Genomic DNA, 1,105,829 nt, shown 5'->3' on the forward strand with positions numbered 1-1,105,829 from the left:
AGCTTCATTGGTAGCAAAGTGACCCGGATGACACTGTCCCTGTATTCATTCGCTTTTGGACAGTTTCTTTGAATGGTTTTTAATAAGTAATTATTCTAACTGTTAATATAACCTGTAATTCAGTGGTTGTCGTTTGTTGCTGTGTAACATATTTGTTTTTCATTCATTGTTTTGTACATAAATTAGGCCGTTAGTTTTCTCGTTTCAATTGTTTTACAATTGTTATTTTGGGTCCTTTTATAGCTGACTATACGGTATGGGCTTTGCTCATTGTTAAAGGCCGTACGAAGTTTATAATTGTTTATTTTTTGTGTCATTTGGTCTCTTTTGGATGGTTGTCTCATTGGCAATCAAACCACATCTTCTATTTTTTATTAGTACATTATATAAGACACTGCAATAATAATTGATGTTTTTCTCTTCTCTTTACTTTATGTGTGTGTGTGTGTGTGTGTGTGTGTGTGTGTGTGTGTGTGTGTGTGTGTGTGTGTGTGTGTGCAAAAGGTAGCCACCAATCCATAACAGTTTGATTGGGGGGAAAAGGGGGACTGTATAAAATGATATGTTTTTGCACGACGTACATGACGTATTTAAGCCACACAATTCATTTTCCTGAATAGGTCAGCCTGAATTTGTATCTATGTGTGCTTATTTTATAAGAAAATTATCTCGGTCCTAGATTCATTTTTATTTTTCTATATCTGTTAATCTGTTTATTGATATTTTCCTCCTTAAATTATCATGCTCTATTTTTTTAATTCCTTCCTCTCTAATGAAAGTCAGATTATTCCTACATGAATCTTTGACAGTCCCGACTTTTGGCTCCAAATATTTATAATGAATGTAAATTCAGAAATCAATGACAAACACAGCAAAGCTTATGCATTTTATTTTGATTTACTACTATATATATAATATATATTACCGTCGATCTATTATTTTTAATCCCAATGTGTATCAAACGCCATGTACTGAATATGCTTGTATTTCAAAAAGGTTCTTAGCTTCTTTTTTTTTTTTTTTTTGTAAATCTTGCAGTAGGTTGACCCTATCTAGGCATTGTTGACCTTAAACATTTAGCATGCATCCTGAATTTATAGAAAGTGACATAGCAAGACGAAACTTGGCTGTAAAGACGAAACAAGAAACAGATGATGTACCTAAATGAGAACAATCCTACGAAATTATAACATCACCAGCCTTCAAAATTGTGCAATACCTACCAACCACAACTCAATGGAAAGCCAAATTGATTGAACTATCAATAAATACTGGAAACAGATATATAAAGATAAGATACAACAGAAATCATCTTTCAAATACATAAACTTTTAAGAACCGACCTAATTCTTCAAATTCTGTGCTCTAAAGTCAAAACGTCAAGTTACATGTGCCCTTCAAGTGAATCGCATGAACTCAAACAAAACCGGGTACGTGTCAGGGTAAGCGTCTCGAGCGATAAAATGCAACACGCCATGCAAATCCAGTGATGGTCACCAATAATTGTTTGTAGTGTCGGTTCCATTCGTTCTTCCCCGATACTAACCATAGAAATATCTATGAAGAATTACAATGAATCAAATGCTTTTTAGTCTTGATAACCTAAGAAATATAATATTCAACACTAAGAAACAAAGATTAAGTTTCTTTTATTGAAATCAAAGCTATCCTGAAATTTCAATGATAGTCTGTGTATACAATCCCCGTTTTTAGTTTGCTTAGCAATTTCAAATCAATTAAGATTGTTGTATAGAGCGGTTTTAATTATATATCGAATTTAAAAGACTGCATATTGTGTTGAGCAAAGTTAACCCTTATCAAATTTTTCGGGGTTTGTCAAAATTGTTTATAAAGGCTCACTTCCATATTCGGGGTCCATTCAAAATCTTTCTAAAAGGCATGGGAAGGTATTTGAAAGGAATGGAAATGTTTTGACATGAGAACGTAGGATAAAACAAGGACGTAGGAGTTATAAAGGGGGCAAACTATGTGTTCGCCCCCCCTAAAATAAACTTTCAGAAGAACTTGTCAAGCTTTGGATTGTCCCTCGTCTATAAAATTTGTTAATAAATTTGACATAAGAAATGAAAGATCTGAACCCAAATTCTCCAAATACGGAAAAAATATTTTGGATTTAGTTACAATTGGAAATATAGATTCCACCACTGTTGAAAGTGGAGAAATGAAGTTGTTGATCGAAATAAATGAGTTGTGCAATTTTTCAGGGAACGTGTGTTTTAATACGATATTCATTTACCACGTTTGCACGCAACGAAGTAATTTGATAGAAAAAAGAATGGAAACGGGGAATATTTATATACTGAAAATACTACTTGTACAATTTTTCATAATCAGTGTTATAGACTATTCAATCGACAACATCTCTAAAGAGCATGTACAAAATCATACTGATTGTGTACTTGTCCACCATCAAATTGACATTGGGAAGTAGAAATATTAGTGGTAAGGACAAGATCAACAATTTTTGTCAGATTTCCATATTAGAAATGTTATGCTTAATATTACCTCAGCTGTGAAAACATTTTTTTTAAATTATTTAGAACTATTTTGGCTCTGATTCATTATCCAGAAAACTGCTTAGGACGCATGAAATTTATAACGTGAAGTTTTCAATTTTTAGCTATGTTTACACATAGTAGTTAATACTTTGTTTGATTTAAGTAACTTAATAATGAAAACAATACTTTACGTAATTTTGCAGTATACTAATTTCGCGACAATTAAGATGACTTTCGAAAGTATGTTTTTGTCTTATTTTCTGTCGTAAGTTTTGTAATTTGTATAAAACAGTAACAAAATATCACAAAATAAGAAATAATGTTAGAAGACATGTATACGCTATTACAAGTCAAATAGTTTAAACTGTTGGTTTTTCTATCTTCATTATAAGGCTTGTATATGAAACAAATTAGAAAACCCTTCATGATCGCAAAGTTGATACATTCAATGATGAAAAAAAACTTTTTAATAACTAATAACTATCGAAACCGGTGACACGAACATGTCGGTGTCAACAATATAAAATGTCACTGTTCGTAAGATCAGAACACCGTTTTGCAGTATTTTCCAGTTGTGTACCTTTTCAATATTCATTTCAGAGGTAAGACAGCATCGGAAATCTTCAGAGGAAGATGGCAGAGTTGACACTATTTGGAACGAGTTGCAAGGTGAGTTTCTTTTTAGATTAATGTTAAATTTTTAGTCTTTGATCTGTTCATAAGTTACTGTATCAGGATAAGGGCAACTACGTATGGTCTAAAGATTAGTTTGTACAAAAAGGTTAGTATGATCGGAATGAAAATCCTGAATGGATTGCTCAAACGCAGATATTATGTATGCGTCAGTGAAAGTAAGAAGAATTGGAAAAATGTGTACAACCAATGCTGACCATAGTTTTGGTTTATAAGATAATATATATGAATTATATAATCAGGGAAATTGTAGTCGCAACAGTCACTTCAATGCAGTCTGTTAGGCTGTACACGTGTATTAACATTTTTGGCTGGTTTTTTTCAGGTAACAATTCGAATCACTCAGTTACATTGTTTCTCGTTTTATGGCTCTTTGTATGCATATCTTCTCTATATGGACCATGAAAATGTGTTGCACTCTATGAACCTTTAAAATAAAGTAGTGGTCAAATCGCAGTTTTCCATGCAAGGCTTCTTTTATACCTTAAACTTTAATGTAAGTTCATGATGCAGATCTCAAATTTTTAATTTAGGGATATAAGGTATACACAAGCGCCTATTTTATCTTGATATAGAACTTTTTTTAATATACAATAATATTAACGGTACCACCACGTTGACTGCACCAGGTGCGCACTTCGACAATAAATGTCTCTTCGTTGATGCTTCATGCCAAAAAAACAAATTTAAAATCCAAAAACTTATTTAAAAAAATTAAGAGCTTATAAACAAAAAAGGTCAAAAAGCAGAGCCAAAGCCGGGCACAAAATAATCATAATGCCCAATACTGACAACATACACAATGTCGCCCATTTTTCAGATTTCAAATGCAATAGAAAAAGAGAGAAGATACAATTGTGGAAATTGATAATCATAAATATCATTTGTGTAATTTTTTTAAAGAGGCCTCAGTAGTCATTTGTATAAAAAATAATCAAAGATACCAATCAGGCTTATAACTTCATGCGCAAGACGCGCGTGCACATAACTCAGTTGCACTCGAATTTAAGCAGTTGGAAAGCAAAATCAAATACAAAGTTGAAAAGTATTACATACCCAAAAACTTCTGAAAAAATGTGCCATATATGTGTAAGGCAATCTTTGCATTGTAGTAGAAAATTCTTAGTATTTTCGAATAGTTCAGCATTTTATAAACAGTTTAAAATTTACAGAAAATGAACGTATCAAAGATAATTCATATCAACACAAAAATGCAGCTACTTGGCTGGTGATATTCTCGGCGAAAAACGGCGGTATCAATTCAGTGTTTGTTTAAACTTTTCAAAGAAACCTGGCACGTAATTTGGTACGCCAGACGCGCAGGTTATATACAAAAGACTTATCAGTGGTGCACTCTAAAAATTCTTATCGTTATGGTATCATTTTTTTCCAATTCGATCTTCTGTAGCCCCAAAACTGTCCCATACTGATTATGTACAGCTTGTCTCCCTATTTTTCACCTATTATATGTTGTGTATTTGTAATTATAGATAAGAATTTGCGCCCAATGCTGTCGGTAAATACAGATCAAACGACTTTCCCAGTCTCTAAAGATCTAAGACCGCGAAAACATGCATAGTGTGGGTTGAGACAAAAACACATCTTATAATAATCAGTCAATCAATTGTTTATGGTGAGCGTAAAACTTGTGTCAATGTGTCATGTGTCAATTTTCCTCATTACCCAACTGGGGCAGCACGGCCCCTGTTCATGAAGTCCATAAGATGAAGGCATGTATGCACGTATCAATTGAAATGTGAAGACGCCATATGATGTTACAGAAGGTAAGTAAGATGGAAAACATGATTCGCAGCATTAACTGCAATACAACTTGATATGCTAATTAAATTCTTAAGGGTAGCCATATCCTCCATAACCCCATACCAAATGTATGTCACACATTGACTTTTCCTTTCAATAATCTTTCAAATAAAACAAACGGTATAAGACATGCATGTGTCTGTAATTTGAAAACGCGACAGTCTGTTGACAAATGCATGATTGACTATGTTGTTTCTTTTGGGTTTTTTTTTGTTTAAATCTTGTCCTTTACCAAAGAACCAGTAGTATGCGCTATATTGGCTATACGCAATAATGTTGTAATGCATAAGTTTGCAGATGCAGTAGACGTATTGTGTGTATTTAGTGGATTAAGCGTATCAGACCTGATATACTTAAGAACAGCAAGATATGTTATTTGGACATCTATTTGTTTGGAAGTAAGTCCTTGTGTTGAATCAAAACAGGTAGTCCATAAAAACTTTCATATGTTTTAGCTTTCAAATGTTGCATGCCTCGTGTCTGTATATAAATTCGTTGAAGACAAGACAAGGGGGTATGCATTGTAATGTCAGTATCTATATGAAGATAAATATCATGACATAAGTTGTTTTTTTTACTTATAAGTAGTTTAGTTTGAGTTTTTTCAAAGGATATTCGAGATGGCCTTATATCTTTTCTTTTCATATGAATATGTCTGCATGCAAAACGACGCGGAACTGTACAGGAGCTGAAAAAGGATACACAAGTTTTGCTCAAAAGTATGTTATATGATTAATATTTAGTGGGATACTATAAAATTTAAATAAGTACCTATCTCATTGACGTTTAAAAATTTCCCGATCGCTGGTCTAGATATTTACATGGAATCAAGTTTGTTTTTTTTTAAATAAAAATGACATAATCATGAAAGGTATCTGAAATATTATCTATTCTATTCTGAAATGGTCTCTTCTAACATGATATTCGAAATCAATAATACCACATTGTTTTTAAATTCACAAACACAAATGATTCAAACATTTTACTGAGAAATAGGCTATTGTTTTAAACATGGAGTGTGTCCATGCAGTATATAAATGCTTCTTTCGAATTACCATTACCGACTACTTTAATAGCCATTAAAGTAATACTGACAAAATTTTGGCAACATTTCATACTAGAGTGTTTTGGATTTTTTTATGTAGTAACATGTGTTATTGATTATCACTAAAATTTCTTGTCACTATGTAGTTTCAATGTGTAACTTCAGTTAGGTCATATACATTCAAGTCTCAAAGAATGGAGAGAGAAATGACAACATTGATTGATTATTTGACAACTAAGATTTGTTAGCCATGTTTGTAATATACTTATTATGGTAGAAAAGAAATTAATTTAAAATTTAAAATAGTGTATAGCTTTAAACACCTTATAGTCAGGCATATTGGTGAAAAAATTGTGGGTTTGATGACAAAAGCACCAAATTTGGCATGGTAGTAGTTTTGAGTGTTTCAAGCAATATTAGCCATGGACCCTTGAAATTTCAATATGGCGGTTTTTTTCCAAGATGGCCGCCATAAAATATCAAAATCAACATTATCACATATATAAGGTCACATTTAAGGTCAAATTTGGCATTGCAGTAGTGCTGGGTGTTTCAAAAATATTAGCTGTGAACTGACTTTGAACTTTGATATGGCGGCTTTTTCCAAAATGGCCGCAACAAAATATCAAAATCAACAAATATCCCTTATATTAGTTCAAATTTGTCATTTTATTAGTGCTAGGTGCTTCAAACAATATAAGCTATAGACCCAAATTGAAATTTCAATATGGCGGCTTTTTCAAAACACAACGATTCGACGTTCCATGAATACAATTCAACAATGTGTTATTTTTTTCCAAGACATGTGTCAATTTTCACTTGTTATCAATCCTTTGTTTTTTATTTTGCAAAAGCGGAACAGTGGAATTCGGCAAACGTATTTTGAGCAGAACAAAGAATGTTTTTGTTTTAGGTCTTTAAAAGAAATTGTGTCGTTGAGAATCTTATTTGATTGGTTAGAAAACAGTGTTGGACAAGTGTTCCATCAAGGAAATTATAGTACTTCATGAACAGCAGATCTTGTTTTAGAGGCTTTTATGCATCATGAACAAGACATTTCCATGAGGTTACAGTAGGTGTACTTCTCATTCTTATGCAAAGATCCTGACATAATTTTTACTGATGAACGAGGCCCTGATGAGAACTGTGTAACATTCAAAGAATGGAGTAACAAGAGGGAAATTGAGAGTTCACTTAACAACAACTGGTCTGTAACATTAAAGATTGAACTGGACATGTTGATGTGAGATCATTAAGAGAATGCTCAATCTGCGTGCATAAAGATTTCCTTGTGCTGCTTATTCATTGATTAGTTGCATTTTTCCTTCCAAATAATGGCTTCCAGTATCCGTCCGCTATATTATGTCATTTAACTATACAGTTTAAGAGTTGCAAACGTAATTTGAAAATGGAAATGTAGATTAAGTCCATTCGTAGAATTTCACATTTGTAAAAGAAGAAGATGGAGCATTCAGATTGACAATAAATATCGCACATCTACAGCATTTAATGGTGTTTTGTCTAGAAATGGCCATAGTAGTTAACAAGTTTTAGTCCCCTTTTAAAATAATGTATCGTGATCAGGTAAACCTACATCCGGAACGTTTTAAAAGCAAACACACAACATTCACAAAGCATGTGAAAGCTTACGGCGGGGGATGTTTCGTCCTTTTACCCAGAGTGCTACTTCGAGTGACTGTGGATGACATATGCCATATGGCCATTTATCACAAAGGTATCAGCATATTGTAATGAGCTAATAAAATGTGGTTGACAGATATAAAACGAATGTCACGGTAGATGAAGTTGCGCGAGGACAATTGTGTTATGTAAAGACTAAATGGACTGTCCTTAAGAAACATTTTGAACACTGCAATGAAAATATGTTGTTGTTTAGATGATAAAAAAGATGGAGAAGATACTGAGGCACTCAGAAATCATTAGTAAAACAAAACCAGATAAGAAATGGATAAAAAACGCAAAAAGGACTAACAGCAGTCGAGAAATCACTACACAAAAATCTGAAACTTGAGCAACACCAACACAACTAAAAGCCGGGGATGATTTCAGGTACTCAATAGGGTCAGCAGTTCCTATTCAATTTGCCTAGGTGCTAATTTTTAAATAGATTAATGAGTCATATCCAGTAATTATGCATATATCATATGATAGTGGATTTATAAATGTATCCTTTCTTACCCTTAGAATCACAAAGTTTAAAACATGTAAAAACCATTGGTACATGTAAATTATACAAAACTTGACCGAATGTGAACGTTTGAAATGAAATAAAGTTCCCCATGTTGATACGATGGATAGACAAGATTTTCACTGTTTGACAGCAAAGATATTGAAAACTAAAGAGCAAATAAAACAACATTAAAAGCATATACAAATCAAATCCCTTTTTATTAAAACTAGGGGTATTCGTAGGTGTTCCAGAAGGGTGTGTAGTTTCTGGCCAACTGAAAGCACTCGTGATGCTACCATGATTACCGTTTGCAAGTAGAAATTTGGTCATAAGTCGTTTTTATTGATCATCTTGATGTTACCACAATCGAGGAAAAAGAAAGGATTATGGCAAGGAGAAGTAAAACATATTAATTATAATTTTTGACTCAGATGGTACCTAATGGTCAAACAAATCCTGATGGCGTCCTGAAAACGTTCGAATGTTTCCATTTATAGAATCTTTGATTAAATTATCTTGCAAGCAGCATCCATGTATGATGGAAATACAATCCCTAGCATTTTGTATGAACTGCAAAATGCAATTCGATAGAATTGAAGCAAAGCCTTGTCTTAGTTTTGTTCATTTTCACTTTTCGGCGGCCATTTTTAAATTTTCCGCCATTTTGAAAAAAAATTTAAAGTCTAATATAACGTCATGACTTACTTGAAACGTTGGATTACATTTTATATGTTTTTAAAAGATTTGGTTTTAAATAATATTTGCTTTTAATTAGACATAGTTGTGAAATTTATAATGATTGGCAGACATCTTGAAAGTGGCCACCATATCGGATTTTTCAGAGTGGGTCCATAGCTTAGATTGACTATCAAATATATATCTACTATTGTGCAAACTTTCATGCTTTTATCATCAAACCCACAATTCTTCTAAAAATGTGCACGAATCAGCTGCACTATTAGCTTTATTTGACAAAACCTTTCGGAATTTCGGGTCCTCAATGATCTTTAACTAGGTACTTTATTTGGCCTTTTTTTATTCGAGCGTCACTGATGAGTCTTTTGTAGACGAATCGCGCGTCTGGTGTACAAAATTTAAATCCTGGTATGCATGATGAGTTTATTTAGGTAACAATGAAGGAAAGACTCAAATCTGTTGTTTACAAACAACAATCCCATAGGCTCTGTTTAATGAGCCAATCGTTCATAACTGATGCGTAAGTGGTAATTCATTGTTGCATTGATAACCTATTCAGATACATTTTCTAATGAAGAATTCTCTTCTGTTTGAAATCAACTTACTCTCCACCTTTTTAAATCGTCAGCTTTTAATTTTCCTCTATCAAAGCCTTTTTTCTTCACTCGCCTCGTTGCCATATAAATTGTTTGATTCATTACTTTTTCGTAATAGCATATTAGATAGCTTTCAATAATTTTGCCATCTTGCTAGCAGCCGTTTGCCAAATCGTCGATTTTTGCCATTTTAATTCTAAATAAGCTTTGTATATTCACCTCATAATGTGAAGACTATCAGCGTAATTGTCATATCTTATTTTTTATATAAAAAAAAGAACGAACTATAAAATTCAGTTGAAAAGGACTTAACTCATCAGATCGATATAAGGTAGAAAAACAACTAACAAAAATACAGACCGGACTTGGTAAGGAACTTATACATCGTTGGTTCATGTCTTTCATATTTATTTGTCCTTAAATGTGAGTTTATTATTTTTTTTTCTATTGTTTGCTTTAAATATTCCTATGCATATTTAAAAAATATACCTACGCATTTAATATATTCCTTCGTTGTTGTTTTTTTTTTTTTTTATATTCCAACGCATTTGAAAATATTCCTTCGTATTTTTAATATTCCTGCACCTTATTGTAACAATCATGGTCACAGCACGCGATATATGTTGCCTTTGGTTTGTAGATAAAATATCACGTCAAATTACCACGTGAATAAATCTTCAGAAAATATAAATTGATTTGTTCATATATAGTTATCAATGTTTTAAGACTCTATTCGTCCTCTACAGACCAAATTTGTGTTGCTTTTTTTTTTTTTTTAGTTGAATACATCAAATAGACAAAAAAGTAGCATTCATTTAACTTGTTTTGTATGTCTTCGCAATTATTAGGAACATGTGCAAAACCTGCAAAAGCTTGTACTGAGCTTAAGAAGTACAACAAAAAATCCGGCGTATACAAAGTATCTTAAGGAAATTCAAAGGACCTAAAGATTTACTGTGATATGACAACTGACCGAGGTGGTTGGTCGGTTAGTATAATATTTTGTGCATGGTCACTTTTATAATTAAGTAAATAGTTTCCCAATAAATTCACATTCGGGATTGTTGGGGTTCGTATTACTGAATTCTTATTATCCGTGTTGTGTTTTGTGGTTTCTCTGTCTTTTGTGGCCATGGTGTTGTCCGTATTTCGTCGTTTTTTATTGTTCCTTTAATTTGTACCTTCTCCTTCCTTTTTATTATTGGTTTGATTCACATATAAACGAAATGAGTTATTATTCATTTAAAATCCTTTTATGGTAGAAAGCAGTTATTATGAAAAGTTAAACTCTAATTGATGTCCTAGTTCTTAAATACGTTTTATACGTTTTCAACCATAAGATAGAATAAGGTTATAACCAAAACATTTTTTCATTGCTTGCATAAATGTAGTTTTGTAAATGCTTCATTAAGTATTTTCAAAAATAGGATAAAATGTATGTAATCCTTACAAAAAAAGATATTGCATGGAAACAAGATCGGTGACATACACAATTTTTAATCGGTTCGATTTAAATTTTCGAAATATCATGATATACGCTACATTTAATAAAAATATATTTCCAAAAAATGTAGTTAAAAGTTAAGTGTCCTCAGACATCGTAATGAAGTAACGATTTCCAATTCTTTAGATAATCCAGAGACACTATGATGGAACTGTGGATTTCCAACGAACGTGGACAGAATACGAAAATTGATTTGAGAATGTTGGGAGTGATTATTGGTTAGGTAGGTCATTTCATCGACTTTCTTTGTGATAACTTTCCGTTCTATAACTCAGAATCAATTAGTTTTAAAACACAAACTAAGGGTCCAATATAAAAACTATCCATTGATTATATGTCGAACATTTATTTTTAAAAAGTTATATGTATTTATTAAAAATTGCCAATTGGCTGATTGATAATTTGATTGATTGAGATTTAATAGATATACAGCGCTTATATTGCTGTTCTTCATTTCAAAGAAATCAAACATTTACTGTCATTCATGTTGTCATTCATGTATTCATTGTACTTTGATAATTATGACAATATTGCAAACTCTATACATTACGATGTTTATATGTATCATATATTGTACTGGTCTTAATGGCTTAAATAGCGAGAATATATTGACGGATGTTAAGGTGCAAGCTTTTTATATATTAGAATTGATATGAAATCTCTTTACATTTAATCTAAAGTCGAGAGAAAAAAATCTTTGGTTTACCCGGAAAGGGCTGCAACCCACGATCTCGGGCATCCGAGGCGAGCACGCTACTACGAGACGGCCAGAAGATGAAAATAAACGTAGATGAAAATAAACGAAATAAAATTGAGAATGGTAATGGGGAATGTATCAAAGAGACAACAAACTGACCAAAGAGCAGAAAACAGCCCAAGGCCACCAATAGGTCTTCAACACAGCGATAAAATCCCGCACACGGAGGCAGGCTTCAGCTGGCCCCTAAACAAAAATGTGTACTAGTTCAGTGAAAATGGACGTCACACTAAACTCCGAAACATATAAATGAACTAAAATTAAAAAAAAAAAAAAAAACAAGACTAACAAAGACTAGAGGCTCCGGACATGCGCAAAAATACAGCTGGGTTAAACATGTTTTGTGAGATCGCAACCCTCCCCTATACCTCTAACCAATGTAGAATAGTCAAACACACAGCAATACGCACAGTAAAACTCAGTTTAAAAGAAGCCCGAGTAGACCGCATGTTCACTTATAGATGTGTATTTGTTTTTTTTTTGTGCTTTTTGCTTGCCTCCTTTGCAGCAACTGAACTCCTCTTTATCCACATGCAAATAGAAATATACTAGTACTTCATAATTATGTTTATGAATTTTTTAAGGTAACAAGCATATCCATCATATGATATCTAGTGGCAATTATGAACTTAGGATAGATTTGACAGACAACAAAAATGAGAAGAAATACGCTACGTACAAACAATTCAGTATCGGAGATGCAGCATCTAAATACAAACTAAGTGTTGGGAGTTACAGTGGTGACGCCGGTAATTATATTTTTTTTTCTCAAATTTTTAATATTCTGCACATTTCAGGTATTCATTTTTGTAAGGGTGGAATTGCAGGAAACCGTAATATTTGGGTCAATTCATCATATAAAAGAGAATACATATTTTAAGGGGGTATATGTTTATGATATCTTGATTCTTGTCGAATGAATATTACAATAGAAAATAAACAATTTATCTTGATATGTAGTTTAAATGATGCATTACGGGTCATTCTTGTATTATATCCTTATAATATTACCGGCAGAAAAACAATAAACATCATGGTTTCTAAACGTCATTGTATACAAGAGAGGCGAAAGGGGTGATCTTAGGTGAACCGGAAGGGTAAGCAGATCCTGTTCCACATGTGGCACCCGTCGTGTTGCTCATATTAGTACAAACCCGGTAATAAGTCTAATTCGGTAAGTCACATTCGAGGAAAAGGGGACGGGATTGTAGATACATTTTGAAAACGTCCGTAAAATTTACGAAGAGATGATTTCAACTTCACCACTTGGAAATCTTGTTTTAATAGCTTCCTTGAGAATTTGTATATTTTTTTTACTAAAACTGAATAGATAATTTTCCTTTCTAGTTTTACCTTTTGGTTTTGTTAACTAGCATGCTAACGGCCAACCGGGTAGTATTTATGTAAAACTAGCTACAGCACGATCGTCCCAAAATTGAATTAATCGGAAAAAAAACCATACCCTTTTCTTTACCAGTTATATCATCCATCTTATCCTGAATTTCTGAAAACAGAGCATTAAAATATCGCTGTGTTGGTTCCAGATTACAGGTCAATTGATAAGATGATCCATCGTTCTAGGGGATCTTGATGGAGTTTAAAGGAAAAAAGGAATAAAGAAAAACGAACGCGAAAAATAAAGAATACAGAATAATAAGGTGATAAAATATGAGGAATAGAGAAAAACGAGTAAGAAAAAAACAATAGAGAAAATGGTCTAAGAATAAAGGAAACAGAAATGATGACATCCCTCAGACACTCTTCTTTGATTGTAACTTATAAAATAATAAGTCTTTCTCTACAGCTAGAGGACACATATATTTATAATTTTATGTATCAAAAATTAAATATCATCCAGGTGATTCAATGAAGTATTCTAATGGACTGCTGTTTTCCGCCACTGACTAAGACAATGATCGAAACAGTGGTGAATGTACCAAGAGTTATGGGCCTTGGTGGCATGGAAGTTGCTGCTTGAGCGCACTCAACATAAAGATCAGCTCCAACCTTTATTGGGTCAGTTTACGTAACAATACCGCCAAAACATCTGTTATGATGATAAGAAGAATATAGAAAGTCTTTTAATAATAAATGTTTAGCAATAAAAATACTGTGTTTTAGTCTATTATTTTAGTCTATTTAGTGGTGAATATACTTTTCATCAGCCATGAAATGCGAATCTTCTTCCAATAAAGGAGCACCTCAATTGATGAGTAATTATCCACCAAAATAAAAGTTAATGTATCTGAACACTTAAAATGTGACATTTATTATATGAAAAATAGTCTTCCATTAAAACAAAATTTTGTGTACCAAAATAATGGTAAAAAAATTATAAAATTTTCAAATGTTGCTTTTTGTAGTTTTAACATATTTATTCATGCAATTTACAAATATATCAAAATGGTGTCATCCTGGTTTGCCCACTTTTAATTGCAGGTTTATAAAAACATAGGGTGTTTTGTTGTTTTAACAATTATAGTTTATTTCTGAATTATACTCATATTTTTTACCTTTATTTTACCTGTAAAATTTTATAAAAGATACTTAATTCTGCTATTAAATCATGGAAAAAGTGCAAAAATATTTTATATTTTATATTTTCTTAGCAGGAAAATGTATTGAATTTGTTGAATATAAAAAAAAATATAGACAATAAAATGCTCCGCAGGGCGCAGCTTGATACGAACGCAGAGGTCGAACCTTGAACAGTTGGGGCAAGTATGGACACAACATTCAAGCTTGATACAGCTCTGAATTTGTATTGTGATTAAATATTTGACACAGCATAGGTTTCTGACACAGAATGAATGTGGTCTAAGAACTTAAAAATTTTAAATTGGACATTCACCTATTATGGTCCAATATCCAAGATCTAAATACATGGTTAGATTCAGCATATCAAAGAACCCCAGGAATTCAATTTTTGATGAAATCAAACAAAGATTAATTTTGGACCCTTTTGACCTCAATGTGGACAAAGTTGATAACGGGGCCCAAAAATCAAAAATCTAAATACATGGTTAGATTCAGCATATCAAAGAACCCAATATATTCAATTTTTGTTGAAATCAAACAAAGTTTAATTTGGACCCCGATTTGGACCAATTTGAAAACTGGGCCCATAATCAAAAATCTTAATACATGTTTAGAATCAGCATATCAAAGAACCCTAAAAATTCAATTTTTGTTAAAATCAAACTAAGTTTAATTTTGGACCCTTTGGACCTTAATGAAGACCAATTTGAAACCGGAACCAAAAATTAAGAATCTAAATACACGGTTAGATTCGGCATATCAAAGAACCCCAATAATTCAATTTTTGATGAAATCAAACAAAGTTAAATTTTGGACATTTTGGACCCTTTGGACCTCAATGTGGACCTCAATGTGGACCAATTTAAAAACAGGGCCCAAAATCCAAAAACTTAATACACGGTTAGATTCAGCATATTAAAGAACCCCAAGAATTCAAGAATAAAACCCCATTAAAATTGATCAAGAAATAAGCAATTTATACGAAGTATCTTCTTTTGCACAATACTGTGCAATGTAATATTTCTTGCTATTGCGCAATACTGTACAATTGACAATTTCTTGCTATTGCGCAATATTGTGCTCTTGGATAATTCTTGCTATTGCGCAATACTGTGCAATTGAAGATTTCTTGCTATTGCGCAATACTGTGCAATTGAAGATTTCTTGCTATTGTGCAATACTGTGCAATTAAAAATTTCTTGCTATTTCACAATACTTATTATATAATAATTTACACATCCTGTTTGGTGTGTATCTCCTACCATATCATTATTATTTGCTTTTAAATATAAATCAGAAATAACCAACTTAAAATGGAAAATTTTAAAAGAAAAAAAAAAGGAAAAAAAGAAAAAAAAAGAAGAAAAAAAAATCCCCCCCCCCCCAAATTTTTTGAACCCCCTTATGATTCATCACCCCCAAACTCAATCCCAGCCTTCCCTTTGTGGTATGGTACCTTGCAGTACAATTTCAGAGAGATCCATACACTTGAACACAAGTTATTGTCTGGAAACTAGAAAAATGCTTATTTTTGGCCCCTTTTTGGCCCCAATTCCTAAATCTTTCGGGCAATTACCCCCAAACTCAATTCCAGCTTTCCTTTTGTGATATGGAACCTTGTAGTACAATTTCAGAAATATCCAAACACTTACACACAAGTTATTGTCATGAAACTAGAAAAATGCTTATTTTTGGCCCCTTTTTGGCCCCAATTCCTAAACGTTTCGGCCAATTACCCCCAAACTCAATTCCAGCTTTCTCTTTGTGATATGGAACCTTGTAGTACAATTTCAGAAATATCCAAACACTTACACACAAGTTATTGTCATGAAACTAGAAAAATGCTTGTTTTTTGCCCCTTTTTTGGCCCCTAATTCCTAAAATTTTGAGGCAATTACCCCCCAAAATCAATTACAGCCTTCCCGTTGTGATATGGAACCTTGTGGTACAATGTCAGAGAGATCCATACACTTACACACAAGTTATTGTCTAATTCCTTAACTGTTGGTACCATAACCCCCAAAATCAATCCCAACCTACCTTTAGTGGTATTTAACCTTATGGTAAAATTTCAAAAAGATCCATTCACTTAAACTAAAGTTAGAGTGCGAAAACCAATGTGTCTTCGGACGACGACGCTGGACGACGACGACGACGCCGGACGACGACGACGACGACGACGCCAACGTCATTCCAATATACGACCACAAAATCCAATCCACTAAAGCAGCTGTCACTGTAAAGACATCCTATCTTCGTTCTCTTACTGTATAAAAAGCTGATGTAAAAAAAATGTAGGTCTGGCAAAAATTTGATGGGTCTGACAAAACTTGCTACCCTGTAGGCCCCAATGTCTGACAGAAAAAAAAACTGTTGCATCTCTGACAAAATGCCAGTAATGGGAAAATACTTAATATCTCTCTATGTGTTCATCCTAACTGGCTGAAGACTTGACCCTTGCATGCAACACATCCCTCACTTCCTCCCAATTAACAATATTTTGAACATAGAAAATCTCAATAACTTAAAAAAGTTCTTGATTTTCTAACATACCTGTTTTGTTGATCGAATTTGTTGTGCTAAAACACTTGGAGGATCATAACAACTTTGTTTTTGTGTGTCCATCAGTGCTTTATTGTGCCATTGTTCTTTTTCTGCCAGACATTTGGAGACTTTTTCTACATCTTCTGCTGATAAGTGGGCATATTTCTCATCCTGAAAATACAAAATAGAGCATGATAATTTCAAGATAACCTAAGCTAACAGACGGGTGACCAGTATTCCTATGTACCCCTAAACATGTGGGACAATAAACAGCATGTCCAATCAATTGGATTAACAAGGTATTTGTTTTTGACAGTGTCGTAAATAAATAATCTATCTGATAGAAAATACTATAAGACAATATGAATTTAGTTATCCTGATAAAATACGATAAAAAAAAACCTGTCGAGACAATACAATTTTTTTAAGAGTATAAAACCAAGTAAAAAATTGACAAGAAGTGCTTCTTCTTCTATTTTTTAATAATAATAGGACTTATGTAACAAAGACACATCTCACGGATGCACAGGTTCCAGATATGGCATCTTCAGACAAATAAACTGTTTACAGAGAGATATGTCTCGCCTGTATGTAATTTTAGATCTTTTTTAGGATGCTTTATTACCTTCTGAGCACAGAGATCTAAAAACTTCCTGACATGTTGAATACCATGGCCTAATTCATCGAATGCTGCAGGTCTGTACTGGAATTCATCATATCTGTCTTTTATTGGGATACCAATATTCTGAAAAAAATCAAGCAGACATACGCTTTTTAAATACATGTCTGAATTAGTTATCTGTTGCAAATTCAACTGTTATTCTTTATATATCTACAGTTATTAATTGATATAACAGTTTAAAATGTTTTTTCCTAACATCTAAGACCCTCAGGATACCTTGACTATATTTTCAATTAATAAATTATGCAAGTATTGAAGGCTTGCAACTCCCTTGAACAAAGCTGACCTTAGAATGTTTTCACTGTTCTATTCAGCTCATTATTGTTTTGATGTTTCCTATTATGTATTTAACACCAGGCAATATCATACAAGTACTGTTTTTGATGAGGTAAATATGTGGTTTTATAGACTTTTGAAAAACTGATATTCACTGAGGCCAAAGGTTGAAGTGAATATCAGTTTTTCAAAAGTCAATTAAACCTCACATTTACCAAAACAAAAGACAGTACTTGATTTATTCCATATTCCTAGAGAAAAAATATTTAATGACAATTATTTATCTAAACAAATTGTACATCAAACATTTTTCCTTAACATTACATGTGAAAACAAGTGACGTTTAGCGTGGTGAATGTCCTTTTTCATCAGGTACATCAAAAATTTTACCATAACGTTACATATTTAGCGCAGTGAATATCCTTTTTCCTCAGATGAATATGCCGCTTTATTCAAAATCCAAATCATATACAAAAACCTACCTTAATAATACCAATAGAGAATAATGATCTATATATTTTACAACTAAAACTACACAAACACTATATTTTGATAACCTGTGCATTTGTTTTATTAGATATTGATGTTTGATAATCTTAATGGTAAGCTTGTAAATTTATATTTCTGATGAGTTATCTAAAAAAAAATTAAGTATGTAATATTGTGTGTACATTACCAACACATACTAACAGTTTATATATGTATATGTTATTTACTAATGAGGGGCCTCGCTGGCCGAGTGGTCTAAGTAGTCAAACTACTGTATCACTAGCGAGTCAACACTGAGGTTGTGAGTTGAAATCCCACACAGAGTAGGTGCACTAGACCCCAATTTTAATTGACGAGGATTGTCAGTTTTCCTACCAAAGGTCGGTGGTTCTCTCCAGCTTCCTCCACCAATAAAAACTAACTGCCACGAAAGAGCACAGTAGTGAAAGTGGCGTTAAAAGTCAATCCATCAATCAACCATTTACTAGTGTAAACGAGGCCTGGATAAGATACCCGTACTTGAAGTTTTCTAACTCACAAACGTACAGATTTCAATAAAATATGAAAAATAAAAAAATTTAAATACCTTTAACTGTGTAAGTTTGTCAAGGTAAACTTGTTTTTTCTGGTCGTCTCCTTCTTCATACAGCCAGTCTTCAGTTTCTGATAATAATTTACTAAACTTTTCTCTGTCCTAAAATGAAAGGCAAAATAAAAATCAATATCTTCTTTGACAACTATACACTTTTGTCATAAATTTAAGAATTAATTCGAGAGAGTCTGATCGGTTGAATTTTTTAAAATGTATGGTTCTAATAAACCAGCACCTTTTCCTCCAATTGGAGCATGGTGAATTGTTAAATTTCTCCATTATTATTTTAGCCCAGTAACTACTGGTGTCATTTTAAAAATGGCTTTCATGTGGCTGAAACATATTCGTATGTTGCAAATAGTCATGGTAAATAAAGTGTTTTATCAATGCATTTTTATCTGTGACAAAGCAAGGGATATTTGGAAGTGGATATTCTCTATTATAAAAAAAAGGGGGAGGGGGGATATTGTAGGTGTTATATCAAGACAACAATGTGTTACCCCTGCATACAAGCTTTCCCATTGTGTATGATATTTTCAGAACCATAGATGATCTATAATTATACATACTGTACACCAATTTCCTAATTTTTGCTGATACTTTTTTTTTCATATCTTACCTGTTCTTATTAACTTGGAGTATGAATATAAGAAAGGTCAAAGACAAATTAGCTTCAATTAATCATTTATTGATTTTCTACTAGCAAAAGTCACGTAAAATAATCACACGAAAATGATTTTGTTCACTATATCATATGTTACCAAAATTTTGAATGTGTTAATTTTATTTGACCTTAGTTTTTAAGTAAATACTCTATACTTACTGCTTCCCTAACAAAAGGTTCATAGGCTTCAGACAGCTTATCTCTCATGTCATATACGTATTCCTCTACAGCATTCTTAGCATCAGCTCTTTCTTTCTCTAACTTGTCTTCCATAATCATCTGATTCTGTCAACAGAGAAAATGAAATTGAGGCTTAGTGAAAAGGTTCAACTAATTCATGCCCCCACATACATGAGAATAAAGAACCGCCTTTTTTAAAAAAATAATTTTTACCTATCATATAAATGTGTCTGATTAAAAGAGCACATTTCCAAAAATATAAATCTTCTCATTTACAATCGAACGGGAACAGGCAGGAAATGCAAACACTATCCAGTCGACTAAACTATAGGATAATTATAGAATATAATTTTTTCCAGTCCCCTTCCAAATTTTCATTTTCTGGAAATTGAAACTTATCACAGAAATTTTATTCAAATTTTGGTCTGTTTTGTAGGGTTTTTAAAACAACTCAATTTTAAAACAATTACAGACTTTCCATTGAGACTTTTTAACCTGAAATAGGTTAACGGATGTTTTGCATATGGTCATTTCTATCTGACGCAGCTAATTTTGTTTGTAAATGTGTGATTTTCTACTAGCAAAAGTCACGTAAAATAATCACACGAAAATGATTTTGTTCACTATATCATAAGTTACCAAAATTTTGAATGTGTTAATTTTATTTGACTTTAGTTTTTAAGTAAATACTCTATACTTACTGCTTCCCTAACAAAAGGTTCATAGGCTTCAGACAGCTTATCTCTCATGTCATATACGTATTCCTCTACAGCATTCTTAGCATCAGCTCTTTCTTTCTCTAACTTGTCTTCCATAATCATCTGATTCTGTCAACAGAGAAAATGAAATTGAGGCTTAGTGAAAAGGTTCAACTAATTCATGCCCCCCACATAAATGAGAATAAAGAACCGCCTGTTTTAAAAAAATAATTTTTACCTATCATATAAATGTGTCTGATTAAAAGAGCACATTTCCAAAAAAATAAATCTTCTCGTTTACAATCGAACGGGAACAGGCAGGAAATGCAAACACTATCCAGTCGACTAAACTATAGGATAATTATAGAATATAATTTTTTCCAGTCCCCTTCCAAATTTTCATTTTCTGGAAATTGAAACTTATCACAGAAATTTTATTCAAATTTTGGTCTGTTTTGTAGGGTTTTTAAAACAACTCAATTTTAAAACAATTACAGACTTTCCATTGAGACTTTTTAACCAGAAATAGGTTAACGGATGTTTTGCATATGGTCATTTCTATCTGACGCAGCTAATTTTGTTTGTAAATGTGTAATTTTAGAGGGGATTTTTGTATGCTTCCAACTGCAATGAAAAATTACAAATTTTAAACTTTGAAAAATTTTAAATTTTAAGCAGACTTGGAAGAAGTGTTTTTTGTTCAATTTAGTTTTTTAATCTCTTTTTCTGTTAGTGGTCATGTATAAACTGTCTAGTTTTGCCTCTTTTTCGACTAGTTCATTGATCTCCTTTTTGGACATTTCAGGAACACAGGCTTCAATTGGTAGATCTATGTTCTTGACTTTCTTTTTCTTCTTCTCTTCAGACTGTAAGAAAAGTATGTTTTTAGTGTTTATCAGAGAAATAGATAACTTTCACACAATATAATGAAATACAGATAGTACCTTGTAGTTTTTATTTATAAAATCACTGAGATATGTCTAGTCTACTGGAACAAAAATTCAATAATGGATTTGATCGTATATCTGGTACAGTGTATATATGTCGGATCACTATAGCTTGCTAACTAGTCTTAAAAGGGGCATAAGCTGTCAAATTCGTGTTCACTAATTTGACCCAAATTCTTAAATTTGATTTATAACATACTAAAGCGTATATTCAAATAACAATGAGTCCAAAATAAACAATTAATGATGCATGGACTCCATATAACCACTCTACGATAACAATGAATCAGCATTTTTTGCATATTTTAGACGATGCCATCTAATTATTCATTGAGATAACTTCCGAAGACCGCTGACAGTCATATAACCTGATATAAATATAAACAGACAGTTGTGCAATCAAATAATGATGATTTTCCTAGGTCTGTTTGATTTCATATTATAGATTAAAATAAAAATATATGTAAATCATCAATATATAAAAATAAGATTATGTGGTATGATTGCCAATGAGACATCTCTCTACAAGGGACCCTGTATAAAAATGATTTTTTATGGGCAAGATCAGTCAATAAACTGGTTATTCCTTGTGTCCCCTAGTTTCACTTTTCAATATTGACATTGTTTTCTTTTAAATGAATGAACCACATACTGAACCAATGCACAACCCATCTTCACTAAAGGTCAAATTAAGGTTTGCATGAATACAGATTAAAATGAGGTTGAATTATTGACCAGCAAACCAATAGTACAAAGGCGATGTGTTTTTTTTTAGCTTATTTTGAACAATTAACCATAGTGACTGCCAATAGCGAAACATTATTTATATATGTAGGACTCAAATCTATGGTGGGTTCCAGATCTATGGCAGATTCCTAATCTATGGTAAATATGATGTCATGCCATCCCCAATCTATGGCAGATTTTTTAAAATCCTAATCTATGGCAAGTTTTGTTATTTCCTAATCTATGGCGGATTTTTGTTGTTTCCAAATCTATGGCAGATTTTGTGCAAATGTAGAGCAAGGCGGTACATATACAATCACTGACTTGTCTTGAATAAGTTGAAATGTCATGAATGTACAACAACGGGAGCATGTCTATAAACATTTGTGAAATAAAAATTCCATAATGGTCAACCAAATCGTGATGTCAACCATAAAAAAGTGTAGAAGTGATATACCATAATACAGAAATCGGGATTAAAATTATCTTCCCCGGAAAAATAAGCATTTCCTAATCTGTGCATGGTACCTGTTTAATCCATTTGTTAAAACAACTAGAAAAATGGAAGTCTCTTAACAAACAAGAAAGCAGTTTTTTATAAAAAAAACAATTTAAACAGTTTGACTTTCACATAATATTTATTTCAGCGTTAATCAATCTTTTTTAACTGGTGACGATTTAAGTCAAGGTGGTATCCTGTAATTTCATTTTCTCACTTTAAATACTTTGCCAGCCGTAGATGCTAAAATATTTACTATAACTCCATTCCCAAAATATCCACTACTAAAACAGCTGTGCCTTTCTTGATCGCGGGATTCGGACGGTACAATAATTAGTGTCCCTCCTATGGATAAAAGATCACATCTTCATTTAAACCATCGGCAAATTGTTCTACAGGGAAAGCAGAAAGTGTTTTCCTGCGTATCTTAAACACAGGACTTCAGGAAAGTTTGGAGAGCCTACAACTTTACTGTCGGCGACGACTTATATGGCGTTATTTCATTGTGGCGTTATATGTTACTCTTTTCCCCGGAAAATTACGTAATTCCTAAATCTGCCATAGATTTGGAGAAAAACAAAAATCTGCCATTGAGTTTGATTTGTTTGGCGTTTGAAACGTCAAATTTGCCATAGATTAGGTATCTGCCATAGATTTGGAACCCGCCATAGATTTGAGTCCTACATATATATTCCACTTTCATAAATGTTTGAAACAAAAAAAATCATACGTTGATTTTTTTGTCTTATCCATAGCTAATGCCCCTTTAGGATGTTCGCTTGTCTTATTCAAAATAACAAAGATTTTTAAAAGATTGTTATAATTTGATAGTATATAAATAATGGAGCTAAAAAAGCAGAAAAAGTTAAGGGTCTGTGTCCTTGTTATTTTTAGGTATGGCACATGCCCAGAACAGCCAATAAGTGAAAGATTTTATCGTCATATATAACAAAATATTAGGATTGAAGTAAGCTCCGGAATTACTTTTATACAGAATACCTTTTTCTCTCACTTTTTATCACCGGCAGAATTTTCTTCCTTCTTTTCATCATTATCAGTTTTATCCGGTGTTTCTGGTTGGTCTGTTTGCATCTGCCATTGAAAAAAATATTTATTGAATGTGGGTCATGGGTCTTTTCTTAGTATGCGTCTATTACCATTATGCAAAATTAGCTAAAAAATGGTTCTTGGTTGTAGGGATATTTCGAAAGTCCCTTCCTACCCTCCCACATACATTTTAATGGAACAGCCCTTACAGAAAAATTCCTTTGTTTTTTTAAATGCATTTGGACGTAAATTCTTGGTAATTGGCTCTTAATCTGTTAAAAATTAAGTTTCAGAAGAATTTTCACATCTCCAGCTTTCAGTAATGCTATATTTTCTAATGCTATATTTATATTAAGTCAACTATAAAAATTCTGAGAAGCTAAATTTTATAAGCATGGAAAGCTATTTATTACAGATTTGAGCCAGTTTTCCTACACACTTGTTCGATGAAGGCTATAAACTAAAAACCACTAACAATCTTAGGGTTATGAAATATAGCAATAAAAGTGCTGTTCCTTTATTATTGAAGCGTGTATAAGGATTTTGTGCCCTGCATAAACTAAGATCTCACAAAATAAATGTGGATAGTGTCCACATGTGGACACAGATGATGCCCCTGCTTGCATAGCATATAGTTATAAAGGGACATAACTGAAGAACGATAAAAGTGACGCTACCCAAATTTGAACTTGATCTAGGTTTTGTGATAATAAGCATTGTGTGTAAGTCTCATAACATTTGGTTAGGCTAACTTAAGTAGAGAACAGAAACTAATAAGATGCTCCGCTGGGCGCAGCTTGATACGACCGCAGAGGTCAAACCCTGAACAGTTGGGGAAAGTATGGACACAACATTCAAGCTTGATACAGCACTGAATTTGGATTGTGATTAAATATTTGACACAGCATAGGTTTCTGACACAGAATGAATGTGTTCTAAGAACTTAAAATTTTTTAATTTACCTATTCAAACCATATCTTTATTATTTGCTTTTATATATAAACCAGGAATAACCAATTTAAAATGGAAAATTTAAAAGAAAAAAAAAAGGAAAGAAAGGAAAAATAAAATCCCTCCCCCAAATTTTTTGAACCCTTTTATGATTCATCATCCCCAAACTCAATCCCGGCCTTCCCTTTGTGGTATGGTACCTTGCAGTACCATTTCAGAGAGATCCATACACTTGAACACAAGTTATTGTCTGGACACTAAAAAAATGCTTGTTTTTAGGCCCCTTTTTGGCCCCAAATTCTTAAATGTTTAAGGCAATTACCCCCAAACTCAAAACCAGCTTTCCCTTTGTGATATGGAACCTTGAAATACAATTTCATAAAGATCCATACACTTAAACACAAGTTATTGTCCTGAAACTAGAAAAATGCTTGTTTTTTCCCCTTTTTTGCCCCTAATTCCTTAAATTTTGAGGCATTTAGCCCCAAAATCAATCCTAGTCTTCCTTTTGTGGTATGGTACCTTGCAGTACAATTTCAGAGAGATCCATACACTTGAACACAACTTATTGTCTGGAAACTAGAAAAATGCTTATTTTTGGCCCCTTTTTGGTCCCTTATTCCTTAACGTTTTGGGCAATTACCCCCAAACTCAATTCCAGCTTTTCCTTTGTGATATTGAACCTTGTAGTACAATTTCAGAAAGATCCATACACTAACACACAACGTGACACAAGTTATTGTCATGAAACTAGAAAAATGGTTGTTTTATGCCCCTTTTTGGCCCCTAATTCCTAAAATTTTGAGGCAATTACCCCCAAAATCATTTCCAGAAATCCTTATGGAACCTTGTGGTACATTGTCAGAGAGATCCATACACTAACACACAAGTTATGTCTGGAAGTTACAAAAATGCTTATTTTTGGCCCCTTTTTGGCCCCTAATTCCTTAACTGTTGGTACCATAACCCCCAAAATCAATCCCAACCTTCCTTTTGTGGTATTGAACCTTATGGTAAAATTTCATAGAGATTCATTTACTTAAACTAATAAATTTTTCTATTTGTAAACACGCATAACTCTAGAAAGGTTGTCTATAAGTTTTATATCATTAGGATGAGACAAACTTAAGTTAGAGAATGGAAACGAAAATTCAACAATTTTTATGTTTATAAAGGTACATAACTCAAGAATGGTAAAAGTGTTCTCACCAAATTTCGTACTTAATCTGTATTATGTAGTAATAAGCATTGTGTATAAGTTTCATAACATTTGGTTGAGGCAAACTAAAGTTAGAAAACGGAAACAAAACATTTGTACTTGATCTTATTTTTTTGGTAATGAATATTGTGTATACGTTTCATAATGTTTGGTTGAGGCAAACTTTAGTTACAGAATGGAAACTTAAAATTTTGCAATCTTTCTATTTATAAAGGGGCATACCTCAATAATGGTTAAAGTGACACTACCCAAATTCAACTTGATCTGTGTTTTATCAGTGGAAGTCAAAATTAAACAATGCATTGTATAAAGCATTGATTGTAGTTCATTCAACTATAATGATGGACAAAGGAAGACAACTCCAATTTAAATAAACTGCTTCGCTGAGCGCTTCTGGATACCCCCGCAGAGGTCCAACCCAGAACAGTTGGGGCAAAAATGGACACAATATTCAAGCTTGATACAGGTCTGAATTTAGATTGTAATTAAATATTTGACATATTATAGGTGTCTGAATAAATGTAGTCAAAGAACTTGAAATTGGTTATATGAATTGAATTTATGTTCAATTAAAGATTTCTTGCTGTTGTGCAATACACTGTGCTGTTGTGCAATACTTAGTAAATCTGTTGTCAGACTATAAACAAATAAAGGTCAATTTCTTCTCAATGTCATATTTGAAATTTATAAAATTCTAAAGGGAGCTTACATCAACAGATATAAACAATTCACCAAAGTTTCATGAGAACTGCTGAAAGCATTTTTTAGTTATTGTCTGAAAACTGGAAAATCACCCTTTTTTATGAATAAAACCCTGTAACTCGGAAACGTAAAATCTAAAATTTATAAAAATCGAAAGGGAGCTCATGTCAACAGATATAAACAATACATTAAATTTCTTGCAAGTTGGTGAAAGCATTCTTGAGTACTAGTTATTGTCGGGAAACTGGAAAATCCCCCCTTTTTTAATGAATAAAACCCCAAAACTCGGAAACGGTAAATCTGAAATTTATAAAAAACGAAAGGGAGCTCACGTCAATAGATATAAACAATTCACCAAAGTTTCATGCATATTGGTTAAAGATTTTTTTGAGTTAATGCCCGACATGTTGACGATGGACGGACGGACGGCCGACAGACGGACGATCAACGGTATACCATAATACTTCCAGTAAACGGGCGTATACAAATTAATTGATATTAAGAAGAAAATAAAAATTTTGCAATTTTTCCATTTATAAAGGGGCACAACTCTAGAACGGTTAAAGTGACGCCACCAAAATTCAAACTTGATCTGTGTTTTGTGGTAATAAGCATTGTGTATAAGTTTCATTACATTTGTTTGAGGCAAACTTAAGTTAGAGAACGGAAACTAATTTTGGACGTACGTACGTACATACGGACGGACAAGGGTAAAACTTAATGCCCCCACCACTCCGGCGGGGGCAGAAAAAATACAAAATTTGATCTGATAGCTTGGAAAACTAAAAGTTTACCCTTTTTTCTCTCTTTAGCATAGTTTCACTAGTTTTCTATGTAAACATTAAAGCCTAAATTGGTATTACCTCAGTTTCTCCATTGACCTGGGGCCTCGGTGGCCGAGTGGTCTAAGTAGTTACTACTGTAATCACTAGCCAGTCAACACTGAGGTTGTGAGTTCAAACCCCGCTCGTGCGTGTGCACTAGACTCCAATCTTAATTGACTAGGATTGTCAGTTTTCCTATCGAAGGTCGTGGTTTTCTCCGGGCAGTTCGGCTTCCTCCACCAATTAAAACTGGCCGCCACGAAATAGCCCAAAAGCGGTGCTTAAAAGTGGCGTTAAAACACCAAAAAAATAAAAATCAAATCTCCATTGACATCACGCTTTTGTTCTCCCTCTGCAGTTTTTCCTTCCTCCTCGGTTTGTTTTTTCTCAGCATCAACATCAATGGACTGTTCTTCAGCTTTAGTGTCCTGTTCCTCTTGTTCTATTGTCTCTGACAGGGTAGCAGAATTTACTGTGCAGATGCCATTTTGATTAATTCTTACTTTCACTTTCACTTAAGCACTATCTTCATTTTTTGGTTTTTTTATCTTTCTAACTTGGAATTTACCTAAATAAGAAAATAATGAATGCTGATTTCTTTTTACTGCATATTCAGTAGTTTTATAAGTATCCTCTTGTTTATTACTAAAATCAATGTAACAGCCTAAAAACATAACAAGTTAACAACATGCAATGATGTGACTGAATGTCAAATATTTCATTCTTTCTTTCACGAGGTAGCTCGAATTTTTTTATCAGGCCAAACAAAAATATATATGTCTGTTTTTGCCTCACCTATTAATCAAATTGATTTTATCAGTCTAGATTATTTTCTTTTTTAAGCTGATAAACAAAATCCAGAAAAATGACATGGTTTCTCCACATCACATTTTATGGACATTTTTGGGTAAGCAATGTCAAAGTCCACACTTTTTTGGTTAAGGACTCTTAAAAGTCAGAATTATTTCCCTATATGAATAAGTCTAGTTAAAATATTTTAAAAACTAGATGTGTCGGAAAATCACGAATGGCCCCGCTCACAAAAAAACTTGAAGCCATTTTTACGAGTGGAAAACCACACACAAACATTAGTTGGTTGACAGTATTTTGAAATGTTTATAACCTACAAGTATTTTTTTGGTGTGAAATGAGTCGTAGAACATGGAATGATACCATGAACTACAAAGCCATTCTTAAATGGTAAATGCCAAATAGTGTAGATCATAACAAATAAGAAAACAATAAATCAGAAAAATAATGCAAATATGTAAATCTTGGAGATGTTCTTATATAAATACAGAGCATCAAAACTAGGAAAATCATGCAAATAAGTTGGTTTACTGACTATATTGAGGTATTCAGGAAACAACATATTAAACTTGGTTCCCTTAATTGTTATATAATGATTGTAATTCTAGGAACAAATGAGGGAGAGGGTCAAACATTTTTTACTTTAATTGATAAAATCTTAATTGAATAAGCAACTTACAGGAAAACATGTGAACACATGTATGGTTTCTGTTGTAACTATCACAGTAACAAATGTCTTGCCTCAAACTTTTGAGTTGTTGGAAGTCCAGCTCTGGCGTGTTAAGAACAGCTTCTAGTAGTGATGGTGTGAACAGGATTTGTGTTATCTTAATAAGATAATTAACTATCTCGATTTGATAAATCTAAGAGAATCATGAAAGGATGTAAAATACTGTTTTAATATATATATTTTAATCTTTATTTTATTGTGGCTGTTGTCATGTCAGTTAGAAAAGTTAATTTAACAATCAAAATTATAAAAAGTAGAGATTTTTTTGGTCAAGTATGGTTCAGACTGGTCTAGTTATTGTTCAGACCTTTGGTCAAGTAAGGTTCAGACTGAAAAAATAGGTCGAGAGCTGGTCAAGTATTGGTTGAGAATGAGTTAAGACTGTTTCAGGCTGGTCCAGTAACAGTTGAGACTATTTTCAATAGCAAAGATAAGGATCAAGTACAAATCACTACAGTCGAGTATGGTTAAGACTGGGTCTAGTAATTTTAAGTAAAATTCAGACTAATTCAGACTGGTCGAGTAAAAATCAGTACAGTCGAGTACAGATATAGGCCATTTCAGACTTTCCTGGTTTGTAGGGATATAAATAGCAATAAAAATAATATTCAAAGATCTTTAAATTACAGTTTCGAATTAGTAATCTTTTAGAATAAGTTTATTTAAAGAATCGATAAGTTTACCCCAATCATATCTTAATTTCCGGGCTCGGTAAACAACATCTTTGTAAAAATTAGGATGTGCTATCCCGTTTAAAATAAGTTTTCTACAGGTACAAAATTTAGATTAATTTTGCTAAATCTTCCACTCCTACAACTTGACTAAATATCTTGGACTTACCAGCTAAATTGTGCGCTAAATCGTTGACAGTTATAACTGCCTTATGTTCGGCATCTTCTAGTACCGATTTTAACATAGACTGTGGGTATGCAACGTCCAGGGGCAGATAAGCAGCACCTGTTCAGATTAAAAATATGTATACTGATCGAGTGACATTAAACAACTAACATGATTCATGATCAATATAAGAATAAATTGCTCAAAAATATATGTCTAATACATGTAGTTATGTACATGTATATACCGTACATGTAAATGGAAAAATGATAAATCTGATTTATATCAAAGTAAGTATATGAACTGTATGAAAGTTTAAAAGACTTTCTCCAAGATAAAGAATAGAACAAATTCATCTAGGACTGGAGCCTGAATCAATAATAACTAATCGAAAGTAGCCTTGACTTCATGAATGTCTGAAAAAGAAGCCTATATTTACCATACGCTAAAAGTTCAGCACAACAAGTTTTGATTATTAAAATATTTCTTTCAAGAATTTTTTTTTTGTAAAAAACAGAATTTCTCATCTAATGCTTGTAATTGACAGATACAGTTTCATTTTTTGAACAAGTGTTTGCCAATTTTCTTGTTATTGGTTTGTGAAAATATGAGCATGCATTAACTGCAAAAGGTATAGCGTATGAAGTATGGTCGACCATCTATCAAGCATAGCCCAACACAGGCATGCTGTTCATCAATCGTGAAAATAAATACATTTACACTGCGAAAAGAACATTTTGTATCAAGTATTATGAATGTATTCTGCAGGGATTCATGGCCTCTGTGGTCCCCAAATGAGTTAGTCTTTAATGAAACAAGGCATAATTTCTAAATGTCCTTAACGTGGATTACTGCTTATTGGTTTTTTTTATAAAGTCCTGAGTGTTGATGCTCTCTATATAATTTTTCACCCAAAATAGTTGGAGGACAAACCCCAAATGGAAAATGCATCCCTAAATGAGTAACTACAATGTATCCTTTCAATGAGAGATTCTTTTCTAGTGTTTAAACTTGTTTTTAATACACATTTTATACTTGAATTGGCAAAATGGTGAATTATATAATAGCCCTAATCTGATTTACTGAAAAATGAAAAATAAGACAATTTTCAAATCTAAGGCTACTACTTTTCTTTCAAAACCCAAATAGTTCCCTATTTGGTGGGTTGTCCCAAGGATTTGTATATTGATACAAATCCTTGGTTGTCCGCAACATGAAAAAGTCACATCATACATATATACATTCTCAACTACCTGACAGTGGATTAGCTGTAAAAGGCTAATGTTTGTCAAACTCTAACTTATTACTGCATGTGTTTTTGCTATGTCCTGAGCGTGGATTGAGCGTGAAATGCTATGTTTAAAGTGCTATAATATATTGACATACGCAATTATGATATTTCTCTGCAACCGGTAACATCAAAACTAATAACCAGACCATTTAGGATCAGTAGGGCGTCAAATTCCGGAATAAAATCCCCATTCTAATTTTAACCCATTAATTGATGTAAACAATAAACCGGTCTAATATAAACAAATTAACGTATCAAGATCGACGCTTTCACACTATTTACATCCAATATTCTCTAGTGAAAAACAGTTACATGGAATAAAAACATGGTGGAATGAAATTACGTTTACATGTGCATAGCAAAGGTTAATCTTTGTCTAAAAGGTGTTTCGATGCCACTGTACGTTAAGCAACCAACAATCAATCAATCAATGACATAAGGAAAAGAAAGTGAAAAATACTAACCAGCCTTTAGAATAGCAATATATGCAGTTGTATATTCAATGCTTTTAATCAAATAAATTACAACACATGCATTATATATATCTACAGTATATATATGTCTCCAGAAAATTCTAGCACGAACATTACCGGGTTAGAACCCATTTATGACAAGCTACTAGCTGATGTTGTTAAATACTCTAATTTAGGGCACATTATAGTCCAAGGCGACTTCAATGCCTATACTAATACAAAACCAGATTTTGTTGCCTTTGATAATTCTTGTACTTCAAATCGAGATGATTTACAATATATTTCTGATCAAAATATACCAAGGAATAACCTTGACACCAAACTGGTCAACAATAGTGGAAAGTATCTACTGAATTTATGTAAGGAATCAGGCCTTAGAATACTAAATGGTAGAACCATAGGCGATTTACATGGTAAACACACTTGTATTACATACAATGGATGTAGTGTTGTAGATTATATGCTTGTGTCTAAAGAATTATTACATATAGTTGGTTATTTTGAAGTACATGACTTCACTTCTTTGTCAAATCATTGTACAATAAGTTGTTCTTTATTAATAGGTTTTATTATGCCTCAAAATACACCCCAATATCAGTTGGATCCTATCCCAAATAAGTTTATATGGACCCCTGAAGCAATTAATCTCTACACATTAAATAGTAACAGTATAGAGAGTAAAAACAAATTTGAACAGTTTTTGAAATCCACTTTTAAAGACTCTGAATCAGCAGTAAATTCATTTAATACTATACTATATGAAAATGCTTTGAAATCTGCTAAACTAATTAAGAAAGTCCCAGTCAGAAATAAAAATCAAAATAGGTCAAAAAGACGACCTTGGTTTTCTGAATCTTGCCGTGAACTTGGTGTTACAGTAAAAAATTATGAAAAGTTAGTTAATAAACATCCCTATAATTCTGAATACAGACATAAATTTTATTCTTTCAGATCTAGACTTAGACGTCTATGTAAATATGAAGAAAATAAATACAAAAAAGATATATTTTCAGAACTTTATACATGTGAGAAAGACCCAAAGATGTTTTGGAACATTTTGAATAAATTAAATAGACAAAAAAGTAATAACCAACAAAACGAATCTTTACCACAAGAAGATTTCATCCAGTTTTATAAAAAATTAAATAGCTGTGACATAAACCACAATAGTTCTCATTCTAAAATTATTAAAGATTTTGACTCTCTAAAAGAAAAGTTTAATTTATCACATGTTACAGATGACTTGACTCACTTGAGTTCAGAGATAACAATTGAAGAGACAGTAACAGCTATTCGTTTAATTAAAAATGGCAAAAGCACATCAGCTGACATGATTTCAAATGAAATGTTGAAAAATGCAATCCCTACTTTAATAAAACCACTTCATAAACTCTTTAATAGCATATTCGAATCTGGTCAATTTCCGAGAATATGGAATGAAAGCTTACTTGTTCTCTTGCATAAGAAAGGGGACAAATTTGATCCAGGGAACTATAGAGGTATATCTATTAGTTCCAACCTGGGTAAACTTTTCATTAAGGTTTTATATAAACGTTTAGTAAAATTTATGGATATCAAAAATTTAATAAGTAAAAATCAAATTGGTTTTAAAGAGAAAAGTCGTACAGCTGACCACATATTCACTCTTAAGACCATAACTGATCAATATAGACAAAAAAAGAAAAAAGTTTTTGCTGCCTTCATAGACTTAAAAAAGGCATTTGATACCGTATGGCGACTAGGTTTATTTTCTAAACTCATAAAACATAATATCCCCCAAAAAATGTTTAATGTTATTTATTCAATGTATACTGATATAGTATGTAGAATAAAATTCTCTAATGGTCTGAGTCCTCCATTCCTATCAGAAAGGGGTGTTAAACAAGGTGACGTATTGAGTCCCCTTCTTTTTAACTTTTTTATAAATGAACTAGTAGGTAATCTTGATAACAAACATACGGATCCAGTTGCCATTGGGGATACCTCTTTGAACATTCTTTTATATGCAGACGATATTGTTTTACTATCTGAAAGCAAAGAGGGTCTACAAAAATCTCTTGATATTTTACATGAATATTGTTCATCATGGAAACTACAAGTTAATACTGATAAATCAAAAATTATGATATTTAATTCTAATGGCAAGACATTGTTAAAACATTTTACCTATGATAATGCATATCTTGAAACGGTTACAAATTATTGTTACTTGGGTATTGTTTTAAAGTATAATGGCAATTTTTGCCTTGCTGTGAATACTCTAATGGAAAAAGCCAGGAAAGCATACTATAAAATAAAGAAAACTATAGGTCTCAACAACCCATGTAGACTTCTTGAAAAATTGTTTGATTGTTTAGTTACTCCCATTCTTACATATTGTAGTGAAATTTGGGGGGTGGATTCACATTTTAAAGACTCTGATCCCTTCGAAAAACTTCATGTTAAATTTATCAAAGATATATTAGGGGTTCACTGTAAGGCATCTAATGATGGATGTCGAGCCGAACTTAATAGAATTCCCTTGAAAAATAAAATATTATATTCAATATTCAACTACCTGAACCATATAGTTTCTTCGGAAAATTCTTTGGCATATGATATATTCACTAAATCTGTAGATTCAAACCCCTGGGTCATAAAGGTCAAGAGTCTTTTGAATGGACTTGGAATGTCTTATATCATCAATAACTTTAATTATGTTAAAGGTAATTTAAATTCCATTAAACAAAGAATTAATGACCAATGTTTGCAAGTTCAAAATGCAAATATATTTGAATCAAAAAAGTTAGACTTTTTCAAGAGTGTATACATAATGGGCAGAAGACCACCCTATGTTGATATATTGAAAAACAGAAGTGACAGAGCTGCAATATGTAAGATCCGTATAAGCGCTCATATACTGATGATTGAAAGAGGGAGACATCTAAATATTCCCAGAAATGAAAGATACTGCTCTGTATGTAATTCTGGTCAAATTGAAAATGAAAAACATTTTCTTTTACATTGTGAAAAATACTCAACTAAAAGGGCCATATTTTACCAAAAAGTTTCAAACATAATCGTTGATCCTACAAAATTTCAAAAAAATGAAAATAATGTAAACTTTTTATTAAATAATAATTCATACACAATCCTAAAATTGACTTCCTCTTTCATTTCAGACAGTCTGAACCTGCGTAAAGCAGAACAAACTCTATAAAATTGTCATTATGTCTAATTCATAATCATTGTTTATAATATTACATATTAATATAGTCATTATTTGCAATACTTATTATGTATGATCAACTATGTAATTAATATACCATGAGCCTTAACCATTTATTGTTGATGAGTTTGTGCTAATAAAATATTTGTATTTATTTGCATTGACAACTTCAGTATGTATACTAAAGAAATTTATCCTGTTGAACTTACTTTAAATAAAGCTAATAATAACAATGACCACTGTCCTTTCCTCGATCTTGATATCTATATCATTAACGGGAAGCTTAATACAAAAATTTATGACAAAAGAGATGATTTTTCATTTCCTATCGTTAATTATCCATTTTTAGATGGTGATGTTCCCTTGTCACCATCTTATGGTGTTTATATATCTCAACTTGTACGATTCGCTCGTGTATGTAACAACGTATAAGATTTTAGCGAGAGAAATTTATATATTACTGAAAAATTATTACACCAGGGTTTTCGATATCATAAACTAGTCAAAACATTTACTAAATTTTATCATCGGTATAAGGACATCATTCGTAAATATAACTCAACATGCAGACATCTTATACGTTCTGGTATTTCACATCCAATCTTTTATGGTAATATTCTTTACAAAGCACAAAAATGTCAGTATTCACCTCAAAAGCTAACAAAACCTTTAAACAGACTTATTAAGAAGGGATATAGTTACGATACTGTTGTCAGGTCATTAAAAATTGCATATTTTGGCTTTAATATTGATTCACTTATAGGGTCTTTGCATCGGAATTAAACATATTTATTCTAAAACCAGTTGTTGGCATGACACGGGTTATGTTCTTCTCATATATTTTATGACGGTATAATACTAAACCCCTAACAGGAGGGATTGTGCCTGATATTCATATGATGAAGACATAATCTTTCAATCAGTTTAATTGAGGTCTGGAGCTGGCATGTCAGTAACTGCTAGTAGTCTGTTGTTATTTATGTATTATTGTCATTTTGTTTATTTTCTTTTGTTTCCTATTCTGACATCGGACTCGGACTTCTCTTTAACTGAGTTTTACTGTGCGTACTGTTGTACGTTTGTTTTTTCTACATTGGCTAGAGGTATAGGGGGAGGGTTGAGATCTCAAAAAACATGTTTAACCCCGCCGCATTTTTGCGCCTGTCCCAAGTCAGGAGCCTCTGGCCTTTGTTAGTCTTGTATCATTTTTAATTTTAGTTTCTTGTGTATAATTTGGAGTTTAGTATGACGTCCATTATCACTGAACTAGTATACATATTTGTTTAGGGGCCAGCTGTAGGACGCCTCCGGGTGCGGGAGTTTCTCGCTGCATTGAAGACCCATTGGTGGCCTTCGGCTGTTGTCTGCTCTATGGTCGGGTTGTTGTCTCTTTGACACATTCCCCATTTCCATTCTCAATTTTATTGGGGGTTACGCCATTGTAAACTAAATGCTTTCAACTTTGTCAGAATTTTCATCCAGGTTTCTGAATTTTATTTCTTTCCCGTTTTCTTTAACAACAGCAACATTTTCTGGGTTGACATTTGGGAAATAGTGATGACGAAAATTGCAAATGAATATACTAGGTTATTTCATTTTGTTATTCTAGGGAATTTTATAGCTAAATATAGTATACAATATTGCATTGGGTTTGCTCATTATCAGTTGAAGGTCGTACAGTGCCCAAAAGTTGTTTACCTGATTGCTCATCCTAATTATTTGGTCTCAGCTTGATATAGTGGTCTAAATAACAATTATGCCACATTTCCTTATTTTACAATTATGGTTATTTTTCGGATGAATGAACGAATGAATGAATAAACGAATGCACGAATGAACGAATGAATGAATGAACGAACGAACGAATGAATGAATGAATGAATGAATGAATGAATGAATGAATGTTAAGCAATCGAACGAATAAAAAAAAGAATGAATGAATGAACGAACGAACGAACGAACGAACGAACGAACGAACGAACGAACGAACGAACGGGCGGACGAAAGAATGAATGAAATATTCCTTTTTAAGCTAACGAACGAACAGAAGAATGAATGAATAATTGAATGAATAATTAATTAATTCATTCATTCATTCATTAATGATACTTACTGAATGTTAAAGCTTTCTGTGTCTATGAAAAGTCCTAGCACAATGTTTTGCCAGGCGAAGAATGCGTCAAAATGTATAGCGTATTAAACAAAGACTGATCAGAATTAGGCAATATCAAAGATTTATACCAAACAATAAAAAGACAACATACTTCATCTATATCTCATCTCGGATATCATAATAAACTTTACACTTATTTCATAATAATGACTGGATTATACTGGATTTGATGTTATTTTCTGATTTTAACTTATATTATCAGTTTACAAGTCCAAAATACTTATATTATGACAACACATAATACACTTTACAAGAGTATGTTTATGGTGATCATGGTGATTGTGATGCTCGTTGTGTGTGGGGTTAGATGGGGGCGGTCATCGAAAGTTATAAAGCACGATCGTGGAGGCAAGCAGTTTTTTATTGACCAAGTTAAGTCAAAAGGGGTCACTGTGAGTGAAGTGAGTTGCTAACAATACATTATTTTTTAATTTCGGGATTCCAAATGTCAATTCTTGTATTTTAAGTTTAAACTGACATTTAGTTTTGATTTTTATTTGTATGAAAAGGGAGGTGTAATACTTTTGTAGCCCCGTTTTCTATGAACTCTCATCGCTTGATCCACCGCCTTAACATTAATGAACAGCATACAAGCTTCAATTCTTATGAGATTGCAAACACATAAATATATACTCATCTATGTAAAGTTAAGTGTAGACGAATATTTTTATATATATATATATTGAAATGTTGGATTTAGCCGGGGGTGTTTAGTGATTGAACCACACTAAAATGAAAGGACACGACTGCTTCATATCAAAACCAATGTGAATAAATTATATGTTGGGTATACTTCAATGATTTAACAATCTAGCTAACTATACAAGTAAAAAAATAAAAGACAATGATTATCGGTCATCACCAATAGATAATTGTTATACAATAGGTCAAGATAAATGTCAAAATATCACATCTAATTCCCCCAATGAGAAGAAAAAACATTAAGATATACTAACTTAAAACAAGCACAGACCAAGATCTTGACTTGGGAAATAAACACGCTCGGGATGTGTGACGCGGTTTAGCTATTTTTTCCAGACCTTAAGCCTTTTTTGATAGGTATACATATAAGAACGCATACCGTTATGATACAAATAGATAACAAAAGTACTTTCTGTTCCAAGATATGACCGGAGATTGTCTCTTATGATGTGCTGATGCATTTATACGTTTTTCCTAGTTTGATCGTTATGGAATTGTTGTTCATGATATAATTTTTCAATGTTATACTATTTCATTATAATTCAATTTAGGCACAGTTGTAGTTAAAAATCATTTCTGCAGTCGGTAATACCCAGTCACGGTGAAAAGGGGGTAAACCAGTGGGACAACAACATACGGAAAGGAAACTAAAATGATACATGTATTTATTTATGTACTTCTACGCATTCTAGTGTATACATTGTAACTGTATGGTTGTTTGTAACGTGAATTAAAGTAGAGGAATGTCAGTTGATTAAATTGAAATAAAACATATTTAAAACAAAACTTACATTCCTTCGATCAGTAAGAAAATGTGTTGTATACGTATTGAAGACAATGGTTGTGTAATACGTTGGATTATGGCGCATTTACTGTAACTTGTCACACTGAATTATCATTTATAGTTATAAATAAATTCTTTTAAAAAAAACTTTCTGAATTTTTGGTCCTTATGCTCTTCAAATTCGTACTTTATTTTGGCCTTTTTAACTTTTTTATTCGAGCGTCACTTATGAGTCGTTTGAAGACGTAACATACGACTGGCGCACAAAAAAACCCTGGCATTTATAACGAGTTTATTTGTTTATTAGTTACCCGTACTTAAGTACAATTTTAGGTTATTTGTGCTAGTTAACAAAGGTTTATTACTCTTATATGAAACCATGTGTAAGACAACTAAGGATATACGGATAGAATTGTAGAAATAATTCACCCAATTTGTATAAGCTTCTAAAAATGTTTTAAATGCTTAAAACTGAGAGATACCCATTCGCAGCACTGGCAACGGCTACGATACTAGCTATGTCCATTTAATATTTGTAATGTTCCTTTAGCATTGTGATAGCTGATAGCATTTAAGTTTTGATTCTTTAAACCGGTAAAAAAATCTACTGACACTACATGTATATTTGTGATCTAATTTTAACATAAAATATATATACTAACATCTCTGTTCTAGAACAGCGCTGTATCCTTTTCAAGTTTTAACATATTTTTATTTAATTATTGTGTTCATACTCCATTAGGTAAATGTGCATTATTACAATTTGATATAAAAATTGTGATTTAAATGGAGCTTTCAATTATTTATTTTAATATAAATTAACGTTTGCCTTGGAACACTTTTTCTAGATACATATCATATCATGTTTCAAAATCATTCGGATTGTAACTCATTCTATCAGTTTTGAATATCTAAATATTCTTTTGTATTACATTTTTAATCTTTTGTTCTACGCAAATGCCATTCTGTGTTGTTTGGTTAACTTTAAATCATGTTGGCAAATTGATTTTTTCGGGGGTCTGGATACATTACTTACTTGGATGTGAAATTATCAATTGGTGTATGCAAATCGATGAAATGGTTGACTGAAGTTCTTGACAAACAAATAAAACAGCTGCATGATTGTAAGAGCATAAAAATCACAAATCAGCCATTTTTTCAGTGAGCATTTTTTTCTCGGTCTAATTTGTATTTCTAATTTTAATTTGTTCTTTGATCGAGTTCGGTATAGATGAATTTGACCCAGAGTGTTTTGGCAGACTTGCATCATACGTAGAATAAATACTTTTTTCAGACAAGGAGATTCACAGCGGATTCACTAGTGGATTAGGAAAGGCTTACCTTTCTCCGAACAATTATGCGTTCTCTCCGGTTATTGATGCGTGGTTGGTATTGCTCATTAGTTTTCGGTGTAGTGTTTTGTGGACTGCTGTTTGTCTCTAGCCGTTTCCTATTGGCCATGGTATTTATAAATGAGAAGATGTGGTATGAGTGCCAATGAGACAACTCTCCATCCAAGTCACAATGTGTAAAAAGTAAACAATTATAGGTCAATACGGCATTCAACACGGAGCATTGGCTCACACCGAACAGCAAGCTATAAAGTGCACCAAAATGGCTAGTGTAAAACAATTCAAACAGGGAAACTAACGGTATAATCTGTATAAAAAACGAGAACGAGAAACACTTATGAACCACACCAACAAACGACAACCACTGAACAACAGGCTCCTGACTAAGGACAGGTGCATACAAATGCAGCGGGTTTAAACGTTTTAACAGGCGCCAACCTTCACCCTAACCTGAAACAGTAGTGTACATTATAACATTAAAAAGAAACACTGTCTTATTGTCTGTTATTATTCGACCTATCGTTTTTATTTTCTCAATGGTAACTCTCCCCCTGTTTTATCTGGATGACAGCTATGCCTGTTTTTACTCGAAGTTGAACGGTAGTTCTTTATCTATGACTTCAAATAGGTTCACCTTCTTGAAAGAAGATGTAGCATCTATAAAAACTTTATTCGTAGTTGTCTTTGTGTGTTGTCGTGGTTGCAAATACTTCAATTAATTGTAATTTTTGACACTGAAAACCTTTTTAGAAAATATGAACAGACACATAGCATAAAATTCTCAATATATACTAGTTATGGGCTTGAATTAGCTTTCAGTAAATGAAAGTACTCATAGATTGGTTCTGTGTTTCTTGTGTCTTTATGTTAGTGTTATGGCTACGTGCCAATCTAATGAGTCAAGCCATTTCCAACAGATTTTTACAGATCGATCCTTTGTTTACGCCACTGTCCCACGTTAGCGAGAGGGCTAAGTGCTAACAAACATGTTAAACCCCGCCCAATTATTTATGAGTCTGTACTAAGTCAGATTCATGAATTTCAGTGGTTGTCGTTTGTTGCTATCTATCATGTTTGTTTTCGTTTATTGCTTTGTCAAAGATCAGGCAGTACGTTTTCTCGTTTGAATTCTTTCACGTTTTGTCATGTCAGGCCGTTCATAGCTGACCATACATTGTAGATTTTGCTCAAACTTGAAGGCCGCATGGTGACCTATAGTCTCATCTACGTTATTTACACTCTAGTGGATAGTTTTCTCATTAGGAATCATACCACATCTCCTTATTTTCATATTGAAATAATAATAAAAAGTCATGTAAATTTTTAAAAAAAAAGGGCTGTACAAGATATTGTTAATGGTACAAAACCTCAGACATGATTAGAGCCAATATATTATCATATCGGTCGACCCCAAATATTTCGTGCTATTATTGCAAAGAAGACGTTAAACATTGTTATTAGGAGACACTTTTTGAAAATAACCTAGGGAAACGAAAAACATTTTCCATCAGGGGGATTACCTGCCAAAATATCAAAGATTAACATAAGCATTATGGACATTTTCAGCTAAATTTGTAGGGACACAGTCCAAAATGTAGAAGCCTGGGGGTTATAGTGGACCCCTGCTAATCTTCTTCCATGTTGTAGGCTGATCTTTGAACCTGTTTTATAATCACGGCTTAATTTTGTCGATAAACTTTTTTCTTGCTTGGGTAAGTCTAGAATTAATTTCTATTTATCATCATCGTTCCAATAACTTTTGGTCCTGAATTTTGTTTTTCATTCCAGTGGGTCTATGATATACTGACACGTTGTGTTTTCAAACAGTTTTCAATGAAAAAATTCTTTCATCTAAAATAGAATCAAAAGATAGCTCCTTTAATGCAAAGCCATCTATCTTCCACCGAATTGGGCTTTGGGCGTTCCCAATTAAGTTGAACCCCAAAATCTATACTGAATGCATCATACACAGCACTAAGTAATACAAATTAAACTTTTTGATCACGACCAAAGCTTTATTTAACTTGACCCTTCTATATAAATATGGATCTGCAACTCCCAAATTGAAAAAAAAACTATTTGTATAATGTCACTCATGTAATATTATACAGAAATGCATCTTTATAATGATTTGTAACAAGTAACTGGTTGGCATCTCTAGCATAGATCAAACCATTTGGCCAAAAAACACCATCCTTGGAAGACAAAAGTTGTTTGTGTTGTTGTCCGTCTGGAGATATGACAACAACATTGTTAGAGGTATTGCCAGCGACGAACACGTTTCCGTCGGTGTCTACAGTTACACCGAATGGGCAAGTTATCTCTCGATTCTGGAATTTCCACTGTATTTTTCCTTGGAAATCACAACATATTACTGTGTGATTATTTGCATGTGTGTAGTAGATGTTGTCTCCAAGGAGAGCAACGTGGGCATAATTGTTCATTTTCACTGATACTATAGTCTTTACTGATCCATCTTGTTGATTCAGCTCAAGAATTCCTTCTTTTTGGGAACATAAAATAAGTCTTTTTTCTGTATAGGTTATACCAGCACAGGGTGAGTTTATACAGTATGTTTTCAACACTGTTTTTGTGTTTACATCAACGATTTTAATGTCATTTGATGTTCTAGATGTGACAGCAATGGTATTGGTACTTGGAATATATGACATATCGGCAGGAGAGTACGGTTTTAAATCGATCTGGAAGTCAATTGAATCGTCTGATTTTACTACAATAATGCTCATTTCCTCCTCATTTGCAAATGCAATTTTGCCATATGGAAGTAGTGTACACCCCGTCACCCCATGTCCACATGCGATTATCTTCTTTTCAAACTTAATGGCGATATTTGCAATTGACTTTATGGTCGCTTTGGTCGCCATCGTCTGCGCTTGATTACACTTCTTTTTTGTGAATCTGACTTGACTTGTAGAGTAATCCACACCAACTTTTCCTATGGACGACATACCGACAGTAATGTATTCGGTGTCAATAGTGTCTTTCAAATCTAATCTTACTTGACAAAGGCTTCCATTTTCTATCAATGATTGGACAAATTCTTCATCTTTTTCAATGCCGTTTTCTATTTGTTTCATTGAAAGAACAAGTTGAATATCAGACGCATATTTCTTTATGTTTACAAAGTTAGTGTGGCATATCTTTAATTGTCCCTCTCTCTCTTCTAGCGATTTTAATACCTGTTGTATTTTTTGGCTTTCTTTTAATTCTTTCGCATATAAGTCTTGAATTAAATCGGCCTGTAGTTTGTCTAGGTGGTTATTGATTTTAATCCTGGTCTGTACAATATCGTTTTCTATTCTCTTTTTTTCTTCCTGTAGGGATGTCAGGTTTTCCTGCCTGTTTATACTGATTCTTTTAATATTTCCCGCAATTTCAGTAATCATTTCTTCAAGTTCATTAAACCGAGTCGACGACTTAACATCTTTTATGTAATCTTCGATTTCGATTAAATCTTTGCAGTTGTTATGTGTTTCAATAATACATTTCCTACAGCAAGGGCAATCGTGTTTTTTGCAAAACGTTTGGAAAATTTCTTCGTGATTTCTGCAGTACTGCGTGATTTCTAACACGTTTTTTGGTAGCTTTTGATATTCGGTAATAGAGATCATGTTATGATTCCGGGTGGCTTTCAGTAAACTATGATGTTCTTTGCAATCTAGACAAAGTCCTTCGTCACAATCAAGACAACAGACTGTTAATGGTTTGGAGAGGTGGCGCAGCGAACAGACACCACACAGGGTTGTAGAATCAGACATTATGACTCTGAAATATTTTCACATATTCTTTAAGATAAAAATAAATCATATGTTATTTCTAACACAATTATGATAAGATAAACATAAAAACATATCGAATAAAAGTATTGCATACAATGAAATGATAATTGTGACGTTTATAGGTCAATTCGATAAATGAGAAAACAGAAAATTTCAAATGTCTTTTTATTTGGGTAAGAGGTTTCAAAAACGCAAATTAGAGATGACACGCATTCGCCAAACTAATGGCAGTGAAAATTTTTAGAGCGTGTAAAATCGAGTTAAATTAAGATATAGCTAGTACAAAATGATGATTTTTAGTGAAAAATGAATACATACATTTATACGATGCCAAGAAGTAGAAGTAGGAGAACACCTTTCCAAAAAGAAAGAAGATTTCCTTTGTTACAACGTCTTCTGATTAGTCAAGTTTAACTGCCATACAGACAAAAGGCAGCGTAAAGACAAGGTAGATACTAATAACACCAGTGAAATCAACTCAGATATGTCGAGTAAGGGTCAAAGTCTGAATTTTTCCAACACGCACAAAAGTTTCAAACCTGCATTCAACAACAAATACCCCTCTCCAGCCTTACCAATTACGCCGATATCTACAGGCATACAAACATTGTTAAGGAGGTATGCCAGCATATGTCAAATATTGAATCCAAGCTCTCCAAACTAGATCAAATTGACAGTCGATTAAATATTATGGAGAAAAAAATCAGTACGTATGACTCCGAAATAAATGAACATAGTGCAAAGTTTTTATCTGATGTGCATGATGAACATTCAGCTTTAAAGGCAAAACTTCAGTCTGTAACAAATTGTATTGATACAACAAAAAATGTAAATAAAGATTTTGGAAACAGATTATTAGATATTGAAACTAAAAATTTGATATTTTTTGCAATCGATGAAAAACCAGATCAAGGAAATACGGGGGTGTATAGGGAGAAGAAAGTGTGTGGGGGTGGGGGTAACGGGTGAGACTGAAAATTGCATAGAAACTATTCTTGAATTTTGTGAACATAATCTTAAGATTGACAACGCAAAATCCCTTATTCAAATTGATGGAACAATACCGCCTAGGGAAGTGCAAGAATGGTGCAAAAAATTCAAGGCCAATTGTAGTGAAGTTCACAAAAATGTCTGAGGGGGAAACGGTGTGAAGCGTCTCGAAACGTCTTAAAGATATTAAATTTGGAATAAGCCCGCAATACCCGAGAGAAGTGCTAGAACGCAGAATAAAATGGTGAAAGAACGAGAAAATAAAAATGCTGCTTATCTGGTTGGTGATAAATTGTTTGTGAACGGCAAGTTGTGGAAAGATTAGGAAAAAGCGGAAAATATTACAAATCAGGACCGATGTAGTGAAAATTTGATTGATGGTAGAAGTGAGGTGAAAATATGCTCATAGAATATTTCGAAGGGTCTACTTAGAAAAGTATCAGATTCAGATTTCCTAACACTTGTTCGTGCTTATAATATTCTATGTTTAAATGAATATTGGGTTAAATGCCCTGAAATTTTAACTTAAATGGCTATGAGAAAAAATATTTATGTAGAGAAAAATGCAATGGAGGTGGTTTTGTATTGTTTTATAGAATAGTATAAAAACCGTTTATTGATATTGTGAAATTTTGTGCTAATAGTATGATTTGGTTTAAAATTGATGAATCTATTATATTAAATAATAAGCATTTATATGTTTGTGCTATTTATGTTCCACCAGATAGAAATGTATATTATCGCAAATATGATTTTGATGTGTTTGAGATACTGCAAGAACAAATCGAACTGTTTTCACCCCTAAGGTCAATAGCTGTAATTGATTATCTTAACGGTCGTGTCGGAAGACAAGCAGATTTCATTGTCGATGACAATTTAAGTAGAAATAAAAAGATGTGGTATGAGTGCCAATGAGACAACTCTCCTTCCGAGTCACCATGTGTAAAATGTAAGAAATTATAGGTCAAAGTACGGTCTTCAGCACGGAGCCTTGACTCACACCGAACAGCAAGATATAAAGGGCTCAAAAATGACTAGTGTAAAACAATTCAATCAGGAAAACCAACGGTCTAATCTATATTAAAAACGAGAAACGAGAAACACTTATGAACCACATCAACAAACGACAACAACTGAACAACAGGTTCCTAACATTTTCCTAATGAAACTGGTTATATTGACTACTTAGTATCAATCTGATGATTTATCTATAGACAGAATTACAGAAAATTTAAATCCGCCAAATGCATTCGAATTTGTAATGGACGATTTGGTAATAATAGTACTTCATTTACATTACAGAAAAAAAACGAGTGTGGTGTGATTGATTATCTTTTGATGTCGCATGAGAGTTTGTATACTGTGATTAAAAACTTTAGTATTGAGAAGTTTAAAACTTTTTCTTGTCATGCCCCATTACATATTGAAATTTTTATAAAGAGTAATCATGTTATTAACGATTATTGTACTTGTATTGTAAGGAATATGTGTATGATGATATTTGATGGGATGAAGGGTTCAAAAATCACGTCATAGACGACTTATTAGAGAATACACAGAAGTTCGACGATTTGCTTATAAGATTGACCAGCAATGAAGAAGACACCGATAAAGGTGTAAATAGTTTGAATAAAATTTTAACGGATATATACGAAAAGTACACTAAATATGAAGTTAAATCTAAAGAACATTGTAAAAACTGTTGCTGTGCATCAGGAAAAAAGCGATCTAAATTCGGAAATGACAAACAATGGTTCACCGATGAGTGTACGGATTCATATAAAAAGTACAAACAATCACTCGCCGAATTCAATAGATGTCACTTGAATGAAAATCAAACCAAATTTAATTTAAACAAACAGAAATATAAAAACTATTGAAAATAAACTTAAAACTTAAACGACAATATAAAATCCAACAAGGAAATATGCTTGATAACATGCGAAAGAAAAAGCCACGAAAATTCTACCGTAAATTCAAAAAGAAAAAAAACCTCGTGTGATAGGTAATATAACACTCCAACAGTTTGAAGAACATTTTAAAAGATTGGTTAATGATGACACTGGTGCAGCTAATCCGAATATTGATGAATAAATGGGGAATGTGTCCATGGGACACAGATGATGCCCCCGTTTGCATATATAATAAAGTTATAAAGGGATATAACTGAAGAACGGTAAAAGTGACGCTATCCTAAATTGTACTTGATCTGAGATTTGTGGTAATTAGTATTGTGTATAAGCTTCATAACATTTGGTTGAGGCAAACTAAAGTTAGAGAACAGAAACAAAAAATTCAGCAATTTTTATGTTTATAAAGGGGCATAACTCAAGAACAATAAATGTGACACCACCCAATTTCAAACTTGATCTGTATTATGTGGTAATAAGCATTGTGTATAAGTGTCATAATATTTGGTTGAGGTAAACTAAAGTTAGAGAACGGAAACGAAAAATTCAGCAATTTTTATAAAGGAGCATAACTCAAGAACGGTATAAATGACGCCACCAAATTTCAAACTTGATCTGTATTATGTGGTAATAAGCATTGTGTATAAGTTTCATAACATTTCGTTGAGGCAAACTAAAGTAAGAGAACGGAAACGAAAAATGCAGCATTTTTTATGTTTATAAAGGGGCATAACTCAAGAACGATAAATGTGACGCCACCAATTTCAAACTTGATCTGTATTATGTGGTAATGAGCATTATGTATAAGTTTCATAAAATTTGATTGAGGCAAACTAAACTTAGAGAACGGAAACGAAAAATTCAGCAATTTTTATGTTTATAAAGGGGCATAACTCAAGAACGGTATAAGAGACGTCACCCATTGTCACACTCGATCTGTGTTTTGTGGTAATTAGCATTATGTATAAGTTTCATAACACTTGGTTGAGGCAAACTAAAGTTAGAGAACGGAAACCAGCTTTGGGACGTACGTACGGACGGACGGACGTACGTACGGACGTACAGACGGACAAGGGTAAAACTCAATGCCCCCTCCGCTGCGGCGGGGGCATAAAAAAACGAAAATGTTTTTGCGGAACTAGATGTGCCTGTTACTGAAATATAAATTGCAAGACGTTTGTCTTCAAGAAAAGAGATACTAATAAAACTGGAAACAATCAAGGCATTTTCTTATTGTCACACATTGGTAAACTTTTAACATCCTTAATAAACACCAGACTACTAAAATGGAGTGAGGAAAATAGCATTATTACGTACTAAGACTAGGATATAGTACAACAAATGCCATCTTTGCCCTTCATGTCCTTATTTCAAATATGTTAAGTAAAGGGAACAGGTTGTATTGCTGCTTTATATATTTTATTAAAGCGTTTGATAGTGTTTCTCAAAATAAATTGTAATTGTGGCAGAAATTAATCAGATTAGGTATTACTGTTAAACTGATAAATGCTATCAAATCTATGTATTCAAAATTGAAGTCATGTGTCAAATCAGATGGAAAACTGTCCAATTTTTTGGTACGTAATAATGGTGTAATACAAGGGGAATCCTTATCACCTATACTTTATTCATTGTATGTAAATGAAATGGTAAATCAGGGTTGCCAGTCTTATGAACATAAAGAGCTTAATTTATACTTATTAATGTATGCCGATGATACTGTTATATTTAGTGAAAAGGTACAAAAGATGATAGATTCTGTTAATGTATGTCAAATGAACAGGATTTGTATATAAACCTGGCAAAAACAAAAATTGTAATATTTAGAAATAGAGGTTCTGTTAAACCAGAAGAAATATGGTTTTTGAATGGAGACAAGATTGAAATAAGTGATCAGTTTATTAAGTTAGGAATGTTATTTAATTTTAATAGCACTTTGTTGCAAACTCAAAAAATGTTGTCAAATCAAGGCCGTAAAGCGGTGTTTAATATGTGTTATATTAAAATTTTGTCTTTGGCAATTCATAATTTTATTATAAAGGTGCTTTGTAATATTCAACATTTCACACAAAGCATTCACCAAATTCTAGACAAAATTTCTACCAAGATCTGTAACTAGACACTTCATTGCACCGTAACGACTAATAATCTCACGAATTAAGACTTTTGCAACTACTGAAGCTTCTTGAGTTTTCATAGTAAAGGCCTTACTCCATTTTGAAAAAGAATCTACTAATAACAACACATAACATTTGCATAAGAATAACCTTCATTAGTCTTACTAAGTTTCAGAAAATCCATATGCCATCTTTCAAAGGTTGTGTCCACTGGCAGATGATTAAGATGTGGTTTCTTACCCTTTGTATCTCTTTTAATTCTCTGACAGCGATCACAACCTTTGAAAGACGGCATATGGATTTTCTGAAACTTATCACATATAGCATTATAATTATGTATGATGAAGTTAAGTGTTCAGTGAAATCATACCTAGAGCCAAAGTGAAGGAGTTAAGAGCGTATTAATGTTTAGTTTATTTCTAATTTCTATTTGTAGAATTTAGAACACAGATATATTAAATATTTTTCTAGACTACATTATACCATGGAGATTGCAGAACATGTGCAATCAAGAAGTTCACATGTAATGAACCGTTTATTTTTGTGTTTATTTATTTGAATTATCTATTGACATACCTATGTATATTGATAAGAAATTTATTAGTAATGTGACTTTTCTGTTGCACTAGCACCCGGTTTACATGATTTTTATTTATTGGAAAACTGCATCAGTACTATTTTATAACACACGTTTTTAACTGTGAAGTGTTAACCTTCCTCCACATTTTGCAAAATGACAATACTAATTAAATGCATATTTGCCAAAAGTCAGTACCGCTGGGCCTCCCCGTAACAAATTTATTAGATTTATGTATTTCTTCATGACAAAGGATTTTTATTGCGGATATGTTTGCGACTCTCTCGGTTTTTTTTTACATGTATAACTACAGATGGATTAAGTAGTATTGATTATGCTATAGTCAGTGAAAGTCATCTGCCCTCAGTTCTATATTTTTCTACATATGAAATTAGTTACTTGTCTGATCAATCACAGATTAAACTACTTCTCAAATGTGAATTGAGAAAGAATGTCTCATCAGAATCTATTCTACAATATCTTTCAATACACATAGGAAATCTTCCTTATTCAAAGTAAACTATATAATTTACTGTAGACTTCCTAACTTTCATGGTTCGTTTAAAAAAAAATATAAATGCACTTTTTCAATATCTCCTCCTTTGTGTGATCCCCACACTTCACAACCATAGTTTAAAATACATGACACGTATGTGTCAAACAACGACAATAAAGTTTCATAATCATAATAATCATTCTTGATTTTACTATACAAATGTCGTACTGACTTTTCTGCTACGTCTGATGACTTTTAGCGCCTTCTGTAAAACAGAGAGAAAGTTCTAGTAAAAAAAGATGTTTATTGTTTGAAATCAGTAATTAAAGTGACCGTTGAAGACTTTAATTGTTACCATGCAGGCTTGGTAACATGATTACTTATTTCTTAACTGTTACCTGTTTTCACCAATCAAAAAGTATCTTGTATCACTCCCTTGACCACAACCTATTTTCACTGGTTTGGTCAATAATCAAGTCATGGGTGACATGTGTTATAAATAATTTCACACATGAGTATTACAAAAGGTTGTTTAACAAAAGCCTTAATTAACATGTTAGGTACATAATCCGAAGTCAATAATTTATCGCTTACATGCCTCTTATTTTATCTAGCTAAATTACGTAATCTAAATATTCAAGTTGTTATTCATGTTTTCTCTCTTCTTTATCAAAAATAAATATTCAAAAATAATGTAGTTTACATAAGGAGAAATTTTAGAAATAAATTAAAAAAAACTTCAAAATCCATTAACTCAAATTGTAAAAATTTAATAATTTTCACTTTAGTTTGGTCTGTTAAATTAAATTTTTGTGTTTGGCAATTCATATTTTTACTATAACAATTCTTCCTCAACCCCGCTAAGCTTTGTCCCAAAGCTTGAATTTGAAACATCATCTGAACAGATAAATAAGAATAATAATTATATATATACATATATTCATGTATAAAGAATGAAGATAAATATGATAAAATATATTGTAAATCATCATATAGAGTTATTGTTTATATATCACACTCCTGTAAATGTAGTTTTGTGATCTAATGCCCATAAAATGCTGCAGTTAAGAATTAAAAATATGATCATAATTGCAGATATTCAATAAGACACTTCCAAAATTGAAAGAGTGTGTTTATACATTTGTTACGGGGAGGCCCAGCGGTACTGACTTTTTGCAAATATGCATTTAATTAGTATTGTCATTTTGCAAAATGTGGAGGAAGGTTAACACTTCACAGTTAAATACGTGTGTTATAAAATAATACTGATGCAGCTTTCCAATAATTAAAAATCATGTAAACCGGGTGCTAGTGCAACAGAAAAGTCAAAGTACTAATAAATTTCTTATCAATATACATAGGTATGTCAATAGATAATCAAATAAATTAACATGCAAATAAACGATTCATTACATGTGAACTTCTTGATTGCACATGTTCTGCAATCTCCATGGTATAATGTAGTCTAGAAAAATATTTAATATATCTGTGTTCTAAATTCTACAAATAGAAATTAGAAATAAACTAAACATTAATACGCTCTAAACTCCTTCACTTTGGCTCTAGGTATGATTTCTCTGAACACTTAACTTCATCATACATTATTATAATGCTATATGTGATAAGTTTCAGAAAATCCATATGCCATCTTTCAAAGGTTGTGATCGCTGTCAGAGAATTAAAAGAGATACAAAGGGTAAGAAACCACATCTTAATCATCTGCCAGTGGACACAACCTTTGAAAGATGGCATATGGATTTTCTGAAACTTAGTAAGACTAATGAAGGTCATTCTTATGCAAATGTTATGTGTTGTTATTAGTAGATTCTTTTTCAAAATGGAGTGAGGCCTTTACTATGAAAATTCAAGAAGCTTCAGAAGTTGCAAAAGTCTTATTGCATGGGATTATTAGTCGTTACGGTGCAATGAAGTGTCTAGTTACAGATCTTTGTCGAAATTTTGTCTAGAATTTGGTGAATGCTTTGTGTGAAATGTTGAATATTACAAGGCACCGTTATAATAAAATTATGAATTGCCAAAGACAAAATTTTAATATAACACATATTAAACACACCGCTTTACGGCCTTGATTTGACAACATTTTTTGAGTTTGCAACAAAGTGCTATTAAAATTAAATAGCATTCCTAACTAAATAAACTGATCACTTATTTCAATCTTGTCTCCATTCAAAAACCATATTTCTTCTAGTTTAACAGAACCTTTATTTCTAAATATTATAATTTTTGTTTTTGCCAGGTTTATATACAAATCCTGTTCATTTGACCATACATTAACAGAATCTATCATCTTTTGTAGATCTTGTACCTTTTCACTAAATATAACAGTATCATCGGCATACATTAATAAGTATAAGCTCTTTATGTTCACAAGACTTGCAACCCTGATTTACCATTTCATTTCCTTACAATGAATAAAGTATAGGTGATAAGGATTCCCCTTGTATTACACCATTATTACATACCAAACAATTGGAAAGTTCTCCATTTGATTTGACACATGACTTCAATTTTGAATACATAGATTTGATAGCATTTAACAGTTTAACAGTAATACCTAATCTGATTAATTTCTGCCACAATTATAATTTTTTTTGAGAAACACTATCAAACGCTTTAATAAAATCTATAAAGCAGCAATACAACCTGTTCCCTTTACTTAACATATTTGAAATAAGGACATGAAGGGCAAAGATGGCATTTGTTGTACCGTATCCTGGTCTTAGTCCGTGATAATGCTGTTTTCCTCACTCCGTTTTAGTAGTCTGGTGTTTATTAAGGATGTTAAAAGTTTACCAATGTGTGACAATAAGAAAATGCCTTGATTGTTTCCAGTTTTATTAGTTTCTCTTTTCTTGAAGACAAACGTCTTGCAATTTATATTTCAGTAAAAGGCACAGCTAGTTCCGCAAAAACATTTTCGTTTTTTTATGCCCCAACTGCAGAGGAGGGGCATTAAGTTTATCCCTTGTCCGTCTGTACGTCCGTACGTACGTCCCAAAAATGGTTTCCATTCTCTAACTTTAGTTTGCCTCAACCAAATGTTACTAAACTTATACACAATGCTTATTATTACACATCACAGATCGAGTGTGAAAATGGGTGGCGTCTCTTATACCATTCTTGAGTTATGCCCCTTTATAAACAAAAAAAATTGCTGAATTTTTCGTTTCCGTTCTCTAACTTTAGTTTGCCTCAACCAAATGTTATGAAACTTATACATAATGCTTATTACCACATAATACAGATCAAGTTTGAAATTGGGTGGCGTCACATTTATCGTTCTTGAGTTATGCCCCTTTATAAACATAAATATTGCTGAATTTTTCGTTTTCGTTCTCTAACTTTAGTTTGCCTCAACCAAATGTAATGAAACTTATACACAATGCTAATTACCACATAATACAGATCAAGTTTAAAATTGGGTGGCGTCTCTTTTACTGTTCTTGAGTTATGCCCTTTATAAGCACAAAAATTGCTGAATTTTTTCGTTTCTGTTCTCTAACTTTAGTTTGCCTCAACCAAATGTTACTAAACTAATACACAATGCTTATTACCACAAAATACAGTTCAAGGTAGAAATTGGGTGGTGTCACTTATACTGTTCTTGAGTTATGATCCTTTATAAACATAAAAATTGCTGATTTTTTTGTTTCCGTTCTCTAACTTTAGTTTGCCTCAACCAAATGTTATGAAACTTATACTTAATACTAATTACCACAAATCGCAGATCAAGTACAAATAAGGGTAGCGTCACTTTTACCGTTCTTTAGTTATATCCCTTTATAACTGTATTAGATATGCAAACGGGGGCATCATCTGTGTCCCATGGACACATTCCCCATTTATTCATTAATATTCGGATTAGCTGCACCAGTGTCATCATTAACCAATGTTTTAAAATGTTCTTCAAACTGTTGAAGTGTTATATTACTTATCACACGAGTTTTTTTTTCTTGATGAATTTACGGTAGAATTTTCGTGGATTTTCCTTTCGCATGTTATCAAGCATATTTCCTTGTTGGATTTTATATTGTTGTTTAGGTTTTAAGTTTATTTTCAATAGTTTTTATATTTCTGTTTATTCAAATTAAGTTTGGTTTGATTTTCATTCAAGTGACATCTATTGAATTCGGCGAGTGATTGTTTGTACTTTTTATATGAATCCGTACACTCATCGGTGAACCATTGTTTGTCATTTCCGAATTTAGATAGCTTTTTTCCTGATGCACAGCAACAGTTTTTACAATGTTCTTTAGATTTAACTTCACATTTAGTGCACTTTTCGTATATATCCGTTAAAAATTTATTCAAAATATTTCATCTTCATCGGTGTCTTCTTCATTGCTGGCCAAACTTATATGCAAATCGTCGAACTTCTGTGTATTCTCTAATAAGTCGTCTATGACGTGATTTTTGAACCCTTCATTCCATCTAATATCATCATACACATATTCCTTACAATACAAGTACAATAATCGTTAATAACATGATTACTCTTTATAAAAATTTCAATATGTAATGGGGCATGACAAGAAAAAGTTTTAAACTTCTCAATACTAAAGTTTTTAATCACAGTATACAAACTCTCATGCGACATCAAAAGATTATCAATCACACCACATCCGTTTTTATTCTGTAATTTAAATGAAGTACTATTATTACCCAATCGTCCATTACAAAATATCAATTTTTTAATTTTTGGTATATTTCTGAAAGAAAAAAGAAAATAAGTGTCATTTATAATTTACAAATGTTTTATTTACCTTATTTCTTTTTTAATTTTTGTTAATACTTCATTCTCAATTTCTAATATCGAATGAAATAATATATTCTTATAAGGAATAAAACAATAAATTTTAACAAAAAAATGTATTTTATTGTTTCAATCAATTATCACTAGAGGCAAGTTTTTAATGCAATTTTTTTCACTTTATCAAGGCTGTTAATAATTTATCATTCTTACAACTCTGGAAAACATCAATGGAGCTGACAATATACATACTACAACAGCATTTACCGACTACCTGACAGAGTTTTAGGTTGAAAGATACCGCTTTTGATGGAACCACTATTTAACCGAAAGATCCCACACCATCAACCACCTAGTAAAATGACACAAGAACAAGCAGAGACTTAAATATACCTACCCAATTATCAGTGAGTATATTAAACTACATAAGAAGACCAAATGATTAACATGATGTACAATTATCCAGTTTGTAGCAGAAGCATCTTGTCCAACAATAAGACGTCAACACAGACAAATAGACACCGGACTTCAGCTACTGAAAGACAGATACCAACAATCTCTAATTAATGCAGTATCCCATGTACATCATTTGAAATGAATTAGTCTAAACGTCGTGGCTATATAAAGGTGCAAGTCCTGTGTGTCCTTTGTACCGGTGAGTATCATATGTTATAAAGTAATTAATGTTCATTGATTGATATATACATTATAATAGACATCTAAATTACAACCCATTAGTAGCCGAGAGGTTTTGTTGACGTGTTTGGTATAAGTCATACTTAACAGCCTTTAAGGAGGGGGTTTCGTTTCACTATGAAGGCAAATTAAAATTACAAAAGTTCAGATGAGTTTTTAAATATAAGTGAACAGAAATAAGTAAATTAGCCAAATCAAACTTAACGAAATTAAGCACGCAAAGGAAACACTTGAAAATAATTTGTCGAGTCCATTTTAGCGACTGATCCAGGATGTTGATTCTAGAACAAAAATACTGTATCTGAATAGGCTGACGTCACTGCAAAGGTTTAACATCTCTGAGACAAAAAAAGGGAAGAAGTGTATTATATTAAATGGATAAAATGATTTCAATGTTGTTAGAAAATCGACTTCAAATTTTCACTTCACCAGCCAGACAGTTAGGAATAGGTTGATATTACGAAATACCTTTCAAGAATATGTGTATCCCCGTTTTTTTCTAATTCTGGTTCTTATTGTTTCTTGCAATTAGTAAACGTAGTCCCGAAAAGCGCTACATATGTCGCACATTTGTAAAAATGATATTACCAACTGAAGAAATGTTAACAGTGAATTAGTTTCGAAACATACTTTTTAAAAATCACTTTTGCATAATAATGTTTAATTTCCCACACGAAGGTTGAAAGTTTCTGATGAAGGTTAAACCAGACAAGCGCTTTGGATGCCCTTATTTTTTTACAGGTTTTTTCAGTCGTGGTTCGATACCATTGCTGTTTGGTTGCAAGTTCACATGATTCAAACATATTGTGTTTTTTATTTCTCAGTTGCTCATTTAAGAAAATATTTAGAAACTACCCTTTTGAGGCATGTTGTTTAACTCCGTTTGCAAATCTTACTATTCCAATTCTCGTGTTATTTTGTGTATTTGCAATTGACCTTACGTTATGAATGCAATTGTGACACCGCCTTTATTACTATCAAGTTTCTTCATTACAAATAAACTCATCATAGATACCAGGATTAAATTTTATATTTACGCCAGACACGCGTTTCGTCTACAAAAGACTCATCAGTGAAGCTTGAATCCAAAATAGTAAAAAAGGCCAAATAAAGTACGAAGTTGAAGAGCATTAAGGACCAAAATTCCTAAAGGTTTTGCTAAATACAGCTAAGGTAATCTATTCCTGAGGTAGAAAAGCCTTAGTTTTTCAAAAATTCAAACGTTTTGTAAACAGTTAATTTATAAATATGACCATATCAAACCATGCCTTGGGTGTTTTGACGAAAACCATTGATCAATGTAATCTACCTATGTATATTCACTGCTATATACTGGAATGTGTCTGTTATTTACATTTACTAGTATTTAGGTCAAATGTTTGTGCACCGTGCCAATACATTTATCTTTAAAAAATATTCTGGGGTTCGAGTTGCCATTCAAATTAATTTTTTACAAAAAGTTCTTACTTTCAGTGGTTTATTGATTTTCCTTTTCAATAAACCACTGATTAAATGCAAAAAAAAAAACGAAAGTAAAACTTCACATGAATGTCATTTATACTTTCCTGCTCAAGCAAAATAATTAGTAGAATTTTACTCACTTTTCTATGAAAAATGTATTAGCGTTTGTAAACTACTTACACTATTCATTCGAAGTCTTAGACATTTTTCTCCCAAGTTCACATTAGTTTAACATGTTCAATAGCAAGGATCGATCGTACTATAAATAAATTTAAAGTTATTTTTAAAATGACATTGATAAAAATGCCCGTATGTCATGAAAGCGGATATCGTTTTCCGTTGTAAACAATAACGTGCATGAGGTTATCAATACTATATTTAAAAGGGTGTTCAATGAACAAGGAACGGCTGTTCACAGTGTCACAAGCTCTTAATGAGATTGAGAAATTACTCTGGTTTAAATATAAAATTAATCAAGAATAAAAGGGTATTTTTTCTTGTAACTCTCATTTCAAAAAGTTCTGGTCCGATTAAACCTTTTTCAACAAAGTTGTTCCCATGTGTAAAAATCAAATTTGAACCATTCTTATGATTTTTAATTTTGTGTAATCTTATATGTTTCGGATTAAGTGTGGAGTCCATTTCGCTGAACTAGTATACATTATAAAGGGGTCAGCTGAAGCCCGACTCTGGGTGCGGGATTTTCACGCTGCGTTGAATGCCCATTGGTGGCCTTGGGCTGTTTTCTGCTCTTTGATCGGGTTGTTGTCACTTTGACACATTGCCCGTTTCCATTCTCAATTATATTAATATTACAAAAACGAAAACTTATGGCCAGGGATACCTGATGAGAATAGGCCTAGGTCAATACGACCTTAACCGAAACACCTTTTATATTATAAGGAACACAGACTCATCTCTGTGATTCTTTTTCTAAAAATACACACACTATTCAAATAGCAAGCACATGTGAAATTCTTTTAAAAGTACAAAAATAAATACTGACAAAAGTATTCATTATTCAATAAAAAATTATTATCTTACATTGAGTAATATAGAAATAAGGAGATGTGGTATGATTGCCAATGAGACAACTATCCACCGAAGCTCAAATGGAGTGGATTTAAGCAATTATAGGCAACTGTACAGCCTGTAACAATGAGAAAAAACCATACCGTATAGTCGGTTATAAAAGGCCCTGACATGTAAAATATGAAACAATTCAATTGAAAAAAAAACTAACGGCCTAATTTATAACAAAACAATTTACGAAAAACAAATATGACAGACATGAACCAACGACAACACTGAACTACAGGCCCCTATTTTGGGACAGGCACATAAAGAATGTGGCGGGGTTAAACATGTTTGTGAGCGCTCAACCCTCCCCTTAACTTGGACAGTGGTGTCACAGCACAACATACGAACAAACTATAAAAATCAGTTGAAAAGGGCTTAACTTATCAGATCGACACAAAGCAGCATTCAAACAAAAACAGACCGAACGTGGCAGTGTATTTATATATCCCTCATCCTAAACCAAGTCTAGATAATTTAAATACATATACACAGAGAATGGTAATTTTATAGATATGAGGGCGTTATTCCCGATTGGGTGTGTCTAATTTACACCAAGATATAATTGTCAATGCTGAATAATAGTTTTCAATAATTTAGGAGGGGTTCTTTCAGCGATTTAACCATTTGTTATTGAAAAGCAGAGAAATGCAGGGTATCCAAATCCATTTAACGACATCTTGCTCTAAATAATTATATCCTTTTCTGGAAGTTGAGTCGACATGTGTGTGTTAGTTTCAACCAATAAACTTTTTAAACTTTTTAAAAAGATTGTGGGCCTGTTTGGCAGTTGGTGCTGTTATGCAAAACCATCGACTGGATTTCCATTGTTCTGATTCTGTCTGAGGCTCTGTACTAGGAATCGTGTAGGCATTTGTATTAAAGTTAGATAGTTTTAAGGTCTTGAAGTCATATGTGACAAATCAGTGTCCTCTTTTGACCCATATCGATTTATCAGGACAATTGTGAATTTCTAGAAGGTAATCTTTTACATGTTATATTTGACCATAGTTGGAACTTTGTGGAATCGGATTGATAGTAAATTGTTTCTAGGCTAAAACAGGGGGAAGTGCAGGGTTTCTTTTATTTTCATTAGAAATGTTATTACTGTCTTTTTTTTTTTTGGTAACGTACCATTTACCACCATCGACGCTGAAATCAATATGGTGTGCCTTCCCGCTAGCTGGATAACCGTAGCTCTTATATGGTCCTTGCGATATTTTTTTGACAATTTTCGGACCACAGACTCTATGATCCGTAAATTGTCTAAAATATATCACCAGGATAAGAGTCACGGTTCCACAGCTACATTAACACCGGCTATTACATCTTTACAGCAGTAATAAGTATAGATTATTACATGGCATTTTTCATATCAGACCCTTTATCGGCCCTAGGTCGTGATATCAGCCCAAGAGCCGCAGGCTCGAGGGCTGATATCATGAACGAGGGCCGATAAAGGGTCTGATATGAAAAATGACATGTGATGATCTTTTTATCATATACTTCCACCTTTCCTGTGATGGTTGCCCCCGAAAACATGTGCATAGTTTTTCCTTTAAATTGTCAAGGACAATTTCTGGCATCTCATTCATGTCTTTCAAAACATGTTTAATCTAAGAAGTATACTTAACAACAAAATTATTTTCATTTACCTGTGTATAATATGACGCAGGTTTCTTCAAAAGTGATGATTTTCTATAAATTGTTTGAAATTTCACAGTGATATCATACTTTAACTTTGTTTAAACCTGTTTATTTACTTTTGACTTTAATTATTTATCCCTTGTAATTTTTTATTAACTGTGTATTTGCATTCAGGTGACACAGGTCAAATTTATTCGTTCATTGTGTGTTAATTTACGTTTTTTGATTGAGTTAAGCCTTCCAATCGATATTTTATAGTGTGTTTTTCTATGTTGTGATGTTATACTATTGTTTCAGAAATGGGAGAAGGTTTGGTACCATTAAAACGTTTAATCCCGCTGCAAATGTTTGCACTTGTCCTAAGTCAGGAATCTGATAACAGTAGTTGTCGTCTGTTTATGTAGTTCATACGTGTTTCTCGTTTCTCGTTTTTATATAGATTAGACCGTTGGTTTTTTCCGTTTGAATGGTTTTACACTAGTAATTTTTTGGGGCCCTTTATAGCTTGCTGTTCGGTGTGAGCCAATGCTCCGTGTAGAAGGCCGTACCTTGACCTATAATGGTTTACTTTTATAAATTGTAACTTGGATGGAGAGTTGTCTCATTGGCACTCATACCACATCTTCCTATATCTAATTAATCTTAATTCATTTTTGCTCCTCAATCATTTTGTGAAAAGTCTTAAATCACTTGCGGTTTTCCGCGCTGTGTTGTCGTTTTCTAACAAATTTCCGAAAATGCACGAAGTTGCATGTGATAAACGTCACGGACATTAACGGAAAGGCATGTGATAACATTCCGGAAGCAGTCAATAAAGGTTCGTTTATCAGCCCGCCGAGGAAATTCTTAGGAATCTGGTCAATAAACATAGTAATCCTTTCATAGCCTTTTAATATTTTTAAATGTTATTGAACTGTAAAATTTAAGTAATATTTTATACAAGTATATGATAAATAGGAGTATTTAATATGTTTCTCCAGAGACATATTTACAAGTATGTATGTCTCTGGTTTCTACAACAATAAAATAGTAGTTTTTTTCCTGATATTCGTAGTTTTATATTATTTATTTTATTTATTTTAGATGAATGAATATATCTTTTATTTTACCTATCGAGAAGTTTAAGTTTTATAAACACCACGCAAGTGCGAAAATGTAAACAAAGAATTGTGTGTGTGCTTGCATATAATTTCCATAATTGTCACTGTGTCAATGAAAAAGGTGTGTCATTTAAATGTCAACTGCAAATCAAAGCCTGGGGACAAAGTTCACCTTCCGATACTATTTGTAGCTCAGGTAAAACATGTCAACAAAAGAAATGGGCGTACCGTAACGTATCACTCGCCTTTGTAGAAGTTCTAATCGTTGTCCAGAAGTTAAAATACCACGGCACTATTTCCATCTCTTCAGTTGGACATTTCCACAGTTTGAAAATCATTTAAATGTATTTTTGCTCGAGGAACATCTTCATCAGATAAATTTATTTTCATAAAATCTTGTTATTACTGATTTGTTTGCATGAGGTGCGGTCACGTGACTGATAAATGAATATTCATTACTAATTAGTGACGTATCTACCGATCTTTGCTATTTGAATACGATCCCAAACATGTTAAAGCAAAGCACGTGATTTCAAGTATGTAAACAAATAATAACATTTTACCTGAAGTATTTTAAATGTACAACATAGTGATTGTTTCGTCCTTATGTTGTCTGGGCACTTTTATTCTTTGTTCAAGCTATCCCCCTGATTGTATTGATTGAGGAATAAAATTTGAGATAAATATGTGTTAAGCTTAGAATAATTCTTATTACTTATGCTTTCATAAGTCTGTGTAACCGGGTTCTCATATCTTTCAATTGTTTTCAAAGATATAACGATTATCTACTTTTATTAATCGCTCGATATTTGTGAATTTTACTAATCCAATTATATTTTAATGTATGACTGATATGCAATAACGTTTGCTTTGAGTGAACCTGTTTTTTTGTCAGCAATCTAGTATGCATCGCCAACATGACCTTTTATTCATATTCATTGTGAAATCTAGATTAATTATTCCTATTTTATTTTACGTTGACAATTCTTGTCTTTATGGTTTTCTGAACTCCTGTAGCAATTCCTCAATTTTCTAGAACAAGGAGAGCAATTGATTCTTTTTACGTAATTTTTTATATGAATTATTTTTATGCAGTAGTTGTTTGAGATATTAGGTTTTCGATGCTGCGAAATGTTTGAAAAAGTTAGTCCTGTTAACCTCAAAATGTGCTCTTTGCATCTAGGTAACTTTCTATATGAACGATAGATTGATTTTTCAACAGGCAGTCGTTATTCCAATGATTAACAATTGTTAGCCCCTACTGGCCGAATTCTTTTTTCAACTCATATAAAGCAGAACTCACACAGACCCTTCTTAAAGACAAGAAGAAAAAGCATCTGGATAATGACTTTTATTTCACTTTCAGATATATTGATGATGTCCTGTCACTCCATAAGCCACATTTCAGTGTGTGCTTGCATTTAATACATCAAAGTGAACTTGAGATTAAGTAAACTACGATCTTTCCTCGATATAGGCAAATTATAATCTATTACATTAGACAAACGTGATTATTTCAACTTTTCAATTATCAACTTCCAATTTTACAGCAGTAATTTTCCCTCTGCCCCATCGTATGATGTTTACATATCTCAATTAGTAAATTACGCACATGCATGTTCACACTATACGGACTTTATAACTAGTATTCGGAATTATATCCTTACAAAAAACTGATCAAACAGAGATATGAGAAAGAACGACTGAATCCGAAATTACATAAGATGTTTGATGACGCATGCCATTTGAAAAGTGTTAAATCAATTGTTTTTATTCTGTACATCATTGGATCGATACCGCTGCTGGTGGACTATCAGTCTCGAGAGTATTATCAGCTCAGTAGTGGGTACATTAGTTATGACGTGATTTATAAAATAGCCTTTCTAAAGTTGTTTGTTTATAAATTTAGAAATTGTAAAGAAAATAAGGTTTGAACTCCCTCAGACAAAGTTGACTTTAAAAGAAATAATCCACAATGCTTTTCAACAAAAAAATGGTAGTACATGCTATCAATTTATTACTTTGGGATACCATACGACATATTTTGTTTATAGTGAACAAAAAGGTAAAACATGCTACTCAGAGGAACAAGTGATCAGAATGCTGGAGTTTCTTATTGACAACATATTTGTTGAATTTGGAGGTAGACTTTTTCAAAAAATTGTCGGCATTCCTATGGAAACGAACTGTGCGCCTCTCCTTGCCGACCTCTTATTTTCATGAGTCGGAGTTACTTCAGACACTTGTCAAAAACAAGAAGATCAAAGAAGCCAGATCATTTTATTTTACATTCAGATATATTGATGATGTTCTTTCCATTAACAATCCAAACTTTTCTGATTGGGTTCCATTAATATATCATCCGGAACTAGAAATTAAAGAAACAACAAAAACGGCTTCATCTGCTTCCATTTCAGACTTATATCTCGAATTTGAAATAAGCGGTAATCTCAGTATCAGAATCTATGACAAACGAGACGATTTTTATTTTGAAATTATCAATTTCCCCAACCTTAGTAGCAATATACCAACTTCCACTGCATATGAGATATACATTTCCCAACTCATTCGGTATTCAAGAGCTTGCAGCTGCTACTCAGACTTTGTAAAACGTCACTAGTGTCTGAGCAGAAAGGTGATCAACACAGGTATGTCAAAGAACGTCTCGTCCTTTTTCTAAACCAATCATCGGAAGATACCAAGACCTTGTTGATAAATATTCCGTATCAGCTTCACAAATAATACATGATGGTCTTGAAGTATATATTCTAGGTACTGATGTTGTAAAACTCATCTAAATTACGTGTTATAGTGTTCTTTTATTTGTCTTTGTAAATTATTACTTTAACTGTTTAGTCTATTTTTGGGTTGTATCCATTTGACGTGGCTCGGTACTTACACATCACGTCTTTGTGTCATTGTGCTATGGTAAACTTTTGTATTCTTGTCTTTCTTTTTTGCTAATGTGCTTTGTCTATATGCCTATTTGTTTTTCTTTGTTGACATACTTGTTTGTTTTTATAGTGATTAAGATTATAACACAATGTTGACTGCTGTACCCCTATTTTTCACATTTTTACCTATTATGTCTGTTTGTTTTGTTCACACACTGTTGTCAATATAATTGAATTTTATGCGACTGTAATACAAGTGAGAGGTATAGCTAGCTATAAAACCAAGTTTAATCCACCATTTTCTACATAATGAAATGCCTGTAAAAAGTCAGGAATATGACAGTTGTTATCCATTCGTTTGATGTGTCTGAGCTTTTGATTTTGCCTTTTGATAAGGGACCTTCCGTTTTGAATTTTCCTTTGGAGTTCGGTATTTTTGCAATTTTACTTTTTAAATGGACTTAAGTATTTTGATGGCCCTTTTTAGTCATGTAGCTCTTCAACTGTTTTTGTTCTTATCCATAATTGTCTTTCAAATTTCGGCTTTGTTGATTTTGGATGAATGTAAATCAAGAAAAGTGCTTTGACGCAACAACTAGAGGTGTTTAACGACCTTGATTACCCATGAGGGTCTCGTGACGCATGGAATTTATAAAGTGTTGTTTTAAGTTTTTTTTGTCGTATTTTTTTTTTTTTTTTTTTTTGTGGTTGTTGTTGTTTAGTGTTTTTTTTTTTTTTTTTTTTGGAGGGGGGTAGCTTTTATTTCGTTTAAAGTGAATCTCATATCCAGTCGATTTGAAATATAATTTTTGAAAAAACGTTTTTGAACCACGAGGTACTAAGCCCTGACTGAAAAACAGCACCATCCATAACAGTTACTATGGCTTTTCTACTGCATGTAAACGGTGTGATGCGTTTGTTCGTAACATCACATAATGTTTATCTAATAATTAAATTGAATACAAATTGAATCAATAACAAAACAGGCACGAGTTTGTCTCGTTTGATTGTCGACCGATAAAGAACGAGCTCGTCCGGTACGTCAAACAACAAGGAACAGACAAGGAATGATTGAGTATGATTGTTAATATGAATGTGATAGATCAGTCCACGTTATTTATTACTTCATATAGTTAGGTAGTCAGTATCATGTAGTATTTAATGGTATTATTTTTATATCCAATCTTATATCCAAAATATTTCCCCCTTCCTACATTTTTGTATCAGTTAAAGAGGGCCGGGTTTAAATCTTGAACTTAAATCAGATAACATGTATAAAACTGTATAATTCATAATCTAAAAATTATTTTCAGACACAATATTGAAACTTATCTTATACAAACATAAACATTTTTATTTTTGTAAACTTAAAGTCACCTGTATATTTGTTCAATTTTTCAGTGTAGATCATGTAAAAATACATATTTACTTTTGTAGATACATGTAACTATTTCTTTCACCAAGTTCAGCTATGATCTGAATATATATTTTTTTCTTGTAGAGGACATATGCACACATTCACATAAAGCTTGTCAGCTATTTTTAAATACCAATTTAATCACTGTATTGATATTAATAGTTCAACTGTGTCACGAGTATCTCTCGGGTTGTACCTTGATTAATCTATTAACTATATCGAAAGTACGTTATACCATGGAAAAAATCCACCATTGAACATTTTTCCAAGGAACATGTCATTGCAGGTAAGTATTGTTATAAAGGTCAAAATTAGTGTATACAATAACAACCTTTGAACTTTTCTCTTGTGTTTTAGATTACTTTGAGTATAGCCATTCTTTTAGAATATTCTATTTATTATTTGTTTTCCTTTCACTTCTGCGTGTTGTTTCTTTCAAATGAATGAATGTTGATAAAACCCTAATCGCCTTGTGTCTAGATTCGAGACTCGCACGCTTTGGTATAGATCACAAATTTTTTATTGATTATTGTTTGTTTAAACGAGAGGTGAAAGATTTCAAAGGGATATTCAAACTGATGAATCGAATACAAACTGATAATGCCATGGGAAAAAATGCGCATGTCTCATCTAGTTGAAAATGAATTTATCAACTCTAGTACAACAGCTTATTTTACTATCTTTACTTGAAAACACATGTGAATCAGGAATATGAACAATCTTTATAGCATTTGCTGTGTTTCAAGCGACTAGATGATCAGACATTCATCAACAATATTCCTTCGGTTGCCAACGACGGGCCCCTAAAATATTGTTGCGAGGGGTCTTTATCGTGCAAAGAGCTTTTAACTGTCCAGACACTAGGAATCGAAGTAATCGATCCTATGTCGACGGGAACGGGACACCCTTATACAGCATAGGTGTTATGAAAGAAAAGTATAACAATTCAATCACACTCTGAAACACTAGCATTTTAGCATTTTAGCATCCCCCTATAGGATCTTAAAAAAGATCAAACAGCATTAATTTAAATTTAAAGATTTGAAGAACTGTGTTTTTTAATCATGTTAGCCTTACAAAAAAAGTAAAATCACTACAATACCGATTTTCACGGAAAATTCAAATCGGAAAGTCGCTATTCAAATGGCAAAACCAAAAGCGCAAACGACACAATCATAAGATACTCACTGATAACTTGTGCTTTTCATTGCATTACTACACCTTGAAGCAGAATCAAACTTCCGTAGCAACTATATACAACTTTTACGAAACAAACACATATCTATGAAACATTAAACTTTAGTTTGATGTACTAGTTTTAAGGAAAAATATTGCTTATGGTCAATGTTGTTGGAAAAGTAGTATGAAATGTTTTTTTTATAAATGCTCACCAAAGATGTCAGGCTTATAATTTGGACATTTACGTCTACATGACACTCAAGCTAACGGATCTGATGTAATAGAAAAGGAGAGAAAAGATTATATGGGTCTATAAAAAATCATAAGTGCAAAAAAAAACTAACAAGATCAAGGTCGAAATAAAATGCAATGAAAGGATAAGCAACAATTACAAAAATTTTGCATAGAAAACTTAGGGTTTGGTATCAATAATAGGAAGATGTGGTATGAGTGCCAATGAGACAACTCTCCATCCAAGTCACAATTTGTAAAAGTAACCAATTATAAGTCAAAGTACGGCCTTCAACACGGAGCCTTGGCTCACAACGAACAGCAAGCTATAAAGGGCCCCCAAAATAACTAACGTAAAACTATTCAAACAGAAAAACCAACGGTCTAATCTATATAAAAAACGAGAAACGAGAATCACTTATGAACCACATCAACAACCGACAACCACTGAACATCAGGTTCCTGACTTAGGACAGGTACAAACAAATGCAGCGGGTTTAAACGTTTTAATAGTTGACAACCTTCACCCTAACCTGAAACAATAGTGTAACATCACAACATAGAAAGACACAATATAAAATATCAATTGAAATGCCCTAACCATGTTAACTCAATCTAAAGACATATTAACAAAAACAAGTGAATATACACTGAACGAATAAATTTGATCTATGACACAAGTAAATACAAAATTAATAAATCAAGGGGGTTAAATGTAAAACAATATCAGAAAGACAACCATAACCTTGGACAAAATGCCGCCAAATAAAATAACGTACACATGTATCAAAGGTGGTATATATTTAAAATAGTGAGACGAGATATAACACTATTAAGTAAACATTAAATAACAAAAATGCATTACAAATAGTTTCAACATGTCAAATTAACACGAAAGTACGATTTGAGAGTACTCGCAGTTACTGAAAGCTAGTTAAAAGTCAAAAACTATTAATAATAATAAAAAAAATCATGCATCAGAGACTAAAATCAACTAAACACATCCCAGGGATTTAGTGTTTTAACGTCATGGACAGTCAAAGAAGACATGACTTGTGTAATGCCAAAATAAAAGTATCGACAGGCAGTAGGATAGTTAGGAGTTAACCTTTTAATAAATATGTATAATGTTATATATAGATAGAGTAATCTCTATATAGAAAATGAACGTGGATGTGTATTTATACATACCAAAAAAAACGTTTGAAAAGAATGCAAATTTAGTTATGTTTTTAAATTGCTGATGACAAAATCGATATTTGTGCCAATTTAAACTATATTCTAATTATAACATTGGTAAGATAACCTTTACTAATAAGTTTGTTTAAAGGTTCGATGAGTTTACACGGATCACATAGTGATTTCCGCGCTTTTAGTACAATATTACCGTAAAATTTAGGATATGAAATACCGTTTTTAATACGTTTTCTACAGTACAGCCAAATTTACTAATTAAATCTTTGTATCTATGAAAGAATTTAGTAAAAGTTTTAAATAATTTATGGTTACGAAATCCCTGACTTAATAATATACCCGTGATGCATTGACTACGTTCGTTTAAATCTTTGACATCAGTACACACACCGGCATAACGAACGATTTGGTATATATAAACACCGTATGAAAGAGCCAAAGGAACATCGCTGTTAATAAAGGAAAATTAACAATAGGGAATGAAAAAACGTCTCTGTTGTCGTAAATTTTAGTACGGAGTTTCCCTTTAGAAATTGAAATGTCTAAGTTTTAGAAAAGGACAACTACTGCTGGTTATGTTAGATTTATTTAAAGTAAGTTCCTTTGGGTAAATTTCCGTTGTATATTACGAGAATTCTGGATTATTTAACGAAACAATATCATCAAGATAACGGTAGGTATTGTTGAATGTATCAACCAAATGTAAAAATGACGTGTCTTTACTGAGTTTGTTCATAAACTGAGATTCATAACTAACATGTATTTTTTAAATTGACATAATGATATACTATAGACTAAAGGAGATATGGTATATACCATAATGAGACAGCGACCAAACTACAGCAATACCAAAAAGACATTAAGAGAACAAAAAACGGTCTGATTTATTTGATATTCAATTTCATGTTTTGTTTTATTTAAAAGAAAACCATGGATAACTTAAACAAAGAAAAGGTCGATTGGAGAGAAGGCAAAACCTTACCAAATTGTATGCTGTACATGTTAGAGCATGAAATTATGTGTGACGTCACATTCCGTGTTGGAGAAAGCCGCAAAACAATTAAGGCACATAAGAATATCTTGGCGGGTCGAAGCTTAATATTTCATACGATGTTTGAAAGTTTACTTCCTGAAAAAGAAGAAATCAACATACCTGACATTTATGTTGATACATTTAATGACCTTCTTCGGTAAGTGTGTTGTTAGTTGTTCGCATTCTGGAATATGTTCACAAAAAATGATTAAATGCAATCTGAAATAATGAAATATTAAAAATAAATTGTTGAATGTTTGAAACAATTCAGTTAACATGTCTTTTAAGTAAATGCAAATGTTGTTGTGCAGAACATCCTTTATATAATATTGTTATGGCATACTGTATATCGGCAATCTTTCTAAAATCTTATGCAATTAATCATATGGTCAGACCATACGCGTATGGTATAAGTATATACTCGTTTGTTTATAAACAGGCAGGACAATATGACTATTTAGATCATTTAGGTGTTGCTCGAATAAATTCTAACCTCCTTAGCAGGAGAACACAAGTCGTTCTCCGAACCAAAATCACAACAAGTTACTAACCTAAATTCTTTATATTTAACATATTGTCTGAATCGTGGTGTATCTGTTATCTTGCCTTCGCTAGAGTCAATTAAAAGCGGATTTATCGTTAGTTAAACCACAGACGTTTGGGGACTGGAATTTTTTGCGTGTTTTCCGGTGTCAAGATAGTATCTTCTATATGGTCTTATTCCTACTTATTTTAACTTAAAAGATGTGGTCCTGCTCCTTTGGTTTGGTCAGCTGTTCAACATTTTTTATATGATTTGGATTTTAAACTATTTCAGAATCATTAAAGAGATATTAATTATCGTAATGCGTATATGGTGCAGTAAAATTGGTACCGTTAATGTTATTACTTCCACTAGGTCGATACCTCTGTTGGTAAACTGTTAGTCCCCGAGGATATCACCAGTTCATTTCGGTACTGGCGTGAAAATATGGATATTACTGTTTTCGAACTTTTGGAATCATTTTTAACCAAAAATGTATCTTCATCATGCAAAGTTGATTGCTTGTCCAGATTTGGCTATACTTTAGGTCCGTTTAATTTGATCGGCTCTTCAAAATTCAAAATTCAAATATTTCGGCCTCGACCGTCATTGAAAATACATAAATAGTTAAAATACGAAATTGATGCAGTTAAATTATAACTTTTAATGTTATATCATACGATCTAACAATGACAGTACTTTGAAGTGATGTTCCTCTATTTTAATGCAAGGGACATTATGTATAAACTACAGTTCTTGTACGATATAATAATGAATAGGAAAACTCATTATTACATTGGTTGCAATGAATTACGTGATTTCCCGATAATTTCACATGTGAAATAAACTCTGTTATTTCAGCCCTCTGACGTCATACAAAAATAGGTGGTGTCAAGACGTGGGCGATGACGTCGCATCAAACCAAATTGGGAATGCGTAGAAAAAGATATAGTTCCTTGCATTTCTACTTTAATTCCATTAAAAAAGCCCATTGCCAATGTAATAAAAAGAATAACTCATCAAAGAATTCAAATATCGAAAAATACTCAACTCGTGACCGAACAACACTGATAATCAACTCATGCGCTACGCGCATTCGTGAATTAATGTGTTGTTTATTCACACGTTGAATATATTTCTATATTTGAATTCTTCGATTTGCTTTTCATATAATTAAATACTTAAAACTAATATTCAAAACGAATTTCAATTTCCTAAAAGCAAACATAAACACCAAAATAAATGAAAAAAGAGGGTTCAATGCAAGAAGTGCTTGTGTGTTAAACAGTTAAATTCTTGTCAAACGGTTCATTTTAATATTCTAAGTTATTTTCTTAATTCGACATACTGTGTTTCGTAAGGAAAAATCGATAATGACCCTGTAAAAAATCTTTCATTGTAGTTTTAACCTAGTGAGTAAAATTCACTTTATTTCATGATTCATCTCATAATTATTACGATATGATAAAAGAAACAAACTTCTAATATATGACACCTTGAAGGGCCATCATACAGTATTACAGTATGCCATTTGCAAAAAAAACTTTCATCGTTCATCGTATTAATTACAAGTAACATACGCGTATGGTCGGACCATATGAGTATATATGCATATTGGCACGACCACACGTTTATTGTTCAAATACTTAATTGGTCTTGAACATATATTTAATGATAACATTTTCTTATTACTGTAATACAAAACTATACCCTGTACAATGTACTGATGCGGCAATAATACTTTAAAACGAATTTTAAATTTAATTCCCAGACGGACTTTAACAGTAAGCATTCACGCATATCCGATTACTTCACCCTTTTGAGATCATACAGAGCTACAACACGAAAAGAGAAAAAGTAGGATTACTAACCTCAATGACCTGGAATAACCTATCATTGACTGCATGATGTCGTATACGTACAAAACATAGTCATATGGATCGGAAATAGTCCGGAGAGGTCGGCCAAGTACTCCCGACATTAAAGTGCGTTAAGTAACATTCGCGAAACTCACTTGTATCTAATCGATTCACAATCATGACTATGTCGTTACACATTCTGTTGTATCGGATCAAAATCGCAACAATTTCCTGCGTCGGTTCACTTTCTGGTCACTGTCTGAGTTCTGCCGGATCGCATTCGGGACATGTTCTGTCGGTTTTTTTTTTATCATCTTAAAGATAGAAATCGGATCAGAATCGGACAGAAAGAGGGACAAACGTGACGCTTTCTGAACAATTTCTGATTGTTGTCGTGATTGTGATTAAACTAATGTTTTTTTAACAAATTTCCAGCACGAATCAAAGGATCTTGATCCAACTTTGAAAAATTTTAAAATTGCGAATGGTCATATCAAGGACGGCATTAAAAATCTTGAATGTGTGACTGAGGCTTAAAGTGGCATTAACTACATTGATTCAAATTCTTAAATTTTATTTGATATAAACTCAAACGTAATGCAGACATTTCTTACTACATCATGTCCATAGAACACACAGAAAACAATATACAATGTCTGGAATGGTTATAATGTATCAGCATTACGTGTGTATTACTGACTGCACGCCATCTAATTTACTATCGACATGACCCACGAAAACTGTCAATGGGCATTTAACCAAGTTTAATTATAAATATAGACAGACAGGTCATCACGGACAAGAAGTATAAGGTTAATATTCTTAGTTCTGTTTGATCGTTTTTCAAATTAACAACATGCAAATAAAATGTGGATTTTTTGCGGATCAATTCGATCAGCAATATTGGTCTCCTTCTGCTGCCTTCCTAGTTTCACTTTAATTTGATGAGCTGACACTGGTTTCAATCACTGGACTTGCTAATCCCATGCGTAACCTGTCTCCAACAAAGGTTAATCAAAGGTCGCATGAATATGGATTCAAATAAGGTTGAGTTATTGACTTTCTAACCAATAATACATCATCGATGTGTATGAGCTCATTTTGACAAACTTTAACCACACTGACTGCTAATATTTCGTTTTTATTACTGTTTGAAACAAAATATAATCGTATTTTAATGTTTTGTCTATATCGTAGTTAATGCCACTTTAACAGTATTTATGATGAGTTTTTTACGTAGCTCATTTATAAATTACCATTTCGTGATTTTATGCATAATTAACAATGTATCTATTTTCTTATGGTATTATTAAGTTGTTCGGTTTGTTTTACAATGACAAATGACATGAGTTTTTATTCTACCGTTGATATCTTATGGTTCTTTTTTCGTGCCATCATAGCGACCTAATATACCTGATAGCGATGCAAGATATATAAATATTTACAATGTTTGCTTTAAACTTGATTTATATTGTATTCTAAATATTTTTCCCAATCAGGTATGCATACATTGATGATGTTCAAATATCAACAAACAATGTTAACAGAATGTTATATGCAGCTGACAAATACATGCTTTCAACACCTAAGACAAAGTGTTGTGAACTTCTTCAATCAACTGCACAATCTTCAAATGCCGTTGTGACGCTTTCAACGGCAAATCAATTCCATCTTGAAGATCTACAAAAGGAAAGCTTACAGTATATAAAAGATAATACGGAAGAATGCCTGTTGTCTAGTCATGCAGTTCAGCTAAATACCGAATGCGTTCAAATGATTGTAACGTCTGAATATCTTTCCTGTTCCGAGACAGAAGTTTGCAAATTTTTCCTGAAGTGGACAGAAGCTCAATGTAAACTGCACGGAAAAGAAGTAAATGCAGAGAACCTAAGAGCCATAGCAGGAGGATTGATGCCCTTAATAAAATTTCCGCTTGTAGAGAAAAAATATTTTTCAAGCGACGTTTCACATTCCTTGCTACTTACAAAAGATGAAATCATAAGTGTGTTTCGTTACCATCATGGAGAAAAATGCTTAATGTTTTCGGATGAACCTAGATCTTCGTCGAGCGATTTGCAAACTAAATACTTACATCGGCATACTAGTGTAAGCAATGGATGGCTCTCTACTGCAGCTAACGCCCTTAAGTTTTATTCAAGCAAATCAATACTGCTCAAAGGATGCATCATTTTTTAACCAGTTTCAAACATGAATGTAGTCGATTCGAAGTTCAAATTTGAATTAACAGATAATTCTGAAAAGTTAATCTATAGTGAGGTACTTGACATGCAATCGAATACGTCACACAATAAAACAATTGCCTTAAAACTAGCCAAACAGATTCGACTGAACACCAACGAGCGATATACAATTATGGTTCGAGATATTATTCCCGCAACGTATTATGGAAGCAATTGTAAATCGGTTTGTAACGAAGATGGTATAACAATTATATTTGAGAATTCTCCAAAGTGTCAATGTAGAACCGATGTTAATCATGGACAGATAGCTGGAATCATGTTCAGCATTTAATATTTTCCGTCATTTTCATTTCACTTTAGCTTATTGTTTTGAATTGCAAAAAAAAACGTCACTAAGCCTGGAAAATTTTATTCTTTTGAATTTTTATTAATGAATGGATTTATTTATTTATTAATTTTTATTCCCTACAAAAAACCTTTTCAAATCATGTATGTAAATATCATATATAATCTTATGTTTGCAAGATATGTGTTTTAATGACAATCTTCAGTTCGACACCAAACATTTTTCAGCTAAGTACTCATAGAGCGTCAAAACAAAATGACTAAAATCAAAACACCCAAACCGTTAAATGAGTTGCAATCTTATGTTTTAATAACCTTCATGATAATAAAGTAGACCTAACGCTATGTAAACCAAATATGTAAACTTTTGTGTGCATAAAAATCTATTTTTTAACAGCCTTTTCTTTACGATAATAGAATTGACATGCACAACTGATGTACATTAAACGGTAGTTCAGGGTGATAAATTATAAGCAGATATTGTTGATGCGATTACCATGCCAAAGGAATCATTTTAAATATGTTTAGTATGATACAGGCTATTTAAGTGATAAAACAGTCTTTTGGTATTGACAGTCCACAAAATTGTAAGTTGCAGTGAGCCAGTTACGACCAAACTTAGATATATCGACGTATGTTAGCGCGGTATCAACACGAACAACACGTGTATCAGCAAAAACCGTCATCAGGTGTGATTGAGAACAAACTTTGAAATGTGTGTAGAAAAATATTATTTATCATTTTGATAATTTAAGCCGAATTATCAATAAATTCAAATCAATTGTGAAATGTGAAAATCTATAAAAATAAATATTCCAAAAGGGCGCTTCCAGAATGCACTAGTTCATACTGCAATGATTGTTCGTATGCATATCATTGTTTTTTTTTACAATTTTTCTTCTGTTGAACTTTCAGGTTCTATTGGTATCAAATTCAAGCTGAATGGTTTATGATGTTTGTAAAATCGCTTTTTATTCATATGCAATCAGTGTATTTGAATTATAAATTTCTAAAAATCATTTTCACTTTCTGTTGTATTCATTTGTAGTGGTATGGATAAGGATACATGTACCGTCATTTCCTTTTTTAACTCATTTTTCTGTGATGGAACATACATATTGTATGTATGTTGCCACCAGTTTGTATATATGCACATATATATATGCTTGGTTTTTTTTTCCCGTTCTGTGAACTGACGTTGAGAGTAATTCATGTACGGAAAACCAACAGTGATATTGCTTGTGTCATTCTTGTCCTTAAGGATGTACTAAGGTGAGGTTTAGGAATGTTTGTCAGATGTTCGGACTCCTTGTAATTTATCCTACGATACAGGGCAAAATATTTTGCCCCATATCACCCACTTTTCTTTTCATAGAAGACTTCAATAGCTCATAAAAAGGTCATTACAAAAATTTAAGCAGATTCTAGTTTTGTTTTCTTATGTTCTTATGATGTGTTACCCAAAAAATGCCAATGCTAAATATAAATTAAAGTGTGGGTCGGCCTTTTCCAGCAATTTAAAAAAATCAAATATTTCTAAAAGGAGTTTTATAAGCTATCAATATATTCAGTTTAAATTGTTCATTAACTAATGCTCTTCTGACTTATATAGTATCAATTTTAAATTCTAGATTTTTTTCTAATTTCACCTAATCACCTTTTTAAAAAAACTTACATGACTTGACTTTAGTTATTGTCTTGAACACCTGTTGTCAATCAATGACAACAAATTATTCATGTTTCACCATGTTGTCTTCAATTTGTTTCATGGACAGAATAGTAAAACAATCGAACGCATATTTCTTTCTGTTTTCATGGTTATTTTGGTATTCATTTATTTATTTGACAATGTTTCTGCTTAAACGATTTACCTTTTCGCTTTCCTTGCTTCTCTTATGTATGATTTTGCAATTGTATCTGAAATGTAGTGCAGCACTACAGAGATAATGATTTCAAAAGTTCAAGCATGGACAAATAACAAACTGTTTAACAGTGAACATGTTGTTGTTACTTTGCTGCTTCATTGATTTTGAACAATATTCCTTTCATTTATATTTTCGTACCTTTATTATTAAAGTCTCAAATTTTCAGTTATTTTCCTTTTTTAAAAATGCAAGACTTCAACATTCCGAGTTCAGTTTTGAATAACAATGCGCTGGTCGTTTTTCTATTGTGCATAATTAAAAACAATGCGTTGACTTGTCAACTGCATAAAAGAAATTATTTTGAGTTGGATTCAGTAATACTTTTATATTCTTATTTTAAAGGCTATATTTCAAACTTAAACCAACAATAAGGAAATGGGACGTTTAAAAACGATGCAATCACAGTTATTAAATACCTGGGTTGAGTAATTATTTTGTGACATTTGAAGAGTTTATAGAATTGGTATAATATATACCTAAAATAAATTACATTTAATGTTTTCCCGGTGCATGATTTTTTTTAGGAAACATAAGTATTGATACTACAGTGATGACTTCAACAAGTACAGCAGTCTTGTCTCAATGATATATGAATATGTTGCATTATTCAATTAAAATCGGTTGTATATCAATTAGCATAGTTCGAGTATGAAAAAAAAGTTTGGAAGAAAAGTACATTTTGTTTTTCTTTTTTAAACTAAATACTTCATAAAGCTTGGATTTTCATACCATATCAAAATATTCAACTACTTTTTCACAACGTTCTCAAAACGATATTTATGGCATGCTCCTTTCCTAAAATTCATATGTTTATGATCATTTAATTTGTTTCAGATAATTTCAATAAAATTGCATTAAAGAATGAACGTTCACCATGTTAGATTTTTAATATCCGCCGGGAGTTATTCAGCCAAACAATCGTTTTAGTACAGTATTTACTCTAGTGCATTCGGCTATTTACAGATTTCAAATCAACAGAGGAAAATGAGAAAATTGTCGTAAATTAAAAAAAGAACTAATTTAGGGTCAAACCACTGCTAAGTTAACATATGAAAATAGAGTCATGTATATAATATCACAAAGAGAAAGATCGGTGAAAAAAATAACACATTAAATATTAAACTAGCCAAGATAATTTGAAGCAAAGAGAGCATTGCAAATTAATATAAGTAAAATAAGAATAAACTGCATAAAAACACTGGGAAAATATGCCAAGAATAAAGAACACACTAAGTGGTCATAGTAAAATGTCAGCTGAATATTTAATCAATGTTCTAAAAATAAATCAAGATAAATTTTGAAAATTAATGTGCAGTGGCGGATCCAGAAAATTTCAAAAGGGGGAGGGGGGCACTGACCGCCCTAAGAGGGGGCCTGCTCCAGTCATGCTTCAGTGATTCCATATATAATCAACCAAATTTTGCCAACTAAAGGGGGGACCGCCCACCTGGATCCGCCTTTAATGTGTACATTAATGATGCGAACCGCCGGCCAAACAAATAACGCAAAACTGAAACTTTCTGTAAATGAATAACTATTTAGTGAATATAAATGTGCACGGCGGTCATTTTAAGTCATATAAGTAAAATCCTTGCATTAGTTCGAAAAACATAATCAGGTAATCATATGTATTACATAAATTAAGCTAACCAAATATATGCTTAACGTTTTACACATTGTAACTTGGATGGAGAGTTGTCTCATTAGCACTCATACCACATTTTCTTAATTCTATTGAAAATTTTAACCGTTCTTTTGAACAATGTCAGAAGATTCTTCTTATTTGGAACGTCTATCAATGCTCACAGGTAGTATTGCCATGCGCAACGTTCCGATGTAATTATCATTTTCTGGCTGACAATGTATAGTATTTTACTGAATAAAACAAATAGTTTTGAACGTCGGAAATCTGCTCATGTTTGTTTCTTATTTAGTGAAACACTGGATTTAGTAAAACATAGAGCATTTTGAATTAAGGATTATGTACAGACAATGAGGTCTGCTTAACATCGTTACATTTTGCTTTTATTTCGAATAACCCCTGACGATTAAGATCAATGTCAAAGGGATAATTATGTAGTTCTTCTTATGTAAGTATATGGAGTATTGAGAATTGAAATGCTGTTCACTAAGAACAATACTTTTATCAATGCAGATTTAGAAAAAGTATGCAAAATAGACGTTTCTGTATTTATGTTGGCTTTTAGTTTGTCCATATGGTTGTCAATTAAATTCTTGTGTGTTCATTTCTTTTTCTATTGCCTCTTTTTGTCTTTCTGAAGTAGTTTCAGATTTTTTTGTTTGTTAATACAGATTCCCTATACATTTCAACTGCCCTTTCTTCAAGGTTACGAAGTATATCAGTTGCCTTCAGGTTATTTAGTGGATTTTCAATTTCTATAAAAAAAGTGCAGTTGCTGTTTGTTTCAAAAATACATTTGCTGCAGTAAGGAAAATCAATTGAAAGAAACATTTTTTAACTTTCGAGCATCCGAAGCGCTTTTTCCTGATTTAATGCAAAAAAAATCCAAAACATTTGCAAGCCAGACGCTGAAATGTAAGGAGCTATTTTCCCAAATCGAACATAAACGTAATAGCCAAATTTGTTTTCTTTGACTATGGCAGTTAAGAGCTTAGTTTCTTAAGAAATTGCAATATATGAATGGGTAATTTAAAACAAGTAAATTTAATATATAATGTCAGTACCGAAGCACTGACTACGGACCCGATGAGACCCTTTGTGACCCAAAGTCTACCACAAGCGTTATTGACCCATTGCTAGAAAATTGAATTAACACTTTATAAATGTCGTGCGTTCGAAGGGCTTTTCTAACTTACTTTCATCAGGAACGCTCCTTTCAAATCATTTGAAAGCACGGAATACGTAAATACACCAAAAAGTTGGGACCGATATGACACAAAAGGACCTAACCAGAATAGTCAAAGTTATCAATGGGCAATTTAACCTGAAAATGTTGGAACCTTAGTTTCTTAACAATTTCGTTATTTTTGAACTGGGTGTATTGAATAAGTATATGGAATAAATTATGTCAATACTGCAGCACTAGCCACTGAGCTGATGATACCGTAGGGGACGTACATTCATCAAATGAAAGAGATTAAAGAGGGATGGACGGTTGCATTGTCAAAATCATGTTATGTTTTCTGTGTGTCTTTAATTGGTCGTTTTTTTTATGTTTTACTCTTTAATTATATACATATGCATCTGTTTTAATGTAAAATGAAATGGTAAATTACCAATAGGGGTGTTATATACACCCTGTAACACCGTGACTGCTTTATTTTATCTGTCTTTGTATCTGTAGATGTATACTTTCATAAGTATTTATCAGTCTTGAATTTGTTGTTCTTACACACTTATAATACGGCTTGACGAAGAATGTTACTATTGATCAAACAATATAAAGAATCTTCATTTTTCACCATGCATGTTATGTGCTATTCTTTTACTTGAGAGAAAACATTGAACATTTTTTGGTCTCTATACTAAATATGCATGCTACATTGTAACTAAACCAAAAATGTTCATATATCCATTTATCTTTTAAAATATCAATTTACAAGATATCTCAATAGTTGTCTGCAGGCTGATGTCAAAAGTGAACGGTGTGATGCATTTACTTACCAAACGTTCAATTATCTAAATATGTTTTTTTTAAGTTGACAATCATTTGAAAGAAAGAAAGAATTGAAATGTGTAAAAATGAAATTTTATAAAACTTTTCATAAATAGTAAGTTGGGTAAAAAAATGCATCTTTAATTCTGTATGAGTCTTATCTTCATCTTTTTACTTGTTTGGCTTTATAACTATTTTGATCTGAGCGTCACTGATGAGTCTTATGTAGACGAAACGCGCGTCTGGCGTATTAAATTATAATCCTGGTACCTTTGATGACTTTTATCTGACACGAAATTTATCAAAAAATTAAATAGAATACAGTGAAAATAATTTGTTATTATTTGATAATTATACAAACCAAGCACCTTATTTTCAAAGTTTGCGCACGAACTGATAACAAATATTTTGTTAAGGACATATATGCACGCGTATTCTTATTCGTGCTACAAAACTTGTTTCTGTAGATTCGTTGATTATGCTTTAGCCGATTAAATTTTCTTTTTTTTAGGATCCGTCTATTCTTAATAGTTTTAAATGTCAATATTTCAATTATCATGTAAGTTAAATAACTATCACATTTTTGTTTTAACCGCAAAGCATGTGAATAGTGTCGTCAGGCAAGCCGTTTAAAAGCTATTATCTAATTTTATGTTTATCTTTACGATCATGGGGTACTAATAAAACTAATGAATAAATCTGTGGCCTTTTAAATTGTCTCTAATTTATGAATAACGTACAAATCTATCTATATATTATACCATGCGTCTCTCGGTATGTTGATCTACATCGGATTGTCACCTTACCAACTAATACAAAATAAGTTTATCCATAAGTGGAAGGTACGAAATCTCAAGAAGCAGCTCTATTTTAGTCTAACCAATACTGGACATAATATTTGTTCGAAGGTAAGTACTCTTGTAAAAGAAATAATCAGTTGTTGGTAAACGTACCCAATAATTCAAAGTTTACTCATCATTATGAGAGCCTTACAGTGGTAGTTATATACTTAATTAGACATTCTGAAAAACAGAAATAGTGCTCACTGTTGTGGCAAACATTAAATCAGTGATTTTGTTGTTCTAGTGAAAAACTTCTTATATCAACTTGTATGTAATGTTGTTCAAAGACGAGATGTTTAAAATGGTTCGGTAACGAATGTTAGCAAGAAAGAGGCTATGAGATAAATGATAACGAACTTTAGAGTCGAGACAAATCCAATTGACATATACGATGATAAGCATTATTTTTAGAGTTTAAAATTATATTTTTCAGCTTGTTGATTTCCCACAAAACCATTTCGACTATTCAATTATTAAAAATTTTGCGATACCACAAAAATATGGATTTGTTTTATTACATTAAGGTTTTCTTGCTAGTGGATAGTTTTGAAATATTATTTCTGGTACTGTATATTTATCAGTAAAATCTTTCTAAAAGGGTCCATTTAATATCAAATATATAAGCTGTACCCTTTCTTTTTAATCTCAATTAAAACGGGTAGTTTGACACATGTGGAGCTGGATCTGCTTACCCTTACCGATCACTTAAGATCAACCCCGGTTTTTTTGACAGGGTTCGTGTTTCTCAGTCTTTATTTTTGAATGCTGTGTTTTGCGTACAGTTGAATGCCTTTTTTGTCTTTTTCTTTTTTGACATGGCGTTGTCACTTTTTTTTACTAATAAGTTTAGATGTCCCTTTGGTATCTTTCACCCCTCTATTAGTCTTCATCATCTCTTCTGTTCTCTCTTTCAATTGACATTTTTTTTATTTTCTCTGAGGCCCTTCTCTTGTCTCCTTGAGTACACTTAACAGAAGAGCGAATAATCTTTTGTCACTTTAATACAACATTGCTCTAATGCATCCTTTGACGTTTAATTAGACATTTCATACTGTCAATTGTCTCACCCCAACCTAAATCATGTAAATTGAACTCATATTTTAATAATTTTGTATTGTGTTCAACTGTCTGTACAGAATCATATATTTGTGTGACACTTAAGCAATTAAAATTTCTCTTGTTAATATTTTTGTTCGGTGTTTATCTTGATTCACAAGATCATGCGTCGTCAAAGGATTTTAGTAATTGAACTATAGTACAATTGATGATTGGATACCGCAATTAAATTTATTTAAATGGCATTTCATAGTACAAATCCTTTAACTGATTTATACAAAAAAAACAAATTTCACTTAAAACATATGCATTACTACGGAAGCGTATTAGGGCCATCCGTTTAATATTTATTTTTTTTCAAATTGTCGACTTTAATCTTGGAATTATCAACATCAATCTTGTAATTATCAACATTTATCTTGGAATTAATAACTTTAACCTTAGAATTTTCAACTTTAATCTTGGAATTATCAACATAAATCTTGGAATTATCAACTTTAATCTTGGAATTATCACATTAAACTTGGAAATTCCAAACTTTAAACTTGGAATTATCAACTTTAATCTTGGAATTATCATCATTAAACTTGGAATTTCCAACTTTAAACTTGGAAATGGCTGATATTTTGTTTCAAGCCCATAATGTATTTTGTTTATCTGTATACTTATCTACTTATAACTATTTTCGAGGCTGAATTTTTTGTAAAATGTTAAAGAAAAATAGACGTGTTTCTAAAGTCTTGTATAGCTTCAGGTAGCCTAATATCCATGAAAGGGGGTGTAACTTTCTATTATTGGGTATACGTGGATATTCCAAAAATATGGGTCATAATTTTGCGAGAATTTATATATATTTGACACTACTTTTTAATGACATTCTATAACGATATGCATTGTTCTTTCAAATTCATAACTTTAAATTAATTTGGCGTATGTTCTACATATCTTATATAAATATGTTATTGAAAATCTTATATTAATGGCTAATTGTGGTATTTTAATCAATCGGCGATTTTATATTTACATAAATATGAAGTCCCTTAATCTATGCATTTTTAACTTAAAATATTGTATATAAGTAAGGACCATTCTTTGTATATATTTAAATATAAATATAGATACCAAATATGAGTAAATGTAATATAAAAATGAGTTAATTTTTTTAGGCAAAAATGGCACAACCTAAAGTTACCCCTCCCCCTTTTTACCCCCGGTGCTAATGTAAAATTTAACTATCAATTTGTAATCATGTATGCCGTGCATGCATTTATTATATTATATTATATTGCTGAATAGGCGGATGTGCATCGATGTTCACATTAGCAATCACCAACAAAAAGTAAAGTAAAGCACATCAAACTGAAGTGGACTGTTTGACAAGATTCAAGATTTCAAGTATTAATTGTACACTCTGACAGTTTACATTGTTACAAGAGGCAGATATACATAATATACAGCTTGACAGAAGTGGTATAATAACAGAACAAAATTGAAATTAACATATATGAAGGTCAATTTAATATAAGCCATCAAATAATTTGATAAATCCAAGATTAATGTTTGATAATTCCAAGAATAAAGTTGGAAATTCCAAGATTAAAGTTGGCAATTCCAAGATTTAAGTTGATAATTCCAAGATCAAAGTTGATAATTCCAAGTTTAATGTTAATAATTCCAAGATTAAAGTTGGAAATTCCAAGATTTAAGTTGATAATTCCAAGATTAAAGTCGATAATTTGAAAACAAAAAATAAAAAAGGATAGCCCTAATACGCTTCCGTACATTACAGTACCATTATACAATATTAAAATAGGTTCCTGGCTGGTGTTGGGTATGTCTGTTATATTTTTTTTACTGCATCAAATGAGTATTTTGACAAACAATGTCGCCTCATTGATGACTTTGGCTAAAATCGTCGAAAGATTAAAACCGAAGACAAACGTTGAAAAACTGATTTTCATAAATTATATCAAGCTATACAGATGAATAAATAAGTTAAAAACTTAAATGCACACTTTTATTACGCACTTGCAAAAGAACATTAATACCTAAAATGCAATACTAGTTTGATGCAAAATTTGTTTGATCAATAAAAAGCTAAATAACAAACTATCAGCAAACAGGAAGTGGATGTACTTTTCACAAGATATGTTGATACGACATTAAAACCAGCATAGCGGAACAAAACTTAAACTCGATTTGTAACTCATCATGGTTAACTCACATACCAAAAATCAGCCCAATATCTGAAGGCGTTTAGAACAATTTATCAAAGTCCAAAGCCAGTAATTTCAGCAAAAATTAGCAGAGTGGAACAAAACTTAAAACTTATCTGTAACTCATCATGGCCAACTCGCATACCAAAAATCAGCCCAATATCTGAAGGCGTTAAGAAAAAAAAATGCGTATAATGGTTTGTTGTGGAATGACGGAATAACGGACAATGGTAAAACTTTATGGCCACGACAACTTTGTTCCGGGGCCATAAAAATGACCTTGAATAATAGCCAAATGACACATTCGTCTTTTTTTTTTTAATTTCAATTTTAAAATGAACGCTTTTATTAGTAATATTACTCAATTGTAAAAGCACCCTGGTTTTCTATATAAATTTTTTATAAGCAGGCTATACAGCAAATCTACCATAAAATTAGAGAAAAAAACTGCATGCAGACGTTGATAAGGGCTAAAACTTATCCAAATACATTTTCCTTTCAGAAAAAAATTCTCTGCACCAAAACTATGCGCTAGTTTTAGTTCCTGTTTGAATTGTTCGACACAAGTTTTTTTTTACCCTTTTTAGCTTGCTGTTCGGTTTGAGCCAAGGCTCCGTGATGAAAGCCGTACTTTGACTTATAATTGTTATCTTTTTATACATTGTGACTTCGATGGAGAGTTGTCTTATTGCCACTCGTACGACATCTTCTTATTTATATTAACAACGTCAAAAGGACTATGTATTGATGCAGTCGGACTTTTTTACATATATCCTGACTAATTACCCGAATAAAAAATGCTCCTTTATATGTTATTATACTCAACTTCATTAAGCATGTTAATAATTGGATTACCTCATCAACTGCATATAACACAGTGCTGTTGACCATAAAGAATAAGAAAAATCAGCACTTCACTTCTTCAGGCGAAGAAATGAATATCCAATTTGTATATTTTTATGAACGATAATACTTGCCAATAAGTCTGTTTTGTGAAGCAAATTTTATGAGATACTCACGAAACTAACCTGATTTCTAAAACAAACGAAAAACTCAAAAACAAATTTGACAAACATCAACCATCGGCGATGAATGTTGTTGCAATGTTAAATATGTAAAACTAATTTCTATGCACAAAATTTTCTTTTCCACAGTAAGCAAATTGATGACATGTTTATCTCTTTAGAAGGAAGATGGTAATCAGAAAGATATCCATTTACTTACCCTGCATCTGATTCACCGTTCTAATCAAATCGTACGCTGTCGGCTATTTTCACCTCCCGACCATCTAAACGGACGCGGGACTTCGTAGGCCGAGTGGTCTGGGTAGCTTTATAGTTATCTATTGTATCTCTAGTCTGTCAACATTGAAGTTGTAAGTTGGAACCTCGTACGTGGCAAGTGTGTTAAACTCCAACCTCTCCGTCACAATATATCCAAAAGTGGTGATGGTCGTGTAAAATAACAACTATCAATTGATCTAAACGTACACAAAAATAAAAACAATAAAATGACAAGTATACCAATAACAAAACGCCACACTAAAATCTTAAGTGTGAGCAACACGAAACGCATCAAAAAGGTCCAGTTCAACGTTTTGACCACGTGGTATTGCTCTAACAAGTAAAAATCCCATAATGAGTCTTGCGTATTTAATATGACATAAAACATTAAGATTAATCAACAATAGCTTGAATGTGTATTTTTTCAATATTTTAAGCAAGGTCAGTGACTTTAAAGGAAAAATTTTTATTTAAGTATATTGCATGGTAACGACATTGCAATAAAATACAGCCTTAATTTGCATCACATTCATAAAAGCATATACTCATTAGTGTTTTTGCATATTTAAGATATCGTTAACACAATTTGGTTTCATAATTTGCAGATATAAAATTATAACGCTTGTGTAAACTGTTCCTTGGTGAGATTTTAAACATTCTTGCATTAGTAATAGTATGTATGTTCTGATCGATTATTTTATTACAGTATATTTACAAAATATTCCCAAGGGGTAATGATATGATGTATTTAATTTTCAATTTACAATTTTAGTAGGTAATAGAACAGCATGGATTTGGTGAATATTGGAAACAATGAATCAGTTGAATGGAGAGATGATAAAACCTTACAAGGTTGTTTGATGTACATGCTAGAAAAAGAAATGATGTGCGACGTCACTTTCCGTGTAGGAGAAAGACGTATTACAATAAAAGCACACAGGAATATCCTTGCGAGTCGCAGTCAGGTATTCCACACGATGTTTGAAGGTTCACTACCTGAAAAAAGAGAAATATATATTCCTGATATTGACGAGCATTTATTTAAAGATCTACTTCGGTTAGTACGTATAGTGTCATTTTTCGATATTATATACATTTGCCAAATTCGGTCAGTCTGATCAGACATATGCAAGACGAATGCATTTTCTCATTCTCTTCTCATCTGAGGGCTTTGTGCATTCCATGAGGGAGAACATTTTACGTCGAAAATATTCTGTTTATCGTTACTTTCACAGGTAACGTCGATGACTATAAGCTGATAACGTCATGATCAGTAGAGTGAGATAGCAAATTAGCATTAGAAAGATCAAAAGAAAACTTGAGTAAATATAGCGATAACAAATTATAATTTGATGGGTTGAAACTCCTTGATAGACATGACATTTAATTAAAACTACATACATTCCCTTGAATCCAAAAACTCGTGTAATGGTGATTAATAATAACACGTTCGAAGCCATAAAGAATCTTGCGGCAGGTGAACCTAATGCAATTATGTTTATTTATATGTGACAGGACATAACTGTCGTTAAAACAGTAGGTGTTGTGACTGACAATGTTCGTGTTTATTAGTTTTTGTTATCTTTTCAGGTATGGTAAGGAAGTATAATGTTCAAGTTCTTCTAGTGTTAATCTAGTTTATGTTAGAATTTTTCACACAATTACAATTCTTAGTAAAAGAAATCTTTCTGTCATGGACAACAGTAACTGGAAAATATTTTTTGATACATAAATATATCCAATGTTCATATTTTGTTATATAAGACATGGACCTAATTATAAACACAACATCTTTTTACCTCGAAAACGAGATTGACAGACAGACAGACAGACAGACAGACAAACATACAGACAGACAGAAAAGGATAAATTTGAATAAATCTGTCGTGTTCGTGATTGGGCTGAAAATCTTACCCAGCCATATACTTAGTATGACAATATTCATCATTGGGGCCTTGTGTTTCGATATGCTATCAATAATAACATCATTCCAAGTTTTAAATATTGTGTCCCTCTCGTGCATCGCTCTGATTCTTTTTTCCGGATTGATATTAATGGATTTTAAGCTATTCAAAAATTGTAATTTCGAATATTGTGGCTCTGAGAATCTCACCAAGGGACATCCATTATCGAAATTGGCATCTGGTGAAAATTAAATTAGTCCAATTAATGTCATTATAATAACTTGTCAAAGATAACAGGCTCATAATTAACGCGCGTTTAGTCTACTTTTGGCTCTCGAATCAAAACAATTGGCAGGCAAAATCAAATACGAATTTCTAGAGAATTAATTCCAACAAGTTAAGCCAAATAAAGCTCAGCATAAAGAATCCAATAATTTCTTTTTGTACCTTATAACGCTATGTTGTTGATAAAACATATTCCTATATCGAATTGAAATTTAATTTTCAAATGATAATAGTCAATTATGATCAACATATTATGTGTTTAAGTAATTGTCCCTCACAACGTTACAATTACTGAATAGATTTAGTCAGTTTTAAAAAAAAAAATCTGTTTTCTTGATTTATTTGCCTTGCTAAACTTGGACTAGTTTGAGAAAAGCTGTAGAGCACGAAAAGACTTTGTTCGCAAAATGAAATGACAATATGTGTCGTTCGTGCTCAAAACTTAGATGTAATTGAAAATAAGTGAATATATCTGATATGCATATACGTGCGGAATAGTAACAAATCGACTTGACTTTACAAATTTCACTCGATAATTTAATCAGAAGTCAACAAACCTGACCAGTTACAAAAACAAACACGATCCTAACCTAAGAGGATCTTACAAAATACACCCGGCCACCGAAAGTTTTATTTTTGTAGAACCTAGGTGGTCGAATGGTATAGCGCGTCGGGCATAGTGCAAGGCGATTTGGTGCCACGATATCTCAATAGCATGAGTTCGAATCCCGGCCAGGGAAGAATGTACTTATAATATAATTATTTCTGTGACTGCATCCTACATTAATTTGTAAGATCCTCTACGATAGATAATTCAGCTGATCTGTAAAAATTCCATCTTCATGCTTTATATATCATGTACGGAGTTACGACGCTAGATAAAAACTGACGAGGAAAGGTAACACCCGGCCGGCGAAAGCTTTATTTTTGTAGAGCCTAGGTGGTCGAGTGGTCTAGCGCGTCGGGCATAGTGCAAAGTGATTTGGGGCCACGATATCTCAATAGCATGAGTTCGAATCCCGGCAAGGGAAGAACAAAGAATTTGCTTCCGTTATAGTCGGATATAATCTGTCGTCGAGTTGTCACTGGTTCAGACGTACTTATAATATAATTATTTCTGTGACTGCATCCTACATTAATTTGTAAGATCCTCTACGATAGATAATTCAGCTAATCTGTTCTATTTTTTAAATATGTATTTTTACTCATGCCGATTTAAAGTTTAATCTAAATGTAGACATATAATTGTTGAAGACTGTATGGTACCTTAAAGAATGATTTATTTGATTACTTGCGTCGTGAAATAATAACAACTAACACTGCCCTTCCCTGGATCTTGATATCGGTATCTTCAACGGAAATCGTAAGGTAGCTTGAGTGTTTTCCTCCATCGAAAGTAGCATGTAATTTGTGTGTAAAACTTTTCGTGTTAATATAGAAAATTAAGTGTTTTATCATATTTACGGCTATATTTCGCAGAATAGTTTTGTTTGCTTAATTTTTTTTCAACTTTGCCACATAAGGGGAGGTAACTCAGATATAAGGGGGGTTACTCACATAAAGTAACTTTATAATAAAATGTGATGTGAATTAACTAATTTTATTATGTTGCAAGAAAACATGTTAAATCCCGCCGCATTTTTGCGCCTGTTAAAAATCAGGAACCTCTAGTCTTGGTAATTTTATGTATGTATTTAATTTCGGTTGATTTATATGTTTCAGAGATTGAGTTTAGCATGGCTTCCATTTAGCCGCACTAGGATACATAATAATTTAGGGGCCCATTTATAGATTCAATAAATGTTGTGCTTCATTTTAAACTTCAAGTTGGTGATTATTTTTGGCTCTGGCTTTTGATAGTATATATATGCAAACACATTTAGATAGTATTTATACAACATAAAAATAATTATTTAATCAATCTGAATTGAAAAAAAAAATCGGTAGTGCTTGACTTTATTATTGCATGATTTATAAATATGCTTATATGTAACTACGATTCATATTAATAAGAACTTTTATATCAGATATGCATACACTGATGTTGTTCAAATATCCACCCAGAATGTTACGAGTATGTTATATGTAGCTGAAAAATACATGCTGACAACAGTCAAGACGAAATGTTCTGAACTACTAAGATCAACTGCAACATTTTCTGATGCGGTTGTAACCCTGTCAACGGCAAACCAATTCCACCTTGAAGATCTTCTGAAAGAAAGTTTACAATGCATTGAAGATAATACAGGACCATGTCTGTTATCAAAGTATGCAATTAAGCTTAATAACGAGTGTGTTCAACTGATTTTAATGTCTGAATATCTTTCTTGTTCCGAAACTGAGGTTTGCACATTTTTCCTAAAGTGAATAGAAACCCAGTGTCATATATATACATGGCAAAGAGGCAAATGCAAAGAACATGAGAGGCATAGCAGAAGGATTGATGTGTTTCATAAGATTTCCGCTTGTAGAGAAAAAATATTTTTCAAACGAAGTTTCACATTCCATGTTACTTACAAAAGATGAAATCATAAGTGTTTATCGTAACCATCATGGAGAAAAATGTTTACTGTTTTCAGACAAACCTAGACATCCGAGGATCCCAAATAAGAATGGGCAAACTCATAATATATGTCGACATACAGTGTGCACTTATACAATGCAAAACGTTTCACCACATGCCTTGAAGTTTAATTTAAACAGATCCATTTGGCTCAAAGGATGCATCATTTTCGGACCAGTAAATACAAATTGCAGTTATGACATGTTTGAAGACCTCAATGAGTTCACATTTGAGTTAACAGACGATTCGGAAAACGTGATCTGCTGGGAAGTACTAAACATAAGATCGGGTACGTCATTCAAAAATACCGTTGCCTTAACCATTAACAAACCGATTCTTCTGAACCCTGACAAACAATACACAATTATTGTTCGTGATATTAAGCTACAAACATATTTCGGGACCAATTGCAAGTCTGTTTGTATTCAAGATAGTGTTACAATTACATTTGAGAATTCTCCAAAATCTATTATTTTAACAAACGTTACGCAAGGACAGATAGCAGGTATCATGTATAGTGTATGATATTTGTGTAATTCACCTTTATCATTCTAAATAGCAAGGAGGGGTTTCATAGCTTTAAAAGATTGAAATGTCTGTTTCCTTACTTTAATAAACAGTTTAGTTTTCTTTATTTTCTAGGCTTAATTTGTTAAAAAGACTAAAACACGTACAATTATAACAAATGTCGCACAATACTTGTTTTCTGAATCATTTTTTTCAAATTCGTTCAAGACCAACTTTTGTAGGTTAAATGCGTATTGCGCGTTTTAGAATTATTCAAAACAGAGGGGTTATTAAATTTCTGAAAAAAGACCAACATATCGTCCTTTATCTATAACAAATTGAAAACAATATCGTCGGGTCATTAAAGATGCTCATTCATCCTATTGTAAAACATTGGTTTAAATGGGAGAAAACTGTTAAATAAACCTCTTCTTATTTGAATAAAGGTATGAATATTATTGATTTTCGGATATCACATTTTGAAATTAATAAAAGTGTTACGTATATGCACATTTCTTGCATATAAACAACTTCAGTTATTCCCAAACTGGTTTGTTCATTCAGGCCGACAGAGCAGCAAACAATGTGATGTTGGTATTATGTAAATCCTACATGGAATTTCTTATGAATAGAATAATATATTCTTTCACATTCAGGTCCGTGCACTCCAGCTCAACGTAAGGCCTCCTTTAAACATTTGAATGATTCTATTATGTATTGACTATCTAAACTACAAAAAAATCGTCAAATATCCTTCATACTACAGAACTTATTATGACCTTCTGTAATAAAGCAAATTGAAATAATTGTATTAATTATTTCTGGAGTATGAAAAATTCTTTGGATATATTAGATAAAGAATGCGTCCTTTCAATTCGATTGACACTCTCTACACTTCTCTTCAAAACACAATATAATTAAACAAAAATCTTCCTACCACATTAAAAGTCCTTTGAAAAATCTTATCACAAATGTATTTTCTGCAACACATATAAATGAGAAAGATGCCAGAGTTCTATTCAAAATCAAATGTCGAAAAAATGACAATTTCATTGCAAAAAAATAGACAAACAAAATTACACAAAACATAGATGGAAAACTAAAGACTGAGCAACACGAGGCCCACGAAAAATCGGTTTATAAACTAAATTAATTCGGTAGGTCACATTCAAAATAGAGAGGACAGGTTTGTGGTTACGCCAACTGGAACATATCCGTCGTCATCTGTGAAACAGATATTCCATAGCGGTCAACCAACTCGTGATGGCGTCTGTAAAATTTTCGAAGGGATGATTTCAGTTTCACCACTTGGAACTCTTAGATTAGTAGCTTTCTTGAGAGCAGCTACCCTCTATCAAGGAAATCATGATAGGAAATGCTCATTCTGAATATCGTATCATCTAGGAGATATTTACTGTATATGCAGACGCTGCTGGAATGAAAAATTTGGAAGCTGATTTCAACTCTGTTGTCGTAAATTTTGTTCTCGATCTACTCTCACTGTCAATTTCTAGATATTAGTCAAGATATGTGTCAGACTTAACTGTATCTGCTGTATCTTTTATTTAAGTTCAATGGGAGAGTTGCGTTCAACATACCGTGAATTCAGAAATTATTGCGAGGTTTTTACTAATGCGAATAATGCGACTATTTGAGTATCGCAATAACAAAAACTCGCATTCTGATATCAAATACATATATCTGCATGTATCATTTCAAAACAGCGCATTAATTAAACTCACAATTTTGGTTTATTCTTCCAAAAACGCAATAGTAAATATACGCAATAATTTCTTAAGTCACTAAACTTTGAATTATGTAGAGAGAGGATTGATATTTTGTTTTTTGTCTTGAATTCATGATTTTGTTCATACAAATCAGCAAACAATATATAAAAGATTTATTTTGTCGAAGGAGTTTTTTTTAAAGCCTGAATAAATGTGAGTGTGCATAAAATCAAATATATCTAGACTTATTGAGGTTGTTCTAAGGTTTACTTAGAATGAACGTTAAACCATACGCCTCCTTAGTATTGGTATTTTCAAGGATTGATCCAACAAAGTTATATATACCGATTCAAAGCACAAGACATGTGTGTCCATTAAAACGTTATGAACAATGATCTGTAAAATATTACTCATTTCCTTTACCAAATCAAAACTTTTAGATAATTAGGGAATTTAAATAGTTAGTGGTATTTGTATCTGAAATGATCTACTATTGTTGTATGTGCTAATGCTATCTATGGTGTGTTTCATATCAAGATTTTTATGATAAAGAGCAAACAATTAAGAAATCAAATATAAATGTTTGTCAGCAAGCTTTGATAAATATAAAGCTAACTAATCGTTTATCCGTTCAAATATTTTGGTATTGAATAAATACACTAATTGCTTTCCGGAAACGTATCCAGACATTTTGAAATTACACGACGATCATTTATCTGACAGTTCAAGGATCCTTTACACTAAATTCATTGGATTTGTACTGATTGGTTTTTTCGTCTTGGGTATATGTTTTGTTATTAGTTGTTATTGGCTTTTAACTTGCTTTTAGTAACTGCGAGTACTATCGGATCGTTACTTTGTGTCTTAAGTCTGTTTGTGTGCTTTGTGTCGATCTGATGAGTCAAAACTCTAAAATCGTAATAATATGATCGCTAGCTGATGGTTCTTTTTTTTTTCTTTTATTAGTATAAAAACAATTTAATGTATAAGTACAATAGATTTTAAAAATGCAACTTCCTATAAAATTAAGAAGATGTGGTATGATTGCCAATGAGACAACTCAACACCAAAGACCAAATTACGTAGAAATTTAGCAATTATAGGTAACCGTACGGCCTAACTTTTTATGATTTTTTTATACGTAACATTCTGTTGACATTCTATACATACCTTAATCACATGTAGGACGTTAGCCGATCAACAAATGTACGTAATAAGGAATGACATGATTCAGTGAAAACGATAGGATATGTGGTAGATATACAAAAATGAAATTTTATGGCTAGGTATCGGTATTTGTTCCAATTATATACGTGAAAACATATAGATTGACACTATCGAGGTGTACATCACATAATTCACATACAATTATAAGTCTAAATGAGATTTACTACATATCTCAAGCCACAAAATGTTAGTTAAGGTCCAAAAATGTACGAAAGAACAAAAATTGTATTTTTTGGAATGTTCAAATATTCTTATTTCTTAGCGATATAGCAGTATCCCATACTACAAGATATATCACATCATTTGAAGTAATTCAGTAATACTTAAATAATACAAATTTAGTTCGTTAGGTGTTATTAATTTAGCACCTTCAAACACTCTTTTTAATCAAAGTACTGAAGTACTGAACATCGGATGACCGCAAGTTCTGGTGGATAGTCACATGCACTTGTTTCAGAAAAAGAATCATTTCTCTATACCTGAAAGTTAAGTTAAGGTACATAGATATGTTTTTTTTTAGACAAGTTCCTGTGTGGATGATGAATAAATGACAGGGAATTCAACCTAACCGTAATAATTATTATATTGTAGTGATATAATCATGGGACAACCATTTGTTATCAGTATAATCTGGTTTGTTGTTATATATTATATTAATATTTGTCTAACAGTTATATATATAGCAGATCATCTTAATAACTCTACCGGCAAACTTTCATCCATTTATACCATCATTCTATTCTACTATTCTAATGATAGTGCAGTGCAGGTGCATGGTGGACACTCTTCTGTAATAATTCGTTTTTCTAATAGGTTTGATTTGAGTAGGAATTCATATTTCTCCATCTGTTGTTGCAAAACGTCCTCGAGATATTCTTCAGCATGCGTAACACATATTTTCGGTATTCATGATTTGTTACGGATATAATATATATATATCTCACGACAAAACATTTTCATATCATTTATCTATGTCTTTAAAAAAATATTTTCATAAATATTTATTGATGAAATTAATATATAACAAGCGATAAGAGATATTCATCCGCAAGCACAATTTTTCGGTACGTGTGCATAGATATTAATGATTTTTTTTTTACTTATATATATATATATATATATATATATATATATATATATATATATTTCCCACGACAAAACATTTGCATATTATTTATTTATGTTCTTAAAAAATATTTTCATGAGTATTCTTAGAAAAAATGAATTTATAACAAGCCATAAGGAATGTCATTTTGCACTCGATAATATCCGCGTATTTATACGAAATACGTTCGGTTATCAGTCAAAAGCGCAAGGGACGTGTGCTGAAATTTATGCGGCAACATAACACCGGTATAACCTTTCAGGGTCACATCCGATGTAAAAACCATGCATTTTATATATGGTGTGCTTAAAGATACGTCTCGATATCAAAGCTTTTGCATACTAGTATTTGTGTTGTTAATAATATTCTTTATAGTACATTTAAAGGTTAGCAGTAATCACCAAAAATACTACACAGGACAACAAATGTTGCCATCTCTTTCCATTACATATGTATTCTATCATGATAATATTACTGAAGAGTATAATGCTAATGTACAGTTTGTTTTTGGAAAACGGAATTTCAATCTAGATATTTATCAAATTGAAAAGGGGAAAAACACTTTAGTGCTTCCGATGCGCTTTTTTTTATTTACCTTCATCAGAAAATTCATCAATGAAAATGAAGTTTCTTTTTTAAAAGACATGTTCTAAAATGAATAAGAGGATTGTCTAACATCTAAAATTAATAAACAGAATCTTCTACCTATTTAGCTTAAATCGATAAAAGGATATTTGGGATATACCTCAGTGAGATGGTTAGTCACAACCAAAATAGACTTCGACGTCTATGGATTAAAATGTGGTCTTCATCAATAGAAATTTTAAGGTTCTATGCATTGTGTTGTGAAGAATTAAGAATGAATAAAATGGAAATATCAAAGATGTGTAATCAACATAAACTTCCTTAATTAACAAAAACATCTAAGAATAACAGTACTGTAGTTGAAGAGATGCCGCCGTCAATTGTCACTTAGAAAGTCGCAAATGAAGTATTATTGTTGACTTCAATGCGGGAGCAGTTAAATATTTGCGCCTGCCAAATATTTTATTTTTTGACTCAATGCGGGAGCAGTTAAATATTTGCGCCTGCCAAATCCAAACTGACGGCAGCAAATCTTTAACTTTAGCACTGCAATCCTATTCTAATGAATTACAAAAACAAATCATAGATAAAGCTTGTAAAAATGTTTTAATCTAAGATAAAATCAAATTCCACGAAACTTCATATATGATTTTGGTGCAAAAACTTCATGGAAAAACATGACGTCATTCCAAAGAAAAGTTTCAAACCAAATGCCCTGTCTTTACTTGTACGATTTATTTTTTGGATAATATCGCATTAGAACGGCGTTTTTGAGGTAAGTGTTGTTTTATTTTCAATTATATTGTATTAATGGAACATTAGTGGATTCGAGCAATACAATTTGGCAACTCAAGACATGTCAATTGTGGATTTGACGGGACATCTAAGCCAATGAAAAAATTGTTACATAAATATTGCATAAGAATTAGATATAACGTCACACAAATAAATGAAGAGCTTCCTTCCTTCGAGCATGTAGCAGAACGCGTATTATGGGTTTCAACCACTAGTACATATTTTAGATCTCAACCATACCCTTTCAAATTAGTGCAATAACAAACGGTAAATAAAAGAATACACATTACAAATCAGAACTATATGATAAGAGTTTGTTTCTTTGATGTTGTCATTATATTGTTCTTTTTAGGAAAACTAGTTAAAGAATTACGAGTGTTCACCACTTCTAAAGATGATGAAAAACGTAGCTTTTTTCCACAAGAATCCGCTAATAAGGGTTTGGATGACAACAATTTTTTAGCAACATTATTAATAAAAAATCTGCAGAAAAACAATACCCGGGAACTTCAAAGATAAAACTACACCTGTAATTTAATAAACCTACACCAAACCTATTGCATTCATAATATTTAAGCATAAGAGGGTACTAGAGACCTTTGCCCTCCGGGACGTAAAATTCAAACCTCCTGATTGCTCTCTTGCATCGTCTTCATAGAGATATAGTCATGTTGGTCATTTCATAACCGGAAACATTAGCATCGTACACAATAAACAACATAGAGAGTTCTTAGCCATATGCTCGAAATCTCGAATTCCAACACCAATCAGCTAGAAGAAGAACTCCAGGTTACTGATGGATGCAGTTTAGATCAATGCCAGAAAATGCTTTAAGCGCATGCTAGATAAATCAAAACTAGACATGTTATCTTAATGAATAATGAACCAAAGCTGTCTGTAATACATTCATAAGCTCATTCAAAATATAAGATCTACAATAGCACACGGGTTTCTGGCCCCTAAAAGAGTTACGAGGTTGTGGATAATTTATCTTCTCTTCAATACAAATATGAATGTCCCACTAATGAACTTGGAATTCACAGCAAATCTGAGAATCCGTACTATACTCCTACATCTTTCAGCATAGAAGAGATTTCAGAAAATCATAAATCCGTCCTCTCCTTTGACAAAAAGGACGCTGGAAATCTATCTTTGTACTTCGAAAAAAATCTTTACAATAAACCCGGTAATTGAGATGTTAGACTAAACATCCGTCTCATGGTTTTAACGCTATTCTTTTTACATTAAAAGGAGCCACTATAATCATTGTAACGATGTATATTCAACCACGGTTTCAATCAGATCTGGAATATTTTAAAATATACCAAAGATCTACCCCAAAATCTTCAATCATAATCTTTATACTATTACAGATATATCAAAACCGTTGATTTTTCTACCCTTTACACAACTATTCCCGATGTTCAATAGAAAGGTGGTTTTGGGTCATGGAAGATATTACTATGTGAAGAAATTACTGATTCCCACAACAAATACTCCTAAGATGATATAACAAAATGACTTTTTAATCGACAACATGTTTCTTGAGTTTGATGGCTTTATATTTTAGCAGAAAGTCGCTATTCCAATAGGGACTAACTAGTTATAACTCGTGTTCGAGTTGTTGTTTATCCTCATATGAAACAGAAATTGTTCAGAATCTTTGCAAAGACAAACAGAAGCATATTTGACTTTCAGATATACTATTGATTCTTTATTATTCGTTGGATACCAATTTTCGTGCATTTCGTGGTTACCCTGGAACCATGAATTCCAATGTACAACGAATTACAAATATTCAGTAAGAATGTATGCAGACCTTGGCAAAACCATAAAAAATAAAATATCCATGGAAATGCAAGTTTTCCTCAATCAACGAAAATTGATACCCATGAAAATAAATGAATCCACAGTATTAAAAATGTTCTGTCACTCAATTACAACATTTCAATGAGTGTTTGTATGTCATATATCCCAATAAAATTGGTATTAAGGTTACCACCGAAAGTAAAAGGTCTGGTTCTTTTCTTCGGTATTGATACAGATGGACGTCTTAAAACTCGAACCTATGAGTGTTGATTTCTTTTTTTCAGTTGTCACCTTCCGATTTCTCAGTACAATACCATCTGCTTCTTCAAATGATGTTTACATCTCCTAGGTCACAAATTACGCTAGTGTGTGTTAAACACTCATGAATGTGCTCCTTATACAAAAACTGAAACCGATGCACCTATGTGTTTGTTGATTACCTTGATTTGAATAACATTTTAATATTGGTTAACTTCTTTCGCCTATAATTTTGACAATTAATGATAAACTTAGTGGAAATACTTCACCCACAAAAAGGTTTCTGTATTGATGGACAGTTTTTTTTTCTACTGAACCACGTGACACAGAGCAGTATAAATAAAATATTAGTAAGTCATAAATTCTAAACCCTTATATGAGATCCATTCAAACCCATCGGTATGGGCTTTGAAATTAAATATCCTTACGACAATCCGATGGTTACATAATATAATAAACAACTATTCAAGTGTATGATATTTTATTTCTTTGATATAACTTTTTGACTTATTACATCGAGCAAAAAGGGGGAATTATCTGATTGAAATGAACATGTTTACACTCTCGGCCACCCGTTCTTACGGTAAAAATTGATCTTCTTTTATCTAAGCGTTGGAGGAGGTATGAAAATGACAACCATATTCTTTAGAATGATATTTGTTCTATATTTTCCTTTTCTGAACAGTAGAAATACACCGATTTTGTTATTTTTGTGTTAGCCTTTGTGGGTTTTGACATTTTTAAAAGATTCTTGCAAATCATCAGTAATCACACATATTAAAAGACAGTCAACTCAATTAAGTAGCAACCTTGCCAAAAATTGTGAAAAGTTTACCCACAGGTGCACAAAAAAATAAAGAGCACGTACAAGCCTCCCCCAAAAAAGATATTTACGTGTTTTCTACTAATTTAGCCGAAGTGTTCATAAAATTCGCATATTTGTTGCTAAAATTGGGTAATTCGTAATCATACCACATCACTTCATTTTTATGGTATATCGCCACTGTGTCGTCACATCACAGCATCACAATCAAATTGCATAATTACAACTAGTGCTCTCAGATTTGTACTTAGTGGTTTTTTTTGTTGTGAGGATGTATAAGCACCCTGCCACGTCCACTCTGTGATTTTGTTACATGTATTTCTGCTTTGTATCAATCTGATGAGTTTAACCTTTTCAATTCATCTTTACAGTTTTTTCTTATGCTGTACTGTTACACCACAAGGGTTGGAGTCTTCAAACTAGTTTAACCCCGCCATATTCTGTATGTGCCTGTCCCAAGTCAGGAGCCTGAAAGACGATAATTTGCTTTAAAAAACGAAACAAGTGTACCTTTAGTAAGAACCAACCTTCATATGTTCAAACCACAAGCAGCCTTCAAACTTATGCATTACTAACCAACTATAACTCAATAGAAAGGCCAAATGTATAGAATTAAATATTGGGAAGAAATATGTAAAGATAATATAACCATCACTCAAATACATAAACTTTTAGGAACAGTATAATTCTCCAAACAAATTGCTCCTAAGTAACTTCTTTTTCCTATACAATCAGTGAAAAAAATGTTTTGATTGTAATTTAAAGACTAACTGTTGTTGTTCTACAATGATTGATTGCGGGAATTGCATTTCGCAATTTTCATATAGCAACATATGGTTGTAAACGATATCTATATATTTACCATACATCTGCACGCAACGAAGAAATATGATAATCTATATACTAGAAATACTACTTCTTCAATTTTTTATCATCAGTGTTGTAGACTATTCAATCGACAACATCACTAGGGAGCATGTACAAAATCATACTGATTGTGTATTTGTCAACCATCAACTTGACATCGGGAAGTAAAAATATTAGTGGTAAGGACAAGATCAACAATTTTTGTCAGATTTCCATAACATGTTACTTTAATTATTCTTCCCTTAGTTTATTTATTTTGTATTTACATTGTATCATAGATCAAATTTATTTGTTCAGTGTATGTTCACTGGTGTTAATATGTCTTTTGATTGAGTTCATTTCAATTGATATTTTATAGTGTGTCTTTCTATTGTGTGATGTTACACTATTGTTTCAGATAAGGGTGAAGGTTTGGTACCATTGAAACGTTTAAACCCGCTGCAATTGTTTGCACCTGTCCTAATTCAGGAATCTGATGTTCAGTAGTTGTCTTTTGTTGATGTGGTTCATAAGTGTTTCTCGTTTCTCGTTTTTTATATAGACCGTTGGTTTTCCCGTTTGAATGGTTTTACACTAGTAATTTTTGGGGCCCTTTATAGCTTGCTGTTCGGTGTGACCCATGGCTCCTTGTGAAGACCGTACTTTGACCTATAATGGTTTACTTTTATAAATTTTGACTCATTGGCACTCATACCACAATTTTCTTATATTTATTCCATATAAGAAATGTTATGCATAATATTACCTCACCTGTGAAAAAAAAAATTAAATTATTTAGAACTATTTCGGTTCTGATTCATTCTTGACTTTCAAATATTTTCGCTTTGAGCGTTCCTGGTGAAGGTAAATCCAGACAATCGCTTAGGACGCATGAAATTTATAACGCGTTGTTTTCAATTTTTAGCTAATATGTTTACACATTGTAGTTTATACTTTGTTTGATATAAATAACTTTATATTGAAAAAACAATACTTTACGTAATTTTGCAGCATAATAATTCCGCGACAATTAAGATGACTTTCGAAAGTATATTTTTATCTTATTTTCTGTCGTAGGTTGTGTAATTTGTATAAAACAGTAACAAAATATCACAAAATAATAAAATTATGTTAGAATACAAGTGTACGCTATTACAACATGAACAAGTAAAATAGTTTTGATTGTTGGTTTTTCTATCTTCATTATAAGGCTTGTATATGAAATGAATTAGAAAACCCTTCACTGATGCTCACAAAGTTGATGAAAACAACTTTTTACTAACTATCGAAACCGGTGAGTGTCAACAATATGAAATGTCTTTATTAGTAAGCTCAGAACATCGTTTTGCAGTATTTTCCAGTTTTGTACCTTTTCAATATTCATTTCAGAGGTAAGACAGTATCGGAAATCTTCAGAGGAAGATGGTAGAGTTGACACTATTTGGAACGAGTTGCAAGGTGAGTTTCTTTTTAGATTATTGTTAAATTTTTAGTCTTTGATCTGTTCATAAATTACTATCAGGATATGGTCAACTACATATGGTCTTTAGATTAGTTTGTACAGAGAGGTTAGTATGACCGGGATGAAAATCCTGAATAGAACTTGGGTCTTATCAGATTAGTTTTACTGTCGCTACCTCTTATCACTCAAACACAGACATAATGTATGCGTCAGTGCAAGTAAAAAGAATTGGGGAAAATGTGTACAATCAATGCTGAGCATACTTTCGGTTTGTAAGATATTATAAATGAAGTATATATAATTAGGGAAATTGTAGTCGCAACATTCACTTCATTGCAGTTGATAGGTTGTACATGTGTATATACATTCTTGGCAGTTTCTTTCAGGTAACAGGTGGATTCACTCAGTTAAAAGGATTCCTGACATTGTTTCTCGTTTTGTGGCTATTGTATGAAAAGCTTCATTTATCCTTAAAAACCTGGCGTTTGTTCTTTTTTGGTTATATATATTCTATTGGCCTTTAAATACAACAGTAATCATGTCTGTAATGAAAAGAAAAGGGCCCCGGTAGTTACATGAATACAGCCTATTGGGGTATTTTGACACGTATATTCGATAGTCAGACGTTCCTCATCTCAAAAACAACATTATGTGCCCTACATAGACTATATTTATTTAGTTTTCTGTAAGAAGGGTATTAAAGTTTGCGGCTGTCATGTGAATATAAGAGTTCCTGATGGACTATATTTATCTTGTTTTATGAGTTTTTGGTGGTATAAATCCCATCTGTACCCCCATAGGAGTGCCTTATATTGACCATGAAAATGTGCTGTACCTCAATGAACCTTTAATATAAAGTAGTGGTCAAATCGCAGTTATCCATTAATGGCTTCTTTTATACCTTAAACTTTAATCATTATTATGAAAGTTCATGATGCAGACCTCATTTTTTTTAATTTAGGGATATAACGTAAACACAAGCGCATTTTTTACCTTGATATGGAACTTTTTTGGGTTATACAATAACTTACATTAACGCTACCAATTTTACTGCACCAGGTGCGCACTTCGACAATAAATATCGTTTCGTTGATTCGCCCAAAAAAGCAAATTAAAATTCCAAAAACTTATTTAAAAATATGAAGAGCTTATAAACAAAAAAGGTCAAAAAGTATAGCAAAAGCAGGGCACAAAATAACCATTATGCCCAATGCTGACCACATACACTATGTCGCCCATTTTTGATTTAGATTTCAAATGCAGTATGAAAAGAGAGAAGATACAATTATAGAAAATTGATCATCATAAATGTCATGTCCGTTATTTGGGGACAAGAGGTCTCAGCAGTCAATTGAATAAAAACTAATCAAAGATACCAACAAGGCTTATATCTTGATGCGCAAGATGCGCGTGCACAATACTTATCAGTGGCCCTCAAATAAAAAACAGATGCAAGGCAAAATCAAATACGAAGTTGAAGAGTCAGGCATATTGCATTTGTTATCAAATAGTCCGTTTCTTTGTATGTTAGCGTTTGTTCTTGTATCAGTTCAGTGTTTCTGTTGTTCCGTTGTTTTCCTCTTATAGTTCATGTGTTTCCCTCGGATTTGGTTTTTGACCCGGATTTGTTTCAGTTAAATCGATTTATGACTATTGAACAGCGGTATACTACTGTTGCCTTTATTTGCATACTCAAAAACTTCTGAAAAAATGTGCAATATATTTGTAAGGCAATTTTTGCTTGATGGTAGAAAGTCCCTATTAGTGTTTTTGAATAATTCAAAATTCTATAAACAGCTTAAGAAATAAAAAATTTACAGAAAATGAACGTATATCAAAGATATTTCATATCAACACAACAATGCAGCTACTTGGCTGTTGATATTCTCGGCAAAAAAATGTAGTATCGATTCAGTGATTGTTAGTTAAAACAAATTTTATTGTTCAGAAACTAAACAAATCAATGAGATACATTTTTTGCAGCTTTGTAATGTCTTCTCTAGTGGTTGTTAAAACTTGTCAAGGACACCTGGCATGCAATTTGGTACGCCAGATGCGCAGGTAATATACAAAAGACTCATCAGTGGCGCACGCTTGAATCTTGTCATTATAGGCTATTTTGGAAATGCATTTTGATACTAGTAGTCGGATCTTCCATAGCCCCTTAAACCGGCAGTGTATCTCATACTGACTATGTACAATTTGCTTCCATATCCTTCGTCTATTATATGTGTTTCTTTATTCGTTGATTAGAATATGCGCACAATGTTGTCGGTAAATACAAATCAAACGACTTTATGTAGACGAAACGCGCGTCTGGCGTATCAAATTATAAGCCGGGTACCTTTGATAACTATTTACACCACTGGGTCGACGCCACTTCTGGTGGACGTTTCGTCTCCGAGAGTATCACCAGCCAAGTAGTCAGCACTTCGGAGTTGACATGAATATCAATTATATGGTCATTTTTATAAATTAACTGTTTGCAAAAGTATGAATTATTCGAATTACTAAGGATTTTCTTATCCCACGCATAGATTACCTTAACCGTATTTGGCACAACTTTTTGGAATTTTGGGTCCTCAATCCTCTTCAACTTCAAACTTGATTGGCTTTCTTACTATTTGATCTGAGCGTCACTGATGAGTCTTATGTAGACGAAACGCGCGTCTGGCGTATCAAATTATAAGCCTGGTACCTTTGATAACTATTTCCTAGTATATTAAGATCTAAGACCGCGAAAACATGCATAGTGTGGGTTGAGACAAAACACATCTGATAATTATCAGTCAATCAGTTCATTATATATTATGGTAACCGTAAAACTTGTCATGTGTCGATTTTCCTCATAACCCAACTAGGGCAACATAACCCTTGTCCATGAAGTCTATAAGATGAGGACATGCACGCGCGTATCGATTGAAATGTGAAGACGCCAAATGATGTTACAGAAGATAATTAAGACGGAGAAAATGATTCGCAGCATCAACTGCAAGACGAACTAATACGCTAATTCAATTATCAAGGGTACTCATATCCTCCGTTACCCCATAACAAATGTATGTCACACATTGACTTTCCATTTCTATAAACTTTAAAATAAAGCATACGATATAAGACATTCACGTGTCTGTAACTAAAGGAATTGATGTCGCGATTGACTATGTAGTTTGTTCGTGGGTTTTTTCTGTTAAAATTTTCCTTTACTCAGATGTGTGGCATATATTTGCTATATAAAGTCATCTTGCAATTCATAAGCTTGCAGATGTACATGATGCAGTAGACGTATAATGTGTATTTATGGGATTAAACGTCGCAGCACTGATATACTTAAACTGCAAGAAATGTTATTTTGACATCCATTTTTTGAAAGTAAGACCCTGTATAGAACCAAAACAGGTAGCCCCATATATTGAAAAACTTTCATTTGTTTAGCCTTTCAATGTTGCATATACTAGTACCTCATGTCTGTATCTGAAGGGGTTCAAGTGTAATCAGTCCAAAAGTTCCTGGTTTCTTATCTTTCAATATTTTTATTTTTGGTGTTCAGACTTTCAGTAAAACAAGGAATTGTGACATAAGATCTTTTCGGGAAAACCATTTCTTTTTTATACAAAAAAAGGCTGTTATCACTTTCAAATGTACGTAGTAAGTCCCATTTTTAAATTGAATGTGTCGTAGGTCTTTTAAGCATAGTATACATCGGATTTTATTTATTTTGGTGTAGCTGACTACGTAATGGTATGCTTTGTACAAAAAAAGGTTGGTATTATTATGTGATTAAAAACTAATTCTAATTATATAACAAAGGGAACTGGATACAACATTTTTCAAATTTAAGGAATAGAGTGATTTATATGACTAAATAAAAAATAATGGGAAGAGAATATACTTTGTAATGTCAGTATATATATGAAGATGAATATCATGACATGAATATGTTTATATTAATAAGTAGTTTAGTTTGAGTTGGCTTTATATTATATTCTTTCTTTTTACAGGAATATGTCTACATAGAAATCTACCCAAGACTGTGCAAGAGATGAAAAAGGATTCACAAGTTTTGCTCAAAAGTATGTCATATGAATAATTTTTAATGGGATACTATGAAACTAAAATAAGTACCAATCTCATTTTATATGTATATGAACTTTCCCGATCTCTGGTCTAGATATTTTGAGAAAAGAAAGGTTTTTTTAAATGAAAATGACATAATCATGAAAAATATCTCAAATACTATCTATTCTATTCTGAAATGATCCTGACATTCGGAATCAATAATATCAAATTGTTTTTAAATTTCACAGCCACAAACAATTCAAACATTTTACAGACTGAAAGGCTATTGTTGTTTTCATACGTTCTTTGCTTCTTTCGACATACCATAAACAAAACACTTTAGCAAGTATTTGCCATCAAAGTAATATTGAAAAATTTCAAAGTTATCATAACACTAAAACTATTTTACATAAGGTTTAATCGTTCTTTTATTATTTTATTTTTTATTTCTTTATTTTTGGCAACATTACTTTGTAGAGGATTTTTATGTAGTAACATGTGTTATTGATTATCACTAAGATTTCTTGTCACTGTGTACTTTAAAAAATGTAGAACTTACGTTAGGTAATATACATTAAAATTTAAAAAATTGAAGAGAGGAATTAGAACATTGGTTGATTATTTGACAATTAAAATTCGTTAGCCATGTTTGTAATATACTTACTATGATAGAAAAGAAATTAATTCAAAAAAGAATATAGCTCTATTTTCCTTAGTTTTATTTGACAAAACCTTTCGAAATTTCGGGTCCATGATGCTCTTTAATTTCGTACCTTATTTGGTCCTTTTAAATATTTTTTTATTCGAGCGTCACTTGTGAGTCTTTTGTACACGAAACGCGCGTCTGGAGTACAAAATTTTAATGCTTGTATCTATGATGAGTTTATTTGAGTAACAACGAAGTAAACACATCAATCTATTGTTTTCAACCAACTCTATTTAATTAGCAAATCGTTCATATTAAACGCGTAAGAAGTAATTCGTTGGTACATTGATAACCTATTCAGATAAATTTTCTATAGAGAATCTCTTCTGTTTGAAATCAACTTACTCTCCACCTTTTTGGATCGTCAGCTTTTAATTTTCCTCTATCAAAGCCTCTTCTTTTTAGTAATAACATATTAGACAGCTTTCAACAATTTCGCCATCTTTCTAGCAGCCGGTCGCCAAATTGTTAAGATTTTTGCCATTTTAATTCTAAATAAGCTTTGTATATTCCCCTCATATGTGAAGACTATCAGAGTAATTATCCTATTTAAAAAAAAAAAAAATAAGGAGATGTAGTATTTTTGCCAATGAAACAACTATCCACCAAAGTTCAATGAAGTGAATGTAAGCAATTTTAGGCAACTGCACAGCCTTCAAAAAATGACAAAAACCCAAACAGTAAAGTCGGCTATAAAAGGCCTCGACATGAAAAATGTGAATTAATTTAATTAAGAAACTTAATGGCTAAATTTATAACAAAATATTTTAGGAACAATAAATATCAAAGACATGAACCAACGATGTATAAAATCCTTGCCAAGTCATGTCTGTGTTTTTGTTAGTAGTTTTCCTGTTTTGTATCGATCTGATCAGTTAAGCCCTTTTCAGCTGATTTTATAGTTCGTTCTTCTGTTGTATTCTGTCCCATATTAGAGGAGGATTGGGTGCCCCCTTACATGTTTAACACTGTCACATTCTGTATGTGCCTGTTAAAACTCAGTAGCCTGTAATTCAGTGGTTGTCGTTTGTTGTTGTATATCATATTTGTTTTTCGTTTCTAGTTTTGAACATAAATCAGACCGTTACGTTTTTTTTTAACATATGTCATTTTGGGGCCTTTTAAAGGTTGCTATGTAGTATGGGTTTTGACCATTGTTAAAGGCCGTACTGTGACCTATGATTGCTAACATATACTTTATTTGGACTCTTGTTGAAAGTAGTTTTATTGGCAATAATACTTCATATTAATCATTATCTCTATTGTAGATATGGCAATATACAAAGATGTTGTTAAAACGAATAAACAATTGAAAAATGATATCACATGGATCTTAGAAGGTATGTATATACTATATACTATTTATTAGAATGTCTTTTCGTTTGAAAATTGTAATGGATTAGATACTGCCAATAAGTTATCAATTAGTGAAAACATATTTTATTATAGAAGTTCAACTTATTTAACTACACTCTCATTACGATGTTGATAACATCCGTTTTTTGGGAGTTTTTTTTTTTTTTTTTTTTTTTTTTTTTTTTTTTTTTTTTTTTTTTTTTTTTGTGGGGGGTGGGGGTGGGGTTATGACCTTAAGTGTATATGATATAAGTTATTCCATGAATTTCTGTAAATTCAGAAATTAATTCGAGGTCTTTACTAATTTGAATAATTCGACTTGGTGAGTATTGCAATAATAAGAACTTGCATTTTGATATATGATACATATATCTGTATGCTATTCCTTCAGGAATCTCAATAATTTATCTCGCATTTTTGTCCATTCTTTTTAAATCGCAATAATTAATGCACACAAAAATTTCGGAATTTCCAGTATCGGTTACATTTGATTATGAAATTATTAAAATTCAAAACTCTTTGAAAAAAAGAAGTTCAATATATGATGTTTTATACTTATTGATTAATTTGTAATTATCATATTTTCAGAAACTCGAGGGGAAAAAAAATTTTCAAGGATAGTAAGTCTATTGAAGAATGATTTCAAAGGTATTTGTTATTATTATTAACGCATTCTATATGCATATGCAACAGTTACATTTAGCTTACCACAATGCATCTGATAATCATAGATATAAGAAAGCATAAGCATAGTTGTTGAAAAATTTGTCCTAGATCTGGTCTTTTGGTACAGACGAAAATAAAGATTGATTGTTGATTGTCAAGTGACAAATATTTTACGTATGTTCAGGACGATATAGAATAAGGAGATATGGTATAATTGCCAAGGACAACAACTATCCATCAAAATCTAAGTGAAGATGATTTACACATCTATAAGTCATTTCACGGCTTTCAACAAGAGCAAAGCCCGGACATTGAAGTCATACATGACAAAATGGGAAACATTTCAAACGAAAATACGTACATGTAATTATAAGTATATAATATATCTTTTCGTAGTTTTATTGGGGTGTAAAAGCGTTAAAAAGGCACATTTTGTATGAAGCGCAGAAAATTTATATAGATGGAATTCTTATTGAAAATTAATGTAATTTATTTGTTCATATGTAGTTATCAATGTTTTAAGACTCTCCATTCGTCCTCTACAGACCTAATTTGTTTGTTTGTTTTTGTTTTGTTAAAGACATCAAATAGACAAAATAGTAGCATTCATTTAATTTATTTGTATGTTTTCATTATTATTAGGAACATGTGCAAAGCCTGCAAAAGATTGTACTGAGCATGAGAAGTACAACAAAAAATCCGGCGTATACAATATATCTCCAGGAAATTCGAAGTACCTAGAGGTTTACTGTGATATGACAACTGACGGAGGTGGTTGGTCGGTTAGTATAATATTTTGTGTATAGTCACTTTTGCAATGAAGTTAATTGTTTCCCAGTTAATTCACCATCGGGATTGTTGGGGTTCGTATTGCTGAATTTTTACCATCCGTGTTGTGTTTTGTAGTTTTTCTGTTCGTGTTTTGTGGCCATGGTAATGTCCGAATTTCATTGACTTATGGTTTTTGAATTGTTCCTTCGTTACCTTCTCCCCTTCTCCTTTCTTATTTATTAATTATTTTGATTCACATATAAACGGGAAAAGTTGTTATTCATTTAAAATGATTTTATGAAAGTACGTAGTATTTATGAAGAGTTAAAAGTTAATTGATGTCCCTATTTATTGAATTTTGTTAAATATAAAAATAAGGAGATATGGTTTGATTGCCAATAAGACAACTATTTACCAGAGTTCAGATGATGTGGATGTTAGCAATTATAGACCACCGTACTTTCACAATGAGAAATTCCTTCCAAAGAATGATGTTGCATTAAAACAAGATCGTGAACTAACACCATTTTTACACTGGACGTTAATCAATTAACAATCAATCAATCACAACTTTTAATGGATCGATTTAAATTTTCGAAATATCATGATGATATATAGATATAAGATCATGTGGTATGAGTGCCAATGAGACAACTCTCCATCCATGTCACAATTTATAAAAGTAAACCATTATAAGTCAAAGTACGTTCTTCAACACGGAGCCTTGGCTCACACCGCACAGCAAGCTATAAAGGACCCCAAAAGTTACTAGTATAAAACCATTCAAACGGGAAAACCAACGGTCTAATCTATATAAAAAACGAGAAACACTTATGAACCACATCAACAAACGACAACTACTGAACATCAGATTCCTGACTTAGGACAGGTGCAAACAATTGCAGCGGGTTTTAACGTTTTAATGGTACCAAACCTTCACCCTTATCTGAAACAATAGTGTAACATCACAACATAGAAAAGTGTAACATCACAACATAGAAAAGTGTAACATCACAACATAGAAAGACACACTATAAAATATCAATTGAAATGACTTAACTCATTCAAAGGACATATTAACACATATGATCATACACTGAACGAATAAATTTGATCTATGATACAATGTAAATACAAAATCCACAAAATAAGGGACGAATAATTAAAGTAACAGTATTATACCGCTGTGAAATGCTAAACAATTTCAGAAAAACAACAATAACCTTAAACAAAAATCCGCCATTTACAATAATATTATACGCAGGTAAATGAAAATAATTTTGTTGTTAGGTATACAGTTTAAAAGGAGAAAGCATTAAAAAAAATATTTAAAAAAATAAAAAGTCTTCAGACATCGTATTGAAGCAATATTTCCTATTCTTTAGATAATCCAGAGACACTTTGATGGAACTGTGGATTTCCAACGAACGTGGGCAGAATACGAAAATGGGTTTGGGAATGTTGAAGGTGAATACTGGTTAGGTAAGTCACTTTATCGACTTTGTTTGTGATAACTTTCCGTAATAAAGCACAGAATCAATAAGTTATAACACACAATATAAGGGTCCAATATATAAACTATCCATTGATTATATGTTGAACATTTATATAAAAAATGTTATATATGTATTTATTAAAAATTGACAATTGAATGATTGGTTGATTGATGGATGGATGGATGGATGGAAGGATGGATGAATGGATTGATTGATTGATTGATTGATTGATTGATTGATTGATTGAAAAGATATAAGGTATCTATCCATGACACAAAATCAGACCATACACAGTGAAAACAAAACATGCAAAGGAACAGCGTTTGTAATGCCGTTCTTCATCTTAAAGTCACAGTGAGGTCTTCAACACGGAGAAAAAACTCTCACCTCTCTGCAAGTTTAAGACGGGGCCCCTAGCACCGGTTTGAGCGGAATTTTTTGCAAACTGACGATCACTTCACAACTGTGAATTGAAAAAACAAGGCCAATGAATGATATCAATAAAATAAATGTGGCAAAGCAATCAAACATTTACTGTCATTCATTTATTCATTGTACTTTGATAGTTATGAAAATATTGCAAACTCTGTATATTACGATGTTGTAGGTATCATGTCTTGTACTAGTCTTAACTGTCTGACTAGCGAAAATGTATTGACGGATGTTAAGGTGCAAGCCATTCATATATATGATAGATATAGGAAGATGTGGTATGAGTGCCAATGAGACAACTCTCCATCCAAGTTAAAATTTATAAAAGTAAACCATTATAGGTCAAGGTACGGCCTTCAACACGGAGCATTGGCTAACACCGAACAGCAAGCTATAAAGGGCCCCAAAAAATTACTAGTGTAAAACCATTCAAACGGAAAAACCAATTAACGGTCTAATCTATATAAAAACGAGAAACGAGAAACACGTATGAACTACATAAACAGACGACAACTACTGTAATCAGATTCCTGACTTAGGACAGGTGCAAACATATGCAGCGGGATTAAACGTTTTAATGGTACCAAACCTTCTCCCTTTTTCTGAAACAATAGTATAACATCACAACATAGAAAAACACACTATAAAATATCGATTGGAAGGGAGAATGGATATGAAATCTCTCTACATATAATCTTAGAACGAGAGAGAAAAAAATCTTTGGTTTACCCGGAAAGGGCCGGAACTCACGATCTCGCGCATCCGAGGCGAGCACGCTACTACGAGACAGCCTAGAAGATGGAAATAAATGAAGACCCCATGTGCATCTATAGATGTGTATTTGGTTTTATTGTGATGTTGGGTTGCCTCATTCTCTATCCACATTCACAAAGAAATATATTTCATAATTATGTTTATGAATTTTTAAGGAAACAAGCATATCCACCATATGACATCTAGTGGTAAATATGAACTGAGGATAGATTTGACAGACAACGAAAATGTGAAGAAATATGCTGCGTACAAACAATTCAGTATCGGAGATGCAGCATCGAAATACAAACTAAGTGTTGGGAAATACAGTGGAAATGCCGGTAATTACTAAATTTTTTTTTCTCGAATCTTTTTTTTTTTTGTAAGGGTGGAATTGCAGGAAACAGTAACATTTGGGTCAATTCATCATATAAAAGAGAATACCTATGTTAAGGGGGGATTTATTATGATATTTTGATTCTTGTCGAATGGATATTACAACAGAAAATAAACAATCTATCTTGATATGTAGTTTAAATGATGCATTACGGGTCATTCTTCTATTTTATCCTAAAGATATTACCGGTTGAAAACGACAAACATCACGGTTTCTAATCGTCATTGTATATACAATATGTATATTCTTTTACTAAAACTGAATAGATAATCTCCCTTTCTCTTTCTGTCTTATGATTTTGCTAACTAGCACTCTAACGGCTAACCCGGTGGTATTGATATAAACCTAGAATGCTACACAACTCGATCGTCCCAAATCGAAGTAACAGAAAAACATATCTTTTTCAATACTGGTTTTATCCTCTTTCTTTAATATCCTGAATTGCTGAAAACTGAGCATTAAAACATCGCTTTTAGTTAAATATTACAGCTCAATTGATAAGATGATACATCGTTCTAGGAGGGTCTGGATAGGGTTTCAAGAAATAAAATATGAACAAAAATAAAAAATACAGAAAAACGAACATGAAAAATAAGGAATAGAGAATAATGAAGTGATCAAATATGAAGATGAAGAATAGAGAAAAACGAGCAAGAAAAAAACAATAGAGAAAAATGGTTTAAAGAATAAAGAAAACAGAAATGATGACATCCCCAGACCCTCTTCTATGATTGTAACTAATGAAATAACTCAAGTCTTTCTCTACAGCTAGAGGACACATATATTTATAATGTTATGTATAAAAATAAACTATTATCCAGGTGATTCGATGAATTATCATAATGGAAAACTGTTTTCTGCCACTGATCAAGACAATGATCAGAATAGTGGTGACTGTACCGATGGTAGTGGGCCTTGGTGGCATGGAAGTTGCGCCACGAGTGGACTCAACAGAAAGTTCAGCTCCAGCTTGTATTGGAACTACTTACCTGGCCAAACTGCCAAAACATCTGTTATGATGATAAGAAGAATATAGAAAGTCTTTTAATAATAAATGTTTAGCAAATAAATAAATTACTGTTTTTAGTCTATTATTTTAGTCTATTGAGTGGTGAATATACATTTCATCAGCCATGAAATGAGTAATTTAGTCAAAGATTCATCTAAAAGGCACCTTTAGGTTTAGAATAGCTTGACCAATAAACAATCATATCTATTTATATATATTTTAGAAGTTCGGACGAAAGATTTGCAGTTAGTACCTTGTTTTCAAAAACTGTGAAAACAATTTATTAAAAATAAATCTTAAATTACTGCACCGCTTATTGAGTTTGTGACGTATAGGTACTAGTATAATATGTCTGTGTTTTGTGAGTGCTCAGAGCAATAAAACGACACGTAATGTATAGCCTAAAGATTAAACACATTGTTTTCTAGAGGTTATTGATGTGTAAACTGAACTTATTGCCTCACAAACTGAATAAAAGTCCAAAGTTCATATATAATTCTCAACCCAAGCATATGTTATTTATTTCTCTTTTAACTTTAATTTTCATAGAACTCTTCGATTCTACTCATGTGATTTGCATATGGATATATCAAATTGAAATCGACGGTTACGAAAGTAGTTTGGGCAACATTGTCTACCGATGTGTAAACCAAGGGAAAAATTCTAACGGACCAATAACATTCAAGTATTTTTAGATTTGCAAATCATATAAAATTATTATAATGTAACACTAATTTCCAAAGTGTGAATATTCATTACATATGTCATCAACGATGGTATAAGGAAACCGAAACTTAGGTCCAATCGTAAGTTAAATTCTTGCAAAAAACATTGTTAAAAATTGCTCATGAAAACGGATCTCAAACATAAGGAACTTTTATTTGAACATTTGTATAAATACTTTTGATATAAATGAATGAGATGCAGGGTTACCATCAATGTTGATTGATTATTATTTGTTTATTACGTCCAGTGGCAAACATTTCATGCATGTTCAGGACGATAACAAATTATCAATTTTTATAATAGGAAGATCCTGCAATAAGGGGTCAACCAGGAGGGAGAGCGAGAAATTCGGAATGCCAGAGGGAAATGAGGGTATATTCGATAGGGAAAAATAAGGTTTAGCCTTGCAACAGGCCACCTACGGATCCCTCAAGGTTGTTACAAGAGTTCTAAATGTGCAGAGAGTTTGGATCTTTCTCTACACGAGACATTGGATTCTTCGTCCACATTCTTACCGGGCGTGGCTGCAAACTTATACATATCACACATTCAAGTGGACGCCCCACTTAGGCAAGGGTTTTACTGACGATACTGATGGCATGATCATATTTCTATACCCCAGTCAACCCTTGGGGTTTTAACTTCCATGTGATAGCAGCCCAAAGATACACGCACATATACAAACATTAAACAAAAGACAGGTTATCTATACCATATGTCAATATAAATAAGAAGATGTGGTATGAGTGCCAATGAGACAACTCTCCATCCAAGTCACAAAGTATAAAAAGTAAACAATTATAGGTCAAAGTACGACCTTCAATACGGAGCATTGGCTAACACCGAACAGCAAGCTATAAAGGGCCCCAAAATGACTAGTGTAAAACAATTCAAACAGGAAAAACAACGGTCTAATCTATATAAAAAACGAGAAACGAGAAACACTATGAACCACACCAACAAACGACAACCACTGAACAACAGTCTCCTAATTTAGGACAGGTGCATACAAATGCAACGGGTTTAAACGTTTTAACAGGCGCAAGAACATTCATCCACTTTCAGAGGACCAGCAAGCGGAGCTTTGTTGTCGCTAGACGCTAAATATTCAATGTCTCTGTAGTTTAACATAAATTTAAGGTGGTTGACCTGTTGACTTCTACCCATTGTCTTCTTATTTATATTTGTAAAATTCTTCAAAGTGTTCCAATAGCGCTCGATCAGTACAAAATACGGTTTGGCTGGTCTACTTTCCCCTTATTCATATTTAACAATTCATCTCACGTTTAACTAGTTTATTGGTCAGCTACTGATTAAGAATAAAGATTATCAAACTAATAAAAGCTACTGTGAGTTACCTCATCCGTTAAAAAAATCATTCAATCACCTATAACATTTTGTATGTTAAACCATGGAAGTATTGTATTGACAATATAATACTTCCATGGTTAAACATAGTATAAAATCCTTAAATTCATCATTGTATGATTGGATCATGCTAAGGTCAAGAAAGAGCATGAAGTTTTGCTTTAAGATTAAAACAAGAGTGCACACGCTGATATGTCTCGCCTGCTTTACTGACCATTGATTTTATCTTGAAAGTCTTATAGATAAAGGTTTTACTACATGTATCACATAAACTTAACATTTTTAGATCCATGACAATGAGGTCATAGTCAGATAAATCCTGTCAGACAGACATGTACACCTTACAATTATTCCATACATCAAATTTTGTTGACCTATTGCTTATGGTAATTGAAGAATAGACCAACACGCAAAAACTTAACATTGACCAATGAACAATGAAAATGAGGTCAAGGTCAGATGATACCTGTCCGACAGACATATACACCTGACGAATATTCCATACATCAAATTTGGCTGACATATTGCTTATAGTACTTGAAAAACAGACCAAAACACAAAATACTTAATATTGACCAATGAACCATGAAAATGAGGTAAAAGTCAGATGAAACCTGCCAGACTGACATGTACCCCTTACAATCATCCATACACCATATATAGTTGACCTACTACTTATAGTATCTGATAAACGGACCTAATCACGTAACTTTAACCTTGATCACTGATATATGAAATGAGGTCGATGTCAGGTGAACCCTGTCTGGTGGACATGTAAACGTTGCAAGTAGCCCATGTACCAAATATAGTTATCCAATTACTCATAATAAGTGAGAAATTCACTTGACAAAAGAACTATAATTTTTGTTCCAGCAGTCACTGAACCATGAAAATGAGGTCAAGGACAATGGACATATGTTGACGGAAACTTCGTAACATAAGGTATCTGCATACAAATATGAAGTATCCTGGTCTTCAACCTTCTGAAATATTAAGTTTAATACAAATAGTTTACGCTCTGCCGCCGGATAGTAATCCCTATGTCTCGCCTGCTAGACAAGAACTATTTAAAACTAAGTAAACAATATTTAAGCAAGTGTTGAAAATAAGAAAGACCTACGCTGTGAATTTGCAAAGAAACGGGTGGCAATAATCATGGTACTAGTATGTAAGGGTCTAGTTTGGATAATCATCGTATAGTGTAGACACAAGCAAGGGTTACAATACTTTATTTGAATTATGGTAACTAGGTTTTGTCTAATCTCGTAAAAAGACCAATTCGGGGAGGGGTGTGTTTGACTGTTTTATGCATAGTCACATCTGACCAGAATGCAAATGTTAATCTAACTCAAGCCTTCGGAAATTGTCTCTCTTTTTTCAGTTGTCGCTTTCTACTCACTGTGATGACAGCACCTACATTATGGTTATGTTTTTAATGTGTTATGTAATTTGGGCTGAAATATTGGACGCTGATCATCAGTCGTCATATTTTGGGATCATCCGAGTAAACAGTACGTCAGTACTTTGATTCTGTTTTCTTTTTTTTTATAAATCCCATCAAATCCAAATTTGTTATTCCTAAGTATATAAATTAATACAAATCACAAAGTTCATACAATATCCAAACAAAAAACACATGCAATCTAACATGCATACTGCATGATTATTATTGTCTTACATACACTTAAACCCGTTAAATTTGCTTTAATGTGACCTGATGACATGAGGCAATTTTTAAACATGACCTTGTGACCTAAGGAGGTAATCTAATAGAGCCACATAATTATCATTTAAAGTTTTTTAATTGTCAATTTGAAATTTTCTTTCGGACTTTTTATCCCTTATTCCTTTAGGGCATTTCTAATACAATATTAAACTATAGTATCTAAGAAACCAACATGACTATGAAAACTTAACTGACTAATGAACCATGAAAATGAGGTAAAGGTCAGATGAACCATGCAAGACTAGACATGTACATGTACAATCATTCCATACACCAAATATAGCTGACCTAAACCTTATAGTATCTGATAAACAGACAAAATTATAAAAATTTACCCTTGACCAATGAACCATTAAAATGAGGTCAAGGTCAGATGAAACCTGCCAGACAGATATGTTCACAAGTACAATAATTCCATACACTAAATAAAGAGGTCCTATTGCTTAAAGTATAGAAAACAATAGACCGAACATGAAAAACTTAACATTGTTCATTGCCCAATGAAGTTGAGGTCAATGTCAGATGAAACTGGACAATCAGACATATAATCCCCATGTCTTGCATAGACAAAAATCTCCTCTGCGTTTTTTCAATAAGATATTTACAGTGCAGTGTACTTCTTTTGGGACAAATTGTATCGAAATTATAAAAAGTCTACCAGCTCTCAACCCAAAATCTGGTCTTCAATTTGACAGTTTCCGACATTCATTTTTGACCTTTTTCAACTGGACGAAACCACTACTTTAAATAAAATTTCATGACTTAATTTTTTGCCGGTTATTTTATCCCTCCACTTCCTATTTGATGCATTAAACATGAAGAGACAAATTTGGAAGGTGTATGGAAAATAATTGCAACACACTGTCCATGCTAGGGACTATATTTGTGGACACCAAAAATCAAGAGACAACAGTGTTCCCTGGTCTAGTAATGCTGGATAATATGTACAAACAAGAGGCTGTCAGAGTGACAGCAAACAAGATTTTCCTGCAGAGGTCGAACCATGAACAGTTGAGCAAGTATCGACACAACATTTAAGCTTAAAACAGCTCTGAATTTGGATTATGATTGAATATTTGACACAGCATAAGTTTGTGACACAAAATGAATGTGGTCAAAGAACTGAAAAATTTGAAATCGAACATTAACCTATTATGGTCCAATATCCAATATCTAAGTACATTGTTAGAATCAGCATATCAAAGAACCCCAAAAATTCAATTTTTGATGAAATCAAACACAAGTTTAATTTAGGACCCTTTGGACCTCAATGTGGTATTATCCAATTAATAATGAAAATAAATACAGGTCTAGATTCAGCGTTTCAAAGAACCCTATATATATTCAATTTATGTTGAAATCAAACACAGTAAAATTTTGGACCCCAATTTGGACCAACTTGAAAACTGGGCCCAAAATCAGAAATCTAAATATATGTATATTAATAGACAAACAAAGCTTAGTTTTTAAAGGAGTTCGCTTCATCAAAAAATATAAAGATATAGCATTCAGAAAATATGTTTATACAGAATAACAAACAAACCTACCACAAAATTCTTCAAACAATTTACCAAAGAAAAGAAGAAAAAATCCAAAATGACATTTATCATTAATACAATATCTATAAAAAAAATCTATAAAACTTACCTGTAATTATCTTCAAAATGTCTAATGATGAGCAGTAAATTTCAAACTTTATTTATACTGTCCTACAGATCTTATCATCATCAACACTTAGGAAACAGAAAATTTTCATATAAATCTGTCACTCCAATTATAATTGTGTGATAAGATATTTACCAGATGCTTTATTATCTGATAACAGGTGAAAAATATTTAAAAACACTTAGTTTAATCAAACTTTAAATATATAATTAAAAATTCCCAATATTTTTTCATTCATTTGTCACAAACTAATATAGATCTGCAACTTATCCATCAATGTCAACAATTTTATCTACACAATGTAATGTAATGAAATATATCCTTTAATAAAAATAGATTATTACCTAATGCAAATCACAATTTCTGTTCAAAGGGAAATAACTCAATCATATAATAAGTATAACTTTTGGATTCTAAAAGGTCGACAACTCAACAATGAGAAAAGCTAAAATCGTGAAAATTGAACTTGACCTTCATTTAGTCATAGGAAACAACATATCTTAATTTGAAAACATTTTGTCTAAGCGTTTGCATGTTAATGAACAGACACTGTTTGGCAGCCGCCCGCTGTACATCCACAAATCAATAACCGATTTTTCCTTCGAAAATCCAGTTAACAAAACCCATTTGTCACTTTAAAGACCTTTTTCTAATGTGCTATTAATTAATAAATATGGGTCTCCTGGACGTCTTTTGTTCTATCAGTAAAACCCTTGCTAAAGTGGGTTCTTTTACTGGTGCAGGATGTTGGATACTCCCACATCCATTCTGATTATGGACGTTAAATCTGATGCTTACTGTAGAGAGATTGCCATGCTCTCTGCAAGTTTAAAAGGCCCTTGCGTCAACTCTTTGAGGGGTCCGTAGGTAGCCTGTTGCACAGCTAAATTTCTTATCCCTATCTAACATACACTGATTACCTATGGCAGTCAAAATTTCTTATCCTTCATTTGGGTTAGACTACCTTGCAAAACCTAACTATAGCATTAATTGTTGTTTTTTTCTCGTCCTGAGAATGCATAAAATATTTGCCACTGGACATTAAGCAAGCAACAATTAATCAACTAATCAAATAATTAGCATGAAGACATCATAAAAGATTTTGTTTACAAATTCCTCAATAGATACAGGCTTCGTTACTGAAAAATATTAAGTTCTGTTAAAGGGATATATTGTAAATTCATAAATATTTGCATGCATTTTATTGGATTTGTAGAAAAATGGACAAAGAAATGCTACATAAAAATAATCCTAACAAGTTTTACTTTTGGGAAACCTGTCCTGACACAATTTTTGCAATGATAAAAATGTCGCCAAAATTTCTGAATTTACAGTACTTGCTTCTTGGCTATCAATTTTTCAAGAGATATTTTAATAAATACATTGAATGTACCCTGCTTTGAACTAGTCCAAAACACTAAATCATATTTTCAAGTCTGCAGGAAGACATTTCATTCTAACTATTAACAATATTCTGACTCCAAGCCAACCAATCTTTGCTCTAACTTTAAAGCAGACAAGCAGCAATTACAAATATTGAAGTCTCTTGTTTGACCTACCGAGAGAATGAACACACGACCTCCTGCATTCGAGACAAGCACTTAACAACTGGACAATACTCACCTAAACAGATTACCTCAACATTAATGCATGCAATGCTTAGGAACAGTAAATCAGTTGTACAAATCTATATTTACAGTTTTTAATGGCAACATAAACTTCACAATTACATGACATAACAAAATGCTTATGAATTACAAAATGCTCTTATGCTGAACTGAAAATTCTATTTACTGGTCAATTTTAACTTTTAACATTGAATTTTAGTAAGTAAACCTTTGTTTCTTTCTGTAAACTGTGTATATCTAATAACAGATATGTATGTATTAAAAAAAGATGTGGTACGATTGCCAATTAGACAACTCTCTACAAATGACGTAGAAGTTACCAACAATGTATGGTTCATTTATACTACAAACTGTCACATGTTTGTCATGTGACCACAAGGCCTAATGAAGTTCTTTTTATTAATTTAAGAAATGAGAGTCCAGTTTCACTATATCAAAAGCAAACTTTGTAACAAACAATGATCCCTAACTTTTGTGGCATAAAGTTAACCGCTGATTTTTTAAAAAGTTTTCAATTTTATTTAGAACCTGATCATGAAAATCAATCCCAGCCACTTGGTTAATGTAAATAGTTCAATATTTTGGGAGATTACTGGTCATATTACTTCTTGTTGATATTCTGCTGTCTAGAAATTTTGTTATCCTTTTAATGTATAACTGTGTAAATTTCAGATAAAAATCCTTGTTAGAATGAAAAATAAAAAATACCACAACAAATGAGAGCTTCCAGAAATGATAGCAAACCATACAACACCATTCTGAAGTATAATAATATAATTTGTAACCTAATGATGGAATACTAAAGCAACAGAAAACTTGGTCTATAAATCAGTGTCCTTAGAGAATTTTATGAGGTTTAAAAAAGACTTTACTCATATTCAAATTTTGGAGAAAAAAATGTATATGCTCAAACTATTTTTTATTCCCTCAAATACTGTAAAAAAAAATAATCTTGCAGTATACATTTCAAGACTCTAAAACCAAAACTATTTTGTAGGTTTTATTAAACTTACTGTTTTTGATCTTACTTAAAATTCAGATTAAACAAAGGGATATATTTGTCTTTTATTATTACAAAAAGTAATGGCCTTTGTTAGTCTTGTATCATTTTTAATTTTAGTTTCTTGTGTATAATTTGGAGTTTAGTATGACGTCCATTATCACTGAACTAGTATACATATTTGTTTAGGGGCCAGCTGAAGGATGCCTCCGGGTGCGGGAGTTTCTCGCTGCATTGAAGACCCATTGGTGGCCTTCGGCTGTTGTCTGCTCTATGGTCGGGTTGTTGTCTCTTTGACACATTCCCCATTTCCATTCTCAATTTTAATTGAAGCAGAACTACAATCCTAATACTCTACCTTTTTGACTTTAATGGGGGGGGGGCTATAACTTTAATCCAATTTTCAATCACCTTAATTTGACTTATTTGTGTAAGGATAAACTAGATCCCTGCCGATTACTCTAGCACTATATATACCTGCAGATGATTTAAAACAAATAATAAGATGAAAATGAAATGTATGAAATTGAAGCAATGAAACAACAGTAACAGGGTAAAAATTGGAAACGTCAATCACTGAATAACAGTATCAACAATAAAAAAAAGAGAATAAGTTTTTATGACTGGACTGATTTTATAGTGAAATCTCAGTTATTTAATATAAAATTACAGTCTTGAATATGAAGTTACAATTCTAACATGCCTAACATAAGAATCAATTTATGTAAAAGCATTTGGTATATTTCAGCCAAAGGTTGAATTAACCTCATTTATTTCATATAAGTTTACAGTGGTGACACCTGGTGTTGACCTTTTACAATGTCAATTTGTTTGGTTTTTGGTCTTTTGACCAGCATCTGTTGTTCTTGTTATGTCTTTTTTTTTTATGTATAAATATAAGCAGAATTTTGCCATTACTTTTATGTACAAATTCTGTTACAATTTTGACCATGTATTTTGCCAAGTTACCATAACAACCATTCATAACAACAAAAAGCACTTACTTGCATTACAGATATTAACAGTAACAATTATGCTTGCAGCTTGTTGTATAAATTATATTATTAAATGATATATTATACAAATGCAGTCACCAATGGAAAATGTGTGAATAAAACATACATATTGATGTGAAACATGAAATCAGCCATTCCACAAAATGTTACTTATGCAAAATGTGTTAGTTTTATAGTTTTATACATAACCGTTCACTTTGTTAATACAAATTTTACTTATATAACGTGCAAGTATGAAACATAAAAATTTATCAACTACATCATGTCCCATTTTCACATCAATACCTAATAAAGTTCATAAACTACATTAGAAAAAGAACTTTAATGCTAGTTTCCTCTCCAATTTTAAACTGACTTAGAAGAAAGAGATTTCAAACAAAATAATTTCTTTTTACAAAATCAAATCTTTAGTGCCCTAAATATTATCAAAAAATGAAGTCAGCCTGTCGTCTGCTAAAATGAACAATTCAAGAACAACTATTTCTTCATTATCCGTGACCTCTCACTTCATTTCAATAAATAAATAAATTTGTCCTATTAATGTACGTTATCAATCAATGTCCATTTCTGGTTTTATCTCTGTTTTCGGTGAATCTGCGGGTGTTTCTCCTGGTTTTGTTGAATCTGTTTCCATTTTTTCTCCATTATTCTCTCCTTCCTTCTTCACTTCCTTTTTCTCTTCTTTTGGAGGTTCCACTTTTGGCTTGGGTTTGTTCATAATGGGATTGCACGTAGTATCTAATGCCTAGAAAATAATTTAATATATTGTGGACAAGTTGATTTATGTGCAATCTATCTATTTGATGATGTTCCCAACTTTGTACTCCATTTATATCTTTTTTTCCCTTATATTATAATGATTTAACTATATTGAACACACTTTTTATTATATGGTTCAGTGAATCCAAATACTCCATGTAGGTTCTTTGATTATTACTCACTAATAACCGTTGGACAAAACACTTTTCTGAATAGTTGTTTTATCTTGTTCTGGCTAGTTTTACTTTGAATTTTGACTATATATATATATATATATATGTCTAAAGATTTGCACAACAGTACTAATATAAGATGGTAATAAACGAAGATGATGTTATAAAATCGTGTTGACAAATATTTCGGCTTTACAAATAGCCTTCGTCAGTGTCAATAAATTTAACAATACTAATTAGCGTGTTGTCTGGATATCCCAATAGCACAAGTTCAAATGCTGGCGAGGGAAGAACAAAAATTTGCTTCCGCAAATTTGCAGATTTATCATTGTTGTGCTGATATTTCGAGTAGTTATGAGTATAAAATGTGTTTTCAGCCCTGTATCACCTTCACTGGTGATCCAATAGATGGATCTGTCGTAGAGTTGTCACTTGTTTAGACGTACTTATATCCAACGGATGGATCTGTCGTAGAGTTGTCACTTTATATATATAGTATGTCTGAACAAGTGACACCTCTACGACAGATTCATTCATTGGATCACCAGTGAAGGTGACACACGGCTGAAAACACATATTATATTGATAATTACTGAAAAAATTTATTTCTGTGACTGTATCTTACGATCCTTTATGATAGATATTTAGCTAATCTGCAATCAATTCCATCTTCATGCCTAATATATCATGTTTCTGTGAACTGTAACCTTATGTACTAAAAACACAACTACCGGTACACAAAATGCCAGTAATGGGAAAATACTTAATATCTCTCTATGTTTTCATCCTAACTGGTTGAAGACTTGACCCTTGCATGCAACACATCCCTCACTTCATCCCAATTAACAATGTTTTGAACATAGAAAATCTCAATAACTTAAAAATGTTCTTGATTTTCTAACATACCTGTTTTGTTGATCGAATTTGTTGTGCTAAAACACTTGGAGGATCATAACAACTTTGTTTTTGTGTGTCCATCAGTGCTTTATTGTGCCATTGTTCTTTTTCTGCCAGACATTTGGAGACTTTTTCTACATCTTCTGCTGATAAGTGGGCATATTTCTCATCCTGAAAATACAAAATAGAGCATGATAATATCAAGATAACCTAAGCTAACAGACGGGTGACCAGTATTCCTATGTCCCCCTAAACATGTGGGACAATAAACAGCATGTCCACTAAATTGGATTAACAAGGTATTTGTTTTTGAAAGTGTCGTAAAGAAATAATCTATCTGACAGAAAAAACTATAAGACAATATGAATTTAGTTATCCTGATAAAATACGATAAAAAAAACACCTGACGAGACAATACAATTTTTTGAATAGTATAAAACCAAGTAAAAAATTGACAAGAAGTGCTTCTTCGGATATTTTTTAATAATAATAGGACTTATGTAACAAAGACACATCTCACAGATGCACAGGTTCCAGATATGGCATCTTCAGACAAATAAACTGTTTACAGAGAGATATGTCTCGCCTGTATGTAATTTTAGATCTTTTTTATGATGCTTTATTACCTTCTGAGCACAGAGATCTAAAAACTTCCTGACATGTTGAATACCATGGCCTAATTCATCGAATGCTGCAGGTCTGTACTGGAATTCATCATATCTGTCTTTTATTGGGATACCAATATTCTGAAAAAAATCAAGTAGACAGACGCTATTTAAATACATGTCTGAATTAATTATCTACTGCAAATTCAATTGTTATTCTTTATATATCTACAGTTATTAATTGATATAACAGTTTAAAATGATTTTTTCCTAACATCTAAGACCCTCAGGATACCTTGACTATATTTTCAATTAATAAATTATGCAAATATTGAAGGATTGCACCTCCCTTGAACAAAGCTGACTTTAGAATGTTTCACTGTTCTATTCAGCTCATTATTGTTTTGATGTTTCCTATTATGTATCTAACACCAGGCAATATCATGCAAGTACTGTTTTTTGATGAGGTAAATATGTCGTTTCATAGACTTTTGAAAAACTGATATTCACTGAGGCCAAAGGCTGAAGTGAATATCAGTTTTTCAAAAGTCAAATAAACCTCACATTTACCAAAACAAAAGACAGTACTTGTTTTATTCCATATTCCTAGAGGAAACAAAGTATTTAATGACAATTATTTATCTAAACAAATTGTACATCAAACATTTTTACAGTAACGTTACATGTGAAAGAACCTGACTTCCAGCACGGTAAATATCCTTTTTCTTCAGGTACAGTAACAATTATACCATAATGTTACATGTGAAAGCACCTGACGTCCAGCACGGTAAATATCCTTTTTCTTCAGGTACATCAAAAATTTTACCATAATGTTACATGTTAGAGCATGTGACATTTAGCAGGGTGAATATTATTTTTCTAAATTTATATTTCTAACATTTTACATAAAATAAATATAACATTTGGTTGAGGCAAACTAAAGTTAGAGAACGGAAAAGACAGATTTAGCAATTTTTCCATTTATAAAGGGCTCAACTCAAGAACAGTAAAAGTGACGCCACCCCATTTCAACTTGATCTGTGTTTTGTGGTAATAAGCATTGTGTATAAGTTTCATAACATTTGGTTGAGGCAAAAAACAGAAACCAATTTTGGGGATGAACGGACGGACAGACGGACTGGACGGACAAGGGTTACACTAAATGCCCCCTCCTCTACAGCGGAGGGAATAAAAATTCAAGTATGTAATATTGTTTATATATTACTAACAAATACTAACAGCTATATATATATATATATATATATATGTTATTTACTAATGTAATTGAGGCCAGGATTAGGTACTGGTACTTGATGTTTTCTAACAAATGTACAGATTTCAATAAAATATGAAAAATTAAAAAAAATTATAATACCTTTAACTGTGTAAGTTTGTCAAGGTAAACTTGTTTTTTCTGGTCGTCTCCTTCTTCATATAGCCAGTCTTCAGTTTCCGATAATAACTTACTAAACTTTTCTCTGTCCTAAAATGGAAGGCAAAATAAATACTTATACCTTCTTTGATAGTTATACAATTTTGACATAAAATTAAGAATTAATTTCGAGACAGTCTTTGACTGGTTAAATGTTTTATAATGTATGATTCTAATAAACGAGCACCTTTTCCCCAATTTGAGCATGGGGAATTGTTAAATTTCTCCTTTATCATTCTAGCCTTGTAATCACTAGTGTCATTCATAAAAATATGACTTCCACTCAAACAGTTGCTAGGGGTCCTCTTAAACATGCAGTGAGGTGAGAGTTATTTTGCTCCGTATTGAAGGCCTCACTGTGACTTTGAGATGAAGAACAGCAATAAAAGTGTGTTTTAATAATTGATTGTCATGGATAGATACCTCCTATCCTTTCTTTCTATTCTATTACACATATTGTAATGTTATAAATGGTCATGGTAAATTCAGTGTTTTATCAATGCCTTTTTATCAGTGGCAAAGCCAGTGATAAATAGAATTGGGTAATCTCTATTATAAAATATAAAGGGGGAGGGGGGATATTGTACTGCGATGACAGTTTTTTACTCCTGCATACAAAGCTTCCCCATTGTGTATGATGTTTACAGTATGATACAGTCATTTTGATAGTTGAAAGACTAGGCTATGAGATTAAGGCGATGAGATTGTAACTGAGAAACTTCCTCACATTTTCAGAACTATAGATATTCTAGAATTTATACATACTGCAAACCAATTTTTCCAACTTTCGCTTATACTTTTTTTTTCATATTTCACCCTTTCTAATTCATTTGACTTTGAATATTAAAAGCTCCAAGAAAAATTAGCTTCAATTATACACTATGCATTGTTTTTTTTTTCTCGCAAATAAATCACTCGAAAATGATTTTGTTCACAATATCATAAGTTACCAAAATTTGGAATGCTTACAAGTGATTCTGTACATAGATAGATGCATATTAACTTGACCTTATTTTTATCAATAAATACTCCGTACTTACTGCTTCCCTAACAAAAGGTTCATAGGCTTCAGACAGCTTATCTCTCATGTCGTACACGTATTCCTCTACAGCATTCTTAGCATCAGCTCTTTCTTTCTCTAACTTATCTTGCATAATCATCTGATTCTGTTATAGAGAAAATGAAATTGAGGCTTAGTGAAAAGGTTCAACTAATTCATGTCCCCCACATAAATGAGAATAAAGAACAGCCTGTTTTAAAAAATAATTTTTACCTATCATATAAATGTGTCTGATTAAAAGAGCACATTTCCAAAAAAATAAATCTTCTCATTTACAATCAAAAGGGAACAGGCAGGAAATGCAAACACTATCCAGTCGACCAAACTATAGAATAATTATAGAATATAATTTTTTCAAGTCCCCTTCCAAATTTTCATTTTCTGGAAATTGAAACTTATCACAGAAATTTTATTCAAATTTTGGTCTGTTTTGTAGGGTTTTTATAACAACTCAATTTTAAAACAGTTACAGACTTTCCATTGAGACTTTTTAACCTGAAATAGGTTAACGGACGTTTTGCATATGGTCATTTCTATCTGACGCAGCTGATTTTGTTTGTAAATGTGTAATTTAAGAGGGGATTTGTATGCTTCCAACTGCAATGAAAAAATTATAAATTTTAAACATTGAAAATTATAAAATTTTAAGCAGACTTGGAAGAAGTGATTTTTGTTCAATTTAGTTTATTAATCTCTTCATATCTAATATCTTTCTGATAGTGGTCATGTATAAACTGTCTAGTTTTACCTCTTTTTCGACTAGTTCATTGATCTCCTTTTTGGACATTTCAGGAACACAGGCTTCAATGGGTAGATCTATTTTCTTGACTTTCTTTTTCTTCTTCTCTTCAGACTGTAAGAAAAGTATGTTTTTAGTGTTTATCAGAGAAATAAATAACTTTCACACAATATAATGAAATACAGATAGTACCTTGTAGTTTTTTTATAAAATCACTGAGATATGTCTAGTCTACTTGCAACAAAAATTCAATAAAGGATTTGATAATTTATCTGGAACAGTATATATATGTCGGATATATAGCTTGTTAACTAGTCTTAAAAGGGGCATTAGCTGTCAAATTCATGTTCACCAATTTGACCCAAATTCTTATATTTGATTTATAACATACTAAAACGTATATTCAAATAACAATGAGTCCAAAATAAACGATTAATGATGCATGGACTCGATATAACCACTCTACGATAATAATGAATCAGCATTTTTTGCATATTTTCTACTAGACGCCATCTCATTATCCATCGAGATGATTTCCAAAAACAGCTGACAGTCATATAACCGATATAAATATAAACAGACAGACGTGCAATCCTATAATGATGATTTTTCGAGGTCTCTTTGATTTCAATTATAGATTAAAATAAAAATATATGTAAATCATCAATATATAAAAATTATCAATATATAAAAATAAGATGATGTGGTATGATTGCCAACAAGACATCTCTTCACAAGAGACCCTGTATAAAATGATTTTTTATGGGCAAGATCAGTCAATAAACTGGTTATTCCTTGTGTCCCCTAGTTTCACTTTCAATGTTGACATTGTTTTCTTTTAAATGAATGAACCACATACTGAACCAATGCACAACCCATCTTCACTAAAGGTCAAATTAAGGTTTGCATGAATACAAATTAAAATAAAATGCTCCACTGGGCGCAGCTTGATACGACCGCAGAGGTCGAACCCTGAACAGTTGGGGCAAGTATGAACACAACATTCAAGCTTGATACAGCACTGAATTTGGATTGTGATTAAATATTTGACACAGCATAGGTTTCTGACACAGAATGAATGTGGTCCAAGAACTTAAAAAATTTTAATTTACCTATTCAAATCATATCATTATTATTTGCTTTTATATATAAATCAGAAAAAACCAATTTAAAATGGAAAATTTTAAAGAAAAAAAAAGGTAAAAAAATATCCCTCCCAAATATTTTTTGAACCCCCTTATGGTTCATCACCCCCAAACTCAATCCCAGCCTTCCCTTTGTGGTATGGTACCATGCAGTTCAATTTCAGAGAGATCCATACAATTGAACACAAGTTATTGTCTGGAAACTAGAAAAATGCTTGTTTTTAGGCCCCTTTTTGGCCCCAAATTCCTAAATGTTTAGGGCAATTACCCCCAAACTCAAACCCAGCTTTTCCTTTGTGATATGGAACCTTGTAGTACAATTTCATCAAGATCCATACACTTACACACAAGTTATTGTCCTGAAACTAGATAAATGCTTGTTTTTTACCCCTTTTTGGCCCCTAATTCCTAAAATTTTGAGGCAATTACCCCCAAAATCAATCCCAGCCTTTCCTTTGCAGTACAATTTCAGAGAGATCCATACACTTGAACACAAGTTATTGTCTGGAAACTAGAAAAATGCTTATTTTTGGCCCCTCATTCCTAAACGTTTTGGGCAATTACCCCCAAACTCAATTCCTACTTTCCTTTTGTGGTATGGTACCATGCAGTACAATTTCAGAGAGATCCATACACTTGAACACAAGTTATTGTCTGGAAACTAGAAAAATGCTTGTTTAAGGCCCCTTTTTGGCCCCAAATATCTAAAAATTTAGGGCAATTACCCCCAAAATCAATCCCAGCTTTTCCTTTGTGATATGGAACCTTGTGGTACAATGTCAGAGAGATCCATACACTAACACACAAGTTATGTCTGGAAGTTACAAAAAAAATTATTTTTGGCCCCTTTTTGACCCCTAATTCCTTAACTGTTGGTACCATAACCCCCAAAAACAATCCCAACCTTCCTTTTGTGGTATTGAACCTTGTGGTAAAATTTCATAGAGATACATTCACTTAAACTAAAGTTAGAGTGCGAAAACCAATGTGTCTTCGGACGACGACGACGCCAACGTCATACCAATATACGACCACAAAAATTTTTTTGCGGTCGTATAATGAGGTTGAAGTATTGACCTGAAAACCAATAGTACAAAGGCGATGTTTTTTTTAGCTTATTTTGAACAATTAACCAAAGTGACTGCCAATAGCGAAATATTATTTATATATTTTCCACTTTCATGTTTGAAACCAAAAAAATCATACTTCAATTTTTTGTCTTTCCATAGCTAATGCCCCTTTAGGATGTTCCCTGCTCTGATTCAAAATAAGATTTTTAAGACTGTTATAAATTGATAGTATATAAATAATGGAGCTAAAAAAGCAGAAAACATTAAAGGTCTGTGTCCTTGTTATTGTTAGATATGGCATATGGCTAGGTAACTAATAAGGGAAAGATTTTATATTCTTATATAACACATTAAGATTTATGTATGATCTGGAATTAATTTTATATAGAATACCTTTTTCTCTGACTTTTTATCACCGGCAAAATTTTCCTCCTTCTTTTCATCATTATCAGTTTTCTCAGGTGCTTCTGGTTGGTCTGTTTGCATCTGCTATTGAAAAAAAATATTTACACTTGTGAAATAGATTCTACTCTAGAAAAATACCATTATTTTTTAATTTCTTAAAAGTTCAAAGTGCAAAGAAAGTTTCAAATGTCATATGAGTTAAAATAATTTTAAATTAAGAACTCTCCAATTTATAGCTGATTGCTATGACATGAAACAGTTTCTTTGGAATGTAATTAATTCCCATTCTAATTATATGACATTCTTCTCTAGCTTTGGAAACAAAGCCATGTTCTAATTGCAATAGAACATGGCCTGCACATGATTGACGTGTCAACTGAAATTGCAACGTCAGTTGTATTTTGAACAACGTCGGAGAACAAAATGGACATTTTTGTTGGTGTTGCTCACTAGGAAATTAAATAAAATCATTCTAAAAGTAAGTGGACATGTATCTGTTCATTCTTTATCTTGAAACGGTTGATTTTCTATATATGTTTATTGTTATGGCTTCATAAAATCAAAATGGCTGAGTTTCGAACGTGTATTATAGGCTCACTTCGAAGTAAAAAAGTTTTAAATTTTCCTATTAGAATCGAAATATTTCTTTCATGCCATGCTCTGTGCTCATTTTAACATGGGTAGGCATTATATTTGTTAACATTTTACACCTCGCTAACGTTTGGTAAAAAGATATTGACAAATATAATGCCTACCCATGTTAAAATGAGCATAGATCATGGCATGAAAGAATTATTTCTTAAATATTGCATTAAACTGCTTTATGATAGGAAAAGAGGAGTTGCTGGGTGGATGCACATGAATGCTGTTACAAAAAAATTCCTTTGTTTTTTTTAAATGCATTCGGACGTATATTCTTGGTAATTGGCTCTAAATCTGTTATGAATTAAGTTTCAGAAGAATTTTCACATCTATAGCTTTCAATAATGCTATATTTTCCAATGCTATTTTTATATTAAGTAAACTATACAAATTCTGAGAAGCTAAATTTTATAAGCATGGAAAGTAATTTATTACAGATTTGAGCCAGTTTTCCTACACACTTAGGTTTTTCTAATGTTCGGTGAAGGTTTGAACAGTAAAGGTTTATCTAATGTTCGATGAAGGCAATAAGCTAACTACCACTAACAATCTTAGGGTTATGAAATATAGCAATAAAAGTACTGTTCCTTTAATACTGAACCTGTGTATAAGGATTTTGCGCCATGCATAATTTAAGATCCCCCGAAAAAAAAAAAAAATTTGATCTGATAGCTTGGAAAACTGTAAATTTTTACCCTTTTTTCTCTTTATACCTTAGTTTCATTAGTTTTCTATGTAGACATTAAAGCCTACATTTTTATTACCTCAGTTTCTCCATTGACCTCAGGTTTTTGATCTCCCTCTGCAGTTTTTCCTTCCTCCTCGGTTTTTTTCTCAGCATCAACATCCATGGACTGTTCCTCAGCTTTAGTGTCCTGTTCCTCTTGTTCTATTGTCTCTGACAGGGTAGCAGAATTTACTGTGAAGATGCCATTTTGATTAACTCTTACTTTCACTTTCACTTTGGCACTGTCTTCATTTTTGGGTTTTTCTATCTTACTAACTTGGAATTTACCTAAATAAGAAAATAATGTATACTAATATCTTTATATTGCATATTTATTAGTTTAATAAGTATCCTCTTGTTTATTACTAAAATCAATGTAAGAGCTCAAAACATAACAACATGCACTGATGTGACTGAATATTAAATGTTACATTCTTTCTTTAAATTTACAAGGTAGCTGGAATTTTTAAATGTCTGTTTCCTGCCTCACCCATTATTAAATCAAATGGATTTAGTAAGAACTGATTCTTAAAGAACAAATTTAGTACAACAAATCATTTAACAACTGTTAAGGAAAAGTTTAATTAACAAATGGGAATGAATGGAAAATAAAAAAAAAATATCATGACTATCAATTCACACATTTGTTGCATGCTCCATGAGCTTTGTGTTGATTGTATATCAATGTCATTATCCGGTAAATTTCTGCAACATTCAAGAGTTAATTAGCTTATGATTAACAATCACTGAAAGAAATTTTATTTGTCCACAATACTTTATATATTCATAATAAATATGCATAACATGCATACAGGACTTAGTATATATGCATGCATTGGTTCAATAATTTCGATAACATAAAAATGACAAGAAACTGGTTTTATATGACTTCAAGAAAATACCACTTACAGGAAACAAATTAAGGGCCCTAACGAGGAAATATAAGATTTAATGCCTTTGACATAAAAGGTCATACAACTTTAACTTGGGACTGTTATCCTTTGTACCACGATTAATAGATATTTTACGTTACCTATATTTGTATCTGGTATGGGAACATCATTTTTGTGTGTATATTTAGCCTCCAGTTGAAATGGCTCAGTTCTGTAGAATGTCAGTACTTTGGACATAGGAATCATATGGTACTTTGGAAACAACTCCATTGAACTGAAATGAAATTCACAAGGTTAAATGTCACAAGTCTAACACTTCCTTTAATATTAAATAGATTAAATGAGTTTCAATTCATCTGTTTTATGTAAGGGCTGTTCCATAAAAACATACTTTGGACACACGGTATGCACTTGGAAATCTCATCTATTGGTGGGTGTTTATGTACAGTGAAAGTTTTAGAGACATTCTTTATTTGCCTTTAAAGGTGGTTATCCTTTTTTTAAAGTGCCTTCCCTAGGTACCACATATATTTAAACGGAATAGTCTCAAGATGTTAAGCTGTCTCTGGAGTATCCAATTTAAAAGGATGAAATTTATATCGGAGAGTAGTCTAAACAAAGGATTGTCTTGTGCAATTTGCTCTATGCAATTTTTATTTGTTTCTGTAAAACTCTGCCTGCAATTAACATCTTTAAATATAACCCTAAAACTTAATAGGAAAACAAGGAAACTTGTTAGGGCTATTCCAGAAAAAAATGTATGGGGGGGGGGGTTGGCACTTTATATTAATAATAATTGGGTGATGGGTATCAGAGAAACTTTTCACACTATAATGCACTATGGTTCTCTATTACAATTGTCTGGGTGGCGGGTGCTGAAAACAAACTGCCTTCCAACACCCCATACATTTTTTTCTGGAATAGCCCTTAGAGAAAAAAATGTCAACCATAAAAGTAAAATATAGACAAGAAAAATTGCATCCATCTGTAGCAAAGACTAGACAAAACCAAAATAAACAGGATTTAATAATATATACTGTGGATTCATTATATTCATTAAAATTCAAATAGAAACTAGGTACCCTCAAAACAGCAAATTTGAACCACGAAAATTGATACCAACAAAAATAAACGAGTACACAGCATTCTTGACATCTTCTTGCCAGAATGACAACTAGGAAAATTTTTTATGAACCCCCCCTTACCTGTCTTCTTCCATTGTTGCCTGCCAGCTAAGTGTAATAGAGTAAGGCTGTGCATCATTGATTGAGAAATCTCGAACTCTGAATGTGGGATTTAATATGGCATTCTGTAAAGAACATCCACGGGCCACAGCTTCATCAGCATTCAGTGTCGTACTTGGCTCAATGCCAAAAACTTTCTGTACTAGACTTTTAATTGATGGAACTCTTGATGATCCTCCTACTATTTCTACTGCAACCAAATCAGATGTTGACATCTCTGCAAATAGACAAAATAATTCCTCTTATGGCAACTACTTTTACCAGCAAAAAAAAATCATTTTTTCATATTTGGTTTTCTTTTAAGAATATGATTGAAAAACTATTAAGATAGTGTTGTTTTCAATCTTTCAAGACACAACTTATTGTAATATTTATCAACTTTCTAAAATTTAGAATGCAAGACTCCTCTTATAATGGTTTAGTCAAACGTTCGTGGGGGAAATGCTTACTGTGGATTCATTATTAATTGTGGGACACTAATTTTCATGGATTTCGTGGGTACAAGTAAACCACTGAATTTAAATGTTCAATTAAGTATAAATTTTCTAAAGGTTTGTATGCAGACTTTGGAAAAAACCAGGAAATCAAATATAAATGAAAATAAAACTTTTCCTGGATCCTGGAAAATAAATAAATTTTTAGACCCCAACCACCCATTATATAGAATTTTACTTATAATATTTACAAAATTCTAAAGAAAATGCAACCAACAATTTATACCCCATGTGTTTAAATCTGGAACAAACCCTTTGTTATTTTCTAAACTGTGAATAACATTAATATGGATAAAAATAGTGTCAAATCAAAATTTAAGAGACTGCCAAAAAGTTTTAGGCAGTTCATGACTATCTTATTATCAAAATTTGAGTTGTTTTATTAAATAAAATTGGGATAAAATCTTTTACACTTTTTGAGTTTTTCACAAAAAAAGGTTGCCAAGGGAGATAATTTATTGGTAAATTGCTGGTAGTCTTGAATATAATTGCTTTTTTGGAATCTCACTGTGAATATTATGAAGACAAGAAAATGAAAAAAAAATATTTGAAATTCATTTTATTTTAGAAATACTTGTATAATATATTTTTACATTGAACAGTTCTTCGGTGTGAGACAAGGCTTCGTGCTGAAGGCCGTACTTTGACCTATAATTGTTTACTTTTTACACATTTTGACTTGGATGGAGAGTTGTCTCATTGGCACTCATACCACATCTTCTTATTTCTATTTAAGCATGAGCCCTACTTACTACTATTTTCAAGTAATGTCTGAAAAACTGTTTCTATTCTTTTTAATATACCAGCTGATAATTCTTCAAACTGAGTTCTAAAATGAAAATTAAATACTGAAAATTCACATTAAAATTGAAAATGGTACAGATCACTCACTCAATCCTATAATATAAATATACTAATACAATATGTACTGTTTTTCTAAGTCAACGCTATATTATTTCTTGTTTTTTTAGAGAGTTATTGCATTGGTTCTTTAATAGAAAATTAGTTTTCAAGGAGCAAATAATATAAAAAATAAAATGCTTCGCTGGGCGCAGCTTGATACGACCGCAGAGGTCGAACCCTGAACAGTTGGGGCAAGTATGGACACAACATTCAAGCTTGATACAGCTCTGAATTTGGATTGTGATTAAATATTTGACACAGCATAGGTTTCTGACACAGAAAGAATGTGGTCTAAGAACTTCAATTTTTTTAATTTACCTATTATGGTCCAATGTCCAAAATCAAAATACATGGTTAGATTCAGCATATCAAAGAACCCCATATATTCAATTTTTTGTTGAAATCAAACAAAGTTTAATTTTAGACAAACTTGAAAACTGGGCCCATAATCAAAAATCTAAACACATGTTTAGATTCAGCATATCAAAGTACCCCAAGAATTCAATTTTTGTTAAAATCAAACTAAGTTTAATTTTGGACCCTTTGGACCTTAATGTAGACCAATTTAAAAAACGGGACCCAAAATTAAAAATCTAAAAACACGGTTAGATTTGGCATATCAAAGAACCCCAATAATTAAATTTTTGATGAAATCAAACAAAGTTTAATTTTGGACCCTTTTGACCTCAATATGAACCAATTTGATAGCGGGGTCAACAAATAAAAAATCTAAATACATGGTAAGATTCAGCATATCAAAGAACCCCATATATTCAAATTTTGTTGAAATCAAACAAAGTTTAATTTTGGACCCCAATTTGGACCAACTTGAAAACTGGGCCAAAAATCTAAAATCTAAATACATGTTTAGATCCAGCATATCAAAGAACCCCATATATTCAATTTTTGTTGAAATCAAACAAAGTTTAATTTTGGACCCCAACTTGGACAAACTTGAAAACTGGGCCCATAATCAAAAATCTAAACACATGTTTAGATTCAGCATATCAAAGAACCCCAAGAATTCAATTTTTGTTACGATCAAACTAAGTTTAATTTTGGACCCTTTGGACCTTAATGTAGACCAATTTAAAAAACAGGACCCAAAATTAAAAATCTAAATACACGGTTAGGTTTGGCATATCAAAGAACCCCAATAATTCAATTTTTGATGAAATCAAACAAAGTTTAATTTTGGACCCTTTTGACCTCAATATGAACCAATTTGATAGCGGGGTCCACAAATAAAAAATCTAAATACATGGTTAGATTCAGCATAACAAATAAATAAATGTGGTCAAAGATTTTACAAATCTAATGCGCCATACTGGTCTTCCTTTATAAATATGCATTTCTTTAAACATAATTTAAAAGCAGTGTAAGGGAAGTAACCAAAACGTTGTATTTGGATTACCTCCCTTACACTGTTTTAAATTATCTTAATTGTTCATTAACCATTACTTTATACATAATTTAAAAGCAGTGTAAGGGAGATAATTTCAATGATGTATTTGATTTATCTCCCTTACACTGCTTTAAATTATGTTTTGTACTAAAGTATTTGTCCATTAATGAGGACAACCTTGTTTTTCCCCCTTTTTTGCCCCTAATTCTTAAATGGTTTGAGCAATAACCCCCCAAAGCAAATCCTAACCATCCCTTTGTGGTATGGAAACTTGTAGTATAATTTCAGAGAGATCCATACACCGTTCCACAGTTATTGTCTGGAAACTAGAAAATGCTTATTTTTGGCCCCTTTTTGGCCCCTAATTCCTTAACTGTTGGTACCATAACCCCCAAAATCAATCCCCACCTTCCTTTTGTGGTATTGAACCTAATGGTAAAATTTCATAGAGATCCATTCACTTAAACTAAAGTTAGAGTGCGAAAACTAATGCGTCTTCGGACGACGATTACTGACGACGACGACGACGCCAACGTCATACCAATATACGACCACAAAATGTTTTTTGCGGTCGTATAAAAATTACAGCATTTTTCCACTTTCATCCACAAACTGTCAAAGAATTTATGTATTTTGAAATTTGAGGTCATTCAAAGATCTATCAATAAAATGTGTTCTATGGTGCACTTTTTCTCAAAAGAATAATTTATCCCAACTTAAGGCCCCTATTCTAATTAACCTGACATAGGTGACCTAAATTTTCACTCTAACTGTACATAGTGACCTACCTGTCCATTCTACCTGTCACATCCTTGTCCTCCATAAAACATTCTATATTAATTGGAATGGATTGTGTGTTTGCACTCATTAATTTTTTCAGTCTTTCACACTCAGTTTCTAATCTCAATCTAGCTTTCATATTCTTTCCTGCATCAACTTTATAACGTTCTTTAAAGTCCTGTTGAAAATAGTCTGCTAAAATTTTGTCAAAGTTTCTTCCTCCTAGACAGGGGTCAAAATTTGTTGCCAAAACCTATAGAAATGAAATACAAAAATCATGTCATCAAATATACAAATTCAGTCAAAATCATCAGCTTTTTCTTTTCATGTCCCTTTATCAGAGTGATTAAAAATATTAGGGCCAGGGCTCTCGGTCATCAAACATTTGTATAAGTTAACTTGGTTCTCAGAGTACAAAATTTGTGCCAAAAACAAACACGTGTATTGGATACAAATTCATGCTTGGTATATGCTAACTTGTTGCATTGAGGAAAAATTCCATGCTCAGTGGGTATGAAATGGGCAATCAGGAAGCAATTTCGAGTTGAGCAAAATGAATAAGTGCTTGTTTATTGTTGGAAGCCCATAAATGACCTCTAGATGTTTTTGTTGTTTATGTCAATGGGTTGCTGTTTCATTGGTGTATAAAGCACATCCATTATATGCTTATGGTGATTTTTTAAGTTTGTCATAGAAATCACAAGTTTACTGAAGTGTTTTACTGAAGTTATGTCGCAAATATTGTAGTTACATCCTGGTTTGTTAAACCGTCACATTGTCAGTTATGGTGCCAGTGCCTTTCACCTAAAGGAGATCTTCCCATGCCAACTACAGTCAAACCTGCCTTAACAGTCACCTCGTTTCAGCAGTCACATGCCTTCAACGTTCACTTTCAAACCCTCCCAAACATTTTCTCTATATAATTTAACTCTTTTCAACGGTCACCTCTCTAACGTGGTCAGTAGTCACCTAATTTTTGCATGAAATGTCATTTTCATGTTTTTAACAACCAAAATATAATCATGACGAAAAATATGTGTACAGTATCAAAATCAAAATGATAAAAGAACAGAGTTCCAATGTTCCCCATGTTGCACATATTTTATCTATCCAGTGGCATTAACTAAAAAAAAAAAACTTTTATTGGTTGTTCTTCTTTAAAACAATTTATGAATAAAAAGTGTGTGCGGGGGACAAAAAAGTTTTTTTTATTGTATACTAAATATTTCAAACAGACCTCCAAGGGCATTACTTATAGTTTACTGTAAGTTTTTTTAAAAATTGTACCCTTGAGAGTGTTAACGAGGCCATTTTTCATAAATTTAATATTTCCAAGGGGCATAACTCTTTTTAAAAAAGTTGATCGGCCACCATTATAAAACTTGTCCGAGATATTGCTGATATCAACCTATAGTATAAGTTTTATAAAAATCTGACAAGAATTATACCTGTGAGAGCGCTAACAAGACTGGACAGACGGATGCCCGGTATTTCCATGTCCCCCACAACGCGTTACGAGGGGGACAATAATCGGAACCCATTTGCAACCGAGATCGCGCAATAGGAAGTGAATTTGTGTATTTCTCATGTTCCATTCCTTTCAATTTCCATAGAAAACCATATAACCTACTTCTTTCTCCACAAATATTACTATTTTTGAATGTTTTCTTCAAATTTACAACGTCAGAATCCACCATTTTTTATTTGTCTGCTTGAACAAACGATAACTCTACCAATTGAAAATATTAAAACAATTTGCTGCATCCCAGCCACAGGCGATGTTGGAATCAAATTGTTTTTGAAACCTCATTTATAAGGTCACCTCTCTTGAGTGGTTACTTTTGATACTTCCCATGAGTGACTGCATAATACAGGTATGACTTTACTTGAAACACACCACTGATTGTTCCACTTTGTACTTTAATGACTACTTCTCAGAACTTGGCTAATTTTTCCTATATCTTTTTATAATACTAATTTTAATGTCATACCTTTAGCTTTGTCTTATGAAATGCCACAATGGCCACCTGTAAGTCATACCTTTAGCTTTGTCTTGTGAAATGCCACAATGGCCACCTGTAAGTCATACCTTTAGCTTTGTCTTATGAAATGCCACAATGGCCACCTGTAAGTCATACCTTTAGCTTTGTCTTATGAAATGCCACAATGGCCACCTGTAAGTCATACCTTTAGCTTTGTCTTATGAAATGCCACAATGGCCACCTGTAAGGAACAGTAACCAATATCAACAAATACCACATTCTTGGCTTTCTCTGTCTCAGGTGGGAGATCTTGTTTGTAAATACCATAACCCAAAGCAGCTGTAATTTAAAAAGTCATACATTAGGTAGTCGTACAAATATTGATTATTTCTATTTGACTGTTGTTTGCAAGTTTGCTTTTTATAAAAAGACATAAAAAATATGAATTAAACAGTGAATACCTTTTACAATCCTGCAATTTTGATGTTTACATCATTTGCATTAGCACTATTCTTTCAAAATCAGACAAAGAAAAAAAAAACAGTGATGAGTCTACCTTTTCTTTTGAACTTATTCTAGTTTTTTGCGATAGCAGTCTCTTTTTTTGGATGTCAAATTATTTTTTAATATCATTGGTATAGTAACGACCCTCTTCATATCATAAATCAACTGTGTTGAAAATGAGCCTGATTTGGTGTGTTATGGTGAATCATTCCTACATACCCTTTTCAATTACATGTGAAGTAGATGCAAATCTTCACAAATGAAAATCTTTTTTTTTCAATACATAAAAAGACAACAGAAAATTTGCTTGAAAATAGAGATAAAAACTCTAACCTGCTGTTGAATCATTCATGCAGTTCAGTCCAGCTACCTGATAGATCTAGAGGTAGAGATACAAACACTAACCTGCTGTTGAATCATTCATGCAGTTCAGTCCAGCTACCTGATAGAGGTAGAGATACAAACACTAACCTGTTGTTAATCATTCATGACCTTCATGCAGTTCAGTCCAGCTACCTGATAGAGGTAGAGATACAAACACTAACCTGCTGTTGAATCATTCATGACCTTCATGCAGTTCAGTCCAGCTACCTGATAGAGGTAGAGATACAAACACTAACCTGCTGTTGAATCATTCATGACCTTCATGCAGTTCAGTCCAGCTACCTGATAGAGGTAGAGATACAAACACTAACCTGCTGTTGAATCATTCATGACCTTCATGCAGTTCAGTCCAGCTACCTGATAGAGGTAGAGATACAAACACTAACCTGCTGTTGAATCATTCATGACCTTCATGCAGTTCAGTCCAGCTACCTGATAGAGGTAGAGATACAAACACTAACCTGCTGTTGAATCATTCATGACCTTCATGCAGTTCAGTCCAGCTACCTCACATGAATTTAACATAGCTCTTCTTTCTATATCTGTGAAAAATGTGGGTACCTAAAATTAAAAATTAAAGTATAATGTATGTCATGCAATAGGACAAAACTTTTTGTTTTAAGTTCATTTCAAATATCATTATTTGTGATAAGTTTATGAGGTCCTTACCTTACTAATTTGAATTGAAGTTTTGCACACTGTTGTATGTCTTTTGGTCGTTTTTCATTTTTTGCCATGGCTTTGTCAGTTTGTTATCTGATTATAAGTTTGAATGTCTCTTTGGTATCTTTCGCCTCTCTTTTGAAATTGCTGATATGATGGAGCAAAAGTTATGGAAAAAAGTGTTTAAATAGGCCTTTATAATTGTTTGTAATTCAATTCAGATATTTTGTGTACTAGCATTAATACATGTTTTATGTAAATTTCTATAGAATAATGGGATCGTCTCGACTTCTTTAAAGTCATTACTGATGATCTTCTAAAGACATAATTTTTTCCTTCATATATACCCTATATCCTATCATTTCTTATCAATAAGTTCAGTTAAACCAAGATGTGATTAAGCGTAATTGAATATCCTGCATTTATGATGCTTTTTCATATCATAAGGTCAAACTGCCAAAAGACCCCCCTCCTACAGTAATTAAATCTATTATTTTGCATTGACCATTATATCTTGGTGTAAAGTAGATACATCCAATTGGGCTACTGACCTTATGGGTGTATCTAATAGACTAATACTTACAGATACCACAACATCTACCACTTTAGTCTTCAGTCCAGCTTCTGATATCTGCTTTAACTTCGTCAAAAGAGCTGCCATCATCTGCTCTGGAGTAAACTGCTGCTCACCTTCAAGATACTGAACCTAAACGAAGAGCAGGTATATCATTATAAGGTTTAACAAAAATAATCGTTATAAAGAATTTGTGTCCATAGGACACCATGACCAACTCGCACTATCCTATATGCATAATCCATGAAATGAGTGACCTACGAAATCAGGGTCAAAATCATAATTTTTCAAATAAATATCATTTCTATCTTAAGAGAATTGTGAAACGGGGTTAAAACCGTTATTTGGCATATACATGTAGTATAAACTTCACAACATAATGAACATGTGAACTTCGTTTAAGGTTTTTTTTACTACACCTTTATGGTAAAAGTCCCTACAAAAAATGGGATACAGGACGGACAGTTCAGAAAACGTAATGCCCCCTCCTATCATAAAAGGGAGATAAAAATATATAGACAATGCCACTATGTGACAAAATGAAGAATGAAAAATTGTCAATGGCCGGGTGTTTCTGAAAAACTAATCCAGATACACTAGAGGACTGATTGTAAAAAAATATGGCCTTTCAAACTCTAAGCTAACCCATTGACATAGAACTTCTCTATACTCTTTCACTGTATATCATAATACATATATGGTTATCTCCCTTACTTTAATGAAGACAGGATCAATGGTAGTTTAAAGGTCCAGAGGAAAATTAAATGCATATTCAGAATGAGAACATGATAAAGTGATATGAATTTTAATATGAAAATAAGAAGATGTGGTATGATTGCCAATGAGACAACTCTCCACCAGAGACCAAATGATGAAGAAGTTAACAATATAGTTCACCTTACGGTCTTCAACAACGAGCAAACCCATATTTAAACCTGCTTTGTACTAGACTACAGTGAGTCAGATTTATATTTACATGCTAGTTCACTAGACATGTCACCCTACTAGCAATCATGATTCTAACTCCAAGCTAACAAGTCTTTGCTCTTGCTCCTAAATGCTGTGTGCTTAGCAGAGAAGCAGAATTTACCAATTTTAAAGTCTTTGGTTTGAAATCCCAGGTTAGGGATTGAACCCAGGACCTCCCACTCTCAGGGGGAGCAGGGACGCTACCATGAGACCAACAAGGTGGTTTTAATGAAAACAGGGTAAACATATTAAAGTCTGATTGCAAAAGCTCAATTGACCTTCTAAAGTAAATGATGGGTTTTGAAAAAATAACAACAATATTTTGTTGTTGAAAAACAAACTTAAAAATATGCAAGAATTTTTTTTTTTTTCATGTTTTTAGACTAAATGTTGTCTGGTGATGTAAACCATTAATCTAAATGTGTATCTAAATTACAATGTACCTTGATTAAAATTTCTCCATTCTTTCCCTGTTCTACCTTATAAGGTTTGGGAAAATCAACGAGCTCTTTCTGTACAAATGGGTCTGTGAACTTTCTACCAATAAATCTCTTGAAAACAGATACTGTATTTTTCAGATTTGTAATACATTGATTCTTGGCTGAAACACCAATGCTTCTGTTCTTTTCATTGAAGGAAATAAAGGCCCTGAAAATGGTATAATTGCATAATAAAATTATTAGAAATCAAATACATAGTCATAATAATTCATGTAACAGTGTCTTGTTCAAATGCTTCAGTTTTCAGCTTTCAACATTGCTTTACATTCCACACAGTTAAGGTGCGTTTAGAATTTTGATTTTCCGTTCGATTTTCATTTGATTTTTATCTGTGCACCTACTTTCGACTAAAATCACATCGTGTGAACACTAAAATTGGATGTCATTTTGTTAATCAAATAGTAGTTGTATTGTGTGAACAGAGCCCTGCAAGATTTACCTGGACAACTGTATCAAATCGGATTGAAAATTGGATGGAAAATCGTACCACGTAAACGCACCTTTACAGCACAGGTATTCAATATGCAGTGTATAACCAATGTTGTGCTGATGCCACTCACATGTTATAATGTATTTGTAAAGTGTTAAGACAGTTCATGTTGATGTGATGTAAACTACATCTGTGAAAGTATGGAAGATGGAAAAATCCGTAAGTCAGGAAAAAATCAATATTTTGGAGGAATACATCTATAGGGAAACAAGAGTGCACACGCTGAAATGTCTCGCCTTCTTTACTAATCATTGATATTATGTTGATAGTCCTTAATATAAAGCTTTATTACAACTGTCACATAAACTTAACATTAACCAAGTAAACTAAACATTGACCAATGAACCATGAAAATGAGGTCAAGGTCAGATGAACCATGCTAGGCAGGCATGTACAGCTAACAATTCTTCCATACAACAAATATAGTTGACCTATTGCTTATAGTTTAAGAAAAACAGACGAAAACACAAAAACTTAACACTGAGCAATGAACCTTGAAAATGAGGTCAAGGTCAAATAAAACCTGCGTGACTGACATATAGATCATAAAATATTTCCATACACCAAATATAGTTGAACTATTGCATATAGTATTAGAAAAAAAGACCAAAACTCAAAAACTTAACTTTGACCACTGAACCATGAAAATGAGGTCAAGGTAAGATGACACCTGCCAGCTAGACATGTACACCTTACAATCATTCCATACACCAAATATAGCTGACCTATTGCATGCAGTATTAGAAAGAAAGACCAAAATTCAAAAACTTAACTTTGACCACTGAACCATGAAAATGAGGTCAAGGTCAGATGACACCTGCCAGCTAGACATGTACACCTTACAATCATTCCATACACCAAATATAGTAGACCTATTGCATACAGTATAAGAAAAACAGACCAAAACACAAAAACTTAACTATAACCACTGAACCATGAAAATGAGGTCAAGGTCAGATGACACCTGCCAGTTGGACATGTACACCTTACAGTCCTTCCATACACCGAATATACTAGACCTATTGCTTATAGTATCTGAGATATGGACTTGACCACGAAAACTTAACCTTGTTCACTGATCCATGAAATGAGGTCGAGGTCAATTGAAAACTGTCTGACGGGCATGAGGACCTTGCAAGGTACGCACATACCAAATATAGTTATCCTATTACTTATAATAAGAGAGAATTTAACATTACAAAAAATCTGAACTTTTTTTTCAAGTAGTCACTGAACCATGAAAATGAGGTCAAGGACATTGGACATGTGACTGACGGAAACTTCATAACATGAGGCATCCATATACAAAGTATGAAGCATCCAGGTCTTCCATCTTCTAAAATATAAAGCTTTTAAGAAGTTAGCTAACGCCGCCGCCGCCGCCGCCGCCGCCGTAGCCGCCGCCGGATCGCTATCCCTATGTCGAGCTTTCTGCGACAAAAGTCGCAGGCTCGACAAAAATCGTCATAACCTGGCAAACTCCTGAACTTTCATGCATCTTACCAGTACTTTTACCCTCATAATTTTGTATGAGATCATGTCTGTAATGTTTTTTGTCAAAGAAAATAGGGTCTGTATTTTCTTATTTTTTGTTTACATAAGCTGGAAAATATCGTCTCTTTATAAGAGTACAGTTCTGGTAATATATGTACATTTATCCCTCAGTAGGAAATTCACTATTTGTAATTTAATAAACTTGTGACAATATTGATTACACATGTACAGTTTGGTCAACTCTGTCAAGGATTATGATTGAATAAGTTAGGTGTTGCAACAACTGATATAAAGATTATGGGGAAGAAGCAACATAAAACCTTTAGGGGCATAGCTCAAAAGAAGGGCTGGTCTAGGAACCCGAAACACACATATTTTAGCCTGAGATATTAATAAATTCTATACATTGGTACTGCTTTCTAACAAGGTACAAGTATTAACCTGATGTATCACTCACTTTAAAGAGCTTATTATTTTACAACAACATTGAATCATACTAATCTGTACAACAGATAGGCCTTACTTAAGACTTCATATCACATGTATCACTGCTCTCTAGCATAATTATTCACAATAAAATGAAACCATTGGCCTTGATATACATGTAACAAAACAAAATAACTGAGATAAAACACTTTGTCTTAATATTGTGACATAAGTAATTGATGAAAATAGTAAAAATAGAAACACTTTACTTCCCATTTAAATGTACTAAGTACCGTACAAGGGCATACTTTCCTTCCTTTTTTTAAGTCTCAGTAGGGAAGAAATATACTAATCTTTTAAAGTTTTTTAATTATTTCAGACATCTTTTTTGTATTGTTAAATTATATATATGAGTTCATTTGAACAACTTTACACTATTCAATCACCCAAATATGATTTGTAGGTCTTTCCCTAGTCAGGAACCTTTTCAGTGGTCATCTTTTGTACAATGTATATTCTAGATAACATTTTTCACAGATGACAACGGATATGTTCTAATTGTCACAACTACAATCCCACCCCTTTTCCCTGAATGTGACCTACCAAATTAAGACATATCATCAGGTTTGTACTAACATGAGCAACATGACAGGTGTTCACATGTGGTGCAGGATCTGCTTACCCTTCCGGAGCACCTGAGATCACCCCCAGTTTTTGGTGGGATTCATGTTGCTCAGTCTTTTAGTTTTCTATGTTGTGTTTTGTGTACTGTTGTTTGTCTGTTTCTTTTTTAGTCATGGCGTTGTCAGTTTATATTCTACTTATGAGTTTGAATGTCCCTTTGGTATCTTTCGCCTCTCTTTTAAGACAGTATGCCATCTTTTGGTTTTGATAGTTCCATAGCCTGAGAATTTTTCATGTATTCTCCTTTATCTAATATATATCTTACATAGTTTCACCACTACCTTGGTGAATGCACAAGGATATGCCTTTTTTACCCTCTCTACCATGGTACTTGCCATGACTAATATGCATTTTTTACCCTTCAAGGAGAAACTTGATTATTTGTGCCTTTTACTAAATACAACTGTTTTTGTAAACATATTGATTTTGAATGTTTAAATCAACCATTCCTATTGATATTTGGTGTAATTAAACAGATATAGCATGTTCAGGAATTCCCCTAGCTGCTCTGTTTTTTTCTTTCTAACCATGGCATCCAATTTTTATAAACCTGATAAAAATGAGCAAGGCAAAAGTTTGCCAAGACAGCATATAAAATTAAGAAGATGTGGTATATTTGCCAATGAGACAACTCTCCACCAGAGACCAAATGACATAGCAGTTCAGTCTGAGACGTTAAGCTGTAGCCCGAAGCCCGTCTAGTATAAATCTCTTCGGACTAGTGCAGAAGCACTGGTGATTGCCCGATCGGTCTAGTGATCTGAGATTGTTTGCAAAATTGTAGCCTGTATTTTATTGAATCTATGAGAACAAGTTACCATTTTACTGGTATCCCTATTTTATTATGAATGGGTTCGGTTACTTCTAGTTCTAATCAAAGAGAACCAGTCGTCAACATGATATACCTAATTACCAACAAAATGGAGAACGAGGCTCGACCATGTGCTTGCAATAAACACATTCTATAAGTATCATTCAATGTAATCAAACAATCAAGGCTTTGATCTTATTCAATGCTGAAATGGAAACATGGGGCTATCCCAGGTAAAACACTGAAAAGTTGATGAAAAGGCCTACACGAACACCCAGAGAAGTTTCAAGTTAAAAAAAGCTATGCAGAAAAATACTCTAAGCCTTTTTAAACAACATGAATGAAAGTGACAATGAAGTGTCAGAGAATTATTTTTTAATGTTTAAGACTGAAATCATCTGGCAAGAATGTACACTTGAGAGCACTAACAAGTCCAGACGGACAGACTCTTTACATGGAGAGATTAGCAGAAAACGATTTTAACTACATTTTGTACTTCTACTTCCGCCATGTTGTGATCGTTGTAAATGCAGTTACCACAATAAGTTTAACACCAGTGATTATAGTGAATATACATGGATGGTACCAGCGGGATTCAAACCCTCAATCTCAGGATCTAAAGCCAGTGCTGTTACCAACTGAGCCAAACAAGATCTATCCTACCTCAACCAGTTGGGCTACCTTTATATCTGCAGTTATACAACACTCTTCCCCATTTTCTTTTTTCACGTTGCATACCATCAATCAGAGCAGCTCATAGTCCACTACTGGACAACCCAGAATTTTTCACTCGGAAAACCCTCTGGCCAATTCCAAGATGTCTATCATACCTGATGACACAATCAAATTAACTAAACTGCCAAGCATTAGTTGCTTGCATAGCCAGTATTGTAAAAAATACATGGATGGTCCCAGTGGGATTCGAACCCTCAATCTGGGGTTCTTAAAGCAGCGCTCTAACCGACCGAGCCAAAGTAGATCTTCCCTAACTCAACTGGTTAGACTATACATTTATATCAAGTTATCTTCTTCTTCTTTCGTTACAGAAAACCATCAACGTACTGATGTTTACTTTCCGGCGCATGCCTGGTAAATGTATCCAAATAAATTGATATGGAGATTTTTTTGTCAAAACATAGATTACAGTTATACAACAACATGTTCCAATACAAACCAATTTCAAGTTGGATTTTAAGAATGGGTTGCACCGGTTGACCCACTGTCAAACAGTGTAAATGGCGTCAATGAACAATCAATTTTACCGACTCCTACATGTAATTGTGACTTTATAACATATGCATAATTTTGTGGCATCAGAAATCTATGTGAAAGTCGTCTTAAATGTGGGTCTCATTGGGGTCTCAGCGTGACGCAGGATTGCCGATTTTTTTTGTGAAAACCGGAAATGAAGTCTAGCGGGATAGGGGAAATTACAAAAATATGAGAATTGCTTACGTACATATTGTAAGCGGGATACGGGAATTTAACAAAACAGTATGCGGGATCCTGGAGACCTCCTTAAATTATATTGTAGATATTTCTTTGTAATATATTTTTGATTTCATTTATGCGCTCAATTGTAAAGGATTGTTTATCATTACTTTTTATCCTGAATACTATCATAACTGACAAGTGACACAGATCACACTAAAATTTATATCGAACATGCACGATCATACAAATGTACTAATGAATAAAATACCACTTGGACAAAAGATTTCTAAATTACAAAAATCGTATTAACTTACGGTGTATTCCTTGAACTGTATTCATTGTCTATTGTTTCAATACCACCTTGTCTCGCTACAGCAACGAAACAGGAACTGTTACCAATATCAAAACCGACCGGCATTTTTACACTTTTCTTGTTACCTGTTGGAAATTATCTGACAAAAAAAAATGAAAAAATGTCTATACAAATAAACTTTGTTGATCTACAGACAAATAAAAAGATTTCTCCAAGTAAAGAACTATCCAGAAATAAATCACAAGGAAGTTTAACACAAATAAAAACTAGGCTTTTCTAAGAAATTTCGAGAAATCACATGGAATATCGCCGCCTTCGAGAACTTACGGAAGTTATCATTCAGCAGTAAAAACTACATAGTTAATATAAAACAATATACTTCACATTTTAAAAAATATTTGTACTGTAGAATAAAATATATATATGGAACGTAAAAACTTATATGATTGATTTTATTATGGCAATTTATTTCATTATTTTTAAATTTTATTCCCTGCGGTATTGCCCTCATTCAAGTTGAGGCGCGTCAAGAAAATATTTTGAAAATGAATACACGATGTGTCAAGGCTTGAAAAGGAATACACTATCTTCAGATTATCTGTAAACAATGAAGATTTATATTCATCTACAAAAATTAACAGAAAGAGACTTTAATACAGATTAAAAAAGACAATGGCCGGTCAATTCGGCGTTGGAGAGACAATAGATGTAAGTAGCCGGTTATCAAAAATAAACAAAAAATGGTCAAACTTAAAAAGTCATCAAGGCTATTAAAGCTTATGATCATGGCAGGCCTGATCAAGAAATTCTGCTTCTCATTAAAAATGCATTTCTAAAGCTCATCTTACCATAAATCATATCAATACAGCAGTTTTGGATTGGATTTGGTCCAGCTAAAATGAAATTTGAAGTTTTGGTTTTTGCTTCAACTTCTTTACAAAAAACTAAATCCTCAGTTTGCAGAACTGAGCATTTTGATATGATTGTCTCATTATCAGTAAAAGTAAGTATGTTTCAGTTTATAAATCTTTGAATTCAGAAGTTTGATGTTCAGGAATTGGGCATACATGTACACCATACATTATATTATATGTATGAGGGTAGGAATGCCGTTTATCGCCAAACGTCCTTATTTCGCTACCGTTAGCATCAAATGAGCTATAATTTTTTTAAATCGTTGGCAAAATCTCATTTTGTAGCTACTGTTAGGGTCAAATGCAGTAAAATGTTTATCGTTAACATTATTTTAACAAATATTTTATTGTCATGTGCCGATGATGTGGGATACAATGTAACCCATTCCTGACCTCATGTATCTACGGACAACTGACAGATTCTTGCGCTTTCCTGTAAATTTCTCGTGTCACAATGCTTATGTTATAACATCACAGTAATAATTGTTTGCTCGATGACGTTACTTACATGTACGCCGATTGACCTTGGGTCATCTGGTGTAACACAATCATAAAAATCAACTTGAGATTGGTGTATTCATCCACCGTATCTGGACATCACAGACAATTTTTATGATGCAAAAGAGAATTTAGGATGTTGTCATTTTAGAGTGATTGTTGTATGACTTTGATTCAAGTGTCTGACACAGTTACAACATTTTGCATAAAAAAAGTGTTGCAAAATCCAAAATAACTACATCTATTAGGAAAACAACCGTGCCATGCTGACCAGTATACATCTATATTTTCATCCGGTCCACATGCATGTAGTTAATCCTTTCATTTGATGTAATTTTGATGAAATGAACACAGACTTACCAGATGAAATAGCCTGTGTTATGTGTTTCCTGACAAACCCTTATTTTAAGTGTAGACTTACAAAATGTAGCTTACATGTAATTCAAAGATAATTTAACAAATCAGACAGGATAGTATTTAAAGGGACTGGATTGGTGCACTCACTACATTTTCAGAATTTTTCTGCTGTTTGCTATTAATATTTAGAGAAAATTAATCTTGAACAAATAAATGAAGTAAGCCTTTCAGACTACACGAAATTCGTCGGACCATCGGATAAATCCGGTGAATAATGGATCGGTCTGGTAAAATTTTGTTGAATTCCGGTCCGAATGTCCGGTGTTGTTTTTTTCATGGATTTTTCTAGCATTCTAGCAAAATCCCAAACGATCTCAAAATTCATTTTCATCTTTATTATTCATGACAGTTATGTTTATTTTGTTCAACCACAAGCTTTATGCCGAAAATCGCCAACAAGTAATGTGTAAATCCGGGAAAAAACATATCTGACTGACAAAAACAACAATGGCTGCCATCAACCGGAAATGTAGACAATACCGGATCAGATTCCGGGAACGGCTAAGGCTAATTCCGGGTTTGCCGATCAAATACATTGAATAAATAAAAAAAAATCCAAGCAGGTAACAAATACAGCTATGAGTATGAAATATAAACACTAGAATTGAAAACCAAAAGATATATGAAAAAGAAAGAAGAAACAGGAAATATTTTATACAGAAACTCTAAATTATTTTTAGTTCACAAATAATTTTCATGTCAAAATCCAATAAAATGTGACATAACTTTTATTTGTCACTGAAATGCATTCAAGCAATTGTGCACAACTTTCATCAAAATATACACTCTTGTCACACGATTTTGTTTTTGTGCATTTTGGAGAGGAGTAGGGCACAACAAGTCATAGGTTTGTTGTATTTTGTCGGATAATTAGATGTAAAAAATATTGGGTCTTGTAAAATTTCGTTCGGTCTGGTAAAGCTAGGTTCTTTACCAGACCGAATGTCCTGTAAAAATAAAATTCATTCGTGTAGTCTGGCCTTTGTCTTTTTGGTTATCTTGGTAACTTTTTCAATTACTGTCTTGCACATCAAGATCAAACCTAATACAGTGTTTTGTCATTGAATTCTTGCTAGAAATCTAGATATTTTATAACAGAACTTGACCAGAAGTTGTTAAAGTGAAAAAAAATATAAATGATTTTGTAAGATCAAAAACAAACCAGAGATTTTTTCATTTTCATAAGAGACCAACAATTGGTCAGGATTAAAGAATTAAAAGACTTTCAAAAATTGCCTAATTTGCCATTGATTTATGCATGAAAGATTTGGCCTGAAATGTTTGACTTGCCAGTTTACCCATTCAAACTGGTTCCTTACTACCTTGTAAGTTGTAAATAAAGGGGACAAGGGTATAATTTGCATATAAAACTTGTTTTACTTTCCATAATGCATGTTATGTGCCTGGACCTACATGTAGTTTTATTCCCAGTATTTTCAAATAGCAACATTGTATTTGAAAAAGCACTGTTTGTCTCACTACAAAAGTCAAAAAGTCTGAAAAGACCAGTTTTTGTCTGAATTTGCATGAATTTTTACTCGACATTCTTAATTTGTCTGAATAATTTTTAAAAATTCTTGACATAGTATGAATTTGTCTAATAAGGTTCTTGATTTTTCTTGACAAGTGTCTTGACAGTATGAACATTGTCTTAAAATTTCTCGACACTTCCTGTATCATCTGATAAGAGTCTGGATTAGTCTCGACCAATTCTTGACTGTCTTAAATTTGTCTCGATCTGTCTTGACATATTCTCGACATTCTTAATAATGTCTGAATATGTCTCGACATATTCTTGACATTCTAAATAATGTCTGAATATGTCTCGACACATTCTTGACAGTCTTAAATATGTCTTGACACTATCTCAACATTATAAATTTCACCTGAAATGTGAACAGACTTATTCTGCACTGTTTATGACATTCTATTGCTGTTATATACTCCTTTTTTATTATGGCTAAACTAAACTTTGAAGAATCAAGGATTAATTTGGTATAGTAAGATACCCTTTTGGTGCAACTGAGTTGGAATACCCTGAATAATCCCCCATATAGTTTAATTTTGATTTATTTTTATTAAACATTTAAGTAATTGTTTTCCTTGGAATATAAGTCGAAGGTATTGACAAACAGCATTTAGATTTTTGCCGTTCGCAAAACTGCCAGTCAAATTTGCTTTACTAAAATAGGTGTCTTGTATCTCTTTTGGACCCCGTAATTCATCTTTTGGGTTTGTGTGGCTAAAAAAAGAGGGGGGGGGGGGGCTTTCGTTTAGGTCAAAGAATTTGTTCCCATCTTGATTCAAAAACCTTATTCATTTTTAAGAACAACCCAAAAACATTTTTTATTCAAATTTGAGTGTTGAATTTTATAATTTTTATCAAAAATAAATATTTGTGATAACTCCTTCCTGAAAAGAATAAAATGTTTAGATCTATATTATGCATGTCTGTTTGAGAACCATTTCATAAGACCGATGATTTCTATAAAAATCATTGATGGGACCCATTATAAATACATTTTTTTTATTATTCCTGGAGTAGATAATAATTTTCTTTTAATCTTTGGGAATTATTCAATTTGTTTTTATGTTAAAATAATTAACTTCATAATTTTGATGAAGAAAATCCATTTCAATTCAATTTTTTTTCATCAAAATGATGATTTTCATTTTCATCTATCAACAAACTTTTTGAATTGTAGTGGCATGGTCGGTCAACTGATAAGTTGTATGGCTGATTACAGGTAAAGCAATAACTTCTATTTGACAGTTGCGTGTACTCTGGGTGTGGAATACCTTAATTTTAAGGGGAACATCCTGTCCATGTGTAATACTTAATATATTCCAACAGATGACATTACACAAATTTTTCTTCTGTTAAATGAATGATTTGTATATCATCATAATTTTCTATTTATAAAAACCACATTTTGGTATAATAATTATTACCATATCAACATTGAATATTATGAATGTAGAATGAAATATGTCTGTAGTATGATTGGTTTGAATCATTTAATTTATAAGATTCAGGAATCAAAATTTGTAATTATTTAAAAACCCACATTGAAATTGTTTTATATCAACACACCCACATTTAAATTATTTTATACTTTAGATTTCATAGCCATATTTGCATTTGTAAAAATATTCATTTACCCAAATTTTCAATTATTTTACATGCCCAACTTTTATTTTTGTTGTAAAGAAGTGTAACTTGAAATAACAGTATATCATATAAAGAGAAATAAAGATTAAAGTTATATTATGAATATTGGTCATGATTTGTAAAACTCAGACCTGTCAAGTAAATTTAAGACACGATTCAAAATGTTCAGAATATGTCAAGCCATACTGAGAAAAAATAAGAATGTCGAGAATATGTCGAGAAATTTCAAGACAGTATTCAAATGTCAAGAATTTGTCAAGAAATTTTAAGACCATATTCAGAATGTCGAGAATATGTCGAGTAAATTTCATACAAATTTAATATAAATGAGAATTTGTCAAGAAAAATTAAGACACAAGTCATACTTTTGGAGAATGTCGAGTAAAAGTTCATGCAAATTAAGACAAAAACTGGTCTTTTCAGACTTTTAGACTTTTGTAGTGTCTGTTTCCTTAACATTATACATTTTAAGCACCACATTGATAATATATTTTCTATTGTAAAATCTATTAGGGCAGCACTATGGTTCTTTAAGGACCTGGAGAAACCACGTGTTGTTCATTGTTGTTAGTCTTTTTACATTGTGTTCATGTAATATACAAATGTATAAATGTATGTGTTTACGTGTATGTCTATTTTCTTGGATGGATCGTTTGTTGGTGATTGTTTTAGTCTGTTATACTCAAGGGTCTGGAAACGATCATATCTGCCGGACATGACCTAAACTGAAAGGTCAATGTCCAAAATGGCAGATTGGGATTTCGGTCCAAAAATTATTTTTTTACAAAAATGATTCGGTCATTTCATTGAGATGGGGTCTCTTAATTGCCAATTTGCACTGTACTAATTTTTGTTTATAAATGCTTTTCTGGTAATAAAACTGCCACTTGAATATATTATGATAATTCAAAGGGCCCTCCTAATAATCATGCCTCTGGGTGATATTGGCTAATCATACATGTAGCTAACCCTTTTTTTTACTGTATTCTGCACACCTGACAGAAGTTTTCAAACTTAGAACTTATCAAGCTGATCATGCTAATATTATAAAGAAATTCTATTTCATGGCAAATTAAGATCACTTCTTTATTTGATAACTTTTCAACAAAGACAATCTCAAATTCTGATTTGAAAATTAAAATTAATAGTAAATTACATACACGGGAAAAGGTTATTTTTACCAGTCAAACATGTGCTTTATTTACTATGTAATATGCATGCTTGAAATTGTCTTCTCCAGAAGTAAAATGTGAAATGATTCCGTGCTACATGTAAATTAAATACATGAAATAGGTGAAACTATTATAAGTTAAATACAAACACTTTTACAGGTAATAAAATTTAAAAAAATACAAGGATTTCCTTTCATTTGATAAACGAATCCCATAAATGAATCGGAATCACTCATAGATTAGTTTTAACTTGTATCTTCCAGTTTTTATTTCGACAGCATAATCAAAAGAATTGTATTAATTCCTGAGAAATGAACAGTTTTAAGTCATTGAAATCATTTCAATTTTATTTAAACTGTTTCTTTCCATAACTTTTGTTTTTTGAATGTTTTTAGAAAAATGGTAAGAAACTTCATGAAGTAAATGCAACAAAACTGTCAATACAAGTGTGTAGATGCCATGAATCTATGAATAATTTCAACAGTTCAAAAAGGACCCCAACTTTCAAGTCCCCTCTAAATCATCGAAATTGTATGAAAAAAATTCTGGATCCTTGGTTTTACAGTTCAATATTTTTGGTCATTCTGTTATCCTTTCTACAGTTATGTGTATATGAATATACTTTGCAACTTGCAGTTCTTCAGTACATTTGTAATTATACATGTACCTATAAATTCCCCAAATTGGTAAAACAAATTAGGAAATTTCCCAACCAAAGTTAAAAATTTGAGTTGAAAACAGGCCAACCAACAATTTTAATTACTAAATAAAAATGTAAGCTTAAAGCTTAAAATTCCAAATTTGAAAAAAAAATGAGAGAACACAGATTATAAATTAAATGTAGAGTTTCATGTTTAGGACATTGTACTTTGTAGGTATGCCACATAAGTTTAAAATGGCATACCTGTGATGCAATATTGAAATAGTGATTAAGCTGATAATTAGACCTTATTAACACCTGGTAAACATACATGTACACCTGTACATGATTGTGTTGTTTATATCTTGATTTCAACATGTGTGAGTGTCAAAAAAACACTAGATAATTCATAAAGATGTGATTTATATATTATATTAATTCTAACTTGAACAACATGTACAAATGTATTTTAAGAAAAATCATTAAAACATATTTATTTTTAATTTATTACCTTTTTTTGTGTGTGTGTGTGGGGGGGTGGAATGATTGGTAAGGCAAAATGGAGAATCTGACATTTGCAGTGACTGTTTAAAATGACACCTGATGTTACATTATATGCTCCATGACCAAAATACTTTTTATTTTTCACACTTCAGTTGACAAACATTTACACATCTTGATGTGTTATTATGAACTACATACTATTTTTCACTCTCTTCTTACTAATTGGTAACACAAATAAACATGCACATGGTAATGTTGATTTTTTTTTTTTAATTAGAAATTGAATTTGAAAATCCTGTTACATTCAGTGTTGTCCCTAGATATTTCATATAGCATCCTGGTAAACAGGGAAATATGAAATACCATCTTGTTTCTAAAAATTATAGCATCACATTATCATGTAACCCGAATAATTCAGTCCCTCTCCGTGATCGACTCTCCCACTCGCGAGGGCCTGAACTCTTTATACGATAAAAACGCGTCACGAATCCAGGATTTTGATTGGTGCTCTCTGTGAGAGAGAGCCAATCAGCTAATAGCTAAATGTTATCGAGAAAGGTAAATCCCGAGCTAATTCCGAATGATTTTTTGACGATTTTTCATTGACTAGGCCTTCAGGCGTTAATGTAGCCATCATAGAGCAGTGGAATATAACGACTGAATTATTCGGGTTAATTATCATGATGCTAAAAGGCCCTGGGGAGAACACTGTCATTTTTGTTCTTGCAGACAAACAGAATAAATTAGTGCAACTTAAGTAAAAACAACTGTACTAACCATCCTTTTGGTGCATGACTATATATTCTCTAAGCCAGTTATTATGCTATAAAAAATCTTTATTAATCGCATTGTCTTTTCCGTGTCCAATTCAAAATTATCGTTTTTTAAACGCCGTTTACGGGACGTATTATGGTATACCGTTGTCCGTCCGTCATCGGACATTAACTCAAAAATGCTTTAACCAATTTGCATAAAACTTTGGTGAGTTGTTTATATCTATTGACGTATTAGCTCTCTTTCGTTTTTTATAAAATTTATTAGATGATAACTTAACCAGTTCTCCCCCAATCCCTCTTGTAGTAGTGATTGAAACAGCCTTCTTTTATAGCCTATTTTTATACACCTGTTTACGAGACGTAATTATGATATACCATTGTCTGTCCGTCCGTCGTCAACGTGTCGGGCAATAACTCAAGTACACTTCAACCAATTTGCATGAAACTTTGTTGAATTATTTATATCTATTGACGTGAGCTCCCTTTCAATTTTTATAAATTTTAGATTTTACGTTTCCGAGTTATTGGGTGCACATTATTCATTAAAAAAGGGGGATTTTCCAGTTTTCAGACAATTACTCAAAAATGCTTTGGGCCATTTTTATGAAACTTTGGTGAATTAATTATATCTATTAACGTGAGCTCCCTTTCGATTTTTATAAACTTTAGATTTTACGTTTCTGAGTTATGGGGTTTTATTCATTATAAAAGGGGGATTTTCCAGTATTCGGTCAATAACTCAAAATGCTTCGAGCAGTTTTCATGAAACTTTGGTGAATTGTTTATATCTATTGACATGAGCTCCCTTTCAATTTTTATAAATTTTAGATTTTACATTTCCGAGTTATGGGGTTTTATTCATTAAAAAGGGGGGATTTTCCAGTTTTCGGACAATAACTCAAAAGTGCTATGAGCAGTGGTGACTGGGTTATATCTATTAAAATAACCTCCCTTTAGTTTTTTATAAATTTCTGATATGACATTGAGTAGTTATGGAACTTTATTCTTTGAAAAAGCGACGGGTGTATCATGCGCTCATGGCGCAGCACTTTATTAGTATTTTACTCTCCATACTTTTTTAGAACTGTCCTTGACAGCAGGGAGTTCAATCTTGCAATTTGTGGTCCATGAACTCTTTCCAGATATGTTGTTATGAAAATGCCCTTCTTGGAATTAAAAATCAGAAAATTGTGAAAAGTAGCCAAAATCAGGTGGACATGAGAGTCATTTGATGGTCATTACATTAATGGTAAAAACCATAGTTATTAGCTGTTATCCTGAGTTGTTCAGGAACACAAGGAGATAACTGTGGCCAAAAAGAATTATTCTCTATAAAAATGAACATTTTGGCAATTGCGATTGTAAAATATTTTGCAGTGAATCCCATTTCTACCTTCCCCCTGTGAAATAAACAAAATAAGGTTCCCAAACTAAACTTGATTGTCTGATCAAAGCGGGAAATTTAAAGGAAGTATTTTAACACAAAACACAAAATCTCGTAAATAAATATCAAAATATCTAGTTTGCTATCCAATCTTCAATAAAAAGTAATTGAATAATATTTTTGATAAACACTATTAGAGGATAGGTTGCATTTGGAATTATATAGCATTCAATAATACATAGAAACAGACATAGTGTCAAAATGTCAACAGGAAGTTCAAATTGAAGGGAGACAATTTTTGTGGGGAATGAACTAAAATCGGTATTGTTAAATCTTATGATATATTTCTGGTGGCAATAAATTAAATAATTCAAATATTAGAACGCTTTCACACATAATCTTTAACAGACTCAAAAAGCTACATATAGGATTACCTAAAAAGGCTTTATTAGTATATGAAAAGAATATTTAAGTTTTGTTTGTATAATTATAGAAATTGGTGGGCCCTGAAAAAAATATTTTGGGAACCCAGCTGGCCCCTGGAGAAAATTGAAATTGAAAAATAGACCATATTTAGCTAGAGTGGGATGCATCCTTTAAAATTCTTTAGTCCTATTACTATTTAAAACAAGCTCTATTAATCAAAAATATTCTAGGGAAAATACTGGTGCCAATAAATAAAAATATTGTTCAAACAATTGAAAGTTAACAATTTTACATAGATTAAACTAAGCCTGAACAATCCACTTTTAAAGTGACTTGATAATTATTCCTATATTATCACTAAGTTCCCAGTACTTGAAAATATTGAAAGGAAATTTGATAACAGCTTTTAACATTCAGGTGCAACATTTTGAATGGATATTATAAAAAACTACAAATCATCTAGTAGCTAATTTTAGGGTGTATGGAATCAAGTACACAAGTTTGCAAAAGATCCCCTTATATAATTGTTCCAATTGGTATATTTGACATACATGTTAAAGTTGTACACATGTTAATATTATAGATTATAATTTTTAGATTTGGTCTCCTCTTTTAAAACTACACACAAGTCCAAAGGTGACAGTATTTTTATGCCTCCGCCGTGGAGGAGGGGGCATTAAGTTTTACCCTTGTCAGTTTTGGTGGCGTCACTTTTACTGTTCTAGAGTTATGCCCATTTCAAATGGAAAAAATGCTGAATTTTTCATTTCCGTTCTCTAACTTTAGTTTGCCTCAACCAAACGTTATGAAACTTATACACAATGCTTATTACCACAATACACAGATCAAGTTTGAATGTTGGTGGCATCACTTTTACCGTTCTAGAGTTGTGCCCCTTGACAAATGGAAAAATTGCTAAATTTTTCTAGCAATTTTTCGTTTCCGTTCTCTAAATTGTTTGCCTCAACCAAATGTTATGAAACTTGTACACAATGTTTATTAACACAAAACTCCGATCAAGTACAAATTTGGGTAGCATCACTTTTACTGTTCTTGAGTTATGTCCCTTTATAATGTTAAATGCAGTTGGGGGCATCATCTGTGTCCCATGGACACATTCCCCATTTATTTAGAACACGGGGACCAAATTGCCTGGTTCAAGCATCCACCTAAGGCACCTGGCTGAAAGTATTAAAGAATTGGACAGTACATAATAAAAATTTGCTTGCTCAAATTTTCTTTAGATCTTCTTTTATAAAACTGGGGGAGAGCATTTCTGGTCTATTTCATCTCCTTTAGACAGTTTTACACTTGGTGAAAGTGAGCTTGATGACATCTGATAACTTCTCAGACATTGTGACAAGTACAGCTGATAATTTCTGCTCATGTCTGCTCCCACTAGAAAATTATGGAGCAAAAGTGGTAATTTCTGTCCGACATTTGGTACATGTAAGTCATTTCCCAAAGCTTGTATGTCAGAAAAAAAGTATTAACAAAAATACTGAACTCCAAAAGTAAATTCAAAAAGGGGGTCCATAAAACCTGACAATATCAAACATTAGACAATATCATCCAACAAAAAGGATGGAAAACAACTGTCATATTCCTGTCATGTCAGATGAGATGACCTGACAGTTTTCAGGACCTCGACCACCTTCCTATACGCATTCATATACTGCATGTATTGTAAATATGATTTGTTTTAAGGACAACACGGCATTCGTTCAAGTTGGTAGACTAATGTATATATTATCATTAACTGATCATCAGATAATTATCAAAGGGTCTTAATAAATTGTAAGTGATGCAGAATGCAATTTATATGATCAGTTTCTAGACAAAAGTGGTGTCCATGTCGCACTTTGTTAATCTGCAAATCCTAGAAACAACTTTCCACCAAAACTGCACAAATTCTTTAACTGGACATGAAATTGTGCACCTACTACATTGTACATTTTTTTTTTTTTTTTTTTTTGATGGGAGGGGGAAGGGGATAGGAGTTTTATACCAAAACATTGACTTGAATGAAGCTGCTTCTGCTTATATCAGTTTGATACTCCACACCTCTTTGAAAACAAAATGACATATGATAATTCCAATAATTTCACCAAACTTGCCCTGATTTTAATTTACAGGATCTTGAAGTTGTGAACATACTTTTTAAACTTTTTATCTGATTGGTTTTTTTTTACAGTTGTGTTTTAAGTTTACCATACCAAAACAACAACTTTTATCATTTCTGCTTATAAAATAAGGAAATGTGGTATGAATATGATTGCCAATGAAACAATTATCCATCAAAGTTCAAATGAAGTGAATGTATGCAATTAAAGCCTTAAAAAATGAAACATATTGTTATGAGATGACAGGCAACATATAATTTCTTTGAAATTTATAATTATTTTTGTAAGAGTTACTGTTCTTTGTTATCAGAAATATTCTTGCCCCACCATGATCAGAGGGGTTCAAAGTTATTTTTAGAATAGGAAGAATTATGATTGACAATTCTGAAAATGAAATAATTTTCTGACTCAATGTCTACGATAACACAGTACCACAGTATTAAAACAAAACAAGAGACATAAAAACTGCAGTAACTAGAAATATAACTAAGCGACGCTACTGATTGTATGAATCATTTCACTAAGCTGACCTCGCATGTTACCCTGGTGCTATCCAAAAATCCTGGGGAGAACACTGTGAATAGGGGGAAATCTTAAATACATCCAGAAATTTCTAAGAATTAATGGTCCACCTTTGTAAATAAAAGTTCACAGATCTTGAACTTGCCTGATTTTTCACCCTAAACGGCCTAAAGTTACAAATGTATCTCAAGTTCAAATACAACATTAAAGACCATATTTTACAGTTATCCTTTTGAAAAAATGTGCATCTCTTAACAGGAGAACACCTAAACCAAATCATAAAATTATTCAGAGCATTACATGCACATTTTAAAATCTTTGGTCAGGCACAGTAATTGTAATTATAGATTTAATTGACAGAGATACAATGCAAAGTTATACAAAATTAAATTTTTTCCACATGATGTATACATATAGATTAAATATTGTCAATCGAAATATTTAATTTTTTCAGATTTTGATGAAGATCGTCATATTTTATCAAATTTAAACAAAGTTCATTGTAACCTAAAATTTAAATGGTTTTAAATAACTTCTCTAAATTTACTCATTGTACAGTTAGTTTTACTTATATATAGTAATTTTGGCGTGGTCGCTTTAGTTTGTTGACACAACTTTTTAAAAGCCATGTTTGATCATATAGCATGTATAGATTTACTCAAGTATTTTTAAGACTTTTCATTGAAATTTTAAAGCTATTTGTTAAAAGTAAGTGTCCTTTTATAGAATTTCTAAATCTCCTGTGCTCATTAAAGAAGGATTTCTTCAGGATTAAAAATGTGACAACGCTTGACCATGTGTTTGTCCATCTTTATGTTTTATTTATTATAAAAGAGGATATTGTTATGCACAGTGCATGGAAAATATAACGGTTAGTTTATTATTAATATTTCAATGAAAATAATTTATTATTTCAAAATTTGCAGATACATATAATTATCTAGCTTTATAAATAGTAACTTGTTGTACTTTCAAAACTGTTGTTTGTCATTTTGGGTTAAAAATGGTTTATGACAACTCATCTGTACAAATGTATTCCATTGTCTAGTATCAAAATTTTATTTTTGTTAAAAGTATATGGTTGGACCATGAAAAAATCCCTTTGAACATGTTGAAAGGGTAATAATGTTGTAACAATTTTGTTAGAATAATTAAAAAGATTATATGTCATGTACGTATATATATTCAGAAATCCCCCCCCCCCCCCCCCCCCCCCCCCTATTTAACAGTTAGCTTTCACTTATAGTAGTGTTTAGGGCTTCTATTGAAACAAAGAGTTTGATCACATGAATAAAGATAGAATTTTAATGAAATTGGTCAACAATATAATATTTGTTTAGGATTAACCATGCTGATAAAAAAAAATCCATGTCTGTACAAACACAATGTTATAGTAAAAGGGTGTGTTCAAAATAAAATTTATATGACTTTAGGCATGCAATTTAAAAAAAGAAGGTAATATTAGTTCAAAAAATTAGATCAAAATCAATTCTAAACAGTTAAATAATTTATTTTGTTTAATATTTAATGTTATGAGAGAGGTGACAAGTTTGTTGACAAGAGATCGAAATCAATATAGCTTTTATCAAAAAAATCAATTAGGAATTAAAAAAAAGACAATTTAGTTTAAAGTTTTAAATCTACAAAATATTTAAAGGGTAAACAAACTGATATGCTTTTGAAGGTATATTGTAAAGAATGTATGGCACTATTTCCTTCAGGTAAATAATCTTGTACAGGTGAATAATTTTCCAAGTCCAAACATGACTGTTAATCCTCACATTACACTATAGGTGTCATGCTAAGCATGGTCTGTCCGGACATGGAACATAACAACATGGGGCACTCACCCTTGACAATTAAGGGATTAATTAGTGATTGTGTTTCAATCATGGAACTGCTGAACTTAATTAATTAGTTTATAATTAATCAAATAAACAAGTGAAATACATGTTTTGATACAGGAAAAAACATGAAATGGACGATGTTTAACCTTGATATAGTATATATATCCAGGGCTTGGATTCAGTTAGCTATGAAATCTCAAAATGTTAATCAAAAACTTAGAGGAATATCATCTCTCTGATAGTGATGTTTCAAAAGCTCAAATTTTCTTTGACTTGGTCAATACCAACATGGAGGAATTACTTAAACCATTAGATGTTATTAAATCTGTGGAATTATGCAAACCATGTGATTTCTCTATTACTGAAATTGACATCATGAATATGGAAGAAAAATCGTGTGATCAGTGTGAAATTAACAGAATTAATGAAGATGAACTTATTAAACCATGTGACTTCAGTATCAGTGAGGATAATGGAACTATTGAGGTAAATTTGTCTTCTTATTTGCATAGACTTAAAATAATAAAAAATTGTTGAGGTTTTGTGATTTGAAGGTGAAATGCAACCTTTAACTAAACTTATTCAAGTTGATATAAGTGTTTATGCATCTTCTAATACAGAACCATTTTATCTTTTCAGGATTACCAAGTGTTGAACTTGTTGGGGAAGGGGGGTTTCGCATGTGTGTACAGGGCCAGGTCTAACAAAACAGGCGAAGAGGTCGCCATCAAAATGATTGACAAGAAACTGATGAAGGCAGCAGGCATGGCAGCTAGAGTGAAAAAAGAAGTTGAAATTCATTCAAGGCTGAAGCATCCAGCAATTTTAGAGGTAAATGAAAAATTAAACATGTGGAAAACAATACAGAATATGAAAATTATCATAGTACTGCATTATCATGATTATACTACACCACTATAACATTATCTCTTGATGAAGCTGTCTACACTGGGTTAAAGAGCTAATTCAAAGTGACTTCATCACTTGTAACAATGTTAATTTCCTTATGATTGGAGTATGCAGATATTTATCATGTTTATTATTAGGAATGTCAGTTTCATTGATGCACATGTATAATTGTATATTGGATTTGAGATGATGAAGCTTAGGATGAGTAAGATGGGACATTTATTGATTGTTCATGGCTATAAACATCATCACCCATGTAGGTGGCTTGCAGAATCGTTAATCAAGGTGTTGTTAAAGTATTTCTTATGTCATTATTGCTGAGTAATTAGCTGTTTGTGAGACTTATAATTAGGTCAACAATACTCACCTTAATGTCGTCAATTACATGAAATTAACATTTGAAATGTGATTGATTAAATACTTTAATGTAAAGGCATGATTAGTAAGGGTGTTATGTTGCTTGTTTTAGTGAGCTTGTAGGTTGTTAATTATCAAAACAGTATTTGATCACTTGGCTTGGGTGTTGTTTGAAATTAACTGTAAATGTCTTTATCCCTTAGCTTGTATTGTCAAGTAGTAGTTAAAAAAATCAACTACAAACATAATTTACTTTTAATACATGTAGTAGGGTGGAAGCTTAAGTCAATAAAAATTACTAGGTAATATTTTTTTGGTAAAAAGACCAGGAATAAAATTTCAATTAGAAAAACATGTTTCAAGTTTTAAAATTGTTTTGTAAGAGTTTAATCTCAAACACATTTTCAGGCCTTTCACATTTTCACTCAATCATTCAGTCTTTAAGGCACTTGAACCTAAATTGCCAAACCTTTTTGCATAATGGAATGCATACCAAGAATTTGATAATCTAACATTAGCCAGTAACTTTTAGTACAGGTTGGAACAAATCTTTGCAGATATGCACTATTCCTTAAGTGCAGTGTTGCAACTGGTCAGTTATTAGGTGCAAAGTTCAAAACATAAAGTAGAGATTGTGTAAATGTGCCAAAATGAAATCCAGACCATATACTGAAGCAGTAATATGCTTAGCATGTTAAGGGTATTGATTTAACCTTTAGTTTATTAGTTAAAGGAATCAATTGATCAAAGGTCAGGTGAAAAGTTGAACTTCTCTTTGAAGTATTTGTCCAATAATTTAATCCTTTTAAATCTGTGATCAGCTTATGCAATATCATAAGAAATATGAATGGATTAAATAACTGCCACCCCCACGTTTGAACCTGTAAATTTAAAACATTGTATTTTTTTTCATTGCAGTTGTACAACTATTTCGAAGACAGCAACTATGTGTATTTGGTGCTTGAAATTTGCCATAATGGAGAACTCAACAGATATCTTAAAGCCAACTGCAAAGTTTTATCTGAAATGGAAGGTTGGTATTTCTAACAGCAATACCTCAAAATACAATAAAATTGTATGAAAACTGTAGCATTAGTCATGATTATAAAAATGCAATAGTTGAACAATTTAGCTTTATTTAACTTTACCCAGAAATTACAATAAAATTGTATGAAAACAGTGACTATCATGATTATAAAAATATCCTGATTCAGAAAGTTAGCTTCATTCAAAGTACCTCCAGTATAGACCCATTCCATTAATTCCATTAATAAAACCTCCCTAAAATAAGTAAATTTGTACATTGCAGCTTTAAGTGTGTTAAGTATTTTGTGTTCAATTTTTTTAACCTTTGTATTTGTATTTTCAGCACGACACTTCATGGTACAGATTGTATCAGGGATGTTGTATCTCCACTCACACGGAATACTCCACAGAGATCTGACTCTTGCCAATCTACTACTCACCAAATCTATGGATGTTGTAAGTGGCTTTTTTTATTTAATTGATAATTTTTTTTCCACATCTAAGCATTTCTTTGTGTAAAACTGTCTCTGGATTTCTTAGAAATACATGTATTAGAACGTGAAAGAGGAAAACAAATTTTACAGTAAACATTTAAACAGAACATTTTTCATTGAATTATATTTGAACTTGAAAGATTAATTAAATTTCATGGGAGGAAACTTAGCAATATTTATAAATGCATTTATTTATTTGCAGAAAATAGCTGATTTTGGTCTAGCTACACAACTGAACTTTACTGAAGAAAAACATTTTACCATGTGTGGAACACCAAATTATATTTCTCCGTAAGTATAATATCACTTAAAATGAGATTAAATAATCATTTTGCTAGTGACTCAAGTTTTAAGGTGATGCATATTCAGTGTAAAGTCAAGAAAAGGGGATAAAAGCATTAAGTTTTTGTCTTTTATATTTAAAAGTTTTGGAAATTTACCCCAAAATTGTAATCTTTGCATGGTTATATGATTTTTTTTATGTTTTTTAATAATAAATTGTTTTTATATTGCAGTGAAATAGCCATTAGGTCAGCTCATGGTTTGGAAACTGATGTGTGGTCCTTAGGTTGTATGTTGTACACGTTCATGGTAGGCAAGCCTCCATTTGATACAGATGCTGTAAGGAGTACACTGAACAGAGTGATTACAGCAGCATTCGATCTTCCAGATCATTTGTCACAAGAAGCCAAAGACCTCTTACAGTCATTGTTGAAGAAAAATCCAAACGATAGAATACCATTACCAGGTATATAGAAAAGAGTTATTGAAAGAATTAAATTTTTAAGAAGAAAATATTTGAAAAAAAAAAAATTTTATTTAGATAAAAATCTATACAGTATAAATCTTAATTTAATTTAATTTAAATAATTTTTTTATTTGTTTATTTAGATTTATTATTAAAAAAAAATTAAACACATGTTCAGTTAATTTTATTATCCAATTAAGATACTTAAAGGCATTGGAAATCTAATTAGTCCACCATTGACGGTATTCCATCAATTAATTAATAGTTGGTACACATTAATCATATTCAATGCTTTCTGATGTGTTTAGAAAAGTTTTTGAAACAAGAATAAACATGACTATCATTTACATATATATTTATATCTGAAGTTGTTTGTTTTAGTCATTTAACTTTTAAATGTTATAAGATGTTAAGCTTAGGTACACAGAATATATTAAGATAAAAGTTAATTTTAACAATGGATTTTTTTTCTTTTTAAAATTTCTTTTCATTTGCTTTATTTGTTTTAATTTTTATTTAATTTTGTTTTTCAGAGGTGCTAAATCATCCTTTCATGACCAAAGATGCATCAACGGAATTTAAAGGTCCACAGGTAAAAATTTACAAACACTTTTCTTCAGGTTTAATATAATACAAATACTACTGTCTTTGTCTTTTTTATCATATTTATCATTTAAACTTCTTGAAAGGGAAATTCAAAAAGGCAAAGATATTTTATATGAAAATGATGAGGAAAAAATATGGAATATAATTTATAAAGAGAAATTCTTTTTTTTACAAAGTTTTAAAATTTTCAAGATTTTGTAACTGAAATATTTAAATGATATCTTCTATTTATAGAATTTCGGTGAGACATCTATTGACAGTGGTAGAGGGACCATGGCAACCATTTCCACCACAGCATCAAGGGTGTCAACACGACCACGTCCCTTCCCAGCATTCCCTATGGAATCTGGAATATCAGAAGGAGACGAGGACCAATTGAAAAAAGACAAATTCTCAAAGAACTCTGAGGATTTGAACCTGTTTTCGGGACCAAACACACCACAATTGAGGCACCCACCATCTCCACCAGTTAGACTGAGGGATAGGTAGGATTAGCAATAAATATTATAAAGCATTTAAGAAATTTGTTTATTAAACTTTCTCAAAGGATCTTTAAAGTATCTTAATTCTTAAGGTTAACATCAGTAGACCCTGCATTTCTAGTTGTTATTAGGAAGAAAACTGTTAATTGAAAAGACTGAAATAAAAACAAAATTGAAATAGATTGTTTTTTTATCATTATGATATCAATTATGTATTTAGCTGCACCCATTGAGTATGAAGCAGATATATTGATTAAACCTTCCATTTCTGACAGTTGTAAAGTACACCAACTTTAAAGAAATAATTGACTAGGATTAATCATGTTTTTTGCCATTTTCAGTGAACGTGAAGCAGCCAGAATGCAAATGAATCAACAACAGGGTGATTCTGGACATTTCTTAAGGAATACTAACCAAGATAAGGCTCAGGAAAGACTGTTCAAAGCTAAACAAATGGAGAATTACTTAGAGCAGCAAAACAATCGTGCTGGACAGCAGTTTGATCCAGCAAAATATCAAGATCGTGCCAACACACCAAGCAACTCATCGGGATGGTCATGTAGCATGTCTCTACATAGCAATGACAAACCAAGTCATACCGACATCAGCAAACCTTCTGTAGCCTCCGACGTTTCATCACAGGATGAATTTAGTCTACACAATACAAAGAAAATACTCAATTTCGATAGTGACAGTCAATCCACTGGTCAACATGGAAGTTGGCATGAAAAATCTAAAGACAGTGTCAAAAATATGGAAAGACAACATAGTCAGATGAAAAAATATGGACGCAGTCGATCGTTAGAAAATTTCCTAGACAATGATGAAGAAGATTCTAATTCTAATCAAGGTGCTAAAGTAGAAATTAAATCCCAGCGATCGGTAGAGGAGGCTACTAACTCGTCAACGAAAACAATAAGAGATGTTGTATTGCCATTAACTGCCATTCGTCTTCGACCAATCAGACAAAGAACGAGAAATGCTATCGTAAGTTTCGAAAAATAACTGTACAATTATGAAATGAGAATGCATTAATAATCATTAAAATTCAGAATTCTAAGTTGAAAAATTATTTGCATAGAAAGTAAAACAGTCTTTTTTTTTTTAATGTTCCAAGTTGAAAAATAATTTGTTTGGATTTTTATGACAAATACTTTGTTGTGATGAATTGTAAAGATGATTATATCTTGTTTTTCAGGTCAACATTTTAGAATCGGGAGAAGTTTGCATGGAGTTTGTCAAACTGAAACAAAAGGTTGAAAAAGTTGTTGAAGTCATGGTGATATCTGTTGATGGTCAGAAAATCAATGTTTACCAGCCAAACAGAGGGAAAGGGGAACCAGTTGGAGAAGAACCAGTTGCATTGCCAACTGAACCAATCAAATCATTTGTATTTGATATGTTGCCTGAAAAGTATTGGAAGAAGTACCAGTATGCAGCAAGGTAAATTGTCTCCCCTTTTAAAGTATTCCTTAATTTTTTATTGAATCTATTATTGACTCCTTTCTAGAAATTAATGTATTTAAACATCTTTTATTAAGAGTTTATTTGAAAATTGCATGTAAAATTTTACCCCTAAAAAATAAATAAAGTTAAAAAGAAACACAAATTCAAACAAACAATAAACCAATAATTCCAAACAACACTTTTAATTAAAATAACTTTGTATTTTTACAGATTCGTCAAACTGGTCCGATCCAAGACTCCAAAGATAACTATGTATACACAGAAAGCCAAATGTATGTTGATGGAAAACAGTCCGTCACCAGACTTTGAAGCAGTATTTTATGATGGTAGGTTTTGAAAATTGAAACGTATATGTTTTCTTATTGAAAATAATTATTCAATATTAAAATTACTAATTTTTATGTGACAGAGTGATCTATATAAATGTTTATATTTATGATTTACGACGTAAGTCTTATGCACGAGTTTGTTCTCCCCATATATATCTTTGAAAAGATTGAAAAATATATATATATATATATATATAGATATATTAACCAATTATGAAGTTTGCTGAAATATTAACATGATAAATGTTTTGTAAAGGCACACATCCTTTGGAGGACGATGATAGTTTAAGCGATTTAATGGAATCAAGACCTTATCCTTTCGTGCCTTCGTGGAGTAAGTCGACACATTGTGGCTATAGCTAACAGAACTACTTTCTTTATAGATGTGCATACTCACTCCTCACATTTTACCAGAATTAATGTTGTGTGTGATTTTTTCCCATCTTTTTTGCACATGGTTATTCTCATGCTTTATAGCTCACAGTGTGTATATTGTAGTCCTGTATCTTTTAACACTATATATTGGAAATCTGATACTTCTGGCTTTTTTGACACATTGTAGTCATTTGCTCATATTTTTATATGCCATTGAATTTAAATTCTGAAATTCTTTTAAGTTTCTATATCTAAAAATAAAAGTTTTAAATAATAAAGAAGAAATAAGATCAAAGAAAAAAATCATGTAAGATATAAATCATCAAAAAAGTTGAAAGTGATATAAATTACTTGAAATTTTCTATGTTTAAATGTCTTGTTTCATATTGTAATTTGGTTTGTTTTAATTTTTCAGGTGCTAAATTCACAATGAGTTCCAGTAGTATGAGAATTATAGAAAAGACTGGGACATCCTTGGTGCTAGATTCAGAAGAAACAGCTCAGAGACTGGCTGAAGATACCAAACAATTGTTAGAATATGTCAAACAGGTAGGTTCACTTCAGATATCAGTTGTAGAATGATTATTAACAGTTCATAAAAAATATTGTTCATATTTATTTTTTTTTTCAAATTTACATGAAGAAAAGTAAATAAGAAAAATTTAGAACTGTAAAAATTTTACCAGTAATTTTTCATTGTTATTTTTTTTTTTGTGAAAATGAATTGTACTTGAGTAATTCTACACATAATTTAAATTTAAATAATAATAAAAAAAAAACAGTTGACATTTATTTTAAATTCTATGTTTCTTTTCAGTGTCGGCAACAGTGTGAAGAAATTGACAGGGTAATAAGTTCTGTACAGAGCCGATGTGGGTTGAGAGAGCAGCTCTTCCCAGTGATCATTGGTAGACGGCCAAGTGGTCCAAATTTAAACGATTCCTCTCCATCTACGGGGACAGGCAGTTCCTTGGCAGTAGAAATCAATAGCAATCCTTCATCAGACTCCAACAGACATGCTACAGTAAGTAATCAATTGGAGCTAAATTGATTTAAAATTTTTTGGGCTTTTGTCTGTGAAAAAGCATTGATATACAGCTGCTTATGACAACACATGTTATCATGGTTATTTTGTCCATAGTTTTAGTTTGGAATTAAATTTGATGTAGACTTTTCTATTTCTGTAATATTTTTAAAAAACAAATCAAAAGAAATTTACTAATTTGCATTGTTTTACTTTTTTTTTTAAAGTTAATTTGAAAATTTATTTCTTGACATTATAAAATCTTATCTACATAAATATCTAATAATATTCCTTCCTTTGTATAGATGTCTTCATTTGATGGCACAGTAGTGAGCGCTGTAACAGACTGTACCAGTAGAGTGGAAACAGCACCATCTGACACATCAAGGGATGTAACTCTGAAGTCCAAGTCTGTCAATGAAAAATCAGCAGTCAGCAATGGTGGTGGTAGTCCCACTTCAAGTCTCAATGGTTCAAGTCAGCTACGCAAAGTCACCAGAGATGTTCTAAAACAAGTTTTCGTGCAAGATATTGGATGGGCTTCAAAGGTACATATCATTTTTTTGTTTTGGATTTTTAATAACAAAGACAACAGTCTGTTTTAGTTTTAACTTGTTTCCTTATGTAGTATGAGATGAGATTAAAAATAAGTTTCAATTCTGAAATATCATTTTCATCTCAAAATTGTTCATTTTAAAATTTTGGAAAAATTCTATTGATTATTTTTAAGGCAATTATATTTTAATTATTTTTTTTTAAATTCAAGAAGTATTTATTATGTTGAAACATATTCATAATGAATTTTTATTTTTATTTTCCAGCACTCGAATGGAGAAATATGGGTAAAATTCAATGACGGAACACAGCTTGGTGTCAAGTCATCTACAACAAATGTCAAATATATTGACTTTCAAGGAAAACTTTATAGGTAGGTTTCTTTCAAATAAAAAGTTAAATCTTAAATCTGAAGCAATACATATGCTTAAGAAAGAATTATTTTGAATAAATTTTTTGGCAAAGAAGAAATGAACCCATGTTATAAAGATACGCTGAATAGAATCATTTTGTACTGTGGAAATCAAGTCATTATTTTGACAACGTAATTTAGAAAATCTGAGAAGACACAACCTTACAAAGTGACTCCTGTTTTTAATATAATTTTGACTTTACAATTTATACTTATGTTTTATTATCTTACATTTTAGATTCCAAAGGACAGATATTTTACCAGATATTGTGCGAGCAAGACTGGAAAAGGTCCCATTAGTGTTAGAACATTTACTGCAGGACTCGCCAACATCTTCAGTAATGACCCCTCGCTGAGGAGACCTGTTTTAAAAACATTCCATAGAGTGCCATATCCGTCCTCGTCCATGACCTCGGTCAGGACTTCTCTAGTGCTGTGATATGTATAGTAGTGTCAGAATTGTTCCTGTGATGACTCGACAGGCAGCTGCTCATTCTGTGTCTCTCTAGACTTTTTACTCGTATACCTCCGTACATAGACTTATATATGTATAGACTCTTTGCATTTATTGTGTACAGATGTGTAGATATTAGTGTATTGTATTTGTTGTGTAGAAATCTCTTTGTTATTGCTCATACTAGATTATTAGTGCTAGTTTTACCTGAATATCCCATATTCTTGTTTAAATTTGGTTTTTACCTTAAGTTATTTTTAGCATTTAGATTAATTTATTTATTATCTGACGTTTTAAAAGTATTTTTAGATGTTTTTAATTTATTTTGTACTTGTTTAACTTGTATTAAATTACCATGACAACTGAGAATTGAAACTTTTCTTTTTATTTTACCAAAGATGAATTGTTTTAGCATATAACAATCAATCTGAATTTAGTTGTTTTTTTAGATAAAATTTATATCTAAATTTTTAATGTCAAACATTTTTAATTTAAATGAAATGTTTGTTATTTGAAAGCCAACAGCTCTTGCAAGAAATACCTATTATGCTTTCTATCAACCGAAAAAATACTTAAATGAGACACCAGTGAACTGCCTTCTTTCTTAAAATCTGCTAATTTACAATCTAATTGGAAAATATGGCTCTGTTACAGCACTTTTAAAGTGAGTTGCTTTACTTAAAATCAGTTTATTTTATATAAGGAATCAAATTGGAAAATTCTACTCTGCTCTGCAACAGCATTTCCAACAGTTAACTTCATTACTTAACAATTTATTTGTAAAATGAATCAAATCAGAAAATCCTGCTCTGCAACATCATCATAGTGTGACAAATTATATACCTGACTTGAAAGAATCATCTTTGTTATAAATTCAATAAAAATAACAATGTTAAGTGATCACAAGATTAAAAAAAAGAAGCTCAAAATAGATGTTCTTTCTTCGCACTGACAATGTTTAAGTTGTACATAAAGTCGGCCATTGCAGGATTTTCTTACTTGCTTCAAATTTATATTTTAAAGTGATACAAAATTTATCAGTCCAAACAGATTTTTCACTAGCCTTAATAATAGCATTGAGCATAGAAATGTTCAGTGTTCATCCTTGTATCAATTTGAACTTCACTTTATAGAATTGTTGGCTACTTTAGTTTTGTTAAGTTGGGATATTCATCTGAAAACTAATTTATTCTATTTATGCATTTATATATTGAAGAAAAACTAGTCTAAAGAAATAAAATTGAGAGTATAATAATATTGTATATTGATTTTTATTTGCTATCCAAAGATAGGATGATTTATACATCTAGTTTGACTGCATTGAAGGAAGTAAAAAAAAAACACACAACAAAAAACATTTTTAGTTGCAGGGCAAAAAGGATTGTTGTGCAAACATCATCTGTTGTCAATCTTAGTACAACCCCTGAACCTAAATTAAGTGCACTATGGGTTTATTTATTTTCTTGGATTAAGGAAAAATTGCATTTTCATGGATATTTGATTTCATGGTTTAACAAAAGTGCATACAAGCCTATATGAAATTTGTAATTGGGTGAGCATTCAAGGCTGTAAACAACTACAGGATACTGATTAACCTTCAACAATGAGCAAAACCCATACTGTCGAGTAGGCAATAACACTGCACATTGACAAGATAACAACATGTGAAACAATTCAAACAAAGAAAACCAACTGCCTGATTTAGGCAAATATAACAAAAAAACAACTATGGCAAACAGAAACCACTGGATACTAATGGGAAGTATAAAATATGTGACTGGGTTAAAAATGTTTGCCTGACAAAACTGGGACATTGCTGAAACAATACAACATTAAATAAAATGCTCCGCTGGGCGCAGCTTGATACGACCACAGAGGTCGAACCCTGAACAGTTGGGGCAAGTATGGACACAACATGCAAGCTTGATACAGCACTGAATTTGGATTGTGATTAAACATTTGACACAGCATAGGTTTCTGACACAGAATGAATGTGGTCTAAGAACTTAAAATTTTTTAATTTACCTATATATATATATATTCAAACCATTTCATTATTATTTGCTTTTATATATAAATCAGAAATAACCAATTTAAAATGGAAAATTTTAAAGAAAAAAAAAGGAAAAAAAAATCCCCCCCCCAAATTTTTTGAACCCCCTTATGATTCATCACCCCCAAACTCAATCCCAGCCTTCCCTTTGTGGTATGGTACCTTGCAGTAAAATTTCAGAGAGATCCATACACTTGAACACAAGTTATTGTGTGGAAACTAGAATAAACTGTTATCACAGAGATATGTCTCGCCTTTTTGTAATTTTGATAATACAAATGTTGAAATTAAAATAGCAATACTTTAACATGTAAGTTATGCAAATATTCAAAGTCGAAGAACCATGACTGAATGTACATGGCTTAACAATCTCCATGGAATGAGATGTGCCAATGCTAATACAACTGCATACCAAATACCATTGACTTATCATAAGTCGTTCCCTTTAAACAAACCTAAACACAAACATTAACTTGTAAACTATGTAAAAGTTTCAAAGTCAATGAACCATGATCAGGGGTGGGGCTATATAATCTCCATGGAAACAATACTTGCAAATGCCAATAAATTTGCATACCAAATATCATTGACTTAACATTAGCAGTTCATCTTAAACTGATCTAATCACAAACTAATACATGTAAACCAAGCAAAAGTTTCAAAGTTAATAGACCATGACAGGGGGCGGGGCCAAATATTCTCCATGGAAATGAGATGTGCTAATGCTTATACAACTGAACACCAATTAACATTAGCCTACCACTAATGGTTCCCCTTGAACTGACCTTATCACAAACTAATACATGTTAACTAAGCAAAATGTTCAAAGTCTATAGACCATGACTAAGGGAGAAGGGCCAAATAATCTCCATGGAAATGAGATATGCCAATGCTTATACAACTGCATACCAAGTATCATTGACCTACCACTAGTGGTTCCCCATAAATTGACCTAATCACAAACTAATACATGTTAACTATGAAAAGTTTCAAAGTCAATAGACCTTGACTGAGGGGGCGGGGCCAAATAATCTCCATGGTAATTAGATGTGCCAATGCTAACACAACTGCAAATATCATTGACCTACCACTAGTGGTTCACTATGAACTAGACCTAATCACAAACTAATACATTGTTGACGCCGCCGCCGCTGGAAACAGCATACCTATGTCTCGCTTTTTGACTCCGTCAAGGCGAGACAAAAATGCTTGTTTTTTGGCCCCTTTTTGTCCCCAAATTCCAAAACATTTAGGGCAATTACCCCCAAACTCAAACCCAGCTTTCCCTTTGTGATATGGAACCTTGTAGTAAAATTTCATAAAGATCCATACACTTACACACAAGTTCTTGTCCTGAAATTAGAAAAATGCTTGTTTTTTTTCCCTTTTTGGCCCCTAATTCCTACAATTTGGAGGCAATTACCCCCAAAATCAATCCCAGCCTTCCCTTTGTGGTATGGTACCTTGCAGTACAATTTCAGAGAGATCCATACACTTGAACACAAGTTATTGTCTGGAAACTAGAAAAATGCTTATTTTTGGCCCCAAATTCCTAAACGTTTTGGGCAATTACCCCCAAACTCAATTCCAGCTTTCCCTTTGTGATATGGAACCTTGTAGTACAATTTCAGAAAGATCCATACACTTACACACAAGTTATTGTCATGTCATGAAACTACAAAAATGCTTGTTTTTTGCCCCTTTTTTGACCCCTAATTCCTAAAGTTTGAGGCAATTACCCCCAAAATCAATCCCAGCATTCCCTTTGTGATATGGAACCTTGTGGTACAATGTCAGAGAGATCCATACACTAACACACAAGTTATGTCTGGAAGTTACAAAAATGCTTATTTTTGACCCCTTTTTGGCCCCTAATTCCTTAACTGTTGGTACCATAACCCCCAAAATCAATCCCAACCTTCCTTTTGTGGTATTGAACCTTATGGTAAAATTTCATAGAGATCCATTCACTTAAACTAAAGTTAGAGTGCGAAAACCAATGTGTCTTCGGACGACGACGACGACGACGCCAACGTCATACCAATATACGACCACAAAAATTTGTTTGCGGTCGTATAAAAATCAGATGAAAGGACTAGATATCAGATCAGTTCTTAGAACCAAAAAAAAAAACCCCTCACAAAACGACTTAAGACACTTGGCCTTGCAGTCATATGATTACTGAACTCCGACTCAGAATTCAAAATAAAAAATATACTGGATTTGGTGTTTCAAGCACTTATTTAGAACTAAATACTGAGTAAGCTTTATGACCAAGGACCCAGGTTGAGTCTGTCTGCTATCGAAATACAAGTAATGCATGTAACTCCCTTTTGTTTTTAATAAGAATTCTAGTTTATCAGCACTATGAACTGTTATATATAGAGACAGCCATTTTGTGTTAAAGTTGTCAGGTAACTGTACAAAACTGAGAATTTTTATGTGTTTTATGTTATGGCGTATATTAACCTCAACGTATTCAGTTAAAATGAAATAATTGGACTTCTTATCTGTCATTATCAAACTTTGTATTCTGATCATAGCAAGCAGAAGATGGAGCATACAAAATGAAAAATTTATGGTTGAAGAATTATGTCAAACTATTGAAACACAATTTTGGACTCGTCAGAGGCGGATTTAGAGGGGGAGCCCAGGGTCCCCCCCTTTTTAGTGGGGAAAATTTTGTTGATTGTATAGGGAATCATTGAGGCATGACTTGAGCTGGCCCCCTCTCAGGCCCCCCTTATGAAAATTTCTGGATCCGCCACTGCTCGTTGTAGCATTTTCGCCTCAAGGACTGGAGCTTGTAACCTCCACCGAATAGGTATTTGCTGCTTCTCCAGTAAGAACGCAGCATTTAGGAGTAAGGTCAAAGACTAATAAGAATGGAGTCTGAATAATGTATCCATGTAGGGTGATATATCTTGCTGCATATTGTTATCCTTTTAGCTTGCACATTAAATATATGACCATAAGAGTGTTTATAACAATGCAGGGTTATTTCATTAATATGTTATCTAACAGAGTACTAAGTATAAGTAATATTTGTTGCTGGACATCAAATTGAATTAATAAATCAACCAATCAAAACATTGATAATAAGATAGCAATCAGTTGAGTAGACCAATCTTCTGCAAACTAATTATGCATGTACTCCATAAAAGAGAATCGGAAGATATAAAGTCGAAGAAAAACTGACAACTCAATGGCAAAAAACGAAATGACAAACAAGTCGACCAAACGCTACATAAAAAAGACCAACACGAACCCTACAAAAACTGGGATGATCTCAGGTGCTCCGGAAGGGTTAGGAGATCCTGCATATATGACACCCTGACACTCCGTAATACACAAGTTATCATGAGGAATAGAGTAGAGAGTTATTTCTAATGGTTTCTATTGTAATAATATAAGAACAATTTTAAATCGTTACCTAGTATCATTTGAGCTTCTTATGCAAGTTGGGGTCCTCCCTCGGTGGCCGAGTGGTCTACTGGGTAGTCCAACTACTGTATCACTAGCCTATCAACACAGAGGTTGTGAGTTCGATTTGACTCCAATCTCAATTGACTAGAATTGTCAGTTTTTCTACCGAAGGTCGGTGGTTCTTTCTGGTCACTCAGGCTTCCTCCACCAATAAAAACTGATCAAAGAAGACGACCGTGCAAGACCCTAATGGGTATAGTCAAGGTCGTTAAAAAAAACCTCGTCGCCATGAAATAGCACACTAGTGCTGAAAGTGGCGTAAAACACGAATCAATCAATCTTGTTTTTAATTAAATGATTCACGGGTTCTGCCAAGTAAATGAGATGAAGTAATGAAATGACATGATTTTGTGAAGCAATGCTCTGACTTCCTTTTATGGCCGTCTGACCAACAGGTAGCATGTATACATAAAGAAGGAAAATGACTAAAATCGTAATAGTTACTCCAGATTACTCCCTGTCAAAAACGGAATATTTTTTCTGCAGTTTCACTCGGATGAATTTATGATGAAAGACCACTTTATTTTTTTTACAGCGCACTGGGTTGAAGATATTTCGTGAAAAAAGAAAGGATCTAGTTTTTTTAATTCATAGCTAACATCCCTATCAATCCCTTGATTAAACTGAAGAAAAAAAAAATTCGGTGTGCATTGATAAAATGTCAGAGAAAAAAGAACATTATCAAATCGCTCATCGAATTTTATTTTTTAATTTTAAAAGCACATATTACAGATCTCCATTCGTCACCAACATATGTAAATGACATACGGAAGGGCAAAAAATAGGCAAAAGCAATAAGGAATAGAGAAAAAAGGGTGCCAAAATATAAAGAATAGAAAATACTCGGCAACAAAATAAAGAAAAGAGAAAAATGGTATAAAAAAAAGAAATAATAAAGAAACGAAGGACCCCCTATCGAGACCCTCATAAGACAATCACTGAAGAGGTTTCTGGCATGGGAAAGGCGGGGTTAAACCATTTTTGGAGATCTGAACTGACTCTCACGTTTTTATTAAATCTCAATCAGTGGACTATTAAAAGGTATATATAACAGAACATACAAACATGTTTAACCCCGCCGTATTTTTGCGCCTGTCCCAAGCCAGGAGCCTCTGGTCTTTGTTAGTCTTGTATGTTTTTTAATTTGAGTTCATTTATATGTTTTGGAGTTAAGTGTGACGTCCATTTTCATTTTCACTGAACTAGTACACAATTTTATTTAGGGGCCGGCTGAGGACCACCTCCGGGTGCGGGATTTTCTCGCTGCGTTGAAGACCCATTGGTGGCCCTCGGCTGTTGTCTGCTCTTTGGTCGGGTTGTTGTCTCTTTGACATATTCCCCATTTCCATGCTCAATTTTAATTAAAAATAGTACGAGAAAATACTTACCTCTAATATATAATAAATACAAGAACACACGTACAATAAAATAATCAGTGGCGGATTAAGAGGGAGTAGGACGCCCGGCCCCCTTATGGAGCTACGCATACGGTTGATTCATAGATTTTTTACAATTTACATATCCCACTATTAACGTTGCCTAGTTTGGGACCCCGCCCCCTTTTTAAAAAATCCTGGATCCACATCTGACAATAAATATAAAAAGATTTCAAAGAATGCCCACAGTTACTGAGTGCAAGCTCCAAGATCGAGTATTGAACTTGCTGATGTAAAATAATGCCATTTAGCACTGTAATGTCGGTGACTGTATATCAGGGTTGATTTCATATGGCAATGCAATAAGGGGAACGACCATTTAACTCTGAAGGGAGTAATTGGGGGGGGGGGGGGTCTAAAAAAATATTCTGATTCCCGACTTTGAAGAAAAAAGAAGGAAAACAATTCCGATTGATAGTATTTGCTATTGCATTTAATGTTAATTACTATGAAAATAATCGACAAAAAAATAAATTATTAGATGCTTGCGTGGTACGAACAAAGTTTTCAGTATTAAAAAAGGGTATACCTTCCCATTTAAAGGTCGTTCCCAAACAAATTACAAAGACACAATGTTTAATGCCAACTTGGCAAGACCAGTCAAGTTAACATGGTTAATAAATAGTTAAGCATAATCATTCCAACTCATTATAAGGAAGGAAAATATTCATAGTATAAATGAGGGTCTATATGGGGGTTAACAAAATAGACGGAATAATGGTCAAAAAGTGCAGAATAAAGGACAAAAAGAATAAGAGAAAAAAATTGGCAACAAAATTAAAGTACAGAGAATAATGGGGTGCTAATATTTAAGACAAATAAAGAATAGAGAATAATGGACAAAATAAATAAAGAATTGTTAGAGAATAATGGACAAAATAAATAAAGAATTGTTTGAGAATAATGGACAAAATAAATAAAGAATTGTTAGAGAATAATGGACAAAATAAATAAAGAATTGTTAGAGAATAATGGACAAAAATAAAGAATTGTTAGAGAATAATGGACAAAATAAATAAAGAATTGTTAGAGAATAATGGACAAAATAAATAAAGAATTGTTAGAGAATAATGGACAAAATAAATAAAGAATTGTTAGAGAATAATGGTCTAAATAAATAAAGAATTGTTAGAGAATAATGGACAAAATAAATAAAGAATTGTTAGAGAATAATGGACAAAATAAATAAAGAATTGTTAGAGAATAATGGACAAAATAAATAAAGAATTGTTAGAGAATAATGGACAAAATAAATAAAGAATTGTTTGAGAATAATGGACAAAATAAATAAAGAATAAAGAAATGAAAGACCCCAAAATTTTATATTAGGTCAGGTATACTACCCTCCTTTCGAAGTAGCATAGTCCAACAGACAGATCGATTGGTTTTCTGTCGAACTAGTCTATTCTAAAAAAAAGTAGGGTAGTTTACCTAACCTAACAATGACTTCACGGTTCAGCTAACAAGCAAGCTAACCAAAGATATTACCTTTGGCTACACACTCAATGGAATCTGCTGTAAATTTATTGACAAAGTAATTGATGTGTTACACACTTTAACCCCAGACTGCAATTACCTGTTAAGGGAGCTACCATTTGATTTTTATGGGGGGGGGGGGGGGGGGGGGGGCTAGGATGAAATTTGAAAAAATAGGCAGGACAGGAGTTTTGAGTAAAAAAAAAAGGCAGGATGAGATTATTTGCAAAAAAAAAGGCAGGATGACAATTTATGTAAAAAAAAAAAGTCAGGATAAACAAAAAAAAAAAAGGCAGGACCGAATAGAGTGAAAAATAAAAAGGCAGGACCGAATACAGGGAAAAATAAATAGGCAGGACAAAATTTTTCATCCTAGCCCCCCTACCCCCATAAAAATCAAATGGTAGCTCCCTTACTGCAGAAAATATCTGAGTCCTTGTATCAGAAAAAATATGCAAAAGTTAAAAAAAAAAATATTTCAATTATTTTGATCTTGAAACTGTCTTTTGATCATAAAAATGCTTCTGTACAACTTACGTTAATCTGTACAATGACCTATTCCTGTTTCCTTTAGATTCGATCGATTTTATACCAATTTCAACAAATTTCTACCACCTTGCCTCTAACAATCATTTATTTATATAGCAAATTCATAACGACACAACAATATTATTCATTCATTGAATGAACGCGTGAATTCGACAACATACTCGAAAGACCACGCTTACAGTTATTTTTAGAACATTTATGTTTATCAATCTAAGAATAGATAACCCATATTTCTATTTGCGTTCGATGTCATCGGACGTTATCTCTGGTAAATACGATGATAAACGAGAATCTTCGAGATAAAAATAGAAACTCCTGATTATCCGAGAACATTCGTTTACTTTGTATATATAAGTAGCACGCTATGCCAGTGTTAGAACATAAACAAAGTCAGAGGATATAAAGACAGAGCACAAAGTGATATTACAAGACAGAATTATCGTTTATTAAAACGAAAAAAGGTATGTCATAATTATTTAATATTTTACTTTGCATTATTTTTAGCTAACTTTACAGAACGATTCAACAAAACAAAACACTTCCAGATTGAATTTTGCATATTTTTCGTATATGTTAGAAATATATTAAAATTTTAAGTGCATGACCTCAGCGCAACATCCGTAGAGCATTCATCTCCTTTTCCAGGAAATTAAATATTTTTTTTTTATATTTAATTAATAGTTAAATATTCTTTTATAAATGTTCTTTTAATATCGCGAGAGAAACAAAATATACAAGAAAGGATGTGAAAAAAATAGATAACACGTCTTTTCTAAATTGGTAATTGATATAGACCTAAGACACTTGTTTATTATAAAATTGTTCTTCCTGTATGTTATTGAAAACATAGGTTGCTTTTATTTAAGTTGATAAAAAAATTTGTCCCGTGATGAAAAAAAAAACCATGCGCCCCAAACAATAGATAAATGGTCAATGCCGTATCGTTGGGCGTGTATCAGTTAGAGACGGCAACCAAACAACAACAATAAAAAAAGACATACTGTATTTATTTATACTTTGATTATTTTTCATTTTAACACTATATATATATATATACTAACTGCATGTTTATTTCTGCTTTTAAAAATTATAATAAATGAATTGTTAAATAAAAAATACTATTATTATTTTTTAGATTACGAATCAACAATGGCAGAAAAAGCTCCAGCAATCGGTATTGATCTTGGAACAACATATTCCTGTGTCGCTGTTTTCCAACATGGGAAAGTAGAAATAATTGCCAACGACCAGGGAAACAGAACGACTCCCAGTTATGTTGCCTTCACGGATACAGAGAGACTTGTTGGAGATGCAGCAAAAAATCAGGTAGCCCTGAATGCTGAAAATACTATTTTCGACGCCAAGAGACTGATCGGTAGAAATTTTGCCGATTCAGCCGTACAGTCCGACATGAAGCATTGGCCATTCAAAGTGATCAACAGTGGTGGTAAACCAAAACTACAAGCCGAATACAAAGGAGAAACAAAAACATTTACACCAGAAGAAATCAGCTCAATGGTTTTAGTTAAAATGAAAGAAACTGCTGAAGCTTATCTGGGAAAGAGAGTGACAAATGCTGTCATCACGGTACCTGCATACTTCAATGATTCCCAAAGACTAGCCACAAAGGATGCTGGGTGTATTGCAGGACTGAACGTACTAAGGATTATAAACGAGCCAACTGCTGCTGCATTAGCTTACGGTCTGGACAAGAATCTATCTGGTGACAAAAACGTTCTGATATTTGATTTGGGAGGAGGAACATTTGATGTCTCCATTCTTTCGATAGGTGAGGGTTCATTGTTTGAGGTTCGCTCCACAGCTGGAGATACTCATCTTGGAGGGGAGGATTTTGATAACCGAATGGTCAAACATTTCATTTCTGAATTTAAGAGGAAGCATGGTAAAGACATTTCTGGAAATAATCGTGCAATCAGAAGATTATTAACTGCTTGCGAGAAAGCAAAGAGAACATTGTCAAGCAGTACAGAGGCAAACGTGGAGATCGACTCACTGTTTGAGGGCATAGACTTCTACACAAAAATAACCAGAGCACGATTTGAAGATCTGTGCGCAGATTTGTTCAGAACTACCATGGAACCGGTGGAAAAAGCTTTGCGGGACGCAAAAATGGACAAGGGAAGTATTCACGAAATTGTACTTGTCGGAGGTTCAACAAGAATACCAAAAATACAGAAAATGCTGTCAGAATTCATGAATGGAAAAGAGTTGAACAAATCTGTCAATCCTGACGAAGCTGTGGCTTATGGGGCAGCCGTGCAAGCAGCTATCCTGTCAGGTGATCGCAGTGACGTCATTAAAGATGTACTGCTAGTAGACGTGGCTCCACTGTCCCTCGGAATCGAAACGGCCGGCGGTGTCATGACAAAACTGATCGAAAGGAATACAAAGATCCCTGCAAAAGCCTCCAATACATTCACAACATATTCAGACAACCAACCAGCAGTAAGCATACAAGTGTTCGAAGGTGAAAGAGCAATGACAAAAGACAATAATACTCTGGGAAAATTCGATTTGACTGGTATACCACCAGCTCCCCGCGGAGTACCACAAATTGACGTAGAATTTAACATTGATGCAAATGGACTTTTACACGTGTCGGCTAAAGACAAAAGTACAGGAAATTCAAAGAAAATTACAATCACAAATGACAGAGGCAGGCTCAGTAAAGAAGACATTGATCGAATGGTTTCTGAAGCAGAGAAATATAAAGACGAAGATGAAAAGCAAAAACAGCGAGTTTCAGCAAGAAATCAACTTGAGAACTATATTTTCAGCGTTAAACAAGCGGCAAATGACTCCGGTGACAAGCTGACAACACAGGAAAAAGAAACTGTTACAACAGCTTGTGAAGACTCACTTAAATGGTTAGATCAAAATTCCTTAGCAGAGAAAGAGGAATACGAAGACAAAATGAAAGAACTGCAGAGAGTATGTTCACCCGTCATGACAAAACTTCATGGAGGTGCTCAAGGTGGACCGGCTGGTAGTACAGGGGGACAACACGGAGGTCAGAACACATCTGGTGGACCAACTGTAGAAGAAGTTGATTAAGAAACAATTATACTTTTAAATCTTGTTGCTTAAACGTGTTTTTCGAGTATGCTAGTCGTTTAAACAAATATATTGATGCAAAAGATTTTGAATTGGACTTTTAACACGTGAAAGTGGCATTAAAATTGAAAAATAGTTGTACTTGTTATATTATAAACATTGTTGATTATTTAGTTGCTAGTATTCAGTAAAAAGCTTTAATTATAAAATACTCATATGTTCCTGTGTTAGCATTGGCATTGCATGAAAAGTATTCAATTATTCCAGAATTAATCATGAAGTCGTTGTGGAATACACTTCATTAATAAGAAAAATAGTTGGCATTAACATTAAATAATATTTAGTTATTCCTGTGTTAATCATGTAGTTCTTTCGAAAAAAACACATTTTATAATTATATAATATTTGATAGTTTAGTAATCTTTGTTGAATATTTAATTGTTCAGTAATAAAATGTGTAAAATATTTCTGAGTTTTTCCATACTATAGACTTTTATTTTACATAAAGTGAACTACGTTGTGAATTATGGCATTGAGATAGACCTTTCCAAAATTTCTAGATTTCAACCTACTGCAACTGTATAAAATGCCGTAGGATTTTAATCACCGTACGACCTTCAACAATGATCAAATCCTCTTACCGCATATCAATTAATGAAATGTACCAAAATGAGAAATGTAATGTAAAACTTTTCAAACGAGAACTGGTTTATGAACAAAATAAACCAAAAAAAATATGATATGCAACAACAAACGGCAACTATTGAATTATAGGCTCCTTACTTGAGTCAGGCACATACTGAAAATGAATACAACGCTTGATACATTTAGTGTGTCCGAATCGCTTTTCTGTATTTACCTTTATCAGAATCGCTCATACTTAAAAAAAATCATAAACCAGGGTTACATTAATAAGTAGAAAATAAAGCGATATATGACCAAACGGGACCTAAAAGGAATAGTAAAATCCTTTAATATGTAAAATTTGTTTGTGGAAGGTGAAACCTTATATAATTAGTTTCTTAACAATTTCTAAATTTACCAAAGGACAGTTTTATATAGAGGGTGGCTATTCACAAGGACGCTATTAAATTGAGAGTTCCAAGTGGTGAAGTTGAAATCGTCACTTCGTAAGTTTGACAAATGCCATCACGAGTTGGCAACCGTTACGGAATATCTATTGCACAGACGATATCGGATATGTTCTTTATGTCGTAACTACAATAACACAATCTTTGCCAATTGTTACTTACCGAATTAGACTTAATACCAGGTTTGTACTAATTGGAGCAACACGACGGGTGCCACATGTGGACCAGAATCTTCTTACCCTTCCTGAGCACCTGATATCATGCATCCCCACTATTTGGTGGGGTTCGTGTTGCTCAGTCTTTAGTATTCTATTATGGATTCATTTATTTTCATGGGTATCAATTTTCGTGTTTTGAGGAAAACTTCCATTGTTGTGGATATTCGGGAATTACAAGTCAAGCAGCAATGGTACATAACCTGATAACATGCAAAGGAGCATGTTTTAAAATTTCTAGTTACTTGTTTAATAGTTTAGTTAATGGTGATGTCTTTCAAGAATACAAAGTATTTTGTAATAATTCCTGATTCAAAACCCATCCATGCACTTGACTGAGTATTCCATAGCAATAGAATAAACGTCTGATTGTTGTTCTGTTCATGCGATGCGATGCTTTTAACATGTATCAAGTGGTTCACATTTGATTTTGTCGACATTCACATTTGACTGTCAATGCAACGGGGATTTGATGTTGAGTTTGTTATGTTCTTGTAATTTTGGTACAGGAACGCTGGTTGGCTTTTGACCAAATCTTATGGAATTTTTAATTTTAAGCTTAATGCAGTTCAGCTCCCTTTTAGTTTAGCAATTACAATTGTTTCATATAGAAATTTGTTTCAGTTTTGAGTTTGCTTTTCTGGAACAATTTCACCATGTAAAGATATATTATTACGTGTAAAAGGGAATCTTTGATATACATTTAGCCTAGACAATGAGATAGCACCTCATACCGGGAAAAAAACAGACATTGTTTGATCAAACGCAACGTTACAAAATAAAATAAAATTAACATGAAACATACCGAATATCAAAAAAAACAAAAACAAAAAAAATTTTAAAAAAAAACTGACGAAACCAAACTCCCAACTATATCAATCACCTGAACGACAGGAAAACAACTGTCATATTCCTGTAAAATAATCTAGTTGTGGGTATCATCTGCTTTTATAACTAGCGAAACATCCTACTGATACATTTTATATGGCGGTTGTTCATAGTTCCGTTATATAAAAAAAATGTTTAAAAAGTGCTTTTTTTTCTAAAAGAATGTGGCATTTTGTTCATGAAAATATGAATTCTTTATTTCATACAACAATTCAATTGTCTTTTGGGCCATTTGAGTTCTTAGATAGCTGTCTCGCTGACAATAACAGCATATTTCATTGAATTAAGTCATCCGACCCGATGGCATTATGAGCTATTGCAATCACTTGACATCGGTCAACCTCATTGTCCCTAGTCCAAATTGACCAAAAAACACATATATCTAAAATCGAGTGTCTCGATTTTTCAAACATATAATTCCTCCTTTGAGTATTTATTCAACAATTTATTCTGAACAAACTTATTTTTTAAAGAAGCTAAAAAGTCACTATAATTTTCGTTAATTTTAAAATGCTAAACAATAACTCATCAACATAAATATTGCCTTTCTGTGGTTCAAACAGGATTATTTTGTATCTTCAAATTACAAAGCTTTACATCAGAGATGCTATTGTAAAAATTAATCTAAATGCAATCAAGTCATGTTTTGTGTATAAGACTAACAAGCAGTTGGAAATGAAAGGTCAGTTCAATTGTAATTTACTAAATGATTATCAACAACCACAGAATTAAGTCATGTTCCTACTCCAAGGCACGTTGTAGTTGCTTATACAAATTCTTGGTAGGATTAAGCATTATTTCGATGGTAATTAATTATAATTTATTAGGCTCCAAAAGAGTAAATTTCAAAATTATATCCCCCAAAATTTTATTTTCACCAAGTAAACCTTTAACAAATTCTGTTATGTAGCTGATGAAAAAATGCATGCATTCTGTATGTGCCTGTTCCAAGTCAGGATCTTGTAATTTAGTGGTTGCCGTTTATTGCTGTGTATCATATTTATATTTCTTTCATTGTTTTTTTTACATAAATCAGGGCGTTAGTTTTTCGTTTGATTTTTTTTTCACATTTGTCATTTCGGGGCCTTTTATCGCTGACTATGAGGTATGGGTTTTACTAATTGCTGAAGGTCGTACGTTGACTTGTTGTTTTTAATTTCTGTGTGATTTGGTCTCTTGTAGAGAATTGTCTCATTGGAAAATCATTATCATACCATATCTTCTAATTTGTATATCATCATGAAAACACCAGATACAATTCCCTAATATATGGCTCCGGAATGACGTATGGTAGCTCCATTGGAAACGATTATCGTTTGGTCTTGATGGTATGAGAAACAGTGCTGTCAGTGGCAACCTTCAATTTAATTGGTCAATTTTAAAATAAATTTTGTTCTTACACTGCAAGTTGAAACGTTTTATTTATACGACCCGAGGTAATTGAATATTATTTTAACGTTACGTCGATGATCCTCTTCATTCTTAAATGTGACCTTTTTCGAGCTAAAATTATAAATGACCCTTTTTGCCAATGTGGGTCAAATATTGAGGATTTCCATTATCATTTCTTCGTTTGTCCAAAATACACTTCATGTAGAAAAACTTTACTCAATAATCTTAACTGGCTTTCCGAAAACTTTGTTTTTGATACAAAATTATTAATTTGTGGACACTTAGAACTTTCGAACGAACAAAATATTCAAATTTTCAAACATGTTCAAAATTTCATCAAAAGGTCAAACAGATTTCTTGTACCTTCAAAAAGCGTTATTGGTACTGACATGGAACAACATCATCATCACACTCACACCATCATCACAGAATTAAAATACTTTTCAGACTCTCTCTTCCCCTCTCTCTCTCTCTCTCTCTCTCTCTCTCTCTCTCTCTCTCTCTCTCTCTCAATATTGTATTATGTTATGGAGAGGACTTCATAAGTATGATTTACTTGTGTCTAATCCATTTGCTTTAATCCAGCAAATACAATATGTTTAAACTAAGCAAGTCAAAATGTTTTAAACTTTACTGGATTGATGAATGGAACAGCAACTACAAACGGTTCTAGTTAAATAATGATAGTGCAGTATTTGAACCACATAATTCTCATTTAAACCCCAAATATCCATAATCCAAGATATTTAAATTAACAAATATATAATCCTAGTTACAAGAAAAAATAGAAGATGATTTTGTATAATGAGATGTGGATTTCTAATCAGTAAAATTATTATTACAATATAAACAAAGGCAACAGTAGTATACCGGTGTTCAAAAGTCATAAATCGATGGAGAGAATACAAATCCAGGTCGTAAACTTAAACCGAGGGAAACACGTCAACTATAACAAGGAAACAAAGAAACAACAGGAACATATAACATCACAATTATAATCTAGATGATTTATTTCAATGTCAATTAATGCATATATTAATCTTACATTATTTAACAAATGATGCAAAATGATTAATAAACAATATATACATGCAACACAATAAGTATGTACAATAATAGTAGACCGGTGTGTATAAGTCATAAATCGATTGATAGAAAACAAATCCGGGTTACAAACCAAAACTTACATCAACTGTAAGAGGAAAACAAGTGAACAGCTAGAACACCGAAGTGCAACAAATAAAACGCCAACACACATACAAACGAAATATTTGATAACGACTGCCATATTCCTGACTTGGTACAAGACATTTTAAGATAAAATGACAGGTTGGACCTGGTTCAATGACTAGCCAAACCTCCCGCTTTATGGTAATGTTAAACAATATAACTAAAATGACAAAACTACGTGACAGAAATAAAGCATAAACACACGCAAGAAAATTCATAACAGAGAAACGCACAATCAAATAGTATAATAGTCGACACAACATGCAAACCGGAGAACAGCAACAAACACATTCCATCAACGACACACACCATAGGACATAAAAAAAACAGTGACGCGCTTACGTAACTAACAAGCAATCTCGAGTCCCATAAAATTACCATGACAATATTCGTCCAAACAATTTTCATGACAATGATGTTATGGAAAGGCACTTTTTATAATTATTTGGACTACAAACGATAAGACATAACAGATTATCTAATCGAAACCATAACAGAAACATAAAAAAATAAATACATGAATGTTGGATGTACAAAATATCGAGACACGTCGTACAGCAATGTAAATTGCAATAACATATACCCTTCGAATTAACATGTTAAGTCCAGCATTCATAATGTTTTACTTACAGTTACCATTGTGTGTACAATAATAATAATACAAAAAATAATCTTTAAGCAACAATTATAGATATTAACTAGATTTAAACAACAATATTAAATCGTCAGCATAAAATAAAACAGATATTTTAAATAGACTATTAATTTGTTTTCCAGATTATATACCATATAAAACTTTTTTTTAAACTTTAATGAAATTTAGCATTTGGAGTTGCTAGAAGGTCGACTATCTTATTTTGATAGAAAGAAACAAAAATGAGAGAGATTTTCCCCTTTTCTTTCTCGTATATCGGAAACAAAACAAAAGTATCAAAGTTTTATATTGTACACCTTCATGTATATCATGTCCTCTTTTGGTTAATTCTGTGTCACTTGACCCTTAATTGAATTTCAGAAATAAGTAATACAGCAGACACAAGTGAAGAACAATGTTTAGTTGTGTTGTGCTGATTCTAACTGTTAATTTGCACAAAATAAGACAACTATTTTGGGAAACATCTACAGTTAGGAATTCCTCATCTTTAAGAATATAACTGTTTTTCATTATCAAAATATCTGAATAAAATGATTATTCTATTCATATATATGGGCTTCTGAAAAAGAAAATGAAAAATTTCTCAGTACCCGATATTACCCATGTTCTTAATTAAATTACTTTGTCGAATTACACGCATGAAACTTTCTCAGGAATTAATTTAGCAGTTCCTACCAGACAGTCAATGTCATATTTGGTCCAGATTGGACAGTCTTATTGATGCACTGGTTACATGATGTTGATCTTTCTGAGTAGCTTGCAGGAAACATTGTCTTGCTGTGTCTGTTTCCCCAATCATCTGATGAGCTATGCCAAGACAAATAATAAAGAATGGTTCAGAATATGGATTAAATCGATTAGTAGACAAATGATTGATGATTTCTTGTCGTAACTGAAGCAAAGACTGTTTACATGATCTTATTTTATTTAGATGGTTGTAACATAGAAAACTCAGGAAATGTGCAAATATCATAGGATGGAAAGGAAAACATTGTTCATGTATGGTTAATTGCAGTTCTTGTGGACTTATTCGTGAATTGTTACAAAATTTTGGAAACTTGACTGTCACTGCTTTTGATAGTGTGCAAAGTTTTGCTTGTTTCAACAAATGTAGTTGATATTCCAGGTTTTGATTTAAACCGGTTTGCCAATGATAAATTTTTTCATTTGTACATTTCCTTAAGGCATTATTGATGATACCTTATGATAACAAGTAATTCCCATGAGCATAAAAGAAAGAGGCTAACACAAGCCAACCACCTACTGCATCCGAATTTGTTCCAATTAACAAATGACTCAGCTCACGTTTGTACTGGTAGTATTTATGTTTGTTGTTTGATCTTGATTGATTTTTTATTAACTGCGGTAAATTTTGGTGTGCAAAAGACAGCATTACAAAAAAGATGCTTCTTGATATTTTAGAGCTTGAATGATGTAAAAAATGATAAAACAGATCGAAAGGTCGATGGTATAGTGTAACTGTTGTGCTCATCAGTTTATGCAGTGATGCAACACGTCTACTCAATCACAAATCCATGGCGTTTAAAGGAAGTGTAATTAAATCAAATAGAGTTTCCGACAGAGCAAAACAGTATATTCCTTTTTCAAATAAATTCTTTAGAGTGAGTGTGATTTTGTCTTTTTTGTCAACATCAAATCGCATATAAAATAAGTTATAATCAGGAATAAAGTAGTGTAATAATGTTGAATATTCTACACAGTATATTAGTCTCTTTAAACAAGCCATGAAGCATGGAATTATTTTGTCTGGTCTCCACATTGATGGATTCGATTCTTCTAAAATCCAAAACATCAAGGTTTTCAAAAAATAAGAACACTATAATGTTTTAATATCTTCTTCCTTTTCCACAATTTCTTTGATTAAGATTTTTAACAACGCATAGCATAACAACTGATTATGACTGAAAGAAAATATGAGAATTTTTTCTGCTACAGAAAAGCATATTCTCCATTGAATATTTTCATTGCTAGACCCTTTGTAACCAATGGGAACATATAGCACACCACAGGAAATTATTTTGGAAATAAGATCAGGACAAGGCCATGTTGTTTGGGGTCGACTGACCCATGGTTGTGCTTGTGATATCCATTTGTCACATTTTAGACACCATGCAATGTCATGGGTTTCTGTGTGGTTTGAAATGCATGGTCCGTGAATTTTGAAAAGACTTGTATATGCATCACCAAGACCTTTTAACAAGTCTTCCATACGATAAAGTCTATATAGTTCACTTGAAAACTTTCTAAATTTGAATATATTCTTTATTTTATCATGTTTGAAAGTTAAATCATGACTGTTGAGAAGACGTAGTTGTGCGAAACATGGATGTGTATCCTCCGTGTCCATCACCAAAGGAATACACAGACCGGATTGAAGAACAACATCATTATCTGATTCATAAACTTTGAATAATGGATCTATAAACATTAAATCCTGATCACTTCCTTCACCTTTACTACCACTTGAAATTTGATTTACTAAGGTGATTGGAATCCCAAGATCGTCTATAATGTAAGTGAATCGCCTAACTCGGACCTCCTCTTCAGATCCATTTTTTTGGCACAGATACTTGTAAAAACGATAAACTATTTTCCGCAGACATGTTAACTGTCTTCTGTTAATCTGTGAACTAGCATAACAATAAATCTGCAAATATTAAAATTAAGATTTTTGCAATGTTATTTTGATATATTTTGACAGATGAACATCAGGGATACTGACTTTTGTTGTTTGTGAAAAAACATTTATGCAGAATAACGCAACCTAAACAGACTATTAAACCAAAATTACCAATGTGTAGGTTCAAGTAAAACTTTCGAAAAAAAATATAAGTTGACCGTTATGAAGTATATGTTCCAATTTTCGTAAAAAAAAAATCCCGAACCTCGTTTCCTCGAATATGTGTATTTACATGAGCAATAAGACGGGTATCGCATATTGAGCAGGATCGTTTTACCCTTCCAGAGCACCTGAGATCACCTATGAGTTTGATGTTGTTCGTGTAGCTCAGTCTTTAGTTTTCTGTAGTGTGTTTTGTAAATTTTATTCGTTGTCTTTTTGGTAGTTTTCAGGGGTTATTGTTGGCATGTCATTGTCAGTTTGTCTTCGACTTATGAGTTTGAATTTCCCTTAAACCTTTAGTCTATATAGGTACATGTTATTGATTTTCAGTGATTGTTGTCTTATCCAAAATATAAAGTATCTTTGATTCGCGCTGTGAACAAACAACAATGAAACACTCCTTTTTCTTGTTTTTATGTGTGTTAGGTTTATTTTTTTGTTTTATCCTTTTTGGAGTGATTGAATTTTTATCTTTACTTTAAACTAGAGGCTCTCAAGAGCCTGTGTCGCTCACCTGTATTTACTGATGCTTTGGAAATCATGTAAAATAAGGTTAAAATCATAATTAATAGTATTAGATATTAAATATTATAATGATATCTAAGATAATAACAAAAAACTGCAAAATTTCTGTAAAATTACTAACTATGGGGCAGCAACCCAACAACGGGTTGTCGGATTCGTCTGAAAATTTCAGGGTAGATAAATCTAAATCTGATGAACATTTTTGCCACCTGTCAGATTTGCTCTAAATGCTTTAGTTTCAGAGATATAAACCCAAAACTGCATTTCACCCCAATGTTCTATTTTTAACCAAGTCGGCCATGATGGTTGGAAGGCGGGGTCATCGGACACATTTTTTAAACTAGATACCCTAATAATGATTATGGCCAAGTATGGTTAAATTTGTCTCAGTAGTTTCAGAGAAGAAGATTTTTGTAAAAGATTACAAAAATTTACGAAAAATTGTTAAAAAATGACTATAAAGGGCAATAACTCCTAAAGGGGTCGACTGACAATTTTGGTCGTGGGTGACTTATTTGTAGATCTTACTTTGCTGAACATTATTGCTGCTTACAGTTTATCTCTATCTATAATAATATTCAAGATAATAACCCAAAACTGCAAAATTTTCTTAAAATTACCAATTCAGGGGCAGCAACCCAACAACAGGTTGTCAGATTTGTCTGAAAATTTCAGGGCAGATATATCTTGACCTGATAATCAGTTTTATTATATGTCAGATTTACTCTAAATGCTTTGGTTTCAGAGATATAAGCCAAGATCTACATTTTAACCCTATGTTCTATTTTTAGCCATTGCGGCCATCTTGGTTGGTTGGCGGGATCATCGGACACATTTTTAAAACTAGATACCCTAATGATGATTGTGGCAAAGTTTGGTTAAATTTAGCCCAGTGGTTTCAGAGGAGAAGATTTTTGTAAAAAGCTAACGACGACGACGACGACGACGACGGCGGACGAAGGACGCCAAGTGATGAGACGTTATGAGTTGATGTTATTTATAAGATTTAATAATAAGCAATGTTACTGCAGTAAAAACATATGTTTCCATTCAGCTATGTTTTTAGTTGGTCTCTTATATGGATGGGCCATAGGAGTTAATGTAAAGGCTACGCATTATTCCCGCTAAAACATCAGCCGTATATTTGTAATGAGGTGTTTTTTTCTACAATGCGATTTATACTGTAAATTGTCTTACCTTCATAGATCGTGTTAACAGATTTCATATATTTTCTCTTGGTTTCGTTTTGCTGCTATAATGTCTCCCACAACTTGCAGATATTTGTTAAAACCTCCTAAAAGCAGCATTCAATTATATTTATAATGTTTTTGTTGTCACAGGTAGTTTACCTTAAGCATGTTGATTCAGGTTCACATTGCAAATCAAATAAAATTTTAATTAATCGATCGCGTTATCAAAATAGTGTTAAAATTCGTAATAATAACCATTAATGGAATTCCACAAGGTGAAAACCATTAAAAGAATGTTGGGTTTCAGTTTTACTACTTTCGCTTCCACGGGAATTGTCCTTACTGATCGCGTGATCAATAGTCTACCTTTCCTTAGGTAGAAAGAATAAAGTGCCTGTGATAAACATCCTCTACCATAGATCGATATTGAACAAACTTTTCAAACTGCTTTCATACATTAAAAGTTCATCAAGCTGAGAACTTTGGTGGAAATATTCTCTTGCCTGGTATGTTTCTCCAATCATCTGATAATATATGCCAAGACACGTAAGCAGATTTGATATAGAAAATGAATCACATCGATTACTAGTTAAATGTTGCAACATTGTTTGTTCCAACTGCAGCAAAGACTGTTCACGTGCTATTATTTTATGTAGATGGTAGTAACACAGGAAACTCAGGAAATGTGCAAATACCATAGGATGAAAAGGTAAGGATTGTTCATTTATGTTTAATTTTAGTTCTTGTGGACTGATTTGTGAGTTTTCAATAAATTTAGGATACCTGACTGTAAATGCTTTTGAAAGTGTGCAAAGTTCTGCTCGTTTCAACAAATGCAGCAGATTTTCCTGGTTTTGATCTTAACCGATCTGCCAAGGATATAATTTTTCATCTGTACATTTCCTTAAAGCATGATTGGTAATGTCTAATGATAACAAGTAATTTTCATGAACATAAAAGAAAGAAGCTAAAATCAGTCATCCAGTTACTGCACCTGAATTTGTTCCAATCAACAGATGACTACGGTCGCGTTTGTACTTGTAGTATTTATGTGTGTTGATTCATCTCGATTGATTCTGTGAAATTTTGCGGTTCCTTTTGATGTGCAAATGACAGCATTACAAAAAAGATACTTCTCGATATTTTAGTGCTTGAATGGCGTAAAAAATGATAAAGCCGTTTGAGAGATCGAGGGGGATGTCCAAATACAGCGTTCGTCATTTCATATATTGATGATACACATCTAGCTATTGACGAATCCGTGGCGTTAAAAGATAGTCTTATTGTATCAAACAGAGTCTCTGACCGAGAAAAACAGTATATCCCTTCTTCAAATAAATTTTTTAGGAATTTAGTCATTTTGTCTTTTTTGACTACATCAAAATCGTAAATAGAATAAATTTTTATCAAGAATAAAATAATGCAGTTATGTTGAATATTCTACACAGTATATTAGTTTCTTTAAAGAAGCCACGACGCAAGGAATTATTTTGTCTGGTCTCCACATTGATGGATCAGATTCTTCTGAAATCCAAAACATCAAGGTTTTCAGAAAATAAGAACACAATTAATTTGTTAAATCGTCGTGCTTTTCCACAATTTCTTTCACAAAGACTTTTAACAAAGCATAGCATAATAACTGAACATGGTTGATTGACAAAATGAGATTTTTTTCTGCTACTGAAAATGATATTCTCCATTGTAGATTTTCATTGTTGGACCCTTTGTAACCAATTGGAACATACAGCACACCACATGAGATTATTTTGGAAATAAGATCAGGAGAAGGCCATGTTGTTCGAGATCTAACGTTCCATGGTTGTGCCTGGGATATCCATTTGTCACATTTTAGACAACATGGAAAGTCATGGGTTTCCCCGAGGCTTGAAATGCATTACTTCGAAACAAATCACGGACGTCATCACGAGTGGATTGACCGTTATGGAATTTCTGTTTCACAGATGACGACAGATATGTTCAAATTGTTTCCCAAAATTGAACTTATCAACCTTTTTCTGTTTACATGAGCAATACGATGGGTATCACATGTGGATCAGGATATGTGTACCCTTCCGGGGCACCTGCCATCATCCCTGGATTTGTTTTAATAGATCACTTTGGAAGACATTTTTGCCTTTTTGATCGTTTTATTGGGTTTTTTTTTGCCCTGGCGTCGGCGTTCAACTTATGGGTTGAATTTCCCATCGGTATCTTAATTATCTATTCTACAGGTATATGTAATTAATAGTCAATATAAATGCCATCTGAATTTGAATATATCCATCACTGAATAAGACGGTAGTGTCGATTTTAAGGAAGTTATGATTTGATGTTATCAATCAGATTTAATATGCAATGTTACTACAGAAAAACATACGATGACTCCTGTCAGCTTTGTTTTTAATTGATCTCTATAGTTGATGAGCTATAGAATAGTTTTATGTCAAGTTCCAATGAGGAGTTTTATGCAGACGCAAGAATAATTAAATTATCAGCGCTTTATTTCGTATGAGTTTTTATTTCTACAAAGGGATTACAGTAAAATGTCTTACCATAAATATTATTACTAGATTTAATATTTTCTCTTGATTTCTTTTTTACAACTTCAAAGTCTTTCACATCTGGCAGATATGTGTTTTGACCTCCTCAAAGCAGCATTCAATTCTATATACAATAGTTTGTTGTCGTAGGTGGTTTAAAGCAGGATACATTCTACTTAATATTTGATAAATCGACCATGTTTTCAAAATTGCAATTAAAAACCGTGAACGTATCATGAATGTAACTGTACATGGTTAACGACCAAATGTGAACGATTTCATGATTTACTACTTTCACTTTCTCGGGAATATCCATCAGTGATCGCGTGACCGATAGTCGACCTTCCCATAGATAGCAATGAAGTGCATGTGATAAAGTTACACCCAAGACCATATATTGAAGTTGAACAACCTTTTAAAACTACTATCATTTAAAAAAAATTGGGTGTGTTACTCTTTAGCTCATATGAATATACGATGTATTTATATCATATGAATGTTGGTTAACTTTGAATATTGTAATTTTGTAAATATTGCGATGTTTGTCTTGGTCAGAGGCGGTTGTAGGGGTGCAGATTAGTATTAGATCATTGATAAAGAAAGCAAAACTAAATTATTATGACTTCACCAAAATATCGTATATCAAAAGTTTAGAGACTTAATTTCCCATTAAGATATATAGATGATGTTCTTTCCATTCACAATCCAAACGTTTCTAATAGGGTTCCATTAATATATCCGCAAGAACTAGAAATTAGAGAAGCAACATACACGGCTTCTTTTGCCGAATGTTTAGACTGATATCTTAAATTTGACTAAAGCGGTCATCTCAGTTACCGAATCTATGGCAAACAAGACGATTTCAATTTTTAAATTATCAATCTTAGTAGCAATATACCAACCTCTCCTGCATATGGGATATACGTTTCCCAACTCATTCGGTATTCAAGAACTTTCAGCTGCTACTCAGACTTTGTAAAACGTCACTATTGTCTGAGCAGAAAGTTGATGAATCAGGGTTAAATCAAAGAACGTCTCGTCCTTTTTCTAAAAAAAAGTTCATCGGAAGATACCAAGACCTTGTTGATAAATATTCTGTATAAACTTCACAAATAATACACGATGGACTTGAGGTACTGACGTTGTTTGTCATCTTAATTACGCGTTAAAGTGTTCCTTTATTTGTCCATGTAAAGTATAGCATTTACTGTTTAGTCTATTTTTGGTAATATCCATTTGACGTGGCTCGGTACTTTTATATCCTGTCGTCGTATTATTGTGCAACGGTAATTTTGTGTAGTTTTGTCTTTCGTTTTTGCTGATGTGCTTTGTCTATATGTCTTTTTGTTTTTCTTTGTTGTCATTTTTGTATGTTTTTATAATGATTTAAATTAAAACACTTTGTTGATTGTTGTACTCCTATTTTGGACATTTATACATATTAAGTCTGTTTGTTGTGTTCACACATCGTTGTCAATATAATGGAATTTTAAGCGAATGTCATACAAGTGAGAGGTTTAGCTAGCTATAAAACCAGGTTTAATCCACCATTATCTACATAGCAAATGCCTGTACCAAGTTAGTAATATGACATTTGTTATCCATTCGTTTGATGTGTTTGCGCTTTAATTAGGGACTTTCCGTTTTGAATTTTCCTCGGAGTTCGGTATTTTTGTTGATTTACTTTTTAGTACAAGTATGTGACAACGTAGTGCTAAATAAGCCGTAACTAATATTCAATTAATTCCGAAGAGAATGACAATTGATAGTTCTTGGTAATTGCATTGACATAACGGTTCCGATAAAGGTTGTACAAATATTAACAAAGGGCAATAATCAAGTATTGCAGGCACAAATTTTAAAACCAATATTAGTTACACAATATCAAAATGCGTATACATTTGATGCTAATGTTAAAAAAATTCATTAAATCAAAACATTACAAATAAATCTATTTTCTAAATCAAAAAAGCACTGTGACGGATAAATGATTAAAAAGGAAAAGGAGGAGGGAGCATTTCTGTTGTTCTAGTTAATGTCATCCAAGATATACAGGCAAAACCCTTTTTAAAACTACCACTTCATTTTTGAATAGAGGCAAACTGCAAATGTATCCCAAATGTACATAACTTTTCATGCCTATTCCAATAGAGTAATCTCTGAATTTTCAAAAAGTTTTAACATTGTAAAATTCAAAAAATGTATTTTCCCCGTCAGACGCATGTATTAATTCATATAGACTGGAATATCACCAAATTTTGTTAAATCTGCATTAACTGCATACTACCACCTTCCATATGGACGCATGAGGAGAAGAATGAGAATAAATACAAGACGGTGTTTAGTCCAGTTTATTACATAACATAATTTAATTTTACACGAAGACATAGCTATAATATCAGCATTATACACACACTTTGAAAAGTATTTTAAACATTTGCAATGCATATCTACAATTTAGTGAATATTTTAAGGTTAACAAAGGATTCCACATCTATCAACCAGTATAAAAACCCATCTTGTAAATCAGAGCAAACTACTTGGAATCACCTTTTTTATTCCTTATTATCATTCAAACAATAATATCATCTTTTTATGCACAAATATCCACCAATGCAATTAAATACATTTAAATCATTTTGTCAAAAAACAGAAAGGATCTAGGAATATGTGACAAATGCAAAAATTATTATAACAGAAATCAAGAAAGTGCAATGGAGACATTTATAGGACATTTAAAACTATGACTATGGTTGAATTGGTCAGAATCTGAAAGAAAAATCACAAATTTGAAAATTGTAGGCCTTGCAATACAACTGGTAAAGGGATCTCTAAAAAATCACAAATCTGTCTACAGAGCATCAATCCAATTCTTAATCTAAATAGCACATTGATAGTTGACAATTATCGGCGCAAGATTATAATCTCTAGGGGGAAATTTCTAATATCAGCAGGCAAGATATTAGAGATAAATGGAAACAAGTTAAGAGAACATTCCAGTTCAAAATGTGACATGACCACTCATGTATGCTAAACCTAACGTATGTCATACACTTATTCATGAATTACCCTTCACCCAATTTTTTTTTATCTCATTACAGTAACTTCCAACCAAGAAACAAAACTTTTCTGTAATATTTTTCAAAAAACAAAATATTTCATAGCATTCATTTTGAAAGGATTTATCATAAAGAATAAAGAGAATAGAAAATTATTACGCTTGTTCTAATTTTTAATTTACTCGTGATTTTAAGGGTGATAAATCAATATAACTTCATTGGGTTCTATTTATATGTACCACTTTTTAAAGAATTGCACAGCATAACAAATTGTTTTCCAGTGAGATTGAAACTCAAATAATCGGAAATATTGGTAGCAAAAATTATGACAACTATCCAGATGTAATAAAATCAGCAAGTTATTTTTAACCTATTTCAGAATAGAAAACAAGTAATAAACGGCGACGACCCTAAAAAACCTCTTTTGACATACTTTCTTCAGTTGAACAAGTTTCATTAAGACAGAATTCGTTAATCTACTATTCTCTTGCAAATGGACACCCTTCCCTGACCCCAGCAAACACCCTAACACTGTTTTGTATAAGTTCTTATTCAAAATGTTGATCATTAAATTAGATCAAGAATGTGAATTGAGATGAAGTGAATGCCAAACAAAAAACAATCAAGCTGTTAAATATTAATTGTTTTGTCATTGACCTATTCAAAACAAAATTTGGAAATTGTATAATATTAAGGAAACAAAACTTTACGACAAAAGAGATGATTACAGCTTCCCAATTGTGAACTTTCTATGTAGCAACATTGAAGCAGCGCCTGCATACGGAGTAAATATCTCCCAATTGATACGATATTCCCGGGCTTGTATTTCCTATCATGATTTCCGTGATAGAGGATTGCTGCTCACAAGGAAGCTATTAAACCAAGAGTTCAAAATGGTTGAAATCATCTCTTCGTAAATTTTACGGACGCCATCACGAGTTGGTTGACCGTTATGGAATAACCGTTTCACAGATGATATCGGATATGTTCCTTATGTCGTAACTACAATACCCTTCCTTTTTCACGAATGTGACCTACCGAAATAGACTACTTACCAGATTTGTAATAACATAAGCAACACGACGGGTGCCACATGTGGAGCAGGATCTGCTTACCCTTCCGGAGCACCTGCGATCACCCCCAGTTTTTGGTGGGGTTCGTGTTGCTTAGTCTTTAGTTTTCTATGTTGTGTCATCTGTACTATTATTTGTCTGTTTGTCTTTTTATTTTTGGCCATGGCGTTGTCAGTTTGTTTTCGATCTATGTGTTTGACTGTCCCTCTGACATCTTTCGTCCCTCTTTTAAGGAAGTTCTATAAACCAACTTATTTTAGCGGGTACTTTATTTCGCATTTCGGCCTTCCTAGTCCTCTTTAAGGCGATTTAAAAAGGGTTTTATTAAAATTACTTGATGTATTTAAGTAAATAAAGATCCAAGTTTTACAAATTCGCAACTATTTATTTTCGCTTTATTTTTCTACTCGCGAAAGTCGCAAAAATTAATCGCCCACGAAAATTAGTTGGTTTACAGTATTCAGAAATTAATGTCAGGTTTTATTTAATACGAATAATGCAATAATGCAACTGATTGGTATCCTATAGTAAGAACTCGCATTCTAATATCAAATAAAAATTTTCTGAAATCGCAATAACTAGTCTCACATCTTTGTGTATTCCTCAAAAATTTCAATAATAAATGCACGCAATAATATCTGAATTTACATTATATATGATTCTTAACCAAAATCCACAAGTAAGCAAATGACATTGGCGTTTTATGCATGAAAACATCTCGCGAATTATGCTACCAGTTCTTACTTTTGGCAATAGATAAATTAAATTAAATTAAAGGCCATGTTTATTAAGCGTATAAGTTAGTCTACATTGCAATTGGACAGTCTCATTGCTGCATTGGATAAACTATGTTCATCTTTATGAGCGGCTAGAAGGAAACATTGTCTTGCTGAGTCTGTTTCAGCAAGCATCTCATGAGCTATGCCAAGACAAATAATGAACAATGGTTCAGAATATAAATTAAATAGATTAGTAGTAAAATGTTTTATAATTTCTTGTCGTAATTGAAGCAAAGACTGTTTGCATGATCTTACGTTATGCAGATGGTAATAGCACAGGAAACTCAGGAAATGTGCAAATATTATAGGATGAAAAGGAATAGCTTGTTCGTTTACGGTTAATTGTAGTTCTTGTGGACTAATTGATGAGTTGTAAATAAATTTAGGATACTTGACTGTCAATGCTTTTGATATTGTGCAAAGTTCGGTTTGTTTCAGCAAGTGTAGCAGATATTCCTGGGTTTGATCTAAACCGATTTGCCAGGGATACATTTTTTCACTTGTACATTTCCTGAATGCATGATTGATGATATCCAATGAAAGCAAGTAATTTTCATTACCATAAAAGAAAGAGGCTAATACGAGCCAACCAGCTACTGCATCCGAATTTGTACCAATCATCAGATGACTGAGGTCACGTTTGTACTTGTCGTATTGATGTTTGTTGTTTGATCTCGGTTGATTCTGTGATATTTGCGGTACGATTTGGTGTGCAACTGTTAGCATTTCAAAAAAGATACTTTTTGATATACTAGTGCTTGCATGATGTAGAAAATGATATAGCAGATTAAGAGGTCGGTTTAAAAAAAGAGTAAATGAAGTGCTAATAATTTCATGCAGTGTTGCAACACGTCTACTTATTGACGAATCCGTGGCGGTCAAAGGTAGTTCGATTATATCAAACAGAGTCTCTGACCGAGCAAAACAGTATATCCCTTTTTCAAATAAATTCTTTAGGATGCTGATCACTTTGTCTTTTTTGTCAACATCAAATCGTAAATAAAATAAGTTATGATCAGGAATAAAATAATGTAATAATGTTGAATATTCTACACAGTATATGAGTCTCTTTAAACATGCCATGAAGCATTGAATTATTTTGTCTGGACTCCAAATTGAAGGATCTAATTCTTCTGAAATCCAAAACATCAAGGTTTTCAGAAAATAAGAACACAATAATGTTTTTAAATCATCGTGCTTTTCCACAATTTCTTTTACCAATAACTTTAACAAAGCATAACATAATAATTGTACATGAGTGAAGGAAAATATTAGAATTTTTTCTGCTACAGAAAAAGATATTCTCCATTGCAAATTTTCATTGCGAGACCCTTGGCAACCAATTGGAACATATAGAACACCACATGAGATCATTTTGGAAATAAGATCAGGAGGAGGCCATGTTGTTCGAGGTCTAATGATCCATGGTTGTGCTTGAGATATCCATTGGTCACATTTAAGACATCTCACAAAATCACTGGTTTCTGTGAGGGTTGAAATGCATGGTCAGTGAACTTTTAAAACGTTAGTATATGCAACTCCAACATTATTTGAAAAGTCCTCCAATTCATGCACCTTATAAAGTTCACTTGATAACTTTCTACATAAGAATACGTTCTTTGTTTCATCATTTCCGAAAGTTAAATCATGATTACTGGGAAGACGTAGTTGTGTGAAACCTGGATGTGTATCTTCTGTCTCCATTACCAAAGGAATACACCGGCCAGATTCAGGAACAACATCTCTGTCTGATTCATAAACTTGGTATGAAGGATCAATAAACATTAGATCAAGATCACTACCTTTTAATTGTAGTCCTTCACCTTTACTGCCACTGGTGATCTGGTTTAGTGAAGTGCGTGGAATCCCAAGATCATTGATAATGTAAGTTAATCGCCTAACTCGGACCTCCTCTTCAGATCCAATTTTCTGGCACAGATACTTATAAAAATCTATCGATAAACTTTTCTCCGCAGACATTTGTACTGTGTTTGATAATTAGTATAGTAGTATCATAATAAATCTGTAAAAATTAAGATTTTTATCAAAGTTCTATATTTTGACAGATAAACATCAGGGATACTGACTATTTTTTTCCCATATTTGCTGTTTGTGAAAAAGACAGGTATTCAGAATACCCCAACCTGAACAGACATTCTACAAAAACCTGTCTTCAGTCTATATAGTTCCGTTGATAGAGGGTTGTTGCTTACAAGGAGGCTATTTAACCAGAGTTCCAATTTGTGAAGTTGAAGTTATCTATTCGAAATAATTACGGACGCTATCATAAGTTGGATGACCGTTATGGAATATCTGTTTCACATATGTTCCAATTGTCGTAACAACACTCTCGTCTTATTTTCCTCGACTATGACATCACCAAATTAAGCTTATCAAAAAGAAAATTATATTTACATAAATAATACGACGGGTGGCAACGTGGAGCAACATCTGCTCACCCTTCCGGAGCACCTGAGATGCCACCTTTTGATTGGTGTGGTTCGTTTAGTTCAGTCTTTATTTTTCTGTTTTGTGTTGTTTACTAGACTGTATGTCTTTTGGTCGTTATCTTTTTCTTTTCTGTTTTTTTACATGGCGTTGTCATAATCAGTTTGTCTTCGACTTATGGGTTGAAATGTCCCTTTGGTATCTTGCGCTTCTCTTGTACAGTAACATGTAATTGATAGTCAGGGATTTTTGTCTAATCCACAGTATGCATAATATTTGACAAACGATGTGGACATGAACGAACAGCAATCAAAAACTTTTTTTTAAATTTTTTGTATGTGTGTTTATTTTTTTTAAGAGTATTTATCTTTACTGAGAGGCAAAATGTTTCAAACTACACGTTATTACAAAGTCAAAATACCGTATAAAAAATCAAAACAAGCCTATGGAATCCAGAGTGTACTAATTAAATCATTTAAGTCCCGAACACTTTACTACATGTTATATGTTAGATAAAATTTGTGACTAGTTTTTAAGAGATTAAACACAACTACAAAAACAATTCACACGGTGACAGGTATACATTGCAAAAGTAAGTAACAATGCCAATACAAACTCAAGAACTGATAGAGAAATAATTTCTTTATAATGACTAGCATATCTTGTTTTAAATCAATATTTTTGCCAGCTACCATTTTTTATATTATGTGACGTCAAGTCCATTCTGCTTTTATAACGGAGAAAGGGACGAAAAGATGGGTATCTAAAAATCACAAGTCAAAGACAGACTTGATAATGTCAACTTAATTTGAATATATTACCATCACTGCATAGCACCTAAGACAGTGGTTTCACTTTTAGGGAAGTTATGATTTGATGTTATTTATTATGCAATGTCTTACTACAGTAAAACATACGATGTTTCGTTTCAGCTTTGTTTTAATTGGTCTCTTAAGTTGATTGGTCTTAAATTGGTTTTATGTCGAGCTCCAATGATGAGTTTTATGTAAACGCAAAGCGTCTTGACAACTATTCTCTTCTTTCTACAAAGCGATTACAGAAAAATGTCGTACCTTAATAGATCGTATTACCAGGTTAAATATTTTCTCTTGGTTTCTATTTTCTTCGCACAACTGGCACATATTTGTCGTGGTTTTGGAACTCGTTAAAGCAGCATTCAGTTATACATAAAATGTTGTGTTGTCGCAGGTGATATCAGGCAGGTTAAAATTGCAAATCCATGTTTTCATAATAGTATTTAAAATTTTGAAATTAAACATAAATCTTAATGTGTATGGTTGAAACAAAATAAAAAGAATATAGGATTTCATTTTTCACTACTTTCTTTTTCAATGGAATTTCCTTATTGATCGCGTGACAATTTTTGTAAAAATATAAGAAAAAAACTATTGTCCACATACATGGTTACTATAGTATTTCAATCTGTATACTTAATACTAGACTAAAATATTAAAACAACAAGAAGTCAAATTCAAATCGGCATATTATGAGCAATAAAACTATCCTAAGGTATCAAGAAAATGCGTTTACTAAATAAATTGTGTAGATTCGAAAATTTTACTATAGCTTATATCATATGTAAGCTACCATTTAATACTATAATAAACAGAATCAATTTACATGGTGAGAGGTAGTTATTTAAAGAGAAGACAACATGGTCGATACAAACTCCAAACTATCGAGCTATTTCTGCTGTAATAAAGAAGGAAATAACGCAAAAGTCTGTGTCGAAATGTCACAAGTCAACGACGGACTAAAACAATAAGAAATGTTTAGTATATTTTTGGTAACATCCTTTGGCGTGGCTTGGTACTTAGTCAATTGTGTATTCTTGTCATTCATTTTTGCTTATTTGCTTGGTCAATTAAGTGCCATTTTGCCATTTTGTTTTTCTTTGCTGAAATAGTTATCTATTTGTATAGTGATAAAGAATATATTACAATGTTGATTGCTGTACCTTATTTTTTTGATTAATGCATTTAGATTTATAAGTTCAACTCCTAACGATGCCTTTTTATTGTATTAAAAAACTTCAATTGCACACATTGATGTATTTTTATGTAAATATGCAATAAATATTGATGTAAATATATCGTGTTTAACAGGTACATCTGAAAGCTTCAAAATAGTTACATTATGTTTGTCTGATTATAGGGTAACGGTTTTGTATATTATTTTTTATAGTATCATCACAGATAAAAACTGCAATGATTCTTGCAAAACGTAAGAAAAAAAGAAGAGTCTTCATACTATATCAGTATACAACTGAATGAAACAAAACATGACATTAATATGGAGACCTTGTTTCAAAAATTTAAAATACTTTTTTGGTTTTTGTTAAGTCTTATAGAATAACTAATCGAAGAATTCAAATAGAGAAAAATATTCAACGAGTGACCGAACAACACATTAATTCACGAATGCGCGTAGCGCATGAGTTAATTATCAGTGTTGTTCGGTCACGAGTTGAATATTTTTCGATATTTGATTTCTTTGATTAGTTATTCTTTTTATTACATTGGCAAATGGCTTTTTTTAATGAAATTAATGTAGAAAATGTCAGGAACTATATCTTTTTTTCTACGCATTCACAATTTGTTTTGATCCGACGTTATCGACGTCTTGACAACGCCTATTGTTGTATGACGTCAGAGAGTGAAATAACCACGTTTATTTCACATGTGAAATTATCGGTTTTTATTTGACTGGGAAATCAATGTAATTCAATGCTACCAATGTAATAAATGGTGATATCTTTCCAGAATCTCATGGAGTTTTAAATTTAAAGTTAAATGCACTTATTCTTCCTTTTGATTTGTATAATTACTCATGGTTCATTTGAGAAATTTGTTTGTGAAATAAATCTGGTGTTATCTTTTCTCAAACAATTACATAATGTAAAGATAATTACACATGTATAAAAAGAGATGTTTGGTACACCAATAAGATAGCAACCTCTTCCTTTTCGACAAAACAAACCCAGACATCGTGTTGTAAAACACAACGTAACAAAAGATGTTTTTTTGTTTTATTCAAATCTTTTCGCTTTTTGTTTCTACAGATCTGAGATGTTGGACTTCATGAAAAATATGTAGTTCCTTCTTAAAGCAATAACTTAAATGCCTTTATGGCTTTTTGTGTTGTTAGATTACTGTCTCACATACATTTATCCCGTATTTCCTTTCACCTGCAGGCAATGTTAGCCTACATTGCACTTGTAAATTGTTAACCTGGTCGTCACTAGTCAAGAAACAGGAAACTTGTACATAAATAAATTCATCTACATAAATATACAAAGATTGTTTTTCAAAACTTAAAATGTACATGACACATAAGCTGCATGCAAGGTTCACACAGGTTTCATCATATTATTCTAACCTTAGAAGTTTTATGAGCTCAATGGTTTTACCCTCTCTTCCATGCTGGTTGATTAAATTGGTGAGGTGAAACCATAATAAATCTACATCTCTATTGCTAACGATCACGAAAAGGGAAAAGCGATATTAAATAAATAACAATATGAAATACAATCAGATATATTTATTACATATTTACATAAAAAGTAAAATCACAAAAATACCGAACTCCGAAGAAAATTCAAAAAGGAAAGTCCATAATCAAATGGCAAAATCAAAAGCTCATGTAGAAAATGGTGGATTGAACCTGGTTTTATAGCTAGCTTAACCTCTCACTTGTATGACAGTGGCATCAAATTCCATTATATTGACAACGATGCGTAAACAAAACAAACAGACACAATAGGTAAAAATGTCAAAAATAGGGGTACAGCAGTCAACATTGTGCTATCATCTTAATTACTATAAAAACAAACAAATGTACGGTCATACTTGTATATAAATAACTACATAATCTTTATTCAAAAAGAGTACCAATCAACCTTTTTTCTGTAGTCATGTATCTTTGATTCTGTTTGGCCAATTTTTGAAACTTCCACAGTGCAACTGCATCATGTGCAAAGTGAAATGTTATGAAACTTTTCGGGATTGGTGGTTGCATAAGAAGCCCTCTACAAACGCGAAAGTCGTTTAATGTTTATTGGAAGACAAACATGTATGCCTTGTTGGAACATATATAGTTCAGATTGAAACTATATAGGTGTTTACATTTTCAACCTCTAAGAAAAAAAAATCAAACTTGACATGAATGACCGGAGATATATGCATGTATTTTATGTCTCTTGAATGACGTATTTGTAGGTCCATTGCAAACGATCCTCGTTTGGTCCTGACTGTATGAAAACATTGCCACCAGAGCCAATCTTCCATCTTGATTGCTCAATTCTAAAATAAATCTTATTGTAACACTGCAAGTCAAAATGTTTTGAAACTTTACAGGATTGTGAATGAAAAACTCCCACAAACGATATTCTCGTTAAATGTTGACATTGGAGCATTTGTACTACATAAATCCCAATTGGAAATCACATTTTGTATTTACTCTAAAACCACTTGACTAATTTCAACCAACAATTATCCTTATTTGGACCTGCAATTTCATGACAAAATTACCACCACAACCACAATAACATCAGACTCATGCGAGAAAAATGACGTACACACAAAAACGAACTTTACATATTTTATAATAAAAGTCCTTGTCTTTGACGAATTGGGGTATGATCCCGTTTCAGATCCAAATCACTATTTTATTAGTAACCAGTTACTTAAAACTAACTTTTCAATCGCCCGTTACACCAATACCAAACAGTATTTACAACCAAGTGCCAAAACTTAATGTGTAAAAGTGACATTACTCTTTGGAAATGCCCAAATATCCATACTCCAAGATATTGAAATTAAATGACGGCATATTATCCGCATTGTAAGACTTGAAAATATTTACAATATAAAATTACAATTATTCAAACTGATTTATTTCAATGTCAACTAATGCATATACTATTCTTATATTATTTTATCCATGATGCAAACGAGCTATTCTTTAAGATAAGTCGAATATTAACCAATGTATACATGAACGACAATAAGTATTTACAACAATATAATGTACAGTGCATGTGTGAAATAATGATAAACTTTATCCGGGATGAGAGACTTTCTATAAACAGCTTTAGCATATAGATATAAATTTCTAAAACTATAATATGATTAAAACAATTAATTCCGGTAAACACCTTTTTATATTCATTGTCTAAAAGATTTACAAGACAAAATATAATGATGCTTGACATCAATTTTTTGGCGATTCACAGAGACCACATAGTCTGTCGTTTCATGACAGGTATGCAACCTCCCTGTCTTGACTTGTAAACAGTGACCAAATCACATCTATATTAACCAAACTGAAAATGATAAAATAGATAGATGTTCTTCAAATTTAGAATTTTTAATACTTGTTTTAAAAATTCTATAACATATACCCTTAGAAGTAAAATTAATTTGTTCAGTCCAGCCTTCATTATATTTTACTTACAGTTACCATTGTGTGTACAATGATAATAAAAAATTAATCTTTAAGCATCAATAATTAATCTGCACTAGATTTTAACAACAATATTGAATCGTTAGCATAAAATAAAAAAAAAATTTCAAATAAAACGTTAATTCGTTTTCTATATTATATACCTTAAGTTTATAAAAATAAGAATTTGATAAAATTTTGAATTTTTACACTTTGATAAAATTTAGCATTTGTAGTTTCTAGAAAGTGGAGAATCTAATTTTGATATAAAAAAAAAAACAAAAATGAGAGAGATTCTCTCCTTGTCTAGATCGTATTTTCAAATTGCTGTTATAGTCATACATAAATTTCGTAGTCAATGGATTACTTTGTTTTCCTAGATACCAAAATGAAAAAAATGTAAGGAACACTTAAAACTCAGTCGATTTATCATTTTATTCAAGCACTATAAATGATTTTGTTACACTTTTTCGGCAAACTGGTACACATAAAGTAAAACAGAATAATATGAAAATACTAAACCGCATTTAATTTTTTAAATTGTTTTGTTTATTTACAACAACAAATAACATATATTATGCAAATTGATGTTCTGTTAACACGTGATTTATACCATGTTATTATATACTTTATATGTTTACACTGTATTTAAAAGAATGTAGATGTTATCATTCATAATTGATTACACTTGACTGAGCTTTTTCCCTGGAAATTCAGTAGCTAATAACAGGGATACTCGGGCTAACACTGTAATCCGAGTAAATTGTTAAAACAGCAGATATGCAATAAAAAAATATTTACTTTGAAAAAAGGAAAGAGTTCTTGAATTTCGTATAAAAAATAATACCACAGACACTGGTGAGGGACAATAAACAATGTTCATTTGTGTTGTGCTGGGTCTTACTGCTTTTACCATCACAAAGCTAGACAATCATTTTGGGGGAACATCTACAGTTAGGAATTTCCCATCTTTAAGAATATAATTGTTTTCCATTATAAAAAAGTCTTAATAAAATAGTCCATATATATATGGGCTTCTAAAAAAAGAAAATAAAAAATTTCTCAGCACCCGATATTACCCATGTTTTTGATTAAATTACATTGTCGAATTAAACGCATACAACTTTCTCAGGAATTAAATTTATAATTCCTACTAATCACTAGACAGTAAAGGCCATAGTTGTAAGTCCAGATTGGACAGTCTTTTTGATGCACTTGTTATATAATGTTGATCTTTCTGAGAAGCTTGAAGGAAACATTGTCTTGCTGTGTCTGTTTCCCCAATCATCTGATGAGCTATGCCAAGACAAATAATAAACAATATTTCAGAAAATGGATTAAATCGATTAGTAGACAAATTTTTGATGATTTCTTGTCGTAACAGAAGCAAAGACTGTTTACAAGATCTTATTTTATGTAGATGGTAGTAACATAGAAATCTCAAGAAATGAGCATATATCATAGGATGAAAAGGAATACATTGTTCAGTTACGGTAAATTGTAGTTCTTGTGGACTTATTTGTGAGTTGTAACAAAACTTAGGAAACTTGACTGTCAATGCTTTTGATAGTGTGCAAAGTTCTGCTCGTTTCAACAAATGTAGCAGATGTTCCTGGTTTTGATCTAAACCGATTTGCCAAGGATATAATTTTTCATCTGTACATTTCCTAAAAGCATGATTGATGATGTCTAATGATAACAAGTAATTTCTATGAACATAAAAGAAAGAAGCTAACAGCAGCCACCAAGTTACTGCATCTGAATTTGTTCTAATCAACAGATGACTACGGTCTAGTTTGTACTTGTAATATTTATGTTTGTTGTTTGATCTCGGTTGATTCTGTGAAAATTGCGGTACGATTTGGTGTGCAACTGTAAGCATTTCAAACACGATACTTTTTGATATACTAGTGCTTGCATGATGTAGAAAATGATATAGCAGATTGAGGGGTCGGTGTAAGAGAGAAAATGCAGTGTTAATAATTGTATGCAGTGTTGTAACAGTGTTGACGAATAAGTGGCGTTAAAAGGTTGTGTCATTATATCAAAAAGAGTCTCTGACAGAGCAAAACAGTGTAACCCTTTTTCAAATAAATTCTTCAGGGTGCTTGTCATTTTGTGTTTTTTCACAGCGCCAAATCGTAAATAGAATAAGTTATGATCAGGAATAAAGTAATGTAATAATGTTGAATATTCTACACAGTATATTAGTCTCTTTAAACAAGCCATGAAGCATGGTAATATTTTGTCTGGTCTCCACATTGGTGGATCCGATTCTTCTGAAATCCAAAACATCAAGGTTTTTACAAAATAAGAACACAATAAATGTTTTAAATCTTCGTGCTTTTCCACAATCTCTTTAATCATTATTTTTAACAATGCATAACACAACAACTGGGTATGACTGAAGGAAAATATTAGAAACTTTTCTGCTACTGAAAATGATATTCTTCATTGTATATTTTCATTGCTGGACCCTTTGTAACCTATGGGAACAAATAACACACCACAGGAGATTATTCTTGAAATAAGGTAAGAAGAAAGCCATGTTGTACGAGGTCTAATGATCCATTATTGTGCCTGGGATATCCATTTGTCACATTTAAGACACCATGCTAAATCAATGATTTCTGATGTGGTTGAAATGCATGGTCCGTGAATTTTTATTATACTAGTACATGCTGCACTATCAATATTTGACACGTCTTCCATACAATATAGTCTATATAGTTCACTTGAAAACTTTCTACCTAGAAACGAATTATTATTAACTTTTCTAGGATTGAAAGTTAAATCATGATTCTTGACAAGATGTAGTTGTGTGAAACAGGGATGTGTATCCTCAGTATTCATTACCAATTGAATTCACCGGTTAGATTTAGGAACAATATCTCTTTCTGATTCATAAACTTTGAATGAAGGATCAATAAACATTAGATCAAGATCACTACCTTTTAATTGTAGTCCTTCACCTTTACTGCCACTTGTGATCTGGGTTACTTCGGTGCCTGGAATCCCAATGTCATCTATTATGTAAGTTAATCTCCTAACTTTCACCTCATCTTCATAACCAATTTTCTGGCACAGATACTTATAAATATCCAACGACAAAGTAATCTTCGCAGACATTTGTACTGTGTTGTAAATTTGTATACTAATATTATAACAAATCTACAAAATTTAAGATACATGTATCAAACAATTTCATTTTGCTATATTTTTACAGATGAACATCAAGGATACTGACTATTTTTGTTTTTTCAAATTAACTGTTTGTGAAAAAAAAACAGGCATTCAGAATACCCCAACCTGAACAGACATTTTACAAAATCTGTGTACAGTCTATATAGTTCCCTTGCTTACATAGTTCTAATGCGTGAAGTTGAAATCATCCCTTCGAAAAAAAAACTTACGGACGCAACCACGGGTTGGTTGACTGTTATGGAATATCTGTTACACAGATGACGACGGACATGTTCCAATTGTCAAAACAACAATTCCGTCCTCCTTTCCTCGAATGTGACAGTACCAAATAAAACTTATCAACAAATGTTATCTACATGATCAATACGACGGATGTTTCACGTTAAAAAGGATATGCTTACCCTTTCTGATCTGAGAACACTTCTGGTTTTTTGGCAGGGTTCGTGTAGCCCAGTTTTTAGTTTTCTGTTTTGTATTTTGTAGACTGTTGTTTGTTTTAATGGTCGTTTTCGTTTTTTTAAATTTGTGTTTGACTTACATTTATGTTGAATTTCACGATTTTTGAATACTATTGTAAAAATATAGCCGATTTATGAAATTTTAAGTGGATTTGACATTTCAACATGCTTGCGACAATATGACTGAATGCTGCTTTCAGAAGGTCCAAACAAACATCAGGTTAAAAGTGATTAAAATTGTAAATCCACGAAAAAAATGATAAATCGACAATGTTTTTCAAAATAGTATTTAAAAATCGTGAAATTTAACATGAATGCAACTGTGCGTGTTTAAAACCAAATACAAGTTAAACGAATGTAAGATTTAATTTTTTACTACTTTCACTTTCACGGGAATTTCCCTTACTGATCGCGTGACAATATTTATATAAAAACAAACGATGGTTGTAACTCCTCAAAGCAGCATTCAACTGTATAAATAATATCATTGCCAACTTAATTTTAATACATTCATCATTGAATAGTACATAAGGCAGTAGTTTTACTTTTAGGGAAGTTTTGATTTGGTGCTATATATTATATATAATATACAATGTTACTACAGAGAAAGCATACGATGCTCCTTTCAGAACTGTGTTAATTGGTCTCTAAAGTTGACGGGCCATAAAATAGTTTTATGTCGAGCGCCAATGAGGAGTTTTATATAAACGCAACGCGTCTTTGAATTCACACTAAAGCTCTATATTTGTTATGTATTTTTTTCTACAAAGCGATTACAGTTAATTGTCTTACCTCAATAGATAGTATAAACATGTTTAATATTTTCACTAATTTTCTTTTTACTTCTATAATGTCTTTTACAACTGACAGATATTTGATTTATAGAGATTTCGACTTCCTCAAAGCAGACTTCAATTCTATATATAATGTTTTGTTGTCGCTGGTGGTTTAAGACAGGTTAACATTGAAAATCCACTAAAAATTTGATCAATCGACCATGTTTTCAAAATAATTTTTAAAAATCGTGAAATTTAACATTAATGTAACTGTGCATGGTTATAACCAAATAAAAAGAATGTAAAATTTCATTTTACTACTTTCACTATCACGGGAATTCCCCTTACTGATCGCGTGACAACTTTGTATATATACATCCTCTACTACAACCTTTTAAAACTACTTTCATACAATAAATTTAGGATGTATTACCCTTTAAAGGACTTATCATTTTTTAACTGGGAGGGGGCCCGGGCTGGTCATTTTGAAATCAAGCATATAAATGTTTTTTTAACATGCAAAACACCTTGGACACACATGATATGTAGGATATACTTGAAGTTTAAAAGTTCACAAATGTTTCATTAGAGTTAAAATTAATCCCCTACTTTGTATTTATAAAAAAAATTGAATCCCCCTTTTTCCACTTACAGAAAAACCTAACCCCCTTCTTATATTGTGACGACCCTCACAGGTAAAAAATGATAAGTCCCTAATAGCTTATAGATTTTCCGAAAATTGCTGTCAATAAACAAACTGAGATCTTAAAAGAACTTAAAATAATTGCAAAAACTGAATTATTACGAACAATCTTAGAATTTCATCAAAGTATCGGATTTCAAAAGATTAGAGAACAGTGTGTGATAAGCAAGCGCCAGATAATCCGTAACAGATATTCAAGTAAAACCGAAGAAAATGACCATTACTACACATGTCTCTGACTAGACGTTTTCGATAAAATGTTGTACCAAGGAGGTTGTATGCTCTCATACAACCTCCTCGGTTGTACAAATGGATGTTTACATTTCAGACAAGATCGTCATTGTTTACAAACGCCCGGATGATCTTATTGAGAAAACAAATGACATTTACTATTTATTTTTTACAGCAAAAAAGACACAGATAAATGATTAGAAAAGAAAAGGGGAAGGAAGCAGTTCTTTTGTTCGAGTTAATGTCATCCAAGATATCCAAGAAGACTGTACAAAGCAGACACTAGTTTAACTTACCTTTTTTTACTTTGTAAACAGAAACAAACTACATATGTACCCTAAATGTACATATCTTTTTATGCCTTTGGATTTTTTAAAAGTTATAGAAATGGTCAAATTCAAAGAATGTATTCTCCCCATCATTTTTTTAGAATACAATATTAGTTTTGTGAGGGTAAAACTATTTTTTAACATTATTTTATTATCTATTCAACTTTTGTTTGGTTGAAAAAATCACAAAGTCACGTATCAATTCATATAGACAGTGTATACAACTTATTTTCACTCAAAATTAAAATCCTGGAACATCACCTAATTTTTTTTTAAATCTGCATTTACTGCATACTTCTTCCTTCCATATGGAAACAAATGAGGAGAAGAATGAAAATACAAGACGAATTTAATCCAGATTATTTCAAAGCTTCATATAATTTTCCACGACGAAATAGTCATAATTACAGCATTGTACATGTATTATACATACACTTTGATAAGTATTTAAACATTAGCAATGAATATCTGCAATTTTGCACAAATGATTACAAGTATTGTAAGGTCAAGAAAAGATTCCTTACATATAAATTAGTATTATAACCCATCTAGTAAATCAGAGCAAATTATTTGGACTGTATACAATTCATTATGATCATTCAAACAAAGATATGAAAACTACATGTATCATCTGTACATGCATGAATATCCATCAATCAGATCAATACATTCAAATCATTTTGTCAAAAAACAGCAAGGATCCAGGAATATGTCACAAATGTAAAAATTATTATTCACTTGAAAGTGAATAATTCATCAGCGATATATCTTATCTTATTTTAACAAAATTAAACCAAACTGGCTGCTAAAAGCGAATTATTATTTCACTTTTTCACTCTCATTAATGATTGCACAAACAAAAAATCATCTTTGAATTTTTTTATATCTCGTAGGTAATGCCCCTTTCATTTAAGTGAGCAGATAGTTCTAAAATATCGGAGAGATTAAAATCTCATGGAGAAACTACTAATGCTGCAATGATATGAGAGAGAAATTAGACAGCTGAACGATCAGTCCAGTTAAACATATTAAATGACCACTCATGTATATTAAACCTTACGTATGTCATACACTTATTCTTGAAATACCTTTCACCCGGAAATTAACTTTTCCAATAAACCCTTAACCAAGAAACAAAAATTTTCTGTAACATTTTTCAACAAAGCAAATATTTCATAGTATGTATTTTTATAGGATGTATAATAAAGTAATAAATATTTTTGGAAATAAAGTATTATAATAGTTGGGGAAAATCTTGTTAGGAACATCGCATATATTTAAAAAAAAAAAAAAGAAATGTTGATCATTAAAAAAAATTAATGAAATTAATATTTATTTTCTTGAGCTTCTGAATAAAGAAGATGGAAAATTTCTCGATATCCGATATCACTCTTGTTCATTTTTAATTTACTCGTGATTTTATGGGTGATAAATCAATATAACTTCATTTGTCTATATATCCTTCTGTTTAAAAGAATTGCACAGCATAACAAATTGTTTTCCAGTGAGAATGAAACTCAAATTATTAGACACATTAGTAACGAAACTATGATTGTATTACCCTGTTGTAATAAAATCAGCAAGTTATGTTTAACCTATTTCAGAATAGAAAACCAGTAATATACTGTTACGGCCATTAAAACTCGACGACATACCTTCTACAGTTGAGCAAGTTTTATTCAGACAGGATTCGTTAATCTACTATTCTGTGGCAAATTGGCACCCCCTCTCCCGATCCCTGGAGCCATCTTAACAGTGTTTTTGTTTAAGTTCTAATTTTAAATATTAATGTATAAATTAAATAAGAATGTGAATTAAGAAAAAGTGAATCCCAAACAAAAGACAACCCAGAAGTTAAATATTAATTGTTTTTCACTGACCTATTCACGAACCCTTTTCATATTGAAATAGTATAAAACTAAGGAAACAAACTTAAAAAAAACTACTTTAAATTTAGAAATTATTGTGAGGTTTTATTAATGCGAATAATGCAACTGGGTGGGTACCGCAATAATAAGAACTCGCATTCTGATATCTTATGCATTTATCTGAAATTGCAATAATTAATCTCACATTCTTTCCAGTCTTGAAAAATCGCAATAATTAATGCATGCAATAATATCTGAATTTACAGTATATAATTCTATACCAAAAATCTAAACGATGGGAAATGACATTGGCGTTTTATGCATGAAATCTTCAAACGAGTTAGCCTAACAGTTCTTACTTTGGACTATAGATAAATAGAATAAACTACAAGCAAGGTATATTAAGTGTAAGTTAGTCTACATTGCAATTGGACAGTCTCATTGCTGCATTGGTTAAATTATGTTCATCAATTTGAGTAGCTAGAAGGAAACATTGTCTTGCTGAGTCTGTTTCACCAAGCATCTGATGAGCTATGCCAAGACAGATATAGGCCAATGGTTTAGAATATAGATTAAATCTATTAGTGGTAAAATGTTTTATAATTGATTGTCGTAAATGAAACAAAGACTTTAAATGATCTTATTTTATGTAGATGGTAAAAACACAGAAAACTCAAGAAATGTGCGAATATCATAGGATGAAAGGGTATCAATTCTTCATGTACCTTTAATTGTAGTTCTTTTGGACTAATTGATGAGTTGTTACAAAATGAAGGTTTTGATTTAAACCGGTTTGCCAAGGATATATTTTTTCATTTGTACATTTCCCTTAGGCATTGTTGATGATATCCAATGATAATAAGTAATGTTCATGAACATATAAGAAAGGAGCTTACACCAGCCACCCACCTACTTCATCTGTTCCAATCAAAAGATGACTACGGTCCCGTTTGTACTTGAAGTATTTATGTTTGTTGTTTGAGTTTGGTTGAACTTGTAATATCTGCGGTACATTTTGGTTTGCATATGACAGCATTACAAAAAAGATACTTCTTGATATTTTAGTGCTTGAATGATGTACAAAATGATATAGCAGCTTGAGAGGTCGATGGAAAAGAGTTAAAGCATTAGTCATTATGCTATGCAATGATGCAACACGTCTACTTATTGACTAATCATTGGCGGTGAAAGGTAGTTCCCTTATATCAAAAAGAGTCTCTGACCGAACAAAACAGAATATCCCTTTTTCAAATAAATTCTTCAGGATGCTGGTCATTTTGTGTTTTTTGTCAACATCAAATCGTAAATAAAATAAGTTGTGATCAGGAATAAAATAATGTAGTAATGTCAAATATTCAACACAGTATATAAGTCTCTTTAAACAAGCCATTAAGCATTGTATTATTTTGTTTGGTCTCCACATTGATGGGTCTGATTCTTCTGAAATCCAAAACATCAAGGTTTTCACAAAATAAGAACACAATAATTTTTTTAATATCTTCGTGCTTTTCCACAATCTCTTTAATTATTATTTTTAACAACGCATAACACAATAACTGGGTATGATTGAAGGAAAATATAAGAAACTTTTCTGCTACTGAAAAATATATTCTCCATTGTAGAATTTCAGTCCTGGACCCTTTGTAACAATTGGAACAAATAACACACCACAGGAGGTTATTCTAGAAATAAGATCAGAAGAAAACCATTTCGTTAGTTGTCTAATGATCTATTGTTGTGCCTGTGATATCCATTTGTCGCATTAAAGACACCATGCTAAATCAACGGTATCGGTTGCGGTTGAAATGCATGGTCCGTGAATTTTCGCCATACTAGTACATGCTTTACCATCAATATTTGTCACGTCTTCCATACAATATAGTTCACTTGAAAACTTTTTCCCTGGAAATGAATTCTTAATAACTTCTCTAGGATTGAAAGTTAAATCATGATCATTGACAAGATGTAGTTGTGTGAAACAAGGATGTGTATCCTCAGTATTCATTACCAATTGAATACACCGGTTAGATTTAGGAACAATATATCTGTCATAAACTTTGAATACAGAATCAATATACATTATATCAAGATCACTACCATTTAAGTTTAGTCCTTCACCTTTACTGCCACTTCTGATTTGGGTTGTTTTAGTGTTTGGAATCCCAAGGGCATCTATTATGTAAGTTAATCTCCTAACTTTCACCTTATCTTCATAACCAATTTTCTGGCACAGATACTTGTAAATATCCAACGACAAATTATTCTCCGCAGACATTTGTACTGTGTTGTCAATTTGTATACTAATATTATAACAAATCTGCAAAAATTAAGATATTAAACAATTTCATTTTGCTATATTTTTACAGATGAACATCAGGGATACTGACTATTTTTGTTTTTTTTTTTCAAATTTACTGTTTGTGACAAAAACAGGTATTTAGAATACCCCAACCTGAACAGACATTTTATAAAATATGTCTACAGTCTATATAGTTCCCTTGCTTACAAAGAGACTATTTATTCATAGTTCTAATGCGTGAAGTTGAAATCATCCCTTCGAAAAAAACTTACGGATGCAACCATGAGTTGGTTGACCGCTATGGAAAATCTGTTACACAGATGACAACGAACATGTTCCAATTGTCGAAACAACAATTCCGTCCTCTTTTCCTCGAATGTGACAGCACCAAATAAAACTTATCAACAAATTTTATCTACATGAGCAATACGACGGATGTCAAACGTTGAACAGGATATGCTTACCCTTTCTGATCTGAGAACACTCCTAGTTTTTGGCGGGGTTCGTGTAGCCCAGTTTTTAGTTTTCTGTTTTGTATTTTGTAGACTGTTGTTTGTTTTAATGGTCGTTTTCGTTTTTTTTTTAATTTGTGTTTGACTTACATTTTGTTGAATTTCACGATTTTTGAATACTATTGTAAAAACATAGTCGATTTATCAAATTTTTAGTGGATTTGATATTTCAACCTGCCTGCGACAATATAACTGAATGCTGCTTTCAGAAGGTCCAAACAAATATCAGGTTAAAAGTGGTTAAAATTGTAAATCCACGAAAAAATTGATAAATCGACAATGTTTTTCAAAATAGTATTTAGAAATCGTGAAATTTAACATGAATGCAACTGTGCGTGTTTAAAACTAAATACAAGTTAAACGAATGTAAGATTTAATTTTTTACTACTTTCACTTTCACGGGAATTTCCCTTACTGATCGCGTGACAATTTTTATATAAAAACAAAGGATGTTTGTAACTCCTCAAAGCAGCATTCAATTGTATATATAATATCATTAACCACTTGATTTTAATATATTCATCATTAAATAGTACACAAGGCAGTAGTTTTACTTTTAGGGACGTTATGTTTAGATGCTATATATTAGATATAACATTAACGGTACCAATTTTTCTGCATCAGATGCGCATTTCGACAATAAATGTCTCTTCAATGATGCTCGAGGCCAAAATATTTGAAAATCCAAAGCTTATTAAAAGATGAAGAGCTATAATCCAAAAAGGTACAAAAAGTATAGCCAAAGTCGGGCAAGGAATCAGAGCTACAAAGATACATTCCTTAATTTAGAATAATTTCTAACATTTTGTAACAGCAAATTTTAATAAAAAAGAATCCTTATAATCATGCCAGTACCGAAGTACTGGCTACTGGGCTGGGGATACCCTCGGGGAATTACAGTCCACCAGCAGAGGCATCGACCCAGTGGTAGTAATAATATTAACGGTACCAATTTTTCTGCATCAGATGCGCATTTTGACAATAAATGTCTCTTCAGTGATGTTCGAGGCCAAAATATTTGAAAATCCAAAGCTTATTAAAAAGATTAAGAGCTATATTCCAAAAAATTACAAAAAGTATAGCCAAAGCCGGGCAAGGTACCAATTTTTCTGCACCAGATATAATATGTAATGTTACTACAGAAAAACATACGATATGTCCTTTCAGCTTTGTTTTAATTAGTCTCTAAAGTTGATGGCCATATAATAGTTTTTTGTCGAGGTCCATTGGTGAGTGTTATGTAAAAACTCCTCGCGTCTTTCGCGCTTTCCAGATCAGCCTTATATTTATTATGAGTTTTTTTTCTTCTTCAAAGAGATAACAGTAAAATGTCTTACCTTAATAGTTCAAATTACCAGGTTTAATTTTTCTCTTTGTTTCTGTTTACTTCTATAATGTCTTGTACAACTAGCAGATATTTGTTTGGACCTCCTCCAAGCAGCATTCAATTCTCTATGCAATGTTTTGTTGTCGTAGGTAGTTTACCACAGGTTATAATTGTAAATCCACTAAAAATTTGCTAAATCAGCCATGTTTTTAAAATGTTTTTTTGTTTGATATCGTGAAATTTAACACTAATGTAACTGTGCATGGTTAAAACTAAATAAAAAGATGTAAGATTTCATTTCTTACTACTTTCACTTTCACGGGAATTGTCCTTACTGACCAATCGTCTACCTTCCAATAGATAGAAACAATTAAGTGCCTGTAATAAACATCCTCGCCCATAAATCGATGTTGAATAATCCTTTAAAACTACTTTCATACCATAAATGTTGAGTGTATAACTCTTTCGCTTATCTAAATATATGATATACTTATATAATACGACAGCAGTTATTAGTATTGTCTTTTTGTCTAGGTAACAATCCAATATTTGGATTTTACATCAATAACATGATTTGATTTGATTTGATTTGATATGTTTTCAGAAAATTGCTGGCGATAACCATACTGATATCTTTAAAAATGAATACAAAAAACCTTATTATTAGGAGTTTACCAAAATATCGCGTTTTCAAACATTAGAGACTCTTAGAACAGTATGTGATAATACCCAAGCGCCAGATAATTAAGCCGTTTTCAATATTCAAATAATTCCGGAAAGAATGACAATTGATTTTCCTTGATAAAAGACTAGAAGTTTCCGATAAAGGTTGTACAAGTGAATGGTTACATTTCAGACCAAGTCGTCATTGTTTACAAACGCCCGAAAGATCTTAGTAAGAAACAAAGGGCAATAATCATATATTGCGGGAGCAAATTTTAAATCAATATTATGTGCACAATTTAAAAGTGTATACATTTAATATTTTCGTCCTTCAACTCAAACAAACCACCAGAGGATTTACATTCACGTGTATTAGTCAGCAAGTAGCTTATGTATTTTACTATGTATTGGGCAAAGCATAAATAAAAAGAGAAACAAGAGGCTGAATTGCGAATTTTTTACTTCGTCAGAGTAAAAATAGTTCTCATATAAAAATAAATAATATAAACATTGTACATATACATTTGTACAACAAGATAATAATGGATAAAAAAAACATGAAACAATAATACAGAATACAATAGCTTGGCCTCGGAAGGAGTCAACTAAGCACAGTCATATACAAATATTGAAATGCTAAGTGTAACACCTGCAACATAAGCATTCAGAAATGAAGATGCTCAAGAAATAAAATTGGTATATCTACAAAAACTACATTTGTAATGAACCACAAATATAGATGAACTTCTAACAAACATCAAAATAAACAAAAAAAGCTTATGGTGGTGAAAGGGGATGGATGGATGGAAAAATTATAAAATCCCTCAAAAAAATCTTGTTTACAACATATCAATCTGTAGATCAGCAAAAATGTGTAATAAAGTGCATTGTGGAGAAACTGACCAATGGTCTTCCAGCCAAAAGATCGTAATGCAGGGGTTCCCCAAAGTGTTTAGAAAAATTTCGAGTCAATTTAATGGTTTCCTTCGTCTGCATAAAAATAGTTAAAATAAATTGCCTTATTGCTTTCCTCCTTCAACTCAAACAAACCACCAGAGGTTTAACTTTCACTTGTATGAGTCAGCAACTAGCTTATGTATTTTATTATGTATTTGGTAATGCATATATGAAAAGAGAAACAAGAAGCTGAATTGCGAAATATTTACTTCTTCAGAGTAAAAATATTTCTCATTTGAAAATAAACAAAATACACATTTAACATATACAATTGTACAACAAGATAACAAATGAATGAAAAACATGAAACGATTATACAATAATACAGAATACAATAGCTTGGCATAGGAAGGGGTCAACTTAGCCACCAGGAAAGATGTAATGAAATAAATCTTTCCTATCCCACAAAGGACAAGCACTTGGCAAAAAATAGAAAACATGAGTTAAATGCATACCCATATGGTAAACCACAGTCATAACTGCTGTTCAAAAGAGTATAATGCTAAAACAAATTGTACGACTTGCTATGTAAGCAATATTAGTTCAAGTTCAATCTATGTCTAAACTACATTTTGTAACTAGGCAATATCCATGTTGACAACTTTAACAGCAACTTAATTACAATATTAACCTTTAAAAGCTGCGTTCAAATAAATAAAACAAACAAACAGTGAAAATACTGAATATACGAAATAATATTTGATCATTTTTAAGTAGTGATACAATACCAGCACAAGCAAGTACTGCAAAATTAATATAAAGACAATAATGTCCTTGTAATGTTCTTTTACAGCAGCTATGTTACAATATAGACCTTCAATAAAAAGCTGCGTTCAAATCAATAAAACAATCATACAGTGAAAATACTGAATGTGTTAAATAATATTAAAAAAAGTTCTGAGTAGGGATACAATACCAGCCCAAGCAAGTACTGACAAATAAACATTATGACAATTTTCATGTTATAATTTTTTACAGCAACTATATTACATATATTGATAATAGTTTTCAAATAAATAAAACAAACATACAGTGAAAATACTGAAAGTGACGAATAATATTTGATACGTTTTAAGTAGTGATACACTATCGGCCCAATCAAGTACTGCAAAATAAACATAAAGACAGGACTTGGTGACAAACTTTATAATAACATTAACCTCAATCAAAAAGCTGCTTTCAGATAAATAAAACGAATTTGACGAGTAAGTAATATTAACAAATGTATGAGTAAGAGATCAATCTAAGCATACATTTGAAGCAGTTCAGTCTGATTAAATAAGATAATAGCCTTTTGCTATGATCTATTCATATCTTCTGCATAAAAAAGTAAATGTTTTGATTAAAGACACCTTTTTTTAGAAAGATAAGAGTTCTTTTAATAACTTGTATCGACCGACCAATACATGGTCTTTATACAATGTATATCTAATTATTAAATTCAATTGACCAAAAACCTGATATATAAGTAAATTATATCGACCAAATTTGTGATATATATTACCAACATTTATTGACATAATACCTCATGGTCTATAAGTAGCAACTAATGACCAGTTACATAATCTATTACCAACATATGTAGAACACACACACGGTCTATAAGTAACATTTATAGCCTAAATACAAAGTCTATAACCTGATAACCAAGATTTATTGACCAACAATAAGGTTTATATTAAGTAACTAACACCTATTGACAAAATACATGGTCTAAATATATCTAATGACCAAACACAAAGTCTGTTACGAACATGTAATATCCAAATACAATGAACAATGTCTGTTACCAACATTTCTTGAACAAATACATACTTTATATAAAATGTATATTTCTACCTAAAAATGTATATACATGTATTTAAATATCATTCTATTGAACAAATAAACGGTTTTCATAAAAATCCCTTTATGCCAGTGCTCAATAAATTTATCAAATTATAACATTACAAATAAATTAATTTACAATTTGTTTTTTTACAACGAAAAAGCACAGATGAATGTAAAAAAGAATAGGGAGAGGAAGCAGTTCTGTTGTTCGAGTTAATGTCATCCAAGATATACAAGCAGACTGTAAAAGCAGACACTATTTAAACTTACAATTTTAAATATACTGCGTTTGTTACTTTTAAAACAGAAGCAAACTCCACATATGTACCCCAACTGGACCGAACTTTTCATGCATTTGTCCATGTATTTTCCCCATACATTTTTTTACGGTACAAATATTAGTTTTGTGGTATAAATCTATTTTTTTTTAAATCGTTTTATTATTTGTTTAATATTTGTTTGTTTGAAAAAACAAAATCGTATGTCATGTATTCATTTATATAGGAAGTGTATCAAAATTATATTTTCGTTTAAAATTACAATCCTGGAATATCACTTAATTTAGTTTATTTTTTCTAAATTCTGCATTTACTGCATACTACTTATTTATTACAATGATTAAATTTATCAGAATTCAAAAGGAAACAGCACAAACTTGAAAACTGTAGGCCGTGCAATACACTAATATAGAGATCTCTAAAAATCAAAAATCTGTCTCCGAAGTATCAATTCAAATTCTTAATTTAAGTGAGCAGATTGTTGAAAAATATCGGTAAATAAAATCTCTAGTGGAAACTCTTATTATCAGCTGCCATGATATGAGAGAGAAATTAAAACAAATTCAGAGAACATTCCAATTAAACATGTGGTATGACCTCATGTATACTAAACCTTACGTATGTCATAATTTTATCCATGAATTACCCTTCACCCGGAAATTAACTTATCCAATAAACCCTTAACAAACAAGAAAAAACCTTTTCTGTAACATTTTTAAACAAAGCAAAATGTTTCATAATAGGTCTTTTGATAGGATTTATAATAAAGTTATAAATATTTTTGGATATAAAGTATTATCATAGTTGTGGGAAAATATACAGTTAGGAACATCGCATATATTTAAGATAGAATTTGTTATCATTAAAAAATATCTGAACAAAATAAGTATGTATTTTCTTAGCCTAATTGCTGCACTGGTTACATTATGTTCATCAAGCTGAACAGCTCGGAGGAAATATTTTCTTGCTTGGTATGTTTCTCCAATCATTTGATGATATATGCCAAGACACGTAAGTAAAATTGATCCAGAATATGAATTACATCGATAACAAGTTATATGCTGCATAATTGTTTGTTCTAAATGAAGCAAATACTGTTTACAAGATTTTATTTTATGTTGATGGTAGTTACACAGGAATTTTAGAAAATTTGCAAATATTATAGGATGAAAAGGTATAGCTTGTTCATTTGCGTTTCATTGTAGTTCTTGTGGACTAATCGGTGAGTTTTTCAATAAATGTATGATACTTGACAGTCAATGCGTTTGATAATGTGCAAAGTTTTGCTCGTTTCAACAAATGCAGCAGATTTTCCTGGTTTTGATCTAAACTGGTTGTCCAAGGATTTTTTCATTTGTACATTTCCTTGAAGCATAACTAATGATATCTAATGATAATAAGTTATTGTCATTAACATAAAAGAAAGAAGCTAACAGCAGCAACCCAGTTATTGCATCTGAATTTGTTCCAATCAACAGATGACTACGATCACGTTTGAACGTTTGAAGTATTTATGTTTGTTGTTTGATCTCTGTGGATTCTGTGAAATTTGTGGTACGATTTGATGTACAAATGTTAGCAATTCAAAAAAGATACTTTTTGATATACTAGTGATTGCATGATGTAGAAAATGATATAGCAGATTGAGAGGTCGGTGTAAATGAGTAACCGCAGTGTTAATAATGTTATGTAGTGATGCAACACGTCTACTTATTGACGAATCCGTGGCCTTAAAAGGTTGTCTCATTATATCAAAAAGAGTGTCTGACAGAGCAAAACAGTATATCCCTGTTTCATATAAATTCTTCAGTATGCTGGCCATTTGGTTTTTATTGTCAGCATCGAATCGTAAATAAAATAAATTGTTATCAGGAATAAAATAATGTAATAATGTTGAATATTCTACATCGTATATTAGTCTCTTGAAACAAGCCATGAAGCATGGAATTTTTGTGTCTGGTCTTCAGATTGATGAATCAGATTCTTCTAACATCCAAAACATCAGGATTTTCACAAAATAAGAACTTAATTAACTTTTTAGATCTTCATGCTTTTCCACAATTTCTTTTGCCAATAATTTTAACATAGCATAACATACTAACTGAGTATGACTGAAAGAAAATATGAGAATTTTTTCTGCTACAGAAAATGATATTCTCAATTGCAAATTTGCATTGCGGGACCCTTTGAAACCAATGAGAACATATAGCACACCACACGAGACTATTTTTGAAATACTATCCGGAGAAGGCCATGGTTTTGCTGGAGATATCCATTTGTCACATTTTAGACAACATGCAAAGTCATGGGTTTCCTCGGGGCTTGAAATGCATGGTCCGTGAATTTTAAGAATACTAGTAATAGCAACACCAAAGATATTTGAAAATTGTTCCATACGATATAGTTTATATAGTTCACTTGAATCCTTTCTCCCCATAAGTATATTTTTCATAATTGGTTCAGGGTTGAAAGCTTAATTATGATTATTGCCAAGATGTAGTTGTGTGACACAGGGATGTGTATCATCGGTTTCTATTATCAAAGGAATGCACTGATCGGATTGAGGAACAACATCTCTCTCTGATTCATAAACTTTGAATAAAGGATTAATAAACATTAAATCGTGATCACTCCCTTTAAATTGTAGTCCTTCACCTTTACTGCCACTTGTCATTTTGTTTATTTTAGTGCTTGGAATTCCAAGGTCATCTATTATGTAAGTACATCTCCTAACTTTCACCTTCTCCTTAGTTCCAATTTTCTAGCACAGATATTTGTAAAAATCCATCGATGAGCTATTATCTGCAGACATTTGTACTGTGTTTGTAAATCTGAAGATTAGTATTATAGTAAATCTGCAAAAATTTATAACAATGTCACTGTGATATATTTGGACAGATGAGCATTAGGGATACTGACTATTACTGTTTGTGAAAAAAAATATCCCAACCCAAACAGGTATTTAAAACACTTTATATAGTTCACTTGATAGAGAGTTGCTGCTTATAAGACAACTATTAATACAAGGGTATCAAAGTTTGAAGTTGAAGTCATTCCTTTGACACAATTTACGGACGCCATCACGAGTTGGCTGACCATCTGTTTAACAGATGACGACGGATATGTTCAAATCGCGATAACAACAATCCCTTCATCGTTTCCTCGAATGTGGAACACCAAATTAAACTTATCGCTGTACCTACATGAGCAACACCACAGGTGTCATTTATCTGGATCTGCTGATCCATCCGAAGCACCTGGGATAACTCCTGGTTTTGGTGGGGGTTCGTGTAACTCAGTTTTTAGTTTTGTTGTGTTTTAGACTGTTTTTGTCTTCTCCTCGTGTTTGTTTTTTGCCATGGCGTTGTCAATTTGTCTTCAATTTTTCGGTTTGAATGTCTTTTTGATATCTTGTTCCTCTCGTCTACAGGTACATGTAATTGAAAGTCAGTGATTGTTGTCTCATCCAAAATATGTTTTATATTTGACACGCGATGTGAACAATTAACGAATAGCAGTCAAACATGTGTTTGTTTGTGTGTTTGGTTTTCTTTTTTATCTATATTTCCCTTTTATTTAGTGAGTGAGTATTTATCTTTACTAAGAGGCAAAATGTTTCAAGCAACAAGGAAATACAAAGTCAAAAGAGCGTAAAGAGAAAACTCGATCTAGCCTAAGAAATTTAATTTGAATATATCCATTACTGAATAGCATCGGACACAGTAGTTTAACTTTTAGGGAAGTTATGATTTGGTGTTATATATTAGATTTAATATGCAATTTAACTACAGAATACGATGACTCCTCTCAGCTTTGTTTTTAATTGATCTCTATAGTTGATGATCCATAAAAATAGTTATATGTCAAGTTCCAATGAGGAGATTTATGCAGACGTAATAATAATTAAGTTATCAGCTCTTTATTTGTTATGTGTTTATTTTTCAACGGAGCGATTACAGTAAAATGTCTTACCTTTAATCTTAAGAACAGGTTTAATATTTTCTCTTGATTTCTATTTACAGCTATAATGTCTTTCACAATTGGCAGATATGTGTTTTTACCTCTTCAAAGCAGCATTCAAATCGATATATAATAAAGTTTGTCGCAGGTGGTTTCAGGCAGAATACATTCCATTGAAAATTTGATAAATCGACCATGTTTTCAAAATAGTATTAAAAAACCATGTAATGTAACATGAATGTAATTGTACTTGGTTAAAACAAAATTTGTACGATTTCATGGTTTACTATTTTCACATTTGCGGGAAGTTTCCTTAATGATCGCGTGACGGATAGTCGACCTTCCCATATATAGCAATTAAGTGCCTGTAATAAAGTTACATCCTCTGCAATAAATTTAAGTTGAACAACCTTTTAAAATTACTTTCATATAATAAATTTGGGTATATCACTCTTTAGCTGTATATACTTGATTAATGAATGTTGGCTAACTTTGAATATTGTAAGTTTGTAAATATTGTCCTGTTTGTCGTGGTAACAACCCAAATGTTTGGATTCTACAGCAATAAAATGATTTGATTTAATTTGATTTTACAATACTGAGACCTTTAAAAAAGAACGCAAAAACTAAATTTTCAGGACTTCACCATAATATCGCATTTACAAAGTTTAGAGACTCTAGTACAAGTATGTGATAACAAAGCGATAAATAAGCCGTAATTAATATTCAATTATCTCCGAAGAGAATGACCATTGTAAGTCCTTGTTAATTGCATTGACTAGACGTTTCCGATAAAGATTGTTTAAATTGATGGTTACATATTAGACAATGGTGTCTTTGTTTACAAACGCCCGAATCAAATTAAATCAAATCATTTTATTTCCTAATTAAAGGGCCCCTAAAGGCATATCAATTACAAACAAGAAAATAATAAAAAGACAAACATGTATACATCATTTTAGACAAAAACATTCATAACCAGCTGCATTTGTTTGCACCTGTCCTAATTCAGGAACCTGATGTTCAGTAGTTGTCGTTGGTTGATGTGGTTCATAAGTGTCACGTTTCACGTTTTTTATATAGATTAGACCGTTGGTTTTCCCGTTTGAATGGTTTTACACTAGTCATTTTTGGGGCCCTTTATAGCTTACTGTTCGGTGTGAGCCAAGGCTCCGTGTTGAAGACCGTACTTTGACCTATAATGGTTTTTCTTTTACAAATTGTGATTTGGATGGAGAGTTGTCTCATTGGCACTCATACCACATCTTCTTATATCTATTAAACATTATTTTATGATTTATGTAACATGTACATAGATCAACAATTTGCGAGAGAGCCAGATGGGTGCAAGAAGGATAACTCCAATCTATATATTTTCACTAAATTAACCTGCAGTTGATAAATTTATTTTCTAACTTGTAATTTTCTAGTTTTAAAACTTATGTTCTTAGTGAGAAAACAAAGGGCAATAATCAAGTATTGCAGGCACAAATTTTAAAACCAATATTATGTACACAATATAAAAAGTGTATACATTTGATGCTTGTGTTAAATAAATTTATCAAATTAAAACACTACAAATAAATTAATTTAATATTCATTTTTTAAATAAAAAAAAGCACAGATAAATGATTAAAAAGAAAAAGGGAGAGGGAGCAGTTCTGTTGTTCGAGTTAATGTCATCCAAGATAAACAAGCAGACTGTCGATAGCAGACACTATTTTAACTTACTTACTTAAAAACTACTACGTGTGTTACTATTTTAATTGAAGCAAACTCCACATATGTACCCAAAATGGATAAAACTTTTCATTCACTGGCCATGTATTTTCCCAAAACATTTTTTTAAAGATACAATATTAATTTAGTGGTGTAAAAGTATTTTTTAAATTGTTTTGTTATTTATTTAATTTTTGTTTGTTTGAAAAAATCGTATGACATATATTTATTTTTATAGACAGTGTATTCACCTAATATTTTTACCTTAAATTACAATCCTGGAATATCACTTAATTTTTTTTTTTTTTCCAAATTCTGCATTTACTGCATACTACTTCCTTCCATATCGAAACACGAGGAGAAGAATGAGAATACAAGACGAATCGATTTTAATCAAGTCTATTACAAAACATCATATAATTTATACGAAGGAATCGTCATAATAACAGCATTGTACACACATTTTGAGAAGTATTTTAAACATTTGTAATGGATATCTACAATTTAGCAAAAACAGCAAGAATCCAGGAATATGTGATAAATGCAACAAATATTATAACAGAAAGGTACAATAGAGACATTTATAGGACATTTAAAGTTATGACAATGGTAGATTTGGTCAGAATCTGAAAAAAGAAGCACAAACTTGAAAACAGTATGCCTTGCAATACAACTGGTATAGGGATCTCTAAGAAATCATAAATCTGTCTTCAAAGCATCAATTAAATTTTTAATCAAAATAGCAGATGGTTGACAAATATCGGCAAGATTTAAATCTCTAGGGGAAAACTTCTAATATCAGCAGGCCAGATATTAGAGAGAAATTGAAACAATTTGATAAAACATTCCCGTTAAGCATGTGGCATGACCACTCATGTATACTTAACCTTACGTATGTCATACACTTATCCATGTTGTACCCTTAACCCGGAAATAAACTTATCCCATATACCCTTAACCAAACCAGAAATAAAAACTTTTCTGTAACATTTTTCAATGAAGCAAAATATTTCATAGTAGGTCTTTTGATTGGATTTATAATAAAGTAATAAATATTTTTGGATATAAAGTATTTGTATAGTTGTGGGAAAATATACAGTTAGGAACATCGCATATATTTAAGATAGAATTTTTGATCATTAAAAAAAAAAAAAAAAATGAACAAAATAAATATTTATTTTCTTAGCTTCTGACTAAAGAGGATTGAAAATTTCTCGATACACTCGTGATTTTATGGCTGATAAATCATTAGAACTTCATTGGAACTTCATTGGGTTCTATCTATATGTACCACTGTTTTACACAAGAATTACACAGCATAACAAATATTTCCAATGAAACTTAAATAATTGGAAAAATTAGTTACAAGATTATGACTGTATTATCCTGATGTAATAAAATCATCAACTTACTTCTAATCTATTGCAGAATAGAAAACAAGTAATAAACTGTAACGACCCTTAAAACTCTGTCGACATACCTTACTCAGTTGAGCAAGTTTTATTAAGACATAATTCGTCAATCTACTATTCTGTGGCAAATTGAGACCGCCTCCCCTGCGCCGACCCTAGCAACACCCTAACACTGTTTTTGTATATGTTCTAATTCAAAATGTGTATGTGTAAATTAGATGATAATGATAATTGAGATGAAGTGAATACAAAATAAAAAAAACCAAACTAGCAGTTAAATATCAATTGCTTTGTCATTGACATATTCAAGACAGAACCCACTACATTTTTAAATAGTTTAAAACTGAGGAAACAAACTTTAAAAAACTATTGTAAATTCAGATATTATTGAGGGTTCTATTAATATGAATAATAAAACTGTGGGTATCCAATAATAAGAACTTGCATTCCGATATAAAATATCTATTTTTTTTTAAATTGCAATAATTAATCTCACATCTTTGTGATTTCTTCAAAAATAGCAATAATAAATGTACGCAATAATATCTGAATTCACAGTGTATATGATTTTAGACCGAAAATTCAAAAGACGGGAAAAAAACATCGGCGTTTTATGCCTGACACCTTCTAACGAGTTAAAAAAATAATGAAAACAACGCGTTAAGCTACCAGTTATTATTTTTTGGCTATAGATAAATAGAATAAACTAAATGCCAGGTTTATTAAGTGTTAGTAAGTCTGCTTTGTAATTTGACAGTCTCAGTGCTGCACTGGTTAGATTATTTTCATCAATTTCAGAAGCTAGAGTGAAAGATTTTCTTGCTGAGTGTGTTTCCCCAATCATCTGATAACATATGCCAAGACAAATATTGTACACTGAGAAATACCGTGAATCAAATGGTTGAACAGTAAGATGTTGTATAATTGTTTGTCGTAACTGAAGAAACCACTGTTTACAAGATCCTTTTTTATGTAGATAGTAGTAACATAGAAAACTCAGGAAATGTGCAAATATCCTAGGATGAAAGGAAAGACCTGCTTCATATATGTTTAATTGTAGTTCTGGGGGACTAATTGGTGAGTTTTCAATAAACATAGGATACTTGACTGTCAATGCTTTTGATACTGTGCAAAGTTCGGTTTGTTTCAACAAGTATAGCAGATATTCCTGGGTTTGATTTAAACTGATTTGCCAAGGATACATTTTTTCACTTGTACATTTCCTTAAGGCATGATTGATGATATCCAATGATAACAGGTAATTTTCATGAACATAAAAGAAAGAGGCTAACACCAGCCACCCAGCTACTGCGTCTGAATTTGTTCCAATCAACAGATGACTGAGGTCACGTTTATACTTGTAGTATTTATGTTTGTTCTTTGATTTTGCTTTATTTTGTGAACATTGCGGTTCATTTTGGTGGGCAAATGACAGCATTACAAAAAAGATGCTTCTTGATATTTTAGTGCTTGAATGATGTAAAAAATGATATAACAGATTGAAAGTTCGATGCTGAAGTGGGAATGAAATGCTCATCAGTTTATGCAGTGATGCAACACGTCTACTAAATGACGAATCCATGGCGTTAAAAGGTAGTTTCTTTAAATCAAACAGAGTTTCTGACTGAGCAAAACAGTATATCCCTTTTTCAAAAACATTCTTCAGAATGCGTGTGATTTGGTCTTTTTTGTCAACATCAAATCGCATATAAAATATGTTATAATCAGGAATAAAATAGTGTAATAATGTTGAATATTCTATACAGTATATTAATCTTTTTAAACAAGCCATGAAGCATGGTATAATTTTGTCTGGTCTCCACATGGATGGATCCGATTCCTCAGAAATCCAAAACATCAAGGTTTTCAGAAAATAAGAACACAATAATGATTTTAAATCTTCGTCCTTATCCACAATTTCTTTGACCAAGATTTTAAGCAAAGCATAGCATAATAACTGGACATGACTGAAGGAAAAAACGAGAAATTTTTCTGCTACAGAAAATGATATTCTCCATTGAAGAGTTTCGTTGCTGGACCCTTTGTAACCAATGGGAACATATAGCACACCACAAGAGATTACTTTTGAAATAAGATCAGGAGAAGGCCATGTTGTTCGAGGTCTAATGATCCATGGTTGTACTTGTGATATCCATTTGTCACATTTAATACACCATGCAAAATCATGAGTTTCTGGGAGATTTGAAATGCATGGGCCGTGAATTTTGAAAATACTAGTATATACATCACCAAAATATTTTATCAAGTATTCCATACGAAATAGTCTATAGAGTTCACTTGAAAACTTTCTACATTTGAAGATATTCCTAATTTTATCCTGTTCGAAAGTTAAATCATGATTATTGAAAAGACGTAGTTGTGTGAAACATGGATGTGTATCATCTGTGTCCATTACCAAAGGAATACACTGACCGGATTGAAGTACAACATCTTTGTCTGATTCATAAACTTTGAATAATGGGTCCATTATCATTAAATCATGATCACTTCCTTTTAATTGTAGTCCTTCACCTTTACTACCACTTGTTATTTGATTAAATATGGTCATTGGAACCCCAAGATCTTCTATAATGTAAGTGAATCGCCTAACTCGGACCTCCTCTTCAGATCCAATTTTCTTGCACAGATACTTGTAAAAATGCAACGATAAACTATTTCCGGCAGACATTTGTACTGTGGTTGTCAATATGTTTACTAGTCCTATAATAAATCTGCAAAAATTAAGATTTTGAACAATGTCATTGTGCTATATTTTGACAGATTAACATCAAGGATACTGACTATTTTCCATATTTGCTGTTTGTGATAAAGACAGTTATTCAGAATACCCTACAAAAACAGACAGTTTAAAAAAACTGCCTAAAGTATATATAGTTCCCTTAATAGAGGGCTACTTCATACAAGGATACCATTTAACTAAGGGTTCCAATGTGTGAAGTTAAAGTCATCCCTTCTAAAACATTTACGGACGCCACCACAAGGTGATTGGCCGTTATGGAATATCTGTTTCACAGATGATGACGGATATGTCCCAATTGTCGTAACAACAATCCCGTCCTCGTTTCCTCGAAATGTGACAGCACCAAGAAAAACTTATCAACGAATTTTTATTTACTTGAGCAATACGACGGGTTCCACATATGTGGAACAGGATCTGCTTACCCTTACAAAGCACATGAGATCACGCCACGTTTTGGTGGGTTCGTGTATCTCAGTCTTTAGATTTCTGTTTTATATATTGTAGACTGTTGTTTGTCTTTATGGTCGTTTTTGTTTTTTGCAATGGCGTTGTCAGTTTGTCTTCGACTTACATTAATGTTAAAGTTCACTATTTGAATGATGAACAACACGACTTTTGCCGCATTTGGAGCAGGATCTATCTGCCCTTGCGGAGCACATGAGAATACCCTGAGGTTTTGCTAGGTTTCTTGTTGCTCAGTCTTTTTTTTTTATGTTGTGTTTTGTGTTTTGTTTACTGTTGTTTGTCTGTTTGTCTTTTTCTTTTTAACCATAGCGTTAGATCAGTTTATTTTCGACTTATGAGTTTGATTGTCCCTTTGGTATCTTTCGCCTCTCTTTAAATAAATTTTTGAAAACATGATCGATTTATCAAATTATTAGTGAATTTGCAATTTTGACCTGCCTTAAACCAACTGCAATAACATAATATTTAATATATAATTGAAATCTGCTTTGAGAAAGTCAAAACAAATATCAGGTTAAAATGGAAAATCCACTAAAAATTTGATAACTCGACCATGTTTTCAAAATAGTATTAAAAATCGTAAAAATTTAACATTAATGTGACTCTGCGTGGTTAAAACCAGATAAAAATAATGTAAGATTTATCAATTTTTACATCGGATGTGACCTTGATAGGTCATACCGGTGTTATGTTCCTTGCGTCCCTTCCGCTTTTGACTGATAACCGAACGTATTTTGTATAAATACGTGGATATTATCGACTGCAAAATAACATTCCTTATCGCTTGTTGTAAATTCGTTTCTTCAATGAATACTCATGAAAATATTTTTTTTTAAGATCATAAATAAATAATAAGAAAATGTTTTGTCGTGAGTAATATATATATATATAATTAAAAATAAATAATTAATATCTATGCACACGTACCGAAAAATTGTGTTTGCGGATGAATATCTCTTATCGCTTGTTATATATTAATTTTATTAATAAATATTCATGAAAATATTTTTTTAAGAACAAACATTAATGATTGAAAATGTTTTGTTGTGAGAAATATACATATCACTAACAAATCATGAATACCGAAACTTTGTTTTACGCATGCATAAGAATATCTCGAGAACGTTTTGCAACAACAGCTGGAGAAATATAAATGCCTACTCAAATCAAACCTATTAGAATAAACAGCTGTGCCATGCGCGCATGATACGCCCGTCATGTTTTCTAAGAATAAAGTTAAATAACTTCTCTGTGTCATATCAGAAATTTATGAAAAACTATAGGGAGGTTATCTTAATAGATATAAACCAGGCACCAAAGTTTAATGAAAACTGCTCAAAGCGATTTAAAGGTATTGTCCCAAAACTGGAAAATCCCCCCTTTTTTAATGAATAAAACTCCATAACTCGGAAACGTAAAATCTAAATTTTCTAAAAATCAAAAGGGACCTTACATCAATAGATATTAACAATTCACCAAAGTTTCATGAGAACTGCTGAAAGCATTTTTGAGTTATTGTCCGAAAACTGGAAAATCCACCTTTTTTAATGAATAAAACCCCATAACACGGAAACGCAAAATCTAAAATTTATGAAAATCGAAAGGGAGCTCATGTCAATAGATAAAAACAATTGACCAAAGTTTCTTGCAAATTGGAGAAAGCATTTTTGAGTTATTGTCCCAAAACTGGAACCCTCCCCCCCCCCCCCCCCCCTTCTTGTTAATGAATAAAACCCCATTTCTCGGAAACGTAAAATCTAAAATTAATGAAAAACGAAAGGGAGCTCACATCAATAGATATATACAATTCACCAAAGGTTTATGCAAATTGGGTAAAGCGTTTTTGAGTTAATGTCCGACATGTTGACGACGGACGGACAAACGGACGGAAAGACAGACGGACAACGGTATACTATAATACGTCCCGTAAACGGGCGAATAAAAACGAATCATTACAGAAGAGTGTCCACCATGCACTTGCACTGCACTATCTTTAGAATAGTAGAATAGAATGATGATATAAAGGGGTGAAAATTTGCCAGTAGAGTTATTAAGATAATCTGCTATATATATATATATGAGTACGTATGAACCAGTGACGACTCTACAACAGATTTTATCCATCGGATCACCTGAGATGGTGATACAAGGCTGAAAACACATTCTGTATATATAATTCGTCTACATAACAGCCCAACAATGTTAGATCTGTAAATTTGCGTTAGCAAATTTTTTGTTCTTCCCTGGCCGGAATTCTGGAGTTATATACATTCTGGAGTCACTGGTTCAGACGTACTTATAATATAATTATTTCTGTGACGGCATCTTACATTAATTTGTAGGATCCTTTACAATAGATAATTCAGCTGATCTGTAACAATTTCATCTGCATGCCTTATATATCATGTACTGTGTTACGACGCTAGATTAAAACTGACGAGGAAAGGTAACACCCGGCCACCGAAAGCTTTATTTGTATAAAGCCGTGATGGTCGAGTGGTCTAGCGCGTCGGGCATAGTGCTAGGCGATTTGGTGCCACGATATTTCAGTAGCATGAGTTCGAATCCCGGCCAGGGAAGAACAAAAAATTTGCTTCCACAAATTTACAGATCTAACATTGTTGGGCTGTTGTTTAGACGAATTATATATACAGAATGTATTTTCAGCCTTGTATCACCATCACTGCTGGTGATCCGATGGATAAAATCTGTTGTAGAGTCGTCACTGGTTCAGACGTACTTATAATATAATTATTTCTGTGACTGCATCTTACATTAATTTGTAGGATCCTTTACAATAAATAATTCAGCTGATCTGTAACAATTTCATCTTCATGCCTTATATATCATGTACTGTGTTACGACGCTAGATTAAAACTGACGAGGAAAGGTAACACCCGGCCACCGAAAGCTTTATTTTTAAAAAGCCGAGATGGTCGAGTGGTCTAGCGCCTCGGGCTAGTGCTAGGCGATTTGGTGCCACGATATCTCAGTAGCATGAGTTCGAATCCCGGCCAGGGAAGAACAAAAAATTTGCTTCTGCAAATTTACAGATCTAACATTGTTGGGCTGTTGGTTATACGACTTATATATACAGAATGTATTTTCAGCCTTGTATCACCATAACTGCTGGTGATCCGATGGATAAAATCTGTTGTAGAGTCGTCACTGATTCAGACGTACTTATATACTTATAAAATCTGTTATATATATATATATAAACATGTCTAAATTGAAAACAACGTTCAAACCTATGATTGCGTTGGATAAAAACCGCAATTTTTATACGTGTGCATGCAAATAAATTTCTTGGTAGAGGGGTCTAAATACAGCACAAACAATATTTTTAAAAAAGTGAAAAAGTATATTTTAACAAAACACATTTGACTAGCAGGTCGAACAACGGATGTTCTTAATATATATATACAACTGTTATACAAATATTAATAAAATATATAAAAACAAACCAGATTATACTGATAACAAATGAGTGTCCCATGATTATATCACTACAATACAATAATTATTACGGTGAGGTTGAATTCCATGTCATTTATTCATCATCCACACAGGAACTTGTCTCTTAAAAAAAATATATCTACCTCAACCTAACTGTCAGGTAAAGAGATATGATTTTTTTCTGAGACAAGTGCCTGTGACCATCCACCAGAATTTGTGGTCATCCGATGTTCAGTACTTCAGTACTTTGACTTTACTACTTTCACTTTCACCGGAATTTCCCTTATTGTTCCCGTGACAATTTTTGTATAAAAAGAACGTTCGATGTTTGGACCTCCTCAAAGCAGCATTCAATTATATATAAAATATTGATGCCAACTTAATTTGAATATATCTATCATTGAATAGTACATGAGACAGTAGTTTCACTTTTATAGACGTATACATGATTTCATATTATATATAGAAGATCTAATACAATGTAATATGTAATGTTACTACAGAAAAAAAAAACATACGATGTCCCCTCCTAGCTTTGTTTTTAATTTGTCTCTTAAGTTGGTGGACCATAGAATAGTGTTATGTCTTGCTCCAATTAGGAATTTAATGTAATAGCTACTCGTTATTAACGCTAAATAACAGCCCTATGTATTTGTTACGAGGTGTTCTCTTCTACAAAGCGATTTATACAGTAAATTGTCTTACCTTAATAGATCGTATTAACAGATTTAATATTTTCTCTAGTTTTCTTTTTACTTCTATAATGTCTTGTACATCTAGCAGTTATTAGTTTGAACCTTGTCAAAGCAGCATGCTATATATAATGTGTGTTGTCCCAGGTGATTTAACTTGAGCATGTTAAGGCAGATTCAAATTGCAAATCCAATAAAACATTGATTAATCGACCATGTTTTCAAAATAATTTAACATTAATGTAACTGTGCATGGTTATAACCAAATAAAAAGAATGTAAGTTTCCATTTATAGTACTTTCACTTTCACGAGAATTTCTCTTACTTTTTTATATAAATATATCCTCTACGTTGCACAACCGTTTTAAAACTATTTAAAAATAGAAAGTAGTTGTATTACTCTTTAATAGCGTATATATTTTTAGAAAATTGCTGGTGATAACCAATACTGAGATCTTAAAAGAATGAAATAACTTCAGCAAAATATCGTATTTCAAAAGATTAGAGTCTTAGTACTGTGTGATAACCAAGCGATAGATAAGCCGTATTTAATATCCATGTAATGAACATTGATACTTGACTAGGGGTTGTACAAATGGATGTTTTCATTTCAGACATAATCGTCATTGTTTACAAACGCCCGAATGATCTGAGACTAGCGAGAAAACAACAAGAACAAAGGGCATTTTGCTCTTTTTTTTTTACCTTTTATAGCAAAAAAGCAAAGATAATTGATTAGAAAAGAAAGGGGAGAGGGAGCAGTTCTGTTGTTCGAGTTCATGTCATCCAAGATATCCAATAAAATTGAAAATGGAAATGGGGAATGTGTCAAAGAGACAATAACCCGACCATAGAGCAGACAACAGCCGAAGGCAACCAATGGGTCTTCAATGCAGCGAGAAACACCCGCACCCGGAAGCGTACTTCAGCTGACCCCTAAACAAGATGTGTACTAGTTAAGTGATAATGGACGTCATACTTAACTCCGAATTATACACAAGAAACTAAAATTAAAAATCATAAGCAGACATTCAAACTCATAAATCGAAAATAAACTGACAACGCCATGGCTAAACAAGAAAAAGACAAACAGACAAACAATAGTTCACAAAACACAACAGAGAATACGAAAGACTAAGCAACACGAACCCCATCAAATACTGCGGTTGAACTCAGGTGCTCCGGAAGGGTAAACAGATCTTGCTTCACATGTGGCACCCGTCATGTTGCTCGTGTTAGTACAAACCCGGTAACAAGTATAATTCGGTAGGTCACAAACGTGAAAATGGGGCGGGATTGTTGTTACAAATCCACTATTATCTGTGAAACAAATCCATACACCAAATATAGTTGACTTATTGTTTATAGTATCTGATAAACTGACAAAATATCGAAAACTTATCAATGTCCAATGAACCATGTAAATGAAGTCAATGTCAGATGAAACCTGCCAGACATGTACACCTTTCAATTATTCCATACACCAAATAGAGTGGCCCTATTGCTTATAGTATCTGAGAAGAAGACCAAACCACAAAAACTAAACATTGTCCAATGAACCATGAAATTTAGTTCAAGGTCAGATGAAACCTACCAGTCTGACACCTTACAATCAATCCAAACACCAAACATAATTGACGTATTCTTTATAGTATCTGAGAAATGGAGTTGACCACGTTTCTTTAACCTTGATCACTTATCAATGGAATGAGGTTGAGGTCAGATGAACCCTATCTGATGGACATGTAGATGTTGCAAGGAACCGATATACCAAATGTAATTATCCTATTACTCATAATAAGTGAGTATTTGAATTAACAAACAAAATGGTTTTTACCATTCCGGGAACAGGGAACTGAGGTCAAGGACAATGGATGTATGACAGACGGAATCTTTGTAACCTAAGGTATGTGCACACAAGGTATGAAGCATCTAGGTCTTTTAACTTCTGAAAAATAAAAGCTTAAACAAATAGTCACCGCCGGATTGTAATACCTATGTCTCGCATACATGCGAGACAAAGACTACCACTTCTGTTACTTTTTAAACAAAAGCAAACTCCACGTGTTTACCGAATGTACATAAATGTTCATGCATATGCCCATGAAGTAATCCCCTTTGGATTTTAAAAAAAGGTTTAAAAAATGTAAAATTCAAAGAATGCAGTTTTCTCCATAATTTTTTAGGGTACAAAATTAGTTTAGCAGTTTAAGACAATTTTGAAATAATATTTTTTCGATTATGTAATTTTTGTATGATTGACATGTATTCATTCATATAAACAGTGTATTCACCTCATATTTTTACTTAAATTAACTTTATAATCCCAGAATATCACCTAATTAAGTTTACTTATAAAAAAAACATTCTGCATTAACTGCATACTACTTTCTTTCATGTGGAATTATGAGTGGAAGAATGAGAATTCAAGACGAATTTAAAAAAAGTTTATTACATGTACATTATTACATAACATCATATAATTTTACAGGAATAAATAGTCAAAGTTACAGCATCGTACATGTATCATACATACACATTGAGAAGTATTTTAAACATTTGCAATGCAAATCTGCAATTTTGCAAAAGAATTATTTCAAGGTCAACAAAAGATTCCTCATACATTAACGATAATAACTCATCTAGTAAATCAAAACAAATAACTTGGAATCATCTATATAATTCATCATTATCATTCAAACAAAGATATGAAAACTATCATCTTTTCATGCATAAATATCCATCAATTCAAATTCTTAATTTAAGAAAGCAGATAGTTGAAAAATATTGACAAGATTAAATTCTCTAGGGGAAACTTCTATTATCAGCTGACATTATATGAGAGAGAAATTAAAACAAGTTCAGAGAACATTCCAGTTAAACATGTTGCATGACCACTCATGTATACTAAACCTTACGTATGTCGTACACTTATCCATGAATTACCTTTCACCCGGATATTAACTTTTATCAAATAAACCCTTAGCCAGGAAACAAAAAAAAATCTATAACATATTTCAACACATCAAAATATTTCGTAGTATGTCTTTTGATATGATGCATGATAAAGTAATAAATATATTTCAATATGAAGTATAATAATAGTTGGGGGGAAATCTAAGGTAAAAAATATCACATTATATTTAAAATAGAATTATTGTTCATTAAAGAAAAATTGAATAAAATTAATTTTATTTTCTTGAGCTTCTGAATAAAGAGGGTGGAAAATTTCTCGATACCCGAAATCTCTCTTGTTCATTTTTACAGGGGATGACCGTGAGGGCATTCCAGTGTATTGCTATCGCCTAGATTTCCATTACGTAATATTCGTTTTGGGTTTTTAACCGATCTATAAATATGATGAATACGTAAATATCACCAAGTGCAAACTAACATTCCTTATCGCTTATTATAAATTCATTTCTTCAATAAATACTCATCAAATACTTTTTAAAGAAGATAAGTTGATAATATTAAAATGTTTTGTTGTATGTATATACATATAAGTAAAAAATCATTAATATCTATGCACACGCATGCGGAAGAATATCTCAAGAACGTTTGCAATCTCAAGGAATGATAACTCTGCATGGATAGTTAAACATTTTTTGCGGGAAAATACGAATGCCTACTCAAATCCATTCTATTAGAAAAATCGATGTATTACAGAAGAGTGTCCACCATGCACTTGCGCTGCACTATTATTAATATAGTAGAATAGAATGATATACAAATGCATGAAAATTATATATACATGTAACTGTAATATACAAGTATTAATATAATATATAACAATAAACCAGAGTATACTGATTTGTATCACTACAATAAAATAGTCATTACGGTGAGGTTGAATTCCCTGTCATTAATTTATCATCCACGCACGAACTGGTCCCAGAAAAAAATGATATATGTACATTAACCTCACTTTCAGGACCATCCACAAGAACTTCCGATGTTCAGTACTTCAGTACTTTGATTAATTACTCGTGATTTAATGGATGATACATTAATATTTATCAACTTCAGTGGGTTCCATCTATTGGTACCACTGTTTAAAAGAATTGCACAGCATAACAAATTGTTTTCCAGTGAGAATGAAACTCAAATAATCGGAAATATTGGAAACAGAATCATGACTGTGCTATCCTGATGTAATAAAATCAGCAACTTATATCTATCTATTGCAGAATAGAAAATGAGTAATACACTGTTACGACCCTTTAAACTCTGTAGACATTACCTTTTAAGTTGGTCAAATTTTATTAGGACAGAATTTGTTGATCTACTATTCTGTGGCAAATTGCCACCCCTCCCTCTACTCCGACATACACCCTAACACTGTTTTTTTTTATAACTTCTAATTTATAATGTTGATGTTTAAATTAGTTAAAAAAATATTAATTGAAATGAAGTGAATGCCAAATCAAAAACAACCCTGCAGTTAAACATTGATTGTTTTTTTTCATTGAACTATTCAAGAAAGCACCCACTGCATTTTGTAATAGGATAAAACTAAGGAAAAAAAAGTTAAAGAACTATTGTGAGTTCAAAAATTATTGTGAGATTTTTATTAATACGAATAATGAAACTGGGTTAGTATCAAATACTAAGAACTTGCATTCTGATATCTAAAACATTATTTTTTTTTTAAAATTGCAATAATTAATCTCATATCTTTGTCCATTCTTCAAAAATCGAAATAATAAATGCATGCAATAATATCTGAATAGACTATTTTCATATTACCGACTTTTGACTCCGGAATTTGTATTTTTTTGACAGGTTACCTGATCTGTGGTTAGTCATCCTGGTATTTGGTCAAGTAAGAGCAGCTTAAAAAAGTAAAATCAAGCTTACAATCGGTACAATTTTTGGGGAAAATTAACTGTTTAATGATATCTATTCTTAACAAAATCATGGGAAAATAGTAAACTTTTCATCCAACTTGCACCGATTATGTGTTGGATTTTACTTTTTTTGGTTGCTCTTACTTGACTGAGTACCAGAATTTCTTACAACATAGTATGCAACATGTCGAAAAAATTATATATTCTGGAGTCAAACGTCGGTAACATGAAAATAGTATATTTACAGTAGATATGATGCTAAACCACAAATCCAAAAGATTGGCAAATAACATTAGCGTTTTATGCATGATATATTCTCACGAATTAAGCTTCCAGTTATTTTGTTTTAGCTATACTAAATAAAATAAAAGATATGCCCGTTTTATTACGTGAAAGTTAGTCTACATTGCAATTTGACAATCTAATTGCTGTACTGGTTAGATTATGTTCATCAATCTGAGTAGCGAAAGGAAAAATTGTCTTGCGCAGTCTGTTTCACCAATCATCTGATGAGTTATGCCAAGACAAATAAATGATAATGGTTTATAATATGGACAAGATTGATTAGTAGTAAGGTGTTGGTGTATTGTTTGTCGTAACTGAAGCAAAGACTGTTTACAAGATCTTTTTTTTTATCTAGATGGTAGGAACATAGGAAACTCAGAAAATATGCAAATATCCTAGGATGACAGGAAAAACCTGCTTCATATACGTTTAATTGTAGTTCTGGAGGACTGATCGGTGAGTAATGATGAAATTAAGGATACTTGATTCCTATTGTTTTTAATATTGTGCAAAGTTCTGTTTGTTTTATCAAATTTAGGATATTTTCCTGGTTTTGATTTAAACCGAATTGCCCAGGATATATTTTCTCATTTGTACATTTAAGTAAAGGCATTGTTGATGATGTCTAATGATAACAAGTAATGTTTATGAGCGTAAAAGAAAAAAGCTAACACCAGCCACCCAGCTACTGCATCTGAATTTGTTCCAATTAACAGATGACTGAGGTCACGTTTGTACTTGTAGTATTTGTGTTTGTTGTTTGACCTTGGTTGATATTATCAGCACATTTTGGTGTGCAAATGACAGCATTTCAAAAAAGATACTTTTTGATATTGAAGAGCTAGAATGATGTAAAAAATGATATAACAGATTGAAAGGTTGATGGTTAAGTGTAAATGTTGTGCTCATTAGTTTATGCAGTGATGCAATACGTCTACTTAATGACGAATCCATGGCGTTTAAAGGAAGTGTCATTAAATCAAAAAGAGTTTCTGACAGAGTCAAACAGTATATTCCTTTTTCAAATAAATTCTTCAGAATGCGTGTGATTTGGTCTTTTTTGTCAACATCAAATCGCATATAAAATAAGTTATAATCAGAAACAAAATAGTGTAATAATGTTGAATATTCTACACAGTATATCAATCTCGTTAAACAAGCCATAAAACATGGTATGCTACTGTCTGGTCTCCATATTGAAGGATCCGATTCTTCTAACATCCAAAACATCAAGGTTTTCAGAAAATAAGAACAAAATAAACTTTTTAAATCTTCTTCCTTTTCCACAATTTCTTTCATCAAGATTTTTAACAACGAATAGCATAATAACTGAATATGATTGAAGGAAAATATGAGAATTTTTTTTCTGTTACAGAAAATGATCTTCTCCATTGAATATTTTCATTGCGGGACCCTTTGTAACCAATGGGAACATACAGCACACCACAGGAAATAATTTTTATTATGTTGGAAATAAGATCAGGAGAAGGCCATGTTGTTCGGGGTCGACTGACCCATGGGTGTGCTTGTGATATCCATTTGTCACATTTAAGACACCATGCAAAATCATGGGTTTCTGTGAGGTTTGTAATGCAAGGTCCGTGAATTCTTATAAGACTAGTATATGCATTACCAACATAATTTGTCAAGTCTTCCATACGATTAATTCTATAGAGTTCACTCGATAATTTTCCACACATAAATGTATTCATTATTTTATCATCTTCGATAATCATTTCATGTTTATTGAGAAGACGTAGTTGTGTGAAACATGGATGTGTATCCTCTATGTCAATCAGCAAAGGAATACACAGATCGGATTGAAGAACAACATCATTATCTGATTCATTAACTTTTAATGAAGGATCTATAAACATGAAATCCTGATCACTTCCTTTTAATTGTAGTCCTTCACCTTCACTGCCACTTGTGATTTGTTTTAGTATAGTGCTTGGAATCCTAAGGTCATCTATGACGTAAGCAAATCTCCTAAATTTTACCTCCTCTTCATATCCAATTTTCTGACACAGATACTTATACAATTGAAGTGATAAACTATTTTCCGCAGACGTTTGTACTGCCTTCTGTCAATTTGACCTAGTATTATGATAAATCTGCAAAAATCAAGATTTTTAGCAATTTCATTCTAATATATTTTGACATATGAGCATCTGGGATACTGACTATTTTTGTTTTCAACATTTGCTTTTTTTTAAAAGACACTTTATTGAATAACTGAACTTTAGGAGACATTTGAAAACTGCCTACAATCTTTCTGAAATCCCAACTGCATATATTAAAAATAATGCCAAGCATATTCGCCGAGCGGAGTGAGGTGTAACTTTTCTGCGAATGGTTTGGGGCCGCTGAAGGCCCCAAGAAGCTATAGAAAATAATGATGCAAAATCGTGCATTCTGCGCGTTTCCCATATCCTTTCTTAATCTGAAACGCAAGTTCTGTTTAATTATTTTTTTCGACCAAATCATGGTCTCATATAACGATATATAGATTCAATATAAGATTTTTAGTTATTAGGGACAAGATCAAAAGACCAATATGTAGGGTAATGCAAAAAATGTAATTCAGAAAGTTAAGTATGTGGCTGTTGTTGTTTTTATTTTAGTGTGTTATGGCTTGCAGAAAAGCTTTTATACCTGTCAATTATGTTTTTTTTTTTTAAATGAAGTTAAGAGGGGGCTGATTCTCATTGATATAAAAATTATTAATGGAATGCAACACTAAGAGAGTAAACAAGGGCAATCGATGAACAAAAGACAAACCTTGGAACAATTTAAACACAAAAAAGACAAACACTAGACAAATAACACTGAAAACTAAAAATAAATGAGAAATATGAATCCTGAAAAACTGGGGCTACGTCATTGGATGAACAGAACTTGCTTCGTGGAAGACACTCGCCGTGAAAACAATTTGATATACAATATTTTATTTTTGAAATTTCCTACATGAGGCATTTGTCTCAATGTAGTTACAGCCCTGTACATAATAAAAGTAAATGAGGTAAATGTTCCTGAGACAATATACCTCAAGGCTGCACTTTGAAAATACAGCTGTTTCTCAAACCACGCCTCTTTTGGGGAGATATATAATATGCATAGATAATTTGATTTGATGACATACTGGTTCCCAGATATGATCTCTATGTTTCATCTCATAGAGACATAACTTGGGACTGTTACCAGTATAAAAACATACTATTGCGGTGAAAAATGAATTCTGAAGCAGGCAAAAAGTAAAGGTTGGGGTAGTACAAAATTTTAGTATAAGTTTAAACTCTAACAAGTTCGGGACATATAAATGTTGAAAATATGCCGCACAGCCCTATATTTTGACCTTTGAATAAAATAGTAGTGCATATCAACTTTCTATTCTAGGATATAATTTTTCACGAAACTTCATAGTAAAAGTGTCACAGTTTTTAGCCGCAAAGGGAGTTCCTATGGGAAATTGCATTGTCTACATTTACAGAAATGCAACATATATAGGTTAAAAAAGAGAACATACAGAATTTCACAAAATCTGGTTTATCTCAGAGATTTTAAAGAAATTAACTCAAATATGAAGTTTTATAAATATTTCATGAAGATTGAGAAAATCCTGGGCCTTAACTATGATGACTCAGCATAAATTCACAGTTTACAGTATGCATGGTTTACTTAAAGCCCTGAATTCAAAATTGATTCATAATATATGCATATTTGTAATTTGAATTGTTTAGAAGTGCTTATATTTACTCTTCGCAGTCATTGAAACTCATTTATCCTTCCTAAATATTATTGGTGGTGTGTTTTTGTTCTGTCGATAACCCAAAAGTAAGCCGTAACACCTAAATGTGCTTTTTTGTGACCTCGGCATAAAAAAGTACAAGCTAGAATTACATAAAGACCTCAATAAAACATACAATAGTGTGTTCTATCCTAACTATGTACTAAATATTCAACATTGATAGAAACAGAGAACTAATTTAGGAAATGTGAGGCCCAAGGGGCAAAAAACAGAGAAAAATGCCTACCCCCTGGGTCATAAAACAGATAATTTAACTTGTAAATGCTATGATTTTATTATTTTAAAGGTCTTCTGTATATATAACAAACTGTGCTTGGAAGTTATGCAAAAATCAGATGTAAGCAGTCATTTCTATCAAACTTTTAGTTAACTCATACACCAGACTGGTATTTTCATACATAAAACTTTTGCAAATATGGCTTTGTTTGAACACTTCTAGTTCATATATTAGCTAAACTATGTCAGATATATGGTTAGAGATGATACTGTTGTGACAAGAATTCTTAACTGACCATTTGAGGCAGAAATTGTGAACTTTCATTGACAAATAGGCATACAGTAAGATGTGGACTGGAGACATAGGCAGGATTGGATACTTTTTATAATCTTGGATGTTGGAATGATTAACTACTAAACATTACATTTATAGTATTCTAAAATGCTTTTAATTTGTTATCAGAATAGTTTCAAACAGGTTCTAGACAGTTCATGTCAGAAAACATGCTCATAAGGTTAGCTGGCAATAATTAAAGTCTTGTTTTCAAATTCTTTAAAAAATTGAAACAGGGGTAGGGATATAAAATGTACTGTAAAAGGAAACTTAGAGTATATACAGTGATTTCTTTAAGGCTATAATTCTGATAAATAAGTATTGTTGTGAGAAAAAGTGTTTTTAGAGAGTTTTTTATTTGAATAAATGTTTGTATAGGTTGCACTTTGTAAATACAGCTGTTTCTCAAACCACGCCTCTTTTGGGGAGATATATAATATTCATAGATAATTTGATTTGTTGATATACTGGTTCCCAGATATGATCTCTATGCTTCATCTCATAGAGACATAACTTGGGACTGTTACCAGTATAAAAACATACTATTGCGGTGAAAAATGAATTCTGAAGCAGGCAAAAAGTAAAGGTTGGGGTAGTACAAAATTTAAGTATAAGTTTAAACTCTAACAAGTTCGGGACATATAAATATTGAAAATATGCCGCACAGCCCTATATTTTGACCTTTGAATTAAATAGTAGTGCATATCAACTTTCTATTCTAGGATATAATTTTTCACGAAACTTCATAATAAAAGTGTCACAGTTTTTAGCCGCAAAGGGAGTTCCTATGGGAGATTGCATTGTCTATATTTACCTAAATGCAACCTCAAGTTAAACGAAACCAATTTTTCAGAAATTTCAAGTACATTGATATATATGCATTGTAATATTTAAAAAAAATGGGAAGTTTTTCTCGAAATAAACATGAAAAAAGATGAATTTTTGACAGAATCAGGTGCCATTTCATACTTTAGAATATCATTTAAAAAATTGATTAAAAGACCTGCCCTATAGGCTATGTGTTATGATTTTTTTCTAGAAAGGGATTATAGCAAAGTGTCTTACCTTAATAGTAATAGATCAGCTAGTCTAATATTTTCTCATGGTTTCTATTTACATTTATAATGTTTTTCACAACTGGTTGATATTTGCTTGGCTCTCCTCAAAGCAGCATTCTATTATATGAACGTTTTGATAAGGCAGGTGGTTGAGCATGTTGAGGCAGGTTCCAATTGCAAATCCATTAAAAATTTGATAAATCGACCACGTTTATAAATTAGTGTTAAAAATCGATGTTGAACATTCTTTTAAAACTACTGTCATACCATAAATGTTGAGTGTATAACTCTTCGTTTATCTAAATATATGATATACTTATATAATACGATAACAGTTAATCTTGTACATTGTATGTTTGTAAATATTGTCATTTTGTCTTCGTAACAATCCAATGTTTAGATTTTACATCAATAACATGATTTGATTTGATTTTAAATTTTTTTTTTCTTCAAAAAATTGCTTACCTAATAATTAGGACTTCAACAAAATAATGAGTTTCAAAATATTAGAGACTCTAAGTACAATATGTGATAATAACTAATAAGATAAGTTATAATCAATATTCAAAAAATTCAGGAGAGAATGACTATTGATTCTCCTTGATAAAAGTCTAGAAGTTTCCGATAAAGGTTGTTGTAGTGAATGGTTACATTTCAGACAAAGTCGTCATTGTTTACAAACGCCCGAAAGATCTTGGTAAAATACTAAAGGGCAGTACTCATGTTTTGCGGGCTGAAATTTTAAATCAATATTATGTGCACAATATAAAAGTGTATGCATTTGATGCTAGTGTTCAATAAGTTATCAAATGAAAACATTACAAATAAATTAATTTGCCATTTGTTATTTTACAGCAAAAAGCACAGATGAATGTACAAAAGAAAAAGGAGAGTGAGCAGATCTGTTGTTGAAGTAAACGTAATCCAAGATAAACAAACAGACTGTCGATGGAAGACACTATTTAAACTGACCATCCTAAAAATACCACATTTGTTACTTTTTGAACAGAAGCAAACTCCATATGTGTACTCGAAATGGACAGAACTTTTCATTCATTTGCACTTTCCAAATAGATTTTTTTATGCAGAATATTAGTTTAGTGGTGTACAGCTATTTTTTTTTAATCATTTTATTATTCATTTATTTTTTGTTTGGTTGACAAAAATTATATGTCATGTAATTATTTATATAAACAGTGTATCCATCTTATATTTTTACCTAAAGTTACAATCCTGGAATATCACAAAATTTTGTTTATTTTTTCTAAATTCTGCATTTACTGCATACTACTTCCTTCCATATCGAAACATGAGAAGAAGAATTAGAATACAAAACGAATGGATTTTAATCAAGTTTATTACACCATATAATTTACACGAAGAAATAGTCATAATAACAGCATTATGCACACATTTTTAGAAGTATTTTAAACAATTGTAATGAATATCTGAAAATTATCAAGGATCCAGGAATATGTGATAAATGTGACAAATATTATAACAGAAATCAAGACGGTGCAGTGGAGACATTTATAGGACATTAAAACTTATGACAATGGTAGAATTGGTCAGAATCTGAAAAAAAACACAAACTTGAATACTAGTACTGTATGCCTCGCAACACAACTGGTATAGGGATCTCTAAAAAATCATAAATCTGTCTACAAAGAAACAATACAATTCAAAATCTAAATAGCAGATGGTTGACAAATATCGGCGCAAGATTATAATCTCTAGGGGAAAATTTTTAATATCAGCAGGTAATTTATTAGAGATAAATTGAAACAAGTTGAGAGAACATTCCAGTTCAAAATGCGTCATGACCACTCAATGACATGTATACTACACCTTACGTATGTCATACACTTATCCATGTATTACCCTTAACTCGTAAATCTACCTGTATCCAATTATCCATAACAAGGAAACAAACATTTTCTAAAACATATTTCAACAAATCAAAATATTTCATAGTTGATCCTTTGATAACAAAGTAATAAATAGTTTAGGATATGAAGTATTATAATAGTTTGAGAAAAATTAAAAATTGAAATTTTCACATTGTATTTGAACATTTCCCTAACGTAATGAAACAGTATTTGATTTCAAGGCCTGGATTATAACATTGTCTGTAAAATAAAATTTAGTTGTAACTCAAATTTGTAATTTATTGATTTTAACTGTAAATAAACAAAAAGATAATTCCTTGCTAAAATATTAAACGATTTACATTCATACTCACAATCAGGAAACATTTCTTACCATTTCATTGTAACTATTGCGTCATCTAATGTTTAAAACACAATTTATCATATTTTCCAAAATTATAGGAAAGTCCTAACATCACTAAAACTAATCCATAAATGAAATGCATAAAAAGGAAGTCATGCATTAGTTACAAGCATTGCACTGACAGTGAAACTAATTCTTGAATACAACCAATCAAGAGATCATTTGAGCCTTAAACACTTTACTTTATTCTAAGTTTGTAAGACAATGATAATCCCTTTCTTTATGACAAGTATTAGCTAGCGCTCGTACTTAATTATGAAGAAAGGGATTATCATTCTCTTACATATACTTAGTGAACAGTTTTAATTAGCATTGATTAACAAATTGTTTACATTCAGAGTTGTCATTTTACTGAGTTTTGCATTATTATTTATATGCATTTTTTTGTAAAGTTATATTTATTTGTCATTATCTGTATATTTCAGATCTGTTGTTGCCTTCTTTGTTATATTTAATAAAGTATCTAAACGTTCTGCATTCAATTCATCTAAGCCTTATTCCACCTGGTCACAATAAAAAAAGAATGTGATAAAATTTTGAATTTCAAACTTTAATGAAATTTAGCACTTGTAGTTTCTAGAATGTCGAGCATCTAATTTTGATAGAAAAAAAATGAAAGAGGTATTCCCCTTGTCTTCCTCATATATCAAATTTCTGTTATATTCATACATAAATATCATGGTCAATAAACTCCATTGTTTTCTTAGAATCCAAATGAAAAAAATGCAAGGAACACTTAAAATTCAGTCGATTTATAATTGTATCCAAGCATTATAAATAAGTTGGTTACACTTTTGCGGCAAACTGCTGCATATAAAGCAAAACCAGTTTAGTGAACATTCTAAACCGCATTTGGCTTTTTAAATTGTTTTATTTACATCAACAAATAACATATTATATGATGCAAATTGATGTTCTCAAACAAGTGATTTATACCATGTGATTCTATACGTTATATGTATACTCCGAATTTAAAAGAATGTAAATGGTATTACTCATAATAATTGATTACACTTTACTGAGCTTTCACCCTGGTAATTCAGTAACTAATAACAAGGATACTCTGGCTAACGCTGTAATCCGAGTAAATTGTTAAAACAGCAAATATGCAATAAAAATATTTACTTAAAAAAAAAAAGAAAAAAGGAAACAGATCTTTATTTTTTTGTTTTTTATTTAGTACTTCACATTTTTATATTGTACATATTCATGTATATCACGGGAAAACCAACGGTCTAATCTACATAAAAAACGAGAAACAAGAAACACTTATGAACCACACCAACAAACGACAACTGAACATCAGATTCCTGACTTAGGACAGGTGCAAATAATTGCAGTGGGTTTAAACGTTTTAATGGTACCAAACCTTCACCCTTATCTGAAACAATAGTGTAACATCACAACATAGAAAGACACACTATAAAATATCAATTGAAATGACTTAACTCAATCAAAAGACATATTAACACAAGTGAGCATACACTGAACGAATAAATTTGATCTATGATACAATGTAAATACAAAATCAGTAAAATAAGGGATGAATAATTAAAGTAACAGTATTATATCGCTGTGAAATGTTAAACAATTTCAGAAAAAAACAACAAAAATGCAATTATTCTATACACAGGTAAATGAAAATAATTTTGTTTGAATATATCCAATATTGAATAGTACAATCTTAGTACGTAAAAACATAATATGTTTCCTTTCTGTTTTGTTTTTAATTGGTCTCAAGTTGATGGGCCATACTATAGTTTTGTGTCGAGCTCCAATGAGAAGTTTTATGTACACGCGTCTTTCACACTAAATTATCAGCCCTATATATGTTATGAGTTTTTTTTCTACAAAGTGAAGTAAAATGTCTTACCTTAATAGTTCAAATTACCAGGTTTAATTTTCTCTCTTGGTTCCTTTTACATCTATTTGTCTTTCATAACTGACAGATATTTGTATGGGTCACCTCAAAGTATATACTTTTGTTGTAGTAGGTTAAAATTGCAAATTCACTAAAACAAATATAAATTTGACATGTTTTCAAAATAGTATTTAACAATCGTGAAAATTAATACTAATGCAGCTGTGCATGGTCAAAACCAAATAAAAGAATTTAGGTTTACGTTTTTACTACTTTCACTTTAACTGGAATTTTTATTTAAAAACATACGATGTTTTGACCTCCTCAAAGCAGCATTTAATTATATATGTTTGATAGTAATGCCCATTTGTATATATCCAACATTGAATAGAGACTTTTACTTTTAGAGAAGTTATGAATTGATGTTGTTAAGTAGATTTGATATACAGTGTTACTATAGAAAAAAACACGAGATGTTTCCTTTCATAATTGTTTTAAATTGTCTTTTAAATCTAAAGTTGATGGCACATAAAATAGTGTTATGTCGAAATCAAATGTTTTATGTAAACGCAAAAAAAAAAGACGTGTCTTTCACAATATATTGCCAGCCCAATATTTGTTATGAGTATTATTTTCTACAAAGCGATTACATTAAAATGTCTTACCGTAATAGATCGTATTACTAGGTTTAGTACTTTCTCCAATTTTCTTTTTACGTCTTTATTATTCTTGTACAACTGGCAGATATTAGTTAGGACCTTCCCAAAGCAACATTTAACCATAAATATAATGTGTGTTGTCACAGGTGGTTTTACTTAAGCATGTTAAGTTCAAATTGCAAATCCACTAAAAAAAATTATCAATCGATAATGTTTTCAAAATAATTTTTAAAAATCGAGAAATTTAACTTTAATGTTACTGCGCATGTTTAAAACTTAATAAAAAAATGTAAGATTTCATTTTTTACTACTTTCACTTTCACGGGAATTTCCTTTTACTGGTCGCGTGACAATGTAAATACAAAATCAGTAAAATAAGGGATGAATAATTAAAGTAACAGTATTATATCGCTGTGAATTGTTAAACAATTTCAGAAAAAACAACAAAAATACAATTATTCTATACACAGGTGAATGAAAATAATTTTGTTTTAATATATCCAATATTGAATAGTACAATGTTAGTACGTAAAAACATAATATGTTTCCTTTCTGTTTTGTTTTTAATTGGTCTCAAACGTTGATAGGCCATACTATAGTTTTGTGTCGAGCTCCAATGAGAAGTTTTATGTACACGCAGTGCGTCTTTCACACTAAATTATCAGCCCTATATTTGTTATGAGTTTTTTTTTCTGCAAAGCGATAACAGTAAAATGTCTTACCTTAATAGTTCAAATTACCAGGTCTAATTTTCTCTCTTGGTTCCTTTTACATCTATAATTTCTTTCATAACTGACAGATATTTGTATGGGTCACCTCAAAGTATACACTTTTGTTGGCACAAAAAATAGTATTATGTCGAAATCAAATGTTTTATGTAAACGCAAAAAAAGACGTGTCTTTCACACTATATTACCAGCCCAATATTTGTTATGAGTATTTTTTTCTACAAAGCGATATCATTAAAATGTCTTACCGTAATAGATCGTATTACTAGGTTTAATACTTTCTCTAATTTTCTTTTTACGTCTTTATTATTCTTGTACAAATTGAAGATATTAGTTAGGATCTTCCCAAAGCAACATTTAATCATAAATATAATGTGTGTTGTCACAGGTGGTTTAACTTAAGCATGTTAAGGCAGGTTGAAATTGCAAATCCACTAAAAAATTTATCAATCGATAATGTTTTCAAAATAATTTTAAAAAATCGAGAAATTTAACTTTAATGTTACTGTGCATGTTTAAAACTTAATAAATAAAAATGTAAGATTTCATTTTTTACTACTTTCACTTTCACGGGAATTTCCTTTTACTGGTCGCGTGACAATTTTGATATAATACATCCTATACAATAAATCGAAATTGTACAACCTACAATGGGTCTTCAACACAGCGAGAAAATCCCCAACCAGGAAGCGTGTCTCAACTGGCCCCTTAACAAAAATGTTTATTAGTGTAGTGAACATGGACGTCATACTGAACTCCAAAACATATAAATTAACTTTAATTAAAAAACACACAAGACTAACAAAGGCCAGAGGCTCCTGATTTTGGACAGAGGCAAAAATACGGCGGGGTTAATAAATATAAGAAGATGTGGTATGAGTGCCAATGAGACAACTCTCCATCCAAGTCACAATTTGTAAAAGTAAACCATTATAGGTCATAGTAGTATTAGTACTGTCTTCAACACGGAGCCTTGGTTCACACCGAACAGGAAGCTATAAAGGGCTCCAAAATGACTAGTGTAAAACCATTCAAACGGGAAAAACATGTTTTGTAAGATATCAACCCTTCCCCTGTACGTCTATCCAATGTAGAATTAACAAACACACAGCAATACGCACGGTAAAACTCAGTTTAATAGAAGTCCGAGTCCGATGTCAGAATAGGTAACAAAAGAAACTTAGCAAAATGACAATGATACATAAATTAAAAGGGACAACTAGCAGTAAGTGACATGCGAACTCCAGACCTCAATTAAACTGATTGAAAGATTATGGTTTCATCATATGAAATTCAAGCACAATCCCCTCCCGTTAGAGGTTTAGTATCCTACCATTTTAAAACATATGAGAAGAACATAACCCGTATCATGCCATCAACTGGTTTTAGAATAAATGTGTTTATTTCCGATGCAAAGACCCTATTAGTGAATCAATACTAATACCAAAATATGCCATCTTTAATGACCTGACAATAGTATCGTAACTATATCCCTTCTGAGTAAGTCTGTTTAAATGTTTGGTTAGCTTTTGATGTGAATGCCGATATTTTTGGGCTTTGTAAAGAATATTACATGAAAGGTTGGATGTGAAGTACAAGATGTCTACGTGTTGAATTATATTTACGATGATAAAATTTAGTAAATGTTTTGAAAAGTTTGTGATATCAAAAACCTTGGTGTAATAATTTTTCAGTAATACTGAGATTTCTTTCGTTAAAATCAATAACGTTGTTACATACACGAGGGAATCGAACAAGTTGAGATATATAAACACCATAAGATGGTGACAAGGGAACATAATTTTGGTATAAAGCTTCCCGTTAAAGATATGGATATCGAGATCCAGGAAAGGGCAGTGTTCATTGTTATTGTTAGCTTTATTTAAAGTCAGTTTAGCAGGATAAATCTTTATAGTTTACATACTAAAGTCGTCATTATTGAGAGCCAATACATCATGCAAATATCTAAAAGTGTTATTTAATTTTTGTATCCGATGTTGTTTCGATTGGTCTTTTCTGATTTTAGTCATAAATTCAGAGCAATCCAGAAACAGGTCTGCAATAAGTGGTGTACAGTTAGTCCCCATTGGAATTCCGATACTTGATGATATACGAAATCTTCATAGCGAACAATAATGTTATCTAATAAAAATGCAAGGGAAATATAGTACCAAAGCAGGTCCAATTGAAATAGTTCTTTTGTTTGTTGTTACTAAAAAAATACCTAAAACAGTTTAAACATATATATATGTAACACTCAGAAACGCGTCCATCCTCCAAAACGTGTCCGATTCCCCCATACGTGTCCACATGACGTCACTGAACTGCAAAACATGTCTTGATGATAAAGGGCTCCAAAGCGTGTCGTTTGTATGATCGCCCAAACGTGTCCATTTTTAATAAACACCAAACGTGCCCAAATCAAGCTTATTTTTTTTTCTTTTACTGAACGATCATTCGTGTCCATATTATAAATACTTCCGATATTTGGTTATTGCTATTTCATTAACGTATGTATATATACTCATTTTACTATTTTAACTAAAAATAGAAATAAAGTACTTTAGGTATTTTTTTAAGTGGGGCGTCCGTTCAGGTATGTCGGATGTAAATGTAAGTCAGTAGCCTTGCTCAGTTAAATTGTGGATATAAAATCAGATACCTTGTGTAGGGAGAATGTCCCTTTCTCTGCAGATTAAAACCTTTCTAACAGCTCTTTCATGGTGCCATCAGTTGTATTTCGGAAGGCAACATTTTTGTCCTGATTCCTATTTTCTAGTGGCAGTTAAAATTTCCGCAACTTTTATTTAAAACAGCCTCTATTATATAACGGATATTGAAGTAGTTTCTTACTGAAGTCACAAAAAAATCGGTCTGGATTCGCTCTTAAAATTTTTAGATTATTACCCCAACTAGTGTTAATCTCGAATAACCGTAAAAATTTAGGCCCAATCACAAATTCCTGGTATAGTAATAGAACATACCTACAGTTTTTATTGTTACCGTGATATAGTTCAAATAATGCATGACATATTTGGCACTGGACGTTATGTCTCTTGTTCGTGTGTCTTTAGTGATGCTCGAAACCTAAAATTTAATAAAAAAAAAATCCTGAAAATGAGTTTGTATCAGAATTGTTGAAAAAAGGGAAGTCAGTTCTATTGAAAACCACAGCCGGTCGTAATTTGGATGTTAAATCCGAAGCCTCGTGTAGATAGATATACCTTATGTATTTATAGTTAATATGTTGTCGTCCTGAATATGCATGAAATATTTGTAACTGGACTTTAAGCAATTAACATTAAGGATTTAATTAATATGATTTTGGATTTTCTTCGGTCGACTCTGTTACCTTTTTTAAATTCCAGTAATTGTGCTAACACAATATAGCATTTATGTCCTTTGAATGCGGCTTTAATCTTTTTATAGGACTCGATGATGAATAATTATAAAAAAATAATTATAAAAAGTTATTTAAAAATATTAAGTATCAGATGAAATGTATCTATATTCTAAAAAAAAATATATTTGTCCTCTATCATTAACAAAATATGTTCATGAAACGATTATGTATGTTTTTCGCCATTTGTTTTGCATAAAAGCTGTATGTATGTATGTATGTATGTCAGCAGGGTTTCAGAACATTAGTTGTTCGACGACTTGTTAGTCAAATGCGTTTTGTTCAAATATACTTTTTACTTTTTGGTCTTATGGGAAATGTTGTTTGTGCTGTATTTAGACCCCTCTACCAAGAAATTTGTTTTACATGCACACATATAAAAATTTCGGTTTTTATCCAACGCAATCATAGTTTTGAACGCTGTTTTCAATTTAGACTTGTTTGTATGTATATGGATACATTATATTATTGTTATATTTTGAGTTATTCAGAGGGCATCAGGGGAGATTAGTATTGTATTAACTGATTTTACCCTCTTTAAATAAAGTATCTATTATTTATTATATTATTATTATTAATCGAAACCCGACATCTTTAATCGTGTCCTCTACAATATTGAATAGCTGTAAACGTCATGGACGTCACTGACGACATAATATAGAGCTAAAAGTTTTGAGACGTTCACGAGTCTTAAAGTGGACACGTTTTAGCGAATAACAATTATCGGACACGTTTAGGGGATGTGAAATTGAACACGTTTGGGCGATTTGGGATTTTAAAGACACGTTTGAGGGAATCGGACACGTTTGGGGGGATGGACACGTTTTGGAGTGTTACATGTATACGCATTCTGACTTTTTAAAATGCCCTTTTAATTAGGTGTGTAAAATGAGACAAAGTGGTATATAAAGTAGAAAAATCAAAACTTTGAGCAGATTTTAAATCACCAATATGAGTATGCTATTATTAAGTACTTCCAACGAATTCGTGACTCTCCAAAAGTAATTTATTCCACTATCTTCAAAGGCCTTATTTGAACAATTTATTGCCAGGTTATTTATTGAACCAAGTGTACTAGTAAGTACACTAGACAGTTTAGTTGTGTATAGCCAGTCAAGGTTGTTAAACACTTCCATCAACTTAAAATACTGTATTGCACTTAAGGAACCAAACCATAATCTATTTTCAACAAGCAAAAGCAGAGGTTTCCAGTGCTCCGCTTTCTCAAACACATCTCCCCAGCTTTCCGTGTTGCAGATTTTGAGACTGCATATGCAAGTTACAGGTAAAAAACTATTTTTGGCGATTTTTTCACGTATGATTTATTAAAAGAATTTCTATCAATTTAACCATTTGCCAGCTTCTTAGTCAAAGTTTATTGATTACATGGTATATTTTTCATCGAAATGTAATTTTTCGCTCATGTACGTTTAGGCAATAAAATTTATCAACAGGTTCACTGTAAGTATTCATATTGCACCATTTGCTTCGTTACCACAAATTACGTAAAACCTTTACTAAATTCTTCCATAAATATAAAGATTTGGTTTTGACGTTTGGTTTTTCCTGTAGAAAAATTATTCAAAATTGAAAGGCACATCCTAATTTTTACGGAGATGTTGTTTACCGAGCCTGAAAATTTAGATATGATCCGAGTAAACTTACCGATCCTTTAAATAAACTTGTTTTAAAAGGTTACCAATTCAACACTGTAATAAGATCTTTCAATGATGTTTTATTGGTATTAATATTGATTTTGTTATCGGTAAATTAAAATCAAACTAAATATAATTTTTGTATACATATGCACATTCATTGCTCTACAATCTGTCGATACCATTATCTTGGCATTGCACAAGGTCATGTTTTTTTCTGACTGATAATGCCGCCTTTACTCTAAATCCATTGGATTTTGGATGTGTACTGATTGATATTTTAGTGTTAGATGCATGATTTGATCTATTAGTTGTTATTGGCTTTGAACTAGCTGTCAGTAACTGCGAGTACTCTAGCTCAGACCTTTACTTAGTGTCTTTTTGTTGTGGGGATGTATAAGTACCCTGCCAAGTCCACTCTGTTTTTGTTATATGTATTTCTGTTTGTATCCATCTGACGAGTTAAGTTTGTTCTTATGTTTTACTGTTACACCATTGTCCCACGTTAAGGGGAGGGTTGGGTGACCGCTAACATGTTTAATCCAACCACATTGATTCTGTATGTGCCTGTCCCAAGTCAGGAGCCTGTAATTCAGTGGTTGTCGTTTGTTTCTGTGTATCATATTTGTTTTTCGATCATTATTTTGTACAAAAATTAGGCCGTTGTTTTCTCGTTTGAATTTGTTTTACATTTGTCATTTCGGGGCCTTTTATAACTGACTATGTGGTATGGGTTTTGCTCGTTATTGAAGGCTTTACGGTAACCTATATTTGTTAATTTCTGTGTCATTTGGTCTCTTGTGGAGAGTTGGCAATATATAACCATCTTCTTATTTTCATATTAAGGTATTTAATGTGGCCTTTATTTTGTTTTTTAAGTCATGTGCATTTTTAATGTTAGAAATGGAGAAAAAGCCTTAAAGTATTTTGTTTTATACCTGAACATAATTTTCCCCCCTTTTCAGTTACTATATCATAGTGGCTTAATGCACCAAGACATTAACAAACTCACAGAGCAGACCTCTGTAAGATTTGTCCGAAGCTACCAACACCTAAACCTTACAAATTTCTTTATCAATTTCTTTTACAAAGTACACGTGCACGCTGCAAAAAGGACTTACACCGAAACGAATTCTCGTACTCACTACTCAGTATTTACTTACCTGAAGAATTAGTTCCATCTCTTTTTTTTGTTGATGCGTCTGTCCCAAGTGAGGAGCCTCTCGCCTTTGTTAGTCTTGTATGCTTTATAATTTCAGTTCATTTATATATTTCAGAGTGTAGTGTGACGTCCATTTTCACTGAACTAGTACACTTTTTTGTTTAGGTGCCAGCTGAAGTCCGCCTCCGAGTCCGGATTTTCTTGCAGTGTGCCTTCGTCTGCTCTTTTGTCGTGTTGTTGTCTCTTTGACACATTCCCCATTTCCATTTTCAATTTTATGTATATTGTACAGTATATTAAAAGACAATATTCAAAGATTAATTTCTGTAAAATTACAGTTTAAGTTTGTTCACAGAAATGATTTAATAGGTTTACATGGGATGCATCTGTGTAAACAACATTTTTGTCAAATTATTAACAATAGCTGCCCTAAATCTTGTCAATGCTATTATATTTGCATTGCACAAGGTCGTGCTTTTTTTCGATGGAATTTGACGTGTTTCCCTAAATCTATCGGAGGCAGATATGTTTCCGATTATTTTCAATGTAATTGATTAAAATACAATTACTTTGTCAATTGTACGATTAAATCAAATTAATGATAACATCATTTCTTAAAGTAACTAATTAAATTAATGATTGCATTGGTAAGTTGAAGACCCAATGAGGACCTTCGGCTGTTGTTTGCTCTTTGGTCTGGTTGTTGTCTCTTTGACACATTCCAAATTTCCATTCTCAATTTTATGATTTCATCTGATCACTATGAATTTCAAAATAACCCATTTGAATTATGTAATAAATAAAGGTTGCAACTGTAGCATGTCTGTAGAAATTAGATAAAATTTTCGACATAGGGAAATGACTGTACCTAACCAATATGGAGGTGTCCTGATTGAAATTTTAGTTAGAGGAAACATGGTCAAGTTGAATTTGTGTATAAAATAATGTGTATAATTGCCAATGAGAGAACTATCCATTTTTGCGCCTGCCCCAAGTCAGGAGACTCTAGCCTTTTCTATTTTTAATTTTAGTTCATTTATGTTTTGGAGTTTAGTGTGACGTCCATTTTCACTGAACTAGTTCACACTTTTATTTAGGGGCCAGCTGAGGACCACCTTTGGGTGGGGGAATTTCTCACTGCTTTGAAGACCCATTGGTGGCCTTTGGCTGTTGTCGGCTCTTTGGTCGGGTTGTTGTCTCTTTGACATATTCCCCATTTCCATTCTCAATTTTATCCACCAGGGACCAAATAGTGTATATGTCAGCAACAAATGGTCACTTCTGTGTACTGTTGTCTCGTGGCATCATACCACATATTATTACTTTTTCGTTTTTTATAAGTAATGTGAATTCATAAATAGCTATATATATATATATATTGCTTAATGTTTTATTTTAAGTAATCTATGCAGTATGGCAGTGACAAAAACAAAATATGCATCACAATATACAACAACATCCAATATAAAATGTTTTCCCTAGGGGTGTCCAGCATCCCACAATCCAATTTTTTCACTCTGATACCAACAGAACAGAATTCTCTAAGGATTAATTATGACAACCTACAACTGCCTATTAGTACAGCAAATAAATTAGGTAACACGGATCAAATCTGCTGGACACCATTACAAAATCTATTGTAAATGTATTACAATGGCATTACAGACCTGCTGTATATGATAGCCAAAAATATTGTTTTCAATAGCAATTAGGAACAGAGATCCTATTACTGCAGATTCATTTATTTTCGTGGGTATCAATTTTTGTAGATTAAGGAAAACTTGCATGTTCGTGGATATTTGATTTCGTGGTTTTGCGAAAGTCTTCATACTAGCCTATAGAAAATTTGTTATTCGTTGAACATTTAATTTACCCATGAAATCCACGAAAATTGGTATCCAACGAATAATAATGAATCTACAGTATATCTGCCATACTGATGGAGTAAAGGTGTTTTGAGCTTTTAATTTTGCAATTTAATTATGTACTTTCCGTTTAGAATTTTCCTCGGAGTTTGTTGTTTTTGTTATTTTACAATATACACATATTTTTGGGGAATTTCATTACTGTGATATTACCAGTTTCAATAAGAAGTTCGCATTTGAAAACTTCCTCTCTGATAAGATGGTATTTGAAATTCCTAGGGAGAACACTGCATACATATTTTATGGATTTCGATAATAAAAACTTACAACATTAGAAAATATGAAGTATACAATAGGAAATAGCATAAACAACAACAACTTTACCCGAAATTACCAAACATTAAAGATATTAATTTTTAACAGATAAAATATCACATTAAGTCTAAATATAAAATGAAATATCTTAAAAAATACAGGATTTTTCAGCTCTCTATGTCACAAAAATTACTTAGAACTAACCCTTCAGCCATGCACTTGCTCCATAACCTTATTATTTAATAACAATGTGTCTTTTTCATTCTTGTCATAAACTCTTCAAATCAGTTTGAATTTTGATTGTGTGAATTGGCCTTCTTTCTGCAAAGAATATGGAAAGGACTACTTTATTTTCATCAGAAGGACCTTCTGAACAACACGTTTATACTTAAGGGGGTACCCAGCACTTCGACTAAAATAAAGTTGGCTTGTTTAATTTTTATAAAATTTTGACAAAATATTCATTTTGACATGTTGACAAAAATATAAAAATTTCAATAAATTTTAACCACACAATTTACAGAAATAATTTCATTGGATATATAGCAGTTTGACAAACAACAATTTTGATCATTGAGAAGCTTGATTTCTCTTTTCTAATAATATTTGATTAAAACATTCAGCCGATATTTAAAAAGTTATCTACCTTAAGTGTTCTGTACCCCTTTCAAGGTTCCATGAAAAACATGCATTGTATTTTTTGGATGTCAATGAATTTCCTTTATGATTATGTCATGTTTTAAAACTGAGTATTTTTTTCCTGGGAAAATCAACATTTTTTTTATAACAATAAACTCACTTCAGTCTTGTCTAGATGAAATTCTAATTGGTTTGATGGTACAAATTCCTCTGAACTAGGAAATCCTGTATTCAAAATTGTGCAACAAAAAGAAAAAAAGAATATGGTGGGAATTATGTTCACAGTGAACTAAATATCAGCTTTTTACAGTATCTCCAGACATTGGAGGTATGAAAAGAGATCAAATAAAAAACAGAACATTCTCTTATTTTGCCAGATAATTTTTCAGTAAGTATTTTTACACAAACACAGATTTTTAAAGCTTTGTGTTAATAAAATTTTAAAATGCAGTGAACTGTAACATAAATTTCAAATTCATTTTTCAAACAAAAAGGTACCATTCCATCATCTTACACTTATTCGAAAATTTGAATTTCCAGGATGATTCAACTTTCCAGGAGTAAATCAACTAGCAATGCCAATGTTTGGTCCTAAATTTGATTCAAGGTATCAAAAATGTACACAAACTGTTTACAGGTTAATAAGGGCTAAGTATATACACCAGAGAGATAAAGCTTAGCTTTTAGCAGAATGCTGTAGGTTCAGAAAGTTTACAAGTGCTGTGTAGACATTGGGAAAAGATGCTTTATAAGAGAGAAACTATAGGTTTTCTTAGTTTGTAAGTTTTACCAGAAATTCCACAATGCCCTTAATTAATGCTGATAATGTTTCAATAAAGTTCATGTAGAAGTATTGTAAAGCCTCTGGCAGTGTGTGAATAATTGTGGAAACTTGGGGATAAAAATCAATCTATTAAAGTATGAAAATTTAAAAAAGGTAACACACATTTCATATTTTTTGTCTTTTGTACAAAACTGCATGATTATGAATTTCATCTACAGAATACACTTGTAACTGCAAGATCAAGGGAGATAAAATGCTGAACAGATGTTCTTTTTTTATAAATACGTACATTTGTCTATTTTTCTTTTTCTAAATAATGCAATAATTACAGTAAAATTAGGGGAAATAATTATCATATGAAATAGAATTTAATATTTTTTTATAGAAAAATTTCCAGAAATTTATTAACTGTTAATTTAGAAATTTTTGCATGGTTTCAATTATTGCAAAAAGAGCGACAGAATTCCTTCAAATGTATAAAAATCACATTTTAAATTTTGATAACATCATTTGCATACAGCATTTCCTCAAATTAAAATAGTTAATTTTGCATATATGTCAACAATTGCAATAATAAATGAACATAGTCATTTCTGAATTTCCAGTATTAATGCTTTTATGTTAATGTTAATAGAACAACAATGTTACAAGTAGGAAATGCATTAAAAGTATGTTTCATTACAAACCAATTACTCAAGTGACTCAACAAAATAATTACTGACTAAGAAACTTGTAGATAAAAAACTCATTGGTAATTTATACTGGTTGTAAATCATTGAGGTTTTGGTAAATATACATATACATTTTTTGCAACATTTCCTTTTAATATAAATACAAACTTTAAATGAGATTCAACAATACAAACATTTTTTATGCAGTTGAAATAAAAATCAATCAGCATTCTATTCTATAAGTTATAAAGACTAGGTTATTTTTAGATATTATGCAACCACATGAAATTTTGCTGTAGTTCAAAGCTTTCTCTAACTGTTAGCAGACTTTGATTTATTTCTCTCTTTTCTTCCCAGACCTTAAAAAAAAGAATTTGTTAGTATATTAGATCATCTGTTGAACTGTATTTATAACCTTTCTATACTTCAAACATATTCAATACATTTCTTATTTATCTACTGTGTGCATTTATCTTTTTAATACAAATGTTAAAATTAATAACCATCAGTCCACTGAATCATAACCCAAATTGCTGTCAAATATTTTTTAATTTAAAAAAAAATGAAACTATAAATAATAAATTTAATTATTGACAAATATAAATTGCATGAGTAGTAAAATTCTTAAAAACTTACTTTAATAAATATTGAAGTTTACCAATGTTTGCCTATGTCACCAAGTTTGATTTACATTGACCATTTTTGGCTTTATAAATAATCGTCTTGTAAATTACAGTCTAAATACCTTAATAATGATTTTTTTTCAATTTTTTATAACCTGAACACCAATGATATATAAAGGTCAGGTCCCTCGGTCATAAAACTTTACTCAGTACTCGGAGTACAAAATTTGTGCTCGAAACACCAAATCCAGTATTTTGATTGGCTGATTTCTGAGTCTGAGTACAATAATCGTGCTCAAAAGTTTTATGACCGCGAGGCCAGATTTTGTCTCCTAAGAAAACTGCATTACATGAAAATAATGATCTTAGTGTGAACCACACTAAATTTTGCCTCTTGAACTGGACTAAAATGATCTTGTCCCCTTAATGTATCTCAGTTGATGAATTCATAAATAATCAAGAAAGTAAGGTTAAAACTCCCTCAGGCAAAGTTAACCTTAGATGAATTTGGTTATTCATTTTAGGTCCCTTTTGGTATAAATAGCTATTCAAGCACTTAAACACTTGGGTTTCAAATATTTTGGTTAGAGCATTCCTGATGAAACTTAATCCAGAAAAGTGCTTAGGCTGCACAAAATTAATATAAAGTGTTATTTCTTCTTCATCTTTTTAATATAAAACTTAGTTAATATATATACTTTTTCTTAGCTTTAGGTTCTGTTGACTGGAACACACTACTGGCAGCCATGAGGTTTTCTATATATTGCCCTAATACTTGGTTTTCTGATTTTAGTTTCAGGTTTTCTTCTTTTACCGAGTCCACTCTTGATGACAGATCTTAAAACATATTGAAAATGTATTTAAAAGAAGAAATATATATTCACAGTAACATATTTTTTCATGGCATTGTTAGTTTCATCATGTTCAAAGGCATTTCAATTTAAAACTGCATGACATCATAAGTGAATCCCTTTAAACTGACCTAATCTAAACACAAACTTTAACATGTAAACTAGGCAAAATTGTCAAAGTCAGTAGATCATGGCTGACGGGTGGAAAAAAGGGGGGAGCAAGGAAAATAATTTCTAACGTAATGAAACATGCACATGCTAATACAACTGCCTACCAATTATCATTGACCTTCAACAAGTGGTTTGACTTAAATTTATCTAATAAATCACAAACGAATACATGTACACTAAGCAAAGTTTCAAAGTCAACAGACCATTACAGACCGTGTGGGCAAAACATCTCCATGAAAATGAAACATGCCAATGCTAATACAACTGCGTACCAAATATTTTTGACCTTCCCTCCATTAGTGGTTCCCCTTAAACTGGCCTAATCACACACTAATACATTGTTGACAACGCTGATCCCAGAAACAGCATGCCTAAATCTCTTTTTTTTTACTTTGTCGAGGCGAGACAAGAAAAAAATCATAGAGGGTAGAGATTGCATTCATTTTGCAATGGGAACTATTTTATTTTCATGTTTAGCAAACCGCTAAATCTAAGTCAAAATCCTAGTTTGGAAATATTTTTATAAGTTCACACAATAATAAACATGTGTTCTAGGTTTTATGTTAATGCGACCACAACTTCATTGTAAAACTACCTTAAACCATAACTATAACCTACTTTTAGCCCAAAGTTTAGCCTGATATGGGACAAACAAGCTCTACACATACATATCTATCCTTATTTCATAGATATTAGAAGATGTGTTATGATTGCCAATGAGACAACTCTTTATCCAAGTCACAATTTGTAAAAGTAAACCATTATAGGTCAAAGTACAGCCTTCAACATGGAGCCTTGGCTCACACCGAATAGCAAGCTATAAAGGGCCCCAAAAATGACTAGTGTAAAACCATTCAAACAGGAAAACCAACAGTCTAATCTATATAAAAAAGCAAGAAACGAGAAACACTTATGAACCACATCAACAAACGACAACCACTGAACATCAGGTTCCTGACTTAGGACTTTCCTGACTTAGGACTTTCCTGACTTAGGACTTTCCTGATTTAGGACTTTCCTGATTTAGGACTTCATGTTCATAATCAGAAACACAACACATTTTTCTAGCCTTTATGAAATATGTTCTTCTTAAAATATATATTACATCATTATATTTCATAACTCTTTAGTACATTGTTGTACAATTAAGTAATAAAGACAATAGTGCTATGATAGATGTGTATTAAAGTAGGTTGAGTTATGTCCCTTTAAATGAGACATGGACCCATTACTTAATTTATGTAAATGGTCATAATTGTATTTATATTTCATTCATAGTTCATAAAAAAAACACATTTGATTGAATTTGTTTTTAATATTAAATATATCTTTCAATTGACATTACTAACCTATATAAGGAAATAAACAATTTATTTTATGGTTTTAATTATCAAAATGCAATGAAATTTTGATAATTTGTCTTCTACTTTCCATAAAAATATAACTGCAATATGAAATCATTGTGTTTTTATGAATTAATTTCCCAAAATGAAAAATGCTGTAGTATCTTATTTCACAAGATAGATTTTTATTTGTAGATTGTTTATAAAATACAAAAATCTAAAAATCAAACAGAGTTGTCTCCCATTTGATATATAGTCAGATTCTTGTGTTACTGCCTCTATAAATCTGACTGTCAATCATAAGTATAAAAAAGTTCCAAACATTATTAAAATGAAAATTTAGTTGGATTGGTAATTAAGTTATGAATTTTCTGAAAATGGAACCAAATAGTAATCCTTGGAAACTTAAGGGAAAAGGGACTTTTATGAACTTTCTACAAGAATTCAAAAAGTTCTAAATATTAAAATTGCTATTGTTTAAAATTGTACATTTATTTATTGAGCACTTTTAGATTTCTTGTTAAAAGTTCCTAAATGTCATTTTTTCCCAGTTATTTTCTTCCTGCTTTACAAAACACATCATCGTGTATTGAAATGTTCATCACAATTTTAGGTTATGTATTTACAATTGACAATACTTTTCTTTTTAGCCTTAATCAGAGAAATATTCATCCCTTTAAGAATGACCAAACCTTTATTTCACTTTTCTCATACGTTATAAAACTAGTGAAGATCCTCTATTATATGATAATGTTTTCCTCCATAGTTCACAGAGTTATCTCCCATACAAGCAAATTTCTTATGGAAAAATATTTACAAGAATAGAAAAGCATTCATACCACATCTTCCTATATCTATAAGCTACACATCTTCATGTGTTTTGTAGTTACAGGTCATACTATTTTGTTCCTTGGATTTCAAAGATATAGTAAAATTTATGTTACAATTCTGAGAGAAAAAATTTACAGTAAAAAAATACTGGTGAAAAGATTAAAATATTTGTGTGCATTATTTCCAACCATATTTTAGTCCTCAATTTAGGAATAGTGGTGATGATATTGCATTATTGCATATAGTCACTTTATTGTCATTCTTCAGAAAAAGATAAGCAAATTTTGCTTTATAAGAGACTATTTGGAATTTATGAATATATGTTACTTGTAGTTAGGTGAGAGTGTTTTTGCTCCATGTTGAAGGCCTCACTGTGACTTTGAGATGAAGAACAGCAATAAAAGTGCTGTTCCTTTGCTTTTTGTGTGTTTTCTGCTGAGCATGTTCTAATTTTGTGTCATGGATGGATACCCCATATCCTTTGTTTTTCTATTATGTACTAACCATCTAGTGTATTTTGTAGTTCAAGAACTTGTGCTATGAGTCTTTGTTTCTCCTCCTCTTCATCAGGGTTAATATCTGGGTCCAGACCTGAAGTTAGAGGAGAACACAAAATTTATTGTTTAGTGTAAACATATTTTATTAATTAAATTCAGGTTAAGTAATTTACACAAATTGGCATTTACATATTAATACAAGTGAATAATTAATAGGATCCAGAAACAAGCTGTTAGCTTATATTAATCCGTTTTGATAAACTGATTGAGTGATGGCTGCTTAATGTCCAACAGCAAAATTTACTTGCTAATTCAGGATGATAGCATAGTAATTTAATTGCCTTGCTTCATAATTTAAATTTCAAATTTATATTTGATTATTGATGATAATGTCCTCTGTTCCACATATAATTGCTTTAGGAAGTACCCCATTGCTTTCTATGTTAAATTCCTCAATTTCAAGCACGCACAGCTCTTTTACTTTAAGTTCAAATAAAGTGACAATCATTGCATGTCAAAGCAACACTTTATGGTGTCTTGTACTGAAAAAATCAACATACCTTTAATGGCATATAAGAGAGAACTGGTTCACGGAACTTCGGATGTACCAAAACAGGTACTTCAGATCTGACAAACAGGCAAAATGTACCCTCTTTTTAAAAGTTGGTGCAGTTTTTTTAATATTCAAAATTATAAGTCAAAAAGTGTTCTACAATGATCACCAGTCATTCAGCTTTCATTTGATACAAAAAAGACCTAAATATTCTACATATTTTGAAAGTTACACTCATGCGTAGGAACTATTTTGTGTTAAATATGTGCTACTTTCTGGTATGTGCTTTCTGGCTGGGCCCAAATTAGTGGTGTTACACCTTATGGGGTAATACCACCATTGTTTTCCCCCTTTTAGTCTTTGTTTTAATTGGCATTGTTCAAAAATTTGTGCAGAGTTCATCTTTGTTTCAAATAAAGAAATACTTGGTAAAGTTTTATCCTGTCCATTACTGTATGTGTGAAAATTTCACACGACATGACATTGCAGATATAAGACTAAACAAAATGATGACCCAGCACTCCACTCTGAAGTAACTGTATTATAACAAAGTCAATGTAGGACTTTCTTTGAAATATTATTGTGTCTGGGAGACACAAATGATATCCCATTCATAAGTAAAATACGGATAAACAGGATTTTTTTTTTTTTACAAAATTTACTTTTGGATACTATCTTATGATCATAAACAAGCTTCTGTCAAAGTTTGGTACAAATCCAGGATATTTTAAGAAAGTTATTAAAATTTTAAAAACTTTAACCACAGAGTAAATGTAATGTTATCTGGCAGAAAAACTAAGTCCATTTATAAGTAAAATACGGATAAACAGGATTTTTTTTTTACAAAATTTACTTCTGGATACTATCTTATGATCATAAACAAGCTTCTGTCCAAGTTTGATAGAAATCCAGGATAGTTTAAGAAAGTTATCAAAATTTCAAAAACTTTAACCACAGAGTGAATATTTGTGGACGCCGCTGCCGAAGACGACGACAGAATGTATGATCGCTATGTCTTACTTTTGCGACAAAAGTTGCAGGCTCGACAAAAATGACAAAGTTCAACTATCTCTCAAATGAGCAAATATCAATAAAAATAAAAACCCTGACCACATGCACACCTTCAATATATGTACAAACAGCCATCAAAGTGAAAGCTTCCTAGCATTCAAACTGTAGGAGGAGTTATCTGGAATAACTATATACCCATAATGGGACGGACAGACAGACGGACGGACAGAAGGGGTAAAACAATATGCCCCCAACTTTTAGTTGCGGGGGCATACAATTAACCATCACTGGAAGTCAACCACCAACTTTTCATCCCTTTCTTTTCTGTTTACAAGCTGTGGTAACCATGTCACCTCAATTTTCTAAAATATTTTATTGGAACACCATATAAAAAAAAAATGGTGCTTTGAAACACCCAAGATATATGTTTATGACTCATAAAAAATCTTCTGCAATGAAAAATAAGGTTTATGAGTTTCCTACAACTGTTAAATCCAAGGGAATATTTTTTTCAACCATTTTTTAGCATGAAACCACATGTGAGGTACTATATTTTGGTGGTATTACACCTTAAAGGGGCACTAGCTACAAGATATATAAAAAATATAAAGTATGATTTTTTTTGTTCAATCATTAATGAAAGTGAAATAGTGAAATAATATATCGCTTTTAGCAGCCAGTATAGTTCAATTTTGTCAAAATAAGCTAAGAAACATTGATGATGAATTATTCACTTGCAAGTGAATAATTCGACCTCATTGAATCCGTATTCATGTGAACTTCAATTTAACCCCTTAGCTAGAGATGGATACCGCATGCATTCTGCGTGTTCAATTCTTTAAAGGAAAAGAATGTCAACATTGAAAGTGAAACAAAGGTAAATCATTTGATTGACTGATTCGTTCCACAAAAAATCATTCTGATACAGGTAAAAACGATTAACATATAATTTTAATCTATAATATGAAATTAAACAGACATAGAAAAATATAAATGCACGAGTCTGATATCTATTTATATTTATATTTATGTTTATATCGCTTATATGGCAATCGGAGGTCTTCGGGGGTCAACTCGACAGTTAATTAGATGGCGTCTACACTAAAATACACACGAAACGAAGCTACATATTATTGAGTCCATGCCCGGTATATTGTTTATTTTAGACTTTTTTATAATTTGGATAAATGTTTTACATTGTTATAAATCAAATATGAGAATTTGAGTCAAATCGGTGAACATGAATTGGACAGCTAGTGCCCCTTTAACACCACTTTCCTTGTTCGTCATATAATTTGGCAACATTAAATTAAACGCTAACTTAAAACTTCCTAAAATTTTGAAAGTATGCTGTTGACTCACTGGGGTTGCTTAAGTATTACCTGTGTGGGAAATATTGGTTTTCCTGGGAAGGGCAATATTCCCAGAAATGGGTAATACCAGGTAATAATGGGTAATATGAATTTTGAAGCTTATTTACACACAGAATAGCAAAGAATTATTTTAGTTTCATAGTATTATATTGAAAAACATACCTTTCATACAGATAAACATTTAGTTATTTTCAGTGGATAACAAATTCTATTTCTTCCTATTCTCATGTTTTTCCAATAATTTTTTATTGTAAAAATAAAATTATTTTTTGCTTATTTTTTTTGTTGTATATCTTGTTTATCTCCCAGCTTTAAGTGAATCAATTAAAAGTTTGAAAAAATATATTTAAGCGTAGTGTTATTAGTGAATTGTAAAATTTAATTGCCATACAATCATATTGTTAAATATATACCCTGCGGGACAAAACATCCACATTTGAAAAAATAAAAAGGCATTCTATTGTAATATAGAAGGGCTTTTGCAAAATTTCGCTGTGGTGTTGTGCCCCTAAAAATTGAAACGGGCTGGTATCAGAACTTACCTTTTGATGATAGACTATGTTTTAATTGTAATAATAATATTGAAGATGGAAACATAATTTTGAGTTGTCCACTATATGAAGATTTACGTGCTGTTTTGTTTATTCCTGTGCTCTTTGGTCGGGTTGTTGTCTCTTTGACACATTCCTCATTTCCATTCTCAATTTATGAATTTTTTTTGTCATGATTTTTATAGTATGTCAGATGATGATAAATTTGTATTTTTATTTAGTGATGAAAATGTTTACTTTACATGCCAAAATCAGCTATGATATTTTATTGAAAAGAAAATATTTATTATATTCTTAAAATGTATATTTTTAGTATGTTTTATATTTTATGTGTGTGTATATATATATATGAATTTAAACAAGTCTAAATTGAAAACAACGTTCAAACCTATGATTGCGTTGGATAAAAACCGCAATTTTTATACGTGTGCATGCAAAACAAATTTCTTGTTAGAGGGGTCTAAATACAGCACAAACAACATTTTTCAAAAGACCAAAAAAGTGAAAAATAAAATTGAGAATGGAAATGGGGAATGTGTCAAAGAGACAACAACCCGACCATAGAACAGACAGCAGCAGAAGGTCACCAACAGGTCTAAGTATATTTTAACAAAACGCATTTGACTAACAGGTCGAACAACAAATGTTCTTAAACCCTGCTGACTGCCATTGGCGATTGCCAAATAAACGGATCACCGATGTAATAAATGGATCTTAATTTTAAATTTAATACTAAACAGAAAACAATAAACTTGTGAAAAAAGATGATATACCGCAAACAAAAGGTGCAAAAGTTTTTGTACACCATATCCAGATTTCGACAATTAATGTCTCTTCAGTGATGTTAGGAATCGAAACTGTATTTGGAAAGCCATACAATTTACCTCAATTTAGGATAGACTCTTGAATTTTGAGGAGTCAAAATAGGATGAACGGATCATATAAACCCTAAGGCAAACATAATACAAGCCCAAACGAAAAATATAAACAAGTCTAAATTGAAAACAACGTTCAAACCTATGATTGCGTTGGATAAAAACCGCAATTTTTATACGTGTGCATGCAAAACAAATTTCTTGTTAGAGGGGTCTAAATACAGCACAAACAACATTTTTCAAAAGACCAAAAAAGTGAAAAAGTATATTTTAACAAAACGCATTTGACTAACAGGTCGAACAACAAATGTTCTTAAACCCTGCTGACTGCCATTGGCGATTGCCAAATAAATGGATCACCGATGTAATAAATGGATCTTAATTATAAATTTAATACTAAACAGAAAGCAATAAACTTGCGTAAAAGATGATATACCGCAAACGAAAGGTGCAAAGGTTTTTGTGCACCATATCCAGATTTCGACAATTAATGTCTCTTCAGTGATATTAGGAATCGAAACCTTTGCCCCTTTTGTTTGCGGTATATCATCTTTTCCGCAAGTTTATTGTTTTCTGTTTAGTATTAAATTTATAATTAAGATCCATTTATAACATTGGTGATACGTTTATTTGGCAATCGCCAATGGCAGTCAGCAGGGTTAAAGAACATTTGTTGTTCGACCTGTTAGTCAAATGCGTTTTGTTAAAATATACTTTTTCACTTTTTTAGTCTTTTGAAAAGTGTTATATATGAATTTATATATAATTTTTATAGTCTCTCAGAACTCTTTTTCAGAGTGGCTCCTGTTTTATATGTGAAGCTGTAATAATATATAAATGTTTTGTAAGAGGTGAGACTTAAATAAAATATTGTCTTGTCTTGTAATATACATTTGTAAACAAATAGGTGTCATAATCCGAATTATTACTTATTTAGTGATGTGTATCTAATTTGCTAGAATTGTGTAAATTCTAGAACAAAAATTAAAAAAAAAAGAAATGAACAAAGTTTGTCGAATAGCCATTTTCCTTACATATAATTAATTATTTACTCTAAATATTAGACATTTATATATTAAATAAAATGGGCACAGCTTGATACGTCCGCAGAGGTCGAACCCTGAACAGTTGGGGCAAGTATGGACACAACATTCAAGCTTGATACAGCACTGAATTTGGATTGTGATTAAATATTTGACACAGCATAGGTTGTGGTTTAAGAACTTAAATTTTTTTAATTTACCTATTCAAACCATATCATTATTATTTGCTTTTATATATAAATCAGAAATAACCAATTTAAAATGGAAAATTTTAAAGAAAAAAAAATCCCTCCCTCAAATTTTTTGAACCCCCTTATGATTCATCACCCCCAAACTCAATCCCAGCCTTCCCTTTGTGGTATGGTACCTTGTAGTACAATTTCAGAGAGATCCATACACTTGAACACAAGTTATTGTCTGGAAACTAGAAAAATGCTTGTTTTTAGGCCCCTTTTTGGCCCCAAAGTCCTAAACCTTTAAGGCAATTACCCCCAAACTCAAACCCAGCTTTCCCTTTGTGATATGGAACCTTGTAGTACAAATTCATAAAGATCCATACACTTACACACAAGTTATTGTCCTGAAACTAGAAAAATGCTTGTTTTTTGCCCCTAATTCCTAAAATTTTGAGGCAATTACCCAAAAATCAATCCAAGCCTTTCCTTTGTGGTATGGTACCTTGTAGTACAATTTCAGAGAGGTCCATACACTTGAACACAAGTTATTGTCTGGAAACTAGAAAAATGCTTATTTTTGGCCCCTTTTTGGCTCCTTATTCCTAAACGTTTTGGGCAATTACCCCCAAACTCAATTCCAGCTTTCCCTTTGTGATATGGAACCTTGTAGTACAATTTCAGAAAGATCCATACAATTACACCCATGTTATTGTCATGAAACTAGAAAAATGCTTGTTTTTTGCCCCTAATTCCTAAAATTTTGAGGCAATTACCCCCAAAATCAATCCCAGCATTCCCTTTGTGATATGGAACCTTGTGGTATAATGTCAGAGAGATCCATACACTAACACACAAGTTATGTCTGGAAGTTACAAAAATAAAATTGAGAATGGAAATGGGGAATGTGTCAAAGAGACAACAACCCGACCATAGAGAAGACAACAGCCGACGGCCACCAATGGGTCTTCAATGCAGCGAGAAACTCCCACACCCGGAGGCATCCTTCAGCTGGCCCCTAAACAAATATGTATACTAGTTCAGTGATAATGGACGTCATACTAAACTCCAAATTATATGCTTATTTATGGCCCCTTTTTGGCCCCTAATTCCTTAACTGTTGGTATTGTAACCCCCAAAATCAATCCCAACCTTCCTTTTGTGGTATTGAACCTTATGGTAAAATTTCATAGAGATCCATTCACTTAAACTAAAGTTAGAGTGCGAAAACCAATGTGTCTTCGGACGACGACGATGACGCCGGACGAGGACGACGACACCAACGTCATACCAATATACGACCGCAAAATTTTTTTGCGGTCGTATAAAAATAAATTGGGAATGTGTACATGGGACACAGACGATGCCCCTGCTTGCATATCATATAAAGTTATAAAGGGACATAACCGAAGAACGGTAAAGGTGACGCTACCCAAATTTGTACTTGATCTGTATTTTGTGGTAATAAGTTTCATAACATTTGGTTGAGGCTAACTTAAGTTAGAGAACTGCAACGAAAAAATTTTGCGATTTTTTCATTTGTAAATGGGCATAACTCTAGAACGGTAAAAGTGACACCACTAAAATTCAAACTTGATCTGTATTTTGTGATAGTAGGCATTGTGTATAAGTTTCATAACAATTGGTTAAGGCAAACTTAAAGTTAGAGAACGGAAACCAACTTTGGGACGGACAAGGGTAAAACTTAATGCCCCCTCCGCTACGGCGGGGGCATAAAAAAACAATAAATTAAGACTTATGCTATCAATTTGACCAATTTAGGCAGAAAGGTAATTTAATAAAAGTTTATACGAAATATCTATAAACTTATTGAGTATAATATTTACATTTGTCTATGTGTGTTCGTGTGTTCATGTATGTCTTCGAGTTGCTGGACCAATACTTTCACAAATTTATACACTTTATACTAAGAGTTTCAAACAAGTGAGCTCATAAAATGAGACTACCATAATGCGTTATAGTAGTCTCAGTTATAAATTAAAATACTGTCTTGCATGTATAAATCATTTATTTATTGCATTTGTAATAGATCACTGAATCCTCTTTCAGATTCAGGCCAGAATTTCAGATTACCCGTTATTGCCCAGTATTCGCTAAAATCCGGGTTTTTGCCAATATTTCCCACTGGGCTGGGTAATACTCATGAAACCCTGGTTTTTGCCAACCCCGAACTCACTGAATGAACACTTGCATGCATGTATGTCAATCAATACATAGTACATACTTGTAAAATTGTCTCCACTGGGAACTCTTTTTGTGGTGTATCCATTTGTTTGTTGTAGATCGCCTGCAAGATAGTTCAAATCATATTGTTAAATAAACCCCTAAGGATGTAAGGGACAAATCACCCACATTTGAAGAGATAAATGGCTTATTATTTGCATGTATAAATTGTTTATGGCTTGCATTTGTAATTGATTACTTAATCCTCTTAAAGATTCAGATTCAGACCAGTATTTCAGATTACCCAGTATTACCCTGTAGTATATATGTAAAAATAAGTTGTATATGCTCATCAAAGATTAAAAATATTATTTTACAGAAACATGGGCCAGTCCTTTCTGCAGGAACTTATATCATAACATGCTGACATTAATTTTGTATACTGATACAAACCTGTGTCACTGTCACTAGACAATGGGACACTGTATAAATCTTCTTTCATGCCATCACCAGACATAATGAAAGTATGACAAATTCTGCCACTAAGACAGTCAGTAAGAGTTTCCTGTAAATATACACATGTTCATTTTGTGAACTTAATAAAAGTGTGTTAAATAAATATAACATGTCAAGAATTATACAATTATAACAATGCTAGTGGGTAAATTCATTCACCCTGAAAATCTGTTCATGAAATACAGAGATCGGCAACTCCATTTAATTGCCATACTTTCTATTGGAATAGCATGTGGAGCTCTCATCATAGCTTACTTCAGTCAAGATGGTTTTCCTATAGCTCAAGCACTGTCAAGTCAACTTTACAAAACATTCATAATTAGAGCAAACTTTTATACTTTAGTTTTTTGAGAAAAAATAAACATGATAAAGTTGTGATAGTTGTTACTCTAAAGTCAGTTAGATGTACAAGTATTAAAGTTAACAGATCTAAATTTAACTTTAAAACTTAATAGTTGGATGTTACCTTTTAATGTTATTTAGAACATGTATATATATATATCACTTAAATGTTGATTGGAGTCCACAAAATAACATAAAAAATAACATTTGTAAGAGGCATTATGTTTATGTTATTCTTAAATGTTTTTTTGTTTGCTGGGCATGTGCTACCATGGCTACAGGAACTTGTTTCATGCAATGGTAAAGCTAAAGGCCCCTCACTCTTATAGGAAAGAAAGGGGAGTGGCCTCTATGGTATCGGGTCCGTTCGTCCTGATAACATGTTTGCTCTGGGTCCGTTCGCCCTGGGTTTGTTCGCCCTACTTTAAAAAAAAATTAATATAGTGGTATTAAGGTTTTATAAACATGTTCAGATATTTATGTGATCAATATTAAAGAAAATATATATTCGTGAAATCATGAAAAACTATGGAAATATTTAAAAATTATAGGCTTGTTTTGGAGCATTAATGTCATTAATGGGCTTCATTCTTACATTTGTTTTATTTAGAATTTATTTTAATGACTGTTGATTGTAATTTAGAATGCTGATTAGGTATATAACTATGATATCTTTGAGTTCACTTATTTTTGTATTAATTGTCTTTGTTGGATTAATAATGATGGTAACATTTTTTAAAAATAAACTAGTCAGCTTGGAATGAGTAAAAACAACGTATACGAATTGTAAGACATACAAGGGATTTTTATTTCGCACACAGCTTTGCTTCTTTGATCTCCAGTTCTTTTTGACACATTTCCTATATATGTGCTCTCTAAAATAATAGTGTAAAAAATTAAGGACATAATTGGTGTGTGATGCGTCATCTTGTTATGAGTTAACTGTTAGTGTTAATGATTATTTTGAAATTGTATAAATTTACCAATTAAGATAAATCATAAATCTGTCCAATTAACTGTAAATAAAGTGAACCCGTATATATTGAACACTTGTGATATGAGCTGTTGTACATATGTGATAAGGTAGAGGCAGGGGTGTCCCGTTTATTTTTTTATTCTTGTATAAAGTTAAGTGATTTCGTTTTGTTTTTTGTTTTTTTTGTTTTTATATTTTAATCCCTGAACTTTGGATTTTAGTGTATATATTCTTAGTTTTACTATAAACTTTTATGTGTGCAACATAAACTTTTTATAACTCCTCATCCGGAAATAATTCCAATGAGTAGGTGTTCCATAATTGGAAGTTAATACGTATAGAAGAAGAAGAATACATGCAGATAACATGGCCTTCAGTTGTTTTATATTAAATACCTTGTATTCCTGGTACTGAGTAACGGTACTCTACAGTGCAGATCAAAGGAAAATAATTATTTGGTAGCAGCAATCATGGCAATACAACAAAATATTCTGCGAAATTTTCAACAAACTTTATCATACTCTTTTCAAAACATAAACATTATACAAGAAGACAAACAAAAAAAATCAGAGCGAATGGACCCAGGGCATACAGGTATTAAGGTGAACGCGAATCAGGGCGAACGAACTGGATTCGGTTAAGGGGTTTCGACCAGCACATAAAACAAGTGTTTTTAGCATGTACATTGAAAATAATTGTACCTTATCAGCTGTTATGTCATATAGTAGCAACTGTTTTCTACAATAAAACTGTTTTAAACAAGTTGATGAGGTGGCAATATAGAAACCGTATTAGAAATTTTCAAAGTAACAATGTGAGAAGTGAGATCCTGAATAAATAATGTGATTTCTGAATCACGTTTTCCGTCAGGAAAATCGTTTTTCTGTAACAAAATTATTGTGAAGACAAAAGGCTTAGTACAAAATGTGTCTCCTAGATCTAATTGATAATTAATTTCATTGATACCTAACAAAATTTTCGAATGTAACTGTTTGTTGATATTTCCAAAAATCTACTTCCGTTTGCCCATTTTTTCTTTAGTCACATGACAATGACGTCACACGACAGGTACTCGTTCACACACGAATTCATTCAACCTGTCAACAGAAGAAAAAGTGCATGAAAAACAATATCTAATACTTTTTAAAACATGTTGAATAACAAATTTGGATATTTTCTTCAAAATTTGAAATATAGCAAATGGACATTTATTTAAAATGCAAAAATAAAGCATTGATGGAATAAACTTCGAAACAGGTGAGAGAAAAAATAATCAATTTTTTAAAGAAACTTTCCAAAGTTGTGTATTTAAGTAATGTTTGGTTTATGTTTCATGTCCATATTTAATTGATAGACGTAATTATTACATTCATTAGGTATTTAATGATTTTACAGGTATTTTCTGACACAGATTACCTGAAACATGTGCTTTTTATGGCCAGGTGAATTATTTCTGACAGTAGTTTATAATAGTATATCTTCATGCTGCCTTAGGCAAGATTCGCTTCTAACAACAACGATGTGTTAATTAACAATTTAATGGGCCATTGGTTGGTAATACTCAAAATTACAATACACATTACTTTATCAACAGCTGATTTGGAAGGGCAACTGTATTTATTACCTGAATAAGTTGATTGGATGGTCTTTGATGTTTTTCTTAAAGTATGTGAAAGTGAAGCAGGCTTTCTGGCCATACCTGGAAACAAGCTTAATGAATAAGAAGCTCAATGGAAATAAGCTTAATAGTTTTTGTGGAATATCCTGTTCAAACTAGTCAACTTTAGGTAAACTAACTTGAATTTATTATACTTTTACTTTATTTTTTAACTGTACCATGTGTACAGATGTTATGTAAGTTTGTAGGTGTTATGATTATAATGGTTACAAATGTATCTATTATTTTAGCTACTATGTGTATCTAAAAGTTCTGAGTGCACTTTCTGATTTTAAATAGTACAATTTACCTGAATGAAATTATTTTTATTATAAATATTATTATTACTGGAAAGACTAACTGAACAGCAGCTTGATCAGTACAATGTATGTAAAAGTCAGTGCAGTTTTATCACATAAACAATCAAAAGGAGATATGTGTCGAACATGTATGTCCCTGAGACAGCAACACCTTTGAAGTTTACAAAAACTCCAAAATAAGACACATTAATTAGGCAGACCAAGGTATAGTAATTAAGACTTACAATACAAATCCTCCCCTTGGGCAGACCAACAGAATGAAATGAATGAACAGGAGGTTTTAGAATGTCTAGAGAAATTACCTACATGTAGTTTTAGAACTTAAGGTGGTGATTTTTTGACATTTTACACGTATATATAAGAAAGTCTATTTTATTTAAATACCTAGGTTGTTTTTTGAATTAGCAAAATTTTCAAAATCTCATTCTGTTCTTTATTGTAGGATTTTTCTATTTGGATTTAAGTATTAACTTCATGATAATCTGGAATATTTCCCATGTCATCTGTATGTCAAGACTAACATATGATTGACAAAGTAAACTCCGACTATGCCATCACTATGTCGCATTGTGATAATATACTGCAAAGGATTAACAATGAACTACCCGATGAATGGGAGGCAAAGTTGGTGGCAGAGCAGGGACGCATTTATTATCTAAGGTATGTGTCAGAGATGTTATGTTCTAGAAAGACTTCCATTTGACCCCCCTGATTGACGGAATAGGAAAAATACACAGGTAAGGTGTTTAAATGGAAGTCTTGCTGACTGGTTTGGCCACTATATTTGTTATAGGCATGTGAACAATAGCAGTTCTGCACTGTTATACCTGCTGATAAACGTAATAAAACTTAAGATATACATTTGCTCTTAACTGTTGCAAATTAGACCCTGAAAAGTACAAAATATATTTATTAATATAAAAAAAGATGTGTTATGATTGCCAAAGAGACATTACTATCAACCAGAGAACGAATGAAGATGTTCACAACCATAAGTCACAGCCTTTAAAAATGTCAATAATCAAAGCCATACTATAAAACAAGCTTTTAAAGGCCCTGGCATGACCACAAGCCTTATAAGCTGACTATGTAGTATGGGTTTTGCTCATTGTTGAAGGCCATACAGTGACCTATAGTTGTTTACTTCTATATCATTTGGTCTCCGGTGGAGAGTTGTCTCATTAGCAATCATACCACATCTTCTTCTTTTTTTTATATTTTAAGTTTTATTGGTTCAAAGCAATGAAGGGTCAAGAAATACATGTTTAAAGTCATGTAATGTTACATGTAAATTTGTAATTTTCATTGAATATTTGAGCTTTATGCAGTTAACAAAATATGTAACCTAACTATTATAAGTTAGGTGCAGCCGTCTAGGAATGTTTGTGATAACTTTTGGTTTACTTCTCAGAATTTCTCTATGATATTTTGTCATTCTTTTGGCCTTCTTCAATCTTCAACAAATACTTGTTATGTTGAATAACAATTGTATCGTAACGATAACAAGATTTTAAATGATATCATTACAAAATTGCACTTGTCATTACCCAACATGCACTTAAAATCTTTCAGACTGGACTGCATTATGATTTCTGGTCCCTATCTTTTTTTAATCTCCCAATCTATTTGTTCCACTCGGAAAGCAAAAAAGAAAGAAAAGGAATGATGTTTCAAATCTCGACAATGTAAAAAAAATTGTCTTTTAATCTCCCCATTTACAATTTATTTGTTCCACTCAAAAAATAGAAAGAAAAAGAATCTGTTTGAAATCTCGACAATATTAAAAACTTGTCTTAAGACTTTTAATCTCCCCATTTACAATGTCTCTGTTCCACTCCAAAAATAAAAAGAAAGAATTTAAGGAATCTGTTTCAAATCTCAACAGTATTAAAAAGTTGTGCTTGGTTTACTATACAATTTCATGTCTAAATCAATATTATAACATGAGAAAAGTTTATCTACATTTAAACACGGCTTTCCTCTTTCTTTCATGACACTAACACATAGTCAGAACAAATACAAAAATTTCTAGATTAAACAGATAAAAACTTAATAAAGGGAGAAGCATCTTTGATGAAACGGACATCTATTGATTTGCAAATCATTTTCTCTGAAAAAATCCATTTAATAACGACATAATCAGATTATTGAAACCCTCTTTTATAATGGTATTGCAAGGATAAACAATACTGTTACCAACGGTCATTGGTTTCTGTTTGAATGACACAATTGTCCAATTCTCTTTGATTAGTGATTATATTTCCGAAGACAATACTTTGAATCTTGTTAATACATGTAGCTTCATTTCCCATTCCAGAATTGACAATTAATGGTGGTCTTTGATACAATTTTTATCCCTAATGAAGTTGTTTAGCAATGAGCTTGTCAATAAATTAATTTTGATTAAATTATAGATAAGTTTACAGAAAGATTGATGTAAACTGACATGATAAACTACATTTCATCGATTTTTATTGTTGATATACTGACCAGGTCCTGTGAAATTTACATTTTATATGTTATTTTTAGCTATTTATTCAAATGACACAGGTATGGATTTAATAAATAATAAAATCCTAATTACAATTAGCTTATCTTTACATTGTTAAAAGCCTTTAGAAAAAGAAATTTTGATAATTCTTACAAAAATAAAACTCAAAATGTTATCCATAGAAGCCAGTAGCTTATAAATTTATCAATAGAATTTATGAAATTATGTAATAAATAATTGATTTTAAATTCAAAATATCTTGTATGTCAAATGAATCAAACTGAAAACCTAAACATTCTTAAAATTTAAAAAAATTGTATGTTGCTATCAACATAAACATTTGGTTGATGTAACTTTTGCTGACTTTTATTTGATTATAACTTATCTTAATTAGTTTTTTTAACAAGATATACTGTTATATATATTTCAGTCTTTAAGTTTTTGGAGATAAGAGACTCATCCAAAAATGCCACTGTAGTTGCTTGCTTAAAAGTTGAGAAATTTTTTTTTAAATGAATACATCTTTCTGTGTATGATTGAGTAAATTTTCTTAAAAAGATTGGGTTGTTAAATATCAAGTAAAGGTATAAACAAAAAAACTACAACAACATTTGTTTTAGCATAATTTTCAAAAAAAAAAAGATTAAGAAAAATATGAAAATGGGAAATGAAATATACAACTAAAAGTACTAAGTAACTGTTTACAAAAGTTTGGATTTTTCGAAATACTAAGGATTTTCTACCCCAGGGAATTGATTACTTTAGCTGTATTTTGCAAAACCTTTTGGAATTTTGGGTCCTCTTCAACTTTGTACTTCATTTGGCCTTTTTAACTTTTTTAATTCGAGCATCACTGATGAGTCTTATATAGACGAAACACGCACCTGGCGTACAAAATTTTAATAGAAAAACAAAGGATATGGGGTTACCATCCATGACACAAAATCAGTTCATGCACAGCAAAAAAAACACACACAAAAATCAAAGAAACGTCGCTTTTATTGCTGTTCTTCATCTCAAAGTCACAGTGAGGCCTTCAACACGAAGCAAAATAACTATCACCTAACTGCAAGTTTAAGACGGCCCCTAGCACTGGCTTGAGCGGAATTCTTTGCAAAAATAATTTGGATAGACTTTGCCATGTTTGTAAGATGTAACACCACCTAATCGGGCCCAGTCAAAAAAGAACATACTGGAAAGTAGTACATATTTAAAACAAAATAATTCCTACGCATAAGGGTAAATCTTCAACTATTTAGCATATTTTAGTAATATATAAGGTATCAGATGAAAGGTGAAAGTCTTATCTATGATGAGTTTATATACATGTAGAGCATAATATGTAATGGGGATCAATAATTGATAAATTAATAAATCAAATCAAATCAAATCAAATATTTTATTGTCTTATAAACTTTACAGTTTGTGACCAACATGTATTAACACAATAAACATATATACATACATATCAAACAAACACAATAAAAACGGCATCAAAATTTATAAAAACAAACAAGTTGTTAAGAGTCCCCTGCCCTCAGTTCTAATGACTTTTTCAAGAAGGATCCTAACTTATTTGTTTGTAAAGGCGTTGATGGATTTAGTAAATAATGAATTTTTTCTTCTTCATTTAAATTATTAAAGTTGTGATTAATGATTCCTTTATATCCTGAGTGGCAAATATTTCATGGATATTTAGAAGTATTAGTTAAAGATGGGATGAACATTGATATTATGTGGCCTGTTATAAAGATGACAGGCAAATGCTATTTTGTATCTAAGCAATATTAAAGTAACATCTTATGCTTATGAGTCATTCTAGAGTGCAGTCTGCAAATAAAAAAAGTGCACAGAAATTTTCGATGTTCAGATGAATTATATATCATTTGAAGTCTTTCAATTTTGATACATTTTTTCATTCATGAATTATAATAAATAATGTTTTATAGCATTTTGGTGTTATGGGTGTTTAAAATTAGAAATCTAAGAAGCGTGTCCCACATGTAATGGAAATGTTTAATAATTCTTTCTATTTTGCTCATTTGAAAAGATGTCACAGAGTACAAATTAAGTTTTCTTTATTTAATATATGTAATGAAGTATTGATAATTGTGGAGCTATTTGAACCAAACATTCTTCCATTCAGGTATATAATTGCTTTCAAACGTCTCCGTCAAACCGAATTAGGGAATACAATACGTAAGAATTTGATCGTAAATAATATATAAATATTCCTATTTTTTTGTGGTTTTAAAACTCACCTTTAAGCTAAATGAAAATGAAGTTACAGGTAGATACATTAGTCACAAGATATAAATGAAGAATTAACTAAATTTGATGTAAAAATTGGAACACCCAGTTTCAATGCATTTTTCATGAATCAATGAGTTTCATAGACTTGCATGATTTGTTAAACATGGAATGTTGGAATTGGTATTGTTGGCTCATTTAAAGTACATGGAAACTTAATCATTTTGAAAATTTAAAAGTCATTAAAAAGCAAAGTATACAATTGCATGAACAATGACAACCAATATCTTACTTTTTTTCTGTGAAACTATTTGGCCAAGTTGCTTAAAGTTAAAAAATAAATAGTAGTGTATGGAAGGTTGTGATTAAAACTTTATAATAAAGGGACAGAAAATACATGTATACAAATTTTGCCACATGTTAGAATTGTTGTCGTTGAGCCGCGCGTTCATGCGTACTGGATGCATGATTTTCTGTCTAGACGAACTATTGTTGCAGTTGTTATACATGTATAGATTTTGTTTTCGTTTCATGTGAAATTACACATGGAAGAATAAGAATAAAACTTATTTGAAGAAATGGCCAATGGGATTTAATAAGAAAATCAACTTTTCATAGAAAAAGTGCTTTTTTTGCATTTCCCCATCTGGATGAGGGACTTTTTAACTTTAGCTCACAACTGACCCTAATATTTAAGGATAACATCAATTTTATGATTTGAAGAAACATAATTTTTTGGTAGTGATATGTATGAGGAATAAATTAATTGCATGTCAAAGTGGTAGAGTACTGCTTAGACAGGGGTGGTAATGGTATATTTTCATGAAACATGTTTGCATTTTTATTTCACATGTTTTCATGTTTGAAGCTCATTACTCTGTGTTTCATGCGAATTGGTAAAGGCAATGTGTAAACTATTCCTCATTTGTTCATCATGAAATAGCTATTTTATTTCTCGTTTGTCCTTGCACCCCTTCCTCCCTTTTATGATTATCTCAACTAAATCTATCTTTTGGTCCATTAGTTCTCATTTGACATGTTGCATTTCTTGATGCTGTAAGTATCATTCAAATACAGCAGATATCTTTCTGTTTTTGAAAGATTACAAGTACATGTACAGATTTAAAAGAAAAAGGGTTATTGTCTCATTTTCTATTTATAGAACATGTACGTCTCAACAAGTGACAACTCTATGACAGATCCATCCATTGATCACCAGTGAAGGTGATACATGGCTGAAAACACATATTACTGTGGATTCATTTATTTTCGTGGGTACCAATTTTCGTGGATTAGGGAAAATTTGCATGTTCGTGGATATTTAATTTCGTGGTTTTACCGAAAGTCTGCGTACAAGCCTATACAAAATATGTCATTCGTTGAACATTTAATTTTGTGGTTCACCTGTACCCACGAAATCCACGAAAATTGGTATCCAACGAATAATAATGAATCCACAGTATATTCATAATTAATATAAATATCAGCACAACAATGTTAAATCTTGCATGAGTTCGAATCCCAGCGAGGGAAGAACAAAAATTTGCAGATTTAACATTGTTGTGCTGATATTTAGAGTAATAAATTTCTATTTATAGATATACTGTCAGTAAACTGACCCTATTGGTCACATGGCTTGCAAGTGCATTTTCAGTGGGTACTGGGTAAACAATTTTTATCATCTTAGCTCTTGCGAAGGAGTATAATAAATGCACTTTAGATCTGTAAAAATATAAAATCTGCCGATCATGTTTATTCAGCAAGGTAAATATTGGTCCAACTTGTATTTGACCTACGTTTGAAATATATTCCTTTCAGCAGAATTGAAGTACAGCAACAAACACTTGTAATCTTACATACAAATTAAAAGTGTAATAAAATCAAAGTAGAGTCATTGCACTTTGAGTCTGCAAATATGAACGAAAAAGGGTGTTTTTCTTTTCGCGAAAGAGAGAGCATTAAATCACGTTGAAATTTTACATAAAAATTAAAAGTGCAATAAACAGAAGAAGAGTCATTGCACTTTGAGTCAGCAAATATGAATTAAAAGGGCATTTTTTTTCCTTTCAAGAGAGTATAAATCATGTTTTACATAGTCATGTCCTATGAACTCTTATAAACAATCCTATATATTCATTTGATAAGTTGAAAAATGTTGGGTAACATAAATATTTCAGAGTAATATTTGGAAAGGGATTAGTAAAGTAAACGCTACGTCAGTTGAAAGGATTATTAAAGTATCAATAACACACTAGTTTGTCCAGGTCAACATAGTCCTGTATTCAATTTGGAATGCAACCTAAGGGGTATTTTAATGGATTGGATATATCAATGTGATTGTACCTTAAGTTTACTACTGTCTCTGATTTGTAAGGGGCCTTATTGAGGGTGGTCCCAGAAGCTCTGAATAAATGGAATTGTTGAAACCAGAAGTGAGAGAAAAGCCAATCAGTACATTTGACTGTCCCACATCACAGTCAGTGGTTGTCTTACAAATATACTGAGTAAAAAAAAAAAGTACAGCAATATATATCAATAAATAGACTTAAGATACAAAAAAATTCACAAAGTTGCCGAAATAAATGTTATAATCAAATTTTTGTTGATTCAACATCGCACCTTATGGTTTATTTTCTTTGTTACAATAATTGATTTATTGTTACATGTATGTTTATAGTTAAGTTTATTTTTTTTAATGCAAAATTTAAAATATATGTGCTTAACTTTTTTTACTCAGTACATGTACATACTTTATTACATGTATTTATCTTGGTGTTTGTTTGTCATTTGGAGAATTTGTTGTGGATGGCAGGTCTTTGATAATCTGTTAAATTATTCAGATCATGCAATCTACTGTTAGCCATCATAGACCAGACTTATTGCAATGACACCTGTCTACTGTAACAGTAGACCATACTTTGACCTCTACATATCTTTTAGTTTGTTTTGTTGGATTTCTGTTGATGTTTTCTCCACCTCCACATCTTTTTCATATTCACATGCAGTTTTTGACATATAAAAATAAGAAGATGTGGTATATGTTTGCCAATGAGACTAGCTCTCCACAACAAGAGACCAAATGACACAGGTAACAAAATTTTTCTTACATGTATGAAAAAAAGAGATGTGAAAGGTTATACACCAATGACACAGCAACCCAACAACAATAAAAACAAAAAAACAGTCACAAAAAGGTTTAAAATGAAATTTCTTAATAAACTTTTGATTTAAACATTACATTGTAATACAGTATATTTATCATAATGATATGGAAAGCTGATTGTTTATGTCTGCATAAGTATATAACCTTGAAGAAAAGAAATATGATAATAAGAACATGATTAATGCATATATTTTAAAATCCATTCAGATTTCAAGTATTTTTATATGTTTATTTTAAATAGTCTGTTTACGCAAGGTAAAGATGTCACAGATATGCATATAAGAAAAGGAATCTCATTTATCCTGCGGTTTTTGAAAAAAGTTTTTTTAACTTTATAGTAAAAATTGATTTAAAAATAAATCCATTTCTACTTTCAAATTCCAGGATTCATTAAAGGGGAAAATATTCTTTGTCAATATAGTCTTAAACCCAGTAGATTTATAAGTGTGAATCTTTTATCTATTTTGAATGCTTGTATGATCATGTAGGAAATCTGACGTGCTTGATTTACAATTTATTAACTGAAAAAATATCCGCTAGCTTGTTTGGATTTTAAATTCCATAATTTCTAAATTTTGTTTAAAGTTTGATTAGATGTTTTGAATGACATTTGTGGTTTATAGTTTAAAGGATTGGATGTTGATAATAAACTGAAATCTGATATTTCCAAGTAACTATGACCAAATATCCATTAAACTGAAATTAAATCAGCATGTATCAGTGTGCATTAGAAATGTTTTCAGTCTATATTGCAGTTCTGCCAACTTTTAATAATGCAAATGCGTGAGATTTGGCCAAAATCGTAAAGATCAAAGAGAAAAAACAATAGATCAAAGGAAAATGCCGCCAAATAAGCATGAAAATGCGTGAGTCTCACGCTAAATGCGTGAGACTTGGCAGCCCTGATATTGCATATACCGTACTGTAGTTCGAAACCCTAGAACATAGAGAAAGCTAAAAGGTGATAAAATCTTCCCAAAAAATTGATGACCTGCATGACTTGTTTATAAATAGAACCACAACCCTAGATAAAGGGTCCCATATATATTTAGGAAATGAAATCCATCCATGAAATACCGTTAGTTCCTGTCATGACTATTCTGAGATCTATTGCGCATGACTGACTATATATATATGCTGGAAAATGAATATTTTCAAAAACTTGATTTACCGACAGCTTAAAGATATTGAGCCAAGAATGTTGAATAGGGGATCAGAAACCATGATAGATGCAGATCCAGAATTTAAAAAAAGGGGAGACCTGGGGCCCTTAAACCTATGTGACGTTTGGAGAAGGACATGTAAAAAGTTGATGCATTAGCCATACATATAGCTCCATAAATCCGCCTCTGCATGGTTATGTTCAAATGAGCATCAATGCAATTATATCAAATCTAATATGAAACACTTCCTTAATCTTACATGTCTGAGGGGAAATTTGTTAACTGAGTCTTAATTAATACATCTAATCAAATAACTGAATTTCATTGTTTAATTTTAATAATTCTTGTATTATAAGTTCAATCAAAATAAATAATTCAAGCTTTGGAATTTTCTTGTAGAATGACCATTTTCAACCAGTCTAAATACTCTCCCTCAATGGGAATGACTCATGACCAACATTCTTACTTTCGCTTAAAATGTCCTTTTTCCAGTGGAATTATTTTCAGATCAGAGTGAACATTTTTACAACGTCTACAACTATTTTCTCAAGATAATGCAACATGTTTCACCAACATTCTTCACAAATGTTACACAAGACACCCACGTTTATATGTTTATAAATGATAAATGAATTTGAATTAGAAACTTATTGAATGTTTTGTATGAACATTGAATGCCTTTCCACACCAGTATATATTATATCTGCATTGAAAGTGATATTATTGACACATTTTTACCTGTGAATATGATATACTTATAGTAATGTATAAGTTATGAAGATCAAAATTGGCCATCTGACATATTGACTGATAAGTAAAAAGTTGACCTACATGTGAATAGAAAATAAGAATTTGAGAGTTTCCTTTTTCCTGATTTTTATTTTACTTCTCCATTCATGTTATATAATTTTTTATTGTGACATATAGCTAACATCAAATGCAATTCATATTTTCTATACATTTTTGATAAGTTTTTTGGCAGAATGGGACTTTAAAGTTGATGCTATTATATTTACTCAGTCTAAGTGAAAGGAGAGACTTGTGCAACAGTAAGTTGAAATTGAACCATCACAAGATGAAATTTATGAATGCAACCCAACATACCAATGTTTTGAGATAAAATCATAATAATGTACATATAGCCTCTTACTCAAGCTAAATATTCAAAAGCTACCTATAAAAATAAAGATGGGGTGTAATTGCAAATGAGACAAATATCCACAAGAGACCACTGTAGGGTTTACCAACGAAATCTTCCAAAATGAACCCCTCCCCGAACAATAATGATTTTGCAGTAGTACCGGTATACATAAATGTAATCTCTGATTATTTAAATAAAATGCTGTAATTCTAAGTTCATATTAATGGGGTTTTGATTATTTTTTAAAGTACATTTACACTGTGCTAAAATCAAATAATAAGATAAAAAATGATTTTTTGTTTGTTTTTTGTGTGCAATGGGAAAATAAGAATGCAAAAGTCTTAGTATAGGGAATACACAGGTTACTATAAAGTATTCTAACAGATGTGTATTTATTTTATATTTTTGAAAAAAGTGTTGTAGCATTTTATATTCAATATCATTACATTTTATCAACAATGAAAAAAATAAATGAGAAGATGAGAAAAAAAAAAACTTGGAATGCAAAATAGTTTAGATTCCATCTTTTTTACACAGTGGTTATAATTTACAGTGAATATAAAAATCTTTACATGTTACATGTGTGATAAAAAATTGTCCTTTAAGTTCAAAGAAAACCACAAGACTATATGAAATTTAACATTGACTGACTTATCCATTGACTGAGATTTCTTATAATTTGTCTTCTTTAACGACTTAATTTGTTGTGCTGAAACGTATCTGTGGTACTTAATTTGTTAAAATTGTTTAGTTCAACTTTTAGGAGAACATTTTTAACCTGTTTGAAAAGTAATGGTCACGAAAGCAATCATCAGCTCTCATTGAACTTAACATGCACTGAAATGTCTGTATATATGGTAGTGGGGGTCTTCTTGTCTGATTGGTCAAACACTTTTGACCTTATATTTGACCAAGTGGTGTCTTCTCAATTTCAGTCTTTCCTTTCATTAAAGATTTGACTGGTCAAATAATTTGACATTATATTTGTTATTGATTTATTTTATAACAAGTTCGATCTTTCATTTAATCAAAGCTTAATAAACTTTGAATTGTTAGCGTGATAGTGAATTTTCCATATTGAATATTTTAACTGTTGCTGCAGCAGGAAGAGATCTTGGATTTTATGTTGCAGGGTTATGACAGTAATGATATTTGAGGTCTTCTATTAGAAAATATGACATTTTCCACCAATTTTCAGGGGATACAAACAAGGAATTATTTGATTCTGGAATAATTTGGAATTCTGGAAAATTGATAAGAATTAATGTATGATGAAAACTAACCCAATTTAGGAGGGTTTAAGTCATGCATGCATGGCTAAGGGGGGTTAGTTTATACTGAAATATGGCTAACCGGGCCTTTTTTGTTGGGTTAGTTTTCACTATACTATACATGTATATATATTTTCTAATCAATTTTCCAGAATTCAAAATTATTCCAGATTCAAATAATTCCTTGTTTACAGGACAGAGGCTTCCTGCATCTGAATCCGCTCCTATCAGACTTCTGTTCAGACAATTTGACATTTGATAGTGGATATTGATTAATCAAAAAAAAGTTTCTAGTTTTAAAAGAACAGAAACTATACTTTTTCCTGAGCACAATTAGACCTGATCTGACAACTTTTTCCTGTTCTAAAATTCATTGTACATTCATACTTTAAGGCGAACATTAGGTCCGAGTACACAGTTATTTCGTAGTGCATTTCTTTTAGACAATAAATGAAAATTAAAAAAATCCCACCTGCGCTTTCTCAATAATATTTTTACAGTGTGTTGTACTACTTTTGGGACAAATTATATCAAAATTATAGAAAACTTCATCGGCTCTAACTCAAAATATGGACAATTTCATGTTAAGGGGGTCTTCAAATCTTTTGACAGCTTCCGAAGTGCTAATTTTTAACATTTTTCAGCTGGACCAAATCACTACTTTACTTTAAAATTCATGACCCAAATTTTTTTACAGTGTCATTTCACCCCCCTACTTACTATTTGAGTCATAAAACATGGAGAAATAAATTTGGAAGGGGTATAAAAAAAATCGACAAGTAACACACTGTCCACACTAGGGACTATATTCGTGGACAACGAAAATCAAAGGACGATAACTGTGTACCCGGACCTAATAGGGTAGAAAAAGTTGACCAATCTTAATGAAACTTGGTATGATCAAAGCTTAATAAATTATAAGACTGCTTACAAAGTTTCATGGCAATAGGATATATATTATAGACAATATGACTAATTCTATATTCAACTTTGCGTGTTAAATTTAGACGTTAAAATTGAAAATTTTCAACTACCAACATTTGGGGCTTAAAAAATTAAAATATTGCAAAAGAATACTTTTGAAATGCCTTAATATATTATGTATTATGTATTAAAAGCAATAGAGTACTCATTTGATTTATCAGACTTATCATAATTATTAAAAAGTCAAATTTATATGAGCCTGTGGCTAAAAATGGAGGTTTTCCAATGAAGGGGGGCCTTACATGAAGATGTAATATTTTCCAGCAATTTTAAATTTGTAAAGCTTTTTGGTTATAATTAATCCTTACATATGTATTTAATGTACTTTAAATGGAAAGAAAACTTACAAATAACATATCACATTAGTTTAAAAGGGTCTTAGGCCAAGTAAGACTGAAAATAATTTAGGGTCAATTTAGGCCGTATCACATATTTACATTTAAAAATGCATATTGAAGCTATAGGAAATAAAATTTTGTGTCTTTTCTATCATTTCTATGCTCAGGTGACATCATACAATAAATCTGAGCACAAAAAGACTCTTGCATTCAACTTTTTTTGCAGACAGTATGGTCTGATACAAAGATTTTTCACTTTTTAGTGAAAAACATGCATGCAATTTTAGTCTCAACAGGCTTATATTTGAACCACTTGCTATCCTACAGAAGAAAAGAAAGATATTATGTGACATAAAACAGGTACAAAAGACATTGTTAAGTGCTTTTTATACAAATTTAGTGAGGTCTTTATAATGGACTTCAACTTTTATGTTCCAAGCTCCTCACATTTAACTTGATCCAAACAGGTCGTTAGACGAGGATCATATATACAACACATTTTGCACAAATTGTCCAAGATAATCTTCTTTTCTGTAGATTCAGAGTTCACAAATGAGTAATACAACTGGATTGAAGCATAGAAACACAAATATTGACACATAAAAACCTGTCAGATAGAAAGTCAGAATGCCACTTATGCATCAAAATTGAAAAAGCTATGAAATGCTTATTTTGACCATAAAATGCCAAAATTGGTCATTTTTGCAGAAATTCTATCAAATAAAAGTTTAAATCCTTTAGTTTTATGCTATTTGATAAATTGACACCATTAAATCATTCAGGGAAGTTGCCAAAGTACAGATTCTATATTTCCTGATTTCACCTCTTAGGTCCGAGTACACAGTTATTTCGTAGTGCATTTCTTTTAGACAATAAATGAAAATTAAAAAAATCCCACCTGCGCTTTCTCAATAATATTTTTACAGTGTGTTGTACTACTTTTGGGACAAATTATATCAAAATTATAGAAAACTTCATCGGCTCTAACTCAAAATATGGACAATTTCATGTTAAGGGGGTCTTCAAATCTTTTGACAGCTTCCGAAGTGCTAATTTTTAACATTTTTCAGCTGGACCAAATCACTACTTTACTTTAAAATTCATGACCCAAATTTTTTTACAGTGTCATTTCACCCCCCTACTTACTATTTGAGTCATAAAACATGGAGAAATAAATTTGGAAGGGGTATAAAAAAAATCGACAAGTAACACACTGTCCACACTAGGGACTATATTCGTGGACAACGAAAATCAAAGGACGATAACTGTGTACCCGGACCATTAGACTTAGTACTTAAACTACTGTAGCTATGCAGAATACAAGTACTCAATACATATATAGACACCATTCTAATTTATATGATAGATAAAAGATATATCTCTCCCCGTAGATATGTTATAATGAAAACAACTCTTTATTAGAACGATAATAATATTGTTATCATTCTATCAATCATATGTTATGACATTTCATGCGGCAAAAATTGACGGACATCAAATTCTGTGTTTATTGAAATTTTGAACTTATATAGATATTTTGACAAATTACTTTTCCTCTTATTTGATATTATTGTAGATAAACTCTGATGTACTTAGTTAGACTCTGAGGGTCCTTATCAGTTATTAGTCTGTAGTCTGGAAGCTTTTTATATCCTTGTGTGTGTTACAGCTGACTTATTGATAGGTGTATCTGATGTTTTAATAACATATTATTGATTCCCACCAAATGTATGCAAAACCTTTTTTCACAAATTTCTGAAATTTTTTGTTTATGATAATAAATTGTCAAAAGTAGTCAATATTGGCTAGTATGATTGCCGTAAGTGGACTGAGCTGTATAAAATAACTCAACCTCAGAGTCTCAGTCATCAATAAGTCATCTGAAACATGTTCATCTTAGTAGGCCTGAGAGATGGTCTCAAATTTTGTGATAGTTTTACATGAATATCTCATTTTTCCAGTTAATTAATTGACAGACTGCTTTCCTAGTGGTTGAAGTTTGAAAGAATAATGCAATGGAAGTTTGTAAATGAGGGAAGTTTTATTGATGAGGGGTGGGAGGACCTCCTTTTGGACATCGGGATTGGACTTTTATTTTCCTGGAAATTCAGAATTTATACTAATATAGGGACTCTGGAATTAAAGATTATTATTTCAGGATCCTGGAAATAATGCCTAAATTGTTTGGGAATTTAGGATGACACTGGCCCTCATTGATTGATTGTTTGTTTCTTAACACCTAATGGCCCTAAATAGCACATATAAATGGCTATTTAATGATGAGAGAGAAGTTTGACATAGGGTCTGAAATTGCTGGAGATCACAAAATTCAATATATCTGACAAGCGGTCCAGTCCAATGATTATATAACTTGATATGTTCCATCAATTCTTGAGGTCTCAGGCATTATCAGGCTCTCAAACACATGATACAGTATGTTAGAAATATGGAAGTATGCATTCAACAATTAAGGTGGTACCTAACACTACAGGGAGATAACTCTGTAAAAATCAACTAAACGTTTTAATCACGTTGTATTGTTAAGGAAATATTAAGCTTCTCAATGATCAAAATTAGTGTTTGTCAAACTGCTATATAACCAGTGAAATTTTTCTGATAAAGTGGTAGGTTCAAATTATTTGAATTTTTTATATTTTTGTCAAAGGGTCAAAGTAAACATTTTGTCAAAATTTTAGGAAAATTAAACGAGCCAAATTAATATTAGTCAAGGTGTTGGGTACCACCTTAATGAATGATAAATTAAATGAAATGCAAATCAAGCAAAACCTGTTATTATAATAGATATTTAAGCATATTAGTTAATATTCAAATCTTTAAGTAGAAAAAATAATGGATATATATACAAAAGTAGTTTTCACATCAGCTGGCAGTAACAGACATAATAGAAATATAAGTAAGAATAGCATTCAAATTTCTGTAACAGACATCTAACAAAAATAAAAGTCAAAGTTGCCTTTAAATTTGCAATAATGTAGATAATGGAAAAAAAGTAGTGGTCAAATCTGGCTCCTTGCAAGCTTGTAGATAATGGAAAAAAGTAGTGGTCAAATCTGGCTCCTTAATTGCAAGCTGGAAGATAATGGAAAAAAGTAGTGGTCAAATCTGGCTCCTTACAAGCTTGTAGATAATGGAAAAAAGTAGTGATCAAATCTGGCTCAAAAAATAATGGATATATATACAAAAGTAGTTTTCACATCAGCTGGCAGTAACAGACATAATAGAAATATAAGTAAGAATAGCATTCAAATTTCTGTAACAGACATCTAACAAAAATAAAAGTCAAAGTTGCCTTTAAATTTGCAATAATGTAGATAATGGAAAAAAAGTAGTGGTCAAATCTGGCTCCTTGCAAGCTTGTAGATAATGGAAAAAAGTAGTGGTCAAATCTGGCTCCTTAATCATGTTAATTGCAAGCTGGAAGATAATGGAAAAAAGTAGTGGTCAAATCTGGCTCCTTACAAGCTTGTAGATAATGGAAAAAAGTAGTGATCAAATCTGGCTCCTTGCAAGCTTGTCTTAAACACTATCATTTATTAATAATGCTCAAGGTAAGGGTCAGTAATATCTGGCATATATTTTATCCTCTCCATATTGATTTTCTGTCATTTGATTGGTCAGCAGAAAATGAAAGCTATATGGTCTACTTTCCTTTTGAATTGTCAACAACTGGATGTAATGGTCTTAGTGATTAATAGAGGTATAAAGGTTATATCTGTTTTAATTTCTGATCCCTTGCCAAGGTCTTATGCTGTTTGTATAGTTTATATTATTCAATGTTTTTATATGTGGGCTTGTCAAATTCTGTGACATTCACATTTTGATTTACCAGTAAATATGTATACTGATCTCAAGTGGCCCTGTAATGTGTAAGAAACATTGTTGATTTCGTCCTTGGAATTAGTGGAATAATTTAACCACAGGGAAAAGGTTAAGATTCTTGTGCATCATGTCACTCGCTCAATTTTCAAGTGTTTTGATCTGAAAGACCAATTTATTCAAATTTCTTGTTCAGATTCTTGAAAATAGGTAGAATGCACTCACTGCATATATGTTCGGGGGAAAAAATTTATGAATTACAATTTTATTTCATGCACACTTATCCTCATAGGAATATGAATTATGGATTTACATGTAACTGTACAATTTTACATATACTGTTTTCTGCTCTTTGGTCGGGTTGTTGTCTCTTTGATACATTCTCAATTTCCATTCTCAATTCTATTTGGTTTAGAAAACATTTTAAATGATACAAGAGACTAGAATCAAGAAGAAAGGTCAGCTTGCATGCGTTTAAGTAAGATAGATAGAATTTTATAAAGAAAATAAGAATGTGGTATTACATAAAGAGGAGAAATTATTTGATTGAAAGCTCAATGGCTTAAGTGACTTGCAGACATTTCTTTCCAGTTACAGCAGAAGAGAATCTCTCCTTCTCAGTCCATTAATACTAAGGGTTCTGACTTATAATCATGACAGCATGCTCTTTCATTTAGATAATGAAATTAATTCTCATCATTTAGTTATTATCAAAAATGTCAGAGTATCAATCTTCCATACTTCCTGAATTTCTGTCAAAGTCTTTAATGAAATATCATGAATATTATCAAACTGCAAATTCTATTAAATTATTCTGGATAAAATTTTGTTATGTAATAAACCTTGTATTTTTCAGACCATTATTTAACTTTTTCTAACACTTCATAATTCATCCAAATTGTTTTTTTGTTTGTCTCAACCAGTTTTGTTTGTGTTGTATTTTGATGAGATAATAAAATAAATCAGGTAAACAAATAAATGTACAGGGTGATTACAGGTGTTATGTTTACCTGTGATTTATAATGGGCGAGTTGACCCAACAAGCGAGAAAAGGTGTTAGGTTAACTCATTGACTGAGAATATCAGCTGAGGTATTCTTATTTGTCAGATAATAGATACAGGTCATCAAAAGGTTTACAACATTTAGAAAACCTCTTAAAAAATTTTAAAGTTGGGAACTGTTTTCTTATAAAGTCTGAGGTCAGAATGGTCAAGGGTTTGTTTGTATAGGTGTTTGTTACATTGTTTGACTGAAAATTCATATTAGGGGTAGCTAGTTCAGTGCATATTATACTTCCCAACATTTCATTTAAAAAAAAATCTAGCTGTATTTAGCCAACCTTCATTAGGAAAATTTATTGAATATTAGCTGACAGCAGTGGCTGTCAAGTCTAAAAGTTTTTTTGTCCATTAAGAAATTTTGTGTAAATCATTGAAAGAGTGGTGCATCATGTCCTCTGGACACAGATTCTTGTTAAGGGCTAAAATATTAATCTGCTGATTATATAAGAAGTTAACCTAATTTCATTGCACTAGCTGTTTTGCTTACTTGCAATTCATTCTCAACAACATAGCAGTTATTAATAAATAACTTGAATAATTGAGAACTAGCACATTGATTGTATTGATGTATGCATTTGTTTTTTTCTACGTTCCTTTTCAGCTTACTTCCGCTATTAACTAAGTATCACAGTTCATTTTCCTTGAGTTTAATGTCTTTAATAGGAAATATTGATTCATTATGTTTAATTAAAAAAGTCATGTTGACACTTTCAATAAGTGTTCGAAACACGAAAACAGAACACAGTTTTTTGGTATGCTATCAAGCGCTATGAAGTTTCTTCTGGGAAAAGTATACTGACAATATATTATGTCTCAAGTTTAGTGTGCAAGTCATACCGACCGTGTGAGACCCTCATGGATAGTCAAGGTCGATAAACACCCCCTAGTAGTCTAAACTTTGTTCCATAATTTTATAAAGAGCAAGTTCATTATAACTGGTACCTTTTAATCTGCTGCAAAATTGAAATTCTATTTACTTGATTTGCTATGAAATAATATTTTCATTTGATTAATGATTAGCTTAATAATGTGTTTTGTAAATAAATTTCGTATCAATCATTGTTTATTTCACATTTAATAAGGTTAAATAGACGATCATTACCAAATTGGCAACCATAACCAAATTAAACGAATTCAACATATTGATAAATCGCTTATAAAGCAGTGTGTAACAAAGTTCTTTGTATCAGAAGTTATAAATTTAAAGGTTAAGAAGTTACGAAATCAATTCAAGTTGAATGAACACTTGAAAAAATGAAGTTTATGGCAAGGGTAAGCAAACAAACTTGCATGTTATGCAAATAGAGAATTAAACTTGATTATGACGACAGTATCTGGCAGGAGAAATTGAACTAGAAAGAGAAGCTGAAAATTGAAAGAAAATGTGAAAAAAAATAAAATGAAGAGAAACAAGCAACACAAGGTTAAGTAAGCCCTTATGGAGCTTATTTAGAAAATTATTAAAAGGGGTTTTGAAGGTCTTCTTTCCTTTTATTTGTGTAATTGTATGAAATCTTATATATAAGTAGAAAATTGCAGTTTCTTATTAGAATTCTAATTTAGGAGGGGGTCCCAAGCCCTGTACCCCTCCTACCAACCAGATCTGCACAACTACAATGATCTTTTTGTAATGAGTACCTGTTTATTATTTTTTTATTTGTCTGTCACATTATGTCTACCTGGTTATACTTTTCTGATTTTACAAATCCAGCCTTGTCTTTTTTTTCATATCTCCTACTTCATTCCGGCTTTTGTTCTTCTCTGGAACCCAATCTTTCTAACAAATCACAAAAAGTAACAAAAGTAGCAAATATGTCAATGTATAATGATACAGATGGACTTTTTGCCTTCACTTCAGGAGAGTTAAATAGGCGTCACAAATCTTAAAAGTTGTGAAAAATTGATTTGAACATTTATTAGTTTATGTTCAGTGTTCATCCATCTCAAATTACCAATATACAGATAAATAAAAGTATATTAATAGCAAACTCATGAATATGATAATTTGTGGCCCCCTTACCGATTTATTACACTGTCAGTATGTCATACATGTAATAGAAGACTGGAGCTTTGTTTACATAAATATATACCCTAGTTCCCAAACGGTAGGATTTTAAACTTTGGGTATGGAGACGTTCTTTTGTTTACTCTGATCACATCGGAGGAATGCCTATATATGTAGATAAATATTAATCCAAAAGATCTTTGATCGTATCTTAAAGTCGCAGTTTATTGATGTACCACACAGATTTTAATTAGGATAAGAAATGTTAACACCATATCGACAAAAATTTATCCTGTCGGGGACATATGTCATCTGTTTAACAAGTATAGCTAACCAGAGGCTATGATAAAAAAGACATCGTAAAATGTGTTGCTTGAATAGTAATGCTACATCTTAACTATCAATTTTACTTAAAATGGGTCTTGTAACCTTATAAGGTCATAACTGTCAGGTCAATATCCTTCTCGATGAACATCATTCATAAAAATCTGTTTTTTTACTATTGTTTACAAAGTCTTGTGAATATCTGAAGATGGACAAACAATACCTCCATTGTTGAAGGCTGTACGCTGACCTATAGGTACTTAAAAATCTGCTACATTTGGACACTGTTGGATTGTTCTTGCATTTGCAATCATACCACATATCGTTATTTTATAAGGGTTGAATATATATGGATAAAAAGAAATGTAGTGGACATTTGAATTGAACAGCAAGCTGAATGAGTTTGATAGTACCTGGTGCTGTAGAGAAGCTTTGAAAAAAGTAAAATAACAAAAATACCGAACTCCAAGGAAAATTTTAAACGGAAAGTTCCTTATCAAAAGGCAAAATCAAAAGATCAAACACATCAAAAAAATGGAAAACAATTGTCATATTCCTGTCTTGGATACAAGCATTTCCTTATGTAGAAAACTAAACTTTTCAGTCTAAAAGGAAGTAAATATGAAAGTACAGTTGAATCAATAGAAGCTATAGTTTTGGACTTTCAAATATTTTGACCTCGAGCATCACTTAAGTGATATTTATTTGTCCAAATGTGCATCTGGTGCAGTAAAAAAAATTGAGAATGGAAATGGGGAATATGTCAAAGAGACAACAACCCGATCAAAGAGCAGATAACAGCTGAAGGCCACCAATGAGTCTTCAACGCAGTGAAAATGGACGTCACACTTAACTCCAAAACATATAAAGGAGCTAAAATTAAAAAAACATACAAGACTAACAAAGGCCAGAGGCTCCTGACTTGGGACAGGTGCTAAAATGTGGCGGGGTTAAACATGTTTTGTGAGATCACAACCCTCCACCTATACCTCTAGCCAATGTAGAATAAAGAAACACATAGCAATACGCACAGTAAAACTCAGTTTAAAAGAAGTCCGAGTCCGATGTCAGAATAGGTAACAAAAGAAACTAAGCAAAATGACAATGATACATAATTGATATTAAATTGGTATTGTAATGTAGTTACATACGTTTTGTCTACATGATATACATTAGGGGTCCTCCAGGGATCAACATCGTTGGAAAACGAAATCAATCAGAAAACCAAAACTTCCAAAAAGTTTTGCCAAATCCGATATAATATAAAGGTCATCAATGCTTAAGGCCCAATATCACTATCAAAGTTTTCTTGTACAAGTTTTCTTGGTTAAAGTTTTTGATGGATTTTTTAATAGTGACAGCTGTCAAAGAAAACTTTGACTGACTTGGATGGAATAGAATCTCATCCTATTTTTCTTGAAACTTGAATGGACTTGGATGGGTATTGTCCAATCACATTGGAAGTTTTTTCTTTGGCAAGTTTTGATGAAAACCTTTGATAGTGACAACAGATGACTTGGACTAAGTTTACCTGGTCAATGAAAACTTTGACCATGTTAACTTTGATAGTGACAACTGGACTTTAATGACACAGGATTGTCTAACATCTCATTAAACTCTTTTTTGTGGTCAGTTTCCTTCCTCCTCTGGTAAAAAAAAATGTCAGCAGGACTGAATAATTGTTAATCATTGTAAATATCTCGTTTTATGTATAGTTTTGACATATATTGTTATATGTGTCATAAAAGCATGACTATACTTAGTGAATCATGTGATACAATAGATTCGGTACTAAAAAAAAAGGTTTATGTAAACGATATTTATTCTGCAGACAAAAAAGGTGATAAACATTGAGCTTTGGGAATTTTACTGTTAGCTGATATAATATAAGTGTTGCATGCAGTCTTGTTTTTGCTGTGAGATAAAAAGATTTTACAAACTGCAATGCATATTATTGTCCCAGATGGAGGGTGTGAATGGGTTTATGAAATGGAAAGGAATGAGCAAAAAAAAAATAGAGTAGAGAAAAATGAGCCAAAAAAAAGTATAAAGAATAATGGGGTGCCAAAATATAGAAAATAGAAAATTATGGGGAAAAATAAAAAGAATAGAGAAAAATTACATAAAAATTGATATACCATAATGAAGGCCCCAACCCCTCAATCGAGACCCTCCACAAAGGAAGGAAACCTGTGAAAATTGCTTTGGATCAAGTAAACATGGAGGTCCCACGTACCCCATTGAAGTCCTTGTCTGAGTAGAAAAGATTGTGTAGCAATTTGAAAGACAGATAAATCTTAGTGATGATTCAAAATACGTGTATTATACAATCTATTTCAGACAAAATCGATGCATTCTTTAAAAAATGCATGTAAATATGACAGTGATTGCATAACATATAATTCTCACATATATAGATAATGACTAGCATTGAAAATTATCGATCAAGTGTATTTATGAGTAGTGCAATGGAGGTATTTAGGAAACTGTCAAGGACATTTGTTTATATATTAAAATTTAACAGGAAAATCCAAGTGATAAATAAATTTCTCGAACTTTATTGATAGTAAATACAAGTATATCGGTTATGCAATGTTTGTTCATTTGAAGAGGTATGTTTTTGAATTCATAATATACTGAGAGTATGTAAAGAGGCAACATGTCATTTCTTCATCTAGGGATACTTGACCTTTTTGGAATTGTTTCATGGACAGCTATATTCTTATCTGAATAATATTTTAGTTTAGAAATCATTAAGAAATTAAGGTTTAAAATTCCTTCTGACAAAGTTTACCTCAGATGGAGTTGTCTTTTCTTTTTAGGTCCCTTTTGGTCATTAAAAGCTCTTCATGTATTCAATTAGTACTTATACATTCATATTTTGACTTTCAATTTTTATACGACCGCAAAAAATTTTTTGTGGTCGTATATTGGTATGACGTTGGCGTCGTCGTCGTCGTCGTCGTCGTCCGGCGTCGTCTGGCGTCGTCCGAAGACACATTGGTTTTCGCACTCTAACTTTAGTTTAAGTGAATGGATCTTAATGAAATTTTACCACAAGGTTCAATACCACAAAAGGAAGGTTGGGATTGATTTTGGGGGTTATGGTAATAACAGTAAAAGGAATTAGGGGCCAAAAATAAGCATTTTTGTAACTTCCAGACATAACTTGTGTGTTAGTGTATGGATCTCTCTGACATTGTACCACAAGGTTCCATATCACTAAAGGAATGCTGGGATTGATTTTGGGGGTAATTGCCTCCAAATTTTAGGAATTAGGGGCCAAAAAAGGGGCAAAAAACAAGCATTTTTCTAGTTTCATGACAATAACTTGTGTGTAAGTGTATGGATCTTTCTGAAATTGTACTACAAGGTTCCATATCACAAAGGGAAAGCTGGGTTTGAGTTTGGGGGTAATTGCCCTAAACGTTTAGGAATTTGGGGCCAAAAAGGGGCCAAAAAACACATTTTTTTCTAGTTTCCAGACAATAACTTGTGTTCAAGTGTATGGATCTCTCTGAAATTGTACTGCAAGGTACCATACCACAAAGGGAAGGCTGGGATTGAGTTTGGGGGTGATGAATCATAATGGGGGTTCAAAAAATTTTGGGGGGGGGATTTATTTTTTTTTCCTTTTTTTTCTTTTTTTCCTTTTTTGTTTCTTTTAAAATTTTCCATTTTAAGTTGGTTATTTCTGATTTATATTTAAAATCAAATAATAATGATATGGTAGGAGATACACACCAAACAGGATGTGTAAATTATTATATAATAAGTATTGTGCAATAGCAAGAAATTTTCAATTGCACAGTATTGCACAATAGCAAGAAATCTTCAATTGCACAGTATTGCGCAATAGCAAGAAATCTTCAATTGCACAATATTGCGCGCAATAGCAAGAAATATCCAATAGCACAATATTGCGCAATAGCAAGAAATTGTCAATTGTACAGTATTGCGCAATAGCAAGAAATATTTAATAGCACAGGATTGTGCAAAAGAAGATACTTCCTATAAATTGCTTATTTCTTGACCAATTTCAATGGGGTTTTATTCTTGATTTCATGGGGTTCTTTAATATGCTGAATCTAACCGTGTATTTAGTTTTTGGATTTTGGGCCCCGTTTTTAAATTGGTCCACATTGAGGTCCAAAGGGTCCAAAATTAAACTTTGTTTGATTTCATCAAAAATTGAATTATTGGGGTTCTTTGATATGCCGAATCTAACTGTGTATTTAGATTCTTAAATTTTGGTTCCGTTTTCAAATTGGTCTACATTAAGGTCCAAAGGGTCCAAAATTAAACTTAGTTTGATTTTAACAAAAATTGAATTCTTAGGGTTCTTTGATATGCTGAATCTAAACATGTATTTAGATTTTTGATTATGGGCCCAGTTTTCAAGTTGGTCCAAATCGGGGTCCAAAATTAAACTTTGTTTGATTTCAACAAAAATTGAATATATGGGGTTCTTTGATATGCTGAATCAAACCATGTATTTAGATTTTTGATTTTTGGGCCCCGTTATCAACTTTGTCCACATTGAGGTCAAAAGGGTCCAAAATTAAACTTTGTTTGATTTCATCAAAAATTGAATTATTGGGGTTCTTTGATATGCCGAATCTAACCGTGTATTTAGATTCTTAATTTTTGGTTCCGTTTTCAAATTGGTCTACATTAAGGTCCAAAGGGTCCAAAATTAAACTTAGTTTGATTTTAACAAAAATTGAATTCTTAGGGTTCTTTGATATGCTGAATCTAAACATGTATTTAGATTTTTGATTATGGGCCCAGTTTTCAAGTTGGTCCAAATCGGGGTCCAAAATTAAACTTTGTTTGATTTCAACAAAAATTGAATATATGGGGTTCTTTGATATGCTGAATCTAACCATGTATTTAGATTTTTGATTTTTGGGCCCCGTTATCAACTTTGTCCACATTGAGGTCAAAAGGGTCCAAAATTAAACTTTGTTTGATTTCATCAAAAATTGAATTATTGGGGTTCTTTGATATGCCGAATCTAACCGTTTATTTAGATTCTTAATTTTTGGTTCCGTTTTCAAATTGGTCTACATTAAGGTCCAAAGGGTCCAAAATTAAACTTAGTTTGATTTTAACAAAAATTGAATTCTTAGGGTTCTTTGATATGCTGAATCTAAACATGTATTTAGATTTTTGATTATGGGCCCAGTTTTCAAGTTGGTCCAAATCGGGGTCCAAAATTAAACTTTGTTTGATTTCAACAAAAATTGAATATATGGGGTTCTTTGATATGCTGAATCTAACCATGTATTTAGATTTTTGATTTTTGGGCCCCGTTATCAACTTTGTCCACATTGAGGTCAAAAGGGTCCAAAATTAAACTTTGTTTGATTTCATCAAAAATTGAATAATTGGGGTTCTTTGATATGCCGAATCTAACCGTGTATTTAGATTCTTAATTTTTGGTTCCGTTTTCAAATTGGTCTACATTAGGGTCCAAAGGGTCCAAAATTAAACTTAGTTTGATTTTAACAAAAATTGAATTCTTAGGGTTCTTTGATATGCTGAATCTAAACATGTATTTAGATTTTTGATTATGGGCCCAGTTTTCAAGTTGGTCCAAATCGGGGTCCAAAATTAAACTTTGTTTGATTTCAACAAAAATTGAATATATGGGGTTCTTTGATATGCTGAATCTAACCATGTATTTAGATTTTTGATTTTTGGGCCCCGTTATCAACTTTGTCCACATTGAGGTCAAAAGGGTCCAAAATTAAACTTTGTTTGATTTCATCAAAAATTGAATTATTGGGGTTCTTTGATATGCCGAATCTAACCGTTTATTTAGATTCTTAATTTTTGGTTCCGTTTTCAAATTGGTCTACATTAAGGTCCAAAGGGTCCAAAATTAAACTTAGTTTGATTTTAACAAAAATTGAATTCTTAGGGTTCTTTGATATGCTGAATCTAAACATGTATTTAGATTTTTGATTATGGGCCCAGTTTTCAAATTGGTCCAAATCGGGGTCCAAAATTAAACTTTGTTTGATTTCAACAAAAATTGAATATATGGGGTTCTTTGATATGCTGAATCTAACCATGTATTTAGATTTTTGATTTTTGGGCCCCGTTATCAACTTTGTCCACATTGAGGTCAAAAGGGTCCAAAATTAAACTTTGTTTGATTTCATCAAAAATTGAATAATTGGGGTTCTTTGATATGCCGAATCTAACCGTGTATTTAGATTCTTAATTTTTGGTTCCGTTTTCAAATTGGTCTACATTAGGGTCCAAAGGGTCCAAAATTAAACTTAGTTTGATTTTAACAAAAATTGAATTCTTAGGGTTCTTTGATATGCTGAATCTAAACATGTATTTAGATTTTTGATTATGGGCCCAGTTTTCAAGTTGGTCCAAATCGGGGTCCAAAATTAAACTTTGTTTGATTTCAACAAAAATTGAATATATGGGGTTCTTTGATATGCTGAATCTAACCATGTATTTAGATTTTTGATTATTGGGCCCCGTTATCAACTTTGTCCACATTGTGGTCAAAAGGGTCCAAAATTAAACTTTGTTTGATTTCATCAAAAATTGAATTCTTGGGGTTCTTTGATATGCTGAATCTAACCATGTATTTAGATTTTGGATATTGGACCATAATAGGTGAATGTCCAATTTAAAATTTTTAAGTTCTTAGACCACATTCAATCTGTGTTAGAAACCTATGCTGTGTCAAATATTTAATCACAATCCAAATCCAAAGCTGTATCAAGCTTGAATGTTGTGTCCATACTTCCCCCAACTGTTCAGGGTTCGACCTCTGCGGTCGTTTCAAGCTGCGCCCTGCGGAGCATTTTATTTTTGTTTGAATTTTCCTGAAGAAGGTAAATGGAGAAAATAGTTTTGAAGCACCTGAGACATCATTTTTGTGAATAAAACACAGCACATGCATGTGTAAGTTATTATCGTCAAATTTAAGACTGTTCATAAATTGGTCCTTTATCTTGATTAAGTTTTCTAATTCCTAACATGTATACAAAGATGTCTTTTGTTGATTTTTTTTAAGGTCATTGGGTTGCTTTCTTCTTGACATTTCCCGTTTTGTTCAAATACTATATACCTGTCTTTCACATCAGGAAGAAGGGATAGATCTTGTGATATTTCCAAATATAATGTAAATAATGAAAGGAAGCTTAAAGATTAACTGTAGTGTGAGTTTTGGGTTCGAAATTATATAACTTTAAAGAATTTTTAATTTAGAAATAAGGAGATGTGGTCATATGATTGCTAATGAGACAACGTAACCTGCCAAAGACCAAAGAACAAGGATGTGAACAACATGGTTAATTGTATGACCTTCGACAATGAACAAAGCGTGTACCATATAGTAAGCTATAAAAGGCCTTGGCATGACTAAATGTGAAAAAATTCAAAAGAGTAAAAAAAGCCAACTGCCTAATTTATACCATAACAATAAATAAAACACAATTATGGCCGTCAGCTACCAACATCAATGAGTTTTTTGGAAGTCATTCAGACATTTTTAATGGCAAAATAAGCAGGGTTGAGATACATATAGAATTAGAAGATTGGTAAATTATATGTAAGGTTGGTTTAGATAAATACAGAATTAGAAGGTTGATAAATTATAGGTAATTTATTTGGCCATGTTGATTGCCCATTTACAGATTGTAAGCTCAAGGTAAATACATACCTGTGTATGTCAATTTCGCACTTTCATGATATAATGACGAAATATACAACTACTAATAGTGATAAAGTCTTGATGGAAAAGTGTCTTTATTATAAAAACCTTCATTATCTATCTTATGGACTTTACTTTGGGTTTAATAAATAAATATCCTTTTAATAAAAAATATGGCGTGATGCATCATGGGATCTCTTTGAAAGTTTAATTTTATTTGCGGTACAAAATATATTTGATGGACTTCCGTTACGGTTTCCAGGATGGGATGATCAAGAGATAAAACTAATAATTTCATCTATTAATCTACTAAAAGTACATGATAAAAAAATAATTAAAATAGCTATTCCCTGATGTAGAGAATTTTAATACCTAAATATAATTTTCTGCATCAAAAAGCATGTTAAGTACAATTGAAAAACGTTTATGATGTGTTTGATTATGTTGTTTTTTTGTGGGTGAAATAAAAATGAAAGTATAGCAGTAAATTTTTTTTAACAATAATGATATTTGAAATGGGTAATAAAGCGTAAAGGAATATATGTGTTAATAAATGATAGTGTAAGTTTTAGTTTTTTACTGGATATTTTTTTTTTTATCATCTCGATGAATTTTGTAATTTGGGGAAATTGTTGTTGGTGGTGATTCAAGGGGTCTTTTGAAAGTCTTTATTCAATTTAATCTGACCTTTTAAGACTCAGGAGATTCTAAGAAGGTGACATTTTGTATAGACACTATTGTTTGTTGAAGACCATGTTGACCTATAGATGTCACCTAGACTTTTATGTGTCTGGGTCAATGTCTAATCCCACTAAAACATCTGTTTTTTTCAGATTTTTCCAAATGTTTATTTCGTCTTAAGGAAAGCTCTGAAGTTGTAGATACCGGAAGAAGGCATTCATTTTTTGTCGAGCCTGCGACTTTTGTCGCAGAAAGCTCGACATAGGGATAGCGATCCGGCGGCGGCGGCGGCGGCGGCGGCGGCGTTAGCTAACTTCTTAAAAGCTTTATATTTTAGAAGATGGAAGACCTGGATGCTTCATACTTTGTATATGGATGCCTCATGTTACGAAGTTTCCGTCAGTCACATGTCCAATGTCCTTGACCTCATTTTCATGGTTCAGTGATTACTTGAAAAAAAAGTTCAGATTTTTTGTAATGTTAAATTCTCTCTTATTATAAGTAATAGGATAACTATATTTGGTATGTGCGTACCTTGCAAGGTCCTCATGCCCGTCAGACAGTTTTCACTTGACCTCGACCTCATTTCATGGATCAGTGAACAAGGTTAAGTTTTCGTGGTCAAGTCCATATCTCAGATACTATAAGCAATAGGTCTAGTATATTCGGTGTATGGAAGGACTGTAAGGTGTACATGTCCAACTGGCAGGTGTCATCTGACCTTGACCTCATTTTCATGGTTCAGTGGTTATAGTTAAGTTTTTGTGTTTTGGTCTGTTTTTCTTATACTGTATGCAATAGGTCTACTATATTTGGTGTATGGAATGATTGTAAGGTGTACATGTCTAGCTGGCAGGTGTCATCTGACCTTGACCTCATTTTCGTGGTTCAGTGGTCAAAGTTAAGTTTTTGAATTTTGGTCTTTCTTTCTAATACTGCATGCAATAGGTCAGCTATATTTGGTGTATGGAATGATTGTAAGGTGTACATGTCTAGCTGGCAGGTGTCATCTTACCTTGACCTCATTTTCATGGTTCAGTGGTCAAAGTTAAGTTTTTGAGTTTTGGTCTTTTTTTCTAATACTATATGCAATAGTTCAACTATATTTGGTGTATGGAAATATTTTATGATCTATATGTCAGTCACGCAGGTTTTATTTGACCTTGACCTCATTTTCAAGGTTCATTGCTCAGTGTTAAGTTTTTGTGTTTTCGTCTGTTTTTCTTAAACTATAAGCAATAGGTCAACTATATTTGTTGTATGGAAGAATTGTTAGCTGTACATGCCTGCCTAGCATGGTTCATCTGACCTTGACCTCATTTTCATGGTTCATTGGTCAATGTTTAGTTTACTTGGTTAATGTTAAGTTTATGTGACAGTTGTAATAAAGCTTTATATTTAGGACTATCAACATAATATCAATGATTAGTAAAGAAGGCGAGACATTTCAGCGTGTGCACTCTTGTTAAGTCTTAAGTTTTACCCTTGTCCATCTGCACATCCCGAAATTGGTTTCAGTTCTCTAACTTCAGTTTGTCTCAACCGTTCTAGAGTTATGCCCCTTTACAAATGGAAAAATTGCTGAATTTTTCGTTTTCGTTCTCTAACTAAAGTTTGCTTCAACCAAATGTTACGAAACTTTTACAAAATGCTAATTACCACAAAACTCAGATCAAGTATGAATTTGGGTAGTGTCACTTTTACCGTTCTTGAGTTATGTCGCTTAATAATGTTATATGCAAGCATGGCATCATCTGTGTCCCCATTTATTGTTTTTTTCTTTTATATGTTAAAGGCCTTAAAGTTAATTATATATGTATTGGAAGCACCATCTGAGTATAAGTAAATCTGTAGTATGAAGTCTTAATTAATGACAGTTCTTAGAAGAATGCCTTGTCAACCAGCTGCGCTCCAACTTTCAGTTCTGTGTTAAAAACCTGGACTGACAGATCAGCTTATCTTTCTTTCATAATCACTATTTTATTATAAGTCTTATTATGACAGGACAAAACTCACTAAGGATAGAGCTATTTCTCCATTTTGTTTTCCCCTATGGCGTAGTAAGTGTTGTAAACATCGATATAACTTACAATTGTTTAGGACACTAAGTTTACAGGGTTGGTGACCCAGATTAGTTGACCAGAGCTGATCATTTCAATTTTCCCACAGTATACAGATGAAAGAAAAGAATTAAAATAGGTTTTTAATTATCTAGAAGGTATACTTTGATTTGGATTCGTAGACTAGAAACAAAAATAGGTTTTAAATTATCTACTAAGTATACTTTGATTTGGATTCGTAGACTAGAAACAAAAAATTGTTAAATTGTTTTTATAAATCGTGAAATAAGAATGGACAGATTTTCACAAGGGAATGTAAACACTTTGACCAGGCTGTGATAGCAGGTAACTGAAGATACCTTGATGTCAAATAAAATAAATTTTATTTATCTAAACAAATTTACCGATCTTACGATAGACAGCGGTATTTCTTTTCCGTGACAGTCACAATAGAACGAATAAGTAAGTTTATGCCAAGGTAAATACAAAAGACCCACTGTCGGGTAAAAAGACCTCCATACAGGAATGACAATTATACATTCTTTGGACCACATGTTTAAACAATGATTTATGGTTAAGTTTGTTTTTACCATTTTTGTTTTGATTTAGTTGAAATCTATTTAACTTTTTTGTGCATTTTATTTAATTTTTATAGTCTTCCATGTCTAAAATCCATTTATATGTATGTAAGTAAAAATTTATGAGATTTGAAAATGCGGTTAGATTGTCATTATAAAAAACAGCACTGCACTATTTTTCTTTCTTCAAAAAAATAAATGAATTCTAGATTGATATGTTTATATTATATTTTTAATCCCAATGCCCACGATCTAGATAGTAATAATATTTGTGGTAAAATTCATTCAGGAAAATTCCAGATCTAAAGTACAAATCAGATCGTATCCATATCTAATTCATATATAATGGAATACGCAATTATAAGGAGTGAAAAATGTCGGTCTTTCAGAATTTAATACAGGGGCCTAGTATATAAAATAAATATTTGTTTAAATTTTCTTTTGAAATCGTCCAGCTATAGAATATGTAAATAATGTAGTTGTCATTCTTAAGAATATTAAATCTGTTATACAAATCGAAGTATATAAAGAGGTCACTGTATTACTTTTGAATTACAGAAAATTTTCCATGATTCAAGTTTTTCTCAGGATTCTTGCTTCCAGCTTGTTGTTTTTTGGCTCATCTGGCCGAAAATAACACATTGTGTTTGTTTGTTGTGGGTAATGTATTCCCTATCCTAAACTTCTCCTTTACAAATATACATACCAAAGATGTGAGTTAGTGTATCGTAAATTTCCTTATATAAGGCACTAGTTTTTACCTCTGTGTTGTCCCAGGACAGATTTTGCCTTATTATCATATAAGGGTGGGCCTCATATTGTTTGTATTTTTTCAGACTTTCAGGATAATTTAGCATGGCGGAAAAAAAAACACAGGATTTTTGGTGGATATTGTCAAAAACATGAGCCTTCTATTGACACCATTTTGAGACCAGCTGGTGTAATTTATTTCTGATCCTTAACTTCTCCTTCAGAAATTACAAACAGAATTGTGGGATATACATTAACAAAGACATAAATAACCACATGACACTCAGAGGGTAACATGCAGACTGGTGTCAATACAATATGTCAAACTGTAATGACACTAGAGGGTAATATGCAGACTGGTGTCAATACAATATGTCAAACTGTAATGACACTAGAAGGTAATATGCAGACTGGTGTCAATACAATATGTCAAACTGTAATGACACTAGAGGGTAAGATGCAGACTGGTGTCAATACAATATGTCAAAACTGTAATGACACTAGAGGGTAAGATGCAGACTGGTGTCAATACAATATGTCAAACTGTATTGACACTATAGGGTAATATGCAGGCTGGTGTCAATACAATATGTCAAACTGTAATGACACTAGAGGGTAACATGGATACTGGTGTCAATACAATATGTCAAACTTAATGGTCTTTAAACTTACATTGTGAAAACTGGTACATTAAACAGAAATTGTCAAAAAACAGGCAATCAGGAGGCTGTTGTTCAGTGGTTGTCGTTTGTTGGTGTGGTTCATAGGTGTTCCTCGTTTTTTATATAGGTTTAAGACTGTTGGTTTTCCTGTTTGAATTGTTTTACACTAGTCATTTTGTGGCCCTTTATAGCTTGCTGTTCGGTGTAAGCCAAGGCTCTGTGTGGAAGGCCGTACTTTGACCTATAATTGTTAACTTTTTATATATTGTGACTTGGATGGAGAGTTGTCTCATTGGCACTCATACCACATCTTCTCATTTATATTGAAACGTAAATTATGAAAACTGGTAGTAGACATTAAACAGAAACTGTCACAAATCTGGCATCAACACCAAGTTCTCCAAATTCTCCAAATGTACAAAATTATATCAAAATATGACATAAAAGGATGGAAGACGACCACAGACATTAGGTTCACCTGGCTTAGACAGACACAGGAATATGTGACAGAATTAAACTGTTTTGTTTTAGATACCAACCCTAATCTCTTATTAATCTTGACCAGCCGACTCCCAATTTAGAACTGATATCTAATAGATCAACTGGCATTGAAAATTTCTCTTGTATAACTGTTAGTTTCTGTAATAACATTAACATTTGTTCATAATGCATTATTTAGACATAAATAACATTTTAAAATGTTCTTTAAGGAATATGCACTCAAATGACAATAGAAGAATACATAGATTTGTGTCACTGAAATTTAACTGGAGACAGTTTTAAAAATGTATGTTTCAAGTTTTGACAGATACAGTTTTAAGATAAGTTTTTGAAAGAGATTAGATCAATTAAATTAAATCGCTTCATATGCATATGTGCAATTAAAAAATCATTGAGGAAAGGTTTAATCAAATTTTTTGAAAATCAACTTTTAGGAGACTTTTAAATAGTAATCAAAGATAACATAGTTTGAGTTTTGTTTGTGAAATTTTACTTTGACATAGTTTTAAGAAGTATATTTCAAGTTTCAACAGATACTAAGGTTTCAAGATTGTTTAAATGGAGACTAAAAGACTTAATTTTAAATCTCTGCTACTGTGTTAGTGTAAATTTGTATTGGGGAAAGGCTAAATTAAACCATTTGAAAGTAAACTCTTTGGCTTATCTTTAAGATTTTGTTTTGTAAGTATTTATAATAAAAATTAATCCTTTTTCAAAAGAAAGGTGTACTTAATTGAATTTTTACCTGCATGGTAAATATTTTACCTACAGTACTGAAAATATCAAGAATGACTATGATTTAATTATTTGAATTAAGAAATTTAAATTAAATGAATATCTTTCAAGTTTAGATCGTTATCTATGGATGTAAATCACAGACTTTTACTTGATCGTTATCATAATCAATTTTTAATAGACAATTATTAATAATTGGATCTAATTATTGAGATGAACAGATTGATATGATCTCGTCCCATGATAGCATTCAAATTTCTTTAGCATTTATATCATAAATTTTATTTATTGTTCAGATTAGGATTAAAAATCTATCAACCGGTACCAGTTATTTCCGGTTTCGTGATCTTGTCACTTAAAGTTAATTAAAAAATCTATTAATACTCAATTGTATCTGTTTGTTGATTTGATCAGACAATGATTGTCACTGAATTATTTAAACTGAAAAATTTTGTGACACTGGAGTTATCTCCCATGGATTAGAATTGGAACTAGAATGGGAGATAACTCTGGCTGACTTGAACAGCTGAATTTAGGTGCAAAATTGCATTTTGGTATTACAAAATCAATACTGGCACAATGACATTACTGAAGAAAACACAACAAGATAAAATACAAATAAAGAAATGGATAAAATAAAATAATATGATAATTAAAACTTGTATTAACTTAATGAACAATTAAAATAATGCATGTTAATTTATGGTTTTCACAGTGTTACTTAGTCAAAAGGTTAAGAGGTAACAAATAAAGTTGAAAGCCCTCAAAAATTGGTCAATATGCAATATTATTATTATGAAATCCACAAAAAGCATTTCTACATGTCAAAGTTTTTCAGTGCAAAATCTCCCTACAGAAAACATAAGAATCAGGCAGATATTTACAGAATTGCTCAGTAGCAATTTCAAAATTTTGTGTGGATTTGAAATAACCGTCTTTATATCTTAGACAGCAGAAAAGGGGAGGGAGTCTTATGTTTTGAAATCATTTGAAATTAAGAAATGTATCTCTGTCATGCAAAGCTCTTTTTACTTATTTGCCTTGATTTTGCTATTCACTTTGGTCCTTATTGTTTATATCTCTTCAAAAGTTGTTTTAGGTGTTGGATTTTTTTAAATATTTTTGCATGGAGTTTCACCGAACAAACATAAATCAAACATAAACAAAAATGAGCATCTGGTGCATTAAAATTTGTGACAGTATTATGTTTAGGGTCGTAAAGAAAACCTTAATTACAGTTCATTCTATTACAACAGCTACCATATTCACTCTGGCTTCCTCCACCAATAAAAAGTGACTGCCACGTAATAGCACAATTGTGTTGAAAGTGGCTTTAAACACCAATCAATCCATCAATCAATCAAAATGGGGTCAGTGAAGCAGTTTCAAGGACAATCAATTTCCAATTACTACAGTAACTGATATCTATACATTTATACTTCAATCTTTCCATAACATACTGAAAATAATAGTCAAATTCTGAAAACACAGAAATACTCATAACTGACCTGTCATCCTTATGATGATAGTTTGATTATTGATTGCTTAAGGCCCAGTGGCAAATATTACATATATATTTAGGACAATTGTTTAGGATAAGCTTATTTTCTTGTACTTAGAAAATTTTAAAAATGGAAAAATTGCTGAATTTTTTCGTTTCTTTTCTCTAACTTAAGTTTGCCTCAGCCAAATGTTATGAGACTTATACACAATACTTATTACCAGAAAACTCAAATCAAGTACAAATTTGGGTAGTGTCACTTTTACTGTTCTTCAGTTATGTCCCTTTATAACTTTATATGATAATGCAAGCGGGGGCATTATCTGTGTCCCATGGACACATTCCCCATTTATTTGTTTTATGAAATAGGTCGTTTTGAGAGCAGGCCTGGGGTAATGGTAATTATTTGTAATTGTAATGCATTGTAATGTTACACATTTTTTTGAGAGACAGATGACTTTACACATTGCTGCCATCTCCCATACTTGATTATTTCAAATTCTCTGTTTACAAAATTGGAAAATCTGCTTTTACTAAAGAAATAGGTACTTCTGATTTCTATGCCCCACCTAAGATAGGCGAGGGGCATTATGTTTTTTGGTCTGTGTGTCCGTCCTTTCGTCTGTCCGTCTGTCCCGCTTCAGGTTAAAGTTTTTGGTCAAGGTAGTTTTTGATGAAGTTGAAGTCCAATCAACTTGAAACTTAGTACACATGTTCCCTATGATATGATCTTTCTAATTTTAATGCCAAATTAGAGTTTTTACCCCAATTTCACGGTCCACTGAACATAGAAAATGATAGTGCAAGTGGGCATCCATGTACTATTGATTGTATTGAGGGATTGTGCCTGATGAAGACATAATCTTTCAATCAGTTTAATTGAGGTCTGGAGCTGGCATGTCAGTAACTGCTAGTAGTCTGTTGTTATTTATGTATTATTGTCATTTTGTTTATTTTCTTTTGTTTCCTATTCTGACATCGGACTCAGACTTCTCTTAAACTGAGTTTTACTGTGCGTTCTGTTGTACGTTTGTTTTTTCTACATTGGCTAGAGGTATAGGGGCAGGGTTGAGATCTCAAAAAACATGTTTAACCCCGCCGCATTTTTGCGCCTGAGTGTCCCAAGTCAGGAGCCTCTGGCTTTTGTTAGTCTTGTATCCTTTTTAATTTTAGTTTCTTGTGTATAATTTGGAGTTTAGTATGACGTCCATTATCACTGAACTAGTATACATATTTGTTTAGGGGCCAGCTGAAAGACGCCTCTGGGTGCGGGAGTTTCTCGCTGCATTGAAGACCCATTGGTGGCCTTCGGCTGTTGTCTGCTCTATGGTCGGGTCACAATGTTGTCTCTTTGACACATTCCCCATTTCCATTCTCAATTTTACTATGGACACATTCTTGTTCAAAAATAAATTGTGGGTAGTATTCCACTGTTCAGTAATAGTATGTCTAGTCATTCCTAATTTCCTTTGCACTATATTTTGGAAATGATAAGTAATGGAATTCTTTTACATTCTGGAAGATTTCCTCATCTTCTAAATGGATTCATATTAATATCTCTTGCCATTTTTATTCTTAAATAAGAAACTTATCCTGTAATTTAATACTTTCTTTCATTAATAAAATTTGTCAATGCCATAAAAAATCTGTAAAATTAGATTCACTTAGCAAAAATGATTTACCCCTTTGTTTACTAGTGCAGTTTTCTGTTTAAATTTAGACAATCAAGAAATATTGGTTTCAATAATTACAAGTATCTCTCTCACAGCCGAGAGTCTTAAGACATACAGACTTCTCGTAATCAGTTTATAGACGATGACTTCCACACTGGATTATATATAATGGGGAATACTAACTCTCGGAGATCCCCAGGGTGGGGCTGTCTCTCTAGGGACAGACGGAAGGCACATCCCAAGGTTGACAGGTCAGTTATGAAATTTTTCGTTTTTTTTTTCTCAGAATTTTGCTTTATTCTTTTCTATTGAGTTATTGAATGATTGAAGATGTATAAATGTACAGATAGCAGTTAATTGGAAATTGATCTTGCTTGAAACTGCTTAAGTGATGTAAATAGAAATTTTTCAGGTTTATTAATTATTTAGACAAACTCTAAGGAGATGTTTTAAAAGTTGTAATTGAAAAATATAGTTTAAGATATTAATCATATAGAGTTGATGTAAAATATAAGTTTGGAATGTGCCAATTGTTCTTGTTAATTTTTTTTTTTTATGAAACACAATCTGATCTTAAAAATATTTTGGAAAAAAAAAATAAATGTAATCATGTTGATAACAAAAATTTAAAGAAATTTACATATTTTTAATACAAAGAATAGGTTTGTTATATTATGTAAAACTTAACTTTTTTTGGCTTTTAAAACAATAAGAGATTAACAGAACCATTATTCATCGGATCATTATAGAAAAGAAAATCTAAAGATAATATTGAATACTGGTTCTGTTGATTTCTTATAGTTTTAAAAACCAAAAATAAAGTTACATAAATGCAATGGGTGCAGTAAAATAAGATTTGACCCAAAACTGAAGAGCCAAAGCAATTCATTTTATGGTCAACATAGCAAGTTGAGTTGGTTAATTCATTGTAGGTTAAATCACATACATGTAAAACATCAATTGACTAATATTTGTAATATTTGATTAAAATTTTTGTAACAATTCACATTATAATTGAACTCTACTGATAGTGAAACCCATCATATTCTCTAAGACAGAAGTCCACAATCAATTTTATTGATAAATGGAGGCAAATGTAAAATGGTGAATGCTGTTGATGGATTTGGGTACCAATTTTTCTAAGGATTGTGGAAAAATTTTATTTCTTCATCTACAAAAACTGTGATCACTAGCCTGTCTGAACTCTGGTTTGTGAATTTGAACCCTGTTCATGACAACGACTCCAATCTTTATTGACGAGGATTACCAGTCTTGTTACTAAAGGTCTCCGGGTACTCTCAGCTTCATCCACTTACAAAAACTTGCAGCCCTGACATAGCAAAGGTCGCTGAAAATGGCATTAAACATCCCAATAAACAAAGAATCTTTTCATGCATTCAAAAGCATTTGATACTGAAATAATACAAAGTTATACATGTTAGTTTTGAATTATTATATGAATATTATCTTTAAATACAGATGTAGAACGATATTAAACTAGAAAACCTGTTGGTATAATAAAATACATATTTTATATGTCATTGAAGTATACAGTTCAGAGTAAAATTATGCAAAAAATAAAATTTCTAGCATATGAAAGTAATAAAATTCTCGTTATTTCAATATATTTATGATTTCAGGTAACCGACTTGAAAGATTAAATATTGTTTATGCATAGCACTAATTAGTGTCTTACATAACTCTTAGACTTCTTCTCTTCCTTAAAGCTTTTTTTTTAGAAATCCTTTGTAAAAGAGAATTACGATAATTTTTAGAATGCTTTTATGGATTATAGCAGTTGTTTTTATAAGTAACAGACAAGAGAGAATGATTTCTAATTGAATACAAGAATCAAGTGTATATGCACTCCTTAAAAATTTTGTCTAAACATTGTAATTTTTTTTAGGCTTACAGCCCGTTACAGGTCTAAGTTTTAAAGGAAGAAGTCAGGGTATATAGACAAAAGTTATTCTGCCAGAAAAAACATTGTTCCATATACACAAACCTTTCACTGTCCATTTAAATGCATTTTACAAGGCTATGATTTTTTTCTAGTTCATTTAGAAATATGATTCCACAGGAAATTTGTTATAATTGTCCATCTTGCATGATTTAGAAGTTTTTTTGTTTTTTTTTTTTACTAAAAATAGTTCCTTTATTAGTATACTAGACCCTTTAAAATCTAAACAATTCAAAGTTCAAACAAGACTTTTTAAATTTTTATAGTCACAGTAGTACATTGCAGCTTCAGTTCCCTAAATTCTAAAGATATGAATGTATCTAACATTTTGGAATTAGGTTCATAGAAATGTATTAAATAAACATCCTTTTAAAAGTTTTACTATATATATGTTGTTTTTTGTCGCGCCTGCAACTTCTGTCGCAGAAAGCTCGACATAGGGATACTGATCCGGCGCCCGCTGCAGCATTAACTGACTACTTAAAAGCTATATATTTTAGAAAGTGGAAGACCTGGATGCTTCATACTTTGTATATAGATGCCTTATGTTATAAAGTTTCTATCTGTCATATGTCCATTGTCCTTAACCTTATTTTCATGGTTCAGTGACTACTTAAAAAAAAGTTAAGATTTTTCGTAATGTTAATTTCTCTCTTATTATGAGTAATAGGATAACTATATTTAGTATGTGCGTACCTTGCAAGGTCCTCATGCCTGTCAGACAGTTTTCATCTGACCTCAACCTCATTTCATGGATCAGTGAACAAGGTTAATTTATTCATGGTCAAGTCCATATCTCAGATACTATTAGCAATAGGTCTATTATATTTGGTGTATGGAATGATTGTAAGGTGTACATGTCCAACTGGCAGGTGTCATCTGACCTTGACCTCATTTTCATAATTCATTGGTCAATGTTAAGTTTTCCTGGTTAAGTTGGTTTCTGAGAAACTTTAAGCAATAGGTCAATTATATTTGGTATATGGAATGATTGAAAGGTGTACATGTATTTCCGGTTTGGTTTATCTGACCTTGACCTCATTTTCTTGGATCATGTTAAGTTTATTTGATACTTGTAGTAAAGTTTTATATTTAAGACTATCAACATAAAATCAATGGTCAGTAAAGCAGGCGAGACATTTCAGCGTGTGCACTCTTGTTTTATACAAGTTCATTTAAAACTTTAACAAACATTGAACTTGAGTGAAGAAGTTTGAACAATATTGAATTTCTTTAAAATCAATTTTCTTCCTTCGGTCAAGTAACTTGGACACAATCATGAAGCTACATGTACATTTGACAGTTTCTGTCAAATTCTCTGTAATATTAGATTGTCAGCGGTCACTACATTTGTATTGGGATCAAGATCAATAGCTTGATCTCTGTCATCCTTGAGGTCCATCATCGGCCATCTAATATCATTAGTTTGATTATAGAGATATCCTCCTACAGAAGCATTAAATGACTTCCTATTATTGGACAGATTTATTTTGGTGTGGCGCTTTTTATTTGCATTTACAGACATATACATATGATTGTAAGATATACGTAGACTTGGAAGATCAAATCTATTTTTAAGATTGAAAGATATGAGATGAATAAATTCTAATTTAAATTTTGAGAGTTTAAGATTTAAGAGTTATCTTTTCAAAAAAAGCTGACTGACACTAGATAACAGTTTAATACTTTTATATAATAAGTATAATTAAGCAGACGTCACTTCAAATGCTAGATCTTGGATGTATTTTTAACCCTTGTTGTATCAAATTTGTAGAAAAGACTTGAACATACGAATAAAAGGATATGTGGTGTATATATCGATGAGACAGCTACCCAAAAAGACATCTAACAGTCAATATTAGTGATTTCAGTAGGGTATCCCTTATTGGTTACAAGGCTACATTTAAAATGTTGCCTCAGGTCACCATGTCACACATTTGAATAAAGCAGTTTTGAACATCTGTAAAGGTCACAGGTCCTTTTAAATGAGACATGAGGTCGCAAGTTCATCCATCAAATCCTCAAGGTTGCCAGTCGGATTTGACCATGTTGGAGTTTTCAATATGTCAAACTGTAGACCATACTGAGGTTTGGAATAAATTTTCACAGACACTATCAATGTTCAGCCATCAACAATAAATTCCCCAAATGTCAAAAAACATTAAGAGATAACAAAGATATTTTACGATGTATTCCAATGATTGCTTTCCTTCTTGGAGGGGTGCATTTTATTTATATACCATTTATAATTGCATCAGAGTTTTACAGCTAGTATATGCAGTATCATATTTTTGTTAAAATGCAACATGAAATTGCCAATATTAAATTATATTGAAATAAAACTGACAGAAATTGATACATGTAGATTTGCTTTCACGATCAATTTATGTCTTAGATTTTTCTGACAGATTCTATTAAAATATTACCAAATGATGTATTTTCTAATCACTAAAAGGTTTATTTTTGTAAAGAGTTCAATTTCATAAAATTTGTCTGTTAAAAAAATTTGATTTGGAAAAACTGAAAGAAGTATTTTCATTTGATATGAAAAAAAAGGTTGAGTAAAACTGTATATTATTGAAACGATGACTCACAGAGAAGGTGAACCACCTAAGAAAGGAATAACAATTCACAATCACTTCAAGTTAAAAATCAGTGTCCATATATACAAGCTATTTCTTTTTATGCCCCATCTTTGATCGAAGGGGGCATTATCATTACTGTTTTCTGGTCTGTATATGTGTTCATCAGTGTCCATTTATCCATTCATGATCATCTGTTCTACAAAACAAGGAATAATTTGAATCTGGAATGAGTTTTAATTCTGGAAAATTGATGAGAAATGTATCATAAAAACTAATCCAACTAAATAGGGGGGTTAGTTAGTTCATACTGAAATATCAGTGAAAGTAAGATTAACCTTATCCATAACGTGCATCATAACCCTATTTAGTTGGGTTAGTTTTCATCCTACATTTCTCATCAATTTTCCGGAATTCAAAATTATTCCAGATTCACATAATTCCTTGTTTTACCCTTTTGGTCATAGGGTAGTAACTAGTTTATCATGATGTTGTGGTCACAACCTAAAACTTAAGACACAAGTTTATTATGATGTTAACTGTTAAAAAGAAATTCCCAAAACACCTACAACAAATTTATAGTACTGGTAGGCACAGTTTGGTGATTCTTGGTTCAACTAGTAATTCTCCTATTTTGTTTCTTCATGTACTGTGGATTAAATATTATTAGTATGATATTAATTTTTGTGGATTTCATAGGTAAAGGAGAACCACGAATTTGAATGATCAACGATGTATAATTTGCTAATTTGGCTTGTATGCAGACTTTGGCAATACCACGAAATTAAGTTTCCATGAAAATAAATTTTTTCTCAATCCATAAAAATTGATAACCACTAAAATAAATGAATCAACACTGTATTTCAATTTACTGTCAAGTTATGGACAAGTTATTATTATCCTTAAGTGAGATACCATTCTTATGACTTCTAAATTAATGTTTTATTTATTTTCTATTTTTAGTCATATAGGGAAAACCTCCTCGTGGGTACCTCCTACAGAGAGCTGGGACCCTGGTAGTTTGGGACTACCTCATGGGTGGGAATGTGCTGTGGACAAGAATAACAAACCATACTTCATCAAGTAAGTATTCTATATAGAATCTGCAGTACACACAAGATGGTTCAGTTCAAAATCTGTGATGTTGGTGATTTTTTGTTGATAGATATATGAAGATGTGGTATGAGTGCCAATGAGACAACTCTCCATCCAAGTCAAAATATATAAAAGTAAACCATTATAGGTCAAAGTACGGTCTTCAACACGGAGCCTTGGCTCACACTGAAACAGTAAGCTATAAAGGGCCCCAAAAATTACTAGTGTAAAATCATTCAAACAGGAAAACCAACGGTCTAATATATATAAAAAACGAGAAACGAGAAACACTTATGAACCACATCAGCAAACGACAACTACTGAACATCAGATTCCTGACTTAGGACAGTGTGCAAACAAATGAGCCTGCTACAGAAGTCTCAGAAAGCGAGACATAAGGATAGTGATCCGGTGGTGGCTGTGGCTTGAACTAACTACTTAAAACTTTAATATTTCGGAAGGAAGAAGACCTGGATGCTTCATACTTTGTATATAGATGCCTTATATTATGAAGTTTTCATCTGTCATATGTCCTGGATCATTGCCCTTGATCTCATTTTCATGGTTCAGTGACTACTTGAAAAAAAAGTTAAGAAAGTGAGTTTTTGTAATGTTAATTTTTTCTCTTATTATGAGTAAAAGGATAACTATATTTGGTATGTGCGTACCTTGCAAGGTCCTCAGACCTGTCAGACAGTTAATTTGACCTTGACCATGACCTTATTTTATGGATCAATGAACAAAGTTAAGTTTTTGTGGTCAAATCCATACCTAAGATACTACACACTATATTTGGTGTATGGAATGATTGTAAGGTGTACATGTCTGTCTGGCAGGGTTCATATGACCTTTTCCTTATTTTCATGGTTCATTGGTAATTGTTAAGATTTTGTGGTTTGATCTGTTTCTCAGGTACTATTAGCAATAGGACCACTATATTTCATGTATGGAATTATTGTAAGGTGTAAATGACTATATGTCTGTCTGACATAGTTCATCAGACTGTGACCTCATTTTCATAGAATATTGACAAGGTTAAGTTTATGTGATACTTGTATTAAAACCTTCATATTACAGACTTTCAACATGAAATCAATGATAAGTAAAACAGGCGACATTTCAGCGTGCGCACTCTTGTTGTGATTTTGTCCCCATTCTTGCTTTTTTGCAAGTATCAGTCATTTATATACAAAAAGGTTGTGTCATTTTGTTTGTAAGCAATTTTAAGGATATGTCATTTTGTTGACATAAGCAAGGAATTCGAAATGTCTATTTAATGAACCTGTAATATTGTATTAATATCTGATAAAAACAATGTATAAAGTGTGAAACAATTTCCTTACTTTTATTCTAGACCATTTAGCTGCACCTTCTTGTTGGGAACTTTTAAATTTGTAATAGATCTTATAGTCAGATAAAATAGCCACTCACCAAAAACTCCATTGTTAATGATATAATTTCTCAAGCCAAACATCATGGTTTATAGAAGATGCTGTCATTGCATCCTAATTGAATTTCCACAACTATATGTTAACATAATTGATAGTCCATTTCAAGTAATTTATAATGAAAGTAAGATACAATTTCCCTGTAGGAAAATTCCATCTTTATTGGAATTAACTTAGCTATGTTTTTTTCATGCTAATAGATCGTTAAGTGTCGTGCAATTGTATATAAAAAAGGTTTTGTTTTAAAGTAATCCATTTTGTTTTATTGTCTCTTTTTTCTTTTGCTGAATAGTATTCTTACTGTTACAGATGATTTTTATGCCCTGCCGTCACCGGAGAGGGCATTGAGTGTTGGGCTTGTCCGTCTGTATGTACGTTCAGAAATTGGTTTCCCTTCTCTAACTTTAGTTTGCCTCAACCAAATGTTATGAAACTTATACACAATGCTTATTACCACCAAACTCAGATCAAGTACAAATTTGGGTAGCTTCATTTATACCATTCTTGTGTTATGCCCCTTTATAACATTATATGCAAGTGGTGGAAATCATCTGTGTTCCATGGACACAATTTCTCCATTTATTTTGTATTTACTTCTTCATAAATGACATTATTTTTATTATGTATAGTTTTCACGGGTTAATAAGACTATATCTGACAGCTTGTAGTTAGGTTAATCATTAAGATCGAATTAATGCTAATTTGCTTTATTGAATTAATTGACAGCAGTTGGAAATGAAATAAAAAAATTAATGTGTAATTCATATTCAACCAAATTCAAATCACTGGCATCTTGACAAATTAATTGCATAGAATGCACTAGGAATTAATAAACAGGGGAGATAAGCCAATAACTAACTACCGGTATATTCAATAGAAAATATATCTATAGATACAAAACCTGAAAAAATAAAATGCTGCATATATTGTTTCTAGTATTTATAACTCTGACTTGGGACCAGTGGAAGATCAAATAACGTACTTCATTCAGATTTTTTTTCTAAAGGTCTATTCAGAATTTTTGTGAATCGTCTCATTTTTAAAAAGATAACAACTAGCTAGCTGTCTGTTAATGAGTAAATTTTGATGAATATCTAGAGAGCTAGACAATTTTTTACTGACTTGATCCTGCCAACTATTCAAAATACTCTGTCAAAAAGAAGTCTACTTACTACAGGGCAATTAACAACCTTGATTTCCCATTAGGGTCTCACACGCTCAACAAAAGGAAATCAAATATTTTTTTATTTGTCACTGGCAATTTCTGACAAAGGCAAAAAGGTACATTATGTGTATCTGTTGGTGCCATAAGATACATTTGGTTGGCACATCTTAGAGAAATTTTTGCCCTGTTATGTTCAGATTTTTTATTGCTGATTATATTAGGGATAGTTACGCTAATTAGGTTAGAGAAATTTTTTATTTTTAATCTGGCCTTACGTATGATAATCATGAACAACAATGCGGAAAAATCATAAAATCATCAGGAAAGATCTGAACTATTCCAGCGTAAATATTTACCAATAACACAAGGAATTTCATTAAACTAAACTAATTCTGTTGACAACATCAAAAAACTAATAAAACAAGATAAAAACAGCAGAGCAAAGCAAGATTAATTGTTTTTTAGGAAGAATTGCAGTGTTTTTTTGTTGTTCCCAGGAAGGGATGAACTCAGTTTTCTGTTTTCCATAAGCTGCTTATGGAAATAACATTCAGCACTTACAACAAAAATAGATTAAATCATTTCCTTGCTTCATCCAGAAATGGATAAATACATTTTTACTTGATATTCCAAAGCTGCTTATAGAAATTTCATTCTGTTTTGAGAATAGCTATAGATTCTATCAGATATTTGTTTATTCAGAGAACACAATAACAGATTTCGGTGGAAAATTTTCATACAGCATGAACTTTACATGTGCTTACTGCTGAGTACTAAATTGAACCAACACAAGTTAGCTGTTTACATAGTTTGAAGTAGGCAAGAATTAAATCATAAACAAAAACAACAGTTTTAATTAACCCTTGAAATTAAATGTCTTTTAAAATTAGTTTTTGAAGTTTTGTGCAATCAAATTCTGTTTTCTAACTAAGCAGTTGCGAGATACGATTTCAATCGTCTTATGCATTTTTCTAGTTCAGTTTCTGTACCGGTAAATGGAATGTCTCGTTCTTTAAGTACATTTGGTCAAGTTTCTGTATTCGTTTCCTTGTCCATTTGCATGTTCTTTGACATTAAGTTTTTCAAATGTTCCTGAAATTTTTCCAATGTTATTTTGTGTGCGTTTTCAGTCTTCTGTCTTCTGAACTTTTGGAGTTTTCTTCGCAAATTTATCAGCAATATCACCTTGTTGGTTTTTGTAGTGTCGTTTAAGTTTCATCTCTATACATTTATATTTCTGTTTAGCTAAATTTAGTCTTATTCTGTTGTCATTAGAATGGTTTGCATTCAAATTATTTAATGCCGATTTGTATTGTCTATAAAGATTCTTACAATCTTCTGAAATCCACGTTTATTTTTATCAAGAGCTATAAAGAAATTGTGAGGTACTGTAGATCTATAGATTTTTGCAAAGTTCTGATTATTGTGAAAATTGCAATAACTAGGATAGGTTTTGCAAAGGATGAGGATTTAAAGAGCAATGACTAGTTTGCACTCCAGGCATTGCCATAAATCTTATGCATGAGACTCGTTGCTATAAGAAAGGTTAAAAACTTTCATCTAATACTATTAATACAGGAAATTCACCATGTCTGAGACAGCTAGGCTCCTTTATAAACACATACAAAAGCCTGTCATAAATCTCTAAGGATTTATTGCTATATAATGCATAGAAATCTTGCTTCAAATGTAGTAAAACATATATGATGTTTATGAAGTTGTTATTTAGAGACATTTATATTAATTTGCAGTAAGAAATCTTTAAGCATGAATAAGAAGATTAATTAAGAAAGTCAGCCATTTTGATTTGATGAAACACAAACGTTCTAGAAAAACCAACTGATTCACAATTGAAAATGATTGAAACTGGCAAACTTACTTTGAAAATTTTTTATTAAATTTCAATGCTAGCAACACCAACAAAAATGTCAATTTTGATCTCCAGAGTTGTTCAAAATAAAACTGACGTTGCAATTTCCATATTTATTAGAACATGGCTTTGTCCACAAAGTGAAAGAAGAGCTTCATATTAGAATCTTAAGCAAGAAATCTCTATTTTTGGTTTTAATGTATTTCAGTCATCTTGACAAGTACACAACACGGGACGACCCGAGAGATGACCCAGATTACGTAGAGCCACCCAAACCTCGGGAGGTAGAATTAGATCGAGATCCATTGAAAGGATTTGGTTTTGTTGCAGGGAGTGAAAGGCCAGTTGTAGTCAGATTTGTTACTGATGGTAAATTTATTCAGAATTAGTAGGTGCAATAATTATTAATGTCAGATCTGAAAACCTGTAATGTTTCATTGTGCTAAATATAGAATTAAGGAGATGTGGTATGATTACCAATGGGACAACTATCCACCAGAATTCAAATGAATTGGATGTACTAGGGCAACTATAGGCCATCATTGAATTAAAGTATTTTTATTGATTAGAAAATATAAGATTAAAGCAGGTAATATTAAATTTTGTTTGTGTACTTTACAGAGGATGCTTTGATTTGTTATCAAACCTAAAATTCAATTTATTGAAGTTGAACAGCTTTGCATTTAAAAAACTTGCCCCCTTTTTTAAATGCTTCCCCTTCTAGCAGTAGCTTGAAACATATCTATATAGTGGAAATTCAATACAGTGGACAAATTTTATTGGTAACATTTTAGGTGGACCAAGTATTGACAAACTGTTACCAGGGGACCAGATCATCAGAATCAATGGGGAAGATGTAAAGAAAGCTCCAAGGGAATATGTTATTGACTGTGTTCGGTAAGTTTAATGGCTGCTAGCCTTAAGTGACCAAAACTACTACAGTACATGCATTTACATTTTTAGCTCACCTGGCCCAAAGGGCCAAGTGAGCTTTTCTCATCACTTGGCGTCCGTCGTCCGTCTTCGTCGTCGTCGTCGTTAGCTTTTTACAAAAATCTTCTCCTCTGAAACCACTGGGCCATATTTAACCTAACTTGGCCACAGTCATCATTAAGGTATTTAGTTTTAAAAATGTGTCCGATGACCCCGCCAACCAACCAAGATGACCGCCATGGCTAAAAATAGAACATAGGGGTAAAATGTAGATTTTGGCTTATATCTCTGAAACCAAAGCATTTAGAGTAAATCTGTTAATGGGTAAAACTGATTATCAGGTCAAGATCTATCTGCCCTGAAATTTTCAGACAAATCTGACAACCTGTTGTTGGGTTGCTGCCCCTGAATTGGTAATTTTAAGGAAATTTTGCAGTTTTTGGTTATTATCTTGAATATTATTATAGATAGAGATAAACTGTAAACAGCAATAATGTTCAGCAAAGTAAGATCTACAAATAAGTCTCCATGACCAAAATTGTCAGTCGACCTCTTTAGGAGTTATTGCCCTTTATAGTCAATTTTTAACAATTTTTCGTAAATTTTTGTAATCTTCTACAAAAATCTTCTTCTCTGAAACTACGTAGACAAATTTAACCATACTTGGCCATAATCATTATTAGGGTATTTAGTTTAAAAAATTTATCCGATGACTCCGCCATACAACCATCATGGCCGACTTGGTTAAAAATAGAACATGGGGGTAAAATGCAGTTTTTGGTTTATATCTCTGAAACTAAAGCATTTAGAGCAAATCTGACAGGTGGCAAAAATGATTATCAGATTTAGATTTATCTGTCCTGAAATTTTCAGACGAATCCGACAACCTGTTGTTGGGTTGCTGCCCCTGAGTTAGTAATTTTACAGAAATTTTGCTGTTTTTTGCTATTATCTTAGATATCATTATAATATCTAATATCTAATACTATTAATTATGATTTTAACCTTATTTTACATGATTTCCAAAGCATCAGTAAATACAGGTGAGTGACACAGGCTCTTGAGAGCCTCTAGTTTGTACAAACCAAAGTGAGAAATAAAGCAGCTAAAAGCAGAACAAATAAAATATGATCTAAAGTAACTCTTAACCATTCGTGGTATTTTTTCTCACCTGCAATGAAGTCGTGGAAGGACCGGGAGGGAGACTAGGTATAAAGTGTGGGGGTTGTCTGTGTTGACAATTTTTTTTTTTAAAAGTATATAGGTCTTTAACAGTTCTTTTACATCCTTGGCTTTCAATTATTTGGCTTTGAGTGTTCCTGATGGAAGTAAATCCAGAAAAGCGCTTCTGATGCATGAAATTTATAAGTATTTCATTTTTTATGTCCCACCTACCAAACCACCTACGAAAGTAGGAGGGGCATTATGTTTTCTGGACTGTTGGTCCATTCGTCTGTCCCGCTTCAGGTTAAAGTTTTTGGTCAAGGTAGTTTTTGATGAAGTTGAAGTCTAATCAACTTGAAACTTAGTACACATGTTCCCTATGATACGATCTTTCTAATTTTAATGCCAAATTAGAGTTTTGACTCCAATTTCACAGTCCACTGAACATAGAAAATGATAGTTTGAGTGGGGCATCCATGTACTTTGGACACATTCTTGTTTTGTTTTTTTAAATTTGAGATTTTAAGTGGCAGAAAGGAGCTTCATGCTCAAAACAAGTTCACTATGATAAACTTAAACAGTGAACAAAGTGTGGTAACTTAAGCAAAAATGAATTAATTATAATCATAAAAAAATATTAGTGTAATACAACATGATATATGTAGAAAAAAGAACAAATATCATGAAGTATACTTCTGCTGTTGTCTGTTCTGTGGTCGGGTTGTTGTCTCTTTGACACATTCCCCATTTCCATTCTCAATTTTATTATTATCTTTATAGTAAGGTATAAATGTTCACATTTGCCATGACCAAAAGCAAATTATAAATTAAAATGAATTCTTTATGTATTCATAATGACACTATTCAGAAACTGGTTCAGTGTGCGTTCCAGTACATCCAGATAAATGAGTCTTGATTAAGGTTAAAGACGTCAATTGTTAAAATGAAATTATTCATTACTCCATTCACAGTTCGTTTCCGATTAACCAGCGGAGTTCATGAATAGTTAACGAGCGAGGTTGTCATCTGTATATGTAATTAATTTCATTCATAAGCGCTTAACTTTAAATGTTTTTGGTAAAAGCAATTTACCAATTTCATTTGTCTTCTGGTTTTAGTGAATTATATCCCAATTGCTCGAAATGTCTGTTAGCTGCTTTATAAAAAAATTCTGAGAGAAAACTTGATTTTTATGTGTTGGTGTATGTTCCCCAATTTCGGCATGATTGCATTTTTAAATAAGAAGTTACATATATTGGCATTGTAAGATGTGATAAAAAAACTTCCATCAGTTTCTATATGATTATACTTAATAGTAAGTAATACTAAATATTTTGAGGTCAGGAGATTTGAGAAAAAGACAAATATGATTAAAATTGCATAATTTCTATTTTGAATGACTAATACACATGTCTCATGGCTGTCTGCAAACTATAAAAAAAAAAATAGTATATTAAAAAATATTTTGATAAAAATATGAACTTTATTTTGTCTCATTTTGAAAGTGGTATAAAATTTTGTTATAGATACCACTGACTTTATGAAATTTCCCAACAGGCAATCAACTTGACGTCAAATCTCTCAACTTTGACACACCGATAGTTTTATCAATTGCTCATAGCTATAGCGCTTTAATCCAATACTGTCATGAACTTTGGAAGAATGCGAACAATTTCATAAATATTTTATCTAATATTCCAAAATAACCAGAACTACATAATTTCTCTATATTTGGTGAATATATATATTGAAGAAAAAAAACGGCAAATTAGTTTTTTCGACATTTTAGTTTTGTCAATTTGATTAAGCAACTTTTTTAATTTACCTCCAATGTAATTGAGTTGATGCATAGAAAATTGGCTTCCTACTGGGACGTAAGAAGTTGGCTTTGCAAACAAGTGTATTGAATTAATGTAGATAATTAATTTTTGATAGGTTTGTCACATTTTTGCAATTAGGGTATGGAGTTAGTTGTGAAATTGATCCTTCTGACCAATAAATTTTTAACACTGTTCATTATACACCTTGATAACTTTTAATGAAAAACTTACTAAGGGTGAATTTGTTATCAATCGTGGATGTAAAGTTGCAAAGTCTCAAAAATGTTTATGGCGGAGAACATGTTTTACAAGAAACAAAAGCAGTAAGTTAAATTAAGTTTTTAAACAATTTTACTTTTTTTTGGTTTAATTTACCTTAATTTTGGCATTTATAAATTGTTTACTGTTAAAAAATGTATTTCATTTTGACTGTCAGTTGAGGATATGATGCAGGTTCTTTTGTTATCAGAATTTCAATTGTACCTTGACTGAAGCACATGATATTTTATAAGTCTCAAAATATATCATAGATTGCAAAAATAGTCCAATCCTCAAATTATTTTCAAAATTACGTCAGTGCTACTGATAAATGCATAGGGTAATATAAAGTGGCCATAACATACCTTCTCCATTTGTATGCATTGTAGTTTCCTTTAAAGAGATATATGAAATGACCATCTTAAAATATCAGTAAAAAATTAGTTCATACAGTCAATGCAAAACAGTGATAGAAAATTGCATAAATTTCATTTCCTAGACCAGCAAATGTTAAAAAGTTTTGAGTATAATGATGTGAAAAATTATCAGGTTAAATCATCTTTTTGTATAAATTCATATTTTTTTATGAGTTTCTAGAAACGCAAAGGATTTATTAATAAATGATGTAGGGTATTCGTTCAGTGTATGTTTACCTGTTTTTGTTTATATGTCTTTTTGATCGAGTTAAGCCATTTCAATTGATATTTTATAGTGTGTCTTTTTATGTTGTAATTTTTCACTACTGTTTCAGGTTAGGGTGAAGGTTGGTGCCTCTGAAAACGTTTAAACATGCTGCATTTGTATGCACCTGTCTTAAGACAGGATCCTGATGTTCAGTGGTTGTTTGTTGGTGTGGTTCTTAAGTGTTTCTTGTTTCTTGTTTTTTTATATAGATTAGACCGTTGGTTTTCCTGTTTGAATTGTTTTACACTAGTCATTTTGGGGCCCTTTATAGCTTGCTGTTCAGTGTGAGCCAAGGCTCCGTGTTGAAGGCTGTACTTTGACCTATAATTGTTAACTTTTCATACATTGTGACTTGGATGGATAGTTGTCTCATTGGCACTCATACCGCATCTTATTTATATATACATAAATACAGCAGCAATCATGTCTTTAACTTTGTCTTTGCCTTTAATAATTGAATTGTTATTTGTCTTTGTAGATCCTGTAAAGACAAAATTTCTCTGACTGTTTGCCAGCCATACACCGATAATGTAAGTATCAAAATTGTGTCTGTTAAATAGAGGATTGATTGATTGTAGTTTGCTTAATGCCTGTATAAAATGATCATATGGTTAGAATTATTGATGAAAATCTCAGAATTAGTTATCAAGATTAATAGAAAATCTGCATTAGCAGATTTTTTTTTTCTCAAATTGGACCTTCAACAGTTTTAAGACCGTTTGACCAGCTGTTATTTGTTAGCTGCCAGTTTGTATTTGATTGGCTATTTATGTCGCACCAAAGGACTGTTGACTGTCTGCTCACATTTTATTGGCTACTACATGTATTTATGCATCACAAACAACTGTGTAATATTTATAAGCAAAAGATATAAGAAAACAGTTGCAGGCTATTTAAAGGCAACATTGCTTTTGTTTAACCTAGAAACTGTTATCCTTATTTATTATTTTAATTTAGATTTAAAATCAGGGAATAAGACTAACATTTCCAACTAGGGGCCCAACCTGCCACAATGTGAAAATTAACATAAGCACTATGGGCATTTTAATAAAAATTTTAGGGGCCCAACCCAAATTTTAGTAGTATTGGCTACTGGGCCCCTGCTAATCCTTTTTATAGTTTGCGGTCGTATATTGGTATGACGTTGGCGTCATCGTCGTTGTCGTAGTCCTCGTCCAAAGACACATTGGTTTTCACACAGTAACTTTAGTTTAAGTGAATGGATCTCTGTGAAATTTTACCTTAAGGTTAGATACCACAAAAGGAAGGTTGGGATTGATTTTTGGGGTTATGGTACCAACAGTTAATGAATTAGGGGCTAAAAATAAGCATTTTTCTAGTTTCCAGACAATAACTTGTGGAACGGTGTATGGATCTCTCTGAAATTATACCACAAGTTTACATTCCATTGGGGGGTTATGACTCAAACCGTTTAGGAATTAGGGGCAAAAAAGGGGAAAAACAAGGGTGTCCTGGTTAATGGGACAATTACTGTAGTACAAAACATAATTCAAAGCAGTGTAAGGGAGGTAATTCAAATACATCATTTGAATTACCTCCCTTACACTGCTTTTAAATTATCTATAAAGTAATGGTTAAAGACAATTTAAAAGCAGTGTAAGGGAGGTAATCCAAATGCAATGTTTTGATTACCTCCCTTACACTGCTTTTAAATTATGTTTAAAGAAATGCATATTTATAAAGGAAGCTAGACCAGTAAAAAAATCCATATGAAAGATTTGACACCATATTTTAAATTCTATTATAAAATAGATTAAAGTTAGCACTATGGTAAATTTAAATGGGTAATTATGGTTGCAAACTCCATTGGAAATTTGAATTGAGATTATGACCATATCTTGAGGGAAAGAATTTTTGGGGTGGAAAGAGAAATTTTGGGGGGTCATTTTTTTCTCATTTCAAATTTCAGAAATTAAAAAGGAAAATTCTTCAAATATTATTAAAGTGTGTGTGTGTGGGGGGGAGGGGGGGGGTTAATACGCAACAGCATAGTGTATTGCACAAAAGCAAAAAAAAAAGGGGGGTAATTTTATTTTTTTTTTGTAGGGGTAGGGGGGTCAATTCTCAACAGGAAAGTGTATTGCACAAAAGCAAAAAAGTGAATATAAATTCAAATCATATAACCAAGTCTAAGTTCTTTGACTACAGTTATTCTGTGTCAGAAACCTTTTATGTGTCAAATATTTAATTACAATTCAGACCTGTATCAAGCGCGAATATTGCCTTCATTTTTGCCCAAACTGTTCAGGGTTGGACTTCTGCGGTCATATCCAGCTGAGCTTTGCGAAGCAATTTATTCCTCCTTAACCTTACATTACTATTATGAGTGAGTGACAGTATGGGATGCAGATTAAAAAAACCAAATGATATGTATGATTTTCTATGGGCTCTACACATGGTTCTGGAATAAACTTTTCAAGTACTCTTGTGATCAAAGTTAAAAAAGCCAAAAATTTAAAGATTTGAATTCATAAAAAGAAAAATACCTAAAGAGAACAGCTAAAACCATCTAAGGTCAACTTTGCCTGAGAGTGGGGATTGCAACCTTAGCACAATAGCATAATATTGTGGATTAATTATTACTCTAATTTGGATACAATTTTAAATGCTCAACAAAGCACAAATTTTCTATAGGCTTGCATATAGACACTGGCAATACCAAGAAACAAATATCCATGAAAATACAAATTTTCCTCAATCCACGAAAATTGGTATCCAAGTAAATAAAGAAATTCACAGTAATATGAACTGGAATCAACAATCTCAATAAGAATTTAAATATTGCCAATACCATTCAACTACTGTATATACTACCGTTAATTCATTTATTCTATAAGAAAGTAATTTCATTTCATACTGTTGAACCAAAGCAAACCCAGTGAACTTTCTCTTTATTACTAATTTTCAGTTCATAAGGTTTAAGCAGATTATTGTCAGTTTGAACAATAAACAGAAAATTTAATTTAGAAGATAAGAAGAGGTTTTGTTTACAAATTTTTATGTTAAATATTTAGCTGTATTTATCTTTTCTTTAAATAAACATAAAGACAAAAGTAATTTGAAAATAAACACAAAAGTTTGACAATATATATAGCTCCTGTGTTTTTAAAGTAAACTCTTAATAAATTGTTTACCCTCTCCCAGCAAGATTATTTAGCTGCAGAAATTCAAAAATGGTATCACTATTTTAGAAAGAACTATATTTAGACGTTTTACATTAATGTAATCGCTATTTCAGAAAACAGAATATTTAAAGATTGCTATTTCAGAAAACATAATATTTAAGGATCACTTTTTCAGTAAACACTTTCTTTAAGCTCTATTGCTAAAAAGGTATATAATTAAAACATCAATTATCGCACATTTTGCTTGCATTAAAAAAGGAGAGATCCAATTATAGGCTGATTTAAGTCGGTTGGAATTCCAGCTGATGTGATGCTGCGGATAATGGCAACCATTGACTTCTCCAGCTGATTGATAAATTTAGAAATCTGAGTCGCTTTATAGGGAGTTTTTATATGGAAACATTTTATTGGTAAAATACACAGAAATTTCTTTTTGTTGGACATAAAGATTGATGTCTCAGATAAAGTTCCTGCTGGGTTGAGTCTAGAAGTTGTAAGAATTCTGTTTTTACTAGACTTAAATGAGGAACTTTTGTTGGTTTCAGTTACGATGTATATAAGCCTTTATTTCTTATTTTTGACTATTCTGCCCCATTATAGATAGACATAAATGTCATTTCAAGGAATCCAATTTTTACAGATTTTCCTAAAATAGAATCATATCAATAGATTAGGATTGCAATTTCTGGATACTTTCTTTCATGTTTAGCCCTTCCTTGAAGACTTTGTGTAGATTAGTTTTGCAATTTTTGTCGAGCCTGCAACTTTTGTCACAAAAGCGAGACATAGTGATCCTACATTCTGTCGTCGTCCTAGTCGTCAGCGGCGTCCACAAGATAAGATAAGATAAGATAAGAAAACTTTATTTTGATTCGGCGTAAGTTAAAAGACACAACACAAGCTCTAAGGAGCTTTTGACCGAATATAAAAACATATACATAACATAAAAACAGTCTAATTTGACATATAAAACAACCTGTTATACGAAGTTAAATCTCACTTACATAGCATGCAATAAAAATTTAGCAACAAATTTAAAATAAAATAAAACATGCTAGACCAGAGCAACCAAAAGCAACATAAATAATAAACATCTCAAGAATTATCTGCAAGCAGAACAGGGACATTCCAAACCGTTCCAGGACTGAACAAGACTTTTAAAATGTGAAAAACTATTTTCAGTCCTGAAATGGTTTGAAAGGCTGTTCCATAAAGTAGCGGCAGCAAATTTGAAAGATTTTTTACCGTAACGGGTTGACTTTACCTGTGGAACATCCAGAATATTTACATACCTGAAAGAATACTTAGATTTTTTGACACTCACCAAATTTTGTAAGCACACAGGAGCTATATTATTTATAATCTTAAAAGTTTCTAGAGCCATTGTTCTAATCCATCTAATCTGCAAGGAGGGCACCTTAGCTTTAAGTAAGAGGTCCTCGTAGGGGCTGGTAAAATCCTCATATTCAAAACGGAGTGCTCTTTCCTGCACCTTTTCTAATTTTTTGGAATTTTTCTCAGTGCAAAAATTCCATGCCAAAGGACAAAAATTAGAATTAATAAGAATAAAGGTATGAAAAATAGTAAGTTTACTAAGTCTATCCAAAACTGAGCCCAAATGTTTTAAAACGTTTAATTGCTGTGATGCCCTCCTACAGATTGAGCTGATATGAACATCAAAATTTAACTGATAGTCAATTTCAATGCCTAATAATTTTACTGTTTTTTCACATGTAAGGTTCGAGTTTTGAATATGTATAGATGGGTTAATACTTCTACTGTCTCCTGGTAGTAATATGGGATAAGACATGCCAGTATATATTTGGAATTCCTGATAATTTCAGCAATGGTGATATGCAGAGGAGAGATTTTTCAGGATATCAAATGAATTGACGGTTGAACACTTTCTGATTTTCTGAAAGGAATTATTTTCAGTTCTATATAAAATTAAGAATCCTTAGAAACACTAGCCTTAAGTTATATGAATAGATATATGACTTCATTTCACTGTTATAAAAGAATGTCTGATAATTCAGTGTAGGAAGGAGAAAATCAAAAATAATTTCTGAAAGCGCATCGATTTTTTACTAACCAAAGTATTTTATTATCATTTGAATTGCTGAAAGGGGTATTTCTTTTGCTATAAATTCTGAACCTTATAGTAATTCAATTCTTTGCTAATTGACATTGTGATTGATTTCAAATCATTTGAGGCCCTGTTGTGTAAGTCTGCTGACGTTATGAGTTGGAAACTGTATTGTATTTTTTTTTGTATCTACCATTGTTTTAGAGCTGCTTTTAAGGCATCCTTTATTTTTAAATTTTAATTGATGTGTAGATGGATGGTCTTGTAAATTGAATTTGGTCTTGAATAATTGACAACCAAATGGTTAGTGATGGTAGTATACAAGTTTGGTAAATAAATTGGTTGATTGATTATGTACTAGCAGCTTATTGTCAAAAAGGAGGAATTTTTATGTATTAGAATCTTTCAAAATATTTTTGGAAATTGGGAATTAATTGGAAAGGATGTAATTAAAAGATTTCTTTGTCATGTTTGAGAATTAAACATTTTTTAATTTGTTCATTTGCAAAAAAATATCAAGCCGCACCTTATATTTGTAGATTTCAGATTTTACTTGATGATTTGTCAATGGTCAGATTCTCCTGTATTTTGTTTTCCAAAAGGTTGACCATCAAGTTTAAAGTAAATGACATTTTACCACATTAGTGAATAGGATACAGTGTCATTGGTCATCATTTGTTACAAAGGAGTAGGTCCGGTAAGACCCCTTTTTGGCCCAAAAATATAGCAGTTTTACAAAATTGTTAAAGTGTAAACTTTTAGCTATTTATTGGAAAGTAGAATACTTCTGCTACATAAATATGGGCTGTGTTTGACAATACAATGCACATATATCGGGTACTAGCACCATTAAGTCATGCTAAATTACTGAAATCTTCCCAATTTTAGCATTTGAGTTAAATTTTAGACGGTTTCCGTCTTAAATGGAAGTGGCCGCATTTGTGTTCATTCTTAATATTTAAATGTATGTTGTATTTGATGATGATACATAACATATATAAAGGTTGAGAGTGAACACGGATGCGGCCACTTTCATTTTTGACAAGAACCATCTGAAAAGTGACATATTATGGCATATTTGATAGATTTTCCATATTTAAGCTTGCATTTGAGCGTCTAAAACGACTAAATCAGTTCAAATCTTTCACAGAAACTAATTGAATCGACTGAAGTAGACATTTAAGTGTTTAAAAAGTGTCCAAAATCTTTTATCAGATGAACCTGAAATTTGAGGCCAAAATAGGCCCTTACCGGACCTACTCCTTTTCCACCTTGGCTGAAGATTACTTGGCTTATTACAGCTCTTTTTATTGACAGGTTATTTCCAAAAATAGTTCCCAGAAATTAACTTCTGTTTCGGTTGTCAGGGAATTTTGTTCTTATTGTGCTATATACTGCTAGACACTTTCAAATGGATCTAGAAGGAATGATATACAATCATTTTTTATCCTTTATAAATCCTGTTAAACCTTGTTTTTGATTGGTAATAAATGAAAGGTCATTAAAAATCCTGTTTTTGATTGGTAATAAATGAAAGGTCATTAACACATCCTGTAGTTTTTATCAACCATTATCAGGCTATTAAGAAAGTGAGATTAGGACAGCAATCAATTGGCAAAGATTGTAAAGCTGTTATGTTGTCTGAATCTAAGTGATATTTAGAATTGTGAAGTCTATTATCGTTTGTCAGATGCCAACAGTAGCATGCTAGGCTTAAATAAGCTGTATGAACTACTGTGAAATTTTGCAAGTAAGGAAATAGAAAATTCAAAATGAATTTAAAAATGGTATATAAAGTTATCAATAGAATTTCAGTGGCATACACATTAGGCTTATAGAAGCTGGATGAGCTGTAACAACTGTGCAATTTGTAAAGTGAGGAAACTGAAAAATCGAATTGAATTTTAAAGGGTATATAAGTTAAACGAAAAACGTTCAGTAGCATCAATAGATTGTATAAGTCTAAACTTTAAAAGAGCATATTACTATTTATAGAAAAAGATTTGACATGCTGTCAGTATATCAAATTAGTACATATGATTACCTTTTTAGCTCACCGGGGCCCATAGGGCCCCATGTGAGCTTATGCCATCACTTTGCGTCCGTCGTCGTTTGTCGTCTGTGATCGTTGTACGTCGTCGTAAACTATTTCAAAAATCTTCTCCTCTGAAACTACCGGGCCAAATATCTTCAAACTTTAACTAAATGTTCCTTAGGGTATCTAGTTTATAAATTGTATCCGAAGTTTTGATCCATCAACAAACATGGCCGCCATGGCTAAAAATAGAACATAGGGGTCAAATGCAGTTTTTGGCTTATATCTCAAAAACTAAAGCTTTTAGAGCAAATCTGACTTGGGGTAAAATGTTCAATTGGTCAAGATTTATCAGTTCTGAAATTTTCAGACGAATTGAACAACCCATTGTTGGGTTGCTGCCACCGAATTGGTAGTTTTAACAAAATTTTGCAGTTTTTTGTTATTATTTTGAATATTATTATAGATATATATAAACTGTAAGCAGCAATAATGTTCAGCAAAGTAAGATCTACAAAAAAGTTAATATGACCATAATTGTCAATTGACCCCTTAAGGAGTTATTGCCCTTTAAAGACAATTTTACACAATTTGTTCATCAAGTTTGCTAACATTTAAAAATCTTCTCCTCTGAAACTACTGGGCCAATTACCTTCAAACTTTAACTAAATGTTCCTTAGGGTATCTTATTTATAAATTGTATCCGAAGTTTGTATCCATAGACAAACATGGCCGCCATGGCTAAAAATAGAACATAAGGGTCAAATGCAGATTTTGGCTTATATCTCAAAAACTAAATCTTTTAGAGCAAATGTGACATGGGTTAAAATTGTTTAATTGGTCAAGATCTATTGGCCCTGAAATTATCAGACGAATCGAACAACCCATTGTTGGGTTGCTGCCACCGAATTTTAACAAAATTTTGCAGTTTTTTGTTATTATTTTGAATATTACTATAGATATATGTAAACTGTAAGCAGCAATAATGTTCAGCAAAGTAAGATCTTCAAAAAAGTTAATATGACCAAAATTGTCAATTGACCCCTAAGGAGTTATTGCCCTTTAAAGACAATTTTACACAATTTGTTCATCAAGTTTGCTTACATTTAAAAATCTTCTCTGAAATACAGGTGAGCGATTCAGACTCTTGAGAGCCTCTTGTTTCTTTTAAAACAAAAAAAAAAGAAAACAGTGCTATTATTTTGAAATCATATTTTTGTCAAATATTCCAGCCGGCCAGGTTGACCAAGGTCCAAATTAACTCTTATGCAGAATATTTGTGCAGCTAACTCATATCAATTCCATAAAACTCTCATATTATATTCAATAAACTGTCAATTTTGTTTTTATGTAGCTGGAATCCCAGGTTAGTCATAAGAAAACAGTAAATTTAACCATCATTTGTAGCTTGCTATAATCACACATCTGATCATGGACACGGCTCTAAAATAATCTCATTTTATGGTTTTAGTTTTACAGTGATGGATATTATAATTCTCATTAGAAACTATTTTTCCAGCCTTATTCCTTTTTTTAATTAGTTATTTTTTCTAACCATTTACAAAAAAAAGATGTTATACCTAAACTGAGTTTAATAATTTGAATGGTTTTGCTGTGAGTTTAACATTGTTTGTTTTGATCCATAATTTATCTCATTCTTTTCTTTGTTAGATATTTTATTTACTTGATATTTTTTCTTTACCTGTCGATTAATATTCCTGATACCGTAATTTTAGAGTGCCAGCTAGAGTGCCAGCGCTCAACCCCCTTATTTCTCAGAGACAATATTGGAGACTGAAGGTTATAAATAAGTATCCCTTTGGAAAATGAAAGAAGTTGTATTTTGACATTATTAAAGTTTAAATTCTTGCTCTTATTGATCTAAATATGCAAATTATTTATGAAATTGATTGACCCTTTACATTTGCTAGATGTCTTTTTCAGATTATAGTATAAATTCTTAGTTATTGAATGTGTATCAACAGTTTGAAGTTTAAATATTTAGGTTCACTCATTCATCAAATAATTATTGTCAGATCAATTATATATGTTGCATGTATAATTTCATTAAATATATTTAAAATATTGCTATATTTCAGTTACAAAGTATATAAATTTGAATTATGCACTGTTTAAATTGTATTATTTTATTAACATATGAATAGCATGAACTTTGTGTGCATGTATGAAAAAGGCAGCTTAATTGAGTTTGCATTTTTTCATTTTAAATGATACCTAAACGACAAAATGCTTAATATAGTTTGAAGTCATTTATATCTGTAAAGAAATTATACTGATTAATTGTCAAGTTGTGGGAACATCTTTTTCTAATGCAAGATGACGTCTGCTGCCAATTCCACAGTTGATGAGGAGAGTCATTGGCAACGCGATGTGCAATTGAATTCAGGGATAATTCAAATATTTCATATTTAAACTAACTAAAAAGCAATTACAAGTAATAGGAAAGAGATATCTATACCCCATGCTACAATAAGCGGGGGTATATAGTTTTGACCCATCGTCAGTCATTTTCTTGACCTGATGCTATTTTACTCCTATACTTTTTATCAGATTGCAATCATTCTCCTCCACATATACCCACTCCTGAATCTGCCTGAAATAAACACCGAAAATAATCATATCTTAAAATAGACAGAAAAAACGATGCCATCAGGTCATTATCTGTTGCCCTTTATACGGGTGGGTGAGGGGTTGGGGGTATTGTGAGTTCACAACAAGTTCTTAAAAATGTCATTGCATAGTTTTCATACCACAAAAATTTAGTACTTTTAGTCTTTATTTTACACATAAATGACTGGTTAAGTTTTGCTGTAGGGTCCAGATCTAAACATCTACAAGTCATAGAGGAAGGATATTTTGTTGGATCAATGACCTACATTTCATGCAAGAGTGATTCTGTTAATGGATGTTTAGAATTGATCAGATCTAGCAGATGGATTAAGAGGCAGTTAGAATTTGGGGAGGGGAATCTAAGGGATGCAAGTGTATATCCCCCCAAAATTGAGGAAATGAATATTATTCATTACGGGTATTATACACCCCTAATCATCAATGGTTAATTTGCCCCTCAGCTATTTTATAGTTAAATACAAGAAAAATATTAACTGTTATTAATTGTGGCTCCATTTCTTTGTTTACATGTATGTTTACCGGCCATAAAATTGTTAATTAAAACACAACAATGATTTAAATCATTCAAACCTGGTAATTAAAGGAATTTTAGTAATTAGAATACTTCAAAAACAAACTTGGAGGTGATTTGTCTAATTTGATATTTTTAAATTGCAGATAACATCTTTAGAATAAAAAAAAAGAGGTATTGTGTTATATTGGCAAATCAGCAAATATGTCCAGTTATCAAATTATTGTCTTTATTTTTCAGTCCATTAGGAAATCTGCCTTGTTAACAGCTGCCAAAAAAGCAAAGTTGAAGAATAACCCGTCACGAGTTCGGTTTGCCGAATGTGTTACTGTGAACATGGTCAATGGCGGTTCACCGCCACAACATGTGAGTTTGAATATAATCTGGATTTATTGTTTTCTGCATATCGGATGTTGTTAAAATATGTCAAGTTTTTATGAAATAGATTTTCATGAATCTGTTGATATTTTTGGTTGGGATTTATTCTATGAGAAAGCGGCAGTAAGTATTATATGTTATATGCAGTATTTTGAGGTCAAATATTTACTTTGACCTGAGAGTTTGGAGGTTATACTGACATTGTGCCTCTCATGACCCAGTAGCTCATTCCTGCACCATTCCTCTTATGATAAAGAACCCATTTATTAAAATCAAAACTGTTTTCTAATATTTACATGATAGTTAAGATATTAATGCATGGACTGATTTTCTCATTTGACTCTTAAAGTATACTTTTTGTGCTATTGTAAAGACGTCTATGACATAAAACTTTGGTATTTGCAGCTAGTGAAGTCCAGAAGGATCATATGAGATTTGGAAATTTAATATCTGAAATTCAATATTTGCAATTTAATATAAGAAATTTGATATTCGAAATTCAATATCTGTTAAACGTCCGATATTTAATCTCAAATGCAATTAGTAATATTCCTTATTGAATATATTTCTTTGGAAAAGTGAAGCTTTCTGGACATGGTCTTTAATTACATAAGACTTTGTTTTATCTTATTACATACTTGTCTAAAAGCCTTGTTTACAAGTGGGTCTCATTGGGGTCTAAGCGTGTCTCGGGATTGACGATTTTTTGTAAGCGTGACACGTGAAAGTCAAATTATTGTGGCGTGAAAACAAGAAATGAAGTATAGGGGGACACAAGAAATTATATAAAAATGAGAATTGCTTACGTACATAGTGTAAGCGGGATACGGGAATCTGACAAAACAGTAAGGGGGATCCGTGATCAGAACCCCCCCAATGAGACCCCCTTACAACTATTTGTAAAATAGGAGACTAGAAATTACTCTTTTGTATGTATTCACAATGAACAAGATGGACATTTGTGTGCGTGTTTCCTTTCCAATTCTTTTATCAAAAAGTAGACCAAAAGAATTAACATTTCCAACATACAACATATTTACATTGGTTGTGACATGAATATTTCAATTTCTCTTCAGAAAAACCCAAAAAAATTCCAAGGCAAATAAAGGAATATCTCAAAATTTTCAAAATTACAAATGTTATGTACATTACATTTTACTAGGCTTGTTGTTTTAAGGGAGAAGCAAAACTAATAAGTCGAATTTGTTAGTTGCAAGTATCAGAAAAACATAAAAAAAAATAAAGTTTGCCTCAAAATTTTCAAAATTACAAATCTTTTTGACACTACATATTACTAAGCTTTTTGTTTTAAGGAGAAACAAAATCAATGAGATGGATGCAAGTAATTTTAATTTTGGATGGCGATAAACTCTGGAATGATTAAGTGATAGAATGGTGCTGGTTGATATCAAATTACAGCAGCAAATTAATTAGGGCCCCCCCGAATGGCGGACGCCCTATAGTGATCAGTCTGTCCGTCCGTCAGTAACAAATTGTGTCCGCTTTATATCTAGAGAACTGTTATGATTTCAAAGTTTATACTTGACATGTATATTAACCAACACCAGAGGGTGTGTCATAATGTATGTACAACTTCCTAGGTCAAAGGTCAAGGTCAAAAACTTTGGTTTTAGTTGACAACCCCATGTCCTGTGGTAAAGATCGTGTCTGCTCTATATCTTGAGAACCGTTATGATTTCAAAGTTTATACTTGACATGTATATAAACCAACACCAGAGGGTGTGTCATAATTTATGTACAACTTCCTAGGTCAAAGGTCAAGGTCAAAAACTTTGGTTTTAGTTGACAACCCTATGTCCTATGGTAAAGATCGTGTCCGCTCTATATCTTGAGAACCGTTATGATTTCAAAGTTTATATTTGACATGTAAATAAACCAACAACAGAGGGTGTGTCATAATTTATATATAACTTCCTAGGTCAAAGGTCAAGGTCAAAAACTTTGGTTTCAGTAGACAACCCCATGTCCAATGATCATGATGATAAAGATACAAATTATTTACCACACATTATTCACAGTGGGGCCCACAGAGATGGCTCCCATCTCAATGATATCTAGTTACCTCATATTTTGACAAAATCCCTAGGAAAAGTTATTTCTTTGAAAAAGGAATTCATGATAAAAATGTATAATTTCCTGTATACTAATGGGGAATAAAATGTGTGCTAAGTCAGCAAACTTTGTGTCGCTATATTGGAAATGTTCCATCTGACTGTTAAATGTATACACTAGTAAAGAAATCTATGGATTTTATGCAAATTTGGTGCCATATTTGGCAGAACTTATGCTTGGATAATCAAGAAAAAATTGCTCTTAATCTATATAATATCCCTGAATTAGAAAGATGAATTTTAATAGAGTAAAAGACCATAACATCAGGCAAACATTATATTTCAACCCTCTGTGGAATCCATTAAAATGATATTACTGTGAATTCAGAAATTATTGCGATGTTTTTATTATTGCGAAAAATGCGACGGGGTTATAATCGCAATAATTTAAACTCGCATTTTGAATTTTTTTTATATGAATTAAACAGGATTTTTCTCAATATCGCAAAAATTAAAATCGCATTTTAGTCTAAAATGACAAAATCGCAATAATAAATGCACGCAATAATTTCTAAATTTACAGTAGTAATTGAGATGACTTTTAAAAATAGAAAGTCTAATCTTTTTAGTAATTTTTAAAATATTCTCAATCGTTTTGCACTAGATGTTTTACAACTCCTGGTAGATTTAACAGACAAAGGTTTTATGCAGTTAGTGTTCTAGGAATAGCTTCCAATTTATAACAAGAAATATCTTAAAAAGTTAACAAGAAATTCATAAACAAGATAGCCATTTAGCATTTCTAACCAACTTTGGTAACTAAGGTTAGGGAATCTTACATTGATGTATGGTAAAGTGTAGAGATAAAAAACAAAGAACTATACGAAAATAAAGAGATGTGGTATTATCAAAGTATATTTGTTCAGCCTAACAGAAGTTCCACTGGAAACTTTGTTATAAACTATGCCATATCTGTTCCTGTTGTAACAGATATTATATAACCTTTATTCCGTAAGGAAAAAATACTGTAATGTTTGTTCCAGTGGAAATAATATTACAGTATAGTTTTTTACTTGAAACTTATATTATGAAGGAACTTCTATTTCATGACAGTATGATTGCCAATACAACAGCTATCCCCCAGATTCCAGAATTTGGTCCTCGGTAGATAGATGTATCACTGACATTTATACCCCATGTCTTTCTATTGAAATTACCCAGAAGTCCTTAGTATGACCTTGTTATGATGGTTGCTGGATAGAGTTCTGAGAATTGTAAAGTCATTTGTCATGACTATTTTGTCCTTCATCAATCCTTTATTGCAGGCTATGGATATTGAAGTAAAATGTCAACAGAAAATTATTTCCAATATGCACAAAATGTCATTGCCAGTTTTGTATAATATCTGTACCGGGATCATAGCGACATGGCTCCAGAAAATGTCATTTTATTCTCTGTATAATATTGAACTTCATTCTATATAATATGACTATATAATCAACTCAAATTACTCATGATATACATATAAAACATATTTGTACATTTTACGACAATTGATATATTACCTTTATTTGTACCAGCTTTAGAAACAGGAAGAAAAGTGAAGCTTGTCAAACTTTTCTCCTGTTTTGTAGCGATTACAAATTACAAATAATTTTTTTATTTTCCTTCAATGTACGAATAATGTTTTTATCCTGCAATCAAATATTTAGTCTCAAAAGTTCAGTTTCTTAATTCCAATTTGTTGTTTGATTATATTTTAAATTGAAATTAGTTAATTAAACACTGACCAAGAAGAGGACACCAAAATTAACTGTGACGTAAACAGTAATTTTCATATAACCCTTTGCTCAACATAGAGAAAGGTTACCAGGAGAATTTATTTGTATAATAATATCACTCAGAAAAACTAGTCAGCATCTCTTTGTAATAGATTTTGGTACATCTCATAATTAAGATTGCAAGGGTATCAACAATTACTTGTATATACATTATTGTTTGGGAGGTACCAATTTCTGTGGGATTTTGTGGTTGTCTCCACCCAAAAATTTTTAGCATTCGGGGAAAAACATATTTTCCCTTGTGTCCAAATGTGATATAATCTTTCAACTATGAATTTTAAACCTGACAAATCAAGAAAATTGATACCCACAAAGAAAAGTCCGCATGCAGTAATTTGTATATTCAGTGCAGACATTCTATATCTATAAATAGAATTTCATTGCCCTTAAAGAGTATCAAGAAGCCAAATAATCATTATCTGAAATCACAAATTTAAAATCCCACAACATATTAAATGATGTTTTTGCATAGCACAAACAATGATACCAAAACAGTAAAGAACTTCTATGGTGATTTGTATATCCAGTGCAGACAAACTATATCTATAGATAGAATTTCATTGCCCTAAAGAGTATTTATTCTGTGCCAAATAATCATTAAATGAATGTATCCTTTTATTGTAATGTCTTCTAATGAAAATATTTGTACTCATGTGATATTTATTGTGTTGGTAAAACAGATTGCAGACAATTCTTGATGTTGATTCATCAGATACTTATTTCAAAGCTCATAAAACCTGCAGATAGCAACTAATTCTGATGTGAAATGAGAGTGCTAATTAAAGTACATGGAAAAATATCCGTTAAACCTTTTTCAAATTACAGAAAATAAAATGTCCCATGCCTAGGATAAACAAAAAGATATTTTTGTTTATGCAGATAACACTGACATTAGTTTCTGATGAGATCCTTAGTTTTCTTGGTAAATAACAAAAGACTTAATTAGAGTATCATGCAAACTTGTAATATCTTGGATTGAATTTGGTACTGTCAATGTCCTGTGTCAAATATTTCATGAATAATCAGGAGGATAAGATGTTTATGTCCTATGAACATTTACTTGGTCCTCTTTATGTTCATGAACATATAAGGCACCAGTAAGGAACCTCCAACTAGATCTATCTTTTGCCATTCTCCCTGATTCCAAGTGTAACCATGTCTTTTTATGCCCCGCCGTAGCGGAGGGGGCATTTAGTTTTACCCTTGTCCGTCCGTCCTTCCGTACGTACGTCTGTCCCAAAATTGGTTTCTGTTTTCTAACTTAAGTTTGCCTCAACTCAATGTTATGAAACTTATACACAATGCTTATTGCCACAAAACACGGATCAAGTTTGAATTTTAGTGGTGTCACTTTTACCGTTCTGGAGTAATGCCCCTTTACAAATGAAAAAAATTACTGAATTTTTCGTTTCCGTTCCCTTACTGGAGTTTGCCTCTACCAAATGTCATGAAACTTATACACAATGCTTATTTCCAGAAAATTCAGATCAAGTAGAAATTTGGGTAGTGTCACTTTTTCCATTCGTGAGTTATGTACCTTTATAACGTTATTATGCAAGCGGGTGCGTCATCTGTGTCCCATGGACACATTCCCCATTTATTTTATCTCTGCATTTGGGTCTCTTTTTCATGTGTGTGAGGATGAGTCATCTAAGTAGTTCATTTACTGTACCACTAGCCTGTCAACACTGAGGTTGTGAGTTTGAACTCTGCACAATGTTTTCCCAGTCAACTCTTTAGTCATAAGAACATATAGTACAATACCAGAAATACATGTATGTTTTTAATTGTTTATTTCAGCCGTCCCATTTAGAGAGTTATGTGCCTTTCATGCCAAATGTATTGAAGGTGTTCCTGGAGAATGGACAGACAAAATCATTCAAATATGACAACAAAACCACAGTAAAGGTAAGATAGCTACAACATCATTTCCCTCCCTTCCACAGTGGGTTATTTCCCCTTTCGTCTATCATTTAGATAATTGAGGTGTTTTTTTTAAACCTTACACAGTAAATATATTGTAAATAGATATTCGCATTATCAAAGATGTTAATATTGCTGAACATGATGTACGATTTATTATAGTTGTAAGATTTTCATCTTCAAATAACGCCAAATTCTTTAAAAGAAACCGCCTCGGTGGTCTGGTGGCAGCGCATTTGCCTCGAGTGCAGGAGGGCAGGAGGGCAGGGTTTGAACCCCTTCCAAGTCGAACCAAAGACTTCAAAATTGGTTTTAGTTTAAACAGTATTTTATTCAAATTATTCAAAGTTGGTATCTCCTGCTTTCCACTAAGCACGCGGCATTAAGGAGTTAAGAGCAAAGACTGGTCTGCTAAGAGTCAGAATAATGTGTCTGGGTTGAAGGTGACATGTATTCCTGCGGACTATTACCTTGTGAACTAGCACTTTAAATATCCAGCTCAGTGTGTCAGTTTAGTACAAAGCGGGGTTAATATTCATATTACATTAACATGAACGTTAAGGAGCCATCCATCATCAAGTTCTTAAATTGGGACAAGGACCTTATAATGTTGGAGGTTAAACTAGTTTTGTCTGGGGTCTTGGTGGTCAAACTTGTCCAACTACAGTATCAGTAGCCTGTCAACACTGAGGTTGTAAGTTCAAACCCTGCTGTTGGCAGGTGTGTTTGATTCCAATCTTAATTGACTTAAGGATTGTCGGTTTTTCAGCCAAAGGTCAGTGATTCTCTCAAGGCCAGCTTCTTACACCAATAAAAACTGACCTCCACAAAATAGCCAATAGTGCTGAAAGTGGCATTAAACACCAATCAATCAATCAAAAATTGAATAATTTTCTCAGATTGCAGACATTTACTTGAACAGTCAGGGGACTTATTGAAATAAGTGATTTAAAAATCACTTATTCAGGTAGCAAATTCGAAGTTTTGTCACAAATTGTGATTTTGTAGTTTTACCAAAATTTTAAACACATAACTTTAGATAATATCTTTTCATTAGTAAAATTGAAAAAAATGAACTTTTTGCCTCTTTTAAGCATCAAGGTTTATGCCTTTGATGCAATCATTTAGCTGCAAATTCTATTTTACTTGAAAAAATGCTATAAAAATGGCTTTACATAATGAACTGATACTTTCTCAACAGATTTTTCCCAGCAGTGGGAGTATTTTTCCTGTAAAATTCAAGGTTTCATCTTATAGATTATGTAATAAAATTCTCTGTTCGCGATCAAAATTTCACTGTTTGGGGGTGTTGAAATTAGTGGGGGTCATTTAAATAATGATACTTAAAAAGAAGTGATTTTTTGGAAGGAAATTGAGGTATGATACTTGAACAAGTGATTTTTATGTCATTATCCTAGATTTAGTACAAGGTCATCACCTGACATGACCCGGTCATCCTATCAACACAGATGTTGGTTCTGATAATTTTAGCAACATAATTAGTTCCTGGATCATTAGTATTCTATATTTAAAGCTACAATAAAATTAAATCACTTAGTCTAGTGATTAATTTGTACTACTTAAATAGGTGATTATTAAAGAAAGACAACTCTTACTTCCAACCTTTATGTACATAATGTTACTTGAATCAGTGATTTAGAAAATCACTCATTTAAGTAAGTCTCCTGACTGTTGAAGCTTGAATTTAATATATACCGGTAAGCTATGGTTTCATGTGTGCCTGCAAGGGGAAATATAACCATTTAATTTTAAAAAGGCAATCTGTTTTTATAGGATTTCAATCCTTTAATTCAAAAATTGGATGTCAGTATTAAAAGATAGTTAATTACGTAAAATGCTGTTAACTCACAAATTAGTGTGAAAATGAACAAACTCTCTGTAAAATCAATAGGATGGCTGATACCATTTTTCAATTAAGTCAACAATGGGAGAGAAGTCATAATGTTTGAAAGTTTTATTCAAATACAAGATGGCCCACAGACCTAAATCTTTATAAAGAAAGTAGTTATAAATAGTTTATGCAATGCCTGCATTCATCATTCATCTTTTTTTTTTGCCTCCAGGTTAATTGTGTAATCTAAGATAATTTGATTTTGAATTTAAACATTTTTGTCTTACCTCAACAAAATAGCAGAGGTGAGACTGAGGCCTGCTGTTTCCAGCAATAATGATTAGGTTCTAAGTTAAGGTGAACCGCTAATGATAAGTCAATGATATTTTGGTATGCAGTTGTTACAGCATTGGAATATTTCTCATATCCACAGAAATAAATTGGCTCTCTGTCACTGTTCATTGACTTTGAAACTTTTTTTGCATAGTTTATTATGTCCCAGCCATAGTCAACATGGACATTAAGTGTTTCCCTTGACTGTCTGTCTTTCCGTCCATCCTAAGTTTCGTTTCCACATTCTTAACTTAAGTTTGTCTTTTTACAAATTTTATGAAACTCATGCACAATGCTAAGAACCACAACACGCAGACAGAGATCGAATTTGGATTGTGAGTCATTTACCGTTCTAGAGTTATGCCCTTTTTAACATGGAAAATTGCCAAAATTGAGGGGGGAATCATATCCTCAGACACATTCTTCTTTATTCATAATCTTTTAGCCTCTAATTAAAAAAGAAAGAAGCAGATACCTTTAATTTAATGCAATTAAATAAATAATATTAAAAGTAAAAAATTTTTGGAAATGAAAAATAGAGTACTGTTTGTCTCAATGTTTTTTCGAAAAACATTGAGACAGACAGTAAACTAATATCTTCTTGCTCCCCCTATGCGAAAAATTTATCTTAACTTGGCATGCACTTTTATCACACAAATCTCTGCTGTTAACCCTAGTCTTTACTAGAGTAAATTATTGTCTGGCCATCATCCTAGGAAATTGGACCATTAAGTGTCGCCATCTTGTAACAATTAACTGAGATTGTGTATCCATTGGAAATTTTTTATGTCTCTTCCGCAATTTAGCTGAAAGTGTGGAGCAATAAACGTCATAACAGACAGATTCTGTTACTGAAAGTCCTAATTAAGTATTATATCCAGTAATTCGGTTAGTCTTTTATTTACTGTCGACAGAAAATTGAATTTACGTCACACATCAATGATTGAATATCATGTAAATAGATGTTCTGAAGGCTATGATAGTCAGATTTGAAAATTGTTTAATGTTGACGAAATCAGATTATCCCTTGTAGTGACTGATGTCATAGAGAACCGTAATATTGAATTACCTATTGACATATTATCACTGTCCAATGTCTGGCTGTTGGAATCTGTGTTGACATAAACGGATGCTGTTTGTAAAGCTATTTATTAGAATTTCTTGTCCGTCTGTTTCCGCAAACACAAGTCGTATAGAAGATCTACTCAACTTATTACCGTTCTCAGACTTAACATAGCTAGAATTCTGTTTGTCAGTGCTTTATTGTTTGTTGTGATAATGTTAAGATATTTGTTCAGCTTTCATCCAAGGAAATTGGGCCGTTTTTTATGCCTCTTCTGCAATTTAGCCAAAAGTGTGGAGCAATAAACGTCATAAAACAGACAGATTCTGTTACTGACAGTCCTTGTTAAGTATTTTATCCAGTAATTCTGTTAGTCTTTTATTTACTGTCGACAGAAAATTGACTTTACGTCTCACATCAGTGATTGAATATCATGTAAATAGATGATGTTCTGAAGGCTATGATAGTCAGAATTGAAAATTGTTTAATGTTGAACAAATCAGATTATCCCTTGTAAGTGACTGATGTCATCGAGAACCGTAATATTAAATTACCTTCTGACATATTATCACTGTCCAATGTCTGGCTGTTGGAATCAGTGTTGACATAAACAGATGCTGTTTGTAAAGCTATTTATTAGAATTTTTTGTCCGTCTGTTTCCGCAAACACAAGTCGTATAGAAGATCTACTCAACTTATTACCGTTCTCAGACTTAACATAGCTAGAATTCTGTTTGTCAGTGCTTTATTGTTTGTTGTGATAATGTTAAGATATTTGTTCAGCTTTCATCCAAGGAAATTGGGCCGTTTTGTATGCCTCTTCTGCAATTTAGCCAAAAGTGTGGAGCAATAAACGTCATAAAACAGACAGATTCTGTTACTGACAGTCCTTGTTAAGTATTTTATCCAGTAATTCTGTTAGTCTTTTATTTACTGTCGACAGAAAATTGAATTTACGTCTCACATCAGTGATTGAATATCATGTAAATAGATGATGTTCTGAAGGCTATGATAGTCAGAATTGAAAATTGTTTAATGTTGAACAAATCAGATTATCCCTTGTAAGTGACGAGTGTCATCGAGAACTATAATATTGAATTACCTTCTGACATATTATCACTGTCCAATGTCTGGCTGTTGGAATCAGTGTTGACATAAACAGATGCTGTTTGTAAAGCTATTTATTAGAATTTCTTGTCCGTCTGTTTCCGCAAATCCAAGTCGTATAGAAGATCTACTCAACTTATAACCGTTCTCAGACTTAACATAGTTAGAATTCTGTTTGTCAGTGCTTTTTGCTTGTTTTTATTGTTAGGACATTTGTTCGCTTGTTCATGCTTCCCTACGAAAATTGAATGTTCCAGACGGCTTTCCTCTTTTATTGATTTGACCATGTATATTACACCAGTTGAGAAATCAGATTTTCTTTTCACAGTAGAGACCATTCATGTTACTTTTTCTTGTGATTTCGGTTACACTTGAATTTTATCGAGATGTATTAAAAAAAGAGATATGACATGGGAATCAAAAACTGTCTTGTTTTCAAGGTCACAGGTTATTGTGTGAATTTATTGGAGATTAACTTTTACCCAAATTTGATTGCAAAGAACAAGACCTTACTAGATTTCTGGGGCCTTTTAAAAAAAGCGTAATTTTTGGAAATGTTTTGTTACTAGACACTACTTTTTGAGCTATAAATTAAATCAGACAAATTGCTGGTGGACAATTTGACTTTGGGTGGAATAGACCCTGGATTTTTATGTTACATGTTCAAGGGTTAAGGTCAGCACTTTATTTTTTTTCATTATATAACACATATTCTCAGGTGTTTTTACAGTCATTTTCACTAAAAAAAAAAAAGAAAAAAAATCTCTGTTGAGATTGCAACTCTGCTTAAGCACACATGATGCTACTATAATTTCGATTTATTTAAATGATTTTTGGGTCTGCAAAGCAAACATGGGCTTTGCCATAAATATGAGGAAGGGATGATAGCTAAGGTATAAGTTTGTGATCATCACTTTTTGTATTCTAGTCCATGGTAGACATTAGAATCAATAATTCAGCTTCTTTTCCATAGAAGAAAGTATGGTTTTTAATGATAACCCCTCTTTGTATTAAAGAACTCGGCTTCCATTCTTTTATTCTGCTTGATTGATGAATTATATTAATGAATCCGACATTTCTTTCTATCCATATTTTGATGATTGTACTTAATAATTTTATAGATATTTCCGAAGGCCATACAGGCAAGAAATTGTCATAATTTATATATGCTTGATTACACAATCAACTTTCATAGTCCTGATGGAATGAACGTCTTATAATAATATCAATCTTTGAAGGAAATTGACGATCGGAAATCATATATACAAAAGAGGGATTGATTGATGTTGAATGACATTTTGTACTCTTCTAATTTTGTTATCATCATGTAGATTAAATTTATTCTCATACTTTTATATCTTGATGAGTTTTTCGGAAGAAAAACATGGTCAGGAAAGAGTATGGACTGTCAGTTTAGATTGAAGATATTCAATAGTTTTATGCTTACACATATTAATCTTTCCGTTATTAGATGGATTGTTTCCTCTCGTATAAACCTTTATAAGGTTAAAGGTTAAAAGTTATGTTACTCGATCAGCTGAGGTTCTTCTCTGATCAATGAATATTTGGTATTATTTTGTTAGAAAAGATATTTGTTTTGTCAGCAATATTAGAAAATGTGTACGTATTAAGGAATCTTTGATAGGTCTATACTTTATAGTTGTAAAATATAGCATTAAAATGAGCAACACAAGTTAAAGTAAGGATTCCTAATTTATGAATGCAAATTTTAAAATACAGTTTAATCTTTTGAATTCTATCTTTATAATACAAAAGGTTGTGTTCATCTTAGACAGGTGAATGATCACTGTAGACAGTTTTAGTTTTTTGAAAACAATTAAATTTCTATGCAATTATGTTTAAGCATTGTTAAACTTGAAATCTATTAGGTTTTTCTCAACATAGAAAAGTATGAACTCGTAATATAATAGGATGTTCCTTAATATGCAAAAAAATTTGAAAGGATATCAAGTCGCTAATTTTTACATCATTTGGTCTCTGGTGATAAGTTGTCTCATTGGCAATCATACTACATCTTCTTATTTTTATACAGTATGGACAAAAAAAAATATGATTTCTTTGCAATGGTGATTGCTAATTTCAAACAAACTTATTGTTATGTATTATTCAACTTTTACCTAATTATCTCCCCTGTTCTATTCCAGGATGTGGTATATTCGTTGCAAGAAAAGCTGAGTATAAAGAAAATCCAACATTTTAACTTGGTGCTATTAAACATTAAAAGTCATATGCCAAATCGTGTTACACTGCTTCAAGAACATGAAACATTAGCTGAGGTAAGTTATTTATAGATTTCACTACCATACAATGTTAACCCTCCCCAATTATTCTAATGTGTTGTCAGAAACTCACTTTGTGATAGTAAAATAAATGATTGATGTCTGCAAATCTAAAGATGTCACTACCATACTTGTAAACCCTCCCTAATTACTCTAATGTGTTGTCAGAAAACTCAATTTTGAATAGTTAATAAACGATTGATGTCTGCAATCTAAAGATTTCACTACCATCCTTGTACACCCTCCCCAATTACTCTATTGTGTTGTTTGAAAACTCAGTTTGTGACAGTAAAAATAAATGAGTGTTGTCTGCAAACATAAAAATACAAGACAGCGATGTCTGAAATGACAGGGAAATGACCTCATGAATACTATTGAGTCAATTTACAAAACAAAATAAGAAAAAAAAAAACAACAAAAATAATTGTTTGAATAATGAAATGTTGCAAAACTTTATATTTTAGATTGCATCTAAACCTGGTGCTCGCCATTTTCGTTGCCTATTCCGTGTAATGTTTGTCCCTTGTGACCCCTATGACCTGCTGAAGGAAGACCCTGTAGCTTTTGAGTACTTCTATCTTCAGGTAAGTTACTTGTCTTGCTTTTCAGGTCTGACAAGAAGGTTGTAACTGATTTAGGCAATAGTAAGGACATATGAGTAAGGAATTATAAAATTTCATATTTGGACATATCAGTGTATCCCAAACTCTGTCTGACCGACAAAATGTCAGACAAAAAGTCATTTGGTCAGACAAAAATTTTCAGACTTTTTGTTGAAAATATAGAAGAAAAACATCAAATTTCTTTTTCGGTCAGACAAACCCTAAAACAGTTTGGCACAGACTGCATATACAACTCAAGTTCTGCATTAAAACAATCTTTTATTTTGGCCAACTCCCTGACCTCGTGCAAAGCAACAAAAATATACAGACAGAGAACTGCACTATAAGACTGTTTAGATGTTGGGAGTTGTCATGAATCATTTGAAAAAAGGATGTTAATGAGATAAAAAATATATGTAGAAGTGGAAAATTTTGTCAATTTTTAGGATGATAAGATCTTTTAAAGAATATTTTTGCAAGTAGTGTTAACAAAAAAATTCCTGAAAGATGAACTTTTATCATGATAATAGATAAAATCATTATATTAACAAGAACTGCAAACTGATGAAAATCATTTAGAAATAAAACTGTGTAGACAGAAATGTAAAGCAATTAAATCAGATTTAAATGCAAAATTTCACTGGAATTTTCACAAAAAATTTCCATTTAAAGCAGTTTTAGATCAAAACAAATACAATTCAGACAGTCATTTACAACTTTGGCATGTCAAAGCTGACAATTTCAGAAAACGATGTGTTATGCAAATTTCAACAATAAGTAAATTGATTGAGAAGAAAATGGATTTGTTCTAAGGCCATTTGACTTTTAATATGCATTTGTTCACAGTGCAAAAATTTATTCTGGTAATTTGATTTCAAAACTAATTTTTGAAGGCTGTTTTTTTTAGTTATCTAAAACTATGAGAACTTGACACATTCAATCTAAAAATGAAATTAAACAGGGGGAAAATAAAATTCGTGCTATTTCAAACTTGAAGAATATTATTGGTTTTATAATTGGAAAATATTTTAAAACAATGGAATTGTGTATTGATAATTTAGTTAAATGAAATTTTTCAAAAAGAATTATTTTTTTATCAACAACATTTCAAGGACTTATTTCATGCTGTTTCTTAAAACCAACCAAAAGCAATCTAAATTTTACTAATATTGCATATTATAAAGTGGAATTTCACCAGGTTGTATTTTATATCTGTCACAGATAGACATGAAAATATATGACTAAAAAATGGGTATAACTGAAGGGGGGTTGGGGGTGTTCTTTAATATTTAAGACAATTTTTCTCTATTCTTTATTATACCACCGCTTTAAAAAAGTTGGGGTATACTGTTTTACCTCTGTCTGTCTGTCCGTCCATCTGTCCCATGAATATTTTTCGTCGCATCTTTCTCAGGAACTACATCATAAGGATTTCTGAAATTTGGTTTCAGGGTTTATAAGTCAGCTATACTGTGTGATGCGTTTTCAGATTCATCACTCAACAACTTCCTGTTTACCGAACACTTACATATTTTTACACTACTGAAATTATCCAGTTGCAGCGGGGGTATCATCAGGGAGCAGTAGCTCGCAGTTTCACTTGTTTATTTTGACTCATAGTCTCTATTCCATTATTCTTGTTTCTTTATTTATTCGCCTATATTTGTAATTTCTTTAAATGTTTTGCATTTTATTCTCCCGTTATTCTCTATTCTGAAAACCCCATCTAGACCCTTATAACTTTCAAAGTTTAGATGTGAATTAACCAAAAAAAAAATATATAAAAGACAAATATTTTGGATTTAATCATGATTTTCCTATTTTTTCAGTGTTGCAATGATGTTGTTAACGACAGATTCCCTGATCTGAAGGGCGATACCATTTTAAAACTGGCAGCTTTACAGATCCAACAACATGCCATGTCAAGCAATGCATCTGGAAAAATCAATCTAAAAGCGATTGAGTAAGTGACAGGCTTTTATATCATAAAAACTTGTTTAGATTGAAACATTTTTTGCCATTGCATATAATGAAATGAAATAAACACTTTATAAGTTTTGTGCATCCGAAGCGCCATTCTGTCTTTCTGGAACGCTCACACCCAAATATTTGAAAGCCAGGAGAGTGTAAATACATAGTAACATAAGGCCCTAAAGGACCTGAACAGAATAGCCAATTTCATGTGAGGTCAACCTTGCCTTAGGGAGTTGGAACCTTGGAACAGAGAATTATTGTTAAATGTTCCAAAGCGCTGACTACTGAGGTGATGATATCCTTGGGGACAACAGTCCATCAGCATTGGTAGTCATCCAGTGCTTGTGAATGAAAAAAGAAACACTTAAAAATTTTGTATGTTTGAAGGGCTGTTCTGGATTTTCCTTCATCAGAAACGCTCAAAACAAAATATTTACTAGCTTCCAATCCAAGCAAATTAAAAAAGTGTTATGAGAACCATATATGTTTATTACTGATGTTATGTCACACAAAGTGCATTGTTGGAATAAAAAAATGCTTGAAATGAGACCATTGCATCTCTTTGCCGTAAATTGAATTAGGGAAATGTGGACGAGGGAAAGTGTTAGTAATTAAAACAGGGTTAGAGTAAATGAATTGGTATGAATAAAAGTGCAATAAATGTAGTGATTTATTTGAGCGGAGTTGCGTTGTACTTTTAAAACAATTAAATATTCATTTGGGAATAAATTAATGTGTGCAGTTTTTATGCTATTGTTGATTATCGTCTTTGCACTTTTCACGCAAACACAGATGCTTTTTTCCACATTTCTGTGTTTTAAATTAGCTGAGACTATTGAATAACAAAATGAAACTTCAGGAAAACATGTTGTTTTGTATTCAAATACCTACAAATGACAGCTGTCCTTTTTACAAAAGAAAACATACTTTTGGTACTGTGAAGTCATGAATTGTACTATGTCAGCAAGTATTTATTTAAATATAGCTATCACAATTACAACTCTCAAAAATTTGAATTTTAAATCAAAGAGAGGCAAAGGATACCAAAGGAACATTCAAACTCATAAGTCATAAATAATCTGATAATGCCACGGGTAAAAAAAGAAAAAGACCAACAGACAAACAACAGTACACAAAACAACATAGAAAATTAAAGACCAAGCAACATTAACCCCACCAAAAACTGGGGGTGATCTCAGGTGCTCCAGAAGGGTAATCTTACTAGATTATAAGAATCTGTAGTTGAATTATTTAAGAGGATTTTAGTAAATTTTGTGACTTGGAGGGAGGGGTTCAAAAATATCATTCATATACTTCTAATATATGTTGATAATGTTCAGTTGTATATTTTCCATAACAAATTTTTATTATATTTCAGGAAAGAATGTGGATTAGAAAAATTTGTACCTGTTTACGAGAGATCAACTATGAAGGGGAAAGATTTAAGAAAATTGCTGACTCAGCAGATGAAGATGAACCAAAATCTTACAGCACCAGGACAGAAACATTTAACAGCACTGCAAGCCAAACTACATTACATGAAAATTGTCAGTGAACAGAAAACATTCGGTAGTCGTGTGTTTATGGTAACTCTGCTGGTAGGTGTCTCAAAGTTTTATCGTCAAAATGAATATGAGAGACCGGCGTTCTAAATATTTGCTACTGATATTTTTCTGGCTATATTTGATTGAACGGAAACTTCAATGTTTAATTCGACAATTGACTAGTAATGGTGTTTGAAAAGTACTGAATTTCCTAAAAAGAAAAACTAAGTAAACTTTCTTGAAGTGAAGTATTTTTGGAGACATAAGTTACAGTCATCTTAGACTATTTTGGGTTATTTGAGCTAAACAGAAAACAAATTACTTGTTTTGAATAATAAGTGTTGGCTTCAGAACGTAACAAACATCTACAAAAACATGAATTTACATGAAATTATTTGAAAAACTATGCTAGAAATATTTTAACTCTAAATGATACTCTATACGCTTAAATTTTCTATTATTGAGGACAATATGTTGACCTTCAGATGAGCAATATCTTTTTTCATCCTTTATAAGGATATGTAATAATTATTTGTTTTGATGTTGGTGTATTTCAGGATAAGAAGACAGAAGCTATGGTACTTGTAGGACCAAAAGCTGGGATAAGTCTGATTACCAACATAAAAAATTACAGTGTAAGTGTACAATAAATTCATCATAGCGTTTATATACATTGACCGTTGTGAATTACTGAAGAGTATTTAAGTAATTACCTTTTTATTAATTAAAACATTACTTAATCAAATGCTACAGAAATTATTCTGCAAATAAATCAATGAATAATTTATTCTCATAAAAAGTATATTACAGAGAACATATGTTTACATATAACGTGAGAGTACCCAAATTGCACCTATTTTGACAGTTTTTTCACCTACGTTTATTTATGATCTGGACAAAAGTTTCCATTCTGTGTTTATTTTGTAGATGTATCCTTATTTACTATATAGTTCCATCAATTTAATTTTGAATCCACTCTTGAATCATAGAAAAATGGGTTTGAAGCGACCTCCAAACGATCCATGATTCTGTAATGAAGAGTACCCAAATTACATCCATGCTTAAATTCACATCCTTAAAAGTCGAATAATAGATATTTTGTTTTATTTCTTTAAATATTTAGAACAGTATGACGTTAGTCCATGCGTACTATTCATTTTTTAAGAAATGAATGCTTGTAACATATTTTATTTGCTAATTTTTAAAAGATGACTTTTTGTGGACGTCGCATGGCGACGTTTCCGTACATTTTACTTTTTCCAGTGAACACTTCATCTGTTTATATATACTGTGGACTTTTTGTGTATATTTAAATATATTTACCTATGTTGAAAGACGTGCATAGTGTCAAATCATAAAAATACAAATTGTTTAGTCTCTAGGAAAACTTGTAAGATTTCCTCTGCTATTTTCATTAAATAGGTGCAATTTGGGTACCGTGACGTTAAATGATATAAGCATATGTTACAATAAAGCATATGTAAACTAAGTACATAATAAACTCTAAATTTTTTAACAGGAGAAGAAAAAAAAAATTCAAATTTTTAAGGGTTTTAATTTTTTAGACAAAATTGGGGAAGCAGATTTTTTTTTATACATTATTGAAGTGGTTACATGACATAATACATTATATAGTTAAACGTTGTATTCGTCATCAATGTCAATCCAGTCAGAGATGACATAATATCTCATTTCTTGGCAAGTTGCACTTTCTCCTAGTCTCCATTGACAATGAGTGACTATTACATATAATTTCTAAGAACTGCATCTTTTAATATTATAGAAAGAGAAAGCCTTTGTAAAAACTTTTTGGACTATGGTTAGTTCATAATTTTAGTTATCAACTAGTAGCTTTACAGTAAGCTGAAAAACTATTCTGTATCACTCTTTTTTTTGAATTTGTAATTTAATCGTTGGTATTTGACCAAGTTTGCCTAATAATTGATGTCTACCAAAAATAAACAGTTAATTTCATCTATTTCAAAAGCAACTTTTTTGTTATTCTTCAAACTGTTTAAAAATTATGCAATTTTTAATGAAATAGTTAACTGTTAAAGTAAATTTAAAATAGATATTTAATTAAACTTATCTTAATTAAAATCAAAATGAAGAGCTACAGGACAATGGTGATTGTGTCATATGATTAATTGAGGATTAACTGCAAAATCAACTCAATTAAAAATGGCATACAGTAACTATTGTTCAGTTTTCATAAAAATATGTCATCCTTTGAATGACAGATTAAATATTTTACTTGTACATGTATTTAATTTACTTGATTGGCTGATTTTGAGAAGTCACAGAAACATCGAGTAGACAGAAACTGCCTTTCAGCATTTCCAAGCTTTGATTGTTAAATAATGTCATCAATTGAGATGTAGAGTAAATATTTTACTTGTATTTTAGCTGTCTTTGTTGGCTGATTTTGAGAAGTTAAAGAAAATGAAAGTAGCTAAAGAGAAAGAAAATATGCAAAAAGTGGAAATTTCACTGAGTGGAGATGAACAACAGGTAAGACTCATATTGAGATCATTTCAAAATATGTTATTTAAAAACAGTCAAATCTCTAAAAGTGTACTATTATTATTATTAGTTTGGAAAATACTAAAAAAAAATTGAAAAAGGGGGGTATTTTGGCAATATATATTTCTATCTTGCCATACCATGTCTTCTAAAGAGATGCAGGCTGTAATAAAGTTGGTCTGTCCTTGTGCTCACAACACAGGGATTAGGTTATTAGTTTTAAAAGAATTCAGCTAACTGTAAATTCAAAATTTTTTGCGTCCATTTATTTTTGGGATTTTTGAAGAAAGGACAAAATTATAAGATTAATGTGATTGCAGGAAATGCTGCATACAAATAATGCCATCAAAGTTTAAAGTGTGAGTTTTTATCTTTGCGATACCAATCTCTTGCAATTTTCACAGCAGTAAAAACAGTGCTAAAAATTCTGAATTTACAGTATATATAATAAACTTCAAAAGTTTACTTTTTAAAATGACATAATCTTTTGACCATATGTTTTGATCTAATGTAAATGTATCTTAAAAATGGATTTTTCCTGCTGTGGTTCATTTTTTATATCTCTGCTTTCTGTAGGAATTGCATTTGATAAATCTAATAACAAAAAAGAAAAAGAAACTCTCTATGACTTCATATTTCTAGTTCTTCAAATAATTAATGGATCATACTCATTGCCTTATTTTAAAAAAAATGTAGTTAAAACACCAAAAATCAATAAATTTAAACAAAACCTTTTAACATAAATTTTTTATGAAATATCTTTGCCAGACACTAAATATAGGACTGTTGAAGCAAGACACTCAGAACTTTGTCACAATGGTGGAAGGCTACTACAGAATATTTGTGGACCCTCAGAAAAGTTTGTCAGAGAAACCTGCCAGCAAACAAACTGCTGATCCTTTAGGTGAGTTATGTCCCTTGATGTATGTATGCTCTGTATCAGCCTCCTTTCTTCGGAGCACAACCATGGTTATGTTGTAAAGGAGGACATTGATGTGTTAAAGTTAAAGTTTAGAAGCACAATATCTTTTATATTTGGGGGCCTCGGTGGCCGAGTGGTCTAAGTAGTTACTACTGTAATCACTAGCCAATAAACACTGAGGTTGTGAGTTCGAACCCCGCTCGTGCGGGTGCACTCAACTCCAATTTAAATTGACTAGGATTGTCAGTTTTCCTATCGAAGGTCGTGGTTTTCTCCGGTCACTCCGGCTTCCTCTACCATTAAAAACTGGCCGCCACGAAATAGCCCAAAAGCGGTGCTTAAAAGTGGCGTTAAAACACCCAAAATCAATCAAAATCAAATCTTTTATATTTGACTGAGACATAAAAAGTTATATAGGAATAAAATTTACATACATGCAGAGTAACTCTTTGTTTGATTGTTTTTTCAATAGACAAGCAACTTAGATAAATAAAGCATCCTCTTAACTGGAGATAGAACATTTCACTTCAAACAATGTTGTTTTAGAAATTCATCCCTTTATTTCTATAGGAGATAGACTATGGATTTTTTAACTCTGTAATATCCCTAATTCTTTACTGCTGGACTTGCTAAGACTTGCTCATAGATTGAGTTTTAGCCATGCAAACAATTTAGGCATAGTACTAAGATAATATTGATAATTATTTAACAGCAAAATTACCCGAAAAATAGCGGAGATACAACACTTTAAAAATATTTTTCTCTGAATAATTAGATGAATAAGCCAATGGGAATGTGGAGATAGAAGAATGTAGTTCTGACAAAAACTTGTAGGTTGTAGAAATCTTGTATTATTGTTGTATAGGGAGATAGACCATTGCATTTGGATATCAATAAAGATATTTCCATTTTTATCAAAAGTAGACATATAACACTATAAGATTCACATGATGATTTGGCTACCCAATTCCCCAGCCTGGCTGTAACGTCTCACTCCAGAAAGTTGAATATAAAACATGCAACTATTACAGGGGGAAAATTCTCTGGTTTGTTCAACATCCCAAAGTAGCATCAATCCTGCATAAATTTAGTGAATTCTTCCAAATTTTGTTTTTATTTTTATGCTCCCGCCATAGCGAAAGTGGCATTGTATTACTCTTGTCCATCCGTCCTGTACGTCCCCAAAGTTGGTTCCTATTCTCTAACTTTAGTTTGTCTTTACCAAATGTTATAAAACTTATACACAGTACTTATTACCACAAAACACAGATCAAGTTCGAAATTGGATGGTATCACTTTTACTGTTCATGAGTTATGCCCCTTTATTAACATGAAAATTGCTGAATTTTTCGTTTCCATTCTCTAACTTTAGTTTGCCTCAAACTTATACACAATGCTAATTACACAAAACACAGATCAAGTCCGAAATTGGGTGGCATCACTTTTACCGTTCTTTGGTTATGCCCCTTTATAAATGGAAAAATTGCTAAATCTGTAGTTTCCGTTCTCTAACTTTAGTTTGCATCAACCAAATGTTATGAAACTTATACACAATGCTTATAATCACAAAACAGTCATAACTACGTGAATCCTGCATCTTTATGTGGAAATTGACTCATGCATATTTACAAGTGGGGGCGGCATCTGTGGCCCATAGACACATTCTCCATTTATTTTTAACAATGTTTATTGTATTCCTTGGAATTGTCTAGAAGAGATATTTAGAATCTTGAGAAAAAAAAACATGTTTGAAAAATTGCAAAATAATTGTATTTAATTGACAATTTGTCTATTGTCAAAGCCTGTATGCTGACCTCTAGATTGTCTGTTTAGGTTTAATTGTGTTGTTAATTGTCGCAATGCCATACACCCACACCTCTTTTATACATATTCAGAGAATTGAATAACTGACCAAAACTTATTTGATTATTTCAGCAATATAGCTTTCAAAATTGCAACCATCAGTTATATCTGATGAGATGTAAAGACAGTAGATATGTTTACGAAAGGAAATCATTGTAAACAAACATTAACAGATAAAAAAATGATTTATGATGAAATTTAGCTTCAAAGGAAATTATGGAAAATTTTTTTTTTTTTATGGAATATGAAAACTGCAGTCAAACCTACGAGCTTCTCTATTATTACCTATAGTACATACTATTTGTAGTGGTTAATCAGTTATGACTTAATTTTGTCAAACTGTTTGATGTTCTGCTGATATTGGTTATCTAATGGGATGATTTATTAATTTCTCCTGAAAAGAAAGTGCAAATTATATAATATAATAAATTTACCACAAATTGAATACATTTGAAATAGTAACAGGATTTGCTAAGATTTTGAGGTTATTTAGTTTGTATTGTGAATAGAAATAGCTTATTTTATTGTTTCGTGACATGCCGATTTTAAATAAAGCTTTTTGATTTGAATTGAGACATAGATCAAAACTTGTACTTTTATGCCCTATAATCAATTTTAGTTCCATTTTTAAGTTTTGAAATTGAAATTGGCATGTCTGCCCAGAAATAGAACTAAACGATTTATTTCAATTCCTATAAACTGTGATGAATAGGATTAGGTCTTGCTAATATGATTTTTTTTGTACTTTGATTTTATGAGATATAGAAAAAAATTCAATTTAGGTATTGATTTTTTTGTACTTAAAATTTTAAAAGATCATATTTTAGAGTGCATTCTTTTTTTTATGTATTATTGAAAAGTTGGAGGGGGGGAGGGTAATTAATTTGGAAAGAATATTTTTTTCTAGAAATTTTAGAAATTTTTTATGAGACTGAGTCTGACATACGGGAAATTAATTTTGTATGGCCTAATGGCTAACTTATGGTGTTGATTAAGTTGTATTTTCAAATTGTAAAAACAAGTTTTTCAAACAGATTTCATGTTTTAATTGCCATAATTAAGCAGATTTAAACAGATTAATGAAAATATCCTTAATCTCAATTAGTCAAAACGGACCATGTGTGGCCCACTTTTATAAGTATATGTAGAATAAGATGTCTTTAAACAAATAATATAATACCTAGCATGAAACTTAAAGTTATGTCAAACTTTTGTGAATAGTATTAAAGGTTTACAGTAAAAAGTTTGCATATAAGCATGCCAACTTTTACAAAGATGTTCCAATGAAAGGATGAAAGTTTTTTTTTCATAGGTACAATGTACTTGTCATTTAGTTGACAAATGGACCTTTTCTTTTAGTCACTTAATTGCGCATGTTACAAAATACTTAACCTTTAAAATCTTTATAGACTGATGAAAAAATAGCCATAAGATACCAAGGGGACATTCAAACTGCTGATGTGTGTCTTGTTTAGTTTTGCACATGTACTTATTTAATACTGTAACTTTACAGTACTGAAACTGTACCTTGATAATATAGTACTACCTTGATAATATAGTACTATCTAGTATTTACTGAATTATTGTACTATCTTAGTACCATATTTTGACAGTACTAGATTTGTTTGAAGTTCCAGGTTTGTACATCCCTATAGTAGTACAATGAAGGTACAATAAATATATAGTACTTATTATTTTACTAGAAGTTGATAGGAAATTTTACTAAAATTGTGATAATTCAAAAGGAGTGGATTGCTAAAAAATAGTTTTTGTACTAAAATGTACTACTTATTCAACTTGAAGTACACATCCAGTACTGTGAAATAAAGGTTTTGAAACAGTTCAATAATTCTGAAGTACTGTAAAAGTACTATATTATCTAGGTACATTTTCAGTACTTTATAGTTATAGTATGAAAAAAAGTACAAACTCAAAAAAATGTATGTAGGTTGTTGTCATTTTTTACACTCCCCCCTCGCCCCACCTCACACACACAGATTTAATGGTATAATGCAATTTATACCCCTACTTGAGGAGTGTTATAACCCCACACACACAGTGACTGGCATTATGTGACTGCCGTGACTTTATCCATCAGTCTGTTCTTCCAACCATCCTTTAATTGAGTTAAAACTTACTCAGCTTCTGTAATTATGGAATGATTTGATATTTGTTCAGGAACTTTATAATGTTGATTTGTATCCTGTAAGCAATTCGCCGTTTCAGAATCTAAGAATTCTGGGTAATATTTTCAAAAGTGTAAACCAAAACGTTGTGATTGGCTGACAGCATTCCAAGCAATTGGAATTTAACCAATGACGTGATGGTATTTTCATTTTAGGGTACGAACAATGAAATTACCAAAAATCATTTAGATTCAGAAACGGTGAATTTTCATATCAGTTTTGCAGTTACTTCCTATTTGCCGATGAATATTTCAAATATTTGACAAACCTACTGGGAATGAATTTTTGGTTAATGTCCAAAAATGTGTTTTCTTCTGAAAGCAGCAAAATTGATTTTTTTTCAATGATGATGGATTAGGTTTCAATTGTTTTGTCTTCTGAATGAGGTAAACTTGTGATTTTGTTAATTATGATGGAGAAGAAGGTTTCATGTTTTAATATCAATTTACAGAATATGAAATTGGGTAGTTCATCATGCACACTTTATGTATGTTGTAATTCTGATGTAACATTAGTTTCAGTTATAATTTTGATGAAAATATGAATTTTTTAAATTACATGACAATTCAGAAGACTGTTTATTTGATTAAATTTCACAATTATTTTGTTACAACATTAATTTCATTTTGTATGCTTAGATTATTAGCAATTTTAGTTGTTTGTTTTTATGGAATTCTCAAAATTCTTGTAATTGGATTTGATAATGGACGATCGTGAAGAAAATTGAAATTTCAGTTCCGTATAAAATGTGTTACTTGCTGTAATACAGCGTGCAATAACTCCTACATTTCCAATTATATTGAATTACAATCATTTTATCGCTGAATGAAAAATTGGGTATTTTTGTTTTTGATAATAAATATTACTAAATTGGAATATTTGGTAATGGATGAAGAAACGATCGGTAGGTTATAGATAAATCCATCAATTTAGATATATTATTGATAAAACTTATTATTATCTTGCTCTAAAAGAGCTATAAATTATTTCCAGTATTTGTATTTCATCTCGTCTTGTTTGTTCAGTGACTGTAAATTCAGAAATTATTGCGAAAAATGTGACAGGGTTATAATCGCAATAATTTGAACTCGCATTTTTGAATTTAAACAGGATTTTTCCCAATATCGCAAAAATTAAAATCGCATTTTAGTCTAAAATGACAAAATCGCAATAATAAATGCACGCAATAATTTCTGAATTGACAGTACTCAACTGATGAAAGGTCTATCATAGTAATGAAATTGAACCACTGCCTGTAAGTCAGTGTGTTTTTGCTGTTATTTATTATACTAGAATCTTTACCATGGCCTTGACCTAAATAGAAAAGGTCAGTTTGAATTGTATGCTCTTTACCTACCTACAAAACACTGCCTGTTACTTGGCATGTTTTTGCTATGATTTATTATACTGGAATCTTTACAATGGCCTTGACCTAAATAGAAACGGTCAGTTTGAATTGTATGCCCTTTACATGCACCTACAAAAAAAATCAGCAATGTCCAAAATATTTTATAGACTTTTATTTATCATGTAAAATGTTTAATTCCAAAGTCTGCAATTTAAATTCCAATTTAAGATTCAGAAGCAGATTTAGGAAAGGGCTAGCTACATTTATGGTTAATTCATAGATTGTTTACTTGTCCACCTGCTAATTAAGGTTGTCTCCTTGTTGCTCCTCCTCCTTTTTCAAAATCCTGTATCCACCATCTAGGTGATACTGAATTGCTTCTTGAAATATTAAAATATTTCACCCCTTTTATTTTTCATGTTAAAACAAGGAATTATTTGAATCTGGAATAATTTTGAGTTCTGGGATATTTGTTAGAAATGTATGAAGAAACTAACACAATTTTGGAGGGTTAGCCATGCATGCATGGCTAAGGGGGGTTTGTTAGTTTATACTGAAATATCGGTAAAAGTAATGTGAACCTTGGCTATGCACGCATGGCTAACCCTATTTAGTTTGGTTAGTTTTCATCATACATATTTATTAATTTTCCAGATTCAAATATTTCCTTGTTTTAGACAACTAATTCAGGAATTGACTGTGAGTCAACAGATAATTGAAAACCAGGATAACGCAAGTGCATTTTAGATACAAATATCTTTTTTTGACTTGAGATAAGATTTGTAGGTCAGAATTGATTTTTAACTTAGCTGTCAGAATGTAAATAAAGCATTGAATAGCTGTCATAGATTGCAGAAAAATTCTGATTTCTCATCAAAAATGCATTGATCTGTCTAAATGGGCCTTCAGACTATTGTCAAGTAAGATTGAGAATTCATTATATCAATCGAGAACTTCCAATGGAATAAATGCAAATGATTTTTTTCTAAGAATGCTAGAAATTTGAATAATGAACTTTATGTGAAGATGTATTCCCATTGTGTTGTCTAAATGAAATCTTAAAAAGAAATCAGTGAGTTGTTGGTGATGCCTTCATAGTTTAAATGTTGAAAAGTGAAATCTTTTTGTATAAAAAGACAAGAAGATACCATTAAGCAGCAATGAAAATCCATAAGTGCAATAAAAACATACATCATTATGGCCAAAAAGGAAATGGGTGAGAAAAACAAGCAACATTCCACAAGCACTACACAGAAAACTAAAGATTGAGCAACACAGACCTCATCAAAACATGGGTTGAACTTAGAAGAGTAAGCAATTCCTGTTCCACTGGTGGCAGCAGCCGTGTTGCTGATTCCAAATTCAGTAGGCAAATATGAATATAAGTTTTAAGGTGTAAATACTAATTATATAAGCAAGGGGTTGGTTTGTTATGACTGGTTTAACCCCCATCACATATAGTGCCTGTACCAAGTCGGCTATCTGGACCATGATTTATATATTGTTGTTTGTCATTGGATGTCTGTGAGTTGGATGTTAGTGGTTGGTGTGGTGTGTTGTAATATCAATATATTTGGTAACTCCTGTTATCTTTTTAATTTATTATTTGTTCAAAATAAGGTTTGCAAGCTCCAAGAAAACATAGAAGAACGTGGATATTTTTATTTTCAAGGTTATGCCTTAAATGCACCGTGTTTATGCCCAGCTATCTATCAGAGATTTGGGTTATTTTCGTTTTCATATATATATTAACCTCATAATTTTGTAGAAATTTATAACCTTAAAATTATATAGAAATTTAAGTAAAAAAAGTTACAATTTTCTCAAAGAAACATAGAAGAATGTCGATATTTTTCTATAGGGGTCAAGAGTATGCACTGTATTTACCTTTTAAGAATTCCAATATTGTTCTTCTTTCGTAGGTACATATTTACACAGGACCACCTTAAAGTTTACACCTATCTAATCAATGAAATATGTTTTTATTGAATATTAATATGTCATATTTATATGACACCATTCTTGTATATTTACTTTATGAAATTGTAGTCTTTTGTACAAAGGATTGTGTAAGGTCAAAGAAAAAATGTATATAATTTATTTTTTCCTTTCTTTGCTTGTTAACATAAGTCATATTTAACAAATTATAAACAATTGAACATAAAAAAAAAACATCTGTAACAAAAATACCAATTTATTTATAAAATGTTTTAAACTTAATAATCAATGATTTAAAAATATACCTCTTTAATACTAAGATGTTTGTAAACAAACAAAAAATAAGTTAATAAATAAATGTTAATCTAACATAAGAACATGAAAAAATAAGACATTAATCATTAAATATTTGAAGGAAATGAAAAAGAATTGTTATTTCTTGGCCCTAAATTAAAGACAAATCTCCTATAATCTCTTTATGTTCCAAAGTTTTTAATCTGTTTATAGTTTAGTCCATAACATTGTGTCACTCATTAGAATAACGGGATAATATTAAAGGAAATTCTAAAATGTAGGTATTGTTTATAATCGTATATAGGTAATATAGATTAATTAGTCATTTCAAAAGTTGAGAGATTTAATTTGCATATTAAATGCAGATGTGTGCAATAAAATGCATGCATTGACTTGTAACATTAATGTATTGTATTGGGGTTTATTTTGTTTATCGCTCTGTAAACAATGTTTAACGAATGGCGAATGGACAATTATAAAACACATTGAAATTTAGATAGAATTATAAGCAACTGGCTTATGAATAAAAGAAGATGTGGGGTATACATTTATGAGACAGTAACCCAACTAAACAAAAATAACCAACAGATTAGCTAAAGGTCTACAAATGGTCTTCTTTCAAAAATATACCTATCAATGGTTTCTCATAGATATACTGCAAAAACCTTTGATATTAAAATTTCTAAAGTTAGAATCCCCTAATGATATGATTGAGTCATTTAATGAAAAATTTATATAAAAACTGCCGGTATTCAAAATATAAAATAAGTTGATAGAAATTACTTAGATTTGTAGTTTCAGGAATGTAGAATTTGACTTGGAAATTATATTTTGGACATGGGTTATTCCCCCTTTCAAGTGACTATTTCTGGTTGGTTTCAATGTTTTCCAAAAGTAATAGCTAATTAGGTTAACACTAGTAATGGATTCAGAGAGTTGACTCATGGGAAATGCAGGGGGAGATGTGGAAAAAGTAAGAAAATACCAAGAGAAGACAGACAATAAATACTGTCCTAAAAGAAAAAAGATGAAAAGACCAGCAACAGTCCACAAAAAATTACATAGAAAACCTTAGATTAAGCAACATAAACCTAACCAAAAACTAAGGTGAACTCTGTTGATCTGGAAAGTCAGATCTTTAGTTGTGCCTAGTTTATACAACAGGAGAACAAATGAGTCAAAAGTTGGCCATATTGTTTTTTTCTGAATAGAATAAATTTGACGTCAGAATAATAAACTTATTTGCTTTATATTTTAGTACCAGTTTATACCAGTAAGCATCGTGTGATAGCAGCTCCTTGGAGTTATCCAGAAGATATTGTCTCTCAGGTGATTGGTATAGAAGACAGTGAAATCCTAGAAAACCAGAGGGTTGTTGATTGTAGAAGAGGGCCACCAAACTATGAAGAAAGTCAAGAATACATTAAACAAATAAAAGAAGATTTGGGTATCGAAGTAAGTGTTCAATACTGTGGATTCATATTTATTCATGGGTGACTGATTTTTGCATGGGGAACCAATTTTTGCTGATTTCATTGGTTAAGATTAACTTTTAAATTCAAGTATTCAACAAAATGCAAATTACCTATAAAAAAAAATAGGAGATCTATGCGGTATGATTGCCAATGAGACAACTCTCCACAAGAGACTAAATGACATAGAAGTGAGCAACTATAGGTCATTGTAAGACCTTCAACATTGAGCAAAACATGTATGTAGAAATGACCAAATGAAGTAACCATGAAAAACAGAGTATCATTTGTAAAGTACCAATGACAGAAAAAACTAAACTGATAACAATAATATGGACAAAATTCAGTATCAAAAATAGAAGACAAAGATGCATGTTTAAGTTCAAAGGGAGATAATTCAAACACATATAACACAGTTAATTAAATAGCAACAAAAGCAGAAGGGTATTGCAAAGTTCTACGATATACATATTTGATCAGTTGTTAAAGAAGGAAATTAACAATTTGTGACTCACTAATTTGAAAGTTCAGAAGGTTAATGCATATTTGAAAGATCAAGTCATTGAATAAAGATTTATGTATGCATCTTCATTTAAAAAGAAAGGGGAATTTTTTAAAATTTTATTAACCATGAAAGAAAAAGAATAAACTGTTATGTTAGTCAATTACTCTATAAAAAAAAACATGCTGCAAACAGCCCAGAATTTAACCTTAACTGTTTGCATAAAATTTTGTCAGTGAGACAGCTACCTTACAATTACATAAAACAAGACACATAGAGTTTAACATTGGTCCGAAGGGACTGTAAAGGGTAGAATGTTATGTAAAACAATTGAAATGTTGTGATCATATTTGCATTGATTATTACAGGGAGAAAATAAAGAAAATGGTCCTATGGATACCGGAATTATCTCCCTTGTACAGGATGACAGTGATAATAACAATGTTCAGAAAGATGATAAACCTAAAAATAAAAGTGTTATATTGATTGGAAAGGAACCAGATACATTAATACAGTACACAAATAAATTAAAACGTCCAGGGGAGGAAACTAGTCCAAAAGTCAGTGACAAAATTCCGAAGAAATCCGATGATTCAATTGATCAAGGTTATCAGAATGGAAGCATGTTTGAGATTTCTGAAATTAAACCACCGAGTAGTGACGAACTTTCTGATACCGACAGTGGTGTAGAAAGTGAAAAGAAGATTGTGATTGGAGAGTTAGGTCCCCCTGATTCTCATCCCGGCGATGCGGAGAGTGTGGACAGCGACAGTGATAGTTGGGGTCATCCGTCTAGTAGTCCAGAAAAAGGTAGACTTGTGGAAGCTACTAATATGGGTGTTTTGTGGTGTGAGTACTTATATACTAACTTTATTCTAATGTCTCATTTTCTGTAAGTGAATTTTGATTGGATGGGGTTGTAAAACTCAAGACCTTAAATCAACGATTGATGACATTAGAATATACCTCACCTGCTTGTTGCCACTAATTGACAAGAAAATATAATAATTTAAACAAATATATAAAACAGTTTTATCATATATATATATATAGGTGTTGGTTTTTAAAGCTTTTGTGCATATATATATATTTTATCTCCCCTTTTGGCATTAAATGTATTTTTTATAAAAAAAAAAAAAAAACATTTTTAAGTTGACTTGCATAATATTTCATTTCTATTTCTTTGGATTCGTTTTACAATATTTATATTAGCTTTGTAATTTTGCAGTTTGCATGCATCAATTCATGATTTGATGCTTGCAAATTATCATTTACTTCCAATGAGTATGTCTTAACAAGTAGTTTAATATGCAACATTCAGATTTAAATTGATACCTTCATAAATTATAGTACAGTAAAATTGTCTGAAAGACTACTGAAAAATTGGAGAAAAAAAAATCATCTAGTATTTTTGTTATTTTACTTTTTACTGAAAAAAGATAGATATGATATAACAGTACCAGACTTTGCAGAGAGTTTTGAAAAGATAACGATAAAATGTCTATCTATCAATTCCTATGTGGTCATTTTGGTCAAAATTTCTGATATTAAAGCTTGTCAAATATTATGCTTTTTGTTTGCTTGGTTTGGTTGCTTTTTTATTGGTTTGGGAATTTGCTTGACATAAGTATTGCTGAATTTGTGAATTTGATTATAAACATATGATGCTGGCATTGTACAAAACATGTTTTAATTGGACAATTAATCGCTTGAGAATTTACAAGATTGTAGAATATATTTTTAATACCATTTGCCATTTGGCTTTATCTACTAACAAAGAAAATTAATAATATCAAAATTTATTTATTTTTTATCCACCTATTGCTTATATATTATTTCACTAAAATTTACAGCAATTATTTTAAGTATTTCAAAAGTAAAAAAAAATAACCTAGCATTTATATGCTTCAATTTATTTTTTGTTTTTGTTTTTGGCAATCATGTATAGTAGGAACCACGTTTCTTAAATTGTTTTAATAAACACAATTTTAGATTTATTTTGTCACGTAGTTACACGCCTCCCCCATGTAGGAGAAGTGCACAATATCTGTAATGCAACTACTCCAAATTACTACGAGTCTAAGAGACCTAAAAAAAAAGATACAAATTAAATTATTTACTTTCTTCATTTATGAGCACATTAATTAATAATATATTTTTATAATCACTTATATTTTATGTTTTTACATTTGAATACAAATATAATATATGTAGTATGATATTTAATCTTTTTTTTCGCAGACAATTTTCTTTTATAGAAATAGTGATTTTTAGAATAAAGCAGTGATAATTGATGCTGAAATGAATTTGTCAAATCAATTGTCAATATTGAAATGTTTATTTTGAAATATGAAGAAATAATTAGGAAAATAAAATTACAAACAATTTTCCTAATCTTTTATGGAAAATGTGCAAAAAGATATTTAAATTAACGTTTCATTTGATTAGATCATTTATTAAAAAAAAAACTTGATTGTGCAAACAAATTTGCAGTTATTTGTTTTTTACTCTGTTTTGGCATTTTCTCAAGATATATTGAGGAATTCTGTAACCATTTAAATAAATTATGTTTTACTTGAAGACAAAAAGTGCTATCCTTTTCTAATGAATATTTAAGTCAAGACACATGATATAAGATGTCAAGAGCATGTATAAGTACACGGTATACCGCAAGAATATTCTCCGTTGTATGGAAATCTTTTTTACAGTTATGTGCTCAAACCAAATCGTTTTACATTTTTTGATAAAATGACTTTATATTACTTTCTTCTTTTTTATAGTTGATGGATTAAGTTTTGGTATTCACAATCCAGACGAACTGCCAAGGTCAGAGACTGACTTCCAGGTTATAGCTTCTAGCTTTGGTTTGCTCAGTCCAGACAAGATTCCTCCAGGAATAGAAGATGGAATCTTAGATCCAAGAATGTTCTCGGAAAGAAAGTTATTTATAGACCCTGATATTATAGGTATAATGTTGATTTAATCCCTCCTCAAAAGTTCCCTTGTTCATTTAACATTGATTTTAAAATGCATGTAAGTTTTTTATTATTATTAATTTTAAACTGCATGTAGGTTCTTTGAATGACAATTGCATGAAATCTTTAACACCTAGAAGAAATTTCTTTACTTATGGTTAAGGACAAGCAATGTATTTACTTGTTGCAAGTTAAACAATACTCTACATTTTCAGTTAAAAATTTTATTATTTGTTGTAACCATTAGAGTCAAGTATTTCGTTTTACTGAAGAAAAGTACATTTTGTCCTCTTCAGTTGCTTATAGAGTTGTGATAGTTGAAGATACCAAATTTCTCTGATTTTGGAATTCCTTTTGGATTTACCTTTATTAGACACAGCTCATAATCAAAAGTTAGGAACAAAAACAGATGTATTGCAGCTATACAATGCATAACTAAAAGGAGACAATAAGATGAAAAAAAAAGATTGAAATTAAATTGGTAATAAAAAATAAGTCAATGTTGTGTACTGTGGACATTTGATTTCGAGGTTTTGCAAAAGTCTAAATACAAGCCTGTACAAAACTTTTGTTTTGTTGAATATTTAAATTTGTTTACCAGTAACCACAAACATTGGTATCCCAAGAATAAAAAAGAATCCACAGTATATATAAATATATATACAATGATAACAAGAAAATTGGTGAATACATCAATACATTATCAAGAATTGGTTAGGGTGACGAGAGCAAGTGAAAAGGTTTGTAAGAAAAAAAAAAAAATCCAATTCAGGAAAGAAAGATAAAAGGATAGATACCAAGAGTAAAACAGAAGATTTCAAAGTGCAGTATAAGGATCAATATCAGTAAAATTAAAGGAACAACAAATTCCTAAAGGCAGAGAAGAAAAACAGTGAAATTAAAGGCAACAAAAAATTCCTAAGGAAGAAAAGACAACCTAACAGAAAGACTGGGACCACATCCTGTCTTCTACCTTTCATTAATTTGTTACTACTAACTTTTTATTTTTTTACACTAACCATTTTAACCTTTAATGCTTTACCCAAACAACATTTTATTTGACAGATTTAACCTTGTTACCACCTCCCACGTCACATGACCAAGATGAAACTATGACAACCTGGCAGCCATCACTTACCTCCAGTTTACCCATTGGTTATGGTAATTAATTTTGCATCGTAATTTTGTTGAGACCATCCTCCTTATTTTACCTCTTTTTATTTTGAAAATTTTTTTAATAAACAAAATTTAACCAATTTATAGGAACAGACTTTTTAACTCATTATTTGATGTATGGATATTCAGTGTACGTTTCTTAACATACATTTATAATACAATTTTGTTTTTTATTTTGGAACAATATTACAAAAAGTGAAAAAAAAAGAAACTTTCTTTTTCACTCAAAATTTCTCATGTTCTCAAGACTTTGCCTGTTGTGAATGATAAACTAGAAGGCAATAGAAAGTACAATAAGGTAAGCACTAAAACAGACTGTTATCAGCTATAGGTAAGCTGTATAGTAACACTTTAGTCTACATACTTTGCTTGGGACCAGTTTTTGTCTTGCTTGAAAGGAAAATCGCGGAAAGGGAGACATAGGGATTGCTTTTACGGCGACGACAGCATCAACAATTGCTAAGTTTGCTGCTTAAGTTAGTTTGATAGGAACTGCTTGTGATAGATCATTGATATTTAATATATATAAAGTTGCATTACTATCAGTACATATCAATTTGACGACTATTTCGAGGCCCTGCCCTCATCATGGTCTAGCGACTTTGAATTAATAAGCAATGTTGCTGTCCATTAGATTGTCGTTTTCTGAATTTTATGCCAAGACATATCTGTGTGTCAACAGTTTATCTAGTAGAAGGTCATGGTTTTCTCAGTGTACTAAAGCTTCCTCGAGCAATAAAACTGACAGCCATGAAATAACCAAGAATGCTGAAAGCAGTGTTAAACACAAAGACAAACAATTGATCAATAAATCAGACATTGCCTAAAGTGTAGGTGGACACAAGTTTGATCCATGATCAGGTCAAACCAAAGATTTTAAAATTGGAATTGGCTGTTTCTCTAAGCACTTGTCAAAAAGAAGATGACTAAGAGATGGAACAATATGTGATCTAGAACATCAAATATGTGGAATAGCATGTCATTCTAGTACAAATCAGGGTTCATGACTTTATCAATTTAATGCATGTTACCGGTATATTTGTCAATTGCTGTAAAGTTACCATATTATTGGTACAAAAGTCTTTAAAACGTATATTTTAAGTTAGCAACATCTAGTACAAATTTGGTTCAGTAAGAAGTGACATTTCACTGGTAAAAATGATGAATGAGATAAATACAGTCAAACACTCTCTTTTCCTGTAAGGCTGGATACTAACTGGTTACCTATGCAGTAAAAAGCAAACCTTTGGGGTCATTGTAAAAGAAATATTATGGTTAGATTCCAAATTGCAGTACAAAGATTCATTGTTGGTGTACTGTAAATTGTTGATATAAATATTCTTTAAAAGTCATCAAGTCTTGATTCTGATCTCTTTCACCAATATGACAGACTGCCATGAAATTGTACAATTATTTTGGCAATACTATAAAAACCCATCAAACAAACAATAATAATAATAATAATAATACCTAGTTGCTGACATTCACATCATTTTTACTCTGGTGGATAGTTGTCTCATTGGTAATCATACCACATCTCCTTAGTTTTAAAATGAAGCAATTATGCTGAGGCATCTTATAAAACATGTTGAAAAATTCAAAATTTTTATGAGTTAAAATAAATTTTATTTTTTCTTTATAGATGTACGGAAAGATACTGAGAGCAAAAAGCCATATCATCCCCCATTATTTGAGAGGTCAGCAAGCATGGGAGACAATCCAGATTTCCTGGATGATGACATTGATTCATTTATCGCCTCCATGATGATTCCACCTCCACCCGATTCATGCATGACTGATAATTCTTCTCATGACCTTGCAGACTCTTTGCAGTTTCATTTTGAAGACGAGGATTCCCAAATGTATAATGGTGCTGATTCATTGATCTCATCCGACGAACTTTTGAATTCCTTAGTGATTCCTCCGCCACCTGGTGAGGTGTCAGAATCTATTGACGAAATAAAAATAGTCCCTCCGGTAGATAGTGAAATGTCAGACTCAAAACATTCAGGTATTACGAAAAAACGTTACACACATAGAAGATCTAGTTCTCTTGATGTTTCTAGTCTTCGATCATTTAATGAATCATTAACACAGTCTGAATCAAAGACTGAAAGTAGTCCCAAGTCATGTGATAAAAATATTACTCCACCAAAATCCTTACTGACTGCTCCAAATCCTGTGAAGGATTTTGAATCGCCTGCAACTGTGTCAGAAAAACTGAATATTCTTCTTCAATCCATGCCAAGTTTTGGTAATGTGTCAGAGAGTGATATGAAATTTCGACGGACTTCATCTTTACGTTTGGGAAAAAGTGCGTCATTTGAAGTTCTTAATTCACCACCAAATGAACAGGAAGTGATTCAAAGTAAGAAAGTTGCTAGAAGCAATTCATTTCAGGTGCTTTTAAATGGTCAACAAAGTGTAAAGGGCAAAAATGCTGAACTCCCCCCTAAGAAACCTGGACCTATATATATTTCACCAAAGAAAAATAGACCTGCAGATCCTGTGAAGAAAAACGAGGAATCCAAAAGTCCAGAAAAATCAGAAAACAATTCAAAATATTCTCGCCATTTGAGACGGACTCATTCATTTGACATTATACCGAAAAAGGACGATGATAAATCTACTTCTGATAAATCAGGGGGAGATAATTTTGCATCGCTGAAAGCAAAATTAAAATCTTATCGTGATTATTTATTGAGTAAATCTGATGATACAAAACAGAGAAAATCATCTCTAACTTCAACAGATATAACTGCAGAAACAGATAGCAGTGAATCAAATAGTCCTTTAAAACGTTCAAATTCATTTACATTCAACTGGCTAAAACGTAGATCTAACTCACTGGATTCTTTAGATACCAGAAAAAATAAAGAAACTGAAAGTGGACAGTCAAATTCATCGAAGGAAACTGAAGAAAGTGCCAGGAAAGTTCCTCAGGTTTTAAGTACACTAACACTGCCAAGATCAACATTTAAACCTCATTCCACGCTATCAGTACAGGTAAGGTTATCTACTTAAGACTGCTTTAGTCTTTAAAATGTTTTGAGAAAATTAAATTAAGATATGACCGGAAAGAATAGAAAGGAATTAGAATTGCTTTGCTTTTAGGCTTAAAAAGTATAGTATAAATTCAGCTATTTTTTGGTTTTCATAATTTTATAATTTGCGTATTGAGTGCTTGTTTAATTTCAAAGTAGGCATGAACTATTCACTGTTGTCTGCAGACATTTTAACTTAGTTTAGTAAGTTTTATTTAGTTCTCACCAGTGTTTGTAATTAATTCTTGAACCATTTATTTTTTTTTTTATCATAATGAAGTTATCACAATTATTTGTTGTTTTGCATGTTAGAATTGTCTCCCTTGAGACAGGAACTATTTCAATATTAAAAATCACAAATTTATACAAATTAAATGAAATTTCTGCAAAAAAATATTTTGTATGTTTTGCATCATGTTGTTTTTGCATGATAGACACGAGAGTTATCTCCCTTTTGACAAAAAATATTTCAATGATTTTATTTTTTAAAAATCAGAAAATTTTACATGATCAATATAATTCCTACAGTTACAGCAAATCCTGGTAGATTTAAAATTTGATTCATGTGCGAGAATCGGCAATTGGGTATGTTAGCATGAGGTGGTCACGCGTGTTCATTGTTTGTTTCTCATATAAGTCTTGTTTTATTTGTGAATTTCATCACTTATATTCAATACTAATTTTACTTCGAAAATTTGAATTCTCAGTGTAGATAATATTTAATGTTTGTATCTCTTTTCAATTGAATAAGATAAACAATAAAAACATATAAGGGGAAAGCAGTTTATTGTTTTTCTATCATTTATAGTAAAAAAAAAAAAAAAAAAAAATTGGTGATAAATTAAAAAATTTTAAAATTTTAAAATTTGAGGAATTAAGAATAATTTCATAAAGCATTTTTATTCTGTTCTAATGATTTTTATCAAATTCTATATTATATTATAAATCTTGGTCTATTGTCCAAGTGACAAGTAAATTTCAGCAAGATCTAGTTTAGGGAGATACAAAGGGTTCATTAATATCATTCTGATGGATCAAAAGTAGCCAAGCATGTTATTTTAATCATAAATAGTAAATTTTTATTGACAATCTTAACTTGATAAATAATGAATAATATTTTTTCTATCATTACTTAACTGTTTGGTTGCATGAAGTATCATGTATACTATGTAAACTTGAGTGTGAATGAATTAGCACATTATCACAATTTTAATTTGAATGTACATTGTTTATATCATCATATATTCATGCACAAATAGAGATGAAATCCACATTCATTTGTTCACAGGTTTATGTCTGTTCCATTTAAAAAAAAAACAATATATCATAATTATGGATTTGGACAGCAAGAAATGGCAGATTTTACTGTTTTTCTCAGAGCTTTTTTGGCGGCAATTTAAAAAGCAAAATTTTAGATTTATTATATAGCAATGCTGTTACAAAATTGCTTTAAAATATGAGATATCAACAAAAAAGAGTTTGCTAAATTATAGTTTGCAAATCTTAAGCAATATATTACGATTCTCAATTTTTTTCAATTTTTAAACCCAATTTATCAGATGGTTAGCACATTTGGCAATTATGGACTAAGTGAAATATTTCCATTATTTGCCTTACATAGTCATCTGCAATACTTTTAAAATATTTTTAATGGTTTTAGATTTAGAGTTCTAGTCAAAATACACAAATTTGCAAGGAAACACAAAAATGTGTGAATAAATGTAATGTGGTTTTCATACTTGTCGTTCATTTGATGTTGTATTTGAATAGTGACGATTCTTATATTCCAGCATTATACATACCCCCTCGATAAAAAGGTCAGTAGCTAGCTCATGCTTCTGTCCCAGACACATGTTTGTGTGACGTGTCATCACTGTGTGTGTAAATACCATGTACAGTTCTGCAAAAAAAAAACACTTTTTTATTAAATTGTCAGACATCCTTTGCATGCTAAATATGTTTTTATATACCTATTAAAATGATTTTGAAATTGTATATTTTAACATGCTAGTTTGTGAATTGTCCTGTTTTGTCCAGTTTGTCAAAAAAAATAGATAAAAGCTGAACATGCTGAATTTTAATAGTTTTGTTTGTAATCCAATTCCTCTTTTTAACATGGTTTTTTTTTTTTTGCTTATTTCTCAATTTTACTTTGGAAGAATTATGTGCTTACTGGTTTGATCCTTCCTTAGTTTTCAAACTACAATTTAAAATATCAAAATAATCTAACATATTTAAAAGATATATATATTGTAAATGTCTATGACCATATTTTATTTAATTTTAATTTGGAATTTTTTTTTTAATTAATTTTAGTAACAGTACATTAGTGCTGTTTAAATATCATTAAATCAATTGCCCAGAACATTAGCTATTGCTTTATTTTGACATGCTGATTAATAATTGTGATTATTTGTACTTTTTAAAACATTTTTCCCCAAAAATTCTAACAAATTGTAGTATATTTGAGTGAACCAATACCCGAGTTTGAAACTGAACTGTACATGGTAAAATAAATTTATGTATTTTTTATTTAACTTTTTCATAGCACAATTAATTTCAGCAAAAATACACGTTTTCTGTTGACATGTATTATATAGGACAAGTTAATACAAAACAATAACAAAATTTTGAATTTGTAGATTATTTGTAGCTCTAGAGGGATCTTGAAAAAGGGAAAATAAAAGACATTTAAATTCACCATTGAAAGTTCAAAATCCAATTAAAGGTCAAACCCTTTTAAATGTAAATTCATGCATTTCTTCATTGCACTTTTCTCCAGGAGTTTCTTCATCTGTTCTAAACAAAAACAAATATATTTTTTGCACCTAAATTTGTACAACATCTATCAGTCAATCCATGGTTTCAGAAACTATTATGTATTCTCGATAATATTTTTAAAATGTACCGTCTATAGTTATGTATAATACGCATCTGCTCTACAGCTACATTTTTGGGATTAAAAATGTGTACTATACACGGCTAAATATGGTACTCCAAAATTTGTGATTGACTAACAAAGTCCTTACATTTGGATATCCAATCAATGGTGTATACTAACAAAGAAATTACCTACAATCCTTCTGAAAGACCAAGTTATAAACTACAGAAGCAGCTAAAATAACTTGTTTCTTTTAATAATTTGAACAGTTGCAAAGGTGCAATGTTTTGTTATTTATTTTTTTAAACACTCTGTGAACTTTCTTTGTTATTTCTATACTGGTTGTATATGTATCCATGTTTTTTGGTAGAGTGATAATCAAGCCGTCTTATGCATGCATGTTTAAGAATTGTGCAGCGTTGTCCTTCATCACAATAGAAAAGCTAGAAGTTATTTGTGTCAATTTATTAAACTGATGTATCACTTAAGTTGTAGAGTTACTTCCCATATACAGAGTGATGATTAATTTATTTCAATTATCTCCCCTGAAGTTGAATAGGGGTAATATTAGGGCATGAAAACTATGTGGACCATATGGAAAAATTTAATTTAAAAGATTCAACTTTAGGACCTGTAATGTTGATTGGAAAGAAAATCTTAATAAACAAATAAGCCTCACTCTTTCTTAATTAGGAAACATTATATTCCTAATAACAGAAAAAGAAAAGCAAATTAAAGCATAAAATGTAAAAAAAAAAAATTTGATTTCACAAAGATGGATATTAGAGTTAAATGTATTTTTATACATGACAAGTTCATTTTTAAATTTTATTCATAAATATTGAAGTATTGGACTGGAAAATGAAAAAATGATAGTGTTATTAAATTTCAATAGTAATTTTCAGGGGACTGCAATCACGAATTCAATTCACACGGAAGAGGTAAAATCACAATTGTCTTTTTTGGCATGCGGTGATTTGGTGTATTTATGTCACTAGAAATATGTTGTGGAATTAATGTGTGAATTAAATGTTGATTTCATGTAATATTTGACAAAAGAGTGCATTAAATTTATTTTTGATTTCTCTTAGAACTATTTAATACCTAACAAGTATATGATATTAAAATGAATGTTTCACAATTGAACAACTATGAAACAGGGTAAAAGTAAAATGGTTCTTGAAAGACTTAAGATTGAACACAACCTATAGCCCTGGGGTCATATGCAAAATGTTTACAAAAAGGAAAAATTAGTTTTAAATTGTTCAGGCCTGGTGTGTACAGTTGCACTGTTACACTTTGGGTTTGAATTAAAAAAAAATCTTCTTATGTAAGACGCCTGAAGCAGACTATTTCTATGTATCCTGCAGCTAAGGAGACTTACCCAATTTTGAAATGGTAAATTGTACTTTTTACATCAACCTGAATATGCATGAAATATTTGCCAATTGTTGAAAGCAAGCAAGCAACACTCAATCAATCATATTTTTCACAGTAAAGTACTGATAATAATGGTATTTTAATTTAAATTGGATTTTACTTTTGTCAAACCATGCCCAAAGGATTTTGTTTTTTAAAAAGAAATTAATTGTACTATTTATTATACCCCACGCAAGGAGTTGCGGAGGGTATAATGTTTTTGACCCATCCGTCTGTCCGTCCGTCTGTCCATCTGTCCGTCCGTCCGTCCATCCGTCAGTCCGTCAGTCCTGTTTCTTGTCATCGCAACTCCTCTCAAACCACACAACAGAATTTCATGAAACCTTTTTAGATAATAAGGACATACTATGTAGTTGTGCATATCGACAGGAAATTACGATTCAATTTTTTTTTCTAGGAGTTACGCCCCTTTGAACTTATTTACTTTAATGTACTACTGCAACAGTTTGTCATCACAACTCCTCTCAAACCACAAAACAGAATTTCATGAAACCTTTTCAGATAATAAGGACATACTATGTAGATGTGCATATCGACAGGAAATTACGATTCAATTTTTTTTCCAGGAGTTACGCCCCTTTGAACTTATTTGCCCAATATACTACTGCAACCTTTTGTCATCGCAACTCCTCTCAAACCACTCAACAGAATTTCATGAAACCTTTTCAGATAATAAGGACATACTACGTAGATGTGCATATCGACAGGAAATTACGATTCATTTTTTTTCCAGGAGTTACGCCCCTTTGAACTTATTTGCCCAATATACTACTGCAACCTTTTGTCATCGCAACTCTTTTCAAACCACACAACAGAATTTCATGAAACCTTTTCAGATAATAAGGACATACTACATAGATGTGCATATCGACAGGAAATTACGTTTCAATTTTTTTCCAGGAGTTACGCCCCTTTGAACTTATTTGCCTAATATACTACTGCAACCTTTTGTCATCCCAACTCCTCTCAGACCACACAACAGAATTTCATGAAACCTTTTCAGATAATAAGGACATACTATGTAGATGTGCATATTGACAGGAAATTACGATTCAATTTTTTTTTCCATGAGTTACGCCCCTTTGAACTTATTTGCCCAGTATACTACTGCAACCTTTTGTCATCGCAACTCCTCTCAAACCACACAACAGAATTTCATGAAACTGTGTAGATAATAAGGACATACTATGTAGATGTGCAAATTGACAGGAAATTATGATTCAATTTTTTTTTCTGATACAATTTTTTTTTCTTACACTTATTTTATTTCTCCAATGACAATGTGGGGACGTGGGGTATGTGAGCACGCTCACTAATGTTCTTTCATTACTAGTTAAAGTAGACTTTTTCAGTAGGGGAACAATTCAATAAATACTATAGGGTAGTACCATTTTAGATGTGTTTAGCGTCTTTGTAATTTTAGATTTTGATAGATTTCTGGTTGTGTAGAAATCTAGAAACAAACAAACTTCTAGAAAATAGTAGTAAAATTGTAGAAAAAATGTTTTTTATAAAATTATATCCCCAAAATTTTGAGAAAAGTCCAAGTCTAAGCTAAAAAAAAAGTTTACTTTGTAAACGTCATTAAATTCATATAATTCACCAATGTTGATTTCACCTACAGGAAATCTAAAGACTTTGTTGAAATCGCAGATTTTTACATTATTTTTTCTACTTGTCTGTCTATACCCCTGTTGATTTTCTGAAATGTTTCACAGTACAGGGTCAGTTACACCATTAATTTTCCGAGTTTGTTCAAATCATTTATCATTTTATTAAATAAATTACCCATTTTAATAGGACAAGTTGTAATGTAAATCATTAAAAGTACATAGTAAAATATCAATTTTATAAATAGAACGAAATTTTGTAAAAGATAAACCACAAACTCTCAATTGTTTTGTATTTTATGTTTTCACAAAATTTTGACAGCATTTTAATCTTTCACAGTTTTTAAATATGTCAGTGTGAGAAAAATTACATTAAAATGTATTTAATGACTTAAAACTGTAATGATTTTACTAATTTCTTTTTATATGCACACTTCAGAAACTAATACTTATAAATAAAATAGAAATTTGAACTTTTTTCCTTACTATTTTTTCTAGATTTATTTTTTTTATGCATATGCATGCTGCATGCTGGACTAAGGATATTTTATGGTATTTACACAAGGGTATTATGTATAGTAAATTATATTTTTTGGTAAAAATGAGACATGTTATTTTTATATAATTATTCAGATTCTTAATTATTTTGAGAAACAAGAATATTTTTGTAATATCTCAAATGATGTAACAACATAAGATAAAAATTTTAAAAAATTATATACGTAAATGTACCGTTGCATGTTTGTTAAAACTGGAATCACAGTTATTGTGCACTATAAAGGCATGCTATTAAAAGCATGCAGACCTTTAACATATTAACTTTGTGATTATGCATTAGCTGAATTTGCATATTGGTTCAAGATAAATATATGTCAATAATTTATCATTTACATTTTCAGAGACAGAGAGCTGCACAAAAGAAATCAGGTCCAATGAAGGCTTTATCATCTGTTCTTTCATCTGGTGATAAAAAACACTCAAAGGACTCTGCTGATTCAGAATCCTCAATTCCAGTTAAAGTTTCTAATGGCAACATCAAACATGAGGACCAAAATGATCAAGATCAGACAACAAGTGGAGTTCAAAGACCTAGAAGGAACTCACAAAGAAGAGGCAGTAAAGATGATATTTCTGGTACATACACTCCTAAATCTAGTACTAAAGGAGACGTAAGTCCATTTGGGACATTAGGTAGTAATAGTAGTATATGGCGCCCGATGTCAATGAGAGGCAAAAGTACAATAAAAGACGATTCAGAAGAAGCAAGGTCATATACAAACTTTGATGCTCTTCGTGATATCACTGCCGGAAAAACTCCTCAGGGAACAGACAAAAAAGTGATGAGAAAACCTCCACCTGTTCCAACGATGAATGCTGAAAGTAAGAAATCAAGTGTTCAAACATTAGTTCCGAATGGTGAAATGAGGCAAAGAAAAGGCTCATTTTCAGAGGAAAGTTTTGCAATTGTTAGTGACAGAATTAGTGTTAGCCATTCAGACTCAGTGAAATTTATCTTAGAAAAGACATATAGCATTAGTGACTTTGAAGAAGCCACTCGTGATGCCGAGAGGCTTCTGTCAGAACTTAAACAAACTCTTGAGACATTAAAAGATTCAAGAATTGACCGTCGTCCGAAACAGTTTGGAATGTGCAAAGAGGAACTTAATAACAGAGTCAAACAATTTGTTTACGATGCAAAATTTCTTGTCAGTAATGCAACACAGACTAAAGAAAAATTAGCAGAAAATCTAAACACTTGTATGCATACATTAGCAAAAGTCTTCCTTCACGCTCAGGCAACCATGATCATGATGGTTGCAGTTCACCAAGCACAGCAGCTCGGTTTTGAGGTCATTAAGGTCACTAACTCATTTAAAAGTACAGTCAATGCTGCCCAGGCAGCCTGCGGAAAGCCATTGTCTGATCCTCATATGCGTTACTTAATGAGACAGGCAACCAGTTTAGCGACGCTGCTGAGTAGTCTGTTAAAACATTTAAAAACATTAGAACAGAATTAGATTTATTATGTCTGTTGTTTATTGAAATTTTATATAAAGTCCCAAATATTTATTAATGTGTAACCAAAAATCCATACTCCAAAAGTAAGTTTGAATTAAGGGAAGTTAATTCAAATAAAAAAAACTCTTGCAGCTGTTCTATATAAACATACATGGGACTTGGGGAAAGCTATGGATGGGTGTCAAATACTTTTTGCACAGTGAAAATGTACAGATAAGTGAAACTCTAAAGGTGGTTGCCTCATTTTCAAAGTACGTTCCCTGGGTACCATTTATGTATTAATGGAACAGCCCTTATTTGAAATAGACAGGTATATTGATATACATGTATTTACAATTTTTATAGAATTGCAATATATAGTAAAAGTTCTTTGAAATAAAAGAGGAATAAATAATCAGCAAAGAAATTTTTGAAAATATTGATTAAAAAATTTTACATTTGAAATTTGCAGAAAGAAGTGAAATAATTTTACTGTATTAATTTTTTTGAAATCATGACGTCATAATTATGCGATTCGTATCAACTTGCCAATTTGATATCATTTATACAGATGATTTGTTCCCCGTTCCTAATATATATATATATATAGATCCATTGATAACTTTGGTCCTACATTTAAATGCGAACAAATATTAGATCTAAAGATGATGATTAATGGATATTGAAAAATCTTTTTATACATGTACTGCTGCTTCACCCCCCTTAAAATTTTTGAAAATAATTTTGTTTTATTTGACATTTCGACTGACACTATTTGAAATTTGTCAGTCCGAAATACATTTCTATCCTATAATTTGATTGAAAATTAACTCAAATTTGTCATACATTTGAATATTTTTCAGTCAATTAATCCTTTTTTGACCGACACTTTTCAAGAACTCTGCCCCCTTCTCTCCCCCCAAAATATAGGACCTCAGTTATGCATTAAGCATATATTGTTTATGTTATCTACTGCTTTATTTTCTTGAGGGATCTGATGCTTACATAAATTGTTCTGTGATAAATGTTTTTTGTTATTTGTTTGTTTTTTTGTAAGTTTTATATATAAATATCTTTATCGTTTCATATTTTTTGTCCACATTCCATATTTATTACATATTATTTACATTCCACAATAAGTACAAAAAATTGTAAATACAAACTGTATAGTATAGTGTATTGTATGTTTCCATGACAACCATTATAATGTTAAATTATAGCTTTAATATATCAAAATATTTAAAATGAGTTGATTTATCGTGAAAGTTTATATTTATTCACAGTTATCAAATTTGGTGGGAGAAAACTAAGACCAATAAAAATAAATTTTTATGAACACTTATATTTTCCCAAACATAATACCAATTTTTTTTTACGATTGACACTTTCACGCTTTTGAATATTTGGTCAGAATTTTAAAATGATTCTTTAGAAAAGTATTTTATCTTTGAATAAATTCCGGGATAAAATTCCGTCTCTAAAACCATCAATCTTGTTAAAATAGTCGTTAAGATAATATAAGGGTACAAAATTTACACTTTTGTATAACAATCATGATCTTTCTTATGCTTTTTATATCAATCTTAATGGTTATATTGTTCAAGCTTTAAACTGATCTTGTCTGAAAGTGGGTTTTGATGAGGGGATTAACTATACAACAATAAAAGTGTTCGTGAATATACATGTTGAGTCAGTGAATCAACATTTGTGTACTACACTGTGATTTGATGGTTTAAACAGGTACGTTTAAAATTACACCTGTACACGACGTTTGGCACCATTACAAAAACGATTATCAACAGTAAATGTTGACTGATTATTTTATTGGTAGAAAACATAACCAATTAAAATTGGAGAAGTGCATCTTTTTTTAGGTCTAAGTCTGATAAATGAGTAATTAGGATTTTGCAATACTAAATGGAGCTTTTTATAGGTTATCGTATAAACTAGACATAAAAAAAGGAGATAAATATGTATCAACTGACTAAATGACAGGCAGCTCTTTTCACAAAAAATATAAGTGAAAATATACTCTGTATACTGAAGCATGGAAATTTTCCAGGGGTTGGGCCTACTTATTTATTCACTATTTCATTAAGCTTGTTTTTGGCATAAGGGTTAAATTCACACATTTGACATTTTCAAAAAAATGTTCAGTTTTTATCAGATATTTCATATTGGAGATATTTTTTCCGCATATTTTTACCGATCACAAAAATTTCCTCATTTACAGTGAATTAAGGATGTTTGCTCCTCTTATTTTTGAATTTTTGCCAGATATTTGGAATTCTCGGGTTTTATCCGTGTAGTGTCATTACAAATTTTGCCCACTAACCCCTGCTTTTCTTTCCATAATTTGATTACATATAGTTTTAAATGTCATCTTTGAAAAATTTATAAAATCTTTATTATTTTTTAATCGTTTTTGAAAGAAAAAAGGTGCCAATGTTAAATGTATAAAAAATCTAGAGAGAATTATTTCCCGCCAAATTTGCAATGGCTTATATCAAGAAAACAAGCACACGGACCCTTTATTTTTTTTTTTTCCTTTTTTAGGTTCTTTATTTATGTACTATCAATTTATAACAGTCTTTTAAAAAGCTTGTTATTCTAAAACAGAGTAGCGAATATCCTTAACATATTTCAGTAAAGGTGAAGATCAGTTTCAGTCGTAAGATATTTTGTGAAATGGGTTGCCAAAATTTTGTAAGCTGAATTTATCAATTGAAATGAAATCCTAAGGTACTATGGTAGTATTACATTTAATGTCTCAATATGTTTACTGGTGAATTTCTTTTCTGAAGTCTTTTGATTAACTATGCCAAAGGAAAAATGTGTGTGTTACTTTTTTAAAAGTGAGCTTGCAATAACTGTCTCTAAACAGCATAATTATGCTTAATACACATTTATTGAAAAAAAAAGTTTCTAAATCCCAAACCAAAGACATTTTTACATGCTGTTGTTTTAATTTAGAAAGCTTAATATACATAAATGATGCTGAAAGTGTTACATAGATATTCCATTTAAAGTAAATCCTAGACACCTTTTCTAACTAGAGAATTTTTATACACCAAATGTCTTTGGCATATTTAAAGTGTAATAAATCTTGCCAAGAAAAAAAAGCTATGCATTTTTTGGATGTAACTAGAATTTTGCTTGAAAAGTTTAGCTCTAGAAAGCTGTGAATATATTGCTTCTGTTTTGATGTTATATGTAGCATATTATTTTGGTGGATGCAAAATTTTGAAATTTTTCACACTCGTGTGAAAAGATTTTTTTAATTTTAAATGGACCAAATTTTTCAAAGTGATTACGAAAATGTCATATTTAATAAACAAAAAAAAGTCCCCTAAGACCTTATGCTGTAAAAGGCACCATCTTTTCTTCCGGATTTTTTTAAAAAGTTTTTTTGGAGACTCGGATCATTAATGGTTGGTTTAGAGGCTATAAATTGTAAAGGGCAAAGGTCCAAAATAAAAAAAAAGATCCAAAATGGAAAATTTGCACTCCACCAAAATTGTCTGCTATGCAGTTCAAGTAATGATCTGTGCCAAAAAATAACTTGAAATATAATACTCGGTGAAATACTGTTATTGTTACACTGCTGATATCAATCAAATTATTGTTTTGTTAAAATTATCTCCCCTTAAAGAGTTACTTCCCTTTGAAAGTGTGACAATTTTGTCTGTTCAGATCTAGACTGCGCATGGAATTGAACATAATTAATTTTATATTTGAAAATCTGACAAGTGGCTGAGAACAAAAGTTCTTGTTTGTCTCTGTGATATATCTGGATTTGGTTGAAAGTTTTAAGTGTAAAATTTGAAGGGAAGTAACTCTTGTTTACAGAATCTATTAAACAGAGATTTTTATTTCATAATATGAAAAAATATTTATGCTATATAACGAAGTTGTACTAATTTATTAATTATTCCCCTGCATAATTAACAAAAAGAGTAAAAAAAGGTATAAAATATGAAAATAAATCAGAACTTTTTGGGCATACTAATGCATAAATGCTTACAGAAGGTGGTTTTAAACATATTTTATGGTAATTATTCTGTATCTTTATGTATCTTTACATCTGCTCAATCCATGTACCCTATTTACTTACATTCTGACAGTGAAACATATCAAAACGAAACTCTGTTATGTATAATCCAGAAAATATTATGAATGGGTTTTATTTTGGTCAATTTACTATTAAAACAATAACCTTTCTTAAAAGATGTTATAGAAATGTTAGCTTATATCGAAATCTTCTTTAATCATTAAAGTTAAAAAAAATATCCAATACAAGAAAATTTTTGATTAACCATATTATCCTGCTTAATGATAACTTAATACTGAGGTTCAATAGCAAGTTATGTAAACGGATGAATATGTGAAACTTTTAACGTTTTCTTAAAGTTTTCATGAAAGTTTTGATTTATAAATGTTTCACTGTATTTATCATTGTTTATAAACCTTTATAGTTGTGATATATAATATCTGTATGATAAATTGTGATATATATATGTAAAGAAATGTATGGTACATAATTATTTGCAATATACACTTGTTAAAAGTTACCTCATATAAATGGTATACAAAGATTTGTATGATCATAACACAATTAAATGTGTTAAGTTTTATATGACATTGTCTCGAGTTATTTTTTTCAATATTTGCCTAAAAGTGAAGTTGGGGTAATAACATAGGCTCCACAGTAACTTTAGAACCTGGAACCAACAGAGCTTGAGTCCATATTCTTACCTACTTAGCTAGGAGCCCTATCAATGGAGCCAAAAGCCCTAGAACTGGAACCAGGAGCCCTTACAATATGGTGCCTGGAGCCCAAAGTTATGTAACTAAATCCCAGAGCCCTTAAAGTAAGCCTGGATCAAAACGATAAAATAAGGATGGAGCCTGGAGCCCAGAGCCAGTGTTATCTCTTAATAAAGGCATATTGGGATTGAACATTTTAGTGATTAACAAGAGTACAAAAACTGCCTGCTATACTTGTCATGTTTGAATTTCATGTCAAAAGTCTTCAAGATAAATGTTTTACTACTAATAGCACTTATATAAAGCTTTACATTATCAAGATCAATGGAAAGGAATTCAAGGTCATAAAATACCTTACAATCAATTCATTCACCAAATACAGCTGTCCAAGTGCTTATAATATCTGAGAAACCGACCTCATTGCAAAAATTTTAACATTGACCAATGAACCATGAAAATGAGCCCAGGGTTTGATGAACCCTTCCAAAATGCATTTACACCTTCAGTTTCAATTAGGTTGACCAATGACCAATGAACCATAAATATAAGGTCATGAACCATGTCAGACTGAAATTTACACAATCAATACACCAAATTTAGTTGACCAATCAATATTAGAAACAGACTTGATAAAAAAAACTTAACATTAACCAAAGACTATGAAAACGAGGTCAAGACAAGATGGACCTCACCCTACAGACATGTACCCCTAAAAATCATTCCATACACTTAACAAATATAGTTGACCTACCAGGTGAGGATCCAAGATTTTTTTAAATGGAGGGTAATTCAATAAAACGGACCAAATATGATGTAAACCGCAGAGCAGAGCTTAGCAAAAAAAAATACTGACATTTTCAATAAAAAAAATGATTTTTTTTTTTCGGATCGAAGGGGTATGCCCCCTGAATCCGCCACTGCCTATTTCCTATAGTATCTGAATAACTAACATATTCACAAACACTTCAAATTGACCAATAAACAATTAAAATAAGGTCAGATAAATCCTACAAGAATACATAACCTTACAATCAATTCATTCACCAAATACAGTTGACCTAGTGCTTAAAGTATCCCAGAAACGGACTGATCACTTCAACTTGATATTGAACCATGTTATAAGGTGAAAGTCGGATGAATCCTGCAAGAAGGATAGGTACACCTTAAAATCATTCAATACAACAATTATACAGTTGACCTACTGCTTATAGTATCTGAAACTACCTTATCACAAAAACTTCACTTTGACCAATAAAACCATAAAAATAAGGTCAAGTTCGGACTGAACCATGTCAGACCGACATGTTCACCTTGCAATACGTTTAGAAGTGACCTCTGGACTACATAGGAAGGCGAATTGACTTTCTCTGCATAGTTTTGAAATAAAGTCTATCAAGTATCCATGGTAATCAAATCATAAATAAGATGTGGTATGAGTGCCAATGAGACAACCCTCCATCCAAGTCACAATGTATAAAAAAGTTAACAATTATAGGTAGTACGGCCTTCAACACGGAGCCTGGACTCGCATCGAACAACAAGCTATAAAGGGCCTCAAAATGATTAGTATAAAACAATTCAAACATGAAAACCAACGGTCTAATCTATATAAAAAATTCGTAAGGGTTCCGCGGAACCCAGTGTCTCGCCTACTTTTTCTGTTAATCGCAGGCTCAACAAAAATGAGGAAGTAAATCAATAAAAATATTCCTCTTGATACTATCTTTTGATTGTAAGAAGCTTCTGTCCAAGTTTGGTAAAATTCCAGGATAGTTTATGAATCTAATAAATGTTTAAAAACTTTAACTGCAGACTGAATGTAATGTTAACTGGAAGAAAACAAAATTTCCTTCTAGATACTAGCATTTGATCATAAACAAGCTTCTGTCCAAGTTTGGTACAAATCCAAAATAGTATAAGAAAGTTATTAAAATTTTAAAAACTTTAACCACAAAGTGAATGTGTTGTTTCCTGGCAGAAAATCTAAGTCCATTTAAAAGTAAAATAAGGAAAAAATGGATTTATTTTTTAACAAATTTTACTTCTAGATACTATCTTATGATCATAAACAAGCTTCTGTCCAAGTTTGGTACAAACCCAGGATAGTTTAAGAAAGTTATTAAAATTTTAAAAACTTTAACCACAGAGTGAATGTAATATTTACCGGCAGAAAAACTAAGTCCATTTATAAGTAAAATACAGAAAAAATGGAATTTTATTTTTACAAAATTTACTTCTGGATACTATCTTATGATCATAAACAAGCTTCTGTCCAAGTTTGGTAGAAATCCAGGATAGTTTAAGAAAGTTATTAAAATTTCAAAAACTTTAACCACAGAGTGAATATTTGTGGACGCCGCCGACGACAACGACGACGACGACGACGCCGACGGAATGTAGGATCGCTATGTCTCGCTTTTTCGACTAAAGTCGAAGGCTCGACAAAAACGAGAAACAAGAAACACCGATGAACCACACCAACAAACGACAACCACTGAACAACAGGCTCCTGACTTAGGACAGGTGCATAAAAATGCACCGGGTTTAAACGTTTTAACAGGCGCCAACCTTCAACCTAATCTGAGACAGTAGTGTAACATTACAACATAAAAAGATACACTATAATATATCAATTGAAATTTGTCGGTTTTTCTTCGACTTGATGATTTTTTTATTGTCTCTTTGATACCTTTTGCCTCTTTCACAAATGGTTAAAAAATTATCACCAGGACTAAAATTTGCCAAAATCTCAATGTGCCAATTTAAGCTGTGACCTGGACCTTTTACTACGTAACCTTAAAATCAATAGGCAGTTACTTTATCCGGTGGTGCAAACTATTCTTTTATAAAAATTCGGTGTATGTTTTAAAAGATACCCAGAAATCAACTTTTTGCATTTTCCATTTATAAAATACGGAAATTTTACAAAATCTTCAGATACTATATCTTGATCTTGAAGGAGCTTCTGCCCAAGTTTCATAACATTCAATGAAGGTTTGACACAATTATTGATGGACATTTTTTTATTATCTAAGACTTTATGTAAAATTAATGTAACTGCCGAAAAACACGTCAAAATGTCCATTTACCAGTAAAAATCGGAAAATTAAAATAAAATATTTCCAAGTGTTTCTCTTAATACTGTCAGTTGATTATGAAAAGCATCTGTCAATTTTTGTAAAGTTCCATGAAGGTTTGACCAAGTTATTGATGTTTGAAAAACGTTAAACCTTAGCCTGTATATTAATGTTTTAGCTGTAAAAATTATGAGTAATAATTATATGGAAAAACAAAACAAAAAATGTTTTCAAAACTATGCTCCGAGTACTGTCTTTTGATCATAAAAAAGCTTCAGTCCAAGTTCCTTAAAATTCCATGAAGGTTTGACAAAGTTATGATCTTTTAGCGCCAGCAGCAAAATGTAGCCGGCTCGACAAATAGGGGTCTTTATCGCCACATGTGGCATTATAAAAATTAATGTGTGTCGAAATTGTTCTTTGTGGCTTAAAAGATTTTTTCAGAGACTGGGATGGGTACTTCCGTTTTAAAGTATTTTTATGATGAAACTGCAATAAACCTGTAAGGAGTGTTGTTTCTGATTGCTTTGTTTTCTTGTGCGACATTATTCAACCAACAGCTCTTACTACCGTATAGCTATCTTCCTAATAACGACCCATTTGACCCTGCTTTCCAAATTATGTGCCGTCTTTTTTTCTCCTCGTTCAAGTTATTTGTCATGCTGTTGGTAGCTGCACTGTGTCGAATTTATTGCATGTTTTACCTTGACGACATTGTTCAAATCAAATTTTAAATTTTCGCGTAAAAAATAAGTGCTATTGTATGGCTTGCTATGCGGTATGGGATTTGCTCATTGTTGAAGGCCGTACGGTGACCACAGTAAGCCATACAGTAAGTCTACATAAGGAAATGCTTGTACCAAGTCAGGAATATGACAGTTGTTTTCCATTCGTTTGATGTGTTTGAGCTTTTGATATTGCCATTTGATAAAGGACTTTCCGTTTTGAATTTTCCTTGGAGTTCGGTATTTTTGTTATTTTACTTTTTGCTAACTTTTACGTTTTTTGGTGTCTGTTGGAGAGTTATCAGATTCACGTTTGCAATATTAAGGATGTACTTAGGTGAAATTAAAAAAATCAAGAATTTAAAATTGATACTTTAAGTCGATAGATCATTAGTTAAGGAAAAAAGTAAGCTTAAAATATTGATAGGTTATGGAGCTCCTTTTCAAGATATTTGAGTTTTAAAAAATGGCGGGAAAAGTCTGACTCGGACTTTTACCTTATATTTGCCTTGGTATTATGTGGGTCTCAAATTGAAAGAAAAGAAATTAAAAATTTGCTTAAATTTTGGTAAATGACCTTTTATGAGCTATTGAAGTCTTATATGAAAAGAAAAATGGGTGTTATGGGGCAAAATATTTTACCCTGTATCATAGGAAAAAAACTAAGGAGTCCGAACATTTGACACAAATTCCAAAACCTCACCTAAGTACATCCTTAATACTTATATCTTCTTATTTGTATGCTGCATTAGTAACCCTTGGCTCAAATTCTAAGCCATGCTTCAGCGAATATATGGATTTTACTTTATTCAAAATTCAAGTTTAAACAAATTTAAAACGTACTAACAACAAACACATTCTTTATTGATATTTGGACACCTCAAAGGCAGTCGTGTACAAAGGCCGAAAACATGCATAGTATAAACAAATACAAAAAGATGACGAAAAACGCTAAAGTGCTTATTTGAAATAAATATAGTTACATATTGAGCTATGTATCTCGTTTGAAAGCAAATGATTTCATAAAGCCATTTTTTCAGCTTGGTGTTCTGACTTTGAAGTAATTAGATTTGTAATTTATTTAAGTAATGACTGTAATATTTTTTCTGTCTAAGAAGAAATAACATCAAAAATGTGGTGCACACTGAATAAACCGCGTAGCGGGTTATTTAAAAGTGTGCACCACATTTTTAAGGTTATTTCAAATAGACAGAAAAAATAGTACAGTCATTCCTTATAATTTAATTACGACGCGTGTTACATCCAAAATTAAATTATTGTTGAATGTTAAAGTTTTCTGGTCGAATAAGCTTAACGAGTACTTAAAACTATATTTCCACTCCCAAATACATGCAGTTTTATAGCAATTTACCAAATAACCCTGTTCTGACAAGCGGGCAAGACCAATCTATGTTAGCTGTCCATTGCTCCTTTTCCTCCTTCGTCTCCAGAAAAAGTTAAACCCACACGAACATAATCTTCATATTGTGTAATTGGTATTTGTCCTCAAAACGATCTATGTAGAGGGTCATTTCTGTGAAAAGTTAAATTTGAAAATTTTGAAAATATCCTATTTTGTTATTTGTTGATTGATGATTATAAAATGGAATTATTATTAAATTGTCTGTATATTTTGGACTTGGTGTCTTTTATTGTCATTTTTCTTTCGACAGAAATTTAATTTTAAAGCATATCAGAAAATTCTGCCACATTTAAATCTAAGAGCAACTTAAACTTGGCCAGTGAAAACGTGACTATAGATGTGTATCGGGTAAGAAGTCCATTTCGTGCTTCTCGGTTTTGCGGTAACTAAACATTTGCTAATTGGTTTCTTTAAAAACTGAGTTAAAATTTTATTTTCTCGATTACAATATGTGCAATGTCATTAATGTTACTTCTCGATTACAACATGTACAATGTCATTAATGTTACTTCTCGGTTACAACATGTACAATGTTATAAATGTTACTTCTCGATTACAACATGTACAACGTCATTAATGTTACTTCTCGATTACAACTTGTACAATGTCATTAATGTTACTTCTCGATTACAACATGTACAATGTCATTAATGTTACTTCTCTATTACAACATGTACAATGTCATTAATGTTACTTCTCGATTACAACTTGTACAATGTCATTAATGTTACTTCTCGATTACAACATGTACAATGTCATTAATGTTACTTCTCGATTACAACATGTACAATGTTATCAATGTTACTTCTCGATTACAACATGTACAATGTCATTAATGTTACTTCTCGATTACAACATGTACAATGTTATTAATGTTACTTCTCGATTACAACATGTACAATGTTATTAATGTTACTTCTCTATTACAACATGTACAATGTCATTAATGTTACTCCTCAATTACAACATGTACAATGTCATTAATGTTACTTCTCGATTACAACATGTACAATGTTATTAATGTTACTTCTCTATTACAACATGTACAATGTCATTAATGTTACTTCTCGATTACAACATGTACAATGTCATTTATGTTACTCCTCAATTACAACATGCACAATGTCATTAATGTTACTTCTTGATTACAACATGTACAATGTTATTAATGTTACTTCTCGATTACAACATGTACAATGTCATTAATGTTACTTCTCGATTACAACATGTACATTGTTATTAATGTTACTTCTCTATTACAACATGTACAATGTCATTAATGTTACTTCTCGGTTACAACTTGTACAATGTCATTAATGTTACGTCTCGATTACAACTTGTACAATGTTATTATTTTGTTAACAACGAACAGAGAATATAATATTTGTATTAATATGTATTAATATACATGCATGTCTCTGATTGGAACTATCGTGTTAAACAGTTATTTTAATGACAGGCAATTTGTTTTTTAAAGTGAAATTATTTTCAGGTGAATAACAGGCCACTGCAACAGTGTTCCTGGCTCAACCTCATTGACTATTGTCTTGTTATGTATTTGCTTTCTGTGTATCCCAAACTCATCTAATTAATAACCTGACTGACCCCACATCTCAATACTCATGGTGCACTCTCCGCTTAGGTCAATGTGTGGTCTTTATTGACAAGTGTGGTTATTTCTGGTCATAAAAAGCAAAAGGACAGAGCCCTCTAGACTCGCCAATGAATTTCTCACGACTGGGATCGTTAACCCCGGTATTGTTGAGGGTTATTGTCTCTCACAATAGAAGATAACCAAAAGAGATCTTCCTTCAAAGTTTCAACAAAGGCGGACAGTAAAATCCTAACAGTAAAAAATCAGCATGAAAAAAGTAGGTAAATAGCTGTTCTAGATCACCCCCATTAAAATTATTAACTACACTTATATCGCCTCCCACCATAATTTTACGACAACAATTTGCAATTCTAATCCAAATTTACTTACATATATGTAATAAATCGTAATAAAAGTAAGTAACACACAAAAATAAACGTGATATTATCTAATTTAATCGTGCACATAAATATATAGGTGTAGGAGGATTCCCACCATATAAATACACAACAGACAATAAATAAACAATCAAACAAAAACAATTGTGATATATTTGGATCCTCTTAGACCTGTCAAACACAGTGCAGACTGGTCATCACCACGAAGAAGAAAATTTGAAAAATGTAAAACATTTCATTATTTCACTTGATTAAAAAATATATTGTGATTCACGTTAGTCTATTCCAGAAAACTAAGGACAGCGGAGCTGGCAGACGACATTGCTGGTTTTCGTCTTCTTTCTGCTACAGGTCTCATCTGTACATTTAGTTATGTGTTTTGGTATTCGTACCAATTTTGGAGAGGTGTGGAATAGAATGGCTCCTTATTCTTGGTTTATTCATTTTCGGCCTATTTAAAAGTCGGACCTCGTCTAAAACCATCTTGTCTTGGATTTTCTGTATTTTTTCCTCCGTCATTTGTGCTTTTCTTTCTTTCACTCTTGCTTGTCTTTCTGTAAAATCTCTTGCAGCTTTTCCTGACAATAAAATATTGTAGTAAAGAGTATGGTTATATTTCCCTGAAACTATTTCACTAAGAAATTTTCAAAATATTTGTCAGTATCATAAACGAGGGTGTGGAATGGGGTTTAACAGATTAGAGAATGATGGGAAAAAATATAAAGAATAGAGAAAAATGAACCAAAAGTATAGAGAATAGAGAATTACAAGGTGCTAAAATATAAAGAAAAGAGAATAATGTGCAAAAGTATAAAGAATAGAGAAAAACGGCCTTACAAATGAAAGAATACAGAAATGAAGAACCCCCATCCAGACCCTCATAAACATTTTTATCCTGCAATCAGCCAACTATGTACAAATAACAGGTACATAAATAATGTTTTGCTATACTTGTACAAATAACGTTTCCTGTTAACCCGCTTCCATGTTGAGCAAGCGGTAATGGGGATATTTTTTTCCCGTAACAGTTCATCGTTTCGTTTATTTATATGTGTTGTACATATGTTGGATAAAATGTTTCTTAAGATCTTAAAGTTAAGGTAAAACTCCATATGGAGGTGCTCCTAATTAAAGGAGGCTTATACTAAGAAGAAGTTCATTTTGGGTCCTCTTCGCGGTCCGCGTTTAAACAATGTCGATTTCTTTGAAAATAATTCAAAACAATGGTTTTGGATTTATACAACTAAAGATTCAACTGCCGGATGAAAATTGCAGGATAAAAACTATATGTCTCTGATTAAAAAAAATACATTACATTGTCGGAAATATAAAATGTATTTCTACTCGCTACGAACCATAGAGAAGATTGGCGAGCATCGCTTTTATTCCTATTTCTAAAGCTCGTACAAATAAATTATATATTTCCCGACAATGTACATGTATTTTGTATATATGTGTTCTTTTAGATTGTAACAACATTGTAGCGGGTTTTTCCGTAAAAAACTTGTGTCCAAATTCTACTTGTCTATAGATGGTTCAATACTGCAATTTAGATGAATTTTGACGTATTATGAATATTTAACAGAAATATGCAATGAACATGATGGTTACCATTCAAAATTTAAATTATATCTGGCTTAGACCAATTTACGCCGGAATTTTCGAATGCAAAATTTTCTATAAATATTTTCTTTAGCAGAACAAATGGAAGAATGTAATTTCATGGCGGTCTTCTGTCATCTTGGATTGTAAATAGCAGAAAACGATCGTTCTAAATTTTCAATGAAATACGCAATTTTGAGGCGGGAGTGCAATTCATTTGCGAGACTTATCATGTGAGTTTACTTTATACACCAATATCGAGTTTTTTTTTTTATGAATAAGTTACACCGGTTGATCCGAGGTCAATCGGCGTAAGTTACGACGTAATCGAATAATTCTTACTCTGACGTAATAGCATTGTTGCATAGGATATTTACAGGAAAGTGCAAGAATTCGAAAGTCGTCTATTATAACGATTGATTGTTCAAATACAGAACATTTTCTATTGATTAAAAAAATAAATTTATTTTCATAATGGAAGATAATTCAGATATTCAATTTCGCATAGGAATGTACAGTAAATTTTATATTTTGTATTATAGCCAAATAAAAGGTCTGACCTGTTTGTGCCATTTAAATTTCTAAAAACATTTTATGAAGTTCTTCTCATAGTTATTTTCGAAAGTATGTCTACTACACGAATTACACACTAATGATTTTCTCTGTATAGTTCAATTCTAACAAAATTTGAGTTGGTTCACAATAATAGAAAAAAGAAACTACCTGCTATGTCCAAGAAGCAGTAATCCACCAGTTTCTTAATTCAGTGGAAAATTTTCACTTCTTTATATTTTTTTTTTTCTTTTTCCTTTTTCAAGAATATTGATCCAATATCAAAAGTAAGATAACATACGTGTGTCCATGTATTTGCATCACTGCAAGGGTTTATATATTGTTTTCATTCATGATTTTTTTTTTTTTTTTTTTTGTTGGGGTTTGTATGTGTGCGTGTGTTTTTTTTTTTTTTTTTTTTTTTTTTTTGGGGGGGGGGTTCGTGATTTTGTTTTATTGGTTTTTGTTCTAATCGATCTTTTTTTTCATGTTCTACGTGTTCTTGTCTGGTTTTTCTTTGCATAGTTTGAAAGAGACTTATAAGTTTATTCAACTTATACTTTAGTATTACAAGTATAGATAATGGGGTCATCTTTACGTTAGGGGTCCCTATAATTTAGGGTTAGGGTTTATTTATGTTTATGGTTATGTTAGAGTGTTCAACTTCTAAGTTAAGGTTTATTGTTAGGGCTAGTGTTTGGTTTATGTATGGATTAGGGCAAGGTTAAGAATAAAGGATAGTTTAGTATAGCCAAATATGGATTGGGTCCCCTAAGGAAAAGGAAGGCCGATACTGGTATATAAAGTAGTGGTTTAATAGGTCGAGAAGATAGCATTTTTGCACACGAGGACACGAAGGAATGATGCATTCTTTTGGTTTGTTTTCCCTTATTCTAATGTTGTGTTGTCATACCTTTTGAACGTAGATTTTCTTCCCTAAGAATATTAGCTATCATCATTTTCTCTTCTAATTCCTCTGCCATTTCTTTCAAGTTTTCCGCCGAATTTTTGACATTTTGATGTCGTGAAAGTTTTGGCGGTGTTTTAACTTCTTTTGTAGGTCCTAACGGATAGTAGTAGTAAAGTCCTGATTGTCCAACAGTAGGTCGTCTATCAAACGTTATATCATGAGTGGCCACATCACTCTGGTTTGTGTTTGAAGTTTTCTTGTTGAGTTTTGACGTTCTAGCGCCCATCTTGGAGTCTTAATTAAGTACAGCGACGCAATAATCCGGCGACGTCATAAATACAAACCGCTCGACGTTTTGATTTAAAATTGCGCAATTTTTGCCATTTCCAAACCGTAGGTAGGTCAAACTCCGGGTTTTAAATAACATTAAGATACATTGTCTTGTTAAAGATAGTATAATTTTATTATCATCACTTTTGGAAGAATTTCAATGCAAAATATAGATTAAATCATAAAATTCAACAACGGACAATAAAACCGATTCAATGTTATCGGGAAGTGCGACAGAAAGCACCATACGCTTATTTGTAATAAGTCAATGTATTTGCAATTGCATTTCTATACGCGGCATATAGACGTAAATGTTTTCTGATTCCTACAGCACTCTTATAATATGTTTAAAGATTTGCTTTTATATATGTATTATACCGTTTTCACACTATGAAATCTGCTCCGGATCGAACCCGGGATAGTTAACCCGAGATAATTACCCGGTTCACGAAACGTTTGAAGTGCCATAGTTCACACTTGCCAAAGTTAAATAAACCCACTTTAGGATTTTCCCTGTCAACAAAAATAGACACGTATGCGCCAAAATTGTTACTGGCGTCTGTCCACAGGAGTTCTTTACATTCGTTGCATCACAGCTGTATTAATTATTACAAAGTCTGAAATCCTTATACATCCTTCTGAGCGATTCAGTGGAAACTCGCATCATCCACCTCCCTTCCCATGATTGCAAATACATGATATTCCCTGTGGATGAACAATCCGAGTTCTATATTTTAATAAGATTGAGTGGATGAATAAACTGTATATATATACCTAGATTCTTGTTTTCTTCTTGTCCCAAGTATCCGCATTTTTTGGCTTACAACTGATTCTGCTGTTTCGCCAATGATCTGGGACTCATTTCATAAAAATTCTCACGAGTAAAAATACTAGTAAGTCATTTATAAAAACATTTCAGTTTACCTTACGATCAATTATATTTGTAAGATTTTATGGCCCCGCCACAAAGTGTTCGGGGTCATATAGTTTACCCTTATCCGTCATTCCGTCAATCTGTCATTTCGTCATTCCCCAAAGAATAGTTATACGGACTTTTTTCTAAACGCCTGCACATATTGAGCTGAGTTTTTGTACGCGAGTCTACTATGATGAGTGACAAATGGAGTTTACGTTTGGTTCCGCTTCGCTAATTTTTGCCGCAAACGGGCTTTGGACTTTGAAAATTTCGTGAAAATAACCTTTATACAGACTTTCTTTTCTAAACGCCTTCACTTGTTGAGCTGATTTTTAGTATGTGATTCTACAATGATGAGTTACAGGTCGAATTTATGTTTGGTTCAGCTCTGCGGATTTTTGCCAAAATTTCGTGAAAATAACAGTTATACGGACTTTCATTCTCAAATTTCCACTCCCATTAATGGCTTCAAGCTTCTTTTTTTTCGTGAGATGGGCCATTCATGTCGTTCCGACACATTTTGTAATTTCGATTGACGCAATCAAACGTCGTATCGGTTAGCATAATAACAACCTTAATTACATTTACTCCATTTTACATTCACATACAGAGGGCGAGGCAATTAATCCCTGTTCACCCCACATTAGCTCCACCGATGATGAGGGGTAATTTTAATCCGGGTTTGCCCCGGGTTAAGACGTTCAAACTTCATAATTCTAAACTGGATTAACTAATTCGGGTCGAACCCGGATTAAAATGGCATAGTATGCTTGGGGTATATATGTATATTAATATATTTTGTGTCGACTTATTGATTTTTTCGGTTTTTGTATCAATATTTCCCAATACATTGTTATTTTTCCTATAACTCGTCGCTTAATATCACTTTTTTGCGCAGACGAGATGTTAAGTAATCATTAATCAATCAAGCAATTAATTTTTCCTATAGCATTTAAGATCATTAAATTATATTTTTGATGAGTGTTTAAAACAAGAGGCTCTCAAGAGCCTGAATCGCTCACCTGTATTTCAGAGGAGAAGATTTTTAAATGTTAGCAAACTTGATGAACAAATTGTGTAAATTGTCTTTAAAATAAAGGGCAATAACTCCTTAAGGGGTCAATTGACAATTATGGTCATATTAACTTTTTTGTAGATCTTACTTTGCTGAACATTATTGCTGCTTACAGTTTATATATATCTATAATAATATTCAAAATAATAACAAAAAACTGTAAAAATTTTTTTAAAACTACCAATTCGGTGGCAGCAACCCAACAATGAGTTGTTCGTTTCGTCTGAAAATTTGAGAGCTGATAGATCTTGACCAATTGAACAATTTTACCCATGTCAGATTTGCTCTAAAAGCTTAAGTTTTTGAGATATAAGCCAAAAAACTGCATTTGACCCCTATGTTATATTTTTAGCCATGGCGGCCATGTTTGTCGATGGATCAAAACTTCGGATACAATTTATAAACTAGATACCCTAAAGGATTTAGTTAAAGTTTGAAGGTATTTGGCCCAGTAGTTTCAGAGGAGAAGATTTTTGAAATAGTTTACGACGACAGTCGTCGACAGACGACGGACGCCAAGTGATGGCATAAGCTCACATGGGGCCCTTCGGGCCTCGGTGAGCTAAAAATGTCCCGAGGTCAAATTATTCTTGCAATTCTGAACGTTAACATTGTCGGAAAAGTTGATAAAAAAACCCTAGAAATTTTGTTCAACTTTTTGTTAAGGGCTGAATTTAGAGTTGTTACTTTCTCACGTCTTTAATATTTGCACACTTGAAAAGAGAAGTACATATTGAAAGTGAAAAGGTTGGCCAGTAGTCAAAAACGACTTTATTTTCTGTTAGTGTTCGTTCAACATTAAATTAATATAACAATAAGTATTATGAAATATTTACGATAATTTGGAAGATTTATTGTATAAAAATTTCACCACACAGCAATAAATCAGAGACTATCAAATTCAGTTCCATTTTGGTAAATTTTTGACTATTAATTGCTAGTATAACGGATCATTTGTTATCAAAAGAATATATTTTCTGAAAAATAAACTAAGAAATAGGGCAATAAAACATATTTATATGTAATAAAGACATATTATAAGTCTCCAAAAATCTAAAATTTGAATTCTGGACACGTCGGCAAGCATTGTGTCACATTGCGATTGAGGCGTAACAAAGCTAAATTGATTTGTATTTTACGGCTTTGCAATGGTATAAAATGGTGACCTAGTGAAACTAAAATATGTAACAATTAGTAATTTGTTTATCAGAATTCATTGTAAAAAGACATTTCCTGAAAGTATTGTTTGTTATGCAAAATTTCATTCATTCACGCTAAAATTTTGTGGGGTAAAATCTAATAAAATGCCCGTCGACCTTTTTTTTTTAGGTTGGAGTATAGAAGGTCTTTCATACTCTTATAGTTGATATATTGGTTTATTTTAGCCCTTTACTATTAATAGGAATAAGTATATTTATATGTCTGAGCGTGAAAACGTGAAGGGGGCTAATTTTTTATAAACTTTCAAAACCGCTGTTGGTACGGTTCCATAACATTTAAGGTAAAGTTACAGTAAATGGGCCATGTCACAGATTTTCTTAAAATTTTGCATTCAACTTTGGCTCGTTGAATTGTAACTGAAAATCGAAAAAAATAATGCATTAATTTCTCTTATTTTCTGAAAAATTACTGATTGAATTCTTTAAAAATAGGTGAACATTTTTATAGAAAGCACATAAAATCGGCGAAATACCTTCTTAAATTTGTCTTAAAATCATCAAATATCCATTTTTCGATACATAGACTTTTCTTAAAACTATATGTTGTTGGTACAAATATTTTTGTTTTTAACGATGTAAGATACTATTAGAGTCACCGACTTTGTTTAAACGGTCAACATCTTTAAAAAAAAAGTAGTGTATAAGGTGAAAAAATACCACAAAACATCGAAATAGGCCGCAAAACTTCGATTTTTGACGATTTTCACTACCAACAAGGTAACAGATTGGTGAATACACAAGAAACAAAGTCGGCGACCTTATGGTTAAAGATAAAGGATTTTTTTTCGATTTTCAGATATATCTCACTGTGACGAGCCAAAGTTGTACGCAAAATTTTACCAAAATCTGTGACATAGCCCGTTTACTGTTCCTTGACACTAAATAGTGATGTTTTCTTCCAACACACGTCTTGGATCTTCCTGCAGTGATGCTTTCTTCCAACACACGTCTTGGATCTTCCTGATAATATATGACTGTATTTATAAATCCTCCAGAATATGCATGGACTTGACTTAAGCAAACCTCAAACTAATTAATAATACTACATCATCAACTAAACCAATATAACAAGACATATAGTTAATTAATATGAAAATCTCAGTGTATTTATGTAAGTTTATTAATATATTTACAATCAAACAAAAAACTAAAAGAGAGAAAAAAACTGCGTAAACGGTTCTAGGATTTAAATGAATTTAATAATTGATAATACTACATCATCAACTAAACCAATATAACAAGACATATAGTTAATCAATATGAAAGTCTCAGTGTATTTATGTAAGTTTATTAATATATTCACACCAAAAACAAAAAAAAATAAAAGAGAAAAACAAACCCGCGTAAACGGTTCTCGGATTAACAAGACATACAGTTAATTAAAATGTAAGTCTCAGTGTATATTTATATGTAAGTTTATTAATATATATTCACATTAAAAAACACGCGTAAACGCAGTATTCATTACTTTTTTTAGTCTCTTTTATACTTGAGAAAATGGTAAAATTTACGCACATTCTTGCTTTTCAATGGTGTAAAAATCGAGAAATAATTGGCGATTTCTGTGCAACTTTCCAGAAATACAATACACCAATGTCATTAAAAAAAATTGTTATGTTAAACTGTTTTGTCAAATGCCCTTAAGTATAACTCCATTTTACTTTATCTGTAAAACTGTTTTGTCAAAGTATAGTATTATTACTATTATACTGTAGTCTTAACATAGATATGTTCAATCATATGGTCTGCACGATGTTTTAACCTATCCTAATTACTTTATTGTACTTTATTCCTTTTAAGTCCATTTTGAAAAAAGACCATATTTTTTTGCACATCTGTATTCCCATCCCATTAACCTTTTCTAGCTGTTATTTTCTTGACACGACCTTAAGGTTGACAGTTCAAATAAAACCCCATGAATGTACCTCTTCAAAAGACAGCCCACTTGCTTTGTAAAACATGTAAAAACGGATTAATATTCTCCATCTTTTGATGACGGCAGCCATTGTACGCCTTTTCCGGGTCGTAAAAAGAAGACGAAGTTAAATCTACTGGCTGACGGGAACAATAGAGTGCTACCTGCGTTCAATGAAGAAGACATCAAGCTTTATGAAGCTAACTTAACCCCTAACTCTAAACAAATGGACTGGCGATGCTTTTGATGGACATTAGCGGATTATAACAAATATGTCTCTTAAAAGAAATTTATGCTTAATCGGTGTCATTAAGAGTGTCAAAGGAATACTATAAGAGAGAAGTAACTCAGAGCAGACAGATCACTGAAACGTTTTACACCTTGATGTGACGGCGCACACCTGCAATTAACCTGGATTCACTTTGTGTGCAACTTGGAAAATCTTCAAGAATTTTTTTTTATAGAACGAAGAAATAATAGTATGTGATGTTAAACGTAGAGGATATGACAGGCATTATGCAGCCCATGGGATTCCCCGACCCTGGGGAAGAAGAGATCCATCATCACGGACAGGACGATGCTACGTTAAATCTGCTTAGTTTTGTCGACATGGCGTCTAGTAACATTAAATTAGCATTAGACAAACCTTCAAAATCAAAACGTAAAGTCAATCATCGTAAATATCTCCAGAAACAGCTTAAGCGGTGTTCGGGAAAAGATGGAGGCGACGGGAAAAACAATTGCTATAATGGACCACCAGCAAAAATTCAAAGGAAGGAAAATTCACAAATTGGACTTCAAATAAAATCACTACAGGCTCTGTTTGATCCAAGAACTTTACATGAAAAATGTTGTGCTGACCCGGCGACAAAAGCTTGTAATGGTTCCTCTAAAGTTCCATTGCGTAAAAGGAATTTACCGCCATCTTTTTTCACAGAACCAACAGCTCTTGAAGTCAATAAACAATATGGAAACTTGAACGGATTGTTACCAACAAATGGCACTGACTTTTCTTCTATCCAGTTACCAACAGACACATTAGAATCAATTTTAGGACCGACTGATTTGCAAGAATTGTTATCTGGTCCGTGGAACGACACGGGTAGGGATAGTTCGACTACACCCGGTTGTGACAGTAGTGTTGGGAACTGTAGTCCGCGTTCTTTTTCGGATTCATCGGAGAGCTTAAGTAGCATATCACCAGGTTTGTCGAATCAAAATCAAAATAATCAATGGTTACAACAATTTCCTATTCAGGACAGTAATATGAACGGACAGCTTTTCCTAGGAGATAATTTTGACAATTTTCAAAATTCGTTTACAAATGATACACGAAATCAGCAATTTAACGACAATATGGCATTTAGCAATAATTGTTTTGAAACGAATTTGAATGACATTCCCCTGCCGACTTTTCCACAAGCATTTTGTAATTCAACAATTCCAGATTTAATCCCAGCGTGTTCCTGGACTGAGCCCCAACCTGGACAACCATGTTATACGTATTTGTGACGCTAAATTAATGTGCTTTTTGTGATGCTTTTTTCCGTCCATTTTTCAATTGTGGAGACTGTTCTCAATGTTTTAAGAAATTAAACCAAAGACCATCGAATCAACCAAAGATTTAAATGTGTTTGTATTTTTACATATTTTATATATAAATAAATGCTTATTTTGTTTACTCTTTGAAGTAATATTTTATCTTATTTTTTAAAATATTTTTCATATTTACAAGCCACAACTTAAAAATTATGACACACATAAAAAATTGTCTAATGCCTTTATTTACCACAAACAGATTGTTCATAAATGTCACTAAAATATGCTGCGTTTAGTCTTTTTCCCTTTTCCATATCAAATTTATTTGGAATAATATCATAATTTTGTACACTGAAAAAGGGAATATTTTCGGCTCTTCAGAAAATTACCTACAAATGATAAATTCTGACCAATAAAATATATCCAAACTAAAGCTTCTCAAAATACACACAGAGAGAGAGAGAGAGAGAGAGAGAGAGAGAGAGAGAGAGAGAGAGACTAATATTATTACAATGATGTTTACCTATTTCAAATACATACCAATGACTTTATTTTTTACACGCAGTAATACAATTTTATTTCTGTTTTCACAGTTTTAAACAGATACAAAAGAATACGATATAGTTCTATTTTTGCCTTTTCGAGTATATATTTATATAGATTTTAATAAAAATAGACGAGGGATGAATCAACCCAAGAATACAATAAAACAGAAAAGATGAATTTAGAAATAATTTGTTATACTTATATCATGTTAGCTCCGATAACCAGAGCATACCTATTGATGTGAGTGCCTTTTTTTTTTAAATAATTTCTATTATTTGATTTGAAATTTATTATTAAAAATGTAACTTCACGGTTCTGTTCGAAGATATATTTTTTTTTTATCTTTGGTTTCATTTAAAAACGCAAACTCTGTTTTAATTTAATAGAAAACGTTTAAAAAACAGTTGACACAACGTAAGAAAAGTATTTCGAATCCTTATGTGTTTTTTTTCTCGAAAAAACTTAAGTTTAGTCAAAATCAAACTTTTTTTCGTTTTAGCCATATAGAAACTGTTGCATCTTTACATAATACATTTTTAAAGACATATATACGCTTACTTGTAACAGAGTTTTTGCAACGAAGTAACTAATTTCTTGTAATTTTTTAATTTTTCACAAATCCACACACTTTCTCATAATTTATTCAAATTTCATCGATTGATTATAATAAATGATTAGTTGATTGGTTTTTGTACATTTCAGAGATTTCAAACTCATCAGGTAGCAAATAATCTCAGCCAAAGATCATCTTAAATTGGATCTACTATTTTAGGTCCCTGTTGGTTTATATCACATTCTGTATTAACCTATGTTAGTCCTCACTATTGACTATAAGAGTATCGAATGCAAGGTTGGACCTAGGTGTGGTGCAAAGCGTTTTTCCTACATGGTAAAAAATTGAAGTTATAGTTATATTTTACTGATTTTTTACTGCTCTTTTAGGCAAACTTTGTATGTGGACCCGCCGACTCCGTTGTCTCACCATTTTTCGAAAATCCTGAAACCGCCACTGGAACGCAATAATAACAGTTCCTATTACTTCACCTTGCATGGTATAATAGTATACCAAAAGCAATAAACATATATACAATATAAATTTTAAGATATAACATATAGCTCTTGCAGAGGGAAATTGGAGAGGCAATCTATGAGGTTGTGGATGGGGGTCCTTCATTTCTGTATTCTTTAGTATTTTAGCCCATTTTTCTGTAATCTTTATATATTTTTGGCCCATTATTCTTCATTCTTTATATTTTAGCACCCCATTATTTTCTCATCCTTTATTTTTTGGTCCATTTTCCTCTATTCTTTATTATTTGAGCCCTTTATTCTGCCCGTTTTTTCCAGTATTCTCTATTCTGTTAACACCATCCAGACCCTCATCTATGTCTAATGTGCAATACAGTAAAGAACTTTTACTGCTGTCAATATAAAGAATTTAGAGAAACATTTCAAAATTTCCCACACGGTTTGTAGAGGAAATTAGTTCAAAGAAAAAACTGTAAAACATATACTACAGATCGCGTTATGATAAAAATATTTGTCTTTTTTTGGTATTGGCACAAAACTGAGAAATACGGATTGAAGCAACATGAAATTACTATTGTCTAGAAATGGTTTTTGAAAAGTTTAAGAGGGCAAGATCAAGGCGTCTGAAATCGATGCAAATACGTATACTGTGCATGCAGTGACCTAGTTCAAGACGCTATCGAAGAATCGCATTTCGTTTATGCAAACTAGGAATATATACTGAAATATAATGTCAGCGTCTCTCCATTATGTTGAGAAGTTTATATAAAATGAATGCAAGTACCCATGTGTGGTCTATAAAGATTGAAATCTATTTATAATAATTCAAACTCTTTTTATACTATGGTTATTTGGGCAACAAAACTTGTCATCATCAAACTGGATTAACCCATCTTGATATACTGCACTGAAAAACTAAATTTCACACAATACTCCCCAAGTACAGCACCATATAAAATGAAAAAAGAAACACGAATCTCACAGATTTATCACGAAAATGTTTTATTGATAAAATGACATTTTACATCAATTCTACTCTTTCTCATTTTAATATATCATATGCTTATGGTACCCAAGGTTTTTCATTTTAAATGGGACATTTATCAAATAATAGCGAAACTGTTGAAAATTAGCATAATCCTTCTTAATACGTTTTGAGATGAGATATTCTCAGTCGAGCGAATAAATAGCGAACAATCAAATCTACCCAGTTTATAAAATGGTATAAAATAGATCAAAATTTGAATTTTATCCTATTGAAAATGGCATATTTTATAATCGTTATAAATTTGATATTTAAAATGTAAGCTTATGAAATAAACAACTATTAACAGTTTCTATATATCCTGTTGAATTTTGCAATTTCAGAAGAAAACACCTAAAAACTGAATGTTTCTTGACACATTCAGACGGATTAGAAAAGTTTAATGTTGCAGGGTTGCGATCTCTTTTCCGAGAAGAAAACAAATGTACTTACTTGTCTTGTTAAAGTATGTATCAGATCCTGTTTTGAATTAAAACTGTCAACATGTAAATGGGATAACATACCACAGAATATTGTACTATTTTTGTAATGAAGCTTTCAATAAACTTTAATTTCTGATAAATATACAATATTCGTACAGTGTAGGAAAATATAAAATTTATTTCTACAAACTTTAGAAATAGAGGGGAAAACGAGGCTCGTTGAGCTTTTCTCCTGTTTCACAGGGAGTATAAATACATTTTATATTATTTTTATCTTAAAATTTATCATTGAGCTTAAACGTTTATTTATGTTTAATCCCAAACGAGTTAAACGCGGAGCGAGATGAGGACCCTAAATTGGTCTGTGACATAAACTGTAATTTGAACATTGCCATAAGCTCGCAACAGAAGCAGGTTATCAGTAAACTTATACTATACGTTGTTTATAGCTTCGTGTTAACTGTACACCTACATTTGTATAGAAGAATGTTCGATTGCAGGATAAGCGCATTTATAATTTCCACATGAATTTTCTTACAATTGGGAAGATCTAGATTTAGTCTCATAAGATTGTCTAAACACCAACTTTCTATGATGACCTGTATCTATATACTATTGTTTTATAAATTAACAGAAAAAAATAGATGACGGAGTATTACGAAAGATATCTTTCGTCCCCAAGTGTATCTCATGAGCCTAGCAGTCAACTCTCTTGTGGTGTGATTTATCATGTATCATGTACCACGAGGGAGTGACACGGGGTACTCATTTCTCAAATCCAACTGTTTATTGTATTTTTTTACTAAATCCCACTTTTTTTCCTTCTTTTTCTCAGGTCCCAGCTTTTAACACCCTATATCCCACAACCCCATTTTATTTTTTTTACCCCTTATATCACACATCCAAAATGCGTGTCACCCTTCTACAGCCATTTTCTGTAAATCAATGTATAAAACACTTAAGGTTTAACCAAATGCATTGATGGTCTAACCAGATTTGGCACATCTGTTTTGAATTTTTCGTTTTCAATCGCTTCAAAATCGTATTTGATTTCACAGACACTTGTCTCGGTAAAAAATATACCTACATACCTATCCTTAATACTTTTAGGTAAAAGTAGATAGGTATATATAGTTTTACAGAAAAGTACCTGTGTTTGATTTTTCCTTCCAACTGTTTTATTTTGAGTGCCACTGATTATTTATATGTAGACGAAAAGCGCGTCTGACGACTAAATTATAAGCCTGGTATCTTTGAAGAGTTTTTATCACTGGGTTAATGTCACTGCTAATGGACGTTTCTTCCCCGAGTGTTTTACCAGCAATAGCAGTCAGCACTCCTCTGTAAAATAATATCCATGGAAAAATGCGATGTGCCAATGCTCATACAACTGCATACCAAATATCATGGACCTACGACTAGTGGTTTCCCATAAACTGACCTAATCACAAGCTAATACATTGTCACTGGCTTACTACATTGCGTGTCTGGCAACGCGACTTGTGAATTTGGAGTAGCAGAAAAACGATTATATTTCAAAGTCAATTTATAAGCAGGGTGATTTAGGATAGTCTGTAACAGTGTTAAACTGAATGGTGTGCATGTGACACAAACACTACAAGTTCAATCTGGTAGCATTGCGGACTATACATCATGCAAGTTGAAAATTCAATAATTATAAAGTTAAGAAGTCAGTATTTATGATGTAGAGAATTCTGTATTCATGAAGTAGAGAATTCAGTATTTATAAAGTTGACAATTCGGTATTTATGATGTAGAGAATTCAGTATTTATGAAGTAGAGAATTCAGTATTTATGAAGTTGAAAATTCAGTATTTATGAAGTAGAGAATTCAGTATTTATAAAGTTGAGAATTCGGTATTTAAGAAGTAGAGAATTCAGTATATATGAAGTTGAGAATTCAGTATTTATAAAGTTGTGAATTCAGTAATTATAAAGTAGAGAATTCAGTATTTAGAAAGTTAGGAATTCAGTGTTTATGAAGTTAAAAATTCAGTATTTATGAAGTTGAGAATTCAGTATTTATGAATTTGAGAATTCAGTATTTATGAAGCTGAGAATTCAGTACATATGAAGTTGAGAGTTCAGTAATTATTAAGTTGAGAATTCCGAGTAATTATAAGGTTAAGAATTCAGTATTTATTCATTTGAGAATTCAGTATTTATTTGCTCATGCACTTTGACCGTTGAAGATGTCTTCTTGCTGCTTGAATCATAAATACTGAATTCTCAACTTCATATATACTGAATTTTTAATTGAAACAATTTCGAAAATGTGTTGATTTCTTATCTCTTGTTTATGGCACAACGGACTTTTTTGGTAAAGTCATAAGGACATATTTATTCATTTTAACATACCTGTATTAGGTATTTCATTGTTAACTTTTGTACACAGAAGATGGGGTATACGTCAATTAAAAACAAATTAACCCAAAAAAATAGAAGAGATACAATAACACGAGAAAAGACGTCATTTACCAGATGTCGACATTTGGTCGTAAAAAACGAGGATATGCATACTAAATGCCAACCTCTAAATCGTCCCAAGTATTTTAAGTTTGTTTTAAAAAAAAACAAAAAACAAGAGCATGGGAAAAATTAAGAAAATATACCAAAGATCTACAATCAAAACAAAAGTCCCAAAATAACACAAAAGGAGACCCTCCCCTCCCCCCATAAAAAAAACAAAACAAAACAACAAAACGGAACGGAACAAAACGAAACAAAAACAAAAACAAAAAACAAATGAAATAAAAAAAACAATAACCAAACCAAACATAATTGATGTGGTTCATAAGTGTTTCTCGTTTTTTATATAGATTAGACCGTTGGTTTTCCCGTTTGAATGGTTTTACACTAGTAATTTTGGGGGCCCTTTATAGCTTACTGTTCGGTGTGAGCCAAGGCTCCGTGTTAAAGACCGTACTGTGACCTATAATGGTTTACTTTTATAAATTTTGACTTGGATGGAGAGTTGTCTCGTTGGCACTCATACCACATCTTCTTATATCTATAAACAAAAAAAACAAAAAACAAAAAACAAAAACAAAAGCAAAAGCAAATCAACAGAATTGAGCTTAGCCAACCACATTGATAAGTCTAAACGGTTCATTTCTTGTTCACCTAGGTATTTTGAGAAGTTTCAAGTGAGGCGAGAAGAAGCAAACCCAATGTGTGTCATTCCATGAATTAATCAAATTACTTCCGTAACAAATCTTTACATGATGCAGGTTGTGCACGTAAAATAGCAATTTTTCACATTTTCAACAATATGAACTTATGTCAAAATGGTTTTCCCGTTTGAATGGTTTTACACTAGTAATTTTGGGGGCCCTTTATAGCTTACTGTTCGGTGTGAGCCAAGGCTCCGTGTTGAAGACCGTACTGTGACCTATAATGGTAAATTTACTTTTATAAATTTTGACTTGGATGGAGAGTTGTCTCGTTGGCACTCATACCACATCTTCTTATATCTATAAACAAAAAAACAAAAAACAAAAAACAAAAAACAAAAACAAAAGCAAATCAACAGAATTGAGCTTAGCCAACCACATTGATAAGTCTAAACGGTTCATTTCTTGTTCACCTAGGTATTTTGAGAAGTTTCAAGTGAGGCGAGAAGAAGCAAACCCAATGTGTGTCATTCCATGAATTAATTAAATTACTTCCGTAACAAATCTTTACATGATGCAGGTTGTGCACGTAAAATAGCAATTTTTCACATTTTCAACAATATGAACTTATGTCAAAATGGAACGATTCACAGGTGTTTCATGTTAAAAGAATTCCTGTTCGAACTTTTCCGAATAGGATGTACCCCGTTGAGTATATGTAGAGTCCTAAACAATTTGTAACTGTCAAAAATGACACTAAACACTTGAAAAATTAAATATTCCTATTCAAATTTTCACACACATTTTGAACGCCTCAGTAGTTTTCGCTGTTAAATGTAGGAAGAAATTAATGATACCTCGGTTCTCTGTGGCCCCGTCTCTGCACTTAAAATGCGCTATAAAAGGGTATCTCCTCAGTTCTTTATCAACGTAGGGTGAAAATTAATTTCAAATTTATAACAAGGGCGTTTAAATGCACTAAATAGTATTTTGAATGGGTAAATGCCACTTAAAACGCAGGACATTTTCATTTGAAAATCTCCATTTTCGTAGATTATTGCTTTCCTCTATTCAGGTAATACACTACCCTCTTGAGAATATCCTGTATTTCGCACTTTTAACCAGAAAATCGGCTTTTATATGTCAAAATCCTGATAAATACGACAGGAGTGTTTATTTACTCAATGAAAAGTTTTGTTTAATTTTTCAAGATTAAAATCAAATGTCATTTATTTGGTTTAACTTTTTTAAACTTGTTTTTCGTGTATATTTCAAAATTAACAACGGGGTTCGTGACCGTTTTATCATATACATATATATGTATATCACCTTACTCCATATTTATTTATCTATTAATTTATTCATTATTTACAATTCCAACAATAACCATGTGGATTAAAGCAACAAGAATAACTGCCTACCCTTCCGGAGTTCCGGAGTTCCGGAGTTTAACCTTTTCTTGTTCGTGACGTATTGCGCAATCCTAGTTTTTTTTTGTGTTTTGTGGACTATTGCTTATCACTAAGTATTTTTCGACCATGTGTTGCACGTATTTCTTTGCCTTCTCGATTTAGTTGCCAATTGTATCATGTAGCAGTTATGTCATTGAAAATAAACGCATCCAATCTATATATACTCTGTTATTAAAAAAAGACAATTAAAGTAAAGCACGTATGTATCTAGTTTAAAACATGAATTCGACCACTTATTAAATGTTCTGTGTTTCAAACATTGTGTTAGATTATAAACAGAATCCTTTGGTCTTGATTTTCTCAAACTTTAACTTAAAGGTGGAGACAACCAGACTAAAGTGGTGCTTCTATTGCTTCAAAAAAAATCGGTTGCATTAGGAGGAGCATTGCACAATATACATGTTACTACAAAAGGTGGCGATTTTGCCACACGAATTATAATTTACCAACTAATAAACTAATCATAGCTACCAGGATTAGAATTTTGTAAGCCAGACGAGCGTTTCATCTAAAAAAGACTCATCAGTCACAGATGCGCGAATCTAAAAAGTTAAACTTAAGGCCAAATTAAATACGAGATTTTGCTAAATAAAGTTAACGTAATCTATTCCTGGGGTAGAAAATCCTTAGTATTTCGAAAAAATTCAAAATTCATATCAATGGCAATTTATGTCAACACTGAAGTGCTGACTACTGGACTCAGTGGTGATGAATTATAATTTACCAACTAAAACCACATAGTTATTGAGTCAAGGGTATATATTGAACACCTGTACGGGTGAGAATATAGATTTTAATATTGAAATTTTCAATATTCCGTGTTTATTGATGGGTGAGTTACATCAAAGAAGTCGGGTGAGAAGTACGAGTTACTTCCACTTGGATAAACCTCAGGTGTGATGTATTTTGTTGATTTTTACATAAATAAAACATCTAACGACTTTGTAATGGACCTAACAATTAAAGAGGGTGACGAAGGATGATTTTTTCGTTTGTTTCGTTTCGTTCGCCAGTGCTCTCGTACTAAACTGTTGTTTTCCGATGTGTATTTAAAGTATATATAGTTCAAAATAAAAAGAATACACAGTGCGCACTTCATATTTCACTTTAAATTCACTTTCTTTCGTAACAATATTCCCCTTCACGACCCTCTGAAAATGTGGTTACACACTGTAAAATGTACATTATTACTTATGAATTTATTCAGTATGAAAAGATTTGAAACTTCATTGAACAATTTTAGTATACATTGCATAACGGTTTATTTCGATGTTTTAAGACTTTTTGATGCATAGCTCTGTATGTGCAGAAACTGCTTATGTCTCTGCTTAAAATGTTTTTCTCTTTAAAAGTGACAGTTTCATAATTCTATTTACTCAAGAATGTAAATATTTTCCGTATAAAAATGTAAAAAAAAAGGATACAGCGATGAAAATCCAAGTCATTTTGTGAAATAAGAATGTTTTTAACGCAACACTTACTGTCAAAAGAAATAAACCGCATTTAAAAATGACATTGAAATTACATCATCTTTTTGTACGGATCACTTGTTCTGCTGTGCAAGTTTCTATTATCAGCAAAAGATTGATACATCACGTTTAATAATACCATTGAAAGTAACCTATTTAATTACAATTGAAGTCCAGGACTTTAGGTTAGTTGCGCAAGCATCTTAATCGTCTAGGGGTTGAGGACGCGTCACCAAGGTATTTATTCGTCATAAATTTACGTTAAATTCATGGACGCGCACCGAGGGCCTCCCGTTTGGATCAGTACTCAAGTTAAATTGAGTTATAGCTGTTCAACAATTTCCATTTCAAGTAGAACATCTGTTCCACAATGGAAATTGTTCAATGTCCCAGTGCTAAGAATATAAGCTATATTCAGGCAGTAAGCTATCAATGCTATATTAAAACGCAGAGTAAATTTACTCGACATCATTTCTGTACATTCAAGCACTAATTTCTATCGTGATAGACATGACAATTTCTTAACATGTGTTGCCGATCCTGAAGTTCTATACATTTTAACACTGATTTCTCTTATGATAGACATGACAATTTCTTCACGTGTGTTGTCGATCCTGATGTTCTACGCAAATTACAACTGATTTCTCTCATGGTAGTTTTGACAATTTCTTCAAATGCGTTGCAGATCCTGAGGTTCAATACATTTTAGCACTGATTTCTCTCATGGTAGACTTGACAATTTCTCCCATGTGTTGCCGGTCCTGAGAATCTATATACTAGTATACAGTTTACAACTGATTTCTCTCGTGGTAGACATGCCAAATTCATTCCATGTATTACCGGTCCTGAGGTTCTATACATTTCAGCACTGATTTCACTCATGACAGCCATGACAATTTCTTAACATGTGTTGCCAATCCCGAGGTTCTATACATTTTAGGACTGATTTCTCTAATGATAGACATGACAATTTCCTCACATGTGTTTTCGATCATGAGGTTCGTTACATTTTAGGACTGATGTCTCTCATGATAGACATGACAATTTCCTCACATGTGTTGTCGATCATGAGGTTCGTTACATATGAGGACTGATTTCTCTCATTATAGACATGACAATTTACTCACATGTGTTGTCGATCATGAGGTTCGTTACATTTTAGGACTGATTTCTCTCATGATAGACATGACAATTTCCTCACATGTGTTGTGGATCATGAGGTTCGTTACATTTTAGGACTGATTTCTCTCATGATAGACATGACAATTTCCTCACATGTGCTGTCGATCATGAGGTTCGTTACATTTTAGGACTGATTTCTCTCATGATAGACATGACAATTTCCTCACATGTGCTGTCGATCATGAGGTTCGTTACATTTTAGGACTGATTTCTCTCATGATAGACATGACAATTTCCTAACGTGTGTTGCCGATCCTGAAGTTCTATACATTTTAGCACTGATTTATCTCATGACAGATATGACAATATTCTTACATGTGTTACCGATCCTGAGGTTCTATGCAGTTTACAACTGATTTCTCTCATGGTAGACATGACAATTTCTTCCCCTGTGTTGCCTATCCAGAAGATATATACATTTTACAAATGATTTCTCTCATAGGAAACGTGACTATTTCCTCATATATGTTGCCGTTCCTGAGATTCTAAGCATTTACAAAGGATTTCTCTCATTGTAGACATGACAATTTCCTCACATGTGTTGCAAACCCTGAAGTTCTATACATTTTAGCACTGATTTCTTTTATGATAGACATGGCACTTTCTTCACATGTGTTGTCGATCCTGAGGTTCTATGCAGTTAACAGCTAATTTATTTAATGGTAGACATGCCAAATTCTTCTTATGTGTTGCCGGACTTGAGGTTCTATACATTTTAACACTGATTTCTCTTATGATAGACATGACAATTTCCTCACTTTTGTTGCCGATCCTGAGGTTCTATGCAATTTACAACTGATTTCTCTCATGATAAACATGACAAATTCATCCCATGTATTGCCGGTCACGGGGTTCCATGCACAAGCCAAGCCAATATGATAGCCACTGTACCAAAAGACTTGTCACGATCCACCCGACTACGAACATCCCTAAAATACGTGTTGCGCTCTTGGCCATATATAGTTAGCCTGTCATCCTGGACAAACCTCCTCTTCACGTCAGCACAGGGCCAGGATCCCAGGCTAATATAGCGTTAACTTTTTAAATGGTTTGTATTCATGATAAAATAAGAATGTTCCGTGCGAGAACCTCATTGGTAGTCCGGGTCGTTACCACTTTGGTAGCAGTAATATGTTGGCATCTCACGGCAAGGAGTTTGAAGTAGGGGACACTAGTTTCGAAGTCCCAATAATTTTATTTTGTCAGAATTTGAAGTAAAACTATTAAACTTATTGTGATAACATTTATAAGTTCAGTATCCGGACATGAATCTGTCATTACATGTCACCATGCCTATTACAATAATAAAAAAAGAGGGGGAATCAACTAAAAGCAGTCCGCCGGTTACAATTTCGGCGGCAACAAATCAGACGAACTTTACCGTACAGAATGAAACTTTAATAAGAAAATGCAGCGCAATCTATTGGAGTGGATTTTAAATTTTCTTTAAGTTAAAAAAAATCATCCTAAATAATTAAATATAATCCCCACAGTTACAGAATTATGCAAGAAAAGAGTACAATTGGACGATGTATTCTATGAAGTTTACTATAACTTATGTAAAGCTATCTTTCTTTAGATATTTCGTTTTAAAATTCTATTATTTCTTTAATCTCGACACATAGTTGGTTACATACAACTATATGTGTAATCCTACGATTACAAATTTATGTTTTAACGAAAATCCAATTATGAAACTTACAAATTTTTTTTAATTATGTAACTCGTAAGCCATGATTTAATATATACGTTAATACTTTTGTCCCAATGCTTATTTCTCAGGCCTGAAGTTGTCGTAGTTTTATTGCTTCTTCGTGCATTTCTTATTTTTCTTACTAGTTCTTTTTAACTATTTTTATAAAAAGATATTATGCCTAGTGCATTTTTTATGAATAAAAAATTAACTGATGAATCCGGGTCCGTTCGCGCCCTATCACGTTCGCCCCATGCACGTTCGCCCCCTTTCACTTTCGCACCCTACACGTTCGCGCCCAATTTTTATTGGTTTTGTGTTTAATAATTTGTAAACGAGTTTTGATAAGTGTATTGCTATAAATATATATTTTTTCATTGTTTCTAAATAAAGTGAGATTCTGATAAGGTTTTTTTGTGTCATGGTAAATGTATTGCTATAAACATTTTTTTCTGCATTGTTTTTAAATAAAGTGAGATTCTGACGACCAGTATTTTATTTTTGTGTTGAATTATTTTTAATCATGTTTAGGTAAGTGTATTGCTTTATATATATCTATATATAACTTTGTTGTTTGTGCTGTATTTAGACCCCTCTACCAAGAAATTAGTTTTGCATGCACACGTATAAAAATTGCGGTTTTTATCCACCGCAATCATAGGTTTGAACGTTGTTATCAATTTATAGACTTGTCTATAATATATATATATATAAAAAAAAAATTTCATTGTTTCTAAATAAAGTGAGATTCTGACAACGTTTTTTTAGGTGTTGATAAAATCTTAATCATGTTTTGGTTAGTGTATTGCTATAAATATTTCTTTTTTATTGTTTCAAAAGGAAATGGGATTCTGACAACGTTTTTTTTTTTATGTGTTGAATAATTCGTAATCATGTTTTGGATAGTGTATTGCTATAAATATTTTTTTTCATTGTTTATGAATAAAGTGAGATTCTGACACACATGAGATCAAAGGAGCCAAGCTGTTAAAAACAATTATCTTTCATGTTTTTTATTTAAAATCTTCAAAGTTTTACTCATACCAAGCTAAATACATGCAGTATTTACATTTAAAGCAAGTTAAAACAACCATGACAACAATCATGATTTTTAAACACTCAACAATAACATCATATTAGGCTGTGTATAAATACCAATTAGCAGTAATCATACATATTTAACATTTAATAATTAATCATCAAATCAATTTAAAAAATATTTCATTTAAAAATTCCCGAATTTTTATTTATGAAATAAAAATATTTTATAAAACATCTAAAAATTTATCAGGTTTTTGAATAAAAAAAAAAGGTGCGAACGTGTAGGGTGCGAACGGACCTAGGGGGCGAACGTGTGGGGTGCGAACGTGTAGGGTGCGAACGTGTATTGGGCGCGAACGGACCCGATACCTTAATTGATCATAAGTCCCCTCAAATTCCCTTTAATAAGTCTGCCCTTAGAGGCCATATAAAAATATCACATATTGTGTATTCTCTGTTTCTGGTAAAACCCAACAACAAAAGAAATTAACTATAGACTTTCATTTGTCATAAAAAGGAATATTGTTAAAAGTCATCTTCTTGACCCTCAATTTCGTCTGCTAACTTACCTCCCTTCATGGAACTCAAGTTTCGACTTGTTTAATCTTAATCTCATGCGTGCTTGATAGATACGATTTTATCGTTAATAAAAATAAGCTTTTCAATAACTTGATGTACTTAGCGCCCGGATGACAACAAAAAGTTTGAAATGAAGAAAAATTTCACTAAAGAATTATAGAATTTAAACAATTTTCTGAACTTTTGACAAACTATTCACATTAACCATGGCTGCTAGGGATCTGTCCAAGACGTTCGATGAATTCGAATCGGACGAATTAAGCCTCGAAACGTCCGTCCCAACAGATTTGACATTGTCCCCTGAGCGAGAAACTGATAGATTCGCTGGCGATAGAAAAGATAGACGCACGAAAATAACGAGACAGCTCATAGAAAGAAAACAATTAATGCATGATATGCAGCTTTTGCGCATCGAGTTGTCACAGAAAAATTTAACTCTGGAAAATGTGAAGGCGGAATCACTGCAGAGGGTGGAAGAACTTGAAGAAAGGTTGAATGATGCACTTCATCAAAAACAAATTTTAACGGCTCGTCTTGAGTCACAGCTTACCATCCAAGAACAAGAATCAAAAAGACGACAGAACTTAGTTAAAGAAGAGCTAGAAGACGTTCGTCGAAAACAGCAACAGCTTGAAGGAACAAATGAAAAACTCCAGGAAAGGGCGGGGAATGTTAGGAGAAGTTTGAGAGACCTCACACTTTCAGAAGATAGATATTATGAACTCAGAGGTCAAAGTGAAGAAGACTTGTCACTAAGAGACTATGTAGCGGTATGAATTCAAAAATTACAATAACAATTTCTTAAAATGTAACAATGATGCACATTGTATATCGCACATGTTAAAAATAACATGACAAAATAAATTTCACAAATAAAAGAACCAAACTAGCGGTATGAATTCAACAACCTAAGAAATCTATCAAACCTTGTATGATTTGTAGGAAGGATACTCTGAAAAACAAATACACACCCCCACACAATTTTTGTTTTGTCTAATATACAAATGTAACAATAAAAATGTAAGGAATATACATCTTCATGTCATCCCTGCTGCTTTACCATGTTTACATGAATGAAATTTAAGATACATGAGTAGTCTACATGTATATGATATATACCTTGTACCCTAATATTTACATGATTTATAATAATAAATACATAAATTTTTTTCATTAGTTCAATGTGCATGTTGTATGTCAAAACAGTTCAAACACCATACATGTACATTATATAACTTATGTTTAATGTCTGTTATATTTTTCAGATGAAGTTTTATGAGGCAGTAAGACCAGTACAAACAGAATGTGATGAACTCAGACTAAGAACAAGCACTTTAGAGGCTGATGCTCGATCATCATCAAAACAGATTTCTGAACTACAATCAGTAATTTATTATTATTATCAAATTTAAACATGTCAAATTGTTATAGAAAAAATGTCATATGGAATAAACATAAAAGTGACAAAATCAATGAATAAAAAAGCACTAGGAATTGTTTTACAAGTCTCATTGATGGACAATTGCAGCCAACCAAAATGTATAACAAATTTAAAACTGATCTGATTTCAGACAACATTTGTAGTTTAAGTTAGTTTGTAGACATGGTAGAGGGAAATTATAGATTCTAGATTCAGGGTAAATGTAATCTCTATCATGTCTATATTTGTAGTAAAATTTACTAAATTTTGTGACCAATTCATTATATCTAATTCTTTATCCTTATTGTGAAAAATAAATAGAGGTTGAAAAATTCAAATCTGAGATGTCAAATTAAACCTATCAACATCACTGACGAAAGTCACTAGGATGCTTTGCCATTGCCATAAAATTGGGCATGACACTGTTGAAAAAAGAGGACATGATGCCACAACATGCTATTCACTTTAGATGAAACACAACATCAGGTCTATGTGCTAATGTGTCCAAAATCTTCATATTATGACTTGCAACTGATATTTTACAATGTCAATCATCAGAAAACCTGATATTTGGTACGTACCTGATCACAGATCAGTGTGTGTGTGGCTGTACTTCAACCAGAGGAAAAAATTATAACAATTTATCCATGAGACTCATTAACGAAGAGAATTATTTAGGTACTTGTATGCTTAATTTTAATAGATAGTGAAATTTTTATGGTTTATTTATACTTCTTGTACATTTTTCAGAAATTAGACCAAGAGAGAGACGAGCACGGGGATATCAGAGTGAAGTACCAGAAACTGGTGATGGACCTATCAGAAACAAAATCTCAAGTCAAACAGGAGGACTATAAAGTTAATAACTATGATCACCTTAAACAGTAAGTGTATTATTACTGACTTTATTTGACATGAGTGGACCCTGTATTCTGGGATAAGGTTTTGTATAGGATTGAGGCTAGAAATTGTAACATTATTAACTTGTGTGGTCAGGATGATCATTTGCAGTGAATGAATATAAAAATAAGGAGATGAGGTGTGATTGACATTGGAAAAACTATCCACCATACGTCTATTAATTTTTGCATTGGCATATTTTAGATAAAGTCTTGAAGGCGAGACATACATGTTGTAGCTATCATAAATCTGTCCTTCTTCTTGTCACAACATTTAGGTATAGCCTGTGGTGGAAGTTTTTTTTAGACATCAATAACTTTGTCAAACCTGCATGGAATTTTAATTTTCAGTATTCAGACCCTTTCCCAATGCTACAAACCCTAAATTTTTCCCAATTTCAGAGGAAAAATTCCCAAGGGATCTCAAAATTTCAAACTAAAATAAACCAGAAGTTACCCATACCGAAACTTAGTCGCTCTTCACTTTGAAGGTGAAAAAGGCAGTAAATTCTTATCACATGCGCCCTTTAAGAAGTATATATACAGTATTTTGATACTAAAATAAAATATTTTTAAATATTTTTCTGTTATTGTTATTTTCACAAAAAAGATCATTTCTGACGAACTATACACACTAAAACTCACATCTGGCATATATGTTGTTTTCCCAATTTCATTGAAAGTCTCGTAAAAAATTCCCAAAACTGGCCAGGGTTCTTTTTCCCAAAATACCCAGAAAAACCCCTGTGGACACAAGTGTCTTCAAGATCAATAGACAGCATCAAGAGCAAAATTGAAAAGCTACAAAAAGTATACATGTGCAATTACTTTGAAAACAAAACTTAATTTGCATTTAGTACAGAAAGCTTTTTTCAGTATTTTTGAAACTATATATTTTCAGTGAGCGTGATCATTTAGAACATGATCGTTTAGAATCACAGAGACAGCTAACAGTCCTGGATGGAGCACATCATACTTTACAGAAAGAAAGAGATGAATTGCATAGTGATGTAAGTTCATTTTGTCTTTTATAAATGACCCAAATTCCCTTGAGGCAGCCTATTAAAAATAGGGTTGCATTTATATCAAAAACATTGAAAAAAAATTAAGATAGCAATTTAAATGACGTGACGTTCAAGACTGTCATTAGAGAAGATGTCTGTAGTTTTGTTAGTATTTCCACATGTCACCGTGAGCAACTCTATTCTGCCAACTCAAATTTAACCATATATATGTTTAGAAGTATTGAGTTCAAATTTAAATAATTTGTTCTTGTGTAAAGTAGGTTCAATTCTTATGGTGAAAGAAAAGAAAAGATAAGGCATGTCCATTCCAAACGACAGGCACACCAGACATTTTAGAAGTTTGTGCATTCTCACCATGGACAGCTGGAAATGACTTTAGTTGTAGTGTATCTTGATAAAAAGAAAAACAAGAATACATTTGTGACAAAAAATATTGAACAGTACAACAGACTATCAACAACTGACTTCTTTAAGAAATAAATAAACAAACAAAGACAAAAAAAAACACTTGTCTGTTAATATATATATTTCTTTTTAGTTCACAGCTGCCAAGCAATCACTATCCTTACTCAAACAAGACAAAGATTATCTGACCAAGCAGGTTTCTGATTTGACAAATAGATGTACATATGCAGAGGAGAAGCTTCAACAAATTAATGCTCAGCTAGATGATGCAAAACGTTCTAGAGAGGAGATGTATGAAAAATATGTCAGTTCAAGGTAGGTATAGTACACATTGTGTACATCAAAAGTCAGAAAAAAATTTGGGCCTCATACATGCTCTTCAACTTTGTTCTTTATTCGGCCTTTTAATGTTTTTTATTCAAGCGTCACTGATGAGTCTTTTATAGACAAAACACATGTCTGGCGTATAAAATTATAAGCCTGGAATCTTTTATGAGTTTTTTTTTATATTTTTGAAATTTTGATAAGTTTTTTGTTTATTTTTTGCAATGTGTGTAAAATTTTCTATTAAATTTACATAACCACTTTACTTTGCTTGAAAGAGAAGCAAAGAAAATAACCAAACAATGAAATTTAAAAGGCGTACATAACCATTTAAAAGTAAATAAGAGTTCTGATACAATATGATATCAAAGCAGACTTTAGTTTTCAAAGATGAAGACATATCTGGTCTTGATGTTTTGGAATTATTAGTTTTTTTTTAAAAAAATAGTTATATCCATCTCGGATGAAAAATCAAGTTGAAATGTTATCACAGATGCCAACCATTACGATTTTTCCTTAATTGTTACAAATTTTGACCAAAATTACAGTGTTACCATTAACAGTCTACTTGTTAAATATTTTCGATCATTACCTGTCTGGAAAAGTTCCATGTTTAGACATCATTTTGACGCTTCATTTTCAGTTATGATTGTGTAACAAGACTTCCAATCAGAGTGATGGTCGGTGTTCCTCAAATGCTCATCAACTTTGAATCGTAGATTTATCATAGATAAAGGAAGTCGTCAATTTGTGTCTAGTAAAATATGATTATTATAAAATATCAGTGTTCTCCCCAGGCCCTTAAAGAACAGCGGACCCGCGATGTATAATTTTTTACCGTGGTTGTATCGTTCTTACTGCGATGTATAATTTTTCTCCATGGTGCTAAAATTTTCAGTTAAAAAATCGTAAATCGGTAAAGTTTTAAACGACTTGTTAAATCTTTTCCGTGCGGTATAAAATTCCAGGTGAAATTTGACCAGTTCAAACCAGTTCAACACAGATTGTTTACACCACCTGATCGATTTACCTTATGAAGTTAACCTTGTTGATTGGATTTAATCGATGTAATTAACACTTGTAACATGATTCTTTTGTGTTTTAATTAAGAGTTCATAACTTTATGATCACAGATAACTATTTTATGGCTTCACTCTCCACCCAAGCACTGACCTGTGACAAGTCGACAAATACTTTGTACACAAACAGTGTCTTGACCCGATAGGTACATTTTTTGTACATCATAATGGTGGCTCATTACGTATAATGGACAACTATACATTTCCCAATTCTTATATTATATGTCTCTGATTAAACCATGGCCAATATTATCTTTAATTATGACATAGTTATTGCATGATAGTCGGGTTTCAAACTGTAGTAGCTGTCTGTACATATCACATGACCCAGTTAGTTCACGTAGACTATTCAAGTTTATTTACAATTAATTGCAATCTATTATATTTTATAAATAAAATGCATGACTGTACCTTCAAACTGGATATCTATATCCATAATTAATGAATAACAGAAGTAATCTTATAATTTTATCCATAAGCACATGTTAAATCTATTTATATCTACTTCCTGTCATTTAGGCGGGAAAATAGGGAGACTTAGTTGTTGACATTTAATATGGTTACTTATAGATCTATAGACCAAAGATAAATTTATAGATTTAGGAATTCTTTTTAAATGGTTCATGACAAATAAAGATTAAGATTTTAGGGCAGTATAAAGTCTGTATCTATGTTTGATTATCACCAAAGACAAGAAAGTATAATATTTACATGAAATCTAAGGCAAAATGTTTTAAAATTTATGAAAAATTTCTTTTTATCAAAATCTAAGATAGAAACTGGTTCAAATAATAAAACAATATTTGCAATTGTTCTTGTTAATTTTATGTCTTCTTATGACAGGAATCCTTTCACATACAACAACTTTTTTTCTAGAAACTAGAAAGTTTTTTAAATTGAGCATTTTTGTTCTCTTTTGAATGATATTTTATTTTTATTGATTTTGGATTTTACAAAAGATTTAATTACTTTAAATTCAGATAAATATTTTATATGAATCATAATTTATTTATTTTAAAAAAATATTAAAGTATACAAACTGTTTTTTGATTTACTTCTTTTTTACCAATAATTTTCTGAATCAATGTCAACATAACACAGTACCACAGTGTTAAAACAAAACAAGAGACATAAAAACTACATTAACTAGGGCTAAGCGATGCGACGCAACACGACACAACTGATTGCATGAAATATTTCACCAAGAAGTCCACACGCCTTACCCTGGTGCTATCCAAAAATCCAGGGGAGAACACTGAATATTATGAAAAAAATATTATTACTGAAAAAAATCACAAATTCCTGAAATCTTAATACTTTTTTAATGATTGCAACTAAAAGGGGTTGACTTCTATTTCTATGTGTTATTGCTCTGTTATTTTTCATAAGAACAACTTTCTAGAGATCTTTTGATAATCTGTTAGATTAATTGTTTAAACTTATTTGCCTTTTAGGGATCAGTTCAAGACGGAATATGAAAACAAATTAAAGGAAGAATTGGAACAGATAAGGACAAAGACAAATTCTGAGATTGACAGACTTAGAACGAGTACCAGGGAGATGTACGAAAGAGAAAACAGGTGTGTTTATATATAATTTGAATGTGCATAGTATTATGCATAGAACTTATCTTTGTATACATAGGGGCTGAGAGGTGGGGTTGGTTTCAACTTGTGCGTTTTGTATAGTGTGTCTTGTGCAACTTATATGATTTGCTGCAACACAGCAGTTTCTCATGATGCGTTTCTTTCTCTTTCTTTAAATATTTCAACCCCAATTTTGAAAAGATGATATTTGAATGAAGACAGATATCCTTAAAGTTTATATGCCAATCTTTCAGAAGAATAAACTGCTGCTGATATTCTTATTAAGTTTAAAATTATTACAAAAAAGTAATTTTTAGTATAAAAATGTAAATCATACATTTTATTTAAGCATATCCTGTTTTTAATTATTATATAGGAAAATAATGCTAAGTTTCATCCACTCTTTCTTAAAAAATTCATAGATTGAAACTGTAATTTTGTGTATGCTTATGAGAGTGCAAACCCTTTCATCATAAGGTATGTTATATATGACTCATATATCACATGATTTAACATATTTTTCTAAAATTCTCTGTTGATAAAGAAACTAAGATTCGAACTCCATAAGGCAAATTTGACCATAGCTGAAATTGGCTATTTTTTTAAGTCCATTTTGGTTGTATAGCTCCTAATGTTTCTACATATTTATACATCTCTGATTTTCAAATGTTTTGGTTGGAGCATTTTTGATGAAGATATATCCAGAAAACCGCTTCAAACGCACAAAATTTTTATAATGTTATTTTAATTTGAATTAATTGAACATAATAATATTGCAATTTGAATAATGATGTTTGGTAAGTATTTTACCACTAACATTTTTTTTGTGTTTATTTTGCAGAAATTTACGTGAAGCTAGAGATATGTCTATATCAGAAAAAGACAGGGCACAGAATACCGAGAGGGAAACTTCTACAAAATATGAGCAGCTTATGACACAGTAAGTGTATCAGTTTATATTGAGATATACTGTAAATTCAGGAATTTTTTAGTATAATTATTGCGAAAATTGTGACGGAATAGGTATCACGAAATAAAAAACTAGAATTTTAAACTCGGATAGCATTTTTTGTATGCAGCATATACTGACAAAGCAATAGTAAATCTTGCTTTTGTGTCTATTCTTCAAAGATCGCAATAAAAAATGCATGAACAGATTTCTGAGTAATAGATTAGACAACAGTATTTATTTAAGTCAAATTCCCTGCGTTGTTTTTCATATTAAAAAATTAGCATTAAATTTAATTAAAAAAAAATTTGTAACAAAACTTTTAGAATTGCCAGTCTCTAAAATTTCATTTCTGATTTCCATATGAAAGTTCTTTAAACCATCACAAAGGCAAGTCAACAGAAATGTGAAAAAGTACTTTGAAAAAACAAATAAATTGACATCGTTTGAACATTTAATGTAAATTGAAGAATAGAAGTGCCTTGAAAACATTTATCAGTTATATGCTTTAGGTTCTGAAATAATTTATTTATATCTTTTAAAATGCAACATTTTACCTTTTTGTAGCTTTGATTATCCATTGAAGAAAAAGTATTAAATTTATCAAGCTACATAACTGAATAGATGAAGTATTGCACCTGAGATTTTTTAAGCAATGAACACAGTAAATTGTTCTAACATGATAAAAATTTAAAGGCCAAAAAAACATAGAACAAAAGCACTATAAAGAGTGTTTAATCTGAAAGCCAAAACATATCTTTAGTCCACTAAGCATATAAAATTGATAATATATTGAAGGGGGAGATAATTTACATCATTGATGTATCTCTGTAGGGGAGATAATTCAAGTCATTTGTTTAATTTCAGATATCGTGAGTTACAGATGAATGGTGACAATAAGGTTGTAGAACTACAGAATGATTTGAAATTAAAAGGATTTGAGGTTGAACGAACTCAGATGGTTCACGAGGAAACTGTACGAAATCTTAAAGAGGCACAGCTAGAAATTGAAAAACATCAGAAAAAGATTGAGGTTGGTTTATGTAAAATGAAAAAAAGGACTTTTCAAAAATGGAAAGAGGGATAGTGAGATTCTGAAAAACTTGATCAAATATAAAAATATTTTTGTTTTGAGGTATCAAAAGATTATTGAACATTTAATTCAAACTTATGCATGATTCGATTTGAAAAATGTTCCTCCTAACTCTCAAATACAATTATTTCTCAAATAGCCCTAAAATGGTAATATAAAGAATGAATTTAAGTAACTTTTCATGGAATTGAATTTGTTGATAATATTAGTTCTGAGACTGATCACTACTGTCAGGTATAAAGTGATGGTATAGTGATCATTAGCCAATATCTCCCTGAGGCATCAATATGGTAATTGGGAGGGCTGTCCAGATTATTATAATAAACAACAGTAGCAGTTTTATTACTGGAAAGCAGTAATTGCAAACAAAAATATTGAAAAATTGTGAATAAAAAGCAGATCTCAATTAAATGACTGAAATTATTTTTGTAAAAAGACCATTCTAGACCTAAATCCCATTCCCACCATTTCTGCCAATCACTTTTCAGTTTTAATAGGTCATAACAAGCATATATTACGTTTCGTGACCCTTGTACTCACTCCATATTGAAATTGATGAATTTTGCTGAAATGCTTTTGTTTACAAAAGTTCAGGCCATGTTAAAATAAATTTGACTGGAAGGCTTTGTCCTATAAAAGTCCAGTAAATGTTCAGAAGGGTTATTCTGGATGGAAATAGTTTTTTCCGTGAAGTCCGGTCCATTTTAATATGGATAAATTTAGAAGTAAATGTAATAACTTTATAAAGTCCTGTCCATTTTGATATGGGTAAATCTGGAAATGGTTCACAATGAAAGTCCAGTTCATTTTAATATAGGTAGGTCTGGGTAGAAATGGTTTTCCCATGAAGGTCCAGTCCATGTTAATATGGGTAGGTTTGTGTAGAAATGGTTTTCCCATGAAGGTTCAGTCCATGTTAATATGGGTAGGTTTGTGTAGAAATGGTTTATCCCATGAAAGTTCAGTTCATTTTAATATAGGTAGGTCACACCCACAATGGATTAATCCATGTAAGTCCAATTCATTTTAATTTATATTCTAATTCGTCACCTCAAACGCATATAAAGTATTTATAAAATAAAAACAAACACTTGTTACATAGGAATAGCTCGCCAGCATGTGCAGCTTACTGTTAAATTTTATTAAAACAAAATATTGAGTCCCGATGTCATGATATCAGCAACACCGCTGCGTAGTACACGACAGCCTACAAAATAGAAAAACAAAATCAGAAATCATATATACATATAAATCTTAATAATCAAACAAACAATGTCCTACTGATAGTATAAATATCTATCTATCTATGCGTGAAAACATTTCAAATATACAAGCATCTTAATCTGGGTGGGGGGGAGAGGGGTCTTAACCTAAACTAAGCTGCCTTACTGAACGGTATACGAGCTTCGAATGACCATATATCTTAAATTACTTAAACAAGACAACTATTCACACTTTAAAAATCCTGTGCTATTTACATAACAAATATCATACTCAATATATTTACGCAACGCGACAAATATTGACCAATCCAAAATATCATATATTTAAAACACAAACCTGTTTATCCAATATAAACACCAATAGATGACCACTATGCAGACACACAATCACGTGTGATTGTTTACATAATAGAAAACACGTGTATGCTCAACTTTAATAAATTACATTTATATTCTAATTCGTCACCTCAAACGCATATAAAGTATTTATAAAATAAAAACAAACACTTGTTACATAGGAATAGCTCGCCAGCATGTGCAGCTATTTTCGACAAAACAAAGAAAGGCGCAAATGTGTGTTTTTAAAATTCCTAAATTTTTAGTTACTGTCAGACGTTCACTGATGTTTTTTGAAGATTCGATCTTCCACATGCGCGTTTGCAGTAGCAGTGGCCCCTCCGGACCTCAAACTATGCAAACCAAAATACTTTTTGTCTAATTCAATAGATGTAGATAACAGAATTTCTCTTGCAGTAGTATAAGAAAGCTTCCCATTTCTTAATTTGTAACCATTTACAGATTTACAAAAAGATAAAGGACGAAAAATCAAATCATTACTGTCTGACTTGATGTTTGCTAAATCTAAATATTTCATCAACATTTTAACGGGACATGTAATTTTGTCCGTTTTTGAAATGAGTACATCTCTACCCTCACGGTAAATATCAGTTTTACTACTCTCTATCAGTAAAACGATGTACGCATCATGAGAAACAATATTATTTCTTGTCAGATTTGCTAATTCTGAATACCTCAAAAATCCAGCAAAACTTATAAGGCACATACATGCTATTCTAACATCTTAAGATTAGATTTATCGTTACCATAAAGCATAACAATTTGATACAAAATTTCTGGTGTTATAGGTTCTTTCTTAACCACAATGTGTCCAACAGATCTCAAAGATCCTTCCTTCACAGAAATAACCAAATCCGATTTACACGGATTTTCAACTCCGGCTAATCTATGAGCCCAACTTATAGCATAAAAAGCTTCATTTTTGCTGCTAGTAGATTTACCAATATTAGTCAAATAAACTAAATACGATGCGACAGAAATAACTGAAGCAGGTAACGTGTTTGAAATATTAATAGATAAACACCACTTACAAAAAGCGTTGAAAACATATCTATACTGTCGTTGAGTGTTGGGTGCTCTAGATGACAAACAAAAGGAAGGTATCTGGTCTACAAGGAGCTGCATGGATGGAGATTGTGACTGACGAAAAGAACTAATATCAATCCATCTTCCGGTTTTGAAAACATCTGAAAAATGTGTTACCCAATAAAGGAAAATGAAACAAGTATTCATATAAATTATTATAATAAAATGCATATGACATTAAACAATCAACCGTGCCTACTACAATATCATACTACAACATATGATACTAGGGCCATGTCGCTAAAAATCCTTCATCTTTTACATTCTCAACTGAGTAATATGTACAACGTAAAATCTCATTCACCATGCCTCTGCATACCGAAATTGATATCAGGACCATGTGAAAAATCACAGACTAGCGTCTAGTCTAACTGCGAGAACAGTTGATAAAATTTTTTCAGTTCCAAAGATACACTTCGGACTACTTCCTTTTGAATAGATTCTATTCGTTTCTTTAAATTCTAGCACATCTTTAACATAAGCTTTGTAAGTCAAGTTTTTATTAAAAATATATGACCAGAATGGCGCAGACACCCATCATGGGACAATCAAAGACCCTTTAGCATTACAGTAAATCAGATGTTTAATTGTGCGTATAACTGAATAAATAGGGGGGACAAGCCAATTATTTTCTCCATGCCAATTTTGTGTAAATGCATCTACAGCTTCTGCGGTCGGATTCCAGAAAAGTGAGTTAAACCTTTTAAGCACATTAGATTTCCAGAACTTAAGCTCATTCAAAATCTCAGCTGGATAAACTATTTGTAATAATTTATCCCAGCTCAATCTTGCAAGATGCACAAGTAACAATATCTTGTCATCAATCTAGTCAAATTTCCGAACACTGGTGATAAAGAAATAATCGTACCAGTCACTTGAGCTAATTGCCTAGCAGAGAAAAACAAAAATCTGTCTAAAATTTCATCTATAGACTGTAACAAATCATTTAATCTTCTTTTGTGAATAGAAATGCAGAATTGAGCAGAATCCCAAGTGATTCCTAACCATTCTAACTTTTTGGTAGGTTCAAAAACAGATTTTTCTATATTAACTAAAAAACCAGCCTCTTTTAGTGATTTTTTGACAAAATCTGAATCTTTCCGACATAATTCATAATCCGAAGCCATTCTGAAACCATCATCCAAATACAAAACAATATCAATCGAATTTTGTCTCCAATATTTGACCATAGATCTCAAACATTTGGTAAACAAGTAAGGGCTAGAAGCTAGACCAAAAACTAAAACTGAAAAACAGTAATACTTGTTATTCCAGGAAAAACCAAGAAACGTTTGTTGCTGAGGACAAATGTCGTAATGATGATAACCAGACTTTAAATCGAACTTAAACAGATAAGAACCTCTTTTGAAAAATTGAATAGCTGTTTTCCAGTCTTCAAATTTAAATCTCTCTTTTTTGACGGATTTATTTAAAATTGAAAGATCCAATATTAACCTCTTTTTTCCCGGACTTATTGGTGGCTACTGATAAAGGAATAACAATATAAGGCGTAAAGGGAATTTCATATGCACATCCAGAATCAACTAATTCTAAAACGGCTTTATCCACAAATTCTGAGTTAGAAACAGCAGATTAATTGTTTTTCATGTGCATACTAGGGGGAGGCACTAAAAAAGGGATTACATAACCGTTTTTAATTGTATCTAAAACAAAATCACTAGCTCCAATCTTAACCCAAAAATCGTAATGTTTTGCAAGCCTGCCTTTAACACCTTTAAAGTTATGACTAGCAGAAAAATCTAATTTTTCAAGAAATTGAACTTGTGGCATAAATTCGTCAAGTTCGTCGTTATTGCATTCATAGCTAGAAGATAACAAACTTATATCTAGATACTTATCATTAACAGTAACTGTATCATTGCTGTTTGGATGGCTGGTAACTGGGTGCAGAAGCTGTGGCTGACTTGAAGTTGAGTGTTTTGAGGGCTCTAGTCTAGGCCTGGCGAATCTTTTTCTCGTCCTCATCATTTTCGGCGATATCATAACTTTCATATTCTCTAACCGTAACCCATCCCCCAGTGGAGTTATCAGCGATCCTGATGAGTTTGTTCCTTTCTTTAAGTTTACCGACCAAATCACCAGTAATAGAAGAAAGGGGGGAAGCAACAGATACAAGATCCTTGTGGATTTTGTTAAGACCATCCATAATGTTCTCATTAAAACGAAACTGAATCCGATTCCCTTCTGATTTGAACTTGATATTAGCCTCATCTCTGTATTTCTTGGATAAATTGTCTTGTTCTGACAGAATGTCGGACTTTAAATCAACAAGTTTCTTATCCAAATAGTCTTTAAAAAGCCCAAAAGTGTCTACTAAGTCACGGTTTTGTTGATTAGCTTGTGAATTGGAAGCGTTCAGACGTTCGGGCTGACCATGTAAGGGGTCCCTTAACAAATCTTAACCTAAACTAAGCTGCCTTACTGAACGGTATACGAGCTTCGAATGACCATATATCTTAAATTACTTAAACAAGACAACTATTCGTGCTTTAAAAATCCCGTGCTATTTACATAACAAATATCATACTCAATATATTTACGCAATGCGACAAATATTGACCAATCCGAAATATTATATATTTAAAACACAAACCTGTTTATCCAATATAAACACCAATAGATGACCACTATGCGGACAAACAATCACGTGTGATTGTTTACATAATAGAAAACACGTGTATGCTCAACTTTAATAAATACATTTAGGTAGATCAGATTCAAAATGGTTTATTCCATTATGTTTAGTCCATTTTGATATGAGTAGATCTTATCAGTGTTAAGATAAATTGGTTTACTACTTAAATAATTATAAATCTATTATTATTAAACAGATAAAAAAGTGTTCACATATAAGTAAAAAGATATCAATATTTTACTCACATGTGTTGTTGAATTATATTAACAGGTGAATATTGTTTGTGAAGTTATGCAGACAGCTAGTTCATAGTCTAAACAATGATGACTAATAATCTCAGAAAAAGTTATACGTGTTCAATTGTGATCACTAATGGTCTTGATTAGTAATGAACAATTTGCAATGATCACATTTGTGCTTTAATATATACGATTGGTTGTCACTTAAATACATATTTTGCTCACTTATGAATATTTTCCTGAGTAGTATATCAGCATTTCCGTGAACAAATAATAAAATTCAGTCAAGTTTGAATAAACCTTAATGATTGCTTATGCCGACCTACGATAGTAGAGGGGCATTATGTTTTCGGTCTGGGCGTCCATTTGTCCATCTGTCTGTTCATCCTTCTGTCCCGCTTCAGGTTAAAGTTTTTGGTCAAGGTAGTTTTTGATGAAGTTGAAGTCCAATCACCTTGAAACTTAGTACACATGTTCCCTACGATATGATCTTTCTAATTTTAATGCTAAATTGGAGTTTTGACCCCAATTTCACGGTTCACTGAACATAGAAAATAATAGTGCGAGTGGGGCATCTGTGCACTATGGACACATTCTTGTTTTAACTTTTATTAAGAAATCTGTTTACAGTGGATTAAGTCCTTTTTTCGTTAGTACCAATTTTAATGGATTGATGGACAACTGTATTTTAGTGGATACTTTATTTCGTGGTTTTACTAAAGTCTGCATACATTCTATATATAGAAAATTTGTACTTCGTTGAACATTTAAATTTGTGGTTCACTAGGCCTATACCAACGAAATCTGCAAAAATTAGTATCCCACGAATAATAATGAATTATTACCGTAAATAGTAATATTCTCCATCAAAATATGTGCAATTTGAACAGTTTATGTGGGAATATCTGTTTTCTTTAAGATTTTTTTCTTTTTTTTGGTTACTATTTGTATTAAAATTTGTTATCATTATGTGTCAATCAGGGTTTAAGCAGGGGTCTGACAGCATAACTTAAAAAAAGATATAGTGAATACTGTAATTTTTTCTAAAGCAAAATGTAGTACATGTATGTATCTTATCCAGCCTAAAAATTTCAAATTGCAAACCACAACCGAAATTAATGAAAATAAAAGAAATGTCTAAATAACAATAAAAAAATCTTTCATTATAATTATACCCCACCTTTTAAAGTTTGTGATATAAAGTGATAGGGGAGTTTATCCTTCTGTCCTACTTTTGTATTCAAAACTCTTCGTAAACCCCTTATTACAATTTATTGAAACTTTCTTACAATCTTAACCATATAATGCTATTGTGCACTTCCTATTTTGATTTTTGATCCAAATAGTTTTTGGGATTACCTTACCAAAGTATGGAGGGGGTATCATTTTGTGAGCTTTGCTCGCAGTACTTCTTGTTTCTATTTATAACAGCATGCATGACATTTATATTGTATTTGTTTGTATTTACAGGTTCTAACCAAAGAATATTACGCTTTACAAACTTCAATGGAGATGAAAGTCGTAGAACTAGAATCTCATATTTCTGATAAAAAGGCAAAGTTAGAAACTTATGAGAAAGTGGAGAAAGAACTGGACGATATTGTTATGCAAGCTGCTGAAGGTTTGTTGATTTTGTTTTTCCAAATTTATGACTTAAGGCTACTCCATTCTAATGGTTTTGAGATTTTTCATACATCAAATGAGCATATAACCAGAATTACTCTAGATTTAAGCCAAAAAAAAATACTTCCCTTACTGCTATCTTACATTCATATTTAAGATAGATCAGCTCTCACTGTTTGGAAGTTCAAGATGGATAAGAATTTTTTGCGTTTTAAATATGCCTGTTATTTTTCTGTAAACAGTTAAATAAAGAGAAATAATCATTCCATATCAATGAAATTCTCAAATATTGTAGTTTTACTTACATCTCGTCAGGGCTTCCAAAATTTTTTTGAGCCAGCCGGACATTTCATATCTTATCCCGATTTTTTATCCCTTTAGACTTAGTAAATTAGGCAACTATGATAATCAGTTGGCCATCATATATGATATAACCAATGATTGACATTAAAACGATATTACACTTTACTTTGATATAAATTCGATGTTCTGGCGTAAAGTGTTAAATTGAAAGTGCAGCATTCGAAGTGTGCAACATCAGCGTACTAATTCTGCTTTAGACTCTTTATTTGTGCAAAATAACGCTGTCAAAAGCTTTATTTTCGTTTTTAAAATCACATTTTCCTAATGCCGGATGTTGACTATATAATGGTAAATCACGGATCAGAGACGGGTACGTAATATCCGTGTAAGTTTACGATTGAGTTAAGTAGCCTTTTCAAGTTATTTCTTCAAGAAAATACTCGAAATGAACGTTAGATAAAGGTATCAATGATAATTTTAGCATTATTGAAGAATTAGCATGCATAATTAAATTTCCCACCAGCGGACAATAGACACATGCGCACACGTGTACTAGTTCAAACAACGTGGTTCTGACGATTATTAGTTTAAAACCTTTTCAAATTTTTCATCAAATCATATTTATTAACGTATTTCTTATAATTTCAATCTTTTAGACTAAATTAATTAGATGCAACCCGCTGAAATGTAAGAAAATAACTTTGAATACCCTTTAGCGTACCCCAGTATTTAACACGATGTACAGTGTTTTTAAATATAATAATGAATATCATACAAATTCGAATTCATTTATAAATATTCTAATTTGAAGAATTATTTTAAAATCTAAGGATACTTTTTTAAAACTGAATGCTCATTTACAATTATATCTACAAAGCGTAATTAAATAGGATGTTGTTCCATACACGCTTACATGTTTGACCTCGTTTACCTGATCACCTTTATCACCTGTTTATGTTCATTGTTATGCATCATCAATTCTATTGATTAAGACAAGCTAAGGTCTCTCATCAAAGGTAATGACCTGTAATCAGTGAATGATTTATGGCTTCAATATTACTTATTGAAGGGATAATTGTTTGACGGCTTGTTGTTTTTTAAATAAAAGAACAAATGTTTTTTTCTACTTTTTATTGATGTACCAAGCCGTGCATTTGTGTACCCAGATGATTAGACTAACTGAGACACTGCAAAGTATGAAATATGCTGCATCTGTTTAATTAAACCCAAATATGACCGAAATATCTTTGTGAAATAGATTGCCACAATTATAAACTATAATGCCCAAACGGACATTTTTACCCATCCATAGTTGGTAAAAAAAGTGAAATGACCGTTTTATGAAAATGCCTTGAATAACAAAAGTGGCAAACCTATGATATTTGACCGTTTGAGGCTGAGAGCAGCCGGACTTTTTATATAAATTTCGGTCAAGTCCGGAATAAATGACCGTTTTGGAAGCCATGCATCTCGTGCAAATTCACAATTGACTCGTTCAGATCCTGAAGGATTATGGTTTAATTCAGTGTTAATACACCAACATACAAAATGAAATGGCAAATTCAACTTGAAATAGCTGTTAGTGCTGAAAGTGACTTAAAACACCCAAAATCAACCAATCAATCATATCAGGTCATAAATTTATACCTTAAGTTTATGAGGAACCCTACTCTCTGAAGTCAAAGTACCTTTGATATTTTGGAGAGGCAGTTTTTATATTCAGGTGCGGATCCAGGATTTTGAAAAAGGGGGCCTCAATGGCAAACCACTGTTTGGAGTGATACTTGTAAAAAGTATATGCATTTATCATATATGAAGCTCCATTAATCCACATCTGATATTCATGTATACATGTGTATTTCTCAGTAGAAGTTTCTATATGTGTACTTTTTGAGAAAAACCCTCAAGACTTTTTATTTTTTTTAGTTGATGATGAAACAGAAGCAGAAAAGGTCCTGTTCTCTTATGGTTATGGTGCTAATATTCCCAGTACATCAAAACGTAGACTTCAACAAAGGTAATAAATGACCAATATATGCCGCATTGAATTCTGATTAACATGAGAAAATTTATCAAGCTTTCAAAGAAACAAATAAGGAATAAACAAAATGAAGATTGAAGTTAAGCCATTGCTGTCTATTTCTGTTTTGCTTCATTTTAAAAACCCATTAGCCTGCTAGGAATGAAATTGCACACAAAAATTAGAGTTAATTTACATTCTAATATGACGTTCTTCTTTTGCTTTGGATACAAAGCCATGTTCTAATTCCAATAAAACATAGGCTGCATGTGTTTGATGTCACAATTGAAATTGCTACGTCAGTAGAATTTTGAACAACGCCAGAGATCAAAATGGACATTTTTGTTGGTGTTGCTCGCTAGGAAATTAAATAAAATCATTCTAAAAGTAAGTTTAAATGTATCTGTTCATTTTTTATTGTTAAACTGTTGATTTTCTATATCGTTTTTGGTTCACCAAATCAAAATGGCTGCCTTCGAGCGTGTATTATAGGTCCGCTTCAAAGTACAAAAGATCTAAATTTTTCTATTAGAATCGAAATAATTCTATCATGCCATGCTTTATGCTCATTTCAATATGTGTAGGCATTATATTTGTCAACATTTAACACCTCACTAAGGCTCAGTATTAAGATATTGACAAATATAATGCCTACCCATGTTAAAATGAGCATAGAGCATGGCATGAAAGAATTATTTCTTAGATAAGTATTAATCCTACTTCAATTTTTCATTACTTGTTTAATGAATTGAAAAGACATTTTCTAAACTAATTAAAGAAGAATAAATCCCCAAGGGTATATTAAGTTATGTACACAAATGACTAAATGAATGAATTCTTAAAAAGAAAACTCTAGCAGGCTAGTCAATGCTTGCGACATCCTGGTTATGAATTTTCCAATGTTTTAAATTTGATATCTTTTTTTTAATATTTTGATCTGTTTTCAGTGTACATTTAGCAAGAAGAGTTTTACAGTTAGAAAAAATCAATTCCAACCAGAAAAAAGAAATTGATGTAGAAAAACTAAAACTAAAACAGCTTGCTGAAGAGGTAAGTAAATTATCAATGAAAATTGATATTCAATTTTCAACTAACGTAAACAACACAAAAAATACCTTAGATAATTTATTCTTGATCAAAAGACTTGACTTTTGGTTGCTTGTTTATCAATAATATTGAACTAGTTTGTATCATTTCTATTTAATTTACAATACTTCTAATAGAGAAGTTTAAATGTTATATGCAGGGCTCGACATTACCGTTTGTCCGATTGTCCGGGACAAGTGGACATAGGCGTCGGGCAAGTAGATTCACCATACTACTTGTCAGATGGGACAAGTGAAAAATCGAGGTCAGATGTAAAATAGATCAAATTCAAGACTTATACATGTAAGATTTTCATTTATGAATTCGGACAAGTGAGTTAAGAGTTTGGACAAGTTGATTTTCTTGCAACTTGTCCGAAGGGACAAGTTAGAAAAAATGATAATGTAGAGGCCTGATATGTTATCTTCGCAATAGACTTCTGATTCCACATGCTTGAACTGAATTTTTATAAGAAGAAAGACAACTCCATATCAGTGATGTCCTAGTGTCTTTTTTGGTGTTCAAAATGTAATCTTGTGATATGATTATAGATTATCTACAGTTCTGAAAACTAGAGGGAGTTTCTAGGCTACAATTTCATTGAAGAACCATTTGAAAGACAATGGATGTTTTTCTTTATTTTTCCTAAGCAACATCAATTTGGCTGATGACATCATAGGATTCTCACAGGTCTTGACTGAGATAAACCCCTCCTAGTTGAGTAGCTTGAGACGTAAAATAATCACACAGAAAGTTTAAACGAAACATTTAAGGAAATAACAACAATCCAGAATAGTTCTTGTATTGTTCTATTGAACCACTGTTTCAGGATTCTGGGGAGGGTTGGGCACTGACTAACATGTTTAACCCCGCCACATTCTGTATGTGCCTGTCCCAAGTCAGGAGCCTATAATTCAGTGGATGTCGTTTGTTGCTGTGTTACATTTAGTTTTTTGTTCATTATGTTGTACATTAATTAGGTCGTTAGTTTTCTCGTTTGAATTGTTTTACATTTGTCATTTTGGGGCCTTTTAAAGCTGACTATGCGATATTGGCTTTGCTCATTATTGAAGGCCGTACGGTGACCTTTAGTTGTTAATTTCTGTGTCATTTTGTCTCTTGTGAAGAGTTGTCTCATTAGCAATCATACCACATCTTCTTTTTTAAATGTAAATTATAATTTCACTGAGGTGTTTTTTTCCTATTAATACATACAACATTGATCTGTCAGTCAATTGCAGACATTAGAAACATGCATGTTCAATCATACTGTTGGGAACAAATGGTAGAAAGTACAAGCTTGTTTGCTGATTTAAATTGATATAATGAGTTTAATTATTTTACACATTAAGGGTCTTTTGTTGAAGACTGTTTGTTGTGATAAGGTGTTTTTTTCTTCATGTCAAATTATCTTAAAATTAAAAAGTAAACAATCTGAGAAATAAGTTTTGAATATCCTAACTAGCTAATTTTTATTTAGATATATTCTGAATAATAGCTTTATTATTTTTCAGTTAAAGAATAGTAACTCTATACTAGACCAGGCTCAGCAACCATACAACTACTTGATAGAGAGTATACGTCAGAGAGACAATCAGATAATGAAACAGAAAGACTATACAGCAACCCTAGAGAATGATGTCAAGTATGTAAAGCAATATTTGTATTGTAAGGGGGTGACTTAAACATTAGGACCAATTTCTATATTCATTTTTAACTGGATTTTCGAAGGAAAAATCAGTTATTGATTTGGGGATGTACAGTGGGTGGACAGGCGGCTGCCAAACAGTGTCTGTTCATTAACATGCAAATGCTTTGACAAATTTTTTTCAAATTTTGATATGTTGTTTCCTGTGACTAAATGAAGGTCAATTTCAATTTTCACAATTTTAGCTTCTCTTGTTTTTGAGTTTTCGACTTTTTAGAAGTCCAAATATATACTTATTATATGATTGAGTTATTTCCCTTTGAACAGAAATTGTAATTTGCAAATATCATTTTCATTAGATAATAATCTATTTTTATTAAAGGATATATTTCATTACATTACATTGAAATAAAATTGTTGACATTAATAGATAAGTTGCAGATCTATATTAGTTTGTGACAAATGAAAGAAAAAATATTGGGAAATATAGATTCCATCACTGCAACAAGTGTGTTATGATATGTTGAGTGTGGAGAAATATCGTAATACATTAGTTATAGTGGTGGAATCTGTTTCTCTAAAGATTTTTATTCTTCCTTTTCAAAGATTTGCAGAAAGTTGTGTTCTTTATATGTGACGTCATCAGGCACGGTCACCTTTTTTCATGAAGTCCCAATAGGAGTTTCAGAAGAAATTAAGAAAATTTAACGTCATAATTAAATTTCGACCAATCATGTGCTGAGAACAGATATTTCACTAGTGAGGAGAAGTATTTTTCTCACACCGCTCAGGAAATGTGAAAATAGCACAAAAATTAGAGAACTATTAACTATATATATAAAGTTTGACTACACTAAGTGTTTTAAAATAATTTTCACCAGGGTTGGCAAAAACCCGGGTTTTATGAGTATTGCCCAGCCCAGTGGGAAATACTGGGAAAAATCGGGTTTTACGGGGTAATACTGGGCAATACTGGGTATTTTAAAATACTGGCCTGAATTTTAAAGAGGATTCAGTGATCAAACACCAATGCAATACATTTAAGATATTTATAAACATATTTTGATTTATAAATAAGTTTTCTTGTTTGAGAGTCTTATAATACAAGTGTACACATTTGAGAAAGTATTATTCTAGCAACTCTGAGACAAGTGTACATAGAGACACATTAGACAAATATTAATGGATAAAGACTTTCTCAATAATTCTCCTAAAAATCTATTAAATCACCTTTATGTCTAGATTGGTCAAACTGTTTAATAACATAAAGCAAAAGAATTAATTTTTTTCAAATATATATAACTAATATAAAGAATTAACAATTACATGTAAGAAAAATTTACTTTTAAATAATTTATATGTACATCACTAATTAATAAGTAATTATTCAGATTAGAACACAGATATGTTTATTTAACAATAATCAGCCTTTTCATTTCTATGAGTGTTAATGACATGACACTGTAGGATGATTATTTAGCAATATGATTGCATAGCAATTTAAATTTACAATTCACTTAAACAATGCAATAAAATGCATTTTTTTCAAAGTTTGGATTATTGAAACAATGCTTGGAAATTAACAAGGTATCCTAAAATGTGCAAATCTTGTATTCTGCCTACATAGAATTAGTGGAAAAGAGAATGATATTGAATTTTCAATCTTGTAGAAATGACTCTCAATGGTTATCTGTATAAAATGTATATATTTAGCTATAATACTATGAAACTACAACAAGTCTTTACTATTTTGTGTTGAAATAAGCTTAAAAAATCATATTGCCCAGTATAACCCGTTTCTGGGAGTATTGCCCAGTCGGGGAAAACCCGGACTGGGTTTTCCCGGGCGGGTAATAATTTGCCAACCCTGATTTTCACCTATTAATAGATAGCAAAACATCTGGTAAATATCTTATCTCACAATAATAATTGGAGTGACAGATTTATTTGAAAATTTTCTGTTTCTTAAAGTGTTGATGATAAGATCTGTAGGATGCTATAAATAAAATTTGAAATTTACTGTTCATTATTAGACATTTTGAAGATAATTACAGATAAGTTTTATAGATTTTTTATAGATATTGTATTAATGATAAATGTCATTTTGGATTTTTTTCTTCTTTTCTTTTGTAAATTGTTTGAAGAATTTTGTGGTTGGTTTGTTTGTTATTCTGTATAAACTTATTTTCTGAATGCTTTATATATATTTTTTTTGATGAAGCAAACTCCTTCAAAAACTAAGCTTAGTTTGTCCTTTAATAAACATATATTTAGATTTCTGATTTTGGGCCCAGTTTTCAAGTTGATCCAAATCGGGGTCCAAAATTATACTGTGTTTGATTTCAACATAAATTTAATATATATAAAGGGTTCTTTGAAATGCTGAATCTAAACCTGTATTTATTTTCATTATTAATTAGATGATACCCCATTGAGGTCCAAATGGTCCTAAATTAAACTTTTGTTCGATTTCATCAACAATTCAAAAATTGAATTCTTGGGGTTCTTTGATATGCTAATGATAACAATGTTATTAGATTTTGGATATTGGACCATAATAGGTAAATCTCTGATTTCAAATTTTTCAGTTCTTTGACCACATTCATTTTGTGTCACAAACCTATGCTGTGTCAAATATTCAATCACAATCCAAATTCAGAGCTTTTTTAAGCTTAAATGTTGTGTCCATACTTGTTCAACTGTTCAGGGTTCGACCTCTGCAGGAAAATGCGGTTTGCTGTCACTCTGACAGCCTCTTGTTGTATGTTTTGTTAATATTTACTGTGTAAGTTAAAGTCATAAAATAAGACTAGAATTAGTCTCATTTAATGATGAAATTCCACATTTTCCTTATTTTATCTAGAATAAAAAAAAAAAATGAACATCCCACTCAAAGAAGTAAGTTAGAAAAATAATACATGTGTATATTTATCCATTTACAGTATTTTTGGGGAAAATTAGAACAAGAATATTCCACAAAACAAATTCACAGATTGTGAATAATGGTTTTAACTCTCAGTCAATTAGTCTGTTTTTTACCTTGCTGTAATTAACCTGTTAAGTGCCTTAATTTTTTCTCATCTTTCTAAAAAAAAATGCAAGTGCCTTTTGGTCTTGTATCAGAAAAATCTGAAGTAAGAAACACATTTTGTACATTTGGGTATGACGTGAGAAAATATGTAAGCTTGCCGACTTAATTAAGAAAATTCTTGAACTTATTTACAGGAAGTTTACAAAAGAAAAGGAAGATTTGATTAGGACAAAGAATCAAATGTCTTTAGATTTAGAAAGATTACTGAACCAAAGAGAGGTAAAATTTGTATAGATTTGTCCACTGCAATAACTGTGTTTTGACATTTATTCACTGGAGACAGAGAAATTTATACATGATGGGTTTTAAGATTGTATGATATTAAAAAAAAAAAATCCAAAATTTGTATTTTTAACTACTGAAGGTACTAATTTCTTTTGAATGAGAAAAACAAATTTTTTCCTGGATAGTTGATGTCATGATTTTAACAATTTCTGCACACCAGTCTACACGAAATTTAAATTTTATTTAACATCTAAATGTGTGGCTCATCTGGCCGATCCACACCAATAAAATCAATGAATTAGTACCACATCAATAATAATGAGTTCACATTAAACCAAAGGGAGATTAATCTTTACAAAAAACAGACCAGATGGGGGGATAACTCTTTAAAAAAACTGAAGAGATGCAAGATAACTGTTTACAAAATACTATAAACAGATGGGAGATAACCCTTTACAAAAACCTAATCAGATGGGACATAACCAGATGGTACCCAAATTGCACCTATTTTGACATTTTTTTCACCTACATTTATTTATGGTGCAGATAAAAGTTTAATTTTGTAGATGTATCCTTATTTAGTATTTAGTTCCACCAATTTAATTTTGAAATGGGTTTGAATCTACCACCAAACAATCCATTTATCTGTAAAGATAGAACCCAAATTGCATAAATGCACATCTGAAAAAAAATGGAATAACTGATGTTTGTTTGATTGCTTATTTTTAAAAGTTGACATTTTGTGGATGTTTCTGTAGATTTTACTTTTTCCAGTGAATGCTTCATCTGTTGATATGTACTGTGAATGTTTTGTGTATATTTTAATATATTTAGCTATGTTGAAAGACATGCATAATGTCAAATCATAAACAAACAAACTGTTAAGTCTCTCAGCAAACCTGTAAGATTTCCACTGCTAGTTTTGCTAAATGGGTGCAATTTGGGAACTATGACGTTATTTTTTTACAAAAACACTGAACAAATGGGAGATAACTCTTTACAAAACAAACTTGATAAAGAATAAGGAATATGCATATGATAACTTTTGGCCATGTATCCAATGATTTAATTGGCTAGCCTAGCACAAAGAAGGCTTCAAACTTATATTATACAATACAGTACACACAAGATGAGTTTAAAAAAAATTTCACTGTAAATGCTACCAATTTTTGGTGATTCACTCTGAAATTTCTAAATATTCTACAGGTTATATATAGTATACATTTGAATGAATTGTTATCATTTCACTCTTGATCTCCAAGAATCATTCTCTTTCGCTGTGAATCACTCAATGCTAGCAAGAGTGATTTTTTTGGGTAAACATTTCATTCATGCAATCGAAATCCTTATGTAGCTGACTTAATAGTTATCAATTTTCCAGGTGTTATCACTACTGAGATAAACTGAGAACTGCATTCTATACATCCTATGCATGAACATTTTGAGAAATTTATCAACGAAATATATATTCAAATATTCATTATACAAAATGATGAGAATATAACCAAACTTGTCACATAAATTGTGCATTGTGCATGAATCTTATAATATTGAAGATGTCATTGTTTAGGTTATATTTAGATTTTGAGTTAGCTTTCTTTGTCCATAATTATGGTGAGCAAATTCATAGTATTCCGTCCAATGCTAAAATATAATGCTTTGTTTTGTTTTTAAATCCACTGCAAAAATTAATGCAATCTTTACCTTTCAGTGTGCTCACAAGCACTTTGATTTATTAACCCCATTGTGTAAACTGTTTGTTTTTACAAATTTCAAATATTTTCCACTGGATATGAAACATCTATACATAGTAATTCTATACAGTGATCAATAATGAATTATTTTCTTTTTTTCAGGAAATGTCAGTTATGAAGCAGGTGGTGATGAATTTATCAACACGTAAATATGGAGAAAAAAAGACCCAGTCAAGAGATCTGGCTAGACCTAAAAGTCCTAAAAGTTTGGCAATTCATTTGCCTTCTCATGACTTTGAAACATATGATGAACCAAATATAGTCAAACCTGGATCTATATCTCTTGTGAGTTTCTTATGAATATTTTTAGAAACCCACTTATGAAATTGTTACATCAAAATAGGCTAATAAAGTAAAAAAAAGGAATCATTCTGGTTAGACTGGTTCTACAAACATTATTTAATTTAACACATGTGTCGGTATCTGATTGGTTGACAGATGTTAAACATTTTATCTTTTTGTACAACATCTAAAGAGTAAAAATACACTTGCACTTTGTAATGAACTCAGTAACTATATTATTTTAACCATCTAGGACCCACAGGAAGAGTTAGTCTTACAAGATGCCTACAACCTTTAAGTAGATATGGCAAAATTTTTCTATGAAAAAACTCCTAGATTTTGTTGGTACAGGTGAATCACAAATTTGAATGTTCAACGTAAAATAAATTTTCTTTAGGCTTGTATGCTCACTTTTGCAAATAGAAAGGAAATCAGTATTCAAGAAAATTCAATTTTTCCTTATATCAATGAAAATTGGTAACCAGGCAAATGGATGAATCCAGGGTTGGCAAAAACGTGCAGCTCTTTTCACAAAAAAACTTAAGAGTAAAAATACTCTTAAGTTATACACATTTCAGTATAACTTACGATCAATTTTAATCGTATGATTTTTTGTGAAAAGAGTTGCTGGGTTTTATGAGTATTGCCCAGCCCAGTGGGAAATACTGAGAAAACCCGGGTTTTACTGGGTAATACTGGGCAATACTGGGTAATTTGAAACACTGGCCCGTATTTTAAAGAGGATTCAGTGATCAAAACCAAATGCAATACATTTAACATATTTATAAGCATATTTTGATTTATAAATAAGTCTACTTGTTTGAGAGTCTTATAATACAAGTGTAAACATTTGAGAAAGTATTATTCTAGCAACTCTGAGACAAGTGTACATGAAGACACATTAGACACATATTAATGGAAAAAACCTTTCTTAATAATTCTCCTAAAAATCTATTAAATCACCCTTCTATCTAGATTGGGCAAAGAATACATTTTTTTCTTCTTCAAATATATATAACTAATATTAAGATTTACAATTACAAATTTCTTTTACATAATTTATATGAACATCACTAACTGATAAGTCATTATTCAGATTAGAACACAGATATATGTTTTTATAACAATAATCAGCCTTTTCATATCTATAAGTGTTAATTACATGACCCTGTAGGGTGTTTATTTAGCAATATGAATGCAAAGCAATTTAAATTTACAATTCGCTTAAACACTGCAATAAAATGCATTTCTTTCAAAGTTTGGATTATTGAAACAATGCTTGGAAATATACAAGGTGTCATAAAATATGCAAATCTTGTATTCTGCCTACTTTAGGCTTCATAGGATTAGTGGAGAAGAGAAAGAAATTGAATTTTTAATCTTCTAGAAATGAGACTCAATGGTTATCTGTATAAAATGTATATATTTAGCTATAATAATATGAAACTACAACAAGTCTTTACTCTTTTGTGTTGAAGTAAGCTTAAAAAATCTTATTGCCCAGTATTACCCATTTCAGGGAGTATTGCCCAGTATTACCCATTTCTGGGAGTATTGCCCAGTATTACCCATTTCAGGGAGTATTGCCCAGCTTTTTCCTGGGCGGGTAATACTTTGCCAACCCTGAATGAATCCACAGTAAATCAAAGAGTTATGATTTATTTAACTGTGATCACCTTAAAAATCTACATATCAAGCTATCCATAATATATGTTTTCAAAATAACGCAGAAGAAAATACTTTAATTGTAAACCCAAAATAGTGGAGCATGAAATAAATATACATCTCTTTATTTCAGACAAAAGATAATCCTCAGTGGGCTGGCAAGTTAAAGAAGAAAAATACAGCACAGAATACAAAATTTACAAAAGTATATGCAACAGCGACATCTTGATAGACTGGTTCCTAAACTGTGGAAATTGTAAATCTACTTTTAGCCTTGACAGTTGAGATGGAAATCTGTGATATTCTGGATTGCATTTTACAGACAGTTTTTAAAGAACATTTTAAAAGTTAGCCATTGTTTAAGACAGCAAAATCAAAGATAGACATCTTTATTTGGTGTTTAAAATAGTTAAAATAACCCATGCCAGTTAATCATTTTACTGTTATATTTGACATGCTTCTTCAAGGGCTTTGTTAAATATTTTTCACTTTAATAAATCTTTTTTCAGTATCTCTCCCAATATAAATTGGTGTAATTGGGATAGTTGTTAGATTTCGCATGAAATTTTCAATGCATAGCTATTTATTGTGATTTTTTTTTTTAGTCAATCAAAGCAAAGTTTTAACAAATGCATCTTCCAATGAGATGTATAGCTAATTTATCAACTGTTTAATAATATCTACACATGTTGGCCCAGTAGTAAGAAATAAGATTATGTTAATTTTGTAATAAGTCATGAATGAGAACAGATTGTCCCATATTATTCCCAGTATTGGTTGTTTCTCACTGTTTAAGGACATACAGTAACCTTTTGAAGTTCACAACTTTAACCAGTCATTTTTATGCCCCCGCCGTAGTGGTGAGGGCATTAAGTTTTACCCTTGTCCGTCTGTACGTACGTACGTACGTCCCAAAATTGGTTTCCGTTCTCTAACTTGAGTTTGCCTCAACCAAATGTTATGAAACTTATACACAATGTTTATTACCACACAACACAGATCAAGTTTGAATTTTGGTGTTGTCAATGTAACTGTTCTAGAGTTATGCCCCTTTATAAATGGAAAAATTGCAAAATTTTTAGTTTTTGTTCTCTAACTTAAGTTTGCCTCAACCAAATGTTATGAAACTTTTACATAATGCTTATTACCACAAAACACAGATCAAATTTGAATTTTGGTGGCGTCACTGTAACCGTTCTAGAGTTATGCTCCTTTATAAATGGAAAAATTGTAAAATTTTTATTTTCTTCTAAATATCAAGTCATTTTTAAAATTGGAGTTATCTTCCTTTGTCCATGATTATAGTTGAATCAACTACAATCAATGCTTTATACAATGCAATGTTTAATTTTGACTTCCACTGATAAAACACAGATCAAGTTGAATTTGGGTAGTGTCACTTTAACCATTATTGAGTTATGCTCCTTTATAAATCGAAAGATTGCAAAATTTTTAGTTTCCATTCTGTAACTTAAGTTTGCCCAAACCAAATATTATGAAACCTATACACAATATTCATTACCACAAAATTAAAATCAAGTACAAATTTTTTGTTTCTGTTTTCTAACTTTAGTTTGACTCAACCAAATGTTATGAGACTTACATACAATGCTTATTACTACATAATACAGATTATGTATGAAATTTGGTGGCGACACTTTTACCATTCTTGAGTTATGTCCCTTTATAAACATAAAAATTGCTGAATTTTTAGTTTCTGTTCTCTACTTAAGTTAGCCTCAACAAAATGTTATGAGACATACACACAGTGCTTATTACCACAAAACTCAGATCAAGTTCAAATTTTGGGAGCGTCACTTTTACCGTTCTTTAGTTATGTTCCTTTGTAACTATATGATATGCAAGCGGGGGCATCATCTGTGTCCACATGTGGACACTATCCACATTTATCTTGGTTTTATGTTGGTGATCTTTGGTAGGTGGTTTTGTGTAATTTTGACCAACTAAGTTACATATCGTCTGTCCTTTTGAGTCTATCCTAGGGCTAAAAGATATCATTTCTTTTTTATATTTTGTAATTCATCATGCATTTTAAATGGTCCTGAATAGTTTGATAAGACCTTTTAAACCATGCATTTATTTGCAGCATGTGATTTGACTCCAAACTTATATGGAATATTATACTGAGAGTTTTTGATAAATCAATAGTCACTGATTCTAACACTTTACCCCATGAATTATAATATTTGTCCACTGTTCATGATTAAATTTTCAAATCTTGAAAAATATCTTAATAAACCTAGCATTTTAAATGGGATCTTGAGTGGATATATTTTATAATCAACAGGTTTTTTTGGTAGAGTGTTTTATATATAGTAGAATCTGTCTAGTCTAACACACTTTGGAAATTGAAAGATTTCACAAATCATGTTTGATAATCCTGTTTCTATACCAGTTGCTGTATTTTTGACTGTCATATCCTTTTTATGGCAAACTTCAAACCTGAAATATATGACAAAAGGTAAAACTGCACCTCTCACATACTTATTTCTTGTGAACTAAGACTGTTTTAATTGTGTAAACCCTGTAAGAAAATCTTTTTTATAAACACCTGAGAAAGAAATAGCTAACAAATTATTTTTTTCTTGCATTTTTATTTTGTTTAGAAGAAGAAAATATTTCTCCTTAAACTATCTGTAAACAGGGGCTCAGTTTGGGATTCAAGGACCAGTACAAGAAACATAGTTTTAGAATCATTTTAGACGGTTTATGATAAATAAATAGATTTTGTTGGAATTAAACTGGTGGATGTCAAGTGACATTTAAATATGATTTGATTTAATCTTCCAAATAAAAAACATCATGTCGATTATATGTTAAGCTTAAATTTTTGTTCTAAGATCATGATTTAATAAAGGTTGGAAATATTGATTTTAATACAATAATATGTATTTTTTTGGTTTGAAATGATTGATTTGAAAAGAAGAACAGTTGATATTTTTTATTCTTTCATGCATTTTATTTTTTTCATATAAACATATTTTCATTCCTTTATGTTCTATAGTATATTAAGATAATATGTATTATTTATGTATATAGTAATTTATTTTGTATGTATATTTCTGATTACAAATTACAATATCGTAGTTTTATTTGTCCATATTATTTTTATGCTATTCTAGAAAAATGATCTTAATGAGTTTTTATTTCTCTCTTATTTGAAATTTGATAGAAAGTCTGAATATTTCCAGTGTAAGTTTCCATCCCTTTTGTCAATAAGAATTGTCACAAAAGTGTTATGGTTATAAGATTTACTTGAGTTGGACAGTAGAGAGGACAGATTTAAAGTGAAGATTAGGCCCAGATTGCATCTATGAAGAATCACATATGGTAATGTGTAGACAGAAATGTTAACATTTTTGTCTCGCCTTGATGGAGTAAAAATCGAGACATAGGTATGCTGTTTCTGGCGTCAGCGAAGGCGGCGGCATCAACAATGTATTAGTTTGTGATTAGGTCTAGTTCATGGTGAACCACTAGTGGTAGGTCAATGATATTTGGTATGCAGTTGTATTAGCATTGGCACATCTCATTACCATGGAGATTATTTGGCCCCGCCTCCTCAGTCAAGGTCTATTGACTTTGAAACTTTTCATAGTTTACATGTATTAAGTTTGTGATTTGGGAACGACTTATAATAAGTCAATGGAGATTATTTGGCCCCGCCCCCTCAGTCAAGGTCTATTGACTTTGAAACTTTTCATAGTTTACATGTATTAGTTTGTGATTTGGGAACGACTTATAATAAGTCAATGGTATTTGGTATGCAGTTGTATTAGCATTGGCACATCTCATTCCATGGAGATTGTTTAGCCATGTACCTTCAGTCATGGTTCATCGACTTTGAATATTTGCATAACTTACATGTTAAAGTATTGCTATTTTAATTTCAACATTTGCATTATCAAAATTAAAAAAAAGGCGAGACATATCTCTGTGATAACAGTTTATTAATTTTGGTTTTTGATTTTGAACAATATAAAAAGCGGTATCTTTTGGCAGAATTCTAGATCTGACATAACAACATTAATTTCCACATTTATCTGTTGTAAAGGAAGACAACTGATATATTCAGAAACTTAAAATAATTTCCTGGTGATTTTTTTTTATAGAAAAGAATGCTAAATAGAGGTTGTGATGATCTTTAACACATTTTCCTAATGATCTTGTTTGTCAGTTACCAAATTTTCTCATGGTGGGAAATTGGTTGTTCTCTGCTATAGCACATAGAAGGAGCCTTGTAAATTCCTGTATTTGTCAGTTTTTCTGTCTGCCTATATAAAATTGAGAATGGAAATGGGGACTGTCTCAAAGAGACAACTCGAACAAAGGACAGAAAACAGCCGAAAGATGTATACAAATGATTGATTTTATGTATACATGTCCTCTATAACTCCTGGTTACATTGCTTTTGTATGTGTAATTATGTTAACGATGTCATGCATTTGATCATACTATCCTGTCACTGTGAAAGAGAAAAGAAAGGATATACTGTGTCAATTCATGACACAAACAAGAATGTGTCCATAGTACACGGATGCCCCACTCACACTCTCATATCATAGGGAACATGTGTTTCAAGTTGATTGGACTTCAACTTCATCAAAAACTACATTGACCAAAAACTTTAACCTGAAGCGGGACAGAAGGATGAAGGAACAAACGAACAGACGCACAGACAGAAAAACATAATGCCCCTATGTGGGGCATAAATATCCAGAGGCATATGCAAAATACATAGCAAAGGGATAGTGCATTTATTGTTGATTCACAATTCTCACCTCACTGCAAGTGCAAGACAGCCCCTGATATCAATTTGATATGTTGATCATGCTTCATCAGGGCCTGGAAAAACCAATCAGAGGGGCAAACTCAACAAATTATAAATTACATCTGGCCATGAATTCTAACAATTACTGCCATAAACTACCACACAAAATCTCTGTAAAATATATAAACATTAAAAGCATTAAGACAACTCTCTGGATGCAAACTAGAAAACAAAAAATCACCATAAGAGAAGTTATCTCAAGAATAAATGCACTGTAAATGTAAAAATATAAAAAGGCTTTAAACCAAATGCTTCTCCAAAACTGGATCATCGATAGCTTGTACATTAAGTTCATAATGTGTAATTATGTTATATCAAGGCTTTTTAATTCAGTGTAATTTGCCTTAATTAATGAACTAAAATGGCATTCTTGTCATACTTCATGGACATAACTCTGAATCAGCTTTTAATTTAATATGGTGCTCTTTTGTGTTTTGAGCATAAACTAAAGAAGATAGAGATAAACTAAACAGACTAAATGATCAGTAATACAAGATCAACAAAACAGAGATTTTTGTCATGTCTCATTTTTATCTAATTTTCACTTTCACTTTCTATTTATAACGATAACGTCGTCATAACAACCATTGTAAAAAGTTGTAAGATGACTTTCGGCTAACCGCATAACCCGCCTTTTTTGGTAGCTTTACTGGATAATTTCACATGTATACTTGTCCTGGTTGTTGAAACCTGTTGCCGAATAAACAATTACTTTGCGGTAATTAGAGTGTTGTCTTTCATATCGATAATTTTATGTAGAGTTATGTGCCTTTTATGTGAGCTATTTTTTAAAAGTAGTCTCAGCCTTTGTCATGATGGATTAAACGTATCCTTAATGGTTTTATATCTTTATCTTTGATCATTATTGAAAATTTAATTTAAGATAAACATGCTTTAAAAAACCAGTTTTCAAATTTTTCTGCCCAAGTATTGAAATAGTTTTTGAAATTTTGCTAACTTAATGGTAGTTTGTTACCTGTCTTTATAAATCTGGTATTTTATGAAACACATATATAGGGCTGATCATCTCCTAAATGTACAGACACACTGGCTATTGTGTTCCGGTACACCGATACCGTCTTGTATATAACATTATCATTCACCTCATTGTCCACTCGGAGAATACCTCCAAAAAAAACCAGTACGAAAGGCGTACAAAAATAAAGGCACAATAGTTGAGTAGTCTGTGTTTTACTTTTTGAAAATGTAGATGTACCCCTTTTCTCGAGTGGGGCTATAATATTATTATTTCTAAAATGGCTATGTTGCATTCTGTATTGACTTTGCCAGGTCTTCCTTCTGACAACCTTTTTTAGACATCAATGAGAACCTTAAATGGAATGTTATAAAACTTGGACCGAAATATCTTCAAGATAAGATAAATAGCACCTATAAACAAGGATCTAATTTGATTTCCTTATTCTATTAATAAATTGGCTTTTTTTTTTACAGTCAACATTACACTTTTACTCTGACAGCAGTAATTGGAAGCGAGAATACTTTACTATTTTTTTTATTCAGTAAAATGTCAACACCGTTTTCGCGGATATGGAACCGCTACTGGTGGACTTGCTTTCAGTTACACGACCAGGAGTCATTACTGGCATGATTTAATTGATATATATTGCCTCAATATTTCCAGTTTGATAAAAGAGGCGAAAAATACCAGAGGGACATTCAACTCATAAGTTGAAAATAAAACTGACAACGCCATAGCTAAAAAAAGAAAAGTCCAACAGACAAACAATAGTACACACAACACAAAATAGAAAACTAAAGACTGAGAAATACGAACCCCACCAGAAACTGGGTGTGATCTCAGGTGCTCCGGAAGGGTATGCAGATCCTGCTCCACATGATGCACACGTCGTGTTGCTCATGTTAGTACAAACCCGATAGTAAGTCTAATTCGGTAGGTCACCGTCCGGAAAAGGAGACGAGATTGTAGTTACGACATTAGGAACATATCCGTTATCATCTGTGAAACGGTTATCCATAACGGTCAACCCACTCGTGATGGCGTCCATAAAACTTACGAATGAATGATTTCAAGTTCACCACTTGTAACTCTTGGTTTAATAGCTTCCTTGTGAGTAGAAACCCTCTATCAAGGAAATCATGGTAGGAAACACAAGCCCTGGAATATCGTATCAACTGGGATATATTTACTCTGTATGCAGGCGCTGCTGGAATGTTGCTACATAGAAATGGAAAGTTCACAATTGGGAAGCCGTAATCATCCCTTTTGTCGCAAAGCTTTGTTTTCAACGACCCTCATTGATAATTTCTAGATGGAAGTCAAGATATGAGGCAGACTTAACTGTATCTGTCGTATCCTTTATCCCAAGTTTGATGGGATAAATATATTCAACATAGTCACCAAATTTTGAATTATTTCATGAGAGAACATCATCTATATATCGGAAAGTAAAGTTAAAGGATACTGCTTACTTCTTTTCTTTCTTCATAAGAAGTTCATGTATGAAGTCAGCCTCGTATGAATAAAGGAATCTTCAATGCAAATACTGCACTGGAAAAGAAAAGATATTAAATGAGTGTATATGAAACAATAGTCGATAACATGCCTAGAAATATCCTTAATTCAAAGTAACAACGTTTGTATTGCTGTTTTTCTTCTTGGCAGCTAAAGTAAGGTCTTCATCGACGAACTTACATGTTACATTTTTACAAGAAGGTCATGACGACCACAACGTCAACATAACGGGTTGTATTCTGAATGACCGATATGTAAGTCTTTGATGTAATGTCTGCGGCTCCAGATTTATCATTCGTTGCCTAGTAGAGGATTTTATTTTTACAAGGTGCAAAGAAAATAGACAGTCACGAGGAGTCATCTGTTTTTTACCAACTTTTGAATATTTAATGAGAGAACATTATCTACATAGCGGAAAGTAAAGTTAAATGAGACTGCTTACTTCTTTTCTTTCTTCATAAGAAGGTCATGTATGAAGTCAGCCTCGTATGAATAAAGGAATCTTCAATGCAAATACTGCACTGGAAAAGAAAAGATATTACATGAGTGTATATGAAACAATAATCGATAACATGCCTAGAAATATCCTTAATTCAAAGTAACAACGTTTGTATTGCTGTTTTTCTTCTTGGCAGCTAAAGTAAGGTCTTCATCGACGAACTTACATGTTACATTTTTACAGGAAGGTCATGACGACCACAACGTCAACATAACGGGTTGTATTCTGAATGACCGTTATGTAAGTCTTTGATGTAATGTCTGCGGCTCCAGATTTTTTCATTTGTTGCCTAGTAGAGGATTTTATTTTTACAAGGTGCAAAGAAAATAGACAGTCACGACGAGTCATCTGTTTTGTTTTACCAAATTTTGAATTATTTAATGAGAAAACATTATCTACATAGCGGAAAGTGAAGTTAAATGAGACTGCTAACTTCTTTTCTTTCTTCCTAAGAAGTTCCTGTATGAAGTCAGCCTCATATGAAAAAAGGAACAAGTCGACAAGAAGATCGAGGGCACAGTTTGTTTCCATGGGAATGCCGATTGTTTGTTGAAAAACACGTCCTCCAAACGTAACAAATATAAGAAATCAAGCATCTTGATCATGTCGGTTTCAGAAAATTTGTTGTTTGAATCAGAGTGATTATTTTACAAAAAAGGATGTATCAATCCTTAATACAAGATACTTGTATCTACGTCAGCCATTCTTTTTTATGAAAAATGTTTTGATAAATAATTCATCTAATAAAACTATAAGGTTGAAAATCCTACAGGCATAGTTGACACTTTATTGCTCTGTTTAGACAATTTTTGTTTCAATACTCTCTCACAGTTTAATTTTTTGGCTGTCAGAACCTTTGGTCCTTAGTACTTTGGGTGAAGGTTAGTTCAGAATCACATGTCCAGGACCGCGATATAATATTCCTTTTTATAATTTGCAAGTTGAAATCATCCCTTCGTAAATTTTACGGACGCCATCACGAGTTGGTTGACCGTTATGGAATAACCGTTACACAGATGATATCAGATATGTTACTTATGTCGTAACTACAATACCATTCCCTTTTCACGAATATGACCTACCGAATTAGACTATTTACCGGATTTGTAATAACATAAGCAACACGACGGGTGCAGTATGTGGAGCAGGATCTGCTTACCCTTCCGGAGCACCTGAGATCACCCCCAGTTTTTGGTGGGGTTCGTGTTGCTTAGTCTTTAGTTTTCTATCTTGTGTCATCTGTACTATTATTTGTCTGTTTGTCTTTTTATTTTTGGCCATGGCGTTGTCAGTTTGTTTTCGATCTATGAGTTTGACTGTCCCTCTGGTATCTTTCGTCCCTCTTTTGCAAACTAGATTATTAAAATTATACTAAATTTGCTTGTATGAACAGTGATTTGAAAGTATAGTATAATCAACTCCTCCTACAGTTTTCAATCCAGATCCCTGAAACTCCACAGGACGATTGCACATATGTTGAAGTTGGTACCTGCTATGACGGAATTGTTAGAGAAATATTTGTAATTTTTCCTGACTTTGGGACCTAGTCATTTATAAGCATAATTTACTCCAGGTATATAAGTCAATTGCTAGTTCCTACTACCGTTATTATTGTGTAACTCCACATTTTATATGTATTTTTTTCTATTATACACAATAAATATTGAAAACAACTGTATTTCAAAGTTACAACAATCTTCCTGCTGTTCTTCATCTTATTCGATATTAATGGAAAATTCCTCGCCTTCATGGAATTGCAACTTGAGACTCTGACCCATTTGTGGATTAATTTTTTATATGATTTAATGGAAATCTGGGGTATACACTGCTACTTTTGCATAGGTACTATTTCTGTACTAAAACTCTGTGTACTATAAATTTACTTTTAATATTTAGTACTATTTCTTTACTTTAAAATTATTGTAATATTTAGGTACCTGTATTTTACAGTACTTGATTTGTACTAAAAATTTTGGTACAGATATAATACCAACAGTGATCACAACATTCCATGTTTGAAAATCATAACTTTAAGAGATTTGAAATAGACAAACTTTCAAAAAGCTGAAAATGTAACGGTGTAACCAAAAATCTGTAGTACTTAAATTTCAAGTACAAAACAAGTACTGTAAAATACAGGTACCTAAATAATACAATAATTTTAAAGTAACAAAATAGTACTGAATATTAAAAGTAGATTTCCAGTACTACAGATTTTTGGTACAGAACTAGTACCTATGCAGAAGTAGCTGTGTAGGTATACTTCATGGAAAAAAACTTATAATCAGCTTTTATATTTGATATGTTGTTTGGTAATGATGATGTATACTTTTTCACTATATTATCCGTTCAAGACATTTGGTTTTCAACTTATTTCTGTTTGAATAAAAAAAACGTCATCGTTGAGTATAAAATAGTTGTTTTTCTTATATTGTTGAGTCTGCAGAATCGAAATATTGCTATCATACATTTTGACGTTGGCGTTGTAAAAATTTAGGTCCAGTCTGTGGTGAAAGTTTCTTTTATACATCAAGAACTGTAAAACCTTCATGGAATGTTATGAAACATGGACGAATGCTCTGTTGTGATTAAAAGACAGTATCCAGAATTAGATTTTGAAAATATATGTTATTTACGGATAAATGGACTAAGTTTTTTTGGCAATCAACATTACACTATTACACCAAAAGGCGAGACAGTTTTTGTTGCATAATCAAAACCAGGTAAGGAAGAACCAGATGTCGAGATCCATCAAATTTCGAAAAATAACAAAAGTTTCCTAACTGGGCAGGAGTCAAAGAATCATAATTGATAGGAATCTATTTTGTGAGCCTTCTGCAGACAATAGCTAATGCAAGAAAAAGCGATGATTGAAAAGACAATATTAAGCTTTTGTACTTAGTGATTTCTGAATATAGAGAATATTTCTACATAAAGTAAATTAGATTAATAAGTCTCCCTTGAATGTCTATAGTGAGGTCTATAGTTACTGATACAACTGCAAATTTTACTTAAAATCACATTAGTGTGGCCTTTCTCATTTTTCTATTCAAGAAGCTGTTTTATGAAGATTATATTTCTTTTATGTGAGACTACTTTCACGCTTCTATTTTGTAATAGTAGTCTCATCCTTCATCACGACGAATTGAACATATCCTTAATGTTTTTATATCCGTATCTTAAATCATTAACTGAATTTAATTCAAAATATACATGCTTTAAGAAAATAAGTTTTTAAAATTTTATCTCCATTTATTTCAAAAGTTTTTTAAATTTTCCATATATATGGCTGATCATATCGTAATTGTACAGACACACTGGCTATTGTGTTCCGGTATACACTGTGCCGTAAATAAACATTATCATTGTCATTTTGGAGAGTACACCCAAAAGAGAAACAAGTACTAAAAAGGGGTACAAAGATATGCACAATAGTTTAGTCGTCTGTGTTTTGCTATTTAGAAATGTAGTTATAACCCTGTTCTGGGAGTGGGGGGCTATATTATTATTACTTTTATAATGACTATGCTGCATTCTGCATTAACTTTGTGAGATCTTCCGTCCAACAACATTTTTTAGACCTCAATAACAATCTTTCATGATATGTTATAAAACTTGGACAGAAGATTCTTCAAGATGAGAAAAATAGCATCTGTTGAAATAGGATCTAATTTAATTTCTTTATTTAATTAATGAATGTTTTTTGACAATCAATATTACACTTTTACTCTGACAGCAGTAATTGAAAGCGATACACAGGGTTCTGCGGAATACTTTACGATTTTTTTTATTCAGTGAAATGTTAACGCTGTTTTGGCGGATATGGGACCGCTACTGGTAGACTTGCTTTCAGTTTTACGATCAGAAGCCATTACTTGCATGCATTCATTCATATATTTTGTTTCAAAATGTCCAGTTTGGTAAATAATGTTATGTCATAAAACTATAAGGTTGAAATCCCTCAGCCATAGTTGACACTTAACTGCTTTGTTAAGACCCTTTTTTTGTCAATACATTCACACATTTTAATTTGTTGGCTGTCAAAACCTTTGGTCCTGAGCATTTCGGGTGAAGGTTATTCCAGAATTACATGTCCTGGATTGCGATATGATATTCATTTTAATAATTTGCAAACTAGATAAATAAAATTGTAACGATTTTTTTTTATAAATAGTGATTTGAAAGTCTAGTATGATCAACCTCCACAGTTTTCAACCCAGATCTCTGAAACTCCACAGAAAGATTGCATTAAAATTGAAGTTGTGCAACTGCTATTATGGATTGTTTTTAGGATTTTTTTCTCATGTATACAGACTTTGGAACTTATTCATTTTTCTAGCAAAATTTACTCCAAGTATTTAAGTCAACTTCTAGTTTCCACTATCTTTATTATTTTGTAACTTCACCTTTAATATGTATTTTTCTATTATACAAAATAAATATTGAAAAGAGCTGTATATCAAAGTTAAATCATTTCCTGCTGTTCTTTATCTTGTGTCAATATAAAACAAACATTCTTCATCTTCATGTAATTTCAATTTGAGACTCTGACCCTTTTGAATTAATCTTTTAAATGTTTTATAGAAAATGTGGGGTATACAAAAAAAAAACAGCAACCAAGTGACAAAAAAAAAACTAAAAAAAAAAAAATAAATAAATATCTAGAAGGTCCAAAAGCATTTTCAATAAGTGCCTCGACAATATGTCTTGATTTTCAACTTTTTTTATTTTCCCTGGATAGACACGGTTATTTATAAAACTTGATAGACACAGGTCATTACAAGTTTCCTCAATCGTGCTGCAGCAGGTAACCGCTACTTTCCCAGTATGGCGTTGAAGTTTTTAAATAGGGAACTGTGAATTTGTATAAAGTATGTTCATGATACGTACTTGTTGGTCTCATCCCTAATACCAGATGTGTTTATGAACTGTTTGATTTCGTGAGTCGTCAGATATGAATGAGGGGCGATAAGAGGAGGTGTCATCCCGAATTCCCGAAAAAAAAATAAAGCATTCTATCCTGGATCCCGAGAAATTAATCATTAATCCCCCGAGTCCCGGTAAGGGTAAATCCCGAATTCCCGCGAAAAGAAAGACGCAATCCCAAATTCCCGCAAGAATAAAGGCCTAATCTCGACGTCCCGAAAAATTTCCTTCCGCCCCTCATGAATAGAACTAGTTTTGTCCTTTTTGATTTTTTTCTCTCAATGTTGAATTAATTTTGATGTGATTTAAAGGAAATGTGGGGTATACGTCAAGCAAACAGCGACGTAGAGACAGAAAAAGTGAAAAAGAAAAAGAAATTTGAAGTCAAATAAGCAGTTTGAACAAGTTTTTTAACAGTATGTCATGCAAAAAATACACCAGTTTTGAATAAATTATATAGAGACTTTGATGATTTCTCATTAAGACCAAATCCCCTTAATGTCAATACACATGATATAACTAAAGACAAAAAACTAACGGAACAAGTCTTCTGAACCAGCTCTTATAATTTTTTTAAATATTGTTTTGTTATGATGTATACTTGTTTATGATATTATATTTCCATCTTGATTTTCAACATCTCCCTGAATGAAAAACTACCACACTAGTCGTTGATATTCTGTGTGGTTGTCGAAATGCTTGTATTGTTTCTGTATGTTTCGTGAGTTTGTCGGGCAATTTATAGCGATGAAGATATCTTTGCCAGATAAAATATATAGTTTGTTGATTTTAACCTTCTGCCGTGTTCTTAGATATATAAATGTAGCGTGGGTGACATCTATGAAAGAATTATGGTTACTCTGTTGCTAGAGGCCGTCTCAAACTTGCATTCTGTATTGAAGCGAACATTAAAGCTCCGTGTAAAACGCCTCGTTGTGACTTGTAGATGGAAATCAAAAATAAAAGTGCTATAAACTTTGTTATGAATTTGTATAAAGTATGTTCATTCGTACGTACGTGTTGGTCTTATTTCCAAATACCAGCTGTGTTTATTAACAGTTTGATTCCAATAATCTTCATATATGAATGGAACTAGTTTTGTCCTTTGTGATATTCCTCTCTCGATTTTTCCATATGATTTAAAGGAACTGTTGTGTATATGTCAAGGAACCTGCGACCAAGAGACAGAAAAAGTGAAAAGGCAAAAAAGAAAAAAAAAAAAAAAGAAAAAAAAAGAGGTCAACATAGCAGTTTCAAAAATGTCAGTTGTGAATAAATTAAGTAGACTATTAAGATCTGTTATCAAGACCGAATCCCTTGAAAGTCATAACACTTGATATATAACCGAAGACAACGAATAAGAAATAATCCTTGTCATATTTCTTAAACACAACTCTTCTAAACAACCTTAAATGTTGTTTTGTTATGATGCATACTTGATTTTTTAAACTTTTTCCCCTGCCTGAATTAAATAAAATAATTGTTTACCCCAGGAATAGATTACCTTAGCTGAATTTGGCAAAATCTTTTGGAATTTTGCTTCCTCGATACTGAAATCGGCCAATCAAATCATTGCTTATTAAAAATCAAACAAAATATGACAAGGATTATTTCTTATTCGTTGTCTTCGGTTATATATCAAATGTTTTGACTTTCAAGGGATTCGGTCTTGATAACAGATCTTTATAGTCTACTTAATTTATTTACAACTGACATTTTTGAAACTGCTATGTTGACCTCTTTTTTTTTTATCTTAAATCATATGAAAAAATTGAGAGAGGAAAATCATTCAAGGACAAAAATAGTTCCATTCATATATTAAGATTATTGGAATCAAACTGTTAATAAACACAGCTGGTATTAGATCTCAATGATCGAGACAACAACACACGCAGTGACACAAATAGAAAAAAATATATATCTAGAGTTTTCAGCAGTTATCTGCGTAAACCCTATGTCGAGATCTAAGATGCTCTAGTTGGTATAAATCCAAAAGAGACTGTCCAAGTTTGCAACAAACATCAAATAAATGTTTCATCAAATTATATGTCCATATCTTTTTTTTTAAACTTTTTTTCTTCCTGGATAAAAACCTTTGGCTGGGCATAGTTAGTTGAGAGTAGGATAGAAATGTTGTTTTTAGTTTTTATTGTATTTTAAAAGCAGTATCAGATATTGACTCTACTTTTTGAAAAAAAAGAGTCTGTTACTCACTGACGTTCAGTTCATGAGTGTACTATCTGTTCACTGTTCAGCAGCTAGCGCTTTTGTACTGACATCATTAAATTGGTATACTTTGTTTGTAAATCTCCAGTTGATAAAGACTTTAATGTACTAAACTAAAATTGACCCCCTTTCCCATGCATAGTTGATCTTTGTTGCTTTGTTCGGGACCTTTTTTTGTTTTAAATCTTAAATCATTCTATTTATTTGACTGCCCAACTTTTGGTCTTGATCATTTCTGCTGAAGATCATTTCAGAATCATATGTCGTTGGATATATTATAAATGTAAACGTGTTCCCTCGAATTGATCTGATTGTTTTTTTGAAAATCTTATATTCGTATAAATTGAAGAAATACCCATAGAGACATTATCAGTTGTTGGAGGCAGATGGGTTATGGACTCTGTTTACAAATGTTTTACGGAAACAATCAGTAGTACCTTTTTAAAATGTGACGTTCAACATGTTAAGATTCCAAATTCGGAGCCGTGACAATCTGTATGACGTGTGTTCATTATTACGTATCAAGTATCTGCTGTTAGATACTATTTAGGTTTGTCACCAACACAAAAGGGCATACACACGTTATAGCTAAAAACGACTAAAGAGGAATCCTTGTCTTAACTCTTGGACACAGCTACTCTGAATCCGCTTGTATATTTGATATGTTGTATAGTGATGATTTGTATGATGCAGTATAAATTATAATTCGGTTGTTTAGTCTTGATATATTCTTCTAAAATTTATTCCAAAATCACAAAACATGGCCACAGATATATAAACACTCTAAAATTTGTAATTGTTTGCAAAAATTTTTTCTGAATTTGTTTTGATAAAGGATGATTTGAAAGGCTGCGTGATAAGTAGATTGAAGAAATCTTTATGGAGACATTATCAGCTGCTGTTGAAAGCAGATGGTTCAAGACATCAGTCGCATATTTTAAATGTGATGCTAAAGATTCTAACTTGGGAACTATTAAGCATGTTGATAAGTACGTACTTTTTGTTCTCATTTGCAAGAACTGTGTACATTTAAAGTTTGATACCAATTGTATTTATATAAGTGGAATGTGTGATGGTCGTTGCTTTTTCAAGCCCAGGAATTTTGGATCAAGATTTTATCTGATTAAAAAGAAAAGTGGGTCATGCGTCAATGAGATAGCAGTCATCAGACACAAAAAGCATTTAAATGTCTTGATGTCAACACAGTGTTTTCAACAAGTAGAATAGATAATGGAAACGGGGACTGTTTCAAACAGACAACAACCCGACCAAAGAGCAGAAAACAGACCAAGGCCACCAATTAGTCTTCAACGCAGCGAGAAAATCCCGCACCCGGAGGCGGTCTTCAACTGGCCCCTAAAATTAAGTGCCAATTCAAAACAATATTTCAAGCTTTAAAATGCATACATGAGTTCAAATAAGATTCAGAAGATCAAAAGTCCTGGATTTCGAAAATACAAGGTGTAACTTAATAAAACGACAAAAGAAAATTCTCGTTTGTTCCACGACTGCTGTTAACCAGCTTGTATATTTTAAATGTTGATTTAGGTTTGACGCATTGTTGAAAGCCTTAATGTGACCAAAATCCGCTTCATTTGGGACTCATTATCTCATTGGCAATAATGCCACATCTCCTTATTTTATATTGTTTTGATGTGTATTTGTTCATTATATTATCCGTTCATCTTTATTTTAATCTTTCTTCTTCCTGAATGGAAAACATCCTTAATAATGTTATGGGTATTTTGTAATTATAGCACAAACATTTTGTTTATAAGTTTTATCAATGGCAGTAAAATGTTAACCCTATTTTGTGGGAAATGGGGCTGCTGCTGATTGATCTTCAGTCCATTAGGGTTCAATTTGCACAGTAGTTAGTACCAGCTTTGGTACACGCATAATTACATTGCTATGTTTTGTTTGTAAATTTCCAGTCTACATTTCATTATTTATTCAAATGCACAAAAAAATTTTAGTAAATGTTTTGACTAGTTTGTGATATCGAAAACCCTGGTGTAATAATTTTTCAGTCATACAGAGATTTCTTTCGTTGAAATCAAATACGTTGTTACATACACGAGCGAATCAAACAAGTTGAGATATATAAACATTGCCTCACATTCTCATTAAGAAAAAATTCACACACCTAATTAAATGGGCATTTAAAAAGTCAGAATGTGAATATATATGTTCAAACTCTTTTAGGTCATTTTTTAGTAGCAATAAACAAAAAACTATGTCAATTGGACATGCTTTGATACTATATATGCCCTTGAATTTTTACTAGATAACATTTTTGTTCGCTTTGGAGATTCCGTATATTGTCAGGTTATCGGAATTCCAATGGGGACTAACTGTGCACCACTTATTGCGGACCTTTTTTTGTATTGCTATGAGTTACAATTTATGACAAAAATCAGCAAAGACCCATCGAAACAACATCTGATACACAAGTTTAATAATACTTTTAGATATTTGGATGATATTTTGGCTTTCAATAATGACGACTTCAGTATGTATACTAAAGAAATTTATCCTGTCGAACTTACATTAAAATAAAGCTAATACTAACAATGACCACTGCCCTTCCCTCGATCTTGATATCTATATCATTAACGGAAAGCTTAATACTAAAATATATGATAAAAGAGATGATTTTTCATTTCCTATCGTTAATTATCCATTTTTAGATGGTGACGTTCCCTTGTCACCATCTTACGGTGTTTATATATCTCAACTTGTACGATTCGCTCGTGTATGTAACAATGTTTTAGATTTTAACGAGAGAAATTTATGTATTACTGAAAAATTATTACACCAGGGTTTTCGATATCACAAACTAGTCAAAACATTTACTAAATTTTATCATCGGTATAAGGACATCATTCGTAAATATAGCTCAACATGCAGACTTCTTTTACGTTCAGGTATTTCACATCAAATTTTTTATGGAAATATTCTTTATAAAGCACAAAAATGTCAGTATTCACCTCTGAAGCTAACAAAACCTTTAAATAGACTTATTAAGAAGGGATATAGTTACGATACTGTTGTCAGGTCATTAAAGATTGCATATTTTGGCGTTAATATTGATTCACTTATAGGGTCTTTGCATCGGCACTAAACACATTTATTTAAAAACCAGTTGTTGGCATGACACGGGTTATGTTCTTCTCATATATGTTATGATGGTATGATACTAAATCCCTAACGGGAAGGATTGTGCCTGATATTCATATGATGAATACATAATCTTTCAATCAGTTTAATTGAAGTCTGGACTGGCATGTCAGTTAACTGCTAGTAGTCTGTTGTTATTTATGTATTATTGTCATTTTGTTTATTTTCTTTGGTTACATCTTCTGACATCAGACTCGGACTTCTCTTGAACTTAATTTTAATGTGCGTATTGTTATGCGTTTACTTTTCTACATTGGCTAGAGGTATAGGGGGAGGGTTGAGATCTCATAAACCTGTTTAACCCCGCCGCATTTTTGCGCCTGTCCCAAGTCAGGAGCATCTAGCCTTTGTTAGTCTTGTATTATTTTTAATTTTAGTTTCTTGTGTACAATTTGGAGTTTAGTATGGCGTTCATTATCACTGAACTAGTATATATATATTTGTTTAGGGGCCAGCTGAAGGACGCCTCCGGGTGCGGGAATTTCTCGCTGCATTGAGGACCTGTTGGTGACCTTCTGCTGTTGTATGTTCTATGGTCGGATTGTTGTCTCTTTGACACATACCCCATTTCCATTCTCAATTTTACCATAAGATGGCGACAAGGGAATGTCACCATAAAAAAAATGGATAATTAACAATAGGAAATGAAAAATCATCTCTTTTATTATAAATTTTGGTATTAAGTTTCCCGTTTAAGATAAAGATATCAAGATCCAGGAAAGGGCAGTGTTCATTGTTAGTATTAGCTTTATTTAAAGTCAGTTCGGCAGGATAAATCTAGTATAATCAACCTCTACAGTTTTCAACCCAGATCCCTGAAACTCCATAGAAAGATTGCATATATGTGGAAGTTGTGCAACTGCTATTATGGATTGTTTGAGGATTTTTTTATTCTCATATATACAGACTTTGGAACTTATTCATTTTTTCAGCAAAATTTACTCCAAGTATTTAAGTCAACTTCTAGTTTCTACTATCTTTATTATTTTGTAACTTCACCTTTAATATGTATTTTTCTATTATACAAAATAAATATTGAAAAGAGCTGTATATCAAAGTTAAAACATTTTTTCTGCTGTTCTTTATCTTGTTTCAATATAAAACAAAATTCTTAACCTTCATGTAATTACAATTTGAGACTCTGACCCATTTTTGAATTAATCTTTTATATGTTTTCTAGGAAATGTGGGCTATACAAAAAAAAAAAAAAAAAAAAAACAGCAACCAAGTGACCAAAAAAAAACTAAAAAAAAAAAATACATAAATCTCTAGAAGGTCCAAAAAGCATTTTCAATAAGTGCCTCAGTCGACAATATGTCTTGATTTTCAACTTTTTTTATTTTCCCTGGATAGACACGGTTATTTATAAAACTTGATAGACACAGGTCATTACAAGTTTCTTCAATCGTGCTGTAGCAGGTAACTGCTACTTTCCCAGTCTGGCGTTGAAGTTTTTAAATAGTGACTGTGAATTTGTATGAAGTATGTTCATGATACGTACTTGTTGGTCTCATCCCTAATACCAGCTGTGTTTATGAACAGTTTGATTTCGTTAGTCGTCATATATGAATGATGGGCGATAAGAGGAGGTGTCATCCTGAATTCCCGAAAAAAAATAAAGCATTCAATCCTGGATCCCGAGAAATTAATCATTAAACCCCCGAGTCCCGGTAAGGGTAAATCCCGAATTCCCGCGAAAAGAAAGACACAATCCCAAATTCCCGCAAGAATAAAGGCCTAATCTCGACGTCCCGAAAAATTTCCTTCCGCCCCTCATGAAAAGAACAAGTTTTGTCCTTTTTGATTTTTTTCTCTCAATGTTGAATTGATTTTGATGTGATTTAAAGGAAATGTGGGGTATACGTCAAGCAAACAGCGACGTAGAGACAGAAAAAGTAAAAAAGAAAAAGAAAATTGAAGTCAAATAAGCAGTTTGAACAAGTTTTTTAACAGTATGTCATGCAAAAAATACGCCAGTTTTGAATAAATTATATAGAGACTTTGATGATCTCTCATTAAGACCAAATCCCATTAATGTCAATACACATGATATAACTAAAGACAAAAAACTAACGGAACAACTCTTCTGAGCCAGCTCTTATAATTTTTTTAAATATTGTTTTGTTATGATGTATACTTGTTTATGATATTATATTTCCATCTTGATTTTCAACTTTTTTTACCTCCCTGAATGAAAAACTACCACACTAGTCGTTGATATTCTGTGTGGTTGTCGAAATGCTTGTATTATTTCTGTATGTTTCGTGAGTTTGTCGGGTAATTTATAGCGATGAAGATTTCTTTGCCAGATAAAACTTATAGTTTGTTGATTTTAACCTTCTGCCGTGTTCTTAAATATATAAATGTAGAGTGGGTGACATCTATGAAACAATTTTGGTTACTCTGTTGCTAGAGGCCGTCTCAAACTTGCATTCTGTAGTGAAGCGAACATTAAAGCTCCGTGTAAAACGCCTCGTTGTGACTTGTAGATGGAAATCAAAAATAAAAGTGCTATAAACTTTGTTATGAATTTTCTTGATGTCTGTAGTGCCATGAAATTTAATATCAATGTGACGGGATAATATGATCAACTGTATGTCTTGTTTAACCATCATAACACATACAAAATAAAAACCACATATCTAGCAGTCATAAAGAAATTGCATACATAAAGTCAACAGCCAGACAAAAAACTGACAGCAACAGGTGATTGCAAGGTTCCTCTCTCATGCTGCAGCGCACGTAACAGCTACTTTCCCAGTATGACGTTGAAGATCCAAATAGGGAACCGTGAATTTGATTCCAATAATCTTCATATATGAATGGAACTGGTTTCTTCTCTCGATTTTTTCATATGATTTAAAGGAACTGTTGTGTATACGTCAAGGAAACTGCGTTCAAGAGACAGAAAAAGTGAAAAGGCAAAAAAAAAAAAAAAAAAAAAAAAGAGGTCAACATAGCAGTTTCAAAAAGGTCAGTTGTAAATAAATTAAGTAGACTTTTAAGATCTGTTATCAAGACCGAATCCCTTGAAAGTCAAAGCATATGATATATAACCGAAGACAACGAATAAGAAATAATCCTTGTCATATTTCTTAAACACAACTCTTCTAAACAACCCTAAATGTTGTTTTGTTATGATGCATACTTGATTTTTTAAACCTTTTCCCCTGCCTGAATTAAATAAAATGTTCTCACTAATTTAATGGCTTAGAACATTTGATTATGTGTATCATGTTTTTATATTTGATTATAGATGCAGTTCAATTTTGTTCCTATTTAGGGGACATGGGGCTTCTTCTGATTGACTTTCAGTCCTTTTATGGTCATTTCTTTTACAAATCAGCACCAAAACAATGACTACTGTGCGATGGTGCCCATATGGACTAACAGTTCATCAGCAGCAGCCCCATTTACAGAATTAACTTCTATTCAAAAAATAAATACAAAAAGAAATTTCTGTGCTATACTCAAGCAAATGTTCCCGGCCATAGAATTTTGTAGGGAGCTTATTCATTCAAGGAGAACAATATTTGAAAATCAAAATTGACAGATAATATCCGAAAAAGATGCTTACCATAACTAAACAACTTATCAAATATAAAAGCTGATTCAGAGTTATGTCCTAGAAGTATGACAAGAAAAAACTTTAAATTTATATAAGACAAATGATGACAAAAGTTAAAAGGTAAAATGATATGATGTCAATTATACATCATGACCAAGATTTTCTTAAATATACAAGCTATTCTTAAAATAATTCAAGAGGAGAAACGAACATTAAACTAATTCAAACAATTAAATTAATTCAAACAAACCATTTGTAAGCTTTTATAGTTTAAAACTTGTCGTGGTTTTATTCTTGACATAAATTCTCTTGTGTGTGCTACTTCATCTTTCTCGCTTGCAGCCCTTGTGTTTATTACCACAATTAAAATATATTAGGCTTTTATTGTACGCCAGACGCGCGTTCCGTCTACAAAAGACTCGTCATTGACGCAGCAATTGTACACAGTCCAACAAAATCTGTTCAGTTACTAACGCTTTGGTAAAAGTATTATTAGATTAAAGTATTTGGTTTGTACATTTAAAGTTCATATTTTGTTTGATTTTTGATAAGCAATGATTTGATTGGCCAATTTCAGTATTGAGGAAGCAAAATTCCGAAAGATTTTGCCAAATTCAGCTAAGGTAATCTATTCCTGGGGTAAACAATTATCTTCTAATTATGACCATATAAGTGATAATTCTTGTCAACTCAGAAGTGCTGACTACTGGGCTGGTGATACCCTCAAGAACAGGTGTTGACCTTTCTAATGTTTCTTCTTTGGATAGAAACGAAGGGATATGGATATGGGTTATTCATCCATGACATACAATCATTTCATGCACAGCAAAAACACAAAATGCAAAGGAACATCGCTTTTATTACTGTTCGTCATATCACAGTCACAGTGAGGCCTTCAAAACGGAACCAAAACTCACTACAAGTTTAAGACGGTCCCTAGCTCCGTTATTAGCGAAATTCTTTGCAAAATGACGATCACGCTACAACTGCGAATTGAAGAACAAAGCCATGTAGTAATATCAATAAAAGAAATAAAAAATTTACTGTCATAATTTAGCCCGACAATCACACTGACTGAGGCGTGCAAAACAATACACACATTTAGACAACAACAGGGCACATCGCGATATATGATAAATAACTCTGCAGGAAATAACGTATGGTGTTCCTCTTTTCCAATATATTTGAAGTATGTGTTTTGTATTATTGAAGGAAATATGGGGTTTACGTCAATGATCGAGACAACAACACACGCAGTGACACAAATAGAATAAATATATATCTAGAGTTTTCAACAATTAACTGCGTAAACTCTATGTCGATATCTAAGATGCTCTAGTTGGTATAAATCCAAAAGAGACTGTCCAAGTTTGCAATAAACATCAAATAATTGTTCATCATATTATATGTCCATATCTTTTTTTTTAAACTTTTTTTCTTTCTGGATAAAAACCTTTGGCTGGGCATACATCAGTTCAGCAGCTAGCGCTCTTGTACTGACACCATTAAATTGGTTTACTTTGTTTGTAACTCCAGTTGATAAAGATTTTAGTGTACTAAACTAAAATTGACCCCCTTTCCCATGCATAGTTGACCTTTGTTGCTTTGTTCGGGACCTTTTCTGTTTTAAATCTTAAATCATTCTACTTATTTGACTGCCCAACTTTTGGCCTTGATCATTTCTGCTGAAGATCATTTCAGATCACATGTTGTGTACATGGATATATTATACCTCTTATAAATGTAAACGCGTTCCCTCGAATTGATCTGATTGTTTTTTGAAAATCTCATATTCGTATAAATTGAAGAAATATCCATAGAGACATTATTAGTTGTTGGAGGCAGATGTTTTATGGACTCTGTTTACAAATGTTTTACGGGAACAATCAGTAGCACCTTTTCAAAATTTAACGTTCAACATGTTTAGATTCCAAATTCGGAGCCGTGACAATCTGTATGACGTGTGTTCATTATCACGTATCAAGTATCTGCTGTTAGATACTATTTAGGTTTGTCACCAACACAAAAGGTCATACACACGTTATAGGTAAAAACGACTAAAGAGGAATCCTTGTCTTAATTCTTGGACACAGCTACTCTGAACCCGCTTGTATATTTGATATGTTGTATAGTGATGATTAGTATGATGCAGTATAAATTATAATTCGGTTGTTTAGTCTTGATATATTCTTCTAAAATTTATTCCAAAATCACAAAACATGGCCACAGATATATAAACACTCTAAAATTTGTAATTGTTTGCAAAAATTTTTTCTGAATTTGTTTTGATAAAGATGATTTGAAAGACTGCGTGATAAGTAGATTGAAGAAATCTTTATGGAGACATTATCAGCTGCTGTTGAAAGCAGATGGTTCAAGACATCAGTCGCATTCTTAAATGTGATGCTAAAGATTCCAACTTGGGAACTATTAAGCATGTTGATAAGTACGTACTATTTGTTCTCATTTGCAAGCACTGTGTACATTTAAAGTTTGATACCAATTGTATTTATATAAGTGGAATGTGTGATGGTCGTTGCTTTTTCGGGCCCAGTAATTTTGGATCAAGATTTTATCTGATTAAAAAGAAAAGTGGGACATGCGTCAATGAGATAGCAGTCATCAGACACAAAAAGCATTTAAATGTCTTGATGTCAACACAGTGTTTTCAACATTATTAGTTGTTGGAGGCAGATGGTTTATGGACTCTGTTTACAAATGTTTTACGGAAACAATCAGTAGCACCTTTTCAAAATGTAACGTTCAACATGTTTAGATTCCAAATTCGGAGCCGTGACAATCTGTATGACGTGTGTTCATTATCACGTATCAAGTATCTGCTGTTAGATACTATTTAGGTTTGTCACCAACACAAAAGGTCATACACACGTTATAGCTAAAAACGACTAAAGAGGAATCCTTGTCTTAATTCTTGGACACAGCTACTCTGAACCCGCTTGTATATTTGATATGTTGTATAATGATGATTTGTATGACGCAGTATAAATTGTAAATCGGTTGTTTAGTCTTGATATATTCTTCTAAAATTTATTCCAAAATCACAAAACATGGCCACAGATATATAAACACTCTAAAATTTGTAATTGTTTGCAAATTTTTTTTCTGAATTTGTTTTGATAAAGGATAACTTGAAAGAGGGACGAAAGATACCAGAGGGACAGTCAAACTCATAGATCGAAAACAAACTGACAACGCCATGGCCAAAAATAAAAAGACAAACAGACAAATAATAGTACAGATGACACAACATAGAAAACTAAAGACTAAGCAACACGAACCCCACCAAAAACTGGGGGTGATCTCAAGTGCTCCTGAAGGGTTAGCAGATCCTAGAAAGGCTGCGTGATAAGTAGATTAAGAAATCTTTATGGAGACATTATCAGCTGCTGTTGAAAGCAGATGGTTCAAGACATCAGTCGCATATTTTAAATGTGATGCTAAAGATTCTAACTTGGGAACTATTAAGCATGTTGATAAGTACGTACTATTTGTTCTCATTTGCAAGCACTGTGTACATTTAAAGTTTGATACCAATTGTATTTATATAAGTGGAATGTGTTGGTCGTTGCTTTTTCGAGCCCAGTAATTTTGGATCAAGATTTTATCTGATTAAAAAGAAAAGTGGGACATGCGTCAATGAGATAGCAGTCATCAGACACAAAAAGCATTTAAATGTCTTGATGTCAACACAGTGTTTTCAACAAGAAGAATAGATAATGGAAACGGGGACTGTTTCAAACAGACAACAACCCGACCAAAGAGCAGAAAACAGATCAAGGCCACCAGTTAGTCTTCAACGCAGCGAGAAAATCCCGCACCCGGAGGCGGTCTTCAGCTGGCCCCTAAAATTAAGTGCCAATTCAAAACAACATTTCAAGCTTTAAAATGCATGCATGAGTTCAAATAAGACTACGAAGATCAAAAGTCCTGGATTTCGAAAATATAAGGTGTAACTTAAGAAAACGACAAAAGAAAATTCTCGTTTGTTACACATCTGCTGTGAACCAGCTTGTATATTTTAAATGTTGATTTAGGTTTGACTTATTGTTGAAAGCCTTAATGTGACCAACATCCGCTTCATTTGGGACTCATTATCTCATTGGCAATAATGCCACATCTCCTTATTTTATATTGTTTTGATGTGTATTTGTTCATTATATTATCCGTTCATCTTTATTTTAACCTTTCTTTTTCCTGAATGGAAAACATCCTTAATAATTTTATGGGTATTTTGTAATTATAGCACACACATTTTGTTTATAAGTTTTATCAATGGCAGTAAAATCTTAACCCTATTTTGTGGGAAATGGGGCTGCTGCTGATTTATCTTCAGTCCATTAGGGTTCAATTTGCACGGTAGTTAGTATCAGCTTTGGTACACGCATAATTACATTGAAATGTTTTGTTTGTAAATTTCAAGTCTACATTTCATCATTTATTCAAATGCACAAAAAAAAATTAATAAATGTTTTGACTAGTTTGTGATATCGAAAACCCTGGTGTAATAATTTTTCAGTAATACAGAGATTTCTTTCGTTGAAATCAAATACGTTGTTACATACACGAGCGAATCGAACAAGTTGAGATATATAAACACCATAAGATGGCGACAAGGGAACGTCACCATCTAAAAATGGATAATTAACAATAGGAAATGAAAAATCATCTCTTTTATCATAAATTTTGGTATTAAGTTTCCCGTTAAAGATAAAGATATCAAGATCCAGGAAAGGGCAGTGTTCATTGTTAGTATTAGCTTTATTTAAAGTCAGTTCGGCAGGATAAATCTAGTATAATCAACCTCTACAGTTTTCAATCCAGATCCCTGAAACTCCATAGAAAGATTGCATATATGTTGAAGTTGTGCAACTGCTACTATGGATTGTTTGAGGATATTTTTTTCTCATATATACAGACTTTGGAACTTATTTATTTTTTCAGCAAAATTTACTCCAAGTATTTAAGTCAACTTCTAGTATCTACTATCTTTATTATTTTGTAACTTCACCTTCAATATATATTTTTCTATTATACAAAATAAATATTGAAAAGAGCTGTATATCAAAGTTAAAACATTTTTTCTGCTGTTCTTTATCTTGTTTCAATATAAAACAAACATTCTTCACCTTCATGTAATTGCAATTTGAGACTCTGACCCATTTTTGAATTAACTTTTATATGTTTTATAGGAAATGTGGGCTATACAAAAAAAAAGCAATCAAGTGACGTTTCGTTAGACGTCATATATGAATGATGGGCGATAAGAGGAGGTGTCATCCCGAATTCCCGAAAAAAAATAAAGCATTCTATCCTGGATCCCGAGAAATTAATCATTAATCCCCCGAGTCCCGGTAAGGGTAAATCCCGAATTCCCGCGAAAAGAAAGACACAATCCCAAATTCCCGCAAGAATAAAGGCCTAATCTCGACGTCCCGAAAAAATTTCCTTCCGCCCCTCATGAATAGAACTAGTTTTGTCAAATAAGCAGTTTGAACAAGTTTTTTAACAGTATGTCATGCAAAAAACACGCCAGTTTTGAATAAATTATATAGAGACTTTGATGATCTCTCATTAAGACCAAATCCCATTAATGTCAATACACATGATATAACTAAAGACAAAAAACTAACGGAACAACTCTTCTGAACCAGCTCTTATAATTTTTTTAAATATTGTTTTGTTATGATGTATACTTGTTTATGATATTATATTTCCATCTTGATTTTCAACTTTTTTTATCTCCCTGAATGAAAAACTACCACACTAGTCGTTGATATTCTGTGTGGTTGTCGAAATGCTTGTATTGTTTCTGTATGTTTCGTGAGTTTGTCGGGCAATTTATAGCGATGAAGATTTCTTTGCCAGATAAAATTTATAGTTTGTTGATTTTAACCTTCTGCCGTGTTCTTAAATATATAAATGTAGCGTGGGTGACATCTATGAAACAATTTTGGTTACTCTGTTGCTAGAGGCCGTCTCAAACGTGCATTCTGTAGTGAAGCGAACATTAAAGCTCCGTGTAAAACGCCTCGTTGTGACTTGTAGATGGAAATCAAAATTAAAAGTGCTATAAACTTTGTTATGAATTTGCTTGATGTCTGTAGTGCCATGAAATTTAATATCAATGTGACGGGATAATATGATTAACTGTATGTCTTGTTTAACCATCATAACACATACAAAAAAAAACCACATATCTAGTAGTCATAAAGAATTTGCATACATAAAGTCAGCAGCCAGACAAAAAACGGACAGCAACAGGTCATTGCAAGGTTCCTCTTTCATGCTGCAGCGCACGTAACAGCTACTTTCCCAGTATGACGTGTTGGTTTTATTTCCTAATACCATCTGTGTTTATTAACAGTTTGATTCCAATAATCTTCATATATGAATGGAACTAGTTTTGTCCTTTAATGATTTTCCTCTCTCGATTTTTTCATATGATTTAAGATAAAAAAAAGAGGTCAACATAGCAGTTTCAAAAATGTCAGTTGTTAATAAATTAAGTAGACTATTAAGATCTGTTATCAAGACCGAATCCCTTGAAAGTCAAAACACTTGATATATAACCGAAGACAACGAAAAGAAATAATCCTTGTCATATTTCTTAAACACAACTCTTCTAAACAACCTTAAATGTTGTTTTGTTATGATGCATACTTGATTTTTTAAACTTTTTCCTCTGCCTGAATTAAATAATTTAATGGCTTAGAACATTTGATTATGTGTATCATGTTTTTATATTTGATTATAAATGCAGTTCAATTTTGTTCCTATTTGGGGGACATGGGGCTTCTTCTGATTGACTTTCAGTCCTTTTATGGTCATTTCTTTTACAAATCAGCACCAAAACAATGCCTGCTGTGCGATGGTGCCCATATGGACTAACAGTTCATCAGCAGCAGCCCCATTTACAGATCACCCCCAGTTTTTGGTGGGGTTCGTGTTGCTTAGTCTTTAGTTTTCTATGTTGTGTCATCTGTACTTTTATTTGTCTGTTTGTCTTTTTATTTTTGGCCATGGCGTTGTCAGTTTGTTTTCGATCTTTGAGTTTGACTGTCCCTCTGGTATCTTTCGTCCCTCTTTTACAGAATTAACTTCTACGATTTAAAATAAATACAAAAAGAAATTTCTATGCTAAACTCAAGCAAATGTTCCCGGCCATAGAATTTTGTAGGGAGCTTATTCATTCAAGGAGAACAATATTTGAAAATCAAAATGGACAGATAATATTCGAAAAAGGTACATACCATAACCAAACAACTTTTCAAATATAAAAGCTGATTCAGAGTTATGTCCTAGAAGTATGACAAGAAAAAACTTTAAATTTTCACATATAAGACAAATGATTACAAAAGTTAAAAGGTAAAATGATATGATGTCTCCATACATCATGACCAAGATTTTCTTAAATATACAAGCTATTCTTAAAATAATTCAAGAGGAGAAACGAACATTAAACTAATTCAAACATTTAAATTAATTCAAACAAACCATTTGTAAGCTTTTATAGTTTAAAACTTGTCGTGGTTTTATTCTTGACATAAATTCTCTTGTGTGTGCTACTTCATCTTTCTCGCTTGCAGCCCTTGTGTTTATTACCACAATTAAAATATATTAGGCTTTTATTGTACGCCAGACGCGCGTTCCGTCTACAAAAGACTCGTCATTGACGCAGCAATTGTACACAGTCCAACAAAATCTGTTCAGTTACTAACGCTTTGGTACAAGCATTATTAGATTAAAGTATTTGGTTTGTACAATTAAAGTTCATATTTTGTTTGATTTTTAATAAGCAATGATTTGATTGGCCAATTTCAGTATTGAGGAAGCAAAATTCCGAAAGATTTTGCCAAATTCAGCTAAGGTAATCTATTCCTGGGGTAAACAATTATCTTCTAATTATGACCATATAAGTGATAATTCTTGTCAACTCAGAAGTGCTGACTACTGGGCTGGTGATACCCTCAAGAACAGGTGTTGACCTTTCTAATGTTTCTCCTTTGGATAGAAACGAAGGGATATGGATATGGGTTATTCATCCATGACATACAATCATTTCATGCACAGCAAAAACACAAAATACAAAGGAACATCGCTTTTATTACTGTTCGTCATATCACAGTCACAGTGAGGCCTTCAAAACGGAACAAAAACTCACTACAAGTTTAAGACGGTCCCTAGCTCCGTTATTAGCGGAATTCTTTGCAAAATGACGACCACGCTACAACTGCGAATTGAAGAACAAAGACATGTAGTAATATCAATAAAAGAAATAAAAAATTTACTGTCATAATTTAGCCCGACAATCACACTGACTGAGGCGTGCAAAACAATACACACATTTAGACAACAACAGGGCACATCGCGATATATGATAAATAACTCTGCAGGAAATAACGTATGGTGTTCCTCTTTTCCAATATATTTGAAGTATGTGTTTTGCATTATTGAAGGAAATATGGGGTTTACGTCAATGATCGAGACAACAACACACGCAGTGACACAAATAGAATAAATATATATCTAGAGTTTTTAACAATTAACTGCGTAAACTCTATGTCGATATCTAAGATGCTCTAGTTAGTATAAATCCAAAAGAGACTGTCCAAGTTTGCAACAAACATCAAATAATTGTTCAACATATTATATGTCCATATCTTTTTTTTAAACTTTTTTCTTTCTGGATAAAAACCTTTGGCTGGACATACATCAGTTCAGCAGCTAGCGCTCTTGTACTGACATCATTAAATTGGTTTACTTTGTTTGTAAATCTCCAGTTGATAAAGATTTTAGTGTACTAAACTAAAATTGACCCCCTTTTCCAGGCATAGTTGACCTTTGTTGCTTTGTTCGGGACCTTTTCTGTTTTAAATCTTAAATCATTCTACTTATTTGACTGCCCAACTTTTGGCCTTGATCATTTCTGCTGAAGATCATTTCAGATCACATGTTGTGCACATGGATATATTATACCTCTTATGAATGTAAACGCGTTCCCTCGAATTGATCTGATTGTTTTTTGAAAATCTCATATTCGTATAAATTGAAGAAATATCCATAGAGACATTATTAGTTGTTGGAGGCAGATGGTTTATGGACTCTGTTTACAAATGTTTTACGGAAACAATCAGTAGTACCTTTTCAAAATGTTAAGATTCCAAATTCAGAGCCGTGACAATCTGTATGACGTATGTTCATTATCACGTATCAAGTATCTGCTGTTAGATACTATTTAGGTTTGTCACCAACACAAAAGGGCAAATAGGATTTTTTTTCTGATATATACAAACTTTAAAACTTAATCATTTTTTCAGCAAAATTTACTCCAAGTATTTAAGTCAACTTCTAGTTTCTACTATCTTTATTATTTTGTAACTTCACCTTTAATATGTATTTTTCTATTATACAAAATAAATATTAAAAAGAGCTGTATATCAAAGTTAAAACATTTTTTCTGCTGTTCTTTATCTTGTTTCAATATAAAACAAACATTCTTCACCTTCATGTAAGTGGAATTTAAGACGCTTGCCCATTTTTGAATTAATCTTTTATATGTTTTATAGGAAATGTGGGGTATACAAAAAAAAAACAGCAACCAAGTGACAAAAAAAAAACTAAGAAAAAAAAAAAATAAATAAATATCTAGGTCCAAAAAGCATTTTCAATACGTGGCTCGACAATATGTCTTGCTTTTCACAATTTTTTATTTTCCCTGGATAGACACAGTTATTTATAAAACTTGATAGACACAGGTCATTACAAGTTTCCTCAATCGTGCTGCAGCAGGTAACCGCTACTTTCCCAGTATGGCGTTGAAGATTTCAAATAGGGAACTGTGAATTTGAATGAAGTATGTTCATCATACGTACTAGTTGGTCTCATCCCTTATACCAGCTGTGTTTATGAACAGTTTGATTTCTTTAGTCGTCAGATATGAATGATGGGCGATAAGAGGAGGTGTCAACCCGAATTCCCGAAAAAAAAATAAAGCATTCTATCCTGGATCCCGAGAAATTAATCATTAAACCCCCGAGTCCCGGTAAGGGTAAATCCCGAATTCCCGCGAAAAGAAAGACACAATCCCAAATTCCCGCAAGAATAAAGGCCTAATCTCGATGTCCCGAAAAATTTCCTTCCGCCCCTCATGAATAGAACTAGTTTTGTCCTTTTTGATTTTTTTCTCTCAATGTTGAATTAATTTTGATGTGATTTAAAGGAAATGTGAGGTATACGTCAAGCAAACAGCGACGTAGAGACAGAAAAAGTGAAAACGAAAAAGAAAATTGAAGTCAAATAAGCAGTTTGAACAAGTTTTTTAACAGTATGTCATGCAAAAAATACGCCAGTTTTGAATAAATCATATAGAGACTTTGATGATCTCTCATTAAGACCAAATCCCATTAATGTCAATACACATGATATAACTAAAGACAAAAAACTAACGGAACAACTCTTCTGAACCAGCTCTTATAATTTTTTTAAATATTGTTTTGTTATGATGTATACTTGTGTATGATATTATATTTCCATCTTGATTTTCAACTTTTTTTTTATCTCCCTGAATGAAAAACTACCACACTAGTCGTTGATATTCTGTGTGGTTGTCGAAATGCTTGTATTGTTTCTGTATGTTTCGTGAGTTTGTCGGGCAATTTATAGCGATGAAGATTTCTTTGCCAGATAAAATTCATAGTTTGTTGATTTTAACCTTCTGCCGTGTTCTTAAATATATAAATGTAGCGTGGGTGACATCTATGAAACAATTTTGGTTACTCTGTTGCTAGAGGCCGTCTCAAACTTGCATTCTGTAGCGAAGCGAACATTAAAGCTCCGTGGAAAACGCCTCGTTGTGACTTGTAGATGGAAATCAAAAATAAAAGTGCTATAAACTTTGTTATGAATTTGCTTGATGTCTACAGTGTCATGAAATTTAATATCAATGTGACGGGATAATATGATCAACTGTATGTCTTGTTTAACCATCATAACACATACAAAAAAAACCCACATATCTAGCAGTCATAAAAAATTTGCATTCATAAAGTTAACAGCCAGACAAAAAACTAACAGCAACAGGTCATTGCAAGGTTCCTCTTTCATGCTGCAGCGCACGTAACAGCTTCTTTCCCAGTATGACGTTGAAGATCCAAATAGGGAACCATGAATTTGTATAAAGTATGTTCATTCGTACGTACGTGTTGGTCTTATTCCCTAATACCAGCTGTGTTTATTAACAGTTTGATTCCAATAATCTTCATATATGAATGGAACTAGTTTTGTCCTTTGATGATTTTGCTCTCTCGATTTTTTCATATGATTTAAGATAAAAAAAGAGGTCAACATAGCAGTTTCAAAAATGTCAGTTGTAAATAAATTAAGTAAATTATTAAGATCTGTTATCAAGACCGAATCCCTTGAAAGTCAAAGCACTTGATATATAACCGAAGACAACGAATAAGAAATAATCCTTGTCATATTTCTTAAACACAACTCTTCTAAACAACCTTAAATGTTGTTTTGTTATGATGCATACTTGATTTTTTAAACTTTTTCCTCTGCCTGAATTAAATAATTTAATGGCTTAGAACATTTGATTATGTGTATCATGTTTTTATATTTGATTATAAATGCAGTTCAATTTTGTTCCTATTTGGGGGACATGGGGCTTCTTCTGATTGACTTTCAGTCCTTTTATGGTCATTTCTTTTACAAATCAGCACCAAAACAATGCCTGCTGTGCGATGGTGCCCATATGGACTAACAGTTCATCAGCAGCAGCCCCATTTACAGATCACCCCCAGTTTTTGGTGGGGTTCGTGTTGCTTAGTCTTTAGTTTTCTATGTTGTGTCATCTGTACTTTTATTTGTCTGTTTGTCTTTTTATTTTTGGCCATGGCGTTGTCAGTTTGTTTTCGATCTTTGAGTTTGACTGTCCCTCTGGTATCTTTCGTCCCTCTTTTACAGAATTAACTTCTACGATTTAAAATAAATACAAAAAGAAATTTCTATGCTAAACTCAAGCAAATGTTCCCGGCCATAGAATTTTGTAGGGAGCTTATTCATTCAAGGAGAACAATATTTGAAAATCAAAATGGACAGATAATATTCGAAAAAGGTACATACCATAACCAAACAACTTTTCAAATATAAAAGCTGATTCAGAGTTATGTCCTAGAAGTATGACAAGAAAAAACTTTAAATTTTCACATATAAGACAAATGATTACAAAAGTTAAAAGGTAAAATGATATGATGTCTCCATACATCATGACCAAGATTTTCTTAAATATACAAGCTATTCTTAAAATAATTCAAGAGGAGAAACGAACATTAAACTAATTCAAACATTTAAATTAATTCAAACAAACCATTTGTAAGCTTTTATAGTTTAAAACTTGTCGTGGTTTTATTCTTGACATAAATTCTCTTGTGTGTGCTACTTCATCTTTCTCGCTTGCAGCCCTTGTGTTTATTACCACAATTAAAATATATTAGGCTTTTATTGTACGCCAGACGCGCGTTCCGTCTACAAAAGACTCGTCATTGACGCAGCAATTGTACACAGTCCAACAAAATCTGTTCAGTTACTAACGCTTTGGTACAAGCATTATTAGATTAAAGTATTTGGTTTGTACAATTAAAGTTCATATTTTGTTTGATTTTTAATAAGCAATGATTTGATTGGCCAATTTCAGTATTGAGGAAGCAAAATTCCGAAAGATTTTGCCAAATTCAGCTAAGGTAATCTATTCCTGGGGTAAACAATTATCTTCTAATTATGACCATATAAGTGATAATTCTTGTCAACTCAGAAGTGCTGACTACTGGGCTGGTGATACCCTCAAGAACAGGTGTTGACCTTTCTAATGTTTCTCCTTTGGATAGAAACGAAGGGATATGGATATGGGTTATTCATCCATGACATACAATCATTTCATGCACAGCAAAAACACAAAATACAAAGGAACATCGCTTTTATTACTGTTCGTCATATCACAGTCACAGTGAGGCCTTCAAAACGGAACAAAAACTCACTACAAGTTTAAGACGGTCCCTAGCTCCGTTATTAGCGGAATTCTTTGCAAAATGACGACCACGCTACAACTGCGAATTGAAGAACAAAGACATGTAGTAATATCAATAAAAGAAATAAAAAATTTACTGTCATAATTTAGCCCGACAATCACACTGACTGAGGCGTGCAAAACAATACACACATTTAGACAACAACAGGGCACATCGCGATATATGATAAATAACTCTGCAGGAAATAACGTATGGTGTTCCTCTTTTCCAATATATTTGAAGTATGTGTTTTGCATTATTGAAGGAAATATGGGGTTTACGTCAATGATCGAGACAACAACACACGCAGTGACACAAATAGAATAAATATATATCTAGAGTTTTTAACAATTAACTGCGTAAACTCTATGTCGATATCTAAGATGCTCTAGTTAGTATAAATCCAAAAGAGACTGTCCAAGTTTGCAACAAACATCAAATAATTGTTCAACATATTATATGTCCATATCTTTTTTTTAAACTTTTTTCTTTCTGGATAAAAACCTTTGGCTGGACATACATCAGTTCAGCAGCTAGCGCTCTTGTACTGACATCATTAAATTGGTTTACTTTGTTTGTAAATCTCCAGTTGATAAAGATTTTAGTGTACTAAACTAAAATTGACCCCCTTTTCCAGGCATAGTTGACCTTTGTTGCTTTGTTCGGGACCTTTTCTGTTTTAAATCTTAAATCATTCTACTTATTTGACTGCCCAACTTTTGGCCTTGATCATTTCTGCTGAAGATCATTTCAGATCACATGTTGTGCACATGGATATATTATACCTCTTATGAATGTAAACGCGTTCCCTCGAATTGATCTGATTGTTTTTTGAAAATCTCATATTCGTATAAATTGAAGAAATATCCATAGAGACATTATTAGTTGTTGGAGGCAGATGGTTTATGGACTCTGTTTACAAATGTTTTACGGAAACAATCAGTAGTACCTTTTCAAAATGTTAAGATTCCAAATTCAGAGCCGTGACAATCTGTATGACGTATGTTCATTATCACGTATCAAGTATCTGCTGTTAGATACTATTTAGGTTTGTCACCAACACAAAAGGGCAAATAGGATTTTTTTTCTGATATATACAAACTTTAAAACTTAATCATTTTTTCAGCAAAATTTACTCCAAGTATTTAAGTCAACTTCTAGTTTCTACTATCTTTATTATTTTGTAACTTCACCTTTAATATGTATTTTTCTATTATACAAAATAAATATTAAAAAGAGCTGTATATCAAAGTTAAAACATTTTTTCTGCTGTTCTTTATCTTGTTTCAATATAAAACAAACATTCTTCACCTTCATGTAAGTGGAATTTAAGACGCTTGCCCATTTTTGAATTAATCTTTTATATGTTTTATAGGAAATGTGGGGTATACAAAAAAAAAACAGCAACCAAGTGACAAAAAAAAAAACTAAGAAAAAAAAAAAATAAATAAATATCTAGGTCCAAAAAGCATTTTCAATACGTGGCTCGACAATATGTCTTGCTTTTCACAATTTTTTATTTTCCCTGGATAGACACAGTTATTTATAAAACTTGATAGACACAGGTCATTACAAGTTTCCTCAATCGTGCTGCAGCAGGTAACCGCTACTTTCCCAGTATGGCGTTGAAGATTTCAAATAGGGAACTGTGAATTTGAATGAAGTATGTTCATCATACGTACTAGTTGGTCTCATCCCTTATACCAGCTGTGTTTATGAACAGTTTGATTTCTTTAGTCGTCAGATATGAATGATGGGCGATAAGAGGAGGTGTCAACCCGAATTCCCGAAAAAAAAATAAAGCATTCTATCCTGGATCCCGAGAAATTAATCATTAAACCCCCGAGTCCCGGTAAGGGTAAATCCCGAATTCCCGCGAAAAGAAAGACACAATCCCAAATTCCCGCAAGAATAAAGGCCTAATCTCGATGTCCCGAAAAATTTCCTTCCGCCCCTCATGAATAGAACTAGTTTTGTCCTTTTTGATTTTTTTCTCTCAATGTTGAATTAATTTTGATGTGATTTAAAGGAAATGTGAGGTATACGTCAAGCAAACAGCGACGTAGAGACAGAAAAAGTGAAAACGAAAAAGAAAATTGAAGTCAAATAAGCAGTTTGAACAAGTTTTTTAACAGTATGTCATGCAAAAAATACGCCAGTTTTGAATAAATCATATAGAGACTTTGATGATCTCTCATTAAGACCAAATCCCATTAATGTCAATACACATGATATAACTAAAGACAAAAAACTAACGGAACAACTCTTCTGAACCAGCTCTTATAATTTTTTTAAATATTGTTTTGTTATGATGTATACTTGTGTATGATATTATATTTCCATCTTGATTTTCAACTTTTTTTTTATCTCCCTGAATGAAAAACTACCACACTAGTCGTTGATATTCTGTGTGGTTGTCGAAATGCTTGTATTGTTTCTGTATGTTTCGTGAGTTTGTCGGGCAATTTATAGCGATGAAGATTTCTTTGCCAGATAAAATTCATAGTTTGTTGATTTTAACCTTCTGCCGTGTTCTTAAATATATAAATGTAGCGTGGGTGACATCTATGAAACAATTTTGGTTACTCTGTTGCTAGAGGCCGTCTCAAACTTGCATTCTGTAGCGAAGCGAACATTAAAGCTCCGTGGAAAACGCCTCGTTGTGACTTGTAGATGGAAATCAAAAATAAAAGTGCTATAAACTTTGTTATGAATTTGCTTGATGTCTACAGTGTCATGAAATTTAATATCAATGTGACGGGATAATATGATCAACTGTATGTCTTGTTTAACCATCATAACACATACAAAAAAAACCCACATATCTAGCAGTCATAAAAAATTTGCATTCATAAAGTTAACAGCCAGACAAAAAACTAACAGCAACAGGTCATTGCAAGGTTCCTCTTTCATGCTGCAGCGCACGTAACAGCTTCTTTCCCAGTATGACGTTGAAGATCCAAATAGGGAACCATGAATTTGTATAAAGTATGTTCATTCGTACGTACGTGTTGGTCTTATTCCCTAATACCAGCTGTGTTTATTAACAGTTTGATTCCAATAATCTTCATATATGAATGGAACTAGTTTTGTCCTTTGATGATTTTGCTCTCTCGATTTTTTCATATGATTTAAGATAAAAAAAGAGGTCAACATAGCAGTTTCAAAAATGTCAGTTGTAAATAAATTAAGTAAATTATTAAGATCTGTTATCAAGACCGAATCCCTTGAAAGTCAAAGCACTTGATATATAACCGAAGACAACGAATAAGAAATAATCCTTGTCATATTTCTTAAACACAACTCTTCTAAACAACCTTAAATGTTGTTTTGTTATGATGCATACTTGATTTTTTAAACTTTTTCCTCTGCCTGAATGAAATAAAATGTTCTCACTAATTTAATGGCTTAGAACATTTGATTATGTGTATCATGTTTTTATATTTGATTATAAATGCAGTTCAAATTTTTCCTATTTGGGGGACATGGGGCTTCTTCTGATTGACTTTTAGTCCTTTTACGGTCATTTCTTTTACAAATCAGTACCAAAACAATGACTACTGTGCGATGGTGCCCATGTGGCCTAACAGTTCATCAGCAGCAGCCCCAATTTACAGAATTAACTTCTATTCTAAAAATAAATACAAAAAGAAATTTCTGTGCTATACTCAAGCAAATGTTCCCGGCAAAAGAATTTTGTAGGGAGCTTATTCATTCAAGGAGAACAATATTTGAAAATCAAAATTGACAGATAATATCCGAAAAAGGTACATACCATAACTAAACAACTTATCAAATATAAAAGCTGATTCAGAGTTATGTCCTAGAAGTATGACAAGAAAAAACTTTAAATTTCCACATATAAGACAAATGATGACAAAAGTTAAAAGGTAAAATGATATGATGTCAATTATACATCATGACCAAGATTTTCTTGTATATACAAGCTATTCTTAAAATAATTCAAGAGGAGAAACGAACAATAAACTAATTCAAACAATTAAATTAATTCAAACAAACCATTTGTAAACTTTTATAGTTTAAAACTTGTCGTGGTTTTATTCTTGACATAAATTCTCTTGTGTGTGCTACTTCATCTTTCTCGCTTGCAGCCCTTGTGTTTATTACCACAATTAAAATATATTAGGCTTTTATTGTACGCCAGACGCGCGTTCCGTCTACAAAAGACTCGTCATTGACGCAGCAATTGTACACAGTCCAACAAAATCTGTTCAGTTACTAACGCTTTGGTACAAGCATTATTAGATTAAAGTATTTGGTTTGTACATTTAAAGTTCATATTTTGTTTGATTTTTAATAAGCAATGATTTGATTGGCCAATTTCAGTATTGAGGAAGCAAAATTCCGAAAGATTTTGCCAAATTCAGCTAAGGTAATCTATTCCTGGGGTTAACAATTATCTTCTAATTATGACCATATAAGTGATAATTCTTGTCAACTCAGAAGTGCTGACTACTGGGCTGGTGATACCCTCAAGAACAGGTGTTGACCTTTCTAATGTTTCTTCTTTGGATAGAAACGAAGGGATATGGATATGGGTTATTCATCCATGACATACAATCATTTCATGCACAGCAAAAACACAAAATGCAAAGGAACATCGCTTTTATTACTATTCGTCATATCACAGTCACAGTGAGGCCTTCAAAACGGAACAAAAACTCAATACAAGTTTAAGACGGTCCCTAGCTCCGTTATTAGCGGAATTCTTTGCAAAATGACGATCACGCTACAACTGCGAATTGAAGAACAAAGCCATGTAGTAATATCAATAAAAGAAATAAAAAATTTACTGTCATAATTTAGCCCGACAATCACACTGACTGAGGCGTGCAAAACAATACACACATTTAGACAACAACAGGGCACATCGCGATATATGATAAATAACTCTGCAGGAAATAACGTATGGTGTTCCTCTTTTCCAATATATTTGAAGTATGTGTTTTGTATTATTGAAGGAAATATGGGGTTTACGTCAATGATCGAGACAACAACACACGCAGTGACACAAATAGAATAAATATATATCTAGAGTTTTCAACAATTAACTGCGTAAACTCTATGTCGATATCTAAGATGCTCTAGTTGGTATAAAACCAAAAGAGACTGTCCAAGTTTGCAACAAACATCAAATAATTGTTCATCATATTATATGTCCATATCTGTTTTTTTAAACTTTTTTTCTTTCTGGATAAAAACCTTTGGCTGGGCATACATCAGTTCAGCAGCTAGCGCTCTTGTACTGACATCATTAAATTGGTTTACTTTGTTTGTAAATCTCCAGTTGATAAAGATTTGAGTGTACTAAACTAAAATTGACCCCCTTTCCCATGCATAGTTGACCTTTGTTGCTTTGTTCGGGACCTTTTCTGTTTTAAATCTTAAATCATTCTACTTATTTGACTGCCCAACTTTTGGCCTTGATCATTTCTGCTGAAGATCATTTCAGATCACATGTTGTGCACATGGATATATTATACCTCTTATGAATGTAAACGCGTTCCCTCGAATTGATCTGATTGTTTTTTGAAAATCTCATATTCGTATAAATTGAAGAAATATCCATAGAGACATTATTAGTTGTTGGAGGCAGATGGTTTATGGACTCTGTTTACAAATGTTTTACGGAAACAATCAGTAGCACCTTTTCAAAATTTAACGTTCAACATGTTTAGATTCCAAATTCGGAGCCGTGACAATCTGTATGACGTGTGTTCATTATCACGTATCAAGTATCTGCTGTTAGATACTATTTAGGTTTGTCACCAACACAAAAGGTCATACACACGTTATAGCTAAAAACGACTAAAGAGGAATCCTTGTCTTAATTCTTGGACACAGCTACTCTGAACCCGCTTGTATATTTGATATGTTGTATAGTGATGATTTGTATGATGCAGTATAAATTATAATTCGGTTGTTTAGTCTTGATATATTCTTCTAAAATTTATTCCAAAATCACAAAACATGGCCACAGATATATAAACACTCTAAAATTTGTAATTGTTTGCAAAAATTTTTTCTGAATTTGTTTTGATAAAGGATGATTTGAAAGGCTGCGTGATAAGTAGATTGAAGAAATCTTTATGGAGACATTATCAGCTGCTGTTGAAAGCAGATGGTTCAAGACATCAGTCGCATTCTTAAATGTGATGCTAAAGATTCCAACTTGGGAACTATTAAGCATGTTGATAAGTACGTACTATTTGTTCTCATTTGCAAGCACTGTGTACATTTAAAGTTTGATACCAATTGTATTTATATAAGTGGAATGTGTGATGGTCGTTGCTTTTTCGGGCCCAGTAATTTTGGATCAAGATTTTATCTGATTAAAAAGAAAAGTGGGACATGCGTCAATGAGATAGCAGTCATCAGACACAAAAAGCATTTAAATGTCTTGATGTCAACACAGTGTTTTCAACAAGTAGAATAGATAATGGAAACGGGGACTGTTTCAAACAGACAACAACCCGACCAAAGAGCAGAAAACAGATCAAGGCCACCAATTAGTCTTCAACGCAGCGAGAAAATCCCGCACCGGAGGCGGTCTTCAACTGGCCTCTAAAATTAAGTGCCAATTCAAAACAATATTTCAAGCTTTAAAATGCATGCATGAGTTATAATAACACTACGAAGATCAAAAGTCCTGGATTTCGAAAATACAAGGTGTAACTTAAACAAAACGAGAAAAGAAAATTCTCGTTTGTTACACAACTGCTGTGAACCAGCTTGTACATTTTAAATGTTGATTTAGGTTTGACTCATTGTTGAAAGCCTTAATGTGACCAAAATCCGCTTCATTTGGGACTCATTATCTCATTGGCAATAATGCCACATCTCCTTATTTTATATTGTTTTGATGTGTATTTGTTCATTATATTATCCGTTCATCTTTATTTTAACCTTTCTTCTTCCTGAATGGAAAACATCCTTAATAATTTTATGGGTATTTTGTAATTATAGCACAAACATTTTGTTTATAAGTTTTATCAATGGCAGTAAAATGTTAACCCTATTTTGTGGGAAATGGGGCTGCTGCTGATTGATCTTCAGTCCATTAGGGTTCAATTTGTACGGTAGTTAGTACCAGCTTTGGTACACGCATAATTTCATTGAAATGTTTTGTTTGTAAATTTCCAGTCTACATTTCATTATTTATTCAAATGCACAAAAAATAAGATTGAAACTCCCTCTGACAAACTGGTTCATTTTTTTTATCAGCAATAGTTTGAAACGCGATATAAGTATACATTTAAGTAATATTCATGAAAACATTAACAGTTGTTGGAGGCAGATGGTTATGGTATCGGTTTTCAATTGTTAAACAATCAGTTACATCTTTAAAAATGTGGCTTTAAAGATTCCAAGTTGGGAACGGTGTAAAGATTTATATGAAATAATGTATTTATGTGCGGTATGTGGAATTAGTTTGAAAGATTGCGCAATCATTGTACAACGGGGAGTTTAAATAGGTTGTAAGGAGATATTGTGTATTTGATAATTAAGTTTGAGGTGGTCATTGTGACATTTAGTAGCTAAACATTGTTTGTTTCGTAGTATTTAGTAAGAAAAATGTACACAATTGCATGTGCTCAATAATCTTTACATGGTTTCGAAATAGCTACGGCATTTTGGCACTATCGTTGTTATAAATATTTTATGTTTGGTTAAACAAACTGCATTAAAACATAATATTGATAAGCACAGGTAAACGGACAGAAAAGTTACAAAATTTAAAGGACAAAAAGTCCCAATTATTAAATTTACAGTCAATGACAGTTGAATCTTATTTCGTTTTATTCGATTATTTCAATGAATAGTTTAGGATATTATTCATTAGCATAAATTAAGATTTATCAAATTTTATTCAAACATTGTGACATATTTCATGACACCACGAAGCAGGTCAAGTAACGAGCCAATTTGACAGCTTGTTTTCTGAACATTATTTTTTTTTATCATTATCTAGTTTTAGACAATAAATTTTAATTACAAAATTTGTTGAACATACAATAGGAAAATAATATTTCATTATTTATTTATATGTAAAAGAAAAACTAAGGTTGACCTCATGGAATCTGTTTACAAGTGTTTTCGCGTGAACAATCAGTAGCACCTTTTAAATGTGGCGTTAAAGATACCAAATTCGGAACCGTTACAATATCTATGAGTTATGTTCATTAGCACATCTCAAGTACCTGTTGTTTTCATTTGCAGATACCGGTTGGGTATAAAAAGAATAAAAATAAAAATTTCGCTGGCTCGATCGCTCTAATTTTTGTACATAACAATCCACAGAACAAGTATTTATCATTGAGTGGCCTATGGTTTTGAATAAGCGAAATCCTTAACATTATTGGAAGAAACCTGCACAACTAGTATTGATTTCACAGTCTGGTGATAAACTTATGTGTCACAGCAAATTGCCCAAATACATTTTCAATTATTCTACAGTTTTAAATTTAATATAGTTTAGTCAAACTTTATGAATTTTGATGTCAGCATAAATTAAAGAGAAGCGGAATATGCGCGGATCCAGGATTTGATGTTAGGGACGCTCCTGAGAATTAGGAGTTGGAAGATCATATTTTGCCACACAATTGCTGTAAATTTAACTTTAAGGTAGCTTGGGTGTCTTCAGCCTTCGTGGATTGTAAAATAGCAGAAAACAATCGATCAAGAAATTTGCAAATTTTGAGAGAAGCATGTAATTTATTTGTTAGACTTTAGATAAAGAAAGGTATGTGTTTCACAATCATATTTTTGCGACTGTTGTTTTACATATACAGAATATTTTTTGTTTGATTCAATTTTTTTCATATTTGCCATATAAGGGGAGATAATATAACTTTTATACAAGAATGTGTTATGCATTAACCTAATTAACCTTGTAGCAAGAAAACGAGTCCCGTGAACCTTATTTTTCTTTTTCATTTTCTGTAAGCCCATTATAAGAGCTATCTTCTTATATTTTATTTTTAAATTATGTGTGTTTTCCGTGAATAATCCATACAAAATCTGACAATTTTGCACAACCCTAAGCTTGACCAATACTTTTTTATTAAATATTTGAAAAAGCCATGATATAAACTACATTTTGGTAAATAATTAAAAAATTCTACTGATTTTGATTTAGAGTACTCTAAATTATATTTTTCCCTATCCTTAGGGGGAGCCTGAGTCTGAATCCGCGACTTCAGAAAATACCAAACGAATATTGAAACTCGCAAGTCGAAGATAAACTAAGAACGCCATTACAAAAAACGAAAAACGACCAAAATGTTAACGACAAACGACAGTCAACAAACACAACATTGAAAACTAAAGACTGGCAGAACAAACAATACAAAAATAAACCCGGGGTGATCTCAGGTGATCCGGAAGGGTTAGCATTACATTTTCTTTTTTAGATTTATAAATTTTGGTTTCATCAAAAGCAAGATTGGCTCATTACTAACTGGCGAGGCAAATATGATGATGCAGTATTTAAAACATAATAGGCAACATATGGAGAAAACAATTTCAAGATTTATTCATAATAACATCATAGTACAAATAGCTTTACAGTTTTAAAACAAACAAAAGCACGGACAATCTTATCATTTTGTTAATAGACAACTTTTGTTACAATCATTCTAGGTTTCCACTGTACATCTATACCCAGCACCAATGTAAACAAAGTGACAATACTGTATATGTATATATATATAAATGTGTACATTTACTCTGCTCAAAAAAGTTCAAACAAACTGTATATTCTAGATAAAATTTTTAACAAAAAGAAAAGCATTGGAGGAATAAATGCAAATACTTATTCTCTTCAAATAGACACATTTCAGCTACATTAACGAGATAAAATTTCAAATAAGACAACTTGAGCCCCGATCATCCAAACTCCTTCTTCACTATGATGGGAAATTAATATACTACCAACTTCAAAGCACCGATTTAGAACATAATTCAAGATACAAAGCATGATCGATAACTTTTCCAAGACTTGCCTTTAATTTCAAGCCTCTATCTCAGTAGCTGACAAGAAATGTTTTTTTTTTTCTTCAAATCTTCAAAATGATTCTGTAATATATATTGCACAGTTACAAAGTCAGAATATGTTTTTTCTTTACAGTAAACCAATGACATAATTTTGACACCGTGTGGCAGGCTTGCAAGCAGAAGAGAGAGAGAGAAAGAGAAAGAGAGAAAGGGGCAAACAACATGTAAATCCTAAAATGTTAGAACCCACGCGAGTCTATCCCTCCCTGGAAAATCCTGTCTCCGCCTCTAAACTCGACGATGTGAAGTTTCCAATAGCACAAATACATGTATATGAAAATGAAAAAAATAGCACTATTCATCCAGACTGTGTTAGCTAGATGTAATTTCTCTATTCTTTCTCACGGGTGTCACTGTCGGAGTGAGGTATTGGTAAAAGTCTTTGTATCCAACTTCATGTGGTCTATTTCTTCGTTCCTCGTCAAAATTGATATATTTCATTTCTCTCTCTATCACTGAAAAAGAATTAAACAGCAGTGTATGGCATGACTGCTAATCATTGCTTTGACTTCATTGAAAAGAATTTAAAAAAAAATGACTTTTGTATGCTATGTTTTGGGTGTATTTTGCTTTGTTTATTTGTGCACATTGCTATGTTTATTTGTGCATATAATAATTCAAATTAATTGGAGAAAATTAATATGAGTCAGACATTTTTCCCCATGTTCAATTCAACGTTTTAATGTCGTATACCGTTATTTGCTTGCGGCTTTTACAGTTATTAGAAACAAGTTTTGAAACCGAGTATTCACAGGCGGTTTAATTGGTATTGATATGTAATGTATTGAAAACAGTTTGTTTTTTTATTTAGGAATTAAAAATCATTTAACATTCGATATTTTTCCCGTTTTTTGTTGTTGTTGCAATTATTTAACTAGACATGCCTCATCAATTGTTTCATTTTTGTATGAAAACGAGTGATAGTTTATACCGGATGAGATCAGTTAGATCGGAAATTGAGAATATCATTAAGAATGAGACGTAAGCCAACAAACTCCCCGGCAGTTCCAGCTCCGATCCGCATACTACTCTACACTGATGGAGTAAAGGAAAATAGTTCCGGAACGGAAACGATCACTGTACGGAGTTTGGTAAGCCAAAGGAATATTCAAACTCATAAGTAGAAGACAAATTGACAACGCTATGGCAAAAAAAAGAATAAACGACCAAAAGACAGTCTACAAAACAAAACATACCAAACTAAGATTGAGCAACACGAACCCCATAAAAAACGCGGGGGGTTGATCTCAGGTGCTTCGGAAGGGTAAACGCTCTACATTACTCACGTTGGGATGATGGTAATGAGTTGTGTATTTCTGTGGGAGCTTTTCTCAGGTTTCCATAGAGATTAAAATTCTCCACTTCAGCCTGTACGGAGGGTTTCTTCTGAATAGACGTGCCACGGAGGCTGAAGAACAATTTCTCATCTATAGGTGGCTTTATCTTCTTTTTCTTCATATCCAATCTTGTCTGAAATGAGAAATAGCATCTGCTACAGACATAAATCGTAAATATTTAAAAAAAAAAAAACTAAGGCCACGTGAAAGTTGGACAAAGCGTGCCAAAAGGGTAATCTTTTTGACTCCCTTCAGTGAAGCTCGATCCGTTGTTCATAGTGTTAGCTTTAGAGATACGAAAGAAACACTTCCTTCCATCGGTACCCAAGTCCATGGGGACGAAATATTTTCAAAAATTCGACCGGACGGGTTCACTGAAAAATAGGGGGTGGGGTAGGACAAAATCAGAAAAAATAAACTCCTCATAAATATTATGCTGAAAAAAACACTCCAGACACGCGTTTTGTCTACAAAAGACTCATCAGTGACGCTCGAATAAAAAAAATGAAAAGGCCAAATGAATTACGAAGTTGAAGGACAAAAAATTCCGAAAGGTTTTGCCAAATACAGCTATTTTTATCTTTTCCTGGAGTAGAAAATCCTTAGTATTTCGAAAAATTCTCATTTTTGTAAACTGTAAATTTAAAATTATGACCATATCAATCAACTGTTCTACCTATATCATTGGGAAATCTATTGACAAAATACTACCTCCCCTGTAAACACAGAAATCTTGATCTTTTCAATGTTTGTCTCTTTCTGGTAAATACAATGTAGTAGCAATAAAATCAAATTGAAATAAATATCATTTCCCTCCTAATTTAGTAAACGACGAGTACAGCAGGCTATAGGAGCTTTGTGTAAAATTGGTTTAAAATGTTGCTATGCGAATAATTTACTGGAGTACCAACTTCAATTTATTTTTCTACTGGCTGTATACCTCTCTGGAACACGTCAATTATCCGTATATGTATGTAGCTAGATCAGAGAAGTTCAGGGAAAAAATACTAACGGAATCGATTGATATGCAGCAAAGATTAACACTTTTGAAATTAAGTTACTAAGCCAATTCAAATAGACCTTATCCCGATGTAAATATTGAATGTGAATAGATCGAGAAGACCGCAAATATATGTACAGAAATCGAGACGACCTTTTCTTGAATAAGTATAAAAAATAGTAAATATCTTTTAACGGATAACCTATGTAATAAAAATATTTATCTTTAATTTTTTAACCTGCACAACCATGACTTTTAAATTGTTATATTCACGAAAAGATAATATTTCTATATTGAAAATTCACGTGACAAGAGCAGGCCGATGTACCCGAAAACTTGTAATGTGAAAAATAGGTATATTTTGGGAAATTGTAACATTCTAAGGACTTTGTGGAACACTTCTAAAAAAAATTCTGAAAGATCTCAGATTTTGTATGTTCATGATTTTTTCCAAGTTTTTATCATTATGCAGCAAAGATTAACTTTATTTAAATTTCACTTTCACAAGCTTTTAATTCAAGTATCTCTATAAATAATGAAGATAAAACATCGCGTCTTTGCATTTATATTTCTAATACCACTGTTTAACAAATAATTTATTTAAAATGTACGATTGTTGTTTAGAAATAACTGTTGATCAGTTTAGTCACCGGCACTGTTTTACTATTGATTTTCTCAACTTTTTCATAATAAGAGTGAATATTCTATTGTTCTCGGTCATCGGTTTAGCAACTGTATTATCGCATTAATACAATAATTCTAATTTAATGTGGAATTTAACTTAAGATAGGATAATGTCTCGCGTGGCTCAGTAGATCATCGGTGAACCAATTACGAACGATGAAATCTCGTTTCTAAAAGGGACATTGTTATTATCAAAGTTCATCAGATGATATCAAAGCATTCGATGGTGCATTTAAATTCAGCGTATTCCATAACTTTTAAATTGAATTTTGGAAAGTTGTCCTCAGCAAAAAAATTCGGTCAGACTTGTCAATTCAACAGAAAACCAAAAGGAAAGATCTAATATAAATCTATTGTCTTCTAATGAATCCATTCAGACATTCAATTTTAAATAGCACAATCAAAAATATAAAAGTCACCCTAATTGATGCCCCATTATCATTTCTGTCAACATGATCTATAGCATTTTTGTTTTTTTCCACAAAAGTTTACATCAAATAACGGACAATATTATAGATTTCGAAACTAGGAAACACTTAGCTGAAAGTGGGCGTTCAAACTAATGCCAAGGTGTAACATTTGCTTTTCATTTGTTTTCCGTTTCAACTTTTCTACGTCATTTGCTTCGTTTTTCGTAACGTGCTAATAAGATGACTACGTGCTTTCATCTTGTATCTAATAGTACGTATCCAGACACGGTATCATAACTAGGACAGGTCGTGATGATGCATTCGTTTTGCCCGCGTGCTCAGTACGATATATCAAATTAAGTGTAAATGGATTTTTAGACATTTCTCCTACGTGCATTTTATGGGAATTAAGAGCTCTAAATTTCTATATATATATTTGAGCAGGTTTTAAAGTATATAAGTATACATGGCAATATTTAATAGTTGCCTCCAACTAAACCTGAATAATTTCATTTCAAACTTTGATCTCAATAGGATTTGCTAAAAAAATGCGGGGTTAAACATGTTTGAAGGCGCCAACCCTCATCCTAACCTGGGACAGTGATGTAACGGCACAATCCAAGAACAAACTATGCAAAACAATAAACGAAAAACAAATAGGAGAAACAGCAAAAAACGACAACCACTCAAATACAGGCTCCTCATTCGGGACAGGCACATATAGAATGTGACGGGGTTTCACATGTTTGTTGGCGCCAAACCCTCCCCGTAACCTGGGACAGTGGTGTAACAGTTCGACATAAGAACAAACTATAAAAATCAGTTGAAATGGGCTTAACTCATCAGATCGATACAAAGCACATACAAACCTTAACACAAACACAAAAGACACAAAGCACAGATCTGACAGTAATGGTAGTTGACTGAAATCTAATTCAAAGCCAATAACAACCAATAAAAAATAATGTCTCCCCTAGACCCGTCCCCCCCCCCCCCCCCCCCCCCCCCCCCCACACACACATTTACTCTAAGACTAATGATATGTCTGTTTTCTTCGACATCTGAATACGCTCCTTTGTATCATCTACCCCTTATCACGTGACGCTGACCAATGATTTGAGTTGTATATTCTTGTTGACGAAGAGTTAATACTGTAGATCAGACAGATTGAAGCCTGATATTATAAGTCTTCGTTAAGGTGGTACCCAACACCTTGACTAATATTAATTTGGCTCGTTTAATTTTCATAAAATTTTGACAAAATGTTTACTTTGACCCTTTGACAAAAATATAAAAATTTCAAAAAATTTGAACCAACCACTTTATTAGAAAAATTTCATTGGTTATATAGCAGTTTGACAAACACTAATTTTGATCATTGAGAAGCTTAATATTTCCTACAACAATACAATGTGATTAAAACGTTTAGCTGATTTTTACAGAGTTATCTCCCTGTAGTGTTAGGTACCACCTTAAACGGTGACAAAAAGTTTCACCCCCTATTTCAGCTCGGAAGGAAATGTAGCTGTTGGGATTCTTCCTTCTGGAGGTGGAAAAAAAGTAAAGTAACAAAAATACCGAACTCCAAGAGAAATTCAAAACGGGAAGTCCTTTATAAAATGGCAAAATCAAAAGCTCAAACACATCAAACGATTGGAAAACAACTGTCATATTCCTGACTTGGTACAGCCATTTCCTAATGTAGAAAATGGTGGATTAAACTTTGTTTCATGGCTAGCTAAACCTCTCACTTGTATAACAGTCGCATAGAATTCCATTATATTGACACCAATGTGTGAGCAAAACAAACAGACATAATAGGTAAAAATGTAAAAAATTAGGGTACAGTAGTCAACATTGTAATATAATCTTAATCACTATAAAAAAACTATTTCAACAAGTAAAAATAAAATGGCATATAGACACTCTATAGACAAAGTACATAAGCAAAAATGAAAGACAAGAATATAAAATTGACCATAGTACAATAACACAATGGTGGGATGTATAAGTACCGAGCCACGCCAAAAGTATATTACCAAAAATGGACTAAACAGTTGTAATGGTTAAAATGTACAAGAAAACGATAATTATGAAAAATAAAATCACACAAGATAAGATATAAATTTCATAATTATATAGCAGTTATAGAATAAAGTTTATTACATTTTTCAAACATTTCTTCCCCTATAAATGATATTTCCCCAAAAAAATCTTTAAAAATGTTATACATACTTATAAATACTGATATGATGACAAACGTCTATGCTTTTTTAGTCTTATTTGCGTGACTGAGAAAAATAGGTATTCCCATTGAATTACGTGTTAAACTTTTTGATACACAATCGATAGACTTTCACTTTAATTCGTTGAAGTATTATGTTTTATATTAAATATTTAAACATGTTTTATAACAACAAAAGAATTATAATTGCTTGCAATTAAAGCTTTAAATGTTGCATTTTTAATGTTGAGCTTTGAATAAGATCTATGTGTCAATTTAAAAACCCATCCTTTGCATGAACAAAGTGATCGAATATCTAAATTCATTTAGGTAATTGTGTATTTTGTATAAAGGCATCGATATCGTATTCAAATATCTAAAAAAAATCAAATGAATGTGTTAAGAACAAAACGTTTCGACCTCCTACAGAGCGGGATGGTTGGTGTCCCATCGTATTGTCATGCCAGCAGAATTAATCTAGAAGAAAACAATGTTTTACCCAGAAGCAGTATTGGGCGTGCCCTTCATGAGGCGAAAATTTCCCTTGTATTGCTTATCATTATTTAAGAACCTTTTATAGCTGCTGGTTATTTATATTCTTCAACGCTTGAAATTAGTTTTTATGATATACAAGGAACTGTAAGATCTTTGATTCGACGGTCCTGTAATTGTAAACGAAAGTTATATAATTGTACGAGAACCTGCTCTCTGACGGGTGAATGTACGATGACTTGTAGATGAAGATTTTGGGGAACATTGGAATTTGTAACTTTCTTCGTTTGTTCAAAAACTAAAGACAATAGTTACGGAACTATTCCTCTTCCCAACATGAACTCCCAGATCAACCCGGTTCAGATCCACCCGCAAAGACGTTATATTATATATCATCACCACATACATATATGCATTTCAATTTAACGTTATTGTAGTAAAATGTTATATCACATATCCATCCAATGTAATGTTATGTGCTGGAGATTGAAACTCTGACGGTAAACTCTATAGCGTTCGAGGTATAAAGGTCTTGCGTGATAGTGTAAAGTCTAGACAGCGTTTTTAGGGCTAGACTTTACTAGTCCGTGCAAGAATTTATACATACATTTGTTTCAGAGCAAGACTGTAGATTTTCAACAAAAGACTGGACTTTATATTTTTGTTATAGTCTGTACCTAAAACACATCTTAAATGTAATACTAGTACTATCCTCAGCGCAAAATATTGGAAACGAAATCTGAGCGAGAACGATAGGTTCGTTATAGTGGGTCGATACCTCTGCTGGTTGACTGTTAGTCCCAGAGGGTATCACCAGCCAAGTAGCCAGTACTTCGGTACTGGCATGAAAATACTGATGTTGTGTTTTGAAATTTGCTGTTACAAAATCATAGTTTGTAAATTATTCTAAATTAAGGAATATATCTTCCTTGTGCAAAGCTGAATCCTTGCCAGACTTTTGCTATACTTTTTGTCCTTTTTTGTTTTATCAGCTGTTCAATTTTTGAATCAGATTTTTGAATTTTAAAATATTTTGGCCTCGATCAACACTGCAGATATATTAATTGTCGAAATGCGCATCTGATCTAGTGCAGTAAAATTGGTGCATGCCGTTACAACCACAGCGTATGATGTAAGCATAGCCGGAAATGCCTCCCCAGTCGACGCGCCCGGTTTCGCTCCTTTAGAAGATCATGCGATTCCTTCAGATTTTGTTTGTTTCCTTGTTTTGTCTCTTCTTAATCGATTTATGATTGAACAGCGGTAAACAACTTCCGCCTTAATATGCAATGTACATGTAACGGCATTATAGCCGTATAATTTTTAATTTGACATTACAACAATCATTATTAATATACAAATATGACAGTAGTTTCACTAAACTGTTAAATGCGGATTTATCATATATAATATTTTTTTATTTGCAAACTTTGATCGACAAACTATGCCGAACCTGCATTTTTTTATCAATGTATTGTTGTGTTTTTTCTCGTCGCGAATATACATAAAATATTTGCCACTGGACGTTCAACAAACCTTAACCATTCAAGCAATTAATCCAAGTGAAATTATGGAGCCCCATTCCCGAGACCAAATCAGTAACTAACCTACTGGCCTGGTGATTTTTGTTCACTGAAATATCTTTGACATAAAAAATGTTTTCACAAACCTTAAACATCATTGAATTCAACTGGCTCCAATATTTTCAAAGCGCACAGCTGTATTTTCAAAACATTATACACATGTGCCCATATGCAGTCCTGTCATATTTATTACGATATTAAATTGTCCTACTTAATCCCGGATTAAATGTACGAATTAACATAAGCCATCAAAATTTATCCGATTAGCGAATACGAAAATGAGACAAACAATACACGTTTAATCTATCATCTTGATCCCTCTCCGTGCATTATGTTTATTTTTTTTTCTCGAGTTTTTGAGCTGTGATATTTACTTGCAAATCGGTCAAGTATTCTGCCAATTTAAAATGTTTGGATAGATTTAAAGTTTCAATTTAATTCTAATTTGCATTATACATATTAGAGTTTAAAGAAGTGCTCTCCATTAAGATTTAATAGATATTTGATATTTATTGAAATAAAATGTGACGTTTAATTAATGTACAATTGGTTCAAAGGGGATCAATAATCCGTAAATGTGTTTAGAGATTATGTTCTAAGGAGGCAGGTACATTCTGTAGGTTTATTCCACAAGTAAGAAACTTAATTTAAACCACAATGACGTCAAATAATGTTTTACGGAAGCTTAAGGTCGAAAAGTAGGGGGGAGAAAAAACCGGAAATAAACGATGTGATCCTCACTTATATAAGTTTTTTTGTTTTTGGAATGGTAGGATTACCAAGGACAAATAATTTGATATATTTTGACTTAATTTTTAAATTCTTTGACCATAAAAAGAAAAACCAACGTAAAACTTAAACTGTTGCTTTAAAACAGTGTTCTTCTAGTGACTCTAGACACTGACCATGTGTTTGTTCTTCCTCCAAACAATTTAGAATAAAAACTTTCATAAAAACAAACTATATCTCCAATAACATACAAGATGGAGTTTAAAAAATAATTTGCTTTTATATCTAATTTTTCAATATTACAAATTATTTCACTTTTTCTTGAAAAAAAATCATGTATAAAAGAAAATCAAACAATAAAAAACAAAAAACAAAAAAAACAAATGAAAGATAAATGGTCTTTGTTAGTCTACTATAAGGTTTTCACTCACCCATGATGAGGGCCTGGATAAGGGTTTACAAAAAAATAGAGAATAACCGGCAAAACATATAAAGAATAGAGAAAAATGGACCAAAAAATAAAGAATAAAGAATATAGGGGTGCTAAAATATAAAGGATAGAGATTAATGGGCAAAAATATAAAGAATAGAGATTAATGGGCAAAAAATATAAAGAATAGAGATTAATGGGCAAAAAATATAAAGGATAGAGATTAATGGGCAAAAATATAAAGAATAGAGATTAATGGGCAAAAATATAAAGAATAGAGATTAATGGACAAAAATATAAAGAATAGAGATTAATGGGCAAGAAATATATAGAATAGAGATTAATGGGCCAAAAACATATAGAATAGAGATTAATGGGCAAAAAATATATAGAATAGAGATTAATGGGCAAAAAATATATAGAATAGAGATTAATGGGCAAAAAATATAAAGAATCGAGAAAAATGGTATTAAAAATTAGATAATACACAAATGAAGGACCCACATCTATAGAACCTCTATAATTGAATATGAAGGATAGAAGATACTATGGGAGATAGAAGAAAAACACGAGTAGAAGAAAAACAAACAACACCATGTCCCACCAAAAAAGACGAACAGAAAAGTAACAGACAACAAAACAATACACATAAACCTTAGATTGGCTAGACTCTGAAGACGAACGTTGGGATCTGTTAAGAAAGATCTGACGTTTATTTTCTGATCAGATACGGTCTATTTTCTGTTCTTTTTGGTCTGTCTGTTTTCGTTCGATCGTAGTATGTTTATAAACGATTTGGTTGGAGTGTCCGGGAAAAAAGGTGGGAGTAGGAAAGACCTACAGATCTTTTGATACATAAACTTTTAAGGAACATGAAGAAAGAAACGAAAACTAAGATATTATATTGTTGAGCATAATCCATTTTAAATACATTTCAGAATGCGCCGAGAAATAAGACGAGATAATTTTGAAAATAAAATAAGTCATCTTAAAGGGGATAAACATTAGATACTCATTTTCATAGATATATTATCTAATATTCATTTTCACTCTAATCAAGCTTTAATATTTAAGTACAAAAATTCAAAGCTTTCCCCTCTTAAATAAAATAGTTCCATATTGTCCAAAGTTACATGACGACTTTAGAGTCTTATCATATTTTGGAGTTCTCTGTCTATTTTAGCATACGAGCAAATTAGCCCTCTTTGGAGTTTATATATTAGATAATTTTACAAATATAAGTATAGAAAAATATACAACTCACCACACGCGAAACTTTGCTGTCTCAAAAATGTACCATAACACACCTCAAGTTGATTATGTGTATTAACAAATATATATTTAAATATAAAGATTAACCAGATATGAAATCAACTATAGAATATTTTTTTTCTCATATCAACACTATTGAAATATTACCGGAGACAAAGAACGTGTTGATTCTGTCCACAGTCTGACGGTTAATTTCGATCGAATTTCCGATATATATTCATATATGTATTGTTTGTTGGAAGTTTATTGGGTATTGTAACGATAACATTTTTGAAATTTGTCAATATGTTTAATAAAATAATTACAAGTAAATAAAATAAGACTAGGGGGTGTTTACGTCAACGAGACAGCAAACCAACAATAAAAAATACACAGAAAGGCACCGAGTGGACACATAATGGTCCTCAGTGAGCGCGTACAACATATATCAGGCTATACATCGACAAAAGACAAAACAAGTTCATGTATGGTACTTGCGGTGGGTTAGTACGCTACATACATGTAACAATTTTGCGATGCAAAAAAGTATTGACTTGTACTATGAAAATCATGATATCTTTTCCGTTTATTCCGTTTTACAAGGGGGATCACCTGAATCCGTCCCTAAAGATGTGAATAAATTTAACTCACTAATACCATTCAACACCAACATTCATAGGACGACTGATATAAATACTGACTATCTGTACATTATTTCTTAGTATTTTAGTATAGAATTTTTCATAATATATAAAATAATCTGGATAGATACATCATAAGGTATTTGTTGTTTAATGAATATATATATACTAAAATGATATATAGTGTACCCGCTAATGTAATAAAACTAAACTTTGTATGAACTTTACATGCATGTTGCTATGTGTGCATGTTCATGTCAGGAATGCAAATAACATATATTGTTATATCGAATACAGATTATAATATCATGGCATATGCCTGAAGTCTCATGGCTACCAATGCTGAGCATGTATAAGTTATGCGGGTCTACTAGACTTAATACTGAAATAATGTAGGGTATTCATTAATGAGACTGAACTTTTTATAACATTAATATGCATGTTGCTGTGTGTGCATGTAAATATCATGATTGCGAATACCATATATAGCTTTATTATACTTCACGTTAAAATGCCATATTTTGATTGGCTAATACGAGGGTGTTAATTTACTCCATTACCCTTCATGGAGACGCTTGATCAAGTGTGCGCTTTATTAAATACGGATGGTTGTTATGTACAAGACGTCATAGTTTATTACTTTCAATTTGAAATTTAATCGACAGTAATAACAGAACATTCAGTATAATAAATGTCGAAAAGACATTGTCAACCTTGGCTTCGCCTCAGCTGACAATGTTTTCTCGGGGTAACAATCTGCTCTATTACCCTCTCAGCTATGTGTTATTTATATAATATCGTATACTGTTTTTTATTAATCATCACGACATATGCAGTCTCATTCTTACCCATGCTGAGCATAAGTTATGCGGGTTTATCCTGCAATCGACCTCTCTACTATACTAATACAGGTGTACAGATAACACTAAGCGATATACATATACTAGACGGATACAGTCTCCTGGTATCCTGCTTCTGTTGCGAGCGAACGGTTATGTCAAATTAATGTTTACGTTACAGGTCAATTTGGGGTCCTCATCGCGGTCCGCGTTTAAGTCATGTCGATTTCTTTCAAAAACAAATTCAGCGATTGGGATGGAAAAAAATGTACAAAATTCATTGCAGGACAAATACAATAACTGTATAGTGTCTTTAAATATCAGCTGTATTTGTACTCGGCTCGAAACAGGAGTAATAGCTCGCCTAAGCTCGCATTACACCTGTTTCATAGCCTCGTAAAAATACAGCTGATATTTAAAGACACTATACAGTTATTGTCTATCTACTAGAACTATACGGAAGTGATGTAGGGTATTCTTTAATGAGGATGAACCTTTCATTACTTTTATATGCATGTTGCTGTGTGGTCATCTTAATGTCATGATTGCAGATACCATACATAGTTATATCGAATTCTTTTTTTAATAACATGACACTTGTAGTCTCATTACTATCCATGATAAGCATAGGTTGTGCGGGTCTACTAGAACTATACTAAAGTAATGCAGGGTATTCTTTAATGAAACTGAACTTTAAAATTTTAATGAAGTTTATATTCACATTTCTGCGTTTGTATCTTTATGTCATGATTGCAAATACCATTAATATAGATTCTTACATTGGTACCAGTGGTTTATCGGATTTATCCAATCGAGATAGTTAAATTATCAATTTTAATGTCCGAGCCTCGGCGAGGACTTTAAAATTCATAATTTAACTATCGAGATTGGATAAATCCGATAATCCACGAGTAACTATGTAAGAATCTGATTCTCTAATGATTAATAAATAAATTTTCATTTTTTGTTAAACGAAAGTCCCCTTCCAGTGCCTTCCACATTCCCCGAAGTTGTCAATTTCATTAACACCTGTTGGCATATTTTGATACATCCAGTGTGCTGCTAAAGGTTATGACCCTTAAATTCATCCAATCATCTTCTGAGATCAACGGCAACCACACGCTGATTAAATTTTTTTATACAATAGGTTCGGAAAGGGATAAATTTCCTTAGAATTAGAGAAACAGTAATATCCCAAAAATGTTTTAATAACATGACACGTGTCGTTTCATTCTACCAATGTATAGCATTATTTATGTCAGACTTTGTGTATTCAGTCTATTTTGCCAGCCTCACATCAGTTGTTTATATTATTGTCCTTTGGGGTTTGGCGGGATGTGTTTTGTTAATGAAGACAACTCATCAATATGAGTATAAAGTCACCGAGGAACTGTAAAAGGACAATAATACAGAATTAGCAATATTAGTGAAACACATAGAAATATTAAAGAGAAGTTTAAATAAAAAAAGCAAAATCAAGCTAATAGTTCATTTCACTAGTTTATTTAACTTGATAAGATTGAATAGGAATTTTGTAAAATCTATAGAAACACATTTGCATAATTGAACGGAAAATCGCATTCGGCACACCTTTGCAGACTTTGATGATAGATACCGGAATCTGAGTAGTTGGAAAATTAATGTTGTGAAAAATAGCTTAAAGAATTCCTGCAAACTGAGTTCAAGAGCTTAAAGAAAGCGAAATAAGCGTAACGATAAAACGGTTATCCGAAATACGCCATTTTCAAAGTAGTGCGAATTATCTAGGAGCATGCTCAATAGAATGGTTATAAATTATGCATATATAGCAAATTCAGTGACGCTCTCACTTATCTTATAAGAATCAAAAGTCTGGCAACAACAAATAAATATTTAAAAAAAAAATGCCCGATTGACTGATTTGGAGAAAAATAATATCATTACAATTCTTAGATTTTTATTTTTTTTATTTTTGGTGTTTTAACGCCACTTTTAGGCACCGTTTTTTGGGCTATTTCGTGGCGGCCAGTTTTTATTGGTGGAGGAAGCCGGAGTGCCCGGAGAAAACCACCGACCTTCGATAGGAAAACTGACAATCCTAGTCAATTAAGATTGGAGTCGAGTACACCCGCACGAGCGGGGTTCGAACTCACAACCTCAGTGTTGACTGGCTAGTGATTACAGTAGTAACTACTTAGACCACTCGGCCACCGAGGCCCCACAATTCTTAGAACACTTTCATCGACTTAACATTCATTCTTAACACATGTCCATTTATTTAAGAAATATTCAATCTTTTAAAATACTTCACCAAGTACAAAAATATTTATACTTTTTTTAGTTTGAGCATCCAGTATAGATACATTTCACCAGCCTTCGAAAGTATTTTGACACTTTTTATTAACATTTAGATTTTCCTATCTGGAATGATATTTCCCTAACGCAGCATCGCCATGCCGAAGCCTTAGCAATAATGCATAATAAGTATTCAAAACTCGCATTCAGTATCGCCCTACCGAAAAATAGCAAGACCTGTATAATAATCAATGTTCAATTTCCCCATGGTGAAACTTTGTTTGTGTGACAACTTGTCTTGAATTACTCTGACTAGATCTTAAGCTATAAAGCATTAAAGGGGTCAAAACTTCAAGATTTGATAAAAAAAAATAGTAATAATATGTCGCGTGTCATTGCAAATACCAAATTTAAAAAAATAATATTGATAAAAAAAACATGAAACATGGTATTTTATGACATACCAATTCTGAGCATTTTAATTGTCACAATTTATGTATTTTCCATTTTCATTAGATGTATTTATTTCCAACTAACCTCTAAAATCATATCATATACTGACCGCAAAACCGATTCACATCTCTAAAACACACCAGTAAAAATACTATTACAAAATCGTTGCGCACTTTTTCAAAATTGATTCCGCATGCCGTACCTAAACCTATGCCGTTTTGCAGAAAAAAAGAAAGACAAGATTCAGCGGGTTCCATGCATATAATTATAAACTTTGACTGACTCGAGAATGAGTACAATGATTGATTGCGCGTTAATTATATAATGCTGTTTTTATATACATTTCGAGCCTACTTTTCAATAACTTAAAGTTGACAAAACGTAGTTGACTGCATTTGATGAAATACGGAAGGGTATATTTATGGATGGTTGACATATGGTTATTGTCGTTCGTGGATTACCTTAGAGGTTTTGTCTCTAGTGATTGACCCTGGTTCATCTGAAATGCTTGAATTGGAACCTGCATGCGAATTATGCCAGCAATGATAATAATAAGTTGGATTTTATTTTCAATTATTTTTTAAAGGAGTAACAGGACGGGTGTCTCATGTGGAGAAGGATATGCATACCTTTCCAGTGCACATGAGATCACCCTCGGTTTTTGGTGGGATTTGTGTTGTTCCGGCTTTAGTTTCTATGTTGTTTTTTGAAGACTGTAGTTTGTAATTTGGTCGTTTTTCTACTTAAGCCATGCATTGTCAGTTCTTTTTCGACTTAACATGTTGATTATCACTTTTGTACGTTCCGCCTCCCTTGTTTTATATATGTCTCTATTGACACAGTTTGTAGTTCAAATACACTCATTATAGATACCAGGCTCAGAAGTTTTAAACCCCAGACGCGCGTTTCATCTACAAAAGACTCATTAATGACATTCGAATCAAAAAAGTTAAAAAGGCCGAATAAAGTACGAAGTTTAAGAAAATTGAAGACCCAAAATTAGTAAGAGAGAGGACTATACATGGTTTAAGTGATTGACTACTGTCAAGGATATTCTAAAGACCGAACATGTTCAAAGTAAGCATGTCGTTTATATGAATGTTGTGTTATCATCTAAATGTCAACTGCATGTTAAAGTAATATTTCTTATACAACCATGACGCGCGAAAATTCACAATCTACCAATTGATGCCAAGCGTTTTTATTGTCAGACTTTATGTTTTATTTTAATTTTTATCTGTTTATTTTACTTTTAACTTACCTCCCTGCAGCTGCTAATATTTCTTTCCTGTGGTCTAGACAATCATGCTTAACACCTTTTTATTTATTTATATATTTATATTATCACAACATTATCGAAACGTCAGAGGTGCATATGTTTTTTTCAAATTTATATTTTCTACTTGTCTCCAAGGGTGTATATTTTAAAAATGAAAATAACGCTGTATATTGGTGCTTCTGAACATCTTTTCTGGATTTACGTTGAGTAGGAACACTCAAACCAAAGATGTAGTCGTAACCCTAAAATCCGTGAAATCTGATTATAAACAAATGATAACAAATGATAATAAACAAAATATAAAATGATTGTGATCATATTAAAGTCAACTGCAAAAACCCTATATAAATAACTTATATTTCTTTTAATAACATGAAACGTGTGTGACCTTCCAATCTTTATTGTGAGACTGTGTGTATTATGCTATTTTCATCTCAATATTTTAATTCTAACTTGCCCCACAGGAGCTGTAAACAGTTTTGTCCTTTGGCTTTTGACATTCGTTCCTCACACCTTCATAATTTTCTTATTAATATTATAAAAACATTAACCAAATGTCAGTGATATGTATGTTGATCATATTAATGCCAGCTGCAAATTTTAAACCATATACTAATAACTTATATTTCTTAAAATATCACGACGCGTGCAGTTTCATAACTTACCAATGCGAAGCATGTTTATTGTCAGACTGTATGTATTATTCTATTTTCATCTGCTTATTTTACTATAAACTTACCTCCATTTATTTCCTGTGGTCTTTGGCATTCATATATAACAGTTTCATATTTTTATCTTTTTATTCATATTATAAAAAAAACATTATCCAAATGTCAGTTATGCATATATTTTTTTTCATACTTATATTTTCTACTTCTATCCCCTGATGTATGTTTTAAAATGAAAATAACGCTGTATATTGGTGCTTCCGAACAGCTTTTCTGGATTTACATTGGGTAGCAATACACATTTATGAGTGTAGTTTCGCATTTTGGCCATGGTGGATTTTTCAAATATGAAAGTTATTGTGCAATAAAATTCATTTTTAGACAACTGATGACCAATTTAGCCTTCAAAGTGGGTATATAAGAACATCAAGATTATTTTTTACATGTTTTATCGGTTAATTTCTGTTTGACTGTCCGTATTTTCATAGCCAGACCGGTCATAGGTCCAGAAATTATTGTAGTGTTTACAGGTGGCACGGTAGTATTTACATTCCGGAATTTAGGTTGCTCTTTTGTGTACCCTACTTAAGTCAATGTATCTGAACAGTGTGATTGGACAAAAAATACAGTATCTACTTAACATACTTTCCCAAACGGAGGGAAGAATCAGGTGTAGAAAAATATGAAATAATTTTACAAACAGGTGAAAATGAATTTTTGAGAATTTTTTAAAATTTTGTATTCACTGCATGATAAAAGACTTAAAAGCACTAGTGGCCTTAGGTTTATAAAAATAGCAAAAAAAGTAAACGGTCATGATACATATTCAAATTCATTTCTGAATATCATAATGAGAGTACTTCAGTTTACTTTGTATGTAGAATTTTTGGCAGTGTTAGAAAGTGCATGGTGAAAATTCTAAAAAGGGTATCATTATCGCTATGGGCCAGGAAATATAAAACCGTGCCACCTATAAACACTTTTTTTTCGCACGAAGTTTTTGACTCAATTTTACAAAAAAATGAGATGAAAGACATATGATTTTTATTTGATCGCTAGATAGATATATGTAAACCGTTTCAGAAAAGGTATCACTCCAAGGGATTGAAATTCTAGTTTTGGGGAAATATGTGACATCTGCACCCCCCTTTTTGCAATATTTTATAGCAATTAAATGCAGATTGTTGCCATGGATACACCAACAAGTAATTTTATTTAACCATTTTAACTACTAGAAATCAAATCTTTGGAATAAACTGATTACATACATATGTACATATATGACACAAATAGTAGGCTTAATTTGTAAGAAAGAAAGGAAAAGGGGATGGTAAAATTTATTATGATATTGTTTTATTTTTTTTCCTGTTTAATGCTACCTTATGGCATACATGGAAAGCTTAGAATAGCATAATTTAAGACTATTCATATCCCAATTCTATTAACATTTAGATTGTAAATCAATTTTTGAGGAAATAAAGGGTTTTAGAATGACAGTACAAGTCAATTTTATTGTTCATTTTCCTTAGCAACCAAAAATGGACGTTTTGACTCAAAGCCTATATTTATACTATATTGTCTTAACCCTTGCTACCGAAGGATTGCACTGTATGTAATAGCCAAAGAATCGAACAAATTGTATTTTTTCATGCGAATATATCAAACTATTATTTTTAGCAAGATTTCATGTTACATTTTGGCTAAAATTAAATATATAGTTGTTTTTACTGCTAGGAACTGATTCCCAATTAGCAAGTTTCATAACCAAGGGTTGGTATGCAATATTATACATATAAAAATTAACATTTTGTGCTTTAAATTGGTCAATTTTGTACAATTTAGCATCTTTAGAGATCTTATTATGATTTGCAACATTAAAAAACAAATATAACAGTTATAGTTTTTAAAATTTAACCAAAAATTGAGGCAGAAATGAGATTTTACACACTGATTTGGCACTTTTCATTAAATAATTTTTTTGTCGTGTTTCAATGCCAACTTCTAACCTCCATAAAATATTTATTACTCAACCAATTTTTAAAAATAAAAGGCCAATTTATTCGTTTAAACAAGCAGAACACAGAAAATTAATTAAAAGGGGGAGTTTGAAAAAGTATTTAGTAGTAAGGTAGCAATACACAGTTAGGAGTGTAGTTTCGCATTTTTATATTATATTTCTTATAATAACACGACACGTGCATTTTCATATCATTCCAATGCTAAGCATCTTTTAGTCAAAATTTATGTCTTATTCTATATTCATCTCATTTTTAAAATTTTTTGATTATAACTTGCCTCACAGGAGCTGTTTAAAATCTTGTTCTTTGGTTTTTGACATTCATTCCTTTCATCTTCTTATTTTATCATCAATGTTATAATAACGTCAGCCAAATGTTAGTAATGCGTATGTTTTATTACAAATCTATTATGTGTTTAACTTTGTCTCCCAGTGGTCAAATTTAAAAATGAAATTACACAATATACACGTGGTGCATCCGAAAAGCATTTCTAGATTTGCTTTTATAACGAATGCTCATAACAAAACAATATGGTTACAACCTTGAAACCATAGGATGTGATTATATACTGACCGCAAAATCTAGTCACACCCAACTAATTTTAAATCCATTGTTTTTTGCAGAAAAAAGGACAAGCTTTAGTGGTTTTCAATTGTATATTTTTAACTTTGACTATGAAATTATTAAAAAAAAAATAATTGCACGTAAATAATATCATACTTTTTTGAAATTTTGAACTGCTTCTCAATGACTAAAAGTCATTAAAATGTTGTTGTCTGTATTGGAAAATTTGCCTGGAATGTCTGAATTGCAAGCTGCGATGTACTAAATGATATATAAAACAATGTATAATGTTTGTTATGATAGAGTAAATATAATAGAAACAGCAGAAAAGCAAACCAAGAAAAGAGATGGAGAGAGGAATGTTTTATTGATAGAAGTGGTTGACTACTGTCAAAGATTTTCTGCAGACCAAACGTATTTAAAATTGGAATGATGTTTACATGATTCATTGATGGTGTGATCATATTAATATGAAAAAAAACTATATAGGTATTACTTATATTTCTTATAGTACCACCATAGCCTTCCAATTCTAAGCATTTGTATTTTAAGTATGTATGTATTAATCTTCTATTTTCATCTCATTATTGAAATTTCAACTTGCCTCACACGAACTCTTTAAGTCTTGTCCTTATTTATTTACATTCACTCCACATACCTGTTTATTTTGTAATAATATAAGAAAAAAACATTAACCAACTGTCAGTGATGTGTATATTTATTGCAAGCCTATTATGTTTGACTTGTCTCCCAGTCGTTATATTTTGAAATGAAAACAAAAACACTTTATATATATGTGTTGCTTCTGAAGCGCTGTTCTAGATTTAGATTCATCAACTTACACGATCGCTTAAAATAACAAATGATGTCACTAATCTTAAATCAGTGAAATAGGATTAAATATTGAATCATAAGAAAACTATAAAACTCACAAATAAAACTAGCCTCATAAAATTATTGAACAATTCCAAAAAAAAAACCCTGAATTTATGGTCTTTGCTGAAAAAAGAGGAAAAGAAACAACGGTTTCCCTTTAAATAATTATTAACGTTGATTGACTTTGGAACACAATTGGAAATACAACTTCAAAGTTCTGATGGACTTAGTCGAGGATTAATACAGGCAATGAACTAAACGCATTAGAAAGAAGACTTAGATACTATTTCCGAATGGATTAAGGCAGTAAGGTCGTTGATTCAGATTAAAATGAACCTGAATGGGTCTATGAATACACATGCTACATCGATTTTTGAAGACCCCAATGTTTCTAAGCACCTGTATTACCACCATGACAAATATGTTGTTGACCCCGCAGATAAAACCCAATACAACATCTTTTTTGTGTGTAAATCTATTTGGAGTCCTTAATGCTCTTCAACTTCGTACTTCATTTTGGCCTTTTTTAAACTTTTTTTTTCACGCGTCACCGATCAGTCTTATGTAGATAAAACGCGCGTCAACGTACAAGATTTAATTTCTAGCATCTATGATGAGTTTTTATTCACATTACATAAACTGCTTGATAAAGGAATTTGGTATTACAAATTCACTTGGAAACTCAACATAACCCCCCCCCCCCATACTTACCAAGAAGGCAATTCTGATTAATCATAGATATGTATCTTCCTTCACTATATTGGATACTTAAATCATATAAGTGTTCCCACAAAGAATGTGGTATTGTTGAGTCTTCCACGTGCTCCACGAAACCTCTTTCTAAATTATTAACATCAATTATACCAATTAGCACTGCTCCACGTGCTCCACGAAACCTCTTTCTAAATTATTAACATCAATTATACCAGTTAGCAAAGCCGGGCTTCAAAGTTACTGTGAAACCACCTACTCTAGGGGAGGCGTGAATCAGATGTGGATACTTAAAAATTCCAAAGGTCCTTTAGAGTACATACAATCTAAGTCCCTTTCATCTTAAAATAATACTAACGAATTTGACTTTTCTACCCTTTACACAAGTATTCCCCATTCCAAACTAAAAGGTCAACTGAAAGGATTAGTCCTGCTTTGTTTCATAAATCAAGAATGGCCAACTAAGTTACATGTATCTAGTCTAATGGAGGGATAGATCTTTCTTTGTTTAAAATCACTCAGATACTAACAAAAATTTAATTATAATAAAAAAAAGACTTATTTTAATGTAAATAAAGTTTTCCGTAAGTTAGATAGAGAGAATCACTTTAAAATTTTTGTCATCGATGTTAAAAGATCTGTAAAAATTATCAATTTTGTTTTCCATGTATAAGGTTTGAACTGGTATTAACTTTTCATACGTATATCATCAAAACAGAAACGATAATGAACAAAAAAGACTTAATAAAGAGAGAGAGAGAGAGAGAGAGAGAGAGAGAGAGAGAGAGAGAGAGAGAGAGAGAGCGATAAGTTTTGCCTGACTGATGATAATGATCTAATGTCAAGGATTTTCTGATATCATGATGAAAGTATTGAAACTATAAAACCAGGTTTAATCCACCATTTTCGACATTAGGAAATGCCTATAGTCAGGAATATGGCAGTTATTTTCCATTCGTTTGATGTGTTTGAGCTTTTGAGTTTGCCATTTAATAAGGGACTTTCCGTTTTGAATTTTCCTTAAAGTTCAGTATTTTTGTTATTTTACTTATAATGTTTTTGCAAAAAAAAGAATAGTTGTAAATAAAAAATATCATAAAAACAACAATCAAATACGTACATTACCTACCAATGCTGAGCATTTTATAGTCACACTTTGTTCATGAATATTCTATTGTCGTCTCCTAGTTTTATTTTTAATATGCCTCCCTGTAGTTGTGTTCAGTCTTGTCCTTTGGTCTTTTGTGTTTATACCTTACACTTTCTTGTTTTTATTTGTATTATATGAAAATTATCAAATGTCAGTAATGTGGATATTTATTGCAAATTTATATATGTTTTACTTATCTCCCAGTGAGTATATTTTAAAATTGAAAATAACACAACATACAAAAATCCCCAAAAAATTGATACATGTCGAAAGAAAATTTGAACATTCATGAAAAGCAGAATTAATTGTTCTAAAAAATAAATACATGAAATGAACACTTTATGTTGTGTACGCTTCCGACGTGCTTTTCTGGAATTTAACAGAACGCTGTAAGCCAACTATTTATAAGCCCAGGATGTACAAGAACAAAAATATGAGAAGAGTTATATGACCAAAAGGGACTTTAAAAACAGCCATACCTATCTAGGGTCAATTTTGCCAGAGGGAGTTGGAACCTCTCTTAATAATTTGCAACGGTCGGTTAAAACAAAGTATGTTCTAAATCATGTCAGCACAAAAGCACTGACTACTAAGCTGATTATATCCAAGGGTTTTAAGTTTCAAGTTAATGTGACCATTACTTCATGGAATACTACCTTAAAACATAACATACACTAACACAAGGGACGGATGAACGCACAGACCGAAAACATATTGGCATCCTAACATTCTTGTTACGATACAAAAACAAGAAACAGAAAGGCCGAACACCTTATTGACTAGTCAGTTTATGACCTTGCTCTATGAAATATTTTTTAAGTACTGACTAGACAGTAAAGCAGTCAACTTTCAATAAGTCAAACTACTGACGTTTATATACAATTATTAATTAACTACTCAGTTATTGGACTTAATATGATGAAAACTGCCTATGCAATATAAAGTGTAAACTCGGCCAATACAGAATAACTCGGCCAATATTGATTTTTGTCTGTATTGGCCGAGTTCTGATCCGGCCAATACAAGATTTCGGAACGTCTCTAGTTTTTAGATCGAAAGTCATGATAAACACAAACTTAAAGTAAACAGTCGTTTGGAAGACGCAGTTTTATTTACTCACCATAAACATGCCGAAACGTTCAGTGTGGCATATATTTCAGGCTGAAGACGGTCACATTCATTTAAAAGGCTTTTTTTAAGCAGACAATTGAATTATTTCAGGTTTGGGCAACGAGTATCACACAAAGTTCATTTCTTGTCGACCCCGGGTACAAATCGATTTACTGCTTACTTTTGCTTCTCATGTTTTGTAAACTGGCATTTACTTTTCAACCCGAAACAGGCATATGCATTGTTGAAGGGTGACCTGTAATTGTTAAAGTCCTCGTTCTTCGGTCAGTTAGTTTATGGATAGTTGTATCATTTTCAATCATATTCAACTCCTACATTTTATTTGATAATCCCTTTGTTTATGCATTACACATGCAATGGCAGTACCTTTCCAATTACTATTTATGTGCTGCGTCTAAATATGAATTGTAACACTTTGTAGTGACTGGAAAGGGTAAAAAAAATCATAAGAAAAATGTAGAAACACCTGGAAACAGCACCAGATCATTTGATATTGCAGTTTATAAATGAGAACTCAGATTTGAATAGTTTCACTTCAAGGTAAACAATTTTAATCTCTTGTGAAATGAAATACAAAATATGTTAACACTGTAGTTAATTAATAAAGATATCATTACGTGAGTATTTCTGTATTCGCCTTGTTATTGGTCCTCGGCCAGCTGTATTGGCCTTCGGCTTCGCCTCACGCCAATACAGCAAGCCTCGGAACAGTAACAAGGCCAATACAGAAATACTCACGTAACAATATCATAATATTAGGACATAATTTCATATTAGTAAGTTAAGTATTTTTAGTTTGCTTTCAGTAACTGCAAGTGAAATTTTACGACAGTTTATGTCAATGTTTTAAGAGGAAGGATTAAAATCTCATTTGCCTGTCCAAAGCCATAAACGTTCCCAGTGGTTGTTTTTTTTTGTTGTTGTTATATCTTGATATATATTTTTTTTTAATTTAAGATAGGAGGCAGTTCTTTGATAATCTCCATTCAATATATTCACCATTTTTCTTGATGTGACTTAAGGGCTTGGTGCATAGTCTTCTTTTTTTTAAGGACTGTAGGTTGATCGATCTGTAAGTGGTTGTCTTAAGGATGTTCGCTAATCTGTTCCAAAATAACAAGATTTTTAAAAGACTGTAATAAATTGATTGTATATAAATATCGGAACTAAGAAAGCAGAAAAAAATGAAGGATCCGTGTGCTCGTTTTCGAGATACGTGTATAAGCCATGGAAAATTTGGCGGGAAATAATTCTCTCTAGATTTTTCATACATTTAACATTGGCAACTTTTTTCTTTCAAAAACTATGAAAAAAGAACAAGGATTTCATAAGATTTTCGAATATAGCTTTTAAAACTATATGTAATGATATTATGGAAAGAAAATTAGGGGTTAGTGGGCAAAACATTTTAATGGCACTACATGGATAAGACCAGAGGGTTCCGAATACTTGGCAAAAATTCAAAAACAAGCGAACATCCTCAAGTCTTTTTGTGTTGTTGAAGTTGAATTGCTGTCTTGTTGAGGCATACTTACTTCTTATTTTTCATATGTCATCCTACCTTTATATATAATTCCTAGCTGATTATCTGATCATCATTTGTTCTTTACCACTTTGTAGAACAACCTCTCATCTGAAGCCAACATACCACAACTAAGGTATTTAAAATAATTTAAAACCCAAATAACTAGAGGCTCCTGGGAGCCTGTGGCTTTTTTCACAAAAAAATATTTCGACTAGAATTGATTGCAATGAACAGTAAAATGTACCATGATTTACAAATATTTTTCCCGTAATATTTTTTGTGATATAAATGACCTCTGAATTGCTCAATTGGCAAATGTTCCTCTTAATTGGTTTGACAAATACAAATATTCGAAACATAATAATAGGAAAATGTGTACTTAATCAACATTAAATTTGGATCTTAGAAGGTTTTTAAAACATCATTACATACAGCCTTTTATTTCCATTGATGTCAAATATTGCTCTGGCAGCAATGTTTTTCATCTGATAAAAACGACATGAGCATCCGTTGCAAATAACTTCCACATTATTCCTGCAAAATTGAGATAAAATTAGATTTACATTACTTTAGACAAGAAAGTGAAAATGTGAAAGGCAATTTACCAAAAAAGGAAGCCGAGTGATGACTATAGTAAACACGGCCCTTCGCTGTTGGGGATTTATTCAGCAGAAAAATCAATGAATTATAAAATCTATGTTCAAAGCAAATTGTAGAGCATTCTATGTTCACCTTCATACCTAGAATTAAAGATATTAAGTGCACATAGAGGTGGAAGGTACAAAACAAGGTGTCCTAAATTTTTGTTGAGGTAAACTGAAATTTGTATTATCAAAACAACAATTACTTTAGACACAATTGAATATAAGCAAAAACATATATGTTGAGCATTTTTATTAATAAATAAATCATACAAAAATATTACACAATCAATATGTAACAGATCTGAAAAGAATTTTATGAAATTGAGCTCACAGTTAAGAAAGAACATTTTACTCTATCCTGTTCAATTATACATACGTTTTAACTGACAGACCATTTGTCTTCAGATAGTTGCAGTGATGTTGAGCAAATCAATTAAAACCAAGCATATAATTATTTTACTATCGGTCTTTTATTTCCCTTGACAATTATCTAATCATGCGAGGCTTGAATTTTTTGTTTGAAAGATTTAAAACCTTCAATATTTTTGACAGTCAGAATTGGTGATGCATTATCGGAAACAACACTGTTTTAGAGGATCTGCTTGGTCCAGAGGTTTAAAAAAAAACGGCTTCTGTCCTGTCTATTAAAAATCCCAATCATATCTTCCAACAAATTTGATTCTTTTAAAGACCCAATCATGATTAACTCACCATCATGAATTGTAATAAACAGCTGCGCCATGAGCGCATGATACGCCCGTCGTCTTGTGTGTGAATTTTTATGCAATAATCATAAATAGTTTCTGACATACGACGCGACATGCGAAAACCCCCCCCCTTTTTTTTTTACAAAAAACTCAATATCTCTAAAATAAAATTTTGAATTAAAACCAAAAAGTATACAGAACTTTAGATTAATATAACTAAGAAGTGTGTAAAATTTTAAGCAATAATCATAAATCGTTTTTGAGATACGGCGCGACATGTGAAAAACCCCTCCCCATTTTTTACAAAATACTCAATAACTCAAAAATAAAATTTTGAATCATCATCAAAAAGTATACAGATCTTAAGATTGATAAAACTAAGAAGTGTGTAAAATTTAAGCAATTATCATAAATCGTTTTTGAGATACGGCGCGAAATGTGAAAACCCCCCTTTAAAAAAAAAATCAATATCTCTAAAAAAAATTTTGAATCAAAACCCAAAAATTATACAGATCTTTAGATTAATATAACTAAGAAGTGTGTAAAATGTTAAGCAATAATCATAAATCGTCTTTGAGATACGGCGCGACATGTGAAAAAAACCTCCCCATTTTTTACAAAATACTCAATAACTCAAAAATTAAATTTTGAATCATCACCAAAAAGTATACAGATCTTAAGATTGATATAACTAAGAAGTTTGTAAAGTGTTAAGCAATAATCATAAATTGTTTTTGAGATACGACGCGACATGTGAAAAAAACCACACACCTGTTTTAGTTACTTAAAAAGTTTTAATCTTATTTTCACCAAAAAGTATACAGATCGTTTGACCATCATAAGAAACAACGATGTTAAGTTTCTTGAAATTTGGATAAGTCGTTCTCAAGTTACGGTGCGACATGTTTACGCCGGACAGACAGACGGACAGACGGACAGACGGACAGACGGACAGACGACATTTGTATACCATAATACGTCGCGTCAAAATTTTGACGGGCGTATAAAAATGTGGAAGAAGAAAGTGGTTTTCATACCCTATCATAAAACTGAATGAAGAATGAAAATAAAAAATTGTAATAACATGAACTATATGCAGACTGAATAATATTTCTGTATGATGTGTCATGCTGTGTACAAATCTATAAACAAGAGGCACCAATAAATAAACATGTGAGCTTCAAATGCATTTCACAATGAGCACCATTTATAAATGTGATCTAGCACTACCTGACATGGGAACAACCCCTGGAGTTAAATAATTTGTTATCTGTACAAAGGAAAAGTTATGAATAGAACAATTTATGCAAATGACAAAAAGATAGTTCCCTACTTGTTACATTACCTGTTACATTGATTTTTTTTTAAATCAAATTTTGTTTTCACAACATAAATCCCCAAAAAATGATCCTGTTAAGGTCTGTGTTTTCATTTGCTCTAAAAATAGATACTATAAATTCAGAAAAATTTATCAAATAAATGTGATTGCAGAAATTGTATGAAGATTAATCAGTACTGAAATCATGAATGTGAGTTTTTAATTTTGCAAACCTGCTACTGTAATATTCTTTGCATAAATAAAAATAATACATTGTTGATGGCGCCAAAACAGCATGCCTATATATATATAGATGTCTCTCTTTTCGACTCTGTCAAGGCAAGACAAAAATTGCAACAAAATTAATACAAATATTTGGCCATCTTTTTTTAATAATTTTATATTCCTCATTTCTTAGATATATGAATGCTGTGTTCACACATAATTCGAATTCGATTCGCATTACCTGATTTGAATTTATCGTTTAATACCCATTTGAAAAGTTTAACATGTTTAATGTCCAAATGTAAATTCTACTTCAAATTGCAATACGCGTCAAAATCGCTTTACTGTCCAAATGACGTTAACTTTTAATTCAATTTATCAATTAATCTATTATAGTTTAATTTGAATTACAATTTAGAAAGTGTTCACACCAAAGTTTAATCGAATGAACTCAAAAAGGTGTTTCTAATGAGATTTGGATAATGCAAATTAGCCAATTTGAATTAGATTCGAATTAAAAAGGAAAGTGTGTGAACGCGATTAGCGAATTCGATTCGCATTAGATTTGAATTCAATTCAAAATGAAAAAAAGAATATTGTGTGAACTTGGTTTGCATTCAATTCAAATTAAACTTACGTTTGAACAAGGCATTAAACAAGTGACAAATATGCATTCAGTAAATAATAAAATTGAAAAGAATCCATAATCAAAATACTGCTGAGTAATTATTGTAATAAGTAATTCTCCTTGGTACAATTTAACCTTATTCTTGGATTGTTAAGAATACAAACTAAAATATTTCATGTTTCTGCACAATGCATCAATATCATGAATTCCAACTATCTTTATATAACTTCATGCAAAAAGTTTTGGATTACTAGGCATACTTCTTAGTGCACAATAATAAAAATTGCTAGACCGATAAGCGCACTTATTATAATAACTAATATTCATGTGTTGTTACTGCTGGCAAGTTTATAATTATTCCTGTCAAAAAGCTGAACCAAAACTTGTCGGACTACTCGACATGATGAGACCTGGCATAAACAATCTTCAACATTGATCATACATGTATATGTAGATATACATGTACATGTACATAACATCATAGTAGTCTAGAGTTTCATTGATGTTATGGAATTATTGTGGATAATCCAGGTGCTACAGAGAATCATGTATTGTACATGTACATGTATGCCTTGCCTCTTCTAGTATTAGCCATTGCCAAAGGTTGGAATCAAGCTGAAACAGAAACAGAAACAAATACAAATAGGTATAATATTGCTTATCTTGACAAATACAATGTAGCAAAAAAACTTCATGTCTAATATCTTTATGTATTAGCTTTGTCCATTTTCATTGATGCTGTGATAATTAATGTTCATATTCTCTGGGTTCTCTGGGGTCCCAAGTCAGGAGCCCCTGGCCTTTGTTAGTGTTGTATGATTTTTAATTTTAATTTCTTGAGTATATTTCTGATTTTAGTATGAAGTCCATTATCACTGAACTGGTTTACATGTTTGTTAAGGGGCCAGCTAAAGCAAGCCTCCGGGTGTGGGAGTTTCTTACTGCATTGAAGATCCATTGGTAACCTTCGGCTGTTGTCTGCTCTTTGATCGGGTTGTTGTCTCTTTGACACATTCCCTATTTCCATTCTAAATTTAATTTGAAATTATAAGTGAATTAAAATATCTTGATTACGGTTTCACTGTCTTCCATTACTAATATCATAATAAATAAAACCATTTATTTGAACTTAAAATAACTGTAATAGGAATTAAGAAAAAAAACTGCTTGTTGATAACGTTAACGTTACCTTCTTTTCGTATCATGCGATTTCTTTTTGCAGTATTTTCATGGAAAAGTCGTTTACCAGCATCAAGTTGATGAAGGAAACGCATAGAAATGATTCTAGAACACTTCACGAGTGTTTAAATATGAAAAATTTATAAAAAGAGACATCGAAAAATACCGGAAATTGAAAAATTCTTGTAAATCAAAAACAATTACGGTGTGAGACGCGTCACAAATTCGGACTTAATATTTCACAAAAATATGCGACTTTGGAAGTTAAATAATGCCGTCCTTTAAAAAATAATTGTTAAAGTTTTAATCTCAATATTATTTGAAGCACATTGAGCTAAATCAAAGCACATGTAGCAGTCTGTAACACCAAAGCCTGAACTAAAAACACAAAGGAAACCATCTTGAAATGAACTTGACATCGACCAATCAGATCTCTAGTTTAATTTCATTCAATAACAATAACAACAACTTGATTTGACAAGCATGAAGCTCATTTACGAGATAAACGGAAAAGTGTTAACAAGAAAACAAATGAGCATACATTTAATTAAGATGATTAAAATAATCACAATCTTCTCAGACAAAAACGATTAAAATGATTAATATTAATTACCTTCGTATTATCTGAATCCACCAAATTTAGAACGTCCTTGATTTACGTTTTGTCGACGAAGTAAAATTACCACCAACTGAGACTTAACACCGTGTCACATTATTATTAATGATTAGTCACAACCGTTATACAATATTCCTACGCTTTTTGCCATTTGGCAAATGTAAACGACTTGTAATTAGAGATTTTCGGCGATTAAATATTTCATACAATTGTTCTTTGACATCTTAGCCAAAAGCACAGGGGATAATAATCTACACAAGGATTTCAAGCGAGCACTACTTTCTATGTGCAACTTCAAAACTTTTGGGTGGTTCGACGATCATTTAAGGTTTTTCTGGTCATATTTTTTGTATTCCAGAATAAAAAGTATGAAAAAAGTGTTCAATTAGTTATAAATAACATAATAGCCAGCCAGATAATAACAATGGCACATATTTCAGCATTTATTGGGTAGAACACAAATCTAGGGTGCTCGCATAAAGCAGCTTAACTGCTTAAAAAACTATATAGGTATTACTTATATTTCTTATAGTACCTCCATAGCCTTCCAATTCTAAAGCATTTGAATTTTAAGAATGTATGTATTATTCTTCTATTTTCATCTCATTATTGAAATTTCAACTTGCCTCACACGAGCCCTTTAAGTCTTGTCATTATTTTTTACATTCATTCCACACACCTGTTTATTTTGTAATAATATAAGAATAAACATTAACCAACTGTCAGTGATGTGTATATTTATTGCAAGTCTATTATGTTTGACTTGTTTCCCAGTGGTTATATTTTGAAATGAAAACTAACACACTTTATATATGTGTTGCTTCTGAAGCGCTGTTCTAGATTTAGATTCATCAACTTACACGATCGCTTAAAATAACAAAATGATGTCACTAATCTTAAATCAGTGAAATAGGATTAAATATTGAATCATAAAAAACTATAAATCTCACAAATAAAACTAGCATCATAAAATCATTGCACAATTCCGAAAAAAATCCTGAATTTATGGTCTTTGCTGAAAAAAGAGGAAAAGAAACAACGGTTTCCCTTTAAATAATCATTAATGTTGATTGACTTTGGAACACAATCGGAAATACAACTTCAAAGTTCTGATGGATTCAGTCGAGGATTAATACAGGCAATGAACTAAACGCATTAGAAAGAAAGAAAGAAGACTTAGATACTATTTCCGAATGGATTAAGGCAGTAAGGTCGTTGATTGAAATTAAAATGAACCTGAATGGGTCTATGAATACACATGCTACATCGATCTTTAAAGACCCCAATGTTTCTAAGCACCTGTATTACCACCATGACAAATATGTTGTTGACCCCGCAGATAAAACCCAATCAGCATCGTTTTTGTGTGTAAATCTATTTGGGGTCCTTAATGCTCTTCAACTTCGTACTTCATTTTGGCCTTTTTTAAACTTTTTTTTTCACGCGTCACCGATGAGTCTTATGTAGATAAAACGCGCGTCAACGTACAAAATTTAAATTCTAGCATCTATGATGAGTTTTTATTCACATTACATAAACTGCTTGATAAAGGAATTTGGTATTGCGAATTCACTTGGAAACTCAACATTAACCCCCCCCCCCCCCCCATACTTACCAAGAAGGCAATCCTGATTAATCATAGATATGTTCTATGTTCCTTTGGAATTTCAACCAAAGATGACGAACTGTATCTTCCTTCACTATATTGGATACTTAAATCATATAAGTGTCCCCACAAAGAACGTTGTATTGTTGAGTCTTCCAAGTGCTCCACGAAACCTCTTTCTAAATTATTAACATCAATTATATCAGTTAGCAAAGCCGGGCTTCATAGTTACTGTGAAACCACCTACTGTAGGCGAGGCGTGAATCAGATGTGGATAATTAAAATGTCTAAAGGTCCTTTAGAGTACATACATTCTAAGTCCCTTTCATCTTAAAATAATACTAACGAATTTGACTTTTCTACCCTTTACACAAGTATTCCCGATCCAAACTAAAAGGTCAATTGAAAGGATTAGTCCTGCTTTGTTTCATAAATCAAGAATGGCCAACTAAGTTACATGTATCTAGTCTAATGGAGGGATAGATCTTTTGCTTTGTTTAAAATCACTCAGATACTAACAAAAATTTAATTATAATAAAAAAAAGACTTATTTAAATGTAAATAAAGTTTTCTATAAGTTAGAAAGAGAGAATCACTTTAAAATTTTTGTCATCGATGTTAAAAGATCTGTAAAAGTTATCAAATTTGTTTTCCATATATAAGGTTTGAACTGGTATTAACTTTTCATACGTTTATCATCAAAACAGAAACGATAATGAAAAAAAAAAGACTTAAAAAGGGAGAGAAAGGGAGAGAGATATGTTTTGCCTGACTGATGATAGTGATCTAATGTCAAGGATTTTCTGATATCATGATGAAAGTATTGAAACTATAAAACCAGGTTAAACCCACCATTTTCGACATTAGGAAATGCCTGTATTCAGGAATATGCAGTTGTTTTCCATTCGTTTGATGAGTTTAAGCTTTTGAGTTTGCCATTTAATAGGGGACTTTCCGTTTTGAATTTTCCTTAAAGTTCAGTATTTTTGTTATTTTACTTTTTTGGAATGAAGTTTGAATCATTTTTAGTGTTGTTGTGTGATAATATTAATGTTATTTGCAAAAAACCGAATAGTTGTAAATAAAAAATATCATAAAAAACAGTCACCTACCAATGCTGAGCATTTTATAGTCACACTTTGTTCATGAATATTCTATTGTCGTCTCCTAGTTTATTTTCAATTTACCTCCCTGTAGTTGTATTCAGTCTTGTCCTTTGGTCTTTTGTGTTTATACCTTTTTTACTGTTTTTTATTTGTACTATAAGAAAGTTATCAAATGTCAGTAATGTGTATATTTATTACAAATTTATTTATGTTTCAATTATCTCCCAGTGAGTATATTTTAAAATTGAAAATAACACTAAATACATTAAGTGCTTACGCAACACTTTTCGGGACCAACTGAAGGCAAAAGGCAAAAACAAAAAATCCAAAAAAACTTGATACATGTCGAAATAAAATTTGAACATTCATGAAAAGTAGAATAATTGTTCTAAAAAATAATTACATGAAATGAACACTTTATTTTGTGTACGCTTCCGACGTGCTTTTCTGGAATTTAACAGAACGCTGTAAGCCAACTATTTATAAGCCCAGGATGTACAAGAACAAAAATATGAGAAGAGCTATATGACCAAAAGGGACTTTAGATAACAGCCATACCTATCTAGGGTCAATTTTGCCAGAGGGAGTTGGAAGCTCTCTTAATAATTTGCAACGGTCGGTTAAAACAAAGTATGGTCTAAATCATGTCAGCACAAAAGCACTGACTACTAAGCTGATTATATCCAAGGGTTTTAAGTTTCAAGTTAATGTGACCATTACTTCATGGAATACTACCTTAAAACATAACATATACTAACACAAGGGACGGATGAACGCACAGACCGAAAACATATTGGCATCCTAACATCCTTGTTACGATACAAAAACAAGAAACAGAAAGGCCGAAAACCTTATTGACTAGTCAGTTTATGACCTTGCTGTATGAAATATTTTTTAAAGTACTGACTAGACAGTAAAGCAATCAACTTTCAATAAATCAAACTACTGACGTTTATGAGGGGGGTAATGGGGGGTTCTCATCACGGTTCACGAGATGTTAAATTTGCTGATCACAGTTCACAGGAAATAAATTTTCCTGATCACAGTTCACAACTAATTTGATAATCATTAAGCATTTGTTCACTCATTTACTGGAAAGTTTTAGTACATTTGCTATATTTGAAAATCAGTTTGGATATCACCATACTTGAGTTAATTATAACTATAACACGAGTCTTTGATGAAAAGGCTTAGAAGCAGCCAGTTGGGAAAGAACATTCCTATGAAAGTGTTAAGATTTTCGGGAAACATTCACCATTCGTCATTTTTGTGGTCTGTCTTTTAATCTACCAAAGTGGAGTGTTCTCCGAGTACATTTGGCATCTTTGAACTTGTGTACTAACACTGAAATTTGCCAATTGGATATTGTTTTTCTTTCAACAATTGATTTCAATTTGACTATGCTCAAGTCTCATTATTTGAGTCTATTACTTTATTTTAGTATTTACTATCAAGGTGCGATATACTATCCACATCCATATATGAAAAATCTTTGATTATTTTTCACGATAAAGCAATGGACACCAACACAACTCCCGGAGAACAAGCAAATACACAGTAATAACTTGTGTTCAGTATACAAGCATTTCACAGTGCAGTGTTTTTAAAACCGTTGAAATTCATATAGATATAACAAAAGCTTCAAGGTACAAGCAGGCCTACCAAAAACTGATGGAAAGACAATACTTTGAATTTTATTAGCAATGTTTAAAAGTAGACAAAAGAAAAAAAACATGAAAAATATAACTAGAAATTGAATAATACGGTCCCTACCGAAAAGTTTGGTTTCATTTAGGTGCTCCGGTCAATAATACAGCTGTGAATCCAACAAGAAACCATATCAGCTGACTTATAGATTCGAAAAATATTCCGAGTCTCAGCAAGCGATTTTTTACGGGTTTCCATGGCGGATAGTAAACCCGGCAAATAGTAACAAACCCCTATATATCCAAGTAGTGAATGTCAACACACAACGATATTTCAATTTTAGACGTTACCGGTTATATATATATATATATGAGGATACGAATGGGTTCTTCAAATATTCATTATTAATTTGTATTATCCATAATTTTTTTTTCCTTTCTTTTATATTTTAGCACCGTCTTAAAACTCTATTCTTTAAAGTTTAAATTAATTTCTGATCATTTTACAGTGTGTATTTTGTAAACCTCACCAAGTCCCTCATATAGGCTACTAGAAATTTTTCTCACACACAATTAATAATTTTTCTTTGGGTAGGATATAGACATATAGAAATTTGTTAGCTTTTATTGTGTCGATTTTTTTGACTTCGATATATTCAGATTACTAAAAACTACCGCAAAGGGGTAGTGATTTCCAATAAGGGGTTGGAGATGCTTCCATAAGTCTTGAACTCGCAAGGGTATTAACGTTAAGTAGCGTGTCTATTGCTTTTTTGAAAATTGTTTAAAAGAATAAAGAGAAAAGTTGTATTTATTTTTTTTATTATTATTTTTAAAGAGGCTTATGTCTCGGTTGCCGCAACGTAAGCTACGCCAATGCTTAGTCACACTTCAACGTACAGCCCTTTCATAAATTAGATAGAAACAAGCGGGGGGTCAAAAATAGGTCCCATATATCCATGTTCATTTGCAACATAGTCAGACTCGTACTCTGAAACCTGATCAAACTGCCAGGAACCATCTTCGCGCTACTTAACTTTAGCGACTGGTTTCTGTGCATTGCTTCAAATTGTACCAGTCCTTTATAAATAGAGTTTAAGAACGACAACTCTTAAGATAAATTAGAGTGGTTTCTATTTTAATACCACATAACTGTTCACGAAAAACGACGATTTAACACCTCCATCACAGAGAACGTATATAAAATTTAATTGAAAACGAGTCACGAAAAAATGCACTTATCACGAGTCACGGATAATAAATCAATGCAAAAACGAATCACGGCAAGCAAAATACCTCGATCACGAAGGACGAAAATAACCCATCAGCCCCCTCGTTTATATACAAATATTAGGACATACTTTCATATTATTAAGTTAAGTATTTTTAGTTCGCTTTCAGTAACTGCAAGTGAAATTTCACGACAGTTTATTTCAATGTTTTAAGAGGAAGGATTAAAATCTCATTTGCCTGTCCAAATCCATAAACGTTCCCAGTGGTTTGTTTTTTTTTGTTGTTGTTATATCTTGATATTTTTTTTCTTAATACAGGATAGGAGGCAGTTCTTTGATAATCTTCATTCAATATATTCACCATTTTTCTTGATGTGACTTAAGAGCTTGGTACATAGTCTTCTTTTTTTAAGGACTGTAGGTTGATCGATCTGTAAGTGGTTGTCTTAAGGATGTTCGCTACTCTGTTCCAAAATAACAAGATTTTTAAAAGACTGTTATAAATTGATTGTATATAAATAACGGAACTAAAAAAGGAGAAAAAAATTAAGGGTCCATGTGCTTGTTTTCGAGATACGTGTATAAGCCATGGAAAATTTGGCGGGAAATAATTCTCTCTAGATTTTTCATACATTTAACATTGGCAACTTTTTTCTTTCAAAAACTATGAAAAATAACAAGGATTTCATAAGATTTTCGAATATAGCTTTTAAAACTATATGTAATGATATTATGAAAAGAAAAGTAGGGGTTAGTGGGCAAAACATTTTAATGGCACTACATGGATAAAACTAGAGGGTTCTGAATATCTGGCAAAAATTCAAAAAAGAGGAGCGAACATCCTTAAGTCTTTTAGTGTTGTTGAAGTTGAATTGCTGTCTTATTGAGGCATATTTACTTCTTATTTTTCATATGTCACTCTACCTTTATATATAATTCCTAGCTGATTATCTGATCATCATTTGTTCTTTACCACTTTGTAGAACAACCTCTCATCTGAAGCCAACATACCACAACTAAGGTATTTAAAATAATTTAAAAACCAAATAACTAGAGGCTCCTGGGAGCCTATGGCTCTTTTCACAAAAAACTATTTCGACTATAATTGATTGTAATGAACACTAAAATGATCCATGATTTACAAATATTTTTCCCGTAATATTTTTTGTGATATAAATGATCTCTGAATTGCTCAATTGGCAAATGTTCCTCTTAATTGGTTTGACAAGTACAAATATTCGAAACATTATAATCGGAAAATGTGTACTTAATCAACATTCAATTTGGATCTTAGAAGGTTTTTAAAACATCATTACATACAGCCTTTTATTTCCATTGATGCCAAATATTGCTCTGGCAGCAATGTTTTTCATCTGATAAAAACGACATGAGCATCCATTTCAAATAACTTCCACATTATTCCTAAAAAATTGAGATAAAATTAGATTTACATTACTTTAGACAAGAAAGTGAAAATGTGAAAGGCAATTTACCAAAAAAGGAAGCCGAGTGATGACTATAGTAAACACAGCCCTTTGCTGTTTGGGGTTAATTCAGCAGAAAAATCAATGAATTATAAAATCTATTTTCAAAGCAAATTGTAGAGAATTTTATGTTCACCTTCATACCTAGAATTAAAGATATTAAGTGCACATAGAGGTGGAACAAGGTGTCCTAAATTTTTGTGGAGGTAAACTGACATTTGTATTATCAAAACAACAATTACTTTAGACACAATTAAATATAAGCAAAAATATATATGCTGAGCATTTTTATTAATAAATAAATCTTACAAAAGTATTACACAACCAATATGTAACAGATCTGAAAAGAATTTTATGAAATTGAGCTCACAGTTAAGAAAGAACATTTTACTCTATCCTGTTCAATTATACATACTTTTTTAAATGACAGACCATTTGTCTTCAGATAGTTGCAGTGATGTTGAGCAAATCAATAAAAATCAAGCATATAATTATTTTACTATCGGTCTTTCATTTCCCTTGACAATTATTTAATCATGCGAGGCTTGAATTTTTTGTTTGAAATATTTAAAACCTTCAATATTTTTGACAGTCAGAATTGGTGATGCATTATCGGAAACAACACTGTTTTAGAGGATCTGCTTGGTCCAGGTGTAGTTAAGGAGATTCTGATTGGTACAGATGTCATCTTAGAGATTCTGATTGGTCAAGATTGTATTTAAGAGGATGGAGAGACTGTTTCATTAAATTACAAAGAGGGAATATTTTTTTTTATTTTTACATCTTAGCATTTGATTTGAAAGGGTGATACTACATGTTTTCCTAGTGTTTTTATCCTTCAGAAATTCTTAACATATATTAAACAAACTCAAACAAATTTGATAAATTATATAGCATTAATTTTAACAGGAATTATTGACCAAAATTTAAAAAAAAAGAGAAAGGTAAAAATCAAAAGTAATTCCGTCCCTTCATGTCATATCATCTTTAAGTAGAAATTTTTTTTACACTTGATCTATTATTTCATATATCTGATTCAAAGAAAATATAGGCACCGAAATGTGAGTCCTCGGTTTTTATATCTATGGAATCAATTTATTTAGATTATGGCAATACTCAAAACTACAATTCTGAAAGTCTTTGAAACACAATATGAAACTTTTTATATTTTGGTTATATTTTTTAAATACATAAACAAGGTGCAACTGTTAAAATGACCATCTAATTACATAACTTTCTTGAGACTTCTTATGTATAAGTTTAAAAGGAGATGGTACATTTATCTTCAGTATTATATTCTTGTTCTTCTTTTTCCTGTAAAAATTAACCAATTATTTTCAAAACTGTGTTTGTTTCTCCAAAATGGAATGCATAAGCTACCTAAAATGACTAATTCTTAAAAAAATATGTGAATGAACATCACTTATATAATATTTCTGTTAGAATTGACACCTTTTAAAGAATCCTATTTTGATGATGTGTGACAAAGCAAACTTTGAACTTGTTAATAGAATATGACACCAAACATGATTCATTCAAACTAACATAAACAATTTATGTAAATGCGTTTCTTTCAGTAGACTAGTTTATCTGTACAAATCCCGTAATTTAGCATAGCATTTATATAAGGGATATGAGAATGAACACTTCGAACTTGATAATTGAATGAAAATCATATATGTTTGTGTTAAAGACTTGATTGAAACAAATTAAGTATTCAATTTGTTCTTATCAACTTTTCATTTTCAAAGTGATAAATAAGAAAATGCAGTTTAAATGATTTTCAAGATTTTTTTATAATTTAAAAAAAAATTGACCAGTCTGGATTTGTTTTTTTTTTAAATAGAAGTTTTTGTCCTAACACTTTCTCACAAAAAAACGGCTACTGTCCTGTCTATTAAAAATCCCAATCATATCTTCCAACAAATTTGATTCTTTTAAAGACCCAATCATGATGAAATCCCCATCATGAATTGTAATAAACAGCTGCGCCATGAGCGTCTTGTGTGCGAATTTTTATGGAATAATCATAAATAGTATCTGACATACGGCGCGACATGCGAAAACCCCCCTTTTTTTTTACAAAAAACTCAATATCTCTAAAATAAAATTTTGAATCAAAACCAAAAAGTATACATATCTTTTGATTAGTATAACTGAGAAGTGTGTAAAATTTTAAGCAATTAATCATAAATCGTTTTTAAGATACAGCACGACATGTGAAAAACCCCTCCCCCTTCTTTTACAAAATACTCAATAACTCAAAAATTAAACTCTGAATCATCACCAAAAAGTATACAGATCTGAAGATCAATATAACTAAGAAGTTTGTCAAGTTTTAAGCAATAATCATAAATTGTTTTTGAGATATGGCGCGACATGTGCAAAAAAAAAAACACACACCTGTTTTAGTTACTAAGTCCCGTAACTCAAAAAGTTTTAATCTTATTTTCACCAAAAAATATACAGATCGTTTGACCATCATTAGACACAATTATGTTAAGTTTCATGAAATTTGGATAAGTCATTCTCAAGTTACGGTGCAACATGTTTACGCCGGACAGACAGACAACATTTGTATACCATAATACGTCCCGTCAAAATTTTGACGGGCGTATTAAAATGTGGAAGAAGAAAGTGGTTTTCATACCCTATCATAAAACTGAATGAAGAATGAAAATAAAAAATTGTAATACCATGAACTATATGCAGACTGAATAATATTTCTGTATGATGTGTCATGCATGCTGTGAACAAATCTATAAACAAGAGGCACCAATAAATAAACATGTGAGCTTCAAATGCATTTCATAATGAGCACCATTTATAAATGTGATCTAGCACTACCTGACAGGGGGAACAACCCCTGGAGTTAAATAATTTGTTATCTGTACAATGTAAAAGTTATGAATAGAACAATTTATGCAAATGACAAAAAGATAGTTCCTTACTTGTTACATTACCTGTTACATTGATTTTTTTTTATATCAAGTTTTGCTTTCACAAAATAAATCCCTAAAAAATGATCCTGTTAATTTTGTGTTTTCATTTGCTCTAAAAATAAATACTATAAATTCAGAAAAATTTATCAAATAAATGTGATTGCAGAAATTGTATGAAGATTAATCAGTACTGAAATCATGAATGTGAGTTTTTAATTTTGCAAACCTGCTACTGTCCTATTCTTTGCATAAATAAAAATAATTTCTGAATTTAAATTTGTTTTTTACAGTGATATATTTGCATTCAAATATGAATACCACAATGTGGCCCTAAAAATAATGAAGATTTAAAGATTGCAATTCAAAGTTATAACATTTTCCATAAACAAAAATTCTCAATTGTACTTGAGCTCATAAATCAAATTTAAATTGTTTTAAAGTATCTTATTACATAAATCTTTTTACACTTGAAAACTGCTGTATATGTTTCATATACAATTACTCATTTTAAAAATGCTGACTTCCCATAAAATTTTCTTTCAAGAACATCATCTATGAAAAATATACATTAAACATCAGAACTGAGTTTCAAAAATCCCTATTCAATGTCTGCTTTTTTACTGTGAATCTTGTTCAATTTACATTATGCATAATTGTTTTCATTAATGTTATAAGCTAAATGTCCTATTTCAATATTTTGCAAGCAGATTATCCATTAATAAAAAGCATAGGTACTTAGTTTCAAGTTCATTGTAAACTATCTTAAACTCAAACTTTATCTGACCGATGAACGGACACACAGACCAGAAAGCATTATGCCTCTCTACTACAGAGGGCAGCATAATAAAAAAAATACTATTATTCATAAAAGTTTGATAGCAATCAAATGTTTGTGGATGCATGAAAATTACAACATGTAACTACTTTTTTAAAACAAAAAGAATCAAACAAAACAGCTGTACCATATCTAACAATAACAAATATCACAGAGGTTTGTGTCAAGGCAGTAAAATCATCGGACACAAAATAAGCTCATTTGTGTTTTGTTTTTCTAATAAATTTAAGGATTCTGGAAAGACGGAGATCTCCAACTATGAAGCTCCAAATAGTTGACAGGTATGACTGAAAGCCACATCTGAGACAAAGCTAACAGCTGATGCAGAAATACAGAGATGTTAATAATAAAAACATAAAAGTCCTTGCCCCAACCCAAATTGATGATTATATAGGTTCAGCACAAAGGAGAATGATACATCTTTTCATAGTAAAAGGTTACACTCCTTCATAATAAGACAAATGTGATAATTGCCAATTGATCTTATATATGTGAGCTGCGTCAGATAGAAATAGACCTTATGCAAGTGCACGTATACATGTTTATGTATAAGACTTTGATTGATTTTGGAACATTCAAATACAAAGTAAAAGATGAATTTCTGTCTGTTTTGTAGATTTTCTTATAACAGCTCAATTTTCAAACCGTTAAGACTTTCCATAGAAATTTTTTCCAACCCAAAATAGGTTAACAGATTCATTGATTTTCATTTGCATAAGGTTGATTTCTATCAGACGCAGCTCATTTGTTAAAAGGAGAATAATGCATATTTGCAGAGTAAAAGGATATACTCCTTCATAAAAAGACACATGTGATAATTGCCACAATTGATCTAAAATGTGTGTTAAATTGTTCCTAGCATATGTTAGCTTTTCAAAAGATTTGGTTGGACTTTTGGGTTTCAAAAGATTGAAGTTGACAATCATGCAGTTGAATTTCAAAGACAAAATCAGTTGTTTTTTTTAGTATTCAAACGATTTTCTTTGTTTAAGTATCAGTAAAGATTGTTCTGCCCTAACAATAAAAATTAGAATAATCAACACTGAGCTACAAACAAAATCTAAGGAGACAACATAAAAATTATTTCAAATATGAGTATATAAATAAACCAATAAATCTAACATAGGTCAAACAGGGTTTATAATTTATGTCCAAATGCACATTCCCAGATAATACATGAATTGCTTATCCACATATTATCAACATAAGGAATTCACTGTCTCATGTTAAAATTTGACAGAAATTTTATATTGAGCAAAAAAAAATATATATACTAGTTTACTTTAATGTTGATTAACCAAAAATGTCCATAAAATATTAAGCGCAAGCATGAAAATTAACGGGAGGAAGGGAGGCAGGAAACACAACTAATCTTTGTTGGCTTTACCAGCAATGGAAGAGTGAAATTACAGTGTCCTGACAAATTGCCATTTATTCTCAATCTTTTTTAAAACTCATTTTCAATATTATGCAATATAATCTTTTAGCAGTTCTAAATTTATGATTTAAGGACGTAAATCTAAGTTAAGGGACACAACTCTTAATAATCAATGGTACGTTTACGTCATTCCTTTTCAAAATAAAATTTTAAGCTTCTAAGTAACACAGATTATTTTAATTCTGTTTCACATAAATGCTTCAAAAGCATTGACAAATCTTTCTATCATTACTGATTTTATAAGGGCTAGCTCCCTTAACTCAGGTATTCCTCATTAATTATACAATGCATGAATTTTTTTTTCATTACATTACAATTCAATGCACCTAATATATCATTACCAAGCAAATTGAGCTAAAAATCAAATGAACATAATTCTAAATTCAAAACTTAGAAATAAATTTACAATCTGAATGAAAATATGTGCAAACATGTACCGATTTTGTGATTAAAAATCTACCTTATAAGTAAATAGTTTAAATAAGAAGACTTTCCCCCAAAAAATTTGAAATCTAAATAAATTCTATTCAAATTCTTAACTTCTTCTAATAATTGTTTTTATTAGTCAAGATACAAAGACAACAAATTTCAAATAAATGCATTCTCAAATATTGAGAATAACAAAATATAAATAAGAAAATAGAATATCTATAGCACTTTCAATTCTCAATTTGAAAATTTTATCCTTTTAACTTTATAAACGAAACTTAAAAGACAAATAAATCTATAATAAAATAATTTGAGTCTTCATGCTAGGAATTAATTAACTCCCACTTCCCTGTCGAGAATGTTGAGCTTTCTCTATGTCCAACTAACATATCTGATTCTGCAGAAGGACTAGTCGACAGATCCAAAGGCCCATCTTGGATCTTATCATCCTCTTCATTGCCAAGTTTTTCACCACCAATGTCCATTTTGAGCGGTGAATTTGGAGACAGTGAAATAATTACCCCTTCTGTCTGAGTAGAAGTTGAATGCGTAGCAGACGACGGTGTCAGAATTGTTGACGATAACATCGGATTTGATGTAAAGTTAGACGCATGTAATATATTATGAAGAGGATGACTGTGTGTTGGCATGCTGTGTGGCATCAGTTTGTTCTGGGACATGCTCATTAGAGGATTGATGGGCGAAGTAGGTGAATGAGTCACTGATGGGATCTGTAACTTCACCGATGGAAAAATGGGCTGCTGCTGAGGCATTGTACTGGAAACTTTAGATTTTTGTTTCCCATTTTCCTCACGATAATAATGTCCATGTGTCCGTACATGCTTCCGCAGAGAACTTGGATCAGTATAACGTTTATTACATCCTGGCATTTTGCAGATGTACGGCTTTTCTTCCTGATGTGTTCGCACATGTTTGAATCGGTCACTAGAGTTAGAGTATGCCTTTTGACAGCCATCCACAGGACAAATATATGGCTTTTCACCTGAAAAAATAATTACCATCATTATATTAAAAACCAGCTATCTAATACATAAGATTTAAACAAAGGCATATTTTGTCTTGGTGAACTTTCACTAAGTAGCAGTTTACAAATTATGGGATGTAATTGTTTGCAAATTTCCCCCTTTTCCAGTTTCTAATACAAACAGTTTCCTTTTTTCTGAAGTTGACTAAATATTGTATATTTAATATGTTTTGTTTATACTTGGTTTTCCTGTTCCCAAGTCAAGAACCTCATAAGTGGTTGTCATGTGTCATATCTTAATGTTTAGTGTTAATAAGAGAATATTACACTGACTTAATATAACAAAAAACAACCCACACAATTAATGGAAAATGTTATATGTTGCATAAAAAATATGACATTTAATCAAATGTCAATTGAATATATAGCTTCTACATTTGAATCCATGTGATACAATGTTTCTCCCATTGAGTCAGAAAAAGGTTCAAATTTAAATGCGACTCATGAGGCTTGCCAAGCTCATTAAAAATTCTAAATTTTAATTAATGTCAGGAGCAGAGAAATGTCTTACTTCACAAGATAAGGTGTTGGAATCTTTCTCTGTATTGATTTTTATATGAAAGGCATTGGTTCATGGCTAATTTTACCAAAATTTGTATAAAATGGCCTTTTATGATAAAATATATGTCAATTTCAACATGTTTATGACATTGTAATGACATCACAACTGACTTTTCTGAACTGAAGTTTCCAGATTTTACCATCTTATTCCTTCATTAGTAAAAATAAAATAACTTTGAAAAGCTAAGAAAATTTTGAAATCTCAGGGGTAAAAAATGGCCCACATCATTCCTACTCCCTGAGAAAAAGCAATGAAACAACCCCCTGTGTATGTAAATCCTCAATATTTTTAAATTAACATTGTTATAATTCTCTAAAAATCTCTAATAAAGCATGTCTCTTGAATTTTTATAATCTATTCCTTTAAACTGAAATAAACATGGTCTATTAAAGACCTTTTAAATTTAATTTTCAATATTTTTAATATCAAACTTATCTATTTCTGTTCAGATTCATAGAAATTTTTACTACCAGCCAATTTAACCGTTTAAAGATGTCATAATCCACTCCTCAGCTGCAGGTGAAAATATTTAAACATTAATGATGATGTTTTCTCAATTCGGAAAAAAATCATGGTTAAATGTCAATGTAATTCCTGAACGGTCAAAAAGATGTAAATTGGTTTTTTCTTCATTTATAGAATCAGGAAGTTCCAGTTTATGTCAATATTTAACACTTGATAATAAATTTATAGCACCAAAGGTGTTAACAATGACACTACTGCTACAGCTTTAACAGTAAGGAATGGCAACTTTCGTCCCATTTTTATCACAAACTACAAAAAAGATCGTCCTGAAATTTGGAAACAAGCTTCATTTTAGCATGCTATACCATATGAAGCCTTTTCACATTTATTGTTCTTTAACTTCCTATTCAATACCAATATAATTTAATTTTGGATGTAACGCGTCTTCTGATTGGCTGACGTTGTTTTGTTTATCAGCTCATAGACATAATTTTGTCATGTGACCGTGACGTCATCAACGTTTTTTCATGGTTTACTCCGGTTTAAAATGGATTTTAGAATTAAATTATAAGAAATGACTGTAATATTTTTTCTGTCTATTCGAAATAACATTTTTAATGTTATTTCTTCATAGACAGACAAAATATTACAGTCATTACTTAAAATATATTTTTACAATAAATGACTTTGTATGAAATTATTGTCACATTTTTCTCAGAAACTTGGCATCAGAATTTCCTGAAATTTACTATCAAGCTTCATTTGAGCATGCTATACCAGGTGATGTGTTTTCACTGCATCACACTATAGCTTAATACCAATTTTCAGACAAACAAGTAACCTGAATACTGGGTAGTGAAAAAGAGGTTAAGGCTTTATGAGGGGCCTGATGGGTTATTTTCGTTCTTCGTGATCGGCGCATTTTCGCTATCGTGATCCGTTTTTCTACAGATTTATTACTCTTTTTATATTTTCGTGATCCGTGATCATGGAAATTTATTTTCTGTGAATCGTGATTGACAAAAAAATCAACTCGTGAATTGTGATGAGACCCCCCCCCCCCATCAGGCCCCTCCTTTATCGGCAACCAACTGTTTTGTATGCTTGTGTGGCATGTACTTTCTTTTTTTATGTCCAATTTTTTTGGAAATAGCTGTTATGTGCATTAATTGTGGATAAATAGCTTTGTTTAATGTATGTGTTTTGAAGTGATTTTCTGAGTTTTTCAACTGAGAAAAACATTTGCAGAAAGATTTTCTGTAGGTGTTCTGCTGTGACTATTTAAGTTATGCACTCATGCTAACATTAACAAAATAAATACCTGTATGTGATCTGTAGTGTATTTTTAAGTTCTCCAGTCGGGAGAAACATTTACCACACAGTTTACAGCTGTGTGGTTTCTCGTTTGTATGGGTTCTGATGTGGATCAGCATTTTATACCTGGAAGAATACACAATATATTATGTTTTCAATGAAGACACTTTTCTCAGATGAGAAGTTAAGTTAAGGGATAAATAGCCTAAAAGTTGTTATATGGTATAGTTTTGTGCATTTTCTAAGAATCCAACTTGTAATGTAAAGAATGGTATCATAGTCTCACATTAACATGTTATCATCTTGAATTTTCATGCAATTAAAGAACCTTTGTGAGCACGCTCACATACCCCACACCCCTAAATTGTCACTGGACAAACAAAATCTCACCAGATTCCTAAGTTGAAAGACTCATAACTCTACAAAAGTCAACTGATAAAAAAAGTTTTGTGGATATGCACATTAACATATTATGTCCTCATTAAATACAAAATTTCATGAAATTCTGTTGTGTGGTTTCAGAGGAGTTGCGATTACAAACTGTTGCAGTAGTATACTTAGGCCAAAATTCTAAGTTCAAAGGGGCATAACTCCTAGAAAAAAATTCAATAGTAATTTCCTGTCGATATGCACTTCTACATAGTATGTCCTTATTATATACAAAGTTTCATGAAATTCTGTTGTGTGGCTTCAGACGAGTTGCGATGACAAACTGTTGCAGTAGTATATTTTGACCAAAATTCTAAGTTAAAGGAGCATAACTCCTAGAAAAAAAAATGAATCGTAATTTCCTGTCTATATGCACATCTACATAGTATGTCCTTATTATCTACAAAGTTGCATGAAATTCTGTTGTGTGGTTTCAGAGGAGTTGTGATGACAAACTGTTGCAGTAGTATATTTTGGCCAAAATTCTAAGTTAAAGGGGCATAACTCCTAGAAAAAAATTTGAATCATAATTTCCTGTCGATATGCACATCTACATAGTATGTCCTTATTATCTACTAAGTTTCATGAAATTCTGTTGTCGGTTTCAGAGGAGTTGTGATGACAAACTGTTGCAGTAGTATATTTTGGCCAAAATTCTAAGTTAAAGGGGCATAACTCCTAGAAAAAAATTTGAATCATAATTTCCTGTCGATATGCACATCTACATAGTATGTCCTTATTATCTACCTAAGTTTCATGAAATTCTGTTGTCGGTTTCAGAGGAGTTGCAATGACAAGAACAGGACTGACGGACAGACGGGTCAAAAACATAATGGGGTATAATAATTCCAAGTTAATTTTAAGCAGCTGTCAATCAACAAATCAAATATAACCATAAAAGAAATCAAGGTGAGACAACTAACCAATTACTGCCATCGATTAACTCCCTTTTGAAAACCTAAACATAATGTGAAATCAAGGGGAGACAACCAACCAATTACTGGTTAAAGTAAAAATTAACTATTATCTCCCTTTTGATAACTAAGGGTAGATAAAGGAGCAGAGATTCTCATTAGACTGGTTTAAAACATTTTAGAAATACCTGGCATTGAACCCTTTGCCTTTACGAGGACAGCCATCCCATTTACACTGGTAATCAACATCTGGTCGCTCAACCTTGACATGATTGTCATTAACATGGGTCACCAAGTCGTCCATATTAGAGAAGCTTTGATCACATTTCAGCCAGTGACAGTCAAACATTATCTGTGGCGACAATTCTTTGGGACTTGCAAATGAGCCAGATTCTGAATTCTGACTTGGAGGGGACGGAGAACACTGAAATAGAAAAAAATAATTAAAAGTCCATAAAATGGAATCATACATCAATTCAGAAATTCAACTTCAGTAATTGTTAATTCACTGTTTCAGAATATAAATAATTGAATAATGTGTCCATGATGTCCCTGCTTGCATATAACGTTATAAAGGGGCATAACTCGAGAACAGTAAAAGTGATGCCACCCAAATTCTAACTTGATCTGTGTTTTGTGGTAATAAGCATTGTGTATAAGTTTCATAACATTTGGTAGAGGCAAACTAAAGTTATAGAACAGAAACCAATTTTGGGATGTACATACGGACGTATGGATGGCAGACAAGGTTAATACTTAATGCCCCCTTTGGTGATGATGTGGCATAACAACTATGGGCAAGTTTCATTGTTTGAACTGCTGAATGTCTTAATTTGCATTTTTTTTTTTACTTGTTTTACAAATTATCCATGGTTATGTAAATGAGAGAGAGTATCTCATTTTCAATCTTTTTGAAGGGGGATAACATTGAACTGAAATATAGCTTAGAAACTTCCTGGAGGTAAAAGACCATTTATTATCAATTAATCACTATTTTCCATGGCATGGTCAATGACATTAGCTTATAACATCCATGTTCTCACTCTTCTTGACTGAGAAAAATCATTCGAGGTGGAGTAGTTTGAGATGGAAGATTATTACATAGAAATATCAAACCAAAATTTAACAAAATAGTAATAAAAGTCATTATAATCATATTTCGAGTATAATCATTACCTGCATATTATGCTCTTGTGTAATATCATTCATCACAGGAACTGAAACAGGGGAGATAATTGGGGAATCCATGCTGGATGGTGTACACAAGTTAAGTCCTACACTACCCATAAAACTTGTGCGTGGAAACATTTCTCCACAAGTCCCATTCTGTAAAGGTGGAGAGTTTCCACATAGTCCTTGTCCACAAGTGATCACACTTTGGAACGATGGACGCATTTCTGTTATGGAACCCTTCAAAACTTCCAGTGACATGGGCTCAGCTTCTATTGGTACCATCTGAACACGATCTGGCGAGTGACTGGGAGTACGACTGCTGGAGATCAAAGGCGATTTTTCCTCATTAACTTCTTGTGAGAAATCTCTTTGATTATGTATTAATAGTGAAGAATTTCCTAAAAATATAAAGAAAAAAAATTAAATTACAAAAACATTAAACAATTTAAAAATAATAAGATGTGGTATGATTACTAATGAGACAACTCTCCACCAAAGACCAAATGACATAGAACTATAGGTCACTGTACGACCTTCAACAATGAAAAAGCTCTATAGTGAATGTAGGAAAACATGAATATGTCAGGGGTGAAAATATGGAAAAATGTGGCTTAAAGCTGTCTAAAAAATGTTGAAAGGGCTGAGCGCATAATAAAACATATGCAAAAATAAGTTGGTTGACAATATCTTGTACATTGCCCAGACCAGACCTATACAGAAATTTATTGCATAAACATGAAAGAACATTAACCCAAAAAATACCATCTTGTGTAGAAATTTCAATAGGGAACACATTATAAATTATTGTAGTAATCAAACCACTATTTGGAACCTTTCGGCCACGTTCCTTCTTCATTTTCTCTTTTATCCTTCTAACCTACACAGAAGACAAGTCATTTATAACCTGAGCGTCTAATTCAAAACCAATTTTATAAAAAAACACGTTTATTTTCCATATAGAATGGAAACTGTAGATTTACATCTGCTAACCTTAACTAGAAACCCTGTGTAAAATACCGACAATCGGTACAAGTAAACAGCTCAGCACTTTTCACAATCATTTATAATAATAATAATAATAATAAAATAATAATAATAATAAATAATAGGGTCAAAAATACCAGACAAAATGGCTGAACAAATAACAACATATGTTAAAATAATCTGAAAAAGTCTACCAAAATCTCTCCAAGGAAGAAATTTCTTTAAGGTTATCTAGGCATGTGTCTTATCCTTGGCTTTATATATTTATTTGTTTTCCTTGAATTGTAATCTGTTAACACTTTCATTCTATTGTTTATCACCTCCTGATTATTGTCAACAGCTTGTTGAATGTTGTCTCCCTCAAAGGGGATATTTTCCCTATTGTTTCTTTATTTTGAAATTAAGGAAAATTTTTAATTTTACTGTACACAATACAACAACAACAAAAATGAACCAGAAATTTAAAAAAAAAAACGATTGCTTTTCTCTACAAAATTACCCTAATACTTTTATATTATTAGCGGTGTTCCTGTCCATAGGAAACTTATACAAAGAAGAAAAAGAGTGGCATTGAATTGAAGGCTGTTGATAAGGAAAGTTTGCTGACATGAAGTTGAATATTGGCGGGAAAAAAATAACAATTTGATACATTTTTATCTGCCCATGCTACTGTATGTTATGTCTCTAAATGATACTCATTTTGTTTGTAGAAATTTTTGTGATGTTTTTATTAATGTGAAAATTGCAACGATATAGGTGCAGCTAAAAAAAAAACGTCACAAATTAAAATTTTGATTTGTACGAAGCATTTCCAAAATTTGCAATAATCAAACTTGTATTTGTATCAATTGTCCAACAACCACATTAAGAAAATCATGCAATGATTTTTGACCTTACTGTATACAGATTCATTCATACCTTGATGGCTAAGTTGTATGTGATCAGGTGACCCAGAGTCAATCATCATTGATGATGTCACTTCCTGTTGAAACTGATTAGTAAAATGGTGTTTAACATACAGCTTCTTCCTTGCTAAGGTACTCAATATGACCTGGAAAAAAAAATCAAAAGTTATAATTTTCATTGCTTATATATTTGAAAGCTTCCAGAAATCAAATAATCCCCAAGTTCAACATAATTGGTCTTTATTAATAAACATGTTTCTACACAATTAAGTCAATGACTAAATCACCCGCAGTCAAATAAAGTTGTAAATAAATAAATATCTCATGGTGGTGTTCTGCAGAAAGGAGGCTTATATAGAGCATATTATTATTGTTCTGCCTGTCTGTCTGAGAAACCCTTCCGCTACTTTTATTTCAGCACCGTTCTATTGTGTCAATCTGAAAAAAGGAGGCAAGTGTGCACATAAATGAGGCAGGATCAGATTGGTAGTCTTGGTGGCCATTGTGACCACCAAGATAAAAAAATTTGTAAGAGTTCCGTGGAACTCAGTGTCTCGCCTACTTTTGCTGTTAGTCGCAGGCTCAACAAAAATGGGGAAAAAATTATTAAAAATTTTCCTCTAGATACTATCTTTTGATTGTAAGAAGTTCTGTTCAAGTTTGGTAAAAATCCAAGAAGGTTTATGAATCTAATAAATGTTTTAAAAACTTTAACTGCAGACTGTACGTAATGTTAACTGGCATAAAACTAAGTCCATTTATAAGTAATATATACGGAAAAACAGGAAATACATTTTTACAAAATTTCCTTCTAGATACTAGCTTTTGATCATAAACAAGCTTCTATCCAAGTTTGGTACAAATCTAGGATAGTTTAAGAAAGTTATTAAAATTTGAAAAACTTTAACCACAGAGTGAATTTAATGTTAACTTGCAGAAAAACTAAGTCCATTTATGAGTAAAATATGGATAAACAGGATTTTTTTTTTTCAACAAAATTTACTTCTGGATACTATCTTATGATAATAAACAAGCTTCTGTTCAAGTTTGGTTGAAATGCAGGATAGTTTAAGAAAGTTATTAAAATTTGAAAAACTTTAACCATAGAGTGAATATTTGTGGACATCGCCGCCGCCGACGGAATGTAGGATCCCTATGTCTCGCTTTTGCGACAGAAGTCGTAGGCTCAACAAAAATGTATAATATATAAGTGAAAGTTTACAAATCAATTTAACAAACAAGTTGAATGAATCTTAACAGACTTTAATAAAAATACTCACTGAACGAAAAACAAATATTTACACTTGTGATGGAAAATAACTGCCAAATAACAGTGCCAATGAAATTGTCAATAACAAAAGTTACGTTAAATCCTTTGATTTTCAAGAAATTATGAGATTTAGTAAAATTTTTTTAACTGAAACAATGTTTACTGATTTTAAAAGAGGGGCGAAAGATTATAAGTTATACTAGCAGCTGTCAACAGTAATAAGCAGTCATTTCCATGTAACAGATATTTTATGACTAAAAAGGTGACATAGATTTTTTTTTCAAATTTAAGCAATATAAAAATAAGGAGATGTTGTATGGTTTCCAATGATACAACTGTCCATAAGGTACCAAATGATGCAGATGTAAGTAACTAAAGAACAATAACATATAATAAACAAGAAATGATTGTAACAGGATGCTGTTACGAAGTCTCCCAAACGAAGCTCCCATAATTCGTAATTCCCAGGGTCGCCTGACATTGGGCAACGTCCAGTGAAAATTGGTTTGGTTCAGTAAAGTTATATGCATTAGTGATGCCTGGGGACTAACCTTGTATATCATTCAAATCATCTTGGCATAACAAACCAGAATATATATGGTTTAGGGGTGAGGATCTCGACCATTTACAAGATACTAGAACATTGGGGGTGGGGAGGAACCCCTGGGGACTGGCCCTATACGTCATTCAAATGTTCATTACATGATGAACAGGAATATATATGGTTTAAGGGTGGGGATCTCAACCATTTACAAGATATTAGAACATTGGGGGTGGGGGGAACCCCTGGGGACTGACCGTATACGTCATTCAAATGTTCGAGACATGACAAATAGGAATATATATGGTTTAGGGGTGGGGATCTCAACCATTTACAAGATATTAGAACTTTCTCAAATGGCAGGGGGTCGGGATGACCCCTGGGGACTAACCCTGTATATCATTCAAACCATCTTCGCATGACAAACCAGAATATATATGGTTTAGGGTGGGGATCTTGACCACTTAGAAGATATTAGAACTTTCTTAAATGGCAGGGGGTGGGGGTGACCCCTGGGGACTAACCCTGTATTTCATTTGATGTGCTTTATCATGACAAACCAGAATATATATGGTTTAGGGGTGGGGATCTCGACCATTTACAAGATATTAGAACTTTCTCAAATGGCAGGGGGTCGGAATGACCCCTGGGGACTAACCCTGTATATCATTCAAACCATCTTAGCATGACAAACCAGAATATATATGGTTTAGGGGTGGGGATCTTTACCACTTACAAAGGTATTAGAACTTTCTTAAATGGCAGGGGGTGGGGGTGACCCCTGGGGACTAACCCTGTATTTCATTTAATGGGCTTTATCATTTAGAACATTTTCAATTAAAAAGATTGTGTCTATCACAAACGGTTTTCAATTTATAATCATTTGAAAATTTAAAAAAATAAAATCCCATAGGGTTCTATAGTAAAACCCTCTTTTCTTTTTGCCCCTCAAAGTACCCCTTTATAAACCCCATTGCACAAACAAAACCCTGATTGCACCACTAGACATGTTAGTCTAACATATCATGAAACCCTAAGTTAATCTGACAAGCGGTTTTGGAGAACAGGTGCGGACAAGTTCAAATTTAAAAGCGGCGGAAGAAGAAGAAGAAGAAGAAGAAGAAAAAGAAGAAGAAGAAGAAGAAGAAGAATAATAATAATAAGAACTGAGCAAAAACAATAAGTCTTCCCAAACTTCGTTTGGGAGACTTAATAAATAATGTTTTCCAGGATTAAAGTATCAATCAGTACACATCCAATGGATTTAGTGTAACAATGTCATAACAGTATGAGACAAGTAAAACTGTGAGCTACTGCTCACTGATGATACCCCCGCCAAAATATTTCGGTAAACAGGAATGTGTTGAGTGATGAATCTGAAAACGCATCACAGCTGACTTATATAAACCCTGAAACCAAATTACAGAAATCCTTGTCAAGTAGTTCCTGAGAAAAATGTGACGAAAATTTTTAACTTGGCTATCATGTGTAAAATAATACAAGTGTTTTCGGTAAACAGGAAGTTGTTGAGTGATGAATCTGAAAACACATCACACAGTGTAACTTACTTATATAAACCCTGAAACCAAATTTCAGAAATCCTTGTCAAGTGGTTCCCGAGAAAAATGCGACGAAAATATTCATAATACGGACGGATGGACTGACGTACTGACGGATGGACTGACGTACTGACGGATGGACTGACGGATGGACTGACGGAAGGACAGACAGAGGTAAAACAGTATATAGGGGGTATAAAAAGCATGAATTGATATGGATGTATGTTCAGAGTAAAAATTGCAATAGCATAGAAAAAACCAGAATTTTAATAAATTCGGATTTATAAAAAATATATTATGTTTCTTAATAAAAAAATTATCTCAACAAGAATACAATTTTGACAAGTTTAAACATTGCATTCATCATAACAGTTCTACTTTACAAATACATATGTTCACCACAATATTTGACAAAACAACAAAAAAGTAAATGTTAATCTTACAACTTAAAATTTGCATTAACATTAATCAACTGAAAGAACTTTATAGTACATTTAATAACACAAAATTTCCTGACATTAATATTTAAATGACGATTAATACATTTTTGAATTTAAGTACATGTGTACTTAACTAATTCTGTCCTTATTTTGATTTTAAATATTTTATCATGTAATAATAATAATTCAATTCTTAATATTTCTCCAGAGAAATAACACATTTTAGGATTTTCATCACTATCAAATTTTTGTGAGTTTACAAGCTAACAGCCTTATTATCTATATTCTGTCATTTAATTTGCAAAATTCAATCTTGAATCATAAACAATGTATGTAAGTTTAAACATTTCTTTTTTTGAGATAGCTTTGAAAATAACAGAAAAATTACAAACTTTTGTCTATCTGATTCAAAATAGCTGAAAAACTATACGTGAAAGCAGAATTCCAATTCGGGGGTGTGATTTTGTTCTTTTGTGGATATATTCCAATAGATATAATCCATAAAAATTTAAAATATAATATCATTTTCACCTTTAGAGAAAATAACTTGAAAGCAAGAAAATAAATCTGCAAAAAAAATAATTTGAGAGACAAACCCATAAATTGTACCCTTTTAAATACTTGTGTATAGTATATAATACAGATATTGTACGAAAAGATTTTCAAGCAGGAAAATAAATTGTGATCCATGTGCTCTATGATAATATGAAATGTTCCTTAAATTAGCCAAATATTTTCTTAACCTGATAATGCTTTCTTATGATGTCGCTTTATTGATATAACTGTCAAACTGCATCATCAAATATTTACATTTAATTAAAACCTTTATTCAAAGTTTTAAAAAATACTTTCAATTTCTATATAATGCAATTTTTAAAAATTTTCAATACATTTACAAGGTTTATATATCAACCCTAACTTATTACGTTTCTGTTTTCATAAATTCTTAAGTAACTTTTTTCTTAAAATATGTGCTCTTCCAGAGCAAAAATTGTGTTTTTTCACCTTATTATAATTATGGTTCTTTAACATAAACAGAGTGTGGAACTTTCTTAATTTATCATAAAAACTGGATTAAATGTCCCCATCATTTAACGACAGTTTGCATGCTTGATACATCCTTCATAAGCAGGAAATGTCTTTGTTGGTGGTGTTATACCCCTAAAGCAGAGAAAGTATTGTTGAATACTAAATTTATAAATTTGTACATACATTTATTATTGTGATTGTAATACAATGAACAAAAAATCGGAGATTAATCATTACAATTTCAGGAATAGCTATATACAAATAATGCTATCAAAAATTAAATACCAGTTCTTATTTTGTGAAACCTATATTCTTGCCACAATATTTGCAATAATAAAAACATCATAAAAAATATCTGTTATTACAGTATGGGCAATATTAAATGCACAATTTAAATTGTGATTTTAAAAAAAAAAATTTCATTTATCTTTGCACTATAACTTTAAGTGTTATTTTTTTTTTATAATATATGAAATAGCAATTGAGGACTTTAAGAGAAAAGGTAAAAATTCTGATGTTTAAATGACAAATTATGCTTAAAACTTTTCAATTAATCAAAAAGTTATTAACAAAATTCAATAGAAGTTTATTAATTAATTTTACGAAGCAGAAAATATTTTAAAAAGTTTTGCAACTTGTTTTCAGTTTATATATTTCATTTTTAACAATAAAAAATGAACCATTTTATTGCTACACTTTTTTTAAAAAAACAAAACAACCAAAAATATATAAAAGGAAATAACATCCAATAGAAAAACATCAACAATTAATAAAGCAAGTTTTCCTAAAATATCAGATCATAAAACAGATATAAGTCAGAAAAAAAATTATGAGAAGGATCTGTCCTATTAGTCTCAATAATAATAATAAGTCAAAAAAAAAAAGGGAAAAAAAATCCCTTAATTAGTTAACTTTACCTCTGATTTCATCTTCCCAAGCACAACAGCAGACGGACTATTGTTTCACAGTATGCCATCTTTTATACTACACAGAAGGTGCTAATAAATCCTGTAACGAAAAATAAGTCACATGATATTAAAGTTTCCTCACTTTTCACAGCATCAAGTTTTCGTAACAAAAAACATGTATATCATTCAATAAAGTTCCTTGCTCTTCCCAGCATCTATTTTTGCATTAAAGAATAACACCTTTACCCTGAAGCAGTGTTTGTGGTAAGTATAAACATATCCCCTGTAGTTTGGCGAAGATATTGTTACGATGTTTCAACAAATCAGACCTTTATTAAAAGATGTATTAACAATTAATTAAATTACTTTATTAAGTCAGAGGGCACTCATTCAAGTGTGTGTCATTTGACATAAAATCGTGCAAAATACCTGATATCGATTAATATGATTCGTATATTTCATGATATTCGGATAGGTCATTTAATTGCAATCTTTTAATAGCTACAGACGAATGCACACTAAAAGCCGTGATAATTAGCAACTACAATTGAATGTATATATTAAAATTGTAAATCACAGGGGGTAACAGCGTAATAATAATGTTACCCCCTACCGCTGTTGAAATTTGATTATTTTAAATTGCCAGCCTACATTTCATAATTATAGCGACATCCCCGAATGATTAAAGTTTATCCTTTAACAATGTCCTTATTAAAATCCATGCTTTCACTGCGATACAAATGATTTAACTATTGTGTCTTCGTGTTAATGAAAGGCCTGTTTATTCAACGGAAATAAAATGCATTCACAATGAAAATTCATTTGTACATGAGGCTATTGACAAATTTTATTTATTTGAATTAATCTTTTAACAAACAACCGTCATTTACGTTCATTACTTTTTGATAAATTAAGGAAATATCGCAAGAAACTATTTCAAAATAAATATATATGAATTTTCAGCAATGGAAAAATGAAAGGACATAACCCAACAACACAGAAACAGCACTGTATTGCAGTTCATCATCTAAAAGTCACATATACATATATATTCATTTTTTAATGGAATGCATTGCATACGAAGAGGAAAGGAATTTTATTCTTAATGAAGCATGCATTCAATGTAAAATCTTCCCTTATATTTCAAAGAACGAACAGTTTATTTGGTTGATGTCCTGTCAGTCTGAAAATGTTAATATGTCAGTGTCAAGATTTATTAGTACTTGTTTTGAAATAAGAGAAAAATTTGCATTCCAGAAAGTAAATATACATGTAGTAGTGATTTGGTAAATATTTTTATGTACTAGAGAGAGTTAATATTCTATTTTATTTATTTTCAAACACCATCTGGTATGGTGTATAGTTATCTAATCATTTATTTTTAATGTAATATATCTTAAAAATCGCTGTATATTTAATACTACTTATATATGTATGTGCTTGGAAACGGGCCCTTTAATTGGAATCAATAAATATTACATCTTAACAAGAATGTGTCCATAGTACACGTATGCCCAACTCGCACAATCATTATCTATGTTCAGTGGACCGTGAAATTGGGGTCAAAACTCTAATTTGGCATTAAAATTAGAAAGATCATATCTTAGGGATGTGTACTAAGTTTCAAGTTGATTGGACTTCAACTTCATCAAAAACTACCTTGACCAAAATCTTTAACCTGAAGCTGGACAGACGGACGAACAGACGGACGTACAAACAGATGTGCAGACCAAAAAACATAATGCCCCTAGATGATACATAAAAATTACTGTATAATTAGTACTATATATATATATATATATATATATATATGTATATGCTCAGAAACAGGCCCTTTAATTGGATTCAATAAATATTCTTATTCTTATATCAAACATTTTGCATTAGAAAGAGTTCTGTTGTTATCATTCTTTCATCTTCAAAAAAATAATTAATTTTCAATGGTGTTTTATTACTGCTTTTACATGAAAATAAACTTCAAGGTTAGTTAAACAATCCTGCAGATTCTGTATGCTTTTTGTCTCAAATTAATTTCATGAGGATTATAATATTTTTTATGGGGATTAATTTCAGATTGAGAAATTTATACTGCATAGGAACTAAATCTTAGTGTGGGTTTAAAACGTCATGGTTTAATTGTCTTGATAATTGATTTTAATTATGTGGTTTATAATTCAAGAAGGTAGTGTCCTATATACACGTAGGTCATTTTTTTGGCTTTTTTTTTACTTGTGCGATCACAGCCAACTTAGTATCTTAAACAAATACAAAAGTTTCTAAAAAATCACCTTGAGTCATCAGATTAGTTGTGCATCAATTTCCTACAAAAGCTTATACTGTATAAAAAATAATTTTCTGTATTTTTGTTGTTTTACTTTTTAGCTCACCGTTCCAAAGGAACTGTGAACTTTTGCCATCACTTGGCGTCCGTCGTCGTTGTCCGTCCAGTGTAAACTATTTCAATCATCTTCTCCTCTGAAACTACTGAACCAATTCCAACCAAACTTAAGCTGAATGATCCTTAGGGTATCTAAAATTAAGTTTGTGTTTTATTTCTGTTTCGTCAAAAAACATGGCCGCCATGGCTAAAAATAGAACATATGGGTAAAATGCAGTTTTTGGCTTATATCTCAAAAACTAAAGCATTTAGAGCAAATCTGACATGTGTGAAAATGTTCATTAGGTCAAGTTCTATCAGCCGTGAAATTTTCAGAGGAATCTAACAACCCATTGTTGGGTTGCTGCCACTAAATTTGTAATTTTAAGGAAATTTTGCAGTTTTTGGTTATTATCTTGAATATTATTATAGATAAAGATAAACTGTAAACAGCAAAAATGTTCAGCAAAGTAAGATCTACAAATAAGTTCATATGACCAAAATAGGCAATTGACCCCTTAAGGAGCTATTGCCCTTTAAGGACAATTTTACACAATTTGTTTATCATGTTTTTTAACTTTAAAAAATCTTCTCCTCCAAAACTACTAAACCAAATTAAAGCAAACTTAAGCTGAATGATTCTTAGGTTATCTAGAATAAAGATTGTGTTTTATTTTCTGTTTCCTCAGAAAACATGGCCGCCATGGCTAAAAATAGAGCATAGGGTAAAATGCAGTTTTTGACATATATCTCAAAGCATTTAGAGCAAATCAGACAAGAAGTTAAAGTATTCAAAGGGTCAAGGTCTACCTGCCCTGAAACTATCAGCCAAATCAGGTATCTGATTTTTAGGTTATTGCCCCTGAATTGATGATTTTAAGGAAATTTTGCAGTTTTCAGTTATTATCTAGAATATTATAGATAAAGATAAACTGTAAACAGCAAAAATGATCAGCAAAGTAAGATCTACAAATAAGTTTTATATGACCAAAATTGTCAATTGACCCCTTAAGGAGTTATTGTCCTTTAAAGACTATTTTTCACAATTTGTTCATCTAATCTAGTGTGCTTACTTTAAAAAATCTTCTCCTTTGAAACTGCTGAATCAATTTCAGCCAAACTTGGGCTGAATGAGTTTCAGAGTATCTTGTTTAAATTTTTTATTTTATTTCCTTATACGTCAAGAAACATAGCCACTATGGCTAAAATGGAACATAGGGGTAAAATGCATTTTTTTGCTTTTGAAGAAAATATGACAGATACACAGAACATTTAAATGGCATTTTTAAGCCACTCATTAATATATATTGATAATCAAATATAATCATTGATGAAAGATTTAAGCAAAAAATTACAGGTGAGCGATTCTGGCTCTTGAGAGCCTCTTGTTTCATAATCCCAACCCAAAATTTTTTTTTTTTTTTTCATATAATGTAGTGATTACAGCAATCTACCATCCAAGGACAATCTCATTAAAGTTAAGTCAAAACTAACCTAGAAAATTCAGAGAATATTTTTAAGCCATTAATTTCAGTTTGAGAAAACATACTATATATATAGAAACTAATTTTATCACTATAACTGTGTAAATATCTGAAAAAGCAGCTGTCAGTTGGACATTTAGTCCAGCTGTCAGTTTGAACCTTTAGTCATAAATACAAAGTTTTCACACAATTATAGTGATAATTTGGTTTCTATGTATTTGATACATGTATATACACGTATCATCAATTAATATTAATATATGTCACCAAACTGTTGAAAATATTATTGTTTCTGAATGAGGTTAAATTATTTATACACCTTTACTTGTTTCTTAACAGGTCATGTTAATCGTTCTATTTTACAATTATAAATAAATGGGAAATGTGTCCATGGGACACATGATGCCCCCGCTGGCATATCATATAAAGTTATAAAGGGGAAATAACTGAAGAACAGTAAAATTGACGCTACCCAAATTTGTACTTGATCTGAGTTTTATGGTAATAAGTATTGTGTATAAGTTTCATAACATTTGGTTGAGGCAAACTTAAGTTAGAAAACTGAAACCAAAAATTCAGTAATTTTTCCATTTGTAAAGGGGCATAACTCTAGAACAGTAAAAGTGACATAACCAAAATTCAAACTTGATCTGTATTTTGTGGTAATAAGCATTGTGTATAAGTTCCATAACATTTGGTTGAGGCTAACTTAAGTTAGAGAACGGAAACAAAAAATTCAGCAATTTTTCCATTTGTAAAGGGGCATAACTCTAGAACGGTTAAATTGATGCCACCAAAATTAAACTTGATCTGTGTTTTGTGGTGATAAGCATTGTGTAGAAGTTTCATTAAATTTGGTTGAGGCAAACTTAAGTTAGAGAACGGAAACCAACTATGGGACGTATGGACAGACAAGGGTAAAACTTAATGCCCCCTCCGCTACAGCAGGGGCATAATAATAAGGTTGGATTTCATTGCATCAGAATCCAGCAAACATGCTAAAAAAGTTCATTAAGCTCAAGACGTCATCATTCAGTCAATTCTTATCAATATACAAATTGGTGTGAAAACTTTGTTGCAAAGGAATAAGGAGTTGTGGTATGATTGCGTAGCTATGAGACAAATATCAAACAGAGACCAAAAAGGGTAAATGTAAGAAACTATAGGTAACCATGGGACCTTCAACAATGGGCAAAACCCATAATGAATAGTCAGCTATAAAAGGATCTGACACGCATATCGATTCAGACAAAATTTCTACGCCATAGCGAAATGTCCACTGCACTGTATAAATGAGAAATAAAATTGTGTCATTGTGGTAGGATGGTCAAAATATGGTCAAAATCCCAAAACTCCTATAAAATGGTCAAATCAAAAGGAAAGTTAATGTGGTCAACTACACAAATTTTAATTTTATCTGAAAATTTGCTGTCAATTTGAAATTTTAGTCAGAAGTATATATTTGATGGAATAATTTTAATACTGTGGAAAATATCATTGTTTCTAAATGACAAAAACTTATTTGAACACCTTTATAATAAAATCCTCCGCCGGGCACAGCTTGATACGACCGCAGAGGTCAAACCCTGAACAGTTGGGGCAAGTATGGACACAACATTCAAGCTTGATACAGCACTGAATTTGGATTGTAATTAAATATTTGACACAGCATAGGTTTCTGACACAGAATGAATGTGGTCTAAGAACTTAAAAAAATTTAATTTACCTATTCAAACCATATCATTATTATTTGCTTTTATATATAAATCAGAAATAACCAATTTAAAATGGAAAATTTTAAAGAAAAAAAAGGAAAAAAAAATCCCCCCTCAATTTTTTGAACCCCCTTATGATTCATCACCCCCAAACTTAATCCCAGCCTTCCCTTTGTGGTATGGTAGCTTGCAGTACAATTTCAGAGAGGTCCATACACTTGAACACAAGTTAATGTCTGGAAACTAGAAAAATGCTTGTTTTTTGGCCCCTTTTTGGCCCCAAATTCCTAAATGTTTAGGGCAATTACTGTGGATTCATTTATTTTCGTGGGTACAAATTTTCGTGGAATCAGGAAAACTTACATGTTCGTGGATATTTAATTTCGTGGTTTTGCTGAAGTCTGCATACGAGCCTGTAGAAAATTTGTTATTCGTTGAACATTTGATTTCGTGGTTCAGCTGTACCCACGAAATCCACGAAAATTGGTATCCAACGAATAATAATTAATCCACAGTACCTCCAAACTCATACCCAGCTTTCCCTATGTGATATGGAACCTTGTAGTACAATTTCATAAAGATCCATACACTTACACACAAGTTATTGTCCTGAAACTAGAAAAATACTTTTTTTTTGCCCCTTTTTGGCCCCTTATTCCTAAAATTTTGAGGCAATTACCCCCAAAATCAATCCCAGCCTTTCCTTTGTGGTATGGTACCTTGCAGTACAATTTCAGTACACTTGAACACAAGTAATTGTCTGGAAACTAGAAAAATGCTTATTTTTTGCCCCTTTTTGGCCCCTTATTCCTAAACAATTTGGTCAATTACCCCCAAACTCAATTCCATCTTACCCTTTGTGATATGGAACCTTGTAGTACAATTTCATAAAGATCCATTCACTTACACACAAGTTATTGTCATGAAACTAGAAAAATTCTTGTTTTTTGCCCCACTTTTTGGCCCATAATTCCTCAAATTTGGAGGCAATTACCCCCAAAATCAATCCCAGCATTCCCTTTGTGATATGGAACCTTGTGGTACAATGTCAGAGAGATCCATACACTAACACACAAGTTCTGTCTGGAAGTTACAAAAATGCTTATTTTTGGCCCCTAATTCCTTAACTGTTGGTACCATAACCCCCAAAATCAATCCCAACCTTCCTTTTGTGGTATTGAACCTTATGGTAAAATTTCATAGAGATCCATTCACTTAAACTTAAGTTAGAGTGCGAAAACCAATGTGTCTTCGGAGGACGACAACGCCAATGTCATACCAATATACGAGGTTGTATAAAAATAAGGAGATGTGGTATGATTGCCAAAGAGACAACTATTTGCTTCTTAACAGGTCATATGCATGCTACTCAGGTTCTATCTTACAATAAATAATGTTGGGTTTCTTTGCTTCAGAATCAAGCAAACTTGCTTAAAAAAATGTATTAAGTGATAGACACTATGCGTCATTCATAGTATCAATATAGAAACTTAAAAATAAATGGGGAATGTGTCCATGGGACACAGATGATGCCATCACTTGCATATCATATAACATTATAAAGGGACATAACTGAAGAATAGTAAAAGTGACGCCACCAAAATTCATTCTTGATCTGTATTTTGTGGTCATAAGCATTGTGTATAAGTTTCATAACATTTGGTTGAGGCTAACTTTTTAAGTTTGAGAACGGAAACGAAAAATTCAGCATTTTTCCATTTGTATAGGGGCATAACTCTAGGACGGTTAAAGTGACACCAAGAAAATTCAAATTTGATCTGTGTTTTGTGGCAATAAGCATCGAGTATAAGTTTCATAATATTTGGTTGAGGCAAACTAAAGTTAGAGAAACGGAAATGAAAAATTCAGCAATTTTTCCATTTGTAAAGGGGCATAATTCTAGAATAGTAAAAGTGACGCCACCAAAATTCAAACTCAATCTGTATTTTGTGGTAATGAGCATTATGTATAAGTTTCATAACATCTGGTTGATGCAAACTAAAGTTAGAGAATGGAAACCAATTTTGGGACGTAGGTGCTTGACTAAAGTATAAGCTAAACTTTCTTCATTGGTACAGACTAACGGACCATTTAGTTTTAAAAGTAAGTCACAGTGGAGCATGCAGTAATAAAATATTAAAATAAATATTCTTACCTTGTTTAGAATAAGAGCCATCGTTTAAATATGTACAATTTTAGTTGTATTCCTCAGACTCCATTCTTTGTATGTACTACATGTACAGGTAAATGTCATGTTAGGTGAACATTAATTAAGATGTAATCAGGTGTAAAAAATCAAATGATTCTCTTTCTTTAAAGGAACAAATATTATAAAACCATATGACCTTTTAGTTCGGGGAAAATATCTTATGAAGGTGGAAATAGTGTTATGTAATGTTTGTTCCCAAGAACTTTTATTATCCATAGTTTTGTTCCAGGGGGAATAAAATGCTCCGCTGGGCGCATCTTGATACGACAGCAGAGGTCGAACCCTGAACAATTTGGGCAAGTATGGACACAACATTTAAGCTTGATACAGCACTTAATTTGGATTGTGATTAAATATTACACAGCACAGGTTTCTGACACAGAATGAATGTGGTCTAAGAACTTAAAAAAATTTAATTTACCTATTCAAACCATATCATTTGCTTTTATATATAAATCAGGAATAACCAATTTAAAATGGAAAACTTTAAAGAAAAAAAGGGAAAAAAAAATCCCCCCTCAAATTTTTTGAACCCCCTTATGATTCATCACCCCCAAACTCAAAAAGGTGCAACTGAACAAGTTAATTTTGTTTTCTTGAGTCATTGGGTTGCTGCCTCATTGACATAAACCCAATGCCTTCTTTTATTCATATGCATTGGAAGAATAAAAGAAAGATTTTATTTCTTTTCTTTTAACCTTCTAAAAAAAGGTAGCATTTAATTTGAGGTTTCAATCTACTCAAATTCTGACCCTCTTTTTCTTCAAGTAAAACAACTAGAATAACATGCAATAAATTTCAAATACATGAATTTAATATGAATAGTATTGTAAATTGTTTTTTTTTAAGTAAAACCCTGAACTTTAATAACATGCAATAATATTTCAAATACATGAATTTAATGTAAAATATTATTGTGTGTTCAATACGATATGTTAAAAGGTATTTTCATTAATAAATTCCATATGTGATAAAAGGTGATTTACTGAAATTGATTAATAAAAATGAATCAGCACATTGGAATACAGACCAATAATATAATTCGTCTAAATCTGTTCGTCAAAATTTATTAAACTGTTGCAAAAAAATATCGATTATTTCTTTATTCATTATTAAAATTGCAGAAAATTCTATCTATAATTGAATACTATTACATCTAAGCTCAGGGACGGTGCAAGTAAATATGAATGATATTAAATATAATTGAAAATACTTTTGAATCCAAATGTTTAAATGTAGAAAATTAATTTTTACTATTCATACAGGATATATTAGTACAACTCAAAATGTTTCCATTTAAACAGATCTAAAGTATCATTTATTTTTCTCATATGCATGAAATTAAAAATAGAATTAAAATACTTTTGAAGCAAATTGTTTAAATTAAGATAACTCAATTTGGACTTCGTAATTATAATAGTTGTCATACAAGTGAAAGTTTTTGCCAAAGAAAAAGTTTCAGCATCAAGTTAAGACAGAAATATATAAAAAAAAAAAATCAATTGAAAACATTTTGGTTACTTATTTCAATCTTTCATATTGTGGCAGTATGGGCCCCCATATGAACTAGTGATCCAATTATCATAGATACCCCCACCAACAGCAACTAAGAGATCATGATTTTGTTTAAAACATTCCAAACATTCCCGTCTAAAATAATCTATTAGAATTTCAATTAATTTCAAAAAGCATGCAGTTCTCTATTTTATCATCTGGAAACCAAAAGTGTGATGGACAGACAAACGGAAGGATGGACATGAGGATTCCCATGTACCCCTGACTCTGTCAAGCAGTCAGCAGAGGTCTAAAAATGTTAAGTCCTTTTCAACAAAGAGAGATTTATAACTGATCTCATTATTTTGTATGTACTATACAAAACCTTAGTAGTATATAAATATAAAAAGATTAACTTTGTAAATAGTAAATATGAATATAAGATGATTTAGTGTGACTTCTAAAGGTCAACAAAACGGTTTTCAGTGATAGATAAACATACATATACCATGCATACTGTGGATTAATTTATTTTCATGGGTATACATTTTTCATGGATTTTTTATTTTCTTGGATACTTGATGTTATTGTAAAAAATCTCTTATTTGTAAGCCAAGTTCATTTCATCAGATTGTAATATTTATGAACATTCTCAGAATTTGACATAGAATTGTATTATTTCCAAATGCAAGCTAAAGGTCATTATAAAAACCTCATCAGAGATAGGTAACAAAGAGGCTGCTGGCTTCCTTGTTACGGGGTCATAATTTTATACTTAAAATTATTAGAAAAATGTTGAGGTCAGCTAGAGATGCTGAAGCAAAACTTAGCTCTGGCACTGAACTAACACCAAACTCACAGTAAGATTTTTTAATTTAATTCCAAGCCAAATTCTCATATAATGGTAAATGTCGATACAATATGACTCCTACTGCATGTACTGTAATAGTACATTTCTATTTTTTTTTTTATATTTTTTTTTTTTTTTTTATTAAATGAGCACTCAAACTGAAGGGTTTGGAATTTAATTTTAACACAATAATCACAATATGACTTAAGTTATAATTAAAAAAGTAATAATTAGTATAGAATATTAATAATTAAGAGTTGTTATATACTGTTGAACATATATGCAAAGAAAGAAGCTGGGTTTGGGCTTTACTTATTATTACCGTAAATAATATAAATTACAATTCGATTGATGTTACTTTCCTACTCAGTGTTCTTACTTATTCAATTTCCAACAAAGGAGTAGGTCCGGTAAGGGCCGATTTTGGCCTCAAATTTCAGGTTCATCTAACGAAAGATTTTGGACACTTTTTAAACACTTAAGTGTTTATTTCAGTTGATTCAATTAGTTTATGTGAAAGATTTTAACTGATTGAGTCATTAAAAACGCTCCGATTACAGCTTAAATATGAAAAATCTATCAAATATGCCAAAAGATGTCACTTTTCAGATGGTTTTTGTCAACAATGAAAGTGGCCGCATCCGTGTTCATCCTCAACCTTTATATATGTTATGTGTTATCATCAAATACAACTTACATTTCAATATCAAGAATGAACACAAATGCGGCCACTTTCATTTAAGACGGAAACCGTCTAAAATTTAACTAAAATACTAAAATTGTGAAGATTTCAGTAATTTAGCATGACTTAATGATGCTAGTACCCGATATATGTGCATTGTATTGTCAAAACAGCCCATATTTATGTAGCAGAAGCATTCTACTTTCAAATAAATAACTAAAAGTTTACATTTTAACAATTTTGTAAAACTGCTATATTTTGGGGCCAAAAAGGGGTCTTACTGGACCTACTCCTTTATACTATTTTATCATGACAAGTTGAGTAAACGAATTCACTCTAATTAGTACAAAAGTCATAATTACAATTCTGTCAACTAATAACACTAATGCTAACGAGAAAGTCCAAATAATTAAATTACACATAATTAACTCAACTTGAACCTGTCATGTGATGATTTCTCTAATTTTTGACACCAAAAATAATTAGAACTAATCCAAATCTATACAAAATGCTGAAGGTAAAAATAACTCAAAATGTCTCTAGGACAGATACCACATACAATTTACCCCAGCAGACACACGTTTTATCTACACATGTACAAGACTCACCAGTGGTCCTTAAGCATCAAAATAGTTGAAAGGTCAAATTACATATGAAGTTGAAGAGAATTGAAAATCAAATATTCAAAACAAATAGTGCAAAATCACCAGGCATTCAAAATGAAACTTTACTTTAATTAGGAAACAAGTACAGTAAAACTATCTCATTTGTAAGTCACGTTTTTTTCATCAAATTGTTATAACATTCTTAGATCTTTATTTACATGTAATGAAATGAAATTGTGTTTATATCAAAGTGCAAACTATAAAAAAAGGTGATAAAAAAAATCATCAAAGAAATCACTTTTTTAATCTATAATAGAACACTGAGTTAAAGTTTGGTCTGCAGTGGTCCTAGCATCAAAATTGTTGGAAGGTCAAATTAAATACGAAGTTGAAGAGAATTGAAGACCAAATATTCAAAACAAGTGTTGGCAAATGGAAAATTTAAAATAAAACTTTACATTAAATAGAAAATATAAAAAAAAACAATTTCAAATCTTACTTTTATTAATAACTTACTCATTTTCAGTTGTTTAAATAATAAGTCCATTTTTTAAGTGAAAATCTATCATTTTTTTATTCCACATCATTAAAACAAGTCATAAGCGTCAAAACATCAAGAATCTGCACTATCAAATCTTGTATTTATTCTATTTGGTCATCAATATTTAAATTGATGGATTAGCTACGAAGTATGTTGATTCAAAGGGTAGTTCCGAGTACTAAGATATTATAAACAGTTTGTACATACAATAAAATTGACAATTACCTAGTGAATTGTGGCATATTTTTTTAGTGTTAAATGGGAGATAGAACGATATAATACTATTAGAACAATATTATGTCAATTTAAATTTGCTTTCTCCAATACTCCCTATTTGTTGATGTCATATTAGGTCAGGGTTCAAGAGTACTACTACAAAGGCAACTGACAATACCGTGGTTATAATAAAAGTGCAAAAGGAAAACTTATAAGCACTAGCTGGACTATTAAAAATGAGGTCCGTTAAATATGGTACATAATGGATTGCAAAAAATACAATATTTGTGAATTCAAAAGCAACAAATATTTTTCTTCAAATAATGCTGAAATCATACCAAATGAAAGCTGAGAAAAGTTTTATAAGAACTATACAATTTTCAGTCTAGTCTTTACTCGTCCTTTAGTGAAAAAATTTACTCTTTAAGTATACCAAGTCATTTTAAATTGATTGATTGATTCTTAGTGTTTAACACCACTTTCAGCACTCATGGTTATATGGTTGTGGCCAGTTTTTAGTGGCGGAGGAAACCTGAGTGCACCATGAGAACCACAGACCTTCAGCAGAAAAACTGGCAATCCTTAGGTCAATTAAGGTGGTACCAAACACCTGGACTAAAATTAATTTGGCTCGTTTAATTTTCATGAACTTTTGACAAAATATTTACTTTAACCTTTTAACAAAAATATAAGAATTTCAAAAAACTTGAACCACACACTTTATCAGAAAAAATTCAATGGATATATAGCAGTTTAACAAACACTAATTTTGATCATTGAGAAGCTTAATATTTCCTTAACAATAGAGCATGATTAAAACGTTCAGCTGATTTTTACAGTTATCTTCCTGTCAAGTTATGTACCACCTTAAATTTGGAGTGGAAACTCACCTGCCACATGAGTGGGTCTAATTCACATATGTGTTGACAGGCTAGTGATCTAATTCACATATGTGTTGACAGGCTAGTGATCTAATTCACATATGTGTTGACAGGCTAGTGATCTAATTCACATATGTGTTGACAGGCTTGTGATCTAATTCACATATGTGTTGACAGGCTAGTGATCTAATTCACATATGTGTTGACAGGCTAGTGATACTGTAGATGAACTACTTAGACTACTCAGTCACCAAGGCCCCCATTTTCAAATTTAAAACGTTGTGATCTGATTAACTAATGGAAAATACAAACTAATCAAAAACAGGGAGTTGCATAGAATTCTAGAAGTATCTTCTAAAAGATGTCAAGGAAATTTATCTGCATTAATAAGTTAAAGATCTTAAAAATGAGGCCATATTGATTATGATAATTTTCCAAACAATGTTTTCATTATCAAACAAAAGCTGATGAAAAAATTTGTAAGGGTTCCGCGGAACCCAGTGTCTCAACTACTTTTGCTGCTAGTCACAGGCTCAACAAAAATGGAGAAAAAATCAATTAAAAATTTTCTTTATAGATACTATCTTTTGATTGTAAGAAGCTTCTGTCTAAGTTTGGTAAAAATACAGAATGGTTTATGAATCTAATAAATGTTTTAAAAACTTTAACTACAGACTGTATGTAATGTTAATTTATATATATATATACCCCCCCGGTAACTGGCAGAAAAACTAAGTCCATTGATAAGTAATATACGGAAAAACAGGACGTATATTTTTACAAAATTTCCTTCTAGATACTAGCGTTTGATCATAAACAAGCTTCTGTCCAAGTTTGGTACAAATCCAGGATAGTTTAAGAAAGTTATTAGAATTTTAAAAACTTTAACCACAGAGTGAATGTAATGTTAACTGGCAGAAAAACTAAGTCCATTTATAAGTAATATACGGAAAAGCAGGAAATATATTTTTACAAAATTTCCTTCTAGATAGTAGCTTTTGATCATAAACAAGCTTCTGTCCAAGTCTCGTACAAATCCAGGATAGTTTAAGAAAGTTATTAAAATTTGAAAAACTTTAACCACAGAGTGAATATTTGTGGACGCCGCCGCCAACGGAATGTAGGATCACTATGTCTCACTTTTGCAACAAAAATCGCAGGCTTGACAATAAAATATAAAAGCTTACAACCAAACCTTCTAAACTTCAACATTACAAAACAAGAGGCCCCTAAGAGCCTGAATCGCTCACCTTGAGGTTTTTTTTGTAGATCTTGCATCAATGATTATTTTTCTGTTTAATGTACAAAAAAATGTATATTAATGTTATTCAAACAGGTCATTTCTTTCTATCTATCATAGTTTCTGCAACAACAAAAAAAATGTTCCAAACAATCTTTTAAGGGCAATAACTCTTTAATAAAAGGGGTTAATTGTCAATTTTGGTTATTTGACATATCTAATTTGCTGAAGATATATATCATAGTTTCTGTAAAATTCTAAATAATTAAGTAAAAATTATCTTTCAAGAGCAATAACTCCTTTAAGAGATCAATTGATGATTTCGGTCATGTTGACTTATTTGGAGGTCTTACTTTGCTGAACATATCTGCCTTTCAAACTTTCTGTCTATCCATGATAGAGTCTGAAAAGAACTTAAAAATTCAATAGAAATCTTTCAAGGGCAATAACTCCTATAAGAGATCAATTGGCAAATTCAATCCTCAGACTTATTGGTATATTTTACTTTGCTGAACATTTTTGCTGTTTAAAATTTCTCTTAATCTATAATATTTTATAAAAATTACTATTTCAGGGACAAAAACTCTAAATTGGAGGTGTCCCATTCATCTGAAACATTACCTTCATTTAATCTAAATCTTGATCTCCTGATTATTTTTTCCTCTAACTGTTTTACCCCCTATGTTCTAACATAGCCATGGTAGCCATGTTTGTTTACCAAACGGAATAAAAAACACACACTTTATACTAGATACCATAGTGATCATTTTCACAAAGTTTGGCTGAAAATGGTTCAGTAGTTTCAGAGTAGATCTTTGACTACAGTAAACCTACTCGAAAGTTTTATGACTCTATACCCCTTGGAATATATAGATACCACAAAAAGACAAAAGGACATCAGTGTTAACAATCTCAGATCAAGCAGCAAACATGTTTTACCCTGCCACATTTTGTTTGTGCCTCTCCTAAGTCTAGGAGTCTGTAATTCAGTGTTTGTTTAGTTTGTTGCTGAATATAATATTTGTTTTTCGTTTATTATTTTGTACATAAATCAGGCCGTTATTTTTTTTTATTATTTAAATTGTTTTACATTTGTCATTAAGGCGCCTTTTATAGCTTACTTTGAGGTATGGGTTTTGCTGATTGTTGAATGCCTGATACAGTGACCTATAGTTGCTAACTTCTATGTCATTTTGTCTCTGGTGGAGAGTTGTCTTATTGGCAATCACACCACATCTCCTTATTCTTATTTGATAACATTACAAGTACATTTAAACTGCATTAAATTGATAAAACTTCTTTTTTTAAACGTAACTAGTTAATATTCTTTCATATATTTTTATTTTTGCATGTAAAATATTATCTTTCAATCAATTATTCATATAAATTACCTTTTTTCAGTTGTAATTTAGTATTTAATGATTAATAATGTATATATACATTAAAGTGAGAGAAAAAAATATGTTTTAAATTATGAATTGCATTATGAAACTTCCTCTATTTAGCTTTTTAATGTAAAAAGCATACAGAAACCTTGTCCCATATTTTGTTTGAATTTCTGGACCAAAACATCGTTCTTTTATTCTCTGTACTTTAAGATCTTTACTATATCCGTTAGCTTTTAATAATAGGTTTTAAATATAACAATAAAATATTTAAATAAAAGTAAACTTATTCATAGCCAAAAGTGGGGAAAAGGTATGAAATCATTAAAAGGAAATGTACGACAAAAAATATATAAATAAATTTAGATTTCATGCGTAAATATATGACAGAGTTGTAGAGTTGTTTAGTACTGTTCTACCCATAATAAAAGATATCCCTGGTTACAACGATATCATACTAGGATGAACTTAGAACTAGGGGGTCTATACACAATTTTCATACTTTAAATTTGTTGGTTGCTGTGCATTCTGTCATACCGTCAATATTTTTCTCTTCAAGGTGACATGGTAAAATTTAATCAATTTTTAATTGAATATTACAAAGACCGAAACATTCTTCGTCTAAATATATAAAACTATGTGGGGTAGCATAAATATTATTCTTCTTTCCCCAAAAAATGTATAAAAAGCAAAGATAACTGCACAAACTAATTAATCATAGCCCAACACAAACTTATACATGTATACATGTTAAAATAAATGAATACTGGACTAGACAGTAAACCAAGAACAGGATTTCTAATTTCTGTGTACACTACACAGAGGTGGCTCAAGATATTTTCAAAAGGGTGTTCCAACCCAGGATAAAGAGGGGTTCCAACCATATGTCCCCATTCAAAAGCATTGATCGTCAAAAAAAAAAGGGGGGGGTTCCATGGATTGATTGATTGTTGGTGTTAAACAGCACTTTGATCATTTCTTGGCTATTTAATATCAGCCATACCGGGTATTTTTTTATTATTGTTCAGGAAGCCAGACTATGTGCAGAGAACCAACACTAGTCAGCAGGAAAACTAACAATTTTAGTCCATCAAGATCAGAGTCAAACACACCTTGCCAACACCAGGGGTCAAACTCACAACATTAATGTTGAAATGCTTAAGTGATCATTGTAGAAGAACTACTTAGACCACTAGGCCACCAAGCCCCCCCCCCCCCCCCCCCCCCCCCTCCCTTTCCACACAACACCTTTTTCTGGACTTATTTTCATCCTGCATGCACAACAACAAAAGTTAGGAAAGTAAAACCTTTCCAGAGCACAAAAGCAATAAATTGCTTCACAGAGCGCAGCTGGATACGACCGCAGAGGTCCAACCCTGAACAGTTGGGGCAAAAATGGACACAATATTCGCGCTTGATACAGGTCAGATTTTGGATTGTAATTCAACATTTGACACATAATAGGTTTCTGACACAGAATAACTGTAGTCAAAGAACTTAGAATTGGTTATATGATTTGAATTTATAATCAATTTTTTGCTTTCGTGCAATACACTATGCTGTTGCAAATTGACCTCCCCCCCCCAAAATAATTTTTTTTTTTTTACCCCCCTTCCCCTTCTTTTTCAAAAAAAATTCTTTCCCTCAAGACATGGTCATAATCTCAATTCAAATTTTCAATGGAGTTTGCAACCATAATAACCCATTTAAATACATCATAACAGTCTTAAAATAGAAAATAACATACATAATCATAGCTAAAATTAATTTACCTTAATCAGCATTTTTAAAATTATAAAAATAGTAACTTCTAAAAATGAATTGACAGCTAATCACCTCAAGACAATACAACATTTCTTAATACATAATTTAAAAGCAGTGTAAGGGAGGTAATTCAAAGTTGTGTTTAAATTACCTCCCTTACACTGTAATTTGTACTTAAGTAATTGTCCATTAACCAGGACACCCTTGTTTTTTTCTCACTTTTTTGCCCCTAATTCCTAAACGGTTTGAGCCATTACCCCCCCAAAGCCAATCCTAACCATCCCTATGGTATGGAAACTTGTGGTATAATTTTAGAGAGATCCATACACTGTTCCACAAGTTATTGTCATGAAACTAGAAAAATGCTTATTTGGGCCCCTTTTTGGCCCCTAATTCCTAAACTGTTGGGACCATAACCCCCAAAATCATTCCCAACCTTCCTTGTGTGGTTATAAACCTGATGTTTAAATTTCATAGATTTCTATTTACTAATACTAAAGTTATTGTCCAGAAACCAAATGTCTTTGGACAACGACAACCTGATACCAATATACGACCGCAAAATTTTTTGCGGTCGTATAAAAAGGTCCGCATTTATATAATTACTTTTCATACCATTTTTTTTAGACTTTAATTAAATATATATGGCAGTTGATCAGCTGTCTCAATTTGGTGTTGCTTAAGACTTGAAGGATTTTGAATTTTTTCAATGGTCCTCTTCATCAATTTATTCTGTAATGTTAATCTCAATAAATTCTTTTCCGTCTGGTCTTTTATAAATATTTATCTGAAAAAAATTAAATCAAAATAAATATAACACGAACTTACAAAGGGACTTTCAAAATCATATTTTGAAACCAAATAGCCATGGCAAAAAAGGAAAAAAACAAAAAAAGATAAACAACAGCACACAATACACAACACACAAAACACAATACTTTACAGTTTTTTATGTTTAATTACACCTGGCCAAAGTAAAACACATATGATCATGATCGTTCAAACTTGAGGCAGTCATAATTGTTATATTCTTGAAGAAGGTTGTCGTGAAATCAGACACGTAGCTGACCTTTTTCCTTCCCTAAAATGGTAAAAACTTATTTGTCTATAAATATATACAATGACAGATTTTCTAGCAACAAACAATGGTTGATCACGCACTTTTAAAATAACTTACATACACCAAAACACTATTTCAGAAATTAGCATTATAAAAGCTGTGAATAAATACATCTGTTGATTTCAAAACCTGAAATTGAAATTGGTATTATTTATGAAATTTGACATTCTCAGCCATTTCAACTCATTTTTTAACACTTTATGAAAACCTTATAAAATTTTAACAGTTTGATGCTTTCATCTCTATAGAACAAGTTAAATATGTGTCCATAAAGGGGATGAATGGTAAATGTTGGTTAATGAGCATAAAACATTTGTTGGGGTATATATATGTAAAATGGTAATTTTAGATTAAATATATTAACTTGGACATGTTGAAGAATACCACAGTAAATTTTTGCATTACATTTTTATATCTCAGAGTGACCAGTCTGACCAGTCATCATGTGAATAAGATGAGATATCGGGCAAAATCATCAATTAGACAACATGAACCCAAATGACATAAATAACCAAAAGACATATACAGGCCTATACAGAATATACACTGGACCTGAACTTAAACAAGCATCAATCAATCAATCAATAAATAAATCTATACAATGTATCAAGCTTTAAATTCCCCAGATTAAATTTACCATACCCTGGACATTAAGCAACCAACAATCAATCAATACAATATCATATGTCAAGCTCTAAATTGCCAAGAGTAAATAAAATATTGGGAATCAAAGACCTGCCAGTAACAAAAATTTATATAAATATATAAAAAAAAATTCTAAATATGAACAACATAAAAATACTGACAAGGTTCCTGACTGGGGATAGACAGATGAAAATGTGGCATTGTTTAAAATATTTTTTTTATTCTCAACCCTCCCCCTTTTCATCTCAAGTCATTTACATTTCATGATTGTTTCAACACTGAGAGAAAAACCATTCAAAATAACACTTTAATCCTATTGATTCTGTTGGAACAGTTTGAGATGTGAGTAAAATTAGACGTAGGGCAAAAGTCAATAAGACAGTAAAAGGGAGAAGGTTAAAATTAAGCTACTTTTTAGGCTCTTTGAAATCGTTAAAACCACTTAGCATTATAAAACTATCTCTTATCTGTTGATTTTTCGTATAAGCGACAGGTGAGATGTTTAGTCATTTTATCAATTTAAACATCCAAATTTATTGAACAAATGAACTATATATAAAGCCCCTTTTAATATTCTGCTTCCTATATTTCCTATATATCAAAATTTTTATTAATCCATGGCTAAAAATAAATGATGGAGTCCTAGGGAAGACTTTAAAATTTGATTTGCACAAATCCTCAAATTTTAGAATAGATTTGACTTGCAGTTTGTGCAAATATCTCTTTCTTACTAAAAACTAAAAATTTCACCCAAAACAATTCTAAATTTTAACATTTTGAATTACTTATCTGCAGTTATTTACACTCCATCTTGCTAAAATTTCAAATTAAAATAAATGGAGAATATTGTGTCTATGAGCCACAGATGCCCCCACTTGTAAATATGTTTGTGATTATAAGCATTGTGTATAAGTTTCATAACATTTGGTTGAGGCAAACTAACGTTAGAGAACAGAAACGACAGATTTAGCAATTTTTCCATTTATAAAGGGCATAACTCAAGAAAGGTAAAAGTTACGCAACCCAATTTCAAACTTCATCTGTGTTTTGTGGTAATAAGCATTGTGTATAAGTTTCATACCATTTGGTTGAGGCAAACTAAAGTTAGAAAAAGGAAACGAAAAATTCAGCAATTTTTATGTTGATAAAGGGGCATAACACATGAACGGTAACAGTGAACCCACCCAATTTCGAGATTTATGTGTTTTGTGGTAATAAGCATTGTGTATTAGTTTTATAACATTTGGTTGAAGCAAGCTTTAGTTAGAGAACAGAAACCAATTCTGGGGACGTACGGATGGACCGGACTGACAAGGGTAACAACACTTAATGCCCCATCACCTACTGGAGGTAAACAAAATTATCAAGTAGTAAACATTTATCTCACCTATTTTTCCCTTTGCAGTAGTGCAGGTGCAGATACAGAATTTTGAAAAAAAAGGGGGGGGGAGTACAAAAGAGGGTAGGATTTCCACCATATAATGAAAAATTTATGTGCCCCCCCCCCCCCCCCCCCCCCTGATTTTTAACTGTAAAACAACTAAGAAATTTAGATTTTCCCTAGGTACATAATCTATAAAACATGGACAGAATATCCACCATATGAACAAAAATTTATGTCCCCCCCCTTTTTTTAACAGTAAAACAACTGAAATTTTTATTGTCCCCATGATATCTTCTTCCTCTATACACAATGCATAAAAATGTTATGAATATTTAATTGAGATTCATCTCTTTCTATTGAGATATGAGAATAAAAGATTTTGTCAATTTTCAAAGGTTACGTATACATGTTTAATATACAGCAATAATTTTCAAACTGAAATAGGACTTGTAGAAAACTGTATGATTTATAAGATTCAATAAAAATTTGATATAGCAGAAACAGCTAAAATACAATATTAGGGAAAGACTTCCTTTTTGACCCCCACCCTTAATCCATATGTTGGCAAAGTCATGCACTCTCCCACTCTGCATTGCGGAGGCCGAAGGGGAATAATGCATTAATTTTTATCAGGTATGTGTGCAAGCTGACAAAACCTGGCCTACATAACTAGAAATTTTGATTCAAGCAATGTTGTTTACATTAAGTAGTAAGATACATAAAGACTCCCCTATCAACACATTCAAACTAGAGGTGATACAACTTAGTTAATATATTCAACTACCAGTTATCTACAAAAAAAAATAGCATAAGTGTTTACCGTTCAGTTATTTCTAATAGTAAATTAATGCAATAATGTTGATCAAAACTTTGTCATATTTGTTTCAAACAACAGATCTTGTACTATTGGGTGGGACTCGACATTAACATTGGGTTAAAAATCAACAATTATTTACAAGTGTCATAACATTTCAAATTGTTTATTTATAACAATAAATTCTTTATAAAACATATTATTACAGATATTAAGTTACCCCCTAGACAAAATTTATTTCTAAGACCATCTCTCTTCACTGTCTCTCATGTTACGTAATTCAAGAATAAAAACTGAAATAAGCAGATTCATGATTCGATCGAGGGGGTAGCCCAATTGCTTCCATTACAATCCCATTATCTTTAATACAAATATGCCTTGTCACGGAGTAAGACCCTAGAAGAGTATTATGCATTTATTGCAGTCATTCAACAACTTAAATGCATTTTAATATTTCAAATAAGGTGTGATAAATTATGCCAATAGACTGAACATGTGTTAAAGTATTAAGACAGATAGTTTTTGGTCGTAGTTATCAAATACTTGCGGAGTGAATTATGGACATGATTGAATAATTTGAGTGTTGAACAAGCTCTACATTCTTAAAATTTGATTTATATAAGTGTTCTGAGGTTATGAAATACAAAGTAATGTGTCGTGTTTCGGTTATAAATAATATAATTCTAAAGTCTGAAAAGTTAAATTATTGAACACTTCTGAAAAGGTACTGCCCTCATTTGTTGTTTTAATCTTCAGATTGGCGTAAACACAATCTGTAACTATTATAAAACATAAAATCATTGTGCAAATATTGGAACATCCCATTATTCAGGTCAGCGAGAGTTAAAAATTTAGTACAATTCATTTCTAAAGCAATACAGTTTAGTCTTGTTTTCTCATTTTGTCATCTGGGTATTTTTTTCTTTCCATGATTGCTTTATGTCCAGTGGCAGTTATTTCATGCATATTTAGGACGATCTGCCCATGATCTTGGTATCTGTATCTGAATGTGTATGTTTTAGTCATGCTGGAGATGATAGCTGTTTAAAACTCTTCTGTCAAAATTGCATTCAGTTACTTTTTAGTTGAACATGTTTATTCTACCAAAATAAGATGTGTGGTCAATATTCAGACATTTGACTGCTCCTTCTAATTTTTTGTTGGACCTTAAATATTTGACTGGTTTGAGGTACTGAAACCTTTCGCAACGGACCATATTGTTTGCTGGACCCTTGAAAATTCTACCTAGAATGTCTGAATGAATACCAGCATGATCTTTAATATATATCTGAACTCATCCGTGTGTAAATCTGTGTCACATCATTTATTATGAATTCATTTATACTGAAGGACTTTAAAAGTGCATCACATATTTTGGTGATTTTTTTCTACAAATCAGGATTGATCCTAATATAACTACTATTCATGCTTACCATACTTCTTTCAGTTTAGAAAATTGAATATCTTACTTACCTGAGGTTTATTGATCATACCGGATTATTGAAGTTGCATGAATTTCTAAAGGCGAAATTTGAAACCCATAAATTATTTTTTTAAATTATCTTCGTGAAACAATTCTGTCAGTCCATACCCACATTTGAATCAACAAAAAATGTTGCACTTCAATATTGCAGAGACTGAGCAATGAAAACCTGAATCAGGCCATAAGAATATTGGTTGCAACGTCAATTGCTAATCAAGTCATTGAATGCCATGGCAGACAGATTCACGCCATAAATGTTTCCCTTACACTTAAATGCCAAAGAATCTGCTGCAGAAAAACATTTTAAGCCCTAATGTTCAAACTGCATAATTGCCAAAACACATTGGTGGGACAGAGGCCAAATCAGAAGGTTCAAAACATGTCCAACAGAACTGGTTGACACATCCATTGATAAGTGGAAAACCAGGTTTTAGTGTATACCACATGATTTGAACATTAATCATGACGTAATCAATTCAACTTTGGAATTGCAAACTGCAAACTTTAAATAAAAAAAGAAAAGTTATGAATGAAATTTATGTTCTTGCATTTATTTTACAAAAATTGCATATTAGAAAATGAGAATTAAAAAGAATAATCTAGTGTTGTGTTTTTAAAGTCCCTCAGTATATGTTAGTGGATACCAATTTTCATAGATTGAAGAATAAACAGCTGCGCCATGAGCGCATGATACGCCCGTTGCTTTTTCAAAGAATAAAGTTCAATAACTTCTCAGTGTCATATCAGAAATTAAAAAAAAACTAAAGGGAGGTTATCTTAAGAGATATAAACCAGTCACCAAAGTTTCACGAAAACTGCTCAAAGCACTTTAAAGATATTGTCTGAAAACTGGAAAATACCCCTTTTTTAATGAATAAAACCCCCATAACTCGGAAACTTAAAATTTAAAATTTATAAAAAACGAAAGGGAGCTCACGTCAATAGATATAAACAATTCACCAAAGTTTCATACAAATTGGTGAAAGTGTTTTTGAGTTATTGTCCGACATGTGGACAACGGACGGACAGATAACAGTATACCATAATACGTCCTGTAAACGGGCGTATAAAAATTGTAGTTTTATGGATATTTGATTTCGTGCTTTGCCAATATATGCATACATGTATTAACCTATAAAAAATTTGTACTTCTTTGAACATCTGAATTCATGGTTTACCTATTCCCACGAAATCTACAATAAACTGTTAACACAGAGATATGTCTCGCCTATTTGTGATTTTGATAATGCAAATGTTGAAATTAAAATAGCAATACTTTAACATGTAAGTTGTGCAAAAATTCAAAGTCAATGAACCATGACTGAAGGTACAGGGCTAAACAATCTCCATGGAAATGAGATGTGCCAATTATGCTAATACAACTGCAAACCAAATACTATTGACTTTTCATAAGTCATTCCCTTTAAACAAACCTAAACACAAACATTAACCTGTAAACTATGTAAAAGTTTCAAAGTCAATGAACCATAAATAGGGGGTGGGGTTATATAATCTCCATGGAAATGAAACTTGCAAATGCCAATACATTTGCATACCGAATATCATTGACTTAACATAAGTGGTTCATCTTAAACTGACCTAATCACTAACTAATACATGTAAACTAAGCAAAAGTTTCAAAGTCAATAGACCATGACTGAGGGGTAAGGACCAAATATTCTCCATGGAAATGAGATGTGCTAATGCTTATACAACTGCATACCAATTATCATTGACCTACCACTAACAGTTCCCCTTAAACTGACCTAATCACAAACTAATACATGAAAACTAAGCAAAAGTTTCAAAGTCAATAGACCATAAATGAGGGAGCAGGGCCAAATAATCTCCATGGAAATGAGATATGCCAATGCTAAATATACAACTGCATTCCAAATATCATTGACCTACCACTAGTGGTTCCCCATAAACTGACCCAATCACAAACTAATACATGTAAAATAAGCAAAGTTTCAAAGTCAGTATAGACCTTGACTGAGGGGGCGGGGCCAAATAATCTCCAAGGAAATGAGATGTGCAAATGCTAATACAACTGCATACCAAATATCATTGACCTACCACTAGTGGTTCACCATGAACAAGACCTAATCACAAACTAATACATTGTTGACGCTGTCGCCGGAAACAGCATACCTATGTCTCGCTTTTTGACTCCGTCAAGGCGACACAAAAATTAGTATCCCATGTATGATAATGAATCCACAGTACTTCAGCATGATCAACTTATGTCATCTCTGCTGACGTCTGCACAAATGATTTTGTGTTTTCATTGCACTCTTCTATCAATCCTGTAATATGAAAACTTCAAGTTGGTCTGACATTGCAGAAAACATACAATTTTCTTGCTAATTATTTCCCAGCCAAGAAAACCTTTTACAAAATAAGCTTAAAGAACAAATATGCATTTGTGTTGCTTGCATTACTGCAGTCCCTCTTGGCCGATGTTGTACATGCCCAAAAATGTCAGCTATAGAAAAGTCTCTGAATGTGATTGGTGAAGAGAAGCAAGAAAGCATAAGTTACAAATATCTGTACATTTGAAAAATCCATTCTCTGAACTTAACTCAAATCTTTAAAAAGGTATGGGAAATACCTCCGAATAAGTGTCCTTGGATTAGGGGGGATATAAATGAGACAGCATTCCCATCCTAAATACTAAAGGAAATACTATATTTGTCAAACGATGTGCTTTTACTGATGTTCCTCATTGTGAAAGGAGGATCTTCAAAGATAAGGTAAATCACTATAATATAACAGTATTGCATGTATTATCGGATCTGAATCAAAGACCCAGCAGTCCACTCTTTGGCCTTAAAGACCTATAAAGCATTTTCAGATGGATGAACAACATTAAAAGCATGAAAAGAATCTTTCATTAAAAATATTGTCCAGTATCCATTGGAAATTCACTGGAATAGGGCAATTCCCCCCTTTTTTTGCATTTTTTATCTTATTGCAAATAAAAAACAAAATGATAGAGGACACTGAATACTACTAGACTATAAAATTCGCTTTTTTGCTGGTCAATTTCAGATGTTTGCATGCCCCCACCCCCTTTTTCAGCCTATTCCTACACCACTTTAACTAAACTCCTTCCCCTTTTAATTTTTTCCAATGGTTATCTTTGTTACAATTCGTTCAAATGAAATTGATACATGTACAATATAAAGGTAGACATTTTGATAAATATGAAGTTCTATTCAATACATGTAGTATCATATATTCAGAAAATAACAAAAACTTGCTAAGACTGGAGATTTTAAATTAAATTTTGTAGACAAATGTTTATTTCATTTCTCACAATAGGAAATTTAATTCTCATGTACTGTAAAACTTAACTTTCAGCTTCATAACATGCAAAAATCTGTTAAAACATGTAGAAACATCAATGATAACAAAAGGTTTACAAAGTGCATTTAGGCTGAGTGAATTTTCCCAGCCCATAAAGATGTTAAGATTTATGTGTTATCATTTACATGTATTAACTCAATTGTATCAGGTTTTACTTTTCAGACATCAACATTTCATAATATCAGAGAAACATTGTAATTTGTAAAATCAAGTAAATGGGTTCATTTATTTAATTATTGAACACATGTTGAAGTCATTGATCAATTTATTAATATTCAAAAAATGGAAAAAAAATATAAGTTACAAAAATGACAGATGCCTACCAAAATAAATTGTTCTGCAAGAGTCTTATTAAAGTGGAAAACTACTGTTTTGATTTCAAAGACTAATGACCTAAAAGGTGCCAAAATTTGAAGAAAAAAATGTTAAAAATAGTCATTTAGGGGCAATAACTCCTAGAAGGAGCCATCTCACAATTTTGATCCAAATGAACAGATGGTAGACCTAATAATTCTGAATTTTTTGGCCAACCAGATTACTGTTTCTAAAACCTTTTTCAAGGTATTAGAAGATTTCTTGGATTTTAACCCCAATGTTGTATTTTTAGCCATGGCTGCCATGCTGGTTTCCAGGCAGGATCATCAGAAACTAGACACTGAGTGACTCGTAAGATGATTGTGGCCATGTTTGATTCCAATTAGCCACATACTTTCATAGAAGATATATTCTAAAATTAACACATAACAATGGATGAACATATATAACAAGTGACAGCAATACATGCAGTTCACAGAAGGCATAAAAAAAATAAATGTGGATAGTGTCCACATGTGGACACAGATGATGCCCCCGCTTGCATATCATATAGTTATAAAGGGACATAACTGAAGAATGGTAAAAGTGACGCTACCCAAATTTGAACTTGATCTGAGTTTTGTGGTAATAAGCATTGTGTGTAAGGCTCATAACATTTGGTTGAGGCTAACTTAAGAAGAGAACAGAAACTAAAAATTCAGCAATTTTTCTATTTGTAAACACGCATAACTCTAGAACGGTTTTGAATAAGTTTTATAACATTTGGTTGAGGCTAACTTACGTAGAGAACAGAAAATAAAAATTCAGCAATTTTTCTATTTGTAAACACGCATAACTCTAGAACGGTTGTGTATAAGTCTTATAACATTTGGTTGAGACAAACTAAAGTTAGAGAACAGAAACGAAAAATTCAGCAATTTTTATGTTTATAAAGGGACATAACTCAAGAATTGTAAAAGTGTCGCCCCCAAATTTCGTACTTAATCTGTATTATGTAGTAATAAGCATTGTGTTTAAGTTTCATAACATTTGGTTGAGGCAAACTAAAGTTAGAAAACAGAAACAAAAAATTTGTACTTGATCTTTAAGGTTTCATAATGTTTGGTTGGGGCAAACTTAAGTTACAGAATGGAAACTAAAAATTTTGCAATCTTTCTATTTATAAAGGGGCATAACTCAATAATGGTTAAAGTGACACTACCCAAATTCAACTTGATCTGTGTTTTATCAGTGGAAGTCAAAATTAAACATTGCATTGTATAAAGCATTGATTGTAGTTGATTCAACTTTAATCATGGACAAAAGAAGATAACTCCAATTTTAATAAAAAAAAAAATTCTTGATATTTAGAAGAAAATAAAAATTTTGGAAAATTTCCATTTATAAAGGGGCATAACTCTATAACAGCTAAAGTGACGCCACCAAAATTCATACTTGATTTGTGTTTTGTGGTAATAAGCATTGTGTATAAGTTTCATAACATTTGGTTGAGGCAAACTTAAGTTAGAGAACGGAAACTAAAAATTTTGCAATTTTTCCATTTATAAAGGGGCATAACTCTAGAACGGTTAAAACAACGCCACCAAAATTCAAACTTGATCTGTGTTTTGTGGTAATAAGCATTGTGTATAAGTTTCATAACATTTAGTAGAGGCAAACTTAAGTTAGAGAACGGAAACTAAAATTTTGCAATTTTTCCATTAATAAAGGGGCATAACTCTAGAACGGTTAAAGTGACGCCACCAAAATTAAAACTTGATCTGTATTTTGTGGTAATAAGCATTGTGTATAAGTTTTATACATTTGGTTGAGGCAAACTCAAGTTAGAGAACGGAAACCAATTTTGGGACGTACGGACGGACGTACGTACGTACAAGGGTAAAACTTAATGCCCCCACCGCTACGGTGGGGGCATAAAAACACTACAAAGAGAAAACTAAAGATAATGCTTAAGACAAATTCCATTTTGGACAACTAGCTAGACATCATTGAGATTGGAGTCATCTCTGTGGGCCCTGCTGTAAATAACATATGGTAAAATCTTTACAATAGGACATGGGGTTGTCAACTGAAACCAAAGTTTTTGACCTTGACCTTTGACCTAAGAAGTTGTACATACATTATGACACACCATCTGGTGTTGGTTAATATACATGTCAAGTATAAACTTTGAAATCATAATGGTTTTCAAGATATAGAGTGGATACGATCTTTACCATAGGACATGGGGTTGTCAACTGAAACCAAAGTTTTTGACCTTGAACTTTGACCTAGGAAGTTGTACAAACATCAAGACACACCCTCTGGTGTTGGTTAGTACATATGTCAAGCATAAAGTATGAAATTATAACGGTTCTCTAGATATAGAGAGGACACAATTTGTTCCGGACGTACGAACAGACTGATCACTATAGGGCGATGCGCCACTAGGTGGGGCCCTAATTAATGCATTGCTAAATGCAAATGATGAGTAATAAAATGCTTCGCTGAGCGCAGCCTGATACGACCGCAGTGGTCGAACCCTGAACAGTTGGGGCAAATTTGGACACAATATTCAAGCTTGATACTATCTGAATTTGGATTGTGATCAAATTTTTGACTTAATATATGTTTCTGACACAAAATAAATGTGGTCAAAGATCTTACAAATCTAATGCACAATACTGTGCAATTGAAGATTTCTTCTTGAAAGTTTTCAAAAATTTGAAATTTTGAAAATTATGAACCCTTTTAAAAAAAAATTGGAAACATTTCTTTATAAATAATTTACAAGCAGTGTAAGGGAGGTAATTTGACAATATGTGTTTGAATTACCTCGCTTACACTGCTTTAAAATTATGTTTTGTACTTAAGTAATTGTCCAGTAACCTGGAAACCCTTGTTTTTCCCCCTTTTTTGCCCCTAATTCCTAAACAGATTGAGCCATAACCCCCCAAAGCAAATTCTTACCATCCCTTTGTGATATGGTAACTTGTGGTATAATTTCAGAGAAATCCATACACCATTTCACAAGTTATTGTCTGGAAACTAGAAAAATGCTTATTTGGGCCCCATTTTGGCCCCTAATTCCTGAACTGTTAGGACCATAACACCCAAAATCAATCCCAACATTCCTTTTGTGGTCATAAACCTTATGGTAAAATTTCATAGAAATCCATACTCTTAAACAAAAGTTATTGTCCGGAAACTAATGTTTCTTCGGACGACGTCAACGATGACGACGACGTGATACCAATATACGACCACAAAATTTTTTGCGGTCGTATAAAAAACTAAAATAAGGACATATTCTTAAATCAGCAACACCACACAAATCAAGTTTATTACTGACCACACAAATCAGTAACACCACATAAGGTAACACTATCATAGTGTGACAAACTGCCTACATGAGTTCATTGCTGACCACTCAAATTGTTCAGCCTACTTTCAAATGGTCACTAATGATGCTGTTGATCAAATACCAATGGACTATTTCAGGAAGGAACTGCTGCAAAACTGATAATTAGGGAATGACGTCTTTCCAACAATCTTATTTGTAAATTTATTTAACACTCAATTTACTGTCAATTAACTGCTTGTAATGTGAATTATTTAATAGAAATTTTATAACTTAATTTTCTGTTTTTGGACAAACCATACTTAGAGAATTTGTTTCAATTTCAAATAAATTTATTAATATTCATAAATAGTAAAAAAACAATAACAACTTAGTTCTAATATTACAACTGTTGCCATAAATCTGGATTATACTATATCCAACTAGTGGAATAAAAGATCAACACTCCAATGTTCATATCAGACAAGGGCAATAACTCCAATATATTTTTCATGGGTTCTTTTTAACTATTTCCTAAGTATCCATATCCAGAAATGTAGGTGTGAGATTGCTAACAATGCAACTGTCCTCATTATTTCTATTTCCAAAACTTCTAAAAAAATAATATTGATGATGATTATAGAACTCACCAAAGACAAAAAAAAATAATTCATCTCCAGATTTTTTAACTTGCCCAAGACATGGCATGATGATATAAACCTTTGATATAAATTTTATAATTTTGACAAGAAATATTGAAGACTTGAGAGCACTTACAATGCAACTGTTTAAAATATTAACATTTCAAGGGACATAACTCCTGTAAAATTAATTGAAAGGTACTGACTTTCTTACTCAACCAAGGCATTGCTTATATAAGCCTTTGATACAAATTTCATAAATATCTGAAAAGAAATGCTGATTTGTGACTGTTAGTGCTGACAATGCAATTTTTTTTTATAGAATTACTTTTCCAAGGGTCATAACTCCTGTATAAATAATTGAGCAAATCTGATTTTCAAACTCACCTGATTGCTGATACATAGCTTTGATATGCCAGTTTATGAGCACTTATAGTGCAATTTTCAATTTACCGGTACCAGTTATTTATATTTCTAAAGGGAATAAGTCATTAAAAATTTGTTGATCATCCAAGATACTGATGATATGAACCATTCATTTAAATTTCATAAAAATGTGGCAAGCATTGCAGGTGTGAGAGTGTTTACAAGATTAGACAGACAGACTCACTGACACACAGATAGACGTCACTGCATTATTTCTATGTGCCCACACTACGCTGTGGTAGGTGACAAACAACAAAAGGAAATCTATTCCTATTCCCTAGAAAAATTTCTTGTACATGCATCATGTGATCAACACAAATGGATGTGGCAAATGGCATGTTGGATGTGTACTGATTGATATCATAGTCTTAGATACATGATTTTTTTTTATTAGTTGTTTTTGGCTTTGAACTAGCATTCAGTAACTGCGTGCACTCTCATATCTGTATTTTGTTTTTTGTGTTTTTGGTAGTTTTTTGTGCTTTGTATCAATCTGATGAGTTAAAAAGCCCTTTTCATTTGGTCTCTGATGGAGAGTTGTCTCGTTGACAATCAAACCACATCTGCTTATTTTTATAAGGAAGTAGATAAAGAATGCAAATATGTCACACAAGATAACTTATACCAATACAAAGCCGGGTACTAAAGAAGCTTTGATTCGTCTTTGTTGAGAAACAAGAATGTGTCCATAGTACACGGATGCCCCACTCGCACTATCATTTTCTATGTTCAGTGGACCGTGAAATTGGGGTCAAACTCTAATTTAGCATTAAAATTAGAAAGATCATATCATAGGGAACATGTGTACTAAGTTTCAAGTTGATTGGACTTCAACTTCATAAAAAACTACCTTGACCAAAAACTTTAACCTGAAGCGAGACAGAAGGACGGACTGACGAACGGACGCAGAGACTGAAAAACATATTGCCCCTAGGTAGGGCATAAAAATAAGAAAGTAGTTTATCACAGACGAACACATGGTAAGATGCAAGAATTTTATGAACATCAGGATGAACAAAGGTAACATGTAAAACAGTATACTCTTGATATGGGTTTTCTTGTGCGTGATCTGAATTCTGAATCCACAAAAACACGACCCAAATTGAACACATTAATTAGTCATTATGAGACAGTCTATCACCCTACTTAAGATTGTGGGTATAAAAACTGTTTGGTATTTCAATGACTTCCTCTGCAATCTGAAATTCTGGTCAGTGACTTTTGACATCTAAAAAGTGCCAAAAATTTTTTTTTTTTTTTTCAATTGAGATAATAAAAGGTGAAGTACTGATGCAGTAAATGTCATTCAAACATAAGGTACATTAATCCACAACTAATATTAAATATCAAATTTTAAACATCTGAAAGTCAACACATGTACAAGACATGTGCCTACACAAAAATTTGTTTAACTCTCAAACCCTTCAACGTAATTAATTAACATGATTAACACTGGAAAACAAATTATCAGCCTTAAGATTCTAAGATATTTAACTTGCTAAATGGAATGCCAAAACTATAATTATGATACCAACCCCTAGTAATTCTGTTGACACAGAGAAATGTCTCACCTGCATGTTATTTTGAAAGTATAATCTAAATGTTGAAACAAAATTCCAATAGTTTAAAATCTTTAGTCCCTCTTTTAAAATGTAGACTTTGCAAAAATATTTGTAACAAGAACAAATGAAGGACCCATGTTCAAATTTGGAACTTTTCTGAAACATCAAGCGATTTCACAATTTTTTAGATTCTGTATTTTTTTCCAGGAGATATATTGTTTTGAAGGATTGGAGATTGACTGAAAGGATATTAAACATCATGAAATTTGAAGGGTTGGAGTATCAGGGGATTCAAACTATTATAGGTTGGAGGTCTAAACTCAAAATAATTGCTTAAATGGGGCCCACATAACCCTCTTTGGAAAACACTTGTCAGAATCTACAAGTTAAAAGGAAAAAAAGTAATATTCAATTTCCCGCTTTTCGGTTGGTCTTTTGTGTACCCAAGGCAGATGAAGGAAGTCAACTTAAATATTTCTGAATAACTGCAGTGTGTATATTAACAATATAAATTTTGAAACAATAAGGAAATAATTTCTTGAGAATTATTTGAAAAGTTTTCCAAATTTTCATAAATTTGATGAAAAATGATGATGGCTAAGGATACTATAAACAAGGCCACCCTTAAATAAAATGCTCCGCTGGGGCGCAGCTTGATACGACCGCAGAGGTCGAACCCTGAACAGTTGGGGCAAGTATGGACACAACATTCAAGCTTGATAGAGCACTGAATTTGGATTGTAATTAAATATTTGACACAGCATAGGTTTCTGACACAGAATGAAAGTGGTCTAAGAACTTAAAAATTTTTAATTCACCTATTTTAACAATATCATTATTATTTGCTTTTATATATAAATCAGAAATAACCAATTTAAAATGGAAAATCTTAAAGAAAAAAAAGGAAAAAAAAATCCCCCCCCAAATTTTTTGAACCCCCTTATGATTCATCACCCCCAAACTCAATCCCAGCCTTCCCTTTGTGGTATGGTACCTTGCAGTACAATTTCAGAGAGATCCATACACTTGAACACAGCCAATTTTTGGCCCCAAATTCCTTAACATTTAGGACAATAACCCCCAAACTCAAACCAAGCTTTCCCTTTGTGATATGGAACCTTGCAGTACAATTTCATAAAGATCCATACACTTACACACAAGTTATTGTCCTGAAACAAGAAAAATGCTTGTTTTTTTGCCCTTTTATGGCCCTAATTACTTAAATTTTGAGGGAATTACCCCCAAAATCAATCCCAGCCTTCCCTTTGTGGTATGGTATCTTGCAGTAAAATTTCAGAGAGATCCATACACTTGAACACAAGTTATTGTCTGGAAACTAGAAAAATGCTTGTTTTTTGGCCCCTTTTTGGCCCCAAATTCCTAAACATTTAGGGCAATAACCCCCAAACTCAAACCCAGCTTTCCCTTTGTGATATGGAACCTTGCAGTACAATTTCATAAAGATCCATACACTTACACACAAGTTATTGTCCTGAAACTAGAAAAATGCTTGTTTTTTTGCCCTTTTATGGCCCCTAATTACTTAAATTTTGAGGGAATTACCCCCAAAATCAATCCCAGCCTTCCCTTTGTAGTATGGTACCTTGCAATACAATTTCAGAGAGATCCATACACTTGAACACAAGTTATTGTCTGGAAACTAGAAAAATGCTTATTTTTGGCCCTTTTTTGGTCCCCTATTCCTAAACTTTTTGGTCAATTACCCCGAAACTCAATTCCAGCTTTCCCTTTGTGATATGGAACCTTGTAGTACAATTTCATAAAGATCCATACACTTACACACAAGTTATTGTCATGAAACTAGAAAAATGCTTGTTTTTTGCCCCTTTTTAGCCCCTAATTCCTAAAATTTGGAGGCAATTACCCCCAAAATCAATCACAGTATTCCCTTTGTGATATGGAACCTTGTGATACAATTTCAGAGAGATCCATAGACTTACACACAAGTTATTGTCATGAAACTAGAAAAATGCTTGTTTTTTGCCCCTTTTTGGCCCCTAATTCCTAAAACTTGGAGGCAATTACCCCCAAAATCAATCCCAGCATTCCCTTTGTGATATGGAACCTTGTGGTACAATGTCAGAGAGATCCATCCACTTACACACAAGTTATGTCTGGAAGTTACAAAAATGCTTATTTTTGGCCCCTAATTCCTTAACTGTTGGAACCATAACCCCCAAAATCAATCCCCACCTTCCTTTTGTGGTATTGAACCTTATGGTAAAATTTCATTGAGATCCATACACTTAAACTAAAGTTAGAGTGCGAAAACTAATGTGTCTTCGGACGACGACAACGACGACGACATACCAATATACGACCACAAAAATGTTTTAGCGGCTGTATAAAAATTCTTTGTTTGATGTTGCCTACTTATGCCTTGTAGGGTTTGGTAGGTAGGTAAGGATTTTTTTTTGCCAACAACATAAGTTACATGTTTTAGACAAGAAAACAACGTTAGAACAGGAAAAAATCTTTAAAAAAAATAGAACTGATTTGTGTCATAAAATTTTTCAGGTAGGCAACATCAAACAATATAAATTCTATTTTTGTCCCAAGCTCCGAAAAGTCTTCCAAATTTCCATAAATCTGATGTAAAATGACGATTACAGGCCATGGATTCTGTTAACAAGCTCCGTTTGAAGACGGTCATGCCACCATTTAAATTCAATTTCTAAAACAGAATAATCTCAGTACTTATATCTAAGATGACTATTTTGTCCAGGTTTTTTGTCAAGCCTGCGACATTTAGATTCCGTCGTCATTAGCGGTATCAACACTTAGGTTCAGTCTGTGATTAAAGTTTTTTTAGACAATAAAAAATTTGGAAAGAAGCTTGTTTATGACCAAAGACAGTATCAGGAGCAAACTTTTGAAAATATTTATTTTCATTTTCCCGTATCTTACTAATAAATGGGCTTATTTTTTTTTACAGTCAACATTCAGATTTAGTCTGACCTTCATTGAATGTTATGAAATTTGGTCAGAAGCTTGTTTATTACGAAAAAACAGTATCCAGAGTGAAATTTTGAAAATAGTTTTTAATTTTTCCGTTTTTTTTTTTTACTGATAAATGAAATTAAGTTTTTTTAGTTAACACTCAGGCTTAGTCTGAGGTTAAAGTTTTTCAGCCATCAATAACTTTGTCAAACTTTCATCAGACATGAAATGAAATTAAAGTTTTTTTAGACAACAATAAAAAATTTGGACAGAAGCTTGTTCATGTAACTAAAATACACAGAACAAAAGTTTGAAACTCATTTTTCAGTATTGTGATGATAAAGGATTTTTTTTTTTTTCATTAACAAGTAGATACAGTCTGAAGTTAAAGTTTTTTACATAATAATTACTTTGTCAAACCTTCATAGAATTTTATGAAACTTTAGCAGAATTTTTTTATGATTAAGAGATAATGTCTGAAGCAAACTTTTGAAAATATATTTTTTTACATTTTCAGTATTTTTCTGAAAGATTGACTTAGTTTTTGACAGTTTAAAACATTTATAGTCAGTCTTGGATTAAATTTTTTTGATATAATAAATGTGTAAACCTTCAAGGATTATTATGAAACTTGTACAGAAGCTAAAAAGAGCAAGAATAGCATCTAAACAAAAAGTTTCATTTTTGTCGAGCCTTCGACTTTAGTCGAAAAAGCGACACATAGCGATCCTACTTTCCGTCGGCGTCGACGGCGGCGTCCACAAATATTCACTCTGTGGTTAAAGTTTTTGAAATTTTAATAACTTTCTTAAACTATCCTGGATTTCTACCAAACTTGGACAGAAGCTTGTTTATGATCATAAGATAGTATCAAGAAGTAAATTTTGTAAAAATAAAATTCCATTTTTTCCGTATTTTACTTATAAATGGACTTAGTTTTTCTGCCGGGAAATATTACATTCACTCTGTGGTTAAAGTTTTTAAAATTTTAATAACTTTCTTAAACTATCCTGGGTTTGTACCAAACTTGGACAGAAGCTTGTTTATGATCAAAAGATAGTATCTAGAAGTAAATTTTGTAAAAAAATAAATCCATTTTTTCCTTATTTTACTTTTAAATGAACTTAGATTTTCTGCCAGGAAACAACACATTCACTCTGTGGTTGTAAAGTTTTTAAAATTTTAATAACTTTCTTATACTGTTTTGGATTTGTACCAAACTTGGACAGAAGCTTGTTTATGATCAAAAGCTAGTATCTAGAAGGAGATTTTGTAAATAAATCCATTTTTTCCGTATTTTACTTTTAAATGGACTTAGATTTTCTGCCAGGAAACAACATATTCACTCTGTGGTTAAAGTTTTTAAAATTTTAATAACTTTCTTATACTATTTTGGATTTGTACCAAACTTGGACAGAAGCTTGTTTATGATCAAATGCTAGTATCTAGAAGGAAATTTTGTTTTTATTCCAGTTAACATTACATTCAGTCTGCAGTTAAAGATTTTCAACATTTATTAGATTCTTAAACTATCCTGGATTTTTACCAAACTTGGACAGAAGCTTCTTACGATTAAAAGATAGTATCAAGAGGAATATTTTTATTGATTTACTTCCTCATTTTTGTTGAGCCTGCGATTAACAGAAAAAGTAGGCGAGACACTGGGTTCCGTGTAACACTTACAAATTTTTTTTTTTTAAATTCTGTATTTTACTGATAAATGGACTCACTTTTTAAGTCAACATTACACTTTTACACTGACAGCAGCAATCACAGGCAAGTCACAGGGTTCCACAGAACCCCTTACGAATTTTATTATAAAATGTGGTAAATTTAGAAAATTTTAGACATCTAATGTGGCGTATGGAGCAAAAAAAATACTACCTTATATATATATGTGGGCTAGCTTTTTTGTGTTGAATAAAAAACTTTAACAAGGCTTGTCTCAATGTGTTTTTTAATGTTGTTTTGTGTGTTTAATTGTTAATTAAGTGTTAAAGAAATAAGTCATAATAGGACAATTAGCCTGTTCAGCGATTTTATTGTTTGAATTTTGACAAATTAGATGTTTAAAGATAAAACATTTAACCTAAGATTGAATGATTAAATGATAAAAAGACTACAATTATTACCACTTCGAAAATGTGTTAATAATAATTATTAAACTGTAAAATAATAGATAAATATAAATTAAAAATTGATATTTAAGCATAGGCAAGCATTTATTATTTAGTGTTCATTTTCTGATATACTTTTAATTTTGTTAGAGGTTATAAGATGTCAAGTCAGACAGGTGTTTTTTGTTATGAAATTTACACTTCTTTTTTTTGCTCAACTCCTACTTCATCTTAAAGTGTTAACCATGTAAACACTAAAAGCAGAATATTTGAAAGCAAAGGATATATAAAAACAATAAACAGCTGCACCATGAGTGCATGATAAGCCCGTCGTCTTGTGTGTGAATTTTTATGCAATAAGCATAAATAGTTTCTGACATACAGCGTGACATGCGAAAACCCCCTTTTTTTTTTACAAAAAACTCAATATCTCTAAAATAAATTTTTGAATCAAAACCAAAAAGTATACAGATCTTTAGATTAATGTAACTAAGAAGTGTGTTAAATTTTAAGCAATAATCATAAATTGTTTTTGAGATACGGCGCAACATGTGAAAACCCCCCTTTAAAAAAAAAAAATCAATATTTCAAAAATAAAATTTTGAATCAAAACCAAAAAGTATACAGATCTTTAGATTAAATATAACTAAGAAGTGTGTAAAATTTTAAGCAATAATCATAAATCGTTTTTGAGATACGGCGCGACATGTGAAAAACCCCTCCCCCTTTTTTACAAAATACTCAATAACTCAAAAATAAAATTTTGAATCATCACCAAAAAGTATACAGATCTTCAGGTTAATATAACTAAGAAGTGTGTCAAGTTTTAAGCAATAAGCATAAACTGTTTTTGAGATACGGTGTGACATGTGAAAAACCCCTCCCCCTTTTTTACAAAATACTCAATATCTCTAAAATAAAATTTTGAATCATCACCAAAAAGTATACAGATCTTAACACTAATATAACTAAGAAGTGTGTAAAGTTTTAAGCAATAATCATAAATTGTTTTTGAGATACGGCACGACATGTGAAAAAAAACACACACCTGTTTTAGTTACTAAGTCCCGTAACTCAAAAAGTTTTAATCTTATTTTCACCAAAAAGTATACAGATCGTTTGACCATCATAAGAAACACTTATGTAAAGTTTCATGAAATTTGGATAAGTCATTCCCAAGTTACAGTGCGACATGTTTACGCCGGACAGACAGACGGACAGACGGACAGACAGACAGACAGACGGACAGACGGACAGATGGACGGACACCGGACATTTGTATACCATAATACGTCCCGTCAAAAATTGACGGGCGTATAAAATCAGTTGAAGAAAAAAGAGCTAAAACTAATAGCCAAACCCATCTAAGGTCAACTTTGCCTGAGGGAGTTAAAACTTTTAGTTTCTTAATAATTTATAAATTTATAAAAAGACAATTTAAGAAGGTTTGTTATAAATCATGTCAGTACCGAAGTACTGACTAATGAGCTGATGAGATAACCTCCAGGACTGATAGTCCACAAGCAGCGATAGCAACTTAGTGCTGTAAAAAAGAAAACACACTTTATAAATTTCATGCTTCCGAAGTGCTTTTCTGGATTCACCTTCATCAAGAAAGCTCAGAGTCAAATCCGAATATTTGAAAGCCAAGAATATATAAGAACCGAAACAGTTGAAGAGCTATATGACCAAAAAGGACCAGAAAATAAAATCCAAATCTATCTTAGTTTCTTCCTCATTTTTCAGTATACTAATTTTCCTTGGAGTTCGTTTTTTTGTTATTTTATTTTTTTCCATGAAAATTTCACAACCAAATGTATGAAGAAAAAAAAAAATACGTTTTAATATGCATCAATTGCATACAAACTTAACCTATAGAATTTTACAGAGATATATGTACATATAAAATAGCAACATAAAGTTAACTGGAAAAGACTATACCATTTTCCAATCAGTAAACCTTTCGTCTATTTTGTTTATATAACCATTTGATAATTGCGGTAATTAAAAGTGGGCAAACCAGGATGTAACCATTACTAATACATAGACTGAGTATTTTACTACAGTCAGGGCCTCAGGGGTAACAGAAAAAAAAAATCCCATAACTATATAAATCATTCATTCATAGAATTTTCCATAACTGGGAAAGAATCTTCTTCATAATCAATCATGAGACAGTCCTCTCGGCAAAATTTAGGTTTATTTTCTTGTTAATTTTTTTGTATTTTACAGATAAACGAGGGTCTGGATGGGGGGGGGGGGGGGGGGGGGGGGGGGGGTCCTTTATTTCTGTTATCTTTCATTTTTCAGGTCATTTTTATACGCCCGTCAAATTTTTGACACGACGTATTATGGTATACAAATGTCCTGCGTCCGTCCGTCTGTCTGTCCGTCTGTCTGTCCAGCGTAAACATGTCGCACCATAACTTGAGAATGACTTATCCAAATTTCATGAAACTTAACATAGTTGTTTCTTATGATGGTCAAACGATCTGTATACTTTTTGGTGAAAATAAGATTAAAACTTTTTGAGTTATGGGACTTAGTAACTAAAACAGGTGTGTGTTTTTTTTCACATGTCGCGCCGTATCTCAAAAACAATTTATGATTATTGCTTAAAACTTTACACACTTCTTAGTTATACATGTATTAATCTTAAGATCTGTATACTTTTTGGTGATGATTCAAAATTTTATTTTAGAGATATTGAGTATTTTGTTAAAAAAGGGGGAGGGGTTTTTCACATGTCGCGCCGTATCTCAAAAACAGTTTATGATTATTGCTTAAAATTTTACACACTTCTTAGTTATATTAATCTAAAGATCTGTATACTTTTTGGTGATGATTCAAAATTTCATTTTTGAGTTATTGAGTATTTTGTAAACAAAGGGGGAGGGTTTTTTCACATGTCGCGCCGTATCTCAAAAACGATTTATGATTATTGCTTAAAATTTTACACACTTCTTAGTTATATTAATCTAAAGATCTGTATACTTTTTGGTTTTGATTCAAAATTTAATTTTTGAGATATTGTTTCTTTTTTTTTTTTAAAGGGGGGTTTTCACATGTGGTGCTGTATCTCAAAAACAATTTATGATTATTGCTTAAAATTTTACACACTTCTTAGTTATATTAATCTAAAGATCTGTATACTTTTTGGTTTTGATTCAAAATTTTATTTTAGAGATATTGAGTTTTTTGTAAAAAAAAAAGGGGGTTTTCGCATGTCACGCCGGATGTCAGAAACTATTTATGCTTATTGCATAAAAATTCACACACAAGACGACGGGTGTATCATGCGCTCATTGCGCAGCTGTTTTTATCTATTCTTTATACTTTTTGCCCATTATTCTCTATTCTTAATTAATATTTCAGCACCTCATTATTCTCTATTCTTTATTTATCTGGTCCATTTTTCACTATTTTTTTTTATTTTTTACCCAGTATTCTCTATTCTGTAAACCTCCATCCACACCCTCATAAATGGACTTAGTTTTATATTTATGTTGCTATACATTTTTGTGAAAAACTCCTTTTTGCAAATTCTCTCCTTATGATTTAAATTTAGCAAATCTAGTTCCAAAACAAATCAAATGATTTATCTATTTTTATGCCTTATTAAAGCATTTTGAAACATTATCTCCATCAATGATTGAAGTTTGGGGTTAAAACATGCATATATGGGACCCTCCATTTATTCTCTAAAAAACGACTGTTCCAAATTAGAATGATCATACTAGCTAGCGTTTTCTTTGGTTGGTTAGTTTTTACAAGTCACGAGGTATGAATTTCAATTTCTTTTTCACCACACATTTTCCTTCTCTGCAAACTTTGACACAAAATTTACATACTTTTTGAAAAATTCAAAAAATATTACTCAGAAAGTGAAATGATATGAATGAAGAGAAAAATAATATTAAACAAGTTATTTATGCATGTTATGTCTTCAAATGTTATTAGGTATTTTTTTCTGAAGTTAAAACACCAAACTATGTGTGTTTACATTATGAAAAGATAAAAGCAACGGACGACAAAACTATGACCAAATATGTGTTTAAATCAGGAAAAACACAAAAACATTATGAACAACTGAGAAGAAAAACCTAAGACCAGAATGAGTGTGAACAATAATAACTGAAGACAAAACTGTGATTGAAATATTTGTTTACATCAAGAGAAAACATTAACAACTGAAGACAAAACTATGAACGAAATATGTGTGTTTACATCAGGAGGAGAACAAAAATAACAGATGACAAAACTATGACCAAATATGTGTAAAATTGAGAATGAAAACGGGGAATGCGTCAAAGAGACAACAACCCGACCAAAGAGCAGAAAAACAGCCCAAGGCCACCAATGGGTCTTCAACACAGTAAGAAAATCCCACACCTGGATGCAGGCTTCAGTTGGCCCCTAAATAGTAATGTATACTAGTTCAGCTAAAATGGACATCACACTAAACTCTGAAACATATAAATGAACCAAAATTAAAAAATACATCCAAGACTAACAAAGGCCAGAGGTTCCTGACTTGGACAGGCGCAAAAATGCAGTGGGGTTAAACATGTTTTGTGAGATTTCAACCCTCCCCCCTATACCTCTAGCCAATGTGGAATAAACAAACACATAGCAATACGCATAGTCAAATTCAGTTTAAAAGAAGTCTCAGTCCGATGTTAGAATATATAGGTTACTGTGTTTACATCAGGAAGAAAACAAAAACAACTGCAGACAAAACTATGACTGAATATGTGTGTTTATATCAGGAGAAAAATAATAACAACTGCAGACAAAAAATTTAATGACCAAAATATTTGGTTTTTTATCAACAGGAGAAAACAAAAACCACTGAAGGCAAAAAAAAATATGACCAAAATATTTTGTTTTTCATCTGACAGGAGAAAACAATAAAATGCAGCCTGATACGACAGCAGAGGTCGAACCCTGAACAGTTGGGGCAAATTTGGACACAATATTCAAGCTTGATACTGTCTGAATTTGGATTGTGATCAAATTTTTGACTTAATATAGGTTTCTGACACAAAATAAATGTGGTCAAAGATCTTACAAATCTATTGCGCAATACTGTGCAATTGAAGATTTCTTCTTGAAACTTTTCAAAAATTCGAAATTTGAAAAATTTTGAAAAAAAAATATGAATCCTTTAAAAAAATTGTAAACAAAAAATCCCCCTCCCCCAACTTATTGAAAACCCCCCCTTTGTCCAGGTTTTTTGTCGCGCCTGCGACATTTAGATTCCGTCGTCATTAGCGGTATCAACACTTAGGTTCAGTCTGTGATTAAAGTTTTTTTAGACAATAAAAAATTTGGAAAGAATCTTGTTTATGACCAAAGACAGTATCAGGAGCAAACTTTTGAAAATATTTATTTTCATTTTCCCGTATCTTACTAATAAATGGGCTAGCTTATTTTTTTTTACAGTCAACATTCAGATTTAGTCTGACCTTCATTGAATGTTATGAAATTTGGTCAGAAGCTTGTTTATAACGAAAAGACAGTATCCAGAGTGAAATTTTGAAAATAGTTTTTAATTTTTCCGTTTTTTTTTTCCTGATAAATGAAATTAAGTTTTTTTAGTTAACACTCAGGCTTAGTCTGAGGTTAAAGTTTTTCAGCCATCAATAACTTTGTCAAACTTTCATCAGACATGAAATGAAATTAAAGTTTTTTTAGACAACAATAAAAAATTTGGACAGAGGCTTGTTCATGTAACTAAAATACACAGAACAAAAGTTTGAAATTCATTTTTCAGTATTGTGATGATAAAGGATTTTTTTTTTTTCATTAACAAGTAGATACAGTCTGAAGTTAAAGTTTTTTACATAATAATTACTTTGTCAAACCTTCATAGAATTTTATGAAACTTTAGCAGAAGTTTTTTATGATTAAGAGATAATGTCTGAAGCAAACTTTTGAAAATATATTTTTTTACATTTTCAGTATTTTTCTGAAAGATTGACTTAGTTTTTGACAGTTTAAAACATTTATAGTCAGTCTGGGATTAAATGTTTTTGATATAATAAATGTGTAAACCTTCAAGGATTGTTATGAAACTTGTACAGAAGCTAAAAAAAGCAAGAAATAGCATCTAAACAAAAAGTTTCATTTTTGTCGAGCCTTCGACTTTAGTCGAAAAAGCGACACATAGCGATCCTACTTTCCGTCGGCATCGTCGGCGGCGTCCACAAATATTCACTCTGTGGTTAAATTTTTTGAAATTTTAATAACTTTCTTAAACTATCCTGGATTTCTACCAAACTTGGACAGAAGCTTGTTTATGATCATAAGATAGTATCAAGAAGTAAATTTTGTAAAAATAAAATTCCATTTTTTCTGTATTTTACTTATAAATGGACTTAGTTTTTCTGCCGGGAAATATTACATTCACTCTGTGGTTAAAGTTTTTAAAATTTTAATAACTTTCTTAAACTATCCTGGGTTTGTACCAAACTTGGACAGAAGCTTGTTTATGATCAAACGATAGTATCTAGAAGTAAATTTTGTAAAAAAATAAATCCATTTTTTCCTTATTTTACTTTTAAATGGACTTAAGATTTTCTGCCAGGAAACAACACATTCACTCTATGGTTGTAAAGTTTTTAAAATTTTAATAACTTTCTTATACTGTTTTGGATTTGTACCAAACTTGGACAGAAGCTTGTTTATGATCAAAAGCTAGTATCTAGAAGGAAATTTTGTAAATAAATCCATTTTTTCCGTATTTTACTTTTAAATGGACTTAGATTTTCTGCCAGGAAACAACATATTCACTCTGTGGTTAAAGTTTTTAAAATTTTAATAACTTTCTTATACTATTTTGGATTTGTACCAAACTTGGACAGAAGCTTGTTTATGATCAAATGCTAGTATCTAGAAGGAAATTTTGTTTTTACTCCAGTTAACATTACATTCAGTCTGCAGTTAAAGTTTTTAAACATTTATTAGATTCTAAAACTATCCTGGATTTTTACCAAACTTGGACAGAAGCTTCTTACGATTAAAAGATAGTATCAAGAGGAATATTTTTATTGATTTACTTCCTCATTTTTGTTGAGCCTGCGATTAACAGAAAAAGTATGCGAGACACTGGGTTCCGTGTAACACTTACAAATTTTTTTTTTTTTAAATTCTGTATTTTACTGATAAATGGACTCACTTTTTAAGTCAACATTACACTTTTACACTGACAGCAGCAATCACAGGCAAGTCACAGGGTTCCACAGAACCCCTTATGAATTTTATTATAAAATGTGGTAAATTTAGAAAATTTTAGACATCTAATGTGGCGTATGGAGCAAAAAAAATACTACTCTATATATATATGTGGGCTAGCTATTCTGTGTTGAATAAAAAACTTTAACAAGGCTTGTCTCAATGTGTTTTTTAATGTTGTTTTGTGTGTTTAATTGTTAATTAAGTGTTAAAGAAATAAGTCATAATAGGACAATTAGCCTGTTCAGCGATTTTATTGTTTGAATTTTGACAAATTAGATGTTTAAAGATAAAACATTTAACCTAAGATTGAATGATTAAATGATAAAAAGACTACAATTATTACCACTTTGAAAATGTGTTAATAATAATTATTAAACTGTAAAATAATAGATAAATATAAATTAAAAATTGATATATAAGCATAGGCAAGCATTTATTATTTAGTGTTCATTTTCGGATCTACTTTTAATTTTGTTAGAGGTTATAAGATGCCAAGTCAGACAGGTGTTTTTTGTTATGAAATTTACACTTCTTTTTTTTGCTCAACTCCTACTTCATCTTAAAGTGTTAACCATGTAAACACTAAAAGCAGAATATTTGAAAGCAAAGGCTATATAAAAACAATAAACAGCTGCGATATGAGCGCATGATACGCCCGTCGTCTTGTGTGTGAATAGTTTCTGATAACGGCGTGACATGCGAAAAACCCCCCTTTTTTTTTACAAAAAACTCAATATCTCTAAAATAAAATTTTGAATCAAAACCAAAAAGTATACAGATCTTTAGATTAATATAACAAAGAAGTGTGTTAAATTTTATGCAATAATCATACATCGTTTTTGAGATACGGCGCGACATGTGAAAACCCCCCTTTAAAAAAAAATAAATCAATATTTCAAAAATAAAATTTTGAATCGAAACCAAAAAGTATACAGATCTTTAGATTAATATAACTAAGAAGTGTGTAAAATTTTAAGCAATAATCATAACTCGTTTTTGAGATACGGCGCGACATGTGAAAACACCCCTTTTAAAAAAAAAAATCAATATCTCAAAAAAAATATTTTGAATCAAAACCAAAAAGTATACAGATCTTTAGATTAAAATAACTAAGAAGTGTGTACAATTTTAAGCAATAATCATAAATCATTTTTGAGATATGGCGCGACATGTGAAAAACCCCTCCCCCTTTTTTTACAAAATACTCAATAACTCAAAATTAAATTTTGAATCATCACCAAAAAGTATACAGATCTTAAGGTTAATATAACTAAGAAGTGTGTAAAGTTTTAAGCAATAATCTTAAACTGTTTTTGAGATACGGCGCGACATGTGAAAAACCCCTCCCCCTTTTTTAACAAAATACTCAATAACTCAAAAATAAAATCTTGAATCATCACCAAAAAGTATACAGATCTTAAGATTAATATAACTAAGAAGTGTGTAAAGTTTTAAGCAATAATCATAAATTGTTTTTGAGATATGGCGCGACATGTGAAAAAAAACACACACCTGTTTTAGCTACTAAGTCCCGTAACTCAAAAAGTTTTAATCTTATTTTCACCAAAAAGTATACAGATCGTTTGACCATCATAAGAAACAACTATGTTAAGTTTCATGAAATTTGGATAAGTCATTCCCAAGTTACAGTGCGACATGTTTACGCCGGACAGACAGACGGACAGACGCCAGACATTTGTATAACATAATACGTCCCGTCAAAAATTTGACAGGCGTATAAAAACACACACCTGTTTTAGTTACTAAGTCCCGTAACTCAAAAAGTTTTAATCTTATTTTCACCAAAAAGTATACAGATCGTTTGACCATCATAAGAAACACTTATGTTAAGTTTCATGAAATTTGGATAAGTCATTCTCAAGTTACAGTGCGACATGTTTACGCCGGACAGACAGACGGACAGAAGACGGACAGACAGACAGACGGACGGACACCGGACATTTGTATACCATAATACGTCCCGTCAAAAATTGACGAGCGTATAAAAACAGTTGAAGAAAAAAGAGCTAAAACTAATAGCCAAACCCATCTAAGGTCAACTTTGCCTGAGGGAGTTAAAACTTTTAGTTTCTTAATAATTTATATATTTATATAAAGACAATTTAAGAAGGTTTGTTATAAATCATGTCAGTACCGAAGTACTGACTAATGAGCTGATGAGATAACCTCCAGGACTGATAGTCCACAAGCAGCGATAGCGACTTAGTGCTGTAAAAAAGAAAACACACTTTATAAATTTCATGCTTACGAAGTGCTTTTCTGGATTTACCTTCATCAAGAAAGCTCAGAGTCAAATCCGAATATTTGAAAGCCAAGGATATATAAGAACCAAAACAGTTGAAGAGCTATATGACCAAAAAGGACAAGAAAATAAAATCCAAATCTATCTTAGTTTCTTCCTCATTTTTCAGTACACTAATTTTCCTTGGAGTTCGTTTTTTTGTTATTTTATTTTTTTCAATGAAAATTTCACAACCAAATGTATGAAGAAAAAAAAAAAAAAGTTTTAATATGCATCAATTGCATACAAACTTAACCTATAGAATTTTACAGAGATATATGTACATATAAAATAGCAACATAAAGTTAACTGGAAAAGACTATACCATTTTCCAATCAGTAAACCTTTTGTCTATTTTGTTTATATAACCATTTGATAATTGCGGTAATTAAAAGTGGGCAAACCAGGATGTAACCATTACTAATACATAGACTGAGTATTTTACTACAGTCAGGGCCTCAGGGGTAACAGATTCTAAAAAAAATCCCATAACTATATAAATCATTCATTCATAGAATTTTCCATAACTGGGAAAGAATCTTCTTCATAATCAATCATGAGACAGCCCTCTCGGCAAAATTTAGATTTATTTTCTTGTTAATTTTTTTGTATTTTACAGATAAACGAGGGTCTGGATGGGGGGGTCCTTTATTTCTGTATTCTTTCATTTTTCCGGTCATTTTTATACGACTGTCAAATTTTTGACGGGACGTATTATGGTATACAAATATCCGGCGTCCGTCCATCTGTCTGTCCGGCGTAAACATGTCGCACCATAACTTGAGAATGACTTATCCAAATTTCATGAAACTTAACATAGTTGTTTCTTATGATGGTCAAACGATCTGTATACTTTTTGGTGAAAATAAGATTAAAACTTTTTGAGTAACAGGACTTAGTAACTAAAACAGGTGTGTGTTTTTTTTCACATGTCGCGCCATATCTCAAAAACAATTTATGATTATTGCTTAAAACTTTACACACTTCTTAGTTATATTAATCTTAAGATCTGTATACTTTTTGGTGATGATTCAAAATTTTATTTTAGAGATATTGAGTATTTTGTTAAAAAAGGGGGAGGGGTTTTTCACATGTCACGCCGTATCTCAAAAACAGTTTAAGATTATTGCTTAAAACTTTACACACTTCTTAGTTATATTAATCTAAAGATCTGTATACTTTTTGGTGATGATTCAAAATTTTATTTTTGAGTTATTGAGTATTTTGTAAAAAAAGGGGGAGGGGTTTTTCACATGTCGCGCCGTATCTCAAAAACGATTTATGATTATTGCTTAAAATTTTACACACTTCTTAGTTATATTAATCTAAAGATCTGTATACTTTTTGGTTTTGATTCAAAATTTAATTTTTGAGATATTGATTTTTTTTTTTTTTAAAGGGGGGTTTTCACATGTCGCGCCATATCTCAAAAACGATTTATGACTATTGCTTAAAATTTTACACACTTCTTAGTTATATTAATCTTAAGATCTGTATATTTTTTGGTTTTGATTCAAAATTTTATTTTAGAGATATTGAGTTTTTTGTAAAAAAAAAAGGGGGTTTTCGCATGTCACGCGATATGTCAGAAACTATTTATGCTTACTGCATAAAAATTCACACACAAGACGACGGGCGTATCATGCGCTCATTGCGCAGCTGTTTTTATCTATTCTTTATACTTTTTGCCCATTATTCTCTATTCTTAATTAATATTTCAGCACCTCATTATTCTCTATTCTTTATTTTTCTGGTCCATTTTTCACTATTTTTTAAAAAATTTTACCCAGTATTCTCTATTCTGTAAACCTCCATCCACACCCTCATAAATGGACTTAGTTTTATATTTATGTTGCTATACATTTTTGTGAAAAACTCCTTTTTGCAAATTCTCTCCTTATGATTCAAATTTAGCAAATCTAGTTCCAAAACAAATCAAATGATTTATCTATTTTTATGCCTTATTAAAGCATTTTGAAACATTATCTCCATCAATGATTGAAGTTTGGGGTTAAAACATGCATATATGGGACCCTCCATTTATTCTCTAAAAAATGCCTGTTCCAAATTAGAATGATCATACTAGCTAGCGTTTTCTTTGGTTGGTTAGTTTTTACAAGTCACGAGGTATGAATTTCAATTTCTTTTTCACCACACATTTTCCTTCTCTGCAAACTTTGACACAAAATTTACATACTTTTTGAAAAATTCACAAAAATATTACTCAGAAAGTGAAATGATATGAATGAAGGGAAAAATAACATTAAACAAGTTATTTATGTCTTCAAATGTTATTAGGTATTTTTTTCTGAAGTTAAAACACCAAACTATGTGTGTTTACATTATGAAAAGTTAAAAAGCAACGGACGACAAAACTATGACCTTATATGTGTTTAAATCAGGAAAAACACAAAAACATTATGAACAACTGAGAAGAAAAACCTAAGACCAGAATGAGTGTGAACAATAATAACTGAAGACAAAACTGTGATTGAAATATTTGTTTACATCAAGAGAAAACATTAACAACTGAAGACAAAACTATGAACGAAATATGTGTGTTTACATCAGGAGGAGAACAAAAATAACAGATGACAAAACTATGACCAAATATGTGTAAAATTGAGAATGAAAACGGGGAATGCGTCAAAGAGACAACAACCCGACCAGAGAGCAGAAAACAGCCCAAGGCCACCAATGGGTCTTCAACACAGTAAGAAAATCCCACACCTGGATGCAGGCTTCAGTTGGCCCCTAAATAGTAATGTATACTAGTTCAGCTAAAATGGACATCACACTAAACTCTGAAACATTTAAATGAACCAAAATTAAAAAATACATCCAAGACTAACAAAGGCCAGAGGTTCCTGACTTGGACAGGCGCAAAAATGCAGTGGGGTTAAACATGTTTTGTGAGATTTCAACCCTTCCCCCTATACCTCTAGCCAATGTGGAATAAACAAACACATATCAATACGCATAGTCAAATTCAGTTTAAAAGAAGTCTGAGTCCAATGTTAGAATATATAGGTTACTGTGTTTACATCAGGAAGAAAACAAAAACAACTGCAGACAAAACTATGACTGAATATGTGTGTTTATATCAGGAGAAAAATAATAACAACTGCAGACAAAAAATTTAATGACCAAAATATTTGGGTTTTTTATCAACAGGAGAAAACAAAAACCACTGAAGGCAAAAAAAAATATGACCAAAATATTTTGTTTTTCATCTGACAGGAGAAAACAATAAAATGCAGCCTGATACGAAAGCAGAGGTCGAACCCTGAACAGTTGGGGCAAATTTGGACACAATATTCAAGCTTGATACTGTCTGAATTTGGTTTGTGATCAAATTTTTGACTTAATATAGGTTTCTGACACAAAATAAATGTGGTCAAAGATCTTACAAATCTATTGCGCAATACTGTGCAATTGAAGATTTCTTCTTGAAACTTTTCAAAAATTCGAAATTTGAAAAATTTTGAAAAAAAAATATGAATCCTTTAAAAAAAATTGTAAACAAAAAATCCCCCTTCCCCAACTTATTGAAAACCCCCCCTTAGAGCAATAACCCCAAAACTCAATCCCAGCCTTTTCTTTGTAGTATGGAATCTTGAAGTATAATTTCAGAGAGATCCATACACTTAAACACAAGTTATTGTCTCGAAACTAGAAAAATGCTTCTTTTTGGCCCTTTTTTGGCCCCTAATTCCTACATGTATGGGACAATAAACCCCAAACTCAATCCCAGCCTTACCTTTGTTATATGGAACCTTGTGGTACAATGTCTGAGAGATCCATACACTTACACACAAGTTATTGTCCCGAAACTAGAAAAATGCTTGTTTTTGGCCCCTTTTTGGACCTTAATTCCTAAACTGTTTGCCCCATAACGGTAAACCCTTAAAATAAATCCCAACCTTCTACTTGTGGTATTAAACATTGTGGTACAATTTCAGAGCAATTGAAATACTTATACACAAGTTATTGTCCTGAAACTAGATAAATGCTTGGTTTTGGGCCCCTTTTGGGCCCCTAATTCCTAAACGGTTGGGACCATCATCCCTGAAATCATTCCCAACCTTCCTTTTGTGGTATTGAACCTTCTAAAAAATTTCATAGAGATCCATTCATTTAAACTAAAGTTATTTTGTCCGGAAACAAATGTGTCTTTTGACGACGACGACGACATCATAACATTATACGATCCCAAAAAAAAAACCAACTGAAGACAACATAATGACCATGTAAATTAACTTCAGAAAATTCTTCATTTTTCGAAAACCTGTTTTGTGAAAAAAATTCCATATTTGATGTGTGAAAAGACTGAAGATATGTACCGATAATCAGGTTTTATGCATATTGATACTGTAAAATACCAGGCGCTAGACAAAATATGAAGCCTTTTAAACTTGCTTACTACACTCACTCGACAAAAAGCTTCATATTGTGACTTGCTGAAAAGTAACAGTATCAATATGCAATTAACCTGATAATCGGTACATGTACTATCTATCAAAAGGAACTTTTAAACAGTATTACATTAACCAATACTTCTCTGAGACATTCAATTATTAACCCGTCCATTCAAAAGTTAAATTAAATAAAATCTTCTTACCTGTTTCCAATCAAGAAATACTTTTCACACGTACATTTCAAACTTGTCAATCATATGTTCTGAAAAATATTTTAAATTTTGATAATTATTCCGAATCATTATCATTCTTCTGTCAATATTCAACAATAGTGGAATAATTAAACCTTCTTTGAGCTGATAATTACAGGTAAACAGACCCCCAACTGAGACATCCCCAACAGTGTAAAGGTAAATAAAAACAAAATATTTAAATCTATGGATATATCTTTCTGCCTTTTATAATCAGATTGAGATAATTAAATCAACAGTATTTAAATTCAATATATTTAGTGTCAACAAGTCGATAAATTAATAAACAAAACAAAAAAATCGGTCCCGGTGTTATTTGGTGTACAAATTACTGCTGAAACAAGTACAAAGGGAGATTACAAGAAATATGTATTTTCCATTTAAAATATCATAAATGTGAATTAATATACTTAATGACAGTGACTATTGTAACTAATTTTATGGTTCTGGTCCTGTTTGTGATAGAATGTACATGATTTATATAAGATAAAAAAAAATATTACAGGTTTATAATTATACGAAAATTTAATATTTCTTCTTAAATGTGAAAATGTTTTAAGAAATCGTGGTGTACTGTTTTATATGTGGAATGTCATATTGCCCATTAAGGGTCAATAATTGGAACAATTTATATTCTTCTATATATTCTAATCAGATCTATCAAGTTTTTATTTCCCCCCACTAACTTTAATTTAATTAAATGATGAAATGTTTTTCATATAAAAACACAGGTAACAGGTATGTCATGTTTAGTAGAAGTTTTCATGAAATCACAATTATTGAAAGAAAATTTTTGAAAATATTATTAAATCATAGAAAATTATAAATGCATGAAATGTAAACTCACCCAGCAGAATTGATCAATCTCAGACTTCAAAAAAATATCAATGATAAAAGAATTTTTTTGTTTAAAAACGCATACATTGCCTATTGGATCCGATGTATGTCAAATCTTGTAGAATTTGTCATATGATCACATTTTTTTACATGGCAAATATTATGTAGTGATATCAAATTGTCAGAAATAAGTAAATTTAAACATAGAATGGAGAATGGAAATATGGAATCATGTGTCAAAGAGACAACATCCTAACCAGAGCAGAAAACAGCCCAAGGCCAAATGGGTCAACGCAGCAAGAAAATCCTGCATCCAGAGGCGGGCTTCAGCTGGCCCCTAAACAATAATGTATGTTAATTCAGCGAAATGGATGCCACACTTAACTCTAAAACATACAAATGAAGAGGGGGCATACATCCTCTACCCCTCACGGACCTACCCCTCACAGACTCCATCGCTGATATGATGAGTGCATTTATAAAACTTCTTTTATAAAACAAGTCACATTAAAACAAGAAATTATTTTGTAATCTGAAATATTCAGTAATGTAGGCATGTAAATAATGTTAGGCTAGCTGCTTTAACATCATGAACATAGAATATTTATACAAATCAACACTTCTATTTAATACAGTGTTTAGAGAAGTCCAAGCAGTTATACTTCTGTAATGAACTCGTTAGATACACATTAGTTGCCAATTGGAACAACAGGACAGCACTGTGTGTTTATGGGGTTCAAAATTTCAAAAATTGTACCATATCACTACATGTCAGATGCAGATCCAGGATTTTGAAAAAAGGGGGGCCTGGGGTGCCACTAGGCACAGTTTTCAGTATGACATCTAAAAAGTCTATGCATATACCATGTTGAGCTCCATAAAAGAGGGGGGCTGGGCACCTTGGTCCCTTAGCCACTATATCCACCTCTGCATGTATATAGGACACAACTTTAACCAGTCAAAGTTATTGAATTCTTTTATTTTACAAGCATCAATGTCATATTGAATGACTTATGTGTTAAAATTATGATTATGGACGAAATCAAACCAAAATAAATGAATAAATAAAATAATTTAAGAGGAATTTCTATCATGTCCATGAGGTTGTTTATTAGCAAATCTGATTTTTATCATCTGAGAGAATCAGATGTGTGATCAGTTTTGAATCATTAAAAAGACATAAACTTTTTTAGCAGTCAAAATTTATGATTGACAATATTCTGATTACTTTACGATAACTGTCAGATGTAAAACATTGTTATAATAATCATTTATTGATATTAAAAAGGATCATATCAAATTGGAAACAAAATTTTTTTTTAGAATAATCATGACAAATTTTGCAAATTTAGTTCAGATTATAAACAAAAAGCACTCTAATCTTTTAATTGCAAATTCTCTGTAATGATTGTTGAAGTTTAAAGTAATTAGAATTAAAAATGGATCAAAAACTCGAGTTGCCCAGAATGTTTCCTTTAACAATGGAGAATGGTCCTCAATGAAAATTAAACATTATGAAAATATAAAGTGTGAATGAAAAATAAATAAGTTCAAGTCTAGAAAAATTAAAAATAGATCGAGAATGTGTCCATAGGACCATGGGAAACCACTTGCATATAACGTTAATACTTATACAGGGACATTAATTAAGAACGGTAAAAGTGATGCCACCTAAATTAATAAACTGCTTCGCTGAGCGCAGCTGGATACGCCCGCAGAGGTCTAACCCCGAACAGTTGGGGCAAAAATGGACACAATATTCAAGCTTGATACAGGTCTGAATTTGGATTGTAATTAAATATTTGACATACATGTATTATAGGTTTCTGAATAAATGTAGTCAAAGAACTTGAAGTTGGTTATATGAATTGAATTTATATTCAATTAAAGATTTGACTTGCTGTTGTGCAATACACTGTGCTGTTGCGCAATACTTAGTAAATCTGTTGTCAGACTATAAACAAATAAACTTTATAAAATTCTAAAGGGAGCTTACATCTATAGATATAAACAGTTCACCAAAGTTTCATACGAATTGCTGAAAGCATTTTTGAGTTATTGTATGAAAAATGGAAAATCCCCCCTTTTTTAATGAATAAACCCCATAATTCGGAAATGTAAAATCTAAAATTTATAAAATTCTAAAGGGAGCTTACATCAATAGATATCAACAATTCATCAAAGTTTCAGGAGAACTGCTGAAAGCATTTTTGAGTTATTGTCCTAAAACTGGAAAATCCCCCTTTTTTTATGAATAAAACCCCATAACTCGGAAACGTAAAATCTAAAATTTATAAAAATCCAAAGGGAGCTCATGTCAATAGATATAAACAATCAACCAAAATTTCTTGCAAGTTGGTGAAAGCATTCTTGAGTTATTGTCCAAAAACTGGAAAATCCCCCTTTTTTTAATGAATAAAACCCCTTAACTTGGAAACGTAAAATCTAAAATTTATAAAAAACAAAAGGGAGCTCACGTCAATAGATATAAACAATTCACCAAAGTTTTATGCAAATTGGTTAAAGCATTTTTGAGTTAATGTCCGACATGTTGACGACGGACGGACGGACGGACAGACGGACAGACGGACGTACAAAGGTATACCATAATACGTCCCGTAAACGGGCGTATAAAAATAGATCAGAGTTTTGTGGTAATAAGCATTGTCTATAAGTTTCATAACATTTGGTTGAGGCAAACTAAAGTTAAAGAACGGAAACCTGTTTCAGGACGTACGGATGTACATAGGGACAAGGGTAACACTTAATGCCCCCTCCGCTGTGGCAGGGGCATAAAAATTGTCAGACAGTTCAAATATTGCAGGCGCACAACTTTAATATGTGTGTTTTTTTTTTTGGTGAGGTTTCAAGGATTGATCTGGGTTGCAAACTGCATGAGGAGTTAATTACATGAAAAAGGTACTCACTTTATATGGTTTATTGTGGTGACCAGCTGTTTACCCCCATTAAAATTTATATAGTTTACTACTGACCCTCTATGGAACAGTAGGGAGTCAGTGGTGAGCCATTTAACGATTTTTTCACACACAAATCTTTTCATGCCAAGTTTTGTATAAAAATATACAATCAAATACAATAACATTATAGATGACGTCACCAATAGTAGTAGACGTGACGTCATGATACTCCTATGGCATTTACTGACCCCCTTGGGCTACGGAACTATAGGGGTCCAGTGATCTGGAAGGATTTTTTCTCTATGGGCCCAGGGCCCCGCAAAAATAAATTCAATGGGCCATTTTTAGAATTAATGGGCCATGTTGTCAAATGAGTGGGCCATTCGTTTACAATAAAAAAAAGTGTATATTTCACTGTACTTACAAGTATGATTCTAATTAATATCATGGATATTGTTCTTGTGATTTTGTAGTTTCAATTTCAATGAATATACAATAACTTCTTCCAAACCGGGGAATATTTACGATAACCTTTATTTACAATGTTAAAACTGGTACTGTTCCCTTGTTCATGTTCATGTTTTTTTTACATTAAATTTGGGTCTTTGTCGATACCATACTTATTCCAGACGTTCTGTAGTAGAGGACGTTTCTGGCATTTCCTCTGCACTTGTATTATTATTACTTCATCACGATGACAAGAATAACAGTCGTTTATTGATAAGACACAACAACAATTCGCTGAAGGCATGTTTACAAAATGTCAAAACGAGCCAAAGACCAAAAAAATTGACAAGGACAGTTAAGCCCCTTTTATGGAGACAAATACTATGCTATTCATAAAAAGGCTTTTGAATTTTTCAATCGAAATAATAGCAAGCTTACTTAAAAGATTATAATTAGAGAAGAATTCTCACCTGTACTAGCCAATTTCCACAAATTTAAAGTTGTTTATAAAAAAATTATATCATGAATGATGGTTAATTACGTTTTTTGGGTAATCAGTCATACCGTATGTTGCTATTATTACCATAGGAAAACACCCGAGACGTCCCAAAAATATGTAGGTGCTCCTATAATTGGAGTAAACACTACACAGTTGTGTACGCACACATGGCGGCACAATATACGATCGGAAATCTATTTGACGATATCTCAACGTTTCAAAACGAAGTGAAAAATATCATGCGCCACGCGGGCGCTTACATTTGTCACTCTATGCGCCATTTCTGGTCGATAAGCGCAATTGGCGCAAGGCGCACGTCCTTCCCGATCACTGGGGGTCACCACATTACACTGACAGCATTAAACCAATCACATGTGATATTATACTTTCTTTTAAGGCAGAATTCAATAGCCTCCTTGTGGGGTTTTTGATTATGTTATTACTTGGCCGTTTTTATAGTGATTATTTGATTAAAAGATCAAATATTTCATGATTATTTGATTATTTGATAATCTAGGACTGTATTTTTGATAACTAGATTATCTTGTTTAAAAAAATTTGTACTTTATCCGAGTTTTCTGGTAATAAGCATTATGTATAAGTTTCATAACATTTGGTTGAGGCAAACTTAAGTAAGAGAACAGAAACAAAAAATTCAGCAATTTTTCCATTTGTAAAGGGGCATAACTCTAGAGCAGTAGATGTGACGCCAGTGACCGAAATTCAAACTTGATCTGTGTTATGTGGTAATAAGCATGGTGTATAAGTTTCATAACATTTGGTTGAGGCAAACTAAAGTTGGGGAACTAAAATAAAAAATTCAGCAATTTTTCCATTTGTAAAGGGGCATAACTCTAGAACAGTAAAAGTGATGCCACCAAAATTCAAACTTGATCTGTGTCTTGTGGTAATAAGCATTGTGTATAAGTTTAATAACATTTGGTTGAGGAAAACTAAAGTTAAAGAATGGAAACCAATTTTTGGACGTCAGATGGACGTACAGGTGGACGTATGTACAGACGGACAAGAGTAAAACTTAATGCCCCCTGCGCCACGGCGGGGGCATAAAAATAATTAATGATGACTTGATTATATTGGCAAAAAAAATGTGATTATGTGATTACTTGGACACCCCCATCCCGGGCCATGAGGGGCCTCATTCAACAACTCCTTAGATTTTTGACAAATTTTCTAGTCTATGCCATCTTGAAGACAGTGAGCAGTAATCTGTATTATGGAGAAAGCCAAATGGTTCTGGAGCACTGCATAGTAAATATCAAAGACTAGTTCACTGACTTAGGTGAAAATACTTTCAGATACTGAGATAGCCAGACAGCTGTTAGCCTCCTGTATTCCTGACTCTCAATTTGAAATCAACAAACTACATTGCACATTGACACCATTACAGACATTCAGGATACATTATTGTGTAAGGGGCCAGCTGATGCCCACCTCAGGGTGCTGGATTTTCTCGCTGTGTTGAAGACTCATTGGTGGCCATGGGCTGTTTTCTGCTCTTTGGTCGGGTTGTTGTACTTTGACACATTCCCCGTTTCCATTCTCAATTTTATTCAGGAAACCATTGGGACCCTCCTGAGACACAGCCCTATCTTGGATCCCAGGCCAATACAGCTGGGTGCCATATAGCGGACCATTTGGTAAAAGATGCTGTAAAGGAGGCCTCAACCGTAAATGACCAATGTAATGTCATAACAATAACAGATGGTCCAAGTGCAGTCAGGATGTCAACAAAACTGAAATGGCAAAGTACAATGTAGATTGGACCATAAGTACAACTGGGAGACAACTGTATGATCCAGAACCTATTCTAATTCACTATTGTTGGTAAGGTTGTATAACTTGATTATCCTAATCCTGAAATTAAGGGAGAATTTTGTCAGAATTAAGAACATGTTTTAACAGACTAAAGAAGTACCGTCATCAAATAGGCCAATCATTCACGCCATATTGTGAATGTGATGAAGAGGAAACGACAGAATACTTCTTTGTCAACAAGATACCAACAAGAAAGAAAAGAATTTAGACAGTTGGAGACATGGAAAATCAGGACAGATATATATGATAGCACTGCTGACATCAACAAAGAAAGAGACCTACAAAAGAACAGGACATATTATAGAATATTTAGAGAGTACAGGGCGATTTCAAGTACTAGAAAGCCCTGAATTTCGATCATAAGCCTTAAAAGTATATACTGAGAGATAATTTACTTAGAGTACCAGATGAAACAAATAGTATAACGTGACAAGTCGCAATACAATGTACTGATCTTAGGACCAGTGCAGATGAATGTGAAATTAAAATTGACAGGTCTACTAAATTTTTCTATTTACACCTAGCAAGACTTAAGGCCGCTTAGGCGCTAATTTCTGTTGATGGCAAGTTCGTTTACTTACCATTATGTTAATGAAATGAACTTACTTAACTTACCAGACGAATAAAATCAGGGTCTGACCCTAATATATTACTGTCCGAAAGGGAAAACCACTTGTCCTAATTTTGTTTTAGCTTAAGAAATTTAAAACTGACATTAACAGACATAAAATCAGGTTTATATTGCAATTCAAAAAGTAAAGAAATCTAGTTAATTACTGAAAGTGTTTTACCAAGCCACTCAAATCACACCAGTCATCACACCGGTTAATCAGTGAGCTAAGTGAAATTCAAAGAAGAGTAATGATTTTAGGTCACAACATATCATTATTGTAATTTTCACCGTTTTTAACTATCAATTTTTACTTGGCAAGTGGACAAGTATACTGCAGCTTCGACTTGCCAGATGATTACTTTCACCTTTCTGGGCATTGGACAGCAAATAATGTCGAACCCTGGAGACAACCAGACTTAAGGTATTTACAGAACTTTAAATTCATACTCAAAATATTTTAACATTTTACATTAACTCTGAGACTACTCTAAGTCTCAGATTGAATTATATACAATTTAAGTAAATAACGCAATAGTTTGTGAATTCCTATTGGGATACGAACATGTGAGCTGTTTTAAAAGGGCTCCCAAATATAAAAACACTGCCCTCCGAAATTATATATCCCAAAATAAAGGGTTCTACTTTAAATGCGTTTTTCCTAGTTTTGATCATATATAATAGCATAATGAAAATTTATATATGATCGTGTTGTCATTTCAGAGGTAAAAAGAAACTTTTAATCTCTTGTCATGAAGTTTTTATCATACCTTTTTACTTAAATATGAACCTACATGCTTTAACCCCTTGCAAGCCAAAATAATACTTTCAACTGGTCCTTCAAACAAATATAAAGTCGGAACCCAGTCGTACATGACGTAAAATTTGCAAGGGGAATAACAAATCTTCTTTCGTTACAAATCCTTTTTTTTCAAGAGTTATCTTTCTTTCAATATAATTATTACAGTGTCATTATTGGAAATCATTGTTTTACTGAATTGATCAGATATTATAATACATCTATATTATATGTCTCTGAATTTGGCAAACTAGAATCTCAGGTAAATATGAAACAAGAATCATGCTTTAGTTCCTTATAAAGGATAAAAGTTTTCCTGAAATTTTTTTGTGTACCTTTATTTACTATGAAACTTCATTCCTTTACTTATTCTACACACTAGATTCTTATGTACCATTGTACTAACTTAAATCTGGGACATAAAAGTCCCAGCTTAAATATGAATACAGATTTATTCTCTAAGCAAAATATCCGAAAAATCTTATAAAATTAATTTGCCTAAGATTTGTGTGTGTAACTTGATACAGGAGCTTCTAAGGAAGAATAAAAAGTACATAGCATTACTCTTTTAAAAACAATAATAACAAAAATAACGAACTCCAAGGAAAATTCAAAACGGAAAGTCCCTTATCAAATGGCAAAATTAAAAGCTCAAACACATCAAACGAATGGAAAACAACTGTCATATTCTTGACTTGGTATAGGCATTTCCTTATGTAGATGATTAAACCTGGTTTTATAGCTAGCTAAACCTCTCACTTGTATGTAATGAACTCAAAATTTTATAAAGGCATTTGAAAAAACCTGGATGGTATACCTGCTGCAGATTTTTATTATTATTTTTCATTTTTTTTGTCACGTATCATGAGCCACTGCATGTATGGTGACGCTAATTAACTTTTTGGATTTGACTATTTGAAACATTATTTTCTTTGAACATTGAAGATTTACCGATAGTGGTCATTTCACTAAGGTTTCATAAGTTTGTCAATTTGCACTTTGTGCAGTGGATAGTTCACAATGGAAATAGACCACACTATATACTCCTAGAAATAGTTGCGGAATATATTCAAATCATATATCTGAATTTTATCAAAACTTCTGAGATAGTATAGAGAATGGAAACAACCCGACTAAATAGCAGAAAACAGCTCAAGGCCACCAATGGGTCTTCAACGCAGCGAGAAAATCCCACACCCGGAGGCTGGCTTCAGCTGGCCCCTTAACAATACTATATATATATATATATATATATATATATATACTAGTTCGGCGAAATGGACGCCACACTAAACTCCGAAGATGTCAGTCTTTGTTAGATGTATTGATGAATAAATGGGTGGTTCGATTGATGGCTGTTTTTAAATGTCCACTTGAAAATTAAATGCATATCCTAGACGAGAACATGTCAGTACGATATGAATATGAGCCCTGTTTTGTACTATAGACACGCAGAGTTTGAATTTTAACATGCTAGTTCACAAGGTAACGGTAAAAAATGTCATCCTAACCGGACACATTATCAGTCTGTCTCAGAACAGATCAGTCTTTGCTCTTACTCCTTAATGCGGCATGCCTAGCGAAGAAGCACCAACTACAAATATAAAATAAAGAGATGTGATATTATTCGTAATGAGACAACTATATCCACCAAAGTTCAAAGGAAGTGGATGTAAGAAGTTATATGCAACTGTATGGCCTGCAACAATGGGAAAAACCCATACCGTATAGTCGGCTATAAAAGGCCCCGACGTGGAAAATATGAAACAAATCAATTTAGAAAACTAACGGCCTAATTTATAACAAAACAATTTACGAAAAACAAATATGACGGACATGAACCAACGACAACCACTGAACTACAGGCTAGGCACATAAAGAATGTGCGGGGTTAAACATGTTTGTGAGCGCTCAACCATCCCCTTACCCTGGGACAGTGGTGTTGCAGCACAACATAAGAACAAACTATAAAAATCAGTGGAAAAGGTCTTAACTCATTAGATCGATACAATGCAGAAAAAACATCTAACAAAAACACAGACCGGACGTGGCAGGGTATCTACACATCCCTCACAACAAAAAAGACACAAAGTATAGATCTGAGAGTACTCGCAGTTACTGAAAGCTAGTTCAAAGCCAATAACAACTAATAAAAAAAAGCATGTATCTTAGACTAAAATATCAATCAGTATACACATCCAACATACAATGGATTTAGTGTAAAGACGTCATTAACAGTCAGTGAAAAACATGACCTTGTGCAATGCCAAATTATAGGTATCGACCGATTGTAAGTTCCTATGGTAAATTTCGGCAGTATATTTATAGAATTTTTGATTATTTAAGTTGCCCACAAGGACTCGGTTAGCAGATTAAAATTTTGTAAATCAATGTTTTTCAATTATTTTTTTTTCCGTTTTTCCCGTGTATTTGTATAAGATTATTAACGTTCTTTAATATTTGGAATATAAAATATCAAAATGGCTTGATTTTTTTTATAAATCTGGTCGTTAGTTTTTTTCGTTTGAATTGTTTCCATTTTTCATGTCGGGGCCTTTTATTCTGAGCCGACTATACGGTATGAGTTTTTTTCTCAATTTTGAAGGCCGTATGGTGGCCTATAATTGCTTATATCCACTTCATTTGAATTCTGGTGGATAATTGTCTATATCACATCCTCTTTATTATGTTTATATTGCATGATATGCTATATCATATATATAAGGTTATGGCATGCACTCATGTCGCCCTACTCTGGGACTATTACACTAACTATTAGAATCATAGTCCAGTCCTAAACCACCTGGACTCATTATTCCGACTCCGAACTCAGCCAGTCTTTGCTTGAGTTATTTATAATGCCGTGTGCTTAGCAGAGAAGCAGCAAATACCTTTTTTTGTTTGGCCCGGCACCCACGACCTCCCGTACTTAAGGCAATCACGTTACCTTTAGACATCCGCTGATAAACAATTTGAACACGGTAACTGATTAATGTGTAGATTAACGAAATTTTGTGTGGAGCTTATACATCATGTTATAGTTATTTATAATTAAATTAAACGTCAAATATGTCGTGAAAGTTCATACGCTTATATATAATGGTTAGTGTATATATTCCGACCCCTCCCCTTATGGAGCTACATTGTGGTTAATCCAGACTTTTCAAGTTACCTGTTCCATTCAAAACTTTGTTTAGTTTGAGGGCCCGCGACCCCTCGCTTTTCAAAATCCTGGATCCGCCGATCTGCTCCCCACCAAAAATAAAAAACCGCAGGTGCTGATTCAGGCGGGGTGCACCCGTTTCCCTAAATAAGAAATAGATAGGCAATCAAGGTTAAATTACAGTCAATTTTGTTTTAAAATAAGGTCCTCTAATTCCTTAATCCGTATTCTCGACTCTCTCCCCCCCCCCCCCCCCCCCCCCCCGGAACATTAAGTCCTGGCTCCACGCATGATAACTGTTGCTATATGAGGGTCGTAATGGGGGTACCTTCATGACGAATAACGGTAAAAATTCTTGAAAAATGACGTTAACGGTAATTTTTGGCGAATGACGATAAGTTGTACACTTTCTTTTAGGCGATAAAAAAATCGACTGATTTTGACGAATCACGTTAAAAAAATTTCACAATTAACGGTAACGATAATTATTTGAGACCTCTGACAAATCACGATAAGAATATTTTGATGAATCACGGTAAAATTTTAACCAATTTGACGCTAACGGTAGCCGAAAATGACCATTTGACGCCTGACGGTAAAGGGCATTCCTACCCTCCTATATATCAGCTTCCAAGACAGCAAAATCATCGGTAGGTCAAGTTGACATTTATTCACGGTAGGTTGCTATATTCCAAATAGTGCCCGAATACAATTATTAAGTTGATTATAGAATAATTAAGCATGTTAAAGCTATCAGTTCGTTCTTGGATTTATATTATCATAGTTTGTTTTATTTGACAAGTCAATCCTGTGCACTCGACATGGATCGGCATGCTTAACATGATCTAACATTTGTAACGCATTTAGAAATGCTAACATTTGAAACTGACAAAATATATAAATAAATTTCTGGTAAGAGATCAGCAGATCTTATCAAACTTTTACTCTCAGCTGATGACATTTAAATACAGTAACAACGAATAAGGTAATGTCATAGAGCTGTCTGCATTCCAGACATAATAGCCTCATAGCTGTCATGGCGGAAAATTTATTGGTTTTATAGAACAATCAGTGAGTTTTGTCTTTTCAATGTGATATCATAAGATTCCTTGCAACAAAATCAATATGATCTGTCAGTAACAATATGCTTTTAACTACAAGTTTTGGTGTGATATTGCAAAACATGTTTTAATATTTCTAATTCTCCCAACTGTCATTTTGGAACACTGCCAAACAGCTGTTGATTTGTTTCGCGCGTCTTGCCAACCATACAGTGAATGGGCTTGGGAATTTTATATTCTTCCGCGTCTAAAAATAATTCACCATGTTTTATGAAATATTTTCGAAGTTTAAGCTTAACAAATGTGCGCCTTATTCCCAAATTATTCCAAACTTGAAATTGATTACAAATTTTATAAAATCTTGGTAGTAACGTAACGAGTAGTAAAATTGCTGTCTGTCGCCTCGCACCTTGAATCGACCTACAGCTGTTTCCCGCCAATTATTACTCATTCTTCTTCAACGAAGGCGACCCGAGCGTGAACTGTCGGTGTACTATCACTAATAATTCAAGTTTAACCTATATTTACATTTGGATTTTTATAAAAAGTGGAATATTATGTCAGTTTATTCAAGGAATAGTGAAAGAAGGAGAGTTTTACCGGAATATTGCAACGAAGACAAGGAATATTCCCAATGTTATGGAAGGTGAGTTGTACGCACGCTTGCTAAATATAAACATTGGCGTAGACATGAGTAACCAGAGCTTGTTTTGTAAATTTCTCTTTTATTATTTGGACTTAATATTCAAACATACTGCCATAAGATGGCAAATATAATATAGTTTCGAAATGCATACCATATTTTGATTGTTTATTGTTTGTTTTATTGATTTTGATGAAAATACATCTTTGTCTACGACCGGCAGGTCACATGGCTTGTTTAGAAAACAAAGGGCACGTAACTCGTGTTACATAGCGTTACGTGTATCAATGTTGATTATAAAACTGCTTTAAGCAGTTGATAACATCTTTGTTGAAGTTATTTATGTAAATGACTATGATATTGTTTGACATAAGTTAATTTTCTACTTTTGATATTTTAATTTTATGAGATATTTTGCTTTCCATATGGTGTCGGTTGATTGTCTCATTCATGTCTGGAAATCAGCTGATAAACGAAAACTTTGTAACTTGTGATAATCGTTAATGGAAAATTAATCACAGGACTTATGAGCAGTACACTTGCATTTATCAGGAAGACATACATACAAGTTATTCATAGAAATATCAGATTTATCAATGTTTATATTATTTTGTGAAAAAAAAATTGAGGTTTTACAATACTGACATATACAATGTATGTTTGAATTTAATAATGAGCAGAAAGACATACTTAAAACTTATTCATATTAATCTAAGATTTATCAATTTAATTATCTTGTAAAAAAAGTTGAGGTTTTACAATACTGCTCATTGTACATGTATGTTATGAATTAAACGATTTTACTGTTGAAATCATTTTTCAATTCAAAAATTCTAAAATTATACAAATAACATTTTATTAGAACAAATTGGCGAAAGGTGTAAAGGTGTATACATGTACATTGTCCATGTTTTATGCTGATAAAAAAGTTACAATTTGGAAATATATGACGGAATAAAAAACAAAACAAATCCAACAGCATTGTGCCATATAATGCCAGTTATTAAGCCTTTCTGACTCTGCATCTGAATACATTTGTAGGTATGTTGCAAGGCCAGTATATTTATTTATTACTAGAAAATACCTGTGAAATATACTTAGGTTCATAATTTGAATATAAATATATAGTTAAGTTTTGGTGTAAGGCGATATTAAGATACTTTTTGAGTTTTTGCTGAGCAGACCATAATACTTGCAGACAAAGCGGAAATGATGACGGCACGTTCATTTTTGCTAATTTACCCAAAAATATTTCGCAACATGCTCCGATCTGCAGAACAATTTTTTTTGCCCCCCTCCCCTAACAATAAATCCTGGATCCGCACCCGATGTCTGGTGTTTCTGTGCTCAGAACCACCCCTATATAGGAGTGGGTCACATTCTAGCCGCACTTCAGTACCCATTTTTAACTGAAAACTGAAATGTTCCCCCCACCCTTTTCGTGTTGAATATTGAGGCGGTTTCCCGGAAAGAAAAGCTCTTGACGTGTAAAAATCTGTTGCTAAATTGCTGAGAGCGTCAAGGGAATGTGTATCACAAAGTGTTTCAGTGTAAGGTCAATATTTACCGTATCTGCAACGAAATAAAATTTAATTTTGCCAGGCAGATGTGCAATGACGGAACGTAAATTTCAGAGCCGAACGTCGTGATGGTTGGTCGATCCGAACTGGCTTTTTTCCTATTTGAACCCCCAAATACCCCCAAAAAAAGATCTTGAAATGAACACATAATAAACTATGCTGGTCATTACCCCTTTGTGGTATAAAACAATATTCGTGGATTTTATGTGAAAGAAGAAAAGGCGACACCCAATTTAAACTCTATTCATTTAGTAATATAGATTTAACTGATTTAACATTAGAGGAAGTACACATTATATTAAAGTCATCTCAACAAGTTTAATTTCCCATATTTTATTCATATGATTACATATTGTTCCATATTTAGTCCACTGAAACACTTTCTTATTACACAAAAGCGTTGAACAACAGGAAAGACCATGTTATAAATGTAGGAAAAAGAAAGACCACAGTTACTTTACAATAATGTTAAACAATCTGTTTTGTTAAAATTGTGTCAAGTACACAACTTTCTATTTCTATGCAGCAAGGCAGCAGCTATAAGTATAGAAAATGAAATGATAAAAGTGAAGCCTTTATATATTAAAAGTATTTCTATAATGTACATACAGGTATATAAATAGAAAGACCTGATAAAGTTTTATTGATAATTCTGCATGTTAAATATTAATAAAAGTACAAATGTAGAGCAAACTTGGAAAGTAGGTTTATGAACTCATTAGACTGGTATGGTTTTCAAGTGCAAATTGTGTGTTTCTTGAACTGCCTACAGCAGGTTTGCTTGAGACATGTCAAGGAGAGGTCTTTTCTAACATATGAGAGTTGCTTCTTTATGCTATGATGTCAAAACGATGAGATGAAAATTTTCACTAAGGTTGTACAAATGTACATATTGTAGATCTTGACACATATATTTTTTTGTATTTAAAGTAGGGCTAGCTGCTAGTTTGCAATATACATTGTACATGTAGGATATTCTTTGAAAATAATGGTTATGACATTATGAACAATGTATACATTTACATGTACATGTATGTTCAATGCATGAATGAAAGAAATAGTTTAATATATAGTATTGTTAAATTGTATGTATAAATTAGACATAAATTATAACCTCAAAGGTTGACTATGGTAAAGAAATTCTGTGTTCTTGCAGTAAAACTTCTGATACATTGGGGCGACTGTTTGGCTGTGCAGGATGTATAAGATCACAGTGGTGTCCAGTCTTCATTGATAGACAGCTATCCATGTCATGTTTGCAGTTAGTACACTAATCTTGTACATTTTGTACTTACATTTGTACATGTATTTTAATTTTGTAAATTTTGTTTTACAGTCAGGACGGTCATGGTCATTTAGAGAGTGAAAAGAAAGTACGTAGAGAAATAGCTAACAGTAATGAAAGGAGACGAATGCAGAGTATAAATGCTGGATTTCAGTCCCTGAAAACACTCATACCACACAGCGATGGAGAAAAACTCAGCAAGGTAATGAATATTAAATTTTGTTTTTGTTTCGATGTGCTAAGATCACAAAATTTGTCACCAACACACAAACTCAGATTACGAAAGAAAATCAAAATTAAATTAAATTTTTTCATTTCTTAATTTACATCGAGATGTTGTTAAATGAAATTGGATACCCTGCATTAATCATGCTTTTCAGTAACATATGATCAAATTACTGAAAGACCCTCCTCCTAAATTATTGAAAACTATCATTCTGCATTGACAGTAATATCTCTGTGTAAATTAGATACACCCTTATGGGTTAACACCCATCGGCAAGGTGTATCTAATACATAAAGTGATTAAAAATAAATATTCCTGTAATTTTATAAATGGGATCTGTAGATTCATCAAACATTTACACTGAATGTGTACATGTATATATATAGATACAGTTTGTATGTCGATTTAAAAGGTCACATGTATTGATAAACAAAAAATTCAATTGTCAATAGAAAATTTATAGAGTAAAAAAAGTTGGGCGGAAAAAATTGGAGTCGATTATCAACATTTTATATAACAACCCTTGATCATTGACTTGTTTAGATTTTGTTCAATATCAGCTGATCATTTTTATAGTATGAGAAATGAATTTCTGTTGGCAGCTCGCCAAAATACTGCATCTGTTGCCAGTGGTAAACCTTGATCGGTGCACAACAATCAGTCCGTTCTGCAGATCAATTCGTCTGCTTAAGTTATTGGCTAGTCTATAGAATAAAACCAATTATTGATCCCACTGAATTTCTTTGCATTGCTTTGCACAATTTGTATTGTAAGAGGGTTTCAGTTGTTTGACCTGGAATTAAATCTCATTGATTAGATTTTAAGTGGGTCAGATCATGATCATGTGACTTCAGTGATTATTGACACTCCCTGAATTCCTAAGGTAAAAGGTACAAATATATGTATGACTATGTAGGTAAATTTATCTGTGGTCAGCAGATATACGGAGAAGTTTATATTTATACTTTTCAATTCATTCGTAAGTGCAAATCAGTAATGTTGATAAAGCTTATCTGAGAAGTGAATTGGTGTAATGTTAAGAGTCTCTTTATTTTGGTTTTTTAACTAGTATGAATTAACGGGATAATTATATAAATATTAAACAGCTGTTTTTAAGAAAATTTAGGTCACATTCCCAGGGAGTGTTCAGGTAGCTCAAAATAATTGACATTTTTGTGGTGTTATAACACACACAGAAACCACCCATGCATGTAGGACAGGCAATACACATTAATCAGTTATCTCTCTGTTGTCATATGCAGGTACATTTTTGTACAGCATTTGCATAATTTCCTTTTACCCCCTACATAGTTATGTGTTTTATGGTAATTAAAAAGGGATTCAAAAGGTGACAAATTTTTTTTTACTACAAATGTACATAAAAAAAAACTCAATTAAATTAACAAATTTTGTATTTGCATAATTTTTTCTTAAGTCTGTTTCAAAGTTATTTTAAATGGAAATAAAATATATGCCATGAAATTATAGATGGCAAATTAGTGTATTTTAAATTAAAAAAGAAACTGAAGCATCATGTACATAATTTTGTTTTACCTTTTTGCAAAAGTTATGCATAATTACAGTAAATAAATGATAATGAAAAAAATAGGAAATGAAAACATGGCAGCTATTTTATGTAAATAAATAAAATTATCTAAATACAAATTTGAAATGATCAATTTCAAGGATACTAATTACTTGATTTTAATGATACATTTACATGTGAACATGCTAAAAAAAGAAAGATGCCACATGTGTTTACTCCAAACAAAAATTAAACATGCAGAGTACATGTTGTAACATGATCTCTGTACATTTATTTACATGCAATGTAAACAAACATGACCTGAAGTGACCAGACATTTCAGTGACCCCTGACAGGTTATGATAATATCTGGTTTCAGGTGAAACAAAAATCTATCATTTAATCATCTGACAGCTGGTCTTGCTCAGTAAATTATCTTGTTAAATTAACTTGTCAATTGCAATCATAGTCAATCAGGAAAGATAATTTAAGAAATTTAAGTCTTTGATGTAGATGGCAAAATTACATTTAGATACATTGTACATAAATCTAACATTGTATATTAAAGTATAGTGTATATTCATGAAATGTATACATGTACATATATGTATGGTTCATTTGTTAACTTTTAACTTTTTGCCGTAGCAGAGGGGGCATTAAGTTTTACCCTTGTCCGTCTGTACGTCCGTACGTCCCAAAATTGGTTTCCTTTCTCTCACTTTAGTTTGCCTCAACCAAATATTAAACAGTTGTGAAACTTATACACTATGCTTATTACCACAAAACACAGATCAAGTTTGAATTTTGGTGTTGTCACTTTTACCATTCTAGAGTTATGCCCCTTTACAAATGGAAAAAAATGCTGAATTTTTTTTTCTGTTCTCTTAACTTTAGTTTGCTTAAACCAAATGTTATGAAACTTATACACCATGCTCATTACCACAAAACACAGATCCAGTTTGATTTTTGGTGGTGTCACTTTTACCGTTCTAGAGTTATGCCCTTTACACAAGGAAAAATTGCTGAATTTTTTGTTTCCATTCTCTTAACTTTAGTTTGCCTCAACCAAATGTTATGAAACTTACACACAATGCTTAATACAACAAAACACAGATCAAGTTTGAATTTTGGTGGTGTCACTTTTTACTGTTCTAGAGTAATGCCCCTTTACAAATGGAAAAATTGCTAAAATATTCGTTTCTGTTCTCTAACTTTAGTTTGCCTCAGCTAAATGTTATGAAACTTATGAACAATGCTAATTACCAAAAAACACAGATAAGTTTGAATTTTGTTGGTGTCACTTTTACCATTCTAGAGTTATGCCCCTTTATAACGTTATATGCAAGCGGGGCATCATTCCCCATTTATTTATCCATACGTTTACAAATGTACAAACATGTATGAGTTTAACAGAAAAACCAAAAGAAAATGAGGCATTCCATTTTAAAACACCCCCAAATAATGAAAATTAAAGGAGAATGTGTCCATGGGACACAGATGATGCCCCCGCTTGCACATAATGTTATAAAGGGGCATAACTCGAGAATGATAAAAGTGATGCCACCCAAATTTGAACTTGATCTGTGTTTTGTTGTAATAACCATTGTATATATCAATTTTATAATAGTTGGTTGAGGCAACTAAAGTTAGTGAACAGAAATCAATGTTGGTATGTACTGACGGACAAGGGTAACAATTAATGACCCTCTCCGGTGAAGATGGGGGCATAAAAAGAAAGCTGTATCATATTTTTGGCAGATTTGTAGATTTATCAGTAAAATTGGTGCATAAAATATATTTAAACATACATGTACATGGAAGCATATTGACACATTAAGTTTCTGTTTTTTTAGGCTGCTATTCTTCAGCATACTGCCGACTTCATTCAGAATCTGAAAAGAGAGAAGGATAGACTAGAATCCGAAAATTCTCAACTCCAGAAAATGTTGACTGGTGGGTATCATGGCTCTCCACCTCGGAAACGCTGGAAGAGGGATACAGGTAATGAAATAGACTGCTGCAGAATTTGCAATTAACGTAACATTTAATAATTATATTTCTGAAAATTCCTAAAACATCCAGTGAAATTTTACCAACTGACAGAAACATTATTGTAATTGTCTACTGAACTAACTGCCCAGTGAACCATCATGTATCTTTGCAACCTCAGGGCCTAGGTGGCAGAGTGGTCTAAGTAGTTCATCTACTGTATGTTTATCACAAGCCTCACTACTGACAGAGCTCCAGATAAGAATTCACAAATTGGGGTTTTTACCCACCATTTTTGTATGTAATTGGGTGATAAAGTTTTTAAATTGCATTATCAATTCCAATTCACCCCTCAAGCAAATATCAAATTGGGTTTTTCACCACCAAGCTCCTTAATGTATTGGGTTTTTTCATCAACACAATATTGAATGTTTAGGCATGTTATAATCACATTATATCAACCCCATGCAGATATGTTTTTCCATCTTAAATGTGTTTCTTTCTTTGTATATATGCTAGCTGTTTTATTTGGTTTATTCACTGACGAGCAATTGTACGTTTAATTTGTGTCTGATTTTAAACGTTCTGCCAGTTTTGTATTTTCTCACAACTTATATAAACTGCAGCTGGTGTCACTAGTTGGACAGTTACTAATTACCTTTCTAGATCCCATATGATCACCCTACAGTTTAGTTGGGGTAGGCGTGGCTAAGTGTTTAGATTTTTATGTAATATATGTGAAATTTAGGTGCTGTAAGAAAGTTTTGCCAGTCCTTTCACCTATTTGCCAGATCTACTTTTTAATAAAAATAATAAGTAGTTCCCAGATTTAAGATATACCCCAAAACCTTGACCAGGTTTATAGGTTTAATGACGGAGACCACATTCAACTTAAATTGACAGAGTTAAATTTACAAATAATTCTGCAACATCAAATAAATAAATGACAATGTTAAACTGCACTTGCCAATAAGACAACTATCATAAGCATACAGAACAATAAGACCAAAACAAAGAAAGTGTCAAGATGCATTGACGTAAAAAACGGATATGTGTATTCACTCATCAACTAAAATGAAAAAAAATAATATATAAACTAAAATTATACTTGAATGTTTTTGTTTAATATAATTTACATAAATCTGGGTTAAGTTGTCCCAGCTGATTAGAACTTTTGGTTTCTGATGCTTTCCAACTACATATATCATGTCATAATTGATTTGGCCTTTCACTTTTTCCAACTGATTTCGTTCTTGACAAAACCCCGTGTTTATCGTTCTAGCAATGTTCTCGTTAAGGTACGCAAACAGGTCTTGTTATCATCATAATAACTTTCCCTAAAGTATCAAAAAGAAGCTGAAAACATGCTTCTATTCAATATTTTTATCGGATATTTACTTTCATTTTAATTCATTGTATGTTTTAATAAATCCCGAAAAAAAAATATGACAATAAGACAAACGCTAATTGGATAAACGCAGAGAAGATCGAAATGTTTTCATAAACGTGTACCTTTTGAGCAACGGAAAATTCCAACAGGGACCAATTTCGGCTACTTGATGCAAGGCTCTATTTTTAGAACGAAAGGACATTTCCAATTATAAATATTATAAAAATAGATTTATGCGACGACTGTAATCAGATAAGGGTAAATAACGCAAACAATAGCGAATAAAAGCGTTAAGAACTCATGGTTTTGGCATATAATTGGGTTTTCCTTTGAATTAATTGGGTTATTGAACCCTGCAATGGGCAATTGCATTGGGTTTTTAATTATTTGTATTGTGTGATCACGCAAATACGCAGCTTATCTGGAGCTCTGTACTGAGCATGAGTTTGAACCTCGCAAGTGGCAGGTGCGTTCCACTCCAATCTTTATTGACTATGAAAGTCAGTTTTCTAGCTTGAGGTTGTTTTTCTCTAGGCACTAAGACTTCCTCAACCAAAAAAAATGACTGCCATGATAAAGCCAATAGAGCTGAAAGTAGGGTTGAACATCAATTATCGATCCCTAGACCGTGTCAAGGTCATTAAAGTTGTAGATCAATCTTTCAAATCTCTGCATTCATGTTGGTATGAGTAGCTCAAGCTCTAATGTAAAATGTAGCTGACAAGAAAAATGACTTAACACTTAATCTTCTTCCTTATAAACAAGTACAATATTTACATTGTAACTGCACACTTGAATGACAAGGAAATGCTTATTAACAAGAGTGTGTGGTTAAAACATCTTCATTTTAAATACTAATATAGATGACACTTGGATTAAAAAAAAATAGTTGAGGATGTTTTTACAATGTAATATACTGAGCTACAATTGTACATTGAACATATTTTGCATTGCACACAAATTGTTTTCCAACTCTGAATTGACCAAATAAATAGGGAATTATTGCATATTCACTTTGAGAAAAAATTATGCATATAAATTACGCTATCAAAATTTAAAATAGAAGTTATTTTTCACAAAACTTATCATATATATGCAATAATAAAAATAACAAAAAAATTCTGAATTTACAGTAATTCCTTCAATTTTATTACAGAATTACATCACAGACATTTATTTTTCAGAATCATCAGATGAAGGCATCACAGCCGACTATGACGAGTTGTCTATTGATGATGTCCGACGGGAAATGGTGGCCATGAAGTGTCAGCTTGAAAGGGAAAGACGGCTCCGTATAGAATTAGAGAAACATTCATACCCAAGCAACATCAGAGAGCTGGCCAATCAAGTGCAGATAGTTCAAATGCAGACTGACGATGTGGTAGGTACATTGTATATCGCATTATCCGATTTTTTAAATTTTTATTTATAATGGGGCTACCATCCTATTAATGTTGCAATCCCCATTAGTATTTTTAAGACTAGTTCATGAAAAACTCCTACAGAAAATCACAGATTAACTAAGAAGATGACTAAGATTTTGAAATTAAGAGGCAGTACCTTTTACTTTTACCCTCCTATATATGCTACTGATAAGTACCACCTGAATTCAGGATTACTTATTCATGGAATATATTGAAAGTACCAGTCAACATTAAGATAATGAAACCCCGAGGCAAATATCCTATGACCTGTTTCTGGATAGGTTATAGATTGTTTATTGACAGAGTCAACAGATAATCACTATTGATAGGCAATTGTTATTAGAGCATTGTTATGGCTAGTTCTATGTTTATTTATCAGAAACATAGTCAATTTGGCAGTTACATTAGCAGAATATATTAGCTTAACCTTTCTGCACTTAGATACATGTATTGTGAGGTAATCAGCGGTTGCTAATAAAATCTGGCATATTGGTATGAAAACAGTGGGTGGTATAGGAAACCTACATGTACATGCAGCGGAAATTTTAAGTAATTCTGACTGCTGTTCAACATTATTAATTTCGGATGGTTCTGTAGCCCTGTATTGTTGATTTTGGTCTAGAGGTAGATGCAGATAGACATAGCTTTTTTTTAAAAAGCCTGATATTTCAGCAAGATATAATTATTTAAGGCATTTTTTATGCAGGTCATGTTTTTGTTTTTTTCCAGGTATATGTTGACAGCACAGCTGATGTTAAAACGGAGATAGAGATGAAAACAGAAGAGGACAAACCAGTCATTATTGTAAAAGACCATGATTCTCAGGAATCCGTGTCGAGTAGAAACATTGCTACGATCGTAGAAGCTATTCGTCATCTGGAAGGTGATCGGCTAGGCTTTGAAGATCATCGAAATGAACATTCCATTCCCCACAGCGAGGAGGATGAAAAAGAGAGTAGTATTACAAGTGACCAAGAGGACATGGTGAATTCGGATAGTGATTCACCGATGTCTTACCGACCCCAACAGCATATAGACATAAAATACCACACAGAAGTTTTACATTCGCCCCATTTAGAACATTATGTATATCGTCCCGGTGTTATAGTTCAGAAATCCTAGGATCACATCATCCTCATTGTTTTCATTTGTAAATATTCCATTGCGATTCATTTTCATTTCTGTTGCTAACTGCCATTTTTTGTACATTTTTTAATCATATAAAAGGAAGTTTTGCTCAAATTACACTATATAAATTTGATTCAACATTTTTTCTTGTGGTACCAAACAACTGGATCATCTAAACAACTGTAAATATTTAGAACGTTGAAAGATGCTTGTTTTATACTTGTCTGATCATAAAGTTAAAAGTATTACAGAATTGCAGAAAAGATAAACAATTTTTAAAGATATGATGTATTGGTCTGACTAATTTAATACAAAATATATATATTAATCTTTAGCAGTTATAAACATAAAAAGAAATACCCATGCTTCATGTAAAATAAACTGATTTGAAACGTGGAAAATTTGATGGATCAATTTTACAGGTGTACGTACATAAATGTCTTGTGTTTTTTTCTTTTTAAATGCTTGTGATCGATTTAGTACTATTTTCACTCATAGCTTTAATTATCATCACTGACATTTCATTACATTTCTTTGTTAAATTCTTTGCAACATTTGTTTTTGATGTGAACAATGAAAGGAAGAAAAAATATGTTAAAAATGACTAGGTACCAGAAAATGGTCTGACATCAATTTATGGAAATATTGTTTTGAGTGTAAAAAGAAATATTCATCTCTTTTGAATTAAAATGTTGTGAAAATTATTCAAGGTCAAATTAGAATTTGAAAATAGTGTTTATACTAGTTTAATAATGTACAGTTGCAAAACACTAATGGTTATTTTTCAAGATAATTATTTTTGTTTCACTTTGAAATATTAATTCAGTTCAAAAATTAAAACAAGATATGCACTGTTGTACATTGCAGGGCTACTTTAAGTTTCAGCAGTCGTGCAATAATACATGTAAATGCTTCTTTAGTCACCTCCATCAAATTAAATACATTCCAGTATCATTTTTTTCATTGGTAAATATGCAAATTATTTGTTTATTAGTGGAAAATGTTGACAATGAATTATGGGCTACATGTACTTCAGAAGATGTTTGAAATATAGGGTTGTTTTAGGTCCCTAGAACCGAAAAGAAATTTTCAAATGGAAATTGAAAAAAACTTTTTTTCTGTATTGTAACTATTGTTTCTAAAACTGGTTTTGGCTTTCTAAGAGAATTTTAACTTTTTATTTCTAAATTGTCAAGATTTTAATTGGTCATTTAACAGAGAAAATTTGATATTTAAGATACAATCGTATGAGTAATTCTCTACTTTTTCCAGGAAAAGCCCAAAATAAAAAGATGTACTTCTAAAACTATGTACATGTCAACTTGACTTAACTTGTTAGTGCAGTGTTAAATATTAAGGTGTGCTTCTTGTAAATTGTAATTTGCAGTGTTTTTGGAAATCCCCTTTATTTTGATTGTTACTATTTATAGTTGTAAACAAATCCTTTACCTGTATGCACTTTATAAAATAGAGAAATTTTATACTCTAAGGTTTAGATTCTGACATCTGATTTCATATGATAAAAATAATTTTGCAAGTGTAAAAAAGTAACATTTGGTGTCAAATTTTCATTAAGAAAACAGGCTTAAATAATATAAGTAAACTGCATAATAGTGTACTAAAAATTGTTTGAAAGGTAAATGCCCATTAATTCCAAGGACATACGTAATATATATCTCCCAGGAAGCTGATTTGAAACATCCATTGATCATGTGAACATGCAACGAAATTGATTGAAAAATATCAAACAAAACTCGTAAATGTCACAGGTGTTTTTTTTCCATGAGAACAGCTGATCGTGAATATTCTAACAACACTGGGTTAAAATCCTGTCTTCATTTTAAATTCATTGATATTTTATCAGTGTTCAGCAGAGCATGTAATTCAAGTGATGTGTTTCGACCAGAAGTATTTTTTAAAGTTTCACCCAATTGGACATGATTGTCAAATTGATTCATTTTTTGCATGAATTCATAGTTGTCTCTCCGGGGTCTGTTTCCTCAAAGAAGCTTCAAAATTCGAAATTTCTCCCCGTGTTAGGTAAAAAAGATTCTGTGAGTAAACTAAAGCTACATACTTAAATTATGGGATTCGATCTTGGAAGATTTTTTTAATTCTGATAAATAATCATCTGTTTCTAAAATCTACTGTCTGTCAAACTCAACCTTAGAAACATTTCTTAAATTGTTTCTGTTATACATGTTAAAAAAGATGTTATACTTTGTGTTCCTATATTATATCTGTTTTTTATTAGTGTTTGTGTGATAAATTTCTGTTTTGAATATATGAGAGAATTGTTGATTTCGGTTTGAAATGTACATTTGTTTGATTGTATTGATTTCATTATATTATTTCATATACTTCTCATTTTGTACATATATCTGTTTATTTATTAATGATTCATTTATCAGTTGTTATGATTTTCTTTTTTCAGAAAATTACTTTGTTTATTTGTGTATAATTTGTATAAATTGTAATTATAAAAAAAATGCATTACACCTTGAATATGCGTCCATATTTTTTTTGGTTACATTGTCAATGGCTGTTTTTTGGGGGGAAGGGGTATTATGAAATTATGGAAAAGATAAAGAAATTTGTTTTGACTGATGAAATTAAAAGATCTTTTTAAAAAATTACCTTTGAGGGGGGAGATGGGTGAGAGAGTAGGAAATTAAGACCACTACTTATACTGCAACAAACTTTATTTCAATATAAGCATATATATATAAGAGTAGTTCCTAGTTGATAATACATGTATCTAAAGCCTTGGCACTGGAAAGCAGTAAGATATGGACATAATTCAAGGTTTTAAAATTGCTATCGGAGGCAGCAGAAAATACAGTGTGCTAGCATTACCTTTATTTGTACATGCTATAAATTTTGTATGCATTTCTTTTTTAAAAAGTCTATAAGTGTTATATATATTATAATATATGTATATTATTTCAAAAGATTTCATTTGGAAACTATGTCAAAAGTCCCATTTCATCTGCAACATACATTTACAGACTCCCTTTATAATTTCATTTTTCATTGGAACACCTTTTCCTGAATTTATATTCAATTCTAAATGTCTTTTTACAAAATTTTACTATGACAAATAATGTTTGAACTTCATATTGGAAAGGAAGATTTTTGTAAAATTTGAAAGGCTTTCTAATAAAGCTTAGGACATCATGTAATGTAATAACTTTAAACTGTCCCTGAAAATCTTTCCTTTATTGCGACCCTTTGAAATATTGTTATACGTATTTCACCTGTCAATAATTTTGTAGATTAAAATTTAGCTTATTAAAGGACTTTAAAGTTGAACAATATTACATCAAGATAAATCCACTTTCCATTATATTCCATCTTACAAAGGAAATTTTCCTCTAAAGATGGACTTTCAGAATTATGTAATAGCTAGTTAAAAAATTGAAATGAGATCATGGTGATTTATAAATAATTTTCTTCCCTATTTGGCCATGTCCTTAATACATCAAATAAGTCGATAGAAATATTTTATACCATATAAAGTTTCTAAGGAAGTTCTAAAGTGATTAAGTTGCAAAAGAATTAGAAGTGGATCTACTGCACATCCTTTTAAAGTCATTTATTAAGTACTGAAAGCTTTTGATTTAAATGTTCTGGTTAATTGAAAAACGTTTTTTTGAAGTTTTGTCTTTCATTATATCAAATATCATGCATGGTCTTATAACTAGAAAATCCATTGATGAATCTGGCATGATGAATCTAGCAAGCAGATGGCTTAGAAATGAATATACCTATGGATTTCTGTTCTTTTGGATGTCTGGTAAACTACTGAACTTATTGACCTTTTGAGTCTTGGGGATGAATATATAGTCGCGCGGGGGGGGGGGGGGGGGTCACACAAGATAAACTTATCATTTAGATAATAAAAATATATTTTCTCAGCCGAAAAACTTCTGGTAGTTCCAAATGAATTATGAATTTTTACTTGAAATTTTTATGCAAATGAGCACAAATTTTGTTTGCCTGATTTTACTTGGTTTTATATTATTCAGTTCCCCTAAATTTCCATAGGGTTGACTTGTAACTGCATTTTTGTCAAGTGTGTAATATTTTGCCATACTCGAACATTTCCTTATCTGACTCTTGCTAATGGTGTTGCATATTTTTACAATCAGACAATGTTATCTTGGGGTGTTGGTTTTATAACAGGAGATTAAATTTGGACTATTTCTTGTTCAGTAGACAGTAGTTGAGAATATGAAGTAACAATTTGTTCTCTTAATCTGTTTTTGTATGTGAATTTTTATTTTTTCAAACTTTAGAGATGAATTTAAAATTTTATTAAGAAAGTCAATGTTGATGCTAAAATTATTTTCACCTGTATGGGTAAAACTATGAACAAGTAAATATTGAGAATCTGCCTTAGGCCAGAGCGGGGCAGGGGATATTTTTGAAAGACAAGTAATTGTTAAAATGACCAAATGCTCATTGTTTTTTGTCGAGCCTGCGACTTTTGTCGCAGAAAGCTCGACATAGGGATAGCGATCCGGCGGCGGCGGCTACGGCGGCGGCGGCGGCGTTAGCTAACTTCTTAAAAGCTTTATATTTTAGAAGATGGAAGACCTGGATGCTTCATACTTTGTATATGGATGCCTCATGTTACGAAGTTTCCGTCAGTCACATGTCCAATGTCCTTGACCTCATTTTCATGGTTCAGTGACTACTTGAAAAAAAAGTTCAGATTTTTTGTAATGTTAAATTCTCTCTTATTATAAGTAATAGGATAACTATATTTGGTATGTGCGTACCTTGCAAGGTCCTCATGCCCGTCAGACAGTTTTCACTTGACCTCGACCTCATTTCATGGATCAGTGAACAAGGTTAAGTTTTCGTGGTCAAGTCCATATCTCAGATACTATAAGCAATAGGTCTAGTATATTCGGTGTATGGAAGGACTGTAAGGTGTACATGTCCAACTGGCAGGTGTCATCTGACCTTGACCTCATTTTCATGGTTCAGTGGTTATAGTTAAGTTTTTGTGTTTTGGTCTGTTTTTCTTATACTGTATGCATTAGGTCTACTATATTTGGTGTATGGAATGATTGTAAGGTGTACATGTCTAGCTGGCAGGTGTCATCTGACCTTGACCTCATTTTCATGGTTCAGTGGTCAAAGTTAAGTTTTTGAGTTTTGGTCTTTCTTTCTAATACTGCATGCAATAGGTCAGCTATATTTGGTGTTTGGAGTGATTGTAAGGTGTACATGTCTAGCTGGCAGGTGTCATCTTACCTTGACCTAATTTTCATGGTTCAGTGGTCAAAGTTAAGTTTTTGAGTTTTGGTCTTTTTTTCTAATACTATATGCAATAGTTCAACTATATTTGGTGTATGGAAATATTTTATGATCTATATGTCAGTTACGCAGGTTTTATTTGACCTTGACCTCATTTTCAAGGTTCATTGCTCAGTGTTAAGTTTTTGTGTTTTCGTCTGTTTTTCTTAAACTATAAGCAATAGGTCAACTATATTTGTTGTATGGAAGAATTGTTAGCTGTACATGCCTGCCTAGCATGGTTCATCTGACCTTGACCTCATTTTCATGGTTCATTGGTCAATGTTTAGTTTACTTGGTTAATGTTAAGTTTATGTGACAGTTGTAATAAAGCTTTATATTTAGGACTATCAACATAATATCAATGATTAGTAAAGAAGGCGAGACATTTCAGCGTGTGCACTCTTGTGTTGTCTGGTTGTAAAAATGTGTGAAACATCTTTGTTTAATGACTGTAGGCCACTGAAAATGTATCAAATAGTGCTAATTTGTTTAGTTTTTGGTGTTTGTTCAACATAGATTTGAATGAATACCACAAATGTTTTATTACATAATCTTCTGCGAGTCATCTTGCAGTGGATGAATAAAAAATGTGTTATGAGAATATTGTTTTTCTTCATTCCTCCACAAATCTGGACAGAACAATCTTTGCTGAAGCCACTTATGCACTTAGTGGTCTAGGGAGCTATAGACAGTGCAGAGAGTTTCTACACTAAAGAATGTGTTCTAATCAGCAGTTTGCAGATTAAATAATAAGAAGATGTGGTATGATTGCCAAATAGACACCTTTCCAGCCCATACCAAATGACCTAGAAGTTAGCAGCAACAGTTCACCATATAGCCTTCAACAATGAGCAAAACCTATACTGCCTAGCAAGATTTAAAAAGTACAGACTTAACAAATGTAAAACAATTCAAACGAGAAAACTAACGTCCTGATTTATGGGGAAAAACAAATATGATATGCAACAACTAATAACCACCACTGAATTACAGGCTCCTGATATTGCTAGGTTTAATATATATAAAGGAACAAATAAAAGTATACATAAATCAAAACATATGAAAAAATATACAATTTCATGAGTATCACTGCATCAGGAATGAGATATAAAGGACAGTTTAAAAAAATGAAGACCAAATATCCACTTTTAAGTCATTTAAAAAAGGGTAAATACAATATATACTTGAAAGTTCCAATATATAGTAATGAAGCAAGAAGCAGTGCTCCTACACCACTGCATATTGATAACACTTTTCAACAGCATTCTCTCAAAAATGAAAAAAGGGGGGGGGCAAACACATTCGTGATATGTACACCTCTGTATCAGGAAACGCCCTGGAGTGGGACTCTCCCGTGGGACATTTTTGGGAGGATGATGTGTACACCACATATATATTTACAAAGTTTTATGCTCCAACAAAAGGTGATTTACACTCGGAGACATGTCCCCTTAACGTTAATACATGCAACTATTGCCCCTTAATTGTTAACATGACGAAAGGCATCATAACATTTAATCCCTCAATCAGGAAAAGGCTTAGGAAACAATATAGCTCCGTCAGAAACGAACATAAACTAATGTAAGGACATTTATTGTCAATATCTACGTATCTAATTTATTGCTTGGTAATTACGTCTCGTCTGGCACTCGTCCATGATATCGATTATTGAAAAATATATTGGTAAACAATTATTAAATTCTTCCCATACCATATTAAAAGCACAATAGGGCAGATGGCTTGTTAGCCGCTAGACGGTTTATTGTCTGATTGAGTTGCGCTGTCGTCTGCAAGATGGTTCTCCGGCAGACGATCTCTGATAATTAAGTGTTGTGGTCAATAGGCACCAGACCGTTAATATATAATTATGACTGATATCCTATCTTTGTCCTTGTAAGGACGTTTCAAGGCCTTCTCTATGGGCGCCTAGAAATGGGGGAAAGGGGCTTTAAAAATCCCAAGGAAAAAGGTTTCAGTCCTCTCAATTCTTTTAAAATATATGTTTTACAAAAATATTCTGTCCAATTATTTACATTACACACAGAACAACATTATAACGAATAAAATTTCAATTACGAGAGTTATGTAATTTATCCTAGACTAACTCATTGAACGCACTATTTTTGGCTAAATGAACCAAATAACTTCAACGCTTCACCTAAATCGATTAACATCAGCTGTGAGTCGTGTAAACATTTCATTGTTGACCTTGAACATAAAACTTCCGTCAATGTTGTTCATTTTGCTAATCAAATTGTAAAAATATGGTTAGTGGGTCAGTTATATTAAAAGATATTCAAAATATTTTGTTGGACATAGGCGTATATCCCCTTAACCCCCATTTTTTTAGAGGAGTCCAATTTATTTCACAAATACTTGTTTACCATAGATTATATGGAAACATTCATTTATACATTTTCAAAAGGAATTTTGACTTAAAATTGTTTTCCAGCAGTTCATTTTTAAATTTTAATTTAGTTGACAGGCCGAGTTACGAAAGATCTCAATCAGATTGGATTTATTGTTGCTTATTACACGTCCAGTGACAAATATTTCATGCATATTCAGAATGGAAATTTGTGAAAGAATTCATAACTTATTTACATACATTGTTTTAATTGAATCTTTTAATATACATACAAAATCCTATAGGAATAATACCACCATTGTTTTCCCCTATTAGTCTTTGTTAAATTGGCACTTTTCAAAAAAAATTGTGCAATATTTATCTTTGTTTTCGGATAAAGAAATACTTGGCATGAGTAAAGTTTTATCCTGTCCAGTACTACAGACAAATTTCATATAACATTTCATTGCATATAAGATAATAACCATTACTGGAAGTTAACCAATCAATTGTTTTCCCTGTTTACAAGCTTTAGTAACCATGAAACCTCAAGTTTCCAAAATATTTTTATAAAAACACCAAATAAAAAAGAATGGTGCTTTGAAACACCCAAGATATATGTTTATGACTCAGAATTTTTTTTACTGCAATGAAATGTAAGATAAATTTCATACAACTGTTAAATTCAAGGGAATACTTTTTTCGACCCTTTTTCGTATGAAACAGAATGTGACCTACTATGATTTGGTAGCTTTACACCTATAACTTTACTACTTTGTGATTATGACTCTATGGGTAAAACAAAAAGGGGGAAGCGGCTCTTCCTCTTTGTCGAGTAGACCTTAAGCCACCGCTTTTATGTTAATATTAAGGATTTAGAATCTTAAAGTACCTATTCTGGAGAACAATTTAAGCACATAGTTCTTACTATAAACTTCAGATTTTCATGATGTATCTACATTCGAAAGAACATTCATTAAGAAGTTACCAAAACTTTAAAAGCGCATTTTGTGTTGATCAGACCAAAGGCACCTACATGTAACATATTCTCTTATTTCTAGTGGCGGTCCAAATTTGCTACCTTTCGTCCCATTCGCCCAACTTTGCCAAGCCTTCCTATTATATATACTGTTAATTTGTTTTCATTTTGAATGTGCATGAAATATTTGCCACTGGCCGTTAAACAACAAACAGTAATCAACCATGAAGTCAACTTTTACAAGAAACGGTCACATGACTTTCCTAACAAATCAGAAACCATAAATATAAAAAAATAATCAACCATGTTTTCCAAGAATAAATTCAATTTCTGCAAGTATTGGACACTCATAACTATATATCCGAACAAATCAGAAACAACTACATGTAGCTCTATAACACAGGATGTAGAAATATTTTGATATAATTCTTCTAGGAAAGCCGGAACAGCATTAGCCGCAGTTGCTTTAAGGATTTGAGATATTTTAGGAGGGGAAAGTGGAAAGACCCATACATCGATTGTTTTTTTTTTTTTTTGTTTCATTTAAAAAAGGTCACAGCAGTAATAAGTCAGAAAAATGTAATAAAATCCAATATAAAAATCGAACAAAGGGAGGGGAAACTAAGCCCTTGTCCCCTTCGGATTCGCATTTACAAGGCCTTGATTGTATTTTACTTAAATGTCGGCCTTCATAAATCGGGGGAGTATGGGTTGAGTTGTTCCTTGGATTCGCCTTAACAAGGCATTGATTGTATTCACTTGAGCATTTTGTTGCCGATCTACATGTATCTATTCCTACCGATTTTGAACGATGTTCCTGACATGAACATCACAGTGCAAAAAAGCTTCCTGAAGTGTAAAAATGGCTGACAGGCAAACATATCCTATTTACCGAGTTAAAAGCAGGATGCGAACATGAGACGAACAATTCACAAAGAAAAAAGTACAGTTTATCTGGTTACAAAGTAAATAAAATAAAGATACAATAAGATAGTAAAAAGAAAGTCCTTTTTACAACAATTCTTGCACATCGTTGATTCTGTTGATTGGTGTAAAATGAACCAAGCAGATGCGATACGAATCTGGTCATTTTCTGGCTGGTTGATTTTTCATTCATAAACACGGATTAAAGGAAGTGACGCTAGGTACTAATTTGTTATTGTAGGGACAAGAAGATACTAGCAAACGACTGAACTAGTTGCTTTTAAGTCGAAATGAATGGAAAATAAAAATAAAATAAAAAAACGACACACTTTTCAAGTCCTTAACCTTCACAGGATATATACTCAACAACTGTAAAATAATCGCAAATTTAATTGAATTTGTCAAATCTTTAGTTTTTCTTCATGAAACAAACGAAAAAAGAATAAAAAAAAGGCATTTTAAACCAAAACCAATTTTTAATGAAAGAATTATATTTATTTTTTTTTTCAATTCAGGATAGTATTTACACAGTACACAACAATGTAAATGTGCAATATTGTTTCAAAATTGATGTCAACGACAATATGTGGCCCAAGGCGCTAAATTATATTTTTTATTTAAGGATATATGAAACAACTTAACCAAATTGTCGATCTAGGCTAGTAGTTTCTTTAATTTTACAAGAGGTTTTCTTTTCATTTCTTTTTTTTTACTTAAAAAAAACCAATAGATACGGAAAAAATACAAAATAAGTTCGCCTCCTCCCCAATTTAATAAAAGTTGAATGAGTAGACCAGATTCTTTTTTTATGATGACTTAAACAAAGGAGAAATTGGCATACAATGCCGTAAAAATAATAATTCAGAGGTCACTGGAAATTTCCTTAAAATAATTTATCATAATATATTTTAATAATTAATGAATAAAAATTATTCATTTTTTGCACTGAAGAAAATATGTACAGCGAATGACAGCAATTTAGCTGTTTGTATAAATATTTCTGAAAAAGAAAATGAATTTAAGGATGTTCGCTCCTCTTGTTATTTTAATTTTTGTCAGATATTCTGAATCCTCTGGTTTTATCCATGTAGTGCCAATTAAAGTTTTGCCCGCTAACCCCTCATTTTCTTTTCATGATTTTATTATATATAGTTTAAAAAGCCATATTTGTAAATCTTTAAAAAATCCTTGTTATTTTTTCAAAGTGTTTGAATGAAAAAAGGTGCAAATGTTTTATGTATGAAAAGTATAGAGAGAACCATTTCCCGCCAAATTTTCAATGGCTTATATCTCGAAAACAAGGACATGGGCCCTTCAATTTTTTCTGCTTTTTTAGTTCCGTTTAAATATTTATATACTATCAATTTAAAACAGTCTTCAAAAAAAGCTTTTTTATTTTGAAATAGAGTAGCGAACATCCTTCAAATAGGCTGGGCTTCATTTTTGGTGTTGAGTATATTTTTTTATTTAGAATAAGACAATGACAATAACAATTTGAAGAATCAGTTTAGCGGAAAATCATAAGTAGATAACCACTTGATATTCTTGAGAGTAAAGCGGATTTCGGAAATGAATATGCTGGTCTAGTATTGTAAGAGCTGCATGAAAATAAATATTTATGAAAGACCGGATGGAAATGAATATTTTGCCACAAAATGCATGATATAGCTGTGTACACAATTGAAAATAAACCAGCATACCTTGCATCAGGAAAAAATTAAGGAACATTATGCCCGCGAAAAAACCTAATGTTCCTCTCACTAGAAAATCGAATTGTTGTCCCTAAACAAGGACGTAAGAGCTCACTTTTTTGCGCATAAAAGATTTTTGAATATAAGAGGACACTTCTAGAGTATTAAAATATAGAAAAAAAATGTTTTGCTCGTCACCCACCCTCTCACCGCCAATTTTACAGTCATTATGCAATTTGTTTGCTATATGTTGTTGATAGTCTTTTGATTTGGTTTTACTTCAATACAATCATTTGATTTTGAAAAAAAAATCAACAAATTTCCGCTAAATATATTGAGGATTAATTTATTCTTTTCGTCTTTTTAATGGGTTACGGGCATTCCATACTTTTTACTGCTTTATTTCAATTCACATCTTTTAACCAAATTTGTTTTGGGGAAGGGGAGCGGGATAGGAAGAGGGTAACAGTATTCTTTGGTTGCTGTATTATTAACTGGTTTTAAAAAAATGTATTGATGTAATTCTTAATTAAAATTTGGTAAAAAGATTGGAATTTAAATAAAGCAGTAAAAACGGGGGGGGGGGGGGGGGGGGGTCAATTCAATACTTAATTGATAGGAGGTGCCGCTGGGGTTCTGTTATACCCCACCCTTTTCATATAATTTAGATTTTAAAAATGTATACCTTTTTATATATTGCGTACCAAAAAATGTAACCTTTTCCCATATTGGTTGGGTTTTGTGGGTGGTGTGTTGGAAAAGTGGAATACCAAAGTGGCAAAAGAGGGAAAATTATTTGTGGATAAAAACACAGCCGTAACACCAAGAAAGCTACATGGCTTTTCATATAACAAGTAATGAAAACTTTATTGACCTTATCATATATTTCTGATGGTTTTGCCCACCTATTCACATATTTTCAAGCTGGAAAATGTGACCTATTCCAGCAGCACGTCCTATTACCTTGTATATAGGAAGTTCCCCCCCCCCAATAAATACCAGTCTAGAAAAAAGGTTTTAGCACAATATTTTTTTTTTATTTATGAGGGGCCTGATGGGTTATTTTCGTTCTTCGTGATCGGCGCATTTTCGCTATCGTGATCCGTTTTTCTACAGATTTTTTTTATATTTTCGTGATCCCTGATCATGGAAATTTATTTTCTGTGAATCGTGATTGACAAAAAAATCAACTCGTGAATCGTGATGAGACCCCCCCCCCCCCCCATCAGGCCCCTCATTTATATATTCATTCATACAATGTATCATCAGTGATTTGCTCTAATTTTTTGTTTTACTAATATTAGCCTTTAAATTGTATTTTTTCCCAGTTTACTATTTTAAGAATTGTCTTTAACACAACTTTATATATGGTAATATTAATAATTTGAGTGGAAATCGTCGTCGGTTAGAAGCAAGTGTATTGAAAACCCATTTTCATAAACGATTTTTCCCATTTGATTAGTTATTAATGATAATGACATTTCAGACGTTTGAAATATGTTTTTCGGTCACGATTATGCTTTCCTTTGAGAGACACAATTTTATCAAATCCAACGCTTTTCTGGAGCTTGATACTATTATGGTATTTTCCAACCAGAAACCCTAGGGATTGGCGTCGGAATTAACACACATTAAATAATCCTTTTTGCGTTATACTAAAGAAATTGCAGGTAAATCGTCTCAAATCAATTTTAAAAGTAAAAAAAAAATCTCCGACATATTAAAATCACCTGAGAGTTTAATGTAATGTATACCTAGATTACGCTTAAGACGAGTAGATAACGGAACTATGGCCTCATTGGTATGAAAAGAGAGTTACTGGGTCGTAACAAGTGGTATTATGAATGGAAAATTTAAACTTTTTCAATGGATCTTTAATTTTTAGAAAATCGAATTTTCATACTAATCTCCATGAAAGAGATGTTTATTATAGGGTGGACTTTAAGAATTCCAACAAGTTTTCCAAATTCAAAAAAGGTGGAATACATGTTTGAAATTAAATGTTTTTTTATGTGATGTGCAAAAAATCGGAGTCTAGGCCTAGATTCGCAGACATTTTACCAAGATTTTAAGCTGTGTAGAAAGCCATTTTCGTTTTCTTTCTCTGTTTTCACGTCCCTGTCATTACACTAACACCCCCCCCCCCCCCCCCCCAAAAAAAAAAAAGAAAAAGAAAATAAAAAGAAAGAAAGTTGAAAGCGATAAAAAAAATCTTTGTCTACTGTACATTCATTAACAAATCTGTCTGTATCAAATTTTGTTGCCTTTTTTTAAATTTAAAAGGTTTAGATTTTCATTTATAACGAAGAAATTAATTAGAAGGTTTGCTAATTCGTTACAATCACTTCAATCGAGATGAACATCCTCTTAATCATTTCTAACAAAATAATGAAGCGAATAGAAAAACTGAAATTGGAATATGTTCAAGTTTAATATTAAAACAGGTTGTTTGAAACATCTGTTCAAGTTTTTATACACTTCCTGTGGCTTGTAGTTTCTGCATCATTACGCCCACGCCATTGACCTAGTTTTCGACTAATGGAGTTACAACAAGTGTCTTGTTAGAAATATCGATCGGTTTTCTCACTATGAGAGCATTTGACGTAAGAATCAATTGACATTTTAATTTTATTTTCACAGCTCTTCATATGAATAAATCGCATGTAATTGAATCAATAAATGAATTCCAGTTGACTATGTATGTATACTGCCGTGGTCAACCATTTAATGCATATTCCTACTCGAATGACCTACTGACTGCGGTCAGACTATATTTGATCTTATTGACCGGCGGTTATATCAATACATGTTTGAATTCGGTACAAACTGGTCAAGCATTATGGTTGCGCCGAGTTATTTACCTAAGGATTATATTATAGTGTAAAAATGCACGAAATTCTTTTGTAAGCAATTGTTTACTTACATATAATTTTAAAAAAATTATTTAGATAAATGGTTTAAAATCTTTTTACAACTGCATTTTTGTCATTTTTCGCATATACCCCGGTATTTCAATTGTTCATATAATAACCCGAAATATTTTCCTAATAATTTGGAATGCGATAAACAAAAGACAAAGATAATACTATGTGACAAGTTTTAATAAAGGAAGATCAAAAGCCAGGGTTGTTTTAAAGAACACATTTCAACTGGTATGAGAGATTCCAGTATTGAGGAGAAAAATCTTCTTTTTTTCTTTTATTATCTATATACTTTAGACGTCGTTTAAAAATGCCGTTAAAAGTTCATAATGTTACGTATACTTGAACTTTCAGTTGTTCCACAGTTTTAGATTCTATAGTAGCCGTAATCAGTTTTACGTTTGTATAATACAGCTTGCAAAATCGAACATCAACACGTTTTTGCTCTATTGAGGCACACATGACTCGAAAGAACATGTCAATTCATTGCAAATGGGGAAGAGTATACGGTAGTAACGTTAATATTTAATCATATAATACATTTTCAATGGCATTTTACGACGCGATGTATACTCATCTACATGACTTTATCCATATTGTCATAATTAGGTTGACAAAGTTGTGGAAGAATTTGACAGACTGAGCCAGGTTTCATTAGAATTCCTAAACTGATTTTCAGTGTTATTTACTATGCCATTGGAGTATACAGTAAAGTCAGCTAAAAGTAAAATTTTCGAAATCGGATCAACAAAATCGGTTGCCTGCAAGAAAACATAAAAAAACACGATTGAAGAGTTTCCAATGACAACTTAAGAACACCAGGACCCAGTGATAACATCATCGTTAGCTCCATTTAAACATGCGAACGGAAATTTACACTGGTAACGTCATGTATACCTGTTATACAACAGGGTGCTACGAAGTCAACGGAGGAAAATACATACAACAAAAAACAACATGGAATTTCTAAAAGATGTAATCCATGTTATATGTTTTATTCAACTTATGTTTTTTTATCTATCTCCTTCTTTTCTATATTTTTTTTTATCTATTTCCTTCTTTTTTCTAATAACACGAGAACGAGAGGTTTCACTAACAACACAAGATAATTTAAAAATAAATAATTTTGATGTTCATAGTACGAAGAAGTGAAAATTTATAGTAATACCAAACACTTATCAAAGCCCCTGAATAACATTAAATAACAAAAAAGCATTACAATTAGTATCAACAGGTCAAATAAGCAAGAAAGTACGATTTGGGAATATATACTCGCAGTTACTGACAGCTAGTTAAAAGCCAAAAAACAATTAATAATAAAAAAAATCATGCATCAGAGATTAAAATCAACTAAAACACATCCCAGGGATTTAGTATTTTAACGTCATGGACAGTCAAAGAAGACATGACTTGTGCAATGCCAAAAATAAATGTATCGACAGGCAGTAGGATAGTTAGGAGTTAACCTCTTTATAGATCAAAATGAACGTGGATGTGTCTTTATACATCCCGTTTGAAAAGAATACAAATTTAGTTATGTTTTAATTAGCTGATGACAAAATCGATATTAGTGCCAATGTAAACTATATTCAAAGATCTAATTACAACATTGGTAAGATAACCTTTATTAATAAGTTTGTTTAAAGGTTCGATGAGTTTACACGGATCACATAGTGATTTCCGCGCTTTAAGTACAATATTACCGTAAAATAATCTATATAAAAAACGAGAAACACCTATGAACCAAAACTGACAACCACTAAACAATAGGCTCCTGACTTAGGACAGGTGCATAAAACGTTCTGTCTATATATATAGTAACGTTCGGTCTATATATATAGTAACACGCATGAGAACGAAGTCCGATCTTCACATATATCATGAAAGAAACAATCTCCGAGGTGAACAGAAAATCTCAAATGACAACACGGAAACTATAATCTTCTTTGAAACATAAAACTTCTCGATCTACTAAAAATGAGATGTCCAGGACTATCTTCTTAAATATAAAAGATACGATTATCGATTGACAATTCAGAAGGTAATTCTACCGTATGATAATAAAAATTCGACTAAAACATCGTTTATCAAAAAGCAACTTGAAATAACTAAGCTTCACTGCTTCGATTTACAATAGATTAAACAACAAAAATTGAACAGCGAACTTAGAATCTGTGGACATTAGAATCAGTACTTGCAAAGACTAATAAAACAATCGACCAAACACGAAAGTTTACATTTTTCTGTGTTTACAGATACCCCGGACCAAAAGATGTTTAATTGTTATTAAACCATCAACCTATTCCTAGTTTGAAAATGCCGTCAAACGTTCATAATCTTATACTTGATTGTACTCGCGGTGACTCGTTCGCGTGATAAAACTGGAGAAGTTATAGTCTGTTCGGATTTTATCGAGCCATTGATAATCGACGCCTTTGGAATATCAGATAATGTACCACAGACAATAGAAACACGAATTTTCGGATACTTTTTTCGCTTCTAGCCTTTTATGGTCGACTTTGCTGTTATATGTTTTCGCGATTTTTCTAACTTTCTTGACGTAAATATATAATAGAATGTCCAATTTTATAATATTCATGTTACTCTTCTGTACCCGCGAAAATCATACTTTGGTTTACAGATATTGGCGAATGATAACCAAACGAGTTGACCTTCTTATAGATACTATGATGAACGTTTACAAGTATTTTTAGACGCAGTGCAAATTCGAATGATAATGGTTTATAAAATGAGATAGTCTTCTTGACACCATAATGGCATGAAAAAGGTCAACCTCATTATACTTAAACATCAGACTGACAAACTAAAATACAATAAAACCTGTATAAACCGGCCAGTTATGAGACTTCAAGACTTTCAAGGGAAACAAATGGGACTTCAGTTTTCGGCCGGAATGGACAGGAAACCGGTTTATTCAGGTTCCGGTTTACCCAGGTTACACTATAACACTAATGAAATTGTGTGTGTCCGAAGTGCTTTTCTCTAGATTTTACCTTCATCAGTAAAGAACCAAAACACGAAAATTTGAAAGCCAAAAATGTATAAATACATGAAAATGTGAGAAGATATATAACCATGAGGTACTCTAAAAGAATAACCAAGTTCCTCTTCATCTTTGCCCGAGCGAATTGGAACCTTAGTTTTTAAATAATTTATTAAACAATTCACGAAATAGCGCCATAGATACTTGGGTACAGGACAGTTTTTTTAGCCCTCCCCTTTTTTCCAAAATCCGTTATTTTTTTATTTTTCTATAAATTTCTATCATTTTCGCGTTTTCTGTATACTATGAACATAAATATACTATAAATAACTTGTATTTGCTAATTACTATCAATTCAAAGTTTACTATCCACGGCGGTCACTGATGAATAGAAAATAAAAAAAAATAACGGATTTTGGAAAAAAGGGGGAGGGCAAAAAAAATTGTCCTGTCCCTAAGTATCTATGGCAGAACGAGAAAACAAAATAAATTGTATCAATAAGAAAATACAAAACTTCGTGTATGATTTTATCTTATTAATAAGATCGAGATCTGTCTATATACATATTTGTGGCTAAGAAGTGTCAATTAACTTGCTACCTGTCTGTCCGATATTGCCGTAGGATGCGCGTGACCGGGACAACAACTATTTTAGTCACATAGGTGTTGTAATATGGATATTTATTCACGCCTACTGACTAAATAGAGTCCGTTGTTCATACAAAGGAACTATGATGGACGCCTGCAATTCTTGTTTCGTCGTTATTGGTCAAAATATAAAAATGACGAAATTGAAGAAAAAAAATCGTGTTCTCCTTTAACTTAAGAAAAGTCTAGAAACTGTAAAAAAGATACGAACGCTTACACTTTAAGGGTGCTTTTCTCAAGATGAATGTTTAGGGAGGGGGAAGGAGTCTCTGAACAGACATATTGATTATGCTTTTTATAGTACTAAACATTTACCAATGTTAATATTTTCGTTTAAATCATAAAAATCAGTATTTTTGGACAAATATTTACAGTATTTTTTTATTACCTTATAAATACTTTGTGTGGGTGGCTTAGGAAATGTGACAATGCGGTCATTAGAACTTTGACCTTACAAACATCGTCATATACATGGCTTAGTTAAGAAGTTATATCAGGTTATGTCAACACGTATCAGAGATATGGCCGGATCACGATTAAATGTCTAAAACATATGACGTTTTACACCGAACCACAAGTGTTTTATCTTGCCGACAAATATTTACTTTCCATACATCCAATCAATAAGAGTGCTGAGTTAGATTTTAACAATCTATTTATCCATTTATAGCCTTCGATAATAAATTGATTATAATATACGTTTTTGTAGTACATGTTCAATAGAATTAAGGTACGTGTGAACTAAAATCGTTGATGTTATTACGTTGTACAACTAACATTTATTCCATATGCTGACTTTATCTGTTCCCGAACTTTAAGCTGCAAGACGCCAGAGAGTATATTCACAATTGCAGGGTACCAGTATAGTTAACTGACAGCATTTTTTTTTACCCGAAAACGTCTACGTCATCAAAGTTGGCACATGCATTTATTTGATATGGACTGTTTTGGGCATTCTTTCTCTTACAGTCAACTATTTGTTAAGTCCTTATGATAAATATACATGTTTGTTTATCCTTATATATATGCAACTAACCTTAGAAACCTTGATTGACTTCATAGCACCCGGAATCACTGACAGCTTCAACATGTTCTGCTCTGCCTTACAACAAGGTGCACTATTTTCATTTTGCAAAAAAATGTTCGAGAGCGAAAATAAGACAATTCAAATACGCAGTGACATTATTCGCGACTGAAAATGTCATGATGTTAGTCTTGTTTATAGGTGCCACATGTGGTGCAGGATCTGCTTATACCCTTATGGAGCACCTGGGATCACCCCCGTTTATTTTTTGTTGGGGTTCGTGTTGCTTAGTCTTAAGTTTTCTATGTTGTGTTTTGCATACTATTGTTTGTCTTTTGGTCGTTTTTTCGTTATTTACCATGGTATTCCCAGTTTGTTTTCGACTTATGAGTTTGAATATCCTTCTGGTAACTTTCGCCTCTTTTGTCCATGCATGTTTAAAGACCCGAGAAGCTATTTCGTACGACAACCATTTCATACAAGCACCTTTTGTGTACCATTTCTTCAGATTTAGAGTTCAGCAATAAATATTGTCCACGACTTTATAAATCAACTTTATTGACCACTCAAACACATAACCATTGTAACGAACTGGTATTCATGTGGTTATCACAAATGTTATGAAAGTGCCATGTATGATACGAATTGGGCATGGATTGGGCATGGGATCCCGATGCAGATTGGGCCGAGTGGACGGTTAATAGTTGTAAACCGTGATGCTTAATCTTTTGACATAACTTATCAACGTTAAACAGCGGGTGTCACAGTTGGATCAGGATCTGCTAACCATTCCGGGGCACACGATATCACCACCGGTTATTGGTGGGGGTTCGTGTTGCTCAGTCTGGTTTTCTATGGTGTGTTTTGTGGACTGTTGTCTGTTTTGGGTTTTTTCTCTCGTTTTTTTGCCATGGCAATGATACTTTGTTTTCGACTGGTTAGTTTGAATGTCCCTTAAGTATCTTCTGCCTTTGTTTTACAAATGCAAGAAGTCAAATTTTCAGAGTAGGTCTAGACAGCAACTTCAAAAATATGCCTTGCAACCGCAACCCCCATGTTAACTCCTGATCGTTTTGATACAGATAGCTTGGTTCTCTTCCTACCTGACGCATCGGATTTTCTGTCCAATTCCCAACCGGATGTGACTGTATATATATACCTCCTGCACAGTTAAGAATCCATTGGGTTTTATGCAGGATAGAAGAAGTTCATAAAGGACCATATTTCAGTTCTCCGGTTAATCATTTTGGTAATTCAGAATGAAAACAATCCAACAGTAAATCCTCTTAAGTAGGTACTACAAAATAGGTCGTTCGAAAGGAAGGACCGAAACTGAATTAAGACTGACACTGCATGGAAAATAGGGTATGATGGAAAGTTACTTGGTATAGAATACGTACAGATACACCCATCAACACCAAACGAACGATCCCTTCACATGAGTTAGCTTCGGAGTTTAGTGTAACGTCCATTTTCACTGAACTAGTACACATTTTAGTTTAGGGGCCAGCTGAAGCCTGCCTCCGGGTGCGGGATTTTCTCGTTGTGTTGAAGACCCATAGATGGCATTGTGTTGTTTTCTGCTCTTTGGTCGGGTTGTTGTCTTTTTGACACATTCCCCGTTTCCATTCTCAATTTTATTTACTGCCATTCGGAAGTATAGGTGAAGTATAGGTGAACGTATTTCTATACAAACAGTATAACCTTGAGTTCATTCGAATGCAGAATAAAAATAAATTAGCTAGACATCCATAATCATGCAAATGCCTATATGCAGTCGTATAATTTAATTAATTGACAAAGAGGATTTTTCATACATAGAAATAAATTTTCAACTACTTTGTATTTATAATTGGATCGTTATTGCCATCTTTCAATTTTAAGTGTTGTCTTGTTCCCGCTCCTTTTTACTTCCTTTTCATCTTTATGTTTCTTTTGGAAGGAGGAGCTCTTGGATGACCACGCACTGACATAAAGTTTTTGTCTAGTGTATGAGAAATTCTGATTTGTGAATATAATATTTTAACCATGAAATAATAGTACTTTCCAATATACATTTGAAACAAACTGCTGGTTAAAACTTTCATTTTTGTCTTTTTTTCAATTGAAGACTGGCCCGGATCAAAACAAAAATTACCGACATAATCAGGACCACCTCATAACTGGATAATGCAAAGTGTCTGTCAGTGAAACCACGCCCCCATGGCAAACAAATCAAATAGGCTATTAATAAAAAATATTCAAGCATCTACCGATGGATGGAGTCGGAGTGCCCCGTAGAGAATCACCGACCGTCGGTAGGAAAACTGACAATCCTATAGGCAATTAAGATTGGAGTCGAACGCACCTGTCATGTGTGGACTCGACCTCAGAACCTCAGTGATGACAGGCTAGTGACACGGTAGTTGAACTACTTAGACCACTCCGCCACCATGGCTCCCTTACTCAATGTAAGCTACGCCACTGCCGGCACACCATTCCTATATAACACTTAAATCCCTAAAATAGAAATACTAAGTAACTGAATGTATGATTGTCATCATTGGAAATCAAACACCAGTCATAAAAGGTCTTGACCTCAAACAGGTGTCTTTTTAAAGCAATGTACAGTAACTATCAGCCCATAAAGAAAATGAACAGATGTGGTCATACGCTCCTGCTTTATGTTTTTCACATCAACGATCGTGCTTATTACTTATAAGTGTTTCGCTCAGCTTTCCTATTTGACCTCTGCTTTTTAATTTTTTTTTATAGATACTGGTATCGATTCCAATGACTTCAAAAAATCCTGGAAATTCCAGTTTCTAACGAAGTTGTCAAGTGACAAATAAATATTACATTATTGCCCGGATTGAAAACGAAGAGTGGTCAGTATAGTATTTAGAGTATACATATATAATGGACAAATTGTGATTTAATCTAAAGTAAATATTGGTAATAGTGAACGAATTAAGTCATATTTACATTTCATAAACTTACTGGAAATTGTATACAAATATATTACGTGGTTTTATTTGTACACGCTGGAATTCCATTTACGGAGTTAACATTGACCATTGAGGCTCTGTATGTAAACAACTTTTACGTCGATAAGTGTGCAGTTGGATTTATATTTACCAAAACCATTTCAGAATTTATTTGGTAGACCATTGTCTTTGCTGCTGTCGGAACTTGCAGCGACCGTTTGATATAACTTTTAGAATTCATTCGATAATGTTTATTTGGTAGACCATTAGTTGTCTTTGTTCGCTGTCGGAACTTGGAACGACCTTTTTATAGTCATATGGAAAATCGGTGTCTATACCAAACTGAACGACAATTCTAAAAGCTATATATACATCAATAATCATACATTAGAAAATGCTGGGAGACTCAGAATGCATTGTTCTCGATACTGAATGATTACTGGAAAAAAATATTTGATGTGTTCATAGGAATATGGTCAGATTTAGATATTGGTATGATAATTGTAACTTGAAATGATTTTTATTATAAATGTTTGGCCCAATTTTCCGTGTGAAATAGGATATTTCACTTTTGATCGTCAATAAATACGACGTAATATTGCAGCTATATGTCAAGGGTCGATATTGCTACAAATTAAACCTTCTTAGGTTTTTTTTTGCAGTTTTACTGCAAATTAAATAAAATTCCCAACGGGAAACAAATCGATTGCAGACATTGCGTAATCTGAATATTTGTGCAGAAGACAGTGCAGTAGTCAATAGTTCTATTAGCTTTTCCAGGGAAGCAATTTATTATCCGATAAAAATCTCTATCGAATTGAAATTAAAAATCATTCATGCTAATATTAAATTAATAGAGCAGACGTCAGAAAAATTATTTTGGGGTATCTGAATTGAATGTCTGTCATAAATATTAAGAGACAATAAAAAGTTACTTTATGCTAAATGATTTGAGTTGCTTATAAATATTTCAAATATATAAAGATGAGTTACGGAATTTTCAAATGAGCAGCTTTTTATTATCGCATATTGGCTTCAAATCCAGTCTTCATACACCTACAGGGAAAGCCATTTTTGTGTTTTGTTATTAATGAAAAGTTTGTAAGTCACCAGACAACTATTGAATACCTCAATTTTAATCACAGTGGCTGCAAAATACAGTTGAAATTAGTAACCTATGGTATGCACATTAGGCCATGGACTCGTTCCCAAACTAAGATAAAACGCTTTTTTCTTGCCCGTAATTTGTATTACCGATGCTAGATTTCATAACATATATGCTTTTGATAATAGGAGACACGGGGATTTGGACAATACATGTCAGACACAGGAACACAATGACAAAAAAACAAAAGACATTTGAATGCAATATGCATACTTCAACAATAGACAGGTGTCATAATACCGGTATTATAAATCATCCCGAGTCTATAAAAAGTTTTGACTGAATTAAACAGAAACCATCAAAGATCTGAAATCAACACCCACTTCTCAAATTAAAAAAAAAAACATACCATTTACTAACGATATAGAAACTTGGTCAATTTTATCCAGGGGACGATATGATTTAGATTTTTAATCAGTTAATGAATTTCAATGCTATTTATTAACGCAGTGTTAGTCTTTTTATCATGTAAACATTAATTTTTGAAGTCAGCCGTCCTAATGATTCTCTGCATATACTTTGTTGCTGAACGGGGATAGTGCAATGTGTATCTAGTGACAGATTTTTGTTGTCTTCCTGTATTACCGACTGTTGATTAATTGATAGCTGCTTTATGTCATGTGACATACTGAGGACGAGAACTTTTGCGTGATATTATAATAGACCGAGTTACAAATTCGACGCGATATGGTAATGAATTCTTTACACATGAACATTTGTCACTGTACCTGGACAAATTATTCGGTATCCGAGGAGCACAGTTTTAGCTATACTAAATTTCTTGTGATTAGTAATTTTAAGCAGAAAATTCCAGTTCGGACATCTTTTTATTTGACACACAGTGGAATCAAACACACTATCTCCGACGGGGCGATTACATAGGCTTTTAAAATAATTGGACATTTGCGTGTTATTTGATTCGAGTGTATCTAATTCTACACACTACTGAGAAGGAAACTCGATACACTGGCAAATCAAGCAAACATTAAAGATGGCCATCACGTAACCAAACAATAATTCATTAAAGGTTATGGTGAATGATCTCTTTCTGATTTAATGTCTGTATGCAGAAATAATGGGAGGTAATAATATATTGTAACAATAATTAGTTATGGTCGCATGAACTTTGGAAAAAAAATTTAATGAGTAATGTATTTCTATACGACACGAAGAACTATTTAAAACAACTATCCCATAGTGAACTACCATTTTGATGATTTGAAACGACTTTAAAGCTTTTTATAGATAGTTGAAAGAATTAAATTCAATTTTTTTCATTCTTTTACCATGGCTCTAGATTCGAATAAAAAGCAAATGTGTCGCCGTTTCTTTACATACTGTACTTGAAAATTGATATGTTGTATATGATTGAAAAGATATATTTACTTTCAGTTTAAGCTACAGACAAATAAAATTCGTTCTAAAATCTGAGTTCTGGAATCAACATTGCATCTTTAAAGAAAGCGATTTAAATAAAGAAACACATTTTCGTTGTTTCAGGACAAGATCGAATTTCTGCTAGCTAGCTATACACCTGGGATCTGGTTTCAGACGTCCTCGGAAATAATTATCACCATTACTAACAATAGATGCTCGTTTCTTATTACAAAAAAAAAGCACGGGACTTTTACTCAAGAAAAATATAACAATTATTTTCTATTTTTGGTATTTCATTGTCTTTTCTACTCGTTGGATCTTTTTTAATTTCCTCATGAAACTCTATACAAGCTTGTTAAGTATAGTCATTTGAATAGCAATACCGTTCGCCTCCATTAATGCTAAAACCCGTAAGACATTTTAAGACCTTTGTGCTCCTTTGAAACTCTATCGATCATTTCTTAGAAGAGATGAAAATCAATCACCTGTTTCAGGTAAAAACTAATTAAATCGGAAGGTTAATCAGTTTATGTTTTGATCACGAGGAAAATCAATCGTAAAAATAGAAACATCCATCCCATCTGTCGTCTGCTTAAGAAAATGTGACCGGACATTGACAGTTTTCACCCCGTTTGACCCCACTCAAAATGATCAAAGAATTAGAATAAAACGAAATTGTTAATTTCGGTCTTTCCTTTTCCTTTTATCTTTATATTTATCTTTGTTGTAAGTTTGCTTCATTCTTTATCACCCCATCTCGTTGATCTTATCCCATCCCAAGATCAAAGCAGGTGACGCGGAGTTATTTTCTTTCAAGGTTTCGCCCATGTTTATTTCATGCAGTATTGTTTTTGTTGCTCGTCGTGTTTCATGGATACATGATTGATTGACTGTTGATTGCTTCACGTCCAGTGGCAAATAGTTCATGCACATTTTAAAATTTATCTATCTTTCAATGCGGATTTTATCTACCGTTCTTCCGCGCAAATTGCTGATTAATCAAATGCTGTAGACGTCCAGTGGCAAATACTTCATGTTTATTTAGGACCAGAACAAATTGGAAATTAATACAACATGTACGGGTTTTGCAAATGGGGTCGACCGGAAAGAAGATTGGGAAATTTATACTTCCTTTGGAAAAAAGAGAGTATGATGAATTTTGCTTTTCAGTATAGGATACCTAGGGAAATCTCAAAGACTCTATGTAAAGCATTGTGTACGGCAGATAGTGTGGTATAAGCCACCGGATTTAACGTCTCCATTCCGACCAGACATGTCTTAGTATTTAAACATCCCCTCAAAGTCAAATGGACACCATTCCTTAGACATGACGATTGTGTAGTCAAACTTTCTCTCGTAATTCTGCAGGGAAGAACTTAAAATATATCTCTAATACAGACTACATTTACATAGCCTTGAACTAGTCCAAGTGAAAAAAGACCCAAAGGACTGTAGCAAAATTGTCTTTTGAATTATAGCTGGATTTTTCTGTTTACTGGTATTATTTTTCTGTTTACTAGTATTATTTTTTTGTTTTACTTTTACAATATAAGGTAAAGACGGGCAAAGGGATAGATTTTTGGGCACGAATCTAACCCCACCACAGGCTCTCTGGACAATTTGCTATTCGTTGTAGTTGAGTTCATTTGTATGTCTACATGTTTTATGTGTTGAGTTGATTAAGGTATTGCCAGTGGTCTGTATAACACTGTACTGTTTAATATTTGTGGCAATTTCTGTAAAACGGTATTTTTAGTCTGAGGCATCTTCGCTATCCAAGGGTTACAATCAAGTCCCCTCCTCTCCACCACAACTGGATAGGAGGGGACTGCATCGTAACCCTTGGCTGGAGAGGAAAGGACTGGATCGCAACCCTTGGCTGGAGATGAGGAGGCTGGGTCGTAACTCTTGGCTGGAGAGGATGGGACTGGATCGTAATCTTTGGCTAGCGAAGATGAGTCTGAAAGGGAGGGTATGTTTTAAGACAATTAGTATAATACTAAGTTCTAAAAAAAGATCGCGCTTAAAAAGAGTTGTTTGTGTGATACGAAAAAAATTTCAGAATGAAAAAAAAAAACCAATATTATATGGTCGTACCCTTATGTATTTTGTTATTGTAAAGTAAAAGATTATACTTATGAACATGAAATTTCTCGTGTCTGTTACAGGATGAGTCAGGTAAGAAATCATTAATTAAGATGTAACCTTGAACAGTTATACAATAATATAAATACCATAAATAAAATATATGTATATCATATGGATCAAATAATCTCGTTGATATGACTAACGATAGTTGATAGTTCGTTACTTTTTCCTTTTTACTCTACCAAGATTAAAGACCTTGTAACTGTAATTTGCATGATATATTGTTTCAAAGAAAACAATATTTATAATTTTTAAAGGTAATTTCACTTGATCTCGTAATTTGTTTGCAGGTAGACCATTTATGTAATTTCATAATAACGCATGCGCTAATTTATCAAAGTAGCGAATTAGAAACGTTGAAACAATTTGAAATTTTCAACATAACCAATCGATATATAATCCTATTCTTCTTCAACCAAGATTAAGGAGACATTTCAAACAGTAATTATTTCGATATACTACTTCAAAGTATTAACTGTATCAACAAGAAGTGGATAATTGAACTGCACTTCGTTCTTTATTAAGAGCCGCTAAACGGTATAAAGAGTTGTTACTTCTATTGCAAATTTATGGAAAGACTTTATAAAGATCAAACCAAAACGTCCAGTGGCAAATATTTCATTCATATCAGGTCGGTTTTGCAATGTGGCTTGGGTCGATAGGGGTGAAAACGGGAAATTTAGACTGTCACTGGAAAAGGAAGGTTCGTTAAACATGGAAATACTTTTGGCTTTGTAACAAGTCGTATATATGGACACACAAAAGAGTTGTTTTTTTTTTAAATGGAAGTGGGTGCGTTTTTAATACATCCCAAAGAGCTAAACGAACACTCATTGTCAGCATTTGTTTTACTGCTGGGTGGGAGAAGTTCTGGTGACCATATTTCTATACCTCAGTCGGTTGATTGATTGTTGATTGCTTAACTCCAGTGGTAAATATTCCATATATGTTCAGGACGAGAACAAATTAACAATAAGTGCAATAGGTTTGTCCTGTAATAGAGGTAATTCAAAATGAAGTTCGGGAACATTTGGACTGCCAATGGAAAATGAGTGTTTATTGGATATGGACAGAACTTTAGCCTTGCAACAGACCACCTACTAACCCTCAAAGAGTTGTTACAAGGCTGGCACTCTCTTTACACGAGGCATCGGATTTAACATTCCCATTCTGATCGGACGTTGCTGCGTAATGGACGCCCCTTTGTGGCAAGGGTTTTACTGCCGGTCGGAAGAAGACCTACGTGACCATATTCTATTTCCCATGCAGTCACCCTTTGGGTCTTCAGTCTTAGTAAAATATACAAACGAACCTCTTCTCATCTTAATCCAACATTGATAGTGATCGATATCCTTTTTACGACCCGCATGTTTTCATGTCCGTGCGCGTCCGTCCTTTTGTCAGTATGTTCATGCGTTTGTTCGTCAACCTACCCCTTTTCAGGTTAAAGTTTTGATTTAGGATAGTTAAACATGAGGTTGTGGTCAAGAACATTTAAAAATTTGTCCCAATGTACAAATAAGGAGATGTGGTATGATTGCCAATGAGACATCCATCCACCAAAGTTCAAATGAAGTGGATGTAATATAAGCATTTATAGGCAACCGTACGGAACAATGAGATAAACCCATACCGTATAGTCGGCTATAGAAGTCCCCGATGAACCAATGTTCATTTAATTTGATGTAAGTTGTTTTTTGTTTAAACATTGAAATCAGAATTCCCCATATTATTCTTCATACCAACATTTATGATAAAAGACTTTTCCTTTCATATTACATGTAGTTAATTCAACTTTCCATGATTTTAATGTTCAGTTAGCTCCTTCTTATGGAGTGTACATTTCCCAGTTGGTTGATATGCGCATGTTTGCACGGATCTCAATGAAATTAATATTTACATTACAAGAATTTTTTTTAGCCTAGATATAGACATCATGAAATGGTACCAATAAAAAAGTAACTAAATTTTATCACAAATATAGACATTTTTTGTGGAATGATGCAGACATTCAATAGAAAGTTGTATTTTGCGTCGAACATTGATGGTTGTATTATATATAAAGAGCAGGATTAGTTGTCCTTTAATTCAACTAATGCTCTCCTGACTTATAGTATCAATTTTGAATTCTAGATTTTTTTAATTCCGCCTAAGTACATCCTTAAGGAATTTGACGTTAGTGATTTTTGATTTTGTTAGATTTATTCATTAGTTTTGAAGCGACTAAGAGCTTTACATATAGTCTAGACACATTTCCGTTGTTATAAAATCGTATGCCGACCCCGGGCCTGCCATGTCTTTTGTTTTTGCATCGTATGATTGCAGTCTTATATAAAAAAAAAAAAGAAGATGTGGTATATATGATTTCCAATGAGACAACTCTCCACAAGAGACCAAATGACACAAAATGTAATATCTATAGGTCACCGTACGGCCTTCAACAATGAGCAAAGCCCATACCGTATAGTCAGCTATAAAAGACCCCAAAATGACAAATGTAAAACAATTCAAACGAGAAAACTAACAGCCTAATTAATGTACAAAATAATGAACGAAAAACAAATATGTTACACAGCAACAAACGACAACCACTGAATTACAGGCTCCTTGCTTGAGACAGGCACATACAGAATGTGGCGGGGTATACCCTACATCTCTTTCCATTTATTGGCCTCCAAACAAAAGTATGGCACATCAACAATGCCGTACTTAAACAAAAGTCTGGCAAAAAATCTCGTGCTTCTATTTACATCTAAGGTTAATGCTTTACCGAATCAGAAGTTTGAAATGTTGGGTTGACATATAAAGATGTCTAAATGTACTAATTTAATTCTTTAACAATTTATATATTATACCAAGAAAAAAACCATGGAAGATACCAAAGGGAGTATCAGAATTCATAACTTGTAGAGAGACTGAAAACAAAAATCATGACAAAAAACCAAAAAAGTCCACACACACTACATATAAAACTAAAGACTGAGCAACACGAACCCCCACAAAAAGCCGGGTGGTCTCATCTGTTCCGGAAGGGTAAGCAGATCCTGCTCTACATGTTACACCAGACTTATTGCTCTTGGTAAGTTAAATTTTGGTGTTCAGTCTCATTTGGTGATGCTACAACCGAGTAAAAGTGAACGGGAGAAAGATTACGAAATTTTTTTTAAAGTCCAGAACAAATAGAAAGGAAAAAAAATATCATGCGCATTTTACATGCAGTTCGTGTTCAGCAAATAATTTAATTCTCAAATCGATAAAAAATGCTTGCATACAGGAATATTCATATGTCCGTTCTTAAAAAACCCAAACCTAACAATCAGTCATTTAATGATCTCGCGCCATTTTTGGTCGTGTAGTTTTGTTCATATCATATGAATTTAATCTCAAAGCGAACGGGTTATATAAGAATATTCTAATCTTCAATCTCCGTGCAGTTCTAGGTCGTCAAATAATGAAAGCGCAACAAATAACCAAGAAATATTATCTCAGTTCGTGTTCATCGAAAACTTTAAAACGCAAGATGAACGTACAGTGTTTTACCAACATTAAACAGCAAAAGTGGTTACATATGATTAAGCAATTATATACAGGAAATGCATAATGTTTGATAATTTGAACATAAACCAGGAATGTTTTATTATGATAGCGTGGGTGTAATAATTGGCAATCTAAATTAAACAATTGAAACAATATCTATTGGCACAGCTCGTTGAAAATTGACACCCGCCTTCACGTTGTACAGGAAGAGGTAATATGTATTAGATATATAGTCTTCTCATATCCGAGTGGCGTCAGCACCGAAGATATGAGATGGCTATTAAATAGAAGTAACAAATGATTATTTTATCTTTTCAATTATTATTAAAAAAAGCAATTTGTTTTGATAAACGAGGAAGATGTATTAGAAATGAAATCTTTATCTATTAACATGTTCTTGGATTAATTTGCACTTCTCATGAGTGCAAATTGGAACCACACTTTTTTAAACGGTAGAATCATCAAATTTGGCAATTATGTACCCCTGGGGATAGGTAACACAATGCAAAAAAAATTTTGGTGTGGTTCGCCTGGTTCGGCAACTGGAGTGAAAACAGTGACAAAATCCTGTAGGATATTATTTTCTCCCATAGGATTTTTAAAAATCCTACAGGATTTTGAGAAATCCTATAGGATAAAGTCATAATCCCGTAGGATATTTTTAATATCCTATGGGATATTTAAATCCTATCGGATTTATTTATCCTATAGGAAAATTTATCTCCTATGGGATAAAATTAATATCCTACGGGATTTAAAATCCTGTAGGATTTTCAAAAAAAGTGTTAAATCCGATGGGATTTTTTTTATCCTATAGGATTATCATGAACGACTTTTTCTCAGAAACAAATGTCCCTTAGGATTGTTTTTCCTCCTAAGGGATTTATTTTGTACTGTGGGATTTTTTTTCTCCCATAGGATAATTTTTCTCCTACCGGATTTTATTCTCTCCCTTAGGATAAATTTTGTCCTGTAGGATACTTTGTTCTCCCTTAGGATAAACTTTGTCCTATAGGATTATTTTTTTCTCCCATAGCATAAAATTTGGATACGTTTTGACATCTAAGATGGTTTTGTCAGTTTTGTTGGTATTTTACAAACGTTTACAATACTGTTATGATTGTCAATGCAAATAATTTGTGTGGTCCAGACTAAGGAGCATCACAAATCAATAGGAAAGATATTAAGACAATAAAAACTGTTTAGCTTGTATTGTTGGATTGCAGTCTCATATATATCACAGCGATTCCGAAATTATTTACTTTTATCAAATCATTATTTTTCATTCTAATTGGTGATTCGTACTAAACAAAATGAATGACATTTCAATATCATATAAAGTTGTCGTTAATGCAATGTATCCAATGGCTATTTTCGGTAATTTCCGTTTCATGCATGGATTTTTTTCATTAATATTTGCTGAACGTTTAGTGGCAAATATTTCATGCATGTTATTGACGACCTTGAAATCTTATAAAGACCATACCATACGAAAACAGTTAAGTAAATCTCCTCCAACAATTAAAAATTTAAACAGATTGTAACACAACTTCTAATCAAACATACCTAGATGCATAGGGTCCTTGAGAATATTCAGATAAATGTTCAGTTTGGTTTTGATTATGTGTTCTTTGCCTGCACTACGTGACAAGCAAATGCAAAAAGTAATAAATGTTCTCTGTCCAGTCCAATTGATTAATAAATATTGTTTTGTTTGTTTGTCTTAATTCAAAACTGTGCCTGTTAACTTCAATGAATAAAATCGTATTAAAAAGGCCTAAATGTAATATATGTAGAATCTAGTAATGTAGGTTTGAGTGGCTCGCTCAAAACTGGTATAGATGAGATATTTTGGCAAGATTGACAATCGTTCTTAAATTGAAATACAATGTATTACATGAAAATAAACACTTTTATTTTAGTCTTCCGTCATTTCCTTCACACGTCTTAACTAAGAAATCACCCCTTGAAAATCTATTCTTACATGTCTTAGTTCCATAATAAATTGACATAATCTTATATGATAGACCGTGAACAGTAGATCTAAGAACGAAAGAAAAAAAATTAAAAAAGAAATAGATATTACTGTTCATCCGTGTAGTGGTTTTCAAAGAGATAATTGAAAAAAGGCCGTTAAAGTTTCCATAATTATCGAAACATATACATGGAAATATTACTTTATAGCATTGCGCAATATCTTGCCTTCGTATACTGTTTACACGGAATTATTTATGAAGTTGTTTGATAAATGTTTTTTGTTTTACGTCTTGTGGCAAATATTTCATATATGTTCATAACGAGAACACATTAATTATAAATACAATAGGTAGGCCCTTCATAGCAAAAATAAAAGGTCACTGTGAGGATTGACATGAAACTTGGAGTGCCACTGAAAAATGAGGGTATATTGGATAAAAAAAAAAGAAATTTAGCCTTGCAACAGCTGGCCACACACGGATCCCTCAAATAATTGCTGCAAGAGTACCTAATGTGCAGAAAGCGTTCGTGCATGAAATCTACTCTGAAGTCAACCATCGATATTCAAGTGACGTTTCAATGATATCAATTGGTTAGATACTTTTTGCTGGCTTAAGTAAAAGGGAGAGTTCTTTGAGATTGGATTATTTATTGCACTTTAGTTTTTTGGTATGATATTCTATTTTTCTGACAGCTTCGGAATTCTCGTGGTAGCATTTTTGCCTCTAGTGCGGGAGGTCGTGGGTTCGAGCCCCGGCCGGGTCAATCTCGTTCAGAACATGCATGCATTTAACTTGCCGCTGGACATAAAGCCATCATCCACGTTCATCGTCTACTCTACCGTTAATATATATATATATAGTGAAGTATTTTTCTTGTACTGATTTTTTATTTCATGTACCTGTTTTGATTTCCACTGATTGAGATTAAAAAATGGGATGGTTTAACTTTTCATCCACACAAAAAATTTCTGTGCCTGTTGGGATATCTTTAATGATAGGTAATATTTAATTACCTCCTTACTTTATTTATACATGGGGCGGTTTTTAGCTTGATATTTTGTATAGGGATCTCTCTATTATAAAATACTGCATGCTAACTCTAAATTTCTTGATTGTCTGTGTCGTTGGGTTGTTGTCTCATCAATATTTACCCTTATCCCCTTTTATTTGAACCCAAAGGGCTGACTTGAGTATAGAAATATTGTCCTCTCTTGACTTTTCCCGCTCGACAGTAAACCTTGCTGAAAAATTACGTCCGTTTGGAATAAGATTGATCTTTGTCAAGGATAAAAGTCACTAGAGTAAAGTTGAACCATGATTAAAACCTTACGGTAAGCTATTACCACCCCAACCTACCTCTTTTTTCAACGGTAGATGAATGCCCTACCCCCTCCCCCAAAAAAAGAAAATGAGTTAACAGGCTATAACGGCCTCTTTAAGTAAATGATTTATGGTGTTGTTTTTTTTTCAAATGAATGCCTATTTCAGCTAAATTTTCCTGGTTTTGGACAGAATAAAAATAAGGAGACTGATGTGGTTCGATTGACAATGAGACAACTATTACACTATTACTATCCACCAAAATTCAGATGAAGCTGATGTAAGCAAAGTCTGGATTTGTACTCTAATTTGTACTCAGATTATCGATATAACCGTAGATAACCGTAGATAATCAAACAAAGGCACTTTAAATGTTTGAAATTATGATATTTCACTTGCCTGTTCTTTTCCCGATCCTATTTTGGACCCCTGCTTCTTAGCGGTACATGTTATTAGTCATGCACGATTAACTTTTGCTAAATAAGTTTTCTACGTGTCACTGTGATTAGTGATGTTAATAAACACATACAAGTAAACTTGGTAAACCATTAAAAAGGGTTCCTTTGAAAAGTAATAAACATATATACTGTTTTTGCAAAAATGTTTAATAAACTTATCGTTTTGTTTGTAATAATTGAAGCCAATTGAGAAATCTTCACAAAGTCGGAAAATTTTCCATTCAATTTATTTCATTTGAAAAGGTTAAAAAATATAGATCGAAATCATTATAAATATAAAATATGGCGTCCTTAAAGATTAAAGCCCCGTTTTAACAGCGTTTGTCTACTTTTGCCTATTGCCGAACATTCAAAAACATAATGAAACTTGTAGAAATATCACCGGAATTACATAAAGTCCAAATAAAATGTTCTCTGATTATTTCGCCATCTGCAAGTTTCAATAGAAATGTTTGTGTTCAAAGATCTAAATCTACAAAAAGAATCACTATTCTTGTTATATAGAATATCAAAGTAGACTTTAATCGGTTTTTTTTTTGCCTAAATTTCTTGAAACTCCTGATTGAGTTGAACATTATTAATAGACAGCTTACATATGCAAATTTTATTTTTAAAACAATATTGCGCCATTAAACTCATTCTTGTCAAGGATTTGTATAGTGAGATCTCACTATACAAATCCTTGTTCTTGTCCAGTAAAACATTTCTTGAACGAGTGGAATTCTGAAATAATTATTTTTTAAAGCTTTTATCTTTATAGCGATAGCCTATTTGTGAAAAAAAAATCGTACGATCTAATTTCAAATTTCATTTAGTAAGATTTATTCCCCCATTTAAAATTAAATCGTTCTTGTCCAGTAATTTGTCTATATATGATTTACATTTATGATGCGGGAAAAGCCACACATATTTGATATTAGTAGGATAAAAGTCACAAATATGTTAGAAAATATCATCCAATTGTACACGTTGGGAAAAAGTCCATGAAAAGGGTTTAAATATTTTTTTAACGTCTTCCTATTTTTATTTATATTTAATCTCAATTACCAGATTAAAATTTTCAAACCCCACCATGTGTATATACCCAGAAACTCTGAACAAGGATTTGTACTACTTTTGTCTTACTATACAAATCCTTGGTGTGAACATGAAATAGATGTAAGAAATTTGTGTCAATTTTATGGGGGTCCATCAACACTGTATTCTATTATTTTTTCAGTCTTTTTCTTTATTCGTTATAAGTATATTAGCACTTCATCATTCTCTATTCATTATTTTTTTCGATTTTTCTGTATTCATTATTTATTTGCCTTTATTCGGCATTTTTACCCATTATTCTCTATTCTTCAAACCCCATCCAGACCCTCTTTTTTAATGAATCGTTAGAAAAAACATCTTGAATGTGGCATTAGCTTGAATTTACCTATACCAAACACAGGTGTTCTTTATAATCTTTTGTTGTAAATAACAAAGTGTCAGCTAAGATGTGACACGTGAAATAATGACAAGACAGTCATTTTTACCAAAAATTATTTTGTTTGACTAAATATCTTTAAAAAAAAAAGAACGACTCCGTATAGCAGTGTGTAGCATAAAGAACAAAGTTTTTGCACTAAGGTCACTTGAACGGTGTTTTAGGAGCACAAATAACATGGATAAAAGAAGATATAAGCATATAAACAATAAATATGAAATTTAGTATCAATAGATATTTTGATTTTGAAGTTAAATGACTTTTTAATCAACGCGTGCCAACCGGCACGTGACACACGATAAAGTACAAATTCCAAATCTTCGTGTTCAATGAATCTTATCTGAGACTATTATACTCAGACAACGCCATGGCTAAAAAGAAAAAGACAAACAGACAAACAATAGTCCACAAAGCACAACATAGAAAAATAAAGACTAAGCAACACGAATCCCACCAAAACTAGGGGTGCTCTCAGGTGCTCCGAAAGGGTAAGCAGATCCCGCTCCACATATATAATATATCTCATTCGATTCAAAATTGAAATAAATTCTCAAATATTTAGATTGAATATGGAAATAATTTAAGAGTCATGGGTCATACATGCAGCAACTGACGTCTTATATGACATGCACGAACTATATATTTTGCTAATTTGTTAATTCGACAGTCAATATATAGAGGGCAGTCAAAGACGAAATGGAGCTCAGTTCAGTTTTTTTTTCAATTGTTACAAAATATCATAGTCTTTTATGTAGAGTTACGTTTGAATACCTTCTAGTCTAAATAGGGCTAAGTATGACCGCTCAAATTTACTCAACGTAATTATCATTTTTTAAGACAGCTTTATATTATATGTTCATAGTGTTAAAACTTTTTGTATCTTTGTAAATAGGCATGCATGATGAGTGGAGCCCTTTTCCACAGATTTTTATAGTTTGTTCTTTGATTGTACTGTAACACCACTATCCCAGGTTAGGGGAGGGTTTGCGCGACACCAAACTAGTTTGAATTACAAATACTGCTGTTATAGGGGATCGCTTTTGATTTATAAACTAGAATCAATATATGTATTAATAAATTTTAAAGATCATGGATATTTTTTCAACTTCGTTTGTCCGAATCTTAACGATAAATGGATTCACTTTTTTTTTCGCAGTTTAAATTAACATTATTAAGAAAAGTATAAAGTCAAAAGTTTGTCAAACCTTTTGTGGAATTTGTGAAGCTTTTTATGATGAATAGAGTATTTTTTTAATTTTCGTTTGACCTTATCCTTAATTTTATTTTATAAACCAAATACAAAACACGTGAAAAAATAAACAACTAGAACATGCTGAAATAACATATACATGCTCAAACTGTATGTATACACGTGCGTAATAAACTGTTCCTGGTTGAATGATAATGAATTTCAATCGATTACACAGGCGGCAATCAATATTGAATGTGGCACGTGTGTCGATAAACCATTAAATAAATTCGTAATTTTTAAACATGTAATTATAAAATGTTGAATTATTTATTTTAAAGTAGTCTACTTCTATATTTCATGTCCTTTGTGCCAATTATATAATATCATCTGGTCCCTTGTATTTGCGTCACATTTTATATATTTTTTCATCAGAATCTTTCAACAATTTCGATCACAAAGATGAAACTTTAAAACGTTTAAAAATATTTTCATGAGTCAAACAGGTGCTTTCTTTATCATGTTCTACGCATGCGGGAACGTATTCTTAAAAATTTAATAGACACTAATAAGTAAAATACGAAATCATTTAGTATAAAATCAAACGAGCGACACAAATATATTTCTTACTGAGCAACTTTATTTGAAAATTGATAATTTCCCGCCTTTTTGTTAAACACCAATCTGTATATGAATTTGGATTCATTCTAAATTTGTTATCCTCTTGTCACTTCCTGATTTCATTTCGTTTAAAAATCGAAAGTAAACGTAATCTATTCTTGATAAATATTCAAATACACTGTCATTTTACTGAATCGTTTATAGTTTATAAAAATCAATTCCAAATATCGATTTAATCGGTATAATGATTATGCAGAGATATAGTTGTTACAATTTCATTAAGAGAGTAACTTTTTAACTTCAAAGATAGGGAGGGGATCATGATTGTTTTGTGTGATTGAGATTATTTTAGTTTTTTAATGCTATCGATCAAACTATTTTTCAAAATTTATCACTATAAGTTATGGGGAAAATCTGAATTCAGAATATTTTTTTTCACCTCCTGGCCACAATAGTTTTTGCATTAAATTGGGGATCAGAATATATTTTTTAGGAAGAAAACAAAACCCCATCCCGTTCCCTAGGAAGTTAAATAGTCGTTCCTTTATGCTGTGATTCCTGGTTTAACTTTTGTTGATCAGGAATGTCCCCTGAAAATAACTAAGGTGAAGTGAAATTGTGAACTAGATTTCCGGATCCTTGTTCTTATCTTCATATTTAAGTATTACATCATGCAACAACTGCCTACATTTGTAGCATTCATAAGGCCCTCAAAGATCATTGAAGGACTTGGGCATATGTATAGCTAGTAATATACGTCCTTGGTCCTTTACTGTTGCCCCAAATAATGTTGATTTCCATCTCGGATAAAGTGACTTAAGCCCTCAAACTCCTAGCTGAAACCAGGTACTACGGGACAGGACAATATTTTTTTGCCCTGAGGCTGCCCCTTTTTTCCAAAATCCGCATATTTTTTGTTTTCTATTAATTTCAATTAATTTTGCGTTTTCTGTATTATAATAACATAAATATACTACAAATAACTTGTATTTGCTATTTAACTATCAATTCCAAGTTTACTATCCACAGTGGTCTCTATATATATATCTGTGACTAAGATATGTCCTATAACAGCTTTGTAAAACTGGGGCTCGGTATTGCATGTCTGTATTTAAAGAACAATCATTTAAAGTCTTAGGTTAGGACATCCTAGCTAAGATAATCCTACGCTAGCTTCGATGTGCATGCTGAGACATCTCTTAAGTCGGTCCTAACTTTATCCTAATATCTGTCCAAAGAAAGTCTTAGGACCGATCGATAAACAGGCCCTTGGTCTTTAATCGTATTTTAACATAATTATAAGCGCGCCGATGATTAATTTTGATAACTAATTACAATCCAATAGTAAGAAAATCAGCTTGGCATCCTGACCGAATATAATACTACGTCTACTGTCGAGAAGTGAGCCAGGATCTCAGGCTATTAGAAAATAAAATGAACAGTCAGACATGCAACTTTTTAAATTCATGAGATATAATTGTCTATATTTATCGTTTCCGTTTCAATGAATTTTTGTTTACAGCACAAAAATTAAATCTTTTATATTTTTTAATATTTGCTTTTTCCGACGGATATGGTGAACAAATTAAAGTAAATAACTTAAACTGTACAGACAATATATAGGTGTACGCTTATTGGCCTTTTACTATCTATGCTTGGACTAGGTATATGCGATGTGTTCTATGACAATACTCATTAAAGGCTTGTAACAAGGTATAAGGTAATTAACAAATCGGAAATTAGCCAGGCCTCTAGGGCACACGTGTCAGGTGTGACTGTCAATTCGAATGGACCATAAGATAGAAGGTCGAGTTTAATACACAAAGTTAAAATACATATCAAAGGAGGTGGCAAATACCAATAGATCGCCGTGGAATATTAAATTATATTTAGGGTTAATTCCGTTGTTTACCAAATGATGATTTTGAACATGTATTTCATATACATGTAGGATGGATAAATCCGATGCTATAAATGATAAATAATGTATAAATTTATAAATCTAAAGAAGAAGTAATTAAAACCAAAATGATTTCTCTATTTAATTAGTTTAAAAACGAAGAAATAATCTTAGGATCACCAATAATCAAGTGTTATGATAAGAGTTTGGCTGTTTACACGAAAAAAAAATCTTGATTTAAAAAAGAAGTTTTGAGCACCATTATTAACGTGAACCTCTATACGTAAGACCTCATGGGACAGCATTTTATCATCTACAGGTAACATGCATGTAGTTCTGTAACACTCGGAAATGTCAAGGTAAATCACTACCTATACAGAAGACTTTTGCGCCAATTGGCATTTCATTTGCGCCAAAATAATCTTTCATTTGCGCAAAAAACCATATTTCATTTGCGCCAAAATAAAACATTTCATTTGCGCCAATAACACAGGTAAATAGTATAAAAAATAGTTTTATATTAATGATAACTTTAAAACACAGTCTTTGATTACAATTCATAATAATCCGAAACCAGTCATCGTAACCATATTGAAATCACTATACACTGGTCATAAAAAAATTACAGACTTATTTCCTCTACTAACAATGAAGGATTTCCAATGAGACAACTATCCACCAAAGTTCAAATGAAGGAGATGAAAGCCATCATAGACAACCATACGGCCTTCAAAAACCCATTCCGTATAGTATTGTCGGTTATAAACGGCCCAACATGAAAAATATGAACTAATCCAATTCTGAAAAACTAACTCAGAATTGACAATGTCCATCTTGACACCTCATAAAAATGAACAACTATATAATTTTAACCCTAAGTGGTTCTCAGTTTTATATTAAAAAATAAGTATGAACTTACTTAGTTAACTAGGGGGAATACTTAATAAAACCATTCACGATGTAGCAATCATGAATATATTTTAAACTTTTCAGTTCAATGTTACCTGTAAAATTGCGCAAATGTAGTTTTTATTTTTTTGGCGCAAATGAAATATAACCTTGTGGCGCAAATGAAAGAGTGGATTTTTCAAAAAATGGCGGAAATGCAATGCGCCCAAAGAAACTCTCCCGATTTTAAAGCATGACCATTCATGATTTAAGAGGGGTCTTAGATGAGGGGAATTCTGACTAGTTTTTTTTTTCTCAACTTATATCACTTAACCGGAAAAAAAAACAATTTATTACATCCATGAAATTCATAGAATACTCCCTAATATCGGCTACACTTCTTAGTGGACATGCCGTATTAATTTTTTTAAATTCTAATGATTTAATACATAGTAAAAAACACCGAAATCAATTTGATAGTCAATATGTTTCCTTCAAAAATTACATATCCTCATTGACATTCGGTCTGAAAATAAAATGTGAATTTGGAATACAGAACATGAAGAATTGTGAATGTTATAAATCCGTATTGTCATGAATAGATACTGAACACCAATATAAATATACGTGAGACTTCATTGGAGATTGGAGAGTACCTTACCATATACAGGTAATATACATGTAACTCCGCTGTAATACCCGAAAATGTCAAAGTAAATCCCTACCTATACACAATGTACTATGTCACAGAAATTATCACGATTGTAAAGCATCACCAGACATCTTTTAAGAGGTGTCCTAGGTGGGATAAATGTTTTAAATTCTTACTCAACTTTAATCACTAAAATAAATATTTAGTTTTTTAAGTTACATCCAGTAACTATTTTTATTTGTAAATTTACGTTTTTATCTGTAACTTTAGATAGAAGTGTGTTTTTTAATTCCCCTTTGAAACGGGGCATTCCGACGCCCCATTAGTCTGTCACCCCATTGATTCGACACCCCAATAGTCCGACGCTCCATTATTCCGACACCCCATTAGTGCGACGACCCAATAGTCCGACGCCCAATTAATCCGACACCCCAATAGTCCGACGCGGAATAATTGAACAATATTTTAAATAAATAAATTTGTTACAACTAATTCTCCTGAGAGTCCTCAAAATAATAATAATATATTCATAAAGTACTTACAATATCATTATTTGGCTTAATGTCCACTGGCAAATATTACATGCATTATGCATGTTCAGAACGAGAACAATTTAACAATAAATACAATAGGTAGGTCTTGTAATAGATGCCATCCGGGATGAAAAAATGTCAATGAAACTTGGACTGCCACAAGACGATGAAAGTACATGTATATTGAATAGGGACAGCAATTTGCCTTGCAACAGGCTCAGACAAAAGGCCACCGACGGCCCCTCAAAGAGTTGTTGCAATGGTTCTTGTCCTGCAGAGAGCGTGGCACTCCCTCTACACGAGGCATCGGATATAACATCACCACTCTAGCATTTGTTGAAAATTATACACCCCGCACAATCAAACGGACGTCCAACTTTGGCAAGGGTTTACTGCCAGTCGGAAGAAAACCACAGTGACCATATTTCTATTCCCACTTGCATTTTAAATATATATTAGAACTCATTTGACCTTGTCCATCGAATGACTAAGAACAGGTAATGCAATTTATCAAGGTTGGTTGGTAGATATGTAAAAGTGAAAATAGTGGGATATATTTATCCAAACAAAATATAGAATGACTGAGACGCGGAGTAGCGAACATTTCGTCAGACTAAATATACTTTGTGAAGTTTTTGTCGAATAACTAATATGAAGATACGCAGCTTTAGTATCTCTCCCAAAGCAGAGAAATAAGAAAGTTAAGACTCCAATTAGGCTTTACTGCTTAAACGATTGTAAGTACAGAATTATTTTGAGAAGAAGATTAGTTTAGTTTGCCATTATACAACAGTGTTTGTACTTAATTGACACCGAAGTGAATTATTTACAGTTAATACATTGAACTCTTTAAGACAGTGGTAATCCAAATAGAACTTTGTATTGTTTGGTGCGTTCTCCGTAAGGAATCTGTTTGAGGATACGAGTTTGATAATGAAAACAGGTACATTCTTGTGACAGTGGCAACGTCAAGAGAAGTGATGTTGGTCGCTAGAGTTATTCTCATGTGTTGTTCAAAAGACATACGATAAGTTGTGTTTTTAAAGACGCAACAAAGAACACAAATGAAAATAATTATATACAGAAAAAAAGTTTGTTGTTTTATCCATATGCACTTACAAATATTATTATACTTGACTATAGTAACCACTAATAAAATAACCATAACAAATAACCCCTATTTCCCGCGGGTGACTGCGCGTAGGCAGAATTACTGTTAGGGAATATGCACGTCGAAAAAAATAACCCAATATTTCCCGCGGGCAAATGCGCGTAGGCAAAATAACTGTAGGAATGAGCGCGTAGGCAAAATAACTCCTTTAGCGACAATTTGCACGACGTCTTTCAAATAACAACTTCACGTTCAGTTCAGTATAATAATACAGTTATGGCATTCATAAAAGTTAATATCCAAATTTATTACGTACATCTCGAATAAACTTATTTTCCCTCGGTCCTACAGACCTCGAGGAAAATAACCCTTTTCTCGATTTAATAATTTTGGATATTAACTTTTGATGAAGGCCATAATTGTATATTATCGCTTACTAGAAGATGTCCGAGAAATCGCGGTACCATTGGGCAAGCGTTGAAACAAAGAGTGTGGACACAGTAAGGATTTTGACACGGTTTATGCATTTAATTCTATTCCTTTAAAGAGATGAAAATGAGGAACATAATGCAAAAGACCCCATTTCTCTCGATTGGAAAATAAAAGTATTAAATACCCTAAGAAAAGTGTGGCAAAGTGTGATTACAGTACTTTTTTACGCTATTAACTCAATAACCGTATGAGCTACGTAAAATCCGTTGACATTACCGAAAGGGATCAAAATTTGGATTTCGCGGGCAGTACGTTGACTGAGCATGAGCGAATTCGTATAAAACACGGATCGATAACGGTTTCCGAATTTGGATATTTTCTCAAAAAATTGGCGTTTTCTGTGGAAAAAAAGATTGTTTCAAAGACAAATTCAGGATGTACAAAACATTACATTTATAAGTCATATCACAAATATTTCCGACTTTGTATGGTTTCAGAGGAGTTGCGGCTCAATGAAATCAGTCTCTTCCTTTAGTAGTATAGTCTATAGAAATCAAAAATAATCAATGTAAAAATGGTAGGATAGATTGGAAGTTATTTGCTTGTCTGATTTCCAGTGGCAAATTTTTCATGACTATATTCAGTTCAAATTCATTCTGACAGCACATTTCATCCATTTTTATCGAAGTTTCAACCTTAAAGTCTTTTTTGTATAGAAAAATTATCACCGATTGGACAATTTTACTATCGATGTTATAAACTTTAACTCGTCAATTTTCGAGCGTAATAAAAAAAAACTATTATCAATTAACTAATTAATTCGATAGCTCTCAGTTTTTTTTTTAAGTTTTCGATCTTTAAGTTCGTGTACATGCAGTATAGATGAATGGAGATGGTAATGTTTGGAAACAATAGTCTCTCTTTATGGTAAAATTACACTTTTAACAGTTTTGACTGTATCCGAGACCTAATCACGTGAACATTATTCTTTAGGATGAGGGACTGCACTGCTGATGACGTTTCTTTTTTAGTAGAATGTGTTCCCATCTCCGTTCATTTCTGTATTCTTAGGGCATTTTCTCTATTCTTTATACTTTTTGCCCATTATTCTCTAATCTTTATAATTCAGCACCTCCTTATTCTCTATTCATTATATTTTGGTTCATTTTTCTCTATTCTTTATTTTTTTGTTCATTTTTCTCTATTCTTTATGTTTTTGCCCATTATTCTCTGTTCTGTAAACCCAAATCCACACCCTCATGTAGTAGATTTTCTGTTATGGCAGTTATTAACCTTTGTCGGACTATTGGGGTGTCGGACCAGTAGGGTGTCGGACTAATGGGGTGTCGGACCAAAAGGGTGTTGGACTAATGGGGAGTCGGACTAATGGGGTGTCGGAATATCCCTTTTTTTTTTTTAGAATAGTTGAAATCATAAATTGACTCTACGAGTAAACAATACATACCCCCCCCCCCCCCCCCCCCCGCCATAATAACAAGAATCTGTCCATAGTACACGGACTATCATTTTCTATGTTCATAGGACCGTGAAATTGGGGTCAAAACTTTAATTTGGCATACAATTAGAAATATCATATCATAGGGAACATGTGTACTAACTTTCAAGTTGATTGAACTTCAACTTCATCAAAAACTACCTTGACCAAACACTTTAACCTGAAGCGGGACAGATGGACGAACGAACGGACGGACGGACGGACGGACGGACGAACGGACGGACGAACGAACAGACAAATGAACGAACGAACGGACGAACGAACGGACGCACAGAACGGAAACATAATGCCCCTCTACTATCGTAGGCGTAGAAAAATAATGACAGAAATAATCCCGTTTGAATGGTTTTACACATGTCATTTTTGGGGCCCTTTATAGCTTGCTGTTTGGTGTGAGTTAAGGCTCCGTGTTGAAGACCGTACTTTGACCAATAATGGTTTACTTTTACAAATTGTGACTTGGATGAGAGAGTTGTCTCATTGGCACTCATACTACATCTATGGAAATATATTTATGGTGTGTACAATGCAAATGCGGCTATGCACATTTTCTAGGAAGTTGAATAACTACTACTAACCACAGCGTACATGTACATTTTTTTAATGACTCCTTCCACTAATTCAACCAAGAATGACAATTATATATGAAATGCTACAGTTGGTGAGACTTTATTCCTATAAGATGTGTGTATTTATTATCTTTATATTTATAAACCAAATCATTTGTGTATTTACCTTTTCAACATATTAGAAAATTTCGTATACCCGTTCCTTTTATGTACAGAAAAATCCTAAATGTATGCAATTTATATGATCATTTTCTCTCTTATTTTCAACATATATTTTAAATTGTGACTATCTATAATAGTTCCGTAACTTTCTATCTGTATAAACCAATGACCAACAAGTACATACATTTTTATGAAAATATCAGCAATATAATTTCAAAAAAAAGAAAAGATTTTAGTCACGAATAATATTCTAGTCTAACGTGTTGATGTATCCGTTGTCGAAGATGCACATAGACCTAGGTGAACAACACACTCTCTTTATAGAACATCTAGTTTTTAGTTTCACAAACTTTGGGTTATTATCAAATTCTGTTGAAGGATTTATTGTTGTTAGTTAATGTAAATATTCAGTTGCAAATACTACATGCACATTGAGGACAAAATCGGAGAAATATAGTAACTGGCAAAACTATTCAGGCATCTCCACGTAAAATAAATCTTCATGGAATGCTACCTATACTAAAAAAACACACTTATATACGATTTTCGAAGGTTTTTGTTTATGTAATTGTAGAATGAGCCTCTGTCTGTCTGTCTGTCTGTCTGGTTTGTCTGGTCTGTCTGTCTGTTTGTCAATGAACTCCTAATTGGATAGATCTGTTGGACGCATATTTCCGACTTGCTCTTACTTTTAATAAAGAGCTGGTGGCATTCTTAGCCTCAACACCATGTGTTGTTTGAATTTGCTTCTGATTTTTTTCACATATTAAGTTTTGGTTTAGATGGTGTCACAGTCTTGTTTCAGTATAACAATAGGATTGAGTACAGGTGCCCTGATGGGTCTTCTACGCAGAGAAAATCCCACACATGGAGGCGGGCCTCTATTGGTCACTAAACAATAATGTATACTAGTTCAGCGCACAAGATTAACAAAGGATAAAGGTCTCTGCTTTGGAACAGGCGACAAAATGTAATTTATGACTTTTGATATCTCAACCTGCCCCTATACCTTTAGCAAATGAGGAATAAACAACCACACTGCATAAAACAGGGGGAGAACATATAAAACTGATTTTCTTTTCTTTGGATTTGTTCCCAAATAGATTTTTTCTCCTATAGGATATTTATTTCTCCCATAGGATATTTATTTCTCCCATAGGAAATTTCTTTCTCCCATAGGAGATTTTTCTCTCGTATGATTTGCTTTAATCTCCCATAGGATTTTTATTCTCCCTTAGGATTTATTTTTAACCCTTAGGATTTTTTTTTATCCCACAGGATATTTTTTCTGTAATGAAATCCCTTAGGATTTTTATTAATCCTATCGGATATTTTTTATCCCACAGGATTATTTTATTAGACAAATATCCTATAGGATAAAAAATATCCTGTAGGAAATTCTTTTATTTCTCCTAAGGGATTGTTTTAGTCCTAAGGGAGAAAATATATCCTGTAGGACATTTTTATTCTCCTAAGGGATTATAAATCCCGTAGGATTTAAATATCCTGTAGGATATTAAAAATATCCTACGGGATTATGATTTTATCCTATAGGATTTCTCAAAATCCTGTAGGATTTTTTAAAATCCTATGGGAGAAAATAATATCCTACAGGATTTTGTCACTGTTTTCACTCCAGTTGCCGAACCAGGCGAGCCACATCAAAATTTTTTTTATATTGTGTTGCCTATCCCCAGGGGTACATTATTGCCAAATTTGATGATTCTACCGTTAAAAAAAGTGTGGTTCCAATTTGCACTCATGAGAAGTGCAAATTAATCCAAGAACATGTTTATTTAGTTCTTTTTGTCATTTAATTGATATATTATCACTGCAATGTGTATGCCAATATAAAAATTGCTGTTCTAACTTGTCCTTTTCTAGTTTAATTGCCAAAACCTGAATTTTTTGCTGATAAATTTAAGTAAATATATATTAGAGGAATGGGCGATCGACAGTATCGGTGAAAATTGTGCTTCTTTTGGGAAGAAATGGAAGAACTTTTGTATAATTAAAGTTATTTGGATGTTTCTTTGTATCGGAGGGGAACACTCCATCCACATCTATGTTAACGATAAGAAAAGATCAAAACTAACTTTAAAACCGTTTGCATTATTGAAATCACTTCTCTTTCTTTACGATCTGCTCGTTATTCAAATATGAAATTCTTGTCATAACCACAACCAAATGGTTGAGATCAAACTTGATTGATGGTAGTTCTGTATTGATAGTTTTCATAAATCAACTACGATTCTAAAACTATATGTTGTGGCCCTTGCATGGCAACTCGTTACCTATTTAAAGAAACATATATAATGAAAAACTTTTTTCTCAGTGAATTTGGCCAGATATCTTTAAAACAGATTTTCTTTCAGGATTTACTTAATTAAAACAGTCTTAGACTAGATATGAAATTTGTATGTAAAGGTATCATTCTACTATGCTTCACTCATCAATGAAAGGTACCAACCAGTTTAGTCAACTCGGGGAAAACTATCAACGAAAGAACGTTCATACAAAGATATAGATGTCAAGATGTCAATTTGATAGTTTGTGTTGTAATGTTCTGTCTCTTTGACGTAAGGGAGCTACCATTTGATTTTTATGGGGGAGCTAGGATGAAAAATTTGGTCCTGCATTTTTTTTAGTTGTAATCTCTGTCCTGCCTTTTTATTTTCCACTCTATTCGGTCCTGCCTTTTTTTTATTAGTTTATCCCGACTTTTTTTTTACATAAATTGTCATCCTGCCTTTTTTTTTGCCAAGTTGCTCATCCTGCCTTTTTTTTTACTCAAAACTCCTGTCCTGCCTTTTTTTTCAAATTTCATCCTAGCCCCCCCTCCCCCCCTCATAAAAATCAAATGGTAGCTCCCTAAAACCCACATCTCCTTTACTTCCTTACAATTATACTGAATTGAGATCTATCAAACACATTTCGAAAAAAATGTTAAATCTTCGCCGATATTTGGGTTGAAAAGTTTGGTTCCTGTTTAAAAAATAGTGATTTCTCAATCAGTTTTAGATTCATTTCCAGTGAAAAAAATTAAATGTTCCAATGCCAAACAAGACTTAAGTTAAATCATGAAAATTAGAGAAACCTGAATCTCCAAAGAGGTTACGTGTTTCTTGTGGTACTAAAGCTGTCCACGTTTCCATTGCGTGAACTGATGAATACATTTTTCAACTTTAGCTCATTCTTCAGAGGATATAGCAAGCTTTGTTCTTTTTATATATAGAAGCTCGGTTATATAAACAATTATATATTTGGTAAAATTACTTTAAATGCATCAATGGTTAGTTTAAAAAAATGTTTTAAAACGATTAATGAAGAAAATTTATGGTATTTATCAAATTTTAATCAGTCTTAAAAATACAGAATTTAAAGTTCACACATGGATGAGCGACTAAACCCGTCAGTTGCATGCATTTACTGATATTTTTCAATCTGGCCAATGCTTTATGTAGTTGCATGCATTTATCTCATTTAAAATTCAATAAAACATCCTAAATCATTAATGATTGTCTTTAACTTGATCACTCATTAATTTAACAACACCGGACGATACACGAATCGTTTCCGGACCATTTGTTGAGAAGGTCAACAATAGCTTAATATCAGCTAATCGAAGGGATAGGGAGACAACAAGATTATTTTATGTTAACAATTTAAAACGGTAAAGATAAATGATAATTCTAAATATTTTAAAATACTGATGGCTACAATAATCTGATATCAGTGTCTCTTTATTTAAAGTAATACCACTTAAAACACTGAAGATACATTCCAGTCACGCGATCATAAAAAAAAAAAACGGATAAAATTTATTTTTTATTTGAAAAAATAAATATTGTATGAACCTATTTATGGTTGTTGGTTTACACAAATGCCTGATCGAGCTTTGTTAAAGAGAAAACAATAATCGAAAAGAAAGAAAAAATAAGAAATCACAACAATTGTATTGAAAACAGTAAGTACGTAAATCATAATAAAACAGACCCATAAAAAGTTTGAAGTTGTAGACATATATAAGTATATTAAATAAGATGATGACGTATGTCCGAGTTGTTATATCCTTTTACAATACACTCCCAAATTTTGTTGTTCCTCATAAGTGTCACTGAGTATATCGTGTGAACAATTACATTATTGACAGCAATTATCATCTCTAAGATAAACCAGGATATCAGAAATGTCACTGTCCTGCAACTATGAGAATAAGGATACACCCATCACTCTAAAATCGGAGGTAAAATCAAGTTTCATGCCTCGGACAAGGTTATAAACGTATAGTAAACGTTCAGTAAAATCTACATTTTCAGAATCGAGTTGATTTTACTATTGATGAATTGGAATTAATCTTCTACAAAACAGCTACTCTCTTGCAAAAAGCTACTCTCTGACAAAACAGCTACTCTCTTGCAAAAGGCTACACTCTGACAAAACAGCTACTCTCTTGCAAAAAGCTACTCTCTGACAAAACAACTACTCTCTTGCAAAAAGCTACTCTCTGATAAAACAGCTACTCTCTTGCAAATAGCTACTCTCTGACAAAATCTCTACTCTCGTGCAAAACTGCTACTCTATGGCAACACCGCTACTCTCAGCCCAAACTGCTACTCTCGTGACAAACAGCTACTCTCTGGCAAACAGCTACTCTCGTGCAAACCATGTACTCTCTGGCAAAAATATACTCTTTAGCAAACAGGTAATCTCTGGCAAACAGTTACTCTCTGACAAAACAGCTACTTTCGAGCAAAACAGCTACTTTCTTGCAATTTATTTTAACATAAAATAAGGTTATGTAGGAATAAACACAGATAGATTTACAACTCGTCTCGAGCAAAGATGTCTCCCATTAACAATAAACAGCTGCGCCATGAGCGCATGATACGCCCGTCGTCTTGTGTGTGAATTTTTAAGCAATAAGCATAAATAGTTTCTGACATACGGCGTGACATGCGAAAACCCCCTTTTTTTTTAACAAAAAACTCCATATCTCTAAAATAAAATTTTGAATCAAAACCAAAAAGTATACAGATCTTTAGATTAATATAACTAAGAAGTGTGTAAAGTTTTAAGCAATAACCATAAATCGTTTTTGAGATACGGCGCGACATGTGAAAAACCCCTCCCCCTTTTTTTACAAAATACTCAATAACTCAAAAATAAAATTTTGAATCATCACCAAAAAGTATACAGATCTTAAGGTTAATATAACTAAGAAGTGTGTAAAGTTTTAAGCAATAATCATAAACTGTTTTTGAGATACGGCGCAACATGTGAAAAACCCCTCCCCCTTTTTTAACAAAATACTCAATATCTCTAAAATAAAATTTTGAATCATCACCAAAAAGTATACAGATCTTAAGATTAATATAACTAAGAAGTGTGTAAAGTTTTAAGCAATAATCATAAATTGTTTTAGAGATACGGCGCGACTTGTGAAAAAATACACACACCTGTTTTAGTTACTAAGTCCCGTAACTCAAAAAGTTTTAATCTGATTTTCACCAAAAAGGATACAGATCGTTTGACCATCATAAGAAACAACTATGTTAAGTTTCATGAAATTTGGATAAGTCATTCTCAAGTTACGGTGCGACATGTTTACGCCGGACAGACAGACAGACAGACAGACAGACAGACAGACAGACAGACAGACAGACAGACAGACAGACAGACAGACGGACAGACAGACGGACAGACAGACGGACGGACGCCGGACATTTGTATACCATAATACGTCCCGTCAAAAATTTGACGGGCGTATAAAAACCTAGAAAAAGTCAGACACATACTGCTGCCATGCAGCTTAAGGCCAATTCATTATAACTTTAATATGCTGCAATGTAATGGAGCATACAGTAACGTGTTTCATTGAGGAAACATACATTTCTACGATTTTTGATATACAGATATGGAAAGTGGCGTTATTAACTCAGCAGATGATTCCAAGAAGATCTCAAAAAGAACTTTTGACGCTGAACAACAAACACGGCCGTCGTGAACTTAAATATGAACCAAAGTTTGCTGAAGCCTTAACTGATAAAACATTTCATAGATAAATATGGCAGCACACAAAATTGTTAATTGACAGACACCAAACCGTTTTCCATGACATACAAACTAAACAACAGTTGACTAAGGTGTTCCGAAAGTCTTGGTACTTGTTCGTAGTGTTTTCTTTTCTTACAATTTAACCAATCCAGTGTAGACGAACATATTATACATAGTCTGACCCATGACAGCTGAACCATAGTACATATAGATGGTGGAAAATGCTCGAACTTTATATTACACACACGATGGAGGAAAGATGCTCGATGGAGACCTTGACCTTCGACAAATGGGAAAAAAAACTTGGTTTTTGAAGGTCCATCTGCAAAATACGATATACTCCGAAGTTTTACTACTGAGTCTGATGAGTCTTATGAAGACGAAACAAGCGTCTGTCGTACTTACTATGCCTTGTATCTTAGTTCACTTTTGATTATTTTATAAACATGTTATATGTTTAACCCCGCCGCATTTTTGCGCCTGTCCCAAGTCAGGAGCCTTAAACTTGTATGTTTTTTTTCATTTTAGTTCATTTATATATTTTGGAGTTTAATGTGTGTTTTCACTGAACAAGTACACATTTTTGTTGAGGGGACAGATGAAGCCCGCCTACGGGTGCGAGATTTCTCGCTGTGTTGAAGACCCATATATATATATAGGTGGCCTTCGGCTGTTTTCTGCTTTGGTCGGGTTGATGTCTCTTTGACACATTCCCCATTTCCATTCTCAATTTTATTAATTTGACAATACAAAATTTTTACATGAAAAACTATTTTTTATTGACTTTGACAAATCAAAATTTTAACAAAAACAATGTTAACTATTTTGTTGGTAAAATTGAGAATTGCCAAAGACAAATTCACAACATTAGAAATACTGAAATGCAAACATTCTAACCAACTTTAGAAAAAATCAGTTATTAGTACTAGAATACCAAAAACAGAACAATTAGTCATTAAGCTTAAGTGACCCTTATTTTTCATTGATAATAAAATTGAGGATAAACACATTTGCTTAAAATAATGATAAGCAACGTGATTAACATGGGATTTGAATTACCACGAGATTTAGTAATTCCATTTGATCTGATATATTTATATTTTCTGTCAAGATTTGATAACATGGCTGTTTGATTATTTTAAAAGTTTATTTCGAAATATCATAAGCACATGTAGGCGACAGCATTTAGAGGAATCATATAAATATCACGCAAGTGACTATAAATCATATTGATGAAAGTCTTTTTCCTATTCTTAGATCTAAATCGATGTGCAGTTGTCATAACAATATGACTCCAGACGTAGATCGTATAGCAAATAAATATCTTTTCATCTTGGAAGAAAACCAAAAGTGCAAGTGTAATATTGAATCAATGAATTAAAAACATTGTATTTATCACCTTGTGCTGGATACATTTGCACTTCAATGGTGTCTAAAAACGCAAATCCGATTTACTTTTTCCGAAAGTGACAATTACACAAGCAAATGTAAATATCGCTTTTAGATAAATACGGTTAAATTTTCTTTAGATTCACGTGGAATTTGATAAGACTTTTAAAGAAATTTATATATAGTAAATTATTGATTGTTTTTTGCTTGCCTGTTTGCTTGCTTGTTTTCTTCTTGGTTCGTTTGACCGGGACATGGGTTGGTTTCTCAAATAATTGTGAGCGATTACATAATATACTCACCAATTTCGTGCAGAATAAAAATCATTTATCAATAAATCATTTGCAGTGACGTTCCAAATTTCCGCAAATCATCCCGGTCGATTCCCATTACAGGACCTATACCTATTGTATTAACAACGACTTACTGATTACTTTGTAAAGGAAACAATATTGTTTTTTGAAGAATCATCAATATATATTTTTTTACAAACATATTTACGATACGTATGGTTATCAAAGAAGAGCCATCAGTTATGTATTTAAACCATTCATTTATAAATATGCAATATATATGAACATTGATTGTTTGGAGATTGAAAACAGCAATGAAAGATATTGTACAATGTGTAACGATAGATTAATTGAGGTTGAATATCATTTTATCTAAATATGTAAGAAATATGAAGAATTACGTAAAAGAAATATAAAACAATACTATTGGAGAAACTTTTCAGCTTTTAAACTTGTTCAGTTGGTATCAGTACACAATGTGAATTAAAGAACTTGATAATTTAGGGAAATATTTGTTTGCTGCCGAAAAACTTCGTAATTCATGATAAATGTTGTGTATCAATTGTTATTATATAATTGTACATCCATATATTATTCTCTATCTATTACTGTTTATACATGTATGTGTGTATTGAAATTTGATGTATATTTTGTTATATGCCTATACGCTGTATTGCTTTTGGAAATAAAGTACTATTATCATTATCAATTGTTTGTTTGTTCTCGTTATGAACAGGCATGCTATATTTGCCACTGAACGCTCAGCAAACAACAATCAAACAATCATTACTGAAATACTTGCCACTGGTTAATCGACCAGCAACCAGTCAATCACATTCAATAAGATAATTTCCATATCTAGTCGAACCTGGTGGATAGTCGGGAAATTATGATTGCCGCTAAACTATGGCTAACTATTGCACAAAGTAATGACATTTACCTTGCAATTGGTTGCCTGAGAACATTATAGAAAAAGTATAGAATGAAAGTAATGATAGCGTGCTGGTATTTATTCGCAAAGGGAAGCCGATTAAGTCCTCATTCTAACCAGACGTGGTTGTGTATTTATACATCCCGTATTAATTAAATGGACGCGATTGAAGTAAAGGTCCTATCAACGATCCTTTATTTCATAAATAGCCGTATTTCTATATCCCTGTTATACAGCATTTGTTAAACGGAAAATGGAAAAATGATGGTAGGTCTACTCAATGAGGACAACGCGAAAATTTTCAATGAAATTCTTTCGATCATTGTTTTATGAAGAACTTCGTATCCTATACGATCCTAAACGATTGGAAACCCATTTCTTATAGAATACACTCTGTGAGTGTTTGTTTTAAAATACGTACTGACCGTGAAGAAAGAACAAATACGAATACGAATACGAAAGTTTTATTTTGATTCGGTTCACATATAACAGTACACACATAAGCTCTTGAGAGGTTTTTACCGAATATAAACAGTGGCGGACCCAGAAATTTTTATAAGGGGGGCCCACTGACTGCCATAAGAAGGGTCCCGCCAGTCATGCTTTAGTGATTCCCTATATAATCAACCAAATTTTTCCAACGAAAAGGGGGGGGGGGGGGGTCGCCCAGGCCCCCTGGATCCGCCTATGATAAATAACATATACATAACATTAAAACACAGAACATGCAGATAAGATATATAAGCAGCATATATTTCAATGTATAGATACAACACAGACATATTTAAAAACATGCAAAGCTCTACTAAACTACACATTTAAACATGCCAAAACTGAAGCATAACTAAATTTATGGACATTTTAGAAACAAGAAATGTATGAGGTAAATTTTTCAATAGAAATTCATCTTGAATGAAAAAAGGATTAGGGGTGAAAGTCCCACAGATATATCCAAATGAATCTGAAATGAGTGCGGCAAAAAATACTTTTAAATACAAATCATATAATTTCCTTCAATGGTTTGACAACATTTTCTCAATAAACATAAGAGTATTACTACCAAATTTCCTTGCTCTCTCTTTCCATACCCACACACGCACAATGTACCTCCCACATATGCTGACTCGGTTATTAGCAAACGTATTCTGAAAGCCCAGCGTACTGAAACATAATATATAATCAAGTAAAAGTGATCCTGAATTAAACGAACGAATTATAAATTTGTCGGCATAACGTTTAGATTTTGTAACATGCACTGACTATCGAAGTAAATTTTGTATCAATTGACATGCACATCTTTTGTCCATAAACAGACAGGACATATTGATGTTAATAATTCATCCATTAAGAACACTGAGCCGCGTATCACTGTGACATGTGAGATTTTAGTTCTCTATGTGGGATAACGTAGGGGATCGCTAATAAAATCAATTACATAAAATTGCAAATCCGAAAACAACATGATATAGCTCCTTATATTAGTTGTTGGCGTAATAAGCAACACAAAGTACACAGTTTATCATATGGAAGTTAAGCAGGGATTTCCTTTTATTTATCATGCAATAAAGACTCGATTTTAAAAAAATATCTTTTGACTGTTGAGAGACTCATACACACAGGAAGAAGAAAAAACAGTCGAGGAACTGGTTCATATAAAACGCCAATTGCTCATGGCAGGAACTTTCGACTCGGATTTAAATTGACTAGGATTGTCAGTTTTTCTGCCGAAGGTCATGGTACTTTCTGGGAACTCCGGCTTTCTCCGCGAATAAAAACTAGCCGTCATTATATAGCCATGAGAGATGAAAGTGGTGTTAAACACTAACAATCAATTTAAAAGGTAACAGTTAGCAGTCTCCCATCCTAGACTATTGACAACCCCTCTGTAGAAATAGTTTACCAAATTACATTCTGTTCTATAACTAATGCAACATCCATGGTTCACCGAACAAAGAAACAAATAAAACTCTCTATTCGAATTACACACTCAGATTGTTTAACTGTTATATGTAAAGGTTATCATTATTTCCGTCTTACAATAGCAGCAAATTTTGACTTTTGCTAAATAAGTTCTTTTCAACATAAGCAGGTGAAATAATTACAGAAAAAGTTTCAATGAATTAAAATTAATTTTGTAATGGCTTATTAAATGACTTCGTATGATAATACATTTAATGAAAATAACGCTTTATAAATTTCTTGCGTCCAAAGCGCTTTTTTTATGGATTATCTTCCTCCAGTAACGCTCAAATCAAAACATTTGAAAGCCAGGGATCATTTATAAATACGTAGAAATGTAAGAAGCTGTACTGACAAAAAAGGACATAAAAACACGGGGGGTTTCTTCCTATATGAAGGTATATACATATGTGCCGCTTGAATGATTCCCTTTTTTGATACGTCAAATATATCAATGGGGTGCAATTTTACCGAGGAAATATATGTAATATAGATACAATGAATAAGCGTTGATTCTTGAAAAAGAAACCATGAGCCCGGAGGGCGAATGGTTTCTTTTTCATGAATCAACGCTTATTCATTGTATCTATAACTTAACTTATTGTGTTAATGTCTTTTCAAAATTAAAGCCTTTTCTTAGTTAGAAGGTATTGTAAGTGAGTTTAAATAACCATGGTATCATGTTCATTGATGCATTACTAAATATAAGATCACAACTAATTGGTTAGAAAAATACAAATATAACACAACACGTCTGATTTTAAATTATCAGGCATCTGAATATTATCTGTGTTTACAAAGTAAGACATATTCGAACTTATTTCTAATATAATTGAGAATGGAAATGGGGAATGTGTCAAGGAGACAACAACCTGACCAAAGAGTATATATAAAGACTATATAATAAGTATGTTACCGAAATTTCTAGCAAGAAGCCTAATTCTAGGCACATCACGATTTACTCGCATAGGAATTTGCGAAAAAACATTTGTAAAATTATGCAATAAAACAGATGAAATCGTACTCTATTTATAAAACAAAAATGGACAAATTGAATGTAATCATTTTCGTTTCAAATATGTGAAATAATCAATAATAATCCCCAAAAAAACCGGTAAAACTCGCTTTTATTACAAAAATATCCACAATTACATACAAAATAAGAAAAAAAACTAAAGAATAGGACAACAAAGAGAATACAGGGATTTGAACCTAAACCGACCAGTCCCTACCTTTAACTTAACTCTTTAACTCATTGATCTTAACCATGCTAACCTCACGGCTACCAACTTATACTATACGATTGCCTATTATGTATATATAAAGGTACAAGCCCTGTGTGTCCGTTGTACCGATGTATATCATATGTTCATTTATATATATAAAATAGACATTTAATTTGGAACCAATTGGTAGCCGAGAGGTTTCGTCGATATGTTGATGTCAGACACATATAACAGATTTCAAGGACGGGTTCGATTCACAGTGAAGGCATATAAAAATTACAAAAATTAAAGGTCAGTTTTTAAATTAATTCCATTAGTGGACAGAAATCAGTAAATTAGCTAATTCAAACTTAATGAAATTAGGCACACAAAGGAAACAATTGAATACAATTTGGTGAATCCATTTCAACGACATACTTAGAAAGCGTTGATTCTAGAAAAAGAATCCACGGTAAATGAATAGGCTGACGTCACGACAATGGTTTAACAATAGGTAGTAATTGACCAATTGTGATATATCAATGGGTCATAATTTTTCTGTTTGTTGTTCAACGATCTTCAGTTAATTTCCCAAACTCTTTGTCATGAAAATTTCCACATCTGCTGTAACTTATTGACACAAGTTTTGTTATTGATCAAATTTTATTACACTGTCACAATTAATAATCTTTACCTACTAGAGTATAGTAAAAAAAAGGTCACATATCGAACCTTTTGCACTTATTGCGTAACACATCGATCTATTAAATTACACCAGTGTTGTAAGAAATGAAATATATGTATAGGTAGGGATTTCACAATTATTCAATATATCAATGGGGGTGGGGGGTGGGGGGTGGGGGGGGGGGGTGATTTTTAAATCCCAGCTGCACAACTGTACCCAAAAATCCCATGTTGAGACCCCCCCCCCCCCCCGTGCATAAAAATAATAGTCAAAATCATCAACGATCAACTTTGCCAGAGAAATTAAATTAGAACCACACATTCTTAAAAGGATAATAGGAATCACCAGACAGTTTTATTTGTCTTTGTTAACTATTAACCTTTACTGTTTAGTCCATTTGTGGTAATATCCGTTTGGCATGACTCGGTACTTATGCATCCCGCCATTGTGTTGTTGTGCTGGTGTCATTTTTTATATTCTTGTCTTTCATGTTTGCTTATGTGCTTTGTCTATATGCCATTTTGCTTTTCTTTGTTGACATATTTGTTTGTTTTTATAGTGATTAAGATTACACAATGTTGACTGCTGTACCCCTTTTTTGACATTTTTACCTATAATATCTGTTTGTTTTGTTCATACATTGTTGTCAATATAATGGACTTTTATGCAACTGTCATATAAGTGAGAGGTTAAGCTAGCTATAAAACCAGGTTTAATCCACCATTTTCTACTTAAGGAAATGCCTGTACTAAGTCAGGAATATGACAGTTGTTTCCCATTCGTTTGATGTGTTTGAGCTTTTGATTTTGCCATTTGATAAGGGACTTTTCATTGGAGTTCGGTATTTTTGTTAATTTACTTTTTCATCTCCCTTTTTGTCTATATATCTAGACCATATTTTGTTAAACTGAAACGCATCGTAAAAACCGCACATTGCAGCTATCGACATGACCTTACCTAAACAAGGAAATAATGATTTGAGAAGTAGGGTCAAAATGTGCTCACTACAAAAGGAAGCTAACTGAAGTATTTATAGCTGCTGGTTGTCAGAAACAACCAAGGTCTCATCATAAAATTTAATTGAAAGCGGCAGTATTTGCGAGACTGTTTTAACTCTTGTATACCAAGATTAAAGACAGATAATAAAAATCATGTCGAAAGTTATACCGTGTTTGTTCGATTCATAGCACCTCTTGGAGTCATTTCATTTTCGCTTTTACCATATTTATGTTACCTCTTCTCTAAAGTATCTGTACCACTGCATTTAAATCTTTTAAATAGGAAAATATATATAGTATAAGAAAAGAAGGAATTATATTTAACCCAAAGAGAGGAAGTCAAAGTAGTGTATGGTCCTTTTAAAAAGACAATACTCAAATATAATCCATTATACAATAACCAGTTACAGTTGAAATAACAATGTTCAGTTTTATCTTGTAATTATCGTCACTGTCATCTTCATTATCGACGTCGTCGTCTCCTCAACCTGTTTCATCATCGTCGTCATCATCGGCCAACTTTGCCAGAGAAATTAAATTAGAACCACACATTCCTAAAAGGATAATAGGAATCACCAGACCAAACAATCTTTACACACATAAGTACTCCGAAAAATAACGTACAAACACCAACGAACAATTACCACATGGTCCAGAAAACCTAGTCACATGCACAACATATGATGGAGTTGAAATAGTTTTATTCGTCTTTGTTAACTATTAACCTTAACTGTTAAGTCCATTTTTGGTAATTTCCTTTTGGCGTGACTCGGTACTTATGCATCCCGCCATTGTGTTGTTGTGCTGTGGTCATTTTTTGTATTCTTGTCTTTCATGTTTGCTTATGTGCTTTGTTTATATGCCATTTTGCCTTTCTTTGTTGACATATTTGTTTGTTTTTATAGTGATTAAGATTACACAATGTTGACTGGTGTACCCCTATTTTTGACATTTTTACCTATAATATCTGTTTGTTTTGTTCATACATTGTTGTCAATATAATGGAATTTTATGCGACTTTCATACAAGTGAGAGGTTAAGCTAGCTATAAAACAAGGTTTGATCCACCATTTTCTACTTAAGGAAATGCCTGTACTAAGTCAGGAATATGACAGTTGTTTCCCATTCGTTTGATGTGTTTGAGCTTTTGATTTTGCCATTTGATAAGGGACTTTTCATTGGAGTTCGGTATTTTTGTTAATTTACTTTTTCATCTCCCTTTTTGTCTATATATCTAGACCATATTTCGTTAAACTAAAACACATCGTTAAAACCGCACATTGCAGCTATCGACATGACCTTAATTAAACAAGGAAATAAAAAACGGAATTTGATTTGAGAAGTATTGTCAAAATGTGCTCACTACAAAAGGAAGCTAACTGAAGTATTTATAGCTGCTGGTTGTTAGAAACAACCAAGGTCTCATCATAAATTTTAATTGAAATCAGCAGTATTTGCGAGACTGTTTTAACTCTTGTATACCAAGATTAAAGACAGATCATACAAATCGTGTCTAAAGTTATACCGTGTTTGTTCGATTCATAGCGCCTCTTTTTGGAGTCATTTCTTTTTCGTTTTTATCATAATCATGTTACCTCTTCTCTAAAGTATCTGTACCCCTTAACTACAATGATTAATTTATTCTAAGATAAGCTGCATTTAAATCTTTTAAATAAGAAAGTATAAGTATAAGAAATGAAGGAATTATATATAACCCAAAGAGAGGGGGTAAAAGTAGTGTATGGTCCTTTTTGAAAAGACAATACTCAAATATAATACATTATACAATAACCAGTTACAGTTGAAATAACAATGTTCAGTTTTAACTTGTAATTATCGTTATTGTCATCTTCATTATCGACGTCGTCGTCTCCTCAACCTGTTTCATCATCGTCGTCATCATCGTCATATTTATAACTTTTGTTATTACTGTCGTTTTCGTCCTCATCCTTTTCATCATCGTCTTCAGCATTGTCATATTCATAAAATTTGTTATCACTGTCGTCTTCGTCCTCTTCCTTTTCATTATCGTCTTCAGAATCGTCATATTCATAATTTTTTATATCACTGGCGTCTTCGTCCTTTTCCTTTTCATCATCGTCTTCAACATCGTCATATCTATATTTTTTGTTATCTCTGGCGTCTTCGTCCTCGTCCCTTTCCTCATCGTCTTCAGCATCGTCATATCTATAACAGTTGTTATCTCTGGCGTCTTCGTTGTCAGCCTCTATGTTGTTTAATAGTTTAAATTGGTTGAATGTGGAAAAATGAATTCAATATCAAAAGGCAATACTTGTATTTAAATCATAAGAGGATATGGTTTTTAACTGTTTATAACGAGACAACTTTTATTTTACTGATAATCAAAATTATAACTTACGTTCAGGTGATGAAAAACTATTGAAACTTCCAAAGCTAAAAACAAATTTTTTGAAGAAAACTTTTATATATTCTGGTTCTTAAATATGGAACAGTTTACCAAATGAAATAAAGATGAGTAAAACACTTATATCTTTTAAAGTAAAATGTTACAATTTTTTCATGAAGAAAGCAGATTTATTTCTTATTCAAAATTGTATATTGTGTATAATATATCATTATAAGATTTATGTACTTTATATATATGTTATTATTACTTTGATGACTCCCAGGAGGAAGATTAGTTTTAACTATAATGGGAGTATCCTCTTGAAATAAAGATTATTTATCTATTTTCCTTCTTCCTCCTCGTGTCCATGCATATATTTAGAACCGTTCAACCAACGCTATTCAAATTCTGTTTACAAAATTGGAGCCAAGTCTGAAATTAATGAGTTTCACTTATGGCATTTATGAGTAATGGCCCTTGATTGATTGGTTGGAAAATATGACACTGTATGTCGTTTCCGTGCAATAAGTTTAGAACCATTTAACCAATGATTTTAAAAATTTATGTTGTGGTTACTGATGACAAAATGGAGGCTAAGATTGATATTGACGACTTTGGCATTTCATTCCTTATGGCCGTTAATTGTTTTAACTAAATGTAATAAAAAAAAAGGTTTTAGTTATCATTTTGACAGCCTCTAATTCATAAAATGTACTAAAGAGAACAGTTGTATGTTAATGTAAGAGAATGATAATGTCATTCTTCGTGATTACGTACGAGCGTTAGCTGTCTCGATAAATGTGCTTCGGGGAAGTTGTAACTCATTCATAGAAATTCTTTGTTTTCAACTGTTAAAAGGCCTAAATAATAAGATTATCCCTGACTAAGAACATTATTTACATACATTCTTCACTAATAAGGGCCATCAAATCCTACAATTTCATTGGTCGAGAGTACTTTGCTATTTTCTAAATATATGCCGACCAAAAGCATTTGTCGAATAAGGTTAACTAAAAAAATAACTATACTGGAAGAATAACATCACCATCTTGAAATAAAGGATACACGATGCAGCATTGTCATTGTTTTGTTGATACAGATCGATTTCAATGTCATTAAAACTAATGTGGTCTAATTGTTTTGTGCTATCTTCAATCTCTTGATAGTCTGAAATATCACTAATAATAATTGCAAATGTCAAACGGAATCAAAACAATGCATACATCAATTTATCAAAGCCTTGGGAAGTTTATTTCGGTATGAAATAAAAGGCAGAAGAGGATAGTCGCATCTCTTAAATCAACCGTCTAAAGTTAACCAAACAAGACCTTGTTGCTGCTATAATGAGATGTATAAATAATAGATTACATGAAAAATGGTTTTTAGATGCCAGTATATATATTACTCTTATCTGTAAATTAGCCGATTGTGGCCTATTCCCAATGGGAACATTTGACTGAGAGTGTATTCGCATGGCGGATGATAAATGCATAGCAGAACACGCTTACCCTGTCGACGCACGCGATGTGTTCATGCAATTCCATCAGGTCTTGTTTTTACCTTGAGTTTTATAGCCTGTGTTTGGGACGTATTATGGTATACCATTGTCCGTCTGTCCGTCCGTCGTAAACATGTCGGACAATTACTCAAAAACGCTTTTATGAATTTTCATGAAACTTTGATGAATTGTTTATATATATTGACATAAGCTCCCTTTCGATTTTTATAAATTTTAGATTTTACGTTTTTGAGTTATGGGATTTTATTCATATAAAAGGGTGATTTTCTAGTTTTAGGACAATAACTCAAAAATGCTTTCAGCAGTTTTCATGAAACTTTTGTAACTGGTTTATATCTATTAAAATAAGCTCCCTTAAATTTATTTTATTTCTATAATTTTCTGATATGACACTGAGGAGTTATGGAAATTTTATTCGTTGAAAAAGCGACGGGCGTAACATGCGCAGCTCTTAATTATATTCTGAATGTATTTATGAGATTTGAATATCCATCGGTAAATTACTATTGCCTCTAGTTTGTCTCGGATGTAAAAAAAAAACAAAAAAAACAGTGCAATTAATTCAACGAGAAGGCTGTCTATAATTTCTTTAAAAAAAAATAAACGAAATCGTACGAAACTTATCGACTTGAACTCGGCATGTCCTGAACTAATTAGCCCTGATTATACCAATATATTTCTACTAAATCAAGTAAAAAACCTAAAAAAATACTGGCTAATTACAGATGCTTAACATGCAGTTCAGTGTATTCTTTATTAGCATATATATATATTTTAGATTAAGAATCATTACACGATACCGATAACAAATTGACAAACGGTTTCTCAGAGCAAGAAGTTTATTTGTATGTTAATTAAACATAATGTAATAATATACCCTGCTCAGTTACTAACAATCGCGTTTGAAACTACCGTACAAATTTGTTCATTGTCTGTTTCTATAGAACTAGATTGAACCTTTTAAAACCTATAGTCTAACGACAAGGACACACGAATTTCTGATCAATTTTTCCGTATTTGATTAATAATTTTTAATCGAGTCACATGAAATTGAGCTCGAAATATCATTTGCCAGTCAATGGTGAACCATATAACCTCAAGCACTCTTAACGCGAGACACAGTTCTGGAGGTACACTCAAACGGCGCATTGTTTTGTAATCCGATAATGAACTTTCAATGATGTTTATAAACGCGTTGTAAAATTCGTTTAGTTACGGCATATAACGTTCTTGGATTTCGACTTATAGAAAGAAGAAAAACTGAAAGACAAAATGACAAGATATCAAAGTTAATCTTATGGATATATGTGCATTTCGATATTTTATTTCTCATGAATGGTGCTTCAAACTTAACTCGGTGCTTCCATCTAAACCCATTCAGCAATCTAAACCAAGAGCAATTCTGTCAGGATCTTGGATTTGAGTATGTGTGTTGTCAACAGTCGGTGTTTTTTCTTGGAATACGTGTCCCCTTAACCTTATGGCCATCAAGACACTGTTTGTGTATAAGTCTGAAAGTAACAGAACAAAAATCACAGTAAACATAACCTACTAGTCGCACAAAGTCCAAAAAGAACGAGACCGGGTCTGTCGACAGGGAAACCGTCTTCTGCTATTTTTTTATGCATGCATCATGCGTCATACGAAGCTCCATTTTGTCATCCCTTACAATATTTTAAGATTTGAAAATCATCGTGTCCCCATAACCTCCTGCCATCAGGAAACTGTTTTTGTATACTGAAAGTAACAAAAAAAAATCACGATAATTATAATCTACAAGCAACTTTGTTGTGAACTTGGTCATTCATCAGTTAGTGATTTTTCTTAGTTTATCTTGTCTCTGGCTGGCCATCATGACTTTAATTTTGTAAACTGAAAGTACCGGAACCAAATTATTTTCAATTTTTCATGGTAAATGTAACCTAAGTGTTAGCACTGTATGAGACAGAAATAGCAGTGAAAGAATGGTTGAACAATGTAGATTGGAGATAAAGGATATTGATATAAATTGACACTGGTCTTAAAGACGACGCAACATGTCCATTTATTATAAATTATTACTCTAGTTATTGTACAAAAAAGGTTAAGTAAGCCCCTTATTAAATTGACCAACTTATCAATTTTTATTGTCTCTTTAGAAAGTTTCTTTTGTTGGATATGTGAAAATGGAACGTGATGAAGCTTATGGCAACATTAATCTGAAAAAAATGTTTTAGATAAGTTTTCGACTTCGAAATGACACAATTGTTTTCTGAATTGACCACAATTACGGTTATAACTACCTAACAAAAAGTTGATATGTTCTGTTTTGGCTGTTAGATTTTGACATAAATAATTTCCTGGCCTTTCTATAAACTTGTTCATTTAGCAATATTGTTGACGGTTATTTCAAAATCATATACCGCGTGTATATACGAATATGATTTCAATGTTGTATGTAAATTCTTTTTAAATTGGTGAGTGCCATAGCAACCATACAGTTTATACATGCATATATAAAAAGCTCTTCAAAGATACTTAGCTTATAATTTGTAATCAGACTCATGTTTCTAAATAAGACTCATCAGCGGCGCTCAAATTGTCATAGTTGGAAAACCTAATCAACGAAGTTAGAGAGCATTGGAAATCAAAATGTCTAAAATGTTTTGCCAAACTGGTCCGAGTACACAGTTATTTCGTAGTGCATTTCTTTTAGACAATAAATGAAAATTAAAAAAATCCCACCTGCGCTTTCTCAATAATATTTTTACAGTGTGTTGTACTACTTTTGGGACAAATTATATCAAATCTATAGAAAACTTCATCGGCTCTAACTCAAAATATGGACAATTTCATGTTAAGGGGGTCTTCAAATCTTTTGACAGCTTCCGAAGTGCTAATTTTTAACATTTTTCAGCTGGACCAAATTACTACTTTACTTTAAAATTCATGACCAAAATTTTTTTACAGTGTCATTTCACCCCCATACTTACTATTTGAGTCATAAAACATGGAGAAATAAATTTGGAAGGGGTATAAAAAAAATCAACAAGTAACACACTGTCCACACTAGGGACTATATTCGTAATCAAAGGACGATAACTGTGTACCCGGACCAACTAGGCTACGGCTATATATGCCCGAGTTAAAAAAAACAACTATGGGGCTTGAAAGGGTTTTAACATTATGTAAACACTACATTTATATAAAATGACTGCATCAAGGAGATATCATGTCAGCACAGCTATCTGCTGGACTGGTGATATCTTCGGGGACGAAGCGTCAACCATCATGCAGTGGCATTGATCCAGTGTTTATAAAACTCAACAATGATATAAAACTTATATTTAGTAATTTGAACGCGCATTTTGTCAACAAAATATTTATCAGTTGTGTTCGAAACTAAACATTTGGAAAACAACATATTATCACGCAACTATGCTTTTCACTTACAATATCGCGTGGTTTCATAGTTTGGCTAATTAGGTTAGACATGCACAGTTAAATGTGAAACTGGTGTATAGAACTTATAGTTCAGTTTGTGTGATGGAGTCTGTCGAGTTTTAACATCTATAAACTCAATATACCCCTAATAAATAATTGCATTGTTTTACAAATAAACAAGCTAATTATACAATAATGACATGTGAAAATGGCTGAATCAAAATATAACGACACGGACAGTCAACGATTGAGATCTGGATCTGCAGTTTGATGTAACCCTCGCCCACAGCTCCGGCGATATCATTGACCTTTCTTTCATATTCTTGCCCGCATACAGTCTTTTTATCTTGAAAACACTCATAACACTATTGTGTTCATAACTTTAAAGAAACCTCGAGTCAATAAAAACTTGAAGAAGAAACACATTTTCTGTATTTTTCTTTATAAATTTCTTTAAATATGAAGAACATATTGTATTCCTTACAAAATTAGAAAGAACAAAAGAACAAATTTTATCAGATGAACTTATCATCTACACTAATTGTTTCGTGTTTTCTGTTTTGTTAGTTTTATAATTGACTTTTCAAAGTTTGTCTTTTTTCTGAGAAATTTTCTTTCTTTCTTGGCAGTAAACTCCTCCACTTTCTGGAGCACCACAGGAATACATGTGTGAGCAGTGTAAGACGGAATTAAAAAATGTTTTCAAACTTCTTTATATCGGGAAATGGTGCTATTCGCCAGTAGTCGATATCGGTTGAAAACTTCACGTACAAACCGTGTGAATAATTCAATAGTAATCGGAAACCATATGTTACAAAACTGTCAATCTATGCACTTTTGCACTTAGTAACACTTGTGAATATCCACTGTTAAAACTGGCTACAAGCTGCATGCAATTAGTTAGGGTAAACTTTGAATGCCAAATGTGTTTTTGCATTTATAACAAATGAACGACTCCCAAGATCCCCCTTCCCCGCGCTTTACTAATCGTGATCGATCAATATTTTATTTGCTGTATATCCGAATGGGACCTCTATAGAAATAATGCGAAATAACATTTGCAGTAGAAACCCTGTTTGTTACGTGTACTTCAGATGGTAAGCGGTGTAGATTTGGGTCATGCAGTTTTGGCCTTGGTTGCTTGGGATATTGTTCAAAGTCTAATACAGGACTGCTTAAGGTATACAATATGCATTGCAGTTATCCTAAACTAATTCATTTTTAACTGATCTTCTCGGGTGTTCGTGGTAGCGTGTATATTAACACATGGCATTCAGAACTTAGAGCAAATACCGATCGACTCAGAGTTTCCTTCTGACCTCGAGAAAAATGACTTTTAAAATCCGGCTCTGTGTGTCGGTCTTCTACAAAACAGCGTCATATCCATATCACATTACATGTTTTTCGTCCTGTAATATTTGTCGCTGGACGTAAAACATTATTTAATTAATCCAGTTATCATTTATAGATGTAGAAGTGCCCCAAAACTATCAGCAGTGGTGTCTTTTAGTGAATATGAATAAAACCACAGAACACGCTTGTTCGTGCATGTGGTATTGTCTTTTTTCGAACCGATCAGATCGGCGCACAACTATACGTACTTCATGTCGATGAATGTGCCCAAAACTCTACAAAAATCCCATGCACATTTATAATTTAATGCGATTACATTCATATGGGTCCTTGAAATAAATGTGTGAATACAAAAAAAAAGTAATAGCACAAACAAACTCAGCCATTTATACTTCTAGTATTTAATGATTTCTGACACAATCATCTCGACTGTTCGAGTTATCGTATATATATATATATGACTATCTCGAGTGGTCAACATATTTTCCATTCGTCTAACTGATAGAAGGAGAGTAACGGACAGATGCGGATCCAGGATTTAAAAAAAGGGGGGCGGGGTCCCTAAAGTAGGCAACATTTGGAGTGGAACAGGTAAAAAGTCTGCATTATTTTGTGAAAGATCAATAAAGCATCACATTTTTTGAAAACCAAACTCCGGCGATTAGAAGTCAATTTCAGGAGGTAACATGTGGTGCGCAGGAAAAAGTCGAAAGCTAGATATATTATATCGGAGTACAGTAGTACTCCAAATATATGTCAAGAGCTTTAGATAAGATGTCGAAAATTCGAGATGATATGTCTGTGTCTCGAGATGGATAAAAGTGTTATACAAATATCTCCATGTCACTACGGTCTAATTGGTTATTTTCACACAAAATTTAATTCAATTAGAAATTTTCCAGACATTAAATCAATCTTTTATTATGTCGTTTATTTTACAGAAAGAAATCTGTTTACTTTGTTTTAAATGCTTGTCAAATGCATTAGGTAACGTGAGATCGAAATTCAAAATAAAAGCTTTAACAAATATTGACATAAAGTTTTGTTTCAAATCACATGCATAAAAATCAATGACATAAATCAGAATTTTTATTGTTGTCGTCTGCAAAATGTACTTTACCGTAATTCGGTCGTGTTTATTTTCTCGTTTCAGGCTGAGTAACAACAGCCTTGAAATTATAGATTAATTGTCACAAAAATAGTAATTATTATATAAACCAGCATAATTTTGATAAAGTCCAAGGTGAAAAAAAACTTCCTGAATATATAAATATTTAAAATTTTTGTATTAAATATGCCAATACTACGGAAGCCGGTTAGTGTCAGGGTGTAGTTTTATTTTTAAGTCGTTATAACGACTTGGCTTCCAATAACGAGTTAGATAAGCTAATTCGTTATAACAAGTTAGCTAATTCGTTATAACGACTTAAAAATAAAACTACACTCTGACACTAACCGGCTTCCGTAAAATACAGTACTATAGACACTCTCTAAATTGTAACAGTGAAACATTCAGTGCAGATTATATGAGTGCACGTTGAAAATGCGACATAAACAGTTTGTAATTCACTTTAATGATTGACTGTATTTTGCTTAACGCCTATTGATAAATATTTCATGCATATACCATGCAGGACAAGAACAAACCAATAATAACTTTTTAAGTAGTTGACCAGCTGGATGAAGGGATGAAAATTAAGATTGCCACTGGAAATAGAGGGTATGGTAGGTAGGGACGGAAATATTTTCCTGCCTCAAACAACCTATTTACGGATCCCTAAAAAAAAATCTTGCAATGATTCTTTACGGAAGTACCGTCCCTGTGCAAACAGTGCGTAGCTGCGTATTTATACATCCCGCACAACCAAACAAACGCATTCACATTGGTTTCACGTAGTCGGACTAATTAGTCCAGATTACTATATGTTTATACATCGGTCAACCCTCGGGTTTAGTTTCAATTCAAAACATGCATTTTATTTTTATGAATTGTACGGGTTACGTTCAAAATATTATTATAGATATGATTGATTGATTGTTGGTGTTTAACACAACTTTCAGCTCTTTTGGCTATTTCATGGAGGCAAGTTTTCATTGGAGGTGGAAGCCAAAGTTCCGACTTGCAATCCAAGTCGATTACGATGAGATTCGAACGCACCTTGCTACGAGCTGATTTCGAACTCGAAAACTAGGTGTTGACAATCTAATGATCCCTGTAGATGAACTACTCCGACCATTTGGTCACAGAAGCCCTATAAGCTGGTTCTCTGCTGACTACTAAACTTTGTTCCTAGACTGTAGCGTAATACAAGCGGATTCTAGTTTAGGAAGCCCTATAAATATAGTGTGAGCAATACTTGTTAAAAGCAATCTGGATTGGCTAATACTTTGGAATGTGTATAAACGATAAGGTGTACATTGCTGCGTTTTTATTTTTATTTTAAGTCTTCGGCGAATAAAAGCACCTTTGATTTACAAAAATAAATCATGTTTAAGTCAAGGCAACATTAGCTAGAAGTTAAACATACACGTCGAATTACAGGTTGTACAGAGAACGATTGTTGACAGATAATCGATAGCTCTGGTCTCGTATATCGATTACATGCTTGCTGCATGATGATCGGTAAATTTGGAAAAATCGGTGTACAATTGAACATTGTGTAGTTGGTGGTTGAAGTTAAGTGTGTTTATATGTATAAGTTTTCAGTGAGAAAAGGCACGAAACAAACGGAAGATTCCATATTTATATACAAATGGTAAGCCAGGCATAAAGGGGATTACTAGAAATACACTTTGAACTAAACCATACAAATGATGCAATGTACTTACCGTAAATCGGTCGTACTTGCTTTGCACTGTATATCTTTGAATCATCGATCGCTGTTATTTGCGAACCAATTAATTTAGATCTTACTTAAAATAGATGAATATTACATAATTGAACATTTTATTCAATACTATCACGTTATTACATAAATCAACCTATTTGCACTAAGTACATATGCATTTTAAGGCTACATAAAATTTGTGTTTTAGTCAATGATTTGTTATAATTCACTTTGTACGCAAAAAAAGTAAAACATCATCTAGTCTCTTGTAAGTGAACATAATTATTGTAGGCGAGCCATAAATACTTACGTAAAAAAATAAGAAAACAACATTCATTATTTGTATGGGATGTATAAACACACTTGCACGTCCTGTTTGATTGGCGATGTAAAACCCAAGACACGTGTTGGGAGAACGTAAACGAACAAAAACAACAACTTCCCGTAAGGGGTCATCATTGACATGTTGCATATATTTGAATTTCTTCTTATTTTTTTTGCATGATTTAAAAAAATTACGTAACACTTCTTCATCATCATGTGAAAAAAAAAAAAAAAAAAAAACTTGAACGCGGTGTAGATACGTTTTACGACAACAGAAAAATCCACATAATCCAGCCATTAAAAATTAAACCCGATGTACACAAAAAGATTCAAAAATCAGATATAGCAACATGTTAAATGTATAGCTTAGGTAGATAGATAATCTGTTAGATATACAATACAAGATGGCAGAAGAATTACGTTTTAACGTTGATAAACGCCGAGTTCACGTGCTGGAACAATCATTCTGCTCGCAGTTTTGGGAGATTTTACTACATTACACAAGTCTTCCATCGTACCTCTGCTTTATCATAAAGTACGAATTAGTGCATAGCATTTTTGTTTTTGTTTGTTTACCCACCGGTCAGTCTAGTGCATATAACGTAATTATCTTTATACTTTCAGGCTTCAGACCAAGGAATATAGTTCCCAATTATTATATGGGGTATTTCTTCCTAAGTATTCTGACTACTGTTTTCTTTGAAATGTTTACTATTTTAGTGGTCCTATCAGTTGCATATATATTGAAATAAGTATAACATGTGGAAAACATTTATTGTTGAAAGTGAAAGTAGTGATTCGGCCAAAATGAAAGTAGAGTAGAAATTAGCCTTCGTCATTTATTCAAGATTCAAATCCTACCATTGGCATGTTAATATGGCTCTCAAAAGAAAAAGCACAGATGGATTGTCCTGGAACAAGTATATTTTATTCAAATAATAATGGTCTATAAGCAGGTAAATTTATTTCATGTTTGAAGCGGTGCAATTTTTTTAATTCAATTTGACTTTTACCAAAAAATGCATTGTAACTAATGGGAAGAATAATTATGGTCTGAGGCCTTCAATCGGAATAACAACAATTACAGACATGCATCATATTCCGTTTTTTTTCGTTCCATTCACTATTATTACCTTGGTAATATAGTCGATGTTGTTCATTTTCTTTCATAAATAGTAGCAATGCTTTCCCCCTGAGCATCATGAAATATTACTTCCCGGTTTTATCATGTCACATGCGGCGATTGTCCGTAGATGGAACAAAGATAAGCTAAATAGGGTATGCGTGTGTAATTATACAAACAGCCCCCAAGAGTGTAAATATTCATGGTTTTTTCATTGATAGGGATCGACTTAATAGCCATTTAGGTTTTGAATCGATCACTCTGACAGCTTCATCAATAAATCGATCTAGATGATTAGAGAATTCAAATGCCAATACAACGTTTTCGGGCTTTTTATTTTTTTCTTGTACACTACGTCAAAAATTTGCCCGTGTTAGGTAGATAGTGTTGAAATGTTTGGTATATGGACACTGTCTGAGTTTTGGACTGACATACATTCAAAGATTGTGTACTTAAAATAACCACATACGTTCGGTGGTTTCGTGGTAGCGCGCTCGTTTCGAGTGCGGGAAGTCGTTGGCTCAATCTCCGGCCGTGTGAAAATAAGAAGTTGCTGTTTCTCCGTAGAATGCTATCTTAAGGAATACAATTAGAGCAAATACTGGTCGATTCGGAGTCAGAACAATGTGTCTGGATAAGGTGTCTTTTTTCACTGCCATCTTGCATGTGATCTAGCTCTCTTCCGGTTTTACGTGTCGGTCTATAGTACAAGCAGTTTCATGTTCAAATTACTTAATACGACTTCGTCCTAACGTATATAATATTTGGCACTGGACGTTATACGCCAATTTCATTATCATCATATTAAAATGAATGAAGATGGCGACGACGATCATAATAGTAAAAGTAATAATGATAATGATAATTAGAATAATTTTACAACATCAAAAAGTCGGAAGATACCAAGGAGACATTCAAAACTGATAAGTCGAAGAGAAACTGACAACGCCACGGTAAATAAGAAACGAACAAACGACACAAAGACAAACAAGTCAACAACACACTACGCTCTACGGCCTTCAATAATGAGCAAAACCGCTTTTGTTTATCATTGAAGGCCGTACAACGAATTATAGTTGCTAACATCTACGTCATTTGGACTCTTGTGCATAGTTGTCTCATTTTCAATGATACCTCATCTCCTTATTTTATATTAACAACAATAATGATTCCCCAAAACAGAAAAATGAAGTTGTTTTCACTTATCCACAGTTCACATTCTTCAGTAGGTTTATAAACACCAATAATGCAATGTGTTGTTTTCTTACATGCAACAGACATGCCAGTGTATTGAAAGTCAGTCAAGCTGGTGAATTGTTTGATAACAGAAGAAAAAATATGCAGCATTAAAATAGTTTACAAATGACTCACAAGTACCTGTTGTATTAAAACAATATGCTTTAATGTTTAAATTACACGCCTACATCAAAGGGAATAAATGTTTGCACTGAATTGGCAGGTGTTGCAGTGTGCAAATAACCATGTTTGATGCATAATAAAGGAAACAGGTGAAAATAAACCACGTTGAAAAAAACCATGGAAAGTTTATTATTTGAATTTTTATTGTTCGTATCAGATTAAAGACAGAGAGGGGAGATATCAAAGGGGCATTTGAAAATCATGTTACATAAAAACAGACAATATCATGCCCGAAAATAAAAACGATTAAAGGACAAAGAACAATAACAAAACATTACAAAGAAAACAAAAGACTGGGCAACACGAACCTCATCAAAATCCGGGCTTGAAATCAGTTGCTTTGGAAGGCGAAACAGTGCATGCTCTATATGTGGCATCTGTCGTGTTCCTCAAGAACGCAAAAATCCGATAATAAGTCGATTAACACATGTACAACATGAATTAGGGTTCTAGAACATACCTGTCATACAATAACGGGTGATAGAATCTTGTTCGAGAGTACCCGAAAGGCTGAAAAGTTCACTAGCATATGCCGCGATCTGTATTCATATATTGAACTTTCAATGGTGATTTTAAACGCGTTATAGCGCCTGGCACCAACATCATCTTTATGTATTGAAAACTTTAAAACAAATAGTTTCTAGCTGGTTCTAATTAAAATATCAAATTAGTAGTATTTAAAGTAATTAATTGGTGGATAAATATGTTACTACATAAGTTTTTGTAATTGGATCTTGAACATCTTCATATGATCAATAACGTTAAATAATCATACTCGCTTCGTCTTATTTCACATGCAACACCTGCCTCATATTAAAAAAATAGATCCGTTACGGATCAGTACTCGTATACGGATAAAATATTCCAGTTTGCTGTAATCAATGATGATGGATGGATAGATCGTTGTTTAACATGTATTGGCAAATTAAATGCATATTCAGACAACAACATGTAAATGCGACATATAAATTATATTAACCTTGTTTTGCACTAAACCGACACGCTGAGTCTGATTTTAAACGTGTTAGTTCATAAAGGTAACAGTATGCAAAAAGACATGTCACCCTACCCGGACACAATGTGATACCTATCCGACCAGTCTTTACTCTATCCCTAATGCCGCGTGCTAAGCGGAGAAGCAGCAAATACAAATTTTAAAGACTGTTTGTTATGACGAATACGGGGATCAAACCAACGATCGACCGCACATAAGACGAGCATGCTACCACGAGACAACAAGATGATTGAAGTAATAACGTAAACAATATATTTACTAGTATTTAAATTCTTAAGACACACCATAAAAGGGTCGTCTGTTTGACTTTAGCGCGGGATGTATAGATACGCAGCCACATTCTGTCAGAATGGAAACGTACAATCCAAGGCCCTTCAATTGCAAAATCTCTCTTAAGGTATCCATTCATGGCCTGTTTCAAGTCAATATTACTTTCTTCTCCAGTATATCTTTTATCCCTGTGACAGTCCAAACGTGCCGCTCGTTTCGTCCTACCAGCTTTTCAGAACCTATCTACTCGAAAGATTGTTTAATGATTTATCCGTTTTGAATATGCTTTAAGTATTTCAGCAAACAGTTTTATAGAAAGAGCATGTAAGACACTATTGCAGTAACATTCTTCTAAGGGTGCAAATAACTTACGGGGACACGGACGACCGGGAAGTAAAATGACCATTTCATGATGAAAAAAAAAATGAAAGAAAAAGAGCTAACACGTTTCTTTTATCCAAGTAACACGAAACACGGTAAATGATGAACTTCTAGCACGAAAAACACCTGAAATAAAAATTGCAAACACGTTGCACGAAAATAACCCTTTACCACCCGCTACAGAGTCCATTCAATCTCATTGTCACACGATATTAACTGTATACACATAAAGTGTAAACAAAAATAATTATATCTATCAAAATCAGCGCCAATATTTAAAAAGATGCAGTCATTTAGTGGCCTGACAAGTAATCTTTACATGAGAAAATAAATGGAGAATGTGTCCATGGGACACAGATGATTCCCCCGCTTCCATATAATGTTATAAAGAGACGTAACTCGAAGGACGGTAATAGTGACGCCACCCAAATTCGAACTTGATCTGTGTTTTGTTGTTATAGATATAGTGTATAAGTTTCATAACATTTGGTTGAGGCAAACTAAAGTTAGAGAACGGATTCCAAATTTTGGACACGTACGGACGGACAAGGGTAACACTTAATGCCCTCTCCGGTGACGGCGGGGGCATAAAATAGCAAAGCTGACTTCTGACTTCCTCTGAGAACTTTGATCCGTCACTTCCGAGAAGTGACAATTCAATTGAGTGTTATCACTATACGATGGACACTTCAAGTCGTTGTAAAATTCAAGTAATCTATAAAAATGTAGATATCTTTTTAATAATGATACATGTGTCATTATAATAAAATTTCCACAGCTCTTGTCACTTTACTTTACACTTAGACTAGGGAACTAATTTGAGAATACAAGCCCATTGACGAGCATCATAAAGTCTAGCTATCAAAACTTTAAGTCAACAGCAAAAATAAAAAATGGTCCTAAATAAAAGCCGATTAAATTCACCGACAATATTTTAAGCTCATTAAGAAGCGATTTTAGGCGGGATACTAATGTATAGTATTACAATATCTATTTTATGTTATCGCCTCATTGATCCGTACTAGTAAGTCTTTTATGCTTGCAAACAAATGATTGATCCATGTATTGTCTCTATCCAGACTAAAGAATGACCATTGTTGTTAATCCTTTGAAGGTTTTTCATTTGGAAATTAGGTCTAGCACTTATTAATATATTTTATGCACTTTTATGCCGCATATTAACACGTGGCGTCAGACCTAACTTTAGATAAGCTCGGTCGATTTTACTACGATTTCTGGTTGAGTAAAGACGGCCTTGGTGCTACTTGCCAAAGGTAACAGAACACCTGAATATTTAATAACCACATGGATAATCTAAATCTTAGTGTCTGATCTGTAATTAATTAGTCACCTGAAAAAAAAGATATGGCTTTAAAAGTATAATGATTTTACACAACAAACAATATTTAGTTAAGTTTATAATGGATAAGATCGACAGTCAAATCACGCTGAGTAACGCTGTGTATAAACATGTACAATGACGGTCGGTCATGCAAAGACTCTAAAGCAATATATGTTGAAGAAGATTTAGAGGGGTGGTGATTCGTTTGTTTGAATTGTTTCACATTCTGTCATGTCGGGGTCTTATACAGCTGACAAAAGGTATAGGTTTCGCTCACGGTTGAAGGCCGTATGGGTACCTATATAGTTGCTTAAATCCGCTTCATTTGGTCTCATCAGTTTCAATAGTACACTGAACGCTATGAAAAGGGTTGAAGTTTGCCTGCAATTGAGAGTCTCTATTGTTATGCACCAAATGCACAGTAAAAATATTCAATCAAGAAGTATCGAAGCCATGCGTTATAATCATGTCACTGTGCCACAATGCAAATTATGCAATAGGAACATTATACTAGTAGTTCTTATCTATCCGAGGTCATGTTAGTTGATAGACGAGCGAACCATTGTATTAAATTCATAGAGAGTAAATAATAACCCTTTTATTCAAATCACACACAATTTTTGAAAAAGAAACTATCCTTTATGAAAGTGTTTTGATCGATAATCTAGAGCAGACGACTTCAGTTTTTTATAGCTATATATACACGGACATGTTCCGCTTGTCATAGTCGCAGTCCCTAGCCTCGTTTGAAACATAAACGAGAGTCTGGGTCGGGTTTACAGATTAGAGAATAATGGGCAATAAGTAGAGAATAAAGAGCAAACAAATAAAGAATAGAGACTATTAAAACAAGTGGCTTTCTTTAAAAAAAGAAAAGCAACACGTGAACCTAAGACCGCTGACTGGTCACCAAAAGATTGTTGCTGAATTTGTGTTTCCATTTGAATTGAAATAATTGAATGTGGATAGAAGAAGATAATGATGAAGTTAAACTACCTTTATTAAAAATATGTATTAGTGTGTACATTCTTGCACAAGTCAGTTGAAATTAATGTTGGATAGTTGTGAAACGAAATGTGTATATATACAGCTACTATTTGAATATACATTTTAAAGATCGACTATTTCATTTGTTACTTGGGATTGTACTTTTTTTTTCTTTAACCTATTGCAAATCCCAGTTTGTACAAACCGGATGTATAATGCAAATTGCACAAACCAATTACAATATAAATTTAAGCACTCAGTTTGTTTTCAATAATCTGGATGCATTTATTTTATCTATCATATCTTTATATTGAGCTTCCTTCATATTATCAACTCGTTATTGAATTTGTCTGTACTCATGGTAGATATTGTATAGATAAATTTTCCTTGTGAAGTGAAACTCTGTGGCATGCAACTTTTAAGAATGTTTCGTATATATATTTCTTGAAAGTAACACACCAGCTTCATTTGGACCTCTTATATAGAGACTTATTTTGGTCTCATAAAACATCTCAAATTTTAAGGATTTCCTGATTTTTTTTAAATCAATCCAAATATTCTACAGGGAAACTTGGTTTTGAAGAATATCTTATTTTCAGAAGTTTTATGAATACATAAACATACTCTCAAAAGAACCAATTTATATAAAAAGACATGTAGATATGAAAAGATACCAGGATTAACATGTTGTACGCCAGACGCGAGTTAAGTCTACAAAGAATCACCAGTGACGCGCGAATGAAAATAGTTTAAAAAAAGTCAAATAAAGTACGAAGTTAAGTAATCTATTTCTTAGGTAGAAAAGCCTTGGCATTTCGAAAATGTCAAAATTTATAAAAGGACAGTTACTTCAAAAAAGAAAACAAAAGAGAAACAGCTAGAGGTCAGAATACCGTAAGCAATGATGATCGTGCTTGAAAATCACATGTCAAGCTCTTACTACCGCGTCTGGATAAGAATACGCATTTGCGTCATCACAAATATTAAACTTATAGTTGATCATGTTGAATTCGGATGTCAAACTACCTACCTCAAGTGTTTTGACTCCGGATTCATTGACATTTTATCCGGAATTTTTGTGAACGCAAACCGATAGAGTGCGTATGAACAGGGTGTATAATGTGAATGAATCAAGACGTGTAGTATAGCTGGTCAACACACAATGAATACAATTTTCAAAACCGTATCATAGTACAAATATTTAGATGCTATAAGGTTGAACTAATAAAAGAGAGAAAAAGAAAAAAAAAAGAATTGAAATTTTACAATAAACATACATTCCTGTTTGTGAACGTTTTTTCCGAAAATAGCTTAAATATAATATCAATAAACACAAATGTCAAGTATTTACGGATGGACATTTTATTTATCAAATGAATCTCTTTTTAAAGATACTGAATATATTTCTATACAAAATATAAGCAGTGACTTATAAATCCCTACTAAAACAGCATAAAATAATTGACATTATGATAGTAACTAATTTTGTTATGATTTATATTGTAAAACATTAATTACGTTTTTAGTGAGATGCAAGGATTAAAAATCCTTGTGAATTGAAACCACGCAAGTATTTTTTCATTCACGACCATTTAAAATTTAGGTTACTGACACAGAATGAATGTGGTCTAAGAACTTCAAAATTTTAAATTGGACATTCACCTATTATGGTCCAATATCCAAAATCTAAATACATGGTTAGATTCAGCATATCAAAGAACCCCAAGAATTCAATTTTTGATGAAATCAAACCAAGTTTAATAAAGGACCCTTTTGACCTCAATGTGGACAAAGTTGATAACGGGGCCCAAAAATCAAAAATCTAATTTTTGTTGAAAACAAACAAAGTTTAATTTTGGACCCCGATTTGGACCAACTTGAAAACTGGGCCCATAATCAAAAATCTAAATACATGTTTAGATTCAGCATATCAAAGAACCCTAAGAATTCAATTTTTGTTAAAATCAAACTAAGTTTAATTTTGGACCCTTTGGACCTTAATGTAGACCAATTTGAAAACGGAACCAAAAATTAAGAATCTAAATACACAGTTAGATTCGGCATATCAAAGAACCCCAATAATTCAATTTTTGATGAAATCAAACAAAGTTTAATTTTGGACCCTTTGGACCTCAATGTGGACCAATTTAAAAACGGGGCCCAAAATCCAAAAACTTAATACACGGTTAGATTCAGCATATTAAAGAACCCCAAGAATTCAAGAATAAAACCCCATTGAAATTGGTCAAGAAATAAGCAATGTATACCAAGTATCTTCTTTTGCACAATACTGTGCAATTGAATATTTCTTGCTATTGCGCAATACTGTACAATTGACAATTTCTTGCTATTGCGCAATATTGTGCTATTTGGTATTTCTTGCTATTGCGCAATACTGTGCAATTGAAGATTTTCTATTGCGCAATACTGTGCAATGGAAGCTTTCTTGCTATTGTGCAATACTGTGCAATTGAAAATTTCTTGCTATTGCATAATACTTATCATATAATAATTTACACATCCTGTTTGGTGTGTATCTCCTACCATATCATTATAATTTGCTTTTAAATATAAATCAGAAATAACCAACTTAAAATGGAAAATTTTAAAAGAAAAAAAAGGAAAAAAAGAAAAAAAAAGAACCCCCCCCCAATTTTTTGAAACCCCTTATGATTCATCACCCCCAAACTCAATCCCAGCCTTCCCTTTGTGGTATGGTACCTTACAGTACAATTTCAGAGAGATCCATACACTTGAACACAAGTTATTGTCCTGAAACTAGAAAAATGCTTGTTTTTTCCCCTTTTTGGCCCCTAATTCCTAAAATTTTGATGCAATTACCCCCAAAATCAATCCCAGCCTTCCCTTTGTGGTATGGTACCTTGCAGTACAATTTCAGAGAGATCCATATACTTGAACACAAGTAATTGTCTGGAAACTAGAAAATGCTACTTTTGGCCCCTTATTCCTAAACGTTTTGGCCAATTACCCCCAAACTCAATTCCAGCTTTCCCTTTGTGATATGGAACCTTGTAGTAAAATTTCAGAAAGATCCATACACTTACACACAAGTTATTATCATGAAACTAGAAAAATGCTTGTTTTTTGCCCCTTTTTTTGCCCCTAATTCCTAAAATTTTGAGGCAATTACCCCCAAAATCAATCCCAGTATTCCCTTTGTGATATGGAACCTTGTGGTACAATGTCAGAGAGATCCATACACTAACACACAAGTTCTGTCTGGAAGTTACAAAAATGCTTATTTTTGGCCCCTAATTCCTTAACTGTCGGTACCATAACCCCCAAAATCAATCCCAACCTTCCTTTTGTGGTATTGAACCTTATGGTAAAATTTCACGGAGATCCATTCACTTAAACTAAAGTTAGAGTGCGAAAACCAATGTGTCTTCGGACGACGACGACGACGCAGGAGACGACGACGACAACGAAGACGCCAACGTCATACCAATATACGACCAAAAAATTTTTAATTTTTGCGGTCGTATAAAAACGGAAGAGCAGACAACCGTCCTCTAAAACACAACATATATAACTTAACAACTGAATAACACTCCCCCCCCCCCCCCAAAAAAAAAAACCACCATATAAAATTAAGCTAGATAAAACACCAACCAATCAATTATAGAATGTGAAGGGGTTAAATTCAAGACGGTTTGATCAATGTCCATTTAGTAATATCTTTGATTCATGGAAAACTATATGCAACAAATGTTGACAGATATATGCAAATTCCGCTGACGAACCTGCTCCATGTTGATAAATCTGTTAATACCATGTTGTTCAAAAGACAATTCCGTACAGGTGTGAGATGATAATGTCTGTATGCTGCATCAGATATAATCTTTTGAAAAGAAAATGGAGAAAAAACAATCAGATTAGTCGCAAATAGTTTTTATCTTATTCATAAGAACATTGCTTACTCATCATTACGATCCTATCTTCATTTTAAAATCTTCCGTGTTGATTTTCCCAGTTGTGTTCCGAAGTGATTTAGATTGTTATTGAAGATATTGAAAAAAAAATGATAAAATTTTGATAAATGACATCCGTTTTCAAAGGATAAAGTATAATGGAATTAGGAAAAAAAAAGAAGAAATAAAATGTATAGGTCCGTGTGCTAGATTTCAAGACGCAACCATATAAAAATGTTTTTTTAGCGTGTTTCTGGATTTTTCAAATGAAATTATGGGAAGAAATCAATGTTAAGAAATTGAATAAAAAATATATGAGATATCGAGCATTTCCCAATATTTTACCACAAGTGTATTATATTTATATGTTTTAAAATATATTTAATAATTAATGGGTTGCTTAGCTGTTGTTTTTTTGATGTTGTATTAAATACATGATAAAGCTGAGGAAATGGGAAGAAACAATTGGAAGAAAAAGATGAAAAAATATCAGTAACGAACATCCGTATGAAATAAGCATTTCCATCCTTGTCATTTGGTCTCTAGTAGAGAGTTGTCTCATTGACAATCATGCCACATCTTCTTATTTTCATATTTGATTCAAGAGCAGCATTCAGGGGCGGATCCAGATATTTTTAAAGGGGGTAGGGGGTCCCAACCCAGGATAAAAAGGGGGGCCCAACTATATGTCCCCATTCTAATGCGTTGATCGTCAAGAAAAAAAGGGGGGTCCGAACCCAGGATAAAGGGGGGGGGGGGGGTCCAACTATATGTCCCCATTCAAATGAGTTGATCGTCAAGAAAAAAAGGGGGGTCCAACCCCCGGAACCCCTCCTCTGGATCCGCCACTGGCATTATCATTGAAACATTGATGATGATGAATTGGTTTGGTTTGAACCGGCCGTGGATTGAACACCCGATTTCCCCCACATGAGACAACCGAGGCGGTTACTTTGCCACTGACAATATACGACGTATACAAGAATTTATTCTAAGAAAATGAGGAATAAGTTTTTGGACAATATAAAAAATAATCTTGTATATTTTGAATGAAATACGATACATGAAAATTATTTAAAGATTAAATTTGTCCTTAAAATCTTTATTTTGTGATTTTCAAAAGATTTAAAGAAATATTGTATGTTTGTTTGATGATTAAGACCATCAAAAGTTACCAGAAAGCATAACTAAAACAATGAAAGTCTAGAAACACGGATTAACATTGCAACTATTTTACTAAGTATCTATATATCGATTAATGTTTATGAATTCATAACATAAATATTAGATGGTCACCGATAAGAAAAAAAAATTAGGTCAATAAAGAGATATTAATTAAACAGATGTTATGGTCAATCACCTTTAAACAGAAACTTGACCCTGATAAATAAACCTTTCTAAAATAAATATTTTGGCATTCATCAAGATCAAGATTTAATTTACAATCTATTAGCACGACACTTCAGTTTTTGTTAATTGTCATGTTTTTTTTTGTTTACTAAATATGATATCAATACAAATAATTGTCTTTTCAATGACTTTTCAAAATAATATACACGGGTACGATGACCTTGTTTTATGTATACCATGTTTACTACTTACATTTAAAGTAAATACTTTAAAACCGACCAAGGGGAACACGTGTTCCTTGTTGAGGACCGTACAGTGACCTAAAGTTGTTAACATCTACGTCATTTTGTCTCTGGTAGAGAGTTGTCTCATTGGTAATCATACCACATCTTCTTATTTTTATACTGCACCCTACAACCGATTATCACTACGGTATATATACAATAGGATATGTGTTCCCTGTTGCTATTAAAACTTGAAGCTCCATCAGCTCCTGAACCACTGCAAATATTAATGCGCCCTACTCTCGATGCAAAGAACTTAATACCTAAACTGTGCCAGGATATTTATGATCATGAGCATAAACTATCATACTCAGCAACATTCATTTTCGTTAGCTCAATCAGCTCCTAATTCACTGACAATACCACACCGCTCTACTCTATATGCTTTGCGCAGTACTGTGTCTTATGGAATTGTGCAAGGATGTTCTAGACCAGGAGCATAGACTTTCAAACATAGCTACATCCATTTTCGTTAGCTCCATAAAGTCCTGATTCCCTGACAATACCATAACTTCTTACTCTCTATATGCTCTGCACAGTACTGATCATTATGAAACTGTACAGGAATTTCCTAGACGTGGAGAACATACTATGATGCTCAGCAACAACCATTTTCGTTAGTTCCATCAGCTCCTAATTGACTGACAATACCAAAACGCCATACTCTCTATAAGCTCGGTACAGAACTGATCATTATGGAATCGTACGAGGATGTTCTAGAGCGGAAGCACAGACTTTCGTACTGTGGCATTGGACACCACCATGGCATGTTGTGATTAATGTTTGTAGTATCATTCATAATCGAGTCCATTAGTAAAACTAAAATAATGTGTAAAAATAAATCATACACGAATTTCATGACTTTGGGTCACAAAAATTTACTCCGTACTCGGAGAACGATATTTGTTCTCGAAACACCAAATCAAGTATTTTGATTGGTTGATTTTAAGTCCGCGTACACTCGAAAAGTTTATGACTGAAAGGCTAAGAATGACCTTAACCAGGAACGATCGTGACTAGAAGTTTGGAAAGACAAAATTCTACATCGTTTCAGAGCATAAAAAACATAACAGCTGAAAGAAAACAACCAACATCGTCTAAAAGTTGAACTTTGTTTTAGGGAGGTGCAATATAAAGATAATTAGAAGTAACTTGAATAAAAAAGTGCATTAATTTGATTCATATATCACCATTGTATAGCCTAAGCTATTGCAGAATTTGCGCCTTTTATAGATTTTCTTGAAACATTTTAGTTAGACTTAAGGCTACACAACTCTATATTCTTAACTCTTGTTACAATTAATGTCTAACATCAAGATATCCGGAGATTTAGGGTTGACACCAGCATCTTTTTAGTTTCAAATTCTTTTTGTTCTATGCATTATTATAGACGTCTCCAATTTCACATACACTTTAAATCATTTTGATTTCAAAAGGATATAAGATATTCAAAGATCATGTCATAATATACTGTGATGTTTTAACAGAAATGTTGTTATGTTAAAACAACAAACATTACAAGTGATGGCATTGTTACGATTACATGAAATAAACCGGTCTATTAAGAAAATCGTTTTAGCATTTTCTTAGATATTTATACAATTTGATATAAACCCGAATCACCTTGTTAAAAAAATGCATTTGAAGCAATATCGACAAACATAATTTAAATTGGCTGCCATTTGTATTTATCAAATTTAGAAAGAAAAACAAACAAACGCACGAAATGTATAAGAGCAACGATCGAAGCCAAAGATCGCTCAGTGCAACTACATTTATAGGTCATTAGTACCAAACACTGCTGTAAATCATAAGTAAAATGACATATTTGCTAAATAACAGTGTCAGTCACCTTATGGTCGCCGTCAAATGTTAGCCATGCAACACAAACTTGATATATAATGCGATATCGGTAGGACAGTCTTGTAATTGGTTCGTTAGGCATCGAATCTTTAATTACTTTCATTATAACATGCGATGAAATTAAAGTTAAACGTTAGAAGTTCTGTATAAAATGTATGTGATCTGTAGTTGTTTACTTCCAATTATCCTGCAATCGACCTTTCTACTATACTAATACAGGTGTACAGATAACACGAAGCGATATACGTATACTAGACGTATATTATAAGTTATATGGTTCGCTACTGACCCCCTACGGATCCACAGAGGGTTAGTAAAATCCATAGGGGGTGAGGCCGAAGGCCGAATCTCCTATGGATTTTATTCACCCTCTATGGTCCGTAGGGGGTCAGTAATAAACCGTATAACGAATTTATCGCCCGCGAGACTTTTTTCCGCTGTGTTTTGTAGAGAAATAAACAATTAAACACAACAACATTAATAGATGACGTCACTATTAACAGTAGACGTGACGTCATGAACCCCCTATGAAATTTACTAACCCCCTACGGATCCATAGGGGGTCACCACGTGACGGCGTTAAACCAATCACAACGTGATAATTTACCGGCGGTGCGATAAAGTCTCCTGGTATCCTGCTTCTGTTGCGAGCGAACGGTTATGTTAAATTACTGTTTACGTCACATTTCAATTCGGGGTCCTCATTGCGGTCCACGTATAAGTCATGTCGATTTCTATCAGAAACAAATTCAACAATTGGGATGGAAAAAATGTACAAAATTAATTGCAGGATAAAGACAATAAATGTTTAGTGACTTTAAATATCAGCTGTATTTGTACTCGGCTCAAAACAGGAGTAATAGCTCGCCGAAGCTCGCATTACACCTGTTTCTTAGCCTCGTACAAATACAGCTGATATTTAAAGACACTAAACAGTTATTGTCTATGTCATTTGGTCTCTGATGGATAGTTGTCTCATTTGCATACATACCACATCTCCTTAGGGGACGACCATTTGATTTTTACGAGGAGAGGGGCAGGAGGATTTTGAATAACTTGGCCTGGTCTGAACTGAAAAAAAATGACTTTGCACAAATCAGGATGAAAATGAATATGCTGCAACATAAAATGCAGGATAGTTGAGGATACATCATATGTTTACATATGTTTACAAAAATGAAAATAAATATTCGAACGACAAAGTCGCGGAATAAGCATGCGCGGCAACAGAATAAAATAAATGTTCAATCGGGAAAAAATCCTTCTGCCAACCAAATTGCTCAAATTATATGAATAGGACATGTATATGTATTGTGTCGCCGGAGAGCTAATTTCAATTGACATAACTTGGGATCGCCATCCGCTGTCGTCATCGTTCGCGTCATACTTTACATACTTTTATCCGAAACTTAAAAAGACTTGACAAAACAGTTCACATATACCTGCTGTTCTATATTTTGACGTAAGTGATTTGTTGGATTTTCCACACCGAAACATATTTTCCCAAATTTCTGCCTATATTATTTTAAGACGATAGGCGACACACGTCTTTCATGGAAAGACTTACACACTTTTGTTATAAACTGCCAAGAAAAACATTTACATATATATATTTAAAAAAAAATCATTTAATTGATTGGTTGATTGATGGTTTTAAACGTCACTTACAGCACTATTTGCTTTGTCGTGGCGACCAGTTTTAATTAGTGGAGGAACTACCGACCTTCAAACTACCAATCTAGTAATAAAAATTGGAGTCGAACTCACACCTTCAGAGTTGACAGGGCAGTGATAACTGTAGAGGAACTTTTCAGACCACTCGAGGACCATACAATCATTTAACTAACTCTTTTCGAATACACATGGCCTGTAACAGTGAGCAAAACAAAATACCTTAAAGTATAAACCCTAAAACATTACAAACATTCCGATAGTACTATTTAAGTCAATAATATCTGTTAGTAGTTTACTGGCAACAATCCTAAAAGGAACAAATGTCTTATTCATTAGGGCTTTATATTTGTTCTAGAAAAAAAATGAAATTCAGTAGTACAAATGTCAGTCAAACATGATCAAGATATAGGAATCGGCAATAAACTTGTTATATTTGATTGCTTTTCAAAATGCAGAATAATATGCAAATTGCGGCAAATTATCTGAGGCAGGCGGCATAAACTATCTGAAAGACAAAAGACAAGCATGATTTTTTCAAAATGCACATACACATTCGTTCTTGTGCGAAAATTTATTTATATATTTTTTTCCATTTTTTTTAATATTTTCGTGACTAATAATGATTTGTATACCTTATAATACGTAATAAGGATAAACATGATTACCAAACATATTAGACAGAACAAAAGATCACACAAACCACCAACAACCGAATCAGCAAACATGTCATATATTTCATAAAAATTTCTCCACCTTATCATAGTGAACTATTCCAGAGGCTCATCCCTACCCCTCATTACACAGTATCCCCCTCCCCCTCTCCCGAGATGTAGCCACGTCCAACATTAAGGGCATTCAATACAGTTTTGATCCCACGGTGATTTTTTTTTATACAAAAATTGGCATCAAGCTATTTTTAACCTAGTCAATTCAAATGTGTAATAAAAAATATACCTTTATGCCTAAATGTGATAAATGGGGTCGTTTACTTGGATATTTCTATCATTTGTACAGACAAACTTAACTTTTTTGTTTCAAAAGATAAACACATGCGGATTTTTGTAAACATATTTGAAATATCTTCTTTACAAAAAAATGATCTTAATGTGTGTTACAATTCTTTGTAAATAATTCATTTTTATAAAATTTTCATGATTTTAGAAAAACCCGGTACAGTCCACCACACAGCCCTCTATTTTTCGCTATTCTGGAGCGCTCTTTCATCTGGTATTAAATGTCAGATAAGCTAGTATTATCTAAGTACTTGTCACTTTCAATTAAATATATTATTGTTTCAATTTTTATCTGTAAAAAGTTAAACTATGTACAAGATGGTGTAATATGACTCCTAACAATGTAAACACTACCTGACTACAAGTTTTGTCATAGATGGAGATTTCACATTATGAAAAAATTAAGAACGAAATAAGAACAGTAATTAGTTATTTTCATGCTTATTAATTGTATTCTTTTACAAACTGATTGTTTATACAACACTGAAATCTTAATCATTGATTTTAGAGTCTGAACGTTATGATTCAAATAGGGTGGGAGGTGGCTGTTTCCTAAGCCATTACAAAATAAGATTAGTGTGTGTGGCTTCTCCGCTAAGCACAAATCATGAAGAGTAACCGCAAAGAGTGGTCAGCTCAGAATTGGAATGTTGTTTCTCAGATGACTAAATGATAAAACAACAATTACATTTATCCTGAAATGTTAATAAGGGGGGTGTGTGTGTGGAGGGGCAGAGGATTCTGCTAGAGCCTTAGGGAAATTTACTAAAAGAATAAATTGTGAATCCTGATATTTATGGATCTTAATTCATTTGTGTAAAATTTAAATGAATTTTTTTTTTATTTTTCAACTCCCCTTTTTTATACGCCCGTTTAAGGGACGTATTATGGTATACCGTTGCCCGTCTGTCCGTCCGTCTGTCCGTCCGTCCGTCGTCAACATGTCGGACATTAACTCAAAAACGCTTTAACCAATATGCATGAAACTTTGGTGAATTGTTTATATCTATTGACGTGAGCTCCCTTTCGTTTTTTTTTTATAAATTTCGGATTTACCGTTTCCGAGTTTTGGGGTTTTATTCATTAAATAAAATGCGCCGCTGGGCGCAGCTTGATACGACGGCAGAGGTCGAACCCTGAACAGTTGGGGCAAGTATGGACACAACAATCAAGCTTGATACAGCACTGAATTTGGATTGTGATTAAATATTTGACACAGCATAGGTTTCTGACACAGAATGAATGTGGTCTAAGAACTTAAATTTTTTTAATTTACCTATTCAAACCATATCATTATTATTTGCTTTTATAAATAAATCAGAAATAATCAATTTAAAATGGAAAATTTTAAAGAAAAAAAAGGAAAAAAAGGGAAAAAAAATCGCCCCCCCCCCCAATTTTTTGAACTCCCTTATGATTCATCACCCCCAAACTCAATCCCAGCCTTCCCTTTGTGGTATGGTACCTTGCAGTACAATTTCAGAGAGATCCATACACTTGGACACAAGTTATTATCTGGAAACCAGAAAAATGCTTATTTTTTTTGCCCCTTTTTGGCCCCAAATTCCTAAATGTTTAGGGCAATTACCCCCAAACTCAAACCCAGCTTTTCTTTTGTGATATGGAACCTTGTAGTACAATTTTATAAAGATCCGTACACTTACACTTAAGTTATTGTCCTGAAACTAGAAAAATGCTTGTTTTTTGCCCCTTTTTTGCCCCTAATTCCAAAAATTTTGAGCAATTACCCCCAAAATCAATCCCAGCCTTCCCTTTGTGGTATGATACCTTGCAGTACAATTTCAGAGAGATCTATACACTTGAACACAAGTTATTGTCTGGAAACTAGAAAAATGCTTATTTTTGGCCCCTTTTTGGCCCCTTATTCCTAAACGTTTTGGGCAATTACCCCCAAACTCAATTCCAGCTTTCCCTTTGTGATATGGAACCTTGTAGTACAATTTTAGAAAGATCCATACACTTACACACAAGTTATTGTCATGAAACTAGAAAATACTTGTTTTTTGCCCCTTTTTTGGCCCTTAATTCCTAAAATTTTGAGGCAAATACCCCCAAAATCAATCTCAGCATTCCCTTTGTAATATGGAACCTTGTGGTACAATGTCAGAGAGATCCATATACTAACACACAAGTAATGTCTGGAAGTTACAAAAATGCTTATTTTTGGCTCCTTTTTGGCCCCTAATTCCTTAGCTGTTGGTACCATAACCCCCAAAATCAATCCCCACCTTCCTTTTGTGGTATTGAACCTTATGGTAAAATTTCATAGAGATCCATTCACATAAACTAAAGTTAGAGTGCGAAAACCAATGTGTCTTCGGACGACGACGATAACAACGACGACGACGCCAACGTCATACCAATATACGACTGCAAATTTTTTTTTCGGTCGTATAAAAAAGGGGGATTTTCCAGTTTGTGGACAATAACTCAAAAACAATTTCACCAATTTGCAAGAAACTTTGGTAAATTTGTTTATTTCTATCGAAATGAGCTCCCTTTTGATTTTTTTTGAATTTTAGACTATACGTTTCCGATTTATGGGGTTTTATTCATTACAAAAAGGGGGATTTTCCAGTTTTTGGACAATAACTCAAAATGCTTTCAGCATTTTTGATGAAACTTTGGTAAATTGTTTATATCTATTGTTGTAAGCTCCTTTTTGATTTTTATAACTTTAAGATTTCACGTTTCCGAGTTATAAGATTTTATTCATAAAAAAAGGGTTGAATTTCAAGTTTTTTGACAATATCCTTAAAGTGCTTAGAGCAGTTTTCATTAAACTTTGATGACTGATTTATATCTATTAAGATAACCGCCCTTTAGTTTTTTTTTTATAAATTTCTGATATAACATTGAGAAGTTATTGTTTGTTTATAGTCTGACAACAGATTTACTCAGTATTGCGCAACAGCACAGTGTATTGCACAACAGCAAGAAATCTTTAAATGAATATAAATTCAATTCATATAACCAATTTCAAGTTCTTTGACTACATTTATTCAGAAACCTATAATATGTCTAATATTTAATTACAATCCAAATTCAGACCTGTATCAAGCTTGAATATTGTGTCCATTTTTGCCCCAACTGTTCAGGGTTGGACCTCTGCGGGCGTATCCAGCTGCGCTCAGCGATGCAGTTTATTGTTTTTTATTTTAGTAACTTGAATTGTGTGATACATGTTAACTGCAAAATAACTGAAAAGATGAACTTTGAAAATGCCAAACTTGTCATATAGATGTGAAACATATGCATGTTTAAATTTAAAAGTGTGTGTATCTTGCTTTTAAAATGTTTTTATTTATTATAACCAGTAGGGAGCCTCGGTGGCCGAGTGGTCTAAGTAGTCCAACTACTCTATCACTAGCCAGTCAACACTGAGGTTGTGAGTTCGAATCCCGCACAGGGCAGGTGCACTCGACTCCAATCTTAATTGACTAGAACTGTCAGTTTTCCTACCGCAGTTCGGTGGTTCTCTCCGGGAGCTCTGGCTTCCTCCACCAATAAAAACTGACTGCCACGAAATAGCACAATAGTGTTGAAAGTGGTGTTAAACACCAATCAATCAATCAATTATAATAACTAGTTGAAATGTTTATACCAAACAGTTACTTTCTGTTGATTTTTTTTCATCCCTTACAAAAAGTCATGAATCTGTTCATTCCTTTATGTATATAATATGTATTATATATACACCTGAAATTATATTTCATGTTCTGCACAAAAACAATGTACACCAGTTTTATCACAAAGGATGCAGAAATTATCACTGTAGCTAGCAAGATATCTGAACCGACCCAACCTGCGTAATGTTAATTTTACTGATAAAATTACAAATTTGACAAATTTCATTTAATGAATGTTGACAGCTACTTAGGTTTTATTTTGTTTTTATCTAAACAGTAGTTGTGTAAAACTTTTCAATTTAAGGGCTGTGTGTAGGACTGGGTATTTCAGTTTGCGGTATATTTATCGTATTAAAAAAAATCATCGGTGATTTCTTCATAAAAAATGAAACAAATAATCTTCCTACAGTATCAAGTCAAATGTCATTTTATAAAAGAAGGGGTGCATGTTCTCGTTTTCAAGCTTATGATTAAACTCTCTCGAAAACTGCATCTTTTGCCGATATGTCGCAGTTTGATGTCACGAAATATATCACTGTAACGTATTCCCTTAAGTGAAACGTGTACCAGATAATTACTTCTTAACAAAAAGACCCATCAATTTCACATCAAGAACGACTCCATTTATTTTATTTAATCGGCGGACCTAGTATCAATAAAAATACAGGATAAAAAAATACACACTAAAATAAAGAAATGGACAGCTGGCAATATGTAATAATAATAATGTCGTTCACCTTGCAAACATCATCAAAGTGTTCGCTCCAGTTCACAAATTGATATTCAAGTATGTTACTATTCTAAGTAGGTATATTGACATTCCATTACTGTGATAAGATCTTATTTGTATTTTGTGTATATGAGAGAGAGAGAGAGAGAGAGAGAGAGAGAGAGAGAAATTCATCCCCAAACCCTAAAATTTAAGAGTGAAAAGTTGACATGAATTTCTACTCGAAAGTCCATTTCAATTCTAAGCTCAAACAGTTTTGATAATCATTTTGCCTGTGCGATTAATATAATTCTATTAAGGCGGAAATCGTAAGTTTGTCTCTTTTTTTCGAAAAAGTTTTAACCAGACAGACATATATATATATATATATCAATTAGCATTGTCCCTTGGTGCCTCTTGCAGTTGTGTCACTTTAAATAGTACTGACTCCTCTGCACCAGGCACGAGGATGACATACCAGTTATGTGCAACTTCTTACAATATCTTACCATATCATTAATCATGTTAATGTCCCGATACACATTTTAATATGCACCCACCATGCCATATAGCACCGTCCCTTGGTGCCTCCTGCAGTTAAGCTAGATATATGTAGCCTACTCACAGAATTCTTTTTTGTTACTTTCAAAAGGTGTGCCCGAGACGAAGGTTTTATATATATACTCCTATATATATATACGAATACGTGAAAACTGTTGTTTCTTATTTGTGTTTGTAACTATGTATACTGTATTGTTTATTATATTTGTAAAAATAATACTATAATGATATTATATTATGCTCCTTGTGAGCCCATTTGATGGAAATAAAGCATCTTCTTCTTCTTCTTCTTCTTCTTCTTCTTCTTCTTCTATATAAGTTTACGAAGAAAGTGTCCGTAAGTGAATTTCTCCACAAAGAAAAAATCAAATAAATACAAAAAATGATTATTGATCGATTGACTGATTGACTGACCAACGTCCAGTGTCAAAAAATTTTTTCATACATTTTTACAACGAGAAAAATGGTAAGAAAATACATAAGTATAGCAAGTTTTTCCATCGATGGTTGACGCAAAGAAGGTTGGGATTTAGACTGCCGCCAGGAAAAGAGTATACGTTGCAAGATCGGATCCTAGATTTGAGATTAGGGGCGCTACCTTCACACATTTGCCGTTCGGAGCGAGATGAAAATTTCCTTGAAGTTTTTATTCAAAAATGATCTTTTCCAAATTTAACGGGGATTGCACGCTTGCTGTACCTTTCTAAATACACCCTGTGATGGTAGTCTCAAAACAGGACAGAGTCACATACAACCGCAAACTCCGAACACTGATCGATTTTGTTGTTTCCCCTCACCGTCTATACAAGCATCAAAATATCACACGATTTCATTTTCATTTTCCATCAAATTCAAACTAAAAGTAAAATCCGTGGGAATGACTCGATCCTTTAGTATACAGCTTTTACATGTGGTCGATAGTTTAATGTTTTATTTTCAATTAGTATACAATACTTTATAACCGTAAACAATTTTCTCACGGTAAAACGCAGTTTTAAAGACTGAATGAACGACAGGTAAAAATTTAATAGATAAAATGATGTATTTGATAGACTTTTAACTAAAGGATTAAGTGATCAATTTGTCGTTGATGTCTTTAAATTTCCGTGAATTTTATAGAATGGTGCATTAAACAATTAAGATCGATGAAGATTAGTTGACCTATTTCTTTTTGACATTACTTTTTCAAAGGTTACTTGTTAAGATTAGACTCAATGTTATAGAAGTGACCATTTTATATTTCGAATGACTGATTCAATGGATTCGTTTGTTGATTAATGAGTACTTACCGCTCAGTAGAAAATATATTGACCAAAATGAATACATACAGTAGTCCTAACAATGTACTAGACAAAAAAGTAAACGATGACATCAACAGTCTGAAATCAGAATTATTGCTTTGAGAGAAAAAACTCAAGACGCAACATCATTATTCTGATCCCGTGCCGGAGCCGAGAAGTTTGTTTTTCTGACTCTCGTGTGACGCTTGCTGTATATGGAGATGCAACAAATAGAAACTTCAAAAACAATATTCCAACCCGACCAGAAATCATGCAGAAGATTACACTGTTCGAAACAATCGGATTAATATTCAGATATATTTTGAACATGTTGAGCATGATCTGCTTACTCTTCCGTAGAGCCTGAGATCACTTCCGGTTTTTAGTTTGGTTCGTGTTGCTCAGTTTTTAGTTTAAACTTATCGCTACACTTCGGAGCGAAGCTTTCGATGGAACTGCGGACTAGTTTATGTTTAGTTTTCTATGTTGTGTTTTGTCGACTGTTGTTTGTCTTTAGGTTTTTTTTTCGTTTTTTGCCCGATGGTGGCGTTGTCAGTTTGTCTTCGACTTATAGGTTTAAATGTACCGTTTGTATATTCCACCTTTTTTTTTTTTTTTTTTTACTCGCTTACTCTTCAAAGTTATAAACGTAGGGAAATCACGGATGCTACTTTACTTTAGTAATCAGTTTTGGTTCGAAAAGGATTTTTTCGGCTTTGTATCATTATATAAACTTTGATTGCATGCATATCTGCGTGACTGTTAGTGTCTTATCTTTATTTCCTGAGCATCGAGTTGTGCTATGTCTGTGGAACGAGATATACGGATTACTATCATATTTAAAGCATGCATGATCGTGTACAACATCTGTACAAGAGAGGCAACATATGTTTTACTATAAAAAAATCAAACAAGATTTAAATTCAATCGGGATAACAATGTTACTAATAAAATTTTAACTAAATGGTTAAACGTTACGGACTGTAAATTATAACAGTTCACATCATTCTTGATTCGTGCAAAATCTTCCATTTTTTGTTTATTGCAGGAAAAACCTCTTTATCTTGTCTGTAGCAGGATGCTAGACATATTACTTAATCTCATTATAGCATCTTTGGGTATGGTTTTATTAGAGTCGGTAATTTTTCATAATATACGAGATAAGTTAATACAACTGACTATAACAAATCGATTACCTTCTTATATACTTTGATGATCTGCACTAACAACTAGAAATAGATATTTCATATAAATTTCTTACCACAAATATTTGTAACATCTAATTAACTCATTTTGTATGTGTTTGACATCAGGTGGATTGGCATTTTAGAAATTGAAAGAATACAAGTAAATGTCGAGTTTATGAGACAAGGTTATTAAAGAACAGAATAATATATGCATTCTGAAGTTTGTTTTGATAAAGACGTATTAGCGTCCGATTTCAAAAGAAGGAGGGCCATTTGGGTTCACTATAAGCACATTGATACATCTAATGTCACTTTCTCTCAATCATTTCATTATCCATGTGTCTTTCAACAATGGGACTATATATCGATGAATAATGAACAATGGAAATTCGTTCAATTGTTTCGTTGTTAAAAGAAAACGAAAACGTTGTTCTCTATGGTTTTTAATCAGAGTAAAAATTTTCAATGATACATTTATACTGATTGTATTTCTAGGCGAATACCATCAACATAATCTTAATTTTGGTACACCCAAATTCTAGACTGGGGTTTACAAATATGGTCACATGAACTTCTTCCGTCGGCACTTCGTAGTTAGTTTGGCTAAGTGTCTGTTAAGATACGCAGCCATGTCTGCATGTCAGGAACCCGTACGACTCCTGGGAAAGGGCGTTGACTGTGCATACGCAGGATGTATAAATACGCAGCCGCTTCCGATAAGAAAGGGGACGTTAAATGCAATGCCTTGTGTAGGGAGAATATCTGATTTATGCCTTTACAATAAACGAAAAACAATTTTGACAAAAAGTAACCACGCAATGGCAATTACTGGATAACATGCTCCTGTTTTGGACGGTTGGGTAAATAATGTAGCTGGGTTAAAATGTTTCTGGGCGCTAAACTCTCTCTTATAACATTGATCAACTATCATTGGTATTTTTATCAATATTATTTTAATTCTAGTGCTGACCATTATTTGTATTGCTTTGTTATATTTTCTCCTTCAACATGTTTATCTGCTGCAACCGGAGTCAATGCTAGTTGACTACAGACATTTTTACAAGACCTTGGCGTTATGACTTTGGTAAATACTAATGTAATAATAGTTGATAACAAGCTGTCAGTTTGTACCTTTATTTGATGTTTTTGTCAAAAGATATCTTAATATCAAAACTTGAAGTATGACATTTGCGGAAATAATTAAATATTATATTATTATTTTCTCAGAGATCAAACAAACTTTAGTGACATCAAAAGACATAAAACATTTCTTAAATTTATGTTATCGAATGTTTTAAAAAGAGGTCTTCATGATTATGAAAGAAGAAAGGTATAAAAATGAGGAAGATTATTGTATCATCTCATCAAATGTCAAGGATAAAAACATATTACTTACATTTAAGTGAGAGATTTGTCGGCTAACCAAATGTCGTTTTCATGGACATTTTTTTTATTTGAACATAATGATATACTTTATAGTTACAATTGTTTTCACTATTCGTAAATGTGGTTTCTATACATTAAACTGTATTGAATAAAATCTGCAACTTTTCTTTATCAATAATAATTAATAAAAAGAACGCGAATAATTTTAAGAAAATCGAGATTTTCAGACACTAAAGGGCTGATATCTTAAGATTTATAAGCATAAAATGAATGCGTTTCAATAATTTATAATGTGACAGCTGTCTAAATGATCGAGTCAATCTAGGACCTCGATTCTATTTAGCTGGTTTTTCGTAGCTCATGATTAAGAAGTGTTGACGGGGGCATTCGTATTACGGTGTAAGAGGTGAAATTCTTGGTTCACTATCAGGTGACCAACTGCGAAAGTCATGAACGAAACTAGTCTTGCCACCGACGACAGTTGCGGAAGCGAGAATAAGAATTGTTGCTTCCGGCGTCGGCATCGGAAGCGGCAAAGCTTGTTAGAGTTATTGATAGGATTTTACAGGCGAAACATATCTCTGTACTGACACTTTATTAAGTACTCAATGTGTAATATACATCTAAATAAAACAATGATTCTGAGCATCTATGTGTGAGTTAGCGAAAAGGTTTACAATATTTACTGCTAACCTTCCGAAGCACCTGAGATCACCCCAAGTTTTTTGTGAGGTTCGTGTTGCTCAGTGATAAGTGCTTTCTATGTTGTGTTTTGTGTACTGTTGTTTGTCTGTTGGTCTTTTTATTTTTTAGCCATGGCGTTGTCAGTTTATTTTCGACTTATGAGTTAAAATGTCTACATGTTATTTCTCTTGTTACCTATTCTGACATCAGACTCGGACTTCTTTTGAAATGAGATTTACTGTGCGTATTGCTGTGTGTTTGTTTATTCTACATTAGCTAGAGATATAGGGGAGGGTTGAGATCTCACAAAACATGTTTAACCCCGCCGCATTTTTGCGCCTGTCCCAAGTCAGGAGCCTCTGGCCTTTGTTAGTCTTGTATGCTTTTCAATTTAAGTTCATTTATATGTTTTGGAGTTTAGTATAACGTCCATTTTCACTGAACCAGTACACATTTTTGTTTAGGGGCCAGCTGAAGCCCGCCTCCGTGTGCGGGATTTTCTCGCTGTATTGAAGACTCATTGGTGGTCTTCGATTGTTTTCTGCTCTTTGGTCGGGTTGTTGTCTCTTTGACACATTCCCCATTTCCATTCTCAATTTTATTACATGGTATCTTTCGCCTCTCTTTTACTGAAATTGAATAATGGGTAGCGTTTTACAAATGTTCTGATTTCTGTCTCGATTATGGTTAATTGGTTTATAAAAAGTTCGTTTTGCTTACTTTGCCGGTGGGAAATATTTCACACATTTTTTACTTTTGTAAAAATATTACGATATGACCATTAGCTAAGGAATAAAAATTCGTGAATATCTATTGAAGAAGTCAATTAAACCACATGGCCATACAGCTGAAAGTGTAAAAGAATCTCTGCCTGTTCAAATTTCTTTAATATGATCAAGCACAGCTTTTGAATATGAAGTTACATTAAGGTTATCGATCAGGCCAAAAATAAAATTTAAATTGTTTGATGTTGCTTACCTACCCACTGAAAAAGCACCCTACCCCCCCCCCCCCCCCCAAAAAAAAAATATGATTTTTTCCTGTTTTAACGTCGTTTACTTGTCTGAAACATGTAACTTGTGCTGTTAGCCAAACAAAAAAAAAAAACAAAAAAAAAATCCCTATCTTCTTAACCCTACACTACAAGGCATGGGTAGGCAACATCAAACAGAATTTTTTAAGGATGGCCTCAGCACATGGTATTATGTGAAAATTATTTCGATGAATAAGAATTACAGGAAATAAGATTACCTAGTAAAAAGCGTACGACAAACCAATTAAACTTTGTGTTTGATAAATAATAGTACATGAAACATTTCAATATGCAGAATTGAAACACGTGTAGCGAAAATTAGGCATTGATTTTATTCTACTCTGCATGGGATTTTTTTTTTTACTTCTGACGAGAAAATCTATAGAAAAAGAAATTGCAAGCAGTAGGATCTTTTATTCAATTTAATTTTTAAGCGGTTATGTATAAGCTTTATTAACAATTCAGCTGATTAGTCAGGTGAGTATATAACTATTACTTATATACCTGGCACTATTCCATGTGCGTATTAATATCTCATTCCATGAATGAATGTATACAATACCATAGAGCGTAGGAATGTTGGACGGGTGCCATTACCTACACCTGATTTCCTTCGTCTAGACCAATTCATGTTCAAAATAAATATTTATGTTCTTAATTTTTTGTTTTGTTTTTATCTTTTTAATTTTAGTTTATTTATGTTGGTAGGTGAAGGAGGAAGACGATTTTGGTGTCAGTTTTATTTGAGAAGTCACACGCTTGCGACGGAATGTTTTAGATTTTTAAAACATTTTTGCTACGTGAGTAGTTGTGAGATAATTACATCTTTTACATATGTATATGAGCTACTTGAATTTGGCTTTATTATCTTTAGATACGTTCACCACCTTTGTATGAGAAGCGGAGACGGAAAATGAAAAACTTGTGAAAAGGACAAGGTGGAAACAGAAACAGATGGACAATGAGATGAAATTATTCAAAACGAAGCAACAAAAAGATAGATTTATTGATTGATTGATGTTTGCAACATCCAGTGGCAAGTATTTCAGATATGGTCAGGACGATATATATTATGAACAAAATAAGAGCCGAAAGAACGGATAAAAAAAGAGAGAATAAGAGGACAAAAGAAGGATGGGGAAAATATTATTCTATAAATATATAGAAATTCTTTTACCCATGAAACATCTGTTTTCATGCATGGACAAGTGTTCCTCTAGCAATGACTAAGGGGAAATTATTAAACGGGAAGGGATATTTTTTTATCGTAAAGTATTACATGTTTTTGCCCATTTAGTAATCTGGTGCAAAATAATCCTCTTCGTTCTGTTACATCCACTTTGTTGTGATTGGTCAATCTAATTTCGCAATATATGCATGAACTATTTGACACTGGACATTGACCATTCTTACATTAGTCTACCTACGTTGTGGTATATAAAACACGAATGATCCAGGGCACTGACCATGCTGACCGACATAGTTGCAAACTTGGTGATTATCTATTTTATAGGACAAAAAAAGGAAACAAATGCCATTATATTTTGCAGTCGTCTGTTCAATATAGTCTAGTCATTTACTGTAAGATGTACTTAAATCTGAAAATGGGAACAATAAATATAGATTTGAGATATCGGTCATCGATATATTTCTCATGATGGGACAATATGTATACATTTTATTAAAATTAAAAAAATGGAAAATAAAGATCACAATGTGAAATCTAAGGCAAAAAAGACTGAACTAGAAGGCGAATAATATTCTTACTTAGGAATCATACTTTTGTTCCGTAGAATAAACATGCAGTCATTTACTGGTTGAATTTTGGGCGCTTAAAAATCAAGGCACGTGTTTAAGAATAAAACACTCACTGCAGTAATAAGACCATTAGCAACTACTCGAATTAGTTCTTTTTAAAATCCGTTGAACAGTTTAAATTCTGACTATATATATTTTTTTAAATCAAATAAACTGTTTGATACTGATTGAAACAAACGGGAAGTGGAAAATAATTTGTTTGCTTGGAAAATCAGAATAATAAAGAAAATAAAGAAAAAGTCGTCTAAAAAAAAAAAAAAAAAATTGTTTTTGTTCCTGTATGTAATTGAAAAAAAAATATGTTTTTGCTGAAAGTCAAAACAATTGTTTGTCTCGGAATCCCGCCCCCAAGGATGAATGCGCGGTTCGTTATTTCTTCATAGACAGAAAAAATATTACAGTCATTCCTTAAATAAAAAAGTTAATGTAGATATAGAGTAAGACCATCTACTGGAAAGAGAAAGCCTTGATATAAAAACAAACGAGGAAAATTTATGTGAACATATCAAGGTCATCACTGCTGTCAGCATATAATTATCAACAACGTGTTAAGACTCACAGCGTAGCAAACTTGAAAAGTGCTAACTGCATTTGTAGACAATTTGAATTGTATGTTTGCACAATCTCTTTCAACTTCACTTCATCCTTTCAAAGTAAATAAACAAAAATGTAATGAGACAGCTAAACAGTGTGAAAATGGAATTGAAAGACTTTCAAGAAAATCAAATCAGTTAGATCTTTAAACTGCTATTGCAAAGGACAGACATAATATTTAATGGAGTCTGCAGCAATCAATTATTTAGAGTTCCAGGACTTGCAGCGAAACAATATATATTATTGATAAATACAAGGAGGGGATGTCACAGCTATCGATAATCGATCTCAAAAGTGCAGACAAAAATTGCATAATTGTACTGCAACTCTTAGATCTATCGGCTTATTTCCACAAAATAGTAGGCGTACAAGTTTTTGTTACCATGGAAATGACAAATTTGTTGCAGTTTATTGTTACAAAATTGTTTTTTTATGTCCTAATATTTTTAGGATTATCCATAGATAATTGCAATAATGTCATGTTCACAATTTTCATGTATTTTATGATAAAATATTCATAACTCCAATCTTGATGACAGATGATTTTTATAAACTGGGAAAAATTGTTTTTCAGTGAATGGAAATATATAAATAAACAGTCATGGTTGTAAAAATGTGTCACCAATACTCCAAGGTCATAGTATGTAAGTTAAAAACACATTTTATATACAAGTCTCGTTTGTCCTTCATTTAACAATCTGTCTAAAATCCTTGCTTATATGGAAGAGACGCCATATGTATGAGGGTCTGGAGGAGGTTTAAAGAATTTGAATAATGGGATAATGCGACAAAAAAAAAAATGGGCCAAAAAAAATAAAGAAAAGAGAACAATGGTGTGCTATAATATAAAGAATAGAGCGTAATGGGAAAAAATATAAAGATTAATAGAAAAATGATCTCAAAATTTAAAGAATACAGAATTAAAGGACCCCCATCCAGACCCTCATGATTGCATTTGCTGCATAGAGATAAATATCATTTGAATGTAGAATGTGATGGGTGGCACATTGGTATAAATATTTCCAGTGTAATTTCAAAATGTGACTATCTTTTATAACTATCCTCCATTTCCAAACGTTAAAGCAGATGTTTTCCAGATCCCACTTTTCTCTGTTTAATCCGTACTGCTTATGATTTGATGTGGGTAAAATGAGAAGGTGGTTACACGCCTATGAAACAGCAAACCAACGTCACAAAAAGCAAAAAGACATGGATAAAAAAAGATCTCTAACGTCAGCCAGGTGCTTGTTTAATAAACCACCCCCTTGATTATTAAACAAGTAAATTCATTTAACAATATACCATCAACGCCAAACTCTCCGCTTCAATATCAGTTTTGAACATACTAGCATTTCAACTGACATGTCTTATGTATAATGAATTTTCTTCAACTTTACATTTGAGTCCAATTTAAATACCCTCAAAATCAAGCATTTAACCTGAAAATATTTTTCTTATTGACTGATTGATTGTTGGTGTTTAACGCCACTTTCAGTGCTTTTGGCTATATCGCGGCGGCCACTTTTTATCGGTGGAGTCGCCGGAGAGGACCATCGAACCTAGCACTCCTAGTATGTGCGTTTTTTCATAATTAACAGTGTAGTTTGCAGTAGAAGTACTTGTCTTACCGATCAGTGCATTGTAAAAATATTCAGTGAAAAGTGCACACTTTTATTTACTTTTCTTGATCGTTGATATCTTCTAACTGAAAAGCATAATGAATTGCATTTATTTATTTCACTATATAACATCTATGTAATATTTCAGATATCGGTACTGCAATCTTTAATTTGAACATCGCTTACTTTAGAGAAACCTTTAACTAAGAATTTTCTTATTTATTTGATATTTATCTATCCTGCTTGAGCATGCAATGTGCAGGTATATCGCACCGGATTATCTTACATAAATCTGCACTCAATGTGCTTTAATTTATTTAAATAAGATATAGGTGTATTATAAAAATGTCATTCATGTCAAAGTCAATTATCCGTGTCATACAAAATTTTATGTTTATATTTTTAAAAGATTCTATTGAATAGAACAATATTGACAAGGTTAAGTTATCTTTTTAAATACCTGAAGAATTTAAATTTCACAAAACGTAAATTTTGCGTGGGACCCGTAGATCGTTTTAAAAACAAATTGAATTTAAAATTTCGTATGAAATGTCAGCTGACCCTAGCCGGTACATGTACATGCACATTCAGGTACATTTTAAACAAACGGAAGATTTATAATACTTTAGAGACGAATTAATTAATTTCGTGAAATAGTTTCTTTTCATCGCGTATGTCAAACAGCGTCGTGACCACGTTGCTTGTGCGGGCACGTTACTTTGCGGAGGAATATATGTATACCAGCGGATTTGTTTGAAGTTTGGGTTGATAAGTATATAAATGTAGATAACGGTAATTCGAGGATATTAACGATCTTATATTGACGACATGATAATAATGTAAATATATTAAATACAAATTGTCACTAAGGTCAATTGGAATCCCAAGTTAAAAGTCTAGACTTAACACAATTGGCTACAGGGCGGTATATATTTTGAGATATTGTCACACTGCGAATTGAATATTGTCTTTTTCTCTCTAAAAAATGAAATTAACAAAACAAATCACGAGTGAAAACTCAATTCTGAGGGTCTAGATCGGGGGTTATTCATTTTTTGTATTCTTTTTTTTCTCAATTCCCTCCCGTTATTCTCTATTCCTTATATTTTAGCACCACATTATTCTCTATTCTTGATCTTTTAGCACAACATTATTCTCTATTCTTTAACTTTATGTCCATTTTTCTCTATTCTGTAAACCCATTCAGACTCTCAATACTGCTGGGAGAAATAAAAATTAAAAAATACCCCGCGGTTGAAGGGCTCATGAGATTAGTTGTTTCATCGTTAGAAAAATGGTATTTTACAATAGTTAAACCAGTCAAAGTGGATATTATATCAGGAAAGACAAAAAATATATTTTTAAGCTTTAGAGGTTATGTTAAATTTCCTAACCATATTGAATTACATTGAAAATCCGTAAGGGTAGCTCAAGGGGATTAAAAACTTTATAAATATACATAACTTAAGTGTAGTTCAACAGCAGATCCTGATCTACTTGCGGCACCCGTCGTGTTTCTCATGTAAGTACAAATCCGTTGATAAGTCCAAATCGGTATGTCACATTCGAGAAAACAGGACGGGATTGTGGGTATAACAATTGGAACATATCCGTCGTCATCTGTGAAACAGATATTCTATAACGGTCAACCAACGTGTGATGGCGTCCGTAAAATTTTCGAAGGGATGATTTCAACTTCACCTTTTGGAACTCTTGGTTCAATAGCTTCCTTGTTAGCATCAACCCTCTATCAAGGAAATCTTGATAGGAAATGCAAGCTCTGTCATATCGTATCCACTGGGAGATATATACTCCATATGCAGGTGCAATTTAAATGTTGCGACATAGAAATGGAAAGTTCATATTATTGTGAAATGCACATGCTAATTGCAAATCCAAAACCCCAAAACAACAGACAAATAATTTTACATCCAATCATATAAAAAAGAAGGGATCAACATACATAGCAATTAGTTATGAGGTATAAAAGATCAACCTATGATTTGTAGCTAATCATACCAAAATTAGCCAAGTACTTGTTAGGACTTCCAAAACGAATATGTTTTGAGAACCGTAACTTTTACAACTATTACCAAAATCTTCTTTTATTATTTCAATGTTGCATTGTAATTACTCTGTAGACATTGCCCTTATGTTATATCATCTGTGGTCATTCCGGTTTTTGTCGACAATTTTGATAAAAAAAATATTTGTTTTTGTCGACAACTTTGATGAAAACCTAAGTAAGATACATTGTAGTAGTTTTAAATTTAAGGGTATTATTTTGACTTACGGACGTTGGACGGACATTAAGTGATATTGTAGCTCAAATGACATTTTTTTTTGACCAGGTGAACTTCAATATCTTTTTTATCGTTTAAACATGCCTCTTCGATTACTGATATTCAAAGTGGGATAACTCTGATTTGCAAGGAAATTCAAGAAGGCGCCGTAATATATTTGTGTTATGCCCCTTGTAATGTTGTTAAACTTCTTACTTGATTTAGCCATCCTAATATTTTGATTCGAGGGCCTATGATGAGTACTAGTCTTTATGGAGACGAAACGAAACTTGGTATCTTTAATGAGTTTTAATACTTTTTGTACCGAGTTCATTGTACCGTCGATATGTCTTAATGACAACCCGTTTACTCAATTCATATGCACCATTTTCTTATAAGAAATTTGATAAGGTAGTACTTCAATCGACATAAATAATTTACAATCTCTTACTTTAATAAGAATTTAATTGACCATAGTATGTCCCCCAGGAGCGCATACAACACAAACAACATAATATTCATCAACTGCACAACAATATATTTAAGTGTCACTTTGGGACGGAGAACTGCAATAAGCTGATCCTATGATTTTGGTGTTATCATATGCCCATAGTAAACTTATGTTATGAATTGATTCACCATATCCTTTCCTTTTCTCATACGTAGTTAAATCGGACAATTTGTTAATTTGTTATTGTCTTGAATATACTTGAAATATTTGCCACTATATATAGACATTTAACACACAACAACCTATCAATCTTTAGATAATGCACTTTGAAAATCTGTCATCCGATTGTTCGTTAAAAAAAATATGCTATGCAACCAGAATTTATGTTTATTGATAAAAAATATTGTGTGTGTATCAAAAAAAAAAAAGAAGTAAAAATCGAGACACTCAAGCTGTATATATCTATATATATATATATACATAAATATATATATGTATTAAAAGATGTAAGAAGAAAGTAAATCTCATTATGGTGTTATGGAATGTTACGAAATGGCTAGTAGTTTCAGTCTTTTGACTTTTTCCTCGTTGTATTAGTGCTTCGTGTCGATCTGATAAGTCAAGCACTTTCCAACTGATCATTTTGTTCTTCTGTTTTGCACTTACTCCACTGTCACAAATTCGGGGCCTAGAGGCATGCTTTCTCGTTTTAATTGTTTATCATTTGTCATTTCTGGGCCTTTTATATCTTACTATGCGGTATGGGTTTCGCTCATTGTTGAAGTTGTTAACTTCTATGTCATTTGGTCTCTGGTGGAGAGATGTCAAATTGGCAATCATACCACATAAGCTTTGGATTTTCTAATATTTTGGCCCTGAGCATCACTGAAGAGACATTAATTGTCGAAACGCGCATGTGGTGCAGAAAAATTGGTACCGTTAATGTTATTGTATCTTCTTATTTTAATATTTACACCAACACATTCTTTAAATGCCTGTCCCAAGTCCGGAACCTGTAATTCATTGGTTGTCGTTGATCGGCCGTATAAATCAGGACGTTGGTTTCTACGTTTGAACTGTTTTCAATTTTGTAATGCCGGGGCCTTTTATATCTCGCTATACAATATACGTAAGGGTTTTCTTCATTGTTAAAAATCGAATGGACTGACTTTGATAGTCTAAATTGTTTCCACAGACGTCCCCGTTGTCTGCAATATATGTCAGAGCGATCAAATAACACAAGAAAATGGCCCATGATCTGTCTACAGACGGCCCGAGTTGTCTTTGGACCGAGTTTTCTTATACTCGGATTTTTGATTTTTGATTTCATATTGGGGTAAACAGTGGGAAGGTACATATTTTTTTTCCAAAAATAACTAACATGTTCGTTATTGCATGCGCATGCGCAAACAGTTTACATATTGAAAAGAATTGATGTTAAGTAAATTCCTTTTTATATTAACTGTCGAAAGATTGTAAAGTAATTGTATTAAGATGGCATATTTAAGCTATTTGCAAAATATTTACCCGACTATCAACGAAAAATGAATCGTATTAGATAACTCACCGCCTCGGTGGTCTCGTGGTAGCGTGTTCGCCTCCGAGTGCGAGAAGTCGTGGGTTCGAACCCCGGCCGGTTCAAACCAAAGACTTTAAAATTGGTATTTGTTGCTTCTCCGCTAAGCACGCGGCATTTAGGAGTAAGAACAAAGACTGGTCGGCTCGGAGTCAGAATAATGTGTCCGGGTAAGGTGTCATGTCATCCTGTGGACTGTTACCTTGTGAACTAGCACGTTAAAAATCCGGCTCAGCGTATCGGTCTAGTACAAAGCAGGGTTAATATTCATGTGACATTAACATGTTCTCGTCCTGAATATGTATATTAATTTGCCACTGGACGTTAGGCAGCCATCCATCATCAATCATCACCAATCATCATCAAGCGTTCCTTGCGCTTAAGTACAAAAAAAAAAAAAAAGAAAGAAAGAAGAAAAACACAAATACACACACAGAATGCTGTTATGAACCCTCTCAAATTTGAGCAATCTACATTTCTTTCTCTTAAGCCTTTTAAACGGGGACTAATCCCGTATTATCAACTTAAAGTTGTGCTAACATATATATATCAATATCAACATACAAATACCATGATGATGTCCGTCTATCACCCACCTTGCCGTTAAGTTACATATGCCACTGAATTGCCAAATAACTACAGCAGCATGTGCCTGAGTTGGAGGCATTATATACTCTCGGACATTTCTATATATATCAAATTTACTTGTTGGTTGTTTTCTCTACGCTTTTTAATTATATAGTTTGTATATTTTCAAACTTTTTGTAGTTGTACGTAATTGCTTTTGTCTAAAATAATGTCTAATATTGTACTATGCCCCTTGTTATCATATTTAATAGAAAATACACATCTTTTTCTTCTTCATATAGGAAACGCTCTGATGACTATTAGTGTTGCTATATACATAATTCCCCAATAATGTGTGAATTGTAGTCACATTTATTCCTTTATTTATTAATATGGTCACAATTTTGTGCTTCAAAAACAAAAAAAGATTGGCTGGATGGCGTCGGTGGTGTAATGCTGAAACAGAAGGCTCGAACTCGTTCTCCTCTTCTTGCCCATGAGCACCCAGGTCAGTAATTTTTCATAAAATAAATCGATGTAACCACATGACTAAGCCAGCACTAATATCTACGTAGATATTATTATATTTTAAAAACGTTGACCCAGGAAGTTGTGAAATACACAATCATAAGAAAGCTTTATGTGAAAACAAAATGCTTTATTGTCATGATAAAAAAACGCATAATCACAATTTATATCGGTAATTTTAAGTATCATTAAAAAATATTATTATGCTCGTAATCACTTGATAAATATTTGTAAACCTACTTTGTTATAAAAAAAAATATTTATAGATATATATTTTATATATACTTTAATTGATAGTATCTAGTCGTGATCAAGTAATCGTAAACCGTATGGTTACGTGAACAAATAAACCCCTTTTTGGTAAAAATAAGCAGATATTAATTTTATTTATGGAATTTGGTGATAAATTGTTAATGCATTTTACATCAAAATTAATGATGTCAAATTTTTACAACAGGATATATTTAGGATATAACATTATTGTATTTTAAAAGATTTGACTAAAGATTTTTGGTCGATTTTAATGACTTTTTCTAGATCACTTCATATGTACTAGATAAACATGGGGAACACATTTACAAATATACACAATAAGCAAACATAGTTTACATTCATTTTTAAACTACAATAATATTAAAAATAAGTATATGTGCAATTCAATAATGAGTTTTTTTATATATAGAGAGGAATATAGCATAGCTGGCTGAGTAGTCTCTGGTGCTGGACACAGTGAAACCGGAGATATCATGATGCCACAGAAGCATGGGCCTAGCTGAGGGAAAGACACAAAATTGCTACCACAAATGTGCTGATCTAACACTTTTAGGCTAAATTCATATATTATATATATAATAGCTTGTAAAAGACCAAAAAAGTGAAAAAGTATATTTTAACAAAACGCATTTGACTTACAGGTCGAACAACAGATGTTCTTAAACCCTGCCGACTGCCATTGACGATTGCCAAATAAATTGATCACCAGGTGTAACAAAATGGATCTTAAATATAAATTTAATATCGAACAGAAAACAATAAACTTGCGGAAAAGATGGTATACCGCAAACTTGAGGTGCAAAAATTTTTATACACCATATCCGGATTTCGACAATTAATGTCTCTTCAGTGATGTTAGGGATCGAAACAGTATTTGGATGGCCATATAATTTACCTCAATTTAGGATAGACTCTTGGATATTGAAGAGTCGAACTAGGATGAACGGATCCTATAAACCCGAAGGAAAATATAATACAAGCATAAATAAACATTTACAATCATACATATGTCATAAATAATTTTTCATTTAAAGTCCATATTAATTATAAATATTAACTTCCAAAATATATAAATGCACCAGTCACATCCCATATTAAAGACATCAAATTCAGCAATCTGCATTATCTGAAAAAGACTAACATCTTCGATTTAATAAGGTATAACGCATGTACAAAAATGTTCAAGTAATACAAACAAAAACAAAAACAAAAAATGGGCAGGAGGGTGGGTAAATTAAACGTGTTGAATTGACCAGTAAACTAATTCAAATGACAAGGGAATATGAAATTTGCCAGAAGTGAACAGATATTACTATCAACCAATCAGAGGAGATTAAAATACGAACGATAAATTATGCATACAAACAGGTAACGAGTTATGTCGAAAGTATCCGAGATGGAATTAAGCATTTTTAATTAATTAAAAATTTACCAAACGAAAAAATATAAACAAATCTAAATTGAAATCAACGTTCAAACCTATGACTGCGTTGGATAAAAAACGCAATTTTTATACGTGTGCATGTAAAACAAATGTCTTGGTAGATTGGTCTAAATACAGCACAAACAACATTTTCCAAAAGACCTAAAAAGTGAAAAAGTATATTTTAACAAAACGCATTTGACTAACAGGTCGAACAACAGATGTTCTTAAACCCTGCCGACTCTGTTGTTCGACCTGTTAGTCAAATGCGTTTTGACGCTATAGTTCTATTTGGGATGATCTTTGATCGATTGATTGACTGTGTTTAACGCTACTTTCAGCAAACTTGGCTATCATCATGACGGCCAGTTTTTATTTGTAGAGAAAGCAGGAGTACCCGGAGAGAACCTCTCAGCTTGTAAAAGGAAAAGTGGTGATCCTAGTCAATTAAGATCGGAGTCGAACTCACAACCTTCTGTGTCGCTGGACAAATATTTGTCAGCAAGGTATAGTACCAATTAAAATTATTTGAAGGTCATTTCAAAAATATTTCATCTTAAGTATTTGAATGATTGGAGAGAAAGTGTTAGGTTTGAAAAGAAAAAAAGAGGGGGAAATGTTTGGAAATCTGAAAGAAAAATTTAAGGTGTTTTAGCATTTTGATGATGGGTTTTCGCGTTTTTTGTTCCAATGTGGAAATATTGAAATTTTTATATCACTGTTTTTTGATCAGATAAAGTTTAAAAAACTGTTGGCGAAAAAACCCGCAAAAACCGCGTAATTAAGTTGCAATATACCTAAAAGTTGCCATTGTCCAAAGTCTTACAAGATATCTGCGGACATCGCTAAGAAAGTGGAGCGCTACATGTCTCTTTCGGTCTAAAAAATGAAGTACATGTATTACAAATTCAGCATTTGTTAGGTATGTTTAAAATGTAAACTGTAAGATAGTTGAAATATAGTTCATATCAATCGGTTTTACGGTCGAAAGATATCAAAATTAAAATCTTTGTCAATAAAAAAGACAAAATTTGCATATTTTCACATGCTTTGGTTTCTTGGAAATATTGAGCACAGGCGTGTAAAAAGTGCATAAATAGTACATACAAATTGTTGTTCATATAGACACACACTGTGATAGGTTCTTGCACATGGTGTATATTTGCGTGTAAAAAACTATAGAAATATGAACCAAGTCTATGATTATTTTCTCTCACTAAAACGCACGCGTAGAACACAGCATGGCATTCTCGTTTTTTCCTCATTAACTCCACTATAAATAATGAATTGAAAATTTATAAAAAAAAATTATGACCGAATAAAGCCCTTATTCCACAATGTCCTTTATCGTTGCTAAGATTTACTCTAGTGACACATTCAGAAATTCAATGTAAAAATCTAATTCTGAAGTTTATTTTACCATCTAGCGATCGTCGTTCTGTTTCTTGTCTAAAACAGCAACTTTTTGTTGAAATACTTAACTCATCGTTTGTCTCCACCTGGTGGGATTCTATAGCAATAAAAATTGCTAGCAGCAATGTTGTTTTTCGTTCTTCCAGTCGTGTTGCTAATGGTTGATAATTCTCAAACTATTTCCGATCATTCATTAAGCTTAATACACTAAATATATTATCATCTAGCTCAAGGGAAATTTATGTTTATTAGTTGTTTGTTGGAACCAGGTTGGCACATTTTTTACTATGGGTTTTTCAAAAAACTTTGACTACACATAAATTCTAAGACGGTAGGAACGAATCGATTCGATTAATAAACAACATACATTTCGAGTATAGGTTGGCCAAATGTATAAACATACGGTTATATTATCACACATTGCTATAAACTTTTTAGGACCTCTCAGTTATACCACAATTATTCATTTTACAGAAGGAACAAACCAAGTCTACCCCGCCCCTCCTCCCCACATACACACAAAATAAAAAAGAAGAAAACAAAAATCAAAATATAAATGCGTGGTAGGGCAATTTTTAAAAATTTTAAGACGTATTTTCTTTTGCTATATTCGATCTGCTATTGTTTCAAAAGTGAATCTGTGATATAAAACCTTTACCAACACTTTGAGAATCATTAACATTTTTATGTATATCGAATCCATTGTCTCTTTTCTATTAACTTTTGAAAGATTATCAAAGGGTGTATTCAAAATATAGAAACAAAAACAAATTAACAGGACCAATTAAATTCAGGACGTATTGTGAAAAGTATTTTGTTTGACGTAATCAGTTCATTAAATAAACAAGGGAAATGATTATATCAGTATCAGTTGTGTAAAGTAAGAATCATTTTTTATTTTTTTATCAATTGTATTTAGGCAAAACATTGAAAATATTAATATTGTTTAAACATCGATATTTAAATTGCAATTTCCTTTTTTGTTTTAAGCTATTCTCATTATTATTTGCATCAAGAGCATTGAAGTCCTTAAATAACTACATAACGCCTCTTGTCTCGCCTCGTCTAAGTCCAGGAACCGAAACTTAGGTGTGCTGATTCCGGCGACGTCGGACAAGGTCAGTTTAAGAGGAACCACTGGTAAGTCAATGTTATTTGGCATGTAGTTTTATCAGCATTAGCATATCTCATATCTGCCCCTCACTCCTCGTAATGGTCTATTGAATTTAAAACTTCTGCATAGTTAAAGTTTGTAATCAAGTCAGTTTAAGATGAATGCCTAATAGTTAGCCAATGTTATTTGGTATGCAGTTGTAGTAGTATAGTGTGAACTTTGTTTGGGTGGGTTGAACTGGGTTACTGGACTTGCTGATGTTTGTATATGTAATGTGGGTGACTGTGTTATACTTGTATGAACTTGTGCTGGAACTGCACTGAACTGGAACTTTGAATACTGGAAGAAGAACAAGCTTGTATAAAAATAGATGTTTATTGTTTGCTGGTCACGAATGCAAGTGTATAATAATAATACATTGAACAATGAACATACGTAATGAAAACATACATATAGAAACATGAATATAATTAAATATATCAGTAACCCTGGTATTTGAATAATGCGAATAAGAATAATTAACCCACCCAAAAGTATAGTTCACTTTAAATGAATAGGGGGAAAGACTAGCTCACTTGAAATAAATATGAACTTGAACTGGGGGAATGAAATAAATATGAACTTGAATAGGGGGAATGAAATAAATATGAATTTGAATAGGGGGAATGAAATAAATATAAATTTGAACTGGGGGAATGAAATTAAAATGAAGGGAGATAATTTGAATAGTATATTTTTCAGTTTCTATGGAAACAATGCCAAAGTAAGTTTATCTCATTTAAACCTGTTTCTGAATAAACAATTAATGTAATTCTAAATCAAATAAAACAGCCAACCAAAAGCTATGTACAATGTGCCAGGTAAATATAACTGACAAACACAAAATAAACATAAATGCAAGAGCACCCCCCTTTTCTATGCACTGGCCGTTTGAATGAATAATTGCCATGAGAAAATGTTTATGACGTATGTGCGTGAAGAATTGAATGTTACGCATAATAATATGAATAATTGAACACTATAAAACATCTTGAATAGTCGAATAAATGAAGAACACATCATTTTCTGTTTTGTCAAAATAAACGCTACTTCAGTAAGGGGAGTAACTCTGCAGTGATATGAACAATGACCCAAAAATAAAAGAACTTAAAGTACTAAAAGAAAACCGTAACTAACTATATACAAAATTGCTTCTAAATGCTTAAACGAACTAAAATAGTAAAATGCATGAAAATATCGCATCGTTTAATTATCTAAAGGAATATAGATTGAACGAAATTGAATAAAGCATATCGAAACACGCACATTAAATAAAACATATTGAGACACGAATATTAAAAATAATAAAACTATTTACAAAAACTAATTGAATACTTATTCTGAACTCTTGAAACTATAGAAAATACTTGAATTAAAAGAATCTACTCTTGTAACTATTATTGAATATATTTTGTATAAAGAATTCTCTTTCGAGTGCGCAAACTAACTTAATTTAAATAAACTGTTAAGACTTCAACTATATCTATACAAATAATGTAATTTATGAACTGGAAAGTATAAACGCAAAATACATGAATATGAACAAAAATGCTACTTTTTCTGTCTTAAAACTTTGTAATAAAATCTTAGCATAAAGAAATATACAATAAATAATTTAACTTGACTCACCTGGAAGAAGAACAAGCTTGTATAAAAATAGATGTTTATTGTTTGCTGGTCACGAATGCAAGTGACCAGAAATGCTTGTCCAGGTTTCAAGCTTGGTTTCCAGGTGAGGTTAATTTGGGGAATTTCTTATGATTAACAAAGGAAAAACTTTAAATAATCCTGTGGGGTACCTCAGGGTTACTTAAGGTAACGCTGTGAATCATGTGACTCACATATGTCACTTAGAGAAGGATTAACTAAATTATTGAGAAGGAAATTGTACAAAATTATATAATCCTTTATTTGCTATCTTTTGTGAAAAAGTATTTGTTAATTGACTTGTAAATTCTTTATATAATGTAATATTACCAAACAATGCTATGAAGATTAAAAGTTACGAAACTATATTTTTCCATGTGAAATTAGATATCTGTAAAGTTATAAAACTTAGAAATGAACTTTTATTATAAAAATCATGAAAATAAGAATCTTTATTAAAACATATAAATATATACAATAAAACATGAAAATCTGAAACAAGAAGTCAAACGTGAATTTCCGCTGTCACAATAGCACAATTCATTTCATAAAGAGTGTATGGCCTCATCCCCTTAACGATTACTTATTGGTTTTAGAAATTTTTACATAGTTTACATGTTAAAGTTTATAAATATGTCAGTTTAAGTTGGACAACTAATGATAAGACATTTATATTTGGTATGGAGTTGTATTAGCTTTGACATATCGCATTTCCATGGCGATTATTTCGCCATGCATCCGCAGTCATAGTTTATTGACTTTAAATGTTTTTCACAGTTTACATGTTAAAGTATTGCCATTTCAATATCAACATTTGTATTTTACTATCAAAATTATATGCAAGCGATAAATCTCTGTGTAAACAGTTTACTTGTCATTTGTAATGCTGCGTTCACACGCAATTCGAATTCGATTCGCATTAACTAATTCGAATTAGTTTAATTCGCATTCGAATCGTTTTACGTCCAAACGTTAATTCTAATTCGAATTGCATTACGCGTCAAATTTGCTTTACTGTCCGAACGACGTTAACTTTTAATTCGTATCAACAAAAACGGATTTCTAATGCGAAATGGTTAATGCGAATTAGCCAATTCGAATCAATTCGAATTAAAAAGGAAGAGTGTGTGAACGCAATTAGCGAATTCTATTCGCATTCGATTCGAATTCAATTCGAATTAAATGTACGTGTGAACTAGGCATAAGAGTAGTTCATTTCAAATTCTTTTTATAGAAAAAATGAATAACTGAATTGCTGGTTGTATGGATCGAGAAACAAAAGACTAAGAAGAGCCATAGGTAAGAAGATATGGTTTTTAATCTTGAATATTATCAGAATGTAAGAAGATTAAAAAGCTAATGAAAGATACCAGCCTTAAAATAGTACTCAATACGCACATTTCATCTACATAAAGACTCATCAGTGACCATCTATCATTCGGGATAAAAAAAAATCATCCGTGTTTCGGGTGATTATAACATCCATGAACTGTAAATTTACAGAAAATCACTGTGTCCATGATAGTTCATGTCAGCACAGAAGTGCTTACATGTACTACAAGCTACATTTAAGTTGTATATATATACAGTATCTTGCACAGATTCGGGAGAATAAATAATATGAGGTTGTGTAAATGATAAAACAATCTCCTGAAATACGAGGAGTTTTATGTTTGTTTTATAATTAGGCGATATCAAATTCTCAAGAGTTGTTAAACATATTTCTCTTATGGTCAACACTCTCATTTTGTTAAATTAAAAATTCCGCGAATCGTTGTACTAGTCTTTTGCAAATACCAGTATGACGTCATATGTCCTGTTCCGGTGTCAAACTTTATCATCAGACATTTTAAACTGTTTGTACGCTTCAGAATGTAATAGAAATTGACAGAAAGAAGATTTGCAGGTGAAAGTGTGAGTGTTTTGCCTTTTGGAAATCACAGATGTCTGTTGCCATGGACGAAATGTACATCGTTTTAACCTTTGAAACGCATCAATGACGAATAACCAACGAACATGTCGTAATATTGTCTAATGATGCTAGATAAGCCAACCAAATTAACGCAGTTTTCGTATATCTTTTTCGTATCACACTCCATTCAGTGTGATACGAGAAATATCTCTTCATGCAAGAAATAGATAACAGGCCACAACCATAAGAGAAAGGAAAATAATGAATGGGAATAAAAGACATAGCTGAACGCAACTAGTTGACTGTATGTCAATTTTGTATGGTGAATATCGTTTTCGTTATCTTATTTTACAGCATTCATCTGAAGGAAATATTTAAATCAATTTGTGTGCGTTTCTTTTAAATTAATAGCGTAGTGACGATGCTTTTACCTGAATATTTTCCCGATGATTTTAATTCACTGTTACATCAGCATAAAATGATCTAGCTGAAAATATGAGGATACCGCGGATCGCTAATTACGTCATCCGTACTATCACCGATAGTTATTAGTATTTACATTGCGGAATTTAGGTTGCTCTTTTGTGAACCCTACTTAAGTCAATATATATATATAAAAGAAAAGACATTGATAAAGGTTTTTCTCGTGCTAACAACACCAGCAGAGATGAACTTTTACAATATAAAGTCAAAAAGGTCAACAGGAGGGTGCCTTTTGTGTTGACTTACCATCCAAAATTTGACAACTTATCTCACCTAATCCGCGAAAATTGGAAAGAAATCGAAAAACATCCTAAACTATCCAAGATCTTTCCCGAGCCACCTGTACTGGCTTTCCGTAGGCCCAAAAGCCTTAAAGACTTGCTGGTGAGAGCTGATTTATCCTCTCAAGCAGGCTCTTCGTCAGTGGGCTCTTGCAAGGGTTGCGGAAACAAACGATGTCTGACTTGCAAACAAATACTGGTTACCCAGACTTTTAACAGTCACTCCACTGGTACAGAATACACCATATTTTGCAATGTTAATTGCAAGACTACAAATGTTGTGTATCTCCTACAGTGTAAATGTGGTAAACAGTATGTTGGCGAGTCAGAACAGCCGTTTCACAAACGAATGAACGGTCATCGTAGCGACTACCAATGCAAGCCAGACCTCCCTCTCAGTCGACATTTGAGATCCCCTGGCCACACTAAGGCAGATCTCAATCGACTGACCATTACAATCATTGACCACAACTCTGCTTGGTCTAGGGAGGAAAGACTCACTCGGGAAAGATTTTGGATAAGAAAATTAACAACTTTGGCACCAAATGGGATAAATGAAAAGATGTAGTTCGACTCCATGCAGTGCTTCACATTTGGGTAATATTACTTTTTATTACAGTCTCTGTTTCTATTTCTTTACCTTAATCATCTCTAAAATAAATCTGTTGAATATACCAATTTAAATTGCTTAATTTTTTGAGGGATGTAAAAGTACCAAGCCACGTTCAACTAGTTAACCTTAGTCAAAATTTATTATTATATTTTAACGGCCGTTTGTTTGCGATGTTTAAATACGCAGACTCTGTTGCAACTACTCTACCGTTGTCAAATTTGAAATATTTACAAATTTAGATCGTTCAGTGCTGTTTATTTGGAATTCTTATTGACGCAATCGTTCTTGTAACATCATAACTGTCGTCACCGTTAAAGCTTTAGAATTGTGCTAGTTCATATCGCACATTTTTATTTTTATTTAAAGCATATATTTGAACTCTCTGTTGTAATTAGTCATATAACCTATGTCGTGTTTAACACATATAACACCTTCTGATTCAACTTGTCAATATTCTGATTTGTCAAATATGGAGAGTTAGCAAGATTCTGCTTAATAACACCTCCTTAAAATTTAGACAACTGATTTTTCTCCACATCTTAAAAGAATTTGACAGCTGTTGATACAAAGTGTATCCTTGGGTATATGCAGCTATTTTGTAAGAAGTGCAAGATGACAAATGTAAATATACAATTTTTTTAGTCTATAGGAAAACATGAAGATTTCGGTCCCTTTTTGGCAAAATAAAATCACATTGGGTACTTGCTTCCACATGCTGAATATACTTTTTTATTCAAATAGGACTAGCAACATATGAAATAAGCCAGAGAAAACATTTCAACAATAATTTATTTAGCATGTTCAAAAACAAAATAAATGAGAATAAGCATGTACATATGAACGGTATAACTTTTTATTCGAACTTTTAAATTATGATTAATTTTTGATGAAATTCTTTTTGTCCAAGTCATCTGTATGAATAAAAACTGCATATGTGACACCAAAGTGATGACTGAATTCAGTCATATTGTCTATCTATATATCAAACATGCACTGGAACTTCCATCTTAATTAAATGAAATACCTTTGCAATATTCAATGGATGATACGTTTAAAATTAGAGATTGGTAGTAGTTGGGTGTGTGTAATACCCTACACAACAATTAAATGCTCTAAGGGGTACAGTTTTGAAAGTAGTACATGGGAAAACTGTTGACTGAATTCAGTCAATTTACAAACATCAAGAATCATATTCTTTTTTCAAAAATAGATTTTAGTATAGATAATTTATTCCAAATTGGTTTTAAATACACATATTAATGTTAACAATAATGAAAATCTTGACTGAATTCAGTCACCGGTACCATAATTCAAAAGGTACATGGGTTTGTACAGTAGAAATATCTATACAATATACAAAACAAATTTTAAATTTAAGTCTATGACTGAATTCAGTCACATATATTTATATATACTAATATCAAAATTCAATAATTGTGTGTAGTAGTTCCTATTTGCAATAAAGTTTGTATGTAATTTAAGCTTCCACTCTTTCGACCTGTCACTCAGGAATATTACAATTAAACATCCTACAATGTCTTGATAGGATGTATACACCAAAATGAATAAATAAAAACACTAAACTGTAAACAAACAACTATCTACCACCATGCAACTAAATCTCCATCTCTTGTTCCAAGAGTATCTACTTCTACATAGTCAGTTTCGCTGATGCAGGTTTGGTTGGTCATGTTGATTGGATCTATTTTCCTATGCAGAAGTGGTCGAGTACTTCTACAGGCATCTGTGAAAACAGAATGAATTGAGACGTTAAAAACATTTGCTGGGCCATTATGTTTATCTTCCCTGCCAAATTTCCAGTATGGCATGTTGGTAGTGCTTCGTACATTATGGTATCTTCCATGGTTTTAGCCACGTCATAGATTTTCAATAATTTATCTTGTGGTAAACCGGTAAACAGATGGTCAAGATTCCTATTGACTGTTTCAGGATGCCTTGCTACTTCTTCAAGCGGTGTAAGGTTGGCATATAGTTTTATCTTCTGGTATAACTCTAATGCTAATAGAAGGCATATTCTATCAGCAACATGTTCATTTTAGAAACATAACGGTATAGACAATTCCATTACCAGTAGCTTTGATAGCAAAACAGTTAGCTATGGCTGGGTCCAAATCGGTTGGTAGCAATGCTTGTGATGAACTGTCTTTTTCATAATGATCAAGAGGGCAATTTTTATAAAACCCTGTAACTGTGATTTCTTTAATTTTTTCCACTCTTATTTTCTGGACCTCTATATCATTATTATCCTCAGTTGCCAGTCTTAACTTCTCTAAGTAGTCCATTGCTCATAAAGCTTGTTCTACCTGCAAAGAAATCGGTTCTTTAAAATTTTATGTCATTTTTATTTGTTAATTCTTATATAGTTTATCTTTAACGACTATAAAGACACTATTTATCTTTAAATATGAATATCTAGACGTTCATTATTATTACTTATTAAAATCAAGCAAAATAAATCTTTAAAATGAGTATAATTTGGATAGGTTGTTTTGAGGTGGTACACTTTACATGAAATATAGTTGACGTTTGGCTTAAAAAAATAAGAAATGAACCACAAAATTCTTCAAACAATTTACTGACCAAAGAAAAAGAAAAAAAATCCAAAATATCATTTATTATAAATACAATGTCTTTAAAAAATCTATAAAACTTGTCTGTACAGTTCACAATCAACCTATAACGCTGTTCATTTGTCATCTTGCTTATATTCTTTTGTTGCATATTTTAACATCGGAATCGGACTTCTTTTGAACTGAGTTTTACTGTGCGTTTCGCTGTGTGTTTGTTTATTCTACATTGGTTAGAGGTATAGGGGGCGGGTTGAGATCACACAAAACATGTTTATCCCTGCCACAATTTTGCGCCTTTCCCATCTGGCCTTTGTTAATCTATTCTTGTAATACATGTACCTATGCCTCGGATACTACGACTTTCGTCACAGGCGATTCAAAATCTACACAAGCCGCGCCAATACTTTGACATTCACTCAGGAAGGAACGCATGTTTGCATAAAAACTTGCAACTCTGGATGTAACCAATCAAAGAACTCGAAATAACAGGGAACTTATTGATAATTTTCTGAAAAAAATCTTCCATTGCATACGTATATAATTAATCTTTCATACGATTGGAGATAACAGACATAAATATCTTCCATGAGGTACGAAATGGTTTTATCAGGTGAAATTATAAATTTTCTTGCCCCTTCCCCCCAAAAAATAAAATTTCTATCCCACTTATGCTTTAAAAGACTCGAGATGTAGACCGTAGAACTAAAATCTGTGTTTGCAAATTATCAAAACATTTATCACACGTACACAATTGGTTCAGGTTTTTTTTTCGACAGAGACAGTAGGGATGCATGTCACTGTTTTTTTGTTAACACAAATCAAAAGCATTTGGTTCAAGTCCGGTTTAAATAAAACATAAGGACATTATTCTATTTATTTCATAGTATCGGAAATTCCAGAAATGCATTTGTATCAATGAAAATTGCAATAATAAATGTTATAGTGTTGTAAACTGAAGTCACAATTTTCAATCATTCAAATATTTATTAAAATAATAAAATAACAATGAAATGCTTCGCCGAGCGCAGCCTGATACGACCGCTCTAAGAACACTTGGTGCAAGTTTGGACACAATATTCAAGTCTGGATTTGATCACATTTTTGACATAATATAGGTTTCTGACACAAAATAAATTATGTGGCCAGTGAAAGATCATAAAAATTTGAAATGGGTTAGAATATATGTATTAATTTTCAATTGAAGATTTCTGGCTATTGCGCAATACTGCGATATTATGCAATACTGTGCTATTGCGCATGTACAATTGAAGATTTCTTGATATTGTGCAATAATATGTACAGTGGAGATCACTTCTAACCTCTCATTAGAACTGTCAGAATAATCTGTCATAGAACTGTTCTAAACTGTCCTAGAACAGTTCTAAGTAGAACTGTCAGAATCAGTTCTAGGTAGAACTGTCAGGATCAGTTCTAGGGTAGAACTGTCTAAAACTGTCGTAGAACTGTCAGCAGAACTGACCAAATCAGTTCTAGCCGTAGAACAGACCAAACCTGTCAGGATTGTAGAACAGTTCTTAATGTATTTGTAGTATTTATATTTTTATCTATCTGATGAGTTAAGCCTCTTTCAACTGATTTTTATAGTTCGTTCTTATGTTGTACTGTTACACCACTGTCCCAGGTAAGGGGAGGGTTATGATCCCGCTAACATGTTTAACCCCGCCACATTCTGTATGTATGTGCCTGTCCCAAGTCAGGAGCCTGTAATTCAGTAGTTGTCGTTTGTTTATGTGTTACATATTTGTTTTTCGCTCATTTTTTGTACATAAATTAGGCCGTTAGTTTTCTCGTTTGAATTGTTTTACATTATCATTTCGGGGCCTTTTATCGCTGACTATGTGGTATGGGCTTTGTTCATTGTTGAAGGCCGTACGGTGACCTATAGTTGTTAATTTCTGTGTCATTTGGTCTCTTGTGGAGAGTTGTCTCATTGGCAATCATACCACATCTTCTTTTTTATAATTAATGACGTCACTGCAGTTAGAGCATCTCACTGGTCACCATTCAGTGTTATTATTATCGTTGATAAAGCCACACAAACTGTTTAAAACTGTTCTAGGGTAGAACTGTCAGGATCAGTTCTAGGTAGAACTGTCTAAATCAGTTCTAGGTTAGAACGGTTCTAGCTTGAACTGTCTAAAAGGTGTCAGGATGACAGTCCTACATACTGTCCTAGAACAGTTCTCCTGACAGATTCTGACAGATTTGATGAGAGGTTAGAAGTGATCTTCTTTGTAGTTGAAGATTTCTTGCAATTGCGCAATACTGTGCTGTTGCACAATACTAAGTTAATCTGTTATATATAATAATTTACACGTCCGGTTTGGTGTGTATTCCCTGCCATATCAGTATTTTTTGCTTTTATATATAAATCAGAAATAATCAATGTAAAAATGGAAAATATTATTAATAAGGTAAAAAAAAAAAAAATTTGAAAAAACTTCTCCCCTCCACAATTTTTTTTAACACCCTTGGAGTAATTAACCTCAAACTCAATCCCAGCCATCCCTTTGTGGTATGGTACCTTGCAGTACAATTTTAGATAGATCCATACACTTAAACACAAGTTATTGTCTGGAAACTAAAAAAGTGCTTGTTTTTTGCCCCTTTTTCCTGAACGTTTGGGGCAATTACCTCCAAACTCAATCCCAGCCTTCCCTTTGTGATATGGAACCTTGTGGTACCATTTCAGAGGGATCCATACACTTAAACACAAGTTATTGTCCGGAAACTAGAAAAATGCTTGTTTTTGGCCCCTTATTTATAAACCGAGTCTGTTGGTACCATAACCCCAAAATCCTAACCTTGCTTTTGTGGTATTGAACCTTCTGGTAAAACTTCATAGAGATCCATTCACTTAAACTTAAGTTATTGTCCGGAAACCAAATGTGTCTTTGGAAGACGCCTAAGCCGACGACGACGACATCATAGTATTATACGACACAAACAAAAATTTTGCCGTCGTATTAAAATGTTATTGGCAATGATCAAAATTAATTGTAATTGCAAACAATATGACTTTCGATCCTGCATAGAAGGTGCAACAATTTAAACCTCAAACAAGCGGGAAACCTCGGCAGAATTCGCTACCCTGCTACCTCGCTAGATTGTTAAGCCTGTGATCCTGAACCACTGCTCGACGATAGATCGACGGAGTATTAGCTAACGCTGACGAAATGTAAGACTGGGTTGGGGTGCCAGATGTGACGAAAGAAACCTCAATACAACATATTGTAATTGTTTAATGATTTTCACCTAAATGCAAGGATTTGTATGGTCGTGCTATACCTAAATTATTCTTGCTTAAAGATGACGTCAATTAATTTTTTTTTTAAACTGGATATTAAAATTGATGTTATTAAAAACATCAGAAGAGCATTAGTTCTGAAACAAAAGGAGATAAAAAAAAGTTCATAGGTTATTGAACTCTTTTTCGAAATATTTTATTGAAAAAGGGCGGGAAAAGGCTATTTTGCCTTATATTTAGCATTGACATTATTTGGGTCTCAAAAGAAATTGAGACTCCTTTTATGAATAATCGTCTTGTATGAAAAGAAAAGGGGGTGATATGGGGCAAAACATTTCACTATGTATCGAAGGGAAAAAAACACGGAGATCGAGCATTGACAAAAATTCCTTAACCTGAAATTCTTACTAAAATTGTTAATTGATAATTTGAATCTTTGTGTCCTGGAAAAAAGTGTTTTGAAAAATAAAATCTAAAAATAGCTTTTTCTTGGAAATTACAGGGGAGAAAAAAATCATGTTACTAAAGTCTAAACAAAATAGTATTTCTTATTCTAAAGCAAAAAAATACCCCCAAAAACAGAACATAACATATAGCTAAGTAAGTAAACAAAACTTCCACAAACAAACAGTTGTCATTTTCTACACTTAATTCATTTCTTATGCATGAAACATTACGTAGTGGAATGAAATTACATGTAAACGTTTAGAATGTCTGAAGCTGTCTACCACTTTTAGATTTTTCTCATAACATGTAACAGTAAATTTAAAATACTGATAACCACAAGCAGCAATTTAATCGATCTTAAACAAGAAAACAGAAAACAATGAATCCAAAATGACTGAAAAGACAGTGAACAGGGGTATTTGTTTTTAAAGATAACAGTTTACAAGAATGTCAATGGAAAAAATCAAGATGACAGCTAATTAGTCAATAACAGTTTACAGCACATATTTATTCAAAATAACAGTTAACAAAAGTTTGAAAATACCTAATACAACTTAGCATAAAAGACACCCCCTTTTTTTAATATAGAATTGTCCATATTTTTAGATATAGCTGGGCTAGATTTTTCTGTAATTTTGATATAATTTGTCCCCAGGGCCGAGGGGGATCTAACCATTTTCAAAAGGGGTGTCCAACCTTATGTACCCATTCAGAGGTATTGACCGTCAAAAAAGGGGGTTCACCCCATCCCCAGTAAACAATCCAACGTTGGCATTACGTTGTGACAACGTAATACTATCGTTGTGACAACGTAGTAAAATTACGTTGGTACAACGTAGTTTTGTGGACTCCAAGGCACGTGCTGACAACCATCCACACAACGTTGGCACAACGTAATTTGTGACGTAATTTATTACCATCATAAGACGTTGTCACAACGTCGCAACACAACTGTAAATGTCCCTTGTCCTCATTTGATTGATAGGAGCAATAAAATTCCATTGAAGAAGCAAACAAGGTCTATATTTTATTCTTTTGACCTGTTTTTTAAGTTGTAAATTTGTCTCTGTAGGAAAGATGGACACAATGTCGATATGTACTCTTTATTTCCAAACTGCCAGCTGTGTATAATATAGTCACAAAAGTTTTTTTTTTTACCTTTTTTCCAGGTTTCAATGTAAAATGTATAAATATTTCGTTTTCCCAAAAACTTTGCATTATAATTTACATTAAACCTGTAGTTTTGTCCAATTAATGTTTCACACAGTTGTTTAAGGTTAAAGTCTTAGTTTTTAACTTTTGCAATACTGAAGTACAAGATTTACACATTTCCATTTAACAAAAGCAACTTTTCTTTAAAAAATTTAACACATAATACTATTCGAAAAAGGAGATTTTGTATGATGGCCAACGAGACAACCCTCTATCCTAAAATCAAATATTGATGATGTTAGCAATTATAGGTAACTGTACAGCCTTCAACATGACATCTTGGTACATGCTGCAACTTCTGAATGTTTAGGGTTTCAGTGTTCTAGAATATAGATTTCACTATGATGGTGGAAATTCTAGAATGTAGATTTCACTTTAACGAAGGAAAACATTTTCTAATGAGTTATTCAGAAATACAACAAACTACCACATATACCTTAATATTTACTGTAGATTCATTCAGCTGGATTCACTACACAATGACAAGCTAGGAAAAAAGTTTGGAAAAAGGCCCAAAAGCTGACTGTCTAATTTACAAATATATATTCTACACAACTTATACACTTCTAAAAATATCCCAAATGAAGAAAATACCTGAAATACAATCAAACTAACTGTTGCTTTTTTCCATTGACCAACTAGAGATAGACCTATCCAAAAGTTAAGACTTCTTTTTTCTTGGCTTCATGAACCAATAAAAAAATAATAATATGTTTCTGAATTTTTTAATTTTTATTCCAAATTTTAGTCTTGTGTTGGTTGTATACATGTCATTCCAAATTTTGGTTTTCTGCCCTCTGATCAGCTGGTCTTGTGTTGGTTTCAGGTCTCTGAAAAATAAATAATCATAAATTATAAAATACAAAAAAAAACTGATCCAAACTTATGAATTACAGCAGTTCTTAAAAAATATCCTGTGTGTAAACATAATTAATATTTTTTCTATTGCCGGTCGTATAATAAATCTTGCAGATTCATAATTATGTTGTGCTGTTACTGAGTCAGAGATGTTTGTATCTTTGCCAATTATACACATTTTGATAATGTATGTTAGAAATTTTAACATAATTTCAAAAGTATATAATAATTTATAACTTTTAACCTTTGTTCTTATTTAAAAAATAAATTTGTTGTTAAATTGAACATGTGTTAATGAAATTATGGCTATTCCAGATAATACTATGTCCGCCCCCCAGGGACGACCATTGTTTATCCCCAGCACCGACAGAATTAATAAACTGCTTCGCTGTACGCAGCTGGATACGCCCCCAGAGGTCCAACCCTGAACAGTTGGGGCAAAAATGGACACAATATTCAAGCTTGATACAGGTCTGACTTTGGATTGAAATTAAATATTTGACATATTATAGGTTTCTGAATAAATGAAGTCAAAGAACTTGAAATTGGTTATATGAATTGAATTTATATTCAATTAATATAAAGATTTCTTGCTGTTGTGCAATACACTGTGCTGTTGTGCATTACTTAGTAAATCTGTTGTCAGACTATAAACAAATAAAGTTCAATTAATTCTCAATGTCATATTAGAAATTATGAAAATCAAAAGGGAGCTTACATCAATAGATATAAACAATTCACCAAAGTTTCATGAGAATTGCTGACAGCATTTTTGAGTTATTGTCCGAAACTGGAAAATCCCCCCTTTTTTAATGAATAAAACCCCATAACTCAGAAATGTAAAATGTAAAATTTATAAAATTCTAAAGGGAGCTTACATCAATAGATATAAACAATTCACCAAAGTTTCATAAGAACTGCTGAAAGCATTTTTGAGTTTTGTCCGAAACTGGAAAATCCCCCTTTTTTATGAATAAAACCCTGTAACTCAGAAACGTAAAATCTAAAATTTATAAAAATCAAAAGGGAGCTCATGTCAATAGATATAAACAATTCACCACAATTTCTTGCAAGTTGGTGAAAGCATTCTTGAGTTATTTTCCGAAAACTGGAAAATCCCCCTTTTTTAATGAATAAAACCCCATAACTCGGAAACGTAAAATCTAAAATTTATAGAAAAACGAAAGGGAGCTCACGTCAATAGAATTAAACAATTCACCAAAGTTTTATGCAAATTTGTTAAAGCGATTTTGAGTTAATGTCCAACATGTTGATGACGGACGGACAGACGGACAACGGTATACCATAATACATCCCGTAAACGGGCGTATAAAAATAAATAAGAACAACACTCCCTTTGCATTTTGGTATTTCAAATACAACCACCCCCACATAAAATTTTAAAAAAAAGAGCCTTCCCTGGGGGGACTTAGTATTTTCTGGAACAACCAGTAGTTATTCTACAAATAATAATGAATCCAAATTAAAAAAGGAAGTTTGGTTTCTCAAAATTGTTATTTATCAATTAATTTTAGATATTCATAGGATTTTACCTTAATACATTTAGAATTTACAGCAATACAGAAAGACCTTATATCATATGCCTATGAACGCAATCTATAAAATCAACAAATTATAATTTGATAAATAAAATTAATAAAAGAAGAATGTGTCTATGAGCCACAAATGATGTTATTAAAGGAGATCACTAAAGAATAGTAAAACAGATGCTCTTCAAATTCAAACTCTGCGTTTTATGATAATAAGCATTGTGTATAAATTTCATAACATGTCGTTCAGGCAAACTAAAGTTAGAGAACAGAAACCAATTTTGAGTTCAATGTATGTACGTACAGTACAAGAGTAAAACTATATCACTCAGTGAAGGAGGGCATAAAAAGAGCTGATCAACTGATGTTTACCTTTTTATATCTTGGTCCATCTTTTTGAGCTAGCTGGTGCATGCTTAAGTGTTACTGCAATGCATTCCTCAACCTCAGACACATTGGATCTGTGGATTTTTATACAAGACTCTGGAAAAAAAATTATAAATACATTCAATTATCTTCTATATTCCTCCATCTGTTTACATGAGTGTCAGTCCAACAAATCTTTGGGAGAACTAGGTAAGTGACAAATTTACATGCATTCCAAAATTCATAAGTTTTATGATTGATTACGACATTGTTTCTGATCACATATTTAGTGAGAGTTGAATACAGCTCGTCATTGATAAACATTTAGATTTCATACCATAAATTGAACAGCAAAAAAGACGTCCTTATATACTGGTATTTCTAACACCAGTAGACTTGGTTTTACCCTTAAAACAGGGAAATTTTACCCAACTTTTCTCGACTGGATCCTAGTCTAAATAATTATGACGTCTTGGAAGGCTATTTTAATTTTTTTCTGTGACGCCTATCTACGACGACCTAGTGCCAAATAATTATGACGTCTTGGAACGCTATTTTGTTATTGTCGTTATTGGCACAATTGTTTATTCCCATGCATGTCAGACCCAGTGATACATTGATTGATTGTTGGTTGCTTAACGTCCAGTGGCAATATTTCATGCATGTTCAGGACGACCACCAGTGATACATGTAGTGTTATCATTAATAGGCAGAGTTTGTAACATGCCAAGTTTGTAATGTGCCGAGTTTGTAATGTGCCGAGATGTCTAGCTTCGCATTTGTGATATTGATAAGACTTTTATGCTTCCAACATTATAAAAAAATAACAGTGCAAAAGACACTTGCAGCCTTAATATATAGGGATAGTAGCTCTTGGCATGGATAGAAAACAAGTGCCTGTGGCTGTGCTGTGCATCCCCCTTTTTTTTACTTTCTGCACTACAGTTAATTTCATATATCTTAAAAAAACAACACAAGTTAATCGAGCAATTTGAAAAATGGATTCAAATAACACAAATTTTGGTTAAAATATCTTGTATCAGTGCAATATAATATTGACAGTAAAATAAGAAGTACATGTATCATATTTCAACACGGTCACGGACAACAGACTTGAAAGAGGCGCCCAACACGGCAACAGATGTTTTATTTTCTTCAATCATACTTGTTTTATCATGGAGAAACTTTTTGGCGTAATGTGCAATTATTATATTACCTTTTTCTTTGTTCTGGAATCTGGATCGAGCTAAATTTCACTGCAAGTTTGGTTATCACTGTTTTTAAAAATGAAGCGGTGAAAGTGCGCATGCTCAGACTGTTCATAGTATGCAGCGGTAAAACCCGAGTACTGCTGAACGTTCCACTATTTATAACCAATCGTAAAAAAACGACAAATGATGACAAAACTTTAATGATATATTAAACTATAAATATTCATATAATATATATATATTAGAACATTAAAATTGGATTTGTAATATTTTCTTGGACATTTTGGTGCAAATTATGCCTGTGCGGGAAAAAAGGGGGATATTTTGAAAATCGAAAAAATCGTGAATATATTCTAGTGAAGGTGAATGTTATATCCAGGAAGACTCATACCCACAGAATTCGTCCTATAAAACCAGATTTAAATGTGTCACTGTTATTCACAGGGTTTGTTCACTACGTTATTATAATGTTGATACGACGTAACAAAATGTTACGTCGGATTATGACAGTTTTAAGCACGTTGTCACAACGTAATAAAATGTTACGTCCTGACAGGGTACTAAATTTACGTAAATTCGACGTAATTTTATAACGTAGTCTGTACGTCTGTATCCAACGTTGGGTTTTTACGTTCCCACAACGTTGGTACGACGTAAACTCAAGACATGACGTTCAGACGACCATTAACCGACGTTGGGAGTACGTCGTGTGTTTGCTGGGTCCCTTACCCTTTGGATACGCCACTTGTTCCAACTGAATTAGTGTTTTACGCTGTAAAAACTTTATTTTGTGATAGAGCAGCACTGGTGTGATTTTTTTTTAATCTATTGTATGTTCTCGTGCCAATAGAGAGGAAAATTACCCAAAGTTCATAATATATTTATAAGTTTACTGACTTGGATTTTCCCGTACTATTTATAGGATATCTGATAAGGAGTTGTTTTTATTAATCACATATTCTTGCTGATTTGGGACTGTGAAAAATTAAAGAATTTATTTTCTTCGATGCAACTGTCCCGTCCGACAAAGTCTTTCTCAGTGAGTTAATGGAAAGTAAGGCGTCCTAGATTTTATCCTTCCTAAATATAATTTTATCGTTGTTGATATCCATAAATCTGTTTGCGCATGTCACTACAGTGGAACCACAGTATCCGTGAAAGGCTTACAATTTACTGTATTCGATACATACAATATCATTTTCGAATGTTCAGATTTCAATTCCTAAGTTTGACTGTCGAATATTGATTAAAAATTTTAAGTTCCTTTGCAGTTTTTGAGAGAGTTCTTTAATTTTCTTACCTTGTATTTTAAAAGAGCTCAATACTGGTTATAGTATATGTATACTTCCGGTTTATAAATAAAGCGCGCTTTTCAAACTGCGTAAACACATGGCAACACTGAGATTTTTTAAACTGATATATCATAAACCTTTTCTTTTCATTTTTTGTACCTATGAACAGTTTAATTATATTTTGAAGTCAGAAAAATACAGGGGCCCTGAAACATAATAGGGAACACATTGTGTTTATAGTTTTTTAGGAGCCTGATGCCCTCTATCTCCCACAGTTGTCTCGTACTGATTCTTTTTGTGTGAGTGCCATATCACGTCTTCAAAAAGTCTGATAGTGTTTTATAAATCTAACGTCTAAGAAATTAAAGAAACTCCATTTCCTTGAAAAAAGGTGTTTGATAAAGGTGGTTTGTGGAATTCTTACCTATTTAGAGCTTTAGGATAGGTGGTAAGTCTCCAACGACGAGAACACATCTAACTTTGCCAATTTTATGAATTAAAGGGAACTACCAAATGAAGATCAATGTCTATATTAAATTTTTAACTGAACGTCTTCCTGTCAAATCAGTTTAAGCGCGGAATGTTGTTTATACATAGGTTACATTAACCTTAACCTATGATTTATTACAGTTGAGAACATTGGGATGGGTGTTACGGAATTTCAATGAATGACCACAGCTTAATGAGGTCAAGAGCAACTCTGCAAGATCCAATTAAAGATAATAACAAGGTCACTTAAAACCTTCTGATTCAGCATTGATCAGAGATATTGTAAAATAAATGAACGGAGATTCACACTGAGTTATACTAGACTAAGTAATTTATTATATTATATATGATATGATATGAATGTAGCCCCTGCAATATCAACAAAATTATTTTGGTACAAATTATGTTATAATCAATATTACATACGATAAATATCGTTGGTTTTAATGTTAACCAAATACAAGTTTCCCAATTAATTCTTTGAAACTCTTGAGATTTGTAGAAAAGTTCACACTTATATAGCACGATTTTGTAGAGGGTAATAGTTTCTAAGCTGGCTTTTTTTTGTACACAATAAGTTTTTGAAGTAAACAATTCATATCATTTCAATAACCCCTTCCCTCCCCCCCCCCCCCCCCCCCCAAAAAAAAAAATCAATGCATCTCGGGTCGTTTCCTCGGGTAGGAGTACTGTTACACATAAATATCGCTTCAAAAATTGGTGAGAAAATGGTAAACTTAGGACATCTATAACAAAATTGATCTATCATCTGCGAAAAAAGCTGAGTGACAGATACAATAATCATATTCACAACTTTATTTTCACTAGTAGTGAATTAAATTTGTGCGTTTGTACATTGGGACACTGATCCCTGTGTTGTTTGTTGAAATACATGTCTACCTCGCTTGCGATGATTTTTTGTTTTGTGCCGTTGGGTTTCTGACTAATTTTCTTTCACTCTCATATCATTTGATTCACACCTACCACTTTTCTGAAGATCTGCTTTAATTTCCTCAGGATTTTCGTTGAACCCATGTTCATGTTGCTCTTTTTTGTCATTTTCTGAAACAATTTCATTCAACGATTGTACTATATTTTGTCCATAGGACGTAAACATTTATCTTCAACATCTAGAAAACCTGTTTAAATTTCTATGTAAATTGTTATAAATTAACACATGAAGATTCAAAAAAAGAAATTTTTTGGTAAAGGTATAGTCTACATACCTGGTGTCTTTTTATTTTCTAGGTTGTACCACTGTCTCACTTTGTCGTCTGTATCCCAAAAATTCCTCTTGAAATCGATTGCAAATCTTTCAGTTTTCGCACGATCACCCGTGAATCCAAAAAAAAATACGATTAGCAATCTATTTCTTTTTTTTTAATATTTTTTTTATATTGAGTATGTATGTAAAGATCAAGAATAGAAACTTGATGTTGAATAAACTGTTTGTCTCCATTGTTTAATTGCTAAAGGGGCTATTGAAAGAAAATAGTGCGTATACTAGCTTTAACGGGATGACTAAAGCTGCAATCGAAGGTAGGTTAAAGCTGAACACGGTACAGTAACCGGCTACATTCTCGTTAGAATTGTTTTACATATGTGATTCCGGGGCTATTTATGGCTGACTATGCTCATTGTTGAAGTCCGCACAGTGGCCTATAGTTGTGAATTTCTGTGTCATTGGGTCTCTTTTGAAGAGTTGTCTCATTGTCAATCACACCACATCTTGACTTCTCTTTTATATACACATTCATAAAACGGTCACCAAACAAAAGTCATCCCAGCGACCTCTACAAAGATGTTATGGCCTGACGAGACAATTCATGGTGACCATATTTCTATACGCAAATCGGGTTCGATCACTATCGGAGTAATTTTACATAGGATGAAAAAACCATGATATTCATAATTATGATAGATTACATTTTTGCAGTCGTATAAAATGGTTAAGTGACAAAAATGAAGATTTCAGTCATTTATATAAATTGCAACTATTGATCTATTGATGTTAGAATAAAATTTTCTATTGTTTTCCCTCTCTTTCCTTCCTTCTATATTTATTTCTTTTCTCATTACATGTGTGTAAAGGTAATTATCAATAATAATGGAATTAAATCCATACATTTAATTTCAGGTCCGTAGCCAGGAATTTCTATGGGGTTACATCGACTCTTTGATAGTCACAGTTCAAACAAAATCTCAACTTTAATAGTCAAAGTTCAATCAGAACGTCGACTTTAAATGAGCTTATTTGTTTTCAAAGAGGGGTTTGTACGAATCCCTGAACCCCCTTTTTGGCTACTGCATGGCTTGTTAAAATATGTATCTGTTGGTTCAAGTCTTAGATTTTGGAGTTAAGACAGGTCGTTATCGATATAGAAAAATAAATGATTAAATCATGATCACTTGAACAAGTAATTTTATTAGGATTATGTGATATCCAAGTTACAAATTTGCTATATATATAAGTTTTCATTGCTTTATGAGTTTGGGGAGGAGAGGGGTATTTTTTTACGGTATCTGGGTATATCATAAGAATACAAGGATATGGGAGATCGACGTCGTGAGAAAACAACCGAACGAAAAAAACAGCAATTACACGTAGAGGATATCCGAGATGTCCGACATGAATTAAGAAGAAAAAGAGCACAGTAAATAAAATACAGACAGCAATACCTGTCCTTATCTAGATTTTAATACTTCACGGGAAATCTTAGACTAAACTTAACGACAAAAGAGACGATTTTTCGTACCCAATTGTTAATTTTCCGTTTGATTTTCCTTTAGCCCCCTTCTACCTGTACATATTTCACAATGTGTTAACCATGCTCGTTACTGTAGTCCTGTTTTAGGTTTCAATGAACGTAATTTATGTCTTACTGTCCGATAAAGTTTTAAGTCAGGAATTTCATTACCACAAATGTTTTGTAACCTTTCCAAAATCTTTCAAAAATGCACTGATTTGGTTGGGAAGGTCGGCTGTATCTGTAGAGTTCTTATTATAAACGGTATATCATACCTAATCTAATACAGCAATATGGTTTATAAAGCCCGCACATTTAGATATATATATATACGATCCACGTAAATTAATTGGTCCTTTAAATAATGTTATCTTAAAACGTTATCAATTTAAATTGTTTTTATTGGCATTCACATTGTTTTTTTTAAATTAAAACATAACTAAATATATAACTATATTTGATTCTACATCCTGTCGATACAGTTTACTTATATTTTGGCATTGCACAAGGTCGTGTATGCGTTTCTTAGAATGTTTTAACACTAAATCCGTTGGAAGTGTAATGAGTGATACTTCAGTTTTGGAGAACAAGATTTATTTATTAGTTGAAATTGTCTCAGTTGAACTACCTTTCAGTAACCTCGATTACTCTCATTTCGATGCTTTTGTCTATTGTTTTATATTAGTTGTTTTGTGTCTTGAAGCGATCTTTTGAGTTAGGTCGATTGCAACTGCTTTTACAGTTTGTTCTTATGTTGTGCTGTAACACAACTGTCCCAGGTCAAGAGCGGGTTGAGTGTTCACAGACTTGTTTAATCCCACACATTCTTTATGTGCCTTTCCTAAGTCAGGTTTTAATATGTCTGTTATGTTTGTTGTTCGTAAATAGTTTTGTTACAAACTAGGCCGTTGATTTTCTCAATTGAATTGTTTTACATTTTTCATGTTGGGGCCTTTTATAACCGACCACACGGAATATATGTTTCTCATTAGTGAAGGCCGTACGGTTACCTATAATTGCTTACTTTCACTTCATTTGAACTTCATTCGATAGTTGTCTCATTGGCAATTATACCACATCTCCTTATTTTCTTGTACAATAATTTCCCATATAAATGCGTACTTCGTTGAAAAATGTCGATCAAACGTATACAAACAAAAAATGTCATTTCCGTTTTACAGTTGCAAACTCTTGTTTGAAGTAGAGTTTTTAACAAAGAATAATTTGTATCTGTATCATTCATTATAATGAAGCAAAAGAAAGTTATTATTTCATTTTGTCTAAGTTCTTAAATATATTTGAACATGTAGTTAAAGTTAATAGATATAGGAAGATGTGGTATGAGTGCCAATGAGACAACTCTCCATCCAAGTTACAATATATAAAAGTAAACCATTATAGGTCAAGGTACGCCCTTCAACACGGAGCATTGGCTCACATCGAACAGCAAGCTATAAAGGGCCCCAAAAAATTACTAGTGTAAAACCATGCAAACGGAAAAGCCAACGGTCTAATCTATATAAAAACGAGAAACGAGAAACGCATATGAACTACATAAACAGACGACAACTACTGTAATCAGATTCCTGACTTAGGACAGGTGCAAACATTTGCAGCGGGATTAAACGTTTTAATGGTACCAAACCTTCTCCCTTTTCTGAAACAATAGTATGACATCACAACATAGAAAAACACACTATAAAATATCAATTGGAAGGCTTAACTCAATCAAAAAAACGTAAATTAACACACAATGAACGAATAAATTTGACCTGTGACACCTGAATGCAAATACACAGTTAATAAAAAATTACAAGGGATAAATAATTAAAGTCAAAAGTAAATAAACAGGTTTAAACAAAGTTAAAGTATGATTGATTTTTGATTTTTGGTGTTTTAACGCCACTTTTAAGCACCGCTTTTGGGCTATTTCGTGGCGGCCAGTTTTTATTGATGGAGGAAGCCGGAGTGCCCGGAGAAAACCACCGACCTTCGATAGGAAAACTGACAATCCTAGTCAATTAAGACTGGAGTCGAGTGCACCCGCACGAGCGGGGTTCGAACTCACAACCTCAGTGTTGACTGGCTAGTGATTACAGTAGTAATTACTTAGACCACTCAGCCACCGAGGCCCCAGTTAAAGTATGATATCACTGTGAAATGTCAAACAATTTTTAGAAAATCATCACTTTTGAAGAAACCTGCGTCATATATACACAGGTAAATGAAAATAATTTTGATGTTAAGTATACGTCTTCTGTGTGTAAAAAATCTTCCGTTTAGGAATACCAAGAAATTTCTTTAATATCAATAAAACTAATCTAACACTTGGTACATATGGGGTGAATATCAACAATAAAACTATACAATTAGTTAAGCATTAGTTAAGCATATTTAAGGTAGTCAATGTTTTGGACTATTGTCACTGTTACTTTAGAATACATGTGACTGTCCTTTTTCTTGCTTCAAAAAATAATCAGGCAGTGATATACGCCACTGTTTCACTTGAATTTATTATGTATATTTCGAGAATCCTTATGTCGGGATTAACACGTTTTAATGCGACATTTGTGGAAAAAGGGGGTCATTTTTTCAAGTAATACATACAGTAAATTAATGATGGACTTTTGTTCAAACATACAAACGATTATTTAAAATTTATCCTACAATTAGCTCGACATTATACAAATGACTTGTTTTATCTAATAAAGTCTAATGGGGTTCTTCTTACATGTTAAGCAAACATTTATGCAATAATATGATTATTTCATCATCCAACAGTTACGTTTTGCAGTTCATTCACGATCCGCGCTTAAGCCATGTAGATTTCTTAAAGGACAAAAAAGAGGCGACGGATACCATTGGGATATTCAATTTCATAAGTCGAAAATAAACTGACAACGTCATGGCTAAAAAAGAAAACTAAAACAGCAGGACACAAAACACAACATAGAAACCCAAAGACTGAACAACACGAAGCCCACCAAATACTCAGTTGGGTTGATCTCAAGAGCTCCGGAAAGTTAAGCTGATTCTGCTCCACATGTGGGACCCCGTCGTGTTGCTCATGCTAGTACAAACATTCGGTAGGTCACATTCGGAGGAAAGGGGGCGGGATTGTTAAAACAGTTTGAACATATCCATTGACATCTGTGAAACGGATATTCCATAACGGCAAACAAACTTGTGATGGCGTCCATGAAATTTACGAAGGGACAATTTCAACGTCACCACTTGGAACTCTTGGTTTTAATAGCTGCCTTGTGAGCGACAACCCTCTATCAAGGAAATCATGATAGGAAATACACGCCCTGGAGATTTACAGATCTAACATTGTTGGGTTGATGTTTAGACGAGTTGTATATACAGAATGTACACAGCCATGTATCATCATCACTACTGGTGATCCGATTGATAAATCTGGTGTAGAGTTGTCACTGGTTCAGACGTACTTATAAATATAATTATGTCTGTGACTGTATCTTGCATTAATTTGTAGGATCCTTTACAATAGATATTTCAGCTGATCTGTAACAATTCCATATTCATGCCTTATATATCATGTACTGTATTACGACGCTAGATTAAAACCGACGAGGAAAGGTAACACCCGGCCACCGAAAGCTTTATTATGAAGCCTAGGTGGTCGAGTGGTCTAGCGCGTCGGATACAGTGCAGGCGATTTGGTGTCACGATATCTCAGTATCATGAGTTCGAATCTCGGCGAGGGAAGAACTAAAAATTTGCGAATGCAAATTTACAGATCTAACATTGTTGGGCTGATTTCTTGTTAAAATATACTTTTTCACTCATTTGGTCTTTTGGAAAATGTTGTTTGTGCTGTATGTAGACCCCTCTACCAAGAAATTTGTTTTTCATGCACACGTACAAAATTCAAGAGTCTATCCTAAATTGAGGTAAATTATATGGCCTTCCAAATACCATTTCGATTCCTAACATCACTGAAGAGACATTAATTGTCGAAATCCGGATATGGTGTACAAATCTTTGCACCTCATGTTTGCGGTATACCATCTTTTCCGCAAGTTTATTGTTTTCTGTTTGGTAATACATTAATAATAAGATCTATTTTGATACATCTTGTGATCCGTTTATTTGGCAATCGCCAATGGCAGTCAGCAGGGTTTAAGAACATCAGTTGTTTGACCTGCTAGTCAAATGCGTTTTGTTAAAATATACTTTTTCACTCATTTGTTCTTTTGGAAAATGTTGTTTGTGCTATATATATATATATACAAGTCTAAATTGAAAACAACGTTCAAACCTATGATTACGTTGGACAAAAACGTACTCTCTATGCATAGTCACCTAATTTTACTTTCTTATACAAGCGCATCATAAATGGAAAGCAACATGCTTGGCTTTAATTTTAACTGTCAGTCAGTAAGTTTGCTTTTTAACGGTGTGCCCATTTTCCTTTACGAAGATAGTCAGTTCTTCAAATTATCTTCCCTTGCGTCATTTGGATCTGCGGGATGTATAGATAAGCAGCCACGTCCATTCATGGTTTGGATGTTATATTGGATGCCTCGTGTAATCGTATAGAGAGACTCTGAGTACCACGCTATCTGCATGCACGTTAAGAACTCTTGCAACAAAAGTATGTGAGTGGTCTGTACGCCTTGTGCAAGGCTTCCATTATAGTAGCAGTCCAAATTTCTCGCTCGCGCCCTTCATATACTGGTCAATACTGAGTTATTTTTATGCTGTTGGGTTGCTGCCTGAATGATATCTTTACTTCAATTAATATTGTTAAATGAGGAAAACCAGTATTATTAAAATAGGAGAATTATAAAATCAATGCGATCCGCAATATTTGCGTAGTACATTGAATTGTCATTTATATATTTCATCTGTATTAATTCACTGCACCGAATTAGTTAAAATTGAAAAACATTGACAATATACTACTTTGCTGAGATAAATTGTAACAACAACAACAAAAATGGAATGACGAACAGAAATAAAAAAAGCACGTTTTAGAATAGGTTCACTTTTATTTACTTTATTTGTGGTTGTTCGTTATTCATTTTTATCTTTGGTATACCGAGGAGGTTTCAATTAAAAAGAAGCATCCTTGAACTCGAAGCTTTCAATTAAATAAGATTTTTTTGGTGAAATGATTGTATTTATTGAAAAAAATACACTGAAAAGATTAGCTGATAATCGTTTGGTCTTAATCAGATGAATGACACTCAAAACCCCTAGCCTCCCAATAAAAAAATAATAGATAGAAAAAAAAACAATTTTTATTTTTTTCTCACACTTATTAAATGCGGATTTATGTTTCGATTCAATAAGTATTGACCAAAATTTAAGTAATATAAAGTATCTATTATTACAAAAACTTTGAGTTTTAAGATTGAGTATACATAAAGTCGTGTAAAATTAAACCTGCAGGTTTTTGTGCATAGTAGCCGATAACGTTTCTTCTATTGGATTTTTCCCTAATATTTTTTACCATGTATATATATGTCTTTCCTGGCCTTATCCCATCAATCAGTAAACCCCATATTCAGATGCTGATCGAGGATTTTGGAAAAAAAGGGGGGGGGGGGGCAATGTTTGAAGTGATACTTGTAAAAAGTCTATGCATTTATTATATTCAAAGCTCCATAAGGGAGGACCCCGGCTCCCTGCTTCCTAAATCCGACTCTAATGCTTAAAAAGAAAGACTTGTGTGTACATTGAAGTTAAAATTCTAACGCTTCAAAGTCAAATTAATAAAAAAGTAAATCAATTAACGCTGGGACTATTATACTAACTGATATATTATGTCCCAGATTAACGTTAATATTTTTTAATTGCATTTTTTTTTTAATTTTAGGTCGTTGCTCTTTCGTTATAATATATATGTATAGATTATCGGGTTATCTACACATTGATATCGTAAAATATCAACCGCGAGTCACAATGTGAACTTTTCTGGCGAGTGAGCGCAGCGAACGAGCTTAAAAGCTTCACATTGTGTCGAGCGGCTGATATTTTACGATATCTATACGAAAAAAAAACCCGATTATCTGTTTATCGTTCTATTACTGGTCTTTTTTCTCTCCCTTAGACAGTTTTGCGCTTGACGAAAGCAAGCTTGAGAACGTCTCCTTACACATTGTGACGTCACTGATAACTTCTCCTCAGACATTGTAACGTCGCTGATAATGCCTGCTCTCGTCTCAAAGCCGTAATACAAGAATTACGGAGCGACTGAGCAGGGTGATATAGGCGTAGGGAAGGACGATAAGCAATTTTATTAAGAGCTGAGCAGAGTGATATAGACAGTGGGACGGCCGATAAATTATATATATGTGTGTGTGTGCAGTCTAGGTGGCTCGATATCCCAATAGCATGAGTTCGAATACCGGCGAGGGTAGAGAACAAAAATTTGCTTTTGCAAATTTGCAGATTGTTGTGCTGATATTGAGAGTTGTTGAGTAGTTGACATTTTTATACCTTACTACATGATTTGGGTTTTCTTCATTGTTGAAGGTAATGCGTAATGAACTTCAATTGCTGACTTTCTCATTGGCAATCACACCACATCTTCTTCTTTTTATATTAATCACAGGAAAGGGAAAAAAATCACACACACTTTAAATATAATTTTAAAATCTACAAAACATGACAAATACATATGGTATGGTACACTGTACAAAAATTGTTCATAATACAGATTTATAGGAAATGTTTGATCTATATTTCTTTCTAGAAAACGAGGAACCCCGGTAATATTTGGTTAGCGTAACATCTGATATTTGTTATGGATCGTAAACTAGTTCAGATTAAAGTTGTACTTGTTTCATCGAAATTTGAGCCTTTGTTAATTAAAAACAGCCTGTTTCACTTGATTAAAATCATAAATAATGAAAACAAAACGGGTTGATTTTAAGCGGTGCTTTGCTTTTGCGCCAATTCGCATTTTATTTGCCCCAAAATAATCTCTGATTTGCGCCCCAACCCATATTTCATTTGCGCCAAAATAAAACATTTCATTTGCGCCAATAATATAGAGGCCATGTCAATGAAAGTATCCTAGGATATGTCCTAAGATATGTCTTAGGACATTATTTAGGATGTTTTTAGAGGACGAATTTGAGGCATGTCTTAACATTAAAACAAAGCTATCATAGGACAGTCCTAACATTTGATAACTAACTACAATTGTCTTAGGACCGTCCTTAAACATTTATTTAATAAATAAGAATATTTAGTGAAATAAATGGCATATAATGCATGTAATTTAATGTATAATTAAAAGTTTACAAAATCTTGTGACAGACTTTATTTCTGATGCGCATGCAATTTTACCTATATAACATTGCTTTGTCCATAGGTCCACTTCATTTCATTTATACATGCATTGAATCGGCCTTAGTAAGAAAAGAAGTCCGGTTTTTTTTTCTGAAACCGAAATTCAAATGTTTTCCACAATTCAATTATTATTGTTCAAACAAATTGGTCAGGTGCAAACATTTTGCTAATAATGATAGAATTTTTGGCTTCAAAAAGGGCAGCACGAATTATTTTAGAAGAGCGTAATACTATGAAATTATTAAATATACTTCAGCTTATTTTTTTCTAAAACTCAAACAGAATACTTAGTACTATAAACCTCAATGTTGATTTATGGACCAAATTAGTCTACAAATTTAAAATAATGTCACACAATTGAATCTTATATATATGCTTTAAAATTCAAAAGTTCACAAATGTTTAATTAGCATAATTGAACCCCCCCCCCCCTTTTCCAGTTACAGAAGAAAAAAAACTCGAACTTACCTTCATCTTGACCAGCCCTCCCTTTTTTTCCCAGGTAAAAAATGATAGGTCCCTTAAAAAACTTGTTGAAGAATATTTTGTTTAATTAGTTTAATTATTATAACAGTATAATAGTTTTATATTGTATTAGTATTTTTATTATGGAATTTATGTCATATATATTGTTTTCTGTTTGGTATTAGATTATTATTAAGATCCATTTTGTTACATCTGGTGATCAATTTATTTGGCAATCGCCAATGGCAGTCAGCAGAGTTTAAGAACATCCGTTGTTCGACCTGTTAGTCAAATACGTTTTCTTAAAATATATTCTTTTTCACTTTTTTGGTCTTTTCGAAAATGTTGTTTGTGATGTATTTAAAGCCCTCTACCAAGAAATTTGTTTTTCATGCACACGTATAAAAATTGCGGTTTTTATCCAACGCAATCATAGGCTTGAACGTTGTTTTCAATTTAGACTTGTTTATTTAATATATATAATATATATTTTTAATGTTTCTATTTCGACTTAGTACATCGTAACTGTTAAGACTATTCTCGTACCATCCTAAGACACCCCTGGGCCGTGTCATCGAAAGTGTCATAAGATTTGTCTTAAGATATATCTTAGGACAAATTATAGGACTGTCTTATGATATATCTCAGACTGTATATCGAAGGTATCATAAGATAATCTTAACGAAGATGTCATATGATCGTAGTCCTAAGTGCTGTTTAGATTTTTTAGTTCAAAGGGGAATCTCGTGTAATCTTGGTATAAAAACTCAGGACATAAATTATCTATTTTGTATTGCTGTACCGTAACCCTACAGAATGAGTAAGAAAAGAAGTCCGAATTTAACAGACACAGACACATCACAGTGCATGATGGCGACAGCCATGTTTGTTTATATGCTAGGACATCATAAAATTATCCTAAAAGTTAAAATTGTCATGGATCTACAATCTGTCGATACCTGTATCTTGGCATTGATCATGGTCATGTTTTTCTCTGACTGTTTATGACGTCTTTACACTAAATCCAGTGGATGTGTACTGATTGATAATTTAGTCTTAGATGCATGATTTTTTTTATTAGTTGTTAGTAGCTGCGAGTACTCTCAGATCAGTCTTTACTGTCTTTTTGTTGTTGGGATATACAAGTACCCTGCCACGTCCACTCTGTGTTTTTAAAAGAAGTTGTGGTATGATTGCCAATGAGACAACTCTCCACAAGAGACCAAATGACACAGAAATTAACAACTATAGGTCACCGTACGGCCTTCAACAATGAGCAAAGCCCATACCACATTGTCAGCTATAAAAGGCCCCGAAATGACAAATGTAAAACAATTCAAACGAGAAAACTAACGGCCTAATTTATGTACAAAAAAATGAACGAAAAACAAATATGTAACACATCAACAAACAACAACCACTGATCACAGGCTCCTGACTTTGGTCAGGCACATACATACAGAATGTGGCGGGGTAAAACATGTTAGCGGGATCCAAACCCTCCCCCTAACCTGGGACAGTGATGTAACAGTACAACATAAGAACGCACTATACAAATAAGTTGAAAAAGGCTTAACTTATCAGATGGATACAAACAGAAATACTATCCTAAGACAGCTTGTTAATGTAGTAGTCCTTAAGTTGGGATCAAAATTAGAACATATCCTAAGATAAGATCTTTTCGAAACACGGCTAAGAGCAAAATTCTCCTAAGATTATCTTAGGACATATCTTAGTCCTAAGACACCTTCGATGACACGGTCCCTGTCTATATATATATCCTAACTTTAGGACCAAGTTTATGATCTTATTTACGGAGACTTCTGTTAATCTGACTTAGGACTAAGACGTGTCCTAAGACCATCCTAAGACACGGTCTACTCCAGGGACAAATTCATTGACACGGTCCCAGGTAAATATATAGTATCAAAATAGTTTTATCTAAAAGAGACTTTAGATAGTAACTTTAACAGTTTTTTGATTGCATAATAAAACATATTCCTCCTAAATCAGTCATCGTAACATCAGTCAAAGCACTATATATACACAGATACTTTCTTAATAATAAGAGACTTTTCACTCTAACTTTAAAACTCAGTGATAGAGATCATAAAACCCAAAAGAAAGCACTGTAGTCTATACACTAGAGTAAAACCAAAACTACCGTTGTTCTGAATTAAGGCTTGTAAGCAATGGCTATGGATGTACTCATGTACACTGGATGACTTATATGTGTGGTCATTAAAAATTACGGACTTATCTCATTTATATAAAAATAAGAGGATGTGGTATGATTGCAAATGAGACAACTATATATCCACCCGCAAAGTTCAAATGAAGTGGATATACATGTGAGCACTATGTAGTTTCAAACCTACGTACGTGACCTACAGTTTTATATGAGTATGAAATTAATTAGTTACCTAGGGAAATACTCTTACAACAAAAATCGTATTCACGATGAAGCAATGAAATATCTAAATTTTTTCATATATGTTACCTGTAAAATGGTGCAAATGTGGTTTTTATTTTTTGGCGCAAATAAAATATAAACTAGTGGCGCGAAAGAAAGTTTGAATTTTGTAAAAATTGGCGCAAATGCAGTGCGCCCGATTCAATACGACTTTAATCTTGCTCGTGATAATATATTGAAATAAACTGCTTCGCTGAGCGCAGCTGGATACGTTCGCAGAGGTCCAACCCTGAACAGTTTGGGCAAAAATGGACACAATATTCAAGCTTGATACAGGTCTGAATTTGGATTGTAATTAAATATTTGATATATTATAGGTTTCTGAATAAATGTAGTCAGAGAACTTGAAATTGGTTACATGAAAGATTTCTTGCTGTTGTGCAATACACATTGCTGTAGCGTAATACGTAGTAAATCTGTTGTCAGACTATAAACAAATAAAATCTTATAACTCGGAAGCGTAAAATAGAAAATTTATAAAAATCAAAAGGAAGCTTACAAAAATAGATATAAACAATTTACCAAAGTTTCAATATGCTGAAAGCATTTTTGATTTATTGTCCGAAAACTGGAAAATTCCCCCTTTTTGTAATGAATAAAACCCCATAAATTGGAAACGTATAGTCTGAAATTTATAAAAATCAAAAGGGAGCTCATGTCGATAGAAATAAACAATTCACAAAAGTTTCTTGCAAATTGGTGAAATTTTTTTTGAGTTATTGTCCAAAAACTGGAAAATCCCCCCTTTTTAATGAATAAAACCCCAAAACTCGGAAACGATAAATTCGAAATTTATAAAAAAAAACCGAACGGGGCTCACGTCAATAGGTATGAACAATTCACAAAAGTTTCATGCAAATTAGTGAAATTGTTTTTGAGTTATTGTCCGAAAACTGGAAAATCCTCCCTTTTTTAATGAATAAACCCCAAAACTCGGAAATGATAAATGTGAAATTTATAGAAAACGAAAGGGAGCTCACGTCGATAGAAATAAACAATTTACCAAAGCTTCATGTATATTGGTTAAAGCGTTTTTTAATTAATGTCCGACATGTTAACGACGGACGGACGGACAGACGGACAGACGATCAACGGTACACCATAATACGTCCCGTAAACGGGCGTATAAAAAGTGAACTATAAATTGTTTTACTGCCTCTTTATTATTTTACAGATTTGAGTAGTTTGACGTTAGAATATTCGCTATTCATTTTTAAAGTAACAGGCTTTTTCGAAGACTGTTATATATTGATAGTATAAAAATAAAGAAATTAAAAAAGCAGAAAATAATGAAGGGTCCGTGTGCTTGTTTTTGAGATATAAACCATTGAAAATTTGGCGGGAAATAATTTTCTGTAGATTTTTCTTAAATTTAACCGGTACCTTTTTTCTTTCAAAAACAATGAAATATAGAAAGGAGTTTAAAAGATTTTCAAATATGACAATCTAAATTATATGTAATCAAAATTGTGGAAGGAAAGGTAGGGGTGAGTAGGTAATTTTTTTTAATAGCACTGCATGAATAAAACCTAAGGATTCCGAATGCTTGGCGCGACGTCAAGCGTTCGAATTTCATCAAAACGTCACTTTCTGCGGGACGTCATGCGTATTATTTTCCGTAATAAGAACGATATTTTCTATAACTCACAATTTGATTTTATGAATTAATGTGGCTTAAATTGCGCAAAAGGAATGTATAATAGCACTATGAGAAAAATAACAATATAAGAACCTCTCGATTTCCACATAAAAGTAAAATAAAAAAATATCCCACTTTGAGCAACTTATCCGTAATTTTAAGCATGGCTTGAAATATTAACTAGTCATTCTCGTGGGGATTTATTTTCCCCTTATTTGAACTAATCACAGCATCAGATTGAATCCAATCAATTTATGACGAAGAATATATCTACATACATGTCAAAAAATTGAAATTAATTAAAGTTGTATATGAGACAATATATTTTCGCTGGAAGATTTATTTCAACAGAATATTCGTTTTATGCGGTTTTGTCACGATTTCAGTTCTTACTATGTTCGATTGTTAATTTCAACCGAACACCCACGATAACAAGCAAGTCCGACTTGATTTATTTTCAATAGACTTTCTGCCAAGTAAAGTTTTAAAACTGCATTTCAGTCTGAAGATGAAATTAAATCTCTCCAAAAAAAGTTGAGAATATTACGCTGCATAAAACTTTGCAGTTTAACAGTGAAAAGAAGTCATTTGATAATATGAATTTACGGTAACATTTGATTAAAATATAATATACTTTCAACAAATATGATATTTCGAGAATAATGACCACCATATGACAATAATGATAGAACCAAGAGGGTTATATCCAGTGGGCAATAAACATGTTTCTTATCATCTGATTATAAGTACTATCATGGGGATGCTAATCTTAATGAAACAGTGTGTGTTATATCCTTCTGACTGACCCAAGACACAGTAATAACATGGAAGTATTATATTGAATACTTCTATGGTTATTCTTACACTACCTATAACCGAGTACGGCAGAAAGTGATTTTCCCCCGATTATAGTACTGATTTTCCTCGATTTTGTACTGATTTTTCATGATAAATTTTACACTATAGTTCTGTTATTTAATTTAAGTAGCTTGATCTAATCAATTGGTTAAAGATCATTTATTCTGTCTGGTCAGCAGTCATTAGTAAGTGATATCCTGAGGTGGGATTGCTTTGAAGTTACATCATGACCTTCCTTGTTCTTTGTTTTGATGCTGTTGCAGCTGATTTGAGTCAAACAAAATATGTTTTAGTCTGCTTTTAGAAAACTGGGAGTATAAATTAGATTTTTTTTCATGAAATTTTTTTCAAATATAATAATCTGAAAAATGCAAGTAGAAATTTGGACAAAATATGCATTTAAATGTCTTACGTCTTTAAAGTTATAGAACTTCCGCGATACACTAATAATCGAGGATTATGCTGTGGCCAGTGGGGGATTATGTCATATCCATATAGGCGCGTGTTTTGTTATCACAACCAGTAAACGAGGTCATTCTGTTGCGTACTTTGGTCAAAGAAAGAGAAAGATGGAGTCCCCTAGAAATGAAAATAAGCTGAATGGAATTTCGTTTTCAAGGAAGAAGAGTCCGAAGCTTACTTATGCCGGAGAGTTCTGGTAAGATATACTTTTTAATCCATAGAAAATATGAAGAGAAAAAAATTCATTGATATTTAAAATATGATTTCTGAATATGAATATGAAAAACCGAGGTTTGCCCAAGTTCATTTAGAATACAAAAATGTTTGTCATATTTTTATGTTATGGTGTATGTTAATGAATAAGAAATGAGGGTATACAGTTAATTCGGGATTGTTTTGTCTTGAGTAGCCAAACATTCCCATTTTTTTTTAACATTTCTTTATTCATCTATCTGAACACTTCGGATTTTGAGATGTTGCAGAATTCTAAGTTGCACACATATCATAATACTCATCAAGTTGTCAATACTGGCAAATATTATTCGATTGAAATTTTCATAGTTCTATTGACGAGATTTACTTTTAGTAGAGACCAAGTGTCGAGTTAAAAAAGTGAATATCGAGTTGTCAAAAGTGAGTATCGAGTAAAACAGTGAGTATCGAGTAAAAAAAGTGAGTAATTACTCGATACTCACTTTTTGAAGGGGAAATTTATTTTAACTTTATTCCTTTGGCATGATTCATTTTATCAAGGATGTATATTAGTATTTTAGTTATATATCCTTGGTTATATTGACCATCAACATGAATAATGACTAACTTAGTTCTTAGGGATAGTAATATGATACTGATAGGACCACTTGAAAAGTAAACATCTCAAACAAAACAGTAGTCAGAATAGTTCGGAAGAAACGCCCAATTTAATACTTGGGAACTATATTCCACGAACAAGGGGAATTAATTGTGGTCTGAAGCCTATAAGACACCAAAATGTTGGTATTTCTAATGAAACTTTACATTTACTTAGCATGATATCTTAGTAGCATATTAAGTGCCAAATTTAATTACTTTCTGACCGTTATTAAAACAGTTTGGAATGTTTTATATAATTGCATATGTCTGCGGAGAATGCTATTTGCAAAGTTTTAAGACCTCAGTCAATAGATATAAGAAGATTTGGTATGAGTGCCAATGAGACAACTCTCCATCCAAGTCACAATTTGTAAAAGTAAACCATTATCTAATTTAAACTAAATGAAAGTTATGGCTACTGGATGTTATAAAGGAAATTGGGCAACATTTATATTTGTTAGGTTATTTATTTGCCTTGATCCAGTAGCCATAACTTTTATTTAGTTTAATTGTTAAAGCTTACTGCCACTTGTGTGCCAGTTTTGTGCAAACTTATATCCCTCTAGTGCTTTAATCAGAAGTGGTCAATATGATAAGTGTACAGATATAATAAGCATTATTGTGGGTAAATTAATACTGAAAAGTTTCTTTATTTCCACTGCCTATCCTTATTGGTTATGTATACATGTACTTCAAAACAACTTGAAAGTAAATTAAGACTTGACACTTTTCAATTTTAAGATATTTTGCTCTTTATATTTTTATACGTGGTTGTACGTTATAATCTCCCAGGGTCAACTCGTTTTTGGAAAACTTATTGAAAATGCACCATAAGGTACTCTCATTCACTCTGATAATGACCTATATACCCTTATTTTTGTATGCACTGTTCTGACTAATTTTTAAGCACTGTTTAAAACTGTGTATAATTTGTATTAAAACAGATGAATCACCAAAGAAAAGAAAAACTCAAAGTTCTAATAGTGGCCTGGGTGCAGTGTATTCGAATTATCAACAGTGCTCCTCAAATAAAGAAAATAAAAGAAAAAGGTGAGGTTATAAATTTGTCAAATTTCCTTTTTATAACATCAATTTATCACCGTTAACAATCAGGGGAATTACTTAAATGAGTGATATCTTAAATCACTGGTTCAGTAACATTTGAATGTTATGTAACTTTAGATATATACTAATGATCCAGAGACTAATCACGTTTGCTAAAATTATCAGAACCAACATCTGTGTTTAAAGGATGACCGGTCATGTCAGGTGATGACCTTGTACTGAATCTGGGATAATGACATGAAAATCACTTGTATAAATATATATAATAATTCTATTTTATTTCAAAGAATCATTTTAAAGAGGTTTCTTTTTTTCAATTTTACTCATAATAAGATATAATATAAACCTGTATGTTTAAAATTTTAGTAAAACTACAAAATACAAAATTATTTTTTATCAAGGCTTCAGACCCCAATTAAGTTGATATTTTTTGCTATTTATAAGTGATTATTTCAAAAATTCCCCTGACTGTTTAAACTTACTATTAAAAAAAAGCCCAGAAGATACAGTTTGAATATAGATATGCAAGACAAGTATCCAACAGAGACCAACTGAGGTTGATGTTAGAATCTTTATGTGTGTGTGAAGAACTTTCATATTCTTTTTAATAGGTTTCTAATTTTTATATAACTATTTTGAAAAAAAAATCAAGCCTGTAGTTCAGTAGTTGTCGTTGGTTCACAGCTGTCATATTTGTTTTTCGTAAATTGTTTTGTTATAAATTAGGCCGTTAGTTATGTCAATTGAATAGCTTTATATTTTCATGTCGGTCCTTTAATAGCCGACTATTACGGTACTATATAGCCATACAATATGGGTTTTTCTCATTGTTGAAGGCCGTACAGTTACCTATAATTGCCTACATCCACTTCATTTGAACTTTGGTAAATAGTTGTCATATTTGCAATCATACCACATCTCCTTATTTTTTAAACAATCATAGACACACAAAAAGTAAAGAAATGCATGTTATGTTCTTCTTGTATATTTTATGATGGTATGATACTAAATTCCTAATCTTGATTTTCATATAATTGAGGTCTGGAACAGGCATGTCAGTAACTGCTAGTAGTCCTTTGTTAATTGCTGTATCATTGTCCTTTTGTTTAGTTTCTTCTGTTACCTATTCTAACATCGGACCTAGACTTCTTAAAAACTGAGTTTTTCTAAACTTTATCATCAAATATGTATCAAGGGTTTCCAGCATTTAAATTAGATTTAAAAATACCTTTCCAGAGCTTCTGGTAAAGCGATCCTTATCGATATACCAGTTTGTGGTAAATCATTTCAAGTAGTACAGTTAGAAATTTATTGTGATCCAACAATTAATATACACTTACATTGACTATATTTTCCCCCGGTGCAACGCGTTGCGGGGGACATAGAAATATTGGCGTCCGTCCTTCCGTCCCATCTACTAAGCGCTGTCACGTGTACAATTCATGCCAGATTTTTATGAGACTTATTTCATAGTTTTAAATTAGCAATTTCTTGAACGAATTTAAAAAGCCGTGCCTTTCATTTATTTTTAAAGAGTTATGCCCCTTAGAAATATTAATTATGGTGAAAATTGCCAAATGAATGCTCTAATGTGAACAATTCTTGCCAGAGTTTTGAAAATTTATACTATAGGTAAATATTAGCAATGTTTTGGACGAGTTCGAAAATCAGTGCCAATAAATTGCCCTTGGAAATATTAATCATATGGAAAATTGCATTGTTAGCGCTCTCATTTGTTCAATTCTTGCCAGAATTTTATGAAACTTATATCAAAGGTTTATACCAGCAATATGTTTAAGATATCAAGTATGAATATTACATGTATTAGGTCAATATTATTTAAAAATAAACGTCTTTTGAAATGGCACATGTGACATCTTGAAAGAAGTAGGATCAAGAAGTCCTATATTTGGTCCTTATGTCAAATTTTTCAATATTCAATCAAAGACTTATATTCATATCTTAAAAAGGCAAATTTGAAAAGACTACATATTTTTTTTCTCGAAATTTTAATTTAAAAAAATGAATATTTAATACATGCATTGTAGCCAGATTGCTTGTATTCATGCATTTATAGGCCTTTTTATCTGAATAATATTGGTCACATACTAAGAGTAATAAAAACTTATCAAATTATATATATGGTTCAAATTCACACTATTACAAAACATATGGTTGTCCATTCATGCTGCCAATACCTTTGTAAACACCCTGTTGAAATTAGTCAAAAATTGTTTATTCAAAATTAAGGTTTTTCTTCATAAGAGTGTATAACTTTGATGGATTGTGATGACACTGACCGAAAAATAGTAGTTTTTAATTTGGCATTTCCTCAATTTAAAAGGAAAATTAAGAATTTAAGTAAAATATTCTGCCAAAATATAAGTCCCTTATCTTGTACCATGTCCTTTGTCTGATGCTATTCAACAAATCCGGCTAACTGTTGAACATATAGCAATAGTTAAAATCATCAACTGTTTCTGGTATTTGATGTAATTAAACTAAACTTTAAAATTAAAAAAAATATATGCTTTTATGAAATAAGGTGTTTTTACAAGTAACGTAATTAAAAAAAAATGAAGCAACATGTACCGTTACTCTGAATAGAAATGCATTTACAAAGAATGGTATTATCCTCACTATCTAAATCATCTTTTTTTTTCGGAAATAGATCATTAGAATAATTTGTTTTCTTTTTTAGATTTTACTTTCTATGAGTACCCACAGCATCTTCAAGCAGAACAATGGATATTGATCAGACCAGACAGTCTGGAGAATTTACCATGAATAGAAGTAACAAAAGTGACAGCAACACATTCGATTGGTTTAATGGATATTTTGGACAGGAGTAGCAGACTGGTACATTGATTCCAAAATCTTGAACAAACAACAACTGAACACATTCTTGTCTCTTTTAAGTGGGATAATGTTAATCTTTACAAAATGCCAGCACAATTGAAATTAATATGGGATAGTTGAAAGAAGAAATTTCAAAATGATACATATTATCACAATGTTGAATTTAGACAATCTCTATTTTTGTGAAACAGTTTTTTTTAAACTTTAAATACTGTGATGATCTACAAAACATTATTAAAAGATGAACATGTAAGTCTCAAGTGTGATCCAGTTTTTAACCGCTTTTCGCTTGAAAAAAAATCAAGCTTTTTTAAATTTATGAAGTGACAACAATTGTTTTTACTGGATTTACATTGAATAAATAATATTATCCAGACATTAAAATAAAAATGTTGAAATTGATTTCACTTCATTTTATTTTCATTTTTTCGCAATGTTTTTATCAATTTTTTTTAACCTTTCTAAGTGAGAAAGTCAGACTTCTTGATGCTTCTAGTTGTTACACACTACATTTAAAACATTGTCACATTTCATATGGTATATTCTGGCTTTCATTGTATTTTGTGTTTTTTGTATTTTGGTGAAATTGCAAATTGTGTTCTTACCAATGAAACTTAACAGTTAATTGTGCTTGATTTTTTTTTCTTAAACAATGAAAAACCCTTTTAATTAAAAATTAATATGTTAAGGTAAAGTTCATCCCAAAGGTTGCTTTTATTCATTTTCATAAAATTATAAATAATTAAAAAAAAATTTGGAAAGTTTGGAACTATTTGATTTGATTACCATTGAGACAGCTTTCCACGAAAGTTCAAATGATGTAACCGTAGGCATACGACCTTCAACGACATGAGAAAAATCCATACTGTATGGTCATCTATAAAAGACCACGACATTAAACACCAATTCAATTGAGAAGAATAACGGCCTAATTTATTACAATTTACGAAAAACAATATGACAGACATGAACCAACAACAACCACTGAACAACGGGCTCCTGACTTGGGATAGTCACATAACGGAGGTGGCAGGGTGAAACATGTTTGTGATCGCTCAACCCTCTCCTAGCTGGGATAGTGTGTGTAACAGCACACCATAAAAATAAGCATTTATTTAGTACAGTATCATTTTAAAACAACAGCTTTCAAAAATTCACTTAATTTTGATGGCAAGTATTAGTAACCAATCAATATATACAGAGATATGAATCACCTGTGTGCAATTTTGATAGATATATATTATGCAAATGTTGAAATTTAAATTACAATACTTAAATGACTACTTACCAATTTTTCATCAGTATTCTGATATATTAAAGTATAGAAATTGACCCTATGTAAAAGTTTCAAAGTCAACGAATCATGACTGGGGGAGGGAAAATAATCATTATGGAGATGAGATGTGCAAAATCTAGTACAACTGCACATCTAATGTAATAACCGTTAATGTTCAGCCTTAAACTGACCAAATCACAAACATAAACCTGTAAACTAACTATGCATTTTCGAAATCAATAGACAGTGATTGGGGGAGGGATAATCGCCATGGAAATAATTTCCAGTGTCTTTTTATAAATGGTTACTAGAGTGACATCCCTAAATTATTCCCCTTCTGACTGAACTAAACAGCAATACACATTGCTATGAGTTGATGCTCTAGAGAATATAAATGTGTAAACCTAATTTTGTGACTGAATTCAGTCATTATATTTTTTTTTACTGCTGCAGAATTGGTCTTTTCAACAAATATTTCCTGAATTTGTATTGACTGAATTCAGTCATCTGTATTATAGATGTGTATACTATGTAATCACACTTGGTGTAATTGAAGTCTTAGAAAACACTCTAATTTAGTACAATTTCTTGTAGCTTCTATCAAATGCTGTGTGACTGAATTCAGTCAACATTTTGTGAAAATAATGAACAGGATAAAGAGTTAATTTCATTTAGCTGTTATCCTGTTATATGTTGCTTGTATTAATCTATAATCCGAATTCTGTTTCATCTGAATTAACAGTAATAGGTTTTAGTTAAGAAGCAACAAGTACAAATGTATTTGATAGATATTTTACGAATAAAATGGTAATGTTACTTTCTATTGTACTTATTGAATTATGTGATATAAAGATGCAATCAGGTGACTGAATTCAGTCACTCAAAAAATTATCACCGTACAATGCTATTTTATTTTTTGTAAGTGGATCATATTAATGGGGTCATTAATATGAATATATTCTGTGTTAACGTTTTCATCCATTTTAAATAAAATGCGCATTGCATACAATGTTGAATGTTAAATGGTATTCTATAATGAATAATATATCTACTCAGTTCAACCCTTGAATTTTGACAAATCAGAAAATTGACAAGTTGAACCAGACGGTGTTATATTTAGAATTGTGCAAGCGTCTTACCTGATGTTCGGTTTGACATTTTTATTGTATAAATTTCAAGATTGGTATAGTTTAATCTAAGTAGACTGATATATGATTCATTCAACATCACAATCATATTTACTGATGAAGGATATCTGTTATCCGAAATATTTATAAATAATTACATTTATAGTTCCTTTTTTTGTTATTGGTGTTGTTGTGTACACTTTTTAGGCGTTTATATAATTTATTTATTGTGTACGTGTATCGTTACTCGTAACGATCCAGCGCCCTCGTGGGAAAAATCGTTGACTATTATTCAGACGTTTTATATATATATATATATATATATATATATATATATATATATATACGAACACTGTGATTGGACAAACAAGTTGATTTCTTTAAGAAAAGAAAAGCAATACGTGAAACCGAGTCCGCTGACTGGTCATCAAAAAATTGTTGTTGATTTTTTTTTTTGCTTTTGATTTGAAATAATTTACTGTGAATCGATTAAGGTAATGATGACTTTATTGAAAATATGTAATTATGTGTAGATTCTTGCACAAGTTAATTGAAAGCAAGGTTGGATTTATTTATTACTTGGGAGTGTATATCATTTTTCCTTAATCCTATTGTTGATTCCAGTTTCTGCAAACCGGATGTCTAATGAAAAATGCACAAACCAATCGCAATATAACTATAATCACTCAGTTTGCTTCATAATCTAGATGCATTTATTTATCTATCATATCTTCATATTTTGTTTCCTGATGCCTTCAATTATTCTTATTCTCTTTATTGAAGTTGTCTGTACGCATGGTAGATGTTATATAGATAGATTTAAAGTCCAATTTCCATGTGAAGTGAAACCCATGCAACTTATAAGAAGGTTTCGTATATTGTTCTTGAAAGTAACACACCGGTTTCATTGGGACCTCTTATATACTGACAACTATTTTGGTCTCCTCATATTTTAAGGAATTCCTGGCGTTACTTAAATCAATCGAAATATTCTACAGGAAAATTTGGATTTGAAGAATATCTTATTTAAAGAAGATACTAACGCTTCCCAAAATTTATGAAATCCCGCCAAATTTCATCCCCAAATTTTGCAGTCTGAGAAGGCATTCTCAACATTAGTCTGGGACAACTGGTTATCCAAAATAAATAGCTTTTGGTATTGATAGATTTTTCAATATGGCACATTTTGCGTAAGCAAATTAGTAAAAATAGTAAGATGATAACTAGAATAAAAATAATATAGGTGAAAGAAAAGCAAACAAAAACACTACATATAAAACTGCGATTGAGTAACAAGAACACAGTGAAATAGGAGGATAAAATCAGATGCTCTAATTGGTAAGCAATTTGTTCTTTACACCGGGGCATTAGCTGCTTTGCTCATGACAGCCACAATCCATTAAGAAGTCGCATATGATAATGTCAGAAAAAAAAATCGTGGGAACGGGATTTTGATTACTTCGAACGAAAATGTCCATGGTTATTTGTGACTATCAAACTATCGAACTGAACAAAGAACATAGGCTAACAATGCAATGCATACAGAACGTTTATCTTATTAAATATTTTTTACCAGCTTTTATTAGCTATTTTTATGCAAAAGATGCACATAGAAAGTCTGGACGAATATTAGTTTATACATTGATCCGGAAAGTTTTTACATATAATGGTTCATTTCAGAAAGCAAATGCATAATTTAGGTACTTAAATCAATTATAAAATGTTTTCATTTCCAGGTAACTACCCCTTCAAACATGAATACAAATCTCTTTACTGAATCAAGTAATGGTAGCATTAGTAAAATAGCATCACTTCTACAGAATGGTGCAAATTCAAATCAGTGCACTACGCACGCAACCTCTGAATTTAATCATGGGGATGTCGTTCAAATCTTACTAGAACACGGTGCTAAACCAAATATTAAGTCGAATAATGAAAGCAAAATAAGTCCGCTTGGGTTTGCTAGTAACAAGGAACATATTGACATTGTCTCTAAATTTTTGAAGTACTCATCTGACGCCAATATTTGTGACAGTAATGGTCTTAGTCCTTTATATTCAGCTTCACGTGGTGGTCATTTTGAAATAGCAAAGTCGAGCCAAAGTAAAAAAAAACTCAAAAAGGATTTATCGCTCTTCAGGCAGCTTCAGAATTTGGTCACAGTGATATTGTAAAATTGTTACTTGGAAACTGAGCTGCACCGAATGAAAGTTCAAACGATGACAAGAAGACATCACCACATTATTTAACCTCAACAAACGGTCATCTTGAAACAGTAAAGTTGCTTTTACAATTTGGTGCTGATGTAAATGAACGTACCTCTGAAGGACACACTGCTCTGCACGTTGCATCAGAAAATGGCAAAATTGCTGTTGCGAAATTGCTTCTAGAAAATGGAGCAGACCCAAATGTAGTGTCTACCTGTACTCCTCTTTATGTATCTTGTATGAATGGCCATATAAGCAATGTTGAAATTTTGCTTGAACATGGAGCAACTATTAACCTTATTTCAGGAATAAACTGTTTATCGCCTTTATATATAGCTTCTTAAAGAGGTCATACAGCAATAGTCGACTTTCTTTTGAAAAATAAGGCAGACGTCAATTGGCGATGTGTAGATGGAAATACTGCTCTTCATACAGCTTCCGAAAGGGGTCATTTGAAAACGATAAATTCTCTTCTGGAAAACGGTAGTGATATAAACCTCCGATCAAGTTTAGGATGCAGTGCTTTTTATTATGCATCATGTCACGGGAAAGATGAAACCGTCAGCCGACTTATTCAGCACGGTGGTGACATAAATTTATTCAGTAGTACAGGTGTCAGTCCACTTCACATCGCAGCTGAAAACGGTCATCTGCCTGTGATATCTATTCTTTTCACTAATGGCATCGATATTAATCTGCAGATGGATGATGGGTCAACTGCCTTGTACATAGCGGCTAGAAACTCTAATATCGAAGTAGTAGACATTTTAATTCGAAATCATGCGAATGTTAATTTGAGCACTAACCAAGATTTTAGTCCCTTACACATTGCATCGAAAAATAATTACTTAAACATTGTTCAAACTCTTATCCGAGAACATTTATTTTGTTTGTTGTGATTGGATTTGTTTCGATGATATTGGCCTTCCTGTACGCATAGATACATAAGTCTACCATAAACGGATTATCGTTATTCCAATTAACAGATCAGATCAAACACGTACAAAGTTGTTTAGTTTAATTTGAAAATAATTTATGTTCGTTTGAATTTATGAATAAGAACATTAATATATTTTATGTACACCGGTATGTAAACATTACAACGTGTATATGTTTATAATTAATACACGTATAGAACGTATATAATAGAAATGTTTTTCTTTGTTTGAGTTATAACTGACCATGGTATTTGAACAAGTCAATTCAATTATTTCGTGCCGGTTGTGTGAATTTACGATATTATCATTTGATGTTCACTTTTGGTGCAGCAAAGTTAAAAATCCTCCCACCCGACAAAATGTAATTTTTATGTTATTATCTATTTATATGATTAAGAATATATGTATAAAATGAATCTTGAATTCGATTCATAATTTGTATTTGGGAACATAATGAAAAAACAACTTTTTCTTGTAAATTACTTTTGTGTTTGTTACCTGCAGCGGCCTAGGCAGACAGAACTGATGACTTTTATTTTGCAATTGTCTTTAATAAAATCAAAGCTTTGCCGTAAACTCTCAGGCGAGTTGATCCCATACACAGGTGTTCAGTTTTTTTTGTGAATAATTTATGTTCGTTTGAATTTACAAATTAGAACATAATATCTTAAGTGATTTAATACCTTAAAACTTTTTGATTTTGGATTTGTCAGATATTTGTTTTCAAATTTTGTTAACTTTTATTACTGAAGTTAAATTTTACGGAATTGAAAGGCTAACATTGACCCTTCGTTTACCTGAAATGAACATGGCGTATGCCATAATATGTATAGTATTCCATTAAACTAAAAACACGCATATAATCTTCAATAAGAGAGCGTCAGAGTTGCAATAACAAATTTACTCTAACAGACAAAACAAACCATTATGATAGTCATGAAAACATATGTCGCGAACCCGGTGCCATTTAACGCCAATTATTTTCAATATTAAAAGGTAGGCCTTGGTAATCCCACCATTTCCCTCTCGTTTCATTTGCTTGTAGTTACAACACTGAAAGGTTAGGTGTTCATAAATCACTGATGCTTTTAATATTTAGGATATTTTGAATATGACGAGTTTTTAGGTACCCTAAAAACGGTCCAAAAACTATAGTAGGCATATATCATTATGTGTTTTTGCTCATGTTCTCATAAGGAATACATTTGTCTGTTAAAATATGTAGTAGAAACATATCTTATAGTAAATGTGAAATGTCATGGTATCATTTGAAGCCTTAATGTGAATAAATGGTTTAAAATTATATTGAATAAGTCGAAAAATCTGGCAAGCTCAGATAAGACATTTATTTTTCAAACTAAAGAAAAAAAAAAGGATTGTTTATTTTGCGGAAAAAAATGTTGAAGCAATCATTGTTAATAAACCTTGAAAATCAAAAACTTGAATGTTAGTGGAGTTTACATTGTATATTTTTATATCTGTTGTCATTCTATAATACATTTAAGATTAACCAGTTTTTTAAAATCTCTTTTAGTCATGGGAAAGCCTTTTGTGAGCGATAATAAAAGTGTTTGGTAAAAAAAAGTAAAATAACAAAAATACCGAACTCAAAGGGAAGTTCAAAATGTAAAGTCCTTTATTAAATGGCAAAATCAAAAGCTCAACCACAACTAACAAATGGAAAACAACTGTCATATTCCTGACTTGGTACAGGCATTTCCTTACGTAGAAAATGGTGGATTAAACCTGGTTTTATAGCTACAATGTAGCTAAACCTCTCACTTGTATGACAGTCGCATAGAATTCCATTACATATACAACAATGTGTGAGCAAAACAAACAGACATTATAGGTAAAACGTCAAAAATTGGAAAGATTATCGGATAAATGTTTAAGATATGTGGCCAAAAGGAATGGAATGTTTTCCGTCCTACAAAATGTCGATGGTTATATCAATTTACCCCTGTTCATCCGTCCGTTCGTTCTACACTGGTTCTCCGTTAAAGCGCCCATTTTATGACGTTAATTTGTCCCACCGTAATAAAGCAAAACTAACGATTTCGAATTATATACCCGTAGCTTGTTATACTTATTTCTGAGATTTTTATATTTCTTTTTTATCTATATTTTAAATTTTTATCAAGTTTAGTACATATTGCACCACGATAGTGATCGTACCGGCCGTCGAAATGTTTTCTTCGTAAACCTGTAATTTCCGTTAACGGATAAAAGATCAAGCAGGACAAAGTATTCAGCACAACATAGAGTGTGATATGAATTAAATTTGATTATAAGGTTACCATAAATAATTTTGTTTATAACAATGGACATTTATTCCAAATCATATCAGTCTGAAAAACTAAAAAAAGTTGAAAACTGCAGAGATTTGTTAAGCATGTAATCTCCGTGGAATGGTCTATTCTAAACAAACACCAATTTTGAAAATAAATTCTACATCCAACAGATCGATATCGGTGTCAACATTAAATTTTAGTACAACTTCTATCTTCAGATACACATATTATGCTTTATAAATGATGAAATCATCGAAATGTAACCTCCGTGGAATGTAATCTCCGTTGACGTTTTGGTAAAGAGTGCTTTCTATCACGTCCGCATTTTTATCGAGTATGGCATGCCAAATAAACATATTAGATAATTATCACGGATGGCGAATATATAAATTACAGACCAATAACATACATTGTAATTCAGGCGACATAAGAAGACACCATGTAACAATTCTTATTAATCAATTGTTTACGTGTAACAGAGTTGCTTTTATCTCAGATCTAGAAAAAAAAAAACCGAACCGGATTTATATCAATATTAATATATGCAAGTAAATAATTTTAACCCGTTTTCAATATTCAAGATATGAAACTTTTATTATTAATATAAGTTTGATACCGAATTAAATACGATGTAACAATTATGCAAGTAGCCATACAATTTGCTCTGCCTAATGAGTTTTATATCATGTTGCACAGGGAGAGAAGCTTTTAATTACTTTCTTTCATTAAAATGAAATTACGTCGGCTGAGAGGGCGTGGTATATATTGTCCGTTACATTCGTATAAAAACACCATGTACAAATATTCTTTTCGAAAATAAATACAGTTAAATAGATCAAACAAAGCTATCCGTCACAGTGATATATGACGGTCTGGATTAGGGGAGGGGGTCTAAATTTCTGTATTTTGTAATTCTTTTGGCCATTTTTCTCTATTCAGTAAGAAATATGCTTATTCTGTAAAATTCTTGTGTTCAGTTCCTGCATATGAAATTAACTTTCCTGTTGTATCACAATTTTGACACGACAGATCTTCTTGTTCGTATCAACGACATACGTATGACGACATTCTTACCCCGTACACCCCTTTTTTGGAATCTGTCACTGAACTGCACAAATGATACCATAATATCTGATTAAAATCAAAGGGGGAGAAAAAAAAACTATTTTAATTTCTTCGTAATAATTTGGATATCTGGGATAATAAACAGAGGTTAATCACATGAGGTATATTTGATCATAGTATATTTGGTTTGTGATTCTTTATTACCCAAATGTCCAACAAAATATAAAAACATTTCCTATCAATCAATTGTTTTGGAGAATATTCAAATATAATTACATTACATGTATGTATGTTTCATTATAATACGTTATTTTGATTGGCTAACAGCAATCTCGCGTCATTCTGATATTAACCTTCATTTCAAAATGAAATGTAACATTCATGATGACACGAGCTTCCACAATAAAGTGCACAGGTAAATAAAAGAAAAACTTGATAGAAATCGTGTTTTGATGATCCAAGCAAAAAAATGTAATTATAAGTATTGATTGCTTCTTTTAGTAGTTTTTATAGGGGTGTAAAAGTGTTGACCGTACGCACATCTTTAAAACGAAGCGCTTACGCGCTTTATACAAAATGTACTTCGGTCAACGCTTTTACACCCCAATAAATTTAAAAAAAAGAAGCATTCAATTCTTAAATATTTAATATTTATTGGTACTAAAAAAAAATATTATACCCCCAAAAAATCTAAGACAATGTCATCCGTCCTCAAGCATCAATCTTCCAGCCCTAACCAATAAATTGTTGTTTGAATTATAAAGTTATTGAGTTATGGATCTTACAAACATGAAACTGAAGACGTAGGAATTATGACAGCGTTCTGATTCTGCAATTCCTTTCAATTCCCTTCAATTGTCCATTTATAAATTTTGAAATTATAAAGAAACAAAGGTTTCAGCTTTATCGGGCAAAGTTAATCTTCGACTGATTTTTTTTTTTTTTTTTTATGTCCTTTTGGTCAGATAGCTCATCAACTCTTTCTGTTCTTTTACATCATTGGCTTTAAAATATTCGGCGCTGGGCGTAAATGATGAAGATAAATTCAAAACACTATTGCAGAGCTTTTTGTTGTCAATGGTTATCCTGGTCTGACCTCTGTCACGAACTGTTTTATCAGTGGTGTAAAATGTAATCATTGTGACACAATGCAGGATGTAAGGTTAACTTTGTCTGCAATAGGATAGTAGACGAAATGATACGTTAACTCGTGCAAGATCGTGATTTTGAAGAAAAACACCGATATTATGAATGTATAGAATTTTCATCGCTAATTTCAATTACCAGTTCCGATTACGACCAGTTCAACATTTTATTCCAAATAATCTACTATTCTATTGTCAGTTATCAATAATAAGTTTGATATGCAGAAAACGCAAAGTTTCATTATTCTGTAAATCGTTTGTTTCTGAAAACAGTATTTTTTTTTTACCTTATCCATGTTATCCTTAATTTTTATACAATTATTTTTAAAAATACATTTTACCACCCCATTATTTTCTATTCCTTATTTGATTGCCTTTTTTTTTGGGGGGGGGGGGGGGGGGGGGGGGGGGGTCGGGGGAAATATTTCTATTCTATAAACCACCTCATATATCTTGGGTTATTTCAAATAAATATCTGATATTTAAGCGGAATAGGATGCATAATACTACTAGAATAGGAGAAGCTGTTTAATTGGTCTTTTTTGGTGGTCTCTTTTTAAAATTTAAGTCGGTGAGATTAATATGCTACAACCAACCAACAAAGAGGGTTGCCTACTATGAATCAAAAATCTATGGAAAATGTTTTTATATTTTATATTTTGCTGATTGCTTTTTTGTCGTGTGTCTCTCGTCATGGTTTTGTTTATATATATTTTTATCGGTCGTAAATCTGCATGAAATATTTGCCATTTTACATTCAGAAAACAACAATCAATAAATCATATCTCCTCAAAAATTGCAGTATTATAATAACTTTAAACATTATCAAATAAGTGATTCGTTTAATCCTTTGGTCAGATATAAACACGTCTCGTTACTCTTTTATTATTTCAAAATTTCCGATACAAAGAAAAAAGTATTATTGAATATCAAAGGAAGTAACCCATCAAAGAGACAAGAATTGTGTTTCGTCTACATAGAAAATTCTTAGTTATTCAAACTATTAAAATCAAGGGATGAATGTATTATACGCCATTTTAGTGCAATTTCGAAACAGTTGATTTTATATATAAATATGACCACATCGATGATAATTCATGGTAACACAGATTGGCAAATTAGATGATGATGATGATGAGAAGGAGGAGGAGGAGGATTCAGCGGCGAATTATATGCATATTCGGGTCGAAAGCATGTTACGATATTAATATTAATCCTGCCTTGTACAAGACCGACATGCTGAGTCGATTTTTTAGCGTACTAGTTCACAAGGAAACAGGATTTTAATTTTTTTTCAAATATTCCCAAAATCCAAGGTATTTGGACTTAATAGAAAAACAAAGGATTTGGGATATCCATCCATGACACAAAAGCAGTACATGCACAGCAAAAAAAAAAACAAACTAAACAAAAAACAAACAAAAAACACACACACAGAAAGCAAAGGAACAGCGCTTTTATTGCTTTTCTTCATCTCAAATTACTCATTTTTGGTGCATAAAGAGATCATGGCGGTCCGGCTATCTCCTACAGTTTTTGAGCTACAGCTTCAATTTCGTATAGGTTGTTTGTACATATAATGAAAGTGTGCATTTCCACAGGATTTTAATTTTATAAAAATATTCTCAAAATGCCAGGTATTTGGATTTAGTCATGTTTTTGTGTACTCGGAATATAAATAAAAGATAGATCATCATACATAGTGTTAAATTTATAATTTTTTGTCGTCAGGCGGGGGCATCATTTGTGTCTTACTAACAGCGCAACATTTTGTACTTCAACATCACTGTTTGTCAAATCTAAAGTATATGGAACTATATTCATGCATATGGCAGAGTAGAGGGGAGCAACGTCCATATCGAGTTATTTAATGACTCAAATACATTTTTAAAACTACAGCGACTCTTTTCACAAAAAAATCTTACGATTAAAATTGTTAGTAAGTTATACTGAAATGTGTATGACTTACGAGTATTTTTACTCTTAAGATGTTTTGTGAAAAGAGCCACTGAATCGTACATTGTCATACTTGAACGTTAAATAATGCATGGCGAAAATGTTGTTAGTGTAATCACGTAGATTACAATGGATTCCATTGTCTATATTTCACTGGTTGCGAGTTTTCCTCAAATGTTGAAATTAATTTCATAAAAGTCCATTAATTTGTGTTATTGATACGCAATGTTCGAAATGTTACTCTTCACAGAAAAGATGTGATTTATCTTGCGTAGACTTGTGTAAAGTGCATTTCAACGTTTCTCCTCAAACAATAGCTTGTTCATAGGATGAACACGCATGACCTGTAAAGATGTACAGTGGCGGATCCAGAGGGGGGCGTAGAGGGCGTACGCCCCCCCTTTGCTTGCACTTTTTTTTTTTTTTTGTAAAATGATTAATCAGACTAGACTTCGCGAACTTTGCCATTTCCCGTGTATTTAATTTTTATGCGACAATTCTTTACTTATAAAGATATTTTAAGCATGTTACGATATTAATATTAATCCTGCCTTGTACAAGACCGACATGCTGAGTCGATTTTTTAGCGTACTAGTTCACAAGGAAACAGGATTTTAATTTTTTTTCAAATATTCCCAAAATCCAAGGTATTTGGACTTAATAGAAAAACAAAGGATATCGAGTTATTTAATGACTCAAATACATTTTTAAAACTACAGCGACTCTTTTCACAAAAAAATCTTACGATTAAAATTGTTAGTAAGTTATACTGAAATGTGTATGACTTACGAGTATTTTTACTCTTAAGATGTTTTGTGAAAAGAGCCACTGAATCGTACATTGTCATACTTGAACGTTAAATAATGCATGGCGAAAATGTTGTTAGTGTAATCACGTAGATTACAATGGATTCCATTGTCTATATTTCACTGGTTGCGAGTTTTCCTCAAATGTTGAAATTAATTTCATAAAAGTCCATTAATTTGTGTTATTGATACGCAATGTTCGAAATGTTACTCTTCACAGAAAAGATGTGATTTATCTTGCGTAGACTTGTGTAAAGTGCATTTCAACGTTTCTCCTCAAACAATAGCTTGTTCATAGGATGAACACGCATGACCTGTAAAGATGTACAGTGGCGGATCCAGAGGGGGGCGTAGAGGGCGTACGCCCCCCCTTTGCTTGCACTTTTTTTTTTTTTTTGTAAAATGATTAATCAGACTAGACTTCGCGAACTTTGCCATTTCCCGTGTATTTAATTTTTATGCGACAATTCTTTACTTATAAAGATATTTTTCGCTCGTATTTACTGTAATATATTATTGATTATGTCAAAGTCATGTGATTCGCTACGGTGGAGTTGACCAGTACGTCGAAAAAAAACGTCACTCAGTCATTTTGAAATTCAAATTACAGTGACACATTGCTTAGGCTGAGGATGACAAGCATGACGCCTTCAAAGCGACAAAGTATTGAGCACGCCCCAGCCCATTAATAAAATTGCTGAATAGTGATCCCCAGTCAGTAAGCTCTAGATATAGATTTAAAGTCTAAGGTACGGACCATTTGATTTGAGGGGGCAGTCTGAGATATTTTAAAGAAAAAATTCTGACCCTGATTTTTGCCTTAAACAAAAATTCTGGCCGTATATGGATTGAAAACAATAATCTTGTCCACTTTTTTGCTATTAGAAAAAAGTATTTTCAACAAAATTATTTAGCATTAAATGAACATGATGAATAAAAAACGGGCGTAATTATTTTTTGGGGGGTTGCATGTGAATCCCATATCTGACCGGAATGTCTGTTTCGCCGAACTGATATACTGAATACTTTTTTCAAGGCCCGACAGCAACCTGCCTGCTGGGTGTGGCCTATATGTCTCCATGTGTCGACCGTCATTCACAACTTCATTGTCATTTCCGACTCATTCGTAGCCTTTGGTTGATTTGGAACCCCTCACTTCCTTTGTTGGTTGAAACATTTCAACCAAACATTTGGATAAAAATTGCTTGTTTGTCTTTCTTCGTGTCGGTCGTATTGTAAATTTCATTGAATAGCCGTATATCTTGTTTACAACAAGAAATCTGTGAGGTTATGCTAACTAACCATACAACAAACGAGAATTTTCCATGTCCATTTTTTACTGACAAATCCCACATCAAATATATTAATTAGTACATAGCTTTGGATCCATCCAATCATTTTATAATAGACAATTAATGGAGAGAATACGGCACCAAAAATGTCCAACCCCTACACTTTAACTTTAAAATGCATTTTACACTTATTTTATGTTTTTTAGCCAAAAAAATGTCCAAAAATATTTTCGCCTCGCTCCGCTCGGCGAACTTTAATACTACGCCCCCCCTTTCCAAAATCCTGGATCCGCCCCTGATGTACACACATTTGGGAGGAGGCAGCTTGACTGGAAAGAGCCCTCAGAAGGGTTCAAGAGCGGAGGGCCTCCGTAGTCGATAGGCAACACAAGAAGGAAGGAGATGGGGTTCAAGGGCAGAGGCCCTCCCAGTCAAGAGGCAACACAAGGAGGAAGGAGATGGGTTGTTGAGTAGTTGGACGATAGCACCTTTGGACACATGGAGCAGTTTGTTGGATCGCTAGTGGTGAGGGCTATTGGGGAGGTAGGGGTAGACCTGAGCCAGCGATACCCTCCTCTCCAAAAGAAGATATGTACTTTAAGATGGGTCCTGAACTTGTGCAGAGGAATACCAGAGGTTCCCGTTATATTACATATCCGAGGGCACCTGAGGACCGCCATAGCGTGGAGGCCTATCTTAAGTTCATGATGTTAGTAAGGGAGCGGGTGGAGAACAGCCAGCAGAGGATTCACCTCCACTGTTTTGACTGGGGTGTTCAGGAGGCTAAGAGATGGAGGGCATAATTCCCAAGGGCTTACTTCGGCTTTACGGCCGAAGTAAATAGATTCGAACAGGAACAGGGGCAAATGGTGTCGTCCCTCCCACTCTCGGCAATATTGCTTGAAAGTGATGCCCCGTATTTGATGCCTCCATGGGTGCCCAATTCTAGTTAATGGCACCCCCAATATTTTGCTTATGTAGCAATGGGGCTACTCATATTTAGGACAGGGGCCAACGTCAGGGCATTGTTGGAAGCAACCAACAGCAATGCCCGAACCCTGTATCTGATTTAGAGGCACATAAAAAGGTATACATCAAAGTTTAGATATAACAAATGTAAAAACGTTAATTGTATAGAAATTATAAGTTTTATAATGTTAAAACCCCACCAGGGATAATGGGAATAAAAATATAAAAATATCAATTTGTTGTCGATAGGGGGCATTACATTGAGTTTATAGGTGGGAAGTGGGATCGCTGTCAGAGGGGGCTGGCTAACTACACATTTAGGGGTCCACTGAAGTCAGGAGTATACGGAAATGTAATCTTTTTGGTCAATAACAATGAAATTGGTGGGGTTTCCAAAAGATAAAAAAGAGGGGGGGGGGGGGGGTTAATTGGCTTTCAGTTCTTAGCCAGACCACAATAGGAAAATGGGATCAGCTCTCTCTCTCTCTTTCCGGTTACTGATCATCAACAGACATCTAAATCTACCAAAAGAGAATCCTGTGTAATCACAGGCCTACAACAGTACAGACGCAAATCGTAAGTGCATTCAACGTAGGCCTTTACTTTAGTAGTCTTAAGAAGGTTATTTCCACCAAAGCCCACCTTTTCTTAAAGAAAGGAGTTTTATCCGATTACAATTTACGAGGTTCGTATTTGGGCTCATACTGCACACTAAATATGAGAAACATGACAACAATTAGTCTAAGATTGAGGGAGCATGCATAAATTTCGATATACATGGCATACAGTTGACTTCTAAAGGTATGGAGATCCATTGGAGCCAAAAGAAGTTGGTAGAGGCCATAATAGTACGACTCCGGCCCGCATGATAAGGTTAACAGTAACTGTTATGTACGCGTTTTATGACTGAAACAGACGGGAAAAAAATCAACAAGTAAAAATATTTTACATTTTGTCACGTCGACCCCATTCATAGCTCAAAATATAGTATAGGTTTGGCTCATTGTTGAATGCCGTTCTGGACCTTTACTTGCTTATATCTGCGTCATTTGGTCACTGGCGGAAACATAGTTGTCTCATTGCAAGCATAAACCATCTTCTTATTTTATAAAGTTGGCGTAATGATATCTTCAACATCTCAGATTGCCTAAGATTGAACAAAAATGACCCGTCCATATAAAACAAATGTACACTTATTGACCTTTATGGCACATTCTCTTTGCTAAAGTGCAAGTCCCAAATTTTTGACATTTTTTTTCTATAATGTCTGTTTGGATCACGCATTGTCGTCAATATTATAGAATTCTATATGACTGTCATACAAGTGAGAGGTTCAGCTAGCTATAAAACCAGGTTTAATCCCCCATTTTCTACACAAGGAAATGCCTGTACCAGGTCAGGAATATGACAGTTGTTTTCCATTCGTTTGATGTGTCAGCTCAGTAGTTAGAACGTTTATAAATTTTGAAATTATAAAGAAACTAAGGTTCAACTCCCTCAGGCAAAGTTGGCCTTAGATGGATTTGGATTTTCTTTTAGATCCTTTTTGGTTTTAGCTCTTCAGCGTTTTTCGGTCCTTATACATCCTTGGCTTTCAAATATTCGGCTTTGAGCGTTCCCGATGAAGTTAAATCCAGAAAAGCGCTTCAGACGCACGAAATTTATAACGTGTTGTTTTCATTTTTTAGCAAATATGAATCGGATTAAGTCATGGGTATTGTCAGAGAGTGTGTTTTGAGAACCGTGCTATAACAAAAATTGAATTTCCTCACAAAATGTTATCACAAACTAAAAAAATATCTTACTTTACTATATTTGATTTAAGGATGTACACCTCTGAGGAGCCAAAAATTTCTAGAATTAAACTTTTTTTCTTTACCTGATTTTTTTGGTTTATATGACTTTAAAAAATAATTGATGAAGAAAAAATCATATGGTGGTGCACTTATTTGTTTTGCTACGGCCTTTTGAAAGTACCCAATTTTGATGATTTTCTCATTTTTGTTCAATTTTTACCCATTTTTGGTCTATTATCGTGAAAAAAAATCACAGTTCCACAATTAAACTTTTTTCATACTTTCAATAAAGATGTAGTGGACCAATCTGAATAAATTTAACTTAAAAAACCTATAGGTAGGTGTTAATATAAGAAAGTTTTATCATATTTTGATGCTTTTTTGTGTCAAATTTACCATGTTGTCAATTATGTAAATTTGTGATTTTTCTCTATTTTTAGAACAAAATGCGTATTATTTCAACTTCTTTGTTATAAATGATTGAAAAAATACATATCTAAGAAATTTGAAAAGGAAAAAAGTGATATGGGATGTACATATTTCTGGTAAAATCATTTCTTGTACCCCTCACCCATTTTATCAAAATTTTGGCTAAAAAGACTGACTTGATTGGTAATAAAATTTGAAAAATTTATTACTCGAAAACCGCTTATTGTAAATACACAATTTTTTCACAGAGTTAAGTTTGATTATAACATTTTTTAAATTCATTGATATTTTCCACTTGTATCACATGTTTTGGAAATAATTCCAAAACGAGATTTCAACGAGACTGAAAAGTCAGAAGAATACATCCTTTTAAATATATAACCAAACGAATGCATATATTCTACTAGTATATTGTATTCCTCCGACAGTGTAAACAAATAATATTACGTATAATTCCTTTTTTTAATATATGAAATACAAACATGCATCTCAGGGGCGGATCCAGCCATTTTTAAAAGGGAGGGGGGGGGGGGGGGGGAGTTCCCAACCCAGGATAAAGGGGGGGTTCCAACTATATGTCCCCATTCAAATGCATTGATCGTCAAGAAAAAAGGGGGGGGGGGGTCCAACCCCGGACCCCCCCCCCCCCCTCTGGATCCGCCACTGCATCTTGATTGTACAGCTATGTGAAACTTTTAAAACTTTTCCAGTTGAAAAGTTTAACATAAAAAACAGTACTGTATGGATTTTAAAGGAGGTGTATATATGGCCATTATTAGTATTGAGTGCATAAGTACATAGATAGTTTGTTTTTTAAAAAATATTTCATATTACTAAGCTCGTTTAAAAATAGCTACAGTTAATAGTTTTGCATAAGATATTTAAATAGATTTATTCAGGTTATTTATTTAATCGTTAGGGAACCACTTCCTGCTTCAAACACACCATTAAGGTATGTATGGAAGAATATTTATCACTACTTTCAAAGTATTGTAAATGTTATTCAAATAGGTTGTTAAAACGGAGATGCTATCCGATATTTCTTTCTGCCTCAAAGATATTGAGGAATTATCCATGATTTAAATGTGTACAATGATCTCTTTAGGACTGTTTGTCATTTTCCCTCCTGAAGTACTAAATGATAATAAAACTGAATAAGTGTGTATGAATTACTTATTATACATATTTATTTTGTTCCCGAGAAATTTAAATCGCTTTAAATTGCTGCAAAATTTTCCTTTACAGAATGGAATAAACCAGATAATTAAATCGTATGTTTGTTTCCCTTTGTTCTAAAGGTTTCATTTAAATCAATAAATGAATACCTTTTTTTACCTTACTTATTTGAATAACGGACAAGCTAAATTATTAAACAAAACATAGTACCATAATCCAAGTTCTACTTCTCTCTTGTTAAGCACGATACTACTCTTTCATCTTTTTCCTATAATATAAATGACGACTGGCGTGTGTATCTTTGGGTGGAAACAATCGAATCTAAATTCTAATATGACGTTCTTCAAACGTGGTGAAATGTGAATATATTGATACGCAAACGTCATGGATTGTTTGGACTGTTCCAAACTTTCTCCCACGTTGTTTGCTTTTTATGAATGAGTTACCCAAGTCAGACGGTGTAAATGACGTCATTGTACAATGACATAAGAATATAAGCATTCTACGGGAAAATACACGAATTTGAAACTGAAAGTCGTCAACACATGAAAACATAAACAAACGATGATGAGAATTTGTTGAAAGCTTATTTTCTTAAATAAAAGTAAGTTAATCAATCAACTTCGTCCAAACCTCTCTTAGTATGTTATTGTAAATCATTAAAGCATGTTACTTATTTAGTTTCCCTCGTATTTTATGTCCATATCAATAGTGTGTTCAATTACGGGAACAAAAAACATTTCCCGTCACCTAGAGCGCTTCGAAACAAAAGAACTGGTGTCTTTGTCCTATTAGAATAGAAATAATTCATGGGGACTCGAATTTATATCGATCTTATCACGGGTTGGCCCTTTATGCTGATATTTTATCCCTCGCTGTCGCTCGTGGTAAAATATTTAGCATAAGGGGCGAACCCGTGGTAAAATCACAATAAATTCAAGCCCCATGAATTTTTTCTTAATTATATCATAAAATTGAGAATGGAAATGAGGAATATGTATGTATCAAATTTTCTACAGGTGTCAGTCCAGCAATTCACCCACTCCAATTTAGAACATTGTTGAAAATTGGGATATAGAAAGTTTATATGTAGAATACCTAGTTTCTTTGAAGAAAAACTGAAGGCAACGTATTTATAAAGCTGTTGAAAGTGGTTGAATAGATAGGGAGTTTGGATTGGTGGTCTGACGCCTTTAGAGCGAAAAGCGGTGAAACAAATAAATCAGTAAAAAAATATTTTATTTCTTGACTGATCATTTGGAATGAAATTAGCCACATTTCAACATTTTTTGGGGCAAAAAAGTCACATGTTGCCACGTTAGAGCCTTAAACCTGAATTTTTGCTAATTTTCGCTTTTACCACCATTACCATATATATTAAAAAATGTCTGAAAATGTTATCAATGCACATTCTGTAATTTAAACAGTTAAACACAGGCTCTTAATTACCAACACGAATGTAAAAACTGCATCAATTCACCCAATTCTATAAATTGTATCCAATAAAAGTTTTCTACTTTAAATATTATTGACTTATAGTAAATGAAAAAAGTTTCATGACCATAACTTGTTAATGGCTCACAATTGATAACTGATGAAATAAAAGGGGGGAATATTCCTTAACACTTTTTCACCTTTGATTTTTTACTAGACTAATGCTAAAAGATGTAAAGAGGTTTTAAAGCAATGGGACAAACAAGAATAAATCAACTAAAATTGATCCTGGTATTGAAAGTTTATGTTCCTGTAGCAAGAAATTGAATTTCAAGTATTTTCTATTTAAGTCATACATCGTCATAGTCAATTCAAATAGAGCTTTGCATTTTTCAATATAAGTCGAATTATTATAAGATATGATTTTATTTACTACACATTGACCAAGGATTAATAATAAAGTAAAACAAAAGACTTCTGATAAACTTTTATGCCTCTTCAGTTGTAAGACCAACAATTCTCCAACTCTAATTCAATACACATGTGAAAGAAGCCCTTCCGTGACAAAAATGGTGCTTTTGATGAAATTGTACTAAAACTAACCAACACATTTGCTTAAATTGTAAACCGAAAATTTGGTTGTTTGAAACGGGGTATAATGATATCATATTTAACGACGGAAATATAAGATGTAAATATTTGATTTCAGATACAGTTTTTATAAATCACATTAACTATTCATTTCACAATCGAAAACGTTTTGAACATTTAAAGGGGTTTCACATATTAACAGTGTTTCAAAGTATTTTCAGAAGAAAATGGAAGGGATTTCAACTTCCGGAACTCACAACTTATATTCACAAATGATTCATGATACCGTATAATACCGATACATACAGGGTTCCGCCAATACCTAGTTTCTATAATAAATTTATACTGGTACCTTTGAGTCAAAAGGATTAACAAATCAAAGATTAAAGCTTTTTTTTCAGATATTCTAGAAAATCAATGTTCAAATATACTAACTAGCTTTAGGAAACTCTAACAAGTGCCCTTCATATAAATCACAAATTTCTCATAAACATGCAGATGAATAGATCGTTCAGTATATAAATCAATAAAAATTGGTAATCAAAAACAAACAGTTTGAACTATTATAGATCTTTCAATATGGTCATTTTTATATTGAAAAAAGAACATAAATGGTCGTTTGGTAAATCTGAATGCAAATATATTTGCTGCAACTCATTTAAAACCTTCTTTTCGAACGAGAAAGGTAAATATGCTAGATATACTTACTGGAAGTGTGATGAGATGATTGAAGCTGTTAACTTTCTCCTTGATAATATTTATGTACGTTTCGGCAGCAAAGTTTATCGACAGGTTGTAGGTATTCCTATGGGCACTGATTGCGCCCCTTTAATAGCAGACTTGTTTTTGTACTGTTATGAATCACAGTTTATGACCAAACTCAGTAAAGACCCGTCTAAATTGCATTTAATTGACAAATTCAACAACACTTACCGTTATCTTGATGACATTTTTTCGTTAAATAATCAAGAATTTTCTCAGTATACTGCCGAAATTTACGCAAAGGAACTTACTTTAAATAAATCAAATTTAAACTGTAACAACTGTCCTTTCCTAGATTTAGATATTTCGGTTTTACACGGGAAATTCCACACTAAAATTTACGACAAAAGGGACGATTTTTCGTTCCCTATTATTAATTTTCCTTTTTCGGATGGTGATGTTCCTTTTGCACCATCTCACGGTGTTTATATTTCACAACTCGTTCGCTATGCCCGTGTCTGTTGTGACGTTTTTGATTTTAACGAACGTAATCTATGTATTACTTAGAAATTTTTAATTGATGTTTATATTAGTGTTTCATGTTCTGTCCGACTCGGCTTCTGTCAAAATCCATTATTTATTTAGGTGGAAGATACACATTTTATTACTAATTTTATGATGTCTGTGGTAGAGACGGCAATGTTTTCTTAACCGTCTCATGAACTTGGTGCACGTGTTAATTTTCAATCTTTGTCAGGCTTATTCAGCCAGTTGCATTAATTAGTTAGTAGCAGTAGCAGCAAAAATTCAAATCAACCCTCCAGCCGCCCCAACACCGCCGAATTTTTACGAAGATGTTGTGCCTTTATGGTTCACGTTATGTTACTATTATAAATGTTAAGGGCAGACATTTATGAACATTTTCTGAGTAGTTAGGGTGCCTACGTACCTTAACGAGGAATAGTCTCATCTTGATTGCTCAACAGCTCTATTTCACGTCGGTCTATGCCCACAAAGATTTACTCTTATGCGGTACCACGTGGAAAATCAAGTAAGGCTATACCGCTCGGGAACGGCTTGCTAAAGTACTCTGAGACAAGTAGACTGGTAGACGTACACACATGTGTAAGCAAATACCCCTATGGTGACGCATTTCTGTCAAAGATATGTGGCTAGCTCAGGCACAGTATTTTAGCGGCAAATTATCCTTAATTATCTGAGAACACACTATCATTTTATGTACATACTGTGTGCTTTGTGTCAACTGCAGGTAGCATGTAATTTGTTTTGTTCTTGATTTACAATATGAAAGAACTGAGTGAATTACATGATACTAGAGAAAAAATATCCTCAAGCATTCACACAGTGTGCCGCGCACACTGCTCGGATAGTTAAGTATAATGTTGGCGTCAGTTAGTTTACATTCATCGCTTTTTATTCAATGACGCCAAAGAAGTTTTCTGTAACATAACGTGTTGCTCTTAAGCCCAAATATTTGCATAATAAAATAATTATTTTATCATGTTTTATATTTTTTCAGTACTTCAACAATACCAGACTGGGTATCTTGAAATACTTCCTGCTGGACGTTTACAGGCTTTATATCAACAATAACTACTTTTGTAATTATGGTATAGTGTCTGTGATCGTTCTTATAAGAGTGGTCGTTAATAGCTATCAATTGTCTGCGGTCAAGGTTTATCTATATTTAGTTGTATATCTCTAATCATTGTTCACGCCAGTAATTCTCTTATCAATTGGTCTATTAAGGTCAACGCATTGAGGTTTTATTGGTTAATTGGCTTTGGTCTGCTATGTCGGTATTTACTTAGATCATACGCTTGATGTGTATTTTATTATGTTTGAAACATGTTATATAAATGGTAAATTATTAAGCCAGGGATTTAGTTACCACAAATTACTTAAAACATTTACTAAATTCTTCCACAGATATAAAGATTTGGCTTTGAAGTTTGGTTGTACTTGTAGAAAACTTATTTCAAACGGGATTGCACATCCAATTTTTACGGCAATATTGTTTACCGTGCCAAGAAATTTAGAAACGATCCTGGTTAACTTATCGACCCTTTAAATAAACTTATTGTAAAAGGTTACCAATTCAACACTGTAATAAGATCATTAAATATTGTTTTTATTGGTACCAATATTGATTTTGTTATCAGTAAATTAAAAGCAAACTAAATATTATTGTTATATGCATATACACATTCATGGATCTACAATCTGTCGATACCTGTATCTTGGCATTGCACAAGGTCATGTTTTTCTCTGACTGTTTATGACGTCTTTACACTAAATCCATTGGATGTTGGATGTGTACGGATTGATAATTTAGTCTTAGATGCATGATTTTTTTTATTAGTTGTTAGTGGCTTTGAACTAGCTGTCAGTAACTGCGAGTACTCTCGGATCTGTACTTAGTGTTTTTTTGTTGTTTAAATGTACAAGTACCCGGCCACGTCCACTTGTATTTGTAGTATTTGTATTTTTATCCATCTGACGAGTTAAGACTCTTTCAACTGATTTTTATAGTTCGTTGTTATGTTGTACTGTTGCACCACTGTTCCTTGTTAGGGGGAGGGTTGGGATCCCGCTAATATGTTTAACCCCGCCACATTCTGTATGTATGTGCCTGTCCCAAGTCAGGAGCCTGTAATTCAGTGGTTGTCGTTTGTTTATGTGTTACATTTTTGTTATTCGTTCATTTTTTTGTACATAAATTAGGCCGTTAGTTTTCTCGTTTGAATTGTTTTACATTGTCATTTTGGGCCTTTTATAGCTGACTGTGCGGTATGGGCTTTCTTCATTGTTGAAGGCCGAACGATGACCTATAGTTGTTAATTTCTGTCTCATTTGGTCTCTTGTGGAGAGTTTTCTCATTGGCAATCATACCACATCTTCTTTTTTATATCAGTGCTTCCCAGAAAATTATGAAATCTCACGCACCTACACATCTAGTGATACAGTTGATGAAAGCATTCTAAATATTAGTCAAGGAAAACTAGTAATAAAAACTAATCAGTATTTAGTATTTAAAGATTTTTTATTATGGGACTTTTGCGCTAGCCATTGAATAAAAATAGTTAGATGATCACTAGGACAACAATCAAAAGCTACATGTGAAAAAAAAAACAAACTGAATAATGACCGAAAGAATAAAGATGACAAAAACAGCTACAGCTTGATGACAAAAAAACTACATAGAAAAGTATGATAAGATAACAAGAATCCCGTTAATGACGAGGATAAAATCATATACTCTAATTGGTAAGCAGCTATTCTCTTCTAGGAACATCCGCTGTTTTTTGCTCATTAAAACTACCTTGAGTCAAGAAGACACATGTAATGATGTCATAAAAGAAAACAAGAGGACGGGACTTTGTCTTCGGCAAACGAAAATATCCATGGTTATTTGTGATCATCAAAACTATCTAACTGAACAAATTACTAAGGCTACACATCCGATAAATACGAAACTTTTATTTGACATAAATATTTTTCGTATTATTTAGTATTTATTTTTATGCAAAACATGCAAAAAAGCACATACAGAGTCGGGCTGAATGAAAATTTAACTTTTGAGCCTGAAATGTTTAACATATAAAGGTTCATTTCAAAAGTAGGTTTTTAATTCAATTATTAAATGTTTTCTTCTCCAGGTAAATATCCCTTTAAATATGAATACAGATCTTTTTACTGAATCAAGGAATGGAAACATTAGTGAAGTAGCATCACTTCTACAGAATGGTGCAAATCCAAATCAGTACAATACACATGGCTACACAGCACTCCACACAGCCTCTGAATTGAATCATGGGGATGTTGTTCAAATCCTACTGGAAAACGGTGCTGAACCAAATATTAAGTCGAATGATGAACACAAAATAAGTCCGCTTGGGATTGCTAGTATGAGAGGACATATCAACATTGTATCTAAACTTATGAGGTACTCAGCTGAAGTCAATATTTGTGGCAGTAATGGTCTTAGTCCTTTATATTCAGCTTCACATGGTGGTCATTTTGAAATAGCAAAGGTGCTTGTTCAAAATCGGGCCAACGTAAAAGTAAATGTATACGGATTTTACGCTCTGCATGCAGCTTCAAAATTCGGTCACAGTGATATTGTTAAATTGTTGCTCGAAAATGGAGCAGACCCAAATGTAGTATCCACATGTACTCAGGGTTCTACTCCTCTTTATTTATCTTGTATGAATGGCCACATAAGCAATGTTGAAATTTTGGTAGAACATGGAGCGAATATTAACACTGTTGCAGGACAAAACTGTTTATCGCCTTTATATATTGCTTCTCAAAATGGACATACAGCAATAGTTGACTTTCTTTTAAAAAATAAGGTCAACGTAAATAGTCGCTGTGTAAATGGAATTACTGCTCTACATGCAGCTTCTGAAAGGGGTAATTTAAGTATTATTAATTCTCTTCTGGAAAACGGTAGCGATATAAACCTTCAATCAAGTTCAGGGTGCAGTGCTCTTTATTATGCCTCATATTCAGGGAAAGATGAAACCGTCAGTCAACTTATTCATTATGGTGCTGACATTAATTTATGCAGTAATACGGGTTGCAGTCCATTTCATACAGCAGTTGAAAACGGTCATCTGCCTGTAATATCTATTCTTCTCACTCATGGCACAGATATTAATCTGCAGACGGAAGCGGGGGTAACTGCCCTTCACTTAGCGGCAAAAAAATCTAATATCAAAGTAATACACATTTTACTCCGAAATCATGCGGATGTTAATTTGAGCACTAGCCAAGATTTTATAAGTCCCTTGCACACAGCATCGGCAAATGGTTACTTTAACGTTGTTCAAACTCTTATCCAAAATGGAGCAAATATAAATCATCGATCAAACACAGGTATAACTGCAATATTCTTTGCATCACAAAAAGGTCAGAGTAACATTGTCAAATATTTACTAAGAAACGGAGCTGACCTTAACATTTGTACAATGGAAGGATTCAGTCCACTTCACATATCCTGTGAATTGGGACATAAAGAAGTAGTTGACGTCCTTTTACAACACAACGCAGACCCCTTTCATTGTTCTAATAATGGTTATAATGCCTTCATATTTGCATTTGTGAAACAGGAGGTAGACATTTTAGGTCTATTAGGGCTAAACTGTATACGTATTTGGATCAGAAAATTAATTTTGTTTGTTGTGATTGGATTTGTTGCGATGATATTGGCATTTCTGTTCGATTAGATACATAAGTCTACCATACACAGACTATCGTAAATCAAATTAAAGTCCAGATCGAACATTTCATAAACGCGTACAGAACTAATTTGCCTGTTTAGAAATTCCTACTCGGGATGTCACAAAACTGGATTACACATACACAAACTTTCGTTACCATGACGGTCGTCATGTAGTGCAAAGACAAAGAGAAGGTGATGGCCCTTTTAAGTATTAACTATTTCCAATAATCTTATAACTAAAATATGACAATCGTGCTATATTTGATGTTTGAAATCATAAGTTGATACGTAAATTTGAATGCTTTCGTTAAAATCATATTTTAAATGAAATGATGCCTGAAATGAAAGTGCCAAAATTGAACACCAAAAAATAAAACCTTTACCAGGAAAAAAGATATGAAGTTCCCTGCCTTTCTTACGAGCATTTTTGAATTACAGTCTACAGTGTCGGATTTATGGCAAAATGTGTTTTCATCTGTAACATTCAGTCGTATAAAGATAAGTATACAGTAACTGAAATACCGTTTAACCATACATATGAATCTATACTCCATAGAAACAATATGATAATGCGTGCCGTCAATTGCATACTTGGAAAACATTACTCCGAACCACGTCTTTCTATAATTCTTTAGGTATTTGGGAGAATTTGTAATTCTCTTAAATCAGGTGTTTCATCTTCATTTCCTGATTTTGATAAAAGCGGCATGGGAATTTACAGTTTCTTAACATTTCGATTCGAATGACTGTAAATTTATGTATAAAAACAGATGAATAGAGTCGCGATTCGTATCCTATCCTGAACTTTGAAGCCTGTAAGCCAGATCAATTTTTTAGAGGTGTCAGTATACAGCTTTACAAATTTGATGATACTGATTGTCCTTCTTTACTATTAAAATGTATATCGCAGTAAAGAAAGGTACAGAAGAATGGTACTGTTTTTCAAACCTATTATTTATCAAAGAAAATTGATGAACTTTATAAAGGAACTTTTGCCTCAGAAGTCTCAATTAAGTTCTTGATATTTTTGGTTTAGACTCTAATCTATACAATGGTAATTTTCTTATTATTGGTTCCAGTACTTCGTCAGGATCTGTAATTATTAACGACCAGCTTTCCAAACTCTTGGTCGATGGACATCTGATAGTTATTGCCGTTATATCCGGATTTCCCAGGACACAATGTCGAAAGGAGAGAAGTTTTTGAAATTGTCTAAAAATTTATAAGTATAGAAATATGTATATAGTTCATTGAACTTGTAATTATATTGTTTAACCAAAGAGACAATATACTTTAACTGTACATGTGAAGCCTGGGATGAAAATGACATTTATCAGTTTTAAACTTTACTTGTTTTCGGAGTAATCATCCTTGTGAGAGTTAATGTTTTGTTGATACATGTGAACATATCTCTTTCTATGTATTACTTTGTTTAGCCGAAGAAATACTGTGGATTCATTTTAATTTTCGTGGGTACCAATTTTCGTTGATGAAGGAAAACTTGCATGTCTGTGGATATTCAATTTCGTGGTTTGGCCGAAGTCTGCGTACAATCCTATAGAAAATATATCATTCGTTGAACATTTAATTCCGTGGTTCACCTGTACCCACGAGATCCACGAAAATTGGTACCCAACGAATAATTATGAATCCACAGTAGTGTATATTTCTTTACTTTTTCTTTGAGAATATTCAGCCATGTGTAGAGTTGCTGTTTTTATGCGACTGCGAAATTTTTGCGGCCGTATAATGGTATGGCTATGTTGTCTTCTGCGTCATCTATCTCGTCGTCGTCTCAGAAGACAATTGGTTTCCAGACAATGACTTGAGTATAAGGGTATGGATCTCTATGAGATTGTACCACAATGTTCCATATCACAAAAGGAAGGTTGGGATTAGTTTTTGGGATTATTGTCTTAACTGTTTAGGAATTAGGGGCCAAAAAGGGGCCAAAAACAAGCCCTTTTCTTGTTTCTGGATAATAACTTATGTATTAATGTATGGATATCTATGCAGTTGGACACCAAGGTTTCATACCTCAAAAGGAAGGTTAAGATTGATTTGTGGTGTTATGGCCCAAACTGTTTAGGAATTAGGGGCAAAACAACAAGGATTGCTAGTTTCTGGACAATAACTTTGGTAAAAGTCTATGGAGCTCTATGAAATTTTACTACAAGGTTCCATACCAAACAAATCGAAGGTTTGGATTGATTTTGGGGGTTACGGCCCTATTCATTTAAGAAAAAGTGGCAAACACATTACTTTTAGTACACTTTGTATACATTTCTTATTTCTTGACCAATTTCAATGGGATTTAATTCAAAGTTTTAAATTTGTGAGGTTCTTTAATATGCTGAATCTAACCATGTATTTAGATTTTGGATTTTGGGTCCGCATTCAGGTCGAAAGGGTCCAAATTAAACTTAGTTTGATTTCATCAAAAATTCAATTATTGGGGTTCTTTGATATGCCGAATCTTATCGTGTATTGAGATGTTTAATTTTAGGTCCCGGTTTTAAATTGTTCAACATTAATGTCCAAAGGGTCCAACATTAAACTTTGTTTGATTTTAACAAAAATCTAATTCTTGATGTCCTTTGAAATGCTGAGCAAAACATGTATTTAGATTATTAACTTTTGAGCCAAGTTTTAATTTGCTCCAAATAGCGGTCCAAAAATAAGTTTTGTTTGATTTTAACAAATATTGAATATATGGGGATTCTTTGATATGCTGAATCTTATCGGGTATTTAGAATTTGGATTTCGGGCCGCGTTATAAAACTGGGCCACATTGAGGTCCAAAGGGTCCAAAATCAAACTTTGTTTGATTTCATCAAACATTTAATTATTGGGGTTCTTTTATATGCTGAATCTAACCATGTTTTTAGATTTTGGATATTAGACTATAATAGGTAAATGTCAAATTCTAAATCTTCAAGTTCTTAGACCACATTCATTCTGTGTCAGAAACCTATGCTGTGTAAAATATTTAATCACAATCCAAATTCAGAGCTGTATCAAACTTGAATGTTGTGTCCATACTAGCCCCAAATGTTCAGGGTTCGACCTCTGCGGTCGTATCAAGCTGCGTCCTGCGGAGCATTTTATTTTTAAATACATGCGGACTTATCTTTTTTATCAAAAGTTACTAGTTTGTATCATATATTGATTAGCTGAAGAACAATTTTTTTGATTTTTTTTTATCTAAGTTCCTTCAGTTTAATTTTATTGTGCATAAAGATTTACTTTTGATGAACCCTCGTTGAATTGACGTTGTCTTTTCAGTCAGCGTTGTTTCCTCACTTTTAAATTGTTAAACAGCTCGAATTTGAATTATGATTTTACATCTGTTTTGGTTGTTTACACAATTTTGTCAATATAACGGAATTACAAAAAATTGTCATACAAGTTGGAGGTTTAGTTCGATATAAAACCACGTTTAACCCACAGTTTTCTTCGGAAAATGGTTGTATCTAGTCAGGAATATAGCAGTTGGTTTTCACTTGTTCTGTTCGATTGATAGAGTTTGATTTGTCAGTTTTAATGGACTTCCCCTTTTTGAATTTCGCCTGGGGTTCAATATGTTTGTTATACTTTTTTAATGATTTAATATTATATGTTTTTTTTCACTACATGTGTCATAAAAGCTTCCATATCTTCCCCCCTTTTATAAAGATAATGTCCTAAATTTCATATCCTTCTTCTTGGGAAATTACTCAGCTCATATCATAGCTATTAATCTGCGTAAAAGCCATTCATTAAATTTTTGTGGAGCCTGCGACATTTATTTCGCAAAAAGAGACATAGCAAGTATAGATTCCGTCGTCGGCGTCGTCGGCGTCAACATTTAGGTTCAGTCTGTGGTTAAAGTCTTTTTTTAAACATCAATAACTTTGTCAAACCTTCATGGAATTGAATGAAATTTAGACTTAAACTTTTTTATGACCAAAAGACATTATCGAGAGCAAATATTTAAAAATATTTAATTTCATTTTCTTAAAAATGGTCTAAGTTTTTTTCTTTTGCAGTAAACAAGTAGATACAGTCTAGGGTAGAGTTGGTTTCAAATCAATTTCTTTGTCAAACCATCATAGAATTTAAAGAAACTTTGGTAGAAGCTCGTTTATGATTAAGAGATAATATCTGAAGCAAAATTTATAAAAGATGTATTTTATTTTTTCCCTTTCTTAATGATAAATGGACTTAGTTTTTTCACAGTAACAAACTTTGAAAATATATTGATTTCATATTTAGTATTTTACTTCTTGGACCGAAGCTAATCTTCAAGATCAATAAGCATCTAAATAGATGGTTTTTTTTAAATTCTGTGTTTAGGAATAAATGGACTCACTTTTTACAGTCAACAGTACACTTTAACACTGACAGCAGCAATCTCAGGCGAGACACAGAATTCCGAGAAACATTTTATTAATGTTTTATCTCTGGTCAGTTTTTGGAAATGACATTTTTTCTCGCCCCCTGAAGTGCTACCAACTAACAATTTATATTCATTAGTTAAGCTTCAGTTAATAGAAAAGGTGACTTCATATTTCCTGTCTACCACTGTTTCGCAGGCATCTGTAGTCCTTGTAGACTATGCCTAATAAATATTTTCAAAATTAGCTGAGATAATTTCTTAGGGGACATTTAGGATCATTTCAATATTGATAATACCGCATGTATTTTACTTTGTATTTACGTCCCTATAATAGCATAATACACTCCTTAAGGTAGATCTGGTGTCTTCTGTCAATTTGGATTGTAAAATAACTGAAAACAATCGGTCTAGATCTTTAAAGAAATGTGCGAATTTTTGAGAGATGAAAGTTATTCATTTGAAAGACATTTCATCTTAATGAAGGAAATTATGTGTTTTATCATATTTTTCGGTTGTTTTTTTTCAAAAAAAGAATAATTTTGTTTGTTACAATTTTTTTCAACTTTGCCATACAAGTGGAGATAATTCAGCTAATGTTACTTTTCTTAAGGAATGTGTAATGAATTTACCTGTTTTGTTTTGTATTTAGAAAACAAGTCCAGTGACCTAAATATTTTATTATATTGTTGTGAAAAAGAGCATGATATAAACTACATTTTGGCAAATTATTAAAAAAATCTATGGATTATGTAGACCCGCCATCTACCTTAAGGGCATACGATACAGTTACAGGGGAGGTAATGACGTTGCTAAGGTAAATGTTATTTTTTGCGACGCCAAACTGTGACATATTCTAAAATGATGCATTTTTCGACTGAATTTTGAAAACAAGTACATGGACCCCTTTAAAAAATACCACACATTTAGCCATATTATGTATGAAGATTATTTTATGAACAAATCACCGATGGATTTTTTTTAAATTAGATAATTATACAGCAAAAAATGCTTAAATCATGAAAATTCAATAAAAATGAATTATTTCCAAATAATTGTTACACAAATATATAGAACATTTATGTAAAGAAGATATCCCAGATGTTTTTAAAAAGATCCTCTTTTGTTTGTTTTTTTTAACAAAAAAGTTATGTATGTCTGTATGGATTGAAATGTCAAAGAAACCGAAATTTTTAGTAAATGTCTGAAACTTTCGACCCCATTTATCTCTTAAAGTAGCACATGAAGTTATATTTGTTTTATTGCATAATTAAATTGACTAGGTGAAAAATAGCTTGTATGCAAATATTCGTAAAAAATTCAACGTGGGATCAAAACTGTATCGTATGCCCTTAATTACCAGACAGATTATCCTCAATTGGTACAGGTTATTTAAGGTCGAATAAAATGTGTAAACTGTTGATATAGTATTCAGACGAGATCAATTTATTCTTCATTTAGTTCCCTCTGAAGATTTGTGGTAGATGTTCGTGAGAGAGAAAAAAAGGGTAATAGTCATATTTTGGTTGAATTAGCGCCTGAAATGAGTTTGCCAAAAAAACTGAAGACACTAAAATAAAACGGATAAAAGAAAAAAAAAACCCTAACAAACGCTAAATTCGTGCATTAATTTACTATAATTTAGAAGTAGACATGTAAGAGTGTGCATTATAATGGAATACAACTTAATTTTTAAGGTATTCAAAATGTGCATTTGAAATTTGATTGTAATAAACAAAAACTTCTGAATACATAGCAACAAGTCAATCATTATGAACAATTTTATATAATTTAACCAAAATAGTCTGTGTATACTTGTATATTAATTGGATAATTCCATCATTTATATAAACAAGGTTTAAAGCATCAAATGACATTATTGTTGAATAAGTATATAATTAAACCAAAAATATGTTTGTGTATCCTTGTATACTAGTTGGATAATTCCATCATTTATATAAACAAGGTTTAAAGCATCAAATGACACTATTGTTGAATAAGTATAAAATTAAATCAAAAATATATCAGTGTAAACTTGTATACTAAGATGTTGAACTACACTTTGTTCCACTTAAAATGGTATTTCTCTAAATTACCTTATTCCAAATGTCTGAAATATACTTATTAAACGCATGAACCAGTGACCTATAACTAGTATAACAATAAAATCCAAAATTGCAGAATTCAAATACAGTATGAATAATTTTGCCAATAATTAATTAACAAAAAAATAACAACTTATATCCCTACCCCAAAATAATGATTGTTTCTTTTTGTTTCATTATCATATTACAAATTTCGTAGAACACTTAGTTGTGGTAGTATTTCATGTTTAATCATGATTTCGAATGTGTGTCTATGTTGACATGAATTATCAGTGATATGGTTATAATTATAAATTAACTGTTCACAAATCTTTGAATATTTAGAAATACTAAGTATTGTTTACCCCAGGATTACCATAGCTGTATTTGGCAAAACCTTTTGGAATTTTGGTCCTCGATGCTCATCAACTGCGAACTTTATCTAGCCAATTTAAACTTTTTGTTTTATTTCGAGCGTCACTGATGTGTCTTTTGTAGACGAAACGAGCATCTGGTGTACAAAATGTTAAGCCGGATATCTATGATAATTTTTGTATCATATATTCATGTATCAACCTTATATTGGATACACCATTTACATATTTTATAACTGTTCTATATAAATCCTTTTGTAATACTATAGTTGCTATGTATGCAGTTTTTGCTAGATAAATGTACAACATATATAGTGTGAAGACATACTTGTGAAATCATGATCTTATTTATGCAAAAGAGGTATGATAAGCGCCTTTATTTGCAAGGACTTTCAAGATCATGTTAACTTTATTGAAAAATCAACAGATTGTATGTAATAGGCTAGACACTTAAGTGCAGAAAAAAGTCACTTGTGATGTTACTAAGACGTCCTAAACATGTCGAATTTGACATATTTGACCAAAAAAGGTAATTTGTCACATTATATTTCATAAAAATAGATATGAGCCTCGAGTTTATCCAAAAAGATATTTTACACGCATAAACCTATTTACAAAATATACTTTGTAGTAAAGTATCTTTTTGTGTAAAATCTTGGCTCATATTCAAATATTAATCACAAGATTTCAAAATGACAAAAACAGTTTTTGCAGTGTTGCCTTTTCATAATTTTCCTTTATTCATATGCTTTAAAGAAACCTTTTTATTTTTGGTAGAACACTCTAGTCTTACGAATTGGAAATACCAGTCTTCATATGCCTAATTATTTATATAAACAGTATGCGATATTTATAAACATGATATTTATGCAAAACATATAGCTAACATTTATTTCTTTACGGAGTTATTTTGTCAATTTCTGCATTTAAACTAATATTTCGGCAAAGTCAAGGCATAATTATCCTTATTCCTGTGAACTAAATACGGAAATAGAAATATATAAGGCTGTACAGAAATTAAATTCTATGAATATATATATATATATATATATTGGCTGCATCTATCCAAAAAAACTTGAAGTAAAGATATACCACAGACACGGTTAAGTCTCTTCATATCTTGACTTACATCTGGAAATTGACAAAAAGGATAGGTTGAGAACACACTTTGCACAAACAGAGATTTTTCTAATTTTCCAATTGTAAAATTTCCATTTCTGTGTAGCAATATTCCAGCAGCGCCTACATATACAGTATTTATCACCAAGTTGATAAGATATTATAGGGTTTTGTTTCCAATCATTATTTCCTTGATTGAGAGTTACAGCTTACAAGGAAGCTATTTTTGTCAAAGGTTCCAACTAGTGAAGTTAGAGTTATCCCTTCGAAATGTTTACGAACACTATCATGATTTTGACCGATACGAAATATTTGTTTAACATATGAACTTGAATATCATCCACAATCCCGTCTTATTTTTGGATTGTGATATCAACAAAAGCAACTTCTAACAAGACTTTAACTCGCTGACCTGTTTGAACAACACAACGGATACCATACACACGAGGAAAAGAGGCCACTCACCATTCCGGAGCACCTTATTTCATCCCAAGTATTTGGTGTGTTCGTGTTATTAAGTCTTTAGTTTTTCTTACTTTCTTTACAAATTGTTTTAATAATTTTTGGCCATGGTACATGTATTGTCAGTTATTATTGGACTTGGGTATTTTGATTGAGCCCTTTGTATCTTCTCTCTCTAGTTGTTACATAATTCAGAGTTATTAATATTTAAAATCATTGTCGAATTAAACTTATAGAACTGCGCCCTTAAAGTACAGAAAGAACACACACATATATTACATATCGTTGGAAAGAGAAAAATGTGTACAATCAGAAAAGTTTGGTTGTAAAAACTCAAAATGGTAACATATATCAGAAATTTAAACATGAGAAAAACAGATGGTATTTTCTAAGTTATATTCATTAAAATGCTATTTCATCACCAGCACAAATTGCAAAGGATGTCAAAACGACAAGATTGACTATTCGTGTGAAGAGCTGCCTTTTAAAAATGGTGTTAATGTTGAACGTTTCGATTTTTGTTCCATCAATGTAGATTGGACCTTATTCTTTTCACGCCGATTATCTTTACCACGGCGAGCTCTATTCAGCACAACATATAACGAAATAAATTTCTAATCCGTAATACACCAGTTTTTCAAAATATTTCAGTTATTTTGTACCTTAAAAAAAACAAAATTAAGGCAGTTAAACCGCGTTTTTCTATTCTGCATCCGAAAGGATGTGTCTTGAAATATTAGTGTAGGTTAAAGAAAAATAAGTTTCGGGCACTTACAAAATCGACAGATCAGTTTATTATCCCCCCAATCGTCCAAATAAAAATAATTGTCAATCGAAACGTTGCAGAGTTGTGGCTCGTTTGTTTAACCTATTGTTTAAGTGTAATACAAAATCAGTTTTATGCCATGGACATTCTCTTGGCAGCATTATCCTAATAAAAATCGGTAGTCTCACCAAACTTTTGGGAAAATATTTCCCTCATGCAAAGCTCTGATTTCTTGTCCAGATGTTGTTATACTTTAGGTCATTTTTGTTTTGATCTGACCTTTCAACGTTTTTATTAGGTTTTGGATTTTCAAATATTCGGTCTCAAGCATCACTGAAGAGACGTTTATTGTCGAAATGCGGATCTGGTGCATAAAATATTGGTCGTTTCATGTTAATAGAGAAGTTATTGATTAGAACGTTGATTTTCTAATGTTGTAATTTGACAATCGGTCAAGTCCATCATATAACTTGTCTTCGAAGAGCAACATACATTAGCTCTGAACGTTTAAGATAAGGATAGACAGTAAAAAAAGTAACACTAGGAAATAATTTACAAAAAATCTTAGCTAGACGTCAATCTCTTCTTTATTGTTTTCGGAACTGCTACGCATATAAGTACTGCAGCATGCTTCATTTCCTTGACACGGACAAAGTTCTGTGCAAGGCAAATTTTGTTCAGAGCAAACACAACCTTTTGAGCACAAAAAGAATTACCTTTGCAGGTACAAAGTAAATCTTACAACTAATAACCGAGGATATTAATGTTGCTCTTTTCAAAGTGATAGTTATCCTTCCAAGCTACAGTCGTAAGGAAACTATTGTGGTGGCTGTGATATGTGTCAAGAAGTCTAAAATACCGGACTGCAACCAATCTCTTAGGAGTTTGAACAAGCTAGAATCTTTCTATAAGTTTGTTCAGATCAGCTTGATAAAATTTAGCCGTCCGTTTCTTGTCATATTGTATCAAATGTTCTGTTGACAGCAACATTCTTCAATGTCACCGTTTGAAAGATGGTCTGAATCATTGAAGTTATCAACATTATCTTTTAAACTTCGCAAATTACAAACATTGACGATATGTTGTCACCATCAACAGCAGAAAAAAATTTGCACATGAAAAGTCTTCACACACTACATATTTTATGTGCAGGGAAGAATCTACATCCATCTTTATTGCTGGTTATTGTTCCTGTTTGGAAGCACAGTTCTTCAGTATTTTTCATTAACGAAAAGAAATGCACACATAGACACATAGAATCTGTATGTGGCGACTTTATACCGATACGACCCTTTTGTTTGCTTTCCAAACTAGATTTTAGTAAACAATGTATTAAGAAAGATTCGCGTTTCTGCAATGTCTGCAACCTCAGCAGAAAAAAAAAAACAATAATTCTCGATAGATAAAGTTTATTCTCATTTGAAGTCAGCACATGGGACAGGGCATGATGACGAATTGTAAAATCATACAGGAACTTAAGAAGAGGTGTGACGCTCAAAATATTTATCCCGATTGGTAGAACTCGACCTTCTATTACCAGAATATCTTTTTGCTCGAATTTACATCAGGTCATCGGTCTCTTTTGACAGATTTAAAAGACAGTTCGGTGTCGTATCTGTCCACAACATTTGAAGTGCATGATTTCTAATTCTGAATAAAATGTTGAGCCAAGTCTCAAAAAATGTTAAGTGCCTTAACATTTAAAGACAGTACCAAGGCCATTCCGTTCCTGATAAGTACGGTACTGATAACCAACAAATGAATTCGAAAAGCAATGCATGCATCTTATTCAAAGAAGCACACAACGAAGTTTCATTGGGAAGAGGATAATCGTCAGGGGTAATTATAAGATTATCAATATCGGGCCTAAGAGCTCTAGTGAAATAATAAAGTGTTAATAACTGCTTCTCATTTAATGTATCCGTGACCACCTCAGTGGTTTCGTGGAAGCGTGTTCGTCTCTAATGCAGGTTATGGGTGCAAGCCGGGTAAAAACAACAACTTTAGAATTGTTACTTGCTCCTTATCCTCGGAGTCAGAATGATGTGTCCCGGTAGGATACCATGTCGTCCTACGGACTGTTACCTTGTAAACTAGCACGTTAAAAACCCGCTCAGCTTCCATAATAACTAGATAGTTTGCCATTAAGTTTGACAAACGGGTAGGTATTTGAGACATTCTTGGGCAAAAGTAATCGGTAAGTTGAGAGTGACAGAAGAAAGACTTATGAGCAAGTTTATGCTTAAATTTCACTGTATCTGTATTGCCTGATTGCACAGGTGTTGGTTTCAATAAACACTTGTTGTTATGGAATGATGATTCGTAGCACACTTTTATAGAAAAGATATTTGCACTCGCGATTATATTTACCATGGATATAAGAGAGGCAAAAGATACCAAAGGGACATTCAAACTCATGAGTCGAAAAAAAAACTGACAACGTCATGGCTAAAAAAGAAAAAGACCAACAGAGAAACAACAGTTCAAAAGGACAACATGGGAAACTAAAGACTGAGCAACACGAACCCCACCAAAAACTTGGGGTGATCTCAGGTGCTCCGGAAGGGTAAGCAGATCCTTTTTCACATCTGACACCCGTCGTGTTGCTCATGTTAGTACAAAACCGGTGATAAGTCTAATTCGGTAGGTCACATTCCGGGAAAAGGGACGGGATTGTAGTTCGACAATTGGAACATATCCGTTGTCATCTGTGAAACAGATATTCCATAACGGTCAACCAACACATGATTGCGTCCGTAAAATTTACGAAGGATGATTTCAACTTCACCAGATGGAACTCTTAGTTTAATAGCTTCCTTGTGAGCAGCAATCTTCTATCAAGGAAATCATAATATGAAATACAATCCCTGGAATATCGTATCAACTGAGGGATATATACTCCATACGCCGGCGCTGCTGGAATGTTGCTACATAGAAATGGAAAGTTCACAATTGGGAAGATGGTATCATCTCTTTTGTCGTAAAGTTTTGTTTTTCTTTGTCAATTTATAGATGTAAGTCAAGATATGAAACAGATTTAAAGAGTAACTAAAACGCTTAAAGTAAGTTATTTTCATTTTATAGTACTAAATAAACTTTTAAAACGCAAAAAACCCGATGAAATTTGGTCAATTAATAACGGAGAAAATAGCGAGTGAAGTTGGATTATTTTTTACCTGTGGGAAATCCAATCAGTGCTATTTCCGGAAACAGGGTTTCCTCGCTGAGTGACCCCGATCGACCGGAAATGACATACAGTGCGGGCTACTTTTGAACTTGTTTACATTGACCAGAAGGAATATATTATGGATGAAAACAGCAATGCTAGTGATTTATCGCTGACATTTCAAAGCTCATAATTTGAAGCATTGAAGAAGTTGACCGGCCAATTGTTGCAGAAGAAGATATTCAACCATATCAGTTTGAGCCAGAACTTTCTGATGGTAACAGCGACGATGGTAGAGACTTTGCATCACTGGATGGGGACGACGATATGGAACATAGATTAGGAAATACAAACTGGTAAGTGCATATTTGAACAATATAATTTGTAAAAGATTATTGGCTAAGACTTGCTACAAAAATACCCGAGATTATAGCAAGATATGAGTGAAAATTAATAAAAAAAGGGTATATAATAAATTTTTCACCTAAGTCCAAGTTCAGCCATATTTTAACTTAAAAAATACTGTATATGTGTTTTTTCGCCTCTTTTTGTTGCTTTATTTTCATTTCTTTTTTGTATGCTTTATTTAGATTGGCAAATAACATGTTATTTATATATTGAGCAAACAGCTTTCACTTAAAAAGCTATGTACATAAATTTGTAGGAAAGGTCTCATTTGTCAAATAAGCATGGCTTTATTGACAGCATTTTGAATTGTTTTATCAGACTTTTTCTGAGATGGCCTTCAATATTCTGACTGGCTAAAACTTTGATAATTTATATTCTTCGTTGGGCAAATGAGCATTACTGAAAAACACATTTGTCACTGTATAAGTCTTTACTCTGTAAAACAATTTGTCATCTAGTCTTTTGGTATATTTATCCTCCTAAATTGAATCATTTTTTACCGTTCAAAAATTTCTTACCAAAAAGTATAGAAACTGGTCATTGCTGTTGAGCATACGCTTTTTTGCTTTTTTAATTTATCCTATCAGTATTTAAATCCTTCAGTTAACTGTTTTCATACCGCATGTGCTTTCTGTTTCTCAAATTTGAAAATTGAACTTTCAGGTGTGACTGTGGAAATTGTGAGTCTATGCCAAAAGCAGAGGAATGCATTTGCTGCCACGAATTAAGCAGAGTTACCGAAAAAATGGAGGAGCTACCCACACCAGTATCATGCATAACAGAGCATCCTGGATTTGAACCAGTGTGCCTTAACCAGTATGTTCTGGAAACTGCATACTTCCAATACTGACAGCAGTAAGGAGAAATACAAGTAACAACTGAAGAGTAAGTTATTTATAATTTATTAGCACCTTAAATTTTCTTTATCAATGTATTAAAAACTTTTATTACATACAAAAAACATTTATACATTATGGCATGAACAGGCAGACATGTGCTAAACAAAGATGTAGAAGCAATCAAACAACACATATTTTATGAAATGTGCAGTTATAATTTAAATGTTATTAAACCATGTTTAACAGATCAACATATGAAAAACAAAAATAATATCCAAAAAATAAAATCGCATTAAAACATGTGTTTGATGAACAATTAAATAGTTGTCTAAAAACAAAGTGAGAAATAATAAATCAGATTTTCTTTATAAAAAAAGTTATGATTATTGCTTATTTTAAGGAGGAACCGTTATACAGCCTATCGTCAGTTAGCAAGATGGTGTTGGGGCTACCTTGGAAAGTCTGTACGTGTTCATCTCCCAGCTTGTGCCACCCATGCAATAAGGAACAAGTTCCCGTCAAACCAATACAAAGGTTTTGAAGGAGCATAAACATTGATAGACTATTTACATGATTTACAACAATTAATATGTACAAATTATTCATTATTTATTACAACCATAAATGTCATATAAACATTTTAAGCACTTTTATCTTTATTAACAATAATGTCTACATTTCTGCCTTCCTGAATCTTGATTTCATAGCTTGTATGGCATCAGTTTTCTGTGGTCGTGTGAAAGCTGCACCCAGTGGTCTTGGTGTTGGCATTGGTACATCTGATGAATTGCGAATAGTTGTTACATCAACTATTTTCCCAACAGCTCTCATCAGTGTGTTAACGTATCCTGAAAGATAATAAAGTATTTTTGGCTACTAAATGAAAATATGATTCAGAAAGAATTATCACAATATACAAGTGCATATCACATATGTGTTAAATTATCAAATGAAAACATACAATAAAATTAATGTTTTAAATATTTTTTCACAGAAATGAAATATATGTCACTAAGTCAGCAACCCAATGACAAAAAGAAAAAAAGAATTTCCAATAGTCACATCTAGGATACATGTACAATACACAGTCTGAAGAATAGAATGGTTTTAAGCAATATATACGTCTGACACATATTAGTTTTTCCCACTATAAATTAAACACTTAAAAAAGATTTGCGGTTATCTTCTCAGGGAGAATGCTGGTTAGATAGCAGTGTTAAATTTGTGGATTGTCACACAATTTTTCTATAACATCTCAAATTGAAAACTTACGGAATGACTGATTGATCTTTTTTTCCCTTGTGATATAGCCGCCACTCTTGTACTTTGGAAAGTGTATGCTATATCTTGCTACTCCATCTTTTGTAACTGCTTGTGGTCTGCCTGAGTTCTCGTTGAAATGCAGTGCAGCAAGAAGCAGTCTGCAATATAAGAAAATAAATTTCAACGTTTGATATAAGAAGTAACAAGGGTTACAAGATTTGGTTTAATACCCGGCTTTGAGACTCATTTAACATTATTGAACAAATGTTTAAAAAATAACTGACATGGTGTAAAATTAAGTGTTTCTGTCCCTCTCCATGAGAAAATTATCTGAAGAAGTGTGCTTTATTTAACTTCTATAAGTTAACAAATCCTTATTGAATTCTTAACTTATTTACCTGCAGTGCATCCCATGAAAGGAGAAACCAACCATCTTTGGTGCGAAGTTGTTTATGGTTGAATTAAAGGCTTCAACATCTGAAGTCTGGTGAAGAGGTGACAGCTTTTTAACGGATGTTTTTAGTCGTGTGGCTGTCAACAGCTCTTCCGTCTTAACACAAGCTTTGGTTCCTGAAATAAAAATTAGTAAAAGTAAAATACTATAAAGAAAGAAATTTTATTTTGTCCCCCCCCTCTTTTTTGTTATAAAAAGCTTTGGCATGTACTTAAATCATTGATCATCAAAACAATAGTTTAAAATTATAATATCATTTTAATTTTTTGTACACATGTCAAATGTAGTTTTTTCATTTTATAATTGAGAAATGTTTTGCTGTAATTTTAATGGGATTATTTTTAAATTGGTCTACATTAAGGTCCAAAGGGTCCAGAATTATACTTAGTTTGATTTTAACAAAAAATGAATTCTTGGGGTTCTTTGATATGCTGAATCTAAACATGTGTTTAGATTTTTCATTAAGGGCCCAGTTTTTCTGCGATATCAAAGAAAAACTGGCAGGTGCCTAAACATTGTTCATTTTTATAAAATTTGCAATTTATGTATTAAAAATTAATTTCAACCAAATAATATATAAACATGATAAATTTTTTTTCGTTTAACAGCACCCCTTCTAGTCCATGGTTGCATATTAGAGTCCTTAGCTGTGTTTAGACGTACCGTCTCTTTAGAATCTTTACTCTCTTCAGTTGGTGTATTATATAATAGTTCCTGAAGTACCTGAAAAAAAGATAGATAATGAAAATCTAGCTCATAATGCCACATTTATTACTTATGGCTAGAATTACTTAGTACTTACTTACTAAATCCTCTTCATGTTCTTGAACACATAAGGCATCAACAAATGAGGTTTAAATAAATAGGTTTATTGTTTATGTAGTGATAAGCCATTAGATTTTTGGGAAACTATACTTTTGCTATGTCTTTAAAAAGGGGATGTTGAAATTTTAGAATTGTCAGTGCTTACCAATTTGAAATAATAATTTAAATCTAGAAATTGGGAATTCTGGTAATTACTATAATATTATAGCCAATAAATTTCAATAAATGACCCCCATATACATATATATAAAAAAAATGAAAATGAAATTATAGATATTTTTGAAAGGTGTGTATAACGTAAATACAAATGGAAGACCATCTTATAGGAATAAAAAGCAAACACTAATTTTTTAAACAAGCAAATATAAGACACAATATTAATTGGTAGTTTCAAAACAGATGTTTTACAAATAGTGAAATAAGTTACTGAATAGTAATATAGATTTCGATGTAGAATTGTAATGTGTTTTTTTTTATTTATTGAACTGACAGATTCACAAAATTTCAGAATTTTCTTATAAAAATATAATAAATTTCTTACTTTAATCATAGACATATATATAGAGAGAGGGATAAGTAATTTCTTACAATCCTTGTTGTAATAAAAAAAATATGTAGATAATCATTGGAGAAACTGCACTGTACACCTAAAACTTTAATAAAAGATTTTGATGGATTTTAATAAAAAAAAATTATTCAACTTATAAAATAATTCCCACATTTGTAGAGTTATAATTTGGCTAATATTGGTTATGGGACTTTATGCTCTTTGTGTAATTTGAATTATAATATAAGTCAAAACTGGTTTTCATAACACCTTTCAAATGATTTTGTTATATTGAATTACTCAACAGGTGGTAGGTGCATGGCCAAGTTGTTATTTACCTGATTGGATGGATTAAAACTTGTGTTTGATCTTTATTACTAGATAACAGGGTGTTAATTAATAGGTGTTAAAACTTTAACTGTTTTAATTACCGGGATTAGAGGTGATAAATATCCATCCACATGTTTGCTAATTTGTTTTATATCATGCACTAGTTTTAATTTTCACAGGTGTTTAATACTATTTAGGGGGAACATAAAACTTCTTGCACGATTTGAAGTGTCATATATATATATATTTTTTATAAATAATGAATAAATAAATACATATTCTTTTAATAAATAATTAGACATTCAAACTTTGCTTTTGCTTTACATTGCCTAATGAAATAGAATGTCTTTAAACAAAAAAAGCTACATTTTTACCCAAATTATTTTCTGCATTATCAGAATTATGATCATGGACATGTTATATAAATAGAGAGATAGTTATATCATGGAAGTACATGTATTGTTCTATATTGTATTATTTTACCATAGTTAGGAGACTCTTAATATTTGAAATTATTATGGTTACAAATGAATACCTTTTATGCTCATAGAAAGAGAAAAAAATTCAGAGGGACATAGGGCCAGAATAACTTTTATGGAGCTACACATTTGGCTATAATCGCCTCTTACTGTACCACAACTTATGTTAGCTTGTTGGCTACATGTTTTCAAAGTCATGCCTGTCAAGGCTCTGCATTTGTTATAAGCGGCCTTTATTCTATGACTTAACAGTAGCAACAATGACATTGACGATACGACGGATGCAGCAAGTAATGTCTTTATTCATTGTTAAGTCTGTATTCTATTTTCTGTGGCTTATCGATAATGATTCATGTACCTTGTTTAGCTAGTTGATTCTTGTTTAGGTGTTCCTCATGATTAAGTAAACTGTGACTTTGTTAGAACTCCTCTTTTTAAAAGGTGTTCTCTGGTATTCTTTTATACCCTGCATTTGTAGCTCTCTTGTTTAGGTGTTCTTTGGTATTCTTTTATACCCTGTATTTGTAGCTCTCTTGTTTAGGTGTTGTCTGGTATTCTTTTATACCCTGTATTTGTAACTTATTTCTTAACATACTCCTACAGTGTTGACAACCTTGACAATTAACGTGACCTTCAGACTTGGACATTGCTATAAGATTGAAACAGACAATCCAGTATAACCAAATAGTATATCAATGAGTTGGCTATTGACAACAAGATTATTTAATTTCTATTTTTATTAACAAAATATATAAATAATTTGGCCCTTGGGAGTCAAGTACTCAGCAAAGGGAAATTTAGCTCCAGGCCCTGTCGACGACACTTGGTATAGATGGATCAAGCCCCATAGAGCGGGCCCCCTCTTAGGCAGTCAGTGGGCCCCCACTTTTGAAAATTTCTGGATCCGCCACTGCACAATGACATTATAAAAATGCATACATTTTCAAACATGTGCATATATACACATAAATTTGATGAACATGTATATATAAAGACATATACATGGTATATAAAAACAAATAAGATTAGACACGTTAGAATTTTTTTTTTAGAAGTATTTTGATGCAGACCGTCACTATATCATGTATACTGGTCATGCTGGTTGCCCATTTTTCACAAAAGTAGAAATACATAAAGTTATATATATTCAAATCGCAAGTTAAAGTCCTCTTATATATATATGAACAAATTTAGGCAAAATATGAATCACAACCCTCCATCCAAGACACAATGTAATAAAAGTGAGCAAACATAGGTTAAGTCTTTATTCAATTAAACTTTTATAATTCTATTATGGCACCAAATGCACATCAGCTGTTTAACGAAAAGAATTATGACGCTTTATATTACTTCTGAAGTCTCTAGGTATTCAAACTCATGATAGTAATGCCAAGTCAAACTTATTCACATAAAGTCAGGTACTCACATGTAACAACGGATATTACTTGGCCCAGTAGCTAGAACTTAGGTACTCGAATGAAAATACGGATATATTTAGATTGAAATCTGATGTTGTACAGTTTTTGAAATCGTTTTAAATAAAGGAATATATCTCCCTCACTCAACGGTCTGATTCCTTGTCCAGGTTCGGCTATACTTTACGTCCGTTTTGTTTTGATCAGCCCTGCCAACTTTTTTCTATTAGGTTTTCGGATTTTCAGATATTTTGGTCTCGAGCATCACTGTGGAGACGTTAATTGTCGAAATGTGCATCTAGTGCATACAAATTTGTACCGTTAATGTTATGACATCTTTTCAGTTTTCTATTATAATATACATAAAATGAAAGGGATATTTGTATCACTGTGTATAATGTCGATATGCACGTTGTTTGTTTTTTGGTATTCTGTTTTCATCTACATACATATAAATTGAGAAACTCCATATTTAATGAAATAATGGTATGTACAAGAGAGAAAACTAAATAATTGATTAAGACCTGCTTCTAGAAATTTCATCACGGTTCAAACCGGCAAATCAACTAAACAATTTTAACAATATGTAACATTTAAAATTAGGTTAAATATATTAAAATGCACTGTAAATATCTGTTATAAATATGATCTTTGTAATGATGATAGTTGAATGATCATACACAAGAAATGCATCATTTTCGTTTTAATTATTTATTTAACATATTTAACATAAACCACATCCGGAAGGCGATGACCCATGAAAATGAGTCAGGAAATGATCACATCCTGAAACCGAAGGAAGTTCAGATATTAAGTACATGTACTTCTGCAATGTCATGACGCGGCTAAAATGTGTTACACACTGTGTCTATATATTTATGAATGCGGAAGCAAGTTGAATGACCTCTCTGATCGGTTTATGGTACTAGACTCAGATTAATGATTTGTTGTAAAATATATATGTAGATAGCGAAGAATGCCAGAATAAATGAAGATTTGATTAATAATGATTACTAAGTAGATGTACAATTAATAAGGAGAGCATACGATACGAGATATGTCGTAGTAATGTTATATAATTAGACATTGGCCACTTTTGATTTCATTTCCGAAAGTCAATTCACGATCATTCCATTTCATTTCCAATTATGTTATCCAATGAACTTGCACTACTAGTCTATTCTAGTAAGAATGTTCCCCACTAGGTCGGCATGTACTAAAACGTTGAGTGGAGTGGAGTAGAGTGGAGTAATGGAGTGTTGGAGTGTTAGAGTATTGTAGTGTTGGAGTGGAGTCATGGAGTGAAAACATGGGAGTTAGGAAATGGAGTGGAGTGGAGTAAAGGATTTTGGTTAAATATTGAACGAATCACACTTCATATCAAATTAAATTGTTAACGAATTGAAATAAAAATCTCAAATGAATTGTTTTTTTTTTTTCTTTTTTTTTTAAATTGCAGAAAACGATGATTTTTTATATTATTTCATTTGTCATATTTGATTATTCAACAAAGTTGGATAATGTTTTCGGTAGCATTTTATGACAGCTCAGTTGGAGGTGTGATAATGTTGTATATCTAGTAATTATTTTACTATTCTAATTTCTAGGGTATTTCTAATGGCCTTTTTTTCTGGACTTTGTTTATCTTAATCATTATTTAATGTCTCTTCACAAACAATTAAAATGCAACAATCAATTGACCTTGAAGGGTAAATAATTATCTGAAGAAATGAAAAACCCATCATTGTTTCTAATATCAGTGAATGAAAGCGTCTGCATTCAATTGGCTATATACACTTTCATTTGTTGCAATAGCAACACCCATAAGTTTTACAAATTAATTCACAAAATATTTTTTTTAATAATCTACATATAATTATGTATGACATCTGAAACTTCAATATTGTGTTTATCATTGTTCTTCCAATTTTATGGAAATAATAAACTTGAACATTGACAAAATGTATTTAATTCGATATACTAAGCAGGGAAAAAGATTAGCAAAGGCACAGTAGCCTATGCTACTAAAATTTTGGACGAGCTCACAAAACTTTTATTAAAGTGCCCATAGTGCTTATGTTAATTTTCACATTGTGGCAGGTTTAGCCCCTTTGCAAGCAAAATTATTTACACCAGAATGTTGTGAACTAAGGAAAAATTGCTGAAAGACCCCTCCTAAATCATCTATTATTTGACATTAACCATCAAATTTTGATAACGCCCTCGAGGTGCATCTTACACATTTCAGGACATCTTTAAATGTATGTGCGACCTAGATTGTATGTTTGGAGATATATTCTTAAATCATACCTATGACGCATCCATGGTAAATTATATTGGTACAACGTACATGAATGCAGTTGGACGTTGTTGAGACCAAACATCCAGATTTGTTCTATGATTTTGAAAGCTATAAAAAGCATATTTCACAAATTGGTTTAATTTTAAAACTATTGACCCAACAACTCAAATACACTCCATTTCCTAACTCCATGTTTTCACTCCATAACTCCACTCCAACACTTCAGCACTCCAACACTCCACCCCAACACTCCACTCCACTCCATCCCACTCCACTCAACATTATAGTACATGCCAGGTAGGTCAGCTAGCAGCCCAATGGAAAATGGAGTCTTATAATTTCCACACAGTAGTCTGAACCTCTATACCTACAAACTGAAACTGTCTTCATGTTTTGCTATTATATTGTTCACCCGAATTTACAAAATTTAATGTTCTATTTGTGCATTGAAAGGAAAACTTGATATGATATTTAAAACCAAAACAATTAATGATTTATCATCAATACATTCTGATGTAGCGTTTAAATGCACCTGACGACCACCTTAATCATTTTTAAAAAGCTTCGTCCTTTATTTCGCGAAAACCAAGGTGTTAAGTACTTCTTCATAGTTTAGACGCGACAAAAAAGTTTCACAAATTGTACCTGTGTATTTATTTATGAGAATGCAAGTTGAATGACCTCTCTGATAGGTTTTACTTTTTTTAAAAATAATTTTGAGCTGATTATGTGACAAGACCATAACCGACCACATCCGACAATTGCAGTGCTACTGTACTAGAATCAGATGTTTGTTTGTTGTAAACTCACTCACACGTAACATAGTAAATAATAAAGATTCATAAGTAGATTTACAAATACTAGAGCGAGAATATGTGATTTGTCGTAATAATGTTAAAATTGACGGGGTCTTGTTGTTTTTTTGTGGGTTTCTTATATTGATGAAACCTTCTAGACTTTAAGATCTCATCAAATTATTAGTGGTATCCTCGTAATTGAGAGCCTGATGAGAAAAAGGGACATTCACATTGAGCATATTTATATTTTGATATATACCAAAACCAACTGAAGACCATCTGGCATTGTGTAGGCTTCAAGTGCTTCATTAGAAGTCCAAAGTCTGCCTGGAATTATAGTTGGGTCATTAAAATTTTCTTAAAAGGTTTACCAACACCCCAAGATCAGTTTTAATGTTCGATTTAATTATAATTCTGTAATGTGGAGTTTACAAACTAATTGTTGCGTCTATCAATATTTGCAAAATGCTCTGCGACATCCCGACATTCAGTTAAATGAACCTCCAAGGGATTGCATTTACCTTAGCGTGACTTTCCTGTTGTTTAAACAAATTAAAAATGTTTAAGTAATTCATCAGGCTTATTGGGAAGTAAACGGATAGTCATGGCAGAAGTGTTAGAATATTAAAAACTTTGAAAGTATGAAGCAGGTAAGCACAATGACTTGTTTCGCCCCTTCCCAAAAATAGAAAGATCGTCAAATGAATGTAAATTAGCGCAGTCAAGTTGTCCAACAGCAACATCCCAGGAAGAAAGAAGGCAAATGGAAGACCTTTATCATTTTTTTTTAAAACCAAGAAGATCAAATTTAATAGGCAAGATAGCTAAAAGCTAATCAACGGCAGACTTACTAGCCAATACATGTTTTTTCAATTTCTTACAAGTTTTATGTCTAGATATTTATCAAAATTCATATCTAGATATTTATCAAAATTCATATTTCCTTTTTTTTCCCCTAACAGAATCAAAATCACCTTTAACAACAGCATTTAGCAATTAATAATATACCTTTTAAATCATAATATATCTTTAAAATATTCATAATACCTAGGCATAGATGACCTATGGCAGATTCGGTTCATTACCGAATATAATAACAAAATAGAATAATAGCTATTGATTATTACAAATTTCGCCTTTTAGATTGATGGATTTTGGTTTACAGATACCTTATATTTGGACTTTTTGTATCTTGATGCACAGATATAAATATTTTTTTATGTGGAAAAATTCCTTAAATAACCTTTTGCAAGTCTAGTGTTAAGGGCTTTTTTTTAAATGTACATTCCCTTTTTTTCAGTTTCTTCCCACCAAAATAAAAAAAAAAAAAAAACAACTGTTACAACTGCAAAAGCAATACATCATATTCTTTGTTTGTTCGATGATTTTTTATATTATTTCATTTGTCATATTTGATTATTCAACAAAGTTGGATAATGTTTTCGGTAGCATTTTATGACAGCTCAGTTGGAGGTGTGATAATGTTGTATATCTAGTAATTATTTTACTATTCTAATTTCTAGGGTATTTCTAATGGCCTTTTTTTCTGGACTTTGTTTATCTTAATCATTATTTAATGTCTCTTCACAAACAATTAAAATGCAACAATCAATTGACCTTGAAGGGTAAATAATTATCTGAAGAAATGAAAAACCCATCATTGTTTCTAATATCAGTGAATGAAAGCGTCTGCATTCAATTGGCTATATACACTTTCATTTGTTGCAATAGCAACACCCATAAGTTTTACAAATTAATTCACAAAATATTTTTTTTAATAATCTACATATAATTATGTATGACATCTGAAACTTCAATATTGTGTTTATCATTGTTCTTCCAATTTTATGGAAATAATAAACTTGAACATTGACAAAATGTATTTAATTCGATATACTAAGCAGGGAAAAAGATTAGCAAAGGCACAGTAGCCTATGCTACTAAAATTTTGGACGAGCTCACAAAACTTTTATTAAAGTGCCCATAGTGCTTATGTTAATTTTCACATTGTGGCAGGTTTAGCCCCTTTGCAAGCAAAATTATTTACACCAGAATGTTGTGAACTAAGGAAAAATTGCTGAAAGACCCCTCCTAAATCATCTATTATTTGACATTAACCATCAAATTTTGATAACGCCCTCGAGGTGCATCTTACACATTTCAGGACATCTTTAAATGTATGTGCGACCTAGATTGTATGTTTGGAGATATATTCTTAAATCATACCTATGACGCATCCATGGTAAATTATATTGGTACAACGTACATGAATGCAGTTGGACGTTGTTGAGACCAAACATCCAGATTTGTTCTATGATTTTGAAAGCTATAAAAAGCATATTTCACAAATTGGTTTAATTTTAAAACTATTGACCCAACAACTCAAATACACTCCATTTCCTAACTCCATGTTTTCACTCCATAACTCCACTCCAACACTTCAGCACTCCAACACTCCACCCCAACACTCCACTCCACTCCATCCCACTCCACTCAACATTATAGTACATGCCAGGTAGGTCAGCTAGCAGCCCAATGGAAAATGGAGTCTTATAATTTCCACACAGTAGTCTGAACCTCTATACCTACAAACTGAAACTGTCTTCATGTTTTGCTATTATATTGTTCACCCGAAATTACAAAATTTAATGTTCTATTTGTGCATTGAAAGGAAAACTTGATATGATATTTAAAACCAAAACAATTAATGATTTATCATCAATACATTCTGATGTAGCGTTTAAATGCACCTGACGATCACCTTAATCATTTTTAAAAAGCTTCGTCCTTTATTTCGCGAAAACCAAGGTGTTAAGTACTTCTTCATAGTTTAGACGCGACAAAAAAGTTTCACAAATTGTACCTGTGTATTTATTTATGAGAATGCAAGTTGAATGACCTCTCTGATAGGTTTTACTTTTTTTAAAAATAATTTTGAGCTGATTATGTGACAAGACCATAACCGACCACATCCGACAATTGCAGTGCTACTGTACTAGAATCAGATGTTTGTTTGTTGTAAACTCACTCACACGTAACATAGTAAATAATAAAGATTCATAAGTAGATTTACAAATACTAGAGCGAGAATATGTGATTTGTCGTAATAATGTTAAAATTGACGGGGTCTTGTTGTTTTTTTGTGGGTTTCTTATATTGATGAAACCTTCTAGACTTTAAGATCTCATCAAATTATTAGTGGTATCCTCGTAATTGAGAGCCTGATGAGAAAAAGGGACATTCACATTGAGCATATTTATATTTTGATATATACCAAAACCAACTGAAGACCATCTGGCATTGTGTAGGCTTCAAGTGCTTCATTAGAAGTCCAAAGTCTGCCTGGAATTATAGTTGGGTCATTAAAATTTTCTTAAAAGGTTTACCAACACCCCAAGATCAGTTTTAATGTTCGATTTAATTATAATTCTGTAATGTGGAGTTTACAAACTAATTGTTGCGTCTATCAATATTTGCAAAATGCTCTGCGACATCCCGACATTCAGTTAAATGAACCTCCAAGGGATTGCATTTACCTTAGCGTGACTTTCCTGTTGTTTAAACAAATTAAAAATGTTTAAGTAATTCATCAGGCTTATTGGGAAGTAAACGGATAGTCATGGCAGAAGTGTTAGAATATTAAAAACTTTGAAAGTATGAAGCAGGTAAGCACAATGACTTGTTTCGCCCCTTCCCAAAAATAGAAAGATCGTCAAATGAATGTAAATTAGCGCAGTCAAGTTGTCCAACAGCAACATCCCAGGAAGAAAGAAGGCAAATGGAAGACCTTTATCATTTTTTTTTAAAACCAAGAAGATCAAATTTAATAGGCAAGATAGCTAAAAGCTAATCAACGGCAGACTTACTAGCCAATACATGTTTTTTCAATTTCTTACAAGTTTTATGTCTAGATATTTATCAAAATTCATATCTAGATATTTATCAAAATTCATATTTCCTTTTTTTCCCCTAACAGAATCAAAATCACCTTTAACAACAGCATTTAGCAATTAATAATATACCTTTTAAATCATAATATATCTTTAAAATATTCATAATACCTAGGCATAGATGACCTATGGCAGATTCGGTTCATTACCGAATATAATAACAAAATAGAATAATAGCTATTGATTATTACAAATTTCGCCTTTTAGATTGATGGATTTTGGTTTACAGATACCTTATATTTGGACTTTTTGTATCTTGATGCACAGATATAAATATTTTTTTATGTGGAAAAATTCCTTAAATAACCTTTTGCAAGTCTAGTGTTAAGGGCTTTTTTTTAAATGTACATTCCCTTTTTTTCAGTTTCTTCCCACCAAAATAAAAAAAAAAAAAAAACAACTGTTACAACTGCAAAAGCAATACATCATATTCTTTGTTTGTGGAATTTGGTCAGGGAGCGTCAAAAAGGATAGTGATACAACCTATACCATTTCAATTCACGTGACAAAAATCGAAAAATCCAATTAAAGAATTTTATTTCATTATTGCTCGATATATGTTGATTATGTAGAGAGCAGGTTTAATAATATAGTGCAGCGGTTAAGATTAGTTTAGGCAAATTACAATGTGTTAATGAGGTACACAAAAAGATGGGAGCGAATAAATATCATTCTATATCAATAGGTTTTGTTTTAATAAAGGACAGACTTCAATTTCAAATATCAAAAAATACTTTGTTTCTTAATATATATTTTGAACTGAGTGCGTTGCGTTTTTTTCGTGAATTTGTGTATTACACTTATCCTCTCTAATACACCGGACTGACTATACTATGTATTTGGGGAGTCAATTGGACGCCTATATCATAAGGTCTTGTCATTTAGGAAATTTAGTATTCATGGTAGTGATGGGTTCTTTTCAGTGAACTGTAAAATGCACATCCTGATTGCAAATCCAAAACCCAAAACATCAGAAAAATAGTTTATTACTCAATCATAAAAAATAGCAGGGATCAACAAACATAGCAATTAGTTATTAGGTATAAAATATCAACCTTTGATTCGTTACTAATCATACCAAAATTAGCACAGTACCTGCTAGTTAATACCAAAATCTGCTTTTTTAATTGCAATGTTGGATTTTTAACTCTCTGCAAACATTGCCCTTATATTATATCTTTTGTGTTCATATAAATAAGAAGATGTGGTATGAGTGCCAATGAGACAACTCTCAATCCAAGTCACAATGTATAAAAAGTTAAGAATTACAGGTCAAACTACGGCCTTCAACACGGAGCCTTGGCTCACACCGAACAACAAGCTATAAAGGGCCCCAAAATGACTAGTGTAAAACAATTAAAACATGAAAAACCACAGGTCTAATCTATATAAAAAACGAGAAACGAGAAACACTTATGAACCACACCAACAAACGACAACCACTGAACAACAGGCTCCTGACTTAGGACAGGTGCATAAAAATGCAGCAGGTTTAAACGTTTTAACAGACACCAACCTTCACTCTAACCCGAGACAGTAGTGTAATATGACAACATAAAAAGGCACACCATAAAACATCAATTGAAATGGCTTAACTCGATCAAAAAGACATTTAAACAAAAACAAGTAAACATACATTGAATAAGTTTTATCTATGACACAATATAAATACAATATTAATAAAAAAGATGTAGGAACCGTTTCAAAAAGACAACTCTAACCTGGGACAAAATGGCGTTAAATAAATCAACGTTCACAGGTAAATTTAAATATAATAATTTTGTTGTTAGGATTACGGAATACATTTTTTACAAAATTAACAATTTTGTTGTTCGCAGTACGAGTACAGAGGTGAAAATTTATCGTTATACTTAATACTTATCAAAGGTTGTACATATTAAAACTAGTGAGACGAGATATAACACGAAATAAGTAAACATTGACATTGAAAATTACAGAAATGCATTACAAATTGTGCCATGTCGGTTTTTGTCGACAATTTTGATGAAAACTCAAGAGAGAGAACTCAATGCCATTAAATGTTCAAAATGGGCTGGCAGTTTTAAGGAGATGATTTTGAAAATGTTTAACGGGCGTTGGGCGGAAACAAAGATCTATTGTACCATTAATTACTTTTAGACTAGTTTAACTTAAAAATAGTCCATGTTTTACACGTGCCTCTTCAATTGATAATATTCAAAGTTGAATAACTCTGATTTGCAAATAGATTAAAAAAAGAAGACGTAATATATTTGGATTATGTCCCTTGCAATGTTGTGAAGTTAACGGTCTTCAACTACAAATGTACATACTTGATTTTGCCACCCTAATACTGTTATTTGAGCGCCTGTGATTAGTCTTTAAGGAGACGAAACGCGCGTTTGGCGCACCAAATTATAAACTTGATGTCTTTTATGAGTTTTTACTACTTTTTGCACCAAATTCACTGTACATGCAAACATGTGTTAGTGACAACCTGTTTTCAAAATACATGTTCGCCAGTTTCTTAAAAGTTAATTTTAAGGTAATACTTCGATTGAGATTCATAATTTGCAATCTCTTATAATAATATGAATTTAATCGACCATATTAGGCGAACAGGAAGGCATATATACCAAAACAACATGATAAGCATCAACTGCACAACTATATATCAGTGTCATTTTGGGAAGACGAACACCAATAAAAGAGCTGATCCTTTGCTTTTGGTTTAATCATATGCGCATAGCGGTTTTGTGTCATGAATTGATTCTCCATATTATTTATTTTTCATCATACATCGTTAAATAAGATTATTTGTTTATTTGTTATTGTCCTGAATATTCATGAAATATTTGCCGACATATAATAGACATTAAACAAATATCAATTGATCAATCTTTGAATAATGTCACTTTTAATCGACATTTGTTGAAAATCTGTCATACGTAAGTTCAGTAAAAATAAAATGTTTAAATTGCAATTAGAATGTATTTTTATTGATAAAAGCATTTACGTTTGTGAGTATTTAGCATGTAGTTTGAAATCATCCTACTCCCCCAGCCCCTGAAATGGCATATGGTGGAGTGGCAAAGGAGACAAAGGGAGCGGGACTCCTGAATGTGACAAGCAAAAAAAGTGTCCTCTTTAATTTTTTTTGTCAAAAAGAAAGGGGGCGAAAACGTAAAGGGTGGGGGTGGGGTCACCCGGTGGGGGCTGGGTGGATGGGAATTGCTCCCTTACCCAGGCCCTATGCAGGTACTGACTCGTCCCCTTCCATATATGCCATTGAACTGTCAATTATTAACAGCCTTTTGTGTTATAGGTATGCTCTTAATATATATAAAGTGTGTATAGGTTCAATCTGTTTGGTCCTTGTGCGTTATTGTTTTTGTCTAAAATAATGTCTAATAACGTACTTTGCTCCTTCTTATCATATTTAATGGAAAATAAACATCTTCTTCATATCGGTTATGTATACACGAACCGCTCCGATGACTATAATTGTTACTATTTATATCATTCCCCAATAGTTTGTGAATTGTAGTCATATTTATTCCTATATTAATTATATTAATATAGACACAATTTTTTACTTCAAAAACAGTCAAAAAGAATAGCTGGATGGCGTCGGTGGTTTAACGCCGAAATACGCCAGGTCAACATAAACTGTTGATAATATAATATTTAAAAGTTGATTCAGAATGTTGTGAAATGTACAATGAATAAATTACGAGGGTCTTAATGGTTGCCATCTAATGATCATATACTCGTAATGTTTCCCACCGAATAATCACAATTTATATCGATAATCATATGACGAAATGATGTCTGTTCGTAAATAACGTGATATATTTTTGTAATAAATATTTCTTTATTGTCATATAAAAGTAAAACATGATACTTGTGACAAATACAAATAAACAACAACAAAAAATAAACTGATTTGAATACATATATCCGTTGTTCGACCTGCTAGTCAAATGCGTTTTGTTAAAATATACTTTTCCACTTTTTTGGTCTTTTAAGAAATGTTGTTTGTGTTGTATTTAGACCCCTCTACCAAGAAATTTGTTTTGCATGCACACGTATAAAAATTGCGGTTTTTATCCAGCGCAATCATAGGTTTGAACGTTGTTTTCAATTTAGACTTGTCTATATTTTTTCGTTTGGGCTTGTATTATATTTGCCTTCGGGTTTATATAATCCGTTCATCCTATTTCGGCTCTTCAAAATTCAAGAGTCTATCCTAAATTGAGGTAAATTATCTGAGCTTCCAAATACCGTTTCGATTCCTAACATCACTGAAGAGACATTAATTGTCGGAATCCGGATATGGTGTACCAATTTTTGCACCTCATGTTTGTGGTATACCATCTTTTCCGCAAGTTTATTCTTTATTGTTTGGTATTAAATAAATAATTAAGGTCCATTTGGTTACATCTGGTGATCCGTTTATTTGGCAATCGCCATGGCAGTCAGCAGGGTTTAAGAACATCCGTTGTTCGACCTGCTAGTCAAATGCGTTTTGGTAAAACATACTTTTCCGATTTTTTGGTCTTTTGGGAAATGTTGTTTGTGCTGTATTTAGACCCCTCTACCAAGAAATTTGTTTTGTATGCACACGTATAAAAATTGCGGTTTTTATCCAGCGGAATCATAGGTTTGAACGTTGTTTTCAATTAGACTTTTTCATATATATATATTAATATATATATATATATATATATACAAGTCTAAATTGAAAACAACGTTCAAACCTATGATTGCGTTGGATAAAAATCGCAATTTTTATACGTGTGCATGCAAAAAAAAATTCTTGTTAGAGGGGTCTAAATACAGCACAAACAACATTTTTCCAAAAGACCAAAAAAGTGAGAAAGTATATTTTAACAAAACGCATTTGACTAACAGGTCGAACAACAAATGTTCTTAAATCCTGCTGACTGCCATTGGCGATTGCCAAATAAACGGATCACCAATGTAATAAATGGGTCTTACTTTTAAATTTTATACTGAACAGAAAACAATAAACTTACGGAAAAGATGGTATACCGCGAATAAAAGGTGCACAGGTTTTTGTACCCCATATCCGGATTTCGACAATTAATATATATATATATATGTTTGTTAGAATAAATGAGCATGACAATGCTATTTACGCTTTATAACCTCTGAATGTTTTAAAAATCGTCAGCCACAGAATAGGATTAACTGTTGGAAACATGTTTGAGGACTATGATAACAGACACCCTTATATCAGGAATATAGAACCAAAATTACTTACATTTGAGTAGTGGTTAGTTGGAGGGAGTTAAACATTAATAATTTGAACAGAGTTGAACATTAAAAATCCAACATATGGTGCATGTATAAAACAGATAGAATTAAGATGATCAGTTTCTTTTGTATAATAATGCTGAACACAAAAAGTTCCAAAAAAAAATAGCCTGAAACCACTTTGGAAGAGTGCCAAAAAATGATCAAAAGACATTCTCTTTAGTAAAGATAATAATAAACAAGTCAAAAAAAGATGACATTGAGCCATTGAGTATTGGAAATACAATGTAGCAATATTGAGATACTAGTAGTAATAACATCTGGTCAATGGATTCTAGATAAGTTTACTAAGGGAAAGGATCTGTTGCTATTGTTTTTCGGAATTTATATGGTTAGAAGGTTTAGACATGGTCAGCACTATTGTACAAAGGAACTGGTCAATTTTCTTTTTTTTTTGTATATGTCATGTATCATATCAGAGATTTAATATTTATACTTACATGTATATACCTACATGGAGTTACTTTCTTTCAGAACGATAGGTCATTTTTTTGAAGAATCAACCCGAATGATACCAAGTTCCAATGAAATTTGATTCAAGGCATAAAATAATGACCTGTATAAGGTCATTATTTTCCTGGTTAAAATGCAAACTTTAATTTACTTGGACATTAAATTCGTTTGATAGCTATCGTATGTTGTTGTCAATTTAGGGATTACTTTTTAATTCTCTATATTTCGTAGGTTTAAGGTAGAAACAGTCCTTTTATTCCGTTTATTAGACTGAAATACCAAAAATCGTTGTTGACACACATTTTAACTTTCCAAACAAATAATGTGAAGTTTTGTTAATTTATCGATACAATAAAGGGACATCATATGAGATGAATTTAATAATGCAAACATTTTCATAACACTTTAAATCAAGCTAGATTTAACAAATTATGTGTAGGATTTTGAAAATCTTATTTATTCACATTGTATTGGAAATCATACTTTTACCTATGGATATTCTTTTTTCGTATTACATGTACATTTATCACGATTTCGTGCTCTCTTCATGCCAGTTTACATCTGTATATACCTTTTACTCTATCTAATGATCAAATGATCCAATATTCTTATTTTCTATACAACAACAGCCAAGTATTTTAAAATGGGAAGGGGATAAAAATTATGTATCCCTAATTCTGAGTTTTATATAAAAAAAATTTGTATTGCAAGACAAAAGAGAGAAAACAATAACTCTGAATCTGCTTTTCCGCGATAAAAATATCAGGAAAATGAACAAAAACAAAAGCATCCCCCTTTCATAAATAAAGTTTATACAATACATTACTTACAAAGTGACTTGTGTTTTTCATACACTGTAACAATTCATTTGTGTCTTGCTTCATGCAGTTACGTATATGTAAGAGAATGATAATCCCTTTCTTCATGATTAAGTACGAGCTTTCTCTTACAAACTTAGAATATTGTAAAGTGCTCAAGGCTCAAATGATCTATTCAAGAATTAGTTTCATTGTCAGTGCAATGTTTATAATTGATGAATGACTTCCTTTTTCGGCACGTCATTTATGGATTAGTTTTAGTGATGTAAGGACTTTCTCATCATTTGGGAAATATTTATAAAAAAAATCCGTTATAAATATTAGGTGACACAACAGTAGAAAGAAAGGTAGGAATTGTATATGTTTCCTTTATTGTGAGTATGAGAGTAAATCATGTAATATTTTAGTGAGGAATTATCCTTTTTTTTTTATTTACAGTTTAAATCAATTAATGCATCTAAGTTACAACTAAATTTTATTTCACAGCCAATATTTTGGTCCGGCTTTTTACATCAAATACTATTTCCTTAAGTCAGGGAAATGTTCAAAAATAATGCATTTAAAAGTTTTTAATATGTTCAAAATTAAATTCCTGTTTTTTTTATCGGAATATTAGAAATAACTATTCTTCCCAATCGCTGATCAAGTAATCAAAGTTGGAAAGCTAAAGATTTAAGAGCTTGTCTCACAGAAAACCATGCAAAATTTGAAAAATCGTCCAGGAGGGTGGTTAAAACTTTTCCAGTTAATGAAGTTTTTTAAGATCTTATGTTCAATGGAAACCAGAAAATATATTTTAGACTTCTCTGAATTGTGTCTATTTTTAGTAAGAAGCTAATTTGCATAATTGAATAAAATAAGATAAAAATTCCTTCAAATGTATGTTTAGTTGAAAGTACTTTAAAAGTGACCATATTAGTTCTATTGGGTTTCTAGCGATTTATATTGTGGAATTATATATAAAAGATCATAAATTATGCATTTATAAAGTATTTTCTTTTTTTCTCACACTTAAAGAGTGCTCTCTTAAAAGCCTTATTTTGTATATGTCATTTACTAGCTAAGTTCAGGTCACTGCTTTTCAAAAAGGTGAGCACATAAATACATGAAATAAATTTCTTTACACACATTTTTATTAGATTAAAAAAATATAAAAAATCCACCCGTGGCAAATAAGTAAAATAGCCTTATTTTTACTTTAAAACCCCACCTCAAGCCTTTTCCCACATTTTTTTACTAAACCATTTTTTTGTATATATCAAACAAAATATGAGGTTATTATCATTTTAAATGTTCAATTTTAAACATTTCAAAGATTTTATTCAGATAAAATACTTTGCAAAAGTATAACATCTGAATAAATAAGATTTTGCAACTTTCCCTTAAGAATTGTTATCAAGAGTTATCTCCCTTTAAATTGTTCTCCACAAGACTGTAAAGAAGATAACTGCTCAGATGCAGACTTCCCTGTCCCTGACACTTGCAACTAAGCCTTCTTGTTTTAGTAGGACTATACCTAAGCTCTTTGAGTGGCATAAAGATACATCACAATTTGCATTGATGTCAATTTTGCAATATGAAGAGAAAATTCTTGAGAATTTCCAAGTTTTCTCACATTTTGTCAGCTCAGTGCTTCTGCACGACATTTCGAAAATGTCCTGTCACTGAGTGTCAGATATTACAGAAACGTAGAGCTCACACAGAGAGATTATGTTGAGGAGAAGTGAAGAAGGAATAAAGTTTGCTGTTGCTATTATTACTACGACCAACGTCAAGTTTAAAGCAGGTCTTGGACTTCCGCACATAAAACTAAACAGACACATACAGTACAGCCTGCTACAGGGTATTCACATGTCATTGGATATAAAGGTAAATATAATAAATGAATCATTGTCTGCATATATAACATTAAGAAGGGTCTGCTAATACACACCCGTAGCTAGGGGGATTCGAGGGGTTCGTACGACCCCCTCCTCCCTTGAAAACAAATAAACAAATAAGCACTGTTAAAGTCGGCATTCAGTTTGAACTGTAACTGTTGAAGTTGAGTATGATTGTATCGCGAGTCCATATAACAACAACCCCCCCCCCCCCCCCCCCCCCCCCCCCATCCTGGAAATTCCTGGCTGCGGGCCTGTGATGCAATTTCTATAGTTTTAATGAAATTTAACCTCAGCTGTAATCCTTTTACAGTTTAGGATACCAAGTCCAGAGTATCTGAGGAGCCCAATTCAGAAAATCACTCCAAGGGGGGGGGGGGATTTCCCGTGTAACAGTCACCAGGGACAGTCTTTACTTTGTTAGAATAGAAAGCCCCTGCAATCACCAGACATTTTTTTGTCAAATACATATACCATCATGTATGTACATAAATATTAATGTCATGAATGTAATTTTGGCAAGATATATAATAATACATGTATTTACATGTATATCCACTAGGCAATGCTTTTTTATTTGCCCGTTTATGTCACTAATTATGGTATGACTTTGTCTGTCTGTCTGTTAGTCCATCCGTCTGTCCGTCCGTCTGATATGACATTTAGAAGTTATTGAGCTTTGTTTTTGAAAACAGCAACAGGCGCTCATGGCCCAGCTGTTCATTTGTCTCTTACATTGCAAACATACTTGACACATGCACCAAAACCCAATATTAGTCATTACATTTCAGTATAACTTTCAATTAATAATGTTTTAAGACTTTTTGTGAAAAGAGCTGAAGTAGTTCAGAATTAAATACATAAAATAAATAAAAGGAGAGTATGTGGGGGTATAAAAGTCAGGAACCCAACGACAAAAGTTTCCCAAATCAAAGACATTGATGATATATCCTTCGTATGTATTATCAGCATGCATATTACAATGACAGTTGAAGTCAATGTATCACCTGTGTCAAGCTCTAAATTGTTTTTTATTTTTCGTATGAAAACTGGGAATAAATTTAACAGAAACAGTCAAAGTGTTTGTTGTTGGTTCTTGTCTGTCTTATTGGTTTTTCGTAAATTGTTATGTTATGAAAATATGCTGTTAGTTTTCTCAGTTGACATTCTTCATGTCGAGGAATTATAACCAGCTATTCTGTATGAGTATGGGTTTTTCTCATTGTTGAAGGCCAAATGGTTGCTGATTATTGCTTACATGCACTTCAATTGAACTTTGGTTGATAGTTGTCTCAATCATATCTGTAATCATACCACATCGCCTTATTATGTTTATAAAGATCTTCTAATAATCCCTAATTTTCAATTGTCAAAATTTACACTTTTTGTTTAAAAAAAAATATCCATCATTATTTAAAACTTTAAAAAATGTTTCTCCTTAACTGAGATTTACTTAAGGTATGAGACCTTGATGTCTGGTACATTTGTACTAATTACTCTCTCTATCATGTAATATTGGATTTATTTTTTGCACTCTACCCGTCTATCTGTCTGTCCATCCTTCAGTTCGGGAAATCAGTTTTCCACACTTTTTAGTCCCCTACTGACGAAGTCGAAAGGAAGTTTAGGTTTGCACTCCGTCCGTCTGTTTGTCTGTCTGTCTGTCTGTCTGTCTGTCTGTCTGTCTGTCTGTCAGTCCGTCTGTTTTGATAATTGGTACATGTACATGTATGTAGTTTTATAATGAAAGGTTATAGATCAAGTACAAATTTTGTTAGGATTTGGAAATCTATTTTTAGTTATCATGTTAATACATACATGTACATGTATAGTTACATCGGTTTTTTTTCAAACCTCATGTATATGAATAAATGGAGATGTGGATTATATGTCAATGTGACAGCAACCCAACATTCTTGCCGATTGTATTAAAATTGTTTTAATTATATAAAAGATGTTGTTTCTTTCTGTCATAATTTAGTTTCTGTTCAAAAGGGTTATATTTGTATATCTAACAATGTATTTTTTTATATGTTTCAGGTTGTTCGGGCTTTTCAGTGAGCACATACTTCCAAAGCTATTCATTGCTAGAGCAGTATAACCCATATGTACAATGTACAAGAAAACAAGCCACTTATGAATGTCAAAACTACTTACTGTTAACATGATGCTCATGTTAATTTTTTTCTGTTCATGTCCTGATCTGCATAAATCAAGATAAAAGTTGTGGAGAAACTATTTTATACTTGAAAAAACATGTACAAAATGTATCAAATGGGTAGAAATTAAAGTACATGTATGATGTACATGTTTAATAGGACTGAATTTGAAGGCTTCAAAGTGCAAATATTCATGTGTGGATATGGTTGATATATTGTACTTAGCAGTTACATAAGATACTGAATAAAATGTCAGCAGATATTAAAAAAATGGAGTTGGAAAGGCCACATCGCAGTAAGAGAAAAGTATTGAGATTCACACTGCAAGTCAAAAACTACTTATACATGTATCTGTGAAGCTGGTGTAGAACTGGAAAAATTCCATATTGTATGTAATAGTCAGAAAGAAGCTCCAAATTACATACAACTACAATAGTTGCCTAAGCTGGATACTTTGATAAAAAGGAAACCGATTAACAACTGAACAAACTAAAAGAATCAATGTATACTTTCTGTAAGAAAAATCAGAGACCTCATTCACCAAACAGTTAGTTTCTGAAAATGAAAGTGAATTAGTGACGATAGTGAGAACCTACCCAAAATAAGAATTATGCTATTTATGGTAGATATAAGATGTGTTCTTGTTTTTGTGAATATGCAATAATAATTGTAAGCCAGAATGGAAGTGACAATTCATTGAATAGTACAAGGACAATGATATGGTTACTTTTGCTGTAAACTGAAAGTAAATCAGTCTTTGCCAAGTCAGCTGGTATCAATGCTTTTTTGAACTATAAATGATATAATCATGATATTGATTTGAATGTCAGTATGGGCAATTAAATAGAAATGTAAAGGATTCAGGGTCTTATTGTTTAAAAACAAACAAAGAAAGCTAAAATTATGATAGTTTTTTTTTTGTTACAAATTTACAACAAATTATTCTGTCATCAACTTTTCAAACCTGACCTAAACAAGCTCTTTTCATTTTGACTAATGTTGGGATTTGTGGTTTTCTTATGTTACAGCTTACATATTAGGTATTACAAGACCAAAATACTGAATAACTGGCATAAGTACACACAAATGAATGTTCGTGAGTAGCATGTAAGATTTTCAACAACATTACATTTGCATAAACATGATAAACATGATAAATATGCGGAGCCAGCACATTTCTGTGCTTATATTTCATTATAATTATTAAGGTACATATAAAAGCAGGTGTCAGATATACTCAAGGAAACAGGTTAAAGACAAAACATGCTATTAGTATTTTTAAATTGGAGAATATGGATTCTGAATCAAACCGTCTTTTTGTTCATTTGTAAAATAGAGCTTTTCGTGTGAGCTTTTAGTACTTTGATGATCGTTTTCAGTATGATTTTGCTTTGAATTAAAAAGAAACAGTAGTTGAATTATAAAATCTTTCAATTTGAAAAGAATTGCACTCTAAATTGTGGCTTTGTGTTAAGAAAAGTTTTAAATTGGAGAATATGGATTCTGAATCAAACCATCTTTTTGTTCATTTGTAAAATAGAGCTTTCCATGAGAGCTTTTAGTACTCTGATGATCGTTTTCAGTATGATTTTGCTTTGAATTAAAAAGAAACAGTAGTTGAAGTATAAAATCATTCATTTTGAAAAGAATTGCACTCTAAATTGTGGCTTTGTGTTAAGAAAAAGATTTTGTTACATGAAAAATTTTATAAAAATACTATAAAAAATAGCCGTAATGATATATACTAAATATATTTCTAAATATTTGCCGTGGCTGGATTTTTTATTTTTTTTTAGGCTATCATAGTAGTTCATTTTGATATATTCATTTTTTAATTACAGCTTCACCTTTTTGATATTTTAGCATTTCGTCAGGTCCTAAATTTGGGAAAATAGCCAACTCCTCAAACACCACTTTAATAAATATAGAGGCCCTGCTAAAAAAAATCAAATATATATTTATTACTAACATATTTCTATTTCCTTAATAATGCTTTATCACATGCATTGGGCAAAAGAGATATTTATTATGGCTAGAACTGATTATTTGTTGGATTAAAATCCATTAAAAAAAACTTGAATTTGGCAATTTTCCCGTAAAAAAAGGATGAAAATAGATGGCGCTGCAAAACTCTGCTATCCGATAAAATTTAAGCAAAAAATTTTGCAAGTGATATTGGCATGGCCTAAGAGGTGTGTGTACCAAATTTCAAGAGATTCCGCAAAATTCACTCCTGGACACTTTTGCATGGTTTTCTGTGAGACAAGCTCTTAAGTCATTTTTTATCTGAAAGATTTTTTTCTTTTTTTGCATTGCTTTGGTATTGTTTAATTTTTTTTAGTAATTTGAAGTTATTAATATTTTCATAATAACATTCACGGTACCAATTTTACTGCACCAGTAAACTTCAACTTATTTTGAGATTTTTGTTTGTTTCACATTTCAACTTTTAGTCAGTTTCAATCACTGTGTGATAAATCCTTTCAATCTGATAAATGTGCTTCGGGGCAGTTGTAACTCATATATAGAAACTCGTTGTTTTGAACTGTAAATAGACCCAAATAATAGGATAATCCTTTACTAAGAACATGATTTACATTCATTCTTCACAATTAAGAGGCATCCAGTCCTACAATTTCATTGGTCGAGAACACTTTGCTATATTTTAAATGTACAGTAATATTTCTATTCAAACTGGACAATGACTTCTAACGTTTATATATCTAGTTTAATTAGTGAGTTTTATTACACATTATAAATGAGCCATAGGGCATATTAAAACCTGAACACATCAGAAAAGAATATCCCACTTTCGTGTGGTCGGTAAAATATGATGTAAATAATGCAAATATTGGCAAACAATAATATTTATTGACGGTATATAAGTCAGATAATGCATATTTTAATGTTTTTCTTGTAAAACAGACCTCGGGCTGTCAGAATTGCCCAAAGAAAGACCTCCCTGCGGTCGGTCTTTCATTTGACCAATCCTGACACCCTTCGGTGTGTTATACTTCAAGAAAAACCTTAAAGTATGCATTATCAATAACCGAAATCTGACTATTTGTCTTTAACTTTGTATTCAACCCGTCCTTTTTTGAAACCTGATTTAAAAGGGAATGTTATTTTAGTATACCATTTCTGATTCGAAGGTAGCAGTTTTCATATACATCAATTCTTTAAATGGTTTAACGATAACGATTCCTTTAACAATTGGGGGTTATAAAACACAATAATAGTTGTACTGTGCATTTAGTCTGAGGAACATGTATCTATGACATAGGTTTTTTTGGTGTTAAGGACCTTGGGTCGAGGATGACCTGAGCTCAAATCCGTCGGAAGGTTTTGAAAACGTGTGTATGCTATAGCGAACGATAGATAAGTTACAAATACTGAATATATAGCTGTAACATTTATACCTAATATGGCTGTGAATTCACATGGCAGTTGATGAAAGAATAGCAGGAAATGCATACACTGTCGACGCAAACGGTCTTGCTCTATACGAGGTTAATGAAAATCCCTTAGGTTTGGTTTTTCCTAGATTTATATGTTCTGAATGAATTGATGACATTCAAATACCCATCGGTAGGGCACTTTTACCTCAACACATTATCGACTAAATCTTCCAAGATACATCACACTGACCTAAATAGTCAAAATGTCTTTGTTGGACGCCTCCCATCTTTGCAATGTAAGGAAATATCTAGAATTTCGTTTACAAATATATAAAGATTAATTAAATGATTTATCAAACTTATAGTTACAAAAATAGAATATATGTTTAAAAGGGTTGCCTGTTCCACACAATTAGAATATCTAATAACTAACAGCAATTCTATACATTAATAATAAGCCTGCGCTCTTTGATGAGTTTTTTTCGAATAATATTTCTATGTATTTTGTGTTTGTGATTATGAAATGCTGTTAAGAAAATGTAAATTGCGGGTTTAATTTAACATTATGATCAAACTTGTGAAAACAATTGCCTAAAAAAAACCGAAAAAAGAGATTAAGTGAACTTAACAAATATACGTAACAATTAGAATGTCAATATCATTAAGAGAGGCGATGAATGCATTTGCACATCGAAATATGTTAAACAAGTACACCAAGTAAACTGAGAAATGGACTAGGTTGTATACTAGAACTATGGCTGTCTTAAGTTGTGCTTTGTCATCATAACTATAACTCTGGTCAATGTATTGACTGCATTTAGGTCTAGCGACTACTTCAAATTAAACATTTTAATTAAAATATGTCTCGGAGTTTTAATTATTAATTTTAGACTATAGATTTTGCACTTGATGCAGTGAAAATTGTGCATCGGGTGTCTGTTTTGGTTTCGTGGTAGGTATATCAACAGAAACGTCCGGTTTGAATATAGACATATACATCGATAACGTATGCTTGAATTTCCTAATGCTTTTTCCAGTATTTATTATCGGTTTTGACGGTTCTGTTAACGCTGATTTAGTGTTTAATATAGTTTGCGGTAACAGGGGTTTTATATTGCTGTCGGTCACGGGGTTTTATAATGTTAGCGGTCAAAGACGCTTTTTATTGTTGCCGGTCACGGGCGTTTTATATTGTTGGCGGTCAAGGACGCTTTTATTGGCTTTTAAATATTTTTGTTTAAAGCATTTTTCTATAGGTTTTCTATATGTAGTTCTGTTTTACGTTTGAAGAAGTGTTTGTACAATCAGTTCTTTCTTGAGTAACAATTTGGTCCATATAATCAGTGTCCTACATAATAATAGAAATGATTTCACTAGCCATTTGCTTTTTCTATAATGTTGCAAACTACATTTCAAACCGTACGGTTTCTCTTTTTACTGAGAAAGATAAAAAAATATATTGACCAATAGAAAGTTATTAAGTCTGAAAGGAACAGACATCAAATGATAAAAAGAAATAAAAAAGAGGTATCCCCCCACCAAAAAAAAATAAAAAAACACAGAAATCAGCAAAACATATTAATCACTTAAATAAAGAATTAGAAAAACATGAAACAACATGAAAACAGAAGTAAACTATCAAAGGTAAGTTAATTTTACCTAACACAAATATATTTTTGTTATTGTTGGAAGAACCCAATAGAAAACGAAGTCTGTTTCAGGACATTACACAATAGCGAATTGATGTCTGTGGATGAGTTCATAGAAATAAATCAGAATTGAATTTATTAAGATTTTTATATGAGTTTACAGAATAAACATAATATGAAGAACAAAGAAACATGACAAATTGTTGTTTGGGGTCCTATTTCATGATAATGCAAAAAGCAGTTACATTTAAAAAATTAACATAAATCGCTAAAAGTCAAATGAATAAAACATTATGATTGATATGAGTAAATGAGTTACTGTTTTGTATCGAAAAGATAAACGACGTTTAATGAACAATACATATTACGTGCGCTTTAATTTGCTGTTAATAAAACATTTCTCTGTAAGTTTAGTAAAGATTTACTCTAGTGACACATTCAGCAGGAACAAGTCCTCTTACACCATTTATTTCACCAACTAGCCATTGTTCTGTTTCTTGTCTAAGCACACTAATTTTCTGGTCCTTTGAAAACGTCAACTCATCGTTTGTCTCCGCTTGGTAGGATTCTATAGCAATAACACTAAATGCTAACTGGGATGTACTTTTTCGTTCTGCAGTTCAAACAAAATATAATAAAAAAATAATGAGCAGCATATGTATGTAAATGATGTACATAACACAAATGATGTACATAACACGTATATCTTGAACTGTTTAAGTTCGTAAACGAAACTTCGTATCTTATACATGTATATACAGATTCAATTAAGAGATTAACGTAAATAAAACTTTGTATTAACACGACTGTCATAAGACACTTATCATTGAAATCTTAATCAAAATTAAAAATAACACTTAATTATCTACAAAAGAAGCATGTTACCTGTTATTTCTTTTCCGTCCGCCTCGGATCTTCTTTTAGGCATACAAAAATTACATTTCTAGAAAAAAAAGAATACGTATAAAAAGACATAATGCAAGTAGATGAAAAATATAGAAACCCCAAGAATAAAAAAGTCATCTAGTGGTCTTAATATGTTTTGACACATCTGTATAGCTGTATGATACAAATCTTGTCAGAAAAATATACACGTCGTCGGCAGATATTTAAGAATCATATTAAGAATATCAGAAAATTTTGATTATTGGTTGTAAAAGACCTGAGTAAAACCATGGCAGAAATTACCAAACAAAACAATGTTTACAAAGTATAGACGATACAATGGCGAACAAAAAAAAAACGAAACAAAACCACAAACGACAGCTCAAAACGCTACGCAGAAAAATTAGTATTTACCCCTTTTAACAAAACCGAGGATTTACATATTTGTCCTGAAAGACAGGCAGTTCCTATTCCACTGCGACAACAGTTATGATACACAGTGGTATAGTACCATTATATTCTGTGATAGATCACAAAAGATGATGCGAGTACGGAATATTGGCAACGACGAATGGAACATATGTGTCCACATATAAAATTTGATACTACTCCTACTATATATATAAAAAGGAGATGACTGACAATGAGACGACTGTCGAGTGTAGGTCCAAATGACTTGGATGTAAGCAACGTTTAATTACCGTTTGACCTTTAAAAATAAATATAATCCAACATTTAAAGTAAGTTGTTAAATATCCCCTCAGGACAAAATATGAAACAATTCAAAATAAAGAAACCAACGCTCCTATTTATGCTTCATCAATAAACCAAAAAGTGTGTTTACAAGAGAAAAAAAATCACCTGCCGATTGATTAAAAGTGTCATAAGTGGGTGTATTTGGACATGATTAAATTTTGCGGACTACAAGACGAGTACTATTGAGTCCAAATTTCCATACATTAGATCTGATATGACTTAAACTAATTGCAAGCCCACTTTTTATCATACAATGCATAACTATGCTTTTCACATACAGAATCATGTAGAGTTATGTAAAACAACACATTACCTTTACGCAGTTTGAAGGAAATAGACCTCTTTTCCCATTTATATCTCCAATCAGCCATAAATCTGATATTTTGGCAACAACATCAAACTCTGCGTCTTTGCTAAAACTAATTTCGTTTTCTTGTTTTGCCTGGTATGGTTGAATTGCAATGACGTTGAACGTTAAATCTTGTGCAGCCATTCCCTGTTCTGTTCACACAGAATTAAATTGTTAGAAAAAAATTCGTTTTAAACTTGTTATACACACATGTAATGATTAATTCCTCATTCATATTTTTATATTTGAGGATTAACTTTATTTGTATCCAATCTATACCAGTGTGCTTGAGGTTTTTCATAACAAATGTTTGCAGAGTCATTTTGATAAATCAATGGAAGCGAATGTAATATGACTACCACATTGTATATGTATTTATTTATTTGAAAAATAAATATCGAAAAACACAAAGAATTACATGGTAATAACTGTTTGCGCTGCAGCCGTCGTATCGGCACCTCAGATAGCTTATTAATTCAACAAGCAGTTTATCGTTTGCGTCCGACCTTTGATTTCATCCTTCTCGGAGTCAAAACTACAGATGTGCAATTCCGGACGATGAGAAAAATACAGGAAACGAACAGAGTCTTTTATCAAAGCATTAAATGTTCAAATGTGTCCTTAATATTGAAATAGTATTAAATGTATAAAAAGGTGATATATTCGAATGTCAAAAACACACACTAACTTTATAAGCTTATTTTAATTCATTTTACCTTTATAAACAAGCCAGTTAAAATCTATTTATCAACATCTAGTTATAATTACTACATGTCCTAGGTAAATCTCTAACAATGTCTGTTTGTTTTAAGGGATTGGCAATCTTCTACTGTGTGACAAATAACTAAGTTATGCGATCTATGTTTTGAAATGGAATTATATTTACAGCTATGTGTATCTTGTTCGAACAAACATTGTTTTTTTCTGTTTTATTAACAACAAAACGCACCAGTAAATAGTTCTAATATTTTGCTGCTTGCAGCACTTAATTATGAACATTAGAATAGGATTTTAATTAATTCAATATATGAACTTTGGTATTTTAACCACTTATAGTTGGGTATTGTGGTGTTTATTACTGTACGTACGACAAAAACTCTATATAGCTGCTATTAAGTTGACCGACGGCGTGACAACCTTACGCAAAGCAAACTCCCAAAGCGATGTAATGTATATCCAGGTAAGCCCCTAAAACCCCTCTCGTATCGAGCATGATGCTTTTTTTCGACAATTTACACTCCTGGTGGCCGCATTGTCAAGTTAAGTACCCAAACATGAGTATTTGTTTGGGTTTATTGTTTTGGCATAAGCCGTTTGATTTCTCAATTGAATGGTTTTGCATTTGCCGTGTCATTTTAAGGCTTGAAATTATTTTAGATTTTGCTGATTGTCAAAGGTCATACGATGACATATATTTGCTGGCATCTCTGTCTTGTGGTTGAGGAGCTAGTTGTCTAATTTACAAGTGTACTATATTTCAATATTTTAATACTTGAAATGAACAAATTTGAATAATTAGGTAATTACCTTTCTTTTCTTTTAAGAAAACCGTATTGCTAACTCCAAAGGTACATTTCTACAATGTGTTTTAAATATTATAAGCATTTGTTAAGCCATATACATGATGTTACTTTAATTGAATAATAACCAGCGTACCAGATTCTAAGAAGTAAGCAACTTAAGTCATTTGAAACTTGCGTTTGGTAATTAAATAGTATCTACGGTTTTCATGGTTTTCACTTAACTATTTTTTTTTCAAGTATAGAGTAAATTTTGTATATAAAATACGAATGAATGCTATTTTGGTGCAAATCTGAACTTTCTAATCAGGAAAATCTTCTTTTTAATCGAAAAGTTGAATTTTTATTGGTTCGACAGAAAGTCATTTGGAAGCCAGTCCCATATTCTCATAACACTCAATTACCAAAATAAATCCTTAGACAAACAACTATCTATTGAATAAGAACTCCTATTTACCAATATCAACATGGAATCGTAGTAAACCGAAAATTTGATAACAAATTAGGTTTAAATATAAGATCGTAAAGAAGTTTAAGTGACATTTTCCAGCACCACGGTTAATACAGTAAGCAATGTTACAAGAAGACGAGTTTAGTTGCAAAAACCTCAACTGTATGTAAGCAACGGATTAATGACTAGGACTTTGAATTACTATTAAACATTATGGAGACTCGATGAAATATATAAGAGTATGAGTGTGTAGTAGAAGTTATAGTTATGGTTTAAACAAAATAACACAGAACAACATTAGGAAACTGCTACAATAATAACATACACGGTACTAATTTTTCTGCACCAGATGCGCATTTCGACGAGCAATATCTCTTCAGTGATGCTCGAGGCCAACATATTAGAAAATCCAATACTTAATAAAAAGATGAATAGCTATAAACCAAAGGAGTTTTTTTAACTAATGTTTTAAGTTATTCTCTTGAAATTACTAATGTTGTAAAATCACTTGATTTCAACATGTTCAAGTTTGATTTGGGAATGTCCAAATTGATAGTTAACAAATCATCTGCACCAACCAATATCATTTACGTTATTTTGAAAGATCTGGACTGTTTACAGATGAAATTACGTCTTAATAACTGAAGGTATTGTTAAATTGTCTATTCTGTCCTGTTGTGTTGTGTTGTGTCTTCATATGAAACTTTCGAAAGATATGTCGTTTCAATAAGCTACAAATAAAAACATGTGATAATACGACTATTTATCAAACATCAAACATGTGGTATATATATATACCTTAACATATTCAGATGGAAAAAGTCCGCTCGAGTCACCTATTTTCCCGATAAGCCATCTGTCTGATTCAAAGCCAATGACATCAAATTTATCTTCTTGTTCAAAACTTATTTCATTCTGATGTTTTGCCGTGTATGACCTTATTGCGATGACAGCATATGGTGCCAAAATTTTAGCAGTTTTCACTTCTGTACATAGTATATTATACAAAATGAACGTAAACATTATTATTATATTAACTTAATATGCAATGGAAGACATTTTTACTGTCAAATATTTGTCAGACAGTATTATCTATTAAATCATAATGATTGTTTCGTTATGAATAAAGAGAAATGTGCTGTAAATGACTATCAGACAGCACTCCCATTACACAATCACACATAATTCGTAAAGGTGTTCAACTGATTAATATTTTCAGATGAAAGTGTTCCTTTACGTACAGGATTGTAGTGGGCCATACGTTTCTCAATCATTAGTTTCATAAAATATTTTATGTAAAAGTATGTACTTTTGTCCAACTTCTATGACTATGATGATATCTGATCTTTTGTACTATTGTCTTTGCTTCTTTCTTAATGTATTCTTTTTGTCGTATTGACAATATGCAATTCACATTTGATGATTTTTTTGACAGACAAATATCTGAGGAAGAATAAGGTAGCACAGTTCCGTAAATCAGTGCCTAACTAAATTATGTATCTCGATCTAGTCGTGATTTGTAAATGGAGAATGTCTGTGTTGACAATAATTATCATTGATATGGTCTTATTTTAAATTAACTGTTTAAAAAATGTTAAATTTTCCGAAAATCTAAGTATTTGCTATCCCAGGAATGGACTACCTTAGCAGTATTTTGCAAAATCGAAACTGTTGATCTTCAACTCCGTACTTTATTTGGCTTTTCTGTCTTTTTTTTAATTCGTGTTCACTGATTAGTCTTTTGTAGACAAACCACGCGTCTGCATTACACAATTATGAGCCTAATATCTTTGATGAGTTTTCTGAAGTGTTGATAATTTTATATAATATAATTATTTTTTGACTTTATAGATCTGCTGTTTTACGTGTACTGTCGTTTCAGTAAGAAATAATATAATTACTACCACAATTTGATATAAATAAGTATTGTAATTTTCATTGTTATTAATAAATGTAATGTCAGTATTACAAATCTAATCTTGAATCAATCCTAATCCTATTTTATTTTTGGGAAATATTTTTACAAATTCTAATGTGACGTCACTTTGTGTGTTTTTTTAGAATTTCAAATGTGACGTCATATGCACTATCCATCTCGGCTGTGTATTTTTATGTGTTGGATTAAGTTGTTTAATGTAATGTATCCGTTTTTATTCTGTAGTTAGTCCCCACTTCGGTTTTATCATGTATATCTATTATATAGTCATTTTATAAAATTTACTGTTTGCAAAATTATAAATTATTCTAAATAATAAGGATGTTCTTGTCCCAGACAGAAAACCCTGGCCGTGTTAGGCGCAACTTTTTGGAAGTTTTGGTCTTCGGTGCTCTTCAGCTTTGTACTTGTTTTGGCTTTCAAACTGTTTTAATCTGAGCGTCACTGGTTGGTCTTGTGTGGACGAGACGCACGTCTGGCGTATTGAATTTTAAGCCTAGTACCTTTTGTTAGCTATTTTTCGTGTGTTTTTTTGTCCTATATGTTCTCCCATTTATTTGTATTGTGGTCCTGTCATGTGATGTTGTCGTTTTGGTGTTGTGTTTGACGTTGCCATAAAAGTGGGAGGTTTAGCATGCCACAAAACCAGTTTCAACCCACCTTTTTTTCTTAAAATGTCCTGTACCAAGTCAGGAAAATGGCCATTGTTATATTATAGTTCGTTTCTGTGTGTGTTACATTTTAATGTTGTGTTTTTGTTGTGTCGTTGTTCTCCTCTTATAGTTGATGCGTTTCCCTCAGTTTTAGTTTGTAACCCGGATTTGCTTTTATCTCTATCGATTTATGAGTCTCGAACAGCGGTATACTACTGTTGCCTTTATGTAACTTTTTTTAGTGATGAAAACAAATTATATCTGACCTGCTACTTCTATTTCAGCTTTGGAACTTGAAAAAGCGTCTGTATACTGCTGAAAAAAATAGTGAAGAAAAAGACTATTTGACGTCATTTAACAAAACATGTATAACAAGGTACACAACAAGTGTTATAAAACTGTAAGTCAAGAAAAGATTTCCATCTATTATTGAAATAAATTATAACATGTTTAAAAGAGAAGTGGAAGATAGAAAAGCGATAGTCAAAAGCATAAGTCGAAACAGAACGTACAAAGCCATGGCAAAAAACCCCAGTCTACAACAAACAACATAGAAAACTAAAGACTGAAAAATACCGCAATCTCCGGTGCTCCGGAAGGATAAGCAGATCCTGCTCCTGTTGTGTCCCTCGTGTTAATTATGTAAGTACAACCCCGGTGATAATTCTAATTCATATTCGACGAAAAAAGGACGGAATTGTTTGCAAAGACAATTGGGAACATTCCCTTCGCTATCTTTGAAACAAATATACCATATATTCCACGGTCCACCAACTTGTGAATGAATCCGTAAAAATTTCGAAGAGATAACTTTAACCACATCACGTCGAACTATTGGTTAAATGGTTTCCTTCTATCAAGGAAATGATGCTAGGAAATGGATGCTCTAGTATATTGTATCAACTTTGAGATATATACTCCTTATTCAGGCACTACTGAAATGCTGCTACATAGAAAAAAAAAGTTCACGATTGGGAAGATGAAATCAACTCTTTTGTCGTAAATTTGTGTTCTCAACCGTATAATATACGATTATTTAGTCTTTTGTGCAATTTGGTTGTAAATGTTATACATGTTGACATCAATTAAGACTAAACTTGAAAACTGTCTTTAAGAAATAAATACAAGTGCGAACTTTGGTTGTATTTAAAAAAAAAAAAAAATTGGACTCAAGGTTTCTGACAAGGTTTAATCAAAGGTTATAATTGTCTAAAAGCTGACAATACCTGTCAGTAAATAGTCTTTAACATGTTTATGGTTGTCATTATTGATATTTCTAGTAAGAAATACAAGGATGTAAGGAAAAAATCATTAAGTATAAGATTTTTATATGTTTGAATACATAATCAAGATTATCTTAAGAATATTAATTCAACATGTTTTACTCACTTCCATTAATGAGAGTGTATCATAAACAGGAAGGGGAGACCTCTGTCCATTCAGAGAGGCATATTCATATAAAACATTATATCGCATAATGATTAAAAGAATTCAAACATCTAAAACAATTAAAAAATAACAAGTAGGAGTTTTAAATATATTAGTCGTAATTTTATGATATCTGAATTTAAATGTTCGATACATGTAACTCGTGTATGTTTCATGTTTTTTTTGTTTTATCAGGTGAACTTGATTCACATTTCACCTTCGCCGCGGGTAAAAATACAAAATTATGCTTTGAATAGATTCTATTTGTTGTGGTATATGCACATATGATATCGCAAACTCTGCAGTGATATTTGCAAAATGTATATTTGTTATACACTTCATGGATATGCATTATTATATTGTTCTTTATCAAATGGGCTTTGTTTTGCTAAGATCTAGATCGCAAAAGTAAATGGAATTATATATCGAATGTTTAATTCAACCATTTTTATTGATATTCAAGGTAATTATACAGATATAACATTTTCAGGAGGGGATATCTAGAATAATATCAATGTTTAGAAGACATTTCATTTGCTTCAAGGCTCAGGAAATGTTTGCTTTTACTAAGAGAAAACTATTTCGAGAAAAAAAACCCACTGGTCTCCTTGAATGGATATGTCTGTGGATTTGCCTTGTTACAAAGATAACTTTTTATAAATTTAATTTTATATTTTACATTTGTGAAATCTTTGGAGAAAGCAATGATTAATTATCAATATCTCATCGAAATCGTTTATATATCCAAGTTTTCAATAATTTATCTAGTTCTGTCCTCACGACATTGCGCGCACGGTGTTAATATTGAAAGACAATCTCAACATTTTTTCAAAGTGTTTCAAAAAGATTTAGAAAAACATGACGTTTAATATTTTTCATATTTTTATGAAAAAAAAAAATGTTAAAACATATCAATTAAACATCACGGATAATGAAATTGAATGGCATTCAAATCTAAAGTCCGGGTCTAAACACATTTAACTGTCATGAAGACCTAATGTTACCCAATCATATCTTTTGATGTTATGTGTTTTTGGAATGTAATACTAAAAAAACCCTTGAATATACGTAATATATATATCTATACCAATCGCTTTTATAACCTCTTAAAGCTACTCATTAAATGAAAATGGAATCAATAACTTACCTACTACAAATGGCTATAAGAAAGAAAATGAAATATTTGTTTAAATTGAAGTTTTACATAATTTAAAAAAAAACAACTTTTAATCTAATATTGAGCAAACATGTTCTAACACACTGTCATTAACACAATCGTCGGAACATTTTTTGCTTTTTGTATTCGTAATTTTAATGAAAAGTTGCCTGAAACAATATGTTCATTTTCGAAAATAAAATAAAGCAATTCTATGGTGTGATATATTAAATATATCTGCATTTATTAAATTATGTTAAAATATATAAAATATTTATTATTTATAAAGATGGCATATTTTCCAGAAAAAGTATGTTTTCCAAGTTACTACCTTTGTGTAATCAGACGGAAAAACACCTCTCTTGTCCTGTATTTCACCTATAAACCATCGATCTGATACCTTGGCAACAACATTGATTGTGGTGCCTTTTTCAAAACCCAGTTCGTTGTTATACTTTGCAGAATACGATCGAACGGCAATGACTCTTTGGGATGATGTTGGTGTACCTTTATCCTGACTTGCCTCTAAATGTTAAAAATTATAAATTTTTGAAATATTCAGAATTCCTGCTGTTGCCATGGCAAATTGACTAAAATTGAAAAAAATGATCTACACTTAATGAAACTTTACAAATATGTAAATTGAATTGTCGGATTTTGTTTGAATATTTTAAGTTGACTGTCATTTCCATGAAAACATTAAAATTTGTAAAATTGAATAAAAACACAACTCAATAAAACACTTTACCGAAATAAATTATCGAAATTTCAACATACCAACAGAAAAAAAAATGAGTAAGAAACATTTAAGAAGATAAATGTAGTTCTACAGAAATAATATTCTCATGCAACATGTGCTATAGATGTGCATTTCTTTTTCTCAAAATGACTATGTAACCGTGAAAACTGAAAGTTCAGTGTGATATTCACTTTTGATTGCAATTGCAATATAATTTATTATTAATTTCCTTAGTAGGTATGTCTTTGACATATTTTTTTTCTATTTATCTTTCTTCAATGTTATAATGTCAACTAGCGGTTTTTTGTATTCCTTCCTCAATATCGTTCCTTACGAAGTTTAGCGACATCTTAATTTTCTTCGTTACTGTGTAATTACTGTGAATATTCCAAAATTTATGTTCGTTAAATTTCTTTGAGATCATTGAATCAATTTTCATGAATCCTCAAAATAACGACAACCGCTCCATATTAATGTGTCTTCTTACTTCGGAGGAATATGAAAGATTTTGTTGAATAATTTTAATATGTCTCAAATGGTTAAAATTTAAATACAATGTGTGTATCACTGTAGCAGTGTCTAATTCAGAATTAAATGCGTATATTTATTATTGCAAATTACCGAATACTGGTAAAAATGCAAGATCTTATTAATGCGATTGCTAACATTCTGTGACGAAAAATCGCTAACAAAATTATCAATGGAGTTTTTTTTATTGCAAACCTGATGCTGTCACTCTGATATAAACATTGTAATAATTTTGGAATTTACAGTACATAAATTATTATTATTATTATTATTATTATTATTATTATTATTATTATTATTATTATTATTATTATTATTGTTATTGTTATTATTATTATTATTATTATTATTTAATATTCTATTCACTTGTCAGACTACTGCAAACTCGGAACACCATTTTGAAATATATGTCTCTTCACATTTATAAATCAGTTGGCCTGGCATGAGCGTCTGCTCAAAAAGAACAAGCGGTGATTAAATTCACACAACAAGGAAAGACAGACCACATCGGAATAGATATGCACAAAAACGACAGTCATTAAAAAATGTCACAGAAAAATAAATATTGAATAATTAGAAAACCCATTAAACATAATAAAATATCATTTATTTACTCTACAGAAAAGTTGAATGATATTATTTTGACAGACCTCATTTTGAATTCATGGACCTACTTGAACTTGACTTGAATGCATTTATTATAAAAGCATTAAAAAATATAAATAAATTTACTTAATGAAATAAAAAAGACAAATAAACATATTCAAAATACTCTTCTTGATTGAAGCTAGACTAGCACTTATTTATCAATTATGGACTTTTGACGAAGTACGAGGTTCAATATAATCAAACAGGTCCAGCTATAACGTATTGACTGAGTGAAAGTCCTCAATTTATATATTACATATGCAAATAGCGTATTAAGGAAATAGACTTCAATGACATGTAATTGTTTACTTTTTACACATTGTGACTTGGATGGAGAGTTGTCTCATTGGCACTCATACCACATTTTCTTATTTATATTCAATGTTCTTTCTGTGTTTATAACAATGCATTTTACAAGATTTTTAATATTGACCGTCACTATCTAACGCCAATTTGAAGATCTTGGGCTAAATTTGAGACGAATTATATATATATGGTGTTAGCCCTGAATAACCACGTGTATTCCGATGGGGAATGTCTGTCATAAAGTTGTCACATGTTTAGACGTGTTTATATATGTTGTGTACAAGTTATCATTTTGTACAAATTATAATTTGTACAAAAGAATTCTACAAGTTATAATTTATATTTTGACAAAGTGCTTGTACAAACTACAATCTGTACAAAATTCACTGATAACTTGTACAATAATTTATAGTATGGATTTTGTTATAAAAATGCATTGATACACACTATAGAATTTTTATTCAATAACCATACAACAAACCTTATTTACAAAATACAAAAATACCAAGATGGAGACAGGAAATGTACTTGCATGCCAGTTATTTCTGATAGTACAATAGAAATTGGCCACAGTGCCAATTCTGATAGAATAAGAAAAATTGGCCCCAGTGACAATTCTGATAGTTTTATAGAAATTGGCTCCAGTGACAATTTTGATAATATAATAGAAATTTGCCCGAGTGACAATCAGGATGACACTGACGTAGAAACACCAATCATACGTATCAGGAAGCGTGCGTTATCTGGCCAACAGATCCAAGCCGAATATCTAACCAAGAAAACCAAACGGAAATTATCAGAACTTGCTGTGGGGGATAATGTCATTATACTAATTCCTCAGAATGATCGTGCCCCAACTGACCCTCGAAATATCTTAGACGTAATTACTGAATCTGGAGAATTTGAGTACCGCATTGGAACAACTGTAGGAATTCTAACAGGATATTTGTTGAGAAATTAAATTGAAGCTGTTAAAGACTTTATTCGCAGTAAAGTTTCCTGAGCTTCAACTTTCGCTACGTGAAGCAGTTAAAAAACTTTAAAAAAACTGGTGGTCAGGAGTTTCTTTCATGTAAATGCAAAGGGGGCTGCAGCACTTCTAAATGTAAAAAGCCAAATATGTTGTGCATATTCCCGATGCCATAAATCACTCTGATGCTAAAACAAATGATACAGAACTATTTTTTGTATTTTGTAAATAAGGTTTATTGTGTGGTCTTTGAATAAAAAAAAATATAGTGTGTTTCAATACTTTTTTTATAACAAAATCCATACTATGAATTATTGTACTAGTTATAAGTGAATTTTAGTCAAATTTTGTACAAATTGTAATTTGTACAAAGTCAAAATACAAATTATAATTTGTACAGTTTTTTGTACAAATTATAATATGTACAAAATGATAACTTGTACACAACATATAAATATATATATATATATATACATATAATTACTCTTAATATCAGCACACCAATGTTAAATCTGCAAATTTGCGGAAGCAAATTTTTGTTCTTCCCTCGCTGGGATTCAAACTCATGCTATTTGGATATCGAGACAACACCGCCTGCACCGTGCCCAGCTCTCTAGACCAATCGGCCACATAGATTGAACTAAAATTGAGCTTTCGGTACCCTAGTGTTACCTTTCCTCGAGCTCTTCATTAGAATCTAGAGTTGTAACACAGTACATAATATATATTAGGCATGAAGATGGAATTGGTTGCAGATTAGCTAAATTTATTTCGTAAAGGATGGAGCGACAGATAAAGTCACAGAAATAATTGTTTGTCTAAACAAGTGACAACTCTACAACAGATCCATTCACTGGATCACCAGTGAAGCTGATACAGGGCTGAAAACACATATTATATTCAAAACTACTCTAAATATCAGCACAACAATGTTAAATCTGCAAATTTGCGGAAGCAAATTTTTGTTCTTCCCTCACATGGATTCGAACTCATGCTATTGAGATATCGTGACAACACCGCCTGCACTGTGTCCAGCGCTCAGACCATTCGGCCACCTAGACTGAACTAAAATTCAGCTTTCGGTGGCCTAGTGTTACCTTTCCTCGTCAGTAGAATCTAGAGTTACACAGTACATGATAATTAGGCATGGAGATGGAATTGATTGCAGATTAGCTAAATATCTATCTTAAAGGATCGACAGATACAGTCACAGAAATAATTATTTGATAAGTACGTCTAAACAAGTGCGACTCTACGACAAATTCATCCATTGGATCACCAGTGAAGGTGATACACGGCTGAAAACACATATTATATTCATAATTACTCTAAATATCAGCACAACAATGTTTAATCTGCAAATTTGCGGAAGCAATTTTTTGTTCTTATCTCGCCGGGATTCGAACTCATGCTATTGGGATATTGCAACAACACCGCCTGCACTGTGTCAAGCGTTCTAGACCACTCGGCCACCTAGACTGAACTAAAATGCAGCTTTCTGTGGCATAGTGTTACCTTTCCTCGTCAGTAGAATCTAGAATTGTAACACAGTACATGATATATAAGCAATGAAGATGAACCCTTGAATCACTTAGTCGTTATAACTAATGAAAAAAAAAAAGAATGGTACACCATATGTAATAATCTAAATTAAATTACCATCGTAATTGATATATCTATCTTCTTCGTCTTTTCTTGATTTGTATTCTTCAGAATGTACTGAAATGTCGATATTGTCTGCTACGATGAAATGTCATAACATATCATGACAACATTCTATCATATAACATAGTAGAAATGATATTTAAGTTAAATTGGTCAAAAAATGGAAAACAATACAAATAACACGCGTTCGAACCGCTTTTCTGTATTTGTCTCCATCATGAACGCTCAAAGTTGAATGATTGAAAGCCAAGGATATATAGGACTCGAAACAGATGAAGAGCTATATGATAAAAAAGAACTTAAATAATAGCAAAATCCAATTATGGTCAACTTTGTCTGAGGGAGTTGAAGCCTTAGTTTCTTTATAATTTCAAAATTTATAAACGAATATTGTTTAAAATGTTTGTTTTAAATCATGTCAGTACCGAAGTATCGACTACTGAGCTGATGATACCCTTGGGAACTGATAGTCTACCTGCAGAGGTACCCAGTGCTGTAAAAATGAAAACAACACGTTATAAATTTTATGCGTTCGAAGCGCTTTTCTGCATTTACCTTCATCAGGAACGCTCAAAACTGAATATTTGAAAGCCAAAGATGTATAAGAACCGAAACAGTTAAAGAGTTATTTGATAAAAAAGGACATAAACAAAAATGGACAAATCTATCTAAGGTCAATTTTCTCAAGGGAGTTAAAACCTTAATTTTGTTATAATTTCAAAATTTATAAACGGAGAATTTTAGAAAGATTTGTTATAGATCATGTCAATACCGAAGAACCTACACTGTGAATATGTAATGTTAAATTAGATATTTTTTTTAGTATCATTGTATAAAGGGACGTATATCTAAACCGGACCTTATCAATATGTGTTACTGCCAATGAAACAACTTTCCAACATAGACCAAATGACGGAGAAGTTGCATAGTACAGCACTTGAAAAATAATCCCACCTTCAATTGGTGCTTGAACAAGTCCTTTATACATTTAAGATAGCAAAAAGGTGTGAAACACATTATCACAAAATATAATCATTGAATCTTAATCTAGAAGAAAAATGAAGAAGGAAGAGCCAATATTTGAGACTTGATACTGCAAAAATATTAAAATTTTCAAAGGTGTTTAGAATAACGTTCATTTTATTTTTCTGACATATATTCATGTATGAAGTTCTGTGTCTAATTCACAGATATATAACGTCAGATTACTTCTGAAGAACCTTTTGAGTTGAACATACAGTAGTTTCTCTCCAAAATATTACCTTTACCGAAAGAGACAATCCGGCAAAACATGCGACCAAATTTTAAGGTTGTTTTTGAAAATGCGGCTCTTTATACATTTTTGAAGTTATTCAAGAACAAAAATAACAGAAACATGACGGATATTTTACTGATTTCTGTGAACACTCCATGTTGAAAAAATAATCATTTTAGTTTATTTCAAATTAACCAAACTAGTAATTTAGTGGTTGTCGTTTATCCGTTTTGCTTTTCGTTTATCGTTGTTTAGAGTTTGTTCTTGTGTTCTTCGGTTTTGATGTTTCACCACTGTCCGAGGGTAATCATTGTGCGTCCGCCAACTTATTTTAGCCCGCCACATTCTATATGTGCCTGTCTAAAGTCATTAGCCTGTAATTCAGTGGTTTTCATTTTTTCTGTGTATCATAGTTGGTTTTTCGTGGATTTTTTTTACATACATCAGGTTGTTAGTTTTTCTCGCATGACTTGTTTTACATTTGTAATTTCGGGGCCTTTTATAGCTTGCTGTGCGGTATGGGCTTTGCTTAATGCTGAAGACCGTACGGTGACCCATAGATGATAACGTCTACGTCATTTGGTCACTGGTGGAGAGTTGTCGCATATAAATATAAAAAATAAAAAATGAAGGGAATCGTCGAGGAAAATATTTGAAACTGCATAAACAGTTTCATTTGAATAAAAAAACAGAAGTACGTTGTGAATTAAGTGTACCAAAACGTGATCCTATAAACACATTTCTGAAAAAAAACCCCGAAAAAGCAGGAAAAAGGATGACCATTTGCGTAAAAGGCAAATGTGGATTTAACGTTGACATTAACTTTCAGACCAATAAGCCTAAAGCAACATTCTTTTTTCATTTTTAAAAACGGGTAAATTTGCATGTTGATTTGATTTTGAATTCAAATATTGAATTAAAAACTTTTCAATGGAATCTTCGAGGAGAATATACAACTTTGCATGAAATTTTATTTGAATTTCAACAGTTAAATAAATCCCTTTTAAAAAATCACGAAGTTATTTATTTTCTAATTGCTATTGCTACCTGTTATGTTATAGTACATTTCATCGTCATCAGAACTGTCGTCTTTGTTAAAGCTATAATTACATGTATTGTTTTCTTCAATGCTGGATCCTACAAAAACGAATACAAAACAAAAAAGTCTAGTGAGCTAATATCATCGTATCTTTGAGTTTTTTACTTTCTTTAATCGGAAGACATGTTCAAATGTAACATTTAAAAAGTGATAAGAAACTAAATAATTTCCGAGAAGTTTTACAAAGTATAAAACTTTGTATCTCAAACTAGTGTACTCTTCATTTTGTTTATGTTTTCAGAATCGATTCGCCAAGTTTTCAAGAATTGTATTTTGTCTTACTTATGCATTGCAGTCAATCATTATATTTACTAACAAAAATAAAAAAAAAAAAAAAAAAAAATATTCCCCAAGGGTGACTGGGGAATAGAAGTATGGTCACCATTGGTCTTCCGACCGGCAGTAAAACCCTTGCTAAAGTGGGGCGTCCGTTTGGCTGTGCGGGATGTACAAATTTGCAGCCACGTCCGGTCAGAATGGGGATGTTAAATCCGATGCCTCGTGTAAAGAGAATGCCACGCTCTTTGCACGTTAAGAACCCTTGCAACAACTCTTTGAGGGGTCCGTAGGTGACCTGTTGCAAGGCTAAATTTCTGTCCCTATCAATATACCCTCATTTCCCGTGGCAGTCTAAACTTCTCCGACCTTAATCCCGGACGCCCCTCTAACAGAACCTACCTATTGTATTTATTGTGAATTTGTTCTCGTCCTGAATATGCATGAAATATTTGCCACTGGACGTTAAGCAACAAACAATCAATCAATCAATAAAAAATATAAAGGCTTCTTTTAGTAAGTGGGAAATTATTAATTTAATGCACGACTTAAACTCTATTGACATATACATGGCAGCATATCAATATCTTAAGGTATACTTACTGTTATCACAACTTCTGATTTGCATATTTGTTGCGTTACCTCTTTATGGCAATGGAGGTAACATTGTTCTTTGTTCTAAAGGAGTTTGAGGTAGAGGTCGTCTACCTAAATATATGAGTAAATAATGATTTTGGTATAAATAAATAAACTCATCATAGATACCAGGATTGAAATTTTGTATTGAAAGAATTGTGTGCTTCTAGCAAAACTGTTCCAATGAAAATAAGAAGATGTGGCGTGATTGCCAATGAGACAACTATTCACCAAAACGACGAAGATTTAAGCAACTATAGGTCACAGTACTACTTTTACCACGGACAATAACTCACAGTGAGTTAAAAGGCCCCGACATGATAAAATGTAAAGCTATTCATTGAGATACCAACTGTCTGATAATTGTACAAAAACTTTTGACACAAAGTGAATGTAATAGACAGGAACCAACGGCAACCACCGAATAGTAGGCTCATGACTTGAACAAGACATATTCAGAATATAGAGCGATTCAGTATGTTTGTAAGCGCTCATTCTTGCTCTATCCCAAGGCAGTTTTGTAACACACAATTTTAGAGCGAACTGTAAAATTCAAATGAGAACAAATTGACTCATCAAATCGACACAAAGCAAACACAAAGTTAAGCAAAAACACAGGATATCGATTTACGAGTACGCACAATTACTGAGCAAAAGACCAAAGCCAATAACAATTAAAAAATATATCCTGTTCTCACATATTTAAATATCGATCAGTGCACATTCAGCGGATACAGTTTAAAGATATTATAAACAGTCTGAGAAAATGCGAGTACTCTTATATCGGTGCCTTGTGTCTATTGTTTTATACGAGTTGTTTTTATTCGTCGTATCGATCTTTTGAGTTAAGCCAATTGCTTTTGTTATAAATTAGGCCGTTAGTTTTCTCGTTAGAAGTGTTTTACGTGTTTTTATGTCGGTGTCTTTTTTAGTTGACTTTACGGTATTGGTATTTCACAACGTTGAAGGCCGTACGGTGACCTATAATACGTATATCCACGTATTTCAACGTGGATATTTGTATAATTGACAATCTTATCACATCTCATTATTTTCGTAATCATTTTATTTATCAAAAACAAATGTTAGTGTCGATAAAACAATATACAGAGATCTGATTATTGATAACTTTTAAATATATTGTAATGCAAACGATCTATGAGTTAACGTGGATTGTATTAAAATTTACGGGCTCTATAAAAAAGGCCGTAGTAAAATGTTGAATGTAATATTGGTTTTGCAATAAAAAGTCGGCAGGAATAGCCAAATCGAATCTTTGTAATTGTGAATAAATTTAGTTAAACAAATATAATCTAAAACGACAATACAGCGATAGGAACATGCAACGAGTTGAAAAATATACACACCGTAGAAAGGACCAAAATAAAACATAAGTTCTCTTTGGTAGATTTCCGCAGTATAATTAGAGAATTTTAATATTCAAAGCAAAAAATCATTTAGGCAATTTTAGTTTTATTACGTTCATTAATAAATTGAAACTAAGACGGGTCTTTTCTGAGTTTGTGAAGAAATTGTGATTCATACTTATACAGAGACAAGTCTGCTAATTTTTTTTCAAATTAAACTTTATTATCGAATCGTGCATATATGTTGTAAAGGGGAAAATGTACAGCTTTATTCATCTCATCACAGTGGACATTGAATGATCATAACATCGTTTAAAACGTCAAATTTTCTGTAGTGAAGTTATATCATAAGGCCCTTTTATTGCTCATTGAACAGTTATTTCCTTTACACAGTATTTGATGGGATTGCTCTAACCTTTTTATTCATTTGCAGTTTTCATGATAACGTGGATCATAAGATGGAAGAGAAAACGCAATCTTTCCATGATATAATTTTAGAAATCTGGATTAGTAGTAACATCAACCATGTTTAACGTTGATCAGGTTCACCATGCAAGTCCCTACGAACTTATAAATTTCGATTTTCAAGCAATCAACCTACTGCCTTGATGAAATTTGTAAAAGTGTTGGTGACCCTGACCAATATACTACAAATGTAAAGATGGACTTAATGTATTCCTCTTTTGATGTATTGTGTAGTGTTCGAAGTACATATTTGCAACCAATATAACGCTTACGGAACTGTTTAATGGTAACACTTCAATCATTATGTCTAAAATTTGTTTTTGATGTAACTAAGCTGATGAGTTCCTTTCTACTACTCATTTAGGTCAAAAAGGTCCTAAAAGATTTGTAGTTCCTTGGCTTTCTATTTCCGAATGTAGTATTACCTTCAGGTTGTTAAGGCAACCTTTTGGAGCTGATATTTTAGAAGATGAGCCTTACTATTCATAATAAGATGTAATAAAATGCCTATCAAAGTACGTAAAAATATTTCTCACTTACGATCCGTTAACAAGACATTTCGCCTTCGTTCCCTTCCTTCATTTTGTTGGTTGTCTACAAGATGAAACATGCATTACTTTTGTCTTACTTTCTTTAGGAATTAGTTTACCAATCTTCAAAACTTTTGCTATCATTGTTACAATATGACCCCAAACCTATCAAAAAAATATTATATCAAGTTTATTTGATAGTTCTTAGCATTATACACAAATAGTCAAAAATTGCTAAGGAAATAAATGTTTTACTAGTTTTGGCTTTTTCGTAAGGACCCTTTGGTCTCAAACGCCATAATGGATCTATAATACCTTAGCTTGCATGTTTTGGTATTTATTGCAGTTAATGATGTAGGCCTCCTCAGAAAGGACATCGGATGGATTAAATCAAAAAATTATTCCAACACTCAAACAATTTGGTCGATACCGCTGCTGGTGAAGTGTTCGTCACTGAGGGTATCATTTGAGAAGTATTCAGCCCCTCGGTATTGACATGTCATTTAATATTCTCCGTTGGTTAATTCAGATATTATAAAGAAACTAAAGCTAAGGATTCCTCAGTCGAAACTGACTGTGATGGGTTTGCCTATACTTTTTTTTTCTTTTGTCATTTATTTCAAAAAAATTATAAAGTGTGTGTACGGCAAATCTATAATGCCCTAGTTTAACCATTTTCACTTTCACTTCAAGTTATTGTCTCTGTATAAATACACAGCTTGTCTTTTAAAGTTAGTTAATGAATAGAAACATTCATAATTATGATTATCCGTCAAATTATAAGACTATTTTAAAATGCGTTACTACTTAAGGTCGTTTCCCAAAATGAGCAGCTTTTTTGTCTGTTTTTTGCATTTTATCTGAGAAACGTCATTTTCGTATATGCTTTAGTGATTTATTAACGAGTTAATTATTATTCATCTATGCTACATATATATCGATTAAATACTGCTTTTTTTTGCCTCTGTCTGTGAAACATTTTGATATACTCGTTATATGATGGTTTCATGGTACATATAGATAACACACATTTCATGTGTTTTAGAGATTCGATTGGGCATTAGTAACCTATAAAACCTGCAAATCAATTGCACAGTGACCAGCAAAATGGTATTGAAAGAATCTCTAAATCAACCAATTGTACGATAATATGGAAAAGACTTTTAAAGATTTTCCAATAACATACAATCAAACTTATTTTCACTCTGTCAGTTTTTGTTATTTTTACCTTGATTTGTATCTTTCTTATGTATTTGTGGGATAAATAACTGTTGCCTCAAACTAATGACAGCCACATGGACTTTGGGAAAATATTTTGGTAATTATCAACACGTCACAGATTATCTGATGAATATTATGAGGATATTTTTGTCGAAACTCTAGTTTTAAACTAAAATCTATGTTTATCGTCAGGGTAAAATCTGTCATGAAAATTTTGGTATTGGTTAGAAATGACAAATCACGGATTAAAACAAATGGTTATTTGATTGCGTTGCTACTCAACTTAACATAGTCACATGCCTTTTAAGTACAATTTAACACGAGTATTAGGTAAAAAAGCAAAGCAAATTATTCATCCAGAAATTAGGAAAACCAATTGTAACCGTCATTTTACCAATCTAGAATGTAGATTCCTTTGAGAACTAGTTTGCACTGTTTTTGTAAAAAGTAGATGGCCTTTTAAATTAGTCCATACATACCGTCGTACACACTCGTTGATGCATTACCGTTGTGATCATCTGTTACTTGAGAGTACGCTGGAAATGACTGAACGGATTTAGCTGCACGAATTCGAGATTCTAAAGATAAAGGTATTTAACATGTTTAAAGTTTAAATATTATCATAACATTAACTAACGGTACAAATTTAATTCACCAGATGTGTATTTCGACAATAAATTCTTTTCGAGGATGCTCGAGGCCAAAATATTTGACAAATAATAAACTGTTTAAATAAACCAAAAAGGACAATAATGGGCAAAAGCGGCCAAGAAATCAGAGCTTTGAATGAGGGAGATATATTCCTTTATTTAAAATAGCATTTACAATACAAATTATACTGCACCAGATGCGCATTTCGACTTCAATAATGTTCGAGGCAAAAAATTTGAAAATCCAAACAAAACATTTACAAAGTTTACTAAATCTTTTTTTAACACCATATATGTACTTTCTTGCCAGTACCGTTTCATTTGCAACTATTTATCGTTTATACATTTTACTTGTGACGTTTTTTTTTTTATAAAATAGTCAAATCAGGACTTCTTGTAATCTTACTTTTTGGTTGAATACTCGGATTGGTGAGAGTTACGATTAGATTTCTATTGTTAGATAATCAAATACACGTATTTTGTTTTCATTTGTTATTTGTGTTTGAAGCAAGTTTAAATATCTAAAGTCTGATTTCCTTATCATAATTTATATTGACATTGCACAGTACACTGTTTTGCTTTTCTTTTTCAAATTTGTTGTCTTTCCTTGTTCACGCAAATAATTTTAACGTTCGTCGAGTTCTTGTGACCGCAATTCTTATCACTTTAAAATGTTTCAATGCAAATCGGACTTAACAGATAACAAATGACTGTTGTTTATCCGTCATGTACTTAATAGTAATTATGAATTATTTCTACAGAATATCAAATATAAGGACAATAACATGAATTATTGTGTAACCACATCGTCGAGCTATATAACAGACAGTAATCATAGAAAAATGTGATAACAGACATATTCTTAATGTTGCCATAAGGTAAATTATAAATATACGGATACATACGTCGCTGAGGATAGTTTTCAACTTGTTCGTAGTCCTTTTCCGAGTATTGCCGGTCACAATAATCATCATAGGTTTACCTATGAAAATCAACATACATTAATTTGTAATTCAAAATTGCTGAAACCATCTATTCGTGTGTATACGTGCACGATACTCATAATGACAATGTCAGTCAGATTCCATTGATTATATCACAGTGTCACATCCAATGATTACTTCAAATTACTAGCTATATATTTATAATTATTTTTCAATTCGAAACAAATGAAATACAATTTTTAAAGTTAATGTTTAATGACACAATAATGACTCGTCTCAGTAATCCGTTCAAGAACACTGTTTTTTGACTGTTAATTTGATTCAGTAGAAAGATGAATAAAGCAAACTCACACAAAAGTTCTCTGCATGTATTAATACCAAACAAGTTATTGCGTTTGATCCTCCTCGTGGACATTGACGAACGTGCAGAATACCAATAAAATCTAAAATTGAGGTGTCAAATTCCAATGCCTATATTTTCAGTACTATGATTTCTATATGACTGATGTCAAATCTCATGTATCTTGATCAAAGATATTGGCGAACAAGTTTGATTTTTGATGTTAAATGTGTTCTGTAACGCTAAATAAAGGCAACAGTAGTATACCTCTGTTCGAAAGTCATAAATCGATTGAGAGAAAACAAATCCGGGTTACAAACTAAAACCGATGAAACACGTCAACTATAAGAGGAAAACAACGAGACAACAGAAACACTGAAGAGAACAAAAAACAAACGACAATGCAACACACACAGAAACGAACTATAAGATAACTATATAAACGAAACAGAACAATGTTTTCGAACTTACTGTGTGTATATTTTTGTAATTTGCTTTTTTCTCCATACAAACTATACTTACGACGGTGTCCTTGGCACACTGTCAACGCTGTTAACATTCTGGATCTCTTTAACAAAATGCTCTGCCCATTTCTGTACAAAGATTTTCTAAACATTAATTGTCGGATAAAAGATGTTTAAATAGTGATTCATATTTGTTTGTTAACGACTAAATAATTGTGAAGAAAAGACAGGATAGAGGTGTTAGTCAAATGTATGGATTTAATATACAAACAGTTAACATTAATTTTTTTAATTGTTCGTGAAAAAATGCATTTTTACAATTTGAAAAAATACTACTGAAAAAGTAAATAGTAATAATTTTCCTTTCGGTGGAAGCTTGAAACGAAATTCAGCTTAAAACATTTCTCATGAAATTTGGTTTAAACTTTTAGTTTCTCTCTTTCGTAATTCATTTATATTGGCATCATAGTTTTTAATCTTCGCCGGTTAGGATGACTTTGTTGTTCATGCTTTTGATTTTAAACATGAACTGAACTGAAGTACATAGCGGGTAAAACTATTAACGTGTTATATTTTCTCGTGAGTAACAACATTATTTCACTGCAAAAATACATTTACTATTTTAACATAACAACAGGCAAAGCTGACCTTAGGTGAATTTGGTTATTCCCAAAAGTTCGCATGTGGTCAAATAGCCCCTAACAAATTAAGCTTTGATATTTTCTACCTTTTAAATGTCAAGGTTTGAGCGTTCCTGGTGAAGGTAAATCATGAAAAGAGCTTTGGACACACAAAATTTGTAAACTGTCGTTTATAAGTTCTTCAACTTGTATGTTCAATGTCAAAGTTAAACCATTTTAATTTGAACAATATTGTTACTCTCTTGTTATTATAGTAATAACAATATGAATCGCACTGTAAACAATCCTTTCAGTATATTTCAGTTTCGGGTTCAATCGGGGTATTTTCAAATTCTCATCGTACGAAACTGTTATTTTAATTTACTACCGCTTAGTCAATACCACTGCTGTTGGATTCTTAGTCCAAGAAGGTATCAACTTCTTTCAAATTTTTGGACAAGTGTTCTTGATGAATGCAAATCAAGGAAAAAACTGCTTAGGAAACACACATTTTATAGAGGTTTTATTTCATTTATAATGCTTGAATTTGAATCTTATTTTACGCATAAAATTTTGCACTGCTCATATTTAAGCATAATACTAACGCATAAGTCCTGGTGGAATGCTGCTGCAAACAGCTTAGTTTTTTCGCCTGTTGAGTGAACAATCTTGAGAACCCACAGAAGTTCTTTCCCATCATGATCATCAATCCTCTCTACTCAGGAATATATTTGAATATGGGTACATGCTCTTATTTAGGGCAAAATCTGCTTACCCTTTTGAATCACCTTAGATCACGTCCTGTTTTTAGTTAACTATATCGTGTTTTTTTTAAACCTGTTTGTCTATTAGTTGTTTTTTCATATTTTTATTGTGTTATTAGTTTCAACTTATGAGTTTTTAATTTTCCCTCTTGGAATCTTCTGCCTGTTTGTCAAACAAAATTTATTCAGTTTTGATTTAAATATAAGTATGAAGAAACATGAGAGAAAATAATCGTGTGTGTTCATGACATTTTTGGAGAAAAACATTTTCATTATTTTTTTTACCATATAAACTTTAGTATTTTTTTGGGAAACTATGTAGTCAATACATGACCAAAACTGGTATTTTCAACACACAACTTTATTTTTTATCGAAAACGAAAATGTCTAAAAGAATCTAAAGTACAAACTATAAAATCATATTATGACTATATAAAAAACTATATAAAATTATTTCGAATTAACTAATCAATATATATATATATATATATATATATATATATTATATATATATGCATATATAACTTATCAATATATACTATGTAGATTTCTGACTTAATATCAAAAGTCTTATTTTTAAAGGCAATAATGTTTAATAGACTAACCATGCAGTGAAAGTTATACTGACTTATCATATAATTAACTATAATTCAACTGCCCTGAAAGGACGTCACATCGTTGACTTGAAGCTTTTGATAATCTTAACATTTTATTTCTGATTTACCTTTTATATCCTTGCATGGAAAAAACGTTCGAGTGACTAGACGACTTTTCATTTTTGAATATATATACATATCCTTTGAAAGTAACTATATATTGTCTTGGTCTTGCCCCTACAAAATATCGTTCAATCAAGAAGAACAATTCATTCCGAACACAATCTACTGTAATGTATAATGAAATAATTATTATTTTGTATGGAACCTTCTAAAAGAACTGCTTTGGTGTAATAAATACTTTTCCATTAATAGCTATGTTATACATGCTTTGTTTCAAGTTTTGATATTTCAATACCGTTTATCTTTGATATTGAAAACAAAGCGCCTAATATTTTTTGTCAACTCTTATTTCCAGGTCAAAGGAGGACAGCAATCGTTATTTTTAAACCCCAATACCCTTGTAGTCTTTTTAAAATAACTAAGTCCTGTTGTTAACGATATATTCAATCTATGTTAAGTTTTCCTGTATGAATACAGTTCTGTTACTGTCTGACTGTTTAACTGTTTGAAATAATTTATATCAATGGCCCATGCCAGATGTTAAGATTTCGGCAATGATCATAATTAACTGTTTTAATTTTTAAGCAATTTTTTGATGTTGAAAATTTTTGAAGTACATATATCTCGTGTAAGAATAACCAGCTAAGTATGTATAATTGTTAGAAGATAAGAAAATGGTGTATCCTCTAGAAATTCACATTTGATGTTCAATATTGATAGTGTATCATTTATTCCATTTTTTTACTCCTACCAATATCTAAATGGTAATGCAAAGATTAAACATCATTCAATAGATATAGAATCATGTATATTTTTTACACTGTAATACAAACTTGCAATAATTGTAGGTAATAACATGAAATGAATCCAAAGGTCCTTTTAACAGGCTTGCGTTGTTTTACATTGTTTTATTTTTTCATTAATTAAATGAAAGCTCTTTCACGTGGTTAAATGTTCATATGGACATAAACTTCCGATTTATAGCTATGACATTTTCTAACAATCCGTTAAATGCTTAACTATACATACAACTGTTCAAAACTTTTTTTCGTCTAAGCCAACCACAGAAAGATCCAGTTTGTGCTATAAGACTCTGACAGTCTAGTACGAGAAATATAACAAACGATTTTTTTTTATATAGACCACACTTTGCATTGTATATGAAATATTTTAAGTTACATAGGTAGTTATTTCCAACTATATTTCAAAAGTTAAATGGCCAGATTAATTTGATCCTTTTCATATTGTAATAACATCTAAGATTTCAATATTAAAGCACCACATGCGTACTACGACATTAAATATCTATTTAGAAATAGAGAAACAGATGATACCAAAGGGATACTAAAACACATATCTCGAAAACGAACTGATAATGCCATAGTAAAAAAAAACGAAGTAGACCAAAACACAAACAATAGTCTACGAAATACAACTGAGAAAACTATAACCGTCCTCATCTTTTAACAAAGACATTTCACATAGGTCAATAAAGTCGTGATGGTTTTCGTAAATTGTTCAAAGGTAGGACTTCCTCTTCACCACTTGGGACTCTAGATTAGATTATATGAAACAACGTTGAACTAATTATTTTAATTTGTCTTTTAGTTTGGAATAGGGAATACTTGTGTAAAGGGTAGAAAAGTCAAATGTATTAATACTATCACAAGAGGAAAGAGAATTAGATTGCATGTCATCTAACTGATCTTTTAAATGTTGTAGCATTCACACATGATTCACACCGCACCTTGAGTATAAATTTTAACAATAACTCTGACGTCCGGCTTGATTGCTGTTAAAATTGATGTTGATAAATTAGAAAGAGTTTTTGCGGAGAACTTTGAAGACCCGGTGATATAACGTTGTTTGTGAGGACATATATAAGATATAGGTATCCAATATATACAATGAAAAAAAACCAAGTTCTTCATCGTTGGTTGAAATTCCAAAGAACCATAGACCAAATCTGGACCTTTGATTATTCTGGATTTCGTCTTAAGTAAGTGTTGTTTGGTTGTATATTAGGTTTTCAAGTGAATAATTCATATCAAAATCCGTTATTAAGCAGTTTATCTAAAGTGATTTATTCACCATGTTGGGTTGTGATTCATCTGTTGGGACAATAACGTATTGGGGAAGGGGGACGGGGGAAGGGGGGGGGGGGGGGGGGTAGTGTCTGGATCGGGACAGGGCAGGACAGCTTTAATCCATTTGGAAAGTGTATATCTGTCTTCTTTTATTGATTTAGCTCATTGCATTGCGTAATTTTCGACTTAATCTATCAGTATTTTGAAGTTGTGTTTCCAATTGATGGAATTATAATGACGAAATTTTTACTTTGTAATCTGTAATTTAAAACCTAATTAAATAGTAACGTATACACATATGTACTTTCGAGGTCCTATAAAACGTATATTTTGGATTGCACAAGGTCATGTTTTTCTCTGACTGTTAATGACGTAGTTCAACTAAACCCATTTGAAGTTGGATGTGCACTGATTGATATTTTAGTCTTTTTATCGATCTGATGAGTTAAGCTTTTTTCAACTGAATTTTGTACTTTATTCTGATGCTGTATTGATACACCTTTGTCCTATGTTATGGGCAGGATTTGACGCCAACAAACATGTTAAGCCCGCCATATTCTGTATTTCGTAAATTTTGCGAATGCATGATTTCAACTTCACCACCTGATCTTGCGTTTATCACTTCCATGTAAGCAGGAACCTCCTATGAAGGAAATCATGATAGGAAATGCAAGCTCTTGAATTTCGTATTAACTAGGATATATATACTCCATATGCTATCTACAACATACATATGTTTATGTGATACAATAATATCATAATTCATATTTACTAACGATTTGGAAAGGTGCTCGACCTCTTCTTGGAAGTTCATAAAACGTTTGTAAATTCATTTTGCACTTGATTCGGTACAGAAATGGCAATCTTTTGATTAAATATGCAGACTTGTTATCAATTCTCTACCAAGGAAAATGAAAAGAAACGATAATCTTAATATTTGTTTTGCTCTTAGATTTGCATGTTTGACTAAATTAGTTACTGTTAAAATATTAAATGTCGGAGACTATTTTCTTTCTTGGCAATACAAATATATGAGTCGAATAAAGCAGCAACAAATATTATTCAGTAAAATTCTGTGTACAATGTATATGGTAATGCGTTTTGTTTTTTGACTCGAGATGCGTGATGCTTCCGACAACTAACGTAGTTAATGTAATTTATTATCATGTATTACTTACCAATAAACAAAAGACAAATGAACAGCTTTAAGAGTTTCCGTAGTAATCATCTGGTTTTATAGATGTTAAGATAATAAGGCATGCATAAAATTCGTTATTAAGATTTTGACTTTATGAAATCTAAGTACAGAAAGCATATATGTCTCTTTTTATGTTTTTTTTTTTGTTTTGGAGTTTGGAATAAATTGACTCAAATATTGAATGTGCCATTGTGAATTTGAAGATAATAAACTTTTCTGCGGAAAGCGAATTAGAGTTGAAAGTTATTTGAATCGAGTTTCTAGTAAAAGTGTTATGTGTGAAGTTAGCAGCAGGTTCGTTATTCGATATTCGATATTCAATATCAAAATTTAGTTGAAAATCATAAAAAACTAAATACTTGATAACATTAAAAGCAGGATTGTCATAGTTTAGAGGACTGATAAGATATGTAGGAAATCGTTTAATGACCCCTTCAAGCTGTCGTAAATTCTCGTTGTCCGAATATAAACCCTTTTCTAAGTTGCATATTTGTCTTTATGTAATATAGATTTTTATCAATAAAACAACTTCAAATATGTACTTTTATATATGATATTTCTTAAAATAAAAAGAAAAACCTATAACTCTAGAAACATTTAGAAATATAAATAGAAATATTTATGGAAAGCCCAAAAAGAAATATATAGTGAAAACCTACCTGAGACCGCTTAAATGAGGATGAGACCCCCCTGGTCTTTTAATGTCCATAAAATTCAACTTAAGCATAGAATCTGTATATGTAAAGGTTGCATTAGAAGGATTTCCCAGAATAATGTCATCTTCGATATCTACGGAGGGCTTAGATTGTCACTTTTCAGCTAAAAATTGTCAAAATATTAGGACAAAGGGCACAGGGCAATGGTGAGAGCCCCCTGATCTCTCAATCTTTATAATATTATGCAGACATTTAGTTAATAGGTAGATACAAACGTGACTAAAAGGAATTTGGGTACACTTCCTGTCTTCTATGTTTACGGAGGGCGCAAATCTAAGCCCTCCGTAGATATCGGAGATGACATTATTCTGGGAAATCCTTTTGATGCAATCTTTATATATACAGAGTCTATGAATTCGTCGAAAAGTGACAATATAAATCCTCCGTAGATATCGATGATGACACTATTCAGGGAAATCCTTCTAATACAACCTTTATATATACAGAGTCTATGATGAAGTTGAATTTTATGGACATTGAAAGACCAGGGGTGTCACCGTCATTTTAGCGGTTTAAGGTAGGTTTTCGCTATATATTTTTTTATATCCAACTGGCATTTGGGGCCCTCCGTAAACATAGAAGATAGGAAGTGTGCCCAAATTCCGTTTAGTCACGTTTGTATCTACCTATTAAGTAACTGTCTGTTTAATATTAGGCAGATTGTGAGATCAGGGGGCTCTCACCATTGCCCTGTGTCCTGTGTCCTGAAATTTTGACAACTTTTAGCTGAAAAGTGACAATCTAAGCCCTCCGTAGATATCAAAGATGACACTTTTTCTGGAAAATCCTTATGATACAATCTTTATTTATACAGAGTCTATAAATTCGTTGAATTTTATGGACATTGAAAGAGCAGGGGGGTCTCACCGTCATTTAAGCGGTCTCAGGTAGGTTTTCGCTATATATTTTGAATATCCAGCTGGCACTTTGGGCCCTCCGTAAAAATAGAAGACAGGAAGTGAACCCAAATTCCTTTCAGTCACGTTTGTATCTACCTATTCACTAACTGTCTGCTAAATATTAGGCAGATTGAGAGATCAGGCGGCTCTCACTATTGCCCTGTCCCATTTGTACAGAAATTTTGACAATTTTTAGCTGAAAAGTGACAATCTAAGCCCTCCGTAGATATCGAAGATGACATTTTTCTGGAAAATCCTTTTGATACAATCTTTATTTATACAGAGTCTATAAATTCGTCGAATTGTATGGACATTAAATGAACAGGGGGGTCTCACCGTCAATTAAGCGGTCTCAGGTAGGTTTTCACTATGTTTTTCTTTTTTGGGGGCTTTCCATATATATTTCTATTTATATTTCTAAATTTTTTCTAGAGTGATCGGTTTTTGTTTTTGTTTAAAGAAATATTAGATATAAAATTACAGTTTTGATGTCGTTTTATTGATAAAAATCTATATTACATAAAGACAAATATGCAAATTACATAAGCATTGATAAGGACAACGAAAGTTTAAGACAACTTGAAGGTGTCATAAAACGATTTCCTACGTATCTTTTCACTCCTTTCAACTATAAAAATCATGCTTTTAATGTTATCAAATATTATATTTTTTATGATTTTCAACTAAATTTGAATATCGAACCGACTGCTAGCAGCCGGTTGGATATTGAATATCGAATATCGAATAGCGAACCGGCTGCTAACTTCACATCCATGTTATGGCACATGTTTAAAGGGCTGTTCTTTCTGTTAAGTATTTTTATAATTGCCTTATCTGGAGTGTGTTTTATATATCTAATGTGTGCTACGTTCAATATTGTACTTGTTGTAAAGGGTGAGGCTTCAGATCAAGAGAATGGACGCAAAATACAAAAATGTGAAGTGCGATTGGTTTGGAAGCTCATTAAATGTATGCAATAAAATATTCATAATAAGTATACATACAGAAAAGAAGACATTCAACACTTATAAGTCGAAGGAAAACTCTCAATAACAAGGCAAAGCACGAAAGTACACAAAACACTACATACGAAAACTAAACACTAATGGGGCAACACCAACCCTACCAAAACTATGGGGGGATCTAATGTGCTCTGGAAGGGTAGGCGGAACCTACTTTACTTGTGGCACACGTGATGTTTATCATGGTAAGTACAAATCCGGGAACTAGTCTAAATCAGTGATGTCACAATCGAGAAAAAGGCCGGGAGTGTGATTATGGAAACTGATCTGTGGTAATACGATACACATTTAAACAAACACACGGATGCTTACATGAGAGATAATATATCCGGAACGTGTAATAGAGAACCGTTGTTACAGCTAGTGATCTCAGAAATAATGACCTCGGATCTTTTGATTTGAGATCCTGGGCGCTAAATTAGGAATTAGAATCAAGGTAGAAAATCAATGTCATGTTCTTAATTCTTACCTTTACATTTGCATGAGCGCAATTCTGTTAAATTGTAAATCAAAGATAAATAAACTGTTGACACAGAGATATGTCTCGTCTGTCGGCATAAATTTCGGAAAAAAACAATTTGATCGACAGCAACATTGCTTTTTAATTCAAAGTCGCTGGACTATGATGTTGTAGGCAGGGCCTGAAAATGGTTGACAAACTGAGAAGTACAGACAGTAATGTAACTTTATAGAAAATATTGTTGTCTATTGTAAGAAGTTCCTATCAAACTAACTTATGCTGAAAACTTAACATTGAAAATAGCTTATTAATAGAAAGTCGCTGGACCGTGACCTAGGGGACAGGGCCTCGAAATAGTGGCCAGACTGATAAGAACTGATAGTCGTGCAACTTTATAGAAAATATCATCGATCTATCACAAGTAGATTATACCAAACTAACTGAAGTAGACAACTTAACATTGAAAATAGCTTATCAATTGAAAGTTGCTGAACCATGACCTAGGGGACAGGGTCTCGAAATAGTGGCCAAACTGATATGAACTGGTAGTAATGCAACTTTATAGAAAATATAATTGATCTATCACAAGTACATAATACCAAACTAACTGAAGCAGACAACTTAACATTGAAAATAGCTTATCAATTGAAAGTCGCTGGACCATGACCTAGGGGACAGGGCCTCGAAATAGTGGCCAAACTGATATGAACTGGTAGTAATGCAACTTTATAGAAAATATCATTGATCGATCACAAGAAGTTCTTATCAAACTGACTTAAGCAGAAAACTTAACATTGAAATAGCTTACTAATTGAAAGTCACTGGACCATGACCAAGGGGACAGGGCTTCGAAATAGTGGCCAAACTGAAATAAACTGATAGAAATGCAACGTTAAAGAAAATATCATTGATGTATTACAAGTAGATCATGACAAACTAACTGAAGCAGAAAACTTAACATTGAAAATAGCTTATTAATTGAAAGTCGCTGGACCATGACCTAGGAGGCTGGGCCTCAAAATTGTTGCCGAACTAAAATGATCTGATAGAAATGCAACATGACAGAAATGTCATTGATCTATCTATCACAAGCTGTTCTTATCAAACTAACTTTAGCAGAAATTCTTACATTATAAATTGCTAATTAATTCAAAGTCACTGGACCATGACATACGGGACAGGGCTAAAAAATAGTCGTCAAACTGATATGTATGGATAGTAATGCAACGTTATACAAACTATCATTGATCTATCACAAGTAGTTCTTATCAAACAAACTTAAGCAGAAACTTAACAATTGTTGACGCTGTCATCATCGTCGCCGTCGCCGGAAAAGCAATCCCTATGTTTCGCTTCCTGCGAAATTCGTCGGAGGCGAAAAAAACACGTGTTTAGCACATGCTTGAGACTCCTGATCCAATCAATTTTGAAAAAAAGTTTCGAAGTACATACTCTTCCCATGTACTAAGTAATTATGCAAGGATGATTACAAGGGTTAGATTTGCCTAATCTGAGTTTAACTCAATATATTACAGCTACGATAACAGTGAGTATAATTATTAGGTGCTTGGGGTACATCTCCTCGCTCTTAATTTCATAGTATATACCGTTCAAATGACTTACCGCTATTTTTGTTTTGAAGAATGAGATCTAGTTCCTTTGTTCCAAAACAATTAAACTACTTCCTCAGTAGTTATATCCTCTGAAATATCAAAAATTAATATTCACTAATCACAACTTCTATGGGTCATACTAAAGCAATAGTGTCTATTGCAGATAGTTGGATGACTATGACTTTAAAAAAAGTAATCAATTGTGAGCTTGTGTAAATCTGCTGTTGCTACTTTTTTTCTTATTTTACATACATGATATATTTTTAATCGGTTTTTGTCAATATTTCATATTACACCGTACCGGTGGCCTAGTGTGCATTAATAAAAATAAAAACAACAGTTCATAAATTTCATGCGTTCGAAGCGCTTTTCTGGATTTACCCTAAAAAAAAACAATTGATATCCATTCCCTTTTTCAAAGAAATTAACATAGAAATTATGTATCTTTAAATCAGTTAAAAAACACCTATATGAAATAGGAAGTGCCTTTTTCTACAACCTGAAGTAGAAAATTATATCCCTTAATAGAGGTAATGTGAGGTATCATTAGAATCCCATAAATGACTTTGCGTAAGTCGCTATTGATATTTTTTTACAATTAGGAACTGATAATTACATAGTTGTGATGAGTTAAACTTTTTTGTAAACTTCGAAGAACTTTTTCAAAATCTAAGTTTCTATTTTTCGAAATCCTTTATTCATCTTTATAACAAAATGAAAAAAATGAAAGACCCTCTCAGCAGTTTTAAAAAAATTAAAATCATAAGTATAATAGTTTTTTTAAAATTGTTAACGGGGAAGTCGAAAAATACTGACAAAATCAAAGGAAATCATTCAACGGAACAAGTTAAAAACAACTGCCATATTCTTGACTTGGTACAGTTCCCAGTATAGTAGAGATTGTCCGTCTGACCTCACAATTAAAAAAATAAAACAAACAAAATACCAGATAACGACATTGATAAGATATTCCAAAAATTAAGATTTGTCCTGTCATAAAGTCTTTCTAGTATTATATGTCGATTTCAGGACATTGTATTGATTCAGTGTTTTAACAATAACAGTTACAACTTAATATTTCAATTCCATTCTACTGCATGATATGACATTGTATAACTCCTCTTTTAATATCACATGGTCTTTTAAATGCCACAAAACTTGACATAATACCGAGCGAAAACAATACTCTAGATAAAAGACCCAAATAAAACCAAACTGACTTTGAATAACGAAATTAAAAATAATTTTTTTAATTTTATTTAACAATGAAAAGGTGAGAGAGACGTTGAGATGAATAAAACGTAGAACCATGCATATTTTTTTCCTTTAAATTTAATAGAAAATGTCGTCAATATATACTCTTCAAAACATTTGTTTTAACATAGTGCAACGTGTATGCTCAATCAATAAAATGTGTGTTTAATCTAAATACATGAACATTTAAAATTTAAACAAAGGTTGTAAAATTATTATCTGTAAATAAATGTGTAGAGATTGAAAACTTACATTTAATGTATCGTAGTATGAAAAAAGATAGTTGAATTGGTAGTTACAACTTTATATAATATCTTGATAACCATGTGATGTGAAGTCAGTCTTTTGACTTGACGCCAAAATTTCTATCGTATGAGAATTTTTATTTTCCATATCGATGAAACATTTGGTTTAACATGGAGAGTGTACTAAGTCTAAGAAAAAATATTAATGAATTATGTTATGGAATTAGTATGCCGAAATTTCTCTTTCATACAATTTTCTGAATCTAAAAGAAATTTCATAATCATTTCTTCTCCTATTTCGAAAAGAAGACAAAATCAAAAGGGTGGAGAGGGGTTAAGGGTTTAATAAAAACTTTAGAAAAACAGAAATCAGCACGGCTTATAGACAAGCATATAAAACCCAGTCAACAAACACCACACAGAGAAACCAACAGAATCCAGTATCGTAAGTAATAAGATTCAAGTAAGTTCTTGGTTAATAGCTTTTTGATGTTGATCACAGCAGATGGAAGTTTAATCAAAAGGTTATCCTCCATATTTACTGGTGATTTTTGAAACGTCTTGGTAGGCCACTCTCCACTGATCAATTCACTACAAAAGTCAAAAAGTCTGAAAAGACCAATTTTTGTCTGAATTTGCATAATTTTTTACTTGACATTCTTTCTTATCATCTGATAAGTGTCTTGATTAGTCTCGACCTATTCTTGACTGTCTTAAATTTGTCTCGATCAGTCTTGACATATTCTTGACATTCTTAATAACGTCTGAACATGTATTGACACATTCTTGACTGTCTTAAAGCTGTCTCAATATATCTCGACACATTCTTGACGGTCTTAAAGATGTCTTGACCCTATCTCAACAGTATAAATTTCGGCTAAATTGTGTATAGACACATTACTAACAGTTTAAACACTTTATTTTGCTGTTTGATACTCATTTCTATTATCGCTAAACTAAACTTAGAAGAATTATCATACAATAATACACTGCTAATTATAAAAAGCCACATTTTGGTACAATAAATGTTTATTTACCATATTAACATTGAATATTATGCATGAAAAATGAAATATATCTACAGTATGATTGGTTTCAATCATTTAGCAAGTATTCATTAGAGTTATAAATCAACATTTGTAATTATTCACAAACTCACATTTAAACTGGTTTATATCAACATACTCACATTGGTATTTGTTAATATTTCAAATTTCATACCCAAAATTGTATTTATAAAAATATTTATATATCCATAGTTTTATTGATGAAAATATTTACATGCCCAACTTTTGTTTTTGTTGTACTAATTGTAACTTGAAATATCAGTATATTCTATAAAGAGAAATAAAGATAAAGATATATCATGTATATTGGTCATGATTTGTAATACTCAGAATTGTCAAGTAAATTTAAGACACAATTCAAAATGTTCAGAAAATGTCAAGCCATACTGAGAAAAGATAAGAATGTCTAGAACATGTCGAGAAATTTCAAGACAGAATTCAAATGTCGAGAATATGTTAAGAAATTTTAAGACAATATTCAGAGTGTTAAGAATTTTTCAAGTAAATTTCATATAAAATTTAATATAAATCAGAAATTGTCAAGAAAAATTAAGACACAAGTCATACTTTTGGAGAATGGCGAGTAATTGTTCACGAAAGTTGAGACAAAAATTGGTCTTTTCAGACTTTTGGACATTTGTAGTGATTTAAACATTAACATGCTAAAAGAAACTTGAATCTAGAAAAGAGATATCATTAGCGTTCAGTGTTTATGTACTGTCAAAATGTAAAACAATATATACTATTACGTTGCTTTTAAAATTAGGAAGTTATCAAGAAACTTTGGTTCCAAAATCTCCCTAGCAAAGTTTACGTTAGACGGGTTTAACGAGTCTTCTTAGGTCTATTTCGATCATACAGCTTTAACGTTTTAAAGTCCCCCTATACAATATCTTGAGTTTGGCCATTCTTAATAAGGATTAATTCAGAAAAGCGAATCTGACGCAAAAACTTTAACTTTTTGTCGAATGATTAAATTAATTAACCGTACAAATGAAGCAAAACCAATGTACACAGAATAAATCAACGGAATGTGTAAACATGAAAAAAAACACAAATCTATGGATTTACTTGATGAAATATAATCAGCACCAGTACATATCGCTTTTAAAGTACATACATTTATACCGCTGACTGTAAAAACATCTAAAATGTTTTGAACAGTGTTAACTTAATTTTACCGCATTCCGCTACAGAAAAATCCTGGCTAATGTTTTACTGAAATAGAAAAATGTGTCAAACTGCTCATCTGTATTATTGGTATTATGTCACTCCTATTGAATGAATATACCAAACATCGTGACATGGCAGTTTGCACATAGTACATTTATTTCTATATGTCTTGTAAGTAATCTGTTTTATAGATATCTTTAAATCAAGAGTTCTTTTCATGTCTTTTAGTCTAACACTGAAATTTGAGACATATAAAAATCTGTTTTTGGATTAACATATTCAATCAATTCTTACACAATAATATCCGTTACACGACATATTAGATACAATACCTATACATGTATAATAGGAGGACAAATTATTCATTGATAAAAATATACGTTTATTATTAACAGTGTTGAAATAACAAATATTTTTTGCGTATCTATTATTTTTATTACTATTGCATGATTTTATCTAGGGACCACTTTATTAAAGTAGACATTGTACACATGTTTGTTTGTAATAAAAAGTAATTACAGGTAATAAAATGATTAAGATACATTGTCGTATAAATAAACGACAAATACTTGTGCTTTTGACTGGTCTATTATTAACTACATCTGTCACATTTTCCTACACCTAGATCGCTTGCATAAACATTTTGCATCAGCAAATTCATCCTGTTAATCTATACAAAACTATTGACGGTTTTCTGTAGAAATTTTTTTTATATTTGATCACAATATAACAATGAGATTCTAAAAATCAAATCCAGAGAACAAAATTGTCATATAATCATCTAAACATAATATAAAACTTGAAAAAAGTAGATACACAAAATAGATCTTTGGACTTCATTTAATCTAAATCAAAATAAGTATTACGAATGATTTTTGTTTCCAAAAGAGAGTGCATATGTTAAATGTATCAAATATTACACAGAGACGAAAACTTCAGTACAAGTTTATCTGATGAAACAGTGTGAATCTTTTGGTAAGACTTTGACATTACCAAAATTGAAGGTGTGAAATAAAAAGACGCATTTCTTCCTGCTAAAAGTTTGTCCGGTCTAGATTAGTGGCATCAGGAGTTTACCGTTCATATATCATAAATCCATTATAGACATACAACCAAAATAAAAACCAAACGGAGGCAATCGCAAGAACTACAAGAGGAATGAATCGTGGTGCGTCGATTGGCCTATGGTATCATGTGTCTCCCGCTATGCATGCATCACCCATCATGCTAATCCGTATTGAGTCAAAAAGTCACAACTTGGAAAAGGGAGCAATCGGTAATTGAGAGGCAAAGATACTAAAAGGATCTTCAAACTCATGAGTCGAAAACAGACTGACAATGCAATGGCAAAAAACGAAAAACGGTCAAAAGAAAAACTGAGCTACACCAATACCACCAAAATATGTTAAGTTTACAGATTGTATTTTCGATTATTCAAAGTATGTAAAATTTTAAGACCTCATAAACCTGTTGCAATTGAATACATTGTACCAGAAGCCAATTCGTGATGGTGAACGTAAAACATAGTGCTTATTTCAGTCATTTTGTCGCATAACTCAGCTGGAGCAGATTTTATATCAGGAGCATCTGTTGATAAAGTCTGTATATTAGGAACATGCACAAGCGTTTGCGTTTTTATTGAGATATATTTTGTTTTGTTTACCTACTGGTTCCCAGATATGATCTCTATGTTTCACTTATAGAGTTACAACTTAGGAATTTTACCAATATAAAAACACATAGATAGCGGCCAAATTGAATTATGAGGAAGACCCAATGTGGAGGGAGGGGTAGTACAGAATTTCAATATGAGCTTAAACTCCTAAAAGTTCGAGGCACATAAATGTTGAAAATATGCCGCACAGTCCTATGTTTTGACCTTTGAAAAATATAGTATTGCATATGAGCTTTCCATGCTATGATATAATTTTTTACGAAACTCCAAAGTAGAAGTGACACAGTCTTAGTCGTAAAAAGAGTTCCTATGGGAAATTGAATTGTCTATATTTAAAGAAGTGCAACCTCTATGTTAATATTTTGGAAAAAATCGAGGTTCAAGTTCACTTTGTAGATGCGAGTAATCACTCGAATGCGAATTATTGAGTCACAAGACATCATGCTTATATGTTAAAACTAAATTTATATGCTCAGTCTTTAATGTTATGTGTTGTGTGAGGTAGACTGTTACGGGTATTTGTTAAGTACTTTATCATGGCGTTGTCAGTTTGTCCTCGACTTATGAGTTTGAATATCCCCTTGGTACCTTCCGCCTGTCTTTTAAAGAACTTGGCAATATATTTTGTTATACTATTTTTCCTTTCTTATAGAAGGTTTTGTATGAATTCTGCTTCAAATTTTTACATCCAGTAGAGGTGCACAAGAAGTGCAAACTTGAATTCTTGCTATATGTTGTATAAGCTATTGGCATTTTCATAAAGATTGTAGGACTTTATTCACCAATCGAAAGATCGTTATCTGTACTTTTTTTGGTATACCGTCTTGAAAAAATCGTACTGAGCAATTTCTGTTAAATTAGGGTCGAATGTCAAGAGCAAACATTCCCCAATATTGTTAAAATTAAACAAAATACAATCAACTGGTTCTTGCATAATATTTTTTTCTAAATATCATATGACGCTTATATTCTAATAATTATATTTTTGTCTCAAGCATTACTAGAAAGACATTTATTGTCGAAATCGTCATCATGTGCAGAAAAACTAGTACCGTTAATGTGATTATAGAAAGAGAACATTGAATCTAGATCAAATGCAAATGAAAGGGTTAATAACGCAATATTTAATGAAAATTGCAGTTATAAAATCCGTAAAAAAACCAAAACGAAAAATACTCTCAGAGCAATATACTTCTGATAGAGATCAGTAATCCTTTGTTCAACATTACATTTACTCTATCGTTTTAGTTCAAGGAATTTATGTTCGTCATTTTAAATTTGCAATTAATGGATATTGTTCTTGAAACAGCCTTCTATTAAAGTTTTTGCAGTAGTCCAAAATACCACTATCTGCAAATAAGGAATCAATTTGCTTTTCTTTGTTTTCAGAATACATTGAATATTGTCAATAGTATGAGACATTGATTATCATAATTAAAGATTTGTTGCATTCAAAATTTGAAAAGGAATATATAAACATGATAAAAACATAAATATAAATACAGTAAAATTATGTTTTTTTTTTGGTAAAACTTAATGACTTTTTGAGGTTATGTTGGAAAGCCAACATGACCTTGCTCCTGAGTCGGTTGCAAAATTAAAATCAGTTATCTACGTTTGGAAGCACTTTGTTGTACCTTGGTTGATATCAAAGAACAAGAAATGATGCTACTGCTTTGTCTGTTCAAGAATTTATTTTTCGAAGTTTAGTATCATTTGATATTCGATCGTTTTAACTATGGGCTTGTAAAACACAAATGCAGAATGAGATGCTTTTGTCATTGCGTAATATGAGTTTCTTCGACTCATGGTTTGATATTGTTCATTATACACACCCTACATATTTCAAACGTCTTTTGATAAGTTACTACTAACCTTTCATCTTAATGTTTTCCTTATTTTCATACATTATTTGAATAAAAGCTGACATGTTGAAAAATAAGAAGGTGTCCGTCCAACTGTTGATTTTGATTTGATGGAAACTGCACCATATGAATTTTTTACGATCGGCTAAAATAGAAATTACAGATTATAAGCTTTTGAATGATATATTATATAGCTGTGTGTTGTGTTGATTCATTAAAAATGAAATGTTATGGTTAATGTCACTCCACTTGAAAAAGCAAGCCTTTATTTTAATTTCTTTGAGACAGATACAGAAGCATACTTTGGGTTATTCAGTGAAAGGATTTCATCACTATCGCGTTCAACGAAGTTAAGGGTATTTCCAACTTCTTTCGATTTTTCTTTAGAAATTTCTGTATGAAATTATCTGCCTTACAATATAAGCAAAAGTCGGTAGGGGAGGAAGGACAGAGTTGGCGTAAGATTTTTTATGAAGATGTGTATCATGAAGACGTGGTAATTTCCACTGTGAAAGGGACTTTAAGAAATATATGCAAAATTAAGTTTTGACCTAGATTCCAAAGTTCATTGAATCTTGGAATGTGATATTGCATGTTAGTGTAGAGTTTGTAGTGTAGGTATGTACGTTTTCCGTTAAATTATGATAAAATTACTGCAAACTCAAAAATTATTGCGAGCTTTATAAATGCGAATAATGCGACAGGGTGAGCATCGCAATACTAAGAACTTGCATTATGAAATCTGATACATATATCTGTTTAAAGCTTTTCCCGAAATTGCAATAATTTCTGAATAACCATTACTTTGAATATTAGTTCATATCTTTATTACTATGTGAAGTTTTATATAATTTTGGTAATATATTTAATAACCCGAGTCACATGCACACTGAATGAAAACCCTGTCTCAAAACAGCTTGTTCACAGTAGGTAATATAAAGTCAAAATTAAGGGTTGAGGGACAGTTAACTTTTGTTTTTTTCACAGGTATGAATTGCTTCAATATAAGGTACTGAAAAATATAAATGAACAAACGAATAAGGCATGATTGTTCTTTTTGAAAATGGATCTATTTCGATTTCGAGACGGAAACTTACGGTCATCTCTATCGCAGTTTTCCTGGTTTTTTTTTACTGACTACGCAAAGAAGTCTCATGGTTCAAGAAGGTAAAAAAAAACAACATTTACAAGTATAAAACTACCAACTTACCAGTATATTGAAAAATGCCTGCAATCCTATATATTTCAGATCAAAAAACTACACTTAATAGTCTTTCGACGATGAACGGTCTTTTATTTCGTTTTATTACTTATATTTTTCATTTCGTTTTAACATATAAAATGAAAGGTATCAAAACCTCCCTTCCCGATATAAGTATGTTCAGTAAATCAGTAAATGAAATTAATTTATCTTTTGATGTTTGAAATTCGTCCCCCTTTTGTTTTTTACAATACAAAGCAACTATGTCACTATTAATATCAACTATGACTGCAGATGCCGATATAACGGAACATATTATAAATCATCAATTATGAAAGGACTGTTATCAAAGGAATATATTTGCTGAAAAATAAACTAAAATATAGGGCAATAAAACATCTTTATATGTAATAATAATAGTCTCCAAAAATCTAAAATTTGAAATCTGGACACGTCGGCAAGCATTGTGTCACATTGCAATTGAGGCGTAACAAAGCTAAATTGATTCGTGTTTTACGGCTTTGCATTAAATAAATGCTGATCTAGTGAAAGTAAAATACAACATTTATTTAATAATTAGTAATTTATATATCAGAATTTATTTTAAAAAGAAATTTCCTGAAAGTTTTGTTTGTAGTACGAAATATGATTCATTCACGCTTAAATTTTAAGGGGTTAAATCTAATCATATGGTCTAAGGACACAGTTACCGCCCTTGGTTTTTCGTTGTCTACGAATATAGTCCCTAGTGTGAACAGTGTATAACTTGCATTTTTTTTTGATACACTTTCCCAATTTATTTCTTGATATTTTATGCATGAAATGTTTAGTAAGGGGATGGAATTACATGTTAAAAAAATTTGGGTGCTGAATCTTTATGTTAAGTAGTGATTTGGTCCAGTTAAAAAAGGTCAAAAATTAGAATGTCTGAAGCTTTCAAACTGAATTTTAGCCCCCCTTAACACAGAATTGTCAATATTTTGAGTTAGAGCTGGTAGAAGTTTCTATAATTTTGATATTATTTGTATCAATAGTAGTACACTACACTGTAAAAATCTTTTTGAGATAGAGCAGGTGCGATTTTTTTAATTTGAATTTATTGTCTAAAAGAAATGCACTACGAAATAACTGTGTTCTCGGGCCTAAGAGATGAATTCCGTAAATGTAGATTCTGTACTTTGGCAACTTTCCTGAATGGTTTGCTGGTTTCAATTTGTCAAACTTAATAAAAGTAAAGGATTTACATCTTTGTTTGACAGAAATTCTGTTAAAATGTCCCATTTTGGCATTATACGGCTAAAATAAGCATTTTAAAGCAGTTTCGATTTTATGCCTAACAGCCATGCTGACTTTCTATCTGACAGCTTTTTATGTTCCTGATATTTGTGTTTCTATGCTTAAATCAAATTCAATTAACCATTTGTGAACTCGGAATCTAGAGAAAAGTAGATTATTACAGAAAAAATGTGCAGAATCTTTGTATTATGTCCCTGGTTAAACGGCCTGTTTGATGTCTGTGAAATGTAAAGAGCTTTGTACATAAAATCTGTAGTCCATCACAAATATTTCACTAAATCTGTAAAAAAAATCACTTTACAATGATCAGTACACCCTATTCATTTCATATGCTACCATAATTTTCTTCTTTAGGATAGTAAGTGGTTCAAATATATGCCAAATGAGACTAAAACTACATGCAAGTTTTCCATTGAAAAGTGAAAAACTGGTCATCAGACCATACTGTCTGCAAAAAAAAGTTGAATTCAAGAGTCCTTTTGCAATTAAACTTCTTGTATCATGACATCTTAGCATAGAAATGAGCAAAACGTAACAAATTTCAATTTCTTATAGCCTTTGTGTGCATTTTTATATGTAAATATGGGCTACGGCCTAAATTGACTCTAAATAATTCTCAGTCTTACATGGCCTAAGACCATTTTATACTCATGTGCTATTCTTTTTGTAACTTTTCTTTACATTTAAAGTACATTTAATATATATGGAAGAATAATGTATGGTTAAAAAACTTCAAAAACTTCAAATTGGTTGAAAAAAATGCATGTTTATGTAAGGCTTCACTTAATTCGAAATTCTCTATTTTCAGGCACAGGCTCATATAAATTTGACTTTTGAATAACTGTAATAAATCTGATAAATCAAATGAGTGTTCTGTTGCTTTTAATACTTATTATATTAAATTCAAGAGTATTTAAAAAGCAAATTTTTGCAATATTTAAATTTTTTAGGCCAAAATCTTAACAGTTGAAAATATTTGATTTAAACGTCAAAAATAAACCACCAAATTTCAATATTAAAATGGCCCTAGTTTCTATAATATATATCCTATGGCCATGAAACTTAGCCAACTATCTTATAATTGCCTAAGCTTAGGTCATGCAAAGTTTTATTAAAATTGGTCAAGTCTTTCTATCCTATTAGGTCCAAGGACACAGTTATCGTCCTTTGGTTTTCGTTGTCTACGAATATAGTCCCTAGTGTGAACAGTGTATAACTTGCATTTTTTTTGATACACTTTCCCAATTTATTTCTTGATATTTTATGCATGAAATGTTAAGTAAGGGGATGGAATTACATGTTAAAAAAATTTGGGTGCTGAATCTTTATGTTAAGTAGTGATTTGGTCCAGTTAAAAAAGGTCAAAAATTAGAATGTCTGAAGCTGTCAAACTGAATTTTAGCCCCCCCTTAACACAGAATTGTCAATATTTTGAGTTAGAGCTGGTAGAAGTTTCTATAATTTTGATATTATTTGTATCAATAGTAGTACACTACACTGTAAAAATCTTTTTGAGATAGAGCAGGTGCGATTTTTTTAATTTGATTTTATTGTCTAAAAGAAATGCACTACGAAATAACTGTGTTCTCGGGCCTATGCCCGTCAACCTTTGTAAGGTTTGAGTATAAAAGATCTTCGCTCTCTTATTTAAAACATTGGTTTATTTTAGCCCTTTACACTTTACTTTTTCGTTTTTTCTTTACATCCTTGGCTTTCAGCGTTCCGGATGAAGGTAAATCCTGAAAATCGCTTCAGACGCATGAAGTTTATGAAGTGTTGTTTTCAATATTTACTATGATAAGTATATTTATATTGCAGAGTACGAAAAGGTGACTAATTGTTTATTAAATTTAAAAACAGATGTAATGTATATAGGGACCACTGTCTAAGGTTACAGGCTTGTTGGGTGCACGCAAGTGTGTTAAAACACATGGAGTATTTGTCTGTGCAAATTCAGGAGCCTGTTATACTATATTCGTTGTTAATTGCTGTCTCTCATATTTTTTCTTCGTTTAATGTTTTTTTTTTTGAAATGTATTACATTTTGTAATGTTGGGCTTTGTATTGATTACTATATGGCACGCAATGTTGAAATCCGTACCTTGATCTTTAGTTGTTCAATCCACGTTTCATTTCGTTTCTTGTGGATTTTGTGTTTGACGTTATAAAGTTCAATACTTTTGAGATATGTAATCATCAATAAAACACTTTTGACAGGGTAATAACATTTGAAAGTATACTTTCATGACAAATAAAATAAGAAAACGGTCATAGGATTGTTAAAACTCTTAACATAGAGTTTATTTTCAGATATTTTGAAATGATAAAATAAGATGATATTAGCATATATTATTACTTATCGGACAAAATTAAATAAGACTTAAAAGTAAGTCATGTCTGTTTATATATAGTTGGCCAAGTGGTCTAGGGCGCTGGACACTGTGCAGGCGGTGTTGCCACACAAGCAGGGGTTCGAATCCCGCTAAGCGGAAGAATAAAATGTTGCTTACATAAATTTGCAGATCTATAAAACGTCACCAGTGTCTAAGCAGAAAGTTGATTTACCAGGGTTATGTCAAAGAACGTCTCGTCCTTTTTCTTAAAAAGTTCATCGGAAAGATATCAAGACTTTGTTGATAACTATTCCGTATTAACTTCACAAATAATACATGATGGTCTTGAAGTATTGATTCTAGGTTCTTACGTTGTTTATCATCTTATTTACGTGTCATAGTGTTCTTTAATTATCTTTGTAAATTATTATTTACTCCATTTTTGGTAATATCCTTTTGGAGTGGCTAGGTATTTATACATCCAGTCATTGTGTTATTGTGCTTTGGTCATTTTTTGTATTCTTGTCTTTCATTTGTACTTATGTTCCTTGTCTATATTCCATTTTGTTTTTCTTTGTTGAAATAGTTGTTTATTTTTATAGTGATTAAGATCATAATACAATGTTGACTGATGTACCACAATTTTTACATTTTTACCTATTATTTCTGTTTGTTTTGTTCACACAATGTTGTCAAATTAATAAAATTGTATGCGATTGTCATACAAGTGAGAGGTTTAGCTAGCTATAAAACCAGGTTTTATCCACCATTTTCGACATAAGGAAATGCCTGTACCAAGTCAGGAATATGACAGTTGTTTTCCATTCGTTTGATGTGTTTGAACTTTTGATTTTGCCATTTGATAAGGGATTTTTTCTATTTGAATTTTCCTTTGAGCTCGGTATTTTTTTTTATTTTACTTTGTTTCTAACATTGTTAGGCTAAATTTGAGACGAAGTATTAGTACGGCGGCTTTGTGAAAAATTGTGCACATCCTGCTACAAGCATGAAATTTGGCATAGACCTTCCTCAACTATTACTCTTTTATATCAGATAGGGAGGCATTTGAAAAAAAAATCTCACTTCTGGTAAAATCCAAAATGGCGGACATCATACTTAAATCAGCCCAATATCGATGGCTAGTATGTGAAAAGGTGTTATTATCAAGCTACTATCATAATATTTGGTACAAACCTTTGTTATGAAGACTTTTGGATATATTATAAAGATTAGATGTCTTCAAAAACCCTATTTCCGGTAAAATCCAACATTGCGGACATTGTACTAAAATAAGCTTATTTTTAGGGAGGGTAATTGAAATGTGTTTAAATGTATTGCTTCTATCATTATATTGTACAGGAACCTTTCTTTGGTGCTTTTCATAGATACAATTTATAGGACATATGTCTTTAAAACCCCTACTTTCGGTGATATCCAATATGGCGGACATAGAAATATCAAATTTTTATTTTAATATTAAATTTTTTTCAAAATGTAAAGAAAAAGTTTTTTTTGTGCTGGTCATTTAATTTTTGGCTTTAAGTTATCCTCAAAACCACTAATTCTATTCAACTGTAAATGTTTAAATAAAAAGTTAACACTTCAGGTTAAAAAAAAACCAATATGGCGTAAATTTCAAAGATGAGTCCTCAATCCATATCTTCGATGTAGAGTTTTGGATAGATTGATTAAAACAAAATAAAATCACTTAAGTACTAAAACATCTTCTGAATTACTAATTTATGGCCGCAAATACATGTTTATTCACCATCGGAGAGCTGATTTTCCACATTTACAAAGACCGTGATATTGTTTTTTACATCCAATGTACAAGCTCCTGATAAGATGAAGAGGCCTCACAAAGAGTTGTCCAAAAGGGTTCCCATGGATTATATTTTTCCCTTCGCCATTCATACGCGTCTGGACAAGTAAGCATTGGAACCAATTCAAAGCTTGTTACTCATTCACACCCGCCATGGTATATTGCACGTTTTACATGCTGAAAAAGACTAGACCGAGTCGTGGAAATAGCCTCAATAAGTCTTTCCTCTTCCAAAAACACATGTTTTCTTGCTTCGTTAACCCCATCTGATAAGTTTGTTCGATCTTACAACAAAACCACGTATCGTTTTATCAATGACATTATCAAATCCATATCTGGTGAGGTTGGCTGATCAATCATCATTCTAAATGATAAAGTCACATCTTCATACGCCATCCATGTCACCAACGCAGTTCCTTTTCCAGCAAACGTGTAATCTCTCAATGCCTAGTGCATTTGAAAGGTCGTGGATAAATATATATCTAAATCTTTTCCCACTTCCAAATGCAAGCCAAAGTTCGTCTGCTCCTATGTCACGGAATAGCGAAACAGCAATGACAACAACATCAGTATCGACTGTTCGAGTCATGACTCAGTTAAGTCTGTGTTTCACTGCATCAGACACATGCATCTTGATTCTAGTGTCAGCCTCTTCATGTGAACATGGTGCTAAACTTGAAACATCATCATTTGATGGATAACACAGAACATCCTCAGCATTTGTTGCTACAACTACCTTTTCCTCAAAATCTATTGAGCAATCTGCTGTGAATGAAAACTAAAAAGTTCTTTCTTATTGTTATCATCTCTCAGAGAACTTTGCCAATTTTGAGGAATTTGTTTTGACCCTTGATTCGCCTGTGTATTTCCTTTCCCCTAAATGTAGCTCTTGCTTCTTGTAGCAGCCTGTAAACTACCGGTATTGTCTATGTACGCATCCGAGACTACATCCACTGTTGTTACAGTTTCAAGGTGTTTCATAACGAGTATGCTGATAGGGTATTATGTCCTTACCTTAAAAAATACCTTAAAACTGTTACAGGAGTGGATGAAGTCTTGGATGCGTATGGTAGTTGAAGCAACAAATGCTCAGGATATTCTATCTTATCCACCACGTGAAGTATTTCAAGTTTAGCACCATGTTCGCATTAAGAGGCTGACACTAGAATCATGGTGCATGTGTCTGATGCAGTGAAACACGAACCCAAACTAGTCATGATTCGAACAGTTGTTACTGATGATGCTGTCATTACTATTTCGCTATTCCGTGACATAGGGGTAGACGAACTATGGATTGTGTTTGGGAGGGCAAAAAGCTTTGGATAAATATCTATCAATGACCTTTCAAATGCACTAGGCAATGAGTGATCACACAGACTTATTGTGATCCATGCCTTAACCGGTTGTGATACGGTTCTATGTTCGCTTGAAAAGGAAAAAAGACTGCGTGGGAGACATTGATGGCATTTGAAGATGTGACTTGAACATAAGGAATAATGATCGATCAGCCAAAATCACAGGGGTTTAACTGTAAGATCGCACAAACTTATCAGATGGGGTTAACATGGTTAACGAAGCAAGAAAATAACTATTTGCGCAAAAGGGAAGGCTAATTGAGGATATTCCCTCAACTTGGTCTAGTCTTTTCCAGCATGTTAAACTTGCAATATACTAAGGCAGGTGTTAAGGGGGACAAGCTTGAAATTGGCTCTTATGCTACCCAGTCCAGGCGCTAATAGATGGCGAAGGGACAAAGAGGATCACTTTAAAAAAAACTCTTTCTGAGGCCTCGTCATTTTGTCAGAAGCTTGTACATTGTGGATGTAAGAAAGGATGCCGTGGTCGTTGTTAATGTGGAAAATCGGGTCTTCCGTGCACTGTTTGTGTGCATGTGGTGATGACTGTGAATAAACATGTATTTTTGGCCAAATAGTAGTAATTTTAAAAATGTTTTAGTACTCTTATTAGTGATTTTATTTTGTTTTAATCAATCTATCCAAAACTCCACATCGAAGATATGGATTGAGGACTAATCTTTGATATTTTTTTACCGGAAGTGTTTACTTTGTATTTAAACATTTACAACAGAATAGAATTAGTGGTTTTGAGGGTAACTTAAAGCCAAAAGTTTAAGGACCAGCACAAAAAAAAAACATTTTCTTTACATTTTGAAAAAAGTTGAATATTAAAGTAAAAAATTGATATTTCTATGTCCGCCATTTTGGATATTACCGGAAGTAAGAGTTTTAAAGACATATAAAGTCTTATACATTGTATCCATGAGAAGCACCAAAAAAAAGTTCCTGCACAATGTAATGATAGTAGCAATACGTTAAAACACATTTCAATTACCCTCCCTAAAAAATAAGCTTATTTTAGTACAATGTCCGCCATGTTGGATTTTACCGGAAGTAGGGTTTTTGAAGACATCTAATCTATATAATATATCCAAAAGTAGTACATAACAAATGTTTGTACCAAATATTATGATAGTAGCATGATAATAACACCTTTTCACATACTAGCCACCGATATTGGTCTGATTTAGGTATGATGTCCGCCATTTTGGATTTTCCCGGAATGAGACATTTTTTTCAAATGCCTCCCTATCTGCAAGAAAAGAGTAATAGTTGAGGAAGGTCTATGCCAAATTTCATGCTTGTAGCAGGATGTGCACAATTCGTCTGAAATATGCTTGTAGCCGCTGCACTATATATATTAAACGTCGAGATACTAGTCAACGATCTTTCTTAAGAGGGCGCGGTATCGTTATGAGAAACGATGGTTAAGTATTTATAACAGATGCTGCGTATTCATATATCCCAAATGAATAGCACTGTTCTAATTGAACTGGTATAATTATTAAATTTCAAAGTTGACGAAGGTTAAGTTATTACAACAGAAGCTGCGTATTTATACATCCTAAAATGACTAGCACTATGCGATTTGAACAGGTATAATTCTAAATTTCAGAGTTGACGAAGGTAAAAGAATTACAACAGAGACTTCGTAGTTATACAACCCTACGGCTCAGTCATTATCGCTTTCGTAGTCAATACCAATGTCCTGTGGGCAGTCCATATATCACGATAATGACCAGTTTTTCAATAACTATTATGTAATTATATCTGATTTCGTATGTTGCAATATCTGCGTCGATCGTGTCTCGAATAACCATACTGAGTGTACCTTAGTACAATTCGGATTCTAATCATCCGCAAATAAATTCATTACCCCTTCCAGATGTGTTCCTGATTTTTGACTTATTCAAACCAATTGAATCTTAATCACATAATCAAGCAACCAATCAAAACTAAATGTCGTATGCAATAATTTCGACTGAACTAATAGCTTCGCATCTTGATACGATGCAATAAAATAAAAAAAAAATATCATTTTAAATCTAATAAAAGTAGTTGTTGGCATCAACCATATTTTATAATTGATTATTAGATAAAACAAGTTTTAAAAACTTTCCTTCAGAGGAAACTGCATATTTCTCCCTTCAAATTGTTTTATAAGTTAAACATTTTGTAATCCGTATAGTGCTGCAAAAGTTTCGCTCTACAAAAAAAACCAACTCTGTTTAATGTATTTCAACAGTAGACCGGGTAATTTTAACTAAGGTACATGTTTCAAAAGCTTATATTTCATTATTTGACATAGACTGATTAGTTTTTTAAGATCAGAAATGAAATAATTTATCTGGATTTAAATAGGTGTTAAGTGACATAGACTTTCATTTAATCCTATAACACGGACAGCAACCCTTAAAGATGAATAGGTGTGATGATTAAATTCAAAATATAAATGCGACGTATGATTGATTGATTGAGGGTTGTTTAACGTCCATTATCAAATAGTTCAGACATGTTCAGGACCAGAAAAAATATTAGCAATTCATACAATAGGTAGATAGGGATCAACAGGGATGAAGGGCGGGAAATGTGGACTACAACTGGAACATGAGGGTAAATTAGATAGGGACAGAAAATTAGCCTTGTAACAGTTTACGGTAACCTCAAATTCTTAACGTGCTAAGAGCGTGGAACTCTCTCTACACGACACATCGGATTTAATGTCCCTGTTCTGAAAAGAAATGGCTGCGTACTTATACATCTTGCACATTCAAACAGATGCCCAACTTTGGCAATGGTTTTACTGCCGGTCGGAGGAAGACCAACATGACCATATTGATATTCCTTAGTCACTTATAAAATATCGGTCATATTACAATATCTGTCTGAAATCGCCAATCTTGTTTCCTATATCTTAGCATGTAAAAACGTTTTGATCTGAAATGATGATTGATGCATGATATGTAGTTGATGCTTGATTGGGTTTGTGTTAAAATACATTCATGGATAAGTGTTTTTATACAAACGATGAAGAACCGATATATGACCATACTCTTGACATATCAACCTTGATTGTTTTTTGCCTAACGTCTCAATGCAAATTGTGGATATGGCAAAAGGTTTCGGCTTTATCCTTACTGAAACAATTTTGTAGGTTTTATTTTTTGGAAGTATCAATAGTTGCGGATGTGGCCTTAATATCATGTCCTAATTAATCGTCTTTGCAAAATGATAATGTTTTCAGATTGTCATTGCCGAAGGCAAATAAGCTAGAAATTGTCGCCCGATATATGATGGCAACGTGTTTTATGATCCAGTAGTCTGGTGAAAGTAGAAAAGATATGTTCCACAATGATTTTATGTTGGATAAACTGTTCCATTTTGTATTATAAATGTTTGTTGTATATTTAAATCTATGTCGTCTCCAAATTTAATGTTTAATGGACTAGAAATGACATGTACGACCAATAATTGACGTGATAGATTTAACATTTTCACATCTTTTGCTCTAAGATTTATCTGTCAAAATAAAGTAAAACCAAATATACAATAAACATATAGATATAAAAAAAAACTAATTGCTGATAAAATATTCTACAATAAAGTTATGAGATTAATTCGAATAAATCAGATTTTAAAAACAAAAAAATATTAAGAACTTAGTTACATGGTTATCAGTCTTTTAAACTAGTTTCAATAGTTATTCTTTATATCCTTTAATATATAAATACCCCGCAAATATTGTCCGAACACCCGCTAAGAAAACGATAAAAATTGTTGAGTATGTTGAATAAAACTTCTCAACGACAAGCAAATGTACATAACTCCTTGGTTTAACATATTTAATTCATATTTGTCAGACACATTATTGCTGTGTGATCAAAACAAAGAAACGCATTATTGATGAAATAAAAGAACGGACATTTTTCACAAGATTTCGAGATGGTAAAGTCACTATACAAGATAATGCAACAATTGATATGAATGCCTTCTTTACCTATAAAGTTTGATTTGATTGCTAATGAATTGATGTGTTATAATGTTTCTACACATTGTTTCCCAGTACATGTACTTTTGATAATTTTCTTTGGGGGGGGGGGGGGGGGGGGGGGTTGGGGGGGTTGGAGGGTGAAAGGGATCGGATTTGAAAAAATAATAATTTGTCCTGAAAAAACGGAATATAAACGACTTTGCACAAGACCGGATAAAAATGAATATTCTGCAATATAACATGCAGGACGGTTTAGAATACAAATGTGTAAAAAGTGAAAATAAACCATCGCTACGCCACTGAAAACAAAAATTAGCATGTTTAGCAACAGGTGGAAATAAATAATAAATCCATTAAAAATCCTCCTCCCCCCTAATATCAAATGGTGGTCTCCTAATTTGGGTGCTAAATATTTCACCTTTGCAAAATGTTTGAATACTAATTAAGGCAACAAAAATGAAATATCAATGCGATAGCAACATAATGACAAAAATTACCCCTCCCCTCCCCAAAAAGAACATTTCGAAGTAAAAGTATTACAAGCGTATTTTCCTAAAGAATATTTCACATCTGCCCATTTCGTTGTAGTTGTTATATTTTTTTCTAAACAAATTATCTTAATTATGTGTATACTGTATCGTTCGTTGATTTTTATCTGTACCTTTTTTGTACATTTTGGTTATCTTAATGTATCTTTTGTTTGAGAAACAAACACAAGAACATATTTATGCTGTCAGTATTGTTAAACCTATCTTATGTTGTTTTAATCACGCACGTGGTTACAAGCAATTTTAACTGATATTTGAATTAGCGCAACATCGCTTTAAGTTATGACACCAGCGCCAAAACTAAAATGCCTAACTGTAAAGTTCTGCTTCGCAATAGAAGAGTTATTTTACAAAATATTAATATATATATCAAAAACTTTAAAGGTCAAAAGCTTGTGTCATTTAGTTATAGTTCTTAAACAATCAATATGGAAATAAGGAGATGAGATATAATTGCCAATGAGACAACTACATATGTATCCACCAAAGTTCAAGTACAGTGGATGTAAGCAAGTCGGTATATGCTAGTTATTCTGCACAACTTAGGTGACCCTACTTGACCCGAACGACTGGTCAGTATAATAACAAACATTTACCGATTTCATTGGTCAATAACTGTTTTAACACATTTCGTCATCACTTATTTGAACGTTTTTGAGAGAAGCATGGTTTTATATGCAGACGAAATTATCAATTCACGGCTCCTGAGAGAGTTCTCTTGTATACTCACCGGAGAAAATACGCCTTTAAAAGAGGCATAAGGTTGGTTACTTATAACTTACTTTCGGGCTTATTCTTTAACAGCTTCGTTATTTGGAGAATTAGGTTTTAATGGCAGATCTTTGATCATTGTTGTAAAATTTATTCAGAGTCTTGGGAGGATTTAGAGCTAAACATAATGTGTAAACACCTCTCTATTGTTAAAACTTAGTATTGCCCTGTAGATGTCCTTTGGCTCTTTTTTGTTGTTGAGCTGCTGTCTCACTGGCGTATACCCAACATATCCTTCTATTTATAGTTTTAATTCCGTTTGGTGTACCGTTCAAAATCGGTTCATGACAAATCATCACTCAAAGGGTTATTAAAATGATCAAGTGCATTTCTTTCTTTCAAAAATATGCGCAGAGGAGAGGTGTACTAAAACTATATGGACAAGGTCAAACGAAGGAAACGTAAAATTGTTCATTCCCCCCCCCCACGCTTTCCCCCCTAATCCATATCATTTCAAGCGATAAATTTTGAAGACAAGTCGAATATTAACGTAGTCAATTGATTTACCACATATTCAGTTTAGGCATATACTTAAAAGAGAGGCAAAAGATACCAGAGGGACATTCAAACTCGTAAGTAGAAAATAAACTGACAACGCCATGACAAAAAAGACAAAGACCAACAGACAAACAATAGTACACAAAACACAACATAGAAAACTAAATACTGAGTAACACGAACCCCAGCAAAAACTGGGGGTGATCTCAGGTGCTCTGGAAGGGTAAGCAGACCCTGCTCTACATGTGGCACCCGTCGTGTTGCTCATATTAGTAAAAACCCGGTAATAAGTTTAATTCGGTAGGTCACATTCGGGAATAGGCGACGGGATTGTAGTAACGACATTGGTAACAAATCCGTTATCATTTGTGAAACGGAAATTCCATAATGGTCAACCAACTTGTGATGGCGCCGTAAAATTTAGGAATGGATGATTTCAACTTCACCGCTTGGAACGCTTGGTTTAATAGCTTCTTTGTGAGCAGCAACCCTCTATCAATGAAATCATGATAGGAAATACAAGCCCTGGAATATCTAATCAACTGGAAGATATATACTCCGTATGGAGGCACTACTGGAATGTTGGTACACAGAAATAGAAAGTTCACAATTGGGAAGCTAAAATCATCTCTTTTATAGTAACGTTTTGTTTTACAACGACCCTTATTGTCAATTTCTAAATGTATGTCAAGATATGAGGCAGACTAAACTGTATCTGTTGTATCCTTTATCTGAAGTTCGATGGGATAGATGCTACTCAAAAAATTTAGTCCCGAAATAGGCTCTGAACATGAATAAATATTGAAAAAAGTCGTGATCAATATCATTAGGCACAAAACTATAATTCAAACCAAGGATTTTCTAAAACTTTCTTTTAAGAAATTACAAGCCAAAATAATCTAGTTTGACTTTGGGACACGGATAATCTACTTTGTACAAAAACTTTTCAACAAATTCAAAGATTTAGTAAGGAGCCTTTCTTCCGTTCCTGACATCTTTTATTGTTATTTCATATTTCGAAACGATGAAGTTTGTTCAAGCTGTAAATTGTTTAAACTGTGCAGAATAACTGAGATATTTAATGCACATCTTGGCTGTGTATTATCAAGATTATAGCACAGTAAGAACACAGAGATTTTGTCTTTGTTAATGTCTAATACTGCTCCTTTTGAACATATTTAATGGAAAAAGACAACTTTTTTTCTTCATATCGGTTGTGTGTACACGAAATGCTTATATGATTGTTACTTATATATATCATTCGCAAAAATAATTTCTGAATAATAGTTGTCTAACATTATATTTCCTCCTATCTTTGATATGTATTAGTGTACACTATGTAAAAGTAGTCAAATAAATTTAGATAGAGATTAATGAGTATTGCTACGTTTCTAATCTTTGCTTTGTTTACAAATTCAAATACTTTATTATCATATAAACCATAAATGATTTGCGACATCATTTTAAGTGCTTTGTGGCGATCTGATGAGTCAAACTTTTTTCAACAGATTTGTATAGTTATTTTATTTTCAGAATGATATTGTGCTGTAAGACCACTGTTCTAGGTTCTGCGCTCGCAAATATGTTTAACCCCGCAACGTTCTGTATTTGTCTGTCCCTAATCAGGAATCACCAATTCAGTGGTTGTCGTTTTTTGCTGTATATCATATTTTTTTTTCGTTTCATGTTTTGTACATAAACTAGACCGTTTGTTTTCTCGTTCCTTTCAGATCGGTTTATATATCACGTCCCTTTAATAATTTCCCTTGGCAGTATTCATTTCCAAAAGTTGTCTTTAAAAGCAGAAAATGGAAAATAAGATATATCTAATATAATAAAAGATAGAAACCATAAAATGATGCACTATTGATATGTTTGTTGCATGAACTGGTAAGAAGGTGAACAATTTTTTTACGTTTGAGAGTATAAATTCTATTTTAATGTAGCCTAAACATGGCCTTTTTTTCCTCAAAAAAGACACTTAAACGCTGAAATGGTTCCAGTTTACCAAATATGGACTTATTGCATAAATAGTACAAACTAAACTAGACAGTTTTCAATTTGGTTAGATTTATCTTCAGAAATACCCAAGTGATACATTTAGGGCATTACGCAGCCAAAAAGGCAGATATTTCAGTAAAATATATTTGTCGTGATTAAAAATCTTGTGTTTGCACTTGAATCAATGATTTCGAAAGGTAAAAATAAATAAAAAAGAACTAGAGTTTGGTGCATTTTGTTCAATATAGCTTTATATTAGATTCCTGAAATAAAGCTTTATATCCGTATCCATCATTTTGACTTATCGTTATGACTCAGCAGTTTTCTCAACGCGGTATGGGGCTAGGAGAATAATTTGAATTCTTGGGGATAAGAATCCAATGAACTTACAGAAATCTTTGAAATAGTGCAACATAACTGAAATCTGATCGATATCTATTTCCTTTGCTATCTTCAGTATAGGAAAAGCGGTAGTATGTTTTCCTCCATAGGCGACAATATTAACCTTTTTTAAAAATTGCCATTTTTTATAATAAAAACCAGGACAAAACAGCTAAGTGGAATATATATATATATTTGTACTTTATTTTTCTGTTTAAGAAATTGAAGTCAAATGGTGGCATTACAATCTTCGAAGGGATCTTGTGTATTGTATCAATAGCCACCGTCATTTCGCATTGACTTTATGAAAATTTGAAAGCTTTTTCGAATTATTCTAAAAAAATATTTATATGTGTTTCAAAAAGTATATTGTAAATAATCACACTACAGTTATTCATGAATAAATAAAAAAAATATATTATACTTATTTATCCAATCACAGCGCCCCAAAGTTAACTACCTTCACCTGCCTTGGATACACAAAAGGTCAACCTAATGCCAGGAAAAAGAAGTACTATTTGTTTCAAATAAGAGCAGTACCCATGTGTCTTGCTGTTAAAGTAGATAAATGGAGAATGTGTCCATGGGATACAGATGATACCCCGCATGCATATAACGTTATAAAGGGGCTTAACCCGAGAACGGTAAAAGTGATGCCACCCGAATTCAGACTTGATCTGTCTTTTGTGGTAATTAGCCATGTGTATAAGTTTCATAACATTTGGTTGAGGCAAATTAAAGTTAGAGAACGGAAACCAATTTTGGGACTTACGAACGGACGGACGTACGAACGAAAAATGGTAACACTTAATGCCCCCTCTTGTGACACCGAGGACATAACAAAAATAACATGAATGCAGAAGGACAGAAATCTTTTAATGCGTTAACCATGTTGCAGGTATTCATTTTCCTAAACATGTGTGGTTTGATAATTGATATGGTCATAATTATAAATTAACTGTTTAAAAAACTATGAATTTTTCGAAATGCTAAAGATTCTCTACCCCAGGAAAAGATTACCATAGCTGATTTTGGGAAACTTTTAGGAATTTTGGGTTTTCAATGCTATTCAACTTCTTATTTTATTTGCCCTTTTAACTTATTTTGATTCGAGAGTCACTGATGAGTCTTTGGTAGACGAAACGCGCATCTGGCGTATACAAGTTCGATCCTGGTATCTATGATGAGTTTATTGACAAGTAACTCCATCAGTTGAAATTATTCTGATTCAATTATATTTGTCTCCAACTGTTTTATCAGATTTATTTCTTGAACCTCGTAAAGTTATAATTTTTTTATTCAGTGTCAAATTATGGCCCCAAAATAAACCTTCTGCTTTGTACATTTATGCCAATACTGGCATTTTGTTTCGACATTTTATTTGATTCTGATTCAAGTATATTCGTCACCAACTGTTTTATCAGATTTATATTTTGAACCTCGTAAAGTTATAATTTTCTTATTCAGTGTCAAATTATGGCCCCGAAATAAACCTTCTGCTTTGTACATTTATGCCTATACTGGCATTTTGTTTCAAGATTTTATTTGAAAGCTTTCTTGATGAGTGTTTGGTAGGCGAAACGCGCATAAAAGTTTAATCCTGGTATCTATGATGAGTTAATTGACAAGTAATACATCCGAAAAAGTGATGCATAGCGAATCGAGGCTTTGCAAAATGCAAAACTTACGTTCATGCGAAATACGGTTGATGATATAGTACGAATTAAATTCAGACAATATATACATAAATAATGTAAATAACACATTATAAATTTGGTGTGTCCGAGGCACTTTTTAGGAAGACTCAAAATCAAAACACTGAAAGCTAAGAATGTGTAAACATCTGCTTAAGTGAGATGCCTTATAACAAAAAGGGACATAAACAGTATAGCTAATGTATTTAAGTTCAACTTCGTCTGAGGGAGTTGGAACCTTAATTGTTAAGGCCGGCTATGTAACTTAATAGATGTGGTATATGATTGTCAATGAGACAACTGTCCACTGTAGACTACATGACAAGGATGAAAGCAACATGTATATACTATAGTTTCTTCTTCTTTAGGAACATTCACATATGAACAATATATGACAGAGATTGGTTTTTAGACGGGGCATTTGTTTAAATCATTTCGCTAGTTTAAACAACTGTGAACAGAAGGAAGGCAAGCAATGACATAAATTCGAACGTAGTTATGTCTAAAACATGGTTCTTTGTTGTTCGATTCTTTTATTTGACATTTAATTGCCAAATTACTTTTTAAAAAAAATTGTGTTAGTTAAAATCGTTGCCAACACTTAATTGGTAATAGGAATTAGAATAAATTTGGTAATAATACATCCTTGCTTTCAAATATTTGGGTTTGAACGTTCCTGATGAAGGTTTATCCTAAACAGCGCTTCGGATGCATCACATTCATAAAGTATTATTTTCGTTTTATAAGTGACTTCCTTTTAAAAAATAACCGTGATAAGATTCAGACACATTCAGTATAGATGTACAAAAAGCAGCTTATGAAAAATAAACATTATACATGTTATACTTAAACTTAGTATGGAACATAAGACATAAGACATAAGACATAAGACTTAAGACATTAGACATTTTATTTCACTGAAACCCCCACATGGGGGATGTTAGTACAACATTTTAACAAACAATAAAAGTGTGAACAGATTTACATTAGAACAACATGGTAAACAAAGGTACAATGACAGTAAGTTTCATTTTAACGTATTTGTTGAGTCCCATGTTGAAACACAAGATTTCAATGTTTTGTACGTAAAAATGGCTACTTCGTTTTTTCTATCCCTCTTTAATATGTTTAAGAATTGGGAGACGTATGCACAATATGATGGTTGATGAATTGGTCTCATTCAAATTACTTACAGCTATGGATTATTTTAGTAGAAAAACAAAGGATATGGGGTATCCATCCATGATGACACAAAATCAGTAAATGCACAACAAAATACACACAAAAAACAAAGGAACAGCGATTTTATTGCTGTTCTTCATCTCAAAGTCACAGTGAGACCTCAACACGGAGCAAAAAAACTCTCACCTCACTGCAAGTTTAAGACGGCCGCTAGCACCGGCTGAAGCGGAATTCTTTGCAAAAATAATTTGGATAGACTTTGTAAGATGTAACACCACCCAATCGGGCCCGGTCGAAAAAGAACATACTGGGAAGTAGTACATATTTAAAACAAAATAGTTCATACACACAGGTGTAAATCTTAAACTATGTAGCATATATTTTAGTAATTAAGGTATCAGATGAAAGGTGAAGGACTGGTGATCCTTGTAGAGCACACAATTTACTGATAATTTTGAATAATACAAAAATGTATGATTGAATTCTAAAATTGAGAGCATATATTGCCTGTTTCTCAGATATGAAGTGCCTGGTTTGGTGTATCCAAAATTCCGATAACCAGTGCAGTACGGCCTGATGTATAAATACAGGTATATTGATCCCGCTTCCATAAAATGTTTTGAAGTGAAAAATTTAACGTGGATAGGAATGAGGGCCAAGAATAGGTGGTGTGCGTCTTATTAAAATTTTAGTAAATAAACTGTCCTAGCACGACTTTTGGCTACTGAACAACTTATTTGTGGTCAAAAGCGTAAAATAAAACACAGGTTATAAAGAGTCTTATTTAATTGCTATCATTGGCACCGAGTTTTTCAGTAAATGCAGTTGTCATAATCTGTAAGTAAGTTTTGCATACAAAACAACCCTAAAATATACCCCCTTTTATCCGCAAAAAAAAAAAGCAAGCACTCTGATTTCGTTTATGCATTTAATAACACAAAAAACTCTTGAAATTAATCCAAAGCAGTTTTCCGTGAGAAGTTTAAACCTCTTTACTTGTACATACATTTGGTATAAATGGAAAGGAAAATATATGATGTATCAAGGTATAGTATTTCTTAATCAAATTTTTACGATTTGAAATTAATGTAAAAATATGTATAAACACATATAGATATATAATGTTCCTATAACGTATGCACTATTATTTTAATGACAACCGTTTCTTTCAGTAACGATCTGAAAAGTGCAAAATGTCTCAACTGTTACTGTAAAGCTATCTACAGACTTGTTCTCTATTTCTTCCTCCATTCATCTACTGATGCAATACCTACAGGACATTCAACATCAAAATCTGAAAAAAGCTTTATTATTGGAAAATAAGTATTTTATTGGAGGACTCGGTAATTAATACAGTTGTGACAATCTTGAATGATTGAAAATTGGACATAAACGAGACTCAAAAGTTCATAACACCGAAATCCATAGACATTGAAATGACAATTGCAATCATTGATATCTCTTGGGAAATCGAAAGGATAGGTTTTTTTTCCTCATAGATATAATAAGATGTGGTATGAGTGTCAGTGAGACAAGTCACAATTTGTAAAAGTAAACCATTGTAGGTCAAAGTACTGTCTCATGTATGCAGTTGGTGTTTAAAAAAGAAATAATTGAAAAAAAGAGCCATTGCATATGATATGTGTGTGTCCACAAATACCTTACATAAAATCGTTAAAATGAATTCGATTGACCATACATCTGTAAAGATCAAATTGAAACGGATTGCGTCTGAAATTTCCCAACAATTACTTATCCTAGGAGGTTCTTAAAGATTTACTTCCATTTTCACATTCGTACAATTTTCAACCAAAATTGAAGATAACATTTCAACTACATATGTATATCTCATCTAAGCTACGAATCGCCTCTTCCTCAGTAATATAAATCCACTCTTCAGGGATATTATTTGCATTAGCTCTAAAGAACTGATGTAGTTCATCCTTCCTGTTGCACATAAGCCATTTCCAATATTTACATTCATCAGCTGCTTCGACAGGAAGGATTTCCCAACTATTGAAGGCTTGATCATAATTCGAAAATTGCAGAGGATCGTCTTCATTTGTTAGTTTAAAATATCTATCTGGCGATTTCATAAGGCTATTGCAATTTTCCAACATGATAATATTACTATCGTCGTTTATAGATCCGTAAACAACCAGAGGTCTATGTTGAATACACATATGTTTATTTCTTTGTGTAATATGTTCTATATCGCTATACTGACATGGCTCATGACAAAATGGACAACACTCAGTACAACCCCAAAGACATTCTATTATCTTGTTATACGGGTTGTCTGTCCATTGTACGTTATTACTTGTAGTATTCTTGAAGTTTGTTATGATTTCCCTTTTCATGCTATCTAAATTTGAACTAAACAGGTCAATAAATTCTTTGACAGACACATTACTTAGGGACTGAAAGTCCCCAAGGTCTTTCGACGAAAGTGGCATTGATTTTAAATTTTGCAAAAAACATTTTGCCCAGTCGGATAAATTGTTTATTTCACCTTTTCTATGATTTGTTGATGTTATTGCCAACTTAAGTTCACCAAAGACTTTTTCTACTTCCATTTTAGCAATTTCTGCGTACACATGCAGCTTATTCGGGCTTTTCTTATAAAAAACTATCTTGTCTGTAAATGATACAAGCCAGTTTTTTGCATATTCATTGGGATTAAAAATATATTTCATTATACTGCTGACGTCACTAGAATCAAAATCAATCATCATCTGTTTCAATACAAATGATTTTTGGCATTCAAACGTGAAGACTATTATAAAGTGTTGTATTTTTAAAGGCAATAAGGTTGATACATACCAGGAAACCTTTCTTAAAATTAAACATTTGAATTCTTTTGCAAAACTTGTCATTTTGTCTCTATCAGAAGCTGATCCTATTTCATGCGTTGTACTCATCGGTATCATATGAATATCTAGAATACGATCTTTCTCCCATTGTAAAAGCTTATTGTTTGCATCACTTAATAAAATTTTACTTTTCTTATTTAAACCTGCTATGATACGCTCGTTTGCATGTCCTGTTCTTATAACAGATTTCCTTAATTTCTCGTTTAATTTATCAACTATATTTTGAAATTCAGCCTTAATTTCTGCAATTTTTACAGCAAGTGTTTCTGCGGATTCGCATTTCATAATTTCACATGAAACTGTGCGTAATAGGGTTTCTTGGATCATTTCATACTGATTCCATTGGAATGTTTGTAGCATAGTTCTGGGATGGACTGTGGATGAGGGTTCTTTGGAAAAATCTCGAAAAGACTTTAGCCGAAGAAACGAAGCTGATTTTGATCTCCAACGCCTTTCAGAACCTGTCAAAAAAAACAATACTATATTATGTACATTACACACTCATAAATCTGAACTGTAAATTATATAGCTCTTCATTTTTGTCTGTACTTACAGACCCTTGGCTTTGAAATATATGGCTTTGAGTATTCCAAATAATGGTTAATCCATAAGAAAACCGCTTCGGACTCATTAAAGAGTACTAATTTTATTTTTATAGCTTTATGTCGATACCACATCTGGTGGGCTACTAGTCTCCGATGATATCATCAGCTCAGAAGTCAGTGCTTCAGTACTGCCATGATTTATGACAAAAAAATTCATAAATTGTCCGTTTTGAAATTGAGAAATTGTTAAGACACAAGAGTTCTAACTCATTTAGGCAAATAGAATGGAGAATGCAAACAGGGAATATGTCAAGAGACAACTACCTGACCAAAGAGCAGAAAGCAGCCCAAGGTCACAAATGGACCTTCAATGCAGCGAGAAAATCCCGAACACGGAGGCGGACATTAGTTGGCCCGTAAACAATAATGTATACTTGTTCAGCGAAATGGATGTCACACTAAAATTCCGAAACATACAATGCGACGAGTTTAGTATGGCGTCCATTTCGTTGAGCTAGTAAACCTGCGTCCTTCGAATAATTCAACAATAACTTTGCAGAAAAAATGAACTTAACAATAATATATAATGTCAACACTCAAGTGTTGACTACAAGGCTGGAGAATCTTAAATGTTTAATCTTGGTAACGCAGACATACGAAAATACGTTCACGTAGAAGAACAATAAACAAGTAAAACAGTATAATGATTTTCTTTCAAAAGCCTAAAATCGCAATAAACAATTTACAGGAGTTGATCTACATTTAATATACCCAGGTTGCTGATTTACCAAATGTGAAGTGTCTGTCCTCGGGGACCCCTTAATAAAGCGGGTCTTTCGATTAATAAGACTGGACGATTACTGAATCAAAGTTTTTGCAGTTTACATTTTCTTTGGTTAGACAGAAATGTCTTTTAGGTTTTGGATAATATTAAAGTTAAGACATAGAAAATAACAAGATATTTGGCCAGCAAATCTTAAGGAATGTGAAATGAAAGGAATATTTGTTAGCAAACGAAAATACAGTCGATTGCAGACAAGCATGACAGGAACTAAACGCACATTAGCGCCGCGCGCACATATTTTGTTCGTTTACTTCAATTACCCCGTTTTCAAGTGAACGCGCGTTTGCTATAATTACGATGAAGAGGTTAAAACGACGTTTTCTTTATATCCGTTTATTCGGTGGTTAACGGCCGTTGACTACAAATTTTGCTTGTTTACCTGTTGCGTGCACAAAAAAAAAAAGTAAATGACAGGAATGCTTTGCGAGTACATCTTACATGGGTAATTCAGGTATCGCTTTCAATATCTGTTTTCAGAAATTATTCGAAAATAAAACACTGCAAATCTGTTTTTAAAAATAAGTTTTATATGTGAAAAAACATTTATTACGGAAGATTTTCAAGACTTAATCTGAAACAGACGACGAATAATAGTTTCTGAAACATTTGTCCACAGACAGTACATTTTTTCTAAATCCTTACAGTAAAACAAGTTATATTTGAAAATGTAACTCGCGTTTACATTTTTATTTTCTAAAAGTTTGCGATTACGCTGAATAAACCTGGCATTTGCATGAAGTGCATATTTGTAAATACTGAGTTAACTTTTTCCGGTATCGTACTTGTTTAGCTTCGTCTGAACCCAAATGTACTGGTTCAGTGAAATTTGTTGTAATCTCACGAGAACGAAGGTGCAAGTTAAAGCTTGTCATCCGAAATAAACCGTAGTCATAGCTTATATGGCTCCATACTGTACAGTACTTGCAACCTTAGTCTTTACTTTTTTACCGTTCAATCAGCAGTCATAAATATGTCAAATATGAGTCATGTTCGCTTCAAGTTCACGTCATTTATCCGTCAAAAATGTTAGAAGAATTTGTTTGACTGATTAGACGAACTGATAAGACATGTTGCCCGTTATTAAATCATGGTGACGGAATCGTTGTTCCGTTTCACTTAATTGAAATATCGACACGAAAAAGTACAAAATGTTTGAGATCCGAGAATTTGTTTTATGTAGCAAATTTTTATTTTCAAAACTGTATGTTAGTTAGAATAGAAGTATAATATGGAGACAAAACTAACATTTAATACAATTTAAGGATACTGTTTTATCAATTACATTTGATGAAAACAAACTCTTCTTGAAGCACTAATAAACATATTTGTTTCAAATTGCCCTATGGCCAAAACGAACTTATATGAAATTAAACAAAAGTGTTATTATCTTTATTCCTATGTCATTCATATTTATAAAAAAAATTTACTAAAGAGGTACTAAAATGACAGATTGAAAATACCGGTGCATGATTTAAACATGTTAAAATAAACAATTTTTCAGAACAAATGTTCATTGTTTTCTCTTATTAGTATAACATATATAATGCAATATAGAAATTCACTTTAATACACGAATATTAGTAAAAAAAACCCAAGTGAAATGCATGTTTCTTTATCTATTTATATGAAATAAACAATAGTTAGATTTCATGACACTAGATTGGAAACTTGTCGCTGCTTTACGCTAAATAAGTCTTCCTGTGGCTTCTTTTTGGTTATTAGTGAGACCCAAAACAGAAAATATGGACATTTAAAATCCAAATGTATTTAATAAAGTTAGATGAACACGTTTTTATGTTTATAGTTAAAGTTGTATACGTTAGTCTATGAAAAGGTATGTATAATGAAATTTAGAGCGTTGGGTTTGCCCCGAGCACCTAATTTTATAGTACATATAATCATAAAAAAGTATAATCTGACCAATTTAGAAAATATTAATATATTCGAGTGACAATACACTGAATCGCGTCCTATTATTCATTTGCAATTACCTCCTCTGTGGTCTCGTTGTAGTGTTCTCGCCTTGAGTGTGGGAGGTAATAGGTTTGATCCCCGGCCGAGTCAAACCAAAGACTTTAAAATAGGTATTTTGTGCTTCTTCGCTAACCGCATGGCACTAAGAGTAAGAGCAAAGACCTGTCAGCCGAGAGTTAGGTGGGGTGACACTTCTTCCTGTGGACTGTTACCCTGTGAACTAGCACGTTAAAAAACAGCTCAGCGTGTCGACCTAGTACAAAGCAAGGTCCATATTCATATTATATCAATGTGTTCTCGTCCTGAATATACACTTAATTAGCACTGAAGTTAAACAACCATACATCTATTAATCCATCCATCATTTGCTCTTATTAATCAAACCTTAATACCAGCTACCTAACACATGTATATATGTTTATAACAGATATGGAAATCATCTTTGATGTTTATTTAGACAGATGCTAGAACAAAGAACTTATTTTATGGATTTGTTGTACCTGCTTTAAGTCACATTGAACACTTATATGATTTTTTAATTTCTTTTCTATAACTACACATACAATATAATCAGCTTTAAAAAATACGATTGTTTTTGGATTGCTTATAATAAGTAACCTTTATTTCAATATATATTAAAATGATTTTGTTTGGTTGTTATTTGGATAAAACAACGAGTCGTTTGAATGTGACAAGGCTATTTTCATTTTATTAATTCATGTATGAGTAATCATGTTTATTTCTAAACTTTCCTTTAATTATAAAAACAAAGTTAAGGTAGATTTACAGTATACCGCCATCTTGGATTGTACAATAGCAGTACACAATCGGTCTAGCTCTTTGCCTTAATCTGCAAATTAGGGACAGATTTGCAATTTAAGTGTAAGACTGTAATTGTATAAAGACAAATAAGTGATTTATGCATTATCCAAAATGTTTAAACAAATACCAAATATTTGTGTTTTTAAAATCAATTTTTAAACTTAGCCATTTAAGGGGAGATAACTCTTATAGTAAAAATTGTATACTGGAATGATAGTGAAATTTTCTTTATTAACTTGTAGCAAGAAAACAAGTTCGGTGACACCATTTTACTTTTTGTTTTCTAAAGCATATTATAAAACCTTTCTTTTCATTATTTATTTCAAATTCGATCTCACAGATTTTTTTTTATTCACAAAAGTGTGTTTTTTCATGAACAATCTATGCAAATTTGGGCAATTTAGCACGACTTGTAGCTTGAAAAATAGCACGGTGACCCATTCTTCTTATCGTATGTTTGAAAAAGCATAGTAAAATCTTTAGTTTAGCAAAGTGTAAGAAAATTCGAACTGACAAAATATATACCGATGATTCACCTTAATGAAAAATGAAAACAAACCTTTGCATATGGTTCCTGCAACCTTCCTCATAACACTAGATTTGAATGCGTCTTTTGTTTCGTCCTGTAAAATTCATTTTCCATTACATTAAAGTTTCATATCTCGTTATGTATGCAGAATTTATCTATATTTCTAAACGCTCCACATTAAGATATATCAAAAAAATAAGATGTACCTCTTATACCATAATTTATTTAACTTTATAAGATTTATAAGCATTGTTGGCCCACAGTAAAGAGTTATCCGTTATCCGTAAAAAAAAACGGTTGTTCACTAATGTATACACATATCTAAATTAAACAGTTTATACATAATGAAACTTCTTAAACATGGGAAGACTTACATTTTCCTGGCCCAATAATAAAATTTCATCCATGTTTTTTCTTATATACTTGGTGTCCTTGTTTTCCACTTTGATATGCTCAACTATTGGTTGTCTATCTATTTCTTTCTTGGTAACATTAACCCTATTGTCGTTTCCTATAATGAGGGCATTTGCTGATGGATTGTGTATCTCAACTTTTATGTTGTACTGGTTGACAGTTTGAACCAATTTGGTACCGACTTCGGTCTAAAAATTTCAATAGATATAAGAAGATGTGGTATGAGTGCCAATGAGACAACTCTTCATCCAAGTCACAATTTGTAAAAGTAAACCATTATAGGTCAAAGTACGGTCTTCAACACGGAGCCTTGGCTCACACCGAACCGCAAGCTATAAAGGGCCCCATAAATGACTAGTGTAAAACCATTCAAACGGGAAAACCAACGCATATTTCAGTCAATCATACATATTCCTTTTAACTAGCTAGTTTATCAAAACTAAACTATCTAAAAGCCTTCTATAATAAAGCTCATGCTTGTGATTACACTTTGAATTAAAAATTTGCCTTCTCGTCATCTTTTTGAAAACTTTCATTGTTAAAAGAGAAGGCGTATTTCTGTGTCTTATCAAGTAATGTACATGCATGATATCGTTATTGGTAGCAGCACTAATATATGTGATGGAATGTCCTTGTTTGAATCTTAGTCAAGTTTAATTTTGCGTCATTTAAAAAAAAGTTCAACATACATTTATTCATACGAATTATTGGGGCTTATAATTACGTTCTTTCCGAATTATTGCCTCCAATGTCTCTTGGAATAATGCTAGCTTCGAGTGAGAGGGGCTATTTATTCAAACCCGGGTCGGGTCAAACGAATGAATTAGCACGCTGAGCATGCAGGTTTCAAGACTAAGATCACCAACTGGTCTGCTCTGAGTCAGATTAATGTGTCCGGGAAGGGTGAAATGTCTGTACACTGTTACTTTGTAAACAAGTCCGTTTACAATCCGGATCTACATGTCGGTCTAGAAAAAGGCATGGATAATATTAATATCGCATTAGCACATTCTCGTCCTAAATGTTAATTTAATGTGAGGTCACATTACCGGGTAGTACTATTCAGTATCTTTTCAGACGAATCAGATTATTAATGTCTGTTGTTGTTTTAAACTGATAAAAGAAAGCTTTGAACATTCTGAAAATAGACTAAACAGATCTTGTTTGATTGCAAGCGATGCATCTGAACAGTACTGAATTTACCGTAATAAATTATTTTAAACATTTACCGAACTACTCTTTATGGCTAACTCAATTATTGATCAGTCATATAAGATCTGTCCAGATAAAAATGTCTGTTTCAGTTTAAAGTTCATATACCAGCGGAAGTATTAAAATTAAGTATTTAAAAACTACCTCCCCTACATCTTTCCAGAATTTTGATTTTTGGATTGCTTTTCATTGTTAAAATGCCCACCATACATCTAACAAGAAACATTATGGTTGTTTAATTAAGATTTATATTTTCATTGATGATTTTTGTAGCGAGGGATATGCCCAAAACTGAAAAATAAGCTTTAAAATAGTGCAGTTTTGCAAAATTATATTTTAACTTACTATTTGTGTGTTCTTGTCATCAAAGGTAACAAGTTCTGGGTTTTGTGAGTCAGGGATCTCAACATTAGAAACTGCTCCTTTATTTTGGCTATCGACTTGCTTAGTTTTGGTCTTCTTTGTGTTCGGAGCTTTATTTCCATTGTCTGTTTTTGTTCCTTTTAAACTATGGTCTAGGCTTGAGGTTTTGCTATCAATGTCTAGTAATGTTGTATCAATATGATCGTTTGAAACAGAGTTGAATTTCATACAAGATATAAAACCATGTACACAGTTTCCCATAATTATACGTTTTCTTTTTATAGCTGCAATAATAATACAAAGTAAGTTATAATAATCATTTGTAAAATTGACAGAGTGATAATATCACATAAACCCAAGAATTTTATTTTTTTATTAAATAAAACAAAGTTTAATTTTGGACTGTTTGGACTTTAATGTAGACCAATTTGAAAACAGGTCCCAAAATATAAAATCTAAATACCCGATAAGATTCAGTTTTCCAAAAAACCCTGCGAATTCAAGTTTTGTTAAAAATCAAATAAAGTTTAAATTTGGACCCTTTGGACCTTAATGTGGACCACTTTGAAAACAGGCCCCAAATTTCAAAATCTAAATACACGGTTTGATTTGGCATATCAAAGAACACCAATAATTAAATTTTGATGAAATCAAACAAAGTTTAGCTCTTGACCTTAATATGGGCCAAATTCAAAAACAGGGCCCAAAACCCAAACTCTAGATATACTGTTAGATTCAGCATATTAAGAAACCCCAAGAATTCAAGACTTTGATTTAAACCCCATTGAAATTGGTCAAGAAATAATCAATTTATACAATGTATTACAAAAGAATTATTTTTGATCTTTTTTTTCCTAAACCATCACCCCACAATCAATCCCAACCTTCCTTTTACGGTAAGGAATGTTTTGGTACAATTTCATACCGACCCATAGACTTATACTGAAGTTATTGTCCAGAAACCAGAAAATCCTAGTTTTGTTGCCCCTTTTCGGCCATAATTGCGAAACGGTTTGGGTCAGGACCCCTAAAGTCAATCCCAACTTTCCTTTTGAGGTATACAACCTTGTGGTAAAATTTCGTAGAGATCCATACTCTTATACACAAGTTATTGTCCTGAAACATGAGAAATGCTTGTTTTGGCCTCTTTTTGGCCCTTAATTCCTATACAGCTAGCACAATAAACCACCCCCCCCCCCCCCAAAAAAAAAAAAAAAAAAACAAATTCAAAACCTTCCTATTGTGGTATTGAACCTTGTGCTAAAATTTAATAGAGATCCATAAACTTATACATAAGTTATTGTCTGTAAATAAGAAACATATTGTTTTGTTGGCCTCTTTTTGGCCCCTATGTACTTAACAGCTACGACAATAACCTCCAAAATAAATCCTAACTTTCCTATTGTGGTATGAAACATTGCGCTAAAATTTGATAGAGATCCATATACTTATACTCAGTTGTTGTCTACAAACCAGAAATATGATTGTTTTTGGCCCCTTTTTGCAAAACAGCTACGACAACAACCCCCAAAATCAATTTGAATACCAAAAAACTAAAACATCTAAATACACAATTAGATACAGCATATGAAAGAACACCAATAATCTAATTTTTGAAGAAATCAAACAAAGTTTAATTTTGGATCCTTTCGACATTGATATAGATCAATTGAAAAACAGGACCCAAAATCCAAATTCTAAATACCGAATTAGATTCTGCATTTAAAAGAACCCCAAGAATTCAAGACTTTTAATTAAACCCCATTGCAATTGCTAAAGAAATAAGCAATTTATACAAAGTATTACAAAAGTATTGTTTTTGGCCCTTTTTAACTAAACCGTCAGGGACATAACCCTTAAAATCAATCCCAAACTTTATCTAACGGTAGAAAACTTTGTGGCACAATTTCATAGCAATCCATAGACTTATACTCAAGTTTTTTTCCAGAAACCACAAAATCCTAGTTGTTTGCCCCTTTTCGGCCCTAATTGTTAAACGGTTTAGGCCATGAATCCCAAAATCGATCCCAACATTTATCTTAAATTATGAAACCTTGTGGTAAAATTAAAGAGAGATTCATAATCTTATACACAAATTATTTTCTTGAAATATGGAAAATGCTTGTTTTTGTTCCTTTTGTGGCCACTAATTCCTCAACAGCTACGACAATAACCCCCATAATAAATCCCAACCTTTCTATTATGGTATAGAACCTTGTGATACAATTTAATAGAGATCCATGCACTTATACTCAAGTTATTGCCTGTGAACCAGAAAAAATAATTGTTTTTGTTAGCCCTTTTTGCCCCTTATTCCTAAGCAGCTACTTAAATACCCCCAATATAAACCCCATCAATCCTATTGTGGTATGTAACCTTGTGCTAAATCTAATAGAGATCCTTACACTAATACTCTCGTTATTGTCTGCAAACCGGAAAATTTGTGGTTTTTGCCCCTTTTCGAACCCATAATAATCAAACTGTTTGGGCCAAAAGTCAATCCCAAATTTCATTTTGAAATATGGAACCTTGTAGTAAAATGTCATAGAAATCTATACTCTTATGCACAAATTATTGTCATGAAACATGAAAAATGCTTGTTTTTGGCCCTTTTGGACCCTTAATTACAAAACAGCTATGACAATAACCCCCTGATTCAACCTCTACGTTTCTATTGTCGAATGGAACCTTGTGTTGAAATTTAATAGAGATCCATCTACTTAAACTCAAGTTATAGGCTGTGAACCAGACAAAATAATTGTTTTCTTAGATCCTTTTTGACCCCTAATTCCTAAACAGCTATGACAATAACCCCAAAAATCAATCCCAACCCTCATATTTTGGTATAAAACCTAATAATAAAATTTCATACAGATCCATACACTTATATTCAAGTAATTGTCTGCGAACCAATTTATTGTCTATGAACCACTGATACTCAAGTGATTGGCTGTGAACAAGACAAATAAATGTTTTATTAGGTGTTTTTTTGCCCCTAATTTCTTAACAACTACGATATTAACCTCCAAAATTAAACACAACCTTCCTATTGTGGTGTGGAACCTTGTGCTAAAATGCAATAGAGATATATAAACTAATACTCAAGTTATTGTCTAAAAACCAGAAAAATAATTGTATTTTGCCACTTTCTGGTCCTTAATTACAAAACAGGTAAGACAATAAACCCCAAAATCAATCCCAACCCTCCTATTGTGGTATCAAACCTTGTGCTAAAATTTCATACAGATCCATACACTTATACTAAAGTTATTGTCTGAGAAACCAGTTATTTTTTTTATGAACCAGTAAACCTGACCTGTTTTGGCCCCTGATTATAAAACCGCTAAGACAACAACCCCAAAAGTCAATCCTAACCATCCTTTAGTGGTATGGAACTTGTGCTAAATATCATAGAGATCCATACACTTATACTTAAGTTATTGTCTGCGAACCAAAATGTCTTCAGACTTCGCCATAACATAAAAGGGACGCAAAAAAATGTGCGGTCGCATAAAAATTGATAGTAACGATAACGTTATGATATACAAGTATTGCCTTCATCATAATTTGATATGATAATATAACAGATAAGAAAATCATGAGAAAATTATTTTCGCAAAGGTCAGCAAAACTTGTATTATTATACTTATTTTACCATGAGGTAATAATACTTTTTTGGACGGGGATATTTCTTCGGCCCAATTTTACGATGTTTATATATCCCAACCTCGTTGCAATGCCCGTGTCTGTAGTGACGTTTTTGGATTTCAATGAACGTTATTTCTGAGTACTAGTAAATTATAAAGTCAAGGATTCGCAACCACAAATTACTTTTTACTTTACTAGTAATTAATTTTTTTATAGATACAAAAAAAATGAAAACAACACGTTATTAATTTCATGCTTCCGAAGCGCTTTTCTGAATTTGCCTTCATCAGGAACGCTCAAAGACAAATATTTAAAAGCAAAGGATGTATAAGAACCAAAACAGTTGAAGAGCTATATAACCAAAAAGTACCCAAAACATAGCCAAATCCATCTAAGGTCAACTTTGCCTGAGGGAGTTGAAACCTTAGTTTCTTTATAATTTTGAAATTTATAAATGGACAATTTTAGAAAGGTTTGTTATTAATCATGTCAGTAACGAAGTACTGACTTCTAAGCTGATGATACCCTCGGGGACTGATATTCCACCAGCAGAGGTATCGACCCAGTGCTGTAAAAAATGAAAACAACATGTTATTAATTTCATGCGTCCGAAGCTCTTTTCTTGATTTACCTTATTCAGGAACGCTCAAAGCCGAATATTTAAAAGCCAAGGTAGTATAAGACCAAACCAGTTAAAGAGCTATATAACAAAAAAGTACATAAAACATAGCCAAATCCATGTAAGGTTAACTTTGCTTGAGGGAGTTGAAACCTTAGTTTCCCAAACATTGGTTTGGAAGTTTGGCTGAAAACTTATTACACACGGAGTAGCATGTCGTAATTTTTACGGTGATGTTATTTATTGAGTCAACTAATTCGGATACGATCCGGGTAATCTCAATAATTGTTTAAATAAACGTATTCTAAAAGATAAACACTGTAATCAATTCTTTGAATATATTTGTCATCTGTATAAATATTGATTTTGTTATAATTAATTTTAAACCCAACTCAATAACACTGCTAATACTGCTATACACCTATGAACTTTCACGGTTCAAATTTGGTTGAAACCTTTATTTTGGCATTACAAAAAATAAATTTATTCTATGACTGTCAATTATGTGTTTACACTAAATCGATTAGAAGTTGGATGTATATTGATTGAAATTTTAGTCTGCGATACATGATTTTATTAGTTTGAATTGATTTTTAGTAACTGCGAGTACTTTAGGATCTTTACATTGTGTTATTGTGCTTTTTATCGATCTGATGATGAGTTAAGCTCTTTTGAACTGATTTTTATAATTTGTTCTTATGCTGTGCAGTAACACCACTGTCCCTGTTTAGGGGAAAGTTGTGCGGCCACAAACCTGATTAACCCTGTCACACTCTGTATGTGCCTGTCTCAAGTCAGGAACCTGTAGTTCAGGGGTTGTTTGTTTCTGCATATCAAATCTGTTTATAGTTAATTATTAATTAAATCAGGCCGTTAATTTTCTTGTTAGAAATTGTTTTTCATTTGTCATTTCGGGGCCTTTAAAGCATGGTATGTGGTAAGAGTTTTGCTCATTGTTGAAGGACATACCGTGTCCTATAATAACGAACTTGTTATACAAAGTTTCCTAAAAGTAAGAAAATTTAAGAAAGTATAACAAAACTACCGTACTTCAAGGCAAACTCCTAAAGAGGAAAGATCATAAAAACTAACAAAATCAAATGATATCAATCAACGGAAAAATGAAAAGCAACTACCGTATTCCTGACTTGGAACAGGCAATTCCCGAACAAAATGATGGGTTAAATCTGGTTTTATAGCTAGCTAAACCTCCCACTTGTATGACAGATGTTTATAGTTCCGTTATATTGACAAAATTCGGTGAGCAACCCAAACAGTCATAATAGGTTAATGTGAAAATAATTGGGATCTAGCAGCCAAACACAGATATACAACACAACTGCCAATAAACTGAAACAAACATACACGTTAATCTAGCAAAGACGTTTTTGTCTTTGATAGTACATACCGTATATAGTATAGTAACATGTCAACCCAGACACGCATGAATTTAGTAATAATTTTATAAAGCCCCACTTTGACATTTAGACTAAACACACCAATAACGGTGCAATTCCTTTTTTTGCCGTATCAAATGTATGTAAAGTAAATTATATATTGGGTCTTTTTTGTACATCAATCCTTCAACGTTTTTATAAGGTTGATACCTGTGCTGGTCTACTGTTCCATAATCCATAGTCAGTACTTCGGTAATTAGATATATTAGATAGATTATTGAAATTTATGAAATGATTGTTTAATTCAGGAATGTATCCTCCTCGTGCATAGCTCTAAATCCTGTCCAGAACTAGCTTATTTTTTGTACTTTTAACGTTTTATCAGAGTTTTCAAGTTTGAACTGGGTCTTGAAATTTTAGCCTCGAGTAGAAAATACAATTTTTGCCTTTCAGTCGTGATGCTTAATAAAGAGAACGAAGTGATCTATCCAAAAAGATGTTCTAAAAAGTGTCTCTACTTACCGAGTTTGAGGTTAATATTCGAGTTCCATATCAGGCTGACCAAAGACTTTGTGTTTATTCCATCATTTTCTATCCTGAAGACGAAGAATACATGTATGCAATTGGGAATGATTGTTTTATGCATAAACAATTTTGTATTTTTCTCATTCATTTCCTCATGAATATTAGTATTCGGGACACAACGAAAATCAGATTATTTGTATTTTAAAAGAACAGATTGAATCAAAGTTTGAGTCGATGATGGTAAAGTTCTGCCTACAAAGTCATACCAAGATAAATTATATGAGATATAACGAGGTTGTCTTTATTTTAAAATGTCACATTTCTAAGGGCTTTTTTTGATTTACCTCCACCGGCAGCGCTCAGACCAAAACACTTCAAAGCCATGGATGTATAAAAACGTAAAAACGTGAGTAGCTTTAGGACCAAAACGTATCTAAAAGGAAAGCTTATTTCATCTTTGGTCAACCTTACCCAAGGGAGTTAGAACCTTAGTTTTTAAAAAAGATATTTCTGAACTTATGAACGGAGAATTCAAAAACATATGTTATTTATCATGTAAAAACATCTATAAATTTTGTTTATATTGTTTTGAGTTTAAAGTCATGTTTTCCTCTAATGATTGTATTTGTATATATATTTTCTATTGATCGTAATTGTATTTATCTTTACAAACCTGATGAAACCTAAACATTTCATTTTTGACAAGGTTGAGTTTTTATTTCAAGCCACATTGTTGAACAAAACCACGGCCTTTGTGCTGAGGTCAATACTTGATATGGTTTGTAATGTAGGCAAATTATTAGTCATGATAATAATTACTGCATATATATGTACATATATAACATGTATAATGAATTTAATAGCGATATAAAATCTCATATAAAAAAGAAAATAAACAAGGATCAAAATTTAAGTGTATTTACACATACAGCCTGTTTTCAAAGTAAAAAAAAACCAGAACTTTACCTTAATAAATTTTGGAAAGACTTTCTTTTATTCAGAATGAATATTACAATTGTTAACATGCTTTACAAAATAAATCTTAAATCTTTTCCAGAATTCTATAAACGGTTAATTTAATCATCGGTAGAAGTAACAGGAGATTAAACAATTATACAAAGAAATTTTCTTGAGTATGGAAAACAACTTATATGGGAAAATATCTTATTAAAGAAAATGGGAAATGACTGTTCCTTCAAACACTGATTGATAGTAATAGTGTTTACATTGATAACATAATAGATGAAAACGGATACATCTTATCAGAAACTGTACTAAAATATTTAAGAATAATAGATTAGACTGGGTTAGAGAATTTTCATTAGTTAAGAAAGTTATAACAAAGCACTAGCAAAATATTATAAAACAAGAAATTTCTTACAAAACTGTGGTCAATAAAAAAAATTCGGAAAAGTTAAAAACACTACTAAAATTCGAAATTTTACAAAATATGAGCAACAAAAAAGTATACTTTTACTTGCAAGGGCAATATATACACGACAAACCTACAGGAGTTTAATCTGGGAAATAATATTTAATAAAAAAATGGCTACAGAATTTTAGTCTCTAATTTTTTTAACTTTATTTTTAATCATCTTGAAAACAACAAATTTAAAATGTTTAGATGACAAATAATACATAATATACTAGCCTGTAATTAGTTACTTCATAAATAAAAAATAGAACTAAGTATTGTGTGCTTCCATTATAAGTAACTTGATAATGATTATAAACATTTCTTTTTTTTCCTGTTAATATAATCTAATTGTTGGCATTAAATTGACCAACTTTAGGCATTTCTAAAAATTGAAAAAATTTGATATGGATATACTTAGTCTTGAGTTTAGTAACAGGGTATATAACATTGAAGACGAAGTTAATTTTAATATAAACTTCTTATTAACCATAATATTCTTTTTCATCTATTAAGCATATCATATGTCTGACAAGAAAGAGAAGTTCAATTATATCTTTAAAATATCAAAAATGAAATCTTGGACATTATAAGTATTCATAAAATCAGAAACAAACAAACAAGCAAATTATACATAAAGCATGGGAATTTTTTGAATTCCTTTAGTGTTATTAAGTGTTAGTTCTAGCAAACGATATGTACATGTACTGTTGTACATTAGCCTTGACTGTACATTTATACACGACTGTACATTTGTTATTTCAGTTTCGTATGTATGTACTGATACCGCTCCTTTTACAATTTACAGGTACATTGAATAAGAATTGTATGTAATATGTTTATTCCTGTTCACTACGCGAACATATGATTAGCAGATGACCAAGTAAATTACACACCATGATGTACCGTTATTGCATACATATATTAAAGATCACTTGTATTTTCGATACTTAAACTTGACAGAGGAATAAAAAGGACTAATTTAAAAAGTAGTTTGTAGTATAAATAATGTGTAAATACAAAAAAAAATCTTACTCCATGAGTTTAGACTGTCTGTTACACTTTAGACGTGTAAGCTTAAAAAACGTTCAAAAATAGCCTTCGTCGACAAAAATCAAGATTTATGATACAAAAATATCATAATCAATTTCCACGTTCAGTGAAGCTTTAATAAAATTATATACAAGGGGACGAAATGTACTGTATGCCGGTAAACATTTGATTATGTAAAACTGTTTTAATATATAAATATATGTAAGTTTATAGAGTTATCTTACTGAATATTTCCCCTATATATTCAATAACTAATATAAAGGGATAATTAATTGAAGCTGTAAATTAAGTAAATTGTTAACAGTATAGGTGAAATAACATTGATTTATTTGTCTTAAAAAAGTTATTTATCATGTCAGTACCGAAAAACTGACTACTATACTCAGTGTGATGATACCTTCTATAACCAACAGTAAAGAAGCTGTGGTATCGACCCAGTACTAGAACACGTAATTTGTGCATACAAAGCGTCTTTCCGGAATTTATTTCATCAGGTACGCTCAAATCCAAATGGTCCAAAGCCAATGAATTAGAAATACCCAAAATACGGCATGATCTACATGACAAAAAAGTGACATAAAAAATAGACAAAATCGTTTTATGTAAAATTAAGCCTGAAGGAGTCTGAACCTTCGTTAATTTTTCCCCGTCAAATAAAATTCTTTTTAGAGGGAAGGGTATTTAAGAATATCATGTTCATCTGTCTATCCGTCTGTCCTTCTGTCTGTTTGTTGGTCTGTCTGTCTCTCAGTCTGTTCTTCTGTCTGTCCCGCTTCGTGTCGAGCGCATTACTTTTTCACCTTAAAACTTAGGTTAACCAAATTTAGTATGCAGTTACATAATGGGCTTGTAGTGTGGCACATACCACAGCAAGTGAATTTGACGTTTACTTAGACTTTTCTCTACTATGATTGTAAAACATTGTCCAATTCGTGTCCGGCTCATATATTTTGTACCGTAAAACTTAGGTTACCTAACTTCGTATGTTCTGCGCATAACTGTTGTATTGTAGAACGTAGGTTGACAAAACTTGAAATGCTGAAGCATCATGGGATTGGGATGTGTCATATATCAAAGTTAGTTCACTTTGACCTTGACTTTGTCAATTGACCCCTATGATAGTTGAACATTGTCTGACTTGTGTAAGGTGAAGAACTTTGTAATGTAGCACTCAGCTTGACCAACCTTTTATGCAAATATAAACGTCCTGTTTTTGCAGATGTGCATACATACAATATTCATAAGTTACAAATTTTGTTGTTGCAAAAACAAAACACTATGAAAAATAGACAAAAGCTAAACTCAATCAACGACCATCAAATCCAGTCGAAATTATTATCAATATTCCTATTTGTAACCTACGTGCAATATTCAGCTCGTAACTAAGTATTATATAACTATAGCAGTGTTTCAGAGGTCCAATTCTGTTTCTTTCATTCAGCAGCACATATTTAACTCTTTAAGAACGTATCCATAAAATAAATGTATGCACAAATATATTAATACAACTCCAACATAACAGACTTGTCTCCGTTTGCAACCACTCAAACGGAATACAGTGATGCGATATACAATTGGCGAATTGAATTGCTAGAAAGCATTCGGAACACTGTGGGGACAGCTAATGAACATATTATCTGCCATTAGGCTTAGTTTATCGTCGATGTCAGCTGTTTTAAATATAGTATCTTATTTCTAATAAAGCAAGCGTATATTAAATTTGTATAAATCAACAGGTCTTTTGGATTTGTAATGGACGTTTTGATGACTCTAGTAGAAAATATACATTTCAAAATAAAAATGGATGTAGTGTAAAATTCCACTAAAAAATCATAAAAAAAATAACAAAATTAAAATAACTGGAAAAATTGCAAAAAAAACAAACTCCGAAATTTTGCTATAATAAAAAAAAAAAAAAAATTTTTGGCCAAAATTCAAAAAAATTTAACCCCCCCTCCCCAAAAAATATTAAAGTTATGTTTTACAATGAACAGCAACATCGGTGTTGGAATGTGAAGTTGAGTTTCTTCATAAGAATTACACCCAGGTACGAAGATTGGTAAAGGAACGCTTCATAAGAAAATATCATCTATAAATTCAAACTTTATATTTCAAGCTATAAAATGGGTTACATGTTCCTCTTTCTGATGAAGTTCTACTAATTTACACAAAACCCCTCGTTTTATTACAGAGTACAATATTAAGATTGATCAATTCGCAGCAACGAAACAGAGCCAATAAAGAAGCAAACCTTTCAAAATAAATGTTTTATACAGTATTTAAAATGTAAATTAGAAAAAAATATAGCATAAATGCTTGTGGTCGTTGAACACATTAAGATGATCCCTTCTCAAAAAGGTTACCTGTCGTTATAATCTTAGGTGTAAGGGGCGGTATCGAATAGATTTCGGAAATTTCTATTTAGCACTCTTATTTCAATAGCTTGTAAGCAGCAGCCGTCTTTAAAGGATATATGGATTGAAAACTGAGGCGTTGGGATATAGTACATTTTTGTAACTAACATGAATATGTTTACTCCATTTGCAGGCACGTTGCACATATAAATGAAAAGGGTCATACTTTAACAATTAAAATCATATATTTTGGGGACTCTTTAAATAGAATGGTGGGAATATAAACGTTATATTCAAAATTCAGAGCGTTCTTCTAAAATGACAGTCACGAAAAACGCTGAATATCAACAGTAAAAAAAAATCAAAATGAATAAAAAAATATACAAATATCAGTCTTTAATCCATAGCTAATTAATCAATGAGTAAGTGAGCTTAATTGATTAGTATTTTTGGTTAATAAAAATGAATGATCTTGTCTATGAGTTAAAATTTAGTTTCGATACCTTTTAGTACACAAAATTAGTTTCCCCCTTGTCTTTTTTTAACTATCGACCAAATCTTCTATACAACTTAGTTATAATTGATTCTATTGCTACAAGGGCGAAACACGACTATCATGGATTTGGTCCGTTCATTTACTTTAATCTATGTAAAATTATATTAAAGAGAAGAAGTATATGTTGGTATAAAGAATACTAGTCATACTAGGAGAAACGGTTTGGGGTCAGTTGCAAAAGTTTTTTTCCATACAGTTGACATAGTGTATTCAAGAATAAAAAAAACAATTGACAGCAAATGAACTAATCAATCAAAATTTATGTATATCACAACAAAAACTCAATAAGTTATATCAGAAAGATAAAAAATCAAAGTGGTTTATTTCTAAACATTGCTATAAACGACTTTTAGTTTTCAATACTGTACATGTATTTTAAATGATTGGTTTCGACAAAAATTAGTCATCGAATTCCTTTGATGACTAAACCATTAAAACGCTTAGAAAAAAAGTAAAACAGTTTTGAACTGTTAAAGTGCCTAACAAGTTTTTATGAGGTAGTCGAATGCAAACTTAAAACGATTGAATTGTATTATCATTTACAATATTAATCAGATCGTTAATATTTTGACTTCATTTACCTAATGCTTCCATTTTGGATTAAATTTGATTCATATTAGCACCAAAACAGACTGAAAATGGCATTGATCTGTTTAGTAATTCAACGTTTCATTTTGTGTAGACGTGCATAAATTATAAATCAGTGTTTCTATAAGACGTTATGATCTTTTTATTATAATTCCAGTTTGAATACTTAAATTGAGACCGAAGTCACACGCACCTGCAACGAGCGGGGTTCGAACTAAGAACCTCAGTGTTGACAGGCTGGTACGCACTATAGATGAACTATTTGGTCCAAACAGACATCAAGCCCCTGTTAATATAAATGCGAATTACAGCTAGAAACACAATGAAATTGAGGATACACAATGGCACATGTAAAAACATTAACAAAATATCAAAAGAAATATACGAGATTTAAAAAGGAGACAAATAGACATACATTTGTCAAAAGTTGTTGTCGGAAATAGCACACAAACACCAGTACACATGAATGTATCTTATTTAATTTCCTTATAGCGGTATATATTTACCATGTTTACGGATCTGGATCACGTCACTAACCTTAACTTGTCGTAATAGTATGATACAATAGTATTATTTCTATTGAAAAAATCAAAACAAAAATATTTAAAGGAAGTACTTTTTGTCACGTAAACAATGATGAAACAAAGATGACTGTCAAATGAATTACTCTTCCACAGACATTGATCGTCATATAATATATTCATACTTTGATTCAATCTTCTTAATTTCTGTTTTTCAAATACACGTTACATGTATATTTATTAAAAAGTCTAAACAACGGTATTTCAACCGAATAAAACATTTAGGTGGATCCAAAATACCTAAATGACTAAAATGTATTGATGTATTTTTTGGTTACAGCTATGACTATATAAATATTTATCGGTAAGCTAAACAATAAAACGATGTGTACGCATCTCATGGGTTATTCTTCATCGACAAATAAGTGTAAACTCTACGGCAGAATATAATGTCACTTATTTAAGAAGTTTGTTTTTTCCTGTTTATATTTTCGTCATATTGATTTTGTTACACTTCCATTTTGGTTTAAACTGGAATAATAAAAGCACAAAACAGGTTGAAAATGGTGTTATCTGTTTAGATGATATTCAAACGTTTCATCTTGAGTAGACTAGCGTAAATTATAATTCGGTGTTTCTTAACAATATTTAATTTGTTATTGAAACCGAAGTCATACGAACCTGCAACTATAGGGTTCCAACTAAACTCCTCATTGTTGACAGTCTGTTCAGCACTATAGATGAACTATTTAGTCCAAAACAGCCACCGAACCCATTGTGAAGATAAATGCTTATCCATGTACAACCAGAAACAAACTTCAGTTTAGGATGCACAATTGGACAGGTACAAACATGAAAGATATATCAACAGAAATATACAGGACTAAAAAAGAAAAAAAAACAAATAGACAAAGTTCACATTAGTGTATCTAATAATATGTCCTGTATGTATGTGTGTATATGTTTATATATATCCGATTAACATAATATTTCAAACAACAAGGAAATTAAAGTAATTTTAACAAGTTCAAGTGTAGGCAGGAATTACAAGGCTATTTACGTCATACACATGATACAGTTTGAATTCTTGTAAAACAATCTACATTCAAATATGATATCTGAACAAATATAATGTAACATGTGTAATATTGGTTTCACGGAAGTGTTTATGTTCTCTATTGTTTTTCATATTTCATATAAAATATATCTTTCTCTCTCAAAATATTTGAAAAGATCCTATGCATGCCAATTCAATTCAGACCATTTTTTTTAAACGCGTTTCATATAGCTTAGAATTAATTCCTTCATATGAAATAAGGACAGGGGTATAATTGCAAATACGGCTTTCAACAAAGAACAAACCCCATAGCTTACAATAAGCTATAAAAGACCCCAATTTGAAAAAAAAATGTAAATCAATTCAAGTACTAAGTTTTGTTAAAAAAAATAAACAACAAAAAGAAAAATAACCCAGTGTTAAAGACTTCTTCAAGTCCCAATAACAATGTGGCAGCAATTAAAAATGTAATCAAAGAATAAATGTTCGTGTTAACTAGATATTCAAAATTTATATGAAATTAAACTTATAAATCATATACTTATACACACAGGGAATCAACATCATTTACATATGATATGGTATATTTTGTAAAAACTTCGTAACTGATGTCTGATAGAAGAATTAAAGCATTGCTGTTATGACTAGGAAATAGTCCATGCAAAGGTAATAATGATTATGACATTTTATCAAAATGCAAGATAATAATGATAAATTTCAACAAAATTCTGAAAGCCACGTTCCTTTGTTAAAGCCCTAAACGTTTCATATCCTTAAATATGCTGCCTTATGAATAGTTTTTCCTAACACCTCAAGATCAAAACAATACAGCATCCATAGGTAAACGTTTGATATGGTGGTAAAAATAAATCTTGCCTTGTTATCCAGAGGTATGCGGGATTTGACATGTGTCGTTTCATTATTTCCTGTCAACTGTTAACCTAAAGTACGATATACATGTAAAGTTTAAGATAATTTATAAGAAGAAAAATGTAATAAAAAGTAAAATAATTAATGTTCTATAAACTGACACTTTTTTCTGTTTCCTGTTATAAAACTTATAACATATGCACAATTCAGAAATATTTCTAATCTTTTCTAAATGGCAATATGCACGTTTTGGGTGTATGTAGTATTTTGTTGTGATCTACATGAGACAAAATCATGAATCGTCAATTACTATATACTTAATTGTAATAATGGCATGTACAAGAAAAAATAGCCGGAATATTTCAAGAGCTCAAAAGCTCAGAATCAACGTAATTAACGAAACTATCTGTAGTTTCTAAAAATCGAGTTATGTTAGCATTAAACATGTGAACAGTACCAACTTCACCAGTTGAGCATTTCGACAATTAATGTCTTTAAGGTGGTACCCAAGGCAAAAATTAATCAATCATCTTTGAATAGAAATCATTTCAATAGCTAGATGCAACTAAATCGAAACTGAGTATGGTGCCCAAAATTCGATGATATGATCTATGTTATTGGTTCTTAAAGGAAAACATAAAGATAATAAATTATTATTTTAATTCAAGTCAATGACTTTCAAATGTTTTCAATTGAGCGTTCTTGGTGAATTTTAATACATAAAAACGTTTCGGACTTGTGCCTCGATCCATTCCCTGCGTTTTTAAAACTTGATTTGTTTCTTCTTAAGGAGGCAAATGTACCCAAAACTTTGACTAAAATAGATTTGGCTGGTTCAATTTTCTTAAAATTTTGACAAAATATGAACTCTGACCTGTTGACAATATGAAAATGTCAAGACATTTGAACGAAATAATGTACAGGAATATTTCCATTGGATGTTTATCAGTTAGACTAACACTAGTTTTGATCATTGAGAAGCTTCACAATTAATATGTAATTAAAACGTATAGCTGATTTTTAAAGAGTTAACTCTCTAATGTGTTCTGTACTCTATAAATGGATGTATGAGTTTTAAACATTTGTAAACTGCTATTCCCTCCTATTTACCATTTGCATAAGGCCATTTAAAGCATTACCATAATACGATAATTGTGGAATACCCATCCTCCCTTTGTTATAATCGTTTAGGATGGTCGCTACTCTTGTTTTTTCAATTTTTGTCAGATATTTGGAATCCTCTAGATTTATCGATTTAGTGCCAATGACAATTTTGCCCGCTAACCCCTACTTTTCATTTCTTAATTTTATTACGTATAGTTTAGAAAGCCATTTTTGAAAATCTTATAAAGAAAAACGGTTTCAATGTTAAATGCATGAAAAATCTAGAGAGAACCATTTCCCGCCAAATTTTCAATTGATAATATCTCAAAAACAAAGACACAGACCTTCATTTATTCTACTTGTTTGGTTCATTTATTTATATACTATCAATGTATCAAGTCTTTTAAAATACAGAGAGGCGATCATCCTTAAAGTTTTCATGTACTTACATTTGGTGTCAAATACATAGTATTACATAAAACTTTCAAATCACGATAAAACTGAAATGATAGGTACATGTTCTATATACAAGTTGTAGTCAGAAAGAAAGTACGAATCCTGCACAGTCAAACAGCAGTTTGATTTATGAGCATTGTATCTTTAAACTGTTATTTATCAATGCAGGATTTTGGAAAACCCTTTGTTTGTCTTCAAGGTGTACCGGTCATAGGAAGATATAGTGTATATTGTATCAATTGTATTATATCATGTATATAGAGGGACAAATAGGATTTTACATTAACAAATTAGGCATTATTTCTAACGGGATGAAAACATGCAATGATTGGGTAAGTATGTAATGGTTTAACACGTCATACGCTTCAATCACACCTAGTATGAACTGTCAAAGCAAGAAAATGGTAAACAAGGTACGATAGACCATAGTGGACATACAAGACATAATAATTAATCTAAATAAGATTATGAAATGAATGGCAATAGATGTCCATATCAGACAAATATTTGCTAATTTATACGTTATTTGGTCTATGGTAGAGAGTCGTCATTTGCAATCACATCTTCTTTTTTTTTAATTAACATTGTATGATGTAGTTTTTTAATTGGTTTAAATTATAATATAGTACCCATTAATGCACTGCCCAAATTACCATAAATCATGCATTCTGGCAAAAATATCTAAATATAGTTTATAAGAATCTTAAACCCCTTCAACAATTTAAATGTAAAAATTCTAAAAAAAAACGTTATAATGTGTTACTCTACTATAGTGTACAGGCAATGAAAGATCATAATTTTTACAATGAGAAAAGCTGAACATGTTTGTACCAGGTTACATGTAAATCAACTTGAAAATGTTTTGATATATAGGATTTTTCAATATACTATGTCGACATTTTAGCACGGTGCAATAGATACCGATGAAGAGTATTTTTGGCATTAACTCATCAATGGCAAGAAACTTTGTTTAAACCCGGATGTATCACTGTCATGTAGCCTGTATGCATGTGCTGTCAAAAATCGATGGGTCATTTGCTGTAAATAAGCTGTTTATAAGCCTTTTAAATCATGTGAAATTCTACGGTATTTCTACCCCAGACATAGATGGCTTGAAAATGAGCCCAAGCTGTACAGCTTTGTAGACTTTTTCCTTTCAATGCTTTTCAACTTATTATGAATGTGATGTTTTTAGTTCCTCCTTGAATGTCCAACCTCAGTTTTCCACTAAACGAGATTAAAACGAGAGAAGGTTACAATTTCTTAATATAATCTAACTTCACGAATTAATATGCCTACCCGATTGCAATATCAGGCACCTCTTTAACTGTTGTCATTAGTGTTACCGTCTTACAGAAGAAGGAACGTAGTATTAAATAGCATTGTGAATATCTCTATCGTTTCCTTCCTATTGTATAACTTGATTCAGAAACGAATGATGGGCGTAAAATGCGTCGCAATATAAATGGCCCAAAGAGATTATAATTTCATTTATGATTAGCTCATCATTTGAATAATGATATTTTATTTTTGTTGTAATTAACGATTCTATTAGGAACTAAGAACGTTTTGCTTTATTCTTTTTAGTTTGCACGTAGTCAGCAGTATAGTTGTATGGAAAAGTTTAAAGATGCGTTGTGAAAAGTAAAATAACAAAAAAACCGAACTTCAAGGAAAATTCAAATAGGAAAGTCCCTTATCAAATGACAAAATCAAAAGCTTAAACACATCAAACGAATAGAAAACAACTGTCATATTCCTGACTTGGTACAGGCATTTCCTTATGTAGAAAATGGTGGATTAAACCTGGTTTTATAGCTAGCTAAACCTATCACTTGTATGACAGTCGCATAAAACTCTATTATATTGCCAACAATGTGTGAACAAACAAACAGACATAATATGTAAAAAATAAAAAATAAACAGGGATACAGAAGTCAACATTTACATTGTATCATAGGTAAAATTCATTTGTTCAGTGTATTTTCACTGGTGTTAATATGTCCTTTGATTGAGTTAAGCCATTTCAGTTGATATTTAAAAGTGTGTCTTTCTATGTTGTGATGTTGCACTATTGTTTCAGAAAAAGATGAAGGTTTGGTACCATTGAAACGTTCAAATGCTGCAATTGTTTGCACCTGACCTAAGTAGTTGTCGTTTGTTGATGTGGTTCATAAGTGTTTGTCGTTTCTCTTTTTTTTATATAGATTAAACCGTTGGTTTTCCCGTTTGAATGGTTTTACACAGTCTAGTAATTTTTGGGGCCCTTTATAACTTGCTGTTCGGTGTGAGCCAAGGCTCCGTGTTGAAGATCGTACTTTGACCTATAATGGTTTACTTTTATGAATTTTGACTTGGATGGAGAGTTGTCTCATTGGCCCTCATACCACATCTCCTTATATCTATTATGTAAATAACACATAGCTGAGAGGGTGATAGAGCAGATTGTTACCCCGAGAAAACATTGTCAACTGAGGCGAAGCCAAGGTTGACAATGCTTTTTCGAGGGGTACCAATCTGCTCTATCACCCTCTCAGCTATGTGTTATTTAATTTATTATACTGAATGTCCTATCATTATTGTATTTTACATTTGAATTTTAAATTTAAAGTATTTACTATGACGTCACGTACATTACAACGTTACAGATATTAGAAAAATAAACAGAAGTGAAGGAAGATGGGATTTTTGTTTTTATTTTGACAGTCTTGAAAAAAAGTTTTGAACCAAAACGTAGAACTTGATCATTTTCTTTAATTATTTGATGCAAATCCAATTTATAGTCCTTTAAATTATCGATTTTTATTGGTCTGCACGAGAGGGTGACATTCAAAAAATTGTCTCCCGCTCAGCCATGGGATAGAGTAAATTGTCTCCCTCGTATTAGCCAATCAAAATCTGGCATTTTAAGTATAATAATGTGTTATAATCTTAATCGCTATAAAAACAAACAAATATGTCAAAAAAGAAAAACAAAATGGCATATAGACAAAGCACATAAACAAAAATGAAAGACAAGAATATAAGAAATTACCACAGCACAAAAACTTTAATAATTCACAAAGAAAACAAAAGAACACTATAACACGTAATAAAGATGATAAACAACGTCAGTACCTAGAATCTATACTTCAAGACCATCATGTATTATTTGTGAAGTTGATACGGATGTAGCATTGTGACTTTGCGATGTATGACATAAAACGATTGATGCTGTATTAATTAACAGTTAATTTACATTTTTTCATTGGCACTTCAGTGAAAACTGAGAACATTTTATAATGCAAAATACAAGAACATTTTAATTTGGTAACGACTGAACGAGAAATTCAAAGATGAATGAACTTATGAACTTTGCGATTGTGTGTACATTATCATTGCAAGTTAACATCGGTGTATGGTTACAGTTGAACAGAAACGAAATATTAAGATGTCCGTTGTGAAGAAATAAACGAAACATACATTGATTAAAACTATTAGTAATTGAGGTAACAATTATATTTGATTTGTTTTAATTATTAACATTGTGGCTTACTGTGTATATTTGATGTGTTGATACAGGTTCAATAAGTTAGGCATTTAAGTTAGTTGATAGTGTGAGGTTACATGTGTACCTATCTTCTGTCTATTAATGGAAGGTTATTTTAGTGATATAAATTTCGTATATAGTGTATGAACAATTATGTGATTCATCTATAATAACTTTGTTAAATAATCAAGTTATTTTAAAGCATTCAAATAATTGTCATTTTGGATAAAAGGTAGATTATTATTTATAGAAAAAATTTTGTACAAATTATAATAATATTGTATAAAGTCTTGTCGGTGCGTATTTAAGCAATTAATTCCGAAAACCCTTTTACTGAATTACGTATGAGCACTCCCCAACGGAAATTTTCCGACAAAGGACTCTTAGGCAAGTAGACAAAATTTTAGAAATGCACTCTCGGCTTGGCGTTCACGTGAAAATAAAATTGATTTTTTTTGTCCGATAGCAAGGATTTTGGTACGATAAGAACCGATCGAGATTTACTTGATCAGTGCATGAATCAAATAACTGACTATTTTAAATAGTTAATGCGTTTAATTGAAACTGAATGCAAATCGAGTGAACACGCATATTTAGCAAATAAAACTGAAACCGATATATTTCAAAGGTATGAGCCAGCGGAAATTGAAAATTCTCAGATAATGAAACGGATTGCTATCAGAAATTTGGAGCTTGAGGACGAGAAGTCAAAGCGGTCGTCAAGGAGTTCTAGTAGATCCTCACGGGCAACATATAGAGGAAGTTCTAAACGGTCCGAAGCTGAAACCAAAGCGGTCGAGCTTAAAGCAAAGCTTAAGTACATAGACATTGAAGCGAAAGCTAAGTTATAGTTGGAGAAAATTCAGACAATGAGAGAACTCGAAACCGCCGAAGCGAAATTATACGTACTCGACGGTGTAAGCAAAGTTTGTTCAGAATCTGGCGATATAAAAGTGTCACTACCTCAAGCTGATATGTTAAGTACGTTTCTTGAAAATACCATCAAGTTTCAAGAAAACCCAGTTGTTATAAATGACAATACACTTCCGTCCGCTTAAAATCAAGTGTCATCGACGTATGTTAAATCCAGTACAGCTCCAGTGAATCCATTGCCGCCTGACAATGTTAATGTATCTAATCCGACCAAAATGAGTCACTGTTTAATCCGTCAGTTTAAGTCAATACTCCGGTTACAAGGTCTATTAAGTTGAATCCTTTAGTCAGCGAATATATACCGCAAGCATGCGGAGAGAACACGTTGGTCTCGTCCGTTGTGGATTCACATTTAGCATCCAACACCGTGATAGCGACTTGCCAAATCGTTTTGCGAACATGTAAATTTAAATAGATTACCTCCTCTTGAGCCAAGTGTTTTTTATGGAGATCCGTTGAAATAACCAGGTTGGAAGGCCGCTTTTCAGACTTTAATCTAGCAACGGCAAATCCCAGCATAAAAACGAATTTATTATTTAAAAAGATACTTGGGAGAAAATTACTTCCTCATAACGAACGAGGACTCTTATAAAGAAGCTAAGACATTACTTGATCAAAGATATGATGACCCGTTTGTAATTGCGAATGCTTTCCGAGACAAGCTCGAGAAAATGGCCTAAGATTGCGGCTAGAGACTGTATAGGTTTACAAATTTTCGGATTTTTCTAAAACAATGCTAATACGCAATGCAAACCATAAAAGTTTAAATGGTCTGATTGATGATAAACAAAATAGACAACTTTCAACGAGATTGCCTGATTGGATTGTCAATCGATGGAGTAGAATCGTTGCACAACAAAAGGAAGACAAGAAAGAGTTTCCATCGTTTAAAACATTTGTTGAATTTATTGGAAAAGAATCTAAAACTGCATGCGACCGGAGCTGTATTTATGAACAATACAGAAGTAAGTTGCAAAAGTTCAATGATTGGTCCAGTTTATGTATCTCATTCAGACAATCCAGAGAATGAAAGACTTGGTTATGCTTTGCTAGAAACAGTCAGATGCTACTTTTGTTTTAGATGAAATACGCCGTGCGTTAGGGCTCAGTTGAACAGATGTTAAACTCTACTTTCTACAATGCATGCAGAAAATCATATATTTGACAGTCGTAAAATTAAAGGTCTAGTGGTAAGGGGATTTGACAGTGAACTTAAATTACTACTTTAAAACGTATTTTCACGTTTCAACGTGCCAGCAAACCAAATTTTTGATGGAGATCCTTTGGAATATCGTATGAACGTACACTTATTTGGAGCCGTTACATCTCCGGGTTGTGCCAACTTTGGTCTGAAAAAAATCGCTGACGATTATGAAGATGAGTTTGGATCAGACACATATGTATTTCAGACTTTTTGCGAAATAACTTTTACGCAGATGACGGTTTGAAGTCTGTTGCTTCCGTCTATGACGCAGTTAGCTTATATAAATGAAGTCAGGAAATGTGTAACAAAGGAGATTTAGGTTGCAGAATTTTAAGTCAAACTAAAAAAGACGTTTTGAATCAAATACCTATCAAAGATAGAGCAAAGGTTCTGAAGAACTTAGACTTACTAAATGACAAACTGCCGATAACAAATACTCTAGGCATACAGTGGTGTATTGAATCCGATCCATTTCAATTTCGTATTGAACTTACGAACAAACCACTTACGAGACGAGGAATACTTTCAACGTTGAGTTCCGTTTATGATCCCTTTGGAATTGTTTCTCCTTTCATACTTCTTGGGAAACAGATTCTACAAGAATGTTTTAGCGATCAAATCGATTGGGACGAACCGCCTTCCGAAACTTTGATACAAAGATGGTAACAGTGGCGAAATGATATCCAGAATCTAACACAACTAGACATTCAGAGATGTATAAAACCGAAAGACTGTTAATAATGTCTTTCCACTACATCCACTGGATGTTGGATGTGTCCTGATTGATATTTAAGTCTTATATACATGATTTGTTTTATTAGATATTATTGGCTTTGAACTATCTGTCAGTAACTGCGAGTACTCTCAGATTTGTACTAGTCTTGTTGTTCTGGGGATGTATAAATACCCTGCTACGTCCGATATGTTTTTGTGTTAGTTGTTTTTTCTGCTTTGTATCATTCTGATGAGTTAATTCCTTTTCAACTGATTTTTATAGTTTGTTCAGATGTTGTGCCAGGTTAGGGGAGAGTTGGGCGTCCGCAAACATGTTTCACCCCGCCACATTATTTTATGTGCCTGTCTCAAGTCAGGAGTTTGTAATTCAATGGTTTTTGTTTGTTGCTGTTTAACATATTTGTTTTTCGTTTATTGTTTTGTACCTAAATCAGACCGCTAGATTTCTCGTTTAAACTGTTTTACATTTCATTTTATCATTTATAATTTTGGGGCCTTTTATGGCTGACTTTGCGGTATGGGTTTTCCTCATTGTTGAAGGCTGTACGATGAACTATAGTTGTTAACTTCTATGTCATTTGGTCTCTGGTGGAATGTTGTCTCATTTGCAATTATAAAACATTTGTTATATTGACATATAAAAATATGCTACATTTTAAACAATGTAGATGTGACATGATAGCCAACGAAACACCGATACAGCCAAGTTCAAATGACGTGGATAAAAGCAACCATAGAATGTATATAATTCTAACATGACGTTCTTCTTTCGCTTTGTAAACAACACCGTGACAAAATTATCGATATATCTATAATTAGCGCAGACTCAGAGATGTACATGATAATGGCTGTTACAATATACCTCCAACGTAAATCCACATGTATCGTAACATATGTGCAAACGCTATGCCGATTTCGCTATGTTAAAAATTGCAAGTGAAACAAAAACAGAACCTTTATTCTTATTCTGATGCATAACAAATATAATTAATGCATTAGAGACGGTAGCTTACAAGAAAAAAATTGGGTTGAGAAATAATCGAATTAAACACTTTTTTTTCTGCGGTTATTTAAGAAATAATTCATGCAAGCTATAGATTTATTGGAAATGTTTAGCTTTAAAATACGACAGTCACACACACGGCATACCCACCCTCGCTTCAGTTTTTGAAATTATTGTATTTGTCCTATTAGAATCGAAATAATTCATGGAAGCCATATATTTGTTGGAAATTTTCACATGGCCTGGGCTGTGGTATTCGAATTTTATCCTGAGCGTTAGAATTATTTCTTATACAACCCATATTGTACAGTCAGCTATAATAGGGCTTTGCATTACAAAATGTAAAACAATGCAAACGAGAAATCAAACAACCTAATCAATGTCTTTTGATTTTTTAATTTGATGGAGTTGTTTGCAATCCATTTCCTTTTCTTCATATCTCAATACCGTACGTTTTTTGCTAATATTATTTTAGTCAACAAATCTATTTCTACTTCCAGATTCGGAATGCGGATCGAATTACATAATGTACCTTTTTAATGATTGTTCAGGTAAGTAGAGCAACAACTTTTTTTATTTTTTTGTCAATTTAAGAAAGGTTATTACAATGTATTGTAAAAAAATTCAAACACATGTCTTCAAATGTCTTTACAGAATTAAATATAGAAATTAGTTGATGCATCATGATTATCAATGTGATAACTTTTCAAAAGAGACGGAGGACAGAGGATGTAAACAATAGCAGGTCACCGGTCACAATGATAAAAGAAGATACTATACTAGAATTCAATTGTTTAGCATATTGATAAGTTTGATCTACAATTAGTTTTTTTCCTAGTTATTGGTCAACAAGAAATGCCTCGAGCGTCTAACATTGTGAAAAAAGAGTCGCAGATTCGGATGAAAAAATCAAAAAAATCAGGATTCTATAAATCGTTTAGATCATATTAAACAAGTTTTTAGAAATCTTTGTGAAATTGAAAAGATTGTCGATGGTGCTTTACTTCGTTCTATAATTCTGCAGTCCTTGAATGGTATACACTTCCCACTTTTACAATACAAAATTACACCACACACCATATACCAGTACACTATAGACGATGCACTATTACACCATACTACATATGCTTACTCCATACACCATTACACTACACAACATTAATCAATACACCAAACTCCATGCACAATTATACCATACCTAATAACTATTACACCATACACGTTTTATTGTGAATGATTTGATTACAGGTGCAACAAGTGTGGGAATGAACATCATTGTATTTGGACTTTGTTTACTGGGAGCAATATATATCATAGCTTAATAGATCAGGGTTTAACCAGCACTCATTTCAAAATTTGAGTTGTTTTCTTTAAGATGTGGATTTTATAGCTTCATGGATCAGGGTTTGACCAGAACTCATTTCGATATTGAAATTGTCTTCGTTTATGTGTAGAATATCAAAAACTCATATATATATATGCTTTTAATATATGAACATGTTTTGTTCATTTTATCATGTTTATTGGTAAACAATTAATATTGTAGTCTCCTTAACTTTTCATAAAGTTGCTCGCTAATTTGTGTAACAAATCTATTGACGAAATCCTACTAAAACTTACAATTCTTGCAAAAAAAAACCCCGAATATTAAATGACATTATCATGGATTGTGAACACTGTAAAAAGAAAGTTACAACTTTCTGGTTTTAATTTCGCATAGTACATGTTGTACCACACATTAACAGTTTTTCACAAATAGTTTTTAGGAATTTTTCTAGAATGAAATTTTATTTTGAATTGAATTGTGAAAGTATAGAGTTAAGTATTTTTTTGTTTTAAACTGAACGGAGTTGTATTCATTGCAAAACAAGTATGGAATATGGACTTACCTATTAATTCCCGTATTTTAGTTTAAGGGCATACAATACAGTTTTGATTCCACGGTAATTTTTTTTACGAAAGTTTGCATACAAGCTATTTTTCACCTAGTCAATTCAAATATGTAATAAAAAATATACCTTCATGTGCTACTTTTAGAAATAAATCTGGTCGACATTGTAGACATTTAGTGGAAATTTCGGTTTCTTAGACATTTCTATCTTTTGGAAACATACCTAACTTTTTTATTCTAAAAGATAAACGCCAGCGAACTTTTGTAAAAACATCTGTGATATCTTGTCTACACCAGCGTGCTTTGCATTTATGTAACACGTCTTTGGAAATAATTCATTTTTACCACATTTTCATGGTTTTAGTCAAAAAACGTCATTTTTTGCTGTATATTCATCCAATTTAAAAAATATTTCATCGGTGATTTGTTTAAAAAGTAATCTTCATACATAATTAAGGTAAATGTCATTTTTCAAAAGAGGGGTCCATGAACTCGTTTTCAAGATAAATCAGCGTGAATGTCAAAAATCAATCGAAAATGCATCTGTTCCCGAAATATCACAGTTTGCCGTCGCGAAAAATATCATTTTTCGTTAGCGACGTCATTACCTCCCCTGTAACTGTATCGTATGCCCTTAATCTCCATTCAAGGGTTCATTGTTTTTGTGCCTACAATTTCGATAGTGTAAATTGCGTCTTAGCGAAAGCTATTATCTGACCAGTATATATTAATCTGTGGTATAAATTTCTTGCACACGACCTGTATTTCTGGAATAGCTTTTAACAGGATATTAAGGATGTTCGCTACTCTTGCTTTTGACTTTTTGTTCGATTTCCGAATCCTCTATTTTTATCTATGTTTTGCCAATAAAAATGTTGCCTGCTAACCCATGCTTTATTTTCCTTATTTTATTATATATAGTTTAAAAAGCCATTTTTGAAATCTTATAAAAATCTTCTTATTTTTCATATTTCTTGATGCCTTGTTCATGTTGTTAAATTATGTACACGAATAAGCTTTTTGTAATCATTTTTGGAAATTTAGAAATGTTTTTCTTTTTTTCAAAAGGTTTTGTTTCTGTTCAAATTACTGCTGTAGACGTTTTTGTCATATAAACAAACTGTATTTCAGTCACAATTGATGTATTTTCTCAGCAATTGACTCCGAGAATAATTCAATGTATAAAACAGAGTGAACAATCCATCCACAGCAATCAAGGAAAAATGTGTATTTGTTTATTTTGTGCTTCTCTGTCGACGAATTTTCAGTAGAAAATGAAAATAAACGATTTAAAATATGGTTTAATTGTGTATTTTTACGGCCAGTATTCACATATGTTTAACCCCGCTACATTATGTATGTGCGTGTTGAAAGCCAGGACCTTGTAATTCAGTAGTGGTTGGTGTCAATGCTTATCATTACACTTTTGTCTATAAGATAAGGCACCAGTAGATTACTTATGTTCACATCTCACAAATCGATTAAGAAAACAAATAAAGGTTACAAACAAGAAGTGAGGTTATCCAAAACGGACAAGACCTATGTGCGTCGACGGAATTTGGGGCTATTTCTATGCATGCATCACCTGTTATAATAATTCACATTTGGTCAATATATCATAATCAAAAATTGGACGCAGTCGGTAAAATTATAGATTAGACGACTCTTCTGGTTCATAAGGATTGTGAAAACATGTCGCTAGTGAGTTGAGACACAGACATATGGTATCGGTGAACCAATTCGTAAAGGTGACGATTGTGACGAACTTCATCATGAGATTTTTAGTTATTAATAATCATTTGCTTATTATTCATCAATGGTAATTGATGATATGCAGCTCACTATCTTATTTTCATGGATTATTCACTGTTATTAAGGTATGTATAAATTGCACCCTGATTGACACCCCACTCATTAATTTACACGCCAGGTAAATCACGTGACAGGCAACACATGGTTTTATACAGGTAAAGTGGTAAGGCAAAGCACACCTAGATTTAGATGTGAACAGACGTTTAGTCTGCTGCAGTTCAAATGTATTTGATGATACCTCAGAATTGTCAGTTTAAAGCTTAGTTTTGAAGCGGCATCGTTTAAATGGTCAGACAAAACGTACATCCCATTTATTGACACAAATCTTCCCTAATACCAATTACGAGTGTTAGCTTATCGTATCATACAACGGCCAGTATTTATTTTATGTGGCAGAAAATATGTATTTTGCGTATTCAGAAGTTGGTGATAATTTTGCCGGAAGTTGGTGTTTGATTTACCGAAAGTTGGTGTAAATTGCTTGGTAGTTCCGTTTAATTTGAGAAACCGGAAGATAATGGTGAAGTATAAGTTGCTGTTAAAGTCACAAGTCTATTGCAAATATTTTTGTGATCACACCGAACAGTTTTGATTAAGTATCACAGGCTATTAGGATATTTACTGGACAAGCGACAATACCGCTCGAGTGTTATCCAGTAGGGAGAAACATTCATCTGGCAAAGTATTTTCGATGTTTGGCAATTTTATGCAAAACTTTTACAAAAGACTGGACTCGGCATGAAAGTTTAACACTGCAAACTATGGTATCTATTTAACAACGTGCTTGAAATCGACACTCTAATTGAGTGTAGAGTAACAGAGTAATGTATTAACATAGTGACTTTGACAGCAAACAGGAAATCGATGGCTATCATACATGTGTACGATCATCATTCATCCTAGTAATGGAGCAAGCTGTTTTGTTAACAGATATAAAAATTGTTGGCGTTAATGAAAATAAAGAACAGTTGCATGAGAAATGATTTAATGTTCCACAATCTGGTAGGATGGAGAGATTTAAGATTAGTTAACTAAGGATAATATTTGCCTAAAAATATATGATCATAGTGATGCTGGATATGTTCAAATATTTGACTTTGTACTAATAAGTGCAATCCTACCATACACAACAGGTTGATTTCAATACTAAATGCAATATGAAAAAAAAGGCATGAAAATTAAGAAATGCATGTAACAATTCAATCCACAATTTGTGTGTTTTTTCTTATATATCATATAAGATGCAGACCGGTTATTTCATTTGTCCTGTAAGTCCATTTATTTCACATTATGTAAGCTAAACATTCCAAAATGCACAGACTCACTGGACGAACAAAATAACTGGACTTGTAGATAGTTTAAAATTCCCATCCCACCATAATGTTACATTATACTATTTATTTTGCAACTTCGTATAAAGTTTATGTCTGCCATTTGAATTGTACACATTGAGGAAAAGAACAAACTGCAAAAATCAGTTGCAAATGGCTTAACTTAAAAAATCGGTACAAAGCACAAATAAACCAATTAACATAAAAACAATAAGCAAATTACAACTAATAACTAAATCATGTTTTCCCAATCTAAAGTATCAATCAGTACACATTCAACGGACTTTGTGTAGACGTCATAAACAGTCTGAGAAACGCACGACTTTGTGCAGTGCTATATTAGTAAATAGTATCGACAGGATGTAGGATTATGAGTACTCATAACTGTACAAGGTCATATGCAGCAATATATAATTAGGTATGTTTTGAGTTATCAAAAAAAATAATATTGTTAGTATCGATAAAAACAGTATTAAAAGATTTTAATACTGTGTTAAATTGATAACCTTTAAGAACAAGTTTTTTTAAAGGATCAATGTTTTTAAATGGATCGTATTTAAATTTACGAGCATTATAAACAACATAACCGTAGAATATACGGTGTGATATTCTGTTTTAATATGAATTATACAGCTACAGCCAAACGTTCTAAGCAAATTTTGGATCTATGAAGGAATTTAGTAAAAGTTATAATTAATTTTTGACAACGAAATCCCCGACTTGATAATTTACCATTTATACAAAAATTACGTTCATTGAAATAGAAAACGTGACTACAGGCAAGGGCATAGCGAACAAGTTGTGAAATATCAACACCGTAAGAATGGACAAAAGGATCATCGTCGTCCAAAATGAGAAAATTAACAATAGAGAATGAAAAATCGTCTCTTTTGTCGTAAATTCTTGTATAAAGTTTCGCCGCGTATGAATCTGAAATATCAAAATATAGAAAAAGGACAATCATTGCTGTCTGTATTAGATATATTTAAAGTAAGTGCCCTTGGGTAAATTTCCGTAGTATAATTCGAAAATTCTTGACTATTCAAAGTAAACATAATTTTTTATCATTAAAATAACGGAAAGTGTTTTTTAAAATTTATCAATAAAATTAAATGTAATATAGACAAATCTTTACTGATTTGGCCGTAAACTTTGATCCATAACAATACAGTAACAAATCTGCTATTACAGGGGCATATTTGGTGTCTATAGGAATGCATACAACCTGTCAATGAACTTTATTGCATATAAAGTTTATCGACAGTTTGTGTGCATACGACTGATTGTATGCATAACATACACGTACATATATATTGTCAAGGGGAACATTTACAGCTTTAGTCATCTTATCACAGTTAGTGTATTTTTTCCTTTTTCATTACAGAAGAAAGCTTTTTATAAGTTACAGCAAATAAGTTTGCAATCAGACTTTTCATTTAAATAAGAAAACTTCTGTTTAATAAATTTGTGTAGAAGTGTGATGTACAGAGTCGAAACTGTCAACATAATGGAAAAATTGACCATCAAAAGGACGTAATTTATACAAAACAACCACAACGTTTTTGACACTCCAAAAATGATTAATACTTTTATTTTCATATGCTTTATTGAAAAAAAAACAACATATTTTTGACGGAAGGAGGACGATAACTTTGTCCTCTTTTCGAAAAGTTTATAACCTCTCGGTCTTGAACGATGTTGAGGTCCCCTGTAATAACATCGCCATAAGGATCATATCTTAACTTAATATAAGCTGCTGTCGGTTGGTGGAGATAGGTAAAGACTGGTAAAACAATATTCTATTCGATACACATGTATTGCTAAATGGATGCAGTTGATTATGAAGTGTGATGTAAATAAATGTTATTTTAACCCTTTAAAAGTGTATTTCTGTTAAGTATATTTGATATTTTTCCGTATTCCAGTTATTGCTGTACTTCAAAGTTGGCCAGCTTACTCGCTTTTGTTGCCAACATTGTTTTCGGATGAATCTGAAAATGAAAAAAAACCAATTATAATATGTGTGATCTTTTCTACTTTTATTTTGAACTTGATTCATATGTTCCAGGGTAAATCTAGTTAACTGTGAATTCAAATATGACAAAAACATACATACATGGAAATTTCTAAGTTTAATCAATTGATGAGTCAAAATGTTCTTCTGAATAAGATATTTTAGTCTTTCAATTTCCAAAATGTTTAACATGATATATAGTTAGAAAAAAGTAAATGTTCCCGCCAAAACTAATAATGTAATTACAATAGTGTACCAGCTGATGAAGATATGATATGACAGACATGGACAGCAATAAACATGCTAGTCCTATTTAAAAAGAATAAGACTATATTTTCCCGATAGCAGGCATATGTTTGAATTTTCACAAAACGCTTTTTCTTGATTAACCTACTGAATAAAGATTGAAAACGAGCGAAAGAATGAAAATAAACTGGAAGATTCAAGCAAAAATAAAACAATAAATCTAAGTGTTTTTTTAGACAGTTTTCTGTAAATAATTTAAAACATTCATACAACTGAAATTATTTACCGTCAGTTCTCATTTCCTGCTCTTTTTTCTCCAAAATATCGATGATGGTATCATGACCATTCTTTTCGGCATACATTAGAGCTGTCCATCCATATATGTCATACTTGGTCTTATCACAATCATTGCTGATTAGAAAGGTGACAAAACGCTCTCGGTCAGATTCAACAGCATTCCCTGTCCTGGTTGATGCCCTGTGGCTTCGACATGTTTCTATCAGTGGTGTATTGCCGAAATAATTTATACAGTTGACCCCTGCACCTTTTGAAATGAGATCTGTAGCCAGCTGAAATCGATTTCTTCGTATTGCCTGAAATAAAGCACCAGTTCTGTCATTTTCGTCATCTTTTGTAAATCCTGCTCCCATTTTACTGAAAAAACCGGGACAAAGTATCAAACTTCAAAGAACTGTACTTGTCTTCGAATTCACAGGCAGTGTTGCGTTGTATCTGAGATCAATTTATGAATATACGATGTGTTTGTTTATCCAAAAGGTCATCTTTATCCCCTGCTGTTTGTATGACGTCTTTTGAATCATCGATAAAAGTAAGAACTCTAATGAAAGAGAGGAAACCTGTGTTAACCTTTTAAAATGCGTGCAATTTCCCCAGGTTTTGTGTGATGCCTTAATTAGTCCCTTCCTGATTGATTTACTAGATTTGAACATCAGTAAACTGCTGTCACCTTTACCTTCCATCTGCCCACTAATATGGCGTTTATATATCTCAATAAATGTTACGCTTGTTCAAGATCACACTTTATAGACTTTTACAGGGGTATTATATTCACACACACACACACACACACACACACACACACACACAAACCAACAGTATAACAGATAAATGAGCAAGAACGACTGAAATCGATATAGCATAAGTCTTACGGGTCACAATCACAAATTGATTGCCTGATACGATATGTCATTCTTGACTCACAAGCTACGCGTTTTTGCCAACCTAGATGTTTCAATACAAGAATAGTCGAATATTTACAGATTGTGTCCTATTCCCGTTCGTGACATATTAACTGAGTGTGGGTTTGCATGGTTGGTGATGCATTCAAAGCAGGAGACGCTTTCATTATCGATGCAAGCAGTGTATTTTTTTTTGAATCCATGCTATTCCTTCAGCTGTTTGTATGACGTCTTTTGAATCATCGATAAAAGTAAGAACTCTAATGAAAGAAAAGAAACCTGTGTTAACCTTTTAAAATGCGTGCAATTTCCCCAGGTTTTGTATGATGCCTTGATTATGTGATGCCTTGATTAGTCTCTTCCTGATTGATTTACTAGATTTGAACATTGGTAAACTACTGTCGCCTTTATTTTCCTCTGCCCACTCGTATGGCGTTCATATATCTCAATAAATCGTTACGCTCGTTCACGATTACACTGTATAGACTTTAACAGGGATATTATACTCACACACACACACACACACACACACACACAAAAAAAAAAACACAGTTCAACAGATAAATTAGCAAGAGCGACTGAAATCGATATAAAACAGGTCTTACGGGTCACAACCTCAAATTGATTGCCTGATACGATATGTCATTCTTTACTCACAAGCTACGCGTTTTTGCCAACCTAGATGTTTCAATACAAGAAAAGTCGAATATTTACGGATTTTGTCCTATTCCCGTCCGTGACATATTAACTGAGTGTGGGTTTGCATGGTTGGTGATGCATTCAAAGCAGGAGACGCTTTCATTATCGATGCAAGCAGTGTATTTCTTTTTGAATCCATGCTATTCCTTCAGCTGTTTGTATGACGTCTTTTGAATCATCGATAAAAGTAAGAACTCTAATGAAAGAAAAGAAACCTGTGTTATTACCTTAATTGGTATCTTTTTCATTTGTTTTTGACCATCTAACACTACTGTTGCATAAATTTAAGAATAGCATAAGTGTGATAGTTTCAAAAGAAATACGAATTCGTAGAGGAAAGAGAAAAAGTAAATATTTTCATATTGTCCAGCAGATATATTCCCTGATTTGCATAAATATTGGTTCCATTATTTCATGAAATATAAAGTCAAATTTAGCACAGGAAATGCAGTTAACTAATATAACGGTATACTAAATAATTTAAACACAAGAACCAAAAGGAACAAATAATAAAAGAATAAATTTAAACGGTTTACTGTTTTAAAGAACACTTGTAAATTACTTAAGGCATTCTGAAAGTTATCTTAACCCACTGGTAAATAGTCCCGCTGTCCCTCACTATTATATATGTAAGTTTACAGTATAGTAGAATTCTTAAAGCATACTTTTACCCTAAAAAGTGAATTAAGACACGCATTTGTAAAATGCCAAAAACAAACTGTTTACAATTTGATTCGAAAACGCATGTTCTAAATAGGGAGATATATTTTTCACCAATAAGATAACAGATGCAGTGAATAAAAAACACCAGTATAATTATAAAATTTATCAGGCAGTCTATAAACATGATGAATATAAAAATAAGATGTGATACGATTGCCAATGAAACAACTCTCTTCAGGAGACCAGCTGACGAAGATAAATTAGAAAAGCCCAATTGACAGTCCAGACATTTATCTGTAGGAGAGATAACACATTTACATAAATAACAGTATGACGAAATGCTTCGAAGAATATAATAAAATGGGGCAGACAAAATATTATCAAAGAAAAGCTCAAATTATATTAAATTTTCGGATCTTCAGCAAAAGGATGGAGAACAGAACTGATGTACGAAGAGGGAGGTAGGAGGGGTCTTATCCCGAATTCCCGGGAAAATAAAAGCCCATTCCCGAATTTCTGTGCAAATAATGTGTCCATTCCTGCATCACGATAAAATCGAATTCCAAATTCTCGAATTCCTGACGATTGAAATGACTATTTCCGGTTTCCCGGGAATTAAACGGTTCAATCCAGATTTCCAGAAAAGTTCCCGCCACTCCTATACCGTACCATCGTAGTCTTGTAATCTTACTTCCAAAAGTAATCTGAATCATAATCTGAATTTCATGATATTTATGTACAACAAAAAAAGGGGATTCCAAAAGGAAGAAGGAAAAAGAATACAATGTTTGTGACAAATTTACAGGGCCACATTTACATGTCGTTGGAAAATAGTTTTCAACATGTAAGTCAATATATGAAACAGACTTTACTGTATCTGTAGTGTCCTTTATTTCAAGTTTGAAGGGATGAATGCAATCAACAGTCACCAAATTCAGAACAATTATCGGGTACTACTTTTTCTAATTAGTCAATAAGAATAATTTATGTCATCTGTAGCATATGATTTATGTCTCCTATGATAAACTTCAAATGTTCTGTGGTAAATTATGTATTTCTCCTGTGGTAAATAATATATGCTTCCAGCGGAAAATAATTTAGGTTTCCTCTGGTAAATGATTTATGTCTCCCATGATAAAAACGTATGTCTTCTGGATATCATAAGGAATGTCACCTAGAGTAAATAATATATTTATACTTGGATAAGTAATCTGTCTTATGTTGTTCATACTGTTTTTCTCTATTGTTAAATACTATAATTTTTTTCCCAGTGGTAAATACTTAATTTCTCCTTCAGTAAATGATTTAAGTCTCCTATGATAAATAATGTATGTCTCATAGGGTATATAATGCAGATGTATGACTCCTCTAATAAATAATGTATTTCTATTGTGGTAAACAATCTATCATGTCTCCTGTGGTAAATGGTGTATTTCTATGTCTCCTGTTGTAAGTCATTTATGTCTCCTACGGATAGTTATGTTCCTTATTAGCAATTTGACATATTCCTTTCATCCTTCTGTCTAATATTTTCTTATATCGAAGATTAGAGGTAATTTTCCAGTATATTAGGCAATGACGTCACGCAACAATGCAAGAACGTCACATGGTTTATATCAAATTCATCAATGAAATGCACGCGACGACATTCATATAACCGACCAGCTATGGCAAAGTTTTTATATCTTCAAAACTATCAGAGTTTTATAGCTCCTGAACACATTTTAAAGCTATTTCAGGTAATTTCATATACAGATAAGCTGTTCAATGTTTTTTTTAAAATATAATCTTTCAAACAATTTAGAATCGAATATCAATGAACAGACATTTACTGTCATATGAATTAGAAAAAAATGCTACCGTTAAGGCGTTTAAAATTATGATAAATATTGGGTAAATTTTGAAATGTAATGAAAAAGTAGAACAAATGGCGTTTAATGTTTTGATGTTTTTATGTTCTAATATAAGCTCGCCCTTGAAAGTCTTGCACAAAAAGTAAAAATTCAAAAACTAAAATGCCATTATTCTACATTTTCATTACTATTCAACAATTACGCAATGAAAATCATACTATTAAACGGCAGACATGTTACCAAACTATATGCGCATGCCGATGATAAATGCCTCTTCAGTAATGCTCGATATCAAATTGTTTGAAAGTCATTACCTAATGGCTCATTTGAGCGAAAAAGTAATGCCAAAGCCGGACAAGGAATCATATCTATGAACAAATGTAGATACTCTCCAAATTTCAAACGAGTCCCTAAGTTTAACTACAGATTATTAAGCAAATCATATTTGTGCTTACATAATAAACAAGATATAGGTTGAATTCTTTTAAAAATACAATGTTCTGTTCTATATTGTTTTTAAAAAAACAATGTTAACATAAACTTTATTGAAATTGGACATTTCTAAAATTCAAAGGTTTAATAGACGTCACAACAATGACATGTTTTGTAAAAGAAATATACCAATGCATCGAATTAGCACGACATTTGCTTATGCAGCTATATTAAATTCATATTTACACAGCTGTTTATATTGTTCACGGTATAACAACAGAGAAATCAAAAAGAGAAAGTCATATATTCGTAGAGGAAATGAATCATAAACGTAATTGACTTCCTATATAATAACAATATGATAAACACGACAAACAACTACAAAACACAGATCCAATCCAAATTATTTATTTGTTAGAGTACTTTTTTTTTACCTCTGTGTTGAAAAATTTATGTCTCCTGTGGTAAATAATGAATGTATCCTTTGGTAACTAATGTATTTTGTCCTGTTGTAAATAATTTATGTCTTCTGTTTAAAATCAATTATGTATCCTGTGCTAATTAAGCTATGTTTTCTGTGGTAAATATTGTATATTTTCCTGTTGTAAATAATTGACTTCCTATATAATAAAAATAAGATTAAACACGACAATCATCTATAAAACGATGATCCAATCCAAATATTTATTTGTTAGAGTACTTTTTTAAACGTTGGCCTGTGGTAAATAATGTATGTCTTCTTTGATAAATAATGTATTTTTATAAGATATTTAATGTATGACTCCTTTGATAAAATATATATTTCTCGAAGGATAACAAGGGTATAGTCAAACTCATAGTCGAAAATAAACTGACAATGCCATTACAAAAAACGAAAACCTACATAAGAATAAACAGCAGGACACAATACACAACGTAGAAAACTAAAGACTGAACAACACCCACCAAAAGTCGCGGGTGATCTTTGGTGATCCAGAAGGTTGAGCAGATGCTGATTCTGTCAATTAGCACGAAATTTTCTTTTATAGCTATATTGGATTCAGATTATCACTTCAATATGTTTGATAACAAATTAAGCTGTTTATGAAGTTCAAAAATTAACACCAGAAAAGTGAGGATTTGTTTTCTATATTTGTAGATGGAATGACAAGTCATAAATGTTATTGTATCTCTATCTAATAAAAATAGGATTAAACATGAAAAACAAAAAATAGATGTTGTTCCAATCCGTAAATATTCTGTTTGAATATAACCATGATAACGACACAATAAACAACAACCTTTCAAAAAATGGTAGCAGACACAAAATGTACTAACAAAAAGTGTTTTATCTGTCTATAAAGATTTCACTACTATTTCTAAAACGAAATTTGTGATCGTTATGAACCGACATCTGAACTAAAAACGTAATAGTTTTATAAAACTTTTCAATCATTTTGTGTATATAATTCAGATAGACATAATGTCTGGTAATGTTTTTGTCTAATGTTGAACCCAATATGAAATTCTTTAATACAATACGTTGACCCATGACATATTAATATCTACTAAGAGATAGATCTTTCCAGCTGAACATAGTCACATTTAAACACAGCACCTCTCATGAGGACTAGTTCAGTCATTGTCTTATGGTTTGGGACATCACAATTTGCTTCAGCAAATCCATAATTTTGAATATATTCTCTTTGAGATCGACTGTCTGCCCTTAGTAAAACTAAGTCAAAGAAGGTTGTTTTGATGACATAAATGGTAGCAAATTGACTACTCATGCACATATGAGCATTTTGACAAAAAAAAATGTATCTTCAGTGATGCTCGGGGCCAAAATATTTGAAAAAAAAGCGATCTCTACTGAAAATGTTTACTGAAAGAACTACAAAAGCATATTTAAAATCCGAAATAACAATTATAACACGTATCATTTCCTAATCCTGTAAATACGAGGTAAAAACGGATGACTTTCATATATATTTCCAATTGTGTGATGTCACTGCTGTTTTCCTTCAAAATGATAAGCAAACGATACAAAAACTTATCAACAACAGTGGTAATATGCCAATGGTAGTGATTAATATGTCAATGGGTCATAATGTTCATCTTCTTTTAAGATATGTGTTTAAACTGTGTTAATAGTATAAAAGATCCAATGTCGTGAACGTCTCAATAAGATGTGATGATAGCTGGGAAATATATATAATTAGCACGAAATTTTCTTTAATAGCTATATTGGATTCAGATTATCACTTCAATATGTTTGATAACAAATTAAGCTGTTTATGAAGTTCAAAAATTAACACCAGAAAAGTGAGGATTTGTTTCCTATATTTGTAGATGGAATGACAAGTCATAAATGTTATTGTATCTCTATCTAATAAAAATAGGATTAAACATGAAAAACAAAAATAAGATGTTGTTCCAATCCGTAAATATACTGTTTGAATATGACCATGATAACGATACAATAAACAACAACCTTTCAAAAAATGGTAGCTGACACAAAATGTACTAACAAAAAGTGTTTTATCTGTCTATAAAGATTTCACTACTATTTCTAAAACGAAATTTGTGATCGTTATGAACCGACATCTGAACTAAAAACGTAATAGTTTTATAAAACTTTTCAATCATTTTGTGTATATAATTCAGATAAACATAATGTCTGGTAATGTTTTTGTCTAATGTTGAACCCAATATGAAATTCTTTAATACAATACGTTGACCCATGACATATTAATATCTACTAAGAGATAGATCTTTCCAGCTGAACATAGTCACATTTAAACACAGCACCTCTCATGAGGACTAGTTCAGTCATTGTCTTATGGTTTGGGACATCACAATTTGCTTCAGCAAATCCATAATTTTGAATATATTCTCTTTGAGATCGACTGTCTGCCCTTAGTAAAACTAAGTCAAAGAAGGTTGTTTTAATGACATAAATGGTAGCAAATTGACTACTCATGCACATATGAGCATTTTGACAAAAAAAATGTATCTTCAGTGATGCTCGGGGCCAAAATATTTGAAAAAAAAGCGATCTCTACTGAAAATGTTTACTGAAAGAACTACAAAAGCATATTTAAAATCCGAAATAACAATTATAACACGTATCATTTCTTAATCCTGTAAATACGAGTTAAAAACGGATGACTTTCATATATATTTCCAATTGTGTGATGTCACTGCTGTTTTCCTTCAAAATGATAAGCAAACGATACAAAAACTTATCAACAACAGTGGTAATATGCCAATGGTAGAGATTAATATGTCAATGGGTCATAATGTTCATCTTCTGTTAAGATGTGTGTTAAAACTGTGTTTATAGTATAAAAGATCCAATGTCGTGAACGTCTCAATAAGATGTCATGATAGCTGGGAAATATATATATAATTAAGTTGTGATTTAAATATATGAATGGGTAGATTTTCGCATAAATCAATATATGAATAAGATGGTTTATAAAACCTAGCCGGACTTCTGTATCCAAATGTGTATATTAAGACACCCCATTTTTGATCCACATTTACATAGATGACATAGATTATTGGTTTTAGTTACTGACCTTCATGTTTTATTGGGCAAAACAGACTATAAACATGTAGATTGCGATTAAACTGCTACGGCACGATCAATCATTAATATATATTTGATCAATTGAATTCAATTTAGACTCATTCGTTGGGTATCATACAGCATACAATATCTAAACATGGTATATTATCATGTTTACTATCATTTTTTAAATCAATTTAAAGTATAACGCTGTTCAATAAGTATTTCTCTTGATGTGGTGACAGTTTAATTTCTGTGTTTAACACCGGAAAGAAATTAGCAAGCAACAACCAATCAATCAATCAGTACATTAGTCAAGCAATACGTCTAATTATTTATTTCGGTGTATCGAGTGTCTTATGTTATCTCGGATTTTTTATTTGTATCAAAATAAAAACTCTAGATCTGAAATGAAATACGCAGTTTGTGAGAGTTTTGCAATTCATTTTTTATCTAAATTAAGAAACTATTAGTTTCTATCTTATTATTGCGACTGCTTATACTGATTAATTTCAATTGAAATCCATGAGGGGAGATAACTTAGATAATTAAACTTGTATAAAGGAATGTACAATACATTTCCCTGTTTTGTTCTGTAGAGAAAGTAGTCCAGTAAATAACTTTTTTATGCACTAATAAAATTGAGAATGGAAAATGGGAATATGTCAAAGAGACAACAACCCGACCAAAGAGCAGATAATAGCCGAAGGCCACCAATGGGTCTTCAAAGCAGCGAGAAAATCCCGCACCCGGCGGTGGACATCAGCTGGCCCCTAAAAAATGTGTACTTGTTCAGTGAAAATGGACGTCATACTAAATTCCAAAACATATAACTGAACTAAAATTAAAAAACATACAAGACTAACAAAGGCTAGAGGCTCCTGACTTGGGACAGGCGGAAAAATGCGGCGGGGTAAAACATGTTTTGTGAGATCTCAACCTTCCCCTATACCTCTAGCCAATGTAGAATAAAGAAACACACAGCAATACGCAAAGTAAAACCAAGTTTAAAAGAAGTCCAAGTCCGATGTCAGAATAGGTAATGAAAGAAACTAAGCAAAATGACAAAAATACATAATTAACAAAGGACAACTAGCAGTTACTGACATGCCAGCTCCGGACCTTAATTAAACTGATTGAAAGATTATGTCTTTTTATCATATGAAAATCAAACACAATCCCTCCCGTTAGGGGTTTAGTATCATACCATCATAAAATATATGAGAAGAACATAACCCGTATCATGTTAACAACTGGGTTAAGAATAAATGTGTTTATTTCCGATGCAAAGACCGTATGAGTGAATCAATATTAATACAAAAATATGCCATCCTTAATGACCTGACAACAGTATCGTAACTATATATAACTGTTTTTTTTTCAGAAAGCATATACAAAGAGCTGCATATTTCACCTGATATTTCATTACAAATTCTGTTGCTTATGTTCTATAGTTTTTTTTCTATTCCCACAAAAGAGATTATCCCAGATATAATCTTTACAAATCTGTTAATACTAAGGAAATTGTACCTCGATTGTGACCTATTATTCATTATATCTAAAAAAAAAGGATGAACACTCAGCAAACAATCATTCTGTCGATTTTTATTTATACCCCCACCCCCGCACCTTTAATGAAAGGAACGTGATGATAATTGTTTATGTTCGTGCAATAATTAGAAACGTTTAAAGATCTGTCATCAACCCACCGTGTACAAGTAGCAAATATTATAAGACATAAGAAAACTAACAACCAGGTTCCTGAGAGGAATGCTTTAGATAAAATGTCGTTATTATAATTGTAATTTGTCAATGAGTTCTTCCACACGTATCGACCACAAAGCGTTACTCATATGTTATGTTATGAGTTTGACTTTCAACAGTCATCAAAACGTTATGAAGTAGCAAGTATTGTTCTAAAGAGAAGGAACAATGTTGTCTAAACGTGACTAGGAAGACATTTAAAGAGGACACACAGAATAAGATAAAAAAAAGTATGCATGATGAAACGTTTAAAACAAAATGAGAAAGGACATGTTGGTAATTTTTTTTTCTTATACATCGGTACGTTTTTTCGGCCTTTTAGAAGATTTTAGCACTCGCGACACTGTTTTTGTGTTTTGGACAAATCTGGTTTTTCAAAAGCGTTGCCTAAAGGAAAATTGGATTCATAACAAAATCAAAAATTATGATAACTAACATTTCACTTAAATATATTTGCCACTATAGGCAGAAGTGCTTTATCGTGTATGAAACTAAACAACTATTCCGTAATATACAAAAGGTAAACGGTGACGTTAAGAGTTCAATTCGTTCATACATTTTATGTAAGTATCGATTCGTCTGGTCAGGCAATGATGCTCATTATCCGTTTGAAGGATTGAGGAATCGAACTTGACTGATCGGTAAACGATTGATGGTAGCTGACTGATCGCTAAAACAGTATCACCTTAGTTTGAAAGTACAACATTGACGGCTAGATTAATTCATCGGTCGATTTAATTGATGCTTGCATAACGTCTTATGTCAAATATTTCCAAGCATTACAATATGTATGTTTGCCAAGAAGGTAGACCAGGATACATTTTACTAGTAACAAACACCAATCTACAATCCGACATGTTTGTCATCACATATAAAACTAAAGACTGAGCACTACGAACTTAAAACCGGGATGATCGCAGGTAATTCGGAAAAAATATATTTCAACCGTCGTGTGTCTGATCGTACGAAGTCGGTAACGGAATGCATTTGGTGATATCCCCATCAAAGAATCATGTATCATGCGTTTGTATAATATGTTATGGTGGTTATATAAAATTAGGTTATACAGCTCATTCCTCTTCTGTATCTGCAGCGCTATATACGTCTAGATATTATATATATATTAGGACCATCAATTGCCTACTTTAGGTAACCTTTAAAGGGAAATCACACTATTGTTTATACGCATCGCTCTCGGCGCCGCTACAGTGTGGTAACGGTATTATGACGTCGCCCTTTTTGAGTCAGTCGTAAAGGTCGCCGATTTCTAAAATGGCGGCCCGCTCAAAGGGACGTTTCACTAAAGCAGGAGAAAGCAAATGACGTTTTGTTTTAAGTGCAAAAATGAAAATGCTACACGAAACAGAAAATTTGTTGGAAGCGGAAAGCAACGAACCAAAACAGTTAAACACATGTATCTTGATGCCGGGAGAGAGGCGTGTTTTCGAACTATATGAAATTAACAAACAGTTAAAGGCAGGTGCGTAGACTGTGGACTTCCGCTTCAGTTTACAAGCGTAACTGAAGAAACAAAGTGTGGTGTAGGGTGCATTCTGTATGTGGCGTGTTCTTTATAGTATTCCTACAAAATAGCAATTAGCAAACTGTGGGACCAGCAAGAAAAATATAAAAAGGCCGCCAGACGTCAGAACAATCTGTAAATATCAAACACTATGCCTAGTTATTTTGGTCCTTCTAATGAAAATTTGCCTGCACCTCAATAAACATGGTACTGTACATATCTTTAATGGTTAAGATATTAGAAGATATGGAATAATTGACAACATCCCACCAGAGACAAAATATCGTTGATCTAAGCTATTACAGGTGTCCATACGGCCTTCAACAACAACAAAAAATCCCATATAGTATATTTGGGTTTACAAGTCTCCAACAAGACAAATAATTAACACACACATGTATTTATGTAGAGTAGCATATCTTACACAGTACTTCTCAACTGTAACCATCACATTAAGGTTCGTCTTGTAAAAGAGTATTCAAATCATAGAAAAATGCGTTCGTGCTGATATTCATGTAATATTTGCTACTGAAATTTTCGCAAAAACCAAGAATACAACGAAAAAACAAATAGTTCAGATGTAGTTACATGTTCAGATCACCCGATTGCAATGTGATCACTTGTCTGTCAACACTGATATAGGGAGAATGTCGGATGCAGATCATGACTGACAAGGACAACCAGTTTTTGAATACAGAGGTAGCCGATTTTCTCTGGATACCATTGATTCAAAAACAAAATGGCCAACATGATATAGCAGAGAGCGCTGAAAGTGGCGCACACAACTAATCAATCAGTTATTTTCAAATTGCTTCTAGACGTTTACCTATCATTGATCATTATTGGCAAACAAATATATATTAAAACATACTGAAACATACATGTGATGAAAGAATATACATTCAAAGAAAAAGAGGTGCGCCAACAGAAATAGAAACTGCAATCTTACTCTTAACCAATTTTTAGTTCCTTCCGAAAATAGTGTCATGAAGGGTTTTTTAACGTGCTGATATAGTGGCATTTTTTTAACACGGCATTTCAGGTTTTATTTCCCCCTTGCGAATGGACAAGGTAGTGAAAAAATTCTGCCCGCGGTCAAACAGGCACGTATCACTATTCAGTCAGGATACCCTGGGTCTTCCGAGGTAGAAGAGTCTTTATATGCAATCCTAGAATAATTTCTTTAATACGGGATGTGGCACGCATTCGTTCTTCCCATACCACAAATGCATCTAAACAAATGAGATGACTTCATCTTTGACAATTACTGTATAATAAACTGTTACTGTATGTTTATAGATTCTATAGATTGATAAAAATATTAATGAATAATCAAAATACCTCAAAAAATGTTCAAACATTATATTATAGTGTATAGTGGAAAGGGTTTAATTCAACACAATGCAAGCGTTGCAAGGAATGCTGCTATGCCAGCAACGTCGTACTATAACGTTACATATAAAAGAAAAAGTTATAGTTCCCGCCAAAATTGCATATTAAGATTATTTCCGTTTTAGCGGTGTTAAAACATCGGTCACCCTCTTTTTATTTATACTTTTAAAATCTTCCCTGAAGCTGCAACTTATGCAGAAGTTTGCAGGAAAAATAAAACATTTTTAGCAATTAAAAAATGGCGGGAAATATTCAAATGCTTTCAAAAATAAGGAAACTGAGACAAATAATTATTTAGAAGGTACAAGTTACATTTGACTGTTATCACAGTTAAACATCTTTGTTTTAATAACTTTGATATTTTTTTAAGAACTTAGAGCGCTATTTCTATATTTTGGAATAACGTGTTTCTTTAAATATTGATGACGTCATATCTCGAAAACAACATCGGTGACCCCAATTTTTTTTTGTCGCTTAAAATTTAATAATAAGTATGATCTGTCTACATGCAAAATTTCATTGAATCATTATTAGTAGAATAAATAGTGTGATTTCCCTTTAAGTGCAAACCTGTTCTGAGTGTTGAATTTTAATAGTGCTTAAAGAAAAGGTTAAGATGTTGAAACTTTTCTTGGCATGAATTATTAAAAAGAACCATGGTAATCCAACCTTCAGATATTCTCAAAACATTAGTATGTCATCACATATCAAAATTTTTTTTTTGTTTAACATTTCAGCTTTTGGGACTTTTAAGTTCTTGGATTTACAACTCATCTCCAAAATTTTGAAATCTTGGAGACTTCATTTTTTCTGCTTTAAATTATTTCCTAATTTTATACGTAAAATACTGAAGTTGTATTAAGATAAGCAGTCTTGATATCTAAGGATTGTTATTATCCCAATGAAGTAACTCTGGCTAAATTGGAACTTTATAAAGGACAATTTTAATTGTTGTATGCTAGTATGAACATAAAGCAGTGTCTTTGGTAACCCAGGATAGTTACATAATTGTCGTCTTTAATTTAAAGTGACGAAATGTCCTACTTTCGCTTCAAAGACCAAACTTTAGGAAGGTGTAAATTGTGCGATTAGACTCGAAATGCCAACAAATAGATCATGTATAAATGTACAGTGTAACACAATAAGTCAATCTAAAATCCAGCTAACTCGATTTTGATGACTCGCATATGTATGTTGAAAATATGTATCAACATTATACAATTGAAATATCAGGATCAACAGAAAACTTATAATATAATTCAACATCTACTACTGTAGCACTCAATAGCAAGACAACAGAATTAGTTTTTTTTGTTCAAAGATTTGTAAACTGTCAATTTTGAATTGGATTGGAGTTCAAAAGTTAATTTTTATTTCTTTTGCAATATATGTAATGCTCTTTTTGTGTAACGGTTTGGTTATTATGTAAACCAAATAAATATACTGTTTTTCAATCATGAAACCTTACGGGCGTAAATTGTCTTTGCCCACTTTAACATTTTTTCAAGATGTATATGCCTCGTTTAATCATGAAAATCATGTAAAATGGCTTTAAGCATGTTTTTTCATTTAACGATGTTCTTTATTCAGCATAACTAGATGTAATGCATTTAAGCCATATTGTTCTTTTGATAAATCATGAAATTACGATGGAATTATAAATGGTCGCGAACATCATGTACATGCGATGTTCTATTTAGACTTAGACACCTCAACATGTAAATCTATATTCAAGAAAAAGATGAAAGGATGTGTAAAAACATTTATCTAAAGTTCATGTATTTCATAAGTAAATGCAGAGTTTGGATAAGAAAGTCTCCCTCTTGAAGTCCAAACATGATTTTAAGGAAAGCCTCGGTACGATAGATAGATAAAGGGCTCTTTGTTTTAATAGACGTGTAGAAAAAAAATGATAATGAGTAATAAAACCTGTCTACTAGTATATTAAATATCAAATTTGCAATTGCCGTAAAAAATGTGAATTTAACTTGGATTGAAACAGTATACCAGACTGAGTATGATATCGATACTATTCGGATTGTAAAGATCTTTGTCTAGCTTATTAATAAACGTGAATTATTAAATGAGAGACAATCTCATAATTAATATCAATAACAATTGTTATTCCACTCGTGTTCATTTAAAGTACAGTAATCTCTAGAACTTGTTCTAATATGGGATGAACAATCATGGAATACTTCTATCGCCTGAAAGTAAAAAAAAAATGTTATTCTCTATAATGAAGCAGTAAAATAATATTACAGGGATTCAAAAACAAAAACAGTTTCAATATTGTTTATGTTTAAGACAAAATACTGATTTTCGTTGTTTATTGTGCATATAATATGTCATATTATACATGTTGTAGTAACTGCTGTTCTTTTCTATTGGATTATTATCAGCATAAGTTCTGGAAAAATGACCATTACAACACAAGTTAATAAAAGAATATTTATTCGTCACTTTATTATATAATCTGTAAAACAATTGTATTATTAACGTGACTTGTATAGGTTGGACTATGTAAATACGGCTGTTTCACAAACCACGCCTCTTTTGGGGAGATATATAATTTCATAGATAAATTGTTTTGTTTACGCACATGTTCCCATATATGATCTCTATGTTTATCTCATAGAGATATAATTTGGGAATGTTATCAGTATAGATAAACAAAGAGAGCGACAGCTTTGAATTCTGAGGAAGACCAAACGTGAAGGTAGGGGTAGTACAGAATGTAAGTACAAGTTTAAACTCTTAGAAGTTCGGGGCATATAAATGTTGAAAATATTCGGCACAGCCCTATATTTTGACCTTTGAAATAAATAGTAGTGCATATGAGCTTTCCATTCAAGGATATACTTTTTTTCGAAACTGCATAGTAAAAGTGGTAAAGTTTAAGCCGTAAAAGGAGTTACTATGGGAAATTGAATTGTCTATATTTACAGAAATGCGACTTATAAAGTACTTCTAGACTCAAAATAAATGTGCATCCATGGAATAACTCCTTATATGTCTAAATGAATGTGACTTCTGTGATTAAAAACTAAAGTGCGTGTAAGCTATCTGAGGCGTAAAGATTACGTTTACTAGTCACTATTAAATGAGTTCTTTTTATTGTTTCGTTCAATTGAAGAGTGAAACGATATATTCATATCAACATTTTGGCCTCGAGCATCGCTGAACAGAAATTTATTGTCGAAATGCGCAACTGGTGTAGAAAAAAATGTACCTTTAATGTAAATACAGCATGTACTACCTTATTCAACTTCCTATTTGTTTTTTAATATAGATCACCTTTTATATCTTTTGTTTTAAACAAGCTTTCTTTTGTCAATAGGAGTAAGCACATATACCACCAATAAAACGCTGAGTATACCGATGAACAAAAGTTAGATAATTTACAATTCATTTCAAGTTGTATCAGTACTCACAAAATACCGTAGGGTAAGCTTTAAATATGGACAACCATCAAAGGGTAGACGAATTCGATTTTACTCTGCATAAATTTGATCCACAAAAAAGAAACTTTTCTGATAATTTTCTAAAACAATTTTAAATTCTTTACAAATGCCATGATAATTTAAAAAAAAAACAAATATTGAAACAGATAACGTGAAAGTTGTTAAATAATATTAAATGTCGGTCCTGGAATATTCAGATAGTTATGGGAAACAGATTCCAAGATTCGTTTTCAAATATTCGACCAGTTGCATGTGTTACAACACAAAAACATTCTTCATACCACAAATTTAAATTTGTTGCTGCTTTTATTTACTACAGTAAGGTTACAAAAGTTGATTATAAAGGGAATTAAAAAAATTACTACCTCTACTTTCCTAAAGGAGATACAAAGATATGCAACCAAAGAAAAGAACTACAATATCTGCACTGGCTTGAAATTAATCTAAGTGTGCGTTAACAAGACATGCATGGTAAGTACCATGACTACGTGTTCAGTGAATTAAAAGAAAACTCTGAAAATAAGTGAACGTATTTGCAATGCATTTATACTCTAAATGGTATCATTTCCTATATAAGTAAAGGCATAATTAAATTGTTATCATCTGAATCAATGCTATAAGGGACTGTTCAATATTTATCAGATGAATGGGCCGGTGCAAAATGGGGCGGGGCAAGCACTTTTTTTGTGGAAATATTTGGATGGGCGAGAAATTGTTTTTACATGTATAGTGGATGGGCCAGAACTTATTTTATAGGAAAAATTTTGCTATCAATTTTATCGGGGTATAGGAAATTTCTTTTGCAGGCACACATAACATAAAAGACATGGTCTCAACAAACTGGTAGCTTGGTTCATTTCTGTCAATTTTAAGGATTAAATTAATGAATACAAAAGCTAGAATTTTCTATTCGGACTAATTTCAGATAGCACTTGGATTTTCATATCAATTGTATTTTGACCTTATAGAATACCAGGTTGTTTGATAGTTTGGTGTATTTCTGTCAAATTTATGGATTTTATTAATAAGTAAGAAAAAAAAAGCTAAAATTTTCAGTTTAGGCTAAATTCAGATAGTCACCTTTAAAATTTTTCATAACTTTTTCAATTCAACTTGGAATTTCATAAAACTGTACACCTATCTCATTCATATATTGATCTTACAGAATGCCATGTTGTTTGGAAGTTTAATGTATTGCTGCCATTTTTATGGATTTAATAAATAGGTTAAAAAAAGCTTAAATTTTCAGTTTAGGTTAATACCAGATAGTCATCTTTAAAATTCTTTATAACATTTTCAAATTAACTTGGATTTTCATATAACTCTACAGCTATCTCATTAACATATTGATCTTACAGAATGCCAGGTTGTTTGGTACTTTGGTTTATTGCTGTCATTTTTATGGATTTAGTTAAAAGGTAAAAAAAAAGCTACAATTTTCAGTTTAGGCTAAATTCAGATAGTCATCTTTAAAAATTTGTGTAACATTTCCAAATCAACTTTGATTTTCATAAAACTCTACAGCCATCTCATTTATATATTGATCTTACAGAATGTCAGGTTGTTTGGTAGTTTGGTGTACATGTATTGCTGACAAATTAAGGGATTCAGTGGCGGATCCAGAAATTTTCATAAGAGGGGGCCCACTGACTGCCTAAGAGGGGGCCCGCTCCAGTCATGCTTCAGTGATTTCCTATATAAGCAACTAAATTTTTCCCACAAAAAGGGGGCCCCGGGCATCCTGCCCCCTTAAATCCACCTTTGGGATTTAATTAATAGGTAAAAAAAAGTTGCATCAAAGTCAAAAACATGTCTGCCTAAATTGCTTTAAAAAGACCATAATTTCTTTCTTGAAAAGTAGAATAGATAAAGGGACATTGTATATTTGAAATATAAGCATGCTGTATTATTAAGACAATAATTGGTAATTCAGCATATGGTAATATGCTTACTAGTCTAAGAGTTATTGTCCCTTAATCTAAATTAGTCCCTTTATTTTAAATTAATATGGTATTTTGAAAATTGTATACAAATTGGATAGTTAGTTAATATTTTTATGATTGTTAACAATAGTTTGAATAAATATTTATATCCTATGATCACAAAAGGGGAAAAGTGATGACTCTCAATTATTTAATAGAATAAAGACGTAAGAAGAGATACATTAAACTGTTTCAAATTTAAGATGACCTCAGATTTCAGAAAAATATAAACTAAGTACATTTAATAGTATGGTTAATATTTCTTCATATGTTTTATGACTTGCAATTTAAGTCTCTATGAAAGGCTGGCTGATATAGTATGCTATAACGTATGTCTTAAGATTCAATTGTGATATTGTATCTGAGGCTGAACATATAACATCAAATCTATACATGTATATTCATACTGGTTTTAAAATTAATAAAATGTATGTTTCTGATACACACATAACTATATATATATATATATATATGTGGAATTAACTAGCACATTTTGAATTTTGTATTCATACACCAAAGTCTATTCATTGATTTCCAGACATAAACATGCAAATATTAAAATAGAAAAAGAACCTAAATCATTTTTGATTGTCTTTCAGTTTTAGAGGGGCAAAGACTCTTTTTATCTAAATGGGCAAGGACTTTTTTGCAGAATTTTAAAGGATGGGCATTAACTTTTTTAATGAAATAATATTAAGAATGCACCGGCCCACCAATCTGGTAAATATTGAACGGTCCCTAAACAACGATGCACATGTAACATTTCAAGTATCATAAATAATTTCATACTTGCTAGATTTGTCAGATCCAATTACATTGTTTAACAGTCCGCCAATTACCATACCAACAGTTAAAACATTGTCAGCCTGGAAAGAAAACATCAGTTAGTGATCATATTGATCTCATTTAAGCCCACATTAAGTAAAAACGATGCAATCACATAATTGATAAACTACTTATCAAGGTAATTATGTAGACTATTACATGCATTAGGTATCTTATCTAAGTTAACGTCTTCATAAACAACAATGTAATGTCCAAAATTATGGAATACACCTACCTTTATTTAAAAAATATAAATGTCATGTTATGTCCTTTTATTTTAAGCATATTATGCTGTGAGTAGTTTGCCAATATTAACATTAACGTGTATTAAAATCATTTCAAATGAAGGCTTGACATTTCAAAATTCAGTCGCCTTCACGTCAAAGCATACGATGCAACTATTCACCCCTTTCTCTCATTTGAATCAATCAATATTTATCATGTTTATCGCGATCGATTACAATTGGTTTTGGTTTTTTAATAGAGAACAAATATATTTAAGCTGACTATGCAGTATGGGTTTTGCTCATTTTTCAAGGCCGTACGGTGACCTATAGTTGTTAATTGCTGTGTAATTTGGTCTCTTGTGGGGAATTGTCTCATTGGCAATCATACCACATTTCCTTTTTTTTTTATAAGAATGGAAATAACAACATTAAAATGCAAGGAAAGACAGACACCCTTATTGTCAAGAATAGTGACGAAGGAAAAAGGTGGCTACACAAACTACCATGCAAAGTTTGGTCAGTATAGTTACTGTGCAAATCAGTTTATAGTCAAATGGTTATATTTCGATGGACAACGCAATGTATCGACCATTGGTACACCTATTTCAACCATGAAATGAAAAACATGAAAAAGGTAAACAACGAAAACATTTGAAAATTTCAAACATTTCCCGATCCTGTAATGCATTTCTTATCTCAAAGATTGGATTCAGCTCAAACAAAAATAAAATATAAGAATGATATAATTATAGTTTTTATGTACACGGTTATACAAACATGACTGAAAACGGTGCAGATGCAACATTACAACAATAGACTGCCGGTCTGACATGGATAGACAAAGTTCTAAGTCACGGAGAAGTCAATCTAACGACTCTAAAATCCAAAAGAAGTTTGAACGACATTATAAGTCACAAACAAATCAATAAAATACATGATTTAAACTTCTGTACGCAAGACACGCTTTTCGTCTTCAAAAGAGTCATCAATGACGCTCGAATCAAAGAAGTCTAAAAGATCCACTTAAGAACGAAGTTGAAGAGCAATCAGGACCCAATAGTCCTATAGCTTTTACCAAATACAGTATTTGAAATCTATGGCCTTGAACGATATACAATATACAACTATTAACCCGTTTCAAAGAAATTGCAAATTCACCGATCTGTCACCAACAACAAATGTCCTAAAAGAAGAAAATAAAACACAACCATTTCGATATAATGATTAACAATATTCTTGGCTTGGGACATGAACATGAAAAATTGTTGAACCAACATTTTAATGTCAATAAATATAACACTAAAAACGTAACAAAAAAAAAGACCTTACATTATAGAGACGTTCACAAAAGGTATTTAACTAATTTATGAGTGTAAACATTTAATGATTATATCACTTATATTCTGACTAATTGTCATGTTTAATACCTACATAGAAGACAGAAAATGAATACTATTAGCAAAGTCACGAATTTTCAAATGATTTTATATTTTTTTGCCTTTCTTTGAAAGTATCTTGGGACTAAGACATTTCCTATGATAATCCTCAATGCTCTTCAACTTCGTACTTTATTTGTTTTTTTAACTGTTTTTGATTTTAGCGTCACTGATGAGTCTTTTGTGGACGAAACGAGCGTCTGGCGCAAATACAAAACTTCAATCCTGGCATCTATGATGAGTTTATTTAGACTACGAATTCTTATATAAATTGAAATTACGATGAAATATTCATACAACTTATGGAAATTATTTTTTTTCTCCAAGTTCTCCAACTTTGAAACAGTGACATTGCTTCATTATTTATTAAAAAATGCTCATTCATGACTATATTTTTGCATTTCCCCTCATATTCAGTCTTCTAACAAGATAAATAAAGTAAAATACACCTTAAAATAAAACAAAAGAAACATATTGATATTGCATTTGTTCGAAGAATACATTTATTCATAGCAATAAGACATAATGTATTTCAAGATATGTGCAATAATAAGCTTCATTAAAACGTAACTTATGTCTATTAATTTCAAAGTGAAGAATTAAATATGGCTTAAATCGTTCAGTTACAAATAAGTTAATTTTGCAATATCAAGGCAAACATTGATTATAAAAAAAATTGTTACTATGATTATGATCGTTACTATATATCTGTTTACTCTCATTTTATCTGAATATTTTAAAATGGTATGCCTACCAACAGCCAGCAGCTGTATTTGAACACGATTAAGTGCTTTTTACGTGGATTGAAACATACATTTCTATTTGATATGCTATGTTGCCGAACAAATGTTTTTGTGTTGTTGTCTTTTAATGTTGGAGTTTCCTTGATCTATAACTCTATATCATTTTTCAATAATACCTGTTTTGATATTGCTTCTCCATTTCGACACCAAGATGCAAAATGTTCACAATTACTCCACAGTACATTGTATTTCAAAGGACCTATCATACCGAGTGCTCTTTTTACAACTTCTTTCACCTAAAATATATGGAAATTTTTTGTTTTTAGAATACAAATATATTTTCTATTTTAGTCTCCAATTCATTGTAGTGTTTATGCTCCAACAAAGTCATGAGGAGGACAGATTAAAAATGACACTCCGTAAATTTTACGGTCACCATCACAAATTGGTCGATCCATACGATGTGTCTTTGTCCAAACTAACTAAGGACATTTTTACCACGTGTTAGATTGTGGTTTGACATTGCGTCGTCTGATCTTTTAATTACCAAACGTGACTTATTCCCGATTGCGACTGTTTTGCTGAGTTTAATTTCGCACTGCTATAAGACGTTTCACGGTACTTTTCTATCCAAAATTCATGTATTTATTTTGATGTTATATTTGTTATTCTCATCGGATTTTGTCAAATGTCTTATCGTTTGTACTTGTAAATCTTATTTTTTCTGTTAGATTCGTGTGTTATGGTAAAGATAATTAATCACCAAGTTCATTAATTAGATTTTAGTTTGGATCAACTAAATTTATACGATATATTTGGTTTACAGTTTGATTTAGAAGAAACACCGACATAGCTAGATAATACTATTAATTAACTTATTACTACCACATTTTATATTAATTAGTATTGTAATTTTCATTGTTATTAATAAATGCTATACGAGTATTATAAACCAAATCTTGAATTCTATCCTAATTCTATCGTAGTGTGGGGAAATTTCAGAAATTCAAATGTGACGTAACTTTTTTTTTGTTTGTTTTGTCTTTTTTTGCGTTGATCTCTTTGGCTTACTCGGCTGTGAATTTTTATGTGCTGGTTTATGTTGCTTTATGTATCAGTTTTTATTCTGTAGTTAGTCACCACTTCGGTTTTATCATGTATATCTATTATATAGTCATTTTTATAAATTTACTGTTTGCAAAAGTATGACTTACTCTAAATACTAAGGATTTTCTTGTCCCAGACATATAACCTTAGCTGTATTTGGCACAACTTTTTGGAACTTTTGGTCCTCAATGCTCTTTAACTTTGTACTTGTTTTGGCTTCCGTACTTTTTTTATCTGAGCGTCACTGGCTAGTCTTGTGTGGACTAAACGCGCGTCTTGCGTATTAAGTTTTAAACCTTGTACCTTTTGTTAGCTATTATTCGTATGTTTCTCTGTCCTATATGTTCTCCCATTTATTTGTATTGTAGTCCTTTCATGTGATGGTGTCATTTTAATGTTATGTTTAACATTGCCATAACAGCGGGAGTTTTGGCTAGCCACAAAACCAGGTTCAACCCACCATTTTTTCCTTAAATGTCCTGTACCATGTCAGGAAAATGGCCATTGTTATATTATAGTTCATTTCTGTGTGTGTTACATTTTAATGTTGTGTTTCTGTTGTGTCGTAGTTCTCCTCTTATATTTGATGTGTTTCCCTCAATTTTAGTTTGTAACCCGGATTTGTTTTTTTCTCAATCGATTTATGAATTTTGAAGAGCGGTATACTACTGTTGCCTTTATTTATTTGTTAAGATTATAAATATAATTATTTTTCGATACATTCTTTTCCAATTCATTAATGTTCTTATTTAAAAACTGTTAAATGATATTCGAGGTTTTAAGTCATTAAACAATTACTCATTCGTAAATTGAAGACCAATAATATTTTCGTTGATACTTGGTTGCGTAGTTTGCAAACAAATCTATGAAAAAAGAGTTGATTCATTAACTCTAAATTTTGGCTCTAACATTCTGAAAAAATATCTGCGACGATCATGACGATGTTGTAAACGTTTGAATTTTTTAACATTTTTTACCTATTGTGTCTGTTTGTTTTTTTTCACGCATCGTTGTCAATATAATGGAATTTGATGCGACTGTCATACAAGTGAGAGGTTTAGCTAGCTATAAAACCAGGTTCAATCCACCATTTTCTACATAAGAAAATGCCTGTACCAAGTCAGGAATATGACAGTTGTTATCCATTCGTTTGATGTGTTTGAGATTTTGATTTTGCCATTTGATTAATGACTTTCCTTTTTGAATTTTCCTCGGAGTTCAGTATTTTTGTGATTTTACTTTTTTGAAAGAAACATTTGTTTGAATTATTTCAGTTTAAAAAGATGTTCACCAATTTCGTCATAAGTGATGTATTTGTGAAGTCCTAAACGTGGGCGAATTTAGTTAAAGCGGGCCGCTGTTATGTTTTGCACATATTGGCAACATTTATGAAATTAACAGTGGCTCCACACTTTGCACACACATATCATGCATATGTTTGCTTTGATATTTTAAAAATACTATATTTTTTACTTTTCAACAAACATTTCAATGGACGCGGGGTTACGCCACTTGTATCAGTATGGAAAAATGCGAAATGATGACAAAATTATAGGAAATAGACGATATATCTAGAATTTTTGAAGCAGATTTACAAGTTTTCTTCATGTCTTATTACACATTGAAAAAAATACATTTAGCAATAAATATACAGTAGATTAATTAAAACAATTGAAGTTAAAAAAATGCACCTTTACTGGGCCGTTTATTAGGGTAACTGGCGGTACAACTTTACCAACGAAATTTTTGTTTATCAACGAAATCAACGAACATTGATATCCAAGGAATACATGTTATTATAAATTATTAAAATTGCTATTTATAGATAGCACTCAATATATTTTTAATTTAATAACATTTTTGAATTGCCAGTTGTATTATGAAAGCTACACTTACTGATTCCCGCCGTCTTTACTGTTATTGATAGTACATTTACTGTTGCCAAAAACATCAAATACGTTTTCTCTCTTCACCTCTGCTTTGTTGAAGAGAACACCACTTACAGAAAATGAATGACTTAGATCAGACGCAATTGGTCCATCAATCCCAGCAACATGAACTACTTCATTATTCCCTAATAAAGAAATATAATGTTATGTAGATACAGTCCTGATAAATCTGGTTTTATCATATCAATTGATTTGCTTAAGAGCATATGATACAGTTTTGATCTCATTGTGATTTTCTCGAAAATTTGCATACAAGCTATTTTTCACATAGTTAATTGAAATATGTAATAAAAATATACCTGTATATGCTCAATTTAACGATAATGGGGTCAATATTTTATCCACATACTTAAAATTTCGGTTTCTTGGACATTTCTATCCTCTGGACAGATAAAATTAACTTTTTTGTTTAAAAAAATAAACACATACGAATTTGTGTAACATGATTTGGAATAGTTCTGTTCAAAAGTTTGCTCTTAATTGTGTAATAATTCTTTGTGAATAATTCGTTTTTATTAAAATTGAATTATGTTAGTGAAAAACGACATTTTTTCTGCATATTTATCTATTTAAAAAAATCATCGGTGATTTTTTTCATGAAATTTGGAACAAATAATCTTCATTTGTCATTTAAAAAAAATCGGGGTCCATGTACTGGTTTTCAAGCTAATTATTAAATCCCTCGAAAAGTGCATCTTTTACCGATATATATCGGTGTCTTCCTGATTGTTTCACTTTCTAAAATTACAAGTAAAAAAGTAATGAAATTTTGTTGGGCAACTGAGAAACTTCAATGTGGGACAATCGGGATTTTTTTCAAAAGCGATTAATTTGATTGCATAGTGTAGAGCAAGTAATTACAGGTAAATACTTAGTAATCAGTGTAAACTATAAAATATGAAATAAAAATGAATAAAAAATCATGAACATTTACATTTTTGATTTTTTACAGAATACATGTAGGTCCAATTGATTGATTGATTGATTGATTAGGGGTTAACGCCACTTTCAGCATACTTGTGTTATTTCGTGGCGGTCATATTTTATTGGTCAACAAAGCCTGAGTTTCCGAAGAACACCACCGACCTTCTGTAGGAAAACTGACAATTCTAGTCAATGAAGACTGCAGTCGAGTGCACTTGCCCCTCGCGGGATTCGAACTCACACTACTTATACCACTGGGCCACCGAGGCCCCCCAGATGCAATTGAAGTATCATCAAACATAGAATATGATATTAAGTAAAGAAAAATACACATATCAAACACTACTGTAAATTCAGAAATTATTGCCAGGTTTTTATTAATGCAAATAATGCGAATCCTTGAGTATCGCAACAAATAAAACTCACATTCTTATATCTCTTAATGTATATCTGTACAAAGCTTTTCCTGAAATCGCATTTTTGTTCATTCTTGAAAAATCGCAATAATAAATGCACGCAATAATTTCTGAATTTACAATACTCAATTATTCACAAAGAGTTACAATTAAGCACACATAATATACAGCTTAATACAAGAAAACCAACAGAATAAACAGCTTTATTCATCAAAGCACACATATGAGATGAAGAAAAATACTACAGAGCACACACAATACAGAAGTTACAACAATAAAGCACACATTATACATAAGTACAACAAATAAGCGCATATAATACATAATTACAACAATAAAGCACACATAATGAATAAAATAAACATCACAACACTTCATATAATTGCAACATAATTAGTCCGAGTGTAACATATAAGAGGCATGTGTTAGCACACTGAAAACCCTAACTTTGACATTCTGAAGACAAACTTCTTATGTAAGCGTTGATTGAGTTTCTTTTCTTTTCTTTTTTGGTTGTACTCTCCGGGCTGGTAGTGAATGATGGTCACTTCGTTTGCTGTTAACTTTCTTAAAAACGTGTATATGTTTGGGTGTGGTACTTAGGTCACCATTTTCAAGCTGCTGTGCCATCCTTCGGGGTGTCGTCATTGATCCTTCGGTTTATTGATGGTTCCATAGTGCATGTTGTGTTTAATCCAGTATGTTGTGACGTGGTCTGTAAACTGATTGATATTTGGTATTGAATTTGAATTTTCCAAGGTCTTCTAGTGCATGGATTCATACGTCTTCTATCTATGCATGTGGTACCAGAAAAAAACTGCTGTCTTGTGTACAAGTTGATGAATGTCTAGTTCTCTTTTATAGTCGATCACGAGTCCGGATGACTGCACTTTACATGTCTTTCTATGTTGTGATGTTACACTATTCTTTCAGATAATGGTAAAGGTTTGGTACCATTAAAACGTTTAAACCCGCTGCAATTGTTTGCACTTGTCCTAAGTCAGGAATCTGATGTTCAGTAGTTGTGGTTTGTTGATGTGATTCATAAGTGTTTCTCGTTTTTTATATAGATTAGACCGTTGGTTTTCTCGTTTGAATAGTTTTACACTAATAATTTATGACGCCCTTTATAGCTTGCTGTTCGGTGGGAGCCAAGGCTCCGTTTTGAAAACCGTACTTTGACCTATAATGTTTTATTTTTATAGATTTTGACTTGGATGGAGGATTGTCTCATTGGCACTCATACTACATCTTCTTATATCTATAGCATAATTTTTGACAGCAGCTTTGTTATAATTGAAGAAAGTTGTTGGGCTCAGGTTAATCTGAATGTGAGTGTCAGCAGTCTTCGGTACTAATGTAAATAATCTTGTAAAAATGGCGTCTGAGATCCCTGGTAAAATTGCAAAGACTAGTGGAAACATCTCTCAATCAACAAGTGCATGTATATTGTACAGTGTAAATAAGCTTATACATGTTTTTAAAATTGCATGCATTATTTGAATCACACTATACAAATCCTTGAAGACTTTAGAAAAAAAATCATTTTAAATTATAGTATTGATATCTGTTTTATGAATAAACTTAACATCAAAGATATATTTCACAATTCAATGTTATATTTTCTTATCAAAAGTGCATAAATCTGATGATATAAAAAAAAGACATATTGTATACTTTTACATAATTTATATCAAATAATAGTGTAAAGATTAATTAATGCATTCTTGTTAATTTAGTAAAACAAACAATAGCTACCTTGTTATTTTTAAGAACAGTTTACTTCATAAAGTAATGTGGGACAATGAGAACTTCTCATGTGGCACAATCAGAACTTTTCATGTGGGACAAGCAGAACGTTCCATGTGGGGCAATCAGAACTTTCCATGTGGGGCAATCAGAACTTTTCATGTGGGACAATCAGAACTCTAAAAATTCAAAATGTGGGACAATCGGGAATAAGCAAATATTTTGCAGTTTGAGGTCGCAAAAAAAACCCTAACAACATATGACGTTAGCAACGTCATTACCTCCCTGTAACTGTATCGTATGCCCTCAAGCATGATCTCAACATTTTGAACAAGTAACATATTAAAAAAAAAAAACTCATTGCAATAGCCATTTTTATTATTTTAGATTGTCGTTTTCAAGGTAAACTATACAGTGCACACATTTCATCGTGATTTAGAGTGCAGAACATAGAAAGACGGTCAAGTATGTGTTTCCAAGGATCAAATGTTCAGGTAGCAACGATTGTATGCTCATTGAAATATTAGCCATGAGCTTTGAAAATAAGATAATAATCAATCCAATTCCTGATAATGAAGTCAAGAAATCAGAATCAGAGACCAGAATGGTGTATAGTTACTTAATCACAGCTACACAAGGATTCGGATCGATTAATGAAGGGCAATTCGTTGTTTTTCAAAATATATACAAAAACATCAGATTGTATACTTTTTTAAGGACTTAATTTTATTCCTAGTTCTGTTTCTAATTTATGTACAAAAAAAATGAACGAAAAACAAATATGTTACACAGCAACAAACAAACGACAATCACTGAATTACAGGCTCCTCACTTGGGACAAGCACAAACATAATGTCTTGCATATTGTACGTATTCCCATTTGTCGAGCAATAGTTTTATTGTGCAAGACCACTAGGACTTAAGGAAAACATTTCACTATTTTAGGGCCAATGAATTATACCTTTTTAGTGGTTCTAGAGAAAACTGTTTAATAAAACAAAGTTTGTTAACACATGTGAGAGCTTAAAAAGAAAGGACAATTGGAAATCAATAAGACCATATCTCCATTCACCAAAGCATGACACATTATATGAGAAAATAGAAATCACATAAAACAAAGTAAAAACACTAACGAAGTATAATTAAACGAAATCAAATGAAACAATTATGAAATATATTATATTTTACTAAAAGGATAGATAAGTGTAGCTGTATTTGACATAACCTTTTGGCATTGTGGTCCACAATGCTCTTAAGTTTCATACTTTATTTGGCTATTTACATCTTTTTGATTCTAGTCTTTTGTAAAAAAAAATACGCGCCTCCGGAATACAAGTTTTTATTCCTGTTATCTATGATGAGTATATTTACTGTAACGTACCAATGTAAACTGCCCAATGACAGTATGCTCCGCGATCAATTTCTAACAAATCTCCCTCTTCCACCAAAGTTTTGATTGGATTTGGCAAAGTTTTTTGAGCCATTATCTGCAAACAGAGAATACATTTCAATTTTCGATTTACTTTTAGAAAAATGCTATCGATCAAGTACACCTTATTAGACTGAGGATGAAACAACCCATGACAGTTTGAGCTGGTGTTAGTCACATGTTTCTACGCAATTCAATAAAATGTAAATTATTGCGTGGATATAATATTACGATTTATGAATAAAAGACAAAAAATGTCCCCAACGATGACTGGATATTCCCATGTATTCGTTTATGTGGTTAATTAACTAAGCAGCTGATAAAAGTAGACCTTTAACATGCACCACGAACGTTCAAGCATTATAATTTAAAAGCAAGGTATCCTTTGAATCACATACATTTTTACATTATATGATGTATATTTTTTCTACTTTTTAGGAAGGGAGAGTTCACGTTTGAGTAATTTTTAATTTCTAAAAAGGAATAACAGGAATTAATCTGAAAGTACCACGTCGTACAACATCAATATATTACTGCATGAATTTCAAATTAGAAAAGTCTTCTTTGTTTATTAAATTATAATTAACAATCATTCGAAGCTCCTTTTTCATTGCTGTTATTTAATCTAACATGTCAGATGTAAACTATTGCGTGGATGTAAAATTATGATTTATGAAGAAAAGACAAAAATGGGAGATTATTTATTGCGACATTCATCAATCCAATTATTCGCACCAATAATATCCTCGCAAAAATTTCTGAATTCACAGTATTTTGTTCAGATATTGTTCGATTATAATTGTCCTAAATGGTTTACTTGTGTTAGCTGCTACAGATACCAAGGAACGATGCCCTCAGATTAATGAAATATATATGAACCGAAATTGTCTGTTGTAGAAAGAGCTGATCAGTGAAAGAGGCAAAATCAAAGGAAACTTTAATTTTTATTAGAATATTAGAATCTTTACATTATCATAAATGTACCAATAACTTGTGAGACAAGCGTAGGCTTTCTCAATGAAGTCGACACAAATCTTGGGAACTGTGCGATTTTAAACATCATCCATTTCTCATTGTGTCAAAAAACAACAGAAAAATCTAACTCGCTACTATTAAAAATAATAAATCTTCTACAGTGCAAAGGTGAGGTTTGAATCAAAGTTTTCTTTTAGAAATAGAAAAGAAAACCTTTTAAGTATTTTTGAACACATATGCTAGTGTTATTCTCCGGTGATGAGAAATGTCTTGCTTCAGTTTACCTCAGCATAAAACTATTCTCAATAATCTTTTATGAAAAAAATACAGTTTTCTTTTCATGAAAGTTTTGTTTTCTTTTTGCTCGAATATATATGTATATATTATGCAATAAAACAAACTAATGAGTATTATTTTCGGTGCATGTACGATGATAATCAAAGTCTTGGATTCTATATCAATGAAATATTTTATTTTGTTTTTATACTGACAAGTAAGAATAGATTATTATTACCATAATCGCGTCTGTTTGAACAAATGTGACTTTAGCTTAAACACATTTCTTTGATTAGTTCTCCTTTAAACAAAAAAAAAAAGATAATTCATCTACATACCAAGTTAAACTTTTGGTGTAAAATGTCACCTTATGCTGTATGAATTTCAAATTGTAAAACACGTCTTTGTTTATTAAAGAACAACTGTCAATTATTCAAAGATCTTTTAGTTTTTTTTTAAATTACCAACTAGCTGTAAACTAAGATGGTTTATCGTATAATAAAATATTGATTTGTTTTGATGTACGAGCTCTTGTGTTGTAGTTAAAAGTTTCAACTTAAAATATTCTAATAAATGTACATGTGACTTGTTAAATATAGGTTAAACTAAAATCGATTTTTTGGCCTATACATTGTCCTTAACAATGACTGCATATTCCCATGTATTCTTTTATGTGGTTAATTAACTAAGCAGCTGATAAAAGTAGACCTTTAACATGCACCACGAAAGTTCAAGCATTATAATTTAAAAGCAAGGTATCCTTTGAATCACAAACACTTTTACATTATATGATGTATATTTTTTCTATTTTTTAAGAAGGGAGAGTTCACGTTGTTTTATCCGTTTAAGTTATTTTTAATTTGTAAAAAGGAATACCAGGAATTAATCTGAAAGTACCACGTAGTACAACATCAACATATTACTGCACAAATTTCAAATTATAAAAGGCTTCTTTGTTTATCAAATTATAATTAACAATCATTCGAAGCTCCTTTTTCATTGCTGTTATTTAATCTTACATGTCAGATGTAAACTATTGCGTGGATGTAAAATTATGATTTATGAAGAAAAGACAAAAATGGGAGATTATTTATTGCGACATTCATCCATCTTATTATTCCCACCAATAATAACCTCGCAAAAATTTATGTTTTCACAGTATTTTGTTCAGATATTTATCGATTATAATTGTCCTAAATGGTTTACTTGTGTTAGCTGCTATAGATACCAAGGAGCGATGCCCTCAGATTAATGAAATATATATGAACCGGAATTGTCTGTTCTAGAAAGAGCTGATCAGTGAAAGAGGCAAAATCAAAGGAAACTTTAATTTTTATTAGAATATTAGTATCTTTACATTATCATAAATGTACCAATAATTTGTGAGACAAGCGTAGGCTTTCTCAATGAAGTCGACACAAATCTTGGGAACTGTGCGATTTTAAACATCATCCATTTCTCATTGTGTCAAAAAACAACAGAAAAATCTAACTCGCTACTATTAAAAATAATAAATCTACTACAGTGCAAAGGTGAGGTTTGAATCAAAGTTTTCTTTTAGAAATAGAAAAGAAAACCTTTTAAGTATTTCTGAACACATATGCTAGTGTTATTCTCCGGTGATAAGAAATGTCTTGCTTCAGTTTACCTCAGCATAAAACCATTCTCAATAATCTTTTATGAAAAAAATACAGTTTTCTTTTCATGAAGGTTTTGTTTTCTTTTTGCTCGAATATATATGTATATAATATGCAATAAAACAAACTAATGAGTATTATTTTCGGTGCATGTACGATGATAATCAAAGTCTTGGATTCTATATCAATGAAATATTTTATTTTGTTTTTATACTGACAAGTAAGAATAGATTATTATTACCATAATCGCGTCTGTTTGAACAAATGTGACTTTAGCTTAAACACATTTATTTGATTAGTTCTCCTTTAAACAAAAAAAAAAGATAATTCATCTACATACCAAGTTAAACTTTTGGTGTAAAATGTCACCTTATGCTGTATGAATTTCAAATTGTAAAACACGTCTTTGTTTATTAAAGAACAACTGTCAATTATTCAAAGATCTTTTAGTTTTTTTTTAAATTACCAACTAGCTGTAAACTAAGATGGCTTATCGTATAATAAAATATTGATTTGTTTTGATGTACGAGCTCTTGTGTTGTAGTTAAAAGTTTCAACTTAAAATATTCTAATAAATGTACATGTGACTTGTTAAATATAGGTTAAACTAAAATCGATTTTTTGGCCTATACATTGTCCTTAACAATGACTGGATATTCCCATGTATTCGTTTATGTGGTTAATTAACTAAGCAGCTGATAAAAGTAGACCTTTAACATGCACCACGAACGTTCAAGCATTATAATTTAAAAGCAAGGTATCCTTTGAATCACAAACACTTTTACATTATATGATGTATATTTTTTCTATTTTTTAAGAAGGGAGAGTTCACGTTGTTTTATCCGTTTAAGTAATTTTTAATTTGTAAAAAGGAATACCAGGAATTAATCTGAAAGTACCACGTAGTACAACATCAACATATTACTGCATGAATTTCAAATTATAAAAGGCTTCTTTGTTTATCAAATTATAATTGACAATCATTCAAAGCTCCTTTTTTATTGCTGATATTTAATCTTACATGTCAGATGTAAACTATTGCGTGGATGTAAAATTATGATTTATGAAGAAAAGACAAAAATGGGAGATTATTTATTGCGACATTCATCCATCTTATTATTCCCACCAATAATAACCTCGCAAAAATTTATGTTTTCACAGTATTTTGTTCAGATATTTATCGATTATAATTGTCCTAAATGGTTTACTTGTGTTAGCTGCTATAGATACCAAGGAGCGATGCCCTCAGATTAATGAAATATATATGAACCGGAATTGTCTGTTCTAGAAAGAGCTGATCAGTGAAAGAGGCAAAATCAAAGGAAACTTTAATTTTTATTAGAATATTAGTATCTTTACATTATCATAAATGTACCAATAATTTGTGAGACAAGCGTAGGCTTTCTCAATGAAGTCGACACAAACCTTGGGAACTGTGCAATTTTAAACATCATCCATTTCTCATTGTGTCAAAAAACAACAGAAAAATCTAACTCGCTACTATTAAAAATAATAAATCTACTACAGTGCAAAGGTGAGGTTTGAATCAAAGTTTTCTTTTAGAAATAGAAATGAAAACCTTTTAGGTATTTCTGAACACATATGCTAGTGTTATTCGCCGGTGATAAGAAATGTCTTGCTTCAGTTTTCCTCAGCATAAAGCTATTCTCAATAATCTTTTATGAAAAAAATACAGTTTTCTTTTCATGAAGGTTTTGTTTTCTTTTTGCTCGAATATATATGTTTATATTATGCGATAAAACAAACTAATGAGTATTATTTTCGGTGCATGTACGATGATAATCAAAGTCTTGGATTCTATATCAATGAAATATTTTATTTTGTTTTTATACTGACCAGTAAGAATAGATTATTATTACCATAATCGCGTCTGTTTGAACAAATGTGACTTTAGCTTAAACACATTTATTTGATTAGTTCTCCTTTAAACAAAAAAAAAAAAAATAATTCATCTACATACCAAGTTAAACTTTTGGTGTAAAATGTCACCTTATGCTGTATGAATTTCAAATTTTAAAACATGTCTTTGTTTATTAAAGAACAACTGTCAATTATTCAAAGATCTTTTAGTTTGTTTTTTTTTCTAAATTACCAACTAGCTGTAAACTAAGATGGCTTATCGTATAATAAAATATTGTTTTTGTATTGATGTACGAGCTCTTGTGTTGTGGTTCAAAGTTTCAATTTAAAATATTCTAATAAATGTACATGTGACTTGTTAAATATAGGTTAAACTAAAATCGATTTTTTGGCCTATACATTGTCCTTAACAATGACTGGATATTCCCATGTATTCGTTTATGTGGTCAATTAACTAAGCAGCTGATAAAAGAAGACCTTTGACATGCACCACGAACGTTCAAGCATTATAATTTAAAAGCAAGGTATCTTTTGAATCACAAACACTTTTACATTATATGATGTATATTTTTTCTATTTTTTAAGAAGGGAGAGTTCACGTTGTTTTATCCGTTTAAGTAATTTTTAATTTGTAAAAAGGAATACCAGGAATTAGTCTGAAAGTACCACGTAGTACAACATCAACATATTACTGCATGAATTTCAAATTATAAAAGGCTTCTTTGTTTATCAAATTATAATTAACAATCATTCGAAGCTCCTTTTTCATTGCTGTTATTTAATCTAACATGTCAGATGTAAACTATTGCGTGGATGTAAAGTTATGATTTATGAAGAAAAGACAAAAATGGGAGATTATTTATTGCGACATTCATCCATCCCATTATTTGCACCAATAATAACCTCGCAAAAATTTCTGAATTCACAGTATTTTGTTCAGGTATTTATCGATTATAATTGTCCTAAATGATTTACTTGTGTTAGCTGCTACAGATACCAAGGATACCAAGGAGCGATGCCCTCAGATTAATGAAAAAGATATGAACCGAAATTGTCTTTTCTAGAAAGAGCTGATCAGAGATAGAGGCAAAATCAAAGTAAAACTTTAATCTTAATTAGAATATTAGTATCTTTACATTATCATAATTGTACCAATGTCAGATGTAAACATTGCGTTGTTACACATAAAACATCGTAAGTTTTAGTGACTGTTTACGTGAGGGGAATTTTATACATTGTAGTATAAATAAACTTCTGATTTCGTAAAATGTGAGTAACATATACATGAGCGGTTCATGTTAAGAGTAATGTTGACCCTTAAATCATCGGTTCTTTTATTCCCGTGAGTTGGCTTGTTTTTGCTGGGCTGAAATTAGGTCTTTCCACTTTTCCGTGGAAAGACCTTTTGCTTTTGTTCTGATTATTAAGTCTTTCCACTTTTCTGTGGAAAGACCTATTGTATTTGTACTAATTAATTCTTTTGTTTCTTTTTCCTCCAAACCCTTTACTTGCGATATAAACTTTTTTCGCTTAGATATTTTGGATATCATTTCGAATAATTATTGGGCTTTTAAAACTCATTTTTTAAGGCGAAAACTTTTATTGTAAGAGTTTTCTCCCGAAACACTGTTTTTTTTTATAGTGTATCTCCTCTATAACCGAAAAAAATAACGACAACATGTTTTTTAATATTTGTTCGTTACATCCTAAGGAATGTTTGACTGATTTGGATCGAAGTGATTCGGTGAAATTTTATAGTAGTTATGTACCATTATCAATTTGTCGTAAAATAATGTAACTCATCAACCGTGAGCCGTATAAACCTATAGTTTTTTTTTCATTTGAGGTCCTTGGCTCCTAACTTTAAAAATGAGGTCAAGGTCAAAGGTCAATGTCATGTTCTGAATTCTATGTTTTGCTTGTTTTTTTAATTCTCTCCGATATTTTCAATTTTATATATAAAAAAAGTAGTGCAACATGTTTGTTATATTGTGATGAAGATAGGGTTCATTTGGTCTCAAACAATCCAGTGACATCTTATAGGAGTCATTGCCCTGAAATGTTTTATTTTAAGGTAAATTGATTATTTCTTCAGGGTGGTTCATGGTAGAGCCATAAGGTCTTTAACAAAATGTTAAGTGACATGTGACCTTGAAATATATCAACCGGAAGTGACATTGAGTGAACCGGAAGTAGTCATGTTTGCACTATTTCTATGGAAAAATACATAGAAACCATGTATTTTTTCAAACGAGCATGCATAAACCTAACATTTGAGTCCGGAAGTGACATTCTAAATACCGGAAATAGCAAATTATTTCCTTATTACAGGCATAGGTATATACAAACTATATATTTTTGGAATCAGTATGAATAAAGCTATCATTTGAGACTGATATTGACATTTTCTAGCCCGGAAGTAGCCAATTATCTTCCTTTTTAATGTCATAAGTATATAAAAACTATATATTTGTAGAATCCTTGTAAATACAGCTATCATATAAGACCGGAAGTGAAATTTTCTCACCGGACGTTGACAATTATCTCATTTACTTTGACAAAATTATAAAGAAACCATATATCTATTTAATCATTATAAAGAAAACTATGATTGGACGACAAAAGTAACTTTAAGTAAACCAGAAGTAGTTTCTTATCTATTATTTAGAAAATTGAATTGGAAAAACCTTCAATTGTTCTCTAAACAATAGGTTTTTTTTTTTTTTTTCTGCCGTCTGAGATGGTTTTTTTGTTTGTTTCACGACATATTTTGGCCAATGATGTTGTACAGTGATGAGGATTTCCCAATTCACCCTGTGTAACCGAACATTTATTCTTATTGGAGTTATCTCCCAACGTACTGTTTCTTGTTATCTTTATTTCTCTGAAAGCTTAAGATATCAACAAACTTTTTACACCAAATTGTTCTACTACTCTTACGAATGTTATAGTTAAGTTTCACCGAAGTGATCCAATGTCATCTTATGGGAGTTATTTCCCTTTGAAAATTTCACATATGTGATATGTTGAATAAATTTATGCACTATAAGTCATGGATGCCTCAAGTCTTTTGATATGAAGTCCTTGGTCCATTTTGAGAAAATTGAGGTCAAGGTCAAAGGTCAAGGTCAAGTTCTTACTTATGAATTTTGCTTGTTATCTTTATGCAAGAGAAACAGGAACAGTTAACGATACGATGCGTTTTCCAAAGAATTGTGTACGACATGGCCTAACTTCAAGTCGAAGTGTTTCGTTCACTCTTTATAGGAGTTTTCTCCCTTTGTGTAATGGAAATCAGTATTGCTCCTCAACCATATAAGTGAATGACATGGGATCTTTCGATTTGAGATCACTGACCTATGACCTTGCAATTGAGAACAAGTTCAAAGGTCAATTTGACGTTCTTGATTTTGGCCCTTACTAACAATTCAAGTTGGTTCATTATAACCGTATAAGGTCTTTTGCATTTGGTTGGTAAACATTTGACCTTGTAAAAGTAAAACCGAAAGTGACATTATTTTAACCAAAAGTAGCCTATGTCATACTAATTCAATGAAAAAGTACCTAGAAATCTTATCTTTTTAAAATCAGATTCAAGTAACAAATTATATGAACCAGAAGTTTTAACACTGTATTTTTTTGAAGGGGCACTAGCTACGAGATATATAAAAAATTTAAAGTATGATTTTTTTTGGTTCAATCATTAATGAAAGTGAAATAGTGAAATAATAATTCGCTTTTAGCAGCCAGTATGGTTCAATTTGTCAAATTAAGCTAAGAAACATTGATGATGAATTATTCACTTGCAAGTGAATAATTCGACCTCATTGAATCCGTATTCATGTGAACTTCAATTTAACACTTAGCTAGAGATGGATAACGCATGAATTGTGCGTGATCGTTTATTTAAAGGAAAAGAACGTCAACGTTGAAAGTGAAACAAAGGTAAATCATTTGATTGACTGATTCGATTCAGAAAAAATCATTCTTATACATGTAATAACGATGATCAATATATTTTTTCATCTATAATATGAAATTAAACAGAGCTAGAAAAATCCAATATCACGAGTTCGCTTTCTATTTATTCTCTATATCTATGTTTATATTGGTGATATGACCATCAGAGGTCTTCGGAGGTCAACTCGATAGTTAATTAGATGGGGTCCATACTTAAATACACACGAAACGAAGCTACATATTATCGAGCTCATGCCCAGTTAATTGTTTATTTTAGACATTTTATATTTTGGATAAATGTTTTACATGGTTATAAATAAAATAATATTATGTGAATTTGAGTCAAATCGATGAACACGAATTTGACAGCTAGTGCCCCTTTAGTTTTATTCTTTATTATCAAAGTTGAGGTGGGAAGACCTGCAATTGTGCTCTGAACAATTGTTTTTTATTTTTGTTTCTTCTTCCTCCTAATTGTTTTCTTTCGCTGTTTGGTAGTTTCTTAAGATTGCGCTTAGAAATTTGGTTTATGATACCGACTAATTTATATGCTTTTGAAACTGACACCGTTTAGCCGAACACTTTTCCTTAAAAGAGTTATTTCCCTAGGCATTGTTTTCCTTGTTATTGCTACTCCTTCTCAACCATAAGAGAAACCGACAAATAATTTGTCTAAATTGCTCGCTACATCCTCGGGCGGTCAAAATTGTTTGGACCGAAGCGATCCAGAGACTCCATATGATAGTTTTTTGTTTTTCTATATAAGTAAAATGTAATAGTAACTCATAAGCCATAAGAGTAAGGGACCTACAGTACTGTAGGGTCTTTTGATGTTAGGTCATTGATTCGTATATATGAAAATAAGGTCAAGGTCAAAAGTCAAGGTCATATTGTAAATTTTGAAATTGGCTAATTTTTGCTTTTCCCACAGAAACCGTATATGATATGTACAAAATATATTTCAAAATTGTAAGTTAAATTATGGTTGGAAGGATAAGAGTTTGCTCCCCTTTTTTATTTAAAATAAGCTGTATGGTGATATAAATGATCAACCATATGTAGTAAAGACCTAGGGTATGTTGATTTGATGTCCTTGCTTGATTACCTTGAAAGTAATGTCAAGGTGAAAGGTAAATTTGATGTTCTAGATTTTGACCTTTGCATTAATATCATATTTAAACATGGTAAAGCTATGTGGTCTTCCGCATTATGTTGGTCGATAAATGACCTTGAAAAGGTAAGTCATAAGTGACATTTTTTTAATCGGATTGCCATTTTCTGCACTGATTTACTTTTTAAATAACCCAGAACCATATATTTTTGGAATCAGTGTGAATCAGATGGTATCAAAAGTAAGAAAAATTAAACTGGAAGTTACAATTTATATCCCTATTTCAAGTAAAATTATAAAGAAACCATATATTTTTAGAATCAGTATGACTAAAGATATCATATGAGACTGGAAGCGACATTTTCTAAACCGGAAATAGCAAATAATCTCCCTTATTTCAGACAAAATTGGATAAAAACTATGTAAACTTTTAATCAGAATGAAGACACCTATGATTGAACACGAATACAAAATTTGATTAAATCGCAGCTTAGCTTCTTATCAATTATTTAGCAATTTGATGTGGAAAGACCTTCAATTGTTCTCTGAACAATTTGTTTTTAATTTTTTAATTTTCCCTTCATGTCGTCTCTTTTTATTCCTTATGTCTATCCATCCTTCCAGTAAATTTAAGTCATATTTCAGAGCATTAGTTATTCCAATCGTCTGCTTATGACATTGAACACAAATACAATAACCTTCAAAATTATTAAACTTCTTTTAAACAACTTTATTTTTGTAGTGTGTTTCATGCATATCACATTACTAATATATGTATCAATTTACTGCTTACGTGATTTTTATGAATATATTTTTATCTTGTCCTGACATCTTTTATACTGTATTTAACTTGTCTATAATTACCTTATGTTCATAGCTATTCACATGTATGTCTTTAATCAAATAAGTAGTATATTCATTCAGGCGTTCCTAGACGTTTTCTGCATTTTCTGGATTTATCCCCATTGTGTGCGTTCAAGGCTTATAATTTGAAATCCATATATCCTTTGAATCACATACATATTTTTTTTTTTAATTTTAAAGGAAGGAGTAGTTCATATTGTTTAATCCGTTAAAGTTTTCATCTCGTGAGGGTTTTCCTCGTTTTCTTTGTGTCTTAAAAACACATGTATATGTTATGTAATAAAAAGAATAATGATTATTATTTTCTGTATATGATGAAAATCAAAATCTTGGATTCAATGACATATTTTACCTTGTTTTTTACTGTCAAGTAAGAACAAATTACTAATACCATGATTGCGAATATTTAACAAATATAAAACTTAGTACATTATATAATTGTATGATTTTTTCGTTTTTATGTATTAGCTTGCGTGTTATGGTTAAACATGTTAAATGTTTCAATTGAAAAAATGTTGATAAATGTACATACCTTTTTAAATTTAGGTAAAACTCAAATCGGTGTTGGGCCTATTTAGTGGCGACAACGATGCCTACGTCACTGGAAATTTTCTGCAAATATTGATTTTGCATGTATTCCAACTTTCACTTTCGATTTCGCTCCGTTGCTCACACATATCATAAGTTTAAATGATTGGTTACGTTATGAGAAGTTTAAACATTATAGCATTAAATACATTTCTTAAGGTGAATAACCTCGACCAAGTCAATCACAAAAGAAAAAAAGTCCTGCGGACTTTTTTGATATGTTTGTGATTACTTGGTCAAGTTTATACATCAATTAACTCTTTTAAAAAGGCGATTAATCCTTATAATTTTTTAAAATTTGAGATAAGGAATTTAATTTTCCCACTCATAACGTCTATCACAAGTTAATTGTATATTTGTGTCATCGAATTGGCCTGGCGCATGAATTTAATTTTCGGTTAACGCAAAAAAAATGTACTCCATAAAATTTGATATCTGATAGAAAAATATCATACAAAAATATCATACAATCATCCAAATGAATGTTTTATGTTTATTATTCAATGTTATGATGCTCGCGAAGGGAAAAAAACATATTTTTAACGTTGGGCCGGTTTGTGCTACTATCGCCGCCATCTTCGTTGCATTGTTTACAAAAAGAAGTTCCGTCAATGTCGTCTATCGAAAAATGAATAACGTCATGGGCTGCTACCGGAAGCCCTCTTGACCAATCATATAAACGTATTCCCTAATATGCAAATCATATAGAAATTATTGTTGTATAAATGACTTTTCACCTTCATACATTTGCATATACATGAATGATTCATGTCAAGAGTAGTACCGGTATTAACCCTTAAATCGTCGATTCTTTTTGTGGCACTGTTGTTTTTATTGGGCTGATATTTTCTTATTTTACTTAGTTTTGTCTCTTTTTATTCCTCATGTATATCCAACCTTATTGTAAATTTTTTATCATTTCTAGAACATTTAATATGAGGAAAGCGCTACCTTAAATGCCAGCTAATCAAGCCAAAAATTCACTATGTCCCTAAATATAGTCTTTGTCTAAAATTGAAAAAAAGATTTAAATTTTTTTTTCGCTGGGTTGAAGACCCATTGGTGGCCTTCGGTTGTTTTTTTGCTCTTAGGTCGGGTTGTTGTCTCATTGACACATTCTCCATTTCCATTCTCAATTTTATTTTGAGCGATCAGACAAATCTACATCTGTCCCACTTGCTTCTTTTAAATAAATAGAATGTAATCTTTTGAGTGGTTTGAAATGGTATTCGGCACAACTACCTGTGGTAAAAAAAGCAGGTCAGGCTTTTTTGTCATCAATTTGAAATTATATTTGTGCCCGAAGTCTTTAGCACTCTGCACCCAGCATTGTGAAATACCACGTAATGATGCCCAAAAGTATAAAAAAAAAATTTAGCTAGTGAATTGTCACCATTTTGATTTTTTTTTTCAGAAAGAGATAAATTTTGTTCTGTGAAGTTGGAGACTGCTGCTGAATACAAATGTATTTGGGAATTTCAACTGCATTTGTCTGTGAGCTACAGGAATAACCGTGATCAACTACGACATGTAGTCATGGTCAACCGGAGCACCGGATTTTACTACTTCTGCATATGACCTACGTTTCTCTCGAACATTATTGCTTGCAGAGGGTTTTTCTGTGTTCCAAAGGCTGAACGGAACTTTAACACTATAAATGTGATCATTCATTATGATACTATGACTTTAAAATGAAGTACCTGTAATTATTTTGGAAATTTGCTTTCGCTGTCACTGACAATGGAAAGATGAAACAGACAATAAACATCACGTAAGATAGGTTAAAGGTTACTTGTTCGTCCCAACTTCGGCTATTTCCGTGGTAAAATGAAAGTTGAATAAAATACACAAGTTACCAAAATTTTTTTATTATTTTTTTGTAAACAAATAAAAATTCATGTCGTATTCAACATCGAATTTGTTGCGTTCTATCCCGTTTTTTTCAAGTGCGCGATTAAAAGGAGAATCTGGCAGCCATTACAATAAAACAATCGTACGAAATTTAACGAGAGTGGCGACACATTTCAGATTGTTCATGTAGAGAGAGTTATCGTTCTTTATCTCAATTCAATGATTCTATCATAATACTCCCATCATAGATACAAGGATTGAAATTTTGTATTTGAGCCAAACGCGCGTTTCGTCTACAAAAGACTCAGCAGTGACGCTCAATTAAAAAAATGTCAAAAAAAAGCCAAATAGAATTAAGTACGAATTTGAAAAGCATTGAGGAAAAGAAATTCTAAAAGTTTTGCCAAATAAAGCTAAGGTAATCTATTCTTGAGGTAGAAAAGCCTAAGTATTTCAAAAATAAAAAGTTTTATAAACAGTTAATTTATAATTATGACCATATTATTGATAATTTATGTCAACACAGAAGTGCTGACTACTGGGCTGGTGATACCCTTGGGGAATAAAAACTCCACCAGCAGTGGCATCGACCCAGTGATTGTAAATACACCCATCATAGATACCAGGATTGAAATTTTGTATTTGCGCCAAGTGCTAGTTAACGCTGGCATATTATTTAAGTCGACTGCTTATAACATTTTACACACATATAATAACTTTTTAACAAGTTTTGTTTCCTTAATCATCAAAACACGAATCAAACCAAAAATACCACGTTGTACAACCGACAACATCAATAACATAATTCCTGCTCTGTAGAAACAAAGACAAACATCAACAGATGTATTGTTTTATTGTCTGTTTTGTCGTTGATTTAGATCTTTCTTTTGTTAATAGTGCAGTGGTTCTTCGACTTGTCATTTTTACGAACAAAGATGCAAATTGGGACACAACATGCTTTGAAGCTGAAATCATAATGTTTCATTGCTTTATAATGCATTAACGATCTAATAGATATAAGATGTGGTATGAGTGCCAATGAGACAACTCTCCATCCAAGTCAAAATTTATAAAAGTAAACCATTATACGTGAAAGTACGGTCTGCAACACGGAACATTGGCTCACACCGAACAGCAAGCTATAAAGGGCCCTAAAAATTACTAGTGTAAAACCATTCAAACGGGAAAACCAACGGTCTAATCTATATAAAAAACGAGAAACGAGAAACACTTATGAACCACATCAACAAACGACAATGGTACTAAACCTTCACCCTTATCTGAAACAATAGTGTAACATCACAACATAGAAAGATACAACATCAATTGAAATGACTTAACTCAATCAAAAGACATATTAACACCTGTGAACATACATATGTTTTAAACACAAATGTTTGAACTTGGTATAGAAATATAGTCACGCTTTATCTTTTCCGTCCGTCAGTCATGCATTAAAACCATTTGCTTGAAAACCTTTAAAATTCATAAGATCTTTTAGAGTACATACAATCTAAGACTCTTTCATCTTGCAATATTATTAAATCATTTGACTTTTCCACACTTTACACAAGTATTCCTTATTCCAAACTAAATGACATATTGAAAGAGATGGTATTACTTTGTTTAATAAAAAAGAATGGACAACGTAGATACAATTATCTTGTCTTAAGGAGGGATAAATCCTATTTGTAAAAAAAATCACTCTAATTCAAACAAAAAATTCTCTGAAACTGACATTATCAAGATGCTTGATTTCTTGATTGACAACATATTTGTTACGTTTAGAGGACGTTTTTTTTCAACAAATTATCGGCATTCCCATGGGAACCAATTGTGCCCCTCTTCGTGTCGACTTGTTCATTTATTCTTATGAGGCTGACTTCATACAGGAACTTCTTAGGAAGAAAGAAAAGGATTTAGCAATATCCTTTAACTTTATTTTCCGCTATATATAGATGATGTTCTCTCACTAAATAATTCAAAATTTGGTGACTATGTTGAACACATCTATCCCATCGAACTAGAGATAAAGGTTACAGCATATACAGTTACGTCTGCCTCATATCTTGACTTACATCTATAAATTGACAATTAGGGTCGGTTGAAAACTAAACTTTACGACAAAAGAGATGATTTCAGCTTCCCAATTGTGAACTTTCCATTTCTATGTAGCAACATTCAAGAAACTGTTTACGGAGTTTATATTTCCCAATTGATACGAAATTCCCGGGCTTGTATTTCCTATCATGATTTCCTTGATAGAGGATTGCTGCTCACAAGGAAGCTATTAAACCAAGAATTCCAAATGGTGAAGTTGAAATCATCCCTTCGTAAATTTTACGGACGCCATCACAAATTAGATGACCTTCATGGGATATCCGTTTCACAGATGATATCGGATATGTTCCTTATGGCGTAACTACAATCCCGTTCCTTTTTCACTAATGTGACCTACCGAATTATACTATTTACCGGGTTAGTAATAACATGAGCAACACGAAGGGTTCCACATGTGGAGCAGGATCTGCTTACCCTTCCGGAGCATCTGAGATCATCCCCAGTTTTTGGCGGGGTTCGTGTTGCTTAGTCTTTAGTTTTCTTTGTTGTGTCATGTGAACTATTAGTTCTCTGTTTGTGTTTTTCTATTTTGGCCATGGCGTTGTCAATTTATTTTCGATCTATGAGTTTAAATGTTTCTCTGGTATCTTTCGCCCCTCTTTTAAAGTAGAACATACGTTTTGTTGATGGATATACTGATATGCAGAAGTGTCCAATCAATATGGAATGTTTCCTCGATTATGAAAGCCAGGCTGTATGTGGGTAGAAGATATATCTCATTTGCCCCTATTTAACTTGTCCTCAAGAGGAGTCCGAATGTCCTGCTATTCAACCCGGTTAATCTACCTTGAAGCACCTCCCTATACACCTTATCGCTTTTTGTCCGCCATAGCTGAATATCACAAAAGGAACTGTCTGACGCATCTACAATGATCGCTGGGCCCATAGCCTCTGACATAATTTATATTTTGATCTACTTTGGAAGTTTCATATTAATGATACCGAATTTGGCCTACCAATTACATTATTAACATAACAGGTGTCACATGTGGAGCAGGATCTGCTTACCGTCAGTAGCACATGAGATAACCCCCATTTTTTTCTGTTGGGTTCGTTTTACTCAGTATCTAGTTTTGTATGTTGTATTTTGTGTACTGTTGTCATGTCTTTTTTAAGTAATGCCGTTGTCAGTTTTTCTACTTATTTTACCCGGATATGATAAAATTCATGTAAAAATGGACAGTAAATGTCCCTAGAAAAGTTATTCCATAATTTCCCAGTTTTGAATCGTTTCATTTCGGTAGCAGCTTAGTATTTCAGCAGTACCTGTGTTTGGATATCTCCTACTTGATATAAAATATATCCAAGCACTACTGTGTTCTATCAAGGATTTTATTTCAAATGAAATACAAATCTATAGCTTAAACTGCAGTTTCGTTTTTTATCAATTCCAAACATCTAGTTTGTTCTATCAAATGAGAAAATTTTTAATTAAGATACCAAACCCTTGTTGATAAATATTCCGAATCTACTTCAAAAATAATACAAGTTGGTTTTGAAGTATAGATTATAGGTACTGACGTTGTTTATCATCCTAATAACGTGTTATAGTATTCTTTTATTTGTCTTTGTAAATTAATACTTTTACTGTTTAGATTATTTTTGGCAATATCCGTTTGACTTGGCTCGGTACTTATACATCCGGTCATTGTGTTATTGTGCTATGGTAAATTTTTGTATTCTTGTCTTTCATTTTTGCTAATGTGCTTTGTCTATAAACCTTTTTGTTTATCTTTGTTGACATATTTGCTTGTTCTTATAGTAATTAAGATTATTACACAATGTTGACTGCTGTGCCCCTATTTTTGACATTTTTACCTATTTTGTCTGTTTGTTTTGTTCACACATCGTTGTCAATATAATGGAATTTTATCCGACTGTCATATAAGTGAGAGGTTTAGCTAGCTTTAAAACCAGGTTGAATCCACCATTTTCTACATAAGAAAATGCCTGTACCAAGTCAGGAATATGACAGTTTTATCCATTCGTTTGATGTGTTTGAGCTTTTGATTTTGCCGTTTGCTTAGGGACTTTCCGTTTAGAATTTTCATCGGTGTTCGGTATTTTTGTTTTTTTTAACTTTTTTTTAACAATAGGAAAGACCTACTACGTTTGTTATGATATGTTTATCGATTTTATATACGTATCATCATTTTATCATGTTCATACCGAAACACAATTTTTAAAGTCAATGACATCGACAGAACACTTGCTATAAACTTTAACTCATTTCTGAAAATAATTTTTGTGTCTAAATTTTCGACGATAGTTTTTTTTCTAGAACATCTGTAAAAGACTTCTGGGTCACTACACTTTCAAATTTCAATATAAAAACCAAGGGTCACAGACCTTGTTTTCCCGTTAAAATACATTGCAATTAACGAAATCACACATAATGTATATGGGTTATATAGGGGAAACTGATTGTTCCTTGTTGAAGAAACATTAAACGATAGAATTGTTTAAATTTCAATGAGACAATTGCTTTACATGAATACTTCCGACATATCAAATCAAAAGAGGGGGTCACGCCGGGTCTTATTGTCTTGAAAAAAAGAAAAAGAACACGATCATTGTACTAGATAATTAAATAAAATCTGTCTTTGGTTTTAATAGGATTTTTTAAAATTTCAAATACAATTTATGACACTTGATTTTTCTATAGTTGTATCTCAAAAGTTCAAGTTTTAGGTGTTTCTTTTGTATATTGAATGATACTTTAAACTAAAAAAGTATCATTCAATATACTTTTGCAACATGCCCGAAATGATATAACCAATCTGCCTTTAACCCAATGAAACCTTTTCACATTGTTTTAAAGTAATTTTTCCTAGAAATCTCAATGATAAAGGATAATGTCAAAATCACCTTTAACAAATAAGACCAATGCACCATTAGTGCATACAATAGGCCTACTAAATGTCTAATGACATGCTTTTTGATTTTTTTTTTGTCATCATGTTTGTATCAAAATACATTTTTTAGTCAGTGAGATCTACAGGAAACCTACTATACACTTTAGTTCGGACCTCTATAAACATGATAAATACTGCTAATCATTTTCAACTTAATCATTATGAAAATAAACTTATCATAGATGCCAGCACTACAATTTTATACGACAGACGCACGTTTCGTCTACAATTACTCATCAGTGACACTCAAATCAAAATAATGTAAAAGGCAAAAAAAGTTGAAGAGCATTGTAATTCCAAAATATTTTGACAAATTCATCTCAAGTAATCTATTCCTAGGTAGAAAATCCTTAATATTTCAAAAAAATTTGTAAAAATTTTATTAATTATTATGACCATATCAATGATAATTCCTGTTCACACAGAGGTACAAACTACCATTCTTCCCATTTTTTTTTAAAACTATATTAACGGTACAAATGTTTTCCTACACCAGATGCACGTTATTTAAAGTTCACTTTTTAATGTTACATGTAAAAGGAAATGTTAAATTTATAATATTAGTTCGTTTACAACTATATCAGAATACCTTTTCTTCCCTATAAAATATATATATATACAGGATTAGAGTTATGCATTGCACTAATACACTTCTTATAAGCTTTATGCTAATACGGTTTATAATGGTTTTGCTCCCCCCTTTGTTTGATATCATATGCTTTTAGCGGCTGTTTAAAAGTATGATAATGAAATACAACAATTTAGAATAAATTCCATAAATTTTCTTTAAAAAAATCATAACCGGTAATCTTTAGGTTTCAAGTTAATCTATCTAAAATTATCAACATGGTAAAAATGGTGAACGGGAACGCAACAAAGTAAATCTAGACACACAATTAGTTTACTGCCCTTTGATACATGTATATCAAGGCTGTCCGCCATAAGTTCTCGTAAAGACAAAATGGCCGCAAGTCGATGTTAATCTTCACATGAAAAGAACTTCAATCATCGAACAACTTACACAATTATTCAATCCATAATACTTTGCAATGTCTTCTTTACTCTTCATGTCTCATAAAATCCTCCTAGGAATGCTGTTATACAACGATTTCAAGTACATAAAGTCAAATTGTCCCATATGTCGCGGATTTCACGTTCTAGATCTTTGGTATTGTTTATGTTTTGAGTACGTTTCTAAAGTTCCCTTTTTTTATCGCCACCAACAGTTCTCAATATTATTGATGAGCTGGCCTATTCATGCTTTTAAAACCCGTTCTCTACAATAACCCTGAACAGATAGAGCCCAATGGACGTGGGCATTTTCATAGTGAAAAACGTAGTCTTCATTGGGAAAATGACAAACAAGCACTGGCCACATCTTATTGACAATATTGACAATGGACAGAGATTTACGGCGATGTTTTTACACAACGGGAACATTTTCTCATGTCCCGGTCATGCAAAGATTGTTTTGGTCTGCTTGATCTCTGAATGTTTTCAATATTACCCCGATGTTCATACTTTCTAAAAAAACAGTAGACTATAATCTGTTTGGTGCCTGTCAATTCGATAATTTTACATCATTTAATGCAGTGAGATGACTTTTCTTATCAAATTTCAGTTGTTGTCTATTGTCACCCATTTTTTTGTTTACAATAACTACAGTTTGAATGCAGACGACTTTGACGTCATTACGCACTTGACACATGACAAGCACATGTTTTTCTTTAGGTCCATTGTCATCCCGGTTTGCCATTGAGTCGACGGAAAAAATATGTTAACCTTACCGTGACGTGACCGACATTGTTATTTTTAAGAATACTAATGGCGGAGTACTGTAGATTGGTATACAACAGAAACCGATACATTACTTGTTCGAAAGCAAAAACCTGTCTCGTTCATTATTACTGGACTAAAAGATTTTCATATGGGTATACTTATATTAAATTTTAGGCAAACATTTAGTACGTTAGACAGACGTTTTGTCTAGATAAGATTCATCAATGGCGCTTAATCTGCTACACCATATAGTTGCAATGACAACATTGATGGTATAAATACTCTAACTATCCCTTCCTGGAGCCCGATGAACGTGATGAACATTTTCAACTCTACTCCTTGACATAGACGCAGTCATGGTCATCGTCATTACACATTACCAACTGTTCATGATGTCTCTATTAATTACCTACTGCCATTTATCATGTTTATACAAAAACTGTTAGGTATTCATCACATGCGCACGAAGCTATCTTTATGCATTACCCCTTTCAAAACTTCATTCTCTGTACAATTTATGTATGGAAACCACTGTTACAAACCCCCATTCAAATCAATGCAAACTTACAGATATCATGTCGGATATTTCCAGTCACAGACTCATGAGACTGTTCAAACCAGTCGGCATTCGAAAAGATGAAAAAGAGCAAAGATCCTTTCAGAAAAATTCCTTTGCCAACAGAGATCTGGATGCCACGAACTTAGGCAATGTCCTTCAGTATAAATCAGTTCACTCGAAAAATCCTCCCTATTTTAAAGATCAGTATACTACTATCATTTCTGATACCTATACCAATCCAATTGTAACTAAAGTTTACAATTACTAACACGTGCTGCAAGATCTCAATATTGACGAATATAAGTCTAAACCTCCTGATTGCCCCTGTGCTAGTTCCCCATTCATATATAATCCGATTGCCACGTTATTAATGCTAACCTAAACATTTTCAAGAACACTTCTCTGCGAAATGTGTTATCCAAAGGCCCGCTATATTGTGAACATTAATCCATCAAATGGCAACACAACTTCCACACACTGATGGATTCAGGCGAAGATTAAGCCAGGATATGGGTTAAACACGAGAAAGAAGACGTAGATACTCATTTCGAATGGATTAAGTGTGTGAGATCGTTGATACAAATCAGACCTTAAAAACTGAATGGGTCTATGAATACCAATGCTACATCAATTTTTAAGGCCCAAATGTTGCAAAACACCTGTCATACCCTCATGGCACACATGTTGTTGTCCCCACAGATAAAGCCCCAAACAACATCGTTTTAGTGTATAAATCACATTGCATAAACTGCTTGATAGATGAATTAGGTATTGACAACTCACTTGGAAACTCAATATACCCCCATGACACTTTTCAACCGAGGATGCAGAACTGGATCTTTCTTCACTGTATTGGATACCAGAATTTTATGCGACTGATATACAAGTGAGAGGTTTAGCTAGCTATAAAACCCAGTTTAATCCACCATTTTCTACATAAGGAAATGCCTGTACCAAGTCAGGAATATGACAGTTGTTTTTCATTCGTTTGGTGTGTTTGAGCTTTTGATTTTGCCATTTGATAAGAGACTTTTCGATTTGAATTTTCCTTGGAGCTCGGTATTTTGTTATATTACTTTCTACATAGATATCCCTACAAACAACGTTATATTGCTTGGTCTTCAAAGTACTCCACGAAACTTCTTTCTAAGTTATTAACATCAATTTTATCAGAAAGCAATGCCGGGTTTCACAGTTATTGTGAAACTAGCTATTCCATAGGGGTGGTTACTTAAAAATCCCGAAGATCTTATAGAGTACATACAATCTTAGACTCTTTCATCTTGCAATAGTATTCAAACATTAAATTTTGACTTTTCTGCAGTTTACACAAGCATTCCTAATTCCAAACTAAAAGAAAAATTGAAAGAGTTGGTCCTGCTTTGTTTCATTAAAAAGAATGGCCAACGTAGATACACGTATCTTGTCTTAGGGAGGAATAAATCGTACTTTGTAAAAAATCATAATGATTCCAACAAGAAATTCTCTGAAACTGACATTATCAAAATGCTTGATTTCTTGATAGACATATTTGTAACGTTTGGAGGACGTGTTTTTCAACAAACAATCGACATTCCCATGGGAACCAACTGTACTCCTCTTTTTGACGACTTGTTCTTTATTCATATGAGGCTGACTTTATACAAGGGAACCTTATGAAGAAAGAAAAGAACTTAGTAGTACTTAGTATCCTGAAACTTCAATTTCCACTACACAGATGATTGTCTCTTATTAAATAATTCGGAATTTGGAGACTATGTTCAACGCATCAATCCCACCAAACTTTAGATGAAGGCTACAGCAGATACAGTTAAGTCTGCCTAATCTATTGACTTACATCAAGAAATTGTTAATGAGGGTCGATTGAAAACAAAACTTTAATTTAAGACAAAAGAGATGATTTCAGCTTCCCAGTTGTGAACTTTCCATTTCTATGTAGCAACATTCCAGCAGCGCCTGCATACTGTGTATATATATCTCCCTACAGTTGATACGATATTCCAGGGCTGATATTTTCTATCATCATTTCCTTGATAGAGAATTGCTGCTCACAAGGAAGCTACTAAACCAAGAGTTCCAAATGGTGAAGTTGAAATCATCCCTTCGTATATTTACGGACGACATCGTTAGTTGGTTAAACGTTATGGAATATCTGTTTCATAGATGGCGACGGATAAGATCCAATTGAACTTCAATCCACCCCTTTCCCCGAATGTGACCTACGAAATTTACTAGAATTATCACCGGGTTTGTACTTACATGAGCAACATGACGGGTGCCATGTTGTTTGTCTTTGTCTTTTTAGCCATGTCGTTGTCAGTTTATCTTCGACCCATGAGTTTGAATATCCCTTTGGTATCTTTCACCTCTCTTTTTTTTTTAACTCAAATCAGCTGGACATCAAAAATTTGATATACATGCTGCTGGACTGTGCACAATATATAATTTTCTAGACTTACATCGTTCAGATTGTAAAATTATAGACATGAAAATAAGCTTATTTCAAACTTTATTCCTAGAAGGAGAGATGTATCTACTATAATAAAATAAATTAAGATGTAACTTAAATATATCGGTCAACAACAGTATTCTTCAAACATTGTCCAAATATATTTGTGACGAACCAGCAAACATCTGTATCACCTGCAAACAAAAGAAATAACATTCACAATATATTTAAACTGTTTACATACTGGCTATGTACGTGATTTAAGTTTATTCACTGTCCAGTTAGAAATAAAACACATACAATTCAACCAACTCACAAAAGTTCTATAAACCTTAGAAGTAGTTTGATTGTTTTGTTTTTTTTTAAATTTTTTTTACATTAAGAAGGTCTTTCAAGTTACTTTCATACAATACATGATAATAGGAGTCATAGGATTGACATTTCCTTATATAATCTAATCCTAACATTAACTGGTTGCAAAGGTAATCTACTGTAGGATTAAGATTACCTTTGATATACCCTCCGGACTTAAAACTTACATTATTTTAATCAAAACATTTTTTTCTATTGAGTTTCCAATACAACTGAAAATATAGCAAATCGATATTCACACAATAGACTACTTTCTGCAATTTCTTGGGGAAAAAAAACCCGATATTCACACAATAGACTACTTTCTGTAAATTCTGTGGAAAAAAAAACACGTTTTTTTTTTAAATTGGTAATAACTAATAACCTTTTGAAAATTGGATAGCTGTGCATGTATAATTATAAATTGGTAAATAAGGCAATGAATGAAATCGACAAAATGTTCACCTCAACGAACTTTGTTGTGTGTAATCACAACAGTTTGAAATAAAAAGATAATCTGGGTCCGGTTTCCCACTAGCACGTTCGCCCCTAATCTTGTTAGTCCTCACGCAGGTTCGTCCATAGTCATGTTCGTCCGCATGCAGGTTTGCCCGGTTCTTTTATCCTGAGAATTACATTTGCCACTAGTTTACATAACTGCAAACTTTTGAAAAAACCTATTGGGGTTTAGTGCGCAACATCATATTCAAAAGTTATTATTTTTCGATGAGTTTTTTGTCTGATGGTATACTGATGTTTGCTCAATCTTTAGTTATCCTTGCTGACTTGTTCGTCTTTTCGTTTTTTTTTTTGTTGCGAAGGCGTTGTCATTTATTTTTATTGACATACAAGTTTTGATGGTCATTTTGGTATCCACCTTTCTTTCTTTCTTAGAAAATGAAGAAAAAAAATTGCTTTTACAATGTATTTTATATTTGTATATCTTTACAATGGTACCATGCTTTCAATCATTGGGGAATCAACATGGCATTTTTCAATAAAGAAATATGCATTGACCAAGAAGTGTGTGGTGACACTGATACCGTGTCGATTTGTGCTAAATATAAACGACCATACTGTCATGGATAGATACCCCATATCCTTTGTTTGCCTTAGTATTATACTGATATTTTGGTAAGATCTTGATAAACGCATGAAGTTAATTTGCCATACCTGTTCGATTTCATTCATCGTCTTTGAACATTTCGTGTAACAATCCTGCAGCTACCGCGATCCCTCCAACTACTGAAAACACAGTTAAAGCCTTGTCAACCTGAAACCATACTATCATATGTGAACATGGTGATTATAGGCTAGATTCATTGAAAATTCAAGTAGACTTGATAACGTCCTTACTACGAAGGTAATAATCATACAAGAGTTTAGATATTCATATAATATATCGTCCTTATCAAGTAAATAAGAACGCAACATGCGCAACGTGTAATACCAATGACAATAAGTATAGATATACCTTTTTTTTCATATACCTACACATATTTTAAAAATGAAGAAAAAAAGAGGCGTTTTCAAGTTGCCATTTAAACGATTTTGACATGAAAATCTTGTTTACCATAAACAGATTTAGATTGTCAAAAGTCAATGACTTTTTGAAAAAAAGATAGAGGCGACTGATCGGAAATGATAAGTCTTAGTTTTTTCCTCACTAAATAAATCAAAATCAAAATCTCAAACACATCAAACGAATGGAAAACAACTGTCACATTCCCGACTTGGCAAAGACATTTAGGCATGTTCTTATGTAGAAAAGGGTGGATTAAACCTGGTTTAATAGCTAGCTAAACCTCTCGGCCGTATGATAGTCGCATAAAATTCCATTATACCGACAAGAATGTGTGACAAAACAAACAGACACAATAGACAAAAACTTAAAAAATTAGGGTACATCAGTTAACATTGTGTTATAATCTTAATTACTATAAGAAGAAATAACAATGTCAACAAAGAAAAACAAAATGGCATGTAGGCATGTGCCAGTTGTTGAAAACATTATGCTGTCCACTTTATCGTATATCCTTCTGGTTGCATTGTGTATGAAGGTGAATAACTAGACATTGACGAGAACTTATCGATACTGACGCTTACACCTATACCTAGGACGAGAAGTAATCTTTTTAAGAGGAATCATCTCAACATGCTCAAAATTTACAATGAACACAGGCATTTATAAAATATTTATCTAATTTTCATTTTGAATACTGTATAAAACAATTCTTTATCAATGATTTGTTAACCTATTGGCTCTGTTTAGAATCTATGAATTGGTCGATCATCATACTATAATTTGTGGAAAAATGGGGAGCCTACTACGTCAAAATTATCTCCAAAACGCCGACCCATGTACTCTTGAAAACAGATAAATTTAGCACATGGGCATGGTTATATTTTAGAAGACAAATGTACTTACAGACTATAAAGCATCATTTTATGTACTTTTAGGCCTTTTGTCAACTAGAAGCTATTGGCTGATTGGTTTTCAGGTGGAATATTCGAAAATTAAAAAAAAAAATTATAAAAAATCTATTTAAATATTTTGTGGAAGGGCAGACTAAACATTTACCGAGGTTATTCATTCAGTATATTTCGACAATTTGATACGTTCCCTCTATTTTTTTAGTCAGTGTAGGTATCGGTGTCGGTATAAGTGTCCGTGTAGATGACTTTTCGAAAATGGCTAGAACTAAGCTTTACCTTGTATCTTTTATTACCTATATACATAAATTAGCATACGTTACCTGACCGGATCTTTTTTTATCATATCGACACCAAGTGGCAAAATGTTCACAGTTGTTCCAAAATAAATTGTATGCATTTGGACCTATCATACTGAGTGCTCTTTTAACGATGTCCTTGCCTCTGAATGGCCTAAAATATACCAATTTACAACTTAAATCAATCCAACAGTATGATGACAATACGTCAATAACAATGGTTGTCTATCGATTCATTATATTTTGCTTTAAACAAATAGATAAGGCATAACTAGGGAAAATTTTGAAAACTTTGATTTACGGGAAGTGACAAAGTAGAGTAGAGTAAAAACAAGAATCATTTGTGAAACCATGAAGTCAAATAGACCAAACAAGTGAAACTGCGAGCTACTGCTCACTGATGATACCCCCCACCGAAATGCTTCACGGTAAACAGGAAGTTGTTGAGTGATGAATGTAGGTCCTGGGAAAGGTGCGACGAAAAATATTCATGGGACGGACGGACGGACTGACGGATGGACTGACGGATGGATGGACGGACAGACAGAGGTAAAACAGTATACCCCACTTTTGTAAAGCGGAAGTACCGGTATAATGATCCTTCGGCTTTAAAATGAATTATTTTGAATTAAAAAAATGAATATGGAATTCTCAGAATAATATAAAGATTTTTGGGGTAAAAACAACAAGAGGCTCTCAGAGCCTGAATCGCTCACCTGTATTTCAGAGGAGAAGATTTTTAAATGTTAGCAAACTTGATGAACAAATTGTGCAAAATTGTCTTTAAAGGGCAATAACTCCTTAAGGGGTCAATTGACAATTATGGTCTTTTAACTTTTTTGTAGATCTTACTTTGCTGAACATTATTGCTGCTTACAGTTTATATATATCTATAATAATATTCAAAATAATAACAAAAAACTGCAAAATTTTGTTAAAACTACCAATTCGGTGGCAGCAACCCAACAATGGGTTGTTCGATTCGTCTGATAATTTTAGGGCCGATAGATCTTGACCAATTAAACAATTTTACCCCATGTCACATTTGCTCTAAAAGATTTAGTTTTTGAGATATAAGCCAAAAACTGCATTTGACCTTTATGTTTTATTTTTAGCCATGGCAGCCATGTTTGTCGATGGATACAAACTTCGGATACAATTTATAAACAAGATACCCTAAGGAACATTTAGTTAAAGTTTGAAGGTATTTGACCCAGTAGTTTCAGAGGAGAAGATTGTAAAATGTTAGCAAACTTGATAAACAAATCGTGTAAAATTGTCTTTAAAGGGCAATAACTCCTTAAGGGGTCAATTGACAATTATGGTCTTATTAACTTTTTTGTAGATCTTACTTTGCTGAACATAATTGCTGCTTACAGTTTATATATATCTGTGATAATATTCAAAATAATAACAAAAAACTGCAAAATTTTGTTAAAACTACCAATTCGGTGGCAGCAACCCAACAATGGGTTGTTCGATTCGTCTGAAAATTTCAGAGCTGATAGATCTTGACCAATTGAACAATTTTATCCCATGTCACATTTTCTCTAAAAGCTTTAGTTTTTGAGATATAAGCCAAAAACTGCATTTGACCCCTATGTTCTATTTTTAGCCATGGCGGCCATGTTTGTCGATGGATCAAAACTTCGGATACAATTTATAAACAAGATACCCTAAGGAACATTTAGTTAAAGTTTGAAGGTATTTGGCCCATTAGTATCAGAGGAGAAGATTTTTGAAATAGTTTACGACGACAGACGACGACGACAGACGACGGACGACGACGGACGCCAAGTGATGGCATAAGCTCACATGGGGCCCTTCGGGCCCCGGTGAGCTAAAAAGGGGTTTTGAATTTCAATCTAGTGATGTAGCTATTTCGATGCTTGGGTAGCAATTTGAATGAAGAGTACATAATTATAATAATAAAAAATCTTCATTTTATACTTTTATTTCAATATGGTGGCTTGTTATGATCTGACCAAAGCTTACACAATGCTCAAACGAGCGCTTACTTTGGAAGTATATTCAAATTTGGCTATACTAACAGGGTTAATTTTTGTAATTTTTTTCGGTATAACTTCAATTTAGTCAACTTTCTTTGTGATACATATATAAATACATGCAGTCTTCTCGCTTAACCACAGGACCACCAGTTCAGGCTTGTAAAAATGCTGTTGGGCCTGTAAACATGATATCTACAGGCCAATAGAATCGCAATAACATTTTCGTAAAATTCATCATCAGGCCTGTAGATTCCAAAGTTTATCGTAAAGACCAACATGTATTCTTCTGCTCATTATTGTGCCATGATATATGCTGAACACTCAAGCAATTTACTTTGCAAAACGTACAAAGGGTGATAAATGTTAATATATGCAGCCTCCTCCATCTATAACAGCTGCTTCCCTTGAAACTTAAATAAAGAATGAGATAAAACAAATGTTTGCGTTATTTGGCAAACGTTTGCATTATTTTGCAAAGTTTGCAAACATAAAAAGAAATATAAAAAAAATTTGTGTTGCTCTAATACGCTTCCGTAGAAACCTTTATGTATTTTAGGCAGAGATAATTTTTAAACGTCGAAACCTGTTTGTGGGGTTTTGATTCACATTTTTGAATATATATATTTCAATTTAGACTTGTTTATATTTTTTCGTTTGGGCTTGTATTATATTTGCCTTCGGGTTTATATGATCCGTTCATCCTATTTCGACTCTTCAAAATTCAAGAGTCAATCCCAAATTGAGGTAAATTATATGGCCTTCCAAATACCGTTTCGATTCCTAACATCACTGAAGAGACATTAATTGTCGAAATCCGGATATGGTGTACAAATTTTTGCACCTCATGTTTGCGATATAACGTCTTTTCCGCAAGTTTATTGTTTTCTGTTTGGTATTAAATTAATATAATTAAGATCCATTGTGTTACATCTGTGATCCGTTTATTTGGCAATCGCCATGGCAGTCAGCAGGGTTTAAGGACATCAGTTTTTCGACCTGCTAGTCAAATGCGTTTTGTTAAAATATACTTTTTCACTTTTTTGGTCTTTTGGAAAATGTTGTTTGTGCTGTATTTAGACCCCTCTACAAAGAAATTTGTTTTGCATGCACACGTATAAAAATTGCGGATTTTATCCAACGCAATCATAGGTTTGAACGTCGTCTTGTGTTTGAATTTTTATTCAATAATCATAATAGTTTCTGACATACGGCGCGACATGCGAACCCCCCCCCCCCCCCCCCACTTTTTTTTACAAAAAACTCAATATCTCTAAAAGAAAATTATGAATCAAAACCAAAAAGTACACAGATCTTTAGATTAATATAACTAGGAAGTGTGTAAAATTTTAAGCAATAATCATTATTCGTTTTTGAGATACGGCGCGAAATGTAAAAACCCCCCTTTTTAAAAAAAAATAAAAACCAATATCTCTAAAAATAAAACTTTGAATCAAAAGCAAAAAGTGTACAGATCTTTAGATTAATATAACTAAGAAGTGTGTAAAATTTAAAGCAATAATCATAAATCGTTTTTGAGATACGGCGCGACATGTGAGAACCCCCTCCCCCTTTAAAAAAAAATCAATATCTCTAAAATAAAATTTTGAATCAAAACCAAAAAGTATACAGATCTTAAGATTAATATAAATAAGAAGTGTGTAAAATTTTAAGCAGTAATCATAAATCGTTTTTGAGATACGGCGCGACATGTGAAAAACCCCTCCCCCTTTAAAAAAAAAATCAATATCTCTAAAATAAAATTTTGAATCAAACCAAAAAGTATACAGATCTTAAGATTAACATAACTAAGAAGTGTGTAAAATTTTAAGCAATAATCATAAATCGTTTTTGAGATACGGCGCGACATGTGAAAAAACCCTCCCCCTTTTTAAGCAATAATCATAAATTGTTTTTGAGATACGGCGCGACATGTGAAAAAAAACACCTGCTTTAGTCTGTTACTAAGTCCCGTAACTCAAAAGGTTTTAATCTTATTTTCACCAAAAAGTTTACAGATCGTTTGACCATAATTAGAAACAACTATGTAAAGTTGAAATTTGGATAAGTCGTTCTCAAGTTACGGTGCGGCATGTTTACGCCGGACAGACAGACGTACACACGGACAGACGACATTTGTATACCATGATACTTCCCGTCAAAATTTTGACGGGCGTATAAAAGCACGCACTTTAATTGAAATCAATTCGGGCGGGTGAATGTCGCGTCCAATTTTTTGGACATCATTAGAGACGCTCAATCCAGTTCAATTTGGTAAAGAAAGTGTTAACTTCATCAAAAACTACCTTGACCAAAATCGTTAACTAAAACTTAACCTGAAGCGGGACGGACGGACGCCGGAAGAACGAACGGACGCACACACCAATTAAACACAATGCCACTAGGTGGGGCATAAAAACAATTGCAATATATGTAACTTACCGGCGTATACTGCCCAATGAGAATATAATATGTTTTCCTTTATCGATATCAAATCACCTTCTTCCAAATTATCCAACACAAATTTATTATGGCAATAGTTCTTCACAAGACACTGTGCCATTTTCTGCATGAAATGAATAGAACGATCGAATAATTGATATATTTATACAAATATTCAACACCATGTAAATATACAATAGTATAACACAAAAATATTCAAAAAACAATGATCAAATATATATTGTCATATATCATCACAATGATTGAAAACAAATAATGAGCAAGTTACTATTTTATTTTTTTACATGTAATATTACATGTATGTATTATTGTTGAATGCAGTTCCTGCTATTGCATAAAATAAATCATTGGTTAAATATAACGCAGTGTTATCTTACTATACCTTCATTTTTTTTTGTGTATTTACTATCTACTTTTAAACGCCAACACTTCTAGCGGTTAGGACATTCTCGTTAATTAAGATAATCATTAGGGAAATGCGGTATGCGGTTTGTTTTTATAATTTAAAAAACCAGTAATTACTCGGCTAAAATTCGTCAGCTAATTTGACTGGAAAGGTAAAAGAACATAATATATAAATTTGTAAGACGTGAGTGAAATCTACTCACACTATTATGTTGTTCTGTCACGGAATAGAAGTTCCTTCATAATATAAGTTCCAAAAGGAAAAAATATTCTTGAATATTATTTCCACAGGAATAAATATTACAGTATATGTTCCTAACGGAATAAATGGTATAGAATATTTGTTCCAACAGGAATAGATATTATGACATTGTTTATAACAAAGTTTCCAGTGGAACTTCTGTTAGGCAGAACAAATATATGTTGTTCTTTTATTATTTGATTTGAAATTGTTCGACGTAAAATTTTTCAGGAAATCCCGAAATGAGTACTTGCAAATGTGTCTGAGAGAGATCTGTTTCTAATGTGCCATATCAGAATTCGAGGTTCGAGCATGTCATGTGCCCGGAAGTGATAATTGAATCAGTGATAATTTGTCTCGTTGGCATTTGTCTGATATGCATCGAACTCAATTCTTTGACTCGGTTTCCTCGAATTTAGAGGAATTTGAAGTTGAAAACAGTCTATTTACTTTTAGTCACAGTTGGAATGTAAATTCCTTCTTTTCAGATTTTCAGTTTAAACAGTTAGAGAGAGATGTTCAAAGGTCTACTAAGTCTTCGTTTGCAGTAGGCACTAAGAAAAAATCAGTTTCACAATGGAGAGCCCTTTTGCTTTTTTGTATTTATTTTGACGTTGCTCCTATTCCTGCCACTTTTAAAACTATTAGCTGTTATGCGCAATTTTTAAGTCTATCATTCAAATCGACTGATTCTATCAGAAAATTATATTAATGGTGTAAAAATCATTTTTATTTAGATCTTCCATTTCCCCTTTTAGATAATTTTGAATTTAAATTGTTAATGGCGGGAATTTCTATAATCAAACAACACTGTCCTAGACAAGCTAGGCCTATTACTCCCGATTTGCTAAAAGAGATGCTTAAAATTTTAAACCTTAATAATTGTATAGATACTGTTTATTGGTGTTTATATTTACTTGCCTTTTTTCTCATGTCTCGTAAATCTAATTTAGTGCCAGATTCTGTCGATTCTTTTGATTGTAAAAGGCAACTTACTAGAGGCGAAGCTTTTGTGTATGAAAGAGTAGCTATTGTGGTGTTTGAATGGACTAAAACTTTACAATGTGGTGAACGAATTTTGAAAATTCCTTTGGTCAAAATAGATGATTCTATTTTATGTCCCGTTACTGCTTACAATAGAATGTGCCGCATGATTTCTGCTTCTGAAGAATCTCCTGCATTTATTATCAAGAGAAATGCTGGTCTTAAAACAGTAACTTACAAACAGTTTCAATCTAAACTTAAACGTATCATTTCATTGACTGGTAGAGATCCTCGCCTTTATTCTACACATTCTTTTAGACGGACAGGTGCGTCATTTGCTTTCCAGGCTAGAGTCCCTAGCGAACTTATTCAGCTTCACGGTGACTGGGCAAGTGATGCATATAAGCTGTATTTAAACTTTACAATGCAGGAGAAAATATCTGTTGCAGAGTCCATGGCCAAACTTTTATGATATATTTTCAGACATAAACAACAAGCATGTGCTGGTGTTATCAGATTCAATCTGTAAACATTTGTCTGGTACTTCTAACATGAACCTTCAAGTTTACAGTGGGGCTTGTATTTCTACTTTGAAGAAGAAACTGGATCAGGGAGAAATTAACTTGAGTAACTATTCTTATTGTATTATTCATGTTGGCACTAACGACGTAAGAGATTTTTCTGTGGATCGAATCATTGCTGATTTTAGAGAGTTAATTGTTAAATTTAAATCTTTGTCTCCGCATATTAAGCTGCATATATATCTCTTCTATTTTACCAAGACCTGTAGATTTTGATTCAACTGGATTTGACTGTGCTAATATTAATAGGCAGTTACTTTCTGTATGTTCTAAATATAACATTAATTTTATAAAATCCTATATATAATTTTATAAAATCCTATAAAAGGTTTCTTGTAAAAGGGCGTCCTATAAGGTCTCTTTTTGCCTTTAAGGACGGAGGGTTGCATGGGGCTGGTCAATACGAGCTTCGCAGATGCTTTCAACATGTTATCAATCATGTGTAATCTGTATAGTCTACTTCTTGATTTATGATATATCATCTTAATTTTTGTTTGTATGCTTTGTACATCTTTAAGAGGTCATCGATGTTAATCTTATAAGGGAGCAATCTTTTCCCTTAGGATTTTGATCTTACAAAGGAGTGTGCTATCCTTTGGGATCATAAGCTTACTTGAAGTTATTCCACTTAAAGTGGAGTCCGTCATATCCTCTGAGTGTGTCGTATAAAGGAAGTTTCTTATTCCTTTTTATTTAAGCTTGAACTTACAAGGAAGTGTCTCATTCCTTGGGTTCAATTCTTCTGTTTGTATGTGTGTATAATTTTGTTTTAGGTATTTAAATTTTTGTTGTTGTTGTTAATCTTTTTTGGCGGGCTGTTTGGCGGATTTTGTTATTTCTTTTGGGCCCGCTTTATTTAGATTATTTGTATGTGTATATTTTGTATTGTATTATATGAATATCTTTGTGTGTATATTATACTTATTTATTTATGCATATATGTTAATTGAAGCTGCCAAAATTAAACTATTACTGGTTTATATCTTCTTTATTTGAAAGCCCCCGTAATTCTGATCTGATATATGTCTTATTCTATCATAAACCATTTCATAATACATACATCTTAAATCCAGCCTCATTATGTATACATGGTATATGTCTGTCCTAAATCAGGAGCCTGTAATTCAGTGGTTGTAGCTTGTTGCTATATCTCATATTTTTGTTTCTCGTTTATTGTATTGTACGTACATAAGTTAGATCAGTCCGAATCGTTTGACATTTGTCATTTCGGGGCCTTTTATATTTTACTCTACGGTATCTAGGTTTTGTTAATTATTGAAGGCCGTACGTTGATCTACATACACATGTAGTTATAACTTCTCGACACGTTGGTCTCTGAGGGAAAGTTGTCTCATTGGCAATCATACCACATCATTATCATCTGACTTTTATATTCCAAGACATCACGATATTTGGATTAAAGATTTTCAGCAATTTTGCATCTGATCTGATTACACCAAAAATAAGCATTGTATATGACGAAATTTGAAAACGTGGACCTCCGTAATTGCCGATGTTTCTAGATAGAATGAGGCTTGCTTAACTCAACTTAACTTTGAGCTAAGTATTCGAATATAATTTCTTGTTAAACTAATCTTGAACAAACGACAATGAATAAGACACGCGATTTAGAATCAATAGGTTATTAAAGAACCACGCTGAAGTGCGTCCATTATTCATTTTTCATTATTCAAAATTCAATAATGAATAATGAAATAGTTCACTATTCACTATTCAATATCAAGTGATGAATAATGAATAATGAAATAGTTTATGTTTCATTATTCAAGTTAAAGCGGTGAATAGTGAAATAAAAATAAAAAAATTGACTGTGACATTTTAGCTATATCCCGTATTTCTAAATTAGTCTTTTTGGTGTTATCTAACAAATATCCAAATTGATATCAGAAAAAATAAATAAAAACACTCTTTAAATATTAATTTGATTTATTTATCTGGTTCCTAGTTTCGGAGGATAAACTAGTGGGTTTTCCTAACTATTTTTAACAGGAATTCCTTGGTTCAATGTATGGACGACCTGAATACCAAAACATATATTTATAAATTAAAATACTCTACGTGGTCTTTTTTTTATTTTCACTGGACCTTTGCTATTCTTCATCCACTAATTATAGATTTACATCGATTGTTCAGCAATGACCATTAGAGGGGTTACGGAGGACCTAAATGCCAAAATACGCGTGAAAATTAAGAAATAGCCAATTTTGAATAATGAAGTGGATATTTTGAATAATGGAATGGACTGCTACGACCCTTTAACCCCTAATTATAGATATACCTTATACCTCATTCGAAAGCTTATTAAGAGAGGAACAAAAGGTATATAGTCAATATGTTCCGCAACGCATATTAGAGGAGGAACGAAGGACTACATATCGAAATACGCGTGAACATTAAGAAATAGCTTATTTTGAATAATGGAATGGACTGCTGCAACCCGTCATTCCCTAATCAAGGAAAAATTTATACACCAAATTAAAGTTTATTGATAAAGGAATAAATTGAGTATAAACGATATGTGCCGCAATGACCATTAGAGGGGTTACGGAGGACCTAAATGCCAAAATACGCGTGAAAATTAAGAAATAGCCAATTTTGAATAATAAAATGGATATTTTGAATAATGGAATGGACTGCTACGACCCTTTAACCCCTAATTATAGATATACCTTATACCTCATTCGAAAGCTTATTAAGAGAGGAACAAAAGGTATATAGTCAATATGTTCCGCAACGCATATTAGAGGAGGAACGAAGGACCTTAAATATCGAAATACGCGTGAACATTAAGAAATAGCTTATTTGGAATAATGGAATGGACTGCTGCAACCCGTCATTCCCTAATCAAGACAAATTTATACACCAAATTAAAGCTTATTGATAGAGGAATAAACTGAGTATAAACGATATGTGCCGCAATGACTTTTAGAGGGGTTACGGAGGACCTAAATGCCAAAATACGCGTGAAAATTAAGAAATAGCCAATTTTGAATAATGAAATGGATATTTTGAATAATGGAATGGACTGCTACGACCCTTTAACCCCTAATTATAGATATACCTTATACCTCATTCGAAAGCTTATTAGGAGAGGAACAAAAGGTATATAGTCAATATGTTCCGCAACGCATATTAGAGGAGGAACGAAGGACCTAAATATCGAAATACGCGTGAACATTAAGAAATAGCTTATTTTGAATAATGGAATGGACTGCTGCAACCCGTCATTCCCTAATCAAGGAAAAATTTATACACCAAATTAAAGCTTATTGATAGAGAAATAAACTGAGTATAAACGATATGTGCCGCAATGACTATTAGAGGGGTTACGGAGGACCTAAATGCCAAAATACGCGTGAAAATTAAGGAATAGCCAATTTTGAATAATGAAATGGATATTTTGAATAATGGAATGGACTGCTGCGACCCTTTAGCCCCTTATTATAAATATACCTTATATCTCATTCAAAAGCTTATTAAGAGAGAAAAAAAAGGTATATAGACAATATGTTCTGCAACGCATATTAGAGGAGTAACGAAGGACCTAAATATCGAAATACGCGTGAACATTAAGAAATAGCTTATTTTGAATAATGGAATGGACTGCTGCAACCCGTCAGCCCCTAATCAAGGAAAAATGTATACCCCAAATCAAAGCTTATTGATAGAGGAATAAACTGAGTATAAACGATATGTGCCGCAAAGACCATTAGAGGGGTTACCGGAGGACCTAAATGCCAAAATACGCGTGAAAATTAAGAAATAGTCAATTTTGAATAATGAAATGGATATTTTGAATAATGGAATGGACTGCTGCGACCCTTTAGCCCCTTATTATAAATATACCTTATATCTCATTCGAAAGCTTATTAAGAGAGAAAAAAAAGGTATATAGACAATATGTTCTGCAACGCATATAAGAGGAGTAACGAAGGACCTAAATATCGAAATACGCGTGAACATTAAGAAATAGCTTATTTTGAATAATGGAACGGACTGCTGCAACCCGTCAGCCCCTAATCAAGGAAAAATTTATACACCAAATCAAAGCTTATTGATAGAGGAATAAACTGAGTATAAACGATATGTGCCGCAATGACCATTAGAGGGGTTACGGAGGACCTAAATGCCAAAATACGCGTGAAAATTAAGAAATAGCCAATTTTGAATAATGAAATGGATATTTTGAATAATGGAATGAACTGCTGCGACCCTTTAGCCCCTAATTATAGATATATCTTATACCTCATTCGAAAGCTTATTAAGAGAGAAACAAAAGGTTTATACTCAATATGTCCCGCAACGCCTGTTAGAGAAGTTCCGGAGGACCTAAATTTCAAAATACGCGTCAACAATAAGAAATAACCAATTTTGAATAATGGAAAAACTATTTTGAATAATGGAATGGACTGCTGCGCTGCTGCGACCCTTAGATTCGCCAATTTGTTTACTTATTACTTATTTATTATTCGTTACTTATTCTTTATTCCTTATTCCGTATTTCTTACCTATTCGTTACTGAATCATTATTCCTTATTCAGGGAGGTCGCCAATGCGATTATCGTAACGTAATGATTTCCTTGCGACGGCAAAAATATCGGATTTTACCCAAGTTCAATTGCTTCGAAAAAGGTGAAAAATATATTGTATGAGCAAAAAATTTATATGTCATTAAAGTTCAAACATTTATCTTTCTAAATATATAAGTTTTATGGGTATTGCAGTGATTTGGTACGATAAAAAAATCGTTACTTGTTTTTCCTTATAATCTTTTCATATGTTGCCCCCTTTAATGCTTTCTTTTCTTTCCTTAACTCTGGTTTAAGGGGTTAAAATTAACCTGTAAGCGCGTATGTACCCGTTTCAGCGCTCGAATGATACCCTATTACTTGTTCGCTACTTATTCGTTCCTTATTCCTTTCGATACGCAACCCCTTTTTGATGCTTTCTTTTCTTGTCTTTGGTGTTAGCTATGGGTTCGGTGAGATGATATTTCCTGTTAAAGCGGATGTCTCCGTCTTTGCGCTCGACTGATACCTTGTTACTTAATTATTCGCTACTTATTTGTTCCTCATTCGATTTTTATACGTTGCACCTTGTTAATGCTTTATTTCCTTTTCTCTTCTTGGTTTTTGTTCTTGGTTCGTAGAGGTGAAATTGCCCTATTAGCGCGTATGTATCTGTTTTTGCGCTCGACTGATACCATGTTACTTATTCGTTCCTTATTCGCTTATTATACATTGCCCCTTTTAATGATTTCGTCTTATTTCTTTTCATGTCTTTGGTGGTGATATAAAAAAGAAGATGTGGTATGATTGCCAATGAGACAAATCTTCACAAGAGACCAAATGACACAGAAATTAACAACTATAGGTCACCGTACGGACTTCAACAATGAGCAAAGCCCATACCGCATAGTCAGCTATAAAAGGCCCCGAAATGATAAATGTAAAACAATTCAAACGAGAAAACTAACGGCCTAATTTATGTACAAAAAACGAACAAAAAAAAATATGTAACACAGCAACAAACGACAACCACTGAATTACAGGATCCTGGCTTTGGACAGGCACATACATACAGAATTTGGCGGGGTTAAACATGTTAGTGGGACCCCACCCCCCACCCCCCCTTCCCCCTAACCTGGAACAGTACAACATAAGAACGAACTATAAAAATCAGTTGAAAAAGGCTTAACTCATCAAATGGATACAAATAGAAATACATCTAACAAAAACATAGAGTGGACGTGGCCGGGTACTTGTACATCCCTTTTAGTTCTTTTCATGTCTTTGGTGTTAGTTCCGTTTTTGCAGAGTTAGAATAAGCCCGTTAGCGCATATGTACCAGTTTCAACGCTCGACTGATACCTTGTTACTTATTCGCTAGTTATTTGTTACTTATTCGTCTTTTATACGCTGCACCTGTTTAATGCTTTCTTTTCTGTTCTTCTCTCTGGTGTTAGTTCTTAGTTCATAGCAGTGAAATTGTCCTATTATCGCATATGTACCCGTTTCCGCGATTGACTGGTGCCCTGTTACTTATTCGTTCCTTATTCGCTTACCCTAATTCTTTTTTTTTATATGGTTGTAGGATTATTCTAACTTGATTTGTTTTTGCATGATTGGAATGAAACATTTACACAAGCAATATATTGAACTGGGAAGGGAAGTTATATAAAAATAAGGAAATGTGGTATGATTGCTAATGAGACAACTTTCCTTCAAAGTTCAAACGAAGTGGATGTAAGCAATCAAAGGCAACTGTACGGCCTACAACAATGAGGGGGGAAAACATACCATGTAGTCGGCTATAAAAGGCCCCGACATGCAAAAATGTGAAACAATTTAACTGAGAAAACTAACGGCCTATTTTATAACAAAACAGTTTACAATAAAACAAATATGACAGACATGAACAAACGACAACAACTGAAATAAAAAAACCCTGACTTGGGACAAGTACATAAATAATATGACGGGTTAAAACATGTTTGTTAGCGCTCAATCTCCCCTAACCTGGGTAAGTGGTGTTACATCACAACATAAAGCATCGAAATAAGAGTACTCGCAGTTACTCAAACCCAATTACCATTAAAAGATAAATTATGTTATCCCAGACTTATATATCAATCTTTACACATCCAACATATTTAATGTAAAGACGTCATAAACAGTCTGAGAAATGCATTACCCTGTGCAATGCCCAAATATATGTTAACAGTATCGACAGGATGTAGGAATATATATAGCAATATATATTTAGTTTTCATGGTTAAATTTTATCAAAAACAAACTCAATGTTAATACCAATAAAACAATCTTTAAAGATTTTTCTACTGTGGTAAATTTATAACCTTTAATGATAAGTTTATATATAGGATCAATTAGTTTACATTGATCGTATTTAAATTTACGGGCTTTATAATCAACATTGTCGTAAAAATTAGGATGTGGTATTCCACTTTTAATATATAAGAACTCTTCAGGTACAGCCAAACTTCTAAACTAAATATTGAATTTGGATAAGGTTTTAATTGAATTTTGATAACGAAATCCCTGACTTAATAATCTATCAGTTAAACATGAATTACGTTCATTGAAATCTAAAACATGACTACAGACATGGGCAAAGAGAACATATTGTGAAAAATACACACCGTAAATAGGGGCGAAAGGAACGCCACCATTCTAAAGGCGAAAATTAACAATAAATCGTCTCTTTTGTCGTAATTTTTGTATAGAGTTTCCGTGTGGAACTGAAATATCCGAATCTAGATAAAGAAAAATATTGCTGTATGTATTAGATTTATTCAAACTAATTACCGTTGGGTGAATTCCCACAGTAACATTCGAAAATTCTGGATTATTTAAAGCAAAACGGATTTTTACTGATTTTGGCCATAAAATGTGATTCATAACAATACAACAACAAGTCTACTATTAAAGGGGCGCAATTGGTACCCATCGGAATACCTACATAATTTTGTTAACCTTTATTGCCGAAACGTACATATATGTTGTCAAGAAGAAAATTTAAAGCTCTAATCATCTCATCACAGTTCCAGTAAGCATATTTGATAGAAAAGCAAAGGATATGGGTTATCCATCCATGACACAAAATCAGTACATGCACAGCAAAAAAAAAAACCAAACACACAAAAAGCAAAGGAACAGCGCTTTCATTGCTGTTCTTCATCTCTTCAAATCACAGTGAGGCCTTCAACACGGAGTAAAAGACAAACTATCACTTTACTGCAAGAGTAAGACGGTCCCCAGCACCGGTTTGAATGAAATTCTTTGTAATATACTTCGGGTAGACTTTGTAAGATGCAACACCACTAAATCGGGGACGGTAAAAAGATATACTGAAAAGTAGCATATTTCCCGTTTTCATTACAGAAGAACCTTATATGGTTTGAAGCAATTAAATCTGCGACCATATTGTAATATAGTGTATAGAGTCGAAAATATCATAACTGTCAACCGAATTGAACGGACCATCAAAAGCACGTAATTTATCCAAAACATCCAAATAGTTTATAACACTCCAAAAAAGTTAATTCAATTATTTTCATATGCTTTATTACAGAAATTAATAACAAGTTTTGTAATAAAAGTAAGGGGACCAGTTAACAGCCAAGTAAGATTAGAAGTAGAACATTTACTAAAACCCGAGAGGAAACAAAATATGCACGTTTTTGTTGTGTAGTTAAGGATGCCAATACATAGTAGGGACTTTCAAATTTTCAGAGGAGTCCTTTAGCTGTGCTGTGGTAGCGACAAGGTTATTTACTATTTGACTCTGTATGGAGCGCACGGCCTTGAATGTAGTTGAATGAGTAATTTCATTCTTAAGGACTTCCGTGTAGTATTTACGTCATACCACCACCACATCGTTGGCTGCTTTGTCGGCCGGTACGAACAAAAAATGCTTTGCGATTACTTAAATTGTGTTTTTAGTCCTATAATTGGAAGTATTACTTACTTTTGTTTATTTCTAAATTATTTTCAAAATGTGATATGCGGATATCTACAATATTCAGACATTTTAATATTGAAATAGGAATCAAGTGACTTTTTGTGAGATTTCTCTTGTTTATACCAATTTTCACGATAGGATGAAAGAGAATCTTAAATGACCTGACGACACACTTTCCAATTTATTTTCGACGGAGGACAATATTTCTATCTTTTTAATCAGAATGTTTATACCTTTTAGGAGCATTATTTTCTTTACTGACGTTTTATGTAACTGACTTATAATTAAAAATTAAACTTGTACTGGATTTTTGTATACGTATGAGAAGTTTTAGGTGGTTCAAAATATGGAGGTATAATGTTTTGAATGGTAGAGTCATTAAAAAAACTAGAAAAAATAATGTAAATGTATTTTTTTTTAGAAAATACCTTTTATGATCTTCGGGTTTGTTTATTCGAGGGAACAGTCTATGGTGACAAAAAGCTGTAATGATACGTGAACACATATATTTTGGACTAAAAAACGATTTTTTTCATACTCGTCATAAATATTATGCAATTTTACTAATTGGCATTTGACCCAGTTTGCATACTAATTGATGTCTACCATTGTTTTTAAACATATATACGGGATCATTTATCGTAGAATTAGAACGATGTTTATTTCGTTGATTGTGGTTAATGCGATTGGCATGAGACCCATGATTGCGTTGTCTTTTATCAAAAATAGTAATGATATCAATGAAGTTTTCGATATGTCTCCTTGGTCAATGATATTGTCATTAAGACCTAGGGAATACGCTGTCTGTAGTAGTTTAATCCAAGACAGTTTGCAACTTTTACGGGAATCTTTTAATTGTTAATGTGAGTGGCTTGGTTGTTTCTGGACAGTTTGAAGTGGTTATAATTTTGATAATTTAATTTTGTTTTTCTAAATGTTGGTAAATTAAACTTTTGAATTTGTTAGGTCTGCGGAAGGGATATAGATGTTTTTTCGTGTTCGTTTGAAAAACTCACATTTTGCCCTTCATGTTGAATACCACATTTCGGTTTTGAACTTTTGACCATGTTACAAGATATATGAGGCTTTGGGTTTTCAAGTTATGTCATGTGAAAAGGAGAGAGAAACAATTCTTCTGTTCACTGATGACCGAACAGTATTATCTGAGGATAATCTGGAGCAGGTTTGTCATTTTTATGGCATTGCACGGTAATATTTGTGGATGTCCACGTGCCTTTTTGTTGAATAATCTAGCTGCAGAGGCATCGCCTCTTTTAAAACAACTGTGTAAGCCTGTTCATTTTTGGGTCTATAGAATAAAGGTATGATTACCGTCTTATGTTAATCAAAGAAGAATATTATTTAACTAGTGGTTCTAAAGAGCCTGTGTCGCTCACCTAGGTCTATGAGCATCTTCAACAAAGTTCTAGAATAGAATTCATGACAAATTTTTTTTTATCTTGTATTGCTGATCAATTTTTCTGTTTAAAGTTTCTCTCTTTTTTCTTTAGTTTTAGCCCAAAACACACAAAAAAAAAGATGAAAAAATAACATTTAAGGAAATCCCTTCTGTATATCTAGTAAACCAACGATTTCTGCAAAATTTGACTTATTTGTAGATTTTGTCTTGGTGATCATTTTCAGTGTTTATAAAGTGCGAATCCAGTTAGTTCATTTTCACTGTCGTATGCGAGTATGTCTATTGTAGAAAAAAAGATGATGTGAAAAACTGCGTTTGTTTACTTTTTGAAAATACAAAATAATTGATTTGAAAGTATGTTTTAACACAATTTCATTAGAATATAACTTTTTAATGTATAAAAACAGGATTATAGTCCAAAAAGTGTAGATAAAGCAGCTGAATCCATAATATTGATTACTGATTGCGATTCATTTAAACTATAAATGCGATGCATTATCACTGTAAGTGCGATCATTTCTGATGTGGATTTTTTGGAGGTGCGATGAATTTTCATTGTTGTTTTATATGATAATTCGACATGCAACAACTGAAAATAGTCTTTTAATGACTTTAGTATTGATGATATTTACAATTTGAAATGCAAGCTATTTGCAGATGCTTACTTAGATATACACGGGAATAACCAAAGTATGGTTGATTCCGGACGTTGTGCGTTGTATACCGTTCGTCAATTTTTTTCAGTATGTTCGTTGCGTGTTTTCGTCAAAGGTCTGTACCGTTCGTTAGTAAAACATCGAGAACAAAATTAGCTGTTTCTATTGAAATACCTATCTTTTATTTTTTGTTAGCAAGCATTTGAAACTACTAAAACTATTTGACATTTCTAACATTTCATATTGAAGATTAAAACAACCTGAATTTAGTATTTGTTTGACGTGAAACAGAACTTACTGGAGCTAGAGAAGCCCACTCATCGGTAGCGCCTGATTGCAATCCAGTTTTTTTAGAAATCCAGTATTTTGATCTTGAGTTCAAAGGTCAAGCTCATACGAAGGTCAGGGTAATATGCGTCACATCGCCTTAAGATGATACACGTTCATATCATGCATATTCAAACATTTTTGGTGAGTTTGCTATTAGTGTGTCATGGATCCGGAAATATACTGGAGTAGAACATCAATGACTACAACGTTTTTTTAAAGCTTTGTAAGCTTTGAAAATTTGTCACGCCGTTTCATACATATTTCCTCCATATTGATAGGCTTTTGCACAACGAACAGTACAAGAATGTACAACGAACGGTTCTAAAGAAAGCAAACAAACTACAAAGAGAATAAATCGTACAGTGCCAAAATTCTGAGGTCAGTTTTTCAAATAAATGTCTGCAAATAGAATAAAACAACGGGTTTCTTATTCGCATAATGTATTTTAATCAACAACAAATCACAAAATACACGGTCGCATTTAGTGTAAGAGCCAACTAACTATGCTATATTTGTAGTTTAATCAAGTTTGAGTTACACAGAGTGTTTGTTTTTATCGATGTTTACAAGTAATTCACAGACCTGTCTATTTAAAATAGTCACATGGTGTTCATGTAATATAAATAATATATAATGCTATCAGGGGCAGTAAACTTTGATTTCATAAACATCGAATACTTAACTGAACAGTACGTCAATTAGTCTTTGGTGAAAATATTAGGACGGTCTATCTTCCAATATCGCTTTGCGATGCAGCGATTAACGTCCGGAATCAACTGTACGGCGGTTATACCCCGAACAATTTAAGCATGTAATAATAAACTGTATTCAATATATCCTTGTATTCTTACAATTACGTATTTGCTTATTTGTAACAACGATTTATAAGAAATTCAAACATAAATTAAGGTGACTCAACTGTTGCTCGAACTTTCTTTACTGTATAAGATGTATACACAATGGCATGAGAAATATCAATTATCCAGTCATCCAAGCGTCAAATGTAAACCAATTGTTTGTGCGAGATGAAAACGTTTCCACTCATTCAATCGTGAAATGAAGATCGTCTTTTGAATGCTCTTTGTTATCTAAGATGCATCCATTAGAGCTATTTTCCTAATGCTTGTAGTTTAAAGGTTTGGTTGGCTTGCTTGCGTTGTTTGTATAAATGTTTGCTCAACTTAATTTCAATGCCTAAGCAAACATTTATACAAACAAAGCAAGCAAGCCAACCGCACCTTTAAACTACAAGCATTAGGAAAATAGCTCTAGACCGAAACCGAAAACTTTGCTTTTTCGGTGACGAGGATTGCCTTAACTGTCCAAGATATATGTATTCAATGATGGCGTGTCATATGAAAGGATAAATTTTATCCTACATATAGATTTGAATCTGGACAAATTATTACAGAAAATAGAATGGACAATATTAGCAATAAATGCTATTTTTTTGGAATTTATTGATATATTACCCCAGATTTTCACTCACAAAGTATGCATATATAATCAATCCTTCTGACTTCACAAATTTTGCTAGAAAGTCGGCTGAATTAAGACTTTATATGATAAAAATTAATTAATTTCCTTCTGTGAAAATGCATCGCATGTACAATAGAAATGAATCGCCCCTACAGTGAAAATGAAAGTCTAGTATCATTATTCGACAGTTAACATGAATCGCATAACGAAAACAGAATAGTGGAATATAATTCAATATCAACAAGCTGAATAACAAAACCTGTTTTAAGTTATACAACATTAATAATTATGTTAAAAGGTACATTTTTCTGCAAATAAACATTAACTGCTGCGTTTCAATCTCTTGCACGCTCTGTTCGTGAACTATTCTTAATATTTATCTATTTGTGTATCAATTTTACACCTGGATGGCTGTAGGCGCGATGAAAACCCGTCCGCATCTCATACTTATATTGTGAATTTATAAAAACAATACACATTATGTATTATTTCTTGTTTTATTCAAAAATCATCTGTTTATTTATCATTCTATATTAGAAATTCATAACGGATACAGCAAAAATGGTATTTCAGGATTCGCACATTATATACACTGATTTTTGCTTTTTTAAGTGTCTATCTATTTTTTTTTTTTTTTTTTTTTTTATAGTTTTCAAGATAGTAGGCAAAGACGTAAAATATTGGTAAAAATCAACAGTAACTTCTACAAAAACTTATTTGTGGTACTTGACTTGCTGATCATTTTTGCTTTCTTATGTTTTTATCTATCTGATTACAGTTTTTCAAATTGATAAAAAAAAAAAAGAAAACGTCATTAGAGGACATTAACTCGAGAGTCGTCTGACGATTTCGACTATGTGCTTTGATCATTTTTGGAATATTAGCCAAAAGTTTTGAAATAATAGATAATAAGTAGACCTGATCATTTTGAACATTTCAACCTCTTTCTATTTGTCTATTTTTCTCTATTGCCTCAATTAGTAGCAGTTTTCAAGATAATAGACAAAACCTGCATTTTATTCCTGTGTTCTATTTTAAGCCATGTCGGCCATATTGGTTGGCAAGCGGGGTCATCAGACATATTTCTAAACTAGATACTCTAATTATGATTGTGGCCAATTTTGGTTAAATTGCCCAGTAGTTTCAGAGGAGAAGATTTCTGTAAAAGTTAACGACGACGGACGACGACGGCCAAGTGATGATAAAAGCTCACTTGGCCTTTTTGGCCAGGTGAGCTAAAAATGATATACAGATAGTAGCACAGATTTATCTTGCTTGGTGGAAAGAAACTTATACAGATGGTTGATATAGGGAATAGGTTAAAATTACTATTAGTTCAAATACAGGTTCGGTAAAGTATCCCATTATCAATTATTAATTGCAACACATGTATACAGACAAAATATTTTCAATGAAGGTTCCTGCTTCTTTCTCACTATAATTGCAAGCATATGTACATAAAATATAGTTCGGGGAGCATCAGTTGGCAGTAAAGCTTTTACTGGTATTTTTTTACAAGCATATTTGTAAGATTCTGGTCCTTACTATCATTTGAATACGGCATTGCAGCTCATATTGATAATATCTTTTCTTCCTCTATAATTAGGGGCTGAAGGGTCGCAGCGGTCCATTCCATTATTCAAAATAAGCTATTTCTTAATGTTCACGCGTATTTCGATATTTAGGTCCTTCGTTACTCCTCTAATATGCGTTGCAGAACATATTGACTATATACCTTTTGTTTCTCTCTTAATAAGCTTTCGAATGAGGTATAAGGTATATCTATAATTAGGGGATAAAGGGTCGCAGCAGTCCATTCCATTATTCAAAATATCCATTTCATTATTCAAAATTGGCTATTTCTTAATTTTCACGCGTATTTTGGCATTTAGGTCCTCCGTAACCCCTCTAATGGTCATTGCAGCACATATCGTTTATACTCAGTTTATTCCTCTATCAATAAGCTTTAATTTGGTGTATACATTTTTCATTGATTAGGGGCTGACGGGTTGCAGCAGTCCATTCCATTATTCAAAATAAGCTATTTCTTAATGTTCACGCGTATTTCGATATTTAGGTCCTTCGTTACTCCTCTAATATGCGTTGCAGAACATATTGACTATATAACTTTTGTTTCTCTCTTAATAAGCTTTCGAATGAGGTATAAGGTATATCTATAATTAGGGGATAAAGGGTCGCAGCAGTCCATTCCATTATTCAAAATATCCATTTCATTATTCAAAATTGTCTATTTCTTAATTTTCACGCGTATTTTGGCATTTAGGTCCTCCGTAACCCCTCTAATGGTCATTGCGGCACATATCGTTTATACTCAGTTTATTCCTCTATCAATAAGCTTTAATTTGGTGTATAAATCTTTCATTGATTAGGGGCTGACGGGTTGCAGCAGTCCATTCCATTATTCAAAATAAGCTATTTCTTAATGTTCACGCGTATTTCGATATTTAGGTCCTTCGTTACTCCTCTAATATGCGTTGCAGAACATATTGACTATATACCTTTTGTTTCTCTCTTAATAAGCTTTCGAATGAGGTATAAGGTATATCTATAATTAGGGGATAAAGGGTCGCAGCAGACCATTCCATTATTCAAAATATCCATTTCATTATTCAAAATTGGCTATTTCTTAATTTTCACGCGTATTTTGGCCTTTAGGTCCTCCGTAACCCCTCTAATGGTCATTGCGGCACATATCGTTTATACTCAGTTTATTCCTCTATCAATAAGCTTTAATTTGGTGTATAAATTTTTCCTTGATTAGGGGCTGACGGGTTGCAGCAGTCCATTCCATTATTCAAAATAAGCTATTTCTTAATGTTCACGCGTATTTCGATATTTAGGTCCTTCGTTACTCCTCTAATATGCGTTGCAGAACATATTGACTATATACCTTTTGTTTCTCTCTTAATAAGCTTTCGAATGAGGTATAAGGTATATCTATAATTAGGGGATAAAGGGTCGCAGCAGTCCATTCCATTATTCAAAATATCCATTTCATTATTCAAAATTGGCTATTTCTTAATTTTCACGCGTATTTTGGCCTTTAGGTCCTCCGTAACCCCTCTAATGGTCATTACGGCACATATCGTTTATACTCAGTTTATTCCTCTATCAATAAGCTTTAATTTGGTGTATAAATTTTTCATTGATTAGGGGCTGACGGGTTGCAGCAGTCCATTCCATTATTCAAAATAAGCTATTTCTTAATGTTCACGCGTATTTCGATATTTAGGTCCTTCGTTACTCCTCTAATATGCGTTGCAGAACATATTGACTATATACTTTTTGTTTCTCTCTTAATAAGCTTTCGAATGAGGTATAAGGTATATCTATAATTAGGGGCTAAATGGTCGCAGCTGTCCATTCCATTATTCAAAATATCCATTTAATTTTCAAAATTGGCTATTTCTTAATTTTCACGCTTATTTTGGCATTTAGGTCCTCCGTAACCCCTCTAATGGTCATTGCGGCACATATCGTTTATACTCAGTTTATTTCTCTATCAATAAGCTTTGATTTGGTGTATAAATTTTTCCTTGATTAGGGGCTGACGGGTTGCAGCAGTCCATTCCATTATTCAAAATAAGCTATTTCTTAATGTTCACGCGTATTTCGATATTTAGGTCCTTCGTTACTCCTCTAATATGCGTTGCAGAACATATTGTCTATATACCTTTTTTTCTCTCTTAATAAGCTTTCGAATGAGGTATAATGTATATCTATAATTAGGGCTAAAGGGTCGCAGCAGTCCATTCCATTATTCAAAATATCCATTTCATTATTCAAAATTGGCTATTTCTTAATTTTCTCGCGTATTTTGGCATTTAGGTCCTCCGTAACCCCTCCGACTTGTTATATCTATTATTAGAGGACGAAGTATAGCAAAGGTCCAGTGAAAATAAAAAAAGACAACGTAGAGTATTTCAATTTATAAATATATGTTTTGGTATTCAGTACGTCCATACATTGAACCAAGGAATTTCTGTTAAAAATAGTTTGAAAAACCCACTAGTTTATCCTCCGAAACTAGGAACCAGATAAATAAATCAAATTAGAATTTAAAGAGTTTTTTTATTTAGTTTTTCTGATATCAATTTGAATATTTGTTAGATAACACCAAAAAGACTAATTTAGAAATACGGGATATAGCTATATAGTGTCTCAGTCAATTTTTTTATTTTTTTTTTATTTCACTATTCACCGCTTCAACTTGAATAATGAAACATAAACTATTTCATTATTCATTATTCATCACTTAACATTGAATAGTGAATAGTGAACTATTTCATTATTCATTATTGAATTTTGAATAATGAAAAATGAATAATGGACGTACTTCAGCGCGGTATATACAAGCCACTTGTTTTGATTGAAGAAATCTGGTTTGCAAAGTTTTGAAATATGCAGTTGACCGGCGAAAATGTCTTGCTCACGATTTCACTATTCACTGGCAATTATCTAAATCAATACACAGACATTCACTAAAGGTAATAGGTAAACATGCCGTTTTTTCAACCTTTGCTGGACTTACAAAGGAGTGGAAACAAAATATTTAATAGGCTAATGTTTTGTATCATAGGATCAGGTTGAATATTTCATATTTTCCCTTAATACTACAACTTGTTTATTAAACTTAGTAATGATCTTACAAATTAAAAAAAAAAAATAGAAAATCCAGAATAAGGAAATGGATGATAAAAAGCTCAATATATGTTGACATAATTTGTATCATTTCTGTGTACACACATCTGGTAATAATATGCTAAAAAGATCAGTGTAATTCACACCACCATGGGGTACATCTTTGTCCAAGACAAAGATGTACCCCATGGTGGTGTGAACTCCTGCATGGTTTTGTCTGGTTATCATAATAAACATTGTTCTATTTTTTTTACAATGAATGCTTTTATTGATGCAGCATTTTTGGTTTATGAACAAACTTGTCATTTTTTTAATCATGGAAGTATCCATGTTTTAATTATTACATGTATCAATATTTTAAAACGTCGTTTAAATGAAAAGACATTAACTTGACGAATATTTTAAATAATATGTTCATTGAAATCAAAACAAACATATTCTTGACATTTAGAGGTTTACCCTAGATCATTTTCTTTTGAAAATTAATAACATTATTATGCAGGAATGCTCTTTTGAGTCTTGGTATTTAAACTATCATATTAAAATTGTACCGTCTTAACTAATTCTCCGACGGTCTAAAGGAATATTCCTACTAAAATGGTCATAAGTTAATGACACTATAAATGCTCCTTAACAGACCCCAATGTCCAAGCAGTGTATGATTAACCACAAATCTAAAAAATCTAAAACATTGGTCTTAATCAGTCGAGATTCAAATAAATCATTGACGCTACAACAATGTAAGGCATATGCACATCACACATACTGGGAATAATTTTATTGGCTCAATCTGAAAGACATGGGCCATGAATTTTAAAAGTATCTTAGATGGACTTAAGACATATCACGGCCTAATTTTTTATTAGTCACAATAACTATTTTAATTTATTCTATTTCAATTACTTGACGTTTTGGAATTTTATTTTATTTTATTTTATTTTGGGGGGGGGAGGTGTTATGGGGTATATCTGGTAAATTTTACATAACTATCCGAATGAAAGAAAAGACTACAAATATAACTGTTATATTTAGGACAATTAAATACCTATGGAAAGCAGCGATAAACTGCGGTCTCTAAAAACTGCGTATACCACCGTAAATAAAATCTACGCACATTCAAATTTATTGATGTAGTAGAACCTATGCAAACATATGCAAATATATGTATAATCTTTATATATATTTTCGATACTTATAAACTAATGCAAAGATAAGGGTTCTATGCACCAAATATTTGCGAAAATTTTGTGTAAATGTAAATACAAGCTGTATTTCGTATGTTACCTATAAGTAAGTAAATATATGAGGCAGCAAAGGAGTTATTTTTATCAAATATTTGCATATGTTTGCAAATAAATGTAAATTGGCCTTTTCGTGTAGTGTAAGATCATTACATTACTATTTTCTGTTTAACTGATTCATCAAGCAAATTTTCCTTTTTATTAAAACAAGAGTAAAACTATATCTCAAATCCAAATCTCAAAAAATAGTAATCAAGTATTTGTATAATAAAATTCTTGTAATTTATGGATAGAACACATTATCGCCCATTGTAAAACTGAAAAGACCTAAAATGTTGTCGAAATTTCAGGTCGGAACGTTTGAAATCTTTTTATATTTCAGCGATCTTATTATATGAAAGAAAAATTAAAAAAAATCTTATAATTATTTGCATAGTGTCTTTTTTAGAAACAGCCTAATTTGAATAAATGCTTAAAAATCACTTAAATGTTAGTGAAAATGGGTATAGTTTCAACTCAGTAGATTCTGATTGTTAACATTTTTAATTACTATCAGGCTATGTAAACTTATATTTGCTAAAAATGACCTTCATAGACTAGAAATATCTATGTCTGGAAATATTTGTGTTGTATGGTTCTTCTGTAGGGGGTATTACAAAAGGCCTTGTAGGCCAGAAAGAATGTTTAAGTCTATACATCTCTTAAAGTGGTCTTATTTTTTTCACGAAATAAATTTCAGTGAACAGACCAATTTATACAGTAAAAAATAACAGAAATCCAATTTGGCAAATTATTGCAAGATGTTAAATTTTGCATCTAACTTTCCTAGATTTTGACAAATTTCTGAATTATTTGAATTTTAATTAAAACCTGTTGAAACTTAGCTATAAATTAAACTAGAACCTGATTTACATAAAATTATTGCACAAATAAAGGCAACAGTAGTATACCGGTGTTAAAAAGTCATAAATCGATTGAGAGAAAACAAATCCGGGTTACAAACCAAAACCAAGGGAAACACATCAACTATAAGAGGAAAACAAAGGAACAACAGGAACACCGAAGTGCAACAAAAAAAAAACAAAAAAACAAAATAAACGCCAACACAAATAGAAACGAACTATTTGCCAAATTTACATAACACATTTAACATACATAAGGTCATTATTTGTATGTACAATTGCCAAAAAATCTCCTCAATTAGGGAAAACAGTCACAGGTGTTGTATGAGCTATCTTCCCTTATTTACAGTCTCAATTGTGAAAACATAATGTTACCATAAGTTGTCTGTCATGTAAAATGAGAACAAAAAATGTGACTTCTCATATTACTAACTGCCATACTGGTATTTATTGTGGAAAATAACCAAATTATGGCGAGGACACACTCACAGTACCTAGTTTTCAGGGTAATAAGAACACACATAATACATTTGATTTGACTGTAGTGTCTAGAAAGATGTCAAAATCCGGGAAGGTTTACTTATTTCTATATCGCACTGGATTTTTTTTATATTGATGCTTGATTGCCAACAACAAAGAGATTATATTTTGGCATACTAGAACACCCAGCTTCAACCAAGGCAACAGAAGACAGGGCTTCAGAGGTGCCTCTCCAATTGTCTGCAAGGCATACTTACAGAGGTTATCAACAAAGGAACAGGTAAAAATACACCCCTTCTCCATACACATAGACATAGATCAAATTCCAGAGGACCATTTGCATTGAAGGAAAACGGTGGATGGGGTTGATCTGTTATGATTTTTGATCAAATATTAATTTGCAATGTTTTCAGGGTTAAATTGTTTTAGGCTGATTTTAATTTGTAATGTTCATGTATGGGGAAACGGTCTAAAATCTGAGGCATGCAAATAATTTATTTTCTTACCCTTCTGCAACAAATTATTTATTTCAACAAAAGGTTCGAGATTTTGAAAGAAATGCTGTGAGATTATAATCTAAAATTTGGTTTAAAGGCTTTAAAGTATTTTTGTTTATGGGATTTTCTCCTTGTATTGATATTGGAATTTAATGTAGCTCGGGTGTCCTTCGCCATTTTGGATTCTAAAATAGCAGAAAACAATCGGTCTAGATCTGCAATGAAATATGAGAATTTTGAGAGAATAATGTAATTCATTTGTGAGACTTTTAATCTGAACGAAGAAACTTATTTGTGTTACTATATATTTTCCACTGTTTTTTTACAAGACTAGTATAGAATATTTTTTGTTCGATTAATTTTTTGTTTAATTTTGCAAGATAAAGGGGAATAAATTAGATAAGCTTGTTTACTAGAATGTGTTATGAATTTACCTATTAAGTTTTGTGGCAAGCTAACGAACTCCGTGACCCTATTTTTTTTTTGGGGGGGGGGGGGGGGGTTATTTTCTGAAAGTTCGTTATAAGAGCTGTCTTCTCATATGTTATCTTTACATTCTATTGTTTAGTTTTCTTTCTAACACACAAAATCGTTTTCCATGAATAATGTATATAAAATCTAACAATTTTGCACATCCTGTAACTTGAAAAAAAGTCCCGTGACCCATACTTTTATTATATATTAGAGAAAATCATGATTTAAACTACATTTGCGCAAATTATTAAAAAAATGTTTCGATTTTTACTTAGACCCTCATCTACCTCAAATGTTAATAGCTTAACTTAACCATGACAAAAAAAAAAATTATATTTTGTTCTTTAGGAAATATTTGTCAGAAAATTAAAGCATAAAAGAACAACAATAACCTTTGATTTATGAAAATATGTCCTATCTTATTGATTGGAACACCCTGATTGCTTCTTCATAAAACATTTTCACATGGTTTTCCCGGGTTTGGCAGTACTCCCTGAAATTGGTCATACTGGGCAATACTGGGTAATATGAGTTTTAAACCTATTTATACAAATACTATTAAAGAATGATTGTAGTTTTATAGTATTTTTATTAAATATATACTTAGAGTCATAATCAGGTTTTCCTAGCATTTCCAACTGGGCTTGTCAAACTCATAAACCCAAGGTTTTTGCCAACCCTGCATCTTAATCATTTCAACTTCAGCTGGCGCCTTTTCCTCATCAGAACAACATTGTTTTTTTGGTCTTTTTTGTTGCAATGGCGTTGTTAGTTTATTTTTGTCGGTCCCTTTGGTATAGCTCGCCTCTCTTTCAGAAGACACATTAAGGCAATCAGGTTTCTGTCGTAAAAGAAAGGCGAAACAATACCAAAGGGACATTCAAACTCATAAGTCGAAAATAAACTCACAAAGCCATGGCAAAAAAAAAAGAAAGACCAAAATACAAAGGACAGTACAAAAAACACAACATTGAAAAGTTACGACTGAGCAACACGAACCCCACTAAAAACCGGGGATGATCTCGGGTGCTCTTGTCGGATAGGCAGATCCTGTTCCCCATTCAGTACCCGTAATATTTCTGTATGTGTAGCGTTGATGTATTAATGCCAATACTTTACAAGTCAATTGGTTCAGTTCACTTGTTTTACAAATGTGGTTTCATAAATGTTTCAAGAATTTGAATACGGAACAACAAGGCCATCCTTTAGACAAACAAAGTCCACATAACTAATCGGAATGTAATTAATAGTTTTTTCGTACATCAATGTAAGCTATCGGTTGCTCCTCATAATCCTAAGTTTGTTGAAGTTTCCCGGTCTATATTGCACATACTATTTTTAACAACTTAGCTTGTTTTCGAATACACTACTTTGTGTAAATATGAAAACAGTCATGTCTGTTCAATTTAATTCAATACAGATTGGAGAACGTAATGAAAACCATCAGTTTAATAAGGGATATGTAGCAAACGATCAACAATCATAACGTTTTCTTACCAAGTATTATAGATTGATGTTGTAAAATCAAAACTATTTGTAAATCTAAATAAGAAGATGTGGTATGAGTGTCAATGAGACAACTATCCATCCAAGTCACAATGTGTAAAAAGTACACAATTATAGGTCAAAGTACAGCCTTCAACACGGATCCTTGGCTCACACAGAACAACAAGCTATAAAGACCCCCAAAAAGACTAGTGTAAAACAACTCAAACAGGAAAATTAACGGTCTACTCTATATATAAAAAAACGAGAAAAGAGAAACACTTATGAACCAAACCAACAAACGACAACCACTGAACAACAGGCTTCTGACATAGGACAGATGCATAAAAATGCAGGTTAGGTTATTATATATCAGTTTGGGTTATTCCTATGTTAAGGTAAACATTTAGATTATTCCCTGGTGAGAATCAACTATGTAAACACATAAATTCAGTCAATGTATAGAAATAAGAAAATGTGCCAGTTATACAACTATCCTTGGGGATCAATTGACAAGAGGTTACTTCAACCATGGTTCAATTAAACCCTAAAGCAAGTGTTGTTTATAGATTTGTAATAATTGAACAGGCGTAGCTTTAATACCTTTTGAGGTTCTGTGTTCGGATCGTTTTTCTTAAAGGACTTAAGCACACGACGATGCTGCACTGATACATGACGTCATTGCCTAATATTTTCGAGTATCAAGTCCTGTCCATGATCTTAAATATACAAGGCAGTAAGATCAAAGGAAAAATGTACAAATTGCCGATAAAAAAATGTACTCGGCCTGTTAATAAATGAAAAAAAACATTGCCAAATACAAGATAAAAATGAATATTCTTTCCTACAAAATGCACGACAATGCAGGAAACGTGTACATTTTTTTAAAGTGAAATGAAATTTCGTTGTGAAATATATAATTTGTACTCTCAGTAGGTGTAGAGGTGTAAAGGAATATTATATCTTATCAAAAATCGGAGACCGAATGTTCTAAGTAGTCGAACTACTGTATCACTACCCTGTAAACACAGAGGTTGAAGTAAGAGTTTTCTTAACTTTGCTCTCAAAAGTCCGTCAAGTGATAAACATTATTGTCCAAATTATGATGACATCTGCTGTGAGTATATTATTTTTTTTAGATCAGAAGAAGGCATTTAAGCAAAGCATAAGGTCATAAGCCTTCACGACATGTTTTTCGGACTAGGAGTGTGAATTTAGTTACTACTAAAGTTTATTTATATTTTCATAGTGATATACTCAACACTAGCATTAGTGACTTATAACTTAATCGTTTTCACTGTTATGTATGAATGTACAGGTCGTTTTGTAACAAGTTGTAAGTTCATAACCTCATATACCACGTACATGATGTACTGTAGATTCGATGTTTTCCCTGTGTTTTTACTTGGTGGATTGAGGGAAAATGTTATTCAGTGGATGTCTGAAATCGTGGTTTTGTCAAATTATGCATACAAGCCTAAAGAAATTGGGTATTTTGTTGAGCGTTTAAATTCGTGGTTCACCTTTTCCAACGAAATCCATTGACATTGGTATCCCACAAAGATTAATAAATCCACAGTTCACCATGAATAAATGTAAAAAAGTATCAATCTTGAACAGTCCTGAATGGTTCTGAATGGACACCTTACGTTTTCTGTCAGATTGTGTGCAACAGCTTGTGTATTGATCAAATATTACAGTTATCATCAAAATATTTATATTATAAATAAACATTGACTTTCCTAAAGTTCCCCAACTATTTAATTCTTTTTAATATTCAACAAAGTTGATAATGAAGTACGGTATACTGTGTGCGCCTGACCGTTCCCTACGATTCCTAATAAACCGGATACCATTGCATCAGTAAAATAACAAATGTCAAATGTATCACGTAATCTCAGATATTAAATATATAAGTTGTCTGCTTTGCAGTTTAAGTTAATATTTTTCTGTGAATTCATACCTGAAAATTCACTATAAAAAGGTAGTCCAATCTATATTGAAGAATCGTTAAATACACATGCTGTGAAATATTGAACAACAGGAACTGCACCAAAGCAATATTTAACCTTTTAGTATGTGCACCATAAGGATTCGAAATTCCTGCTCTTGTATCCATTAAATCATGTAACTGCAACTGTAACGAATACAATAATGCCTCTTGCGTGTAACCTTGGTGTTCAGGGCAGATCTCTCATAAATTCTGTAAAACTTGTCACAAGATTTCTAGACTCCGGGCGATTCAGAGTTGAGCATATTGGAATATAGATGTTTTTCTAATTTATGAGACGGTTGGTTGACCTCTATATATCTGTGTGGTTCTTTTGAGTTGTGTGGCTGCCGCCTAAATGACGTATATCAAACTTCAAACTTAATTTAGAACTAATAAAAAAAAATGGCAAAACCCTCATAAACTTTACTTGAAATACGTATAAAATAATAGTTGCAAACACCAACAAGTCAAATATTGACACTGTCCACAGGTATTTAGAGAAAGCAAACATTAGTTAGTAGATATAAGAAGATGTGGTATGAGTGCTAATGAGACAACTCTCAATCCAAGTCACAATTTGTAAAAGTAAACCATTATAGGTCAAAGTACGGCCTTCAACACGGGGTCTTGGCTCACACCGAACAGCAAGCTATAAAGGGCCCTTAAAAATGACTAGTGTAAAACCATTCAAACAGGAAAACCAACGGTCCAATTTATATAAACAACGAAAAACGAGAAACACCCATGAACCACATCAACAAACGACATCTATGAACATCAGGTTCCTGACTTAGGACAGGTGCACACAAATTAAAGGTTTTAATAGAGGTTTCTCAACATCTTACGAACGAACGAAAATTGACCTAACTTGACGTAACTTGCCGTAACAAGAAAAGAGGGAGCATTCATTTATTCCATTATTTTGGACTATCGGCTGTGATTTTTTTCCCTTTGAAATGTCTTTTACATAAAAAAAAAATATATACATTCTGGATTTTGTAAGACCATTTTGATTCGTAGACAAATAATATTGACTTGATATATATAAAAGAGGGGCGAAAGATACCAGAGGGAAAATCATATTCATAGATTGAAAACAAACCGACAACGCCATGGCTAAAAAATAAAGAGACAAAAAGACAAATAATAATACACAGCACACAACATAGAAAACTAAAGACTAAGCAACACGAACCCCAACAAAAACTGGGGGTGATCTCAGGTGCTCCGGAAGGGTAAGCAGATCCTGCTCCACATGTGGCACCCGTCGTGTTGCTTATGTTATTACAAATCCGGTAAATAGTCCTATTCGGTAGTAGGTCACATTCGTGAAAAGGGAAGGGTATTGTAGTTACGAGATCTTACGACATAAGGAACATATCCGATATCCTCTGTGAAACGGTTATTCCATAACGGTCAACTAATAATCATGGTTTACTTTTATAAATTGTTACTTGGATGGAGAGTTGTCTCATTGGCACTCATACCTCATCTTCCTATATCTAACCAACTCGTGATTGCGTCCGTAAAATTTACGAAAGGATGATATATGATATCATATATAATATATAAAATACAATTTACGGTTTAATCAAAACAGTTGAAATTATGGCGAAGAATATAAAATATTTAGACCCAGGACAGCAATCGTACAAAAGATTTTGATAAACATGACAACATCATTTCGAATTTTTTAGTACATAGCTGAAAAAAAGGTATAGAACTTTGGAATGGAAGGGGATAGGAATCTTTTTAAATCTTATCAAGGATCAGATCAATGGAAGACTGAAGGTCTTTCGCAAACATGAGATACCGGTAACACTAATCAAGGCATGAACGCCTCTAGTTTTTAATTTGAAATAAAAACATCCTCATTGCCCCAACTCTAAAATACAAATGATCACTTCTTGAACTCAAATGATTATAACTGATTCATATTCTAGATAAATTGATAAACTCAAGAAGATAACTAAAGGGAAACATTGAAATAAATATTTGAAAAAAACAGTTAACACTTTAAAAAGATGTTCTTTAATGTATTTAGGTTTTTTTTATTTTTTTTGTTTTCATAGCAGTTCTTATTCTCTTTGTGTTTGTTTTATAATCGTACACATTTTAGTATAATGGTATATATTATTATTTTAATTTTTTTGTTCGTGGAGTTTTTATGACATACATAAAAAGGCCGTTAGTTTTTCTCGTTTGAATTGTTTTACATTGTCATGTCGGGGCCTTTTCTAACTGACTATGCGGTATGGGCTTTGCTCATTGTTGAAGTCCGTACGGTGACTTATAGTTGTTAATTTCTGTGTTATTTGGTTTCTTGTGGAGAGTTGTCTCATTGGCAATCATACCACATCTTCTTTTTTTAAATGTATATGTTTTCTTCGGTTTTATTTTTCTCATTTTTCTTATTACTTTGGGAATGGAATTTAAAGAAGATGTACCTTTTAAAAACTATGTAACTATCTGTTTGTTGGTGCTGTAGCACTCATACTTTCAACAAGTATACACAAAACTCTATAACTTTACGATTGATCGAGAGCACCTTTATATTTCTGTACCTTATTCCCAAAAATAATTTAACAGCAAGTCGGACCAATTGGATCTAGCACATTGAGACTTTCCTGTTGGGTGCTTTATTCTAGCAGGTATCAGGAGGCAGAATTTACCCAAACTGACCCTTCTTTATTCGTTCCATATTTATATATGTGTGGATATAATAAATGAAAAATACTAAACTTGTGTTATCTCAATCACTTTTCAATTCCTTTTACAAACGCTAATCTCGTCGTGAAAAGCATGGAATACTTGCTACAGAACGTTAAACATCCAACAATCAATCAAATGAAATGCAAACCAGACGCTCCAATTGTTTTTCACAACATTACAAACTGACAATGTTCTTTTTTAATGGATAATGGAGATAAATCGAACGCATATATTCGACATATAAACAAAGGAAACTCAACGTAAGAATACGTAACATTAAACAACAGAAAATAAATTGCAAGGTTGCAAAAAGACTATGCAATTGTTAACTGTTGTCCTTAAACACACTGCAATATCGGTAGACACTTAAAGTGGATTTTATTATAACAAAATTACTGCTCCTTAACGATACGTTCGTAGAGTTTCGTCCGTTCGTAAGATGTTGAGAAACCTCTAATAGGCGCAAACCTTCATCCTACCTGAAACAATAATGTAACATCACAACATAGAAAGACACACTATTAGTTGCATGTATGAGGTGGAAAATTGTATGCTTTGGTAGGCATTGCAAGCAATTACTTTGATCGGTCATGTATCACATGCAGCGAACGTGTTCACAATCATTAACATCATACTTGAATCATCATTCATAAGCATCGCGACTATGTGAGGACTATATGCTAATTTTCTGAGAGTATACACGTAAAAGTAATAGGTTATCTAGAAACCAAAAATATCAGAAAAAATATATAGAAAACTCATTTTAGGGCATATGTCTAATTAAAGTGCTATAACAATTGATATTGCAAGAGAATTTATTCATTTTTAACAAAACTTTGAACCATGGGTAAACTTTACTCCGGCAAACTCGCCAGGCCTTCGAGACAAATGATATAAAGAAACCCCTTTTAAGTCATCGGTTTTTGATGCAGATGTACGTTGTCAAGTCTAACCCGACAAGTCTTTTAGATCATCCGAAATTAAAATGTTCTGACAAAATTGTAAGCCATAGTTTTATCTACATGCCAAGATAATAAAATTTCAAACTCATTAAAGCTGAGTTCAGCAACTTTGAACGGTTAACCTTAAACTCGATAGGTGTCTTTGTTGTTCTCCTACATGGATTTTGACCTTTAAGAGTTTAACCTAGACATCGAAAGGGGTCCTTTTATATATCTTTTTTCTATAGTAACAATGCAAACTAAATTGAAAATAATCATTCGGAAACCATTGTTTTTTTTTCTTCAAAAATCGATTTTATTAATAGTGACCTCACGATCTGACTCATTGGCCAAATAATCGATAGGCTTCTCTTTGTTTATATCTGTTGTATACATTTAAAACCAATTTATTTAGTTATCATCCGCCAAACGTTTGTTTCGGACAGACGTACGGACAAAGCGACTACTAGATGATACCGATTATAATTAGGGGAGCGTTAATTTGTATACGACCTTTCAAAATGCTCTAACATTTTTGTTTATATGAACAAAATTATTGCAGTACACATTGGAAAGTTCGAGCCTGCTGAGGTTATCCGGTGATCTTTATTCCAAAACCACTTGTCATACACGTAAGCAATGATGTCGATACGTCTTTGTCTTCCGTGGCTCGTTTTGATATGTTACACATTCTAAATTCATGTGAACATAAGTTTTGATGATATCAAGTGGGTTTGAAAGACATTTTATTTTCAAAAATTCTTATTTCCATTTTGACATTTCTTACTACCAATGTGACATTTTTCAGTTCCACATAGACATGTCTCAGTTATAAGTAGATATTTTTCAGTTCCAAGTTGACATTTCTCACTTCCTAGTTGACATTTCGTTCTTCTAAGTTGACGTTTCAGACTTCCAATTTAACATATCTGAGTTCAAACTGGAAATTGAGAAATGTAAATTCGGAACTAAGACATATCGAGTTGGAAATTAATGAGTATGTCGAATTGGAAATGAGAAATGTCAAACTTGAAATGAGAAATATCAAATTTGAAATGAAAATATTATTAACAGAATGGGCCAATCGGTCTTTCGTAAAGAAGCAATCATAAACTAAGATTAAAGACCGAGCTCCAGATACAATACAAAGACACTGACGTATTGAGCATCATAAACCACTTTTTTTCAAAATAAGGAAAATAACCTTATTTTAACTTAATTGAACAGACACACTCACTTCCTTCATATGATCACATAACAAATCCTGGATCCACCACTGATGTCAAATATTTCAAACAAATTACATTAATAGCAGCCTTCAAGGAATTTCGACGCTAGATGAGGTATGGACCACCGGTTTGAGATGTTTTTTTTTTACTGCAGACCTTCTATTAACAGCCAAAATGAACCACATTAACAGTTTGGCTTCTTTGAACTATTTGCCTTTTCCTGGTTTTTAATTAAATGCTTGCTGATACATAAATCCCCTATGTCTTCTTTTCCAATTAAAAGATAAATTCAATAAAGAATAACAGATTAACCTCGCGCAACGTACCCTTCCAATTTGAGTATATGATTTGCTGACTTACGTGTATCAAACTCAACGGTTGTTGTATTTAAGTGTAGTATATGAATACAAAAAAACAACCATATATCCCTGTTATCCGGACATTGATGGTATCTACAATAGCCGATGTAGTACTTGATTCACAATAGTCTGGATCACATGATAAGGATCACAAAGCAATAAAAGATACATATTACTTGATTTCAGTCGTGTGTTATTACTGTGGATACATCTGGTAAACACAGAAAGATGGTTCCAAGAGGCAGCAACACAAAGACAATTATTTCAAGCCACCTGATTCTGAAAAATACTTTTTTTTCAATCACTGCTCAATTTTAACAAAAACAGTAATCTGACTAAGAAAAACCAAATAAAATTGCAATTATTTTATTTTTGATGCTGATCTTCTGTGTGTTTTCTGTTTTCTCATCTCGCTTATGGTTTGACTAAAAACACAAAAATATGCATTTTAATTCAAAACAAATCACAAGGTATAAAACAGTAACTTTCCCATAATGTAATACCTGTTCTAAATTGATCCAGTTGTAAAGCGTTTAAGAAATGAAAATAATCAAAACAAATGCATTAAACACAAATATCTGGTGTATATGTAGAAATAAACGATTTATGGTATGTCTTAACTAATAGATAGAATTTTTATAAGTTACCTAGATATATCGAGTTTCTCCAGCCACCTCCGCACTTTCGAGTTTTTTCTCCAGCACAAGCCATGTTACACTCTGAATCTGCTACTTTTGGATACTTTTTGTTTTCTAGTACATTTCCACACAGACAGTATGTACTATACTGAAAAATGTTTAAAAAGATTTAAATTCTGAACAAAATGATTGAAATATGGTATAAACAAATAAAGTGTATCAAAAAGTTTGAATTAATAAAAGTATAGAATGGTATGAAAATTTTTGTCAACACAAATATGCATATACTATTCTAAGCAGGGGCGGAAGAGTGGTGCCAATTGTATATAAACTTTATCATTATGGTGTTTTATTCTAATCTGTTTCGGACTTGCCTAACGTTTGAGAAATAGATATCTACAAAAAAATGTATTTAAAGCTGAATCAATTGACGTTATCTTATTTTTTTACATTTAAATGTATGTGGTAAAATTAAGTTTACCTGTAAGCCTGTGTATTTATATCCTTTACAATGTTCACGGCATTTAGCTAAGGTTATAGAACTCCCCAAGCTCGAAACTTTATGTTTGAGATGTCTGACACCGTCATCTTTGTAACATCCAATGTATCCTAAAATATAAACCATATAATGTATTTAATGAGATAAAGTCAAAAGATAATAAAAGACTTGATCAGAAATTTGTGTTATTACTTTCTATCGTTCAACCGTAGTTTTTGCTCATTAAGTAAATATTCCACATTGGTAAATAGTTTAACAACGAATGTAAAAATACTATTAAAATTTATTATTTGGTTCAATCATATTAAAAATCAACATCATTATAATATGTATGTGCCCTTCTTATTCGCTTTTTTTTCTAAACATGTTTCTTTATTATCTTTACATCTAGCATTGTAATTACTTCAAATCATCATCGGAACAAACAGGAAACGAATTGTACTTCTAAACGCTAATCCTTTAATTGATTGCGAACTTTCAATGGTATTTCTAGCACGATGCATAAAGATGTATCGTCATAGTTAAACTGTCGTATTGAGACTGTGATTAGATAGACAGACTAAATTTAAAAAAAACTACCTGAGCACATTGTATTCATTTTGCATTAATACAAATCGTATACATATAAATTAGTTTTGTATGCAATGATTAAAATGTTGTTGAAAACTTTATTCTATAATGGATACATACCACCATTAGCCGGATTAGCCTGTTTCCTTAGTGCTTTTTGCAAACCAGTGACCGCTTTACTAAGATCTGTGAGGTCGGATTTAATTGCAGAAACGCTGTTGCTGTTATCCTTTGAAACTGCTATCATTTTGTTCAATTGGTACTGTTGGGATTTCATCACTTTTTCAATCGACTTTAATTTCGAAGGTGAAACCTTGTCATAATTATCATCTAATAAGAAACCACGAATTGGTATCTTATTCGGTGCATTCAAGGATAAACTGACCGCTTTTCGTTTAGTTAAACTGGTAACTATTACAAATTCTAAGAATGCAACTAGAATTACAAAGCCCTTCATTCTGTTGGTCGATGCTGAAAATATCAGGAAATCACTGTTTTATAATAAGAAAAACTAATATGCATATGGCATGTCATTATATTGATTACGAACGCGGCTGTTGCGTGATATATGACATATCTATGTGTGTCGTTTGCATATTGGAGTAAAGGTAACGTGAAATAAAAGAGAGATTTCATAATGAACAGGAAATACATATAAGACACTGTCTGCATATTTGAACATACTACGATATACAACGGCCTTTCAAACGGAAAATACAATAACAAAAAATATGCCCAAATATTAAACGGAACAAATCGATAAGCACCCTCATATAAACATTCAGCTAAGACAATCAATTCCATTGTTGTATATCACAATTAACTGTAAAACAAATAAGGATGAAAAGAAATACCCATTTATCACTCTATTTTCTTTGCCGGCATGATTTTTGTTGTTGACTTCATTAAAACAGCTAATGGCCTTTTCAAGATCACACTACTTCAATTTAAGGAGCCCTACAACTGCCTTTGTGTCCATGTTACTTGGTATGACCTAAAGGTTTCTGTTGTGTAGATGTGCACGTCGTGTTGTTGCTTTTCGATATGTTTGTTTTCAATTTCCAACTTCTTACACAGCGCTTAAATATACAACTGAAAGTTGATTATCTTATTATTACCAATTAATATGGTTATACATTTGTACTTTTCATAACTTACATGTTGTCGAACTATATAAATCTATTGATAGTAAATGCTCGAATTTGTTTTTTCTATCTTGTATGAACGATTTATTAATGATTTATTTTTAAAGAAGGTTAGGGCTTTTTGACTCCATTTATCTTTTTCAACGTCAAATCGTTTCAGCAGGTATACATATGTTGTTTTAAAGTTATTTGTCATAACATATGAGCACAGGGAGAAAGCTTATTTCATCCATCCGGCGGCTTAAACAACTTCATCTAAGTCGTATGAACGCTACGCAGTTCTACTTTTTGCAATATAATATTCATTAGGACCTGATAAAGCTATACCGAAGTGCAAATAATCCAGGACGTAGTGAAGAATCACTTTATGCTAAACTACTTTTTACATGGTCGCTGTATATTTTGGTAATGAGAATTACTCTATCTTTTGACATATTCTTACCAATATTAATATTGTCATGACGGAGAGCATTTTATGTAGATTTGTTTATCTATTGGTATGTAAGTTTGAAAAAATCGATCTTATATCTATTTCTTTCAATGATATATGCTTTGTGTATTGTCTGTCAGATGAACCGTACTGACAGTGCAGTTACATTGTGCTACTCAATTCATTTATTATTTTTATCTAAATACTTGACTGTATGCATACGACACACCAATTTATACCTGTAATATTTATTTATCTTAATCCCATTATGTTTATTATTTTGAAGATTTGTTAAAAAAAAAAACCAACAGTTTGATGATTACTAGAAAAAAGTATTTTACATAAAAACATGTTGGTGGAGTTTTCTTTGGGTTTTTTTCAAACAAGGAAGTCGATGTAATTTACGATCTGTAAATTTGATATGCTATATATGAAAATAATTTTGATGTAGTAATCCAATATGATATCGATAAAATTAACACGCAATATATTCTTGATATGTCATTTTGTATTGTAAAACAACTATGCAACCTCCGCTTCAGAGTGCTTAGTGAACTGACCAATTCTTCTCTGAAAATATTTCCTCGATATTTTGAATTTACTTTACTGGAAAGAAAGTTTCACGACATATTACTGACATAATTAATATGTATGTTACCAGTGTTGACATCTTCCTTATATTCTGGAATTTTCTAAATATTGCTCGACAAATTCTTGATGAATTCATCTTTCTAAATTTGTCTAGAAATAATCTAGTTATTGTTGACATCAGCATTATTTTTCTGACATTGAGTTGGTCTATCAAGGAAGATATCTTATGATTTATTTCTTTTTTTGTGTTGTATTTTTCTCACGTTTACCTCACGTTTCATTTTATTTATATTTGGAATTTGACTAAATTATCAAAAATATAAAAAATATATTTCCAACTTGAAAAAAAAGTAAAAAAATAACAAGGGGACAATCAATACTCTGTCCTTACATTCAAAATTCCCATTTTACACCAAATGTAAAAACATGCATTGTCATTAATTTAGACTATGGTTGTCTAAAGTATGACTTTGTTCTGTTATATTCAGACTCATGATACATTAAAATCATGATATGTTAGATACAGGTAAACTGAACCAGTTGACCGGTACAATGACAACATTATTCTTTTAACACTATACAATATAACCAAATGACAACAGAGAACTGATTGCCTTGTTGTATCTTCTAAATGTTATTCGGGTGATGTAAAACGCTGCAGTTGAGGTAAAAAATGATGAATACGTTTTAAAGAAGAATGTATCTGTCTGGTTTTGTCAAGTCTAATAACCAACATTTAAATTCATAAATACAATTAATAAAAGAGGAGATTCATTCCATAATAGAAGACGCTTTATAGCATATACACCCAATTTGAATTAAAATCTCACATCATTGTTTCATTAACGTCATTATTCGTGCTAGAACATGGCATATATTTAATTTATCATTCGTACTATAACATAACAAACATTCAAACTTATAGTCTTACTAGAATATAACAAACATTCAGTGTATCATCCCTACGACAACATGACATACGTTCAATCTATAAGTTACGGGCTTGACACACAAATATATTTTGCTTTTTTGCATTGTTGCATACTCTCCTTTTATAAAGGATAAAAACGTCTAAAGCAAAAATACACATTTGATATCTTTGCTTCAACCAATTCATCAATACCACATCTTATCTGAAATGTCTAGCTTAAGTCATGAATATATAATATCAACCACAGCTTTACTTCCTACAAAATAGTAAATTGCATCTCAAACCCAGATCTCGAATAAGAGTAATCATGTTTTTTTTTATAATACAAATCCTTGGTATAATTAATAAAACACATTCGCACTCATTGTTATAATCAAGACACCAGAAATGTGAATGAAATAGTGCAATTTCATGTATAAAAAATCACATCTTTTTTTGTTATCATTATCATTATGTTTTCAAATAAAGTTACTTTTTTTCTTGGGTTAACTTAAATGTAGAGGTAGTTCTTGAACAGATACAGCTATTTCACTTTTCCATTTTATTTTAAATAACAAAACTGTATTTGATGCAAACTAGGAGAAGCTGGCACCTTTGGAAAGGGGTAGCATTATGTTATATATTAATTTTGGATACTCATATTCTTTTACATAACCTTTCTTGAAGATTCAAACATATAAGTTTTAAAATATTGATAAGGATTACAAAAGTATGGATAATGATGGAATAAAACATTTCAATACCCATTTTGAATTATACATATTTTGTGTTCAACTATTTCCTAGCTTTTGTCTACTTTCATATATGTATGACTAACCTCTGCATACATTGTTTATTGGCATTTAACAAATATAATAACTAGGACAATCATCAATGAAAGTGTGGAATTCAGAAGAATAAGTATGATGTTTATCATATGGTGCGTAAGGTAATAATTATCTTTGCATGAAGACTTAACATGAAGTTGTTATTATTACGGCTATTGTCATTCTGCTCTATGGGACTAACTCAATTTTGAATTTAAGCACAAAGGCAAAAGAGCAAAAAAAAACATAAGAAATAATACAAAAGATATTTCAAAGCTCAAATGGTCTGGAATATTGAAATCTGATGTTTATAAACAGAATTTATATATACAAAACATTTAAACAATATGGGTAAAATGTTATGTGGGTTTTAATGAAATCATACATACAGCAATCCATTTACCATTAAAAAAAAGTATATACGACAAGTAGAAAGTAAAATAACAAAAATACAGAACTCCAAGGAAAATTCAAAACGGAAGGTCGATTATCAAATGGCAAAATCAAAAGCTCAAACACTCAAACGAATGGAAAACAAATATAATATTTTTGACTTGGTTCAGGCATTTTCTAATGTACGAAATAATGGATTAAACCTGGTTTTAAAGCTAGCTTAAACTCTCACTTTTATGACAGTCGCATATAATTCCATTATATTGACAGCAATGTTTGTGAGCAAAACAAACAGACATAATAGGTAGAAATGTCAAAAATTGGGGTACGGCAATCAACATTGTGTTATGATCGTATCACCGTATAAACATACAACTATGTCAACAAAAGAAAAACAGAATACATTGAAAGACTATGCACACATTACTTGCTGTATGTTATCAGAAGAACGTTAATTTAATATGCTTGTTAGCTTATATAACAGCATACTGTTGTGTCTAAGCATCTGTCAACTCTTCATTCTCCTTATCAGTCTTTGACATAATACTCTTGAAAAAGAAAATCCTTTCCTTTTGAAGGATTTCACTAAAACTTCAATCAATTATATTCCGCGTACATAACACACTACATTTTAATATCGAAATCAAAGACAAATTCACGAAGGGAAAGTCCCTTATCAAATGGCTAAATAAAAAGCTCAAACAAATCAAACGAATGGGAGACAACCGCATATTCCTGACTTGGTAAGGTCATTTCCTTATTTAGAAAATGGTGAATTAAACCTTGATTTATAGCTGGCTAAACCTGTTTTCTAGATCGATGAAAGGTCATTTCATCATTTTATGTTAATATTATTTTCCAGTTTTCTTATTAATGTAACTGGCATTTGTTGTATAATATTTACAATGACTTTTCTTTTGATTCGATAGGTGTATGATTAAGATGTCAGTAAGGTTTACTTATTTTGCATTGCAATGTTACTTTTTAAATGACATGGTAATTCATAAGCGAAAGACTTAAAATGGAAAATCTTTTCAATGTATAACATGTATATCTAGTGGTCGGTTTTATATACTTTATATACTCTCGTTGTAGAATCATGAAAATGGATCACATTCTGAAAATGTCTCGCAGACAACTCTTATATTATCGATCGTTTGCATGATTTAGCATTAATTACAAGCAATTTGTGTAGTGAACCTGACCTTGATATTCGAAATATCCTGAATGCGATAATAAAAGTAAACAGTTGTATATTGCATTATTGCATGATATGATAAATTCAGCCCTAATACGGATAAATCAGCAAGTAAAATACTGATGACATCGCCTTGTTGAGATAAATCATCAGTGAATATTGCTGTTTGGCCCGGTCCAATACAGAAAAAGTCGTTAGCCCTTTGGTCATGGGCTTATACGGATCGTTCACTTTCAGTTTCAATGTATCAAGCCTCATTCAACTTTTAACCATGACATTATCATGAGTATGCATACAATATATCATTAACATCATTTTTGTAACATTCTGTAACTTAAACAAACATAAAAAAAAGTTTAAATAATGTTCAGTGTTTTTTAACGATTTAAAATGGAAATTTCTTACAGCCTTTCCGAGTAAATCTGAATCATTTCCGTTGATTTATCATCAGAACGCAGACGACTGTATGTTTGAAAGGTTAACATGACTGAATCTTTTTCTTTCTAGCTACTTTTATTTGCTTGAATGAATTAAATAAGCATAGATTAATAATTTGCAAAGAAAATCTGAAAATTCTCAATGTTGACATAAATGCACCGTGACTGCAAAAAGACAAGTTATGAATTATGAACTCCTGCATCTTCTTCACATTAAGTTTCTCAGTTTAAATCCCCAAACAACATCGTGTTTGTGTGTAAATCACATTGCACACACTGCTTGATAAATGATTAAGGTATAGACAATTCACTTGGAAGCTCAACATATACCCCCACGACACTTACCAAGGAGGAAATCCTGGATAATCAATGGTTTGTTCTCTGTTCCTTTTGAATTTCAACTAAAGATGAAGAACTGGATCTTCCTTTACTCTATTGAATACCTAAACTACACTAGTGTCCTTACAAACAAGGTTACATTGCTGGGTCTTCAAAGTAGAAAACTACAGTAGTACGAAACCTCTTTCTGAATTATTAACATCAAGTTTATCAGCAATCAAAGCCGGGCTTCAAAGTTATTGTGAAACTATCTATTCTAGAGATGGCGTGAATCAGATGTGGATACTAAAAAATTCCAAAGATCTTTTAGAGTACATACAATCTAAGACTCTTTCATCTTGCAATAGTCTTGAAACAGTTGACTTTTCTACACTTTACACAAGTATTTCCAATTTCAAACTAAAAGACAAATTGAAAGAGTTGGTCATGATTTGTTTCACAAAAAAGAACGGCTTACGTAAATACAAGTTTCTTGTCTTAGGGAGGGATAAATCGTACTTTGTGAAAAACCACTCTGATTCAAACAATAAATTCTCTGATACTTACATTATTAACATGCTTGATTTCTTGGTTGACAACATATTTGTTACGTTTGGAGGACGTGTTTTTCAACAAACAATCGGCGTTCCCATTGGAACTAATATTGTGTTCTTTTTCTTGCCAACTTGTTCTTTTATTCAGTTGAGGCTGACTTCATACAGGAACTTCTTAGGAAGAAAGAAAAGAAGTTAGCAATATCCTTAAACATCACTTTCCGCTATATAGATGATGATCTCTGACTAAATAATTCAAAATTTGATGACTATGTTGAACCCATTGAGATAAAAGATAAAACAGATACAGTTAAGTCTGCCTCATATCTTGACTTACGTGTAGAAATTGACAATGAGGGTCGGTTGAAAACAAAACTTAACGACACAAAGAGATGATTTCAGCTTCCCAATTGTGAACTTTTCATTTCTATGTAGCAACATTCAAGCAGCGCCTGAATACGGAGTATATATCTCCCAGTTGATACGATATTCCACTGCTTGTGTTTCTTATCATGATTTCCTTGATACAGGTTTGCTGCTCACAAGGAAGCTATTAAATCAAAAGTTCCAAGTGATGAAGTTGAAATCATCCCTTCGTAAATTTCACGAAAGCCATCACAAGTTGGTTGACCGTTATGGAATATCTGTTTCACAGATGACCCACGGATATGTTCCAATTGTCGTACCTTCAATCTCGTCCCCGTCCCCTCGAACGTGACCTACCGAATTAGACATTTCACCGGGTTTGTTATAACATGAGCAACACGAAGGGTTCCACATGTGGAACAGGGTCTGCTTACCCTTCCGGAGCACCTGAGATCACCCCCAGTTTTTTGTGGGGTTCTTCATTTCTAAATCATTTCAAATGAAATATATATATTTTCTTATAAATCTGCAGAGTCGTTTTATTTAACACAGTGTTTAAATTCTAACATTTTGCTTTCACTTGATTGACAGTCCAAATATATACATGACATGCTTACTTGACAAAAAATAGATATTCGAATATTTTTATTTCATTTGAATTTCTAAGATATGATAAACATTATATTCTTTGTTTATAAATAAATGCATTAAAGGCCACCCGAACAAACATTTTCATAAACACATCAAAGGAAAGTGTTTGGTGGGGTTTGTGTTGCTGTTGTACCCCTATTTGTGACATTTTTACCTATTGTGTCTGTTTGGTTTGTTCACGCATCGTTATCAATATAATGGAAGTTGATGCGACTGTCGTACAAGTGAGAGGTTTAGCGCTATAAAACCAGGTTCAATCCACCATTTTCTACATAAGAAAATGCCTGTACCAATTTAGGAATATGACAGTTGTTGTCCATTCGTTTGATGTGTTTGTGATTTTGATTTTGCCATTTGATTAGGGACTTTCCGTTTTGAATTTTCCTCGGAGTTCAGTATTTTTGTGATTTAGCTTTTTAAGGCCATAATAACATTGAAAGAAAAATGCACAGAAACATGCATGATAGGCCAATTTACTTGACCCCTTGCACAAGGCTCTCTTACCTTATCTTATATCATGTGTTGTTAGGAACCCGGATAACTGCAAACATTGCCACTATCCAACTGGGACAGCAATGTTTAAATGATGTATTTAAAGCCTTACTTACATAGATCAACCATACATATTGCCAATCTCTTTCAGAAAGCAAATCATTCAAGAGGGGGGAAAATGTGTGTCCAAAGTATACGATGCCCCTCTAGCACTATTATTTTATTGTTGTGAACCATGAAATCAGGATCAAGTTGGTATTGGGCTAAAATATGAGAGTTGACATCGTAATGAATATGCGACAACAGCCTCATGTAAGATAATATCAATAAAAACTTATTATATTTCCCAATGTGTTTAAACATTTTATTTGAAAATGGTCTTTTTTAGCAGAAAAAAACCCAGTTCAAACATATGTTATTCAAATATGTAACTATAAGTCAATCTTCGGCCGTCAAAATTGACTTTTGTGCGACTAATCCATTGTCGGTATACAATAGTAGATATACAAAAATTCTAAAAAAAAGATTTAAAAGCCTTAGCATCAATTATCACATGGTGATGTGTATATCTATAATGGTTAAAATAATATAATGCAAGAACCCCCAATTAATATGTAAATATGAATACAAAGTAACAAAAATAAATGGACCAATTACAACTTAACAGTGTTTTCTATCTATGCTGCACTACGAAACAAACAAATCTACTGCATAAAGGAACATTGTATTGCTTTACTGTATGGGTTATATGATACATTACTTCTGACCACATACATTTTCAGAATAATAAATTAAAGATATAATTTGGAAGTTCAATAAGTAGTATTGAAATGTTCGACTAACATCTAGATATTGACAACGAATGCTTGTTGAGAACGAAACTTTACGACAAAAGAGATGATTTTAGCTTCCCAATTGTGAACTTTCCATTACTATGTAGAAAGATTCGAGTCACGTCTGCATATGAAAAATATATCTCCAAGTTGCATTTCCTATCATGATTTTCTTGATAGAGAATTTCTGCTTACAGGGAAGCTATTGAATCAAGAGTTCCAAGTAGTTAAGTAAAAGTTTCCTTTCGGAAAATTTACGGACCTACCAAACTAGACTTATCACGGGTTTTGTACTTACACAATCAATACAACGGTTGCCACATGTGGAGCAGGATTTGCTTACTATTTCGGAGCATCTGAAATTGACCCTTGTTTGTGGTGGGGTTCCTGTTGCTCGGTCTTTAGTTTTCTATGTTGTGATTTGTCTGTTGTTGTTAGTCTTTTCTATTTTTGGGTTTTTGGGTTTTTTTGTTGTTTTTTTTTTTTTTGCCATGACATTGTAAGTTTGTATTCGACTCTCTAGTAAAAGACAAAGAAAAATTACTGCAACATGCAAATATGACGATGATGTAGTCAGAACCACGCACATTAATGATGCCGAATTACATTTTATACTATGAAATCACTGTCCATGAAGATAATCTATTAAACAAGGAACATCTCATTTAGAATGGCTCATTATGACAAGAACATTTTCATTTTACATGACTGACAGCAATTAACCTCACTCAACTAACTAGGGAACAGGTTTTAGCAAAATGGCCTACTCAAAATTTGAATTGACCAGTATTAACCAGCGCCTGCCAGTAAGTCTCTGTTTTACATGTATTTATAATTGGCCTTGTTACTACTAGTATTGGTCGTTCTTTCCGAAAATTTCCTGAAATTAAATATAAAACTATCTCTAAAAGCAAAAATGGATGTACAATCTATATTAACAATACCAATACAGAATAAAAAATGTGCCTTTTATGGCTGACAAAACGGTATGGGTTTGTTTCATTGTTGAAGGCCGTACGATTCCCTATAATTGCTTACATCAATTCATTTTAACTTTAGTTGATAGTTTTCTCATTGTCAATCATATCACATCTCATTATTTTTATATTGATTACTCTTATTTCAGATTTCAAGTTCAAATATTACTTTACTGTTTTGAAGGAAGGCATTGTTTGTTTAATGATTTAGTCTATAGAAAAAATATCATGTCTTAATTAATGACCTAAACTGAGAATTTAATATCAAACATGTCAGGTTTGTTATTGATAAATTGGTTGTAACAAGGATTTCCAAAGTATCATTCCATTCATAAAAAGAGATTATGCATCAATGTAATAAATCAAAACATCTTTTGTGTCATTACTCCAATTTATACATTGAATTTAGGACATGTTCTAGTATGTATAAAGACATTTTGGAAGAAATGCTGTGAGAGTTTATTTCACAATTTGTTTATAGGCTATACAGTATTATTGTTTATAGGATTTATCTTCTATTATTCATATTGAGAGTTATAGTAGCTCGGGTGTCCTTCGTTATCTTGGATTGTAAAAAGGAAGAAAACAATCGGTCTAGATCTGCAATAAAATATGCAAGTTTTCAGAGAAGAATGTAATTCATTTGTTAGACTTTTCATATGAATGAAGAAATTTATGTATGTTATCATATATTTGCGACTGTTTTTTTTTTTTTTGCAAATCCACAATATGTTTTGTAAGAAAGGATCAATCTTTAGAAGTCCCGAACGGTTCTTCTGGCACTAAACACTTTCTTTCAGATTTTGTGCAACAGCGTGTGTATTGGTCAAATATTACAGTTACCATCAAAATATAGAAACCAAAACTATAAGAAAAAAATATATAGAAAACTCTATTAATATCAAATAAAAGTGCTAAAATAATTCATATTGCAAGATATTTTATCAATTCGTAACAAAACTTTGAAGTAGCGGTTAACCTTACTCCCGCTGACTCGCCAGGTCTTCAAGACAAATGAAATACAGAAACCCCTTCAACCCCTCGGTTTTTGATGCAGATGTACCTTATCATGTTTTCAAATGATACACGCCAGCTCTTTTGGCACATTTCAAATTAAATATTTCTGAAAAAATTGTATGCCATAGTTGAGAAATTTGATCAACATGCCCAGATATTGAAGAAATTTACACTAATTAATGTTATTTTCAGCAACTTTGACCGGTTAAAAAAACCTCGATAGGCGTCTTTGTTGTTCTCCTTTCACACATTGATTTTGACTTTTAAACTTTTAATCTGGACACCGAAAGGAGTCCCTTGTGTTCCCTTTATACACCTTTTCTCTATAGAAACAAGGAAAACCTAAGTGAAAAAGAATCATTCGGAAACCATTGTTTTTTTTTCAAAAATCGATGTTATTAATAGTGACCTGAAAGACTGACATATTGGCCAAACAATCAATAGGCTTCTCTCTGATTGTATATCTGTTGTATGCATTTCATACCATTTTATCAAGATAATCTCAAGTTTCGGACGAAAGTTTGGACAAAACGACTGTAAGATGCTATCGATTTTGTTTCTTGGAGTATTTGATGTTTTTACGATCTTTCAAAATGCTCTGTTTCTATTTATATACAAAATTATTTCAGTATATATGGAAAAGTTCAAGTTTCCTGGGTTTATCCGGTGACCTTTTCTCCAAAACTACTTGTCATGAGCACTGACGTCGATATCTTTCGTATTTCATAGCTCTGTTTAATATACTACACATGCCAAATTCATCTGAAGATAGGTTTTGAGGATATCAAGGGGACAGACATATTATTTACATTTCTTTCTACCAACGTGACATTTCTCAGTTCAAAATAGACATTTATTAGTTATAAGTAGATATTTTTCCCTTCCAAGTTGACATTTCTCACTTCCAATTTGAAATTGAGAAATATAAATTTTAAACCAAGACATATCGAGTTGGAAATTAAAGAGTATGTCGACTTGGAAATAAGAAATGTCAAACTTGAAATAAAGAATGCTATTTACAGAATGTCCCTATTGGTCTTTCGTAAAGGAGCAATCATAAACTAAAATAAAGACCGAGCTCGAGATACAAAACACAGACACTGACGTATTGAGCATCATAAACCACTTTTTTAAAATAAGGAAAATAAACTTATTTCCACTTAATTGAACAAACACACTAACTTCCTTCATATGATCACAGGATACATTAACATCCCAAATACATTCATATCAGGTTATAATCAACAAATCTGAGAGACGGACGGAATGGACAGGGGAAAATTAAGAAGGAATAGAGTTTAGGTGCACTTCTCGAAAGTCGAAAAAACGTTTTTTAGGTAAAACATTTTTAGGTTCACACGACAAATCCTAGATCCTCCCATGATGTCAAATATTACAAACAAATAACATCAATAGCAGCCTTCAAGGCATTTCGACACCAAATGAGGTATGGGCTACAGGTTAGAGATACAGTAGTTTTGTTTGCTAAATACCTTCTATTAACTGTTCCAAGTGACAGAAACCCATATCTACTATATTTGGTGTATGGAATGATTGTAAGGTGTACATGTCCAACTGGCAGGTGTCACCTGACCTTGACCTCATTTTCATGGTTCAGTGGTTAAAGTTAAGTTTTTGTGTTTTGGTCTTTTTTTATAATACTATATGCAATAGGTCAACTATATTTGGTGTATGGAAATATTTTACGATATACATGTCAGTCTGGCAGGTTTTATATGACCTTGACCTCATTTTCACGGTTCATTGCTCAGTGTTAAGTTTTTGTGTTTTGGTCGGTTTTTCTCAAACTATAAGCAAAACGTCATTTATATTTGGTGTATGGAATGATTGTAACGTGTATATGTCTGTCTGGCAGGTATCATCTGACCTTGACCTCATTTTCATGGTTCATTGGTCAATGTTAAGTTTTCATGGTTAAGTTTGTTTCTTAGATACTATAAGCAATAGGTCAACTATATTTAATACATGGATTGATTGTAAGGTATACGTATCTGTCTATCATGGTTTATCTGACCTTTACTTTATTTCCATGGTTTATTAGTTAATGTTAAGTTTTCCTGATAAAATTTGTTTTCAAAACTATAAGCAATAGGTCAACTATATTTGGTGTATGGAAGGATTGTAAGATGAATATGTATTTCCGGTTTGGTTTATCTGACTTTGGACTCAATGTCTTGGATCATGTTAAGTATATGTGATACTTGAAGTTGTAGTAAAGCTTTATATTTAGGACTATCAACATAAAATCAATGATCAGTAAAGCAGGCGAGACATTTCAGCGTGTGCACTCTTGTTAACACAAACAGTAATTTTACTTAGAAAAACAAATTAAACTATAATTATTTTATTTTGAAGCTGATCTTCTGTGTCTTTTCTGTATTTCTCATCTCGCTTATAGTTTGACTGAAAAACAAAACTTAATGCATTATAATTTAAAACAATTCGAAACGTATGAAACAGTAACTTTCGCATAATGTAATTCCTGTCTGAATTGATCCATTTGTTAAGCTTTTAAGAAATTAAAATAATTACATCAACCAATGTACATTCAAACACAAATAAGTGGTTTATAAGCAGAATTAAACAATTTTATAAATGTCATTACTGAAATGTAGAATTTTGCAAACTTACCAAGATGTATCGAGTTTATATAGCTAGCTCCACACATTCGATTTGTTTCTCCAGCACAAGCCATGTTACATTTTGATTCTGGTACCTTTGGACACTTTTTGTTGTCTAGTATATTTCCACAAAGATAGTAAGTCCGAAACTGAAAAACTAAAGTAAATGTTAATTCTGATGAAAAATATACAGTAAACAAATAAGAGGGATGAATAAAAGAATGAAAAGCTTTGAAAACACGTTTTATTTTATAAAAATATGCATATATGATTCTAAAATGGGGCAAGAGCGGCGCGCATTATATATTAACTTTTTTTTATGATGGTGTTTAATTTTAAAGTAAATCCGAATTGCCTTACGTTTGAGAACAAATATCTAAAGTAATAATCTTATTTTTTTTTAAAGCTGAATGCAAATGTATGTAAAAGTTGGTTGTGAAATCAGAGTAAACCTGCAAGCCTGTGTATGTATATCCTTTGCAATGTTGATGACATTTAGCTAAGGTTACATAATTCCCCAAGCTTATTTCTTTATATCCGAGATGTCGGTTACTGTCATCTTTGTAACATCCAATGTATCCTAAAATATAAACAATAATATACATTTAAAGCGATAAAATCAAAAATATATTTAAAGACTTTATCAGAAATTTGTTTTATTACATTTTGTAGTTCAATAGCAGATTTTCGTCATTAAGTAAATATTACACATTGGAAAATAGTTTTACAACGAATTTGAAAATACTATTAAAATTTATTCTTTTGTTTAATCATATTAAGTGTCAAAATAATACGAATATTATATGTGCCACTCTTATTCACAATATGTATAATCGAGATTTGTTATTGTATCAAGCGATGCAATTATTGTTATTATCTTTTAGAACGATTGACGAAGTATACTACCTTCAGCTGATCCTTTAACAAACTATGAACTTTATGTTGTATTTCGTACCGCGTTGTAAAAATAGTTAATCTGTCGTATTGAGATTGTGATTAAATAGACCGAATACATTTTCAAAAAGCTACCTGAGTACATAGTTTTTAATTTGCTTTAATACAAAATCGTATACATATAAATACATTTTGTACGCAATGATTGAAATTTTGTTAAAACGTTATTTTCTAATGGATACAAACATTGCTATATTGTAAAGTTTCTTTTTTCAAACCGTTGACTGCTTTAATAGTATCTGTGAGGTTGGATTTAATTGCAGGAACGCTGTCGCTGTTATATATACATACATATTCATGTATTCAAACATCCTATAAGATAGTACATTGCGAGGCAAAACAAGAATGAAACGAATTTCAACCTATATTTTAAATAGTTGCGCGTCGTCAAATAAATTATGAATGGAATAAAGTGAGAAAGAATTAGTCTATCGGGTTCTTTACAGTTTAGCCAACATGTAGAATACATATATCTTATTTGACGATTGAAATTTTGTTTCAAAAATTTTAATTGTTTTGACATGTTTTGAATTTCTATCTTAAAATTCAATCATCTTCCCTAGCGTAAATAATATCATCAAAAATTATATATAACAAAGCCCGCTTCAGCCTGCTTATTGGTTGAACTGTTTGTTTTAATCTGTCATATCTAAATATGTAACAGAAAACGAACAGTTAGATTGCGACTAAATGCTCTTTCCTTTTCATTCCCGCAACAAATGCTCGTTACAAAATTTCTTTTAAGCAAAAGGAAATTTTTCTGATAATGTCTTTGAAATTGCATTTGTGATATCCTAAATATTGTTTTTTCCCAAACGAAATCCCGGTCTGCAATACATGATATGTGTTTCTATTGTTATCAACTCGTATTGAAACTGACAACATATGATTCTTTTATGTTCTAGTTATTTTTCCTCTTTCAGCTGTATTTGTAAAGGGAAAAGAGGAGAGGGGTTTTCGACAGTGTTACATACATTATCTGCTTAACAGAAATGCAGAAGGACGGTATAATTCAAGTTTTTTGAAGTGTGTCTTTAGGTATATACATCTGGAAATAAATATTCAGGCAAAATCTACACTTATGTTAGAGGTAAATATAACCTATGAAACTTCGTGGAATACACAACTTACTTTTTACACGGCAGCCGATGAGATTTTAAACGACGCAGACATCGCATATATAAGAGAATTGAATTACATTACTCATTTAATCTTTCGGGAAAATTGATTTATCTGTTTCACAGACAAAAACAGAAATGTCATAATTGTCGTAACCACATCCTGTAATCTTTTTCTCGATAGCCTCCCTAATAAGATTCACACCGGATCTATGCTTACGTTATGAACACGACGGGTGTCAGATGAGGACTAGGATAGGTCTACCTTCAGGACAAAATGAGATCACCCCTGGGTTTTAATGGGTTGTGTTGGTCAGTCTTGTTTATCTTTTGATCGTCTTCGACTTGTGAGTTTGTCTAGCGCTTTACCCATTTTCTTGCATAGTCCTCAACTGCATCCATCAGTAACCTGAAGTTCTTTTTTGATATATAAATCTTTTTTGATATATATGTATAAATATATGCGATTTTTTTCATGCAGTGCTACCCAGAAAAAAAAAACATCATGTACAGGGATTTCCATCTGCGAAAAATCTAGAGATACATACCATAAACATTTTCAATTTTTATACCAATGATTAGGAATAAAATAGGAGGATAACTAGGTGCTTTCAAACTAATTTGGTCCGTCTCTTGTGTTCAATACCTGTACCATGTCGAAAACTTAGCGGTTGTCTTTACTTAACGACAATTGTACACTTTCTAGTCCAATGCTTATCTTTTGATCTGGTTTTATTACAGCAAACATATGAACAGCAATATGTAGAGACAATTTATTTGTAGGTATGTAAGTTGGAAAAAAAATCGATCTTACATCTATTTCTTTCACATAATGTGCTTCGTTTATTGTCTGTCAGACGAACCGTACTAGCATAGCAGCTAAGTTGTGCTGCTTATTACAACAAGTATCTTCTAAATACATGTAAATGTTACAGTGAATTTGTAAAATCAGGGATTATATAGAATCCCTGATTGTTCAGTTATTGTACATAATCCCTGGAAATGATCAGTGATTTTATATAATCACTGAAAATTTTAAGAATTTTTTTTCAAATTCCCTGAAATGATTTCAGGGATTATCAACAATACAAAGATCCTTTGTTTGATAAGAATAAATCAAATATAGACAAATAAATCACATGTGTTACCCCTTTGAAATCGATAGTACCAAAATCAATGCACAGATCATGTAATTTTCTGTAAAACAAAGGGGTTGAAAGTTATTGAACATCTATTCCAAAGAACAAGAAATCAAACTAAGCAAATAAATGCAACTGAAGGTATAGAAACACAACTTAAGGTTCAAATACACAACTAAAGGTACAGAAACACAACTTAAGGTACAGAAACACAACTAAAGGTACAGAAACACAACTAAAGGTACAGAAACACAACTTAAGGTACAGAAACACAACTAAAGGTACAGAAACACAACTAAAGGTACAGAAACACAACTAAAGGTACAGAAACACAACTAAAGGTACAGAAACACAACTAAAGGTACAGAAACACAACTAAAGGTACAGAAACACAACTCAAGGTACAGAAACACAACTCAAGGTACAGAAACACAACTCAAGGTACAGAAACACAACTAAAGGTACAGAAACACAACTTAAGGTACAGAAACACAACTAAAGGTACAGAAACACAACTAAAGGTACAGAAACACAACTTAAGGTACAGAAACACAACTAAAGGTACAGAAACACAACTAAAGGTACAGAAACACAACTTAAGGTTCAAATACACAACTAAAGGTACAGAAACACAACTAAAGGTACAGAAACACAACTAAAGGTACAGAAACACAACTAAAGGTACAGAAACACAACTTAAGGTACAGAAACACAACTAAAGGTACAGAAACACAACTAAAGGTACAGAAACACAACTAAAGGTACAGAAACACAACTAAAGGTACAGAAACACAACTAAAGGTACAGAAACACAACTAAAGGTACAGAAACACAACTAAAGGTACAGAAACACAACTTAAGGTACAGAAACACAACTAAAGGTACAGAAACACAACTTAAGGTTCAAATACACAACTAAAGGTACAGAAACACAACTAAAGGTACAGAAACACAACTAAAGGTACAGAAACACAACTAAAGGTACAGAAACACAACTAAAGGTACAGAAACACAACTTAAGGTACAGAAACACAACTAAAGGTACAGAAACACAACTAAAGGTACAGAAACACAACTTAAGGTACAGAAACACAACTAAAGGTACAGAAACACAACTAAAGGTACAGAAACACAACTTAAGGTTCAAATACACAACTAAAGGTACAGAAACACAACTAAAGGTACAGAAACACAACTAAAGGTACAGAAACACAACTTAAGGTACAGAAACACAACTAAAGGTACAGAAACACAACTAAAGGTACAGAAACACAACTAAAGGTACAGAAACACAACTAAAGGTACAGAAACACAACTTAAGGTACAGAAACACAACTAAAGGTACAGAAACACAACTAAAGGTACAGAAACACAACTAAAGGTACAGAGACACAACTAAAGGTACAGAGACACAACTAAAGGTACAGAGACACAACTAAAGGTACAAAAACACAACTAAAGGTACAGAAACACAACTTAAGGTACAGAAACACAACTAAAGGTACAGAAACACAACTAAAGGTATAGAAACATAAACAAAACATATGATTGACGGATTGAACACAATTTTGAAGGAGGCCAACATTGGCTGTAATGTTATGATACCGATTCCGCATTGTGAAAGTGGAAAAAGAGACCCCAAAAATATAATGGCCATTGTTCATAAAGGGACTGAAAATGATAATGCATGACTACTAACCATATTTTTTTCTCAGATAATACACAAGGAATCGATTTGAGGTGTCTGATTGACCTTTTTAGCACCTTCAGATGTTCTTGATAAACACGTTAGTTCTTTTCAACGTGCAGTAATTTCACAATCAATACTAGTATATGAAGTTTTTTGTGTTTATTTTTTGTTTTTTTTGCAAAAAACAACACCAAACAGCAGAGCAAATGTTCAATAGTAGAGGGTCTGGATGGGGTGTACAAATAGAGAATAATGGGCAAAAAGTGCAAACTAATGGTCTAAAACAATTAAGAAAAGAGAAAAATATAAAAAAAATAGAGAATAATGGGATGTTAAAATATACAGAATAAAAAATAATGGGCAAAATAGATATAGAACAGAAAAAAATGATCTACAAAAATAAAGAACAAAAAAATGAGGGATCCCCATCCATCCTCTCATAGTAGATGTCACCCAATTTACAATGTAGTTTGTAGTTTGTAAAAACTAATGATCTGTATAAAAATACTGTGCTTACAATTTTGATATTTATGTTTTCTAAAGATGTTTAAATATGATTATATAGAATCAATTATTATTCCTTGTTTCTTCTTTCCAGTTATTATGTTTAATCCCTGACATTTTTTCTAATGATTATGCTTAATTCCTGAAATTTTAGAAATTTTATAAAATCACTAAAGCTACCAGTGATTATACATAATCCTGACAATTTCAGGGATTATACATAATCCATAATACACATTTACTGTAACATTCATATAGGACACACCATACTGTTCTTGTAATATTTATTTATATTAATCCGATTATATTTATTATTTTGAAAACAAACACGCTTTGTTGATTCCTAGAAAAAAAAAGTATATTGCATAAAAACATTATAGATTTGTATTATTTTTTTTTCAAGCAAGGAAGTCGATATAATTTACGAACTCTAAATGTAATATGCTTTCTATCAAAAGAATTTTGATGTAGTAATTTAATATGATATCGACAAATTCTTTATAAATATATTTTTTTCTAAACTAGTCTCGTCGTGTTCTATATATTGTCGACATCAGCAATAGTTTTCTGACATTGAGATGATCTATGAATGAAGATGTCTTTTAATATCTTTTGTTTTTGGTTTTGTTTTTCTCACGTCTACCTCGCGGCTTCTTCTCTTTGTATTTTGAAATTCGACTAAATTTTTCTAAATAAAAAATATAAAAAAATAATTCCACTTAAAAAAAGAGTCGAAAAATACCTAGGAGACATTCAAAACTCATAAGTTGAATGCCATTGCTGAAGGCAGTACACCTGATTTAATAACCGATACATGATAATTGATACGCGAGCAAAATAAAACATCACTCAATAAGGTGCAGACTAACTCATCTTTCAGTTGGGTTGAGGGTTGATGAATTGTTTAGTATTAAATTATAAATTTCTTGAAACAACATTGTTTCAGGTGGAAGGGAAGCATTGTTTGATTCCGTTAAATATAATATTAAATTTTAAACGTGTATATTTAGGAAAAAACAAGATATTTTTTTTCAAATTTGAGTTCAAACCATGTAAAAATTTCAGTGGATAGTCTACAATAGCGTAACAATAGGCAAAACAGGATTGAAAAGTAAAAGTAATTTCAGCAGCGCAAGATTACATTCAAAACGGTTTTTTCCTAGCAGAATGATATGAATATTATGGCCTGGTAATAACTGTACGAAAATAACCTTGCCCAAGACAGGGTACAAAATGCACACACTCGAATGTTGTGTACATAAGTTAAATACAATTTTGTGAGAAATAAATGTACAATAGGTACTATCAACAGGTGTAATGGTGCAACTCACTATCTTATTACCCAATTTAATAGTGTTTCACTCATCAATATCATTAGTGGTTTATAACTGAATCATTTTCTCTTTGATGTATAAATGTACAGGTCATTTTATTCTTCCAACAAATTTTAAGTTTATAACTTCATACATGTACATTCATATAAAATAAGGAGATGTAGTATGACTGTCAATTAGATAACTTATCATCCACCAGAGACCAACTGATATTGATGTTAGCAATTTTTAGTCACTGCACGACCTTCAATGATGAGCAAAATCTAGACTACATAGCAAGCTTTACAAGTCTCAACATGACGAAACGTACAACAATTCAGACTAGAATATACCATACATGTTAGTATATCTTTAAAATTACTAAAAGGTCTGTCTTACTGTACACATGTTTATGTCAATAATTCTGAGTAACAGCTTGTGTATTGATCAAAGTTTACATTTCCCATGACAATATATATTCTAAATATTCATTGACTTTCCTGAATATCCCCAACATTTAAATACGGCCTTAACATTTAGCAGATTATTGATGAACAATCAAATTGTCAAATCTTTATTATTTATGACAATAGTAACGATTTTAACTCTGTATGTTATTTTTTTTTTTTTCATTTCTTAGCTTCATATTTATATATTTATTAACCTTATTTATATCGGATCTCCTAACATAAAATCTGACAACAATTACACAGAATTGATTATCAATCACGTCGTCAAATCGTTATTGTTTTGTAAACACAAATAAAGGTTTAAAGGCTACAAAAATATTTTTTTCACAACTTCTGAACGCGCACAATCATTGCTTGATCATGTTGACTATACATCGATTGTTTTGTTTGGGGAGAAATAAGAAATATTAAGATATTGCAAATCTAAAAATATATGCAACATGGAAGCTGTGAACTTTATGTACGAAATGAAGGTAACAATCATTCTGAATAATGAATCATCCAATGTCATGAATGTACAAATTTCTCAGAAGGAGAAAAACAAAATTGTGCAGGCAGTTGCATATTGTAATTGCTGAAGTCCTTAATTATCATGATTATGTTGACCACTCTGTAAATTAAAAAGAGTTGCTTTATGTATAGTATTGTACGGTACTGGGAAATGTTAAATAAAAACCAATAGGAAAAAAATTGTATCGTATCTTTAAATAAGTATATCCTTTATTTGTAGCAAGCTTGATACATTTGTGACAGTAATCCACTATTTTCATAACTATCACCAGTCAAGATTCAAGTTTTTACCAAATATAAGGGGGGAGGCATTGTCATGTTAGTACATAGGTTTGAAATAATGATGATAATTATCCAGTTAATCAAATGTTTATGTGTAAAACACTGGAAGTGAAAAGATTATTTTATTTGTTTACATTTGTTGTACAGCAGTCACGGCAGGGAATGTGTTTAATTTCTCTTGGTTTACTTTTTCCATATAAATTAACAACTTATTCTCCTTCTGAGAACTAATTGTAGAAACTAAATATCTACTTTTCATAACTTTAATGCTTTATAAATCTCTTCACTGACCGGCGATTTTGCCGTCTGCCATTTTGTGTGGAATAAAACGTCGATTTCTATCTCTCTGAATACCAGTTCGTCCCCTTGAAAATTGATCTATTATAGTACTTTTAATATCACAGATTTGATAATTTATGATTATACCCTGCCTAACAGAAATATATTGTAAATATTCAGATTGAGGTGATGAACTATGTTTTATCTATTTACTTATATGTGCTTGATGCGCACGCAGTGGTGTCCGATTCCATATTTCAAGTAATTTTATTGATAGTATGATCTCTATTGCTTTGTTTTAATAGTTTATGCTAAAGGACAATCATAGGACAACTCGAGATGATTTCAATATCTTAATATTATATCGTTCCGGCTTCCCTGGAAAGGACAAGTAACCATTTGATCAGTATGTCACGTGACACTTAAAATTTGTGTATATAAACGCGCGAGCACTCAGTAATGGCAGATATCCCATAGTTCTGCTGGCGCCAAGTTCAAAAGTGGAACACAACGCAAATCTTTATAAAACTGTATACAAAGCTTCAGGTGAGCATAAAGATAAATAATGGAATATTAATAGCCGTCTATTTGTACAGCAAGCTATCTCCCACCACGTAGGACACCACACATATGAATTTAGGCTGTATATTTAGTTCATATGCACTATATTGTATACAAGTAAAAAAATTGTCAGAAATTCTTTCTTTTAATCGTATTAATTGAACAGTTCAACAAATAGAACTGTTAACCTTGAACTGTAACTCTATTTTTATCAAACTCAGATACACATAAAAAGGGATACGCATTTACACTGGTAAAACAAACTTTCAGCTGGTGGACGCTCGTTAAAAACTTAAAAAAAACTACGGAAAGCCGCTAGTAGAACAAATACCACAGTAACAAACTAATACAGGTAACCGTTTAGTACATACGTATTGATCAATCAGCGGAACCATATCAAACACAAAAACTGACGAAGTTTTATACACATATATATAAAGGTGCTCCGGAGAGCAGATACTGCATTTCATAAGCGTTCGTAAACTGCCCAGTATAGAACACGATACTCTCGGGTGGCTTACAGAATGTATAGATGTGTTGCTTTTTTATTGACATACATACCCATATCTCCTTTAATTTCACATATTTTTTTTCCGATGGTTTTGAGCCAGTTATCAGTGTCATATTGAAACAAATCACATGACAATATAAAAAAAAACAAAGCTACCAGTTTCAATCATATCAATTACAAAAAAAAATACATAATGACTCATGAGATTTAGTCATTTACACCTATCTATTGTGGGAAATTTACGAATGAATGTCTGCTCAAGTTTAACCTCATATTTTGTGAAAATGTTGAATATGAAAGCTTTAATTATTTTTTCAAGATATTATATTTGATCAATTCTTATGATGAATGAAAAGAAATGGCATACATGTCAGGTATGAGCGAGCATAGAAAATCCTATTGTAAGTGATACAATAAAATATAGACAGTTTTTATTGTTGTTCTTCAGTTTGATTCAATTTATCAAAATAGATAATAATGATATAGTTTATCAAATATGACAAATTCAGTATTTGGGTGTTATTATATAGCATACTTCAGATGAATAAAATGACTATTTTACTGATATCAACATTTTAAATCAACTTTTTTCTCTCTTGGAAATGTGTGATTGTTAATGATAATTATGAATACAGGTAGATAGGGTTGGAAAATTGTTTAACTTACACCAAGAAAAATGCATATAGGCAAAATTATTTAAACAACACAATACAATAGCCCATATTAATGCTAACATAATTATAGTAAAAAGTCAAAAAAGTTAATTTGGTAGACCGTTTATATCAATATGTTATATAAAAGAAATCTGTTATATTCAGAAAATGGAATTACCTGTACTCTTATTTCTTCTATTTATTTCCCACCCGAGAGTTTTAATCAACCAGAAATTAATAGTATTTGGCTTGCTAGAATTTTCTGGTATTAACATTTTCATCGCAGGCCTACTTTAACTGACCGGGGTAGGAGGGATTTGTCAAAAGTGTCTGAAAACAAAAGTATTTACCTATCTTCATTTCACAAAAGTTGATGTGGAATTTTTGTGATCTATGTCAATACTATTTCATAACTGCATTAAGTTTCTAACTGCATTTATTTTTTAAAGCCTTCCCCCGTCATCAACGCTTTTGTTGGACATGTCATTCTTACCATGCAGCCGTAGCAAGGAAAGCATCATGTAAAAGGATTTACGTCTGTAAAAATCCTTGATATGCCATATTATAACAGATTTCAATTGAATATTTCAATTGCTATAACAATATTATTTAAAATAAACAAGAGGAGGAAAAGATGCTTTCAAAATAATTTAATCTGTGCCGAATTAATGCACATGTTCCTCGTCGGAAACTTAAATTTCAGCAGCGGCTGTTTTTACTCAATGACATTTATACGATTTTTAGTTGTATGCTTATCTTGTGAGTCGGTTTTATAAAAGGAAACATATAAACAACAATAGGTAAATACAATTAATCAATAGGTACGTAAGTTTATAAATGAGAATGTGAATTTGTTTACGTTGTATGCTTCGTTTAATGTTTGTCAGTGGGACCTTACGGACTGTGAAGTTAAATTTCGCTACTCATAACACTCATTAGATACAGGTACATGTACATTTAGAGCACAAAAAACTATTCCTGTCATGTATTGATATTGATCCCATTATATTTTATCTGATTATTGAAAATGATGCTTTGATTCCTACACTGAAAAAAAATAACTTTACCTAAAAAACATGATTATAGATTTTTATTTTGTTTTTTATTTGAAACAAGGAAGTTAATATGATATGTGAATTGCACATCTGACATATATGAAACAATTTTTTTATGTAGAAATCTAACATTTCTAATATAAAATCAATACATAGACACGCAATTAATGTTTGATATGTTATTTTGTCATTATTAAACAGATATGAATCCAACACTACAACATGCTTAGAGTCAACATTTACTACTTTGTGTCTTAATTTGACAGAAAAATAACTCGAAGTTCTGATTTATACCTTCTTTTAAATGAAAATTTCACGACATATTCTTGACATCATTGATTTGTATGAATTCAGTCTTGACATACTCCCGATATTCCTGAATTTCTGGAACATTTCTCGACAAATTATTTACACAAAGAACTGTTCAGAATTTGTATCGATATATTCTATATATTATAGACTTGCAATATATTTTCCGATATTTTGTTGATCTATAAATGTAGATGCCTTTTGATAACTTTGTTGTTGTTGATGGATTTTTCTTTTTTGGAGGGGGGGGGGGGGGGGGTAAGTCTCATTGACGTATATCCCACGTCTCCTTTTATATATATTTTGAAATTCCTCTCAATTTTCCTTAATCAAGAATGTTAAAAATATTTGTACTGAGTAATTGTTTGTTTAAGCACGAGCTTAATATCTTCAGACATTATGCATAAGATGGAAGATACCATATTCAAAACTCATTAGTCAAACTCATAAGTCAAACTCATAAGTCAAACGCCATTTAAAATGATTAAAGACTACGCCAACAGATAAATCATTAAAAACACTACATAGAAAACTAAAGACAAAACACTACATTGGGACTTTAGACAAAACACTTCATAGAAAACCAAAGACAAAAACTACATGAAAAAACCATGGGCAAAAACCAACATAGAAAATTTCAGTAATGATCTTTTGAAAGGAATTAATATAAACATATTCGAAACATCAGTCAATAGAACATTTTACTTTTTATATACATTGACTTAAAGTTCCATGTAAATGATCAATCTAAAAGAAATATATAGTGTATGTTTTTTTTTTCATCTTACTTGTCTTTACATGTCGATAAAAAGTAAGCCAGATTACAGTTCTTTTCCTAAAATGATTTTCAAATATATGACATACAGACAATATATCATCTGCTAAATATACAACATCAAAATATTGTTTTCCTTTTCTCAAACTAACAAGTTACTTTTGCCATACCGTATATTATGCTAGATATGGAAGTTAAGTCAGTAAATATCTTAACACTTGCAATTGGTAAATTTAAATAGATAAATTAGTTATGAGATTATTTATCATAAAAAGAATATTCTATTTTAGTTGCATTCAATAAGATGAAATATCATATCTTTAAAACAAATAGCATGATCAATTCGGATTATAAAAAATGGATAGGCAATATCCAACTGTCCTAACACAATCGTTCCGAAGGTTGATAACGTTTGTTTTTTATGGATTTCACCTTTTTGAATGTACTTAGGAGTTCGGTATTTTTGTTATACTTTTTTGAAACTAAATATATAAATATCCGCTGTCATCAATTTAGACTTTGCTTGTTCTGTTGTTATCAAAATCATGATACACCAATGAAATGCCAATTTAGATACCGATCAACTAAACCAGTTGACCGGTATATTGCCAACATTATCGTTGTCCAGATGATGTTAAAAGCTGCAGCTGAGATTGAAAATGAAAACGAGTTTAAGAAGAAGCTGTCAATCTGTTCCAATAAGAAAGGTATGACTCATTTTAATAAAATCAATTGTTGTTGCTTTCTGCGTTAATTTTCTGACCATAATTTCCTAAAAAAAAAAAAAAAATGTGTACGTAAACTATGAACAATAATGATTGCTGTCAACCAATCACAATAACGGATTCTATTGAAACATACATGCAATGTAATTATTAGATAATGATCGTTTTAGAGACTTATTTTGTAGCAACGAATGGATATTAAGGAGACTTTATTCTGTTTTAGAATGAAAAAACAGTATTCCTTCACTGATATCATTTTCAATGCTTTTCACTTGCAAACTTTCGAAATATTAACAAACAATTGTGCCTTGTAATTTTAAAGAAATCCAAAAATATTTCCGCTATTACGGGCCAGATTATTTATTGATTTAATTCACAAAAACGAAATAACAAAGTCAGTTTAAGTGATTATCGAACCTCAAATATTTCCGCGTAAAACATTCTATATGTTCCTTGAATACAAAGGATTACACTTTATATAAAACATGAACAAATTGATTTTTTATCATATTTGAATCAGCCGAATGGAAGCTGAATCTGTATCACGCGACCAGAACATTTTTGACACATCATTTAGGCAGTCGTTTCTCCTTTGAACTTACATTGTACATGCATTCGCTTTTTAACCTAAATATTCCGCTTTCTTCATTTCTCAACTGTGTTATGTATACATGTATAACGTTGAATTACATCAACTGATGTCATATATGTAGGACTCAGATATGCGATGGGGAAGTTGAAGTGCGATGCTCACGCTGAAGTGCGATGGTATGCACCGAAATTTGATTGTCCGTTCGCTGAAGTGCGATGGTCTATGCCGCAAGATATTTGCAGTGGTGGTATTGGAGTGCTTGATGACTACCATTTAGAAATCGGTAATACATACGATAATGTTTTTTTGGTAAAAAATCAAAACTGCTTAATGTTAGTTGTTCCTCAAATTACAAACGTTGGCGTTTACGTTACTAACATGTTGGCGCGTTATTATAGTTTGCCATGACGAAAGAATATTGTGACGTTTTCAAGTACAACGTTACTGGAATTACAACATGGATTCGCAGGCAGGAGGATGCAATTACGTAAATGAAGATTTCATGCAAACAAAGAAATAAAAAGAAAACAATGAACTATTCAAGTCCTGAAGTTTTAAACAGTGCAAGTGGAATTACAACATGGTTTCGCAGGCAGGTGGATGCAATTTTGTAAATGGAGATTTCATGGAAATAAAGAAATAAAAAAGAAAACTATGAACTATTCAAGTCCTGAAGTTTTAAACAGTGCATGTGGAGGTTGAACAAATATGTAAAACCAAGTTAGATAGAAAAAAATGTGGAGCAAAGCGGCTGAACAATGAACGTGGTCTGTAATTGGGCGCAGAATTGGGAAATTTATATTTTAATATAGTTAGTTTAACCTTACCAGAAATTAAGCAACGCACTACAGCCAGGACCATCTCACCTCATTGTGACCATTGCGGATTAGAGTACCATCGCGGTTCAGAGTTCTACATATAAAAGATATTTTCACCTGTTTATATCATTATATATCTCCCGTAACAATGCAACACATAAGTTATGATTATTCACATATTTTGTCTTTGATCATCAAGGACATTAAAAATCATATTCAGATCAGAAATAAAGAACCGACTGCATGTCATGCAGAATTAGATAAATCACATTGGAATGATGTGTGCTTTCAAACATGGTGCATCAGTTCCTATTGAAAGCAATGCGACTTCATTTTTTCACACTTTGTTTTTAAATCCACACCCATTCCTTTAATGTAATACTGCAACAATTTGAGTTGAAATTATAATTACCAAATGCAGTTTGTTTATTCAAGTGAATAAAAAATAAATCAAGAAGAGTGGAATTTTATTAATGGTCCAAAGTTTAGAGAACCCCAACACATCAATTGGAACCATAACTTCAGAGTAATTATGGATTCCATTGAGGACTGCGCCAGAACATTGGCTAGACGAGAAGAAATTGAACTGGACACTTTGTCAGAATGGGTCAAAACAATCAGGGTCTGACAAAACGTCGAATTCATACGTTGAAAAACTGTGCGAATGATCGACCAAAGTCCGTTTTCATAGACAAAGAAGCTATGAAATGTCTATCATCTCTTCACGATAAATATGTTATTGCTCCTGCGGACAAAACTTCAAATGTCATTGTCTTTGTATGTAAATCGTACTACTACGGGTGTCTTGTAAATGAATAAGGAATAACTGAGCACTCAGGTAATCCCACATAAAAAAACGTATCGTTTGACAAGGATGAGATTTTGGCGAATCATAATTCCTTCATGGCTTCAATGAACATTACATTGAACAGCACATCTAAAGACTTGCCTTGTTTGTATTGGATAATTAAGCTTCACAAACAACAGTATATTGCCGGTTCATCTGCATGTTCTACGACGGAATTGTCCTTTAGATTGACTAAAAAATCAGTCCGCAGTAAAAGAGGGTCTTCAGAAATACTGTGAAACTGTTTACTCAGGTAGTGGTATTAACCATATGTGGATTCTGAAAAACTCTTAAGAACTTCTGGATTATTTAAAATCTCGATCTTTCTCTGAAATTAGTTCTATCAAAACTTTTGATTTTTCAACCCTGTATACCACCATTCCCCATGTGAAATTGAAAAATCGTCTAAACGAAATAATCCACAATGCTTTTCAATATACCATTGGTAGCATACGCTATAAATTTATTACTTTGGGATACCATACGGCATATTTTGTTAATAGTGAACAAAAAGGTAAAACATGCTACACAGAGGAACAAGTGATCAGTTTGCTGGAGATTCTTATTGACAATATATTTGTTGAATTTGGAGGTAGAATTTTTCATAAGAAATTGTCGGCATTCTTATGAGAACGAACTGTGCGCCGCACCTTGCCGACCCCTTTTTTTCATATGAGTCGATTTCCTCCAGACACTTGTCAGAAACAAGAAGATCAAAGAAGCCAGATCATTTAATTTCACATTCAGATATATTGATGATGTTCTTTCAATTAACAAGTTGAACTTTTCTGATTAGGTTCCATTAATATATCCTCCAGAACTAAAAATTAGAGAAACAACAAACACGGCTTCATCCGCCTAATTTTTAGACTTAAACCTTGAATTTGACATAAGCGGTCATCTCAGTACCAGAATGTATGATAAACGAGACGATTTTAATTTTGAAATTATAAATTTCCCCTACCTTAGTAGCAATATACCAATTTCACCTCCATATGGGATATACATTCCCAAACTCGTTCGGTATTCAAGAGCTTGCAGCTGCTACTCAGACTTTATAAAACGTCACCAGTGTCTGAGCAGAAAGTTGATGAACCAGGGTTATGTCAAAGAATATTTTTCTTTCTAAACAAAAGTTCATCGGAAGATACCAAGACCTTGTTAATAAATATTCCGTATCAACTTCACAAATAATACATGGTGGTCTTGAAGTATAGATTCTAGGTACGGACGTTGTTTATCATCCAGATAACGTGTTATAGTGTTCTTTTATTTATCTTTGTAAATTATTACCTTTACTGTTTAGTCCATTGTTGGTTATATCAATTTGGCGTGGCTCGGTACTCATACATCCCGTCATTCTGAAATTGTGCTATGGTAAATTTGTGTATTCTTGTCTATCACATATGCTTATGTGCTTTGTCTATATGCCATTTTGTTTTTCTTTGTTAACATATTTGTTTGCTTTTATAGTGATTAAGATTATAACACAATGTTGACTGCTGTACCCCTATTTTTGACATTTTTACCTATTATGTCTATTTGTTTTGCTCACACATTGTTGTCAATATAATGGATTGTTTTGTGACTGTCATACAAGTGAGAGGTTTAGCTAGCTATAAAAAAGGTTTAATCCACCATTTTCTACATAAGGACCTTCATGTACCAAGGCAGGAATATGACAGTTGTTTTCAATTCGTTAAATGTGTTTGAGTTTTTGATTTTGCCATTTGATAAGTGACTTTCCATTTTGAGTTTTCCTTGGAGTTCGGTATTTTTTTGTTATTTTACTTTTTACTCAATAATGATAGCTTAACTGCTGTTCAAAGAACTATTGAATTAAAATGTATTTTCACAATTAAGTTTAACATTTTTAAACTCGATTGAAAAATGCGTACTCGTAATGTGATTCATCAAATTTATTATATATAACCTGAAAAGAGGAAAACTAATATATAGGGATCTAGGTACAATAAAAAAAATCCCTATAGCGTTTGCTTCTTATGTTGCTATTGATAACATACCCCAATATACATTTAACATATGTTTTTTTATCATTAAATGTCGTTGGGTTGTTGGTGGTTTCGGGTATCTCATTAATCATCAATGAATATATCGTGTAAATCTAATATATGTAATGACACGATCGCCCCGAGTTATAAACTTGCTTAGGTGAAGATAAAAGAAAATATTAATATAACTCTTTGCTTTCTGATTTTCTGATTTTAGGGTCACTGATGAGTCTTTTGTGGATGTCACGCACGTCGCGCGTACACAATTATCATCCTTGAATATTTGAGTTTTTAATACAGATACATGTAAATCCATTTCGGGATTTTCGTGAATAATAAAAAAAAATTTCAAACATTTAATGATCACGAAACTTCTCTAACTTAACCATAAATTTTCTTTGAGTGTCCCCAACAGATATATGCCAATATAAAAATAAGGAGATGGTATGATTGCCAATGAGACAACTCTCCACAAGAGACCAAATGACACAGAGGTTAACAACTATTGGTCACCTATCGGCCTTCAACAATGAGCAACACCCGTATCTCACTGTCAGCATTAAACCCATACCGCATAGTCAGATAAGAAAGGCCCCGAAATGACAAATGTAAAACAATTCAAACGAGAAAACTAACGGCCTAATTTATGTACTAAATAACAAACGACAACCACTGAATTACAGGCTCCTGACTTTAGACAGGCACATATAGAATGTGGCGGGGTAAAACAAACTAAGCATTCTTAGCGGTATTTCATGAAAACCTGTAAAATTTACAATATAAGGGGATGACATGACTAAAAGTGAAATGTATATATACAGTCGACGTTATATGCAACAACATTTGTGTAATAAATTTTCCATGTATTTTCGTGAGTTTAAACGTAGTGTTATCTGAAAACTAATGAATATGAAAAAAACAGCTTGCACAAAGAGCATTTTGTTCAATATTTTTTATTATTTACTTTTAGTTTCCTATTTTTTATCTAGCGGTAACTTGTAGGTTAATGGGCAATTGCACAGATATATATGAAATTTTATAAGCAACTAAAGTGCGTGGATTTGCATATGAATATCGAAAAAAAATTTACATCACTTCTAGACTTTTGGAAATAAATCAAATTGAAAATTCTGTAGAAAAAAAAAAATACACATGTATAGGAAGCACGTAACAATCGCCAAAAATATCAAATAATCTGACGTTAAAACTATTTTGATTTTCAGCGCATTTTCAAGTTGTGCAGAGGATTGAACTATTCAGATTTATCAAAGCAAATACGATGAGCCCTACAAATTTTAAATCAATAAAACGGAAATTTCGGTAGCAACAAATGTCATTTTGAAACAAAATACGTAGAACAAGATTTCGAGAAATAATAGTTTTAAGTCAATATTGATTAACTTTTTAACGATATGTACATGTACGTGTATTCTTTAATTTTGCACCAATTTTGTTCTGATATTTAACTTGCGATATCTGAACAATTATTAAAGTTATATATATTTTTTTTTTTAGATATTTGTGTTATGTTCCACAAGCTCTAATTGCATGAAAAATTTCACAAAATGCCATGGGATCCCACAATTACATATTTGTTACATGCACTTCAGGGGATATTTTATACATATGAATATTTGGTTTTAATGGATATTTGTCTCATTTGCAAAGCTACAACAAACACATTGTTATGATCCATCTGATTTTTTTCTGACTGATTAGTCGTCGGACCGATGCGTTGTAATGGTAGATATAATAAAATGTAAAATAAAAGTTTTAAAAGCATTAGCCTTACATATTACATGGTGACATGTGTATAGCTATAATTGCTAAAACAATTTAATATATCAGCCACAAATTAATGTTTAAATACGAATAAAAAGTAGCAAAAGTAAATTGCTTAGACCAATTAGAACGAAAAAGTGTTTCCTCTCTATGAAATCACGTATACGAGACAAATAAAAACTACTGTATGTAGGAAAGTTTAAATTCTTTACTTTCTATGTTATAATGCATAACACATAACTACAAACATTTCTTTTCGAAATGAAATCTTAAGATCCAATTGGGAACTTGTATATATATAGTTATGTAGAAGACAATTACAAAACCAGTACATAATGCAAATATTGCGTTGTTGTAGTCAGAATCAAGCACTTTAATAATTTCGAATTACATTTAATATTATTAAATCACTGTCCATGAACAACGTCTAGTAATATAGGTAAAGAGAGCATTTAAAATGGCTAATAATGACAGCAATTAACAGCCTTTAATTCGCTAGGGAACGGGGTATTATAAAATGGTCCACTCAAAATTTATATAGCCAGTATTGACCGGTGTTTGTCAATAATTCACGGTATTTATCTGTTTTCAACACCAGCCTTGTTACTACTAGTATTGACGGTTCTTTACGAACATTTCTGAAATTAAATATATATAACTATCCATAAAAGCAAAAAAAATGGATATTAAATCTATATGTTTAATACCAATACAATTTATAAATGCATTAAATCTACAAAGTCATCTTCGGGTATTAATCCCTTTATCACAAAGTTAATGTTTCTCGTGCATCGTTACCAAAAAGTTATCATGTAGAGGGATGTCCATCAGTGAAAATCTTAGATATGCAAACCATCATTATTTTCAATTGGTATACCAATAATTAAGATGCAATTTGGCACTAAATGCTATTTTAATCAAACCCGTGTTAATGCTCCTGCCCCATGTCAGAAATTGAGAACATACCAGTTGTTATCTGTACTCGATAACAAATGCATAATGTGTATTCTTATGCTAATTCTTTGAACCGATTTCATCACAGAAAACATAGAAACCACTAGTTGTAGATATAGTTTTATTGATTGGTATTTAAGCTTCCAAAATCAAATGTTATAATTAATTCTAGTTTACCATAACAGTTTCATCAGTTTGTATCATTCATTATATTTCAACATAAATGTACCAACTAATGAATATTTCGAAATGACAGTTACCCGCTGTTTCTTAAGACAAGTCAGAATGAACAAATATGTAATAGTAAAAGTTGAATAATAAGTTAATATTGATATCGAAAGACCTTCGAACAAAAGGAATGTAATATTTAAAAAGCCCTTTTTGTGAGGAGGTCTTTCAATTTCAATATTAACTTGTCATCGAATCATACTGATATGCAGATAAATTGGCTCCCTTTGCAATACATTTATAATACCTAAATATATGCTTTCTTATAGAAAAGGATATTTTGTTGATTTCTAGACTGAATAATGTACCTTGTTTACCAGAAATGTTAACAGATAATTGTTTGGTTTTTTTTTAAATTTTAAACATGGACGTTCGTGTAATATACGAATTGTACAAGTGTTATGTCATATATGCAAAAAATTTTGATGTAGTAATCTAATATGATATCGATAAATTAACACGCAATTTACACTTGGTATATCATATTGTTATTCTAAAGACCAATGGTACATTGTGCCACGTATTCCATATTGATTGAATCGGACACTAGTTACCTGTTTCCGCAATGAAAGCTTGAGATGGTCATCCTTAGATGCATTACGTCAATACAATTAAATTAAATACACAACGTATTCATTTATATATATTTATATCTAAATTCTTTATCATTCGAAAGATCTGCTTTTATCAATGGTCAAACAGTCACATTTATATAATACACTTCAATTTGGATTTTCCAAATTTGGTGACTATGTTAAACGCATCTATCCCATCGAACTTGAGATAAAGGATACAACAGATAAGTTAAGTCTGCCTCATATCTTGACTTACATCTAGAAATGGACAATGAGAGTCGGTTAAAAACAAAACTTTAAGACAAAATAGTTTCCTTATTGTGAAATTTCCATTATTATGTATCAAAATTCAAGCCGCGCTTGCAAACGGAGTATATATCTCCCAGTTGATAAGATATTACAGGGCTTGTATTTCCTATCATGATTTCCTTGATAATGGGTTGCTGCTCACAGGGAAGCTATTGAACCAATAGTTCAAAATGGTGAAGTTGAAATCATCCTTCGTCAATGTTACAGACGCCATCACGAGTTGGTTGACCGTTATGGAATATCAGTTTTACAGATTTCAACGGATATGTTCCAATTGTCGTACTACAATCCCGTCCCCTCTCCCCCGAATTTGACCTGCCGAATTAGACTAATCACCTTTGTACTAACATGAGCAACACCACGGGTGCCACATGTGGCGCAGGATCTGCTTACCCTTCTGGAGCACCTGAGATCACCCCCAGTTTTTGGTGGGGTTCGAGTTGCTCAGTCCTTAGTTTTATATAATGTGTTTTGTGTACTGTTGTTTTCTGTTGGTCGTTTTCTTTTTTAAACATGGCGTTGTCGTTTATTTTCGTCTGATGATTTTGAATGTCCCTTTGGTATATTTTGTCCCTCTTTTGTAATACTCGACAATGTTTTATAACACTTTATTTTTGTTTTATTTTACGTATTAGTGGGTCATATCTAGTTATAAAAACTGATGGAATATTTGTGTTCCTTTAAGTTCGTATGCAGCATTAACTCAGTTCGTCTGTTGATAAATCATCACTTTGAAATTAGTTATATTATGTAGTTATTTGTTATGGTTACCTGTGTTTCTTATCCGCCGTATGGCTATACTTTTATCCATGATTTGTTTAGAATTGGATTGTATGTGTATTGTACTGTTCAGTGTGAAATATTTGGAAAACCCGGGTTTAACTGCATTTTACTGGGTAATATTTGGTAATATAAAATGGTGCCCATAAGCTTTAAGAGTAGTCAGTGATTAATTTCAAATGCAAACATAAATAAAGAAATATGTAAAATCTAATATTTATTTAAAGTTCATTTGTTTTAGAGTGTCTATAAATTTTAGAAAATATTGGTCCAGCAACTCTTAGACATATAAAACGTTTTCTCCCTAATAGTTATAGATAGTCCTCCTACACACTTACTAAATTGCCGTTAAATCTGTCTAAATGGGTTAAACTTTAAATCATAGTCAATTTGGTTATATTACATATACCTTACATTTAGAATAAACAATTAACTATCGTAAGGAAAATCGACTATTCAACTATTTTCTTTATCACAAAATCATAATACCCAGTATCCCCCAGTATTGCCCAGGATAACCCTTTCAGAGAGTATTGCCCATACCGGGAAAAACCAAGGTTTTCCCACAGGCTTTTTCACGCCCTGGTATTACTTTGCCAACCCTGCCTTCGTTGGACTAAGTGCGGGATTGACAGCTTTTCCAATGTAGTTAGAGAATATAGAGCAAATAATGTGTTTGTTTAAAATGTAGTCTTCTGAATTATTCAATTAGAAAATTTATCCGGATAAATGTGTTGGCGGTCTTGTGTTTAATATAATGTTGTTTGACAATCTTTACTGATTACAAGACAATTTTTATTTCATCTCCTGCTTCGGTTTATTGTCATTGGATTGATGCTCATGTTTTCTTTTTCATCCAAAACTTGCTTTATTTCAACAAAGCTGGTACTAATGGTGCCTCCTTTTTTTTGGTTGACCTGTTGTTTGTACTCATATGAAGCAGAATACACACAGAACCTACAAAAGGAATAAGTATCTCGCAGAGTTCTTTCTTTCGTATTTATATTGATGATGTCCTGTCACTTGAACATCTGCATTGTAGTGAGTGCAGGTTTATCACAGAAAACATAGACACCACGATGTAAATACATAGTTTTGATTATTGGTATACAAGTTGAAAAATGTACTGTTAAATCTAATGATGTGTTTTGTCTCTCAAAAATATATAGTGAATTGTTTTTTAGAGAGACCTTGCTAGTGCAGTTGAATTGGACAAATTATGATAGATATCTATATAAACGAATGCTTGTATAACTTAAAACAAGCTATTCTTGATAAATTTTCAATATTTAACTATTCATTCATATTATTATTGAAACTGACTTTTTGTTGATTCTTAGATTACAAAATGTACTTTACATGAAAGACTGGTTGGTAAATGATTCTTTTTTTCCAAACAGGAAAGTTGATGTAATAACAGATTTGCATTTCGACATTGCTTTTCATGTAAATACTTTAGATGTTGTATTCTTATATGGTATCGATAAGTTAACACGCTATTTGTGCTTGATATAGAATTTTCTAATAAACCATCTTTTCATATTACAAGTTTTGCAACCCTTACTATCTAAAGCAAAATGAAGTCTCTAGTCGTTTTAATATCGACTTTACAAATAGTTCTTGTTTCCAGTTTAAATGATGCGTATTTCAGAAACTGGATGCAGTTGCAACTGAATGACAGAAAATTGAAGACGAATAGAATTTTGAATGTCTTGACTGCTATTTCCAAAAGAGTTAATTCTATTGAGTCTGATCAAGGGGATAAAAATGGTTAGCTTCTATAAATATATAGACTGTTTTATAATTTTAATTATCATTATTTTTATCATTAATAATGATACTGCTGTTTCTTTTTGTTCTTCTTTGATTCTTTGTCTTGTTTTCTTATCTTATTTGTAATTGTATAGGGTGTTTTCTTGGTTTTTCTGTTTGATTTTTGTTTTTTGTTGGTTTTTTTTTTTGTGTTTATTATTTTGTTAAAAATTGTATTTCTCATTTCACATTCATAATTATCATTACTAGTATCACAAGTTTCTTGTCAACTCATACAGTGTCATTTTGAAACACGAAAATATTTCGAACTCAGAAGGGGCACAACTACATAACTTAGATAAAAAATAAACTCAATCATTACCTAAATTACAATCTTGCCTTAAAGGCCAATGGTTATTGGAACATTCAAAAGTTCAAGTCCATATTTCCATATTGAGTTCTTAACCAAATCATTAGATGTAATCCTTGTCGCGAGGTCCGCTGCATTGAATTCACTTGGCACCCTCTTTTACCTTTCCTCGCCTTGCACTATGCCCGACGGATTTCTTATAATCAAGAAATAACAGCTTTAGAATATTTAGAATATTAACCTAGGTTTCAAACACCATATTACATGTGAAACCTAGTTCCGGAACAACTTTTGCCTTAATTTATTTCTTGAGAATTGCCAGAGGATGTATGTAACCTCGACGACCCAAACGCTTGATAAAGAAATCAATTTTATAACACCTTTCACCCCTTCATTTGCTATTTTATATCAATAAATAAATATATAATGAACACTCTTTATGTTGTTTAATTGTTTGGCTGTATTTTGTTACGTACATATTCGTTTGCTATTCATCATTTTATAATAGCTTATAATTTTATTTCTGAATTTAGAGAAATATTTAACATATATACATATATATATATTTCGTCTAAATATCAGCCAAACAATGTTAGATCTGTAAATTTGCGTAAGCCAATTTTTCCCTGGCCGTAATTTGAACTCATGCTACTGAGATATCGTGGCACCAAATCGCCTTGCACTGTGTCCGACAGATTTCTTACGATAAAGAAATACCAGGCTTTAGAATATGTATAAAGTGCCTAGAAAATCCACCTAACAATGTTAGAGTAGATACCGTAGATACCAGGATGAAATGTTGTACGACAGACCGCTCGTCTGCAAAAGATTCATCGACGAATTTTACATCTAAAAAAGACTTCATCGTGACGCTAAAATAATAAAAGATTAAAAATAACCGAGAACATCACACTTTGTGTTTTTAAACAATCGAAAATCCTCTATTTAACAGTGATGGGAAAGGCAAATTTAGCTATTCTACACACGCATATATCACGGAAAAAAATGATGTAATATCGATAAATTCCTTACATGATTAGCTCTTTAACCCATATGCATATACATTATTATTCTCCGTCTAAACAACTGTAAATGTATATACTTTTATTTGATATCCCAATATTCTAGTTTGGAATTATTTTTTTTTCAAACTTAATTTACTGCAATCGGACATAATTTTTATCAAAACAACATATAGTGAAAGTCCATTAAAATCTGATAGGCTTTTTTGACCAACAAATCACATGATTGTATGTCGATGGATTCCATTTCGTAGATATACACCCACTTATCCGTTTATTCATTTAGGCCATGCACTTTACTGGTTTGAAGTGCATGGGTCGATTAGATCAAAATAAACAGTTTTACCCTGCGGTTAATGTAGATTGACAAGCACTTTTAAACAGATCACGGATGCATTTGATCAAATAAGACATCAATGTTGTACCACAGAACCGCACGCCTTTGGAGTAGGTCAACACATTAACATGCATACAGTATGATATGATAGTAAACATTGCATTTTATCATTATTCTGAAAAGGGAATATGATGGCACACAATGATAAGGTAAGTGTTACTGCATATATTTTGTTGTTGGCTGAATATACATCTTCATAAAAAACCGCAAAGGTATATTTTTCTATAAAAAAATGTTTTAATGAATGTTAATAAAATTGTTATACCCCTTTAACACAAGTTGTAAGATTAAATCTTTCTTCGATTTTGAAGAAATAAACGTTTTTGCAACAGCTAAGTAATCGAAATCCATAAAACAATGAAGTAAGTATGCGTACTCATATTTTCATATTGGTCTGTTATTGGTGTTTATTTAGATATCTCTCGATATTTATAACTTGATTGCATTGTTAACTAGTGTTTAAATGAGAGCAATATGAGTATACACTGCTATATATGAATAAAAATGGTTAAGTGTTATTCCTGTAAATATTATAGCGAAAAGGTTTTTCGATTTATTCCTGAAGTTGATGTTAATTTGACAGACCAGAGTATGAATGAACGGATAAATGGAGTGTATGTTAACGAAATGGAACCCATCGACATACACAATTTGCTGGTCAAAAAACATATCAGAGTTTAAGGGACTAGCACTATCTGTTTTGATGAAATTATGTCCGATCCCAGTAAATTATGATTGAAAACACATTTTTTTTCCAAATTATGATAATGGAATATTAAATAAAAGTATATATACATATACAGTTGTTTAGACGGAGAATAATGATTAATATGTACATGGATTACAGAGCTAATTATGTAAGGAATGTATCGATATTCCATCATTTGTTGTTCCAGGAAATATGAGTAGTGTAGAATAGATAAATCTGCTTTACCCATCTCTGTTAAATAGAGGATTTTCGATTGTTTAAAAACAAAAAGTGTGAGGTTCTAGTTTTTTTTTGTTTTTTTAAATCTTTTTATTATTGCGTCATGTTAAAGTCTTTTTTAGACGAAACATTCTTTTGCAGACGAGCGTACTGTCGTAAAACATTTCTGGTATCTTTTATAACTTCATATTTGTAAACATTGTGTTCATGCAGTGAAAAAATAATTATATTGTAGTGAACACATCGAGTTTCATCAAAATTTAAAAATTATATTGTGATAAACTGCGTCCTAAAAATTGTAAAATTTATATTTGTTAAACATATTATATAAATGTAATTTTTAATGCTTTTCTCCATAAATTGTCTATGTTACTTTCTTCAAATTTTTGGTTTTACTTAGATTTCGTAGTATGTATAATTTAATAGATGATCTAAATGTTTTCGAAAGAACCTACATGCGAAAATTTTTTTTTCTAAAACGTCTTTCCTATACTTGTATTACTTACAAATATATCTACTTCAAATCTTCAAAATAACTTGAATCTGGCCTTATTGTACACATGATATCAACCATAATAAAAAATAAAAGTTTATCACAGTGTGTGTATTATCAGACGAAATACGAAATTAATCTAACATTTATTTTCTATCAAAACAGACATACAATTAATTACACACAAAGCAGTAAAATGTCAACAAAATTCATTGATTTGACATTGTTTAACCTGTTCATTTAATTATTTTTCTTTGTAGTATATGTTCCGATAATATACGTTGCTATCATGAAATTAATATTGAGAGAAACACAAAGACTTACGTATGATTAACATTACCTTTTCTTGTAACATGCTTTACTCAATGTTTAGATGTCTGTGCAGTGTTTTCTTGAATGTACATGTGCTTTTATGGTTCGTCATCTTGTGTTCTATTTTTTTCCATGTTTTACTTTTTAGCGTCTTTTTTTGTTGTTGCGCCATTGGTATCTTAAACATGGAAAAAAATAGTTCATTTTCATTTAAAAAAAATATCTTTTGAACATAATACAATAAATTTCTCCATCAGAATATTTGATTCATACTTAAGCTGTAAAATTAAAGGTTGTACGATTGTCTGCACAGGACAAACCGATAAGTCAATCAGTATTGATAAGACGCAGACTTGATATGTGACTGAGCTTTATAATTTTTTGTGATTAGGAAAGTAGAGGAACATAGAATAAATGTGTAAAAACTATGGAGCTATTAAATGTGCTCAAAGTATTAAATTTTCAAAAAAATTATATATCCACGTGGAGCCGCATCACGAAATGATGTTCGGGTTATGCTAATTTACGGAAAAAGTAATCACACTTCGTACCCCGAAAATGTAACCACATAGTTATGTGAAAATGTAACAGCTTCGAAACGAGCTATCATACATATCCAAGTTTACGATATGGACTGAGCTACAGGAAAAAACGTTACCATTACCGCCTATGGAATATAATTAAAGATATTGACCTAAATAACTTGAAGATTTTCAGCAGTTTTCAGACTGATTGATGGATGACTGTCATTGTACACCAGAGACAATTGTGAAAATGACGGTAAGTAGTTTTTTATTTATACCTAGTTATCCCAGCTGGTTTTAGATAAACATTATCGAAAAAGATCATCAAAAATTCAATGAAATTTTCGCTTTTAAAATGCATTTCTGGCACGGGGCTGAACACTTCTTTTAGGCACTATCATAATTGTGTTTACTCCGAGAGATCCAAAAGGTACTTGTTATTTAATTGAAAAAGGCATGAACTAACTTATGAAAACATTTAATATTATTAAATTGTAAGTAAACATGACACAATAAAGTCTTCGTTATGTAATTATCATTCCGGTCTACAGGAATAACTGACAATCAAGGGAAATAACACACTTCATACGAGTGAAGTGTAATTCATCATCACATATGCTTTTCTCCAATAATTTGACCCCTGGTCATTAGAAATCATATGCAAATAAACAGACAAATATGCATTTAGAAAGTCATGAATTATTATATTTTAATGAACACTAGCAAATCACAAGATATTATCTTTTTCTCAGTGAAAAAGGGTAAGGGTCAAACCTTTCGGAAAACAATAGTGCTGTACCTATTCAACAATTTAGCTACTACTCATTGCTCCTAATATAAAAGTTTTAAGTGAAGGTTGATAAGCCACAAGGGAGAAGCATTTTTCTTTTGTTTGTGATAAAACTTTCAAGAAATTGATTTTTTCTCTCTCAATAATACTTATGTATCTATATCAAATGATAACACAGCCTGAGTAAATATTTTGGCTTATTTCAGTTCCAGACATATCATTACTTTTTATCCTGAGATGGCAAACTATAGGTTTTAAAAAGTTCTGAATAACTGGTAAGCATTTTGTTTTATTAGGCAAGCTCTAAATTGTTTATTTATGGTATTTATGCAATTGAAATGACAGTTTGTATGTTAAAAATTTGCTGATATCAAAACTGTTGCTATGGTCTTGATATTATATACAAATGCTTAGTTACTGATCTTTTCGACTCCATATTTCGAGTTAAACCTTGTGGCAACTGTTCCTCTTGTCACACTGCAACTATAATTAGCATTATTTTGATCTGTCGTTATTTAACGACGCCATAATACGTGTGATGTCACAATGTTTCCTTTAAAATCTCATGTGGATTTCTCACTGATAAAAGGTTTTCACTGAAATACATGTAAAAAACTTTTTTTCAAATGGAATTATGTGAAAGGACAAGTTTTGAAAATTTGCACTTCATTTCACTCTAATTATATGATAAAGATGACATTCACAGTAGTTTAGAGTGTTTTTTACAGTATAAAATACCAGATTTTCACTGGTAAAAATAAGTAAGTATTTTAATTTTTTTTTTTTTTTATGAAATCTACATGTTTGCATAATTTCTCTGTCAAAATGCACTTTTAGGCACCAGAAAATTTTATTGAATGCTTTAACAGGGTCTGTGTAATGTTATTTAAGGTTATCATCAGATGTTTTGTCTATGTTTTGACTAGTGAAGGTATACCTGAAGAAATTAATTATACATACACATTGTATTCAAAATAAATTAATATAGCGATAAAAGTGTCATTGCCTTATAGTGCTGAAACAGCTTGATTTTTTAAAGAAAGGGACAAAATTACACAGATTTATTCAGAATGTCATACCAATGAAGATCACATGAAAATATTTGGAAAACTATGGATTTCAATATGGGTCAATATCCCTAATGCCCCTCGAAATGAGGAACTCAAAATTTGTGAGTAAACAAAAAATCTCTGTATAGTGATATTGGACATGTTTCTATTTTTTACAAATGACTGAGCCTAACCATTTGTGGAAAGAAGAGGAACATAGAATAAATGTTTAAAAACTATGGAGCTATTAAATGTGTTCAAAGTATTAAATTTTCAAAGAACTTATTGTGTTACAAAAGTGACTTTTTACCACGTGGAGCTGCATCACGAAAGGATGTTCAGGATATGCTTATTTGCGAAAAAGTAATCTCACTTCGTACCCCGAAAATTTAACCACATATGTGAAAATGTCACAGCTTCGAAACGAGCTATCATACATATCCAAGTTTACGATATTGACTGAGCTACAGGAAAAAACGTTACCATTACCGCCTATGAATAACAATTAAAGATATTGACCCAAATATCAGCCTAACAATGTTAGATCTGTAAATTTGCGAAAGCAATTGTTTGTACTTCCCTGACCGGGATTCGAACTCATGCTACTGAGATATCGTGGTACCAATTCGCTTTGCACTATGCTCGATGTGCTAGACCATTTGACCACCTAGGCTCTACATAATGAAGCTTTCGGTGGCCGGGTGTTATCTTTCCTCGTCACTCTCTCTCTCTCTCTCTCTCTCTCTCTCTCTCTCTCTCTCTCTCTCTCTTTATATATATATATATATATATATATATATATATATAAGTCTATATTGAAAACAACGTTCAAACCTATGATTGCGTTGGATAAAAACCACAATTTTTATACGTGTGCATGTAAAACAAATTTCGTGGTAGAGGGGTCTAAATACAGCCAAAACAACAATTTCCAAAAGATCAAAAAAAGTGAAAAAGTCTATTTTAACAAAACGCATTTGACTAACAGGTCGAACAACTGATGTTCTTAAACCCAGCTGACTGCCATTGGCGATTGCCAAATAAATTGATCACCAGATCTAACAAAATGGATCTTAATATTAGTTTAATACCAAACAGAAAACAATAAACATGTGGAAAAGATGGTATACCACAAACATGAGGTGCAAAAATTTGTACACCATATCCGCATTTCGACAATTAATGTCTCTTCAGTGATGTTAGGGATCAAAACGGTATTTGGAAGGCCATATAATTTACCTCAATTTAGGAAAGACTCTTGAATTGTAAAGAGTCGAAATAGGATGAACGGATCATATAAACTTGAAGGAAAATATAATACAAGTCCAAACGAAAAAATATATAAAAGTCTAAATTGAAAACAACGTTCAAACCTATGATTGCGTTGGATAAAAACCGGAATTTTTATACGTGTGCATGTAAAACAAATTTCGTGGTAGAGGGGTCTAAATACAGCAAAAACAACAATTTCCAAAAGACAAAAAAAAGTGAAAAAGTCTTTTTTAACAAAACGCATTTGACTAACAGGTCGAACAACTGATGTTCTTAAACCCTGCTGACTGCCATTGGCGATTGCCAAATGAATTGATCACCAGATCTAACAAAATGGATCTTAATATTAATTTAATACCAAACAGAAAACAATAAACTTGTGGAAAAGATGGTATACCACAAACATGAGGTGCAAAAATTTGTACACCATATCCGCATTTCGACAATTAATGTCTCTTCAGTGATGTTAGGGATCGAAACGGTATTTGGAAGGCCATATAATTTACCTCAATTCAGGAAAGACTCTTGAATTTTAGAGAGTCGAAATAGGATGAACAGATCATATAAACCCGCAGGAAAATATAGTACAAGCCCAAACGAAAATATATAAAAGTCTAAATTGAAAGCAACGTTTAAACCTATGATTGCGTTGGATAAAAACCGCAATTTTTATACGTGTGCATGTAAAACAAATTTCGTGGTAGAGGGGTCTAAATACAGCAAAACAACAATTTCCAAAAGACCAAAAAAAGTGAAAAAGTCTTTTTTAACAAAACGCATTTGACTAACAGGTCGAACAACTGATGTTCTTAAACCCTGCTGACTGCCATTGGCGATTGCCAAATAAATTGATCACCAGATCTAACAAATTGGATCTTAATATTAATTTAATACCAAACAGAAAACAATAAACTTGTGGAAAAGATGGTATACCACAAACATGAGGTGCAAAAATTTGTACTCTATATCCAGATTTCGACAATTAATTTTTCTTCAGTGATGTTAGGGATCGAAACGGTATTTGGAAGACCATATAATTTACCTCAATTTAGGAAAGACTCTTGAATTTTAAAGAGTCGAAATAGGATGAACGGATCATATAAACCCGAAGGAAAATATAATACAAGCCCAAAAGAAAAAAATATATAAAAGTCTAAATTGAAAACAACGTTCAAACCTATGATTGCGTTGGATAAAAACCGCAATTTTTATACGTGTGCATGTAAAACAAATTTCGTGGTAGAGGGGTCTAAATACAGCAAAAACAACAATTTCCAAAAGACCAAAAAAAGTGAAAAAGTCTATTTTAACAAAACGCATTTGACTAACAGGTCGAACAAACTGATGTTCTTAAACCCAGCTGACTGCCATTGGCGATTGCCAAATAAATTGATCACCAGATCTAACAAATTGGATCTTAATATTAATTTAATACCAAACAGAAACCAATAAACTTGTGGAAAAGATGGTATACCACATATATATATAGCTACAATGGTAAAGACATAAATACGAAATACACGTCAAGTGATTCAATAATTGGGATAAGGAAACAAGAGCAGTGATCTGATATAAATCCGTCTCCGTAAAATGAAAAATAAAATTACAAGCTATGAATAGCAAACGAATATGTACATAACAAAATACAGTCAAAACATTATATAACTTATAGAGTGTCATTATAAATACATTCATTTATAAAAAAAAATAGTAAAGGAAGGGGTAACAGGTATTTTATAATTCATTTCTTTACTAAGCGTTCGAGTCGTCAAGGTTACCTGCATCCTCTGGCAATTCTCAACAAATGAATTTAGGCAAGAGTTGTTTCGGAATTAAGTTTGACATGTAATATGGTGTTCGAAACCAAGGTTAATCAGAAAATAGTATAATCGCTATTTTACGAAATTTTCCTTTAATCTTACTGACTGGTAATTTCCTTTCTCAACACAGTAGAGAGATATAAAAAATAATCGATAGAAACTAAGGGCGCACGTGCCCGTTGTCAATGCAATTAAATATAAACAATAGCGATCAACAGATTATCATTGGTCATCTCAACTCGTACCGGCTCAAAAGAGAAAATCAATCTCGTTGATATGATCACCGATTATCTCTAATTTAATATATCAAATAAAAAATACTGATTATCAAATAGATAAAAATAGATGTGGTATGAGAGCCAATTAGACAAGTCTCCATCTAAGTCACAATTTATTAAAGCAAACCATTATAGGTCAAAGTACGGCCTTCAACACGGAGCCTTGGCTCACATCGAAGAGCAAGCTATAAAGGGCCACTAAAATGACTAGTGTAAAACCAATCAAACGGGAAAACCAACGGTCTATATAAATAAAGAGAAACGAGATATACTTCTGAACCTAATCAACAAACGACAACTACTGAACATCAGATTTCTTTCTTAAGATAGGTGCAAATAATCGCAGCGTGTTCAAACGTTTTAATTGGTACCAACCTTAACCCTTATCTGAAACAATAGTGTATCATCACAACAAAGAGAGACACACTATAAATATCTTTGTATTCTCATTTTCAGCTCATTCTTTTACTAATGATACATGTGATAGTGGTATTCCTTCCACAATGTGTATGTGTAGTAGTATTCAAACCCCCTGAGCAACAACAACAAGACTTTTTTGTTATTTTCGAAAGTTTTGCTGCTGGAGGTAAATTTGGTATTGATAAACAGATAATGGTTTGTTTTTATACTCTAATGAATGTCTACAAAGAGTGTAGTATGTCCACTTTTCTCCATAATATCTAAAATCATAAAAATTACTTAAATTATTTCAAATAGTTTACATTCATCCATGTCGAGCATGCTCACTTAGTATAGATCTCTTTTTTGGAACGATATTTTAGAGCTTAAGGTGCCTGATTTTCCCTTAGGAAGCTTTTGAACGACACATATTTTTGAAATTTAAAATAAATTTGAGACTTAGAAGATTGAAATTATTCGTCTGTGATAACGGTGCGAGGCATTTTCCTGATGCATACAGTTATTCAACTCGATGAACCATACATATAAAATCTTAGAATTGAATATTTTCAGCTGGTCTGGAACAGTTATCTATATAACATGTATTTGTCATTAAAGGATGATCGCTCCTCTTGTGTTTTTTTTTTTTTTTTATTTTTACCAGATATTTGGAATCATTTGGTTTTATCTATGTAGTCCTATTTAAAAATATTCCCTGCTAACCCCCTACTTTGTTTTTTTCTAATTGTATTACATATAATTTAAAAAGTCTGAAAAGTCTAAAGAAAATTATTTCCCGCCAAATTTTCATGTCTTATATCTCAAAAGCTTGTTATTATGAAACAGAGACGCACACATTCGTAATCTAATTTTCTTAATCCATTGCAGGAACTGGTATAGGAAACAGTCCAGGGAATCTTTGGCCATTTCTTACTCTTTTAGTTATTGTTTCTATGATGGCTTTGATTCAAATAAAAAGTCCAAGTACAACTGCTACTGTAGATGAGGTATCTTTGCCTCCAACAACAACGCAAGTCTCATCAACAACGGTTGTCTCATCAACAACAAATAGTAAGTATTTTTGACAACACCTTTCTTATCTTTTAGTTGCCTCCGAGAGATGAAAACGTTTCATTTAATGTAGTATTTAATTGTCCTTCAATTGACCCCAGACCAAAATTAATGATCCAGCGTTTCAATGTCCACAAATATAGTTCCCTTTACTTGGAGTGGGATTTTTTTTCTTTCCCTTTCTCATACATTTCTTAATTTTTTATGGGGTTGAAATGAAAGAAGAGAGCTGAAATTCATTTTTAACTGATTTTGATATGGAAAAAGTGATTCGGCCAAGTGCAAAAAGGTAATATTTACAATTTTCGGAACATTTTTTGGCTTGTCCACAGGGGTATGGATGTGTATTGGTTAAACTTGTAAAATTTAAACATGTAATTTTTCTGAAAATTGGAGATATGTTTGGACTTATACAGTACATTACACCTGTTACACTCATAAAAGATTTGACCAAAAAGCTGGTGCTATTTTTTAAATGCGACAAGACGTTTCTAAAGAACTTATTAAGGAAGTAATTTTGACCTGTGGCCAGTGCTAAAGACACCTAATTTCCGTTCTCAGCGGAGTCGAGTGATATGAAAAATTATCTCTAGAATCTAAATAAACTCATCATAGAAACCAGGATTAACTTTTGTATTTATGCCAGACGCGCGTTTCGTCTACAAAAGACTCATCAGTTACGATCGAAGAGGGCACGTGGCGTTGTCAATAAAATTGACATGAAATTGATAACGTCGTCATAGGTAAAATACTTATCAACATGCAATTGATAGCCGTACCAGCTCAAGCGAGAAAATCAATCTCGTTGAGATGATCAACGATAATCCATTATTATTACATTGTGAATCAGATATATTTCCGAAAAATCTGAATCTCTATATCCACCTCTCTTTAAACATGTTAAAGAAGGCACTAACATTTCAGGAAAAACAATGATAAGTTTTTTTGTTTTCTAGATTGTGTGTTGTATACTAATGTTTGTCTATGATTGTTTATCGTTTGATTGTTTTTGCCTTGACATTGTCATTTTGTTTTCGACTTAAGAGTTTGAATATCTCTGTGTGGTATATTCGCCTCTCTTAACCAACTGCCTACCTCAAAATCTATTGTTCTAAAACATCAAATAAAAGTACATAGGATTGTCCTCCCTCAATCATATACAGATTCCGAAACGTGAACGTTTTTAAAACTTTTTTTTCGGTTGTCGCACGTGCAGTGTTTTAGACATGCTAGACGATGCCAAATTGTGCAAGGAAATGATTCGTACCATAGTAAGGTAGCGTTCATTTAACCTGACATCCTCGTCCGAACATTATTCGTTCAACTTATGACGTCGTGTATATTTCTTTTTGAGTATCATATGGAAAGAATTTATTTGTTATATATCTCGTACTGGTTAAAAAATCCGAGATTTAGAAAAATTCATCCTTATTATTAAACAATTCTTCTCAACTTTTTCAAGTAAAGGTACCACAACAAATACGGAAACACTATTTGTTTATTGGTATTCAGTAAACGAATTGATATAGGCTATATACTTTATATTTGCCGACCTTTTTTTCATACAAGTCAGATTTTTGCCAGAAACTTTTTAAAATAAGAAGATCAAAGAAGCCATATCATTTATCATTGGAATTTTATGCGACTGTCATACAAATCAACGGTTAAGATAGCTATATAACTAGGTTTGATCCACCATTTTCTACCTAATGAAATACCTAAACCAAAGTAAGGAATTCGTTTGATGTGTTTCATCGTCTAATTTTGTAATTTGATAAGGGACTTTAAATTTTGTCGTGCAGTCCGGTATTTTTGTTATTTGACTTTTTAAACCACCCTTAGGAGATGCGTGATAATTGCCCAATAAAAAACTACATAGTGTATCTATATTATCACCCTCCAAACATTTACTTTTACTCAATCAACTTCTGAATCAGAAAAGAAACATCGTACATAACTTCATCGATCCAAAATCGAATCCTTTAATCCTAATCTTCCTGACGCTCGAATCTAACTCGAAATTCCTCTGTTCAATAATAATTTATATATGGAGGTTAAAATTCACAGAAAAAATCAGATTATTGTTGAGACTAGTTTCAGGTTACTTGTCTACTTCACGCATGAAAATGGGATTATTTTGAAAAATAATAACAAAAAAAAAGAAGGTTTTTCGGGTTTATAACATTCCAAAAAGATAAACTTGAATCAGCGAATCTCTACTGTTAAAACACAGTCGAATCTCTTGTATGGGTAATGAGGAGATCGAAAAGGAGGAAAGATAGATTGATACATGCGATAGTATATGCATTTCAACAAGTTATTGAACAAAAAATGTGATTTATATTCCTTCAAACACTGTGCTATGTCATTTTAGTATTTGTGTCGTTGATTGCCTTCTCGTTTACTATCTTAACGTCACCGAGTACTTTTACTCACATTTCATAATGTTGTCTAACTGCAGCATGATGTACATTAATAGTTAAAACATGTGCACGCGTACGGGGTTAATTCAAGAATTTTTTTAGGAGAAAAGTTAGTTCAATAAATGCCTCACCTTCCGGATTACACTAGACCACACTCGGGTTGTGGTTGGATTCTTGTTGATCAGTCTTTAGTTTTCTATGCTATATAGATAGATTGATACATGCGATAGTATATGCATTTCAACAAGTTATTGAACAAAAAATGTGATTTAAATTCCTTCAAACACTGTACTATGTCATTTTAGTATTTGTGTCGTTGATTGCCTTCTCGTTTACTATCTTAACATCACCGAGTACTTTTACTCACATTTCATAATGTTGTTTAACTGCAGCATGATGTACATTAATAGTTATAACATGTGCACGCGTACGGGGTTAATTCAAGAAATTTTTTAGGAGAAGAAGTTAGTTCAATAAATGCCTCACCTTCCGGATTACACTTGACCACACTCGGGTTGTGGCTGGATTCTTGTTGATCAGTCTTTAGTTTTCTATGCTATATTTTGTATACTTTCTTTGATTTTCTTTTTTGTATTGCCATGGCGTTGTGAGTTTACTTTCAACTTTTCTAAGTTTGAACGCTCTTGTATATCTTTTGCCTCTCTTTTGTCCTGAAAAAATAAAAGGATTTGTTAGAAAATTCTTATTTAAACATTGATAGTATTTCTTCTTTTCACTTAATCTTCATTTATGTTTGCTTTTGTTTTAATACTTCGTACAATAATTGTGTCATATTTATAGCACCATTTGTTCCAACAAATTGTCCATCTGGGTATATGTTTCCTACCGGCGAAAATGCAAGGGTGAGTAATATTGAATGTGGCAGCAGTTAAATCTCGTTACATTGTAAATAATTGATATTGAAAATAGGGCTATTGAGTAACAAGACATCTTCATCATAAAGAAAGTAAAATTGAAGAACGATGAATGAAGTTTCGTTTTATGGAAACCGTGTATATTGCACAAGCATCATTGGTAAAAAGAACTCAAGTTTGAACTACATTTTTAAAGCATTATACGCAGTAGTTCAAATTGGAAATTATAATGCTTTAGAATTTGAAAACAAAAAATTAATACATTTTAATATAAAACAAAACTTTCAACAGTCATCCATTATATACATCCAATGCTCCGTGTTGAAGGCTGTACCTTGACTTATAATGGTTTACTTTTATAAATTGTTACTTGGATGGAGAGTTGGCACTCATACCACATCTTCCTATATCTATATCTATATAAATGTATATGCTACTTCTAAAAATATTTCGTTTATATAATTTTGTAATACTATTTATGTTTTCTTCCCAAATTTCAGAGGTCATGCGCCATGACCCCTGGGGCATTCTTGTGGAACCCAAACAGTGAGACAGAAGCGAATGCTGTAAAGAGTAGATTTAATTTTGGTAAGTAAAAAGTGAATGATTATTATCAAGTTCTTAATCTATGGAAAGTAGCAAAAGCATATTATTTAGTATTATGATTAATGAAACCCATTTATCAAGTTATTTTTTTAAGTAAATTTGAAAAAAAAATAATAAAAATAATAAAATAATAAAAATAATAAAAAAGGACCCAAAAAATTAAACTGTCAGGAACAGTTTCAGAATACGACTGTAAGAATCAGTTATTTGGTAACACATCTTCAAAATATCCATAATATAACTACCAGAATCTACTCTATATTAGAAATGTTCAAAATTTTATTAGGATGTCGTAGGCTGCAATGTCAATGTCTAGAGATAGTGTTTTAAACCTGCTAGTCATTGACAAGGTGTTAGAGATCGTCTATTCAGAACAACATACTCGTGTAAAAGAGCATCAAATTGATGGGACAACATTTTAAGAATTAGTTTGTTTTCCGAATTATAGCAGATTTTAACAAATTCAAAAATATGACATCTTTTAAAATATTAAAAATAAAATAAAACAGACAACATAACAAGGAAGAAAACCGTGGAATTTTACATCACAAGATGTATCAATTATTCATTAAACCAATTGCGATATGATATTGAACAATTGAATGTCATGGAAATCTATGATACTATGTGATGGAATTCTAGTCGGCTGCCATACAAGTTAGAATTTAGCTAGCTATAAAACCAGGTTCAAGCCACCATTTTCTACATAAAAAAATGCCTATACCAATTCTGTAATATGACAGGTTTTTTTCAGTTCGGTTGATTTCTTTGAAGTTTTGATTTTGTAATTTGATAAAGGGCTTTCCAATTTGATTTTTCCTATGAGTTTAGTATCTGAACGCAGTTGTATTATGATTCAGTTGCTGACAATTAATATGTATTTTTCGTTTTGGTAGATGATATGCAAGGATCCTGGGTTGGTGGAAAAAAAAAAACAGTAATAGAAAGTTAGTATTTGAAATAGACAATGTTGGATTTGTATTGAATCAGTAGAGTATACCTTTCGGAGGTAACTATAACATTTTAGATTATTAAGTTAATAGTACATATTTGTAGGACCGCGATGGTACACCGAACCCGATGGTCACAATGAGGTACGTTGGTTTGACGGTGCAATCCTTTTTTATCACGCTGAGTGCGATGGTGGCATTATGACGCTATCTTGTTGTTTTTTCGCCGAAGTTTAATGGTGGTGTAACGCTGAAACGTAATGGTTTACACAAACAATAATTTTAGAGCGTTTCGTGTCAATGCAGAAGTCAATGTGTATGCTTGAGGCAGTTTTGGAGTTTTTTAAGTTAATAAAGGGCTTATAAACTTTTGACTTTTTTTTCTCTAAAAATATCTTTTTGCACTTTTCTTTGCTGTAATGGCAAATTACTCGACCTACAACAGTTGGCCGAGTATCCCTGTGAATAAGTCACTAAATTACTAGGGATTTTATCTAGTGAATTTATATTTGTAAGGAGTCAGTTAGTTTTACAACTCATTATTAATACAGTTTGTTGGGGGAAATCTATAGTCACATGATTAAGGAAAGTGTACAGTTTTGTCCGGTTTTGTTCAAAGATAAAAGTTTTTTGATCATTGACCTTATTTCTTTATAAAAAAAAAATCTGTTACAGCTATTTGGACAGTTGTCCTGGTGAATGTATGCGTTTTATTGACTGTAATCTCAAACAGCTTGCACTTTAGTTATATATTGTAAGTGGTAAGTCTCGACATTCTACATGTTCTAATTGAACATTCATTTGAATAAATATGCAAATATGAGTTTTGCTGTTTTATTTTATTACCATGTGTTCAGATAAATTTTCAGATTTTCCTATCCAGGAAAGCTGTTTATATCTAGCTGTTCATGATCATATGTATCTTTTTAAATCATTTAGAAATATGCTGTTTTAAGCATTAATAAATTTGTTAATTTCGTATGTGTTCAAAAATTTATTTCTGAAAACTGCATAAACACATATACCTTTTCGTTTATAATTTGATATATGAGTACTTTTATATATTTAATAGATTAAAATAGTTAAGAAGAAATTTGTAGCATGATACATAGGATCATGTATTTTATAGCCTAGTACTAAAGGGTTTATATAAAAAATATGTGACCCTATATTGGTTTTGCTTACAAGTACACATACTTTCTTCCAAAATTCATGAAAGTATTGACATTTTAGAAAACAAGTGTTCGTATTCTTCAGTCGAATTGCACAGGAAACAAATGCTTGTATCTTGTATGTTCGATTCTTGTAGTTTTTGTTTCATTGAAGGGTATAATGGAGTAATTTCCATCTTAACATTTAACATTTGTTATTTATTAAATAAGAAAAAGTAATTTGTAGCATGTTACTTATTGGAGTGATTGATTTTAGTTTGAAGATTTTTTTTCATTTGGAGAATCCTATACATGTAGGTCTCTTTTTGTCCCTGTTTTTTAAACTGTTATTTATTTCTTTAGATGACATATTCTCTTTTTTTGTTAACAGTGAAGGACGAGTTCAAATTTGTTTTTACAAAAGTTTTCAAAGATTTGTCAAATTTTGATGTATTGCGTCATTGTTTTGGCATAGAGTTTTTCAATTTTGAAAGTTCTGAGAAATTCGTATATGAAAGGCCATTCTAAAGAATCGAAGGCTACGGAAAAGTCGATGAACAATAAACTCCATCTATATAAAATTTTTCTATTAAGTCTATTATATCTTGAATCTGGCGAAAGTTAAAACCTATGTACCGATTTTTTATATATACATTCTGGTCACTATGGATAATTTTGAACAACACCACATTTAATCGTTCACTAGTGCATAGGCCATAAGCTCATACATTTATTAAAGTGATTGGTCGGTAGTTATCGAATGATAATGGATCATTTTCTTTATATAGAAGGGACATAACACCTGTTTTTTGGAGAGTTGACATTTTTTTCTTTTTTTCATAACATGTATTCAACAGGTTAGATACTTTCACTGCAGAATTCTTTAGGTATGATCAAAACGTCAATAAAATTCTGCACTTAGACCATGTAATCCAGGGAATTTGTTCAGTTCCATATCGAATATAGTATTTGTACATTCTTCGACCCCAATAGTTCACTATCATTATTGGATAATGAGTGATCTATCTTTGTTTCACTAGTATAATATTTTATTTCTGAAGGGTCTGATTGATGTCAAAAATGTACTTGCATGTTTCAGTGACGTATATATAATTAACCAATCAGCATATAAGATTTTGTAATCACGTGGTAGCAATTAGATAGAAATATTTGACTGATAAAATACACATACTTATCAATGATCACACATTGCAGGATCTATTTTAATGCTATAGAAAAAGGAAGAAAACCTGTTATGCCTTTTTTAAAAAAACAATAATTATCATCTCTCAATTAGAGATTGATAATGATAATTATTCTCAAATAGAATAACAACATCTAGTTATCTCTCAATTGGAGACTGCTAATCTAAGTTATTCTCAAATAGAATAGCAAAAATAAAGTAATCTCTCAAATAGAGACTGCTTAAATAAGTTGTTCTCAAATAGAATAACAAAATAAGATATTTAATCTCTCAAATAGAGTATTAAATTTATAAGCAATGATAAACTAACGCAAACGTTTTGCATACAAAAGACACAAAAATCTAAAAGAGTATTTAACGAATTCACATTTTATAAGCCATATATGGTATCAATCATAAGCATAATACCATTTATAAATCCAATGTAGACTTGCTTACCTTTTTATTTCTGTTGCTTATATACAATGCTTTAACTCATGAATTCTAATAAACCAAAATGTTCAAGTTGTGATATACAGGATCAAAATTTAGAACAATTGTAATGAGCATTTCTATAGCAGGGGTCATCATATTTCCATACATTGTATTCGGAGGCTATTCGTTTATCAAATACCTCCGTCAAAAGTAACGGAAATAACAAATTTAAAGCAACCAAAGTATGAAATTTTGGTGATGATAAATTTGCATAATTGTATAAAAGATATATGGTCATGGAAATGATCCAGATTCAAGCTGAAGTACGATTTTTACTTTTGCTTTATCTTTCATGCGTTCAGGGAGAACAAATCAAACTGTATTGTCAAAGCATATAAGATATAACAATATAAGGATATTTTTTTATTGTATTTGTATCTATCATATGACGGTCCTTTCTAGTTGAGTGTTGCGACAAATAAAAAACAATGTACGTCCTTAAGTTCATTATGTTGACATGATGTTTTCTGCATGTTCTAGATATGCATATTTGACTTCATTTTATTAGTTGATATACATAACGTTGTTTGTTACATGCATGTTAGAACAGATGCAATATATACTCTTCGGAGTTTAGTATGACGTTCCTTATCACTGAACTAGTAACATATTTTCTCGCTGCATTTAAGACCCATTGGTAACCTTCGGCTGTTGTCTGCTCTATGGTCGGGTTGTTGTCTCTTTGACACATTCCCCATTTCCATTCTCAATTTTATCTTATTTTGCAGGATTTCTTGACGAATCATCTGGAAATCCTGATAGTGAATGTTTGGTAATAGTTGCTTTTTTCTCTGTGATGAGTGTGGATTGGTTTTGGGGACCAATAACCTGTACTACTGACGCGATATACGTTTGCGAATTTGAAAGAGTAAGTTTGACAAAGAATATTTAGATTTAAAGGCTTTTTTATCCTTGGTTTAACATTTAGGTATTCCTCTTTGATTAAACATAATGATAACATTACATTCACCCCGAAAACAATCTTGAGAGGTTCATATGATATTTGTTGGGGTTCGTGTTGCTTAGTCTTTAGTTTTCTATGCTGTGTCTTGTGCACTACTACTTGTCTGTTTGTCTTTTTTTTTATCTATGAGTTCGAATGCCCTAAGGTATATTTCGCCCTTCTTTTGAAACAGCTGATTGTACCTATGAATAGTTCCAGGTAACATCAATAACATAGGCTTCTGACGTCATGCACATTGTCGTTTATACTTCTATTTTGTCTATATCAATTTGTTTTAATACGTTTGATTGCAAAATGGTGGCATATAATAAATTAACATATTCGTGTATTTTGGTATTATAATACGTTGTTTCCTTATTGACAAGACTATGTATACAGGTGTATATAAGTCATGATTTAATACAAAAGAATGAATTTCAATGGGTCTTTGATTTTTATCAATAAAATGATTAAAAATATGTAAGACGTGCTCAGCGAAAAAAGATAAGACTAAAAGTACAAGATGCCAGATTCATCATAAAAAAACTATGAATAGTTTCGACACATACGGTATTAGTACGAATAATGTTGTGTATAATGATTTTGTTATCTATGAATTACATTTGTCTCTGCATAATACTTTTAAAAGCAGCAAAATATAAGTTATCAGCGTTTCAGATTTCATTATTTCTAATTCGTTGACAATAAACATATATGTTTAAATGCAGAACTCTTCATATTTGTTAATAAAATGGGATGTTGCAAACGGAACCACTTTAATCAATGTACATGTATATAGAAATCAGAGAAAAGTTCAAATATAGGTTAATGTTATAAAAGTTAACATAAAATTCAAATAGATTACATAATACGTATTCGAATTATGGCACACATTTAACGACAGTCTAAATTTCGAAAGTTTTACTTTTTTTTATCAGATAAGCTGACATGTTTAACCTCGCTATATTCTATATGTGCCTGTCCCAAGTCAGTAGCCCGTATTTGGGGTGGGGGTGGTGGTTTGTTTGTTGCAGTTGATCTCATGCGTTGTTTGTTTTTTGTTTTGAACAGTTCTTGTCTTGTTCTGTTGCACCACTTCTCAGGATTAGGGGAGGTTTGGGTGCAACTAACATATTTAACCCCGCCGCATGCTGCATCTGCCTGTCCCAAGAAAACTGCATATAATTTTGTGGTTGTCGTTTGTTGCTATGTCACATATTTGTTTTGTTCATTATTTTGTAAATAAATTAAGCCGTTAGTTTTCTCGTTAGAATTGTTTTACATTTCTCATTTAGGAGTATGTTATAGCTGACAATGCGATTTGAGCTTCACTCATTTTTTACGGCCGTACGGTAACCTGTAGTCATTAATTTTTGTGTCATTATGTCTCTTGTGAAGAGTTGTGTCATTGGTAATCATACCGCATATTCTTTTTTATATTATATAAAAAAGCAATTTAAAAAAATGAATGAACGAATCAATAAATGAATTGATCAGTTATCCTTGCATGAAACCTTTTTAATGTATTTGATCTGTACTATATCTCTGTAAGATAATCTCTTTGTTTTCTTATCAAATGTTAATACATTCGGACGAACACGGGAAGCCTGCATACGCATTGGGGTTACTTTGGACACCGAAAGCATACTAATGACGTCACGTTTAATTTCAAAATATTATGTTGTGAAATTTTCGTTCTTTAAAATATTACATCAAAACATTAATTTTAATTTACGAATTTGTATTTGTGTTTGCATCAATATAAAAAAAACCGTGCTGTATTTGACTTCTTGGTCACAAATACCTGGTTGTTCATGCTCTACGACAATTTGCTTTGCAAACTAAATTTTCAACGGGAAAACACACGTTTTACATCGGCCAAGTTTCAAGCATAAAACACATTATACATTGATCTCTGAATTGACGACTTGAATAATTCATTTTCAGGATTAATATATATTTGATGATGAAGGATTAACATTTGTACCATCACTCAAAAGTAATGATAATAAATGAATTTGTCAGACAATATTCGAATTTTATTTAAATGTATGTATTGTTTGTAGAATATATGGACTTACGTTTACTATGTTATGTATTTCAGAAGGTTTGTCCATAGATATTATGAACGCCACCAACAAAGCGCTTCATTGAAAGAAGACTGTTCAATGCATTAAAATCTTAAAACTGACTTATCTACATAAATTACGCCTTTTAGTTTTCTCGTTTGATTTGTTTTCCGTTTGTCATTTTAGGGCTTGTTATAGCTGACTATGCGATATTGCCTTTGTTCATTGTTGAAGGCCATTTAGTGACTTATAAGTGTCAATTTCTGTGTCCTTTTGTCTCTGATAGAAGGTTGTTTTTTAGATGACATGGCCCACAGGGCCAAGTGAGCTTTTCTCATTACTTGACGTCCGTCGTCGTCGTCCGTCGTCCGTCTTTCGTCGTCCGTCGTCGTCGTCGTTAACTTTTACAAAAATCTTCTCCTCTGAAACTACTGGGCCAAATTTAACCAAACTTGGCCACAATCATCATTGGGGTATCTAGTTTAAAAGATGTGTCCAATGAACCCACCTGCCATCAAACATGGCTGACATAGCTGAAAATAGGACATAGGGGCTTATATCTCTGAAACTAAAGCATTTAGAGCAAATTTGAGATGAAAATGTTTATCAGGTTAAGATATATTTGTCCTGAAATTTTTAGACGAATCAGACAAACTGTTGTTAGATTGCTGCCCCTGAATTAATAATTTTAAGGACATTTTGTTGGTATTGATTATTATTTTTAATATCATTATAGATAGAGCTAATTTGTAAACAGCAATAATGTTCAGCAAATTAAGATCTACAATTGAGTCAACATGACCAAAATGGTCAATTTAACAATTTTTCGTAAATTTTTGTAATCTTTTACAATAGTCTTCTCCTGAAACAGCTAAGACAAATTTATACTTGGTCACAAATAAGCATTAGGGTATTTTTTAGATGTGTCCTATGACCCTGCCTGCCAACCAACATGGCAGACATTATTACAAATAGAACAAAGGGGAACAATGCAGTTTTTGATTTATATCTCTGAAACTAGACCAAAAGTATAACGGTTGCATTATTTCATGCATCAATTGTAAATAAAAATATCATGTGAGCGACAGAGGCTCCTTGGAGCCTCTAGTTTGGCAAATATACCACATCTTCTTATTTTATAGTAATTGTTTTAGTTTATTTCTGTAATATTTCACTGATATTCCAAAGGGTCTATCCAACTACGATTGCATCCGTAAATCATCCAATCAAACAAATCAGTTGTATAATTTTCAGAGAAAACAATGGTGCAACAGATTTCTTCTAAATATAAGTAGATAGAATATTATAGGAAAAACAAGCACTGGAATAAGAAATCAATTGAGAGGTTTTAAAATACTCTAAAAGCAGGAGTCGATTGAATATTCCTAAATATAATGTCAACGAAAATTATGTCTTTAAATAAGGAGATGTTGTATGATTGCCAATGAAAAAACTATCTTCCAAATTTCAAATGAAGGTATTGAAGTCATATTCGTTACATTTATCATCTGTATCATTATATAATTCAATATTTTTTTTCTTTTACATGTTTTAATGACTAAAACCATGTGCGTGTTACAGAGTTCCCAATATGGCTCTACTTTTAATTATTTAATTTTGGATACAACTCGTCTTGTCATTTGCTGAAATATAAAATTGAGAATAAAAATGAGAAATATTTCAAAGAGACAACAACCCGATAAAAAAGCAGATAACAGCATAATGAAACCAAAGGTCTTCAACGCAGCGAGAAAATCCCGCACCCGGAGGTTGGCCTCAGCTGTCCCTTAAAAAAAGGAATATAGAATGAAGTAAATCATAGGGAAAGAATGTGACATTTTTTCTGTCTATTCAGAATAACCTCAAACACATATACGTGGGATATAGTGTGAAACATAGACACAAAATATCAGACATTCCTTAAATTGTTTTTTTCAGTAATTGAGCGTCCTGTTTACTTTTACAAAGAATGATGCATATTTTGTTAATACTCGAATAGTATCATATAGATATAAGAAGATGTGGTATGAGTCCGAATGAGACAGCTCTCCATCCAAGTCACAACTTGTAAAAGTAAACCATTATAGGTCAAAGTACGGTCTTTAACACGGAGCATTGGCTCACATCGAACAGCAATCTATAAAGGGACCCGCAAATGAATTAAACTATTCTAATGGGACAACAAACGGTTTAATCTATATAATAAACGAGAAACGAGATTTAATTATGAACCACGTCAATAAACGACAACTTCTGAACATCAGGTTCCTGACATATGACAGGTGCAAACACATGCAGTGAGTTTAAACGTTTTAATAAGTACCCGAAACAAAAGTGTAACATCACAACATAGAAAAACACTATAGAATAACCGTTGAAATGGCTTTACTCAATCAAAAGACATATTAACACAAGTGAACAAACACTGGACGAATAAAATTATACTGATGGACTTTATAAACGCAACACTAGATAATTCTATTTTATTCCCATTTTCAAAAAGGCAATGTTTGTAAACTAAATGTAAATAAATAAACTTTAATCATTTCGTAATTGCCTGAAAAAAGTTTGGAGTTTAAAAATTGAACTGATGACGTCATTTTTTAAGTTCAAATCAGGGTGTATGCATTTGTTTTCCACTTATCAATGGGTGTGTCACCGTCGAATGCAATGACTGCCTGCAACCAGCGTCAAAAAGATTGTCAGAAACGTCAACTAATTCTTTTGTGTATGTTTTCCGTTTTTTTTTTTTTTTTGTACATTATGAGTTTGCCTCTGTCCCATGCATTACAGTGTGTTTTAGCAGTTAAGTTGTTTAAATTTTATTGCTTGAAATGTTTTAGTGAAGTCGATTCTTTTGCATTTCAGTATACGGGAATCATTTTTGACATTAAACTTTCTGCCATTGCATTCTTGACTTGATGAGCAGTTGATGTTGCGGTCGTAAAAATGACGTGGCACATTTTTTTTTTGTATTGACGTTGCGTTTTCACAAGATATTGATCTGGTCATAAAAGGTCTTCAAAAAGTCTATGTCTGTCTTACCGTTGTTGTAAGGACGAGTTTCTGATGTAAAATTGTCCGAAAACAGCACATTCACATATTCCTGCATGCCATATTCGTATAACCTGATTCAGATTGTCATTGCTTAGTCTTGACAATATGGAGGTGCAACATTTGTTTAATGATTTAAAATTGGGTATGAATTAAAGGAATTGTTTCATGAACAAAAATCCTTAAAAAAATCATTTATGGGTTTCAAATTTTTCAAGAAATCCGCGCGACTTGAATAATACAGTATGTTCAATAACCTCAGGTAGACAGGTATTGATTTTTCTAAATAGGCACACTTTTTTCAGTAAAAGTTTTAACGGTGTTGTCTCAAAAAAGACTGTATTCATGAACTACAAAAAAAGATCAAGGACAGATGAACCTTGCCAGACATGCATGTTTATCTGAGAACCCTTATGCACATCACAAAGATGTAAGAATATGCTAAAAGTATATTGGAAACGCACCTCACCATCAAAATTAACAATGCAAAACACTCCGTACAGATGGAGTCACTGTAAAACGTAGCATGTCAGACAGATATACACCTTACAGTCATTCAAAGTATCAAATATAATTACCTTTTGATTATTGTATCAAAACCGTTTTCACAAAAAATTAACAAATGAACTTTAAAAACAAGAATTAAACCTTTCAAACATACATGCATATCATAAAATCATTCCATAAAATACATGTAGTTGTCATATCCCTTAACGTATCAGAGATAAAGACAAAATGATTTATAAATTAACCATTCTTCTTTATATATTTGTTTGTTTTTGTAGTGATTAAGATTATAACAAAATGTTGACTGCTGTACCCCTATTTTTGATGTGTTTACCTATTAAAGTCTGTTTGTTTTGTTCACACATTGTTTTCAATATACTGTGAATTCATTATTATTCGTTGGATACCAATTTTCGTGGATTTCGTGGGTTTAGGTGAAACACGAAATTAAAAGTTCAACGAATGACAAATGTTGTATAGGCTCTTATGCAGTCTTCGGCAAAACCACGAACATTAATGTCAACGAACATGATAGTTTTCTCAATCCACGAAAATTGGTGCCCACGAAAATAAATGAATCTACAGTAATGGAATTGGATGCAACTGCAATACAAGTGAGAGGTTTAGCTAGCTATAAAACCAGGTTTAATCCACCTTTTTCTACATAAGATAATGTATGTACCAAGTCAGGAATATGACAGTTGTTATCGATTCGTTTATTGTGTTTCAGCTTTCGATTTTGCCATTTGATTAGAGACTTTCCTTGTTAAATTTTCCTCGGATTTAAAAAAATTTGTGATTTTACTTTTAGCCAGACATGCATGTATTCCTGAGATCCCTTATACACACCACAACATTGTAAGACTATGCTAAAGGTATATAGGAAACGCACCTCACCATCAAAATTAACAATGCAAAACACTCCTCGAAGATGGGGTCACTGTAAAACGTAACCAGTCAGACAGATATACACGTTACAGTCATTCAAAGTATCAAATTCATTTCACCTTTTGGTTATTTTATCAAAACCGTGTTCACAAAAAATCTAACAAACGAACCATAAAAACAAGAATAAAACCTTTCAAACAAACATGTACAATGTATATCATAAAATCAATCCATAACAAACATGTAGTTGATATATCCCTTAACGTAATTGAAATACAGACAAATGATATATAAATTAACCATCAGTCAAGATACAACAAAATATTTAAGATTAAACGAAGTTGAAAAACCATAAATATACACCATTCAATTATTTCATTCGTTACCTTTTGATTATTGTATCAAAACCGTTTTCACGAAAAAGTTAACAAACAAACCATAAAAACAAGAATAAAACCTTTCAAACATACATGTACAGTGCAACCTGTGTTATCCGACACACAACTCACTTTACATCATAATCATACTGATGAAGGATATCTGTTTTCCGAAATATTTAACATTTGTTCATATATTTATTTTTTTGTGGTGATGTTGTACCCTTTTAAACTTGTCATATATTATGTTTTGTAGTGTAGTGTATCGATTTTGTTTGTTTTGTTCACATATCGTTGTCCATATAATGGAATGTGATGCGACTGTCATATAAGTAAAAGGTTTAGCGCTTTAAACCCAGGTTCAATTCACCATTATCTACATAAGAAAATGCCAAATTCCTACATAAGAAAATGCCTGTACCAAGTTAGAAACATCCATTCGTTTGATGTGTTTGAGCTTTTAATTTTGCCATTTGATTATGTACTTTCCGTTTTGAATTTTCCTCGAAGTCAAGTTTTTTGTGATTTTACTTCTGACTGTTTTAACACGTGAAACCGATCCTCAAGTAACCAGCAGAAAGAAATTGAGGGCCTAGACCTTTTGCTAAAAATTAAAAACAATGGTAATATGCCTCTAGATTCAGACAAAAAAAGATTTGATATAATGGCTCTGTGTTTCAACACAGGGGACTGAGTCTCCTATGAACAAAAGAAAAAGGAAGTAAGAGCCCACATCCCTTGTTTAAAAACTTGGGAACAGGCCTTAACATGTTAAGGAACAAACGAAAAGTAATTGAATTATTTAACCTTAGTCAAAATTAAATTACAAATTTAAAATATTATACCAGCTTTAATCAGTGCTGTTTATTGGGAATGTATTTCCAAGCAATCGTTGTTGTAACGCCTTAATTGTCGTCATCTTTGAAATTTTAGAGTTGTATCAGTTCATATCGCACATTACTGTTTTTATTTAAAGCATATCTTTGCAGTCTCTGTTGTAAAAAACTATATAACCTTCGTCATGCTTTAAATTTTAGAATTGTACAAGCGTCTAAACTATGATTATCGGTTTTAGCTGTTTTATTGTAAAAATTTCAAGATTGATATGATTCATTTTACTTCATAATCATACTGATGAAGGATATCTGTTGTTGGAAATATTTTACATTTGTTCATATTATCATTATTTGTGGTGATGTTGTGCCCTTTTAATCTTGTCACATATTATATTTTGTAGTGTAATGTATCATTATTAAATAATCCATCGCCCCGTAAGATTTATCATTGGCTATTATTCAGTCATTTAATATCAATATATACATGTATATTCATATATACTTGTAGTCTGTTTAAAAAAAGAAGCATATGAGGTTAAAGTCATAATTAGAAACACCTTGACCTTATTATCTATTTTCTGGATCATTAACCTCAAATTGAAAAGATCCAGTTATGCTTCAATTAAGGTTTACGAGTTATAATCATATACTGCTCGTATCAAAAACATAAGAGAAAAGAACTCTCATATGGTATCTACTGATTACTTAGGTTAATTTTTTTTTTTCGAAATCCTGAGGATGTAAGAGCAATTTGAAAAAATAAATCAGTTATGTTTAAGAAGATCAATCACACAAAAACGGTATTCTGAGAGGTTACAATAAAAAGAAAAGCATTCGGTTAACGTTACACAGATTCAAAAGCCAAAAACATCCTGTTCTATATCATGGACAAATAGAAAGACCTGCTAATAATTATTAAAAACATAACTAGACTCAAATGAGAAAAAAAAAACATTCGAGAGGATAGAAACCAAGAGACATCAATAAAATATCCATTTCAAAACTGCTCAAGTACAAGCAATCTTTATTGAGATATATTACATTGCATATAAACTTAACTTTGACCTATAACGGTTAACTTTTACAAATTTTGTATTGGATTGAGAGTTGTCTCATTGACACTCATACCACATCTTCTTATTTATACTATCTGAAAAACAGTACAAAAATGTTCTTCGATCGAAATGCATATAAACTATACATCAGACTGTATATCTGTAAAGATTTATATACACAGCTAGTATGTATCTTAAGTTATTTTACATCTACGCAGATGCACATATGAAGATAAAATGTAAATTAAAAACAATGTATAATATATACATTTTAATATGTTTATATTCAGTCTATATGTATCGGATCTGATGTATATTTCGTTGAAAGCTTTACAGACGTAACGTTAGTTTGAGGGAGACTTATAGAATATCAGTTACTAATTACAGAAACAGACTGAAATAGATAAGTCAGTTTAAAGATTTTAATGAACCAAACAATCGTCTTTTTGTGAAGCGCTTCGGTGGCAGGGTACATTATATCTAAGGACAAATCTTCTGAAAATACACAACATATTAATTATTAGTCCATATATTCTACAAACAATTAGTAAAATTAAATAAAACAAAAAAAATTCTTCACCGAATATTCCACAAAAGGTTTTTTTCACAATTTTAAAATGTCGCGGTTTAAGTCTCGGCACCGAATTTATGCACCAGACGCTGAAATGCGACTTTCATACAAGTGAAACGTTTAGCTAGCAATAAAACTAGGTTTAATCAACCATTTTCTACATGCTTGTTCTAAATCAGGAATATAACATTTGTCTTCATTCGTTTGATATGTTTTATCTTTTGATTTAGACTTTTAATTAAGGACTTTCCATTTGTCAAAATGTTTAAATTTGATAAATAGAAGATGTTATCATTTCGGTTTGTCCTTAGTTACAGTCAAGTATCTACATAGTTTAAAAGAGTATTGTCATCCAATGACATTTTAAATAGCCACCACATATTTTGATAAACAGGAAAGAATTACAATTATTTGAATAAAAAAAATGTTCGAAAAAAACACATAATTTCTACATAAAATGAACGAAAAGACTATAT

At 32.1% G+C, this 1,105,829-nt stretch overlaps 20 protein-coding genes and 7 long non-coding RNA genes across 52 annotated transcripts; 12 read left to right on the forward strand and 15 right to left on the reverse strand.

Annotated features, from left to right (window-relative positions):
• The first annotated feature begins 3,124 nt into the window (after nt 1-3,124).
• LOC127715181 (fibrinogen-like protein A) lies at nt 3,125-111,852 on the forward strand. 2 transcript variants are annotated; one of them, XM_052221220.1, is made up of 9 exons: nt 98,739-98,872; nt 100,062-100,130; nt 104,136-104,207; nt 106,168-106,239; nt 106,844-106,903; nt 107,564-107,703; nt 109,078-109,174; nt 110,550-110,714; nt 111,592-111,852. In XM_052221220.1, exons 1-9 carry the CDS (start codon nt 98,803-98,805, stop codon nt 111,804-111,806), a joined length of 960 nt encoding a protein of 319 aa, XP_052077180.1. In that variant the 5' UTR covers nt 98,739-98,802; the 3' UTR covers nt 111,807-111,852. The 2 variants fall into 2 exon arrangements, with proteins under 2 accessions (XP_052077181.1, XP_052077180.1); XM_052221221.1 differs by lacking the exons at nt 98,739-98,872; nt 100,062-100,130 and adding an exon at nt 3,125-3,188.
• On the reverse strand, nt 16,905-20,602 carry LOC127713964 (97 kDa heat shock protein-like). The gene is made up of 5 exons (XM_052219913.1): nt 20,489-20,602; nt 19,767-19,892; nt 18,938-19,045; nt 17,530-17,649; nt 16,905-17,075 (listed from the first exon to the last, which is right to left on the reverse strand). Exons 1-5 carry the CDS (start codon nt 20,600-20,602, stop codon nt 16,905-16,907), a joined length of 639 nt encoding a protein of 212 aa, XP_052075873.1.
• Nucleotides 68,295-85,837, forward strand: LOC127713965 (BTB/POZ domain-containing protein 6-like). Its single transcript, XM_052219914.1, has 3 exons — nt 68,295-68,507; nt 72,232-72,604; nt 85,829-85,837. The coding sequence occupies exons 1-3, from the start codon at nt 68,308-68,310 to the stop codon at nt 85,835-85,837; spliced, it is 582 nt and encodes a 193-aa protein (XP_052075874.1). The 5' UTR covers nt 68,295-68,307.
• A 7,100-nt stretch (nt 111,853-118,952) lies between the features above and the next one.
• LOC127715160 (heat shock 70 kDa protein 4-like) lies at nt 118,953-180,218 on the reverse strand. Of its 11 annotated transcripts, none has more exons than XM_052221189.1 (18): nt 180,131-180,218; nt 147,511-147,648; nt 141,801-142,005; nt 140,398-140,520; nt 139,613-139,712; nt 138,469-138,602; nt 136,290-136,534; nt 133,946-134,022; nt 132,661-132,916; nt 131,596-131,729; nt 130,600-130,850; nt 129,182-129,277; nt 126,583-126,687; nt 125,815-125,940; nt 124,718-124,825; nt 123,364-123,483; nt 122,747-122,908; nt 118,953-121,653 (listed from the first exon to the last, which is right to left on the reverse strand). In XM_052221189.1, the coding sequence occupies exons 2-18, from the start codon at nt 147,612-147,614 to the stop codon at nt 121,459-121,461; spliced, it is 2,541 nt and encodes an 846-aa protein (XP_052077149.1). In that variant the 5' UTR covers nt 147,615-147,648; nt 180,131-180,218; the 3' UTR covers nt 118,953-121,458. The 11 variants fall into 11 exon arrangements, with proteins under 11 accessions (XP_052077149.1, XP_052077150.1, XP_052077151.1 ...); XM_052221190.1 differs by lacking the exon at nt 180,131-180,218 and adding an exon at nt 148,358-148,374; XM_052221191.1 differs by lacking the exon at nt 180,131-180,218 and adding an exon at nt 138,322-138,357 and having other exon boundaries at nt 138,505-138,602; nt 147,511-147,758.
• LOC127715159 (serine/threonine-protein kinase PLK4-like) lies at nt 147,939-172,397 on the forward strand. 4 transcript variants are annotated; one of them, XM_052221187.1, is made up of 17 exons: nt 147,939-148,217; nt 162,544-162,735; nt 164,089-164,203; nt 164,540-164,652; nt 164,893-164,981; nt 165,206-165,438; nt 165,972-166,030; nt 166,279-166,529; nt 166,868-167,513; nt 167,725-167,969; nt 168,204-168,319; nt 168,579-168,656; nt 169,113-169,246; nt 169,515-169,721; nt 170,027-170,269; nt 170,543-170,649; nt 170,927-172,397. In XM_052221187.1, exons 1-17 carry the CDS (start codon nt 148,182-148,184, stop codon nt 171,042-171,044), a joined length of 2,982 nt encoding a protein of 993 aa, XP_052077147.1. In that variant the 5' UTR covers nt 147,939-148,181; the 3' UTR covers nt 171,045-172,397. The 4 variants fall into 4 exon arrangements, with proteins under 4 accessions (XP_052077147.1, XP_052077148.1, XP_052077145.1 ...); XM_052221188.1 differs by lacking the exon at nt 147,939-148,217 and adding an exon at nt 160,618-160,928; XM_052221185.1 differs by lacking the exon at nt 147,939-148,217 and adding an exon at nt 161,702-162,390.
• A 281-nt stretch (nt 180,219-180,499) lies between the features above and the next one.
• On the forward strand, nt 180,500-183,682 carry LOC127715166 (heat shock protein 70 B2-like). The gene is made up of 2 exons (XM_052221203.1): nt 180,500-180,603; nt 181,278-183,682. The coding sequence occupies exon 2, from the start codon at nt 181,292-181,294 to the stop codon at nt 183,215-183,217; it is 1,926 nt and encodes a 641-aa protein (XP_052077163.1). The 5' UTR covers nt 180,500-180,603; nt 181,278-181,291; the 3' UTR covers nt 183,218-183,682.
• Nucleotides 183,683-198,141: 14,459 nt separating this feature from the next.
• Nucleotides 198,142-202,091, reverse strand: LOC127715175 (uncharacterized). The gene has a single exon (XM_052221215.1). The coding sequence runs from the start codon at nt 202,089-202,091 to the stop codon at nt 200,739-200,741; it is 1,353 nt and encodes a 450-aa protein (XP_052077175.1). The 3' UTR covers nt 198,142-200,738.
• A 51,161-nt stretch (nt 202,092-253,252) lies between these two features.
• LOC127715198 (uncharacterized) lies at nt 253,253-255,042 on the reverse strand. The gene is made up of 3 exons (XR_007988218.1): nt 254,871-255,042; nt 253,901-254,081; nt 253,253-253,386 (listed from the first exon to the last, which is right to left on the reverse strand). It is a non-coding gene; the product is annotated as an uncharacterized LOC127715198 (long non-coding RNA).
• Nucleotides 255,043-262,213: 7,171 nt separating this feature from the next.
• Nucleotides 262,214-280,083, reverse strand: LOC127715187 (short coiled-coil protein B-like). Its single transcript, XM_052221227.1, has 6 exons — nt 279,993-280,083; nt 277,646-277,757; nt 277,254-277,316; nt 269,437-269,523; nt 266,435-266,573; nt 262,214-265,472 (listed from the first exon to the last, which is right to left on the reverse strand). The coding sequence occupies exons 2-6, from the start codon at nt 277,707-277,709 to the stop codon at nt 265,448-265,450; spliced, it is 378 nt and encodes a 125-aa protein (XP_052077187.1). The 5' UTR covers nt 277,710-277,757; nt 279,993-280,083; the 3' UTR covers nt 262,214-265,447.
• A 14-nt stretch (nt 280,084-280,097) lies between these two features.
• Nucleotides 280,098-393,069, forward strand: LOC127715157 (uncharacterized). Of its 9 annotated transcripts, none has more exons than XM_052221176.1 (24): nt 280,099-280,283; nt 281,446-281,663; nt 323,366-323,485; nt 328,189-328,349; nt 328,775-328,877; nt 333,318-333,369; nt 343,510-343,635; nt 349,361-349,468; nt 356,004-356,135; nt 356,603-356,722; nt 358,570-358,703; nt 360,093-360,312; nt 360,816-360,893; nt 362,665-362,769; nt 363,550-363,685; nt 372,591-372,787; nt 373,675-374,116; nt 376,087-376,272; nt 377,347-377,442; nt 379,100-380,463; nt 381,030-381,086; nt 382,292-382,318; nt 384,288-384,323; nt 387,332-393,069. In XM_052221176.1, the coding sequence occupies exons 2-24, from the start codon at nt 281,527-281,529 to the stop codon at nt 388,448-388,450; spliced, it is 5,256 nt and encodes a 1,751-aa protein (XP_052077136.1). In that variant the 5' UTR covers nt 280,099-280,283; nt 281,446-281,526; the 3' UTR covers nt 388,451-393,069. The 9 variants fall into 9 exon arrangements, with proteins under 9 accessions (XP_052077142.1, XP_052077136.1, XP_052077138.1 ...); XM_052221177.1 differs by lacking the exon at nt 280,099-280,283 and adding an exon at nt 280,453-280,813; XM_052221182.1 differs by lacking the exon at nt 377,347-377,442 and having other exon boundaries at nt 280,098-280,283.
• Nucleotides 304,651-812,410, reverse strand: LOC127715199 (uncharacterized). The gene is made up of 2 exons (XR_007988219.1): nt 807,552-812,410; nt 304,651-307,832 (listed from the first exon to the last, which is right to left on the reverse strand). It is a non-coding gene; the product is annotated as an uncharacterized LOC127715199 (long non-coding RNA).
• Nucleotides 400,456-403,765, reverse strand: LOC127715186 (uncharacterized). Its single transcript, XM_052221226.1, has 2 exons — nt 403,482-403,765; nt 400,456-400,992 (listed from the first exon to the last, which is right to left on the reverse strand). The coding sequence occupies exons 1-2, from the start codon at nt 403,762-403,764 to the stop codon at nt 400,781-400,783; spliced, it is 495 nt and encodes a 164-aa protein (XP_052077186.1). The 5' UTR covers nt 403,765; the 3' UTR covers nt 400,456-400,780.
• Nucleotides 409,116-410,510, forward strand: LOC127715179 (uncharacterized). Its single transcript, XM_052221218.1, has one exon. The coding sequence runs from the start codon at nt 409,421-409,423 to the stop codon at nt 410,444-410,446; it is 1,026 nt and encodes a 341-aa protein (XP_052077178.1). The 5' UTR covers nt 409,116-409,420; the 3' UTR covers nt 410,447-410,510.
• On the forward strand, nt 424,190-455,230 carry LOC127715162 (progesterone-induced-blocking factor 1-like). Its single transcript, XM_052221200.1, has 15 exons — nt 424,190-424,855; nt 425,351-425,470; nt 426,256-426,389; nt 427,306-427,414; nt 427,968-428,149; nt 430,692-430,817; nt 431,665-431,763; nt 432,640-432,805; nt 439,897-440,047; nt 442,279-442,369; nt 443,320-443,422; nt 444,973-445,103; nt 448,332-448,416; nt 450,279-450,461; nt 452,257-455,230. Exons 1-15 carry the CDS (start codon nt 424,292-424,294, stop codon nt 452,350-452,352), a joined length of 2,340 nt encoding a protein of 779 aa, XP_052077160.1. The 5' UTR covers nt 424,190-424,291; the 3' UTR covers nt 452,353-455,230.
• On the reverse strand, nt 496,489-505,160 carry LOC127715189 (uncharacterized). Its single transcript, XM_052221229.1, has 3 exons — nt 504,850-505,160; nt 498,320-498,503; nt 496,489-497,488 (listed from the first exon to the last, which is right to left on the reverse strand). Exons 1-3 carry the CDS (start codon nt 504,859-504,861, stop codon nt 497,346-497,348), a joined length of 339 nt encoding a protein of 112 aa, XP_052077189.1. The 5' UTR covers nt 504,862-505,160; the 3' UTR covers nt 496,489-497,345.
• Nucleotides 533,968-612,705, reverse strand: LOC127715171 (zinc finger protein GLIS2-like). 3 transcript variants are annotated; one of them, XM_052221209.1, is made up of 9 exons: nt 612,629-612,705; nt 604,640-604,698; nt 570,934-571,105; nt 552,885-552,975; nt 547,142-547,274; nt 545,243-545,637; nt 544,255-544,490; nt 542,731-542,849; nt 533,968-540,340 (listed from the first exon to the last, which is right to left on the reverse strand). In XM_052221209.1, exons 4-9 carry the CDS (start codon nt 552,894-552,896, stop codon nt 539,661-539,663), a joined length of 1,575 nt encoding a protein of 524 aa, XP_052077169.1. In that variant the 5' UTR covers nt 552,897-552,975; nt 570,934-571,105; nt 604,640-604,698; nt 612,629-612,705; the 3' UTR covers nt 533,968-539,660. The 3 variants fall into 3 exon arrangements, with proteins under 3 accessions (XP_052077169.1, XP_052077168.1, XP_052077170.1); XM_052221208.1 differs by having other exon boundaries at nt 612,605-612,687; XM_052221210.1 differs by lacking the exons at nt 570,934-571,105; nt 604,640-604,698; nt 612,629-612,705 and adding an exon at nt 553,122-553,195.
• Nucleotides 617,247-629,558, forward strand: LOC127715180 (transcription factor AP-4-like). The gene is made up of 5 exons (XM_052221219.1): nt 617,247-617,503; nt 620,417-620,567; nt 623,970-624,117; nt 626,680-626,876; nt 627,649-629,558. The coding sequence occupies exons 1-5, from the start codon at nt 617,415-617,417 to the stop codon at nt 628,039-628,041; spliced, it is 978 nt and encodes a 325-aa protein (XP_052077179.1). The 5' UTR covers nt 617,247-617,414; the 3' UTR covers nt 628,042-629,558.
• LOC127715201 (uncharacterized) lies at nt 738,760-782,943 on the forward strand. Its single transcript, XR_007988220.1, has 3 exons — nt 738,760-739,051; nt 741,946-742,010; nt 782,173-782,943. It is a non-coding gene; the product is annotated as an uncharacterized LOC127715201 (long non-coding RNA).
• On the reverse strand, nt 751,507-755,606 carry LOC127715192 (uncharacterized). Its single transcript, XR_007988211.1, has 3 exons — nt 755,509-755,606; nt 754,299-754,409; nt 751,507-752,348 (listed from the first exon to the last, which is right to left on the reverse strand). It is a non-coding gene; the product is annotated as an uncharacterized LOC127715192 (long non-coding RNA).
• On the forward strand, nt 773,227-778,435 carry LOC127715193 (uncharacterized). Its single transcript, XR_007988212.1, has 3 exons — nt 773,227-773,453; nt 775,054-775,159; nt 777,876-778,435. It is a non-coding gene; the product is annotated as an uncharacterized LOC127715193 (long non-coding RNA).
• On the forward strand, nt 796,259-805,897 carry LOC127715172 (ankyrin-1-like). 2 transcript variants are annotated; one of them, XM_052221211.1, is made up of 2 exons: nt 796,259-796,285; nt 802,917-805,897. In XM_052221211.1, exon 2 carries the CDS (start codon nt 802,935-802,937, stop codon nt 804,486-804,488), a length of 1,554 nt encoding a protein of 517 aa, XP_052077171.1. In that variant the 5' UTR covers nt 796,259-796,285; nt 802,917-802,934; the 3' UTR covers nt 804,489-805,897. The 2 variants fall into 2 exon arrangements, with proteins under 2 accessions (XP_052077171.1, XP_052077172.1); XM_052221212.1 differs by lacking the exon at nt 796,259-796,285 and adding an exon at nt 802,239-802,524.
• A 3,028-nt stretch (nt 812,411-815,438) lies between the features above and the next one.
• LOC127713966 (uncharacterized) lies at nt 815,439-818,140 on the forward strand. The gene is made up of 3 exons (XM_052219915.1): nt 815,439-815,503; nt 817,031-817,186; nt 817,902-818,140. The coding sequence occupies exons 1-3, from the start codon at nt 815,439-815,441 to the stop codon at nt 818,086-818,088; spliced, it is 408 nt and encodes a 135-aa protein (XP_052075875.1). The 3' UTR covers nt 818,089-818,140.
• Nucleotides 818,141-906,539: 88,399 nt separating this feature from the next.
• On the reverse strand, nt 906,540-928,944 carry LOC127715165 (uncharacterized). Its single transcript, XM_052221202.1, has 6 exons — nt 928,738-928,944; nt 921,568-921,641; nt 915,364-915,665; nt 913,767-913,994; nt 913,423-913,486; nt 906,540-909,139 (listed from the first exon to the last, which is right to left on the reverse strand). Exons 3-6 carry the CDS (start codon nt 915,640-915,642, stop codon nt 907,635-907,637), a joined length of 2,076 nt encoding a protein of 691 aa, XP_052077162.1. The 5' UTR covers nt 915,643-915,665; nt 921,568-921,641; nt 928,738-928,944; the 3' UTR covers nt 906,540-907,634.
• Nucleotides 928,945-945,568: 16,624 nt separating this feature from the next.
• On the reverse strand, nt 945,569-947,138 carry LOC127715195 (uncharacterized). The gene is made up of 2 exons (XR_007988215.1): nt 946,528-947,138; nt 945,569-945,972 (listed from the first exon to the last, which is right to left on the reverse strand). It is a non-coding gene; the product is annotated as an uncharacterized LOC127715195 (long non-coding RNA).
• Nucleotides 947,139-961,065: 13,927 nt separating this feature from the next.
• On the reverse strand, nt 961,066-987,064 carry LOC127713967 (phospholipase A and acyltransferase 1-like). Its single transcript, XM_052219917.1, has 7 exons — nt 986,806-987,064; nt 975,522-975,627; nt 970,999-971,176; nt 969,941-969,965; nt 968,172-968,291; nt 965,554-965,630; nt 961,066-961,525 (listed from the first exon to the last, which is right to left on the reverse strand). The coding sequence occupies exons 2-7, from the start codon at nt 975,622-975,624 to the stop codon at nt 961,519-961,521; spliced, it is 510 nt and encodes a 169-aa protein (XP_052075877.1). The 5' UTR covers nt 975,625-975,627; nt 986,806-987,064; the 3' UTR covers nt 961,066-961,518.
• An 11,564-nt stretch (nt 987,065-998,628) lies between these two features.
• On the reverse strand, nt 998,629-1,001,781 carry LOC127715203 (uncharacterized). The gene is made up of 3 exons (XR_007988222.1): nt 1,001,643-1,001,781; nt 1,000,060-1,000,159; nt 998,629-998,729 (listed from the first exon to the last, which is right to left on the reverse strand). It is a non-coding gene; the product is annotated as an uncharacterized LOC127715203 (long non-coding RNA).
• Nucleotides 1,001,782-1,038,010: 36,229 nt separating this feature from the next.
• LOC127715185 (uncharacterized) lies at nt 1,038,011-1,039,825 on the reverse strand. Its single transcript, XM_052221225.1, has 4 exons — nt 1,039,488-1,039,825; nt 1,038,780-1,038,907; nt 1,038,308-1,038,446; nt 1,038,011-1,038,085 (listed from the first exon to the last, which is right to left on the reverse strand). Exons 1-4 carry the CDS (start codon nt 1,039,822-1,039,824, stop codon nt 1,038,075-1,038,077), a joined length of 615 nt encoding a protein of 204 aa, XP_052077185.1. The 5' UTR covers nt 1,039,825; the 3' UTR covers nt 1,038,011-1,038,074.
• Nucleotides 1,039,826-1,105,829: the final 66,004 nt, after the last annotated feature.

This window comes from Mytilus californianus, unplaced genomic scaffold (genome assembly GCF_021869535.1).
Source record: "Mytilus californianus isolate M0D057914Y unplaced genomic scaffold, xbMytCali1.0.p SCAF_9, whole genome shotgun sequence".
Taxonomy (NCBI): Eukaryota; Metazoa; Mollusca; class Bivalvia; order Mytilida; family Mytilidae; genus Mytilus; species Mytilus californianus.

What these genes read in the sequence shown, in the direction of transcription:
- LOC127713964 (XM_052219913.1), bottom strand. Translation starts at nt 20,602, where the DNA reads ATGGAAGACAAGTTAGAGAAAGAAAGAGCTGATGCTAAGAATGCTGTA. An exon ending in AACCTTTTGTTAGGGAAGCA is followed by an intron (nt 19,046 to 19,766) that starts GTAAGTATAGAG and finishes CTTTCATTTTAG; the next exon opens with GACAGAGAAAAGTTTAGTAA. An exon ending in ACAAACTTACACAGTTAAAG is followed by an intron (nt 17,650 to 18,937) that starts GTATTTAAATTT and finishes GATTTTTTTCAG; the next exon opens with AATATTGGTATCCCAATAAA.
- LOC127713965 (XM_052219914.1), top strand. Translation starts at nt 68,308, where the DNA reads ATGCTGTACATGTTAGAGCATGAAATTATGTGTGACGTCACATTCCGT. An exon ending in ACATTTAATGACCTTCTTCG is followed by an intron (nt 68,508 to 72,231) that starts GTAAGTGTGTTG and finishes TTTCCCAATCAG; the next exon opens with GTATGCATACATTGATGATG.
- LOC127715181 (XM_052221220.1), top strand. Translation starts at nt 98,803, where the DNA reads ATGTACAAAATCATACTGATTGTGTATTTGTCAACCATCAACTTGACA. An exon ending in TTCACAAGTTTTGCTCAAAA is followed by an intron (nt 104,208 to 106,167) that starts GTATGTCATATG and finishes TCTCTATTGTAG; the next exon opens with ATATGGCAATATACAAAGAT. An exon ending in TGAAGGTGAATACTGGTTAG is followed by an intron (nt 109,175 to 110,549) that starts GTAAGTCACTTT and finishes TGAATTTTTAAG; the next exon opens with GAAACAAGCATATCCACCAT.
- LOC127715160 (XM_052221189.1), bottom strand. Translation starts at nt 147,614, where the DNA reads ATGCCGGTCGGTTTTGATATTGGTAACAGTTCCTGTTTCGTTGCTGTA. An exon ending in ATGAACTAGTCGAAAAAGAG is followed by an intron (nt 125,941 to 126,582) that starts GTAAAACTAGAC and finishes TCTCTATAACAG; the next exon opens with AATCAGATGATTATGCAAGA. An exon ending in AAATTCGATCAACAAAACAG is followed by an intron (nt 121,654 to 122,746) that starts GTATGTTAGAAA and finishes ATTATTTTCTAG; the next exon opens with GCATTAGATACTACGTGCAA.
- LOC127715159 (XM_052221185.1), top strand. Translation starts at nt 162,106, where the DNA reads ATGTTAATCAAAAACTTAGAGGAATATCATCTCTCTGATAGTGATGTT. An exon ending in AGCATCCAGCAATTTTAGAG is followed by an intron (nt 162,736 to 164,088) that starts GTAAATGAAAAA and finishes TTTTCATTGCAG; the next exon opens with TTGTACAACTATTTCGAAGA. An exon ending in ACACCAAATTATATTTCTCC is followed by an intron (nt 164,982 to 165,205) that starts GTAAGTATAATA and finishes TTTATATTGCAG; the next exon opens with TGAAATAGCCATTAGGTCAG.
- LOC127715166 (XM_052221203.1), top strand. Translation starts at nt 181,292, where the DNA reads ATGGCAGAAAAAGCTCCAGCAATCGGTATTGATCTTGGAACAACATAT.
- LOC127715175 (XM_052221215.1), bottom strand. Translation starts at nt 202,091, where the DNA reads ATGATCTCATGTGGTGTTCTATATGTTCCAATTGGTTGCCAAGGGTCT.
- LOC127715187 (XM_052221227.1), bottom strand. Translation starts at nt 277,709, where the DNA reads ATGTCTGGTGATGGCATGAAAGAAGATTTATACAGTGTCCCATTGTCT. An exon ending in GTCTAGTGACAGTGACACAG is followed by an intron (nt 277,317 to 277,645) that starts GTTTGTATCAGT and finishes ACTATCTTGCAG; the next exon opens with GCGATCTACAACAAACAAAT. An exon ending in ACTACAAAATACACTAGATG is followed by an intron (nt 266,574 to 269,436) that starts GTTAGTACATAA and finishes ATATGTTTTAAG; the next exon opens with ATCTGTCATCAAGAGTGGAC.
- LOC127715157 (XM_052221176.1), top strand. Translation starts at nt 281,527, where the DNA reads ATGATTGACAAAGTAAACTCCGACTATGCCATCACTATGTCGCATTGT. An exon ending in TTGAGTACTTCTATCTTCAG is followed by an intron (nt 356,723 to 358,569) that starts GTAAGTTACTTG and finishes CTATTTTTTCAG; the next exon opens with TGTTGCAATGATGTTGTTAA. An exon ending in CCAACATAAAAAATTACAGT is followed by an intron (nt 360,894 to 362,664) that starts GTAAGTGTACAA and finishes CTTGTATTTTAG; the next exon opens with CTGTCTTTGTTGGCTGATTT.
- LOC127715186 (XM_052221226.1), bottom strand. Translation starts at nt 403,764, where the DNA reads ATGGGCGCTAGAACGTCAAAACTCAACAAGAAAACTTCAAACACAAAC. An exon ending in AGAAAATCTACGTTCAAAAG is followed by an intron (nt 400,993 to 403,481) that starts GTATGACAACAC and finishes TTTTATTGTCAG; the next exon opens with GAAAAGCTGCAAGAGATTTT.
- LOC127715179 (XM_052221218.1), top strand. Translation starts at nt 409,421, where the DNA reads ATGTTAAACGTAGAGGATATGACAGGCATTATGCAGCCCATGGGATTC.
- LOC127715162 (XM_052221200.1), top strand. Translation starts at nt 424,292, where the DNA reads ATGGCTGCTAGGGATCTGTCCAAGACGTTCGATGAATTCGAATCGGAC. An exon ending in AACATCAGAAAAAGATTGAG is followed by an intron (nt 432,806 to 439,896) that starts GTTGGTTTATGT and finishes TTGTATTTACAG; the next exon opens with GTTCTAACCAAAGAATATTA. An exon ending in GATTACTGAACCAAAGAGAG is followed by an intron (nt 448,417 to 450,278) that starts GTAAAATTTGTA and finishes TCTTTTTTTCAG; the next exon opens with GAAATGTCAGTTATGAAGCA.
- LOC127715189 (XM_052221229.1), bottom strand. An exon ending in CTCATTACCATCATCCCAAC is followed by an intron (nt 497,489 to 498,319) that starts GTGAGTAATGTA and finishes ATTCTTTTTCAG; the next exon opens with TGATAGAGAGAGAAATGAAA.
- LOC127715171 (XM_052221209.1), bottom strand. An exon ending in CATACAACTTAGCCATCAAG is followed by an intron (nt 545,638 to 547,141) that starts GTATGAATGAAT and finishes TTATATTTTTAG; the next exon opens with GAAATTCTTCACTATTAATA. An exon ending in GGCAAAGGGTTCAATGCCAG is followed by an intron (nt 542,850 to 544,254) that starts GTATTTCTAAAA and finishes GTATTCTTCCAG; the next exon opens with GTATAAAATGCTGATCCACA.
- LOC127715180 (XM_052221219.1), top strand. Translation starts at nt 617,415, where the DNA reads ATGTCAGTTTATTCAAGGAATAGTGAAAGAAGGAGAGTTTTACCGGAA. An exon ending in ATGGAGAAAAACTCAGCAAG is followed by an intron (nt 620,568 to 623,969) that starts GTAATGAATATT and finishes CTGTTTTTTTAG; the next exon opens with GCTGCTATTCTTCAGCATAC. An exon ending in AAATGCAGACTGACGATGTG is followed by an intron (nt 626,877 to 627,648) that starts GTAGGTACATTG and finishes GTTTTTTTCCAG; the next exon opens with GTATATGTTGACAGCACAGC.
- LOC127715172 (XM_052221211.1), top strand. Translation starts at nt 802,935, where the DNA reads ATGAATACAGATCTTTTTACTGAATCAAGGAATGGAAACATTAGTGAA.
- LOC127713966 (XM_052219915.1), top strand. Translation starts at nt 815,439, where the DNA reads ATGCATGCATCTTATTCAAAGAAGCACACAACGAAGTTTCATTGGGAA. An exon ending in GAAGAGGATAATCGTCAGGG is followed by an intron (nt 815,504 to 817,030) that starts GTAATTATAAGA and finishes CATAATTTGAAG; the next exon opens with CATTGAAGAAGTTGACCGGC. An exon ending in AGATTAGGAAATACAAACTG is followed by an intron (nt 817,187 to 817,901) that starts GTAAGTGCATAT and finishes TTGAACTTTCAG; the next exon opens with GTGTGACTGTGGAAATTGTG.
- LOC127715165 (XM_052221202.1), bottom strand. Translation starts at nt 915,642, where the DNA reads ATGGGAAACTGTGTACATGGTTTTATATCTTGTATGAAATTCAACTCT. An exon ending in ATGACAAGAACACACAAATA is followed by an intron (nt 913,995 to 915,363) that starts GTAAGTTAAAAT and finishes TGAAATTTTTAG; the next exon opens with ACCGAAGTCGGTACCAAATT. An exon ending in TGCAGGAACCATATGCAAAG is followed by an intron (nt 909,140 to 913,422) that starts GTTTGTTTTCAT and finishes TTTTTTTGACAG; the next exon opens with GTTCTGAAAGGCGTTGGAGA.
- LOC127713967 (XM_052219917.1), bottom strand. Translation starts at nt 975,624, where the DNA reads ATGGCTCAAAAAACTTTGCCAAATCCAATCAAAACTTTGGTGGAAGAG. An exon ending in TTTGCAAACTACGCAACCAA is followed by an intron (nt 968,292 to 969,940) that starts GTATCAACGAAA and finishes CATATATTTTAG; the next exon opens with GTGAAAGAAGTTGTAAAAAG. An exon ending in GAGAAGCAATATCAAAACAG is followed by an intron (nt 965,631 to 968,171) that starts GTATTATTGAAA and finishes TTTTCTTTCCAG; the next exon opens with GCTGACAATGTTTTAACTGT.
- LOC127715185 (XM_052221225.1), bottom strand. Translation starts at nt 1,039,824, where the DNA reads ATGAAGGGCTTTGTAATTCTAGTTGCATTCTTAGAATTTGTAATAGTT. An exon ending in GGCTAATCCGGCTAATGGTG is followed by an intron (nt 1,038,908 to 1,039,487) that starts GTATGTATCCAT and finishes TTTATATTTTAG; the next exon opens with GATACATTGGATGTTACAAA. An exon ending in ATAAATACACAGGCTTACAG is followed by an intron (nt 1,038,447 to 1,038,779) that starts GTAAACTTAATT and finishes AACATTTTTCAG; the next exon opens with TATAGTACATACTGTCTGTG.